Source organism: Pleurodeles waltl, chromosome 5, assembly GCF_031143425.1.
Source record: "Pleurodeles waltl isolate 20211129_DDA chromosome 5, aPleWal1.hap1.20221129, whole genome shotgun sequence".
Lineage (NCBI taxonomy): Eukaryota > Metazoa > Chordata > Amphibia > Caudata > Salamandridae > Pleurodeles > Pleurodeles waltl.
The window spans coordinates 290,817,780-291,971,212 of record NC_090444.1 but is presented as its reverse complement, the minus strand read 5'-3'; the positions used below and the strand labels follow the sequence as shown (position 1 = coordinate 291,971,212).

Sequence of the window (1,153,433 nt, the reverse complement as noted above, 5' to 3'; positions counted from 1 at the left end):
CCCACTGGACCACACTGGCTTCCATATCTGTACCCTTTCCGGTCTTCCCTATATCATGGCTATCCTTTGTCATGGGCAGTAGGGGGCCTGTATGTTGCTCATAGAGTCTCCTGCAGGGTAGACTCCCAGCAAAGATCTGTAGCTCAATGGTAATGTCTTCTGCCTTTGGTGCTGCAGGCTCCCCAGGACCAGGGTTCGAATCCCGCCGATGCCATCAAAGTGTATGAAGGCTTTAAAAAATTTTTTTGTTTTTATTTTATTTTTCTTAACTAATATTTTGATTTGAAAAAAAGAGGAGACATTTCAGCTACTCTTTTTGGCACTAATGCCCAAACATTACAAATATTTTCTCTCCTGACTCCCATGCAAGCCCCTTCTTCTTAAGTGGGTGCAATATGGGCAAAGCATTATCTTCATTTGTCAATGTATTGATTTCTTCTCTTTAAATTTGCTGTTTTCCAGCGCGGATGTGGCCCAGGGGGCATAAATGAGCAGAAGTAAACCTCCTACAGATAGTAAAACAGATTGAGTGGTGGTGCTTGTTCATTTTGGTGTGAGCAAAGCTGTCAAATCGGGGGGATAGTGCCTGTGCTGCTGACTAGGCTTATAGGCCTAGTATTTGCTGTCACTCATGAAGTGATGGGTAAAGGTTGTAGCTGGTCATTGAGCCTGCATCATTCCTGTTGCAGCATCAGCAGCAGGGGACAGGATGGAGCAGCTGGCCTGGCCTGACCTGGCAGTGTGGCTTTAAACACCCCACCATGAGTCCTTAGCTAGCAAGCAAGCAAGCATGCAAGCAAGCAAGCAAGCAAGCCCACGAACGCCCTTGTTCTGTATAGGGAAAGACTGCAGGTAACTTGGCACCCTGCTAAATGAGGGTGGTGCCCCCATGTTTAGCCTTCGAGAGAGAAAAGCCGTAGCCTAAGACAGGCTGTCAACCTTACAATTCTGCTGAAAACAATATGTTGGAGGCCATATCATGGTGGACGCCAGTGAATGTCTGAGGCCAAAGTAAGCATGGGAGGATATTATTTGCATAGGGCAGCCCCCTTCTAAATCACATTATCATGCTGCAGTTGCCATGTATCACTACTAGAGGGCAGCAGTACGAACATAATGTCAGAGAGAGGTGTTAAATCTGTTTGCTGACAGGCCTCTTGTTCAGGTTGGTCTTTGCTGGGCCTATGGAGTGGAGGACTACAATAAGCGAGTGAATGAGTAATGAGGAATGATTAGCCTGCATTTGTGGGGAAGGGAGGGCATTTGGAGGGAAAACAGCAAGGAGAGAGAGTCAAAGCATAGATGTCTGCTGAGTGATTGAGTGAGTGTGTCATCTGTCTCTTTGAAGGGTCATGTGAGAGAGGAAGAGCAGCCCATGGTCCTCAGGTGGGAGAAGTAGTACAGAAGAACATTTCTCCCAAAATAAAAACCTTCACACCATCTCAAAGCTTCCACGTGCAAGATGATGCTTTGCAGGTTGTTAGATTTGCCCTGTTTGGTGCATAAATATGCAGAGTTTAGTAAGGCTACTGGCAGAATTTAAGAAGCACACTCTTTGGGAAGTATCCTAAGGCCAGACATGTCAGGCACGTAACTGGGTATATGAGGCCAAGAAAAACTTTGGGAAGGATGCTCTAATCATCGGCACGATAGGAAGAGACTGGAAAGAAACTAGAGAGGGTATCAAGCTGCACTCAAAAAATGGCCAGGGCGGCACATTACACCCCATCAGGAATGTCTGAAACCCACACCTCTGTGCCTGGGACGCCATTTGTGACCTCTCAATACACCCATCTCATTGCCAGTCAAATGTTTTCTGGTAGTATCCCACCTTCAGAAGTGCACCAAAGCATTTTCAAGCATTTGAGGTGCTTTTGCCAATGTTCAGCCTCCAGTGACTGGTTGGATGCACATTGCTCGGCGTGCCATCCTCCTACCACTCCGTATAGGTCCCTCTCAGCACACCCAGACTGCACTTCTTTACATCAGATATAAATGATCTGCCTCACTATAAACTGAGACCTTCCCTCTGAGGATCATATTCACAATCCAGGAAGGACAAATCACTTGCCAAGCACCCCAGGCTGTCTGCAGACGCTTCCAATCCTTGGACTACTGTCTATTTTGCATGCCATGATTATTCTCTAGGCCTCATCCAACCAATCGCAACATGCGCCCTCTCCCTGCCTCATTCATCTACTTCCATAACCACCCCCCTTATTTACCAAATGTGAATGCTCTCAGCTGTCAAATTGGACATATCTGCTTCCTGTTCACCCACTTTTCCCTCTCTTTGTCAGTTGCCCATCTGTGCTCAGGTGGTCATTCCTCCAAGTGCCACTCAAAGAATGGCTTCTGTTTCTTTTGTGGGTGCCCCCTTGTGGTGAGTGAATAAACGCGAGGGTATGGCACAAGAAATTGACCCCATGCATCCAGTATTTTAACACCCCAAGGCCTCTTTCACTACTGTTAATCACATCATCCCTTTTTGACTGCCCCTGCATGGGAGGGGGGGACATATTACGAGGGTAGGGGGGGGAGGTTCAACAACATCTTGGAGAGCCTTACCACCCCCGCAGTATCTTGCCATGGGCTCCTTGTTGCCTCTATCAAAACCATAATTACAGTAGGTCTGTGTGGATCCCCCTTCTGGTTGATAATACAAACTGTCCTGAGTCTGTTCCCCAAGTTTCCTCTGTTGCCCCTACACTTTTGGGGTACACCCCATGGAATTGGGGGGGTGGGGGGAAGAAAAAAAAAGCTACGGGTAGCTTCCAAAAAGCCACAAACCACATCATTCTGTGAATCTTGTCACCCCTTTCGTAATGCACCCCAACATCCCCTTTTTACACTGCACCCCAAAATTCCCCCCCCCCCAAGCTCCATAGTGGGGGGCGGGGGGAGCAGTAATAAAATGTTGGGGTCCCCCACCACAAGGTCCATCCTATATGATCACCCCTATGTGCTTGGGGACCAGCAGTTGGCCTCACTCCCCTATGCTTCTCCTCTGAGCTAATGCCCTAGACTCCACCTGTTCTGTGACCCTTTCCTCCTCCCTGGTACCGCCTCTCCGCTCTGGGCCCTATCCAGGACCCCCCGCCCGCCACATCGTGGTCCCTGGTCTCCCTCACACCACCCACACCTGCTGCTAGGCTCCTCCCCCATGCCACCTTCTCTCAGCACTCCACTCAGCTTTCCCTTGTTGCTCCACCCCTCTCACACTTACCCCTCCTTCTCTCACTGTGCCTGGCCCCAGTCTTGCTCTCACCACACACACTCTAGCTCCTAGACTCCTCCCCCCTTCTCATTCTTGCTCCACCCCCTCACACTTGCCACCTGTGACTCCTCCTCCTCTTGTCACACACACACCTTCCTAGACTCCTCCCCACCTGTGCCCACTTCTCTCAGCTTCCATTCATGCTCCACCCCCTCACACTTACCACCTCTGACTCCTCCTCTCACTATGCCTGGACCCAGCCGTACTCTCATCACACACACACACACACACTCCTTTGTCTACCAATCACCAGCCAGGCACAACTCCACACATGCATTTTACTTACCAACTCTTATTTTCGACTTACCTCTGCTTCATCGCCATCTGGTGCCGAACCCGGAATTTGAACACCTGGTTGTCTGGCTGGAAGTCAGGAACTTACCCACTGGACCACACTGGCTTCCATATCTGTACCCTTTCCGGTCTTCCCTATATCATGGCTATCCTTTGTCATGGGCAGTAGGGGGCCTGTATGTTGCTCATAGAGTCTCCTGCAGGGTAGACTCCCAGCAAAGAGCTGTAGCTCAATGGTAATGTCTTCTGCCTTTGGTGCTGCAGGCTCCCCAGGACCAGGGTTCGAATCCCGCCGATGCCATCAAAGTGTATGAAGGCTTGAAAAAAATTTTTTGTTTACATTTTATTTTTATTAACTAATATTTTGATTTGAAAAAAAGAGGAGACATTTCAGCTACTCTTTTTGGCACTAATGCCCAAACATTACAAATATTTTCTCTCCTGACTCCCATGCAAGCCCCTTCTTCTTAAGTGGGTGCAATATGGGCAAAGCATTATCTTCATTTGTCAATGTATTGATTTCTTCTCTTTAAATTTGCTGTTTTCCAGCGCGGATGTAGCCCAGGGGGCATAAATGAGCAGAAGTAAACCTCCTACAGATAGTAAAACAGATTGAGTGGTGGTGATTGTTCATTTTGGTGTGAGCAAAGCTGTCAAATCGGGGGGATAGTGCCTGTGCTGCTGACTAGGCTTATAGGCCTAGTATTTGCTGTCACTCATGAAGTGATGGGTAAAGGTTGTAGCTGGTCATTGAGCCTGCATCATTCCTGTTGCAGCATCAGCAGCAGGGGACAGGATGGAGCAGCTGGCCTGGCCTGACCTGGCAGTGTGGCTTTAAACACCCCACCATGAGTCCTTAGCTAGCAAGCAAGCAAGCATGCAAGCAAGCAAGCAAGCAAGCCCACGAACGCCCACGAACGCCCTTGTTCTGTATAGGGAAAGACTGCAGGTAACTTGGCACCCTGCTAAATGAGGGTGGTGCCCCCATGTTTAGCCTTCGAGAGAGAAAAGCCTTAGCCTAAGACAGGCTGTCAACCTTACAATTCTGCTGAAAACAATATGTTGGAGGCCATATCATGGTGGACGCCAGTGAATGTCTGAGGCCAAAGTAAGCATGGGAGGATATTATTTGCATAGGGCAGCCCCCTTCTAAATCACATTATCATGCTGCAGTTGCCATGTATCACTACTAGAGGGCAGCAGTACGAACATAATGTCAGAGAGAGGTGTTAAATCTGTTTGCTGACAGGCCTCTTGTTCAGGTTGGTCTTTGCTGGGCCTATGGAGTGGAGGACTACAATAAGCGAGTGAATGAGTAATGAGGAATGATTAGCCTGCATTTGTGGGGAAGGGAGGGCATTTGGAGGGAAAACAGCAAGGAGAGAGAGTCAAAGCATAGATGTCTGCTGAGTGATTGAGTGAGTGTGTCATCTGTCTCTTTGAAGGGTCATGTGAGAGAGGAAGAGCAGCCCATGGTCCTCAGGTGGGAGAAGAAGTACAGAAGAACATTTCTCCCAAAATAAAAACCTTCACACCATCTCAAAGCTTCCACGTGCAAGATGATGCTTTGCAGGTTGTTAGATTTGCCCTGTTTGGTGCATAAATATGCAGAGTTTAGTAAGGCTACTGGCAGAATTTAAGAAGCACACTCTTTGGGAAGTATCCTAAGGCCAGACATGTCAGGCACGTAACTGGGTATATGAGGCCAAGAAAAACTTTGGGAAGGATGCTCTAATCATCGGCACGATAGGAAGAGACTGGAAAGAAACTAGAGAGGGTATCAAGCTGCACACAAAAAATGGCCAGGGCGGCACATTACACCCTATCAGGAATGTCTGAAACCCACACCTCTGTGCCTGGGACGCCATTTGTGACCTCTCAATACACCCATCTCATTGCCAGTCAAATGTTTTCTGGTAGTATCCCACCTTCAGAAGTGCACCAAAGCATTTTCAAGCATTTGAGGTGCTTTTGCCAATGTTCAGCCTCCAGTGACTGGTTGGATGCACATTGCTCGGCGTGCCATCCTCCTACCACTCCGTATAGGTCCCTCTCAGCACACCCAGACTGCACTTCTTTACATCAGATATAAATGATCTGCCTCACTATAAACTGAGACCTTCCCTCTGTGGATCATATTCACAATCCAGGAAGGACAAATCACTTGCCAAGCACCCCAGGCTGTCTGCAGACGCTTCCAATCCTTGGACTACTGTCTATTTTGCATGCCATGAATATTCTCTAGGCCTCATCCAACCAATCGCAACATGCGCCCTCTCCCTGCCTCATTCATCTACTTCCATAACCACCCCCCTTATTTACCAAATGTTAATGCTCTCAGCTGTCAAATTGGACATATCTGCTTCCTGTTCACCCACTTTTCCCTCTCTTTGTCAGTTGCCCATCTGTGCTCAGGTGGTCATTCCTCCAAGTGCCACTCAAAGAATGGCTTCTGTTTCTTTTGTGGGTGCCCCCTTGTGGTGAGTGAATAAACGCGAGGGTATGGCACAAGAAATTGACCCCATGCATCCAGTATTTTAACACCCCAAGGCCTCTTTCACTACTGTTAATCACATCATCCCTTTTTGACTGCCCCTGCATGGGGGGGGGGGGACATATTACGAGGGTACGGGGGGGAGGTTCAACAACATCTTGGAGAGCCTTACCACCCCCCGCAGTATCTTGCCATGGGCTCCTTGTTGCCTCTTTCAAAACCATAATTACAGTAGGTCTGTGTGGATCCCCCTTCTGGTTGATAATACAAACTGTCCTGAGTCTGTTCCCCAAGTTTCCTCTGTTGCCCCTACACTTTTGGGGTACACCCCATGGAATTGGGGGGGTGGGGGGAAGAAAAAAAAAGCTACGGGTAGCCTCCAAAAAGCCACAAGCCACATCATTCTGTGAATCTTGTCACCCCTTTCGTAATGCACCCCAACATCCCCTTTTTACACTGCACCCCAAAATTCCCCCCCCCCAAGCTCCATAGTGGGGGGCGGGGGGGAGCAGTAATAAAATGTTGGGGTCCCCCACCACAAGGTCCATCCAATATGATCACCCCTATGTGCTTGGGGACCAGCAGTTGGCCTCACTCCCCTATGCTTCTCCTCTGAGCTAATGCCCTAGACTCCACCTGTTCTGTGACCCTTTCCTCCTCCCTGGTACCGCCTCTCCGCTCTGGGCCCTATCCAGGACCCCCCGCCCGCCACATCTTGGTCCCTGGTCTCCCTCACACCACCCACACCTGCTGCTAGGCTCCTCCCCCATGCCACCTTCTCTCAGCACTCCACTCAGCTTTCCCTTGTTGCTCCACCCCTCTCACACTTACCCCTCCTTCTCTCACTGTGCCTGGCCCCAGTCTTGCTCTCACCACACACACTCTAGCTCCTAGACTCCTCCCCCCTTCTCATTCTTGCTCCACCCCCTCACACTTGCCACCTGTGACTCCTCCTCCTCTTGTCACACACACACACCTTCCTAAACTCCTCCCCACCTGTGCCCACTTCTCTCAGCTTCCATTCATGCTCCACCCCCTCACACCTCTGACTCCTCCTCTCACTATGCCTGGACCCAGCCGTGCTCTCATCACACACACACACACACACACACACACTCCTTTGTCTACCAATCACCAGCCAGGCACAACTCCACACATGCATTTTACTTACCAACTCTTATTTCCGACTTACCTCTGCTTCATCGCCATCTGGTCCCGAACCCGGGATTTGAACACCTGGTTGTCTGGCTGGAAGTCAGGAACTTACCCACTGGACCACACTGGCTTCCATATCTGTACCCTTTCCGGTCTTCCCTATATCATGGCTATCCTTTGTCGTGGGCAGTAGGGGGCCTGTATGTTGCTCATAGAGTCTCCTGCAGGGTAAACTCCCAGCAAAGAGCTGTAGCTCAATGGTAATGTCTTCTGCCTTTGGTGCTGCAGGCTCCCCAGGACCAGGGTTCGAATCCCGCCGATGCCATCAAAGTGTATGAAGGCTTTAAAAATTTTTTTTGTTTTTATTTTATTTTTCTTAACTAATATTTTGATTTGAAAAAAAGAGGAGACATTTCAGCTACTCTTTTTGGCACTAATGCCCAAACATTACAAATATTTTCTCTCCTGACTCCCATGCAAGCCCCTTCTTCTTAAGTGGGTGCAATATGGGCAAAGCATTATCTTCATTTGTCAATGTATTGATTTCTTCTCTTTAAATTTGCTGTTTTCCAGCGCGGATGTGGCCCAGGGGGCACAAATGAGCAGAAGTAAACCTCCTACAGATAGTAAAACAGATTGAGTGGTGGTGCTTGTTCATTTTGGTGTGAGCAAAGCTGTCAAATCGGGGGGATAGTGCCTGTGCTGCTGACTAGGCTTATAGGCCTAGTATTTGCTGTCACTCATGAAGTGATGGGTAAAGGTTGTAGCTGGTCATTGAGCCTGCATCATTCCTGTTGCAGCATCAGCAGCAGGGGACAGGATGGAGCAGCTGGCCTGGCCTGACCTGGCAGTGTGGCTTTAAACACCCCACCATGAGTCCTTAGCTAGCAAGCAAGCAAGCATTGAAGCAAGCAAGCAAGCAAGCCCACGAACGCCCTTGTTCTGTATAGGGAAAGACTGCAGGTAACTTGGCACCCTGCTAAATGAGGGTGGTGCCCCCCTGTTTAGCCTTCGAGAGAGAAAAGCCTTAGCCTAAGACAGGCTGTCAACCTTACAATTCTGCTGAAAACAATATGTTGGAGGCCATATCATGGTGGACGCCCGTGAATGTCTGAGGCCAAAGTAAGCATGGGAGGATATTATTTGCATAGGGCAGCCCCCTTCTAAATCACATTATCATGCTGCAGTTGCCATGTATCACTACTAGAGGGCAGCAGTACGAACATAATGTCAGAGAGAGGTGTTAAATCTGTTTGCTGACAGGCCTCTTGTTCAGGTTGGTCTTTGCTGGGCCTATGGATTGGAGGACTACAATAAGCGAGTGAATGAGTAATGAGGAATGATTAGCCTGCATTTGTGGGGAAGGGAGGGCATTTGGAGGAAAAACAGCAAGGAGAGGGAGTCAAAGCATAGATGTCTGCTGAGTGATTGAGTGAGTATGTCATCTGTCTCTTTGAAGGGTCATGTGAGAGAGGAAGAGCAGCCCATGGTCCTCAGGTGGGAGAAGAAGTACAGAAGAACATTTCTCCCAAAATAAAAACCTTTACACCATCTCAAAGCTTCCACGTGCAAGATGATGCTTTGCAGGTTGTTAGGTGCATAAATATGCAGAGTTTAGTAAGGTTACTCGCAGAATTTAAGAAGCACACTCTTTGGGAAGTATCCTAAGGCCAGACATGTCAGGCACGTAACTGGGTATATGAGGCCAAGAAAAACTTTGGGAAGGATGCTCTAATCATCGGCACGATAGGAAGAGACTGGAAAGAAACTAGAGAGGGTACCAAGCTGCACACAAAAAATGGCCAGGGCGGCACATTACACCCTATCAGGAATGTCTGAAACCCACACCTCTGTGCCTGGGACGCCATTTGTGACCTCTCAATACACCCATCTCATTGCCAGTCAAATGTTTTCTGGTAGTATCCCACCTTCAGAAGTGCACCAAAGCATTTTCAAGCATTTGAGGTGCTTTTGCCAATGTTCAGCCTCCAGTGACTGGTTGGATGCACATTGCTCGGCGTGCCATCCTCCTACCACTCCGTATAGGTCCCTCTCAGCACACCCAGACTGCACTTCTTTACATCAGATATAAATGATCTGCCTCACTATAAGCTGCGACCTTCCCTCTGTGGATCATATTCACAATCCAGGAAGGACAAATCACTTGCCAAGCACCCCAGGCTGTCTGCAGACGCTTTCAATCCTTGGACTACTGTCTATTTTGCATGCCATGATTATTCTCTAGGCCTCATCCAACCAATCGCAACATGCGCCCTCTCCCTGCCTCATTCATCTACTTCCATAACCACCCCCCTTATTTACCAAATGTTAATGCTCTCAGCTGTCAAATTGGACATATCTGCTTCCTGTTCACCCACTTTTCCCTCTCTTTGTCAGTTGTCCATCTGTGCTCAGGTGGTCATTCCTCCAAGTGCCACTCAAAGAATGGCTTCTGTTTCTTTTGTGGGTGCCCCCTTGTGAATAAACGCGAGGGTATGGCACAAGAAATTGACCCCATGCATCCAGTATTTTAACACCCCAAGGCCTCTTTCACTACTGTTAATCACATCATCCCTTTTTGACTGCCCCTGCATGGGGGGGGGGGGACATATTACGAGGGTAGGGGGGGGAGCTTCAACAACATCTTGGAGAGCCTTACCACCCCCCGCAGTATCTTGCCATGGGCTCCTTGTTGCCTCTTTCAAAACCATAATTACAGTAGGTCTGTGTGGATCCCCCTTCTGGTTGATAATACAAACTGTCCTGAGTCTCTTCCCCAAGTTTCCTCTGTTGCCCCTACACTTTTGGGGTACACCCCATGGAATTGGGGGGGTGGGGGGAAGAAAAAAAAAGCTACGGGTAGCCTCCAAAAAGCCACAAGCCACATCATTCTGTGAATCTTGTCACCCCTTTCGTAATGTACCCCAACATCCCCTTTTTACACTGCACCCCAAAATTCCCCCCCCCCCAAGCTCCATAGTGGGGGGCGGGGGGGAGCAGTAATAAAATGTTGGGGTCCCCCACCACAAGGTCCATCCTATATGATCACCCCTATGTGCTTGGGGACCAGCAGTTGGCCTCACTCCCCTATGCTTCTCCTCTGAGCTAATGCCCTAGACTCCACCTGTTCTGTGACCCTTTCCTCCTCCCTGGTACCGCCTCTCCGCTCTGGGCCCTATCCAGGACCCCCCGCCCGCAACATCTTGGTCCCTGGTCTCCCTCACACCACCCACACCTGCTGCTAGGCTCCTCCCCCATGCCACCTTCTCTCAGCACTCCACTCAGCTTTCCCTTGTTGCTCCACCCCTCTCACACTTACCCCTCCTTCTCTCACTGTGCCTGGCCCCAGTCTTGCTCTCACCACACACACTCTAGCTCCTAGACTCCTCCCCCTTTCTCATTCTTGCTCCACCCCCTCACACTTGCCCCCTGTGACTCCTCCTCCTCTTGTCACACACACACCTTCCTAGACTCCTCCCCACCTGTGCCCACTTCTCTCAGCTTCCATTCATGCTCCACCCCCTCTGACTCCTCCTCTCACTATGCCTGGACCCAGCCGTGCTCTCATCACACACACACACACACACACACACACTCCTTTGTCTACCAATCACCAGCCAGGCACAACTCAACACATGCATTTTACTTACCAACCCTTATTTCCGACTTACCTCTGCTTCATCGCCATCTGGTCCCGAACCCGGGATTTGAACACCTGGTTGTCTGGCTGGAAGTCAGGAACTTACCCACTGGACCACACTGGCTTCCATATCTGTACCCTTTCCGGTCTTCCCTATATCATGGCTATCCTTTGTCATGGGCAGTAGGGGGCCTGTATGTTGCTCATAGAGTCTCCTGCAGGGTAGACTCCCAGTAAAGAGCTGTAGCTCAATGGTAATGTCTTCTTCCTTTGGTGCTGCAGGCTCCCCAGGACCAGGGTTCGAATCCCGCCAATGCCATCAAAGTGTATGAAGGCTTTAAAAATTTTTTTTGTTTTTATTTTATTTTTCTTAACTAATATTTTGATTTGAAAAAAAGAGGAGACATTTCAGCTACTCTTTTTGGCACTAATGCCCAAACATTACAAATATTTTCTCTCCTGACTCCCATGCAAGCCCCTTCTTCTTAAGTGGGTGCAATATGGGCAAAGCATTATCTTCATTTGTCAATGTATTGATATCTTCTCTTTAAATTTGCTGTTTTCCAGCGCGGATGTGGCCCAGGGGGCATAAATGAGCAGAAGTAAACCTCCTACAGATAGTAAAACAGATTGAGTGGTTGTGCTTGTTCATTTTGGTGTGAGCAAAGCTGTCAAATCGGGGGGATAGTGCCTGTGCTGCTGACTAGGCTTATAGGCCTAGTATTTGCTGTCACTCATGAAGTGATGGGTAAAGGTTGTAGCTGGTCATTGAGCCTGCATCATTCCTGTTGCAGCATCAGCAGCAGGGGACAGGATGGAGCAGCTGGCCTGGCCTGACCTGGCAGTGTGGCTTTAAACACCCCACCATGAGTCCTTAGCTAGCAAGCAAGCAAGCATGCAAGCAAGCAAGCAAGCAAGCCCACGAACGCCCACGAACGCCCTTGTTCTGTATAGGGAAAGACTGCAGGTAACTTGGCACCCTGCTAAATGAGGGTGGTGCCCCCATGTTTAGCCTTCGAGAGAGAAAAGCCTTAGACTAAGACAGGCTGTCAACCTTACAATTCTGCTGAAAACAATATGTTGGAGGCCATATCATGGTGGACGCCCGTGAATGTCTGAGGCCAAAGTAAGCATGGGAGGATATTATTTGCATAGGGCAGCCCCTTCTCATGCTGCAGTTGCCATGTATCACTACTAGAATAATGTCAGAGAGAGGTGTTAAATCTGTTTGCTGACAGGCCTCTTGTTTTTGTTGGTCTTTGCTGGGCCTATGGAGTGGAGGACTACAATAAGCGAGTGAATGAGTAATGAGGAATGATTAGCCTGCATTTGTGGGGAAGGGAGGGCATTTGGAGGGAAAACAGCAAGGAGAGAGAGTCAAAGCATAGATGTCTGCTGAGTGATTGAGTGAGTGTGTCATCTGTCTCTTTGAAGGGTCATGTGAGAGAGGAAGAGCAGCCCATGGTCCTCAGGTGGGAGAAGAAGTACAGAAGAACATTTCTCCCAAAATAAAAACCTTTACACCATCTCAAAGCTTCCACGTGCAAGATGATGCTTTGCAGGTTGTTAGATTTGCCCTGTTTGGTGCATAAATATGCAGAGTTTAGTAAGGCTACTGGCAGAATTTAAGAAGCACACTCTTTGGGAAGTATCCTAAGGCCAGACATGTCAGGCACGTAACTGGGTATATGAGGCCAAGAAAAACTTTGGGAAGGATGCTCTAATCATCGGCACGATAGGAAGAGACTGGAAAGAAACTAGAGACGGTACCAGGCTGCACACAAAAAATGGCCAGGGCGGCACATTACACCCTATCAGGAATGTCTGATCCCCACACCTCTGTGCCTGGGACGCCGTTTGTGACCTCTCAATACACCCATCTCATTGCCAGTCAAATGTTTTCTGGTAGTATCCCACCTTCAGAAGTGCACCAAAGCATTTTCAAGCATTTGAGGTGCTTTTGCCAATGTTCAGCCTCCAGTGACTGGTTGGATGCACATTGCTCGGCGCACCATCCTCCTACCACTCCGTATAGGTCCCTTTCAGCACACCCAGACTGCACTTCTTTACATCAGATATAAATGATCTGCCTCACTATAAGCTGAGACCTTCCCTCTGTGGATCATATTCACAATCCAGGAAGGACAAATCACTTGCCAAGCACCCCAGGCTGTCTGCAGACGCTTCCAATCCTTGGACTACTGTCTATTTTGCATGCCATGATTATTCTCTAGGCCTCATCCAACCAATCGCAACATGCGCCCTCTCCCTGCCTCATTCATCTACTTCCATAACCACCCCCCTTATTTACCAAATGTTAATGCTCTCAGCTGTCAAATTGGACATATCTGCTTCCTGTTCACCCACTTTTCCCTCTCTTTGTCAGTTGCCCATCTGTGCTCAGGTGGTCATTCCTCCAAGTGCCACTCAAAGAATGGCTTCTGTTTCTTTTGTGGGTGCCCCCTTGTGGTGAGTGAATAAACGCGAGGGTATGGCACAAGAAATTGACCACATGCATCCAGTATTTTAACACCCCAAGGACTCTTTCCCTACTGTTAATCACATCATCCCTTTTTGATCTGCCCCTGCATGGGGGGGGGGACATATTACGAGGGTAGGGGGGGGAGGTTCAACAACATCTTGGAGAGCCTTACCACCCCCGCAGTATCTTGCCATGGGCTCCTTGTTGCCTCTTTCAAAACCATAATTACAGTAGGTCTGTGTGGTTCTCCCTTCTGGTTGATAATACAAACTGTCCTGAGTCTGTTCCCCAAGTTTCCTCTGTTGCCCCTACACTTTTGGGGTACACCCCATGGAATTGGGGGGGTGGGGGGAAGAAAAAAAAAGCTACGGGTAGCCTCCAAAAAGCCACAAGCCACATCATTTTGTGAATCTTGTCACCCCTTTCGTAATGCACCCCAACATCCCCTTTTTACACTGCACCCCAAAATCCCCCCCCACCCCCCCCCCCCAAGCTCCATAGTGGGGGGTGGGGGGGAGCAGTAATAAAATTTTGGGGTCCCCCACCACAAGGTCCATCCTATATGATCACCCCTATGTGCTTGGGGACCAGCAGTTGGCCTCACTCCCCTATGCTTCTCCTCTGAGCTAATGCCCTAGACTCCACCTGTTCTGTGACCCTTTCCTCCTCCCTGGTACCGCCTCTCCGCTCTGGGCCCTATCCAGGACCCCCCGCCCGCCACATCTTGGTCCCTGGTCTCCCTCACACCACCCACACCTGCTGCTAGGCTCCTCCCCCATGCCACCTTCTCTCAGCACTCCACTCAGTTTTCCCTTGTTGCTCCACCCCTCTCACACTTACCCCTCCTTCTCTCACTGTGCCTGGCCCCAGTCTTGCTCTCACCACACACACTCTAGCTCCTAGACTCCTCCCCCCTTCTCATTCTTGCTCCACCCCCTCACACTTGCCACCTGTGACTCCTCCTCCTCTTGTCACACACACACATTCCTAGACTCCTCCCCACCTGTGCCCACTTCTCTCAGCTTCCATTCATGCTCCACCCCCTCACACTTACCACGTCTGACTCCTCCTCTCACTATGCCTGGACCCAGCCGTGCTCTCATCACACACACACACATACACACTCCTTTGTCTACCAATCACCAGCCAGGCACAACTCCACACATGCATTTTACTTACCAACTCTTATTTCCGACTTACCTCTGCTTCATCGCCATCTGGTGCCGAACCCGGGATTTGAACACCTGGTTGTCTGGCTGGAAGTCAGGAACTTACCCACTGGACCACACTGGCTTCCATATCTGTACCCTTTCCGGTCTTCCCTATATCATGGCTATCCTTTGTCATGGGCAGTAGGGGGCCTGTATGTTGCTCATAGAGTCTCCTGCAGGGTAGACTACCAGCAAAGAGCTGTAGCTCAATGGTAATGTCTTCTGCCTTTGGTGCTGCAGGCTCCCCAGGACCAGGGTTCGAATCCCGCTGATGCCATCAAAGTGTATGAAGGCTTTAAAAAATTTTTTTGTTTTTATTTTACTTTTCTTAACTAATATTTTGATTTGAAAAAAAGAGGAGACATTTCAGCTACTCTTTTTGGCACTAATGCCCAAACATTACAAATATTTTCTCTCCTGACTCCCATGCAAGCCCCTTCTTCTTAAGTGGGTGCAATATGGGCAAAGCATTATCTTCATTTGTCAATGTATTGATTTCTTCTCTTTAAATTTGCTGTTTTCCAGCGCGGATGTGGCCCAGGGGGCATAAATGAGCAGAAGTAAACCTCCTACAGATAGTAAAACAGATTGAGTGGTGGTGCTTGTTCATTTTGGTGTGAGCAAAGCTGTCAAATCGGGGGGATAGGGCCTGTGCTGCTGACTAGGCTTATAGGCTTAGTATTTGCTGTCACTCATGAAGTGATGGGTAAAGGTTGTAGCTGGTCATTGAGCCTGCATCATTCCTGTTGCAGCATCAGCAGCAGGGGACAGGATGGAGCAGCTGGCCTGGCCTGACCTGGCAGTGTGGCTTTAAACACCCCACCATGAGTCCTTAGCTAGCAAGCAAGCAAGCAAGCCCACGAACGCCCACGAACGCCCTTGTTCTGTATAGGGAAAGACTGCAGGTAACTTGGCACCCTGCTAAATGAGGGTGGTACCCCCATGTTTAGCCTTCGAGAGAGAAAAGCCTTAGCCTAAGACAGGCTGTCAACCTTACAATTCTGCTGAAAACAATATGTTGGAGGCCATATCATGGTGGACGCCCGTGAATGTCTGAGGCCAAAGTAAGCATGGGAGGGTATTATTTGCATAGGGCAGCCCCCTTCTCATGCTGCAGTTGCCATGTATCACTACTAGAGGGCAGCAGTACGAACATAATGTCAGAGAGAGGTGTTAAATCTGTTTGCTGACAGGCCTCTTGTTCATGTTGGTCTTTGCTGGGCCTAGTGGAGTGGAGGACTACAATAAGCGAGTGAATGAGTAACGAGGAATGATTAGCCTGCATTTGTGGGGAAGGGAGGGCATTTGGAGGGAAAACAGCAAGGAGAGAGAGTCAAAGCATAGATGTCTGCTGAGTGATTGAGTGAGTGTGTCATCTGTCTCTTTGAAGGGTCATGTGAGAGAGGAAGAGCAGCCCATGGTCCTCAGGTGGGAGAAGAAGTACAGAAGAACATTTCTCCCAAAATAAAAACCTTTACACCATCTCAAAGCTTCCACGTGCAAGATGATGCTTTGCAGGTTGTTAGATTTGCCCTGTTTGGTGCATAAATATGCAGAGTTTAGTAAGGCTACTCGCAGAATTTAAGAAGCACACTCTTTGGGAAGTATCCTAAGGCCAGACATGTCAGGCACGTAACTGGGGATATGAGGCCAAGAAAAACTTTGGGAAGGATGCTCTAATCATCGGCACGATAGGAAGAGACTGGAAAGAAACTAGAGAGGGTACCAGGCTGCACACAAAAAATGGCCAGGGCGGCACATTACACCCTATCAGGAATGTCTGATCCCCACACCTCTGTGCCTGGGACGCCATTTGTGACCTCTCAATACACCCATCTCATTGCCAGTCAAATGTTTTCTGGTAGTATCCCACCTTCAGAAGTGCACCAAAGCACTTTCAAGCATTTGAGGTGCTTTTGCCAATGTTCAGCCTCCAGTGACTGGTTGGATGCACATTGCTCGGCGTGCCATCCTCCTACCACTCCGTATAGGTCCCTCTCAGCACACCCAGACTGCACTTCTTTACATCAGATATAAATGATCTGCCTCACTATAAGCTGAGACCTTCCCTCTGTGGATCATATTCACAATCCAGGAAGGACAAATCACTTGCCAAGCACCCCAGGCTGTCTGCAGACGCTTCCAATCCTTGGACTACTGTCTATTTTGCATGCCATGATTATTCTCTAGGCCTCATCCAACCAATCGCAACATGCGCCCTCTCCCTGCCTCATTCATCTACTTCCATAACCACCCCCCTTATTTACCAAATGTTAATGCTCTCAGCTGTCAAATTGGACATATCTGCTTCCTGTTCACCCACTTTTCCCTCTCTTTGTCAGTTGCCCATCTGTGCTCAGGTGGTCATTCCTCCAAGTGCCACTCAAAGAATGGCTTCTGTTTCTTTTGTGGGTGCCCCCTTGTGGTGAGTGAATAAACGCGAGGGTATGGCACAAGAAATTGACCACATGCATCCAGTATTTTAACACCCCAAGGCCTCTTTCACTACTGTTAATCACATCATCCCTTTTTGACTGCCCCTGCATGGGGGGGGGGACATATTACGAGGGTAGGGGGGGGAGGTTCAACAACATCTTGGAGAGCCTTACCACCCCCCGCAGTATCTTGCCATGGGCTCCTTGTTGCCTCTTTCAAAACCATAATTACAGTAGGTCTGTGTGGTTCCCCCTTCTGGTTGATAATACAAACTGTCCTGAGTCTGTTCCCCAAGTTTCCTCTGTTGCCCCCTACACTTTTGGGGTACACCCCATGGAATTGGGGGGGGTGGGGGGAAGAAAAAAAAAGCTACGGGTAGCCTCCAAAAAGCCACAAGCCACATCATTTTCTGAATCTTGTCACCCCTTTCGTAATGCACCCCAACATCCCCTTTTTACACTGCACCCCAAAATCCCCCCCCCCAAGCTCCATAGTGGGGGGTGGGGGAGAGCAGTAATAAAATGTTGGGGTCCCCCACCACAAGGTCCATCCTATATGATCACCCCTATGTGCTTGGGGACCAGCAGTTGGCCTCACTCCCCTATGCTTCTCCTCTGAGCTAATGCCCTAGACTCCACCTGTTCTGTGACCCTTTCCTCCTCCCTGGGCCCTATCCAGGACCCCCCGCCCGCCACATCTTGGTCCCTGGTCTCCCTCACACCACCCACACCTGCTGCTAGGCTCCTCCCCCATGCCACCTTCTCTCAGCACTCCACTCAGCTTTCCCTTGTTGCTCCACCCCTCTCACACTTACCCCTCCTTCTCTCACTGTGCCTGGCCCCAGTCTTGCTCTCACCACACACTCTTAGACTCCTCCCCCCTTCTCATTCTTGCTCCACCCCCTCACACTTGCCACCTGTGACTCCTCCTCTTGTCACACACACACCTTCCTCGACTCCTCCCCACCTGTGCCCACTTCTCTCAGCTTCCATTCATGCTCCACCGCCTCACACTTACCACCTCTGACTCCTCCTCTCACTATGCCTGGACCCAGCCGTGCTCTCATCACACACACACACACACACACACACACACACACACACACACACACACCTTTGTCTACCAATCACCAGCCAGGCACAACTCCACACATGCATTTTACTTACCAACTCTTATTTCCGACTTACCTCTGCTTCATCGCCATCTGGTGCCGAACCCGGGATTTGAACACCTGGTTGTCTGGCTGGAAGTCAGGAACTTACCCACTGGACCACACTGGCTTCCATATCTGTACCCTTTCCGGTCTTCCCTATATCATGGCTATCCTTTGTCATGGGCAGTAGGGGGCCTGTATGTTGCTCATAGAGTCTCCTGCAGGGTAGACTCCCAGCAAAGAGCTGTAGCTCAATGGTAATGTCTTCTGCCTTTGGTGCTGCAGGCTCCCCAGGACCAGGGTTCGAATCCCGCCGATGCCATCAAAGTGTATGAAGGCTTTAAAAAATTTTTTTGTTTTTATTTTGTTTTTCTTAACTAATATTTTGATTTGAAAAAAAGAGGAGACATTTCAGCTACTCTTTTTGGCACTAATGCCCAAACATTACAAATATTTTCTCTCCTGACTCCCATGCAAGCCCCTTCTTCTTAAGTGGGTGCAATATGGGCAAAGCATTATCTTCATTTGTCAATGTATTGATTTCTTCTCTTTAAATTTGCTGTTTTCCAGCGCGGATGTGGCCCAGGGGGCATAAATGAGCAGAAGTAAACCTCCTACAGATAGTAAAACAGATTGAGTGGTGGTGCTTGTTCATTTTGGTGTGAGCAAAGCTGTCAAATCGGGGGGATAGTGCCTGTGCTGCTGACTAGGCTTATAGGCCTAGTATTTGCTGTCACTCATGAAGTGATGGGTAAAGGTTGTAGCTGGTCATACACTTTGATGGCTTCAGCGGGATTCGAACCCTGGTCCTGGGGAGCCTGCAGCACCAAAGGCAGAAGACATTACCATTGAGCTACAGCTCTTTGCTGGGAGTCTACCCTGCAGGAGACTCTATGAGCAACATACAGGCCCCCTACTGCCCATGACAAAGGATAGCCATGATATAGGGAAGACCGGAAAGGGTACAGATATGGAAGCCAGTGTGGTCCAGTGGGTAAGTTCCTGACTTCCAGCCAGACAACCAGGTGTTCAAATCCCGGGTTCGGGACCAGATGGCGATGAAGCAGAGGTAAGTCGGAAATAAGAGTTGGTAAGTAAAATGCATGTGTGGAGTTGTGCCTGGCTGGTGATTGGTAGACAAAGGAGTGTGTTTGTGTGTGTGTGTGATGAGAGCACGGCTGGGTCCAGGCATAGTGAGAGGAGGAGTCAGAGGTGGTAAGTGTGAGGGGGTGGAGCATGAATGGAAGCTGAGAGAAGTGGGCACAGGTGGGGAGGAGTCGAGGAAGGTGTGTGTGTGACAAGAGGAGGAGGAGTCACAGGTGGCAAGTGTGAGGGGGTGGAGCAAGAATGAGAAGGGGGGAGGAGTCTAGGAGCTAGAGTGTGTGTGGTGAGAGCAAGACTGGGGCCAGGCACAGTGAGAGAAGGAGGGGTAAGTGTGAGAGGGGTGGAGCAACAAGGGAAAGCTGAGTGGAGTGCTGAGAGAAGGGGGCATGGGGGAGGAGCCTAGCAGCAGGTGTGGGTGGTGTGAGGGAGACCAGGGACCAAGATGTGGCGGGCGGGGGGTCCTGGATAGGGCCCAGAGCGGAGAGGCGGTACCAGGGAGGAGGAAAGGGTCACAGAACAGGTGGAGTCTAGGGCATTAGCTCAGAGGAGAAGCATAGGGGAGTGAGGCAAACTGCTGGTCCCCAAGCACATAGGGGTGATCATATAGGATGGACCTTGTGGTGGGGGACCCCAACATTTTATTACTGCTCCCCCTGCCCCCCACTATGGAGCTTGGGGGGGGGGGGGAGGGAATTTTGGGGTGCAGTGTAAAAAGGGGATGTTGGGGTGCATTACGAAAGGGGTGACAAGATTCACAGAATGATGTGGCTTGTGGCTTTTTGGAGGCTACCCGTAGCTTTTTTTTTCTTCCCCCCACCCCCCCAATTCCATGGGGTGTACCCCAAAAGTGTAGGGGCAACAGAGGAAACTTGGGGAAGAGACTCAGGACAGTTTGTATTATCAACCAGAAGGGGGATCCACACAGACCTACTGTAATTATGGTTTTGAAAGAGGCAACAAGGAGCCCATGGCAAGATACTGCGGGGGGTGGTAAGGCTCTCCAAGATATTGTTGAACCTCCCCCCCCTACCCTCGTAATATGTCCCCCCCCCCATGCAGGGGCAGTCAAAAAGGGATGATGTGATTAACAGTAGTGAAAGAGGCCTTGGGGTGTTAAAATACTGGATGCATGGGGTCAATTTCTTGTGCCATACCCTCGCGTTTATTCACAAGGGGGCACCCACAAAAGAAACAGAAGCCATTCTTTGAGTGGCACTTGGAGGAATGACCACCTGAGCACAGATGGGCAACTGACAAAGAGAGGGAAAAGTGGGTGAACAGGAAGCAGATATGTCCAATTTGACAGCTGAGAGCATTAACATTTGGTAAATAAGGGGGGTGGTTATGGAAGTAGATGAATGAGGCAGGGAGAGGGCGCATGTTGCGATTGGTTGGATGAGGCCTAGAGAATAATCATGGCATGCAAAATAGACAGTAGTCCAAGGATTGGAAGCGTCTGCAGACAGCCTGGGGTGCTTGGCAAGTGATTTGTCCTTCCTGGATTGTGAATATGATCCACAGAGGGAAGGTCTCAGCTTATAGTGAGGCAGATCATTTATATCTGATGTAAAGAAGTGCAGTCTGGGTGTGCTGAGAGGGACCTATACGGAGTGGTAGGAGGATGGCACGCCGAGCAATGTGCATCCAACCAGTCACTGGAGGCTGAACATTGGCAAAAGCACCTCAAATGCTTGAAAATGCTTTGGTGCACTTCTGAAGGTGGGATACTACCAGAAAACATTTGACTGGCAATGAGATGGGTGTATTGAGAGGTCACAAATGGCGTCCCAGGCACAGAGGTGTGGGTTTCAGACATTCCTGATAGGGTGTAATGTGCCGCCCTGGCCATTTTTTGTGTGCAGCTTGGTACCCTCTCTAGTTTCTTTCCAGTCTCTTCCTATCGTGCCGATGATTAGAGCATCCTTCCCAAAGTTTTTCTTGGCCTCATATACCCAGTTACGTGCCTGACATGTCTGGCCTTAGGATACTTCCCAAAGAGTGTGCTTCTTAAATTCTGCGAGTAGCCTTACCAAACTCTGCATATTTATGCACCAAACAGGGCAAATCTAACAACCTGCAAAGCATCATCTTGCACGTGGAAGCTTTGAGATGGTGTAAAGGTTTTTATTTTGGGAGAAATGTTCTTCTGTACTTCTTCTCCCACCTGAGGACCATGGGCTGCTCTTCCTCTCTCACATGACCCTTCAAAGAGACAGATGACACACTCACTCAATCACTCAGCAGACATCTATGCTTTGACTCTCTCTCCTTGCTGTTTTCCCTCCAAATGCCCTCCCTTCCCCACAAATGCAGGCTAATCATTCCTCATTACTCATTCACTCGCTTATTGTAGTCCTCCACTCCATAGGCCCAGCAAAGACCAACCTGAACAAGAGGCCTGTCAGCAAACAGATTTAACACCTCTCTCTGACATTATGTTCGTACTGCTGCCCTCTAGTAGTGATACATGGCAACTGCAGCATGATAATGTGATTTAGAAGGGGGCTGCCCTATGCAAATAATATCCTCCCATGCTTACTTTGGCCTCAGACATTCACGGGCGTCCACCATGATATGGCCTCCAACATATTGTTTTCAGCAGAATTGTAAGGTTGACAGCCTGTCTTAGGCTAAGGCTTTTCTCTCTCGAAGGCTAAACATGGGGGCACCACCCTCATTTAGCAGGGTGCCAAGTTACCTGCAGTCTTTCCCTATACAGAACAAGGGCGTTCGTGGGCTTTCGTGGGCTTGCTTGCTTGCATGCTTGCTTGCTTGCTAGCTAAGGACTCATGGTGGGGTGTTTAAAGCCACACTGCCAGGTCAAGCCAGGCCAGCTGCTCCATCCTGTCCCCTGCTGCTGATGCTGCAACAGGAATGATGCAGGCTCAATGACCAGCTACAACCTTTACCCATCACTTCATGAGTGACAGCAAATACTAGGCCTATAAGCCTAGTCAGCAGCACAGGCACTATCCCCCCGATTTGACAGCTTTGCTCACACCAAAATGAACAAGCACCACCACTCAATCTGTTTTACTATCTGTAGGAGGTTTACTTCTGCTCATTTATGCCCCCTGGGCCACATCCGCGCTGGAAAACAGCAAATTTAAAGAGAAGAAATCAATACATTGACAAATGAAGATAATGCTTTGCCCATATTGCACCCACTTAAGAAGAAGGGGCTTGCATGGGAGTCAGGAGAGAAAATATTTGTAATGTTTGGGCATTAGTGCCAAAAAGAGTAGCTGAAATGTCTCGTCTTTTTTTCAAATCAAAATATTAGTTAATAAAAATAAAATAAAAACAAAAAAAAATGTTAAAGCCTTCATACACTTTGATGGCATCGGCGGGATTCGAACCCTGGTCCTGGGGAGCCTGCAGCACCAAAGGCAGAAGACATTACCATTGAGCTACAGCTCTTTGCTGGGAGTCTACCCTGCAGGATACTCTATGAGCAACATACAGGCCCCCTACTGCCCATGACAAAGGATAGCCATGATATAGGGAAGACCGGAAAGGGTACAGATATGGAAGCCAGTGTGGTCCAGTGGGTAAGTTCCTGACTTCCAGCCAGACAACCAGGTGTTCAAATCCCGGGTTCGGGACCAGATGGCGATGAAGCAGAGGTAAGTCGGAAATAAGAGTTGGTAAGTAAAATGCATGTGTGGAGTTGTGCCTGGCTGGTGATTGGTAGACAAAGGAGTGTGTTTGTGTGTGTGTGTGTGTGTGTGTGTGTGTGTGTGATGAGAGCACGGCTGGGTCCAGGCATAGTGAGAGGAGGAGTCAGAGGTGGTAAGTGTGAGGGGGTGGAGCATGAATGGAAGCTGAGAGAAGTGGGCACAGGTGGGGAGGAGTCTAGGAAGGTGTGTGTGTGACAAGAGGAGGAGGAATCACAGGTGGCAAGAGTGAGGGGGTGGAGCAAGAATGAGAAGGGGGGGAGGAGTCTAGGAGCTAGAGTGTGTGTGGCGAGAGCAAGACTGGGGCCAGGCACAGTGAGAGAAGGAGGGGTAAGTGTGAGAGGGGTGGAGCAACAAGGGAAAGCTGAGTGGAGTGCTGAGAGAAGGTGGCATGGGGGAGGAGCCTAGCAGCTGGTGTGGGTGGTGTGAGGGAGACCAGGGACCAAGATGTGGCGGGCGGGGGGTCCTGGATAGGGCCCAGAGCGGAGAGGCGGTACCAGGGAGGAGGAAAGGGTCACAGAACAGGTGGAGTCTAGGGCATTAGCTCACAGGAGAAGCATAGGGGAGTGAGGCCAACTGCTGGTCCCCAAGCACATAGGGGTGATCATATAGGATGGACCTTGTGGTGGGGGACCCCAACATTTTATTACTGCTCCCCCCCGCCCCCCACTATGGAGCTTGGGGGGGGGGGGATTTTGGGGTGCAGTGTAAAAAGGGAATGTTGGGGTGCATTACGAAAGGGGTGACAAGATTCACAGAATGATGTGGCTTGTGGCTTTTTGGAGGCTACCCGTAGCTTTTTTTTTCTTCCCCCCACCCCCTCAATTCCATGGGGTGTACCCCAAAAGTGTAGGGGCAACAGAGGAAACTTGGGGAAGAGACTCAGGACAGTTTGTATTATCAACCAGAAGGGGGATCCACACAGACCTACTGTAATTATGGTTTTGAAAGAGGCAACAAGGAGCCCATGGCAAGATACTGCGGGGGTGGTAAGGCTCTCCAAGATATTGTTGAACCTCCCCCCCCTACCCTCGTAATATGTCCCCCCCCCCCCCATGCAGGGGCAGTCAAAAAGGGATGATGTGATTAACAGTAGTGAAAGAGGCCTTGGGGTGTTAAAATACTGGATGCATGCGGTCAATTTCTTGTGCCATACCCTCGCGTTTATTCACAAGGGGGCACCCACAAAAGAAACAGAAGCCATTCTTTGAGTGGCACTTGGAGGAATGACCACCTGAGCACAGATGGGCAACTGACAAAGAGAGGGAAAAGTGGGTGAACAGGAAGCAGATATGTCCAATTTGACAGCTGAGAGCATTAACATTTGGTAAATAAGGGGGGTGGTTATGGAAGTAGATGAATGAGGCAGGGAGAGGGCGCATGTTGCGATTGGTTGGATGAGGCCTAGAGAATAATCATGGCATGCAAAATAGACAGTAGTCCAAGGATTGGAAGCGTCTGCAGACAGCCTGGGGTGCTTGGCAAGTGATTTGTCCTTCCTGGATTGTGAATATGATCCACAGAGGGAAGGTCTCAGCTTATAGTGAGGCAGATCATTTATATCTGATGTAAAGAAGTGCAGTCTGGGTGTGCTGAGAGGGACCTATACGGAGTGGTAGGAGGATGGCACGCCGAGCAATGTGCATCCAACCAGTCACTGGAGGCTGAACATTGGCAAAAGCACCTCAAATGCTTGAAAATGCTTTGGTGCACTTCTGAAGGTGGGATACTACCAGAAAACATTTGACTGGCAATGAGATGGGTGTATTGAGAGGTCACAAATGGCGTCCCAGGCACAGAGGTGTGGGTTTCAGACATTCCTGATAGGGTGTAATGTGCCGCCCTGGCCATTTTTTGTGTGCAGCTTGATACCCTCTCTAGTTTCTTTCCAGTCTCTTCCTATCGTGCCGATGATTAGAGCATCCTTCCCAAAGTTTTTCTTGGCCTCATATACCCAGTTACGTGCCTGACATGTCTGGCCTTAGGATACTTCCCAAAGAGTGTGCTTCTTAAATTCTGCGAGTAGCCTTACTAAACTCTGCATATTTATGCACCAAACAGGGCAAATCTAACAACCTGCAAAGCATCATCTTGCACGTGGAAGCTTTGAGATGGTGTAAAGGTTTTTATTTTGGGAGAAAGGTTCTTCTGTACTTCTTCTCCCACCTGAGGACCATGGGCTGCTCTTCCTCTCTCACATGACCCTTCAAAGAGACAGATGACACACTCACTCAATCACTCAGCAGACATCTATGCTTTGACTCTCTCTCCTTGCTGTTTTCCCTCCAAATGCCCTCCCTTCCCCACAAATGCAGGCTAATCATTCCTCATTACTCATTCACTCGCTTATTGTAGTCCTCCACTCCATAGGCCCAGCAAAGACCAACCTGAACAAGAGGCCTGTCAGCAAACAGATTTAACACCTCTCTCTGACATTATGTTCGTACTGCTGCCCTCTAGTAGTGATACATGGCAACTGCAGCATGATAATGTGATTTAGAAGGGGGCTGCCCTATGCAAATAATATCCTCCCATGCTTACTTTGGCCTCAGACATTCACGGGCGTCCACCATGATATGGCCTCCAACATATTGTTTTCAGCAGAATTGTAAGGTTGACAGCCTGTCTTAGGCTAAGGCTTTTCTCTCTCGAAGGCTAAACATGGGGGCACCACCCTCATTTAGCAGGGTGCCAAGTTACCTGCAGTCTTTCCCTATACAGAACAAGGGCGTTCGTGGGCGTTCGTGGGCTTGCTTGCTTGCTTGCATGCTTGCTTGCTTGCTTGCTAGCTAAGGACTCATGGTGGGGTGTTTAAAGCCACACTGCCAGGTCAGGCCAGGCCAGCTGCTCCATCCTGTCCCCTGCTGCTGATGCTGCAACAGGAATGATGCAGGCTCAATGACCAGCTACAACCTTTACCCATCACTTCATGAGTGACAGCAAATACTAGGCCTATAAGCCTAGTCAGCAGCACAGGCACTATCCCCCCGATTTGACAGCTTTGCTCACACCAAAATGAACAAGCACCACCACTCAATCTGTTTTACTATCTGTAGGAGGTTTACTTCTGCTCATTTATGCCCCCTGGGCCACATCCGCGCTGGAAAACAGCAAATTTAAAGAGAAGAAATCAATACATTGACAAATGAAGATAATGCTTTGCCCATATTGCACCCACTTAAGAAGAAGGGGCTTGCATGGGAGTCAGGAGAGAAAATATTTGTAATGTTTGGGCATTAGTGCCAAAAAGAGTAGCTGAAATGTCTCCTCTTTTTTTCAAATCAAAATATTAGTTAATAAAAATAAAATAAAATAATTTTTTAAAGCCTTCATACACTTTGATGGCTTCGGCGGGATTCGAACCCTGGTCCTGGGGAGCCTGCAGCACCAAAGGCAGAAGACATTACCATTGAGCTACAGCTCTTTGCTGGGAGTCTCCCCTGCAGGAGACTCTATGAGCAACATACAGGCCCCCTACTGCCCATGACAAAGGATAGCCATGATATAGGGAAGACCGGAAAGGGTACAGATATGGAAGCCAGTGTGGTTCAGTGGGTAAGTTCCTGACTTCCAGCCAGACAACCAGGTGTTCAAATCCCGGGTTTGGCACCAGATGGCGATGAAGCAGAGGTAAGTCGGAAATAAGAGTTGGTAAGTAAAATGCATGTGTGGAGTTGTGCCTGGCTGGTGATTGGTAGACAAAGAAGTGTGTGTGTGTGTGTGTGTGTGTGTGTGTGTGTGTGTGTGATGAGAGCACGGCTGGGTCCAGGCATAGTGAGAGGAGGAGTCAGAGGTGGTAAGTGTGAGGGGGTGGAGCATGAATGGAAGCTGAGAGAAGTGGGCACAGGTGGGGAGGAGTCTAGGAAGGTGTGTGTGTGACAAGAGGAGGAGGAGTCACAGGTGGCAAGTGTGAGGGGGTGGAGCAAGAATGAGAAGGGGGAGGAGTCTAGGAGCGAGAGTGTGTGTGGTGAGAGCAAGACTGGGGCCAGGCACAGTGAGAGAAGGAGGGGTAAGTGTGAGAGGGGTGGAGCAACAAGGGAAAGCTGAGTGGAGTGCTGAGAGAAGTTGGCATGGGGGAGGAGCCTAGCAGCAGGTGTGGGTGGTGTGAGGGAGACCAGGGACCAAGATGTGGCGGGCGGGGGGTCCTGGATAGGGCCCAGAGCGGAGAGGCGGTACCAGGGAGGAGGAAAGGGTCACAGAACAGGTGGAGTCTAGGGCATTAGCTCAGAGGAGAAGCATAGGGGAGTGAGGCCAACTGCTGGTCCCCAAGCACATAGGGGTGATCATATAGGATGGACCTTGTGGTGGGTGACCCCAACATTTTATTACTGCTCCCCCCCGCCCCCCACTATGGAGCTTGGGGGGGGGGGGGAATTTTGGGGTGCAGTGTAAAAAGGGAATGTTGGGGTGCATTACGAAAGGGGTGACAAGATTCACAGAATGATGTGGCTTGTGGCTTTTTGGAGGCTACCCGTAGCTTTTTTTTTCTTCCCCCCACCCCCCCAATTCCATGGGGTGTACCCCAAAAGTGTAGGGGCAACAGAGGAAACTTGGGGAAGAGACTCAGGACAGTTTGTATTATCAACCAGAAGGGGGATCCACACAGACCTACTGTAATTATGGTTTTGAAAGAGGCAACAAGGAGCCCATGGCAAGATACTGCGGGGGGTGGTAAGGCTCTCCAAGATGTTGTTGAACCTCCCCCCCCTACCCTCGTAATATGTCCCCCCCCCCCATGCAGGGGCAGTCAAAAAGGGATGATGTGATTAACAGTAGTGAAAGAGGCCTTGGGGTGTTAAAATACTGGATGCATGGGGTCAATTTCTTGTGCCATACCCTCGCGTTTATTCACAAGGGGGCACCCACAAAAGAAACAGAAGCCATTCTTTGAGTGGCACTTGGAGGAATGACCACCTGAGCACAGATGGGCAACTGACAAAGAGAGGGAAAAGTGGGTGAACAGGAAGCAGATATGTCCAATTTGACAGCTGAGAGCATTAACATTTGGTAAATAAGGGGGGTGGTTATGGAAGTAGAGGAATGAGGCAGGGAGAGGGCGCATGTTGCGATTGGTTGGATGAGGCCTAGAGAATAATCATGGCATGCAAAATAGACAGTAGTCCAAGGATTGGAAGCGTCTGCAGACAGCCTGGGGTGCTTGGCAAGTGATTTGTCCTTCCTGGATTATGAATATGATCCACAGAGGGAAGGTCGCAGCTTATAGTGAGGCAGATCATTTATATCTGATGTAAAGAAGTGCAGTCTGGGTGTGCTGAGAGGGACCTATACGGAGTGGTAGGAGGATGGCACGCCGAGCAATGTGCATCCAACCAGTCACTGGAGGCTGAACATTGGCAAAAGCACCTCAAATGCTTGAAAATGCTTTGGTGCACTTCTGAAGGTGGGATACTACCAGAAAACATTTGACTGGCAATGAGATGGGTGTATTGAGAGGTCACAAATGGCGTCCCAGGCACAGAGGTGTGGGTTTCAGACATTCCTGATAGGGTGTAATGTGCCGCCCTGGCCATTTTTTGTGTGCAGGTTGGTACCCTCTCTAGTTTCTTTCCAGTCTCTTCCTATCGTGCCGATGATTAGAGCATCCTTCCCAAAGTTTTTCTTGGCCTCATATACCCAGTTACGTGCCTGACATGTCTGGCCTTAGGATACTTCCCAAAGAGTGTGCTTCTTAAATTCTGCGAGTAACCTTACTAAACTCTGCATATTTATGCACCAAACAGGGCAAATCTAACAACCTGCAAATCATCATCTTGCACGTGGAAGCTTTGAGATGGTGTAAAGGTTTTTATTTTGGGAGAAATGTTCTTCTGTACTTCTTCTCCCACCTGAGGACCATGGGCTGCTCTTCCTCTCTCACATGACCCTTCAAAGAGACAGATGACACACTCACTCAATCACTCAGCAGACATCTATGCTTTGACTCGCTCTCCTTGCTGTTTTCCCTCCAAATGCCCTCCCTTCCCCACAAATGCAGGCTAATCATTCCTCATTACTCATTCACTCGCTTATTGTAGTCCTCCACTCCATAGGCCCAGCAAAGACCAACCTGAACAAGAGGCCTGTCAGCAAACAGATTTAACACCTCTCTCTGACATTATGTTCGTACTGCTGCCCTCTAGTAGTGATACATGGCAACTGCAGCATGATAATGTGATTTAGAAGGGGGCTGCCCTATGCAAATAATATCCTCCCATGCTTACTTTGGCCTCAGACATTCACGGGCGTCCACCATGATATGGCCTCCAACATATTGTTTTCAGCAGAATTGTAAGGTTGACAGCCTGTCTTAGGCTAAGGCTTTTCTCTCTCGAAGGCTAAACATGGGGGCACCACCCTCATTTAGCAGGGTGCCAAGTTACCTGCAGTCTTTCCCTATACAGAACAAGGGCGTTCGTGGGCGTTCGTGGGCTTGCTTGCTTGCTTGCTTGCATGCTTGCTTGCTTGCTAGCTAAGGACTCATGGTGGGGTGTTTAAAGCCACACTGCCAGGTCAGGCCAGGCCAGCTGCTCCATCCTGTCCCCTGCTGCTGATGCTGCAACAGGAATGATGCAGGCTCAATGACCAGCTACAACCTTTACCCATCACTTCATGAGTGACAGCAAATACTAGGCCTATAAGCCTAGTCAGCAGCACAGGCACTATCCCCCCGATTTGACAGCTTTGCTCACACCAAAATGAACAAGCACCACCACTCAATCTGTTTTACTATCTGTAGGAGGTTTACTTCTGCTCATTTATGCCCCCTGGGCCACATCCGCGCTGGAAAACAGCAAATTTAAAGAGAAGAAATCAATACATTGACAAATGAAGATAATGCTTTGCCCATATTGCACCCACTTAAGAAGAAGGGGCTTGCATGGGAGTCAGGAGAGAAAATATTTGTAATGTTTGGGCATTAGTGCCAAAAAGAGTAGCTGAAATGTCTCCTCTTTTTTTCAAATCAAAATATTAGTTAAGAAAAACAAAATAAAAACAAAAAAAAATTTTAAAGCCTTCATACACTTTGATGGCATCGGCGGGATTCGAACCCTGGTCCTGGGGAGCCTGCAGCACCAAAGGCAGAAGACATTACCATTGAGCTACAGCTCTTTGCTGGGAGTCTACCCTGCAGGAGACTCTATGAGCAACATACAGGCCCCCTACTGCCCATGACAAAGGATAGCCATGATATAGGGAAGACCGGAAAGGGTACAGATATGGAAGCCAGTGTGGTCCAGTGGGTAAGTTCCTGACTTCCAGCCAGACAACCAGGTGTTCAAATCCCGGGTTCGGCACCAGATGGCGATGAAGCAGAGGTAAGTCGGAAATAAGAGTTGGTAAGTAAAATGCATGTGTGGAGTTGTGCCTGGCTGGTGATTGGTAGACAAAGGTGTGTGTGTGTGTGTGTGTGTGTGTGTGTGTGATGAGAGCACGGCTGGGTCCAGGCATAGTGAGAGGAGGAGTCAGAGGTGGTAAGTGTGAGGGGGTGGAGCATGAATGGAAGCTGAGAGAAGTGGGCACAGGTGGGGAGGAGTCGAGGAAGGTGTGTGTGTGACAAGAGGAGGAGTCACAGGTGGCAAGTGTGAGGGGGTGGAGCAAGAATGAGAAGGGGGGAGGAGTCTAAGAGTGTGTGGTGAGAGCAATACTGGGGCCAGGCACAGTGAGAGAAGGAGGGGTAAGTGTGAGAGGGGTGGAGCAACAAGGGAAAGCTGAGTGGAGTGCTGAGAGAAGGTGGCATGGGGGAGGAGCCTAGCAGCAGGTGTGGGTGGTGTGAGGGAGACCAGGGACCAAGATGTGGCGGGCGGGGGGTCCTGGATAGGGCCCAGAGCGGAGAGGCGGTACCAGGGAGGAGGAAAGGGTCACAGAACAGGTGGGGTCTAGGGCATTAGCTCAGAGGAGAAGCATAGGGGAGTGAGGCCAACTGCTGGTCCCCAAGCACATAGGGGTGATCATATAGGATGGACCTTGTGGTGGGGGACCCCAACCTTTTTATTACTGCTCCCCCCCGCCCCCCACTATGGAGCTTGGGGGGGGGGGGGGGGAATTTTGGGGTGCAGTGTAAAAAGGGGATGTTGGGGTGCATTACGAAAGGGGTGACAAGATTCACAGAATGATGTGGCTTGTGGCTTTTTGGAGGCTACCCGTAGCTTTTTTTTTCTTTCCCCCACCCCCCCAATTCCATGGGGTGTACCCCAAAAGTGTAGGGGCAACAGAGGAAACTTGGGGAACAGACTCAGGACAGTTTGTATTATCAACCAGAAGGGGGAACCACACAGACCTACTGTAATTATGGTTTTGAAAGAGGCAACAAGGAGCCCATGGCAAGATACTGCGGGGGTGGTAAGGCTCTCCAAGATGTTGTTGAACCTCCCCCCCCTACCCTCGTAATATGTCCCCCCCCCCCCATGCAAGGGCAGTCAAAAAGGGATGATGTGATTAACAGTAGTGAAAGAGGCCTTGGGGTGTTAAAATACTGGATGCATGGGGTCAATTTCTTGTGCCATACCCTCGCGTTTATTCACAAGGGGGCACCCACAAAAGAAACAGAAGCCATTCTTTGAGTGGCACTTGGAGGAATGACCACCTGAGCACAGATGGGCAACTGACAAAGAGAGGGAAAAGTGGGTGAACAGGAAGCAGATATGTCCAATTTGACAGCTGAGAGCATTAACATTTGGTAAATAAGGGGGGTGGTTATGGAAGTAGATGAATGAGGCAGGGAGAGGGCGCATGTTGCGATTGGTTGGATGAGGCCTAGAGAATAATCATGGCATGCAAAATAGACAGTAGTCCAAGGGTTGGAAGCGTCTGCAGACAGCCTGGGGTGCTTGGCAAGTGATTTGTCCTTCCTGGATTGTGAATATGATCCACAGAGGGAAGGTCTCAGCTTATAGTGAGGCAGATCATTTATATCTGATGTAAAGAAGTGCAGTCTGGGTGTGCTGAGAGGGACCTATACGGAGTGGTAGGAGGATGGCACGCCGAGCAATGTGCATCCAACCAGTCACTGGAGGCTGAACATTGGCAAAAGCACCTCAAATGCTTGAAAATGCTTTGGTGCACTTCTGAAGGTGGGATACTACCAGAAAACATTTGACTGGCAATGAGATGGGTGTATTGAGAGGTCACAAATGGCGTCCCAGGCACAGAGGTGTGGGGATCAGACATTCCTGATAGGGTGTAATGTGCCGCCCTGGCCATTTTTTGTGTGCAGCCTGGTACCCTCTCTAGTTTCTTTCCAGTCTCTTCCTATCGTGCCGATGATTAGAGCATCCTTCCCAAAGTTTTTCTTGGCCTCATATCCCCAGTTACGTGCCTGACATTTCTGGCCTTAGGATACTTCCCAAAGAGTGTGCTTCTTAAATTCTGCGAGTAGCCTTACTAAACTCTGCATATTTATGCACCAAACAGGGCAAATCTAACAACCTGCAAAGCATCATCTTGCACGTGGAAGCTTTGAGATGGTGTAAAGGTTTTTATTTTGGGAGAAATGTTCTTCTGTACTTCTTCTCCCACCTGAGGACCATGGGCTGCTCTTCCTCTCTCACATGACCCTTCAAAGAGACAGATGACACACTCACTCAATCACTCAGCAGACATCTATGCTTTGACTCTCTCTCCTTGCTGTTTTCCCTCCAAATGCCCTCCCTTCCCCACAAATGCAGGCTAATCATTCCTCATTACTCATTCACTCGCTTATTGTAGTCCTCCACTCCATAGGCCCAGCAAAGACCAACATGAACAAGAGGCCTGTCAGCAAACAGATTTAACACCTCTCTCTGACATTATGTTCGTACTGCTGCCCTCTAGTAGTGATACATGGCAACTGCAGCATGATAATGTGATTTAGAAGGGGGCTGCCCTATGCAAATAATATCCTCCCATGCTTACTTTGGCCTCAGACATTCACGGGCGTCCACCATGATATGGCCTCCAACATATTGTTTTCAGCAGAATTGTAAGGTTGACAGCCTGTCTTAGGCTAAGGCTTTTCTCTCTCGAAGGCTAAACATGGGGGCACCACCCTCATTTAGCAGGGTGCCAAGTTACCTTCAGTCTTTCCCTATACAGAACAAGGGCGTTCGTGGGCGTTCGTGGGCTTGCTTGCTTGCTTGCTTGCATGCTTGCTTGCTTGCTAGCTAAGGACTCATGGTGGGGTGTTTAAAGCCACACTGCCAGGTCAGGCCAGGCCAGCTGCTCCATCCTGTCCCCTGCTGCTGATGCTGCAACAGGAATGATGCAGGCTCAATGACCAGCTACAACCTTTACCCATCACTTCATGAGTGACAGCAAATACTAGGCCTATAAGCCTAGTCAGCAGCACAGGCACTATCCCCCCGATTTGACAGCTTTGCTCACACCAAAATGAACAAGCACCACCACTCAATCTGTTTTACTATCTGTAGGAGGTTTACTTCTGCTCATTTATGCCCCCTGGGCCACATCCGCGCTGGAAAACAGCAAATTTAAGAGAAGAAATCAATACATTGACAAATGAAGATAATGCTTTGCCCATATTGCACCCACTTAAGAAGAAGGGGCTTGCATGGGAGTCAGGAGAGAAAATATTTGTAATGTTTGGGCATTAGTGCCAAAAAGAGTAGCTGAAATGTCTCCTCTTTTTTTCAAATCAAAATATTAGTTAATAAAAATAAAATAAAAACAAAAAAAAAAATTAAAGCCTTCATACACTTTGATGGCATCGGCGGGATTCGAACCCTGGTCCTGGGGAGCCTGCAGCACCAAAGGCAGAAGACATTACCATTGAGCTACAGCTCTTTGCTGGGAGTCTACCCTGCAGGAGACTCTATGAGCAACATACAGGCCCCCTACTGCCCATGACAAAGGATAGCCATGATATAGGGAAGACCGGAAAGGGTACAGATATGGAAGCCAGTGTGGTCCAGTGGGTAAGTTCCTGACTTCCAGCCAGACAACCAGGTGTTCAAATCCCGGGTTCGGGACCAGATGGCGATGAAGCAGAGGTAAGTCGGAAATAAGAGTTGGTAAGTAAAATGCATGTGTGGAGTTGTGCCTGGCTGGTGATTGGTAGACAAAGGAGTGTGTGTGTGTGTGATGAGAGCACGGCTGGGTCCAGGCATAGTGAGAGGAGGAGTCAGAGGTGGTAAGTGTGAGGGGGTGGAGCATGAATGGAAGCTGAGAGAAGTGGGCACAGGTGGGGAGGAGTCTAGGAAGGTGTGTGTGTGACAAGAGGAGGAGGAGTCACAGGTGGCAAGTGTGAGGGGGTGGAGCAAGAATGAGAAGGGGGGAGGAGTCTAAGAGTGTGTGGTGAGAGCAAGACTGGGGCCAGGCACAGTGAGAGAAGGAGGGGTAAGTGTGAGAGGGGTGGAGCAACAAGGGAAAGCTGAGTGGAGTGCTGAGAGAAGGTGGCATGGGGGAGGAGCCTAGCAGCAGGTGTGGGTGGTGTGAGGGAGACCAGGGACCAAGATGTGGCGGGCGGGGGGTCCTGGATAGGGCCCAGAGCGGAGAGGCGGTACCAGGGAGGAGGAAAGGGTCACAGAACAGGTGGAGTCTAGGGCATTAGCTCAGAGGAGAAGCATAGGGGAGTGAGGCCAACTGCTGGTCCCCAAGCACATAGGGGTGATCATATAGGATGGACCTTGTGGTGGGGGTCCCCAACATTTTATTACTGCTCCCCCCGCCCCCCACTATGGAGCTTGGGGGGGGGGGAATTTTGGGGTGCAGTGTAAAAAGGGGATGTTGGGGTGCATTACGAAAGGGGTGACAAGATTCACAGAATGATGTGGCTTGTGGCTTTTTGGAGGCTACCCGTAGCTTTTTTTTTTTTCCCCCCACCCCCCCCAATTCTATGGGGTGTACCCCAAAAGTGTAGGGGCAACAGAGGAAACTTGGGGAAGAGACTCAGGACAGTTTGTATTATCAACCAGAAGGGGGATCCACACAGACCTACTGTAATTATGGTTTTGAAAGAGGCAACAAGGAGCCCATGGCAAGATACTGCGGGGGGTGGTAAGGCTCTCCAAGATGTTGTTGAACCTCCCCCCCCTACCCTCGTAATATGTCCCCCCCCCCCCATGCAGGGGCAGTCAAAAAGGGATGATGTGATTAACAGTAGTGAAAGAGGCCTTGGGGTGTTAAAATACTGGATGCATGGGGTCAATTTCTTGTGCCATACCCTCGCGTTTATTCACAAGGGGGCACCCACAAAAGAAACAGAAGCCATTCTTTGAGTGGCACTTGGAGGAATGACCACCTGAGCACAGATGGGCAACTGACAAAGAGAGGGAAAAGTGGGTGAACAGGAAGCAGATATGTCCAATTTGACAGCTGAGAGCATTAACATTTGGTAAATAAGGGGGGTGGTTATGGAAGTAGATGAATGAGGCAGGGAGAGGGCGCATGTTGCGATTGGTTGGATGAGGCCTAGAGAATAATCATGGCATGCAAAATAGACAGTAGTCCAAGGATTGGAAGCGTCTGCAGACAGCCTGGGGTGCTTGGCAAGTGATTTGTCCTTCCTGGATTGTGAATATGATCCACAGAGGGAAGGTCTCAGCTTATAGTGAGGCAGATCATTTATATCTGATATAAAGAAGTGCAGTCTGGGTGTGCTGAGAGGGACCTATACGGAGTGGTAGGAGGATGGCACGCCGAGCAATGTGCATCCAACCAGTCACTGGAGGCTGAACATTGGCAAAAGCACCTCAAATGCTTGAAAATGCTTTGGTGCACTTCTGAAGGTGGGATACTACCAGAAAACATTTGACTGGCAATGAGATGGGTGTATTGAGAGGTCACAAATGGCGTCCCAGGCACAGAGGTGTGGGTTTCAGACATTCCTGATAGGGTGTAATGTGCCGCCCTGGCCATTTTTTGTGTGCAGCTTGGTACCCTCTCTAGTTTCTTTCCAGTCTCTTCCTATCGTGCCGATGATTAGAGCATCCTTCCCAAAGTTTTTCTTGGCCTCATATACCCAGTTACGTGCCTGACATGTCTGGCCTTAGGATACTTCCCAAAGAGTGTGCTTCTTAAATTCTGCGAGTAACCTTACAAAACTCTGCATATTTATGCACCAAACAGGGCAAATCTAACAACCTGCAAAGCATCATCTTGCACGTGGAAGCTTTGAGATGGTGTAAAGGTTTTTATTTTGGGAGAAATGTTCTTCTGTACTTCTTCTCCAACCTGAGGACCATGGGCTGCTCTTCCTCTCTCACATGACCCTTCAAAGAGACAGATGACACACTCACTCAATCACTCAGCAGACATCTATGCTTTGACTCTCTCTCTTTGCTGTTTTCCCTCCAAATGCCCTCCCTTCCCCACAAATGCAGGCTAATCATTCCTCATTACTCATTCACTCGCTTATTGTAGTCCTCCACTCCATAGGCCCAGCAAAGACCAACCTGAACAAGAGGCCTGTCAGCAAACAGATTTAACACCTCTCTCTGACATTATGTTCGTACTGCTGCCCTCTAGTAGTGATACATGGCAACTGCAGCATGATAATGTGATTTAGAAGGGGGCTGCCCTATGCAAATAATATCTTCCCATGCTTACTTTGGCCTCAGACATTCACGGGCGTCCACCATGATATGGCCTCCAACATATTGTTTTCAGCAGAATTGTAAGGTTGACAGCCTGTCTTAGGCTAAGGCTTTTCTCTCTCGAAGGCTAAACATGGGGGCACCACCCTCATTTAGCAGGGTGCCAAGTTACCTGCAGTCTTTCCCCATACAGAACAAGGGCGTTCGTGGGCTTGCTTGCTTGCTTGCATGCTTGCTTGCTTGCTAGCTAAGGACTCATGGTGGGGTGTTTAAAGCCACACTGCCAGGTCAGGCCAGGCCAGCTGCTCCATCCTGTCCCCTGCTGCTGATGCTGCAACAGGAATGATGCAGGCTCAATGACCAGCTACAACCTTTACCCATCACTTCATGAGTGACAGCAAATACTAGGCCTATAAGCCTAGTCAGCAGCACAGGCACTATCCCCCCGATTTGACAGCTTTGCTCACACCAAAATGAACAAGCACCACCACTCAATCTGTTTTACTATCTGTAGGAGGTTTACTTCTGCTCATTTATGCCCCCTGGGCCACATCCGCGCTGGAAAACAGCAAATTTAAAGAGAAGAAATCAATACATTGACAAATGAAGATAATGCTTTGCCCATATTGCACCCACTTAAGAAGAAGGGGCTTGCATGGGAGTCAGGAGAGAAAATATTTGTAATGTTTGGGCATTAGTGCCAAAAAGAGTAGCTGAAATGTCTCCTCTTTTTTTCAAATCAAAATATTAGTTAAGAAAAATAAAATAAAAATAAAATTTTTAAAGCCTTCATACACTTTGATGGCAACGCCGGGATTCTAACCCTGGCCCTGGGGAGCCTGCAGCACCAAAGGCAGAAGACATTACCATTGAGCTACAGCTCTTTGCTGGGAGTCTACCCTGCAGGAGACTCTATGAGCAACACCCAGGCCCCCTACTGCCCATGACAAAGGATAGCCATGATATAGGGAAGACCGGAAAGGGTACAGATATGGAAGCCAGTGTGGTCCAGTGGGTAAGTTCCTGACTTCCAGCCAGACAACCAGGTGTTCAAATCCCGGGTTCGGCACCAGATGGCGATGAAGCAGAGGTAAGTCGGAAATAAGAGTTGGTAAGTAAAATGCATGTGTGGAGTTGTGCCTGGCTGGTGATTGGTAGACAAAGGAGTGTGTGTGTGATGAGAGCACGGCTGGGTCCAGGCATAGTGAGAGGAGGAGTCAGGGGTGGAGCATGAATGGAAGCTGAGATAAGTGGGCACAGGTGGGGAGGAGTCTAGGAAGGTGTGTGTGTGACAAGAGGAGGAGGAGTCACAGGGGGCAAGTGTGAGGGGGTGGAGCAAGAATGAGAAGGGGGAGGAGTATAGGAGCTAGAGTGTGTGTGGTGAGAGCAAGACTGGGGCCAGGCACAGTGAGAGAAGGAGGGGTAAGTGTGAGAGGGGTGGAGCAACAAGGGAAAGCTGAGTGGAGTGCTGAGAGAAGGTGGCATGGGGGAGGAGCCTAGCAGCAGGTGTGGGTGGTGTGAGGAAGACCAGGGACCAAGATGTGGCGGGTGGGGGGTCCTGGATAGGGCCCAGAGCGGAGAGGCGGTACCAGGGAGGAGGAAAGGGTCACAGAACAGGTGGAGTCTAGGGCATTAGCTCAGAGGAGAAGCATAGGGGAGTGAGGCCAACTGCTGGTTGCCAAGCACATAGGGGTGATCATATAGGATGGACCTTGTGGTGGGGGACCCCAACATTTTATTACTGCTCCCCCCTACCCCCCACTATGGAGCTTGGGGGGGGGGGGGGGGGGAATTTTGGGGTGCAGTGTAAAAAGGGGATGTTGGGGTGCATTACGAAAGGGGTGACAAGATTCACAGAATGATGTGGCTTGTGGCTTTTTGGAGGCTACCAGTAGCTTTTTGTTTCTTCCCCCCACCCCCCCAATTCCATGGGGTGTACCCCAAAAGTGTAGGGGCAACAGAGGAAACTTGGGGAACAGACTCAGGACAGTTTGTATTATCAACCAGAAGGGGGATCCACACAGACCTACTGTAATTATGGTTTTGAAAAAGGCAACAAGGAGCCCATGGCAAGATACTGCGGGGGGTGGTAAGGCTCTCCAAGATGTTGTTGAACCTCCCCCCCCCCACCCTTGTAATATGTCCCCCCCCCCATGCAGGGGCAGTCAAAAAGGGATGATGTGATTAACAGTAGTGAAAGAGGCCTTGGGGTGTTAAAATACTGGATGCATGGGGTCAATTTCTTGTGCCATACCCTCGCGTTTATTCACTCACCACAAGGGGGCACCCACAAAAGAAACAGAAGCCATTCTTTGAGTGGCACTTGGAGGAATGACCACCTGAGCACAGATGGGCAACTGACAAAGAGAGGGAAAAGTGGGTGAACAGGAAGCAGATATGTCCAATTTGACAGCTGAGAGCATTAACATTTGGTAAATAAGGGGGGTGGTTATGGAAGTAGATGAATGAGGCAGGGAGAGGGCGCATGTTGCGATTGGTTGGATGAGGCCTAGAGAATAATCATGGCATGCAAAATAGACAGTAGTCCAAGGATTGGAAGCGTCTGCAGACAGCCTGGGGTGCTTGGCAAGTGATTTGTCCTTCCTGGATTGTGAATATGATCCACAGAGGGAAGGTCTCAGCTTATAGTGAGGCAGATCATTTATATCTGATGTAAAGAAGTGCAGTCTGGGTGTGCTGAGAGAGACCTATACGGAGTGGTAGGAGGATGGCACGCCGAGCAATGTGCATCCAACCAGTCACTGGAGGCTGAACATTGGCAAAAGCACCTCAAATGCTTGAAAATGCTTTGGTGCACTTCTGAAGGTGGGATACTACCAGAAAACATTTGACTGGCAATGAGATGGGTGTATTGAGAGGTCACAAATGGCGTCCCAGGCACAGAGGTGTGGGTTTCAGACATTCCTGATAGGGTGTAATGTGCCGCCCTGGCCATTTTTTGTGTGCAGCTTGATACCCTCTCTAGTTTCTTTCCAGTCTCTTCCTATCGTGCCGATGATTAGAGCATCCTTCCCAAAGTTTTTCTTGGCCTCATATCCCCAGTTACGTGCCTGACATGTCTGGCCTTAGGATACTTCCCAAAGAGTGTGCTTCTTAAATTCTGCGAGTAGCCTTACTAAACTCTGCATATCTATGCACCAAACAGGGCAAATCTAACAACCTGCAAAGCATTATCTTGCACGTGGAAGCTTTGAGATGGTGTAAAGGTTTTTATTTTGGGAGAAATGTTCTTCTGTACTTCTTCTCCCACCTGAGGACCATGGGCTGCTCTTCCTCTCTCACATGACCCTTCAAAGAGACAGATGACACACTCACTCAATCACTCAGCAGACATCTATGCTTTGACTCTCTCTCCTTGCTGTTTTCCCTCCAAATGCCCTCCCTTCCCCACAAATGCAGGCTAATCATTCCTCATTACTCATTCACTCGCTTATTGTAGTCCTCCACTCCATAGGCCCAGCAAAGACCAACATGAACAAGAGGCCTGTTAGCAAACAGATTTAACACCTCTCTCTGACATTATGTTCGTACTGCTGCCCTCTAGTAGTGATACATGGCAACTGCAGCATGAGAAGGGGGCTGCCCTATGCAAATAATATCCTCCCATGCTTACTTTGGCCTCAGACATTCACGGGCGTCCACCATGATATGGCCTCCAACATATTGTTTTCAGCAGAATTGTAAGGTTGACAGCCTGTCTTAGGCTAAGGCTTTTCTCTCTCGAAGGCTAAACATGGGGGCACCACCCTCATTTAGCAGGGTGCCAAGTTACCTGCAGTCTTTCCCTATACAGAACAAGGGCGTTCGTGGGCTTGCTTGCTTGCTTGCTTGCTTGCTAGCTAAGGACTCATGGTGGGGTGTTTAAAGCCACACTGCCAGGTCAGGCCAGGCCAGCTGCTCCATCCTGTCCCCTGCTGCTGATGCTGCAACAGGAATGATGCAGGCTCAATGACCAGCTACAACCTTTACCCATCACTTCATGAGTGACAGCAAATACTAGGCCTATAAGCCTAGTCAGCAGCACAGGCACTATCCCCCCGATTTGACAGCTTTGCTCACACCAAAATGAACAAGCACCACCACTCAATCTGTTTTACTATCTGTAGGAGGTTTACTTCTGCTCATTTATGCCCCCTGGGCCACATCCGCGCTGGAAAACAGCAAATTTAAAGAGAAGAAATCAATACATTGACAAATGAAGATAATGCTTTGCCCATATTGCACCCACTTAAGAAGAAGGGGCTTGCATGGGAGTCAGGAGAGAAAATATTTGTAATGTTTGGCCATTAGTGCCAAAAAGAGTAGCTGAAATGTCTCCTCTTTTTTTCAAATCAAAATATTAGTTAATAAAAAATAATAAAAAAAAAATTTAAAGCCTTCATACACTTTGATGGCATCGGCGGGATTCGAACCCTGGTCCTGGGGAGCCTGCAGCACCAAAGACAGAAGACATTACCATTGAGCTACAGCTCTTTGCTGGGAGTCTACCCTGCAGGAGACTCTATGAGCAACATACAGGCCCCCTACTGCCCATGACAAAGGATAGCCATGATATAGGGAAGACCGGAAAGGGTACAGATATGGAAGCCAGTGTGGTCCAGTGGGTAAGTTCCTGACTTCCAGCCAGACAACCAGGTGTTCAAATCCCGGGTTCGGGACCAGATGGCGATGAAGCAGAGGTAAGTCGGAAATAAGAGTTGGTAAGTAAAATGCATGTGTGGAGTTGTGCCTGGCTGGTGATTGGTAGACAAAGGAGTGTGTGTGTGTGTGTGTGTGTGTGTGTGTGTGTGTGATGAGAGCACGGCTGGGTTCAGGCATAGTGAGAGGAGGAGTCAGAGGTGGTAAGTGTGAGGGGGTAGAGCATGAATGGAAGCTGAGATAAGTGGGCACAGGTGGGGAGGAGTCTAGGAAGGTGTGTGTGTGACAAGAGGAGGAGGAGTCACAGGTGGCAAGTGTGAGGGGGTGGAGCAAGAATGAGAAGGAGGGAGGAGTCTAGGAGCTAGAGTGTGTGTGGTGAGAGCAAGACTGGGGCCAGACACAGTGAGAGAAGGAGGGGTAAGTGTGAGAGGGGTGGAGCAACAAGGGAAAGCTGAGTGGAGTGCTGAGAGAAGGTGGCATGGGGGAGGAGCCTAGCAGCAGGTGTGGGTGGTGTGAGGGAGACCAGGGACCAAGATGTGGCGGGCGGGGGGGTCCTGGATAGGGAGGAGGAAAGGGTCACAGAACAGGTGGAGTCTAGGGCATTAGCTCAGAGGAGAAGCATAGGGGAGTGAGGCCAACTGCTGGTCCCCAAGCACATAGGGGTGATCATATAGGATGGACCTTGTGGTGGGGGACCCCAACATTTTATTACTGCAATATGGAGCTGGGGGGGGGGATTTTGGGGTGCAGTGTAAAAAGGGGATGTTGGGGTGCATTACGAAAGGGGTGACAAGATTCACAAAATGATGTGGCTTGTGGCTTTTTGGAGGCTACCCGTAGCTTTTTTTTTTCTTCCCCCCCACCCCCCCAATTCCATGGGGTGTACCCCAAAAGTGTAGGGGCCACAGAGGAAACTTGGGGAACAGACTCAGGACAGTTTGTATTATCAACCAGAAGGGGGATCCACACAGACCTACTGTAATTATGGTTTTGAAAGAGGCAACAAGGAGCCCATGGCAAGATACTACGGGGGGGTGGTAAGGCTCATACCCTCGCGTTTATTCACAAGGGGGCACCCACAAAAGAAACAGAAGCCATTCTTTGAGTGGCACTTGGAGGAATGACCACCTGAGCACAGATGGGCAACTGACAAAGAGAGGGAAAAGTGGGTGAACAGGATGCAGATATGTCCAATTTGACAGCTGAGAGCATTAACATTTGGTAAATAAGGGGGGTGGTTATGGAAGTAGATGAATGAGGCAGGGAGAGGGCGCATGTTGCGATTGGTTGGATGAGGCCTAGAGAATAATCATGGCATGCAAAATAGACAGTAGTCCAAGGATTGGAAGCGTCTGCAGACAGCCTGGGGTGATTGGCAAGTGATTTGTCCTTCCTGGATTGTGAATATGATCCACAGAGGGAAGGTCTCAGCTTATAGTGAGGCAGATCATTTATATCTGATGTAAAGAAATGCAGTCAGGGTGTGCTGAGAGGGACCTATACGGAGTGGTAGGAGGATGGCGCGCCGAGCAATGTGCATCCAACCAGTCACTGGAGGCTGAACATTGGCAAAAGCACCTCAAATGCTTGAAAATGCTTTGGTGCACTTCTGAAGGTGGGATACTACCAGAAAACATTTGACTGGCAATGAGATGGGTGTATTGAGAGGTCACAAATGGCGTCCCAGGCACAGAGGTGTGGGGATCAGACATTCCTGATAGGGTGTAATGTGCCGCCCTGGCCATTTTTTGTGTGCAGCCTGGTTCCCTCTCTAGTTTCTTTCCAGTCTCTTCCTATCGTGCCGATGATTAGAGCATCCTTCCCAAAGTTTTTCTTGGCCTCATATCCCCAGTTACGTGCCTGACATGTCTGGCCTTAGGATACTTCCCAAAGAGTGTGCTTCTTAAATTCTGCGAGTAGCCTTACTAAACTCTGCATATTTATACACCAAACAGGGCAAATCTAACAACCTGCAAAGCATCATATTGCACGTGGAAGCTTTGAGATGGTGTAAAGGTTTTTATTTTGGGAGAAATGTTCTTCTGTACTTCTTCTCCCACCTGAGGACCATGGGCTGCTCTTCCTCTCTCACATGACCCTTCAAAGAGACAGATGACACACTCACTCAATCACTCAGCAGACATCTATGCTTTGACTCTCTCTCCTTGCTGTTTTCCCTCCAAATGCCCTCCCTTCCCCACAAATGCAGGCTAATCATTCCTCATTACTCATTCACTCGCTTATTGTAGTCCTCCACTCCATAGGCCCAGCAAAGACCAACATGAACAAGAGGCCTGTCAGCAAACAGATTTAACACCTCTCTCTGACATTATGTTCGTACTGCTGCCCTCTAGTAGTGATACATGGCAACTGCAGCATGATAATGTGATTTAGAAAGGGGCTGCCCTATGCAAATAATATCCTCCCATGCTTACTTTGGCCTCAGACATTCACGGGCGTCCACCATGATATGGCCTCCAACATATTGTTTTCAGCAGAATTGTAAGGTTGACAGCCTGTCTTAGGCTAAGGCTTTTCTCTCTCGAAGGCTAAACATGGGGGCACCACCCTCATTTAGCAGGGTGCCAAATTACCTGCAGTCTTTCCCTACACAGAACAAGGGCGTTCATGGGCGGTTGTGGGCTTGCTTGCTTGCTAAGGACTCATGGTGGCGTGTTTAAAGCCACACTGACAGGTCAGGCCAGGCCAGCTGCTCCATCCTGACCCCTTCTGCTGCAACAGGCATGATGCAGGCTCAATGACCAGCTACAAACTTTACACATCACTTCATGAGTGAGAGCAAATACTAGGCCTATAAGCCTAGTCAGCAGCACAGGCACTATCCCCCCGATTTGACAGCTTTGCTCACACCAAAATGAACAAGAACCACCACTCAATCTGTTTTACTATCTATAGGAGGTTTACTTCTGCTCATTTATACCCCCTGGGCCACATCTGCTCTGGAAAACAGCACATTTAAAGAGAAGAAATCAATACATTGACAAATGAAGATAATGCTTTGCCCATATTGCACCCACTCAAGAAGGGGCTTGCATGGGAGTCAGGAGAGAAAATATTTGTAATTTTTGGGCATTCGTGCAAAAAAGAGTAGCTGAAATGTCTCATCTTTTTTTCAAATCAAAATATTCATTAATGAAAAAAAAACACAGTAATTTAATATTTTGAAGCCTTCATACACTTTGATGGCATCAGTGGGATTCGAACCCTTGTCATGTAGAGCCTGCGGCACCAAAAGCAGAAGACATTACCATTGAGCTACAGCTCTACAATGGGAGGTCATCCTGCAGGGGACTCTATGAGGCATTTTCAGAACTGCAATGTAAACAAATCTGACTTCACCATAGTTAGGATTTTAAATTATGATTCCAGAGACTGCAGCCTTGCAGAAATTATTTATTCCCATTTAGAAATTATGCTTATAATATGTATTAAGGCAACATCAATGTTGCTAAGGACATGTAAAACTAAAAAGTACATGACCTACTTTCTAAATACATTGCACCCTGCCTTCTGATCTGTCCTGGGCCTGCCCTGGGGTGACTTCTACGTTTTAAAAAGGAAACTGTGTGGCTGACAAAGATTGTACTTTAACAGGTTGAAATGGCAGTTAAAAACTGCACCCATGGCCTCTGCAATGGCAGGCCTGAGACATGTTTAAAGGACTACTTAAGTGGGTTGCTCACCAGTGCTGCAGGCCCACTCGTAGTATTTGATTTACATGCCCTGGACACCTGTAGTGCTCTTTACTAAGGACTTATAAGATAAATGAAATATGCCAACTGGGAATAAGCCAATATTGCCATGTTGTGAGGAAAGAGCAAATACACTTTAGCACTGGGTAGCAGTTAGCAGTAAAGTGCTCACAGTCCTAATACCAGCAAAAGCGAAGTCATAAAAATGAAGAGGAAGGAAAAAAGGTTGGGGGGGAGACCACCCTATGGCAGACAGATTTAATATGGATCATATAAAACTTAATCAATCTAAAAAAGAATTTCTCCTCATCTTTTCTTCCCTGCCACACCACAAGTGAAGCAATAATGTATTGACTCGCTTGGCATCCTTGACTGTAGATCTACCACAAATGACTATTCGAAATCATGGATGTCATTCTTGACAAATGACTAAAGGCCTCATTATGAGTCAGGAGTTCCATGGACCACCAGACTAGCAGTTGCGCTTGGACCCTCGCCAACAGGGGAGGTCCGATCGCCGTATTATGACCGTGGCGGAGCCGCCACGGTCCAACCGCCGGCACCGTTAGGTTGCCAATAGTCTGGCGTCACTGGCGGTCTCAATCCGCCAGGACAGCGCTGCAAGCAGTGCTGCCCTCCGGATTACAACCAGTTTTTCCACCAGCCTTTGCATGGCCGTCCCACAGCCATGCAAAGGCTGGCGGAAAGGGGGTGTCGGGTCCCCTGGGGCCCCTGTACTGCCCATATACTTGACATGGGCAGTGCAGGTGCCCCCATGGGCAGCCTTGTTGCGCTTTTCATGGAATTACATGCAATGAAAAGCGCGATGGGCGCTGCTGCACCTGATGCACCACAACATTGGTGCCGGCTTGATTACGAGTCGGTGTCAATGTTGTGGTGAGTATTCCGCTGGGCCAGCAGGCGGAAATGCTGTTTCCACCGGCTGGCCCAGCAGAAAACTCATAATAGGGCCAGCAGGTGGAAAACCGGAGTGGCAGTTTTCCTTCTGAAAGAGCTTCGCGGCCGGCCTCCGCCGCCCGCCAAACTCAAAATGAGGCTCCAAGTCTTCAGTAGCAAATGAGCACTATGGCCTGAAATATGAACTGGTAATTGTCCTCAGAGATTTTCTGTGACATCTCGGAACAAAAACTTAAAACCCTTGTTTAATTACTGATGAAGTCAAGGTTTTACTATTGCAACTCTCTCAAGGCTAGGCTTCCCAGAGTGTAGCCAGCTCCCTCAATTACAATGCCCCATTCATGTTTCATTTCTGCTACCAAAAGCCATGGCCACATCACACCGGTACTTATAACTCTCCAGCAGCTTCCCAGTTAAGTTTCACCTTTACTTAAACTGTCTGCATCACTCATAAGGATCTAAACAACTTCAATCCATGATGCCTGCCCTGGAAGCTAAAGATATCTGGCAGGCTTTGATCCTCATGTAGTGTTGACACACATATTTTTCAATCCCCACTTTTTAATAAGGAACATGCAGTGGCACAATCCTTTTAGGGCAGTGCTAGTATGAAACTCTCTTCCTCTGTGCCTAAGAAGCATCACTCTAGTGGCTAGATGCAAGGCTGAACTGAGAGCCCTTCTCATTCGAAGATATTTTCAATTAGGCCCTCCTCTCCTGATCTTCTTCATGGACTACTTCTGCTAAGCACTTTGAACATCTTGTTATGGCTTGCTTCTGAATTTGATATCCCTCCTTTCCTACCTGTCCGCTTCTTACTTCCTGCCACTCTATTTAATACCCCGCATCTCCAAACTGTCGGACCTTCACTGCCTGATTACTTTAACTTCTTGCTATCTCTACACACCAGTTTCTATCACCTTGGAAGACAATCTTATCTATTCAGGAAACTATTGCAGGTTTATTGATGCCTAATAGGGTACACTGTGTCATGTTGGTATTGCTCATTCTTTTCAATTATGTAAAGCGTGTGTAACTTTCTACTATTATGTGAAGTACAGCCTGTGTAACTTCTAATCCACATGTAACATGCCTTTCTTATGTAAAGCCCTCTAACACCCCAGACAATGTCTGTGCTATAAATTTGCATAAACACAGAACCCAGTTGAAGGTTCACTATGGTCAAATGTTTCTTCTTACACAGCAAAGGAGACATCTATATCGAGGTTATTGGTTTATTTGGTACATGGTTTAAAATTTTCTAAACCAGTTCTCATGAAGAGTGTGACATCAACAAATAGTCTTCTAAATAAACCATCAATAAGGGACTAATGCTTAAGAGCCTTGAAAAAATCCAGAGAAACGACTTAATTTAGGATGATTGGACAGTATCATTATCATCTGGCCATGATTAACGTCTTTTGAAAGCAGAGACTTTTGCGCAGATGTACATGTACTTTAAAATATACCTCCTCTACTTGACTAAAACAAAAGTTATTTGATTGTCTCGCTGGATGATGTTCGGAGAGCTAAATTATTATTTTGCAAAAGGAGACAAACTTCTGTGTAACAATGTAGATGATTATAAGGAAGTTTATTAATCCATTTGCTTGTACTAACCTCAGCTGCAGCCTCACCGCCTGATGCTTTATGACAGTGGTTCCCAACCTGTGGGCCGGGGACCCCTGGGGGTCCGCGAAGCCTCATCAGGGGGTCTGCGGCTGCTTAAAAAATGTAATAATATTAAGTCCCAGCTATCAGTATTGACTCAGTGGGGGTCCCCCAGTTCCAATAATGATTCAGTGGGGGGTCCCCGGGCTCCAGTATTGATAAAATGGGGGTCCACAGAAGTGAAAAGGTTGGGAACCACTGCTTTATGATATTACGACATTCAGTAGAATGTAAAATCTTCTTTTGTTATAGACTCCGATGATATTCAGGGTACTGGGACTAATTGTGGGGTGCACAGCAGACATAGCAATGTTGACTTTTACAGAGCTGGTGATCAACAGTTTTGAGTAATTTGATAACTACTCTTCTTTGGACGTTCTTTCAAGGCATGGTTAAGTCAGTACACTTGGCTGTTTTGGTTAAAATATCAAGGCCTCAAGCTCATTGTTCTCTCTGCTATAATAACTGGCAGCTGGGGTGCTGTGGGAGTATCTTTTTATTATGCAATAATTCATTGTGAACCTGATGTCTTTGTTGGTTGTGTTCCACGTTTTGGGCTACGGAACATCAATGAGGCCTACCTCCCATGCACCATTGAAATCTGCAGGTCTCAATGATTCCGCCATAAAGCTAAGAATGTTCTTGACTGGAACCCTATCCACTGAGGCACATTACATCAGAGTTCTGTGTTAACGTTGGAGTACTATGCCTATGGAAACACAACTAATCCACAGAATCAGCAAAAATAAATCTCAGCAGCTATCCAACACCATCAATAATAACAGACACATTTCAATAACACAGATGGATACAAAGTAACACTACATAATTTATTCACCAGAGGCAACTGTCTACGGTTGAAGAAGGGCTTCCAGAACTTTAACCACCATGCAGCCTGGAGCACCAGTTACAGTGTGACAATCTGCAGTGATGTCACCAGAGAGCTCAACCTATTTTGGACCAACAAAGCCTCAACAGGGCAACCTGTTACTGCTGGACATTCACGTGAATGGTTGAAGATCTCAGCCAAACCCTCAATGGACCCTATAAATGAAAAATCAGCGCTGCCTAGCCTGATGTTTAGACATGCATGTATATGCAAAATGATCCTAATGGTTTGCCTTCTCTCTTTTACTCTTATACACAGTTCAATAATTTGAAATTTTCCATAGGGGCTAGAAAGGGTGCTCACCTAAATCACCTGAAGAGAACATGTGCACCCATAGTTCACCACAGCATTAATGCTCTGGTGAAGTAAAGTGCTCACCCACCAGGAACGTTCACATAGTTCAACAAAGGTGAAAATGCTGCTGACACGACAAACAAGAGTTTCAAAGTTGCAGGTCATATCTATCTATTTTTTACCATTTTGTGAACACTTCAACCCTTGCCCTAATGCAGCAACCTCTATTCTATTTACATACATATCAACATACTGACACCACATACTCATTATTTCATGGCATAGCTGCACACTGTTCCATCAACCTGACACTTGGCAGCATTTATCTAATGCCACCTAGTTGCAATCCAACACACTTGGATTGATTCACACTCAACTTGCATACGAAAGTCAAGAAAATGTGATCATCACCCTGCACCTCAAGAAGCTACACTGGCCCCCGATCCAGAAGAGGTCAGTTCAAGATGCTGACATACGCATACGAAACCCTGCACAGTGGTGGTTTCTTCTCAAGGGTGGAGAAGTGTTGCCTCCCTGCCCACTGTGAGCCGTGCAGGAAAAAAATAGAATGGTAATGAAAAGATTTCAGTGCCATTTTATTTTTTCCCTGCAGCGCACACCAGCCCAGAGACATGCTGGGTCTGCCCTCTGCTGTCGGCAGCAGAGAACTGCCAGAGCTTCCAACAGCAGAGGAATGGAGCAGTGCCTGGACTGGATGCTCCAAAGTGCGCATGTCACTTTGGCCAGCCGCTTTGCGTTGCCAAAAGTGACATGCACACTTTGAAGCTCTCCACTGAGCTGTCTTAAGACAGCTGGGTAGAGACCAGGCACAGGCCTCCATGGCCTGAATAAGCGTCCAGCCAGGACACTCCAACCAATCCAGGCACCATTTCTCTGATGCTGGTTAACAGCATGAAAGCAGCATCTAGATTGGTTAGGGGAGCTCTTCCTCTATTGGAGAGCAGAAGAACAGAACGCGCAGCCTGTGGGTGAGTGACATTTTATTTAAAAAAAGGTGTAATGCATGTGTGTAACGTATGTAAGTATGTAGTGCATGTACATATAGTGGTTGTGTTTATGTTACAGCTAGTGTAATTTGGTCTTTTGGAGGGAGGGGTGGTTCACCTTGGGTTTTTGGAGGGAGGGAGTTTTCTATTTGTTTTTTTTTTTTTTTTTGCAAAATGGTGGGGCACTTCACTAGCCCCACTACTTTAAAAGGGTACAAGCTGCCTCTGGCCCTGCACAATGAAGGACCAGCTTACATCAATAAACAAATGACCTTTCACCAACTGACCAGACACCTGTGATCCATTTCCCTCTTCCTCACAAACATCCCCCCGGATCCGCCAATCCAACAGCAGAGGACACTGAATGCCGTATCACTCGGGGAATTCAGAAAGGGACTCGAGGCATGGCTGTTGGAATGCACAGAACACCACAAAGCAGCTAGCAACTCCAGCACATGAGACCCTCATGGGTGATTTGCCAAGCTTTATGAAGTCTGATTGGTTAATTGAAAATCTTGAACATCCTAAATGAAATGAATAGTCTTTACCTAAAGAAGCATTTAGCAACTCTTTGATATCAGAAGCAATACTGCTGGCTCTGAAAAGATGTCTGTGAAACCTCAACTCAAAAACTAACACCAGAATACTTTGGAACCTTTGGTTGAAAGAGTGGCCACCTCTCAGCTCCAAAAGAACCCAGAGTCCAATTAAGTTTGACATCTACTTAAGACTGTATTCTGACCAGACAGAAGCGTAGAATTGTCATTTCCATGCTGCACAATTTAAGAGCTGAAGTGAATTGTGATGTTGCTCGAGTGCTAATTTTATTGGAGCTTCCTGATGTGTTTGCAACAATAGACCATTAATGTACAATCTAGTGGTTGACACACATTCATGTATCTGGCCTTCAAATAATCAGACAGTGGATGTCAATGAGTCATAAATTCTAATGCCTTACCAAAACTATCTATGTTGGAAAGCTCACATACACTGTACATGTAAGGAACTGGATTATTATTTGGTAAAGTTGACTGCCCCTCTCAAGGAACAATTACTCTTGTCAGGGTGAAGCCTCATATCACTAAACTAACCTGAGTTCAACCTCTTGGTAACAATGACACAGAGAAGACAGGCTTAACGTAGGGCAATGTGTAAAGTATTTATGCAGTAAAAAAACAGTAACAAAGTCAAAATACCAAACAATAAAACTCCCAAACTGAATTACAAAAATAGAGTAAGATGTAATATACAAAAATGGCTCCACTAAGGGTGACCATGAGTATCAATTTTCCAAATAGAAATAGCACCAAAAAGTACAATGATAGTCAACAGTTCCAGTAGACAAGGACCTACGCACAATTTGAGACATACCACAAAGGAACGTTGGATGGATACATAAACCAGGCTTGTTCTAGTCTCAGATTTTGCTTTCTGATTAACGGCCTGATTTAGATATTGGCAAACTGGTTACTCCAGCACAACGGTGACAGAAATACCGTCCGCTGAAATCTAAATCTCATTGGATAGAATGGATTTAGCTTTCAGCAGTCGGGACATCCATTACTGTTGTGGCGGAATAAACGGTCTGCTGAGTTTAAAATCAGGCCCTACGTCTTTGAAGTCACAATCCATGATAGAAGTACACACCTAAAGCCCCAGGGCCTTCAAGGAAGCACTTAGAGACTCACAGGGTGTCAGGCAAAGGACAACACCAGGGTCCGGTCCAGGTCCAGTTTCCACTGGTCAGCTGGGGCTTTCCAAAAAAAGCCTCTTGCATCTTGTTGTCTCCCTGTAGCCACACAGGTTGTCTTGGAGTCCACTTCTTTGTATTGGGTACAAGAGGGAGAGGGTCCAGTCCATCAGGGCTCCTCTCAGGTCACAGAGAGCAGATTTAGTCTTCTTCTAATCTAGAAAGTGTTCTGTAGTGGATGCCAGAAGTGCCACATTCATGTCTGGAACCAGCCAGGGCGTAGCAATGACTTCTGGCATCTCCCTAATGGGAAACAGCCATTACCACGCAAGATTACATATGGGTAATTTTAGGGTGGAAGTAGTGGAGGATGGTAAGGGCAATTTTAAGGTGTAGGGCTTGTTAATGGTAAAGGGTGGTAAGGGTAAATTTAGGGTATAGGGGTGGGTAGTGGTAAAGGATGGTAAGGGTAATTTTAGGGTTATGGGTTGGGTAGCGGTAAGGGGGGGCATGGCCATGCAAGATGGTTGACTAGCAGCATTTCTGATGGCTCCCGCTGGCATCATCTGAAGCCTGCTTCATCCTAGGGCCCAAATGACATCTGACCCACCCCCGACATTGTGCAAATGGTGTGGAGGCTCACTGTAACTGAAGGGAAGACAATACAGAAGCCAGGGCCCCCGCGCATTAAGACTTGCAAAAGGTGGCCATAATGGCAGCTAGGGGAACTGCAGCCCTTGAGTGACACATGAGAAGAACAGTAGCTGCAGTGGGGCACCAATGTCTGAGGGAGCCCCAGGAGACTGCAGCGGTCTGAGGGACTGACCTGGTGGACTCTTGTGAGCCTGGTGGTGAGGCGGCGAGATGGAGGCAGCATGGGGCCAGGCCTCATGTTGCAGTGAGACAGCAGTTGCATGACTCGGAGGATGAGGCAGCGAGTGAGATGCGGTCGCCTCCAGGGATATGGAGCATAATGGCGAGGTCCTGCTGCTGAAGGAAGTCTGTTCTTGGGGAAGCCCCGAGAGGCATGCAAGGGCACTGAGTGAAGCCAGCAATACCTTATAAGGCACAGACGTGGCAGAGGAGGACCTCTGGGCCCTGATGCTTATGTGGGCTTGCCAGTGGTGTCAATGTGGAGGCCCTGGCTCAGGGCTGTCGATAGGTAGAAACAGCCCTGATGAGAGAGACTGGTTGAGAAGCTTCAGTAGATTCCTACATTGCTCGGAGGCCACTGCAAGCCTGGAAAATGGGGGCAGGAGAGGAGGTAGTGGGCCAGGAGGGCCTGAAACACACAAGAGCCAGGAGTGAGGGGTATCTGTGAGCCTCTGGCTAAGTTTTCAGAGGAGGTGCCCCAGGCAGAGGCAGGTGGGAGAGGCTAACTCCACAGGCTGGCACTGGTGCAGACAATGGGGGGTAGGAAGGGTGGGGAGGGAGTGCTCCCATCTGCCACTGGTGCCCCCAAGAGTGTGGGCTGCTCCTGTTGAGACTTACAATGAAACGCCATTGGGCTGCTTGTATAAAAACTTAAGCCCTGGGCTTAGGACCCTGAGACTTGAGAGTGACAGAGACTGTCAAGAATTGGACATTGGTACTTAGCCCCAGGCATAGGGTGGGGCACACAACGCACTGTGCACTGTTGAGTCTGAGGAACAAGGTGCCAGGGCCTCCCTTTGAGGGCCAGCCTCGACCTGGAGGTGGGGAAAGATAAGCCGGTCAGGGCTGCATAGTCAAATAAGATTGACAACTACACCCTCCCTGTATCAACAATGGGGGCAGCAAGAGAGCAGGCCACACAGGACCAATCTGAGAAGGCAGGGACCCAGACAATGGAAGATCACCTGGCGGAAATATGAGGGACACAAGAGGCCATGCTGGGCAAGATTGACTCCATGGCCATCGAGGTAAACTTCCTCTGTGTCAACGTACAGAAATTATCGGAGAGGGTCACAGAAGCTGATGGCAATGTTAAAGAGTTGCAACTGGAGGTGGGGGCCCTGGAGAGGACTGTGACTGTGTTGCAGCCCTTATCGGTGTGATTGGAGGAATGGATTGAGGACTCAGAGGGGTGCTCCTTTAGGAAAAAACAGCATATTGTTGGGTTCCCAGAATGAGCAGAGGGAGAATCTGCTGAGTTGTTCCTGGAGGAATGGATTGTGACCACTCTGAGACCTAAGCTCTCAAAGTTATTTACCATTGAGCGGGCCTATTAAGTGCTGATCCCAGTGCCAAGACCAAGAGTGCCCCATACCATAATTGCCGGCCTCTTTAAATTCAGGGATCGAGATGCACTTCTACAACATGTCTGGGTCCATGGTTCACTACAGTATGAAGGTAGGAACAAAATGGTTTTTCCGGACCATACCCGCAAAGTGCAGAAACTCTGTAAAGATTTTCTGCCAGCAAAAAAGAGACTGTGGGACTTGAACCTTTGACACAGCCTCATGTTTTCAGCAAAGCCCCAGGTGTAACACAATAAAAAAAGGCATACTTCTTCACCTCACCAGGTGAAGCAAGTAATTGGTTAGATACTCTTGGTGAAGCACCACAGAAGCAATTTGGGAACTGTGGGCCCCGTTGTGGTGGCCCCAGCCATCAGTCAGCCTGACTACTGAGGCACTCAGCCAGCACGAAGGGTAGTGGTGCAATGCAACAGATGGAGAAGATCCTCGTATGCTTAGAAGAAACACTGGAGGACTCAAACATTGTACCAGACAGTAGAGACTCATTCTTAGCGCATAGAGGGGATCGGAATTTCCTAAGTGATAGCACTGCTCTGGTATCATGGAGGTGGAAAATACGGTGAACACTTCCTGTTACCTGAGGTGCCACTGTGGAAGGGGAGGTAAGCACATGGCCATCAGGACTTGGAGGAGGGAGCAGTAAGAGGTAATTCACAGATGGTCTGGGAGTCAGGAAGCTGTTAGTTTGCAGGTTTCATGTGCAGCCTAACAAGATACTTCATTTTCAGTTTTGAAACTTGGACCACTGTATTCTGAATAGGGGAAAGGCCCTACAATATTTCTGCAATTAATGTATTAGAGGACAATGCAGGATTTTGTTTTGTCCTGTTCTTTGTTACTCATGTTTGTGGTCTTTACAATATCCGCAAGTGAATGGTCAAGGAGGGTTACGGTGCCATATGGGTAGTCTGAGTGCTTCTGGCCTTGCTGCCCAGGTGGAATGCTACGCCTTCAGCTTGATGCAGCTGGGGAGGTTGAAGCTTTGGCCTCCAAGGGGCGGATGGGACTTTGGGTTCTGAGTGTTGGCCCAAAAGTTCAGGGCCAGAGCTGTTTGGGCTCAATGTCTGTGGGTTGGGGGGAGGGGTTTACCAGGGAGTTTCTGTTGATGTTTGTTGTGAGAGTTGAGGGTTTAGGATTGCTCTACAAAGCAAGGTCTAGACAAGCAGCGCATCAGTTGAGAATGTTTCTGGAAGTGCAGACAGTGTGCAGGGTGCTTTGGGATGTAAGGAAGCGGACACGATCAGTAGTATGGACTCTGTCTGGAAGTTTCTAACTTGGATCGTTTGTTGTTTGTGCCAGCCTACTAAGAAACACAGAGTATACTCATATCGATATGGGATTTCAGTGTTTTTTTTTATACAAGTAACACATACCTGCTCAGCTACCGGCTCAGCTGAGAATTAGATGGTGGGGACAAACATATGCAACCTCCTACTCAAGCTATGCTAGAGTGGCAATAATCTAGGTGGCATCTGGGACTCCATTCTTAGCATAAGGTACGAAGATATACACTGAAGGAACGTATATGATAGTGTCAGGTATCCAGGTTGCTAGATATGTTTGTTTGGTGAACATTTACTTTCCCAATGTGGATGATGATGAATTCTTTGGGCCTGTGATGAGAGTGGCTGTGGAGTGTCTAGGACCGGAAGTGATGACAGCTAATTATTTGAATTGTGTACTAGATGGTAATTTGGACAGTTTCTCCCCAAAGACTGATACGAAACCCACTATGACGGAGTTATGGGAAGCCTTGGGTTACGCACTGTGTGGAGGGCATGCTACCCTCAGGGCCTCACCTATTCTTATTTTACACCAGCAACGGGGACCGATAGTCGCTTGGACCACTGACTGGTGTCTGGTAGCATGGTCCAGGATGTGGTCAGCATTCCCTATCTGGCACAGAATCTCTCAGATCATTCCCTCTTGTTGATATCTTATAGGGTGGGCAGGAGAGCCTCTGGGGTTCTATTATGGAAACTGACAGTGGAGGCAGTGGTGAGCCTGGTCCGCACATGCTTTGGCTGCAGTATAGGATCACTACTTTGAAGAGAACTGGGGAAGTACAAATGTGAGATCCACAGAATGGGAGGCTATCAATGCTGTCCTGAATGGGAGATGGGGGGGGGAGTGTATGAATGTGACATATGGGGTGAAGCAGCAGTCTTCTCTGATGCTAGATGTCCATGAGAAGATCTTAAGTGCCCTAGAGGAGGGTATAGTTGCACAGCCACAGTGGCTGGCAGAATGGAAAGAATGCAAACGTGAATTATTGGAGATCTGGGATTGCTTAGATAATTTTGTCTACACCAGTTATAGGCAGCGACTCCATGTGGAGGGCGATAAAGCTCCTCCACAGCGAGACCCAGAGATCATTGGTGGTGGAGGTGCATAAATGCACAGGGATAGGAGGTAGACACACAGCGAGGTATTAATGAGGTATTTGAAGTGCACCTACAGGAAGTGCATGCTGTGCACACTGCAATCTTATCTCCGGCTGGAAACACATACTTCACAGGCTTGCAGATGGCTTCTCTTTCATGAGAAGGCAGTGATAGCTTGGGTGCATCCATCTCCAGGAAAGAAATAGTTGTAGCTATCCAGGCATTGAAGACATCTAAAACCAGAGAGGGGGCAGCCCGCCTTTCTAGCTGTAGTAACAAAGGGTGGGCATTTTTGCGGATCGCCTGTGGAAAGTATACAATGAACCTTATATGAGAGGACATCTACCTGAATCCATGAGGGAGACGCCCATAGTCATGTAACCTAACCCAGACAAGGAAGTTAAAGAGGTGACCTGCTATTGACCCTCTCAATACTAAATGTGGATGTAAAAGTCCTCAGCAAGAGACTGGCTTTTCAAACTTCTGGAGCACCTGCCACAGCTGATACTTAAGGACAAATGTAGTTTTAGCCCAGGTAGGAACACTCTGTGTAACCTGTGGAGTCTCTCACTGGTCATGCATGCCCTAATATTGGGGGCAGCCCAATATGTCTTAGCGTTGCTTGACACAGAACAGGCATTTGATTGCCTGTCATGGGAATTCCTATGTCCGGTCCTGGGAAAAGTGGGCATGGGGGGGATACATTAAGTGGGTTGCAGCCATTATATAGTTCTACGATGGCAAGGGTGTTAGTTGTCAGAATGGTCTCAAAGTGATTTCCCTTGTTTCGGGGGACCAGGGAAGGTGGTCCCTTATCCCCATTGCTCTTCACACTGGCGATGGAGCCTTTAGCATGTAGGTTGCACACTCTGTTGCGAGGATGGGGAGTGACAATCGGTGAGACCACACGTGGTCTCCTTATATGCAGACTATTCCTTGGTATACCTGCACCAGTCAACATACTCAGTTCCAATTGTGCTGGCTGCCCTGTCAGAATTCTGTGAGATATCAGGGCTACACGTGAACCAAACCAAATCATAATTGTTCCCACTGGGAGTACTGGAAGGGAGACCAATGCAGGACATTCCGTGGTTGGGCCTTCGTAGGGGTGACTAGTCTTATGTAGATCAGGATAGCATGGGAGGCAGCGACTTTTGAAGCACTGAATATTGGAAGGGTGCTGGAGTGACTTAACCCACTGTGAAGTTCTGGAACACCCTTCTGTTATTCCTTACAGGAAAGTTGGCACTGATGAAAATGATTATCGTTGTGTCTGTACATCTTTAAGGGAGACATGTTTGAGATACCCAGGAGGAATTTCGAGGACCTAGACAAATTAATTGTAGAACTGTTATGGACCTCGGGGAGGAAGAGGGTGAGCCTGGCCACACATAAGCACCTCTAGATGAGTGGTGGAATGGGATGGAACTGCTGTGCCAGGACTTATGCTACTTAGCTGCTCAGTTGCAGCATGCAGTGCAGTGGTTCGTTGTAGGGGAGAACTAGAAGCAGAGGCTTCTGTGGGGCACCTGAAGAGGAGTTCCCTTGTGGGAACTCTTGATGATTGAAGCCGGGGTTCCAGACTTTGGTCCGTATGTGGTCAGACAGGTATGCAAAGCCTGGGAGAGTGCTGTCAGGTGGGTATTTGCGGCGGCCTCCCTATACAGCGGACATGTGTGCCTGGAAACTGCCCCCGTTTGCACACATAGTGCAGACGATGCTAGAGAGCAGGGGGGATGTGACACATTGCGGGACATGTATCCCAGTGACAGATGTATTTTTCATGCTGACGCAATGGAGCCATTTAACTTGGGTACAGGACAGTTTTTTGCAATTTGCTAGAATAGGGGCTGCAGTGCATGGCACATGGCCTTCCTTTCCTGATGCTCCACAGGAATCAGCCATTGGTGACACTGATTAATATGATAGGGTCAGATACTAATCTTGCATGTGTACAGGGCACTGAGGGAAGATGACCCATTGTGTTTTCTGCCGGTACACAATAGGTGGCATAAGATACTGGGTGCACCCCTCTCAGAAAAAGACTGAAGGGTGTACATGAAGGGGTGAAGAGGACCTCTACTAATGCGAGATTCAAGCTGCTTCAGTACAACGTAGTACATCAGGTATACCTCACTCCATCCATGTTGTAGGCTATCTATCCAGAGTGAACGTCCTCCTGTCCATACTGTTCCATGAATGGGACAGATTTTCAAAATATGTTTAGAGGTTTCCTGAGTTAGACACATACTGGCAGACGATATTAGATACTCTGAACATGGCTTCGGGACATGTGCAGCATGTCTTAAAGTTTTTTTAAAAAAGTGCTGTAATGTGGCCAGCTCTGGCTGCATCAAAGTTTAGCAGTGACCATGTCATAGTATTTTTTTTTAACTTTAAGACATGCTAGCCCTGATGTGTGAGATGTCTAAAAAAATTGACAAAACCAATAGATTTCATGGAGGCGAAACCTATTGGTTTTGCCAGTGCTTACTATTTGTTATAGTAATGTTAAAATGTGCGTGGCATTCTGTTAAAAGAGAATAAACCACAATAAGAAACATGCTGACACAAAGAAAATATACACACAGAGAGGCACAATATTCAGGCAAAATTAAGAAAAAAACATTACAATTATTTGTTACAAAGAGACACAGGAGTTGCTGTCAAGCTGCTTACAAAGAAACGCCAGACATATGGATTTAAAACACAATGTGATCATGCATGAAAGCCGCTGCTAGCAGTCGAGTGTATTTAATTTTATTTTAAAGTCCTGACATTGGGTTACTCTTTTTTCCTCTAAATAAAATTCAAATAAGCTTAGCTGCCAACCCCAGCAAAGTACAAATTGGGGACATGGTGGTGCTTGTGCCATGACTGGAACAGCTTGTGCTCACACAATGAACAATGAGGCAACCCTTCCTCCTGCCACCGGCACACATACAGGACCTATTCTTCAAACTGGGCTCAAGTCTCGGTGGGACAACATCCTGTGATTGTGGGCATCTATCTTTCTGTGCCTAGAAATTAATGTAACCATGAGTGATGTAACTGGCACCTCATGTAAAGCGCTCCGATACCTTTGGGTTGAGTTTGCGCTATAATAAAGTGCAAAATAAAAAACTACAAGCATTTGCAATGCAACGGGTCTTGCATTTCTCAGAGTTAGAGCTATTAGCAGTTGTAAACTCCCAACCGGACTTTTCTTGCCTCATTAAATGGAAAAAAACGAGTGTGATCGTGCTGCTAAACAAGCGAGATTGCGCTGTGAAAAAAGAGAGAAAGTAGTCCACAAACCGGACGGAAAACAGCGAGCGTGTGTTTTCAGTACTTGGTCGCTGCGCTCGAGGAGGACTAAACACCGGAAAAAGCATGACATATGCATGCCTTCTACTAATGAAAGCAAGCACATTTTAAAAGGCAAGCTCACAAACCAATGAAAGACACTGACGTGACATGGGCGGGGCTCCGATCACTTTTCTAACTACTACAGCGTCTCGCAAGCGATATGCATGCGCAAGCGCATGCTACGCAGGCTCGACCCTAAAAACCAGCGCTGACAGCATGGAACAAGTTGCAGAAGCTGTGTGAGAATTATTTAAGGTACCATTTAGTCGCGCTGTCTGACAGGACAGGGGAGTGGGGAGGTGGAGAAGACGGGAGGCAACATGCCTGACATTTAAAGCTCCCCTGTAGTTTTTTTTTGGGGGGGGAAATTCAGACACACAAGCATGGGCTATTTTACAAAGGCTCTGCAATGCAAAATGCTGTTAAACCAAAGAAACCTATTTTGTTTTTTTCTGGAAGGAACTGGAAACAAATCGGTTTCATGTAGACTTATGGGGGTTCAGAGTTCCGAAACCAAAGCGGATGTAAACAGTACTTGGTTGATGGGAAACTAATAAGAAGAAACACACAAGGAACAAGCATTGGTAAATGCAAGAAAATAGTGTGCTAGACAATAGAAACGGAGGATAAGTAAGTGGCCAGCACAGGAACAAATGAACGCAAGGAAATCAAGAGAAGCGGGACGTGAGACCCTTTTAGAGATGTATTTAATACATTAGATTTCACAAGCACAGCACAAGCGCTGTGCAGGTGAAACCTGAAAACAGACATTTAATACACCATCCATGTGCCAAAACATAAACAAAGGACTACTGGAGTTCCAATCGTATCATGATTTCAGGCGCCGTCTTTGAAAGGTATTATTAAAAAAAAACTCAATGTGAATTTTGTGAAACATATTACTGTCCAAATCCATACACTTTAAGTAATATTAATCAGACAGTAATCCAAATAAATTACTATCATCCAGGGGTGGCTCCTCCGTTAGGGCGGAGAAGCGTTGTCCCCCGCCAGCGGCGGCAGCTTCAAAACCTTCACAATAAATGATAATAAACTGTGTTTAACATTGTTTTCTTGTAAAGGGGAAGAGCCACGGGGTGACGAGCAGTGAGGGGAAGTGCACAGCACTCCACCTCAGTGGGCACGTATGTTTGGCCGGTTGTCTCAGTCAGCCAAAAACACATGCACAGTAGGCTCTCTCCAGCCCGGCACTGTGTTGTCGGGCTGGGGAGAGCATGCACAGGCTCCCAGTCTGGCTGGGAGTGCCCTGGCTTGGCGCTCCCAGCCAATCCTGATGCTGCTTTGGGCAGCATCAGGATTGGCCACAGGGCAGGGTGGGAGCCTGTGCCTGCAGCAGAGGAGCAGCGCAGTGGTGTCAGCGGCAGCAGTGCTGATCGAGGTAAGTGTTTTTTCCCGGATGCTGCCCCACCCCTTCCACGCACTGCGAGCTGCGACTGCTATCACCCTGATGTCAAAACCAATCTTTCTTCTAAGTAAATGCAACTTCTTGCAACAAATATAAACCTATTATTTGTTAATCCAGTCAAAGTGGCCGCCATTTTAGGTGTATAAGTGTGACAGTGCATTATAAAGGCAATGATTTCATAAAGAATTTAAAAAATCAAAAAAATGTGATAACATGCACTGAAGTCCCACATTTTGGAAATATGAGATTTGTGGTGCTATATGAAGTGTATAAACCATATAGCATACCACTATATAACCGATGCATCAATAGTGGCACAAGAGTATCAATTAATCTGCATTGTAATCAGAAAAAATGAAGGTACACAGTTGAAGGGTACAATTGAGTGACATTTCAACAAACTATGAGTGACACTTTCTCACAAGCTAAATCAAGAGATAAAGATGAGGGAACCATAGAAACATCGTACTATATTGAGAATCCTATACCTCCAGATGAACACCAGTGCCTCCTTGAGCCTTTGATAATCACTATTTGAAGCTTACCTAGCAAAGTGAGAAACTGGAACAAGAGGTTTTACTCCACTTCAGGACATGGTTCTTCTGCGCGACAATTTCAGGCATTGCGGTAATGCGAAAAAATGACCGGATATGCGTTATTCTAATTGAAGATAGGCGACACTTTGCAGGGCTGGATTCACTACATCCCCCAATTCCAATCACAGAGAGATCAATCTTCTTCAAATCCCTGCATTATCATAACATTTAAAGCCCCCTTCCTCTAAAGCCATACTGTAACAGAGGAAAACCATTTAAATAACAAATTAAAAAGCTAGGAGTGCTCTAGATCTTTCTGACGTGCTTCATGGGAGGGATGAAAGGCGTGCTGATGCGTGGACGCCCGCTGTACTGCGAAGCCCTTTACGTTAAGGTCACTATCATTATTTGTGTTTTTGGAGTTTAGTTGTTGTCTTTATTTGATTTTCAGTCTGTGTTAACCCACGCTTTAGCTTGTGTACCGGGGGATTGTAAATTTCAGTTTTATGATTCTAACAATATGGTTTCAATTCTGTTACCTTCGCGCAAGGTTTTAACACGATCCTTGGTCCTTCGAAAACACTCCTGTCCTTCCTGCGGCGACTGTTAGAGCCCGCAATGGTGCTTTCTCCGTTGGCTATCTTGTGTGTATTAGTGGCCATAGAGTGGAGCAAGGAGTGCTCTAGCTCTTTTTAACATGTGCTTGATGGGGGATAAAAGACGCCAAAATGCACGGAAGCGCAACGGATGCATGCAGCGGGTGCACCTAAGGCAAGCCCGTCTCGCCCAAGCCTGAATGGCGCCAGGGATGCTGCATGTTGCAGGTCAGAGGGTGAGCCTTATTATCATTGTCCCACCAAGCTCATGGATTGGCGCTTTAAAACGAAGGGCAGAGAGTGTGATATTTTTTAACACTGCGGTTGTATCAACTGCTTATTGCCCCCCACTGTGGCTGGTAACCTATTGTACCCAAGGGGTCTGAAACACCTATATCTAAGAATAGTGGAGAATGTACCACACAGAACTCCTCCAGCCATGAGGTAATCTAATGTGCCTTGTTTAATGCTTGGTCCTTGGTTAAGCACTCTACTGAGATAAACTGATTATATCCCAACGCTTAGATTGTCTGATTATTACTGTGCTCTGGGCGAGAGAAGACGCTTGACCTGAGTTAGTAGGACCTGTGCCTCCTGAATTTTCGATTGCAATGTTAGACAGACCCCTCTATAGAGGAGGAGGACTGGCATTGACTTACAAAAACTCGATAAACAGTTCATTAGAACCCTAATGCCCTGGGTCAGTCGATATTTATGAGATGGCTCGTTTCACAACTAAAGTTAATCATAATTCTACTTTTGCTGGGCTTTTGGTTTATCGCACTCTGGCCTCCCGATCTAGGTTTATTGAGGACTGGAGCTTTGCACTAGAACCTTACATAATTTGTCCCAATTTTACTATCTTGGCAAAATGTAATTTCCACTTGGAAAATACTGAGTGTAGTGACTCCAGTAGGTTGATGGAACTAATGAAGGACTTTTGTTTCACTCAAGTGGTGGATGCACCTACTCATTCGATGTGGTATACTCTAGATGTCTTTTTTGATAGTCATGATGTGCTGGAGAGGGGATACCCTCTTTCCACATGCTGGATAGATCACTTTTTGGTATCTTTTAAAGTCAGGGCACAACAGGCTGAAAAGTTGCGGCAGAGCAATGCCTCCACATTCAGGAGAAGGAGCAAAATTACCTCTGGAAGTTTAGAAGTAGGTCTATGGAAATCCCTATTAAGGAATACTCAACCTCTGGAATATACGGCAGAGGACTTTAGAACGTGGATGACTAATGCTATCGATCAAATTGTTCCTCTCACCTCTAAGACTAGGATTAGAACCAAAATATCTCCTCCCTGGTTCTCAGACGACCTAAAAATATTTAGACGCCAGTGCAGAAGACAAGAGCGGAAATAGAAGTCCTCTATGGAGGATAAAGACAAGCATAAGGAATTGATATACAGGTATAAGCGCGTCCTAGTGGCAGCTAAGCTGTGTTATTGCTTAGCAAAAATTAGGTTAGCAATGAATACTCCTAAGGAACTTTTTTAAGTGATCAACAGTCTTTCCACTCCACCCGCCCAGCAAACTATGGAAAATTCACAAGGCTTCTGCAATAGTGTGGCAGCTCACTTTAAGAACAACATTATGAAGATTGTGTCCTGCTTTATGTCTAAAAAAGATCTCTTTACCATAGATAGTAAGAATGAAGTGAATAATCTAGTCCCATCTGCCATTCTAAATGCTTTTCCCCCTATTTCTTTTTAAAAAGTTAAAGAGTTTCTCCTCTTGTTAAAGTCTAGGGGCCAGATGTATCAAAGCTTTTTGCATTCGCAAACGGTGCGAATGCCCGTTTGCGAATGCAAAAAGCCCTTTCAGAATGTATCAAAGGCATTCTGAATGCAATTTTAAAGAATCGCTAAAATAGCGATTCCTTAAAATTGCGACCCTGTTTAGAGAAATAAATAAGAAATCGCAAATAAGGAATCCTTATTTGCGATTTCTAAAGCACATGTATGAAGCAATTCCTTAATGCAAATTGGGCATTAAGGAATCACTATTGCCACCAAGTTGAACTTGGTGTTAACCATGTGCAAATTTTTAAAATGCATTTAAAATGCATTTTTAAAATTTACATGTAAAGCACACATGCCCTTTTTGCATGTGTGCACCTTACATGTTGTTAAAACATTTTTTGGGGTGCAGCAGAGGGGGCCTTAGGCTCCCAGCACCCTGGACTTTGCATTTCCCAAAATTGCGAATTCCAGTTAGGAATTTGCAATTTGGGACATGCAAAATATTCGCAAATATGGGCCGACAGGCCCATAGATGTGAATGGGGTCTGTATCGCAATTTGCGATTCAGTAATAGCATTTGCGATTTTTAAGAAGTCGCTATTACCGAAATTCAAATTTGATACATTGCATTTTGCGACTCAGAAATATTGATTTCTTTAAAATCGCTATTTCAGATTCGCAAAATGCATTCTTGATACATCGATCCAGATCTATACTTGTCCCCCCCAGAATTCTCCAACTGGTTCCAGATCAGATTACCTCCTTCCTTGAAAGAGTTTTTAACCAAATCGTTAGCACTGGGATTTTTGCCCCATCCTGGAAAGAGGCACTAGTCACCCCCCTTTAAAAAGAAACCCAATTGTGATCTTGAGGACCTTAGCAACTTGTGGTTCATTTCTCTCTTGCCTGCACCTGTGAAGACCTTAGAAAAATACATTAATCAGGAATTGATGGACTTCCTGGCCACTCAATATCTGCTGGATCATTTGCAGAAAGGTTTCCAGAGACACCACTGCAAGGAATCTGCCCTGTTGGTGGCTACTGATGCTATATGCTGTAAGGTGGAGCAGGGTGGATCTGCCATTTTGGCACTGTTGGATCTGTCAGCAGCATTCAATACAGTGTCCCTGTCCCACCTTGTCCATAGATTGCACGAGGCAGATATGAGGTACTCCGCCCTGGCCCTATTGGAGTCCCTTCTCATGAATAGGACCCTCATGGTGAGATGTGGGCAATTCAAGTACGAATCTTACCAGCTACCTTATGGGGTTCTGCAAGGCTCTTCCCTTAGCCCAACATTGTTCCAATTGTGTGTGGCTCCCTTGACTAACTTGGTTTCCAAGTATTGCCATATGCAACAATACCCAAATTATTGTATCCATTACAGATGACATTAGTGAGGTAGCTGATAGGTTCAAATACTGCATGACAGAAATAAGTACCTGGATGAAAGAGAATTGGCTAAAACCGACTGCCGACAAGACAGAATTACTAGTATTTAGAGAACAAAGGTAGGTACGGTCCGAGTTGTAGTAGCCAGAGACCCATAAACCCTTACAGAGTCTGGTCACCAAAGCTAAAAATGTAGGTGTTATTTTTGACAGCACCCTCTCTTTTCATTCTCAGGGAAAGAAGACGGTAGGCACTTATTTTCTTATTATTAGAATTTTTAAAAAGATCTGTCCTTTCATTCATGCAGAGCTCGGGGTGGCAGTAGTTGCAGCCCACATTACTTCATGGGTGTACAACTGCGATTCTCTGTATCTAAATATCAATAAATTGATTCTCAACAGACTTTGTCCAAAATGCGGCTCCTCACTTGATTTTGGATGTCCCCAAACGACTTTCTGTTGGGGTTTAAATTCAGTCTCTGCACTGGCTGCCAGTTAAAAAGCATGCAACTTTTAGAGCCTTGTGTCTAGTTCATACTTCCCTGCATTTGCAGGGTCCCCTTGCTTTAAGAAAGGTTTTCCAATGGTACACTCCCAGCAGACCACTGAGGTCGTCTGCTCTTAGGAAGGTGAATATCCCTAGATTTCAGAAAGCCAGATGGGGTGGGCAGACTTTTTTGGTAGCTGCTGCCAAGTTGTGGAATACATTACCCCCCCGTATTGCTAATTTTACTTTCAATACAGTTTTTTGTAAGAAACTTAAAACCTGGCTTTTCTCCCTTCTGTGATGGTTGTTTGGTGTCTTTTTCAAGTTATAGTGTTCTCCATTATTGTTAGTGCTTTGACACCCTCGGGTATAATACGCTTTGCAAATCACAAATACATAAAGAATTGTGTATCAATTCCGCAGTCACTCCAGTGATACCTGTGTGGAAACATAAAACGTGTAATAAAACCACATATAGAAAGGAGAAGAAGAAATGTTTCTTGAAGTCAGTGAAAGAACACATCTTGAGCTAAAATATTCTACAAAAGGATAGATACAATAAAACCACTGACCTAAATGCACAGTTGAAGTTATTTATAACTCCTTCAAATAGGGTAGTGCCTGTACCAAGGTATTGTAAATTTTATGGCAAGACCGGAGGCTCCTATTATGCGTTTCTTTTCTTACTTTAATAAATAGCAGCAGTCAAGAAATATACTACAATTCCCAGAAGGCAAAGGAACAACAGCCAATGGGAATAAAAACGTAGTCAGAACAGAGTACACCAATCACATGTAAAAAAGGGTATTATGACATCACTTGACTGCGAACAGCCCTCTTTTCTTGCTGCTCGCAGTCAAGTTAAGTACCCTTTTACCCTTCTCTCTGTAAAAAATTATACTGTCTGATAGTTATTTCGTTTTTTTAATAATATATCTTAATGTTTGCTCATTAGCTCTTCCGTTGCCTTAACGCGCTGTTTTCAATGTTTATTTCCATGTTGTCAGCCGGCATGTTGCCGCATTCTATACAGCTCTCCGCGCGCTTGGTTTAACAAACATTTTCCTTTTCTGCGCGCGTCACCCGCGCGCTCTGTTTTCAGTGCCTGGCTCCCTCAGGCGGCAGTTTGCAACGCCGCGCTTGAGGAATTCCGGTGCCTCGCATCCTCTTCAAATATTTTGCATTCTTTTGCGCTCGTTGACCCCAGCGCTCGTTTTTACTTTCTTCAGGACAGCTTGCCTTGTATTTGCCGCGTTCTTCTTACCTGTTTTGAGATATTGAGGCTCCGGTCATTCCTCCTCCTTTCTCCCTCTCGACTGGCAGGTTTGACGACGCCCACAGGCGGAGCTTTGGTAGCTTGTCCCTCCCTGGGTTTCTTCTTCCTGGTTTTTGTTAACCCCTCACTTCCCAGCATTTTTTATCACCATAATGGATTCAGATAACTCTCCTTCACATGATGTTGAGGACATCAGGCAGGAATTGTCTGCTTTTATAAAATCCTCTGTCCAACAGGCCGTTTCATCCTCTATGCAAAAAATTTCTAGGAACCTAGAACCTTCTTTTTCTGACATGATATCTAGGTCCATTTCGGCCCAGACTGCGGGGGGATGCAGTCAGCACCTTTCTCCGATTAAAAATCCCCAAAAATCTAAAAAATTGGCGCAAAAGAAAAGTGAGACCTTCTCACATGTGGCAGAGGACGCGGTTCCTCAAAAGGCTCCCTCCAAGGAGTATAAACATTTGGACATTGGGAAACCTGGTTTGAAACCTGGTTTAAAACACAAATCCAAACAAAAGAATGTTATTGCTTCCTTGATAATATCCATCCCCAACACGGATGACAATCTCCCTGACTTGGACTCTGACTCCAATGTGTCCTCTAATGGGGATGATGTTTCTCCTTCTCCCCCTCCCCCCAAGAAATCCAAACCATCCTCCCTTCAAACTTCCAATATTTTAGACCCCGAAGGTTTCCCGATGTTTGACCCTTCCAATATACTTCGCCCCAACTCTACGGAGTGGGTTCCTGCGGACTATGTCGCACAGTATGTCTCGGTTAAAATTAATTGCCCCTTAGATAAACAAACTAGAGCTAAATTAAAATCAGAGTGTCCTCGCCCCTCCCTTTCCCATAGCCTCTCAGTTACTCCCTCTATTGACCAATCACTCTTGACTCTCTTTACGAAATTAGGCAAGGATCCACGCAAAGGAGTGGATAAGGTGTGGGCTTCTTGTCAGGACAAGCTGCTTGATATTATGGGTCCTCTAACTCATATATTTGACATTGCGGAGGCAGCTAGAATTGACAGCTCTTTTATAGACCCTGAAGAGCTCACCCTTTGGGTTCAACTGACCTTTTGCCTCTTAGGCAATGCAAATTCTGCTCTTACGTATGAGAGACGCAAGGGTCTACTCCTGAAACTCGACCCTAAATTGATCAACCTGGCATCTGTCCAGCCTAATGCTCACACCGACGGTGCTCTATTTGGTGAGTCTTTTATCAAAGACTTAAGCAAATACGTTGTTGCGACTTTCACGTCGCTGGACAAAGCGCAACAAACGATGAAAAATATGTTTGCCCAGTGGGTTTTTGCAAGGGCTGGCAGAGGAAGGAACCGCTTTGCCGGCCGTTCATACTACTACCAAGGTTCCAGGGGATACCACAACACGTCCTACCAAGAGTATAGGCCGCAGTTTTATCCCCTGAGAGCACGAGGTTTCCGCTCCAGAAGCTTCAGGAACTCGAGATCCTCTTCCCAGCCAAGTAAGTCTTATACCTTCTTCTATACCTGTAGGAGGGCGTCTCCATTTTTTCCTACCAAAATGGTCGGAGATCACTGCAGATCCCTGGGTTCTTTACACTGTTCAAGGTTATTCCATAGAACTTTACGCAACCCCTGTTCAGACTCAGTTACCCTCCCTTCCACGTTTTTCCTCAGACATGGCATCTCTCATTTCCTCAGAAGTACAATCCCTGTTACAAAAACAAGCCATCGCTCCTACCCTTCCCGATCCAACAGGTTTTACCAGTTCAATTTTCCTAGTTCTAAAGAAAAACAAAAAAATGCAGCCTGTGATAAACCTCAAGGGTTTCAACCAATTTGTAGTCTATCACCATTTCAAGATGGAAACCATCCTCCATCTCAGAGATATTCTTCTTCAATAGGATTGGATGGTACAATTGGATCTTCAAGATGCATACCTAGTAGTTACAATCCACCCTCATTTCAGGAAGTTTCTCCAGTTTCAATGGTCAGACCAATACTTTCATTTTACCTCTCTACCGCCCCGTGGTGTTTCACCAAACTCATGAAACCGGTGGTAGCCTTTCTCAGAGCTCAAGGTGTCAGATTGATCATCTACCTCGACGATATCCTAATAATGAACCAGTCTCCACAATCCCTTCTGTCTTATCTATCCCTCACGTGCTCACTCCTTTCAGATTTAGGTTTTATCATAAACAGAGAAAAATCTATCCTAACCCCTTCACAAATTATAGAATTCTTAGGTTTCCAAATAAACTAAATTTCTGCCACTCTTTTGCTCCCCTCTGCAAAGATCAAGACCATAAAGTCGGAAATTCTTCAAGTCCTACGCAGTTCTCAGATCTCTCTCAGAACGTTAGCATGAATTGTGGGTCTTCTCTCCTCCTCAATCCAAGCCATTTTTCCAGGCCCTCTTCACTACAGAGCCCTTCAAAGGTTAAAAATTTGTCACTTAAGAAAAGGACTCTCATACGCAGATATCATTCCATTAGATGTCGATTCTCGCACAGAACTTCAATGTTGGATAGACCATTTAGAGGCCTGGAACGGAAGGACTATCTTTGCATCAGCCCCAGATCTAGTATTAGAATCAGATGCAAGCCGAACCGGCTGGGGGGCCGGTGTGGACCAATCTCGACTGGAGGAACATGGTCGTCAGAGGAGTCCAAAATGCATATCAATTGTTTAAATATGCTTGCCGGTTCCTTTGCGATCAGAAGCCTTGCAAAAAACAGAGTTCACTGTGCCATTCTCCTCAGAATGGACAACATCTCTACTGTCCGTTATATAAATCACCTCGGGGGCACAAGATCCAAACCTCTGGCAGAACTAGCCAAGGGGCTTTGGGAATTTTGCCTTTCAAACCACATTTCGGTTCATGCAGAGTATCTTCCGGGCTCTCAGAATTCGGTAGCAGATTGGCATTCTCGTCATCTTCGAGATTCAAGCGATTGGAGACTCCACACTTCAAATTTCCAGAGCATTTGGAACAAATGGGGTCCTCTACAAGTCGATCTTTTTGCATCTCGCCTCAATTCTCAGCTTCCACAATTTTACAGCTGGCGTCCAGATCCATTGGCCTTGGCATCAGATGCCTTTTTACAGGACTGGTCCCTTTCCCTCAATAACGCCTTTCCCCCTTTCCCCATGATCAGCAGGGTGCTGGCCCATATCAGGCGTCAACAAGCCTCTTTAATTCTCATAACTCCCTTTTGGCAATCTCAAACGTGGTTCCTGGCTCTTCTGGAACTTTCAATAGATTTCCCGATTTTGATTCCTTCCTTCTGCTTCTCGACCCGCTAGGCCGATCTCATCCTCTCATCCTAGACAATTTATTAACTCTCTCGGCATGGAAACTCTCGGGCAATCTCAATCTTTCCCGTGCATTTCGACAGAAGCTTCCCAATACATCTCACGGTCCTGGGCCTCAGGCACAAAAAAGGCTTACACGTCAGCCTGGTCTATTTGGCACAGCTGGTGTCTGGGGAAAACACATTGATTCCTTTTCAGCGGATTTGATTTACATTATCAAGTTCTTAGCGGCTGAAGCCAGCAAAGGCAAAGCCTTCCGTACGATCAACCTATATCGATCAGCTATATCTGCCAATCATACCCTAGTCAATGGAAAACCTGTGGGAGAACATCCTCTGATTTGCCGCTTACTGAGGGAGTAAAGATTTCCAATCCTCCTTTGCCTAAATACAGTCAATTATGGGATGTTAGCATTGTTTTAAAATGTATTCTGTCACGGCCTGATAATCTCATGCTTTCGTTAAAAATGTTATCTGCAAAGTTGACTATGTTATTGTGCCTTGTTTCTATTAAACGTCTCTCAGATGTTAAAGCTCTTGATATTTCTAATCGACAATTTACACCTACAGGAGTTTTGTTTACTGTGGTCCGTCGAACCAACACCAATTTATCCTCAGTCTTTTATCCATATTTCCCTGACCATCTGAAACTATGTGTTGGACAATGTTTAAAAGTGTACGAATTAAAGACTGCAGATTTAAGATCTTCTTCTCATTCCCAATTATTAATCTCATTTAGGAAACCCCACTCTCCCGTCTCGGCTGCTACCCTAGCTAGATGGGTTAAATGGTTGATGTCTCTGGCGGGCATTGATACTTATATGTTCAGAGCTCATTCCTCCAGAGGAGCAATGGCTTCTCAAGCGTTCTGGGCAGGCTCTAATTTGGAAGATATTCTTAAATCTACAGACTGGTCTAATCATAATGTATTTAAAGTTTTCTACTGCAAACCTATCAATAATGTGTCTCTAAATGTAATTAATATGCTTTAAACTCGCATAATAGGAGCCTCCGGTCTTGGCATAAAATGTAGATTTTCCTAGTCCCATGACAGAAAGTCTTAATTTTATTAAAGACACGGAGGCGAGTATTATCCCTCCACTTTTATTAACTTTGTTCTTTATTTTTTCCCTCCCTTTTTTTCAGCACCGCTGGCCATCACTCAACCTTCCACTTAAGTCTCTGACTTCAGCTTGGTTCTCTACTCTTCAAACTTCCATGACACCGTTCAAAGCTGGTCTTTCCGCTGGAGCTACTTACCGGAATCCGTTTTGGCTATCTTGGATTTGGAACTTTTGTTCCGATATTTTCTCTTTCATTATGGCAATTCTCATTTTGTTTTCCATTGTTCCATTGTTTAATTTTAACTGACTCTCTCGCAAGAAAAGAGGGCTGTTCGCAGTCAAGTGATGTCATAATACCCTTGTTTACATGTGATTGGTGTACTCTGTTCTGACTACGTTTTTATTCCCATTGGCTGTTGTTCCTTTGCCTTACGGGAATTGTTGAATATTTCTTGACTGCTGCTATTTATTAAAGTAAGAAAAGAAACGCATAATACTTGCCTCCGTGTCTTTAATAAAATTAAGACTTTCCGTCATGGGACTAGGAAAATCTACATTAAATGGTACTTGTGAGCTGTAGCACCCCTTTATGATTTTTATGTAGCGAGCAAAGGAAGCAAGCTTAATTGATAAATATAGGGTCAAGGGTGGTCCTCCTAGAAAATACTAAAAAAAGATTGGCAAAAGGTGCATTTTAAAGCAGATGAATTTAGTGAGAAATCATGATTCAAAAAGCAGTGAGAACATACAGGCCCTCATTATGACGCATAAATCCCGCTTACCGCCGCGGTGAGGGCCGCCAACATACCGATGTGTAGGCGATCATCCATTCCCCAAATTATGACACACACACGAATCCAACAGAATACTGCCACATACACAAATCCTCCTGCCCAGAAGTCAGTGCTAAAGTGGCGGTACCAACACCCATATCGTTACGCTAACAAAACAACACCCACTGCATTATGACCCACCACAGTGGACATTCAATGGCAGTGAACCATTGGCGGTACACACCGGCGCACTCAAAATGGACACCCATATACTAAACTACACAACATTGGCCTATACTAAACACACACACACCTGACACTCATACACACACCATACCCATCCACCCACAGCACTGTATAACACACACCCACATTACCCACAACCCTTTATGAATACAAATTATTGCCACCAGACTGACACCAAGACCACTGCGACAACTAGACACATACACCCATGCATCCCTCACGCATCCCACTTCACACACCCAACCACAGTACCCAACACCCACATACTTAAACACACCACACAACACCCATGTCCCTACAAAGGCACCCCAGTTTCACAGATAAGGAGTTGCTGGTCATGGTGGAGGAAATAGTCATGGTATAGCCACAGTTGTTTGGAGCACAGGCACAGCAAATATCCATTGCCAGGAAGATGGCGCTATAGTGGAGAATCGTGGACAGGGTGAACAGCATCCAAGAACAAGGGACGACATCAGGAAGAGGTGGAACGACCTACAGGGGAAGGTACGTTCCGTGGCAGCAAGGCACCAGCTAGCCATACAGAGGACTGGCGGTGAACCCGTACCTCCTCCCCCACAGCTTACAGCATGGGAGGAGCAAGTCTTGGCATTACTGCATCCTGAGGGACTCACTGGAGTTGCCGTAGGACTGGACACTGGTGAGTCAACATCTACTACTTATCACCCCTCCATACCTGCATGCCATCTCACACCCTCACTCCATCACTCCTCTCCATCCCACACACTGCACCTACAAATATGACCAACCCCAAAGCCATGCCCTGCTTGCTATACCAATGCATGGACAGCCTTCCCAGCCCTGCACTGACACCCATCACAAAAACATGCACAGTATGGAGAACTAACAATCACAACATAGATCAAAATACACAAACAAAGGTGGCAGGGCAACAGCAACGATAGAGGGGAAGCTAGGGATGAACAATATGTCACAGACATGAAGCATAATACATCACTTACATCCCTAAAGGTTCCCCAGCCAATGTCAGCGGAGACGAGGTGCCACGACAAAACCAGTCCCCTAACAGAAGATGCCCCCAGTGATGACAGTAACTCTGGACTTCTGGATCTGGATGAACTACCTGGCCCATCATGGACCACTGGACAGTTGGTCACCCCAGCCCACTCCGAGTCAACCACAGAGCCTCCCCTTCAGTATCTAACACCACAGCACCCACCCAGAGTCCCCACATCTCTGTCCCCAGGACATGTCAATCAGCAGTGTGCCTACCTGTACAGGGACCCCCGTCCACACCTCGCCCCCAAGACAATCAGAGACCTGGGGACAGTGGCAGTGGGCACATCGTTCAGGGGACAGAGGCACAGGGCAACAGGGACACTGGGAGGACCGCTGTGCACCAGGAGGAGTACAGACCGAGGGAACCAACTCTCCTGGAGGCACTCACCAAGATCTTGGGGGCCTACCAGCAATCCCAGGACACAATGGGCCAGATCCTTAACAACATGACGGAGAACAAGCAGCTGCAGGAGGAACACCATCAGGAGATCAGGAATGACTTGCAGGATCTCAACACCATCATGATCTCCATAGCAGGGGTGCTGGCAGACATGGCCAACATCATGAGGGAATCAGCAGCACACCAGCGGGCCCCTACCTCTTGCCAGTCTATTGACCAGCCCTCCACTTCCGCTGCAACTATTGGGCAGGAGGCCCCGCCACAGGACCCACAGGCCACCAGCACCCCTCTCCCTGCAGAAGGTGAACCACCCCGCAAACATTCCTTGCAACCCAGACAGAAGCCAGAGACACTTGCCAAGACGACCACCAGGAAATGAGACTCTCCTGATTGTCCCTCTTGTGTCCCACCCTGTTAACTTGTCCATTTTGAACTGCCTTTGCTCCCCTTCTGATGGCCCCTTGGTGAGTAGCACAGAGATCCACTTGTCAGATGCAGGCATCTGAACCTGGCCTTCAGGAGGCCGAAGGTCCTCTTGTATATTCTCCTGGTTCGCCCATGTGCATCATTATAACGGTTCACAGCCCCTGTCCTGGCATTCCTCATAGGGGTCAGGAGCCACGATAGGTTTGGGTAGCCAGAGTCACCTGCAAGTATTGAGGGACAAAATTTAGCCTTACACAATGCTATGGGGATAACACTTTAAGGTATACACTGACATACAGTGGATGGGAACTCTGGCTCACCTTTAGCCACACCCTGTGCCTCTATAGTTGGGCCATCACATTTGGGATGCTGCTGTTCCTCAGCTGGAAGGCGTCATGCATCAACCCAGGATACTTGGCAGTAACGTGAGAGATGGACTGGTCCGCCAGGCACACCATTTGCACATTGAGTGAGTGGAAAATCTTCAGATTCCTGAATACCTGTTCATTCTGGCGGGGGAACAAACGCAATATGTGTACCGTAAATAGCCCCAATAATATTGGGAGTATGTCCCATTGCATAGAATTCCGCTTTCACAGTGGCCAAATCTTCCACCTGGGGGATAGAAATGTAGCTGCACACGTGTTTCACCAGGGCAGACCATACCATTGCCAGCACGATTGGGAACATTGGCTGTGACATTCCTACTGTCAAGCCCACCGTCACTTGGAAAGAACCAGTTGCCAGGAAATGGAGCACTGATAGAACCTGCACAAGAGGGGGGATCCCAGTGGGATGAGGGATAGCTGATATCAGGTCAGGCTCCAGTTGGGCACACAGCTCTGTGATTGTGGCCCTGTCCAGTCTAGAGGTGAGTATAGTGTGCTTGTCCTCCAGTGTAGCCAAGTCCACCAGGGGCCTGTACACGGGGGTTTGTCTCCTCCTTCTATTCATCTGCAGTGGTAGGTATCTAAGGGACGTAAGAGTAAGTAGGATGTCAATTTGTGCAATGGAACCACCACCTCAGTGTGCATACAACATTAATGTGATGGGACAGTGGGAATGGCAATGTATGTGCAATTTCCATAAATGACGCAGTTATGGAAGATCTGTATGTAGTCCACCACCATGGAATGGCGACCGTATATAGGGACGTTGGGTGTCATGGCGAAAGGCGGTTTTGCACCGCCGTGCAATTCCTCATTGGCTGATATGGGGCTGTATGGAGTACAGTGGCCAATGGGGATCAGCGGTGACGGTGTACACCGCCGCAGAAGTAACCGCCATTTTCAGTCTATAACCTCACTTGATTCCTGTCTTCCCGCAGGACAACACCTACACTGAGTGTGCTGCTGTGGCCTGTGTCTGGAACCTACCATGGCCCATGTGACCGGAGGAAGGGCCCCTACCTTCCCTTCGATGAAGTTGGAGCGATTGGTGGATGGGGTCCTGCTCCAGTATGGACAGCTGTATGGGCCTTCAGACCAACAGGTGAGTACACCTTGGCCATGATGTATGTGGGAGGGTTGCATGGAGATGTGTGTGCAGGCATTGTGACATATGTGGGTTGGTATGTCTGGTGGTAGTGTACATGGTGTGCGCCGGGCGATGTGTGTGTGCCAATGGAGCTGGAAACGGGATTTGTGGGCCATACGTGTGACAGGCTGGATTGTATGTGTAATGCTTTCCTCCTGTCTGTATTCCCTCTGCAGGTCAGCGTCCATCAAAAGAAGGAATTGTTGCGTGTTGTCGCCAAGGATGTGCGGACCCTGGGAGTCTACAGCAGGCGGAGAACCCACTGCAGGAAACGGTAGAAGGACCTGAGACACTGGGCACGGAAGACCGCAGAGGCCCAACTGTGGGTGGCTTCCCAACGAGGAAGGGGTGCGTGTCGGAACCTGGCCCCCCTGATGGCCCACATACTGGCGGTGGACTTCCCAGAGCTGGATGGGCGTTTGAGGGCAACACAGCAGCCACAAGGGGGTGAGTACAGTGGGCCTTATTACAATAATTGTTATGTGGCATGGGATCCATGTGGTGGTTGTGAGTTAGTGGGTGCCCCTTAATGCCAGGCCAGACATTGCAGAGTGATCCAGCTCAAGGGTAATGGGTGTATAGCAAATGCAGGTAACCTAGCTTGTTTGCATTCCACACAAGACATCACACAAGAGTGGCACAGTCAAACACAGACACCACACTTCAGTCAACAAGCACTCACGCAAATAACAGACAGTTGCACACACATCCACACTCACTGCCTCCACTGTCTCCTCTTCCTCCTCCTCATCCACCTCCCTCAAAGTCACTTCCACACTCACACCTGCATGCACTGCTTCAACAGCCACCACCAGCATCACCACACTAAGCAGCACACACACCTCACTAGCAGACACCTCCACAACATCCATCCATGTGTCCCCTGTGTCCTCTCCCACCCTCCTAAAGGACAAAAACGCAGGCACTCAGACACCCAACAGCCATCCACCTCACATCAGCACACTGCCCATGCACCTGCACCCAAGTCCAGCAGATGTACTCCTCCAACAACCACTCCCTCAACCTCCACACCCACCCTCATCCCGCCCCACCATCCCTAAGAAGCTTTTCCTTGCCCATCTTGACCTCTTCCCTCCCCCTCTCCTCTGTCCTGCCCGTAAGAGCAGGGTCCCAATGACCCAGCCCACGAGTCAGTCAAACAGTCCACGGGGACAGTGGAGGCACCTCCTGGTCGTGGAGGCAAGAGTGAAGGTTCCCACTCCACCAGCCAGGAAAGGGACAGATCCGACTCCACCAGCCAGGAAAGGGAAGGATCCCACTCCACCAGCCAGGAAAGGGAAGGATTCCACTCAACCACTAATGTCAGAAGATGTTCCCACTGAACCACCAATGTCAGAAAAGGTTCCCACTCAACCACAGATGACTGGCAAGAAGCCCTCACCTCGAGCAGAGGCTGCCCAGGAGACACCTCCCCCAGCAGAGACAATGCAGCTCTCACCTCCAGCAGAGGCTGCCCAGGAGCCACCTCCCCATGCAGAGACGATGCAGCCCTCACCTCCAGCAGAGGGCATGTAGGCCACCCTCCAGGGACTGTTGTACATGGAGCTCGCTCCAGGAGCAGTGGGCAAGTTCGCCACCCCAGACACTGTGACCTTGCACTCCCCGGCATTGGGAAATGGGCATAGAGCCTCCTCCAGAAGCAATGGGCAAGTTCCCTACCTCAGAGACTGTGACCTTGCACTCCACAGCATTGGGAAATGGACATGGAGCCCCCTCCAGAAGCAGTGGGCAAGTTCCCCACCTCAGAGACTGCGACCTTTCACTCCCCAGCATTGGAAGTGGGCATGGAGCCCCCTCCAGGAGCAATGGGCAAGTTCCCCACCTCAGAGACTGTGACCTTGCACTCCCCAGCATTGGAAAATTGCCATGGAGCCCCCTCCAGGAGCAGTGGGCAAGTTCCCAACTTCAGCTGAGGTGCTGCCCACCCCTTTCCCCCTGAGGTGCCCGTCCACTTCCGAGATGTTGCCCCTGCACATTGTTGTGCGGAATGCTTCAGGATCAAGTTGGGGCGTGGACTGTGGCCATGTGGGCCTTATGTACTTTGGACTGGGCATTGGCCCTTTCTGGACAATTGTTCATATATCTTTGTTCTAAAATTGGTTTATACGGTGGATGTTGCCTTGCTATGAAAATGTCACTGCTGCCGAATTGTAGTCCTTGTATTATGCTGTGCGTCGTGTGCCATTGGTTTACGTCTGCAGCTGATTGTGTGTATGGTGTTTGTGTCAGATGTGTGTCGTGCGTGTGTATGTAACTCTCCTTTTCCTCCCTCCCTCCCTTGTGTGCTAGGCAGCTGTACTCACCGTCGTTTTTGTCAGCATTGGTGTTCCAGGTGGAGCATAGCGTAGAAGAGCATCGGGAAGACTTGAAGTTCCAGTTCTATGGCGGCGTTGGTCTTCTCTGTGTCTCTGTTGGCTAGGCTTTTGTCTTCTGTGATGTGTTTCCACCAGGATTTTTATGGCGTTCTTACCACCCTGGAAATCGTAGCAGTTTGCAGTGTCATAATATGGTGGGCGTGGGCGGTATCTTGTCTTCCGCCTGGCTGTTGATGGCTACCGCCGTGGTCAGTGGTGTTAACGCCCTGGCAGATGGTCTGGTACATTGGCTCTCTATGGGAGTTATCACCGCCAGGATCATATTTTGGCGGTAATTACCACCAGCCTGTTGGCAGTATTACTGCCACTTTAACAGTCACCTCCAATGTCATAATGAGGGCCATAGTCTTAAAATATTAATCACATTAAGAACTGCCCCATATCGTACTGCATTAATATGTTCAATAGTTACTGTAATGTGCAAATTGTACAGCACAGCAACTTCAGGCCCTTTAGAGTGTGGGCTTACAGTGCAAGCTGCATCAACTTTGAAAGAAAATGCTCTAACCAGGCTTGGGGAAGCACCCACAGCTGCTGGCTGCAACCAGTCATCAAGAAATATGTGCAGATAGGTCTTTCAGAGAGATTTAAAAAGTGGGGAATCTAACAGGGAACAAGCAAAGCAAAGAAAAAATTTCTCATCCACCTGTACCTTTGTAAAATCAGGGCCAAGATACAACCCAATAGGGTCGAACCCCACAGAGTAGTTTTAAACATCACTCGATATGGGACCAATCCCACTGCACTGTAGGCCACCATGACACAGGGTAGGGGGAAATAGCATAATTTTTCATGACGCTATTGATGTACTCTGAAGGAGTAGTGCCAAAATATTGGCGCTACTCCTGCAGAGTACATAGTGGCCCATTCTAAAGCATGGAAGCCCCCTTTTAATGCCTACTCTTGAGCAGGCATTAAAAGTGCCATGAAAAAAGGTGCAAGGAAATTTCAGGGATTTTCTTGCGCCATTTTAGCGGCTCCCCTAATGGGGGAACGCCCTCTTTGCATACATTATGCCTGACACAGGCATAATGTTGCACAAAGGGTTACAGAGTGGAGCAATGCATGCATTTCGCCACTCTATAAATACGGCACAGGGATTTCAGCCTCATTGGGCCACATTAACGTAAAAAAATAATGAATTTAATGTGGCGCAAGGTGGCGCTATGGGACTATAAATATGCCCCTGTATCTTTACACCGAGCCTAGTGATATTCAAACCGAGCTAGACAGGATGCAAGGGCAGGGCACTGTAGGGGAGGACACAGTTTGGCCCGAGACTTTCCTGAAAGACGTTCTTGGAGGTAGGAAAACCACTGCACACACACATCTGCTCCTGCCTCTGTATGTGGTCCCAGGGTGGCCCTTAGTACATCTGGGGCAGCCTTCTTTAAAAACAATCCCCAGACATGAAATTCCTGTGTTGGGCCACCCACCTCAATGATACAAGGGAAAATGAGTCTCCTAGGGGAGAGTTAAATACAGTCATAGATACCCCATGCCAAGAAATCTGGAACACTGAAATAGATAGGCACACATAGCTGAAATGGAAGAGCAACCCCTAAGTTTGCGTAAACCTACACTGTATTCATTGTGTTTCAGAGGCAAAGGGATGATCCTTCACAGCACCAGTGTGAATTGTAGAGCAATACTGCACGTACCAGACATGCACTGGCGCACCTCTGCGCTGATGGACTACTACTGGCAATGTGGAGAATTCGTTATACTCAGCTCGTCCCCAGATGACAGGGCCTCTCCTCTGTCATGACTATGCACACCCGACCCTGGTTATCCCTGGAAAAGACAAGTCAGGGTTGTTTCAACACTCGCGACAGACGAAAACAACTCTGTTGCATCAGGCTCACAAGAAAAGAACTATTGATTATTTTGGTTGGACTTAGTACAAGGACATTCCAGAAGAGTTCAGGCTGTTCACTGACACTCAAGTAAACATGGGAGGATCCATACCCTTCTTCACACTACAGACAAAAGTGAAAGCTCGCTGGTTGCAGATAACCAGGTGGGAAATACTGAAAATGGTTAACAGTGCTGAGCTTTACCTAAATGCTATAAAAAAGAACTAAGAGCCATCCGCCACATGCTGACGCAACATCGGTATATATTGGACTTGATGATCATGATGGAGGGTGGGCTATGCACCAAGATCGAGGCATCCTGTTGCACATTTGTACCTGGTAATGGCCTGGACAATAGCACACTGACTTTTGCAATCCAAGTACCGCAACGTCTACAAGCCAACATGAAGAAGGAGGGAGGTACCCCAGAGCAGGACTGGTTGTTTGACTGGTTTTCCTGGCTACCCCCATGAGTGGTCAAGACTGTGCATGTCACTGCTGCCAATTATCATTCCGGTGCTGTTTTGTGTTGTTTCCTACAAATGGGGATTTCCTGCTGCTAAAACATACTCCTCAAATGAGGTAGTGTTCAAGTAGGTACTACCACACCCTGATTACGCGCCCCCCATGCCTGACATCTGGACATATTACTTACTGGGCCACCTATCTCCATGCAAGGTCGAGACCCACCTGCAAACTTTATCAGATGATCAGATTTATGGCCTTGTGACTATGCCCAGATTTCTTACTTCAAAGAATGTATTCAGTTGTTTTATTGCACCTCAAGACAGTGTATAAAAACACACTCAAAACTGTAGCTTTGAGAGACAGTCATCCGACCCAGACTCTGTACTGTGCTCTTCCGGCCATTGCGTTAAATTAAACAGATTGTTCCTGCTTTGCCAAATGTCTCTTGTCTTTCATTTATTTAAAGTAAATCAGTATTTGAGCAACAAAAGTCTCCTTGTCTCGTCACTAACACTCATAACACACCGCAGTCACAGAGACACAGTGTTTCCTTCATTACACCTCCTTTAGAATTGCTCCCACCCTAAATTTGTGCTGGCATGATCTGTATTACAGAATGGGTTGCACCAGTGTCTGCTGCACCTTTTATAATACCAAAGAGCTCTGGGGGCACAGACAGTAGGTGCACACTCATTTGTGCTCTCAGGGCATTTTGTGAGTCACGGACCCATTGAGGTATTGTAGGAAATCTGCCTTTTGGGTGTATTTACCCTGGACTTTCTGCATTTTGCTGGACCCTAAATTTTTTTCTGGCTTTGGCACTGTTTGCTCTTTCCCCATGCTAACTGGTAGTAAAGTGTATATGCTCCCCCTTTAAACATGTTTTACTCCTAACTGGTATATTTTAAGTTGCCTATAACTCCCTAGTGTATGGTACAAATTGTACCACTCCCGCCTAAATCCAGCACTGTCTAGACCAATACACAATTCCCAGGGAGGGAGCCATCAAAAGTCATGAGACCCAGGACACTGGCAAAAAGGCTCATTTGGCTTAGGAAGAAAAATGTCAGCTTTGTAAATTGTATACAAAAAAGTGATGGATGGAATGCTTGAATTAATCTCAGCCACTGGTAATTACTCAGGGCCACATCACAGTACATCGTTATTTTGCGTACCATGTCACCTCAGTTTAGACCCAGCCATATGCAAATCAGTCTTGACCCTGCTCCAATAGGATCAGTCCAGCCCGAACTGCCAGGCCAGGTGCTCCCTGAACTGGAACACAAGCAACCCAGGGTCAGTTTTGTCCTCATTGGAGCTCATCAGGCAATAATAGCTTGGTTCCAGTAAAACACTGTGCACAGAATCCATGTCTGGGCATACCAGTCCCACTTAGGGCAACAGACTAAAGTATACAAAAAAGGGATGGACAGAATGCTTGAATTAACAGCCACTGGCAATTACTCTGGGCCGCATCCCAGTCTGACACTGCCAGGACAGCAAGGCCAGTTTCTCCCCTCTGAAATTCCTACACGTTTACCTCAAAAAATATTAAATAGATAAATTTATTGTATATCTAAGCAAAGCTATGTATTAAAGTCTGGGATATGTGTACTGCCTTGCTCTGGAGCAGGAGACAGAAGCTAAGCAGTAAATAAACTTTCTGCAATGTGACACACAATACAGGACTTACCTTTCTAAAGCCCTACATTGCAGTGTACAGTGGTATTCACTGCAGGCCAGTGACGCTGTCAGTGGCACAGTTTCATGTGTTGGAGTCTGCATCCCTGAAAAGGCCAGATGTCCATCATTCACAGGCACAGATCCCACCCTTTCCATTTGTCACACGGTGGGACTGTATGCAAGTACAGGTAATTTCTGTGAATCACAATTAGGTAATCACTATTTGAATGTATGAAACTCCAGGAGTTTCATTTAGTGATTCCCAACAGCTCGCAAATCGACCTACCTAACTAATATTCATGAGGTAGGTCACAATTTGCAACCCATTGTGAATGGCTATAATCACAGGGATGGTGGCCTGCTGGGCTCAGCAGACCACCATGTCTGTGATTGCTTTTAAATAAAACATTTTTATGTTTAACAAGGAAAAATGAAAAGTTTTCTTTTCATTTTTCAAGAAGGACCACTGCCTGCTCTTAAAAATTGTTTTCACATGCATTCACAAAGGGGAAGAGGTCCCTTGGGTACCCCCTTCCCATTTACGAATGGGTTACCACCTACTTAAAGTAGGTGGTAAAATGCAAATGTTTTGTGACCGCATTTCGGTAACAAAGTATTCCTACATACCACTGTGATTCGATATCAGGAAAGGATGCCCTTGACACACCCCTTCCTAATACTGAATCAGTATGTAGCTACAATCCCAATATGTGATTCGGTAACAAGTTACTGAATCACAAATAGGGATTCATACATACCAATATGCATGTTTACAGTCGCAAACGGCCCAACGCATGATACATGTGGTCCTTGGTTCCTTATCTTCGGTAATGGTAAGTGTTATAATGCTAATCCTGCGTTATGAATATTGTGCTGAGACATCTGGTCTCACTAACCTCCCACACTGTAACACCCTGGCCCAGGCTCTAGGTCACTGTCCCCTTTAGAATTGAGACTGTTGTATTTACTCCCCCGCCTTCCCAAATGACGAGCTGGGTTTTTATTTCCTTACAAAGTTGATCTAAATATCCCAGTCAAGAACGGAGGGAGAAATATGTGCTTATATTAAAGACAGTTACATACTGTTTGGCATGAAAACTGTCCCTATCTTCATGCCCTTAACATTAATGCCAAATACATGGACTGATTTACGAACAGTGAATGTTAAAAATGGTAAAAACGTCAGAGATTTAGTTCCTCTTTTATTTCACGTTTTACTTGCTCTTGCATTCCCCATGAGTGTTAATTATTTCATCATGTTGTGTTTCTATATTTTTTCAGGCATCTTATTTCTTGTGTAGTGCATACTTTGAGTCATGCCAGGTGTTTATGAGCGTTTTGATTGAGAGCTCTGGTACTGAAGCCGAAGATGGCAAAGCAAGGTGCCTGTCAGTGGGTTGTCCTCTCTGCAGAGCACACCGAACAATGGACATGTATTCCAGTTGCATTTGAAATTCAGAGTAAATGTGTGTGAAAGGGGTACACAGATGTCAAAATATTTACAAGGCAAAAGTAAAAGAAAATAAAGTTCTTAAATATGAGTGAGTGCAGTGAATGTTTGGAAGTGGTGAAGTGAGGGAGATGCGAGGAAGTGCATTCAGGGGAGAGTAAAAAGTGGGTACGGAAGAAAAAAGAGAAGATGTTGAATATATGCAGATGGACAAGACGTGCAGAGAAAAAGGACATACATATCTTACATAAAGTGATTATAACTGAATGCCAATACTCCTCCCACAGGCCTCAATGATATTTAATTCACAGTCTCAAAATTTCAGAATTGAAAATTTTCCAGGGTTAAATATTTATAGCAAATCATTATTGTTACTCATTTATCTTAAAATAGCTAACAGACATTTACAAAGCCAATAGTACTGGCAGGTTTCAGGTGTATGTCAGTTGTTGTGTTCAGTATCTGGGTGCAACAGCATCTTACAAAGAAACCAAAATACCGGTCTGGTGGCACACTATGAGAATCACTATAATTTATTTTGCATTATTTTAGGGAGTGGTAAGTGTTTTTAGTCACGGGTCACCTGAGTTTTATTTTGTGAGTCATCTGTTCCTCTCCTCCCACCATGGCAGGGAAAAGTGCTTCTAAGGGGAGCTCTTAGTGGGGTTATTCCTTATCTATCTTCCCTAACATGTATGCACATCTGTGATTTACCTATGTGGGCAAAACCGGTTGACCTACTTATGCGTGGAAAGATGTGAAAGATAGGGAGCGTGTCGTAATGTGGGGGTTGCGGATGTTTGCAGTGTGTTCCAAAGGTATGTGTACGCCCCTCTGGTCCCTGCACGTGGTTCCAATGAGGTTTTCCCTAATGGAGTTAGTTGTTTGTCTGCTCCCCTTTTCTGGAAACTTCACTTTTGGCTACTTTTTGGGCTTCTTTTTATGGTTTGCTGGGTGCTTTCTTAGGTCTTCATGCAATGGTGTTTTATTGGAATGCCAGAGGAGGTCAGAGAGGTGCTCCGTGACCACCATAAATGCAGAAATAACATGGATCAGGCCTATTGCTTCCCCAGACAGTGTGTGTGGGAGGCCTTGTGGGATTTGACTGACAGTCCAGACGCGTAGGTGAACATATCCATGTGCCTCGCATGAGGCTGTGATGGTCTCTAAGAGAGTCCCTTCTCCTCCTGGCACCCCTCTCTCCTCGTATTCAAGATGTTTTAGGCCTGCCACCCCAGATTGTGACCAGGGGCACCCTACTCTTGCTTTTTTTGGAGGCATGTGATCTGATGAGCAAACTTTTGAATGCGTGGAAGCCTTTTGGGAAGAAGATGAGTCCGAGCATTTGCTACGATGGGAGTCAGGTGCCTATCCGGGAATCATCAAAATATACTCAATACGGGTAATGAGCTGGGAATTTTGTGGGGACATTATCATCCCTAGTGCACGGGAAACCTGGCTCCCGACACTAACATCACCTCATGTTAGAACTGAAAGGGGGCCTCCATTAGCTGGAGTCCTGTTGTTGAAGAATGGGGTCCTTTTGACTTGGAGTCCATCCTAACTGGACTTGGATTTGGTGACGTGGGTGTTGGGTCTTATGCTTTGGTCAGGGGCCAACCTGCCACCCTTATCAGACAGAACACCTTCGTACTGACGTATGGTGGGGGAGGTGCAGAAACCTTGCTTGTGGGTTCTGGGTGGTTGCAAGTCAGGGCTACTTCAAAGATGGCCAACAGTGCTAACAGTGCTTCTCTTTTAGCCTTTTTCAGCCCTACAAATTTTGTCTTGAATGTCTGTCCTTGTTTAATCTATAATGTTGGTGTCGAAGAATCCCCCCTCTAGCCAGGGGAATGTGTGCCATTCACGGCAGTATTTATCTAAATCTTTAGCCTGCTAGCTTGCATGTAGTTACCGACAACTCCATGATGAGTTGGGAAGCTTTTTAGAGGATTGGTACAGTTATAACTTCTTTGAGCTGTAATGGTCCTAAATCATATTCTGATCATGGAGAAATATGTACACAGGATAATGCAGGCAATAACTTCTAGCTTTGAGCTCCACTTTACACAGAGATGCATCAAACTGACTTTTCACAATTCATAAAACAAGGCATATGAAGTATCACAAACTGTAAGAAAGTGCAATGGTTAACTTAAACATTGTAAACCATTTTAGCAGTGGACTAGCAGGCATGGAATAAATCTTTGTGAGAGAAAGACAGTAACTTCCTTATATGCACATAAAAACACTTAATGAGACATAGCATTTCAACATGAAATATAGTTGCAAGTTTATCACACCCAAAAATGCATCAATTGAAAGCCACAATGGAAGTGAAGAGATAAGAGAGGAAAAATGACAGATAGAAATTGATGATTCTGTCCCAAAAAACCCTTAGTCTGCTCCTAAAGCATGCTGCCCGATGCTGTGGGGAGGCTCTGCACTGTACATATTGAGCCCGATAGTCTGTCAATACCGGTTAGGGACAAAGATAGCAATTTAGCGGAGAAGAAGGAACAACTCAAAAACCACAGGCCCTCCTTGGCCAAGCACAAGCTGCACCCAATCTCCAAGGTCAAAATTTTCCCTAACGTCCAAATTGCACCCTGTTTCACAGCCAGGGACTTAGCGTACCATATACGTTGCACCCAGAGGTCCAAGCAAATAACAACTTTCAGTTCTTTTCAGCCACCACCAGTGCTAAGAAACCCTTTTAGACTAAAATTAAGATTGAGATGTTGGTTCTATATCACACCCAGAGCCTATGCGCACTATCTGTGTCTCACCCAGAGGTCCAAGCAGAACCCTATATCACACCCAGGGTCTTTCGTACCATCTGTGTCTCACCTAGCAGTCCAAGTGGAACCCAAAATCACACCCAGGTCATGTGTACCATTTGTGTCTCACCCAGCGGTCCAAGCAAAGCCCTAGTTTGCAATGCGTCAAATGTTCGGACTAAGGATGAGATGTAGTCTCTTACCCACTGATGGCAGCTTTGGATGGGCCTTCGCCCAACAGATTCAGCAGAACTTTCAATCAAATGCACTATCTGCTCACCTCTCTTGCGCAGATGTGAATCTGTATGGCTGGGGCTCCATTCCTTTAGCTTCAGTCTATGCTTGAAGGACCAATCTCTCCTATCTGGCTCACCAAAAATGTGCTCAAATTCTGATTTACCTTAAATAAAGGAAAGACACGAGATGTTCGGCAATGCAGGAGCTGTCTGTTTTAATAAACGACATGGCCGAGAGAGTGCGGTACAGAGTTGAGGTCTGATGACCAGCTCTCAAAATTACAGAGTTTTGAGCATCTTTTTATACATTGTTGAAGCACAATAAAATGATTTAATACATTCTTTGAAAGAAGGAATCCAGGTCTACTCATGAGGCCATAAATTCGATCATCTGATAGTGGGCCGGTGTGTCTCGACCTTGCATGGACATACTGTGGGCCAGTAGGTAACATGTCCAGATGTCCAGCAATGGTGTGTGCGTGATCACTGCGTGTAGGATGTGTGCTGTTTTCTGACAGCTGTGTATTCCTCACCTCATGTGGCAATGTGGCATCTCACTTTATAATGTTTTGGGAACGCGTACCACTGGGCCAAGTGTGTTTTATTGGGGGCCAATTTCCTACGAACTTTGTAGCATTGCTGCCAAACTGGGGAATCAATCTGGGTCTTTCCTTTGTTGCATGTTTGTCTATGGGCTAGGTGTCACCCCACCTGTGATCTGTCAATCAGTTGCTTCAGGCCTAGGGCTCCGGGCCTGCCCGACCTTATACTTCTGGCTCAGGGTTGATGGGGCCAGTCATTTAGCTTTATCCCTTTATATCTTTGCCTCTAAGCTCCTATCTTCCAGCAATCTCTCCTGATCCCAAATAAAGCTCTATATGCCATACTTTATCTACACTAAAAATCTGTCCAACTTGATTCCAAGAGGAGTCGCAATCCACCCTCAACAAACTATGGTGAATAGCCCTTATTAGCGAGGGCATAGTGAAGCATACACTTTATCAGCTTGAGTTGGGGGGCCACTGCAGAAAAATAAATTGTTTTATCGTCCTTCCTAATTTCAATACATGGCTGACAGTGCACCAAGAATAATAACCATGAAAAAGCTGTGGTATGAGTGCCAAAGTGACCAAAAGGTGACAGACAGAAAGAGAAATTATTTAAATAGTAAAGACGACATAAAAGGAAGCATGATGGAAAATGACACAAAATATGGAAAACAGGAAAGAAATAAAAAGAAAGGAAGGGACAAAAATAGAAGGAAAGAAATAAAATGAAGCATGGAAAGAAGGACATCAAGAAGAAAAGATGCAAGGAACAAATCACTAAAATGAAAACTGGAACGAGGGAAAAAAATAAGGAGAGCAGGAAAATAGATTGAAATAATGGAAAGAAGAAATAGGAGGTGGGAGAAGGGTGACGAAAGGAAGAAAAGAAACAACAAATGAAAAGAATAGAAAAAGAAAAAAGGATGGAATGAAGAGGCGAATGAAGGATCATAAGAAGAAAGGAAGGAACAAGAAAAGTATTAAAAAATTCAAAGTAGGAAAGTAAATGTAATAGAATTAGAAAAAAGGACAGAAAGGTAGAAAGAATGAGAGATGGAAAGAAGGAAGGATGACAAAGACTGAAAGTGGAATGAAAGTAGAATGGAGAGAAGAAAATAAAGAGCAATAGAAAGCAGGAACGAAAGATGGATAGAAAGAAGGACACAATGAAAACAGACTAAAACGAAGGAAAAAAGAGAGAAAGAATGAAACAAAAAGGTAAATACAGGTAAATGCAGTTTTTTACCAAATTGCTGTAAACCATGTATTTTTATTAACGATTCTTTGCAAGTTTTCCTTGAGTTAAAAATTCTCACTGGCATTCGTAGACAACTTTGGGATAGCTCATGTTGTTCTATTATTTAATGTGACAGGGTTCAAAGTGGGAGGTGTTTTATTTTCCTGGCTACTCCCTTGCTTATTAGGATATACATAAAAAACTGAGCTCTTGTAAAGATTTTTTCTGAAAAACAGGATTTAGAGGGTTTCAATCTATCGTGCAAGTCTCCTACCTTAAAAACTGATAAATCTGTCCATTTACTTATTATTGCTTCGGTCAGACAAGGAGAAAAGAACTTGTAGTGCCTCAGCATTTACCCTGGAAATTCTATATTTGTGAAACAATTGTTCTTTCAAAAACTAAACGAGGTTTAGAGACTTTTATTCTACTTTTTTGGGTGATTTGTGGATTATGATGGGCCACCTTAAATCCTCAATTTCTAGGCCCCACAACATTAGTTGGAGAATAGAGATATCAAAGTGGAGATTTGGATTGACAAGCAGCACAGCTATAAAATGAAAGAAGGAGTATAATATTTCTGAAATCGTTGAATCCCAGACCACCCTCACTCTTAGGCATTTGCACAATTTTAAGTCTTAAACTCAGGCATTTTTGCTTCCACAAAAAGTATGAAATTACTTGTTTCAATCTTTTTTTCTTTTTTTTTTTTAAAGGTGTCCAGCTTACAGGGTATTCATAAAAATAGGAACAGAAATAGAGGTAAAATTGACATTTTAATTAGTGGAATACAGCCTATAATTGATAAATGGAGATTGTAGGTAATTTGGTTATTAGTTGTGTGGCCTGCACAAGTAATAATTCCACAATTTTACCTTGTTAGGAACCAAGCACCCCATTGTAGCACTTGACTCTCTCAGGAAAGCGAAGCAGATTACTGCAAGGCCTACTCAGCGGGGAAGTTGTGGGCTAGTAAACACAGTTTGCTAGCACGCAATAACACTCAATAAATGATTGTCCGGTTAGTGCTTTTTCTTTAGAAAAAGGAAAAGTACCTTTATTACCCATACACTACTAAATATTGTGCACTAATTTACAAATATATACATTAGGCAGATGGAAAACACTGTGACATTATAGAATCACCTTTGACCCCTAAACTGTCATAAGGCGTCTATTGGCTTGGTCAAAGGTTTAAGATCGAAAAACCACATGTTAAAAAAAATACCATAATTTTGTACATAAATGCCATAATTCATAATAACCATTTGTAAATGCAGTTATTACTGTAACTATTATAGCATGCTAGGACAGTTCAAGATACCGTCATCCAAGAGTCACGAGTCACATCTCATCTGGGGTGCCTCAGCTCTGCACCTAGCTGACATTACTGCTAGGGCCTTTTTTCACCAGATCTTCAAAGGGGAGCCCCCTCCTGTGTTGGCTCTAGAGGGCTGGACTCCCTACTTTGTTCAATAGGCTTGGACAGGCCCATCCCTGGTAGAGTGTAACAGCTGATTGACTGATGCAGAACCTTCTTTGCAATCCCTTTCTTCCTCCGGAGCTGAGTGAAACACTGTTAATTGTTCCCTTTGTGTGTGTGTGTGTTTAGGCCTTTGTTCCTGCTGCTGGGGATACATGTAATTAACCTGGCACAGCAGGGTGACAGAAGTCCTGGGCTCTGATGCTGAGCTGATCCACAGAAATATGACAATTCTGCATCAGCCATAAATTGTACAGCTATCTTTTTGGAACTTGCAGATTTGATTTTCTCACACAGGTTACACCCCATTTTTATGTCACTAGACGTTGTAACAGAAGCAGAAGTGACACTGCACTCTAATGTAGTTTGCCCCCTTTGTATATAATAAAGTGCCACTGCAGACAAAACAGTAAATCACACTGATTTTCCCCATTAGTGTACACTAACAATATGAGCCCTACACCAGGTCAATATCTAGTCCTGCAGAGTCCCCTCTGTGCCAGGCCAGTTGCGCACTATAGTAGCTTCACACGTTTAGCCCTCATATGTCTGCACATGTGTATGCTCACATGTTCACGTGTAACCAGCCAAGTGCCCTATATCCTTGCTGCATCGCAGCTGCTTTATCTTAAAAGGTGGACCCTGGCGATAAACACATGTAGTCCATTTGCCATGTGATTACCATGGGTGGGACATGTAGTAAGACTCACACACAGTAAAAAGTCCAAAACAAGGTGATCCAAAAAAGCAAAAATTCTGGGCATACTGAGGGGATGGAAACCAATTGCAACACAGACATTTCGATATTTCCAATATATTCATAACCTTGCTCATCATTGGATTAAGATTATTATTAAACACTTCTGTCAGTTGCTCAGAATGAAAAAACCCTCTGTGTCTTTTCAGGATATCTCGGGAATTTTTCCTCAAGCTGGGAGGTCTTTGTCAGTAATGTTAAAAAAAAATCACTCTGGGCCTGATTATGACGTTGACGGATGGGATACTCTGTCACAAATTTGACTGATATCCCGCCCGCCATTCTACAAGTTCCATAGGATATAATGGAACTTGTAATATGGCGGGCAGGATATCTGTCACGTTTGTGATGGAGTATCCCAATCACCAAGGTCGTAATTAGACCCTCTGTTTATATCTTTGTTAAATTTATATGCCGACACTTGTGAAAGCTTTTATAGATTGCAAAGCACTATTAAGAGTATAGGGGTCAGGGTTAGAGCCATATCATCCGTGTACAGCTTTTTTTAGACATGGAAGGTAGAGGTGATGCAATGTTCGGGTAAGCCAAATATGTTGTGCCAAGGATTCAATGAAAAGGGCAAATAATAAAGGGTAAGAAAACAACCTTGACAGGTACCGCAGTGTAAGCAAATTTGGCCTGCTCCCATTATTGATTACTAGCTGTGCCAAGGCTCCATAGTATAATAGCTGATTGCATCTTACAAGATGAAAAACCTTCTTTCTCCATATAACAGCAGTTGGAATGGCACCAACCGTCATCAGATCATTCAATTAAATATGGAGGTTGCTTCCTCCGACAGCAAGCAATCTAATTCCTTAAGATATTCTGCAATTTGCTGCTCTAGCATGGTTCCTAGTTTGTTCATTCTTATACAGAAATAATCCAGAAAACGTGTTTAATTTACTCTCTCTTTTCTGTGTATTGGCTGCTTTTGATTAACCTTCTCTTTATCCTGCCATGCTAAAAACCACCCTATAAATTCCCTTTTCTCATACACCTGTTGAGAAAAGTCATAGTGTTAACTATTCCCCTTTGAAGATAGAAATCCCTTATCTTCTCCCTAGCGTTACACCACCTCTCTGCTGAAGCTTCTGTGTTATTCAAACCTAATGCTTGATGGCCGTATCTACCTCCTGTAAGGAGATGTCTCCCCTCTTTTCCTTCCACCAAAATGCTTGTATAGAGATCAGGACACCTGCATAGTGTGTTTAAAAACCCTCCACATAATTGAGATAGTTGCAGAGGACTTGTTGACAGTAAAATAAAATTCTATTACCAGAATAGTTAAATCATTACATCCTGTTCTAATATAGTTGTTCTATCCAGCACCCATCTCTGTCTGTTACTTTGTAAGGGAATGTTGCATCTCAAAAGCACAACCCAGTGGTCTGCCAGACCAGTACTGTGATGTGGGATTTCATTAAAAGAAAACAGATCGCTCCTAGATGCAGAATTATACTGTTTTTAATAATAGTATATGATCTCACTCTTCCATTCTTTCTCTGCCAGATATTTCCCACTCCTAGATGCAATCAAATATCCTCAAAGGTTTTCTCAATTTTTCTCTTCCCTTCCTACCTCCAAGGGTCAGCGGTATCTTACTTAGGGGCTAATTTAAGAGCCCCTATCACCTCCTTGTGCAACATTAGCACATTTTTTTTTTTACACTAATGTGGCCAAACAAGGCTAAAATTGCCACGCCAAATTTACAAAGTGGCGCAATGCATGCATTGCGCCAATTTTTAACCCTTTGCGGTACAAAATGCCTGCACCAGGCATAATGTATGCAAAGGGGGTGTTTCCCCTTAAGAGGGACAGAAAGTGGCACAAATAAATCTAAGAGATTTCGTTGCGTCATCTATTTTGCCACTTTTAACACCTGCTCAGAGCAGGCATTAAAAGGATGCACACCATTGTTTACAATGGGCTTTGCAAGATTAGCATCAAACTTTGTTGACTCTAATTCTGCAAAGCTCCGAACTAGCATCAAAAATTATGACGCTGGTTCCCTAACTACCGCCATGGTGAGCTGTATCTTAGAAACAATGCACACATAGTGGCATTAGGGGGCACTAAGAGGCGCAAGAAAAGTGGCCAGTGCAGCACCACTTTTCTTAAATCTGGGCCATTTTGTAAATGGCCTGAGTCATCACTCATTAGGCCATAGTGTGAGATGATATTCATTTTTCAATTGTTTATCTCTATTGGAAGAATTGCCCAATACCCTTCACCATCTACAATCAGTGGGGAATGTATCCACAGCATTCCCTCTTTTATCAAAATTGCTACCCCCCTTAATAGAATTGGCTGAGGAAAAAAACACTACAATTGTCGCAAATGTTGTACCTTATTAACCTCTTTCCCCTTTATCTAGTGAGTTACCTGTAACAGAATTATACTTGGGCTGAACTATCTACACCAGTCAACTATAGTCTCACCTTTTGTTCTACTATTTAGTAATTTCCATTAAGGATATTCACAGACAAAATCCCCATTACTAAATATACTGATTACATAACAATAACCAGCCTGCTGCGTCTACTTTGGACATTTTGCATCTTGTCTCCGTAGATTGTTTTGTGAAGTTTGAAAAACATTATTTTCCAGCTCTAACAGCACATTCACTTCCCTGCCTATCCCTCTCCTCTTCCAATCCTCACCACCATCCAATTGAGTGTCCCTCATCCCTCTCCTCCTCCCCATCTTGACTTCCCATATTTCACCCAACCAAGCTCACATAACCATGTGTACCCTAAGTAGTGCCTGGCTCCCGGTGGCAAGGCCCTTCCCTACCCTGCATGTTAAGGGTGCATTGGTTTGGCACATATGTCGGCTTCATCCATGGGTCCACTTCCTAATAAACCAGTCTCAATCCTAAACACCGACCATCCTCAAACCCTGCCTAAATTTGAGAGAAATTCCCTAGCTTCTAGTGTCTCTGAGAAAAGTTAAAATCTACCAGTCCATAGATTTTTTTACCGTAGCTGGTTGAATAAACTGGGCTTTCACCACCCTTAGATTTGAATTCATTTATCATCTGCTGAAATTCCCACTGTCATTACATAAACTACAATGTCCCCATAGGAGACCACATTATTAACAAACGGATTCTTACAATAACAAACAGAATGGGTATAGATACAATTAAAGAACTTATTTTATTGTCATATATACAGAATAAAAACACAATCATACAGATCAAAAAGAGTCCCTATCGCAACACCCTAAAATAGAAGGACAGAAAAAGTGCAAAGATCAAGTGCTCGTGTTCAGAATAAGAAACCAGAGATAACGAATCTCCTAACCATCTAATATAACAAATACTAAAGCATATATGAATCCTGTTGGTTAATCTTTTTTTGCATTCGACCTATCCTTAATTCAGAAGGCATTAAATTGCCATTTTGGTCCTTCATCCATACAGCAACCAACAACAGGCTAGAGCATCATCGTCGACGTTTCGACCCCCTTTGCGCTCCTGGGCCAAACTCAAACGCTCCTCCACGGGTCTTCTTCAGTACTACCCGATAGGGACCCCTAAAATTTTACAAATCAAACCAAATTACTCATTATCCCATTCTGTTATCCCCCAACATCATCTATACTTACCACTTAGTCCAATTTAAGTTGTACCATCTTATTTATCTCCAAGCAGAGTTTACCAATCCAAATCAATCTATAAATGCAAACAAGGATCAACTCAATTTTTCTAGCCACTCATCTTCTATAAAAATCTATCTCTAACACAGTCTCCCTCCTGATTTTAATCCTCACTTAACAACCTACCTTGTCACTCGTTGTGAATTAATTCCCAAGGGTACATCTCCCATACTACTCCTTGAATAGTCCTTGTTTCCTTCAACAGAAACAAAAAATACTCTAAATCATTTTTATTCCCATACGTAATCTTATCCTCATTATCAGATTTCTAAGGACAACATGTTCTTTTACCTACCGAATTACTCATATTTTCTTAGTATCCTTCATTTTATCATTTATCCCAGTCCTTCAATCAACCAAAGTTTCCATAGTTACCTCTTCCCAACTTTAAAACATATTCCTTCTGTTTTTCTTCCATCTATCAACAACAAACAACAACAAACAAACCATACCTCTTATAGTGTCTTGAATACATGGTATAATATACCTTCCAACCACACATTAGCATAACATGCTCAGATCACATATACAAAAATCCTATTACCTTATAGCCATTAATGTCTCTCCTTCCCAGTTCCCGTCATTATTTTGATCGTACTGAAAGCGCAATGCTACAAAAAGCGCGTTTTTGTATTGTTTGACCGCACGTACAATTAGCGGCGTATTCAAATACTTCAAAACATAGCGTCATTCCACCTTCGTCAGTTTCACTTATTTTAAAGTGCCTGTTCGTAAAAACGAATCAGGCATTAATAATCGCTATAGATTTTCTTCACTTCCGTGCGTGGATCAACATTCAAAGCACGAAAGAAATTCAGCGGTCGCTTATTATTCTGCAATGCCCGTTCGGAAAACAAATCAGGCATTAGCAATCGCTATAGTTTTTGTTCATTTAAGTCTGCCAACCGGCATCCAAAATACAGAAAAACATTATGCCCATGTCAATTTCACCTCCTTTACAAGCCCGTTCGAACAAATGAGACAAGCAGAAGTTATCGTTGTCAATTTCATCTTATTTATCCGTCTGCTGGGAAAAACCGAAGGAGGCGAAACCCATCACTTTCCAGACACATTTCCATCGGGTTCATATTTAGATATTTGAAACATATAGACACCTTATCTTTATACACATCGACCATTTGACATAAAAGCTCAAAGAAATAATAATAAAACTGGAAAGACCGGTCGCTTCACTTTTAACTTACTTTGGTCCATTTTCAGATATTTCAAAAAGTAAAACCACTATAATTTAATAGGTTGTACCTAAATTTATACATCCAAAGAGGCAAAATAATAATTTAACCTCGTGTTCTTTTCCCATTTTAATATATATCCACAAGCGAATTTCTCACCATCAAAGAGATTCTCTCATACCAAATCACAATAAGACTGTTTTTCAAAAGAGCCTTCTACATAGGCCTTGATGTCCTTTAAGTTTTATTGTCCAATCTCTTAATGTCTCTATGTCTTGCATAATCTAGTCCATTATGTTGGTAAAATCCAAATACTTTCAATCAGCAATTGACCAAACCTGCTGTCTGCCTAGATATTTCTTCATATTCGTTAAGTCCCTCATTAACAGAGTCTAAAAGATTAATCCATTTACATTCTCTCAAGTTCAAAAAATTCGTCAGATTCCCCCCTCTCTGATTCTGAATGATTTTGTCAATCACCAGCCATCTTAGAGAGTCCACTGGATGGTTCAATGGAGTGAAATGATCAACCAACGGTGCACCCTGTATTTTACATCCAATCCGACTACAGTGCTGTAAAATCCAGACCTTAACTTTTTGTTTTGTCTGTCCAACATATATCAGATCACAAGGACATTTAATGACATAGATTACATTGGTACTATTACAGTTTGTATGTTTCTTTATAGTCACAGATACATTCTTATATTGAAATGTTTTTGTTTCCAAATATTGTAAACAAGCTTTACATGCTCCACATTTAAAGTGACCCACAATTTTCGGTAAGCTTAATATTGATAACATTAATGGTTTAATGGGTTCCGCTAACATAGAGCTCACCACCCAATCTTTTATATTCTTCCCCCTCTTGAAAGCATGCATGGGGGATCATATATTTCAAGATCATTTGAAACCATGTTCCAATGTTGATTGATCACTTTCCTTATTTCCGTGCTTCTAGTACAGTATGTTGTAACACAGATCAATCTATTATTCCCAGTCTCTGTCCGTACTCTCGGTTCTAGAAGGTTCTCCCAATGGCAAAACCAGTCTCTCTTACGAGCCTTTCTTGTTATGCTTTTTGGATAACCCCGTATTATTAACCGGTTAACCAGATCCTGGGATTCCGTAAAATAATCCTGTTTACGTGAACAGTTCCTCCGAAGACGAAGGAACTGTCCATAGGGTAAATTATCCCTCAAGTTCCGTGGGTGATGACTAGAGTATTGTAACAATGAGTTTTTTTCACTCTCCTTCCTATATAGAGTAGTATATAGGTGATGTTGTTGTACTTTAATGGTTAAGTCCAGAAAATTAATCTCTGAAGAACTATATTGAATGGTAAATTGTGTATCTTCTGATCTATCATTTAACCATCTATAAAACTCCAACAGCTTACTCTGTGAGCCTGTCCAGATCATAAACACATCATCAATATAACGTTTCCACATAGATATATGAGCTGAATATGGTAATGTTTCATCAAAAATAAACTGTTGTTCAAAGATATCCATATACAAAATTGCTACATCTGGCTCAAAGGTAGCCCCCATCGCAACACCTTTTGTTTGTATATGGAAGTCACCCTGAAAATAAAAAAAGTTTTTTGTCATTGCTATTTCCAACAAATTAACTATAAAACCTGTAGGTACTTGCATAGGTTGTATTCTCCTATCAAGTGCTTGTCTCACCACCTGTAAGGCCTGTCCTTGTGGGATATTCGTATAAAGTGAGACAATGTCCAAGGTTACCAAAATTTGGTTCTCATAGTTAAAATCCAAATTGTTAATTAGTTTAATAGCCTCCATAGTATCTCTTATGTAGGCTTCCGTCACAGGTACGAGAGGTTTCAGAAAGAAATCCACATATTTACAGATTGGTTCCAATATCGAACCACACCCTGATATTATCGGGCGACCTGGAGGTTTTTCTTGATTTTTATGTATTTTGGGAAGTGAATAAATTGTAGGGATCCAAGGATTCTTCCTATTTAAGAACTCATATTCCAGATCTGTCAGAAAACCCATCCCTAGACCCTCACTAGTCACCTCTTTAATCAGATCTACCAGATCATTAGTGGGATTTCGATCCAGTTTCATATAACTTCCAACTTCTGCCAATTGCATTAATATCTAATGTTTATAATCCTTAGTATTTTGCACTACTATGCCCCCACCCTTATCTGCCATTTTGATCACTATATCTTTGTTAGATCTTTACATAGATAGAGCATCCTTTTCTGCTTTGGTGATATTATACTTGACATACCTTCCCTTCCAGATCAAATTCATAACATCTCTCATGACCACCTGTTCAAAAGCCAAGATCTTGTGTGACATTGCATGGGCCGGGGGTGTAAAGGTGGAAGGTGTCCTCAAACCAGTCACAGAATAAGATGGGTGGGACACAGTTTTATTGAAATAATATCTTAATCTAACCTTCCGGAAAAATTGATATAATTCCATTTTTGAGATTGAAGGAATTTGGTAAATTCGTGAGGACAAACGAATGACCTTTCAATAATATTTGTTCCTCAGACAATGATAATTGAAAACTGGATAAATTGACCACTGGATTTGGTACATTCACCACCTGTAATGCTGTCTCTGTGTTTGTATTTCCCCATGTTCCTCTTGCTGGAAGCGCACCTGTCTCCTGCCTCTGTAGCGTCCCCTGTTCCAGCCTCGTTCTCTGGGGAAACCCCTGTTCCATGCTAGTCCTCCCCCTCTGGGGTGGGTCCATTGTACCGGGCCTAAAAAAGGTCCAGATGTTAAATCTAGCTGATGGGATTCCTGATCTTGGGAGGTTGTACTCGTACTTGGCTGCTCATTGTCACTACCTCTTCCACTGGTACCTCAGGATTCCGAAAAGGTTGTATATCGCCTAAATCCCCCCTCCCTCTTGTAGAATATCTCCCCCTTGAATCCTGTTTGTAATATTCCTCCTGCAGGTATGGGTAGACGATTTTCTTATCATAAAAATTTATATCTCTAGCCAATTTATCCAATTTAAAGGTTTGAGTATTCATTTCAAAATCCTTCATTGTCCTATCCAGACGATCCAATGCCTCTATCGCATTTACCAAAGCCTTATTGTCTGAAATCTCCTTTCTTAAATCGGTTATTTCCTTCAACAGTTTTTGTACCTTCTCTAATGCTGTCTCCACCCCTAAAACCATCCAATGGCGGGAGCAATTACTGGCTACAAAACTGAAGCTCTCTTTGAATTTTGGATTGTCTACAAAGATTGCAGGTTCATTCCTCACTTGCAATCCGAATGGGATGGTATTAGATTGCAAATGTTTAGTTAATGAATGTCCATGTAGACGGGTTCGTACCAATTTCTTCTCAAGTCTCTTTAGTTTATTTATCTTTTCACTCAATGATAAATCAATGGTTGATGGGACATTACCTAAAAATTCTATCCCTGTTTGGCCCTGGATCAACCTATTAATGTAGTCCTCACTATATGATAGTGTTTCTTTTTCAAAAGCCATCATAATCAAGTTACTCAGATATTAATAATTTAAAAATAACAAACTAACCCTTCACAGATCAGCATCTGCTCTGAGAATATATTACAAACCACAGAGGGTAACCTAAAATAAACCCAGGGGACTGGGTGGAAACTTCATTACATAAACTACAATGTCCCCATAGGAGACCACATTATTAACAAACGGATTGTCTTACAATAACAAACAGAATGGGTATAGATACAATTAAAGAACTTATTTTATTGTTATATATACAGAATAAAAACACAATCATACAAATCAAAAAGAGTCCCTATCGCAACACCCTAAAATAGAAGGACAGAAAAAGTGCAAAGATCAAGTGCTCGTGTTCAGAATAAGAAACCAGAGATAACGAATCTCCTAACCATCTAATATAACAAATACTAAAACATATATAAAGCCTGTTGGTTAATCTTTTTCTGCATTCAACCTATCCTTAATTCAGAAGGCATTAAATTTCCATTTTGGCCCTTCATCCATACAGCAACCAACAACAGGCTAGAGCATCATCGTCGACGTTTCGACCCCCTTTGCGCTCTTGGGCCAAACTCAAACGCTCCTCCACGGGTCTTCTTCAGGACTACCCGATAGGGACCCGTAAAATTTTACAAATCAAACCAAATTACTCATTATCCCATTCTGTTATCCCCCAACATCATCTATACTTATCACTTAGTCCAATTTAAGTTGTACCATCTTATTTATCTCCAAGCAGAGTTTACCAATCCAAATCAATCTATAAATGCAAACAAGAATCAACTCATTTTTTCTAGCCACTCATCTTCTATAAAAATCAATCTCTAACACAGTCTCCCTCCAGATTTTAATCCTCACTTAACAACATACCTTGTCACTCGTTGTGAATTAATTTCCAAGGGTACATCTCCCATACTACTCCTTAAATAGTCCTTGTTTCCTTCAATAGAAACAAAAAATACTCTAAATCATTTTTATTCCCATACGTAATCTTATCCTCATTATCAGATTTCTAAGGACATGTTCTTTTACCCGACTTTTACCATGTTCTTTTTGGTTGATTGAAGGGCTGGGATAAATGATAAAATGAAGGAAACTAAGAAAATATGAGAAATTCATTTAAAAGCAGCCAGTAAGGCAGGCCTGCCTTTAAAATGACAGTGTGCACCTCAGTGGGTGCACCTTCTATGCTGGGGTCCCTAAACCTACATGCCCTACCATATACTTGGGACTTATAGGTAGCCAATTATAATTAGCCTAATTTGCATAATCATTTTAACCAGAGCACAGATCAAAGTCAGGAAAACACCAGCAAAAAGTGAAAAATGGGGGCAAAAAGGTAGGGGGCTTCTGCAAGAAGCCCAGTTTTCTCACACTTGTTAAATTAAGAGTGCTCAAACTGGCAACAGGTTGGACCTTGCCAGAGAGCTTTGATTTCTCCCCAGTTCTGACAAGAGATAACAGCCCAGTGATTCTTCTTTCGCAGACCTGAGTTTATGTCAACACATCGTAAAAGCTGCTTTCCGTCCCAATGTCTGCTTGACAATGCCAAATTCCAGCCTTATCTGGGCTGGAGATGAGTGGCAAAGAAGCTGAAAAATTGATCTGTAGATCTTGAGCAGCATTTTGTCAGTATTGCGCTATCCCACCCCTTTAAGGCCTTGCTTCCGTAGGCTAAGGTCGGAAGAATCTTTGCTTGAGCCACCTGCAGAATCGGCATAAGCGTAGGACCTTTTAGTTTTATGTAGAGGGACCTGAGCCCAACGGTCAATGCATTGCCCTTCTTTCTGATTTTGTCTAATTGATTGCCATATCTCCCATTCTCATTATAATAGACTCTGAGGTACTTAAAGCTTACAGTTAACTTTTCTTGATCTAGAAACCACGTTGGTTTTTTAGATCTAGTCCAGTGAATAACCAAGATCTTAGTTTTCTTCTTGTTGACTGTCAAGCCATTCCTACTTGAAAAGGCTGAGATTGCATTAAGTAGGCGCTGCAGTCCGACCTTGGTTCTGCTAATCTGGACTAGATCATTTGTATACAACAAATTTGAGCGGATGGGAGTTAACTGAGTTTAATTTGGGAGTCAGATCTGATAGCAACAGGTTAAATAATATTGGTGCGAGGACGCAGCCATGCTTAAGACATTGTGTGGTTTTGATTGACCTGGACAAACAAGAGTCATCTCTGATTTTTATTCTAACCCAAGTATCTTTATACAGCAATTACTGGGCACTTAATAGGCCACCTTGAATATGAAGGAGGGCCCATTCTGCCAAATTCTTCCAAAGCATCCACTAGCAACCCTATTGAATGTGGACTTGTAGTCAATGAAACCCAAATAAACTGGTTGGCAGTTGGATTTTGCCTGGTCGTATAATAGGTAGAGTGCCATGAGGTAACCTGAGGTCCCTGTATGCTTACTTTACCTGCTTTGATTTGGGGGGAATGATGTTGTTAGCCTCGGCCCAAAGCTGTAGTTCTGCTAGTAAGACCCCTCCAAAGTATTTGGTGTTATCATCAATTAGAGCTACAAAGTTCCCAGGGCCCCCTTTACAGTGGCTAATTCAGTATTTCAACTTCTCTTGAGTATCTTTCATACTCTGCACATGGAATCCATGTTTGAGCTTCTTCACCTCCTAAGGCCACTGGATGGAAATTGACCACCATTCAGTGTCTATTTTATTCTTGGGGTCTTCAGCCTCTTTCCGCAGACTAGCTAATCTCTCTATACCAAAGGCACCATATTCTGAAAGGACTTTTCTCTGTCCTCACTAGTGAGTACCACCCACTCTTTTAAATATTTACAAGTGTGGTACTATATTGGTAATTCCATCCCAAACAAAATACTGCTCCATGACTATTAAGAAACCCATTAAGGTACAAGGACGGTAGTCGAATTCCTAGTTACTCCCATAAACCATTAGGCTCAGTCACCTGCATTGTTCCCAGCAGTTGCAGATACCTCGCTGAGACACATTATGTACTCCACTGGTTAGCAATTTAAAGCCCTTACTTGGGCAATATGCCCATTTTAAGAATCAACCTTCTCCTGAAACAGGAAGAGAACATGGGAGGAATCTGTATAGAGGCTTAGATGGCAGTCACTGACAAGCCTGGACATGTCTTTCTCACTGGGACAAAGGAAGAACAGGTAGAACTGTGGCACCATTACAAGTAACACCAGTGTGTTTCCTGTGACGTCTTAAAGGGAAGGAATTAGTTTATCAGTGTCATGTTGGGCCTTCGCTAGGCAGGAGAAGAGTTCTGACAGACCACCACTTGATCCTGCCCCCTTGAAAAATCCCAAAATGATGTGCGGGGCTGTGGCCTAGTCTGTTGACTGCTCCCAGCAAATGTCAGGTTGGGTTGAATTGGTGATGTGGCATATATCAATTGAGACCTACCTACTAGAACTCTCCACCCCAAAGAAGAGGAAAGGCAGACTAGTTTCTTGACAAGCCCCTGGGTGATGTAAGCCCTGGGCTTGTACTTCTATGACTCTTTTTTGTTGTGTCTCTGGGGGCAGTAACACAAAAATCCCACACACCTCCTGGCGTTCAGCAGAAGACCTTGAAGGAGAAGGTTCACTTGGACTTCTGTGGACTGGCCCTAAAGTGGGTAGCTCTGGAAGAAGTTCCACTGTCCCACAGAGAGTCTGCCATAACTACCATCCCTACCTTTGCTTTAGGAAGACCCAGGGTTAAGGAGACTACCAGGTGGTAAGAACGAAGGGCAGGTCCTGAGCTCTCTAGAGCTCCTTGCTTCTAGAAGCAAGTAGCAGTATCAAGGAGCTAGGAAAAGCATCATATACTAGGCAGTCCTGAATATTACTCTTGATGTCTGGAGTATGTCACAAGGAGCACAACAAAACAAACCTTGTTGGAATTGTCCCTTTGGGGCCCCAGGAAAGCTTGTTGTGCATGTTTGTTGATCATCACCAAGGTGCGCTTAGCCTGCGGACACCTGCAACAGAGACAGATTCCCTAGCAGGGTAGCCATTCTGTCCCAGTGGGACAGCAAGTAGCAGTATCCAGGAGCTAGGAAAAGCATCATATACTAGGAGGCCCTGAATAATACTCCTGGTATCTGGAGTATGCCACCCGTAGCACAACAAAACAAACCTTGTTGGAATTGTCCCTTTGGGGCCATAGTAAAGCTTGTTGTGCATGTTTGTTGATCATCACCAAGGTGCTCTAAGCCTGTGGACATCAGCTACAGTGGCAGATTCCCTAGCAGGATGGCCATTCTGTCCCAGCGGGGAACCCAGGAGCTGTGGATACCTCTGAGAACATTGCACTCAAATTAGCAAATTGTTGCAGTCCTAGCTACCAACCATGCAGTCCTAAGGATCCTGGGCCTCAACACAGTGTACTAATTTGCCTCGCATTTTCTCCCCTGTCTTCTCTTTCACTGAGCAGTGAAGCAAAGGCAGAAGAGATGGAGACAGAGAGGTGGCGATAAGGACCGAGATCCCCTGCTGGCAACCAGAGACAGTGTGGTGGTCAGATAGAAAGCTGACCTAACAGGGCTGGCTTAAGGTTCCACGTGCTTCATAAAACAAGTGCCATGTACCTCATTACCAGTCAGGGACACAACCTCCTATGAGTAAATCAAACAAGCTCTTTTTGAAAGAACACGTTTTGACAAAGACACTTATCCACAATAATTCCAAAGCATCTGACTGAAACCCTTGAAGGCACCTCAACAATTCTTATCGCACCAGAGTTTCAGAAGATAAGAGGCATTACGCTGCCGAGACCACCAGTAAAGACATGAGAGGTGAAGTGGTGATGGCATTGCTGCTGGCCATGGAGAGTTGGATCCAACAACACCCCAATCCTAGATCAACATCCAAACATGGACTTAGCCTTAAATTTCACTATTCAAGTCGTGGTAGATGCCCTTCTGAAAAACTTTAGCATGAATACTCTATAGTCTTCTTTGACAATACAATTATTTTCTGTCTTGACTTGGTGTCCAATATAATGCACCAAAATCATTCTAAAATATCTTAAGGCTGCAGGCCTAAAGGCTGAGTGCAAGTATGTACTAGCTTTAAAACAAGTACATCATTAAGCTTATATCGTAGGCAATGAGATAGTAAATCCGCAAATGAAGTTGAAGCCCTACAGAACAAAGCTCAACCTCAAAGAAAGATGTATGGGTCTATTTAGGGCTTCTCACATACAGTATGTATTTATGTATGTAGGTGGCATTTATATAGTCCAAACCCCACCAACAGGCAGCTGTTACAGCAAGATTATCCAACACTTTTTTTTACTTTGGCTGCCCCAATTGTCATTTTATTAAAAAACAAAAATGGTGCAGAGTTGAGTTGTCTGGGGAACTGACCAAGGGTGAATCTTCCTATCATTTTCTCCAACCCTATCCTTTGCTGTCTACCCATAGACTTTCATGTACATAACCAAGAAGGAATAATAACAAAGAAAGTTATCTTGAAATACCAAGATTGTTGGAATAAGCCTATCTTAAACTATAAACTACAGGGTGTATCATTTAGCTCTTGTAATGGATAAATAAAACCCCTCTGAAAGAAGTTTTGTGTGGTGCTAGAATATCTCACACTCCTACTGACTGCAGAGATTCTGGCACCATGGATTGGATGCATTTTACAATGTATGGCTCTGAATGTTAAATATTCTAGCCTTAGTATTCAGAGAATTCACCAGTTCCCAATATCTAAAAGTCCCCCAAATATTTCTTCAAGAACAGAGTCAGGTATACAGGTCGGAAGGTTTTAGGAATACTGAGGAGGCCCTCACTTGCACTATACAGAAAGTGCAATGTTGAAAAAACATGCAAATGATCTTCCAAGGTTAGGCAGGAGTAATAATGAGGATGGGGTGATGATATGTATATTGAAGGGAGAGGGATTGTCATCCCTTTACTAAAAAATAAATCGATCTGTTACAATTTGCCTTTTTAAATGTAGCAAGCCAGAGGACTTACCTTGAGATGTAAAAACAAGAGAAATTAAATTATGGAACGTTGTCCTGCTTCCAACATTGGTGAACAAAATGTATATTACAACTAAAGGCCCATGTAGTCCTCTATACAAGTAGGAGCAAGTCTTAGCTACATCTGCCCTGTGAATTTCTTCCTGTCCCTAGCATTAGAACCTTTGGTGTCTTGCTTGGGCAAAGCTTCAAAATTCCGGATATCAACATGGGATGCAACCTAAGGTTCCTACAAACACAATTAAAAGTTATTAAAAAAAAACATTGAGGAGCACTATGGGAAAGTCTCTTACCACTGAGTCTAAATTAGTTTTCACCATGCTAATAATACATTTTAATTTTCTCAGCAATCGAATTAGGTACCAACAGGGAGCTAGCTACATACCTTCACTGAAATTTTCCAAAACAGAACTTTCGGATTTTCCTATGCAAATAATTGTAACAATAATAATTTGATGGAGATCCAGATCAGTTTGAGTAGCACGATTCTTACCTTTTTGCCGTCGTTGACTCTATCCACTTTGTCTAAACCTTTGTAGCATGATCAATAGTATTTTAGGTCGCAGGCTGCCTCATTATTTTAAACACTTGCCACTGGAATAGTCATATGAAGATAAGTTAATTTATATTAATTACCTCCTGTAATATGTATTATCTTGAGGGAAGAGAAGAGTTCATGTTGTGTTTTGACATTTTGAGTGGGTACACTTTTGAGTGGGTACATTTTTGTTTCCCACGTCCTATGAAGTTTAGTCTACCTGTACAACCCAGCTGACAGGTGTAGGAGGCTGGCCTGGTTTGTAGTGTGTACCAGAGGTACGTACACCTTATACCATGTCCAGTTACACTTTATTAGTGTATGTAGTCAGTGTCTAGAAGCCAGGCTCTCTAGTGGTAGTGTGGATGAGCAGCCAAGGCCTAACTAGGAGACATGCAAAGCTCATGCAATATCACTACAGTCGTACAGTACTTACATGTAGAAGGTTGGCCTGGTTTGTAGTGGGGACCTTGGGTACTTACACAAGGTCCAGTTATCCCTTATTAGTGAAATGTAGCAGTGTTCTGGTAGCTTAGACTGATAGAGGTAGCTATAGCAGAGCAGCTTAGGCTGAACTAAGAGACATGCAAAGCTCCTGCAATAACATTTATAGTTACACAGTACTTATACAGAAGTAAAGACAATACTCAGTGTTACCAAAAATAAAGGTAGTTTATTTGGGTGACAGAAGGCCAAAAATATCTCAGAGGCAATACTCCTTCTGGAGGTAAGTATTTTACACAATATATACACTAGACACCAAAATAAGGTAAGTAATTAGACATAGGATAGTGCAAACAATAGGAAATGCTGTAGAATACAATGGGAGAAAATAGGTCTAGGGGCAATACAAACCATATACTAAGAAAGTGGAATGCGGATCACAAATTCCCCCCTAGACAAGTGTAGTGTGTAGAGAATCGCTGGGAAAGTAAGAATAGAGCAACGATAAGTAAATTACCCCATCCCAGAGCCCAGGAAGGTTGGAGTAAAATACTGCAAGTTTCGTTAGGACACACTACAAGTCATGATTGGAGTTATTGCAAGAACCAAGCAAGACTGCAAACAACAAATGGTGGATTCCCGGACCTGAAGATCTGCAAAGGTAGGAGACCAAGTCCAGAAGTTGGAAGAAGTTCCAGGAAGGACAGGAGCCCCTGCCAACCCAGAAGAGGGTGCAAAAGAAGAGTCCCCAGTTGGACGAAGACTGCAGAAATGCACCCAAGGAAGATGTCAGTGGGTTCCTACATGATGCAATAGATGTCCCACGAAGAGATGTTGGATGCAGGCGAATTTTGGCGCTGGATTCGTCCAACAAGCCTTGGTTCCCGCAAAGTCACGTTTTGCATCAAAATGGCGCTGCCTGGACCCCAGAGGGACCTGGGGGCCTCAACTTTGCATGAGGAGGAAGATGGGGCTCTCAGCACTTCAGGGAGCCCTCAGTCGACCAGTCGGCACCCACGGGAGTCCAAGGACACGGGGACAAAGGAGGTGCAAAATGCGGTTGGTACAACACTACAAAGGAAGGTCCAACGCCACTGGAGGACAACTCAGTGAGTTGAGCATTGCAGGATAGAGTGCTGGGTACCCGGGCCAGGCTGTGCACGAAGGAATTTTACAAATAGTGCACAGAGAGGCCTCAGGAGGTGAAGATGACGCTGTGCACAGGGGTACTGTCTCAAATGGGGAAGGCAAGCTCTTACTGCCTTCAAATTTGGACAGCAGGAACTTAGGACAGTCTGTGTCAAAGGGGTCCACCACCTGTGTTCCAAGGAGCACACTCGTTGCCAGGAGAGGAGTCCAAGAGAACCGGTTGTCGACTTAGAAGGTGCCTGCAAGAGCAGGGAAGTGACTCCATCACTCCACAGGAGATTTCTTCGGTCCTTCTGGTGCAGGGTGAAGACAGGGAGTCCCCAGAGCGTGCACACCGTGGGCACTGTTTCAGTTGCTGGCTGGAGCTAAAATTGCAGAGGAAGAGTAGCCCTTCTGGATACGTTGTTGCTGTTACAGCGGTTCCTGGAGCAGTCTGCAGTCGACCTGAGGTCAGAGGATGAAGTAGTAGTTGCAGAGGATTCCTGCTGGAAACATGCAAGTAGAATCTGAAGAAAAACCCACAGGAGAGACCCTAAATAGCCCTGAGAGGGGGATTGGCTACCTTACCAGGTATGGACCTATCAGGAGGGGTCTCTGCCATCACCTGCTGGCACTGGCCACTCAGAGGCCTACAGAGTGTCTCCACACCTTGGAAAACAAGTTGGCTGAAGTATGGGACACAGTTTAGGAACTCTGGGCACCACCCCTGGGGTCGTGATGGACAGGGGAGTGGTCACTCCCCTTTTCCTTTGTTCAGTTTCGTGCCAGAGCAGGGACTGGGGGTCCCTGAAGCGGTGTAGACTGGCTTATGCAAGGAGGACACCAACTGTGCCCTTCAAAGCATTTCCAGAGGCTGGAGGAGGCTACCCCTCCCCAGCCTGTAACACCTATTTCCAAAGGGAGAGGGTGTAACATCCTCCTCCCAAAGGAATGCTTTGTTCTCCCTTCTTGGAACTGAGCTGTTCATACCCCAGGAGGTCAGAACCCTGTCTGTGAGGTGACAGCAGCTATAGCTGCAGTGCAAGCCTCAGAGAGCTGGTTTGCCAGTACTGGGGGTCCATGGTGGAGCCCCCAGGATGCATGGAATTGGCTCCCCAATACCAGATTTGGAATGAGGGGACAATTCCATGATCTTAGACACCTTGCATGGCCATATTCAGGGTTACCATTGTGCAGCTACATATAGGTATTGACCTATATGTAGTGCACGCGTGTAATGGCGTCCCCGCACTCACAAAGTCCCAGGAATTGGCCCTGGACTATGTGGGGGCACCTTTGCTAGTGCAAGGGTGCCCTCACACTTACTAACTTTGCACCTAGACTTCAGTAAATGAAGGTTAGGTGACTTATAAGTTACTTAAGTGCAGTGAAAAATGGCTGTGAAATAATGTGTGCACTATTTCACACAGGCTGCAATGGCAGGCCTGTGAAAGTGTTTGTCTGAGCTCCTTAGGGGTGGCAAAATAAATGCTGCAGCCCATAAGGATCTCCTGGAACCGAACCCCAATGCCTTGGGTACCTAGGTACCATATACTAAGGACTTATAAGAGGGGGTCCAGTGTCCGGATTGAAATTGGTAAATGAAGTCACTAGCCTATAGTGACATTTAAAAGCAGAGCGAGCGTAAGCACTGAGGTTCTGGTTAGCAGAGCCTCAGTGGCACAGTTAAGCACTACTGACAACCCACACATTAGGACACAAACTATGAGCACGGGGGTCCTGGCTAGCAGGATCTCAGTGAGACAGGCAAAACATACTGACATAGGGTTTTCACTATGAGCACTGGGGTCCTGGCTAGCAGGATCCCAGTAATAGATAGGATAAGTAATAGAACCCACCCCAGAGCCTGGGAAAGCAGGAGTAAATCACAGTAAGTTTCCTGAAACACACAAGAAGTTGTGATAGAAGATTATGCAAGAACCAGAAGAGACTGCAAGACAACAATGATGGTTTCCTGGACCTGAAGACCTGTGGAAGAAGGGGACCAATACCAGGAAGTACATAAGAGTCCAGGAAGAACAGGAGCCCCTGCTAACCCGGATGAAGGTGCAAAAGAGGAATCCCCGGTGAAGAATAAAAGTAAGTACTGCACCCAAGAAGATGGATGCGGGTTCCTGGTTGGTGCAGAAGATGTCCCAAGCAGGATGGATGATTGCAGTCTGGTTTGCGCCACTGGAGCCCGCCAACAAGCCTTGGTAAACACAAAGCTCGTGGTTAGCGGTAAATGGTGCTACCCGGGCCTAGGAAGGACCAGTTCGACTCTACCAAGGAGGGGGAGACAGAAGGGGCTCTCAGCAGTCCAAAGAGCCCACGGAAGACCAGCCCACGCGCACAGGTGTCCCACAGCACGGGGACAAAGAAGGTGTGAATGGAGGCCCACGCAGCAAGACACAGAGGGATCCCACGCCGGAGAACCACTCAGGGAGCTGTGCATCGCAGGATGGAGTGCTGGGGGTCGGAGCTGTGCTATGCATGAAGAACTTTGTGGAAGGTCACACACAAGTCTTGGCAACTACAAATCACGTGGTGCATGGGGGTACTGTCTTGCATAGGGAGGCAAGCCATTACCTCCACCAGAGTTGGATAGGTGGACTTCAGGACAGTCGGGACCACTTTAGTCCACCACCCGTGTTGCTGGATCCACGCACTTCTTCAGGAGAGGGGACCCAAGCCCCCGGTCATCGCTGCAGAGGGGTGCCTGCTAAAGCAGAGAAGTGATTCTGGCACTCCACGGGTGATTCCTTTGCTCTTCTGGTGCAGGCTGAAGACAGGCTGTTCCCAGAGGATGCACAACCAGGAAATAGTTGCAGTTGCTGGCAGGAGCTGAAGATACAATGTTGGAGAAATCATCTTAGATTCTTTGTTGCAGTTTGGAGAGTTCCTGGAGAGTCCAAATACAGTTTCTTCAGTGAGAAGGTGAATTAAAGGATGCAGACGATTCCTGCTGAAGTCTTGCAGTCCGAATCTGAAGAACCACCCAAAGGAGAGACCCTAAATAGCCCTGAAAGGAGGATTGGTCACCTAACCAGGTAAGCACCTATTCAGGGGAGGGCTCTGACGTCATCTGCTGGCACTGGCCACTCAGATGCTCCCAGAGTTCCCTGCCTATCCTGAAAACAAGATGGCAGAAACCAGGGGCCCTATGGAGGAGCTCTGAGCAGCACCCCTGAGGTGGTGATTGACAGGGGAGTGGTCACTCCCCTTTCCTTTGTCCAGTTGCGCACCAGAGCAGGGACTGGGGTCCCTGAATCGGTGTAGACTGGATTATGCAAGGAGGGCACCATCTGTGCCCTTCAAAGCATTTCCAGAGTCTCTGGGAGGCTACCCCTCCCATGCCTGTAACACCTATTCCCAAAGGGAGAGTGTGTAACACCCCTCTCCCAAAGGAAATCCTTTGTTTCTGCCTTCCTGAGCTCAAGCTGTACAAGCAGCAGGAGGGCAGAAACCTGTATGTGAGGTGGCAGCAGCTGGGGCTGCTGGAAAATCTCAGAAGGCTGGTTTGGCAGTACTGGGTGTCCACTGTGGAGCCCCAAGAGTGCATGGAATTATACAACCAATGTTAGATTCAGCATTGGGGTATAATTCCAAGATGTTAGACACCTTACATGGCCATATTTAGAGTTACCATTGTGAAGCTAGACCTAGGTATTGACCAATGCCTAGTGCACACGTAGAATGGCATCGCCACACTCACACAGTCTGAAAAAATGGGCCTGGACTATGTGGGTGCACCTTTGCTAGTGCAGGGGTGCCCTCACACACATGTACTTTGCACCTAGCGTTTATGGCTGGAAAGCCAGACATATAGGTTACTTATAAGTGACCTGGTGCAGGGTAAATGGCAGTGAAAGGGTGCATGCACCATTTTACACAGGCTGCAATGGCAGTCCTGTAGAAGCCTTTGCTTGGGCTCCCTATGGGTGGCAAAAGAAATGCTACAGCCCATAGGGATCCCATGGAGCCCCAATGCCCTGGGTACCTAGGTCCCTGGGTCCCATATACTAGGGACTTATAAAGGGGGGTCCAGTATGCAAATTTAGAAAGAAATACTGGGTTACCAGTATGTAGTGACAAATTTGGGAACAGAGATAGCATAAGCACTGGGGTCCTGGTTAGCAGGACTCCAGTGACACAGTCAAGCATACTGACAAAACAGTAAAACATACTGACAAGTAGGCCACAAACGATAAGCACTGGGTTACTGGCTAGCAGAATCCCAGTGACACAGTCAAAACACACTGACAAACAGGCCACAAATGGTGGTAACCATGCTAGAAAGAGGCTACTTTCTCACAACAGGCGCAAGCTTGACCTTGGCAAAGAAGTGTGGACTGTGAGACAATATTTACATATATTTGTAACAGTTGGTGTTTGGTGGTTATTGTAAATTGGTCAACTGATGTTAAGCTATAGGTGTAGATGATGGGTTATCGGGCGGTGATAGGGTAAAACTGCCAAAGAACAGTGTAGTTGAGGTTAGACTTGATAGAAGGACTGGGCAGATAGGGGATTGGTGATAGCAGGATATAGTTGTGGGTGATGGTTCGTGGGGAAGAGGGTGGAAATCGAACTGTGTTAGGGAAGGGGTGGGGCATTTTGTTCAAACAAACATTTAGAACACTTTCATTTAGTTTCAAGTGATATTGACTATCTAATGTTGTGAATTGTAGAGCTTCAAAACTAACTGTTGATGAGGTATTCCATGATCCAACATATTGACATCCTGCACAGCCGATGGACCACATGAGCCTCTTCTTGGTCATCACTTAAATATTGGATTCATCCGCTAGTTTCAGAAGTTCAAACGGATGCTCAATAGAGTCCAGGTGTGTGATTGAGTTTAGGTTTATTTAAACTGCACTTGCTTGTTCATGTAGAGAGGTAATTAGCCATGGCTTCAGTGAACACCTAGAAGAGATGTACAGTAAGTGTTACATCAGCAAAGTGACAGATGTACATGCAGGTGTTCATGTACCTTTGTGTACTTGGCTGTTCTGAGGTACTGGGTTTTTCAGAACCGGTACTGATCCGGTAACCCAGCGGTGCCAGGGTACACCCAAAGACCTCGGGTACTTTCCTGATTCAGACTACAGAAACTCAGAGTCTTCTAGGTGAAGTCAAAGATCAAATTTATTGGCTGCAACCAATTGACAAGTGTCCTAGAAGTACAACAGCACGATTTGTATGTTATCAGGAGACTGTGTTTCAATGCAAAGTCAGGTTTCCTTATATACAGTTTTTTAAGCTTCAGGCAAACATTCTTGACATTTTGGTTGGTCGTTCACATGTTTTCACTACAAAGGAAAAAACAGTGTCATGATGAAACCTTATATTTCATGTCATCCAACCCATAATAAATTACCCGGCAAGGCCTAGTATTTTACATCAGATAAGTGTGGACCCCTAATAAAAACGGGCACCTCCCCCTCGTAAAGTAAGAAGAAGAAAAGAGCAGGTGCAGGTGTGAGCAAGTTAGGCAGGGTGTGTGAGCGATAATAAGGGTTTTATGGCCTGGTGTGCCTTGATGCTATCTGATTCGGCCACTGGGAGAGGGACTGACCAAACAGGTTTGGCCTGAGGCAATGGTTCCAGCTTGCCCAGGTCAGAGAAAAGCCAATCAAGGTGTACGTGTCCTTGGAATCAAATCTGACTGTATTATAAGCCTATGTGAGGGCAACTTTTAAAAATGGCTGCCGTGTATAAAATGGGAGCCACGAGTGCAGGACGAAAATGGCGATTTCGAGGTGAAAACGCTGCTGGAATTGAGCGAAAATGCTCATGCTTAGTGTACTAGTCATTATCGGTCTTTTGATACTAAAATCGTACTGCTGTGGCAAAGTAAATTACATGGGTCCAGAATTTTTAGAACCACAAACCCTCCTTTTGCCCTTACATAGGTAATAAACCTATTCTCATGCTAATCTGAGTCCAGGTCTATGTTTATAAGGCCATGGAGATGTTGCTGGAGCAAAATTCTTGTACTTGGTAACTCTCTCTGGACAGGTCCCCTCGAACATGAAGTAGCACAAAAGGCCACATATGGCAGGACAAAATAAGGAATACCTCTATCTGCAGTAGGTGGCATAAGATCACACACCCAACAATTAGTGATGTTCACTACTAACTAGTGTTGATGCAGAAGCTGTACAAAAGAATTGCTTACAAATTCTGATCTTCTGACCTGCTCATGTTCAGGAAAAGGGTGAAAAGAGTGCAAAGAAACAATAGTAGGAAAAGACATAGGTTGGGAAGTGGGTGCAGAAGTCAATTGAGTAGAGAAAAACAATCCCACCCATAAATGACAACGTCATGTTTAAAAGACACTAGAAAACACGTTATTAAGAACATATAGACAACGGGAGAAAGTAGTGACCACTATTTACAAATGAAATAATAATTTTTCACAACCCTAACCAAAAAGCAAATCCTAAAATTATCTAGTAACATTTTTAGGGCTCCTCTGCATTTCAGTAATTTTTGTATGTTCAGGTGGAACAGTAGTGACTCTCATCAATGCTCTAAGGTGAAAAGGAGGTACTCTTTCCACAGAAAATGGACTTTATTCTGCTTTTACTAAACAGAATAGTACTTTAAAACAATGCCAGCAAAACAATCAGTCTCCTAACACCTAGTCTATACAATCACACGGAAACCTCTTGTGAAACCAACTATGCCCAGAGTCTGTTCAAAAAGCCTCTCTGGCAGGCTTCTATTGTCCATCAAATTTTCTTTTGTTGTTTTCTTTCGCATGGGCCTCTCAATACAGGCCTCTTAGTGAGAAAAGTACTGCTTAGTTGGAGTGCCCTCCTGGCAAACACCCACAGCTCACTCGAAAGTCTCAATGTCCTAAAGCAATGCACCAGTGTCTCTCCTCTGTGGCAGACACTACAAACAATGTGCTCTTCATTGATCAAGGGCACAAATCATCTCGTGCAGACGCAAGCACCATTAATTGGGAAATAGCTCAAGCTCAGCAGCACTTTCAGACTCCAACACTCATTATTTAGTGTCAGAGGACGCTCAAGCTGCTCTTTCATGGGCACCACAATATAGTGCCTTTTTCCAAACTTGAAATCTCCGGTGCACTGCCCTTCTTCCGTTGGAGCAAAGAAAAGGGGGGGTGTGGCCAAAACTCAGGCCAAGGGGCTCAAGGGATTGCACACTGTCAGAGGTTACCAGCACATGACAGGTAGAGAAATGAAACCTCAAAACAGCTCTGCCATCAACAACAGGAATCCTTCTCTTTAGTTCTTTTACACTGAAACTTTGGTTTTGTGATGTCCAACGCCGTCTGATGGAGCAAGTACGATATCATGCGCTGGCGATCGCTGTCCAGCTTTGCTACTTCCTGGGTGCTGAGACTGTAGGGCCAAGACGTCCGTCTTTCATCTGTAGCTGTCACTGATGGGAATTAGGCTTAAATCAATGTCCTGCAGGTTATTATGACTTGATACCCGCAGAATCTAGTGACGTAGGAAGTGTGCCACAGCTGTTAGTTTCCTTCAATTTAGTACAAAAACAGTTCATGGTTTTTAACAAGGGGACTGCAAGCAGGTGGTCTGCAATCTTCAAAGGAGTAGCCATACACCATGGGCATAAAATACAAAGACAAAGGCAGAAGGGCAAAACAGGGTCTGTAGCATCTTTAATTCAGTTCTCTCCATTATTCTCTGCCATCTATAGCTACATGAGAATTCTATCTGAATGGATTTCCTCACACAGTGGCATTGTCTAATGGGGTAAACACATATTTGCCTCAATGATTAAGTCTAGGTGTTCCTCCTTACCTTAGAACATCTCAATAGAGAAATCACATGATACCGATTATCAGGGACATGTAGAAACCTTCCTTTAAAAACTGTGCATCAGGTGCACTATGCAATACACAGGCTAATAGTCAAATGTGCAAACAAAAAGACAAGAACTAGAGGGTCCTGATATTTGCATGATTAGGACACATCTGATCCCACAAAAAATTAAAGTAGCAGGAACAGAAGGGAACCGAAAACCAAATTAAAATAGACATTGAAAATTCGTCATGTTCAAAAAGGTAAACATAAGGTATCTCCTATTGAGATGGAAAACTTGTCTTACTATAATATTGAGTCAGTTAACCAGTCTATCGCTACCCTGACAGTCAGGCTGGAAAACATTGAAGCAGGCAAATTCTTGAAAACCAGTCTGGTCATACCAAAGGGAATTATACATAACATGGGGGTCCCTGGTACATCACTGCAGTCTGGAAATGTGAACCTGAACAATACATCAATAATAATAAAAGGGCTGACTGGTGAAAGGAATTCGAAAAAGAGAAATGGGACTAGGACATAGCTAAAATCTCAATAACTAAGCATGGTGCGACATTGGTCAGGGGAAGTAACCAAAGAAAAAATCTATAGAAAAAACAAAAAAAATTATTTGGGTGATAGTCAGGCATGTGACACAACACCAAGAGTACGGGTGATACACAAAGGCCAAAGTTACACAAATTTTAACTCTACCGTTGGCGACTATACCATATACGGTACTCCTAGCTAATGTTTCAGTTCCTTCTTCAGGAAAAAATGAAAACCTGGTTTTCTTTTAAGGAACGAAAGCCATATGCTACTTAGGAAACAGAACATCATTAACTAATGTAATATAGAAATTAGGCCACCTTGAGTCACAGATCTATAATTTCATCCTTAGGTCCAATCAAGGATACATAAATGTAGGGCTGCCTGTTCCTTTAAGGGAAGGGGCAGTAACGTGACTAACTGCAGGTGACACACTTTGATCCTGTATATCTCTTTTTATTTTCCTTCAATACCATTATAGCCAAATAGACATTCACTGGTGAAGTGTTGTCTTTTATGTTCACAGCATGAAATATCATTATCTGTGGAATTTAGTAACCAGAACAAGTTCAACCAACTGTTGCGTAGCGATGGGCATCGTCATGACCATCCCCTCACAACACAGGGGAGCTTGTAATAGTTTCAAAAGCAGCAACAAACATGCAAAAAACAAATAAAAAATAATAAAAACGCACAAAACGTCAAGCCATCAGATATACTTGCTGTGTATCAAGCACAAAAAGCATAGACAAAACAATAGCATGTGTGAATAAGCGGTGACACACAACACCATGTCATGTACTTTATGCACTGTAAACCTGCAGCCCAAAACCCAATATTTGGGCCTGTTTAATTTGTCAGGTTTAAAATCCTTACCCTCCTTTTGACAGTAGATCACCAGGCAATGGAAATCTGCTGTCAAATATAACTTTACTGTTTCTCTTCTAACATACAGGACCAGCAAGAACAATTCATGATAGGACCAAATACATGAAAATAAATTTCCATTACTTAACTGTTACCCTCTTGTCAGTTACTTCGCAACATCAAGCCACCTTAGTTTTACCTTTCTAAAAGTAAAAATTGTTACACTGACACTCCATATTAATTTGGCACCTACAATTTCCACTGTGAAAAATAAGTCTTAATTGGCAAATCGTTCTCATTAAGGCATGTAGCCTTCAAAATAAAAAAAAAAAGGGCTGCATCTTATTTTCTGTCTAAGACTTAATGCAACACTTCGTTTTCTGTCAAATAAAAGCAACTAGCAGGCATCATTTTATTTTTTTAGAGCGGAGACACAAATGTATCAGTTCTGCAGAGCATTTAACATGATGTTGGGACATTCGAAGAAACCCCCTTTTTTTTTATATTTTCCCTTTGGAATTAAGTTCTTTAATTGTATTGATGTTCTTCTGGAGAAACCAGAAATCCCACTTTTAGAGGCCCGTAGGGTCATTCTGCATTTCACAGAGACAAGGCCCTAAGTTAAAAGGTCACAGGTGTCAACATGACAGCCTCCTCCATTGTTTATGGGAAAACTAAAGATAGCATCTCAGCAGCATGACTTGAGCCAGCCTCTGTAGCTCTCCTACCTTCTGCCACTCTGAATCTGTCAAAGACAGTAGGCCTTCCTATTTTCCTTCTAACCTGCAATAATTCACTCTATTTAAAAAAAAAAAAAAATTCCTTTTTAGGCGCTAAAAAAATTATCTCTATTTCCAGATTATTAAACTACATTTACTGTGAATAATTCACAAACCTTAATAACACACATACCAGTTGTTAGAATAAATGCTTGTTGCAATCCCATGCAATGGTACATATTTCATCAACCTCGAATGAATGAACGTCTCAGTAGGCCCAGCTGAAGTTAGAACCTTCAACCTTGATATTAAAACAAGCCTTTGTACTGGCACATTGACTCATTGAATCATAAGAAGGCACAACCTGCAAATATATATCAAACCTAAATGTATGCATTTACTGAAGCCTGAGACACTTTAAAAAGTACTCTGAATGAAAGAAAATGCAGTTTAAACAGTGCTTTTGCCCAAAATCGACTTTGATATTTTAGGCATTAAAAAATCAATATCCTACAATTTTCTTGCATAATATGCATTACCAGAATGTCTATTACACAATCCATGAGTCAGCCATTGAAAATATTAACTTATACTTTATAGAAATGAGCTTGTTTGCTCCTGCGCCAAGGGAAAATTGCACATACAAATGTCATTTTAGCGGTGCAACATAACTTAAATTAAATTTTAATGTTAGGAGGTCATAGTATAGGTATTAAGCTTTATAAATATTAAAAAACGATTTTGAAAGGAACTTATTTTTTAAATAATTTTTCCATAATTAATAATTTTCTTTTAAAAAAAAAATAAGAACCCAATTATTCTTTTTTTTTTTTTTGATAATTCCACATATAAAAGCAAGCTGCATCCCTTGCCTATTAATTGGGATACATTAACTCACAAGCCTAAGCGCATAAGCCTAACTTGAAATGCGTCACATTTTTGCGCCACTTTCATTTAAAAGGAAGGTTATGCAAAATTCCACCCATGTTTAACTGGGAAAGTGCTGGCTGAATTGAAAATAGATAATTTCGTTTTTTTGGGGGGGGGCCCTATTTATATCTATTGAATGTGTTTTCTAATTTATTAAGCATTTAACGGCAGTTTTGTATATGTGCACAATTGCTCATTCTATAAATTAAAGAGCAACATATAGCTATGTTAGCACATCACATGGTTCATTTCTGGATTTTTTCTAAGTTTCTACTTAATATTAATTAACCAACATTTTACTTAACAAACTGAAAACATCAAGAAGACCCACAAAAACACATTGAGCTCATTTCAGATATAAACAGAAAACACTCAGGACACACAATACAGCGCGCTTTAGCCATTTTTCATAAATAGCGCCGTCGCAATTTACTTACAGAACCGTTTGCAGATCCTAGTTGTAAGTCATATTTACAAGAAAAAAAAAAAAACTTTTCTCAATTATTTCCGAGAATAGCGGACCCATACTTTATTAAACGTGATGGGGCCCACTCCGTGCTTCACATATAGTTCAAAGGTTGGAGTTCCAATCGGAGGAACCGGACATGAGTCCTCCAACCGGGAGTCCCTTTTACAACCAAGACAAAACAAATTTCCAAGTCTGCTAAGACCAGGCATCTTCGCTCACTAGTCTAGCTTCAAACTTCAAAGGATTATCGTTTACGATAGTCTCGTGAATACACGAGTCCTTCGGCTTTGGTACTTGCAAGTTCCAAATCAAAGTGATCCCAAAGGGATACCAAACCAAATGTCCAACTAAGGACCAAACCAAGGGGGTTATTCCAACTTTGGAGGAGGTGTTAATCCGTCCCAAAAGTGACGGATTTACCACCAGCCGTATTACGAGTCCATTATATTCTATGGAACTCGTAATACGGCTGGTGGTATATCCGTCACTTTACCGTCACTTTTGGGACGGATTAACACTCCTCCAAAGTTGGAATAACCCCCCAAGTGTCCAACTAAGGACTGGGAGACACTCCACTTATACTTAACTGAAAATATCAATGACGTCACCAGAAGACTCGGCTTATCGTTTCGCTCTACCAAAAATCAAGGGTCCAAATCAGGGCGATAGCCAGGGCAGCAGTCCTTCATAGCCGTCGGGAAGCGGGGAACCTCGCAACAAAGACTTTCGGACCACGTCGACATGCAGGGGTCGATGAAGTGGCGGCCTTCCTCCAGAATTTTCACACGAAGCTCCCCACGGACCTCAGGCTTGGACCGGTACCGCTGGTATCACCCCACGTTTGGGCGCCAACTGAGGTACTGGGTTTTTAAGAACCGGTACTGATCCGGTAACCCAGCAGTGCCAGGGTACACCCAAAGACCTCGGGTACTTTCCTGATTCAGACTACAGAAACTCAGAGTCTTCTAGGTGAAGTCAAAGATCGAATTTATTGGCTGCAACCAATTGACAAGTGTCCTAGAAGTACAACAGCACGATTTGTATGTTCTCAGGAGACTGTGTTTCAATGCAAAGTCAGGTTTCCTTATATACAGTTTTTTAAGCTTCAGGCAAACATTCTTGACATTTTGGTTGGTCATTCACATGTTTTCACTACAAAGGAAAAAACAGTGTCATGATGAAACCTTATATTTCATGTCATCCAACCCATAATAAATTACCCGGCAAGGCCTAGTATTTTACATCAGATAAGTGTGGACCCCTAATAAAAACGGGCACCTCCCCCTCGTAAAGTAAGAAGAAGAAAAGAGCAGGTGCAGGTGTGAGCAAGTTAGGCAGGGTGTGTGAGCGATAATAAGGGTTTTATGGCCTGGTGTGCCTTGATGCTATCTGATTCGGCCACTGGGAGAGGGACTGACCAAACAGGTTTGGCCTGAGGCAATGGTTCCAGCTTGCCCAGGTCAGAGAAAAGTCAATCAAGGTGTACGTGTCCTTGGAATCAAATCTGACTGTATTATAAGCCTATGTGAGGGCAACTTTTAAAAATGGCTGCCGTGTATAAAATGGGAGCCACGAGTGCAGGACGAAAATGGCGATTTCGAGGTGAAAACGCTGCTGGAATTGAGCGAAAATGCTCATGCTTAGTGTACTAGTCATTATCGGTCTTTTGATACTAAAATCGTACTGCTGTGGCAAAGTAAATTACATGGGTCCAGAATTTTTAGAACCACAGTTCCCGTTGTTACACTTGGCAAGCCATGTATGTGGCCATTGTTAGAAAAATTACTCAGTATGGCAGACCATCACGAATTAGGGGTCATGACATACATTAAAATGGTATGGACCAGGGAGTGCTATTTAATTGGGATTTTAGCTTCATGCGTATGTGTATATGTAGCAGAAAGCCACAGAATCTGTAAGAGCAGTACTTTAAAGTCCTAGGGCAGTTTGACAGTGTTTCTGTAGGCACGCTGGTGATTTCATATGAAATGATAATCAGTCGGACTGGGACAGAAAATGGGCACGGGGCACCAAAATAAAAGTGCCCCCTGTTAGTAAATTAAACAGCTAATAAAATGACTCATGTTTGCAAAATGGAACAGTTTTGAACTTGTAAATACACTCTGTATAAGTGTTTTGTATGGATTTGAGCTTGCTACAAGCGATGTTTGCTTCATGATCAAGAACATTCATACTAAAAACCGGCACAGTGGACCATAAAAGAGAACCACATGTTGTGGATCCATTTTAGTTTGTTTCGGTACAGGAGTTTAGCTTAGCCTCGGCTTGCAGGCCTATGCCTTTTTATCTAGATAACCATGCTCTGTTTTATTATTAATCTTTTATTAATTTTAACAGTACTTGCAGTTCCTACATTTTGTAAGAAATGTTTTATGTTATAATCAGTTGTCATTCTGTGAAAGCATCATTATCAGTAATGTACGTATTGAGATTAGGTTTATCATACCTTGCTCTCTTTCGGGTAGACAATACGCTTTAGGGAGGAGTTTGTGTATTCATGTTAATAGCAAAAATGTTAGGATTGTTCATATTTACAGTGCTTGTTTTCACAATCCTGATTCTGTCTCTTGTCATTATCATATTCATTGCAGCTCATGTATTTTATAGTAGATTGCAGTCTTTTCAATAAATATATTGAAAACTGTCCTGCGTCTTCCTTCTTGCCTGTGAGTGTATACGAGACTCATTTATAACAAGAGAAAAGGGTAAAACTTGTTGCACCGCGAATCTCTGAGAGGATTGCAGAGTCCATGCGCTAGGCTGCCAGAAATCACCTTTACTATTCATGTTTTTGGTGAGGTGCTGCTAGAGAGCTGGGAGGGTTGGGCAGACAGTTTCCACCTGTTGTGGGAGTGACTCAGTCACCTACGATCGGAGTTGCTGCCTCCCCTAATCCAGCAGTCTGGCAGAGATACAAGGGTCCTTATGACACACAAACAGCTGAAAAACCAGTCCACACACTGACCTGTCAGGCCAGACATTCGGGCACTGCCTGATTGTCCTTTAGAAAAACAATCACACTTATAGGTATCATTTAGCAAAATCATTAGAGATTCAAAAGGCATAGAGACACACATTTGATGCAAAATAATAAATTCAGGCACATAATCATCAAAGCATTTCTAAAATGTTTTTTACATTTCTAATGTCCATCTAGATACAGGATTATACACAATTACAAAAGACACCAGACAAAACAAATATATGAAGTGCATAGTTCCCCCAGTGCAGGAGAACCACAAACAATTGTAGGTAATTTTTAAGCAATGTAAATTACATGTGTTTTACAAGTAACACGCAACTACGGAGAGTTAGCAAAAACAATCCATCAGCCTCAGAGTGTCACCAAATTTTCTGTTACACTTCGTCGACGCTTCAACTAGAAGGAAGGTATAACCGGGTCTCATCAGGATCTGGTATGATATGGGGACTACCTTCCATCCAGATAATATGGAAAGAGAATGTCAAGTGTAACGCACCCCCGTGAGACGATTGAACAGATGTACTTACTTGTATTATGAAGGTAAAAAACGTTTTTTTAAAATGTTTTGATGGTTATGTGCGTGATTTTTTTTTGTTTTGCATCAAATGCGTGGGGCTATTCAGCCTTTTGAATATTGATTTCGCTAAATGATGCCTATGAGTGTGATTGTTTTTTCTTTCATAGCTATACTCTGGGCCCCTGCGTTTATAGGTCGCTCTTGTTGCTTTGTAAAACAATGATTGCCCTTTATGCCAGTCCAACCCTGATAATACTACTTCAACAGGACACCTTTTTGAGAATTTGAATACTTCGCTCATGAAAGTTATCATCAGATAAGAGTGACTCTACACGTCTCACGCTGTACTGTAAACACTTCAGTTGTAAGATCTATGACACACGTGCTCACAATGTGTGCTCACAATATCCCTAATAATAACAATACACTCCAATGCTATGCCTCTCTTCCCCTGACCTTTGAGGGGGGGGGGGGTGTGATATATTCATCTAGTAGGTAATATAGTTTAGAAGAATTTTGTGTAGACGTTCTACTATACACTCGGAGATGGCGATATTTTTGTAAACTATATTTAGGACATAATTATGATAGCCAATAATCTGACGACCTTCCTACAACACCACTGCAAACATAGCAGGTATAAGGCCCAATCCATCCCCTCTCAATAAAATCACGAACGGAAAATATTGTATTTATCAGTAGCATAGTAAGGGTGCCATTGACTCTAGTGCAAGCAAGAACAATGGCCCTTTTAACTCCTGTTGGGATTCTAAAATACAGAAATTATCAGGGTTCAGTGGGCCCCTCGGGGCCCTGTTGCCACTTCACCTGGTGCACCCAAGGTAGCTACGCCCCCCTTGGTGGTCATGTGGAACGGTGTTATTGCTTGAAAACATGTGGTATTAGTGTTTTGAATGACAGATAATGGGGCCTACAGTGACATTCCTGGGCTCTACCATCTTCGAAAGCAAGGGCAAGGACAAAAATCTTTCTTCTTCTTCCCACATATAAATAGAGACTCTCATGTCTCCAGGGGCTCTCTATCACAACTGCAATCCAATCTCCTTTACCCCATCCTGATTTCCATCCCCAAAAGTAATGTTCTATTTTAAAACATTATATGAAAATGTGTTTCTTATTTTCAATTTCAGGCAGGTGAGTTCATGAAAATATTTCAACTTTTCTTGCTCCTCTTCCAGCCTACTGGCATTTAAAATACCATTTACATATATTCAGGAGGCAGGTGTATATACAATCCCTAAATGACTGTTATCTATTATTCAGTAAAAGTACAAATGCTGGTATGAATTCGATTAGTGACCTTTGCAAAATAGCTTTTTTTCTCAGTGCGGAGTGGAATTGTTCAGTAGCCGCTAGGCAATCTACTGCAGATTACTGCCAATAGCTGCAGTGTGCTGCGTATCAGAATTTTCGCCCCACCAGCAAAACTACGTTACATAATGGGGGCTTAAATTGGTAGAAATTGCTCGTTTAAGGAGTAGATAGTGCAAATGTGCTGAAGTATTCAGAGGCAGGCTTTTGAAAACGACCTGGCTGGGTGAGAAAAATCAGGTCTGTGCTCAAAGATGACAGTAAGTGTCTTCGAGTCGTTCTCATAACATTTACTTTCACATTTTTAACAACCAATGCATAATTAACGCTTTCCTAATGGCTTTTACGCTTAGCCTTACAAACAGGAAAGGAGCGAAGATTGTTCCCTAGACGGAAGGACAACGGGCCAAGGTCGACCTGTTCGATCTGATCAGTCACAGAAGAGAAAAATAAGGTTACATTATATCACTATTTGGACAATCGAGTCAGGATTCATATGCAAGATGCAACAGTTTTCTTTCTAGATATGTAAAATAAACCCATTCCCCTGTTTTGTGCAAGATCGACAGAGGAAACAACTGCAGAGGGAAGTGGAACAGTACATAAATCCAGAACTAAATTATGCAGCACTGAATACAGAACTGCAATAGATCAACGTTGTCATCCACAGCCTAATGGCAATCACTACATCTTATTGCTGGCCGTGGTAAATAATGGCGCATCTTTTTCAGCGAAATAATCTTACATGTACTGACGTTGATTACTACTAGACCCTCTTCACAAAAGAAATGTAACATTTACACACACAGGTTAACCAAAGGGATTGAGACATTTTCTGACTGTCTAAACTGAGCCCTCAAAGCATTTTGGGAATATTCCTGTAAACCTGTAATTGTCAACGATGCATGGTAAGTCTATCTATCTTGCTATCTAACTATCTCTTCCTCTTTCTAGGGATGTTATCGTCAGGTGAAAATATCAAACCACTGAAATTCAACAGTTATAGTTATCTCAAGTAACTATAACTTGTGCCCTAAAGTAACTATTACTAGCACCCCCGCCATGAATAGTGTTGTCATCAATGATGTAATTTCAGAAGTTATAATGATATTATCAATGATGTCACAGAACAAGTCATGAGTGATGTAATATGTGAAGTGATTAGCAGTGCACGGTAAGGGCACAAGTTGTTACTCGAGATAACTATAATTGGTGAAATTCTGTGGTTTTGTTAGCTCAAAACGTTATGCTACCCTGCCAGCACCCAACTCCTCACCACTGCACTCAGCTGATTAGGTCCTGCAACAATATCAAGGGTGTCAGTTTAAGTAAGGCAGACCTACTGGCTTTGTCAAAGGTTCTGAACATCAAAATACAAAAAAACAGCATATTGGCTTTATCATGGGATCAGCACATGAACATATATGAAGCAGAGCTATAGACATTGTCAAAACGTTACCAATAATTATAATCAAATGTATATTTTATAAATGCAGGCATTTACATCTTTAATAATTGATTATCATAAGATCATTTTCAATAAAGCAATTAAAAAAAAACATTGACATGGATGAGACATTTTTTTACTTTTTTAGGCCACAAATCTCAGCCATAGAACCACCCACAAGCGGTCCCTGCACTCCAGCTGAAGATCATACAGCTCCAGTTCAAAGTCCTTTAGAAATAATTGTAATCTCTCCTGGGGTCATGATTTACTGTCCCAGGAGACTTACTGCAATGTTTTAAAAATGTTGTAGGGCGACCTCTGTTCTCCCTGCAGCCCCCACACCACTAAAGGAAAGCTTCAAAACTATTTTTAAAAAGCAGCTGTAAGACATTATGGGGAGCTTTCACAGCTAGAGTAATGAATGTGAAATGAAAGACTACCTCACTCATTTCACATTCACTGCATTATTAATACTTTTTAATTTGGGGAGGGTGACCCTGGGGGCCACATAATAAGCCAAGTGTTGACATTCTTAAAGGGTGTTCTGTTGAAATAGTACACTACAATAATCACCAGAGAATACTAGTTGGGTGGCTCTGTGCAATCAGAAGGTAAACAAAGCACCATTTCCATGATATGGAGGGGGGCATGTGGCCTCCCTCCCAGCATTTAAAGGCCTCAGGGAGCCCTTTCCCTGGGACAGAACATTTTTTCAGTTGGGAGAAGTTATGCCCACTCCGCCCCCCCCCCCCCCCACCCCAAGCCTTCTGAATGCCCTGGAGTCCCTATCTCCTAGGGCTAATCACTTTTTTTTTTTTTTAATCTGGAGCATGGCATGCGGTTACCGTCCCCAAGACTTCTAAAGGCTCCAGGGACCTCATCCCCTGAGGCTGATAACTTTTTTAAGGGGAGGGTGCAGTTCCCCCTTCTCCAAGCCTCTTGTGGGCCCTGGGCATGTCATCACCCAGGGCCAAAGCATTTTATGATTGGGGAGGGGAACATGGGGCCCCAACCCTGAGCCATCCAGTGGTTCTGGTAACTCCATCATCTGGGGCCCAATGGCAGCAATGTCCCAGGAACCCTATCCTATAGGATACTGCTGTTCCAGAAAGAGTGTGAGCAGGGAGAACTTCAACTTCCCGCCCACGGTCTTGCAGGCAGGGAACACAGAGTTGCTCCCACCCAGAGGGAGCAGAAACAAGGCTGATCCCACCAGACGTGAAAAAACCAACAAAGCCGGCTCCTGAAGCAACCGGGATAAGTGCAGGCAGGAGAGCCAGTGGGGGCACAGGGGCCCTAGGGCTCCTCCTCATAGCCTCATGTCTTCTTGTTGCTGTGGCACCCTCCCCATAAAAAGCAAATCACCCCCAAGGGGCAGGGCTCTTGACACCTTAAAACGGCTCCAGGAGGAGGTACTCATGGCTCCTCCCCATGAGTGAAAGCGGCCCGAGGCATGGTGTACACAGAGCCTTAAAATGGCCCTACCCCAAACTTAATTCTTGCTTAGACCAGGCAGGTCTTGGCACAACCACTTTTTTTTGTGATGGATCTGTGAATTCGCTGTACCAAAAATAAATGCAGTTTATGGCTCCAGCAGATCCATCTGGGGCATCCCCATCAGTCCTAGATAGCTCCATCAGGCCGAGGAGTAACCCTATTCTGCCTCCTATATGTTGTTTTTAATCTTTTTGCAGGACTGAGGACTGAGTACCGGAGTACATCTTTGCTGATGTGACAGCAGTCAATCATATCTTATGTTAATATTTGTTTGATCCGCGGATCCTCCATGTCCTTATATATACATATATTTTGAAAGATTATTTTCTCAAAAACTACTGAACAGATTTACAGCAAATCACAAAAAACACATTTCCTTTGTAAAGATCTAGTTTTCTACCAAATTTTGTGTAATTCCAATCAGTTTTGGGTGTTGCTGTGTTTATTTTTTCCTATTGAAAATTGCAAGGGGAAAATGCATTTTGGACATTCCCACCCCCTTTTTCTGGTCCTGGCTTGAGGCAACACCACAGAACTTTCTAGGAAGGAGCTAAGGTGAATGAGACTTTTTGGGGGAAAGTTTGGTGAAGATTCATCAAATGGCACCAAAGTTATAAGCACACCAAAAAACCTGTGCTTATGTCCTAAGGAAAAGTGGTCTTAACATAAATACCCAGTGGCAATTGCATGTGTGTGTGCTTTTTGTTTTTCACACAGTGGTGATGCGACTCTAGGGGCAGTCCCTGATGTCTTGAGAGTCTTACAAGTGACCAAGAGGAAATGCTAAAAAAAAATTGAAAAAGTTGGGGCCTGGAAAATTGTAGATCTCTGGAGGATGGTAACCACTGTAGGATTTACAGCAAAGGTGTGACCTCAGCGGGCAAGAAAATCAGGTTGGTCCCGATTGGCAGTTTGTAGCAGGGAAAGAAGACTTCAGCTATCCAGCTTTAGTGTACCTTGCTTGGCTACTGCTTCTATGCTTGTCCTGCTAAAGGTTTTTGACCTCAAAAAAGAGATTAAGTTCCAATGAAGAAATGCTGACTGAGTAAAGACATGAAAAGTATCCAGCTGGCAAGAGAACTTCAAAGGGCAAAAAATCAGAATTTTCGTGCTTGGAGATTTTCTCGCCAAAAACAATAGTTTCAGGGAAAAACATGTACCTGGCTTCAAGATGACTTCATCAGTCACACTCTTCAACCTTGCCACACTGGAAGATTTCTACTTAAAAGTGACTAAGCCATAATCTAAATCAGGCCCTTAATGTATTTTTCATAAGTTAAGCCTGTTTGTTCTATACCATAGCTACCAGACATTGAGTCCAGCTTTATTTATTATAAGTATGTTATACCTGACAGGATTGTGGGCTTATTACTTGGGAAGAACTCGCAATCGCCCCAACTAATAATCTATTTTCCCAGACTGACCAAACCATTTACAGTCAACAAAATAATGTAAGCAACCTCTTACATTTCTTGAAACCAAGGCAGCCTTCACTTCATACTCAAGATGATTCCCAATTTAAATTGGCCAGGATGAGGCTTCTTGTGTACTCTTCTCTGAATAAGGTTTTAACAGAGCCACCTGGAACATTGGAGGGATTGTTAAATTATGTTATAACTCTGATTTGGCAGTCATTTTGTATTATCATTTCCAGGGTAAGAAATGGCTGTATTTTTCTGGATCTTGGTAGTTGGAGACTTTTTGTGCATAACCACACTCGATTACTATCCTTGTTCGCTGATTCGAACTATTGATTTTTACTTCCTTGTGTTTTTTTAACCATTCAAAACTGGGATTTCCTAAAATGGCAAAATACATTAAGAAATTTGAACTAGTTGGCATACAAAATAACTAAATATCATGTGGTCATCTTACATGTATTCCACGTGTACTGACGACTGACACTGGGTCAAACGTGACCTGTTCTAACCAAAATATCAACATCCTGTTCCAGGGTTAGTGTTTGGAGAACATAATTAAGGCCAATCATAGTACAACACAATCCTTATAAACATATGTAACCACTTTCAGCATATAGTACTAATCCATTAAAGAAGGAAATGGGGAGGAGGAAGCACATGTTGAGTAAGATACAGTGGTAGTACATTTTGCTTCTAGGATAGATATATTCATGTGATGTTCCATGCCGCCTTGTGTACTATTACAACTACTTAGTAATCCCAGAGTGCAAATAAAAACCTTAACAGTTTCAGCCGAGGGCAACAGTAAGTATTATAAGTAGAGCAAGGTAACAACAAGTGTTCTGCCTAATCAGTGTCCTCCTGATCTTGAGGATACATAGGACAAATGAAACAGTGCTCAGATCAAGCTTAGCCCTATTGTGCAGTGGCTACTGTTGAGAAATATGACTGTAATTGACAATTATATTTCATAACGAGGGAGAGCTTGCAGGTCCACATTCAGTGCAGGAACCTGGCCAGATTGGAAACAATGGAAGGGGAAGAAAGAATACATAAGAGGAGTAGATGTGAGGTCAACATTTATTGCAGGATTAATTAAAATAATAGCAAAAGCTTGGTGTCATTTCATAAATTTGTATTATGTACAAAAGAGAAACACAAAAAATTGTTGAGCTTAATGTGCAACACAGTACGCTGCATGCAAAAAATGATAAAAGGAGGTAGTGGAGACATTTGTGAGGTGTTTGTGTGCCTTCAGCAGAAATTCAGCAGCAATTTCCTTTACAAACAAGGAAGGAATTACAAATGTAGGTTAACAATGCATAACAGTCTTTTGTATCCAAATGTTGAGGAAAATACATCCTAGAAACAGAGACTGTGCCCTTCCGGGATTAAGATCCTCCATAATCCAATGGAGACTCCGGTGGGTAGGGAGGCGTGATATTAACTGTGAAGCAATTTTCTTTTCCTTCCCATTTGTTTACTGATTTAAAACTAAAAATCAATTAAAATATGTTTATAAAAAAATACATTTTATAAAATGAAAGTCTAGGAATTTTAAAGGTTGGTAAAATACCAGCCAAAACAATGTGATCAATCAAATTAATCTTAACTAGTCATTGAGAATCATCTTAAAAAGCATAGGATGATGCATGCAGTAAAGGATAAAAATAGGTGAGGCAAACCTTCGTAAAGTCCTAATGTGCCTTCAGCTAAAATGTCCTTAAATGTGCAAGGAAGAAATTGTGTGCAAAAAATGCTTAACAAATGTCTGGATCCAAATGATTAATAAAATACACCTTAGAGCGTGAGAATCAAAAAAATCCACAGGCTGGTAAAATACCAGCCAACACAAATTGGTTGCTAAAATTTGTCTTAAAATATTCATTGAAAGTCTTCTTTACAAATCATGGGGAAAATGAAAAAGGTGGTGGGCTCACCTCTGAACATTTGGACATCATATGTAGCAGTATTACATTTATATTGGGAGGGTTCTTGACATTAAATTGTCTACACGGTACCTTAGATTTAGGGGCTATTTACGACATTGATGGTCCCACCACAAGACCTCAGTGCCGCAGGGAGGGTGCCACCGTCGTGCCAGTGGCGTCCCCCCAGTCGTATTACAATGTTACCATCGGGTTGACCGTTGGGAACATTGTATTACAATGTTCCCACCAGTCAGCCTTGCTGGAACAGTGCTACGGTATTAGCCAATATCATAGCACACCAGCACCCTCAGATTTTAATGTGGGGTGTATGGCAAGATTAAAATGAAAAGGCTATGCTGTCGCGTAGGCTCTCATTATTCTAATGAGACTACTGGATTTCGAGTGGCAGAATCGCCTGTGGTGTGGGAGACTGAGTCTGACCCACTACAGGTGACACCTGTCGCTCCAATCCGGGTTTTGCTCCGACTAACTAGCAGTGCCTCATCTTTACCAAAGGGCAGGGATGACTAGGTAGCCGAGCGCATGACACAATTGGTTTCTCAGGGAAGCCGTGGTCACTCAGGTCTCATCCGTTTCTCTCAGTTGCATTAGTCTCATGTACACAATGACAAACAGAGGCAGTATATGTTTCAATAAGGTTTTAATGAAGCAACTGCATCTTAGATAACAAAGTGTGTGCTACAATAACTAGGACGATATAGCATGTTAAGATTAAAATTGTGACCAGGAGAGTATTTTGTCACTAGACCCGATAGACTAATTCCTACCTAGGCTACAATGAGCACAGCGTGTTAAGCTCTAGTTCTTCCCTTCATGTTCCCTGGGAAGACATCCCATACCTGAGCAAAGGCCTGAAGTCTGCATTAGCAGCCTGTAGCAAAGCATTCAGCAATTAGCATACAGTCGTGGTCCTCTGGTTAGAATCTCCCTCTAACGTGTAAGGGACAAGGAAATGTTTTTATAATAACACAGCTGATGTTCTGAGAAAATGTCCCTACTTAAGGATGTGTGTTTTCTATGAATGTCCGAGACAAAACTTTATACCACTTTCATCGGCAACCTATCTTGCTGCAGCCTTGGAGGAAGCACAGAGTGAGCAAGAATGCCTTGTTTGAGAACAGAGTGCTGGCCTAGGTGTAAACAGCTAGATAGAGAAAATAAAACAAGACAGTAAAAGTAGCTACTGTAACAATAATAAAATAAAGCCGAATAAAATATATCTAGGCTAAAGTGCACAGCGGCTGGTCTAATATACGAAAATACCGTGCATGGAGCTATAACTAAAATGGCTACACCACAATGCCTTTGAGGTCCTAATACTCAAACACCTACTTCAGTCAATACTACTAGTGCTTCCTCAAGGGTCGAAGCTGTAAGCATGCCTGATACAATAGCATTGAGTAGATTTCTATGATGAAGTATGCCACTGTATTGATCTGTGGGTGAGAGGTTTTTTTCCTAGGTAGATTTAGGGAGTTTTTAGTGCAAAAACCAATGGGCTAATTCACTCTCTCTTCATTACTACGATGATATTGGGAAGCTTAATCAACCCTTTGAAATACTGCTTCTGTAATCTCTCTTGATTTAGCTTTTTAAATTTATGCCAAGATCAATTCCAGATATTTAGCACTTTAAAGTAAGTGTTCTTGAGCCTAGCCTGTCTCAGAGCCTGATTATGGGCTTCCACCATGGCTTTCTCAGTCATTATCTGTATAAAATACGCACAAGAAAGTCTGACAAAAGTTCTTAGTTACCATCCTAATTTGTGGAATAGCGGTCATTTCTAAGCATTTGATAAATGCACGATTTAGTACGTTTGATCTTCCCCATATTTGCAAGTTTGTGATTCTTGTAATACAATATGGTTTGGACTGAATCTACCCCTCAGACAATGCTGCACTAGTCTATACTTTCAGCTCTGGGAGAGGGACAATCAATATTCAGTGAGCAAGGACTTTATTGTGACTTCCTCAATCAAATCATAGAGGGTACTTATTTTATGCCTATCCCAAACTGGCCTCTGAATTGATTCCCCAATGATTTTTATTCCTGCATTATGCCAAACTGGTTTGTCAATATGTAGTCATTCACCTGCCCGAGTTTTATGAGAAGCAAGCCAGGTCCTAAGCATAGCAATTACTGTGGGCGGGTAACGCGAGTCACTCGGTCTTATAGATAAGATCTCTAACAATCCTCTTAAAAAAAAGCTGCTAACCCTTACTATATGCCACAGCCACATCATCTCTTGAATTATTTTCATAACAAATTCACTAGAATACTTGACAGCCTTGTTCCATTCAAGAAAATATGATTTGAATTGGGCATTAAAACGGGGAAACACATTTCTTTATAGAGAAATGGATCTAAAACACTGTCTAAACTAATTTTAAATGGTTAGCAAAAAACAGTAGGGTGACAAAAGGCAGTCTATTATAATAATCAACTGTCAGAAGCAAGCAATAACACATTAGACCTATTCAAGATATTCACGGACCTGATTTTGTTTCAAACCATAAATGTGATCACTCCATGACAAGGAAGCCGGAGGTGTCAGTTTTTTTTACCACCAAAGTAGACTTGATGAAGTGAAAAAATACTATCCAACTACAATGTTCTTTGAACATTACTAGAGACCATTGCACCAGTAATCCAATATTCTCATTCTTTTCTGTGATATCAACAAATGTATCTGTCAAGATGGTCAGAAACATGCAAGCTTCCTTGGATCCATCAGACACATGCCTGATCAGCTTCTCCAACAAACCTAGCCTAGATGTTCAGGCTGGACTATTCCTTTTGAAGCAAGACCAAATCTGTATATGGCTAGTCTCTAGCTAGTCGGTCTAGAGTAACACAGGGGGTGAACACTGATGGATTGGAATGCAACCCAAGCAATACCCAATGGCTGAGATTAATTCAAGAATCCATTTCATCACATTGATGTTTGTTGAATTACATGCTCTAAATGCAATGGGTATGCAAAATAATTGGTTTCATGTTCACTTTGCCACAGGATTCAAAGTAAACCTCATTGATGAGGGTTAAGTAGGCTGAAACTGGTCTGAGGTTGCTTGCGATCATGCCTGAAAGGGACTTGGCAGTTCAAGCTAGAGAGTTCCTACTGGAGCAAGGCCAACCTGTTTTCATATGGTTGGTTCTTTATCTAGAATGACAGTGACTGAAAAAACAATGCACTGAAATGTGGGCCCAAGCAAATTCAAGCATGCCTTACATCACTTACTTTACTTTGCTGCAGTAGACTTCCCACAGTATGACATAGTCCTTGACTACCTGAAAAAAGATAGCAATGATCTCCCCACCTACCACCCTTTCGCAAATCTACTTGTGAAGTCAAAAAACCCAGAAAAGATAGCAACCGGCTAACTGATAGCACATAGCAAAGATTTATCCCTTTGGCACAATCACTAATCTGGATTTAGACCAACTAAAAGCAATGAATTAACCTTTCTTGGCAATTGCAAGGAGATCCCGAGAACCTTTGATGAAAGCCAACCTACAACATTAATCCTACTAGACTTCTTAACAACATAAGAGATAACAAGTCATAATATTTTTCTCTGAGTCCTAAAGACTACATGGAGATTAAGGATTTTAACCAAGCCTTGATTAAATTATTCCTCTATAATCCTACATAGTAAATAAGATTAAGGAGATATATGTCAGATACTCAAGTGCTGGGGTACTGCAACTAGGAAACGGAAGATGCTGCAGTACCCCCAAAATAATCATCCAACAGTTCACAAGGGGAATGATCAATATAGAGACATTTCCATATATTGTAGATTTGCTTTGCATTCAATACAGAGGTTGATATTCAAGCAATGCCTTTTGACGAACTGCTGCTTATGTTTTTTGTTTTTAACATAGAGATTATTATTTCCTTTCCATGCAAAGTAAATTCTGCAAACAAGTGGCAATCCTCCTCCAGTTCAGAGTTTGAAAGGAGAAAGCTGCAATAGACTTGTTTTACTTTAACACAAAACAAACTATAAATTAAGTTTACAAATATGTCACACTGTATCAGCAGGAAGTAAAGAGCAAATAAGTAATCTATTGTGTGATAATTATACACAGAAACTAAATAAACCCAAGTTAATATTTGAGTGTTATATTATGTTAGTACTAAAACTGCATGTATGATGTAAATTTAATGGCCATTTCAAGAAGTGAAATGTGCTCTCTGTACATTCCAGCACACCACCCTTCATGCTTTACCCATGTATTTGGGACAATTTGCTTCAAAAGGCTCCACTGGACACATACGACAAGGCTCCTGCTGAATGGATTTAGCTCTTTTGCTACACTTGTCCTTTATGAAACACTTTGATCAATGACAACACCAGTGAATTCAGAGGTGTAACATTGATGACAGCACCACTGCTCAAGGTAATTCATGTGGAGTCTCTCAAGTATCTTCTTTATAATTCTGACTTTTCAATGCCCACGTATCTTGACTGCCTGACGTCAGTGAGAGATTCAAGATACATTCAAAGACTATGCTGATGACACACAGATCATGATTAAAATGGGTAACAAAGGCAACACAAACATACATCACTACAGGCCTTAGTGTTGTGCAGGAATGGTTGAGGAAAAGTACCCTGTGCCAAAACAAGAAATTCTTCTTGTGAGAAATTGGGTTGTTGGTTGACCTGGGTGTGAAACCTGGTCAAGCAGCAACCACAGTTCTCGTCAGGGTAAGCCATAAGTAAACCCTAAATTAACCTGTGCTCAACCTCTTGTAGCTTGGCACAGAGCAGTCAGGCTTACCCTGAAGGCAATTTGTAAAGTATCTGTGCAACACTTATTACAAATAGTAAAACAGTGAAAACACCAAACAAAAAGGATCCCACAACAGGTTAAAAAAGAAAACTTAATTCAATAAATGAAACAAGACAAAAATGACAAAAATCCAATGAGTAGAACTTGAGATATGATTTAAATTTTTTTTAAAAACTGTTAAATAGTGCTTAGAAGCCAAAAGGGCCAATCGGGGATGTCTGGTCACAATGGACTGGGACAAAGTCAAACGTTCAAGCCTACCATGATGGAACGCAGGCCGGCAAAAGGGACCCAGTTAGTTCCACTGAACCAAAGTACCTGAAATCCTGGTGCCAGAGCATTCCATTGGTTCCGAGCCAAGCAATTGAGGGAATGCGTGATGTTCTTCATGCAACAGCTGTCATGCATTGGTTCTGAGATGCAGTGAGACTGGGGTGCGAATTCCCGATGCGTCACCATGAAAGATGCATTAGACTGTTGAGGAAATGTTATGATTCCACCGAGCACAGAGGCTGCGATGAGGAGTTTCAGCATCATCGCCGAGACTGCCGTCAAGGGGATGAGGGGGCCTTGCACTGAGAAAACCCCTGTAGTGTCAGGTCCAAAGGCGATGCACTTGTTTGCAGATGTAGATGCATGGCACAGCAGCTATGTGATTTTGGTTTCGCTGGTTCCGACCCATGCAGCAGAGGTGACACGTCGATTTTCTCCACTCACCTACAGTAATTCTTCTCCCACAGGAGATGATGCATTGATTCCATGGAGCAAGCACCTTAGGTCCACTATCAATTGTCCTAGACTGGGGCAACACGACTTGGCATGGCGGACTCACAGAAGGCAGAGCCAGGTGCAAGAGCAGGATGGTTGGATGTCTGTTATGACCCTGAGACTTCAGATCAGGAGGCCAGCCAACAAGCTTTTGGATTCACTCTGGATTGGAGAGATTCAGTCCAGTTAATTCATTGCTGCAGGGCAGGAGTCCAGCAAACAGTAGTCCAACAGAGTGGCAGGCCTTTAGCAGCACATTACTCTCCTTCCTGGCAGAGTATTCACAGGTTCATAAGTGTACTTAAGTGGTGGTGTCAGAGTCCCTGCTCTTCCTGCCCTGGCTCCAGACTCACTACAGGGGGTTACGTAGCGTGTGTGTAAACAGAACACAGCCTACTCAGGTTTAAGTGAGGCTGTGCCTAGCTCTTCCCTCCCATCGTGCCCAGGAAGGCCCATCCGGTCACATCTAAGCTCCCACTGTGTGTGGCTGTTAGGAAAAATACACAAAGCCGATCTGACATGCCCACCCCAGACATGCAATAAGAGACAGGCAATGGGCACCAAATGGCTAAAGTAAGAAAATGCCAACTTTCTAAAAGTGGCATTTTCAGAATTGCAATTTAAAATTCAACTTCACCGTTATTTAGGATTTTAAAATTTGATTTCAAGGACACTAAACTTGGGGGGTAGCGGTCTCTTCCCATTTGAAAACTACACTTATGAGGTGTAACAAGGTAACTCAAATGTTAGTCAATGGGCAAGACAGGCCTTGCAGTAGTGAAAACTGATTTAAGAGTTTTTCACTACCTACACATGTAAAACTTAAAAGTACATGGCCAAATGTTTTAATAAACTGCACCCTGCCGTTGGGGCTGCGTAGGGCCTACTTTAGGGGTGACCTATATGTATTAAAATGGAAGGTTTGAGCCTGGCAGAAGGTTGCCTTTGCCAGTCGATGTGGCAGAGACATGTTTAAAAGGACTACTTAAGTGGCTGAAACAGGGCTGCAGACCCACTAGTAGATTTTCATTTACAGGCCCTGTGCACATGTAGTGCACTCTACTAGGTACTTATAAGTAAATTAAATATGCACATTGGGGATAAGACAATTTTACCATGTTTTAGGGAAAGAGTACAAGCACCTTAGAACAGGTTAGCAGTGACAAAGTGTGCTGAAACATAAGGCCAGCAAAAACGAAGTCAGCAAAATCAGGAGGTTTGAGGGCACAAACGTAGGGGAAACCACGCTAAGGATGCCATGTATAACACTCCTATTTGGTAGACTCGATCCCAGACATCTTCCTTTTGCAATGGCACGGTTCAGTGGGAGAACCACTATTCCCTGTGCAGAAACGGAGGAATCCAGGAGCCAATTTTGAGATCTGTTAGTCTTCAAGTGAAAAAAGTAACCAAAAGTGCACGTTTTTGTCTTAGTAACTCAGCAAAGTAACACCTATGCTTAGCGTTAATAACACAGAGTATATGTAGTAGTATTATTGCAACTGAACTAAAGCAGTGGCATGTACATAAGTCTCCAGAAAATGATTCTTCACCAACTAGTTCAAAATGAAGCAGTGAGATTAGTATCAGGTTTTTAAATAATCACAGCATATCATCCCATTCCCTGAAGTCTACAATGGCTGTCCATCAAAAAGAGGGTAATCTTCAAGATAAAATATATCTTACATAGAGCGTGCTGGTCTTGAGGCCGAAAATATCTACCTAAACATTTAATTAATCACAAGCCTCTTCGCCTCCTGAGGTCTGGAAATACGAGCACCCCTGCTCTCTTCAACATGAAGGGAGTTGAGGGGAAAACATCTGAGCTCCTGGAATTTATAACAACCTGACTCTTGCTCTTAGAGAGCAACAGAATCTTCGCAAATTTAGACGAGAGCTGAAGATCATCCTGTTCCATCAATCACAAAAAGATGATCGAAGGTATGCTTTCAAATAGTTTAACCACTGGCAATCGTTCAGAGTAGCATTCAAACCCAGTGATTTTCACCCAATGTGACACTCTAGACAAAGGCCCACGCAAATCAGTACTGACCCTGCTACTCACAGCCCATCCTGAAATGCCAGGTGAGTCCAACTCCACAAGTGAACACAAGCGACCCCAAGCTGGTTTCCAGAGTCTTCATCCTGATTGTTGGCCTTTGGTCTGGAGAGGACACGGAATCCTGCTTTCACAGTCGCCTTCTGACATTTTTGATGGTACAAAGGGACAGATGTACGAAGCCTTTTTGCAAACTCAAATGATGAAATTTGTAAAATCAAAGGATTAGAGACTGCATAACGCCTTTTGGTATGAATGAAACCCATTTTGCGAATCACATAAACATTCCCAACTTACAAAATGGGTTTACCAACCCTTACTGGATTGCAAGTAGGAACGGTGATCAATAAGGTCCCTCCTAATTATGACTAGGTATGGTTGGATCTATGGTGTGCAACCGCAAATGGGACTGGAAACCATTGTTCAGTTACCAATATTTCAAGGGAAGTGGTCATTGATTTGTAAAAGGGAGGGTGGTATCATTTTGGTACACCTTCCTCTTTGTGAATGGTTTTAACAGCCTGTGGGAGTGTGCGCATCGATCACCACTTGCTCAACCTGATGATTTCCTAACCGGGAAACTATTTAAAAAGCAGCACCAATTAATTTAATGAATATGGGCTGCTTTAAAAAAAATGATTCCTGATTGGAAATAAATACTTAGGGATGGTTGTCTGTTGTTTCTTGAAGGCCACTGAGAGAAGCACCACCATCACTGTACTTGTAGTCAAGAAGAGGTGGAGGGCAAATAGCAACCTGCCTCAATAATATTTGCTAGGCTGGAGATTGATTTCACAATGTGACCTATTAGTACTTAGGTTGAATAACAAAATCAGGGGCAGGTCATAAACAGTTAGTGTGCTATTTGTGAACACTTTTGCAACTTATCTCTTAGTATTCCTGGCCCTAAAATGTTTCTGTGCTTTAGGGATCTTCTGTGTACCCTTTTGATTGCTCTTGGCACTCTAACTTGGCCTGTTAGTGGCATGTAGAATCTTACAATAGCTGTCAATTACATAAATATGATCAACCAAAGTTGATACCCCAGGCCAACGCAATGTAGGCTGGCCTAGGGTATCAGCCTGGCATGTCATGTTGGTCAGGTGTGTCCTGTTATTCCATTCAAAACTGTAAGATTAATGTTAAGCACCCAGTAAAGAGAGAGATTGGCCCTTCACATCACATCTTTTGTTATATTGCTATGGAGTGGCTAGTGCCCAATAGCTGTTTAAGTCAGACAAAACTTTGCATATAATGTTTTTGTTAGAAATGGGGTCTTTGGTTGGCAGTCAGGTTACTCCCTGTCCAAGCAAGGACCCTCACTCTAGTCAGGGTAAAGGAGAATCACAGTCATTTAACCCCGCTCACCCCCTTGGTAGCTTGGCACGAGCAGGCAGGCTTAACTTCAGAGACAATGTGTTAAGTATTTGTACCAACACACACAGTAATACAGTGACCCACTACAAAATAACATAACACAGGTTTAGAAAAAAATATTAAATACTTTATCTTAATAAACAAGACCAAATACGATAAAATCCACAATATACAGTTAAAGCCAGGGGAGACCAATCAATACCTTGATAGACTTCCCTGATTGGGGCAATATAACAGGGACCCAGGCCCACAACAGCAAGGGCACGTTCCAGTTCTATGCCTTCCTGACTCCAGTTGGATCCCTCTGTCCATACTCTCAGGGCCCACTAAGCTAACCAATGGAGATTCCTTCTCCTCATCTGCAGATACCTTCTGTGTAGCACCTAACCTTACTTTGCTCACAGATGTATGCCAGAGGGTATACAGTACCACCATGGCCAACACAGTGGTGTGGCCCACTCCACCCCGGGGTGCGACTCCTGTCCCACTGCCCCCCAGGGGCAACTCTGCCCACCAGGACAGCCAGCCACAGTGGTCACTGACAGTTGTCAGGGATGAGAGCCAGGCCGCTCAATGCTCTCCAACCACTGTGACTGTGGAGAGTGAGGGGCGGTAGCCCCAGGTGTCTGGCACCCTTTGACCACTCTCCCTTCCACCAGGTCAGGGATGACAGCCTGACACTGCTCCTTCCCTCTGGGGCTCTGTACCCTCCCTCTAGGTGCGGCACCCCCAGAGCCCAGAATTGTCAGGGTGCTTGTAGAAGCAGTCCTGCACAATTTTCCTACCAGTGCAGGGATGTTAACCTACAACTGGTCTTCCAATCTGGAGTCTGTACCTTCAGGATGAACCAGGGCCAGGGGCAAGTGTTCCCTTCCCCTGCCCTTCCTTCTTGGGTCCTGCACCCCCCAACTAGGAGTGACCCCCCCTAGAATACAACACGTAGGGGCACTGTTAGCAGTAGCCCCTCCCTCCAGGTCAGGGGAGACACCCTGAACCTGGCCCTTCAATACAGGGTCTGTACCCTTAGATTGAACTGGGGTCAGGGGTGAGTCTCTCCATCCCTTGCCCCCAACTCCCAGGGTTGTGCACCCCTCCCCCCCACCATGGAGAGTACCCCTAGAACTCACACGGGGTGGGGGTGATTGGGCAAACCCCCCCCCCCATCAGGTCAGGGTTTATCCCCGCACCTGATCCTCCAGTCCAGGGGCTGTACCCTCAGACTTGACCATTGCCTGGCAACCCAGGACTTCCTTTGGGGGAACTCCTACCCCCACAAGGGAAACACCTTCTCCAAGGGTCACACAAGAGTCTGGCTGGTGCAGGTCTCCTGACCTCTGCCCATCTGGCAGAGTCTGGACTACCCCTAACCAAGAACTGGTCTCACCAAGGTCAATTCTGGGGTGCCCGACCTCAGAGCTAACCCCTGACCCTTAAGGTTCTCCACTGGGGCCTGCAACCTCCTCTCAACCCTCTGTTTGGACTTCTGCACCCCCTTACTAGGAGTGGTACTGCCAGACATCAAAACTGGTGAGGAGCTGGCTACAGCCACCCCTCCTCCCCCCAAGTTCTCCTAACACTATGGGGTCTCCCTTAGCAGATGGCCCTATGGTACAGGCTAGGCTCACCTCCTGGCGTTCCCTCATGGAACATTCCAGGACCTGGAATTGGATCTCGGGCACTCTGGGACTCAGCCCACCTCCATTTCTTCTCCTCTGAGACTGAACATGGGATCCCTCACCCATCCCACTACACTGGGACCTACCTGGGACACCACAGTCCTTTCTTACCTCACCTGGTTGGGAAACACCTAGACCACTCCCCTCAGGAGCACCCCCAAATGCCTCTTCAGACTCTCTGGTACTCACCCAGAGGTCTGCCTCCAGGGTAAGTTCCCTGGGGCAGAGAACTCACACTCCACCTGGTGTTGGCATAGCTCTGGAAAACAGGGACTGGACATATGCTCTCCAGCAATTACATCACACAGCCCCTCACATGAATTAACCAAATAACCCTTGACCCAACCATCCAGTGACTCAGCCTTGAAAAAGTACCCCACATCACCCTCCTGAGACTGGTGAGACAGTACCTGACTGTCCCTGATACTCAACCCACACTCTTCTGGGATGTCTCCACACTCCATAACCAGGACTGCTACCTGGGGGGAACCCCTTCCCTTGTCACTCTCATCTAGAGCTAGTAGAATGTCCCTCCCACTACAAGGAATATGACTCCCTGTACCAGTTCCCAAATCCACCTCAGGGACCCTGTGCACTACTGGAGCTACCTCATACCCCTGAACCTCCAAGTTGGGCACTAAGGGCCAGATGTAGTAAGCCTTTTGTGACTCGCAAGCGGCGAAAAACGCCGTTTGCGAGGCGCAAAAGGCCTTCCGCGATGCAGAATCACATTTTGCGAGTCGGTACCGACTCGCAAAATGTGATTCCGATTCGCAAATAGGAAGGGGTGTTCCCTTCCTATTTGTGACCGCATCACGATGTAGAGTTGATTTGTGACCGCGAAAGCGGTCTCATATCAACTCGCAGTTACCATCCACTTGAAGTGGATGGTAACTCATTCGCAAAAGGGAAGGGGTCCCCATGGGACCCCTTCTCCTTTGTGAATGCTCCCAAAAATATTTTTTCAGAGCAGGCAGTGGTCCTATGGACCACTGCCTACTCTGAAAAAAACCGAAACAAAAAGGTCTCGGAATTTTTTCTATTTGCAGCTCGTATTCCTTTAAGGAAAACGGGCTGCAAAGAGAAAAAAATACTGCTTTATTTAAAAGCAGTCACGGACATGGTGGTCTGCTGTCTCCAGCAGGCCATCATCCCCGTGAGTGCCTAGACTCGCTATGGGGTCGCAAACTGCGACTCACCTCATAAATATTGATGAGGTGGGTCTTTGCGACCACATAGCGAGTCGCAGAAGGTGTCTGAGAGACCTTTCTGCATTTCCTTTTGCGAGTTGCAAATTGCGAGTCGCTGGGACTTGCAATTTGCAACTCGCAAAAGGAAACCTTCCTACATCTGGCCCTAAGTCTCTGGTCATGTACACTTCTTCCTCAGTACTGAACATAAAGTTGTTGCTGACACCTTCTAAGCTGGACTCAGTCCTCAGGACTTCCAGCTTCCTCAATCTTAGCTCATAAGCCAAGATTATCCTTTTCTCTTCATAGGCCATCCTCAGCTTCTCTAACTCCAACTGGGGAGCCCTCTCCTCCTGTCTGTCCTGCAACTCTTCAAGAGTCAAACCTCTTGATGACACACTGCTACCTATCCTGCAGCCCCCATTCCAGGCGTATCAGGTACTTCCACTACAACATCATGAACACTCTGAACCTCCTCAACCTCCTCCTCCTCCTCTGTGTGCCCCCCAGCCTTTTTGGCTACCACCCAGGCCCTTAATGCTTTTGCAGCTCCTCCTTCCTGGTAAAGCTCCTGATGGGGCAGGCAAGATCCTTACAAAACCATTTCAGTTGAGCAACTGTGTAACTCTCCAGCTTCTCCAACTCAAAAACAGCCTTTGCAGACACAGCTGTGCATCCCCAGATTGAGGCGTGTTGGTAAGGTTCCCTCACAGATGCAAAGTCCCAAAATCAACAAAGAGATCACCAAAAATTTGGAAGCAGGAAAAGTCCAAAAAGAGAAAAAGCAAGACTGTACGTGGTCACGTAATGGTCTGCACTGTATCCAGTAGTGTACACTTAATCACTGTATGTCAAGTACAAATACAAATTCAAATCCTCACTGCTGATCACCAATGTTACCCCCTGTCCAAGCAAGGGGACCCTCAATCTAGTCAGGGTAAAGGAGAGTCACACTCAGTTAACTCCCGCTCACCCCCTTGGTAGCTTGGCACGAGCAGGCAGGCTTAACTTCAGAGACAATGGGGGTTATTCTAACTTTGGAGGAGGTGTTAATCCGTTCCAAAAGTGACGGAAAAGTGACGGATTTACCACCAGCCGTATTACGAGTCCATTATATCCTATGGAACTCGTAATACGGCTGGTGGTATATCCGTCACTTTACCGTCACTTTTGGGACGGATTAACACTCCTCCAAAGTTAGAATAACCCCCAATGTGTTAAGTATTTGTACCAACACACACAGTAATACAGTGACCCACTATAAAATGACACAACACAGGTTTAGAATATTTTTAAAAAATACTTTATCTAAATAAATAAGAACAAATACTACAAAAATACACAATCTACAGTTAAAAATATTAATTTAGCACTTAAAAGCAAGAAAACAGTGATCTGAGGTGAAAACACTGCAAGTTGGTAAAACATGGCATTGTAACAGCGTTGTTTCCTACAATGCGATGCCAATCGCACCGTTTACGGAGTTGGTCGACCCCCCCAGGTACAGTACCTTCAGAACAAGTAGAAAACAGGCCAGTGCATGGAGTCGGGGAGTGTGGCTTTGCTGGATTCGATACGGCGCTGGTTCCGGTGCCACAGGTCAGGAAGACTGCGGCGTCGCACAGTGGCATTGGGTCCTCTCTACAGGGCGGTGGAGATGAGGCGGCGTCGGATGCGAAGTCGGTCCCTTGGTTCCAGCTGATGGGAAGTCCGGCAGAGTAATGATTCTTTGGGGTGACCTCACGGGGTCGCGTTGACGTCACAGGGCCACAGGCGCTGCAATGGCGTCAGATCATCACGGATGTTGGACTTATGACACTCTGGTTTCAGCGAAGTCGGGCAGGATCACAGATTGCAGCAACACGAGGCCTACAGGGTTGTCGGGCGTTTACGAGGTCCACAGCCTTGGGGCAGGCGGCATCACGGTTCCGGGCTGCGGTGTCCTTTACAAAGTTGCACGGACTCTTCTGATGTCGGTAGACTGGTTTTTCTCCAGGAATTCATTTACAGGGTGTAGGAACTGGAGTGGCACCCTCTGGCAAGCTAGACTCCACAGCAAGTAGACTCAGGTCTGGCGGGTGAAGCCTTTGCTGTCCCTGAGGCTTCTAAACAGGAGGCAAGCTCTACTCAAAGCCCTTGGAGTCACTTTTCATGCAGGAATGCAACAAAGTCCAGTCTGTGTCCCCTTGCACAGGCAGAAGCAGCAACTGCAGGATATCTCCACAAAGCACAGTCACAGGCAGGGCAGTACTTCTCCTTAGCTCTCCAGCTCTTCTCCAGGCAGCGGTTCCTCTTGAGTCCCTGAAATAATCTAAAGTCCGGGGTTTTGGGTGCTCTTTTTATACCCCTTTCTGCCTTTGAAGTAGGCCTACTTCAAAGTAAAGTCTCAAGTGTCTGTGAGATCCTTTCTTGTCCAGGCCAGGCCTCAGCCACACACCAGGAGGCCGAAGACTGCATTGTAAGAGGGCAGGCACAGCCCAGCTAGGTGTGAGTGACCACTCTTCCCTTCCCCTCCAGCACAGATGGCTCATCAGGATATGCGGGCTACACCCCAGCCCTCTTTGTGTCACTATCTAGAGAGAGGTGTAAGCAGCCCAATTGTCAAACTGACCCAGACAGGGAATCCACAAAACACACAGAGTCACAAAATGGTTTAAGCAAGAAAATGCCTACTTTCTAAAAGTGGCATTTTCAAACACACAGTCTAAAAACAAACTTTACGAAAATATGTATTTTTGCATTGTGAGTTCAGAGACCCTAAACTCCACATTTCTGTCTGCTCCCAAAGGGAATCTGCACTTTATTAATATTTAAAGGCAGCCCCCATGTCAACCTATGAGAGAGATAGGCCTTGCAACAGTGAAAACCGAATTTGGCAGTATTTCACTGTCAGAACATGTAAAACACATAGGTACATGTCCCACCTTTAACATGCACTGCACCCTGCCCATTGGGCTACCTAGGGATTACCCTAGGGGTGCCTTATATGTAAGAAAAAGGATGGTTTAGGCCTGGCAACTGGGTACACTTGTCAAGTCGAATTGGCAGTTTAAAACTGCACACACATGATTACAGGGCAACTAAAGTGGGTGGCACAACCAGCGCTGCAGGCCCACCAGTAGCATTTGAGTTACAGGCCCTGGGCACCTCTAGTGCACTTTACTAGGGACTTACTAGTAAATCAAATATGCCAATCATGGTGAAGCCAATCAACAATACAATTTACACAAAGAGCATATGCACTTTAGCACTGGTTAGCAGTGGTAAAGTGCCCAGAGTCCTAAAGCCAACACAACAGGTCAGAAACAAATAGGAGGCAGGAGGCAAAAAGATTGGAGATGACCCTGCAAAAAGGAAAGAAGTCCAACAATTTTGTAGTAGGCTTGACGTTGAAATCCCCTGCTGGATAGCAAACTGCTTTTGGGTTTGAACCCTTTATTTCTTGAACGTCTTTCAACACCTCATCAAATTATCAGAGATAGATTTCCCTTTCTCAACATAAATGTAACATAATATTTTTCTCCCATTTTACCATGAAAATTAACTTAATTTAATGTAATAACTAGGTCATGCTTAGATTCAGTAGAAAGCAGCACAACTTTCCAATTCGACCCTAAACCCAACAATTATACTTTTGAACTCCATAATTGAACTTTGTGTACTCTCTGCCTAATGTTGCGCTCAATTACTGTTCACTTACCAAAGGGTCAGTTAAGGCAATTTTAGTGTAAAATTGTTATCTTTTCTGAGTACAGCAAATGTTGACCTAGTTAGTAGGGCTCATCTACTTCAGAGGCCAAAATATGAGCGAGAAGGGCAGCATAAATCAAGAAAACAGGGTTAGAGGTACACTTCCTAAGGCACACTGTTTATCTCTTGTTTATCAGCTTCATTTGTGAAAATATCTAAATTCCTGAGTCAATAGGTAAAAATTACCCTTGTCAGAATGACACTGTAAATCAGAGTTGTGCAACTCAGTCTTAAACAAAGAAAACAATATTTAGACGTAAACAATGTCATTGTAACAAATTACTTTCCTTAATTGCCAGCAGGACAGATGATATGCTGCTCAAATTTCAGCCAGTTCTTTGTATAAAATAATGTATTTAAGGAAATTATGCATCTAGCCCTATATGGTTACACTCACTGTCAGAAAACCAGATGTTGAACCATTACAGTGTTTGAAACTCTTCCATAAACCTGTCATGGGGGAAATATATGTATTTATTTAGATTTTGTAGCGACAAGTAGAGGCCAGGTGACCTCACCTGACATCAGGACAGGTATGGGCACGTAAAGGTGGCATGCTGTCTAATTTCACCAGGATGTGAGTGTTGGAGTGTAAACATTATTAATAAAAATGTGTCACTAAACCATAATGTGAAATAACGTGTATTAGAAGGTCTAACTGAAAACCATGTGTTAGAAATAAAAACATGTAGCTGATATGGTGGACACCCTAAATAAAATGTATTAATATGAAATTAAATAATCACTAATGAACATGTATTTTGCTTAAACATAATTAAATATACTGACAAGTTGATTATTAATATGGACTAAAGGTTTATGGTTTAAATTTAAATGAAATGTTTTACTCTACATGCTTAAGCACTACTTTAAAGGCCTCACGTTTTAGTAATATTCCTGAGGCACGATATTTTAAAAGAATGCTGGCTTTGCAAAAATAATGTTTCTTCAAACATCCTGGTGACGTGCACACTGTGGAAGAGTTACGTTCTTTGCTTGTAACAGCTGTTCTGAGATTAAATAATAACGCACAAACTAAACAAAGAGCCTCAATGCTCAATTTCATGTTTTTCATATACCATTTTATTCCTGCTTGAGTTTCATTTTTGGCAGGAAGCACATTTTATGTTTCCACATAGTTTTAAATGTAATTAATCACGGAAGCTGGTGTCCGGAGAGGAGTGACGGCATGAACCAATCATGACTGCAGAAAACGTGAAGGGATACATCTGATGCTCAGACAATGTGTTATTGGCTGAAAACTAAACCACCTCATAGTCTTGTCCAATAGAAGCTTAGTTAGTAGCTTTTGGGACTTTAATATAGCAATGTTTGGGTGATGTAAGTGAGATTCCTTTTAGCTTGAGTTCTGTTCAGAGATGCTGCTTAGTCTTTGCCTATGATTCTTACAGTTCAGTTATATTAGGCCCAATCTTGCTGAACTGTTTCCCTTGCTTGTCCTGGTGTTCTTTCCTGGAGACCTGATGTTCCTGCAATCTGCTGATAAAGTTTCTGCTGCTTGCTGATTCATTTAGGAGAGGTATAACCAAAATGATTTTTGTGTTTTCTTTGCAGGTTTTCTCCTTAAAAAATCCAACCACTTATTTTAGTTAGTGCCATAGTTAGATGTTTTCCAAATTAAGTTTTGTCTTAATTTCTTTTTGTATGAAGCCCACACACACTTTCTAATTACAATAATAGTTAGGGATGCCTGCCTAATGTCTAAATTTAACTGTTTATTAATTGATTTTCATTTATTCAACTGCAAAAACTAAATGTGTGCTGTTGTTATTTTCCACTTGATTCTGTTGCTATTCTGCATTGTTTGTTTGGAGTGTCTAATGTTACATTTCTTAATTAGATTGAGATTCTTCAGGCGTTTTGGACAGCGTGTGACGTTTATGTACTTCTATCATTTGGTCTTGCGCATGATTTACGTTATCTTAGCATTGTTAATCTAAAGGGTAATAAATGTTTAAACTTCACTAAACTGGTGTGGCGATTCATAGCCACATAGGTCATGGTGTATTTAAATAACTGACTCCAATTGATTATTGTTGATTCTTTGATGTCATATTTGATGTTTGTTGGTTCATATTGTCTGATTGGATGATTTCTTACTCCTGTCTGAGTTAAAAGGTCCGAGTCAACTTCTGAGGGTAAATAGATGTTTTACCCTATACATGTCACCTTATCACAATAATATAAAAAAAAATAAAGTGACACACCCACAGAACTTGCTAGCAGCAGAGGATGGTTATGTCTCAATAGGAGGGAGTCATCTGTTGGTTTTGTCTCAATAGGAGGGAAACATCCTAGTTCTGATGGTTCTATCTCAGAATGAGAGGATTGAGTGATTTGGTTTTGCCAAGGTTTGTTGAGATTCTGATAATTGGGTTTTGCCAATGCTTGTTTGGATGAAATTTCATATGTGCCCAATAATCCTAGTGATTGTTTTAGTTTTGAGTAGGGTTTGCGCTTGCAGTACTTTGGCAAATCGCAGGTGAATTGTAATGTGTGAGAGGAAATAGGGAGTCTGCGTACTACAATGTAGTTGATTAGGGAGTGTAAGTACTCCAAAGGGTTAGAGTAGGGAAGTCGTCATACTTCAAGTGATTATGGCACTTTGTGCTAAAAAAACATTGCCCACGTAGTTGTTGATGTACAGACCCTGTGTGGTCTAAGACCCCAGACTATTGTACAAGTGTTACTTCCTGTTCTGAATTAAATTCATAGTTTTAGGTGAAATTACAGGTGAAAATTAAATTTTTCAAAGCATTAAAGAGTGCGATAACAGGAGATGCTTTCATTCAAGTCAAACTAGGAGAAATTGCCCCACCAGAATGTACACCTGCATAAATTGTAATTGAGGAGAAACGTCCTTCAGCATGTATTTGGTTAAAGCAATGGCACAAAATTACAGAGAAGGAAAGGAGCTTAGCATTTCTTGCTCATGGCAGCTTTAATATGAACATTTTAGAGAAGTTGAGAAGAGTACTTTATGAATTAAAGCTCCCTCCGATACCAGCACAATTTGAAGCCTTAGCTATTTGGAAGTTAGTGGCCAGACAGCAAGAGAAGTTACATTTTCTGAATAAAGTTTTCCTGTTCCTAATAGCTGCGAAGATGGTTATTTAAGCACCAGAAACCTTTCATTGATGCCATCTGCGGGGAAAAAAGACACTTTTCTCTGCAGTCGTTTTTCACAAAAAAACAAAATACAGCCATATTTTGGCTAATTTCTTGGTCCCCTCCAGGGAAATCCACGAACCCAATGTACCTTTAGAATTCCGAGGATGTGGGGAAAAAAGGACACACATTTGGCATGGAAAGCTTAGTTATGGAGGCCTCAGCACAAACTACCTTAAATAGCCAAAAAAGGCTTAGCCCGGGGGAGGGGGCGAGGAGGAAGGTCTAGCAGCAAAGGGTTTAAACCAATTCTGTCTGAATAATCTCACCATTGCTTCTTTCCCTAGCCATAAAAATATTGTGTCTTGGGAAAGAGCAGACTGGTCTTCCATCTGCTGAAACTCAAATGTCATTTGCGTTTTTCCAACATCCTGCTCTGATCCAACCCCGCTGTTCTGCTTCTAGAACATCTTCCTGTAATCTCTTGAGCTCTTCCCATGTATTAGCTACTGACAACAACTTCGAAAAAGCAGTGTCCTCTGCAGATTAATTTGTGTAAGCCCTGTTAAAGTGCAGGACACAAGTGCACAATACCATGCAACTTGATCATCAAATCTGTTTCCATTTGTGACATATCCATTGCCACTTCTGTGGGGTGCACATTTAACAACTGCAACTTCATTACGCATCTTCAATGCATTGGGTAACTTCCTCACATGTTCCCCATTTCTGATTGGAGTGCCAGACGAGGGGTTAATGAAACAGCCCTGGGGCCATAACTGTCCAAAGTCATGAACCACACTAAAGTCATACTATCGGTAAATCTAGTCACCCTCGATTGGGCTGATACACTGAAAGCTCTTATAAGGGCAATTAGTTCTGCAACTTGTGCTAAGGTAACACTTCGAAGCCAGAAAGCTTTCACAACCTCTTGAAATGTACAGACAGCGAAAGCTGCCTTCGAGACACCTTCATTAGTTCTCAGGCATGAGACACCCACAAAGACTGCATTATCAGGCTCAGTCATAGATTCATCATTTATGTCTGGCCCTGGCTCAGTGCATAAATCTGTGACATATAGACAATCATGTGCAACCTCTGTATCATTCAAATCATTTTCAGGCAACAGCAGTAGTAGTGATGGATTCAATGAATGACACTGTTTCAAAAAAATATTATCAGCTGCAAAGATTTGTTGCCTGTACTTGGTAAGTCTACTATTCATCATGTAGTATGTTTTCATTCCGGTAAGCAGACTTTCAACGGACTGAGGGACCATAACAGCTAAAGGATATCCCATCACTATGTTTTCACATCTCTCTATACTGACACCGACTGTGGCGACCACATTAGCCCTTCAGCTACCAGATCAAGCGAATTGAAAAATAAGCCACAGCTCTTCATGAATCTCCATGCATCTGAGTACGTACTGAGAGAGCTCAGACCTCCCTCTCACAGCAAAATAAGGTCAACATCTGTTTTGCTATCCTTATCTTATCTCATGATCGAGCTTACAAAATTTCTCTGGAATGCCCTTCTCAGTTTAAAGAAGACATTTATTATTATTACTACTTCACCACGAGGTTCCTGAAAGACGAGATTAGTAGGTTGGAAGCACACGTTTAAAAGTAGTCGCAGCAATGAAAGCAAAATATATCAATGTACACAGCAAATACATGTGATTATATTATAGCATAACTTCAAAGCAAAGAATAAAAGTAAAAATTGCATCACCGTAGGGCCTATCACTGCTTGTCATCTTTCTCCTATCTTCAAGTTGATGACTCCTGTTCAACTGCGAGAAAGAGACTTTCCACCCAAACGGGAGCCAGGCAGCTGAAGTCCGCTCCTGACTGAAGTCCTGGAGAATCTCCCCTTTGCTGCCGCCAGGGCCACCGTTAAAAGCAAAAATGCTGGCTCAGTGTGGGAACTGAACAAGCCTGGAGAGTGGCCAAGTCTCCAAACTTCACTCATTCCCAGGCTGGATTGAGAGGTAAACACAAAATCTACGCTCTCTTATCAGCTAGGGTTTGGTGTGAATTCAATACCAAAAACACAGCTTGGCCTACCATGTGGAAAAACACAGAAAAACACAGCTCAACTGCAATGCCTAACTCCACGTTAAAGGCAATAGGCAGCTAACCTAAATACCAAATGCAATGTCTAATGCCATGTTAAAGCCAATAGGCAGCTAAACTGAATACAGAATGTAATGTCTAATGCCATGTTAAAGCCAATAGGCAGCTAACCTAAATACTAAATGTAATGTCTAATGCCACGTTAAAGCCAATAGGCAGCTAAATTGAATACAGAATGTAATGTAGTCCTGATGAACATTGAACAACTAATATGCGCAGTGGTGAAACACAAAGTCATTGGTCAAACACAATTAATAGCATAACAACATCTTTTTGTAATCATGCATTCCTCGTGCCAGGGCCGATAGAGACTTTCTCTCAGCTCTATGAAAGCTTTCAAGCACTCATTGTTCCATGGAAGCGGAATAGGGACATCTTTGTGTGTCAGCCTCATTAAAGGCTTAGCCACTAGGGAAACGTTTGGTATCCACTGTCTTCTGTAGCCCACCGTTCCCAGGAACATTCTGACATCTCTGTGTTCTGGGTTGATTCATTCTTAAAATCATTTCAACTCTCTCTTGTGACACCTTTCTCATTCCTTTTTCAGTGATATGTCCCAAGTAATTGGCTTGTTTTTAACAATATTGCAGTTTACTCGGAGACACTTTGGGGGTCATTCTGACCCTGGCGGTCATTGACCGCCAGGGCCAACGACCACGGAAGCACCGTCAACAGGCTGGCGGTGCTTCCTGGCCAATTCTGACCGCGGCGGTAAAGCTGCGGTCAGAAAAGGGGAACCGGCGGTTTCCCGCCGGTTTTCCCCTGGCCAAAGGAATCCTCCATGGTGGCGCTGCAAGCAGCGCCGCCATGGGGATTCCGACCCCCTTCCCGCCTTCCCGTTCCTGGTGGTTTACACCGCCAGGAAGAGGCTGGCGGGAACGTGTGTCGTGGGGCACCAGCAAGATTTTCAGTGTCTGCTTGGCAGACACTGAAAATCGCGACGGGTGCCACTGCACGCGTCGCACCTCAGCAAATCCGCCGGCTCCATTCGGAGCCGGCTTCATCTTTGCTGGGGCTTTCCCGCTGGGCCGGAGGGCAATCTTTTGCAGATCGCCCGCCGGCCCAGCGGGAAAGTCGGAATGCCCCCCGCGGTCATCTGACCGCGGGGCGGTGTTTGGGTGGTTTCCGCCCGGCGCCGGGGTCGGAATGACCCCCTTTATGTCCATTTTCAGCTAGATGTTTCCACAGAATCACCACCATATAGAACAACTTTGACCTCCCCAACCTACAAATCTCAACCTCAACAGCCTAGTTTAATCAACACACACCAGCCATAACATCGCCTCATGGACACCAATCACCACACAAACCACCAAGGCCATCCTCTCGTCCGTCCACTCCAGAGCATCCACCGACACATGCCCCGACCATTTTTATAACCTCAGAATCAACCAAAACAGCACAGAACTCACTAGCATCCGCAACACCTCCATCAACAAGGCACACTTCCCGGGCACATAGAAACATGCAGAGATCAGATACCTCCTAAAGAAATTCTCATTCAATCCCATCGAACTCAAAAATTACTGACTAATCCTCTGCTTCCTTATCTTGCCAAAGTACTTCAGAAGACCATCAATCAACAGCTCACCAAGTACCTGGATCAAAACAACCTTTTTTACATCTCCCAATCAGGATTCCAAGCCAACCATAGCACGGAGACTGCACAGATCGTAGCCACAGATGACATGAGAGCCATCCTTGCCCACAGGGAGACGGCAGCCTTGATCCTCCTTGACCTTCCACCAATATTCAACACAGTTTCCCACAATACCCTCATCAACTGACTCCACAACGTCGGCATACAGGAGAACACACTCAAGTGGATCACTTCCTTCCTTATAGGACAAATGCAGTGCATCCGGCTGCCCCCCTTCAACTCCAAGCGCAAGAACATCATATGCGTCGTACCCCAAGGATCATTTCTCAGCTCCACATTGTTCAACACCTCCATGACCCCCTCGCTGACATCTTCAGGTTCCACAGCCTCAACATCATATTTTACACAGAAACACACAACTCATCCTCTCGCTCACCGAGGACCCCACCACCATCAGAATTAACTTCCTCAATTGCGTCAAACTCAACTCCAACAAGACAGAAGTATTGATCTTTTGGAGAAAGACATCCATATGAAACTGTTATCGACAGGACCGCATGTGTATATGCTTGCACACTCAATAATATTTTATGAACACATTTTGGATTAAGATACTTTTCATGTTTGCATTTTAAAACCTGCCTGTTTATAGGGTTCTTTATTTATTCACTTTTCACTGGTCACTTATTATATGATTTTTTGTATGATATCATTATGGCACTTTTTTATTTGGGCTGAATGCTATGAATCATTAACAATATCAGTATCCCACTCTTTGCACAAGAGGTGTAATTGGGTGCTTATTATGTTTTTTTTAAATGAATGGACAACTTTATGTAATTGCAGCCCTGATGAAGTCACGGGGTACACCCCGGACAAAACACATGTTTGCGGTAAGTGACAAGTAATGATTGGGACTCACGGCTGGAAATCAAGATCCAAAGAATAAAAGACAAGAAAACTGACTTAAAATGGACTTTTGATTTGATGTGTGCCCTATATATATATATATAGCAATGTTGACATCAGTGATTTATGATCACTGAGTATAGGGAGTTTTGGGTGATCTTCTATTAGGTGCACCATCACTAGTACTAGGAATACGGAACACCAATAGATACTTTAGTGGAATGACAGACAGCGCCATATATACTCATCAGAATCACCCAGCACTAAATATGGAAGTACTGTCAGTATATCCTTGTGAAACTCTTCACCATCTCTCTCTCTGGAACACAAAAGAAAATAAGAATTGAATGCCCTCATATAATGGGATTGAAAAGAGGCCCTGATAGAGATACACTATAGTAAACCAAAACAAATGGTCTACAAATGGCCTTTAGTGTCCAGATTTAGAGAAAGATGCTGGCTGGATTCGATACCACAGGACAACATGCAACAACAATATTGTTAATCTATTGGAGGTTTTGAACAATTCCATATTTTTCATTGGGTTTCTGTAAGTCCATGGTAGGCAAATTGCAAGGGCTCCCAATTTTCTCTTAGAGTTCCTTTCCTCAACATGTATCGTTTATTGGTGTTATTCCTGTCTCTGGAGTCAAATTGTATGGTGGTATTCTCAGAAAGTTTGCATTAGGCTCTACTGTAATGCGGACTGGTTTTACACCTTTGATTAATCCAATGATCTTTGCCTCTTGCTGGTCCAATTTGAATTCAACATCTTCATCACAAGTTTGAAAGGCGATACTATCTGGTGAACAGTACATTGGGCAATTTAACTTGCACAAAAAATGTCATCCTAGCAGGTTTATAGGACTCGAATCGCACACCACAAATTGGGGTTTTTCTCCAAATGAACCTATTTTTACTGAGACTTCTGAAACTGGAATTTTGATCTGTTTATTTGTAACTCCTACAACTTGGATCTTCTTTTCCGAAAGGGGGGGTAGGTCTCAGACTTCCACAGTTCTAACAGTGAAACTGTTAACTCCGGTGTTGATAAGAAATGACACTTGGTGGCCATTTACCTCCCCTTCTACAAATGGTCCTTTCTAGCCTACTTCTAAGACTGCACCAAGTACACAATCTTCCTCACCCCTCAGGCACCATCACTGAGAATTAGCAGAGACAAAGCTCTCACTGTCCAACATAGGGAACAATTGAAATGGGTTCTTATTCTGATTCTCAAATGGGTTTGAATTTACTCTAGACATCTGATTCATATTAAATCTAGAATTTCCCATGTTTTGTTTGGCCATCAGGGCTTGTGTCACCTGCATCTGCATTGGCACTTGCATTTGCTGAACTTGTACAATCTGCATCTGCATTGGATTTCCTCCTTGCATTTGATTATTTCAACTCATTGACTCTGAAATCAGCCTACACTCCCTCTAAAATGCCCAAGTTTGATACAAAAATTACAAGGAGTCATTTTCTTCAACGTTGCACAAGCTAAACCAGAATTTGAATCAACTGGAACTCCACGACCTCTAGTCTGTGAAACCATCATACCTCCCTGAACACCTTGGACTCCAGCTTGAAAACTAACACCTTGGATTCCACCAGAATTCCTTCAAAATGACCGATTTCTAAAACATTTCAGCACCAATTTCAATTTCATGTGCAAGCATAAACGTCTCCTTACTTTTCTTCTGCTTCATTTCCTGTTCATCCCTACTATATTACATATATTTCATAATCTCATCTAACAATTTTATTTTCCAGCAAATTACACTCTCTTGTATATGCATACTAATCTCTGGTCTCAACCCAAGAACAAATTGTGACACAAAGAACCCAATATCACTCTTGTCGAGATATTCCTGACCACTGTGTTGTCAAAATGCCTGCATCAATCGCTCATAATAGTCATGCACTGATTCTTTTGGCTCTTGTGACATTCATTTTATTTTCATCCAATCAAATCTTTTGGAGAACCTTGCCTTCAAAGTAATCACGTCATCACATTTATTCATTACCACAGACAATGGTAGTAGGATAAAGTGATACATTTCATCAAACTACAAGTGATAGTTATCTTGTCACGGAAGTGACGTAACTTCAGTGGCCGAGACTTCTAGATCCCTCAGGACCTGCCCCAGGTGTGACATCACATCCGGGTGACATGACTGTGTGGGTCCTGTGACCTGTGGTATGGTCATGTGGGGTGTGACATCACCTTAGTCAGGCGACCGATCACATGATAGCGGTGATGTCACGAGTAGTTGTTTTATCCCCTTAGTCAGCGGACCCCGATCCCTGAAGACCATGTGATTGGGATGTGATGTAAAAGTGCCCCCCTCCCCCGTTTGCTGTGCCTAAACATGCATGGGCTTATTGCACCCCTGCTCAGTGGGACTGCAGTATGCTGGGGCATGTTTCAAACCTCTGCAGACCATGTGACTCAGTTGTGTTGGAGAGGAGTACAGCCCCTTTTGGTGTAGGGAATATATATATAAGGAGCTCCCTGCGTAGAGGCTGCCAGACCCCTGTGCTCTTCCTGGAAAGAAATCCTGTCACGAATATGAAGCAGCACAACTGCATTGCCAAAAGACACCTGATACAAACAGTGTGAACACCATCAATAAATGTTAATGCAGTGTGCCACCTACATCAATGGCCCTGGTTTTGCTGCAGAGCAGTTCTAAATACGCAGGTCACAACTTCACAGGTTTTAATGAGCATTTGTGCTGGAGGTTGGCAGATCTCAGCCACACTGAATTACCATGGCTGATTTCCCCTATTAAAGGATTACACAGCAGTGTGGCCTCCACAAATTAGGCTTCAGCTCAAAGCAGTATTGAGGATCTATAACAGCTCCTAACTCAGCAGTGTACGAAGATATGGGGTTTCCAGCCTGGTCGTCGCCTGACGGAGTCATCATGCGAGAGCCGGGGGCGAGCTCCGACGGTGGTTACATGTCGATGTATCTGAATAACTCTCAAGAGTTAGGAGGTGTTTTTGAACATGAATCATGCTCTGAAGTGAGTAAAAAAGATATTTATTTTGCATTTTTATACTGTATGCAGACACATATTTAACATTAACTAATAGATTCTTTCTTCTTTTTTTTTAACCACATAAAGCATCATCAAAAGTAGCAGGGGTGGAGGGTACGCTGCCGGTTAATTCAGTTAACTTTTACTGCTAATGCTGTTCAAAATCGGCTGAAAGTTCACCAAGTCAAAGCAGAAAACCGCATAAGAAATGCACCTGTGTGCATAATATTACTGATTTTGAAAAAGAAGCCCCAACCCTACCCTTCAAGGACATTTGGTGCGTTAAAGGTTTTGCAGACTGAGTTGTGAACGCTTGTCTCAAACATGACTTTTATAATCTCTGTCATGGGCATAAAATGAATAACCACCACCAGAAGGCTCACTAATGTCTACATGCCTCATATACGTCAAGAACTATCCGCCATATATGTTTTATGTTAGACCCTCATAGAGTATATAATCTGCTAGAGCTGCTGTATCATTTGACAGGTGAAAAAAGTGTCCATCCAGGTATGATAAAGGTCTTGTTGAGTACATTGAGAGAGAGCCAATGTGTGTGCGAGCTGTGCACAAAACCTGAGTGAATGCAAGGGTAGTGCTCAGCATCTGCCAGAAAGATGGTTGAAAGAGCTTTAGAAAAACATGTGTGTGATGTATATTTTAAAAATAGGCAGCCGGAGGTTCTTTAGACCTATTGTAGGAGGCTGGACTGGCTTGTAGTGAATACCAAGGGGTACTTACACCTTGTACCAGGCACAGTTATCCCTTATTAGTGTATAGGGTGTCTAGCAGCATAGGCTGATAGATAATGGTAGCTTAGCAGAGCAGCTTAGGCTGAACTAGGAGACGAGTGAAGCTCCTACAGTACCACTAGTGTCATATGCACAATATCATAAGAAAACACAATACACAGATATACTAAAAATAATGGTACTTTATTTTTATGACAATATGCCAAAAGTATCTCAGTGAGTACCCTCAGTATGAGGATAGCAAATATACACAAGATATATGTACACAATACCAAAATATGCAGTAATAGTATTAGAAAACAGTGCAAACTATGTATAGTTACAATAGGATGCAATGGAGACACATAGGGATAGGGGCAACACAAACCATATACTCCAAAAGTGGAATGCGAACCACGAATGGACCCCAAACCTATGTGACCTTGTAGAGGGTCGCTGGGACTATTAGAAAATAGTAAGGGTTAGAAAAATAGCCCACCCCAAGACCCTGAAAAGTGAGTGCAAAGTGCACTAAAGTTCCCCAAAGGACATAGAAGTTGTGATAGGGGAATTCTGCAGGAAAGACACAAATCAGCAGTGCAACAACAATGGATTTCCAGTCGAGGGTACCTGTGGAACAAGGGGACCAAGTCCAAAAGTCACAAGCAAGTCGGAGATGGGCAGATGCCCAGGAAATGCCAGCTGTGGGTGCAAAGAAGCTGCTACTGGACAGTAGAAGCTGGAGATTCTGCAGGAATGACAAGGGCTAGGAACTTCCCCTTTGGAGGACGGATCCCCCACGCCGTGGAGAGTCGTGCAGAAGTGTTTTCCTGAAGAAAGACCGCCAACAAGCCTTGCTAGCTGCAAATCGTGCGGTTAGGGTTTTTGGGTGCTGCTGTGGCCCAGGAGGGACCAGGATGTCGCCAATTGCGTCTGGGGACAGAGGGGGCGTCGAGCAAGACAAGGAGCCCTCTCAGCAGCAGGCAGCACCCGCAGAAGTGCCAGAAACAGGCACTACAAGGATGCGTGAAACGGTGCTCACCCGAAGTCGCACAAAGGAGTCCCACGTCGCCGGAGGACAACTTAGGAGGTCGTGTAATGCAGGTTAGAGTGCCGTGGGCCCAGGCTGGACTGTGCACAAAGGATTTCCACCGGAAGTGCACGGAGGCCGGAGTAGCTGCAAAAGTCGCGGTTCCCAGCAATGCAGTTTGGCGTGGGGAGGCAAGGACTTACCTCCACCAAACTCGGACTGAAGAGTCACTGGACTGTGGGAGTCACTTGGACAGAGTTGCTGGATTCAAGGGACCTCCCTCGTCGTGCTGAGAGGAGACCCAAGGTACCAGTGATGCAGTTCTTTGGTGCCTGCGGTTGCAGGGGGACGATTCCGTCGACCCACGGGAGATTTCTTCGGAGCTTCTAGTGCAGAGAGGAGGCAGACTACCCCCACAGCATGCACCACCAGGAAAACAGTCGAGAAGGCGGCAGGATCAGCGTTACAGAGTTGCAGTAGTCGTCTTCGCTACTTTGTTGCAGTTTTGCAGGCTTCCAGCGCGGTCAGTAGTCGATTCCTTCGCAGAAGGTGAAGAGAGAGATGCAGAGGAACTCGGATGAGCTCTTGCATTCGTTATCTAAGGAATCCCCAGAGACAGAGACCCTAAATAGCCAGAAAAGAGGGTTTGGCTACTTAGGAGAGAGGATAGGCTAGCAACACCTGAAGGAGCCTATCAGAAGGAGTCTCTGACGTCACCTGGTGGCACTGGCCACTCAGAGCAGTCCAGTGTGCCAGCAGCACCTCTGTTTCCAAGATGGCAGAGGTCTGGAGCACACTGGAGGAGCTCTGGACACCTCCCAGGGGAGGTGCAGGTCAGGGGAGTGGTCACTCCCCTTTCCTTTGTCCAGTTTCGCGCCAGAGCAGGGCTAAGGGGTCCCTGAACCGGTGTAGACTGGCTTATGCAGAAATGGGCACCATGTGTGCCCATGAAAGCATTTCCAGAGGCTGGGGGAGGCTACTCCTCCCCTGCCTTCACACCATTTTCCAAAGGGAGAGGGTGTAACACCCTCTCTCAGAGGAAGTCCTTTGTTCTGCCATCCTGGGCCAAGCCTGGCTGGACCCCAGGAGGGCAGAAACCTGTCTGAGGGGTTGGCAGCAGCAGCAGCTGCAGTGAAACCCCAGGAAATGCAGTTTGGCAGTACCAGGGTCTGTGCTACAGACCACTGGGATCATGGGATTGTGCCAACTATGCCAGGATGGCATAGAGGGGGCAATTCCATGATCATAGACATGTTACATGGCCATATTCGGAGTTACCATTGTGAAGCTACATATAGGTAGTGACCTATATGTAGTGCACGCGTGTAATGGTGTCCCCGCACTCACAAAGTCCGGGGAATTGGCCCTGAACAATGTGGGGGCACCTTGGCTAGTGCCAGGGTGCCCACACACTAAGTAACTTAGCACCCAACCTTTACCAGGTAAAGGTTAGACATATAGGTGACTTATAAGTTACTTAAGTGCAGTGAAAAATGGCTGTGAAATAATGTGTGCATTATTTCACTCAGGCTGCAGTGGCAGGCCTGTGTAGTATTTGTCAGAGCTCCCTATGGGTGGCAAAAGAAATGCTGCAGCCCATAGGGATCTCCTGGAACCCCAATACCCTGGGTACCTTAGTACCATATACTAGGGAATTATAAGGGTGTTCCAGTATGCCAATGTAAATTGGTAAAATTGGTCACTAGCCTGTTAGTGACAATTTGTAAAGAGAGAGCATAACCACTGAGGTTCTGGTTAGCAGAGCCTCAGTGAGACAGTTAGGCATCACACAGGGAACACATACCTATAGGTCACAACCTTATGAGCACTGGGGTCCTGACTAGCAGGGTCCCAGTGACACATAACAAACATACTGAAAACATAGGGTTTTCACTATGAGCACTGGGCCCTGGCTAGCAGGATCCCAGTGAGACAGTGAAAACACCCTTACATACACTCACAAACAGGCCAAAAGTGGGGGTAACAAGGCTAGAAAGAGGCTACTTTCTCACACCTATAAAAGCTGTTTTATAAATGTTGGAGAGCTCATTATCATGGCATTATATTTGTTTTATTTAATGTACGTACTTACTTCTAGGTCAAATTACAGAATGACCATCCGCAGGCACTTTTATATGGCCTGGATACGTTTGCATCGCAGAATTGATATACGTGTTGCTTAAATAAAGAAGAGCCAAAATTCGTCCCTCAATTCTGTCCTCTTTGAAGGTCTGTGTTACGCCAGAGGCACCAAAGTGTGATAGTCCGATGTGTATAGCCAGCTGATGTGTCAAAGTGTGGTTACCTAGAGTGGATGAAAATTGGAATGTGTAACAGTACCATATGTTGAGCTTAATACTACGGCCAACGGTCAGCTTGCAAAGTGCCTTTGACTTTCTAACCAACGGGTAACTTCCATAATAAAGGTTATGTGCTGTATGACAGTCAATTGTATGATCTTCTGAATGCCGCCAGCATGCTATGTGTACAAAGTTATGGGGTCAATAGTGGTAATGCCGTGAAATTCTTAAAAAAGTCATAATCAAGGTAAAGAAACGTCTTCTAAAAGAAGGTGATCATGTTAGGGTTTCCAAGATGAAAGGGGTCTTTACAAAAAGCTGCTAACAAACTTCTAGCAATTAAATATGTATAGTGACGCAAGTAGAACTTAAAGAAGGTATATATATATATATATATATATATATATACTTTTACTGTTTAAAAGATGACGATGGCGAAGACTTTTTGGGCAGCTTTTACAAAGAAGAGTTACAAAAGGTGCTGGCCAATATCTAGCGGGTCTACAGGTTTGAGAAAGTTCTGAAATAGAAAGTTAGAGGGGCTCAGAAGCAAGCCTAAATCAAATTGAGGGGCTGGCCAGAGAAATTTAACAGTTGGGTACAGGCTAACTGTCTAAAGGCTGTGTGAGTATAGAGCTCTCTGTGCAAGAAGTCGAAACAAAAATATGGAGACCAAGTCCTTTTATATCACTTTAGCTTCCAATGCATCAAATGACATGATCTCTGGCAATCAAATTTCTAATTTTACAGTGAAACTGGCAAAACCAGTAGACCTAAAAGGGGACTGGAAGCAGCCCTAACTGAAATCCAATACCCATAAACATGGAATACGTTTACCTGAGCAGAGGCGAAGGATGAAAATAACATATTGGTAAAAATTCAACATATCAAGCCCGACTAAGAACAGATTTCAAAAAACAATTTGACACTCTCTCCATCATGATATTCGACGACCAGTCTGAACAGTATCGGTTAAATACCGAAAGGGATTGTCAAGCTTCATTTATGGCCGCAGCGTGACAGCGAATATTGAAGTAGTCGTCATTGTGTTCATGAAAACATTCGCCGACCTTGCCTCATACAGGGAATATTACAGACACCAGACTGGGTATGGCAGACCCCCATTCTTTAAAGGTGCCCCGGTTATGTATGGCATGGAGCTGGGAGATTTTTTTATGCAGTTTGTTTGGAAGAGCTATGCCTTTCTTGAAAAGAGGATATGAAATTGCAAAACCCTACATAAAGCGTAGGATGTGATAGGGTCTGTGATGTGGGTGGTAGCTGAGCGAATGAACTAACAACCCTAAGAAGGAGCAGGGCTTGTCTACAAGCGTAGCACAGGTATGAAAAAGAAACAATAAACATCAAGTTTGCGGGACCAGCCTGCTCCCTAGAGAAAAGCCTCTCACAAAAGAAGGTCTGCAAGCGGAAAAAGAGCCGCATAGAACAAGAAAACATCTGGCCGAGTAGATATTTTTAAAATCTCAACAACAGCCATGTCCTTCAGAGAATGCGCCAAATTTGAGCTAGATCTATTTTCTCTCAAGCCTACGCAGACCAGCATCAAAAGTAGCTTTTTCATGGAAGACTCACCTCCGGGCGCTTTAACTCTACAACTCTCCAATAGAGATTTTGGGGCATATTTATACTCTGTTTGCGCCGAATGTGCGTCAAAATTTTTGACGCACAATCGGCGCAAACCCTGCCCCATATTTATACTTTGACGTCCGACCCCGCGGGTGTCAAAGTTCCACCATGTGCGCCATTTTTTGGAAGGGGGAACCAGCCTTGCGTTAATTATATGCAAGGTAGGCGTTCCCTTCCAAAAAATGACTTTAAGGCCTGTGCGCCATATTTATACTGTGACATCATTTTGACGCACAGGAGGGGGCAGGCCTTAAAAAACGGCGCCCAGCCTGATGGGTGCCGTTTTTTAACACCTGGGTCAGGGCAGCCGTTAAGGGACCTGTGGGCTCGGAAGGAGCCCAGAGGTGCCCTCCCATGCCCCCAGGGACACCCCCTGCCACCCTTGCCCACCCCAGGAGGACACCCAAGGATGCAGGGACCCATCCCAGGGAAGCAGAGGTAAGTTGGGGTAAGTATTTTTTTTCGTATTTTTTTTGTGGCATAGGGGGGCCTGATTTGGGCCCCCCTACATGCCACTATGCCCAATGACCATGCCCAGGGGACATAAGTCCCCTGGGCATGGCCATTGGGCAAGGGGGCATGACTCCTGTCTTTGCTAAGACAGGAGTCATTTCAATGGGGGTTGGCCGTCAAACAAAATGGCGCAAATCGGGTTGAGGTCTGAATTTTGCCTCAGACCTGACTTGCCCCATTTTTTGACACCCAACCTCCATTTTCCCCTACGCCGGCGCTGCCTGGTGTGAGTAATTTTTTTTGACGCACACCAGTCCGCAGCGCCGGCTAACGTCATTCAATAAATAAGGCGCCCGCATGGTGCTTTGGAATGGCATTAGCCGGCGGTAAAAATTTTTACGCACAACTGCGTTGGCGCAGTTGTGCGTCAAAAAGTATAAATATGGGCCTTTGTGTCAGTGTCTACCGACATGTATCTGGATCTCAACAATACTGTAGTACATCTGGTCTGTAAAATCATAAAAGCAAATGGTGCCAACATAGATGCTGATGCTAAAGGTGCGACGATTGCTTACCCCGTAGCAACCATGTTTAACCAAGTAGACATGACCCTCGGCAATCTTCTCACTACCCAAAGTGATAATATGCACGCCTACAGAGCCTACATCAAGAGTATTCTCAATTACAGCAGCAGCACCCTGGACACCCAGCTTTCAGCTGGGTTCTTCTGCAAGAACACATATGCCAATTTTGAAGACAAGCCGCTGGACAGATACAATAAAGGTTTTGTAAAGAGAGCTAGCTTTGCATACAAAAGTAAACAGTTTGACCTCCTCAGCCGTATAAATTCTGATCTCTTTTTTCCAAGATAAGTTGCTCATCAACTGTATCGATCTTAAAATCAAACTTAAACGCAACAAAGACTTGTTCTGTCTCGTAAGCGGCGATACAGAGTGGTATAATCTTGTCATACTGGCTGCTAGTTCATTTGTAAAGAGAGTGATAGTGTCACCCAGCATCAGACTGGCACACACCAAAGCTTTACAGCTATCAAATGGTAAGTATGCAGTTGAAAGAGTAGCTTTGTAGATATTCAGCATACCCGCAGGGAGGAGGTTAACCCAACAACAAAACATTTTTAGGGACAACTACTGAAACTCATTTTTATTGGGTTTGTTGATAACACAGCTTTTAACTGTCTGTACACTGCAAACCCCTTTAATTTAAAAAACTACGTCATCACCTATGCTGCGCTGTTCCACGAGGATGCTGTGATTCCTGCAAAACCATACACATCCAGTTTTGAAGACAATAATTTTGTTAGGCGATATCTCGGACTGGTTTCAATCACAGGAAAACACTAGCAGGACTCTGGAGCTGTTGTGTTGAGTGAAGGTTATGGGCTGGGTACACGCTGTTTGATTTGAGCCCTCATGTGGAAGAGGGTGACCACAACAACCTGATCAAGAATGGAAATCTAAAAGCTGCAGTACGTTTTAAGCAACCCATGGCGGCGAATGTAAACATGGTTGTATTCTCTGTGTTTGACAACGTATCCAAATCAAGCACATCCGCCAGATTTTGTTTCATCATTTTTAAACTGTTGTAAAATTGTAATTTTTCAGATTCGTAGTTTCCTAAGCAAACATGCATACACCAAGAAATACTTTTTAGGGGTATTTTCAATTGATAGGTTACCAGCTGAAATTGGGCTAGAAAGGCCTATTTCTCTTGTGTTCAATATAGATCAGCACTATAAGGAAGGAACTCATTGGGCGGCTCTGTTTTTATATAAAGACGTTGTTACAGTGTTTGACAGTGCTGCAGCGATCCCCACACACAGCATCTATACAAAACCTATACAAAACCTATATTGATATATTTTAAAAAGCTGCTAAAAGGGTAGAGTTTAACAAAATACAGGTCCAGGATGCTCTCTCCATTACGTGCAGTGAGCATTGCATATATTTTATTAGTAAAATGTTAGAGGGTGTTACGTTTAGAATTTAAAAAATCTATAATCAAGGGACCTTGCTAACAATGACCATTTTGTTATGAAATATGTGAAAGAAAACATAAGACCTACAACAAGTGCACCTAAATCAGCATTCCCAGATTGTCTAAAGTGTAAGCCTGAGTGAAATGCCCCTTTGTGTAATGTGACATGTGTCACATAAAAAACGCTTTTAAAAATGTAAAATCTGAATACCTGGCACGGTTTGTTTATTCCCATTGAAACATATATATTGAAACTTGAAAAATAAAAAATAAATGTAAAATACCAAAGAAACAGTTAAAAGGTAGAAAAGGGTTTTATTTACAAAACAGTTTTCGTACCACACAGGCACTTAACATTTATTATAGAAATAAAAAATTTAAACTTATCTACACAAACATATACATTAGTGTTTAATACACAGTTATGCAAGACAGTTTTCAAAGATGCATTAGACAGGTAGCGATGTCATAATTCTGAATAAAGTCTTTTTAGGTTCCAGAAGTACAGCCTCAGCGCTCCTTTCAGGAGAAAGCTAGGAAAAAATTGATGTGACGTCTTTCAGAAGGGGTGAAAAACAACAGGTAGTAGGGACCCTGAACTTGAATAAGCCAGATCTTTGTAGTTTTCAATTTGTTGCCGGTGTTCAGCATGGCCTAAAAGAGTAGAAGGAATGTTGAGTTCTGCACAGGCAAGCAGAAAGTGCTCCCAGCCTCTACGCGCTTTTGCCAGTGATAGAGTTTTAGAGCGAGTAAGAACTTTGACTAGGTCGTACATTTGGGACCCAACAACCGGATGCCCTGCGTAAAGGCTTTCTCCATCTCAGGGTGATCCTTGCTTTGTTTCATGAGAACATCTACAATTACCATGTTGATGCAGCTTAGGGGTAGCAAAGCAACATCACTGAAACTATCTGGTATGCCTTCTAAGACCTTAATGTGTGGGAACTTTCGGGGGAGTTCTGTATAAAGTTCTTGCTACAGGGGTACCGGTTAAAAACTGAGAGCATTTTCTAAAAGCTTCTCTATAAAATAGGATATACCGCAATTTGAGGGGCCGGTTAATAACACACACAAGAATGGATGCTGCAGTCTGGTGCCCATAGCCGGATCTAGGAGTTTATGCCTGTCAATACCCATAGCGTAGGGTTTTATAGTCGTCACTTAGTACCCTTTTATCAAACACAACACGCAAGGTTTTATGCAAATTTTTTATTTCCCACCATTTTTGGACCTGACGATGCTCAGCTGATGGACCATAATAGTTTTATCATTTTGGTTGTCACCAGCTGTAGAATAAACGTTATTCAGATCCTTTAGACTGTCAAAATTGATTTTGATGGTATTGCGAACATTTAGGGTGATACCTTTGACTTTCATACACACAACATTTCTAGGTGTCCAAAATGACTAAGCCTTGTGACAGGAGGAGACATACTCAACTAAGTGTTCATTAGCATCCAGTTTGCTGGTCAAATTGCCCAAATATTCCCTGAGCTGAGGATCTTCATTCCCAGGTTTACTTACAAAGATAAAAGAGTCTGTATCGTGATAGAGGGATCTGTTTTCAAGTGTTACCAGGATGCTGTAAAGTTCAGAGCGTGCGCTGTTGTGAAACACTGTATAAAAATGTTTATATTGTTAAAAGTTGTTGGATACTCTTTTGTGTACTTTCCTCACAAAGAAGTGGTTTCATTGTCAATAAACTTGCAGCTGGACGCATCATCACAAGAGTCAAAAAGATATTTATACAACTCGTCAGGATCTGTGATGCTTGTGGTATTTAAGAAGTTTGTTCGCTGGGTGAACTTTCCCCACAGAGAATTGAGGCAGAGTATAGCTAGCTGCCATCTGATGGGGTTGACTTCAATATGGTCTGGTCACAATTGTATATCCTCGTGTGTGGTAATCATAAATATATTTCTCCTTCGTCATCTTATTAACACACCATTCTGAAAAGCCAGAAGCTTTTTGCTTATCTCTGAGAAATAAGTTAATATACTTAGAAAACAGCTTGGTTGTAGTCTGCTCAAAGTGCCATATTTTGTGTATTTTTCAAAGTCTGTAACATTTTTCCAGGACAGCTTGCACTTCAATGCTGCACCACGTACCAGTGGTTGCCCCTTCTTAATCAGAAAGTTTGTACACATGAGTCCGGGCACATTCGACATAGGGGAAACATTTGTTTACCCTCAAATCTGTGCGACAGTACAGAGAATGAATGCCTCCTGGCAGGGTAGACTTGACATTTAATCAACCCAACGTACTGGTTGAGGTCCTTAAAGTCCCTTTATATGAGGACTTTACAGCTTCATCTTGATGTAAGGTTAGAGATTGGTAAAATCGTAATAATTGATTTTCTCCTCTTTGCAGGTGCATGTGTACTGCTGTTTATCGTTAGCATGCCTCCCAAATAAGATGTTGCGAGGTTCAAGAGGTTCTGGCAAATCCCTGCTCTTCATCAAGGAGCACAGTTCTGCATCTGATTTGAACTTATCGAACCACTTGTGCTTCCAAAGGGATCCCAGAACAAATCCTCTGTTATCAACGTAATGGTCTTTAGTTGAGTACGACGGAGCAGGTGCTCAAAACAGTCACCCAACAAGGAGTTAAACTCATGAGGTATGTAATATTGCAGACAACCATGGCATAAGCAGCCACTGTATTTGAAGGCTGTTGTCACACCGTTAATCATAGTGTAAACGTCTAGGAAATACGGACCCAAGCGGTATTCCCCACCCTGAAAGTGTGTTGAATAAATGTGTTTTTCTTTTGGGAGACGTACATGCGCCACTGAATAGAGGGTGCAGGATAACATTTTTGTTTACTGTTAGACCTGACAGCCTTAGGGTGGTCATCCTCCACCTTTTTGCCTGCCTCCCTCCACTTTTCTGACACTGTTGTTGCTGGTTTTAGGACTCTGCACACTTTACCACTGCTAACCAGTGCTAAAGTGCATATGCTCTCTCACTTAAAGATGGTAAGATTGGTTTATCCCCAATTGGCATATTTGATTTACTTATAAGTCTCTAGTAAAGTGCACTACATGTGCGCAGGGCCAATAAATTAAATGCTACTAGTGTGCCTGCAGCACTGATTGTGCCACCCACATAAGTAGCCCCTTAACCATGTATCAGGCTTGCCATTGCAAGGCCTGTGTGTGCAGTTTCACTGCCACTTCGACTTGGCATTTCAAAGTACTCGCCAAGCCTTAAAATCTCCTTTATCTATATATGTCACCCATAATGTAGGCCCTTTGTAACCCATAGGGCGGGGTGATTTGTAGGTAAAAGGCAGGACCTGTAAACATCGATGTTTTATATGTGAAAAACTCCTAATTTCGTTTTCCACCACTGTGAGGCCTGCTCTTTTCATAGATTAGCATTAGTACTGCCCTCATATACTTTTGAGTGGTAGATTCTGATCTGAAAGGGGTAACAAGGTCATATTTAATATGACCGGAATGGTAATAGGAAATCCTGCTTATTGGTGAGGTTGGATTTAATATTACTATTTTAGAAATGCCACTTTTAGAAAGTGAGCATTTCTCTGCACTTAAAAAACATCTGTGTCTTACAGCCTGTCTCTAATCAACATCTGGTCTGTACTGGTTGACAGCTCCCTTGTCCATTTTACTCAGACAACCACCAACACAGGACACTCAGTCACATCTGCATTAATCTGCGTACTGAATGGGTCTTCCTGGGTTGGAAGGGTGGAGGGTCTGACATACATTTCAAAGGCCAGTGGCCTGCCCTCACACAATGGACTGATAACCCCCCACTGGGACCTTGGCAGACAGGACCGGGCTGAAAAAGGAACTTGTGCACTTCAAAACCACTCTGTGAAGTCTCCCGCACTTTAAAGGCATTTTTGGGTGTATATATACTGGGTCTCTGATCCCACCAACTCAGACACTTCTGGACCTGCACCTGAGCTGTCAGAAGACCTGCCTGGCTGCCCGAAGGACTCTCTGAACTGCTTTGCTGAAAAGGACTGCTGCCCTGCTGCCTGCTGGCCTCTGACTGTGCTGGAAGGACTCTGCCTTCCCTCAAACATGCTCTCCAAGGGCTTGGATTGAGCTTGCCTCCTGTTTTAAAGTCGCAGGGACAGCAAAGACTTCAACTACTAGCTTTTTGCTAGTACCCTACTCCAGCGACTCTGGAACAACTTCAGCGACGCTGAAGCCTGCTCACGCTCCTTGGACCTTGATGTCCGCAACGACCGCAGCCTGCAACGCAAGCCCGATGTTGCCAAGACTCCACTGATGACACTCAGGGTCCTCCCAACACTGCAAAGTCGACACATCACATCCTGACAGACTGGAACCAGCGACCCCACCGGTCACATGGAATTGGCGCATTGCGGACGATGACACATCATCTCCCCCTGGATCCAGACAAAACCGATGCCTCACCTCCACCTGCTTCACAGCACGGAACAGACGCCTCTTTCCCTCGGGAGCCGTAAGGGACTGACATCGTACAGGCTCTATCAACGCCTCTTTCAGACTGTTTGCGACATTCTTGTTCTTCGTTTTCAAAAGGTACTGTACCTGGGGGTCTGTGTGACTCCGTGACCGGAACCGGTGGTGTCAGATTGTTGGGAACAACTCTGTCAGTGACGCTGTGATAGCCCCAGTTGGAGCTATTGTGTTTTCTAGGTGCTTTGGTTGGATTTACTCTTTAAAAATTCATAACTTTGCTTTTGTACATTGGATTTTCATTGTTTCAACAGTATTTTATTCAGATAAATATTATCTATTTTTCTGGTGTTTTGTGGTGTTTTCACTGTGTGACCGTATGATTTATTGCACAAATACTTTACACATTGCCTTCAAAGTTAAGCCTGACTGCTCAGAGCCAAGCTACCAGAGGGAGGGCACAGAGTAATTTGGATTGTGTTGTGGCTTACCCTTACTAGGACTGTGGCCCCTACTTGGACAAGGGTGTATACCTCTCCCAACTAGAGACCCTATTTCTAACAATTACAATTATAGAGTTCTTGGGGGCGTGGCTTGGATATCCAGGATGGTGGGAGCATTCTCTTAGAGCTCTGACTACCCACCCAGACTCCATCACCATCCAGCCCTGAAGTTCAACCAGGGGACATAGAAATATGGGTTGTCCCCAGCACTGCAGCTAGAAATTAAGCCCTCTCACCAGGGCAACTGGACACTCTGGGGAATGGCACGCTGACCACACAGTGGCAACCTGGTGCCTCTTTGCTCCACCAAACTCCATGTGACGATTCTGCCTGCATCAACGCAGCTCCCGGGGCTTACACAGAGGGAGCTGTGCAGCCTAGAGGTGGGCTGCAGTTGTGCGTGACCTTGGCCGCAGTGGGATAAGGGGACTCCCGCACCTGATCTTCATGCAGGAACTCCGGGGCAGGAACTGGTGAGAAAGGCACACCCTGGGAGAGGTGGTGTTTTTTTAAAGTTTTTTTTTAGAGGGGATCCAAAATCAGCCCACCTTGACTCTGTATTCGGAGAGAGTGAGAAGGCCACCATACCAGAGATGCCTACAACCAGAGGAGGACCCGACAATCCTTTGTGGGGAGGACCCCACAACTCACTATGGGGGGGGAAACCTTCCTTCCCCTTCTATTCCCCTATATTCTCTCACTGTGCAGCAGGCATCACTGCACCCAAGGGACCCCCTGGGATGTGGTCTGACACTGGGGATCCTCGTGGCCCTCTGCAATGATGGCCCCTGACTGGCTTTCTGAGGTAGGAGGACCAGATTCCACTGCTCCGGATAGGCCACTGCCAGTATGCGGGCCACCAGGGGCGTCAGGGTTCGACAGGCACCCCTTCCTCATTGGGAGGCCATCCCCAGCTGGGTCTCCGCCCTCTTCCGTGCCCAGCGTCTCAGGTCCTCCCACTGTTTCCGACAGTGGGTGCTCCGCCTGCCATAGACCCCCAGAGTCCGCACGTCCTTGGAGATGGCACACCATATACCATTCTTTTGATGGACGCTGAACTGCAGGGAAATAGACAGGGAAAGGTATTAGTCCGACAGTCCTGCCTGTTACACTCATGGCCCACCATGCCACTTCCCATCCCCATTAGCCCAGACATGGCCCACCATACATGCTGTACATTGCCCAGGGCCCATCCACCTACCCCCCCTGCATGAGGCCTTCACACACAGCACTCCATGCATTCACGCCCATGCATCGTACTAACAGTGTACTCACTTGTTGGTCTGGAAGCCCATACAGCATTTGGTACATCCACCAGTTGCACCAACTCCGCCGAGGTGAAGGCCGGGGCCCTTTCCCCAGTAACACCAGCCATGGTTGGTTCCAGACACAGGTCACAGCAGCACTTGCAGTGTAGGAACTCTCCTGTTGAAGGTCAGGTAGCAAGCGAGTGAACAGATAGAAAATGGTAGAAACAAAAGCACAACCAGGGCACTCCGAAAAATGAGTCCACGATGAGGACTTTACATTCGACAGATGAACTTTGTTGCTCTTCGTTTCAGATGTGCGACTACTTAGCATCAACCACCGTGCAGATAGAAAATGGTGGTCACGTCTGCGGCGGTGCGTACCGTCACCGCCAGCATACATCACCATTGGCCACTGTACCCCATAGGGCCCAATGAGAACCAATGAGGAGTTGCACGGCGGTTCTCGACTGCCACCCACAACGGCGCACAACTTCAGCAGAATTACAGCATTTCACCTGTCCCTCCATACAGGACAGACGGACGCCATTTCGGGGGGTGGGGGGGTGGGTGCAGGCCATGGATCCTAACGGCATCAGAGTACACAAATGCACTATTTGGACATCTCCAACAAAATAATGTTACACTCACAATATGCATTGAACTGTAGTGGTTGGAATGTACAGATAATGACCAGCTGCTCACTCTTTTGCCCCATAGATTGCAACCACTGCGGATGAATAGGAGATGGAGACATCCCCCCATGTACAGACCCCTGGTGGGCTTGGCAACAATGGAGGACAGGCACATTATCCTCACCTATAGACTGGACAGGGCCACAATCACAGAGCTGTGTGCCCAATTGGAGCCTGACCTAATATCTGCTATCCGTCACCCCACCGGGATCCCCCCTCTTGTGCAAGTCCTATCAGTGCTCCATTTCTTTGCAACTGGCTCTTTCCAAGTGACAGTGGGCTTGGCAGCAGGAATGTCACAGCCAATGTTCTCAATAGTGCTGACCAAAGTGTTGTCTGCCCTGATTAAACGCATGTGCAGCTACATCATTTTCCCCCAGGTGGAGGATTTGGCCACAGTGAAAGCTGACTTCTATGCAATGGGACATATCCCCAACATCATTGGGGCAATCGATGGAACACATATTGCATTTGCCCCCCACCCAGTGAAATGAACAGGTGTGCAGAAATCAAAAGAGTTTTCACACCATAGATGTCCAGATGGTGTGCCTGGCGGACCAGTACATCGCCCACGTCAATGCTAAGTATCCTGGGACTGTGCATGATTCCTTTATCCTGAGGAATAGCAGCATCCCAAATGTGATGGCCCAACTCCAGAGGCAAAGGATATGGCTAATAGGTGAGCCCTGGTTCCCACCCAGTGGATGTTTGTGTATGGTTATGGTGTGGGCCCCAAGGGTGAGTGTGTAGCTAACAGTTGTCCCTCGATATTTGCAGGTGACTCTGGTTACCCCAATCTCTCATGGCTACTGACCCATGTGAGGAATGCCTGGACAAGGGCATTGGAACATTACAATGAGGCACATGGGCGAACAAGAAGGATTATAGAAAGGACCTTCAGCCTCCTGAAGGGCAGGTTTCGTTGCCTCCATTTTTAATTCTGGTATCAGGATGGCCTTCAATCATGTAACACATGTGGACTCTTCCCGGGGAATATTCTCCTTACAACCGGGGCATTTCATATCGCTGCAGTCATTTCAATGGTGACATATCGGCCGCATCCAGAGCAGTCAGCTTTGGGGGTTCACCGAACCACAGGGGCTCTCGCCATTTGTTGATGAATAATCAAACAGTTTTGTGAGCAACAGAATAGATTACAGCAAGAGCATCTCACTTTTGTATCCTGGTCTGAGATGCACCCATCCCTCTGACACATTTTGCAATGCATTTCACACTGATGAGCAGTCTTGCTGCTGTAGAGGTGGTCACAGTGTGCACACTTGTAGCTAGTGCCTAAAAACTCTTCAGATTCAAGATACTGCAAAAATGATTTTCATGCAGTAGAATGCCAACGGTGTTGCTCTCTGGAGAGATTCTCTGGACGTGAAATACTTCCAGGAGCCGCTGTGGTACAGAACTTTTACTGTCACATCAAAGCAATTTTAAAACATGCCCAAGCTGACCAGTTTATCAGGTCGTATTTCAAGATCCGTGTGGCCTTGCGCTGCTCTAGACAGTACGACGGTGTCAGCCGTGCTCTGGTCTGTGAGTAGAACTGCAATGCTCATGGCCAGAGACACTTTGGTCTTGTCACAGTTAAAGTTAAATAACCATATCTGTTTTTTTCAATGACTGTGCTGTAAAGAGTACTTTTTAAGGTTCTGTGCACGCACCTCTCACACCCACGGACAACAAGGGCAACTAATATGAAGGTTTTAAAAGCTGTGACTTCTGCTTTATTTTGTAAAAGCTTAGCAAGGTTTTCTAAAAACCCACAGCGTCAAGTACGCCCCGCGAGGAACATCTTGTGAACAAAGGACTATCAAGACCCTGGCCATGGAAGCGGAGCTAGAAAAAATCATTTGACCCTACTCCTTGCAACAAACGCTTTATAAGTTTGTATGGCTTAATAAATAGCTAAAACAAAAACGTGATCTTATGCGTTTTAAGTTAACAAAAGGTTACTCTTCATAATACTCCATTGCTCAAAATCTTGCCACCTTTTTCTGGTACCTTCTGACACCCTCCAAAAGCACCATCTCTCAATCTTGAGATTGGGAATCTGAATGGGGGACCACAATCTCCGCCAAATCGTTTTGGGAAGGCTCAATCGGTTCTGATGAGCTGCCTTTTTAATTTGCCTTGTGAGAAGAATTCTGGCTTTCTTTAATTTATTAATAAAAAGCTTACGCTACTTGACGCTAGCAGCCCACTTTTGTTATTTGCAAGCCCACTCTTTTTTAAACTCCGTCCCCGCACAGGTTTGTACAGTCATGGGAGTACTCATTGAGGCCCCCGCTATCGCTGTATTCCCATCCTTCACTTCACTTTTTTTGTATTTCTGCCTCTTTTTGCTCTGTTCCTTGAGCTCTTTAAACATTTGGAGGGTCTCTAGATGCCTCCTATATTAGTATTTTCAGTTCTCCACCACTGTATTTTTAGATGTGTGTGCAAGGTGTTTGTATGTTTTAGACCGGTTCTAGCACGAGGTACATTCTTTTTGGACCAGGCAACTCCTAGGAACGTCTGAGCTTTAGAAGCAATCTCCCAAGTCTTCTTTTTAGAGGGGATGTTTATTTGGGCATGTTAAACAAAACGGTACCCCAGAGCACTAGGGCTCTGTATTACTGGCGTCAGCTTGAAATATAGTTTGTGTCTGACAAGGCTGTTTCACTGGAGTTTAGAACCTCGCTTTTACAATGTAGTAATATATGGATGATCTCACAAAATTTATCGCTATCTGTGTCGTTTACATTTCCCCCAAGTATCTGCTTCTTCCATAGTTTAGCAGCTTTAGCGTTACAGAGTGATTTTAGTTTTCTTAGACCGACGAGCATCTCTCTAATACAGGTTCCCAACTCATTTTTCAGGTACTAAAACCCTATACTGCGGTGCGTTAGTGTTGTGAGCAGGGTCAAGGTGTATATTACCCTGAATCTCCCTGAGTATATGTCTCTTCTTCCCACCCAGAGCACCATCCTGTTGTCCTGACAACATCTGTTCAAGTAAATCAAACCACCCTCAGAACACCAGGAGTGATAATTGGCCCCTGTCCCTCAGGATGACTCAGTGAGGTGCTCTGATTCAAAGCTTCGATTAAGACACCACGGCCATTCTGTACTAGTGTCGTGGATTGAAGAGATGGCAGTGACGGGGTTAACAATTGCTGAAGGGCTAACTGGGGAGAATGCATGTGGGGTGTAACCGGGAACAAAACGTGCAGGTAATGTAAATTCTTATCCCAGTAAGTAGAATCTACACCACCTTGGGCCTCTCCTGAACTTTGAGCTACAATCTGAGAATCCTCCTAGTATACATTAAAAGGCAGACAGTCAGAGGTTGATGCTTGCAGGGAGTATCTCAGAAAGCTGTTGCCCTTCACAAAGATCTCCAAAGAGCCCTGATTCTATAGCAATCGTCTCAAGCGCCTTGTGTGCTTCAACCCCTAGGTTGGGGAAGACACTTAGGGGTGATTCTGTAGACCCTGTGGTGTGTACAGCTCCATTCGGGCTCTCAGGGATGGGAGGATTATCTGCTGTATTATCTATGGATGCCTGGTCTATAGGGTTATGGTTTAAGGACAGGTCTAACAGAGCAGGTAGTGGCTGGATGCATTCGGGTTTCTTTTTTATGAAAAGGTCCAGAGCTGTGATTGGGTCTGGATCATGGCTGTCTAGGGGGACTATGGGCCAGATGTAGCAAAGGTTTTTCCCCATTCTGTGTCTATGGGAAAAAGTGTTTGTACATATGGCCCTTAGTCCCTAGTCAGAAGCGCAGTTCCATTTGCTGTACCTAGGTAGGCAGTGCAGGGGATCACACATGTTATGTCTCCAAGAGATTCTGTTAAAAAGTCAGCATGCCCAGGGCGTCTGTCACAAGTTGTTGGTGTTAATTCCTCTTCATGGTGTGCTGTTGTGCTGGCCCTTTGAGGCAACACAGTCTTTTGACCCTGTACACGTACTGTTGTAACGGTTGCAAGTGCTGACTCCGAGGGCTGGAGCACTGTCATTCTGTCCTTTGGCTGACCCAGCGACTGTTGACCCTGTGTAAGTAGAGGGTCACCCCCAATGGTCTTGTGCAGTCAATCCAGGTATTAAAAGACCAGAAAATACACATTAGTAAAAGACATTTGATGCCTTTGCAGCCGCCCGGTTATAACAAGCAGACTAAATAACTCTTTACATTTTCAGAAGACCCCTTCAGCTGGTGGAGAAATGCGTTGCATAAGAAAACAAACATATGTTAAGATGTTTACCTTGCTATAGTTCATAACACGCGTCATCTTTGAGGAACAGCCTTCTTTGTAGATGGGCCGTCTACAGAATTCTCAGGATTTCTTTTTTTTAACAAAGTCTCAATCCTCTGCCAGCGCTTTAGTGTCACAATACTGACGCTCGGGCCGTGTTATGAACAGGCGCAGCATAGTTGTGGGATTCCAGTGCAAGCCTGGCAGCTGTGAAGAAAAGAATCCACATTACATTTCCAATATAAAGCGCTAGTTTGGTGAGACCCTTTGAGTTGGAGGATCCTGGGTGTCGGTAGACAAAGAGTGACATGAGTCTCTTTACTCAGCTTTAGGTAACAAGATCTGTGGTATTTACCTGTATGTGGAGGGTTACACTGAACACTGATTAAACTGGGCCCTCCCTTCTTTGAGGTAAAGGTTTGGATTAGCTCCTCAACCCGTGCATCAGTGTGGATCTCTGCCTGAATAAACATGCGGGATCAAAAGAGCGTTTTTAAAATCTGTGGAAAGCTTTCAGCTTTCTAGACCTATGTACTTGTTCATTTTTACTTTAGAATATGCTGCATGCACACACTTTAGTAATCAAGTGGCAGTGATGGGTGAGGGATAACAATGTCGCTGTAATGCACAGTGCTGAAGGGTTAAAAGATAGCACGTGAGAGCTAAACATTAAGGGAGTTGTGCTGGTAGGCACAAGCTTAAGACTTGAAAGGTCAAAAGGTAGATAGCAGGGCATGCAGAATGGCATAATAATTAGGATTGGAATGTAATTAGAGCTATGCAGCCCAAAACATACAGCTGTACCTTTTCTGTAGGTAAGTATTTCCTCAATATCCCACTTTAAGAGCTATACAGCCTACACCAAAAATACCAAACAAATTTGATTAAAAGATGCTAAAGTAATAATCTACACCCACAATGCTGCTTTTTTAAATTTTCTTAAGCCTGTCCTTTCAAGACAACAAGGTCTTTTAAAACACCGTTTATGTTACATTTATCTGCTTGAAATATGCACAAAATAATCACACCAGAGCTATATTGCAGTCATTTAGGAACAAACTAATCTTTAAACAGAAAGCCTTGTATCGTTGAAATAGTCAGTCTAGCGGCACGCAGACGGGACATCTCATGAATCAATTTTAAGTTACAGCCTGTTGATATGCGCCCACACACACACACTACACCTATATTCAGATAGCAACTCCCCTAGACACGTGTAGTTTTATTTCATTCTTTGAGAATATCGCATTAGCAAAGAGTGTTATCACACATAAATTTAAAAATAAATAGATGTAATCACCCCTCTTTAATGTTTACCATAATACCTACATACATAACAATACACGTACAGTGCCTTTCAAAAAGAAAAAGGTGACACATCAGAAGTTTAATGTTCTAGCGCTTGGAAGGATGAAATGCTGATAGCTTAGGCCCCTATAGGCCTCCAACATAATTAGATCAATCAGGATTCCACAACATATTGATTTTACATTGTTTAAACACAAGCTGCATACATTAGCTGTAGTATGCCCCAGCAACCTCCTACACATAACAGAACTTCGCTTCCGCCTGACAGCTTTCTCCTTTCACGCCTCACTGAGCGCTCTAATCCTATTAACTGAGCACTGCAAAGCCGTCCTGTAGAAAAAAACATTTAAAAATACTAAGCATTGTATTAAATGAGCAATATGCAGCATGCAAAAACGGTATTCCTGGGACATTTTATTCATCACATTTTGCGCATTGTATGCTGCACAGAATCTCTATGCTTCAAACACTGAGAAAAAAACTTGTAGCAACAAACTAATCTTTTAATAGAATGTATTGCAGCATCAAAAAAGTCAGAAAATACCAACAGCAGATCTTTAACCCCTTCGCTGCCAGGCCTTTTCCCCCTCCTGTGCCGAGCCTTTTTTTGGCTATTTGGGGCAGTTCGCGCTTAGGCCCTCATAACTTTTTGTTCACATAAGCTACCCATGCCAAATTTGCGTCCTTTTTTTCCAACATCCTAGGGATTCTAGAGGTACCCAGACTTTGTGGGTTCCCCAGAAGGAGGCCAAGACATTAGCCAAAATACAGTGAAAATTTCGTTTTTTTCAAAAAAATGGGAAAAAGGGGCTGCAGAAGAAGGCTTGTGGTTTTTTCCCTGAAAAAGGCATAAACAAAGGGTTTGCGGTGCTAAAATCACCAGCTTCTCAGTTTTCAGGAACAGGCAGACTTGAATCAGAAAACCCAATTTTTCAACACAATTTTGGCATTTTACTGGGAAATACCCAATTGTTACGATTTTTTGTGCTTTCAGCCTCCTTCCAGTCAGTGACAGATATGGGAATGAAACCAATGATGGATCCCAGAAACCGCAACATTTCTGAAAAGTAGACACGATTTTGAATTCAGCAAGGGGTAAATTGTGTAGATCCTACAAGGGTTTCCTACAGAAAATAACAACTGAAAAAATATTGAAATTGAGGTGAAAAAATCTGCAATTTTCCTCTACGTTTTACTCTGTAACTTTTTCCTGCAATGTCAGATTTTTGAAAGCAATATATCGTTACGTCTGCTGGACTCTTCTGGTTGCGGGGATATATAGGGCTTGTAGGTTCATCAAGAACTCTAGGTACCCAGAGCCAATAAATGACCTGCACCCTGCAGTGGGTTTTCATTCTATACCAAGTATACAGCAATTAATTTGCTGAAATATAAAGAGTAAAAAATAGCTATCAAGAAAACCTTTGTATTTACAAAATGGGCACAGGATAAGGTGTTGAGGAGCAGTGGTTATTTGCACATCTCTGAATTCCGGGGTGCCCATACTAGCATGTGAATTACAGGGCATTTCTCAAATAGACGTCTTTTTTACACTCTCTCTTATATTTGGAAGGAAAAAATGTAGAGAAAGACAAGGGGCAATAACACTTGTTTTGCTATTCTATGTTCCCCCAAGTCTCCTGATACAAATGATACCTCACTTGTGTGGGTAGGCCTAGCGCCCACGACAGGAAATGCCCCAAAACACAACGTGGACACATCCCATTTTTTGACAGAAAACAGAGGTGTTTTTTGCAAAGTGCCTACCTGTAGATTATGGCCCCTAGCTCAGCCGGCACCTAGGGAAACCTACCAAACCTGTGCATTTTTTTAAACTAGAGACCTAGGGGAATCCAAGATGGGGTGACTTGTGGAGCTCTGACCAGGTTCTGTTACCCAGAATCCTTTGCAAACCTCAAAATTTGGCCAAAAAAACACTTTTTCCTCTCATTTCGGTGACAGAAAGTTCTGGAATCTGAGAGGAGCCACAAATGTCCTTCCACCCAGCATTCCCCCAAGTCTACCGATAAAAATGTTTCCTCACTTGTGTGGGTGGGCCTAGCGCCCACGAAAGGAAAGGGTCCAAAACACAATGTGGCCACATCACACTTTTTCACAGAAAACAGAGGTGTTTTTTGCAAAGTGCCTACCTGTGGATTTAGGCCTCTAGCTCAGCCGGCCCCAGGGGGTGCAGAAATGGCCTAAAATAAATGTGCCCCCCCCCCCAGGGAGCGACCCTTGCCTACAGGGTCGCTCCCCTTGCGTGACGGCGCAAAAAAAAAGATCCCCAGTGCCTAGTGGTTTCTGCCCCCCTTGGGGCAGATTCACCTAAAATCGGCCGATCTGCCCCCAAAGCGGGTAGAAATGGCCTAAATACAATTTGCCCCTCCAGGGGAGCGACCCTTGCCTAAGGGGTCGCTCCCCATCTAAAAAAAATAAAAAATAAAAAAATTGCCCTGGCGCCTAGAGGTTTCTGCCCCCCCTAGGGGCAGAAATGGCCTAAAACAAATTTGCCCCCCCCCCCACACATTCCCGGGGAGCGACCCTTGCCTACAAGGTCGCTCCCCTTGCGTGACGGCGCAAAAAAAAGATCCCTGGTGCCTAGTGGTTTCTGCCCCCCTTGGGGGCAGATTGACCTAAAATCAGGCCATCTGCCCCCAAAGCGGGCAGAAATGGCCTAAATACAATTTGCCCCTTCAGGGGAGCGACCCTTGCCTAAGGGGTCGCTCCCCATCTCTAAAAAAACAAAAAAATTAAATAAAATTGCCCTGGCGCCTAGAGGTTTCTGCCCCCCCTGGGGGCAGATCGGCCTAATAACAATAGGCCGATCTGCCCGGGGGGGGGGGGGGAGGCAGAAATGGCCTAAAATAAATTTGCCCCCCAGGGGAACGACCCTTGCCTAAAGGGTCGCTCCCCTTACGTGAAACACGAACAACAACAAAAAAACTCCCTGGTGTCTAGTGATTTCTGTCCCCCTTGGGGGCAGATTGGCCTCATAAAAATAGGCCAATCTGCCCCCAAGGGGGGCAGAAATGGCCTAAATATAATTTTCCCTCTAGGGGAGCGACCCTTGCCTAAGGGGTCGCTCCCCACCTCAAAAACAAAAAACTAAACAAAAACAAACAAAACAAAAAAAATTATCCCTGGTGCCTAGAGGTTTCTGCCCCCAGGGGGGTCAGAAAAGGCCTTAAAAAAAAAAGCCCCCCCTGGGAGCGACCCTAGCCCAAGGGGTCGCTCCCTTATGCCAATTTCCTTTGTAAAAAAGACATCCCTGGTGTCTAGTGGGCGTTTTGACAGCCGGATTGCTTTCAATCCGGCTGCCAAAACGCTGAGAGAGACTTCAAAGGGAAGGAAATACATTTCCTTCCCTTTGAAGCCTCTCTCGGCCTCCCCCACGTGATCTGAAGAGAAATGCAAAGCATTTCTCTCCCTATCGCGCTGGAAGCTGAGCTTCCAGCGCGATGGGGGAGGCCCTGTGACAATCATCGCGCGCTTGCGCGCTGACGTTACAGGGGGGGTGGGGGGAGGTCGGGGTGGAAGGGGAAGGGCTTCCCATTCCATCCCTGACTTGGGCAGGTGGGGGGGTGGGAACCCCACAGAGGGAGCGCTAGCGCTCCCTCTGGGCTGTGTGTCCAGGACGTAATGGTTACGTCCTGGGCACAGCAGCACTGTGCCGCAGGACGTAACCATTACGTCCGCGGCATAGAACGGGTTAAGAGCCCTCGCAGCAAAAGGCCCTTGATTCAATCTAAACAAACACCCCATGCTTAGAATATATTTGACCTCTGCTCCACAATATCCAACTCATTGTTATAAATGCAGTAAACACCCATAAAAAGCTGTTTGTTCTACAATTTATGATCATCCGATTTTTCCTTTTGCTTTCAGCCACGTACAAATGTAAAACAAGTACACATTTTATTTTAACATTAACTTATGAACAAACACACATGATCAACTTAACTGTTCAAGGTCTAGTATCTTTTCAAACAAGCTTTTCTGCTTAACAAAAACAAAAAACCTTTCAGCTTAATGCCACTGACCTTTGCCTTCAAACACACCATGAAGGTATAATATATAAAAAAAATTTACCTTTAGAAATTTTTTTGAATGTCTGCCTCTCGAGGCTGTCCAAGGTCTGCACAGCTGTGATAGCCCATTCCAGACTCTGGCATCGTGTTATGGGGGTCCACGGGTCCGCTGTCTCCAAAAATGTGTGTTTTCCAGCTGCAGGCAGTGTGCACTGGGGGTTTCGCACGAGGGGTGATTTATACTGCACGGTCTTAAATATGCACACTTTTTGCAACAAAAGAGCTGGGAGTTCCCTTGATGGTGCACATTGATGCTTACTTTTTAATAAAGGAGGGATTTATTTAACACAAAGGGATAAATGTTTGTGTTTTTTCCAACAAGAGTTTTTAATGTATGCACAGTTTTCCAACAATGGGGGAGTTCCCCAGTGTGACAATGCTTAACTCTTCTTCTTTTTTAATAATAGGGGTTTCCAAAGCACTGGAACTTGCTGTATAGGCAATGAGGCCCCTTGGACTTCAGAGAGAAGGGGGACAGCTGAATTCTGAGCTTCCTGGCTTGTCTTATAAAAGCACCACAGACCATGAGGCAGCTTTGCTCACTTTTCTCTCTGTCACTATGTGTGTCTGTCTCTCTCTCTCTCGCTCTCTTTTCTCTCTCCCCCTGCCTCTTTCAGTCTCTCCGTTTCTCTTTGCTTCTCTCTCACAATGTCTCTCTTTCTTCTCCCTCTACCTCTCTTTCTCTCTCTCTCTGCTTCTCTCTGTCTCCGACTCTCTCTCTGTGTCTCTACCTCTGCCTCTCTTTTTCACTATGTGTGTGTGTGTGTCTCTCTCTCTTCTCTCTCTCCCTCTGCCTCTATTTCTTTCTCTCCCTGTTTGTTACTCTCTCTCTCTCTCTCTGCTTCTCTCTCTCTCGCTCTTAGACCCAAGCAAGCTCTGGCACCCATGTGTGCATATATTACACCTGTATACGACACCAGTTTGTTCTTGCCTGAAAAAACATCACCTACCAGGACCCTGCATAATAACAGGGTGTAGTGTGAGCAAAACATGCCTAGGTTTGTTGCACCCCTGCTCAAGAGGGTTATAATGAAGACAGCTTGAGGTATACCCTGTAAGCACTGATGCGTGTTGCTTTAGGCCTCAAGGTGGATTTCTGACTACAAGTGCCTACACCAAAATTATGCCTCACTTGCTTGTATGGGGGCTGCTATAAAACTACATAAGAGGTACCTCTATGGTGTTGTACACTGCAAGACTTGCATTCCACCCTGTACTTGCTACACACCCCTTGGGGCCACATGACCGATCGACTGGCTAAAGGGATGTCACAAACAGGATCATATGGTCTTCCGGGTCAGGGTTCACTCGTGATCTCACCATCATCATGTGATCTGTCGCCTGACTAAAGGGATGTCATACCCCAATAGCCATGTGACTGGTCACCAGACTAAGGTGATGTCAAACCCTACGTAACCACCCCACAGGTCACATGACTAAGGTAATGTCACACCTCACGTGACCACACCACGGGTCACATGACCCACATGATGATGTGACCCAGATGTGATGTCACATCCAGGGCGGGCCCGGCCATGGAAGTTACATCACTTCTGGGGCGGGATAACTGTCACCTTTAGTTTGATGAAAGGTATCACTTTAGCCTACTGATGGTGCATTAGTGCAGGTATTTCTCGGAGGCTCTGTTCGCGGCCATTACACAGCAATTTCACACTCTGCCCACAAATCATTTAGCACGATAATATCAAGGAATATATTAAAGCACTTTTGAAATCTTTACCAATCTGTCAACTTGTGTGTACCATTTTATAGGACTCTTTCTCAATTTTGGAAACTTATTTGTAAATGCTGCTAGATACCCTTCACTCCCTGGTACATAAACATACCCTCTACCCGGTATTTCTCTCATTGGAAAAGTCAAAGCTTCTCCTTAATTTAGGGGATCTGGCGTGGCTTACCTTTTACTTCAGCCACCTCTGATTGTTTCTTTTTCTTTTCATGTTCCCGTGGCCATTTGTTCTCTAATTTCTCAAAATCACTCTATTTACTAATGTATTTTCTAATTGCATTCCTGAATAACACTGTCTCAATGGCTTCATAATCCAATTGTGCCGTCAAACTTTTCTGCAATGGAACACTTCTTGAAAGATCAACTTCATATTTTTGGGTTTTGTTTCACGCCTAGTAATCTCTTTGTTCAAGTAAATCAGCTCTTTTTCTTGGCATAGATCCACATGTTCAAGATCTAAACAACCTCTGGTTATTTCTTCTAGCTCTGTTTTTAATTAGGGACATTTAACAGTCTTTCCTTTTCTGTCTCCTGTGTAATGACAACCTCATTCTCTGTGTTTCCTGTCTTTTTGTTTTCTGTGGCTTCTTCAAACCATGGATGAACAGTCCTGTCTTCAAATAAACTGGACTCATCTTGTGCTATTGGTGTTGTAAAGACAATCCTTCTCCCTTCCTTCAATGACCGAACAGTTTGCGGTCGTGTCCATGCAAACATTTGTAAATTCTGTGATGTTGGGATAAATCCTGTTGCAGGTGCTCCTGCAATAGCTCCTTGAACTAGCATTTGGGATAATATCAGAGCAGTTTCTGTGCAAATCTGTAATGGCTGTGCCGCTATAACTCTAGCAACAGGTACTGGCACTGTAAAAATAGAAACAGTAACAGCTGGAGGCATCACTGTAGGAACAGTCTCAATTCAGGCAGGAACAACTTTAGGTATAATAGATTGTATGGCTGGCTGTGTCATAGCAGGCTGTGTCATCTGTAACGGTCTTTCAGTTTGAATTGCATTTGGGTTAACAGGGGCTGTAGCCACTGTTGCATTAGATGACAAAGCACCCTCAGTATTTGTAGCAGGGACCACATAAGGTGGCAGACGCTCAGCTAACAATGCATCCAGAACTTCATCCTGATTCACTATTGTGTGATTTCTTTTAATCTTTTTCATGTTCATTCCCCTGTGTTTTATTATTTTTCAACTTTTCAGGTTTGTCATCATCATCATATACTTTATTCAGTATTTTACCACCATAAGAAAACCAACCATATTGATAGAAGCAATAAAGCAAAAAAAAAAAAGAAATCATAAAACCATGTAAAATTCATCTCATCATGTGCAAAAAATGACTCAAACAGTACAAAATACATGGAATAATGTTAAAAGGGACGACACAATCATTACCACGAATATTCCCTGGGAAACAGATCAGTCAATGATCTAAATAGACAACATCATCATCCTAAAAACAATCAGCAAACTTAAGAAAGCAATAGAAACGGCCTGTGGAACTGTTCCCCGATTTCTATTACAAGTGGCCATCACTGGTGTACTTGCACTTAAAGGGGTAAAGAGAACTATCCTAGGGCTTCAATTCTGACACACCAGCTCCAGTCGAGATATTGAATGACAGCACATACGACCGACTGGAGCTGCTCCGTGCGCAGAAGTCTGAGGGCTACATGGATCTGGCTGCTTCCCAACTGCTTGCAGATCAGAAGGATCCAAGATTTCCTAGGCTGTACGCAGCCAGGACAGAAGAACATGAAGTGGACCTAAGAGTCTTCAATCTAGCAGCACAATGGGCAGACAGTGTTAAGGGATGCATTATTCCTTCATTTTCCTAGCATAGGGATTAGTGGCAGAGTACCATAATGGAAAGTAAGATATAGTTGTCTGACCCTGGGAGAGTGGATGTAATCTCAAAATGGTTCGAAGAAGTTGTCATGCTTGAAATCTAGGAAATTATAAGTCAAAGAGCCTTGTTTAGCTTTCCTGAATTTGAAGGAAGTGGTCCCAATGCACCTCCTTCAGGGTATTCACAGTTATAGATTTTACTGAGGAGGGAATTAACCAAAAATGTCCTAAGCCGAGCTGGGTTAGGGTTGTCTTTACGTAATTTAGTCTCTTGATCTTTCTAAAATTGTCTAGTGAAACCACTTCTTAAAAAGATTTATAATAGCCATCAAGGGCTGGAGTATATTTAAGCCTGCACCAATATAGGAGTGGTCTGAGCCAGGCATTGGCATAATGCCCATGTCATGTTGCAATGGGACTAAGGGGGTGATGTTAGGGAGACTGACTAGACCTCTAAGGAAGGAGTTCTCAGCTACCCCAAGTGCAGTGAAGTTGGCAGTACCCCACAGCTCATCTCCATAAAGGGCACATCACTCTGCTTTGGGCCTATATACTTTAATCACAGGGGATGTACACCTAGCTGTAGATGATCTACATAGCCTTTGAATGGCTGCAACATGCTGAGTTAGATTCAGGCTACTGTTTTTAATGTGTGGGTCCATGACACAGACCCAGCTAACCTTACTTGCTGATAGTCAAACTCCATCACCCTTTCCAACAGTCTGTCTTCCAGCTTCATTGTGCCACTAAAAGACATATGTGGAATGATGGCCATAACTTTGTTGTTGTTGGAATGCTTAAACACCAGCTCACAGTCGGAGCAGAAGTCCACAAATCCGTTCACTAGATGTTGCAGGCCACTTGGTGTTTTGGACACAAGAACAGTATCATCAGCGAAAAGCAGAAGCGGAATCTTGTGTCCCACCACAAGGGGAGTGCCATTTGAACCATCTTCTTTAAAACAAGGAGAATAAGGTGGGAACGAGTAAGAACCCCTGACAGACGTCTTTATGAACCCCTCGCTGTTCTGTCAATTCTCCTCTAAGGCCCCATCAAACATGAGCAAATGTATCCCGGTGTAGATGCAGCAGAATTTCTAAGAAGTCATAGGGTACTACCCTCAGAACCACCCACAACTTGCTGCAGGGAATTAGGTCAAAAGTGGATTTTAGGTCCACAAAGACTAAATACAGAGGGGCCTTCTGGAGTACTATGGTCTTTCAATAAATGCTTAAAAACTAAAGATCTGGTCTCTGGCACTGATGTGTCTTTTAAACACGGCTTGGAAGGTGTGAAAGGGCCTGTTGTTCCTCAATCCAGGACTCTAGTCTTCCAAGGATCCGCTTGACAAAGACCTTTTGGGCTACATCAATAAGGCTTTTCTGCCTATAATTAAGGGGTGAGATCCCCAAGATCCAGAAGAACACAGCTTTCCAACTATCTTGAATACTGTCTCTATCCATGATATGGTTTGTTAATGTATTCATATACAAAGCTAAACCATCAACATTTGCTAAGAAAAGGTCACCCCGCACTCCATCAGGGACCGAAGCTTTCTCCGCTGCTATGGACTGTAATGCACAAGAGTTTCCTTCATTTCAATCCTAAGTGTGGGGAGGGCAGAATGCCTCACTGGGATTGGAAGAGCCTCTGCATTATATGCCTGCCCTGTCGAATTGTCATAAAGACTGAAAAAGTGGTTAACCTATATTTCAGGAAGAATAGAGTCACCAAGGAGTTTGGGGACACAATGCCCTCTATTGGCAACCAACTTCCAAAATGTTTTGGTGTTTTTACTAACAGATGCCTCATATATATCTTCCCAAACTTGCATGTCTGACTCCTGGTGTGCTTTGAGTTAAGCAAGTCTATACTCTCTCCTCTTTGTATTCATTAGACTAATATCACCCCTATTTAATGCATGACACAACTCCTTCTTGCAGTGACTACAATCTTTATTGAACCAGGTGTGAATGGACTTTGTAGGTACACAAGAGGGATTGCAGGCCTGCTTAAAACACTCCACTAGGGTATTGAATAGGTTTTTATTTATGGATGAATCGACTGCCCTCCATGCAGGGGAGGTTATCCAGACCACAAATTGCATCTTTAAGAGCTTTGCTCATCTTGTCCCTAAGGATTTGCTCACCAACCACTTTGCCCAACCTCACCCTAAGTTATTAGATAAGGACTGTGGGACATTAGCTAAATTATTAAATGTGCCCTTTAGGGTGCAATGGAGTGTGTTATGGTCACTATCTAGCCTATTCAAAACCCTCATGTCGGTCAAGCAACCCCCGAGAGGTAGACTGATTAGAATATAATCAATCCTGCTCATACAATCTGGGCGATTAAATGTATAACTAGCTTGCAGATCAGATGGTGTATGACCATTACAGGCCTTTAGGCCCTGAGCCAATGAAAAGGACAGAAGTTGATATGCTACATCTGTCCAACATTTAACTGGAGGGATATTTAGTGTAGGGATACCCCACTGTTCGTCTTCCGCCACTACAGGTGAAGTCCTGTCATCAAAGGGCTCGAATGTGGAGTTAAAGTTCCCCCCTATAGCTGCCGGGTTATCAGTGTCCTAATAATCTATATGGGTGACAGGATCTTGAATCATCTTCGACTCCTCCCCGCCCCATATTCACCCTATTGTAGACATTGTACAGATGGTACGTGTGGGAGTCCTTTCTAGTGATGGATACGTCTAAAATGTCTTTTGAGGGAATTTGCAATATACATATTTTGGCATCTAGAGTTACTTTTCCCCACTTAAGGAGACCACCAGAGGAGCGTCCTCTGCCAGACCAACTGGCCAGAATTTAATAAGATACTTAGCCCGACCTTTGGACAACTTCCAGGCTCCACGTTTCATGTAGGACCAAATTGGTCTATGAATGTCCCCCCACCCGGGTCACTTAGCTTTGATTTCAGACCAGCTATATTCCAGGATAGAATATTCACCATAGAAGGGTTACTTGTGGGAGGATTTTCACAAGTTGTGTTAAGAATGGCAGAATTGCTTATTAAACCATTTGGCTCATCCTCAACAAAGGCCCCTCGCCTCAGGAATACCCTTGGAGATAACGAGTCAGTCCACCCCCTCCAAGGTGTCAAAGGGGTTGGAGACCAGATTTCTATAGGACTAGCGCAAGCATTAGAGGGAGCATGCACGGCTGGTTTTGCCTGGGCGTGAGACCTATTTCGACTATGGAGAGGCCCCAACGCAGGACTGGGTTTGTAGAAATACCCTAACGGTAACAAATCAATAGTAGTAGAAGCCCTTATAGAGGGCTTGTAGCCATTAAATATTAAGCTATGCACTACCCGGGGTGACCTAATATTAATGATAACACAATCTCCATTGTAATCCACTGGTGCTGACCCTAGCCAACCACCATACAAGTTAAAGGGATTTCATTGGACAGGGAAAGGGGGAAGCTCCTATACTGGACTAGCCAATTCAGGTATTTGTTTGTAAGCTCTTCCAGCTCCTTCCTTTGGCCCACCAACAACTGGGGGACACCTGTTAAAATAACCACACAGGGGCATGATGCAGGTTGGAGATATAGCACAGGGTGTTTCTGGTGAGAATTATGATCTTTAGGTAGTGTTGAGCGTTTTCACGCCCTCTCACTCTTATGATTTGAAGGGGCCTCAGTCCCCACGCGGCTTCTATGTTGGAATGGGGGCAGGCAACATCAGTATGCCCAGCCGGAAGCTTGGGAATGTTAACATGCTGGGGATCCATGAGTTCACAATGAGAGGCAGCTGATCCCCCAAAGGCCATTTTGGGCAGATGGTTAGAGATGTTATCATGGACACCCTTAAATACTGAGTTAGAAACCCATAGTGGCTGGTCTTGGAGGTCCCTAATGCTGTCAATTCCCTTTTCAATAGCTGCCAGGCGTGCCGAAATAGGAGAAAGTTCTGTTGTCACAATGTCTCTAATTTTCCCAAGGTAGTCCTCCAACAAGTCCTTGACCCTGGTAAATTAGTTAATATCTCCTCCGGGCCACAGCAGGTGGACCCCAGTGAAGAAGATACTGGAGAGGGGGTAGTCAGGTTGGTGGGCGTTTTAGATGGGGGTGACATCTGGGCTGTTTAGTAGCTCTCGTGGCCTTTGGGTAGTGGACCGCTGACTTTCCTTGAGGCGTGCCCCTATGGCATGGGAAATATTAGTTAAACTCATTGATGGTAGTTGAGTGACTGACCGTTCATCAGAATCAACTGTGGTTGGGGCTTGGATGGGGCCAGCAGAGGGGATAGCATCAGGAATCAAAGAAGAGCCATCGCCCAGTGACAACCTTCTCTCAGTCAGAGCAATTTCTGTGGAGATTATCCCCACAGCCCTTTGCAATATCTTGTCGATATTAGGTGCATGTGGAGGAGACAAGACAGAGGAACCACCCAGAGCTTTTCTGTTACCCATAATACTAGTTTAGGGCCAGAATACTTAAAAGGCCTCAAGAAGGAAATGATGGGTTAAATGCCACATAAACACAGTGCTACAGAGCAAATGTGTCAATCCTCAATCATAGGACAGGAGCCGTAAGGAAAATAATGGCCACTCACTCCTGGGGCCCTCTGTCAGAGAGTGGGCCCAGCCTCATACGGGTATGGACGGGCACAGACGAGCCTGCTCTTGGCCTGGACTTTGCCCGGCACACGCCCGCATGCGTTCCATGCTGTGGGTACTAAATAGCATTCAAGGTCCGCCCCATCAGGTCTCTGTAAGCACCTCCTGGTGCACTGTGTTGTGGGGCTGAAGTCTCCTAGCAACCCCCGGACACTCAGGGCAAACAAAACGACATCCTCAGGTTTTTCATCAGTAATTTCTGGGTACAGTCTAGCTACTTCAACTATGCCTTTCCTCTACCTCTGCTGTTGTTCATCCCATCTGCATAATTAGGCACTGCTCTCTTAGCCTTGTTCAGATATTTGTCTCTCTCTTTAGTATGCGTTGTTTTCTCCCAAGCATTTAATGCTTCGTACTGTGTTGGTCTAGGTGGTGGCTTCATCTCTTTTCTCTCAATCTTTCAATAATTCTCAAATCAAATGTACCATATTCTGGGAAACTCAAAGGACCCTCATTTTCAGTGATCTGGCAAACTCAGTGCCATATAAAGTTGTGGTGTACCCTCAAGAGATGCCTCTTCACCATCCCATACTGGAATTGTCACATACCTCTCACAATACTGGTAAAAGCCTTAAAACATGTCATGAGTTTGGATTATTCAACAAATGGCAAACAATATAATCAAAATGTTCAATGTTTTGATTCTATTCCGTATATGTCAGTTTCTTAGTAAGCCCATCCTACAATCTCAGCGCGGCTCTGCACACAAACCATCCAACCACTATGTGGCGTTTCACACCAGCCAACCAATCGCATTGTGGCATAAATTACGCATCTACTCACTCCTTGCAGCAGTTCCCCTCCTTTACAATTTTCTCGTACACACACAAGTCTACACTCTAAGCACATATAAAATAAACAATCTGTCTGCTGTTCTAAAAAAATTAAAAGGCAATTCAACAAATGGAATATTTTGGTGTTTACACCCTCTGACTGTTCCCATTCAAAAAGATTTTCACACATGAGAATCAAATCACTCTAATCAATGCAGCGTCATCTTTGCACAATATGCTCCACTAACATCATTCAATATTAGTACAATCACAAAAAATCGTTATAGTCCATATCTCTAATGTACAGTTGACAGTAACTCACGACCTGCATCACAACTAATTAGCAGACAAGAAAACCATAAATCAACTCTTGTTTATTATTATCTATCCCGGGATCATAGACCACTTCTTAGTCTGATAACCTCTTCAAAACAATTGAGACACATGACCCTATTATTACTCACACCTCCAATTCTGCAACCATCTTCAAAACCGCACTCCGTCAATCTTCAAAATGTGGGCTTTGGGATATGGGACACGGGCATCTCCCTACATCAGAGCAATTAATTACCGCTCCTCTTTCTCTCAAAGTAAACTGTTCTCTCGCTACAAACTTTGCTGGAGCAGGGATCTCAGTTAAGTTATTGGTTTACGAGTAAGATAATACCATTCATCCAGAGAGGAATCACCATGGTATCACTCTGAGACAATGGATGTTTCTCGTTAGTTGAGATTAATCAGGAGCTGTACATTAAATTATCATCACAATCGCAATTATATTTTCAGTGAATAATGAGTTGATGTGATTTTAAGTGCTTTATTGATCATATCTTTTAGTATTTCATTTTTATTGAGTTAGCATATAATTTACTCAATATCTATCTCGTTAGTTTTTTCAGTGATCAAAATAAGCAATCAATAAATCATAATCAATGCATAAAGTGCAGTCCATAAAGGAAAGAATACCTATACTAGGAATGAGGGTGAAGAAGTTGTCAGTAATCAATATCGAGTTCTGAATAGAGAGATCAAAAAGCATAAAGCTTCACTATCAAACATCAGTTCCATAATTCAATGAGCAAACAAAGCAGAACTTCCTATAAAGAGAGGTCCAAAAAACTCAATAGAGTCTCAGCATAGAGATATGAATAAAGTAGCAAGTGGGCATGTGGCATGTGCTGGCCTACTCCAGGAACACGTACTATTATAGACAAAATAATTCAAGCTTTTGAAACATGTTGCTTCTTATTTCTGTAGTCAGCCAATCACCTTTCTAATGCTCTCATGGGAACAGGATTGCTCTTTGTCTTCTCACCAGAAATACAATAATCCACAGATAGCAATGTTGAATTAAATATTTGTATCAAATACAAAGTTTATGCTTCAGTTGGTTCACACCATTCATTGATTTTAGTAAAGCTGCATTTTTATGGTTAAGCTTCTATGTTACCTCACTAAAAAAACAAGTGCCTTATTTATTAGTTAACAGTGTTCTATGTGTAAATTTAAACATTTGCAGAGTTAAATGAAAATATTTTATGAAACTATTATTCATTATGAAAAATATGTCCATGGGAAGGTCAGGAATAATAACATTTTACATTCTTAAACCAGGTCAGCTTGCCCTAAAATGCTGCTTCAACTATTCAGGCCTGGTATGTGTAAATATGGTTGTCTACAATAATGTAAAATAACTCATTTTCTTTTCTTTAAAGCCTACACAGTAAAGTTACACTTACTCCATTATTTTTCTTGCTATTTAAAAGCTTTGTCATTACCAAAACAAAATTGTCCTCTCACTCACTTCACTAAAACACTAAGCTCAAATCTCCTTAAAACATAATTTTGCCATTATTCTACTGTAATGATATCTGTATTTAATCCCTGCTCCATCTTGACCACTGACTCCATTTTGTGCTTACCTTAGCTTCAAACACCGTCACATTGGTGGTGCAGGTATTTTTCCGCTCAGAAATTATGTAACATATTTTTCGCTCATGTTTTCGCTCATCGTGCTCTCTTCTCACCAAGGCAGGGACATAACACGGAGGAGTGAGGGAAAGATAAGGATGTACCAGAAGAATGTTTATGGTACAGCAGGAAACAGTTTGGTCTTGGGAGCTCACCTTGCGATGTGGCCAAATCTCTAACATGCTCTTTCAAAACGGACTGGTACAGCTAGTGTTTCAATAACAATTCACAATATGGGAGGGGGAAGTTTCTAGAATTCTCCTCTCTAGCTTGTTTAAGGTATTTAAAAGGGAAATCTGATGACTGAGGTTAGAGACAGAACTCATTCCAGGGGAGGGACGTCTTCGCCCTGTTACCATTGAGGGTTGTTTTCTCTCTTTTTGCAGTTGTCTGGGTTCTCGGCTTGAAGCTGGCAAAGAAATGATGTCCCTACCTCGCCCCATGGTGATGCATTTTTCAATTGTTATTTTTAGCTTTACGTTGTGAATGGATATATAATCAATGTATATATGCAGATATATAATCCATGATTAAAGTAGTATATTTTCATTGTTTGTTTCTATGATCATTATTATTCTACTCCTGTGATTATTTTTGGAAGTGTATTCATGTTGCTGCATTTGACCTGCATACTTCCCCTATTGCAACCTTAAAAGGTGCTTTAATAAATGTTTTTCTCAGACGAAGAGCTCTGCATTCTTGGAATTCCTTTTATTTGTGTTTCCTCTCAGTCTGAAGTAGAAGCAAAACATCTACTTGGAACCAACCTGATAAATGTTTCTCTAACCCAAAAGATAGAACGGACAGTATCAACAAAGGGCAAGTAAGACCAGTCTGAAAGAAACCAAGAGCTAATACAGATGGCCACAACAACTTCCACCCTATGTTCAGGTTACCTTTTCTAACATCTGTCCTAGCTACACAACTCAACCAATTTATGTAGAAAAACAAATAATATATTGCTACCAATTAGCATTCAGAGAAGACTGAAGCATAGAATCTGCCATGCAGCACATAGTGTGTGATGCCTTAATGTTTTTGACATATGCAACTCATATCTCCTTATCCTGCTTGTCTGTTTGATGCATTTGTCCACTCCACTCTGTTAAACCTCCTTAAAGCGAGAATGAGCAGTGCCTCATTGGTTTAATTAATTCCTAAGAAGTAGAATTAAAAAAATTAAAATCTTCAATTCAGTCCTGTACTTCTCCCAAATAGGCAAGGAGCGCCCTAAAACTCCATCCTTTCTCCTACACTGTTCAACCTATAAATGGATCCCTTAGCAAAACTATTGAGAACCTAAAAAATGCCATCTCACTTATATGCACCTGATGCCCAAATCTCCAATTGACTTAAATACCTGGCCCAAATTCTGAAAGATATTAAATCCAGAATTTTTCACAACTGCCACAAACTTAGCCCTCTGAAGATTGAGTTCCTACTCCTTCCTCTCAACTGCACCATTCTGGTCCAACAATGGCCTTTCTAGACTTCAGTCCAGGAATCATATAAGGTGTAAAGTCTCTTGGGTTCTTCTGTGACAAAAACCTCAACATGCAATCACACATACATTCACTAGCTAAGGGAATACAGAACCAGTTGAGATTACAGAGAGGTATTAAACACATCATCACGGAAGACTTCAGACAGCTTACCCAAACTCTTGTTTTATGAAACCTTGACTATGGTAACTCCTTACTTGGTGGCATAACTAAAACCAACCTAGCTTACAGTGTAGCAGACAGGCTACTGATTAACTGATAAAAATTAGTTCATGAATTAACCTTAACTGGCTACTGTTTGGAGCAAGGAGTCATTTCAAACTAGCCTACATTATCCACAAAGCTCCACCACAATGGCACCCAAACTACCTGGCTCATGAGCTACACTTTTCAGGAGGTCAACTGAACCCTAGAAACTGAACTGACACTCTACTTCTGAAAACCCCTTCAATTAAGAAAGAAAAAAAACACAAAGAAACAGTCTTTCTCAGGAAGCACCCCTAAAGGTATGGAACTCATTACCGCTATCAATCAAACTCTTACTACTTGTGAAGTTTTCAAAAGAGGCATAAAAGCATCTCCAATGCTGATTCCCCTAACCTTTAACTTTTGCACGCGTCAGACTACCTACAATTGTTTTTAATGTATTATAGTTGTTACTTTGCTCTCAGTATCCCTCCAGCTTCCACGACTAACCCCTTCACAGTAATGAGACTATAGACTAATCTCCCTCCTAGCCTATCATATATCTCTTGATTTTTTACTTAAGTACAGTGCTCTGGCACTGGGCTAAGTCTGGTTTGTGCGATATATAAACAAGTAAGCCCCTTATGTAGAAATGATGTACACAGTATCAGATCGTAAATGTGGGCAGGTTCCCATATACAATGGTGATGCATCGAATATTTGATAAACCTTAAGTTGAGGGAAAAAAAATTAGAGAGGCAAGACAATCCAAGTGCATATAATACATACCTTCATTAAGAGAGAGAGGAATTCTGGGGGGATAAGATGTTAGATATTTGGTGCATATCCATGGTTGGGGGTCAGGAGATGGATTTTCGATAGAGGTAGCTTTCAATGTCCTGTTAATTCAATAAAGAATGGGTTAGTTGTTATCGTGATGGGGAGAGCGATACAGAGAGTTGGTTCGAGCAACTGGATGAATTTGAATTCTGATGGCATTACATACATGGTTGGGGACAGTTAGGAGGTGTTAGTTGGTAAAACATCTACGTTTACATTATAACATTTCTCCCATGCCTGTCCTTATTTTTCACTTAGAGGTACGATATTAAGAATAACTCAACCTGAATTCACCTAACCAAATTTTCCAGGAACTGACTTTATGACTGTTATCTAATACAATGTACAGGCCTTTATAATAAGGTGGATGTTTGATTGAAAAAAAAAAGAACTGGTGGAGATAATATTGTTGATTGCTAACGCATGTATCACTCACTGTTATTAAGTGTTAAAAGTGTGTGTGTCCATCACATACGTCAAACGTAAGTCTTCTATACCCAAGCAATGCTTTGTTTTTAGGTTGAGCATAGCAGGGAGCAGGCGCTGCTTTTCCGACTTGTTGGTATGTATCTGGGTTTTTAACCACGCCCACCACAACGCCCATCACTATTACTTGTTCATGGCCTTGCCTTTCAAAAGTCCTTTGTTTTTGTTAGTAACTGCTTTACGTTTGCCCCTCCTTAGGGTGGTTTTGTTACCGCCTTGGCCATCAACCCTGTTACATGGATAATTGCACATTTGGCGATAACTTTGACTCCAAGCGAACTTCTTTTTCCTTTTGTCTCTATCCTTCGCGCTCACAGCAGTGCTTTGAATCGGCTCGCTTATGTAAACTGTTTTACTTTTTATTTTCAGTTTGTGTGACAAGAAAGTTCCAGTTAGAAATTTACAACGCTAATTGCTCTAACCAGAACAAATGCGAGACCTATTGCATTGCAAATGCTTGTTATTCGTATGATGAATCTATTGTGAACAAGTACTTTCTCTGTACACCAGTGATATTATCAGCCATCCTGCATGATTAGCAATATCAAGTTACCATGCTATACTACTCTAGTGGTCAGGGGGTTCATTGTTGGGAAACCTAAATCTCACCCCCCCCACCCAATCTTACTGACCAAGCTACGCCCCTGCTTGTGGTCCAATTGCACATGACCAATTCATAGTATGAGATTTTACTGGCATGTCACAAAAATAAAAAGGACTATTTCCTACTATGATCATGAGCACATTCATATATTATCTATCTCACATTACTCAGCAACCAGGAACAAATTCTATGTTACTACAAACCCTGATCTTTCAAAACAATACATTCAGAGTGCTCAAATGGCAAGCGTCAAAATGTTTTTTGTGAGATTACTTTTGACTATTTTTACATCACAGGCACCACCCTGGTTCCAAAAGGAACTTCCACTCAGGGATGGAAGCCGTTGCTATCTGTATGAGAGAAAGCTGCCTCAAACCCAACTCCGACAAGACTGAGCTCATCATCTTCGGAAACGCCAGCTCAGCTTGGGACGACTCCTCGTGGCCCACATCCCTCAGTGCCCCCCCCACACCGACTGAGCATGCGTGCAACCTAGGAATCATCTTTGACTCCTCCCTATCCATGACCCGCCAGGTAAACTCAATCACCTCCTCCTGCTGGCACACACTCTGTGAACTTCGGAAGATCTTCAGATTGATCCCAGCAGACTGTCGCAGGACAGTCACCTACGCCTTAGTCACTAGCAAGCTCCTCTATGGTAACACCCTCTACACCGGCACCTCAACTAGAAACATAAAAAAACTATCCACCACACGTACAAGGCCATACACAAAGCACGACCAGCCTACCTGAACCAGCGCATCTCCTTCCACACCCCAGCCAGATCCCTCCCCTCCTCCCAGATGGCCCTGGCCACCATCCCTCACATCTGCTAAACCACCGCTGGACGACGATTCTTCTCCTACATAGCTACAAAGAGCTGGAACAACCTTCCTCTTCACCTCAGACAAAGCCCATCGCTCACCATCTTCAGGAAAAACCTCAAGACGTGGCTCTTCAGATGAAGCCCCTCCTACTCCTCCCCAGCGCCTTCAGACCCTCACGGGTGAGTAGAAGCGCTTTAAAAAAACTGACTGATTGATATTGTATCCATCTTATTGTATCAATCCTAGCACACAGTCTTTGATATTGATTTAATTGTTTACCTAATTAAATCAGTTCACAATTCCTTTTGATCAAATCCACAAGGCATCATTTCTATAACCGTTGGCTCGCACCTCTCTCACACACGCTTTTCTACTTGCTCGCTTTGTACAGTTGCAAAACTGTTTGTCGCACTGTAGGAAAAAATTATTTTCACTTTGTAGTGCTCACAATAACTTGAACCGCCTGTCTGATCCAGTGAAGATGTATTACTATCATGATAACATTTTACGCATGTCATCGTATGTACAGCCTTGAAGCACATTAGCTCATTTCTTGGTCGTTGTTGTGAACACACGAAAGACAAATTGCCTAACTGTGAATAAAATATAATGAACACATCACAGTTCAGTGGAAAGCATTACTGTTAGAAATGGGGTCTTTGGTTGGCAGTCAGGTTACCACCTGTCCAGGCAAGGACCTTCTCTCTAGTCAGGGTAAGTCACACACAATCCACATGTCCACCCTTTGGTAGCTTGGCACTGAGCAGTCAGGCTTAACTTTGAAGGCAATGTGTAAAGTATTTGTGCAATAAATCATGCAATAACACAGTATAAACACCACAAAAATACACCACACAGGTTTAGAAAATTATAGAGTATTTACCTGGATAAAATAAGGTCAAAACGATCAATATTTTATAAGTACACATTGAAATATCACTTTAGAGAATGATAAAAAAGAGTATTATGTTCTTAAAAGCAATGCGTCTCTTGCAAGCACAAAGTACCTGGTTTGCGTCTAAATTATACGCAAGGTACTGGAGAGGAGGAGATGTGTGGAAGACGGGGAGGTGTGCTTCGGTTTCTCCGGGTGCACACAGACGATGCATCAATATTTTTCACGCAGCCAGGGCATTGCATCAATTTCCGGTGCGTGGACTTTAAACCTCTTCTGGTTGCAGGGTGTTTGGACGCCCCGGGGACGATGCGAAGAAATCCTGGGCGTGCAGGATGAAGTAACAGGAGCTGCGTAGATCCAGTGGCGATGCAGAGAAATTTCTGTTGCACAGCAGGCGCTGTGCTGCGATTCTTCTCACGGGAAGTCAGGATGCGTTGTTCTGGCTCAGCTATGCGTTGATCCAGTGGGTCTGGTTGCAACGCTGGTGGTGCGTCGATCTCCACTCGGGGAGCCGGGCTGTGTCGTTCCTGTTCAGCGTGCAGTGATTTTCTCACCCCGATGTGGCTGTGCGTCGTTTCTGGCAGGCTGTGCGTCAAAACTTTGCCGCACAAGGAGTTTGTTGCAGAGATTAAGTATTTTTGGCCCTGAGACGTCAGAAAACGGGAGGCAAGCTCAATCCAAGCCCTTGGAGAGCACTTCTCAGCGGAGCCAGAGGGCAGCAAGGCAGCAGGGCAACAGCAAGGCAGCAGTCCTTTTCAGCAAAACAGTCAGGTGAGTCCTTTGGGCAGCCAGGCAGCTTCTCTTGGCAGATTGCAGGTTCTGGTCAGAGTTTCTTCACCAATGGTATCTTGTCCAGAAGTGTCTGAGGTGGTAGGGGCAGAGGCCCTGTTTAAATACCCAAATGTGCCTTTGAAGTGGGGGAGACTTTAAAGAGTGGCTTCGAAGTGCACAAGGTCCCTTTTCAGTTCAATCCTGTCTGCCGGGGTCCCAGTAGGGGGTTTGGCAGTCGATTGTGTGAGGGCAGGCCATTGTCCTTTGACATGTAAGTGTCAGGCCCTCCACCCTCCCAGCCCGGGAAGACCCATTCAGTATGCAGATGTGTGCAGGTATGACTGAGCATCCTGTGTTTGGGGTTGTCTGAGTGAAATGCACAAGTGAGTTGTCAACTAACCCAGCCAGATGTGGATTGTCAGGCACAGAAGGATTTAAGTGCAGAGAAATGCTCACTTTCTAAAGGTGGCATTTCTAAAAAAGGAATATTAAATCCAACTTCACCAATCAGCAGGATTTTGTAATACCATTCTGGCCATACTAAATATGACTTTGTTACTCCTTTCAGATCAGAATCTACCACTCAAACAGTATATGAGGGTAGCCCTAATGTTAACCTATGAAAGGAGCAGGCCTCACAGCAGTGTAAAACGAATGTAGGGGTTTTACACTACCAGGACATATAAACTACAGAGGTACATGTCCTTCCTTTTCCCTACATAGCACCCTGCCCTATGGGTTACCTAGGGCCTACCTTAGGGGTGACTTATATGTAGAAAAAGGGGAGTTTTAAGCTTGGCAAGTACTTTTAAAAGCCAAGTCAAATTGGCAGTGAAACTACACACACAGGCCTTGCAGTGGCAGGCCTGGGACATGGTTAGGGGCCTACTTATGTGGGTGGCACAATCAGTGCTGCAGGCCCACTAGTAGCATTTAATCTACAGGCCCTGGGCACATGTAGTGCACTTTTACTAGGGTCTTATAAGTAAATTAAATAAGCCAAGTGGGTATGACCCAATGCCACCATGTTTTAAGGGAGAGAGCATATGCTCTTTAGCACTGGTTAGCAGTGGTAAAGTGCGCAGAGTCCTAAAACCAGCAAAAGCAGTGCCCAAAAAGTGGAGGAAGGCAGGCAAAAAGTTAGGGGTGACCACCCTAAGGCTCTCAGGTCTAACATGTGTCCCCACCCAGCTGAAAGTGGGGAGAGATACCCAACCTCCTGGGAGCTCTCATTGCTAAGGCAGAAGTATCTGTGTTGGCGTGGTCAATCCCTGGACGATGCTCCACTGTAAATTCCATCCCCTGTAGGGAAATATACTACCTCAAGAGTTTAGGATTCTCGCCCCTCATCTGCATGAGCCATTTGAGGGGCCTGTGATCTGTCTGAGCCCGGAAGTGAGTCCCAAACAAGTATGGTCTCAGCTTCTTCAGTGGCCAGACCACAACAAATGCTTCTTTCTCAATAGCACTCCACCTCTGTTCCCGTGGTAATAGTCTTCTGCTAATAAAGGCTACTGGTTGGTCTAGGCCCTCCACATTTAGCTGTGCTAGGACCGCCTCTATGCCATGCTCTGAAGCGTCTGTCTCCACAGTGAATTCTCTGGAGTAGTCATGGGCCTTGAGCACGGGGGACGTGCACATGGCTTCTTTCAGGGAGTCAAAGACTTTCTGACAAGACTCTGTCCAATTCACCAACCTAGGTTGTTTCTTGGATGTCAGTTCTGTTAAGAGGGCTACTATAGAGCCATATCCCTTAAAAATCTGCGGTAATATCCTGTGAGGCCTAAGAAGGCTCTCACCTCTGTTTGAATTCTAGGTGGTTGCCAGGCCTTGATAGTTTCAATCTTGGCCTGGAGAGGCTGCACCTTGCCACCACCTACTAGGTAGTCGCGTAGGCTCTCATTATTCTAATGAGACTACTGGATTTTGAGCGGCAGAATCGCCTGCGGTGTGGGAGACTAAGTGGAACCCTCTGCAGGTGACACCTGTCACTCCAATCAAGGTTTTGCTCCGGCTAACTAGCAGTACCTCACCTCTACCCAAGGGCAGGGATGACTGGGCAGCCGAGCGCATGACATAATAGGTTTCTCAGGGAAGCCATGGTCACTTAGGTCTCATCTGTTTCTCTCAGTTACATTAGTCTCATATATACAATGACAAACAGAGGCAGGATATGTTTCAATAATGATTTTAATGAAGCAACTGCATCTTAGATAGCAAAGCGTGAGCTGCAATAACCAGGACGACACAGCATGACAATATTAAAATTGGGACAAGGAGAGTGAAGCATAAAAATAACGATACCATATTGTCACTAGAGTCAATAGACTAATTCCTACCTATGCTATGATAGGACACAGAGTGTTAAGCTCTAATTCTGCCCTTCAGGTTCCCCTAGGAAGACATCATCCCACATACCTGAGCAAAGGCCTGAAGTCTGCAAGAACAGCTGTAGCGAAGCATTCGGCAATCAGCATACAGTCGTGGTTCTCTGGCTGGAATCTCCCTCTAACGTGTAAGGGACAGGGAAGTGTTTTGATAATAAAACAGCTTATGTTCTGAGAAAATGTCCCTACGTAAGGATGTGTGTTTTCTACGAATGTCGGAGACTAAACTCATACCACGTTCACTGGCAATGTACCTTGCTGTAGCCTTGGAAGAAGCACAGAGTGAGCAAGAATGTCTTGTTTAAGAACAGAGTGTTAGCCTAGGCAAAACAGTTAGATAGATAGAAAATAAAACAAGTCCGTAAAAGTGGCTATTGTAACAATAATAAAATGAAACTGAATAAAATATATCTAGGTTAGAGTGCACAGCGGCTGGCCTAGTATGCTAAAATAACGTGCATGGAGCTATAGCTAAAATGGCTACACAACAAGGTGTCACAAGTACACCACAGAACCCTGCCCAATCTGGCACTTACTGGCCTTGATGATCTGGCCTGCTTGTTGCAGATCCTGAAGCACCTCCTTGAGGTGGAGAAGGTGTTCCTCCCAGCTGGAACTATAGACGGCAATGTAATCTAGGTAGGTGGTACAGAAGATCTCCTTGCCAGCTAGGACCCCGTTAACCAACCACTGGAAGGTAGCAGGAGCATTTTTCAATCCAAAGGGCATTACTCTGAACTGGTAATGGCCCTCAGGAGTACAAAAAAGCGGATCTCTCTTGAGCCCCTTCAGTCAAGGCGATCTGCCAGTACCCGGACATGAGATCAAAGGTACTAAGGAACTTGGCAGCGCCTAGCCTGTCTACGAGCTCATCAGCTCGGGGGATGGGGTGAGCATCTGTCTTTGTGACAGAGTTGAGACCCAAGTAGTCCACGCAGAACCTAAGTTCTGGCTTGGCACCAGGAGCAGCAGCCTTGGGAACCAACAGCACTGGGCTGGACCAGGGACTACTGGACTTCTCTATCACCCCAAGAGCCAGCATCTTGGCAACTTCATCCTTGATGCTGGACCTCACTTTGTCTGACATCCTGTAAATGTTTTTCTTCACAGGTGGACTGTCTCCTGTGTCAATATGGTGGAAACACAAAAGTGTGTGAGCCCAGGAGTGAGGGAGAACTGGGAAGAGAACTGCTCTAGCAACTCGTAGCAGTCTCCCCTCTGATGTAGAGTCAGGGAGTCAGAGAGAGCAACACCCTCCACTGACCTTTCACCTTCCTTAGCAGAGAGGAGGTCGGGGAGAGGCTCACTCTCCTCTTCCTTGCCCTCATCTGTCGCAAGAAGCATACTGACGTCAGACCTCTCAAAGTGAGGCTTCAGTCTGTTGTGGGGGCTAACCCTTAGGGGGTGTCGAGGGGTCTTGAGGTCCACTAGATGAGTGGCCTCCCTCTTTCACTCCTTGACTTCGAATGGGCCAGTGCAGCGGTCCTGGAGAGCTCTAGGCTCTACTGGCTCCATCACCCATACCTTGTCTCCAGGTGAGAATTCTACCAGAGTGGCCTTCCGTTCATACCACTCCATCACCTCTTGACTTGCCTCGAGGTTGCTCTTGGCCTGTTTCCAGAAATGCTGTGTGTGGTTGCGGAGGGCCAGTATGGAACTGACCAAATCCTGGGGATGTTTCTTGGGAGCTTTCTCTCATCCCTCCTTGACTATGCTTAGGGGTTCTTCTGACAGGGTAACCATAGGGAAGTTCATAGGGGCTGAACCCCACCCCTTTCTGGGGCACCTCCCTATAAGCAAAAAGAAGACATGGCAAGAGGATGTCCCACTTATGCCTCATGGCCTCAGGCAGGTCAGTGATGATGCCTTTCAGGGTCTTGTTGAACCTTTCAACAAGCCCATTGGTTTGAGGATGGTAAGGGGTGGTAAACCAGTAGGTTACCCCACACTCATCCCACATGGACTTCATGTACGCTGCCATGAAGTTTGTGCCTCTGTCAGACACAACCTCCTTTGGGACCCCTACACGGATAAATATCCCCATCAGAGCTCTGGTCACCACCGGTGCAGTCACTGTTCTTAGAGGGATTGCCTCTGGATAGGGGGTGGCATGGTCCACCAAAATCAGGATAAACCTGTTGCCTAGGGTGGTTTTGGGGTCCTAGGGATCAATGACGTTGATGCCCAAACTTTCAAAGGGGGTGCCAACGACAGGGAGGTGGGATCGGGGGGGCTTAAGCCTTTTCCCTGTCTTCCCACCAGCCTTGCAGGTTGGGCAGGCCCTTCAGAAATTATCTGAGGATACCCGCATTCTAGTCCAATGGAAGTGGTTGACAAGCCTGGCAAAGGTCTTGTCTTGCCCCAAATGTCCTGCCAGGGGGAAGACGTGAGCCACGCACAGTAGGAATGCCCCTGCACGTGCTGCCCCAGCGGCCGGTACCTTAGGCTCAATGTAGAGGAGATCATTCCCCCAATATATGTGGTGATCGCAAGAGGCTTCACCTGCTGCTTGGGCTGAGGCCTATTGCCTCAGACGCTCAAAATGGGGCACTCTTTCTGCGCTTTGCAGAATTCCTCCCTGGTTGGCCCACCCTCCACTTGCTAGCCAGCAAGCTCAGGTAGGTTACCCAGGGCGGCATTATCTTCCTCAGTTGGCTCAGGGGCTCCTCTTCTGGGACCCCGTCAACCACCGTGGGAATGTCTGGGGCCGGTTTCCCTTGCCCTTCCTCTGTGCAGCTGTCTGGGGCATTGTTCCAGGCTCCAGACGCCCTTAACTCCCTTCCCGGGCAGCCATGGACTGTGTGGTCATGCAGACCCATTCAGGAAACCTAACATCTCCAGGTGGGATCTGAGCTCTTCCTCCTTCCAGGTAGAGTGCTCAAGATCATTGCCTAACAGACAATCTACAGGCATGGCAGGACTCATAGCTACTTTTAGAGTACAAGAGACCCCCCCACTCAAACAAAACCAGAGCTACCGGAAGGTGGCTCTCGCGATTGTCAGCGACTATGAACAGCCTCCACCCTTTGCTCATCAATGGTGACCCACTGCCTATACTTGGAAGTATAGGCAGGCATGTGGGCTTTTGGCACCATTTCCTTATCTCCCAGGGATACTAGGGACAACTGTTCCCCAAAGCTGACTGGGACCATCTCCCCCCGAGCGCAACACTAGCCAACCCAGGTGTCTGCCCTCCAGTGGGGGGCTGTGCCCTCTTGGGACACTGGGAGTCACCCTTATTGTGCCCAAATTTGAAGCACTCTAAGCACTTGGAGATAAACTTCCCTTTATTCTTATCAAAGTACCCTGGCTTTCTGTCAGATTCAGGTGGGGATGGATTACCACCCCTCCCCCCACAGGAATTGTTTTGGGGGCTTTTTGACAACTCCTTATTTTTAAGTTTTTCTCCCCCCTCTTTCTTCTTGTGGGAACCACGACCACCTTTGTGGGTGTCCCCCTTAGGTACCTTCTTGGACACTGTGGTGCTAACCGAGAGGTCTGCCTCCTCAGCAAGCTTTCTAGGATCAGTCAGCTTACTGTCAACATATGCTATTTCAGGATCAAATTATATAACACAAATAGTCATCTAATTTACTGCCCCGCACCCATCCATTCAGTGCCTTACTGGAGAAATCAAAAAAATCTACCCAGTTCTGTGTGGAGACGTTGGTGCTGTCCCTGAACCTCTGACGGTATCTCTCAGGTCTCAGCCCAACCTTGGCAAGTAAAGCAGCTTTCATGGGTGTATGTGTTTTGATCCTTAGGATCCAATGCAAGGAGTGTGTCCCTCCCCACCATTGGTACATACCGCCACAAGGCTGCCCCCTATTGCTCTTCAGAGACCGCCTGAGCACTTAGTGCAACTTCATAAGCAGCCAACCACTTATCAATGTCATTCCCCACCACATAACTTGGTACTACATATTTCGGTATACGAACCTTCTTTTCCCCAGCAGGTCCTGCATGTGTGCTGCCATCACTGCTGGACTCAGACTGTCTCACCTTAATATCCAGCTCCTTGAGACTCAGTTCATGAGCCAACAAAATTTTCTTTTCAGCTAAGGCTCTCTCAGCTGCTGCCTCCACTCTCAGCTTCAATTTTTAACTTTGCCATTTGCAGTTGAAACTCTTTCTCTTCCCTCCTTTCCTCTGCGGTCAAGCCATGGCTAGAGACACTTCTCCCTGGTTTAGCAGGGGGCACAATTTTAGGGGTAACATCCCCCACTACTGGCAAGAAATCCTCTGAGGGGTCACCCTCCTGCTCCTCTTCCTCCTCCCCAACATTCTCATCTGAATAGGATTCTGCCCAGTCCCTCAGCGCTTTTTGTAATCCCTCCGTTCTGGAGGCACCCCGGGTAGGTGCTCCCATCCCCTTGTAAAACCCCTTCATCTGGTTAACAGTGTATGTCTCCCTCTTGGCTAGGTCAAAATCTTCAGCTTCTACTTGAGACCCAGCCTGAGACATGTTGAATGAGGATTTAGTTAAAAATGTCAGGCAGAAAACGAAATTGCAGAAAAAGATTTAAAAAAACAAGTTGAGCTTCATCTGTGGGTAGGTAGTGTACACGTAGCTAATGTATGTCACTGCACAAATACAAGTACTATCCTCACCGCTGATCACCAATGTTAGAGAGAGGGTCCTTGCTTGGACAGGGGGTAACCTGACTGCCAACCAAAGACCCTATTTCTAACAATTACGTATATTTAAGAAGCATTGCAAAGCCAATAGTCTCGCCTATGCAAAAACTATTGGCTTTGCCTATTTATTTTGGCTGGATTGCAAAGCAGTGTGGCTGTGTAGCATGTCTAAATTGGTTGAGCTGGTGCAGACTACAACTCCCAGAATGTACCTGGCTCAAACTCCAATTTGGCCACTGGACAGTGGTCAGCTGGTCAGTTTCTTCAGGATCTGAGACAGGGGACTCTGGTTAGCAATTTTTTACCTGTAGCAAACATGGAGTCCCTCCTTGAGCCAGTTGAAGCCAGACAAAGTCCTTCTTGTGGTGAAGCCCAAGTGTGCAGCTGGTGCAGTCCTTTAGAGTGCAGTGTCCAGGTGCAAGTCAGGGGTCCAGCAGGTCAGTCCTTCTTCTCCTGTTGTTCTTCATTGTAGGGATCTGAGGTGTGGGTGCAGCTCTGCCATATTTATCCTTGCTGCTGGGTGAAAAACAGGGGGTCCGTGTTCTGGTTCAGATGCAGGGTCCTTCCCTCTGAGAAGGCCACTTCCTGGGAAGTGTGGTAAAAATAAATCCCAAGGAGCAACATTCTTCAAAAATCCATAATGGCTGAAAATGACTTTTGGAGGTTAGGTCTGGCTGGGCCCACCCACTGGTGTGGCTAAAAATCCTAAACACACCCCTCTCCTGCCCTCTCCTAATATAAACAAAAGGGCATCTAGTTGTCTGGGGTTGCAGGATGTGAGGGAGGCGCTGAGTTGCTCCAAATGTCCTTCCCTGCCTTTGAAGACCAGTTTGGCAGCCCTACTCCCTTCCTGCTTCCCCATCTGCTGAGGGAGTTCTCCTCCCTCATGCAAGTCTTTGTGTTCAGCCCAGGCCACTTCACACCTCATCAAGGCAGCCTGGCCAGGCTGCCAGAGGCTGACCAATCAGAGAAGGGCACTACAGAGCTGAAGTTGGCAACTTTTCAGGTACAGTTTACATTTTTTACCTGAACTAGTTATATTAAATCCAACAATTGTAAGTTGTGGGATTTATTATAACAATTAAGTTTGATACCAAACTTGAGGTATCTGACACTTAAAGGGACTTTGTTAATTAAAATAAAGTCTCCCAATTTTAGCCTATGGAGGCCATTCACTACAGTGAGGGAAAAACGAATTTGGCTATTTTACCTCACCAGGGCTTTAAAACAAGTTTTATAAGGTCCCTGCTTATAGTTACAGGGCACCCAACCCTAGGGGCACATAGGGCACACCTTAGGGGTGACATACATGTAAATATAAGGTAGTTTAAGACTTTGGAAGTACTTTTAATTCCAAAAACGAATTTGCATATAACTTTAGTTGAAAAGAAGCCAGCAAGGCAGGCTGCATTTAAAATGACACTGTACCTCAGCAGAGCACCTATGGGTGCACTACCTATGCTGGGGTCCCTAAACCTACATGCCCTAACATATGCTAGGGACTTATTGGTAGGTTGATACTGCCAATTTTAATTAGCCTAATTTGCATATCCACTTTACACAGAGCACAGCCAAGAGTCAGTAACCACAAGTATCTGTCCAAATATTTGGGTCTGACCAGGGCAAAAAGGAGGACTTTCCTACAAGGAGGATGAGCAAAAAAAGAAAATACTGTGTAAAGGGAAAGAAGATCATGAAGCAAAATCAGAAAATAGGGGAGGGTGGAGGGAGGGGGCAAATCAGAAGATAAGAGCACGAGAGAAGAGGTGAAAGTTCCAGCTCTGAAGGTGTACATGTGAAGGCAAAGTTTTTGGAAAGAAGGGGCTAAGAAAATGTAAATTCTCACATGAAGAGGCATAATAACTGAAACTAAAGATGTAGCACCTAAAAGAAAATGACATGAATGTGTAAAATTAAATCAGTTAAATAGCATAAAGTAAAGGTGGGAGACAAATAATAAATATAACTCGAAATACGTATGTGTTTGTGAGATGAATGCATGAAGTCGCAGGCACTGTAAGAAGGTAAATCGAGTGTGTGAACGTTCTTTGAACCTTTGAATTTCTAGTTTCCAATTAAAATCTGACTTAAAAAAAAAAAATCCTTCCTTTGGTGTTATTTAGCGTGGAAGTAACAGTGCAGTGTTTATATGTGAATCTGTTACTGTCAAATCATTGGTAGCTGGACTGTTTGTAACCCTGGTAAAGTCGCAGCTTATTTGTAATAAATGATAATAAAAGGCACTTCATTGACAACTAAGTATTTGTTTTGACTTTAAAGACAGAGATAAAGTAGCATATGTTATTACAGTAAACTGGTGCTAAGGACTTTGGCTCAGAGGATGAAGGAGGGAGATGCGGTGTTAGAAATGGGTGGTAACGACCAGAGCTGCCGACTGTGCAACTGTAGAACCAGGTTTGAGTTCAGCATCAGCTCAACAGCCTGTGATTCAGGGCAAATCACTAAAAGTGCACTTGTGTACAACACCAAGCTGATCTCTCAAGTGACAATGAAAGTCGAGGGAGCACGTTTTCCATCTCAGAATTATACTTTTCGCATCGCCCACGTGGATTATTGTTGGACACCCATGACTTAAAGCCAGTGATGTCCTTACCTTGCTCCAAGGTGTGCTGTTGGCAGAGTAAAGTCATTGGGGCTGTAGCCTTGATTTAGAATTTGTATTTACAATGGAATGCGAGAAGAAAGAGCTAAAGTACATGTGGTGTTAGCAGCACTCTGTTTAACTCTTTCATGTTGGTAGCTTCACTGTCATACATTTTAATATAAAGGGTTTGATTGACAAAGAGTGATAACGCAACAAATATTGTAGCTATAAAACTGTGGCAAGGGTTGTGGTTCAGAGGCTGCATGAGGAAATTGTGGTTTTATGGCCAAAGCTGCCGACTTGGGAACTGTGGAACCAGGTTTGAGTCCCAGAGTCCATTCAATCTCTTTTGAGTGTATGCAAATTCCTTAATTTCCCCCTGACAAAAAAATGAATTTGACCTTATGTAATGTGAATGGTGCTCACTTAAAGCACCCCATTACCTTTGGGTTGACTAATCCCGGGGTATCCCCAGCATCCATTGATTGTGGGAACATCACTTCATCACACAGTTTAAAGTGGGTGGATCGGAGGGGCACGATATGCCCATACTTTTTGATTTATGAAAAAACATTCCCCTACTTTTTGTGAAAAGACAACCATCCCGGGACAGTTAATTACGATAGTTTAAATGGTTCAGCTGAAGTGTCAATCAGTCAGTCTCCTGTGCTGTGAGAGGGAAGCCGGGCAGACAACTAAACAAGCCTTCCTGTCAGTGTGCCTGCTGCCTGAAAAAAATGCAAATGTACGCTACGAGTTAATCTGCAAATGTAAAGGGTAATCTGCAAATGTAAATAAAGGATGCTTGGGAGCTGGTAGTGGCTTTAATTGATTGAATCACACAAAGTTTTGTGATGACAAAGATATAGGGCCTGATTTAGAGTTTAGCGGACGGGTCACTCAAATTTGACAGATATCCCATCCGCTGTATTACAATCTCCATAGGATATAATGGGATCGTATTACGGTGGACGGGATATCTGTCACATTTCTGATGGAGTAACCCCCTCCGTCAAACTCAAAATCAGGCCCTTCGTCTTTATGAGTGACAGTGCAAAGTGTTAACACCTGAGCTGTGAAGTGTGTGATTTTAATTGTCAATGTATCTATATAGGGCTTGCCACCCCTGGAGGTGTTGAAGGGACAGTAATGTAAAAAAAATGCTTTACGTCCAATCTGGGTATTGCTAAAATATATATTTTGGAAGCACCATTTATCTTAAACCTTTTTGAGCATTTTTAGGAGTTTATCTTATACTGTGTGTAATGCAAGATTGAAATAATGACTTGCACATTCATAGTGATTTGTGTCACAGGCTGTGACCTCGTAGCACTAAAAATACACAAGTCACTACTCTGCACTGCACCAACCAATATTTATTTCTGTGGCTTTCTGGTTACACACAGACTTCTGCAGTACATGAACTAATAGATGTTTCATAATGTACTATAGTGCATTTTCCACTGAGTGACAACTTTGTATTTATTTTTCATTTAAGCTGTGCGTTATTTTATGTGTAGCTACCAGATGGTGAAAGGCCAAAAACAACTTACAGAAGATTTTGGGATTTTTTTAGCCACACCTTTGACCCCACCCTTAAGCACACTGACCACACTGCATGCAGCATCACAGTTCACATACGTTTGTTTAATGCAGTTCAATCACTGCTTCATCAGGAAGCTAACCTAATAATAACAAAAAACGAAAGAAAAAGAGCACAACATGAAGGCATATGCTGCCTTTGGTTGCACAAAAAAACACATACATGGGCCTAAAGAAATAAAGGGCCAGTGTTGAATAAAAAGATAAACTGGGCATGAGCACTACTACTACAAAGTATTGTTACAGTTTATGCAAATTATATGCACCAAGAACTATATATATCTATATATATATATATCAAACTCAGATTCCCCAAAGCCGGTCACTTCCACCATGCGAGGTTGGTGGAATACGCGGGAAAAGGGGAGCCTGATATTATACAATAAGGTGCCACACTGATATATGTGAACACCAATGAATCGCACTCCTTCCCAAAGTTCCATAAACGCTTTATTGGCAACCTGTTTTACATTCATGCCCAACTTTCCTTAAAAATCACCTCCTCGCACCAAGGACAGAAAAAGAGGACAGGCTTACAAACTTCATGTTAGAAGTCGGACTCTTCACTTATTCACTAACAAATAAATTCTGCCAACAAAAACCATCATAAATACATATATAATAATCAAAATGCAAATGCAGATATTTCATTATTTCAAATAGATATCAATAATACACAATAAAGTGGAAACATTTCCTCTTTTTTCGGGAATCAATCATTTCACACTTTTTTAACATAACATGATAAATGTTCATGACATCAAAGCCAAGCGGCTAAATTTCATTACCTATGTCCCAACTCTGCAATCCTCTTTTCCTCTTTTTAGTCCTTATCACATATTCTAAATATTAATAATGAGTATGAAAACATATCAAAAAGTAAAAGGAAAAGCAATTGGAGGAATATCATAACAATTATCTTCCTCATTTGTTATCTTTGAACTAATCAAATACATCAATACCCTGATCATATTTATGTAATGATAATTAACACCATTTTAATGTGCGCAAAAAGTTCTTCATCGGAGTTCAAACCTCCTGATGCGCGACTATTTACACGTATAATGTTCCATGATTGTTTCTTCTCTCTGTGACCTCCTCTCTTGCTTAGAGTGATGCTCTCAATTCCATAAAAAGATAACATATCAACATTCCGATCATGTTTCTGAGACCAATGTTGTGCCACTGGATAACTGACATCAACATTCTTAATAGCTCTTATGTGTTCTAAAATCCTTTTCTTAACCGGGAAATGAGTACTGCCTACATAAAGTAATCAACAAGGACAACTCAGTACATAGATACAATAATCACTACTATACATGCTGAATTTATTTATGTTCCTAACTTTATCATGGGGGAAACAAAAACTTTTCACATTCTTACCATGCTTACAAGCTTTACACTGTCCACATTTGTAAAAACCTTTTTGGTCTTTCAACCAACCCCCACATTTTTTTGGTGTATTAAGATAACTATGCACTAATCTATCTCTTGGGGATGGCACTTTTCTATAGGTTATTAGTGGATAATGTTATAATTCAGAGCCAGTCGTGGTGTCAGCTGTGACCAGATGCCAATGTCTGCAAATAATTCTCCTGATTGTTTCAGATTTTGCATTATAACTTGTAATCAGTCTCCCTACCGCCGCTGCCTTGCAGGGAGAGTTCCATGTGGTTTACGGATCCTCATTACCCCCATCTATCAGAATTACAACCCAAAACTGTTGGAGGAATGGTCTTCCTTGATGTCCACCACCTGCAACAAATGATGGGTTTATTGGCACAATGTGCTAAAATTGAGTTGGATGAAATATGTGAAGAACTTACTCAGAAAAAAACATTTTTGGATCAACATACAAATCAAGTTGAAATAAACACATTTTTAACGGAAATGGAACCAAGAATACATAAATATGGGGTAGAGATACAGTTGAAAAAGAGAAGTAAATTTTTGAGAGATAAACAGGATTATGCGAATGGGAGGATTTTCACCTTTGGCAGGAAGCTTAATGGTGCCATCAGTCAACTTAAAGAAATGAATGTCACGAAAAATCTTGAATCCTTAACGTCAGAAACAGGATCGGAAACTTGCTCAGATACTGACAGTTATGCAGAGACATCTAGAAAAAAATATGTCAACTTTAACACCAGCAGATGAGTATCATTTTTACAACAAATCAAGTGTCCAAAGAAAAAAACCACAAAGAGAAACAGGAGAAATCAGTGCAGGAGAAAGAAAACACGTAGAGTGGGAGGGTTCAAACAAAGTGTCACATGGAAGAATAACTCAACAAGACAGACAGAAATAATTGGTGAGAAAAATGTAACGGTTGTTAACTTGTTTTAGCATAAACTGACAGAAAATGAACAATCTCTTCTGGAATTAGGATTATCCTAAAAACAAGCACGGGGGATAAATATGGCACTAAAGCCATATCGTCATATTCTGGACTGGAGCGCCTACCTTGCATCTCATTGACGCAAGGTAGGTTTCCACATCCAGAAAATGACGTTAACTCCATTATTTTGGCGCTCGACCGGTCTAGCGCCAAAGTCTAAATATAGAGTTATATTTGCGCTGAATTAGTGTTAAAAAAAATGACGATAATTCAGTGCAAACCAGGTATAAATAAGCCCCTAAAGCTCTTGAGTTCGGAACAGAAGCCAACAACATTGAATATGACTTTAAAGATACATCACAGCAAAAAGAAAACTCTGCTACACATGATTACTGCCCACGCAATTTATGACAAGCGCAAAAGTAGAGAACTAATCACTTCAATGAATAGGTTTGGTGTATCAACAAGCAATAATGGCATAGTACGGAGCAGGAACCTGTTAGCAGCTCATGCTGTAAAATCTTGTGAATCCGACAACACACCACTTCCAAGTCACTTTATTTACCAGGAAAGGAATTACAATTACTGCTCTTGATAATTTTGATTTTGAAGACAGCTCGTCTTTGTCGGGAACACGTAATACTGCCATGCTGCTTTTTCAAGACTGTACCAATGAAGTAGCTCCTGGAAAACAAGGTGTGTCAGCTATAGGCATAAACAATAGAAGCTACAAACTTATAAACCAACTGCCTTGCAAATGTGTGCAAATTCACAACAACGCATCAACATGTCCTAGTCTACCAGAAAGTTTCAAACTGGCTGAGGGCATGGATCTTCTTCTACCTGATGCTGCAGTCCACAAAGCGGATTTAACTGAATTTATCATATTGCTTATTCGGTGCAGACTGAAGGATGAAGAAAAGACAGTTCCTCCGTGGGCGGGAATTCATGCTCTCATCTCCAGAATACAGTCCCACTGAAGAAGGTTGGGTTTTCACCAGTAATACCATCATCAGTCACAAACTATGCAACAGTATACAGAGCTCTAAAATTTTTCCAAAATATGCATGCTCAGCTTGAAAACCAGCCTATCCTGCCAATTTTCTCGTTTGTGTTTTTCCGTATTATAGGTGACATTTTTATGAGCAATCCAGTAGAATTTGATGATCTTTTTGCATTGATGGACGTTTTCCACCTAACAAAAGTTGCGTTGCGGTGTGCAGGAAGTTATCTCAGTGTATGTGGCATAGACAATGCACTTATCAAGGCTGAAATCTTTGGAAGCAAAACTGTCCAGTCAATATTGAACAAAACTCATTATGTTAATTTGTTACAAGGTATGCTCATCATATCTGAGGCTATAGAAACATTGCATTGGAATGCTTTCTGGACCAAGAATGACAATTTAGGTTTTGCATATCTTACTTAAGAAGTGAACAAGGCACAGGGTGCACTTCACTCAAAAGACAATGTAAAAACAGGCCATGTTCAATACACTCAGTTCAAAATCAGAAAATCTGAAAAACAAGTTTGTAGAGCTTGTTGAAGAATGTGAAGAAAAATCAGACCTTTGCAAGTACTGAAGGAAATATTTTATACATGATAGCTCTAGTGAAAAACGTACTACATGTTGATCGGGAAGGTGATTGGTAGCTGCACGTGTAGACTGTGAAGTCACTGATTACTGTGTTTCACAAATTTGATTGAATAAACTACCTAAGATATGTGTCCTGGTATTTGGAAAGAAAGAAACTATAGGTGGAAAAACAATACCTCTACAGAAAATGAATTTAAAGACATTTTGTGATGAAAGACAGAGAGGGTAGGTTGAATGCTGTGGCTCCAGATATGAAACTGGAACAGACGATCCAGAGATCATAGAAAAGCTCGAAGGGAATTATTGGTCAGACACGTAAAAGTGAATATGCTGCTCAAAGGCAGCTAGTTTACCAAGAAGTCCTTTCTATTTGCAATGTTTTCAGAGAGATGACAAATTCAGAATTAATGGACCATCGTGAAACTGTTCCTCGCCACGAAATTGTGGGAAAGTGAGGGGAACATTTTATTAAAGAAGTTGACAGCCCTCTTTATTTCATTCAGCATCAAGGAAACCCCTTTGAAGTGACTGAGCCTGTGCAACTACACCACTCTGTGGCCAAACAATATGTGGATGACATCTTCTAAATATCCTAGAACATGGCTCGAAACTATACACAGAACTGAAGCAGGAGAGATTTGTATTGAAAGAAAAAACGCTGTTTGACATAATCACTAAAGCTAAACTTTCACGCTTTAATTGGCATAGTAAAAGTTTTGTCCAACCAGCCACTACAAAACAAGCTTACAAGATGGATGAAGCAAATGAAAGGGTGAATTTTTCAAGGACACTCTGTCGCATGATCTTCTTCCAACAAAAACAATATTTGATGGAGATGCTGCAACCAAACCAATGAAGCACAAACTTGTACAAGATTTTGAAAAAAAACTTTCACCTGAAGAATTTCATTTCGAAAAGATGTCCTCATTGAAAACTGCTGTTGTTGTGGATTATAAGTCACAACTGAGAATGGTCAAGATTTAATTCATGCAAAACTTCGGAGATGTCGCTCAGACTGTTCTGCAGATATCAAACTCAGTGTGCACCTTGCAAGATCTGCACATTGTCTTTGACAGTTAAATTATCTGTCAAACAATGTGAGCGAATCAGAGGAATGTCTACAAGTGGAACAATTGTCCTTGCCTGCATCAAAAATTCAACACCAGTACCTGTGCAACTTGATAAATTCTGATCATCAACATCGAATAAGATGAATTTAGAGATGTTAACTCACCAATAACATTGCTGATGCTTCAGTGAACACTGAATTTCCAATTATTGCAAGTGGATTGATTGTCAAGTGAGGAGTTGGTGCCTACATAGATATATTCAAAAGGTACAGGCCATATTGTTCAAGAACTTAACAGCAAACTGGAGGAAGCTGACCTCCGTGTTGTGCCACATGTTGAGTGGGCTGTTCGAAATGGTTCCAATTGAGTCAATGTATTGTCAAATGACAGATATTATTGTGCTTCTTAGATCTGTTGCAGTGTTCATAAGTTAAGGATTGTCAGAGTTATGGATACGTTATGGAACAGGTGAGAAAAGTCACTAAATCCAGAAGAAAAATGTGACTTTAAAGATGTAGAAAAATATCTTGTGCACGTGTGGAAAACAAATTCTGATTGTCACACATTTCACAATCTTTGGTACAGTGAGCTCAAGAGATCAGTCCGCTAAGTGACCTTCCACCGATATATATTCTATGCCTGGACACATTAAAAGAGTGTTCTACTTGATCAGAAGATGTCTAAATGCTTTGGATCATGCATATGTAGAGAAAGATCTCTGTGAATTTGGTTGGGAAGATATTGATGGGGTTCTTAAATCTATGAAAATTCTAAATCCTCTACCCACTGAATTTACACGTAGATGTACTTGCAAAATCTGTGCTACATAAAGGTGTTCCTGTCGATATGCTCTTCTCAAATGTTCAACATTCTGCAACTGTCCCATGAGCGACTGCCGAAACAAACCAATAGAGTGAACTATGAAAATGTGTCTAAAACAGGAGTGATAAACATTATTTTTTAATATTCAGATCATAAACATTGTTTGGTGTATACATGAACAGATATTATTAGTTTTATTTCTATATATGCCTCTTCTTTCTCCATTATAGCCGCTATTTTGGAAAATGGTGGAAGGGTTGCTCTGAGGAGTTATTTTCTGTCTGTATAAGTCTACTTGACCCACAAAACCTATGTTTGGCCTCCAAAGTGAAGTATGTAGGTCTCATGGACGCAGAAATATTACACTGCAACACATCCTCCATGTTTAAAAATGTCATCCAGTAACATCAGGCCCGGATCAGCGATGTCTACCCAAGCTAAATTACTTCTCTAAAGATACAAAAACACAAATCAAAAATGAAAATCTCTGACAACTATTTTTTTATGGAGGTATATCAGGGGGCCGGGATTACAAGGGGAACAGAGTTTGTCAGTGCTACAACAATTTGGCCTGCTAGAGCCGTATGGAGGGGAGTAAAGTGCATGAACATCATTATGGGCCACCAGGGGTTGCATCTGCGACCACAGGCTTGCCTCTTGAGGCCCTTGCACTTCCCTTGCAATTCCTTACCGCAGAGGCTGAAATAGCACAGCGATGTGATGCAGGCAATTAGGGTGCTGATGAACCCTTGTTTACATTCTGTAACTCCTCCTGCCAGCCGGCTTTCAGTTTTGTAAAATAAATATATTCAGCCTGGAACGTGCGCTTTAATAAATGAAAAACACACCTCACAGTGGAGACTGCTGAATCAGACAGGGCTGGGAGGCCTCCATATGAACTCCCATGGGGAAGAACGTACAAAGCAGTCCACCTGCAGTGGCAGGGAGACAGAATTACAGAATCGGCCATGCACATCAGCAGCATACTTTGTTTTAGTCACTTTGTCAAGTTTTGCCAGTTCCTGTGGAGGGTTTTGAAGGTGGGAGGTCCGCCATACCCCTGGCACGGAGTGGCAGTGACCATACCTCGTCCTGGTTATTTGAAAGGTATTAATTTCCTTCCTTCACCAATAACCTGCCAGAGAAGCACGTTTCTTTTTCCTCGTCTGCGTGCCTTGCAAAGATTGGCACAATAAATTATGTTTGAAAGGCAAGGATTTATTTTGGATGCTGGTCAGATCGCTTAGAAGGATATGTGTTAAAGCCCTCTGCTCTCCCGCGCCAACTGGGCAAACAACGTCCATTGTCGAGATAGCAACTGAAACACATTCATGTCAGAGCAGTCAAGCTCAGTGCTGTAATTGATTTATCAAGTATTAAGGTGGATGCCTGTCACACTTCAGAATTATTGAAGAGGTACATGGATGCCAGTGCATCCCTTGGCATATCTGACAAAGTAAAGCAGTCATAACTTTTTATTCAACAGCACTTTGCATTCTGGAACTTGTAGTTTTCTATTCTACATTAATAAGCAAATATGAAAACATCACAGCATGCAACCTGAAGGCAGGTAAAAAGCAAGCTTTACATGAAGGTGTTGTTGAAACAGGGGGAGCCCAAAGAACCAGGGGCACATAAACACATAAAGAACCGTGGTTCCGAGTGGGAAAATCAATTATATTCATCTGATTACATACTTAATCAACAATACAATATATGACCTCAGATAAAGAAGGCTGTACCCATTTATTAGACTTCAAGTCTACAGGTTTATATTGACAGTTCCCAAGAAAGTTTCAAACGTCATCAAGTGATCACATAGTGAGTAATTCCAAATCAGTGAAGACGAGTGTATAATACAAAAGGCAGTGGAACACAATCAAAAGGATCAGAGGTCTAAACAATACCCAGGTCCTCCAATCATCAAAGCAGTTCATCAATATTATGTTCTCATTGCCAGGATCATCAATGGGTTTTCGACCATATATCATCTGATGGTCATCATCAGGACTAGGCAAGGATGCATTAGATGCAAGAGCAATTCATCTGTAAGTAAAAACTGGAAGCAGCAGTTAAGAAAATAACTACAGTGAAAATGGCAGTGAAAATATTGGGTGAGTAAATATTCACTGTGGAGATAGCTAACGATCAAATTTGAAAAATGAAAAGTATATATATATATCCTTGTGCAACCACAGTGAAAAAACGTGCCCGGGTGAGCCACCACCTAATGCAAAAAAAAGAGTAAGGGAGAAAGTCCACACCAATCCTACATGATGTCACACTCAGAACTGAATTCAATAACCAAGCCATGCTCATGCTTTTCAGTAACCTTCCATGTAACACGCCTTCCCTGAGCTTCCATGTGTACTGCTCTACTGTGCTAGAGGACTAATTAGGACTTTTAGAGGGTTGTTGGTGCAAAACAAGGACAATGATCTCCTGCACAACACACAAGTAAGATACAGTAATTCTGTTGAATCAACCCATTCAGGTTTGTAAATACTTTATTTTCGGCCATAGACCAATAAAGTATCAGACATTATCACAATAGTAAAACATCCCATCAATGCAATATGTTAAAAACAAATTAATTCAAAGTCGGAATACATCACATTTACAGCTGAAAAGGAGAAAAAATTGGACAAATGCTTTCCAGGTACTTGGCAGTAGAAAATACAATTGTGGGGATGTCTCAGGTATACAAATTCTCAAAGCTACCCTAAACTTTCGGACTCGTAAATAACGACATAAGGGGATGATCCATCGCAAAAAAACAAAAAAAAACAATAAGTAAGCCATCAGTTTCTTCATCCCCACTACATGCTGGGCAGATTTTACTGACCTCACACATACCTTTCAATTTAACTGTAAATGTGGCAAGGGGAGGGAGCCCAACGTGAACCTTATAAATAGAGACTTTGTGAAAAGAGGTTTTATATCATCCTAATATTTTTCAAAAGTAAAGAATGGCTTGCACTCTATGAAAAGTTCTGTCAACTGCCCCAGGCCGACATGATTTAGCGACTTGGCCTCCTTAAGCTCCCTAAATGTGAGCGCCACAATTTTTACGGTAGCTAGAAAGATGGAATTTTGGTCTGTCCAATATACTGCATGCCTGTAGAGTAGAAAACTGTTTTACATAGGACAGCCACTGTAGCGTATCCCATCCTGTGACCTATCCAAAACGTCACATAAGCCCACTCTAAAGTGTTCCAAGACAGGGGGAAAGCATAGATGCACCCAATACAGAATTGGTTCCCGACAGGTTAACTGGGCAATTGGCCAAACACTTAGATCTTATTTAAAAATTAGAAGAGAGTTTTGGGGTATTTTAAGTGCAGCTCGCAAGAATTTATTTTCAGCAATTTCCATGGCAGTTATGTTACTATGACCCCACAATTCTGCGCCATAAATCACAGCTGTTACGGTTTGGGCCCTCCAGACCTCAAGAAGGGGGAGATTAGGTGTAACACAGTCTTGTTCGCAAATTTTAGCATAACAGCTGCCCTATGATTCAAAATAAGGGTGCTTTTCATGGCCTGATGTGCCCAAATATTAGTGCTAAATAGGCGTACGCCAAGAAAATCAAAACCACGCACTCTTTCAAGCTCCACTTCTTCTAGCTCTAGGGCCCTTCTGAATCGTCCATGTGGAGGTATGGCCAAAAACATGGTTTTACTTGCATTAATTGTGAGTCGAAACAAAATAGGGACATTTTTTTCAAAATGGTTTCAAGGCCTTAGGGAATCTTAGAGACCAGCAAGGCATTGTCTGCAAACAACAGAGCCGGTACTTTGTCTCCCCCCCCCAGTCTATAAGATAGTTGGTACAACCATTGATGTAGAGTAGAAACAACGTAGGAACAAGTACACAATCCTGTCTTACTCTTTTATCATCTTTTAGGGGGTCTGTAATTTCCCTATTTACTCCACAGCAAATTTGTGCAAAATTATTGCAATGGAGCCTAGTGATAATATTAAGAAGGGCACCAAGAAGTCCTAGTTATCTAAGAGTGCGCCATAGCTTATCTCTGGGAACAAAATCAAATAGCACCTTTAGGTCCACAAAGGCGACCTATAAACTATACCTTTTTATGTCCACCTCTTTCAATCTTAGTAATTGAAATCTAAAAATCTGATCAATCGTACTGGTTTTAAAACAGACACCTGCCTGAAATTGTGTCAAGATGTTATGTTGATCGATCCAGGAAAGCATCTGATCAAGAATTAGCTAGCTACATTTTTTTTTACTCAAATCGATGAGGTTGATTTGCCGGTAATTCGCCGGATCAGACGTAGAGCCTTTCTTGTAAATAGGTATAATCACCACACCCTTCCACGAGGGTGGAATCTCTGCACCTGCCATAATGGAATTTGCAACACAGGTAAGGTAGGGTGTCCAAATAGTGGGTTCAGATTTGAAAAAATCCTCTGGGATTTGGTCGAGCCCAGGGGCCTTCCCAAACTTCCGAGATCTAGTAATGGTAGTCATTTCTACCAGTGTAACCAAATCCTTCAGCTTTGTGGGGATCCGGATTAATAAAGGACAAGGGGTGTACTGGGTCCAGCTCAGGGCTTAGGTTAGCAGAAATCATAGCAGGATGGCATAGCGGAGTAAAACTATATAGGGATTTAAAATGGTTCACCCAATTCTGCGAGAGGATATATCATTCAGGCCTCATTCTTACAGTCTTGACACCATGTGAAAGTTTGTGCCAAAAAGCTGAGTGGTCGCCTGAGTGTACAGCCTCCAGAATGTCACTCCAGATTGCTGTGTACCAAGTTGATTCTGCACATTTTAGGGCTGTTTTATAGTTTGCTCTGGTAATCTGGGATTCTTGCGTAGCTACCTCGTTAAGGGCACTAAGGAGTTTTCTCTTAGCTAGCTTACACTGTTTATTGTACAACATGGGGTCTGCTAGCAGAATATGGCTGTTTTTAGACTGAGGTTTCGAAAAAGAACTTTATTTTCAACTGCTCAAACCATTTCGTATGCACATCCGTATTCTTATCAGGCGAAGACTCTAGATCGACTAATTGGGATAGGATAGGCACCAACCCTGATACAGCTGGGTATATTCTATTATTGCTAAGAGACATGTGAGCACCAGGCAACCAGGGTACTCTACTGACTATCTGTAAGGCCTTGAAAAGTAAGTAACAAGGGGAAATGGCCATTCTCGGTCCTCATAAGGACTTCCATATTCCCCTAAATTTTACCAGGAAGAAAGGTTCACAAGAAAATAGTCAATATGGCTCTGATAGGAATTCCTTTTAAAAGTGTGGGACCTATCTTCATCTGATTTTGTTCTCCCATTACAGGCTCCCAAGTGGCAACACACGTAGAGATTCAAAAATTACAAGGCTACCTTAAGAGGAAGCTTCACGCTAGGGCCCTGGGATTTGAGCAATACCCAAAAATGGTCTTCATCACCTGTTATTTCCTTTAGAAATGCAGACAGTTTGAAGCACATGTTAAAATCTCAGTCACAATCACGGCATCCTCTCCCTTAATCTTAGCATTAATGAAATCACTCGGCTGGTGTAGAACAGGGGACTCAGCTGATTTAGGTACACTCCTACTATAAACGTTAAAAAGAAATAGTTTTGCTTATTTAGATGGGGAAGTCTCTAAAACTAACAGATCCAGCCAGTCGATGGGTAGATGACTAAAATGGCTACCTAACGAAATTTTGACCCAAGTGTATAAACCACCTGAGGGTCTACCTGTCTTGTGAGCTGGCACATAAAATGACTAAAAACCCTGCCTGAAAAAAGGGACAATTTCCCAGGCCTCTTGAAACAATTATATTAGCATTTCCAACAAATGTCCCCCAGTCCCCTTGCAAACACTTGCGTCCCACTCCTGACATTTTCTGTGAAACCAGGATGAGGTCATTTACAGGGGTGCTCTGGGGTAGGTCATAACCTACATAGGTGAAAAAATAGATTAATTATGCATAAGACTCTGCTGTTTTCTACATGGAAGTTCTTGAGCATCCTTGTCGATAGGGCAATTTAATCCAGTAGCATCCTCCATGGGGGAATCGGGGACAGAACAAGCGCTATTCTTTGATATCAGGGCTAGAGAGAAATTTCTACATATGTCACTGATAAAGAAGGGGCTCTGTGTACTATCCAATCAGTCCACTAGTGAAAAGGGAAAAGAGGGTTGTAGTTGTTTTTCTCTGATCAGGGAAGGAACACTCGCTTTAAATTGAATCTGAGAATTTGTGGGGGAGAGTGGTCTTGCCTGGAGGGACAGTAGACCGTCTACAACTGATGGATGAGAAAACTAATTTAATACAGTCTAGACTCTAGAGTGCCAGAACAGGGCAACTGAGTGGCCCTAACTATGCCTGAATGAATTACACTATAGCATTTCCTCACATCCCTGATCAAGTGGGCCATTTTATTTATCAAAGAAGCCTCATCTTCCCTAGCTGACGGAGGTAGCTTGGGAACACCTGTCACAAATATCATTCTGGTGTGTTGGGAGGCATATTGGTTGTCAATGGACTGAGTATGTTACTGGAGGGATCTTAGTGGCCGGAACATTTTTTGAGACTGACACTAAGTTTGGAACATAATGTTGTCCTGTGTGTACTAAGTTAGACAGCAAGCCCCACTTCTCCCCTCTGGAACCTGATTTATGTTGTTAGTGTATTGTATTGGGGCAGTACCTGGAACATTTTGGCAATTTCCCATAGACAAAAAGTGTTGAAGTTTTTGTACAGGAGCCCCGGAGGAAGCCTCAGAACCTGTTGGAGTCATCAGGCAGCCTCCATGGGGGCAGTATTCTGGCGGTGGCTCAGGACTGGTATGCCCCCCTCGCCCCCCCCGGTTTAACGGAAGCTTACATTCATCTCGGCCTACTGGCAAAAACCCAGGTTGCTTGGTTTTCTTTAGAGAATGAAGTTCTATTCTTAAATCCATTACCTCAGCCCTCAACATGTTAATAACCGCCCAAAGTACATATCTGGGCACAAGTAGCTTCTACTTCTAATGACTGCTTGGCGGTGTTAGCTAGTGATCCAGAATCATTGGAGAGCGGTACATCAGGATTTAAAGTCGAGAACATATTTGAACAAATAATCACAGGTTCTATGGGGGATGGAGGTTTAGGCAGTGTAGGCAAATGTGAACCAACTTGTGTGGGCTCTTCCCCCACCCTTGTTTTGGGGCTGTTGGCCAAAAGCGGAGGTGGTTTCGGTTTGCTATCATTTTTCTCAAACAAAGGGGCTACTTGGGGCTTCTTTGACGTGGCGCCATTATTAATAGTGGCCTCAGAGAGCACCTCCTCTATACAATTGTCAATATCTCGAAGGGTACAAGTGCAAGATGAACGATCTGCGGCTTTTTTCCCAGTTGGCTCTTCAGTAAGTTTATCAGTACATTTCCTTTTCCTCATGGCAAAGGGAGAGGGATTTTACAATAGGCTGAAGCACTCGAGTTAAATAATAATAAAACCTGGCCCCCTGAAAAATCAACAAATGCAATGAGGGCACACTAATGTTTTAGCCCTCCTTACAAGATATCACACATTCAAACAGCAAACTGATAACTATCAAGAGACTGCACAAGCAGAAAGGGTATCTAAACAAATGGCATACAAAGGCTACTGGCCAGTTGACACCACTACGAAGAACAGTTTAGCCCAATTTAGAGTCACTCAATCAAAGTTCAAATGCAAAATGAAAGTTTCAGCAAGGAATATGGTCAGAAAGAACACTAAAAACAGGTTCTATGCTGAGCCAGTACAATTACAATACTAGTCTCACACACGCTTGGGTGCAGTTCGATCTCAAAACTCCACCTCTGCCTGTCGCTGACAGGTGCAGAATGGGCCTGCCCTTAGCCCTGCTTCAGCTGGGCATGTCCTGTGCAGTGGGCGAAGGACAATCGCGATACAGTGCACAAGCTAGTTTCTACTCACCCTTGCAGGTGGTTGTGCTTCCTGGCATAGTGTGTCCTATAACCTACAGGCCCCCTTTGAGGCACTACAGATAGGCTGAAAAGTGTTCCACACAGCAGGCGAAGGACAAGTGCTATGTAGCGTATGGGGTAGTTTCTCCTCCCAGTTGCAGGTGGTGGCGCCTCCTGGGGCAGTATGTCCTGGGACCTGCAGTCCCCCTTACAGGTAAGCAAGCATGCAGAAAAGTGTCCCAAGCATTAGATGACGGACAATCGCTATATAACGCACAGGGTAGTTTCTCCTCCCCCTTGCAGGTGGTGGCGGCTCCTGGCCCAACGTGTCCTGGGACCTAGAGTCCCCCTTAGATGCAGGCAGGCAGACAGACTGAAAACCATCCAGTGCAGCAGGTGAAGCTTTTTAATTTGAAACTGTATGTTTTAACTGATATTTTCACCTAACTATAACGCCCCTTTAACCTTTGGTTATTTTCAGTGAATATATATACAGTTACAGTCTCCTATAGCCTATCTCTCCCATAGCTTAACATTGAGATTACCTTATTACAATTTATAGGTGTCATTTCCAGCTGGGAAGACATGGGTCCCCCAAGACTGGTGTCTCTGGAATCACAATTTAAAATCACAATTTATGGTGAAGTCGAATTTTAGATTGTAATTTTGAAAATGCCACTTTTAGAAAGTTGGCATTTTCTTACTTTAAATCATCTAGTGCTTCTGTCTGTCTCTGAATATACGTTTGGATGGGTGACCGCTGGGCACTTGTACATTCCCGCTAGACAGCCACACACAAAGGGAGCTTAAGTGTGCCTTATTGGCCATCCATATCCTGATAGGCCTTTAACATTTTAATGGCCCATACTGGGCAGGATGGGAGGGAGGAACTGACACCTACACCTGAATGGGCTGGGTCTTAAGCCCCACAAAGGGCTGCATAGCATCCTGTAGTGTATCTGGAGCTAGGGCAAGAAGGGTAGGCACTTTGTGCACTTCAAATGCCTCTCTTTGAAGTCTCCCTCACTTAAAAGACACCACTGGGTATATGAACTGGACTTCTGACCCTAGCAAATCAGTACACTTCTAGAACACTTCTAGACCCTACCAAATCAGTACACGTCTAGAACTGAGGGCATTCTGCCAGGAAGAAGGACTGCTGTGCTGCTGAAGGGACTGCCACTCTACTGGACTCCTACTTTGCTTTGCCTGCCCTGCTGCCCTCCTAGCCTGGGAGTGAAAAGGACTGGACCTGCATCTCTACATCCACAGAACCCTAGTGAGTCCAAGGGCTTGCTGGCTTGCCTCCTGTTCTGAGGTTTTAGGGACAAAGACTTCACTCAGATCTGCTACAGCTTCTGAACTCTGCCAACTGTGAGTCCTACCCTGCAAGTGGTGCCATCCATTCCTGGCTCCTTGAAAGTAGGTTCTGCAGCTGTGTCTCCAGAAATCCACACATCGTCATCACTGCGGCGATCAGAACAACCGCATCTCTCTTCAACACTGACGTACTGCTACTGCCGCTGAGGACAAAGACATTACAGCCCCGATTGCAAGGCTCAGAACCGACGCATCGCCTTAGCAAAGCCAGTTGTGTGGTTCACCGATGATGCATGGCCTTCATCGCAAAGGGTTCAACACTGCAGCGCTGCTCAAAGACATCGCATCAACGATTATGTGTCAACGCATCTCCAACTGGGTGGATTAGAACTGGCACATTGCCTTCACATCGGTAACCTTGCTCCTTGCATCCGATCTTTGACACTGACACAACCCTCCACAGAACGTTTCAGCGGGAGAAAGTTGTTGCCTGCAACCGGCCCACTTTCCTTCACTCTCCATCACGTTTGGCCTGAACGTTTGGATTTACCCTGGTCTAGCGTGACCAGACAGCTCCAGTTGGCACTTTAAGTTTCCTAAGCACTACATTTGCAGTTATTCTTTAAAAATTCATATCTTGAATTCTACATATTTTGGACTTTTGTCATTTTTCTCTTGTTTTGACATTAAATGAGGATCTATTTTTTTAACTTGATTTGGATTATTTTTGTGTGGTGTTTTCACTGTTTTACTGTCTTATGTGCTGCACAAATACTTTACGCATTGCCTCCTAGGTTAAGCATGCCTGTTCTGTGTCAAGCTACCAGAGGGTGAGCAAAGGTTAATTTATGGTATGTATCTCACCCTGAAAAGGATTGTTGTTCCTGCTTCAACAGGGTGCATACCGCTGCGAACTAGAAACCCAATTTCTAACAGGTACATAATCCAATATATCCCATTTATTGTCCACAAGTTTGTGCCACAACTGTCGGCCTATGAATGGTCCAGGGCATTTATCAAGGCGATTAAGGCATAAGATCTCTATACAATTGGTGAGCACCTCTGCAAGAAGGATTGCTTATCTTCACCATGCAAAAGTAGTAGTCCATCTGTGCATTCAACTTGGCCAGGACTGGGGCGAGCATTTCCTTTAGTCGTATATTCATCAAGAAAAATGCCCAGCAGAGAACCTAGTCAAAAACCCCTCCGACTGCCAAAGCGACTCACTCCTTATGTGTTAACTAATAGAGTATGTAGGGTATGCCACTTGTTATTCCTTATCTCTTACTGCGATTATCCCAACAGTCTGTCCAGAGTAACAACTCAAGCATGTAGCCATGCTCGAACCATTGTCTTGCCCTGGAAAAGAGGGTAGTTTACCTGCTCCCAGAGCCTGGAGTAAACAGAGTTTGAACTGAGAAGACTCTTCTCACCTCTGCTGTTCTCCACTTCACGAGTGCAAGGGCTTTATGTCTAAGCATTCACATTCTCTTCTGAGACCTTTATTTGGTTTTCACAAGCTGACACCTTATCTTGTGCTGTGGGTTTTACTCGCTGGGCTCGTTATTCCTTCCTCTTGAGTACTCTATGGCTTCCCCCTCCCATGAAGCCTGAACCATTTACTCTCCTGTTCTGTTGCTATACAACTTCTTCTAGTCTGCACTTGCAGACTATTTAGGATAGTTATGTTTCCACTGTGAACCACTGCATTGCAACATCATGCACTTGAGGTTCAGTCGTACTTGTTATTGTTGTCAATTACCATTTGCACTTGCTAAGCCTCATATCCTTTGTCTGTAACATGTGATTTCCCCCACGTTAATTGGAAGATTCAATGCTTCCACGTGGGACATGTGCCTTTCTGGAACACTCTTGGCTTCCTGTATAATACCCTCTCGGAACCTGCATCGGGGCTTTGCCTCGTACCCATACCCATCCTGCGTAAACAACATCCCTGCACTCACCTCCAGAGTTGCCAGGATCTTCCTGTGTTCCTGTCCAGCACAAGCTTCATCACCGCACTCATCTCCCAAGTCACCTTGACCTTCAGTGCTCTAGTCTTCTAAGCCTTCCTGAAGATTCTGTGATCGTGACTTCCAAGATGCTTCCAGTGTCTGCCTTCATGAGCTACGATTCTGCCTCTTCTTGAGCTTCTTGCTCCAAGCCGCCTGCCATTTTCGAACTCTTGTGAAAGTACTAGACAAGGCTAAATATTTCATCTTCAGGTTAGTGCACACTAATCTTTTAAAGCAGTTGAGCAGGCCTAAGTTTCAATACCTTCAAAGACTATAGACTCGCCTCCTGTTCCTTCTTCGTGATTTTTTTCTCCAGCGCTCCTTGCTTGACTTTCCTCTATACTACCTTGGTGCTTGAACTGTTTTGCCTCATGAACTAGAGACTTGAGGCCTGATTTAGAGGTTGGCTGACAGGTTACTCCATCACAAGCATGACGGATATCCTGTCTGCTGTATATCGATTCCCACAGGATATTATGAGATCGTAATACAGCGGACGGGATTTCCATCACGTTTGTGACAGAGTAACCACAATTGTTAAACTCTAAATCAGGCCCTGAATCTTATATGTATACACATTGAGCAAATCTTGTACAGCCAGTTTTTTTTTGTATTTTGTCCCATCTGCCGTTTCCCCCTCAGGAAGCTGGCAGATCTAGATGTACTGTCCCTGGGTCCTGCGTCTTCCTGAGAGGGAATGAAGGTCCAGCATCAGCTTTAGTGTTGTCTCCATAGTTGGAACCAGGTAAGTACGTGACAGTCTTGCTTGCCTAAACAAATGCCCTTTATCAGCCTATCCCTCTTAATTTAGACTAGGGGTTTCCTTTAGGGAACAAGCTTGTTGCATATTCTGTATTTCTGTTGTAGTCCTTGTTAATAGTTATTTTATTTATCTTGAAATATCCACACCTAGACCATTTAAACTTGTAATTTTGATGGTAAATGTTTGAATGCTTAATGGATTAATGACCCAAATTAACAGAATTTACTAAAAGTGCTTTTAAATGTTTCTACAAATCCCTTTGTTGATTGCTGTAAAGCCTGTTGGCTGTTATTGTTTAAGGAAATTAATGTACATTTTTGCGCTTAACATTCTCTGCATGTTGACGAGAAAAGGTCCATATGACCACTGACTGTGTTTCTATGGTATTTATACCTGACGTTTGAGATTTAAGGGGCATATTTATACTCTGTTTGCGCCGAATGTGCGTCAAAGATTTTGACGCACATTCAGCACAAACCTTGCACCATATTTATACTATGACGCCCGACTCCGCAAACGTCAAAATTCCTCCCGGTGCGTCATTTTCTGGATGCGGAAAACTGCCTTGCGTTAATGACATGCAAGGTAGGCGTTCCCGTCCAAAGAATGACTAAGGCCTGTGTGCTTTATTTATACTCCTGCGTCATTTTGACACACAGGAGGGGGCGGGCCTTAAAAAACGGCGCCCAGCTTGCTGTGCGCCGTTTTTTAACACCTGGGTTAGGGCAGGCGTTAAGGGAACTGTGGGCTCATGTCCATGGTCTCTGACCATGGAAGCAGTCCACAGGTGCCCTTTTCTGCCCCCAGGGACACCCCCTGCCACCTCCACCCACCCCTGGAGGACACCCATGGATGGGGGGACCCATCCCAGGTAAGTATTTTTTGTTTTTGTTTTTTAATTTTGGCATGGGGGGCCTCACTTGGGCCCCCCTACATGCCACTGTGCCCAATGGCCATGCCCAGGGGACAAAAGTCCCCTGGGCATGGCCATTGGGCAGGGGGGCATGACTCCTGTCTTTGCTTAGATAGGAGTCATTTCCATGGGGGTTGTGCGTTAAAAAAACGGCGCACGACTGGTTAGAGCCATGATTTTTGACTCTAACCTGACTTGCACCATTTTGTGATGCACAACCCCCGTTTTCCCCTGATTAGAGTCATTTTTTTTACTCTGACCAGCCCGCAGCGCCGGCTAACGTCAATCCATAAATAAGGCGCCCGCCTGGTGCGTTGGAATGGTGTTAGCCGATGGTAAATTATTTGACGCAAACCAAAACTGGCGCTGGTTTGCGTCAAAAAGCATAAATATGGGCCTAAGAATCCCCTCCCTATCAAGTGGTAGCAGAATGATGTTTTTTTGTGGGAAAGAAGGAGCTAGAAAAGGTCCAGAAAAACTAGACTTGACTGTACTTTGCCTCACCCTAAATTGCCCATGCCCTCAAAAGTCCGTGATCCACCATTGAAGATTGAGAGTTTTGGCAGTTTCAAAGGCGTTAGCAGTAGTAGAGGAGTGACTAATATTAGGGTTGTGCATAGCAATTGATTATGTTGAGGTTATGGTGTTTTGTGCTGTGGTGATGCCTATGGCTTGGTTGTTTAAATGTGCACATGTGCTTGATGCTGAGCAGTTGTAGTTGTTATCTGGCTCATCGCAGTCTAGGATCCTGGGATAGATAAGAGTATAAAGTGCTTGCTAGGTTTGTTGTGTTGGTTTGTGAAGTACCATCAATCACACAATTGAGACAGAGATATGTAACTGATTGTCCTGTTGTTGTGTATGTACTAATAGTCATTAGTGCTAGTAGACCCTATTGCGCAGACGTGAAGATGCATTAATCAGGGTGATTTACCACTGGTCAAGATTGAATCTGTGTGTGTGTGTGGAAGTTGGAAAATATTATTTACGGCTGTTTCTTGTGTGAGTGACTACTTTGACTTTCTTTAGAGAAGCAAACAAAAATTATCTAATATATGTGCTTGCTTTGATGTTTGTGGAAGTTGACATACAAGAAAATTGTAAAAGAGGGTGAGTCACTGCAAGAAAAGAGGATTGCATCAGAGAGTACTGCACTGGAATAGGTCAGTTAGTGCAAGGTGTTGCACTAGCATTGGCCATTGTGTCATCAAGTTTTGCACTGTGACAGGTCCACGGAGTGTCAGGAAAACTATTGCCAGCGTTGTTAAGTTCTTCCCTCAGCTAAAGCGATTCCTCTTTTCCTTGTACTACGTTGGTTGCGTCCTCACTCCCGTTGGCTCTTGCAGAGGCTGTTATTAGAACTAGCCTCTTCAGGTTTAAACCACTCAAGATGGTGGCCGCAAATCTTTGTGAGGTCAGTGCTCTAGTGTTTCCACCTTAGTCTTGTGCTGTAGCCTCCCTCCAGCTGTTTCTCTCTGGGAGCTGCACACTTCAACTGCCATCCTGAGGAGAATAAGAAGTGTTCCTGAGGTGCTTCGTTTCATAGAGAAGTCTTCTAGTTTAGAGTCAATTCATTCTTTTTATTGTTATGGTGTGCACACCAGCTACTTTTTCCCTTCTGGAGAAGATTAATTTCTTCCTTCTTCCAACAACTGGCTATCAGCTTCTGAGGAGAATTTGTTTGAGCTTAACAGAACTTTAAGCAACTGCAGTAAGGAATCCTTTTGTAGGATTTCCAGACTTGCCAATATATATATGTACATATATATTCAAAAACTGTTCGTCTTGCCAGTCTTAGAGACAAACCTCAGTGCTCAGACTAATTCCTAGAGACTGTGATTGAGAAATTGAACCTTGAGAAGGAGTTTTCATTTCCTTTAAAAGACATTAGTAGATTGTATATTTGTGAACTTTTGAACTGTTCTCCAGAGAACCTTGGATACCTCTGACTCCTGGAGAAAAGAAGATATTAAGTTAACATAGTTCTTTCAGAGAGAGGCTAGTCTCTCAAAAGATCCAGGACCTTCTTTTAAAGAAATCCCAAAAAGAAGAAAGGTGGAGGTTACAGACGCACACACTGAATATCCTATCTTCAAGTGGGAAACACAGGTTGGAACTGGATCTGGAGGCGGTCTCTCTTTTTCTATGCCCATTCCCCTTGCACCTAGTGTATGCAGGGTTCAGATAATCAGTTAAAGTCTGAGCACGCATCTGTTTGAGGGAGTTGGGTAAAAGGCATCTGCTCCTGTGGAAGTTTGATTTAATGGGTAATCTCTTGACACGGAGAAAGGACTGCGCTGGGATTGGTAATGCACTAGTTCCTGTCTGCAAGAGTGGGAAAGCTCACCTGGAAGGTACACCAGGTCATTATATGATGAGAAGTGCAGGGCTATACACATGCTTGTGGCTTCGTTAATGACAAGAGATAACCAAAGGAGGACACATTTAATTTGAGAATCATTAAAAACTTGAGGGCAATTTGTATGACATGAGACCTCCCCCAGACCAGCATCATTTGAGGCTCTGAATGCTTGTGAGCATGATGCACATGTAAAGGAGAAAGAGAAATACCAAAATAGAGCTAAGTAAGCAGTGCGTATATACACAGATACTAAGTGAGATGAAGAACAGCCTAGGTAGAGGAGATGCATAGTCGTGACTGAAAAGTCAAAAAGAAAAGAAAACAGGGAGACGCTGATGTATAGCGAAGACTAGTACTGATAGTGACTCTAGTGCTGATCTCTTAGATGCCTTGTTGACCTCACGTACACCACCTTATGATGCCCAGTCCATAGATCAATCAGGTGCTACTGTTAGTAGTAGTACGGTTGTCATGGACCCTATTAACCCAAATGCAACTCAGATGAGGGATAACCTTCAACTCATTCTGTTGCCGCTGCAACTAGTGAGAGAGCTATTACAGTCTTTTCTGCCCACACTTTAGCTGTTTCTGTTGTATCTGCACCCATGACTTTTGACCCAACTCCTGCAGTTCCAGGAGCTATGGATGGAGTGGCTACAATGGGGTTTATCTCAACACTGTAGAATTCACAAATTCTTGTTTGGAGACCACCACAAAATATGCAAGCTGTGAGAGAAAGAGGAAGACTTGTCTTTAAACCATCAATTACCCAAGGAGGGATGGGACATTTGGATAGTGAAATTTTGCCCTCCTCGTTTCAGGAGACTTCTGAGGGTAGACGGATAGAAGAGATAGAGTTACCCATCCACAAGTTCAGGTAAAAGTAAACCCTTAGATGTACCAAACCTGAAGGTAGAATTGGAAGAGATTTTCAAGGGACGTTTAGACCTTTCACATCTAAATCAATACAGGAAAACAAGTGGATATTTTTGAGTAAAGAGATCACTAAGCGTGCAGCTGTGATACATGAGAAACTATCAGTACTGGCAAGAAAGTAGAAAGAAGACTTTTCTAGAAGTCTTCCTATGCAGAAACGTTTCAGAGCACAACTAGATGATGCGATTATCACTATGGGATCTTCTGGAATGAGGTTACATATTACCAAATTGGTTAAATGCATTTGGAAATGGTGTGATTTTGACAGGTTGGACACAAAGTATACAAAGAAGCAGGAAAAGAAAAATGAAGCATTGAGACATTGTAGAGGTGGATGGAAAACCACTTCCAGCTCCCCCAGATGGAAAAAGTGTTCGAACATTCCCTAAGAGAAGGATACGAAGTGGAGGGTATGCTCATGTTTCTTAGAATCTAGGTGATCGTGTGACATCTACAAACATTTTCCCTAAACTGTGAAGAAATCCTGCTCAATGGTACACCCAGGTTGATAGGTTTGTTAAGATTTCAAAGGTTTTATGGACAGATATGAATACCTTTTTCAACAGTGAGGTACCAAGTGATCTATGAGCTGAGTGCAAGATAGCAATACAAGCCATACAATGGCCTTGTATGAAACCCACATGAGATCAATGGACTCATGCACCATCTCCTACAGTGATGGTAAAGTGAGATGAAGTGATAATATTTTTGAAGGGGAAGGTCCCCATCAAAAATTTTGGGATATCTATCGGCTTAAGATCAACAGAACAACCAAGGAAGCTAAATAATCAGTGCATGCCTATAATGAATGATTGTTGCAGGAGGCCAGGAGAACCCTAAAAGGGGGTACATGGGGAATTTAGTATCACAGTTTGTTCTTCGATTGACCTGGAGATTAGCATGCATATCCAGCAGACTGAAATGTGTTGGCAGACTAAGCTGTTGGATGAGATTCTGAGATATGCTATGTGCTGCAGTGATGAGCAAGAGGTGAAGCAGAAGAGTCTAAAGGAAATGTTCATGCTTGCCCAGACAAAACTGGAGAAAAAGGAATTTCAAAATCAGCTGTATGTGGCAAATGTTGGTGGAATGCAAGGAGCTGGTTATGAGAGTGGAGGTCAAATGGTGCAAAGTGGAAATGGTATTCCACTAGGCAGGGGTTGTGATGTTCACATTAATTCAAGTTCTGGCATAGATATTGCAATGTTAAAGAGATCAACTCCTTATCATTACTGTAACAAGTGTGGGAATTGGAAGAGAGAGTGCCACCAGACCCCAGATACAGTGCTTAGTGATGGCCAAATGCAAAATGTTAATCCAACTCCAATACAAAATGTCCCAGCACATAGAATGCAAAATCCAAATCAGTCACAAGCCTCAATGATGCATGCCTCTGCAAAATGTGGATAACCCCGAAGGTCAATACAATTCAAGCCTCAAGAGCAAATCTGAATACTTCCCAAAATAAGAACCCATTTCAACAGTACCCCATGTTTGGAAATTTGAGTTTCAATTCATATCAATCGCAATGAAGGTGCATGGGGGGGGGGGAGATTGCCTGCTTGGCGCAGTCTTAGAGGTAGACTGGAGTGGTCCATTCATAGAAGGTGAGGTGAATGGCCACCAAGGCCCATGTTTATGTGCTTTTGGAGCAGAGTAGTGCAGCAAGTCACCTTGCTGTGCTGCCCAAGGGGAAGGTAAGGAATGTGCTGTATCTATGGCATATGACACATTCCTGTCCTTTCCCACTGCTATAGTGATGTTTTGGCAGTCTAGTGCCAAAACACTGGCACCCTTGCACCATTAAGAAAGGATGTCTGCGTTGTAGGGAAGAATAATTGCACATAAACAATCCTGGGAGGCGTTTTCCTCTTTCAGTGAGTGCTGCAAAATTCAGTACACATCGAGAGAGGAAAAAATGAGGAGAAATAAAGATCTCTCTCCTCGTTGCGGTTCCCCTGGGGAGGCGTAAGGTTTTGGCTCGTCCCCAGGTTTACAAGGTCCTATAAATCAGAGGATACATTAAAATCAATGGGTTTTGCATGGGAACACCCATCGCAACACCCATGGAACACCTCCCTTGTTCAGAGAGTAAGGCAACACAGCGATTTGCGTTGCCTTGCCTCACTCCATATCTATGAGGGCATTCAAAGTCATGTAAAGTGATATGATTTAAAGGTTTGCAGCATTGCAAGGGGCTTGTAAATATATGCCTCCAAGTGTCATTCTTGACCAACACTGGTGCTACCTGACAGAGGAGGTCCCAGACATACCCCTCCCTTTAGGAAATAAGATCCACATTGTAAATATTACTAACAAACAAATAACTAAACCTTTGAGAAAGAAAGTTTCTTCTATAGTAGGTTCATGTGAAGAAGATCACCAATTCATTATATGTGATTCAAGTACTGTACATCTGTTATGGAGGGATGTTTTGTGCATGTTAAATTGCATTATTTACTGTACACCACATGGTGTTGAGTTTCAAACACATGATGAGGATGTTGAATTCAAATTGGCCAAACAAGGGACAGCGGTTGGGCTGTTCCTTATGGTAGAGGATGTACCTCCCATATTAAGACATACTGTGAAACCTGAAGTGTGAGATTTCTCAGTGAAGGTCATCAGGCTTATTGAGGGTATGTAACCTGTCCGAATAATGGTTAAAGCCAATGCAGATATCCGAGAATGCCATTATACAATCTCACACCTGGGACAGGGGCTGGAATTACGCTACTGACTAAGTGAATGATAGGACAGGGAATTTTGAAAGAGACAGAAGGAAGTCTGTGTAACTCAACAATTATCAGCTTTCCAAAGCTGAACAGCAAGTAAAGAATTGTGCAGAATAGAAGAAGGATTAATATTATTGTCATTACATTTTGTCCCATGGTACCGAATCCAGCTACAATGTTATTTCAGATACCCTGTCATGTAGAGTGGTTCATAGTGATCGATTTGTGTTAGGTATTTTTCTCAAACCTCTTGCATAAGGAAAGCCAGTCCTTTTTCCATTTTAACTCTAGAATAAAGTTGTGGCATGGTGCCAAGTCTCACAAGGGTATACAGAAAGTTGTTTGATCTTTCATCAGATCAATCTTTGATTGAAGAAGAATATCAAATCTTTATAATAACCTTTTAACTCTGTTTTTGTTCAGTGTATTGACAACCTGTTAGTGCCACCAAGTACACAAGAAGCCTTTGAATAGGATACAATTGCACTATTAAATCATTTGGCTGAGAATAAACACAAGGTATCCCTAGCCAAATTGCAATACTGTCAAAAAGAGGTTCTGTACCTACCACATCTCATTCAGAAAGGAGGAGGGAAGGTGTCTCAAGAGAGAACTATTGACATCTTGAAAATGAATCCACCAAAAACGCAGAGAGAAGTCAGTATGTGTCTGGGAATGGTTGGCTACAGTAGACAGTGGATACTCAACTTCTATCTAATGGTCAAGCTTATACTGAGACTGACAAACAAAGATGTGCCTGATCTGCTTCCATGTGACAATGATTGCTTAAAAGTGTACTTAGAGCTGAGAGAAAGTCTCTCTTGTGTTCCAACACTAGGAATGCCTGCTTACAGTGAAATGTTCACTCAGTTTCCCAATAAGAGAGAGGGCTTCACCATCTCAGTGTTTGCTCAGAGACATGCTGTAGGAAAGTAGCCTCTTTCTAGCTTGGATACCCCCACTTTTGGCCTGTTTGTCAGTGTGTTTGACTGTGTTCACTGTGATCCTGCCAACCAGGACCCCAGTGACTGTGATCTCTCCTCTAAATTTGGTTGCTGGTAACTTTTTATCCCCACAATTGGCATACTAGTGCCCTCATGCAAGTCCCTAGTATATGGTACCTAGGTACCCAGGGCATTGGGGACCAGGAGATCCCTATAGGCTGCAGCAGTTATTCTGCCACCCACCATGTGAAGGGTTCTGCAGGCCTGCCATTGCAGTCTGCGTGAACCGGGTACACACACCCGTTTTCACAGCAGGTCACTGTAAGTCACCCCCATGGTAGGCCCTCTCAGCCCAGAGGGCAGGGTGCAGGTACCTATGTGTGAGGGTACCCCTGCACTAGCAGAGGTGCCCTCACGATCTCCAGCCCCATTTTACTGGACTTCGTGAGTGCTGGGATGCCATTTTATATGTTTACTGGACATAGGTCACTACCTATGTCCAGCTGCATATTGGTAACTACGAACCTGGGCATGTTTGGTATCAAACATGTTGGAATCATTCCCTAATACTGTTGCAAGTATTGGACGTATGATTCCATGCACTCTGGGGGCTCCTTAAAGGACCTCTAGCATTTCTACCACCAGTCTTACATGGTTTTCCGGGCAGCCCAGCTGCTGCTACCCCCGTTCTGCTTTCCTGCCCTTATCTCATAACCGAGCTTACAGAACCTCTCTGGAATGCACTTCTGAGTTTAAAGAAGACATTTATTGTTATTAATTCTCCACCACGAGGTTCCTGAGAGACGAAATTAGTAGATTGGAAGCACACGTTCAAAAGTAGTCGCAGCAATGAAAGCAAAATATATCAAAGTACTTCTCAGTTGCAATGTACACAGCAAATAGATGTGATTATATTATAGCATAACTTCAAAGCAAAGCATAAAAGTCAAAATTCATCACTGCATGGGCAAGGCTGTAGGGCCTATATTCAACTTCATCTTTCTGGGGTCTGCAAGTTGATGACTCCGGTCAACTGCGAGAAAGAGATTTTCTACCCAAACGGGAGACAGGCAACCGACGTCTAGCTCCTGTCTGAAGTCAAAGCAGATTCAATCTCCCCCTGCTGTAGCCCAGAGTCATCCTTAAAAGCAAACTCAGTGTGAGAACCAAAGAACCCTGGAGAGTGGCCAATTCTCCCGAGCTCCCGAGCTCTCAGACTGGATTGCGAGGTAAACACAAAGTCTATGTGCTCTTATCAGCTAAGGTCTGGTGTGAAGAAAACAGCTTGGTCCATCTTGTGGAAAAACACAGCTTGGAAAAACACAGCTCATCTGCAAAGTCTAACCCCACGTTAAAGCCAATAGGCTGCTAACCTAAATATCAAATGTAATGTCTAATGTCATGTCAAAGCCAATAGGCAGCTAACCTAAATATCAAATGTAATGTCTAATGCCATGTCAAAGCCAATAGGCAGCTAAACTGGATACAGAATGTAATGGCTAATGTCATGTCAAAGCCAATAGGCAGCTAAACTGAATACAGAATGTAATGTCTAATGCCATGTCAAAGCCAATAGGCAGCTAAACTGAATACAAAATGTAATGGCTAATGCCATGTTAAAGCCAATAGGCAACTGACCCCTAATACATAATGTAATGGCTAACTCCATGTTAAAGCCAATAGGCAGCTAAACTGAATACAACATGTAATGTGCTACTGGTGAACATTGAGCAACTAATATGCGCAGTGGTGAAACACAAAGGCATTGGTCAACCACAATTAATAGCATCACATTCCACCCTATGACCAATGAATTTTTTGTTTCATACCTCTTATTTCAAACAAAAACAACTAATATCAACACAAAAAACATTATAAGCAAATCAGATTTGAATGATAAAAGCAATCACTGTAAAGCAATGGAAGTGGATTAACATATTGATCTCATAACCTTTCACATCAGATACATCTACACAGAACAGTGTCTCTAAAATAGCAATTTGATGTAGCATGAGTTCTACTCATGTAAAGGTGCACGGTCCATCTGAAAGGTTTGCTGGCGAAAGTCAGAGTTCCATACGAAAAAACACAGACAGTTAACTGTTAGGGTTACTTAGTTCCAGTGGAAGAATGTAATTATTTCATTTGCCAAATCACAAGCGCGCAGCTGCCCATGTTTTTTTCTCATGAAACTCTGTGTCTTTTGCTCAGTGCAAACAATAAGAAACTCTAAAATCTTTTGTTTTACTTGTGACAGTAACTGCACATTTTGCGACGGTACCTCTGCCATGTCCGAATTAATTTTTTATTGCAGAAGCGGTCTGTAAATAACATTCTGAGCTCTGTTCTCAGTGGTATCGGTTAAGGAATGCGGGGTGTTTTGCTCTATGCTCTGCTCACACGGAGGCTCAGACTGGCTCACAGCTGTCTTAACCCCCTCATTACTGGAATGGGAAAAGCCAGATTCTTCTAAAACAGCAGTTTTATAGATTTCAGCATTATCTTGCATTAATGTGTTCTGGCTAATTTGCTCACGTAAATTCTTATTTTCATGTTCTAACTGCCTACATCTCTGCTGCATTTTTCTGTAAGCAGATAAAAGTATCCAAACCCTTCTGTCAAGAACAAAAGGAACATAATTTCCTTCAAAAGGCACATTTTCTAAATATGCTTTATCACAGCACTCATCCAGTCCTGATAAACAAGAAAACATGTTTCTCACAGCACCATTAGGCAGTTTAACTTCACATGCATTTTTAAACATGGTCTGCCGTGCTTCTGTAATTCTCTAAACAACAAAAAACAATTACACTTTTAAATAGTGCACTTCGAAACTCCAATTTGACTCCCAGACTGACGACTAACGACAAAATGTTCTACTCTCCTGCCCTTATCTCATAACCGAGCTTACAGAACCTCTCTGGAATGCACTTCTGAGTTTAAAGAAGACATTTATTGTTATTAATTCTCCACCACGAGGTTCCTGAGAGACGAAATTAGTAGATTGGAAGCACACGTTCAAAAGTAGTCGCAGCAATGAAAGCAAAATATATCAAAGTACTTCTCAGTTGCAATGTACACAGCAAATAGATGTGATTATATTATAGCATAACTTCAAAGCAAAGCATAAAAGTCAAAATTCATCACCGTATGGGCAAGGCTGTAGGCCTATATTCAGCTTCATCTTTCTGGGGTCTGCAAGTTGATGACTCTGGTCAACTGCGAGAAAGAGATTTTCTACCCAAACGGGAGCCAGGCAACTGACGTCTAGCTCCTGTCTCAAGTCAAAGCAGATTCAATCTCCCCCCTGCTGTAGCCCAGAGTCATCCTTAAAAGCAAACTCAGTGTGAGAACCAAAGAACCCTGGAGAGTGGCCAATTCTCCCGAGCTCCCTCGCTCTCAGACTGGATTGCGAGGTAAACACAAAATCTACGTGCTCTTATCAGCTAAGGTCTGGTGTGAAGAAAACAGCTTGGTCCATCTTGTGGAAAAACACAGCTTGGAAAAACACAGCTCATCTGCAATGTCTCAACTGCATTGTCTAACCCCACGTTAAAGCCCATAGGCAGCTAACCTAAATATCAAATGTAATGTCTAATGTCATGTCAAAGCCAATAGGCAGCTGAACTGAATACAGAATGTAATGGCTAATGTCATGTCAAAGCCAATAGGCAGCTAAACTGAATACAGAATGTAGGGCCATATGTACAAACACATTTTCCCATTGACACAGAATGGGAAAAACCCTTTGCTACATCTGGCCCGTAATGTCTAATGAATGCCATGTCAAAGCCAATAGGCAGCTAAACTGAATACAAAATGTAATGGCTAATGCCATGTTAAAACCAATATGCAGCTAAACTGAATACAACATGTAATGTGCTACTGGTGAACATTGAGCAACTAATATGCGCAGTGATGAAACACAAAGTCATTGGTCAAACACAATTAATAGCATCACAACCCCTCAGACAGGTTTCTGCCCTCCTGCTGCTTGATCTGGTCAGGCCCAGGAAGGCAGTGCAAAGTATTTCCTTTGGGAGAGGGAGGTAATACCCTCTCCCTTTGGAAATAGGTGTGACTGGCTTGGGAGGGGTAGCCTCCCCAAGCTTCTGGTTTGCTTTGAAGGGCACATTTTGGTGTCCTCCGTGCATAAACCAGTCCACACTGGTTTAGGGACCTTCAGTCTCTGCTCTGGAGCGAAACTGGACAATGGAAAGGGGAGTGAGCACTCCCCTGTCCATCACCACCCCAGGGGTGGTGCCCAGAGCTCCTCCAGAGGGTCCCTGGGTTCAGCCATCTTGATTCCAAGGTTGGCAGGGAACTCTGGGAGCATATGAGTGGCCAGGCCAGGCAGGTGACGTCAGCTGCATACTCTGATAGGTAGTTATCTGGTTAGGTGACCAAGCCCCCTCTTTGTGCTATATAGGGTCTTTCTCTGGGGTGGGTCGTCAGATTCGGCTTGCAAGATTCCAGCAGGACTCCTCTGTAACCTCTGCTCTGACTTCTGGCCTCCGGAACCACGACTGGACCCTCCAGGAACCTACAAGGCTGCAGAACCACGAGGAATACTCTTTTGCAACATTGTATCCAGAATTCCTGGCAGCTTTACAACATTTCCCTGGCTGTGCATCCTCAGAAGATTGCGATTCTTCGGCCTGCAGAAGAAGAAGAAGAAATCTCCTTTGGGGTGAAGGCATCACTCCCCTGCTTCAACAGGTACCTGGCTGCATTGACAACCGGCTGCGTGGATCTCCCCTCCTCCTGAGTGGTGTGGATCCTGCATCACAGGTGGTGGTCAAGAGAGATCCCCTTGGTCCTCTCTACCAGCTGTCGCAATTTGGTGGTGGTAAGTCCTTTCCACTCTACGCAAGACAGTAGTCCTGTGTACTGCATCCTTGGCAGCTGCCAAGGCTTCTTTGCTTCACCCCCAAGGAGGACTTCAGGCAAAGTGTAGCTCTAGCCCCCAGCACTCCCTCCTGCAACTCCTGGGCCTCTGTGTGGTCCTCCGGTGACGTGGGACTAACGTCTGTGGTGTTGCGTGGGGTGCTTCAGTGACTTCTGTGTCCCTGTCCTGTGAGACACTTGTGGGTGCTGCCTCTGCTGCTGTGGGCCTTCTGCAATTCAGAGGGTTCCCTGTGACTGCCCCTCCTGGGTAGAGTCCTTCTGGACCTTGCTGGTCCCCGGCAGCACCTCTTTTCCTCCAACTGCAAATTTGTCTTTGCCAAGGCTAGTTGGTGGAAATCCTTCACCGACACCCCTCTACAATCCAGCTTCAAGCGTGGGACACCTTTTTCACACATCAGGAAATATTCTCCGGCTTATGTGCTGCAGTGCTGACCTGTCTTCCTTCTTCGTCGACCAACTCCAAAAGGTACCTCTGGGTGGGTAGTATCTCCTACTCCGCCTGGACTCCACAGACATTTCTGGACTTGGTCCCTTCTCTCCACAGGTCTCAATCTTCGATAATCCATTGCTGATTTCTTGCAGGCTATTCTGGGTGTCTTCTTTTTCTGCTTTTCATCCTTTGGGGTGGTTTTGGGGAAATCCAGTGTTTCACTTCTGCATTCCTGGTCGCTGGGGGGTACTGCATTATTTACCTGTGTGGTTTCCTAGTACTCCCAGCTCCCCTCTACATGATTTACTTACCTAGGTGGGGTCCATGTGTTTGCATTCCACTTTCTCAGTATATGGTTTGGGCTACTATTGCTTATTGCTATTTTACACTGTTTTTCAACTTTTTTATGCCTCTTACTGTTTACTTGTGTATATATTTATATATATATATATATATATATATATATATATATATATATATAATGTATTTACTTACCTCCTATTGGAGGGTTTCCTCTCTAGTATTTTCTGATACTGTGTTCCAAAAATAAAGTACCTTTAATTTTGAACAATCAAGTGTTTTCTTTCTTGTGTTTAAGTACTGTGTGACTGTAGTGGTATTGCATGAGCTTTGCATGTCTTCTAGATAACCATTGGCTGCTCATCCACAGCTACCTCTAGAGAGCCTGGCTTCTAGACACTGCCTACACTTCACTGAGAGGGGATACCTGGACCTGGTGTAAGGTGTAAGTACAATAGGTACCACCACCACCACACACCAGGACAGCTTCCTACACCTATGGCATACTTCTTGACTACCCTTGACCCTGTAGCTGCATGTTTGTCTGGCTGTCTTAAAGCATTGCAGCGGTTGGTGTCATTATTGAGGGAAGCAAGACTTTAGTCACTAGATATCCTCTGACAGTGATTGATCAGTGAAGATTTTGCTTGCACATACAAAAATGCAGTATCTAACCAACAGCAAGTTCGTGAAGTATGAACAATTGATTTTGGCTGCTGAAAATGTTACTCAGAAATGGTTTCAGACCCTTAACCCAGCTACACCGTTACCAATTCCTGAGAATGAAGTTGATGGGGAAGGAGTTGAGCATGACTGTTGCGACATCACGGATTGGTACATCAAGCCAAGACCTGATATTAAGGATGAACATCTTGATGAGCCCGACCATATAATGCTTGTTGACACCGCATGTTTAAGAGATAGCACAGGGGATTTGAGAGTGGCTTATACTGTCTGCACAGTTCATGAAGTGATGGAAGCCTCATGGCTCCAAGGTGTCACCTTTGCTCAAAAACTGGTCCCTCTTACCAGAGTTTATTTTCAGACAAATGGAGGGTGACAATATTTATTGGCACCCAGCTACACCGTTACCAATTCCTGAGAATGAAGTTGATGGGGAAGGAGTTGAGCCCGACTGTCGCGACATCACGGATTGGTACATCAAGCCAAGACCTGATATTAAGGATGAACATCTTGATGAGCCCGACCATATAATGCTTGTTGACACCGCATGTTTAAGAGATAGCACAGGGGATTTGAGAGTGGCTTATTCTGTCTGCACAGTTCATGAAGTGATGGAAGCCTCATGGCTCCAAGGTGTCACCTTTGCTCAAAAACTGGTCCCTCTTACCAGAGTTTATTTTCAGACAAATGGAGGGTGACAATATTTACTGGCAGTCACTATGGCTCTGGTGTGGTCCATGACTTTAGCCATTTGTGGTCGCAGAGGGGATTTATAACATCCAGATCACCAATCTGTAATGGGGAATATGTGACACGATTGTTGAAAGCTTTACAGTTGCCATGAGAAGTTGCTGTAGTTAAATGCGTAGCCCACAGGAGTGGAACTAATTTTGTAACTTCTGGCAAAAGATATGTTGATAAAGTCGCTCAGTATCGTGCCACTGTGGTATGACCATTTAAAAAGAATTCAGAAATAACTCTGATGAGAACACCAATTTTGCTATGCTGTTGTTTGTGTCTGATACTTGGGAGAAAGTTAAGAGACTGAAGGAGGAAGTGTCAAAAGCAGAAAAACAAGGGTGGGTCAGCGCAAGATGTATCAAGAATGCAAGTGAGATCTGGGTCTCAGCTGATGGAAGACTTGTGTTGCCTGATAGTTTGTTGTTCCCAATGACTAGACATTTTCATGGTCCCGCAAACATAGAGAGAAATGCAATGGTTAGATTGTTTCTGACAGAATTTGTACAACCCCCAATTTAGAGTTATTGGCTGAGGAACTGTATCATAGATATGCGACTTGCCAGCAAATGAATGTAGGAAAAAGGATACCATGAGTCACATAGACAGATCAGGAGGCCCCTTTAACAGAATGCAGTTGGACTTCATTGAAATGTCTGTCTGTAACGGGCTAAGATATGTCCTGGTCATAGTGTGCATGTGCTCTCAATGAGTGGAAGCCTACACAAAATGGAGGAATAACAGTATCACTGTATTCAAACTGCTGTTGCAAGAACTCATACCATGGTTTAGATTTCCAGTTTCTATGAAGTCAGACCAAGAAAGTAATTTTAACAATAAGATCCTTAGAATGCTGTGTGTGGCAAATCAAGTGAAACAATGATTACATTATAGCTACAGTCCAAAAGCTTTCAGTATTGTAGAACAGGTCACTGAAGTCTTGTTTAGCCAGAGACTTATTTGAAATGGCTGGGTGCTCTGGCTTTGGTATTGATTAGTCTCTAAAGTACTCCTGATAGAAGAAAACTATTGTCGCCACATGAAATTCTCATTGGATGTGCCACAACACTGCCTGTTATGCCTGCAAATGCACTTGTGAATGTCACAGAAAACATGATTCTTGACTATTGCAAAGGACTGGCTGATGTGGCATGTTCTGTCTCTCACCAGGTTAGAACTGTTATTGCCATTCCTCATCAAGAGCAATGACATGACCTTAGTCCTGGTGACTGAGTTTGGAAGTCGTACTTGGAGCTACAGTGGAAAGGTACCTATAAGGTGATCCTGATTACCTATACTGCCATGAAATGTGGTGAATTTTCTAACTTGATACATGCCTCCCACAACCACAGAGTAAGACTTCTGCTCTAAGAGGTGGTAATGCCTGAAGCAAGTCTGCAACTTACTATGCCTGGCTGTCTGGAAGGACCGGGGGTGGTGTTGTGCACCATACTTCGCAGCCTTCCAAGAGTGATGTGGAAGCATCTGAGGGGGAGCAAGAGATGACACTGGAGTGGAGTTGTGAAATACTGCAGAGCAGCCACAGATGCAGAAGAGCGATTTTGGTGAAGGGGTGAGTGAGAGGAGTTTGAGAGAACATAAGAGAGAGAAACTGTGATCTAAGTGTTCATTATGGCCCTGGCAGTCCAGGAATTGCTGCGGTGGAGGTGGCGGTTCCACCGCCGCGGTCCCGGCAGAGAAGCCCACCGTATGACAAGGAAGGCGGTGTGGCCGACTGGAAACAGCCTCACCGACGACAGTGCAGGCGGACTGCTGCATCTGTTGGGTGCCTTCTCCAGGCCGGCGGCATGCTACACACCGCCGACGGTAATATGAGGGTGCATACCGCCAGGGTTTTCACAGTTGTCAGCCTGCCATGAAAACTCTGGCGGTAACGCACCCGATGACAGGAAAACTCATTCCTGTCACACTCAAACGCACCTCCACACCTACACACACCCATTCAGATACACACACATGCCTGCACACACACACACACCACAAACATACACATCTCACCAACACTATCCCCCCCATTACAGTCATCCCACCTACCTGTCAGGAACACACAGCAGCCCACGTTGTGGAGGCCGTGAGGTAGGGGGCATATGACGGCGGAGACAGCCGCCGCATACCAGACCGTCACCACCGGAGTTTGTCGTCATGGGCCTCAGTCCCCCATTGGCAGCAAAAGTACCCTATTGGTTGGTGCACGGCGGTGCGAATTGCCAATGGTTCACCACCGTGCAGAGACAGCTGTGCTTAATTGTGGCTCGTAATATGGCAGGCAGAGTCTTGACATTGTGACGGTGCTGGTGGTGGGACCGCCACTCTCCTGCCCTCGGTCAGCCTGGCGGTGTTTGGAATTCAACTGTATTTTGGCGATCTCCTGTGTGACTCATAATGCGGCGGTCAGGAGACCGCCATCACTGGTGGTATTTCGGCAGCCACCAGTCTTGCCGAAATACCGCCAAAGTTGAAATGAGGGCCCTAGCGTGTTAATTGAGAACATAACACAAACTATCACTGAAGAGACAGAATTAAGTGGTGTAAGTGATGCTGAAGGAGGTCAATAAACACCCAGGATAGTCAGCACCTGAATGGACTTACTATACAAACAGTGTGCCCTACTTGACAATCTATGACTCAAATGAATTGAGAGCAGAACCACTTAATCCCCCATGATGTGCCACAACAGTAAATAATGATTTATTTCTTTTTTATCAATTTGACATTAGTTTATTGTGTCACTGACAAACAGTGTCTGAACTGAACTGACTTTAAATGGACTTTGCAATTATTGTGGGAGAATAAGGATAAAGAATTTAGAAGATTCCCTAGGGCCAATGCTGCAATAGAAGAGTAGGGTTGCCATATTTAGAAGAAGACAGAGGAGTGTTAGAGATGCCTCACAAGGACTGCTTATGTAAGCTGAAAGAAATACCCACAATTAACAAAAACACGTTTTGCTCATTTTGCACAAGAAGACACATTTGCAGAATATTACAGGTCTTCCTCTTGCTTTATTCTAATTAAGGTCTGTCTGTAGACAAATGTATTTCCTTACAAAGACCAAATGTAGGGTAGTGATTGCTGTGACATTAACAGTTGCTGTGTTATTATTCATAAACCTTTTAGTTCGTATGAGTATTATTCCTTATATATGTACCATTAGGACAACCCTTACACTTACATCACCTGCACATTCAATTTATCAGATAAAATATTAGGCTTCATTTTTAGATGCTTTCAAGGGAGATTTCACGTCAAACATTTATTCTAGATTAGTGCAAGAAAACACACCTGCCCTTGATGCTAAGGATTGCTTTGCTTGGGTACACTTACCTGCTTCAACTGCTGAGGATGTAACCTATCTACTTTCATATGCAATCATATAAAAGAATTATAGCATCATATTATATTTACAGTCAGTATTATTTCTTCAGTTATGATTTTATTCTTTCAGATGTTCCCCTTCACAAGAGAATGAATCCTCACCCACAAGCTAAGAAGATGGAAATTTCTAGGTGTTTCTCTAGGTCCCCTTTTAGAAGATACTGTTAAAGCATATTGGCGCAATTTGACAAGTTCCACGAATCCACTAGAGAAAAAAATAATTCAAGCTTTGGAGGAAAGAAGAGCACGTGTTTCATAAGACGACAGAAAAGGGAGATGTTCTGAAGAATGTGTGGAAAAATCAGGAAGATGAGTATAAAGGAAAGAGGATGCATCCTAGATTGAAATAAGACAGTCCACAGAAAAGAACACTATGCATTTACAAAAGAAGGACCTAAACTAGAAATCAGTGTAAACACATGTGGTTCTGTCGGAGTAATTTTGAACAACAATTACATTATGATATGGAGTGCATTAATCTTTTCTCTAACCTATTTCGCTCCCAATACATTACATGATGACCACCAGGCTCAATAATTTATTGTCCAATTCATTTAAACAGGATACATTATTTGTCATATCATACAGAATGTTTCAATGAATACTTTAAAAAAAAGAATAGGATGTGCAGATGTGATAGTGGTAAAGTGCTTGTGCTGTCCGGAAACAGTGCTACTTCAAAGAATACTTCGCCAGTACAAATGTTTTGGATTTCTGCATCAATAGACTTGGCTACAATCTATTTAATAACATTCATCTAATGACGGGGCAGTGGAAAGAAAAGTATCCTGACCAGTTGCTAGAAGTCTAAGTACTGCTTATAAAAGCGCTGTTGTTTCGACCCCTAGATGAACATGTGTTACTCGTATCATCCAACTGAGGTCTTCCCCAGGACCAAACCGAAAGAGCAAGAAATCCTGTATAAAAACAACCGAGAGACCATGACCCATATTCAGTGGTCGTTTAAAAACTACTTTCACAATAGAAGCCAAAGTAAAGCAATCACTTAACAACCCTCATAGTGCTGGGGAGCTCCAATTGGTTCTTTCATATGATTCTTTGTTATTCATCTGCTAGAAAAAATTGGAGGGGAGAGAAACCCTTAAAATACGTAAAGCAGTTTCTGAATCCTCCCCCAAATTCATACAAAGCTCAAAACCGGTGTGACCAACATCGAACCATGTGCACCAGAATACTGACAAGCAGATTGGACCAAATGCAAATCAAGAAGTCATAGCTGTACCTTGTTATCAAGTGTGCCTGAGAACATGACATCAGATGTGAGAAACAAACTGTCTACTCCGTGAAACATTCACTATAAAGGCCAACGTATGTCACATGAATGTTACAATACCTACTTATACCTATTAATATGGGCTATGAATAAAAATGTAAACAATAATTAAATCATCACTCCAATATACATGGAATAGAAGCAAGCCTCAAGAACACTAGCTTACCCAAAATAATCTGTGTCAACGCATCCCAAAATAATTACTGGATCACAAGGAGAGGATCCGCTGGTTACTCGTACCACGGCTCACTCTGAAATGGGCATGCAGCAAGCACAGCTCTGTAAGAAACTAGTGTGATGTCAGTGTGCGCATTGTGATTGAGAAGATATAAAGGGCCTCATTTACAAGAATCTGATGCATCAGCATCAATGCGTCAGATTTTTTTCACATGCCACAAATGCCCTAACGACGCCTTTGGTGCACTGCATTTACAATACAGACCTCCATGGAGCAAGTTTTCATGAATCAGTCAGAAATTCTGACACAGCTGTTGGTGCTAAAGTGACTTATTGCTGGGGTACACGCAACTCCAGCAAAGCGTCAGAATACAGAGGAGAGTCCTGTGTTAAAAGCCCTGCATCAACCCTTGCACCTGGATTGAGCAGGCATAAGAATTCTGACGCAGACGAGTCGCAGAGTGACACACTGAAAAGTTGCAAATTTCACTGTGTCAGTTCTGCGTGGCTTTTAAAATGGGAACACCTGCCTTGCATACCCTGGCACAGGTATAATGTGACCCAGGCCCTATGCATCAGTTTCTAAATGGTAAGCAGTGTGGAGCACTAATTGCACCGCCGCTGCCTCAAAAAAATGATGTAATGGTGGTGGAAGCTCCTTGTAAATGAGGCCCATAGTATCTTACTCAAATCAAGCTGGCCACCACGCGGGAACATCCCAATGATGTGTATCATCATGACACAATACACTTAGAACCCTGCAGGAGAAACCTAAAATACAGCGCCCTTACTTGTCAAGGCAGAATGAATAAATGGGCAAGCCAATATGTGAGAAAGCACCCCCTGTGACATCATGTCAAAAGAAACATTCAAGCTGATACAGAAACCTCAAAACAGAATGGTGGGTATTACATAGCTCTCAAAACGATTAGAGCCCATGGTGTAACTGATTATAATCAAGTCAAGTACTGTAAAGTTATCAATACATGCATTAGAGTTGATTAAAAACAGCAACTTTATTTTTTAAATAAAAAGATGTCAGAATAAATATCATCCAAGATATGACTAGTTACAAAACTATCCATTCCGACTAGTATTAAAGAGAAAGAATTGTAAAGTAACCAACATCAATCATTAATGACAGTGTTGTTTGTCTATGGACTTCTTCAAATTAATTAAATCCTTGCTGTACCGAGTCCAGGACATGTAACCACTCGAATTCCCATAAGTTCAAGATAAAACCCATGTTGTCCCCATGGCGGTCAGACCTGAATCTGTCCAAAACCAGCCATCTAATGTCTTGGTCATTGTGCCCATAGTTTGAGAAATATTGTACCTTTAGAGCTCCTTGGTTTTCGCAACGGATCCTGCTGTAATGTTGAAGGATCTGTGCCTTTACCTTTTGTCTCGTTTGGCCAACATAAGCACGATTACAGGGACATTTCAACAAATAGACTGCATTGGTACTGTTAATAGTTAATAAATTCAGTGGGTGTGAATATTCTGTCCTCATGAGTGAATTTTTTTCCTTCCATGGTCGAGTCACATGCTTTACATTTCTTGCATTTATACTTCGCTTTGATTGGTGGCCGATTCAGGTGTGTACATAAGTGTGGCTAATCAGGTGGCAGTAGTAATGCTCTTACTACATAATCCCTTATGTTTCTCCCTTTCCTGAAGGCATGCCATGGTTTATCTTTTGTGTCCAACTGACCTGATATCAGATTCCATTGTTTATTGATAATCTTTCTGATCTTGTTACTCCTGGTACAAAAGAGAGTAACACATGCCATTCTGTTAAAAGTTCCATCATTCTTCACATTAGGTTTAAGTATTCTCTTGGATAGTGCCAAGCACACTTTCTAGTGTGTTTTAACATGCTTATCAGGTACCCCTATCTCTTAACATACTGATAAGAATGTCCAATTCCTTGAAGTAGCCACATCTCAATTTACGATTCCTTCTTACCATCAGGAACTGTCCAAAGGGCAGATTATCTCTTAGGCTCCTGGAGTGGTGACTAGAAATCTGAGAAGTGTATTGTGTTCTTTAGGTTTACAATATAGGGTTGTATACAACCTGTTGTCAGCTATTTTGGTAATAATGTCAAGGAACTTAATTGAATCATTGCTATAAGGCACAGTGAATTGAATATCAGCTGACCTACCATTAGGCCAGGATATAAAGTCTTCTAACTCAGTCACATTGCCAGTCCAAATCATAAATACATTGTCTTCGTGCCTTTTCTACAACGTTATGTTAGTGTGGAAGGGATTGATTTTTTTAAATATATGGGTATGTTCATAGTTGTTCATGAAAACATTTGCTTGAGCTGGTGCAAATCCGGCACTCATCACTACACCCTTTGTTTGATAATAAAATTCTCCCCGGAAGATAAAATCATTTTTGGTCATTGCAATGTCAAGCATTGGCCTCTTTCTTTATCTGTTGTCAAGTATTTCCCTGATTACTTCTAACACTGCTGATTGGAGAATGCTGTGAATAACGAAGACCTTTCCAAAGTTACCAAAAGTTGGTTTTCAGTATTGAATGGGTAATCTTCAAATTGTTGGATTATGTCCATTGGTGTCCCCTATGTAAGCCCTAGCTGTGGACACAAATGGTTTTATGAAGAATCCTACCTATTTGGAGAGAGGTTTCAAAAGAAATCACACTTAGGCATGATAGGCCATCCAGAGGGTTTGTACATACATTTATGTACTTTTAGGCAACGTGTAAATAGTATGAATTCTAGGAAGTTTCTTATTTAAATACTCTTATTCTATATCACTCAGAAAACCTTCCTTTAAACCTCTGTCTGTCACTGATTTGATCAATCTACTCACCTCAGATGAGCGATCAATCCTCAATTTTAATAAATGTTCCTGGATGCCCATTTGTTGTAAAATCTCAATCTTATACTCATTCCTGTCCTAAAGGATTACCGCCCACCCTCCACTGTCAGCAGGTTTTTTCACTATGTTGGTATTATTCGTCAGTGTTTCCAATGCCTGCTTTTCTGCTCTTGTGGTGTTATATTTCATACATTTCTTAACATTTAACAGTTGTGGTACATCTCTCAGCGCCACTTGTTCAAATGCTAATATTTTATGTGATACCAGAGGAGCTTGTGGGGTGAATATAGATGGAGATATTACTCCAGTCACATCCCTTTAGCCCTGATATTGGTGTTTATTGTAATAATGCCTTAACTTGATCTTCCTAAAAAATTGTGAAGTGCCATTTTGATGTTGAAATTATTGGGGATGTTAGTGGGGACAAAGGAAAGACCCTTAAATATCCATCCAGGGGCAGATCCTTCGATATGGCGGAGGAGCGTTGCCCCACTGCCAGCAGCAGCTACTGCAAACCTTTTCAAGAAAATTATACTAAACTATGTTTATTATTGTTTTCTTGTCAAAGTGGCAAGGCCACAGGCTGTGATGAGCACAGAGGGGGAGTGCATAGACCTCCACCTCAGTGCACATGTATGTTTGGCCCGCCGTCTCAGGCTGGCCAAACATACATGTGTACTAGGCTCTCTACAGACCAGCAACGCAGGCACTGTGTTGCTGGGTTGGAGACAGCAGGCAGAGACTTTCGGTCTGCCTTGGAGTGCCCTGGCTGTTTGCTCTGTCCAATCCTAACACTACTTTCATGCTGTCATTCGCTTGAAAACAAGGTTAGGATTGGATGCAGAGCTGGGAGCCGGTGCCTGCAGTGGAAGGGCGTAGATACAGGTACACTTACTTAAGGTACATTAAAAAAAAAATATATATATATTTGTTTTGTTAAACCCCCCGCCACTCACCGCCACACCCCCATTATCCTCCCATGAGCTGCCACTGCTAGCATGTGTAAAACTGACATCTGGTCTGTCTTCCCCCATGGTTCCTATGGGTGAGAAATCTTTCTGGTCTCTGTCCATTCCCCCAGCCCTTGTACTCACCCTTTGGTCTTCATCCATCTACCCCTAAAAAATAAATAAACCCTTGATAGGAATCTATGTAGACAGGAAGAGGTGTGTATGCTGTGGAGCTAGTACTAGACTGTTCGTTGTCAGTTTCAGAACCACTTGATACAGATGATTCTGAAAAAGTTAAATATCTTCTTTTTTGTGAAAACTTTCCTCTATATGTATAACCTGATTATGTTGTTGGTAATACTCGATAAGCAAGGGTATCTAATTTGTTTGCTGTAATTCCTTAAATCCTTGGCTAATTTGTCCAACTTTTTGACTTGTGTGTTAACTTTTAAATTCCTGGACTGTCATCTCCACATTTCTAATACCTTCTTGGCATTGGTCAAAGCCTCATCACTAAGTATCTCTTTTTTGAGATCTGCAATTTCTTTAGTCCATTTCTTAACATATTCCAAGGCAGCGTCCATTCCCACACCATCCAATGCCATGAGTAGTTTTTACCTACAAAGCTGAATTTTCCTCTAAATTTGGGGTCATCAATAAAAACTTCTGGCTCTTTTTTTACTTGGGAACCGCCAGAAGACCGTACCGCGGTCAAATGACCGCGGCGGTCATTCTGACTTTCCCGCTGGGCCGGCGGGCGACCGCCAGAAGGCCGCCCGCCGGCCCAGCGGGAAAGCCCCTTCAACAATGAAGCCGGCTCCGAATGGAGCCGGCGGAGTTGAAGGGGTGCAACGGGTGCAGTGGCACCCGTCGCGATTTTCAGTGTCTGCAAAGCAGACACTGAAAATCTTCATGGGGCCCTGTTAGGGGGCCCCTGCACTGCCCGTGCCAGTGGCATGGGCAGTGCAGGGGCCCCCAGGGGCCCCACGACACCCGTTCCCGCCATCCTGTTCCTGGCGGTAAGAGGATGGCGGGAAGGGGGTCGGAATCCCCATGGCGGCGCTGCTTGCTGCGCCGCCATGGAGGATTCCTATGGCCAGGGGAAAACCGGCGGGAAACCGCTGGTTTCCCTTTTCTGACCGCGGCTTTACCGCCACGGTCAGAATTGGCCAGGAAGCACCGCCAGCCTGTTGGCGGTGCTTCCGCGGTCGTTGGCCCTGGCGGTCGATGACCGCCAGGGTCAGAATGACCCCCTTAGTTTTTTTATATACTCTTCATTGTATAATAGAGTTTCTCATTCTGACATTCTACTTACCATTCTGTACACAAGATAGAAGACTGGTGTTAAAATCCCTGACAGGTATACACCTGCTAATCTAGATTTAACATTTAATGGGGAATCCCTGTATTTCTCAGAACCTGGGTATATAGTCAGTGTAAACATGTGGTTCTGTTGGAGTAATTTTGAACAACATTTACATCATTATATGGAGTGAATTAATATTTTCTGCAACCTACTTTGTACCCAATACATTTAATGATGATCACCAGAACTCGACACATGGGAATAAGCGGATGCGAGCACACAATTTACATTTTTGGAAGGCCTGTTCAGATCGTTAATGGAGAAGATCCCATTGTCCCTGGAGTATACGTTGTGTGCAGACAGGATTTTCAACTATCATGGAGCATGTAGGAAGAAACATATGGATGAAAGAGCACAGCATTATCCAAGGGAGGCACAGCTGTAAAAAACAAGCATTGGCAATGCAATGGATCTCGCATTTGCTCGAGTTAAAGCTATCAGCGTTGTAAACTCCTAACCAGACTTTTCTTGCCACATAAACTGAAAATAAAAAGTAAAACAGTTTCACATAAGCACACCGAAGGCCACCATGAGCGCAACGCAGACACACAACAGGAAACAAAAGTTTGCTCACAGGGAAACGTATCAGCAAAAGTGCAATTATCAATGTAACCGGCAAAAGTGCAAATATCCATGTAACAGGGTCGATGTCATGCAAAGCGCTCAACTACTGCCCAACGAGATTGCACTGTGCAGGAAATAAAAAGAAAAAGTAGTCCAGAAACCATACCGAAAACATGGAGCCTTGTATGTTTTCAGTAGTTAGCCGGTGCGCTCAAGCTGGGCTAAACACCGGAAAAGGCACAACTTATGCATGTCTTTCACTAATTAAATCAAGTGAATTTTAAAAGGCAAGCCCACAAACCAATCAAACTCATGGGTGTGACATGGCTGTGGTTAAAAGCCCACAGACAGAGCGCTTTGTGCTCGACCCTAACAAGCACTCTCATGGAGGGCATAGGTAAAAAAAAAAAAGAAAAAAAACTAAAAGTGAGCCTATGAAGGACACAAGTAAAAAAAATGATATGCTACAGGTGAGGGAAAACAAACACAAGATGGACTAGGCAAGTTGACAAAATAAAAAGCAAGCAAATAAGAGTGACATTAAAGCTATCCAATGATAATCAATGGGCAGGTTTTAAGCCCACTGTAAGGTCTTGACAAGGTGACAATACGTCTTTTGTAACCAAGCAACTTGAGCTACTTGGTAGGCCCCACCCTAAATAAGGTGTGTTGAACTTGGCTGCCGAGCTTTAGAAGAGTTCAACAGTCAACAAACTGATAAGTTTGATTTAGTTCCCATTTTGCTCCTCCCTAGTGGTGCGTGGCCAGTTGGGTTCTCATTGTTGTTCTTAAGTGCATTTCTGACATCTAAATCCCCTTTCACAGACATGTACGAGCACCATCACATTCCTCACAAGATTGACACGAAGGGCCCCAATCAAAAAGACTGATTACCTCTGAATAACATATTCCAGGCATCTGTATAGTGATCTCATTTCTGGTGATGCCTATTTCTCTCAGACCCTGTATTTCTAGGTACCCTGCACTTAGTAGATTCTATATGGGTAGGAGGGTTTGAAAATGAGAGACATTGAAGAAGTAGCTTTTCCTTTTCTCATAAAATGGAAAATATTTTCAATTAAATGCCTCTTCTTCCTCCACAATCTCTCTTTAGTTGTTCGTTTGGGAGCGCAAATATTTATGGGAAATGCATGGCAAGTTATGCAAATGGAATCTATGTTATTGGGGGGCAAGTAATTTGCATTGCTTTTCACCAAGCATTCTTTTTGTGCTCAGAAAGAACCATTTCTGCACGTTCTGCAATTCAGAACTCTTTTTGAGAATCACCAGTGAGCGGGCATTCACGCTGGATTGAGAATAGTACTTGAATGCTGGCCCCTGTGTGACTTTTGCTACTGTTGCTTCCAGCCGTTGGAGCTGAGCCACCAACAGCCAGCCTATCTTTTATTCCTATTCTCAGTGCCGGGCCCTCAGATGTCATAACTGTAATGGCATGCTGCAGTCTAGTGTCACGCCAGTGAGTGGTCGTGACTGGTGACCCGGATGCAGAGGAAGGGCTTCCTCTGGCCAGGAGGATTTAAGTAAATGGGGAGAACAGAGTTCACAGTTCTTATACCCCAACCTGAGTACCTGTGTGGTTCATGGTTTTGGTTGCGGCAAGCGTGCATGCTGGTCTAGCGAGGTGCCCCCAACGCGTACTGCCATACTGGTGATGAGGGTGGTCCCCCTCCAGCACACCCCGCCATCTCTCTGGCGCTGGACAGAAGACGCATGCATCGGCCGCCCCCAATCAGATATAGCGCTGTGGAAGCTGCAAAGGACATTGCGCTTCTCAGCCTTCTGACTTGAGAACCTTTGACTCGCACCATGGACGATGACCAGGCACCAGCCCACAATCCACTACATCCTCCAAAACAGCACACCATGGTAGGAGCTCTCCCACCGTTCAGCGAGCTGGCTGATCTCGCAACAGTGTCTCCTCGCTGGAGAATATGGGTCAGCGGACTGGAGAATAATTTCATGGCCACCAAAGAACGCAACGGAGCAGTCAAGCGGTTGCTCCTTCTACACTTCGGGAGGGATGAGATATATAAGATGTTCAGACATCTCCCGGTGCTGTTGATGATTACGATGTGGCAGTAAGAGTACTGAACACACACTTTGACCCACAATTAAATCCGGACTTTGAGCATTTTAAACTTCGCCAGGCACGCCAGCAAGAAGTGGAGTCCATCTACCAAATCTACATACGGCTCAGGGAGTTGGCGAGCATGTACACCGATGACGACCAACCCAAAGAAATAAGGTCCCAGATTACCCAAGGATTCCGAAACAAAACACTAAGGGGCCTCATCCCGAGACCGCCCAACATAATTCTAGATGATATACTAATGGCACAATCACATGACCTCTCAGCAGCCCAAGCACCCGAAATGGACCTATCCATAACACAAGCACCTGAGAAGGCCCCAGTGATATAAAATGGATGGGGGATGCCGTACAGACACAACAGCCCAGAAGACAAATGAGAACGTATGCCCCAGCCAAGCAAGTGAGACGCTGCAAGTACTGCGGAAGGGAGGAACATAATTCAAAGGAATGTCCAGCGCAGGGAAGGACATGTTATAACTGCGGGAAGCTAGACCATTTTGCAACCATCTGCAGAAGCAACTCAAGAGGAAGAGGTGCAAGAGGAAGGTGTGCCGCCCAGAGGGCAATCAACAATTGTTGCTAAAGAACCAACACTGCATTCCGCACGGTACTAAACCACACGAGTTGCTGAAGACTCATCTCCTGAAGAGGAAGATATATTCCTGATATCATTCAAGGATGACCCGAAGAACAACAGGAAACCCAGCCAACTTGCAGTGGCAGGGTCCCAAGTAAAAGCCCTGACAGACATAGGCGTCTCCATGAACCTATTGGGCCTACAACAATAAATGCCCCTTGACCCAGCCCAGCACTAACACCATCAGCCACCAAAATATGTTTCACCTATGGCAGCCACACACCCCTACCGCTGAAGGGGTGAATGACAGTGAACATCAGATCCAACGACAGAGAAATTTGAGCCACATTCCACATGGTCAGCAAGGAAGCAGACACCTCCTTGGCAGCCACTCGGCAGAATAACCAGGCCTGGTGTCTTTTGTGAAGAGTGTAAGAACATTCAAAGTGGATGAGCTGCTGGGACAATTTCCAGAGCTCTTCACTGGCCTGAGGTGCCTAAAGGCGCCTCCAATCCAGCTACACATTGACAAAGCTGTCAAACCTGTAGCCCTGCAGCACAGACGCATCCCATTCCACCTCCACCCGCTGGTAGAGCAGGAGCTAGACAAGGTCAAAAGTCAAGAGGTGATAGAGAGAGTATCAGGCCCTACCTATTGGGTATCACCCATGGTAATCTCGGAGAAACCAAAGCAACCCAGAACAATCTGGCTGTGTATCGACATACGCCTTCCTAACAGAGCAATTAAAAGAGAGAGGCACATAACACCCACCACTGATGACATAATCGCCTGTGGAAGAGAGCAGGTATAGCACCATCTGCTCAACACTCCTAGGGATACGGGGATACAGGCGCATAAGTCTACCGCAGACGTATTTCAAGATGCCATTCGCAGGATCCTGTCCGGACTACAAGGAGTGATGAACCTCAGTGATGACATCTTAATTCACTCCACCACGGCGGAAGAACACCATCAACATCTGAAGGGTACACTCAGATGCCTGTCAGAGCACGGCCTCAGTCTGCACAAAGAAAAGTGCTCATTGTTTCAGACATCAATTTAATTTTTTGTGTATGTCTTTAACCAACAAGGGCTCAAGGTTGACCCCAGGAAATCCCAAGCCATTAAACAAGCCCCAGCACCAAAAACAGTGACCGAGGTACGCAGCCTCCTGGGTATGACCACTTACTGGGGAAGGTTAATTCCCAACCTCGCCAAACTGTCTGAGTCACTCCGTGTCCTGACAAAGACCGACACCCCATGGGCGCATGGTGCCCATGAATAAAAGTTTTTCAGACACTCAAGGAAGCGCTGCTGTTTGAAGTCACCATGACCTACTTTGACCCTCAAAAGAGAACCAAGCTGGCAATTGACACCAGACCTATGGGCATGAGGCAGTCATAACTCACGAAGTAGAGCCTGGCCACTGGGCCCCACTCGCCTACACCAGCAAAGCCTTGACCCATACAGAACAACGTTACGCGCAAATAGAAAGGGAAGCCTGGTGATCAAATGGGCCTGTGGACACTTCCACTTATACCTCCAAGGAAGGCCATTCAGGGTAATCACAGATCATCAACAGCTAGTACCGCTGTTCAAAGGGACTGCACCGCACCCACCCCCGAGGATCAAACGGTAGGCGATCCAGCTCCAACATTATGGGATGGAATTAGTGTACCAGCCGGATCGTGGAACCCAGTCGACTTCCTATCCCGGTACCCACCCAAGCAAACGGGAGGACCCGCAGTAGAAACTGAGGCTCGCGTAAGAGCCCAAAAACCCTAAACGTGAAAGAGATCTCCAAGGATGCCGCCCTGACAAAAGTAAAGCAGGCCCTGGACGGAGGTTCATGGAAGGACTTTCTCAAAGATGCCAACGAGTGGGCAAGCATCGAGAGACTCACAAAATTATGGCGGGTCCAGAATGAGCTCAGTTTGATCCAAGATTACCTCATCCTATGAGGGCACTGTCTAGTCAACCCGTCAAGTTTGCAACAAGTAACCATGTTAGCTCATGGAGGCCACCAAGGCACAGTCAAAATGAAGGCACACATGAGAGAGAATGTGGTTCCCAGACATGGAAGCATTGGTAGATGACCTTGTGAAGCAATGGCCAGCCTGCTAGTTAACAAGCACCCCAGAAGTGCCAGCGCCAACCATAACCAAGGAACAATGCGCCATGCCATGGTCCAAAATCAGTCTGGACTATGGAAGTTTCCCTAATGGCCAGGTGATAATGGATGGGTTCTCAAAATACTCTGTAGTCGAGGTCATCGATTCTACTGCCTTCAGCAACTTGGCATCCCTTCTCGAGAAGGCCTTTGCCATGTTTAGGCTACCAGAAGAAATTAAGACGGACAATGGGCCCCTGTTTCAAGGGATGGAGTTCCAAGAGTCCATAAAAAGCTTAGGAATTCGACATCGCTGAATCTCTCCGCAGTGGCCCTAGGCTAATGGCGATGTCAAGCACTTCATGTGCACACTCAACAAGGCCCTCCGAATAATGGAAGGTGACAACCCACAGCTCAACCTTCATCATTTCCTGAGAGAATATTGAGGAACAATCCATTGCACTACACAGCAAGTCCTGTGGTCTCATGCTATCGGGAACCAGGAGAGATACCATGCCCACTTGTCCAATTTGGCAACCACCCAGTTACTGCTCCAAAAAGACTCAAATGAGACAGAAAAAGAAAAATGACCAGGCAAGTAGGAGGAGACATGTGACAAACCGGCATCTACAAACTGTAGATCGAGTGATCATAGAAGACCTAAAACCCAGCTGGAAGTTTCACACACCATATGAACCAGGAGTATGGACAGTCAGCAGAGTGGCTGGCACCATGATAACGGCACAGACAGAAAGCGAGAGAGTGTCCTGAAACATCTCATGGTTCCAGAAAGTGACATTCAAGGAGCCCCAAATCACGGAACCAGACCTGATCTACCCTCACCAGGAGCATGAATCAGATAGTCTGGAACCCCAAGGAGCAAGGGAGAGAGAATCAGCAAACGAACTGGGCACCCCAAGCTCCCCAGAAGATAACTAGTCTCAGACCCAGGATGAAGGGCACCAGTCACAGACCCAACAGTACAATCTCAGGCCAAACCCAATGCTGAGCCAAAGACTTAAAGATTTTGTGTGGTGTTTGTGTTACTGAGTTTAAATAAAGTTGAAGGCGGATGGAATGGCATGCAGTGGAGTAGTGTCATCTCAGTGAGTGGTTGTGACTGGTGACTCGGATGCCGAGGAAGGACTTCCTCTGGCCAAGAGGCCGGGAGGATATAAATAAATAGGGAGAACCGAATTTGCGGTTCTTATGCCCCAACCCGAGTACCTATGTGGTTCGTGGCTTATGCCGCAGCAAGTGCGCGCGCTGGCCTAGTGAGGTGCCCTCAATGTGCGCTGCCACAATAACGTATTCAGCTCTAGAAATATTACAGTGAGTGGCTTCCAATTGTGTGTGTACAGACGATGCTTTCCTATAGAGAGGGCTGTGTTTCAGAGTGCACAAGCTGAGCAGGTATGCGCGTGCACAGTGCATTTTGCCTGCAGCATTCACTACCTCTGTGGCCCTGCATCTTTAGCTTTTGCTTAACCTTTACTTTTTACATCTTAACCTCCTTTGAGTAACAGCCAGTAAGTAGAGGATGACGAGTGGGGCCACAGTGCAGCAAGGGGATGTTCAATGCACTTTGAATGCTTCATCTGCCACAGACATCATCAGTTCTAGCTACCCATGGTTTTCTAGCCCGTCTCAGTTCAACCCACTTTGAGCCAGATCATGCTCACAGCTCCATGTAGCGCATCAAGGTAGAAAGGCTGTCCTTTTCATGCTGCACGTGTATGATAAACATTTAGTGAGTCCTGGGACACTTCTATTCAAAACGAATTTACCATCAATTCACTTTATTTAATCTCTCCAGATGTTATATGCCCTGAACGTTAAAGTCATTTTAGCCTTACATATTAAGGAGGTTTTATTGTCCTTGCCGTTTCCCTCCTGTCTCCCTATTTTCAGCTCCTTTTTGGGCTCCTTACTGACAAGGGTCAGTTTTCGACCTTAAATATATATATATATATATTCGGGCATAATGCAGAAAGCCTTACCTTCAAGGATTATCAGAGTCTTATTACTCGTTTGAGGGTAAAAAACTAATTTACCTGATTTATTTCCGAGGACGCAGCAGGTTACTGAAGACATGCATACCCACATTCAGGGGACGAGCGTGGGACACAATCATCATCCCAACTTCTATGCCACGTAGATACTCACCAAAGTGGAGTTATAAAGCACTGTGGTAAAGGCGGAAGGGCTCTTTGGCCAATTCTAGGAATTCTCAGGAGTAGCTAAAGAAGGAGGTGGAGACCGGAGATTGGTAGGAAGGAAGAAAGGGCAAGCGAGCCCGACAAAGCAACATCAGCACAAATTCTGAAAATGTCATTATCACTTAATACAACACAGTTAGATAGCACCAGTGAAGGCGGACAGGAATCATGCTCAACCCAGGCCACAAGTTGTATTGAAGGCACTCTTGAATGTGGGAGACGAGCTTTCTCAGAATCAGATATTGAAGCCCAATTGCCAATTAGTTCACCTCTATTACAGATGAATTGCTCCCAGCCTAAGTCAAAAACAAAGATGGCATCCCAGGGTTCTTAGTCAGCAGGTGTGTAGGTTCGTACTGGTGGTGTATTTGGGCACCAAGATGAAACCACAGCTTTTCAACCAGATTTAGCCTTAGCCTACACCTTTTTTGAAATTCTAAAGATTTGCAAACCTATTAAGGCCTACTAAATCTAATGGAGGCAACGGAAATAAATATTTAAAGTTCATGGTAAGTTACTATAAGAGCAAAAATGAGAGAGAGGGTTTTGGGGATAACAGTAGTTAAGAGGGAGGTTAGATTGTATGACCCAGTCAATCCTGAGTCGTAAAGGTCAAAGTATATAAAGAGAACAAAGTCAGGAAGAGAAGAGAATTCCCTCATAGAATCCCAAAGGAACCTCTCCTCTATGTATCGTGGTGATCACGTCACTCCATTGTGATTTGAAACAGCCCAGGTTTCTATATAAAATATACATCCCCATCCAGCAATACACTGACTGTCTCACCCAGCAATACACTGACTGTCTCAAACAAGATAATTAACAGGTCTGCAAATGTTTTGGCTTTACCTTTTCACCCTATTAGAAATGTTAAGCGTGAAAACCTTATGCAAATGAAAGAGACAATGCCTACCCCGGTAAGTGTTGTTGCGTGTTAGACTCTTGCTGCGCTCAAAGTGCCAACTAGAGTGCTTCACGAGTTTCAATGCCTGACATCGTGCACTCCTAGAGTACTAGTCACAATCTTTTTGTAAGCTAAGCAAATTTGTGAGAGTAAATTCAATGCTATGGTGGAATTAGCATGTTTAAAGGTAGGGTGACGTAGCTAGGTTGTGATGGGCTCTAGTGCAAGTAACTGGGCACCATCACTAGTGTGATATCTCAGTCAGTCACATGCCCCTGACACTGCTCAATCTCCTTCGACAGAATCTACATCTGCGGTATCAAAACTCATCACCATTCTCAAACACACACTATTGTATTTCAAATACCTGCACCACATTCTTGCAAGTCAAAGCCATACTCTTAACAAAAAAAGCATTACCAAGGTCAATTTGTTCCTTGTAAAGTGTGTGCACACAGACATAACATGCAGTGACCCCACACTCTCACTGCTGCCCTCACATAGGCACACCCCCATGCTGCACTCACACAGGCATAATCCTCATTGTTCACTCAGACAAGCACAACATTCAGCCCGTAGACAACTTACCCTGATATCACAAAGGGCAATATTAATCCTGCATTCACATGCCCATAGCCCTCACAAGGCACTCACAAAAAATGGTGGCTATCCTGCACTCACACATGCATACTTTCCACACATAAATACACACCTTACTGGTAAGTGGCAGAGCTTGGACAGATGATGGCAAAGGAGGCATAGATTGAGTATCTGGTGCATCGGTCCACTAATGCAATTCAAAGGTCTTGAAATAAGCTACTCTAAAGTCTGAATGCCTACTGAGGTTATTTAATTTCCCATCAGCCATACTTGGATCAGTACTGCAGGCTATGTGAGTCTGATCTTTATGGGCATTTGCAGGGAAGAGCCTAGGTATCCAAATGAAGTCCGACTTGCATTTAAAAAAAAACAAGGGGGTGGTTTTCTTTGTAAAGAAAGAAAGAAAGAAATGCCAGTTAAATGTGGAGGGCATGTGCTTAAATAAAAATAAATAAAAAGTAAAGCATCACACTGGTCTGCCATCCTGGCACAGGAAACAGGACTGCAAGGGATCTTTGGCTCACACATCTAGGACAAACGCAGCACTTGACAAGAGCACCAAAGACACGGAGCAAGTTTTGTACTGCAGGACCAGTGGAAGATTCCTTCAAGGAGACAGAACAAGTGTGGTACTGCAGCGCCAGCCACTGGAAGCTTCCTTCAAAAACATGGAACACCTACGACACTGCATGGCCAGTCAATGGACATTTCATTCAAAGACAGAAAAAATGTGGTACTGAAGAGCCACTGCAAGCTTCATTCAAAGACATGGAATAAGTGTGGCATTGCAGGGCCAGTGCTAGATTCCTTCAAAGATATGGACCAAATAAGGTTCTCAGGGCCAGTGCAAGCTTGCTTCAAAGACATTGAACTACTGTGGTGTTACAGGGTCACTGCAAGCTTTCTTCAAAGACATGGAACATATGGCACTGGGCACCGCCATTTAATGCCTCCCTTAGATACGACGCACAAGCAGAATTTCAGCTTTGGTATAAGTGTAAGGAACAGCAATGAGGTGTATGAGTGCAAGTTTGACTCACAAGCATAGCACGACATTAAACAAATACAGCACTGGGCAGGAGTACATGCTTCCCTGACATCCATAGAACATACATTGGTCTGGTCAGAAACAACATAAGCTTCACTGGCACGCACAGAACATGGGCAACATTCTCAGCAGCAGCCCAATAATGTGTAAAAACACACACACAATCTGCATCAACTAGCAACAGTGTAAAGTTCTCCTCAAATGCAGCACAGATACACGTTTGTTTCCATCAAACTTTAGTTTTAGAAAAAAAAAAGCACTTCATTTGTGCTTTCCTTTTTATTTTAAAATATTTCTATAGTTCATTTACAGGTATTTAAATCTTGTTGTGTGTTAGAAAAAAACAACAACCTACAGCCGTCCGTTTCAAACCAGCAAAATTTTCACATAGTTCTCTTTAAGAAAATCCTCACACTTTGCAGTGAGCAAAAGAAAAGTAAACCCCAGTCTCCATGTTAAAAGAATAAACTGCAATTTGTCAGAAGAGTAGACTGGCATTTAATCTCTGTTGAATACACAGCAAATGTGACAAGATAAATAAAAAAACGTTTGAAGTCATCTTTAAAGCACATTTGCCTTTGAAACTTCAGCGTGGGTATTTAGGTGCCCTCTCAGGGATCAAAGGGCTGTTTTAGTTGCCCCCTCCCACCTCTGGGCATTGCACCAGCTGCATTACTTGTAGCTACACCCCTGAGGAGGGCACGCTTGGAATTTTATTTTGAGCAATGCAGGGAAGACCCACAAACCCATATTTTTTTCAGATTGCTTTTGTAATTAGTTTCCTGTCATGAAAGTGCATACAAACATAGTTCTGTCAACAACAGAAGTGAGTACATGTTTAGGGTGGGAAAGAGAGGATGGATCACAATATATAAAAGGGGTTTAGGGAAAGCTGTAACTCCACGAGGTTTCCATGTAGAAAATGTGCAACTGAACATTTCTGCATCATTTCTTCATGTGCAATTTTCCAACTGGTGAAAATTCTGTGTTGGAGCGGACATTGACTGTAATAAATAATTTGAAGTTTTCTGCTTTCTAACTGGCCCCCAGGTGATGAACTTTAAAGGTGAGACAAATAGAGGCTGCAATCAAAAACATTTATCAGTTTCAATATTGCAATTACATTTCTTTTGGGGGTCAATGATGAGAGTTTGAAGTAGGTTAAAACGTATTTTCAGGGCTCTTAGTTCCTCATCTTTATTGAAAAATCAGAAATTATACAACAAGGACTATTAAATCAAAATCTATTAGAATAAATGCTTGCAGCGCTTTCCGTACAAATGAATTCCCTACTCTAACCTAAGGATAGTTTTAAGACAAAGAAAATTAGCAAGACAAACCTATATAGAGTTCGTACGTCAAAGAATGCTAAAGCAGTTAGAATTCAGTACAGTTTTAGAGAAAACAGGTTTCAAATAAAGTCTTCGAACAGAATTTAAGTATCAGAAATAAAGCACCTCAAAGTGAGTAGTATCTCAGAGAGAGTCTGCAAGAAATAAAAGAGTAACCGAATAGAGGAGGGAATCGCTGCTGAATGAGCCCAAGCTAGCTTCAGTGCTAAAGCCTCTTGAAAAGCATTCTAAAAGCTTCGCACAGGCTGGCAGAAAAGCTTCTCACACTATTCTAGGAACACGCATTTTATACCCACACAATTTTGAAACTTGTATCTTCTTTCTTCATCTCCACCACTCCTATGGCCAATAAAATGAGATGTCCTCATGGAAATAGGACAGTTTCTGACGACTAATCTTTCTAAGAAAACAGCTAAGAAACAATTTCATTAATTTATTCTAACATTGCAACTAAACTATCTACTGGATTCTGGTTCTCACCTGTTCAAGACATAAGAGAGAAAAAAATCATGTTTAGTGTAATTCATGTTTCAAAACTACATTTCCTCTCCTATGGACTCTTTCCAACCGTTCTTTTCAGAAAGAAAAGAGATTTTGTGATATTGCTAACAGTTTTATTTATTAGATGAACTTATAAACATGTGAAGGTTAAGAGAATTATATTTTCATAACATGGTTGGAGTTACAAAATACATTTTAACAGTTATTCATTTTTTTTTTTTTAAATATGTTTTTATTGTTTTATCAGCCAGATGGCAACATTCAAATAAAATAACAGAGATTACAGTATGTTTCAACACGCATTGTTCATGACGATCATTATTTGCACATACTACATGTCCCATTTCCACTGCAGCCCAATTTGGGCATTACAGATTATATTTTCGAGTTATGCAGTAGTTCAGTATGTGCAAAGTTATTAAAGAAACAGAGAAATATAGCAAAAGAGATTAAACTGAGAAGTAGAGCAAGCACGGCGGGCACAGTCAGAGAGGGAGGAGAGGAGGCAGAGGGAGGGGAGGCAGCAGCGGGGTGAGCCAGATGTCGGGGGGGGAGAGGCGGCGCCACACGCATTTCAGTTCACCAGCGAACCATCTGGGGGTTCATTCGAGGATTATTGCAGTTTCTATATTGGTGTGCCACTTTCCCCGAGTGTGTCGATCAACCTGTATGGCAATGATTCCATTTGCCGCAGAAGTGACGGGGGTTATCTTATTATGTTATTTTAGGGAGGACGAATGTCATCTTTGTTTTCTGCAGCTATCACGAATGTATTCCATACCTCTAGGCCTTTTACTAGGATACCTTTGTCCAATAAGTTCTGTAGGGTCTGTGTTTCTGCTTTGGCCCAGCGTATTACCTCTTCTCGCCATTGGGTAACAGTAGGGGCGCCCGGGGCCTTCCAGTGCATGGCAATAAGGCGTCTGTATAGCACCAAAGCCAGGGCGATGCATTTACATGATCGTTTGTGTTTCTTGGAGTGGGGTGTTATACCCAGTAAGCATACTTCGGGTGTGGGGGATAGTGTGGTGTTCGTCCATTCAGCTAATAACGATATTATGGCTATCCAAGTGTTCCTAATTTGGGAACATTCCCATGTCATGTGATAAAAGGTGGCTTCTCCTGTGTTGCATCTGGGGCATGTCTGGGGTGAACGGGGGAACATACGTGTTATGCGGTGTGGAGCTAAATAAGTCTGATGTACATAGTTAAACTGTGTATATCAAAAGTGGGGGTTACGCGAAACCTCGCGGGTCATTTTCATCGCCTGTTCCCACGAGTTAAGTGTTAAGGGCTCCAGCAACACACGATCCCATCTGTTTTTTGCTTGTTCCTGTTTGTGTTCAGTTTGGGTGGTAAGGATGCTATATATATTCGATATGCTTGACGAAACGTTGACGCTCCCCAGTAGCTCGTGAAGCAAGGGGGAGACATCTGGTTCGGAGTTGCCGCATCTCCAGGACTCTCGCATTACCTGTCTGATTGCGCCGTAGGCTATGAAACCCCCCTGACCCAATTCGTGTTTGTCAGCTAATGTATCGTAAGATTGAAGTTGCCCATCTTGGTAGATGTCCCCAAGTGTGTGTATACCTCTGCTGACCCAGGCGTTCAGGCCCACCTTGGCCGCAATATTTGCCAGCGTCGAGTGAGCCAATAGTGGTATCCTCGGGGAGTACTGCGGGTCTTTGCTGCTTCGGAGTACATAACGTCCCCAGGCCCAGTGTGCGGTGGTCAGTAGCATATTATTTGTGTGTCTAGGGCTTGTCCGATTCATAAGGTATTGCAGTACTTCCGTACCGTCGAGATCCACCAGCACCTTCCGTGCCTCCGCACCGGTGGGATTTCCAATCCAGGTGGTTATCCACTGTATCTGGGAGGCTGCGTAGTAAGCTTCAAATTTGGGGGCGCCCAGCCCCCCCAGTTTAAGTGGTTGGATTATTTTTGCTAATGCGACGCGTCTGCGTCCATTGCCCCATATTAGGTCTGTTAATAGGCTATTCAATAGTTTGAAAAAGGAGCTCGGCAGTGCCAGGGGCAATGCCATGAAATAAAAGAGGAGGCGTGGCAACACTATCATCTTTGCGATGGCTATTCTGCCCACGGGAGACAATGGGAGCGAGCACCAGAAGGGCAAGGAGCCCCTTGTTGATCTGATCACTTGACCAAGGTTGCCATCTCTTAGATCTTGATTGTCATGAAATATATTTACACCTAGGTATTTGAATGTGGTATAACACCATTTCAAGCCACCCAGGCTTGATTGCGTTCTGAGTGCCTCGGGGACCGGGCGCAAGGGGAATATACAGGATTTCGCCCAGTTCACTGTTAACCCTGCCACCGCGCTGTACTTTTTTAGAAGTTCCAACAGGCCCGGGATGGCCGTAACATGGTCACGTAGAAAAATCAGCGCATCATCTGCATATAGGGAGGCTATCTGGTATGACTGGCCATCTAGGATGCCCCATATGGGGGCCATTACACGGAGACGGGCGGCCAGGGGCTCGATGGCTAGTGCAAATAAAAGTGGGGCTAGCGGGCATCCCTGTCTGGTTCCTCTTCCGATGTTACATTTTTCGGAAATCGTGTCCCCTGTCCTAACCCTTGCCACTGGGCCAGCGTATAGTGTTTCCACCCAGCCGATGTATGTTTGCCCAAAGCCCATACGATTGAGTGTTTCTATTAGGAAGGGCCATCCCAGTGTATCGAACGCCTTTTCGATGTCCAGTGAGACTGCAACTTGCTGCTCACCGTTTACTGGAGAGTTTCCCATCAGGCGTAACAGATTCCTGATATTGCTGAAGGTACTACGTCCGGGTATGAAGCCTGCCTGATCTTGATGGACCAGCTCTGATATGCATGGTGGCAGGCGGTTGGCTAGAATCTTGCTGAGTAATTTGCAATCTGTATTTAGCAATGATAATGGCCTATATGAGCGAACATCTAATGGATCGCGGCCCGCCTTCAGCAGTACTGCTATCAGCGCTTCCCGGCATGTGTCAGGGAGCTGGTTTTGCTCTAGAGCCTCCTTTAGCATTGCTAGATATGGTGTCAAAATCTGGGGTTGGAACGTGGTGTAGTATTCGATGGGAATACCATCACTGCCAGGTTCTTTGCCGTGCGTTAGCTGTTGTAGTGCACGTTGGATTTCAGCTATCTCTATTGGACTGTCTAACTCTGTCATTTGGGCGGCAGACAGACGACTCAGGGTAATACCATTGAAGAAGTCTTTTAGTTGAGTGTTAGTGGGAGGTGGTCGTGGTTGGTACAGTGAGCTATAGTACTCTCTGAAAGCGTTATTTATCTCTGCCTGCGTATTAACTATCCGCCCTGTTTCCAGACGAATAGCACCTATGGGGAGATTCCGGCGTTCATTGTTTATAAGCCATGCTAATAATTTGCCAGATCTGTCGCCTTCAGCGTGTGTACGAGCTAAATAGTGACGATAGTCGTAATGTCTGAGGCGGCTATCTGTCTCAGTCCATTTAAAGCGCATATCAGTAAGTTTCGCCAGAGATATAGTGCCTTTGGCGAATTCGCATTCAGAAGATTGGATTTCTTGTTCCAATACTCGGAGATCGCGCACTAAAGTCTGACGTACTCCGACTGTGGTTGATATACATCCCCCCCTTATGACTGTCTTATGCGCATCCCATTCAATAGCTCTGGAGCTAGTTGTCCCAGTGTTCTACGTGAAATATGCTGATATATGCGTGGCTATATCCTTCCTGAATGGCGGGTCTTGTAATAATTGCGTTTGCAGTCGCCAGGTTGGAATACATGAGCGGGGCTTGCCCCATCGTATTTGTGCTTTGAGTGGACAGTGATCTGAAAGTACCCTGGCAGAGTACTCTGCATTCATTATTTTATGTGTTAGGTTCTGTGAGGTAAGGATGAGGTCTATCCGGGTATATAATTGGTGTACTGGGGAATAATAAGAATATTCTCTTTTATGTGGATGCAAGTGCCTCCATATATCAGTCAGTCGTCGCTCTTCTATCCATGTGCCTAATGCTAGGGAGTTTTTCATTGACAGGGTGGCCACTAGTGGGGGGTGAGACCTATCCTTATCAACGTGTGGAACACAGTTCATGTCTCCTCCCCAAATGCATGATGTAGTTAAGTCGTTGGTTAGTTGTGATATCATTGTTTGTAAAAATTCACCTTGCTTGATATTCGGGACATATAGTCCATTTATCACGAGCTCCTCCCCGTCCAGCAGCCCCTTTAGATGTATAAACCTGCCCTCCTTGTCTTTTATGTTGTATTGTACCGTAAAGGGGACCCCCGGGGCTATCCAGACCAGCACCCCTCTGGCAAAGGATGAGTCGCCAGCGCTATATATTGAGCCCGACCAGCATTTTTCCAACCGGGCAGCCTCTGCAGTTGTAGTATGTGTTTCCTGTAATATTGCTATGTGTGTGTGGTGGCGCTTTAAATATGCATGTATTCTATGACGTTTGCCAATACCGGCCATGCCTTTCACATTCCAAGTTATTAAGTTATATATAGGTTCCCTGTCATTATGTTGTGTGGAAGTTGGTAGGGGCTATCTGATCAGTGCTCGCTCCGACCACCCTACCCCCCCAAGGCCCCATCCCGCCGCGCCCATCCACCCCGAATACCCCTATCCAGCGCCCAATAGTCCCCTGCGCACCAAAGAGGAAGAAGAGTCCCATAATGGGTTAAGAGTAAGAGAGAAAAGAAAGAATATTCCAACCAAAAGGATATTGCGGACAGTGTCCGTTTGTTAAACAAAGTGGCACAACCGGTGCCTGAGGTGGCTTCCAGGGAAGTCAGGTCCATTCGGATACCATTCAGGTATAGGGGGTTGTGGATTGGACGAGGTTGGGCCCTTGGAAGGCCCACCTTCAGGATATGCCTTTGCCTCTGCTGATCCATGCGCATTTGTTTGGTTTTCAAAGATTCACCTGCACCAACTCCTGAAGAAATCAACCAGCTGACCACTGCCCAGTGGCGAAAAAGGAGTTTGCGCCAGGTGCATTCTGGGAGTTGTAGTCCGCACCCCCCAAGGATCATCTCAGAGCTTCTGGACCCTTCGGGTGAGCTGTGGACCCCAAGAGAACCTTAAAAGAACATCTGGGAGAAGCCCCAGAAGTTTGGAGAACTTTTTTTAAAAAAAAGCTCCATAGAGGGACCGACCCGCCGCAGCAACTCTAGCCGGCTTGCCTCAACCGCGACCCGGCCTGATTTGCAGGTTCGTCCCGGTAAAGAAAATCTCCAAAAAAGAGACTAAGTCCGAAGGTAAAAAGTTGACTGGGACCTCCCAGCCAGCGTATCCGAGGAAGGCTCCAAGGACGTTGGATCAAAATCCAGGTTTACCCCGGTCGAAGGATTTTCACCTCGAAAAAACGACTAAGTCCGAAGCTAAAAATCTCCACCGAGGATTCCCGCGACGCGTATCCGGAGAAGAGTTCCAGGAGGTCGGATTGGACTGGCAGGTTCGTCCCGCTGAAGAAAATCTTCAGAAAAGAGAATAAGTCCGAAGGTAAACTTTTGACCGAGGCCTCCCGCGAGCTGTAGCCGAGCAGGGCTTCATCGCGATTGGCCTTAAAGTTTGACTTTGCCCTGGTCGAGGTGCAACCAGCTGACCCGATTGGCGCTTTTTGTTTCTAGGCGCTAAAAAAAAAAAAACATCTTGAAAAATTCATATCTCCGGTTCCCCTTATCCAATTTTATTCGTTTTTGTGTCATTTTAAAGATAAAAATATAATCTATTTTTATGAATTGGTTTTGGATTTTTAAACTGTTTCATGTGTTTTATTTAATTACTGTTTTGTGATATTTGAATGCTTTACAATCTGTCTCCTAAATTAAGCCTTGACGCTCGTTGCCAAGCTACCAAGGGTTGAGCTGGGTTTAATTTACCGAGACCTAACTGAACCTAACTGGAGGTTAGTGGCCTATTGCTAAGTGTAGCCCTTACCAATAACCCATTTTCCACAGTGAGGCATGAATTTGAGAGAATGTGCTTTTCAAGGCCTATCATTTAAGATATGATCAAATGACCAGTGTACGGGTAAGATGAGAGGCCTTCTGACATCCACTTGGTGGCACAAAAATAGCCATTTGTATGTTGAACTCCCCAATTCTGATGCAGAGAATCAGGAATGACAGATTTTTCCCCTTGGAAGTGGCATTTGTAAACGCAGAACTTCAGCCACCCCTGTGAAATGTGCCTATGTGCAAATTCAGAAGTGTAGAGTTACGTGCAGGTTTGTAGCTATTTTGGGTGCCGTGTGTCTGCCTTAGATTTCCTGGAGTATGTGAATCTCATGAAAACTGGAAATTCACTTCACATTTCGAGGTAGCCTTACCGAATCCAATTCCAAGCTAATGGTTTTTCAGGGTACATATTTTATTAGGAGAATCTGCTTGATGTACAGCGTAGGAGCACTCTGCAGCAAGCTAAATGGCATTCTCTTTGCAAGCCCAGACCGTTTTTATTCCAAGGCATAAATGTTCCACTGGTTAAGACACACTGCTCTCGTCACCCCTGAAAGCAACTACTTTTTTCATCGGGGAACTTTCAGTGAGATGCAGTGTAAAACACGAATACACTGCTAGCATTCCACCGGGGAGCAATTCCACTTTATGTGGCGTTCTTTGCATTAGCAAAACATTGTGTTCTTAAAAGCTAAGAATGAAAATAAGAACCCGTTGCTTAACTTCCACCAGCAAGTAATTACTTGGGGACGTTTGTGTGAGTGAAAGTATGCTTTTTTAAAGCTAGCAGATTACACTGCTGTAGGAGCTTGAAAATGTTTCCAAATACTCTAGTGTTAAGCTGCTTTTAGAAATGCTGCAGCCTGAAATGCCCCAAACCCCAGCCTAATAACACTGTGCATCATTTCTGTGCTTTATGAAGAACAGTGGCGTAGCAGATGTGCCTTTGGTCCTAGTGCAAGAAAGAAAACGCCCCTCTGGCCGCTAATTAGGTAGAAAAATAAATAAACAAGTTTTAAAATAAAGAAATAAATCAGGCTTTCCTGAACCCTTCAGTCCACTGAGCCCCGGTAGCACTGAACCTCCTGATCCTTTGAAACACACCTTATCAAAAGCTTCTGTAATCATTTAAAATAGTCGGTCAGATTATTTTCATGAGGTACTATAGTATCAAAGCACACATTAGTAAATAATACTACCCACCCTAGAATATTTATGAGAATTATATTTAAATTAAATTCTAACAGATATCCATCAGGTACTATCGTATCTCTCAGGGTGATTAGTGTGTATTAATAATAAGCTGAGTCCCTTCTGTGGACTAGCACATCATTTACACAATCGTACCCAGTGGAGTTAACAGGCCGGTGACACTGCACGCCTTGCCAGATGCTTTCAGCATGAATTGCCAGGACCACTATAGGTCACACTGAGGGCATTTTCATGAGAAAAGGACGTCAGAGCTCTGAGCAGCACTTACCAAGCTAGCGCATTTCGTCTGTGTGTTATATCCGTGTGCAGGAAGCTTTGTTCTGTACCTTTCCTTTACACATCTTCATTTCCTGGGTTCGGTATTAATTTAATGAACTAGACTAGGGGTTAGGGTGGACCAGCTGATGCTGTAAGGTCATCCAGTAGATAAATATCCCCCAAATTGTGGTTGACCTAGGAAAGGGTGTGCATCCTCACGTTTGTTGCTGGAGCTCTATGGGTGCAAGGGTGCCTCTATTGGCACGGGCATAACTATTGGTAGCGTATAATTTTGGCTGAATCAACATGTTACAGGAGTGACATAATATAATCGACAATACATATATGTGTTTCTGAACATTACTAATGTAAAGTGGAGCATCGAAATTGTATTAATGAAGGTGCATTCACAGTAGAGAATTAGAAATGCACATATATGTGTGTTCTAATGTTTGTGACATTCTGAAATGTAGTACTCATGCACATTTATACTCTTGTACTCTGATTTAAGTAATTTTGGTGGAAATGCATATAATGACGTTTCACTCATATTACTTGTTTTCCATTTATAATTACAAGATGCACTTATAACAATGTATTTCGAATGTGCATCAAATGCCTTATAAAGCTAGTATAACCGAAGGCTGGAAACATTTGGGGGGTCATTCTGACCTCGGCGGTAAAAGGCTCTTACCGCCGGTCAGAAGACCGCCATCATACTGCCGCGGCCGCGGTAAACCGCCACGGTCATTCTGACCCACACCTGCCAAATCGCCAAAAACCCGACATCCACTGAAGGCCGCCTCATCAGCGGTCAGCGATAAACTGGAGATGACCAAACCTCCACCGTCACGCCAACACAAACACGCCCATGACATTACGACCCACGAATCCACGCGGCGGTCTTTCAACCGCGGTATCCCATTGGCGGTACACACCGCCGCGGTCAAAATACACACACATTTACAAAACACAACCACATTGGGCAATTCGAAATACACACACCTGATACACATACATACACCACTCCCACACACCCATCACTATATAAAACACACACCCACAACACCCACAAACCCCCACAACTCGAAATTCAGAGACAAGGCGCAAAACACAGAGAGAGAGCACAGGGAACGCAAAGCACAACACACACAGGAACCCAACATCATCACCCACACCACATCTACGCACAAAACACCACACACCACCACACTCATCACCACAAACACCACCCCACACCTCATCCACACCACCCCATGGCACCCCAAAGACACCCCAGGTTCTCGGACCAAGAACTCAGGGTCATGGTGGAGGAAATAATGAGGGTAGAGCCCAGCTCTTCGGCACACAGGTGCAGCACACCACAATAGCCAGGAAGGCGGAGCTATGGCAAAGGATCGTCGACAGGGTCAACGCTGTGGGACAGCATCCCAGAAATCGGGAAGACATCCGAAAGCGCTGGAACGACCTACAGGGGAAGGTGCGGTCGATGGTGTCAAGACACAACATCGCTGTGCAGAAGACTGGCGGCGGACCCCCACCCACTCCACCCGAATTCACAGCATGGGAGCAAGAGGTCTTGAATATCCTGCATCCTGAGGGCCTCGCTGGAGTAGGCGGAGGAATGGACTCTGGTAAGTCTTATCTCAACTACTTCACCCCCCCCACCCACCAGCATGCCAACCCACACCCCCACCCTCACCCCCAACCCCCCAGCACACATCCTCCCTGTTAATGTCTCACCAGCACAACCCACCCAACCCAACACCAACCCCTGAATGCCAACACAAACCATGGACACCCATCACCTAAGCATGACCACTGCACATACCCATCCCCCCCCCCAAACCACCCTCACAACTCCTCCCACAAGGGACTGCCAGCACTGGGGGACAAGGGCACCCACAAATCGCACGCCATGGCACACACAAAAGCAATAACCATACTCTTTTACCCCTGCAGGGCCCGAACGCCAACACACCGGCCAGGAGGGTCCAGATTTGTCCATCCCACCCCCAGAACAGGCCCCCAGTGATGACAGCAGCTCTGTCGACCTAGAACCTGATGACCAGCCCGGACCATCGGGGACCTCTGGACAGTCGGTTACCCTCAGTCAGCCACAGGCCACAGCAGACCTACCCCCCTCTGGAAACACCAGCACAGCACCCACCCAGCGGGCCCTTGCTTCTGTCTCCAGGACAGGTCAAGCAGCGGTGTGTCTACCAGTACAGGGCACCCAGGGTAACCCACAACCCCAACAACAACAGGGACCTGGGGGCAGTGGTAGTGGGCACGCCGTCCAGGGGACAGAGGCCCAGGAACAAAGGGGAACTGGGAGGGCTGCTGTGCGACAGAGGGAGGACAGGCCTAGGGAACCCACTGTCCAAGAGGCCCTCACCACCATCATGGGAGCGTACCACCACTCCCAAGAGACAATGGCGACGGTCCTGGCCAGGTTCCAGGAGATCCAGGCCATGCAGGAGGGCCAGTACATGGGGTTCCGGGAAGAACTGCGCAGCATCAGTTCCGCAATGGGTACAATCGTGGTGGCACTCAACCAGATTGTCACCACATTGCGGGACCATGTGGCCCCCCAAAGGGCCCCTGCCACTAGCCTGGAGGAAGAACAGCCCACCACCTCCGCCGGCGCTAGTGGTCAGGAGGCCCCGACACAACAGCAACGGCCCACCCGGACCCCACCCCCTGCAGAACAAGAACCACTCCGCAAGAAAGGCCTGAGATCTAGGAAGAAGACAGAGTAGGATGTCAAGACCCCCGCCATGCACGGAATCCCCCGGATGTCATCCCACTGTCCCACTTGTTCACCCTGTCCAACCTTGAACTGCCCCTGCTCCACCTTCCACAGGCATATGGACAATGGACCTGTAGGAACGACAGTCTGGACACTGCCATGGACATGCCTCCACCATCACCCATCACCCTTTTAGAACTATACACCTATTTGAAAACTACAATAAACACATTTTTTGCACAAAAACAAACTGGATTCTGCTATCTATTTATTTAAACCAAATGTATTCGAGATAACCAACAAAACATTTCTATTAACATTGTGATGACAACATACCAGTGTCACACAGCGGTAGTCCATGGGGAAAAAAACCAGAGGGCACTCCGTGGGGATCAGATCACTGAAATAGGAAGTGAAATACACAACTAAGTTACCATACATTGGGGGGAAAGGTCAGACAGTAGAGAGCCTCTACAGTTACAGATATAATACAATGCAGGAGTAGATTCTTACCTGTGTGTCACTGGAAATACTGCAGTATCACTCTGTCCCTGTTGTCTGTGTCGTCCTCTTCGTCTTCCTCCTCTTCACTCTCCGCAGGCTCCACAGCGGCCACAACACCACCATCTGGACCATCCTCCTGCAGGAAAGGCACCTGGCGTCGCAAAGCCAGGTTGTGAAGCATGCAGCAGGCCACGATGATATGACACACCTTCTTTGGTGAGTACATTAGGGATCCACCAGTCATATGCAGGCACCTAAACCTGGCCTTCAGGAGGCCGAAGGTACGCTCAATCACCCTCCTAGTACGCCCATGGGCCTCATTGTACCGTTCCTCTGCCCTGGTCCTGGGATTCCTCACTGGGGTCAATAGCCAAGGCAGGTTGGGGTAACCAGAGTCACCAATTAGACACACACGGTGTCTCTGTAGCTGTTCCATCACATAAGGGATGCTGCTATTTCGCATGATGTACGCGTCATGCACTGACCCTGGGAACTTGGCATTTAAATGGGAGATGTACTGGTCAGCCAAACAGACCACCTGGACATTCATCAAATGATAATTTTTTCGGTTCCTGTACACCTGTTCATCGTCTTTTGGGGGAACCAAAGCCACATGGGTACCATCAATGGCACCAATGATATTGGGAATGTGTCCAAGGGCATAGAAATCACCCTTCACTGTAGGCAAGTCACCCACCTCAGGGAAAATGATGTAGCTCCGCATGTATTTCATCAGGGCAGACAACACTCTGGACAACACCTTTGAAAACATAGGCTGAGACATCCCAGATGAAATGGCCACTGTAGTTTGAAATGATCCACTGGCAAAAAAATGCAGTACTGACAGCACCTTCACTAGAGGCGGAATCCCTGTGGGTTGGGGGATGGGTGACATCAGGTCTGGCTCCAGCTGGGCACACAGTTCCTGTATAGTGGCACGGTTGAGTCTGTAGGTGAGTATGACGTGTCTTTCTTCCATTGTCGACAGGTCCACCAGCGGTCTGTACACGGGAGGATTCCTCCATCTCCTCGCAAGTCCCAGCGGACGGTGCCTAGGAAGGACAACCTGGAGCACCGAGTCAAGCAACCCACAGGTAAGTGCCCACAGCATGCACAGTACACGAATCTCTCGGTATTGAATGGCTAGTATGAATGTCGGTGCAAGGCCTAGCCATGTGTGACGCAGTAGGAATTAAGCCATTAGGGCCCTGGAAATGGCGGCTGCCTGACCTGTGAAGTGTGACAATGTGAAGTGAGGTCATTGCGCAAGCGTGGCACACCGTGGCGGTAGGCGGTCGCAGTCCGCGGCGCAAAGCCGCAGTGGACAACATTGAACCCTATGGGTTTCAGGAGCCAATGGCGGTGAGCGCCGGCGGTCGCGGTACGCACCGCCGCTGTACGCACCGCCGCGGCCGTAACCGCCATTTTCTCTATGCTTATTCACACGAGACCTGATCATCCACAGGAGAGGACCTATACTGCAAGTGCTGCTGTGACCTCGGTCTGGAAGTGACAATGGCTGCTGCGACTGGGGAAAGGGCCCCCGACTTCAGTTCCGAGGAGTTGGAGAAGCTCGTGGACGGGGTCCTCCCCCAGTATGCGCTACTCTACTGGCCTCCAGACCAACAGGTGAGTACACAGGGGGCAATGCATAGTGCCCAATGCCTGGGTTGAGTGGGGAGGATGTACGATGGAGGCGAGGGCAGCGAATGACGAATGCATGGCACGACAGATGAGAGCATGTGCCACATGGCAAGGTTGGGGAGGGGGGGCCACTCACATCGAGCATGCAGAAAAGTGATGATGTTTCTCTTCCCCCCCTGTACATGTCACATAGGTCAGCGCCCATCAGAAGATCGACATTTGGCGTGCCATCGCCAAGGACGTCCGGGCCCTGGGGGTCCACAACAGAAGGGGCACCCACTGCCGCAAGAGGTGGGAGGACATCCGCCGCGGGAGCAGGAAGACCGCGGAGGCTCTGCTGGGGATGGCCTCCCAACCTAGGAGGGGTGCCAGTCGTACCTTGACCCCCCTGATGTCCCGGATCCTGGCGGTGGCCTACCCCGATTTAGATGGGCGCTTGAGGACATCACAGCAGACACAAGGGGGTGAGTACCAGCACATTCGGCTATTTAGCGCGCAGTGGAGGTGCCTGGGGGGGGGAGGAGGGCTGTGGGTATCCCTAGGCCAGGGCGATTTCTGTAGGATAGGCCCGTCCGTGAGGTATGGTCCTGTGCCCCCGCCCCCCACCTCTGTAGGGGGCATAGTAATGCGATTCATGGACCAGTGTATACTGTGTGGGCAGTTGTCGCCCATAGGCTTGTAGGGCATGTCCCAGTGAATGAGTAGTGTACCCCAAGTGCGCAGCGTAGTGCAGGGGGCTTCTGTGTCTGTCCTCTCCGCCAACGGTGTCCCCAATGCATGCACTCAACTTGTCTCTATGTTTTCCACCCCTCCCCCCCATTTTCTTTGTTTTTCTGTGAATGTGTGCATTAGCATCATCAGGCGGAGGAGAAGTGGCATCGGCGCAAGAGGGAGCTGCATCTCACATGGCCCCGGAGGGCCATGCAACTGACTCCGACATGACCAGTGAGACGGAGGGCGAGAGGGGCTCCACCACGGGGACCCGTGGAGACGTCAGCGACACCGACACGTCCTCGGAAGGGAGCTCCCTTGCGGTTGCGGCAACATCCGTGCCCACCGATCCTACAGGTACAGCCGCCACCCAGCGCACCAGCTCTGCCCTCCCAGCAGCCCCTCGGCCTTCGGCCCGTGCCCGCAAGGCCAGGAAGCCGGCCATCTCCTGCGCCCCAGGCACCTCAGGCCCTGCCCCAGTCACCCCTGCTGCCCTCAGTGAGGAGGTCATTGACCTCCTGAGGACCACCATTGTTGGGCAGTCTACCCTTTTGAATGCCATCCAGGGTGTGGAGAGGGAGGTGCATCAAAGCAATGCATACCTGGAGGGCCTTCATTCGGGTCAGGCTGCCCATCAACGATCGTTCAACGCTCTGGCCTCAGCACTGACGGCAGCGATTGTCCCTGTCTCCAGCCTCCCTCTTCTGACTCCCTCCACCCAGTCCCACTCCCCTGTTCCTCTGCCTATCCCATCCACACCTACAGACCAGCCTGCACACACCTCAACACCCAAGGGCAGCTCATCCAAACATAAGCACCACAGAACACACAAGCATTCACCCAAGCAACATCCAGATGCAGACATGCCAACAGTCACTACCTCCTCTGTGTCCCCCACCTCCTCGTCTCCCTCCTCCCTCCCTGTGACGTCTCCACACACACCTGCAAGCACACCACCATCAGCCATTGCACCCATCACCAACACACCCTCCAGTACAGTCCGCACACGTGCAGTCACCACCCCCACTGCCATGTACACGTCCCCTGTGTCCTCTCCCAGTGTGTCTGTCACCCCTGCTTCCCAACCACACAAACGCAGGCAGGCACCCAAACAACAGCCATCCACCTCACGTCAGCCTCCAGCCCAAGCACCTGCACCCAAAGACAGCACACTTGACTCTCCTACAACCACATCATCTTCCTCCACTCCCATACCCACTCCAGCTACCCTTCCCATGGCTCCAAAGAAAATTTTCCTCTCTAAACATGACCTCTTTTCCTCACCTGACCCACCCCCTCCATCCCGTAAGAGTTCCACAAACACCTCAGCCACCACCAGCCCAGCAACTCCCAAGAACGTCGTGCCTGGTTTTTGGAGTCCGCCCTTTCCTTGGTCTGGGACATTGTCCAGCAGCAAAGGCACAGCCAGCCCCCCCACTGGGAAGAGGAGCAAAAAACTAAAGGGCAGGCGCAACAGGCCTGATACGCATGCCCCCAAGGAGGGTAGCCTTACACCGTCACCTGCCACATCGGGTAAGGGAGCCAAGGGCCACGGACAGTCTGCCAAGGAGGGCAAGGGCAGCAAGGAGCAAAAGGCAGGGAGCAGCCGACCTGGCCATGAGGGCCCCACCAGCCCCATTCCGGGGGTATCGGAGGAGACACAGGGCCCGAGGGCTCCATCACAGGAGGGCCCCGCAACGGAGAGGTCCGATGCAGACTGAGCGGCAAGTATTGGCCAGGTGTGGTTCACTGGAAACACAAGACAGGCACCGCTGAACAGGGCACCGCTGAACAGGGCCCTGCCGTCTCAAGCACCGCTGAACAGGGCCCCGCCGTGAGAAGCACCGCTGAACAGGGCCCCGCCGTGAGAAGCACCGCTGAACAGGGCCCCGCCGTGAGAAGCACCGCTGAACAGGGCCCCGCCGTGAGAAGCACCGCTGAACAGGGCCCCGCCGTGAGAAGCACCGCTGAACAGGGCACCGCCATGAGAAGCACCGCTGAACTGGGCCCGCCGTCTCAAGCACCGCTGAACTGGGCCCTTCCTGTCAAGCACCGCTGAACTGGGCCCTTCCTGTGAAGCACCGCTCCGCTGGGCCCTTCCTGTCAAGCACCGCTGAACAGGGCCCCGCCGTCTCAAGCACCGCTGAACAGGGCCCCGCCGTCTCAAGCACCGCTGAACAGGGCACCGCCGTCTCAAGCACCGCTGAACTGGGCCCTTCCTGTCAAGCACCGCTGAACTGGGCCCTTCCTGTCAAGCACCGCTCCCGCTGGGCCCTTCCTGTCAAGCACCGCTGAACTGGGCCCCGCCGTCTCAAGCACCGCTGAACTGGGCCCTTCCTGTCAAGCACCGCTGAACTGGGCCCTTCCTGTCAAGCACCGCTCCGCTGGGCCCTTCCTGTCAAGCACCGCTCCGCTGGGCCCTTCCTGTCAAGCACCGCTGAACTGGGCCCCTCCGTCTCAAGCACCGCTGAACAGGGCCCCGCCGTGAGAAGCACCGCTGAACAGGGCCCCGCCGTCTCAAGCACCGCTGAACAGGGCACCACCGTCTCAAGCACCGCTGAACAGGGCACCGCCGTCTCAAGCACCGCTGAACAGGGCACCGCCGTCTCAAGCACCGCTGAACAGGGCCCCGCCGTCTCAAGCACCGCTGAACTGGGCCCTTCCTGTCAAGCACCGCTGAACTGGGCCCTTCCTGTCAAGCACCGCTCCGCTGGGCCCTTCCTGTCAAGCACCGCTGAACAGGGCCCCGCCGTCTCAAGCACCGCTGAACAGGGCCCCGCCGTCTCAAGCACCGCTGAACAGGGCACCGCCGTCTCAAGCACCGCTGAACTGGGCCCTTCCTGTCAAGCACCGCTGAACTGGGCCCTTCCTGTCAAGCACCGCTGAACTGGGCCCTTCCTGTCAAGCACCGCTCCGCTGGGCCCTTCCTGTCAAGCACCGCTGAACAGGGCCCCGCCGTCTCAAGCACCGCTGAACTGGGCCCCGCCATCTCAAGCACCGCTGAACAGGGCCCCGCCGTCTCAAGCACCGCTGAACTGGGCCCTTCCTGTCAAGCACCGCTCCGCTGGGCCCTTCCTGTCAAGCATGGGCCCTTCCTGTCAAGCACCACTCCGCTGGGCCCTTCCTGTCAAGCACCACTCCGCTGGGCCCTTCTTGTCAAGCACCGCTCCGCTGGGCCCTTCCTGTCAAGCACCGCTCCGTTGGGCCCTTCCTGTCAAGCACCGCTCCGCTGGGCCCTTCCTGTCAAGCACCGCTGGCCCATTGGCAGTCCCGGTTCTGTGTCGGGCAGGCCTTCACGACGCACTCTGCCCACCATGCCTCCTCCATGACCAGTGGTCTCTGTAATCCACCTGATGGACTGTGGCTTTGCACTCCCCAGGATGTAACAGTGGGCAAGCCACCCACTGTAGAGACTTGAGAGACTGTGGCTTTGCACTCCCCAGGATGTAACAGTGGGCAAGCCACCCACTGTAGAGACTTGAGAGACTGTGGCTTTGCACTCCCCAGGATGTAACAGTGGGCAAGCCACCCACTGTAGAGACTTGAGAGACTGTGGCTTTGCACTCCCCAGGATGGCACAGTGGGCAATCCACCCACTGTAGAGACTTGAGAGACTGTGGCTTTGCACTCCCCAGGATGGCACAGTGGGCATGGAGGCCCTTCGTGGATCTGGCGTCGTGGACTCATGTGGCTGAGGTGCCCCCCCTTCCCTTCCCCCTGAGGTGCCTGTTTTATCTTTTTGTGATGCCCCAGCAGTGTTCTCTCCAATGGACTCGTTCTCGTGTGTGGGCTTTGCCCATGTGTTGCTGCACATTGGCCCACGGACATTTGGACTTTGAAAGACTGGGCTGGACTTTTGCTACTTGTATGTATATAGTTCTAGATGTGTATTTATTATTCATATATTTCTAAGATCGCTATACTTTATTGTTGCAATAATATAGTTCTACTTTTACATTCATTGCCTTTTGTCTTAGCTTTTTAGGGGGGCGGGGGGGTTTGGGGGTGTCACTCTGACTTTTTATATGCATAGGTGTGTAGGTATTTCGGTCGGGGTGAGGGTGGGGGTGGGTGTGTCGCGTATGTGTGTGCCCGTAACCTTTCCTCCTCCCCCCTCCCCCCTCCCCTGTGTCGTAGGTGCAGTACTCACCGTTGTTGTCTGCGGCGAGGTTCGTGATCCTGGAAGAAGAGCAGGAAGGCAATGGCTGGGAGGATGTGGAGTTCGGGTTCCATGCTGTTCCGATTCCTCGTGGAGTGTGTCGAGGTAAGCGTTTTCCTTTTGAAATGTCTGTTTCCGCCGTGTTTTTATCAGCGGGGCTCCCGCCCCGGAAAAGGTGGCGGATTGGTGAGTCGTGATAGGGTGGGCGGTACATTGTCTGCCGCCTGCCTGTTGGCGGTGACCGCCGCGCTGTTTGTTTGTACCGCCGTGGCGGTCGGAGTGTTAATGCGGCGGCCTGTGTTGGCGGTTCCCGCCAGGGTCAGAATTCAATATTTTTGGCCGCCAGCCTGTTGGCGGGTTGGCCGCCGCTTTAACACTGACCGCCAGGGTCAGAATGACCCCCCTTGGTTCCTTACGTCTAACCTTCAATTAGGAGTTTTGCTTGTGTTGCAATTCTCTTTCTTTGGAGGTGCGTTCATGAGAGTCTACAATTAATGAAAGGCATATTGTGTATTCAACATAGTGGGGTATGGGAGGATACTTTGGTAAAGACACACAAGCACTAACAAACTGAAAGAAAAGACTCCTGTTTGTCTACTAAACATCAATAGACATTCAAGGTTGCCCTGATGTCCAATTCGTGGGATGTGAAGTTCGATAGGAGTTGCCAATCTCAACTGTGCAAGGAAGATGGAAAACTACTTGCGTGGATGACATAGCCTTCTCGAAGGTTTTGTAGGTTTAATTGGTATTCACCTAGTTAGAGGACAGCAGATTCCCTTAAGACTTGGAGGGATACAGAACTCTCTACTCTGTATTTCTTTGTGTGGCTTTATGCCATAAAACACCTCTCTATCAGAGCATTTACTAAGATTTCTGCTATGCTGACACTTTCCTATAGTTCCTGAGACTTAATTAGGATTTCCCTACAGCTTAGTTTAGGGTACTTAGATTAACTTAGATTCTCCAATGATTAGGCAAGAGGATCGCAACTTATATACCGATCATCAGATTCTGTTTCTTATCTTTGTATTGCTTCAACTGAGATTCTCGTATGCCATATGCTTACATGAGTTAACCTTGCTTTACTTCAGCTTTGATGATTCTGTACTTATATATCATGTTTTTGAGATTCACTTACATCATTTTGGCTTTAAATTTGTAATAAATCTTTGAACTTTATCCTCCGCCTCCTCGATTTAATGTGGGACAAAACAGGCTACACTGTTAATTGATTTGAAGGGTTTGTTTTTTCGTAGTTTGGACTCTTGCTCTAGGCAAGACTGCTGGTTTAAGGATGAGAGTACTTATGTTTTTAGGCGACTGTGCCTATCCTACAACAAGTCGCAGCTGTCGTACCAACCCTTCCGGCTCACTAGAAGCACCTCACCAAAAACCAAATAGTAAGAGGTGATTAGTGGCAGCCTTTACGCATGGACTCAAGAGTATGACTTCTCAGGGAGTGTTGTGGTTAAACAGAGATTACCCCTTTCTCACAGATGCATCATGTCTCCACCAAACACAGGCAATAACGAAGATGCAGTAAAGTTTCAATCGTTTTTATTTAACACAACTGCAATCTGCGATATGTTGCATGGGCTGAAATAATTAGGATAATGAACAGTGCAAGAAACAGAATTGTAAAGACAAGAGTCATTATTACAAAGACCCCCACCATCTTGCAAATAACATGAAAAGACATAAGGTGTGTAATATGTCCTAATACCCTATCATAATAGGCCTAACCTCCTACCTAAAGGAGAGCTGGGAATGTTAAACCTAATCTGCCAATGCCATGTTCATGAGCGGAGCCCCCAACCCTCGTTACCTTGGAATGAGGTCTCTATCTCAGACTCCGTAGGGACACGAAGACTGGGTCAGCGTCAAGACGACGTGCAGCATCGATATCAGCGATGGTGGGGATGCCCTCTGGTCGGAATCCCTCTGATTATCTGTCTAAAGTGTGAAGTATTTATACAGATCTACTTGAACCCCTGACATAGGTATGTTCCCAAACAATAGATAACAGGCATGTTTAAAAATAATTAAATGGGCTAAAACAGAGCAAGCTAAGTAGGTTAAAAGTCACTAGGTGACTAGGGCACGAGTCTGCAAGCCGAAGGCTAAGCTAACTCCTGCTATCCCATTAAAACAAACTAGGATTCACTACACCCTCCCCATTGCCGTAACAGGTATGACGAAGGCAAATGAATCCAAGCGCTAAAATTGCTCTGGACTAAAAAAGCTAATAGCATAAAAACTAGCTAAAAAACATTTAAAATATGTTAAAAGATAGTAAAAATATTAGCTAAAAATACATACAGAGAATGTTAATGTCAACCATGACAAGCACAGCAGGCCAAAGTAAAGGCAATTTGAATGCATACTTTTAATCTGGAATGGCAAGCCAATTCATCTAATTATTTGCTATAATCATGATCTCGAAGAGTGTCATCGAAGTCACCAACCAAGGACCTCAAAAATGAGTCCACATCATCAGATGTTAAATCGAGCACTGGGCAGGCAAACGGATCCACAGAGCAGTAGTGCGTATCAGTCTCTTGTGCAGAGCCATCTGCAGCAGTGCCATCATCCATGGTAGACATTAGAACAGAAGGCTCATAAGTGGCCTTGCAGAGCAGCCTTAGTCTCAAGGGGCATGGCCATGAATGAACCCTCATCGGGGACATCAGCAGTTCGTGATCCACAGGCGATGCCGTTGCAACTGCAAGACACACCATAGGCAGGTGTTCGAAGAGGCACCACACGCAGTGGAAAACTGGTTGTACGCACCAGAGAAGTGGCCGGAATGACAACGACCAATCACGCTCCAATTCCACCAGCAAGGAGGCATCGAAGATCCGAACCATGCGTTCACGGCACAGTTGAGTTGGTGGGAGTGGCTTCATTGCTCTGCGTAGCTGGAAAGAAACAACCACTGCGAATCAGAAGAAATAGCAGTAGTAGTCCGCCAATCAATGCCAAAATAATCCGAAAACCGCCAAACACGCTTGAAAAGAGTGAATGGATAGCTGATGGGATGACTCTGAAAACAGTCTAGAAGATGGACATGAAACCAGACCCGACAGCCTTGAAGAAATGGACAATCCCAGCAGTGCTAGAAGAATTTAATATTCTGGATACCAGTTCTCCAAAGTGCTTGGGGAAGTTGGTATTTAATAGGGATTGTATCTCGGCTGATGATCTCGCTATCTGGAGTGCATACGTCTCTCTAGCGGATGTCAATGCGACCTGCTTTTGAAAGAATAGCGCCTTTAGTCTGCTCAGCTTGTCATAATTTACATTAACAGTATCTCTATGGGGCCACATGTAAGATACTTTTATCTCTCGTGTGGGGGGGAATAAAACATGTCTGCAACACATAACGACCTTCGAGACCGAGATTGCGTAGGCAATTCCTGGTTGCATGCCGCAACAACTTTGATCGTTCAGTACCACATAACTTCCATTGGAAAGTACATGAAATACCGGTTGAATCAAAGTGATGGGAGTACCCTTCAGAAAACAGGCCAAGTTTGTGACCCCTGCATTGCAAAGGCCGTGAAGATACACCTGCTTACATATCATTGAATGACTAACAGTAGTCTCACATTCGCTTCCGCTCAGAAAAACCTCTGCTTCGCCGTTCAAACATTTATAATCAAAGGGCAGCTCCCACTCTACCTTAATATAGCTATCGCCTAGTTGCTTGAACCTACCCACTGCGAGATGTTTCAAGCAATTCGAGAAACGAAAGGTCGAAATAGGCAAGTTAATTATGCTATATAAGAGCCAAATAGTTGAAGGACTCTCTGCTACCGCGAAGGGCATCTTATCTAACTTTTCAATGTGAAGCATGGTGAAACTAGCTTCCCTTTTAGCCATTGTCTGTTGTTTCACGGAAAGATTAAAAGCAGTGAACAATTCACTACCGTTAATATACTTCCATGAAATGCGGCCATTTTTCAGCGTCTGTAATGTCCCACCTAGCTGCATGATGGAACGTAGCTGTGTTTGTTCATGATATAACCGGGACAAGTGTGTCTGAGTAATATCAATAGCAGACTACACAATGTTTGATAGTGAAAAAATCCTGTTGGACAGAGTGTTCATGCCGTTGTCGACAACGGCTAAAGCCTTCTCTAAGTTTTCCTTATCTAATTGCGTCAAACGTGCAGCAGCTTCTATCTGTGAAAGTTTCTAAATCTCATTATACATAGCATATAGGAACCTTTTAGAGCGCTGTTTCCTAGGACCTAGCAGAAAATCCTGCAAGTCTACATCTTTAGAAAGAGTGTTAAGATGTTTTTTAACTGCGGCTAACGTGTTAGTCTGTACCCACTGTTGGCACAGTTTACCCACACTGTATGTTGTAATTATACCTGTATGTTGACCTAATACAAAGCGAGGGTCTGGCCTGTTAATTGAAAAAAAACCTTAAGAGTTAAAAAAACGTGCTTGACACCTATTGGTGTCAGTTGGCCATATTAACCACCCGCCTGGACTGGAAAGTGAAGAATTATAGGTACCAGCCTTAACCATTACATCTAGCGTTTCCTCGCTGATATTAAGGAAATATTGCCACTCACTAAACTTCGCCGGTGTGGGGATACTGGGCGTGTCCATGTCTTTAATTTTTGCTAACCCCAGACAGGATGTCTGTTGAATCGTGTCATTTAAAAAGATAATTTGCACAGGAATCAGGCATGCTCCAAATAAAGCTTCCTTAGCCTGTATTTGCCAATCCTGGGTTCCCCATATACTGTTTAAGTCAATAGTGCTCTACCAGTATTCGTAACCTTCAACTGCGAGCTGGGAAACCAAGGGATCTGAATAAACCAGTTTTGTGTTAGTTAGCAACATTTTCCTAATTTGTGAAGGAGGTAACTTGAAGTAATATGAGGCATTTTTCGTATCATGCCCAGTAAAATATGTACATTTATCTGAATAGTGCTTTGGGCTCTCCACTGATGGTGTTGAACAGTGTTCCCGCTGTGTGTAGTTCAATACTGGCCTGTGTCTAGTGGCACGGTGTAGGTAGTAATGTCCCCAATTGTTGTAACAGAACATTTCCCCATAATTCATTGTATGTCAATATACATCATCACTTTCAAATACGGAATAGTTCTTCATTTCAGTAAACATAGAATCAACTGTTTGGACATCCCAATCATCAGATACAACATCAAGTATAACCACATCTGTAATATATATTTTGAACACATATGGAATTTGAATGACTTCAGTAGGCCCGTATATATCAAAGGGAACATTGTCCCACACAATCCCATCAGGAATCGGTATTGCTGAAATGTTCACAAGGGACAAGTCTCTTCGGACCTTATGTGAGGAATGATATGGAGTTAAGACTTCATCCACAGGCTCGAAAGAGGAGCGTTCAGGAATGTAAAGACCATTTATAAGCAAAAAGAAAACAGTCACAAAACCAATCCAAAAAAAGAATGCAGTAATCGTCAAACAGAACCATAAATAGTTCCATGGGTACATTAAATAGTTCTTTTTAAGCCATTGATAAGGCTTACGTGTTTTTTAAACACTGTCAATCACAATAGTGGATGAGTCTGAGGAAAAATCATCAATGTTTACGAAATAGCCAGAGGCAGTCTCTGCAAATACTGGAGCCGGTGCATTACTTGTACATTGGTCCACTTCGCGTGGAGGCTCATGGTAGATGGTGTCATCAGTCTGTGAAATGTTCGTGTAAAAACCAGCCAAATTTTGGACAGGTGTTGTCATTGAAGTGGTAAATGGAACTAGCAAGAGTTTGTTTTCCGCACTCCCCATGGTCGAGGAGGTATCTGTAACAGCATTGGACATCGTTGCATAGTCTGTAGTAGTGTTGTTCATCCTACTATGTAGAGGTATGTCCTGTTGGGTAGTGAGAGGGGATCGGGAACTACCCAAGGGACCTTTTGGTCTACTGGGAAGGATCGGCCACATGGTGTATTTTGATGTCATCAATGGAAATTAATCTGTTCGTTTTGGAACCAGGCAGTGGTGGTAAGATGACAGTTCTGGTACCTTGAATTCCCAAGACCAGGACAGGTGCTCTGTATGATGGACCGAATTCCTTCTTCACAGCAATCTTCTCACAAACCAGATCTCCAACTTTAGGAATCCAGCCAGTCAAAGTTTTCGCTAAATCCCTTATTCCTAAGGTGGTAGCACTGGTAGATGATTTATCATCACAAAATTGCTGAAGCTCCTGTAAGACAGTAAGACGTTCATTTATGTCAAATGGTGTTTCTGCTGTCACCAAACCAGAGTCATCAAGATCTGGGACATACATAGGTATTCCAAAGAGAAGCTCATAAGGAGTGCGTCCCCCCCAAGGACCATCTTGGCAGATTATTCAGTGCTCTCTGGACCCCATATAGGTGATGAAGCCAACTACGGCCTGAATCTAATACTCAAGCTGTTAAGGACTGCTTTAGATCACAGTTCCGCCTCTCCACGACTGAATTTCCCTCGGGATGATATGGTGAAGAATAATGGAGTTCAACAACCATCGTCCCCATGGTGTCTCTGAATGCCTTAAAGGCAAATGCAGGGCCCTGGTCCAAATGGAATGCTGCAACCGCATATGTACCGATAAAGATCAGCAAGTCTTTTATAACAGTTCAAGCTTCAGGATACCCACAGGAATCTAGAACAAGAATCTACAGCGACTAAGATGTATTTGTCTGCACCATCAGGTTGGAATGGACCGCAACAGTCCAGGTACACACATTGTAGTGGCCTGCTGGACACTAAGAGGGATGTTTGCGGTGGGCGTTTGAAATTGGAGCCCTTTGTTTAGTGGCAAATGTCACAACAAAGGACATATTTCTTTGTCCGCCTGCATAGACCAGGCCACCAGAAGCGTTTCTGTAAGAGTGTTATTGTGTCCGAAATACCAGCATGTGCAGAAGCGACACCCTCACAAGCTGCTTTTACTAGATCTAATCTCTGGTATTCATTGGGGATCACTCGATATCCAACCCCAGGAATTGTTGCATAGGCAACATTCTGTGCACTGATGCGATAAGAATAATTTGTAGGGTATCCTTTCGGGAGGGGCTTGCCTTCAGCTGAAGCTTTCACGGCAGTCAGTATTTCATTATCCAATCTCGCCTGTGAATGAGTCACTGCAGCCACAGAAGCTGTAGCTACTGCAGATTTGGCTGCTTCATCAGCCAAAGTGTTGGTGGTAACGTGTACTCCTACACGTTGGTGGCCCAGTCTATGTACTACATGGACACATGGTAGCTTATCCTTAAGATCAGCCACCCTCCCCCACAATGTCTTGTGTTTAATGGTGTTCCCTTTTGAATCTCAAAACCCGTTCAGCTTCCAATGAATAAGATAATCATTGTATGACTGGACGCAGTAGTATGAGTCACAGACTGTTAAAGTCAGGCATCCTAGCTCTGTGTGCTCTAGAGCTAATATGAGAGCTTTAAGTTCAGCCAATTGAGCTGTGCAGTCCCCTAGGGTCTGCATGTAGGTGTTGTAAGGGTGGAAAACTCCATCCTCCATCACTCCGCTCACGGCTGCGCAAGTGGCTGAGTATTGATGTTTAGTACCTACAGCGGGTTGTGCTGAACCATCAGTGTAAATGTCAGTATGGTATCTGTCAAGAAGCAAGATATTTAGAGGAGCGGGGTACTCCTGTTCGTACTGGAGAAACTCTTGTGTCTGAAGTTTTGGATCAAAGATATAATCAACATCAATGGCGGTCAGAGAAGTTGCCCACTGTATCCAACGTGGATGTAATGCTTTAGCGTTGGGAATGCTTGCTTTGGCGACAGCCTCTAAGGCCGGCACCGGGGTAACGACAATAATGCGTTTCCCCTGGGCAAGTGGCCTCTCCTTAATGACAGCCATCTGAACTGCAGTCAGAATCTTTTCTGTAGGTGCAAAACTTTGTTCTGTATTTGAGTATAAATATGATTTATATGCTATGGGTACTGTGTCACCTTCATTGAAGGTGACATAAGTAAATCCAATGGCACCAGCAATTATTCTGATGACCAAGTTCCTTTTGTTGTCACGTGTGTGCAAGTGTTTAGGTTCTAGCATGTCCTGTTGCAATTCCCTAAAGATGCGTGTATGTTCAACTGTCCAGTGTCTGCTAGAAAAGTTTGGCTGTACCAAGTCATAAAGTGGCTTGATACGCTGTGCATAGTCTGGAACATATGTTCTGCCAAAGTTGAAGAAACCTAGTAATGACTGCAGTTTCTTGAGCATGTTAGGAGGGTGCAATAGTGCACATTTCTCTAGAAAGTGCGGGCCAGGCTCTTCCCCTCCTTCGATAGCTCGTATCCCAGGAACAATATACTGAGAAAGGCAATCTTACTTTTCTTAAATTTGAATTTGTAACTGAGGTCTGCAAATCCCAAGATGATCCGATCGACCCTTACAAGATGAATGTTGAGGTCGTCGTCCATGAGATATATGTCATACACACAGGATAACGCCTCGGGATCAATATCATGTAATATTGATGTTACACGGGCTGAAAATAGCCCTGAGCTATTCTTATAGCCCTGGGGTAAACGACAAAAGCATTTTTGTGAGCCAAATGAGAATGCACTCAGGTCCCGACTTTCATGTGCTAAATTCTGGCAGAAAAACCCATTAGAAATATCTAACGTTGTTTTATATTTTTTACCCACTAAGGGGGTCATTACAACATTGGCGGTAAAAGCCGCTGACCGCCATGCAGAAAACCACCATCATACTGCTGTGGAATTCCGCCAGGGTCATTATGACCCACAGCTCGGAATCCGCCAAAATCCAGACACCCACACAAGTCCGCCACACCAAAGGTCAGTGATAAACTGGCGATAACAAAACCGACACCGTCACGCCAACAGGAATACACCCACACTATCACGACCCACGGATCCACGGGGCGGTCTTTCAACTGCGGTACAAACCGCCACGCTCAAAATACACACACTCTTACAAAACACTACCACATTGGACAATTCCACACACCTGGTACACATACACACACCACTCCCACACATCCAATACAATATAAAACACACACCCACATCACCCACAAACCCTTACGTCAACAATTGTGACAGAAGGTCAGAGAGTGACACCACCATCTACAAACTAGCATCCACAGGCACTCAACACCATCACTCACACAACATCCAAGCACCTCACACAACACACCTCTTAATATTACTCCACACATCACAACACACACCACCCCACGCATCACCCCCACCACCCCATGGCATGCAAAGACACCCCAGGTTCTCTGAGGAGGAGCTCAGGGTCATGGTGGAGGAAATCATCAGGGTAGAACCACAGCTATTCGGAACACAGGTGCAGCACACCACCATAGCTAGGAAGATGGAGCTATGGTGAAGAATCGTGGACAGGGTCAAGGCAGTGGGACAGCACCCAAGAACTAGGGATGACATCAGGAAGAGGTGGAACGACCTACGGGGGAAGGTGCGTTCCGTGGTCTCAAGACACCACCTTGCTGTTCAGAGGACTGTCGGCGGACCCCCACCTCCTCCCCCACAACTAACAACATGGGATAAGAAAGTCTTGGCTACACTGCATCCTGAGGGCCTCGCAGGAGTAGCAGGAGGAATAGACTCTGGTAAGTCAAACCTTTAACTACTTCATCCCCCACCCACCTGCATGCTATCACATAACCCCACCCTCGCCCTCACCCCATCACTCCAACTCCTCACGTATGTCCCAATATCACAAACCACACATCCCAAACCCAAGCCCTGCATGTAACACCAAAGCATGGACACGCATCACCAAAGTATGGCCACTGCACATACCCATACACCCCTCTGAACCATTATCACATAAGGTCCTACACAGGAATGCAAGCACTGGGGTACAGGGTCACCCACCCATTGCACACCATGGCACACACAGATACAATAATCAAGCCTTTACACCCCTACAGGACCCCTACCCAACGTCACCGGACAGGAGGGTCCAGATATGTCCACTCCACCCACAGAAGAGGCCCACAGTGATGACAGCAGCTCTGTCCAACTGGGTCATGATGACCAGCCCGGCCCATCTGGGACCTCGGGACAGTCGGTTCCCCTCACACTGGCACATGCCACTACAGAGCTTCCCCCCTCTGGAAACACCAGCACAGCACCCACCCAGCGGGCCCATACCTCCGTCCCCAGGACACGTCAATCAGCAGTGTGTCCACCACTACAGGGAACCCAGGCTAACCCACCACCCCAACAACACCAGGGACCTGGGGGCAGTGGTAGTAGGCACACGGTTCAGGGGACAGAGGCACAGGAACACATGGGAACTGGGAGGGCTGCTGTGCGACAGGGGGAGGACAGGCCCAGGGAACCCACTCTCCACGAGACCCTCTCCAACATCATGGGAGCCTACCACCATTCCCAGGAGACGATGGCAACGGTACTGGCCAAGTTTCAGGAGACCCAGCGGCTGCAGGAGGAACAGTATTTGGGGTTCAGGGAGGAACTCAAATCCATCAATTCCACCCTGGGCACCATTGTAGGGGTGCTGAAGGAACTCGTCAACACCAGGAGGGACACTGTGGCACAACAAGGGGGCCTGGACGATTAACTGCCCACCACCTCCGCCAGCGCTAGTGGACAGGAGGCACTGCCACAGGACCACCACACCAGCACCCCACCCCCTGCAGAAGGAGAACCACCCCACAAGTGGTCCCTGAGATCGAGGACAAAGACAGAGAACAATGCCAAGACCCTTGCCAAGAAATGAGACCACCCTGATTGTCATCCTTCTGTCCCACTTTGTCACCCTGTCCATACTTAAACTGCCCCAGCTCCACTTCCTATGCCCCTTTGGACAATGCACCTGTGAGACTAATAGACTGGACTCTGCCATGGACATTCCTCCACCATCACCGCTGACCATTTTACAACCCCCTCCACTATTGAGCACTTAAATAAACACCCTTAAAGCACAAAACAATCAGGAGTCTGTCTGTGATTTCGAAATAATGTATTAGCAATTACAGTGGCAAAAAGCTCTTTCAAATGTAATGTCAACATACCTATGTCACACAGCTCTAGTCCATGTGGAAACAAAGCAGATGTCACACAGTGGGACCCACATCTGTGAAATCGTAAGGGAAAGTGACAACTCAGTGACCATACACTGGGTGAAAATGACAGACAGCAGAGAGGTAGTAGATTTAAATCAGATTTAGCAGGCACTGTTGTCATCTTACCTGTGTCTCACTGGAAGTATTGCAGGATCACTGTGTTCCTGTAGTCAATGTCCTCTTCTTCTGCTTCTTCGTCTTCACTGTCCACAGGCTCCACAGCTGCCACAACACCTCCAACTGGACCATCCTCCTGCAGAAAAGGTACCTGTCATCGCAAAGCCAAGTTGTGAAGGATACAGCAGGCCACAATGATCTGGCATACCTTCTTTGGTGAGTAGAATAGGGAACCACCTGTCGTATGGAGGCACCGGACCCTGGCCTTCAGGAGGCCGAAGGTCTGCTCTATAATCCTCCTAGTTCGCCTATGGGCCTCATTGTAGCGTTCTTCTGCCCTTGTCCTGGGATTCCTCACTGGGGTCAGTAGCCATGACCTGTTGGAGTAACCAGAGTCACCTGCAAATGTCAAGAGACAACTGTTAGACACACACTAACCTGTAGGGACATCTCCAGACCCAGACAGCTAGCCACACTGTATTGGGTCCATGTCCTAACCTAATAGCCACACACAGTGCCTCTGGATTTGCCCCATCACATAAAGGATGCTGCTATTCCTCAAAATGTAAGCGTCATTCACTTAGCCAGGAAATTTGGCATTCACATGGGAGATGTACTGGTCGGCCAAACACACCATCTGCACATTCATCGAAAGGTAACTCTTCCGGTTTCTGTATACCTGTTCACTCCTGTGTGGGGGGACCAAGGCCACATGTGTCGCATCAATGGCACCTATGATGTTGGGGATATGTCCCAGGGCATAGAAATCACCTTTCACTGTAGGTAAATCCTCCACCTGAGGGAAAACGATGTAGCTCCGCATGTGTTTCAGCAGGCCAGACAACACTCTGGACAACACGTTGGAAAACATAGGCTGGGACATCCCTGATGCTATGGCCACTGTAGTTTGAAAAGACCCACTTGCTAGGAAATGGAGATCTGACTGCACTTGAGGGGGGATTCCTGTGGGATGGCGGATAGCTGACATCAGGTCTGGCTCCAACTGGGCACACAGTTCCAGGATTGTGGTACGATCAAGTCTATGGGTGATGATCACATGTCCTCCATTGTCGACAGGTCCACCAGCGGTCTGTACACCGGAGGATGCCGCCAGTTCCTCAGATGCCCCAACGGACGGTGCCTATGGAGAACAGCGAGCAGAGAGTCAACCAACTCTGAGGTACGTAAACACAGCTTAATTGGAAAATATTAGCAAATCGACATATGCCTGTATTAGTGTTTAAGCAAGACCTAGATATGTGTGACGCAGTCCAAAATAATGCCATGTGGCCCCCTGAAATGTCGGGTGCCTGACCTGTAAAGTGGGACAAGGGGATATGAGGTAACTTCGCTGGCGTTGTACACCGTCGCGGTAGGCGGTCGAAGACCGCGGCACAATCCTGCATTGGTTAACATTGGACCCTATGGGTCCCAGGAGCCAATGACGATGTACGCCCGCGGTGGCGGTACGCACCACCGTGGACGTGACCGCCATTTTCTCTCTGTTCAATCACTTGATACCTGATCTTCAACAGGAGAGGACCTACACTGCAAGTGCTGCTGTGACCTCAGTCTGGAAGAGACAAGGGCTCGTGTGTCTGGGGAAAGGGCCCCTGCCTTCAGCACGGAAGAGTTGGACAAACTAGTGGATGGGGTCCTCCCCCAGTACATGATACTCTACGGTCCTCCAGACAAACAGGTAAGTACACTGTGAGCATGCTGTGTGGGCAATGCCTGTGTGGAGTGGTGTGGATGAAAGATGGGGGGGGTGAGAATGAGGCGTGCATGAAACAACGGTGAGTGCATGTGCATCATGGCAAGGGTAGGGATGCGGCCGATGAATGTGACGGTGCGGACGGTAATATCTTCTCCTTTTCCCCTGTACTATTCCTGTAGGTTAGCGCCCACCAGAAGAAGGACATTTGGCGTGCCATCGCCAAGGAAGTCCAGACCCTTGGGGTCTACCACAGACAGAGCACCCACTGCCGGAAAAGATGGGAGGACATTCGCCGCTGGAGCAAGAAGACAGCGGAGGCCCAGCTGGGGATGGCCTTCCAACGTGGGAGGGGTGCCCGTCGCACCATGACCCCCCTGATGTTCAGGATCCTGGTGGTGGTGTACCCGGAGTTGGATGGGCGCTTGACGGCATCACAGCAGCCACAAGGGGGTGAGTACACTCTCATTCTGCTGATTCAGCGTGCATTGGAGGTGTCTGGGTGGGGGAGGTGGGCTGTGGGTTTCCCTAGGCCAGGGTGAGTTTAGTAGGGAAGGTCCCTTCTTAAGGCAGGCCCTGTGGCACCCCACCCCACCTGTGTACAGTGCCAACTACACCTAGTCAGGCTCCTGTGACATCCATGTGTGCAGCAATCGGGCATAGCCTTATAACCCATGTCCCTGGGATTTATTAGGGAACTCCAAGTGCACGGCGTAGTGCAGGGGGCATCTGTGTCTGTAGTGTCCGCCAACGGTTGCGGTATTGCATGCACTCAATATGTCTTTCTTCTGTCTTCTCCCCCCTTTTTGTGGTCTCCCTGTTCTTGTGTGCATTAGCATCATCAGGTGGAGGAGCAGTGGCACCGGAGCAGGAGGGAGCTGCATCCCACATGGCCCTGGAGGGCGACACAATGGAGTCTGATTTCACCAGTGGGACGGAGGGCGAGGGGAGCTCCATGGCGGGGACAGGAGCTGAGACCAGCGATACGGACTCCTCCTCTGATGGGAGCTCCCTTGCGGTGGCGGGCACCTCTGTGCCCACCGCATCTACAGGTACAGCCGCCACCCCCCCTACCAGCACAGCCCTCCCAGCAGCCCCTCAGCGTGTGTCCCATGCCCGCTCACCCAGGAGGGTGGGCATCTCCTTCGCCCCAGGCACCTCAGCCCCTGCCCCAGTCAGCCCTGCTGCCCTCAGTGAGGAGGCCATTGACCTCCTCAGGTCCCTCACTGTTGGGCAGTCTACCATTTTGAGTGCCATCCAGGGTGTAGATAGGCAGTTGCAACAAACCAATGCATACCTGGAGGGCATTCATTCTGGTCAGGCAGCCCATCATCAAGCTTTTCAGACTCTGGCCTCAGCACTGATGGCAGCCATTGTCCCTGTCTCTAGTCTCCCCCCTCCAACTTCCTCCACCCAGACCCAAACCCCTGTACCTCAGCCTATCCCAAGCACACCATTAGACCAGCATGCACACACCTCAACACACAAGGGAAGCTCTGGCAAACATGAGCACCAGACATCCCACAGGCACTCACGCAAGCATCATACACACGCAGACACACCAACATCCACTGCCTCCACTGTGTCCCCCTCCTCCACGTCTCCCTCCACCCTCCGTCTCGTCTCCACTCACACCTGCATGCACTACATACTCAGCCACTACGTCCATCACCAGCACACCCACCACCATACCCCGCTCACGTGCACTCACCACCCCCACTACCATTCACACATCCTCTGTGTCCTCTATCAGTGTGTCTGTAAGCCCTCCTCCCAAACTACACAAACGCAGCCACACACACCCCCAACAGCCATCCACCTCACTACAGCCTCCAGCCCATGCACCTTCGCAAAAGTACACCTCCTACAACCACTACCTCTTCCTCCATCCCAAACCCCCTCCATCTACCCGTCCCAGTGATCCCCAAAAACTTTTCCTGTTCAACCTTGACCTCTTCCCCTCACCTCCCCCACCCCTTCAGTCTCCTAGGGCCCGCCTCTCCAGGTCCCAACCCAGCACCTCAGCCACAACATCTGCGGGAACAGTGGTGCCAGTAGTAACCGGCTTCTGGAGTGCGCCAGGCAGCAGGGCAGCCAGTGTGGCAAGGAGCCAGAGCATGGACAGTCCCCTACCTGTAAAGCACAAAAAGTTGGCCAGTGCCCGGCGGGAGAGGGGCAAGAAATCAGCCACCAAAGCCGCTCCCAGGGGTACAGTTGGGAGTGTGGAGACAGCTGCGCCACTATCCAAGGTGGGGAAGGGGCACATTAAAACCGGCAAGTCTGGGAAAATCTGCACGGCGGACAAGACCGCCACCAGCATCGCTGCCCAGGACACCGCCGCCACCAGCACCGCTGCCCAGGACACCGCCGCCACCAGCACCGCTGGCCAGGACACCTCCGCCACCAGCACCGCTGCCCAGGACAACGCCACCACCAGCACCGCTGCCCAGGACACCACCGCCACCAGCACCGCTGCCCAGGACACCGCCGCCACCTGTACCACAGGCCAGTGAGCGCCAAAGATTCCGATGCTACTGCAGCCGCCATGAGCTGGATGAAGCACTCTGGGCACAAAGCTCCCTCCAGAACCAGTGGAGAAAGACATCCACTACCTCAGTCCTTGTCAGGATGAAGCACTCTGGGCACAAAGCCCCCTCCAGAACCAGTGGAATATCACATCCACTACCTCAGTCCTTGGCAGGATGAAGCACTCTGGGCACAAAGCCCCCTCCAGAACCAATGGAGTATCACATCCACTACCTCAGTCCTTGGCAGGATAAAGCACTCTGGGCACCAAGCCCCCTCCAGAACCAGTGGAGAAAGGCATCCACTACCTCAGTCCTTGGCAGGATGAAGCACTCTGGGCACCAGGCCCCCTCCAGAAACCAGTGGAGAATGTTATCCACTTGAGAGACTGTGGGTTTGCACCCTCCAGGATTGAACAGTGGGCAAACCAACCACTGTAGACACTTCAGAGACTGTGGCTTTGCACTCCCCAGGATTGAACAGTGGGCAAACCACCCACTGTAGAGACTTGAGAGACTGGCTTTGCACTCCCCAGGATTGAACAGTGGGCATGGAGCCCCCTCGTGGATTGGCGTCGTGCACTCATCCGGCTGAGGTGCCCCCCGTTCCTTTCCCCCTGAGGTGCCTGTTTTATTTCTATCTGATGCCCAGCAGTGTTCTCTCCGTCTTGTTCGGGTATTGAGTGTGGGCCTCACCCATGCCTTTTGGGCCCAGTGGTCCACGGACTATGATAGTGGAATCCCTTGGACTTGTATTCTTGGTGTATATATTTGTTTATAGTGTGAATATCTTTATATATGTATATATTTTTCATTACTGTCTTTGGATATATTACAATCATTTGACTCATTTCCTTTTGTCCTTGCTTTCTTCCAGGGGGAGTTGGGGGTGTAACTGTAATGTATCAATATGTATTAGTGTGTGTGTTGTTGTGGGTGAGGGTGGGAGTGTTGCGTGTGTGTGTCACTGTTTTTTCCATCCCCCCTCCCCTGTGTCATAGGTGCAGTACTCACCGTGGTCTTTGCCGCCGGCATTCGTGCTCCTGGTAGAGGAGCAGGAAGATAAAGGCTGGAAGAATATGAAGTTCCGGTTCCATGGGTCCTGGTTCCTCGTGGGATGTGTAGAGGTGAGCGTTTCCCCTTCCAAGTCCTGTTTCTGCCGTGCTTTTGTTCACGGTGAATCCGCCCCGGAAAAGGTGGCGGATCGGCCTGTTGTAATTCTGTGGGCGGTACATTGTGCTCCGCCTGTCTGTTGGCGGTTACCGCCGCAGTGTTTGTTTGTACCGCCTTGGCGGTCGGAGTGTTAAAGTGGCCGTCTATGTTGGCGGTTTCCGCCACGGTCGTAATTCCATTTTTATTCCCGCCGGCCTGTTGGCGGTTTTACCGCCGCTTTAACACCAACTGCCAGGGCTGTAATGACCACCTATATTATTTATCTGTGCTGTGCTATGTGAGTTTTGTATAGCATATGTGCGTGTATGACTATTTAAATGTCTGTAATCTATGACTATTCTGTAGGAATAGTCCAGCTTTGCAATGGGGAATAACGGGTTATTCATTGCAGGTGTACAGGGCTCAATTACTCCCTGATACTCGAATTGAGTGAGGATCTTCCTCACCAGAGCTTTTGCTTGATGTTTAACAGGATATTGTGGCTGAGGTTGGGGTGTAGACCTTACGGGAATGACTGACAAGGAGACTCTTTGTCCCAACCTACATGATTGCGGTTTAACACAGGTGCCTGCGCTAAAGACCATTCAACACCATAGGCTTGTTTTTCTGCTTCTGGAACAAGATTAGAGAAGGAAGGCAAAATTACATCTTCCCCATGTGGGAGCTTACGGATGTGCTCAGGTGGGCAATCTCTTTCGGACAATAGGATATCACTCGTTAGTTCATCCCAGAATATCACACCAATGGTGCGCTCCACGTCTCCCTCAATCTGATTTTCTAAATCATAAAGCCTGCCGGGTGGGAGAACGCAGCCGTCCGCAGTCTCAACTGCAATAAAGTCGCTAGTTGCTGTCACATCCAGATGATCTTTCAGACTCTGGCGACATATCGTGACCTCTGCTGCACTGTCTAACAGTGTCACTGCCCACGTCTTGTTCCTCAACAGCGTTCTCAAGTGTACTGACATTTTTAGCTGACAGTGCTGCCACCTTTTTCTTTTTAAACTGTGGCTTTTGCTGAGAAGTCTTTTCTTTTTTTAAATTGTAGACTGCAGCAAGTATTTCTTTTGTTTCCCTATTAAGGACATCGATCAGGATGGCCCCCTCTCTCGCTACGTCTATCTGGTGCGTCCTGAAAAGAACGAGAGGGACGTGAATCAGTATATCTGTCAGGAGTTTTGATATTCTCCTTATTTCTGAGATTGTATCTCCTTTCGGAGTTCTCCGGGTGTGGAGAATCAGCTCTCTTATTTCGTCTATCCTTAAATTCTTTTTGTTTTTCCCAGCGCTTTTTAGAGCCCTCTTGTGCCTGCTTTGTACCTCCCTTAAGGGTGGTACTTTGTAATTCCAATTTCTTTGGTTTGGCTCCCAAACTATCCCACCCTATACTAGTATAGGTGTCGGAAATAATTTTTGGTAGCTGTCTCTCCTGTTCCAATTGTGGAGTTTCTCAGAGACGCTGGCGTATAGCCAGTGCTACCGGTTCCCCTTTATATTACTGAGGATTATTGAGGAAACTGCGCCAAAGTTACGCATTAACTTCATCCCCAAATCTAAGGCTGGTGCAGCCCTGTGCTCATTCTGTATTTGTTTTAACACTTCTGGTAAATTGGCAAGTGTCGGGGTAGCATGTGTGGTAGTGTATATAGCAGCGAAGTGTACCCCATGTACGCAGTCATCCACCGAGGGAACCTTCCTGAAGGGCAAGCACATTGTGAGAAGTCTATGTTTTTCCGGTGGACCCAATGGGGAAACACAGCTTCCAGCTGGTTTGTTTTCTGGGCTATCCAGAGCGGTATTTTCTCTTGTTCTGTGGGTTCTTTACCCATGATAGTATGAACTGTTTGTGGATTAATCCCAGTAGCCAATTGGTATTCACCATGTGCTGATGGAGCTGGACGTGCTGGTGTTGTGTTCAAAGTTCGCATTACGAACTGAACTAGTCGTCTATATAATGTCACTAATTCATTATAAAAATTTTGCAGATCTGCTATTGGCATATTTTGTATGCCTGGGTGAGGTGTGTATGTGGCAAACATAGGCCACGTTGGTCCATCATTACTTAAAGGACCTAGTCTCACTCTTTGTAATACATGTGGCAGGGCACCTTCAAAGCAGTTCTGATGCTCTTGGTATGTGAGCGATATTTCATGATACTGGTATGCTTGGTACCGTTGAGGTACGTTTGCAATTTCGTATGTGTGGAATGTATGTGTTCTTTGGTCCACCCCAGGAAAAGTGACCCAACAGTAGAATGTTTCTGTTTGGTATGCTTCATTAGCTTCTATTATAAGAGTAACATCCCCGCCCTCTTCTGCAAGGCCATGCGCTAGTAAGTGTTGTGTTAATGCTCGTCTAGCATTCTCAGGAATTTCTAAGGCGTTATCCATATTTGTTTAGAGAAATGGAACACCAAAAATGGGGAGTATAGTCCTTTTATGAGTTCGAGCTCGAACAACCTACAGCTGAATCAGGTGTGAACTTTTCAGCTGAGGAGGATATTCCCACAGACCACGAACGTCTCCGTTTTAATGGTACTTAGGATACCTGTTGTCTGTGAGACAGTGATAGTCAGGGTATCAGTAAATTAGTGCCTAAACAGCATCGTTGGTGGTGCCATGTCGTAGTTTGGACTCTTGCTCTAGGCAAGACTGCGGGTTTAAGGATGACAGTACTTATGTTTGTAGGCGACTATGTCTATCCTACAACAAGTCGCAGCTGTCGTCCCAACCCTTCCGGCTCACTAGCAGCACCTCACCAAAAACCCAAATAGTAAGAGGTGATTTGTGGCAGCCATTATGCATGGACTCGAGAGTATGACATTTCAGGGCGTGTCGTGGTTAAACAGAGATTACCCCTTTCTTACAGATACATCATGTCTCCACCAAACACAGGCAATAACGAAGATGCAGTAAAGTTTCAATCGTTTTTTTTAAACACAACTGCAATCTGCGATATGTTGCATGGGCTGCAATGATTAGGATAATGAACAGCGCAAGAAACAGAATTGTAAAGACAAGAGTCATTTTTACAAAGACCCCCACCATCTTGCAATAACATGAAAAGACATAAGGTGTGTAATATGTCCTAATACCCTATCATAATAGGCCTAACCTCCTACCTAAAGGAAAACTGGGTATGTTAAACCTAATCTGCCAATGCCATGTCCATTAGAGGAGCCCCCAACCCTTGTTACCTTGGAATTAGGTCTTTATCTCAGACTCTGTAGGGACACGAAGACTGGGTCAGTGTCAAGACGACATGCAGCATCGATATCTGCAATAGTGGCCATGCCCTCTGGTCAGAATCCCTCTGATTATCTGTCTAAAGTGTGATGTATTTATACAGATCTACTTGGACCCCTGACGTAGGTGTGTTCCCAAACAATAGATAACAGGCATACTTGGGGCAGCAATTAATATAAACAATTCCCTCGAAAGCATAGAGACGGAAAGTTCCTAAGTGTGAACACCTACTGTTTGTTTGTCTTTGTCACTTGATCTTGATGCCTTAACGAGGTGGCACTGATAATGCAAAGCATAACAAGTGGCCTAACTATAAACAAGGCAGCCAACTTAGAGGAATTAAATAATTAAATGAGCTAAGACAGAGCAAGCTAAGTAGATTAAAAGTCACTAGGTGACGGGGCACGAGTCTGCAAGCCGAAAACTAAGCTAACGCCTGTTATCCCATTAAAACAAACTAGGATTCACTACAGTTTAACTCTCCTTTAACCCTGAAGTTCCCCAAAAAGGTCAGTTAAAAGAAGAGAAGCAAGAATATAGGCCTTAAGCATCATCACTGTGGACCACATATACAGATACAGGTGGGCCTAAGAGTGAGCAGGCATGACAACATGGTAATATCCTGGGGAAAATACTTGAAACAGGAATGAACTTGTCTGGTCCTAGTACAGTGCACAACACAAGGAATAGTGAGCGAATAAAATACTGCATCCTGTGTTACCTGTGCAGAATGGAACTCTCTGCAGATTAAAAAACAAAAACAAAGGCCCTAATTACAACCCTGACGGTCGGTGGAGAAGTGGCGGAAATACCGCAATCAGGCAGGCGGTAAAAAAAATGAAATTACAAGCATGGCGGTGACCGCCATGCAAAACTGCCACTTCTCCACTCCGACCGCCAGCGTGGTAATGACCACTGGGCAGGAGACTTCGGTCTCCAGCCCGGCGGCTGTCACTACACCGCCAGCGGTATCACAACCCCACATACCGCCATGGATTTCGTGGGGTTCTGTATCGCCAGGAAATCCATGGCGGTAGGCACTATCACTGCCAGGGAATACGTTCCCTGGCAGTGATAAGGGTCTCCCCCGCCCCCCTCCCCCGAGTCCTCCCCCCAAACCCACGACCGCCCTACCACCCCCAAAGGTGGTAGGACACCCCTCCCCACACACCCCCATTATTGACACACACAACTACACATACACGCACTTATACATACAGACATACACACAGACATGAACGCACACATTTTTCAACACCCCAGCACGCATACACGCACACCCCCATGCACGCACACAACACCCACCAACCCCCTCCCCTAACGGACGATCACCTTACCTGGTCCGGTGATCCTCCGGGAGTGAACAGGATCCATGGGGGCTGCTCAGCCGCCAGCTCCCTGTCACCAGAACACCGCCACACCGAATCATGGGACGTGATTCGGTGGGCGGTGTTCTGCTGACGGGGCACTGGAGGTGGAGCAGCCTCCACTTCCCGCCGACCGCCAGTATGGCTGCTGGCGGCTCTCCATCTGGAAAAGGGCAGAGGGCTGTGCGGGATACCGTCTGCACTGACGGTCTTCAGCACGGCGGTACCTCAGCAGTCTTGCTAAAAGACCGCCGAGGTCCAAATGAGGGCCAAAGTAACTAGAAAGATAGGCAGGATGTGTGAACTATACAAGCGGAAAGCTTGATACCTAAAAGACCTACACAAACTGTAAATATGAAATGCTACACACACGTCTGTACATAAGTGAACGTGGGTCAGTTAATAAACTGCAGACTATGGAAATTGTACATGGAGATGGCTCCCAAGCTCCTCACCCAAAAATGCATACTGAAAATGAAACCAGCCAAATAGGACCAGTTGAAGTTTTTGCTGACTAGTGGTGGAGTGTTGTGGCGGTAGTCAGTGTGCTGCAAAAACTTTGGAAAGTTGTTTGTTTGAATGCAGAGCAGGCTACAAAGTCTGTGGTAATCTGCATCCTTACAGGACTGAGACATATAGGTGCTTGGCTCTCAGACAGGCGGTATCACAGCACTGCTAGAGATGCTAGGCACTGTAGGGGCAGTACAACATGGTATATAGAATGGGTTCCCTAAACAATAAAAAAAAATTGGATTGGGTGCTTCTAAACCAATTTACAGGTGATGACATAATCCACCCATATGGTCTTTAGGCATGAGGCTTTCTCCTCAGCCTCCACCCAGGAATGTAGGAAAAAGCAGACCCCCCCCATCCAGATCATTTTAAACAGGAAAAGGCCCCATCTTCTGCACATTCTCACTGACATCCCCTGGCACTACAGAATCCAAAGTACCATGCATAGTACCATCCATATTACCAGCAAGCATTGTTGAAGATGAACACTATGTAGGATGATGGCTTAGGACATCAGCAAGGTAGGTATAGGTATGGGAGACTATTCTGGAATTGCAGTCCCCTAACTGAAAGCATAGGCAGCCTGAAGTCCTGTCACCACTAACTTCTACTCTGAGAACCTCCAGCCCCACACATTGTAGAACATGGAACCAAAGAGAGTAGTGACCATAAACAACAGATAAAGATAACATATCCCTTGCCACATAAAACCCCTTACCACACTTCCTTAGGAAATTCATTTTATTAACTACAGCCGCAGTGATGGAAATGCAGACTGTATGAGAGAGAGAGGCTGGTTATTGGCCTTCTTATCTGGAGATATGGAATTATGATAGGTGTCCACTACAGATTGGAAAAGAGACAGTTTGACCTTGGTCTTTCTTCCAAATTGGTGCAGAAAGCTGAGAAGACCTCAGTCCTACAGAGCCCTCAACTTCTTGGAACTCTCTGAAGTATTCCACACTGTATCTCACCCAATATGCATCCAATGTCTACATGATATTGGAGTCCTATGACTCACACTCCAATGGCTATGCCCCTTCCTGACTGGAAGAACCCAATAAACCAGTCTATCCCCCTACTGCTCCAACACCCGCAACCTCATCTGTGGAATATCACAAGGATCAGCTCTCAGCTTGTCCCTTTTCAATAATTACATAATCTCATATGCAAGTATCATCCACACCCATGAGAATGAAGTCCTATCCTACACTCATAGCACTCATCTGATCCTCTCTCTCTTGGACAAAACTCCCATCACCTGGACCAAGGTCACTGTCTGCATGACCAATGTAGCCAATGGGATGAAGGTCAACTGTCTCAAACTGACTGCCGAAAAGACAGAAGTCGTAATTTTTCGAGAAGAACTCATCACCACAAGTCACTACCTGGTGGTCGGCAGAACTCAGAGCCGCACCCCTCCCAACCATCTACTCCAAGAACCTTGGGATTATCATTGACATGACTGCCCAAGTCAATGCAATCATAGACTCTTGCTTCCACACCAGCCAGGACCTTGTCACAAACAAGCTGGACTTTGAAACATCCTTTATGGTGGTATCAGCAAGCAACTCACCAGGAGAATACAAACCTTTCAGAATTCAGCAGTCAGGACCATACTCAATCTTTCACACTAAACACACATCACATCGCACTTAATAAAGCTCCACTAGCTTCTAACACACATACAAGCACAGCTCAAACTCCTCCCACACCTATAAAGCCATACACAACATGGGCCCGCTTACTTTAACCACTGAATCTCATTCTACAAACCCACCAGGCACCTTTGATCTGCTGACTCCTACTCACACACATTCTATGCGTACACCGAATGAAAGGTGGCGGTCTGGCATCCTACATCACTCCTAAAGCCTGGAACAGCCTGGGATTTCACTTCAGAGCTGCGTCTTCTATTCTCATACCCAACAATCTGAAAAATGGCTCTTCAAACAGACTTTTACTAAACAGCTGTAGGCTAGACAAGACTTGCACCTGCCTTTAGTGCCAGAATACCCTACTGGGTGATAGTGCGCTTTACAAACACACACAAAACATATCAGGACAGGACAGAAAATAACAGCTGAAGGACATTTTCTCAGCAAGGTCCCTTTAGAGCATCTCAGAGTTCTTTCACAAAGCTCTTAATATGCCACTCATTAGGGTGAGCTAAAGGTCTACCTCACTAATACCCGAGTGGGGAGGAAACCTACAACAATGGAGGTTGTCCATCCAATTTCCTTGACTGTCCGTGTGTGTCTCAAACACCACCTCACAATGGCAGCCAAGAGACTTCAGGAGAACAGTGACTATAAACTTGATACCTAGCAGGGTCAACCTTTTTGAAAAGCTCACCTTAATACTCAGGTTATAATAATGAGGTTATCCCACTCAAAAGCCTTACCTGGTCAGCCTACAATTGGAAAGATCCCCTCAAGGGCTCAGAAACTTCCTAGATTCTAGCATGTTTCTCTTCCCTGCGTAATCAATACTGGGGAGGTGTACATATGACACATTTCCCCCACCTGGGACAAAACCTGGGCAGTAGGTCACGGGGCACCCTGTCCTAACTGACTGACCAGGGAAACAAAATATACCCTTGCAAGCCTCCCTAAATATTTGAACATAACTATACGTACCCTGAGTGCTCTTTTTGGGTGGGCCCCTGGCATGCCCTCAAGTTGAGGCTATTTGCAGTGTGCCACCGACCGAGAGGCTCTTTCAGGCCAGGTTAGGTGTGAGTGTGGCTAGGGCCTGCTGGACATCCAGCTCCCCCAACCTTTTTATAGCCTAGTGTGAAAGCCACAACATGGATGTGGAATGGTCAACCCACACAGAGTAACAGATCAGGTACACTGGCTTTACAACATGTTAAACACAGATACCTGATGCAAGTAAAGTAGCCCAACACGCTGTCTTATGAGATTTGAACCTGTAATCATCTCTGCAGCAGGTATATTTAAGGAGCTTTACTCATATTAGAACCTGACCCTCCTGAGCTATATACTTAGGGTGCACACAGACTGCAGGTGCATTGTGTAAACTTCTTATGACTATATTATTATTTATTTATTCGTATGTTGCAAATCAAGAGGTAGGTACATGATGAAAGATCTGTGAATACTCAGATTTCACTGCACAGTGGTAATAACATTTAATATAAGAAAGTGGCCATTTACCCAGCAGACAACCAAATAGTATTTCATCTGTGTTATTTATCTGGCAGCTGGCAAAATAGCACATAATCTCTGCTGTTTAGGAGCCACAGGCTAAATAGTAGAGCTGATATAGAATCTGACCAGTGGATGGCTAAATAGAGTGAAGGGAGTCTTTATTTAGCCAGTCTTCAACTAAAAAAGGACTCCAGAAAATGGTAGGGTGGTAGCCAACTTGTAATTGGGTTGCAACATATGTGAAGCATTTGAAAGTAAGTGCAGATATAAATGTATTATAATGTGTACAAAGGTAAGTTCATGAATTAAGCTAAGATGTTTACATATGAAAAAAACAGTAACATATTTTTTAAATAAAAATATTTATGTTATTTTAATATTCAAATAAGAAATGCATGAATCAAACTTATGTTTAAAGAGCCTCAGGATACTGAAGACAGATATTTTGCACTGCACTCTAGGAGTATTTGTCCCAGTCCATCATGAGAATACAATGTGTTTTTTTGAATGTTCATGGTCATTCTTTTGATGATGTTTGTGGGTTGGGCTCTTTTTGGGCTTCCTATGGAAGGCCTTGTGTTAGCTTTAAGTGTCTTTTTAAGAATTGTGCTTGCTTAGTATTTCAGACCTAGCAATACAGCAGCAGTCAACCTGCAGTAGGAAACGGGGAGTACAGAAAGATAGGTGGTATCTGCGCCCCGAGGGAGGGGCACGCACAGTAAGCATTTGGTGCTTGGGGGCACAGTGGTTTGGGACATATGGAGGCGGTAAATTGAGCGAGCTAGAGTCAAGGGATTTCTGTGGAATGGGGAAGTGAAAGCAGGAGACTGGTAAGTAATGCATCTTAGTAATTCACAGGAGAAGCTTACTAAGCTGCCTGTGAATAAACACACTTTTCCATACTATTCAGACAGCACAGTAGGTTCCAGGCATAGATGCTCATTGGTTCCATGTCATGACTGTCCCCCTTCAGCCACATTAACATTTCAAGCAGTGTTGTAAGTAGGCAAGGTCCTCTTTCCACTGAACCCTCTTTTCTGTCTTTGACAATGCTGTCTCAGCAAAAGAAAATGAAAAACAAAAATAAAATAAAAAATCTGAGTCACAGGCTTAGAGGCTGTGCCTGACTAAAGTAATTGTGGAGGGGGTTGGAGAAGGGAGGAATAGGAGCAGTAAGAGGAGGATGATGATCTGTAGGAGGATAAGGGTCGTGTGGTGGACCACCGGAAGAGATAGGGCAACCAGAGCCATTAGGACCAAGACAGCAAGAACAAGGCAGAGGAAGATGTCATCTTTGAGAACCAAGCTTACCAATGCCACAGGGTTCTAGGAACAAATGGACAACAAGGAACAGGACAAAGACAACAGCACTAGGGGTATAAGGAACGGATCGAGAATGATCAGAAGGCGAGAAGGAGAAGGATGTGGAAGAGGGGTATTTGGTCCCACTGGGAAAGTGCCCAAAAGAACAGAATGACCAGGGGTAGAAGGAACAGAAAGCCTTAGACAAGAATGACAAGGAGGGCTAGGAGGGCCTTAGAGGACTGACCAGAGGGCAGACCTAAGTAGACAGAACTAAGAGGACCAGTACAATGGAAAAAAGGACCAAAGAGAGGAGAACCAAGAGCTCAGAGATCGGGTTGAGAAGGACCAAGAACCACAAACAAATAGACCGGGACAGGGACGATCATGGCAGGCAGGACCTAAAGATCCTAGATTAGAATGACAAGGGGGATAGAAAAGTGCCAAGAAGTACAGGCCCAGTGGGACCAGGCTCCTTAAGGTCAGACTCAGGGGGATTCCAAACCAGGGTGACCCGCAACATCGGAACAAGGCAGACCAGTGCTAGAGGGATAAGGAAGGCCAGTTACAGGAGGCCCATTACTAGGAGGACCATGATGGAGGGGGCTAGGATCAGATCGGCAAGAACAAAGCAAATCAGGAAAATTAATAAGACTAGGATGGGGCAGAGGACATGGGGACTAGAAGGGCTAAGGAAACCAAGGCCACAACTGGGACCAGCACCAGTAGACCCGATACATAAGGATCAGACAAAGGAGAACCAGAACTAAAAACACAACTCCATGGACCAGAAGTAGAAGGGATAGAACAGGCAAACAAGAGCACTAGATAAACTAGGGGAGTAGGAGCAGAAGCACCTGTGGATGAAAAGTTGGGTGAGGGGGATGAAAAGGGCCAGGACTGAGAGCCTATGAAACAGGAGACCAAAGAACCAAAAGACTAGCTGCAGGAGTACATGGGAATGATGACCAGATAGATAGGGCCAGGAAGTTCTAAGGCTAGCATGAACCGGAGGTCAAGTAGCATCAACTAGGAAAGACTATGATGATCTGTGGTGGGCCAGGACAAGTTACTGCAGAACCAGGAGTGCTAGGAGCAGGGGTACTAAGGCTAGGAGAATTAAGACCAGATTGACAAGGACTATGAAGACGAGGACCTGGAGGACAATGGCCAGAAGTACCATGAGACCAGGATAACAGGACCGGGAGAACAGTACCAAGGGCACCCAGAAGACCAGAGCAAGGAGGACTACGTGAACTAAAAAGATCACAATGACCAGAAGGACCATTAAGAGTGCTACGAGGGCCAAGAATATGAGGACACAGGGAGCCAGGGCAAGAATTACCAAGTGTGGCAGAGCATTCATTACAAGTAGCAGGACTAGGGTGTGGAGGATCAGATGTAAGAAGGCCAACCAGAATCTAGAAGGCGAAGGAGACTGGACAGTGGTGGCCAGGAGGTCCAGGACTAAACCAACCAAACAAGGAGAGCCAGGATCAAGAGAGACAGGATCAAGAGTGCCAGGATCACTGGCTGCAGTACCAGTAAAACTATATATGGAACACATCCAGGAAGACCAGGACAATGCAAACCAGGAGGACAAAAACTAAGAGAGCCAGGACAGAAGAACCCAGATGGACCAGGACTTGCAGCACAAGGGCTATGAGTTTGAGAGTGAGGAGAACCAGGACAAGGGGACCAGGGCCAAGTGGACCAGAAAGGAACAGAGGACAAGACACAGGGCTAGGAGATACAGTATGATCCAAAGCAGGAGGTCAATGGCCAAGACGGTGAGGCCTAAGAGGACTAGAACACTAGAGGCTAGGTGGATTGAGGGGGCCAGCAGGACCAGGAACTGATGTACTAGGAATTTGATGAACAGCATGAGAAGGTTCAGACTGACCAGGTCAAGGGGATGAGGATCAGAGAGTAAGAGCTGGGGGAAGGCGGTCTAGAAGAACCAGGGCAGCCAGGAGGACCATCATTAAGAGAATTAGGCATACAAAGACCCAAACAAGGAGGACCAGAAACAAAAAGATCAAGTCAAGTAGGCATACAAGTGCTAGGCAAATCAAACAGAGTGAGGAAGACTAGGAGACCAGGACCTGAAAAATCAAATCAGGAGATGGCCAGGAACCACAGTCAGCAGGACATGAGCTAAGAGGACTAGGGAAAGGAGGACCAGAGGGACCACAACCAAGAGGAAAAGGAAGATCGGGTCACAAAGACACAGAAGTATTGGCACCTGGCATACCTGGACAAGGACTAGGACAATGAGGGAAAGGAAGACTTAGGCAAGGAGGGCCAGGATGACAGGAGTCATGATGATCAAGCCAGGTGGCTAAGAACAGGATGATCTGAGCAAGAAGGATTAGGACTAAGGGCCAGATGTAGCAAAGGTTTAGCTACTCGCAAACGGCGAAAAACGCTGTTTGCGAGTCGCTAAAGCCACTTTGCTATGTAGAACTGCATTTTGCGAGTCGGAACCGACTCGCAAAATGCATTTCCGACTCGCAAATAGGAAGGGGTGTTCCCTTCCTATTTGCGACTCGCAATACGATGTAATTCCATTTGCGACCGCAAATGCGGTCGCAAATGGACTCGTAGTTACCATCCACTTGAAGTGGATGGTAACCCAGTCGCAAACGGGAAGGGGTCCCCATGGGACCCCTTCCCCTTTGTGTCTGGCAGTAAAAATAATTTTTCAGAGCAATGGACCACTACCTGCCCTGAAAAATGGACCACTACCTGCCCTGAAAAATACCGAAACTAAAGGTTTTGGTTTATTTTTCAAAGTGCAGCTCGTTTTCCTTTAAGGAAAACGGGTTGCACTTTGAAAAAAAAAACTGCTTTATTTAAAAGCAGTCACGGACATGGAGGTCTGCTGACTACCGCAGGCCTCCATAACTGTGAGTGCCCTGAATCACTATGGGGTCGCAAACTGCGACCCACCTCATTAACATTAATGAGGTGGGTCTTTGCGACCCCATAGCGACTCGCAGATGGTGTCTGAGACACCGTTCTGCATAGCAAATTACGAGTTGCAATTTTCGAGTCGGAAGGACTCGCAAATTGCAACTCGCAATTTGCCACCTACCTACATCTGGCCCTAAGTGTAAAGGTTAGTGCAGAAATAGATTGACAAGGGAGCATGAGGACCAGGTCAAAGAGTATCACAATAAATAGGAGGAGGACCAGGAAAACTAGTGAGGGCAAGAGCAGGTGGACTAGAACCAGTGACCAGATAGGGAGGGCTAGATAGACTAGAAGGATCTGAACTAGCAGGATCACAACAGGATCATAACCAAAGCGATCAAAGTACGAAGTGGAGCAGAAGAGCCCAGAACTTGGGTATCAGAGAAAGGCTGGAGAGGATTGAGGGAAAAGGACAAACAGAGCCACAAGGACAAATGGGACCAGACCAGAATGAAAATGAACAGGCCCAGCCAAAGTTCATCTAATAAAGAGGACCAGAACCTGTGGATGTAGAACCAGTTGGACCACAAAGACAGGGACCAGGGTAAAGAGAATCAGGATGACCCAAACCAGAAAGATTAGGAGCGCCAGATCAGGAGAACCAGGGCAAAAGGTTTAGGCAGAGAAGGACCTAGAAGACCAGCAGGATCATGGTATGAATCAGTAGCACCCGTATGAGGAGTCTCAGGAAGGGCTAATACAAGGAAGGATAGGAATAAGAAGGTGAGGGTCAGGAAGGGTCAGAATTAGCAACAGAAACCAGTACCAGAGGTACCAAAACTAGTTGGACCAGGATCAGGAGGACCAAAACAATTCAGAAAAATAGGAATTGGAAGAGAAGCAGTAGGAGAGCGAACACCATAAGGCATAGAAGAATCTGGAGCAAGGAAGGAAGACAGGTAGCAGGAGAGCACCTATGTGATTCTACACCACATGTACTATGATATTCCTTTTGTAAATAATTCAAATTCATAATTATTATGGTGTCAACCCTAGAAATTCTACCTTTTTCAGACCATGTATAGGCATGTAAGTATTTGCTGCAAAATCAGAGCTGGTAAAGTGAATAAAAAAAAACAAGACTGTTACACTCTGACCTATGAATGATGGTAGATGCTGTCTAATGCTGACAGTAGTCTAAGGGTAGATCTGAGGGCAGAGGGACAGGATCTTGGCAGAGGGCTCTAAAAGTTGATGAGTGAAAAGGAGTGTGCTCTGTGAAGAACCGCAGAAACGGTTTGAGAAATTCAAATGTGTGAAGTCGACAAAAATGGTTAATGATTAACAAAGGCGGTCAAAGTGCTATGGTAATCAGCAAAGGGGTACTCAGGGTTATAAGGGGCTCTGATGGGCAGAAGAGGGGGTTATTGAGGCTTTCAATAGATTGTCGCAGATGGCCCGAAGTCCTCAGATTGCCAGCTGTGATAGCACTGGGAACCCAAGCCAGGAATGATAGCTTCAGCACCAAATGAGTGGCCTGTGAAACTAAGGATTAGATGAAGAGCGGCGGAGATACAAATGTGGCAGAAGTGTTTGGAAGGCCAGCAAAGAGGCATTAAGTGTCAACACTGGCAAAGAAGTGTGTGTGACTACCAGACCTTTGAGCTGATATTCCATGTGTGTGCATGTGTGGTGGATACGGAGCAAGTGTGTAGCAGTAAGAATCCACATGTGGTGAAAGTCCAAGTGCATAGACCAGTGAGATTTATTTTGCATGATGTGATGGAGAGTAAAAATAAATTACCTAGATAGTGGAAGTGAATTGACTGCATCCTGTTGAAGGGTGGAGATTCAGGTATTGAAGAGAGGGAGGATAGATTGAAGGCTTCCCACAGAAAGTTTATTAGGGCATTGTTAGCAAAGATCTGCAGATTAATTCTTTCTGAGTGACGAAGTAGGGTATATGTTAGTAGTGAGGGTTAGGTCCTAGGTTTCTCTCTGTAAAAGTGACAAAGCACCCAATTTAGAGTTTGGTGGGGAGAGTACTCCATCACAAGGCAACAGAGTACCCTTTCTGCCAAGCTGAATATCAATTTGCCTCATTTAGTGTCGGTGGACCTTTTGTTATGTCAATAGTGGAGTCTTCTCCATCCCCATTGTTGACATACACCTATGGCAGCCGACTGAGTAAGGCCCAATTTAGTGTGGGTGAGAAAATGGCAAGTTTTCATTTGCAGTTAAAACTGCAAAATGACCCCCACACCATAGGACAAAACTCTCATGGTGAGGGTGGCATAACTTTTTTTTAGTTTCAAAAAATAAAATCCAGATTTGGGATGTTGTTTTTGGAAGTAAAAAAATAAATGAAAGTTTGCCATATGACTCCATCATGTTGATGGAGCCATCTATCAAACTTTCAATGCATTGACAGGAATCACCGTGCCTGCAGTTCCAGCCAATTCAAGAGATGTCCACAGGCCCACAGACATCTCTTTATTTGGTGGGCAGGTGTTACTGCAGGGTGACGGAGTAATTAACTCTGTTGTCCTGACAGATTAAAGCCCATCAGCCAAACTCCAAATTGGGCCCAAAGTTTGTAAGTAGGGATGCCCTTTCCTATGTGCCTGATGACTGCTCAGGAAGGCTAAAGACAGCCAGATGCTGAGATCCCACACTTCATTGTAACCTTGTTTTGGATACTCCTGCGTGAAGCCAGCACAATTGCTACTGCCGTGAAAACCATCACCCGCCACAAAGGCTGTATCTGAACTACAGCCTGAAAATGGCATTTAAAAGAGATTCACCCCACATCAGTTCTGAAACCTCAAAAGTGGATCCACATCGCCTGTTTGTGAAAAATTAGTACGAAGTGGAACTGTGAAACGATCGATCCGTAGGTCGCTAGAATGGAAGTAACAAGATGTTAGTGTTTTATTTCTCACAGTATCTGAAATAAAGTCAGTTATTAAAATATCTCAGTTTATTTTTTTGTGTCTTTGATGCCTATATGTCTTTCTTCGATTTACTGGGAATATTCTTTCATAATCCAATGAAATTCAGTTCAATTAACTATAGTACGATATGCCAGTGAGATCCTGACTAACATTCCATTGAAGCCATGACTAAAAAAATATAGCAGATGATTTCCTTTAAAGAAGGGCTATGGCCCGAAATGCACTAAGATGGTTGAATTTGCTTTTTGTACATGGGATCAATAACACAACAGTGATGCATGGATATATGATCACATTGTATAGATTGAATAAACATATGTCCTACACATGATTACTGGATACAAGTGGTGATTCAACAGTGAAGAACATATAGAATTCTGGTTTAAACATATCCCCAAGATGATAGGTCTCTGCATTGAGACTTCAAGTAGTACACGGAGGGGACATTGCTCAGTGCTGGAGCAGTGCAACCAGTACACTATATCAACGCCTTTGATCAGAAGAAGATTCCCTCATGCACACAAGTGAGAGACAAGAGGACTACTCTGATCAGAGACATATTACACAAGGGAGTGCATCATCTACCCACAATTAATTATAGTGATATACCTCCTGTCTCCTTGATGGAATACTTCCTCTGGCAGGCAGACAGAGAGGTAGAACAGACTTTACACAATCCACCCTTTTTAGGGTAAACCCTGGCTGTAGGGCCAGGAAAACAAATAATGACCCCCAACACCATGGGAGAAAACTACCAGCATGTGGGGGACATTCGTTTTTTTTATTTTATAAAAACACACTCCCACTTTGGGGGATGTTCTTAAAAAAATAAAAAATACACTTTTAAAAAGTTTGATGGCCAGCCATGTCTGATGGTATTATCCATCAACCTTTTCTTGCATAGACCAGAACCACCATTCCAGCAGTTCCCTTTAATGTAGAGAGTTGTGTCCAAGGGCGAGTAGACAACTCTAAATTTGGCAGGCATAGCTCCCTTAGAATGGTAGCAGTAATTACATTTCCCGTTCTGGTATTTGCTTTTACAATCATTATTTTCAGATGCTGTAGTCTGATTTGTTTAGTTGAATGAAATCAGAATTAATAATGCCAGAATGCACTGATTTGCTGCAGAAAATGAGTGTTCTGGTAACCTGCAACATTCTGAAAATCCTATATCTGTCCCTGGGACATTCCAATGGTTTTTGAGTATGAGCGAGAACATAGCCGTACAACAGTAAATGGCTTTAACTACTTTTGGAAAAGTTTTCATCATCCTTATCACTAGCCACCACTGCAAGTAAACTTAAATGAGAAGGAACATCTGTGGAGCACAAGCTAGATCTATAAAGGGTACTCTCAAGTCACTGTGACATGGCCCATGGTACAATAGAATGGCATAATGTGCCATGTCTGTGAAAATAATTTGAAAACAGTCAAACATTTGGGACCTTTAGACCTATAAGCAGGTGTGGGATTAACTTGTGTAATTTGCTGTAGAGTAATTATGCAGAATTACAATAAGATTGTGGAGAATTACACAAGGAGCATAAACCCAGCATTTACAACTATTTTCTTTGCACAAAGTGCACCCTTGCATCCAAAATGGGTCCAAGGATGCATTTTGTGGTAAAAAAAAAATAGCACTAAATGTAACAGAACCGCAGTAGCTGCTCACACTCGCTAAGTTATTGTTTCTATGCTCCTGCAGTAGGATGCTTGCCCCCAAATTTCTCTTCAACACAGGAGAGGGTGTTATTGCATCATTTTCAGTAAGGTGCATTACAAGAGTAATGCAAAGTTACAGAAATTCCTCTGATTACTCCAGCGTAATTAAAATTTCACCCACGCCTACATATAAGTTATTGTATGCATCTAAGCCAGCTTTAGCAATAAGGGCCTCATGTTACAAAATCACAGGCTTTATGATCACAAAAAGGCTTACCATTATGTACAAAATTCCTTTTATGAGTTAGAAAATTCTTTCGACTCATGAAAGAGCTTTTGCGATTGTTTGTAAATTGCAAGTAGAAGGGATCATAAAGCCCCCCCTCCTTTCCAATTCGGAATGGAATTGATAGTTTGTGATTGCAATTGCTGTCACAAACCATTTATGAGCTAACGACCACCGAGTTGGGGAGGTAACTCATTTGCAAAAGGGATGCCTAGGAGCCATTTCCCTTAGAGAATCATGCTGGCAGCCTCAAGGGTTAGACATTTTCCAAAATCCGGCACTTTGTTGTAAAGCAGCATTGGTACATATAGGAAACACAGGCTGCTTTAACCCCTTCGCTGCCAGGCCTTTTCCCCCTCAGGCGCCAGGCCTTTTTTTTGCTATTTGGAGCAGTTCGCACTTAGGCCCTCATAACTTTATGTCCACATAAGCTACCCACGCCAAATTTGAGTCCTTTTTGTCCAACATTCTAGGGATTCTAGAGGAACCCAGATGGTAGGTTCCCCTTAAGGAGACGAAGAAATTAGCCAAAATACAGCAAAAATGTAATTTTTTTCAAACAAAAGGGCTGCAGAAGAAGGCTTGTGGTTTTTTCCCTGAAAATGGAATCAACAAAGGGTTTGCAATGCTAAAATCACAAGCTTCCCATCTTTCAGGAACAGGCAGACTTGAATCAGAAAACACAATTTTTTCAATACAATTTTGGCATTTTACGGGGACATACATCATTTTTACTATTTTTTGGGCTTTCCGCCTCCTTCCAGTTACTGACAGAAATGGGTATGAAACCAATGCTGGATCCCAGAAAGCTAAACATTTCTGAAATGTAGACAAAATTCTGAATTCAGCAAGAGGTAATTTGTGTAGATCCTACAAGGTTTTCCTACAGAAAATAACAGCTGAAATAAAAAATATAGAAATGGAGGTGAAAAAAAACAGCCATGGTTCTCAACATTTTACTCTGTAACTTTTTCCTGCGATGTCAGATTTTTTAAAGCAATATACTGATAAGTCTGTTGGACTCTTCTGGTTGCGGGGATATATAGGGCTTGTAGGTTCATCAAGAACCCAAGTTACCCAGAGCCAATAAATGAGCTGCACCTTCCAAAGGGTTTTCATTCTATACTGGGTAGACAGCTATTCATTTCCTGAAATATAAAAAGTGAAAAATAGGTATCAAGAAAACCTTTGTATTTCCAAAATGGGCACAAGATAAGGTGTTGAGAAGCAGTGGTTATTTGCACATCTCTGAATTCCGGGGTGCCCATACTAACATGTGAATTACAAAGCATTTTTCAAATAGACATCTTTTTCACACACTGTCTTACATTTGGAAGAAAAAATGTAGAGAAAGACAAGGGGCAATAACACTTGTTTGGTATTCTGTGTTCCTCCAAGTCTCCCGATGCATGGGTAGGCCTAATGCTCGTGACAGGAAATGCAACATGGACACATCACATTTTTACATTGAAATCTGACATGTTTTTTGCAAAGTGCCTAGCTGTAGATTTTGGCCTCTAGCTAAGCCGGCACACCTAGGGAAACCTACCAAACCTGTGCATTTTTTTAAATTAGACACCTAGGGAAATCCAGGATGGGGTGACTTGTGGGGCTCTCACCAGGTTCTGTTACCCATAATCTTTTGCAAACCTCAACATTTGGCCAAAAAAACACTTTTTCCTCACATTTCAGTGGCAGAAAGTTCTGGAATCTGAGAGAAACCACACATTTCGCCCATCCAGCATTCCCCAAAGTCTCCTGATAACTTATGTTGACAAAAAGTTATGAGGACCTAAGCGTGAACTGCCCCAAACAGCCAAAAAAGGCTTACCACCGGAAGGGGAAAAGGACATAGGCTCAAAACATGGCATACACACTAACTCATAAAGGCGGCCTACTTAATATGTTTCCGATTGCGGATACCAAAGATCAGAGTTCAAATTTGATACCTTCCATGCTTTCAGGCAGATCCCAAATTGACCTGTACTTTTCTTGAATGTGCATGTAAGTCCACTATAGTCCAGGCTTACTTGCAATCATAAATGCTGTTGACACACAATCAGTATCAAAGATAACAGAAGCCTTTTCCATACAGCCATATCAATGTCATTATAGAAAAGACAGATCTACTGCTCCACGGCGTGCAGCAGTGACCACAGCATGAACAATTTGACCATGTGGATCACGCCCTAATGTACATACTTCGAAAACAAGTCATCCCTCTAGATATTCTTATTTCATCTCAGGCCTCTCCACAAAAAAGTTCTGCCAATAATCTTCTTAGCTTTGTCCTGACATAACTACGCCCAATATTCCCGTACTACTTGGTATTCCTACGGAGTAAATGGGCAAAAGGTTCCTTTGAACTGTAACTATTATGGCCAAGACTCAGCAGGCACCACTGTTTATATTTAAAACTTCTGTATAAAAATGTCCAGGACACGGCTTTATCACTTTGATCCACACTACTTTACAGCATGAACTGCATACAACTAACTAAACCAGACCAACCATACGCCTGGCCCAAGGGTCTTTTAAACATGTAAAACTGCTTGATTCTAGCCAAGAGAGGAATACTTTGGCATTCCTGCAGAGTGAATGGGCCAAAGGTTCCTTTGAACTTTCACTACTATGGCCAAGACTCAGCAGGCGCCACTGTTACCTTAGAACTAGGGACCAACTCTCCGGGGGTCTTCTGGCTCTACATTGGTTACAAATCAGACAAAGCAACTGAAAATATTTCTTCCAACAAAAAAAATGAGCAAAAAAGCAGAATCCTTACCGCACGTTGAAAGAACACATATTTAAACTTCTGTATAAAAAGGTCCAGGACACGGCTTTATCACTTTGATCCCCACTATTTTACGGCATGAACTGCATACAATTAACTAAACCAGACCAACCATACACCGGGCCCAAGGGTCTTTTAAACATGTAAAACTGCTTGACTCTAGCCAAGAGTGGAATACTTTGAACATGTAACTTCATGTTGCCCAATCTTCACTGGGGCTGCTGCTGCTGCTGCCAGTGGTGGCTGGTGGCTGTGCTGGTGTCGGTGCTGGCAGTGGTGGGGGGAGGCTCCGCCCCATCCCCTGCAGCCTCAGATAGCTGCCCAGTGCAGCAGCTGCTGCTGGCAGTGATGCTGCTGGTTGAGCTGGCAGTGGTGGGGGGAGGCTCCAGCCCATCCCCTGCAGCCTCGGACGGCTGCCACTGGGGCTGCTGCTGCTGGCAGTGGTGCTGGTGCTGGCAGTGGTGGGGGGAGGCTCCAGCCCATCCCCTGCAGCCTCGGACAGCTGAACCACCATGGTTGGTGGTGGGGGCTCCGAATGAGTCCCAGCACCAGGCCTCCTGTCCTTCCTGCATGAGGAAGAAAATTCAAACTATGTTCTGGAAATAGATTTTATAAAGACCGTTATTCTTTTCACGATGATTTGTGCACAGCAATAATGAGCCTAGTCCCTCCTGTAGAATTAGACGTAATTTACAAAACAGCAGACTGCACAATCGTTCAGTCTCCCGCACTTAGTCTAAAGAAGCAAGCCTTCACAATATGTATAATTCAGAAGTAAGGAAAAGTTTGGCTACTGGAATAAAGACAAATAATACCATATGGCTTGGCAATCACACATTAAATATGTATTTCTGATGGATAAGTGCGACTTCCTTTTGTTGGCAGGAGTGTATTGCTGTGGCAGGGATTTTAAAGCCAGTGGGAGTAGAGATGCTTTAAGTCAAAGGCAAAGTAGACTGTAGCCCACGGCCCCAGCTTTTTAACCCGCCCTCTCCCCCCTTCAATGGAGCCAACTCTGTTACTCATAGTCTTGCCCTGATGAACTTGAATAATTCCAAAACAGATTGATTTAAATACTGTTTTCCTTTCATTTCCTCTTAGTGTGTGTGGGTGATGAATTAGGCTCTATTACAGCATTTTGCTGAGAAATGTTGTGTGTACGTGTCATGCAACATCCATAAAAAGTTCCTTTTAGATCTAAACAGGACCTCACGTATGAGAAATGGGAGGGTGCCTCAAAGATCATCTGCAGTAGTATCAGTGAGCTGCTGCGCTACAACACTGAAAACACAGGTCACAATCTTTGAATATTACATGTAAAACATTTAAAATTTGGAGAAGTGTGACTGTGCACTGTCAGTGCTGAATCTGGAGCATAAATTCAAAGCTGTTAAGAACATGGGGCCCCAAAGTACATTTGGGTGGTGACCGCGGAGGGTTACTTAGCGAAGTGCCCCTCTCGACCCTGGTGTGCTTATTAATACTGTAAAATATTAATAAGTAATTCACCTTCTTTACCCATCGTGTCTGAATGTTTTACTTACAATGTAAAATCCGATGTGGAGCCGACACCTGTCCCCTCCACGCAGTGTAGTGAAGATTACTTTCTCATGGTGCTCTACCGAGCACCTTCGAAGTGCTCCTACTGGTTACAGCCAATAGGTGTACAACTCATTACAAAATGAAGATGAAACAGAAACAGTACAGAGCACTGGGAGCGGTCTATTTATCACCCTAAAGGCAATGTTTATAGAGTCAAAATGTCAGACTCATGGGAGAGACGCCCCAGAGGTGCGAATTCAGTATTTCCAACCACAGAGACAAAACAAGAGGCATTATTAAAATGAAAATGTCTTCTGATGCTGTATGTGAATAGAGTTAAGAGCCTCTTGGCTTCCTTGAAAAACAAGCATATGTTTATTTTAGAGTGCCAACCCATAAAAGACCAGCAGGAGACATCTGACAGAGGACCAAAAGACCAACAAAATGCTGGCCAGAACAAAACATAGTATGCATTCCACACCAACACCACCTGTCATGCCTATTTGAAGAAGGAGAGATGGGTGTCGGCCTTCCAGAAAAACATGTCATAAATGCAGAAAGAAACCACCAGATCAAATGGCCCAGACAGGAACACAGGAGCAAAACTGTAGAGAAGACAAAATAGGCTCCAGTTTTCTTCATCAGTCACCCACATTCTTTTAATGTTTACCCCGCAACAGAAATGGTGACGATGAAGTCCCTACTCACAGGAAATGAATGGAAGGTCCAATATCCTCCACAACTGCCTCTGGTATAGGTGAAAAGCTGACCCTGGCTCTTCCCCCAAGCGAGGGGTACCAAGTATCAAAAGTTCCAAGGGAAAGAGGCTGACGAGGAGTCTGCAAGGGGAAAACAGCATGGCTGTGACTAGATAGGAAGGGTCCTAAAGTTCACGTGGCATTTGTTTTCCTTATTGGAAGTGCAGGAAGCAGTAGACAACAACAACCAGCTATCACTTTTGGCTATACAACAACCTTTTCTCTTACTCCAGGAAGACCAGAGGTCAGTACCAGCGTTCTAACCTGAAGGACTTTCAGTTCATGCTGTCTCACATTTTATTTTTTGTTCATCCAACTCCACTGTAATATATAGAAATATAGCTACGTAATAGCGAATAACAGTGTTCCGAGACATCATGGAAAACTCACACTAAGTTCTTGCCTATTGGTTGTAATTCAGAAGCCTTTGGCAAAATAAATTCCCGTTTTTCATTGTTACTCATCTCTAATTATATCTTAAGTATGGCCCAACTAAATCACCTGCCCCTGCTTTCAACTGTCACAGAAGCACGAGTATAAATATCCGCTCCTTCTTTAAACTGTTACGCTGGAGCCGAGGAGTAGGGGGGATCCATACATAACATGGCCTTTCCTCCTTGTTGCAAAAAAAAATAAAAAATCCTAGCCTCCTTTCATCTGCCCCCATCACACTCTTGGCCACATGTACAACTCATATTACCAATCGCTAACAGTCCATCAGGCCGTGTGCGACCTGTAAAATCCATTTTGGCATGTACCAAAGGCAAAATGCGAATCAATAACTTTTTGCTTTTGCGATTCGATATTTGGAAGGGGTGTATTAAGGGCATCCCTTTCTAATACCGAACCACGCTGGCATGTATGAATGTTTTGTGGCTGGGAATGCAGTAACAAAATATTGATACTTTACTTACTCCTTGAAGGAGGTGGTAACCCATTTGCAAATGGGAAGGTGTCACCAAGGGACCCCTTTGTGAATGGGGTCGCCAAATTTTTCTCAGAGCTGCCAGTGGTCCCACAGATCACTACCTACTCTCAAAAAATGAAAAGAAAATGTTTCATTTTTATTTTTGAAATGCATCCACTTTTCCTTGAAGGAAACGGACTACATAAAAAAAAATTTGCTTTATTTCAAAAGCAGTCACAGGCATGGTGATCTGCTGCCCCCAGCTGTCTACTGAAGGCGACTAACAGGCAGCTCCATCAACACCTTGAAGCTACATTTGCCTTCCCCCTTGCACTGTATGACTCTGGTCCAGCCTCCATCCCCAGACAGGGGTATTGATAACCTGCATATTTTCTCCTTTGCCGCAATGGGCCTCAGGTATGCCACACCTCCGCCAAAGCCGTAGGTTACCAACCAACAAACAACTGTACCAGAGACTCTTCTTCCTGACAACCCTTCAGGAAACATGGTGCCTTTAGATAACAATCTTGAAAAGGTCCCCGCGGTCACTGAAAGCTTTTGCCTCTCCATGGAGTCGAACATGAGCACCCTGATGGCTGTACTTGGATTTCTCTTAGACAATCACCGCAATCTCTCAGACCTCATCACAGAGGGTGAAAAGGAGCTCTCAATGCTTTAACCCAGGTGTCAGATGCTAAGCATGCACTTTCGCACCCCTCAGGCAGCGTAAAGACCCTAGAGGAGCAGGCAGAAGTACCATTTGCATCATAGGTCTTCCAGAGAGAACGGAAGGTTGAGACCCTCGGACAGTCTTCGAAAACTGTTTTTGCTCCTTTGCTCCTTCCTCCAAACTTATGCACACAGGGTCCCAGCGAAGTCACAGATTCAAGGGGCACACCCACACAACGTGTTTGCCAAACTTCTTCACTTCAGAGATCGTGAAACTATCCCTAAGAGCTGCGAGATTTGCTAGACCTCTGAAGCTCAAAAACCAACCTGCAATGTTATTCCCTGATTACACTTTGGCTGAACAACATCAACAGACTTCTTTTTTAGGTGCAAAGAAGCAGGTTCGCGAACTTGGTATTTAATTCTACTTGCAGTTAACTACCTGCCTCAAACTGCTATTGGATGGCAAATCCTTCTTCTTTTGGACCCTAAAGACGTCTGGGACTGGTATCGCCATGGATCACTGACTGCCCATGAGAGGAAACCTCCTCATCAATGAGCGAAGGGGTAGTGGAAGCAGAACTGAGCTCAACAGGGCACTTCCCTACCTCCTGCAACCTTTAAGTGCTCCCTCGAACAACTCATTGCAGACCAGCAGTGAGCGATACAGGCTGCGGCGTCACTGGGAGACAGCACTGGCTCCTTGGAGGGTGAAAGAGGCACTCACATCTTCACATCGAATGATGATTCCACAGCAACAGATGGACTGCACCTTGACTCTCAGGTTTCTCCGCTGGTCACACCCTGCCCCCCCAACAGCAGCCTCTATAATATGACTGCATCCCCCTCCTTCATCTTCCTGCCCTCTTCCCCCTTCCTTCCCACGTTTGCTTTTCAACGTCCTCTTGATGCCGGGCGCTGGAAAGTTTATTCATACTGATAAATGGCCGACTATTGCACCTGTTTTGTTTCTTTTCACCAAGTCACCACCATACCTTCATTCACCCTCGGCATGCTTCGGAAGATCTACAAATGGATCCCCACGGAAACCAGAAGAACGGTCACCCAAGCCCTCGTGAGCAGCAAGCTGGACTACAGCAATACACTCTATGCAGGAACCACGCCCAAACTCCGGAAAAGACTGCAACGCATCCAGAACGCCTCTGCACGGCTCATCCTGGATATCCCCCACCACTGCCACATCACAGCCCACCTGAGAGACCTACAATGGCTCCCTGTCAACAAGCGAATCACGTTCAAACTCCTCGCTCACAAGGCAATGCACAACACCGGACCAGAATAAAACAGATGGCTCTCCTTCTACACCCCGACCTGACAGCTTCGCTCCGCCGACCTTGCCCTTGCCACCGTCCCACGCATCCACGGAACAACTGCCAGTCGCAGATCCTTCTCCCACCTTGCCGCCAAGACGTGGAACACTCTTCCCACCCACCTGCGTCAGACTAAGGACCTACTTACCTTCAGGAGACATCTTAAGACACGACTGTTTGAGCAGTAGCAGCCCCCCCTCAGCTCCTTGAGACACTCACGGGTGAGTAGTGCTCTTTACAAATTCTCTGATTGATTGATTCATTCATTCATTCATTCATGGATCACCCCACCCAGTTTGGATGTACTGCTGTTGCAGCATGTCCCACTTGTTGCTATGTTGTACTCCCCTTGCCCTTGCACCTCTCCAGACTGCAATCTGACCAGGGTCGTGCATTCAATAGCATCTGCAACAGGAACGGTGCTGTTCTGAGTCCCCTAGGGAGGCTCCCCCAGTCCCCCCCTTTCACCCCAAGTCATTCACCCTCATGAGGAACCCTACCCATCCACCTCATGGCCCCCTAGATTGGCTAAGACTTCTCACCTTAAACATCAGGGGCATGCACATGGTGAGGAAAGACTATGTTGTCTATTCATACATCAAACACCAGAAGGCACACATTATCTTTCTCCCAGAGACGCGCATCACATAAACCGAACTGCAGCACTTATGCAAACGCTGGAGATGGCTCTTCATAGCCACCACCTACTTAGCCTACCTAAGTGCATGGATCCCTTATCTGGGACCCCTTCCAGGCCTTTGACACCACAGTGGATAGAGAGAGATGGTACGCCATAGTAGAGGCGCACCTTGTTGGTACCAATGTCCTCCGTGGTAGCATACACGCTCCCAGTGTAGAACAGGAGACCTTCTGGGTAACACTCTCTGGGGTGCTAGCACATATAACTGAGACACCGTTGATTCTGTCCTTTGTCCTCTCTTGCCCACACTTCCCCTGTTCCCCTCCAAATACTCAAATAGATCATTTTCAAAGGTGTGTCCACCAGTGGTCATTAGTAGATGAGTTGAGGTCCTAAAACCCTGATGCTCAAATCCATTCTTTCTACTCAGAGGTGCATAGCCTACATGTGTGCCTCAACCACATTCTCTTCTCATCCTCTCCCCTGGATGTCATTCACCATGCTCATTAAGTAGGTCGCCTAATCTCTGACCATAATGCGCACCCTGTCGATATGACATGGAGTGCCCCATCTGTGGCAAGTCTCCAGGGAGACACTGGAAGACCCCATCTTCCAAGAGTCTCAGGGCCAACACATCACCCGATACTTCTTGGAGAACTGAGGCACAGTGCCCTCCAGAGTGATTGAATGAGATGCCTTCTAGAAATGCACTTCTCTCATGTCCACCCTGACCAAGCAAAAACCCAAGAAAGGGCCACAGTAGAAGCGGAATTAGATGTAGCTGAATGGACTCAAAGATATCCTCTCATTACAGCCCCAAAGGAAAGTTACAGCACTCAGGGGAAAACTGAATGCCATATTTACCAATAGGGCGGAACTTAATTCACTACACCTTAAATATGTGGTGTATGACCAGGGCAATAAGATATGTAGCCTTTTGGCACCTCACTTGAGTGCTAAAGATGAAAAAGAATACATTGGTCATAATAATTTAGAAGACGGGGTGGCAACCTGAGACATAGCAACCTCAGACATAGCCAAGGCGAATGCCTTTAGGGTTTCTGTTCAAATGACTATCTACCGCTGACCACCCAGAAGCCTCAGACCAACTACAATATCTCCAGGGGGTTGACCTCCCACAGGTCAGCAACGACCAAAATGAAGCTCTAAGTGGCCAAATGGAGGAAGAGGAGGTTTGGGCAGCCACTGCAGCCCTTAAGCTTCACAAATCACCTGTGCCAAATAGCTTCACAGCCCAATTCTATAAAACCTTTAGCTTGAATTTAACACCACACCTAACTCAGCTGTTTAATCATATAGCCACAATACGCAGGATCACAAACTCCATGAGTGGAGCCTTAAAATCTGTCATCCCTAAACCAGGGAAAGACCCACACTATTGCACCTCATATAGACCCATTACCCTTCTAAATTTAGATGCGAAAATAAACACTGAGACACTTGTGACCAGATTGGAAGTAATATTATTGGATCTGATACACCCGGACCAGTCTAGGTTCATCAAGGGGAGTCAAACCCGTGATAATCTGTGCTATATGAAAAGGCCACTAAAAAACTAACCTCAGCGGTCTTGGTAGTGCTGGATGCCAAAAAGACATTCAGGCACGAAGACTTAGCCTTCCCTTCCTGATTCTCAAACGCAATTGCTAGTAAATGTGGTAGGCTTAGATACTTTCACTTTAGAAAGAGGCACACACCAGGGATGCCCACTTTCTCCTCTCTTGTTTGCTTTCAGCATCAAACCTTTGGCTACGAGAGTGAGGCAGTAGGGGTTGATCCAGGGTATTCCTTTTAGGCCCATTACCTATAAGATGTCTTTATTTGCAGATGATGTTCTACTGTCCTTGACATCCTCAGCAACATCACTTGTCTTTACAACGAGAGCTGGCCAGATTTGAGGGGATGGCGGGATATCGCATCAACCTCCATAAATTGTACCTCCTCAATTAGACTATCTCATCAGCTGAGATTGAGATGCTAGCCTTTCCAACCCCCCTTCCGGTGGGTCAAAATAAACTCACCTACTTGGGGATCAAAATTACCCCTAAAGTCTCTAATTTGCATAAAGCCAACTAACCTTCAACTCCTTCAACAGCTTACTGCAGACCTCAAGTGGCAGGCCCCTATCTATCTGTCTTGGTTTGGACGTATGCACAACATTAGGATTGCGGTCTTGCCACAATTCTTATATTTATTCCAATGGCTTCCAATGAATCAGAGCGAGTCTTTTTTTCAAAGCTTTGTATAATCCTGATCAAGTTTATTTGGCAGAATTACAGAGCCCAGCTTCTTACAGACTTCTCCAGTGGCCTAAAAATGTGGGAGGGCCTACTATCCTTGATGTTTTCCCTATAATAAGGTGGCCCAGTTGAGGGTAATCATGGAATGGTCCTTACACAAGTCAGACAAACATCGGCTGCATATAGACCGAGCAGTGGTGGACCGATATATCTCGGACGTCTTATGGAAGCCCAGGCTGGACCAACCCGTCAACAATTACTGAAGCAAACCAGCTATACCAGCTCTGAAAATCTGGGATGACATGAATCATACAGCATCCCGGGCTACACTCCCCCCTCTCCTTTTTCACCTATCGATTTCAACGGGCATTTCCTCTGGCACTCCTGCAGGCACCCTTCGATAGGTGGAGGGAGGGTAACTGTCTTAAGCTTTTAGATCTTTTTCATGGGCAGGATACCCTTACATTTCAGAATTGTGAACAGAATTTTTGGTTACTACATTCAGAGCAAGACCATTATACGCAATTAAAACATTGGTTACTCCACCCTGATGTGCGGTAGGCCCCTGGGAGGGACCTCTCCCCAATTGAAAAATGTGTTAGACACCTGAGGGGAACGAAGGGAGTTATCTCCTTGTTATGTGCACTTTTGATATACACTTTCACTAGTGCCTTATCCAGACATACAGACTTTTGGTCCACTTAACTGGGGGAGACAATTTCTGCAGACCAATGGCGGCGACTATGGTATGATGTCCCACTTTTTAACCACTCTATGGGGATGAAGGAGGAACACTATAAAGTTTTATATGATTGTTGTCTTTATCCCACCAAACTTATTAGAATTTTCCCCAATATGATGGATATGTGATGGAGGGGTTGCAGGTTGCTTGGACGTCCGACATATCTGGTGGGACTGCCCCAAGATCCGCCCCTATTGGTTTGAGATTCTAGCACAAATCAAAGAGATTCTGGGTTACCCTATACTTGCTACACCAATGTTTACTCTTTTGGGACTGAGATACCGATCTCTTAAATGCCAAACAAATGTTCTCTCAATCCTTTAGTTATGTCTGGGAGCTGCTAAAATGACCCTGGCTTCAGCATGGAAAAAAACCTGATCAATCAATCAATCACAGGATTTATAAAGCGCACTAATCACCTGTTAGGGTCTCAAGGCGCTGGGGGGTTGGCGGGGGGGGGTGAGGGGAGGAGCTACTGGTCATAGAGCCATGTCTTGAGGCATTTCCTGAATGTCAGGAGGTCTTGGGTCTGGCGAAGGTGGAGCGGTAGGGAGTTCCAGGTCTTGGCGGCTAGGTGAGAGAAGGTTCTTCCTCCGGCAGTGGTGCGGCGGATGCGGGGGACGGAGGCGAGGGCGAGACTGGCGGAGCGAAGATTGCGGGTGGGGGTGTGGAAGGTGAGTCTGTCGTTCAGGTAGGCTGGACCTGTGTTGTGGAGGGCTTTGTGTGCGTGGATGAGGAGTTTGAAGGTGATCCTCTTTGATACTGGTAGCCAGTGTAGGACTCTGAAGTGGGGGAGATGTGGTTGTGGCGTGGGACGTCAAGAATGAGGCGGGCGGATGCGTTCTGGATTCTTTGCAGCTTTGTTTGGAGTTTGGTTGTTGTTCCTGCATAGAGGGTGTTTCCGTAGTCCAATCGGCTGCTGACCAGGGCATGGGTGACAGTTTTCCTGGTTTCAACGGGAATCCACTTGAAGATTTTGCGGAGCATGCGGAGAGTGTTGTAGCAGGAAGATGAGATGGTGTTGACCTGCTGAGTGTGGAATCCAAGATGAATCCCAGGTTGCGTGCGTGGGTGGTGGGCGAGGGTGCAGGTCCTAGGGAGGTGGGCCCCCAGGAGTCGTTCCATGCTGAGGGGTTGGCGCCAAAGATGAGGATCTCTGTCTTGTCTGTGTTTAACTTGAGGCGGCTTGATTCCATCCAGCTGGCGATGGCGTGAAGTCCGTTGTGGAGGTTGTTCTTTGCAGTTGTAGGGTCTGTCGTAAAGGAGAGGATCAGCTGAATGTCGTCTGCGTAGGAAACTGTGTTGATGTGGTGGGTATGTGTGATGTTGGCGAGAGGGGCCATGTAAATGTTGAAGAGCGTGGGGCTGAGCGATGATCCTTGGGGGACGCCGCAGATGATTCTGGAGGCTTCTGACAGGAATGGTGGAAGGCAGACTTTCTGGGTTCTGCCTGCGAGAAATGACGAGATCCAGTCGAGTGCCTTGTCGCGGATTCCAGCATTGTGGAGGCGTGTGCGGAGAGTGTGATGACATACCGTGTCGAAGGCTGCGGAGAAGTCCAGGAGGATGAGTGCTACTGTTTCTCCATCGTCAAGCATGGGCCTGATGTCGTCTGTGGCAGCAATGAGTGCGGTCTCGGTGCTGTGGTTTTAGCGGAATCCGGATTGGGAGGTGTCGAGCGCCTTGCTGTCTTCCAGGAACCGGGATAATTGGCTGTTCACAATTTTTTCGATGACCTTGGCTGGGAAGGGGAGGAGAGAGATTGGCCGGTAGTTCTTGGGGTCGTCTGGGTCCGCTTTGGGCTTCTTCAGCAGGGCGTTGACTTTTGCGTGCTTCCAACTTTCTGGGAAGGTGGCTGACTCGAAGGAGCTGTTGATGGTGTTGCAGAGGTGGGGAGCGATGATGATGCTTGCTTTATTGAAGATATGGTGTGGGCAGGGGTCCGATGGTGATCCGGAGTGGATGGAGGCCATGGTGTTGGCGGTGTCTTCTTTGTTGACGGGGGTCCAGGTGTGGAGGAGGTGGGTGTTGCTTGGGGCGTTGGATTCGTAGGTGTTTGTAGTCAGCTGGTGGGTCTGGGGGTTGAAGCTGTTGTGGATTTCTTCTATCTTTAGACGGAAGTGGGTTGCTAGTGAGTTGCAGAACTCCTGTGAAGGCGGGGGTTTGTTGGAGCAGGTCCTGGGAGTGGAGAGCTCTTTGATGATGCTGAAGAGCTCTTTACTGTTGTGAGAGTTGGTGTCAATGCAGTTTTTGAAGTGGGTCCTTTTGGTGGCGCGGATCAGTTGGTGATGTTTGCGTATGGCATCCTTGAAAGAGATGTGGTTGGAGTTGGTAGGTTCAAGGTGCCAGGCTTTTTCCATTCTGTGACACAGCCGTTTGGATTCCTGTAGGTCTGGGGTGAACCAGCTGGCCTTGGTTCTGTGGCGGGTGTTTTTTTTTTTTTTGAGTGGTGCGAGTGAGTTGGCGCAGTCTTCTATCCAGTGATGCAGGTTGGTGGCAGCTGTGCTGGGGTCTCAGGGGGAGGGGCCCAGGCAAGAGTGGAGATCAGTTGATCCGTTGATATTTTGCTCCAGTTGCGTCGGGGGGTTGTGTGCGGTGGTGGTGAGTGACTGGTTCCTGGTAGGAGAAGTGGATGCAGCTGTGATCTGTCCAGCTGAGTTCGGTGGTGTCGCTGAAGGAGACGTGGTTACTGGCTTAGAAGACGGGATTGAGTGTGTGGCCTGCGGAGTGGGTGGGTGAAGTGACGAGTTGTTTGAGGCCGAGGTTGGCGAGGTTGTCCTGTAGGTTGGTGGTGTTGTTGTCGTTGTTTTCTAGGTGGAAGTTCAGGTCGCCGAGGAGGATGTATTCTGTTGAGTCGAGGGCGTTGGCACTGACGATGTCGGCAATGGCGATGCACCCTCGATCACTCAGTGGCATGCTTGGCTGTGGAGAACTTTGACAATGAAACGTAAGGCAGAGATTCTCCAGGAATTTTTTTAAAATGTTTAATATACTTAGGATCCCCTGGTGTCCTTGTCCAATGGGGCTACTGCTCACAGCCTGCCCCACCCGCACCTGAGCAATTCACCTCTTTCAGATATAGCTGCCAGGGGGGCTGGGATGGCCCTGTCAATGACCTAGATTTAGAAGGGGGAGCCCCTCTAGCTGGGTCACCAATACACTCCACACACTATAAAGCTCTATTAGATCGTCTCATGACTTTTGTCAATTCTATTTACAGGAGTTTCTGGGGGGAGGAGAGTAGGGGGTAAAGGTAGTGATGCTATTGTCAGATTTGCATGATGTGAAGATAGTGCATTTGTTGTACCATTCAATTGCAGGATGGATGCAACTTTATACAGAAACTGTGTCATTTACTATCTCTTGAAAGTAATATGCTGGTGTCTACCTGTGTGAATTGTGGCCACTGCCGGATGTTTTGTTATGAAAACTCAATAAAGACAGTTTGACTTAATCTACCTTAAGGTTCAAAAGATCTCCTGACTTATGTAACCACCTTTATTCCCATTGTAGCGGAAACACATTGGCCAGAAGAAAAGTGTGCATCTTTATTGTACAGAGGGTTTAGGGATGACGTGAAGGATTCCCTATCACACATAGTAGGCTTACCCGAACACTGCAGAATTCATAGACCTGGTGGTTAAAATAGATCAGGGGCTTGGTGAACAGAAGACAGAAAAATCTCAGTGTGATATCAGGGTGGTAGTTCTAAAAACAGAGAGAAAAGACATTGAAGGCAAAGCATCTGACTCTGAACCGCTGCAGTTTGGAGGTAATCAGGGGGCCCTTGTCAGTTGAAGAGAAAGACAGATGACACAAAGCAAACTTGTCTTTATAGTGGCAAGTCTGGGCATTTCCCTTGAACTGCATAGCTAACCCCAAGAGGAAAAAAGACTGATGTAAGCACAGACCTTTCTAATGACCAACAGATAAACTGAAACTCTTGGAAAGTGTGGGGATCACTTTTCTGAGAGTATCAAATTTTCAGATCTTCAAATATCTGACAAACGTGGTAAATCATCCTCCTAGGCACATGACTATCAGAGTGACGTTGTAATATTCTTGGCAAACCAATAAAATGTCTCAGTACATATTGACTCAGAAGCTACTGGGAACTTTTTTGACTTAACCTTAGCATACAAGTTCGGAGTCCCACGGGCTGCACAGCAGAACTAGTGTGTGTCATAGACAGCTCTGTGTTGTCCTCTGGGCTCATCCGATTTCACACTAATCCTTTAGCTCTTGTTTGTGATAACGAACAAACTGAGAAGGTGACCTTAGATCTAATTGATAGTCCCATCATTTGGCATCATCCTAGGCATACCATGGTTGGAATATCAGAACCCCAAAATTAATTGGGTGTTCTGAACTATAGCCCTAGATTCCCTAGTTTGCATGATCAATTGTTATCAAGCAGTACATCATCCCAATACACCAGTACATTGTGCAGTCACTCAGTACTCTAATCATGACCTATTACCAGAGGTATATCATGATTTTGAGGATGTATTCAATTTAATTAGGCAACTCAGTTTCCACCACACAGGATCTATGAATGCTGCACTGAACTTATTCCTGGAGCACTGCTCCTCTGCAGAGAAATATATGCTCTAACGGAACCAGAGACAGTACTTGCAAAAATACTTAGATGAGCTCTTAGATTTAGGCTTCATCAGACACTCTACCTCGCCTGTATCTTCGCCCCTCTTCTTTGTCCCAAAAAAAGAATGGGGAATTACACGCTTGCATAGATTATAGAGCAGTTAATAAGGCCACAACCAAGAATAGATATCCCTTGCCTCTAACTCCAGGCCTTTTAGACCAAGTTCAAGGATCTACCATATCCGCCAAACTGGATCTATGTCGTGCTTACCACCTAATATGTGTAAAGGAAGGAGACAAATGGAAAACAGCATTCAGAACTAAATGTGTGCTTTTCAAATACACTGTAATGCCCTTTGGCCTCTGTAACGCCCCAGCAGCCTTCCAATACTTTATTAATGAAGTTCTGCATGGTTTCTGTGATGTATGGGTCATTGTTTATATAGATGATATCTTAATTTATTCTAAAACAGAACAAGTGCACATCCAGCACATGCGGGCTATACAGCAGCATTTATGGTAATATTCACTTTACGCCAAACTGGAAAAATGTTCTTTCCATGCAAAATCTGTGGCATTTCCGACCTATCACTTGTTACCAGAAGGGATTCCTATGGACCCGAAAAAGGTTAACGCCATCCTAGTTTGGCCCTTTCCAATTACATTCAAAGAGGCTCAAAAGGTGCTAGGTTTTGCCAACTCTTATAGGCGTTTCATACCAGGATTTTCAGAAACAGTAGTTCCTGTTACTAAATTACTGAAGAAAGGGAAGCCTTTTGTTTGTTCCGAAGCAGCAAAACAGGCTTTCCTCACTATAAAGAAAAAATTTACTTTAGCCCCAATATTGCAACATCCAGACACTGACCAGCCCTTTTTTGTCAAAGCAGATGTTTCGTAGTTTGCTCTAGGGGGGAGTCATAACTTAGAGAGATCCACAGACAGGCCCTCTGCAAACCTTAGCTTATTATTCTCAGAAAATGCTCCATGTAGAGCAAAATTATTATACTATAGCAGAAAGGGAGTTATTGCCAATCAAATTTGTATTCACAGAGTGGCAGCATAATGTATTAGGACCAAAACACATCATCACAATAATCACAGATCATAAGAATTTACAGTTCTTTAGTTCTGTGAATGCTCTCATCCCACATCAGCACTGGCTATACATCCAGGGACTTGTGAAAAGGTACTTCTTCCACCAAGCATCATACCACTTGATAAAATTATGGCCACAACAGAAGTCGACATCTTTATAGCCATTGTAAAGACAGCATTTAGAACACTTAGCCCTAAAAATTGGCTTAAGAAAGCAAAACACAGCTTTAGAAATGATTATTTCTTCCACAATGACAAGTTATACATACCCACGGACAAGTTACGACAAAGTCATAAAATCGAATCATGATTCAGCATTAGCAGGACATCTTGGAATCCAAAAAATCCTAAACAACAGCTTAAAAAAGTTCTGGTAGGACTTCATACGACATGACATACAGGAGTATGCTATCACATATGTGCCAGATGCAAAGTGCAACAATTTACACCGTCCGGACTTCTTTAACTGCTACCAATATCACCAGCACCTTGGTACATATTAAGCCTTGCCTTCATCCCAGATTTGCCAGAGGCTAACTAAAACACAACAGTATTAGTACTTGTAGAGATGTTTCCTAAAATGACCCATTTCATACTCTTAAAAGAAATACCTTCAACCAAAGAACTTAGTGGCGTTTTTATCCAACACATAGTTCGACTCCATGGGTTACCAACTAAATTATGCACTGACAACAGAACTCAGTTCACGTCCAAGTTCTGGAAGGCCGTTTATTCCACCCTGGGAAATTAAGTTGCTCTTTTATCTGCCTACCACCCCCAAACAGACAGCCAGACAGAACGCGTAAACCAAACACTTGAGCAAACCCTGAGATGCCGTATGTCAACCTTCACTAGTAACTGGGACCAGGCTCTTCCATTAACCGACTTTGCATATAACAATGATGTACATTCCGCAGCAGGGTGTGCTGCCTTCTACCTTTTCAAAGGTTTTATCCACAATCCCTTCCAATGATTACACCAGAAAACCGCAGTTTGTACCGTCAGTTTCCATGCGACTACAAACATTACATGACATTCAAGACAAGCTAAGCAATGTTTGGCTAAAGCAAAAAAGACAAATGAAAACACAGGCTGACGAACAGAGAACTTCTGAACCTAGGTATCAAATAGGAGATCTGTTTTGGCTCTCTATGTGCAATATTACCTTAGAACATCCTAGTATTGTACACCATGATTCATCAGGCCTTTTCCCACAGAAAAAATCCTGACCCCTGTCACCATCCATCTACAAATACCTCCAGAGTGTACCTTACACCCAATGTTTCACATGTCATTAATCAATCCCTTTCATTCAGAGACTCACAAGGTTTTTCCACCACCTCCAATCTTATTTGATGACCATCAGGAATACAAGGTACAACAAATTCTAGATGCTAAACGCATTCGTGGAAGGCTATTTTACCTGATAGATTGGAAGAGTATCATCGGTCTGAATGATCTTGGGAACATATATCCTTTGTCCATGTCCCTCACCTTGTTGTAGGACTCTTACTTTGAGAGTAAGACTGTATGGTTTTGGATGGCAGCCCACCACAAGTGGGTGACTTGGTCAGTCCTGCACTGTCTAGGAGTTGTCACCCCAACAGTTTCAGCTAGCTATCAGCACCTCATCAAAACCTGGACAGTAAAGATGATTTATGGCAGCCTAAACGCATGACACTCTGACTCCTGAGGGAAGTTGTGGTCAACAGACTGTACCCTTTTCTCTCAGTTACACAGTGTTCTCATACATGCGTAGACAGAGATGCAGAACAAGTTTCAATGCATTTATTGAAATGACTGAATTCTACGATTAAAAAAAAAGAGCTGCTATTATTAGGCGGATGAAACATCTCCTAGAGATGATTTTGATCATTAGAGAAAAACAGATAAACAGTCCCAACATCCTGGAATAAACATGTGTATAAGAATTCCTACCTACACCCTATTCCCCAACATGAGAGCATAGTTGAAATGTCCTCTCTAACCTCCTTTGACCTGTGTGGTGTTTTTATTACAAAACATATTGTATTCTGAGAACAAGCCTGACATGATTGTGTGTTCATGACTCTGTACTCCTGTAGCTGCAATATTTAGTACACTATTGTGGATAAGTTTAACAGCTTTGAGCAGAGCACAGAATGAAATGCATACAAATTGCAGATAAAAGTGAAACACGAACAAAATGTGTTTTTTGAGAATGGCAGCTGATAAAACGTTAAAGCAGCAAGCTGAAAAGCTAGCTGTGATAAAATATAAATAACATTAATGAAAGCGAATAAAATGTGTGAGCCTTAAAGGCACAGGCTATGGGCCTAAACGTTTAAATATGGGTGCCCAACCTAGGTGCTAAAAGGTGAACCCACACCAGCCTATTCTGCAGTTTTATGCACTTAATCCCACTAAGCCACGACCCATAGGGCGACCTTTGGTAGGGCCAGCTGTCGGAAATCCTGCGCTCTACATGACACCCCGTGCTACAGCGTTTCTGGAGTAACATCATGATGGCCACTCTTCCCGTGGTTTGGTTCCTTAGTAAAGCCAGAGACCTTGTATGCAATATTGTATTATATGCTTCTCTGATAATGTTGGTAATCACTTTTGGTAATTATGATGATGTTGGTAATCACTGTTCGCACTGGCATGCATTATTTCATGTTTCCAAAAGGAAGTATATCTTCATCAGATTAAAAACGCTACGGAAATAGCACCAGCACGTGTGCATCATTGTGTTTCCTTCCTGCCCTGAGCGCGTGTAACAGGCATGCGCTGTTTTACTGAGTCATATACACAATCGGCTTCTGGTTAACAACCGTGTGCACTACACATGCTTTTGAACACCTGATTCACAAGAGGCTATAAAAACAGCGCCTGCTTCAGCCCCAGTGCTTGGTCTCATTTGTAGTTGAGCATTCACCTGCTTCTCCAGCAATTCCAAGCCCAGTGGTGTCACCGTCATCCCCGGCCTCAGTGGCTTCTCCAGAGTTCCTAAAACCTGCGATTTGGCAACTCACCGGATTACAGATTTCCAGGGCTCCGCAGCTTCCGACATGACCTGCAAAGAAAGGAACAACATAGAAGATGGACTTCACCGCATTAGGTATCAGTCCCCATGGGGCTCTCAGAACTACAACACTGCTTGCGCAACAGGTAAAATTGCAATCCTGTTTCATTTTTAACAAGAGATTCATAGAGAGAGTCTCAGTTTTAGGATGCTTAACAGAATACTTACGTTTTGCGCCTAATGGCGCAGAGGACAGACTTGTAACCTCCGTTTTATAGTGAAAAACGGAAGAGTGAACAATGAACTCAACACCTGGTAATTGCAATTTGCAGAGGGATATTACTCAACACATTGTTCAGTGAAATTGTGTTTTGATCCTTGTGGATTTGATTCTCGATAATTGGTGATTGGTGTGTTTATAGTCTATATCTATATATCGTCACAAAAGAAGGTATTGATATGAGAAGGCAGTGATGACTAAGACAAACTGTGATCGTTTCCAGACGCACAATGCATAATTTAAAGCAGCAATGTTTTAATCTGATGAAAGCACGGTATGCACGTTTGATTATGCATCTATGACTACATCAGCCTCACTCCTGCTCCATCAAACAGCAGTCTGGTTAGTCAGAGCTGTTTCCTTGAGTCGTCTGTGGCACAGTCCAGTGCCTAGAAGAGTTCAGTAATTTTCTCTCTCTTTCTCTCTCTCTCTCTCTCCCAACCTTCCTTTGGGGTCTGTTTTTGGAGCAGTTCATCTGTACTGCTACCGACAACAGTAACTCAGAGGTAGTTTGGGACAGTTGTCACCCCATAGGAACAACCTGGAGTTTCAGGTGAGTGACTCGCAACAGTTTGACAGGCCTAAAGCATGTGCCGTCGCCAAGCTCTCCTTAAAGAACAAGTTACTTACCTTCGATAACAAATTATCTGGTAGAGACATATTCCAGTTGCAGATTCCTTACCTTAGAATTTCCCTCAGGCGTCAGACTGGACCTGGAGATTTTTCTTCAAGCAGTACCCTTGCAAGCTGTCCGGTGGCTTCGGTCAACTCCGTGTTCGTTGTTGGCGTCATCCTCATAGTCATGAGGTTGCGATTGTATATAGGCACCACCCGGGCTCGCTGACATCAGTTTTGATAGAGACTTCTAGTTTGAGATTCCTTACCCAAGAATAGATACCATACCCAAGCAATACCATCCCCAGAGGTGGGTCTTTGAACCAAAATCATACTAAGAAGTCCTTCAGGACCAAACGGCCAAAGTAGCTGTACCTACGGACCTGACTGTCCGGTCAATAGTGTTTAGTGAACAGGTGCAGGGACACCCATGTTGCTGCCTGGCAGATGTATAGGACTGGAACTCCACGTGCTAACGCAGTGGTTGCAGCGGTTGCTCAGGTACAGTGAGAACACAAACCTCAGTAGGTTGCTGCTTAACCAAGCGTAGCACATTTTGATGCAGAGAACTTCCCATCTAGAGATGGTCCTTTTCTTCACCACCCAACCTTTCTTCACACCCATGTAACCAACAAAGAGCTAATCGCCCACCAGGAAGTCTTTGGTACGACTGAGGTAGAACGCCAATGCTCTTTTTGGATCCAGACGGTGGAGTCTCTCCTCTTCACGAGAAGGGTGTGGGGGTGCGTTAAAAGTACGACAGGATTATGGATTGGCCTACATGGAAGGGCGTGACAACTTTAGGGAGGAGAGAGGCCCTAGTACGAAGCACCACTTTATCAGGATGGACAAAGATAAAGAGTGGCTTTGATGAAAGAGCTTGCAGCTCATTCACTCTACGAGAAGAGGTGATGGCTTCAAGAAAACTGTCTTTAAAGCCAAAGAGGACAATTATGAAGGGGCTGGAAGGGAGCACACAAGAGGTAAGTGAGTAACAAGTTCCAATCCGACTGAGGCATTATGAATGGGGTAAGGGGAAACATGTGGGTAAGACCCTTGAGGAATCTCCCGACAATGGGAGATTTAAACAAGGAGGGTTGGTCTGGTAGTCTGAGGAAAGAAGAGATGGCAGACAGGTAACCTTTAAGGGTGCCAAACGCAGAGCCCAGCTGGGCAAGAGAAAGTACAAACAAAAGAACCTCAGACAGAGGTGCAGAAAGGGGATTGACAGACTTGTTGGTAAACCATGCAACAAACTTGTTCCAACTACAGGCGTATACCGTTTTGGTGGAGGGACGCCTGGCTGCCAAGATAACATTATAGACTTCAGACGGAATGTCAAAAGCTGTCAACTGTCGCTGCTCAATCTCCACACAAGAAAGCAGAGAGTGTACAGGTTCGGGTGAAGAACCACCCCCTGCTGCTGCAACAGAAGATCCTCTCGAAGAGGCAATCTGAGTGGAGGTTCAATGGCCATGCTTTCAAGCTTGAGATGCCATACTCTTAGTGCCCAGTTCAGAGCCACAAGGAGTACTTGGGCCTGGTTGTTCTTGATCTTTTTGAGAACTCTGGGCAGAAGTGGTATTGGAAGAAAGGCATTTAGGATGCCTGAGTTCCACTCAAGACGAAAACCATCGCCGAGCGAGTGCTACATTGAAAACTCCAGCACGCAAAACAGCCAACATTGCACGTTCTCTGCCGAGGCTAACAGATCTAACCAAGGTTCTCCCCCATTGCTAAAAGAGACCTTGCACCACCTCCAGTTGGAGACTCCATTCATGATCGACCATGCATTGATGGATGAATTTGTCTGCTCTGACATTCAGAGGGGCAGCCAGATGTTGAACCACCAGGGATGTGCCCTGACGTTCCAGCCATGTCTAGAGGCACAGAGCCTCCTGACAAAGGGTTCACAACCCCACTCTGCCCTGCTTGCTGCAATACCACATGGTGGTGGTGTTGTCCGTGAACACCTGCACCATTTTTCCATTAACAGAGGGAAGGAACGCTTTAAATGGGAGCCTGATCACCCTGAGCTCCAGAAAATTGCTGTAGAGCTCGTACTTCACCGGAGACCAGATGCCTCTGATCTCCGCCTCCTCCATGTGGTCGCCCCATTCCAGGAGTCACGCATCTGTAACTACTGTCAGATCGAGTTGGGGAAGGGAGAGGCATCTGCCATAGACCCAATCGGGGTTCAAAAGCCACTTATGCAGATCTTGAGCAGTACCCTATGAGATCTGGACCATGTCGGAGAGATTCCCCTGATGCTGTGCCCATTGGAACTTCAGGTCGCACTGCAGAGCCCGTGTTAGAAATTGGGTCTTTGGTTGGCAGTCAGGTTACCCCCTCTCCAAGCAAGGACCCTCACTCTAGTGAGGGTAAGTCACACACAATCCAAATTATCCTGTGCCCACCCTCTGGTAGCTTGGCACTGAGCAGTCAGGCTTAACTTAGAAGGTAATGCGTAAAGTAGTTGTGCAATAAATCAAGCAATAACACAGGATAAACACCACGAAAATACACCACACAGGTTTAGAAAAATATAGGATATTTATCTGAGTAGATTAAGGTCAAAACAATCAAGATTTTTTAAATACAAGTTGAAATATCACTTTTGTAATGATAAATAGAGTTTCTAGTTCTTAAAAACAACAAGTGTCTCTTGCAAGCACAAAGTACCTGGTTTGCGTCTAAATTATCCACACGGGACCGCAGAGCAGGAGATGCGTGGAAAACAGGGAGGTGTGCGTCAGTTTCTCAGGGCGCACACAGATGATGCGTCAATGCTTTTCAACACAGCAAGGGCTTTGCATCGATTTCAGGCATGCAGACTTGGATCCTCTTCGGGTTGCGGGGTATTTGGATGCCCCGGCGACGATGCGGAGAAATCCTGGGCATGCAGGACGAAGTCACAGGAGCTGCGTCGATCCGCTGGGCGATGTGGGGAAATTTCTGTCGCATGGCAGGTGCTGCGGCGATTCTTCTCGCAGGAAGTTGGGCTGCCTCGTTCTGGCTCGGCGATTTTTCGATCCAGTGGGCTGTGCATCACAGTTCCAGTCGCAACACTGGCGCTGCATCGATCTCCACTCAGGGAGCCAGGCTGCGTCGTTCCAGTTTGCCGTTGCGCTGATTTTCTCACTGCAGGGCGGGCTGTGCGCCGATTCCGGAGGCCGTGCGTCGATTTTCACCACACAAGAAGTTCTTTGCGAGATGAAGACTTTTTGGCCCTGAGACTTCAGGAAACAGGAGGCAAGCTAAATCCACGCCCTTGGAGAGCACTTTTCAGCAGAGCCAGAGGGCAGCAAGGCAGCAGTCCTTTACAGCAAAGCAGTCAGGTGAGTCCTTTGGGCAGCCAGGCAACTTCTCTTAGCAGGTTGCAGGTTCTGGTTCAGAGTTCCTTTCCCAGTAGGTATCTTTTCAAGAAGTGTCTGAGTTGGTAGGGTCAGAGGCCCTGTTTAAATACCCGAATTTAGCTTTGACGTGGGGATTACTTCGAAACGTGGCTTAGAAGAGCACAAGGTCCCCTTTTAGTTCCATCCTATCAGCCAGGATCCCAGTAGGGGGTTTGGCAGTCCATTGTGTGAGGGCAGGCCACTTTCCTTTTACATTAAGTGTGAGGCCCTCCACCCTCCCAGCCCAGGAAGACTCATTCAGTATGCATATGTGTGCAGGTGTGTCTGAGCATCCTGTGTTTGGGGTTGTCTGAGCACAAGGGAGCTGTCAACTAACCCTGCCAGATGTAGATTGTAAGGCACAGAAGGATTCAAGTGCATAGAAAAGCTCACTTTCTAAAAGTGGTATTTCTAAAATAGTAATATTAAATCCAACTTCACCAGTCAGCAGGATTTTGTATTACCATTCTGGCCATACTAAATATGACCTTGTTACTCCTTTCAGATCAGAATCTACCACTCAAACAGTATACGAGGGTAGCCCCAATGCTATCCTATGAAAGGAGCAGGCCTCAAAGCAGTGTAAAACGAATTTAGGAGTTTTACACTACCAGGGCATATAACCTACACAGGTACATGTCCTTCCTTTTACCTACACAGCACCCTGCCCTATGGGTTACCTAGGGCCTACCTTAGGGATGACATATGTAGAAAAAGGGGAGTTTAAGGCTTGGCAAGTACCTTTAAATGCCAATTCGAATTGGCAGTGAAACTGCACACACAGGCCTTGCAATGGCAGGCCTGAAACATGGTTAAGTGGCTACTTATGTGGGTGGCACAATCAGTTCTGAAGCCCACTAGTACCATTTAATCTACAGGCCCTGGGCACATGTAGTGCACTTTACTAGGGACTTACAAGTAAATCAAACAAGCCAATGTGGCATGAGCCAATGTCAGAGCATATGCACTTTAGCACTGGTTAGCAGTGGTAAAGTGCGTAGAGTCGTAAAACCAGGAAAAACAGTGTCAAAAACTGGAGGGAGGTAGACCAAAAGCTCAGGGTGACCACCCGAAGGCTGTCGGGTCTAACAGCCTGCATATGCCATCTGGCTCGTGTGACCAGCAGGAAGCCATGAGGACCAGCAGCCTGAGAGTCATTCTCCCCAAAACCCAGGACAGAGGCCGATACTTCGGGTATCATAGCCTGAATATCCTTGACTCGCCGCTCGGGAGGATAGGCCCGAAACTGCACTGTGTCCAGAACAGCTCTGGTAAAAGGGCGCATCTGAGAGGGAGTCAGGCGTGACATTGGCATGTTTATAGTGAACCCAAGTGAATGCAGATTTGCCTTAATCTGGAGGTGAGTGACGACAGTCTGGGGCGAGCCCACCTTCAACAGCCAGTCGTCGAGGTAGGGGAAGACTGAATCCCCTAGCCTGCGTAGATGAACTGCGACCACCACCAACACTTTCATGAACACTTGAGGAGGACTAGTAAGGCCAAATGGGAGCACATTAAACAGAAAGTGTTGTGACCTACCACAAACCACAAGTAATGTCTGTGGGCAGGCAGGACGGGAATGTGAATGTAGGTGTCCTGCAAGTCAAACACTACCATCCAGTCTCCAGGGTCCAAGGCACATTGGACTTGAGTCAGAGTGAGCAAATTGAACTTCTTCTTTCTGAGGAAGAGATTGAGGGACCGTAGGTCGGGGATAAGGCAATGCCCCTCGTCGTTTTAGGGCACCAGAAAGTAGCAGGAATATCAACCACGACCTACTTTTTGCACAGGGACCCTCTTGATGGCTCCCTTGACTAAAAGAGCCGTAACTTCCTCGTGAAGAAGTGCCCAGTGATTCTCCCTCATTCTATTGTAGGATGGTGGCATGGCCAGAGGAGTAGTCTTGAAGGGGAGGGAGTAGCCCCTTCTATTTTCAAAACCCACCTGTCTGTCATGATGGATTCTCAGTGGGGCAAGTAATGACAAATCCTGCCGCTACTGGTCCGTGATAAAGCGACGGACTAGGAATGTTTGGAGGCTGCAGTGGGGAATGGGGTGGACTGCAGCCAAACAGAGGCTGGGCAGTATGTGCGGCACGGTGGCTGGAGGAAAATGGACGTGGTTGGATGCCCTTTCTGTAGCCATGAAAGGGTAGAAAAGCAGACTGAGTGAGGTGAGGAGCAGCTGCGAGACCAAGGGACCAAGCCGTAGCCCGGGGCTCCTTAAAGCACTGAGTCCTCTTTGTCTCTGAAGAGATGGGTGCCACCAAACGGCATGTCCATAAGCAATTTCTAGACATCCCCCAGAAAGCCAGACATCTTCAACCAAGCGTGATGCCTCAAGACCACCGTCGACGCAACCGATCTACCTAGTGAGTCGGTCATGTCCAGCCCACAACAAATCATGAACTTGGTTGTGTCTCTCCCGTCAGCACCAGCTTGGGAGAGAAGGGCCCGGTCCTCCTCCGGGACTTGTGGCAGCACCTGCGTGACCGTATCCCATAAAGTATGGGAATTGTGGTCCGAAAGGCATGCAGTGTTCACAGACAACACCAGACTGGAGGAAGAGAACATTTTCTTCCTAAGTTGGTGCATTTTTTTTATTCCCTGTCAGGGGGTACGGAAGGGAAAGCTCCAGAAGAGGGAGAAGCCTGGATGACCAAACTCTCAGGCGTAGGATGTTGGGTCAGGAATTTAGGGTCATTAGGCACAGGCCTAAGGCGGCGGATGATTATCCTGTTTACAGGAGCCCCTGTGTATGGTTTAGACCAGGTCCCCAGCAGAACATCAGTAAGGTCTTCATAAAATTGTAACAGGGGTTCAGATGTAGAAGCCCCAGTCTGAAGAACCTCAGTCAGGAGGTTTGTCTTGACAGCCATGGAAGGCAGCTCGAGGCCCAGGTCCTTGGTTGCTCTTCTCACCACCATTGAATATGAGGCTCCCTCTCCTGTAGCCACGCCAGCATCAGGGGAGGTATCAAGACCACTGGCTTCACTCAATTTCTGAGCCCAGTCCATTTCAGGATCTTCTAGCTGGAATTCTAAAGGGTCTAGTAACCCCTCCATACTCTCACTGTACCTGTACCTTTAGGCATAAGGGTCAGGATCGAATCTTGGGAAACAAAGTCCCCATGAAAGGTGGTTCAGCGTTGATCGATGTCATTCCAACTCCAGGTCGGAGTCTGGAATTAGTATAGTATCAATATCGATCGTGGGCCCGACCAGCATCGGAAGCCTAAACATCCTTACTGGCGCTGGGGAAGGCGCAATGGCACGACCGGGGTCAGCACGGATCCAGTAATGGATTTTGGGGTGCTCTCCAGAGCTGAGGCCGCAGCCACCTGCACAGAACCTAAGGGGGCCCCCTGTTATCCAACTGGGCCCAAAGGTATCACAGGAGTGGCAGTCTGCCCAAAAATGAGGCGCATGGCCACGTAAAGCTCTCTGAGTTCGGCAGGGGGTGGCTCTGGCTCCAAGAAATTCGGGAAGGCGCAGACCCAGAAGCAGGCTCCGAGGATGGAGGTCTAGAGCGTCGATGCTCCTCCCGCATCGCATTGTCTGAACAATGGGGTGAAGTTGAAGAACATTTGGCCTTCTTCGACGACTTCTTCTTCTTGTGACCCGAATGGCCCAGTGATTTGGAGTGGGACGAGGTCGAGAGGAAATGGCTCCACGAACAGTCTCATGACCTTCCTCTCGAAGGGGACCGACATGGAACTGAGGAGTCACGGGGCTTGAATCCAGTTTTGTGGGAAGACATCTCGACACACCAAGTAGGTCAAAAACGTCAACAAAAGGGTTGAAAAGTAAGTGAAAAAAAAATGACTAAGAGTAGCTCTTCTCCGGATCTGCGTGTAGGCTGGTGTGGAAAAAAAAGAACTGGTGTCAGCATGCCAGAGTGGTGCTCTATGCAACCGTGATGTAATCACGGTGACCACAACACCAACGATGGACCCAGAGTCGACCGATGCCACCTGACAGCCCGCAAGGGTATTGCTCGAAGAAAAATCTCCAGATCCAGTCTGACACCTGGGAAAATTCGAAGGTAAGGAATCTGCCACTAGAAGTCTCTATCAGATACATCGTAGGACAGTCCGCTTTCCGCCAAATAGGCAGAGTCCATCAGGCATATCTATTAGAGATGTATGCACGTCTCCTGAGAAACCTGTGGATTATATCCACACATGGCACCAGAGCACCACACTAGCAAGATCACTCGCCCCCGGACAATCAGTAGTACCTATGCCAGCATAGGTCACGCATTTGGCTGCATCTTGACCATCTTGAATAGATACAGCAAAGCCGCCCATAAATTGTTCCAGGACCAGTGGCAAGATTGTGCTGGCCATGTCCCAAATTGCATGTGCACAGTGAGCTAACAGACAAACAGCAAGCTCAAGGCCAGTTGAAAAGCACATAAACTCCTGTATCCTCTTTGACTCCCTGCCCTGGGGTGGGGAACCTCTCTGTGGTGTCTGGCCACCATCTGTTCACACACGAGCAAGAGCAACACTTAGAGCAAGTGCCTATCAGAGTATCAATTCGGGCTTCTTTGAATAGGAATAAGGGCTCAGAGGATGCAGGCCCAATCAGTGGGACATGGTGAACTGCCGGGGGATTTAACCCCTGTGGAAGGATCCCCGAGTGGCACCCACAGACCTGCAATGCTTCCAGGGAGGCCAAGGATCAGCTGACCTGTGGTTTCGATAGATCCGACCGCACCCAGGGAAGAGACGTGGGCTGCCGCAAGCGCGGCCTGTGCTGAGGTGGGCTCCCAACCTGGGCCTGATAGTGACAGAGGCCGAGAGGAGCGGTCTGCCTTGGCCACACCACTAGGACACACATCTAGATGACTGCCCTGGACCCCTGAATGACCTTGAGAATACAAGCAGATGCTGCAGTCCAAGAGATGGTCTCTTGTGGAGCCAAGCAGCTTCGCCGTCACAGCAAGCCTACCGACCATAGGGCAGGAGCAGAGGCAGCCTCAGCCGCAGCCTGGGATGAAAGTGGGATTCTCAATGGGGCCAGATGGCAGTAATCCAGGAAAGCAGCCTGATGCTGGTGCTTGACTGGGACTCCCTGCTGCCCCAACTGCAAGCATGGGATGTATCCCGAGGCAGCAACATTGACTTTTGGATGCCAAACTCTAGTGGAAGGTACCTCATGGTGGGTGATGGCTGGCAGGTCCTCTGTGTGAACCCTCCTTCTCCCACCTTGTTACTTGATATAAGTGTGGTACCCTCACCCCCCCTCAGTGCACCTAAGGGTGCTCTTTGACTGCTGGGTGCCTGTCAGTGGGGCTGGCGGGCCCACCCGTGGTGATCCTTTAACATCATTGCCCAGGTGTGGCCTCTTTTGCGATGCCCTGGATGGATTTGAGCACAGAGCCCGGGGGCCCACTACTGGTTTACCTGCTGGGTGTGATCCTCCACGACATCCAGAAGAGGCATATGGCCACGGAGAAGACCGAGATGGAAATCAGTACCTAATGGGGATGCTACCTGGGGACCATACGCCGGGTGCTGACCAGAGCATCTCGCCCGCCCTGCCAAACAGCCTATACTTTTGGCCAAGTAAAACACCAGACCCCCTAGCCTTTGACCATGACCGGGGATGCTTATGCTGGCGGGTGACAGGCAGAAACCAACACAGCAACCCAAAAGTATCCAGATGAACGGCTCTTTACACCCCCTAGAACTTGCCAGCCAACCACAGACCCTGCCATTGGCCCGACCATGGGGCGAATCAAACTAATAGGCACAGATGCATCCCGCTGTACGGTCATGTGGCCATGGAGGAGATTATGACACTGGATAGCTCACCTCCAAACCTTTTGGGTACCTCGACCACCACACGCACCACAAGTTCTGCTCTGGACAACCTTCGCCTGATACTTGTGGAGATCTGGGAATTCTGGGAATCTTGGTCCACTATAGAACTAAAAATTTACACAATGGCTCTAGAATTGGGAGTGCTCAGAGATGACCAGCGAGAACTAGGGAACAAAGTTCTCCACTGCGCCTACAAGATGTCATCCCCAAATTACAGGATCAAACAGTCTAGCTCATGCAATTAGCAGATCGACTGCAACTCCTGAAACACTGAGCCGAAAACTCTGAAGGCAGGGCCGACAGCAACAACATTTGATCAGTGGACCTACCTGAGGGGGTGGAGGGAGTGAACGCCACCACCTACATGGAATCCTGGGTCTGGTAAACTGGGCCTGCCTCTCACTAATGTATGCAGTGTAATGTGCATTCCGCATGCCGACCGGCAGCCCCTTTCAGGCATGGTCCCCTGACTAATGGTGGCAAGACTGCTGAATTATCGAGACAGACTATATACTCCACCAGGCCATACTATTAGAACTCATTACAGTTGACTCCCCAAGAGTGATGGTCTTTCCTGAATTCACTCTGGCAGTCCTAAAGTGCAAAGCCTTCTTTCAGTAGGTCAATAAGGAGCTTCAAGACCTTGGCCTTCAGTATGCCCTACTCTTCCCTTCCTGACTCAGAGTAGTAATAGACAACTGCAAAAACAACAAGTGATGGACGGAATGCTGAACATTGTCAAACATTCACCCCCAGTCACAGATCTGGGTTTAATCCATCGTTTTGTTGCTGCCCATGCCATTCCAGTTTGGACCCAGCCATATGCAAATCAGTCTTGACCCTGTTCCCCATGGGAACAGTCCAGCCCGAACTGCGAGGCCAGGTCTTCCCTGGACTGGAAACAAGCATCCTGGGACCGGTTTCGGGGTTTCACCCCTCATCAGCCAGGCTAGCTTGAATCCAGTGACTGGGGGTGAGTGTTTGACAATGTTCAGCATTCCGTCCATCACTTGTTGTTTTTGCTTTGTCGCCCTAAGTGGGAAGGGTATGCCCAGACGTGGGTCCCGTGCTTCCCATGCCACTGGATTCAATCTAGCCTGGCTGATGAGGGGTGAAACCCCGAAACCGGTCCCAGGATGCTTGTTTCCGGTCCAGTGAGGACCTGGCTTGGCAGTTCGGGCTGGACTGTTCCCATGAGGAACAGGGTCAAGACTGATTTGCATATGGCTGGGTCCAAACTGGGGTGGCATGGTAAGCAAAAGAACGATGGATTAAACCCAGATCTATGACTGGGGGTGAGTGTTTGACAATGTTCAGCATTCCGTCCATCACTTGTTGTTTTTGCTTTGTCGTCCTAAGTGGGAAGGGTATGCCCAGACGTGGGTCCCGTGCTTCCCATGCCACTGGATTCAAGCTAGCCTGGCTGATGAGGGGTGAAACCCCGAAACCGGTCCCAGGATGCTTGTTTCCGGTCCAGTGAGGACCTGGCTTGGCAGTTCGGGCTGGACTGTTCCCATGAGGAACAGGGTCAAGACTGATTTGCATATGGCTGGGTCCAAACTGGGGTGGCATGGTAAGCAAAAGAACGATGGATTAAACCCAGATCTATGACTGGGGGTGAGTGTTTGACAATGTTCAGCATTCCGTCCATCACTTGTTGTTTTTGCTTTGTCGCCCTAAGTGGGAAGGGTATGCCCAGACGTGGGTCCCGTGCTTCCCATGCCACTGGATTCAAGCTAGCCTGGCTGATGAGGGGTGAAACCCCGAAACCGGTCCCAGGATGCTTGTTTCCGGTCCAGTGAGGACCGGGCTTGGCAGTTCGGGCTGGACTGTTCCCATGAGGAACAGGGTCAAGACTGATTTGCATATGGCTGGGTCCAATCTGGGGTGGCATGGTAAGCAAAAGAACGATGGATTAAACCCAGATCTATGACTGGGGGTGAGTGTTTGACAATGTTCAGCATTCCGTCCATCACTTGTTGTTTTTGCTTTGTCGCCCTAAGTGGGAAGGGTATGCCCAGACGTGGGTCCCGTGCTTCCTCAAGCTAGCCTGGCTGATGAGGGGTGAAACCCCGAAACCGGTCCCAGGATGCTTGTTTCCGGTCCAGTGAGGACCTGGCTTGGCAGTTCGGGCTGGACTGTTCCCATGAGGAACAGGGTCAAGACTGATTTGCATATGGCTGGGTCCAAACTGGGGTGGCATGGTAAGCAAAAGAACGATGGATTAAACCCAGATCTATGACTGGGGGTGAGTGTTTGACAATGTTCAGCATTCCGTCCATCACTTGTTGTTTTTGCTTTGTCGCCCTAAGTGGGAAGGGTATGCCCAGACGTGGGTCCCGTGCTTCCCATGCCACTGGATTCAAGCTAGCCTGGCTGATGAGGGGTGAAACCCCGAAACCGGTCCCAGGATGCTTGTTTCCGGTCCAGTGAGGACCTGGCTTGGCAGTTCGGGCTGGACTGTTCCCATGAGGAACAGGGTCAAGACTGATTTGCATATGGCTGGGTCCAAACTGGGGTGGCATGGTAAGCAAAAGAACGATGGATTAAACCCAGATCTATGACTGGGGGTGAATGTTTGACAATGTTCAGCATTCCGTCCATCACTTGTTGTTTTTGCTTTGTCGCCCTAAGTGGGAAGGGTATGCCCAGACGTGGGTCCCGTGCTTCCCATGCCACTGGATTCAAGCTAGCCTGGCTGATGAGGGGTGAAACCCCGAAACCGGTCCCAGGATGCTTGTTTCCGGTCCAGTGAGGACCTGGCTTGGCAGTTCGGGCTGGACTGTTCCCATGAGGAACAGGGTCAAGACTGATTTGCATATGGCTGGGTCCAAACTGGGGTGGCATGGTAAGCAAAAGAACGATGGATTAAACCCAGATCTATGACTGGGGGTGAGTGTTTGACAATGTTCAGCATTCCGTCCATCACTTGTTGTTTTTAGTAATAGACAACCACACTCACTTCTTTGAAAACCCTGCAAAGGTGTAGGACTGGCTGGAGCTCCACCATGGCAGACTGGCTTATCAGAACTATTACCCCCTCCTTGATGAGGAAGTTGTAAAGGCTGCAGCAGACCATGAATAACGGCAACTGCCATGGCAGACCAAGCCTCTAAGGCAGTGATACTCAAAGTACGGCCGGGGGGGCCGCATGCAGCCCTCTTGACCTTTATATGAGGCCCAGTGATCAACAGCAGTTACCGACAGCTGTTCACTCGATTCAGCACTTACATAAAAAATAAAAATAAACAGGCAAGTATTTCTTTAAAGATTGGTTGAAGTCTTCTCCACACACTGACAACATTGCCAATAGTGAACTAAGAGGCAGGTCAGTTGTTATTTACACTCATAGGGTGGCCTGGGCAACTATTACACATGAACAACAACCACCTTACCGCCTCCCCTCCCACCCCCCCTCCAAGACTGCCACTTTGCTGGCATCAATGCGGCCCTTGTCGCATCACAGACTAAACTTTGTGGCCCCCTGAAACAATGGTTGTGAGTACCAATGCTCTAAGGGGTGGTGAGCTGTCCTGAGATCTGCTGAGGCCCTCCAACCTTCCCCAGCCTCCCCACAAATGGGGACCTCTGGTCGAAGTCCTCACAGCCGCAACAGCAGCACATCACCCAGCAGATTAACTTGTATAACTACCCTTGACTGCTGAACCCCAACTAGCACTTGCACATGGCACACACACTTTTGTCACCATTCTTCCATAGTAGGATAAACAATATTGCCAATGCATGACATCATCCCAGGTCAGCACCCCCATTATCCACTTACAAGTGCCTTCATCTGCTGGATTCGTCTCCCCAAGGCAATTGTCATTATGCTCTTTATAGTTAACTGTTCTGTAATATAGTTTGGGCTGTCGACCCATTGGTCTCAGTTCTTCCACTTTAGACTTATTTTTTCTGCTACTTCTTAGTGGGAACTCCCACAACCTTCCATTTCTGTACTTATAGCAGGTGCAGGGATGGCCCCTTTGGCCAGCCTGATAAAGGGAGAGGAGCAATAGACACTCAATTAGGTGAGTTTGAAAGAACACTGGGCTCACACGAACAGGGCGTGGTGGCAGATCCAGCATGTAGGGATGACTTAGGAGGGGTGAGAGAAATACTCCACTCTAATGGCACTCCTCCACTGCTTTGACTGCACAACATATACAGCACACTCCCATACAGAAGCTGATAGACCCGGTAGACTCTTGGCTCAGCTACTTGTATCCGGTTACCTGGGAACCTTAATACATATGATCGGAGACCAAGAGGGCATACACCCTATAACACACAGAGTGGCATTAATACTGCCTTTCGCTCATACTATTCCTCCCTTTATCGACTACAAGGCCACTTTAGCGTCAGAGATACAGTACCACTCCCTAACAAACATCCTGCTACCTTAGGTACCCAGAGACCAATGATCGACCCTGGAGGGCTCCATCACTGAACAGAAAAATTGGGAGGCTACCAGAGGCCCCTCGAAAGGCCAGTCGCTGGGACCAGATGGGCTACCCCCTCAAATTGTATGTAGCATATGAGTCCTCCTTGACACCATGCCTCCTACAACTCTTTCAATCAGTGAAGTATGCAGGCTCCATCCCCCCTCCCTTTGGGAGGTCCAGGTAGTGCTGATCCTAAAACTAGGCTACGAGCCTTCCATCCATTCCTCTTACAGACAAATTTCCCTCCTTTCGTTCAAATATAAAATCCTCAGTAAAATTATAGCAGACTGTATTCCATGACCTGATTCAAGTTGGCCCAAATGACTTTATTCCTCGTCGCAACACTTCACTAAACATATGGTGTCTTTATATCATCATGGATCAGACCCCTCAGAAATGGATATGAGTGGCGTGCTTGTCCTTCAACTTGGAACAGGTTTTTGACTAGCTAAACTGGAACAACATGTTCTGGGATCTTCTGCGCTTTGGATTCAGCCCACAGCTATTGAACTGTAACCACATCCTATACTCCAACCTCACCACCAGGACAAAGTCTGTCCGCAATATTTTGAGCTCTTGCTCTATCCACAGAGGATCCACATGCTAGGGTTGCCCACTGTCCCCACTACTGTTCATACCGGCACTAGAGCCACTAGCAGCACAGGTTTGAGCTGAGGGTGATGAATGGGACATACCCCTGGGCACTCAGAGGCATAGTGCCTCCCTTTACCTCTGGAATATCTACGAAGACCTAACTGGCCTCTCCTCTATCCTGTCTGCCTTCAGTAAGATTTCTGACCTCAAGATTAATTATACCAAATCATTTGTTTTCCCCCTGGTAGAATGCTCCGCGCCACAATCAATTCAGGTGGGCACCGTACACCTCACCTGGGCTTCGCGGACCTTCACATACCTGGGGATACAGATCTATCACGCAGCGGTTGACCTACTGGAGGGGAACCATGGTAGGACAAATAGGCCCTCATTCTGACCTTGGCGGGCGGCGGAGGCCGCCCGCCAAAGTCCCGCCGTCAGGTTACCGTTCCGCGGTCGAAAGACCGCGGCGGTAATTCTGACTTTCCCGCTGGGCTGGCGGGCGGTCGCCTTCAGACCGCCCGCCAGCCCAGCGGGAAAGAGGCTTCCACGATGAAGCCGGCTCGGAAACGAGCCGGCGGAGTGGAAGCTGTGCGACGGGTGCAGTTGCACCCGTCGCGTATTTCACTGTCTGCGCAGCAGACAGTGAAATACATGTAGGGGCCCTCTTACGGGGGCCCCTGCAATGCCCATGCCAGTGGCATGGGCACTGCAGGGGCCCCCAGGGGCCCCGCGACCCCCCCTACCGCCATCCGGATCTCGGCGGTCCGACCGCCGGGATCTGGATGGCGGTAGGGGGGGTCGGAATCCCCGCGGCGGTGCAGCAAGCTGCGCCGCCGCGGAGGATTCAATGGGGCCGCGGTACACTGGCGGGACCCCGCCAGTGGTGCCGGTCCGACCGCGGCTTTACCGCCGCGGTCGGAATCCCCATTGGAGCACCGCCGGCCTGTCGGCGGTGCTCCCGCGGTCCTCCGCCCTGGCGGTCAAAGACCGCCAGGGTCAGAATGACCACCATAGTGTCCCCGCACTCCCAGATCTCCTTCTGGATGACCCTTCCCATTTCCGTGGCAGTTTGAGTAGCCCTCTCCAAAATGGCAATGCTACCCTGATTGCTGTACTTCTTCAACGATCTACTGATAGTGATCCAATGGGGCACACTGCTATGCCTACACTCAATGCTCCTTGATGTGATCTGGGGCCTCGGACGGAAGAGTGGCATTACACGTTGCCACTACCCCCTCTGTGGGAGACATGGGAGCTCTAAATTTTACACACTATTATCTGGCCGCCTAACTCCAATCAGTGGCCCTCTGGCTTGCAGGACATTATAATGGTCTGGGACCCCACAGGCTGGAATTTCTGAGGATCTTCTGACATCCATCCTCCTTATGCGCTCTCAAATGAGAGACCCTTACTCACAACTCCTTTGCATGGCCCATGAGTGCCTGTGAAAGGGCTTCTCAAGAACCAACAGTATAAGATGGTATACTTCACCCATGCCGCTCAAAGGTCAGCCCATAGGAGAAGCAGGATAGCTGGCCACCAAGTAAGGCTATGGGAGGAGGCTGGTATTGCAACACTCAGTAACCAGTTGTCAGAGGGAACATTGTTGTCCTTTCAGGAGCTCTGAGAACTCCATGGCCTCCATGAGGGAGCATTCCTAACCTATGGGGCTCTCCAGGTGATGCTCCAGTGGAACAGAAGAGTCGGCAGATCAAAACCAACACAACACCCACTAAACCACATGCTGTACACAACAGGCCATGGTAGATGCTTTTTTAAATTAATATACCAAGCCCTTGTGTGTAACCCCATTGGGGCACTTACCCATCTGAGGTTAAGAGGCTTTTAATAACCTTCCATCTCCAAAGACCCATATCAAGAGCCTTGGTTTTTAACTTGAGCCCCGATATGGAAATCCAGTCCAAAAAGCTCTCATCTATATGCTTTGGCCTTCTGAGATCCCTTAGGAAGAGTTTGAATCTTCTTCCACCCAGGGCTAAAAGGATCCTTGTTCAGGCCCTGATTCTCTCCCGCCTCGACTACGGCAGTGCTCTGTTTCTCAGTTCACCAGACTGTGTTATAAGGAAACTCCAAGTGGTTCAGAATGCCGCAGCTAGACTGCTCACCAACTTATCTAGGAAGCTATCTGCCAAGCCAGCTCTTGTAAAAGTTAATTGGCTCCCTATAAAACAACGTATCCAATTTAAATCACTATGTCTGGTCCATAAAGCCCTACATAATAGGGGCCCCTTTTTTCTCAGACATTCTTTTTCCATCTACACTCCTCCTAGACTTTTGCGCTCATCTACCTCCCGTCAAGTACTTATAACGCGATCCATGAAATCCTGGGGAAGGAACTCCTTCACTGTGAAAGCCGCTCGACTATGGAACTCCCTTCCTTCAGAGCTTCGACACGAGGCTTCCAAGCTCCTATTTAGGAAGAAATGAAAAACTATTCTTTTTGCTGTCAACTCTTTGACCTAATCTTTTCTTTTCTCTTTTTTCTCTTGGACTCTCACGTACTTCAGTGCTGGGATGCTTCAGGGTAGCTATGCGCTTTACAAACCCATAAACTCAAACTCAAGATGGAAGGACTCCCTGGGGCAAGCATTCCCCAGCTTAAAGTAGCTGAAAGTTTTAGAATACCCCAGCAAAGTCCCCTGTGTAGGAGGCTGTCCTGGTTTGTAGTGGGTACCTAAGGTACTGACACCTTATACCAAGTCCAGTTATCCCTTATTAGTGAAATGTAGGCAGTGTCTAGAAGTTAGGCTTTCTAGAGGTAGCTATAGCTGAGCAGCTAAGGTTTATCTAGGAGACATGCAAAGCTCATGCAATACCACTGTAGTCACACAGTACTCACACACATAAAAGGAAATCTTCAGTGTTACAAAAATAAAAGTACTTTGATGACACAAATGCCAAAAATACCAGAGACTATACTCCCTTAGGAGGTAAGTAATACACAAAATATATACACTATTATGAAGAAATATGCATAAAAACAGTTAGAAAACAGTCCAATTAGTGAAAATCACAATAGTTAGAAATGAGCCTAGGGGGAACACAAACCATATACTAAGAAAGTGGAATGTTGGTTTCCCAACTAGGCAAGTGTAGTGTGTAGAGGGGCACTGGGAGTATTAGAAAACACCAAAGGTAAGTAATAGAACTCACCTCAGAGCCCAGGAAAGCAGGAGTAAATCACAGTAACTTTCCTAGAACACACAAGAACACAAGAAAGAAGATTATGCAAGAACCAGGAGACTGCAAGACACCAACAGTGGATTCCTGGACCTGAAGACCTGTGGAAGAAGGGGACCAAGTCCAAGAAGCACAGAAGAGTCCAGGGAGAACAGGAGCCCTTGCTATCCCGGATGAAGGTGCAAAAGAAGAACCACTGGTGAAGAACAAGAGTCAGTACTGCACCCAAGAAGGCGGATGTGGGTTTCTGGTTGGTGCAGATGATGTTGCACACCGGATGGAAGATTGCAGTCTGGTTTGGGTCACTGGATTCCACCAACAAGCCTTGGCACACGCAACGCTTGCAGTTAGCGGAAAATGGTGCTGCCCGGGACCAGGAGGGACCTGGTGGACTCTACCCAGGAGGCGGAGTCAGAGGGGGATCTCAGTAACTCAAAGGGCCCACAGAAAACTAGGAAACGCGCACAGGACTCACACAGCATGGGGACAAAGAAGGTGCAAAAGGAAGCCCGTGCAGCACTACAACAGAGGGTCCCACGCTGCCGGAGAACCACGCAGGAAATCTGTGCATCACAGGATAGAGTGCTGGGGGCCGGAGCTGCATAGTGCATGAAGAACTTCATGGAAGGATGCCAACAAGCCTTGGCAAATGCAAAACACATGGCGCACGGGGTACTGTCTTGCGTGGGGAGGCAAGCTCCTACCTCCACCAAAGTTGGACAGTAGGACGTCAGGACCACTTCACTCTACCACCAGTGAGGCAGGATCCACGCAACTCATCCAGGGAGGGGACCCATGCACCTGGTGCAGAGAGGAACCTGCTGAGGCAGGGGAGTGACTCCTTCACTCCAAGGGAGATTCCTTTGTTCTTTTGGTGCAGGCTGAAGAAAGGCTGTCCTCTGAGGATGCACGACCGGGAAACAGTTGCAGTTGCTGGCAGGAGCTGAAGATATAATGTTGCAGAAGTCGTCTTTGCTTCCTTGTTGCAGTTTGTAGAGTTCCTGGAGGGTCCAGATGCAGTTTCTTCGGTGAGAAGGTAAAGTAAAGGATGCAGAGGATTCCTGCTGGAGTCTTGCAATCTGAATCTGAAGAACCACCCAAGAGAGGGACCCTAAATAGCCCTGAAAGGGGGATTGGTCTGCTACACAGGTAAGCACCTATCAGGGGAGGGCTCTAACGTCACCTGCTGGCACTGGCTACTCAGATGCTCCCTGCCATCCTGGAATCCAAGATAGCAAAACCCAGGGACCCTCTGGAGGAGCTCTGAGCACCAGCCCTGGGGTGGTGATAGACAGGGGAGTGGTCACTCCCCTTTGCTTTGTCCAGTTTCAAGCCAGAGCAGGAGTCCCTGAACCGGTGTGGACTGGAATATGCAAGCAGGGCACCATCTGTGCCCTTCAAAGCATTTCCTGTGGGTTGGGGAGGCTACCCCTCCCAAGCCTGTAACACCTATTTCCCAAAGGAAATCCTTTGTTCTGCCTTCCTGGGCTTGAGCTGCTCAAGCAACAGGAGGGCAGAAACCTGTCTGAGAGGTGGTAGCAGCTGGGGCTGCCTGGAAAACCTCAGAAGGCTGGAATGGCAATATTGAGGGTCCTCTAAAGAGCCCCCAGAGTACATAGAATCATACAACCAATGCTTGCAAAAGCATTGGGGTATGATTCCAACATGTTTGATACCAAACACGCCTATGATTAGAGTTACCATTATGTAGCTGGACATAGGTAGTGACCTATGTCCAAGTACATGCGTAAAATGGTGTCCCCGCACTCACGAAGTCTGGGAAAATGGTCCTTGAGGTAGTGGGACACCTCTGCTAGTGCAGGGGTGCCCTCACACACAGGTACTCTGCACCCTGCCCTCGGGCTGGAGGGCCTTCTATAGGGGTGACTTATAAGTGACCTGGTGCAGTGAAAATGGCAGTGAAAGGGTGCATGCACTTTTTCACGCAGGCTGCAATGGCAGTCCTGCAGAAGCCTTTGCATGGCCTCCCTATGGGTGGCAAAAAGATATGCTGCAGCCCATAGGGATCCCCTGGAACCCCAATTCTCTGGGTGCCTGCTTTTTATTGATGATAGGTCTATATTGATTCCTACCCTGGCACATACTTCTGAATAAAGATCTCCAGTAAAGTGCCCCCTTTGTGCGGCCCGTCAGGCATTGCAATGCCGGCCTGACGAGGAACTGGCCCTATGATGAAGCATGACATCTATTGTGTGTGTGAGGGCTCTTCCTTCTAATTTAAGAAGTGCCTCTGTGAACCTGGGCACCTTGTCTTTTTCTTCTATAGGAACAGTGTACCCATTTTGTAGTAATTCAGTACCTAGGGAGGCTGTATACTGGACCTTTGTAAAATCTCCCCATCCCTCTTTGATTGTGTGTGACTTATAATTGACAGGTGCAGTGAAAATGGCAGTGAAAGGGTGCATGTACTTTTGCACGCAGGCTGCAATGGCAGTCCTGCAGAAGCCTTTGCATGGGCTCCCTATGGGTGGCAAAAGATATTCTGCAGCCCATAGGGATCCCCCGGAACCAGAATGCCTTGGATACCTAGGTACCATATACTAGGGACTTATAAGCAGGCACCAGTATGCCAATTGTGGTTGAAATACTGGGTTACCAGTATGCAACAACCATAATTTAAGGGAGAGAGAATAACTATTGGGTTCCTGATTAGCAGGATCCCAGTAGACACAGTCAAACACACTGACAAACCGGCTAAAAGTGGGGGTAACCAAGCTAGAAAGAGGCTACTTTCCTACACCCCTCAATTCTGTATCCTACAGAGGGACTACCCCAATGTCTTCACCATATCTATTCCTTGACCAATCATGGACGAATGCCCTAGATACAGGGCAGGCTCGGCTGACCTGATCAGCATGTTTTGAGCCTGTGGGCCCCCTGTGACCCTATTGGGATGCCATATTGTCCGACATATTGTGAGTGATGGGACAGGAAAGACTAAGCACTGCTCAGCAATGTCTGACCTCTTACCACAAAAATTGCACAGCTATGAACATTGCTGACTTTGCACTACTTCTGACCAAAAGTACAATAGCAGTGCAGTGGAAATTGGCCACTCCTCCCTTGATCCTGTACTGGCCCACAGAAGTGACTAAATGTGCACAAGTGGAAGGTACCACACTCTGTAGAGAGGAGTGCCAAGTGCTGCAAAAACTCCCCCTCGCAGGTTACTGGGACTTAATCATCTGTTATCTCATGCCTCAGACTGTAGACCCCACACAATCCCCTAAGACACTCACGTACAAACTGACGACTGAACCTCACCCAACTTATCATCCCTGCTCAAACCCCAGTTGCCATAGCCTCCCCTTTTTTTTCCCACACATGTTGTTTGGTTTGGCACTTCAACCCCCCCTCCCCAAACACCCCCCAAAGCTATGAACCTGAACTTTTATACTAATGTCTTTGTTTGCTATGTCTGAAAACAAAGAGTTGTGAGTTTCCAGGGGGAGGAGAGGTAGGGCATAGTTCTTCCCCACGTTGCTCGTTCTTGCCTATAAAGGCTAAACAACACTACAAAGCATGCACGCTGCCATCATGGTACATGGCTCTAGGCCTCTCCCACCTTGACTGCAGTCCTGGCATCTTACCTCCTAAATCTGCCTTGCATGCCAACTGCACTTAAACTTGGTTGCATACATTATGATACTGTGCTCTGCTTTCTATTTGTCAATAAAAGAAGGTCATAAAATCAAATTAAAGGATGTTAGCCCAGGCTGTAAGAACATTCATTGTAACTTACACAGAAGGCAGTTGTAAGTCCTGAACCTCAGCAGTTTGGCAAATTACAACAACAAAGGAAGCACTCTTCTCTTAGGGCATGGGGCGGAAGAAACCTACCCTGTATCAGGAGATGTAACAAACCCACTAACCTCCTGTAGATCCAAATATGCACTCCATTTTTGCAATGCAAGGATAAATCATCCCCAAAGTCATCTCCGGGAGTAAGACTCTGGACTGAATCAGAATGAAAAAGATGATGGAGCCTCTGAGGTGGTGGTAGAATGACAGAATTGGCTACTGTACAGGAACAGAGTGTGCTGGAGTGTAAATGGAGTGCGACCTCGGATGAGGTTGAGATGGATTCTGCCCAGGGTCAGACAATAGAGTCAGCGCTGGATCCCCCTCCAGCAGCGGCAACATCAGTATCCGCATCAATAAGAGAGGGACCATCCCATGTCTCTGAGCTAGAAAGGCAGTTTTGAAGTTGGCAGCAAGTCAGTGCAGCACCTGAGACAGTTTTGAGGGGCTCAGATGTCACGAAGGATGGAGTTGCCATTGGTAACCCAACTAGACTTCCCTGCAGATCCTTGTATCCTAAAGCCATGCCTGAGGGAGCCAGAGGACAGCAAAAAATATTTATTATGATCGCCTTCAAAGCCAAGACTTGCTGCATCATCTCAGATGGCCTATGGAACTTGTGGTACATGGGATCAGTTGTGGAATTTATTCCTCAAGCAGGATTCAGAATCAAGACCAATTGTCATGTTATGCCTTCATGACTTTTCTTTTGATAGAGAGTGGAGGGATTTAGTTGAGTCCCTCTTTTTACATTCTTGTTTCCTCTTCAACTTGGACTTCAACTTGCCTGTTGATTTTACCACAAAGAATATCTGTTCTGCCACCAAGAGCAAGTCTGTACCCTCAACTTGTAGCAGGAGCACGACTCGTGCAAGGTTTGTAACTTTTTCAAAGTTCGGTGATGTACTGATTCATCTCATGATCTCAGTTCGCCTTCAGATGCATGAGGTCACACTCAGAGTCATGCTCTGAACACAGACATGAAAGGCACATCCTTTTGAAGGTCTGTTACCCACATCTGTTTTCAATAGTCACAGCATGGCCTCAGTCCTCTAGTTTGAGGTGGGAACATTGTTCCCTTGCACACTGGATTCCAGTTGAAAATCTGCTGGAAACCAACGAAAAAGGGAGCACAGCTACAGATCACCGTTCGAAGGCAAATAAACTAAGGAACTGACTTCAGCACTTATGGGTGGTTCTTATATGCAGCTCTGTTCCATCACTTGTGGGGCAGAAAGAAGCCAGTAGGGAGCAGCACACCACCACCTAGCGATGCGAAGGAGCACTGCTGAGAAACTTTCTAGATCCAGTTGTGTGTCTGGTGATACTGTAAAGGTGAGGTATGAGCTTCTGCGTGATCAAGAATAAAGTAAAATGCTTATTTGTATTTACTTGCATCATTCATAGGACATCCACACTGCCTCTTAGCACCAGAAAATGAAAGGAGGAGGGCAGGAAGAAGAGAGTGAAGCATAATAAACACATTTAAAGCCAACTAAGAGGGGATCTGTCTGTATGCTCAGTGGAGTACCACCTTTCTAAGATCTGATACTTTCCAATCTGTGCCTTAAGGTGCAAGGACAGGGGCCAACCTTCAAGAAGTAGGAATCCTGAAACTAAAAGGTACGGATGCATCAAACATTGCTCTTTAAGCAAATATGTTACTCATGGAATTTGTATTCTGATGGATACTTCTAACGACACATTCATTATAAAAGATAAACTATAGGCGTTTCCCCAGTAAGGAGTGACAACAGGTACTAAACAGCTTCAGGTTGTTGATGTCAAAAGGAAATCAAGCTGGTAGGCAGGTTTGGACCCCTGCCTTTGGAGCAACTCAACAATTCCTGGCCAATGTGCTCACTACTGTTTTCAACATATGCACATCTTGTTAAATCTATTGTTTTAATGAAAATGCTTTGTTTTTAAATTTTAAACTAAAACAAACTGTAAAACAGTAGAATATGCATAGTTCTGTGCCACTACAGTACACAAATGGAAATGCTACAGAGAGGAAGGAGAAGAGACTGGTGACTCTCAGCTGGAGCCAGCATTCTCATCCTGTGGGTCCATTGGTCCTCGATTACACAAGTCTCCCTCAAAGACAACTGGCAACATGCCAACCAGACTCTAAAATAATGCTAGACCAGCCCATCTGGAACCTGGCCGCCAACGGGCCAGAGCCACCAAAATTGCAGGTGTATTCTATAATGTCCTGTTGATATTTTCATCCTCTGACCCATCCTGGAGGCCATATACTATAGTGCACTATTCTGCTGGACTGCCACTGGGAAGAAATAATACATCAGCTTTCTGTTACACTTAGCTCACCAGCCGGTGAGGCAGAGATAAGTTATCAGATATTTCTGGTACAAGGCAATTTAGACAGTTTGGGAAGTTCACACTAAAGTGTGGATAACCATGCCTTTGCCATACTTCCACGCTGGCGGGCAGATCACAAGTTTGTTAAATTTAACAAAATTATACATTACGCTTCCCATGGATTAGAGCATTTAATTATCAACAGTTAACCTGCATATAAGTTTCTCTGGTCATCCAAAGGGCTGAATGACGGATCCATCTCAAACCCCATGTCTGCTTAACGTTTCTGAACCTGGGATGATCAGATTCAAACTTTCCAGGAATTAGTAATATAATACAACATACATTTGTTCGCACGGTTACCCAAACCTAACTAATGATTTCTCACCTGATATTCTAAGAGTCTGCAAAGATTGCATATGTTTTTAATGAAACCGATCGGTGTTTGTAGGAGGCTGGCCTGGCTTATAGTGGGTACCTAATGGTGCTTACACCTTGTGCCAGGTCCAGTTATCCCTTATTAGTAGATTAGTAGTGTTCTAGCAGCTTAGGCTGAGAGAGGTAGCTATAGCAGAGCAGCTTAGGCTGAACTAAGAGACATGCAAAGCTCCTACTACACCACTTATATCATATAGCACTATATCATAAGATTCACAATACTCAGAGTTACTAAAAATAAAGGTACTTTATTTTAGTGACAATGTGGCAAAAATATCTCAGAGGATATGCTCCCTTAGGAGGTAAGTAAAATAAACAAAATATACACACAAACCAAAATCAGGTAAGTAAACAGTTAGACAAGTAGTGCAAACACTGTAGAATACAATAGGATGCAATAGGCCTCGGGGCAACTCAAACCATATACTAAGAAATTAGAATGAGAACCACTTAAGGACCCCAGGCCTAGTGTAGTGTGTAGAGGGTCACTGGGAGTGTAAGAAAACACTCAGGGTTTCCAAGATACCCCACCCCAAGGCCATGAAAAGTAGGAGTAAAGTGACCCTACTTCCCCAGAAGCACACTAAAGTCGTGATAGGAGATTCTGCAACCACAACTGACTGCAAAGCACTGAAGATGGATTCCTGGACTTGAGGCCATAAAAAGGAAGGGGACCAAGTCCATGAGTCACAAAAGTGTTCGGGGGGCAGGAGCCCACTAAACCCCTGATGAAGGTGCAAAATGGCTGCCTCCGGGTGGAAGAAGCAGAAGATTCTGCAACAACAGAAGATGCCAGGAACTTCTCCTTTGCACAGAAGATGTCCCATGACGTGCTGGAGGATGCAGAGTTGTTTCTACGCAGAAAGACCGCAAACAAGCCTTGCTAGCTGCAAAAGTCAGGGTTGAAGAAAAAGGGTGCTGCCCGGGCCCAGGAAGGACCAGAAGGTCGCCACTTGGAAGAGGAGACAGAGGGGGCACTAAGCCACACAGAGAGCCCATGCAGAAGCAGGCAGCATCTGCAGAAGTACTTGAACACGCGTTCAAGAAAACAGAGCACAGCGGTCATCTGAACACTACAAAAGAGGGTCCCACAAAGCAGGTGGTCAACTCAGCAAGTTGAGCAATGCAGGACGGAGTGCTGGGGACCTGGGCTGTGTTGTGCATGAAGGATTCCTTGCAGAAGTGCACAGAACCCTGGCAGCTGCAGTTCTCAGGATTACCGTCTGGCGTGGGGAGGCAAGGACTTACCTCCACCAAATTTGGACAGATGGACCACTGGACTGTCTGGATCACTTGGATCCAGCACCTGTGTTCCAGGGACCACGCTCGTCACGATGAGAGGGAACCCAGAGGACCAGTGAAGCAGAAGTTTGGTGCCTGCGTTAGCAGGGGGAAGATTCAGTCGACCCACAGGAGATTTCTTCTTGGCTTCCAGTGCAGGGTGAAGGCAGCCCCAGAGCATGCACCACCAGGAAACAGTCGAGAAAGCCGGCAGGATTAGGCGCTACAATGTCGCTGGTAGTCGTCTTGCTACTTTGTTGCAGTTTTGCAGGCATCCTGGAGCAGTCAGCGGTCGATCCTTGGCAGAAGTCGAAGAGGGAGATGCAGAGGAACTCTGGTGAGCTCTTGCATTCGTTATCTGAGGAAAAGCCCACAGGAGAGACCCTAAATAGCCCTCAGAGGAGGATTGGCCACCTAGTCAGGTAAGCACCTATCAGTAGAGGTCTCTGACGTCACCTGCTGGCACTGGCCACTCAGAGGCCTTCATTCAAAATGGCAGGGGTCTGGGACACACTGGAGGAGCTCTGGGCACCACCCCTGAGGTGGTGATGGACAGGGGAGTGGTCACTCCCCTTTCCTTTGTCCAGTTTCACGCCAGAGCAGGGCTGAGGGTTCCCTGAACCGGTGTGGACTGGTTTATGCAAGGAGGGCACCATCTGTTCCCTTCAAAGCATTCCCAGAGGCTACTCCTCTCAGGCCCTTAACACCTATTTCCAAAGGGAGAGGGTGTAACACCCTCTCTCAGAGGAAATCATTTGTTCTGCCTTCCTGGGACTGGACTGCCCAGATACCAGGAGGGTAGAAGCCTGTCTGTGGGTTGGCAGCAGCGGTAGCTGCAGTGAAAACCCCAGAGAGCTGGTTTGGCAGTACCCGGGTCCATGCTGGAGCCCCGGGGGTGCATGGGATTAGCACCCCAATACCAGATTTGGCATGGGTGGAAAATTCCATGATCTTAGACATGTTACATGGCCATATTCGGAGTTACCATTGTGAAGCTACATATAGGTATTGGCCTATATGTAGTGCACATGTGTAATGGTGCCCCGCACTCACAAATTCCAGGTAAATTGCCCTGAACTCTGTGGGGGCACCTTGGCTAGTGCCAGGGGGCCCTCACATTTAGTAACTTTGCACCTAACCTTCACCAAGTGAGGGTTAGACATATAGGTGACTTATAAGTTACTTAAGTGCAGTGTAAAATGGCTGTGAAATAACGTAGACGTTATTTCACTCAGGCTGCAGTGGCAGTCCTGTGTAAGAATGGTCTGAGCTCCCTATGGGTGGCAAAAGAAATGCTGCAGCCCATAGAGATCTCCTGGAACTCCAATACCCTGGGTACCTAGGTACCATATACTAGGGAATTATAAGGGTGTTCCAGTGTGCCAATTAGAATTGGTAAAAATTGTCACTAGCCTGCAGTGACAATTTTAAAGGCAGAGAGAGCATAAGCACTGAGGTTCTGATTAGCAGAGCCTCAATTACACAGTTAGGCAATGCACAGGGATACACATGCAGGCCACGAACTATGAGCACTGGGGTCCTGGCTAGCAGGGTCCCAGTGAGACATATAAAACACACTGACAATTTGGGGTTTTCACCATGAGCACTGGGGTTCTGGCTAGCAGGATCCCAGTGAGACAGTAAAAACACCCTAACATATACTCGCAAACAGGCCAAAAGTAGGGGTAACAATGCTAGAAAGAGGCTACCTTCCTACAGTGTTGAAAACCTGTCTTATGGAATCACTAAACATCTGCAGACAAACTAGGTGTGCAAAATGGGGACTCTTGAGATACCCAACCTTACATCTTCTGTGGTTTCCATAATTGTAGATCATACACATACATATATTCATTGTTAATCTTAGTATAAAACCAGAACCATAAATTAATTATGTTTAAGCATGGCAGCTCTCAATTTTTAGAACTGTTTTTAATTTTAATTGGTGCCTATGGACCTCAATATGAGTTTGGCGGACTGCCAAACTCATGGGATGATGCTGCCTTAATACTGGTGGCCTCACCCAGAGTCATACTATGATGTTTCCACTGGGCTGACCGGTGGAAACATTGTATTATGACGTTTCCTCCAGTCAGCCTGGTGGAAACAGTGCCATGGCATTGGCCTCAGCGCCCTTAAGGAACCGAAGCCAATGATGTTGCACAACAGCACCCTCGGAATGCCTACTGTCCACAGAGCAGACATTGCGCATGCATAAGGTACTGACAGGGGTCCCATGCCATGGGCATGGACAGTGCAGGGGGGCCCTGTGGCCCCCAGCATTGGTTTTCTGCCAGCCTTTCCATGGTGGTTAAACCGCCATTTAAAGGCTGGTGGAAAGTGTACTCGTGATCAGCACGGTGGTGCTGCCATTGGCTGACCACAGCTCTGACCACCGCAACCCCGTCTGGATCTCTGATCCTGCAGGTGGTGGCGGTCCGACCGCCAGGGTTGCGATCTGATGGTTGGGCCACCAGGAGTGCAGCGGTCTGACCGCCACTGCAGGTATGGCAGTTGAAAGACCGCCAAACTAATAATGAGGCCCTAAGTATCCGACATTTTTTTTGTTAATTTACACATTCCTGAAAGTATTTCTAAGCAGTCACACATTTACATTCCTTTTTGTAAAAGCTTTTCAATGGGTCTTCTTAGAAATGTCTCCTTATTTTCGAGTTTGCTGGGAATTAGAAAAACAAAGGTGTCTAACAAAGGAAATTCTATTTAAAAAAACAAACAAAAAAAACACTTTTATATAATTCTGAATATTGCATTACATTTTGGCATGAAGGCAGGTTACTTTACTAATCTCTCCAGCAAGGAGTGCATTGAGTTTAAGGAATTTAACTCACCTTTTCAATGAGATGCACATTATTATTTTCTAGTACTTGGCAGAGACCAAATACTTTACGAAGTAGAGTTTAAATCCATGACTGTATGCAGCAATTCAGCTTTCACAATTAGTAAATCGCATTTTATGAATTCTGATGGCCTTACTGAATGAAATTTACCTGGTGCTGGTATTTTAAACAGTTATCCTGACCATTATTGATGGCTCGACGAGATTTTAATCTCTCTCTAAACTTCCAATCTTTTCTCTGGGCAGCAAGAGTTGACACACCCTTAGTAAAAGATGAATATGGACAGCATGGTCTTTGTGAAAATTAGGGCTATCACCTTTCAACCACTGATGAGTAGGCTATTAGTGGCTGATTAGTATCTATTCAGCTGTCTTAAAGATTCTGATATTGTGGACCCTACACACCTAGGCTTACACATGAGAGGAAATTAAATTGTGCTAGAATTGGCCATTGATCAAATAGGACTATCTCTATTGATGTAGATGTGTTGTTTGTCATAAAGTTAGCTCTCTCCACCATGTTTGATGCCACTGATCATGCCAATCTCAACAATACTTTCGGTTAAATAGGTATTTGCAGGGTTATACCTGGTTTTGCTCTTTTCTGATGAACTTGTCCTTGCCTTTTTTCCAACCACAAAGTTACCAGGTGCAGTGTGGTATTCTTCAAGCTTCCTCACTGTCACCTAAGCTTTCTAGCACCTCTGCTGGGACATTAATCCAGTGCATGGGATCTCTGGCTGCTCTGTGGGGTCCTATGCTGCACAGTTTGTTGTCACAGTCTTCCATGCTCTCTATACAATCACAGTAATTGCCTCTTTTGCTTTCAAAGAAGGATAAGGAAAGAACACTTTCAAACCAAACAGATGCAAAACAGAACTGCTGCTTGTGGGCAACAACAAGGATCCACGGCATTCATCCATTTGGTCTTCACAACTGAGTGCTCCTTACATCTAAACTGAGGAGGTTTAATCTTGAGTGCACTACTCAATGAGAAGCTGTGAGTGGCTGCACAGGTCAACTCTTTCTCTTCCTCATGTTTTTAGATGTCATACAAGGGTTGTATATGATGGTGTGCCACCACAAGCAGGGACATAACGCAGACCACTGCAGCCCCTAAGGTGCAGGGTGGCCCCCAACCCTTCAAGGGATCCCATTCAGTCCAAGGGCTATGATTATCTGTGAAATATGGGAGACTGGGGCCTCCCACCACATTCTACAGGGGGCGCCATTGTTTTGTGTTTTCCAAAACTGGTCACAAGTAGCGTAGTTTGATAGTCCGTTGACCTCCTCAAGCCACCTTTACCAAAGTGTAGCATATTCAAAATCTTGTAATCAGGGAAATGCTTAAAACATTTTGGTAAAGTTTCGTATGGCTAACACACATTGTCTGAGAACTAATAACACCCTTATCCCAGAGGTCCCCAGGATTTCTGATCACCGTCTCTTGATCAATGCCCCCCTCTCCTTCCCTACCTCCTAACCTTCAGGCATTCCTCTCGACCACCTTAACCCCCATGCAGATAACAATGACCTCACAACAAGACATGAAGGCCATTGCTGGCACATCTACGAGATCTCTTTTGACCCTCTTCTATCCATCCCCTTTAGCTTACCTGTTACAAGGCCTCACACTCCAACCACTTCCACTATCACATACTCCACTATCTACGACCCTTCTTGTTTGCAAACCAAGTCACCCACCCATGAGGGACCTCACACGGCACTCATCCCTATGTTACACTAAACCCCACCTGTACTTCTAACCCCCCTCACCTCAAGGATAAACTTGCTCACCTTAAACAAGACCTTCAGTTAGTTAAATCTTTTACACATCACCTCAAAACTCCAGAAACTCTGGATTCCTAACCAGGAAACTTGGAGTAATAATATCTCACACTCCAAACATTATAATCCATCCTCAAAGGGCACAACCAGTTTTTCTGGGCATGTGACAGTTTAAGGAGAGCTTGCCTATCTTACATTAGAGAGCTCAACGCCATCACAATCGCTCCTCTAGACCCCAGAGGGTTACAGATTACTTATCTGATATGGATATTCACTTCCTTCTGTTATAATACTCCACCACTTATAAGAACTCAGCACCTTCATCAGTCCCGATTTAGACCATTCCTTCCAATCCGTTCAGAGAACCCAACCACAACTATAGAACCAACTATAGAACCATAAATAAGCTCTATCTATTACACATCCCCACTAGTAATCAAATCTCATATCAAGTCTATGGGGGTTATTCTAACTTTGGAGGAGTGTTAATCCGTCCCAAAAGTGACGGTAAAGTGACGGATATACCACCAGCCGTATTACGAGTTCCATAGGATATAATGGACTCGTAATACGGCTGGTGGTAAATCCGTCACTTTTCCGTCACTTTTGGGACGGATTAACACCTCCTCCAAAGTTAGAATAACCCCCTATGTTACTTAACTTCAGGTCAGCAGTAAAACATTCAATGGACATCGTCAATCTCATCCTTACACATGATCTTGACCGCCTAATCTTAACTGAAAATTTGCTTACTAACACCTCCTCACCCATTCTGGACATCCTTGTCCCTCCCAACTATGACATTATCGGATTGGCTAGATCTGGAAGAGTCGGGGGAGGCATAGCATGCATATACTGCTCCTTGCTCACTCTGAAACAAGCACAAACTGAGCTAATAATGCCCGCCAGAGCGAGACAATTTCATCCAGAAGATTTACTGCAATAGGTGAGATTTGAATCGCAATATTTTTGTGGTTGAGGGCTTGACAAATCTAACTTTCAAACCTGATATTGCCAAGCCATATTAGGCCTTGTACATCATGCAAAAGACTTTAAAGTGCATTTTTTGACTTGGAAGGAACTAGTATTTCTATTTCAAAACATCATTTATTTGATTTATTTATTTGAGTTTTAGGTACCGCAAACATGTCCCTTACGAGTATCAGAGTGTTGTACAAAAGCAAAACGAATCATACATAAACTGGAAAAGTGTAAGTTATACATCAAACAAATGAATCAAACATAAAAAGAGAACAATGCAATCAAGAATAAATGACAATAGTACAGAGTCATCTAACTTGCTGCCTGGTCGAAAATTGTTCACAGGGAGGGACCCAGCTGAAAAGACTAAAAGCAACTTTTGTTGGAATCTGTTCAACAGAAGCATTTTTACTTCTTTTTTGAAGGGGGTTAAATCTGATTTCCGGAGGCAGTGTGTTCTATATTCTTGGGGCTAGACAGGAGAAGGAGCAGTTGTATGTTTTCTTTTTGTTGAATTTCTGTGGTTTCAGCACTAGGGTGTTAGCGATTCTTAAGGAATGACAACTGCCATTCAGTTCGAGTTTATTGGCCAAGTAGATGGGCATGTTATGGTGAAGAGCCTTGTGGGTCATGCAGGCATTTCAGCTACATTCTTGCTTCAAACTGTAGCAATTTAAAAAGTTTTAGGTCAGGTGTAGTGTGGTCAGACTTCTTGATCCTGTGATGAGCTTGGCAGCTGAGTTCAAAGTGGCTCTAATTGGTGCCAATCTTGCTTTAGGTAGACCTGTGAGAGTAGCACTTCCATATCCTAGTCTAGAAATGACTAAGGATTGAAATGCCAACTGAAAGTCAACAGATTATAAGAGTTTGATTTTCCTAAGAGTGCTCAGAATGTAGATGAATGTAGTTGGCTCCCTTGGTAGTAGACTTGATATGATCTTGCATATTCAGGTGTTTATCCAGTGTTAAGCTAAATGATCTAGTAGAGTGATTAACGCAAGGTACACAATTGAAAGCTGTAAGTTCTTTAAGCCATTCTCCTAAGGGGTCAGAGTGATTGCTCTGCTTTCCTTCCCTTATCTCATAACCGAGCTTACAGAACCTCTCTGGAATGCACTTCTGATTTTAAAGAAGACATTTATTGTTATTATTTCTTGACCGCAAGGTTCCTGAGAAACAAAATTAGTAGATTGGAAGCACACGTTCAAAAGTAGTCGCAGCAATGAAAGCAAAATATATCAAAGTACTTCTCAGTTACAATGTACATAGCAAATATATGTGATTATATTATAGCATAACTTCAAAGCAAAGCATAAAAGTCAAACTTCATCACCGTATGGCCTATAGCTCAGCTTCATCTTTCTGGGGTCTGCAAGTTGATGACTCCGGTCAACTGCGAGAAAGAGATTTTCTACCCAAACGGGAGACAGGCAACTGACGTCTACGTTCCTGTCTTAAGTCAAGCAGATTCAATCTACCCCTGCTGTAGCCCAGAGTCATCCTTAAAAGCAAACTCAGTGTGAGAGCCGAAGAACCCTGGAGAGTGGCCAATTCTCCTGAGCTCCCTCGCTCTCAGACTGGATTGCGAGGTAAACACAAAATCTACGTGCTCTTATCAGCTAAGGTCTGGTGTGAACACTGCTTGGTCTACCATGTGGAAAAACACAGCTTGGAAAAACAGAGCTCATCTGCAATGTCTCAACTACAATGTCTAACCCCCTGTTAAAGCCAATAGGCAGCTAACCTAAATATCAAATGTAATGTCTAATGTCATGTCAAAGCCAATAGGCAGCTAAACTGAATACAGAATGTAATGTCTAATGCCATGTCAAAGCCAATAGGCAGCTAAACTGAACAAAACATGTAATGTGCTACTGGTGAACATTGAGCAACTAATATGCGCAGTGGTGAAACACAAACTCACTGGTCAAACACAATTAATAGCATCACAGTGATTGAGAAGGGTGATCAAAAGGAATTCCATTTTGAATGTGTTGAGCATCAAGTGATTGCAAGTTAACCATTGTTGGGTTTTCAGTAAGGTGGATTTGAGAGTTTTGATATCTTCGGAAGAGGAGACTTTCATGTACAATTTTGTATTGTCAGTATACATTTGGTATTAAATGTTTCAAAGCTTCAGTAAGGTAAGGGGTTCCACAAACACATTGAATAGCCTGGGTGACAGTGTAGAACCTTGAGAGACTCCTGTCGAAACTGGAGTAGTGTCAGAGAGGGTATTATTGGGTTTTCATCTTTGAGCTCTATTATGTAGGAATGAGGAACACCAATTTAGGATTGGACCAGATAGACCCATCCTCTTCTCCAGGAGGCTGATCAATTTATCATGTTTGACCGCATCAAATGCAGATGAGAGAGATCCAGTAGAATTAGCAGGCAATGTTCGTTCTGATCCCTAGATTTCGTGCATGGTCTGTGGGTGTTGTGTGCAATGCAGCTTTAACATGACAATGAATGCCCTGTTTAATGCACTCAGGCATTGCCTCCTAATATGTATTAGCCAGCCTAACCTGTAGGTTAGGAGGATGCCCAGCTAGTTAAACTCTTCTTCTAACCAGCTTCCTTCTGTTGCTCATAATTTACCCCCAGATTGTGTCTATTTTTTAGTGGTTATGGTCAGATCATTAATTGTTTTTTGTAGGCCCACAGATGATTTAGGTGAGCAAGATCATGTTTTCAGGATACAGAAGTACAGGCAAATTTACTATATTCATCGTTGGGGCCTATACAATCACTAGATGCTAAGTAGGTCTGAACACTATAAGAAACATATTAAATAGGAGTCAATGGGAATCTTTGGAGAAACGTTCTCTCTTACTTGAGGCTGAATGTGGTTCAAGGTATCAGAATGCAATGGTATTAATAGTTGTGACACTCAGTCTTGCTGCTGCACACCATTATAGCTGCCTGTCAAGGACACTTCAAAAGTGGACAATATGTCTTAAAAAAACATGCAAAGATACTATTTATTCCCAGTTGTGTAATAATATATTATAAGGAACATATGTTGGAACAACGCATGTTTGAACCACACATGCCTGAACAACGCGGTCGGAACAACGACCCCGTTTTTACCACTAATGCCTTTACCACAAATGCCTTATCAAAGATTTTTCATTGTAAAGGCATTCCTGGGAATGGCATGCATGGTTCCAGCATGCGACCCCCTCTGACCCCCCCACCCCGCCTCTAAAACCTAAAACTCCCCCGACACCCCATCCCGCCCCTAAAACCTAAACTACCCAACTCCCACCTCTAAAACTACCCCAACCCACTCCTAAAACTACTGTGATCCCCACCCCTAAAACCTAAAAGTACCCCAACACCCACCCTTGCCCCTAAAACCTAAACTACCCCAAAGCCCACCCCTAAAACTCCACGACCCCCCAGCCCGCCCCTAAAATCGAATATGACCCTGACCCCCCACCCCGCCGTTAAAACTAAAATTACCACCAATCCGCCCCTAAAACTGCCCCCAACCCTACCCCAGCCCCACTTACCTGACAGCATCCTCTCTGATCCGGAGTCTGTTTTCCTTTGCTTTAACCACGCATGTTCGCTGTTCCAGACATGTGTCATTAAGGCAGAGGAAAACAGGGTGATTGTTCAGGAAAGCGTTGTTCCGCTTAGGTGGACAACAACCCTCGTTGTTCCCGCGTCGTTCTTCAGGCTGCTTTCCCATTATATGTGCTTTTACTTCCCCCGCATATTGACAGGAATTCCTTTGCTGTAACCTCAGTTTGAGCCTTATTTTGATAATCGGCAGAGGACCACTTCTTGAGAAACAATGTCAAAAACTTGTCATAATTTTCCCTGCACAATCTAATAGTACAACTCAGCATATGATGAAATTGGCTATACTGCCCGTGCTCACTCTCAGGGATGACACACCTCTGCATACAGTCCTCAGTAACTGAAAAAGTAATGCGGCCTACTAAGCTTTCTTTTGAGAATAAGAACACAGATTCAGCTAGACCTACTGAAGCGTTATATTTTGCTCCCAATATCAATTTAGTGATAAGTCCTATTTGGGCTCTGCAGATAAGTAATGCAATAATGATAAATAATGGGTCCTTGAATATACTCTCCAAGAATCTTCATCTTTTCACCCCCAGAGGTACATACATGTTCTATTGAGATCAGTTTTGCTATATATTTTTTAAAAGCATCCTAAATGCAGTGATTTCTGTTGGCACAGTGTAGCCTTACATTTGTTTGTCAAGAACATGCTAGAATTTAAATATTCTTTATTGTACTTGCATTTTAGGGAAACATCATTAACCAAGCAATGCCATTACCACGGAGTCTTTACCATTTATATGCCTTTACCACATATACGCCTTTACTATGATAGCTTAAACACACATAATGGTAAGTATATGTAAGTATTAGTATTTATTAAAAAGTATATTTTTCAAAAATTTATATTTTCTATAAATATATTGTAGTTATTTTTGTTATGCTTTAGATGTGTAGTATATTTAATTTATATATATTTTAAAATGTATATAAATTATGGTAATATAGTTTTAGGAGAGGGATGTATTGGATGTGGGGTAATGGGTGGAGAAGTGTATTAAGATGCCTGAGTATTAAATATATAATTTAAAAGCATTTGATATTTTTACATTCATTTATGCAAATTATTTTATGAATACGTAAATAAACTTTTAGGAGTGGTAAGTGATGCAGAGGTAATGAGTGGGGAAGTATAGTAACTCCCAGGTATCAAATAAGATACCTGAGTATTAATAATGTTATATAATTTTAAAGCATTTAATATTTTAAAAATAATTTATGCAAAATATTTTAACGATATATAAACAATATTTTTTGAATGAGATGTAAGGGATAAAGGGGTAACGGATGGGTAAGTGGATTAATACTCAGGTATCACCTAAGAAACCGAGGTTTTAAATATGTAATAGAATTCAAAAACATTTGATATTTTAACCCCTTCGCTGCCAGGCCTTTTCCCCCTCCTGTGCCGAGCCTTTTTTTGGCTATTTGGAGCAGTTCGCGCTTAGGCCCTCATAACTTTTTGTTCACATAAGCTACCCACGCCAAATTTGCGTCCTTTTTTTCCAACATCCTAGGGATTCTAGAGGTACCCAGACTTTGTGGGTTCCCCAGAAGGAGGCCAAGAAATTAGCCAAAAAACAGTGAAAATTTCGTTTTTTTCAAAAAAATTGGGAAAATGGGCTGCAGAAGAAGGCTTGTGATTTTTTCCCTGAAAAAGGCATCAACAAAGGGTTTGCGGTGATAAAATCACCAGCTTCCCAGCTTTCAGGAACAGGCAGCCTTGAATCAGAAAACCCAATTTTTCAACACAATTTTGGCATTTTACTGGGACATACCCCATTTTTAAGATTTTTTGTGCTTTCAGCCTCCTTCCAGTCAGTGACAGAAATGGGCATGAAACCAACGCTGGATCCCAGAAACCGCAACATTTTTGAAAAGTAGACAAAAATCTGAATTCAGCAAGGGGTCATTTGTGTAGATCCTACAAGGGTTTCCTACAGAAAATAACAACTGAAAAAGAAAAATATTGAAATTGAGGTGAAAAAAACATCAATTTTTCTCTACGTTTTACTCTGTAACTTTTTCCAGCAATGTCAGATTTTCGAAAGCAATATACTGTTACGTCTGCTGGACTCTTCTGGTTGCGGGGATATATAGGGCTTATAGGTTCATCAAGAACTCTAGCTACCCAGAGCCAATAAATGACCTGCACCCTGCAGTGGGTTTTCAATCTATGCCGGGTATACAGCAATTCATTTGCTGAAATATAAAGAGTAAAAAATAGCTATCAAGAAAACCTTTGTATTTCCAAAATGGGCACAAGATAAGGTGTTGAGAAGCAGTGGTTATTTGCACATCTCTGAATTCCGGGGTGCCCATACTAGCATGTGAATTACAGGGCATTTCTCAAATAGACGTCTTTTTTACACACTGTCTTACATTTGGAAGGAAAAAATGTAGAGAAAGACAAGGGGCAATAACACTTGTTTTGCTATTCTATGTTCCCCCAAGTCTCCCGATAAAAATGATACCTCACTTGTGTGGGTAGGCCCAGCGCCCGCGACAGGATATGCCCCAAAACACAACGTGGACACATCACAGAAAACAGAGGTGTTTTTTGCAAAGTGCCTACCTGTAGATTTTGGCCTGTAGCTCAGCCGCCACCTAGGGAAACCTACCAAACCTGTGCATTTCTGAAAACTAGAGACCTAGGGGAATCCAAGATGGGGTGACTTGTGTGGCTCGGACCAGGATCTGTTACCCAGAATCCTTTGCAAACCTCAAAATTTGGCTAAAAAAACACATGTTCCTCACATTTCTGTGGCAGAAAGTTCTGGAATCTGAGAGGAGCCACGAATTTCCTTCCACCCAGCGTTCCCCCACGTCTCCCGATAAAAATGATACCTCACTTGTGTGGGTAGGCCTAGCGCCCGCGACAGGAAACGCCCCAAAGCGCAACGTGGACACAGCCAAATTGGTGAAGGAAAACAGAGGTGTTTTTTGCAAAGTGCCTACCTGTAGATTTTGGCCTGTAGCTCAGCCGCCACCTAGGGAAACCTACCAAACCTGTGCATTTCTGAAAACTAGAGACCTAGGGGAATCCAAGATGGGGTGACTTGTGTGGCTCGGACCAGGTTCTGTTACCCAGAATCCTTTGCAAACCTCAAAATGTGGCTAAAAAAACACATGTTCCTCACATTTCTGTGGCAGAAAGTTCTGGAATCTGAGAGGAGCCACGAATTTCCTTCCACCCAGCGTTCCCCTACGTCTCCCGATAAAAATGATACCTCACTTGTGTGGGTAGGCCTAGCGCCCGCGACAGGAAACGCCCCAAAGCGCAACGTGGACACAGCCAAATTGGTGAAGAAAAACAGAGGTGTTTTTTGCAAAGTGCCTACCTGTAGATTTTGGCCTGTAGCTCAGCCGCCACCTAGGGAAACCTACCAAACCTGTGCATTTCTGAAAACTAGAGACCAAGGGGAATCCAAGATGGGGTGACTTGTGTGGCTCGGACCAGGTTCTGTTACCCAGAATCCTTTGCAAACCTCAAAATTTGGCTAACAAAACACATGTTCCTCACATTTCTGTGGCAGAAAGTTCTGGAATCTGAGAGGAGCCACGAATTTCCTTCCACCCAGCGTTCCCCCACGTCTCCCGATAAAAATGATACCTCACTTGTGTGGGTAGGCCTAGCGCCCGCGACAGGAAACGCCCCAAAGCGCAACGTGGACACAGCCAAATTGGTGAAGGAAAACAGAGGTGTTTTTTGCAAAGTGCCTACTTGTAGATTTTGGCCTGTAGCTCAGCCGCCACCTAGGGAAACCTACCAAACCTGTGCATTTCTGAAAACTAGAGACCTAGGGGAATCCAAGATGGGGTGACTTGTGTGGCTCGGACCAGGTTCTGTTACCCAGAATCCTTTGCAAACCTCAAAATTTGGCTAAAAAAACACATGTTCCTCACATTTCTGTGGCAGAAAGTTCTGGAATCTGAGAGGAGCCACGAATTTCCTTCCACCCAGCGTTCCCCCACGTCTCCCGATAAAAATGATACCTCACTTGTGTGGGTAGGCCTAGCGCCCGCGACAGGAAACGCCCCAAAGCGCAACGTGGACACAGCCAAATTGGTGAAGGAAAACAGAGGTGTTTTTTGCAAAGTGCCTACCTGTAGATTTTGGCCTGTAGCTCAGCCGCCACCTAGGGAAACCTACCAAACCTGTGCATTTCTGAAAACTAGAGACCTAGGGGAATCCAAGATGGGGTGACTTGTGTGGCTCGGACCAGGTTCTGTTACCCAGAATCCTTTGCAAACCTCAAAATGTGGCTAAAAAAACACATGTTCCTCACATTTCTGTGGCAGAAAGTTCTGGAATCTGAGAGGAGCCACGAATTTCCTTCCACCCAGCGTTCCCCCACGTCTCCCGATAAAAATGATACCTCACTTGTGTGGGTAGGCCTAGCGCCCGCGACAGGAAACGCCCCAAAGCGCAACGTGGACACAGCCAAATTGGTGAAGGAAAACAGAGGTGTTTTTTGCAAAGTGCCTACCTGTAGATTTTGGCCTGTAGCTCAGCCGCCACCTAGGGAAACCTACCAAACCTGTGCATTTCTGAAAACTAGAGACCTAGGGGAATCCAAGATGGGGTGACTTGTGTGGCTCGGACCAGGTTCTGTTACCCAGAATCCTTTGCAAACCTCAAAATTTGGCTAAAAAAACACATGTTCCTCACATTTCTGTGGCAGAAAGTTCTGGAATCTGAGAGGAGCCACGAATTTCCTTCCACCCAGCGTTCCCCTACGTCTCCCGATAAAAATGATACCTCACTTGTGTGGGTAGGCCTAGCGCCCGCGACAGGAAACGCCCCAAAGCGCAACGTGGACACAGCCAAATTGGTGAAGGAAAACAGAGGTGTTTTTTGCAAAGTGCCTACCTGTAGATTTTGGCCTGTAGCTCAGCCGCCACCTAGGCAAACCTACCAAACCTGTGCATTTCTGAAAACTAGAGACCTAGGGGAATCCAAGATGGGGTGACTTGTGTGGCTCGGACCAGGTTCTGTTACCCAGAATCCTTTGCAAACCTCAAAATTTGGCTAAAAAAACACATGTTCCTCACATTTCTGTGGCAGAAAGTTCTGGAATCTGAGAGGAGCCACGAATTTCCTTCCACCCAGCGTTCCCCCACGTCTCCCGATAAAAATGATACCTCACTTGTGTGGGTAGGCCTAGCGCCCGCGACAGGAAACGCCCCAAAGCGCAACGTGGACACAGCCAAATTGGTGAAGGAAAACAGAGGTGTTTTTTGCAAAGTGCCTACCTGTAGATTTTGGCCTGTAGCTCAGCCGCCACCTAGGGAAACCTACCAAACCTGTGCATTTCTGAAAACTAGAGACCTAGGGGAATCCAAGATGGGGTGACTTGTGTGGCTCGGTCCAGGTTCTGTTACCCAGAATCCTTTGCAAACCTCAAAATGTGGCTAAAAAAACACATGTTCCTCAAATTTCTGTGGCAGAAAGTTCTGGAATCTGAGAGGAGCCACGAATTTCCTTCCACCCAGCGTTCCCCCACGTCTCCCGATAAAAATGATACCTCACTTGTGTGGGTAGGCCTAGCGCCTGCGACAGGAAATGCCCAAAGCGCAACGTGGACACAGCCAAATTGGTGAAGGAAAAAAGAGGTGTTTTTTGCAAAGTGCCTACCTGTAGATTTTGGCCTGTAGCTCAGCCGCCACCTAGGGAAACCTACCAAACCTGTGCATTTCTGAAAACTAGAGACCTAGGGGAATCCAAGATGGGGTGACTTGTGTGGCTCGGACCAGGTTCTGTTACCCAGAATCCTTTGCAAACTTCAAAATTTGGCTAAAAAAACACATGTTCCTCACATTTCTGTGGCAGAAAGTTCTGGAATCTGAGAGGAGCCATGAATTTCCTTCCCCCCAGCGTTCCCCTACGTCTCCCAATAAAAATGATACCTCACTTCTGTGGGTAGGCCTAGCGCCCGCGACAGGAAACGCCCCAAAGCGCAACGTGGACACAGCCAAATTGGGGAAGGAAAACAGAGGTGTTTTTTGCAAAGTGCCTACCTGTAGATTTTGGCCTGTAGCTCAGCCGCCACCTAGGGAAACCTACCAAACCTGTGCATTTCTGAAAACTAGAGACCTAGGGGAATCCAAGATGGGGTGACTTGTGTGGCTCGGACCAGGTTCTGTTACCCAGAATCCTTTGCAAACCTCAAAATGTGGCTAAAAAAACACATGTTCCTCACATTTCTGTGGCAGAAAGTTCTGGAATCTGAGAGGAGCCACGAATTTCCTTCCACCCAGCGTTCCCCCACGTCTCCCGATAAAAATGATAACTCACTTGTGTGGGTAGGCCTAGCGCCTGCGACAGGAAATGCCCCAAAGCGCAACGTGGACACAGCCAAATTGGTGAAGGAAAACAGAGGTGTTTTTTGCAAAGTGCCTACCTGTAGATTTTGGCCTGTAGCTCAGCCGCCACCTAGGGAAACCTACCAAACCTGTGCATTTCTGAAAACTAGAGACCTAGGGGAATCCAAGATGGGGTGACTTGTGTGGCTCGGACCAGGTTCTGTTACCCAGAATCCTTTGCAAACTTCAAAATTTGGCTAAAAAAACACATGTTCCTCACATTTCTGTGGCAGAAAGTTCTGGAATCTGAGAGGAGCCATGAATTTCCTTCCCCCCAGCGTTCCCTCTACGTCTCCCGATAAAAATGATACCTCACTTGTGTGGGTAGGCCTAGCGCCCGCGACAGGAAACGCCCCAAAGCGCAACGTGGACACAGCCAAATTGGGGAAGGAAAACAGAGGTGTTTTTTGCAAAGTGCCTACCTGTAGATTTTGGCCTGTAGCTCAGCCGCCACCTAGGGAAACCTACCAAACATGTGCATTTCTGAAAACTAGAGACCTAGGGGAATCCAAGATGGGGTGACTTGTGTGGCTCGGACCAGGTTCTGTTACCCAGAATCCTTTGCAAACCTCAAAATTTGGCTAAAAAAACACATGTTCCTCACATTTCTGTGGCAGAAAGTTCTGGAATCTGAGAGGAGCCACGAATTTCCTTCCACCCAGCGTTCCCCCACGTCTCCCGATAAAAATGATAACTCACTTGTGTGGGTAGGCCTAGCACCCGCGACAGGAAACGCCCCAAAGCGCAACGTGGACACAGCCAAATTGGTGAAGGAAAACAGAGGTGTTTTTTGCAAAGTGCCTACCTGTAGATTTTGGCCTGTAGCTCAGCCGCCACCTAGGGAAACCTACCAAACCTGTGCATTTCTGAAAACTAGAGACCTAGGGGAATCCAAGATGGGGTGACTTGTGTGGCTCGGACCAGGTTCTGTTACCCAGAATCCTTTGCAAACTTCAAAATTTGGCTAAAAAAAACATGTTCCTCACATTTCTGTGGCAGAAAGTTCTGGAATCTGAGAGGAGCCATGAATTTCCTTCCCCCCAGCGTTCCCCTACGTCTCCCGATAAAAATGATACCTCACTTGTGTGGGTAGGCCTAGCGCCCGCGACAGGAATCGCCCCAAAGCGCAACGTGGACACAGCCAAATTGGGGAAGGAAAACAGAGGTGTTTTTTGCAAAGTGCCTACCTGTAGATTTTGGCCTGTAGCTCAGCCGCCACCTAGGGAAACCTACCAAACATGTGCATTTCTGAAAACTAGAGACCTAGGGGAATCCAAGATGGGGTGACTTGTGTGGCTCGGACCAGGTTCTGTTACCCAGAATCCTTTGCAAACCTCAAAATTTGGCTAAAAAAACACATGTTCCTCACATTTCTGTGGCAGAAAGTTCTGGAATCTGAGAGGAGCCACGAATTTCCTTCCACCCAGCGTTCCCCCACGTCTCCCGATAAAAATGATACCTCACTTGTGTGGGTAGGCCTAGCGCCCGCGACAGGAAACGCCCCAAAGCGCAACGTGGACACAGCCAAATTGGTGAAGGAAAACAGAGGTGTTTTTTGCAAAGTGCCTACCTGTAGATTTTGGCCTGTAGCTCAGCCGCCACCTAGGGAAACCTACCAAACCTGTGCATTTCTGAAAACTAGAGACCTAGGGGAATCCAAGATGGGGTGACTTGTGTGGCTCGGACCAGGTTATGTTACCCAGAATCCTTTGCAAACGTCAAAATTTGGCTAAAAAAACACATGTTCCTCACATTTCTGTGGCAGAAAGTTCTGGAATCTGAGAGGAGCCACGAATTTCCTTCCACCCAGCGTTCCCCCACGTCTCCCGATAAAAATGATACCTCACTTGTGTGGGTAGGCCTAGCGCCCGCGACAGGAGACGCCCCAAAGCGCAACGTGGACACAGCCAAATTGGGGAAGGAAAACAGAGGTGTTTTTTGCAAAGTGCCTACCTGTAGATTTTGGCCTGTAGCTCAGCCGCCACCTAGGGAAACCTACCAAACCTGTGCATTTCTGAAAACTAGAGACCTAGGGGAATCCAAGATGGGGTGACTTGTGTGGCTCGGACCAGGTTCTGTTACCCAGAATCCTTTGCAAACCTCAAAATTTGGCTAACAAAACACATGTTCCTCACATTTCTGTGGCAGAAAGTTCTGGAATCTGAGAGGAGCCACGAATTTCCTTCCACCCAGCGTTCCCCCACGTCTCCCGATAAAAATGATACCTCACTTGTGTGGGTAGGCCTAGCGCCCGCGACAGGAAACGCCCCAAAGCGCAACGTGGACACAGCCAAATTGGTGAAGGAAAACAGAGGTGTTTTTTGCAAAGTGCCTACTTGTAGATTTTGGCCTGTAGCTCAGCCGCCACCTAGGGAAACCTACCAAACCTGTGCATTTCTGAAAACTAGAGACCTAGGGGAATCCAAGATGGGGTGACTTGTGTGGCTCGGACCAGGTTCTGTTACCCAGAATCCTTTGCAAACCTCAAAATTTGGCTAAAAAAACACATGTTCCTCACATTTCTGTGGCAGAAAGTTCTGGAATCTGAGAGGAGCCACGAATTTCCTTCCACCCAGCGTTCCCCCACGTCTCCCGATAAAAATGATACCTCACTTGTGTGGGTAGGCCTAGCGCCCGCGACAGGAAACGCCCCAAAGCGCAACGTGGACACAGCCAAATTGGTGAAGGAAAACAGAGGTGTTTTTTGCAAAGTGCCTACCTGTAGATTTTGGCCTGTAGCTCAGCCGCCACCTAGGGAAACCTACCAAACCTGTGCATTTCTGAAAACTAGAGACCTAGGGGAATCCAAGATGGGGTGACTTGTGTGGCTCGGACCAGGTTCTGTTACCCAGAATCCTTTGCAAACCTCAAAATGTGGCTAAAAAAACACATGTTCCTCACATTTCTGTGGCAGAAAGTTCTGGAATCTGAGAGGAGCCACGAATTTCCTTCCACCCAGCGTTCCCCCACGTCTCCCGATAAAAATGATACCTCACTTGTGTGGGTAGGCCTAGCGCCCGCGACAGGAAACGCCCCAAAGCGCAACGTGGACACAGCCAAATTGGTGAAGGAAAACAGAGGTGTTTTTTGCAAAGTGCCTACCTGTAGATTTTGGCCTGTAGCTCAGCCGCCACCTAGGGAAACCTACCAAACCTGTGCATTTCTGAAAACTAGAGACCTAGGGGAATCCAAGATGGGGTGACTTGTGTGGCTCGGACCAGGTTCTGTTACCCAGAATCCTTTGCAAACCTCAAAATGTGGCTAAAAAAACACATGTTCCTCACATTTCTGTGGCAGAAAGTTCTGGAATCTGAGAGGAGCCACGAATTTCCTTCCACCCAGCGTTCCCCCACGTCTCCCGATAAAAATGATACCTCACTTGTGTGGGTAGGCCTAGCGCCCGCGACAGGAAACGCCCCAAAGCGCAACGTGGACACAGCCAAATTGGTGAAGGAAAACAGAGGTGTTTTTTGCAAAGTGCCTACCTGTAGATTTTGGCCTGTAGCTCAGCCGCCACCTAGGGAAACCTACCAAACCTGTGCATTTCTGAAAACTAGAGACCTAGGGGAATCCAAGATGGGGTGACTTGTGTGGCTCGGTCCAGGTTCTGTTACCCAGAATCCTTTGCAAACCTCAAAATGTGGCTAAAAAAACACATGTTCCTCACATTTCTGTGGCAGAAAGTTCTGGAATCTGAGAGGAGCCACGAATTTCCTTCCACCCAGCGTTCCCCCACGTCTCCCGATAAAAATGATACCTCACTTGTGTGGGTAGGCCTAGCGCCTGCGACAGGAAATGCCCAAAGCGCAACGTGGACACAGCCAAATTGGTGAAGGAAAAAAGAGGTGTTTTTTGCAAAGTGCCTACCTGTAGATTTTGGCCTGTAGCTCAGCCGCCACCTAGGGAAACCTACCAAACCTGTGCATTTCTGAAAACTAGAGACCTAGGGGAATCCAAGATGGGGTGACTTGTGTGGCTCGGACCAGGTTCTGTTACCCAGAATCCTTTGCAAACTTCAAAATTTGGCTAAAAAAACACATGTTCCTCACATTTCTGTGGCAGAAAGTTCTGGAATCTGAGAGGAGCCATGAATTTCCTTCCCCCCAGCGTTCCCCTACGTCTCCCAATAAAAATGATACCTCACTTGTGTGGGTAGGCCTAGCGCCCGCGACAGGAAACGCCCCAAAGCGCAACGTGGACACAGCCAAATTGGGGAAGGAAAACAGAGGTGTTTTTTGCAAAGTGCCTACCTGTAGATTTTGGCCTGTAGCTCAGCCGCCACCTAGGGAAACCTACCAAACCTGTGCATTTCTGAAAACTAGAGACGTAGGGGAATCCAAGATGGGGTGACTTGTGTGGCTCGGACCAGGTTCTGTTACCCAGAATCCTTTGCAAACCTCAAAATGTGGCTAAAAAAACACATGTTCCTCACATTTCTGTGGCAGAAAGTTCTGGAATCTGAGAGGAGCCACGAATTTCCTTCCACCCAGCGTTCCCCCACGTCTCCCGATAAAAATGATAACTCACTTGTGTTGGTAGGCCTAGCGCCTGCGACAGGAAATGCCCCAAAGCGCAACGTGGACACAGCCAAATTGGTGAAGGAAAACAGAGGTGTTTTTTGCAAAGTGCCTACCTGTAGATTTTGGCCTGTAGCTCAGCCGCCACCTAGGGAAACCTACCAAACCTGTGCATTTCTGAAAACTAGAGACCTAGGGGAATCCAAGATGGGGTGACTTGTGTGGCTCGGACCAGGTTCTGTTACCCAGAATCCTTTGCAAACTTCAAAATTTGGCTAAAAAAACACATGTTCCTCACATTTCTGTGGCAGAAAGTTCTGGAATCTGAGAGGAGCCATGAATTTCCTTCCCCCCAGCGTTCCCCTACGTCTCCCGATAAAAATGATACCTCACTTGTGTGGGTAGGCCTAGCGCCCGCGACAGGAAACGCCCCAAAGCGCAACGTGGACACAGCCAAATTGGGGAAGGAAAACAGAGGTGTTTTTTGCAAAGTGCCTACCTGTAGATTTTGGCCTGTAGCTCAGCCGCCACCTAGGGAAACCTACCAAACATGTGCATTTCTGAAAACTAGAGACCTAGGGGAATCCAAGATGGGGTGACTTGTGTGGCTCGGACCAGGTTCTGTTACCCAGAATCCTTTGCAAACCTCAAAATTTGGCTAAAAAAACACATGTTCCTCACATTTCTGTGGCAGAAAGTTCTGGAATCTGAGAGGAGCCACGAATTTCCTTCCACCCAGCGTTCCCCCACGTCTCCCGATAAAAATGATACCTCACTTGTGTGGGTAGGCCTAGCGCCCGCGACAGGAAACGCCCCAAAGCGCAACGTGGACACAGCCAAATTGGTGAAGGAAAACAGAGGTGTTTTTTGCAAAGTGCCTTACCTGTAGATTTTGGCCTGTAGCTCAGCCGCCACCTAGGGAAACCTACCAAACCTGTGCATTTCTGAAAACTAGAGACCTAGGGGAATCCAAGATGGGGTGACTTGTGTGGCTCGGACCAGGTTCTGTTACCCAGAATCCTTTGCAAACTTCAAAATTTGGCTAAAAAAAACATGTTCCTCACATTTCTGTGGCAGAAAGTTCTGGAATCTGAGAGGAGCCATGAATTTCCTTCCCCCCAGCGTTCCCCTACGTCTCCCGATAAAAATGATACCTCACTTGTGTGGGTAGGCCTAGCGCCCGCGACAGGAATCGCCCCAAAGCGCAACGTGGACACAGCCAAATTGGGGAAGGAAAACAGAGGTGTTTTTTGCAAAGTGCCTACCTGTAGATTTTGGCCTGTAGCTCAGCCGCCACCTAGGGAAACCTACCAAACATGTGCATTTCTGAAAACTAGAGACCTAGGGGAATCCAAGATGGGGTGACTTGTGTGGCTCGGACCAGGTTCTGTTACCCAGAATCCTTTGCAAACCTCAAAATTTGGCTAAAAAAACACATGTTCCTCACATTTCTGTGGCAGAAAGTTCTGGAATCTGAGAGGAGCCACGAATTTCCTTCCACCCAGCGTTCCCCCACGTCTCCCGATAAAAATGATACCTCACTTGTGTGGGTAGGCCTAGCGCCCGCGACAGGAAACGCCCCAAAGCGCAACGTGGACACAGCCAAATTGGTGAAGGAAAACAGAGGTGTTTTTTGCAAAGTGCCTACCTGTAGATTTTGGCCTGTAGCTCAGCCGCCACCTAGGGAAACCTACCAAACCTGTGCATTTCTGAAAACTAGAGACCTAGGGGAATCCAAGATGGGGTGACTTGTGTGGCTCGGACCAGGTTATGTTACCCAGAATCCTTTGCAAACCTCAAAATTTGGCTAAAAAAACACATGTTCCTCACATTTCTGTGGCAGAAAGTTCTGGAATCTGAGAGGAGCCACGAATTTCCTTCCACCCAGCGTTCCCCCACGTCTCCCGATAAAAATGATACCTCACTTGTGTGGGTAGGCCTAGCGCCCGCGACAGGAAACGCCCCAAAGCGCAACGTGGACACAGCCAAATTGGTGAAGGAAAACAGAGGTGTTTTTTGCAAAGTGCCTACCTGTAGATTTTGGCCTGTAGCTCAGCCGCCACCTAGGGAAACCTACCAAACCTGTGCATTTCTGAAAACTAGAGACCTAGGGGAATCCAAGATGGGGTGACTTGTGTGGCTCGGACCAGGTTCTGTTACCCAGAATCCTTTGCAAACCTCAAAATGTGGCTAAAAAAACACATGTTCCTCACATTTCTGTGGCAGAAAGTTCTGGAATCTGAGAGGAGCCACGAATTTCCTTCCACCCAGCGTTCCCCCACGTCTCCCGATAAAAATGATACCTCACTTGTGTGGGTAGGCCTAGCGCCCGCGACAGGAAACGCCCCAAAGCGCAACGTGGACACAGCCAAATTGGTGAAGGAAAACAGAGGTGTTTTTTGCAAAGTGCCTACCTGTAGATTTTGGCCTGTAGCTCAGCCGCCACCTAGGGAAACCTACCAAACCTGTGCATTTCTGAAAACTAGAGACCTAGGGGAATCCAAGATGGGGTGACTTGTGTGGCTCGGACCAGGTTCTGTTACCCAGAATCCTTTGCAAACTTCAAAATTTGGCTAAAAAAAACATGTTCCTCACATTTCTGTGGCAGAAAGTTCTGGAATCTGAGAGGAGCCATGAATTTCCTTCCCCCCAGCGTTCCCCTACGTCTCCCGATAAAAATGATACCTCACTTGTGTGGGTAGGCCTAGCGCCCGCGACAGGAATCGCCCCAAAGCGCAACGTGGACACAGCCAAATTGGGGAAGGAAAACAGAGGTGTTTTTTGCAAAGTGCCTACCTGTAGATTTTGGCCTGTAGCTCAGCCGCCACCTAGGGAAACCTACCAAACATGTGCATTTCTGAAAACTAGAGACCTAGGGGAATCCAAGATGGGGTGACTTGTGTGGCTCGGACCAGGTTCTGTTACCCAGAATCCTTTGCAAACCTCAAAATTTGGCTAAAAAAACACATGTTCCTCACATTTCTGTGGCAGAAAGTTCTGGAATCTGAGAGGAGCCACGAATTTCCTTCCACCCAGCGTTCCCCCACGTCTCCCGATAAAAATGATACCTCACTTGTGTGGGTAGGCCTAGCGCCCACGACAGGAAACGCCCCAAAGCGCAACGTGGACACAGCCAAATTGGTGAAGGAAAACAGAGGTGTTTTTTGCAAAGTGCCTACCTGTAGATTTTGGCCTGTAGCTCAGCCGCCACCTAGGGAAACCTACCAAACCTGTGCATTTCTGAAAACTAGAGACCTAGGGGAATCCAAGATGGGGTGACTTGTGTGGCTCGGACCAGGTTATGTTACCCAGAATCCTTTGCAAACCTCAAAATTTGGCTAAAAAAACACATGTTCCTCACATTTCTGTGGCAGAAAGTTCTGGAATCTGAGAGGAGCCACGAATTTCCTTCCACCCAGCGTTCCCCCACGTCTCCCGATAAAAATGATACCTCACTTGTGTGGGTAGGCCTAGCGCCCGCGACAGGAAACGCCCCAAAGCGCAACGTGGACACAGCCAAATTGGTGAAGGAAAACAGAGGTGTTTTTTGCAAAGTGCCTACCTGTAGATTTTGGCCTGTAGCTCAGCCGCCACCTAGGGAAACCTACCAAACCTGTGCATTTCTGAAAACTAGAGACCTAGGGGAATCCAAGATGGGGTGACTTGTGTGGCTCGGACCAGGTTCTGTTACCCAGAATCCTTTGCAAACCTCAAAATGTGGCTAAAAAAACACATGTTCCTCACATTTCTGTGGCAGAAAGTTCTGGAATCTGAGAGGAGCCACGAATTTCCTTCCACCCAGCGTTCCCCCACGTCTCCCGATAAAAATTATACCTCACTTGTGTGGGTAGGCCTAGCGCCTGCGACAGGAAATGCCCCAAAGCGCAACGTGGACACAGCCAAATTGGTGAAGGAAAACAGAGGTGTTTTTTGCAAAGTGCCTACCTGTAGATTTTGGCCTGTAGCTCAGCCGCCACCTAGGGAAACCTACCAAACCTGTGCATTTCTGAAAACTAGAGACCTAGGGGAATCCAAGATGGGGTGACTTGTGTGGCTCGGACCAGGTTCTGTTACCCAGAATCCTTTGCAAACTTCAAAATTTGGCTAAAAAAACACATGTTCCTTACATTTCTGTGGCAGAAAGTTCTGGAATCTGAGAGGAGCCATGAATTTCCTTCCCCCCAGCGTTCCCCTACGTCTCCCGATAAAAATGATACCTCACTTGTGTGGGTAGGCCTAGCGCCCGCGACAGGAAACGCCCCAAAGCGCAACGTGGACACAGCCAAATTGGGGAAGGAAAACAGAGGTGTTTTTTGCAAAGTGCCTACCTGTAGATTTTGGCCTGTAGCTCAGCCGCCACCTAGGGAAACCTACCAAACATGTGCATTTCTGAAAACTAGAGACCTAGGGGAATCCAAGATGGGGTGACTTGTGTGGCTCGGACCAGGTTCTTTTACCCAGAATCCTTTGCAAACCTCAAAATTTGGCTAAAAAAACACATGTTCCTCACATTTCTGTGGCAGAAAGTTCTGGAATCTGAGAGGAGCCACGAATTTCCTTCCACCCAGCGTTCCCCCACGTCTCCCGATAAAAATGATACCTCACTTGTGTGGGTAGGCCTAGCGCCCGCGACACGAAACGCCCCAAAGCGCAACGTGGACACAGCCAAATTGGTGAAGGAAAACAGAGGTGTTTTTTGCAAAGTGCCTACCTGTAGATTTTGGCCTGTAGCTCAGCCGCCACCTAGGGAAACCTACCAAACCTGTGCATTTCTGAAAACTAGAGACCTAGGGGAATCCAAGATGGGGTGACTTGTGTGGCTCGGACCAGGTTCTGTTACCCAGAATCCTTTGCAAACCTCAAAATTTGGCTAAAAAAACACATGTTCCTCACATTTCTGTGGCAGAAAGTTCTGGAATCTGAGAGGAGCCACGAATTTCCTTCCACCCAGCGTTCCCCCACGTCTCCCGATAAAAATGATACCTCACTTGTGTGGGTAGGCCTAGCGCCCGCGACAGGAAACGCCCCAAAGCGCAACGTGGACACAGCCAAATTGGTGAAGGAAAACAGAGGTGTTTTTTGCAAAGTGCCTACCTGTAGATTTTGGCCTGTAGCTCAGCCGCCACCTAGGGAAACCTACCAAACCTGTGCATTTCTGAAAACTAGAGACCTAGGGGAATCCAAGATGGGGTGACTTGTGTGGCTCGGACCAGGTTCTGTTACCCAGAATCCTTTGCAAACCTCAAAATGTGGCTAAAAAAACACATGTTCCTCACATTTCTGTGGCAGAAAGTTCTGGAATCTGAGAGGAGCCACGAATTTCCTTCCACCCAGCGTTCCCCCACGTCTCCCGATAAAAATGATACCTCACTTGTGTGGGTAGGCCTAGCGCCCGCGACAGGAAACGCCCCAAAGCGCAACGTGGACACAGCCAAATTGGTGAAGGAAAACAGAGGTGTTTTTTGCAAAGTGCCTACCTGTAGATTTTGGCCTGTAGCTCAGCCGCCACCTAGGGAAACCTACCAAACCTGTGCATTTCTGAAAACTAGAGACCTAGGGGAATCCAAGATGGGGTGACTTGTGTGGCTCGGACCAGGTTATGTTACCCAGAATCCTTTGCAAACCTCAAAATTTGGCTAAAAAAACACATGTTCCTCACATTTCTGTGGCAGAAAGTTCTGGAATCTGAGAGGAGCCACGAATTTCCTTCCACCCAGCGTTCCCCCACGTCTCCCGATAAAAATGATACCTCACTTGTGTGGGTAGGCCTAGCGCCCGCGACAGGAAACGCCCCAAAGCGCAACGTGGACACAGCCAAATTGGTGAAGGAAAACAGAGGTGTTTTTTGCAAAGTGCCTACCTGTAGATTTTGGCCTGTAGCTCAGCCGCCACCTAGGGAAACCTACCAAACCTGTGCATTTCTGAAAACTAGAGACCTAGGGGAATCCAAGATGGGGTGACTTGTGTGGCTCGGACCAGGTTCTGTTACCCAGAATCCTTTGCAAACCTCAAAATGTGGCTAAAAAAACACATGTTCCTCACATTTCTGTGGCAGAAAGTTCTGGAATCTGAGAGGAGCCACGAATTTCCTTCCACCCAGCGTTCCCCCACGTCTCCCGATAAAAATGATACCTCACTTGTGTGGGTAGGCCTAGCGCCCGCGACAGGAAACGCCCCAAAGCGCAACGTGGACACAGCCAAATTGGTGAAGGAAAACAGAGGTGTTTTTTGCAAAGTGCCTACCTGTAGATTTTGGCCTGTAGCTCAGCCGCCACCTAGGGAAACCTACCAAACCTGTGCATTTCTGAAAACTAGAGACCTAGGGGAATCCAAGATGGGGTGACTTGTGTGGCTCGGACCAGGTTCTGTTACCCAGAATCCTTTGCAAACCTCAAAATGTGGCTAAAAAAACACATGTTCCTCACATTTCTGTGGCAGAAAGTTCTGGAATCTGAGAGGAGCCACGGATTTCCTTCCACCCAGCGTTCCCCCACGTCTCCCGATAAAAATGATACCTCACTTGTGTGGGTAGGCCTAGCGCCTGCGACAGGAAATGCCCCAAAGCGCAACGTGGACACAGCCAAATTGGTGAAGGAAAACAGAGGTGTTTTTTGCAAAGTGCCTACCTGTAGATTTTGGCCTGTAGCTCAGCCGCCACCTAGGGAAACCTACCAAACCTGTGCATTTCTGAAAACTAGAGACCTAGGGGAATCCAAGATGGGGTGACTTGTGTGGCTCGGACCAGGTTCTGTTACCCAGAATCCTTTGCAAACTTCAAAATTTGGCTAAAAAAACACATGTTCCTCACATTTCTGTGGCAGAAAGTTCTGGAATCTGAGAGGAGCCATGAATTTCCTTCCCCCCAGCGTTCCCCTACGTCTCCCGATAAAAATGATACCTCACTTGTGTGGGTAGGCCTAGCGCCCGCGACAGGAAACGCCCCAAAGCGCAACGTGGACACAGCCAAATTGGGGAAGGAAAACAGAGGTGTTTTTTGCAAAGTGCCTACCTGTAGATTTTGGCCTGTAGCTCAGCCGCCACCTAGGGAAACCTACCAAACATGTGCATTTCTGAAAACTAGAGACCTAGGGGAATCCAAGATGGGGTGACTTGTGTGGCTCGGACCAGGTTCTTTTACCCAGAATCCTTTGCAAACCTCAAAATTTGGCTAAAAAAACACATGTTCCTCACATTTCTGTGGCAGAAAGTTCTGGAATCTGAGAGGAGCCACGAATTTCCTTCCACCCAGCGTTCCCCCACGTCTCCCGATAAAAATGATACCTCACTTGTGTGGGTAGGCCTAGCGCCCGCGACAGGAAACGCCCCAAAGCGCAACGTGGACACAGCCAAATTGGTGAAGGAAAACAGAGGTGTTTTTTGCAAAGTGCCTACCTGTAGATTTTGGCCTGTAGCTCAGCCGCCACCTAGGGAAACCTACCAAACCTGTGCATTTCTGAAAACTAGAGACCTAGGGGAATCCAAGATGGGGTGACTTGTGTGGCTCGGACCAGGTTCTGTTACCCAGAATCCTTTGCAAACCTCAAAATGTGGCTAAAAAAACACATGTTCCTCACATTTCTGTGGCAGAAAGTTCTGGAATCTGAGAGGAGCCACGAATTTCCTTCCACCCAGCGTTCCCCCACGTCTCCCGATAAAAATGATACCTCACTTGTGTGGGTAGGCCTAGCGCCCGCGACAGGAAACGCCCCAAAGCGCAACGTGGACACAGCCAAATTGGTGAAGGAAAACAGAGGTGTTTTTTGCAAAGTGCCTACCTGTAGATTTTGGCCTGTAGCTCAGCCGCCACCTAGGGAAACCTACCAAACCTGTGCATTTCTGAAAACTAGAGACCTAGGGGAATCCAAGATGGGGTGACTTGTGTGGCTCGGACCAGGTTCTGTTACCCAGAATCCTTTGCAAACCTCAAAATGTGGCTAAAAAAACACATGTTCCTCACATTTCTGTGGCAGAAAGTTCTGGAATCTGAGAGGAGCCACGAATTTCCTTCCACCCAGCGTTCCCCCACGTCTCCCGATAAAAATGATACCTCACTTGTGTGGGTAGGCCTAGCGCCTGCGACAGGAAATGCCCCAAAGCGCAACGTGGACACAGCCAAATTGGTGAAGGAAAACAGAGGTGTTTTTTGCAAAGTGCCTACCTGTAGATTTTGGCCTGTAGCTCAGCCGCCACCTAGGGAAACCTACCAAACCTGTGCATTTCTGAAAACTAGAGACCTAGGGGAATCCAAGATGGGGTGACTTGTGTGGCTCGGACCAGGTTCTGTTACCCAGAATCCTTTGCAAACTTCAAAATGTGGCTAAAAAAACACATGTTCCTCACATTTCTGTGGCAGAAAGTTCTGGAATCTGAGAGGAGCCATGAATTTCCTTCCCCCCAGCGTTCCCCTACGTCTCCCGATAAAAATGATACCTCACTTGTGTGGGTAGGCCTAGCGCCCGCGACAGGAAACGCCCCAAAGCGCAACGTGGACACAGCCAAATTGGGGAAGGAAAACAGAGGTGTTTTTTGCAAAGTGCCTACCTGTAGATTTTGGCCTGTAGCTCAGCCGCCACCTAGGGAAACCTACCAAACATGTGCATTTCTGAAAACTAGAGACCTAGGGGAATCCAAGATGGGGTGACTTGTGTGGCTCGGACCAGGTTCTTTTACCCAGAATCCTTTGCAAACCTCAAAATTTGGCTAAAAAAACACATGTTCCTCACATTTCTGTGGCAGAAAGTTCTGGAATCTGAGAGGAGCCACGAATTTCCTTCCACCCAGCGTTCCCCCACGTCTCCCGATAAAAATGATACCTCACTTGTGTGGGTAGGCCTAGCGCCCGCGACAGGAAACGCCCCAAAGCGCAACGTGGACACAGCCAAATTGGTGAAGGAAAACAGAGGTGTTTTTTGCAAAGTGCCTACCTGTAGATTTTGGCCTGTAGCTCAGCCGCCACCTATTGAAACCTACCAAACCTGTGCATTTCTGAAAACTAGAGACCTAGGGGAATCCAAGATGGGGTGACTTGTGTGGCTCGGACCAGGTTCTGTTACCCAGAATCCTTTGCAAACCTCAAAATGTGGCTAAAAAAACACATGTTCCTCACATTTCTGTGGCAGAAAGTTCTGGAATCTGAGAGGAGCCACGAATTTCCTTCCACCCAGCGTTCCCCCACGTCTCCCGATAAAAATGATACCTCACTTGTGTGGGTAGGCCTAGCGCCTGCGACAGGAAATGCCCCAAAGCGCAACGTGGACACAGCCAAATTGGCGAAGGAAAACAGAGGTGTTTTTTGCAAAGTGCCTACCTGTAGATTTTGGCCTGTAGCTCAGCCGCCACCTAGGGAAACCTACCAAACCTGTGCATTTCTGAAAACTAGAGACCTAGGGGAATCCAAGATGGGGTGACTTGTGTGGCTCGGACCAGGTTCTGTTACCCAGAATCCTTTGCAAACTTCAAAATTTGGCTAAAAAAAACACATGTTCCTCACATTTCTGTGGCAGAAAGTTCTGGAATCTGAGAGGAGCCATGAATTTCCTTCCCCCCAGCGTTCCCCTACGTCTCCCGATAAAAATGATACCTCACTTGTGTGGGTAGGCCTAGCGCCCGCGACAGGAGACGCCCCAAAGCGCAACGTGGACACAGCCAAATTGGGGAAGGAAAACAGAGGTGTTTTTTGCAAAGTGCCTACCTGTAGATTTTGGCCTGTAGCTCAGCCGCCACCTAGGGAAACCTACCAAACATGTGCATTTCTGAAAACTAGAGACCTAGGGGAATCCAAGATGGGGTGACTTGTGTGGCTCGGACCAGGTTCTTTTACCCAGAATCCTTTGCAAACCTCAAAATTTGGCTAAAAAAACACATGTTCCTCACATTTCTGTGGCAGAAAGTTCTGGAATCTGAGAGGAGCCACGAATTTCCTTCCACCCAGCGTTCCCCCACGTCTCCCGATAAAAATGATACCTCACTTGTGTGGGTAGGCCTAGCGCCCGCGACAGGAAACGCCCCAAAGCGCAACGTGGACACAGCCAAATTGGTGAAGGAAAACAGAGGTGTTTTTTGCAAAGTGCCTACCTGTAGATTTTGGCCTGTAGCTCAGCCGCCACCTAGGGAAACCTACCAAACCTGTGCATTTCTGAAAACTAGAGACCTAGGGGAATCCAAGATGGGGTGACTTGTGTGGCTCGGACCAGGTTCTGTTACCCAGAATCCTTTGCAAACCTCAAAATGTGGCTAAAAAAACACATGTTCCTCACATTTCTGTGGCAGAAAGTTCTGGAATCTGAGAGGAGCCACGAATTTCCTTCCACCCAGCGTTCCCCCACGTCTCCCGATAAAAATGATACCTCACTTGTGTGGGTAGGCCTAGCGCCTGCGACAGGAAATGCCCCAAAGCGCAACGTGGACACAGCCAAATTGGCGAAGGAAAACAGAGGTGTTTTTTGCAAAGTGCCTACCTGTAGATTTTGGCCTGTAGCTCAGCCGCCACCTAGGGAAACCTACCAAACCTGTGCATTTCTGAAAACTAGAGACCTAGGGGAATCCAAGATGGGGTGACTTGTGTGGCTCGGACCAGGTTCTTTTACCCAGAATCCTTTGCAAACCTCAAAATTTGGCTAAAAAAACACATGTTCCTCACATTTCTGTGGCAGAAAGTTCTGGAATCTGAGAGGAGCCACGAATTTCCTTCCACCCAGCGTTCCCCCACGTCTCCCGATAAAAATGATACCTCACTTGTGTGGGTAGGCCTAGCGCCCGCGACAGGAAACGCCCCAAAGCGCAACGTGGACACAGCCAAATTGGTGAAGGAAAACAGAGGTGTTTTTTGCAAAGTGCCTACCTGTAGATTTTGGCCTGTAGCTCAGCCGCCACCTAGGGAAACCTACCAAACCTGTGCATTTCTGAAAACTAGAGACCTAGGGGAATCCAAGATGGGGTGACTTGTGTGGCTCGGACCAGGTTCTGTTACCCAGAATCCTTTGCAAACCTCAAAATGTGGCTAAAAAAACACATGTTCCTCACATTTCTGTGGCAGAAAGTTCTGGAATCTGAGAGGAGCCACGAATTTCCTTCCACCCAGCGTTCCCCCACGTCTCCCGATAAAAATGATACCTCACTTGTGTGGGTAGGCCTAGCGCCTGCGACAGGAAATGCCCCAAAGCGCAACGTGGACACAGCCAAATTGGCGAAGGAAAACAGAGGTGTTTTTTGCAAAGTGCCTACCTGTAGATTTTGGCCTGTAGCTCAGCCGCCACCTAGGGAAACCTACCAAACCTGTGCATTTCTGAAAACTAGAGACCTAGGGGAATCCAAGATGGGGTGACTTGTGTGGCTCGGACCAGGTTCTGTTACCCAGAATCCTTTGCAAACTTCAAAATTTGGCTAAAAAAAACACATGTTCCTCACATTTCTGTGGCAGAAAGTTCTGGAATCTGAGAGGAGCCATGAATTTCCTTCCCCCCAGCGTTCCCCTACGTCTCCCGATAAAAATGATACCTCACTTGTGTGGGTAGGCCTAGCGCCCGCGACAGGAGACGCCCCAAAGCGCAACGTGGACACAGCCAAATTGGGGAAGGAAAACAGAGGTGTTTTTTGCAAAGTGCCTACCTGTAGATTTTGGCCTGTAGCTCAGCCGCCACCTAGGGAAACCTACCAAACCTGTGCATTTCTGAAAACTAGAGACCTAGGGGAATCCAAGATGGGGTGACTTGTGTGGCTCGGACCAGGTTCTGTTACCCAGAATCCTTTGCAAACCTCAAAATTTGGCTAAAAAAACACATGTTCCTCACATTTCTGTGGCAGAAAGTTCTGGAATCTGAGAGGAGCCACGAATTTCCTTCCACCCAGCGTTCCCCCACGTCTCCCGATAAAAATGATACCTCACTTGTGTGGGTAGGCCTAGCGCCCGCGACAGGAAACGCCCCAAAGCGCAACGTGGACACAGCCAAATTGGTGAAGGAAAACAGAGGTGTTTTTTGCAAAGTGCCTACCTGTAGATTTTGGCCTGTAGCTCAGCCGCCACCTAGGGAAACCTACCAAACCTGTGCTTTTCTGAAAACTAGAGACCTAGGGGAATCCAAGATGGGGTGACTTGTGTGGCTCGGACCAGGTTCTGTTACCCAGAATCCTTTGCAAACCTCAAAATTTGGCTAAAAAAACACATGTTCCTCACATTTCTGTGGCAGAAAGTTCTGGAATCTGAGAGGAGCCACGAATTTCCTTCCACCCAGCGTTCCCCCACGTCTCCCGATAAAAATGATACCTCACTTGTGTGGGTAGGCCTAGCGCCCGCGACAGGAAACGCCCCAAAGCGCAACGTGGACACATCACATTTTTTCATTGAAAACAGTGCCTACCTGTAGATTTTGGCCTCTAGCTCAGCCGGCACCTAGGGTAACCTACCAAACCTGTGCATTTCTGAAAACTAGAGACCTAGGGGAATCCAAGATGGGGTGACTTGTGTGGCTCGGACTAGGTTATGTTACCCAGAATCCTTTGCAAACCTCAAATTCTGTCTAAAAAAACACATTCTCCACATATTTCGGTGACAGAAAGTTCTGGAATCTGAGTGGAGCCACAAATTTCCTTCCACCCAGCGTTCCCCCAAGTCTCCCGATAAAAATGATACCTCACTTGTGTGGGTGGGCCAGGTGCCTGCAACAGAATAAGGCCCAAAACTTGTAGAGATAGAGGGGATAGCACAGCAAGTTTATAAGGACATATTCTTTTATACATCTTTAGACTGACTCTGCTTTGGGGACCCACATAAGTGAGGTGTCATTTTACTTGGGAGGCTGAGGGGAAAACTGGGGAGTAGGAATTTTGTGCTGGAGTGGTGATCCTACGAAGAAAAGTCAGGAAAATATGCTTTTTTTAAGCACATTGAGGTTTACAGAGGAGTCTGGGTAAGAAAATGTTGGGGGATCCACGCAAGCCACACCTCCCTGGACTCCTTGGGGTGTCTAGTTTTATAAAATGTCTGGGTTTGGTAGGTTTCCCTAGATGAAGGCCGCACACAGGACCAAAAACATAGGTGCCCTCTCCCCCCCAAACACAGGTAGTTTTGTAATATATCGTTTTGATGTGCCCACATACGTCTGTGATGTGCCAAACACTAAAATTTTGAAAAGAAACACAGTTAGGTTATGTGAAAAAGACCCCTCACCCACCAACCAAGTTGGTGGCATGCTTCATCATCGGGGTCCCACCTGAGGCACCTAGCGTGTCACAGGTGTGCTGCGACGCCTGATTACAGCGGAGCAGGTTTTGTCATTTTTACCACACATACTGGTTGGATTTGGCACGAGGGTGAGTGATGGTTCAGTGGATCAAATTTTACTAACAAGAGCTTTCACAAAAATGAAATGCACTGTTAGTAACTGAAAGGCAAAAAACTGAACCAATGACTCACAGCTCGTGAGCTGTAAAGCCGCGACAAGGCACCAACCGCTTTACAGTCCATTCACACAACTTTCATACATGACACACACAAGGCCATTCACACCGCCAGCCACGGGCCCAGCACATTACAACACTCACATCGACAGACAGCGCCACTCAAGGGCCCATCACTTACATACGCCCACGTGCCTGATACAACAATCATACCAGCTGATGGGAGTGTGTGGACTGGTGTTTGGCTGGCAGTGTGTTGCAGTAGCCAACAGCAAGTCAATATGTACACTCTCAGCCAAGCCCCACTCCACCCACAATGGCATCATTTTTTATTTTTTATTTTTAACAGAGGAACCCCTAACTAAGTAGAAAGAATTACAAAACTACAAACACAAAAGCTCTAACTAAGAACATGACAGAAATGCTAACCATGAAACTAAACACATGAAAATACAAAACAGACATGAGTTTACACTCATGGTTGTTCCCAGAAATTCTTCTGGGTGTGGTAATTCTTAAAACAAGCACCGACACACAGCCCAGGCTTTGAAGGACAATCCGGGCAGTACATTCGAGACTCCCTCCGGATACCTCTTCGAAAACACACTCTACATTTCTTAGCTGGAAAGTCTTTTTTTGGGTGTGGGAGGAATGTGCTCAGCAAAGTGGCGATCTTTCAATCTAGCCACATCCTCCACCACTGCTTCTCTAGGAACTCTGGCCTGTTCCACCACAATAAGGCTCTCTATCACTGACTCCTGAAATTTCACAAATGTCATCTTTGACTCTGGAGACCTATCCCTAAACACAATAAAAGCATTGAAGGTTGCTAAGTGGAAGAGGTGAAGTGCTAACTTCTTATACCAAACGTAAGACTTACGTATAGCAGTATAAGGGTCCAACCTCTGGTCAACTCTATCTACACCTCCCATGTGCTTATTATAATCTAAAATGCACACAGGTTTGCGCACTTCAGCAACCTGGCCCCAAACAGTCACAGGGGAAGTACTCTCATCATGGATGGTACTTAGCATGTAGACATCCCTCTTATCTGAAAATTTCAAAGCTAGCAGCTCCTCGTTCCGCAAGGCACAGCACTGTCCTCTCTCAAGTTTTTTACAGACAAGCTCCCTTGGATAGCCTTTCCGGTTAGAACGGATTGTGCCACAAGCAACTGTGTCCACTCTAAACAATTCCTTGAACAATTGCACACCAGTGTAGAAGTTATCTACATACAAATGGTGACCTTTGTTGAACAGTCGTCTACCAAGATCCCACACAATTTTCTCAGTAACTCCAAAAGTGGGAGGACAACCAGGGGGGGTCAATATTGGAATCCCTACCAGTGTACACACGGAAACTATACACATATCCTGTCCTACTTTCAGACAGCATATACAATTTAATTCCATATCGTGCCCTTTTGCTAGGAATGTACTGCCTAAAAACCAAACGACCCTTGAAGAGGACCAAAGACTCGTCCACACTTAACTCTTTGCCTGGAACATAGACCTCCGAAAACCGATCTACAAAATGATCAAGGACAGGCCTAATCTTAAAAAGACGGTCAGAATCTGGGTGATCTCGTGGCAAGGCTAATGCATGGTCAACAAAATGCAGCATCCTAAGAAGAAGCAAATACCGATTACGACTCATGGTCGCTGGAAATATAGCTGTTGCCATCAAGGGACTAGTAGACCAATAAGAAGCCAGTGACGGCTTCCTTATCAACCCCATCAAAAAAGTCAAACCCAAAAACTTTTTTAACTCCTCCAAATTAGTGGGAATCCACTGGGCAGCTCTAGAGTGTGGCCTAAGTCTAGCAGCGTTGTCCCTCAAATGCTGCTCCGCATACAAATTAGTCTGCTCAACAATCTCTTCCAAAAACACATCATCCATGAATAACTCAAAGAAATTGATAGGCATAAAGTTCTCTGTATTGGCGTTACACCCCGGGAGACCAGTAAAGGCAGGCAACTCTGGCTGCTGCATGTTTGGGGCAACCCAGACATCAGGTCTTATAACGGGAAACCTTTCAGCCCCAGGTTGCTGCACTATTGGCACATCAATGTCCTCCTCTACAACAGGCCCTTCATCTGCACTGAGTGTGGCTTCATCATCAGAAGATTCCCCTCCAAGAGAAACATCACTGCCAGAATCTCTGACTTCCTCCTCTGCCTCAGATGCAGAGTCCGTCTCATAGTCATGATCAGACTGTGACTCAAAAAGCATACCAACCACCTGCTGAGCGGTCATCCTGCGGCTAGCCATGATATCTCCTGCTAAAATTAACTGGACAAATTCACCACCAACAACCAGCACTGTGTAAGACAAGTGACAAAGTGTAGCTTTGTTAGTAAGAGTTGTAAACTCAAAAACTATACCGCTCACTTGCCTGAAAAAGCTTGATTCACCAGCAACTACACAGCAATCACCAATGATATCCCACTAAAAATAAAGAAAGAAAGGCAAATTAGAAATAAGACAAAACAAATATCATTGTGCACAAACCTAAGGACAATTTCACACACAATCCTGCATTTAGTACACCCCCTACAAACATGTCATTCATGCATGGCAACAATACTCCTTTGGAGTAAATTGTTTTTACTTACCTAAAACATGCAACTGTGCAAACTGCAGGTCAACCACCGCCAAAACCGCAAGGAGCCACAGCAAATAAAGCAAAAGCTTTGAACTAGAACAAAAAGGAGGAAAACATTTTTTATCACAAATGCAAAGACTTCTTCAGTTGACAAACACCCCACCATCAAACATTTAGAAATTGGTGCCTAAGTGGATTCTGCCATGGGGCAGATGGGCCTACTAATAAAATAGACCTGTCTACCCCAAGGAAGCCAGAAAATACCTTTAGTAGTGTGTCCCCATGGAGAGCGACCCTTGCCAAAGGGGACAGCCCTAAAAAAAAAAAGCAACAAAAAAAAGAAACACACACAACACTATCCCTGGTGCCTAAGTGGCTTCTGCCCCCCTTGGGGGCAGGTGGGCCTAAGAAAATAGGCCCATCTGCCCCCAGGGGGTGTAGAAATGGGCAACAGGTCAATGCCCCCCTTGGGGGGGCGCCCCGTGACCAAGGGGACGCCCCCCCACAAAAATAAACAAATAAAAAAAATCCCTGGCGTTCTAGTAGTTTCTGCCCCGCTTGGGGGCAGACCAGCCTAAAAATAATAGGCTGATCTGTCTCCAAGGGGTGCAGAAATGGCCTGGGTACATGTGCCCCCAAAGTGGGGGGCGACCCTTGCCCAAGGCCCCACCCATCCACTAACACACACACACACACACTATCCCTGGTGTCTAAGTGGCTTCTGCCCCCCTTGGGGGCAGGTGGGCCTATGAAAATAGGCCCATCTGCCCCCAGGGGGTGTAGAAATGGGCAACAGGTCAATGCCCCCCTTGGGGGGGCGCCCCGTGACCAAGGGGACGCCCCCCCACAAAAAAAAACAAATAAAAAAAAAACCCTGGCGTTCTAGTAGTTTCTGCCCCCCTTGGGGGCAGACCAGCCTAAAAATTATAGGCTGATCTGTCTCCAAGGGGTGCAGAAATGGCCTGGGTACATGTGCCCCCAAAGTGGGGGGCGACCCTTGCCCAAGGCCCCACCCATCCACTAACACACACACACACTATCCCTGGTGTCTAAGTGGCTTCTGCCCCCCTCGGGGGCAGGTGGGCCTAAGAAAATAGGCCCATCTGCCCCTAGGGGGTGTAGAAATGGGCAACAGGTCAATGCCCCCCTTGGGGGGCGCCCCGTGACCAAGGGGACGCCCCCCCACAAAAATAAACAAATTTAAAAAAATCCCTGGCGTTCTAGTAGTTTCTGCCCCCCTTGGGGGCAGACCAGCCTAAAAATAATAGGCTGATCTGTCTCCAAGGGGTGCAGAAATGGCCTGGGTACATGTGCCCCCAAAGTGGGGGGCGACCCTTGCCCAAGGCCCCACCCATCCACTAACACACACACACACACACACACACACACACACACACTATCCCTGGTGTCTAAGTGGCTTCTGCCCCCCTTGGGGGCAGGTGGGCCTAAGAAAATAGGCCCATCTGCCCCCAGGGGGTGTAGAAATGGGCAACAGGTCAATGCCCCCCTTGGGGGGGCGCCCCGTGACCAAGGGGACGCCCCCCCACAAAAATAAACAAATAAAAAAAATCCCTGGCGTTCTAGTAGTTTCTGCCCCCCTTGGGGGCAGACCAGCCTAAAAATAATAGGCTGATCTGTCTCCAAGGGGTGCAGAAATGGCCTGGGTACATGTGCCCCCAAAGTGGGGGGCGACCCTTGCCCAAGGCCCCACCCATCCACTAACACACACACACACACACTATCCCTGGTGTCTAAGTGGCTTCTGCCCCCCTTGGGGGCAGGTGGGCCTATGAAAATAGGCCCATCTGCCCCCAGGGGGTGTAGAAATGGGCAACAGGTCAATGCCCCCCTTGGGGGGGCGCCCCGTGACCAAGGGGACGCCCCCCCACAAAAAAAAACAAATAAAAAAAAAACCCTGGCGTTCTAGTAGTTTCTGCCCCCCTTGGGGGCAGACCAGCCTAAAAATTATAGGCTGATCTGTCTCCAAGGGGTGCAGAAATGGCCTGGGTACATGTGCCCCCAAAGTGGGGGGCGACCCTTGCCCAAGGCCCCACCCATCCACTAACACACACACACACTATCCCTGGTGTCTAAGTGGCTTCTGCCCCCCTCGGGGGCAGGTGGGCCTAAGAAAATAGGCCCATCTGCCCCTAGGGGGTGTAGAAATGGGCAACAGGTCAATGCCCCCCTTGGGGGGCGCCCCGTGACCAAGGGGACGCCCCCCCACAAAAATAAACAAATTTAAAAAAATCCCTGGCGTTCTAGTAGTTTCTGCCCCCCTTGGGGGCAGACCAGCCTAAAAATAATAGGCTGATCTGTCTCCAAGGGGTGCAGAAATGGCCTGGGTACATGTGCCCCCAAAGTGGGGGGCGACCCTTGCCCAAGGCCCCACCCATCCACTAACACACACACACACACACACACACACACACACACACACTATCCCTGGTGTCTAAGTGGCTTCTGCCCCCCTTGGGGGCAGGTGGGCCTAAGGAAATAGGCCCATCTGCCCCCAGGGGGTGTAGAAATGGGCAACAGGTCAATGCCCCCCTTGGGGGGGTGCCCCGTGACCAAGGGGACGCCCCCCCACAAAAATAAACAAATTTAAAAAAATCCCTGGCGTTGTAGTAGTTTCTGCCCCCCTTGGGGGCAGACCAGCCTAAAAATAATAGGCTGATCTGTCTCCAAGGGGTGCAGAAATGGCCTGGGTACATGTGCCCCCAAAGTGGGGGGCGACCCTTGCCCAAGGCCCCACCCATCCACTAACACACACACACACACACACACACACTATCCCTGGTGTCTAAGTGGCTTCTGCCCCCCTTGGGGGCAGGTGGGCCTAAGAAAATAGGCCCATCTGCCCCCAGGGGGTGTAGAAATGGGCAACAGGTCAATGCCCCCCTTGGGGGGGCGCCCCGTGACCAAGCGGACGCCCCCCCACAAAAATAAACAAATAAAAAAAAATCCCTGGCGTTCTAGTAGTTTCTGCCCCCCTTGGGGGCAGACCAGCCTAAAAATAATAGGCTGATCTGTCTCCAAGGGGTGCAGAAATGGCCTGGGTACATGTGCCCCCAAAGTGGGGGGCGACCCTTGCCCAAGGCTCCACCCATCCACTAACACACACACACACACACTATCCCTGGTGTCTAAGTGGCTTCTGCCCCCCTTGGGGGCAGGTGGGCCTAAGAAAATAGGCCCATCTGCCCCCAGGGGGTGTAGAAATGGGCAACAGGTCAATGCCCCCCTTGGGGGGGCGCCCCGTGACCAAGGGGACGCCCCCCCACAAAAATAAACAAATAAAAATAAACCCTGCCGTTCTAGTAGTTTCTGCCCCCCTTGGGGGCAGACCAGCCTAAAAATAATAGGCTGATCTGTCTCCAAGGGGTGCAGAAATGGCCTGGGTACATGTGCCCCCAAAGTGGGGGGCGACCCTTGCCCAAGGCCCCACCCATCCACTAACACACACACACACACACACACACACACTATCCCTGGTGTCTAAGTGGCTTCTGCCCCCCTTGGGGGCAGGTGGGCCTAAGAAAATAGGCCCATCTGCCCCCAGGGGGTGTAGAAATGGGCAACAGGTCAATGCCCCCCTTGGGGGGGTGCCCCGTGACCAAGGGGACGCCCCCCCACAAAAATAAACAAATAAAAAAAAATCCCTGGCGTTCTAGTAGTTTCTGCCCCCCTTGGGGGCAGACCAGCCTAGAAAATAATAGGCTGATCTGCCCTCAAGAGGGGCAGAAATGGCCCTAAAAGACATGCCCCCCAAAGGGGAGCGACCCTTGCCCAAGGGGGTGCCCCCCCATCCACTACACACACAATCCCTGGTGCCTAAGTGGCTTCTGCCCCCCTTGGGGGCAGATGGACCTAAAAAAAATAGGCCGATTTGCCCCCAAGGGGGGCAGGAAAGGCCAACAGTTCTCTGCCCCCTTGGGGGGGGCGCCCCTTGCCCAAGGGGGCACCCCCCCCCACATAAATACACATAAAAATAAAAAACCCTGGTGATCTAGTGTTTTCTGCCCCCCTTGGGGGCAGATCTGGCTAAAAAGTAGTCAATCTGCCCTCAAGGGGGGCAGAAATGGCCCAAAAAGACATGCCCCCCAAAGGGGAGCGACCCTTGCCCAAGGGGGCGCCCCCCCATCCACTACACACACAATCCCTGGTGCCTAAGTGGCTTCTGCCCCCCTTGAGGGCAGATGGACCTAAAAAAAATAGGCCGATCTGCCCCCAAGGGGGGCAGAAAAGGCCAACAGTTCTCTGCCCCCTTGGGGGGGGCGCCCCTTGCCCAAGGGGGCACCCCCAACACATAAATGCAAAAAAATAAAATAATCCCTGGTGATCTAGTGTTTTCTGCCCCCCTTGGGGGCAGATCTGGCTGAAAAGTAGCCAATCTGCCCCCAAGGGGGGCAGAAATGGCCGTAGTAATTGCCCCCCTAAAGGGGAGCGACCCTTGCCCAAGGGGCCGCTCCCCGCGTGCCAAAAACAGTAAAAAACAATAAAGAAAACAAATCCCTGGTGTCTAGTGGGCATTCCTGCTGCCCGATCGCAATGCGATCGGGCAGCAGGAATGCTCAAAGAGACACCGGGGAAAATGAAAAGCCTTTCCTTTTCCCCGGTGCCTCTTTAGCCCCAACCCCCCACCCACCGGGAAGAGGAACTCACCTCTTCTATTGTCGCCGCACAGGAAGCAAATGGCTTCCTGTGCGGCGAGGATCCCATAATGAAGTCAGCGCGCGATCGCGCGCTGACGTCATTATGGGGGGTGGGGGGGGTCAGGGGTGGAAGGGGAAGGGCTTCCCCTTCCATCCCCGACTTTGGGGGGTGGGAGGGAAGCACACAGAGGGAGCGAGAGCGCTCCCTCTGGGCTGTGTGCCGAGGACGTAGTGGTTACGTCCTCGGCACAGCAGCACTGTGCCGCGGGACGTAACCACTACGTCCGCGGCACAGAAGGGGTTAAATATAATTTACGTACATAAAAAAAAAAAAAAAGGTAAATAAAGTTCTAGGAGCAGGATGTAAGAAATATGCCTTCATTATGACATTGGTAGTGAGTGATAAAGTGGTGGAAATACCGCCAAAAGGCCGGCGGTAATTGCTGCCCAATTATGACCATGGCGGTGAGAACTCCCATAGACAGCCAATGTACCACACCATCCGCCAGGGCGTCAACACCACTGACCACGGCGGTCACCATCAACATCCAGGCGTAAGACAAAGTACTGCCCACCATATTATGACACAGGAAACCAGCAGGATTTCCGGGGCAGTGCCAACATCATCAAAAGCCTCACGGAAACAGAACACAGAAAATGTAAGACTCACCAACAAGTACACAGAGGACTCCGCCGCCACCATGGAACTGGAAATGCAAGTCTTTCCAATGCTTTTCTATGCCATGCTCCATCTGGAACACCAACACTGACGAAGACGACGATGGTGAGTACAGCCGCCTAGCACACAAGGGAGGTAGGGAGGAAAACGAGAGTGACACACATATGCACAACACACACCAGACACACACACACCATACACACAACCAGCTGCACATGTGAACCAAACGCACATGACACGATAAAACTTGGACCAGATTTCGGAAGTACTGAAAATGTATTGGCTAGGGAAAAGACACCACATGAACATGATATGTACAATTGCCCACAAAGGACCAATGCCCAGTCCAACGGGCCCACATAGCCACAGGGCACAGTCCAAGGCCCAATTTGTCTCCTGATATCAACTGCACAGAACTCTGCAGGGGCATCATTTCGTAAGTGGGCAGGCACCTCAGGAGGTTGGGGGTGGGGGGCACCTCAGCTGAAATCGGGAACTTTACCACTAGTTCTGGAGGGGCTCCATGCCCATTTCATTGTGCTGGGGAGTGCAAGGCCACAGTCTCTCAGGTGGGTGACTTGCCCACTGGTTCTGGAAGGGGCTCCACGCCCATTTCTCTGTGCTGGGGAGTGCAAGGCCACAGTCACTCAGGTGGGTGACTTTCACACTGGTTCAGGAGGGAGCTCTTTGTACAGAAGTCGCAGGAGGGTAGCCTACATGCCCTCTGCTGGAGGTGAGGGCTGCACTGTCTCACCGGGAGGTGAGGGCTGCACTATGTCAGCAGGTGAAGGTGCCTCCTGGGCAGCCTCTGCTGGAGGTGAGGGCTGCACTGTCTCAGCAGGTGAAGGTGAAGGTGAAGACTCTGCAGGAAGATTGGGCTGCACCGCCTCAGCTGGAGGTGAGGGCTCCGTGACCACTGGTGGTGGTGGTGTCATCCTGCCAGCTTCTGCTGGAGGTGAGGGCTGCACTGTCTCAGCGGGTGAGGGTGCAGCTTCTGCAGGAGGAGTGGTCTGTACTGCCTCAGCTGGAGGTGAGGGCTCCATGGCCACTGGTAGTTGTGTCATCCTGCCAGCCTCTGCTGGAGTCGAGGGCTTCTTCCCCTTCATGGCAGATGTCGAGGGTTTCTTCAATTTCATGGCAGGAGGTGCGGCTCCTTCCCTTTTATGGCAGGAGTCGAGGGCTTCTTCCCCTTCATGGCAGGAGGTGTGGCCTCCATCCCCTTCATGGCAGGAGGTGTGGCTTCTTTCCCCTTCATGGCAGGAGGTGTGGCCTCCTTCCCCTTCATGGCAGGAGGTGTGGCCTCCTTCCCCTTCATGGCAGGAGGTGTGGCCTCCTTCCCCTTCATGGCAGGAGGTGTGGCCTCCTTCCCCTTCATGGCAGGAGGTGTGGCCTCCTTCCCCTTCATGGCAGTGGCTGCGAGATCCTTACCCTTCCTGGCTGGTGGAGTGGAAACCATCACTGTCTTGCCTCCACGAATGGGAGGTGCCTCCACTGTCCGCCTGGACTGTTTGGCTGATGTGCTGGGCTGGGTCATTGGGGCAGGATGGGGGAGGGGGAGGGAAGAGGTCAAATTGGGCAAGGAAAAGCTTTTTAGGGACGGTGGGGCAGGAAGAGGGAGGAGGGAGGAGGGATGGGAGTGGAGGTTGAGGGAGAGGTTGAGGGAGAGGTTGTTGGAGGAGTACATCTGATGGACTTGGGTGCAGGTGCATGGGGAGTGTGCTGATGTGATGTCGATGGCTGTCGGTTGTCTGAATGCTTGCGTTTGTGAGCTTTGGGGGGACAGAGTGTTGGAGAGGACACAGGGGCCGAGTATATGGATGTTGTGCAGGTGTCTGCTAGTGGTGTGTGTGTGTGCTGCTTGGTGTGGTGATGCTGGTGGTGGCTGTTGGAGCAGTGCATGCAGGTGTGAGTGTAGATGTGACTGAAGGAGGTGGTGGAGGAGGGGGAGAGAATGGAGGCAGTGGATGTGGTTGTGTCTGCAACTGTCTGGTGCTTTCGTGAGTGCGTGTGTGTTGAAGTGTGGTGTCTGTGTTTGACTGTGCTACTCTTGTGTGTTGTCTTGTGTGCATGCTCATCTGTATGTGTGCATGGGGTGAGTTGGATTTGAGAAGAATGGGACTGGGAAGACGTAGTTGGAGAGGGGACGGTAGGGACTGGGACAATGGCTGCAACCAGAGGGGAGGCCAGAGCCTGAATCGATCTCTGTTAGGCCGCCAATCCACTGTGGATGCCCTCCAGGAATGCACTGCATTGCTGCATCTGGGATGCAGTCCCTCAATGGCATTCACAATGGTTGACTGCCCTACAGAGATAGATCTCAGGAGGTCAATAGCCTCCTCACTCAGGGCAGCAGGGCTCACTGGGGCAGGGCCAGAGGTGCCTGGTGTGAAGGAGATGCCACCCTCCTTGGGAGGTGGGCACGGGCAACTCGCTGAGGGGCTACTGGGAGGGTGGTGCTGGTATGGGGTGGCGGCTGTACCTGCAGTTGGGGTGGTCAAAGAGGTGTCCACCACCACCAGGGATCTTCCATCAGAGGAGGTATCTGAGTCTGTTTTGTCACCTCCTGTCTCTGCCATGGTGCTCCCCTCGCCCTCCATCCCAGTGGTTCCCTTGGCGTCGGTGGACTCTGCCTCCGGGGTCCTGTGGGATGCAGCTCCCTCTGTCGCCGGTGCCCCTGCTCCTCCGCCAGATGATGCTAATGCACACATGGACAGGATGACAGAAGATAAAGGGGGGGAGAGAGAAGGAGAACTCATGGTCAATTACTGCACCAAAACCACTGTTGGCAAGATGAGGGTCAACACCGCCAACTGCATGCCTCCTGGGACCCACTAAGCCCTGTCGGACATGGAATGCAACCTAGCTAAGTTACCTTCCCTTCCCTTTCAACCATTACCCTGGAGCTGGATCACGCTGCAATGTCTGGCCTGGCATTAAGGGGCACCCACTAACTGACACCCACCACCCGGATCCCATGCCACCTACCAATTAATGTATTAATGCCCACTGTACTCACCCGCGGCTGCTTTTATGCCCTAAAGCGCCCATCCAGCTCTGGGTAGGCCACCGCCAGTATGCGGGCCATCAGGGGGGTCAGGTTCCGATGGGCACCCCTTCCTCTTTGGGAGGCCATCCCCAGCTGGGCCTCCGCGGTCTTCCATGCCCAACGTCTCCGGTCCTCCCACCGTTTCCGACAGTGGGTGCCGTAGACCCCCAGGGTCCACACGTCCTTGGCGATGGCACGCCACAATCCCTTCTTTTGATGGGCGCTGAGCTGCAGAGGCGATACAGACGGGAGGACACCATTACACATACAATCCATCCTTTCACACATATGGCCCACCAATCCCGTTTCCAACTCCATTTGGCACACACATCGACCGGCGCACACCATATACACCACCACATTACATCACCCCCCCATGATACGATGCTTGCACACACATTCCCACATGCATCATGCACAAGGTGTACTCACCTGTTGGTATGGAGGCCCATACAGCAGTCTGTACTGAGGTAGGACCCTATCCACCAATTGCTCCAACTCCTTCGCAGTGAAGGCAGGGGCCCTTTCCCCGGTCACACAGGCCATGATAGGTTCCAGACACAGGTCACAGCAGCACACGCAGTGTAGGTGTTCTCCTGTTGAAGGTCAGGAAACAAGTGAGGATTGAGATAGAAAATGGTGGCCTACTCACTCTTGTGACCCTTAGATACCTACCGCTGTTGTTTAATGGGAGAATACGAACCCCCGTGTACAGACCCCTTGTGGACTTGGCTACACTGGAGGACAGGCACATTATACTCACCTATAGACTGGACAGGGCCACAATCACAGATCCGTGTGCCCAATTGGAGCCTGACCTGATATCAGCTATCCGTCATCCCACTGGGATCCCCCCCTTGTGCAAGTGCTATCAGTGCTCCATTTCCTGGCAACTGGATCTTTCCAAGTGACAGTGGGCTTGGCAGCTGGAATGTAACAGCCAATGTTTTCTATTGTGCTGGCAAGGGTCTTGTCTGCCCTGGTGAAACACATGTGCAGCTACATTGCTTTCCCCCAGGTGGAAGATTTGACCACTTTAAAGGCAGGATTCTATGCAATGGGCTATATCCCCAATATAATTGGTGCGATTGACGGTACACATAGGGGGTTATTCTAACTTTGGAGGAGGTGTTAATCCGTCCCAAAAGTGACGGAAAAGTGACAGATTTACCACCAGCCGTATTACGAGTCCATTATATCCTATGGAACTCGTAATACAGCTGGTGGTATATCCGTCACTTTACCGTCACTTTTGGGACGGATTAACACTCCTCCAAAGTTAGAATAACCCCCATAGTGTGTTAGCCCCCCCACCAGAATGAACAGGTGTTCAGGAATCAGAAGAGTTTCCACCCACTGAATGTCCAGATGGTTTGCCTGGCGGACCAGTACATCTCCCATGTCACTGCCAAGTATCCTGGGTCTCTGCGTGACCTCTTCGTCCTGAGGAATAGCAGCATCCCAAATGTGATGGCCCAACTACAGAGACGCAGGGTGTGGCTAGTAGGTGAGTCAGATCCCCCACCCACTGTATGTCAGTGTATGCCTTCAGGTGTTCTCCTCATAGAATTGTGTAAGGCTAAATGTTGTCCCTCAATACCTGCAGGTGTCTTTGACTACCCAAACCTATCATGGCTGCTGACCCCTGTGAGGAATGCCAGAACAGGGGTTGAGGACCGTTATAATGAGGCACATGGGCGAACCAGAAGAATAAATCGAGCAGACCTTCGGCATCCTGAAGACCAGGTTCGGGTGGATCCCTGTGCTACTCACCCAGAAAGGTCTGCCATATAGTAGTGGCATTCTGCATGTTGCACAACCTGGCCCTCAGACGACATGTGCCTTTTCTGCAGGGGGAGGGGACTGGAGATGACCCTGTGGTAGCAGTGTACCCTGAGGACAGTGAGGATGAGAAGGCAGAGGATGAGGACAATGGAACATCAGTTATAAAACAATACTTCCAGTGACAAACAGATGAGATAGTGGAAATGCCCATTACTCTGACTATTGATTTATGTGTGTGCCTGTGGCATGATGGCATTCACCTCCTTTGCATCTCAACTTACTGTCACCTATGGCTTCTCATTTTCCAGATGTTGGTGATATGACAACATTGTCCTGATGTGATCACTACAGACTGTTCCAGGTCATTATTTGTTAGCTATCACAGTGCTCATATAATTTGCACTTGATTTGACTGTTCCCACAAATGCACATTGAAGACACATAAAACAGTGTTACTCAAATTGTGTTCAAGGGTGTTTATTGTAGTGCTATATAATTGAGGGTAAGGTGCAATGGAATGGGGTGATGGTGGAGTAAAGTCCAGGGTGTTGTTCCAGTCAGTTTGTAACACAGGTCCAATGTCCAAGGAGCCATAGGAAGGGGAGCAATGTCAGTTCAAAGTGGGCAAGGTGACAGGGTAGGACACAAGGGGGACAATCAGGAGAGTCTCATTTCCTGGTGGTGGTCTTGGCTAGTGTCTCTGGCTTCTGTCTGGTTCGCAGGGAACGTTTGTGGGGTGGTTCACCTTCTGCAGGGGGAGGGGTTCTGGTGGCCTGTGGGTCCTGTGGCTGGGCCTCCTGTCCACTAGCTGCAGCGGAAGTGGAGGGCTGGTCAATAGACTGGCTAGTGGTAGGGGCCCGTTGCTGTGCTGTCCATTCCCTCATGATGTTGGCCATGACCGCCGGCACCCCTGCTATGGAGATCATGGTGGTGTTGAGGGCCTGCAAGTCCTCCCTGATCTCCTGATGGTGTTCCTCCTGCAGCGACTTGTTCTCCTGCATGTTGTTCAGGATCTGGCCCATTGTGTCCTGGGATTGTTGGTAGGCAGCCAGGATATTGGTGAGTGCCACCTGGAGAGTCGGTTCCCTGTGTCTGTCCTCCCACTGGCGCATGGCGGTCCTCCCAGTGTCCCTGTTGCCCTGTGCCCCTATCCCCTGAACGGTGTGCCCACTGCCAATGACCCCAGGTCCCAGAGTGTCTTGGGTATGAGGTGTGGACTGGGCACATTGCTGATTGACATGTTGTGGGGACAGAAGTGTGGGTACGCTGGGTGGGTGCTGTGGTGTTGGTAACTGATGGGGGAGGCTCTGTGGTGGACTGTGAGTGTGGTGGGGTGACTGACTGTCCACTGATCCCTGATGGGCCAGGTTGTTGATCCAGATCTGTCATCACTGTGGGCATCTTCTGTTGGGGGACTGGATAGTCGTGGCACCTCCTCTCCACTGAGATTGGCTTGGGCACCTGTGGGGATGTAAGTGAGTATTATGCTTCATGCCTGTGACATGTTGTACATCCCTATCTTCCCCTATATGGTTGCTTTTGCATTGCCACCTTTGATTGTATATGGTGATGTATTGTGGGATTGTTAGTTCCCCTATGCTGTGCATGCTTTGGTATGGGTGTCCATGCAGGGCTAGGTGGGCTGTCCATGCATTGGTATGGCATGCAGGGCTTGACATTGTGGTTAGTCATCTGCGTTGGTGCAGTGTGTGGGATGGAGTGGAGTGATGGGAGTGAGGGTGAGTGTGTGGGATGGAGTGGAGTGATGGTAGTGATGGTGAGGGTGTGAGATGGCATGCAGGTATGGGGGCATGATAAATGTTAAATGTTGACTTACCAGTGTCCAGTCCTCCGGCAACTCCAGTGAGTCCCTCAGGATGCAGTAATGCCAAGATTTGCTCCTCCCATGTTGTGAGCCGTGGGGGAGGAGGTGGGGGTCCACCACCAGTCCTCTGGATGGCGAGCTGGTGCCTTGCTGCTGTCGCGTGGGCTCTCATTATCCTAAATGAGACTACTGGATTTCTAGGCAGCAGGATCGATAACGGTGTGGAGGACTGAGTCTGACCCACTTGTAAAGAACTCTGTCACCCTAAATCCGGTTTTTGCTCCGGCTAACTAACAGTGCCTCATTTCTCCCAGGGGGAAGAAATGATTAGGCAGCCGAGCGCATGACATCTTTGGAACTTCTCAGGGAAGTCGTGGTCACTCAGATCCAAACCAACTCTCTCATTTACAATATGGTCTCATATACAAATGACAAAGACAGTATAAGTTTTATATAATGTTTTAATAAAACAACTGTATTTTAGATAATAAGGCGTGAGCCGCAATAACCAGAACAATACAACATAGTAGGATTGAAATAGTCACCAGGAGAGTAAAACATAAGAACAAAGCTATCATATTGCCTAACAGTTTCTACTCTCCCTCTGCTTGTTCTATTTAGAGCACAGCATGTTAAGCTTCTAGCTTGCCTTTCTGAATCACTGGGGAGACATAAGCCCTCATACCTGAGCAAAGACCTGTGATCTGGTTCAGCATCTGCAACGAGGCAGTCAGTGTCTAGCTGTGGGTCTCTGGTCGGAATCTCCCTCTTGCATGTATTGGGACAAGGAAGTGATTTTATAACTAACATGTCATCGTGATCACAAAATGTCCCTACGCAGGAATGCCAAATCTAAACTCCTACCACGTCTATCGGCAATGTACCAGACTGTATCCTTGACTGAAGCACAGAGTGAATATGTTATGAAGAACTCCAGTGCTGAAGTAGGCAAAACAGTGTGATATGAATAAAAAACAACACCGTAGAACTGGCTATTTGAAAAATAACAGTACGAAGCCTAATAAAAAGCATTTAGAGCAAAGTGCACAGAGGCTCTAAGCTGTCAGCAAATGAATAAAGTACATTCAGGGCAAAGTGCACAAAGGCCTAAAGCCTGAAGCTAATGCGCAAAATATACGTAAAACTAACCACACTACACTGCTATGGAACGTTCCACCTCTTACTCATGTCGCCTCTTGTTCTTGGATGCTGTCCCACAGCGTTCACCCTGTCCACGATTCTCTGCCATAGTTCCATCTTCCTTGCAATGGATATCTGCTGTGCCTGTGCTCCAAACAGCTGTGGCTCTATCCTGACTATTTCCTCCACCATGACCCGCAACACCTCATCTGTGAAATGGGGGTGCCTTTGTGGGGCCATGGGTGTTGTGTGATGTATGTGAGTGTGTAGGTGTTGGGTGGTGTGATTGGGTGTGCGTAGTGGAGTGCGTGAGGGATATATGGGTGTGTGTGTATTTGGCGCAGTGATCTTGATGTCTGGTGGCAATGATTTGTATTCGTAAAGGATTGTGGGTAATGTGGGTGGGTGTTTTATAGTGGTGTGAGTAGGTGGGTGTGGTGTGTGTATGGGTGTCAGGTGTGTGTTGTTTGAATTGGCCAATGTTGTGTAGTTCAGTATTTAGGTGTCCATTCTGAGCGCAGCAGTGTGTACTGCCAATTGTTTACCGCCGTTGAATGTCCACCGTGGTGATTCGTGGGTCATGATGTGGTGGGCGTTGTTCTGCTGGCGTAACGTAAAAGTTGAATAAAAGTAACATTTTAATTTTAGGCTTTGAGTTTTTTAAAGTTCTTCAATTCTGGAAGGAAAGGTGTATGTATGCTTTGGAAGAAAAAGACCTGGACTGCTTAATTGTTTTTTTTTTATACATTGCTTTGCATTATCAGTGCCACCTCGTTAAGGCATCAAGATCAAGTGACAAAGACAAACAAACAGTAGGTGTTCACACTTAGGAACTTTCCGTCTCTATGCTTTCGAGGGATTGTTTATATTAATTGCTGTCCCAAGTATGTCTGTTATCTATTGTTTGGGAATACACCTACGTCAGGGGTCTGCTAGTAAGCCGATAAGGTTGGGACAACAGTTGTGACTTGTTGTAGGATAGGTATAGTCACCTACTAACAAAAGTACTGTCATCCTTTAACCAGCAATCTTGCCTAGAGCAAGAGTCCAAACTACGACAGTGGATTAGAGCTTATCCTGCTGTGCTTTAACATAGAAAACTAGTGGTGTAGGTAGGAATCATACATTTCACATATAGACAGCATATGTTGGGACTTTTATTGTGTTTCACTTATCTTGTCACTATTCTGTTTTTATTATGTTTTATCATCCTAATTATTGCAGTCCATGTCTTTTTATCTAAAATACAGCTGATTTAATAAAACGTATTGAATCATTCTTTACTTCTGTTTGTCTTTGCATATGTGAGATGAATGTAACTTGGAGAAAAGGATAAGATCTAATCCACCACGATTTCCCTGAGAGGTAACAATGTTATGTGCCCGGCTGCCACAAATCACTCTTGCTCTTGAGCAGAGGTGAGGTGCTGCTAGCTAGCCGGAAACAGATTAGGCTGACAGTTGTCACAGGGTGTGAGATCGAACTCAGCAACCCACAAATCAGGTGATGCTGCCATCCAAATCAAGCAGCCTCGTTGGTACAATGAGAGCAAATGCGACAATCCCTTAAAAAATACTTACCCTACTTAAATGCAATACTCATAAAGCATCATTCCTGCACCATAATGTATAATCCTGCCAAATTTCATGTAAATACATTCAGCTGTTTTCATGCTACATTAGATTCAAATAGTCTATGGAAAATGCATTGTTGGGAAAACACATTTTGGGACTCCTTTGTATCTTTGAACCCCTTAACAATTCACCACAAAAAATTACATCATCTCAAAACATAGAAAATGCAAGTTTTGTGGTGATTTGTCAATTTGGTGGAAAGTCATTAAGGACGTAAAAGCCGAGGATTTTCTATCTTTGGGAATACTAACTACAGAGTGGCAATCAGATTTAATGTTATTTCCTTCTTGTTATCTATTGTATTTTCTATGGATTTGTTTATTGGTTTACATAATCATGTGACCATAAATCTGTGTTTTCGTTGCTCATACAGTAATTTCGAAACTTTACATATGCAGTCTGATTTATTTTTGGGGCTTTTTTGATAGGATGGTGCTACATATAAAGCCCAAAGTGAAGGAAAGCCAATCATGTTGCATGTAGAAAACAACCTGAGCACACAGGAGGAGATTAGGAAGAAGTGGAACGACTGCCGGGTAGAGTGTATTCCCTGGCCTCCAAGCATCACCGGGCTGTCCAGAGGACTGATGGTGGTTCTACCAGTCCCCCATTACAACTATTCATTGGGAGGAGGAGGTCTTGCAGATCCTACATCCTGAAGGCTTGACAGGAATCCCTGGTGGAGTGGAGTCTGGTAACTGCACTTAGTAGTAGAATGGTACAATACCTTTTCGCCTATCCACATCATACCCATATCTGTGTGTGTACACGTTGTAAATATGTGTCCCTCTCCACTATACTTATTAAAATAGATATGTACCTCACTTTTCAAACAAGTCAATGGTGTCAACAGGTGACTACAACTACCATAATCCCTTGTTTTTGTATCTGTAAAACAAGAGTGCACTGTATCATTGCCTCACCTTCCTTTACTTCCATATGTGCACACATCTCAAAAACCTGTGCATTTGGCAGTCACCATGTCATGCTATGGATGAAAATATCAGTTGTTGTGTATCTCAGGCATGTTGACCCATAGCTACATTGAAGTGAAGTAAATGCTCACATAATTGTCTGTTGAATTAAAGATTTACTACCATGTGATGTTGCATGGTGAATAGAAGTACTAGCCGCACACAATTTACTTTGCCCTGCCCATATGATGACAAGTGACAGTTTTCAAATTAAGTTGAATCACAGTTTGTCTAACGTTTTGTAGCCTGCTAGACCTTGGGATAGTCCTGTACTCTAATCTACTCACCACTGTATTGGGTTGAATGTCTTATACACGTAATATACAATTCAGAAGTACCATTTTGCATTTCAGGACATCTCTACAACTTCATCACTGGAGTTCCCATCTGTGCAAATCAGCCTGCATGTGCGAAACAATGATAATCACACAAAGGCCTAATCGGTCTGATTTTACTGTTTTAGATTGCCCCATTTGTAGCTAACAACACATATGAGGTACAAACCAGATTTTAATTTCATAATGTTTGCTTTTTTCTCAGGTCCAATCTTTCCTGGGGGCCAGTGTACCACAGTCTGGCACTCAAGAAAACTCCGCTCCAAACTAGGATAATATCTTCTATGAGGAATTCAGTCCTGCAAGTCCAGATGATTGGAGAGCAGCCTGGTCCATCTGGTCTGTCTGGCCAGACACCTCCAGTTAGTCGCACTCAGCCCACACCTTCACAGCTCACTCAAAAACAAATGGCAACTCATTAATTGAAATCAATGCACATTCTAATTATGTAAGAAGAAACTTGTGGGTGCTCATACACTGAGACACATCGTTGCCCTGATGTGTAAAACCGGGTTTATAAATAAACCCGTTCTAGTAATAAGGAGACAAACAGGTGGGGCACACCAACAAAACAATATCTATACTTTAGAGATAATATAATATCTTGATGAGACAAAATGACGTATCGTAATAAATTCCACTAGAATGCTTATTTGGTCCTCTCTCTTCCTTAAACAAAGTAAACAATCACAAATCTGACCAGAAAATAATAAACACAAATGTGAAACTAACCAAGAGAAGAGTATATCCATGCAAGTAGAAATTTTAATACAAAAGGAATATAACTTCTTATATACATAAACATATACATATATATACAAAACATATAGAAAACGAATGAATAGCTCAGGGAGCGGTTGATGGTGAGGTGGAGGCTGGGGGCGTGGCATGGGCACTGCAGGGGCCCCCAGGGGCCCCACGACACCCCTCACCGCCATCCTGTTCCTGGCGGTTAGGATGGCGGTGAGGGGGTCGGAATCCCCCATGGCGGCGCAGCAAGCTGCGCCGCCATGGGGGATTCCTCAGGGCAGCGGAAAACCGGCGGGACACCGCCGGTTTTCCTGTTCTGACCGCGGCCATACCGCTGCGGTCAGAATGCCCTGCGGAGCACCGCCAGCCTGTTGGCGGTGCTCCCGCCGACCCCGGCCTCGGAATGACCCCCTTAGTCTTAGATATAAGTAGAAAGTCCCTGCTTATTACCACTTTTTTTGAGATAGTAATAGGGATTTCTTTTAAATACGTTTATGCCCATGTACCGCAGTAGTTTCACAAAATTTCGTGAAATTACATGAAAGTACAGTCGTGACAGACGTCACTAACTTTAAATGCCCTATACTGTAGTGAAGCCATTTTAGTTGTGTTTGTAGGCATGTATTTTAGCAAATAGGCCTGCAGCTTGTGCCCTTTAGCCTAGTTGCATTTCATTTTATTCTTTTAGGAACAATCACATTATGGTGATGTTTTATTTTTCTTTATCTTGCTGTTCTTTGGCTTAGGAATGCATTTACATTTCTTAGCACAACAGTCTTTCACTCTGTGCTTTGTTCAAGTCTGCGACAAGAGAGGGTTGGCGGCACAAAGTGGTACATTGCGTCTCTAACATTTCATAGAAACATACATATTTTTGCATGAGGACACTTTTCTCAGAACACTAGCTGTTTTATTATAAAATATCTCTCTGCTCCCTGTATGTTGGAGGGAGAATCCAGCCAGATGACGGCCACCGCATGCTGTTTGACTTCGCTACAGTTGCTTGCTGAGGCTGACGGTCGCCTGGCCTATATGGGGAAGGTGTCTCAATAGACTATAAGCTTCTTCACTACTGCAATGGAGGCATGGAGTTTGATGTCTTTCCGGGAGATCCTGAAGGGTGGTGTAGTGAATCCTAGATCGTTTTAATGGGATAACAGGAGTTAGCTTAGCCTCTGGCTTGCAGACTCGTGCCCCCGTCACCTAGTGACTTTTACCCTACTTAGCTTGCTCTGTCTTAGCCCATTTAATTATTTAATTCTTCTAAGATGGCTGCCTTGTTTATAGTTAGGCCACTTGTTATGTTTTGCATTATCAGTGTCACCGCGCTAAGGCGTCAAGATCAAGCAACAAAGACAAACAAACAGTAGGTGTTCACACTTCGGGACTTTCCCTCTCTATACTTTCGAGGGATTGTTTATATTAATTGCTGTCCCAAGTATGTCTGTTATCTATTGTTTGGGAATACACCTACGTCAGGGGTCCTGGTAGATCTGTATAAATACATTGCACTATAGACAGATAATCAGAGGGATTCCGACCAGAGGGCATCGCTACCATCAACGTTGTCTTGACGCTGACCCAGTCTTCGTGTCCCTGTGGAGTCTGAGATAGAGACCTCATTCCAAGGAAATGAGGGTTGGGGGCTCCTCTCATGGAAATGGCATTGGCAGATTAGGTTTAGCAAACCCAGCTCTCCTCTAGCTAGGAGGTTAGGCCTCTCACATTAGGGTATTAGGGCATATTACATCTCGTAGGTATTTTTTATGCATTACAAGATGGTCGGGGTCTTTGTAATAATGACTCTCATCTTTACAATTCTGTTTCTTGCATTAGTCATTATCATTGCAGCCCATGCAACGTATTGCAAATTGCAGTTATGTTAAATAAAAAACTACTGAAACTTTACTGCATCTTTGTCATTGCCTGTGTTTGTTTGAGACATGATATATCTGTGAGAAAGGATTAATCTCCGTTTAACCACGACGCTCCCTGAGATGGTTTATTCTCGAGTCCATGTGTAAAGGCTCCCACAAATCACCTTTTACTATTGTGGGTCTGGCGAGGTGCTGCTAGTAAGCCGATAAGGTTGGGACAACAGTTGTGACTTGTTGTAGGATAGGTATAGTCACCTACTAACAAAAGTACTGTCATCCTTTAACCAGCAATCTTGCCTAGAGCAAGAGTCCAAACTACGACAGTGGATTAGAGCTTATCCTGCTGTGCTTTAACATAGAAAACTAGTGGTGTAGGTAGGAATCATACATTTCACATATAGACAGCATATGTTGGGACTTTTATTGTGTTTCACTTATCTTGTCACTATTCTGTTTTTATTATGTTTTATCATCCTAATTATTGCAGTCCATGTCTTTTTATCTAAAATACAGCTGATTTAATAAAACGTATTGAATCATTCTTTACTTCTGTTTGTCTTTGCATATGTGAGATGAATGTAACTTGGAGAAAAGGATAAGATCTAATCCACCACGATTTCCCTGAGAGGTAACAATGTTATGTGCCCGGCTGCCACAAATCACTCTTGCTCTTGAGCAGAGGTGAGGTGCTGCTAGCTAGCCGGAAACAGATTAGGCTGACAGTTGTCACAGGGTGTGAGATCGAACTCAGCAACCCACAAATCAGGTGATGCTGCCATCCAAATCAAGCAGCCTCGTTGGTACAATGAGAGCAAATGCGACAATCCCTTAAAAAATACTTACCCTACTTAAATGCAATACTCATAAAGCATCATTCCTGCACCATAATGTATAATCCTGCCAAATTTCATGTAAATACATTCAGCTGTTTTCATGCTACATTAGATTCAAATAGTCTATGGAAAATGCATTGTTGGGAAAACACATTTTGGGACTCCTTTGTATCTTTGAACCCCTTAACAATTCACCACAAAAAATTACATCATCTCAAAACATAGAAAATGCAAGTTTTGTGGTGATTTGTCAATTTGGTGGAAAGTCATTAAGGACGTAAAAGCCGAGGATTTTCTATCTTTGGGAATACTAACTACAGAGTGGCAATCAGATTTAATGTTATTTCCTTCTTGTTATCTATTGTATTTTCTATGGATTTGTTTATTGGTTTACATAATCATGTGACCATAAATCTGTGTTTTCGTTGCTCATACAGTAATTTCGAAACTTTACATATGCAGTCTGATTTATTTTTGGGGCTTTTTTGATAGGATGGTGCTACATATAAAGCCCAAAGTGAAGGAAAGCCAATCATGTTGCATGTAGAAAACAACCTGAGCACACAGGAGGAGATTAGGAAGAAGTGGAACGACTGCCGGGTAGAGTGTATTCCCTGGCCTCCAAGCATCACCGGGCTGTCCAGAGGACTGATGGTGGTTCTACCAGTCCCCCATTACAACTATTCATTGGGAGGAGGAGGTCTTGCAGATCCTACATCCTGAAGGCTTGACAGGAATCCCTGGTGGAGTGGAGTCTGGTAACTGCACTTAGTAGTAGAATGGTACAATACCTTTTCGCCTATCCACATCATACCCATATCTGTGTGTGTACACGTTGTAAATATGTGTCCCTCTCCACTATACTTATTAAAATAGATATGTACCTCACTTTTCAAACAAGTCAATGGTGTCAACAGGTGACTACAACTACCATAATCCCTTGTTTTTGTATCTGTAAAACAAGAGTGCACTGTATCATTGCCTCACCTTCCTTTACTTCCATATGTGCACACATCTCAAAAACCTGTGCATTTGGCAGTCACCATGTCATGCTATGGATGAAAATATCAGTTGTTGTGTATCTCAGGCATGTTGACCCATAGCTACATTGAAGTGAAGTAAATGCTCACATAATTGTCTGTTGAATTAAAGATTTACTACCATGTGATGTTGCATGGTGAATAGAAGTACTAGCCGCACACAATTTACTTTGCCCTGCCCATATGATGACAAGTGACAGTTTTCAAATTAAGTTGAATCACAGTTTGTCTAACGTTTTGTAGCCTGCTAGACCTTGGGATAGTCCTGTACTCTAATCTACTCACCACTGTATTGGGTTGAATGTCTTATACACGTAATATACAATTCAGAAGTACCATTTTGCATTTCAGGACATCTCTACAACTTCATCACTGGAGTTCCCATCTGTGCAAATCAGCCTGCATGTGCGAAACAATGATAATCACACAAAGGCCTAATCGGTCTGATTTTACTGTTTTAGATTGCCCCATTTGTAGCTAACAACACATATGAGGTACAAACCAGATTTTAATTTCATAATGTTTGCTTTTTTCTCAGGTCCAATCTTTCCTGGGGGCCAGTGTACCACAGTCTGGCACTCAAGAAAACTCCGCTCCAAACTAGGATAATATCTTCTATGAGGAATTCAGTCCTGCAAGTCCAGATGATTGGAGAGCAGCCTGGTCCATCTGGTCTGTCTGGCCAGACACCTCCAGTTAGTCGCACTCAGCCCACACCTTCACAGCTCACTCAAAAACAAATGGCAACTCATTAATTGAAATCAATGCACATTCTAATTATGTAAGAAGAAACTTGTGGGTGCTCATACACTGAGACACATCGTTGCCCTGATGTGTAAAACCGGGTTTATAAATAAACCCGTTCTAGTAATAAGGAGACAAACAGGTGGGGCACACCAACAAAACAATATCTATACTTTAGAGATAATATAATATCTTGATGAGACAAAATGACGTATCGTAATAAATTCCACTAGAATGCTTATTTGGTCCTCTCTCTTCCTTAAACAAAGTAAACAATCACAAATCTGACCAGAAAATAATAAACACAAATGTGAAACTAACCAAGAGAAGAGTATATCCATGCAAGTAGAAATTTTAATACAAAAGGAATATAACTTCTTATATACATATATATACAAAACATATAGAAAACAAATGAATAGCCATCAGCCGACACGTGTTTCGTCCCGACTGGACTTCTTCAAGGCTGAGAAAATCACAACAAACAACAATCAATCACGACAAACATATATATACACAATTTTACACAGAAATTAAAATAAATATGCATATTATTCTATTATTTTCCAAGATAACTAGACAAAGATATTTAATTGGACAGTTAAGTGTCCAAAATGTTGTATACACATCATGTTTATAGTCTTGATTTTAATCTAAACAAGAAACTACAAAGAAAAAGAAGAGAACCACCACCAAATAATCTTAGTGGCAAAGTGTTATTCAATGTCCAAAGGTATAGCGTAAAATACTACCCATGTCTACAAGAATTGGTATATTAAAGCCATAGCAATAGTTCAACATGCCACATGCACACCCAAGTGTAAAAGAATTTCTCTTTTGTTGGCATTAGACCACTTCATATCTAGAATTTCTCTTTTGTTAATACTAGACCGCTTCATGCCTAAAATCACCCCTCCTAATACCATGGTGAGGACGAAAAATATCAAATAATTATGTACCTTTGCTCATTTCTATGTCCGATATGCTCATATCACATCTACCTCACTCTGTAACCAGAGGGGAGGAAGAAAGACAATTCCATTAACCTCCTTTTGCTTGTCAAAATTATTCCTCAAGAATGTGAGAGTTATTTATTATCATGCCATTACTGACCTGTTTCAAAACCACAGTTAATCACATCTTTTCCTTCTTCGTAATCAATTTAAATACTGGGCATTGCTAGTTTCATCTATTGATGAGTCAACTGAAATACAAACAAATGAAATATCTCTAGTGGCCTTTCTACAAAAACAAAAAACCTTAATTTCTATCATTAATATGCAGTCACCCCTCCATCCTCCTAACAAAATTTATATCAGTATCTCCATATTTTCCAATAATGAAACAGACACATTAATGAGGCTCCATTTTTCCATTAATTACATTAAATACACTTCCCAAATTAGTTCTGCTAACTTACCTATCCACCCCTCTTTCTGTTCTTTTATTTACTTCTCAGTCCCGTTTGCTAATAAATCTCGGCAAAAACGTCGAGGGAAATATATGCCTCCTTCACAGCTCACCACAGCTGCAACAACATCTCAACATCAGGATACCTCCATTTCCTGTGTACCGAGGAACTACACGCCAATCTTGTGCTTCCCAGTCCTGGCTGCTGTTGACACAAAATCAACACTGCCTCAAATTGTGCCAGGACCCAGTGGGATGGGACACACTACCTAAAGGGCACAAGGTGGTGGGGGGTTGGGGTCATGTGAGGGAATCCATGGGCCAGCAAAGTGGCTTTTTCCATACCATCTGTCCCTCTCTGTGGTCCTTATACATCTGGAGAAAGTACACCACTGCCAGCCTCAGAAAGGGAGGACCTGCCAAATGAGGAGCCTGCTCCTCCCACCTAGGTCCCTGCACCCATACCCCCACCCCCTCCACCCAGAGGGGACGGTCTTTCGGACCACCAGGAGAAGAAATCAAGATTTCCACCTTTCTACCATTCCCTTTTTGGACTATTTCAGGGACACGTTTACCTTTTTTGAGGATAGTTGGATTTTGTACATTGGACTCCAAACTGATTTTTAGCTACTACTACTATACTTTCATCCACCACAATAGTCCTTTCTCATTGTTTAAAACACCTTTCTGTTCTTTTCTGTCATGCAAATAAATGAAATGGACACAAACTACAAGACTCTTGTTGCATTTGTGTCATTTTTATTTGTCATGTCTGTGTCTGTCTTCCACCATCATGTTGTCAAATCTTTTGAAAGTTTATTTGCAAAGAAAAATTTGAAATGACAAAGAGGTAATGTGTTACCCATTTCATTCAAACAAAACAAAACAAAACCCAAATGTATTGGTAGCATACAAATGTAGGTAAGAAGTCCTAGCTGAAATCAGAGCTGAGTTTTCACAAATAATGGATACCCCAAATAGGCTGTGCTATTTAGAGGTGGATATTCCATAACCTGGACACCATGGAAGTAAGGGAATATTGCCTGGGATCCTATTAAATAGGAAAACTATTGTTGATGCATGACCTCAGCTGGAGCCATGCACCCTGCCCTCACAATGGGAATCCTACGTCAATAGCACCAATAGTCTCCATCATGGCAGTATTATTTTGAGGCCACATGAACATTACAGGACACTGTGGCAGTATCTGCAATGTCAAAACCACCTTTCAGTGATGTGCTTAAAAAAAATGTTCTATCAACTATGAGAAGACACATCAACAGCTACACCCACTGAACACAAATTGAAGATTTAGCCAATATGAAGGAAGAACAGTATGCTATGGCTTGACATACACATGTGGTTTGAGCAAGTTAAGTGGCACATATTGCCTTGATGGCATTACACAGAAAACAGGTCTGATTCAATCTCCTAAACTTCCATTCAATCACTGCACAAGTGGTCTCTGTACAAGATCTGTCCATCCCAAGTAGATGTCTGTCCCAAGATAAACTCGTGTTCACATTGTACTTTCCAACAGCAACATATCACTGCAAATGTCACAAACATGAAATGTCCAAATGAAGATGACCTGGTGAAGGACCCTGAAACAGAATAACAAGGGGCAATTAATGATTACACATACTATATTTGACTCAAATAACAAGTTAGGAGGACACAGATATTTAGCACAAGCAAAGTTAGTCTATGGCAACAGACACAAAAGTCAATATAGGGAAATTCTGATCCACTAACATCTTTGCTTCGGTCTTTCCGGAATTGACGATTCCTACCAAATTACCAGTGCAGGCTGATATGTTCCCTATGTCACAAGTTGTACTGAAATTGGAGATTACAATATGTAAAGGTACACTTACACTCAGATGAAGAAGTGATCAATGACATCTTGACATAGGTCAATTCCTTCTTCGTCCCCATGGTCATCTTGGGCATTTCAACATCCTCGCATAGTTGCTCTTCACAGTCTCCATTCTCTGTGTTTATTGGGATGTTTCGCCACAGGGTGATGTTGTGAAGCATGCAGCAGGAAACCATGATTTGTCAGACCTTATCAAGTGAGTAGAGGAAAGCTTCACCGGTCTTGTCCAGGCACATAAACCTGAATTTGAGGAGCCCAAAAGCCCATTCCATTGGCCTCTGTGTTTTTCTATGGGCCTTGTTGAAGCAGACTTCCCCTGATGTTGTTGGATTCCTCAGCAGTGCCAACAATTATGATTGATTAGGATACGCTGAGCCTTCTATATGGAAGCAACATGTGAATAGATTAATAGCATATTAAACCACTGTACCTTCCTAAACTAGGATTCAAGCAAATGATCCTCAAGTCATATTGTACTTACCAACAAGTCAGGCCATCTCAGGTCCAAGTTGTAACATTTGCAGGGGTATAGTGCTGTTCCATGGGACAAATAAATCGTGTGCACACAGGACAGCGGGCACACACACTTGAAATGTACAAATCTGCTAAAGCAGACAACTAGCACACTGATGGAATGGAAGTTCTTCCAATTGTTGTGGACCTTTTCCCGTGTGTGTGGTGGCAGCAAGGCAATATGCGTGCCATCTATTGGTCCAACCACATGTGGTAGTCTATTCAAAGCGTACAATCCTAACTTCACAGTGGCCTAATCCAGTTATTGTGGGAACTGGATGTAGCTGTTGATGTGTCTCAGCATTGAAGAAAGGACTTCTTGTAGCACACCACTGAAAAGTTGATTGGGTCATCCCCACAGATTCTGCCGCAGTGTATTGAAAAGGGCCAGTGGCTCTAAACTGACGTTCCGCCATGAGTTTTACTATTGCTGTTATTGCTGTTGTATACATATTGTAAGGCAGGAGATCAGGCTCCAGGTGTTGACACAAATCCAGGATAGTTTGCCTATTCAACCAAACAAAACATTTTAATAACATCCCTTTCCTTCATGGTGGCAAGGTCTGGAAACGACCTGAAGACCTGAGGCTGTCATCCCCTACCCATGCCTGGGTTCAAATGTCTGCATGTATGGAAAAGAAAATATCAGCTTAACTGGTCACACATTACCTTAATAATTAACACACATCTGATATCTTGGTAACTTTATGAATCTCATTGTCTCATATGTGTACATAAAGGCCCTGATTATTACTTTGATGGTCTATTCAGAAGACCACCCAAGCCACGGGCGCCAGAAGACCACCAGTGCTGGCAGTCTTCTGATCACCATATTACGAGTACTGAAGGATTTCTGACACAATTTGAGCAGAAATCCTCCAGTAGTCGTGCTGGCGGATGAAGGCGCAGGGGTGGTTCCACCACCGGCCCCACCACAAGGACTACGCCAGCCGTATTAGAGCCCGTAATATGGCCTGGCAGTGTCCTGATGGCGGGGCGCTGCTGGCAGTGGAAGCGCATGTTCCCGTTCACTGCCGGACGACCTCCTCGCCGGACAAGGTAAGTCGATCATCCGACAGGGGAGGGGGGTGCTAGGGTGGGGAGTGGTGTGTGTACACGTATGTGAGTGGGTGTTCTCTGTGTTTGTGAATGCAAGTGTGTATGCATGTGTGTACAGGTGTTTGTATGCGTATAAGATTGTTGCATCGAGTGTGTGTTGGAATGTTTGTGTAAATGCGTGTATGGATGTGTGTGAGCGAATGCGAGTATGGATGCGTGTGAGCGAATGCGTGTATGGATACTTCTGAGTGAATGCATGTATGTGAGTATAGGTGAATGAGTGTATGCGGGTGCGCATGTGTTTGTATGCAGGAAGGGAGGTGTGGGGAAAGGGGGTGCTGTATGGCGGGGGAGAGGGTGCTAGTATGGAAGGTGGGGTGGGGGAGGGGTGATGGTATTGGGTTTGCAGGGCTTTGGGGGAGTCATCTGCCAGTCAGAGGAAATAAATTTCCTGTCACCAGTAGCCTTTCCACCAGGGTTTTCGTGGTGGTGCTCCCACAGCAGAAACCCTGGGGGGAAGCCGACTCATTATACCGCCCGCGGTCTTTAGTGGACCGCCGGGTCAGTGATGTTGATCTCCAACCCGGCTGTCCAACCGCCCTGGCGGTACAAGCGGGAATGTGGTGAGTTGGCAGAGGCCAACCCACCACACTCATAATGTGGCGGGCTTCTCAACTGGCCCATTGACGGTGAGACCGCCACCGCAGCCATGGCGATCCTCAGACAGCCAGGGTCAAAATGAGGGCCACAATGTTTTCAAATTATTTTTTACTTCAAAAATCACTTTTTTCCCGGTCTAATTTTTTTATTAGGTGCAAATAATACTTCTTAAAAATATTATGTGCACATTTTTTTTTTTAAAGTCTAAATACCGTCAATGGAGGTATTATTTCCCTCGCAGCACTGTCAATGTCAATCACAGTCCATTTTTAATGTGTCTTGCCAAAAAACAGTGTTGTTTGTATCTGACATTTGTATATACACTAGCCTCTATTTTGAGTGCTGGTGACGCACTAACAATTGAAAAATGCACAGCTTCACACCCTAAAATGATGGGTGCCTGAGCCTTGCCACCAGGACATTAGCTAGCCAATGATTGTTGGTTGAACTTGGCCGGGTCGTAGGTGGTACACTCCACAATGGACCCATACACAGGCTAATGTGTGTGACAGCAACACACGTAAGCCAATGGCTGTGTTCGTTTATGTCACAGATCACTTCCGTCATTTACTTCTATGCAGGGTATTGGAAAAAAAGCTCACTTGCTTCCTAACTCTGTAGCAAACAAGACCTCCTCATTTTTTGGTGCGGTTACTGACCTCTGAGAGCCCAGATGCCTTCAGCACAGATGTGCTGGAGTTCCTTGCCAAGGAGGTCCTGTCCATGTACAGCCAGCTATATGGAAACCCAGAGGAACAGGTTTAGGAAATGTTTAACTAAGTAACAGGTTCCCTTTTTGACAGGCTTATTTGTCCTTTTTTGTTCATGTGTGTTGTGATTGGAGTGTAGTGAACAGAATGGTTTAGCTGGGGACATAATGATGTTTGCCAATGTTAGAATTGTCTGTACATGAAAATGAAAAGTCATCTGAAAGGAGAAGCTGAAATATCTGTCCATTTAACTCACAATTACAGATTTCATGAGACAAACAGCAGGCCCCTTAATACCAGTGGCCAGTAGACAGTGTAACAGTAGTATAAGTAAAAACATACAGATCATGTGAAAACGAGACTAATTTTAAGTGCAAGATTTTCTAAAGCTATGGAGTTATCTAATGCTGGCCTGTCAAGTGGGATTACAGCCCGCATTGTGGCACAGGATTATCTGTATAGTTTAAACGTGTTATGGTGCCACATATGGGGAAAGTTTTTCCTGTGCTGCAAGTTCAAATGACACGGGCTCTCAATCATCTATACAAATATGTCCCATTCCTACACACACACTTGTTCATACATCCCCCCAAATCCACGCTCTGGCTAACACATAGCTGCCCTTTCATACTGCCCTTAGTCATTGTATGTGATGCAAACCATGGGTAGAGACCCTTAGAAGTTTGGGTATGAAGACAATGCAGTTGTGCGTGGGGTTATGTGCAAATGATGTACAGGTTATTTAGCCTTTAGTAGCTCATAATGATTGTGACTAATCAGGTGTGGGTCTCACAACAGGAAAGGTTACATAGCCCTGGCCTAGATTATGTTTGTGGCTTGAATTGGAAACATCAGGAGATAGAATATGTTGAGGATACTCAGATTCCTGCAAATCAGTATTTCCTAGGAACCTCTAAATGTTTGTGAAAAAAGTGAAGTTAGTGTTTGGTGAACGCATGTGGGTGATGCCACAAAATTTGGGCACTAAAGCAGACACCACTTTGAAGTTGCAGGCCGCCAGTAAACACGAACATGCAGGTGGCATTAAATACGCCAGCGAGACCAGCTCACCATACAATTCACATCTGAGAAGTATCAGACAAATGTGTAAAGATAGTGGTGTCAGGACTAACTGACATAAATAGCTCAGCATCTAATTCAACAAAATCACTCAAACCTTATTTATTTGTTATTTTCTGTCATCTATACAGATCAACGCCCATCAAAGGTGGGAAATCTGAAAGGCCATCGCGACGAAGGTGCAGACCCTTGGGGTCCATAAGAGGTGCAGCCTGCATTGCAGGAAGTGGTGGGAGTATCTCAGATGCTGGACCCATAAGTCAGCGGAAGGCCAGTCCTCCCAACAATCCAAGTGGGTGCGCTGCACCCTTACCTCCCTAATGGCCCACATCCTTGCAATGGTCTGACCAGAGCTTGACGGGCAGTTGAGGGCCCAACAGAAGCATCAACGGGATAAGTTATTGTCTGTTGGCATTTTTGTTGCTTAACCTTTTTTTTAATTCCAGCAATATTATATGGCAATAGCATGACAGTTGACACATATCCAATGCACACGAGGATTTCTGGAGGTGTAAGTTAATTAGATGGTGTCTGATACTGTGTTTGGTGTATTGTTTAGTGCCGAAGGTTGCCACTTGATTCATCATCACAAGCCAAGTACTGTTCTGAGCAGACACATGGCTGCATGCAAACAAAAGGGTACTTGCATTTTCTCTGTGTCATGAGGGACAGCTGGAGCAAACATGCCACATTTGAAGATTGGGTCAGGTGTGAAGCAGCATCATAAATGTGAGTCGGTAATGTAGGCTCCATTACTGGTGACATAGCAAACTGCACACTTCTGATTCAATTGTTGTATCAGACTTGACATTGGAAAGTTGGTGCTATGACAATATGGTAATGAGCATATGCTCCAAAAGGACTGGAAACATGTACATTGGCATCATTCCTTATCTGGAACATGTTTGAAACCTGTTTTTACAGCAAAATTCTAGTCAGTTAATCTGGGCAATAGTAGATTGGAATAAAGACTTAGTACTTCACAAATGTGTATGTAAACCAGTCTGTGTCAAACAACATGAATTAGTATGCCAAACTGTATTGATTGCAACAGACAGGAATGTGTCAACATTGGTGAGAGAGTTACACTTACCATAAACAACATTTTGGTGCCCTTAGTTCTGTCCAGATGAGAAATCAATGATGGAGAGAAATGTGACATCTAAAGGGACATTTGCAGACGGAAGGTTACATCACATAGATGTCATAGTACCCCATATAGAGAAGTCAATATCCGGCCCAACACAAGACACTTTTGGAAATGTGATTATATTTTAGGTCGGTACTGCAGTGGGTTTGAAATGTCTCAAGGCCTATGTGTTTACTCATGCTGTCGAAGTCCTTTGACATAGAGGGGACTACAAGTGGATAAGAGACAAAGGCATATATGATATAGGGAATTTTTAAACTTTGAGCAAATGTGTGATCAAAGTTCATGTTCAATTGTATTTACACGCTCAAACTGTTGTATCTGTCTTTTCAGCTCATCTGGGTAAGGTGACAGCTGCCACGTAGCGGGGAGGAAGCTGGCCACTGTGGCTCAGGTATGAACACCACAGACAACGAGGGGCCCAGCAGGTGAGGGGACTGGCACAGAGGCCACCAGTGACTCAACATCTTCTTCCAAGACCTCCACTGAAGACCAGACCCTAGTGGAGGCACACCCTGGAGTGACTGTTACAACTGTAGCATCATCCACTATCCACATTCTGATCCCCACTCTCTCTTTCTTGTTCCCCTCCCAGGTGGCTATTGCCACTTCCCTAAAAGGGTTGGCGTCTCCTTCTCTGAAGGCACCTCCCCCACTGTCCTGGTGTTCCAGGCTGTGCTCAATGAGGAGGCTGTAGGACTTTTGTGAATTATCACTGTAGGCCAGACCACACTTCTGAATGCCATCCAGGGGCTGAGTGGTCAGAACAACCAGATAGTGGCTTACCTGGATGGCATTCACAGCACCCTGTCTGGCTTCCTCATTAACCTCAGTCTCTCACCCACCTTTTCCCCATCCAAAATCCCTCTTCCCAGCCCTATCCAGAGCACATGCACACCTTTATATGCACTCACTAGAACACCCACAAGCAGCACATCCTTACATACATACAAGCATGGCAGAAAACAGACATGCACACACACATGCTGACACCACACACCCCACCACAACCACTTGCATACCCACAGTCACCACACCTACCATTAAACAATCACCCACACACACACCACCAGCACACCCACAAGTACCACACCCACTACAACACAACCACACACCACCAACACAGCACAGTCATCAGACCCACCATGACACACACATGCACCAGCACACCCACAGGCACCACAACACACACCACCTTCACAACCGACATATCCACACACACAACAGCCCACACAACAGACACCCAGTAAAAACCACAAAGCAAAACATACAACACATACACCAGACCCAGACACCCACACCTTCAACAGACATATGCACATCAGACACTGAAACTGTTTCTACCTCCTAACCTGATCTCCCTGCCAACAACCTTACCCATTTTCCTGAGGAAGACCTTCTTTTTGCCCTCTCCCTGACCCCTTCCACACCCCAAACCACCCCTCCCAAACGTTTTTCTACCCCTTCCACGCACCAAACCACCCCATACAAACCCAAACCCACCTCTCCCCCAAGCCCATGCCTCCCATACCCAAGGATCCCCCCAATACAATCATTGAGGTGCCTTCTCTCTGCCCAGTAGATGCCCCTTCCTGAGAAGGTTGTACCAGAAAGGGAAATTAGGAGGCAAGTTCAGGCCCTGAAGCCCACATGTCCAGTTGTGGACAATTAGTCATTGATAATGACATAAGTTAAAATGAGTGAAGTATCTCATGCTAAAATTAAATATTTAATTTAGAATTTCTTTGTCCTGCCCTTATTTTGGGGTTGTTACTAATTGTTTGCTGTTGATGTTAATTCTGCTAATTTGCGTGCAATGCACTTACTCTAATTTGTGACAGTGACAAGCACAGGTTGTATATATATATTTTTTTAATACATACATTAGTGTTGTACATTTGTGATGGCCATTTTCATTTTGGTGCAAGCATTCATGTTATTACTGGACGCTTACACCAAAATTATGTGTTTGTTATTGTGACTGGAGAATGCATCCATGTTTATTTTGACATGATATGTCAATAATCTGCACATATCCATTACACAGGGAACTTGTCACTTCACAGTTAAATTGACATCTAATCTTTTTCATATATTGCACATACCAAGGGGACTTGTGACTTCATACATCTTTGCTATGTTTGCAGGTTAGAGTTACGTTTGGTAGTACATTTGGTCTACACCCACTTGTAGCTTATTGTAGTGAAGTTGCTACATTATCATGGGATTGAGTAGTTCCTCTGGGGTATAGTGTTTGTGTTTATGATTTTGCATTTATTGGGAAATTATTGTACACACCTTTATGGACACATTTCTACTTGTGATTGTTGTGACTTTTTGTAGAGGTGTCCAATGCCATGATGGCAGTAAGTACCAGATTGGTGGGTGCTACCAATATCTTGAGGTGTGTTATGATACAATTTTCTAAGTATGATATTACACACATATGCATTGCGCTTCACTACGTCATTGGTTGCTAATAAATGTACACATGCACAAGTCCAGTGCCTCTGTACTGCAACAATTCTGAGGATGACAGGCATGAACAGTGACTAACCTTCTATTCCAGCGATGACAGGGTTGATTTTCTTCTTGATCCTGGAGCAGCAGCAACAGCAAGACTTGTATGAATGGATTCATGGAGGCAGCAAATGGGAAAAGTGGAAAAAAAGGTGTGTTTTCTCCTTTTATCCTTCCCAATCTGCCAACTAAGGTGTGGAGGTTTAGTTGCCACAGGTGCATTGGAAGGAATACAGATCATGATTGGCTCAGCGTGAAAAGGGGCTGGAGTCCTGCCGCCAGCTGCTTTTGCTTATGGCACCGTTGACACAGGTGGAGGGTTTTTGGCAGTGACAGTGGACCATCGGCTGTCTATCGTCTAGGCTTCTGCTAACATCCAAATAGGTTGGGAGGACATCATGGCGGCAGATGGGTTTTCAGATGGAAAACAGATGCCAGAACATGTTGCTACCAAGATCTAAATGAGGTCTTAAGATCCTTTTTAAAGAATAAAGTGCAAAACTATGCTTTGAAATCACACTAGGTCAGGTGTATTGGCCAAAACATGATAAGCTATAAATTCCACTTAAAATCTCTGATTATCATCTCTATGTGTACCCAAGCTTTCGATTTGCTCCTTTAGTCTCTTCCTTACTTTCTCTATGCCCTCTCAATCTTTTCCCCATTATCCCTTTCTGTTTGCTGCTGTATCTATTTTCCCATTCCAGTCTGTCTGCTTCCTCTCTTGCTTTTTCTGTTTATTCTTTTTTCCCCAATCTTCTCTCCTTTTCTGGAACTTCTTGTTTCTATTTTACTTTATATCTTCTTTGTGTTTCTCAATATTTTTTATTCTCTCTTTAGTCTTCTTCTCGTTAGACCATGTATGGCAACTTCCTGACACCTTTCTTTGACCACTGTGCTTTATGTATTTCCAAGTCCCAGAAGTCAACCATCCTGGGTTCCTCCTGGGACTTGCAAAGTAAAAGAAATCAGCACAATGTGGCCATCATATCCCTGCAGCTCTTTGTCAATTCTTGTTGGCCAGTACACTGGGCAATATGGATTTGGTTGGTTTTAACTGCTTTATGGCAGATAACCCGTTGACATCCACCACACTACCTTCAATGTGCAGTGGACTTCAATGGGTCATCCACAGTACTTGAAAAGAAAATAATTCTGGTAAAAACAAGGAACATTTTCTTGTCCAAAATCAACATCAGCATGCAAGGGAAATGGTTACACGAGTCCCTAGTTGTTTTATTGTTTCCTGTATTCCCCAGAAAGCTGTGCTCACTGACATTATACAGCAAAACCAAAGTGAAAGCATTCTGCAATAATGGAATCTGTGATGATCCACAAATGTCTTCACACACAGCATTCCTACACTTCTGCCCATAATAATAGTACCCCATTTGTGAGTTATCGCAGAGAAAGAAAATGCTCCCAAAACCCCCTAAGACATAAGGAAACATCAAGATTTTGCTTTGTAAATTGATCAATTCCGGTGATGTGGGAAGTTGGGATATTTAAACCAGTGTAGGCTTGGGAGGAATTTTTAATTCCACAGGCTGAATCAGAGGAATTTATTAATTCCACGTTGCTCTTGTGCGGAATTACTGATGGATTCTGCTGCAGTGCAGGCAGAATTAATCTGCAGTGATTGGGTTCTAAACAGGGCCCGTAGAGGGAGCAGCTCCTCTATGCTGAAAACAAATGCAGATTAAAGCTTAATCTGCAGTTGTTTTTAAAACAAAGAGGAACTGCTCCCCCTTCCGGCACTGTTTAGAAAACACTGACTGCACTGCAGCGCATACTACTCCGCACCCTTACATACTCTGCAGTGATTACTGACGAGTATGTAATGGTGCAGAGGGGTATGCACTGCAGTAATTTCTAAACAGGGCCAGAAGAGGGAGCATCCCCTCTATGTTTCAAAACCACTGCAGATTGCAGACTGCTCCCTCTTCCGCCTCTGTTTAAAAACCACTGACTGCACAGCAATGCATACCCCTCGGCGCCCTTACATACTCTGCAGTAGTCATTGCAGAGTATGTAAGGACACGAGCGGTATGCAATGCAGTGAATTTGGTATTTGGCTGTGCTATTTTCACAGTGCAAAAATACATCCTCAAATCTTTTTTTGAACACACAGGTGCATTTTGCCCTTGGAGAATTCAGCAGAATATTAATGCAATCAGATCAGATGCCCTGATGCCCCTTTCCTGATATGATATTTGGCTCAAGCAGATGAATACTCAGTGTGTTGACCCAGGCAGGGGTGTCTAGATACTAAACCAATTTTGAAAGATAGCTACTCCATTTTAGTAGCTCTTGGTGACATGGCAGGCTATCGATGTTAATTTCAGATTAACTCTACTGCTAGTTAGGTTATTGGCAGCCCTTTGCAGCAGGCACATTAACCTAAGAAATTATGTGGCACCTGAAAACAAATTAATGATCTCTAGAGCAGTTATATGATTTTACCCAGGCTATATTTCACAACAGGCCAGTGCCCCTAGAAATGCCCTAAGTTTAAGAAATGTCAGTCAAATGTAAGTCATACCTGACGTGATAACTCTGCACTAGCACAATCTAGCTAATCAAACTACATGCCATACTGGAATCTGGAGTTTGCTGATTGGACATTGCTTTTGAATGACTAGGAGGTTTAGCTAGGGACAACCATTTATGTATCAGAAAGAGGAAATGTCATAAAAGCTGAACAACATGACTCAAGAAAAGGTGCATAGGGAGTTAAGTGAATATCCATTGAATACTTGACCTCTCAGCTGCGACAGCGCACTAGGGTTGGTACTACATTTCATATCAGCTCCTGACATACAACAGTGTGGCATCCCGAAGGGGTCCACCACATAACCCTCTATTATTCATCTACCTTACCCACTTATCAAACCTGATTAAATAATTGTACCTCACCTGTTACAACTCAAATAATTTTAAAAAATGGATTGTATCGAAGACCTCTACAATATAAAACTTGATTAATGCCTTTGGGCCATAAACACATGGATGATGAATAACCACCTACATGTAAATACCATAAAGGCAAAGCTTCTGACCTGTGGTCAATTACAAAAATACCAGCCTACTGCCATATGGCCTAAGGAACATGAGGCCCCTCCAACATTATCAGGCTGTTCTTTCTCCACAAAAGCAATCCTGTCCATAATACAGGCACTCTTGCACCAGCGTACAAGGGTCCTGCATTGGCGCTAGGCAGCACACAGTTCACAAGAGCTAGGAGACAGCAGAAATGCATAATTACTTTGTAAATATGCCACATTTCTGCTGTCTTCCTTTCACACATCGCAGTGCAGAAAGTTGTCTTTTCAAGTTTCATTGCATGAAATTAAAGAAAAGCAGCCCCAACATTTCCGATTGGACAAACCAGTGCAGTAACAAGCTAAGCAGAGTATAACTATACGAAATACCATAAAGGGACCTGCAGAGCTGTTTAAGGCTGCCAGCGTACTGAAAAACCATAAACTGCGTATCTGTGACTCTCACCTCATCATCCAACACACCGCTAAATGCAGCATCTTATAACACTATAACTCCACCTCAGTGGTCAACATGGACAACATGAAAACACACCACATAGGATCACAAAGCAAAGTCAACACCCTTCCAACCACACACCACCTTATATGGTGTACCTTGCTGTCCATGTAGGTAAGGGCTTTAGTGCCACATATAGGGGTAGTAAGTGCTATAGAAATTAAACATTAAATTACAGTACAATATGTATCATTTTTATGACCCTATTAAAGTCTGTTTCCCGTCGCACAGCTGCAGCATACAGTATATTGGTTTGATGACAACGAGAATTGGGAAACCTGTCTGCTTGGAGGCACCTGTGGGGACCTTTCTCTACCTGAGCTCTTAATGATGGGCTCTGGAGTTCCAGCTGGGGTGGCGGCTGTGGTCCGGCAAGTGTGCATGACATTGGAGCAGGCGGTTAAGGGGGTACTGCGCCAGGCGCCGTTCACTTTTGATATGCCACTATGGGCCATCAGTCCCTTCTCCCAGATAGCTGGCCTGATGTCTATGGTTCAGTACCATGAAGAGGGATTTGAAACCCTCAGATACGCATACCAGGATGGCCGGTTTGTTGCCTTACCCGATGCCCTGACTTCAGCGACAGTCCAGGCGATTTACCCATCCTTCCCTGAGGCATCCCCAGAATCCCAGATTTTGAGAGCTTTGTTGAATTTAGGGAGAGGACACAAATTATGATCACACCTTTATAGGGTGCTGAGAGAAGACCTGCCGACTGTGGAGCTCCTGATGCTAAATAAGTGGCAGACTCTGCTGGATACCCCCATTGATGCAAATGGCCTGGGTTTCTATTCATGAGGGGGTCAAGATGGTGCCATTTAATGCACATTTTAAACTGACACAATTCCAGGTGTGCCTACCCCCAGAACCTTGCACGTTATACTCTGTGAGGCCTTTCTCTTGTCCCAGGTGCGATCACGTGAATGTGGGCTTCATTCATATGATATGGACGTGGTTGGATACTGGGAAGAGATTCTGGCCATCCTTGACAGGGCCACAGGATGGGACACCCCTAGAGAAATTGGGCAATGCCTATTGGGCCATGTCCTGATTAAAAGAAGACGAGATTGAGTAGGAAGTTTTTACTGCTGGGGCTCACACTGGCCAAGTGAAGAAAAGCTATACGGTGGCTGTCCTCAAGGGCTCCAACGCTTACTGAGTGGAAGAAGGACATGGCTGAATAGGCAAATGCAGAGGAGTACCTTATGCGGAAAACCCGTAGAGATACTAGGCTTGCAGATGACTTGCGGGCTTAGGCAGCCATATAGGCTGACTTGCTGGACCCTCCTGATACCTATCCCCCATGAGCTGAGGAGGAAGTGGAGGAGGGCGCTCACGGGGGGAGCAGGGAAGAGGCATTGGACGTCCGAGATGGGGGGTAGGGAAATCTGGATGGTGTGGTCTTAGAATATTGACCTGATTAGCTTCTCATAGACTGTGGGGTTGTCAGGATGCAAGTTGTGGGGTGTAGAGTGGGGAGGGATTATACTTGTTGCTGAGCATACATCCTATGGATATTTATTGTCATCTTGCTGATCTGTGTCAACATTTTGTCATTATGATGTATAAATGCCAATAAAAACCTGTACTTACAACTTTATAAATACAACTTTATTTCCATCACACTTCATAAAATCATAAAAATAAATGGGCTTCATTTGTGCTTCCAAAACTGCTGGTATACATTGAAAGATGTGTACAGTTCATTTATAGGTATTTATATTTTTTTGTGAATTAGAAACAGACTGTCAAACTACAGTATTTCTTTTCAGACTCCTTGTAGATAAGGCCACTAGAATTATGCAATTCTGAGGCCGTAGTGTTTTCCACATAATCCATAATTTGTCACATTATCCATCATTAATTTGTCACATAATCCATAATTTGTTGCATAATCTGCAGATTTTAACCAAAAACTAATTTTTTCCAAGCGTAAACAGTTAAAAGTTACTAAAAACGTTGCAACATGTACTGCCTTGCAGTGGAAGGTCCTCCACAAAGGTTGACTGCTCACCTTTCAGTTACTTATAACTGTATTTCGATTTGGAACTTGTACCAATGAAGTGAAATCTTTGCACATACAGTGCTAACATGTAAACATGACAAAAGAATAAGTAATACTATTACAAAATGTGCTGCATTAAGCTGCTTAATTTGTTCTTTTATCACATAATTTAGTCAGCATTGAGCATAACTAGGCCTCCTCTGCCACATAATTCCAGTGGTCCTGTCTGTACCCTAGCAGGATTGTCACATAGTTCACTTTACAAAATCTTCTCACTTTGCAGTCAAAAAAAGAGAAGTAAACAACATCTCCAAGTTAAAAGAATAAGCAGCAATAAGTCAGAAGACTTAGCCTGACATTTACCTGTCTAGGAGCATGCAGCAAATGTAACAAGAGAAAGAGAATAGAAAAAAAACCTACACTTTTAATGCACTTTTATTGCTCATTCACCTTCTGAACTCTCGCACCTTTATACTGTGCCAGCTGCCTCAGTAATTTGGGGAGGGGGCTTCAAAGATTAATATGGGCTGGCCAAGCCCTCAAATGCCCCTCACGTGACTATGGCCCTGTAGAATATAACTTGCTTGGTGTGTAATTTCCATGCATGAAACATTTGAAAAAGAAGAAGAAAAAATTATTCATGTGATATAATGATAGGTTTTTTTTTCAATTTTGCTTTTGCGTTGTTCCTATACAGAGAAAAAAATATTGCAAGGCTATTTCTTGGAATCTGTTATTTCTTGGAATGGTTTGGGTTTACCAGGGTGTTGTAGCATGACTTAACATCATGCCCCATTGGCTCATGTTTCCAGAATAGTTTTGAGAGTACTGTTAAATCCTGGGAGAGACCCCAAGTGGATGGGCGCTGGGACATTGAGATAAGGAAACTTCATTCAAGTTTTTGTCTCCTCTCCCCATCCTGACATTCAAGTCACTTGTAAAGAGCATTGCATCTTTTGAGGCACTCAACAATGATAATATTGTATTTAGTTCACATAATACTCTCAGTGTATGTTTAAACTGGGTATCATCATTGGTTTATTATTGATGCTCTTCTCATGAATCCAGACTGTCATATGTTTTAGTCTCCCGACCCTCAATTGCTACTTTGTGGAAAATCTTGGAATAAGATCTCATCAATGCACCAAACTTGCTGAAAATATAATTTTCATCATAATTACAAAAAGTCATACACTCATCATCGCATACATTTGTGGGCTGGACCGACAATGTTCAACAACAGCTTCTCAATTCTTACCACATCAAATAATTTCCTCTAGACCGACTGCTGATTCGATGCAAGAGTCAATGCTGAGCATTACTGTTCCATGATCATTGTCAATGTATTCTTAACATTGCCTTTCAAATGACTTGTTAGGTCTGATGGTGTTTTTAAGTCAGATCTGTCCACAGATGAAACAAATCGTAACGAACATTAGGCTGTTTTTTTGGGGTTTTTTTTGGGAACGCCCTGTTTGAACTTATTTTTAGGAAGCTGTAATCTGATGGCTCAATGGTTTTATTCTGTCTCTTAAAATTACCCCACAACAGAATAACGATTTAAAGGCCACTTTCACCATTTCTTCTGTTGAGGAATTGGGGAGTGGTACAAAAGCAACTTTGTTGAGGTTCTTTTGTCCTACATTCATAAAAATCAAGGTCATTGAGTAATTTACATTGGTGTTCTTCAGGAAAAAAGTGTCACTTTACATAGAACTGGTAAGAAAGTAGATTCTTATTTGGTGTGAATGCTTGCCCACCTCAAGGAATTAGTTTAACTGATAGCTATGGTAAAGAGCAGACAGGGTTAGCTGAAGGTAATGTGCAATGTATTTATGAGAAGGCATAACAGTAATAAGATCAAAACACCAAACCAATTAGAGAAATAGAGTCAAGTGTAATAAACCAAATGAAACAATAACAGCCAAAATCCAGTGAGGGGAACTTTTAAACAACAAAATTGTGCCAAAAAGCACCAATAATAGTTTGTGGAAGCAGAACACAGGGTCCTAGGTGTCATTTTAGGCCAACCGCGATACGTGGGTCAGATAAACCCCACAACTTAGCCTTCATAAAAGAATTTACATTACAAATCAAAATTCTCCAGCAGGGCTAGCTTGAAGCTGTATCCAAGGAAGGAGAAACAAAATCGGACCCCTTTGCTGCGAGGTCCTCCTGACAGCTCCAGAAGTCTTGGATGTGCAAACATTTTCCAAGTTCGCTATTTTCAGTGTTTCTGGGGCAACTCCTTCTGGGCATGTTAAGACTCTCAGGACGTCAAGGGCAGCTCCTAGGTCCCTGGAATCACGCCAGCAACGGCCACCAGCAAGGTCCAGTTGGTACTTGTTAACTGGTCAATTCATAAAAAGGCCTCTTCCTGCTCGTTGTGTTCCTGCAGCCACACAGAAGGTCATCCAACAGACCCTTGGTGCCTACTTCTTTGTCCTGGGTACAAAAGGGAGCCAATCAAGTCCTTCAGAGCTCCTCATAAATTACAGACATCAAGCCCAGTCCTCTTCTGATTTTCTGCAGGTACAGAAAGTGATCTGAGGAGGTTGGCATTCCCAGGGGCAGCCATGCCCACTTTTTTAGAAGGTAGTTTTTGCTATAATGCACACTATTCTGCATTCACCACACTCCTAAAATACAAGATGGGGGAACCCACCCTCCCTTGTTCAAGTGCAGAGCTCTTGTGTCCACCCAGATGTGTGGCCAGGGAAAAGAGCAACCCACTACCCCTTGCCCACTCCAAACCAGTTCGGGAAGTAGCTTCCATCCACTGGGAGCCAGTCTGGTTAATGTGGATCTTGGTGTCTAAGTCATTCCCTTCTACAAGTCTCTTCTTATAGAAAACAATGAATGGGCAGGTTTCACCTCTGTTCCTTTTAAATTAGTGAAGTTCCTAGGCCCATCCCGACGGTTCTCCCTGAGCTGATAAGGATTGAAAGGCCCACACGCAGTCCATTCTTTCACCAAGCCTAAGCAATTGTTCTGCTCTTGGAGCAGTTTTCATACCCTGTCAAGCACAGTCTGGGCAGCTGCTAGGGTGCTAATGAAAATTAGCCTCCAGGCACTTCAGCCACAGAAAAGGTAATGTTCTAAAAGTTATTTTTCCAAAATATTTATTAAAAGTTCAACTTCACCAATGAATTGTACTTCTAATAAACATGTAAAATAGTATTTGAATGACAATTTTAGCTGTTTCTAGTCAAAAGTTATAGATTAAAGTTTATAATCTCTACTTCAAAATGTTTAGGTTCCAGCTACTGCTCATAAAGTGAAAATAGCTTTGTTGGGGTCTAGCCCCTGGAGGACTATGCCATCTATAATTTCACAGATGTTCCATTTTTAAATATCAGGTATTCTAACTTCTGGATAGACAAGGTGTACTTAAAGAATGACTTATTAATATTTAAAAACAGGTTTGACATCAGTTTTTTAAGCTACTGCAGTTTGGATAGTCACGTTAGGCATTAAGCAGGTTTTACAGGCCAACTCTATGGTGGCAACATAGGTTCTAAAATCCAAAAGTGTGTTTTAACTTCCAAGCCCTGTGCCTATTTCCTACACCATATACTAGGGACTTAAAGAAAAGTTAAATATGGAATAAGCCAATGTAACTATGTTCAAAAGGAGGGGAATTGGGGCTTTAATGCTGTTTGGGATGACCATGCAGAAAAGGCCAATTCGCTACAGAACTCATCTGCATGTTAGAAGAATAAGAGCAGTAATAGATACATTTTATTGAACTTGAAAGGGTAACATCCCAGTAACTGAATGTATAATGAAGAATGTAGATTCAAACACACAAAAGGTGATTACAGGAACGCTTGCAATTTGTCTAACCACTGGCAATTGCTCAGGTAGCATTCCTACCCATCATTCTTCTGCTCATCATGCCACCTCAGTCATATGCAAATCAGCCAAGTCAGCTTCCAGTGTCCTCCTGCAAGGCTTTTAACCTTGTGTCGTTCCAAATATTTCCAAAAGCGTTGTTGGTATTATGTATAATGCAGGTGTAGACACCTTTGAATTTAGCACCAATGTGCGTCAGGGTCTGATGGCCTCTATGGTTCTTTCAACAGGTACCAGGTTGCGCAGCATACGCCACTAAGCAGATGGACTTATAGGAGTTGTGATTTTAGACTGGTGGAAAATGCTACAAATAGTGCGGTCAGAAGACTGTAAACATTCATGTAATATGCACCTCCTCTCTTGCCTTAAAATGCACTTTCCAAGCTACTGCAAAAGAAACTAAATAGCAAACCTTTTGAAATGGAAAATGGATTATTCTTCTTTAGGTGTCGTTTTCTTATTTTCTTATGGCAATGCTGAACTTTTACCTATTTGCTTTTGTTCAGCATTTAGTTTGGGAAAATTAGGAGAGGCGATTCTAAAACTATGTCATAGTTTAACTGGAAATAAAGATGTTAATTGTTGTCAGAGTGCTTTAATTTATTCTGCTAGAATTAGTGATTTACAAAGACATGTATGTAACATCTCCCTCTTAGCTTTTAATAACATTTTAATTTTCCTTAAGCACCTGCTTAAAAATATCCATCAGGATCAGAACTGTTCCTATGCTACAAGAACATCTTACAAATCATACTTTAGTCAAATCCTACAAGAGGATGTTAGCACCAAAGATTTTCACAATATTAGACAACTTTTCGAGAGCTTCTAGTACAGTTACCCTAAACAGCTAAACTTTCCATTTTGATATCAACGTAAAGTACTAAATGAAATAAAGCATCCAACACATTCAACTTCCCAAAGAACTGAGAATGTGAATGTAAGGAATCCATTACCCAGATGCCCTTACAGGTTTATCTGATTTTCATAGTGGCAGATCTGAACAGCACGTTTTCACTTTTCGGTGTGAAACCTGTAGAGTATCAGGAGAGCCACTCGGGCTCTCCTCCAAAATGTTGCGTGCTCTGCGTGTCCGGGAGGGGCACAGAGCACGAGTATAAAATAAAGTCGGAACTGCGGTGACGCAGTTCCTCGTGTGCAAGCAACTAAGCACTGTGTCCCGTCTCTTGATTTGGGTGCTTGAAGGCCAAATCTACATTGGCGACGAGTCTGGATTTTTTTTTTTCTCTCTTTCCGTTTCATCCTCGCCTCTGTCTCTTACACGCGTCCCAGCCAGCGTGTCATAAAAAAAAAATAGGAAAGTTAAGCGGAAAGCGCCCCCTCGCCGCTTACTTACTTGGAAGAGCGTTGCCTCGAGGGAGAGAAGCGGTCGGCAGACCAACCCGGTCAAAGCGGTCGGGAGACCAACCCGGTCGATGCCCCTGGCTCGGGGAGCCTTCCGAACTCGAGAGCTCGCTCCCGGCTCTCCACCACACAAAGAGGTGAGCCACACCCAGGCGCAAGGGAATTGCCGTCGGGTGCGAGCGCTCTCCAACGTGAGGCGCTCTGTTGCTGAGCAACAGGAACAGTGAAAAGCCAGTGAAGAGCCGGTCGCGTGTGAAGCCAGGAGGCTTAATCAAGGAGGATCGGTGGGAAGGGGCGTGTCCCTTCAAGGGAAAGTTGAAGCCCGTGTGTGCCTGGGGCTCATAATAATGAAAAAAAGGGAAAAAAAATAAAATAAAGGAGGAACAAGAGAGTAAGACTAGAATACCAAGGGCAAACAGAGTGTGAAGAAAAAAAAAACTTTAAATGAAGAAATGAACACATGAATAAATGAACACATATCAGTGGCATACAGAGTGGGAAGAAAAAAAAAAAGCTCTAATCCGATGCTAGGGTGGTAGGAGTGTGTCAACATGAGTGCCCCCCAGCAAGACAATGCAAATGCACCACAGCCACCTGGATATCCCCTGCTTCCCGCGCAGTTAAATAACAGTGTTCATTCGTCAGTCACATCGCTACCCCTGTTTAGTCAACTGATTGATCCGGCCACTGCTGCGCCAAGATGGCGCCTATGGATAAATCGACTAGACAATTACTTTTGTGCCACCAGATAAACGGATGGAGCAGTACGAAGGTCTTTAATGCTGCTGATGGGCGGAGATGAACTACAAGAGTTATTTGATTCCCTCCCAGACACAGGATAAATCTGATTTTGCTGCAGCTGTAACAGCTTTAAATAGACACTTTGATTCTCAACTTAACTCTGACTATGAACGTTTTAAACTTAGACAGACGCAACAAACAGAAGTTGAGTCAATGGATATGTTTTACGCCAGGCTAAGAAAGTTAGCGAGTTCGTGCATGGGGCTCAATCAGCAAGAGGAGATCCGGGCTCAGATCATCCAGGGCTGCCGGTCCAACGCCTTAAGAAAACCCATTCTTCGACAGCAAGGGATGTCCCTTGATGAAATTCTAATCCTTGCACGGTCCCATGAACTGTCTGCGGTCCGGGCGGATGCAATGGCGGCTGTGAGAGGTCAGTCGTTGGCTGCAGCGTCGTCTACCTCGTGCAGTCCAACTGAAAGAGGAGCAGGTGGATGCTGTTCAGATACGTCCGTCAATGTTGCGCAGGCCAAACATCGCAAGACCCGGTGAACGCGTTTGTGGGAGCTGTGGCTACGAACACAGGGGTAACATGGGATGCCCAGCGAAAGGACAGTCTTGCAACCGTTGTGGGAAAGCAAATCATTTTGCAAAAGTGTGCAGGTCGAAGAAGAATAAACAAGGGGATCAAAAGGGAAAGGATGCCACTGTCCGGAGTGTATCCAAGAGTGCTGAGGAAGTAAGAGACCACATGACATCAGGTAGCCCCGTTTTTGAGGAAGATGTCGAGGAGGACATTTTTGTAATCTCATTCACTGGTGGGAGGCAACAAAAGAAGAGACCGCCCCCCATGAGTGATGTACAGGTCAATGGCATGCTGACGTCTGTACTTATTGACACAGGAGCTTCAGTCAACGTTATGGACAAGCCTCTATACCAGCAGTTAAACCCCATTCCACCACTTATCCCGACTGCAACCAGGATATACAACTATGGTGGACGAGAGCCGCTGCCTTTAAAAGGAACTGTAGAAGTGTCAGTGACCAGTGGAGATCGGTCAGCAAATGCAAAATTCTATGTGGTAGCCGGAGATAGAGGCACTCTGTTGGGGTGTCACACTGCAGGAGACTTAGAGTTGGTATTCTTTGCACGTCAGGTGTATGACTCGCAGGGAGAACGTCTCCTTAGTGAATTTCCGCAACTGTTTGAGGGGTTAGGGCGGTTAAAAGGAAGGTGCGTCAAGCTTCACATAGACCCGAACATTGTCCCCGTGGCTCTGAGGCATCGCCGGGTGCCATTCCACTTACGGCCTGCTGTAGAAAAGGAACTACAGCTGCTAGAAGACCAAGGGGTCATCGAAATGGTAGATGGGCCTACGCCCTGGGTCTCATCGTTGGTGATAGCGCCAAAACCCAACAGCCTGGAGCTATTCGTCTCTGTGTGGACATGCGCTTGCCTAACAAAGCCATTCGAAGGGAGAGACATATCACGCCCACTATGGATGACATCATTGCGGATCTGACTGGGGCGCAGTGGTTCTCAAAACTAGATCTTAATGCTGGATACCATCAGCTGGAGCTAGATCCGGAGAGCAGGAATATCACCACCTTCTCGACACATGTGGGGCTATGGAGATATAAGAGACTGAGTTTTGGGGTGTCCTCGGCTGCAGAGGTATTCCAAAATGCTATCAGAGAGACTTTATCTGGATTACCGGGGGTAATCAACTTGAGTGATGACATCCTGATACATTACCGGACGAGGGAAGAACATCATCGTCATCTCAGAGCGACGTTAAAGAGACTAGCGGAAGCTGGGTTGACTCTTCACAAAAAGAAGTGTGCATTTTATCAAACGTCAGTAGAATTTTTTGGGTACATCTTTTCAAAAGATGGGTTACAGGTGGATCCTCGTAAGGCTGAAGCGATTCGTCAAGCCCCAATTCCTCAAAATCCCACGGAAGTTCGCAGCTTCTTAGGGATGGCTACATATTGTGGGAGGTTTATACCTCAGCTTGCCACCATGTCAGAGCCTCTTCGACAACTCACTAAAGGACAGTGTAGTTATGAGTGGACTCCTGAAGCTCACGAGGCGTTCGAAGGCAGCGTTGTTGGATAGGTCAACCATGGCTTATTTTCACCCTGGGAGACGGACAGAAGTGGTGGTGGAGGAGAGCCCTGTGGGGCTTGGGGCTGTTCTCCTTCAGGAGCGAAGACATCAAGAGTGGATTCCTGTTGCCTATGCCTGCAGGGCTTTGTCGGCGGTTGAAACACGATATGCGCAGATTGAGCGCGAAGCTCTCGCGATTCGGTGGGCATGCCGGCATTTTCATCTGTATCTGTATGGACATGAGTTTCAAGTAGTGACTGATCACAAGCCTTTAGTCTCTTTGTTTGCGGGTAGCCCACGTCTAGCACCTCCGAGGATTGAGTGATGGACAGTTCTACTCCAGCCTTACAGGTTCACGGTTGTTTATCGACCTGGGGCAAACAATCCGGCAGATTATCTGTCTCGCCATCCGTCGCCTAAAGTCCTGGATTCTCACCAAGAACAAGATGAAGAGAGCACTGAAGTTTTTGTCAGCATGGTCGTGCAGTCGGCGTGTCCCAAGGCCATTCTGGTAACTGACATTGTGAACGCTACCAAGGATGATGCTGTATTGTGTCAGGGGAAGGAGGCGCTAAATTATAAGACATGGAAACACTTTCTGGAAAAAACAAAGACATCCAGTTCATACCAGAGGACGACCATGCAAGGCATATGGAAGGTGCGTGATGAGTTGTCCACAGATAATGCCGGACTGGTCCTGAGGGGAAGGAGAATTGTACTTCCTCAGTGTCTGTGGTCTAAAGTGATAGAATTGGCTCATCAAGGGCATCAAGGTGCGGCCAAAAAAAAGCAAGATTACGTGCCAAAGTGTGGTTCCCGGGGATGGATAGCCAAGTTGATGAAATGGTGGGGAAGTGTCATTCTTGTATCATTACATCTGTGGAACCGCCAAGTTGCCTGGTGGTGACCAAACCAGCCACTTTGAAACCATGGACAAAGGTGAGCATGGATTTTGGGAGCTTTCATGATAGATGATGATAGATTCATATACCAAATCCCCTGTGGTTGAGGTCATTGCATCTACAGCATTTGAAAATGTGCGACCAGTTCTTCAGAAGACTTTTGCATTGTTTGGGTTACCCGATGAGATCAGGACAGATAATGGGCCTCCATTTCAGGGTCAAGAGTTTCGTTCGTACCTTGATAGGTTGCCTATCCGGCATCGCAAGATCATGCCGTATTGGCCTCAGGCGAATGGTGACGTTGAGAGGTTTATGCGAACTTTGAATAGGGCTCTCAGGATTGGAGTTGAGCAAAGAGAGGAAAGTGAGCAATGCCTACAACAATTGAGTGCATACCGTCAAACACCACATAGTACTACTGGGTGTGCACCCTCCGTTTTGATGTTTAAGGTGTCTCCACATGATTGTATCCCAGCTGGTCCAAGGTGGAAACCACCTGTGTTGGATGTAAAGGCTACTCAGAGACGACGGGAGATCACCAATCAGAAAGCTAGTGGAAAACGAAGAGCCAGATACCAAGACTTTCGGGAAGGTGATCGAGTGGTAGTGAAGAATCGGAGAGGAGGAGAGAAATTCCGGACGGCATTTGAACCGGAAGTCTGGGAAGGTATGGGAGTACAAGGCACCATGATAACAGATGCCAGAGGAAGACGGAGAGTCACACGAAATGTGTCACATTTTCACAGAGCTGGTGCTGTTGTCTCTGCGGAAGAAGACAGTGAGATGGAGGACGTCATGAGTGGGTCGCCGAATAGACCTGGAGAGACTGTAAGTGTCCCGGGGCCAGTGTTGGGTGAGCGTGACATCCCGTGTGATGGTCCTGGGCCTGGGAGTTTACACGCCAGAAATGCAAGGTACAACTTGCGCCCCAATCCTGCCCCCAGCAGCCAGTTGAAAGATTTTGTCTGCAAAGCAGGTTGTGGGTGAACCGTGTTTTATTAACAGCTCCTGTGACTGAACATTGATGGCGCCTGATGTCGATAGTGTGGAGAGGTATCCGGTGGTCAAAGTGAACAGAGTTATTGTACGGGACAATGGGCTTTCACTGAGTTGGTTGGGTTTGTGTCATTTAGTTCGGTTATTCATTTTATTTTTCCTTAGCACCTTTACCCCTGTTGGGGTTTGTAGGCTAATGTTTGTTTGGGTGGTATAAGTTTACAAAGTAGTCCTTATCCTTGTGAAGTAAAACATGGGAGGGGTGTAGGGAGTATCAGGAGAGCCACTCGGGCTCTCCTCCAAAATGTTTCGTGCTCTGCGTGTCCGGGAAGGGCGCAGAGCATGGGTATAAAATAAAGTCGGAACTGCGGTGACGCAGTTCCTCGTGTGCAAGCAACTAAGCACTGTGTCCTGTCTCTTGATTTGGGTGCTTGAAGGCCAAATCTACAAAACCAAGAGAGGGGGTTGAGCTTATTCCTAGAAAATATTAGGCTGGCCTTGTGTTACTGGCAACCCTAAAATATAAATACTTCATAAAACAGGGTAACTCAAAGGTAAGTACTCGATATGTTGACTTAAATGTATGATGGAGTCACCTCTCGACATTAATAACAACAAATATATTCACAGCAAAATTAATATATATTTTCTATAACTGTATCCCCGAGTCTATCCTTCTGTAAGAACTACCCTTGGTGAGTCAAGCTTCGGTGTTGTCGCCTTAAAAATTAAACAACCTGTGTGGAACTTTACAGATGAATTACAATAGATTTTTAAATCAAATATGTATTTGTCAATCAATGCAAGTGCACAGCTTAGACAGTGAGTCCATAACTAGAAGTGTATTAAAATGGTGTTGAAAGATCTGTGTGAGCCAGTCATGAAGACATACCTCCTTGATGTTTAAATGGCGGTACAACATGGGGTGATTTTTCGAAGGACAACGGGTACGTTTGGCCTAAACAGAACTTTTTAGGAAGAGGATGATGGTGAGGTGAGATGAGAAGGAACCAGCACTGGCAAAAGAACTCCCCACATAGAACAGGGCCCTGAGAGAAGGATACGATCAGTTGAAGTGCTAAAGGCAGTGCTTAATTTGTGCTTGTTGTTTCTGGTGCTGAGCACCGGCACTTATTTGTGAGGGCCGGGGCTTATTCTTATGCCTCAAGCATTTGCTGCGAGCAAAAGACACATATGTGAAAGACAGAAGAAGGAAAAACTAAAAAGCGTCATAAAGGGAGAAAGTAGAAAGTTGAAGGATGAGCTGAAGGGGCGGGGTGGCCGTAAATGGATTGAAGAGGCCCGCGATCGCTTCAGGATTACGCTGCCTCAGTATTCAGTGCTGGCAGATTTAATTACAGCAGCCTTGTGTTTAAGAGGGATGGGCTTTGAGCACCGGTACCTCTTGCTTTACAAATTAAGCACTGGCTAAAGGTCAATCTCTTCCACATGTTTTAATCCTGGAGGGAGAGAGAGTCCTTAATAAAAGTCTAAGCTTTGTTCCACCTATAGACCCATTTATTTTAGGATTATGTTAAATTATTTACTCTGACCAACATGCATAAAACTATTTTTTGTTGAAATTCCACAAGAATCCTGTAGAAAAAATGCCTCCTTTTGCATGGTCACTCCTAGTTTTTGTTAGATTTAATTGCTGTTTTTGACTCTGCTGTCCAATGCTCAGTGTATATGCCTGGGTCCCAAAACATGTTGAATTGGTATACACCTATTTGGCATATATAACTTAGCTGTAAAGTCCCTAATATATACTATAAGGTGTACTCAGGGTCTGTAAGTTAAATGTCACTAGTGGACCGCACCACTAAAGTGACAATGCAAAACAGGACTGCAAGCATGCCACCAGTAACTTGGCTGTGCAGGTTTAAACTGCAAATTCAACTTGTCAAAATTAACCATTTTGACAGGCTTAAACCCTCATTTAAGCCTAAATATTTTACCGTTAAGATTTAATGCCCAATAAGGCAGGGTGCAGGATATTTAAAAGAGGGGCGTGTAAAAAATTAATGTAAAACATGTTCTTACACTGACAATGCCCCAAATGCAATGTTCACTGTAGCGTAGTTATGCTTTCCATAGGGAAATATTGGGAGTTAATATTAAAACTAAATCATGTTATCTCCACCTAAGAACTAGCTAAAAAGTTCATTCTTGGACTTTGTAAAATATTTCTTACAACTCCAATCCATTGGGAAAGTTGGATTTGTACTAAACATTGTACAAAAGTTACTTTAAAAAGTCACCTTTTGCCTGCCTAGAGCCTCTAAAGGCCAATTTGCATGAGCTTCCAACTGTTACTGAGGAGCTCAATATCTCCTTGATGATGTGTGAACTGGCTTGTAAAGCTGAGACAAAGGCCTTGGGTGTGAAGAGGGGTTCTGTTCTTCTGACAGGATGAGCATCTGGGCAGTGTCCAGGAACTTAATTATCTTTATAGAGACCTATCCTATCCAAAGTAGATATAGATAAGCCTGTGCCCTCTTTTTTTGTGTAGCCAGCCAGGTACCAGTCCCAGTGGTGGAGGAGCTGGGCCCAGAAATGATTGAGCAACCACAGAAAAGAGGTTGCTCAATTCCATGGCCACACCTTTAGGAAGGGTACAGGAGCTCTGTACACGGAGAGAGGTTGTGCTATTTTGGTTTTCAGTACAAACGGGGCACTTTGGGATTGCTTGCAGTAGGGCACACAGGAACAGAGTGAGGATTACTATCACTATGAACTTTTTCCTATTGGTTAGGGAGGGGCTACGGGTCACCCCCACCCAGAAGCTAGAGCGAGACATAAATTTGGCATCCCCGGGAACCCTCTTCAGAAAACTACTTGACCTGTGTTACACAGAAGGAGGACTGGACCTGCTGTTGAGACCAGTGTGGAGGCCTGAAAGGCCGACCTGCTCCTACTTGTACGCAAGAGAAAGTAGTTGACTCCCAGGGTCAGTTGGCTGATCTCCTTGTAATCTACAGGGGCAGAACAAGTTGCTAGAATCCAGGGCTGGCTTTAGTGCTGGTGGCGTCCTGTGCGACAGTCTTTTTTGACACTCCCTACCCCATGACCACCTCCTCGGATTCCGTCACTACCATCTGGCAAATGTGCCACTCATATGTCCATAGCCCCCCTTTGACATACATTAATTTGTTTTAAAGCGCTTGAAAAGGCTGGTTTACTAATCCACTCAGCTATCCACATAAAATATAGTTATGTTCTTTGCATCAGGCATATTAACCATCTACGCTACCTTGTGTCAAGTCAAAGCTGCCCTAGACAAGACTACCATCTCTTTTCCCTGCAGGAAAATTAATCACAAGAGGTATCTTGACATTTTAATTGCTTCCTGAATGTTGGACGCATAAGAAACTTTTCAGCAGGTGTTTTTAAATCGCAAGTTTCTAAGTTATTGCTAAACACAGCACCTCCTGAGGTCTGCACCCCCCAATCCAGGTCAGCTCCCGGTGCAGCCACACCGCTCACACTGCCCTAAAGCCAGCCCTCCTAGAAACCTCATTTCCAGAAGAAACCAGCTGGCCAGTCCCAACTGGACATGCTCTGGATACTACTGTTGGCTTCTACTGGAGTGAGTCTGGACCCCCAAGTGGTTTTCCTGATGTCCTCAGACCTTGGCTGTGCCAAAATGTCCTCCTCCCAATATCCTTAAAAACCATGGAATTAGAATATTTGTTCTCTCAAAACCTCTTGTGGACCGGGACACACATGTCAAGTCAGTCCAAGAAAGGTGTGTTGCAGCTGGGGTAGAGATTCAGGTAGCTCCCACTTGGAGCTTATCCATAACAGCAAACCTGTTTTAGTGCGATTTCATGGAGAGGCTATCTGGCCTTGCGGAACACTGTTCGGCTACAGCTGTCAGCCTTGCATCTCTGGAAGAAATCAGAAGTCTTCTCCAGGCAAAAAAGCCAGACTTATCAGAGTGGCAAGGGACTTTCTTTTGGGCAAATATTTTGAATTTCTCCCGCTCCAAGCTTTCCTGTTAAAGGCCAATAGTTGCACCGGGATCTCTTCTGGCGGCTATCTGGCCTAGTAGAGCTCCTCTTGACCCCAGCCTGTTGCCTTTCCCACTAAGGATTTTGAACTTCCATTTCAGAGACTACGAAGTCAAAAGGTAAAACTTCCAACCAGGATGAACCTTGTCTCTGTATCACCTCTCCATTGCAGTCGGACGAAAATCACGACTTGGTACAGGTCAGGTGCAACTAGAGGACTGCTGTTGGTGCTAACACTTTCTTTTTTGCTAGTCTTATTTAAAAACTTTAAGAAGTCATATCTCTAGTTCCTGATATTAAATTGTTGTTGCTTTGGTGCCATTATGTTCAATAAAGTAAATTGGTGAAAAAAGATTGTGTCATTTTGCATTACTCTTGTGATGCATACACAGCACTAAAAGTTAGTAAACAGACTGCTCAGTGTTTGCTTTCACCGTATATAGATCCTCTCTTTTCTTCTACCACACAGAACAATGAATGCATAGATGAAGACTATTAAGAATATATAACTTTAGGAGGGAGAAAAATCTGAAGCAGATGTCAAATGTTTCATTACTGAACCTATTTAAAAGAGATAACACAACAATAAAATCACTGAAAAATCTTAAAGACGGTCAATAAACTTGCAACTAATGAGCTTTATGGTCTTAGTCTTGTGTCTCACTGAAGTCATGTATCTCAACTAAGCATATCAACTGCTCAGTGACTTAGGGCCTGATTTAGATGTCGGCGGTGGGGTTACTCCATTGCAACAGTGATGGAATTTACCTCCGGTGATATCTAAATAACATGAAAAAAACCAATGGTATTTAGATTTTGATATCTCCGGTGATATCTAAATAACATGAAAAAACCAATGGTATTTAGATTTTGATGGACAGGCTATCAATCACCGTTGAAAAGGCGTAACCACTCCGCCAAGATCCAAATCAGGCCCTCAATTACCAGAAATTAACCCAGGAGTCAATAAAGGACATCAGGAAATACTTCAACCCTCTTGTTAAGGACTACAAAACATGAAGATGATTCTTTAATTGAACCCAAACCAAGACCTCCAAGATCATATACTGCACCTGAAATACACAAGAACCACTGTTCTCTGCCAAGATGACCAGCAGCCTTAAATCTCATTAAAGATGTTGATTTTGACCCTAGAATAGAAACTCTTGTCACACCTGACATAGAGGTCCTCTAGACCAGTATCCTATAGGTTTCTTATACAGCAGTGAAAGAGAGGACTCTCAGAAACTCCAAAACATTCTATTGTGTACCTATTACGTTCTCCATTCAGGGCTCAGAAATCACACTCACAGATATTTTTATTTTCAAATGGGTAGCACCACTGTGGCTGACAAGTTTGCTTCTAGCTTGTGGTCCAATTTCAAACACTTAGTGTCCACAGTAATAACAAACCTTAGGCTATGATCAACGTCTAAAGACAAAATAGTGACAACTTTCATTTGGTCAGGATCAGTTTTTATCCTACATGGGTATCTGAATTGAATAAACCTACAGGATTGCCATTTATAATTTACCAGGACAATAAACAAGGAACAGGTACTCTTTCTAGACTTAATGATCCATGCTGACAATGGAAATATGGAGAATGCGGTAAACCCACAGATTGGAAGCTGTTGCTCTCTTCCCATTCGAGGGACTCATATAAATCTACTGGGTGGGCTATTCTTAATATATAGGAGAAGCTGCAGCTCAGTAAATTAAAACACCTTTCAAGCAATTGTTTGCAAATCTAGTTTCTTACCTCAAAGCCTTATCACAAACAAGCACTCAATAATAACAGAGAAGATTATTTTAGAATACACATCTTTCAATGGCACATCACAGCTCCCTGTTGATTCAGCACTGAAAAGCAAGGATTGCTGTACAAATCTGTCATTGTCAACAGAATCTGCATTTATCCATGAGCTGCTTTTGTATGAATATTAGTGTGAGGGTAACACTCTGTCTGGTTTCTGTCATTTATCTCTTTCAATTCGATAACAGCACTACCCAGGGCCTGGCTAGCACATGCGCTTCCTTACTAAGCAGTTAAAAATTTGTATCTATGGGATGTTGAACTGCATTCTATGCCTTGCAAAGACTCCTGGTTAAACATTCTACAAGAATCCCTATTTGGGTTAGGTTATAGTCTGGTATATTGAATTAGTAAAATGTGTTCTGTGTTATCGCCTAGATCTGTACTTGATTTGATGATACCCTGGAAGATTATCTTGAAGGTGGACAGCAGCATATTGTATCCCAATGTTTGTTAACAGTGAACCAAAAGAAACTAGTGCAGGCCTTAGCATTATTATTAGTGTTACATTTCTGTGTAAACAACATTAGGAACGGCCATCAGTTAAAGGAAATACAGTGAGGTGCATGTCATCGCCGCTGGGTCCTTCATTCTTAGCAGTGGCTTTATACCAATGCACCAATTGAAGCTCCAGTATTGCTCCCTCGGGTAACTACGGCTACCAATTAAAATAAGTGGTAAATGTTAACAAATTACCGCCCATGGGGTGGCTAGTGCCAAAGTGGTTGGGGCATTGTCACACTTGTATATTAGAAGGCTGGGTCAGGGTGGCATGGAGGGGTGAAAAGAGACTTTGGATGATGAGAGGTTGGTAGCCGCTGCACTCGTCTTCTCATTTATAAAGTACAGTTTGCTGTACTGATGTATTTGACATCTTAAGCTGTTGAGAGAGCGTAGCTTATATGATCAGTATTAACATGAAATGCTTATGAACTAATGTGTAATGATGCTGCATAGAAAATGTATTAATGTATTTTGCCAAAAAGTGCGCTTGAAATGTGCCCACGGGGAGTGGCGGTCAACATATGCAATGACTAATGAAAATGACTAATAATGTTGAAATGTTATATTATGATATGTTTTTGCACTAATAATAAAAGGGATTTGTAAATGTTTTGCTAATAAATCATTAGGCTTTAGTTAGCATGAGTTGAGGCCTAGCTGCCTGGTTTTCATATTAAATGTATTTTCTAAACGTGCAGTGTGCTGACTTGCTGAAGGACATGAACTCTTGTTTTCTTCCAACTAGAAGCTGAATGTAACTGTAGTAGATCTGTTCTCATGAAACTCGACTTGCTTGTAGAAACATTTTAGCTGAATGCAACAGTGTAGGCCACTGGCAGGTACAAGGTCGCCTGAACCGGTACAGACAATGGAGCCACTGACTGAAGATGTGCAAAGGACCACAAGAGTATGAAATCATACCGGACATTCCACCCGCTAAAGACGTCAATCATAAGGACCAATAAAATACGTGAGAACTGTTATGGGGTGACAAATATGATGAAGTCATCGGAACTCTATTGGAGGGAGATTGTGGGGTGCAACCCCTTATCCAACCAAATTTTAGGGGAATGTACAACAAAATTGGGATTAAAAACCCTTGACATCAGGAAGTAAATCAGAACAGGAGAGAATAGGAGAGAGTTAGGGGAGATGCTGATGCGATTTGTTATGACCCAGACAATTTGTCACTCTGCATAAGAGACTTTGCTGTTTGGTTCTTGCCTTATATTGCCCGGTTACACTTTACCTCCTTATGAGGGAAGTGCCCCCTTTTACCCGATTGCTGAGTCCCTGGCTGATGGCGAATCAACTGATGTCCTGAGGACGAAGACAGAACCTGAGTGCTGACCCAAACATGGAGGGTAACTATATGACAATGAAATTGTAATTGTCTGTTTGATTTTCCTTTCTAGGTACCAACTGCTTCTTTTGACAGAGTCCATAGATAGATGTTTTCTAAATTGGTGTTACTAAATTGTTTTGCATGAAGCCCAACATGCTAATGCTAATTCGAGGTTAGGAAAGGGATTCACTAAACTGACGTAAATAGACAAATGACCAAATCTATGCTTTGTTGAATAACATTATGATGATACTCTGCTAAGGATAACCTATGCTGACGCCGTGTTATATTCTAATGTTTGTGATTCTTGCTTTGATGATATCTTATCAGAGTTGCCATATTGTGACTATGCTAATGTGTTTCTTGGTTTTAGGACTAATAAACCTACTAGTAGAATTGTAATCAACAAGGAATAAACTTCACAAAATCATACTAAACTGGTGTGGTTATTCATGACTGAAAGGTCATGGTGGTTTGCAAGTTCTATTAAATGTCTTTGATTTATTTGAATTGTCTAATTACTATGAACTTCGATGACATTACTGACATATTGATTGACATGCTGATTAGCTATCTCGTCCTAAGGTGTCTTCAATCAGGGTCAAAAGATTCATTGGCCTAAAACGAGCCCCAAAGTGAGTAAATTAGTCATACTGGGACGCGTTATCACTGTTATTCACAGCAGTTTTTGTTGCGCATGCTGTGCTACAGGGATGTAGATAGTAAAAAGGCGCAAGGAACCATTGCTGTCTTTACATTGAATTGTGACCCACTAGATGAAGAGTGATGATGACTTCTAGGGATCGCTTGAGTTTTTAATCATCTTGTTACTCTCACAAATATATAAAGGTGCCTCCTTAGTAAGAGTCTCTGTGATTTGTAACTTTTACCTTGCTGTGGGTACCACCCCAACTCTTATTCATATAGCCTCTTATTGTTGAGCCGATCCACCTTTAGAGAATGCGGTGGCTGGGATGGATGGTCGATGAGGAAGGCAATACCTTTCAAATTTTTTAATGAACTCACAAGAGTTTTTATTAGGGACCTACCATGACCACATAAAGGAATTTACAAGGTCTACAGGGTCTCTGGAATTTGGGGAATCTCCCAAAATCAACCTTATTTTGACTCATTTGCCTTGCTGTGTTTTGTTTCTACATTGAATTAGCACGTCACTCGGTACAACACTTACTCATGGACCATGCTGAATGACTTTCTATACATCAAGCACAAGTTATCTTTAAAATAGAAATGGAATGTACTTGACCTTGCTAGAATTAATTTTCAATATCCCATTAAAAAATCCCTCTAATTTTCAATGTCAGCTCATTAATAGGGGTGTTGGGGTTCCACCACTTCCTGTTTCCTACCTCCTATTTTAGTAAAGAAATTATTCAGATATGTATCTTGGTGATCACTAGGAGGGTCCGGGAGTGAAGGAGACACGTTTTAAAGGTACATGCACTAATGTGCTTGTGCCGCCATTGCAGGCCTATCTGATGTCAGTCCAGGCCTACGACGGTGCAGGACCACATCCACCTATGACATAGTGCATAGTCACTAACTGAAGACAGCCTGGATGCATTAGGTTTCAGCCCTGTGCTTGTTGAGTCTGTGTGTCAGTCATCCAGGGTGCTCCTTTCCCAGCTTGTCACGGGTAGGGTTTGAATCAACAAGAAACACTGTTCCACCCCAACCTGTGATGAGTTGGAAAAAGATCTGGTTCACATGAGGATTGTGGCCTTGCAGTTCAGCTTACTGCCTGAAGAGTTGCAGCACTGGCCATAGAGCCTGAGAGCAAGACTTACCTGGACTCACCGTAGGTGCTCACAGCGAAGAACCAAAGGCTTTCACATGCTTCCTTGGCATCAGCCTCAGACCAAGGAGCGTACACTCTATACTGCCTTCTGTTGTCACTCCATGACCCACCAGCCTAACCCAGTGCCCCGATGCTGACCATTCCATCTTTCCAAGCTCCACTGTCATGCTGATTCATGGGGCCATGACCAGACATACAAAGGTAATTAAAAAATATCCCCATGCAATTGGAGACTAGTATTTTTCTGCATTAATTTTATTTCGGGTTTTGCTTTTGCTTTTGCATTTTTCCTTGCCATTATATTTTTTTTTAATTACAATGTATTTACATAATGCTTCATTAACACCTGTGGGCCTTGGCTAATTTATTTTCAAATGTGCACTGGTACCAGGTCTTGGTAGACACTTTCCTAGCAACTGGTGAAGCACAACTATTGTTGTGCAACTGGTGAAGCACAACTATTGTATTGTAAGTGCATTTACATAGCAAGTAGAACCCTTGCATCCCAAGTGTTTTTTAACATAGTGCAAAGTTCTTACAGATAACAGGTATAGGCCAGGCAAAATGCAAGCTTTCATCAAGAAAGCTAAGCAAAGGGAGAGCTTTGGTAACAGCAAATTTTAATGATAAAAGCGTTGAAAGGAACAATGAAGATTGCTCACACATGGAACAAATACTGAATAGGGCTATTGTTTGGTTGTACCTTTTGTTTTTGACGGAAGCATGACGTGCTATGACAAGGCACCCGTTCTGTGCAAGGAAGCTTGCTTAGTGTGACTGCTGGGTTGCACCTGTTGTGTGGACTTTGACACATTTGGTCATCTTTTACCTTTTAAGGTTGACCGCAAAGCGCTTTGTCCCTGGTGTAATCTCTCTGTGGGCTTTTAACCACACCCATCAGTTTGGTTGGTTCCTGGGCTTGCCTTTTAAAATTTGCTTCATTTAATTAGTGTAAGGAATGCATACGTCATGCCTTTTCCAGTGTTTAGCCTGCCTCGAACGCACCGGCCAGCTACTGAAAAACATACGAGGCTCCATGTTTTCGGTATAGTGTTTGGACTACTTATTCTCTTTAATTCGTAGGCTGCACGATCTCGCTGGGCAGTAGTCGAGCGCTTTGCATGACATTGACCCTGTTACATGGATGTTTGCACTTTTGCCGGTTACAAGGATAATTGCACTTTTGCTGATACGTTTCACTGCAAGCAAACTTCTGTTTCCTTTTGTGTGTCTGCTTTGCGTTCATGGTGGCTGTTGGCTCGCTTATGTGAAACTGTTTTACTTTTCATTTTCAGTTTATGTAGCAAGAAAAATCTGGTTAGGTATGTGAAACTGTTTTACTTTTCATTTTCAGTTTATGTGGCAAGAAAAGTCTGGTTAGCAGTTTACAACGCTAATAGCTTTAACTCGAGCAAACGCGAGATCCATGCCAGTATCTATGCTTGTTTAAATTTGCTGTAAGAATAAACTCCTTCACAGAATGCTAGGGGAGTCAAGCTTGCTTATTTTGTGCACTCAGTGCAATTTCAGACAATGATTTTAGCCTTAATAGTTTCAAAATTAGTAGTAATCACTGTTGGTTTATATGGTCTGGCTTGACAGTGCAACTGTCGGCAGACAATTATGTGCGTCTCACTTGACAGGGGTTTTGGCTCCACCCACGTGATGGGAGCTAGGAGAACATGCTCTGATTGGGCAAAGATTGTGTGCTTCCACAAAAATGTAGTTGCCCTCCAAGCAACTGTGTGCATTTTGTTTATCCAGCTGCCTAAGCTTGAACCTTCAGGGACACACACATTACATTGAACAAGTATTAAAGTGTCTAATGGTAACTAGATAATTAATGCTGTTTTTCTCTGGCACCAACACAGATGGGATGAGCGTAGGACTACCATAAAATTTTTTTTTTTTTTTTTTTTTTTTTTTTTTTAGATCTGGCTTGACTGTGCTACAGTCACCTGAAATTTTAAAGTAAACCAATATTGTTAACAATTCTTTGCTTCCGCACAAATACATATCTATTCCCAAGCTAGTTAATTATATTGCTTCACATTACCATACATACAATAGTCAACACAGTCTCCCACCACACCCTGATACACAGACTTCACGAAGCCGGCATCAGAGACAAAGCCCTCGACTGGATCCACTCCTTCCTCTCTGGCAGAACCCAACGAGTGAGACTCACCCCCTTCCTCTCAGACCCCACTCCCACCACCTGTGGAGTTCCCCAGGGATCCTCTCTTAGCCCTACTCTGTTCAACGTCTACATGGCCCCACTGGCCGCCATCGTTAGAAGCTACGGAATCAACATTGTCTCCTATGCCAACACCCAACTCATCCACTCCCTAGCCAACGAACCCAACACAACCAGCCACAACTTCCGCGAAGGAATGGGAGCAGTAGCCAACTGGATGAAAAACAGCTGCCTCTAACAATGCAAACAAGATAGAAGTTCTCATCATGGGCCCCCAACCCGATGTGGGGGAACGACTCATGGTGGCGACCCAGCCTCGGAAACCCACCCACCCCCACGAACCAAGCCCGAAACCTCTGGATCATCCTGGACTCCAAACTCAACATGGACTGCCAAATCAGCTCAGTCACATCCACCTGCTTCCACACCATCCGCCTCTTACGCAAGACCTTCAAATGGATCCCCTGGAACACAGAAAGACCGTCACACATGCCCTCATCACCAGCAGACTGGACTACGGAAACATGATCTACGCCGGGATCAACAAGAAACTCACTTGCAGACTACAGAACATCGCCGCCAGACTGGTCCTCGACCTGCCCGACACTGCCACATCTCTCAGCACCTGTGAACACTTCACTGGCTTCCAATAGAAAAAATAATTTAAGATCCTCATCCACACACACAAAGCACTCCATGACACCGGACCAGCCTACCTGAACAATCAACTAAACTTCCACGTACCCCACAGGACCCTTCGATCAGCCCAGCTCTCTCTCGCTGAAGTACCCCACATTAGGAAAACAAGAACAGGTGGACGCTCTTCCTTCCACATCACGGCCACGGGCTGGAGCACCGTCCTGCTACATCTCAGACAGACTACCCCCCTCCTCAACTTCATGAAGCGGCTGAAGGCATGGTTTTTTAGAGAACCACTTCACTGATGAAAGCTACATGAGCCCCCCGCCCCTCCCGCAGCGTCTTGAGACCCTTACGGGTGAGCAGTTGCACTCTATAAGCCTCGATTGATTGATTGATTGATTGATTGTCATTTAAAGCTAGACCTGTTGGCATTGCAAATGTTTGTTAGGCCTATGTTTAGCTTTAAAGCTACTTTGGTTCCAGGAGAAGGTAGCAGGGCCGGAATGAAAAGGTAGATTTCATGGTTGCAGCTTGGTGAGGAAGGAATGCGTAAAACACAGAGCTTGCCTTTAATGTGTGATTTCCTATGTTACTGGTGGATTAGCTTAAAGCGTATCCTCTATTGACAGACTCTATGAAGTTGTTCGCCAGATGCTTGGCTTCATTTTACGAGATGCCTGGCTGAAAAAAGAATGATGAACATTTTTCCCTTCCAATCCCACATGAAATGTTTCTTGTCCGAAGCCTATTTTTTCTCACAATAAAGTAATACTTTTTCCACACTGACATCTCACCTGTCACATTAAAAAGATTTGTTGTATGCTTTAGTGTTAGATGTGCTCAATGCAGAATGAACATTAGAAACCTACTTCTGTTATTCGGGCACTTTTGTGCAGAATGTAGAGAAGAGTTTACAGAACTTCATCGCCGTTGTTATAACGCAAACTGTGTCAAAATGCCAACACAGGAAACACAAGTAAATCACAAGGAAGCGCGCAAACAAAAACATTCGTCTCGAGGATCGAAAACCTCACACATTTGCTTGATTTATACACATTTCCATCAATGTATGCACTGACAAAAATCCAGCTTTCCATACCTACATTGATGTAACCACTCACACAGGAACTCATTGATTCACCCATCGATGGAATATCTCATCCATTCATTCACCTAAGTGTGTGTGCGCGCACATTATTAAAACACTGTGTAAATATAGGTGTCTTATTTGTGTAATACCTGTGTATAAAGCTGTCTTGATATGTATTACTTCTAACGTCCATCTCATTCTGGATGCATGGATGTTCCTACGTTTAAGCTTAAAAAGACAGAAATAAATATACAATTACTGTGGAATTCAAAAAGTCTGTGTGGCACAAAGCCCCATCCCCTTTGCTTAACAATAGTGGATAGGGAATAACAAAGATCACGTATACCAGAATGCATGAGGTAGCTTGAAACAGTGTGTAATAAAGGACAAGGGCTGGTATGTTGAAGGAGTAAGCGGCCAGAATCTGAAGTGTTTTGTACAACAGGCACACGAAACATAATACAGGACACGTATATCAAAATATTCACGTAAACCAGGGGTCCCCAACATTTTGAAAGCAATGAGTATCATTTTTGTGTCAATCGCAGTGCCGAGAGACATCCAAAACACAATGTAAAACGATGGCAGATATATATTGTAATTACTATAATATTGTTAAATGACACATATTAGCAGTAATCATACTTTCATCATGATTTGCAAGAATTTGTACTGGATAACGACCGAATAAGCCTTTGATGAAACAGGATACGATTCCTTAGCCCACACTCACCCTGGGGAAATTAGTTCTAATTATGGTAAAAGAGCAGCAACCCACGTTCACATATTTTAGTTAACCATTCCAACGTAGCATTTAACCAACTTGAAAATCAAGGTTAAATAAGTCCAAATGCCGACCGGGCCATCATGACGCATGCAGGTGTATGTGCCACAATATCAGCTCATGCTTTGGAATGCTTCGGGGGGCCATCTTGGTTTCTTTATTTTACTGTTCTATGGTGATTGATGATTAGGTTAGCTATCTTTGAATAATTACTGTTGAAGTTAGTGGGCGGGGTCTTCATACAAGAGTATAGAGCTACACGGGCAGGAGGTACATTCTTCATTGCACTGTAGGCCCTTAGTTTACAGAAATAGGTTGGTCCTGCCAGGGCTCCATCCTCCGTACCTATCTGCTTGCTCCCTTTGAGGGCCACACACAAACAGTATATTAAACCATTCACACTAATCACTCCAAACACCAGCTCACCATTCAAAGCTGTCCACTATCACATGCCTGAATAACAAATAATGCACTCATAAGGATTACAATGCAGGTGCTGTGTCTCACCAGTGGCTATTTTGGTTTTATTTTTTTGACTTTACTGATCCAAGAATGGCATGACGGAATACTACACTAAATTAAAAAGCAAGTGCATGGAGAGTCAATCCAAACATGCACTGGAAAAGCTAATAGGTCAGTACTCACCTTCTAAAGGTAAGACCAACTGTCATTGGTGCTGCAATGTGTACTTGTGTATGTGTCATGATGCATGCGCACACACTTCATTGGGGATGGTAGATATTTTGAAATGGTAACCATTCCAACATGGTTGCCATCAGCCAACCTGGGGCGAATTACGGAAGTGCCCAGGGGTGCAACGGCCACTTGTATCCACTTTGTGCATCCCTGGGGCTCTTTGGTATTACAGAAGAGGCAGCAGACGCTTGTTTGACACCTTCTGTAATACCAATAGCACTGGCGCACATAAAGTGCCTGAGCTATCATCAGTGTGTTCCCTCATTTGCAGGGTGGTGTGGCCCCCCTGCAAATGAGGGTATCCCTTTGCCTCTGCACTCACACCGTATCATACATGCGGGCGCGGAGGCAAACAAGCTGTCAGGAGGCACACCGTCAGTGTTCCCCCCTGATGGCAGCTCTCTGGAGGGGGCAAAAGGTGTCCCCATGGACCCCTCTGACATTCCCTTGCAGGCAGGTGCAGTCACTCACTGCACTTGCCTGCAAGTTAATCTAATCCCTTCTAAAAGTGTAGGTGGATTCCCACCTGCCCACCTGCCCTGTGAAAACATGGAGCGGCTTCAAAGGAGCTGCTCCGGTTTTTACATGAATGCGTTATCCCCAGGGCAGCTCAAGTTCGCGGCTGCCCTGGGGGCAGCGCAATCATCCCAATACAGTGGATTTTCCTAGTTTGCGCTGGGCGCCAGGCGCAAACCAGGAAAATGCGCTCTCTCTGTCATACGGCCATTTGGACTAGTAAAGTAAAAGGCACATTTAAGGCATAGACTCATGCACTGCACACACCCAACATCCATGTAGACGATTTAGCTTTTTTCCTTACTATATCATTCCAAGATGGCCGACGTGCATATAAGTATTCATTGCTCAAGCAGTTTGGTGACTCAGCTGTGTGCGCCAGTACGATCAGCAACTTTGCACCCATGGGCTTCAGTATCAACTATGTTGGCCCGAGTAGGGGGGCTGCATACTCTGCATTTATGTTCCTCTTGGCTGAAAAAGTAGCAGCATTTGTTGGCATCTTTAAAGTAATGACAGAACACAATGACAACATAAGCATAGCAGGATGCTACAGAACAAAAAAGTCATAATTTAATAAAAAACAAACACAGCAAACAAGTTACTTACCTTCATTTATGCCTTTTATGGTAGAGGTGGAGAGTATCTAACTGCAGATTCCTTACTTTGTGAATTTCCCCAGGTTCCAAAATTGATCTAGAGAATTTTGAGAGCAATTCCCCTTAGGCGTCAGTAGATGGAGTCATGCAGTTTTGGATCAAATACTTCCCGCCCCGGATGTGATGTTTCTGCTACTTTATCTGCACCACCTCCGTGCGCTGGCATCAGTTTCTTTCTGATCTCTACCTGTGCTGTCGGACATGGAGTGCAAAAAAAACAGAATATGACAATGTGCAGGTCTCTAGATAGGAAACTTATTAATGTGCTATACGAGTCTGTTAGACTTGACACACTTGGTTGGTATGCCCCCCATATTTTATGCCTTCATCCCTCCTATTTTACTGAATTAGCTTTTGTTGGCTTTAGGACTCTGCACACGTTACCAGTGCTTCAGTGCCAGCTACAGAACCCACGCAGGGTCTACTGAATTGGTACCTTTGACGAAGCAAACTGTCGACTTTAAGGGCACTATGCATCTGTTTTTGCAGAAATCAGCTGCAGAGCCCACTTCTGAGGCCCAGGACTGGAGGGGCCACCTCAGGCAAGGGTAGGACTCACAGATGACAGAGTCCAGCAGCACCTGGAGAGGTGGAGGCACTCTTTGATGTCTCTGAGACTGTGGAGAACAGGGGCAAACCAACAAGCCCTTGGAGAATCTTGGGTTCAAGGATGTAGAGAACAGATCCAGTCCTCACTGCAGGCAAGAAGCGGAAGACCAACACAGCAAAAAAAGTACCTAGGTGGCAGTCCCTCCTACAGCACAGCACACAGCAAGCAGTAGGCCAACACAGCAATGCAGTAGTAGAGTGGCAGTCCCTCCTAGCACTCCTTCTTATACCCAAATGTGTCTTTGAAGTGGGTGAGACTTCAAAGAGGCCTTTGAGGATCACAAGGTCCCTGTCCTTCCTTCCCTGGCTCCAGACACTCCAAAGGGTGGTTATGCAGCCGTTTGAGTGGGGAAAGGAACAGCCCTATTTGGTTTAAAGTGAGGCAATGCTAAGCTCCACACCTCCATATAGACAGTTAATGGCCCATTAAGTCACACCTAAGCTCCCATTGTCTGTGACTGTCTAGAGGGACTGCACAAAGCCTGTCACCAACTCCAGACGTGTATTCAGAGACAGGCAGAGGCACAGAATGGTTGAAGTAAGAAAATGTCAACTTTCTAAAAGTGGCATTTTCAGACTTAAATTTAAAATCCGACTTCATCAAAAGTTGTGATTTTAAATTGAGAGTCTAGAGACACCAAACTCCAAATTTCTATCTTTTCCCAATTGGGAGTTACACAAACAAATTTAAGTTGTTCACTATCAGGACATAGCAAGCATAAAAGTACATGCCTAACCTTTTAAATACACTGCACCCTGCCCTTGGAGTTAACTAGGGCCTACCTTAGGGGTGACATATGTAATAAAAAGGAAGGTTTGTGCCTGGCTAGTGGGTGCATGTGCCAGGTCGAAATGGCCGTTTAAAGCTGCACACATATGCTCTGCACTGGCAGGCCTCAGACATGTTTGAAAGGCTCCTGTAGTGGGTTGCACAATCAGAGCTGCAGGCACACTAGTAACATTTAATTTACAGGCCCTGCCCACATATAGTGCACTTCACTAGAGACGTACAAATAAATTAAATATGCCAGTTGTGGATAACCAATGTTACCATATTTTAAGGAGCATACACCTGCACTTTAGCACTGGTTAGCAGTGGTAAAGTGCACAGAGCCCTAAAGCCAACAATAACAAGTTCAGAAACCAAGGCGAGGAAGGCAAAACCTTTGTGGGTGACCCTGCAGAATGGGCTATTTCCAACATGCCCACACAGTGACACAAAGGGGAAAAGGTATGGGCAGGATAGCTCATCCCGCCCGGATGGCTGGAGTGGAGCTGTACTCTTACCCCCTTATACTTCAAAGGGCTTGCATCCAGCACACAAGAATGAACCTGACTAAAGCCTTTTGTCACCCCTGACAGTTTGGAATCTTGCCTGGAGAAGAACTTTGCAGAACCAGACACAGGGGTAGGACAGGATTTCCCCACACACACAAAGGCTGTCAGAGGTATAAATATAGGACCCCTAGAACTGATCTTCAGATCACCTCTGGACCTGTGGAAGACTCAGAAGAAGGACTGCTTTGCTGATCGAAGGACTGAACTTCTGCCTGACAAAGGAAGACCGGACCTGCTTCTTGAACCCAGGGCCACCAGACTGACTCCAAAGGCTAGCTGGCTGACCTCCTGTGTGAGCTACAGGGACAACACAAAAGGCAGATGCCTTGATCCCTGCTCCTGGCCTCTGCAGGAGTGAGTCATAGCTCTCAAGTGGTGCCCTGAAGTAGATACACTGCACACAGCAGGGACCAGTGATATCTATAGAGATTTATTGCGGACCGGATCAGCGTTATTCTTCCCTTTGTCAGCCACAGGTTAACTGACTCCAGGAGAATCACTGATTTGGAAAGTTCTGATTCTAATAGAATCACATTGCACTTTCTATACTTTAGAGGTACATGCAGCAACCTAGGGATAGAACAACAATACATGTATGCAATAAAAAATAACACCCTTTTGCACTTGAAAATAACTCAGCTCCCCCTTTCTAATCTACCATAGAACAAAAGCAAACACAAGTTAGAAATGGGAAATATAGTTCCAATATATGTGAAAGGAAAACCAGGATTTAAATTCAAACATCCTGTATGTAATCATCTAAGTTTTGACGAGGTCTTCGACTCCTGTGACCTTGTCTCTCATCTCTCCCGAATTGGCGGTGCCACCCACACGTTCTTTCACACCAGCATCTCCTCCTGACTTCTCAGCATCTCTATCTCTCCTCTCCCCTTGAATCACTCACAAACTCATCATCATCCATCGTCATGTAACTGTTGAGACCTTCATTATGTCCCACATTCACACTAACCTCTTTGATGTAAAGCCACTTTCCTTTTATTCCACTTATTGAATTGAAATTCTCCAAATCCACATACCCCTCACTTTTGTTTTTTACTTTGAACAGACCCCAAAATTTAGATAGTCTTCTAGTCACTCTCCCATGCTTTATTTTCACCCAGTCGCCTTCTTCCAAGTCTCTTTTACTCCTTCCTCTCCTCATTCTCACCTTTCTTACAACTATTGTGTGTCATCCAAGCCGGAGTCAACTTTGTTCCAGGCTTCTTGACCCTCATTTTCTCAAAAGGAGACACACTGGTTGCCCTGTTAACTGATGTGCAATGAGCCCACACTATCTCATTTACCATCTCCTTCACTTCTTTTCCACTTTAGTTGGCCATAAGCATAGTACGCTTCACCAGCTGTTTGACTCTTTCTACCATTCCATTTGCCTGGGGATTGTACAACGCTATATGATGATATTTAATTCCACAACTCTTCAGAAATCTCTTAATCTAATGCAAAGTGAGCTGTGTATCATTGTCCATTATTAAAACATGAGGGAGTCCCTCCTCCTGAAACACCTCATCAAGTGTTTCAATAGTGCTTCTAGTGGTCACTTTAGGCAAACAATTTGAAGTGAACATCAACCATGGCCATGGCATTCTTTAAACTGTTTTTTTTTTAGCTTTGCATGAGGCCGATAAAATCCAAACATACTGTGCTCCATGGTGCTCTTGGGTCCTCTATGTGACCTTGCACAGCCTGCACTCCAGTCCTCACCCTTTTTTCACTTTCTTTACAAACCTCACAATTTTCCACCCATTGAGTTATCATATCATCTCATCCATACTTGGCCACCAGAAATTTTCTCTGATTCTTTTCTTAGTCATAGTCTGCCCCAAATGACCCTCATGAGTAAGACTTGAAATTCTTTCCTTCAGACCCTCCGGTGCACAAATTTGTCAATTCTCATGATCATACCCTCAACTACCAATGTTAGTTCATCCACAGCTTTCACTTAAGGTCTCAATGACAGAGTGACTGCACTCTCTATACTTCTACCTCCTACTATCATACATGCTACTCCTTTGAGAACTAAATCATCCTCCATATACCTCTTCCATTCTTCAGCTGTAAATGCCCCTCCACCACACTGTTCAGCATCACGTAACCATGCCACAGCTACCTCTTGCGCCTTCACTAAAATGTCAGTTTTATCGAAGGATAACCTTGAAAGACAGTCTGCTTGCGCATTTTTCCAACCAGGAACGTGTTCTGGCTTGAATCAGTACTCTTGGAGTCTCAAAGCTAACCTCGCTAGTCTAGCAGATTCTTTGCCTGCTCCACCCGGACTCAACACTTTGACTAGTGGATTCTGATCAGTGTGCAAGTAGAAATCTATACCCCAGAGAAAAGTTAAGTGTTCAACAGACCATGCCACAGCCCACACTTCATGCTCTATCACAGAATAGATTCACTCACTTTCCATTAGAGAGCTCGCAAAGTAAATGCCACGGTCTCCTCCTTTTTTCCTCGTAATTGGGATAGGACAACTCATACTCCACATTCCCTGGCATTAATCATCAAAATGGTTTTATGCTGGGTATCAAAAGGTGCCAAAATACCTGCTTTACGTGTGGCTTCCCTCACTGCATCAAAAGTTTTCTGTTGAGCGTTTTCCCATTTGAAGGTACAGCCTTTGCGCAATAACATCCTCAAATCCTCTGTCTTCCCTGCAAAGTTGTTAACAAACTTGCTGTAATAACCTATAATGCCCAAAAGGGTCACAGTTGATCCTTATTGTGGGGAGCCAGAGTAGATCTAATGGCTTTCAACAAATCCTCCTTGGGTCTGATCACCTCCCCTGAGATTGTGTGCCCCGGATAATATATATCAACTAAAAATTTGCATTTGTCTCTTCTTTGGGTTAGCCCATCTTCTTTTAATTTGCCCAATACAAACCTTAACACTTGATTATTCTCTCTTATCACCTGCCCAAACACCAAGAGATCATCATGGAAGTATGTCACATTCTGCACTCCTTTGAAAATTTCTGAGATTAATCTTTGAAACAGGCTCGCAGTAGAGGACAAACCAAAAGGCATCCTCGTAAACTTCAACATGCCCTCCATCTTTATGAAACCTGTGAGTGCTTTGGATTCATCAATAATTTGTATTTGACAGTAAGCACTTTTCAGGTCTAGTTTAGAAAAATACCTACCACCCTTAAGTAATGATAGAAGTTCATTCATGTTCTGGAGAGGGAATGTATCTGTCACAACATGTTAATTCAAACTACGCAGGTCCACACATAACTGGAGCTTTCCATCACTTTTCTTCGTATTGACTACCGGAGAAACCCATGCTGAGGCTTCAACCAGTTCTATGTTTCCTTCCTTTAACATGTCTAACATTTCTTTTTACCTCCTCCCTCACCACTACTGGAGCTCTCCTCACTTGGTGTTTTACCGGAACGGTTCCTTATTGTAAAATAATTTTATGTACATATCCCTTCAATTCCCCCAACCTTTCATTAAATCCGGCTTTCACTTCACTCAATATCTCTTCCACACTCAAGGCACCCACAAGTAACACCTTGTCAGCAGAATGTGGGTCAATTACAATGTGCAAGTCAAATGGGTGCTCCCATCCCAATATAGGCGGTCCGTTTGCAGCCACATAAACCTTCCCTCTAATACATCAGGACCTGAATTAAGTAGGTGATACAAAGTATCCCAAAACATCTACATTTGATCCCTGATATCCTCTTGGATTAATGTCCTTAGGTAACAAAACTGTTTATGGCCACTCCTCTTCCCACACTGCTTTGGGTACAATTTGATAGAGTGATCCGGAGTCTACCATTAGTTCCACCTTTTTGTCTAAAATGACAAAAGACGCCTTAAGTCTAACTTTCCTTCCCTTCTCCTCCGCTTCAGAATGTATCATCAATACTGGATCTTCCATGTAGTCTTTCTTTGCATATCCTTCTGTGACTGCTACTCGTGACTTGTTTTCATCCTTGCACATGCGAGCATAATGTCCTTTCCGACCACACTTTCTACATTCTTTGTTCACTGCAAAACACCACTTTGCCTCACTGGTATAAGCCGAACTTCCGCATCTGGAGCATACCCTTGTCTTAGTTCCTTTTTGTGACTCATTCCATGAGAATCATCTTTTCTGCTTACAACAGCTATTTCCTCTTCACATTGTCCTTTTTATTTCTCTCATGCACTGCTCTGATTCCTCTACTATTTTTGCAATAGTTAGTGCATCCTCGAGTGTTGGGTTTCTTGCTGCCCAAAGTCGTTCTTGAGTCTTTTTGCTTCTGCTTTGCACAATGAACTGGTTGAAATCAATTCTTCTGTCATCGGACCAAACTTGCATTTTACTGATAATTCCCGCAAGCCTGAAACAAAATCTTTCAATGACTCCCTCATTTTCTGAGGCCTGGTTTAAAATTTAATAACGTGACATCACAATGATCTCCTCTTCAGCAAATCTTTTTCCTAAACGCAATTTGGCCTCTGTATATATATACATATATATATATATATATATATATACATTCTCCATTGGTTGGTCATCACCTCCTAGTAATTCAGGTAAGTATTTAAATATATGGTGTGCCTCTTTGCCAAAGGTGCTTAGTAAAGGGGCCTTTTTCCTTTGGGAGCAAAATGATTGACCATCTAATGCCAATAATTCTCAAAAATGTCTATAAATTCTTCCCATTGGATAGATGGCTGGCCATGACGATCTAGAACTTGTGGAAGAATATTGATTGACAATGCCATAGTAACGGTAAACTGTAGATGGAATATATTTTTATATATGATTTATATATTTATTTATTTTTCAGCCACCGGAATATGCTAAGGAAATTGAATAACAAAGTTTCAGGCACAGGGCTATTATAATTAAATTAAAAGGCAAAGTCCTCTTTCTCTTTCACCTTTTCCAGCCACTGCAGTGTGCAAAGGTACTTTCCTCTACTCAACAAAGTCATGAGCAAAAAAGCTAATTAAATGAAGTTGCCATGAGCAGGGGAGCGTCCAGAAGATAAGGCATGTCTCTAGCACAAACGTTTATTTTTCATTACATTTGCCAAGTGTTTGGATTTGGATAGCACACAGATATTTTAACTGTGCACTTTTTATCACTTTGGCATCTGAGCACACAAGTTGTAGCGTGTGTATTCAGAGACTCAAGTGACTTTGCACCTGTCAGGATTAACTTGCGCTTGAGCCCCAATGGGCAGATTACATCCCACATAAGTATATTAGTACTGTACAAGTACTCACTGTCCCCACATAGTTCAGGACTCCTGGTGGTGGTTACTTGAAATGTGCAAGGCCTTCTCTTCCGATTTTCCTTGTGTGAATCAGGTAGTAACTTGCGGTGGTCACCACCGGAACACAGCAGGTCCGCAATGTTATCTTTGTGGCTGGCCATCGTCGCCAAAATAAAGTAGATACACTGCACAACAGCAGGAAATGGTGATATATATACAAAGATTTCTTGTAGACTGGACCAGCATGATCCTTCCCTTTGCCAGCCACAGGTTAAATGACTCCAGGAGAATCACTGGTTTGTAAAGTTCTGATTCTAAAAGAATCACATTGAACATTCTATACTTTAAAAGTACATGCAGCGACCTAGGGATATAACGACAGTACAAGTATGTAATAAAACAAAACACTCCTTTACATCTGAATATAACATGTCAAACCTCCCCCAGGTCCTGGACCATGGTAGTGTTATTGGTGGTGCTGCTCCTGTCTAACCCTAAAATCAGGGACTTAAAAACGTTTTCAAGAAAATCTGCCTATAGAGCCCATAGAAGGCCAGGACCTACCTGCCAGCCCATCAGCCCATGGTGAATTGCCATTTGACCTGACTTGAAATTGAGGGCCCTTTTAGGTTCAAGATGGTGGAGACATACCTCCCTCCTTAGGAGTGTCAGGTGGAGGACCAATTTATCTGGGAAGAACAATGTTTATGTTTGTTGGACAGACAGGGCCTGGAGTTCACTTACTTGCTTTGCAGATATGACAATGAGGAACACAGTTTTAAGGATCAGCAGGCATAAAGGAAGGTGGTGAATTGGTTCAAAGGCAGTGCCCATGAGGTAAATTAGAACCAAATTCAGGTCCCACTGTGGCATCACAAAAGGTGTTGGCAAGGACACGTGGGTCTGCCCTTTCAAGAAAAGCATCACAACAGGTGATGTGAAAAGTGATGGTTGATCTGCCAACCACATAATCACCAAATGATAACCCTTAACTTTTGCTACATCATGGCCTTGCAGGGCTTAAGACAGGTAAAACAACAAGATGTCAGATAACTTTGCATCCAAGGGTTGGATGTCAGGGAGGGAACCACAAGGCAGTAAAACATCTCCCAGCGTCCTGCGTTTACCATTTTAGGGAATGGATACCTAGATGCCAAGTTGACACAAACCCCTTCGGAAGGAAGATCAAAAGCAGTCAACTGTTACTGTTCTGTCTCCATGCATAGAGTTGCAGGTTGTGCAGGATCCAGTCCTTCTGCTGTGACAAGAGATCTTCCCAACAGCAACCTCATTTAGAGAGAAAATGCTCAAGGCTAGACGTTCAGGGTAGCACACTCTCCTCACCCAGTCTGGAGCGAGTAGCATGACCTTCGCCTTTTCTTTCATCTTTATCAGTACACTGGGCAGGAGAGGTAGGGGCAGACACCATACACATGCATACAGGGGTCCTGGGCCCCAGATGAAATGGAAGGTGTCTTAGAGGGAGAACTGCAATGTGAACTCTGCTTTGACACTGGGAGTTCCCTGTGGTGCTGAATAGTTCCCAGAGTTTCCCCCACTGCTGGAAGATACCCTTTGCCACCTCCAAGTGTAACTGCCATTTGTGGTTCTCTAGGCAATGACAGCTGAGTTTGTCTCCCTTGAAATTTAAAGATACTGCCAGGTGTTGGGCAATCAGGGAAATGCCAGTAGCTTTCAGCCACTTCAGGGGATGTAGAGCATCCTGGCATGTGACCCACAACTCTACTCCATACAGTTTGGCAGTTGTGTAGTCTGTAAGAACCAGGCCTCATTCCCCTTTGATGGTTATGAGGAATGTCTTTAGTGCCAAGTGAACCACTCCCAACTCCAGGAGGTTCATAAGGAGGTGAATCACCACCAGAGACTGTAGTTCTCTTATCTCCACCAGGTCCAATTGCAGTCAAGCAGCCACCACTGCAGATCTTTCAGTCTCCTTTAGCACCTAGATAGATTCTCCATGGTTCTTAGACCACTGAGACTTCTGCACCCACCACATAGCTTGCATTTGTCATCTGGTGTGGTTCATGAGCAGGATGCAGGAGGCCCAGTAGCCTCAGAGCTGCTCTCATTGAGACCCAGGTCAAAGGTTGAATCATCTGGTTCATATCCCGAATGTCCTGGTACTGTTGAGGTAGAAGGAAATCTCAGAAGAGCACCATATCCAGGATAACTCTGACAAAGAGCTGTTGTGAAGGAGTCAGGTGTGACCTCGGCAAGTAGATGGAAAACCCCAATGATGTAAAGAGATAGGCCGTCTGGAGGTGGCTATGACTGCTTGAGCCAAGCCTGCCTTCAGTAGCCAGACCAATGTATGAGAAGACTGGAATTCCCAACCTCCTCAGATGGACTGTGACCACTACCATCACCTTTCTGAACAGCTGAGGTAAGGCCAACTAGAGGTGATGGTAAAGCCAAAGGGGAGACTGGAGAACTGAAAGTGCTATTGGTATATCTCAAACCACAGATAGCGTGTCTGTGTGACTGCAGGATGGGAATGTGGAAACAGCCATCCTGCAAAGCCAATGCCACCATGCAGCCTCCTGGATCAAGAGGTAGATAGTGCTTGAACCAGGGTAAGAATTTTGAACTTGTCTTTCCAGAGGAGTTCCAAAGGTTAAGATCTAGGATGGGATGAATGCCTCACACCTTTTTTTAGAAGCAGGAAATAATGGGTGCAACAACCAGTCCCAATCTGTGGCGGAGATACCCTGTCTATAGCTCCATTTGCACCAGAGTTTGAACTTCTCATCAGAGTATGAGCAAGTGGTCCTCTGGGAAGTGTTGCAGTGTGTTCCACAAGCTGGAGCAATCTTGCAACATCAGGCTGAAGTAGATTCAGTGTTGTGCATCAAATTTAGCACCAGTTCCTCATCCAGCACTGTTGGTACCCACGTCAACATGGAGTGTCCTGGTGCAGTTCATGCAGCTTGAGTGGAAGCCTGTAATGTAGTCAGCACAGGGTGCGGAATGGGTGCCGAGGACAGATCTGCCAGCAGCAACCCAACTGGAGACCACTACATGTCCTTGGGGTCCAAAAACGTGCCACAGGGAGCCAGAACTGTGCAACCAATCTGCAATATGGCCTGTTTGAAGGCTTCAATCTGATGTGGCTGCAGTATTTGACCAGGACATTTGGGGTATAATGATATCAGTAGGTAAATTGACTCCGCGACCTTGGCCTAGAAGGAGAAAAACTCACATCATGACACCCTCACCTCTTTGAAACCAGACTAGTAGGAAGGGGTTGAGTCCTGCTTTGCCTTCTTGATTTTGCAACTGGACTTCAATTGAGACTTACCAGAGGACTTCACTTAGCTGGCCTCTCAAGGGAATGGCATCTAGAGTGAGATTGAGTCCTTGTCCACATCTTGGAGTGGGTGTTTTGCAAGGGCCATGCCTTATTCTTATGTTGGTGACATATAGCTTCGCTTTTCGGTCCTGGATTGCCTACAGCTGCATGGTGGCTCATTTATTGTACAACTTCGAGTCAGGTCCCGACCCCAAACACCAGACATACCTTGTGCAGGTCAGTGACTGAAATCTACTTTCTACAGTCACTGCATGGTTTGAAACCTGTGGTTTAAGGCAGGGATATTGTTCCCTAGTACACTGATTATTTTTAATTAGTTGGAAGACCAACAAAGTTGAGAGCATTGTTCTGGATCCATGTTGGAAGGTGAAAAAAGAAAGGAACTTATGTCAGCACGCAGTGGTGGCACTTATATGTGGCTCTGCTATGTCACTTCTTGGCTGATTGGAGCCAGTTTGGAGCTGTATCCCACCAACTATCAGTTTGCAGGAGCATTGCTGGAGAAAAGTTTCTGGATCCAGCATGGGACTTTCCGAGTATTCCTGAGTGAGAAATGTATGGTTACAAATATCCATCTGAAATGTTACCACTTTTTCCTGTCTCTGTGGCCCGCATATCAGGCTCGTCCTTCTTTGTGGAAACATTTGGGAAAACGGAGAATGGAGTAGTCAGTCCAGAAACAAACGGTGGAGGCTGCAGGTTGAGTTGGCAATCATGCCAATGTGGACCAACAGGATTCCTAGCGATAAGACATTCCAATGCGCAGGTTCTTCTTACCATGGATTTTTCACCCTGGATCATAGTGGGTTTGGGATCTCCCCAGGACATTCACATGAAGTCTGAACTTTGGTTCTCAACAATGTTGGCAGCAGATTTAGCAGCAAGCCAAAGTGGCACTGATGTGAACAGACGGAATGTCAAAAGCACAGGCAGCTGCTCTAGGTATTGGTTTCTCTATCCTATGACACAGCATAGGAGACAAAATCACTGGCACAGTTCTTCTGCAGTCGACCATCACACTGGAACATCTACTGCAAACCTCAGCTCCTTTAGGCGGTCTCCATATGGGGTGCTACCTCCAGTACTCCACCACACAGCTCGCAGACAGGCCCTACTGCAGTCCGTTTCTCCTCAGGGCAGACACATTTGCACTGACAAGTCCAGAGGCCCTCTCAGCTCAGTGGTCCCCTTTCCAAAGTAGATATTTAGGAGCAGATAGCAATCATCTGGGGTGAAGTTTGCTCGCCCCCCACCCCCTTAATAAACTGGCAGGGACTCTTGGATCACAAGAGTCCTCCTGTTAGAATTTGGGTTGTTGGTTGACTGTGTTGTGAGCCATAATAAAGCAACAACCACAATCCCTTGCAGTGTGAATCACAAAAAGACACTCTATAAACCTGTGCTTAATCCTAAGTAGCTTGGCACAAAAATCAGTCAGGCTTAACTTAGAGGCAATGTATAAAGCATTTATGCAGCACACAAACAGTAGTAAAATGTAAACAAAACACAAGAAAAATCCTAAACCAATTTAGAAAAAGAGAGTACATTTTAATAAATTATTTGACACAAAAGTGACATAAATCCAATCAGAGGTACCAGAGGTATGAATTTTTAAAGTGTTTAATGAAAACTAGCGCCTAAAAGATCAAAATGGCAACCGCAGACATCTGGTCATGCGAGATAGAGTAAAAGTAAAAAAATATGGCCAACTACGATGGAGTGCCACTCGAATACAAGAAGTGGATTGGGCACAGTTAACGCTTACCTTCAGACTTTGAAAAAAGTGTTTTAAGGGGGTAAAGTTTAGTGGGGCAAGGCTGTAGGAGGTGTCTGATAAGTGTGTGTTGTTGTCGAATGGACCTGGGTCAAATGCACTGTGAAGATTTCCACATTAAGACTTTGTCATTGAAATGGAAGTCAAAAATCTCCAGCAGGACGAGGCAGAGGCCTGTAGCCGAAGACAGATGTACGCGTTTGGATGCCCCTTTGGCGGAGGACCTTTGGATAGAATTTGCTGCTGCAGAGAAAAACGTAGTGAGTGAAGCTGCAAAGTCAATCTGACCAGCAATGCACTTCAGGCGGATAGATGAGCAGGTTGGTCCCGGTCTCCTCCTGGTTCTCAGAGCAGTTTTTTAGCCAAACATTGTCCCCACTTTTGGATTTTGGCTAGAAGGGCACAACTTGGAGGGTCATGACTTGCTCAGAGTGGGTCCAAGTGAGAGTTCAAAATGGAGGAAGCCTTTTGTGTCTCTGTGCCTCTGAACAGGAGGCCAGCAAAATTGCTCTTGTGAGTCACTCTAGAGGTCCTGGGGCAGTTGAATATGTATTCCCTGCCCCCAGGCAGAAGATGGCAGGGCAGCAGGACAGTAGTCCAGCAGTTCAGCAGAGTGGCAGTACTTCCAGCAGCACAGCAGTCCTGCTTCCTGTCAGAGTATCCACAGGTCCAGAAGTGTACTGAAGGGCTGGGGTCAGAGGTCCTCTTTTTACACCACGTTGCCCTGGTTCTGGAAGGTGGGAGAAGCTTTTAGACAGTGGTTTTGAAGTGCATGGAATTGCCTGCCTCCCCTGCCCTGGCCCCGGGTTGGTTGCAGTGACAATGTGTGGTTGTTAGGCCCTTTTTGTGAACGCTAAGCACAGGCTTTTCAGTAGCAAGTGGGGATGTGGTCAGCCCCCCATCCTGATAGGAGATGGCTCATTGACGCACACTTAATCCCGCTATTGCGTTAATGTCTAGGAGGAATTCATAAAGCCTACCTGTCAGTCACATGCAGTCATGTGACCCAAGGCAGGCTGCAGATCCAAGACAGCCAAGGGAAGAAAAAAAACTTTCTAAAAGTGGCATTTTTAAATTGTAATAAAAAAACAGGTTTTACCATTAAATAGGGCTGTTTACCTCCATCCCAAAGACAGCAAACATGAGATAGCTACTGCTCCCAGCTGGAAATGACAGCTTATTAAAAGTAATAAGAAAACCAATGCTATCCCATGGGAGGGATAGGCCTCACAGTAGTGAAAAACGAATTAGGTTTTTTTTCACCAACAGGACACGTATAACTTAAAAGACCATGTCGAGCCTTTTAATTACACAGTACCCTGCCCTATATTCTACCTAGAGCCTACATAATAGTGGCTTACATATAATAAAAGAAGAGTTTAAGGCTTGACAAAGGGGTGTTAATGCCAAGTCGACATGTCAGTTTAAAACTGTGCACACAGGCTGCAATGTTAGGCCTGGGGCATGTTGTAAGGTGCTACCTAAGTGGGTGGCACATTAAGTCCTGCCGGCACACTGGCAGCATTTAATTTACAGGCCCTGGGTATACGATATAACACTCTACAAGGGACTCATAAGTAAATTAAATAGGCCAATGTAACCATGTTTGGGGGGGTTAGCACAAGCACTTTAGCACTAGTTAGCAGTCATAAGGTGCACAGAGCCCTAAGGCCAACAGAAACATTCAGCAAAACAAGGAGGGTAAAAGGCAAGGTTTATGGGTGACTGCAGAGAAGGCCAAGTCCAACACCTCCTCTATGTGTTTTGTGAAGACTCCCTTTGCCTTGATAAATTCTGGTGCACTGATTGGCAGCTCTACCCATTCTATTAACAAAAAGGATGCCCTTCCACACATCCTTTTTTAACTGCAAGTTTCTGGCCAGAAAAAAACTGGGGACATTAAGGACGTAAGTACACTTAATGGCCCATGATTTAAATACTGTGCACCCTGCCCTATAGGCTTTTATTGTCTGCCATAGGGGTGACATATGTATTAAAAAGAAAGGTTTTGTCCTTGCAAAAGGTTCAGTGTGTCAGGATGACAGTTTAAAACTTCAGTACAGGCTACAGTGGCAGGCCTGAGACATGTTTTACAGTGCTACGTTAGGTGGTGGCACAATTCATAAGTAAATTAAATGTGACAGTCAGTTGTATGTCCATTTTACCACTGGTTGGAAGTCCTAATGCCAACAAAAAGGGTTCAGCTACGGAAGTTATAACACTTGGTGAATACCACATAAAAGATAGTAATTCCTAACAAACAGAACTAAGACTGTTGCGTGCCTGGTGTGGAGTGACATGGTGAATGAAAAAACAATGGACCGGAATGTGCCTGGACTGATCGACAAGATTGAGATTGATTCAAACATTCCTTCCATCCCTTTGTTGTTTGTTGCAGTGGACGCAAGACAAGCATGGTGAGCACATTTCTGTTAAATCTACTATTAAAATTATATTAACAAAAAGTTATATACGAACATTAACTTATACTAGTTTACACTCATGGCAGAAGGTTCTATACTTTTGTCCCACCTTTGTATATTCCATTATGCATTGAGACGTTTGTGAAGTTCCTTCCTGGGGGTTTTCACTCATTTGATGTTGTTCAGCAAGTTAAAACATTTTATTTTCTCTCTGTTCCTGTGTCCATTCTTGCTTCCGCAAGGCCATTTCACACTTACCCTTCACCACCATTGCCACCCATCCACTCTACTTTGGTCCTGTTGTATCAATCTTTCCAGATCTGCAAATTCTTCATTAGCTGCCTATGGCCAGACGCAGTTTAAGAGATTTTTAATTATTAATGTGAGAGAGAATATCACACCAACTTAATGAGGCAATATGTTCTTAGGTCCAAACAGACTCCACAAAGAAAACTTTGCTCTGCCCTTGTTATCAATGCTACAAGCAGCAGGACTTTCCCACAGAGACGTCTGTGCTATGATTTGAGCAGTGCCAAACAATATTTAAGACACAAAACAAGAAACTAAAATTATCAAACTAATTTACAAAAATGAAGAGACATTTAATGAAGAAAACAGTACAAAATATTTTCAATTAGGTTAAGGGAACCAAATGTGATATATATTTTTTTAGTACAAAAGGACTAAGCACATATAAAAAAGCGTCAATGTATGTTAATGAAATGGTTGACCCCACACCTATGGATCAGTTAAGACCGAACACACTGCAGCGGGGGTCGGGTAAGCCTGGGGGCCTCATTTAGATCTCAGCAGAGAGGAATACTCCGTCACAAACATGACAGAAATCCTGTCCGTCTTATTACGATCCCATTATATCGTATGTATATTCCCTCCGACGAGATCCAAACCAGGCCCTTAGTCACACAACTTAGTCAATATTATTACTGTTTCGATTCTCAAACTCCTCCAGCATGGTGAGGCAGAATACTCTAGTCAACAAAGAATCTAGGAGGTTGTGTACTTCTTTTCAGTCCGCCTTGAACTTCAGTTGTAAAACCTCAAAGTAAGAGAAATCAACTCATCTTGGCTGCCAAAGTTGCATAGGAACATTTGCACACTGGTGGATTCTTTAGAGGCCAAAATGTTTTAAATTAACAACTTTCCAACGGTGTTACAAAACATATTCCTGGTCACTTCTCAGATGCCTACATAGCTGGAAGCAGCTCTTACTGTCTAGGCCACAATTTATCTGTGGGAGACTAGCTTCTGCTTCTACCTCTAAATATCTCTCTTTATGTAGGATGAAACCCATCATGATAAGTCTGCTCCACAAACTATTACATTTGTTAGCAGCTTGACATCATCTTCATGTCTAATTGATAAATACATTTATCTCATAAATATAATGGTCATCATACTCCCATGGGTCTAATATATCATTCATGTTGTCAAATGCGATTTGTGGACATTTCACTGTTGGGCAAATACCCCCCGAATAATAAATCCCACTATTTTTAACAGGCCCCCTCAATTCACTTATCACCCTGCTTAGGGGCATTTCACTGCTTACAACTACAGTGCTGTTAAATTAAGCACTGCAGTGAAGGCAGTGAAAAGTCAATTAGCAAGAATGAAACAGCACAAAGTCTGCACGCTGTCAAGTGCTATAATGACAATGTCTTTGTAGGAATGTATCGCACTACTATGTTCTTTTGAGGGCTGCCATGCCTTCTTGACTTCTTGGGAAGGCGAGCCATGGATTTGAGTCACCCTTTTCATGCCGAAGAAAAGGCACAGAAAAGCCTCCGACTGACTTCTAAGGGGTATCAGAGGTAGAGACAGAAATGTCTACTGTAGGGACAAAGGTCCCCTGGCCAATGTGTCTTACTGTGCCACTGGAGGCAGGAGCAAGTAATTCTCACAGTGACCTGGAAGCAACAAACCCAACAGTGGTTGTGAGTATCTCACTCTCACTAGATTAGGCCTCGTAGAACAAGCCACTTTTTTTTTTTTTAAAGAAAACAGTACAAAAGCAGACTTAGATTAGAAAATATATATAAAAACTACTACTCATCTAATTTCTGAATCGATACAGGCATTATTTTATCATTGAAAAGTCTTCTCTTGGTAACAAGTGTTCAGTGATTCAAGAAAGAGATATTCGATGCTTGTGAATATTCATAAGACTCCCAGGAGGGAGACAAAGTGTCACATGATTACCACCATGGCTTAGCTATCAAACTGACAGTAATTTCTTTGTCTCTTAAGCCATCTATGACAAACATCAGTACTTTCTGAGGTTTCATGCACGAAAACCTGCACAAGTTTGCTGTGCTTATGAGAACGAAGTGGGATCAAAATATGACTACATTCATTCATACATCAACGAATCTATTAGACCGTGAAAGGATGATCTTAGTTAACAAAAAGATTTACGTTGGGATGGACAAGCCATATACCTCTGCCCTGAGTGCCCAAATGTACTGTTGTCTGTATACCTAATGTTGAATTGTTTTTTTTAACATAGGTGAGCATGGATCATGTGTGTGCGCCATGACAGGCCTGTCTCATGATCTGCAATCTTGCTGGACCGGGAGGGGTGCCCAAAGCACTGCCCTCATAGTGGTGGAATGCTACTGCCTTCACCAGGAGTTAAGCAGCACGAGCATGGTGGTGGCAGCATATTGTACAGTGATCACTAGTATTGACCAGGACCTTTTTACCTTTTGTAACTAGAATAAGGTGGACAGACTCACTCCCCTTTTTTTAACCCCTTTGCTGCCAGGCCTTTTCCCCTCAGATGCCAGGCCTTTTTTTGGCTATTTGGGACAATTCACGCTTAGGCCCTCATAACTATGTCCACATAGGCTACCCACGCCAAATTTGCGTCCTTTTTTCCAACATCCTAGGGATGTTAGAGGTACCCAGACTTTGTGGGTTCCCCTGAAGGAGACCAATAAATTAGCCAAAATAAAGCAAAAATGTTGTTGTTTTTTTCAAAAAAATTGGAAAAAGGGCTGCAGAAGAAGGCTTGTGGTTTTTTTTCCCCCTAAAATGGGATCAACCAAGGGTTTGCGGTGCTAAAATCACCATCTTCCCAGCTTTCAGGAACAGGAAGACCTGAATTAGAAAACCAAATTTTTCAAAAGAATTTTGGCATTTTACTGGGACATACCCCATTTTTACTATTTTGTGTGCTTTCAGCCTCCTACCAATTAGTGACAGAAATGGTGTGAAACCAATGCTGGATCCCAGAAAGCTAAACATTTCTGAAAAGTAGATGAAATTCTGAATTCAGCAAGGGGTAATTCGTGTAGATCCTACAATAGTTTCCTACAGAAAATAACAGCTGAAATAAAAAAATATTGAAACTGAGGTAAAAAAACAGCCATTTTTCTCCACCTTTTACTCTAACTTTTTCCTGGGATGTCAGATTTTTGAAAGGAAAATACTGTTACGTCTGCTGGACTTTTCTGGTTGCGGGGATATGTAGGGCTTGTAGGTTCATAAAGAACCCTAGGTACCCAGAGCCAATAAATGAGCTGCACCTTGCAATGGGTTTTCATTCTATATTGGGTATACAGCAATTCATTTGCTGAAATACAAAAGAGTGAAAAATAGGTATCAAGGAAATACTAGCATGTGAATAACAGGGCATGTCTCAAATAGCTGACTTTTTTTTTTATACACTGTCATACATTTGGAAGGAAAAAATTTAGAGAAAGACAAGGGGCAATAACACTTGTTTTGCTATTTTGTGTTCCCCCCAAGTCTCCTGATAAAAATGGAACCTCATTTGCGTGGGTAGGCCTAATGCTTGCAACAGGAAATGCAACATGGACACATCACAATTTTACATTGAAATCTGACATGTTTTTTGTAAACTGCCTAGCTGTGGATTTTGGCCTCTAGCTCAGCCAGCACCTAGGGAAACCTACCAAACCTGCGCACTTTTGAAAACTAGACACCTAGGGGAATCCAAGATGGGGGGGTCTTGTGGGGCTCTAACTAGATTCTGTTACCCAGAATCCTTTGCAAATCTCAAACCTTTTTCCTCCCATTTCAGTGATAGAAAGTTCTGGAATCTGAGAGGAGCCACAAATTTGTGTGGGTAGGCCTAGAGCCCGCGAAAGGAAAGGCCCCAAAACACTATCTGGACACATCAAAAGTATCAAATACAAAACTACCTGTTTTCGCGGGGTGAGGGGCACCTTCGCTTTTGGCCCTGGGCTCAGCAGCCATCTAGGAAAACCTTCCAAACCAAGACATTTCTGAAAACTAGATACCCAAGGGAGTCCAGGGAAGTGTGACTTGCGTGGATCCCCCAATGTTTCCTTACCCAGAATCATCAGCAAACCTCAAACTTAGCTAAAAATTCAAAAAAACATATTTTTCCCTCATTTCTGTGTGGGATCACCGCACCGGGACAAATTTCCTACCATCCAACATTCCCCTCAGTCTCCCGGTAAAAATGACACCTCACTTGTGTAGGTGGGCCGAGTGCCTGTGACAGGGAAGAGCCAAAAAAATGTCAAAACTGAGGAGTAACCGAAGCGGGTCCAAAAGGTCAGTTTGAAGAAAAATTTTAGGCTGACAAGTGCATCAGATTTTTTTATCAGTATTGATGAGACAATGCTGGGTGGTAGGAATTTTCTGGATTTCTGCAGATTCCGGAAGGTTCGATCACAAAAATGTGGGGCAAATGTGTGATATCCAGCAAAGTTGGAGGTTTGCAGGGGATTGTGGGTAAGAAAATGGTGCGGGGTGCATGTGAAGCACACCACCCTGGAATCACCCAGATGTTCCGTTTTCAGATGTGTCTAGGTCTTGTGGATTTTTCTACATGGCAGGGTCCCAAAGTCCAAAAAGTGCAGCCCTCACCATTCCAAGTGGGACGATTTTGAGTGTTAGACAAGCTCTCATGACCCAAATGTAAAACCAAAACCCAAAATAATCAAATGTCCTTTTGCTTTCCATGGGATAAGATGTTTTAGTGTGCGGGGGGCACAGCTGAAAGACTGTTACCCCCTTCAGTTGGGGTGGGGGCATAACCAGGCCCACAATTTTTTTTGTTTTTTTTATTCCCTGGCATCTAGTATACTTTCTGCCCCCCCTGGGGTGTGGATTGGCGGTAACTGTCCCATCTGAACAACTTTGGCCATAAAAACTGCTTTGCTTGCCAGGTTTGGGCTGACACCTGAGAAGTACCATCAGGGGTTCAGGGGCAGCACCAAACTCTCCACACAGAACTGGGTAGGCTTTTTTGATTTTTACGGTAAGGTACTGAATGGATGGGTGTGGGCAGCAAAGTAAATGATTACACAATTAATTTAATTCTGAGAGAGCATATGCTCAGTATTTGTTCTACAGAGTTGTGCCAGCACCTGGTTGACAGTAAGATAACTGATTCTAGAAAGCTTGCTGAGGAGACGGACCTCTAGGTAAGCAATAGTGTGTCCAAAAAGGTACCTGGGAGTGACCCCAAGAAGGGTGGTTCCGGTTCCGGTTCCAACCCAACAGAGTGAGGGGGAGTTTAAAGATGACCCAGACAAGTCCCAGAGTAAGGGGGGAGGAAAGTGTTCCGGTGCCCAAACTGAGAAACAGGGTGGTGGTTCTGGTGGGTGGTGGCCCAAAGTATCCCATTCCCGTACCACTGCTTTGAGTGCTCCCAGATAGGGCACAGGAAGGGGGACTCTGGTGGTCATTATGAACACGGTGGAAACAACCGCCGTGTTCATGCTGGCGGTCAAAACACTGACCGCCTGCGATCCTGGAACCCTGCCGGCCAGATAATTAACTTTTCTAAAATAAATCCCCCCCACCCCTCCAGGGGAGCGACCTTTGCCTAAGGGGTCGCTCCCATTGTGTGAAATTGACGCAAAAAAATGAAAATCCCTGGTATCTAGTGGTTTCTGCCCCCCCTTGGGGGCAGACTGACCTAACAAAATGGCCTAAATGCAATTTGCCCCCCCCCAAGGGAGCGACTCTTGCCTAAGGGCACGCTCCCCATATATAAAATAAAAAAAATATATATATATATTATCCCTGGTGTCTAGGGGGATTCTGCCCTCCGGGGGCAGATCGGCCTAATTATAATAGGCTGATCTGACCCGGGGGGAGGGGACAGAAAAGGCCTAAAAATATTTTCCCCCCGGGGAGCGGCCCTTGCCCAAGGGGTCGCTCCCCACATATATAAAAAAAAAAATAAACAAAAAAAAAACAGCCCTGGTGTCTATGGGGTTTCTGCCCCCCCCCCCAGGGGCATATCGGCCTAATTATATTAGGCCAATCAAATAGCCTAAAAATAATTTGGCCCCCTGGAGAGCGGCCCTTGCCCAAGGGGTCGCTCCCCACATATATAAAAATAATAAACCAAAAACAAAAAATTAGCCCCGGTGTCTAAGTGGTTTCTGCTCCCCCCCCCCCCGGGGGAAGATTGGCCTAATTAGATTAGGCCAATCTGCCCCCAGAAGGGGGCAGAAATGGCCTAAATATAATTTGGCCCCCTGGGGAGCCGCCCTTGCCCAAGGGGCCGCTACCCTCATGTCAATAACAAAACAAAAAAATCCCGGGTGTTTAGTTAGATTGGCCTAATAAAAAGAGGCCGATCTGGCCTAAAAGTAAATTTGCCCACCTGGGGAGGGACCGTTGCCTAAGGGATCGCTCCCAACATACATAACACAAAAAGAAACCAAAAAAAAATAAAAAATTATCCATGGTATCTAGCAGTTTCTGCCCCCTCTGGGGGAAGATAGGCCTAATTATAATAGTGTGATCTGCCCCCCCCCGAGGGGGGGGGGGGGACAGAAATGGGCTAAAAATAAATTGCCCCCCTCCTTTCATGCCTCTCTCGTCCCCTACACGTGATTGGAGGAGAAATGCTTTTGCATTTCTCAGCTTCCAGCGCGGTGGGGGCAGCCTCCGATGAGGTCAGCGTCATCAGACGCCAATGGGGGGTTGCAGAGGGGTGGTTGGGGTGGGGTTATTGGGTGATGTTTCTGAAGATGGGTGGGGGGGAGCGATTCCCCTTCCATCCCTGCCCAGGGGAAGGGGTGGCAGGCTAACGCTTCCCCCGTGGGCCCGTCTGGACATAACCGTTACGTCCTGGGTGTCAACACCAGAGCAGAACGCGCTCTATTGGCGACAAAAATGCAAAAACCCAGCACTCTCAAAACAACGTAATTTATGCATTGTGCTATGTTGTGGTTTAACCTTTTGCATTGCAGAGTTTAATCCTGAAAACTTATTTTTAATTTGCTTACATAATCCTGTTCCTTTGCAATGCATTGCTGCAGGTTTTCAGAGTGTGTTAGAGTGTGGTCCCTTTCCAGGGCCTTCCAGAGACTTTCCCTGCAACATGCCTGGGCGTGGTTCTGGGCTGGGCCAAGACTCTATAAAAGAGAGCCAGCCCAACTCCCAGTGCTCACTATTCAGAGGTCCCGGTGCAGAGCAGCAGCTTCTTCCTGAGCTCCTGTCCCGGCGGCCTATTTGGATCTTCCAGTCTTCTGCCCTTCATCCTTCATTGGTGATCATTGTTCCAGGCGGTAAGACGGTGGTTGGACAGTTCCGCCACCGTTATTGAGAATTTTCATATTCTTGGTTTAATTCTTAAATGAGTAACAGATTACTTGCGCGCTACCATTTCTTGACATTTATATGGTAGTTTACAAATAGGCAAGACGTGCGATTTGTTTCATAAAGGTTTGACTTTGTTATTCATTGCGTGCTACCATTTCTTGACATTGGCATGGTGGCTTAAGAATCGGCAAGACGCGCAATTCGTTTTATGGTGTTTAAACATTATTGTCCATTGCGCTCTATTATTTCTTGACATTTACATGATGTTTTACGAATTGGCAAGACGCGCAACTCGTTTCATGAGGATTTAACTTTGTTGTTCATTGCGCGCTACCATTTCTTGACATTTACATGGTGGCTTAAGAATCGGCAAAAGAAGCGCGATTCGTTTCATTGTACTTTGATCTTGTTATGTATTGTGAGCTGTTATTTCTTGACATTTACATCGTGTTTTACGAATCAGCAAGACGCGAGATTCGATTAATGATGATTTGACTTTGATATTCATTGCGTGTCGATTAATGATGATTTGACTTTGATATTCATTGCGTGCTACCATTTCTTGGTATTTTACATGGTGACACTAGAATCGGCAAGACGCACGATTCTCTCCTTGAGTTTATTTCATGTTGTTTATTGTATGCCACTATTCTAAGATATTTATTATGTAATATTCGAGTTGACAAGTTATGTGATTTGTTTCCTGAATCCATATTGTGTTATTCATAGTGCACAATCCTTTTATGGTGTTTACTCTATATATATATATATATATATATATATATATATATATATATATATATATATATATCTGCAATATGCGCAATTTGTGTTGAAACAGTTTAAGAGTACACAGAAGGCCAGAGTTTCTAGATGCAATATTGTATGGTCCTAGTAAACATTCTCAAAACAGGATTTATATGACTGGTTTAAAATTTAGTCAGAATGTTTTTTCTGATTCTCATGTAAAGGAAAGTACTTGAATAAGAAAGTTTTCATTTAATTCATCTTGATTCCCTTACAGGTATCCGGCCATCTTGAAACTTAGTCATTTTAAACTTAACTCTTAGATTGTTCATGTTTTCAGAGTGACTAGGCTTAGAATCAAAGTCTAGTATTGATTTCAGGAGATATAATTTTCATATCGTGTGTTCTAACCTTTTTCTTACTACAGGTCTCCTTCCCAGCTGTTCCCTGCCTAATCCCCTCTTGAACTCTGTGTTGGGAACGTGCACAGGCCCCGAGGATCTGGTGACTCTGACACTGGGCACCTGAGCGGTGCTTCCCAGAATGTAACCATTACGTCCAGGGCACCCAAGGGGTTAAAGGTTTTGCTGCTGTGTGCTTAACTCACTCTTGGCGTACATAAGGTAGATGTAGATTGCGGAGCAGTGCAAAACTAGTGAGTCTGCATTAGTTGTATGGGTGTCTGGGGAGGGTACAGTACAAGGATAGAGCAGTACTGTGTAGTTAGTACATGTGCTGGGTATGTCTCTGCCTAAGAGGAATAAATTCCATGAGAGATGTAGTGCTGTCCAGTGCGTGCGCAGAGACCACATGTGCTGGGTGTATGTGTGCCTGCATGAAGTATAATACATAAAGGGTAAAGCATGGTGCAGCGTGCCCAGAGTGTGCTGGCAGTTTGTGTTCTTGTGAATAACACACCCTAGTTAAAGATAGAAAGGCTTCAGTGCTCAACACTGTACAGAAACTGAGTGCGTGTACTGAATGCATATGTACTCATTAGGGTACAATGCATTAAGGTAACAGTGGTGGACCCAAAGTGTGCTATGAATGTACACTTAGTTAATGTGCCTGCCAAGTATATTATATAGAGGGCCCTCAGTTCCTTTTTTGGGAAGCCCAGGCCTGCCTGGTGAAGACATGAGGATAAGAGGAATCTTCACAGACAGATTTGTGTATTGCTGCTTTCCTGTGAGCTGGGTGGAGACACGCTGGAGGAGGGAAGGCAGGGACTCCCTTTACATCTCAAAAGACTGCTCTTTGAGTCAGTGATAGATCTCAGGAGATGGGCTGATAAGAGAACCATGAAGAGCAGGACTGGGGGTCTGGGATTAACCCTGTGATGCACATGATTGTGGGAGCCATCCTGATGTAAACTCTGACAACTCCCATAAATTATGTTGCGGACTATCAGCTTCGGAGTCATGCCTGCTGTGACAGACCTCTTCCATGAAGGAAGATGAAAAGGAGAAGTGACCACTTCAAAAGAAACAGAACCCCAACATAAAACTTCTAAGACTAAGACTGTAAATTACATTTGGTGTCTGGCAAAGGACTATTTAAGTAGCTGGAGGTCGGGTCCCCAGAAATGTGCCATCTGCCAAGCAGTCACATGGGCTGTGTGAGAAGGGGCAGTTCTGCAAGACTTCCTGTGACCAGCACTAGGGGCACAAACCTGCTAATATCCCTGCTGGGTGAGGGGACATCACCGACAGATCACCTGCCCTGTAGCCTGGGATACTACTGCCTGCCTGCTTGCCGAGGTAATTGTGCCCTGTGGGGGAGAGGAGAGTGTTGGAGGGAGCAAGGTCCAGTGGGGAGCCCTGCATGAGGATTTCCTGAGCAAGGTGTGAGGCTGTGCACCAATTGGGCCGTTACCTGTGTGCAGTATCGATTCTGCAACCCTCATATGGCAGGAAAGGGCTGCATTTTTCCTAGCCGTATTAGAAGCGATGGGTGAGAAGCAGAAAGACGCGCTGCTGCTGTGACCCCGTATGCCAGAGAGGCCGCTCGCCTAAGGACAGTCTCCACCCTGACTGGGAGTACTACCACTTTTGCCTAGAGTTCAAGCATTGCTCAGGACCGAAGGAGAACTGCTGTGACCAGCAGGTCGAGCCCGCATGCTGTGATCTGCACCGACAAAGTCTGCACGTTCACTGAGGTGCTGAGGATGTCACACCCTCGTTGGAGCTGTTGTTGCAAGCTGTAGGATCATACCAGAATCCCCTCCATCGCCCCCCCCTCCTCTCTGCTACAGGGAAAAGCAACTCACCTTTTGTGTTCGCCGAGCAGGAGCAGCTCCGATCTCTGGAAACAAACCAGCAGCACTGCTCGACAGGAAGAGGTCGCGCCACCGGGTGCTGACATGTCCATGGTGAACACAGCCTGACTCTGCTGTTCAGGATCTGGACTGTGGCACGCCTGCGGAGAGGGTACTTGTTGAACTGCTGAACACTGCCATACTGCTGGACAGGGCATGACTGGAGCTGGACCTTTGGGACCCCAGGGGATTTGCTACTAACTGTGCTGGGGAGCACCATACACACTTTTGACTAGGTTCTTAAAAGGTCAGAAGGGAGAACTCTTGAGTATGGCCTAATAGTTTGCATTCCCTGGTGTGGCCACCAATGAATGGGGAATAACCCTGAACATGTTACATGAAGGTTGGCTGATGAGTCGTTAGAACCCGGACCTCAAGGGGGATTGCGTTATTGCATTTGTCTGTTGCATCACTTTGCATGAATAGAATTAGAAATATAATACTACTTGTACATAGAAATGCAAATGTTCACACTGTTTGCATTTTGAGTTATGAGTCATGAGTCATGTTCACTGACCTGTATCTATGACTTGCCTCCAGACTACCCCCCTATGGCAAGCCTTGACTGCTCGACCACAGCTACTACTGAGAGTCAAATGCAAAAAGAGTACTTGGCTCAGTTGCGAGGGATCCATAGTAGATCGGGTCCCGGGGCATCAGGACTAAAAGGCCTCAACCACCCTTCGTGCTCTGTGGCCCTCCGACAATTTATATATGAGGTTTTGTGGAGTTATCTGGCGGTGTAAAGTTCTAGAAAGCAACCTGCAAAAATCCAGACCTTTAGTTGCTCTCAAAAGGCCCACTTACACTATTAGGAATACATTTCAGTGAAATGAATTCAACATTGTGTTCTCAAAAGTCAAGCCCTATCTGGCACACCTTTAGCAAACGGCTCAGCGACATGTCTTGTTGAGAAGAATGAAAGTTTCTGACCAGCATGTAAAGGTAACCAAGAAGAAGGAGTAAACAACAAAGGTGATGGCTACAATGCTTGCAAATGCCTCACGCCACATTCTAGTGCAACCTTTTTGCCCCCTGTGCCATTCTAGATGGGGTGAGGGGTATCGGGGACACAAACAAATCAGTTTTCGTCCTACACTCAAAACAGCAGTACTAAGACTGCTCCGTCAGGAAGAGTCCAGTACAGTTTACCTGGTCACATACCCAGTGAAAAGAAACAGCCAGTCCCATACTGATTTTAGTCTATTTGGGCTTCATCAGTGAGTTGCAATTTGATCCTATGGCACAGTGAGCACAAGATACACATCTGGGTATACCTGCCTCACTTAGGGCAAAAGAAATGGACTGGAAAGCTGTCCAGAATAATATCCTGTGGCAAGCATTCCACCCATCAGCTAGCTTTACATTTCTACCAAAGAGGAGCCAACTCCCTGTCTGTTCTTGTGTACTGAACACAGTTATTTATAATTAAAGTGTAGGTTTACAGGAAGTCAGCAAAGATTGTACATCTTTGGTAGATATCCTAGAGGTATTTCAGCACTGGTAACCAGCTGATCAATACAATTCTGCATAAGTTGATGCCCACTGGTCAAATATTTGGACAAGCTCTAATACAGGATAATGCTGTTGCTTGCTTTCACTATGCATAATCACACTATACTGAGCTACAAACTAACTGGTGCAGGCACTATTCAATATATAAAAAGGTCCAAAGAAATTGTAAACAAAACTTTTATTAAACATATCAAAGTAGTAGTACAAATTTTAACCTAAAAATGGGCACCATGATTCCTGCATTCGGAAACAGTCTGATAACTGAAGCATGTCCTAATTAAGGGTTTATGTTGAACTCTTTATTCGGGATATCACTTCATTCACAAAAGAGTTATTTGTAGCCATCACTTCTGCCTTCATTTGCTTTAGTTTCTTTTTAATATCGTCTTCCGACATCTCGCCTATTGGTAGAGCTTTAATCTTGGAAAGGAAAGACTGGATCATTTTTTCACCTTCCTGGAAAACAAAGCAACATGTGTATTAATCATTCGGTAAACCAAAACAATAGGTGCAGATGATGAACTGAATTGTAGAACATTTCCCTGTAACTTGTGTGACATATGGAAGCTAATGTTGCAAGAAAGTGACTTTCCAAATGACAATGCACCACTTGTGGACTGATGATGCGTTTTTTTTTTTTTTTTTTTTTAAATAACTCTGCAGGATCCAGTGTACCTGATCTGACACCTAAAACATCATAAATTGGCATTACCCAGTTGACATAGTTAACTTCCCAGTATGGCCGTAGTATATGGTGTAAGAAAATACATCAGTGACATTGAAAGTTAAATGTCACCTGTGGAGTGCAGCAACTACTGTGCTTTTCACTAGGCTGGCACGGAAAACATGGCTTTGGGCCCACATGTGTAGCCTGATAGCAGCATACTTTAAATCTTCACAAGAACAAGTGAAAGTAACCATTTTGACAGGAATAAACACTGCTTTTAAATATTAAGTCACCTCTAAGTTGAACTTGTAGCCCACAATGTAGAGTGTCTGGTATTCAAGTAATTTAATGTTTACATGTTCCTACAAACACTAGCCACCAAATTGCTGTTTTCACTTTTAGATCTGTAGGTGAGTTTATGACTCAAAAGCTGAAGCACAGTAATATGCTAATAATATATGTTTTGTTTGTAATAAGATATAGATATTGTTCAATCACAGTTTTAAATATTTATTAAAAATCCAAACCTATGGTGAAGTTGAATTTCTGATAATATACTGCAAAACTAACTTCGAAAAAGCTATACTTTCTCTGCATGAAGCCCCTGTAAGTTAGCATTAGCCTGTCTGCAGCTGGCCTGCCACTGCTGCGGTGATGAGGTGTGAAATACTGTTCTTAGAACAGAATGTGTGGATGGTGGAGTCTTTGGCTTGTGGGGTCCACCAAAACAAGTGGCTGTGCCCTACACTGCACTGGAGAAGGTGGGTGAAGTTACCTATCATATGGAAATGGGGACACCTCCATGACACTCCCACTGAGTGATTAATGACAACCACCTGAAATCCCACTTTGGCATGGCTGGCATGACCATGTCGATGGTGACAGACTGGGGGAGGGGAGACAAAGTGAAACAATGAGAAAGATGGCTCAGTGGAGGGAGTTGTACTCTCCACTACGCTGACAGACCAGCAGCAAAAGGACTGTCACCAGCCGTTAGGCCAGTTCGGTAGTCTGTTCTCTCCAACACCTGGCCCAGTGGTGTGTCCATGGCATGCTTACTGATGACAGCTTTCATGTCAAAAACAACATCTACAGGCTTTCAGATAAAGTGAGTCAGAGCATCATCGAGAAAATGGCCAAGATGCTGTCTCAGGGGGTCACTGAGTCTTCCAGCAATCCTTGGTCTAGTCCCATACTGGTCTCTCAAAGGGGTACGTACCCAAGAACTCCGGTTCTGTGTGGTTATAGGGGGCTGAATGCTGTCACAAAACCCAACACTCAGTCCCATTTCTATAGTCGGACAAGGGGCTGCCAAGTATCTTGAATTTAACATCTGGGTACTGGGAGATTGCAGTAACTGAGGGGGATGAGGGGAAGTTTGCATTTTCAAACCCTGAGGGTCACTTTCAGTTTAAGGAGACTACTTGGCTCACCTCATGGAAATGCTTCAGACCCGGCCGTAACCAGGCATGGCTATCAAAGCCAGTAAGTGCTGGATATGGTAAAGATGTGTGGTTTACCAGGGCCATCAAGTTGGGTGATGGCCCGGGTAAGCCACACCCAATTCAAAATAGAGCATAATAGCCTGGGAGCCCCCAAAACATAGATTCAGGTCATGGCTTTTCTTAGTGTGACTAGGTGTTACTTGTATGGCACGACACCACTGCAACCCTTCTGACTGCTAACTTTCAAGAAACAGCCATAGAACATGATCAGGATGGATGAGTGTCTGAAAACCTTTGACACGCTAAAGGAGGCGCTGTGGACTGCACCAGTCTTCAAGGGGCCTGATTTTAGCCAGGAACTTATTGTCCACAAAGATACTTAAGAGCATGTGGTAGTGGTAGTACTGTCACAGCTAAACGGTTTATTAATCTATTTACAGAGCACTACAAATACCTATGAAGGTGTCCCAACGCTAAGCACTGACTCCAGTTCAATTGAACCAAATAACATTACTGAGGGAAGAGCCACGTTTCAAAGGCTTTTCAAAAAGCAAGATGGTCATCCAACAGCCGGATGTAAGTTGGCAATAAAGTTAAGAGATGACTTGCTTGAAATGAAAGCGATCTTCCTCTAACATGAACTTGTTTGGATTTTGGCACACAAAATAACCTTGAGTTGGTATAGTGTAACAGACAAGTGGGTTGGTAGTGACAGAATTTCTGTTGCAGAAAAAGAGGACCCTTCTTCTGAAATGCTATTTGAGCCAAGCAAAGAAACTTGAAAATTATTCTCTTGTGTACTAGTCCAGACGGCTCAACTGTCAACTAAACAATACATCTTTTTGACACAGAAACTCCAGGACTCCTTTAACGTGACTGTAGAATGAGGGAACTCCAGCTCTTCTAGTAAGCACTGTCTACAGGTTGGTCTTCTGTACAACCTCAGAGGTCACATTTGGTTGCGACACGCACACGATAATTTATACACCTGCTGAGATCTGAAATTGCTATGCAATACAAAGTCCATGACTTCCACGCCATACACTCTGAGAAGTTTTGATGTGTGCTGATGGGGTAGAGACTCAGTCCCATATTATACTTTCGGCCTGGGTTTTGTTTTTCAATTATCCCAAATTGGCTAAAATTCTGCTTGCTTTGACTTTTAATGATCATTGTATTTAAGATACCCTGCATTGATTCTCACATCTGCTCTTAAAACAATAAACAGATTACTGCTAAAGGGGAATAGAGTATCAAGTAAGCTAGATCTGAGATCAGCATATCACAGGATAAGACTTCATCTCACATTGGCATGTAGTAACAGCTTTTAAAACACCTGACGGCATTTTTAAAGTCGAACACTCAGGGCCTCATTTTGAGTTTGGCAGGCCATGGAGGCCACCCGCCAACCCCTTTCGGACCGAAAACCGCCACTCCCGTTTCCGCCTGCTGGCCCTAATATGAGTTTTCTGCTGGGCCAGTGGGCAAAAACAGCGTTTCCACCCACTGACCCAGGGGAATACGCACCACAACATTGACGCCAGCTCTTAATCGAGCTTGCGGCAATGTTGCAGTGCGTCAGGTGCAGCAGCACCTGCCATGCTCTTCACTGCCTTTAATTCAGGAAGTGAAAAATCGCAACGGGGCTGTCCATGGGGGCCCATGCCCCATGGGGCCCCCGGAACCCCTTTCCCACCAGCCTTTGCATGGTGGTGTGGCCGCCATGCAAAGGCTGGCAGAAACGCAGTTGGTAGTCCAGAGGGCAGTGCTGCTTGTCAGTCTGCGGTCATATTATGGCAGTCGGACCGCCCCAGTCCTTAGACTGCCAGACTTGTAATAAGGCCCTCAGACTCTTAACTGGCCACTGCAGCGTCATTCCTAAAAGTGAAACAGAAGAATTTATAAAGGGGCACAAAATATACATTATAATCAGTAGGTCATTCTGATTTATTGGAAAAAACTGTCTATCACTACACTGACTGTGGTTACACAGGGAGTGACTACATAGCTATTAAGTCCCAGGAAAGATATATTCAAGGTCCATAAGGTCCAATATTGCCATCTGGAGGTTCTGTTGACAACATAAACCATGAGGCCCAAAGGCAGTGATTGGGAAGAAAAAGTTTAGCTTTTAATGATCTTTTATGAATAAACTGTTGATAAAACAATAGACAAAGGGCCAGTGCATTTATATGATACTGTGACATTTACTGAATAATGATGCATTCCCCACATTTGTCACATGATTTGAAACATAGTATGCAAATGTTAACACACAAGTTGTTCATAGGTGAAATGGATCAAAATAAAAATAATGGATCAAAATAATAATAAACAAACAGTCTAACCACTGCCAACTGCTCGGGGTAGCATTCCAACCCTTGTTTGATGTGCCACAGGAATCAAGATAAAAGAGGAAGAAGACTTCCAAGAGATATGAAGTATTTATTTAGACAACAAAGCATTTGATGACCTCCTAGGCCAGCGGCAACGGAAGCAGTCTTGCAAGACCTAATAAGGCTGAAATTGGTCTGGGGTTGCTTGTGGTCCCTTCTTGAGGGAGGCTCACCTGTCAGTGTGTGATGGACTATCCCCAAGAGGAGCTGGGTCAGTACTAATCTGCATAAGGTGGGCCTTTGTCTACAGTTCTAGAGTTGGTTAATAATGATGAGATAGACTGTTGCCCCAAATGATTGCCAAAGATTAGACTATTTGCAAGCATTCCTCCTATCATATTTTCCTCATCCACGTGAGAATTAATCCCTATCGTTAAATCCTTATCCTCCTTGGATCAAGTGTCAGAGGCCATGCTGCCTTCAGAGGAACGCTGTTATGTGATAGCTCAATTATTTGCTAACAATGTTGCATCTATTTATTCTACGTTCCCTGAGGCGTCCAGGAATGCTCCATGCCTCAGTTTATGGTTTGATTAACTGTCAGACAGTTCTGGGCTATCCGCGTTTAGAGGCACTGAACCAGAGGAAATGCCTTCCTGATGGCAACAGTGAAGTCGGGTTCCCCTTTTGATCCTGCAGCTCCAGGGGTTCTGGAATAAGGAATGTCTGTCATAGCACCTATGCTCTGTGACCTTCTAAACAGCTCCTTTAAGGCAAGAAAGGCACCTCAGCACTGGAAGCATGCCACTATGATGCCTCTTCTTAAAAATCCTGTTCTGGATCCAACTAAACCTGAAAATTTCAGGCCTATCGTGCTGCTCCTTTTTGCCTCTAACATGGCTGAAAAATGGGAAAATCAGCAGCTATCCGCTTTCATTCAGACAAAAAGATCTTTTTCATAGGACTCAGTCGAAGTTTCACCCCTTTTACAACTCGTTGCTATTAGCGTTGGAGTCCATTCGCTAAATCCCAGAAAGGAGCGATACAGCAGCAGTGTTGATCTTGGACCTCAGAGAGGCTTTCAACACTGTCACACAACCGTCTGCTTGAACAACTGTGGTGTTGCGCTGTCGGAGACATCGCTTTGCAGTGGATAGCTTCCTTTCGGCAGGATCGATCCTTTCAAGTGCTGCTGAAACCTTTTCAATCTCAGATTCTCCCACTGCAGCAGGGAGTGACTCAGGGCTCCTCTTTGAGCCCCATGCTTTTCAATCTATATATGCACCTCCCTGGCAGATATCATCGAGCAGTACGGATTTGACATAATTTCGTATGTCGATGATACACAACTAGTTATCACCCTGTGTCAGAAGGAATCGGACAATGCTGCGCTGATAAGGGCCTGTTTGACAAAGGTGGACAAGTGGATGAACCTGAGTTGTCTCAAACTAAATGCTGGAAAAACTGAGGTACTTATTCTTGGAAACCAGCCATCAATCTAGTCCTCTGCCTTGTGGCAAGAAGTGCTAGGCCCTACGCCCACTCCTAAACTGAACATCTGGTTTGATGCCAAGCTTTCTTTTGATAAACAGATCACAGCCCTAGCAAGCAAGTGCTTCAGGATTTTAAAAACCCTCAGCAAGATTATTGGACTTCTCCCAAATATATAAGCTTATTATTCTTAATTGTATCACTAAAACAAATGTGATCCAAGCATGTGGAACTTCCCTTTGGATAATACAGACAAACCCTGGAATTTACATGTTGCATACCTACCCGGCGAAAGATTTTTCTTCAAAGTTTAGAGTATGACTAACAACCATTTGCTTGAATCTGGCATGATTTCACACTTTTACATAATTGTAATCATACAATACATTTGATCTGGTACAAATATTCACTTTGGGCTTCTGTGTTCCACTCTCCTACAACACCACTTAATTTCGTTTACCTGCCTTCCAAAATTGATAAAAAGCTTTTTCACATGAAAAAAGAAAACAATATGGCACCAATAACCACTACATTTAATACTAAATTTGCACATTTAGATACATCAAATTCAACCAAACCAGAAGCAGTTTCACTGTGATGCGCGACATAATGAGTGTAGGCAACTGTGAAAGGGAAAAATGAACTTAATTTAATGTATCAATTTCTTAGTGTGCCAACTTATGGATCTAAGCTTCAAGGTGACAATTACATGTACCACCACAAACAGTGTGAACAACAAACAAACAAAGATGAAAACATTAGCACAAAGTAGGTGGAATAATAAAACTCACAACATTTGTAGGTTTGCCGGTTAATTCTTAAAACATAAGAAGCCTGTGAAAGAATCAGTGGGCAGCTGATTTCATAACACTTCATGCCACCATTTTAGAACAAATAATCTGAGATCAGCTGGGTCAACGCAATTGTCTCAGTTTCAGGAAAGGCAAAGAACCGTGGAGTTTACAAGTTTATTACAATTTGCACGATTAATTAAAATCATAGCAAACATTACAATATAAACAAGCATTTACAATGCATCGGGTCTCGCGTTTGCTCGTATTAGAGCCGATCGCGTTGTAAACTCCTAACCCGACTTTTCACCTATCGGGCAAAAGTGCATTTATGCACGTAACCCGAAAAAGTGAAATCAAGTAGGTAAAGCGCTCGACTTCTGCCATGCGAGATCGGGCTCGTAAATTAGTTTTAAAAAAAAGTCCACCAGCCGGATGGAAAACAGCGAGCCTCGCATGTTTTCTGTACTTGGTCGCTGCGCTCGAGGAGGGCTAGCCACTGGAAAAGGCATGACCTATGCGTGCCTTCGACTAATGAAAGCAAGCTGATTTAATTAGGGAAGCCCACAAACCAATAAAAAGCACTGACATGAAGTTGACAGGGCTCGGAGCCCTTTTCTAAATACTAAAGAGTCTCCCTGCTATACGCATGCGCGAGCGCATGCAAAGCAGGCTCGACCCTAAAAACGGGAATAAAAAAAAAAAAAAAAAGATTTAAAAAAAAAGAACAGTGCCAAGCAGATTCCATAAGATACCACTGACAAATAAGAAACGTGCACCATTGCATGATTAATATGAAAACGTAGCAGCGAAAGCCCCGTTCCTAATAGCAGCACTGGAAGATCATACATCATACAGTTTATAAAAGATACCGCTACCAGGATAAAAGGCAAGCTGTCACATAATTAGCAATATAGCAGCTAAAAACCCCATCCATAATTGCAGCCACAGGAGATCGCAGGGACGCTTAAACAAATGCTCAACAAAAAATGAAAGTGCTAAACAGAGCCTACAGAAGCCAGAGAACCGTTTGCCTATGTATTTTAAGATTAAAGTGCAAAATGTGCATATTCCAGCTAACAATAAGGTTGCATGGTCAAGAGCTCAGTAAACGCGCAAATACTAAACAGAGTATACAGAAGTGAGAGAACCCAATGTATACTAAAGTTAAAGTTCAAGATGTGGAAGTTCCAGCTAACAACGAGGTCTCTTGGTCGACCCTACAGGGGACCATGCCCCACGCAGTGTTATGGACTTTGCTCTCAAGTTGAAACATTTTTGAGCACTGACGAGGCAATTGTCATAAACTTAATGAATCTTGCCCTCAGTTGACAAGAGTCACCTTTCAGACATTCAATTACAGCTCTTTTGCAGACCCTTATGCTCAGCTGCCTGAAAATTGGGCGAAGATAATATTGCCTGGGTGAACTTAAAGGGCACAAGCATGAAACATGTAAAAGTGACTCCTCCTTATAACCAGAGCCCATATATAAAATGTCAGGGATGCCAGTCAAACGGCCATACTTGAAATGCTCTGAGTGGTAGTAAACTGAAACTCAAGTGCATTAATTGTGACTTTACTGTAAAGTCCACAGGAAGTGACAAGTAGACAGTGGTAAATGCAGAGGAATTTTCGGGTCAGCATGCTTTTTGATGTTAATGGACCGTAAGTCCTCATGAGCTGACAAGAGCCTCACGTGCTTCATCAGTGCTTTTGTCACATTTTTCGACGGCAAAACAGAATTCAAAAGGTCCCAGGCAACCAGATCATCTGTGGCTGCCTGGATAAGCTTATAGGTGTCAGATTGTGGATCCTGTGTATGCCTCATAAGAGTTTTTCTTTTTAACGACTCATGCTCTGCACATGCAAGGAGCACATCGATAGGAAGCTGGGGAACAAAGCATAATTTTGTTGAACTCCAAAAAGAGCTGTGCTTGAACAGAACATGCCCGTAGGTTAAATATGCACCTGTAGCATTGGCACTGAGCACGGTCACATCAGCTTGTGATACAACTTAGATTAACAAATGCTCCGTATGCCAATGGAGGCATTAATTTGCTTTCAATGACTGCAAATTGCAGTCAGGTCAAGGCCAGAGAGATTTCAAAGTAGTTGCTAAAAAGCAAAGGTAAGAGCCTTGGCTGATGATGATAGGGCCTCAATGTGCGGGGTAGCAAGGCCGCATTTATTAGGCCAAACTCCTAGGTACTTGATGCTAGGTACTCTTTCAATCTTCTGGGCATTTATGTACCATGCACCTTTTTTGTTTTTCTTATTCCCGAAGACTACGATCTTAGTTTTCGATGTGTTAATACCGAGTTTATTTTCCTTGCAGTACTTGGCCATAAATAAGACCCTTTGGAGACCAACTGCAGTTTGATAAATATTGTGTCGTTGGCATATTGTACCATCTGCACCGTCTTCCCTTGGAGTTTTGGTGGAAAACAGTTATACCCCCCCCACCCAGGTGGTCATTAAAATCTGCAAGGTACAGATTACAGAGTAAAGGCGCTAAAATACAGCCTTGCTTAAGGCCCTGATAGGTGAAAATCTTGGCTGAGTAGGCCCGTTTGCTTGTCATTCGTACTCTGACTTAAGTACTGGTGTGGAGGCTCCTAATTCTATCCAACAGTTATGGAGGGATACCCCATGCATCCAATTAGGCCCACAGCCGTAGTCTATCCACTTTGTCGAAGGCTGTTGCAAAATCAATAAATGCACTATAAAGCTGTTGCACCACCCTTTTAATTGCATTCTTGATCAGGGTCGACATGCATAGTAGTTTGATCTCCGTCTTTTGGAGCCCCTTTTGGAATCCGTTCTGTGTGACATGAATTATTTTATTCTGTTGCGCCCAACCTTCCAATTCCTTATGGAATATTTGTGCAAAACATTTCCCCACCACATTCTAAGGGCGACAAGTCTGACATTTTCAGGCTTGTCCTGTGCACCCTTCTTATGTACTGGGGCTGGGAGGGATCCGCACCAACTCTCAGGCACCAGCGCATTCAAAAAGCAATAGTTAAATAGAGGGATTAGAACGGTGGTCCATGTATTGATTGCCACCTTAAAAATACTTGCTGGAAGGCCTTTGGGTCCAGGAGCATCAGTAGAATGGATTGACACAAGGACTTCCCGAAACATTCCGTCTGTGATTTGGATTGCAAGGCCACCTGCAGGATTGAACAGTCCAACTGAGTGTGATGGTATAATAGTCTCCTGTTCGGCATAGTGGTCAAAGGATAGCAGAGATACATATGCCGTTCAGTTAGCCATAGGAATGTTAAACATCTCCTCTCAATTACGATTCCCACTCGCCTTATAGACCATTAGTCAAATGTTAGAATCCCTTGCCTTTGTTGCTGAAGACTGCTAGCCATTGAGAATCTATACCACGCTGTTATTTCATGTAAAGGCATTGCCTGTAGTTGTGCGTTGACTTGATCTTTTCTCTTGGTGCCATATCTGTTGGATCCTTACGCAAACAGCACTTATACAGCTATTAAGCTCACTTTTAAATAACATTAGTTCATTACCGTTCGTCATAGGACCTTGGCAGGGCTGCAGATTTATTAAAACATTTAATAGTTCGTTTGTGAAGACTGGCCAGGTTTAAACTAGAACAGAAAACTGTATGTGAAAGGAAAGTATCAAGGAATGTTGTAGTTGGAAGATTCAAGTTTACATGGCACCTAATATGTTTAATAGGTTCTTATCCTGCTTGCTCTCCCAACCGAGTTTCCTTGCGTAAGGAGGCAGTCATCAAATGCAATGAACATGACAGTATTGTGTAGTCACTTAAAAGATTAAGCTAAATTTGGAAAATTTTAGATCCGATGGAAGTCTTGGAGAGAGACCCATAAGTAGTTGAGTGTTGCCAGTCTTTCGCAAGTGATGTGCGTATATGCAGTAACTCAATCTGAATTGCACCTACCATTCAGGGTGTGCAGGCCCATGGTGTGTGGACTAGAGGACAACTTGGTATCCAGTTTGGAACTTCGACGAAGAAGAGGAATTTAAAGATGAAATGTTCCAGAATGTGTCCTCAACATCTATCCACTCGTGATCATTCATCTGTTTTCATAGATCTGTATTGAAATCACCCACTAAAAGCCAGGTACACCAACGGTAGTCCTGTTGTAAATCTTGCAATATTTCAACGAGATAATGGATTGTGGACCTTTTTCCTCATGGTTCTGGTTAATGTAAATATTTTGCCAGTATTATAAAGAAATTGCGTGATTCCCTTGTGTTAAGGGAGATGCAAATTTGATGATGATGACTGCTCTGTTTAATTCGGCCACGGTAGAGATGGTGAAGTACAATTGATGGTATACATCGATTGAAACACCCCAGAGGTATGGACCCCCTTAGTGGATCTGAGTGCAGGTGAATGATATTCTGTGTAATCCAACCAGGGGTTTTCACATAATTGCCATGTTTCTTGCAAAATCTAATTGAAGGTGTGTATAAAATCCAAATGAGGTTAGGAGGACATTAAAGAGTTGTATCCCCTAATGTTCTAAGAGGCGGGTGACAATGAGGTTGTCACCTTACACGCATGAGTGTTAGGACAAATGTGGGGTCACATTAATTAAGCTGGCTTTGACAGAGTTCAAAGTATTCACTAAATGACAAACTCTGCTCCATGACACAAGATCTTTGTACATGATTACATCATTATCGATCAATCATGAATTTGTAAAGCGCACTACTCACCCGTGAGGGTCTCAAAGCGCTGACATGGGATGGGGGTGTGGGGGAGGGGAAGGGAAGTGGTGCTGCTACTGGGCGAACAGCCAGGTCTTGAGAAGTTTCCTGAAGGTAAGGTGGTCTTTGGTCTGCCGAAGGTGGGTGGGAAGAGTGTTCCACATTTTGGCCGTGGTTCCTGCGTAGAGGGCATTGCCATAGTCCAGTTTGCTGCGTATGAGGGCTTGGGTGACTGTTCTTCTGGTTTCAGTGGGTATCTATTTGTAGATCTTTCGGAGCATGCTGAGGGTGTTGAAGCAGTAGGAGGAGATGGCGTTGACTTGCTGGGTCATGGATAATGAGGAGTCCAAGATGAATCCTAGGTTGCGTGTGTGATCGGTGGGAGTCGGAGCGGCTCTGATAGTGGCAGGCCACCAGGAGTCATCCCCTTGCGGAGGGGGTGGAGCCGAAGATTAGAACTTCCGTCTTGTCAGAATTGAGTTTGAGGCAGCTACTTCTTCATTCGTTCGGCGATGGCCTTCATTTCGTCATGGAGGTAGGTCTTGGCGGAGTCCTTGGTGAGGGAGAGGATTCACCGGGTGTCTTCGGTTTATGAGATGATGTTGAGGTTGTGGGATCGGGCGATGTTAGCGAGCGGGGCCATATAGACGTTGAAGAGTGTCTGGCTGAGGGATGAAAACTGGGGTACACCGCAGATGATTTCGGTGGCCTCCGAGCGGAATGGGGGGAGGTGGACTCTCTGGGTTCTGCTGGTGAGATAGGAGGTGACCCGGTCCAGGGCTCTGTCGCAGATTCCTGCATTGCTGAGGCATGAGCGTAGGGTATGGTGGCAGATGGTGTAGAACGCGGCCGAGAGGTCCAGAAGGATGAAGGCTGTGGTTTCGCCATTGTCCAGTATGGTTCTGATATCGTCAATGGCAGCGATGAGGGCGGTTTTGGTACTGTGGTTGCTGCGGAATCCGGATTGGGAAGGGTCCAGGGTGCAGTTCTCCTCGAGGATGCGGGTTAGTTGGCTGTTGACAGCCTTCTCAATGACTTTTGCCAGGAGTGAGAGCAGGGAGACAGGCCAGAAGTTCTTGAGGTCCTTTGGGCCTGCCTTGGGTTTTTTAAGGAGGGCGTTGATCTCGGCGTGTTTCCAGCTCTTCGGGAAGGTGGCGGACTCAAAGGAGCTGTTGATGATCTTCCGTAGTTGGGGTCTGATGACGGAGCTTGCTTTTTTGAGGATGTGGTGAAGGCAGGGGTCAGATCGAGAGCCGGAGTGAATGGTGTTCATGATTTCGAAGGTGTCGTTGACGGGGGTCCAGGAGAGCAGGAGGTTGGTCGGAGGTGAATCTGTGGTGTTGGTGGTTACCGGGGTGGGGGTGGGCTCGTGGGGGAGGGGTCTGGGTGCTGAAGCTGTTGTGGATGTGTGCAATCTTGCGGTGGAAGTAGTAAGCTAGGGAGTCACAGAGGTCTTGGGATGGCGTTGGAGCTGGGATTGTAGAGTTTCATCACAAGTTTCGAGAGCTCCTTGTGGCTGTATCAAGGGCGACGAGAGACTGGTGGTTTTGAGTACCTTGCAAGACTGTATGGCAGAATGTATTCTTTGCCCTGTAATGCATACTCAGGATATAACAAAATACTCAGCAAGTCGGATCCCTCTGCATTCACGGGATTGGGCCTCAAAGGGAGTGCTGGAGGTACCCCAGTGTCCCTTTGACACCTTGTCTGGTGGTGCCATAATCCCAACTAACGCTGGCCACTTCTACCAGGTTCCGGGGGACTAAAAGTATTCTCATCTTGCTGTTGTATGGATTTTGATGTCTCCTCAGTGTCCCTTTGCCCCGTCATCTGAGATGATCCTGTAACCAGCTGACGGGGGCCTAGTCTAATAATTTGCTGGTGCCAGAGAGAATGATCATGAAGCTGTTGATCTTGAGGATTGTCTTCTTTATTTATGTGGATCAAGGAGCAAATAGAGTTTATTACCACATACTTATCAGCACGCTGGTGTTAGCCCCTTCTTCTCGAGTGCCCTGCTCCTCTATATGATTGAGCCCCATTTGCATTCCAGTTATTTGATTCGTTTGAGACCCCTGGGATGAACTACATTTGGTAGTAACTCCTTGTGCTGTCATAGGGACGTGATTTAAGCTCTTGTCACGGGGTGCTATTGAAACTTCAGGAGTATTTAAATTCAACATCGGTGTCACCATTCCCAATGTGATTAGCATTTCAGTGCAAGGGGCAGACTGTTCACTAATGACACGTGCAGGTGCACCTCCAGGCTCAGCGGGCCCTTGATGTAAAAACACTGACAACTATTTTGTTGTGTTAACAGACCCTTTTTTCCATTTGTTAAGTTTTTTGAGTCACTTTTTATTCTTCTTTTTTTTTTTTTTTAGATTAATGGACCTGTTTGAGTAGGGAAGCTGGCCGGGCAAACCAGCTCCGCTTCCACATAAGTGAGATTGTTGTCAAATACCTGTGGCACTCCCTCTTCCTGACACTTTGTTGATCCACATTCGTGAGAATCTGTTGACTCTGAGGAAGCACGAGTCGAATTCGAAGTCATGCCAACTGTTTTTACGGCATCTGCAACAGGACTGACTGTTGATGCAGCCGGTAGTAAAAGGAAAACCTCTTTTTTTAAGTAAGAGGTTTCAGAAGCCATTTCCACAGGAAGGTCGGGCAGCTCTTCCAGAAGGTGTGAGCAAATGCATGTAACTTCATTAACTGGGGTGGAGTGCTGCGCACAAATTACTAAACAGTTTAATTTATTTAGTTTTTGATCAATGTCTTTTGTGTAATCTGCTAAATCTTGCAATATCATTATTTGGACGTCACGTTTGTCAGTTGTTTCCATTAATTGCCTCCATGCAGGTTCCTCCTTAAGATAAGTGCTCAGTGGCCTGCTTTGACATCCAACATCTGCTGCCGAACTATGAGAGGGAGTTGGGGCATGAGATGCCTCAAGCAAAGATTCAGCTTACAGCCCTAAAGGAACGCCCTGGTGTTTGATGGTTTCCACTAAGAAGGAAGGGGACAATGGGATGTTATTTTCTACTCGAAACTCTCTACGCACGGGGAGCCCACTGAGTTATCTGAGTTTTCTGATAATTTATGGTCAAAGAGGTAAACCTTCATCACTTTTCCAGGATGTAAGTTAGTTGGCCACGATTCCATGGGGACCGGCTCATTAATCTTTTTGTTTCAAGGTTGTGAGCTTCCATAAGATCGCTAGGGGTGACTATTAGAGCTTCCGTAGGGTGGCACGGAAAGATTGTTAGCTCATCAAGCAGGATCAAACTTTCGTCGTCAAACTAATTCATAAATGAAGAATTCTTATTTGACAGGCCAGCCACAGTCTTGTACCCTCATGATTGAGGATATTTGGATATCATTTTTTTTTTAACCACTGAAAGGGCTTTTTTGGCTACTGTGGAGAGTGAGTTATCATTATCTTAAGGGGGGGAGGGGCCATCGGACGTGCAATTTGAGCTGTGTAGTCAAGATCCTGTGCAACGAGGCCTGTAGCTGCTTCAGCCCCCAACAAGTGCACCTTCTCCTTCTGTTATATTTGCTCTTAAAATATCTCCTGATGCCCTCTCTACAAGCATTGTTTTCCCAAGGAATAGCTGCCATGCTTGACGGGGAATGCATAACTTCAGTAGCGGTAAATTCTGATTATAGTGGCCCGCCATATTTAGTGAAGATGACTCGCTCCTTCTGGCATGCTTTGTGTTTGATTTAATTTTATTTGTAACCTTTTTCTCTTTCCTTAATGGTGCCAAGTTGTGTAATGTGCCAAGTAGCGTAAAAACCATGAATGGAGTCATCCCCTGTAAGGACCTTAAAGTACTCTCATCTTGACCCAAGACTATATATGGCAATCCTAATTTCCTTACAGGTATATTTGGAACCCTTGTGATTTTGAAATCGAAGACCAACGGACAGCATAGTATAGCCTGGAAATAATAAGGGTCTAAACTACTTTGATTGATCCTTTGCTTATTTTAGAGAAAAAGAGAGGATCTTTAAAAAGGTATACAGAGCGCAATGAGCCGTAAATAAACTCCTAATTCTTGGATATTCACACATCTTCTTTAAAAGACGAATCACAAAGGCCTCTTTTAAATTACAGGCTATATGCCTCTTAAGAGAGGTATTAAGGTTGAGACAACTGTTCAGTAACCGTTTAATAAAAGCTGCAAGCAAGGTATCTTATTTTCTGTCATTGGCGTGCAAACGTCTGACTATGTTTACCAGATCAACTGGAGATAGTAAGTCAAAAGACGACAAGCTTACTGTCTCTAATACAGGCACCGGGAAGGGGGGGAGGGTTGGGGTGAGTAGTCAATATGTAAGGAGAATGGATTGTCAATTTGTTACTTATTTAATGATAAACTAATACAGGTTTAAATTGACCTTACATGACTAACAATCCACATGTTTATTTCTGTATGCATTCCCATTTTAAAAAGGAAATATGTAATGCATCCTTCTAGCTGCATTTTATCTGGAGACAGCAGTGAACTACCACAGGTTTTCGTGAATGAGATTGACCATGGGAGCAGATGAGATAAACATACTCCATCAAACTAACCCAGAGAATCATGCAGAATGTACTGTAAACAGAAAAAGTCCCATAAAAAGGGGGGAAAGAAAATCAAGGAATGGACAAATAGAAGGGAAGAGTGATTAGGGAATTAAAGAACAGGTTAATTACCGTCTATAATTCTTTCTGGTTGTGACAATATAGCCACAGATTCCTCACATTTTGAATACTCTCCAGAAGTCAGACTGGCTCTGGAACCATTTCCATAAACCTCTGTGCACCAAAAGGTGGTGCTGTGTGTCTCCACAATGACGATGTTCTGCTCCGGAAGTGACATGCATGGCTGATATAGGTTCAACCCATGAGCCTTGATGTCAATTGCTTAAGAAAATGTCTGCTCACCAAGACGTGGTGCCCCAAAAGCAAACTGATATCCCTTTGTGCAGATTACTAAATACTTGGAATCTTATTAAAGGGTACAGTACAATCACAAAACGGGAAGGATGGGAGATTCAGTGAGGAATCGGTGGCTAGGTAGCGTATCTACCAGAAAGAGCTTTACCAATGGTATGTAACTTTTTCTTCAGATAGAGACTTCTAGCTGCAGATTCCTCACATTCTGAATAGATACCAAAGCTGTACCTAATTGGAGGTGGGCTGTAAATGGACTCAAACTTTAAAATCCTTCAGGACTGAGTGGGCAAACTGCCCCTCTTGGCAGACTTGGCTGTCAAGGCAAAGGTGCTTCGTAACATATGGAGAGATGCCCAAGGAGCAGCCTGACCGATGTCAAGAACAGGGACTCCACGTGCTAGCACAGTAGTAGCAGCTTTGACCCTGGTAGAATGAGAATGCATGCAGTCCTTCTGGATGTGCTCTCAATGCACAGCACAATGCAGCGTGAGACGGTAAACTTATGTACAGCCTTAACTTCTTTCGCAATGGCAAACCCCACAATGAGCTGATCGTCCACCAGGTGGTCTTTGGTACAATCAATGTAGAAACAGAGAACTCTTGAGTCCAAGCGATGGAGTCTCTCCTCCTTAGAGGATGAGATGGAGCATAGAAAGCAGACAGGGTGACGATTGACTGATGTGGATTTGTGTTATGCGGTTCCCATTTTAGTAATAGGACTGCATGTTTAAGATGGCAGGACCACCAAGTGTGGGGGACTGAGTACACCCTATACAGCTTGACAGCTATCGGCCTAACTCGCAGTGCCTCACTCACCTCCAAACCTGTCAGGGTAGGAGGTGATTATAGAAACCTAGCATGACACATTGACTCCTCAGGAAAGTTGTGGAAACAGATCGTACCCCTTTCGCTCAGTTCCTCAACCATACAAGGTGAAAGAATAACTGCAAAATAGAGTTTAAGGTATTTATTGAAGTAATCGCATACAAGTACAAAAAGCATGTGCTGTGAATTAGGCAGATGAAAAAGTGAACAGTAACCAACATGACAGCAAGAGTGAAAAAGAGTCTAGATGTTATTACCAAAACCCTATGTCTAAATCTGAGAGCATAGTGGTTGTAACTCTCTGCCTGGCTCGACCTAAAGGATTTGCCTCAACCCCATACCTGAACAGAATAGCAGGGGTCTGCCTGTGATGCAGATGGTCATCTCCTCAGGAGGCTGAGAAATCAGCATCAGTTAAGCCATTGGTGGAAAGGAAAGTGTACCCTCTACCCCCTTTGGGTCTAAATTTACTTTATATAATGACCCTGGTCTCGTCTGGGCAGCAGATCTGATGTAATGCTGTGTCTCGGAGATAGAAGCTGACTCCTGGGCTAGAACATACAAGTTAGCATATCATGTCCAGTGCATCCTAGCCTTGGACAAAGAGTACAGATTATATGTAGTACAAGGCTGACTAAATGTGCAGCTTGAACTCTCTCTTCCTAGAAGAAGCAGCAGATAAAATATATAAGAACAATAGCTAAAAGCAGGCTTGTTAAGCTCCTCGAGTACTGATGCTCCAAAATACTGCATCATGCGTTCACAACACAGTAGGAGCTTCATCAGTCTTCTTGTTTGATATGGGGCAGCCATTGTGAATCACAAAAAGCAATAGCAGAATACCACTAGTTAATGCCAATACTAATGGGAATTCTCCAAAAACACTCGAGTAAAGTGAGTGTATAGATTATGGCATCACCCCAAACAAGGCCTGGAATGTGCTTACAAATGAAGAACCTACTGCTCAATCTCAGCGTTATTAGATGCATTAAGAATATGGCTCACCAATTCACTATAGTGCTTTGGGAAGTTAGTATTTATGAGGGACCTTGCCACTAGCAGGTCTTGGGGTTAACGCGCAGATGTCAGTGCCTCGTGTTTTTGAAACAATAATGTCTTTAGTCTGCTCAACTTGCTTACATTGATATTGGAAGTAGCAATGTGCGGTGACAAATTGGCTATACATTTATCTCATGTGTGGGAGGGAAAAGTACGTTTCCATAGCAGGTCACTATTTGAGAAAGAGAAATTACATATGGGACACCTGTTCTCATTCCACAGCAGCCTTGATTACTCTGCATTAAGTAACTCCCATTCAAAAGTAATTGAAATACTGGGCAAATCAAAGTGACAGGAATACCCTTCAAGAAGCAGGCTAAGTTAGTCAGCGACGTATTGCATGCACCATGCAATGCCACCTGTTTACAAATCATTGAATGGCTTACAGAAGTCTTGCACTCGCTTATGCTAAGAAAAACGTTTTCCCCCTGCTCATACACTTGTAATCAACAGGCAGTTCCCATTCCTCATGAGTATAGCTCTCTCCCAAATGTTCAAATCTGCTAAAAAATGTTTCAAACATGCTGTGAACTGGAATGTAGATACTGGCAGTAATATCAGCCCCATGTATTAAACACACTGATAATAATGGTGTTTCTGCTACCGTAAAAGGCAACTTATCTCATTTTTCTATATTAGGTATGATGTTATTAGCTTCTTGCTCTGCCATTATCTGTTGTTTCATAGTAAAGTTAAAAAGAGTGAATAACTCTGTAGAGCTCACGTGCTTCCAAGGCACGTAATTCCCCCACAAGACTTCCAATGTCCAACTCAATTGTAAAATAGACCTAAGCTGGCTCTGTCCATGCTGTAATGGTGGCATATCATTCTGAATGATGTCAATTGTAGATGATACTATATTATTTAAGGTGTAAATTTGATTGGACCGTGTGTTCATACCATTAGCGTCAACGGCTAATGTTTTCTCTAACTTTTCCTTATCTATTTGCCTTAAATGGGCAGCCGCTTCCATTTGTGAAAGCTTCCATATTTCGTGGAATATTGCACACAGAAATTGTTTAGTGTGTGGTTTTCTTTAGGACCTAGCAAAAAATGTTGCACGTCTATGTCCTCGGAGAGGATGGAGAGATGTTCTTTAACAGCTGTCAATGTGAAATGCTACAACCACTGCTGACATAATTTACCTAGACTGTTTGTGGGGACTATACCTGTGTGTTGTGTGGTAATGTAACAAAGGTCTGGTCTGCGTGCCTTAAAATCCCTTTGAAAAGTTAATAAAACATGCATGACAACAATTTGTGTTCACTGGCCGCAATAACCACCTATCAGGATGTGAAAGTGTTGAATTAAATGTACCACTCGTCTTCAGTAAAATTCGCAACATTTTGCCAATTTTCAAATTTTGCTTTCAAGGGAATTCCAGGCACATTCATTTCTTTTACTTTTGCTAACCTGAGGCAAGTTGTTTGCTTAAAGGTTTCATTCAAGAAAATCATTTGCAATAGAAATAGGCATACTTTGAAAAAGGCATCCCCATGCTTTGCACCTGCCAGTCTTTCGTTACCCAAACTGTTTTCAAATCAATTGCCCGTTTCCAATATTCAAAACCCTGGAGGGCTAGCTGGGAAACAAAAAACATTGAATACATCGATTTTGTGTCTATAAGCAGTGTTTTCCTTGCTTTGGTTATTGGCGATTTAAAATAATACAACTCATGATTAACAGCATTATACCCAGTAAAATATGTGAATGCATCTGCATATGTTTTAGAACTCCCCAAAGGTGGAGTTGGACAATGTTCGCATTGTGTATAATCAAAACTATAAGTGGGGTACTAGCTCTGTGCAGGTAATGGTGTCCATAATGATGGAAACAGAACATTTTGCCATAATTTGCTGATTTCATATACATATTTTCACTTTCAAATACAGTATAATATTCAAACTCCAAAAGCATAAAATCAGCTGTTTTACTATCCCAGGCATCAGACACAACCAAAGGTGTGATAATATCATTCATAAAAAATTAAGAAACATAAGGAATCTGTCATTTCAGTAGGACCAAAAATGTCATATGGGACCTTATCCCAACTATTCCCATTAGGAACTGGAACAGCAGAAATGTTCACTAAGGACAAGTCTCTTCATACTTTGTGGGAAAACAAATAAGGATTTAGAATCTCATCCACAAGATCAACAGTAGAGCAATCAGGACGATAATGTCCATGTATAAGCAAGAGGAAAACAACAACAAATCCAATCCAATCCAAAGAACAAAAGCAAGCAATGTCAATATGATACATAGGTAACACCATGGATGAATTATATCATTTTGTTTAAGCCAACTGAAAAGCTTACATACACCATGTGCTGCAACAGTAGTTGATATTGAGAAAAAAATCATCCAAGTCTACAAAATAACCAGAAGCTGTCTGTGCAAAAACTGGAACTGGTGACGGCGAAAGAGAACTGGTAGATGTATCTCATGGTGGTTCATCATAGTCAATCCCACCCGTTTGTGTTGCATTAGTGAATTCACTGATTAATGTTTTGGATGTTTCTTGTAGTTGCAGTGGTAGCAGTAACCGGAATCAAGAAGAGTTCATTATCTGCCCTCCCCAACTTAGGGGAAACAATCTCAGTGTTGTTTACTGCTTGAAGAGGTATCTCCTACATTGAGACGAGTAAGGGAATCCTCAATGTCTACTGTACAGGAGCGGCCATGTGATGCAATTCTATATTGTAGGAGGCTGGACTGGCTTGTAGTGAGTACCAAGGGGTACGTACACCTTGCACCAGGCCCAGTTATCCCTTATTAGTGTATAGGGTGTCTAGCAGCATAGGCTGATAGATAATGGTAGCTTAGCAGAGCAGCTTAGGCTGAACTAGGAGACGAGTGAAGCTCCTACAGTACCACTTAGTGTCATATGCACAATATCATAAGAAAACACAATACACAGATATACTAAAAGTAAAGGTACTTTATTTTTATGACAATATGCCAAAAGTATCTCAGTGAGTACCCTCAGTATGAGGATAGCAAATATACACAAGATATATGTACACAATACCAAAATATGCAGTAATAGTATTAGAAAACAGTGCAAACAATGTATAGTTACAATAGGATGCAATGGAGACACATAGGGATAGGGGCAACACAAACCATATACTCCAAAAGTGGAATGCGAACCACGAATGGACCCCAAACCTATGTGACCTTGTAGAGGGTCGCTGGGACTATTAGAAAATAGTAAGGGTTAGAAAAATAGCCCACCCCAAGACCCTGAAAAGTGAGTGCAAAGTGCACTAAAGTTCCCCAAAGGACATAGAAGTCGTGATAGGGGAATTCTGCAGGAAAGACACAAACCAACAACGATGGATTTCCAGTCTAGGGTATCTGTGGAACAAGGGGACCAAGTCCAAAAGTCACAAGCAAGTCAGAGATGGGCAGATGCCCAGGAAATGCCAGCTGTGGGTGCAAAGGAGCTGCTACTGGACAGTAGAAGTGTAGGTTTCTGCAAGAACGACAAGGGCTAGAGACTTCCCCTTTGGAGGACGGATCCCTCACGCCGTGGAGAGTCATGCAGAAGTGTTTTCCCGCCGAAAGACCGCCAACAAGCCGTGCTAGCTGCAAATCGTGCGGTTAGTGTTTTTGGATGCTGCTGTGGCCCAGGAGGGACCAGGATGTCGCCAATTGCGTCAGGGGACAGAGGGGGCATCGAGCAAGACAAGGAGCCCTCTCAGCAGCAGGCAGCACCCGCAGAAGTGCCAGAAACAGGCACTACGAGGATGCGTGAAACGGTGCTCACCCGAAGTCGCACAAAGGAGTCCCACGTCGCCGGAGAACAACTTAGGAGGTCGTGCAATGCAGGTTAGAGTGCCGTGGACCCAGGCTGGACTGTGCACAAAGGATTTCCGCCGGAAGTGCACGGAGGCCGGAGTAGCTGCAAAAGTCGCAGTTCCCAGCAATGCAGTCTGGCGTGGGGAGGCAAGGACTTACCTCCACCAAACTTGGACTGAAGAGTCACTGGACTGTGGGAGTCACTTGGACAGAGTTGCTGGATTCAAGGGACCTCGCTCGTCGTGCTGCGAGGAGACCCAAGGTACCGGTGATGCAGTTCTTTGGTGCCTGCGGTTGCAGGGGGACGATTCCGTCGGCCCACGGGAGATTTCTTCGGAGCTTCTAGTGCAGAGAGGAGGCAGACTACCCCCACAGCATGCACCACCAGGAAAACAGTCGAGAAGGCGGCAGGACCAGCGTTACAGAGTTGCAGTAGTCGTCTTTGCTACTATGTTGCAGTTTTGCAGGCTTCCAGCGCGGTCAGCAGTCGATTCCTTGGCAGAAGGTGGAGAGAGAGATGCAGAGGAACTCGGATGAGCTCTTGCATTCGTTATCTAAGGAATCCCAAGAGACAGAGACCCTAAATAGCCAGAAAAGAGGGTTTGGCTACCTAGGAGAGAGGATAGGCTAGCAACACCTGAAGGAGCCTATCAGGAGGAGTCTCTGACGTCACCTGATGGCACTGGCCACTCAGAGCAGTCCAGTGTGCCAGCAGCACCTCTGTTTCCAAGATGGCAGAGGTCTGGAGCACACTGGAGGAGCTCTGGGCACCTCCCAGGGGAGGTACAGGTCAGGGGAGTGGTCACTCCCCTTTCCTTTGTCCAGTTTCGCGCCAGAGCAGGGCTAAGGGGTCCCTGAACCGGTGTAGACTGGCTTATGCAGAAATGGCCACCAAATGTGCCCATGAAAGCATTTCCAGAGGCTGGGGGAGGCTACTTCTCCCCTGCCTTCACACCATTTTCCAAAGGGAGAGGGTGTAACACCCTCTCTCAGAGGAAGTCCTTTGTTCTGCCATCCTGGGCCAGGCCTGGCTGGACCCCAGGAGGGCAGATGCCTGTCTGAGGGGTTGGCAGCAGCAGCAGCTGCAGTGAAACCCCGGGAAAGGCAGTTTGGCAGTACCAGGGTCTGTGCTACAGACCACTGGGATCATGGGATTGTGCCAACTATGCCAGGATGGTATAGAGGGGGCAATTCCATGATCATAGACATGTTACATGGCCATATTCGGAGTTACCATTGTGAAGCTACATATAGGTAGTGACCTATATGTAGTGCACGCGTGTAATGGTGTCCCCGCACTCACAAAGTCCGGGGAATTGGCCCTGAACAATGTGGGGGCACCTTGGCTAGTGCCAGGGTGCCCACACACTAAGTAACTTAGCACCCAACCTTTACCAGGTAAAGGTTAGACATATAGGTGACTTATAAGTTACTTAAGTGCAGTGTAAAATGGCTGTGAAATAACGTGGACGTTATTTCACTCAGGCTGCAGTGGCAGGCCTGTGTAAGAATTGTCAGAGCTCCCTATGGGTGGCAAAAGAAATGCTGCAGCCCATAGGGATCTCCTGGAACCCCAATACCCTGGGTACCTCAGTACCATATACTAGGGAATTATAAGGGTGTTCCAGTAAGCCAATGTAAATTGGTAAAATTGGTCACTAGCCTGTTAGTGACAATTTGAAAGCAATGAGAGAGCATAACCACTGAGGTTCTGATTAGCAGAGCCTCAGTGAGACAGTTAGGCATAACACAGGTAACACATTCAGGCACACTTATGAGCACTGGGGCCCTGACTAGCAGGGTCCCAGTGACACATACAACTAAAATAACATATATACAGTGAAAAATGGGGGTAACATGCCAGACAAGATGGTACTTTCCTACATATATAATCAATGGAGACAAAGTGATTGTTTTTAGAGCCAAGCAGCAGAGCTAGAACCACTGTTCTACTGCCCCATATCCCTAGAAGAGGGACCAGTGCTTGGTAAGATGGGCCAAACTCGTCCTTCACAGGTATCTTTTGACAAAGCAGATCCCCAACGTTTGGAATCAAGCTGGTGGAATTTGTTGAATCCCTCATTCCCAAAGTGGCATCTTGCATTGTGAAAAACTAATCTTGGAACTGATGTAATTCTTATAAAGGAGTTAGGTTAAAAGTTTCTAAAGCACCTGGTTACTCCAGAACCGGGGCGTCCCCACACTAAAGAGGTTCTTTGACACAACCAGCGACTCTTAACACTGCCTCTACATAGAGCAGCAACTCCTGACGATACACTCATAACACTACATCTCCTTTGTGCGGAAGAGCCACGTTTTAAGCATCTTCCGAAATGTGGCTTCTTGTTCTATGTGAAGCAGGGCCAAGGAGTTCCATAATTTGGGGGCCAAAAATTTGAAAGATCGACCACCTAACTGTGCCCTCTTGATTCTAGGCACTACCATCAGGGCTGCATCAGGTGATTAGAGATTCCTTTTCAGACGGTGTTCCTGAAGCATCGAAAAGAGATATTGAGGACATTTTCTCCAACAGATTTTTAAAGCAAAGGCAAAGGGCTTTAAAGGTCACTCTTTTCTTCACTGGAAGCTAATGAGTTTCACTAAGGCTTGGCCCACAGAAGAGAACTTCGGGATATTGAGAAGTAGGCAGGCAGCTGGATTCTGTATCCTCTGAGGTTCTTCCAACCTGCCAGTGGTGGAGCCTAGATATAGAATGTTACAGTATTTGTCCTAGATTGAATGAGGGCTTGAACCACCGTTTTCCTTGCCTCGTCGGGGAGGAAGACTATCATTTCCTGAGCATTTTCAAGATGTTGAAGCAAGAGCTAGCCAATGCAGAGTATTGTTTGTCTAACATGAGGTTTGAATTGCACCATACGCCCAGATTTTTCACAGCTGGATTGGGAACAGAAACTGATCCTAGGGCATGCCGAGGACCAAATGGTCGGATGTTTCCTGACCACTAGAATCTCTGTTTTCTCTGCATTCAGCTTGAGACAGCTCCTGTCCATCCATCCAGGCCTCCGGGTAGCGATGTGCTCTATAAATACCTCAATCAAATCTAACTCACCATCCCTCATGACTTCATAAAGGACAAGTTACTTACCTTTCAATGCCTTATCTGGTAGAGACAGTACCTAGTTGCAGGTCCTTTACCTTAGAATTTACCCCATGCATCAGTTTGGATCCAGAGATTTTTCTCGAGCAGTAGCCCTGACCGCCATTAGGTGGTGTTGATCGGCTCCGCGTCTGTGGTCAGCGTCTTATATGATGTTCAGGGTCCTATACAGGTTCCACTCTGGAGCGCTGACGTCCGTTTCTTTTCATGACTTTCCACAACAGAAGTGCAGAGCCATGAAGAACACTGAGCACAGGTGCGTCAAAACTAGGGCCCTTAAAGGGGAGTCCCTGTACCTAGAGATCAGCTTGCAGAGCGGGGAGGATGGGTGGGTCAGTAAGGAATATGCAACTAGATATTGTCTCCACCGGATAAGGTGTTACCAAAGGTAAGTAACTTGTCCATCTGATAGAGACATCTAGTTGCAGATTCCTTATCTTACAATAGACCTACATGGAACGGCCCACCCACTTTCAGAAGAAAGGAAGCCTGTGTGCAAAGCACCACTTTGTCAGGATAGATGGAAAGGGTGGCTTAGAAGACAATGTCTGCAGCGCACTCACCCTGCAGGCAGATGTAATGGCCACAAGGAAGGCTGTTTTCAAAGTGAGAAGCTAAGAGGACAATTGTCGAGAGGCTCGAAAGAGCACACATCAGAAATGTCAGAACCAAATTCAAGTCCCATTGGGGAATAATAAATGGGAAAGGGGGAAACATATGAGAAAGGCATTTAAGGAACCCATTTGTAATAGGGAATTTAAATAAAGTAGGCTGATCAGGCAGCCGTAAGAAAGCAGACTACAGACAAATAACATTTGAGAATGCCCAAACAAGAACACTGCTGGGCCAACAAATGTATAAACAATAGAACCTCAGAGAGAGGGGCAGAGAGGGGGTCAACCGGCTTGTCTGCGCACCATGCCACAAATTTCTTCTAACTACAGACGTATACTGTTTTGGAGGAGGGCCGCCTGGCTGCCAAAATAAATTTACAGACTTTGGGCGGAAGGTCAAAAGCAGTTAACTGCTGCCCCTCTATCTCCACGCAAATAGGCAGAGACTGGACAGGTTTGGATCCCCTGCTGTTGCGACAGAAGATCCTCCCGAAGATGTAGTCTGAACAGAATGCTGATGGCCATGCTCAATAGCTCAGGATCCCAGACTATTTGTGCCCAGGCCGCAGCTAAAAGGATTACTTTGCCCAGTCATTCTTGATCTTCTTGAGTACTCTGGGCAGAAGTGGAATGGGAGCAAAGGAGTACAGGTGGCTTGAGATTCACTCAAGAAGAAAAGCCCCAACAGAGTGAGTGCCGCCTTGGAAACTCCAACAAGCAATACTGCTGACATTGTAGCAAACATATCTAACCAAGGCTCTCGCTAATGCTGAAACAGACCTTGTGCCACCTCCGGATGGAGACGCCATTCGTGATTGACCAAGCATTGTCAGCTCAGCTTGTCAGCTCTGACATTCAGAGAGCCCACCAGATGTTGAACCACCATAGATATTCCCTGCTGTTCCAGTCACACCCAAAGGCCTCTTTACAAAGCGTCCAGGACCCTGCTCCGTTCTGCTTGTTGCAGTACCACATGGCGGTGGTGTAGTCCATGAATATCTACAGCACCTTCCCTTTGAGAGGGAAGAAATGCTTTCAATGGTAGTTTGATACCCCGGAGCTCCAACAGTTTGATTTGGAGTCTGGACTCTTCCGGAGACTAGATGCCTCTGATCTCCGCCTCTTCCTGGTGGCCTCCCCATCATAGGAGTGACACATCCGTCTCTACTGTCAGATCTGTTTGGGGAAGGGAGAGGAATCTGCCTATGACCCAACTGTGGTTTGTTAGCCACCGCTGCAGATCTCATGCAGCACCCTCCGAGATCTGGACCATGTTGAAGAGATTCCCCTGATGCTGTGCCCACTGGAACTTCCGCTCCCACTGCAGAGCTCGCATATGTCATCTGGCATGCGTCACCAACAGGAGGCCATGAGGCCCAGCAGCCGCCACAGAGTCTTTCTCACCGAAATCCAGGATAGAGGCTGAAACACCGGTATCATGGTCTGAATATCCTAGACTCGCCGCTTTGGAGGATAAGCTTGATTAAAACAGCACACTATGCCTGTTATCCATAAGTACAAAAATTAGAACTGACTGGCAGCCATCCCCCTTGACATTCCTGCGCGCCAATGCCCATATAATGTAACCTTACATCTGGATAGTGGGTGGCAAAGACAGTAATGTATGGCCCCATCCATCCTTCCATATGCGTGATCAAAGAGGGTTGGTTCCTCTGAGCCAGCTAGGTCCTCTATTTTTCTTACGCAGCAGGCCTCAATGCCAGACTGCTGAAAGTGTGCCGGACACACCAGGCTGGCCAGAAGACCCCACCCCCATACTCCAGATGGGACACACTATGCAACATTGCATGGTCTGGTTGACCCCTTCATCAGGACTGCTTGTTCTTTGGGCGCTTAGCTGTTACACTGCTGCCCCTGGGTATGGGGTTTGGGTGCTCTACTTTTAATTTTTGCCCAAGCTAAGCGCCATTGCTATTGCCTATCCCACTCGCTGCCTCCACATATCCCACCAAGCCTAGTGCATGGGAACCCATCCCATTGGCCTATCCTACTTTCTAATAAACTACCATCTAGATGTCTAGCATGAGCTTTGTCACCTGGAATGTATGGGGCATGGTCACGGGCCCAAACAAAATGCAGTGCAAAGGTACCTCAGACGACATAACGCTCATACATCTTTTTTCCTGGAAACACACGTCTCTAAGGGAGCAGACGTGGGCCTGCAAAAGAGGTGGGGAGGTCAGTCCTATGACACTACTTACTTGGAAAATGCCTGAGGTGCCCTAGTATTGATTAAGCCAGTGGTACCCATCAAAAAGTGTTGCCACAGCAATAAACCACAAAGGAAGATATGTAATTGTAGAGAGACAATTAGGCAGAGCATATACGCATTCTAACAGTAGGGGCTGCCTAACTGTGGCCCATCAATCATATTGGGCCAACCTCTCCATCCTGTTTACTAGGTGAGCGCACACACCCCCAACTATAAGATCCACAGATAACAATCTTGTCTTCAGAAGACTACTCAAGAGTTGGCTCTTTCCTTCATAACCACCATATTCAAACAGCTATGCACTGCATATGCCTGTGTTGATAAATATTTTTCATCTGATTATGTGTATATTCTAGATAAATATAGTTCTTTAGAAAATAAGTATTGCTATTTAATAACAATAAACTACACACATACTCTTTAAACCTGTTTAACTAATGTATATTTACTCACAGTTTAAATATGTATATGTATGTGTGTGTGTGTGTGTGTGTGTATATATATATATATATATATATACACACATATATATATACATATATATACATATATATGTTATTTTATGCTTAATATGGTCATATGTCATTGCATAGCTCCTAGGTAAGTTGTTATATTAGATACGTATGAATCCCTGCTCTTACAATTACAATGTACAAATACTATAAAGGCCAAGGGAAAACAGTGAGACCATTCAGGCCAAGCTATCCATCCACGCTGCATGCCCTTTCAGTGCTGACCTCAGTCCTACCTCTACAACTAGCTAAGGAGACTGCAGGCAGACCCTTATTCTCCAGGTAATGTAGATGGGTGCTCCTCTCATGGACTAAGTACGGACAGATTGAGCTATCACAGCTATGCTCTCACTTAGGAGTTAGGTGGAAATCATATGTGGTATATTATTCCAATGTACTGGGGTTGTTTATTTTCTTCTCACTGGTCACAACAATCCTAATCCTGTTATGTCTCATTGCCCAAATAATTGCAGCTCATATATTTTGCTGTAGATTGCAGTCTTTTCAATATATGTATTGAAGACCATTCTGCATCTTTTCTTTGGCTTGTGTGTGTGTACAAGACCTTTGCTAATGAGAGAAAGGGGTGCGATTTGTCGACCACGACTTTCCCTGAGAAGTCACTGAGTGTCAAGCGTCAGGCTGCCACAAATCAACTTTGCTTTCTATGTTTTGGTTTAGTGCTGCTAGCTAGCCGAAAGGGTTGGGCAGACAGCTGCCAAGACGGTGTGTGATTGACTCAGTCAATTACAAACAGTGGTGCTGCCGCCCTGAATCCAGCAGTCTTGTTCCAATAACAAGAGTCCTACGATGTGGTGCCCCAAACATTGGTAAGGAACTAATTATACAAGTCCCCTGAGTGTCTCTGTCTCACACATGCTAAAAGTCCCCTAAGTACAGTTATACGGAGATGTCCATGGTCTTAGGTAAAATCCTCCACAGCTGAAGAGGAAGCACCTATCTCGGCTGTACGTTGTTCAAGCTTGAACCTTAAAAGGATTACCCTGTTACCAACTCTGATACCTATTCCTTAATATGGCAACCAGTAAATATCCATGAAACCTGTAGACAACCTGTCATACAGTTTCATTTAACTAATGGATTAACAAATGAGGGCGGGGATGTCACATTCGGCGTTGACGCTCATGACGCATGCAGAACAAAAATAATTAACTCATGGGTCAGTTTTCCTGAAATAAACACAGACTCAAATACATTTCATTCATAGAGAATAGTGAATGTACCACAACAATACAGAGCATACCAATATTTCGAAATACCTTAAAATTATCAAGAACATTAAAACTGGGTTAATGGCGCCCTTCCACATGTAATACAACCCGTTAGGTTAGGTCCTTTAGGCAATGACGGACCAATCTGGTCAACGTTGGCCACATGTATACCACATCCCAATGTGCAGGCTATGCAAGTACCTGAAGTATGCACATTATATAATGAGCTAGTAGCAATATATAGAAGCTTAATACAATTCGTAATTCAGACCTTAAACACCGCCCCAGCAAGGGCTACTCTAGCTATAAAATCAATTGGCCATTACAGGGATAAATCCACAAACTGTCCATTCAATAATAGGAAAAGTGCCCACTGAGCAGGAGAAGAGTCTATTCTGGTTTGTGCAAAAAAAAAAAAAACCCCGCTGGAAGCAGTGTTTCCCCATACGGAACCCCAAGATACACATAGAATTTCCACAATGTACTCGCCACTGGGAATGGTTCTCTCAATAGAGGACTACGCCACTTGGAGCACAGTCTATGGCGTGATATATACCACTACACATGGTACACCAACACTTGCCAATTTACCAGAAGTGTTGAAACAAATTCAAAATGAACACGGGGCAGCCCCGGACCAGCACTTGGAAATGAAACTGATGTACAATTTTGACTCAGTGTCCTCAATAATTTTAAGCAATATTAAAGGGGAAGCAGCAGCCCTGGCGATTCGCCACTGGCTCTGGGAGGTCCAACAGCAGGATTAAGAGTGCGAGCTGCCAAAGATTGCTTCTGAAACTTATACTAGTGTAGGTCTGGATAGTCTGAGGCAGACCGACTATTACAGAGTACTTCTACTAAGGAGAGTACTAAGCAAGCACAAGAGCGCTCTAAAAAACGTCAGGAAAAACAATTACAAAACATAGACAGAAGAACAAAACAAGGAGAATCTCCACCATCGGAGACCTCAGAGAAGTGATACAATGTTAGAAATAGGTAAACTTTGAAAATACCAGATAGATATCAATATACTGACAGTCACCAATATCATTCCTTTCAGGACAAATGAAGCGACAGAGGAGGGCGGTCAGAACACAAAAGTGACTACCTGAAACCGAAAAAGGACTCTCAACGTTCCTCAGAGAGTTTCACAAAAAGGAAGACAAACTTCCTAAGCAAAAGCCCCAACTTAAAAAGAAAAAGGTGGCAACAATATCAGTCAAAGATGCCACTCTTACTGAGGCGTTGTTGAAGGACAGGACGTGGGCAATGACTCTGCTAGACAGTGCTGCAGATGTCACAATATGTCAACAGAGTCTTACAGATCTTCTGGATGTGACACAACTGACTACTTCTTTGAAGCTGAAACAGCAGACAGGTGCATCTCCCCACCCAGGGTATACTGATTAAATATTCAGATTGAGGGAGACAGGGAGCGCACTATTAAAGTTATCTTTTGCAGAAGAATAACACTAAATTATGCTATTTTATTTGCAGAATAAGATTGGCCGCCTGAATTTGTCTGCATGCTCCCACAAGGGGAAGATATAATTTTGCCTTCTTTCTCAGTCCTAGTTCCAGATGAAGTAAAGAAAGTCTATGCTGCAAATTAGCCCTTGCACAGGCTCCCGTGCTGTTTCGCAAACATGTAGGGTGAGATATAGATTCCCCTTACCATGTAATACCAATTAGATCAACTCCACAGATCCAGCCTCAATATCCAACTAAACATGAAGCTCAATCACATGTGACAGAGACTCTCACACAACTTGAGTACCAGGGAGTAACTGAACCCTGCGTTTTTGCAATGAATAGCCAATTATTCCCCGTAGCCTGACCATTCATATAGAATAGTTTTAGATTACAGACATTTAAACAATCATACACGCACACTGGCAATCAAAAATGCACACAGCACTTAACATTATAGAGTAAAACAATACAAAACAACCATGGGCATTTCCAATGTTTTTTTCTGACAAAATCTAGCGCCTGAAAGTTGGGATTTAAGCGCCTTCAGTGTGCTTGGCTCTCAGAGGCACCTTTCCCGTTTACCTTAAGAGTATAAGAACAGCCCTGGGGTATTTTCTGCCCATGAAACATCAATAACATGAAATTGATCCCAAGACGGTGTCCTTTGTGAATGACCCCTATCTCACAGATGACCTCAATGCACATTTGGCCCAGGTGGATTGTAATGTTTTAGGATTCGCTGCCAAGGCTATAAATTCAATTTCAAGAAAACCAAAATTGCTTCTCTTGGTGTCCTATTTTTAGAATACAAATTATCTGATGAGGGCAAGAGCCTAGCCATGCCCTTTCTAGAAAAAAAGCACAACTTCAACCTCCAAATACAATCAAGAAACTATAGTGATTACTGTGTTTCTTTTATTGTGGCAGAACATACATTACTATGCACAACACATAAAATCACTTTATGACTCAATTCGTCCAGATTTTTCAAGCAAACACTGGACATCAGAACATACGCACATACAGAGATTTAAGTCAAGGCATGCTAGAAGCACAACACTAACACACACGGGACAACAAAACACATTTGGTCATCAGAATAATTCCTGGTGCCATTAAGTTCACCTATGTCATATTTAATGAGGATGTCACGGTACCCATAGCATATAATTCACACTTGTACTTCGTGGTTTTGCATTAATTTGCAGCAACAGGAAAAATACTGGGTGCTGTACAATTTGCTGTCATTAAGGAGAGGCCACTTGTTCAAGGGATTATTGTCATTACCCCGGTGTGGTCCATGGGGCGGTTATCAAAGTTAGCGTTCCAAATGTGAAAGCATTACATTCACGTTGTATTCAATGGGAAATCTCCCTCACTGTCACTGATGTAGATTATGTTTTCGACCCCAAACTACGGACCCAAGAATTTCTACAATATGAACTTGAATACCCCGTGCCCTCCAACATCATGCCTCTTGTTCAATACAGAACAATCATTTAAACCGATGGTTCAGCACAATCAACTGTAGGTACAAAACACCAATAATCCGCCACTTGCGCAGCTGTTAGCGGAGTAACGGGGATGGTACATTTCACCCTCAACATACCTATACAAACACTCTAGGGAACAGCACAGCACAACTTGCAGAGCTTAAGGCACTGATTTTGGCACTTTAACATACGAATCCCGAACAGTCTACATTGATTATGTGGGATTCATTCTAATGTGTCCATTCCTACAATAATTATATACATCATTGGTGCCTGAATTGGTTCATAGACTGAAAAGGGAACAGCTTCAAACACAAAAACTTGTGGGAGAGGGTAGCAGATATTAAGGACACACTACTAAAAGCTCATGTAGTATACATTGGGCCATCAACGTGTAGGGGTACATGTTGTAGGAAATACTTTGGTTGACAAAGTTGCAGAATCTGCAGTAGCCACAGCTTCTGATTCTGCAATTACTCGTCCACAAACAAGACTGGATAATGATATATTGGCTGCTGTGAAAACCTCGACTGACAGCAAGTCTTTACTAAAAGCATAACCTGCTAAATATACCGACCAACTCAGTGCCCTAAATATTGCAACTATCCCACGGATGGGTGATTGTTTGATCCCCAACCAAGATCAGATCTCATTAAAGCAGTGCATGAGGGTGTTGCGGCTACTATTTTCCTGCTACAAAAACACAATTGGTGGCCAGGCCAAACAGTATGTCCTTTGCTGTGACATCTGTCAATTAATTAAAGGGCTCACCATCAAACACCCACCGCACACACCCCCTCTTGGTGTCCAACAAACTACTACAATGTGTGTACTTAGACCACTGCGGTCCCTTCCAAGCTGGTGGTGCATCCAAATACATCTTAGTAGCTGTTGATTCATGTTCTAGATTCCTGTGGGTATGGCTGCAACGATTGAACTGCTTTTACAGATTTGCAAGTCTTTATCGGGACATATGCAGTTGCAGCATTCCAGTAGGACCATGGCTCTGCCTTTGCCTCGAGGACATTCAGAGACACCATGGCAAGGATGAGTGTTCAACTCCGTTTCTCATCTTTATATCATCCCGAGGGAAATTCTGTTGTTTAGCGGAATAGCCAAGACTTAAAGCAATCCTTAACAGCAATGGTATTAGGTTCTGGTTATAGTTGGCGTCTTCACTTATATCGGGGGACAGAGAGCACTAAGTAATCTGCCCAGAAGGTCGTTGGAAGGACGCAAACCTTACAAGGGCCTGTTTAGAATACCTACATATGTCCCAGATCTTAATGGCCCTGACAGGGTTGGTGGCAGAAACATCTTTTGACATAAATGAACGGGTTACTGTTTTACAGGAAACACAACAATTCTGTGTTGAAAATGCATCTGCCTATGCTGCCACCTTGAGAATGAGGGATTTGCCAACGTCATCTACTGGCTGTATTTCTGAAGTTGAGGATCTAGTATGAGAAACGATTGTTGTGAAAAAGAAGTTTGGCCCATTATATAGAGCAGCGGTTCCATCCCTGGTAATACACAGTACCAAAACTGTCATCATTCCACCACTGCCTAGTTCTAAAGAAAATCGCTTTGTTTCAATTGACAACATAAAATTATATCAAGTGGCTGAACCTGCACAGCAGACCACGAGAATTCCTGGGTAGTTCCCTAGCCTCCCTCACTACCCAGGGGATATACCCTCTTCAAGCACTCATCAATGCTTCTACAAGTACAATTTACTACCTGAGCTTGGTGAGGGCGGTGAATGAACTTTTTTTTACTTCCTGTCACCACTTCACCGACAAGAAACATTCAAACTATGGATCTCTACTATTCCAAGTCAACACAAACGGATTATATTTTTTATTATGAACCACCATCATTGGGTCCATTTACCAGTTCTGCACCAGTTCTGGTTTTTGCACAAACTGCTTCGTGTTATTTTGTCAATATTGGCGACTTTTCTTCAAATTCCTCTGCATCTGCGACTGCACCTCTCTCAAGAACATGTAAGCTTTACAACTTGTTTAAAAGGAATTATTTGGTTTGTCAATGGTAATATCGATAGATACTGCTAACATTGCTTGCCTTCCTGCTTTGAAATGGGTTTGTCATTGTTTTTGTTTTTTTTTACAAATAAATGGTCACTATCTTCCTGAAAGCTCTGCTGTTAAACTGGTCAAGGTAAGGTTTTGATACCTTACCTTTCTTTCCATGAGGTCCGAAGAGACTTGCCCCTTGTGAACATTTTAGCTGCTCCGATTTCTGATGGGATTGTGTGGGATACAGTACCATATGATATATTCAGACCTATTGAGGTAATTCAAAGTCCATATGTCTTCAAAATTTCTATGAATGGTTGGTATTATTACACCTGGGGTTGTTTCTGATGACTGGGATGTTAAAACAGTTTATTCCATGCTTTCTGAGCTCGAATATTATACTGCATTTGAAAGTGAAACTGTATAAATGAAGACAGCAAATTATGGGGAAATGTTCTGTTACCATCATTATGGACATTACTTTCTGCACTGGGCTGTAACCCAGAGATCAGTGTTTAATTACACACAATGGGAGCATTGTCTGACTCCACCAGTGGGTAGTTCCAAAACATATGGAGAAAAGTTTGCATATTTTTCTAGGCATGATGCTAAGAACGCAGTCATATTACTGTAAATTACCTCCTTCTGAAGTGAGAAAGCTATTGCTAACCGACCGTGAATTAATCTATTCGGATTGCTTTGTTTTGCGGCTAGCTGTTGAGGGCTATGAATTTTGGAAAAACTGTGTTGATCTTAAGAGTGTATAGGGAACACATAATTGGCAAATAAAGGGTATGGAAGCTTTATTTAGAGCATGCCGTATTCCTTTACAAATGATATTTTTAAATTACTCAGTTCAGCAAACAATTTGCATGGGGTAAGCAAAAATAAAAGTACTGCATGCGCACAGTATCCCGAGATCAGCTAAATTTAACAATTGGCAGACACTTTTAAATGTCACTGAAGAGCAGCTCACTAGTTGGGTTCAGAAAAGTATCTTTAATTCCTCACTTTCACGTCCTGGTGGGTAGTTATTGTGGCCAGCGGACACAAATGGTTGTCAGGCATGTTTTGTAAATTCCACACTGGGTTTCAGAGCAAGCCGACCGGACCCTTGCTACGTCACAGCTCAACACTCAGGTATTATTACAGCATATAGTGTAGGTAAACTTTGCCATTCTTTCACATTAGCAGCTGTGACAGAACAACTTAGGGCCTGATTCTAACTTTGGAGGACGGTGTTAAACCGTCCCAAAAGTGGCGGATATACCACCTACCGTATTACGAGTCCATTATATCCTATGGAACTCGTAATACGGTAGGTGGTATATCCGCCACTTTTGGGACGGTTTAACACCGTCCTCCAAAGTTAGAATCAGGCCCTTAGTCTCCTTTCAGAAGAGGTTAACTTACAGATTGCTTGTGTGGTCCTAGAAATTGACGGTCAAAACTTTTTTATGTGCCATACACAAATTTGAAAGCTTTCGCAAATGGAAGCTGCTGCACGTTTAAGACAGACTGATGAAGAAAACATGGAAAAGGCTCTAGCCATTGTCGATAATGGTATGAACACATTGTCCAACCGCATTTACACGCTAAATAATAATATTGTTTCATCTGCGATAGACATCTTTCAGTATGTTATGTCATTTTTACATCATGGGATGAGTCAACTTAGGTCCATTATGCAACTGGGTTGGACACTGCAGGTTCTTAGAAGTGGCTGTGTGCCTTGGCAGCATGTTAACTCTATCGAGTTATTTGCCGCCTTCATTTTGACAAGACAACTGTAGATAATGGCTAAAAAAAAAAAGGAAGTTACATCACGCTTAACATTAGGAAATTGGAAAAGTTGCCTTCTGCTGTAGCGGAAATTCCGTTGGCAGTATGGCTAATAGATGGGGTGATTAATCTGCCCATTCCACATTTCCGTTTAGCAAGTGTTTGAAACATTTTGCAGTTGGCAGGTGTGAGCAGTTGGGGGACAGCTGCACTCACAAGGTGTGGGAGTTACCATTAGTTTACAAATGTCTACATGGCGAAATGGAGGTCTTTCTTAGCGGAAGCAAATGTAAGACTGATGTTAGTCTTCTATGATTTGAAAGCAGGTGTCCTTGCACGGCACTTGTAATGAGGCCACAGTGAACTTGCCTTACTATCTAAAGTGTACTCCAGTCTCTTTGGTTCGCCCAGTATTCCAGATACTTTCAAATGGAAGTTATGGGTGAAGGCAGGCTCTTGTGAGGTGAAGCCTGGAATCGTCAACGTGATTTTGGTTTCACAAATTGTAACTTGCTGCAGCCACATATTATTACCCCCCACACAAGAGATAAAAGTAACAGAAATGCGGCCGCACATTGCTACTTCAAATGTAAATTTTGACAAGCTGAGCAGACTAAAGGCACTATTGTTTCAAGCCAGAGAGACCTATGACCTCCAGCTAGCAAGCCATCAGAAGAGATCTAGGGCCAGATGTAGGAAAATCCAATTTTGCGACTTGCAAATTGCGAGTCTGACTGACTCGCAATTTGCAAGTCGCAAAATTGGATGCAGAATGGTGTCTCAGACACCTTCTGCGACTTGCTATGGGGTCGCAAAGACCCACCTCATCAATATTCATGAGGTGGGTCGCATTTTGCGACCCCATGGCGAGTCCCTGCACTCACAGGGATGGTGGCCTGCTGTAGTCAGCAGACCTCCATGTCTGTGACTGCTTTATAAATAAAGCAGTTTTTTTTTTCAATTTGCAGCCCGTTTTCCTTAAAGGAAAACGAGTTGCAAAATGAAAAGTAAACCAAAACCATTTGGTTTCGGTTTTTTCAGAGTAGGCAGTGGTCCATAGGACCACTGCCTGCTCTGAAAAACATAATTTTGTCGACATTCACAAAGGGGAAGGGGTCCCATGGGGACCCCTTCCCTTTTGCGAATGAGTTACCACCAGTGTGACACTGGTGGTAACTGCGAGTTGGTTTGCGACCGCATTCGCGGTCACAAAGCAACTCTGAATTGCGATGCGAGTCGCAAATAGGAAGGGAACACACCTTCCTATTTGCGAGTCGCATTCCCAAATTGCGAGTCGGTACCGACTCGCAATTTGGGAATGAGCATCGCGTTCGGCCGTTTGCATGCGGCAAACTGCGATTTTTGCAGTTTGCGACATTCAAACGGCTTACTACATCTGGCCCACAGTCCTTAATAAATACTAACTTCCGCAAACATTTTGGAGAGTTGGTGAGCAAGATTTTCAATGCATATAAAACTACAGGAATTGTGCACTTTTTTTTTTTTTTTTAAGGCTGGCGTTCTGGATTTATTAGCACCTTCCAGACTGTATTTGGAGTGCTACCTTCAGCCATCCATTCACTCTTCTCAAACATCTTTGGTAAATTTCAAATAACTCTGGCATTGATTGGCGGCATTCTGTTGGTGCTATTTTTGATACACAATGGCTGTTGCTAGAGCTCCCACCAGCCCATCTGTGACGTGATGGCATGATGCAGTACTTTGGAGTTTCACTGCCAGAAGAGCTTGAGCTGAATTGGTCATTGACATTCAGACTAATGCTGACCTGTGTGCAGCCGATTTTCCACTGTTTGTGGTGCTTCTTCAAGTGTGCACCAAAGGTGTGTCTTGCTGTGCAGCCTGTGCCTTCTGTGGACATGGATCTGTTAATGTTCTTAATGAGGGTTTATTCACGGAGTTGAGACTTCTGTTGATATGCAAAGCATCTTCTGAGCCACCACTTGTGCATTTTCTGGCTCCTTCTACATCTGCGAGGAATAAGGTCCCTCAGCCAGTCCTATGGTTGAGTTATCTGCACACATGCTGTGTGGTTCTTCAGTTAACACACTGGTCGATCTGTCGCCTGCCCATCAGAGATTTCCTGCAGGACCATAATTATTGTTGAATTCGATCACTGGCATTTTTGTTTACATTACTAATTTGCCTTTTAAATTGGCCTGCCTTGCTTGTCATCGTTGACATTGTTATTTATTTTATGTATATTTTAATATGCTTTTAGTGTTTTGAGTATTTTAGTTTTCAAATTTTCACTCGTCCCGACAATGGGGACCATCCATAATCCAAGTCATGTCAGTGTTTCACTTCCTGGGCACAGGTTCCTTCCAAAACACAGTGGCCCTGCCTGCTGGGACGTCCCAGCCTATGTTCAGTTTGGTGTTGAAGGATGTTCTCTCAGCACTGTTAAAACACCTGGAAAGCTACATTTGTTTTCCTCAACGTGAGAATTTTGCCCATGTGAAAGCAGAGTTTTATGGTTTGGGACACATCCCACATGTTGTGGGAGCCACTGATGGTACCCGTGTAGCCCTGAATCCACCCCATGGCAACGAATAGGTCTATTGGAATAGGAAGAACTTCCATTCCATCAATGTCCAAGTAGTGTGTTTGGCGGGCCTCTACTTTTCCCAAGTATGTGCCCAGTACCCGGGTTCAGTCCACAATGCCTTCATCATGCCGAACAGCGCAATTCCCGAGCCGATGACAATTGTATCCAGAGAGGGCCTGGCTGGTTGGTAAGCTACATATGTCATGTGTATTTGTAAGCTATGTCTGCTGGTAGTGAAACGTTGCTCTGGACTGATGGCTGCATACATGTCGCATTTCCTTAGGGGATTCTGCCTACCCTGCTGGGGCAGACAGGTATGTGGAATTAAGCGTCCTGCAAGTCCAACGTTACCATCCAGTCTCCTAGTTCCAGGGCAGATAGAACTTAAGCCAGAGTGGGCATTTTGAACTTCTTTTTGAGGAAGAGATTGAGGGACTGAAGATCTAGTGTAGGGCAGGCACCTTCTCTATGGCTCCCTTTGGATCAGAGCTAGGCTGGTGCAGAAGAAGAATTGACATCAGCACGCCTGGTGGCACCTATATAGGACCAGCAATGTCATATTCGGCGCAGACGATGGATGCGGAGCTGACTGACGCCATCTAACGGTACACAGGGGTACCGGATCCAGACTGCGGAAAATTCTAGGGTAATGAATCTGCAACTAGATGTCTCTATCAGATCGCTTGCGCTACCCACAGAATACCAGGGTTTAGTACCTATGGCAGGTTTTCCCGAACCATCAGTGTAAATGTTGTATTTTTTGTGTTCTAGAGGCATGACATTAATGGACATGGGGTACTCACATTCATACTGGAGAAATGTTCGGGTTTGCAGTTTTGGATCAAAAACAATCAACATCAGTGGTAGTCCACTGTATCCATCGTCCAATGTTTTAGCGTTAGGAAAGCTTGCTTTGCTGACAGCCTTGTGGGCTGGAACTGCGGTCATGAAAATAATGTGTATGCCCTGGGCTAATGGTCTATTCTTAATGACAGCCATCTGAACTGCAATCATTATTGTCTCAGTGGATGCAAAACGCATTTCGGCATTTAAATTTAAACCTGATTTGTATGCAATTGGTATTGTGTCACCTTCATTGAATGTAACATATGTGAATCAAGTGGCACCTGGAATTATCCCGATGAAAAAAATTGTTTAATTTTCACGTGTATGCAAGTGTTTTGCTTCAAGCATGTCATTCTGCAATGATCTGAGTATTTGTGTTGTGGTGTCCAATGTTTGCTAGAAAAATCTGAATGAAATCATAAAGTGGTTTTATGCGTTGAAAAAAAAACCTTGGAAAAGTTGTTTTGTATTTTTTATGGATAATGCTTTCATTCAGGCTGTGCTATGTGAGTTTGTATTGCAAATGTGTGTGTGTGGCTGGTAAAATGTCTGTAATCTAAGACTATTTTATACAAATGGTCCTGCTTAGCTATGGGGAACAAAGTGTTGTTCTTTGGGGGATATAGAGTTCATTTACTCCCTGGTACTCGATGAGACAATTTCTCCCACAGGTGCTTTTGCATTGTGTTTTATTGGGTACGCAGGTTGTACTTGTAGGTTGGACCATATAGTTATAACATGGTAGGGAGAGTCCCTATCCCAGCCACATGGTTGCGGTACAGGTCAGGAGCCTGAGCCAGAACCCAGTCTGCGGCATAGGCTTCTTTTACTGGATATGAAACTAAGCCCGAGAAAGATGGCAAAAATGACATCTTCCCCTCGTGGTAGTGTTCTAATAAACTGTGGCTGCGAATCTTTTTCTGCCAGAAGAATATCATAATTGAGCGTTAATAGTTCCTAGAATTTTACTTTAATTGTGTGCATTATGTCCCCCTCAAGTTGGATGCTTAATTTATAAACACGATCGAGAAGGGCGACCTGTCTGTCTGGGGTTTCGACTTCAATGTAGTCGTAAGTTGCTCTCACATCCAAAAAAACTCTTGAAGAATCTGGTGAACTATTGTTACCTCTCACGCGCTGTCTAGCAAAGTAACTGCCCATGTCCTGTTGTTCGGTAATGCCCTCAATATGTTTGGCATACTTAGTCGAAATCCCTGCAACCACCACCTTTTTAATTTGTGGTTTTTGTTGTGGAAGTTTCTCTTCCTTTTTTATAGTGACGTCAGATGAGCATTTTCAGTCTTTTTCAGTCTCACATATTCTTTTTTTCTACATTCTGACCACCCACCTCTCTCGGTCTGATTGTCAGATGACAATTGTAAGGAACAAGAAGGGTGTGTATCAGAATATTGACAAGTCTGGTTGTTTCAAATTGTCACGATTATTTGAATTACATCTTTTCTTCGAGGTCTCCAAATGGGGAGATTCTCCCCATTGTTCTACTTTATCTTTATAAGACTTTGGTTTGTTCTAGTGTTTTTTTTAGAAGACTCCTTTGCTTGCTTGGTACTATCCTTTTCAAAGTTCCCCTTTAGCTGTTGTTTATTTTGTCATGCCCCCAAATTATTCCGATTTATACTAGTATACGTTTCTGAAATTATTTTTGATAACTCGGGTTCCTGGTTTATTTCTGGAAATTGTGCGACCTGTTGGCACACCTCCAAGTTGCGACTTTCCCATTAATATTTCCTAATATAACTAAGGAGACCGTGGCAAATTTGTCCATTAATTTCATCCCTAAATCCAGAGAAGGGGGAGCCCCAAGCTCATTTTAAATTGGTCTCAACACCTCCAGAAGAACTGAAAGAGATAGTGTACCCCATGTTATGGTTTAAACTGCAGCAAAAACTGTATTCCGTGTAGCATATTTGTCAACGGAGGGTACCAATCCAAACGGTAAGCATATTGTGAGAATTCCATGTTTATCTTGGAGTCCAGTATGGAGAAATACTGCATCCAACTGATTTTTTTAAAAAATTTTTGCAATCCAGAACAGAATTTCTTTGTGTCTGGTAGGAACTTTTCCCATAATTGCATTTATAGTTACCGGATTTCTCCCTGGTGTAGTCAATTGGTGTTGAACAGCTCTCTTCGCAGCCTTTGCTGGGGCAGTATTCAATGGTAGCATTACAAATTGTACTAAGCGTCTGTATATTCTTACTAAATTATTATACAATGGGTGTAAATCTGATGCTTGCAAATTTTATATATTTGGATAAGGGATATATGTAGCCAAACTGGCCATGAACCCAGTCATTACTGGAGGGACTCAATCTAACGTGTACACTACGTGTGGAAAGCCGCTTCAGAACCAGTTGTGATGTTCTTGGTATGTTGGTGGTATTTCTAAATAATTGTATGCTCTGTATTGTGCTGAAGGGTTGGCAGCCATGCATATGTGGAATGTATTTGTGTTAGCATTGACTGAAGGAAAATTGACCCAGGAGTAAAATGCTTCAGCTCTGCACGCATTGTGTGCCTCCACCACAAATATAACATCTCCATCCCCATTCTGCAGCCCCTTTGCTAGTAAGTGTTGTGTGACAGCATGCCTTCAATTCACTGGAACTACTACTGGCTGTGCCATTGATAAACAGACTTGTCGGAGTTAGAAACAACAAATAGGGAACTATTTTAAAGTTCAAGCTTGAACAACATAAAGACTAGTATAGGTGCTACCTTTACAGCTGAGGAGGAGTTTCACTAACACCACAGACTTCTCTATATAAAAAGGAGTGTAGGGCACCATTGGCATACAAGAGCTACTCAGGAGATCTGTTAAATAAGTACCTGACCTTAAACGTTGGTTGCACTATGTTATGTGGTTCCCATTTTGGTAACAGGACTGCATGTTTAGGACAGCAGCACCACCGAGTGTGGGGGACTGAGTACACCCCCAAGCTGCTTGGCAGCTGTCAGCCTAACTTCTGGCTAGCTCGCAGTTTCTCACTCTCTCCACCAAAACTCTTGGGGTGAAAGGTGATTATAGCAACCTCAACATGACACTTTGAGTCCTCAGGGAAGTCATGGAATCCGATTGTACCTCTTTCGCTCAGTTACTCAGCACGCTGAGGTGAAACGAAATGGAGTTCAATGCATGCGCATTCAAGTATAGAAAGCATTTGTTGTGATAAGGCAGATGAAACAGAGCCCAACATGACAGCAAGAGCGAAGAAGATAAACAACCCCACCATATTGTACATTTCTAGAGAGTCTAGATGTTCCTACCAAAACCCTATGTCTAAATCTGAGAGCATAGTGGTTGTAACCTTCTGTCTGGCCTGACCTAAAGGATTTGCCCCAACCACTTATCTTAATAGAATAGCAGGGGTCTGAATGTGAAGCAGATGGCAATCTCTTCAGATGGCAATCTCTTCAGGTGGCCTAAAGAATCAGCGCCAGCTTCAGTGAAGCTGCTGGTCGAAAGGAAAGCGGCCCAGGATGGTCCTGACCAAACTGCCCTCTACTTCAGTTGGGTCTAAGTGCAGTTTATATAATGACCCGTAGCTTCTTTGGGCAGCAGCTCTGATGTAATGCTGTGTATCGGAGACAGAAGCGGACTCCTGGGCTGGCAAATACAAGTTAGCATATCATGCCATGTGTGTTCTAGCCCTGGACAAAGAGTACAGCTTATATGTAGTACAAGGCTGAATAAACATGCAGCTTGAACTCTGTCTTCTTAGAAGAAGCAGCTGATAAAATATGTAAAAATAAAAGCTAAAAGCAGGATTGCTAAAATCTGAATAGAAATGTGTGTACATGTAAAATAAGGCACAAGCCACGAAACTAACCTGAGACTGGGGTGTCCAACCAGGGTTCTAAAAAGGCATTATGGCAATTGCATCACAACTTTCAACAGATGCCAGAGTTTGCTGAACCAAATTATCGGGGCATAAGGTGGTGTATAGTGAATAAACACAGACCGTCAAGGTCAACCACAAGCCGTGCTGAGATACAGGCAACTAGGAACACAGTTTTGATGGTGAGGGGCTGGAGAGGAAAGCTGTGGGGTTTCTCTACACAACTATACCTCAAGTAAGTAAGGAGGAGATGGAGGTCCTATTGAGGCATCACAAAAGGAGGAGTAAACACATGCTGCAAAACCTTTCAAAAACCTCAGCACAACCAGTGGTTTAAACAAGGAAGGTTGATCAGGCAATGACAAAAATGCCAAAGATAACCTTTAACCATGCCCAAAGCAAGATCTTGCCAGGTGAGGGACAGAACAAATAACAGGGCCTCAAACAAATGAACCTGAAGGTGGTCAACCTGGCATGCAAGGCACCAAACGACAAACTTGTAGTTAGTGACAGACATATACAGTCTGTGTCAAGGGGTACCTGGCTGCCAAGATGGAATCAAATACCACTAGAGGGAGATCGAAGGCATTCAGCTTGCACTGCTCAATCTCCTCGCACGAAGGTGAAGAATGTGAAGGTTGAGTTGGAGAATTCAGCCATGCTGCTGCCACAGCTGATCCTTCCAGTGGAGCAGCCTGATCAGAGTGTAGATGCTCAAGCCCAGGAGTTCTGGATACCATACTCTCTGAGCCCAGTCTAGTGAAACTAGGATGCCTTGGGCCCAGTCGGCTCTGACCTTCTTGAGAACTCAAGGCAGGAGTGGTATCTGCAGAAGGACGCAGTCTCACCTGAAGCTGAAGGTCTCTCGGAGCGGGAGATCTTGAAAACTCCAACAAGCAGAACTGCTTTTATTGTGCAATCTTAGAGCTGGCGAACAGAGACACGGTTCTCCTTATTCACAGAAGAGACCTTGCGTGACCTCCTGGTGTAGCTGCCACTCGTGATCCAATTGGCGCCGACGACTGAACCGATTTTCCCTGGTATTCAAAGTTCTGCCAGGTGGTTCACTGCCAGGAAGATCGCTTGGTGGTCCAGCCATTTTCAGAGGTGCAAGGTGTACTGATATGGCAACAGGGTCAGTGACCCTATCCGGACTATTTGTTGCAGAATTGCATAGCAGTGGTGTTGTGCGTGAGCACCTGTACCAGCCTCCCCTTGATGGATGACAGGAAGGCTTTCAGCACCAAGTGAATGGCACACAATTGCAAAAGACTGATTTGGAGCCAGGACTCTGACGAAGACCAAAGGCCTCTGATCTCCCAAATAGCCACCCCAGTCCAGAAGTGAAGCATCTGTCACCACTGTCAACTCTTGGTGGTGAAGGGAGAGGGGTCTGTCACTGACCCAATCACAGTCCAGCAACCACCACTGCAGATCTTTCACAGTCTGCTCTGAAATCTGAACTTGGTCGGATAGGCCACCATGATTTTCTGCCTACTGGGACTTCAGATTCCATTGCACCATCTACATTTGCCACCTGGTGTGCTTGACCCGCAGAATGCAGAAGCCCATCAGTCCAGGAGCCTCTAAGTTTACCTCACTGAGATCCAGGACCGAGGCTGAATGATCAGGATCATAGAATGAATGTTCAGGACCCTCTTTCCTGGGAAAAGGCACGAAAACAGACCGTGTCCATAACAGCTCTGATGAAGGAGAGCATTTGAGGAGCTACATTTAACTTTGGCATGATGATTGCGAACGACAAAGATGTCCAGAGGTACGCTGTAGTCCAGAGGTATGGGAAGACTTGCACCCCTGACCTCTGAAAGTGTGCTGCCACCGTCCCCATCACCTTTGTGAACAGCTCAGGGGCACTGGTGAGATCAGAGGGAAGCAGAGCAAACCAAAAGTCCCACCATGAACCACAAGTAGTGACAATGGGCCAGCAGGACGGGGATGTGGAAATAGGCATCCTGCAGGTGCAATGCCACCATCCAGTCTATAGTGTTGAGGGCAGACAGGACCTGGGGGGGAGAGTGCACTTAGAATCTTTCCTTCTGGAGGAAGGTATTGAAAGGGTGCAGATCGAGAATAGGCCGAAGATCTCAGTCCTTCTTGGGCACCAGAAAGTAACGGGAATAACAGTGCCTCACTTCTGGAGAAGGTAACCTCTCAACTGCCCCTTTGACCAAAAGAGCTTGCACTTCCTGCAGTAAAATAAAGAGATGATCCTCTGTCAGGTGCTGGGTGGCTGATGGAAGGTGCAGCAGGGACGATAAGAAGAGTTGTGACTTTTGCGGGCAATCAGTAGGACCCACCTGTCTGACATGATTGTTTGCCAAGCTGGGTATAATTGGTGGATTCTACCTCCTACTGGGTGGCTGTGATCCTGTAAGGTTACACCGAGATATGGCGGGGGCATCCGTATAGTGAACACCACACTTTCAGCCATGGGGACGATGGGCACCCTGGGGTCTCTTGTGAAACTGCTGGGTTCCCTGTTTGGAAGGGACAGGCTGGCAGGAAAGGATGTGTCAGCTAAAGCCACAGAAGAAACATTGGGATTATTGTGGCTGGCGAGGCGGGGCAGAGAGCTTGTGGCAGCCCTACTTTCCTTGAAGCATTCATGGGCAAAGCCAGCCTTGTTCCCAAACAGGAACTTCCCATCTAACGGCATATCCATCAGGGAGGACAAGACGTCGCCTGAGAACTGAGTTGATGGCAGCCACACATGACGACAAATGTCAAAGCTGGGGCCTATAGTTTGACCAACGGAGTCAGTAGATCACCTATTAAAGGACCGGGCAAAGGTCTTCAGTTACACCTGAAAGGACTTGTGCCGTAGAGTCCCAGAGGACATGAGTGTAATGCTCCATTAAACCAGATTGATTGCAGGGTCAAACTTGCTGATGAAAAGAGGTGTTTACCAAAACTCTCAACTCACTTTGATCCCCTGTCAGAGGCAGTGCTAAGAATATTGTTGGGGGTAGTCCAGCTAGTGGGAGTCTACACAATGGGGCTCTCTGGAGAAAGGTGCTGTGACAATAAAGCCAGGCCATCCGGGACAGGGTGATGGTGCCTGAAAATCTCTCTGCTGACTGGAGTTTCAGTACAAGGCTTGGTCCAAGCCATTAGAAGGGTATCAGTCAATTCCTCATTGAAAGGGAGGAGGGGCTCAGAAGTAGACTGGCCCAGTTGCAGGACCTCAGTCAGCACATTTGTTTCCAGCTCCATGGGAGAAGCTAGCGGTCAAGGACTTCCTCTGCCCTTTGCATAACCATAGCGTAGGAGGCCAATTCCTCAGTGGTGGGTCCAGGGTAAGAGAAATGGGGAGTCTTTGGGGAGGCATCTAGCCCACTGGCTCCCTGCAATCCTCATACCAATTGTACTTGACATAGTGCTAAGCGAACTTCTCATTAACCCTGTCACCACCTTGCTCCCCCCACACATGAAAGTGGGATGACCACATTAGTGGTCACCTGGGTCCCCCAGGTGATGCTTGTATGAACTGTAATGGGCTGGATCATTATGAAGTTGTACTCGTTATTTAACTGTTAAATATACTCCTATATAAGCTAACTACTCTGATTCTGAAATGTAGCGATAGGACAATGACAATGCACTGTACTCCGATGCTGACAATCTGTATAACTAGAAATGCTTAATTATGACTGCTGATTGTTAACGGGCATAACTGATACTACTTTATGAGTGTTTACAAAAATTCAACAAAACCTAATAAAAAATAAAAATAGGGCTTAGTGAACTCATCACTCTGGTGATAGTCGTTGTCAGACTCAGCACCAAAGGGAGACTGCAGTAAATACTGCCTGACACCTGGAAGTTCAAGTGCAGAGGCTGAGCTAGGGGGTCTGAGATTAACCCTTTGATGCACATATCATTGTGGCTGACATCTAGGATGCGAACTCTGGTCACTCTCATGAACTGTGTTGTGGACAATCAGCTTCAGAGTTGTGCCTACTATGACAGACATGTTTCATGAAGAGAGAAGAAAAGGAAAAGTGTCCACTTCAAAAGAAGAAAAACCCAACATAACACTTCAAAACCCATCCCCTAAAGTCACATTTGGTGTCTGGAAAGGGACTATAAGAAGGGGAGGTGGAGTCCCTAAAACTCATTCATCAGCCAAACAGTCAGATAGGCTTGTGTGAGAAGGGGACATTCTGCAAGACCTATGGGGACCAAGGCCTGCTAGTCTGCCTCCTGGGTGAGGGGACATCACCCAGGGAAACCATGAACACCTGCCCTGGAGTCTGGAGCACTAGCGCCTGCCTGCCTGCCAAGACCAGTAAGACCTGTGAGGAAAAGGAGAGCATTAAAGTGAGCACGGTCCAATGGGGAGCTCTACGGTGAGGACTTCCTGTGCAACGTGAGAGGATTCGGCTGTACACCGACTGGGCCGTCGCCCATGTGCAGGATTGTTTACAGCGATCCATTGTAGACTGAGCCGTGTGTTGAGTGCCGTGCAGGTTTTGCTATGCCTGCAACAGTAACTCTGTATGCCAGAGAGGGCTACAGGTAAAGGTTGCCACTTCAAAGAGTGCCAAGACTTGTGACAGTCTGGGCAGTGCGATTGTGCTGGATGAGCCCACATAGCCATGTACTGCTGAAACCCCTTAGAACGGGAGGGAGGGGCTCCCAGTAACAATGTTGCTAAAGAATTAGGGCCACAGCATGAAGGTGAGACTGAGGCTACGATCCGCGGGTCGGACAAGCACTTAAAGGGAACTACCACCGGCTCACTGCAGAGGACTGGTGTGGACGAGGTTGCAAACTTGCGGGCACCATTTGGGAGCTGAGAAAGGATTCCCCCAACCTCCAGTTGAACAAAGTCAATTTACTGCGACTTCACAAGTAGGGAGCTGCTCTGACATATAAGAGACCTCCATTAGTGCTGTTCAGGGGAGGGAGCCTGCGCCGCCAGGTGCTGCTGCATGGGCCGTGAGTAGCCAGACTTCTCTGAACTGAGCAGGACTCACATGTATGCACTTAAGGTGGCCCATGCTTTGCTGAACTCTTCTGGGCTGCGAGATTGAGTAAGATGTGAACTGGGCCAGGTGGGTCCTGGGGACTTGCTGCTAATAGTGCTGGAACACCATGGATTATTTTGACTAAATCCCTAAAAAGATTCAAAGGAACTATTTTTGAGTACGTCCTGATAGTTTGCATGCCCTGATGCAACCACCAGTGAATGGGGAATAACTAAACACATTACAAGAAAGAGGGTGGGGCAGGGACTCGCATGACCACTACAGCCCTGACATCAAGGAGAACTGTGTTGTTGTTTCTGAACATTGTACTTCATTTGATTAAACATTGATTTATTGTCCGTACTGTTTGCACTTTGAGTTATGAGTCCTGTTCAATGACCTGTTTCTACTTCCCCTCTGAGGAAGCCTTGACCACAGCTGCAAAAACAACAAGGTAATGGATGGAATGCTTGAATTTATTTTAGCCAGGGGCAATCTCTGTGGGCATAATCCCAATCCATCACTTTTCTGCCCACCATACCACCTCAGTTTGGACCCAGCCATATGCTAATCAGTCTTGACCCTGCCCCTCATGGGAAAAGTCCAGCCCAAACTGCCAAGCCAGGTCCACCACAGCTACCACCGAGAGTCAAGTGCAGAAAGGTTACTTGGCCCAGTTCAGCAGGATTCCTAGTAGATCGGGCCCTGGGACATCAGGGGTAAAAGTCCTCAACAACCACGGTTGGGCCCAGTAACCCCTGCTTGCCCCATGGCCCTCTGAAAGGGATTCTGACAAGGACAATCGGAATCACTCCGTCCTGAGGTGAGGTTGGCATCGTACTACCTGAGCCTGACATGGTTTGAGTGGTGGGTTTAGGGTGAGGGGGCAATGGAACTGGAGCAGAGGGTATAAGTGGCTCAGAGGGTCCAGCTGGTGCCATGGGCGAACTCACCAGCTGTAGTCCTGGTGGAAGGCCTTTCAGTTCCGTAGGATTCCTAAGGCACACAAGTGTGAGACTGAAGATATCTGAAGAGCTGGGGCATAGCTGTGTGGAACTCTCTGATCTGGTGAACCATGGCTGCAGGCCCCGGAAACTCAGGTTGTGCTGGATCCAGCGGCGCAATCAGCCCTAAAGTTGGCCAACTTCAAGAGCAGGAGCAAGTCATTTGGTGCTACCCACGCACTTCTTCAGGGGAGTGGAAATGGTGCAAAGAAGCAGGACTCTGCTTCGACTTATTGTGTTTTTATGCTTACCAGAGAACTTGGAGTGTGACGATGATGCACTCTAGAATGGGTCGGATGACTTCAGGAATCAGAGCAACCAGGATCAAGCCTTAGAGAGAGCCTTAAAGCGCTCCTGACACTACGTTTTACTGTGCTTGATGACAAAGTTCCACCTTGCATTCGCTGATGGCCTTTGGGTTCATCAACAAGCATTCTCCACAGGTCTTGGAGTTGTAGCCTGACCTCAGACACCTCAGGCATACCTGGTGAGGATCTGTCACAGACATCTGTGTGACAATCCTTACAAGGTTTAAAACGTGTGAGCTTATGGGGTGACATCCCTCGCACACTGACAAAAGTTTTGCTGAGATAAAAAATAAAATCAAGGTGTGGGTCTCAGATGAGAAAAGCACTAGATTAGCCTCTGGTAGTGAGGAAAGAAAGGAACTGACATCGGCACGCAGAAGTGGCACCTAAATCGGCCACACACATCACTTCTGGAGCGGAACGCATCTGTGCAGAGCCATGCCACTTTCTGGCATGCAGAGGTACTATGGAAAAGTTTCCAGATCCAGTCTGACACCTGAGGAATATTCAAAAGCTGAGGAATCTGGAGCTGGAAGCCTCTATCAGAAACAATCTTCATTTTTATGGAGATTGTTTTACTTCAGGATAGTTCAAACACTATTACCGAACAGTAATAGGCATCCTGCGCAAAACCTAAGGTCTTAGCACATCTACTGCAGACAGCAGAAAGCTTGCCCTAATTGCCTGCAAAATATAACCTTTGGTATTCCTAATCAGAAATATGCCTCTACGTTATCAAGCATGTCTCTAACATTATCAGTCAAATAAAATAATTTTTAACTGAAAAGTGCTCCCTGTGTCGCTATCAATACCTTTGTTCCTTCTGTCCAGGAGTGTAAGCTTACTGGTTAAATGACATCTGTCGTCTTGGAACTGAACTGTGAAAACTAGCGAATCACACCTGCCTGTAACCTGGACAGAATTTGTCTGAGCATGAAAGCCAATTACTTTTCTTTTTAGGTCCGTCTAGCAAGAGGTAGCACAATTTAAAACATATAAATTATTTAATTGAACAAAGACAATCTATCTTTGTTGACATGACTCAAAAGACACGTCATTTACCAAGTTATAATTTTCTTTTGTAGCAAGAGATTTCACGTTTCACGGTGCCCAGAGTAACAAATACAGTCTCTGCAATGTTGTCTTTCTGCAGTTGGTTTAGGCAAGCGAGGAGGAGAGCTGAAGGTTCTGCCAGGGAGAGGCCTTTGGAGTCGTGAAAAAGAAACGGAAACAATGGAGTCCACAGGCTAGGTGGAGGTCAGGGAGAAAGGTCAGGTTTACTTACCCTGGAATTGGATGCACGAGGAAAGTATTCTCACTACCAACGATAATGTCCCTTTAGAGTTTAGAGTGATAGACAATCTGGTGACAAATGAGTTATGGTGCACAGTTGTGAATCAACATTACAGAAGGCCTGTAGTGCAAAACAAATGGATAAAGCAAATATGGTCTCAATGAAAGATTGAGGAATTGTTCACAATCTAGAAACCAGGGGTTGACAAGAGGCAGGGAAGAGGAGTGTGGATTATCAGAAAAGGGGACCTCTACATCAGTGTTTCAAGAGTGAACAGTGGACTTTATGAGTTGGTTCAGAGCAGCCCATACCAATTATTCTACAACACAACCTCTAAAACGAACTTCTCAAGATTCAAATAGGTTAGTGCACCCAACAGGACTGTAAGCCCCAGAGTGGTGTCCTGCAAGCTTTTCTAAAGAGGTGAAGTATGCAAGTCAGAGCAATCAAACTAAGCTGGCTCATCTCTTGCAACACAGAATGGTAGCCCACTTTTCTCTGCACCCGATTTATGAAGACCTCTAAAGTCCATCTCTGGCAAAAGTAAAATGGTGGAGAAGGGAGGCTTCTGGGAGAAAAAGAATAAAACAATGTGGCTAAATTGTGGACATCTCCAAGTGCTGTATTTTAGACAAGTCTGCTGAAAACACACTGTTTCAAGATGTAAAGGGAAGGTTTGCCAAAAATCTTTAAATTGTTACACCTCAAAAAACCAAGACTGCACTTAGATTGTCAGCTAAAGGAGATAAAAAAAAACAGATGAAGCACTTCAGGACTGCCGACGGCTTTTCCGGGGGTAAGTCATGGGCCACTGTAAAATAATAGATCTTCTCCAATTTGAATAGATGCCAGACATCAAGGATATTAATTCCTGCATTGGGTCCAACCATAAGGGAAGTATAATACGAGCCAGTGTAAACGAAGGGATTGAGAAACAGACCCAAAAGGTTATTCAAACCCAGCTTGAGAATAAAGTCCACTCACGACTCCCAGACCACAGAGTGTACGTAACTGCTGCAAGCATACTCCAACAGACCGTGACATCAGACCTTGCGAATCCTGAATTACAGAAGTTCACACAGAAGACAGAGATCCTGAAACAATGGTTAGAAGGAATAATGAAGAAAACAGAGCCATAATGTCACTTGTAATGAAGAGAAGAGAGGCGTAATGCCACTTTTAATTAGTGAACAAGGAATAATGAGGAAAACACACCTAAAAGGCTTCTTTACACAATTACCAGAAACAAATCCCACATGGTAACTATGATGAAGCCCTGCTTACACCAGATATTCCGGGGCAAAGAAACCTTTGTATTAACAAATGTGCAAACACCTTCTTGATGCAAACCCAAACAGTTGGCATGCCTGCATGACAGGGTTTATCGGCGTTAATTAGGCCCTAAGCCATTACAAATACAGTAAAGGTCAATATGGATGCCTGTCCCGCCTGCACAGATTATATTATTGCGGACTGTGGAGAGAGTACTCTCCCACAGTTTCTCGCACTAAAATCTGAAAAAAATCACAATTCACACCTAAAAAAAATTCTGAATGTCTGAGGGTGCTCCCCAGCCTGAATATTCTGCTAACATACAGAAGAAATACCCTATGAACTGATAGTATCAGAGGGGCAGGTGGAGAAATAATATAGTATAAGAGGCTTTGTGCTTCTGGCCCAAGAAATATAAGACATTTCCAGAATCATAAAGAGGGGCACAGTTCACTCTTAAATGTTGGCTCAAACTTCTAAAAGCTCGATCAAAACATTTGCAACCACCCTTGGAGCTACCCATGATCCCACTGCCAGCTTTTTCGTTGAAATTCCAAAAGGGCGCACAAAACAAGAAATTACATGCTGCTGCTCAAAGGACACAACAGCATAAAGTGGAGAGTAACGTAGACTCCCTAGCTGCCCCTTCATCCTTTTGCGGCAGGAGCATTTGGGGGGCAAGGGGTATCGGTGGAAGCTTTCCTCCTTTATTGGAACTCCACTATGGTAATCCCCAAGGTCAATATTAGTGTGATCACACTTACTTTAATACTCTCGCCCCATTCATTAATCTTCCTATTTTCTAATTTATATCCACATTTGTAAACAAATTTCCTGACGTGGCCAAATGCCAACAACAAAATGAATATGACTGGACGATGGAAGACCTTGGAAAGCCTCTATGCAGAGCTTGAAAGTTTCTGAGGATGATGACCTGTCCCCATTGGCTGAGGTATTTAGTTACATGATCAATCTGTGACCCTCCTAGAGGCAGGCAGAAAAGCAGAACAGTCTTACTCGTCCACTGCGTCTAACAGCCGGCCTGCACACAAAGATGTGTGGAGTAGGTGGAGTTTAGAATGCCAGCACTGAGGTAGTAAGGATGCAAGGAGAAATGCCTCAAAAAGTCCACGCTTCTGGGCCACCTAAAGGCGACCTGAGCCACTCCAAGTGGTCAGGCCAGGCCTTGCAGACATCCCAGCAGCAGCTCTCTTCAGGTCATCACTACTTGCTATGGCAAAATAGAGAGAACACTTGGCAGCAGGGTTCTATCATATCTTTCTCTCCTTATGGATTATGACCACCAGATATGGTTAACAACCGTGCTCTTTTCCAGAAGACTGCTAGGAGGTCAATAGATCACCTGACCTCAGGATGAGATAATCATCTTCGTTTTAAGATCCGGTAGAGGCAATATCTAGCTGCAGATCCCTTACCTTTCAATTTCCTCCAGGTGTCAGACTGGACCCAGAGAATTTGGTGAGCAGTACCCTTGCATGCCATCAGGTGGCGTCGATCGACTCCACGTCTGTCGTTGGCCGCACCAGATATGATGTCACGGGTTCTATATAGGTGGCAACCTGGCGCACTGACATCAGTTTCTTTTCACGACTTTCCACACCTGAAGGGCAGAGTCATAAAGAAATTGACTGCTGGTGGGTCAAAACTAAGGCCCTAAAGAGGGAGTCCCTGTCCGTAGAAATCAGTTCACAGAGCAGGGAGGATGGGTGGGTGGGTAAGATATCAGCAACTAGATACTGTCTCTACTAGATAAGGCATTACCGAAGGTAAGCAACATGTTCATCTGATAGAGACTTCTAGGTGCAGATTCCATACCTTTGAATAGATACCCAAGCAATACCATGCCCAAAGGTAGGCCTTCAAACCAAGATCATACTAGAAAGTTCTACAGGACTGAATGGGCAAAGTACACCCCCCCCCTGCAGACCTGACTGTCCAGGCAGTAGTCTTTGGTAAATGTGTGCAGGGATGCCTGCATTGCCATTTGACTGATATCAAGGACTGGAACTCCATGTGCTAACGCAGTGGTCGCAGTTGTAGCTTGAGTAGAATGACCACGCAAACCCTTAGGGGGTTGCTTTTTTGGCAGTGCGTAGCATATCTTAATGCAGAGTACAACCCATCTGGAGATGGTCCGCTTCTGCACTGCCTAACCTGGACATCCAACCGGAGCTCTTTTGCACGATCAAGGTAGAACGCCAACACTCTTTTGGGTCCAAGCAGTGGAGCCTCTCCTCTTCCTTAGAAGGATGTGAGGGTGCGGTGATGGATTAGCCTACATGAAAGGGCATAACCATGTTTGGCAGAAAGGAGGCCGTACTGCGCAGCAGCATTTTGTCAGGATAGATATAAAGGTAGGGTGGCTTAGATGACAATACCTGCAGGTCACTCACCTTGCAGGCAGATGTAATGGAAACATGGGCGTTTGCTTTCAAAGTGAGAAGCCTGAGAGGAAAATAGTGGAAAGGTTCGAAAGGAGTGCACATCAAAAATGTCAAAACCAAATTCAGATCCCACTGGGGCATAATGAATGTGGATGGAGGCAAGAGGTGGTTAAGACCTTTGAGGAACGTAAGGGGACTTTAAAAAACAAAAAACAAAAACAAAAAAAAAGCTTGATCAGTCAACCTCAAAAAAGCAGAAACAGCAGAAACTTTTGAGAGTGCCAACAGCGGATCAGAGAGGGGGTCAATAGACTTGGATATGCACCATGCCACAAATGTCTTCCAGCGACAGGCATATACCAATTTGATGGAGGGAGTCCTGGCTGCCAAGATTAAGTTACAGACTTCGGGAGGAAGGTCAAAAGCTGTCAACTATTGCTGCTCAATCTCCACACAAGAAGACGGAGAATGGACAGGTTTGGGTGTAGAATCCTACCCTGCTGCCGCAACAGAAGATCCTCCTGAAAGGAAAGTCTAATCTGAGAATCTATGGACATGCTCAGCAGCTCAGGATACTAGACTCTCAAGTGTCCAGTCTGGAGCCACAAGGATTACTTGGGCCCGGTCGTTCTTGTTGTTCTTGCGGACTCTGGGCATAAGTAGTATTAGCGGAAAAGCGTAGAGGAAGCCTGAGTTCCACTCAAGATGAAAAGCGTCTCCATTGCCACTTGGAAACGCCAACGTGCAAAACTGCTGACATTGTGCATTCATTGCAGAGGCAAACAGATCTAACTAAGGCGCTCCCCACTGCTGAAAGAGACTTTGCAACACCTCTGGATGGTGATCCGCTAGGCATTTTCAGCTGAGTTCCTCTGCTCTGGCATTCAGAGAGCCTGCCAGATGTTGAACCACCAGAGATATGACCCTGCAGTTCCAGCAACATCCAGAGATGCATAGTCTCTTGACAAAGGATCAATGACTCCACCCCGCTTGTTGTAGTACCACATAGTGGTGGTGTCCGTGAACATCTACATCATCTTACCCTTAACAGGGGGAAGAAATAGCTTCAATGCTAGCTGGATCACATGGAGCTCCAACAGGTTGATGTGAAGTCTGGATTCCACCAGAGACCAGATGCCTCTGATCTCCAGCTTTCCAAGATGGCCACTCCATACCAGGAGTGACTCATCTGTCACTATTGTCAGATCTGTTTGGGGAAAGGAGAGGGATCTGCCTCTGACCGAATTGTGGTTTGTTAACCACCACTGCAGATCTTTCACAGTTCCTCCGAGATCTGGGCCTTGTCAGAGATATTCCTCTGATGATGTGCCCATTGGAACTTCAGGTCCCACTGCAGAGCCCACATCTGGCATATGCTACCAGCAGGCAGGTTGCAAGAGGCCATGAGGCCCAGCAGCCTCAGTCATTCTCACCAGGATAGAAGCAAAAACATCAGTATCATAGCCTTAGTATCCTGGACTCGCTGCTCTGGAGGATAGGTCCGAAATTGCACTGCATCTGAGAGGGAGTCAGGTGTACCCGCTGCATGTTTATAGTAAACCCCAGCAAATGCAGGAGGTCCGCCGTAGTCTGGAGGTGGAAAGACGACAACCTGGTGCGAGCCCGCCTTCAACAGCCAGGCATCAGGGGAAGACTAAAACCCCTGATCTGCACCGATGAACTGCGACTACCCCCATCACCTTGGTGAACACCTGAGGAGAGCTGGTAAGGCCAAAGAAAAGTGCTTGTGATCTACTGTGAACAGCAAGTAATACCTGTGGGCAGGCACGCTGGGAAATGTGGAAGTAAGCGTCCTGCAAGTCCAACGCTATCATCCAGTGTCCTGGGTCCAGAGCAGCTGGAACCAGAGTAAGAGTGAGCATTTTGAACTTCTCCTTCTTGAGGAAGTGATTGAGTGACCAAAGGTCTAGGATATGGGCAGAGGGCTTTGTCCTTTTTGGGTACGAAAAGGAAACAAAAATAGAAACCAGGACCTACTTCTGGTACAGGAACCCTCTTCTATGGCTCCCTTGGCCAAGAGAGCCATAACTTCCTCACGGAAAAGGGACAAGTGATCCTCCTTCATCCGATCGTAGGGTGATGGCATGGTTGAAGGGGTAGTCCTCAAAGGGAGGGAGTAGCCCCTTCGGGCTGTCTAAAATCTGAAAAACCCAGGAGTCTGGCATGACGGATTGTCAGCAGAGCTGGTGCTGGAGAATCCTGCCTCCTACTGGCCCTCGGTGGGTGAAGAATCAGGCTAGGAAGGCTTGGAGGCTGCTGCAGAGGTGTGCGTGAAGAGTGTGTTGGAGGTGGGGCATCTCAAGACTGCCCAGATCACTGGCCACCTGATCCAGGTCGGTGGATACCTCAGCCATGCAGAGGCTGGGCGGCACGGTGGCTGGCCAGGAATAGATGTGTTTGGACACCCCTTCTATAGCCACGAAAAGCAGACTAGGGTGGTGGATGGGGGGGGGGGGTTGGCATTGCAAGGCCCAAGAACCTGGCCGTAGCTCGAGAATGCTTGAAGCACTCGAGCGTCGAGTCTGTCTTGTCTCTAGAGAGACGGTTGCCATCAAAGGCCATGTCCATCAAGGTAGCTTGGACATTCCCTGAAAAGCTGGACGTCCTCGACCAGGTCTCAAAGCCAATGAGGAAACCGCTCTGCCCAGTGAGTTGATCCTGTTTAGTCTTGAACAGATTGTGAACTTTGCTGCGTTTCTCCCATCGCCAATAGCCTGAGAGAGCACAGCCTAGGCCTCCTCCGGGCTGCATGTGCACAATCGTATCTCACAGCATATGGGAATAACAGCCCAAAAGGCATGCACTGTTCACGGATCGCAATGCAAGGATGGTGGAAGAAAATATCTTCTTCCCAATTGTGTCCGACCTTCTGGATTCCCTATCTGGCTTTCCAGAAGGGAATGCACCCTGAGAGGGTAGAGGCTTAGATAACCATGCTCGCAGGGGGTCCCTGAGGCAGGCAATGGTGGTGGGCAATTGTCCTGTTCACAGGAGCCTCTGTGCTGGGTTTGGACCAAGTATCCAGTAGGACATCGGTGAAGGCCTCATTAAACAGAGGCATCTCTATTAGGAAATAAGTCATGTTGGCAACCAAGGGCAACTCAAGGTCCAGGACCTCAGCTGTCCTCACCACTAGAGAATAGGAAGTTCTCTCCTCCGTAGCCACGGTAGGGGGAGAAAGTAGACCAGTATCTGGAGAGGTATCCAGTCCGTTGGCTTCTCCCAAGTCTTCAAGTGAGTTCTTAGATTGTTCTTACTGGAGCTGGTATTCTAGAGGGCCCAGCGACTCCTCCCATTCATCTATGTAACCTAGTCCATAAGAAAGGGGCTAAGGCTCCTGCCGGTGTCGAAATCAGCATACTACAACGCCCATCCGGCTCTGTGTCAGAGTCGGAGATTACAATGGGGAGGGTGTTGCCGGTGGCACGGAGGGCGCCAGGAGCATCGCCGTCAGGGAAGGTCGGAGTCATACGATCAACGTTGGCCCGGATCCAGGACTGGATCTCTGGGTGCCCCTCGCCGCCAGCGTGGAACCCAAAGGGGCCCCTCCAGACTCTGCAGCTCCCAAAGGCACTCCAGAGGTGTTGTACTACCCAAAAATTAGGCACATGACCTCACAAAACTGTAAGTTGGGACAGGGGTGGCGCCGGCACGCGTAAACTTAGGGAGGCACGGAGTCAGCCCAAGTGCAGGCTCTGCAGAGCGAGGCCTACAACATCAACACTTCCTTGACGGCCGACGAGAAGTCGAAGAACTTTTCGACTTCTTAAATTTCTCTTTGTGCCTCGACTTAGCCAACAGACCAGAGGACTTGGAGTGGGACATCGACGAAGGAGGACTTCACAACGGATCCAGGGACCATCCTTTCGAACGCGATCTCGACTTGTGTGGAATTGAGCATTGGGAAGCCATCAGCTTCAGGGATCACTCCCTCAAAACCTCTGGATGCATAGCCCGACACTCGGAGCACAACTTTGGGTTGTGGTCATACTCCAGGCACCAAAGACACACAAGGTGCGGATCCGTATGGACACCGCTGGATGATAAGAACAGCAGGGCTTGAACCCTCTCTTCTCCAATGACATCCCTGATGCACCAGGAGTTGAAAACTCAAAACAATCTTCGACAAAAAGTTGAAAAAAGTCAGTCAAAAATCAACTGAGGAGTAGCTCTCTTCGGATGAGCACCTGCTGGCGTGGAAAGAAAACAACTGACATCTGTGCACCAGGGAGGCACCTATATAGGACTTACAATGTCATAGCTGGCGCAGATGACTGATGCCCAGTCAATCAACGCCACTTGATGGTGCAGAGGTAATGGTCACAAAATTCTCTGGATCCAGCCTAACGTCTGGGGGAAATTCAAAAGTAAGGAATCTGCAAGTAGAAGTCTCTATCAGATAGAAAAATAAAATACTTAAACTTTTCATAAGTTTCATAAATGAAGTTGGTGTTAAACTTATAAAGCTCTGAGGCTACTGGAATGGCTGTTAAGCAAGCTTAGCACAATATGAAGGATGCCCCAGTTCCTTTGTTAACAACAGCCGTCTTTTCTTCAGCCAAGCTATTCTAAAGATGAACTGCAAAGAGGAATTATTTTAGCACAAAGGAAGGAACATGTTGTAACCAGGCAACCCCTGAACAAGCATCCATGATGGAAGAACAGGTAATAGGAAACACCAAGGTTTCTCTCCTTCTGAAATCAATTTTGAGAGGAAATGATTCTTTGAAATAAGTAGACAATGTGACAAACTATTAATTAGAAAAACATTTTACAGTGTGTGCTAGTCTGCTGTTGGCTAAACCATGGAGCTAAGTTGTGAAGAGATAACAGAAAGGACGTGTTCTGATAAATTAAAAGAATGCTGATGCAAATGAAGTAATTCTTGTTCATTGATTTTAACAGAAGCAATATGCTAAACAGTTTTTCTTGGGGGAGGGGTGTGTGCAGGAGTGTGTTTGTGAGCGTGTGATGCATCGCTGCATATGCATTTTAAAGGGCAGGCTTGAAAATGCCTTGGTACCTTTCCAGAAGAGTGGCAAGTGGCACTCACCCTACCTCCAGCTTCACCACTGCTTCTTTCAAAATAAATGCTGCCAGATATTGTTTGGCATCAATTTCAATTACATTCAATACATTTATTTGAGTGCAGACCCTTTTCAATAAATACTAAAATATTATAAATGTAATTAAAAAAACGTTGAGATTGGTCCTTGAATGGTAGCAGTGCCAAATTTAAGAACAAATTTACACTACACCATGCAAATAGATACCATTCTGCACAAGCACTGGCAAAACCCTCAGGTCTTGCCTTTAACAAAAAGTAGAGGCATTTTGGGGTTGCCAGGTTTGTTCACCCATACACCCCCCCAAATCTTGCCCACGAGGGTCCAGCTACTGCTACTGGCTCATAGGCTGATTTTATTTTACTGTTCTGACATGGTTACTGGTCATGTTGAAACAACAGTAAAGGAGAAAAAAGACAAACTGTCTGCTGCCTCGTCTTGATGAATGTATTGTGATGTACACAACCACATATGCGTGCGCACACAGAGACACAGCAGTTATCTTAGAATGACATCTCTTAGCATTCCAAGAGGGCTGTTGTGTACAAATGCCTGCATTGCAAAACAGTGGCAGACTTTTTGGAGTGCAAAAAGGGCAACAGGATGCCTTGGTAGTGTTTCTCATATGCTGGGCCAGTATAAAAAAATTAAAGAGAAACTGAGTGTGGGACTGGATCAGGCAGGGTGGCATCAGGACATAAAGGACGAGCAGAGGTGAGGGGGTTGGTGGTGGTTTGAGGGGTTTAATGATATAGAGAGAGTGAGAGGCTGAGTGTGTCAGAGAGAGAGGACATCCTGATTAAAAAATAGAAAAAAGAAAAGAAAGAAACAAATGCATAAAAGTCAATAATTGCGTGAACTACTTTTTTAGCGCTTACATGTACGAAATACAATGGTTTTAAATTAACATTGATGGACAGCCTTGTCTGCTGATGCCTAAAGCAAGCAGAACCAAAGTAGCCAAACTCCTGAAAGAGGTTATCTAAAAGTCTGTTTCTGTATCTGTGAGCATGTGTATTTTGAATGGCACTGTAAGAAAATGCCTCTTTTTGCATGATCACCTAAATGTTTTTTTAGACTCCTGCTGCTGTTTTTTCGACTCTGCACTGGGACTCTGCTATGCACTATGAGCACTAAAACATGTCAAAATTTGCTATACTCCTAACTGGCACATTTAATGTACTTATAAGTCCCTAGCATATAGTACAAAGAGTATTCCGGGCCAGTCAGTTAAATGTCACTACTGGACTGCAGCACAAATTGAGCTACCATTAAAGTGACAATGCAAAACATGTCTACAAACCTGCGAGGAGTAACTTGGCTGTGCAGGTTTTAAGTGCAAATTCAACCTGTCAAAATAACCCTCGCTAGACCTAAACCTTCCTTTTATACATTAAGTCACACCTAAGAAGGCCTTAATCCACAGTAAGGCAGGAAGCATGGTATCAAAAAATAGGGCATGTAAAAGCTTAATTAAAACGTCCTTACTGTGAGAACACCCCAAAAACTACTTGCACTGTAGCATGTTTGCTATTCTATAGGAAGGCACTTGGAGTTAATGGGAGTAAACTTAAATAATGTTACCTCTGCCTCGGAACCAACTACAAAGTTCCTTCTTGGACTTTCTCAAATATTTATTACAAATCCAATTCACTGGTAAAGTTGGATTTGCACTAAATATTTTACAAAACGTACTTTAAAAAAAGTCATTTTTTGCCTGTCTAAAGACTCATTTTCATGCACTCCCAACTGTCATCCAAGAGCTAAATAGCCCCTGGACGAGGTTTCAACTTGCTCCCATACCTGAGACAAAGGCAATGGGTGTGGGGAGGTGTTTTCTTCCTCAGAAGGATGACCATCTGCGCTGTGCAGGCTAACTTAAAAGAGGCCTGAGTCACAGGCAGATGTAACTAACACCTGTGCCTGCCCCATCTTTTGTCCTTCTAGCCAGCTAGGCACAAATGCCTGTGAGAGAGGTGCTGCCTTCAAAACCAGTTTTGAGTGACTTCAGAGGAGCTGCTTATTTCCCTGGCCAGATGTCTAAGGTGGGCATAGCAGCTCTGCACAAGGGACGAGAGGTTCTACCAACTTGCTTTAGGTACAGGGTTGCACCCTGGGATTGTCTGCAGAATGGCACACAGGAACTGTTGCGAAAGTTGGTAGGATTACCATTCGAAACTTTTTCCCTATTGGTTAGGGAGGGAGCAGGCTAGCGTGAGGCATAAATATTGAACCCTTTGGGAAACTCGCTGAAAACTGTGAAAGACAGAAGAAGGACTGCACCTGCTGTTGAGACCTGTGAGGAAACCCAAAAGGGTGGACCTGCTCCCACATGTACCCAGAATAAAGAAGTGGGATCCAAGGGTCAGTTTGGTGGCCTACTGTTAAGCTATAGGGACACAACACGCTGCTATTTGCCTTTTTCCTGAAGGGCCCATCTGACCAATAACAAAAGGACTAGCCCTGTACCCTGCTGGTGGCTTCTGCATGAGTAAGTCTTGACCCCCCAGTGCTGTTCTTGAGGGCCTGGGGTTCTTGGGTGAGTCAAGCGTACTCCTCTTAATATCCTGAAAAGCCTGGGACTTGGAAACGTTTTAGCTTCAAAGACCTCTGGAAGACCAGGACAAACCTGCTAATCCAATCTGATGAAGGTGTGCTGCCACTGGGCCAATGATTCAGGTTGCTCCCACTCTGAACTTTTCCGCAACAACAAATCTATTTCAGTTGGAGGTCACAGAGAGGCTATATGCCATTTGGACCCTACTTAACCACAGTTTTCAGCTTTGCCCCGCTGGAGAAATCAGAGCTCCAAAAAAAGTGACTAAGTACAAAGGTAAAAATCTCCACAGCCTGCTGACTTGCCTCTTCAGGATTTTGGACTTGAGTAGGTAAAACTTTTGAATCGGACTAACCTTGTCTCTGTATCGGCCCCACACTCCATCGCAGTCATCCTTAAATAGCACCTACATACCAGTAAAGAATAGCCGGATGACAGCTTTTGGAGCTTAACTGCATTTGCCACTAAATTCAATTAAAACTTAAAAAATTAATTTATCTGCTACCTTTATTGGATTTATGATCATTATGATATTTTCATAAACTGAACTGGGATTTTTATTTTGTTGTGTTTTCAACTTTAATTTTTTTTGTACTTCTAAATGTTTTACCCATTTTCTCAAGTTAAGCTTTGCCATACCTACCAGTGGTTGAGCTTAGGTTTAAATCACTGAAACGTTTACTAGACCCAAAAACAATAGGGACATTATTCTTTGTGGTGGAGTACCATCCATCCAAACTAAACTTTCTCACAGGCGAGATGTGTGTTTGAAGACATGTGCTCTCACCAGACAGCTACACCTGCCTGCTGTCAAGAACTAAAAAATTGACAAAATGGGTTAAATCAGCATAGAGAAGAAAACAAATTCTAATTTCATAAACATGTCTGTATGCTCGACAAAACAGACTGAGTTGGGGGCTAGGGAATGAAAGGAGGGGACAGGATGTGGTGGTTAGAACAGACGGAGGTGATATTTTATTTGCAATCAGGTGGAATACGATTGAAGGCTCAGTCCTTCTGAGGTGAAGCCTGTCTACTGTGAGGCATATTGTGGCTTAGAAGTACATAGAGGTTCTTGGAGTCCGCCCATCCTTTACCACTGGTGGCTTCTGTGTCACACTCATTTGCCTGTTTTTTATTTGTGCCCCAATTTGTCAATTTTGTGTTTGTCCCTCCCATGGAACAATGCCTCTTTACTGAGACTTTGACTGGCTGGCACTGATGTTTCCACTGCTTGCTTTTCAAGCACTACTTTTTTCGTTTTGGAACGCATTTATGAGAGTGCATTTGTTTTTGAACTGTTGCCCTCGTCTACTTACCGCCCCACCTCTCTACCCGTGTGCTACTCCATGTTGCTCAGCCAAAAAGGTTTCGCCTTTTTGACCTGTTGTCTTTGCTGTGCAGTGAAAACCAGGGCTAAGCCAATAGGTCTCAAAGGCGCGACCTATTGGCTTTGCCAATGCTTGTTCCCTCTGGAGGTAAAGCCGTTTGCTGATTTTAGTGCGTTTCCCTGGAAAACAATTTCACCGACACCAGTGGTTTCGTTGTTGCTCTTCCCTAGTCAATTATCTTAAACATCAGGTTGAAAGTGTCCAGTGGCGTTTACTTTCAGGTAAGAAATACTTTATGGTGTGTAACACTGGCTATACGAGAAACCATTTTGTCTAAATGCGTGGATCCTATTCTTTATGTGCTGAAGTCAGTATGACAAAATTAAAATGTATGAGGACAAACCTCTCTTTCCTGGTAGCGTTTCTTGGCGGCTGGCTCCTCCTCAAACTCTTCAGTCTTTCCAACATTTTGAAACTCCTCCAGTTCTAAAGCTTTCTGTTTCGCATTTTCAATAACATGCTTTGGAAAATGTACCAGCTCCGCTACATGTATTCCAAAGCTCTGATCACAGGCACCTAGAAAAACCAACATGTTATTTTAGCAAATTACAAAGGTAAAATGCACGTACATCAGCTCTCAATGTTCAAAACTATGTAATATTAGCAAGCCAGAGCATGGTCAATATGTCTTGATCTGCTGTGCTACTGCATGCAAAAGGCATTTGTGCACAACAATGCTTGTATTAAATAGCTCATAAAAGTCAGACATATAGGCTTTGCTTGTTTTTCTAGCAGCTAGCACACATTTATACGCTATTTTATCACCGCAGTCAACAATAAAGCAGCAGATGTTCAGTGTATACGAGCAGATAGTGCATTGTACAACTAGGCTGAATTCACACATGACCCAAACAAAGCAGGAAACGATAAACAATGTAAAAAACGTGGAATCTGGGAATGTCACTGGTAAAGCGACATAATTTTAATTACAATTACAAACAAGCATATGCAATGTAATGGGTCTCGCGACTGCTCAAATGAGAGCTCTTGGTGTTGTACATTCCTAACTGGACTTTTCTTGCCATATAAATAAAAATAAAAAGTAAAACAGTTGACATAAGCGAGCCGATTCAAAGCACCACAGCGGCCGTGAGCGCAAAGGAGAGACACAAAAGGAAAAAGAAGTTAGGTCGCAGTCAAACATATCGGCAAAAGCGCAATTATCCATGAAACAGGGTTGATGGTCAAGGCGGTAACAAAACTGCCCCACGGAGGGTCAAAGGTAAAGCATTTACCAATGATAAAGGATATTTGAAAGGCAAGCCTTTGACCAAGTGAGTGATGAGTGTGCAGTGGGCATGGTTAAAAGCCCACAGATAGATTGCAACACGTCAGAGCGCTTGCGTGCTCAACCTAAAAATGTGTTGCCGAATGCACCGTTTTTGCCAAAGTTTCTTGGGAGGAGAACCACCCAAGCCTTCCTGTAGTTGTCAGACTCGCTGGCTGTGCATCCTATGGGGGCTGGTCTGGCAAATGTTACCAGGGCTGCTTTGGGTTCCCAGTCCGGCCCTGATAGGCAGAGAGCATGGGGCGTTGGATGTTATGTTCGATAAACAAAAAACTAAACGCAGTATACTTCTACTGCATGTGACCTATGTACAAAGCGCACAGAGGATCATTTAGAAGGCCCAGATTCTGCTGAGTACAGGAAACATTTTTCCCTAGTATGCTGTTATTTCTTACGGCCCATGGCGAGCTTGGTGAAATATGCTTGAGCCAGGATGATTTCAGTTTATGGGCAGGTTGAAGGGTTTATCCAATCTAGTGTACTCCCTGTGACGTAACTGCACCGGAAGGGCTCATGAGACAGAGGCAGTGATGCCAACTGGCAAGTGCCACAAGAATGTCACACTGGTACAGATAGCCCTTTGCATTCTGGGATGTGTAGTCTGTCTCCCATTACTTGCATCGGTATTTAAATCCCAGCATGCACTGCGCCATGAGCTGAAAACCTGGACTGGCTCAGGGTGCCACAACCAGACCCTTGGCAGCAGTGGGCTTTAACGTGAATCCCAGTCTTGAATAATCTCACCACGATCCTGATATATGTCGGCCAAGTATAGTATGAAGGCATTCTGGTCGAATGGAGCAGTGTGGTCCTCTCCCAATTCCAGCGGCCTTGCCACTGAAGAGCAGTTCCACAAGACGCAGAAGTAACATTTGTTCAGTTCTGCTCCCGGCTCGAGTCCCCTGACACTTTAGCAGTAGGTGGGACTGAGGGCAGATACAAATCCCAGACAAAGTCTAAGGTGTCTGCGCCAGGAACCTGTGCGCCACCAGCAGGGCTTTCTTACCAACCCCGGCTCAGCATTGCATCCACCTCAGATCAATGAACTGAGCATCAGGGCTGTGATAATTTCCGCCCTGAAGCCACTCATGGGCCCAAGTCCTATCTAGCAGCATCCCCATCAGCTGCATCCCTGGACCCACAAAGCTCACTATTGCCAGCTCCGGTGATGGACCTCATTGCTGCTCTGCAGTGCCCCCTTGTGCCCTAGTACTCTCACCACTGCTCCTTAGTGCACCTCAATCACGCAATGCAAGCAAAGCAGAGATACAGAACTCCCCACCGCAGGAGTGATAGGCAGCTTCACCAATGAGCTGTAAATGCCCCAACCCCGGGGCAGATCCTGCAGTGAGGAGAAAGCAGTGCATGAAATAGTCACACCCACAGGGGTCATGTTTCAGAAGTAGGCGCCTCTTCACACATGCTCCAATGATGGATACAGCCACATAATTAACTATAATAACCAACTATAAGAGCCACAGGTAACTTTCTTGTCTTCAGAAAACTACTCAAGAGTTGGCTCTTTCCTTCATAACCACCATATTCAAACAACTATGGACTGCATATGCCTATGTTGATAAATATTTTTTTCTGATTATGTGTATATTTCTAGTTATGTATAGTTCTTTAGAAAATATGTATCGCTACTATGCCATAACAATAAAATACACACACACTCTAAACTTGTTTGACTAAGTATATTTTACCCATGGTTCTAATTATATATTGTATGTGCATATGTGTGTGTATATTCATGTGTGTTTGTATGTGTGTGTGTATGTATGTATGTATGTATGTATGTATGTGTATATGTTGTTTCTGTGCTTGGCATGTTCGTGGGTCATTGCCTGGCTCCTGGGTGGGTTGTTATACTAGATATCTATGAATTCCTGCTCTCATCTTATCACACTTATCTACCCATCATCATCTGTCATGTCTCTATCAAACTATCCTCCATTCTCACTCTGACTCATCCCAAATCCCTTCTACTACTTTCATCTCCTAAATAACTCTGCCTAAGCTCTTCCCTCCGCTTCCACATCTAACTCACCAAACCTCACACTACCGTGACTTCCCACACATCCCTACTAAATTCTCCTGCATTTATCTCACCCTGCTACTATGCTCTCCCTAACCCTTTCACGTACTCTTCCCTCTTCCATCCCCTTTTACTCATCCCAAGCCTTTGGGTTGAGTAAATGAAGGATATACTCCCAATTAACACTTCTGGACTTCTTTCCTCCTCCACCCTTCCATTACTCCAGTCAATCTAACTAACAACCTCTCATATCCGCGGCTCAAATTAACTCATAATAATACTAAAACTGTACTCATTATTTCCTGATACTATTCCATCACTAATTCTTGTTGGGTTCCAGAGTAGCGTGCTACTCACCGAAAAGCGCTTCGACGCCTCGTCAGGGGTAGTAAGCGCTATATAAATACGATTACATTACAATACAATACAATAATTCTTCCCACTTTAGCCCCAAGCCATCCAGGCTCACAGCTTTGCATAATGGGACTTGTATTGCTGTTTTCCAGTTACACACAATTACAGAGTGTGGAACAAGAACACAACCAGGGACAACCGAGCAGTCCGCGCAGACACGGGGGCTTGAAGCACAGTTTCCCACCTCTCAGAAACTGACACCTCGAGCTGGCAAGATAACTCAGGGGACTAACATCCGTTGCTACGTCGTGTGGTATCTGAAAATATATGGCTTTAGGAGCGGACAGAAAGTACTTAACCTGCAACTTAACTTTTTGCAAAGGCCGGGAAGTATGGCAAACTTTGATAGAAAGAATTATTTCACCAATATTTTTTCCTACAACTATTTCAGTAGCAAAAATTGGTCTTTGCTAAGACATTTCCCACGAATAACAATGAGTTTCCAGAATTATTCCTCACTTTAAACTTTGCAGTCATAACAATTGCAAGTTTTGTCGCACTTTTCATTGTAATCGCAGTTCGAGGGATGGCCCAGTGACCAGTGTGCATGTTGCACGGAACCTTTCAACCTGCAAGCCAAATGTTGACATATTGATCCAGTGTGCATGTTTAACCCTCACGTGAAATGTTGAAATGCTGGCCCAAGTGAGCATGGTTAGCAAATCTGTTTCCACTTGCTTCAAAGGGTGAAATGCTAGCCCAGTTCGCATGTTGCAAAGATCTGTTATCCGCAAAATGTTGAAAAGTCGGCCTAATGTGCATGTTGCACAGATCTGTATCCTGTAAAAGAAATTTAGCTGCTTTTCTGGTGAGCATGGTGAAAAGATCTGTGTCAGTGTCATGGGTCAGTCTTGAAATGTTGACCAGGCATGATAAAAATGCAGCCCACCATTAGGAGTTACTTAAGGCCCAGAGAAAATAGAGTAGCGCTCTTTAGACAGACTAAAGATCAGTGTCACCCCGCCCAATCCCGCTCCCTCCCATCCCTTAACCAATCCCTACAGGGCCTTGATGGGGGCTTAAACTGGATAATAGCGTGCTTAGATGGCCGATTATGCAGTCGATCCTCCACGGGGCTCTACAGTAGGCCTAAAAAGTGGCCCCACCCCACACACCTCAAACCTGCAATGCACTAGTTTAGACTCGCTTCATTAGAAAAGGGGCATCTCCAGTGGTGTAACAAAGGCCCCCACGGTGTGTGTGTGTGTGGGAGGGAGGGGCGAGCTCCAGGGGGCCCCCTTAGGGGTCTCTCCTCCATGTTCTTTGCAAAACAGGGGGGGGGGGCATGGTGAGTGAACAGAGCAGCCATTTTAAGTACATGTACTTTACACACGTCAAACATGGGTTCCCCAGCTACATGATGGCCACTCAGTACCCTGGGTTGTTTGGTATCAATTAACTCAGAATATTAAATCCAAACTGGTACCAGTATTGGATTTAACCCTAAATGTACCCAGGGGTCACATTAGAGGGGTCCCCTGCAAAAGCTAACCCTAACTGGCAGAGTTGCTGACTGGTTCCATCCAGCCTGCCACTCCAGATGGTCAACATACAAACCTGGGGGATAGCCATGGCTCTCTGGCTCATAAGACAATGCTACCCCCCCCCCCCCAGGAATGTGCAACACTTTGGTGGTGAGCTTCAAAGGGCTACAAACCCTCAGACTCGAGCCTCCAGGCCTGCTGCTAGCAGAAGGCTTTCCCCCTTCCAAACCCCCACTTTTGGCTAGAGCAAAGGTGGGAAACCAGAAAAGGGTAGGAGGAGTGGCCTCACTGAGCATGCACTACTCCTAGGGGCTTGCAGGCGAAGTGGACCCTCCATCTCATCTTCCTCCATGTTGGATGGCAGGAAAATATCCAATAGGGTTTAGGGAAGTGACCCTTCCCATTGGAAGTGGTCACTGTAGTGGGTGGAGCCACCCAAGGGTACGTGTCCCATTGGACACTACCAGGTTCACCCTAAAACACCCACTAAACTGAGTATTTAATGGGCTCCCCTAAACCAAGAAATTATATTAATCTGGAAGAACAGAAGACAGCACCAAAGAACCCGCCAAGATGTGAACAGAGGACCTGCTGCACCAGGGGACGCTCCAAGACCCCTGCTTGCTGCACCAGTGTCTCGACAATAGTCGCCATGGAGGAGCTGACCACTGGACAGACCTCAAAAGACCCAGAGGACCCCCAGGCTTTGCAAACAGCCAGAGAATTCCCTTCTGAGTGGAGGCACCACTCAAGAAACCACAGAAACCTGCAACCCAGTGAAGGACACGTCAACGACCAGACGCTATCTCCGCAACCCGAAGTCGCAGCTGGACCCGACGACACACCAATGACAGCCCGGAGGAGACCTGCAACTGTGCCCAGTTTGGTGGCACAGCACCCCACCCCCCCCATGGCCAAGTTGTAGCAATACCCCAAGTACTTACCTGTGCACGACGGACATCAACAACAGCTCCCCCAGAGACCAGGAAGAAGCCCCAGTCGAAGGACTTCAGTGACACCCCGGACCTCCCACCAGAGCACCCCCGACATCCTGCAGGACCTCAAGAAGACGTCTTGCATCCAGCTCCACAGGGACCTTTTATGCACAGCATCCAAGACCTCCAAATCGCACAGCACCTGGCTGTCCCTGAGCCTTGCATTGCGGGGTCTGTTGTGTGTTTCAGGTCCCCAACCCCTTGCGACCTCAACAGCCCAAGGGGAAACCCAGGCACCAACTTTACACTTGCAAACCATCTCCTTTTTCAAGTGGCCCCTCCAGGTGGCCCTGTGCCAAGAGGTTTTACAATGTTGTTCCCGCCAGAACCGGGAGCCGCCCGAGGCTCCCCAATGGCACGGTGTTCCCCCCAACCACTTTGGTCACCCTGCAAGGGAAGAGACTGGTAACCCAACTGTGTGATTTTGAATGCATTTTTAAAGGTGACTGTGCATTGATGACAAAAAGACTAACTTTATCAAAACTTTAAAAAGTCATAACTTAAAAAGTAATTAACGTATTCTGAAAATCTTGGTCTTAAAATTAATATAAAAGTCTGAAGTTTGCATGCTCAACACTAAAAAGATTCAACAAAAAAGAAACCTGATTTTGTTTAATACAGAGCATCCATCCGTATGTACGTTAAAATTAGTATGCAATGACTGACCAGCCTGGATAACTTCATAAAGGACACTCACATCAACTAGGAAATTAAAAGTATTTTTAACAAGTATTGGTAAAGATAACTCTTCTCGTGTTTGCCAATGCTAGATTACTTGACGTATTAGCTTTGAAAATGTTACTGGCCTGCCAAGATAGCTATCATATTACGAAAAGAAGTAACATGATGGCCATCTTGGAAGTATAAAAATATACCTCTCCGAGATGGTCGAAGATACTATCGGCTTTGCCAATGCTCAGGATGCAAGTTAACAAGCTCTGGCTAAGCAAAAAGCGGAAAGGCCACATTCTGCATGGAGGGCCACGGAGACAGAAGCAAGCAGAAGCATCATTTTCTGGAGAACTGGGAAGCACAGAAAACAACTTAATGCCCTACCCTATCACACAACGGGAAAATGATGGCAAAGCCTTGTAGGCTTTCCATGGTTTTAGGGACATCCACCAAACCAACAGCAAGTCAAATTCCAACAGCTAACCAAAACACCACCATCCCTGTAATGTATGTTTTATCCCGATGTTTGAAAGTATGTAGGACTGTTACGTAATGTGAAGTCTCTGGCATAAGAAACAGCTGTCTTTAGGCAAAACCTAAAAAGTCATACATGGAAATTTGATAAAGGGACCATTTAATTTCTGTTACAAATGCTCCAATCAACACTAAACAGGACTCAGTTTAATACAACAAAACCTGTACATCTATAAATTCAAATTCATTTTTCATGGGGTAGACTGAGGTGTGCAAAGCAGTTTGTAGGATGGGGATGCTTTCAACTCTACTATCAAATACAGCGGTACTGCCTGAATGTATCCCCTCCCTGCTCTGATGAGGCACCAACTGGTAAGGAGGAAAAGCTCAGTCTGGTAAGGCCTCTGGTGTTCAGGCTAATCAATATTTATAACGTACAAATATACACAGAGGCAGTGCCAATAATGGTATTAGAACAATTTGAAAAAATGGCAATTGTATGCCTCCGAGTCGAATGCGTGACCGGACAAAAGCAGTAATCTGCAGGTCACGTTAGTATCCCCGCAGAAACCAAGAAACAATGTAAATTACAAGTAGAACTTTGATCAGATGAATAAATTGAGTAGGAAATTGTTTCAAAATAAGCCTTAAAAGTACTAATGCTAAGCCCTTTTCTGCCAGGGATGAAGAAAATGCTGGCGCATGGTGCAAGTTGGGCTGGAGTGGGACTATGTCCCAGAACCACCCATGGAGCAGGGAGAGACGGAGCCCTCACAACCTGCGCTCTTTAGCGCCTGGTGATCCATGCAGCGTAGGACTGTCCACTCCACTTTGGTGACGCTTGGTGCCGTTCGGGCTGGGGTGGGATTACGTTCCCCAGACACTCACGGGGCAAGGAGAGGCAGGGTCCTGCACAACAAACGCTCTTAAGGGGCTAGTGATTCTCACGGCGTTGGATGCGCTGACCTGTCCACTCCACCCAGTTACATCATCCAAGTTATTTAGTCCCACACCTCTGGCAAATTGTGTCAACCTCCTCCGTTCCCCCTAGGAAATCCAAACGTGGTACCCGACAGAGGAAATCAAATAACAGTTTATCAGAGCCACGGGATACTGCCCCGCAGGTTGTAGACTTCACGGCTTCTAACCCTTCCTTGCTCCCGCAATCCTCAGTAGCGTAGGAGGGTACCGAAATAGTGACTAAGTGCAGTGTGGGCAATCTCATGGAGGGTCACTTTGAGAGTTTAACGGCACTACCGAAGGCAGAGTTATCACCCCTAGTTTCTCGTTTAAACTCCATTGAAGAAAAATTAGCACTTCTCATTCCACCGCCCCTTCCATCCTTACATACAGTAACGAGCTGTGTACCCACCAGAGGGCGGATGTACACAGCCCACTGTCACTCAGTCTCCTAGCAAAGACCAGGCCCTAGTGACGTATAATTCTGTAGCCATGGCCGTAGTATCTTCTGATGACGTTATCCAAGACAATCAACCAGGCGTGCCTCAGACATCTAGCTCTGTTCCCAGGATCCCTCCCTGTGCTGATACTACTGCTGATGAAGGACCCATTCAAATGGATTGAAGTAGGAGGGGGTTCACAAGGGGCTCCTTATCTCCAGCATCTTTTCAGGCTATAGTCAGCCTTCACCCTGCTGCCTGTCCCTATGTGGCAGTTTTGATAGGGGTACCCCTCCTATGAAATGGGACGAAGGAGCCTAGTGATGAGCTTTTTAACAAAACTCTGGATTGGCTACTGTGAAATAAAGGGTTGCCCCCATGCCAAGCCAAAGACATCTTGATGGTCTGGAGATGTGCCTGGATTGGTCCAGATTCTGCGGATACCCCTGGGCGATTATCTCACTGAATTTTATATTCCCGTTGTTGGTGCATAACCTTCTGTTTGGTCCGAGGCAATACACTACAACGAGAAACAATGTTTCTTTGGTTTCTTTAGACTATTTCTATAAGCCTCCTGCCCTCCACACTCAAAGGCCAGTCTACCGCCTGGGCCCTCAATTCCCTTGTTTGGAAAACATCGCAGGGGCTCAGCAACTGTCTTTTTCCCAGTCCCCTCTAGTTCCTCCCAACACCCTCCCCCCCAATCCCACCTAAGAGCAGCCATAAGGATGGTCTGCCCAGACTTGGTGCAGCTCGATCCTTCACAATACTCAGCCAGAACACTGAAGGACTCAAGGATAAAATTAAATTACAAATCCTGACTAGTTGACTTTTATCTCCAGGTTTGACATTAAAGCACTGTAGGAAACTTGGGCCATTTCACCAGTTTCCCGTGAGGACTATGCGTGTTATTCTAGTTCAGTCTCCCAGTCTATGAGGGGTAGAGTTAAGGAAGGACTCTCTATCTGGATTAGTCTGAGCCTTAAAGTTGAAGCCACAGTCATCAATTCAGAGAGTTCGCCCTTTCTATCCCTGCGGAGCAAGGACAAAATATCACACTCTTGGTTTTATATTATTAATTTTTATAATATTGATTTTGTTAATTATATTTGTATTCATTTTACACAGTTGTTTAATTTTCTTTCAACATTGCAGTCTGCAGGGGATGTAACAAAAGCCCAAATACTCTATTTCCTGTGTGTGCTCTCCTAGCTAGAGGGATACTACAGGTAAATAGGCACATATATCATACAAAATTAACTTATATCTCCCAACGCTCACCTGACAGCCTAAAGGCTTATCTGGCATCTCAAAGAACCGGAAGAGACACTGAACTTTTTATTCAAGTAACTTCAAGGTTCATTTCTAAATTGTTTAGAAAACGTCCGAGGGGATGGCATGTCTGCCCATTGTGATAGCATAACTCAGGTCATTAGCCATTTTCTGCCTAAACCCTTTCGGCCTGATGAGGGAGGGCCCTAAAGGTTTGATGAACACTGTTCCCCTAAAGGTTTGATGAACACTATTCAGCAGCGAATCGTAGGCTGAGGAAGGCATTGATTGCTAACCCCTGGGTCAGGTTGGAAGTTTGAGAACCTTGCTTTGCCAACAAATGTGCCCTGAAATGTAAGGAGGCGACTCTGTTAGAGAGAGATTAGAAGCTTCTGGAGTCTGCTGCTGTCGGGAGTAACAGTAAGACTTTCTGGGACACAGTCAATGAAATTAGAGATAGAAATGCCCCTAAAAGCCCTCTCCTACAATGTAATGTTCTGGGGTCTGACTGGGTCTTACATTTCAGCACTAAATGCCCTTCATGTGCACTTATTAGAATCTGCCACACAGCAGTGGTCGGGTGGGAAAGCACCAGGTCCAGATGGGGTCCCAATCAACCTTATAAAACGTAAAGTTGATTTATGGGGCCTAGTGATCACCAACATGTTTAATGAGTTCCTGAATTTAACGATTCCTCGTTCTTGGGCTTTGTGCACCATTGTGCCTATATATATATATATATATATATTATTTTTTTTAAACGGGAGACCAGCCTCATCTAAATGATACAGACCAATCTCTTTAATCAACAGCACAGTACAAATCATAGGTTTGGTGGTTTTTAACCGTCTATCCAAACGGGCCCAAGAAAATAATGTTCTCTGGCCATTTCAGTTCGTTTTTTGACAAGGGCAGGGTACAGTGCAGCAATGCCTAAATCTGAGTTTGATAATAAATATACATTTGTTGTGCATGGCCCACTGTACCTGGCCTTCATGGACCTCTCCAGTGTTCGACTGTGTGAGTAGGACTAAACGGGATGACGTTACTGGATTTGGGAGTGGAGTTACCCGTGGTTAATTTTCTGCACCTGCTGCATGTAGATCTCGCAGCAAGAGTGCGTTTAAATGCATCTGAGGATATGACCTCAGAATTTTCTTCTAAACAGGGAGTCTGTCAAGCCTTGTCACTGTCTACATAGTCTGTGCTCTCATCTGACCTTGACCCCCGTGGACACTCAGAGGATTGCCCATACCCTTGTGCCTGGGCTGCTATGCTGATGTTGCTGTCCTACTGGTGCGTACCTCTAATGTGTTACGGATGCTGGCTGATCGCTTTTTCTCCTTTATGAGCAGTCTCGACCTGGTTACCAATTTTGGAAAGTCACACATCATGGCGTGTGGGCCAGGTAAAATGAACATCTCCAGGCTCACAATGAAGGGTCAATATTTAAGTAGCATGAATGATTTCAGCTACTTAGGAGTCATTTTTATTTCTAACAGTTCTAGGCAGTCTCAGCTAAATCAAGCACAGCTTAAACATAGCAGAACAGCTGGCCCACTGTTTCATCTACCTAGGGGTACTGGGAAAGGAACACCCCCCCCTCAAATATTTAGAAAGCTCAGTGTGTCCTTGCTGCTACATATGGGGCCAGGATCTGGGGATACCACAATATTTCATCCCTCTAAACCGAAGAAAACTGTATCTGTCGGAGCCTGATGCATGTACCCCTGTCCAGCTCAAGTTTCATCACACATTCCGTGCTTAATTTACAATATATAATAGATAAGGTTAATCTGCCCCTTCTGGGTGGGTTAGTGTGTGTGGTCAAGCCCTGTGGCATCTCTATGTAGGGATATAATTGTGCCTTAGCATAGAAAAGGGTCAGTCAAGCTCTTGGTTGGACTATATCTCTAAAATCATCTGTACATTGGGGCTGAGCGGCTATGGAAGGAATGTAAGTGACACACTATCCCCTAGCAACAACACATATACACAACTACCCATTGCCAGTGCGACACACCATAACGCGTACATGCCGAAAACACACATTGCCACTGTTAGAAATGGGGTCTCTAGTTGGCAGTCGGTTTGCACCCTGTCCAAGTAGGGACCCTCACTCTAGTCAGGATAAGGGGGATACCCGCTCAGATAACCCCTGCTTATCCCCTTGGTAGCTTGGCACGAGCAGTCAGGCTGATCACAGAAGCAATGTGTAAAGCATTTGCACATAACACACAGTAATAAGTGAAAACAATACAAAAGGACACCACACCAGGTTTAGAAAAATAGCCAATACTTATCTATATAAAACAAGACCAAATACGATAAAAATCCAACATACAGTAAGAAAAATGTGAATTCGGCAAGATTTACTCAAAACTACAGTTCCTTGAAGTCAATAGCTCCGCCTGGGGCTATCACGGAGTCATGATCAACAAAACCAACAGTTCAGGCCGGCTGCGGCGTTGCGGGCCAGCTACGGTGTCGGGAAGACCCACAAACAGTACCATGGATTTGCAGGGCATGTTGATCCACGCGGTGAGCTCTGGAGAGCGGCGTCACTGACGTCGCGGTGTCGGTTCCGGAGTCGTCGGGCCCTTGAGGTCACACGCACTGCAGATCAAACTCCAGGCTGATGAAGTCAGTTGCGCCGGCCTGGATGGCGTCGGGGCTGCGGTGCAATACGGGATGATGCGACGTGTGGTGCCCATAGGTTGCGGTGCAGACAGCGGCTCGGTGACAGCGTCCAGCGGTGTGAAGCTGGACGGTGCAACATGCGGTGTCCACAGGTCATGGTGCAAGCAGCGTTGTTGTTGCTGCTGAAGCGCTGTCATTGGTAGGCCCAAGCCAGCAGTGCGGGACGGGACGGTGCTTCGTGACCCTCGCGAGTGGTGTCCACAGGCCACGGTGCAGGCAGGATGCCTGATGACGACACAGGAGTCAATGGTGCTGGCGTCGGTCGACCGGGGCTGTGGTGCGGGATGGGATGGTGCTTCGTGTACCTCACGAGCGGTGTCCACAGACCACGGTGCAGGCAGCGGTGCCGGTGTCAACAGGAGCAGCATCATCGGGGATGTCCAGGCTGCGGTGTGAGCAGGTGATGCCGCAGTGAGGGGCCCACAGGTCACGATGCGAGCAGCAGCTCGGTGAAGTTGGCCGATGACGGCGTCGGTGAGACCAGGGTCGCGGTTCGAAGCTCGGCAAGGTGACTCCGTGTGGCATCGGCAGGTCACGGTGCAGGCCAGCGGTGTCGCAGTGGTTTCTCCTCTTGAACAGCACAAAACACACAGTGCGCAGTGCTGCAGGTCGAGGAAACTGAAGTCTTAGGTGTCACTGACACTTCCAACAGGAGGCAAGCTCTACTCCAAGCTCTTGGAGAAGTTTCTCAAGCAGGACACACAGCAAAGTTTACCCTTTGCACTCTTTTCAGGGAGAAGCAGCAACTGCAGGCCAGTCCAGCAAAGCAACACAACAAAGGGAGAGTACTCCTCCTCAAGCTCTTCTCCTCGGCAGAGGTTCCTCTTGATTCCAGAAAGAGTCTAAAAGTCTGGGGTTTTGGGTCTTCTTCTTATACCCAGCTCTGCCTTTGAAGTTGGCAAACTTCAAAGCAAAGTCTCAAGTGATTGCAAGATCCTTCCTTGTCCAGGCCCGGCCCCAGACACTCACCAGGGGGTTGGTGATGGCATTGTGTGAGGGCAGGCACAGTCCTTTCTGGTTTGAGTGACCACTCCTCCCCTCCACTCCAGCACTGATGGCTAATTAAGATATACAGGCTACACCCCAGCCCCCTTTGTGTCACTGTCTAGAGGAGAGGTGTGAACAGCCCAGCTGTCAAACTGACCCAGACGGGGAATCCACAAACAGGCAGAGTCACAGAATAGATTAAGTAAGAAAATACCTACTTTCTAAAAGTGGCATTTCAAAATAACAATCTTAAAACCAACTTCACTAAAAGATGTATTTTTAAATTGTGAGCTCAGAGACCCTAAACTCCACATTTTTATCTGCTCTCAAAGAGAATCTGCGCTTTAAGGATACATAAAGGTAGCCCCCATGTTAACCTATGAGAGAGATAGGCCTTGCACAGTGAAAAACGAATTTGGCAGTATTTCACTGTTAGGACATATAACACACACTAGTATATGTCATACCTTAAACATACACTGCACCCTGCCCATGGGGCTATCTAGGGCCTAACTTAGGGGTGCCTTACATGTAGTAAAAAGGAAGGCTGCGGCCTAGCAAGTGGGTACACTTGCCAAGTTGAATTGGCAGTTTAAAACTGCACACACAGACACTGCACTGGCAGGTCTGAGTCATATTTACAGGGCTACTGTGGGTGGCACAACCAGTGCTGCAGGCCCACCAGTAGTATTCGATTTATGGGCCCTGGGCACCTCTAGTGCACTGTACTAGCAAATCAAATATGCCAATCATGGATAAGCCAATCAACAGTACAATTTCTATAGGGAGCACTTGCACTTTAGCACTGATTAGCAGTGGTAAAGTGCGCAGAGGCAATAAACCAGCAAAAACAGACCTAAAAAAATAGGAGGAAGAAGGCAAAACGTTTTGGGATAACCCTGCAAACAGGGTCATTTCCAACAGGCACACATCCATGACACAACATACACTCATCATTGACAATGCACCCAAAACAGGGTCATTTCCAACAGGCACACATCCATGACACAACATACACTCATCTTTGACAATGCACCCACACACCACTCAAACAACAAACAACACACCTATACACTCAGCTTCACCAACACACCTGCACCTCACCACCCAGCCAATCGCATCACATACACACGTACTGACTCACACACACAACTCACAGTATAACATGACAGGGACAGTTCCCCTTGAAATGCGCACAAGTGGACACAGTTGACAGGTGTGAATGTACCGTTATTGTGGTGCCAGCATTAATTTGGCAATGAATACTGGCATCCCAATTAAGAAAATTACTGTGACATGTATATGTCTCCAGTGGTCCCCACCTCCTGCAAAGTGGTAAAAAGGTGAGTTTTCACCCCCTTTTCCCCACAATCCGCCAACTAAAGAGTGGAGGACAGGCCACCATTTCTTCCTTGTCAGTAAGGCACATCTAAATCTGCAAGGCGGGAAGGCTGGCTGAGGTCCCGCCGGCACCCCCTTTTCCCTTTCCCGCCATCGACATAGCCAGTGATTCTTGGCAGACGGCTGTTCGAATGCGGTCTTTCGTCTATGTGCCAGTCAATACCTAAATATGGCAGGCGGACCCGTCAGGCGGGTTTACAGTGAAAAAGTCGACGGCAGGACCATTACCGCCAACATCTAAATCATGCCCTTATTAACGTCCCTAGCGGCTAGCAAAAAACATGATAAACAGAGTAAAGCATCACTTCTTTGAATTTTGCGCTATTCGAAAGGCTGGAGTCTGAATTGACTAAGGTGTTGGTTTGAACTTTTTATAGATGTTTTGCTACCTCTGAACCCGCCCTATATTTGTCTCTAACCCTTGCGAATTGGGAGAGGTCTCTCCTCCTCTTCCGTTTTAGAACAGGCATGGTTTGGCGGCTCCTGTGCTTTTAAGGCGATAGTATCTCTTTTGGGACTTCAGTTCAGTCATGTCCTTGTAATGGCCATGCAGAGAAAACATTGCTGCATTTCATGCTTTTCTGTAAATTTAACCTCCAGTTCAGATACTTTCTTAAAACTTTATTAAAATTAACTGGGGCATTGTAAATGCAGATAGGCGTTATTTCATTTGCAATTGATGAATAGCCACAATATATGTTTGAGGGTTAGCTCCTTCCATGGAGCCGCAGTGAAATGTAGAAAATCCATGGAAGGTTAGCCTAGGACCTGGCCATCTTATCTGTTGTCTGTTTAAGATAAGGTTTTTCACCCAATTAAATTATCTGTCAACGGTATTCGTTTATACGTTAATATGAAACATACCTCTTTTTACTAACTAATTTCAAGGACTTATGAATTTTATTTACAAGACTTTTTTTTTAATCAAATGTGTGTATGTGTCCAGTAAGTTGTTGGCCTTTTTAACATGCTGCTTTGATCATTATTGCTGCTATTATACAAAACATGAATTATGGTTTTACCCATTTGTCAGTTTGTATTGTTCCACTGCACATTCTTAAATTGTCAGGTATTATCTTTTATGATCAAATTCTGTCTGAATAAAGATATTTTGAATTGAGCATGAGGTGACTTAAGACTACCAGTCTTGTGCTGATATTTAATTACTTCAGCTGAAGGCTTCTATGCAGAGCTTCGAGCACTGGCACTCTTTCTTTTACAAATTAACCAAAGAGTATAGGAAATCCCCTCACTTCAATGGCGGTATAAATACTGGACCTCTAGAACCTCTCTTCAGTACACTCTTGTAACTGCGGATATTACAAGAGGAAGGACTGTCTTGTTCCCCAGAGGACTGCCCTTCTGCTTGATGCCTGTCTTGTTCCCCAGAGGACTGTCCCGCTGCTTGAATCCTTCCCTGATCTCTGAGAAAGAAGACTAGACCTGCTCCATTTATCCCAGGGTACCAGTATGACTCCAAGGGTCAAGTTGGTTGATAACCTGTCCTCAGCTACAGAGACACAGCAAGCTCCTGATGCCTCCTTGCAACTGCCCAACTGACCTGCTGCACTGAATCTGCAACTGGACTTACCTGTGCCCTGCTGGCCTCTGATAGAGCGACTCCCTGGTCCCCAAGCGGTGCCTCCCCAGGTCATGGACCCTCGACTGTCCTCAAAGTGTACCCTTCTAGAAGAAAAGGTGAAATCTTTACTTTTTGAGCTCTTCGTGACCACAACCTGGCCTGTTCGTGCCCAGACACTATTGCTCATGCAGACTGCCAAAGCGAAGCTCCAGTGAATATGTGCTATAGAGACTGCCATCGATGACTGACAACACGAGATCTGTACTTCGGGCTACAGCAACAACAGCCCCCGAGGACTGCCAAAGCATATCCATGGCAATGAGGATCTGCGATGCCTGATCACATCTTTGTGCTACCTTACATGATGCCAAACTTGCTCTTCACGCTGCAGCAGGACCATTGCCAGGCTCGCCATGTTCCTCATGGCCGCCACTGGGGAGAGAACTCTTCACATCAGTCTCTGAGAAGGCACCTATTTCAGCAGAACTACCCAATTCCTGTATCCGTCCTGCACTCCATCACTGTTGGCCAGAACACTTCCACAGTCTAGCATGACCAGATGACCGTGAGTGACGCTTTGTGCTTTTAGGTGCTATAGTTATCTAAAACGTTGAAATACATATCTCCAATTCCAATGATGGGATTTTTGTTATTCTGCAGTTTTATTTCTTCAAATTTACTCAACTGACTAAGTTCATTTGTGACTTTTATTTTGTTGCTTTCACTCTATTACTGTTTGTGTGCTGCATAAATACTTTACCTGTATGCTAAGCCTGACTGCTTTGGGCCAAGTTACCCGAGGGTACAGCACAGGTTAATTTAGTTACTTATGTGGTTCACCCTGACAAATATTGTGGTTGTTGTCTGAGTGAGGCTTCCACCAACTCAACCAATAAACCGATTTCTTACAATGTGTAAGAAATCTACTGTGGAATTCTCATTCCCCACTATGTGAGCTGCTGAAAAGCCAGTTACCTTATCTATGACCCCGTTTGTATGCTTCCAGTGATTCCTTGCATATATGAATGGAACCTACTCCTCTCAGATTATCCAGGTAAAATACTGTATATTCAGTGTTATTAACAAGTTATCAAGATGAGCACCACATCACTGGAAAGATGCATTCATCAAAACTGAGAAATGATGTTGTCAGATCCTGAAAGAAAAGCACACCAAGATATTTGCTTGATCTACCTACCAACATGCAGAGCTAATTATGGTGAACTCGAATGATTTCCTTCAGAATGCCCCAACACTGATTCCACTGCCACCTTAGCCATTGCTGTTGTGGCCTCACGTACAGATGAGGGAAAAGAAATCCAGAAAGTATAAAATGCATCAGATGGTGCCCTCGCACTTGATGTGGGTAAGCTACAATGCTGGAAACAATCTTACATACGGTTAAAAACCTTTCCCTGGGTGGAAAAGCAGAGAGTTTGGAGATATACAAAAGGGCACTTATAAATTGGTTGCTTCCTCAAATATTTTGTTTTGCTCCAAGAGAATCCCAACTCATGAAAAGCACGGCTGTACTCTGGAGACTCATTTCTGGAGGGAAATGCAAAGCCTAAGCCATACGCAATCACTTGACTTGGGTTAAACGCTACAGAGAAATGTCTGATCCCTATCCCAATACTTTTTGCCCATCATAAATAATTTCCATCAATTGGCTTGTACATCACGAGACAATCCAGTTGTACGTTTCCACGTGCTCCTTATTAGTAGATTAGAAACCACTAAACAGTCTATAGTGTCAACTGAGTGCATGCTGATTCACACTGCCTGCATGGATGCTGCAATGCCACCCTGAATAAGCTCTTAAAAGGAATACCCTGTAGAGGCATTTGCAACATTAGGCGCCTCAACAGCAGCCAACTGCAGCCTGGTGTTGGTATATCTTGGCAAAAAGGTATACACCTTTGGATGACTTCAAGCCTGGTTGTCAGAGGTAAAGATATTCTTGTCCAAAGATTCAAATTTTCTTTAATTACATGTCTGGAGGGATCAAAGGAATAGCACATGGGATATTCCTACACAAAATGAAGGCCTCTGAAAAGCATACCTGCCCAGAGTTAGGTGGGCCTGAAGCTACAGATCTGTATTTATGAGATGCTGGCCTAGTCACAACAGGAGTCGACTGGCACTTAACTCAAGAATCCTTTAAATCATCTCCGTCTTCTCTTAGAGAGACTTTGTCGGGATAGGGACCAAAACTAGAAATGTCGTCATCAGCACTGTACCAGCCAGAGTAAGGAAAACAGCAACAATGGGCATTCATGTCATGCAGGAGCCGGCTGCGAAGGAGTAGAAGCTATAACATAAGTCAGGAAAAAAGTTAGTAACTTTGAAAAGGAGTTGGACGAATTTGGTGGATCCATAACCATCTTGGAGGATTCTGAGAGTACACAAGAGTTTGGAGGAATGAGAATAGCCATTAGCATTCTGGAAGGCTTGAATCAGGTCCACAGATGCACGTTTTTTAATGGAAACTCACCTGAGGTATCTCCTGCAGGATTGGAATAGGCTCAGAAGAGAATAGAACAGGACATTTATTATGTTTCTTGTGCAAGAACTTGAAAGCGGAAGAATGGTACTATCTTGTGTGCTCTTTGTAATGCTGATGGAGCCTTCTGTATGAGCAAATAAAAAGACTGTCTTATACTTTTCCTCTCTCTCAAATGGGCAAGAACAAGAGTCAGTCGGAATGGGAGGAGGCCCATGCACTAAACAGAGGAACTAAGGGCCTAAAAGCGTGCTGTTGAGAAATAATAGACCTCGCTAAATTTAACGACTGATGACTGAAAGCATGCGTTACAAGGAACGCATCTAAGTGACAGGTGCTGACTGCATAAAGCCACAGTATATTTACTGAAAGCCGTAAACTGAACCACTAAAATAGGTGTGTTCTGCAAAAGCTGCCACAAGTTATCACAGACTAGTGTTCAACAAGGGCTTTAAGTTGCAACCAAGCAAAACAGTCACCGACTGGAAAGAAACAGATTTCAAGGCGTGTATATGAGAAGGTTCAGTAAAAGGCAGTGTCTGAAAACGTTTAATGAAAATAAGCAGTCCCATAAATAATGAGAACTAATGGGAAACATAGCCCCCTAGTAAAAACCGTAGTCAATAATTACTGTGTCAGTAATATAGGAAAGTGAAATGGAGGAAAAAGAATGGGGAAAAAAGATGAATTAAAAAGCTCATACTAATTTATAAAGGGCACTAATGCCAGGAAACCCATATGGGCATTTAGGTATTTCTGAACAAAATACTAGTAAGGTTATCTATATTTGGATACCATTAAAATAAAAATACTCATTTACTTTTCAGTGGTGATTAATTAAAATCATCACATGCAATAGCGATTCATACAGATGTGAATGAGTAAAAAATGTGCATGATTAATATTAACTCATCTGAATAAAACGGACTACTATTTTTCTAAAAACAAGTATAGCTATACTATCAACACAGAAAACACAAAACGTAAATGAACAATCTCTAGTTGGAGTACGTCAACAATTTCACTTCGTTGCCCTGTACCTCTTCTACATAACTAGAAAAAAAAGAAAAAAAAAGTACTGTGACTAGCCCAGCCAGCATTGCAAACCTAGTAAACAAATATAAGGGGAAATCATTGGAAAAATTAGACACACACTGGGTTAACAGCACTAAGGCCAGATGGTTTTGTGCCAAACTGCAACTAGTAACCTTTAGACCTGACAGCCTTAGGGTGGTCATCCCCCAACTTTCTGCCTGCCTCCCTCCACTTTTCTGACACTGTTTTTGCTGGTTTTAGGACTCTGCGCACTATACCACTGCTAACCAGTGGTAAAGTGCATTTGCTCTCTCCATTAAACATGGGAACATTGGTTCATCTCCAATTGGCATATCTGATTTACTTATAAGTCCCTACTAAAGTGCACTACATGTGCCCAGGGCCTGTAAATTAAATGCCACTAGTGGGCTTACAGCACTGTTAGTGCCACCCACCTAAGTAGCTCCTTAACCATGTCTCAGGCCTGCCATTGCAAGGCCTGTGTGTGCAGTTTCACTGCACTTCGACTTGGCATTTAAAAGTACTTGCCAAGCCTTAAACTCCCCTTTTTCTACATATGTCACCCCTACAGTAGGCCAGAGGTAACCAAGAGGCCAGGGTGCTATGTAGGTAAAAGACAGGACATGTACACATGTATTTTATATCTCCTTGTAGTGAAAACTCCTAAATTCGTTTTCTACTACTGTGAGGCCCGCTCCCTTCATAGAATAGAATTAGGTCTGGCCTCATATACGTTTTGAGCGGTAGATTCTGATATGAAAGGGGTAACCAGGTCATATTTAGTATGGCCAGAATGGTAATAGAAAATCTTGCTTATTGGCGAGATTGGATTTTATATTACTGTGGAAATGCCACACCATCTGTGCCTTATAACCTGTCTCCAAACCAACGTCTGGGCTGATTGACAGCTCCCTTGTGCATTTCACCCAGACAACCACAAACACAGAAAGAACACTCAGTCACACCTGCACTCATCTGCAAGGGTGGAGGGCCTGACACTTACATTTCAAAGACCAAGTGGCCTGCCCTTACACAATGGACTGCCAAATCACCTACCAGGACCCTGGCAGACAGGACTGCACTGAAAGGGGAACTTGTGCACTTCAAAATCACTCTTTGAAGTCTCCCCCCACTGCAAAGGCATTTTGGGGTATATAAACTGGGTCTCTGACCCCCACCTTCTCAGATACTTCTGGACCTGCACTCTGTCAAGAGGAACTGCCTGGCTGCCCAAATGACTCATCTGGACTGCTTTGCTGAGAAGGACTGCTGCCCTGCTGACCTTTGACTTTGCTGAGAAGGACTCTGCCTTCCCCACAAGAACTCTCCAAGGGCTTGGATTGAGCTTCCCTCCTGTTTTCTGAAGTTTCAGGGCCAAAAAGACCTAATCTCTTCTGGAAACTCCTTGTGAGTCGAACACTGACGCACGGCCTGCAGAAATCGATGCAAAGCCTGCATTGCGACCAAGGAATCGCAGCACAGCCGACCAGAACGGCGCAGGCCGACTTCCTGAGTGAAAACTCAACTCAGTGCCTCCCTTGCAATGGAAAATTCGACGCATTGCCTATCGGGTCGACGCAGTGCCCGTGCCTTCTTCCAGCGCCTCAAGGATTTCTCCCTGCATCATCCCTGGGCATCAACATACCCCGCATTGCAGAGAGGAACCAAGACTGCGCACTGAAGAACGACACACACCCCTTGCAGCGTGGAAAGAAATGACACATTGTCTGTGCCGCACCTTATTTTTACACGCAGCTCCTCCTCTGTGGTCTCTGTGCATCGTTATTTTTGATGCATACCAGATACTGTGTGTAACAAGGAGACAAATGTTTATTTCAAAGGATTAAGACTCTTAAATATCCTAAAAGTGACATTTCAACTTGTGTTTATTAGATCTTTGTCGTTTTGACCTTATCTTATTCAGATAAATATCATCTATTTTTCTAAACCTGTGTGGTGTATTTTTGTGGTGTTTTCCCTGTGTTACTGTATGATTTATTAACCAAAATCTCGTCAAGACCTCAAGAAGTCAAACTGGCTGTGTGAGTCATTGTAATGTGAATTGACCTGATTACGGGACTTCATATACCACTGAGTTCATTACAGAGACAACCATATAGGGAATATGCAATTTCAGTCTAAATGCCCATTTACTGACCAATAGCCAGATCTCCATGTGTTTGTCTTTCTCGTGGCTTGATGGAGAGCTGGGAAGGAGTTAAGTCAGCACTAGATAGCTCCTAGTTTTTTTATACCTACAGATGTAATCAACTGAGGGTTCAGTACAGTGTTCTTCGGATTCCTAGATTGTTAAATTGGCTACGAAGGAGGGCCTTTCCTTAAGTAGGGCAGGACAAATGCAGAAAATGTGGATTGCTGATTTGCTTTGATTACCACCACCCTTGCAGATGTTTCCTTCCCTCTTTTTCACCCACTTAGGAATGTTTTCTAAACCTGGACAGTTCCCGAACCTCAGTGCCATTAACTTGTACTTTGAGTGAACTGAAAAAGTGTTTAATAAGTAGCCTAGGTATTTTTGATCACCATAGAAATGTATTACTATCCAAGAATGGGATCGTTGTTCCAATGCGGGTTTATATTCTAGCCAGAACAAGAGCTTTTGGAGTTTATTCATAAACGTTTTGAATACATGCTACGAAGCAACAGATTTCCTGTGCTGATAGTGCGTTTAGGGCCTTCTCTCTGTAGCAACCATGAGCTGAATTATCTCTTTGCTGTTGGATCAGACCAGCGATTGCTTCTCCCAACCAAAGTCAAGCCGCACCTGGGCGGAGAGGCTGTTCCTTGTAAGCTGTATAATGTTTTATAAAGTTTATTGAGCAGCTTGTCCAGCAATAAGGAGTCCTTGTCCTGTAACATTTTGCCCTCATATGTGATTGTTGGGATCAATGTTCTCTCATTACTTTGAGCAAAGGATCCAGAGAGCAAATTTGTTGTCTTAAAAATGCTGACAAAAGGGTTAAGGCTGCTACCTTTAGTGCCTTGTTTTGAAGGTTATAGGTACCTCTTGAATCTATTTAGAAACCAAGGGCTTGATTACGACCCTGGCAGAAGGGATTACTCCGTCACAAATGTGACGGATAGACCGCCCGCCATTTTACAAGTTCCATAGGATATAATGGAACTTGTAATACAGCGGACAGGATATTCGTCATGTTTGTGACGGAGTAATCCCCTCCGCCCAGGTTGTAATCAGGCCCCAAGATATTTGTATTCCTATTTCTTGGTTATGATTTTGCAGCTGAGTCCAGACTTGTTGATTTTTCTATCAATTACGATTTTGACCTTACATAACTGATTTCCAAATTGTTTTGCACAGTATAATCATGTACTTTATCAATTAGCCTTTGTACAGCAATCTTTGTTTTGCTGCATAGCATTAGGCCATCAGCATTAAGTATATTTGAATGCTTCGTAGTTTAGGAGACTGTGCATTGATTTTTTCTAGCACTTCTGACAAGTCAGCAATATACAGATTCGATGAGGTAGGTGCTAGCACACACCTCTGCTTCAGGCAGTTTGGAATAGCGATCTTTCTGGTGAGGTGGGTGCCATCACAACTTGACTTTTATTCATATACTGGTGTATAAAATGTTCAATTGCTCTCAAAAGGTTTGATGCGAGAGCCCAGAGCTGCAACTTGGTCAAAAGTATTGCTCTGAAGACCTGATCAAAGGCAGCCCTCAGCCAACAAAGTATATGTACTGTGGAGGGGTGAATGAGCCCAGATTGGTTTTTCCACTAAAAGGGAGATCACCATCAGATTTAGAGTAGTCACCGGTTTTTGTCTGCAATCTAAACGTTGTAATCATGTTGTTGAAACACTGTTAAAGTTAATATAGAGTGGTACTCCAGTAATGCTACAATGTGTGGCAGTCCTCAGTAATATTAAGACTTTTGTTGATGGTGTCCATTTCAATATCTACTTTAATTCTTGCTTGTGCGATAATCTGGATATTTTGATGCCTTTCGGTGGGTTCTGTGCAGTCTCAATATCACCTCAATTTGCAATCGGCACGTTTGCAACTTTTAAACTCTGGAGGTTGCTTTCACGTAGAGAATGAAGATTTAACAAGTAAAACGAGAAACAAATGTCATTTAAAATGCTCTCATGTGATCGCTGGACTTGGCTACTAACCCTTACCCAGCGTGTTGACACTAGAATGCTATCTAATGCCATGAAAGCGTGTAAACTTGCCCGAATTTGAACCTGCGTCTAGTATATCTCTAAGATTTAGAATCAGAAGGGTGAAATGTGTTGCTTGGCTACTACAGTGATGAATACTGACATTTTCAAATGTGGAAGCTAGCCTTGGGCCGCATTTGGGTAAAGGCAGAGATAATAGCATACAAAAAACATCTACCAGAAGCATTAAAGAATAAAAAATAAAAAAATCACAGATGGAATGCTTGAATTAATCTCAGGCACTGGTAATTACTAAGGCCACATTCCAGTCCATAGTTTTCTAGCCATCACGCCACCTCCCATAACACCCAATCCTATGCAAATCAGCTTTGGGCTTGCACCAATAAAAACAGTCCAGCTCAACTGCTATGCCAGGCCTTCTCTGAAGCAGAACGTAAGCAATTCATGACTACTTTTGGCCAAGTTGGGCCTCTTCAGTCAGGTGCAGCTTGGTTCCAGTGGCACAGTCAGCAGGGGACCCAAGTCTGGGCATAACAATCACACAGGTAGTAGCAATGAGAAATACAAATAATTGACGGAAGGAATGCTTGAAATAATTACAGCCACTGGTAGTTACTCAGAGCCATATCCCATTCCACTGTTTTTTGTCCACCATGCAACCGGCTATTAGGCCCGGCCATATACAAATCAGCCTTGATCCTGCTTTTCTATCCCACTTATGAGACATAATCAGGTTGAAAATGATCTGGGGTTGCTTGTTTATCATCTGGCAGAGACCTGGCAGTTTGGCTGGAATATTCTCAATGGAGCAGGATTAGGACTACTTTGCATAAGGCAAGTCTCGAACAAGCATAGCATAGTGGGTGAAAACGATGGCCTGCAAGGCCACCCAAGCAAACACCAGAGGCTGAGCTAACTTCAAGCATTCCTTCCATCACCTTGTTGTTTTTTTAGGTCGAGTGCGCAAGCGCTCTGACATGTTGTAATCTATCTGTGGGCTTTTAACCATGCACACCGCACGCCCATCACTATCACTCGTTCCTGGGCTTACCTTTCAAAAATCCTTTGTTACCATTGGTAAATGCTTTACGTTTGTCCCTCCCTGCGGTGGTTTAGTTACCGCCTTGGACATCGACCCAGTTACATGGATAATTGCACGACTGCCAATACTATTGACTGACAGCAAACTTATTTTTCCTTTTGTGTGTCTCCTTCGAGCTCACTGCAGCCAGGGCGCTTTGAATTGGCTCGCTTATGTCAACTGTTTACTTTTCATTTTCAATTTAAGTGGCAAAAAAGTCCAGTTAGAAATTGACAAGGTCAACAGCTCTAACTCGAGCAAACACGAGACCCACTGCATTGCAAATGCTTGTTTACCAAAAGCATCTAAGTCTATAGCAAAGGTTTCTATGGAGGTCTCCCAACTAAATCATGGGGCAAGCTAAAAACAGAACTGACCTCTGGCGCTTGTCTCATCCTCGGAGCACATCACCCCTGCTTTAAAATCGCTTCATTAGTTGACCATCAAACTAAGTGTTACCTTCAAAAGTCTGTGCTGGTACCATATCTCCTAGCCAGAGGTCTAAGGTCAGCCTCGCTCACCAGTGAGACACTGCTCCTTCTGCAGCTGAAATAGTTCAGAGGAAAACTGCAATATGAAGGCTAAGCCACATGGAACTCTCCCACTGCATCTCCGCAGAAAACCCAACATCAGATACTTTCATAAGTATCTGATGACCCAGCTCTTCCTTCAAGCGTCTACTCCTGAAGAACTAAGTCACACGCCAGCCTCCTTGCTTCAGCCTGCGCATGACACCTCTGGAGCTCTTCAGCTTCTCCTGTCTCTTTCACATATTATAACCACATTAAATCAAATGTTCTACACAGTGTGTTTCATCATTTCCCATCGAATCTCAAACCCTAACTCTGCAAGATAATATTAAAAATAAGAATCCTGCATGTCTATGAAATATAGGCACAGAAGTAAAGATTTAGCCTTAAATCTCTTCACTTAGGAGGGCCCATAATGTGCATCTTGTTTAACTTTGCAGAGAAGTAGAATTGACCATTAATCATGCCAGACTGAACCTCCCTTTAGGCGATAAGGACAACTTTTGCTTATTTAGCTCAATAGTCAAAATAATGATCACAATCCCTTTCAGGAATGGTTCATTGCCATCCTCAAATTTATGATATAAAAACCCTATATCACAAACTTTCACCGTTGAGTGACCCACTCTGTGTGAATAACCAGAAGGGGGTGAGAGGATGACAGGTACATTGGGTACACAGCAACTTGATTAATATTGGTCGAGGCACAGACCTCACGGACCACACTGAGTCTAAGCGCAACTTACCCAGTATTTGATTGCGAACAAAAACGAATCACTCAAAACATTTATGAACTATCTTGGTTTTAAAATAACATTTTCCCTGCACCCTACTGCCAGTGGATTTTAGTAGGTCATAAATAATTTTGCTGTTCAGCTCACTATCTTCTAAATCAAACTCTAGTTAGTTTTGAGGCCGATAAACTGCATATTGTGAAATCAGATACTGTCAACACCTGATATGTATAACTCACTGAAAAACTACAGCATGGAGCACTTTTGAAAAATGTTTTACTCACGTCTTTGACAAAAATACTAATAGGGTTTGTTTAAAAAAATATATATATATTAAAAAAATAAATGTATCCCATCTGCATTTGATAAACAAGCTTTGTAGCCTCCAAGGCATTTCTTGAACAACGCTATCTGTCAAACTACAATAGTCTCTGCGTGGCCTGAGAATTATTCCAATAATTGCCATTAGCGGTATTTCATAAAGAATGATCACACAGCATGAAGCAGTCAGTATACAGAGATACTGTTAAGAAGAGGAGAAAGCAATCAGAAAAAAAACTCTCTCATGTCTCTTTCAATAAACCTTACGCAAATGATTATTTTCAACTCACATTGAACAATTTAATAATATGCAGTGGAAATAACGTTAAAACTTCAGAGCATCGCCAGCAGCTACTCTACAACCTTCTGAAGAGCAGCACTCGATTAACCTTTACAGAAGGATAGGGCTCAGAGAGCAAAGGCCTAACCTCGAAGACTGGCTCATCATGACTGGCATTTCCACAGTTGCTGAACTAACCACTCCAATAAGTGGTTAACATGCTACAGCACTATAGGTTTGAAACGTATTAATAAACATTTCTTTGCTAGGTCTATCCTACTAGACAGCGCATGTGCAGTCTGTAGCGAGACATATTGAGGCTTACCAAAAACACAGAGGTGCCTGGAGTCCTTCCAGGCTCATCATTGGTTGGCTTTCCTATCACTTTTATTTGCATGCTTCTTCTTGGAGTTTATTGAGTTTCAGCTTGTCAGTATAGTGTCTGTCCCCCTGTGGAGCACTGCTTCTGTACCTTCTATTGATTGGCTGACCCCTCTGATTACTTGCTTGCTTTTCAAGCAATGTGAGAGCACATATGTTTTCGAGCAGTCTACCTTGCACACCTCTCCCCCCCCGCACTTCCTAATGCTCTATCTCCTGTGTGCTTTTCACTGCCCTGTTGCTATTGCGCTCCCCCCGATGCTGCTTCCCCTTTTAACTGCCCCTTCTGTGTTACTTTCCCAAACCCCGTGTTGCTTTTGAGCCCACCGCTCCTCCCTAGTGTTGGTTCAGCATTTCCCCCTTCACCCATGCTACTTCAGTAGTTAGTAGCTTTTGCTACCCTCCTGCCAACTTTATTTAAAATAAAAATATTGAAAAACACTTTTGCACATTTTCTCTTCTTTTTATTTACCAATCCAACTCAGATTGGTAACAAAACAAACAAAAAAGCAGCCGCATCATTTTATAGGCACGCACCTACCAACTGATGCAGGCAGCCGCATCAAAGGCCTTTTTTAAAAAAAAAAAAAAAAAAAAACTTTAGCCACACTGCACAGCATCAGGGATGCTGTGTAGGCTGGCTAAAAACCATAGGTAAAGCTAACAGGTCGCACAGGCAAGACCTATTGGCTTTGCTAATATTTAACAATGGCACCTGGCAGAGGAAAAGCAGCCAGGCCTGAGTAAGGAAAAGACACCAGACGCTGTGATTTGCACATAATCACATGAAAGGGGCAGTATGTTGCCTAACATGAGTGCCCAATTACAACAGAGTTGCTGGGTGGAAGCACAAGGCAGACCACCAGGTGTTCTGATGTTTACACAAGTGTACAGCTGTAGTAGAAAGGTGTAGCTCAGCATCAGGGGATCCTAAGGCAGCAGCTTGCTTGGACCATAGCAGTGACCCAGGGGCAGTATCAGAGGAGCTTCCAGATTCCCTGAATGTATCATAGAAGCATCAACGGGCCTCCCAGGTAAGCTGTTTTAAAGTAGCAGCAGCATCACTGCCTCCACCAATTACACTGCATTTGCATGCACTATGTAAAATTCTATCAGGTAAGATGACTGTTGTGTCATGACACTGACACAGCAGACATCTTACAAAACGTGATTAGTCACAGGGATGCTTTTTAGGTTAGGATTTTGCCTGTGCAGCTGTCAAACAGACCTAATGCTAACGTTATACCTAGAGTGAGCTTTGGATCTGCCAATATCAAACATCAGCTTTCTTCAACCAATCTCTTTTACAGGCTTGACTCAGCCCAATGGAGCATTCCTATCTCACTTAATGCTATTGACAATATGGGTGTATCCTTGCTCTTCTACTCAAGTGCTTGCCCTGAACTGCAGGAGGGCCGACTTTCCTACTATAGTCCTCTATACTGGCACCCGACCCCCCCAACACCTCCCCAGTGCATCTTCACCTAGTGTCGGGGCACTCCATGCCCAATGGCTTTGACAATGGTTGAGATGTCTTGTTGTAGGAAAGTTCCCTCTTTCTGGCATGGTTACACCCACTTGTTGACAGTTGTCAGTATGTTTTGACTGTTCACTGGAATCCTGCTAACCAGGACCACAGTGACTATGCTCTCTCCCTTTAAACTTGGTTGCTTGGACCACAAACGCCCCACATTTAGCATACTGGTGCCCCCTTGTAAGTCCCTAGTATATGGTACCCAGGACATTGGGGCACCATGCAAAGTCAATCTGCAGGCCTGCAATTGCAGCCTGCGCGTAAGGGTGCATGCACCCTTTTCACTACAGGTCACTGCACCAGGTCAAAGTAAGTCACCGCTATGGTAGGCCCTCCTAACCCAGAGGGCAGGATGCAGGTAGTACCTGTGTGTGAGGGCACCCAGCATGAGCAGAAGTGTCCCCACAAACTCCAGATCCACCCTCATGGACTTTGTGAGTGCAGGGATACCATTTTACATGTGTACTGGACATAGGTCACTATTTATGTCCAGCTACATAATGGTAACTCCGAACCTGGGCATGTTTGGTATCAAACAGGTTGTATTCATACCCCAATACTGTTGTCAGTATTGGAAGTATGATTAAATGCGCTCTGGGGGCTCCTCAGAGACCCCACAGCATTGCCCCTACCAGCTTTCTGGGGTTTTCAGGGGTGGTGCCCAGAGCTCCTCCATAGGGTCTCTTGATTCTGCTATCTCGAATCCAAGGTTCGTTCAGAGGCCTCTGGGAGCACCTGAGTGGCCAGGTCAGGCAGGTGACATCAGAGCCCCCTCCTGATAGATGGTCACTTGGCTAGGTGACCAATCCCCCTTTCAGGACTATTTAGGGTCTCCCTCTTGGGTGGGTCCTTAGATTTGACGAGCAAGACTCCAGCAAGATTCTTCTGCAGTGTTAACTTCAACTTCTGGCCACTGGAACTGCAACTGGGCCCTCCAGGAACCGACAATCTGCATCCACGAAGACGACTCTGCTTGCAACATTGTTTCCACAGCTAATTCCAGCTTCTGCAACATTTCCCCAGCTGTGCATCCTCTGAGAACAGCTAGTCTTCAGTCTGCACTAGAAGGAAGAAGGAATCTCCCTTAAAGTGTAGGAGTCACTTCCCTGCATCTGCAGGCACCAACTAATTTCCTCTCATCCTGAGCTGCGTGGATCCTGCATCACAGGTGGTGGTCTGGAGTGGTCCCCTTGGTCCTCTCTGCCAGCTGTCCAACTTTGGTAAATGTAAGCCCTTGCCTTCCCACGCAGGTCAGTACCACCTGCACCGCATTTCTTGCAGCTACCAAGGCTTGCTGGCATCTCCTCCAAGGGCTCTTCAGGCTGTGTGTAGCCCCAGTCCCCAGCACTCTTACCTGTGACGCATAGCTCTCTGCGTGCTTCTCCTGCGGCGCGGGACCCTTTCTTCAGTTGTGCTGCGTGGGCTCCTATGCAACTCTGGGACTTCTTCCAGTATGTCTTCTGTGGAGACTCTGCCTTGCTGAGGGCCCCCAAGGACTCCCCCCCCCCACCCCCCCCCTGCATCCCCTCTTCCCTCCACCCCATGGGTTGAGTCCTCCTGGACCTTGCTGGCCCCACACAGCTCCACTTTTTCTTCTACTGAGACTCTTGCCTTTCTAAAGGCTTGTTGGAGGCTTTTCCATGCCACAGACAGACTGCAATCTTCCATCTGGTGTGGGACGTTGACTGCATCCTCCAGGAACTATACACCGACTCCAGGGCTGCACTGCTGACCGTCTTCGTTCTACAGATGACCAACTCCTGCAACCACAGACAGGTGGGTAGTGACTCCTGCCACCACCGGACACTTCTTCGAGTTCTGGACTTAGTCCCCTTCTTTTTCAGGTCTTCCTTCTTCACAATCCACCACTGGTTTCTTGCAGTCTTATTTAGGCGTTGCATTATCCTTATTTTCAGTCCTTTTGGTAGTTTGGGGAAAATCCAGTAACTTACTCATTTCTTCCTGGTCGCTGGGGTGCACTGTGCTACTTATCTTTTGGGGTTCTTAGTTCCTCCAGCTCCCCTCTGAAGATTTCTCTTACTGGGTGGGGGTCCTACATTTGCATTCCATTTTTTTAGTACATGGTTTGGGCTCCCCCTAGGTTCACTATTGCCTATTGCTATGGCACTGTTTTCTATTGCTATTTATGCCTATTTCAGATTACTAGTATACATATTTATTGTGTTTACTTGTCCCCTCTGTTGGGGTATTGTCTATCTAGTATTTTTGGTAATTGTGTCACTAAAATAAAGTACCTTTATTTTTGTAACACTGAGTGTTTTCTTTCATGTGTGTAAGTGCTGTGTGACTACAGTGGTATTGCATGAGCTTTGCATGTCTCCTAGATAAGCCTTGGCTGCTCATCCACAGCTACCTCTGCCTACATCTCTCTAATAGGGGAGCCATGGAGCTGGTATAAGGTGTAAGTACCATAGGTACCCACCACACACCAGGCCAGCTTCCTACACTTGTCACCGACTGAAAGGGTACAAAAAAAATTTAAACCTCATCAAAATGCAGTAGGTCGATCACAAAGTGTATTGGACAACTCAGTGGAGAAATGCCTGCACAGGGCTTCTTCAAACATGCCAAAGGCTTCAAGGAGCTGACCCAAAACCCACTATCTGCATTTCTTATTTCAGTTGATATATTTTGAATTATTTATAACATGACTAGTCATAGAATTAAAGTTCTCAGCTACCAGGCCAAACAACGAATGTTAACAATGACTAATGACACTATGGGGGTTATTCTAACTTTGGAGGAGTGTTAATCCGTCCCAAAAGTGACGGTAAAGTGACGGATATACCACCAGCCGTATTACGAGTTCCATAGGATATAATGGACTCGTAATACGGCTGGTGGTAAATCCGTCACTTTTCCGTCACTTTTGGGACGGATTAACACCTCCTCCAAAGTTAGAATAACCCCCTATATCTTGCTAACTTGTTTTCAAAAGTTAAATGCTGATAATGCTGCAATTGAAAAAATTGTGTCTTGCCATAAATGAAATAAGAACTTTTTGTAAAGGCCTTCTAATAAAAAAATAGATAGATTTATACCACTAACTCCAAAGATGATGGGCTACATGCACTGGTACACCAGAAACCAATCTAACCACAGAATAAGGAATTTGCCTGAAAATGTTCTGCTTTCAATAAGTGAACAAGAAACACAGAAAAGGTCATACCAGACTATACAATCAGATATATTCTTATTCAACAGATTGCAATATTTAGGCCGTCATTACAACCCTGGCGGTCGGTGATAAAGCGGCGGTAACACCGCCAACAGGCCAGAGGTAAAAAAAACTGAATCATGACCACGGCGGAAACCGCCAACCCAAACAGCCACTTTAACACACCGACGGCCACGGCGGTTGCAACAAACACCGCAGCGGTAATCGCCAACAGCCAGGCAGAAGACAATGTAACACCCACTGCATCACAACACACCTATCTGCCAGCTTTTCCAGGGCGGTACCACCGTCATCAAAAGCACGGCGGAAACACTACTATGAAGGGAAATGCCTCATCCTCTCGACACTCAAGGAAGACCATGACGCCATGGAGCCCAAGCTGCAGGAGTTCCCAATGCTGGTGTACCTTCTCATCTACCAGGAACACAAACGTCAGCGAAAACGACCACAGTGAGTATTACACCTAGCACACGGGGGGGGAAGAGTGACACACACACAACACCCCCACCTTCACCCCAACACGATACACACAAACAGATGCAACAACATTACACATACAACCTGTAACCCTCAGGAATAACGCAAAGATAAAAGGAATGGAGCAAAATTAGTGTAACAGTAAAGTCTTAGAAGAATACATATTTAAATCAAGAAACAGTATGTACAATATATACAAAAGGAGGGACAATGCCCACTCTACAATGTCCCTGGCCCAAAACACACAGGCCAAGGCCACACTCGACTCCTGCCTCCATACGGAGAGAACACTGCAGGAGCATCAGGTCGAAGACACACAAGCACCTCAGGGGGATAGGGAATGGGGGGGGGGAGGGGTCTGAGGGGTTGGGGGCCACCTCAGCTGGAAGATGGTACAAAGACACTGGCCTGGAGGGGGTTGCTTGATCCTGGGGACTGCAAGGCCAGTCTCTCAAGTGGGTGATTTGCCCACTGCTTGGTCCTGGGGAGGGCAAGGCCACAGTCTCTCAAGTGCATGGCTTCTCGGGGGGCCTTGTGCCCAATGTGCTTCATCCTGGCAAGGAGGGGCTGAGTAGATGGCTTCTTCCACTGGTTCTGGAGAGGGCCTTGTGCCCAGTGTGCTTCATCCTGGATGGGGCAAGGTCACAGACTCTCACCTGTATGTCACACCGACAGGTGTTGCAGGATGCACTGCAGCCCATGTAGTCACCACTAAACCATGCTCGCAGCGGTGACGGCTACTCAGTGGATGCTAAATGCGCTGCAGGTGGCAGTGGTGGTGGTAGCTTCCAGGCCTTCACCTGCAGCCTTGGATGGCTGCCCACTGGGGCTGCTGTTGCTGGCAGTGGTGCTGCTGGCGGCGGTGCAGGTGGCGGTGCTGCCAGTGGTGGCGGTAGCCTCCAGGCCTTCACCTGCAGCCTCGGACAGCTGGAGGGCCATGGCTGGTGTTGAGTGCCCCTTCCTGCCCCTGGCAGATGGTGGTGCCTCCTTGCTTCTGCCAGCAGGTGTCTTTTTCTTGCGGGCTGGTGGTGCCTCCTTCCCTTTGCTGGCTGGTGGACACTTCTTGGCCTTGGCAGGTGGTGCTGGAAAACTGGCTGGGCTGACGGGTGCCTCCTTGGAGCCTCTCACACCTGCAGTAGCCGCAGAAACCACAGTGGCCGTGGACTAGGTGGCTGAGGTGCTGGCCATAGGTGAAGGGGGGGTTGTTGGAGGAGGGGTAGGGAATAGGTCAATGTTGGCGAGGAAAAGCTTCTTAGGGACACTGGGACAGGAAGAGGCTGAAGGTTTGGGAGTGGAGAAAGAGAAAGTGGTTGAAGGAGGCGTCAGTCTGCTGTGTTTGGGTGCATGGGCTGGATGCTGTTGTGAGATGGATAGCTGTTGCATGTCTATGTGCTTGCGTTTGTGTACTTTGGGAGGAGGGGTCACAGACACAGTGGGAGAGGACACAGGGGAAGTATGCATGGATGTGGGGGTGGTGACTGCCAGTGAGGGGCGTGTAGTGATAGGCATGCTGGTGATGGAGGTAGTGGATGAGGATGTAGTGCATGCAGGTGTGAGTACAGACGCTACTTGGAGGGAGGTGGACGACGAGGAGGAGGGGGACACAGTGGAGGCAGTGGATGTTGGTGTGTCTGCATATCGATGGTGCTTCTGTGAGTGCTTGTGAGATGAAGTGTGGTGCTTGTGTTTGCCTGAGCCACTTCTGTGTGTTGATTTGGGTGATTGCTGGTCTGAAGGTGTGCTTGGGATAGGATGGGGTTGAGGGGATTGGGACTGGGAGGAGGAAGTTGGAGGGGGAGGCTGGAGACCGGGACAATGGCTGCCATCAGTGCGTTGGACCAGAGTCTGGAATGCTCTCTGTTGGGCCGCCACACCAGAGTGAATGCCCTCCAGGTATGCATTTGTTTGTTGGAAATGACCTGCTACACCGTGGATGGCGTTCAGTATGGTTGACTGCTCAACAGAGAGGGATTTCAGGAGGTCAATAGCCTCCTCACCAACGGCAGCAGGGCTGACTGGGGCAGGGCCTGAGGTGCCTGGAGCTAAGGATATGCCCACCCTCTTGGGTGAGCGGGCACGGGAAACTCGCTGAGGGGCTGCTGGGATGGCGGTGCCCGCCACCACCAGGGAGCTTCCATTGGCGGAGGTATCACTTTTAGAACTGTCCCCTCCTGTCTCCGTCATGGTGCTCCCTTCGCCCTCCGTCCCACTGGTGCCCTCACCGGCGGTGGATTCGGCTTCCAGGCCCATGTGGGATTCAGCTCCCTTCACCGCCGGTGCCTTTGCTCCTCTGCCAGATGATGCTAATGCACACAAGGACTGGGTGACAAAACAACAAGGGGGGGGGGGAGAGACAGAGGATAGATATGGTCAATGCCAGCAACAACACTACCGTTGGTGTACACAACTCACAGGGAACAGCCCTATGCACTAGGCCATGCTCTACCAGTTACAATGCTAGTCACCAGCCCATGGGGTACAATGCCTAACGCCATTAGCTGCACACCTGAAACCCACAGGACCCTGCCCAGTAGTAGATGCCCACTAACATTATTAGGGTTGGAGTGCATCTGACCTTGCCCATCATGGAACATACCCTTCCATGTTTGCCCTGGCATAGGGGCCCCCATAGCCCACATCCCTCACCCAGGTAATACCTTAACGCGTGCAAAGTCATGATTCAGAATCTGTACTCACCCCCTGTGGCTGCTGTGATGCCTTCAAGCGCCCATCAAACTCCGGCTAGGCCACCGCCAGGATGCAGAACATCAGCGGGGTCAGGGTAAGAAGGGCACCCCTTCCTCGTTGGAAGGCCAGACCGAGCTGGGCCTCCGCCGTCTTCCTTGTGCAGCGGCGAAGGTCCTCCCACCATTTGCGGCAGTGGGTGCTCCGCCTGTCCAAGACCTGCAGGGTCCGCACCTCCTTGGCGATGGCACGCCAAATACCCTTTTTCTGATGGGCGCTGACCTGCAGCAACAAATACAGCAGAAAAGGTATTAGTCATACCGTCCGGACTGTTATACTCATGGCCCAACATAACACCCCCACCCCCTTATGCACATACATTGATCACGGTACATGCAGCACTCTGCCCAGAACCCCTCAGACCCACCCCTACCCGAGGCTTACACACACAGCAATCCATACATTCATGGCCCATGCATCATGCTCACAGTGTACTCACCTGTTTGTCTGGAGGACCATAGAGTAAAGGGTACTGGGGTAGGACCCCATCCACCAGTTTCTACAAATCCTCTGAAGTGAAGGCAGGGGCCCTTTCCCCAGACACTCGAGCCATTGTCGCTTCCAGAAAAAGGTCACAGCAGCACTTGCAGTGTAGGTCCTCTCATGTTGAAGGGCAGGTAGCAAGTGAGTGCACAGAGAGAAAATGGCGGTCACATCCGCGGCGGTGCGTACCGTCACCACCGGCGTACATCACCATTGGTTCCTGGAACCCATAGGACCCAATGATAACCAATGCGGTGTTGCACGGCGGTCATCGACCGCTGACCGCAAACAGCGCACAACGCCAGCGGAATTACCTCATTTCCACTTGTGCCTCCTCACAGGTCAGGCAGATGCCATTTCAGGGGGGCACAGGCCATGGCACCTAACTGCGTCACAGTAGACATTGACACATCAACTGACTTTAGAGTTCACATACTGTTTCGGTGAAGGGAAAAAAAGCATATTACAGTTTAAATATGTTTGAATATGACCATCTGCTCACCGTTTTTCACCCTAGAGTTCAACCACTGAGGATGAACAGGAAATGGAGACATCCCCCTCGTGTACAGATCCCTGGTGGACCTTGTGACAATGGAGGACAGGCACATTATCCTGACCTACAGACTTGATAAGGCCACAATCTAAGAACTGTGTGCCCAATTGAGCCAGACCTGATCTGAGCTATCCGCCACCCCACAGGTATCCCCCCTCTAGTGCAGGTCCTGTCAGTGCTCCATTTAATGGCAAGTGGTTCCTTCCAAGCGACAGTGGCCACGGCATCAGGGATGTCTCAGCCTATGTTCTCCAAAGTGCTGACCAGAGTGTTGTCTGCCCTGCTGAAACGCATGCGCAGCTACATCGTATTCCCCCAGGTGGAGGATTCGGCCACAGTGAGGCTGACTTCTATGCAATGGGACATATCCCCAATGTCATTGGTGCCATTGATGGTACACATATTGCATTTGTCCCCCTCTCCACCCCTGGAGAAATGAACAAGTGTTCAGAAATAGGAAAAGCTTTCACTATCTGAATGTGCAGATGGTGTGTTTGGAGAACCAGTACATCTCCCATGTCAATGCCAAGTATCCTGGCTCTGTGCACAATGTCTTTATCTTGAAGAGTAGCAGCATCCCATATGTGATGGCTCAACTCCAGAAGCACCGGGTGTGGCTAATAGGTGAGCCCATGGTCCCCCACCCAGTTGATGTAGATATATGGGTGTGGGGTTGGCCCTAAGGGTGAGTGTGTGGCTAACAGGTATCCCTTGATTTTGCAGGTGACTCTGGTTACCCCATCCTCTCATGGCTACTGGCCCCAGTGAGGAATGCCAGGACAAGGGCAGAGGATTGTATCAATGAGGCACATGGGCAAACAAGGAGGATCATTGAGCACACCTTTGGCCTCCTGAAGGCCAGATTCCGGTACCTCCATCTGACTGGTGGATCCCTGTACTACTCACCCAGAACGTGTGCCAGATCATCGTTGCATGTTGCACAACCTGGCCTTGAGACTCCAGGTGTGTTTTCTGCAGGAGGCTGAGCCTAGGGATGGCCACGTGGCAGCGGTGAAGCCTGTGGACAGTGACAAAGAGGAGGCAGAGGAAGAAGATGTGGACAACAGAACCACACTAATTCAGCAGTACGCCCAGTGACACACAGGTAAGACACAGTAACTTCACCTTCCATTGCAGTTTTGTGTTAGACATTGAACATGGCAGCCTGAATTCTCTATTTCTATGGCCACTTACTGTACCCTTTGGCATCTCTATTTTCAGATCCCTGTGCCCCACTCTGGCTCCTGGTGTTTACTGCTGCCCACTACAGGTCATACCTATGTAAATATTACAGTACATTTGAATTGCAATGTTTTCAGTCTGTGTAACTAATACATTTGTGACACAACTGACAGGCTATATATTTGAATTTGTTCCAAGGGTGTTTATTTAGGTGCTGATAAGTGGAGGGGGCATTGTAATGGGCTGGGTTGATGATGGAGGAAAGTCCGGGGTAGAGTCCGGTCTATTTGTATCACAGGTGCATTGTCCAAGGGGGCATAGGAAGTGGAGCAATGGCAGTTCAAGGTGGACAGGGTGACAGAGTGGGACACAAGGGTGACAATCAGGAGAGTCTTATTTCCTGGCAGGGTCTTGGCAATGTTCTCTGGCTTCTGCCTGGATCGCAGGGACCGTTTGCGTGGTGGTTTTCCTTCTGCAGGTGTTGGGGTGCTGGTGGCCTGTTGTTCCAGTGGCGGGCCTCCAGTCCACTAGCGTTGGCAGAGATGGAGGGCTGTTCTTCAGTGTGGCTAGTGTTAGGGGCACGTTGGTGTGCTACTGCCTCCCTCATGGTGTTGGCCTGCAATGGTGACCAGGGTGGTGTGGATGTCCCTCAGGTCCTCCCTGATCCCCAGGTACTGTCCTTCCTGCAGCCGCTGGATCTCCTGCAACTTGGCCAGTATCTGGTCCATGGTCTCCTGGGAATGGTGGTATGCTCCCAGGATGTTGGTGAGTACCTCGTGGAGAGTCAGTTCCCTGGACCTGTCCTCCCCCTGTCGCACAGCAGTCCTCCCAGCTTCCCTGTTGTCCTGTGCCTCTGTCCCCTGAACCATGTTCCCACTGCCACTGACCCCAAGTCCCTGATTGCCCTGTGTTTGTGGGGTTGCCTGGGGTCCCTGTCATGGTGGACACACTGCTGATTGACGTGTCCTGGAGACAGAGGGATGGATGCTGTGCTGGTGTTTCCTGAGGGGGGAGGCTCTGTGGTGGTTTGTGACTTTGGCTGGGTCACCGACTGTCCAGAGGTCCCTGATGGGCCAGGTTGGTCATCGTGACCCAGGTGTGCAGAGTTGCTGTCATCACTGTGGGCCTCTTCTGGGGGAGGGGGGTGGGGGGGAAGAGGACTGGATGTGTCTGGCACCTCCACTCCGGTGACGTTGAGTGGGGGTCCTTTGGGAATGTAAATGCAGTGTTATTGTTTCTGCATGTGCCATCCTGTGCATGGATGTGTTTCCCTCTATGGTTGTTATTAGCAAGGCATGTTTGGGTTGTGTGAGATGTTATTGGTTTGGCTAAGTGATTGTCACTGGTGTGCATGCTGTGGTGATGGGTGTCCATGCAGGTCTCTGATGGGGGTCCATGCATTGGTTTTGCATGCAGACCTTGGTACTGGGATGAGTGGGATGTGATGGTGGGGTATATGTGATAGGTGGAGTGATGGGGGTGAGGGTAGGGGTAGGAGTTTGGGATTCCATGCAGGTTGTGGGGAGAGAGTGAGTAGTAAAGATTGGACTTATCAGAGTCCAGTCCTCCTGCTACTCCTGCAAGGCCCTCAGGAGGCATGATCGCCAAGACTTGCTCCTCCCATGTTAGTTGTGGGGGTCCACCGCCACTCCTCTGTACAGCTATCTGGTGTCTTGCAACCACGGAACGCACCTTCCTCCATAGGTCGTTCCACCTCTTCCTGATGTCATCCCTTGTTGTGTGCTGTCCCACGGCGTTGACCCTGTCCACGACTCTCCGCCATAGCTCCATCTTCCTAGCAATGGACGTCTGCTGCACCTGTGACCCGAATAGCTGTGGCTCTACCCGGATGATTTCCTCTACCATGACCCTTACGTCCTCCTCAGAGAATCTGGGGTGTTGTTGTGGTGCCATGGATGTAGTGTGAGTGGTGTGTGTGTGGGATTGTAGGGTGATGTGTTGGGGTGTGTGCTGTGAGGTGCGTGGATGGTGTATGAGTGATGGTGTTTTGTGGCTCAGATTCAGTGGGTGCTCCTGGCTTCTCTCTCTCTGTGGGCAATATTTTGTTCATTGTAATGGGTTGTGAGTGGGTGTTTTATAGTGTTGTGGGTGTGGTGTGTGTGTGTCAGGTGTGTGTAATTTGAATTATCCAATGTGGTGTTGTTTTGTCAGTGTGTGTGTATTTTGAGCGGGGCGGTGTGTAATGCCAATGGTTTACCGCGGTTGAATGACGATGCTGTGGGTGTATTTCTATTAGCGTAACAGTGTGGGTTTTGGTACCGCCATTTTATCACTGACCTTTGGGCTAGCGGTCTTGTGTGTGTGTGTGTCTGTATAGTGGCAGATTTCTATGTGAGGGTCATAATACCCGTAGCGGTATACCGCCGCGGTATGTTGGTCGCAGTCAGCATGGCAGTAAGCGGCACTTACCGCCAATGTTGTAATGAGGGCCTTAATGTTTATGCTGTTTGAGGCCTGATTTCATAAACACAGACTTGCAGCAAATGAAATCCTTAGAGCAACCCACATTCTATTTGCTATTCTAAAATGCAGGAAAAGAGGTTAAACGTCATGTAAAATTGCTGGGTTCTTTAGACAAGATCCCCAGGGAGATAAATACGATTCTACAGAAGAAATTAAACAGTAAGACGTCCTCTCCCCTTCCCCTCTCTTTCTCGGTTATCATCCATCCTAAAAGAAAGGATTATAATCAATGAAACTACATGTATAGTAGAGGTCCAGTCCAAAACAGGACAGATGATAATCCATTCCTGTTCACTGACATTTAGAATGTAATCGAATGGGTTGTAAAATGCAGAACTAAAGGACGTCTGAAGGCTTTATAAAACATAAAAATGCACCACTCAGAAAGAAAAGGCCAGAGAACACAGAGGAATAAGCAAAATCATTCCATACAGATGCTTCCTCAGAGGAGTGATCTATATTTCGGTTTGAATAAGTAATGGACTTACATGGGGTAGTAGGGCACCTGTGTGTCGTTTAGGTATATAAAACAATGTTCTTACGTTTCTACATTTGACATGGAAGAAGCAGACTTAATGGAATTTACTAACAAAAATAGCCTTTATGATGGCAGAAAATCTGCCAGTTTAGCAGAATTACAGTCCTTAAATTTAGGATCAGGGGAGTTCCTTGGGGTGAAACAGATGGTGACCATCTGAAAGTAAGTGAACATTCTCAAAGCATAACTTAGGTAGTAGTCATAAACCCCTTACAACAGTGGTTTCCCAGCTTCTCTGAACCACTCCATATTTGCCGAGGATGCTTGTGAATTCTAAAAAGGGAAAACAATTTTACTGTTCGAAAAAAAATGTTTAGTTATTTGTACATCTTGTAATTAAATGTAAACAAGCAGACTTTCTGCCAGCGGAATGGATTAACACCAATGTATGATTTTCATGGCTACGAAACTGCATCCTTTGCGAGTCTATAAAAATCAAATCTATTAGAAACGTAAAAGGAAACCTAAGAGTTGCTGATGTACGACGTTTTACAACTATCTTTTGATACAAATATCATTTGGGTTACAACGTAAAAGTGCACTGGGCGGCGGACTAGCTGGCCAAACTCCTGCGTCAGCTATAAAGAGCCACTAATTGACAAAGTTGCCTGCTTTACCTTGCACGACTGTGCTTTATGTCCTCTGAACTGCCTGGAGCACCCATTACCGATCATCAGGAGTGGAACCGTGCGGCGCTTCCCTAGAAGAGGCACTACCCACTGGAGACCGTCGGCAACGCTTCAGTGTGCGACGCATGCGCTGTTGCGCTCACAGTGCAACCAGGCAGCGGCCAGACTCTTGCTGTCTTTTGTGTAGTGGCACTCCGAATTTTATTCACGCAGTGACTACTTAGTGCTTTGTGGTCTAGAAAAGAAAAACTAATTCGCTGTAAACGTTTTGATAATTTGAGAGACCAATAAGACAATGGGCCTATACAACCCTTTCACCCTACAAAATAATGCCCCGTTGCCTCACCTCTGTGATTTTGTAAGTAAGAATTTCCTATTACTTAGTACCTAACCTTTTTGGGATCAATTCATTCTGTCATCCTTTCAACATCAGTATTAGAAACCCTCAGTCAAATTGGCGTCTTTTTGCTGAACATCCCTTCTCCTCGCCTTCCTGTGGACAGCGTCGAGCAACGTGACTTCAGCTCAGTTATTGAAGAGATGGTCATTTCGATTCACCTACATATGACGCCCCACGTAGCAATATTAAAAACTGCCTTTCACACTGACGCACCCAAAATGGACACCATTTATGTATGTGATACCTCTATGTCAGTGATGAATATGCTGTCCCTAATGCAAAACAAGTCAAGAAATGTTGGAAGCCTTCTTTTTAGTTAAAAGTAATCAATCAAAACAGGCAGACATTCTATTCTAGAAGCCATCGAGTGTGCAACAACTAATAATGAAATTAATCCATCTGATCCGAGCTCATTATCTTCCAACAATGAAGGGTCTGCTGAAATGAACACAATTTCGTAATCGAATCTTTATATCTACGTAGAAAAGTGCCCTCTTACTCGGTATGGTTAGCCCCATTTTCTGCCTGTCAGAATATTTGACAGTGTCGACTGGGTTTCTGCTAACTAGGACCACAGTAGCTTTGCTCTCGCCTCTAAATTGTACCTTTTTATTTCCACAATTTTTCTTTCGTCCCCATGTAAGTCCCTTGTAATATAGTACCTAGGTACCCAGGGCATTGGGGTTCCAGGATATCCCTATGGGCTGCAGCAGTTATTATTCCACCCATAGCGAGCCCACGCAAAGGGTTCTGCAGGCCTGCCATTGCAGCTTGCGTGAAACGGGTGCATGCACCAGTTTTCACTACAGATCACTGCAACACGTCACTATAAGTCACCCCTATATTAGGCCCTCTCAGCCCAGAGGGCAGGGTTCAGGTACCTGTGTGTGAGGGCACCCCTGCACTAGCAGAGCTGCCCCCACAAACTCCAGATCCATTTTACTGGACTTTGTGAGTACCGGGACGCCATTTTGTGCGTGAACTGGACATAGGTCACTAACTATGCCCAGCTACATAATAGTAACTCTGAACCTGGGCATGTTTCCTATCCAACATGTCGGAATCATACCCCAATACTGTTGCAATTGGAAGTATGATTTTATGCAGTCTGGGGGCTCCTTAGACGACCCCCACCATTTCTGCCACCAGTCTTACAGGGTTTTCCGGGCAGCCCAGCTGCTGCCACCCCTCAGACAGGTTTCTGCTGCTTGATCTGATCAATTCAGGAAGGAACAACAAAGGATTTTCCAAGGGAGAGGGAGTTAACACCCTCTCTCTTTGGAAACAGGTGTGACTGGCTTGGGAGGGGTAGCCTTCCCAAGCCACTGGTTTGCTTTGAAGGCCACATTTGGTGCCCTCGGTGCATAAACCAGCACACAGCGGTTAAGGGACCCCCAGTCCCTGCTTTGGCATGAAACTTGACAATGGAAAGGGGAGTGACCACTACCTTGTCCATCACCACCCCAGGGGTGGTGCTCAGAGTTCCTCCAGAGGGTCCCTGAGTTCAGCCATCTTGATTCCAAGGTTGGCAGGGAACTCTGGGATCATCTGTGTGGCCTGGCCAGGCCAGGCAAGTGACGTCAGAGTCCCCTCCTGATAGGTGCTTACCTGGTTAGGTGACAAATTTCCCTTTCAGGGTTATTTAGGGTCTCTCTCTTGGGTGGGTCCTCAGAATAGGCTCGCAAGATTCCAGCAGGACTACTCTGCAACATCTGCTTCGACTTCTGGCCTCCGGGACCACGACTGGAACCTCCAGGACCCGACAAGCTACTTCCAATAAGAAAGGACTCTTCAGCAACATTGTTTCCAGGGCTCCTGCCAGCTTTGCAACAGTTCCCTCGCTGTGCATCCTCAGAAGACTGCAACTCTTCAGCCTGCACAAGAAGAAGGAATCTACCTTGGAGTGAAGGAGACACTCCCCTGCAACCACAGGCACCTAAGACAAGTGACAACCGGCTGCGTGGATCCCCTTTCCTGCTGAGCTGCGTGGATCCTGCATCACAGGTGGTAGTCCGGAGTAGTCCTCTTGGTCCTCTCTGCCAGCTGTCCAACTTTGGTTAACGTAAGCCTTTGCCTTCCCACCCAGGACAGCACCCCGTGCACCGTGTCTCTTGTAGCTGCCAAGGCTTGTTTGCATTTCCTCCAAGGGATCTTCAGGCAACGTGTAGCTCCAGCCCCCAGCAGTCCATCCTGCAAAGCACAGTCTCTTGTGTGGTTCTCCTGCGGCGTGGGATTCTCTTTTGTAGTGCTCTGTGGGCTCCTTCAGCGACTCCTGTGTCCCCCCGTCCTGTGGGTGCTGCCTCCGCTCCTGTGGACTCTGCGACACTGAGGGTCCCCTGTGACTCCCCCTTCTGGGTTGAGTCCTCCTGGGCCTTGCTGGTCCCCAGCAGCACCTCTTTCCACCTACCGCAAGTTTGCCTTTGCCAAGGCTTGTTGGTGGAAATTCTGCACTGACGCCCGGCTACAATCTTCCTTTCATCATGGGATCTTCTGCGTCCATTTGGAACTCTTCTCCAGCTCCTGGGCTGCAGTGCTGAACTGTTCTTAAGTACTGTCGACCAACTCCTGCATCCACAGCTGGGTGGGTAGTACCTCCTACGCTTCCTGGACTCCACTGTGACTCTTGTACTTGATCCCCTCTCTCCACAGGTCTTCATTCTTCAGGAATCCACTGCTGCTTTTCATGAAGCCTTCTATGGGTGTCTTCTTTTCCTCCTTTTGGGTGGTTTGGGGAAATCCAGTGTTTTACTCCTGCATTCCTGGTCGCTTGGGGGGTACTGTGTTACGCACGTCTATGGTTTTTTAGTACTCCCAAGCACCCCTCTACACATCTTCCTTCGGTGGGGGTACCTTGTTCCATTTTTTAAGTATATGGTTTGTGCTGCCCAAAAGGTCACTATTGATTATTACTGTTTGCACTGTTTTAGACCCTTTTCTATGTCTATTTCTGATTGTTAGTGTATATATTTAGTGTATTACTTACCTCCTAAGGGTGGGTTACATGTCTGGTATTTTGTGGTGATTTGTGCCAAAAATAAAGTACCTTTATTTTTGTACAACTGAGTGTTTTCTTTCATGTCTGTAAGTGCTGTGCGACTACAGTGGTATTGCATGAACTTTGCATGTCTCCTAGATAAGCCTTGGCTGCTCATCCACAACTACCTCTAGAGATCCTGGCTTCTAGACACTGCCTACACTTCAGTAAGAGGAGATACCGGGACCTGGTATAAGGTGTAAGTACCACAGGTACCCACCACACACCAGGCCAGCTTTCTACAGTCTACAAAGCTGGTTTGACATATGGCAGACGTTGGTCATCTAACCACAAATTCAATATTAGAGCAAGTCTTAAAGCAAATAAGGTTAAATGAAAACATTATTTTTTTAATGTTTACACCTTTGCATCCCCTAGGAATCCATGATAATCATCTTTCTGTTTGCAGTTCTGTGATATTGAGATTAGCAGCAATCCTCAGCCCACGTTTTGTCTGAAGCTCTAAATCCATTCAATATGTCAGCTCCATTAAGGACCTCTGTGTCCTTTATTTCTCTCTACTACCCTGCTGTCCACACATCCTGGATGCCGCCCATTTTTAGTCCTATTTTCATTTCCACACCACTGGCATAAATGTAAAACCAACGAGCGGTCAGTGGTTTTCCTTTCCACTCACTGTTAACTTTGCCATTGGGGTGCTCCTCCCATTGACCGCACCCGATTTTCTTTTATTCACTCCTCATTTAAGACCACTTTTGCTTGGAGTGTCTCCACTGCACACCAGTCAGTGGAGCATCGACTCCCTTTGGAACTGGATTGTATTCATATAGCACTTACTACCCCTGATTTGGTGCTGAATCACTTTTCAGCAAGTAGAAACTACTCCAGAACCCAAAAAGGATTAGTGGTGGATTAGTATAGGGAAATAGGAGTTAATTTGAGTGGTGTCTGTAAAAGAGGGAAGAGTCTAGAAAATGTTATTTGAGAGTTCACAGTAGTAAGATTAGGTTTGGGATGAGTAAAAAGATAGATGGAGGAGTGAAGAGTCTCTAGAAACAGATTAGGGAGCTCATACTGGTAAAGTGAGGTTTGGGATGAGTCATAGGAGGGATCCATGAGGCAAGAATTTAGAAAGGGATGTTTGAGAGATCATAGTAGTAAAACGAGGATTCCGGTGATCCAAGGAGAGAGAGAGGAGGGAAGAGTCTAGAAAGAATTATTTTGGTGTTCATAATAGTAAAATGAGGTTTGGGATGAGTGAAAGTGGAGGCAGAGGATATTTTGAGAAAGATGTAGATTGAGAGAGTAGTGCATTGGATAGAGTAAAACAAAATGTTCTTCTTTAGTAGGAGTTAAGTCAAATATATACATAAGTACAGAGAGAGGGTACACATGTATAAGGAAGAGAATATATATAGAGAATTAAAGAAGTATTTTATAACTTCAGACTTTTAAGCTAATGTGTGTATTTTTATAACTTATATATTATTTTCATTTGATATTTTCCTCAATATTTAACTAATTAAGAACTTATAGAAAAAATTGTTATACTATTTACTTATTGTGATAGATAAATAAAACAGAGACCCATAAGCATCTATTCAAATAACATGAAAACTATGCAGTGAGCTATATACGTGTTAAACGTAGAACAATACATATATATTTAACCACAAGTAATATATACATTTGCTATTAACTTGGGGACAACTCCATTTGGCTCCCAGCATCCTCCTCCTGGAGTTTTGAAGCATTAGCTGAGGCAATTGGGGCTCTTTTGGTTTCCCTATTTCTGCCTTGTAATACATTTTCTAGTATTCTCATTACTTACCCCTTCTTAATCACAGGTATCACTCCCCAAGGACTGCTAAATTTGGCATTATCCTTCGAGGTAGGCAGTGTTTATATATATTTTTGATTCTGGTCATCTACTATGACCTTTTCCGCATGAGGTTTATGACTTCCCCCTTCCTGCTTTTTTCAGTCTTTTGCAAGGGTCATTTTTACTGTAAGTACCTTTCTATATATGCTATTCGCACCTTACACTGGATTTGATGTTTCATTACTATCTCTATTTTTTCTTTATTTCAGCATGATTCTCGGGCTCGGTTATATCTCGAGTCCTGCTGATGCTACCGTTATCTCCTCAGGGATCACAAGGTCGACTGAAATCATGGACCCTTATCTATATTGTTGATTAGCCAAGAACAGGCTGTGCTATTTTAGCTTTAGATACACACATCTGACACTTTTCACATGAGTATATCAATGATGTTAGAGCACAAAGCACGTTTTTTCACTCACACCAAAAAACAACAAAAAAAAACAATGTTCTTGGTTATTGTTTGGAAGAAATAACCATTTAGTTGGTAACACTGTGCATTAGGGGCCACAGCTGTGTATTACAGACTCTCATCAGACATAAAATGGGCAATCACAGGGGTTATCTCTAATACACCCAAAGAGAAAAAAATGCAACAGAAAACCTGCTCTATTATTGCTAGAACAATGACAAAAGGTTTAAATAGGTCTTCCAGGGTTGAATGAAAACAACTAAATTATACCAAGGTGTACATTTTAATTCAGGTAGCGCAAGTGTGAAAGGCCAAATTAAAAGAAACATACTCATGTCACACCCTAGTAAACCATTGAAGGAACTGGTCCAGCCCTTACCTGATTCAATGTTGTATTTCAAGATTCTAAAGAAGCAGAGGAGAAAGCTGAAACTACAATGCGTAAATAACTCCTAAATAACAACTCTGGTGATGTTAAGCTCAGAAGCTGTTTTTGGTGAGCCACCTCTGCAAGGAAATCATTTTAAAGGGGGAAATGCAAAAAGCAAACCTAATGCAATGGGTGAAAGAATATGCGTTACGATCCTAAATGAAGCCTTTGCTATCATTTATTGTGTAGCTACACCTTACAGCCAGGGCACATACAATTAATTGAACCACGCCCTGTCAATGGGTAGACAGAGTGATTGCTCTTAGGAATCAGGGTAGTCTGTCAACTCTGATATATTGCTGTGGGATCTACTTAGGTATGAAACTTTATTAGAGTCTGGTCTTTAACAAAGCTCAATCAATCAATCAATAATGTTTGCTATGAACTAGCCCTAAGGTAAATATGGTTTTACTGTATATATAAGAAAAGCTAACTGTGGTGGTGGTGGTGGGGGGTGTTCTTTCAGAGGATAATTTCAACAAAATTTGCCAATAGTATTAACATTGTCACCTTTAAATGCAAATAGATTTTAGTTTGTCATATGAGGAGGGAAATCCTGGCTGGAGTGCCGAGATCTTGCCTCCTTAGAAACATTTATTTATGTCCTACTAAATTTGGTAGCATTTGAAAAAGGGCTTTCAGATCTTATCTAAGACTTAGCTAGCCTTAAAATTACCTACACAAATTCAATGGTTATACTAAATGGAAATTTTAATGTAAAAATGTCATCAAACTTAATTGGTGAGGAATTTTAATGCTCAGACAGTAGTATTTGGAGCTCCTGAAGCACTAACATAGGCTTTCCCTCCATTGTGGATTGGAAAGCAAAAAGATCCACTGCACTACAGTATGACCTGATTTACGTTAGTGCTCATTTTACCCGATATTGGCTAGGAGCATTTAAATATAAGAAAAGTACAAAAATTGAACTGATTATAAATGTGTCCATGTCGAATATTTAATTTGTATACATTTTGAGATTATTGATTACAAAGTAAGTGATCAGTAGTTTTAAAGGTTGAAAGTAGCAATACAACAACTCATCGGTTATTTGTTGACACTCTTTATCCCTAATGTATGCAAACCTGAATTTCTGAACAAACCATTCTTGCAATATCAAAGACAGAGCTAAGTCAGCATTCTACAGATTCCACAATCCATCCTACTCTGGATTGGCATAGCTCATTGATTATGAAATTGTTGGCTTGTTTATAAAGAAACTCGAAAGGTGGAGCAGTCCATTGTTGTAACCAGACCAACAGTAAAATAGGCTGGTTTCATTCTGTCACAGGGAAAGGAAGTCTGTAAATTGTAGACTTATACATTTTAAGAAGGTAAAGGATGCTCAGAACAATTTTAAAAGAAGCAATGTTAATTGTACTTCAAGAAAAGCCACTGCTATTACAAAGGTGGGGTGAGATGTTTAATACAATTAGTCATGACACTTCTAAATTCTCTGACAATTGGCGAATAAGGATATGAAAAGTCCCCCAGCTTTTTGGAATATGCAGTACCTGAAGTTAAATGGGTTAGTTATATTTGTAAGATTTATAAAAGGAGCCAAACAAATGGGACTGAAAACAGCTCAATATAATAAACACACATTCCTTTTTTACTGGAAATGTTCAATGTTGAATGTTGAATACACTGCAGGGTCATTTGCCTCCATGAAACTATCTTGAGCAGCAGGACCAGACAATTTCCCAGCAAATATATTTAGAGTCAACACCCTGAGGTAAGAGCACCAAGTCATGGAGAGGAGCCATTATTAAAGCCTAGTCATAAAAAAGTGACTGTAGTACAAGTTACTTACCTTTGGTAACGATATATCTGGTTGAGACATATTCTAGTTGCAGATTCCTTACCTTAGAATTTTTCCCCAGGCGCCAGTCTGCACCGGGAGATTTTTTTCTTCCAGCAATACCCTTGCATGTCGGTAGGTGGCGTCGGTTGACTCCGCAGGCGTCGTTGGCTTTGTAGTCGTCGTAATGATGTTGTGAGTAGTACATAGATGCCACCTCAGCGCAGTGACGTCAGTTTTTTTCATGACTTTCCACGCCAAAGCGCAGAGCCGTGAAAAACAGTGAGAATGGTGCGCCAGAGCTAGGGCCCTGAAAGGGGAATCCCTGTCCCTAGAAATCAGTTTGCAAGTGGGGAGGATGGGTGGGCTGGTAAGGAATCTGAAACTAGAATATGTCTCAACCAGATATATCGTTACCGAAGGTAAGTAACATGTACACCTGATAGAGACTTCTAGTTGCAGACTCCTTACCTTAGAATAGATACCCAAGCAATGCCATCCTCGGAGGTGGGCTGCAAACCAAGATCATACTAGAAATTCCTGCAGGACCGAACAACCAAAATAGCCATCCCGACGGACCTGACTGTCAAGGCAGTAATGTTTAGCAACCATGTGCAAGGATGCCCACGTAGCTCCCTGGCAGATATCCAGCACAGGAACCCCACGTGCTAACGCAGTGGAAGCAGCAGTTGCTCTAGTGGAATGAGCGCGCAAGCCCTCAGCGGGTCGCTTCTTGGCCAAAGCGTAACACACCTTAATGCAAAGAAGTAACCATCAAGAGAAGGTCATTTTTGCACTGCCTTCCCTTTCTACGCACCGACATATCCAACAAAGAGTTGATCTTCCACCAGGAAATCTTTAGTACGATTTAGATAGAACGCCAATGCTCTTTTCGGGTCCAGGCAGTGGAGTCTCTCTTCCTCATGAGAAGGATGAGAGGGTGCGTAAAAAGTAGGCAAGGAGATGGACAGGCCTACATGAAAAGGTGTAACGACCTTGGGAAGGAAGGAAGCCTTAGTGCGCAACACCACTTTGTCAGGGTGCACAGACAAGTATGGGGGCTTTGAAGAAAGAGCCTGAAGCTCAATCACTCTGCGAGCAGACGTGATGGCAACAAAAAAAAACAGTCTTGAAAGTAAGGAGCCGTAATGGACAATTGTGCATCGGCTTGAATGGAGTACACATTAAGAAAGTAAGGACACGATTGAGGTCCCACTGAGGAATGATAAATGGAGTGAGAGGAATGAAAATGTCACTTACCCAGTGTACATCTGTTCGTGGCATCAGTCGCAGTAGATTCGCATGTTCTGCAATAGCTCGCCATATAGCTCGCCATCTGGTGTTGGGCCGGAGTGTTACAAGTTGTTTTTCTTCGAAGAAGTCTTTCGAGTCACGGGACCGAGTGACTCCTCCTTTTGTCTCCATTGCGCATGGGCGTCGACTCCATCCTCGATTGTTTTTCCCCGCAGAGGGTGAGGTAGGAGTTGAATTGTAGTAATAGTGCCCATGCAATGGAGTGACTAAGTATGCACTTATTTAAGGTTGAGATGATACATATATAAATAATTGAAGGTAACTTCCAAACTGCTACAGGCTCCCGGGGAGGCGGGTGGGCACATGCGAATCTACTGCGACTGATGCCACGAACAGATGTACACTGGGTAAGTGACATTTTCAGTTCGATGGCATCTGTCGCTGTAGATACGCATGTTCTGCAATAGACTAGTAAGCAGTTATTTCCCCAAAAGCGGTGGATCAGCCTGTAGGAGTGGAAGTAGTCTGAAATAATGTCCTTAATACAGCTTGACCTACTGTGGCTTGTTGTGCGGATAACACGTCTACACAGTAGTGCTTGGTGAATGTGTGAGGCGTAGACCATGTGGCTGCCTTACATATTTCTTGCATTGGGATGTTTCCTAGAAAGGCCATGGTAGCACCTTTCTTTCTGGTTGAGTGTGCCCTTGGTGTAATGGGCAGCTGTCGTTTAGCTTTAAGGTAGCAGATTTGGATGCATTTAACTATCCATCTGGCTATACCTTGTTTTGAAATTGGGTTTCCTGCATGAGGTTTTTGAAATGCAATAAAGAGTTGTTTAGTCTTTCTGATGTTCTTTGTTCTGTCGATGTAATACATTAATGCTCTTTTGACATCTAATGTATGTAGTGCCCTTTCAGCTACGGTATCTGGCTGTGGAAAGAACACCGGAAGTTCCACTGTTTGATTTAGATGGAACGGTGAAATAACCTTTGGCAAAAATTTAGGATTGGTCCTTAGGACGACTTTATTTTTGTGTAGTTGTATAAAAGGTTCCTGTATAGTAAACGCCTGAATCTCGCTTACTCTTCTCAGGGAAGTAATGGCGATGAGAAATGCCACCTTCCAGGTTAGGAACTGTATGTCGCAGGAGTGCATGGGTTCAAAAGGTGGACCCATAAGTCTAGTTAGGACAACATTTAGGTTCCATGAAGGAACAGGTAGTGTTCTTGGTGGTATAATTCTTCTAAGGCCCTCCATGAATGCTTTAATGACTGGTATTTTATATAGGGAAGTTGAATAGGTAGTCTGCAGGTATGCAGATATTGCTGCAAGGTGAATCTTAATGGAAGAGAAAGCTAGGTTAGATTTTTGTAAGTGAAGCAAGTAACCCACTACATGTTCTGGAGTTGTGTGTAATGGTTGTATTTGATTAATATGGCAGTAGCAAACAAACCTCTTCCATTTACTTGCATAGCAGTGCCTGGTGGATGGCCTTCTTGCTTGTTTTATGACTTCCATACATTCTTGGGTAAGTTGTAAGTGCCCGAATTCTAGGATTTCAGGAGCCAGATTGCTAGATTCAGCGATGCTGGATCTGGGTGTCTGATCTTTTGGTTGTGCTGTGTCAACAGATCTGGCCTGTTGGGCAATTTGATGCAGGGTACCACTGATAGGTCTAGCAGCGTTGTGTACCAGGGTTGCCTTGCCCAAGTTGGTGCTATCAATATGAGTTTGAGTTTGCTTTGACTGAGTTTGTTTACCAGGTAAGGAAGGAGAGGGAGAGGAGGAAAAGCGTAAGCAAATATCCCTGACCAGTTCATCCATAGGGCATTGCCTTGGGATTGCTTGTGTGGGTATCTGGATGCGAAGTTTTGGCATTTTGCGTTCTCCCTTGTCGCAAACAAGTCTATCTGAGGTGTTCCCCAGAGTTTGAAATAAGTGTTCAGTATTTGGGGGTGAATTTCCCATTCGTGGACCTGTTGGTGATCTCGAGAGAGATTGTCTGCGAGTTGATTTTGTATCCCTGGTATAAACTGTGCAATTAGGCGAATTTGGTTGTGAATTGCCCAATGCCAAATTTTTTGTGCTAACAGGCTTAACTGCGTGGAGTGCGTCCCTCCCTGCTTGTTTAGATAATACATTGTTGTCATGTTGTCTGTTTTGACGAGAATGTATTTGTGAACTATTATTGGTTGGAAAGCTTTTAGTGCTTGAAAAACTGCAAGAAGTTCTAGGTGATTGATATGCAGTTTTGTTTGATGTACGTTCCATTGTCCTTGTATGCTGTGTTGATCGAGGTGTGCTCCCCACCCTGTCATGGAAGCATCTGTTGTTATTACGTATTGTGGCACTGGGTCTTGGAAAGGCCGCCCCTTGTTTAAATTTATGTTGTTCCACCACAGAAGCGAGAGGTAAGTTTGGCGGTCTATTAACACCAGATCTAGAAGGTGACCCTGTGCTTGAGACCACTGTGATGCTAGGCATTGTTGTAAGGGCCTCATGTGCAGTCTTGCGTTTGGGACAATGGCTATGCATGATGACATCATGCCTAGGAGTTGTAATACCATCTTTGCTTGTATCTTTTGTGTTGGATACATGCGTTGTATGATGGTGTTGAAATTTTGAATTCTTTGTGGACTTGGAGTGGCTACTCCTTTTGATGTGTCTATTATGGCTCCCAGGTATTGTTGTACCTTGCGTGGCCGAATTTTGGATTTTGTGAAATTGACGGTGAACCCTAGTTTGAAGAGGGTTTGTATGATATGATTTGTGTGATTTGAGCACTCTATTAACGAATGGGCCTTGATTAGCCAGTCGTCTAGATATGGGAACACATGTATTTGCTGCCTTCTGATGTGTGCAGCGACTACCGCTAGACATTTGGTAAAGACTCTTGGTGCGGTTGTTAATCCGAAAGGCAGTACCTTGAATTGGTAATGTATTCCTTTGAATACAAACCTTAGGTATTTCCTGTGCGATGGGTGAATTGGTATATGGAAATAAGCATCCTTGAGGTCTAAAGTTGCCATGTAGTCGTGCAGCTTTAGCAATGGCAATACTTCTTGTAGTGTGACCATGTGGAAGTGGTCTGATTTGATGAAAGTGTTGACTACTCTGAGGTCTAGGATTGGTCTCAGTGTTTTGTCCTTCTTTGGTATCAGAAAGTACAGTGAGTAAACTCCTGTGTTTATTTGTGTGTTTGGCACTAATTCGATTGCATTCTTTTGCAATAGTGCCTGCACTTCTATCTCTAGGAGATTGGAATGGTGTGTTGTTAAATTTTGTGCTTTTGGTGGTATGTTTGGAGGGAACTGTAGAAATTCTATGCAGTAACCATGTTGGATAATTGCTAGAACCCAAGTGTCTGTAGTGATTTTCTCCCATGCTGTGTAATAATGACCTATTCGTCCCCCCACTGGTGTTGTGTGGAGGGGGTGAGTGACATGTGAGTCACTGTTTAGTAGTAGGGGTTTTGGGGCTTTGGAATCTTCCTCTATTTCTAGGGAATTGCCCTCCTCTATATTGTCCCCGAAAACCTCCTCTATACTGTCCTTGGTAACTGGACGGTGTGGCTTGTGAGGTGCTGGCTTGTGTGCTTTGACCCCGAAACCCCCCTCGAAAGGGCGTTTTACGGAATGAGCTGTAATTCCCTCTGCTCTGCGGGGAGTAGAGTGCGCCCATGGCTTTGGCAGTGTCCGTATCTTTTTTGAGTTTCTCAATCGCTGTGTCCACTTCTGGACCGAACAGTTCTTTTTCATTAAAAGGCATATTGAGAACTGCTTGTTGAATCTCTGGTTTAAATCCAGACGTTCGGAGCCATGCATGCCTTCTGATAGTTACAGATGTATTAATTGTCCGTGCAGCTGTATCTGCAGCGTCCATGGAGGAGCGGATCTGGTTGTTGGAGATGGCTTGTCCCTCCTCAACCACTTGTTTTGCCCTATTTTGGAAGTCTTTGGGCAGATGTTCGATGAGATGTTGCATCTCGTCCCAGTGGGCTCTGTCATAGCGCGCAAGTAGTGCCTGGGAGTTCGCGATGCGCCACTGGTTTGCAGCTTGTGCTGCGACTCTCTTACCAGCTGCATCAAACTTGCGGCTTTCTTTATCTGGGGGTGGTGCATCTCCAGATGTGTGAGAGTTGGTCCTTTTCCTAGCTGCTCCTACAACAACAGAGTCTGGTGGCAGCTGTGTTGTGATGAAAGCTGGGTCCGTAGGAGGCGCCTTGTACTTTTTTTCCACCCTTGGTGTGATTGCCCTACTTTTGACCGGGTCCTTAAATATGTCTTTTGCGTGCCGGAGCATACCAGGGAGCATAGGCAGGCTTTGGTAGGAGCTGTGGGTGGAGGAGAGTGTGTTGAACAAGAAATCATCCTCGACCTGTTCTGAGTGGAGGCTTACGTTGTGAAATTGTGCTGCTCTAGCCACCACCTGAGAGTACGCGGTGCTGTCTTCTGGTGGAGATGGTTTTGTAGGGTATGCCTCTGGGCTGTTATCTGACACTGGGGCGTCGTATAGGTCCCATGCGTCCTGGTCTTGGTCACCCTGGCTCATGGTGGTGTGAGCTGGGGAGTGTGATGGCGTTTGTGCTGGTGAAACGTTAATCACGGGCGGAGGGGAGGGTGGTGGTGTAACTCTTTTCACCACTTTTGGTTGTGGTGCTTGTTCCGTCTGGAACTCCAACCTTCTCTTTCTCCTAATGGGGGGAAGGGTGCTTATTTTTCCTGTCCCCTGCTGAATGAAAATACGTTTTTGCGTATGGTCCGCATCAGTTGCTTGTAGCTCTTCCTCAAACCTATGCTTCTGCATTTGGGAGGTTAGCGAGTGCTCTTCTGTATAAGAGCCTGAAGCTGGGTCGCTTGCAGTTTGTTTCGGCATCGAAACTTTCTCTGCGTGTTTTTTCGGCTCCGAGGTGACTTTTTTCCTTTTCGGGGCCGAAACCTCTCGGCGTCGATCTGTTTCGGTGCCGCTGTCTCGGCGTCGAGCCGTGTCCACACCGGCATCTCGGTGTCGAGGCTTGTCTCCAGCACTTTCTCGGTCCCGAGAAGGCTGCGTGCCGGTGTCTCGACCGGAGTCGGACGATCTCGGCACTGTTTGGGCCTTTTTCGGTGCCGACGGTCGGTCACCGATTTTATGGGTTGAGCCATGGCCTGGTGGCAGTGGCGTCCCCTGGGCCTTGTAAATGTTTCTTTGTGTGGTTTTCGACGTCTTACTCACGGTTTGTGTATCGTCGAATCCTTCGGAGTCTGAGTCTTGGATCGAGAAGGTACCTTCCTCTTCCTGTTCCTCGAACTCCCGTCGGGCTGTCGGTGCGGACGCCATTTGAAGTCTTCTGGCTCGACGGTCTCGGAGTGTTTTTCGGGACCGGAACGCACGACAGGCCTCGCAGGTGTCTTCGCTGTGCTCAGGTGACAGGCACAGGTTGCAGACCAAGTGTTGGTCTGTGTAGGGGTATTTATTGTGGCATTTGGGGCAGAAACGGAACGGGGTCCGTTCCATCGGCGTTCTTCAGCACGCGGTCGGGCCGACCAGGCCCCGACGGAGGATCGAAAAACTACCCCGAAGGGCACCGGAGCTCTTCGATCTTCGATGCGGTGTTGAATCTAAGTATGCCGATCCCGAACGCAACAATACCGACGAAAATCTTCCGAAATTAACTATTTTTTCTGTTCCGAAACTCGGAGCGACAGGAACACGTCCGAACCCGATGGCGGAAAAAAAACAATCGAGGATGGAGTCGACGCCCATGCGCAATGGAGACAAAAGGAGGAGTCACTCGGTCCCGTGACTCGAAAGACTTCTTCGAAGAAAAACAACTTGTAACACTCCGGCCCAACACCAGATGGCGAGCTATATGGCGAGCTATTGCAGAACATGCGTATCTACAGCGACAGATGCCATCGAACACAAATTTATGAGACCTTTAAGGAATCGAGTGACAGTAGGAGACTTAAAGAGTGAAGGCTGATCAGGTAACCTAAGAAAGGCAGAAATAGCCGATAAATACCTTTTAATGGTGCCCAAAGCAGAGCCCTGCTGGGCAAAAGAAAGAATGAACAAAATCACCTCAGAAAGAGAAGCAGAGAGAGGATCAACAGATTTGTTGGTACACAATGCCACAAATTTATGCCAACAGGTGTATATTGTTTTGGTGGAGGGACACCTTGCTGCCAAGATAACGTCACAGACTTTGGGTGGAAGGTCAAAGGCAGTCAACTGCTGCCCCTCAGCCTCCACACATGAAGGCGGAGATTGGACAGGTTCGGGTGGAGAACAGTCCCCTGCTGCTGCGACAGAAGATCCTCCCAAAGAGGCAGTCTGAGTGGAGGATCTGGGGCCATGCTCATTAGCTCAGGATACCATACTCTCCGTGCCCAGTCCGGAGATACCAAGATAATTTGGGCCCAGTTGTTCCTGATCTTCTTGAGAACTCTGGGCAGAAGTGGTATAGGCAGAAAGGCATAAAGTAGGCCGGAGTTTCACTTGAGACGAAAAGCGTCTCTGAGTGTGTGCCGCCTTGGCAACGCCAACACGCAAAACAGCTGACATTGCGCGTTATTTGCTGAGGCGAACAGATCTAACCAAGGCTCTCCCAACTGCTGAAAGAGACCTTGCGCTACCTCTGGATGGAGATGTAATTCGTGATCGGCTATCCATCGTTGGCTGAGTTTCTCTGCTCTGGTGTTCAGAGAGCCCGCCAGTTGTTGAACCACCAGGGAAATGTCCTGATGTTATAGCCATGTCCAGAGGCGTACTGCCTCCTGGCAAAGGCTCCGGGACCCTACTCTGCTCTGTTTGTTGCAGTACCACATGGTGGTAGTGTTGTCAGTGAACACTTACACTAATTTCCCTTTGAGAGAGGAAAGCAATGCTTTCAACGCAAGCCTGATTGCCCAGTGCTCCAGAAGATTGATATGGAGCCCAGACTCCGCCGGAGACCAGAGGCCTCTGAACTCCCCATCTCCCATGTGGCCAACCTATCCCAGAAGTGATGCATCTGTCACTAAGGATAAATCTGGCTGGGAAAAGGAGATGGATCTGCCATGGACCCAATGCAGATTCGAAAGCCACCACTGCAGGTCTTTCACAGTCTACTCCGAGATCTGGACCATGTTGGAGAGATTTCCCTGATGCTGCGCCCACTGGAACTTAGCCCGGGAGTCCATGAACCTCTTCAAAGCAGAGTCCGCCTTGTCTCCAAAGAGACGGTAGCCATCAAAGGGCATGTCCCTAAGAGTCTGTTGGACAGCCCCCAAAAAAACAGATGTCCTCAACCAGGCGTGGTGCCTCAAGGCAACCATCGTCGTAACCCATCGTCGGTCGTGTCTAGCCCACATCTGATCACAAACTTTGCCGCATCTCTCCCATCGGTCACAGCTTGGGAGAAGATAGTACGGGCCTCCTCCGGTATCTGCCGTAGGACCTGCACGGCCGAATCCCACAGAGTGTGGGTATAGTGGCCCAAAAGGCATGCGTTGTTCACGGACCGCAGCGCAAGACTGGCGGAAGAAAACGTCTTCTTCCTAATTTGTTCTAGTCTTTTTGATTCCCTATCCAGGGGTGAGGAACAGAATGCACCCGAGGATGAGGATGCCTGGATGACAAAACTCTCAGGCGTGGGGTGTTGTTGACAGGAATTTAGTGTCGTTCGGGATTAGTGCGATAGTCCTATTCACAGGAGCACCTGTGGTGGGTCTGGGCCAAGTACCCAATAGGACATAGGTGAGGGCTTCATTAAATGGCAGAAGAGGCTCAGATGTGCAAGCCCCTGGCTGAAGCATCTCTGTCAGGAGACTGGACCTGACCTGAACAGTAGGCAGCTCAAGGCCGAGGACCTCAGCCGCCCTACTGACCACCATAGAATAACTCGCTCCCTCTGTCGAAGCCATGGTATGAGGAGACCGCATGCAAGCATCTGGAGAAGTGTCCAGGCCACTGGCCTCGCCCAACTACTGTGCCCAGTCCAAATTAGGGTCATCTTGGTATTCATAAGGGTCCAGGGACCCCCTCCAATGAGTCTCCGAATTCATACCCATAAGAAAAAGGGTCAGATTCCAACCTGAGGTGAATATGCCCTATTGAAGATGGAGGTGGCGTCGGCCAACGCCAGTCCAACGCCGAGCCGTCAGGGATGAGGATCGTGTCAACGTCGATGGGGGGCACCACTGATGTCGGGAGCGTCGACAATCGAACCAGCGCCAGGGAAGGTCTCAATGGTACAACCGGTGCGGATCCAAGAGCAGATCCGGAGGGGACCTCGGTGGCTGGAACTTGAAGGTCCTCCGACCGAACCCCTTGGGCCCAAAGGTGCCGTATTGGGGTCGGTCTGCCCAAAAATGAGGCGCATGGCCTCACAGAATTCTCTTAACTGGGCAGCGGTCACTCTGGCTCCCGAAAAATCTCGGGGAGGCGCAGAGCGGACACAGAAGCAGGCTCCAAAGATGGAGGCCTCGAGCGTCGACACACCTCCCGCGTAGTATCAGCCGAGCGACGGAGTGAAGTCGAAGGGTGACAGGATCTCTTCAACGATGACTTCTTCTTTTTACCGTGTCCCGAAGACTTCGAGGAAGAAGAATGGTGGTGGCTCTGCGAGCAGTCTTGACACTGGGACATACGTGGAGTCGAGCGCCGTACCGCCATAAGCTTGAGGGACCTCTCCCTCAAGGCCTTCGAGTGCACTGTCCGGCACTCAGAACACGACTTCGGCTCGTGGTCACGCTCCAGGCACCACAAACAGACCATATGCGGGTCTGTCAGCGACATCATGCGGTGACAGTCCTTGCACAGTTTAAAATGGTCTTCGGGGACATCTTCGACGCACCAAAAAAAAAAAAAAAAAAAAAAAAAACAACACAAGTGTTCAAGTCGGTCAAAGAGACCAGGCTAGCTCTTTCCGGATCGGCGCGTGGTGCATAAAGAAAAGAAATGACGTCACTGCGCTGAGGTGGCGTCTATGTACTACTCCCGACATCATAACAGTGAATATGACGCCCTCGGAGTCTCCTGACACCACCTACCAACGTGCAAGGGTATTGCTCGAAGAAAAAAATCTCCGGATCCAGTCTGATGCCTGGGGAAAATTCTAAGGTAAGGAATCTGCAACTAGAAGTCTCTATCAGATATAATCTACCAAACCATAGGATGATTATATTAGGTACCACTGTAAAGAGTTTTGCAAAGGTGGTGCTTGAGCATTTATGATCTTGCGAAAATGAACATGGAATTATTCTCCATGAACAGGGACGATTCAGAGAAAAACATTCTAGAGGAGACCACTGTACTTTGTACTCTGGCTCAGCTGTCCTCTGGAGTGACATATACAAATAACAGCTAATTGTCAGGAATGTGTTTAAACAACAAAGCTTGGTTAGGGGTCCAAAGAATGCCCTCTACAAGCTATGCATTGACTTACAACACACCATTTAACCAAAACCAACTGTATTAAGAAATGCAAAACAAAGAATGCATGACCTATGGTTATTGCACAAAGTGAAAACCATGCAGTGTGCATGAAAGTGAGATCACAACAAAATACATGGACAATATGTATTACAAAAATGGGAGCTTGTAAATCATAATATATGCAATCAATAAGGCAAACAATCAGCTCTTTAAGCTGCTAGTCAGTCTACACAAAGCTCACTATTTATTTCAATGTTGACCTTTCGACCAGTGCATATACACTTAGGAACTGGGCCTGAAGACCAAAAGACATGGATAAACTCTCAAGACCAATTAATGGTGGGCAGAGATACTTGAATAGGGCCTTCAAACTGATAGGCAAACAGGAATGGGACCATCTGCTGATAATGGTATTTGGGTCATTGGACCTCATAGATACGCTGCATTTAAACATTTTAGATTAATGGAGCTGCAAAAACCTGAAGCGGCAAGGCAGTTGTGCTGCTGCTTTGTCATCTTCCAAGCACACTTCATTAGGTTGATTGTAATCTACTTTGGCCAAGCAGTTGAGCTGGAAGATTATACCACATTTTCTTGCAATTTTGGATATTATGTATGTAAATAACCGGGTCCCAGTTGATTGTGACCGAAAGGCAAACAAACCATTAGGATTCCAGTATGAAGACCTCAGACCTATCGGGGTCTCCGTAAGAACAGTTTAGAAATATTAGATCCCCTGATTTCATCTGGGAAGTCAAAGAGAACCACACTAAACTAGCCCATAATGAATATGAAACAATGTCAGTAAAAATAACTAATTAAACATCAGCATAGTAAATAGATAGAACGTGTGTGAGAAACTGGGTTGTTGGTTGAATTGGGAGAGGAGTGAGGGTGCAACAGCCACAACCCCTGTCAGTGTGAACCACAAAAGTCACTAAATTAACATGTGCTTAACTCTCTGGTAGCTTGACACAAAAGCAGTGAGGCTTAACTTAGTGTACTATATTTATTCAGCACTTCAAACAGTGATAAAGTCAAAACACAAGAAAAGCCCCACACCAATTTAGGAAAATAGAATAAATAAATAAAAATGTATTTGACACAAAAAAAGACAAATTCAATCAGAAGAACCACAGTTAAGAATTTTTAAAGTTTAAGGTAAAAACCAGCACCAAAAAGATTATAGGGCCAATTGTTGACATCTAGTCACTTGAGAAAGGGTTAAAGTCAAGCAATATGACCAACTGTGACAGAGCAAGAGTCAGATACAAGAAGTGGATTGGGTCCAGTCAGCGTGTGCCTTCCCAATTAGACAAAATTTCAAGAAAAAGAGTTCTGGGATAGTAAAGTTGTTATGCCATTAATTGTGTTTGACCAATGACTTTGTGTTTCACCACTGCGCATATTAGTTGTTCAATGTTCACCAGTTGCACATTACATTCTGTATGCAGTTTAGCTGCCTATTGGCTTTAACGTAGCATTAGACATTACATTTTTGTATTCAATTTCGCTGCCTATTGGCTTTAACGTGGAGTTCGACATTGCAGTTGAGACATTGCAGATGAGCTGTGTTTTTCCACATGATAGACCAAGCTGTGTTTAACGTGATAAGAGAGCGTATATTTTGTGTTTACCTCTCTATCCAGCCTGGGAATGAGTGAAGTTTGAAGACTTGGCCACTCTCCAGACTCCTGTTTGGTTCCCCCACTGAGCCAGCATGTTTTGACTAAGGGGCCTGTTAGCAGGCTTTTTAACGGTGTCCCTGGGCAGCAGCAAGGGGGAATTTTCCAAGACTTCAGTCAGGAGCGGACATCAGCTGCCTGACCTCCCGTTTGGGTGGAAAATCTCTTTCTCGCAGTTGAACAGGAGTCATCAACTTGCAGGCATGAGAAGATGACGAGCAGTGATAGGCCCTACGGTGATGAAATTTTGACTTTTATTCTTTGCTTTGAAGTTATGCTATAATATAATCACATGTATTTGCTGTGTACATTGCAATTGAGAAGTACTTTGATATATTTTGCTTTCATTGCTGTGACTACTTTTAAACTTGTGCTTCCAACCTACTAATCTCGTCTCTCAGGAACCTCGTGGTGAAGTAATAATAATAAATGTCTTCTTTAAACTAAGAAGTGCATTCCAGAGAAGTTTTGTCGGCTCGGTCATAAGATAAGGAAAGCAAAACAAAAGTTCAGCAGGGCCAGGCTACAGGTAGTGTCCAAGGAGGTAGCTTAGTAATTGGGGATCACCTGGACATTTTCTACAGTAAAGATTTCTACATTTTTTTGGGAAGCTGAAACTCTAGTGGGACGAGGATAGAGGCTGTAGCTGATCAGAGTTCTATGAGGCCAGATACCGCTTTGGCGAAGGACTGCTGAAGAGGATTTGCTGCTGCGGAGAAGAGTGTAATGTGAGCTGCCCTGAAGTCAGGCAGACAGGCGCTGCACTTTGGGTGGATAGACTAGCAGGTTGGTCCTGGTCTCAGTTCTCAGTGCAGGTTTTAGCCAAACAGTTTCCAAGTCCCAAGTTTTGGATTTTAGCCATCGTGGCATTTTTATCACCATCAGGGCTCCAGGAATGGATCGGCATCACTTGGGTGACATAGGACTCAATCAGGCTAGGTCAAGGTGCAGGTTCAGGATGGTCAGAGCATTTTCTGTCTCTGAGGCTCTGATCAGGAGGCCAGCCAACTAGCCCTGGGAGTCACTCTGGCTATCCTGGGTTCAAGTGATGAAACACACTTGAGCAGTAGAGCAGGCCTCTGAGGGTTCAAAGCAGTCTCTGGGCAGCAAAGCAGTCTTATGGAGTACACAGCAGGACACAACAGCAGACAGTCCTCAGAGTCCTTCAGGGGGTCCAGAAAGTGAATTGAAGAGTGAGTCTCAGGGTCCTATTTTAATACCCACCGCATTCTCTGAAGTAGGAAACGTTTCTAGAGAATTCCATTGAAGTTTCCTGACTTTCCAACCTGGCACCAAGCTGGCTGCATGAAAAATTCAGGAGTGTCAAGTCCTTTGTGTGAAGGCAGAACACACCCTAATCAGCTGCAAGTGGGTCTGTGCCTAGTTCCCCCACCCCATCCCATCCTAACAGTTGATGGCCCATCCAAGCACACCTATTCCCTCTATTGTGTGGATGTCTGGGAGGCATAAACAAAGTCCAAAGGCCAACTATACCAAGTCATGTGACCCAGGAACAGACTGCAGGCACCAAATGGTTAGGGTAGGAAAAAGCCAACTTTCTAAAAATGGCATTTTCGAAATTGGAACTTAAAATCCAACTTTACCACTAGAGGATTTTTAATTACAATTTCTCATATCAAACATGAAATGTGTACCTGGTCCAATCAACAATTGGCACTCAATGAATGTAATAATGCAACCCAATGTTATCTTATAATAGTGAGAAACAAATTTAGGAGTTTTTCACTACCAGGACCTCTGAAACTTTAAAGTACATGTCCAACCTTTCAATTACAATCTGCAATGCTCTATGGGCTATGTAGGGACTACCTTAAGGGCTATTTATATGCAATAAAAAGGAGGTAAAACCTTGGCAAGGTGGTTATATTGCAAAGTCGAACTGGAAGTTTAAAACTGCATTCAGGCTGCAATGGCAGACTGTGGACATGTTTTAAGGGGCTACTTAAGTGGGCAGCACATTAAGTGCTGCAGGCCCACTAGTAGCATTTAATTTAAAGGCCCTGCATATTTGGTATACCACTCTACAAGGGACTTATAGGTAAACTGAATATTAAATATGTAAATCCACTGTAAGCCAATGTTACCATGCTTACAGGAGAGAGCATGGTCATTTCAGCACTGGTTAGCGGTAGTAAAATGCACAGAGTCATAAGGCTAACAAAAAAATCTGCAAAATTGGAGGGGTGAAGGCAAAATGTTTGGGGTGATCCTGCAGAGAGGATCAAGTCCAACAACATGGCTGCCATTTAACCTACCAAATCCAACAGGAGCCTACATTTTATTTTCTGTTGATCTGCTAGAATTGGAAACCACCAAATCCCTTCAAAACACCCCATAGGCCCATTATTTAAAGCTCACCCTTCTTGGCAGTGAAAGAATACAGTATGTTAGAATCGGAAATGCCGTCCCTAGAACAAATGCAACTGAGGACTATTATACGCTGTATATCCTCTTCAAATGTTAGAACTGTCCATGTCACCTTTTGCACCTGACATTGGGCCATAGCTTGAGAAGTTACACTTTAAAGGTAATGAGAAAAACAGTGCACAGAATGTGCACGATGAAACAAAGTTGAAGGCTTTCACAGGATGCAGGGATGCAGGATAAGTATGGAAGGAGGAAAATAAAATCCTGTCCAGCTGCAGAGAAGAGGTTCCTCTAGTAAAAGAAACAACACCAGACAGAGTTAAAGCATACTTGTGGGAGAATAAATAATGAAAAATAAGTGGGCATACAAATTTACGGTAAGGTAGTCTGTCACAATAAACAAAAGAAGAACAAAGAAGAAGGCAAGACTTGCGGAGAGACTAGTTTAGATTTGAATGGTATGTATTCTCTGCCATCACATTTGTATGTCATATTCAACATACTTGATTGCGACAGGTAGGTTTTGAATGATTTTGTCAGTCTCCAGTACTAGCCAGAGCATTATATGGGCTCCTAGTTAGTTATCACCAAAAACCCACTTTCAATGCCATCACCAATAAAACAAAGGACACTTTCCCTAGACAGTACCAATACCACCACGAATAACAACAACTATACTGTCAACAACACTACCAACTATACCACAGCAGCCAATAACACAACACCAACCATATAAATAACACCACTATACCAATACTACTACCACCACTGCTCACTGCAACCCTATAGCCACTAGATGACCAGATGAACTACTGAACATAAAGTTCATGTGGCAGAAGTGCAACTACGTTCACGATCAACTTTTTCTATTTCTACCCATGTTACAAATTTGATAGCATCCCTTACCACTTATATAGGTATTTTTGTACACAATATAACTGACCTACAGATACAGACAGTACAGATATGAGGAAAGACGTTAAAACAGTAAGCTTGACGTCACAATTATCTTCCTAGGGATTCAATATAACATGTTTTTGGGCCAGAAATGGTACAATTTAGTATTAAAAATAACATCCCTGGCACGATGGAATAGCCAACACACGTTGTATAGAATCTAGCTCACGGGCACTATACGTCTAAATACATTCTATCAGTAGTGCAAAAAAAGAGATGCTTTTTGCATTTTTCATGCAACTTTAAATGATTATGGCTTAGCTCAGTGCTTAACTTCTAAATAAAAACGTGCTGGTGCCCAACGCTCTCTTCTGAAACACGCGGCTGCTGCAATTAAATGTGCGAGCACAGAATACTGAGGCAACGTAAATCTGAAGCCATCTCGGGCCTCTTTAATCCATTTACCGACACTCCTGGCCCCTTCAGCTCACTCTTGCAGCTTTCTCCCTTTGTGACACTTTTCCGTTTTTCTCTTCCTCCGTTTTTCCTATATGTCTCTTTTGCTCCAGTGAATGCTTGATCCAGAAAAATAAGTGCCGGCCCTCAAAAATAAGTTCCGGTGTCGCGCATCAGAAACCAGTGGCTCAAATTAAAAACTGGTTTAGCTCCAAAAATGTCATCCTAACTGAAATTTACCTACAACTTTTGTCCCCACAACTCTAGCCACGTTTTTTAAATGAACACACAACTGTGCTTGTTTTCCAAACTTGAAGTTTAAGTGTGAATCTATTGTGATACAAACATTGTCCAATTTATTTTCAAAACAGAAAATAGTACTTTTTTTTTTATTATTATTTTTTTACCACTGGCATGAAATGTACAGCGCTTTGAATTTTCGATCCTTTTTTCTTTTAAACAAAAAAATTATGCCAGAATAACAACCAGATTAATAAAGAAGAAAAACTAAAGCTATCCATGAAATACCAGTTTCTACCTAGGCACAACTTTCAACCAGACCATTTCCAGAGCTCAGAAATTCAAAGTCCCACTCAGCATATAGTGTTTTACACAGACTACATAACCATGTTTACTACTTATTTCAGCCACAGTTAAGATGTCTAACTAAGGTCCAATGGTAGATCTCTTAATTTGGGTGTCTACCGCCATTTTCCCTTACTATTCAATTTACCTGGTCCTGGCCGTGATAAAAACACATTGAGAAGTCTACTTTCAGTCTCCCTCACGCAGAAAGATAGGTAAGCAGGTACAAAGCTGTTTTCAGACATTTCTTTCATCCTTAGCAAATCTTACCTTTCTTGACACGGTAGAGCATGGTGAGGGTCTCCTCTGTAGTTAATGCAGTAACATGCAGGTTGTTGACTGTTGGCACTTGGTCGGCCAAGGAGGTCAGCTCGTGAAAATGTGTGGCGAACATGCAGAAAGCACCTATTTTTGTGGCAATGTATTCGGAGATAGCCCAGGCCAAGCCAAAACCGTCGTAGGTTGAGGTCCCCCTTCCCAGCTCATCAATAATTATCAGAGAGTCCTTGGTCGCCGACCTAAAAATAAGATATCCAGATAATGAGAACCATAACATATTAATCACCCCTTCGGCACAATATTAAAAAAGTGACAGCAAATCAAGACGTGGACAGAATTATTGCATATAAAGGGTACATGTCCTGGAAAAGACCACTGGGGCATCCATCTTATGAGTATTTGATAGCATCTGGACATTAAAAAAAAAATAATAATAATAATAACACGCGTGTGTCTTGTTGTAACATTAAGATTCCCAATACGTATGTGTTCAAATGTTTCGAGCAGCTGACATTTCCTACATACTTCGTCCGTGCTTTGCCAAAATTTACAGCGTGCCTAGAACCAACAGCCACGATTTTTTAAAAACAAAGACAAATTCCAAAATGTTGATGTCATGTATCACTCGTACCATCACCCGCTGCCAGAATGATGGCGGCGCGCTAAGATGTCTGATATGAATATTTTAAATGAGTTACTGAGCTCAAGATGGATTTCATTTCTAGTAAACCACATTCTGTTACCTATATTGATAATAGTTACAGCCTTTCCGAAAAGAAAAAACTTAAATTGATTACAATGTTACTTTAAACTCTCTTCTCTATCACTAATATAGAATTGTCTTCCTATCATGCATTTCCCCAGGAACCTGTTTGAAATGGTTTTTACTGTTTGATAGGACAAGCAAACCGATGAGAGCTAATGAGTGACTGGCATAAGCAGAATTGTCAAAGTCGTTTAGCACTATGAATGGTTGTCTTTAATGCATTATAAATTGTATGAACAGGAATAGTACTGTAATTAGCATTTGCTAATCGAAATAGATAGTTGAGGACTAGGCTGCAGATAAATCAACGTAAAAAAGGACAATGCTAATTGAGCCTCTGAGGCACCATAGGCATAGGTTAACTCAGAATTTAAGACTAGTCAGAGAGAGCTTTAGCACTTCAGCAGAGCTTATACCATCTGCACACAACAGCAAGAGCTCAGCTGTGCAGCCTTAGGTCCTTCTGTCACACGCGTTAATTGACCCACATAATAACAATTAGCTATTTTAACACTTGAATACTCAATGGTTTGTGTTAATAAATCTTTGGGCACTCCTGAAGCCACAACCTCAGGAGTGATCTTGTATTTTCTACAAAAAAAAATCTTGCTTGGTGACAACAATTTCTGGCATTCCTGGCATGGTGGGCAAAAGAACGATGGCTTGGAATGCTACCCCAGCAACTGCTAGTGGTTGTACTTAATACAAACATTTCTCTGATCAACTTTTGTACATCTGAGGTAAAGCCCTAAGTGGCAAGGGAATGCACAGACGTAGATCCAGTATTCATTGCGCCACAAAAAAAAAGCTACACCCGACAGATAAGCCCCAACCAGGGTGAAACCAGTGCTGTGTTGCTTGCATTCCAGTTCAAGGAGGACCCGGCCTGACAGCTGAGGCGGGACTGTTCCTGTAAGTGCAGGAACACAACTGATTTGCATATGGCTGGGTCCTAACAGAGATGGCATGGTGGGCAAAGGAATGATCGTTTGGAATGGTACCCAGAGAAATTTCTTGACAATAAGTCAATCAACCAGAATTTATAAAGCGCGGCAAATCACCTGTGAGGGTCTCAAGGAGATGGAGTTGCTAGCTGCTTTGTGGTGCTCTGTTCATTTGAACAGCCATATGTTGGGTCCTTTTCTGAATTCCCAGAGCAATGTGGCGCTCCTGAGGTGCTTGAGAATGTTGTTCCAGGCTTTGGTGGCCAGGTGAGAGAAGAAGAGTCCTTCGCTGTTGGATGAGAGGATCCAGGGGGAGTTTACGAGGAAAAGGGAGGCAGACCACAGGTGTCTAGTCAGTTGGTGGAAATGTCATTTGTATGCTGGTCCTTCATTGTCAGGGCTGTTTATGCATGGGTCAGCATTTTCAACTGGCATCTCTTCTGGATCGGGAGCCAGTGTAGCTTTTTGAGATGGGGGAGTGATATGAGTCTGTCTAGGGAGGTCAAGGGTGAGTTTTGCAGCTGAGTTTTGTATTGTCTGTAGTCTCTTCAGGAGGCGTGTAGTGATTCCTACGAAAAGAGTTTTACTGTAGTCCAGTCTGCTGGTGACAAGGGCTTGAGTGACGGCCGTTCTGGTGTTGGCTGGAAGCCACCTGAAGATATTATGAAGCATACACAGAATGTGGAAGCAGGTGGACAAGACTGCGTTTACCTGTTTCTGCACGGATAACTTGCTGCCCAAAATGATACAGAGGTCGCGGATGTGGTCTGTTGGGGTGGGGGAAGGGCTGAGTTCAGCAGGCCACCAAGTATTCTTCCATGGCAAAGTGCTGCTCTTGAACATGAGGACTTCCATCTTGTCTGTGCTGAGCTTGAAACAGTTTTCCTTCATACATTCAGTAACATTCATTATTTATTTGTGGAAGTTGGTTTTGGTGGTGAAGGGGTCTTCTGACAGCGAAAGGATGAGCTGGGTGTTGTCGGCATAGATGACGTTGAGTCCGTGCAATCTGACAATGTTGGCAGGGGGCTCGGGGGGGGGGGGGGAGGGTTCCATGTATGTGTTGAAGAGGGTGGGGTGAGGGACAATCCTTCTGGGACGCCGCAGATGATCTCCTTGGGTTCTGAGGTGAATAGTGGGAGACAGATTCTCTAGGTTCTTCCAGTGAGGTTTGAGGTGATCCATTTGAGGGCATCTTTTTGGAATCAGATTTGGAGAATTCTGTTGATCAAGATGTGATGGGAGACAGTGTTGAAAGCAGCTGACAGGCCCAGGAGGATGAGTGCTGCTGTTTCACTGAGGTCTAGGAGGGCCTTTGTGTCGCTGGTGGCTGGCTTGGTGCTGTGGTTGGCTCGGAATCCAGACTGAGAGGGGTCCACGAGGGTGAAGTATTCCAAGTGTTTGTTGAGTTGTTGATTGATTGCCTTTTCAAGAATCTTTGCCAGAAAGGGGGCCGGGAGATGGCTCGGTGGTTAGACTCGCTGCAAGCATTACCCTCATCAACTTTTGTGTGTCTGATGAGCATTTCAGTTCCAGCATATAAAGCATGCTGAAGAGTTGTAACACCGCCTCAGGTGTGACTACTGTAAATTCTTGCCCTTGATCAAAAAGTTCTCACTGGATGCAATTGTTCAGAACATACTTGAACTGCTCGTGTCAGTTTGGATTCACCACATGAAAATCACAGCATTGTGGAAGCGACTACCAATTGCCTGCATAAGGCACTCTTGTGTGATCTGTTAAAAGCTGCCGATGAAAGCCTTGCTCCAGATAAAGAAAGGCCACACGTACTAGATTAATACCTCTCAATTCCAAAAGCAATTCATAAACCGATCACCTAGGTGAAATTTCTTCCATAGTGATGGAGACATATGGTACTATATTCACTTGAGGAGACTATGCAAAAGGCTCCCCTAGTAAGAGATTGTATGGCCCAACACAAAAGACTAAGACCACAACATGAACAAGACGCCAATTACCATGGTAATAGTTCAATTGAAGCACCTCTGCAAAATCTAATCTAAAGAGTTTCTTGATGCATTTAAAAATCCAGCAGCCTCAAAAGAAATCACCCTCAGGAATATGGCCAGGCTAATATTGTCCACCTTGTAGCAACAGGGGCGTACAACACCACTATTAAGAGTGAATGTGGGATGACGTATAAAGAAAACCATTTTCCAAATAGAACATGGAGTGTTCCTTAGGATGCTGATGCACCTGGCTAAGATTATAGTCACTTGAAAGAACTTTCTGCAGGAAAGAAGCTTTATGACACAGCACTCAATAGCCTTGAGAAACAATGTATTAATGTGACCAAAATCAGGTTGAATTTGTACAATAATGTGTGTTACCTTAACGAAGGAGCAGGTAAATTGGCTATCATACATGATTTGATAGCCACATTGTTGTGGAGAAACATTTAGCCTGGACTGTGGCTATAAACCACGATGAACAGTGCACAATGAACAGTGCATCCCAACAACAGACTCCAATACATTCAACAGCCTCTACATCCAGTCCACTGCAGCACCACAGCAACTACATTTATGACTCCTACATTAAGTATGCACATTAAGTGGGGATCAAGGTCACTAAATGACTACAAGAAATTAAAATAAATGTAATTCCTGAAATTATTTAATAAACAAGAAAGAATAAAGGCTTACATTTTTTCTTTTTTACTTTAATTTAAATAAAGGTAAATAATAAAAACAAAATTGAATCATAGTGAATTTAAAGGGGTTTCCTTCAATCTCCAGATATATTATTCACATAATATTATATACAAATTAAATAACCACCAACTATTTTAATATGAGATAAAAGATAAGGATGTTTACAAAATGAAAACAGATTATTATACAGGAAGTAAAGGTTAGGGTGGTATTAGGATTAGTTGTAGAATGACTAAGACACAATAGTATTAGGGCTATGTAAAAAAATATTTATGAAAAAATACAAATAAATGACAAATACAATTTTAGGATATGTATAATGGAATGCATGTTTCAAAAAGAAATAAAAAAACCCTTAAAAAACCCAAAGTACGTGTAGGATGAGGGCGATCTAAGGGTAAAATGTATGTATATCTCACCTTGGTGATGTAGTGCAGTAGATGTAGAGGCAGTGATAATTAATTGTAGGGAGACGTAGAGGTTTTGGGTGACATGCAACCCAATGAGCAGTATCCAAGTTTTGCAGATGTTCTCCTGACCCAACAAGTTTTAAAGGAAAAGAAAACACTGTGCACTGAATAAGAGAATGGCTGGTTTTCCTATAACGATACCATAAAGCAGAACCTTCAACTCTTGTTACTGGACTGCGCACTATGGAAGAATAGCCCAGCAGCAACCAGAAAGTGCACTTTGTCTGCTAGAAACTCAAGCTGGGCGATCGTATGCAGGTCTGATGCTCTCTTCTTTTTCCATGGGCATTAATGGTAGGTGCATTTTCTCTCTCCCAAACAGATGAAGTAGTTCCAAAAAACAAATTTACTCTGCCAAGTTGGAGCCTCTACCGTGACTGACTCTCAGATTTAAAAAGAAATGCATTAAAGAACATATGGCTCAAGCACAATATCAGTTAATCACTAAGAGAACAGAGACCCCCAACCCATCCAGAAGAGGTTGCACCTGAAATTTAGGTAAGTAAAAATGCACTGCTTGGTGAGCATCCTCAGGCGTCAAAAATAGACTTCCTGATGGATCGCCTACTTGAGTGGAGATGCTTGCATGGGCATTTTGCCCTGGTGTTTTTGCTTCAAGCAATGCGGCAAAGCAAGAGGAAAAAATGCCATGTTCACTCATCCACTTTCAGGTCCTCTTGCAGAAATTAAGTGTCATGAGGCCTCTGCATGGACGGACTACAGTTATGGCTCATTTTTTAGCACTCTAGAAATTAGAATGTCTTTGCCTTGCATTGTTGTACATTGCACATTGTTTTGAAACTCACTGTAATTTCACTTGCTATGCAGCCACTTTCCTGGGCTCCGACTGCTCAGTGGACACAAGCAGTGCCAGCTGTTGTTTTCTGTACGGCCAGCAACCGTTCCCAGGCTTTTATAGACATAACACAGTAGCTTTTCAGTGTAATCTCGTGAGTTAAGTCCTGTAGTTTTATTTTTTAGAGAGGAGGATTCCAGCAGGGCTGACACATCTGGGGAACAGATGCCCTCTGGGGCATGCAGCCTGCGTAAACTTGGTTTACACTTACGTGTGAGGACCACTTGACTACACACACAGAGGTGTGGAGTTCTCAACTCCCAGAGATCATAAATAATAGGCTTCCTGCACATATAATTACAGGATAGGCTCAGGCCACTAGATTTGCATTATGGTGGTACTATTTGTGTTGTACAGTTTTCTAACTGCTATTCTGATTCTCATACTTATTGCCAGTATGGTAATCACATCTAGTTTGCTTCATAATAGACTATGTTAGTTGCAAGAAATATATTGTGTACTGTTATTGTGTCTCTTTTTACTGTTGCTATGGATATGTATGACTGAGATAATGTGTGAAAAGGACTGGCCTGTTTTCCACTGTTCTCTGAGAGAGGGGGCTAGTGTGTCATGTCGTCTGGGTTGCCACAATTACTTGTCACTCTGTAAGGCCAGGAGGGCAAGTAAGGCACTGTGAGCTAGTCAGGTATTTTGATGTGACAGTACTGATTTGGCAGCAGTGGCGCAGACCCTGCATTATGATGTTCTGTTGTCCCAAGGCACAGTTCTGGAAAAGCAGACTCCCTGCGACATCTATGGCTTCCTATTACTTCATAAAAGACAGGCCTGTGTATCCATCACCTCTCTGCAGCTCCAATGAAAGGCTTTCAGCAATAATAAGATTACCTTTACCTTCAACACGTATGTGGACGGATAAAACTGGTTGGCAATCATGGATATTTCCATTTTCATGGATATTTTCATTTACCTACATACAGCCCAATCCAATGTAAACTCTGAATAATAAATTCCTATCAAGAGTCACAGATGGGGGGGCATGCATCACTAAGTGGTTGGAGGCATGAATCCACCACTGCAAGGTTTGAGACCAATGAAGGAAGGACTGTGATGGGATTGGGCTCATTGGAACGGAAATGATCTCAACAACTCACCAGTTGGAGCTGCAGGGAACACAGTTAAAGTGTCACTAGGGAGGCAACTGCATTGCAGGTTGTCTGACGTCCCAGAAGCTTTTAAAACCACCCAGCAAACACTGTCCCATTATTTTAAGAAAGTCAGTGTGTGTGGCAGACCACAAATATGCTCTATAGATGAGATTGTTTTTCTCCAGAATTGCTCACAAACACAACATGTTCTTGGAAGAAATCAAAAAGGATTTGGAGTATTTCATAAAGAATTCAAGACTTAATGGCGTTGTGAGACTTAGTGCCATCCTGGAATGGCCTAGCCTAATATTGTGATGAGGCAGCCATCTAGGTAAGAATAGAATGGAGTTTTTGGGGAGCCACTGGGACCACGATCTTAATGAGCACCCAGGAGAAAGGTCCTATGCTGTTAGTGTTGATTTCCTACTTGGAAAAGTAGGTAGTTCATTTGCTCCTGCAGGAAAGGTATACGTAGATAAGCAAGAAACTGTTGATCTGGGAGGCTGTCAGGACTTAAGCCAAAGTCAGCATCTTGAACATCTACAGCTGAATGGTGCAACTTTATATCATAAGGAACGAGAAATGGGGCAGGACAGTTGTAAGAAATTAGGTTACTGATTGAGGGGGTTGAAGCACCACTCTGCCTACAACCAAATTCGTCATGCTGAACGATAAAAGTCGCAAAACTAACCGGTGCTTAACCCTCTGGTATCTTGGCACAAAAGTAATAAGGCTCAACTTAAGAGTTAATTTGTGAAGTATTTATGCAGCACACAAACAGTAATAAAGTGAAAACACAACACACAACTTATAAGCATTAAAAAGAAAGGTTTAGGCTTGACAAACGGTTTATTTTGCAAAGCCAAAATAGCAGTTGAAACTGCACTACAGGCTGCAGTGGAAAAACCCACATGCTTTAAAAGACTACTTTAGCGAGTGGTACAATATGTGCTGCAGTCCACTAGTAGCAGCTCATTTACAGGCCCTGAGAAAAAGTAAATTAAATGTACCAACTGGGTGTAGTCCAATTTTACCATGTTTTGTGAAGAGTGTCAAGCACCTTAAAACACTGAATAGCAAGGGTAAAGCGCACAGAGTCCTAATGCCCCCCCAAAAAAGGAAAAACAAAAAAAAGAGTTCAGCACAAATGAGGGAGTGAAGGCAAAATGTATGGGGGATGGGAAGCATACCAAGAATATCATGTCTAAGAATACTCCATCCATTTTAATGTTGTTGGGTGGGACTGATTCCGCTACTTCTAGATGAAGAAATCTTTTGACTTCCAGCAGCCATTACTGGGATGTCATCCAGGCAGGCTGAAGAGAGGCGCCTGGGGAATTTGTAGAGCACAACCATTTCAGACCTCCAACAGGATTTACTAATCAGTGGTACTTTTGGCCAAATCGATTGTAAAGAGTAAGCCTTCTCCGCGACTAAAATGAGGTGGACTTCCTGGGATGGCACAGAGGAGGCCGGAAATTCTCTGGGAAGTCACTGGGACCTCTGCTGAAGTAAGGAGAACAAGGTTGTTTCCCTCCCTGGAGGTCCTATTGGGGGCTGCTGAATGGTGCCAGAGGAATAAGTGCTGCCTGTCTCAGGCTTTAAGAAATGATGCTGAAAGTCACACAGGCCTTCATCTGCTGAAACAATGGCACTGGTCTCAAAAGTATTGCTTCAATGACACTCAGTGATTCTTATGTGACCACACCCATTCTGTGCTGCTTTAGAACTGGTATGCAGTAGGGATTTAAGAGGCCATTGCCATCAAACTGCAAGCCAATGACTTTTTCCTTGGCCCCAGTTTTGAAATCAGAAGATTTGAGCCAGGCATGCTCCTACATATACAGAATAATATTCATGGTTGTAGCAGCAGTGTCAATGGGAAATCTGGCATAGCAACATCAGCCATCTCATAAAGGTCATTAGAGTGATGTGCATTAAGAAAATAAGCAAGAGAAGCCATGAAAGCTAAGCTCACTGAAGAAGTATAGAAACCTCCAGTCTACGGTATAGAATGAACTGAAAAAAAAAAAAAGGATTTATGGGTGCCACCCTGTGCTTGTTTCTGCATGGCAGATTGTGGTTTGCCCCAAGCTATCATAAAAGTATCTATAAGCAATCCAGCTCAAATAGCTTCAAAGTGCCTTTGTTTAATACAACAGAATTGCATTATTTAACAAAACGCAGACTGTCTTTCACTTACCTGAGTATAGACGCAGTTTCTAACATTTCCGCCATAAAAGTTGACACTCCCTTCAGTTGGCTATCACCAGCACCAACACGAGCCAGAATGCAGTCTACGATGCTCACCTCTGCTGAGTCACAAGGAACAAAGCAACCAATTTGGGCCATAAGAACTATCACTCCAGTCTGGCGGATGTAAGTTGATTTACCTCCCATGTTAGGACCTGAAGAATTGGTCAAAAGATATTTCACATACATTAAAGACCTAGATGTACAGCATATCTGAAATGCAAATCTGATTTTAGGATTTAAAAAAAAATTAATCAACAGTATAAACTGTAATAATAATCAGTTTACAAATTAGACAGCATCAAGAGAAAAATCCTACCAGCTGGTGGACAAACTGCAGCAACATAAAATTAAATGAGAAGAAAATCATAAAAGGCAACAAATTATAACTTTAATACAAAGGGGTAAAAGGTCCTACAAGTAATGGGTAAGAATTGGGTATAGGAGTCATAAATATTCAGCACCCTGAATCATAAGGGACTATCAAAAGTGAAAAGGAATCTTGAATACAGACAATGATCTTAAATTGCATGTTTAAAGACTCTGCTTCTATGTGAATATGGTGCAGCTTCAGAGCCTCTGGTTCAATTACCACTCTGGCTTTGAAGAACACAATGACCAAAAGCATATGTATAACAAAAGCATTAAACTAAAACCATCAATCATTGTAGTCTCCAATTTCTTTTCTAAGTATACAAGGATTTAGTCTGCTCCTAGCTCCACAGAAGTTAATTCCAATATCTAGTGTGCATAACATATAAAGTGTGTGCATAAAATCTCAAACTTTCAAATTTAAATAGTCAGATCGTGTATACCAGCAAGAACAAAAATTGCGTGCTGTGCGTCTACTAAGAGGCCTTTGATATAAACTGGGCTCTTCTCCGGACACCACATTTTGAGCAAATGACAGAATATATACGATTAGTAACTGCAATTCAATGAGATTAAACCTACACAGGTACACATGCTCTTTGTATTAGCCTATGCAAGGCCTGGGTCCTCTATTCCAACTCTGTTGATAACCAATGCGGGAAAGCTATTAGAAAAGGCCTCATTGCAGTCCAAATGAAGTAAAACAGCACTGATCACACATTTGTAGTTGCAAGTTTTCATTACTTCAGAGATTCAATTGTTCAAGGAGGGATCCAAATCCAGTTCTTAATAAATAATGTCGTCCAAGACCAGACTCATCGTTATAGGTCAACAAAAAGGTGACTTGGCTAAACTACCACTGTCTTTCCTAGTACTTCTATGTTAACCACTTTTAGGGTAGGCACACTCAGCGTTAGGCAGCCATGGATACTCGGGAGCACTTTTGGATGGACTCTTCTCCTCCCCGTCCAAGCTGTACTGAATGCAACTAAACAGTAAAGAGTGATGGAGACAGAGCTGAGCCTTGAGGGACACAAAAACTGAGAGAAACTGATATGGAATACTTTTAGTTAAGTTACACAAGCAGTTAGCAGTCTTTTGGAAACAAACCTACTCAGCTTTTGGCCACTCAGATATTAAGTTTACTTCTTTAGGATGATCCTGTAGTAGTAAGTGGTCATCTGTGTCTAATGCGTCAGACACAACAAAATTAGGACCGCCAACTGTCCATCATCTCTATCCTCACAATCTCAGATGTCTAACAAAGGATGATTCTGTCCGATGAGACCCTGAGGTCACCGTCTCGGCTGCTACATATGAACTCCCATGAAGGTAAACCAAAACCAATGGAAATAGTACAATATTTTAAAATTGTCCTGCTGAATCCTGATGAATGGTTGTGGAATGGGGAGTATACAATTCTGTGGGGATTAAAGTTGAGATTCTGGAGTGTGATGAGTTGGCCAGGGACACTTAGCCTAGTAGCAGTGGATTACATTTCTTTCTCATTTGTGGTTATTTTGAGCTGAACATTAAAGCATGCCTTAAACTTGCCTATGGACACTCTTGCAAACAACACCCATCCACTTACAAAGTATCCCACTCAGAACGAAAATCGCTAATCTCCAGAAAACAACCACCACACAGGTATCAACTAACATGCAAATACCCATGCACGTAGAGTCCAGCAATCATTTATAAACCTTCCAATTTGTGATATAATCAAGAGAAGAATGACAACAAAAGTTCTACATGAAAACAAAACACTATCAAATCAGTGTATTAGTTTGCAGCCATCCTCAAAGTCATTAATGGAGAAAAGACACTGTTCAAAGCTGCCAAGCTCAGCTTTAATCCCTTCCCTTACCTAAAATAGAAACACCACACCACTTATAACAAATGATTACATGATTAAAAACAATGAACCATATGGTATTAAATTAACACCTCTATGGGAAACTTCCCACCACTTCTTGCTCAAGTACCCCATTTGTACTTCTTCAAACCCTTGACAATGGAATCACTAGTAAGTTGTCAACTTCCTAAACGCAACCCTATGACAATGAACTCATACTACAGTAAAGGATCATCCCTTCTGGACATTTTAAGCATCTTGTCTCACTACCATTCTTCCCTCCTCTCTAAAAACAGGACAAATTATGCCCATAATCAAAACAGCCACACTGACCCAGATGCATTTTAAGACAAAATCCTTGAGGGGGCATTTTGAATGGATCAATGTGTATAGTGCAATATAACCTTCAACAAGAGGTACCCAGGTGCCTTTGTGTAACCTCCCTTTGAGTAAAAGGAAAGAGACACATAGCAAAGGAGCATAATGAGAGGCTTAACAAAAGCCAATCAAATAAATAAATAGCCAGCTGCTTGAAGAATTTAGGCCAAGGACAGTGGAGGCTGGTGATAGGGATTGGTATTTGCAGGAAATTGGGTGAGTGTGAACCACAAAAGTCACTATGTTAACCTGTGCTTAACCCTATGCAGCAGTGTCCAGGATGGTCCAGTTGGTGCTGCTCAGCTGGGCAGTTGCAGAGAAGGCCTCTGGGAGCTTGCATGCCTGTAGCTCAAACAGGAGGTCACTCAACTGACAGACCTTTGGATCCTGGGTTCGAGGAAAGCAGATCCAGTTGTTCTTCAGACAGCAGGGCAGTCCTCCTCCTGCATCCTCTACAGGCCCAGGAGTGTTCTGATAAGCGGTTCCGATTGTGCCACTTTTATATCCTGTCCCAGCCTTTTTGGGGGGAGGAGGTCCCTGACCTACTCCCTAACTTGTTCTGACCAATTCTTCCCTCTTCTCTGGGTTTGGCTCCCACTTGAATAGAGGGTTAAAGGCAAAGCCTAGTGTCAGGTTCATTTGTGTGTGATGTAGGCAGGTTTCTTCGAAGTTTAATCAGGGCACTGCACAACTCCTTCCAAACCATACTATCAGAAAGACTCAATCCCTCTACACACAGGCCCCTTTCGTTCACTGTCCAGATGGAATACACACCACACAAGAGCTGTTAATAGTCATGTGACCTTGGACACTGGAAGAAAAGCACATTTGGTTGAGGCAAAAAAATGCCAACTTTCTAAAAGTGCCATTTTCAAAATATTAACTTAAAATTCGATTTTATCATTAAAAAAAAGATTTTAAATTAAAAACCAAAGTTTTAGGAGAACGATTTCTTTATGTGCTCCCAAACTGAACTTATCACTTAAGTGGATTAGATTAACCCTATGTTATTATTTAGAAACAGAAGCCTCTATACATTTATTACACAGAAACATATTTCAAATGACTTAAAAAAACATAGTTAATCAGAAATATTCAATAAGATCCTAGCTATCAATCCCCATGAATTCCAGATGCAATTTGTAGTTGCATACTGGATTGCAATAATCAAACATTCTCTTTGCATAGATTAAGACGCTCTCTCCTACTCAGGATCTCATGTTGTACAAGTGTAGGTTTCAGCCAATAAGTTCCTAACCTTTTATAGTACTCACAGGTGGTTAACATAAGCATCACATCTCTTCCCCCTACATTACATTTCCGAAGGTTTGAATTTTCCTTGTTCGATCTTGAGGATAGATTTCTTATGACTAGGATGCCAAATGTAAACTTAATATAAACTGTATGCAAATAGTATATCCAAATTTGGAAAATGTTTGGATCTTGAATCGTATGAAATTCTACGCTGACCTAAGTGCAGAATACTACTCACATGAGTCTCAGTTATTACGACGTGTACTAGACAAATATAAGATTACCTGAATCCTATGCTATAAAATCTAAATCTTTCTGGTAGAGACTATTTAGTTGCAGATGCCTCACATGTCGGATAATCCCCAGGCATCAGACTAGACCCGGAAACGCTATGTAGCGCTACACTGTTGATGTTCCACTCCAGAAGTGACATGCAGGGCCTATAAAGACACCACTTCCACACACTGACATCAGTTGATTTCGAGACTGTCTACGTCCTCAAACATGAAAGTCTTTCTACTCTGCAGCTAGGTAGAATCTCTACCAGAAAGAGCATTATGGAAGGTAAGTAACTAGTTCTTCTGATACAGACTTCTAGCTGTACATTCTTCACCTTTTGGATAGATACCAAAGCATCACCTATTGGAGGCAGGTCTGTGAAGGGACTCAAATCAGAAAATCCTGCAGATTCTAGCAGGCAAAGTGCCCCTCTCAGTGAACCTGGCTGTCCAGACAGTAGTGCTTCTTAAATGTGTGAAGGGAAGCTCACATAACTGCCTGACATATGTCTAATAGAGGGAATCCATGTGCTAATGTAATGGTAGCAGCTTTGGCCCTGGTAGAATGAGCACAGTTGTTCCAGAGGCTTCTCTTTAGCCAATGCGTAGCAGGCCTTAATGCAAAGCATGATCAATCGGGCTTGTAAAGAGACTTTCCTGTTTTCGCTCTTGCAAACCCCACAAAGAGCTGATCATCCAACCAGTATATGTAGAAGCTCATTGCTCTCTTGGGGTCTACACAGCTGAGTCCCTCCTCCTCATTAGAGGGGTAAGGCAGCGCATAGAACGTTGGCAGGGTGATAGTTTGTCCGATGGGGAACTGTGTAACAACTTCAGGCAGGAACCATGCCCTAGTCACCAGGGCCTGCATGTCTGGGAAGAAGGTGGTGTACGGCAGATGAAAACACAGAGCCTGAACATCACACTCAAGCCCTGCCTGGGATGATGGTGACCAGGAACACAGTCTTAATGGTAAGGAGCTGTAAAGAAAAGCTGTGGAACTGCTCAAATGTAGAGCATATCAAATAAGTGATATTGAGGTTCCATTGGGGCATCACAAAAGAGGGGGACATGTGTTGTAGCTCTTTAAAAAATTGCATCACTACAGATTACCTAAGCAAGAAGGGCTGGCCAGGCAACCATAAGAAAGCAAACAAAAGCCTTTAACTGTTACAAAAACAAGATCTTGCCAGGCAAGAGAGAAAACAAATAACAGGACGTCAGACAATTTGGTTTGGAGAAGGTAAATCTGGCATGTGCCACACCAAACCACAAGCCTGTCCTAAATACAGGCGTATACAGTTTTGTCGAGGGATGCCTGATTTACAAGATTACATAAACCACCTCTGAAAGAGGTCGAAGGTGTTCAGAAGTTGACCCTCAATTTCCTGCATAAAGCTGGAGATTCCGAAGGCCAGGTGGAGAACCCCCTTCTGCTGCTATAACAACAGATCCTCCAGGAGGGGCAACCTGATCAGATATTCAAGTCCAGGATTTCTCCATACTCAATCCAGAGTCATAAGTTTTACGACACTGAGATGTGGTTGTTGTGGTTCCCTTTATTAGATACAGCCAACAAGCCCTGGCTCAGAGGTCCTCCTCTCAACCGACACTGCCACCTAGAGATTCCAAAAGCAGTAGCCTGGTTTTCAGGAGACGGCACAATTCCAGGGACATACATTATATAGCACAACTTACTTAACCAGAATATAACACATCCCCTATCCTTATAAAAATCACAAAAACACTACTTACAACAACTAAAATTACCACTCAAAACTTTCATGACATTCCCACATTAGCATCATATCTAACTATGCCTTTTAAAATCTCTACACTCATGTGCTAATAGCACCCATAGTGACTTAATTACCTTGTTTTTTCTTTTACCTGCATATTGGACCCTCTTTTCTTAACCTCGTTATCTGTTTATCCTTTAGTCTACCCCCATCAACCTGCGTCCCATTTATTGCCATTTTCTTCAACCTCACTTCCTTCTCTACTTCACCTATCACCCTTCTCACATTCCACCAATTGCTTATTGGTCCTGACAGTTTAGACTCACTCTTTCTGACAATGTTTCCTGAACTCACTCTCTTCCACATGCCTTTCTCATACCTCCCATGTTTCCTATTGTGCCTAGACTCGTACCGTTTTTGATACTTTATCACTATTCCACTTATAGGTTTGTAGCTTATGTTATGATCCACCGCTCTAGGAACCCACGCTCGTACCGCTACAGTGCATGGTACTCTACCCCTCAACAGCAAGACTGGTGTTTCTCCAGTCACACCATGCGGAGTTGTTCTATAACTTCATATTATATCTTTGACTTGGTTCTTCCAAGAAGCATTACTGAACCTGGCTAACTGAATACTTTCCCCTAACATGCGGTTAAAGCGTTCAACCATTCCATTACCCCTTGGATGATATTCCCCATTTCCTGAGGAAATTTCTAAACTCAACTGACATGAACTGCGGAACATTGACTGCCAAAATTTGCCCGGGACAACCTTCCCTTCTAAAAACATCGTCACAGAATGATATTACATTAACTGCTTTCACTTCCCTCGAAAATGCTACTTCTGGCCACTTAGAGTAATAATCCATCATGAAAGTGGCAAACCTCTCCGACCAACCCAAACAATCAAATGGACCACATATATCAACTGCCAGTCTTCCCCATGCCTTCTTTGGAAATGCCAATGGTTTAACAGATGATTCTTGCAGTATGTGTGATTTATCACTACAGGTGCATGCTACACATTCCCTTATATACCTTTCTACATATCTATTCATCCCTGGCCACCAACAATTCTCAAGCATCTTCCTTTTTATAGCAAACATGCCCCCATGACCTGCATGCAGTAAATGTAATCTTTCTCTTAAACTAACTGGCACTACCAAATTATCACCTATTCTCAAAACCCCATCCTCACCTGACAATTCTACCCATACATTTTTTTAAATTTCTAACTCAGCATCTATATTCAATTTCCTTACTTCAGGTAATGCCTTTATTAATTTTCCTAACACCTGATCCAATTCCACAGCAACTTTTCATTCTTCTTTATCTATAGCTCCACACGTCAGATATCTCAGCAACCATCCACTCATCATCAAAACACCTCCCCATCATCTAATGGTAGTCTTACATACAATCTACATTGTAAAATGGTACATATTTAATTTTAAAGTTATATTCCTGGAGTCTAAATAACCAGCTGGCAATCCAGGGCGTGGCCTTGCAAGCTCAATTAGTGGTGAAAATATCAATCAACGGTTTGTGATCTGTTTGAAGTTATAATTCCATTCTCGACACAAATACACAAACATTTTGCACCCCCCACCAGCATGCCAATGCCTCCTTTTCAATCGTGGAATAAGTCTTTTCAGCTCCTCTTAATGTCCGTGAAGCAAAAGCCACCACTCTTTTTTACCTTCATGGTGTTGCAATAATGCCGCTCCCAAACCATAGTTACTTGCATCTGCCACTATTATGGTTTTGTCATCCGGATCATAAGGTTTCAGTGGTATTGCCTTAATAATAGCTTGTTTAACCAAGTCAAATGCCCCCTGACAATTCTCTGACCACTCAAATTTGTTACCTTTTTTTTATTCATTCTCTCAGAACATGTACTTTGTCTGCAAAATGATCTACAAACTTTGTATAATACTTGCTAAACTTAGAAATTATCTTAGTTACTTCTTATTTTGTGGAGAAGGAGCTTTTTCTATTGCATCCATTAGTTTGAATTTTGATTTTATTCCATCATGGTTTAACGTGTGCCCTAAATACTCTACTTCCCTTACACAAAAGTTGCATTTGTTCCTACCGACAGCCAATCCTGCTTTTTTCCAACACTCCATTTAACATCTCATCATGTATTTGCTTGCTTTCTTCCCATACTAATACATCATCCTGAAACACTAATGTATTCGTCATATCTCTCAACATTCTTTGCATCATCCTCTGAAAAACAGCAGCTGCTGAAACAAGTCCAAATGGCATTCTTACAAATTGAAATGCACCTTCAGTTGTAATGAGAGTTGTGAGTCCTTTAACAATTGTATCTGATGATAAGCATTTGATAGATCTAACGTGGTGAAAAAATGTCCTCCTCTCAAACTAGCAAGCATCTCATTAACCCGTGGTAGAGGATGCCTGTCAATTACTAGGTTTTCATTCAGATCTCTCAAATTTATGCACATCTGGATCTTCCCATCAGGTTTCTTCACTATCACTATAGGACTTAACCAATCAGTTACCTCGATGGGTTCAATTACCCCTTCCTTGCACAGTCTTGTTAATTCTTCCTTTAATTTCTCCCTTAGTGCCAATGGCCCATTCTGTGCCTTGTGCACCTTTGGTGTAATATTCTCCTTTAAAACAATACAATGTTCAAAATCTTTGAGACAGCCTAATTTCCCACTGAATAACGTCGGAACTCTTGTGACCCATTCATCTTCACTTTTTGGCTTTGTCAATAATACCTGTTTGGGGTGCCTAGGGTTTAACACCATCCCCAATGCCTGTTGTTCTTTCCATCCAAGTAGTGACTTCCTTTGTTGTACCACATATATTTTCCTACAAGTTTTCATGTTTTTAAAATTAATAATCTGCTTGGAAATATTCCAATATAGGAAGTTTTCCTCCACAATAGCCTTCAGGTTCTACATCTGTTTGTTTAAGTGTACTGTTCTTTAAACCTTGTCATACTTCTTTGTCTATCAAAGTAAAAGGTGAACATGAGTCTGCCCACATTTGTAGCTGTTTCCCCTTTATCTCAATTACACATTTCAGTGGATTATATTCATCACTTTTCTTTTGTTGAGTGCACACTATTGTCCTTTCTCCTTCGACTACTAGAACTTCCAGCTCGCCTTCCTCACTTGTACTTATATCCCTTGTCTTCCCATCTGTTTCATAGTCTTCCACTGTATTCACTGACTTCTTGAATCCACTTCCATTTGACATCCTGCAAACCCTTGAAAAATCTCCTATTTTCCGACATTTAAAACATTTGCTATTAATAGGTGAACAATTCCTTGCTTCAGCTAAATGTTTATTATTACCACACCTGAAGCATTCCTTCTTTCCATTTTCTTCTCCTCTTACTTTTCTTCTAATTCGTTCCTTTAACTTATTTGCACTTTTCCTGCTGAATCTTACATCATTTACTATGTCACGTTCCTTATTTCCAGATTATATGCCATTCAACTGCTTGACATACTGAGACGTGTTCTCCATATGTTTGGCTACATCAATGATCTTATCCACTGTGGGATTTCTTAAACTTAGCTACTTTTCTTGTATTTTTGTATCTTTCAATTTGTTAATAAAAACTGATATCTAATTATTTCATCGAGATCTTTAAATTTGCACGTTATGGCCCATCATTTTAAAGTAGCAATATATTGGTCAATTGTCTCTACTTGTTTCTGTGAGCATAAAAAAAATCTGTGGGGGTCATTCCGACCTCGGCGGTCTTCTCTTCAGACCGCCGAGGGAGACAGAATACCGCCATTGCCGGCGGTATTCATGCCTCCCTATTCCGACATTTCCGCTGGGCCAGCGGAAATGTCACATCAACATTGCCGCCGGCTCGTAATAGAGCCGGCGGCAATGTTGATGTGCAGCGGGTGCAGTAGCACCCGTCGCGCATTTCACTGCCCAAAATTCGGGCAGTGACATGCGCGATGGGGCTATGCCTGGGGGCCCCTGCACTGCCCATGCCAAGTGCATGGGCAGTGCAGAGGCCCCCAGGGGCACCCCCAGTCCCCTTACCGCCAGCCTTTCAATGGCGGTGTTTACCGCCACGGACAGGCTGGCGGTCGAGGACTCATAATCCCCAGGGCAGCGGTGCTTGCACCGCTGCCCTGGGGATTATGCCCGACAGGCGGAAGCCTGGCGGGAAAGTGGAGGGGCCGGCGGTCTAACCGTGGATTTTCCACCACGGTCAGAATTGCTGGCGGAACACCGCCAGCCTGTTGGCGGTGTTACCGCCAACATACCGCCGGCCGCCAGGGTCGGAATGACCCCCTATGTCTCTCTACTACAATGTTGATCTTTTTCCCCATAGATTTCCTACAGCGCTTTCATAGCATATTCATATACTTCCACTTCTTCTTGATCTAAATCTCCACCCCTTCACTCACACTCTGTGTTGGTAGTGTTTTCAATACCTCCCTTCCTTCCACACCAAGACAATGTTTGAGAACAGCTAATTTTCTTTTTTCTACAAATGTTTCCCCTCCTATGGCATTCAAATATGTTTCAAAAGATTCCTTCCAATCTTCCCATACCATACACAGCTTCCGAGGATCCTGTAAGAAAGTTGGAGAAGGTGGTGTCATTTGTGAAGCCATTTTCTCTCTTTCTCCTCTTTTTGTTTTTTAAATATATATAGTAGATTTTTAGTGTTTATTTTTTCCTCTATTATATATTGCACTGTGTATCCATTTTTTTTACTATATCTTTTACATCTATTTAGCTGTGCATATCAGCGTATTTGATATACTCCAACAACTGTGTACCTTAAATCTCCTCGTTCTGCGCTTTATAACATCATACCAAGCTATGCGCAGCAGCGAGTAACCTCTTACTGTGTGCCTCACTTCCATAGCTGTGCGCATCAGCATTCAGGTTTTCCTGTTGCTAGGAGACGCTGATTATGCACTCCGCACATCACCAGGCAAGCACTTCACCAGCTCTGCCTCTGCCTCCACCTCAACCGAACCCACGCGTGCAGCTCCCCACATGCCGTTTTTCAAATAAAATCATTTGAGTTACTTTCAATTTTAAACAATGTCTACTGCTGCGCCGCATATTTACCCAATAAAAGTTGGTACGATTTTCATGCTGCTTCGGTTTCTCCCTTTCCTAAGTCGCCGACACATTCAACCAGGGGTCAAATCAGTCACTTGCCTCGCTCTTTACTTTTCCTTCATTCTGTTGTACATTTCCTTTTCCCGCTTGCTGCCATTTTTTTGACACTGAGAAGTGGTTCCTGCGGTTCGCTTTATTAGATACAGCCAACAAACCCTGGCCGAGCCGTCCTCCTCTCAAACGACACTGCCACCTAGAATCGCCTTGATTTCGGAAGCAGTAGCCCGGTTGCCAGGAGACGGCACAATTCCAGGGATATACATTATACAGCACAACTAACTTAATCAGAATTTAACAATAAGGATGATTTGGGCTGTCTGGTCCAATTCCTTGGTAACTTGGGACAGGAGAGGTATTGGTGGAAAGACATACAGGAGTCCTGAGTTTGACTCAAGACAGAACGTGTTTCCGAGAGGGACAAGCCTTGGAAATTCCAGCGCACAGAAGTGCTGACTTTGCATGGTCTGTGCTGTGCCGACCAAACTGAGCCAAGGTTCTCGTCATTTGCGGAAGAGATCTTGCTCATCCTTCAGGTGTAACTGCCACATGTGGTGCGCTAGGTGCTGACGGATGAGCATGTCTGCCCTGGCGTTCAATGATCCTGCCAGGTGATTCATCAAAAGGAGGATTTCATGGCTTTCCAGCCATTTCCAGTGGTGCAAGGCTTCCTGGCACAGGGTCTGTGGCCACACCAGGCCTATTTATTGCAGTACCCATTTGAGGCGATGTTGTCTCTGATCACCAGTACCAGACTTCCATTGATTGTCATCAGGAAGGCTTTCAGCACCAAGCAGATGGCCCTCACATTCAGTATGCTAATATGGCGCTGGGACGCCGATAGAGACCAGAGGCCTCTGGTTCCCATCACTCCTAGGTGTCTGCCACGGCCCAGAGGTGATGCAATGGTCACGACAGTCAGTTTCAGGGAAGGAAGGGTGAGAGATCTACTGCTGACCCAATCGCAGTCCATTAACAACCACTGCAGATCTTTTGCATTCTCCTCCAAAATCAGAAATTGGTGGTGAGTTTTCCTTGATGTTGGACTTCTGCTCCTACTACAGAGATCACATACGCCGCTTGACACGCTTGTCCAGCAGGATGCAGAAGGTCAACAATTCCAGCAGCCTCAGTCAGCCTCACTGACATCTAGGACAGTGGTTAAAAGATCAGGGTCATTGACTGAATGTCCTAGACTCTTTCGCGGACCAAAAGCACACAACCAAACCATGTCCAGAAATGCTCCAAAGAAGGGGAGTGTCTGAGGAGGAGTCAGGTCTGACTTTGCTACGATTATAGTGAACCCCAAGGATGACATAAGGTTCGCCATAGTCTGGAGGTGGCTGACAACTGCCTGGGACAAACCTGCCTTCAATAGCTAGTTGTCTAAGTAGGGAAAGTCTGACTCCCCTGTCCCCCCTACCATCATTTTAGTGAACACCTGAGGGGTGCTGGTAAGACCAAAGGGGAGCACAACAAACTGGAAATGCTCTTCTCCCACCACAAACTGCACTTAGTGATGATGGGCTGGCAGGATAGTAATATCGGAATAGGTGCCCTGCAGGTCCAATGCTACCATCCAGTCTCCAGGTTCGAGAGCAGCCAAGACATGGTGTTGCGTAAACTACGAAAGTACAAGGTTTGCTTTCCCACCCACAGGTAACACAGGTGAACTCGATTCAATGCACCAACGATGAATGTGAAAGACAGGTTATTACAGCCTCGCAGAACCTCACCCAACAGACAGCTGAAGTTTAGTTACTGCTTTTGAATTACTAACAATCCCTCTAACGGGATCAGGGGCACTGTGGGAAAAGAAACAAACATCTCAACAGGGCAAACCTATTTCTCAGCACATTTATAATAACTAAACAGGATATAACAAAAACAGCAGGAAAGTACACTGTGAGCAATAAGAATAAAATTAGCATTTACAACGAGGTTAAAATGTCATCTAAAACCTAATACCCTAAAATCTTCTATGTGGTACACTATGAGAGCATAGAGAGTAGAACAACTTGCAATCTAGTTTCTTGGGGAGAAGCAATGCACTGCATACCTTGACGACAGCAGGAGACTTTAGTCGATTTCAGACCAGCTTCAATTCAGCACTGGAGAGAATAGAGGTCACCTCTTCGAGCAGCCAGGTTGGTATCAGCATTCATGTGCCGAGGCCTGGCGTGGATTTAAGCATCTGGGGTCTGCGTAGGAGCACGAGCCGGCACCAAGAAGGGTCAGAGAGACCAGATAGCACAGAGGGCAAACTCGCCAGTGGGATCCCAGGTGGAAGGCCTCTCAGCTCTTTGAGGCCCAAAGACGCAACAGAGGGAGTATGGCAGGGATCCGAAGAGCCAGAGCATAGCTGCACGGATCTCTACGATATCGCGCAGCGTGGCTGAAGGCCCTGGAAACCAGCTGTGGAATCAGCTCCGAAGTTGGTCACGTTTGAAAGCATGCATAAGACGGGCGGCGCCACCCAAGCAATTACTAAGGGGAATGAGGGTGATGAAAAGGAGAAGAACTCTTGTACTTTCCTGAGGACTTGGAACATGGCGAAGACCTGCCTCTGTTGTGGCTCCATCAACTACGGGATGCTTTGTACTGATGATGACCTTGCATATAGCTTATCACAAATCTTTACCTGTTGTTTTGTATCTCTCCTATTGTCAAACTGATTTAAACCAGGAGCATAAGTAGTTGCGGATAGGTCTGATGAGGCACCCACTCTTGTAATGACATCCAGACAGCCGAATGACATCATTGGGCATCATTTTCAGCTCTGTTGATTTTCGTGCAAGTATTATAAAAAAAAAAAAAAAAAAAAAAAAATCTTAGTTACCATACTCTGAGTACATATAAATGCAAAAGGTTTTGTGCCTTAACAGCCTGGATGGCATCAAGAGGGATCATGCACTTCCATATACAGATGGTTACGTATTCCTTTTATCCTCCACTTCAAGAGAGGCACTACTGGACTACCAGGCACACATCCGTCTTAGGGAGAACATGGGCTCAAGCTACAAATAATGCCTTCAAAGTCTTCTCTGCTTTTTTCCTCCCATTCTCATTTCATGATCCACTCCAGTTGAACACTTTACCGCTGGCTGTCAACTCTTATTTCTACAATAGCACCACTAAAACAAGCACTGGCAAAGCCAATAGGTTTTGCCTATGTGAGCTTAATTGGTTTTGCTAATTTCTTTTTGCTATGTTGCAAATGGCAGAAAGTAATGAAAAAAAGCTGTATGACACAGCCAGCATAGTCCACATTATACTGTGTTTTTTCAGTTATGCTGCACGCTGCTGTATAATATGGCTAAAAACATTGACAAAGCCAACATATCTCATATAGGCAAGACCTTTGGCTTTGCCAATGCGTGGTATGGAATGCCATATGGTAAGTTATAAGTATTTATATAGTGTTTACAACAGCTGAAGTGCTAATGTTATAGAATGGAGAATGCCCTTGCCAAGGTGTTACTGTGCCCAAATTCAGAAGCATTTTAGGACCATAGAAAAACGGTGAAAATATGCCATATAGATGCGCTGAATGTACCGGAAGTCGTAGGTAAACGGAAAAGTCCAATAGGTTACAGTTTTTATTACATTAATGCTTTACGCTATGTGTTACTTTCAATACAATGGTTACAGAAGAATCAAAAAAGCACTCCTGACTGCTTGGGTAGCAATAAAATAAGCAATAATCAGTGTTCGGTGGCTCTCCTAGAGAAGGGATTCCCAACCTTTTGACCTCTGTGGACCCCCACCTTATCATTTCTAGAACCCGGCGACACCCCCGCTGAGTCATTGCTGAAAGCTAGGGACCTAATATGTTAATATTAATTTTCTAAGCAGTTGCGGACCCCCTGAGGAGGTTTAACGGACCCCAGGTTGGGAACCACCTGTGGTCCTAGAGCTTTTGGCCCCTCTGCCACTGCACCATTCAAATCGTGGCCCCTATTGCCTGCAATGTAACTGCGCTTGTGACTGCTTTTTCAGTGGTAACATATAGCAATAACAGTGCTTGCTGGGTTTCCTGGAGCTTTTGGCCCCTGTGCCGATGCACCATTCAAATTGTGGCCCCTTAGTGTCTGCGAGGTAACTGCGCTTGGGACTGCTTGTTCATTGGTAACATATAGGAATAATTGGTGCTCTGTGGGTTTCCTGGAGCTTTTGGCCCCTGTGCCACTGCACCGGCTCCACCATCCAGGTCATGGCTCTAGTGCTTGCAAAATAACTGTGCTTGGGACTGTTGTTTAGTGGCAAGATATATCAATTATTGGTGCTCAGTTGGTTTCTTGGAGCACCTGCTGCACCATCCAGATCACGTCCCTAGTGCTTGCAAGGTAAATATGCTTGGGACGGCTTGTTCTGTGGTAAGATATAGCAATAATCGGTGCTCGTGGGTTTCCTAGAGCTTTTGGCCCTGTGTCACTGCACCTGCTGCACCATCCAGATCATAGCCCTAGTGCCTTCAAGGTAACTGAGCTTGTGACCGTTTGCCCTGTGGTAACTTGTAGCAATAATCTGTGCTCAGTGGGCTTCCTGTAGCTTTTGGCCCCTGTGCCACTGCACCTTCCGCACCATCCAAAATCATGTCCCTAGTGCCTGCAAGGTAGCTGCGCTTGTGACCGCTTGCCTAGTGGCAACATATAGCAATAATCGGTGCTCTGTGGGTTTCCTACAGCTTTTGGCTCGTTCCACTGCACCATCCAAATCATGGTCCTAGTCCCTGAAAGGTAACTGCGCTTGTGACTGCTTGTCTAGAGGCAACATATTGCAATAATCGTGCACAGCGGGTTTCCCAGAGCTTTTGGCCCCTGTCCCACTGCACCAGCTGCGCCATCCAAATCACGGCCCTAGTGCCTGCAAGATAACTTGAGGAAATTGTTCATATCCAGTAATGTATGTGTTCTGAAAAAGACAGTTGCAGACAGAATATATAATTATTTCATAGTTAAACGCAAAGCTTTCATAAAAAGCGCCTTTAAACTTATCAGGCTCTCCAATCAATCTATGGCAAAGGTCACTGTTCCTTTCAGTTGAAAGAATGTAATGGTGGGCCCTTTGTTAAAAAAGATTCCTGCCGGTCCTAATGTGCTCTGATTGCTTAGCCTCATTTCCCATCTGACTTTTTCTCTGAACGTTACAGAGACTGTGTTCAAAGTCCAAATTTCACAATGCACTGACATCACTAGAGTTCTGGATCTCATACACAATAGATTATTCATACGAGGCCATGGCGCTGAAGGCTGTCCTGGTCTCTGCCCTGCACTGTCTTCAGATGAGCATGGCGATGATGCTCTCATATTGGTGGGCCTCTCTACAGCATTCCATACTATACTGTCATGCACTTATTTCCCTTGGATTCTCTAAGTGGGGAAGAAGTGAATGACAAGGGGTTGGATTGTGTTATTTTCTTAGTGGCCAACCCCCACTTCAAGGCATCTTTCAAAATTAACAGAGGTCTCAGAGCCTGCACTCCAAGTAACGTTTTATTTAACATATATGTAGCAAGTCTTGCTGCACTCTTTTGTTATCTTGGTCTTCATTTTACATCTGCATGAACAGGAATGGCTGCTACATTCACAAATCTTTAAGAACAGCCTTTCCATTATTACTAAATGGAGGCATGGCAACTCCTTACAGCTTAAATCTGAAAAAGCTAAGGTCTTCATCTATGGCAACCGCTCTAATCTCTGGTCGTGGAACTGGTGGTGCACAAAACAGAGGGCTCCTCAATATCACTGAAACTCTGCATTACCTTGGTGTTTACTTTAACCTTCAGCATTCGATTAAGACTCGTACTAACAAGATGACTGATACATTGTTTTTGTCTTCCAGGGGTCTTAAAGGTCTTAAGGAAGATTGCTCAGCTCCTTGGCATACCAGAGAACTGTCGTCTAGTGTACTAATTTCTTCATCACAGACCACTGTAATTCCTTTATCTAAGATTCTCACTGCTAAAAGTTGTACATACCTCAACTACTCACTACCTCTCTTTGGCACTAAAAACCTATAAGGGCATTTTGCCACATTTGGAATGCTCCCACTACCGGTCTGGAGTCAAATATGCCTTCTAGGTGGTTCTTTCTGCCATTTCTGTTTTCACACATGCCCATTATATTTAGGCGCAGATTTATCAGTTATGCACCTGGTAACTTTCTTCAATCTCCCTTCTCTCTTTCTTTACGATTATCGGAAAACCACCTTCATCTTGGCAACCGTCTTAAAATCTGGAGCAGCAGTCTTAATATCGGGTTCTTTACTAACTGCTTAGAATAATGTTTCCCTGCCTACCTTCAGTAGCATGAACTAGCTCTAGGACACCATGCTCTGATGCAAGAGGCTGAGTGCATTAATTAATTCATTATCATAAACATTATCAACAACCTCAGATCGCCCAGAACTTCCATGACACTACACGAGTCCTGGCCTACAGCAATACTCATTTAAGGGACGGTGCAATGTAGAGGGTCGCGTACCTGCATTATAGGCCTCCACCACAGCTCAAGGGTTGTGCAATGGAAGAGGGTTGGTTTAAGGTGGTGGAACAGAGGGAGAGAAAGAGAGGAAGGGCGAGAGGTAAAGCACATGCTTAAAGTGCAAATGCATCTGGAAAGCAAAGGGACAATGTCCAAATGTGTGTGTGTGTGTGAGGGATACCACAGGCAGATGCAAGGATAACTAAGATAATAATTAGAAGTACTATCATGTACATGTTCCTGGATGCCACCGAAAGACTCTTCCACAAATGCCCTTCCTGGAACGCAAAGATGGTAGGTCTCGAAGATGTGCAGTTTGCAGTCCTAACCCCTGCACGTCTCATGGTGGCAAAAAATACTAAAGCAAATTGCATAATCCCAATGCTTTGGTGTGCGACAGGACAGGGGTGTGGCATAGGGGAACACAGGGAAAATGCGGGGCCTGAACAGCATTTATGCTTCCATCCCAAACATCGAAATGAAAGCAAATTCCGTCTGTGAAAAGGACCTGCGTGGAGATAAACTGCATAAGCACAGTAACAACTCACATAAGAAATTAGTCCTCCACATTTGATGACTCGGACTGAGCAATTCTTTTCTGCCTGGTTTGCCGTCATTAAAACATGTTTAAAATCTGTTTAACAATACGGAGAACAAAAATACATTAAAGATGTTTGACATATGCTCACCAGTGATAATATGAAACATTTGCTTGTCTTTCTCAAAGATGGCATCATTAGGGATAAATGCTACTTCATCTTGCACTTCAATGCAAGGGTGCCTAGAAGCGGTCAGCGTGATTCTCCCCTGCCCTCTCTCCAGAATGACGGGTCGCACGTAGGGTACTGGTGCGCCATTTGACACGTGAGCAAAGCTCACAATGGCATCGAGTTGAGCTATCACATCATTCATCGTCTGCATTGGGTCCACATAACCTTTTCAGAAAAAAAAGTACAAAATAATTTTACCAAGAAGAGCACTTTCCATGCAAAAATGTGCAAACATGCAATGATGAATCAAGCTGGGGTAAAAGCACCAGTATGCAAATATAAAAAACGAATAAGTAAATTATACATATTTGCACAAGGCTAAGTTATTTACCTGTAAATTTCGCTATCTATTATGGAATCTATATTAGCATGCCTTCAATGAACATTGAGGTGACCTTTCATCAGTGACTTTTCCTCCAGCAGGAGTTTATTTATCACCATAAAAATGCAGTTTCCGATTGCGTTCATTTTCAACAAACTTTAAATATCACCACTAAGTAGGCAGACTTTGGAGATTCTCTTGCTGCATTTCTGCCAAGACTTTAAACAGTTCCTTGGTCACAGGCATAGTTCCTTTACCACTGGCATAGGTTTGCTTCCTTTAAAAAAATCTGAACTTACACCACATATACTGTATGCTTCACTGAGCACTTTAAGGGAGGGTTGCACGTGCTGGCAAAGATGGTGGAACAGTAGTTGCATTCGCTTTAAATCTACCATGAAGAAGTTCTGCACTGTACTGAAACGTCCTTCCGCAATGCCTGGGATGAGCTGCTTTCAGTCGCAGAAGAGGGCCGTCAGCCCTTTCGTGTGCTAGACTTATCTGACACCATTGATTATGGACTGCTTTTACACACCTGGGCTTGGTGTTGGGAGCTCCAGAAGTTACTCTATAACGGTTTGCCTTGTTCCTTAACAATAGAGTTCAGTGCGTAAGATCAATAATATATTTGTCCTCCCTGCCACTAGCGATATTGGGTCCCTTATATTTAACATCGTATTAACCCACTCCTTCCCCATCCACATTCTGAAGGCTTAAACTTCATTCTTCAGCAGACAGCACCCAAGCATCCATGTGGGTGGCAGTCAATCTGATAACTTTAATACCTCTAGTTATGCCCTTTCTGAGAACAAGGGCAGACCCGCGGGCCAACTTCATGAAGGGTAATATGAAAAATAAATGTGTTACTGTTTCCTAAACAAACGTAGTCCTCATCTGTGCTCCACCCTTGTGCATCGCCCACTTTGCTGTGTGTCCCTCCCAAGTTCTCTGTTTCAGTTAAAAAAAAACCTTTGATTTAATTACGATACTGACAAATGTTTTACCACTTATACTGAGTGAACATTCAAGGTGTGCTTGTAAAACTGAAAAGTATAGAGATGCAACAATGATCCATTTGGAGATGTTCCTAAACAAGCCCTTAATAGGTTCAAAATGCTAGTTATTCTCATGATATTTTTGTTTTCAAAAACGAAATTGGATTTTGCAGCGAAGTATTCACTGGCTGTCAGTCAAAATAATGGTTGCATTCAAAAATCCATACCTTTGTGCAGAAAATATCTTTAGGGTTGAGTATCTGAACATCATGCATTAAAGATTCCTTGGCATCGAACTAGTTGTCTGTTTTGTTGGAGAGTGTCCCATCTCCTAGAACCTTGTTCTAACTACAAAACCTGAGATGACCGAGATTATCTATGGTAGGTTTATGTAGGTTACTAATTCTTCTTGGAATATCCTAATATTGATTATTAAAAAATGCAATCCCTAAGTTGTAGTACTTTACAATGTTGAGGAAAAATTTAGGTCGATATTATAAATGCGTGCATATTACAATCAAAACCTGTATCATGCCTCTATTGACACAACTCTATTGTAGGAAAGTACCATCTTGCTTGGCATGTTACACCCATTTTTACTTGTGTGTCAGTTTGTTTTTGCCTGTCTCACTGGGATCCTGCTAGCCAGGACCCCAGTGCTCAAAGTTTGTGGCCTAAATGTGTTCCCTGTGTAGTGCCTAACTGTGTCACTGAGGCTCTGCTAACCAGAACCTCAGTGCTTACGCGCTCTCTGTCTTTTAAATTGCCACTGCAGGCTAGTGACCATTGTTACCAATTCTGATTGGCACACTGGAACACCCTTATAATTCCCTAGTATAATGGTACCTAGGTACCCAGGGTATTGGGGTTCCAAGAGATCCCTATGGGCTGCAGCATTTCTTTTGCCACCCATAGGGAGCTCAGACAATTCTTACACAGGACTGCCAATGCAGCCTCAGTGAAATAACATCCACGTTATTTCACAGCCATTTTACACTGCACTTAAGTAACTTATAAGTCACCTATATGTATAAACCTCACTTGGTGAAGGTTAGGTGCAAAGTTACTAAGTGTGAGGGCACCCTGGCACTAGCCAAGGTGCCCCCACATTGTTCAGGGCAATTTCCCCGGACTTTGTGTGAGTGTGGGAACACCATTACACGTGTGCACTACATATAGGTCAATACCTATATGTAGCTTCACAATGGTAACTCCGAATATGGTCATGTAGCATGTCTAAGATCATAGAATAGTCCCCCATGCCAAATCTGGTATTGGGGTGCCAATCCCATGCATCCCCAGGGCTCCAGCATGGACCCCGGGTACTGCCAAACTAGCTCTCTGGGGTTTTCACTGCAGCTACCGCTGCTGCCAACCCACAGACATGCTTCTGCCCTCCTGGGGTCTGGGCAGCCCAGTCCCAGGAAGGCAGAACAAACGATTTCCTCTGAGAGAGGGTGTTACACCCTCCCCCTTTCGGAAATAGGTATTAAGGGCCTGAGAGGAGAAGCCTCTCCTGGCCTCTGGGAACGCTTTGAAGGGCACAGATGGTGCCCTCCTTGCATAAACCAGTCTACACCGGTTCAGGGATCCCCCAGCCCCTGCTCTGGCACGAAACTGAACAAAGGAAAGGTAAGTGGCCACTCCCCTGTCCATCACCACCCCAGGGGTGGTGCCCAGAGCTCCTCCAGTGTGTCCCAGACCTCGGCCATCTTGAATGCTGAGGTGTGAGGGCACAATGGAGGCCTCTGAGTGGCCAGTGCCAGCAGGTGACGTCAGAGACCCCTCGTGATAGCTGCTTACCTGGTTAGGTCGCCAATCCTCCACTGAGGGCTATTTGGGGTCTCACCTGTGGGTTTCTCTTCAGATAACTAATGCAATAGCTCACCAGAGTTCCTCTGCATCTCTCTCTTCGACTTCTGCCAAGGATCGACCGCTGACTGCTCCAGGACGCCTGCAAAACCGCAACAAAGTAGCAAGACGACTACCAGCAACATTGTAGCGTCTAATCCTGCCGGCTTTCTCAACTGTTTCCTGGTGGTGCGTGCTCTGAGGGCTGTCTGCCTTCACCCTGCACTGGAAGCCAAGAAGAAATCTCCCGTGGGTTGACGGAATCTTCCCCCTGCTAACGCGGGCACTAAACGTCTGCATCACCGGTCCTCTGGGTCCCCTCTCATCTTGACGAGCGTGGTCCCTGGAACACAGGAGCTGAATCCAAGTGACCCCGACAGTCCAGAGGTCCTTCTGTCTAAATTTGGTGGAGGTAAGTCCTTGCCTCCCCATGCCAGACAGTAATCCTGTGAACTGAAGCTGCTAGGGCTTCTGTGCACTTTTGCAAGGAATCCTTCGTGCACAGCCCAGTTCCCAGCACTCCGTCCTGCATTGCTCAACTCGCTGAGTTGACCACCGACTTCGTGGGACCATCTTTTGTAGTGTTGAGACGACCAGCGTGCTCAGATTTCTTGAACGCCTGTTCAAGTGCTTCTGCGGGTGCTGCCTGCTTTTTTGTGGGCTCTCTGTGCTGCTGAGCGCCCTCTCTGTCTCCTCTTTCAAGGGGTGACCTCCTGGTCCTTCCTTGGCCTGGGCAGCACCCATTTTCTTCAACCGCGACCTTTGCAGCTAGCAAGGCTTGTTTGCGGTCTTTCTGCATGGAAACAACTCTGCATCCTCCAGCACGCCGTGGGACATCTTCTGTGCAAAGGAGAAGTTCCTGGCATCTTCTGTTGTTGCAGAATCTTCAGATTCTTCCATCCGGAGGCAACCATTTTGCACCTTTATCCGGGGTTTAGTGGGCTCCTGCCCCCCCTGGACACTTGCATGACTCTTGGACTCGGTCCCCTTCCTTTACAGGTCCTCAGGTCCAGGAATCAGTCTTCAGTGCTTGTCAGTCAGTTGTTGTCCTTGCAGAATCTCCTATCACGACTTTAGTGTGTTTCTGGGGAAGTAGGGTAACTTTACTCCTACTTCTCAGGGTCTTGGGGTGGGGTATCTTGGACACCCTTAGTGTTTTCTTACACTCCCAGCGACCCTCTACACACTACACTAGGCCTGGTGTCCTTAAGTGGTTCACATTCCACTTTCTTAGTATATGGTTTGTGTTGCCCATAGGCCTATTGCATCCTATTGTATTCTACAGTGTTTGCACTACTTTTCTAACTGTTTACTTACCTGATTTTGGTTTGTGTATATTTTGTGTATTTTACTTACCTCCTAAGTGAGTATATCCTCTGAGATATTTTTGGCACATTGTCACTAAAATAAAGTACCTTTATTTTTTAGTAACACTGAGTATTGTGATTCTTATGATAATAGTGCAATATGATATAAGTGGTATAGTAGTAGCTTTGTATGTCTCCTAGTTCAGCCTAAGCTGCTCTGCTATAGCTACCTCTATCAGCCTAAGCTGCTAGAACACTACTAATCTACTAATAAGGGATAACTGGACCTGGCACAAGGTGCAAGTACCATCAGGTACCCACTACAAGCCAGGCTAGCCTCCTACATCTATGTAGTGGAAATATATTCATACAAATAGGGCAAGCAAAGTATCTTTTCCTGCTAGACCTGGCATCCTTGGCATGGTCACCCATAATGTTTTGCCTCTGCTTCACAGGTTGTTGCTGTGTGTTGGACTCTGTTTTCGCTGTTTTTGTTACTCTGGGCACTTTACCACTGCTGACCAGTGCTAAAGTGTGAGTGCTCCCTATGGAAAATTGTAAGTGTAATTGGCGTTTCCATAATTGGCAGATTTGCTTTACTAGTAAGTCCCTAGTAGAGTGCATTAGAGGTGCCTAGGGCCTGTAAATCAAATGCTACTAGTGGCCCTGCAGCCCTGATTGTGTCACCCGCATGAGCAGCCCTGTAACCATAGCTCAGACCTCCCACTGCATTGTATGTGTGTGTGTGTGTGTGTGCAGTTTTAACTGCCAGTTTGACTTTGCAAGTGTACCCACTTGCCAAGCTCAAACCTTCCTTTTTTATACACATGAGGCACCTCTAAGGTAGGCCCTAAGTAGCCCCAGGGGAAGGGTGCAGTGTATGCTAAAGGTAGGATATGTAGTGATATGTTTTTATTTGTTTTAACAGTGAGATTCTGCCAAATTCGTTTTTCACTGTTGCAAGGACTATCTTTCTCATAGGTTAACATACAGGCTGTCTTTAAATATTGTTAAAGTGCAGTTTCCCTTTCAGAGCAGTTGGTTATTAGATTGCTAGTTTGAAAATGGCACTTTTAGAAAGTGGGCATTTTCTTGCTTAAACCATTCTGTGACTCCGCCCGTTTGTGGATTCCCTGTCTGGGTCAGACTGACATTTGGGCTGTTTGTGAATCTCCTCTAGACAGTGACACATAGGGAGCTGGTGTGTAGGCTGCATATCCTGATGAGCCATCTGGGCTTGAATGGAGGGAGGAGTGGTCACTTACACCTGAATGGGCTATGCCTGCCCTTACACAATCCAGTCTCCAGCACCCTGGTGTGTGGGTCTGGGGCCAGGCCTGGGCAAGGTAGGATCCTGTAAACAACAGAGGCTTTTCTTTGCAGTTGGGCAATTTCAAAAGGCAGAACGGGGTATAAGTATTGGACCCAAAACCCGAGACTTTCGATCACGTCAAGGGTTCAAGAGGAACCTCTGCCAGGAGAAGAGGTGAAGGAGAAGTGCTCCCCCTGCCTGTGACTGTGCTTTATTGGGCTATCCTGCAGTTGCTGCTTCTGCCTGAGAAAGGGGACAAAGACAGGACTTTGTGGTATATTCCTACTTGAGAGGTATCTCCAAGGACTTGGACTGAGCTTGCCCCCTGTTCTGAAGTCTCAGGGCCATCAAAGACTTCCTCTGCCAGCACCTGGACTCACTGCTGAGACTACTGCCCTGACAAGTAGTGCCTAATCCAGTCTCTGAGCTCATGAAAGGAGAAGCTGGTGGAAAACCAAGAAGAACCAACTGCACCGATTTTGAATGACCACGGACTGACGCTGCTGCTGGATTCCGCAATGCCGCCCGCAACTGAAGCCTGAGTGCGATGACCCCATCCCGCAGGCCCCACGCAGCAGCAGCAGCCTTGCCGAAGTCTGCGACTCCGTGAGTCCCGAAGTGCCATGTTCGTGACACCGGACTTCGCCGTACAACGCCGTAACCACTGGATATTGACCCAGCCGGAAGAACGTGGATCCAGCGCTTCGCACCAACGACACTTCGGGGGTCATTCTGACTCCCGCCGGGCGCGGTCACCGCGCGCCCGGCGGGAGCCGCCAAAATACCGTACCGCGGTCGGAAGACCGCGGCGGGTATTTTGAGTTTTCCCCTGGGCTGGCGGGCGGCCTTCAAAAGGCCGCCCGCCAGCCCAGGGGAAAACGACCTTCCCACCATGAAGCCGGCTCGTAATCGAGCCGGCGGAGTGGGAAGGTGCGACGGGTGCTACTGCACCCGTCGCGTATTTCACTGTCTGCTATGCAGACAGTGAAATACAAGCGGGGCCCTCTTACGGGGGCCCCTGCAGTGCCCATGCCATTGGCATGGGCACTGCAGGGGCCCCCAGGGGCCCCGCGACACCCCCTACCGCCATCCTGTTCCTGGCGGCCGAACCACCAGGAACAGGATGGCGGTAGGGGGTGTCAGAATCCCCAAGGCGGCGCAGCATGCTGCGCCGCCTTGGAGGATTCTGACGGGCAGCGGAAAACCGGCGGGAGACCGCCGGTTTTCCTGCACTGACCGCGGCCAAAGCGCCGCGGTCAGAATGCCCTAAGGGGCACCGCCAGGCTGTTGGCGGTGCTCCCGTGGTCGGTGGCCCTGGCGGCCACCGGCCGCCAGGGTCAGAATGACCCCCTTCATCTCCACCACTCCACAGTAAGAACCCGCCGCCTCTACGTGACGCCTCCGCTCCTTCGCCCGCAGCACTGGAACCGACGCCGCATTGGATTCAGCGACACCACGATCCCCAACTCTGTGCACCGGCTTATTTCCTCAATTCTCACAAGGTACTGTACCTGGGGGTCCGCGTGACTCCGTGACCAGCGCCGTTGTATTGCTACATACACTACGTAAATGTATTGCTACATACACTACGTGCATGCGGCAGCACTACGTGCAAGGTAAACAGTGGTGCAGAGTGTGGACCATTGGCCTCTGCTTTCATTGGCCTTCGCTTCCATTTTGGTTCACAACTTCATTTTGTCGAGTCTGGTTCGGTGCGTAAGGCACTGTTCTGTGTTTTTCCACAAGCTTCGGCAAGTTGAAGGGTGGGGTGTTTTTCTGCTCAACTTCGCTCCATCTGCCTGGTACGAAGGGCGCTATTTACATTCCACGAGCTATCAGTTAGAACAACAGGGGGATGCGCCTGTACACAAGGAGGAATGCAAGCTTCACCTTGGAGTCCTCTCCTGGGAACTTGGCCCGTTCTGAGGAGACGTCTCGAAGGGTGAACAAGGTACCGCCGATTGCACAATTTGTAAAGGAGGGGGTCTTTTTCTAGAAAAGACTCCTGGGCGTTAGTAAATACTATAAAAGTTGGGGGCCTGGATGGGCTGGTTTAGGAACTCTCTTCTGGGTTGGACGCAACGCCAGGAGGACTGATTGTCCCGAACAGAGGCTCCCTGTGTCAGCTGATTTGGGTTCCCCAGCTTTGTGTACGGCGGAGGGATGCAGACGCTCTTTTCGGTGAAGCTTTTCAATTTATTAAGTGTATTGTGTGTGCGCGCGTAATGTGTACTTATTCTTGCAGTCATTTTCATGCTATTGAGCATTGAAGTATATTGTGTGTGCGCGCGTAATATGCACTTATTCTTGCAGTCATTTTCATGCTATTGAGCATTGAGGTATATTGTGTGTGCTTTTATTATATGCACTTACTCTTGCAATTATTCACAGAGTGCTTATATCTTTATCATTATTCTCATGTTATTCTCCTGATGTATATATATATATATATATATTAGTGTGGTTTAGTTTTGCTAGCTGAGAACTTGCCCCTTAAATAAACTTGATTATTCTACTTACGAAGGTGTTTGAGAGTGATTGCTTTACATTGTGCCTTAAAATATCCTGAAGTGCATAGTTTTGATATTCTGAAGGGTAAAGCAGCACAAATTGGCGTAGTCGTTTGCAGGATTCGAAAAAAAAAAAAAAAGGGAAAATGCTTAATAAGATCAAAGCGAGCTCAAAAGCAGCTTCTCATGTAGCAAATCCAGACATAGAAATACCGGGGTGGGAAACCGCTCCATATAAACTTTTAGCTCAGGAATGGTCACGTTGTGCTGGTTTGTGTGAAAATTGGAATGCGTGTATGTTAAATGTGGAACCTGAAGACCTTCTCATATGTTTACGGAAAGTTTCAATTGACAAGGGAAGGGAAGTTTGTGCGGTGGGGAGGCGAGGCTGGATCTTGCTTTCTGCGTACCGAAAGTTGTATGAAAAATGTTTACAGTTACAAAAAGACCACGAGCAGCTGGAGAAGGAGTTAGTGGAAGCCTGAAATTCCTCTACCATGCTAGCTTGTCAAAATAAATTATTAAGTGATAAGTTGGAAATGTACCAACTGGTTGCAGAGAGAACGGCTGTTAGCGTAGCTAAATATAAACACAAGAAACGAAGAGGGAAAGTTAATAAAAAGAAGGTGCATTTAGCTATCTCTCAGGCAGGATTAGCCTTTGACCCTGAGTTTTGGGATGGAAACATCTGGGATACATCTGATTTTTCAGATGGGTCCGGGGGCGATGACTGCCAAGATGTTAGACAGGAGAAGACAGAGCGCAGGAATGTTGTCCGTGCGCAGCCCATATATCGGCGAAAGTTACAGCATAGCCCAGCTAATCCTGGAGGGGTGATGTTGGATGCCCTGGAGGATTATACACAGCAAGAACTAAGTGATGTGATAGACAGATTTCGACAGAGGTCTGGGGAAACATTGCTTACGTGGTTGGTGCGGGTGCACGATATGGGGGGCCAGGGGGTCCAATTGGATCACGGCGACGCCCCGAGGCTTTGTATGTTAAGTACAGACCCGGTTATTCAAAATGAGTTTAGAACCTATCCAGGGAATGGTCCCATGACCAATTTGTTAGAGCTAGCTGCGCAAGGGTGTGCTCAGAAGTATCCGACAGAGTCAGACTGGCCGCCTAATGATAAACCTTGGTATACTTTGAGAGATGCAGTACAGAGATTGAAGGAAGAAGGGATGAAAACAGCTATCTTTATGGGTAATGCCCATGATTTGATGAATGGAATTTTAAGTGTGTCTGTGCGAAACCGGCTGATTAGGGCCGCTCCTCCTGCATATAAGCATGTCATCATGACTTTGTTAATTAATCAGACAGGTAACCCATTGTCTCAGGTGGTAGAAGCGGTGCGTGAGTTAAGTGATTTAGGAGAATGGGCTAAGCCAGAGAGGAATTCACGGTCTGAGAATCGTACTGATAACAACAGGGTGACAAGGCGAGACATGTTTCAGGCCTTGATGCGAGATGGGGTGACCAGGAATGAAATTGATGGGATAAGCACCAAGGACATGTGGGAAATGTACCGCAAACGCGGTTTGGATAAAAAGGAGGGGAGTAGGAAAGGGAACAAGAAGGATAACAAAGTGGTGAACCAGAGAAAGGCAGGAGGGGAGGAGCGTGAGGGTGAAAAGGGAGAGAGAGGGAGAAAACCCCACAGTAGAGAGAGATCCCCAGAGGACGGAAATTGGGAGGAAGAGCACCGAAGCGCAGAGGGAACCCGGAGCAGGGAGAGAGACCGGGAACTGACAGGTTCTGGGAAAACTCGAGGAAGAGAGTGGGAGAGGGAGCTGGTAAGCTCAGAGAGGTTGCGAAGCAGAGACAGGGAGGAGGAGTTCCCTGAGAATTACCGCAAACTGTATCCAGATTTGACTTGGGCAGACTCTGATGTGCGCAGAGTGAAAATAGATTAGGAAACAGGCCAAACTCCGGTGCAGGGATGGGCTCGCAAAGATAACAGACCTCATGTCAAAGTAGAAATTTATTGGAAACGTAGAAATGTTCAAAAAGTTCGAGCCCTCGTTGACACCGGAGCGGAGGCCACTTTGATTCATGGCAATCCAAGAAAATTCAGGGGACAGTACTTCACCATTACGGGATTGGGCGGAAAAGAAACCCCGGCAGTGCAGATAGTGGTTCCCATGAAAATAGGGGCACTTCCAAAGAGAGAATACACTGTCCTGATTGTGCCCATTCCCGAATACATTATTGGAATTGACATTTTGAAAGGGATGACCCTACATTTGGAAGATGGATGTTATCAATTTGGTTCCAAAAGATTTATATCAATAGCCGCCGCAAGGGTGGGGCTGTTGAAGATTCCTCCGGTAACACTTCCCCAAGCTACTAAGGTGATTCAAATGAAACAGTACAGAATACCGGGAGGACATGAGGAGATTAGCCAGACTATACATGATTTACTAGAGGCCGGGGTAATAGTTCCCATCACCACTGCGTGGAATAATGCCCTCTGGCCTGTTCGTAAAAGTGATAACAGTTGGAGGATTTGCATTGATTATCGCCAATTGAATAAACATACACCTCCTCTGACTGCAGCGGTCCCAGACACCATTACCTTGATTGAGAACATACAGAAACACAGTGGGACTTGGTATGCAACCATTGACATTGCCAATGCCTTCTTTACGATACCAATAGCTACTGAGAGCCAGCCTCAGCTGGCATTCCAATGGGCGGGGCGTCAGTACACCTTCTGTAGATTACCCATGGGGTATTTACATAGCCCCACTATCTGCCACCGGCTGGTGGCAGAGCATTTGGATGAAGTACCAGTGGTTCCTGGAGTGCAAATTTCCCACTATATAGATGACGTGATGATGCAGGGAGAGACCCAAGAACAGGTGCAAATTCAGCTAGACAGGGTGGTGGAACATTTGCAGAATCAAGGGTGGGAGATTAACCCCGAGAAAGTGCAGGGACCGTCTCAGAGCGTGAAATTTTTGGGCATTCAGTGGAATCAGGGACACAGAGAAGTGTTGCCAAAAGTGAAACAAAAGATTAAGGAATTCGCAGTACCGCGAAATCGGAAGGAAGCCCAGAGTTTTATTGGACTATTCGGGTATTGGAGACAACATATACCCCATTTGTCTCAGATTTTGGCCCCATTGTACAAAGTTACACGAAAGAAAAATGCGTTTGAATGGGGAGAGCAGGAGCAGCGCGCGTTTGAATTGGCGAAAGACGCCATTCAGCATGCTTTGGATTTGTGGCCGATTCGAGAGGGAGACATTGAATTGAATGTGACAGTCCAGGGGCAGTATGCCAATTGGAGTTTATGGCAAAAACAAGGAAGAAAGAGGGTGCCCCTGGGATTCTGGACAAAGAAGTTACCTGAGGCAGGAGAGCGGTATACTCCCTTTGAGAAGCAGCTGCTGGCCTGCTATTGGGCCCTGGTTGATACTGAGCAAATTACACTGGGACACAATGTGATTTTAAGGCCTGAAATTCCCATCATGCAGTGGGTGATGAGTTCCCCAAAAACTCATAGAATTGGACATGCGCAAGAAGCCAGCATTATAAAATGGAAATGGTATGTCCAGGACAGGGCACGAGCGGGTCCAAAAGGGACCGCCGTTTTGCATGAGCAGGTAGCGCAGGCTCCAGTGGAGAATTCCGAAATGTTGCATGATGTACCTTCAGTGTGTGAATCCCCAGTAGGGTGGGGCCAGCCGTTCGCAGACTTGTCTGCAGATGACACAAAAACATGTGTGGTTCACAGATGGTTCAGCAAAATATGTTGGAGCGAAAAGGCACTGGAAGGCAGTGTCCTATAATCCTGTTACCAAGAAGCTTTTGACAACTACAGGACAGGGAAAAAGTAGCCAGTATGCAGAGCTTTATGCCGTGTATCAGGCTTTAAAACAGGAGCTACCCGGAAAATGTCACATTTATACAGATTCCTGGTCTACCGCCAATGGGTTAGCTACTTGGCTTCCCACGTGGCATGCACATCAATACAAAATCCATAACAAAGAGGTATGGGGGAAGGAGTTATGGCAGGAGATCTGGGAAATGTTACCTCAAAGCACCGTGACTGTCTATCATGTGGACGCTCACTGTCCAACTGATTCATTAGACCGATGGTTCAATTGTCTTGCAGACGATCGAGCCAAGATTCAAGAGGCTGAAGTGGAGGCGCAGAGTTCTGATTTGGTGGGAATGGCTAAATGGGCACACCAGAAATGCGGACATCTTGGAGAAAAGGCTACTCACAGGTGGGCTGAGATTAGAGGGATGCATCTTCCCCTAGATTTGATTAAAACAGCGATCATTGAATGTCCCATTTGTCAGCATGCACAGCACAGACCGGTCCCACAGGTGGTGAGAGGCCAGCTAGGTAGAGGTAAATTGCCAGGACAGATTTGGCAGATTGATTACATTGGACCAATGCCAGTGAGCAGAGGGTGTCAGTATGCCTGCACTGTGGTAGACACTTACTCTGGTTATCTCATAGCCTTTCCCTGCAAGCGCGCAACTCAGCAGAGCACCCTGAAAACACTAGATCTGTTGATTCTGTACTATGGAGTGCCACTCCAGATTCAAAGTGATAACGCCAGCCACTTCAAGGGCAGACTAGTGCAGGACTATTGTGCACAACGCAATATTGAGTGGATTTTTCACATACCTTACTACCCCCAAGCAGCGGGACTGATTGAGAGAATGAATGGGTTGCTGAAAGAACAATTGCGTAAACTGAATGATGGGACACTGAAGGGGTGGAGAGATAATTTGTATGATGCTTTGCAAATTTTGAACAACCGACCCCTTACAAATGCTGAGACACCTCTCATGAGAATGCTCACACCTGCTTTACAGATTAATCCGTTTACAACGAGCAATACCATTATGTATTGGGAAACAGCTCCAGGAGCTTTGGCCCCATATCGAGCTACACCAGAATCTGCAGGACTTGACTTACATGCTTTACACATGCATCGATTGAAACCTAGAGACATCACTCTGATTGAAACTGGGGTGGAAATTCAGATTCCCCCTGAGCATTACGGTCTGATCGCCCCTCGATCTGGGCTTGCCTTGAGGGGCATCCAAGTTTTAGGAGGCGTGATAGATGCAGACTACCAAGGCGAGTTGAAAGTCATTCTCTTGAACAGTGGTGACACAGACCTAGTGGTGCAACCTGGTGATCGCGTTGCCCAAATTGTCATCATGCCGGTTTATGGAGGTGTTGTTAAGAAGGGGAGCGCCCCAGCTCTTCTCACTGTGAGAGGCAAAGGAGGGTTCGGATCTACTGACAAGAACCCAGGGGCCAAAGTGTGGATTGAATCCCCAAATAACCCTCCTCAACCCGCTGATGTCATCGCCACTGGACCAGACAATGTCCTGGTAGTTATGCGACCTGGTCAAGACAAATGGGAACATGTTCCCGCTGACAAATGCTATCTGCGAGAATGATAATACGTGTTTTGTCCTTTCTTCTTTTCAGATCATCCTGTGGAGTGCCTGTGCCATGAGTGTGGTGTATGGAGCCCGTTCGGGAGACTCCACCGGGGAGCGGGAGGGGCTCATAGCCCAAAAATTCAACCGTCAGCCGCAGATGCCAACGCTGCTGCATCAACCGAACAATGTTTGGATTCATCTAGCGCAGGAAGTGCTGAATATATCTCACTTCTGTATGAGTAACATGCAAAGCGTTCAAGATTTGATTACCACTTGTCTAGTGGCAGTGCCCACTCCCGCTGCTGTATTATTACACATCTTTAACAATACAAACCAGGATGGAATGGTGGATGTGAGTGACGTTCGCTCCCATCTGTCACTCTATGAGTACTGCCGTCATTGCCCGGAGGTGGGCAGGCGGTTGTGGAGGAACATGACATCTATACTCACGTTTAACATCTCAAATGGGGATGTGTGCTATTCATTGACCTGTGATCCTATGAAAATAGGTAAATGTGCTCAGCTCAAATTGGAGAAAAGAGGACAAAAACTTAACTGCTGCACAACGGACGTTGTGCCACTCACGGACTGACCTAACCTGTTTGAATGTAAATAATTCAATGTTTAGCCAACATGTGGTGCCTGCTGCCAGCCACATTCAAAATGTTAAGTTGCCTAAAGGTTGGCTCTTTTCTTGTGGTAATCTTTCTTTTACTTATATTCCAGCCAATCTAACCGGAGGGCCTTGTGCCTGGTCACGCTTAGGCTTTCTCATGTTTCCTATGGATACTGCTCTACACCCTCGCTATACCAGAGACACTATTCAATTACCTACGGACTGTGATTCTGAAATTTCATTGCTGTCCAAAACAGAATATGTTAGTTTAGCTGGTTCTATCGTAGGGGTGCCAGGACTTGCAGTATATAATACCAGAGTTATTAATAAACTTGCATGTTTAGTAGTCAAGAATATTAACTATACATCAGCTGCCTTAGCTGAGCTGTTATTAGATGTACAGGGAATTAGAAGAGCTGCTTTGCAGAATCGCGCTGCTATTGATTATTTACTGCTTAAACACAACCATGGCTGCAGTGATTTTGAAGGATTATGTTGCTTCAATTTATCCGACCACTCCATATCAATCAACTCCCACATAGAGGCCCTGCATAAGTTGGTGAAGGGGGTGCAGCAGGATGTTGACAGGGGGTGGTGGGATTGGGCTTTGGGATGGCTGCCTAATTTAGGCCAACTGCGTTATATCTTTGGTGTAATCATTATCATAACCGTTATTTTAATTTCATTATGTTGTTGTATTCAGTGTGTGCCTAACCTTCTATCTCAGTTTCGCCCAAGAGCATTGCCATTTCAGCTTATAGGATATACTTAGTTGTAAGTTGGCCAAATGGTCCAAGGGTGGAAATGTATTGCTACATACACTACGTAAATGTATTGCTACATACACTACGTGCATGCGGCAGCACTACGTGCAAGGTAAACAGTGGTGCAGAGTGTGGACCATTGGCCTCTGCTTTCATTGGCCTTCGCTTCCATTTTGGTTCACGACTCCATTTTGTCGAGTCTGGTTCGGTGCGTAAGGCACTGTTCTGTGTTTTTCCACAAGCTTCGGCAAGCTGAAGGGTGGGGTGTTTTTCTGCTCAACTTCGCTCCATCTGCCTGGTACGAAGGGCGCTATTTACATTCCACGAGCTATCAGTTAGAACAACAGGGGGATGCGCCTGTACACAAGGAGGAATGCGAGCTTCACCTTGGAGTCCTCTCCTGGGAACTTGGCCCGTTCTGAGGAGACGTCTCGAAGGGTGAACAAGGTACCGCCGATTGCACAATTTGTAAAGGAGGGGGTCTTTTTCTAGAAAAGACTCGTGGGCGTTAGTAAATACTATAAAAGTTGGGGGCCTGGATGGGCTGGTTTAGGAACTCTCTTCTGGGTTGGACGCAACGCCAGGAGGACTGATTGTCCCGAACAGAGGCTCCCTGTGTCAGCTGATTTGGGTTCCCCAGCTTTGTGTACGGCGGAGGGATGCAGACGCTCTTTTCGGTGAAGCTTTTCAATTTATTAAGTGTATTGTGTGTGCGCGCGTAATGTGTACTTATTCTTGCAGTCATTTTCATGCTATTGAGCATTGAAGTATATTGTGTGTGCGCGCGTAATATGCACTTATTCTTGCAGTCATTTTCATGCTATTGAGCATTGAGGTATATTGTGTGTGCTTGTATTATATGCACTTACTCTTGCAATTATTCACAGAGTGCTTATATCTTTATCATTATTCTCATGTTATTCTCCTGATGTGTATATATATATATATATATATATATATATTAGTGTGGTTTAGTTTTGCTAGCTGAGAACTTGCCCCTTAAATAAACTTGATTATTCTACTTACGAAGGTGTTTGAGAGTGATTGCTTTACATTGTGCCTTAAAATATCCTGAAGTGCATAGTTTTGATATTCTGAAGGGTAAAGCAGCACAGCCTTTAGCGCCGGATTGTAGGGAATGACTGTCGCGAGGCTGTGATATCACCAATTCAAAGCATTTATGTTTCTAAGTGCTATATTGAAGTTTAATCTTTTAAAAATTCATAACTTTACTTGTGTATGTTGGAGTTTTGACGTTGTGGTCTTGTTTTGCTCAGATAAATATTGGCTATTTTTCAACCTGGTGTTGAGTCCTTTCATAGTGTTTCCACTGTATTACTGTGTGTGTTGGTACAAATACTTTACCCACTTTCTCTGGGTTAAGCCTTTCTGCTTGTGCCAAGCTACCAAGGAGGTGAGTGGGGGGTTAACCAGGTGGGTTTCTCCTTTGCTCTGGCTACAGTGAGGGTCCTTGCTTGGACAAGGGGTAATCTGACTGCCAATCAAAGACCCAATTTCTAACACTGCCTATGTATTTTGGAAACGCAGCTTTAAAAAGTTTTTATTTTCATGTATAAATGCCTTACACTTTTGTATTTTTACAAATAAAAGCCCATTCAAGAGAATCCACAGAAGCATAAAACATACTCAAGAATATACAAAGGGCTCCTTTAGAGTAAACTGCATTTTTTTTTTAGAAATATCCAAATCATTTCAGCTTCATATAAATCTTTGAGCTGATGGAAATCTCTATATCACTGTATGTGCAAAGATGGGTAAATGCTGTATTGTGTTAGATGCACAAAGAAAAAGTGATTTTACAGGTCCAATTTCTTGCGCAAGAGGAGGAACAAATTTGCATATTTTGCGACCATAGACCATATTTTCAGTAGAAGGAGATAGCTCAAGGTGTCCGATTCTGAATTAAGTCACATATAGTAGTACGGATGCGGCTTTACTCTGCACAAGGTTTTAAATGCAAGGCCTAAAAATAGCCATCAAATATTTTTGGGTACCACGTTTTGAAGCAGACATTCAAGGATAAACATCACACATCTGACTTCACCACAAATAGTTAAGAGTTCTAGAACGATCACAAAATCACTATCTCACAGTAGCCTTAGTGGATACTAGAAATATAACACTTTACCCCGAAAGTGAGGAGTGGGGGTGGGAGGGATTGTCTGAATTGTTCACATTCAAGAGGTTTTCATTTTATTGGGGTATTGGAAAACCGAAGAATGGAAAAAGAAGGGGCTGATTTCCTGACCAACGTAACTGGGAATATAAACTGTACACGATAGCTTGGAAGGGAGCCTGGCTTCTAAGATAGCATGTGGTTGAATGGGTCATTTTAAAAGGGATCTGACTTCTAAAGACGACAGGCATGTCTCAACATCGGAGTTAACATCACATACACTTTAAGCCTTGCAGGCTTAACGCATCGGATTTGATTAATACACAATAGCTTTACAGGGTTGGTCTCCCTAGAGGGACTGTACGTGACTACAACATACGTAGAATTCCACTAATAACCCACAAGGTAAGATCAACTTTGGACATTTAAAATTTTGGCTAATCAGAGACCCCTGACACGAAAGAGGCTGGAATTGTGGGTTCTCCATTGTTTTCTACTCTGGTAATTTGAATTGCCACAGTCCTCAAATAAAGATCATACTGCCTGGCACTTTTCAAAATTACATAATTGTATTAGGATTAAGATGATATACTGCAGGCGTCACTCCCCACAATCCCTACATATTCAAACATGCTGGAACATTTCTTATTTAAAAGGCCATCCAGAAAACATTCACTATGTAAAAAAAAAAAAAAAAAACCTACAGAGCATACATGTCAGGCAAGGGTTGGGAGGCCAGTTGTGTGGGTTTTGATAAAAATACAGTGAAGATGCTATTGTTGGTAGGCCGTATTCTTAGAAAAATGTGTCTCTGAGACATACAATATATGAACTTTACAGATTCTTGAAACGATCTCAGTAAAATAAAGGGCGTTTTGCAGTTTGCAGAATTCCATTAATTAATGTCCATTTTCAGTTTGTTGAGCTTATAAGAAAAACTAGGTTTCAAAGAACGATACCCAAGTGGTTTAGCACGCATACATTGTTTTTAGGTAAATGCTTTGAAATGAAAAAGCTTTACACTTAGATTTGCTACTGGTATGGCTGGAAAGTATTTAACACCATTTTAGTCAGTTATTTTATTTAAAAATAAAATAATTAAACTGAGTTTCTTTGAAAGTGGTTCAGAGAAACTTGGCCTCCGGAAAATCTGCATGCAAATTCTGCAAGAGCCAAAGCTGCTCTCACCGCATTGGCTCGTAAAGACCCTGTCTTGGACATTTGCCAGGAGGCTGTGTGTGTGCTCCTTCTTACATTCACAAAGCAATATTGCCTGGACAGTCAGGTTCACTGAGTGGGATATTTTGCCTGCCCAGTCCTGCAGGAATGTCTAGTTAGAGACCCATTCCTAAATAGGTACTGCTTTGGTATCTACTTAAGAATCTGCGGCTACAAGTCTCTAGTATGAGAACAAGTTACCTAACTTTGTTAACGCTCTTTCCTGTAGAGACTCTTTCTAGCTGCAGATTCCTCACTGACCCTCTCATCCTCGTTCTGTGGTTGGAATCTATCAGTTAATAAGATCTCAACTCTAGTCATCTGCCCACTTGTCATACCAATTTGCTTCTGGGACTATGTCTGGTGGCATGGATCCTCTTGAAAGGAACTGGCATCTGTGTTAGGCTTCAACCATCATTTCCGGAACAAAACGATGTTAGTGTGCAGGCACGGTGCCACCTGCCAGTGCACAAAGGTACTGCTGAAAAGTTTCTGGATGCCTGGGGAATATTCAAAAGGTGAGGAATCTGTGGCTAGAAGGTCTCTACCAAAAAGAACATTATCAAAGGTAAGTAACTTGTTCTTTTCCACCAAGATTCAACACTTTCCAACTCATTATAGTGGTCAAAAACTGTTTTGGAACTGCCTTTATCCAGAAGACGTTTCCCAAAATTCATATTGATTAAATCACCAAATTCCATCTCATTACAATGTCTCACTGTGGAAATTACATACATGACACCTAAACCACTGAGGATGTACTGATCCTCTGCCAGGAAAGGGAGTTTTACTGATGCTTTCCATGGTTAAAGCACTTATCGAATTTCCTCCTTCATCAATCAGCTTTTCTATGAGATGCCGAATAGGGAATGTGTGGTGTGCTGTTGTGGAGGCAGATGAAGCGAAGAAATGGGGGCCCCAAAGACAGTCGGGCACGACTTCGATTGAGGTGGAACCAGCACAGACTCATTTCTGAGAGGACAATTGGGATCTAGTGTTTCCAGTCGACTGAGTTTGGCACTGATATCGGTGCACTGGGCCTTGCCACAGGAGGTGGAGTTGAGAGTGGAGGTGGAGGTGGCGAGCAGATACCAAAAGCAGTACTTCCCAAGGTGGTGGGTCTGTGAAAAGGCTCAGACCAGAAAGTCCTGAGGGATCGAATGGCTAAAATGCCTCTCCCACAGGACCTGGAGCAGTGCTCTGTGAAAGCGTGAACTGACGTCCACATCGTAGCTTAGAGGATTTCCAAAATAGGTCACATGCCAGCACAGTGGTAGCAGCTCTGGAGCAATGAGCACACAGGACTTCCAGGGCCTGTTTTTTGGCCTGATCATAGCAGATCCTCTTTGTATACCAATTATTTTATTGGCAACTATAAGATTTGAGAAATAACAGCAAATACAGTAAAATGCAAATCCTGCTTATACCCACATGGAGATACAAATGTTGACTGTGATACGTGCACCAATAGCAAACAATACTTACACATGATATTTAAGAGAGGCCACAACGGAGGGTCTTGAACCCGGGGATGCATGTACACCATTTGCACCAAATGTAGGGCTAAACAGTAATGTTCCACAGAGGGCAGGACCAATTCCCCTGCTGATCTGTGGGTAATAAGCTTTTGGATTGCCAAACAAGGTCTCGCTGAGCCCCAGATGAAGGCCTTTAATGGTCTTATCTATCCGACGGAGGGTCGAGAAAGGTATTAATTGGGGAAGCATGCAAAACACATAGGTGATTCGGAGAAGGGTAACCATTTTCACCGCTTGAGTTTGTCCCCGGAGAGAGATTTAGGTGGGACCACTTTGCGAAGTCCAAATGTATTTGTTCCATTAAGGGGTCTAAGTTATCCACCATCATGCATTCCAGGCCCCTATTCACTTGAATCCCCAGACTCCTTAGGTGGGAATTTTCCCACTGAAATGGGTAATAAGCGATTGCGGCACTTGTGGTGATCGGTGACAACGACAAGGCCTCGCTCTTTCCCCAGTTCACCTTGCAGCCGGATACTGCGACAAAAGCACCAATAGTCTCCAACACCACATGGATAGAGGAGGGTAAGGCCAACAAGGCAAGTAAAATGTAATTTGCATATAGATACAGTGTGGCGGGACCTTTGGGCTTGGAATACCTATTATCCAATACAGCTGGCGCATAGACACCGCTAAAGGTTCCACTGCAAGGAGAAATAACAGGGTGAAGAATGGGCAACCTTGATGGGTACACCTGCGGACTGGGATGGAATAAGAAAGCCCACACAATTGACTAGTGTAGAGGGGGAATCACGGAGCAATCTCACTCTGCAGATGAAATCCTCACCAAGGCCAAAGTTCCGGGCCGTGGCAGATAGTCCCATTTTATCCTGTCAAATGCCTTTCAGGCATCCAACAACAGTGGCAAGGCATCATCCAGACCGTATGCGCCGACGTGCAAATATAACTCCATGATGAGTGGCCTGGGACAAACACCACTTGATAATTATGAAAAAGAGGGAAGGACTCACTTACAGCGGTCTGCTAGAATGCTTGCAGGGATATGGGGCGATAACTGCCATAGGAGAAGATCCTTTCCTGGTTTGGGGAGGACTGAAATCAGCAGTCTATTGGACAATATACCCAAGGAGCCTGAGCGATCAGCCTCAGCAAAGGCCTCATGGGGAAGATCCACCAACTCGGATTTGGTCCACTTGTAGAACTCTGCTGGAAAGTCCTCCTCATTCGGGGCTTTGTAATAGGGTAGATCCGAGATGGCCAGCTCTATTTCCTCCATAGTGATGGCACCCTGAAGCAGTTGTCTGCTGCCCTTCAAGAGGCACAGTAAGCCAATACCAGCCAGGAAAGCGTTAGTCTGCGTTGGACCCTGGACAATTTCCAGGGAGTGGAGGACACTGTGGTAAGATGCGAACCTGTGCGATTTCCTGTGGCTTGGAGATCAGCCCCCGCCCGAGTCACTGACGATAGCAGGAATGGCCATTCTTGCCTCCCTCTGCCTGACCTGCCCCACCAATAGCTGTCCCGCCTTCACTACCTGTTCATAGTGTCGGTACTTCAACCTCTGAAGCGCATACCTTTGGAGGTAAGGAGGGTAATGATGTCCAAGCACACCTTCTCAAGGCTACGCCTGGTAATAGAAGAAGGGTGGGCTATGTATGTGTACATGAGAGGGGCTATATCAGATTTCAGTGCGCCTTCTGACACTCTTCCCTCGGCCTATTGGACAGGGCAGCACTCCTCATCAGCTGCCCCAGTAATGGTCACCCTCGCCACCACCCACAATGTCAGGGCCTAGTCAACAGAGCCATCATTGTGCTCCCCGTAGGTATGCATATGTTTTTTAAGCTGATTCTTGCCTATTGGGTGATTGCAGCAGGACAACGGGTTGCAAATTAGTTGTGACAGACCCCGATCAGGGCTAAAGGGGAGAGGTCCTAATGTCCACCCTCTGGTACTGATGTCTCACAGAGAACGGAAATCAAAGAGTGGGCCATCAGGGAAAACCCAACAACGTGACTGCGTGTCATGAACCGGGGACAAGTAGTCAGAGATGCAGCAGTTAACTCAGATTCAGGGTCACCCGTAGAAATTGTACTGCACCACTTATGGGCCAAATGACAGCCCTTCAGAATTGCCTGCAGAGGTGAAGGGATTGCAGGGACTGAAAGCACTGTTCTGTGAAAGTACACTAACACTTGTCAGGGGCAGCAGTGCCTGAGAGAAAAAGTAAATAGTCAACCAATGAAATAAGTCAATAAATATAAATATATAGACGTTTTTTCCACCGATGTTGTCCAGCTGGAGTTTCTTAATAAAGAAAAAAATCATGTTTTTTCTTTTTGCTACCCCAAATGGTTCCTTTAATATTTATAAGGGATTCATCTTAGCATTGCTTTGTACTGATGAGCAGCTGTCCAAGGCACTGAAACGCCCCCTCCCCATGCAGCCGGACAAAGATTGCTGCCCTTTGACATTAACTGTCAAATGGCCTGGATCGTGAAACTGAAGGAGGCAGCATTATTTTCATCATTATAATTATCAGGCTCCCCAACATTTTCTGGAGTGCCTGGAAAAACTTTGATAAGATCGCCGGGGTTGAGAGTGGGCTGCCGAAGCACATGCACCGTGCAGTCTGAGAGTTGATGTCCGCTGCCTTAGTACGTAAGTCAAACCTTCTGCAATGAGGCCGAAAGACTCAGCAGAGCATGGACAGAGTGTGTTCAGTACGTCCGAGGAAGCCCTGCGTAGCTTTCCAGTGTGGAAAGGCATTACAACCTATGGGAGGAACATTGCCCTGGTCTTTAGCACCAATTTGTCAGGGAAAGTTGGTAGTGTAGGGAGGGTAGATACAAAGCATTGGCAGCTCACTCACAACAAGCTGATTTAATCGCAATGAGGAACACTGTCTTTAATTTAAGTAATCTTAGGGAGCAACTGCTGTGCAAAGGCTCAAGTGAAGAGCACATTAGGAATGTAAGAACCAGGCTGTGGTCCCTCTGAGGCATCACAAAAGGTTTGGCAGGAACATATGTATCAGCCCTTTAAAAAAAAATCATATCGCAAATGGTGACTTAAAGATGGCTGATCAGGCATACGTAAAAAAGCCAATAAGGTAAACAACTAATCTTTAACTGGTGCCACATCCTGAGACCTGTTTTAGGGCCCCACTCCTCATCAGACAGGGTAGCTTGAATCCAGGATTCTTGTTTATGGTCCAGGAAGGGCCTGGCCTGGCCTGGCAGTTTGGGCTGGACTGTTCCCATGGGAAGCAAGGTCAAGAATGATTTGCGTGCGGCTGGGTCGAAACTGGGATGGCATGGTGAGCAAAAGAACAACAGATTTAACCCAGATCTGTGACTGTGCGTGAGTGTTTGAAATGTTTCAGCACTCCGTCCATCATCCCTTTGTGTTGCTAATGTTGGCCTAAGTGGCCAGGGTATGCCCAGACATGGGTCCCTTGCTCACTGTGCCACTGGAATCAAGCTAACTGGGCTGATTGTCCGAAACCAGTTCCAGGATGCCTTTTTCCGATTCAGGGAGGATCTGGCCTGGCACTTTTGGGAAGCAGGGTCAAGACTGATTTAAATATGGCTGGGCCCAAACTGGGGTGGCATGGGGAACAAAAGAACAATGGATTCAACCCAGATATGTGACTGGGAGTGAGTGTTTGAGCACACCATCCATCATCCTTTTGTGTTGCAATAAACACTGCAACCCTGACATTAGTGGGTTGTGTGTATAGCTTTTGTATGCCATATTTTACTTTGTAGTCCTAGATAAATACTCCTTTTGTCATAGAAGAAAGTATTTGACTGGACAATAATTTATTGCTATCATTGAATAAAAGTGGAGTTGTTCAGAATTCATAATAGTCCACGTTTGGGCCCAGCATAGGGTTCTGACACTAGAACACTTCCTGTTCTCAAGGTGGTGAAAAGATTGAGATAGGTTTCCCCTCCACTGTTTGAAAGCGTCCCTTGCCACCTGGCAAAGTAGCCGCCATTTGTGATCCACTAGGTAACACTGGCTGAGTTTGTCCACCCTGGTGTTTACACAGGATCAGTTATTGGAGGAGCACTCTCTTGAATCAAGGGACACACACATCCCATACAACTGCTCTTGTGGGTGCTACAAAAGTGTAGAATAGTACCTGTGAAGGCATGGATTTTCATTTGTACTCTCAATCGTTGATATCTGAATTCCTGAATTAACCATTTTTGCCCTGAAAGGTATACAACCACAGAAGAGAAAACACATGTTGGCTAGAGGATCAATGTGGATATGTTCAATAAAAATAAATACATATTTACAACTCCAGTATAATTTTTCATCAAACCACAAAGTGGCCAAAGGATATTTAAAGGCCCATGGATACAAACTCCCAGAGAAATAATAAACACACACACATAACCCGGTCTAAAAATGTAGGTTCATCTATAAGAGTTTAGGTGACAGTCAGTGTTTCTGACAAATTCACAACAGAAAAAGTTATTTTGTTAAGGACGAGAAACCACCCACCCACCATAATGTAGCATGCTTCATCATAGTCCATAGTTGCACTCCTAAAATAGGAGGCACTCTTGGGTGTTTTATGATCTACCCTATGTGAGTAGATTGTGTGTGTGAGAAGGGCAGTGTGTAAAAGCCTGGTTTTCACATGGTTATGGTTGTGTAGCTTTCTTAACTAATGGATTTCTGAAGCTTTGATTTTTTCACAATAGACATACCTGCACAGAGCATGTGTTTAAAATAGAAAGTGTTAGCACAATTTTGCCCAATCCCCACTAGAGCAACAACTAAAGTAGTGGCGCTAAAATATTAAAGCAAAACGTGCACCTGCTGGGATTAATGTACTTCTGCAGATCGAGCCTTAGATGTACCTTACTGTATATAGGCTACAATTTATAACTAAACCTGTCAGTATGTGAATTGTCTGAGTGAGCTAGTGGGGAGTGCACGTCCCCCACCCATGTAATAAATCTATGCATAAAACATTAGGCAACTGAACAATGCTAAAATGAAAACATGATAAACAAGTAATGGGGAGGCCAAAAGGTCAGGTTTTTAAGGCGACAATGCATGAAAACAGAGGAATGCAAAAATGATATTTTTATGCAAGAGGCCATTGAAGCCACACCACTTGGATATGCCAATGATTCGTGTTGGTACTGGTAGTCTAGGTACTAGTTGTTTTAGCGGTGAAAATGGATTTCAGAGTGGTACTGGTTGTGGTATTAGTGGTAGTTTTGGGGCTATCTGTAGTGCTGTAGGTACTGGTGGTGGGATTGAGGAAGGTGCTATTAGTGGTATTATTGGTGATAGCACAGGTTCTGGTGTAGGTGGTATTTATGGTGTTGGCAGTAGTGGAGATAACTTGAAGAGCTGTTAGTGGTGTGTACTGGTGGTGGTATTAGTTGTGGTATTGTATTGTTGCTAGTGTAGTTCTCGCATTGTGGTAGCGGTATTGGCAGTGGATTTATGAGTGGTAACCTAACCGTAGTGGTACTAGAGTGTTCTTTATGTTATTAGTGGAGTTATTGGTGTTATTAGTTGTGGTATTGGTGATATGGTATTGTGATGTAAGTATATTAGTGATATTGGCAGCTGTGGTGTGGTGTTGGTGGTGGCAGCACTGATGGAGGGTTATAAATGAGTGTTAGTGGCTATGGCCATGTTGGCATTACAGGTTTTGATACTCATGCTATTGGTGGTGGTGATAGTGTGATAATGGCGTTGGTGTGGTATTGGTAGATCTAATCACCTGCCCACACATTGAAGTAACTGTGTTAAATTTATCATATCAGGATGGCCTTGTCCGATATGATCTAATAAAGAGCAAACAGGGGAGCAAATTAGGGTCAGGCTCTTACTGGAGTCAAGACAAAAACATTCCGAAAAAAACGCTTGCCGCAAATTAAAAAAAATAAAATAACGTAGAAATCATATTTTAAGAGTCGTTTAAAACTGAAAATGCTATGTTGAGCATACTTTTAGAATTCAAATAGTCTCTTATGCATTTCTAATGCAAGCCCTCAATAGGAGCCAGAATGATGCACAAAGCAGCGCGAGTTGAGAGAGGCATACTCCTCAGGTCTGGTCTGATATGGTATTAACAATATCACGTCAACGGCTGAAAAAGACTGATTTATTTGCGCCAATGACTGAAAGGGGGGGGGGGGGGGTTACCCAAAGCCGAAACTGTACATTGGAAGCAATAGGTATGCAGACAGCTGTGCTGTCAACCGAGAGTAATAAACAAAAGGGATTCTAAAGGCAGTTTTGCGTATAGCAGTTGATTCTAGAATTTTGCAGTCTTCGGAATGCTCTCAATTTTGGAACAACTGAGAACTTCGGTACAAAAATAATAAGTCATTTAACCTCAAGTTTCCACAATGTGGCTGCACAGCAGAGGGTAGGATTAGAAACCAGGTACCGTGGATTTATAGATGGCATCATCAGCATGTCCGTTTTAAAATAACATATCGAGAACACACAAAAAACGGGGAAACGCTGTAACACGTTTTAAAGGTGCAACCTAATGTACTTGCTGTATTTGTATATAACTTCTGGATTTGGGCTGATGAGTTTAACGAAAACATACGGAAGTGGTTGTTTCTCACCATACTTAAGGGGATGTAAAGACAATAAAATAACCGCTTTCATTACAGAACTTCGCTAAGTGGAATCGTAACAAGGGATTAATTACCCGACTGTAAAAGAACAGCTGGAGGACCTCATGTCATCTCACTGCTCAGCTGGCTGGCCATCGTTAGGTCGTGAAAATGCCTTAATCTCCAATTAATCACGCACCCAACCGAGAATGCCAAAACAATCACGTGTACATCTCAACAGTAAATGCAGACATTCTGACAGTAAGCCACCTTCAATATGCCAAAGTATTTTCAGAAAATGCCAGCTATTCTTAAATGTAGTTCCTTTCCAGTTACTGTTTCGTTTTAAAAATGTAAGTGAGGTAACTCTGCTCAGTAAGCGATGCTACTTTAGGAGGGAAGAGGCCCGGGAGGACCACCACGGGGGCAGCAGAAATGTTGGCAAGATCAGGGTCAACGCGTGTGCAGGTCGGTCACTAGCACAGTTCACCGAGGCCAGAAAGTGGGCGCAGGTCGTTCACTGCAACAGTTGACATTTGTAACAATTGCTCTGCTGGACTAGAGAAACCACGTTAATCAGCAACATATCCAGCTGACGACATCCATAAAAGGACACTCCTGGCAGAAACCGATACTGTCAGACGGTTTAAGGGGGAAGGTGGAAGAGGGATAGAAGGAAAAGGGCGAGCAAAACCGTGTACAAGCACTGATGAACTTATTTCCATTTTCAACCCCATACTGTCTAAATCTTTCCGTTCATCGTTCCAGAGTTCATATGAATTTGATATAATTGCACATCTTCAACTCCTATAGACCATTATTTTAAGACACCTCGAAGAAAGGTTTCATTTGGCCACATTTGTGCATGATAGAAACTTTAAGCATTCCCTTCTCCACCAAGAGCTTAATTTCGTTATCCAAGGTTACCTTGATATCCGGGTCATACCACAATTGCAACATTTCTCTTCCCTTAGTAGACAATCAATCTTCTGTGCTTACACCACTTATTTTCCTTGTCAACTGCAAGACTTGATACTGTCCATTACAACGACTCAGCATGGAACCTTCTTAACTACTATAAGGCAGATCAACTCATCCTTATAAAGAAACATCAAGCACTCTAGAGTGAGGGTTCTCGGAGTTCACTTCCTGAAAGCAGCAATTGTTTATGAGCCATTTCGATTAAATGGAAGCTTAAAAAAATAAAAAATAAAAATAATTATATATATATATATATATATATATATGCATGTCATGCAGAGAAGAGCAGCTAGTTAGGAGAGAGGTCTTAAATAGATCATTCAAAGAACCAAACAAGAACCAAAAATACTTTTCAAATGTTCTCTGGACAAACTGACCATCTGCTTTAGGGACACTATGGAGTGCTCTGTTTGGAAAAGTTACATTGTGGAACCCAAGACTGCAATGAATATGGTTGTGGAATGGAACCTGAATGCTGCCTTAGTCTGGAATGCAAAATTATGTATACTTAACTGGTGAAACATCTCTTGAATTGACTAGCATCCCAAGATTCACAGGACAACAGATTAAAAAATGAAATATTTGAAAGCCTACTTTCCTACGTTTAAAGGCCAATGCACATCAAAAATATAATTAGAGCATCTGAAAGGAATTTTGCTGCCTAAGTGAAAGTTGACAGCTCTGTTTACTATAAAGATTATGATGATTCCTTCTTGCAGATGGAAAGTATTGAGGACGGTAAATGAAAGTTACGATTTATGGAGTCGTATGAAATTCTAAAGGAACTATCAGCACAAAGTGATCCATTAAATTAGTTTTGTATGAAACCGTGTACTGTCCTTGAGAACAGAGAGTGCGGCGCCACCATCACACCAGACCCCTGCCGGACTCTCAACCACCCCATCAAAACCGCCACCTTCCCAGCTGACTGGAGGCACGCAGAGATCACCCCACTCCTGAAGAAACCCTCCGCCGACCAAAGGGAGATGAAAAACTATATACCCATCTCGCTGCTCTCCTTCTTGGCCAAGGTAACAGAAAAAGCCATCAACATGCAACTGACTGAGTTTCTCCAATCAAACCACATTCTGGACCCCTCACATTCTGGATTCAGGAGTACCCCAGGGATCCTCACTAAGCACGACCCTCTTCAACATCTACATGGCCCGCTTGCTAAGATTGTCAGTCGGCACGGACTACACATCGTCTCCTATGCAGATGACAACCAGCTGATCCGCTCCCTGACCAACGGTCCATCAACAGTCAAGAGAAATTTCCACAAGGGTATGAGAGCAGTCGCCGCATAGATGGAAGCCAATTGCCTCAGGCTCAACTCTGACAAGACAAAGATCCTCGTACTCTGCGCCCCCTCCCCCCCCTTGGGACGAGTCCTGGTGACCAGCCGCCCTAGAAAATGCCCTGACCCACACCGACCACGCACACAACCTAGGCATCATCCTGGACTCTACGCTTTCCATGACCTGTCTAGTAAACGCTGTCTCTTCACCCTGCTTCCATACCTTATGGATCCTTCGAAAGATCTTCAAGTGGATCCCCACAGACTAGACAAATGTTCACCCACGCCCTGGTCAGCAGCAAATTGGACTATGGCAACGCACTCTATGCCAGCATCATGAAGAAGCATGACTACAGAGAATCCAGAATGCAGCAGCCAGACGCATCATGGACATCCCCGCTACAACCACATCTCCACCTACCTAGGAGACCTCCACTTGCTCCCGGTCTACAAAAGCATCACCTTCAAGCTACTGACTCACACCTATAAGGCACTTCACAACATCAGACCAGACTATCTCAATCACAGCCTGACCTTCTACACCCCACCAGGCAGCTGCGATCCTCCCATCTCACCCTCGCCGCCAGCCTCAAAATCAAGAAAAGCACAGCTGGAGGCAGAACCTTCTACCTCGAAGCCCGGACATGGAACACACTCCCCCTCAACCTCAGACAGGCCGCATCATTGAAGAAATTCAGGATGGATCTCAAGACCTGGCACTTTGAATGATCAGCATGCCCACCACAGCACCTTGATACCCTACGGGTGATAAGCCGCGCTTTACAGGTAATGAACGAGTCTTCTCTAGCATATATAATCCCAAGAAGAAATACGATTTTCTGTGTCATCAAGTTTCATGTCATTGATTGTCATCTCATCCAAAACTACACAACATTTAGATCTAAAAAAGAAAAAGAAAAAATCTCAAGTAGCAAGGGGCATCTGAATTTAGAAACATGTGCAGGGCAGTCAATGAAAATACCTTTTACTCTTCAAAGTGGCTTGAGGCTACGATCACTGCCAATGATGACCATCATAATTCCACTTGGATAGCTGACAAACAGAATACAAGGCACGTAGAATAGGTCTATATCAAGCAAGGGCCCAATGACAAAACATGACTTCACTGCTCTGAATACTTCTATGCTATCCCTAGATTAGAGCAATTTTGTACCAGGTATCAACTCAGAAACTAGGCAGAAAAGCTTAGTGACTGATGGAAGAATGTGTCACTCTTGACCTTCTGCTCTGCTCGTTGACCTAAGACAATGGCACCCTCCGCATCTTTCAAAAGTAGAAGAGGAAGTTTCACTGTGAAGTGCAGATGGTTTGAATACTAAACACATTAGCAGCACTCCGAGCGAATTGAATAATCTGACCACCCAACCCAATCTTCTCTTTTGTTTGCAGCTCTACAAAGCTTCCTTGTATCTGTTTTTATTGTCCTACTTCAGAGAAAGGCTTAGATGAAGCACACCAATGACACTCTGCATAGTCAATTTGAAGCTGTTTGTGGGAAAGAGGCTCTCACCAACCTAGCACTAAGAATAGATGTGAGCACAGCCTGATTTAGGTGTTGGCGGTAAAGCACCCAACGTCTGTTTTCCGACTGAAAAACGTCGCGTTGGCGGTCCGCCCACCAGATTTAGATGTTGGCAGTCCCATAGGCGAAAGCCCGCAGGAGTTTAGCCGACTCAGCCAAGGAACCCCATCCACCGTCGATGGGAGCATAAGAAATAATGGCTGACCGCATGATTCCAGCTACACTTACCGCTGAGCAGATTTGGATCTTCCTTTCTGCCAAAGAAAAAGTGTCAGTCCGACCTCCAAGTCGGAGTTGGCAGAGTGGGAGGGGGGGTGAGTGATAAGGCCAGGGGGAAGAAAGGGTTGAAAAGACATCTTTTTCCCCCATTCCACTCTCGTTTTCGATTGGACATGACCCACCACTGCTGCTGCCATGGGACCACGCAGAAAACCCTGCTCCCGCCGCTGGACACAAAGGTAGGGAACCCGCACTGACTGTGTACATTGGAGGGTTCACTGTGCACGGCCCACTGCAGACATATAAATGTCACAGTAATTGTTTTAAGTTACTGTGACATGCATATGTCGGGTACACAAGTGGGTCAGTCATGGGTGGGGGCACACTGGTACACAACATATATATAGCACACATCACAATTGTCACTGTGGTGCCAGTATTCATTGGCAAATGAATGCTGACACCACACTGATGGTACATTCAGATCTGTCAACTGTGTTCAAGTGTGCACACTGCCAGTGGGCCTGTACCTGTCATGATGTGCCTCGAGTTGTGTGTAAGAGTCACTATGTGTGTGTGTGTGTGCAGGATGCAATTGGCTGAGGTGGATGGAGCTGGAGTGGGTGATGTGGTTGTGTCAAGATGTGTAACACTTACATATGGCATTGAAGCTGTTGTGTTTTTGCATGCAACACTCAGGTGAGTGGTGTGTGGCGGTTGTTGTCATGATGTGTGTAGTTGTGCTTGACTGTGCGTGTGTTTGTGCAGCTGAGTGTGTAGTTGTGTTAGCTGTTGTGGTTTTGTAGTGTGTGGGTGCAGTGCCAATGTTGTATGCTCTTTCATAGATATATGGCAATGTGGGTTAGGGGCATGTCCGTGTTGTGGTGGAATAGCAATGGATACAGGTGTGCATGTGGTGTGTTGTGTGTGATGCAGCGGGACACGTGGCAAAGGTAGGGAAAGAGAGAGAGAAAGTGTGAGTGTGAGAGAGACTTACCTTTATTCCACAGCCACTTCCATTGTATGATGTCCATTACGTCCCGCAATGTCCTCCCTGCAAGTCTGTAACATCTAAATATGGCAAGCGGAAGACCGTCGACTTGACGGTCTTCTCAGGTCTGCCGCTGGCACGGCTCGGTGGTGCAACCACCAAGATCTAAATCAGGCACTAAGTGTTGACAAATATAGAAATGTGTGTTGGCACACAGAGTGGACGTAAGGTCAAATGGGAGATTTACATATTGTTTAAGAGTACATCTGTTCCAGAATAACCATTTTGCAGTGGTCCAGCTGCACAGGGAGGTCAGAGAACAAAGGAGGTAGCAGAGATACGGAGGCTCTCCAAATAACAGAGCTCCATTCCACTAACTTTACTTCCCCACCTAAAAAAGCAGGTACTCCGAAATGGGCCGAAAATAGAGGAAGAGCAGTGTCTCTACTGAACATTTTTCATCTCCAAACTGGACTATGGTCTTAAAAAGGTGGGAGAAAATCAATTTTGCTTCATAGAATCTACACTTGAGGAGAAGTCCAAGAGATTCCTAAAGACTTTAACTGTTTTACGTTGATATTCCAGTTAATTTTTCCTGTGGTGCGGAAGGTAATACAGAAACATTTCCGAGGAGCTTGGACGACAAGGTAGGTCAAACTGACCATGGCACTCTTCAGTTAAATTGCCTTGACAGAAGAGCGGCCAGCCTCCATGCGATCCCCAAGGGGCCCCATGTACCTGAGCTAGGAGGGTCCCCAAATTCAGAAGTTTATGATTCCAACGTAAGATTTCTGTGATTTCTTACATAGGCAATGAGAGTAGAGGTTTTTTTTTTTAACTCTTAGTGAGGGGTTAGGCACAACGGGACCTGAAGAATCACCACCTGATCTGTGTGACTGTATTAGGCGAGAAACATGTTGACCATGACTAACAGTTCTGTAGTGTATGGAATACCCACACACAGTTCCATAATATCTAAATCTCCAATTAAGGTGGTAGACATACATTTAGTTGTTGGTGGGGAACCAGATCACTGTTTTCTGTACTTCCCCCCTTTTTGTTTTTAAGCCTGACAGGGGTGCCAGGTTGTATTAAAGATAGTTTTCTTGGGCACCTTTAGCCAATTTTAGTAGTTACCCAGCCCCTCTTACATCCACTCACTACTGGCATTCTTTCTTAAAAAGATCTCTGGCAAAGAGCCCTCTATTAGAGCCCGTCAGACATTGCAGTGCTGCCCTGACAAGGACTACGGCCCAAAGATGAAGCTTGTCACCCAATGGTGAGTGAGAGCTACTGTTCCTGTAAGACTAATGCAGGTGGTTACTGAAAAGATACCCTACCCTAATTGGTAGAATGGAGTCTGTTCTTTTGGAACAGTGCATGTTATTTTACTTATAGGTTCATGTAGGGGGACTGATGCACTGGACCACACAATTATCCCTAGTTTGATACCCCTACATTTTTTTGGTATAATACAGATACAAAAACAGCAATATGCTTCACCTCTTTGGGTTGTAAGAGGCTGTAAACCTACAACTGGGGTCTTGTTTGACATAATCGGAAATCATTTGGCCATCGTCACCCAAATTCTTTGTGTGGCCTGACATAACAGATAGCATCCAAGACGTTCCTCTCCAGTCTCCATCTTCAGGTATGAAGATCTTAGCCAGTCCTATTTACCTAGTTTACCCCGAACAGCCATATTCAAAGTAGTTGCTCACACTTCACTCCAAGCTCAGTGCTGACCAAGTAGAGACACATTTTCTCATCATCTAGCAGCATCTCAAAGAATTCCACCTGCAAGGAGGAGGATAGCACTACATAATTCTGGACCCACTGCCACATTTGTAAATTTCAGTCCGAGGGAACAGGGTCTGTAGTGCAAGTAGCTGAGCAGCATGTCTCACTAGTGGGGTGTTTAGTATGCATAAATATAATCTTTGAAACTGCTTTGAATGAGCACAGCCTCAGCCCAGGGTTAGGAATGCATGAATTGAAATCCATGAGTAATGCACGTAACCATATAAATGATTTCCTATTAAGGTCAAGGAATGTCAGGAAGTCCTACTTCAAAAGCATTCAAAAGCTATATCTTGATAAGAAAGGTTTTCTCAACTTCAACCTCATAATCGGAGGCAGGGGCCACAAGAGTTAATGCAGGCTGCCTCAGAGATGTGCCACAGAACCATTCGGTCATAGGCGCTGCATCTGAGTCTGTGCAACAGGGCCTGGTAATCTCCTGACATGCAACCAGCAGGTACTGCAGCACTGGTCCTATAAATGGCTACACAAAATGCCCCACAAAAGTTGCAACCATGCTGGTTTGTGGCAGAAATATTTATAGAGGCCTAATCAAGCCTTTCATCAGGTGCCTTGAACAAGGCACAAATAACTAGCAACAATACATAAACTTTCACCTGGTAACATAAAAAAAAAGTCAAACAAACATGCACTGTTTGAAATGGTGCCACTGATTTTCTCAGAGGAACTAGCTTTACGGGTGGCCAATAATAAACAATCACGGTGCTTTACAAATGATTTTATTTTAAAAAAAGGAAAAAGACAAGTCTTCATATTCTTATAACCATTATTAAACCACTTACCTGCAGAGATGTTGATGATCTCTTTGACAATGGCGTTCTGTGCTTCCTCATATTCATCTCGATTTCGTATGTAATCTTCATTGAAGGAGCTTAATTTACTGTAACACAGAGTACAACACTCACAATCTGAGAGGCTGACTCTTTTTCCCTTATGTATGATTACTTTTTCCCAGCACAATTATGTGCAAACCAATAACACATTAATCAAACTTAATGTCTACATTTTATTTCAGCTTCTTGGCATTAAAAATATTTACTTTAGTAAACAAATGCCCATATCAAATTAAATTAAACCACATGGGGGTTGGGACTGACTGGGATAACCACAAGACTAAAGTGCTCTGTACCAAACCCCTCCTTTTTGGCCCGTCCACACACACTGCAAGGTCACCAAATGGGGTTATGCTGATATGATGTTATACAGAGAAGTGATTAGCACCATGGCAATGTCAGGTCTGTGGATATGGCGACATGTCTGGAGATGGTGACATGTCTGTGGGTTGGTGTAAGAAATTTGGTTACTGGTTGAGGGGGCTGAGAGCCCCACTCAAATAATAAACACAATGCTTGTCAGGGTGAACCACAAAAGTTACCAAATAAACCTATGTTTAACACTCTTGTAGCTTGGCACATAAGCCGGCATGCTTAATTTAAAGGCAACGTGTAAAGTATTTATGCAACACTCAAATAGAAATAAAGTGAAAAGACTGCACAAGCAATATTACAAACCCATTACAAAAATTACAGCAAATTTTAATACATGAAATGACATAAAAATGACAAAAACACAATAATAAGAGGAGCAATGCATTTTTTAAAGTTTTAGGCAAAAATAGTGCCAATCGCGGGCTACGTGGTCACACTGGACTATGCCACATGCAAAAGTTCAGGTCAACTACAATGAAGTGTGGGTAGGATACAGGGATCTAGTTCGTCCTGGTGAAAAGTTTACCTTTTGATAGTCCAGTTCTATGTGAGGAGCCTCAGCCAGAGTTTCACATTGGCAGGGACCATAAGGAGGTTGTTGTCGACATGAGGAGCTGGTAAGAGTTTGGCCATGAGGAGATCATTGCTGAAACTAAGAGCTTGTCACCTACTGGAGCTGCTCTCAGTACATTTTGACACCAGCCAAGGGACCAGGATCCGGGGAGGGGCTTCAGAGGGAGGGGTTATCAGATCTCTGTCCAACAGAGGCCAGCTGCCAGGCTCTGGCAGATCTAGGTGGTGTTGGTCAGCCAGGCAGTTGCAAGGCCTCTGGAAGCTTGTTGTGACTCTGTAGCTCAAACAGGAAATCAGACAACTGAGCCTTGGAGACACCCCGAGATCCTGGGTTCAGGGCAAGCAGGTTCAGTCCTCCTTCTTCAGACAGCAGGGCAGGCCTCCTGAATCTTCTCATGTTCAGGAGTGTTCTGATGAGTGGTTCTGAGGGTGCCACTTTTATACCCAGTGCCAGCCTGTGTGTGGGGGTCATTCCCTTTGTCTAACCCTAAATTGGTTGTGGTCAGTTCTTCCCTTTCTACGGGGACTGGTTCCAATCTGTCCAGGGAAACAAAGGGCAGGCAGGTCCAGGTGTGAGGTGCATTTGCCAGTGACAAAGCAGACAGTTTCAGAAGTCAAGAACGGGGCAGGCACCACCATCAGGATATCCTTTAAAGCTCAGAAAGGGCTGAGTCCCACACCACAGGCCATTCTGCCCAGGTGAAGAACACCCTTCCCCACACCCAAGACCACTTTGTTTGTAGTCAGGGGTGTGAAGCCTTGAGGGTCCTTGCTGTGCCGGTCTGGGAGATACTACATCTTGGGGTGAGAGGGTGAAATATGGATGTTAGATTCATGACAACTTTATTTCCCTCTGTCACTCTGCTCTCCCTCCCTCCCTCCCTCCCTCCCTCCTACAAGGCACTTGGCACTACTGTGCTTATCTTGTCAGTTTGAAAGGGTGATGCTTTTCATTGTTCCACAACTGTGGGCTCTGTACTACAGGGCCTGGACCCTGTAAGAAACAAGTTACTTACCTGTACACTGTGGTTCTCCTTTATTAATATATTTTATAGATTCATATGCTTGAATCTTCTCCATCGTTATGGTTAGAGTCCCACGGTAACAGTAATAAAAGCAGTATTAAAGTATTAGCATTAAAGTTCACTGAAAAAACAATAGCAGTTAGTAGCCAATTCACACGGATTTAATACACCCAAACTTCAGCTAATCAGAGTAGAGAGTCAGAGTCACTGTACCTCAGATTTCGAGCACGGATGCAAATAAAGGAATAAAGGTATACGACTGACGAGGGTCGTAAGTTACTTACCTGTACCCTGTGGTTCTTCTGTATTAGTATATTTTATGGATTCACATGCTTGAATCAGACTAGTCAGCAGTATCCAATGAATAAAGGTGGTGTGCAATGAGAACCATTCCATCATGAGACACAAAATTAAACACGATTAGTCAAATTAAGACAGTGAAATTGTACAAATCAAGAAAAATACAGCACAGCAAGAAGACACCATAAGGAAATGTTCCTAAACTGGTAAATAATTACAAACAGAAAAAAAAGAGAAAATTGGAGCTTAATGGCTGCATACCTTATGAGAACAGTTTCCAGAGGATAGCCTAGCCAATCGCTACATCTGTCTTATTCCAGATACCCAGGCAGTAATGCTTGGTGAAGGTATGGGCGTTCACCCATGTTGCCACCCTGCAGATGTCAGGTAGAGACACTCCTGCGACCCGGGATGATGCTGCAACCCTCAGAGTTGAGTGAGCCTTTACCTTTTAACCAGAGGTTCAGCCTTCTCATGGCAGAAGACTATAATTGAAGAGACCCAGCGAGCAATACTAGCCTGCGTTTAGGCTTGGCCCTTCTTTGAAGCAGATGAAAGAAATGAGCAATGGATTAGTGTTAGAAATGGGGTCTCTAGTTCGCAGTCAGTTTGCACCCTGTCCAAATAAAGTCCCTCACTCTAGACAGGATAAGGGAGTCACACTCCCAAGATACCCCCTGCTCACCCCCTTGGTAGCTTGGCAAGAGCAGTCAGGTTTACCTCAGAGGCAATGTGTCAAGTATTTGTACTCACACACAGTAACACAGTGAAAATCCTACAAATGGATGCCACATCAGTTTAGAAAAATAGCCAATATTTAACTAAGTGAATCAAGACCAAAACAACAAAAATCCAACATACACAAGTAAAGATATGAATTTCTTTAGGTTAAATCTCAATAAAGCATTTTGAACACAATAACTCCAACTGGTGCTTTCATGGCATCGTGATGGAGTCATTCCCAACAGTCCAACGCCACTCGTGCAGGAGTGTGGTGTCGGTCAAGGAATCCCCAATACCCCAGGTAGAGAATCTGAGAATTGAGGCAGTCTCAAAGACGTGGCACGTAGATGGGAAGGTGAGGCGTCGATGGAGCAGAATCGGTTCTGTACTGCTACGCACAACGCGAGGCATATGTTCCTTACTGCTACGCAGGAGAGGTAAGGCATCGGCTCCTTACAGAGGCAGTGGAGGTGAGGTGGCGTCAGCTCCTTACGATCCAGCGGAGTCAATGAGTCCAGTGGGTCAAGACGTAATGAGGCGACTTTGCCGCGTCAGAGTCAGCTGTCACAGAGATGGGTGACACGGCACTCGGGACTCATGATGTTGCGGGACTTCAGATGCACGGCGGCGGAGTCGGGCCTGCTGTGTTCGTCACATTCGCACTTTAGCGGGAACTAGCCTCAGGTGCAAGCAGCGGTGCAGGGTACGGCAGTTGCACTGGTTCTGGAGTCATCCGGATTTGGTGTGCATGATTCTACTTGTTTTATGCCAGACCTCACTCCTAAATGCCCAGGAACTGGAGTGGGCACCTCTTGGCAAGTCAGGGTCCTCAGCAAGAGAACCCAGGGGCAGGCAGGTGAAATCTTTGATGTCCCTGCGACTTCTTTACAGAAGGCAAGCTCAGTCCAAGCCCTTGGAGAAACTTCAGAAGCAGGATACACAGCACAGTCCAGTCTTTGTTCTCTCCAAAGCAGAAGCAGCAACTGCAGGCCAACCAACAAAGCACACACAGCAAAGGGGTAGAACTCCTTACAGCTCTTCACCTTATCAGAGTCTCCCCTTGATCAAGAAGTGTTCTAGAAGTCTGGGGGTTTGGGGCTAATAGTTATACTCATTTCTGCCTTTGAAGTAGGCAAACTTTAAAGTAAAGTCTTTGTAGTGCACAAGACCCCGCCATTCCTGCCCTGGTCCGAGACATACTCCAGAGGTTTGGAGACTGCACTGTGTAAGGACAGGTAAAGCCCTATTCAGATGCAAGTGTCAGCTCTTCACACCACTCTAGCCCAGGAAGACCTATCAGGATATGCAGTGCACACCTCAACTCCCTTTGTGTAACTGTCTAGAGTGAATTCACAACCAGCCGAACTGTCATCCTGACACAGACATGTATTCGACAGCCAGGCAGAGGCACAGAATGGTTAAGCAAGAAAATGCCCGCTTTCTAAAAGTGTCATTTTCAATAAAAAAAAAAAATGTTCACTAAAAAGATGTATTTTTAAATTGTGAGTCCAGAGACTCCAAACTTCTTATCTCTATCTGCTACCAATGAGAACTTACACTTAAGAGACATTTCAAGACAATCCCCATGTTAACCTATGGGAGAGATAGGCCTGACAATAGTGAAAAACGAATTTAGCAGTAAAACACACTAGTACATGTCCTACCTTTTAACTACATTGCATCCTGCCTAGGGGGCTACCCTGGGCCTACCTTAGGGTTGCCTTACATGTACTAAAAGCGAAGGTTTGGGCCTGGCAAGTGGGTGCACTTTCCAGGTCCACATGGCAGTTTAAAACTGCACCCACCCACACAGACACTGCAATGGCAGGTCTGAGACATGATTACAGGGCTACTCATGTGGGTGGCATAATCAGTGAAGCAGGCCCACTAGTAGCATTTGATTTACAGTCCCTGGGCACACATGATGCACTATACTAGGGACTTACTAGTAAATCAAATATGCCAATCATGGATAACCAATCAATCACAATCTACACAGGGAGCACTTGCACTTTAGCACTGATCAGCAGTGGTAAAGCACCCAAAGTAGCAAAACCAGCATCCACGAAATCCAGCACACAGTCAAAAATACAGGAGGCAGAGGAAAAAAAGACAGGAGGATAACCCTGTGTGAGGAAATGCCTCCTTGGCATGGTTACCCCCGACTTTTTGCCTTTTATTGATGCCAGTTATGATTGAAAGTGTGCTGGGAACTGCTAACCAGGCCCCAGCACCCGTGTTCTTTCCCTAAACTGCACATTTGTTCCCACAATTGGCACAGCCCTGGCACCCAGATAAGTCCCTGGTAAATGTTACACCTGGTACCAAGGGCCCTGATGCCATGGAAGGTCTCCAAGGGCTGCAGCATGTCTTATGCCACCCTGAGGACCCTTCACTCAGAACATGCACACTGCCTCACAGCTTGTGTGTGCTGGTGGGGAGAAGATGACTAAGTCGACATGGCACGCCCCTCTGAGTGCCATGCCCACCTCACACTGCCTGTGGCATAGGTAGTTCTCCCCTCTAGCACGTGTTACAGCCCTAAGGCAGGGTGCACTATATCACAGGTGAGGGCATATGTGCATGAGCACTGTGCCCCTACAGTTTCTAAGCAAAACCTTAGACATTGTAAGTGCAGGGTAGCCATAAAGAGTATATGGCCTGGGAATTTGTCAAACACGAACTCCAAAGTTCCATAATGGCTACACTGAAATCTGGGAAGTTTGGTATCAAACGTCTCAGCACAATAACTACACACTGATGCCAGTGTGGAATTTATTGTAAAATGCACCCAGAGGGCATCTTAGAGATGCCCCTGAATACCAGTCCGACTCCTAGTGCTAGGCTGACCAGTTTCTGCCAGCCTGCCACAACCAGACGAGTTTCTGGCCACATGGGGAGAGTGCCTTTGTCACTCTGTGGCCAGGAACAAAGCCTGTACTGGGTGGAGGTGCTTCTCACCTCCCTCTGCAGGAACTGTAACACCTGGCGGTGAGCCTCAAAGGCTCATGCCTTTTGTTACAATGCCCCAGGGAATCCCAGCTAGTGGAGATGCCCGCCCCTTTAGCCACTGCCCCCACTTTTGGCAGCAAGGCTAGAGGAGCTAATGAGAAAAACAAGGAGGAGTCACCCACTAGTCAGGACAGCCCCTAAGGTGGCCTGAGCTGAGGCGACCCCTGCCTTTAGAAATCCTCCATCTTGAGATTGGAGGATTCCCCCAATAGGATTAGGGATGTGCCCCCTCCCCTCAGGGAAGAGGCACAAAGAGGGTGTAGCCACTCTCCAGGACAGTAGCCATTGGCTACTGCCCTCCTGACCTAAACACACCCCTAAATCTAGTATTTAGGGGCAACCCAGAACCCAGGAAATCAGACTCCTGCAACCTACACCAAAAAGAAGGACTCCTGACCTGAAAGCCCTGCAGAGACAACGGAGACGACAATTGACTTGGCCCCAGCCCTACCGGCCTGCCTCCAGATTCAAAGAACCTGCACAGCGACGCATCCGACAGGGACCAGCGACCTCTGAGAGCTCAGAGGATACCCTTGTACCCAAAGGACCAAGAAACTCCTGAGAACAGCGACACTGTTCAAAAACAGCAACTTCTTTGCAAGTTTTTAGCAACTTTTTAGCAACTTCCAAAGAACTAACTCTTCCCGCCGGAAGCGTGAGACTTCACACTCTGCACCCGACGCACCCAGCTCGAGCTCCAGAGAACCAACACTGCAGAGAGGACTCCCAGGCGACTGCGACCTCGTGAGTAACCCGAGACGACCCCCCTGCACCCCCACAGCGACGCCTGCAGAGAGGATCCAGAGGCTCCCCCTGACCGTGACTGCCTGGAACAAAGAACCCGACGCCTGGAAAAAGCACTGCACCGCAGCCCCCAGGACCAAAAGGAACCGAACTCCAGTGCAGGAGTGACCATCATGCGACCCTCTGCCTAGCCCAATCGGTGGCTGGCCTGAGACGCCCCCCCTGTGCCCTGCCTGCACTGCTAGAGTGACTCCCGGGTCCTTCCATTGACTTCTATTGAAAACCTGAAGCCTGCTAAGCACACTGCACCCGGCTGCCCTGTGCTGCTGAGGGTGTGTTTTGTATGCCTGTTTGTTTCCCACCAGTGCTCTACAAACCCCCCCCCCGCACCCCCCCAGACTGCCCTCCGAAGACGCAGGTACTTACCTGTTGGCAGACTGGAACCGGAGCACCCCTGTTCTCCAAGGGCGCTTATGTGTTTTGGGCCCTCCTTTGACCTCTGCACCTGACCGGCTCTGTGTTGCTGGTGCGGTGACTTTGGGGTTGTCTTGAACCCCCAACGGTGAGCTGCCTATGCCCAGGAAACTGAACTTGTAAGTGCTTTACTTACCTGAGAAACTAACCAATACTTACATCCCCCAGGAACTGTTGATTTTTGCAGCGTCCACTTTTAAAATAGCTTATTGCCATTTTAACTAACACTGTGTGTGTTACTCCTCTAATTCAAAGTTCCTTACTTACCTATGTGGTGTACCTTGCATTTTATGTATTTACTTCAAATCATGAATCTTGTGGTTCTAAAATAAATTAAGAAAATATATTTTTCTATATAAAAACTATTGGCCTGGAGTTAAGTCTTTGAGTGTGTGTTCCTCATTTATAGCCTGTGTGTGTACAACAAATGCTCATCACTACCCTCTGATAAGCCTACTGCTCGACCACACTACCACAAAATAGAGCATTAGAATTATCTAATGTTGCCACTATCAACCTCTAAGGGGAACCCTTGGACTCTGTGCACACTATCTCTCACTTTGAGAAAGTATATACAGAGCTAACTTCCTACACCTTGCAAAAAGGGTCATTTCCAACAATTTGATCTTCAGAAAGTTCTTGTCCTCTGCAAGTAGAACTGTTTGAGCGCTGAATGTCTAGCAATTGAGAGGCTCTCTCTGACAGCAAAGATGGACTGGAGAAAAATAAGAAGACAAAATGACTGGTTCATTGAGATGAAATGTTGTAGGTACCTTGTGAATGAGTGAAGGATTAGTGTGCAGAATCACTCTGTCATCTAAAAACTGTAGATAAGGTTCTTTTATCGTAAATGCCTGAATCGCACAAATACATCTGGCACCTAAAATGGCCAACAGAAATGCCACTTTCCATGAGAGAAATTTCAGTTTGCACTTATGAATAGGCTCGAATGGAGATCTCATGAGTTGTGATAATACAGTGGTAAGCTGCCAGAAAACTGGAGGAGGCTTGATAGGAGGATAAGCTCTGAAGAGACTCTTCCTAAACTCTTTCTCAAGCATGCAATTGACGCTAGGTGTACCTTAATGGATACATGCTTAAGGCCTGATTTGGCGAGATGAAATGGATAAGGCAGAATCTGCTCGGGTCGATGAGAAAGGATGGTAAGACTGAGAAGAACACCTTGAGCAGAATCTTTTTCATTTTGCTGAATAACGTTTGAGTGTAGGAGGAGCTTGAGCTTTTTGAAGGATCGACTTGCATTCGTTAGAAATTGTTAGAGTTCCGAATTCAGCAAGGTGAAGAGCCAGAACAACAAATTGAGTGTGTGAATTTGCAGGTGAATCACTTGGCCCTGGTTCACTGAGATTAGGTCCTCCGTCAGCTAGAACTGTATGTGTGAACACTTTGATAGGCGAGGAGACTTGGTGTACCAGAACATCTTCGCTCAGGCCGAGGCTATTAGAAATGGGGTAAATGCATAAGTCTCCGACACTTGCTTTTAGTTTAGCCCATGGTGGCCCAGTTCCTGGGGGCAGCTTGATATATGAAAACAGGGAGGGGCACATTTTCCAGTGGGGAGTTCCCAGGGGGACCCCAGCATCACGGCTAGGTGTTCAGGGTATTCCTATCATATTACCTCAACTTTTTTGGGACTCAGCTGAGTCCGAGTCCCAAAATGGCTGCCAATACTTCGGGGTTGAAGTGTTGGCAGCCAATCAGATCTCTGCACGAGATCGGAAGGATTTGCAAAGTGTTCATGCCTCTTGATATACAAATTTGGTTTTCTTTAAATATCTCAGAAACTAATGAAAGGATTTACACCAAATAACACAAGCATTGGCAAAGCCTATAGGCCCTAGACACCAGGGATATTTTTTTATTTTTTATATGTGGGGAGCGACCCCTTAGGCAAGGGCCGCTCCCTGGGGGGCTGGGGGGTGTAAAATTACTTTTAGGCAATTTGTGGCTCCCTTGGGGGGCAGAAACCACTAGGCACCAGGGATTTTTTTTTTTGCACCAATTTCACGCAAGGGTCGCTCCCCTGAGGGGCAAAATTATTTTAGGCCTTTTCTGCCCCACCTGGGAGCAGATCAGCCTATTTTCTTATAAGGTGAATGTGCCCCCAAGAGGGGCAGAAACCACTAGGCACCAGGGATTTTTTTCACGCAAGGGGAGCGACCACTTAGGCAAAAGTCGCTCCTCTGGGAGGTGAGGGGGGGCGCAAATGTATTTTAGGCCATTTCTGCTCCCCTTGGGGGTCAGATCAGCCTATTTCTATTAGGCCGATCTGCCCCTTGGGGGGGCAGAAAGCACTAAGGCATATAGGGATTGATGTGTGTTTTATTTGGGGGGGCAGCCCCTTGGGCAAGGGTAGCTCCCCATGGGGGCACATTACTGTTGGCCATACCTATTCTTGAAAGGCCCAACTTCCCTCAAGAGGGGGCAGAAAGCCCACCAGAGACCAGGGGAGATTTTGTTTTCCAAAATAAGAGGGTGGGGGTTCTGCCCACCAGTGGGCACATAGGGCAATTACCCCCGACCCACACCTGGCGGGGTGGGGGGGTTGGCAGAATGTCTACTAGATGCCAGAGAATAAAAAAAAAAAGTGGGGCGGTGGCTACCCACCTATATGGGCCTAGTTATGCCCCACCACAACTGAAGGGGGTAACAGTCTTTAGCTCTTCCCCCGCACACTAAAACATCTTATCCCACAGCAAACAAGAGGACATTTGATTATTTGGGCTTTTGGTTTTACATTTGGGCCATGAGAGTTTGGCTAACTCTCAAAATCATCCCACTTGGAATGGTGAGGGCCGAGGGCAGTAAATTTGTCCTGGTGAGATCCCACACAGAAATGTGGGAAAATGTGATGTTTTTAGCTAAATTTGAGCTTTGCTGAGGATTCTGGGTAAGAAAACACTGGGGGAGCCACGCAAGTCACACTTCCCTGGACTCCCTTGAGTGTCTAGTTTTCAGAAATGTCTGGGTTTGGTTTGTATGGCTGCTGAGCCCAGGACCAAAAACGCAGGTCCGGTCCCCCCGCAAAACAGGTAGTTTTGTATTTGATAATTGTGAGGTGTCCAGATAGTGTTTTGGGGCATTTCCTTTCGCGGGCACTAGGCCTACCCACGCAAGTGAGGTACCATTTTTACCGGGAGACTTGGGGAAACGCTGGGTGGAAGAAATTTGTGGCTCCTTTCAGATTCCAGAAATTTCTGTCACCAAAATGTGAGGAAAAGGTGTTTTTTGGCCAAATTTTGAGGTGTGCAAAGGATTCTAGGTAACAGAACCTGGTGAGAGCCCCACAAGTCACCCCATCTTGGATTCCCTTAGGTGTCTAGTTTTCAAAAATGCACAGTTTAGTAGGTTTCTTTAGGTGCCGGCTGAGCTAGAGCCCAAAATCTACAGCTAGGCACTTTCCAAAAAACACATCAGGTTTCAATGTAAAAATCTGATGTGTCCATGTTGCGTTTCCTGTCTCGAGCATTAGGCCTACCCAGGCAAGTGAGGTACCATTTTTAATGGGAGGCTTGGGGGTACACAGAATAGCAAAACAAGTGTTCTTGCCCCTTGTCTTGCTCTACATTTTTTCCTGCCAAATGTAAGACAGTGTGTAAAAAAGACGGCTATTTGAGAAATGCCCTGTAATTCACATGCTAGTATGGGCACCCCGGAATTCAGAGATGTGCAAATAGCCACTGCTTCTCAACACCTTATCTTGCGTCCATTTTGGAAATACAAAGGTTTACTTGATACCTATTTTTCATTCTTTGTATTTCAGCAAATGAATTGCTCTATACCTGGTATAAAATGAAAACCCATTGAAAGGTGCAGCTCATTTATTGGCTCTGGGTACCTAGGGTTCTTGATGAACCTATAAGTCCTATATATCCCTGCAACCAGAAGAGTCCAGCAGATGTAACGGTATATTGCTTTAAAAAATCTGACATTGCAGGAAAAAGTTACAGAGTAAAACGTGGAGAGAAAAAATGGCTGTTTTTTTCACCTTAATTTCAATTTTTTTTTTTATTTCAGCTGTTATTTTCCGTAGGAAAACCTTGTAGGATCTAGGATCTACACAAATTACCCCTTGCTGAATTCAGAATTCTGTCTACTTTTCAGAAATGTTTAGCTTTCTGTGATCCATCCTGTGGAAGGATGCTGAAAGCACAAAAAATAGCAAAAATGGGTTATGTCCCAGTAAAATGCCAAAATTGTGTTGAAAACTGGTTTTCTGATTCAAGTCTGCCTGTTTCTGAAAGCTGGGAAGATGGTGATTTTGGCACCACAAACACTTTGTTGATGCCATTTTCAGGGAAAAAAACACTTCTTTTGCAGCCCTTTTTTCTCATTTAACAAACTCTGGATACCTCTAGAATCCCTAGGATGTTGGAAAAAAAGGACGCACATTTGGCATGGGTAGCTTAGGTGGGCAAAAAGTTAAGTGGGCCTAAGCGCAAACTGTTCCAAATAGCCAAAAAAAGGCTCGGCACAGGAGGGAAAAGGCCTGGCAGCGAAGGGGTTAATGTGATTTCATTCAGACAGGGACATGCAACTCTGGCTCAAGTTTGAACATGGGCAGAGCATTTCGCCGAGGGCAGGGGTGACCTTGATAGTAAAAGCATTCTTCTGGAATGCTTCTCAGTGCCCTTGCTTGAGGGTGAGGGAACCAAGTATAGATGGGCCCCTTTGAACAGAGTTTTGGTTGTGAAAAGAGAGCATCTATAGAAATGAGGTCAGACTAACATACAAGATGGCTGGTGCTGCTTCGGAATGCATATTGGTAATGCTTTCTAATTGTGCGTTGGAAACAAATGTCAGCCATCTTATATGGTGATCTCAATATTTATTAGGAGCTGGGGTACTGCGAGTCTTGGCGGAAGGTTCAACATACTATGAGTGTTCGCAAATCACTTAGACCCTCATAAGGACCTTGGCGGTCGGTGCAATAGTGGCATATTATGACATTGTCGGTTTGGCAAAAGCCAAACTGTCAATGTAACACGGTGGTAACGACCACCGGGCTGGCGACTACAGTGTCCAGCCCGGTGGCCGTCACTAGGCCGCCCACGGCAATATGACCCCACCCAGCGGCATGGTTTTCATGGCTCTTGTACTGCCACGAACACCATGGCGGTAGGCACTATCAGTGCCAGGGAATTCCTTCCTCTCGGGAGGTGGTCTCCCCTGCCCCCTCCCGAGAGTCCTCCCCCCTTCCCACTCTCCCCCAACATAAACACACATACACACAGGGCAAAACACACACATACACACACACACGCATACCCACATTCACCCACGCATGCATACATCCATGCACACACACACACACCCATAAATACAAGCACACACACATACACACACCCATACATACAAGCACACACGCATACACACATCACAACATACATGCACACTCACATTAATTCATGCGCACACGCATCACACACGCCCCACACCCGCATGCACACACAAAGACACAAACACTCACACCTCCACAACAACCCCCGCCCCCTTCTCCTGTAGGAGCACCCGACTTACCTGCATGCAGGGGGTCCGGCAAGATACAGGATGCTGAGCTGCTGCCAGCGGAACACCGCCAGGCCGTATCATGTGTCATGATACGGTCGTCGGCATTCTTCTGGCGTGGCGCTGCTGCTGGCAGCAGCGCCACCTTACCGCCATCATGACCATAGCGGAATTCCACCAGCCTTCTGGCGGAATTCTGGCTATGATCATAATATGGTGGATAGTAGGTAGCCACGGCGACGGTCTTTTGGCGGCTGTCGCCGTAGCGTAGGCGGCATTTACCGCTATCATCATCATGAGGGCCTTAGTGTCCTCCAGAGGGATTTTGAGAAGCTGCAATCTGCATGACTGGGTACTTCAAGGACCTCACACGTCCCCTTTCACCTCATAATGGCTGTCAAATTACTGGATTTTGGTCACTGAATGTCGCTTGTCTTTTACTGTAATGCAACTAGTGCTAATCTAAAGCACTTCAATACCTTTGAGTCAAGTTTGCGCCACCTAAAATTGCAAAAATAAAAGAACAAACAGCGGGAAGGGGGTTAGGAAATAAATACACAAAAGAGAACAATAAAAATGCAAGCTACACTCACGTTATATATTCATCTTGAGAGAACCCCCAACTATAAAAACATACACTGCGCTGCTTTATGCGCCTCCTCTTTACCAATGCCCCTGTACGTTTTGTAACGTAAAATTAATACGAGACACATTGCCTTCTGGTAAGAGACACTAGGGCTCTCTTCTTGTGCAAGCCTATGGTCAGTACATCTGATTGGGAAAATACAGCAAGAGCAATAGCTGCTTGTGCTGTAATCTTCAGTGGGAGCCGCGACTGTGCCTGCCCGATTGGTAAACAATGAACTGCTGACTGCTTGCCTGCCCTATAGCTGACTGGTCACCTAAATGACTCTGGCATGCCTTGTGGGTTACATGGTAGAGGTGTATTGTGCTCAAGACTTGAGAAATTTCACCCTGTTTGGTCCGTCAGGAGAAAGAGCAGCTTGTGCACTGGAGCATGGAGAATCTTCACTCTGTAGCCTTGGAGAGGAACTTGGTAGAGTTCTGAACTGATGTGGTGCATGCGATAAAAATCGTGTGATCTACACTGTTATTTCCTCCATTTCTGATTTAATATGCAATGCTGCTTAAACGTGTCACAATTTGGGCGTCCATGTTGACAGTTGTGACACCTGATCAAAAGTGACATTTTATGTTATTAAATCGCTCCCAAGGCACCTGTAGACGATATCTAAACTTGCTAAAAAATAAAATAAAATAAAAAACAGAACAATGAACAGCAGGAGGGGGTCGGGAAAGAAAAAAAAGGGAGTGTGGAAAACAGCAAGAAGGGGGGAGGTGATAGGGAGCAGTGGAAAGGTTGAACACATGCATTCATATGGAGTGCACGCATCAAATTAAGTCCAAGCTCCAGGGAACAGCCGAGGAAAGAAGAGAGGACATGCAGCCTGAAGATGCCAGAAGAGACTGCTGACCAGTGACAAGCAAGAACAGAAGAGTGAGCGGAGAAGCCAACCAATGGTAAGTAATGTGAAGACTGTAACCACTTTTTAAGATTTTTTTTTTCAAATACAAAATATTTCAACCACAGCGCAAGTGCTATGTAGGCAAAACCGAAAACACTGTGCTTTCTGTACCAAGAGCTACTTTCCTGCCAAATTTGGTGTAATTCCGTTCAGTGGTTCGGGCTGCAGTTGTGTCTCAAATCCCTATGAGAAATTGCGTTGAGATAATGTCTTTTTGCCCCCCTCCCTTTTTTCTCAGCCCTAGCTTCACAAATCACCCCCAAACACTCAAGACAGGAGCTGAAGTGGTGGCAAACTTGTTTCGAAAAATTTGTGAAGATTTTTCCAACAGCACAAAAGTTACTGGCAAAACAAAAAACACTTTTCCTATGGAAACTAGGTCCTAACTATAACTACCTACGGCTATATATATATATATATATACACACACATATACACACACACACACAAAACTAACTATAAATACATAATATTCTCTGGAAAGGTGTGTGTCAGCTACAACAATTTTAAAATAGAAAAAAACAGTGAAATTCATCAGGTATAGTTTACTGAGCTAAGTAGAACATGCACTCCTGCTATGCATTGCTTATGTTCACACATTTATATCAGTCATGACAATAACATCATTGATGACATCAAATGAAATCTAATGAGTATAAGAGTTTCCTATACGCTTCTCACTCTGAAAAATATTTAATAAGCTACATACACAGGAATTTTTCTATAGATTCCGTACTGCTAATGAGAGTAAGCTTTTTCAACATGCTTGGTCTCCTAATCTTGGTTGCATGAGTGGAGGGTGTGGGCTCTGAAATGCTCTCTACAGGACAAAGGCTGTGCAGGCTTCACCACCTAACATGGTTTCAGAGTCTGTAGCAAGCAGGCTCTTTGTGAGAAGGGACCTAATGGGGTCTGGGTGATTGGAGAGAGTGCCCTTTATGAGAAGAGTTGTGTACATGGAGGATGTGTGTGGTAAGGGCTTGCCCACTGAATGCGGCTTGAGTGGCTGGTGGGTGTAAGCTCTCCGTGAACAGCTGTGCACAGGGAGAAGGCTGTATGTAGTACGGCTTGGGTGTCTAGCAAGAATGAGCTCTCTGTGATGAGTTTTGCACAGGGTGAAAGTTGTGTGTTGTTAGAGCGTGGGCTGCAGTATAATTATTTTAAATAAACACGTTTATGTAATTTATGCTTTACATGATTCTACACCATTTAGTACATATTTACATATTTCAAAGGCTGTACTGGTTTGTAAAGTAGACGAAACAGCAGATTGGTAGATGTTTCATCAGTGATGTCATTGAACATTCCATGAGTGATGTAACAAGTGTGGTCATAAGCAGTGCATTGCAAGGGGCACACGTTCTAGATAGCTCAGTAAACTAGAACTGGGAAATATATATATATATTTTTAGCTTAAAATGGTAATTTATTAGCTGACATTTTCACCTAACCATAACGTCAATTTAACGTCTGAATTTATCAGTGTTTTTTTTTAACATTAAGTAAAAAAATATTACCAGACCTAAATATAATATCACTTTAACCTTTGTTTTTTCAGTGAATTTCTATAGGTTTAACAAAGATGTTACTACAAATAATAAATCCACAATTTTCATCTTACTGGGGGAACCAAGTATCCCTTTGTATCACTAAACTGTATAAGGGCAGTGAAGACAAGCAATCTTCATTTGTTAACATGCACTCAATATTTTTTGTCTGGTAACAGCTTTTTCTTTGAGAAAGGAAATGTTCTTTTATTACATACATACTACTAAGCATCTACCATTAAATTACAAATTTGTGTGTTTGGTAGATGTATATACTTTTAGTGACACCCTCAAATTGCATCTGACTCCTTGTGGGTCATGACCCCCATAATAACAATCCCCCGACCTATACCAGATACAACAATAAAATATAAGGGGGTGGGGGAGTCAATTGAAACAGGTCAAATGTTTTTTTTAAGGGGTCACCATGTAAGTGTATTAAAGGCAGGCATATTGGCTTTATTAAGAGGGGACAACGACAATATACAAGGCAGGCTATTGTCTTTATCAAGGAGTCACCACAATAATACATGAAGGCAAGTCTATTGACTTTGTCAAGGGGTCACCAACGTATTGAAATAATAATCATATTAAGAGGCAACATGAATAAAAAGAATATCAAACCAAATTCAAAGACAATAATTATTAATTCCAAGATGTTTTGATACAAACAAAGAATTTGTATTTAAAACAACATTAAACATATGAAGTTCTTTTACATTCCTTAGGACACATAACACAGTCATAAACCAACCACAATGGGTTCCTAAACTCCAGAGCTGAACAGCAAATGTTCCAGCTCCGGGAACGGTTAAAAACAACTAAACCTTTACTGGGAGCATGTTCTTTAGGCCCCAGAAAACATAGGGTTAATTTATTATAAATTACTTTAGAGGGGAGGGGCTGCTGCATTCCCTAAGGCCATCCAAAACACTCTGAAAATACGCTGCTGGTGCCCCAGCCCAAACTGGTTCAACACAAGCCAGGAAATGTATATGCACATAAAGCCGTGAATGGTAATATGGGGTGCACCTCACCAAAGTAATAAATAATAAATCAGTCGTTGCTTTTAACTTTATCCTCCTTTATTTTTATTGTTGTGTTCCCTAGTACCACCCATGACACCAACTGGCTGTTCTGTTAGACTTTTATTTTAATATTAATTATTATAATTTTTATTATATATATTTTTTTATATAAAAGCAGCTCGGGAAACCCCCTCCTGCATTGCAGAGATAGATGTCTGTTCTTCCCCTGCCTGTGTCCAGCTCTGACAGGCAGAGCGCTGCAGCCTTTTTGCCTCAGTCGTCCCGGGCTCATATGGAGCAACCACTGACCGGTATCTTTCTTTCCTTGCTTTTTTTTGGTTAAACAAATGCAATATGGTGAGCCCACTTTGTGCAGCCAGGACAGCTTCATGCTCTCTTCCCTACCTACGTCTAGCTCTCAGGCGGAGAGAGCACTGCAGCCTTTTTGCCACATCGGTCGTGAGTGCAGGTGGTGTGGGTCACATGCAGGATCTCCGCCACCTCACCCCCAGACCTGGGGGAGGAGGGCACAGCCCACATTGCTCCTTTAGATTTTCAAAAGTGAAGTGGTGCTCCACAACTTCATTTATGTTCTCCTGGGCACCAGAAATGAGATCCAGAGCCCATCATTAATGTGCTGACCCCTGGGGAGATGAGGGCCCCCGCAGGAAATTATGACGTCACCTTATCAAAGCTTTGTAAAAATTATTCATGTTCGAGCCCTGAGCACTAGCACACCCACAGGGAATAAAAAGTGGGTATCCCTATCCTGACCGTTATGTCTTTAAAAAAAAAAAAAATTCCAAGACAAACGACAAAGTCCTTGAGTTCTGTAACAGCCACCGCAACACTTCTATGTGTGCTGCAACCAGCCAATCAGAGCACACGCCAAAAACACTAGCTCAGTCAATCAGAAGTCTCAAATTGCTCCAATTCAGCCCAACGATCAACATATCTATGCATTTTGAACCTTAATTTCTCCCAAACTTTTCAATGTATTAATACCAAAAAAGCACACTTTCTGGTAAAGATCTTCTCCCACATTTAGTATAATTTTGTGCAGCAGTTTTGGCTGTATCACTGTCTAAAACTCCTATGGAAAGTGCATGCTTAGACAGCACTTTTGCGTCCCCTCTCCCCCACATACACGTTTTTTTTGGCTCCTTCTTGAAAGATCACCGAATCACTCCAGGAAAGAGCGGAGGTGGATACAATTTTTTGCAAAGTCTTATGAAGATTCATCAAAGTTATTAGCAAAATAAAAAATGCTCTCCCAAAGGAAAATTTGATCGCTACTGCATAATAAATCAAATAACTATGCCTCGGGTCAAGCACTGTAACAAAATATGGCATAACAAATTGTTATAACATAAATGCTTTTATTCCTTTATTGTAAATATCTCACTTACCTGCTGTCAGATATTTGATTAATAACTTGAGCAGGCACCCCCCCCACCAATTTACAAACAGAAACGTATCTTAAACAGCTTGTAGGGACCCTCTGCTCAACCCCTGGTAGCCGCGGCACAAGCAGAAGGGTTTGTCCAGAAAAACACGTGTTACGATCAAGCTCTAACACAAATTTCAGCAGGGCAAGGTCCAAGGTGAAGGCCGGTCAGGGTCTCTCCAAGTCAGATCCGATTTTGTCGCTCCGCTCGAAGTCACTGATTTTGGCACCAAAAGTTTTGCCGAACAAAGCTGGATTTTGTAGTAACTGAGATCTCTTCACTCACTGGATAGATTTGCTGCCTCGCTTGGAAGCTGCAGGGTTTCACAAGGGTGGATAACTTTACTGCATGTCCTGCTAAATCCATTTTCAGTGTGGCAAAAAGATCAAAGAGGGAAAAACCTGTCTTTCTTCCCCACCTTGGGTGAGAACAGCCTGTGCAAGTCATAGCACTTTGTCTCGGTACACCAGAGGTGGTAGAAATGACTTAACTATTCTCTAACTTCTGGGAAAGTTCTTTTTAGTGAGCACTTCAGCTCCTAGCTCCTCACTTCAGATCTCCTGCAGGATCCTGTTATATGTGGCCAGCTGGGTCCTCTTGAGTTAGGAGTCTGACTGCTTGTGTCCCTGAAGGAGGCAAATGGGAGGTCAATCATATGACCCTTGGCAAATATTCCCAGTCCCTTGGTACCAGCAGGAGTCAGCAGTTCTTGAGTGAGTCCTCTTCTTCCAGCAGGAGTCTTCTATCTTCACGAAGAGTTGTCTTATTCAGGTGGTGTCTTTCCAGGTTTAGGAATGTCTGGAGGAGGAGGTGGTCAGTGACTGGAGAATTTCCCTGCCCAATCCTGGCTTCTTTCTTGCCCTATATCCACTTTCTTTCGCCAGCATTTCCCTTTTGCCTTACAATAAAGTTACCCAGGAGGCCTCATTTCAAACTATCTGATCCCTTCTGCCATCAGGCAGGCCTGTCTTCAGCTTCTTAGACTCTTTCCTATTTAAATGAGCTCTCCTGCTACCTGATAGGTTCAAACTGGTTTGAAATCGCTGGGCTGGCCAGGAGGACCCTAGGTACAAATAGAGGAATCCCTCACATCTACAACTAAAAGAAGGAAGTGTTAAGGCTTCTCTTTTTTCTGCCAGTTGTACTGCACCTCTCCAAGTACCATGGCTACTGGCTATGCTAAGTGGCCAGTAGTTATCACCAACCGTTTCTTCTTAGGCTCAGATAAAGGCTATTATCTTCTGAGTTGCCAACTCTCTCAGGATATGATGTATATTTCAGTTCTGGAAGTGTGATGAGTGGAAGAACTCAGACAGCGTAATGCATATTTCTTTTTGTACAGTTACTTTTTCAGGAATGCTATCAAAAATCTGATTTCGCCATGAAATAGAAAAATTTACTAAATGACTTTAGCAGCATTTTCCCAGGCAGAGATGTACAATTCACGTTTCTCTGCCAAGAGTTACTGTAGTGCATCCACACTACAGTTTTGCCACAGCACATACGCACACACACACACATATATAAAGTAAAGAAGATGTCAATGCAATGTATATACATACATACATACATACATAATAAAGTACTACAACGGCTACAGGTTTCCGGAGAGGAGGGGGGCGCATGTGATTCTGCAGCACTACATGCCACAAACAGATGTACACTGGGTAAGTGACATTTTCTGTCTGATGGCATGTGTACCTGCAGTTACACATGTTGTGCATAGACTGAAAAGCAGTCCCTCTCCCAAGTAAGCAGTGGTTATCTTGTAGGAGTTGAAGTAGTTTGAAATGGTGTTTTAATCACTGGTTGCTGTCGAGATAACACATCCACACAGTAGTGTTTAGTAAATGTGTGTGGTGTGGACCATGTGGCTGCTTTGCATATGTCTGCCACTGGTATATTTCCTTAAAATGCTATTGAAGCTCCTTTCTTTCTTGTTGAATGTGCTTTAGGAGTTACAAATAGTTGCCTTTTAGCTTTAGGATAGCAACTTTGAATACACTTTACTATCCATCTGGCCAATCTTTGTTTGGAAATGGGATTACCCTTAAGTGGTCGTTGAAAAGCCACAAAAAGTTGTTGAGATTTTCTAAAGTCTTTTGTTCTGTCTGTATAGTACACAAGAGCTCTTTTAAGATCAAGAGTGTGGAGAGCTTTTTCAGCAACGGAATCTGGCTGTGGAAAGAAGACTGGCAATTCTACTGACTGATTAATGTGAAATGGTGAAACCCCTTTGGGTAAAACATTTTGGTTTTGTCCTAAGTACTATTTTGTGTTTGTGTATTTGGAAGAAAGGTTCTTCTAAAGTGAATGCTTGAATTTCACTTACGCTTCTTAAGGAAGTAATTGCTACAAGGAAAGCAACCTTCCATGAGAGAAACTGAGGAGCGCAAGAATGCATGGGTTCAAAAGGTGGACTCCTAAGTCTTGCAAGCACAATTTTAAGATTCCATGCAGGAGCTGGTGGAACTGTAGGTGGAATAACTCTTAAGACCTTCCAGAAAAGCTTTTATGACAGGAATTCTAAACAGAGAGGTATGTTGTCTGTTTTGGAGGTAGGCTGATATTGCTGTTAAATGAATTTTAATGGATGAATATGTCAGATTTGCTTTCTGTAAGTGAAGCAAATAAACAATATCCAGTACTGATGCTTTAAGTGGATCAGTGTTTTTTAGGTTGGCAGTAATATACAAAATTTATTTGCTTAACACTGCCTGGTTGCAGGTTTATGTGCTTGTTTCAGAATGTCCATAAATTCTGGTGGAACTGTAGATATCCAAATTCTATTACCTCAGGAGCCAAATCGCCAGGTTGAGCATACTGGGATTGTGAGGCCATGTGGTACTACCGACAGATCCAATAATGTTGTGTACCAATGTTGACGTGCCCACATGGGAGCTAGGAGTATCTTAGTGAGGGGAGAGTGATGAATCTTATTGATTAGAAATGGAATTAATGGGGAGGGGGAAAAGCATAAGCAAATATCGCTCACCAATTGATCCATAGAGCATTGCCCTTGGAGTGAGGGTGTAGGTATCTGGACGTGAAGTTTTGCCATTTTCCGTTTTCGCTTGTTGTGACAAAGTCTATGTTTGGTGTTCCCCACATTTGAAAGTACTTGTGGGTGAATTTCCCATTCATGTATTTGTTGCTGCGTACTGTTTAAGAGGTCCACTAGCTGGTTGTGTACTCCTGGAATGTATTCCGCTAGCAGGTGAATGTGATTGTGAACTGCCCGTTTCCAAATTGTTTGTGCTAGGAGTGACAATTGGGATGCTTGCGCGCCCCCTTTCCCCCTGTTTTTGCAGATAATACGTTGTTGTCATGTTGTCTGTCCTTATTAAGACTGTTTTGTGTATAATCTGTGGTTGAAATGCTTTTATGGCTTGGAACACTGCCAGCAATTCCAAGTCGTTTATGTGGTAAGTTTGCTGGACTGATTCCCATTCTCTCTGTATTGTAAGCTTTATGAGATGGGCTCCCCAACCTGTCATTTATGCATCTGTGGTGATTATGGTCTGTGGCACAGGGTCCTGAAATGGCCGCCCTTTTGATAAGTTGGTGTGATTCCACCATTGCAGAGATTTGTAAGTTTGGCGGTGTAAGAACACTATATCCTCTAATTGACCATGTGCCTGAGATCATTGTTTTGAGAGACACTGTTGTAGTGGTATCATGTTTAGACATGCATGGGGCACTATTGCTATCCATGATGCCATCATTCCTAATAGCTTCATGACAAACCTTGACCTGCAATTGGGATATGAGAGGGTAAAATGCTTGAATCCATTGTGGATTTGGGTAAGCTAATGCTGACAGTGTTCAGAATTGCTCTCAGATAAGGTTGAATTTGTGCTGGCTGAAGGTGAGATTTCCCTAATTTGTGTCAGGTATCTATTGCGTATTGTGGGTGTAGTTGACAGTTTTGAATGGTGCTGGCTTTTATTAACCAGTCGTCTAGGTAAGGGAAGATATGTGTGTGCTGTCTTCTGAGGTATGCTGCAACTACTGCTAGACATTTTGTGAATACCCTTGGTGTTGTTGTTACTCCAAAGGGTAGTACCTTGAATTGATAGTGCTTGCCTGTTATCACAAACCTTAAATACTTGTGGTGTGCTGGATGTATAGGGATGTGGAACTAAGTATCTTTCAGGTCTAATGCATAATGTAATCTTGTTTTTGTAATAAAGGAATTACTTCTTCTAAAGTGACCATGTGGAAATGCTCTGAAAGAATATACTGATTTAGAGGCCATCCTTTTTTGGTATGAGGAAGTATAGAGTACATACTCCTGTCCTTTGCTGACTGTTGGGAACCATTTCTATTGCATCTTTGAGTTGAAGACATTCTACCTCTTGTTTTAACAGGGCAATGTGTTAGAGAGAAAGCCTGTGTGAATGGGGTGGAATGTTCAGTGGAGTGGAGATGAGCTCTAGGCAATAACCATTGCGGATAATTGACAACACCCATTGATCTGTTGTAATTTGCTGCTAGTGAGGATGGAAAGATTGCAGTCTTCCTCCCACAGGAGAGGTATGTTGTTTGGGAGTGCAGGGAAAGTCACTGCATTGATGAGGTGGAGGCAATTCTTGCGGCGGGGGATTTACCTCTGAACCTGAAATTGTGTGCTCTATAAGAGTCCCTAAAAAATACCCTAGGATAATATTGTTATCCCCGTTTTTGCTGGAACGTAGAGGCCTCTGAAATTTGTAGTTTAAAACCTCCTCTAAATTGAGGTTTGCTAAATGAGCCCCGGAAAGGTGTTGTATAAAGGGCTCCCATGGCCTTTGCTGTCTCAGAGTCCTTTTTTAATTTATCAATGGTTGTGTTCACCTCCAGTCCAAAGAGTTGCTGTTTATTAAAAGGCATGTTAAGGACCGCTTGTTGTATTTCAGGCTTAAAGACTGAGGACCTCAGCCAAGCATGCCTTCTAATTGTGATGCTAGTGTTTATTCCTCTACCTGCATCTAGTGCTGATCTGATCTGATCATTGGCAATGGCTTGTCCCTCCTCTACTACCTGCTGTACTCTTTTCTGGTGTTCCTTTGGGAAGTATTGCAGGAACTCCTACATCTCATCCTAATGTGCCCTGTCGTACCTAGCTAAAAGGGCATGGGAATTAGCAATGCTCCACTGATTTGCAGCAAGAGTTGACACCCTTTTTTCCTGCTGCATTTAATTTTTGGCTTTCTTTATCAGGGGGAGGAGCACCCCCCCTGGACTGGCTATTTGCACGTTTTCCAGCTGCACTGACTACAATGGAGTCTGGTGGTAACTGCTCTGAAATGAAAACTGGATCAGTTGGTGCCACCTATATTTTTTTATCTATTCTAGGTGTTAACAACCCTGGCCTTGACTGGTTCTTTAAAAATGTCATCTGCATGTTTCAGCATACCAGGTAGCATTGGCAAACATTGGTATTGCTTGTGTGTTGAGGAAGGAGTGTTAAATAGAAAACCCTCTTCTAATGGCTCAGAGTGCATCTGACCACTATGATAAGCGACTGATTTAGAAATGACCTGATTATAGGCTGTGGTATCCTCTGGTGGAGATGGTCTTGCAGGATACAAATCAGGATCATTGGGCTGGATTGGGCCAGAGCCATACATGTCCCATGGATCCATATTATAAATACTATCACCCATGTAGTCCCCATGTGAAGAAGCATGAGATTGTGTGGGTGAAGGTGGTGGAGTATGAAGTGGTGGTGAAGAGGAAAGAAAGCTAATGTGGTGGAGAAAGCTGAATTGTCTTTGGCTTTTCCTTAAGTTTAAATATTTTCGCTGGTGAAGGGCCAGCATCCAAACTCTCCTAAAATGCTAATTTCCTCTTTGCAATTGGAGGAGGAGAGGCAATAATCTTTCCAGTCTCTTTCTTTATGTGAATCCTCCTTTGTTTTTGGTCCATGACCTCAAGAATGAGTCTAATGTCTGTCTCATCTCCCTCCTGTTCCGAAGATAAAGCATGTTTTCTGCCTCCTAATGAATGCTCTGATATTTGGGTGACAGCATGCTTCATACAGGCCGAAAAACTGGACTCGGCAGTAGGGGAAAGGGTTTTTGCTCCAAAGACTGGCTTCGATGTTTCGGCTCAGAAAAGGAGTGTGGATGTTTCGGTGCCGATGATGTATGAAGTAAACTCGGTTATGAAGTGGAAGCCTCCATCTTTCGACTCTATGACGAAACAGGCGTGGCAGTCTGTTGTTGGGAGTGAGTCATGGCCTTTTTCGTGCCGAACCCGAGGGTCGGTCGATGATTTTATGTTTTTGGGTTGAACCATGGCTAGCAAGCCGTGGTACACCCAAAGCCCTCTGTGATTTTTTTGTTTGTTGGTAAGTGACTGGTGTACTCACGTACTGCGCCGCAGGGAGTACCTGGTTGTCCCCCTCTGAATCTCGGTCAGAGTCTCAAATGGAGACTGCCGTCCGTGCCTGTTCCTCACCAAAGATGTTTGGCGTCTGCTCTGTGGACTTCGACGCTATCTCCAAATGCCTTGCTCTTCGATCTCGTAAGGTCTTCTTTGATTGCAAGGACCGACATGCTTTGCAGGTCTCTTCTTGGTGGTCTGGAGAAAGGCAGAGGTTACACATCCGAATGTTGATCGGTGTAAGGGAACTTGGTGTGGCACCAAGGACAGAATCAGAATGGAGTCCGATCCATGAGCCTGTGACGCAATAGGCCTGAAGAGGCTCAAAAAGGGCATGGGCGCCCGAAAGGGCGTTTAATCAAACCCAATGCTACAATCGGATTGAGTGTAGTCAGAAACCGCGATCAAAAACTATACAGACATTAAGATAAAATAGAAAGTTTAGATAGTACCGAACCGAAAGTACTGGAGCAAGGGGAACATGTCCGAACTCAATGGCGGAAAGAAAACAATCTAACAAAGGCGGAGATGCCCATGCGCACTATCACTGAGTGGAGGAGTCACTCGATCCTGTGTCTCGAAAAAAGCTTCTTCGAAGAAAACTAACTTGCAACACTCCGAGCCCAACACTAGATGGCGATATATGCACAGCATGTGTATCCGCAGCTACACATCCCATTGAACACATAAATATATATATTTTTTTCACTTAAAAAAACAAAGGCTACAGGGACGTTATAGTTAGGCTCACATTTTGAACGTACAAAACCACAGAAATTCACCTGCTATAGTTATCTCAAGTAACTATGACTTGTGCCCTACGGTAAGTATAACTCGTACACTTTGTTTTTTTTAAGTGAATTTGTATGTTTAAAAAAAATTCTATTTCCTAACTATAACGTCCCTGTAACCTTTGTTTTTTTCAGTGAATTTTTATGTCTGTTTTTTTTAATTTTTTTTAATATACCTTAATCCAACCACGCACGGCCTTTGGCCAACCCCTATAACTGGCTTTGGCTGTGCGTGGTGTGGTTGGGCACAGGGGACTGGCCTGTGGTCAGTCCCTGCGGGCGAGAGAGAGCGCAATTTGGAGAACGATTTCACAGTCAGAAATTAAGAGAGAGCGTGAGAGAAAATGAGAGATTGAGAGAAAGCAATTTAGAGAAAGATTTCACAGATCGAAATTAAGAGAGGGAGAGAGACAGAGAAAGATACTTTTTTAGGCTTGATGAATGATATATTTAGAATTAGATATTTCTGGACAAATTTAAAAGAAAAATGTTTTTGTCAATAAAAAAAAAGAGTGAGGTCACCTTTCAGTATGTAACCTAAATATTTATACTTGAAAAGAAACTAAAGCTGGAAATGACTACAGACTCACCTAGACTGGGACCCTTAACCTTCAGTGTGCATGTCCGGGACCTTAACCACTAGGCCAGAGGTGACTCCTTACTGTGCAGGCTGCAGACCTAGCTATAACATTCAACCCACAGATTTTGAGGGGAAAAAAGCTTAAATGTTCCTAGGAATGTTTAAGAATCAAAACACTAGAAAATAAACAGACACTGTCATGACATACTAGAATTTTAACCTTCAATTTATTGACAGTCCAAGAACTTGACGGTTAGGCCAGAAGTGACCGTTGTCTGCTGTCCATTAAAAGGTAAGTGTAACAGTTGCGCCAAACATCTTGCTAGTTTGACGATTTGAAGTTATTGCATGGAGTGATCATTGCAATAACAATCTCTCTCTCTCTCTTCCATTCCATTGTGGGATAGAAGAGCAAGAAAATGACTGACAGGACTGTGTGGTGAGCCCCAAGGCTGCACTGCTCCCACAAGAAGGGAGCTCCTTTAAACAGGAGCTCCTTTAAACAGCAGCTCCCTGCTTGCGGAAGCAATGTTTTTATCTGTGTCCCTGCATGCAGGTGGCGGTCCCCAGGGTTGTGTTGGCACAGAGAAGGCCCCCCCACCTTAATTATGATTGAAGCCCCAGGGAGGTGGCGGTCAATGATCTTTTTTGGGGAGGGGGCCTTCCACCCTGGTATTCATTCTCATTAAAGCTGGAGGTGGAGGTCCCCGCCCCTCCCCCCATTCAATGTAATAATGGCCCCAAGGAGGTGGCAGTCCCGGGTCTTCAGCAAGCCCAGAAGGGAGGCCCAATGCACCCCACTTATTTTCTTTTTTTTTTTTTTTTTACATGGGAATTAACATGGGACCCCCCCCTTTTTTTTAGCCTCGCTTGACGGATCATACTGAAATTACCATGCGCACCAAAAATCATGGGTACACTTGTGTTTTTTTTTTTTTTTAAACATTTTGTGAAGATTCAAAGGGTGCCAAAGATATAAGCGAATCAAAAAAACACTTTTTCTTTGGAAACATGGCCCTAACTATAACTACCTAGTGGCGACCGCCACTAGTTTGTTTATAGATATATAAAAAGACTTCTTCGAAGAAAAACAACTTGTAAAACTCCAAGCCCAACACCAGATGGCGGGATGTGCACAGCATGTGTATCTGCAGCTACACATGCCATCGAACATATATATATATATATATATATACATATATACATACATACATACACACATGCAGAGATAGACAGGTATTTGTTGCTCCTGCTGATATTCTTTGTTAGAATATGTCATAGTAAACACAATCACCTACTCAAGAGTAGTCTGATGTGTGTCGTCTAGATTTACCAACCCAAATAAATAAAAACGTATCCTATACTAACGCAATGCATACACTGCTTCAATGTTGTGCTATTAAATAAGTAACACCTAACAACCATTTGTCTTCAGGGCAGAGTTGTTTTTTTTTTTTTTTTTTGCTTTATTCCGAGGAGAACTGTATTAACAGCCTTCTTAACTCTTCTAACCAACAGTCACCACAAAAATAACTAAAGTAAACATAAATAGATCAGTGATATGGGAAACATTTCATTACAGGTTATTGCAACTCTACATGGACTGTAGGTGGTAAACTACTTAAGTGTGAGTACACAAAGATTATTTGTGAAAGATTACAGAACCCAATATGAGATTTCACCTCTTACATGAATTTTGAGTCCTTCGTGATTTTGATTTATCAAACTTTTTTCTAAAAAGGTTAGTAATTAAAACACATACCCAGTATACAGTCACTTGGCTGTGATAGACTAGTTAAATGACAAACACTGTGTATTTGTTAGTGGAATTTCCGGGACACTTCGTAGACTAGGCAGTTTGTTAGGAAGACCCATCCAGAAACTAGTGACTCCAGATGTCAGAGGCTATTGTACTCTGTGGAAAGATTCTCAGTGGGTTGTCCCTGCAATTTCCACTGACAGCTGAGCCATCTTTATTCTATCAGACTAGGAAAATGGGGAACACCCTTGTTGGGCATGAATCTATGAACCAGTTGAATTCCAAAGGAAGTGTGTCATGTGCTTTTGGCAACTCCAAAACATCTAAAGGTAATTACGAAACGTCACTGATTTAAAAAGTATGTCATTTTTGGTAAAGGCTATGAATAGTGCCCCAAAGACCTCTGAAAAGCTTTACACAGCTTAGAACTTTTCTTTTATGTTGATGTCATCATGTCCAGAATTTCTGGTTGATTTGAGAACCCTGTGTCTATGTCCAAAAATAAACAGAGCCACTAACTAATGTTCTCCATAAAATGAAAAATACCTACAAGACCTAGGAAAACCAACTTCCTGACTTACACTCTGGGACAGCTGGATACTCTGCTGCTTGTGCCTTGTTTGCTTGTTTGATGTAGGCCTAAAGGTTATGACGCCTGCCTGCTGATAGCTATGGAGTTCAGAGGAAGCCATGGAAACCTAACTTCTCCAAGTACAAGATGGGTCAGATATTGGCAGACGCTTACTGGCACATGTACAAGTATTTTGCAGGGTGTTAAGTCATAAGGCAAACAGTCTGAATGCTTTTAGTATAAGGATCCCACTAAACTGCTGAACCAGTTTTGTACAATTAAAAAAACACAAAAACCTACCAAACCTTAAGTGTGGGAAACCATCTCTGCTGAGCTTTTTCGAGTGGGCCAGGACTTCACAATAAACTAAGCCTACACGGTACTCCAATAACTACAAACTTTGAAACTACGAATGCTACAGACAACCAAGCTTTTAGAAAAAGTTTGTGTAAATGTTACATTTTCTACATGGCAAAGCTCCCCATCACCACTCCGATCCCATCTTCAGCTTAACGTTTGACTCCAATACTGCTAAAAAAAAAAACTCACTCACTTGGATGCTAACCGTTGTGCAACTGACTTCATGGAAATGCCAATTCTTATTTTTTTAATTGTTAATCTCCATTCGAGCACAAGTTTTTAAGTGATGGATACTACTTGTAAAGCATCAGTTAGTACCATTCTTTATCAAACCATCCTCACTGCTCTTTTAAAAAACTAAACCCAGCCACTGTTTAAGAGTAATGTTTGAGCATGGACCAAGATACTAAAGGGTGAAACAAAAATACTTTATGGAGTCTTTCTACTTTATCACCTTCTTGGTATTAGTGTTATCACACCACAAGAGCATGTATAAAAGAAAACTGCCACTGTTTCACGCAACCCTGTTGGAGGGAATTTTAACTATGCTCTATAACCACGGTACTCCCTGTACAGCCCAAAGACCATATCCAGCCCTCCACAGCTTTTCATGCGGCCCCTTTTATAAACAGAAGCACTCTGCTTGTTTACTTTAATGGTTGCTGACAATGCTGATTAAAGCTCTGTACTGAAAGTTCAACACAAATAAAAAGGTACTAAATTTATCGACAGTAACCTGGCACGGTACAATGAGCAGAGTTTGGCTGTACACTCTTCATCTCCCTTAACCAAGCGTCAAAGGAACTTCTCCACCTAAAAATTCTAACATGATATCACAATGTCTGCCAAGCCTAGTACTACTATATAGAGTCAGTTACATAAAAAATACTACTGTTTACTATTCCACTGCAACAAAACACATCCCCTTTATATAACAATAAATGTCCTAAACCTAAACAACCAAGTTGTTAAGAATGCATAACGCTCACATAGTTAAACGTAAACAGAAAATAAAATTAGAATAACACAACCTAATAATTCTACTCACAAATGTGAACTTTGAGCCAGTTTGGCTTGGTCACACACTTACATACCGTCCATGCTTCATTCTCGATTCCTGTTGATTAGAATGAACACCCTGGATTCTTGTCTCAGTTACATTTTGTTCAGATATACAAGTGGAACTACCTCATGAGTTGTCCCCTTCGCCCTCAGTTTGCTCCAATGCTGAAGGAGTTATACTGTGAAAGCCAATCATTACTGATAATAGTGGGTACTTTGTTTTTACGTGTCCCCTTCCTTACACAATGAGATAACGGCTTAAATGCCAGACTTTACGTTCACTCAGGAGGAGTGAATTACAGAACACTTTTCTCACCTGTAATGGTTTTGAAAAATGTCTCTCTCGATGGTAGTCAAACACAGTGTTTTCATCCTTGCACAATCTCCAATATTTACAACACGTTGCTTGCACTTATGCTTACTATCAAAATACTCACTATATGCATTTTGAACTCTGATCAATCTGTTATTTTACTGCAGCTGGAGACCACTCCACTCTCCTTGCCTCCGATATCCAACCTAAATTGTCTTCGGTTACTGCCACCCTGCCTCTCAACAGCTCAGATGGACTATATCTGTTGTATGACAAGGGTGATTCTTTATGTCCATACCATACGCATGACTTCTGTTTCGCAATTTAACTTTTCAATTTTAGCAAGCTAAATGGTGCCTTTTATTATCCTTTTAAATCTCTCAACTGCAGCATTACCAGCAGGATGGTAGACTGATGTAGTTTTATGCAAGATACTATTTCTTTTCACAAACAATTTAAAAGCATTAGACACAAATTGCGGCCCACTTTCGCTAAGTATAACCTTGGGTAGTTCCTTTCTTAATAGGACTATACCTAGCTATTTGACAACTTTTTCCAAGTCTGTCCTTCGAACAATTTTCCCCTAGGGTCATTTCAAGAAATTATCAACTACAACTACAATACATTTTTGTGTCTCCTCATCCTTTATCAGCCCCATAATGTCAATGCCAACTTTTCCCACAGCATGCTTGGGACACCCAAAGGGCATAGTGTAGGTCTTATAGTGGCTCTATTTTATCTGCCTCCTCACACAACACACACTCTTACCACCATTTCAATGTACTTATCCATGCCAGGGAACTAGTATGATAGTTTAACTCTCAATTTGTTTTTACAATTCCCAAATGGCCTTCCTGACACATTTTTTGTAATTTTTCTCTCAGACCCTTGGGTGGTATCAATCTTATATTCCTCAAAATGCTCCCTTGTATTAATGAGAGGTCATGAATCTTTGCTCCGCAACCTTTTCTCTGGTCATCCTGCTTTCAAATGTCTCTCCATCTCGTTCAAAGGGGAATCATTCTCTTGTGCACTCAACCATTCTTTACAAATTATACCAGTATTTTCCTCATGTACATCAGCCATACAACATTCCTCATGTTCATTCACAGATACATCCTTCAAGGTGAGTGGAAATCGACTCAAATAGTTCGCTGTGCTATTCTTCAAACCTAGGACGTATCCCAATAGCCTTAACGAAAAATGTGCCAACAGCGGGATGCACTGATCACTCTTTTAGTGGTTAGAACCTTTGTAAGAGGTTTGCAATCACTTTGTAGCATCACACAGATACCCCCATATATACTGCCTAAAATGTTCAAGGCCTTATAAGCAAGCAAGTGCCTCCTGTTCTATGTCAAAATAATTCTACTCAGAAGGAGATGGGGCCTGCAATGCGCAATCAGAACTTTGAACAATCTGAATTAGTACAGCCCCCATTCCTTTGACAGTAGCATCCATAGTGACAAGGTTTCTAAGGTTAGTATCAAAGCCTGCAAGGGTGAAGCCTTGCATATAGCCCCATCCATCTCCCTGAACTCTGTCTGAAATTCTTCAGACCAACAGAACTTAGTACTGATTTTCAGAAGTTGTATAGTAGGATACATTTTGCTGGAGAAGTTACTAAAATTTGGAATAGTCTTCAGCTAATCTAAAAAACACCTTCACATTATCCTCGTTTTTAGGTAAAGGGACATTCCTTATAGCTTCCACCAAGTCTGCTTTGGGCTTTACTCTTTCTCCACTCACTTTGTGGCCCAAGTATGTAACTTTTTCCCTTGCAATCTTACATTTGCTTATCTCTGTTTTGAGACCCTTTTTGTTCAAGATAGCAAACAAATGTTTAGGTTTCTTATCATGTTCTTCCTTGGGTTTGTGGATGGCTGGGATATCATCCTGAAAAAAAACATGACCACCATTATTGCCCTGAACAACTCACACATCAAACTTTGGAACAAGGCAGCCACCAACACTAGCCTGAAGGGAACCCTCAAAACTGAAAAAGCTTAAAGTGGCAAGTGCTGTCAATGGTGCATCTCTACCTGGTGTTAAGTTGCAGTCAGATCTATAGTGCTACACCAGTTGGCATCTTTGGTCATGTATAACATCTCGTTAATCTTCAGTAGAGGGAACTGGTCAACTAAGATATTTCTGTTTAAATCCCTTAAATCCACACATAACCTCAATCTCCCATTAGGATTTTTGAGCTATTACTAATGGGGCCATCGAATCAGATGACTCGATTGGTTCTATTATGCCAGCAGATTGCAACTTGTCCAACTCTTTTGAGACCTCCTCCCTCACCACCATGTGAATATTTCATGCTTTATGCACACATGCTTCTCCTTCAAAATGATCTGTTGTTGGAACCCTCTAGTTTTAACATTCTTTCCAGACAAACCTTTGGGGAATGTTTCTAAAATTAATGAGACTGTTTCACTCTCAGCCTTAAGATGGATATCAATTTTCCAAAATGCCAGGGGTAGCAGAAGTGACATCATATACCCTCTGACCTTAATGATGTCATGACCTTTGACTTTCATTCTTCCTAGGCAGTCCTTAATCCTGAAGACATCACAATAATTAACACCGATAGAGGAGTTCCATAATAACAGCATGATTATTTTTAGATATCATCTATGTGTAAAGGTGCATATATAATGTGTTAAGGGAACAGTTACCTGAATTGTCGTAAGCGAGCAAAGTGAGTCTAATGTTTTGTAGTGGAGCCTGGATGGCAGGGGTTTCTCTCCCCTGGTAAAAATTTTAAATAAAAAAACGGGCTCTAATAATGCATTTCAAGTCCTTTTGTGGTGCGCCAAGCTACTGAAATATAACAGTCCCAATCAGTTGAACCAATTATGTTTTTTAAATTATCCTATGTGTGCCCCATATGTCAAAAATTACCTCCAATGATAGGTTCAGAATTTTGCTGCAAGTGACATTTTTGCAGAAGCATTACATACAACAAGCCAGCTCCAGAATTTTGCTAAGGTGCAGCTCACATACTATGGGGAGGAGGGGGCGGACGACTTCTGTAAAAAAGTTAGGTTTAGTATGTTGAGGACCACATTTTATCATGGATGGCCCCCTGACATATGCCACGTTGTACTTCCATTTACCAAGAATTTCCTCCAGTGTGCCTGTCAACAATTTGCCACAGGTGTCAACTATACCAAGGTTGTCTCCAGTATTGTATTGTATCGTAAGTGTATTTATATAGCGCTTATTACCCCTGAGGAGGTGTTAAAGCGCTTATCGGCGAGTAGCAGAGGAATTAGTGGTGGATTAGTATAGGGAAATAGGAGTAGAGTATTAGTAGGAGTTCATTTGAGTGAAGGATATGCAGGTTTGTTAGATGGATTGACTAGAGTAATGGAGGGATAAAGGAGGGAAGAATCCAGAAGTGTTAATGGGGAGTTTATAGTAATAGGATGAGGCTTGGGATGGGTAAAAGAGAGATGGAGGAGGGAGGAGTCTGTGGAAAGGGGTTAGGGAGATCATAGTAGAGAAGGGGTTTTGGATGAGTCAAAGGTGAGATAAATGAGGGAGAATTTAGTAGGGTTGTTTGGGAGATCATAGTCTTAAAGTGAGGTGTGGGGTGAGACAGGAGTGGTAGAGGAGGGAAGAGCTTAGGCAGGGTTATTTTAGAGATCAAAGTAGTAAAATGGGTTTGGGAGGAGTCAGAGTGGGTATGGAGGATAGACTGATGAGACAGGGTGATAGAGAGAGAGAGAGTAAAGCTTACGAGAGCACATTTTAATTTTAATTTATTGAATTTTATATTGAATTTTTCTCTAGTACAGTATAACTAGAGCTATAAATACATATGTAAATACATAGTAAGTGAATATATGTTTAAGGAATATAATACTGGGTATAATACGAGAAGTGAAGTTGTATTGTATAAAAACAGACTTTCAAGATTTGAAACATTTGATGTTAATTAATAAGTGTACTTTTCTAACATTCATTTATCTTTCCTCAATTTTTTAATAGCATCTGTTCGTGGCATGTTCCGCTGCAGACCCACATGCCACGCACACTCCGCCACCCAGCACCGGGCCCGGAGTGCCACAAGCCACCCCTCCCCAAAGAAGCACCCCCGAGCCACGGGACCGTGGACTTCCCCTCCCCCCGCTCTGAAATTTTCTGAGGGTGCCCCATGCCAAAATTGACCTACAGTGCAGCAAGTGATAGCATTTTGCTGTGGGTATCTCATATGCATGTAATGACCCCAGTATGCCAATGGTAGCATTTTAACTACAGGTTTTCTATAAGCTAAGAAGAATGCCAGCTCCAACATCAGACTTGCAAACATAACACATTCTCACTCATGCTTACTTACATTCAGTTACACTCACTCGCACTCAGTCTTGCTCACTGATTAGAGCTCAATTGCGTTCCTTCATTTTCAGTCTTTTGCACTCATTCTTAACCCGACTCACTCATTCACATTCTCACTCACTCTTTCTCATTTATATATACTCACACACACAATCCAACATACAAACATAAATGCTCACACCTATAAACACACACTGCCAAATTCACTCTCACCCACAGGCACGCACACAACATATGTTTAAAGACATTTTATTTTTCTTACCCTGAACACTAGTCAAGGTCCATTTCAGATCCCGCTGCTCCATTTTTTACTTCTTTAATAGTGAATAATGAACTATTATTTACTCCTAGTGTGATACAAATGAGCAGAAAATAAGTGGAGTCAGATGCTGGAAATGAAAGACACTCCTGTGCTCTTGGCACTGATTTTGACTCCTCTGAGGCCAGTGGTCGCAAAGGCAATGCCACGGGTGGCACGGGGCAAAATGGGGGTCGCAGATGCAACCCCTGGTGACCCCCAAATGACATCCATAAGCCCGTAGAATCATAACAGAATCAGGACTACTTGGGTCTATAACCATTCCTAAATATCCTATATCCATCCTAGTACAGACAGTCCTTTTGAAAGGTACAATTTACATTTTGTCTGCCTGTTCTTAAACTTCAATACGTTTTCTAAATCCCACCATATCTACTTGCCCCAGTGAAACCTTTTGGTGAAATATCTGGTGGTTCAACAAATTCCCATAGGGTGGAGACAAATTTTTCAGCCAAAACATCGTATTTTACAATAGCATATGGTAAACTTGAACCTGCTACTATTCGACATTTTACACCTCCAAAATCCACGTTACAAAGCTTCCTTTGTTTTTCCTGGTACTTTCTCTAGTCTATTTGAAGTCTGCATTTCTGAAGTTTGCGCATCCGATCCTTGATTTGACTAAGCTTCTCTAATAATCAGCACACACATATTTGTGTCAATATCATCAGACACCCCAAGCGAGACATCTCCCCCTTCAAAATTTGTACCATGTTATCTTTCCTCCTTTTGCACACTTTACAGAAATGATCAATGATTGCACAACCAGAGCGTTTTTGTTTTAGCACAAGACGTGTCATTCAGAAAATGCCCACTATTGCCACATCTGTAGCACCTTCCTTCCTGTGTCTTATATGCCTTTTTTTTCTTATTGGCATGAGTTTTCCCAAACTTCTCTTGGTTCCTCTTGTGATTTTTTGTACTATAGAATTCTTGGAAATTGCCTTTATTTTGGCAACTGTATCCGTGTCTTTTTCTGACTTCTCTTTGCGTTCAGAAATTATTCCTTGGCACACCGGCCTGTTAGCTTCGCTCTTTTGACTATATCAATTACATCCTGCAAAGGAGCACCACCTTTTGACCATAGCTTTTCCTGTAAATTGGAATTGGCTGCATGCATGACAATCTGGTTGGGAATTAGCTTGTCATGCAGACCATCAAAATAGCATGTTAAAGCCAAATTATTTAAGGAAGCCACAAAATCCTCTATAGTTTCTTCTGTGCCCTGTTACCTATGGAAGAATGGTACCTGTCAATCCCCAAACATATCATGGGCTTAAAATATACATCAAAATATTCCAATACATTCATAAATAGGTTTCCTTGACCTTGTAACCTTAGTAGTTTTCTCTATGCGCTTGAAAATTTTCAAACCACCAGGACCAAGACAATGAAGCAATATTTATTTATTTGTCTCATGGGTAAAATCTTCATCATCACCAAATGTTATATAAAAAAACTCTCTCTATCCTTCCCATGTAATAGAGAGTTCTCCTGATTTCACAATAAAAAGGTTGTGGATGTGTCAAACTCCACATGTTCGAGGTTGCCATACTTGTACTTTCACTCACGTAGAACAGTGTGTTTAAATATAACAAATAATTTACACAATTACATTTGTTAATATTGAAAACGTCGCTGCACACAATGATATATTCATATATAAGAACAAAATTGCATCACTAATGGCTAATTCACCTGTCATGAACTCTCCACCAACCCGACTCCAAAGTGGTCAGGCAAGCTCTGAGACCTAGGCCTGAAGTTACTGACTGGCAGATCACAGGTGGGGTGGTGTGTAGCCAGCAGACAAACGTGCGAACAGGAATCTTAGATCAGTGTCACAGACAGGCGCAGCAACACCACAATGGTCCCAGGAGATTGACCCCAATAAAACACATAAACCAAAGGGGTACCGCAATGCAGCTTCCCTCAAAAGCATACGGCCAGAATATAAGGGGTCCCTGGATGCATGCCTGTCCTCGTGCTAGGTCTAATCATCGCCAATTCTTTTAAGTGAAGGTTCAACATGTATAAAAGGTACTAAGTTTATTGAAAGTAACCCGGCAAGGTACAACTATCACAGTTTGGCTAAGCATTCTTTATCTCCCCTCACCAACTGTTAAAGGAGATTCTCCATCTTAAATAAGTTACTTAACTTCGGTAACGCCTTATCTGGTAGAGACATATTCTACCTGCAGAATCCTTACCTTAGAATTTCCATAGGCGTCAGTCTGGATCCAGAGATTTTTCTCAAGCAGTACACTGCGTGCCATCAGGTGGCGTTGGTCGGCTCTGCGTCTGTCATCGGAGTCATGCGCACCAGACTGGATGTCGCAGATCCTACAAAGCACCACCATGGCACACTGAGGTCAGTTCCTTCGCACCACTTTCCACACCAGAAGAACGGAGCCATGAAGAAAACTGACCACTGGTGCATTAAGACTAGGGCCTTGAAAGGGAAGTCCCTGTCCCTAGAAATCAGTTTGCAGAGCAGAGAGGATGGGTGGGTTGGTAATATGTCTCTACTAGATAAGGCGTTAGCGAAGGTTAGTAACTTGTTCAACTGACAGAGACTTCTAGTTGCAGATTCCAAGCAATACCAGCCCCAGAGGTGGGTCTGCAAAACAAGATCATACTAGGAAGACCTGCAGCACTGAATGGGCAAAGTATCCATCCCTTCGGACCCGACTGTCCAGGCAATAATGTTTGCTAAGCATGTGAAAGGATACCCACGTTGCTGCCTGACAAGATGTCCAGGACTAGAACTCTGAATGCTAACGCAGCGGTTGCAGCTGTCGCTGATAGAGTGAGCGCGTAAACACTTTGGGGGATGCTTTTTAGCCAATGCATAGCACATTTTAATGCAGAAAAAAACCCATCTGGAGATGGTTTTCTTCTGCACTGCCCAACTTTTCTTGGCATCCACATAGCCAATAAAGAGTTGATCATCCACCCAGAACTATTTGGTAGGCTTCAGGTAGAATGTCAACACTCAATTGTGAAGAGGCTCAAAGTGAGCGCACACTAGGAATGTCAGAACCAAATACAAATTCCATTGGGGCATGATGAATGGGGATGGAGGGAACATTCGGGTAAGACCCTTAAGAAACCTAATAACAATATAAGACTTAAACAAAGAGGGTTGGTCAGGTAATCTCAGAAATGCAGAGATGGCAGATGAATAACCTTTGAGGGTATCCAAATCAGAACCAAAGAAAATATGAATAGAACCTCTGAGAGAGGGAGTCAGCAGATTTGACTGTGCACTATGCCACAAATTTGTTCCAATAACAGGTGTATACCGTTTTGATGCAGGGCTGCGGAGATTACATTACAGACTTCGGGTGGAAGGTCAAAGCTGTCAACTGCCCCCGCTCAATCTACACGCAAGAAGGCGGAGACTGGACAGGTCTGAGTCGAGAAGCCTCCCTGGATGCTGCAACAGAAGATCCTCCCAAATGGGCAGTGTGATCGGAAGATCGATGGTCATGCTCAACAGCTCAGGATACCAGACTCTTCATGCCTCAGTCTGGAGCCACAAGGATTACTTGGGCCTGGTCATTCTTGATCTTCTTGAGAACTCTGGGCAGAAGTGGCATGGCCAGAAAGGTGTACAGGAGGCCTGAGCTCCACTCAAGATGAAAAGCGTTGTTGAGTGAGTGTTAGCTTGGAAACTCCAATGTGCAAAATAGCTAACATTGCATGTTCTCTACAGAGGCGAACAGATCTAACCAAGGCTCTCCCCACTGCTGAAAGAGGCCTTGCGCTAGCCTTGGATGGAGACGCCATTCCTGAATGACTATGCATCGACTAGTGAGTTTGACTGCTCTGGCGTTGACAGCCCGCCAGTTGTTGAACCACAAGGGTTATGCCTTGGTGTTTCAGCCATGTCTAGAGGCGTACAGCTTCTTGACAAAGGGTCTACAATCCCACTCCGCCCTGCTTGTTGCAGTAAAACATGGTGGTGGTGTTGTCCGTGATTATCTCCAACACATTCCCTTTTAGAGAGGGAAGGAATGCTTTCAAAGCAAGCCTGATAGCCCAGAGATCCAAAAACATTGATGTGGAGTCTGTACTCTGCCAGAGACCAGAGACCTCTGATCTCTACCTCTCCCATGTGGCAGCCCCATCACAAAAGTGATGCATCTGTCACTATTATAAGACCTGGTTGGGCAAAGGAAAGGGATCTGCGGTTGACCCAATTGAGATTCGAAAGCCACCACTGCAGATCTTATGCAGTTCCCTCCGAGATCTGGACCATGTTGGAGAGGTTTCCTTGATGCTGTGCACACTGGAACTTCAGGTCCCACTGCAGAGCCCCCCGTATGCCACATGGCATGTGTCACCAGCAGGATGCAGGAGTCCATGAGGTCCAGCAGCCTCACAGTCATTCTCACTGAAATCCAAAACAGAGGCTAAAACATTGGAATCAGAGCCTCAATATCCTGGACTTGCTTTTCAGGAGGATAAGTTCGAAACTGCAATGTGTCTAGAACAGCTCTGATGAAGGGGAGCATCTGAGAAGGAGTCAGGTGTGACTTCGGCATGTTTATAGTGAACCCCAGCGAGTGCAGAAGGTTTGCCGTAGTCTGAAGGTGGGAGACGACCATCTGGAGCGTGCTCGCCTTCATCAGCCAGTCGTTCAAATAGGGGAAGACTAAAACCCCTAACTTGCGCAGATGAGCTGCAACCACTACCATCACTTTTGTGAACACTGCAGGGGCGCTACTAAAGGCGAAGGAGAGCAAAGTAAACAAAGTGCTTGTGGCCTACCACGAATCGCAAGTAGAGTCTCTGGGCAGGCAGAACAGATATATGGAAGTAAGCATCTGGCAAGTCCAACGCTCTCATCCACGCTCCAGGGTCCAAGGCAGATGAGCCAGGGTGAGAATTTTGAACTTCTAAAACCTGAGGAAGAGATTGAGGGCCCGGAGATCTAAAATAGGGCCAAGGCCCTTATCCTTCTTGCCCAACAGGAAGTAGTGGGAATAACAATCACAACCTACTTCTGGTGCAGGAACCCTCTATATGGCCCCGTAAGCCAAGAGAGACGCGACTTCCTTGCGGAGGAGTGCCAAATGATCATCCAAGAAATGCTTGTAAGACGGTGGCATGGTTGGAGGTGTAGTCTCGAAGAGGAAGGAGTAGCCCCCTTCAGACTATTTGCAAAATCCACCTATCCGTCGTGATGGACTACCAGTGGGGCAGGTGATGGTGCATCCTGCTTCCTACTGGTCCGGGATGGGATGCCTGACTAGGAGGGTTTGGTGGTCGCAATGGGGGCAGAGGTGGACTGGGCAGAACTCTGCCTCCCTGACCCACAAGCCCGTAGGATTCCATGTCCATGGCTACACAGCAGCTGAGTAGCATGCGCGGCCGGGTGGCTGGTATGGAAAGGATGCAAGAGGGAGCCCCTTCCGTGGCCACAAAAGGAGCAAAAAGCAGACTGTGCAGGGCGAGAGGCTGCAGCGAGGCCAATGGACCGCCGTAGCCCGGGACTCCTTAAAACGCTCAAGTGCAGAGTTCGCTTTGTCTCCGAAGAGACGTGTGCCATCAAAGGGCATGTCCTTGATAGACTGTTGGACATTGTCCGAAAAGCCAGATGTCCTAAACCAGGCATGGCGCCTTAAGGCCACCGTTGATGCAACCAATCCACCCAGTGAGTCAGTCGTGGCCAGCCCACAAAGGATCGTGAACTTGGTCGCATCCTTCCCATCAGCAATGGTTTGGGAGATAATGGCCCAGGCCTCCTCCAGGACCTGCTGCAACACTTGCGCAATTGTATCCCATAAGGAACGGCTGTAGTGGCCCAAGAGGCATGCGGTGTTCCCAGACCACAACGCCAGACTGGAGGAAGAAAACATCTTCTTCCCAAGCTGATCCAGTCTTTTTCATTCCCTATCCTGGGGTGGATGGGAATGTGCAAGAAAATAAAGAACCCTGGATGACAAGGCTCTCCGGCGTAGGGTGTTGAGGCAGGAATTTAGGGTCGTTCAGCACAGGCCGATGGCGGTGGCCGATTGTCCTATTTACAGGAGCCCCTGTGAGGGCTTCATTAAAGGGTAAAAAAGGGTTCTAAAGTGGAAGCTCCAGGCTGAAGCACCTCTGTCAGGAGGTTAATCCTGACCGCCAGAGAAGGAAGCTCACGCTGAGAACCTCAGCTGGCCTACTGATCACCACAGAATATGATGGCATGAGGGTCCACCGACCCCTCCAAGCCTTCCTCATATCCATAACCATACCCATAGAAAAAAGGGTCAGAATCCAAACTAGGATGAGAAGACCCCATCGGAGTCGGATCCGGCATCTAGTGACGCTGTTCCGGCTCCATGTAGTCAGGGATCAGGATTGGGATTGGGACAATGTCTATTGTGGGCCCGACCGGCGTCGGGAACGTCAACAGCTTTGCCGGCCCTGGGGAAGGTCGTGTTGGCACGACTGGCGTCGGCACGGTTCCGGTAACGGATCCAGAGGGGTCCTCATTGGCTGGAGCCAAAGCCGCTGGCACTGACCTGGAAAGGCCCACATCTGACCACCCAGGCCCAAAGCCGCAGCAGGGAGGTCAGTCTACCCAAAGATGAGGCGCATGGCCTCATAAAACTCCTTCAGCTGGGACGGGGTGGTGCTGGCTCCCGGAATGTCGGGGGGCGGAGAGCGGACCAGAAGAAGGCTTCGCGGACAGCTGCCTAGGTCGCTGACACACTTACCATGTCGCATCGGCTGAGAGACCGGGTGAAGTCAAAGAACGTTTGGCCTTCTTCAACTTTTTATGACGTAAGTATCCTGAACAGTCTTGAGACCTTTCTCTCTAATGAGACTGGGAGTCGCGGGCCGCCATGAGCTTTAGGGAACGCTCCCTCAAAGCCTTCAGGTTCATGGCCTGGCACTCTGAGCATGACTTCGGGTCATGGTCGCGCTCCAGACACCACAATCACATGAGGTGCGGATCAGTCACTGACATCATTCGGTGACAGGAGTCACGCAGTTTGAATCCAGTCTTCCGTGACATCCCTTGACGCACCAAAAAAGTCAAAAATGGCAACAAAAAAGTCGAATTTAGTCAAAAAGTGACTAAGGGTATCTCTTCTCTTGATCTGCGGTGGTGCCTATTTACTACTGCGACGTCATTACAGCGACCACACCAGCGATGGACGTGGAGTATACCGACGACACCTGACGGCGCACTAGGGTACTACTCGAAGAAAAATCTCCATATCCAGCCTGACGCTTGGGGGAAATTCTAAGGTAAGGAATCTGCAACTAGAAGTCTCTATCAGATAAAAGCAGAACAAGAGGGAGAAAGCAACACAGGTACGGGGAAATTTTAAGATGTAAAAAGAACCGAGCCTGAGGGGGTCGTGAGAGAGAACATCATGAGGGTATTCACAGGAAAGAGCAACATGTCTGACTCACTGAAAAACTGAAAGTTGAAGTGGAGTTATAAATCAAGTAGTATGATTTCAACTTAAGGTTAAAAAAAAATATATAGGAGCTGAGGTGGATGAGATTGTTTTGTTAAAGGTTTTTGGGAGATTCATCAAACAGAGCTGTTAGACCTGACAGCCTTAGGGTGGTCTTCTCCCAACTATTTGCCTGCCTTGTTCTATTTTTCTGATCACATATCTGCTGGTTTTAAGACTCTGTGCACTTTACCACTGCTGACCAGTGCTAAAGTGCTTGTGTTCCCTCCCCTAAACATGACAACATTGGCTTCTACACAAATGGCAAAATTATTTTACCTAAAAGTCACCAGTAAAGCGCAATATATGTGCCCAGAGCCTGTAAATGAAATGCTGCAATGGGCCTGCAGCATTGATTGTGCCACCCACATAGGTAGCCCTTAACCATGTCTCAGGCCTTCCATTGCAAGGCCTGAATGTGCATTTTGTCTGCCACTTCGACTTGGAATTTAGAACTACTTGCCAAGCCTTAAACTTTCCTTTTATTACATGCAGGTCACCCCTAAGGCAGGCCCTAAGTAGCCCACAGGGTAGGGTGCTATGTAAGCAAAAGGCAGGTCATGTACTTCTAAGTTTTACATGTCCAGAGAAGTGAAAAACTCCCAAAGTCCTTTTTCACTATTGTGAAGCCTGCCATTCTCATAGGCCAGCATTGGAAATTCTCTTATGTTCTCTTAAGTGGGAATTTCTGACCTTAAAGGAGTGCCATTCTCATGTTTGGTATGCTTGGGGTGGTAGTGAGAAATCCTGCTTACTGTTGAATATGGATTTAACATTACTATTTTAGAAATGGCACTTTCTCTGCACTTACTGCTCTCTGTGCCTTACAGCCTGTCTCCAAACCCCGTCTAGTCTGTGCTGATTGATAGCTCCCCTTGAGCATTCCATCCAGAAAGCCATTAACATAGGACACTCAGCTGCATCTGCATACTGATGGGTCTGCCTGGGCAGGAAGGGTGTAGGGGCTCTCACACTTCAAAAGCTAGTGGCCTGACCCCATACAAAGGACTGATAAATCCCCACAGATCTCGTGGCAGACAGGACTGGGATGAAACGGGAACTGGTGCACTTCAAAATCACTCTTTGAAGTTTCCTCCACTTCAAAGGCACATTTGAGTATATATACTGGGTCTGCGACTTCTTAAAAGCAGACACTTCTGGACCTACAACTGGACTCTGTCAGGAGTGTAGTGATGCCCAAAGGACTCAAATGGACTGCTTTTCTGGAAGGACTGCTCTTCCTCTTGTTGCACTGCTACTGCTTGACACTGCTGGAAGGACTTTGCCTTCCCACCACAAGTGATCTCAAAGGGCTGATCAGCTCGCCTCCTTTTAAGAAGTCTAAAGGCCATCAAAGACTTCACCTAAAAGAGAAAATCCATGCCTCAACGTGCCTCGCCGGCAAAATTGATGCAACGCCTGTCTCATGACTGAAAAATCAATGCAACCCCCTGCAGAATCAACACAGGGCCTATCTCTCGGCTAAAAACAAAATCGACGTATGCCTACAGAATTGAAGCAGCGCCTGTTTCATCATGGTTCTATCATCACAGCACATCTGGATTTTCCACGCTCGGTCCCCGGGTATCAATTTGTCATCAACCCTGACCCCACAGTAAGAAACTCGTCATGCACTGCTACTTACCCTACATATTACATTGGTTATGACATTTTATGAATCATTGATAATATCACTGCAATATTTACAACAAAATTATTGATGAGAAAACTGTGCATGGCGGGGACGCAAGTTATATTTTACTTAGATGACAAGTTATAGTGTCTAGAGATAAGCATAACTTTAACTGAGGAATTTCTATGGTTTTGTGCGTGCAAAATCAGAACCTAACTTTAGCATCCCTCTAACCTTTGGTTTTTAGTGAATTTCTAAGGTTTTTTTCATTTTATTTCCTAACTATGACCTCTCTGCAATATTACAGGGATGTTAAACTTAGGTTTAGATTTTACAAACATAAAACTATAGAAATATCAACAGTTAAAGTTATCTCAAGAAACTATAACTCATACCCCTGCCATGCAGTTTTCTCATCAATAATTTTACTGCAAATGCTGCTGTGATAGTATCAATGATGTCATAGAAGATGTCATGAATGATGTAATATGTGGGCTAATTAGCAGCGCATGGTGAGGGCAGAAGTTATAGTTTCTTAAGATAGCTATAACTAGGACTGACGAGATTCTATGGTTTTATTTGGGTAACACCTGACCCAACTACAACCATGTATGTATATTTGCTAGATAAGCAGACATTTGAGGTGAGCAAATCTAGAGTGTCGCTGGTGTTGCAGGGTGTTCCTTACTAGAGCTACTCTCCACCTAAATTTGGGAACTTCCCAGAGTTCTCTCTTGTTTTTTGTATATTTATATGGTAGCTTTAAAGTTGTGTTCAAACAGAGGAACTGTTCTTTTTGTTAAATCGCACGTTGACATCAGTTTATAGCACAGACCCGCTCAGACAGAAGACATTCCCAAGTGAATACATAGTAATAGTACCGGCTGCACTACCTGTTAGTAAATCGTACTCCGTTCTTCTGGATGTCGATAGTAGTAAATTTCTTGTTGTTCCTCAAGGCTTTCTCTTCCTTGCAGGTAATTCTGAAGTAATGTCCTAATTGAGAGTTCGACTCCAGTTTTATTGTCTTGCCAGCATCCAAACCTTCAGGGCAATAAAACAAATTGTTTATCAGAAGCATTCACAACATTTAATAACAAAGATTTGGCGCAATATGTTATTAGATTCTGAGGACAAGAAATCTGAAGCAGACTTTTTATCCAATGCACGGGTTAAGGATTCTTCCAATGCTACCTTTATCAGATTTTAAATTTGTGGATGTATACCTTTGAGAATGACTAACTTACTTGCTGCAATCTGTATCACATCCAGAATCATAAGCACTTGCCTTAGAAATGCATTAAATCAAAGCACTGCACACAGGCTGTCAAAGAGGAGTAAATATGAACAACATTTAGCTCCAGTTGCCAAGAGCGTTACAGGTCCCCTGGCAATTAAATTCCCGAGTGTGAAATATTAACTGGTGCCTCGGGGGATTTTAAGAGGAGGAAAATATATTGAGCGAGTAATCTGGCGAATGTCATAGCCTCGACATGATCAGATTACAATTACAGACTATTATGCTTGAATCGAATAAAAAGCATTAAGTAAACAAATAAAATGTGAACGTGCATCTTTGACTTTGTGTCATCCTAATTAATCCCAGCATTTCGCAATCCATCCAGAACACCGTTGCATTCTGAAGCCACTGCATTAAAAAAATATATTATCTGTAACAACTGATAATATGCAATTTACTGTTTAATTAAGTGCGCAAGGTTTTGGAACACTTACTGTTAATCTACTTGCAAGTAAGAGCAAAATACAGCATGCCTGATGCAAGGATTAACTGATTATGAAGAAGGCCGAGAAAAGTGAAGCTAAAGCAGTCACTGTCACAACTTTGTACTAGAAGTAGCATTTGCACTCTGATCCATCTAAGTTTCAAATTCGTTCCAATTAGTCTTTGGCGTTTGCAAACCAAATGAAGTGGCCGAAATGAAGACGTTATGATTTGATCATTCATGACCCGGTGAGTCCAGGAGAGCAGCTGCATCGGAGGGCTGTGGTGGTGAAGGGTGTGGGAGGCACCGGACTGGACTTTGCTGGTCCCCGCGAGCAGGCATGGACTTCTGCGGCCTACTGCTGTTTGCCGGCAGCTGTTCAGGCTGGGCTCAGCAGCGCTTCTCCCGGTGGCTGAGCTTAGCCCTCCGCCACGTGCGATAAAGATCTCCTGTATTGGGGGTATGACTGAGCATCTGGCTGCTCACACCACGTCGCAACGCTGGAGCTGGGCCTACCGCGGCTGGATGATACAGTGTAGTATTCTAATGTTTATGTTGTGTTGGGAATGTGGGGTAGCGATCGTTCCGACCGCGGCAGTTGGTGTCAGCTGGCCGGGGAGGAGGATCGCGCTTGATTCCTCTGAATAAACTTCATAGCTTCTACCTGCAAGAAGCCTTCCTTGTCAATCTTTTACAACATTTTTGGCGACGAGGGCCAGCTTTAGTGGAGTAACCGCGGTCCAAACGAACCCAGGTGTACGAGCGGACAGTGGCTTATGGCGCGCTGTGCACTGCGCCAGTCGTCAATTTCCCCATTGCATGAAGTTCATAAGCGAAATGTCGTCAAGGAGGAACGCGTGTTTTCTCAGCTGGTAAATCGTTATGTTATGAACTTCCTGTTTGTCTGCCTCGTCTTGTTCTCAGCGCTGTTGTGAAGACCAGTTTAAAATCACTGTGTGAACCGAGGAAGCTACAAGCCCCGCCTTATTTTCCTTATTAGAGGAAAGCAAACTATTCGTTCCTTAGCTAAGGGAAAGGAAAGATCCTTAGCAACCAAACAGATTAAAAGTTACACTTTAACTCAACGTTGTCATGGCTTCTGCTATAAATATACCAGCACAATTTTTGGATAATAGAGGGTAACCCTCTATACAATGGGAAGAGTTGATAGACCTATTTGAAAACTACATGGTGGCATTGGATGGGCAAAATTTCTCTGTGCACAGAAAGAAAGCACTGTTATTAGGCACAGTTGGCAGAGAAGCTCATCATATTTTCAAATATCTACTGGAAATTTGTAATGACGATGGACAACCATGTGATGTCTATGAAGAGGCGAAATTACGTTTTGAAAAGTGATTTGCCAAAGAAGAAAATATAGTGTTACAAGTTTTATACCAGGCCACAAAAGGATGGAGAGTCATTAGAAGATTGTTTCTAGTTTACGTGAACTGCCGGTGAAGTGCAAATTTGGTCCTATGACTGATGAGCTAAATCGAGATCAATTAATTGGACAGTGCAGGAGTAAAAAAATGCACAAACGGTTATGGGCTGCGAAGAACCCTTCCCTGAAGGATGCAATTTCCATTGCAAAGATCGTAGAAGAATCAGATTTGTGCATGCGAGAGATGAACAAAAAAAGGGAATGGAAGCAGTGAAGGTGGAGAGGAAGTTGCTGTGATATCTAAGAAACCTAATCTGTTCAAGCACAGTGGTGCTCCAAGCAGTAAACATGGGTCAAGAGATTCGCCTAAAGTTTGTGCACGGTGTGGGAGCTTTGCGCATACCAGCGATGCTAAATGGTGTTTTGCTATTAATAAAGACTGCAGGCAGTGTGGTCGCAAGGGGCATTTTGCACGAATGTGTAAAGACAGCTTCAAAACAAGAGTTGCTGTAGCTGATCCGGCGGAGGAAGGCTGTGACAGTGACCGCATCTTACTTGTTCAGACTTCTGGAACAGACAAAGGGAGAAAAACCAGGCCGAAAGGAATCTTTACTATAGCCGACAAAGAAGTAGAACTAATGGTGGACTCGGGCTCACTGTATACTATTGTCCCAAAGTCACTGTGGCTTTAGTTATGGCATGATATTTCTTTGTTACCTAAAGATATAAATCCTAGAGGGTATCAAGGGGCGGAGATGGATGTTGTGGGTTATTTTACTTCTAGCATTAAGTTTGACAATCGTTGTGTGAAAAGGGAAAGTTTATGTGGCAGAATCTGGTCCAACGATTTTAGGGTGGGAGCATCAGTATGATTTGCACATCATCATTGACCCCATTCCGACAATAAGGTCTTGATAGTAGAAGATGAACCTTTAGAGAAAATTCTTGGCAATGCTAAGGATGTGTTTGATGAGAAGTTGGGGGAGTTGAGAGGGTATGTCCACAAAATTGTGTTGGAAGAGGGTGCTGTAGCAATGAAACACAAAGTGAGGAGAGTACCGTTGGTGGTGGGAGAAGAAGTGAAGAAATTGTTGCAAACTATGATAGATATGGGCATAATTGTACCTGTGGGGGCCTCACCTTGGGTTTCACCAGTTGTCATTACAAAAAAAGGGATGGCAAAGCTTCGCTTCTGTGTGGATTTACACAGTTTAAATAAATTTAGTCACAGACTCCTTTCCTCTTCCAAACATAAATGAACTCTTGGCTCTCCTCAAAGGAGGGAAGTTTTTTTCAAAATTGATTATGAGGAGTGCGTACCACCAAATTAGATTACATGATGAGTCTTGTGCCCTCACTGCCTTCGTGACCATGGAAGGTACGTTTCAGTTCACCAGAATGCAATTTGGACTGTCCTCTGCAGCAAATGTGTTTCAGAGAGTCATGTCGAGCCTCTTCTCGGGATTACATAACGTGTTGTATTTTCAAGATGAAATTTTGATTTTTGGTCAAACAGTAAGTGAACATAATTCTGTTCTTAAAGCGGTTCTTAACAAATTGAAAGAGAGTGGTTTGACATTGAGGAGTGCACATTTTTGGTGGAGGAAATTGATTACTTAGGTCAAACAGTATCTGGAGATGGGTACAGACCCAAAGAAGACTTGTTAAATGCTATTTGGTCAGAACCCATTCCTAGTACCAAAGATCAGTTGCGTTAATTTATGGGTTTGATAGAGTATTACAAGTTTGTTGAGAATTTTGCAAGGAAAACTGAAAGTTTAAGAAGGTTGCTGAGGAAGGGGTCCAACTTCAAGTGGAGAAATGAGCAACCGCTTGCGTTTGATATGGTAAAGGAAGATATTTGTGGAGCAGGTATTTTGTCTCCTTTTGATACTCATCTAAGGACCATCCTCACGGTGGATGCGAGTGCATGTGGTTTGGGGGCCATACTTTCTCAAGTAACTAAAGGGAAAGAAGCTACTGTGGCTTTTGCATCGCGGTCGTTGACGCTGTCTGAACGGAATTATTCTGTTATTGAACGCAAAGCTTTGGATGCTGTGTGGTCAGTTGAGTACTTTAGAACCTTTCTTTGGGGCATAGATTTCACTTTACGGTCCGATCACAAACCACTACTCAAAGTTTTGAGTCCTGGTGGTGCTGGTAAAGGTTCTGCTAGGCTTGCAAGATTAGCTGCTAGATTCCAAGAATATCGCTTCAGTATGAGTTATATTCCCGGTTGGGAAAATGCTTGAGCAGATTGCCTCTCTAGACTCCCTTTAGACCCATTGGGTTTGGTCAAGGGTGAGGATATACTTCAAGAACAAGAAGGAGTAGTGTCTTGGTTGAGTGACATTGAGGAATGGGGCGAAGGCACTTTTTCGGCAGAGGAGTGGATGACGTGTATGGAGAGAGACTCAGTTCTCAAGGGTGTCATACATATGACTGTAGAAGGTAAAAGGAGGGACAGCACGGTTGTTCCTTCCTTGAGACCTTATTTAAAATTGGTGGATGAGTTATCTGTTCTAGATTCGCTCTTGCTTATGAGAAATGACAAGTTTATTCCACCAGAAGGTCTAAGGAAGAGGATTTTGGGGTTGGCTCATGAGGGTCATTTGGGTCAAACCATTAGTAAGAAGAGAGTCAGGGAACACTTTTGGTGGCCAGGCATGGATGATGTGATCTCAAGGTGGGTTGTAGATTGTACAACGTGTAAAGAGAACGAAAAAAGGTTGAAAACTGGTGCGCATGGAATTCAGGGCCATATTGAAGATCCTGGGCTACTGTGGTGGAGTGTGTGTTTAGCTTTCATTGGTCCCATGCAGGGTATAGGAAATGCATACAAAAATGCTGTGATCATCGTTGGTGTGTACTCTAGATGGGTGGTCGTAAGATTCGTACGTGAAATTACCACCAAGAGCACTATTGAAGTGTTGACGGACGTTTTTCTGGAAGAAGGTCTTCCCAGAATCCTAATAACAGATAATGGAACTCAACTTACTTCTCATGAAATGAAGAAGTTTTTGGAGAACTCAGGGATCATTCATAAGCGTACTGCTCTATATAATCCTCAAGCCAATGGAATGGTAGAGAGAATAAACTGATTGGTGAAAGGCACAATTTTAATGGGTGTGCAGAGTGGAAAAGATGTAAAGGAAATTGTGAATGAGATGGTTTGGGCCCACCGTACTACATTAAATTAGTCTACAGATACAACCCCGTTTGAAAGAACGAGGGGAAGGATGCCAGGTTTGAAATTACTGCCAGCATGGTTATTGGATGGTGCTGTGTGTAATACAGAGCTTTTAAACAAAGAAACAAGAAAAAACGATTTTGAGGAAGGTGATTGGGTAAAGATCAGGCATGGCAGAGTTGTTGGTGGTCTTCCTAAATTCTGGGGTCCTTTTAGAGTAAAAAAGGTGGGAGCTAATCATGTTGAGTTGGAAAATAGGGACAAATGGAATAAAAGGAAGCTTGCGCTCTACCAAAGGAGGGAAGAAGGTGATGTGGTGGTTAAGGAGAATTCTCTTTTTAGTACGGACTACAACAGTTTTATGTTCATGAGTGATAAAGAGTTAATTGCCAAGTCGGATGAGAATGCTTCTGGGGTTGCAGAATAAGTGTTGCATAGTCCGGTTATGAGTGGTACTGAGCGTGTTCAGGAGGGAGCAGATTCTGGTTCAGCAGAACCTGTTTCCATTGACGGCTCTACAGATGGTGGTCGCAACCCAAGGACTCGCATGACCGCCTGGTTATTTAAGAGATTATATTCAGTTTGTTTGAACTGTATCTAGGTTTACTTTTGCTTTCCAGTTTTAACATCGTTTTTTTTTTTTTAGGTTAATTACGATTGTTTATGTTGCTATATTAGTATCTTATTATTCTCTGTTCTCTTTTCTTGTGCGTGTGGGTGTCTTGGGAAAAATCGGAAGGGAGGGGGATGTGTAGTATTCTAATGTTTATGTTGTGTTGGGAATTGTGGAATGTGGGGTAGCGATTGTTCCGACCGCAGCAGTTGGTGTCAGCTGGCCGGGGAGGAGGATCGAGCTTGATTCCTCTGAATAAACTTCATAGCTTCTACCTGCAAGAAGACTTTCTTGTCAATCTTTTACAACATACAGCCAGCCCCCTCAGGGCATTAGAAAGGCACAATCAGTTTGGAGAGCTGCCACCCTGAGAGAAAGAAGGACTTGTACCTGTTGAACCCAACCACATCGCACTGTGCTAGGGCCTGGAGCGGCCGTTGAAATGGACAGGAAAACGAGGCTCCACATGGGCGCATATACAAAGGCCACTCTGCGGACGCGCTTTGATATTCCGGTGCCTGGCCCTGCAATGGTCGTGAGCACTTGCTGCAGGCGATCAAGTTTGGTGGGCCACGCGAGGAGAGGGACTGCGACTGCATGCCTGCAAGGCTCAGACTAGCGTTGGTACATCTATCTATAAAACTACCTCACCTCTCTGCGGTTCTCCTAGTTGTACCCAGTGATCCATTGTTTGACCGGCATCACAGAGATGGGTAAGGCAGACAAACATCAGCAGCGACTTACATTCAAGTCCTGATGGCTTCCACGGTCTCAGCTGGATCCCATAACTGCACCGGAGCCTGCCTTGTAGTCGCCAGAGACAGCTGCACTCGAGAAAACCCTGTCAGCTATGCAGCAGAGGCTCCAATCCATAGATGGAAAGATTGACACCCTTAACATCCGAATGGAGCACATGGGAACAAAATTGGGACAAACAGTGCATTTCAACAACCAAAGACGCATTACAAGCAGTTACCTTTAAATGCCTTAACATGGAAAAGGTCATTCCGCTGATACAACCGAAAATCGAGACCTAGAAGCTAGATCATGAAGAAATAGCCTGTGGATCAAAGGGGTGCCTGAGTCAACCAATATCAGCAAAATGGCCACTTGTGTGACATTTTCGGAGTTAACAACCTTTTGCCCATGCTGATGGTGGAAATTGCCCACAGATCGTTGATGGCTCAGCCCCCACCAGGTGTGCCGCTGCAGCCCATCATTGCAAGGCTCTTTAATTATCAAAATTGGGACGCGGTCCTCTGCCTGGGAAAAGAAATCCATGCATTATCAAAGAGGAGACCTTGCCGTCTATCCTGATTTTACAGCAACAGTGCAAGCCAACCGCAAACAATACCTGCCAGTACATAGGAAGTTTCAACAGTTGGAAATACCATATTCCATGCTCTATCCAACCCAGGTGAGAGTAGAACATGACAGGTCACCCAAAAATTCTGCCCACACCCAAGGCGGCAATGGACTCTGTGAAGTCACTCCAGCAAAAAGGTGGATATCGCTGGCGGAGGAACACAAAGATGCTGTTGGGTAGTCCCAGGTAGTCCTTCGGATGCTTTATGCCTACGGTACTTGGATTGTCTGGTGTGGCAGATGAGCGAGGCGTCCCCCACCCAGGGACAACCCCTGGCCATTGACTGTAGGGACCACAATACTGAAATGGAACCAATGGTATACTACGCTCAGCCACCTCTGACTTGCACTAGGAGGCTGTATGCGCTTTCATCAGTCACTAGGGGATGGAGTCACACTTATTGTCACACATTCGTCAAAGCAGGTCCTCCACCATTCACACCTGGTCAGGCCCACTTCATAGTGCTGCTGCCACTATGGGATTGATGAGTTTGCCCTGACAATTGCAGGGAGACGCCTAGAAGAGCACATAGTAATTAGTCTTACCTAGTTGCGCGTATGAGAACACGACATGTAATGGACAGCAGGAAACTAGAATAAGACTTCTGTCCTGACGAAGGCAAGAGGACTTCCTTGAGAAAATACTTTTCCAAGCAAGTAAATGTAAAGAGGCCGAAACATGTTGGCATTTGCATAAGGCAGCAATAAGGGTGTACTGATTCATTCAGATCTTTGTTACACCACTGACTTCTTTTTAACCCTCCCTCGTGCCGTCACCAATAAAGTATTATCTTTAGATAGACACAAAGGTATTTTTAATTATCTACTATAAACATGGTTCTCATTGACCAGAACAAGACTTATTCTGATCTTCCTGTGCCAATAGGAGGAGGCTTTCCTGTGGTGCTACGGTTGAGACTGGCCAATGATGAAGCATGCCACTTTCAGGTGGGTGAGGCCTTTCCATCCATAAAAGAATATCCTTCGGTGAGAACTGATAAACACAAGAGTGATAAGCTAGCTAAGCGACTTTAACCTTAGAAATATGAACCCACTCCACTGTGTGCTTCCCCCCCCCCCCCCCAATATAGTATTACTCCTTGTCATTGTCTGCTGCAGGTCTCACCAGACGCTATGGAGAAATCTGACGCACACAAACAAAAAACGCCATTTGAACCCAGACAGTGCATGAGAGGGATAGCAGTTTACACTGATGCTACAGACCTGTAGAGGGCATTGCAGTAATGAGAAGACAAGGATGATGATATGAAAAAACTGTTGAGAGCTATGCAGGACAGACTGGTCTGCAAAGATAATAAAATGAACACCATCAATACCAGGATGGGCTTCATAGTGTTCAAGCTTGAGAAACATTACAACAGGCTTGTGAAGACAGAAACCTGTATCTCCGCAATGAAGAAACATCTAGTGGCAAAAAAAAGCAAGACACTTTTGAACATGGAGGCGCTGAATGTAATTGTGGCAAAATATGAGTACTTAAAGGTTAGGTCTAGCCAAAACAATATCTGCATATTAGGTATCTGGGTCAGCAAACATGAACAGGGTAGAGGAGTATGCGGAATGCCTTCTGTTGACAACTTTTAGTGAGGAAGCGTTACACCTCTTATTAATGGGTGAGCAAGCGCACAAATCACTGGCAGTGCAGCCACCACCAAGTGCCCTAGTGCACTCCATTATTGTGTGCCTTCTCAACTTCTGCAACCCTCTGATTGGCCCAAGAGAAATGCAACATCACCTTTAAAGCACAAACCATTTAATTATTTTCAGATTTCATTATAGCGGGTCCAGGAAGCCAGGCAGAAACTAATTCTGATCAAGAAACAGTTCTCAATGTAAAAATTAAACATGCATTCAAATATGCAACGCTCTAGTCATCCCACTGAAGGTACCATTTCTGAAAAAGGTGTATCAAACTGGAATTATCAGGGGCCTCATGAAGACACAGACACATACACTCTTCATGATCATTGACTAGGAGGCCAAACCTGGAGGTCAGCATGTGTTTATTGTTAGGCCTAATTGTGGTCTACAATGTCTAATCTGAGTTAATCACATTTGAGACACACACTTTGCTTGATCAGACTTGATAGAGGGAGCATCATGAGAACCTGTGTCTCTCCCTAGAACATTTTCTGTGTTTATACAAGTCGGTGAAGCTTCATAATATTCTTCCAACCCCTTATTTGATGTTCCATCGCAGTGACTTATACAGAGACAACACTTTCCTCATGCTACCAGAATCCAAAGGAGAACAAACGTTTACACCCTTAGATATCTTACTGTATTATGGGTTGAGAGGCTCAAATGTACAAGCTCTGCGATCCTTCTTTGTAGCACCAGACATATTCAAGTCCTTAGAAGGACTGTTGATTGCTACTACCAACCCAGGTGAGACTGTGCTGCCAGTGGGAGGGTTAGGGATGGAAGGCGTTATGTTAGGGGAATGGACGCAGTGACCATCAAAAAAGTTTATTATCTGGTAGTTAAATTTTGAAGCATGATCATCTCATTAGCTGTGGTATGCCAACACGCGCAAATATAACTCTACCTGTGCGACATACACGATGCACAGAAGAGTCGGCTATAAAATGTACATCATAGAATGAGCTAGGCCTTAGCAACCCAGACAATATAAGACGGCCTTTGGGCTACCTTGACAGACACCTTGTAAACATAGCACTCCTTATAAAAAAGAGGCACACTCACGGAGCCCTGCCAACTGCTTTGCATCTAGATGGGCTTTGTATTTTGTCATCATGTCAGACTCTGCCTGTAGAGTAGCTACTTTTCTATAAAAAGATACGCAGTTCAGAGTCATTGACTTCATCACCAACAAACACGGTAGATATGTTATTACTATGGGGAAAGCATGGCACCACAGCAAAGATCACTAGTTAACTGCTATGGGTCGAATGTACGTGACCCCGGATTCTGTGACAGCAGGTACAGCAGGGTTCTTACCATAGCACTGCAATTGTTGCTATAGGAAGGGGATTTCAACTGCACACTTCAGCTCAGTCTTGACCGATCCCAGTTTACTGATGTGGCCCGTGTCACTTCGGACACTCAGCTGAAAGCCATGAGTAAACCTAAGCTGCTGGAAGTGTGGAGATATAGAAACCAGAAAGCTGCTGAGGGGACATTCTACTCAGCAGTATGTGGTATGTGTTTGAAGGTAGGCTACTGGGTAATAAAGCAGGATTTAGGGCTATGAGTCAGGGAAGTTACACATTTAGCTCACGTAGACCGCTCATCATTGCTGCTGAACCTGGAAGCTCCTGGCAACACACTCAGTGGCTGGCACCTTAGTCCTGAGATCCTGCTAGAAAGGGCCTTTGTGGAAGAATCACAAACTGAAATATTTTGCATATAACATAGGCACCTTTGAACACATTGGCATGGTTAGGGAGTCCTCTATCGTCACAATAAGAGGCATTTGTTGAGAAAAGAGTGGTGCCATACTCTTTCACTCCGAGAATATCTGGTCTGTCTGGAGAATGATATTAAGGGCTTATAGAGGGCACCAGAGAAAATTAAACTAATCAACGTACTGACTATAATACTTTGCCCCACATTAGTACTGTTGATGCTGAGCCTTACATCCCTCCAGAATGTGAGATTAAAATTATTAGTGTTAGCACACAGGTGTCCATTGACTCAAGATTTCTAGTCTCTCTCTTTTACAGACATGTTTTCTGAATCCTTAGATTTTAGAAAAACTTGACATTAAAAGATTCCTATAGGGTTAACAGCATTGACATGATAGGCTTTTTTATTTCTTCAATTCAATTTGAGGACAGAAAAATTCTTGTCAAAATTTATATAGCTAAGAGGAGACAACACGTGGTTAACAACATCAGGGCAATTTAGGGATGACATCTGCATTTCATGAATATAAATCTCTGAAGTTGATTAAAGTTAGACCTGACATCCTTGATATGGTTTCACTCTAACTGTTTGCCTTCAAATCTCTAGTTTTTCTGGTTTCGTTTTGCTGGCAGTAGGACTCTGGGCACTACCTAGGGCTTATAAATTAAATGCTACTAGTGGGCTTGCAGCACTAATTCTGCCACCCACTTCAGTAGCACTATAAACATGTCTCAGGCCTGTAAGTTCATCATGTGCGCGTGCACGTGTGTGTATGTGTGTGTGTGCAGCTTTAAACTGCTAGTTCGACCTGGCAAAGTAAACCTTTTGCCAGACCAAACATTCCTTTTCAATATATACAAGTCCCCCCTAGGGTAGGCCCTGGACACTGCAGAGAGCAGGATGCAATGCATTTAAAAAGTAGGGCATGTATAGATAAGTATTGCATGTCCTGGTAGTGAACTCTTAAATTCATTTTTCACTACTGCAAGACCTACCTCTCCCATAGAAGAACACTAGATTTACTTGGTTACATTTTATAAGTGTAATTTCCAACAGGAATATGTACTCAGTTCAAGTTTGGTGTCTCTGGAACAGCAATAAAAAAATTCTAACTTACGGTGAAGTCTGATTTTAAGTTAAAATTCTGAAAATACCACCTTTAGAAAGTTAACATTTTTTTTGCCTTAGCCATTTGATGCCTACAGCCTCTCCAAGTCACACAACTGGGTGTAGTTCACAGTTGGGATTTGTGTATTCCTCATAGACAGCCACACACAATGGGGAGGGTAGGTGTGATTGGATGGGCCATAACTGACAGGATTGGAGGGAGTTGCTGGGCCCTGTTCCAATTACACTTCAATAGGCTGTGTCCTGTTTCCACACACAAGGGCTGCATACCCCTTATAGTTAGTCTAGAGCCCGGGCCAGGAAAGCAAGGCACATGTGCACTTCAAAGCCATGCCTCTACATTGGAAAACATAAGGAGAGGTGAAACAGAGTGTTGAACAAATTGCAACTAATTTGTATTACCCTCCAATTAGATGAGAACAAAGTTCTGTGCAAGAAGGTTAAATATTTAGGGTACTGCATTTTGGTTGAGGGAAATTAAACCCAAGGAATCTATGATCCAAGCAATCAAGATGCACCACTGCCTAATACTAAAGAACAGTTGTCATCTTTCTTAGGCCTGTGCAAGTACTACCACAGATTTATTAATACGTTTTCATCACTAACCAGTAACACAAGAACATTTGTGAGAAAAAAAAGTGAAATTTGTACGGGCTAACAAAATGTCTAAGGCTTTTGAAAATGTGAAAACTAAAATAACCAATGCAAAGTCTCTATGTTCATTGGATGACACTGCAGAATGCACTGTCACTGGGGATGCCAGCAATATTGAAATTGGTGCAAAATTAAAGCAGCAAGTTAAAGGAGAAACCAAGACCATTACTTTGGCTTCTAGAACCCTTTCATCAGCAGAACAAATTAACTCTACTATTGTGAGGAAAGCTCTAAGTTGTATATGGACAGCTGAATATTTCAAGACCATCTGGTCATCACCCTACGTGGAGTAGTGATAAGCCGCCTCTAAATGTACTTTTGTCTGGTAACAGTAACACAGGTAAAGTATCTTTGGGACTTGTCCTTCAACATTTTATCAAGATTCTTGGAGTTCAATTTCAATTTCAGGCATATTATTTGAAAATTCAATTACAAAATGGATTTCTAGCCAAGCATGCCTCACAACAGATGTGGCTTCTTAAAAGCCTCTGTTGATGATCAACCTACATTTCAGCAAAATCTGGGCCAATAGGTACCTCCTATTTAGCCACTATGAGCTATGATGATCAAAACTGATTAGCCCGACAAAATAATTTGGATCAACTTTAGGAGACTACATAGGATACTGAATGTGACTCAAGTTGTTAAAATTCTGAATGTGCTGATTGTTTCTGTTGATCTCGAGAAGGCGCTCCAGACCTCACAGCTGGGCTTTCTCAACACTGTCATGTCAAGCATAAGGAATGGGAGAGGCTCGCCTCATTCGGCAACCCTACTATATAAGAAGCTCTCAACCCAAGGGAAAACAGGTGGTCTAACCTAGCAAGAATCTCATATTTAAGAGGACAGAAACGGCATCATCTGTCCCCACTCAGTTTCACTACTGTGATGGGAGCTTCTTTTCGCAGTTGCTGGAACCAAACAATGTGCAAGGGGCATTCCACTGTGGAGGGGGTCCACGTTGTTTCCATATATGTGTATGACCTACTATAAAACTTGGGTCGGCAGATCTGAGAACAACGTTTCAACTTGTAGCCGAATTCAAGAAGGTCTCTGGGCTCAATACCAACAAGCCCAAAATGTTTTCTCTCTAAGACCTGATGGCGTGGAGCCCGCCCTTGGTGAACCCGGAATAAAATGGGCTTTTAACCTGTTCAAATACCTGGGTGTGAATATGATGGAAATGGCCTCTCTGCAGGGTCACCCCCAAACTTTTTGCCTTCCGTTGCATTTTTGCTGGCTTTAGTACTCTGCACACTTTACCACTGCTAATTAGTGCTAAAGTGCATAAGCTCTCTCCCTTAAACATGGTAACATTGGCTTATACCCAATTGTCATATTTAATTTACTTGCAGGCCCCTAGTAAAGTGCACTACATGTGCCCAGGGCCTGTAAATCGAATGCTACTAGTGGGCCTGCAGCACTGCTTGTGCCATCCACATAAGCAGCCCCTTAACCATGTCTCAGGCCTGCCATTGCAAAGCCTGTGTGTGCCGTTTCACCACCACTTTGACTTGGTATTTAAAAGTACTTGCCAAGCCTTAAACTCCCCTTTACTACATATAAGTCACCCCTAAGGTAGGCCCTAGGTAACCCATGGGACAGGGTGCTATATAGGTAAAAGGGAGGACATGTACATGTGTGTTTTATATGTTCTGGTGGTGGAAAACTCCTAAATGTGCTTTTCCACTACTGCGAGGCCTGCTCATTTCATATGATAATATTAGGGCTACCCTCATATACTGTTTGAGTGGTAGCTTATGGTCAGAAAGGGGTAACCAGGTCATGGCCAGAATGGTAATAGACAATCCTGCTTATTGGTGAGGCTGGATTTTATATTACTATTTTAGAAATGCCACTTTTAGAAAGTGAGCATTTCCAGGCCCATAAAATCCATCTGCGCCTTACAGCCTTTCTCCAATCCACGTCTGGGCTGGGCGGGTTGACAGCTTCCTTGTGCATTTCACCCAGGCAACCACAAACACAGGATACTCAGTCACACCTGCACTCATCTGCGTATGGAATGGGTCTTCCTGGGCTGGAAGGGTGGAGGGGCCCGACACTTACATTTCAAAGGCTAGTGGCCTGCCAAACCCCCCTACTGTGACCCTAGCAGACAGATCTGTACTGAAAAGGGACCTTGGGCACTTCAAAACCACTCTTTGAAGTCTCCCCCACTTCAAAGGCATTTTTAGATATATAAACTGGATCCCTGACAGCACCAAATCAGACACTTCCTGGTACAGACACTTCTGAACCAGATACTGCAACCTGTCAAGAGAAGCTGCCTGGCTGCCCAAAGGACTCACCTGGACTGCTTTGCTGTGAAGGACTGCTGCCATGCAGTTGCCCTGCTGGCCTCTGACTCTGTTGAGAAGTGCTCTCTAAGGGCTTGGATTGAGCTTGCCTCCTGTTCCTGAAATCTCAGGGCCAAAAAGGCTTCCTCTCCTCAAGGGATCCTTGTGCGGTAAAAATCGATTCACAGCCTGCCCAGCAATGAGAAAATCACTGCATCGCCAAACACCAGAACGATGCAGCCCGACTTCCCAAATCAGAAAAATATCTTATATTTTTCTAAAACTGTTTGGTGTATTGTTCTGGTGTTTTTGATGTGTTATTGCATGATTTATTGCACAAATACTTTCACATTGCCTTCTAAGTTAAGACTGACTGCTCAGTGCCAAGCTACCAGAGTGTGGGTACAGGATAATTTGGATTATGTGTGACTTACCCTGACTAGGATTGTGGTCTCTACTTGGACAAGATTTCTAACAGTATATATATATATATATATATATATATATATATATATATATATATATAATGTGATGGATCTATGTAATTGCAACTTGGATGCTACATTGTAAACATTATAGGGCAGCATGGCCTTCTGGCAATCTCTGATGTTATCTATGATGGTTAGGTTATCTCTCACCAGCATTCTTATTCTATCCACACTTCTTAATTTCTTCACAAACTTGTTGGTGTGGGTGCCATCTAACAGGTTTAAAAACCCTGACTCCCTAATTAGGGAATCAATATGGGACTGGGGCCATCAAAGGTCCTCGCTGGAAACAACCACATTTGAGGATGGTTTGAGCACATCTGACTGATTTGTACTAGCTGGTAGCACAATTGCAGTGGATTGTGAGATGGCTGAACGGGGAGCGCAGCGAGAAGACAGGACAGCTGAGGAGGGAGCCCAATCAGGGAGTTTTGATACTACTGCTATTAAGAGGGAAGACCAATACAGAAAGACCACATGATGCTCCTTTCGATTGCACTGAAATACTGGAAGCACTTGTTGAAAAACAGCTGCTGCAGTGGACTGAGGTGGGGATGCAGTTAAGGATTGCTCCTCAGCTAGGGAGCTTAGTTCTCCAAAGTCATTTATTTATAGATGAATCTGGCTTACTTCCCAAGCAGCTTTTGACCTATAGCTCGAGGTGGCAGTTATTTAAACCACTGGTGGAACAGGGCCAGTCTCAAGTCTCCATAGTATGATCTGCTCCTATGACTTCAGACCATGGGTGAGGGTCATAAGTTGATAAGCTGGTTCCATAGAACACTTATTAGATTGGTAAGAAACCCATTTGATAAAACTAGGATGTGATGGAAGCGAAATATTGGGGTGGACCTTGATGGCAAGGTCTAGAAGACAATAAAATACACTCAAAAGTGTCTGGAAAACCCTAGACTTAAGTTCATAGTATATTTACCTCCACCAGACATACTTATACCCTTATAGAATAGATGAGATGTTAGGTGGATACCCTAGAGCCTCCCTTCTGCATACCTCTACCAGTACTTTTTTTTCCCCACAAGGTGTTGTGGGGTGTTCCCCAAATAGCGGAATCCTGGAATCAGCTCCTGTGACACTTGAATGAAGCAGTAAGCATGGAGATCTCGTGTAAGCCTGAGGTTTGCCTACTAGGTTTCTTCCTGAGGTCTAAACCCAAAAACACTTAATTTGGCATTTACACTGGCCAAGCCACTGATAGGCAATTACTGAAAAATCACTGTTCATATTCTGAATGGTGTCCCAGATGGTTGACACAGTATCAGTCCTCGTGACCTGAGACAGAAATAGTTAAGGCAGGTACAACAAATGTGCTGGATAAACTTAGTCCAACACATTGCATAATGTGAAGAACAAGGTAAAGAGGTTACTATTGTTAAAGGTTTAGTTACAGTCAGACGGCCAAGAACTGTGATTAAAGTGTTGTCAAACTTTTGTCCACAAGGTATTGCAAACAGCAAGTCTTTGGTCAAGGATTTGAATTTGTGAAATATCCACAAAGTTGTTAAAGTGCATCATCAGAATGGTAGTCAGGTTCAGTCAGCTGGAGTTGATAGTTGTAAGTGATAATGATGATTAATTATGATTTGTAATATACCAAAGTTGTCAGATATTCATAATGCTACTCATGATGTTTCCAATACAGAAAGCAAAAAAATGAATGAAACTGTGTCCTATAATGTTGTTTATACTGCTAGAGAGATTTGATTCTTGTCAAGGTGAAAATGATTTGAAAGAGACTGAGTTTGAAAAAGACGGTACCTGCATCACAGGGTATATAATGTAAGGCATCCTCAACATCTCAAATGAATATGTATATAATGTTACTTTTACACTTTCTACAACCATGTAAAGAATAACGCTAGATCTGTTTAATTATGTAAGAAATCAGGTTATTGGTTGAGGGGGTGGAAACCTCACTCAGGCAACAACCACAATTCTTTCCAGGGTGACCTGGTCAGTGAACTGCTCTGCCACCGTGTAGCTCCGCCGGCAAGTGAAGCTCTTCTATTGACTGAACTCTAACCTCTGTCAGAAGTTCGAGGCCCACCTCCACCCGCAGGCTTCTGCCTGCGCCTCAGACCCTAGTGTCTAGTGGGAGAGCTCTGCTCTTCTGCTAGGCTGCCCTCTGCCTCTTTTCTCCTAGTGTTTATTATTTTGTGTGCTGTTCTTTTGTGCCTTTTGCTTTCTGCGCTTTTTCTCTCTCTTCCTTGTTTTTTTCCCCTCACTCTTCTTTCTCACATCTCTCTCACTCTCCCACCTCTCTCTTCCCCACCGCTGCTGTCCCTGGGGCCCCGCCCCCCTCCTCACTCGTTCGCTCTTCCCACTGCTGCTGCCCCTGCACCCCCACCCCCTCCTTTCTTTCTCTCTCTCTCTCTCCTTTGCTTTTCCCGCCGCTGCAGCCCCTGCGGCCCATCCCCCTTTTTTTCGCACCATTTCCCGCCCCCGCTTCCCAGCTGTCCTCTCCTCCCGCCCCCTTATTTAATGGCAGCCGCTGTGCGGCAGAGCCACTGGCGCTCCGAAGGCACACCTAAGGCAAGCCCATCTGTGCCCGTCCGCGACCCAAACGCAACCAGCGCAAGGACCCCTGGTCCTGCCACCCGCCGCCTCTACACATCAGCAGCACTCATCGCACTCAACCCAGGACGCATCAACTGCAAGAAAGCATCACCAGCTAACACCCACGGTCCTTTCAGATGCCTCCGCTGCCGCCAAACTTAAACCACCACCAAGAACTTGGACAGAGCACAACCCATCTGCAACAACACTCCGACCCTGAAAACTCTGAAGTCCATTCTCCTCAACATCCGCTCCCTCCATAAAAACGCTACTGAAATCTGGGACCTCCTGGACAGCACCACCCTGGAAGTAGAGTTCCTAACAGAGACCTGGACCAACACCACTTCAGGCCCGGGCATCGCCATCCCCATCCTCCAGGGACACAAGATCACCAGGAAAGATCACCCAAGCCGCCATGGCAGGAGATTCGCCATCATCCACAGGTCCAACCTCCGCCTGAACACACACTCCGAAGACTCCACAAGCCTGATGAAACACCTCCACTTCAAGCTACACACCAGCCCGACATCCACCATCAGGGGAACCCTCATCTACCGCCCTGCCGGACCACGTACACCCTTTGCCGACTCCATCATGGACTGCATCTCTGCACAAGCCATCACAGTCACCAACTGCACCCTATTGGGAGACCTCAACTTCCACCTCAAAATTCTACAAGACCCAAACACCGCATCCCTCCTAGACAACCTCACCAACATAGGACTTCGACAGATCATGACGGAGCCAACACACTCAGTAGGACACACCCTGAATTCCATCTTCACCACAGGAACCTCCACTACCTTCAATCACACCACAGAACTCCCATGAACAGACCATCAAATGCATCCGTTTCACCTTCAACACTCCCACCGTCATCAGACCCAACACCAAACATTAACAACCATCACACAGAAACTAGACAAGAATAACCGACGATAAGTTCACCGCCACCCTCGCCATCGCAGCCCCCACCATCACACACGACGAACCAAACACTGCAGCACATACCTTCCACAAATGGATCGCCAATTGCGCCAACACCATAGCCCCCCTCAAAAAGAACAGCACCATCCAGGCAAAGAAAGCCAGCTGGTTCACCCCCGAACTCCGATAATCTACGCGCATTTGTCGCCGCCTTGGAAAAATCTGGAACACCACCACCAACTCATCAGAAACACCAGAAAGAAAGCTATACAAGACAGAATCTCAGCACACAACAGCAAGGAACTCTTCAGCATCATCAAGGATTTCGCCCAACCCAACAGTGAAACAACAGACATCCCACCCTCACAGGACCTTTGTGACAGACTCAACATCGACTTCCACCACAAAATCAAGACCATCTACAACAGTTTTAGCAAAGACAACCTAAGCACAAAACTCCTTCTACCAAAACCAGATACCAACAAGCCAACAATCACCACTTGGATTCCCCCTCACCACCGAAGATACACTGAGAACAATGAAGTCCATACACTCCAGGAACTGCACGGAACCATGCCCCCACCACATTTTCAACAGAGCTGCAGCCATCATCGCACCCAACCTCTGCCTCAACATCAACCGCTCACTAGCTGCTGCCACCTTCCCCGACAACTGGAAACACGCAGAGATCAAACCCCCTCTTTAAGAAACCCTCGGCAGACCCAACCGACCTCAAGAACTTCAGACTCATCTCCCTACTCCCATTTCCTGTGAAAGTCATAAAAAAAACAGTCAACTCGCCACGTTTATAGAAAACCACAACATCCTCAACATCTCCCAATCCTTATTCAGGAAAAACCATAGCACCGAAACAGCCCTCCTGGCAGCAACAGACGACATCTGCTCCTTGCTGGAAAAGGGAGAGACGGCAGCACTCATCCTACTAGACCTCTCTGCGGCCTTCAACATGGTCTTCCATCACACCCTCATAAGAAGACTCCACAAAGCCGGCATCAGGCCCTCACCTGGATCCAATCCTTCCTTTCCAGTAGAACTCAACGAGTGAGACTCGCCCCCTTCCTCGCAGACCCCCACACCCACCACCTGCGGAGTGCCCCAAGGGTCCTCACTCAGCCCCACGTTATTTAACATCTACATAGCCCCGCTAGCCACCCGCATCAGAAGCTACGGAATCAACATCATCTCCTATGCCGACGACACCCAACTCATCCTCTCCAACGAACCCGACAAAGCCAGACACCTTCCACGAAGGCATGGAAGCAGTCGCCAACTGGATGAGATATATCTGCCTTCAACTCAACGCAAACAAGAAAGAAGTACTCATCATGGGCCCTCAACCCAACACATGGAACGACTCCGGGTGGCCACCCACCCTCAGAAACCCGCCCACCCCCACCAGCCAAGCCTGCAACCTCAGAATCATTCTGGACTCCAACCTCAGCATGAACCAGCAAATCAACTCAGTCAACTCCACCTGCTTCCGTACCCTCCGCAAGTCCTTCACGTGGATCCCCCTCGAACATAGAAGGACCATCACACACACCCTGATCACTAGCAGACTGAACTACATCAACGGACTCTATGCCGGAATTAACAAGAAACTCACCCACAAACTCCAAAACATCCAGAACGCTGCTCCCAGACTGGTCCTTGACCTACCTCGACACTGCCACATCTTGCAACACCTACGTACATTGCACTGGCTTCCCGTAGAAAAAAATAATCATCTTCAAGATCCTAACCCACGCACACAAAGCCCTCCACAACACCGGACCAGCCTACCTGAACCAGCATCTCAACCTCCACGTACCCCACAGGGCCCTACGCTCAGCCCAGCTCTCTCTCCCATAAATACCCTGCATCAGAAAAACCAGAACAGGAGGACACTCCTTTTCCTACCTCGCAGCCACCACCTGAAACGCCATGCCTCTCCACATCAGACAAACCACCTTCCTCCTCAGCTTCATGAAGGAACTGAAGACATGGCTTTTTCAATAACCACGTCACCGGTATACACTACTCTTCCCTCCGCCCCCCCCCCCCCCCACCTTCCCCCCAGCGCCTTGAGACCTTAACGGGTGAGTAGTTGTGCTTTACAAGGACCGATTGATTGTTTGATTGAACCACCAAACTCACTAAATTAGCTTGCGCGTAACCCTCTGGTAGCTTGCCACAAAACCAGTCCGGCTTAATTTAGAAGCAAAGTGCAAAGTATGTACGCATCATGAAAACAGCAATAAAGTGAACTTACAACACAAGAAATATCAATTAATAAATACAGTAGATATTATTAAATAAAATGATACCAGAATCACAAAAATCTAAACAGTAGAACTGGAGATATTCAATTTCAAAGTTTCAGAGAAAATACCACCTAAAAGCACAAAGGGCCACTTGGGGTCAACTAGTCTTGGTAGATAAGGGTAAAGTCACAAGTTCAGGCTGACCACGATGGACCATGGGTAATCCAGCTAAGTAAGTAAAAACCTTTATTGCTAGATTGAATATAATCTCTACAATATAAAATACAATTATGAATTAATGAAAACAGTAAACCTTCTTGGCTTGTGGCGGCGAAAGGGTCTCAATGTTGGTGAATCCTATTTTGTACAAATATGCTTAACATGTATATAAAGTTTGGCAAACAGCTCCAAATATGACAGTAAGAATTCATGTTGTCAAAGTAAAGGAATTACCTTGTCTAACAAAAATAACCTGTCCAAGTGGTGACTAAAATACACTGAGTAATCCAGGAATTCAGGACCATTGTAACACTTAATGAGGGGAGATATTTTGGTCCTATCCCAGACAGAGAACACAGATCACAGCTGAGAAAGCTCTGCATTCTGCTTAAGGTCTTCTTTAAGTCCTGATCAACTCGCTGTTACAGACAGCCCTGAGCCAGTGGTGGCGCAGATAAAGTGGATCTGCGGAAGAAGAAAGTCTGAATTGCGTCTTCTTTTGAATGGCTGCACAGCCTGCAACTAGCTTCTCCTGTTGCCCTTAGACAAGGTTCTGCATACGCATTGGTAGGGAGGACGCCAAGGCAATATTTTAGAAAGGTTTTCTTAATTCTGCTGCTAAAGGCTTCACTCAAATATGGTAGTGGTTTTAAGACTGTAGAACTATTTAATACCATCCATCCATGGGTACATTTCGCCAGTTGCCCTTCGAAACAACTCAAGGGTAGGCATTGCGGAACATAACTGAGCTAGTCCGAGCTGGTCAATGGAATCCTTTTAGGTATTTTCCGGCTGCAGAGTGGAGTTTATTAATTTCCAGCCAGACGCTGTGGCTTATGGTATTCCCTTCTGCGGACTAGAGCCTGTAGCACATAATAACAAATGATGCGCTTCTGGCTATCATTTGTTTAACCTAGACCAAGTTGTACCCTGATCTGGGAGGCCAAAGAAAATCTTGCTAGGTGGAATATTTCCCTGTAGATCATGATGACAATATTGTCTAATTTGGTTGAGGCCGTCACCAAAAGCGCTTCGCTTCGATATGCCAGAGTTGGGACTATCTTTGCCCTCGTTAGTCCAGCTGAAAGTTACATTCTAAAAATCCAGCGCAAAAATTTCCATTTGTGGTTTAGGAGGTCGCAAGGAGCAGAAAAAGCATTCCGGCTGGTTATCACAGTAGTGCAAGTTAGAGGTGGGGCACCATGGGTTGTCAGCGATGTAGTGCAAAGAGCTGGTCAGGCGGCACAGACGTTTGTTGCTGGAGCTTCACGTTCGCAGTCACCACAGGCTGTTGTTGCTGATAATGCGCTGCTGGCCATCGTTGGCTGTCTGAACTGGAGCTTCATGTTAGTGGTTGTCGTGGCCAGCAGAGTCTCAGGGCGAAGGAGCCCGTTCGCAGTCATGAGGAGCCCAAACTTCAGGATTTCACATTCTCTTCTTGGGAGGAGCTCAGACTGCTAATAAGGGTCCAGGACCCGGGGCACCTTTTGGCAATCAGGAACTCACTCCAGAGGAGACCAGCAGTGCTCAGGCAGATCTAGTTGCAGCACATATGCTAAACAGTAGCAGGTAGGCCTATGTAGCTAGTATTGTTTCTGTATCTCACAAAGGTAGCCAGCCAACTGATTCTTGGAGTCTCTCAGGTTAACTTGAGATGAAGGTAAGCAGGCCAAGTCTTCCTTCTCAGACAGCAAGGATGTACTCAAGCAGAAGGGCAGTCCTTTTTCTGTAATGTTCATATCTAGGATTGCTCTGTTGAGTGTCTCTTGGGGTCCAATATTTATACCTGGTGCGACCCTTTGTGTGGTGGTGATTCCCTATATTAGTCCCACATCTGGATTCAGAAAGTTCTCCCCTTTCTCTATCAAGGCTCCAAGAAGTCTAGCATGACAAAAGGTTGGTGTCTTTTGTGTGTGTGGAGGCAACCCTTTTGAAGTGCATGTGGGGCACAGCTCTGCTCACAGGTATCCTACCAGGCTGGTCCACCTTGCCCAAACCTCATTCCCTTTGTGGCAATGCCTGGGAAGAATACACACACCAAAACAGCAGAGCCTTCTACAGTCATGTGCCCCAGGACACTGGCAGAAGGCACAAATGCTTAATACAAGAAAATGCCAACTTTCTAAAAGTGGCATTTACAGACTTGTGGCCTAAAACCTAACTTTACAATTAACCACTATGGTGCCTTGGACGAGCTGGTCTTGCCCTCAGCCACGGTTCCTGTGTGCCAGGGACGATACCAGCTCGTCCTGCACCGGGCCCACAGGGATGGAAGGGGAATTGCTAAGCATTTCTCTTCCGCTTGGGAGGAGGAGGCGGGCAAAGACATTGAAAGAAAGGAAAGGCTTTTCCTTTCTTTCAATGTCATTCTGAGCATTTCTGCTGCCCGATTGCGATGTGATCGGGCAGCAGAAATGGCCATTAGACACCAGGGAGGGTTTTTGTTTGTATTTACATATAAAAGGGAGCGACCCCTTGGGTAATGGTCCCTCCCCTGGGGTGTTTTATTATTAGGCCTTTTCTGCAAAATGCCCCACCCAGGGCAGATTTGCCTATATTGATTTTTTGGTGGGAGGGGCAGAAGGCACTAGACACCAGGGATTGTTTTTTTCTTTTTTTTGTTTCATAAGGGGAGCGAACCCTGTGGCAAGGATCGCCAATCATTTTTAGGCCATTTCTGCCATCATTGGGGCATATCAGCCTATTTTTATTAGGCCAATCTGAAACCACTAGACACCAGGGATTTATATTTTTTTGTGCCAATTTCACACAAGGGGAGCGAACCGTTAGGCAAGGGTCCCTCCCCGGGGGAGGGGGAGGGGAATTTATTTTAGGCCATTTCTGCCCCCATTGAGGGCAGATCGGCCTATTTTTGTAAGGCTCATCTGCCCCCAAGGGGGGCAGAAACCCCACCAGACACCAGGGAAAAAAGAGTGGGGTATGGCCATACCCCAACCCCAAATAAATGGGGACAAAGTTGTTCTGCCCACCGACGGGCAGATGGGCCATTTACCCCCGATCCACTCCCCGTGTGGGGCAGAAAGCCTACTAGATGCCAAGGAATAAAAACAATGTATACAGTGGGCTGGTGGCTATCAACCAGTATGGGCATGGTTATGCCCCCACCCCAACTGAAGGGGGTAACAGTCTTTCAGCTCTCCCCTGCACGCTAAAACATGTTATCCACCGGCAAGCAAGAGGACATTTGATTATTTTGGGTTTTGGTTTTACATTTGGGCCATGAGAGCTTGGCTAGCTCTCAAAATCTTCCCACTTGGAATGGTGAGGGCTGCACTTTTTGGACTTTGGGACACTGCCATGTAGAAAAATCCACAAGACCTAGACATATCTGAAAACTAAACATCTGGGTGAGTCCAGGGTGGTGTGCTTCACATGCACCCTGCACCATTTTCTTACCCACAATGCCCTGTAAACTTCAAATTTTGCTGGAAATCAGATATTTTTCCCACATTTTTGAGATGGAACCTTCAGCAATTTGCAGGGAATACACAAAATTCCCTACCACCCAGAATTGTCTCATCTATACTGATAAAAATTCTGCAGCACTTGTCAGCCTAAAAATATTTTTTTTTTTCAAACTGCCCTTTTGGATCCGCTTTAGTTCCCCCCTCAATCTCAACATGTTTTTGGCTCTTCCCTGTCACAGGCACTTGGCCCACCTACAAAAGTGAGGTATATTTTTTATCTGGAGACAGAGGGGAACATTGGGTGGTAGGAAGGTTGTCCCAGTGAGGTGACCCCACACAGAAATGTGGGAAATATTTGATTTTTTTTTGTTACATTTGAGATTTGCTGAGGATTCTGGGTAAAAAAACACAGTGGGGGATCCAAGCAAGTCACACCTCCCTGGACTCCCGCTGGTGTCTAGTTTTCAGAAATGTTTGGGTTTGGTAGGTTTCCCTAAATGGCTGCTGAGCCCAGGACCAAAAGCGCAGGTGCCCTCTCCCCTTCTCCACACCCCACAAAAACAGGTAGTTTTGTATTTGATAATTCTGATGTGTCCAGATAGTATTTTGGGGCATAATGTGAGGACAAATTTTGTGGTTTGCAAAGGATTCTGGATAACAGAACCTGGTGAAAGCCCCATAAGTCACCCCATCTTGGATTCCCCTAGGTATCTACTTTTAAAAAATGTATAGGTTTGGTCAGTTTCCCTAGGTGCCGGCTGAGCTAGAGGCCCAAATCCACAGCGAGGCACTTTGCAAAAAACAGCTCTGTTTTCTTTGGGGAAAACGTACTGTGTCCATGTTGTGTTTTGGGGCATTTCCTGTCGTGGGCACTAGGCCTACCCACACAAGTGAGGTACAATTTTTAATCGGGACAGTTGGTGGAACGCTGAGAGGAAGGAAATTTGTGGCACCTCCAGATTCCAGAACTTTCTGTCACCGAAATGTGAGGAAAATTTGTTTTTTGGGCCAAATTTTGGGGTTTGTAAAGGATTCTGGGTAACAGAACCTGGTGAGAGCCTCACAAGTCACACCATCCTGGACTCCCCTAGGTGTCTAGTTTTTAAAAAAGCACAGGTTTGGTAGGTTTTCCTAGGTGCCGGCTGAGCTAGAGATCAAAATCCACAGCTAGTCACTTTCCCAAAAACACGTCAGTTTTCAGTGTAAAAACGTGATGTGTCCATGTTGCGTTTCCAGTCGCGGGCATTAGGCCTACCCACGCGGGTGACTTGAGGGAACATAGAATAGCAAAACAAGTGTTACTGCCCCTTGTCTTTCTCTACATTTTTTCCTTCCAAATGTAAGACAGTGTGTAAAAAAGGCATCTATTTGAGAAATGCCCTGTAATTCACATGCTAGTATGGGCACCCCGGAATTCAGAGATGTGCAAATAACCACTGCTTCCTTCTCAAGACCTTATCTTGTGCCCATTTTGGGAATACAAAGGTTTCCTTGATACCTATTTTTTACTCTTTATATTCCAGCAAATGAATTGCTGAATACCCGGTATACAATGAAAACCCACTGCAAGGTGCAACTCATTTATTGGCTCTGAGGACCTAGGGTTCTTGATGAACCAACAAGCCCTATGTATCCCCGCAACCAGAAGCATCCAGCAGACGGAAAAGGTATATTGCTTTAAAAAATCTGACATCGCAGGAAAAAGTTACAGAGTAAAACGTGGAGAAAAATTGCTATTTTTTCACCTCAATTTCAATTTTTGTTTTATTTCAGCTGTTATTTTCTGTGGGAAAACCTTGTAGGACCTACACTAATTACCCCTTGCTGAATTCTGAATGTTGTCTACTTTTCAGAAATGGTTTGCTTTCTGGAATCCAGCATTGGTTTCACACCCATTTCTGTCACTAACTGGAAGGAGGCTAAAAGCACAAAATATAGTAAAAATGGGTTATGTCCCAGAAAAATGCCGAAATTGTGTTGAAAAATGTGGTTTTCTGATTCAAGTCTGCCAGTTCCTGAAAGCTGGGAATGTGGTGATTTTAGCACCACAAACGCTTTGTTGATGCCGTTTTCAGGGAAAAAAAACACAAGCCTTCTTCTGCAGCCCTTTTCCCCCATTTTTTTTTTTTAGAGACCAAAATTTTTGCTGTATTTTGGTTACTTTCTTGGTCTCCTTCAGGGGAACCCACAAACTCTGGGTACCTCTAAAATCCCTAGGATGTTGGAAAAATAGGACGCAAATTTGGCATGGGTAGCTTATGTGGACAAAAAGTTATGGGGGCCTAAGCGCGAACTTCCCCAAATAGCCAAAAAAAGGCCTGGCAGCAAATGGGTTAAAGAGGATTTCAAATTGCAAATCATTTGAATGTAAACAGCACATTTGTATCTGATCCTAATCCAAAGTATCGCCTATTAAATTTAATAAGGTAACCCTGTGTTAGTCAATGGAAGAGATAGGGCTTATAGGGGTGAAAAAAGTTGTTAGCAATTTTTCACAACTAGGACATCTAAAACATATGTACACGTCCTACTTTTTAAAATACAATGCACCCAGCCATATGAGCCATTTAGGGCTTACATTAGGGGTTACTAACATGTATTGGAAAGGAAGGTTTAGGCTTGGCAAAAGATATTTTGCCAAGTTAGTACTGCAGTTTAAAACTACACTACAGGTGACAGTGACAGGCCTGAGATGTTTTAAAAGGTTATTTTAGTGGGTGGTACAGTGAGTGCAGCAGGCCTACTAGTAGCATTTAATTATAGGCCCTAGCTATGTGATATGTAGTACCATTTACTAGGGACTTACAAGTAAATTAAATGTGCCAATTAGGTGGAAGCTTTTTTTTTTTCCATTTTGGAAGGAGAGAGCAGAAGCACTTTAACACTGCTAACCATGTCAACAAAAAATAATTAAGCAAAAGAGGAAGAGTGAAGGCAAAATGTTTGAGAGAATACCACGCCAAGGATGTGAGGTCTAACAAAAGGAAGGAAATTAGTAGAAGTCTTTGTAACTTCTCCTTTGGTTTTTTTTTTTAAGGTGTTTAGTCATTGTATTTTGCTAGTGGTGTTTATTCACAAGTCATCCTCGTATTTCACTCCACTGTGTACTTTCCAAGCCCCTACATATCTTGTATGTGTCTAGTGTGGCTTTGTTCTACGCCACTACGTCATGTTGCTTTTACCTATAACCTCCATTCAGTTGGAGTAAAGACTCCTGGTCACAGCTCATGATGCAAAACATGCATCAGGGGCTTTCTGCATAATAAATGTACCTGACCTTGTACCTACCTTTTACCTACCTGCTGTCCTAATTGGGGCTTTGTCTTACACACATTGCAGCAGTACAAGGACACACTGAAGTGAGTACTCTAAAAGAGGATTTCAAAGGTATAAGAGGTAGGGCCTTTGACGAAGAAAGATTTAAGGACAAAGGAGAATGGATCCTCAAATCCAAGAATGGGATTGGGTTATCTAGGAATTGCAAAGCGTCCGTATTCCCCAAACACCACTGTTGGCTGCACACCTACACTAATGAGAAGTATTTGGGTGGCTAGAAGATGTAACAATGGCCCACAAACAGAAACAATGCCTAATGTAATACTTGTATCTCTCCAACTAGGTCTACATATACAATGTTTATGAGTAGGAATACAGGGAGAGAACGTCACCCTATGGCCCCAGAACTCATTACTACCACAGAATTGGGCACAAAAAAACAACCGGAGACTCATTAGGGACAAAAGATAAATTACAGGTAGTACAGGAAAACAGTGCTAAGAATGAAATAATAAGCGAAAAACCCAGCCCACAGACTGTGTCAATGAATCAAACTGGACTTACAATTGATAGAGCAATCAAAGTTGTCATCATTTTGCACACACAGCAGATACATGACTTGAAGAGGGCCGTGTGATATCACAAGCCAGACAGGAACAACAGAGGCATTCTCCAGACTCATGTAGGTCTAAGAGGGCACTGGCCTTAGAAACAGTCATGGGGGGCAAGGCAGAGTGGCACATGTTAGAAGAGCAGCAGTGACAAAGGAGTGTTCCCTCCTGCCACTAAGAAATGCATCTTCTACCTTACTGTGGTGGGAAAAATGCAGAAGGTAAAGAAGCAAATCGTTCATATTGTCCGATTTAGCTCAGAACGTACGAACGGTGAAAGGAAAAGCAAGACCCGTTCTGAATGCAAGTCTAAGAAATTCACTATATGATGTTTCCTCTCCAGTTGTGCTCGCCTTTACCAGAATGGTCAAGCCATTAAAAGACCATGGTGAGTAAATAACCACTCTCTTCTACTGAACAGTTGACAGAGAAAGAGAATTACTCAGAAGAGTTAGAAATTGCCTAAATCAGCATGGACACAAGCTATCAGTCTAAGAAGGAATCAGATAATGTGAACGAAAACAGATGAGCCAGACTCCTGTTTGAACTCTCAGGAGTTCTCAGTAAGGCCTAGGATCTAACTGATAATGGGAAGGAAAGACAGGAAATATTAGAGCAGTACTAAGCAAAGCTCATGTAGTTCTGTCAATATATATATATATATATATATATATATATATATATATATATTTTTTTTAGAAAATACTGGATGCAATCCAAAAAAATACTCTTCAGAAGAAAATGGAGTAGAAAGTCTGGAATATCAGAGAAAAGGTGGAAGTAGTGGACCTGAAAATGTAAAGCATCTTCAACCGTATTTCCCTAATAGAAGCGAAAATTAACACCACAGATGAAAAATGTAGATAGCAGTATAAAGAGACTATAACAGTGCTTAGAAAATAACAGAAGCAGAGTGCAGTCTTAAAAAATCATTGAAGGATGCAGATCTAGAATTTTATACGGATCCCTGAGAATGCAGAGGGCATGCCACATCCTGAACAACTATTAGTTGAAGTTTTCAAGCAATCAGTTGTGGAGGAGGAATCAATTAAGGAGTTTTTGATTATTAGAGCACATACGTTTCCATTGTATAAGCCAGGAGTCGCAGAGCCTCCATGTACAATTCTACTCTGCTTTTCAGACAATAAACTCAAGGAATTGGTCTTTGATAAAGAGAGGACTGTATTGAAGTCTGCCATCAGCTACACCTGTCAGATCTACACTGATTACGTTTCATGAAATGACGGAAGCAGAATAATAAGACGTTTAATAGCAGGCTTGAAGATTCAGGCAGCACAAGTAATGCAACAACCTAAATTTGCAGGACTCTGGTGAGTCAAATTTAAGATTCTCAGTCAAGGTGGTTATGCACAATTCCATCAGCAAAAAATAACAGGTGGCGCAGAATGAACAGAGGGAAGGTGATAGAGGAGAAAGGGGAATATGTAAGTAGGACACAATGTCTCCCGTGCTAAAGTATCTTAGTTTAAGGATGAGCTTCACAGAAAGGGTAAATGCTTATATTTTTTTATTTCAATTTGACTGAAGCTGAACATCTGTATCAATGATCTTTTTTGTTTGAGAACACACAATAAATCTGGTATGCATTAAATAGGCTTAAGACACATCTATGACGAAAATCCATAATTCATCTGTTAAAACGTGGTACTATATAAAAATGACAAACACTACCTGATCAAAAAGGTAAAAAGCATCAACAAACTGCATGTCGACATAGTTGGCACTATAGCTAATTCATTTTTATATACCTTGGCATCAGCTATTACTCAAAAGAGTAAAGGGCATCAACGAACTGCACCTGTAGACATGGTTAACATAGCATCAAATTAATTGTATTAAACTCGACATCAGTTATTACTCAACATAGCATTTCTCTATCCTTCATTACATCACACAGACCTCAAGTAGCTCATGTGAGGCTACCCTGCTACAAGATGTAGCATGCAGTAATTAGATGTGTAGTCGTGTGTCAACCAAGGTTTAATTTAATTCATGAAGTTTAGCATATTTTAACTACCGGTATCCAGCTTATATAAAAGTGAGGAAGTGCAGATGCATACACAGCACAGCCTATTAAAGCTAGATGAAAAAACTGGCAAACATAAAATGGCTAGACTGTCTCAACAACACCAGAGATTGCTTTTATCAGCAGATAAATACCTCTCTTACTCGTAGCCAGATCAAATATATATGGAGGTAAAGAATTACAAATTATTTCATTATCTGTCCTAAGACAGGGGGATAGGACAGTACTGGTAGAGAAGAATCTCATAATGCTGAAATAAAAGTAGTATCCTTCTCAGGGGTGTGGAATTTATTAAAATATCTACATGTCCAGGGGACAGGTTGCTTCTCAAATCTACTTGTCCTGTAAAAAGATCTACTTGTCCCTTTGGTGCCATGTAGTGTGGCGACAAATTATGGCAGCAATCTCATTATGTAAGAGCTCTGATAATAGCCTCTCTGATTATGCCAGGGCTACTACCTTAGTAGGGCTTGAATACTTGCAGTTTCAATCCCTACTGTAGCAATTTCCTTATTTTTCCACCTTTCTGCAGATCTGCATACTGGGGCTGGAGGAAGCAGTAAGCAATAGTTCCAGGGCTGGAATGCCTTTGAGTCTGCAAACCTACTAACCTGCATGTTTTAAAGATTTTCACCAGCTTCTCTCTAATATTTTCTCATAATAAGAAAGGTTGGACATTTACTCCTGACAATGGCAGAATTAGAACTTCTTCCAGGGTTGGGAAGAAAGTGGCTGGAGGGAAAATGAACTTGCAAATGCTCAATAGATTTTCACATGAGCAAATCTACACATCGTATTTACCCATGCTAAAATACAGTTCACAAATATTTTATAGGGGTACGACATATACCATGGGTGCACTTTTGTGACTTTCTTTAAGAATTTGGGGCCACATGTCAGTAGGTTCCGATTTGCGACCCGCAAATTGCGAGTCAGAGAGACTCGCAATTTCCGAGTCGCAAATCCGAATGTAGGATGGTGTCCCTGACACCATCTGTGATTCGCAAGGGCTACGCAAATGCCCACCTCATGAATAATCATGAGGTGGGTCGCAATTTGCAACCCCCTTGCGAATGGCGGCCCTCACAGGGATGGTTGGCCTGCTGGAGACAGCAGACCACCATGTCTGTGACTGCTTTTTAATAAAGCAGTTTTTTTTTTTTTTTTTGTAATGCAGTTACAAAAACGAAAAATGAAACGTTTTTGTTTAATTTTTTCAGAGCAGGCAGTGTTCCGCAGGACCACTGCCTGCTCTGATTTTTTTTTACAGTGATATTCACAATGGGGAAGGGGTCCCATGGGGACCCCTTCCCTTTAGCGAAAGTGTTAGCACCCATTTGAAATAGGTGCGAACTGCGATTGGTTTGCGCCCGCGTTCGCAAACACCCCTTCCTAATTGCGAGTCGCAAACCCGTTTTGCGATTCGGTAACTAGGTTACCGAATCGCAAAACTGGGTTTGTGCATCGCAATGTGCTTTTGCACGCCGCAAACATGCAAAAAGCTACCTACATGTGGGTCTTGGTCCCTAATTAGGTCTGGTGTTAAAAAACCATTTTGTTTTTATTAAACTTCTATTTCTCTCTCTTTCGGCTGGCTTTACTGTGAGCGATCGCATTCTGCTCTTCCACAAGGAGCATATTGGCACACAAAGTAGTTTTGTTCAGTGTCAGGAACTACAGTGGCAATCAGTGACGTAACGAAACTGGAGGGTGCCCCTTTGCAAAGAACATGGAGGAGCCCCCTCTCCAGACTCACTCAGGCCAGGTGCTGTGCTGAAGGGGCCCCCAGGAGGGCGGCTGCGGGGCCTTTGTTATGCCACTGGTGGCAACGTGTGCTTTTAGAGTTCAAAAACATTTTTTTTTTTTTTTTTTGCCAGTGTTTGTTACAGTGTTGAGGGCCTAATAGCTCCCACAACAATAAAGTGTTACAAAAGCCATGTCAAAACAAGACACGCATTGATGAAACTAAAAGACTTATAAAAATATGTCAGATCAGTTGGCTTTGTCAGTGTTTGTTTATTTTCATGCTTCCCATAATCGTGTTGAAAATGGTTACACTGATTTTCCATTAGAAATATTTTTGGGAAATACTAGCATGCACCAACACATTTTACTAAATGACACTTCATTTGCATCTAATCAGAGAGCATTCTGGGAGCATTATACTTAGCCTCATAGCCTAAACTTTTCAAACATGTGTATACATGTTTTTTTTTTTTTGTACTGGAACCAGCGTCAGTAGTGAAGTGTGACCTTAAAACATTTATTTACAGCACTCACCCTAATAATGAAGGATTTCAAATAATGAACCATAAATACAAGTTCGAACAGCATTATCTTTTGGAAACACATTACCTCAACTGCAGAGAGTTCCACTCTCTGTAAACAGGCAGCCAAAAGGTTTGTGCTGCGGAGGGTTGGGCCTACTTGTCCCAAGGACAAAGTAAACATAAAAACTTGTTGCCCTTGACCCCAAACAAGATGTCCCGGGCGTCGGGCGATAGGAATTCCACATCCCTGATCCTTCTATTATGTGCAGTAACAGATTTTTTACGAAAAAGCAAAGGGCGCAAAATATCCGCCCCTCCCCCCGCCCCCAACCGTACATTCACAACATTTACTTCCCCTATTGAGCCTTGTACACCTAACAAGATATTCCCTAGAATGGCGGATACACAGTCTGAACTCAATGTATAATGTGTGTTTCAATTCAGGATGAGTCCGTTCCAGGTAAGACTTCCAACCTGGGCATGCTCCACTATCCAGGTAGATGCCCAATATACTACCCTCTTAGTGAAGCAAACTCGGTTTCAAACCTAAACTTTAGGTAGCGTCCTTTCACAAGTTCTAAGGTTTTGTACCCTATCTTACTTGAGTCGGTCCATATGTTCCCGAATTGCAATTCAGTTAACTGGCTCCTCACATGTGCCAGCCAGTTGCCTCAACCTAAACCACCACATCTACAAGTGTCCTCCAGTGAATTCAAATATATTGTGGATTTCGGATTTCCTACCAGCCTGACCTAATGCAGCACTGGTTTTATTGTTTCCTGATCAGAGACAGACGTTCTATATCAAACCGAGATCCATCACTTAATGAAATGACCACTATATCCCTGTGTCAGTGATTTAGGGAGGGAGTTAGGTGCAACAGCAGACCAGGACACAAGGAGTAAGTATGACGCTGGGGCCTGACTAGCCCATGATTGCCTATGGGGATACTAGCTCCTCAATCTGATGTATAATTGATGCTGGATAATTTCCAAGCTTCCTAAACCCCCTGAATATTTGGATGGGTAACTCATGAGTGTGTGCATGGCAAGAATCTATCAAAAGATATTAACCTTCGGTCTCAAGGCGTATTAGTGGGATCTTATTTGTTTTTAGTCTTGCCAGGGATATCCCTTAATAAACATTTTTGAGGTATTACCTGTAGGCAACTTTAACCGTCTTTCTGAGATCCCTGTGAGACATCTCCTCTTCGAGTGTAAATCTAAGTGATCCCTCCAAGACTGGGCTTAAGCCCACAGTGGATACAACTATGCCGGGTGTGGGTCTAATGATGAAGCATGGCACATGACTAGCGTGTGGGTAAAGGCCTAAAAACAAAGGAGGTAATTCCCAACCCACCGAGGTGGGGTGTATAGTCAGTGCTTATTTTGTAAATTAAAAGGTGCCGGTGCCCAAAGCCCTCCTCTTAAACACACAGTTGCTGCAATTAAATGTGGGAACATGGAATACTGAGGCAGTGTAATCCTGAAGCCATCTCAGGCCTCTTAATCCATTTACAGTCACTCCCTGCCTCTTCAGCTCACTCTTGCAGTTATCTGCTTTCTCCCATTGTGACACTTTTTCATTTTTCTCTTACTCTGTCTTTCCCATGTGTATTTTGCTCGCAGCAAATGCTTTAGGCAGAAAAATAGGTGTCGGCCCTCAAAAATAAGTAGCGGTGCTCAGCACCGGAAACATTAAGCACAAATTAAGCACTGGTGGCCCTTTTAAGAAGGGATGCAGCTCTGTTGTATTATATCAATTGCAAGGTGAAAGTGAGCGCCTGGTCCCTTTCAGACCTTTCTCTCTACCTCTTCATGACAATGAAGCTGACAATCTGCACGTAAGTTTTAGGAAAAAAAAAGCTACATAGGTATTTGCTCAAGACAATTTGTACCTATGCATCTTCAGGGGAGAATGTCTGTGAGTGCATTCGCTAGATTAGAACAGGAAACCACCTTGTGCCTGTAGGAGTGGTGGTACAGAGATTGGGGGAAATGTAGACATTCAGGAGCAGGCAATGGATGGAATGTTGGAATGGGAATTGGATCAAGTATGGACAAATAATGCAGTGTTATTTATATATAAAAATGCAAACTATAAATGAACCAACAGGGAGGAGGTGCATATAATCTATATGATATTAAAGGGTTGAATGCATGGGTGTAACAGTTCGGCAGGTCAGAGTTTGACAACTTTAAACCAGTGTCATCGGGAGACTAAAATTGCATTTCAGGATAGAAAAGTATTTTCCCTAATGGGTCTTAAGAAAGTAGTGTACACTATGCACGATGCTTAAGTAAATGCCACTGACCTTTTAAATCCTAAAATAGTGGTAGACACACCTATGCAGATTCAAAAGGGTGATGGGTGACACTTACCAAAACCATAGGCCAAACCGCCTGTTCTATTTGCAAATACAACCCTAACGAAAATAAGGCCTGAAATCTAGAGAGTACTTAGGGTGTACTATGCAGTTAATTTCCCCCCAAACTATGTTTGACACCAACAAAACAGCTATTAAAAACAGATTTAGGAAAGTAAAAAGTGCAATTCCCTAATAGAGATGTTACAATTATTAAAATAAAATCTGGCATGTGCATAATCCAGAGGGCAGGCAATGCACATTCTAGCGCCTTTTAAATAAGCAAAATGTAAAATAGGTTAAAATGAACATTCTGAGGCCTACATTGCATGGCATCGCAGGGAGATGTTAGACTATAATCCAATGATGTCAATGTGAAAATACAGATATACAGCAAGGTCCCAAGGTCTGGGGATGTTTAAGAAAGAAATGCTTAAAGATACGGAGTATCTGGAATAAACATTGAGGTTCTGCTATTTTACAATATGAATCAAGGTACTGTCTCCTTGTCAGAGCTGAGGGATGCCTTTAAGGCATACACTTGGGGGGGGTGGAGGGAGTCACAATTCAATTGCTTCATCTGAATGTACAATAGAAATGGAAGAAGAAGTGTACGATGGAGCTCATCTTCCAGAAGTAGAGATGACTCATGCAAAGATGGTTCAGCATAGAAGCTAGACAAAGATCTTTTATTGGAATTATAACAGGAATGGTTCCAAATCCACTGTAGAAACAGGATTATGGAGTGAAACATACATGTATATTTTATGATGCATTTATATAATAAACAGGTAATCCTGTATTAACTTATATTACTAATATTCAGTATTTCCTCAACTTAACTCCGATCCTTATAGCCAGCCCCCACTACACATGGGTGTTGGCCCACGGTGCCTGGTCTTCTTATTTTTTTTAACTTATTTTTTTATTAGAATCTGCAGATTCCAGAGCTAAGCTCACTGTCCCAGTGCAGCTCAGGAGTTCTATGAACCCTGGTTGAGTACCACAAAATCAGAGTAAGCTTCTTTGATGCATGTCTCATTTTCTGGGGGTAAAAAGTCATGATTTTGAATCCCCGAATGGGGAAGTATGGATGGTGAAACTTGGCATGGGTTTGCTGTACCCTGGCAATAAACTTGTCCGGTCCGCGGATTCTTTTTGAAATTCACAGTGCCTTGCAAGCACAACTTTTTTCCTTCAATTTAACAGAGGGACTTTGAAAGTCTCTGCCCTCTAATGCCCGAAATGTTAGGGTGTACGCACCATGCCCCCTTAAATTATTTTTAGCATATTGAGTACTGTGCCCCACGTATGAATACGAAGGATGCAAATGAAATTCTTTTGCAGCCAACCAATGAGAGCCCTTGATCTGTGGTTCCAACACTGGAAACAAAGGTCTGAAAGGCATAACCATGGAGAAAAAAAAAAAAGGCTCCCCCGACCAATCAAATTCCTTTATATTTTAAATACTGGAAGAGTTGGAAGCGTTCACCCTTTAAAGCCCACTCATTTTTTCAAACACTTATCTTAAAACTACTGAATGGATTTACTCCAACCAAACACAAGCATGCTTGCTGCATAAAGTTCTACTTTCATGCAAAGTTTGGTATAAATGTGATCAAAGGATATGCCTGTAGGCACAAGCAAAAAAACTTTCTATTGGGGTTAAATGGCAAAACATAATTTTTCACTTCCTCCTAATCTTTCCTCCCTGCAAGGTTTTGCAAACAAATTGGCATGAGAGACCTTTATTGACTACTCCATGCAACTGCCAATTATGGAATATGGGGTTAAAAGATTAATGGAAATGAAAAGATGCATTTTCAATGTAAAGTGTGATTGCCCCATCTTTAACACTGATAAAGAATGATCTTAGAACAAAAAATACATGCTTAGTTTTTATACCGAGCTCTCTGGCTGCACTATTCAGAGTTACTTTCATATTCTTTTCCAGTTCATCCATCTGCTCTCTCAGTTCTGTCAGGTTAGGATCAAAGGAGGGCTTCACAAGGAATTCATGATTTTCAATCTAGGAAAAAGAAGGGGTAAAATGTATTAGGTTATCTACTTACAGAGTATTGCTCAAATACTAGTGGCAATGCTCTTAAAAGCAATAGGACTGGAGACTATTTGCATTGTGTTACAATCTATGCTTCAGTAAGACAAAGTTTACATTATAATAGGTACATAGGTGCATACATGAGATCAAATGATCTAGGACATGAAGGCACAGAAAGGCTAGACAAAACCGGTATTAGGGTTTTAAAAGCATTAGTGCCCTAATCACATGTAAAATTCACCACTCCCCAACCATTTAACATTTTGACACCATTCGTGCTGCGTAGCAACAGAAAATAAACCATACATGTGGCTGGAGAAGGAAAAAGGGAATGTGGTGAATGTGACCGTTCACCAACACTACTGATGGGAAATTATTTGTCATCTATAAACAAGCCCACCAAAATCATGTGATGACCAAACGGCGCTGCAGGCGTAAGTAAATTATGTGCTACAGTTGGTAGCAAAAAAGCGGATGTTCCTAAATGGAGACCACCAGGAAATACATGAATATTAATGATAAATTGGGATCATCAACTGGGGGAAAGATAATGAGTAACACTGCAAGTGATTTACATTTTTTAAAAACTTTTAAGCGAAAAAGTAATCAAACTAATAATTAGAATTTCATTATTTTGGGCACTTATTTTTGTGACTGAACTTAAAAAAGCGAAAGTTTTCTAACTAACAAAACCTCTTAACAAAGAAAGATCTATAGATATGACTGAACTGAAGGAAGTCCAACAAACTAGGAGTATGTTTTAAAAGAAAACAATGGTCCTCCATTATGTTCTCATCGAAATCATGCATGCTGAAAACTCAACCAACTACTGAACCACTCGTATTTTTCGGAGGTTGGACCCCAAAGAGATGGAAGGGTTATAATGCTATCTATCCAGAGGTACATCTGATTTTAAAAAAAGCTGAGGAAAAGGTGGCACGTCTCCTCTGAGACAAGATTTCAGATATATATATGAAATCAGGTCCCAAGAAGAAGATTAGGAGCTGGTGAAAAAGGTTTTGGAAAGCGGCTCCTCAGTGGACAAGGCTCGCTGCCATACTGTTAGATTTATGGCCTGTTAATCACCTCTACCAATGCTTATCAGGGTGCCCAGAAACCCCATGGGATTTTCTAGCGTGCCTATTAAAAGAAACCTCAGGCAAAGTGTGCTGCTGTTAAGCAAGACAACAGAGTTACACTAAACCATCACTTTAAGGTCTCTTCTTTTTTAGTGGTACCTGGCTGCACACGATAAGAGCTTGCACAGCTATCCTGTTACCTTACCATCAAAGTGATCATATCAGTGTAGCTTTATCTCGCTGCCAGCTTGAAGTATTACTAAGAGATACATAAAAATGAATACAAATGCTATGACTTTATAAATGGAAATGAAACACTTCCAACAGAGACCATTCTCTATACGGAAACAGGCAGCAATCAACTACCTTGATTAGTATGTCCTCTGTCTGTCAAAAGTAGCCACGGAGACGTGAGAGGAAACTGCCCACAAACAAGGACATGCTGACAGGCTGCACTGAATAGCCATTCTGTCTAGATGTATAGCTGGAAAGGTCTACATTTGTAATCATTTCTCTACATGGCATAACAAATACAAATGCAAAGCAAATAGTCATAATGTGCATGGAAAAAGAACGGTGTACCGAAATTTGAAACATACAAAAATGGTTGGAAAAATAAATCATAACAGCCTTGTAAACATGCCATCACGTCCGTAAGTTTTGTTAAGTTATGAATTTTCGACAATCATGGCTTTCATGCAAGCATAAGCAAAACTCATAAAATAACGTGAGGACAGCATCATCGCTTAGAAGAGCTGAGAGGAAACAAAAGCATAAATTACATGGCAGAAGAGTGGCCATATAAAAAGAACAAGCCTTGGCACAGACATGTCTTGCCTATACTAGAGTTATTGGCTTTGCCATTTGTTGTAGCCTTTTTCCAGTGGAGTGAAGTGCAGTGGAGTGCAATTTTATAGTGTGGAGTGCCGACGAGTGGAGGGACACTGGCTGTATTAGAGTGGACTAGAGTGGAGTAGTGTGGTGTGGCCTAGAGTGAAGTGGAGTGTTGTTGAGTGATGTAGAGTAGAGGGTCACACAGGGGCGTAAAATAGAATAATGTATCGTAGAGTAAATTGGAGAGGAATGCCCTAGAGAGAAGTGGCGTAGAGTGCACTAAAGTGGGATGGAGTGAAGTGGCGTAGAGAGTCAGAGTGGCATAGAGTGGAGTGGCACGGGAGTGTACTGGGAATCGCATAGAGTGCTGTAGAGTATTGTGGAGTATCAGAGTAAAGTGGCGTAGAGTAGAATGGCATAGAGTACATTTGCAAACAGTAAATATGCATACAGTAGAGTGGTGTGGCATGGAGTAAATGGTTGTAGAGTGGACTGGCACAGAGTGGGGTCGAGTGGCATTGCATAGAGTGGAATATGCATGGTGTTCTAGCACACTGCCATTACAGACAACATATTTTCAGTTGAAATGAACATTACATTTGCACAAACATAGTTTTACTGATAAAACTGTTGAGCGCACAAACAACAGTGTGTGGAAATGACATCACCAAGTTTATTCATTTGATTTGATTATATTACAGTATTTGTTTCCACCATACTTCAGGATTTTAAAAAAATGTGCTTCACTTTTTGCTTTTCCTAATTCTGATATATTCTAAAAAAAAAATATGCATAGTTACAGACATTTAAATTTTGAAGTGTGCTTGAAAAAATAACATCCTACAGCCATGCCTCTCACATGGGTACCCAGCTAGATTGTCATATAAATCCTACCACTTTGAAGTCTGAGAAAGAAAAGTAAACACCAAACTCCAACAGAAGACAGAGACCGACATCTGACCACTATTATTGAATGCATAGCAAATGGGACAATGCAAGAACACAACTTAAAGTCCTGTTTACAGAAAGTGAACACTTGTGGAAGAATACAAGGGACGTTGGTGAAAAGGAAATGCTTCATGGTAGAGGACAAAGACATGCTTGACAGCCTAAAACAAATGAAGCCAGCAAATAGAAAGAAAGCAAATAGGAGTTACAAATCACATAGCCAACAGTAAACAGTGGGCGGAATACAATCTCAAGGAAGCTTTTAGAATGCCAATCTGGTTTGCCAAGACATTCCAAAATGTCTTGGCAAACCAGAGAGCTGAGCTTTCTGGTGGGCTTCGATCTAATAAACAAATGAAATGCCTTATACAGAAAACTGTGCATACTTGAATCAGTAGAGTAACGCAAAATGACAGTGATCGCGCTCAACCCTTGCCCAAACCACCCCCCGGGCAGAGTGTGTCACAGATATTCAAAGTCCTGAGGATGAATGGGGCCCCTTATGCATGCACCCCTGACCTCAAAGTCTTGCATCAAATGGTTGGACAAGCTGGAGGATGTTATTAAGTTACAGCAGTACTAATCAATCTGCAACTAGATAATGTCTCTACCAGATAAGGCATTACCGAAGATAAGTAACTTGTTCATCTGACAGACTTTTTTAGTTGCAGATCCCCTACCTTTGAATAGATACCCAAGCAATACCATGCCCTGAGGTGGGTTTGCAAACAAAGTTGTGACTAGAAAGTCCTGCAGGACTGAATGAGCAAAGTGCCTATCCCTATGGATCTGACTGTCCTGGATGTAGTGTTTGGGAAGCGTGTGCAGAGATGCCCACGTTGCCGCCTGACAGATGTCAAGGATTGGAACTCTGCATTTTAATGCAGTGGTTGCAGCTTTAGTTCGGGTAGAATGAGCACGCAGACCCTCCGGGCGTTGCTTTTAGGTCAGTGCGTAGAAAATCTTAATGCAGAGAATGACCCATCTGAAGATGATCTACTTCTTCACTGCCTGGCCTTTCTTCGCACCCACATAATCTACAAAGAGTTTGTCATTCACCCGGAGCTCTTTTGTATGATCAAGGTAGAACATCAACACTCTTTCTGAGTCCACGAGGTGGGGTGTCTGCTCTTCTTTAAAAGAATGTTGGTTTGAATTAAAAGTAGGCAACGTGATGGATTGACCTACATGAAAGAGCTCAACCACTTTTGGCAGAAAGGAGGCCCTAATGCGAAGCACCACTTTGGGGGTGAGTGTTTAAAAAGTTTCAGCACTCTGTCCATCATCCTTTTGAGTTGCTAAAGTTGCTGTAAGTGGGAACGGTGTGCCCAGATATGGGTCCCTTGCTCACTGTGCCACCAGATTCAAGCTAGCCAGGCTGGTGAGGGGTCATACCCCAAAACCAGTCCCAGGATGCTTGTTTCCAGACCAGTGAAAACCTGGCCTGGCAGTTCGGGCTGGACTATCCCCATGGGGAGCAGGGTCAAGACTGATTTGCATATGGCTGGGTCCAAACTGGTGTGGCATGGTGAGCAAAAGAACAATGGATTCAACCCAGATCTGTGACTGGGGTTGAGTGTTTGAAAAGTTTCAACACTCCGTCCATCATTATTTTGTGTTCCACCAGGGATATGCCCTGCTGTTCCAGCCATGTCCAGAGGTTCAGAGCTTCTTGACAAAGGGTCCACAACCCTAGCCGCCCTGTTTATTGCAGTAATACGTGGTGGTGGTGTTGTTTGCGAATACCTGCACCATCTTTCCCTGGGTAGAGGGAAGAAATTATTTCAATGATAGCCTGATTGCACAGAGCTCCAATAGGTTGATGTGGAGTCCGGATTCCGTCAGAGACCAGATGCTACTAATCTCCACCTCTCACAGGTGGCTGCCCCATCCCAGGAGTGATGCATCTGACACTACTATAAGATCTGGCTGGGGAATGGAGTGGTGTCTGCCTCTGTTCCAATTGCATTTCATTAACCACCACTGTAGATCATTCACAGTTCCCTCCAAGTTCTGGACCTTATCAGAGAGATTACCCTGATGCTGCATCCACTGGAACTTCAGGCCCCACTACGGAGGCCACATATGCCACCTGGTAGGTGTCACCAGTAGGATGAAGGAGGCCATGGGGCTAGCAGCCTCAGAGTCACTCTCACTGAAATCCAGGATAGAGGCTCAAACATCAGTATCATAGCCTGAATATCCTGTACTCGCCGTTCAGGAGGATAAGACAGAAATGGCAGTGTCCAGAACAGCTCCGGTGAAAGGGAGCATCTGAGTGGGAGTCAGGCGTAACTTTGGCACGTTTATAATGAGCACCAGTAAATGCAGGAGGTCCGCCGTAGCCTGGAGGTGGGAGATGACAGCATAGGGCGAGCTTGCCTTCAACAGCTAGTCATCAAGATAACGGAAGACTGAACCCCCTTATCGCCTCAGCTGAAACCGTCGCCATCACCTTGGTGAACACCCGACGGGTGTTGGTAAGGCCAAAGGGGAGCACAGTGAACTGAAAGTGCTTGCGGCATACCATGAATTGCAAGTAACGTCTGTGGGCAGGCAGGATGGGGATATGAAAATTAGCATCCTGCAAGTCCAATGCTATCATCCAGTCTCCTGGGCCCAAGGCAAATAGAACCTGAGCCAAGGTGAGCATCCTGAACTTCTTCTTGAGAAAGAGAAGAAGGGACAAAAGCCTAGGGTATGGCGGAGGCCACTGGCATTTTTGAAGACCTGAAAGTAGCAGGTGTAGCAATCGCAACCCACTTCTGGCATGGGAACCCACTCTATCGGCCCCTTGGGCAAGAGAGCCGTAACTTCCACTCGAAAAAACAAGTTATCCTCCATCATCTGATCGTAGGATGTGGCAAGGGTGGAAGGGTAGTCTTGAAGGGGAGGGAGCAGCCCCTTCAGGCTATCTGCAAAATCCACCTATCTGACGTGATGGTGAATCCCGCCACCAACTGGCCCATGGTGGGGAGAGTCAGACTAGAAGGGATTAGAGGCTGCTGCCTGGGAGAGGGAGGAAGGAGGGGTGGCAGGTGTCGGACTTGGGTCCCCCAATGCAGGAAGATGGCAGCAAGCAATTGTTCTTTTCACAGGAGCTCCTGTGCGAGGTTTGGGCCAGGTACCCAGTAGGACATCTGTGAGGGCCTCATTAAACTGGAGCAGGGATTCTGAGGTGAAAGCTCCCAGTTCCAAGAGATTAGTCTTGACAGCCACTGAAGGCAGTTGAAGTTCCAGGACCTCAGTCGCTCTTCTCACCACCAGAGCATAAGACAATCCTTCCTCCGTAGTCATGGTATAAGAAGAAAGTATGCCAGTATCTGGAAAAGTATCCGGTCTGCTGGCCTCTCCCAAGTCTTTACGCCAGTCCATATCTTCATGGGGCTGGTATTCTAAAGGGTCCAGAGACCCCTCCCATTCACCCCCCAAGGACTAACCCATATTAAAGGGGCTCAGCATATGATCTAGGAGCCAAGACTCCTGTCAGAGTTGGCGCCATACAACACCCAACTGGCTCCTTGTCAGGGTTGGGGAACACAATGGGGATGGTGCCGCCTGCGGGCACCAGGAACATCGACATGGGTTATGGTCAGGGTGGTACGACTGATGCCGGGTTTGGATCCAGGGCTAGATCCATGGGTGCTCTTAGAGTGTTGTTTTTGTCTTTTGTCCATTGTCGTTGTCTTTTGTTGTCTGTTCAGCCATCAGACACTCTTGATTTTTTTATCTCCTAGATATTAGACTGAAGGTGAATCAATATTTTCCTGGGAAAAATTTCAATCAAGTGTAATGTATGTGCCCTGAGGAAGTTGTGTGACCCATGTGAGGGTCACGTTTCACCGAAACGCGCGTCGGCATATGTTGACCCGGACCAAGACACAACTTCATTTGGACAAGTTGGCAATTAAGATATCATGGCTTTACTAGCTTATTAATCGGACACCATGAGGGTTAGATCATTATAATTAATCTAAGGAAGAAGTAAAATATTTTTTTTCCAAACACCATTGAATTAATTTGGTGCCTAGAGACATTAATCAGGTTAATATATGGACACCATTTTTCAGACCCTCATTGTTGATCTGTATTGTTATAGAATGCTTACATAGTGTTTGACTTGTATTGTAGGCCATTTAGCTTTTTTATTGTCCTTTGTCTTCATTGTACATCATATCGTCTGGGTAATATTATTGTGGTTTTTATGTGTGATTGGTGAGTGAGTGATATATATTTTTATGTCTTCTTCCCAGGATTTATATTTATTATAGTTATATCAACTTTATTTACTATACTGTATTTTTGTGTATCATTATAGTTCTGGTATCTTTTTTGGGGAATAAAAATTCATAAATGTATATATCATTTGAGGGTGTTTAAGGGTCTGGTTTGTTGGCTGACTGTTTTTTGGTTTTGTTTGTCTATTTTAGTGTGGTTTTGTTTGTTTGCTTTTTTGTTTGTTTGTTGGGTTCAGTGTTCTTTGTATTTTGTCACTCTTCTCCTTTCTTTTCTTCCGTATCTTACAGTTTAAGTATTCTTTGGATTCCTCGAAGTAGGAACCATTCTTTCTGGAGTAGGATTTGTTCTAGATTTATCCTGCTCTTGGCGCCAAAGCCAACGGCACGAAACCTGAAGGAACTTTTTCTAACTCTGTGGAGCCTTAAGGCACTCCAGCAGGGCCGGCTCCACAAAAATTAGGTGTATGGCCTGGTAAGACTGAGTTAGGCACTGGTCGCTCCGTTTCTCGGAAATCTGGGAAGGTGCGGAATCAGCCCAGGCGCAGGTTCACAGAACAAAGCCTAGAGTGTCGATGCTCCCTCATCTCGTGAGCTGACAGACAAGGTGAAGTCGAAGAACGCCTCGAATTCTTGAACTTCTTCTGATGCCTCAATTTACCACATCGCTCTGAGGACTTGCATTGAGACAACAACAATTGAGAACTCGGTGACCGATCCCAGGAGCTTCCTCTCGACCAAGATCGTCGAGCTGGCATCAGTTTCAGGGAAGGCTCCCTCAAAGCCTTCAGATGCATGGCCCGACACACAGAGCACAATGTCAGGTCGTGGTTGAGCTCCAGCAGCCAAAGACACATGACGTGGAGATCTGTCATGGACATCGTCTGATGACCAGATCCACGGGGCTTGAAGCCTGCCTTTCTGGAGAACATCACTGACTCACCAGGAGTCGAATACTCAAAAAAATGATTAACAAAAACAAAAAAAAAAAGCCAGTCAAAACTGAGGGGTAGCTTTCTTCGTATCAATGCTTGCTGGCATTGAAAATGTGCTGGGGTGGTGAAAGTATAGTAACCATGACGTCATATCCGATGTGGACTACGACAGACGCAGAGTATATCAACACCGCCTAACGGCACATAGGGGTGCAGACCAGTAAGGAGAATTCAAAGGCAAGGAATCTTAAATAAAAGTACCTATCAGATGGCAGTTTTCTGTGCCGCTCTGTTGCTTCTGTCTCAATGTGAGGTTGTTTGTCAGAGGAATGGGGGATATTTTATGTGCCCTGTGACTAGAATACGTGGGGGAGTATAGTCACACATGTCCCTGACAACAAAAAACAAGTAGAACCCAGTCATACCTTCCCCCTGCAGCAAGCTGAACACCTGTTGTGCCAACAGACCATGGAGACATGAGATGTGCAGGCATTTGGTTTTCAGGTGACTGTTTGGTCTCTGTGTAGGATTATGTTGGCTGTGGTTTTTTTTTTCTAAACCACAAGGTCTGGAGGCATGGTCTGTCAAGCAACAATTCAACCTTCGAAAAGGCAAAAAAGCTGTGAATAATGTAGATTTCACATGAAGCTGAAGTGGCAGGGCAACAACATCGAGTTTTCACACCATTCTTGTGAAATGTGATGTCACTTTAAAAAAAAAAAGAAAAAAAACATTATTTTCTGTTTTTGTTGTATTTCGGGGATTACATAAAAGGAAACAAATTTGCTACATCACATAAATGCGATTTGGAAACTGGCCAAGAAAGTTATCTGTTCCTGCCACAAGTGTCTTGCGATCCCCTCTGAGGGGGCACACAATCAAGCAGCCCTGGCATTTAACCTTTTGTTATAATTCACTGCCCACATGCACAATGGCACATCTAACACTGTTATTTCAAGCTGGTAGAAGAAAAGCTACTAGTGTGAAATTACAAATGATATGGATATGCTTAAACAGGGTTGCAATTCAAGATGTCAATTATGCGGTCACTGTATTGTCATACAAAACAATGAGGGAATACCCACTAACCAATTGACCAGGGTAATCACAATGTGGAATGAAATTGTATAATTCTAAGTGACTTCAAGGCTTCCTGGATCGACTGTGCCTTTAGATGTTGACATTGATTTTAACTATGTCTTGTATATATTGTAGATAACACTACCACTTTTCTTCACAATATTTACTTTCACTGTGTTTCAATATTTAGGAGCACCTATAATTGCAAATAACTCTATACTTGTTTTTAATAATGTGCATTGTATGTCGAAGACTTTTTTGAAGGAATTGAATAAGTTAATAAAAGAAATAAAATATCTAAAATTAATTGAACAAAGATTGGATGAACTCAACTGTTTATAGTCAATTTACCACGGAAGTTTAGGATTACTTCCCCCTTGGAGTGACTAGTATTATTTCTGTCACTGTACTGTCAGCAATGGTAAACTGTTCCGTAATTAATACGCATTCCCATTAGTCTCCAGTGCTATGCTGTCAATATCAAAAATGTGCTCTGGGACTTGGTAGTTCTTTCCTTTACATTTATAAGAATGGATCTACCTATTAAGGTACTACAACTGCTGTTGGTTAAAAGAAAGGACACATGCAGGTAATCTCAGTGAACTAGGTGGATGATTTCTCTAGGAAAGTGTTAAAAGTCAAATCCACGTCTAATATTTTTTCAAATGTCTAAGAAATAGTATGTCAAAGCACAGGACAGCACAGAGAGGATAAGGTGAATTTTAACAGCTGGAAGACAGTATTTTTTTAAAGTGTTTCAAATCGTAAAATTGAGTGTTGTCAAGTAGAGAGTCAGAGTACAGTGAGGAAAATTAGAGTGGCATAATACTGTGGTGCAGAGTACAGTGGCACAGAGTGGCATGGAGTGGAGTACAGGAGAGTAGCATAAAGTAAAGTGGCTTCGAGACAAATAGCTTAGATGCAGTTGCGTAGAGTGGAGGGGCACAGAGTGGAGGGGCACAGAGTGGAGGGGCAGAGTGGTGTAGTGTAGAGTACAGTGGCCTAGAGTGGAATAGCACAGAGTGGAAAAGCACAGAGCTGAGTAGTGTAGAGTACAATGGCCTAGAGTGGAATTGCGTAGAATTCAGCCAAGAGTTGAGTGGCAGAGTACAGTGGCATAGAGTGAAGTGGTGACAGTGCAGTGACATGGCGTAGAGTGGACAGGGGGTGGCAAAGAGTGGTGACGCAAAGAGTAGCAAGGCATGGACTACAGTGGCACCATCGTGGAGCAGCTCGGCGTAGAGTGAAGTTGCTTAGAGTGGTGTGCTGTAAACTATAGTTGAGTGTCATGTTGTTGAGTGGCGCACAGTGGCATACAGTGCAGTGGTGCAAAGGCAGTGAGCAGAAGTGCAGAGACAGAGTGCACTGCTGCAGATTAGAGTGGCGCAGAACACAGTGATTCACAGAGCTGAAGCACAGAGTGAAGTGATGCAGAGTACAGTGCAGTAGAATCCAGTGGTGTGCAGTGACATACAGTCAACTGCCCTCATTTTCTTTTTTTACAATTTTTTTATTTTTTTTATTTTTTAGTACTGCTGTACTTTCAAGGTAGTGCCACAGTACTCCAACTTTTTTTAAAACACTTTTACATTTTTTTAACTTTCCTTACCTTTCCCAGGTTATGTGAACGTCCTCAGGTCTTCCTAGACATGGGAAAAGTTGTCTTTATGTAGTTTTCATATTAAAACAGGGAACATATACAAAGTGTGTTCAAAACAATATGGCTGCCTTTTTATTTTGTGAAGGATGTCGTTAGCCAATTAAATTGTGTTATGTCATTGCCATGTACCTCTGTTTGCCCACCCACCATTTAAAGTTCAAAATGTACCAAAGATGAAGACTTGGGTACGGTACTTGGTTACCGATTGTTCCCAGGGATTTATTGGGCCTTTCCAGAGGCATTTATAGCTCAGTCGATCAAGGTTAGGGTCTTCCCTCTTCTTTTGGCCATCTTTGAATTAAATGTATTTTTGGATTGATTTAACTTTCTTGGTGATAGAAAGTGACTTTTTCCCATCATTCTCAAAAATATTAACATTATTATTAGTTTGTGATTTCATTATTGTAAGAATTAACTTTTTTTCTTATGACCCACTCTTTTAATCATTATACATCGCATACATCTTTGTTGCATTTTATGAATGTTTCTTATATTATTGCATGTACTTCAACTACCGTTCAGGACTTCGGATTTCCCGAGGAGGGTCCAGTTATGCTTTTTGTACCATGGATCAAAACGTCAACAAACAGAATTGGCATCTTATTATGTCAATCAGTCCTTGAGAGACTTTCCATTATTTTTATATTTGTACTTGAGACTGTTGGTGAAAATAGCATCAAAAGAATGGCTCCAAAGAGCAGTAGCAAATTACTCATCCACTTTCTGTAAGGCGACTTATGCAATAGTAGTAGGTTGTATGGGAAAATGTCCAGTTGCAAAAGGTCACAGACCGACCTCCCTAATTAACTTTAGTTAGTCAAGTCAGTACTTATGACCTTCTGTGATTGGCTACAAACACAGGAACGGTGGCTGCAAGGTACAGAAGACCATTCCTGGGTTTACATTCCTGAATGAAAAAAGCTTCCCGTGTTCCTTGAAGGAACAATAAAATAGTGTCTACTAATACAATTCACGAGGCAGTATAAAGTTTTTTTTCTCCACTCAATTTTGCTGTACTGCAGTAACAGAACTGAATTTGACTTTCGCATTGTAATTAAAAAAAGTGTGTTTGTGGGTAAAGTTGCCCTAAAAACCTGTCACCACATTTTGAGAGTGTTAAAATAAACTTAGCTTGTTACTATACCAGAGTGTTATTCATAAAGGATTCAGATTCATCTTTAACATGTGAAAATGGTAGCTGGTTCATTATCGTTTTTAAGACATTGTTTTGTTTTTTAAATCTGTTTATTAATGTTTATGAGTATACAGGGAAAAAGTAGAACGTGAGACGCCATATTTGCAAAAACAAGTGCGATAGTGCAGCCATAGGGTCACATCGTCAGAGAAAAGCAACAAGATACGGATCAATTATGGTTAGCGAAGGAAAAGCGAGAGACACAACAACGCGTGCCATGAATCAATATTACAAACAGGTGCACTGTCGAATTAGGGGAGTAGTGTGGGGCAGGAGAGAAGGGGAATCAGGAAAGGAGGGTAAACAAACAATACATTCTAACAGAAAAGAAAGATAAACAATATTCAGATCTTAGTGAGGGGTGTTCAGTGTTGGTGGGCCTTTGGTAATTAAAGGTCCTCCAACCCAGGGGCCAGGCTCATAAGTGGGAGTGTGCGCTAAGAAATTCAAGGTATGGGAGGGTGGACAGGGGGTGAGGGTGGGGGGGTTTCGGGGGAAATCAGAGAAACAGTTCTAGTGCCTTCAGTTTCGGCTGAGTAAAGCAGGCAAATTCTATTTGTGAAAAATAGGTGAGTGGGGGTGCCATATTCTACGAAATTTAGCATCTGTGCCTGGCAGTTTGTGGGTAAGCTTTTCTAACGCCATCAAATTCCAGATGGGCGGGTGATCCACTGTTCCAGGGATGGTGGTGCTCTCTTTTTTCAAGCTAATGCAGTCATTTGTCTCGCCGCCTATAGCATGTAGCTGAGTACCCAGTCAGCATGAGTAATGCACGCCAGATGCTTGGGTCAGAGACCGAAAATGACAGTGAGAAAGGTAGTAGGAAGAGGGTACTCCCCGCAGCTTAAATATGACTCAGAACCTCTTTCCAAAAGGTGCGTATAGGGGGACAAGTCCACCAAATGTGCAGTCACCCACCTCAAGATTACATCTCCAACATAAAGCTGATGTACAAGGGTAGATAGTTGATAAACGAGATGGTGTATAATACCATTGGTGCATGATCTTATAGGCTGTTTCTGTCAGGGAGAGACTGCGGTATATAGGAATGTTCTGCCAGAGCGCATACCACTATTTAAGAGTGAGCTACTCAGCGGTTTCTTTATTCCAAAGTGTTTGATAGGGGTAGATGGCAGGGCGCGTGGCATGTTGGAGTGTTTGATAAGTATTGGGTATCAGCCCTATTTCTAATCCCACCTGGTCAAGGTCGTTAGGGCTCGGTAGGCAGCATTCCAACCTGGTGGCAAGAATGTTTGTGTAGATGTTTGCATTGGTATTTATAAGAGCGATGGGGCAATAGGAGGAGCAAAGCGTGGGGTCTTTGCTCAATTTAGGAATTAGTGAGATTTCTGCAGTTGCCATGGTGGGTGTGAAGCCCATGAAGGGGTTGTATAGGCGTGTCAGGTGTTCCCCTAGATCGGAAAAGATCAGCCTATAGAAGCTGACCAGAAGGTCATCTGGGCCCAGTGACTTGCCCAGTGGAAGGGACCAAAGTGCAAGGTGAATTTCCTCCAGCGTGATCAGGGCATCTAACTCTCCCGTGCACCCAGGACAGAGCCGAGGCCAATCACATGCTGCTAAGTATGAGTCAATGAGAATTTGGGGGTGGGGCTACCGCTTGCTAATAGAGAGCTTGATTGTAGGCATGGAATTCTTGCCTTTTGTCATGGTCCGCGATAGCCCAGTCGCCATCGGGCTGTAGGGGTTTTGCTATGTGCACCTTAGACTGTAGCTGGCGAAGTCTAAGAGCTAAGAGTGAACCCACCTTGTTTCCCCCTTCGTAATATCACTGCTTAAGTGCCAGTAATGATTGTTCAGATATGTTTGTTCTATGAACATGCAGTTGGCCCCTCAATATGGCAAGCTGTTTGTTCCACTAGGTGGGGTTGGCCTGGTCCTTCTCTTCGAAGCCCTCTTTACCCTATTGAAGATATTATTCCTCATATATGGGCTTTAAACTCATCCCAGAGTGTGTGGAGGAATACGTCATGGTCAGTGTTATGAGTGAAATAATCAGCAATTTCCATACTTATTTCTGCTACCTCAAAAGGGTCTCGGGCTAGCCGCAGCAGCATGGACCAACGTGGTGGCTTCGCCGACGAGATCACCGGAACCACTGGAGCGCAACATGAGCATGGTTCGATATAGAGATATCTGAGATCTCGGCAGAGTCTAGAGTGTGAAGGAGGGCACGAGTCACAAAGATGTATTCAATGCGCAAATACGTGGCGTGAACATGGGAATACAAGGAATAGTCCCTTGAGTCAGGGTGCATGTAGCGCCATGTATCTACCAGACCTAAAGCTGCGATTTCCCTCTTCAGCTGTAAGAACACAGCTCCTGTTCCCTCAAAGGTGGTGGAGTGGCAATCCATCGCTGGATCCTAGACCAAAATGAAGACCCCTCTGACTATTCTAACCCGTTCAACCCCGTGGAGCTGTTCCCAGGGGGTATGTCGAATATAAGCACTGTGTGCCATATTTGGAAGATAAATGTTAAGCATGGTGAATCTATTCTTCTCTCAATGCAAGGGTAGTGTGAGATAATGCCCCTCCTTATCCCTTGTGACTTTGGTGATCTGGGGTCCCCAGGCCACTTTACAGAGCACACCTACACCCAGTGTTTTGGAATCATAAGCCCAGGGGCACAAGTGTGCCATTCTATGTCTGTCAACCCCTCTAAGTTAGGTCTCCTGTAGGAAAACCACATCATGGTCATGGTGCAAGATGTAGCCCAATACCTGTTTACGCTTACTCAGGGAGTTGAGTCTGCGAATGTTAAGGGATAGAAGTTTAATACCACTAGTGAAGGGTGCATGAGGAGGAGGAGCCTGTCAGCAGTGTAATCAGTATTATAGGACTCCACTGGTAAAGGCTCTGTAGACAGAGGACAAGGATAAGCTAATGAAGAGGACAAGAGGACCTAGCCCACCATAGTATATAGTGCTGCTTCCAGACCTGAAAAAGAAAAGGTAAAATGCAACAACAGTTATGGACCAACTGGGTCCAACTCCTGCGACCGGTGTCACACAGACTGGCACAATAGTGACTGTGCTGGTCAGAGGTGTCACCTTCTCGTAAACCAGATCGCTAGGGGGAAGCCATCAGTTAAGGTACGAGGTGAGGTCTAGACAGATGTAAGGAGGGCTCTCCTGGTCCCCCAGGACCATCACCAGTCCAGGAAGTGGGCAACAACCAGGTGTGTAGGTCTAGCCCATAGGGCAGAAGGTCATCAGCCACCACCCCTATCAAAGAGAGTCTGCAACGGATGGGTTCTGCTAGTTGGGTGCGTCCATCTCACTGAGGTGATGGATCATGTCATGTTTCGCTTCCTGAGTCACAGATTCATTGGGGCTTTTATCAGAGCATCTATGCCAAACCGTAGACCAGACTGTCTTGAGGTGTATTTTGGGTGAGGTTGCGTCTGAAGGGGACTGTCCCTCCGCATTTGGCAGTGCCATGTCTAGCAGTCTTTACACCTCCCGGAGGGAGCACAGCTAGCACCTCTTTCCTTCCCACTGAAAAAGTAATGCAAATGGGTGGCACCTACGGACACTTGATGTCCATGCTCCTTAATTTATCAGTCACTGATTTAAAATCTCTTTTGTGGTGCAGTGTTGTGGGGAATAGGTCCTGGTATAATTGCAGCGTGTGTCCTTGGAAGACCAGGTTGGATTTCTGCTGCGCTATGCGGAGTATAGCCTTTCTTTCTGTAAGGTAGTGGGTATGAGTCAAAAATGTCAGTTGTGGTGTTTAAGCGGTCCAGAGCACTGGTGACCCAGTGGGATCGATCCAGCATTGGCAGGGGGCATCTACATCCCCCTTCATTGATTGGAGGAGGGCTGCTGTGAGCGCCATGATGTCCGAGCCTTTGGCCCCTCATGGTACTCATCGAATGCAGATGTTATTTTCCCAGCCCCTATTTTCAATATCCTCCTGTTTAGCTTAGAGTTCAATATGTGGGTCCCCCAGGGGTTACAAGTCGTTGCCATTGCATCTTGTGGTCTTCTGACCTAGCGTCGACTTGTTCGCCTATCTCGGTGACATCCCTCTTCATATCTTTGATGCAAGTTTTCAGATCGGTTTTGGGGGAAGCCAAACTACGCAGATTTCCTGGAGGAATTGTGCCATGTAGTCCTGCGTGATTGGAACAGAAACGGGAGGAAGCTTTGGATTAGTCTTGTAGGGGGCTCTTCTTCCCCTTCTCCACCATGGCTGTTTTGGTTCAAAGCGACAACAGTGGTACCTCCTTGGTAGTTTTTTTGTGGGGCATCGTTCAGGAAGAGAAGGAGGCACACAACGGCTCGGGAGCCCAGAGGAGCCGCAACTGGGGAGAGAAGTGTGCAGACTGTTCCCAGCGATCAAGATGCGGCACCAGTTCCAGTCGGTGGAGGGCACATGCGTCGGGCCCTGCTCGCGATCCCTAGGTGGTTAGCAGGAAGTGCTCATGGACACTGTGTTGTCAAAGTTCTTTCCTACAAGGCTTTAAAGCAGGGACTCCTGCTCTCAACCTGTTATAGCCAGGAAAGCAACCAGGGGAACGCTGATTTCCAGAAGCTGGTCTCAGACACTCTCAGGTGAAGAAGGTCACAGGGAGCACACAGGGTGTACAGTCCAGCAGTATTGGAGGGGCAGTGCTGATGGGCAGGGTGTAGGGCCCAGGTTTGTGCATTGGTGCAACTGCTGTGTGCATGTCTGCACCCTCCCCACACTGGATTCCAGGCCGCCCAAGCAGGTATAGGTGTTACGCTCCGACGAGTTAGGGATATCCATGTCCTCCCACTCCATCTGCTGAGAGGTCACCACAACGGGCACATGGACAGGAGTGAGGTGTTTGTCATAGTTCCGTCTGGTGGGTGTTAGTGGTGCTTTCCAATTGGCTGGCACTCTGATGACCCGGGCTCTCAACCAGCGTGGGGCCTCTGGGGGTGGTGGACATTCAAGTGCAACACCCCAAAACCTGGCCAAAAGAGGTGGTGCAGGTCAAGCCAAAGGTATTAGGATCTGAACAGTGGGTCCAGACTCCCTGGAATGCTGTCACATATTGCATTACCTCCTAGAAGAGTCCGCTCCTGGCTCCCCCCAAAAAATGTCACAGGCTTCCCAAGAGGATCCGCAACAGAAGACACAAGAGCTATATTTATATGTGATTTAAGGATGGCTGTGAGACAAGGAAGGGACTCCAAACTTCTCTGCAGGCAACAGGTACAGGTACAGGTTGCAGCAGAGCTGTGTTGCTCAACTCAGGTTTATGCTGGATCGATTGTCAGGGCCGCTTCCCAGGCCAGACCAGGCCGTGCAGCCAAACATTATGCTTCAGGGCCCTCACACGACAATGTTTGGGTAGCTCCCTTGGGTGTTGGGAGACCCACCAATGGTCGATTCTGCCATCTACTGCAGGGCGGGCCCAGTTGATTCTTTACGCGGCTCAGATGCGGCTCTGCGTCAATGGGCCACTTCTAGGCCCGCAAGTGCAGCAGTCCCGGGCCACCAGCTCACTGCGATGATGGAAAGTCTGCCCAGAGCCAAGCCACAGGGGCCAGTCAGATGGGAGATTGGTGGATTTTCTGGCCAATGCTCGCCTTTCAGCCCAGGCGCTCCCAGTCAGCCTGAGCCATGTGGGTGTCACACCCAAGATGGTGAAGCCCCCAGCTCAGGCCAGCCCACGCGGCTTCATGTCAGCGACCAGCCGCGGCCTGGCAAATGCCAATATCGCTGTACAACAAGGGGGAGGGTGGTGTTGAGAGCCTCCCCAATATTATTTTGGCTGCGGACTGGCCTCAATACTCCAGTGGCAATGGAAGCGAAACGGAGGCCCGTAGAGACAGAGAAGTGTCTCACTCCATCACGTGTTAGGTCGCACCCCATTAAGACATTGTTTTAAAAAATGACTTGCTTCTGAATCACAACTATTCTTTTTGGATATATGGATCTGCCACTTGCCTGGACATACTGAGGTTATGCATAACATAACAGATGTATTTGCAGAGCACACATTCATCCCTATGGAATCTCTTGGGATTTGACAGGTAACTCAATGTACTTTACCTATTCAGTATCAGGCTTTGGGAATTGTTCTCCTCTCAATCAATTATAGTGAAGATTTTCCAGAGATCAGTCTGGCAGGCACTCTCCCAAATTATTTTGCTCAATAATAGCTTTATCTCTCAATCAGTAATCATGGGTATCTTGCAAGTGTGTGGAGCTCACTGGGATCCTATGCACCAATGTTTTTAAGCAGAGAACAAAGGATAGGAATCGGACTAAGCGTACGTCTGCATCATTAAAAGAAAATCTATATGTATCAAAGGCAAATCCAATCTGACTTCCATTCAATAGACACAGGTAAGACTTAAACTTTAAATCATATTGCCAGAGTTATTGACTTTGCAAAAATTGATTCAAGAGACTGCTGTGGCACAGTAATGCACAAACACAAGAGGAGCAAGGCGATCTTTTGATTTCCCGGGCCACTTTGAGATGTAAGATAGAAACATAACAGTTTGGAAACTCACATTATAGCACGCAAGACATCTAACTTAGGGGACTGGAAAGAAAAAGTGTGACAAAATTATTATAACGTCAAACTATATGATATTTCACAAAACTCTGTACCTATTGACTGACAAGAGTGTCAATTATCAGATTATTCACAGAAACCATGCAATATCATGGTGCCCATCAGCCACTTGAGCGCTGCAGACTCATGACCAATCGGGACTCTCAGTGCACTGTTTCTACTCTGGACTGGATATGTTGTCCCAGCACACCAGTCACTGAGGCAAAGTCCCGAGCTGAAACTAGGTTACTGGTAAGAAGGAATAGTGCATTCATTACATCTACAGCAATGACAACTTCTAGACTTCTTTCAGATTTCTTAAGATGCTCAAACGTGATACTGTTGCGGATCACCGTATAATAAGATCACCTTTGCATCCCTTTTAAAACTCCTCGTGTGTAAGCAGACCTGAATCTGAACTACTGGAGCATGTACATTTCTTAGAAAAGTGTTGAAATGCTGTATTTCAAGAGTTATTAATGTCATACGGTCTAATATAGATGCCAAATCTGCTTCAAATGTACGCACATTTAATGCATTGCTTGATTCTACACTTCATGAACTACTTTGAAAAAAATGTCAACTATGATAGGCCATTAACTTTCAACAATGTCATCAGTCATTGCTCGAAATGAAGAAATCAAACCAGTGGTGGTCACTTCCACCAGCAGAGAGCACTTAATTAAATGGAAAATGTATGCAATTATAGTCAAAGAAACTGTAATTCACACACCTTAAGTGTTGCTGCGAATATGTTTCTTCATTTAGAATCACCTTCTTTGCGAAATTACGCTTAGTGTTGAAATTCGGCCCTCTGCAGAGGTTAATTTAAACAGTAACCCTCAGTTCTGAAGGAGACCAGCACAAAATTATATTTGTGTATGCACGGTGTGCACTGCATAAATTAGAAGGTGGTCAGTGTGTCCTACAAAGTACTTGCCTCCCACCTTTGTAACGGAGACAGTTGCTGAATTCTAAAAGTGGTGGGACGCCAGTACCTTTCACAAATATGACTGAGTGAAGCAAGATAATTCAATGTATTTTTTAGGGGGCACCACTGTGACGGATCGTCATGCTCCCAAGAAACTTGGAAAACACAGTGGTGAATATTATAGCCTAATTTTCACATAAAATGACTAAAACTCATACTTTCTGAAAGGCCAGTAAATAAGTATTCCTACACTTTTATAATGTGCCAGTCAAGAAGTACTCTACACAGAGATAGAAGGGGTTTATCCCCACTAGAAGGCTTTCCGAAATGGTGGCAAAACGGATTCCACCACAAACTCACATACAATTGCCTAAAGACCCAATAGATAATACAAGCAATAAACAAATGCTCATGCAGTTGTATATGGCGTATCAATTATCAAAATCTGTTTCTCACATGATCTTCACTGGAGCCCTATGTATAAAAACATCAATTTATGTCTTGTCCTGGATTTGTTAACTTATGTTCAAATGGGTCTAGGGAATTCCATTATCATCTGACTCAGTGATTCACAGGCTAATTTTTCTTGTTAATAAACACTTGCAGATTTCGAACTGGGGAAGGCAATGAGTAGTTAACTCTAACATCACAGCACATGCCCACCATGTCAAGGATGGGCAACAATTATGCCAGGGGAGGCAGAATGATGCCATCGAAGCCCACTACGTCAAGTAAAAGTCAATATTAATCCATAAAGAGTAAGTTTAATGCTGCCAAAAGAGCAAAGTAACCAAACACATTTATGAGCTGCTTCTCACAGGCACATGCCGGGAGAATGTTATAGAACAGTTGATCTTAACCTTTGACCCGGGGACCCCTGGGGGTCCGAGAAGCCTATTCGGGGGTCTGCAGCTGCTTAGAAAATGAAATTAAAATAAAATAAATGTATATAAATAAAGAAGGAAATGTACAGTTAAAAATTATAAATGTTCTGTAATTGTGAACAAATTTGAAATAGGTGGGAAAAATGCATCATGCACTATATATAGTACGGGTGAGGAGTAAGACAACTGAATTTTGAAAAGTTGCAGCTATTTTTTTGTGTGTTGTTCTGCAGTTAAAGTCGTCAAAAATGCTTAGGCCGGGACCATCGGCTTCCATTGTTGACTCAGTGGGGGTCCCTGGATACCGATAAAGATTCAGTGGGTGTCCACAGAAGTCAAAAGGTGGATACCCTGTCCAACTGCAGATTCTTGGCCTACTAATACTTCCGGATGTCAGACTTAATCTGGAAAACTTCCTACAGCAATGCTCCAGCGTGGCTTTATACTGCCCCGAAAGTGATGGCACAGGACTGCATATAAGCACCACTCTCTGCATGCTGACGTCTGTTTCTCATTTTTCCTTTTCCTTGTCATGAGATGCAAAGTACGTCATTTAGTGGTACCAGCATGCTTATTTCAACCTTTGTTAAAAAGGGACCACTCCAAAGAATGGGAAGGCGGGGGAGCAGCGAGGACAGGCCAGTCAGATCGAGTTTTCACTATGAAAGTGTTACCAAATAAAAGTAACTTGTTCTTCTGATGGATACTGCGAACCCCAGATTGCTCCCCCTAGAACAGACACTAAAACAGTACCTCCTCTGATGTAGGGTTCGTGGAGTGGACTCAGACCAAAAAGTCTTGTAGGACAAGCAGTTCCTGGCAGTTAAGGCAGTAGTGCTTCATGAACGTATGTAATGACGTCCATGGTGCAGCCTGGAAGGCACTACTGGTGGTAACGCAGCGGTAACTGCCTCAATCCTGGCAGAAAGAGCTTTAAGACATTCCTAGGACTGCTTCTTAGCCAGTACATATGTTAATGCAGAGCACTAGCCACCTCCACCTGGTCCACTCTTATGCACAGTCTTCTCTTTCTTCACCCCGGTGAACCCCACAAAATTCTGATAATCTTCACGGTGTTCCTTGGTACAAACATTATAAAAGTTTTGGGGGTACAATCAATTAAACAGATCTGCCTCTTTTACGGGGCAAAGGGTGCAAATATTGCTGGTAGGGTGATGGATTGCCCGATGTGGAAGGGTGTCACAATTTTAGGTAAGAAGGCCCCTGAGTCCTTAGCTCTAGGTTTATCTAGGATAAAGGTGGCATATGGTGGAAGTACCAACAGTGCCTGGAATTCACTCACGCGATGAACTGAAGTAACCACAAGGAGGAAGATGGTATTTAAAATCAGTAAAAGCGGTTATCAACTATGCTAAGCTTTCAAGCTTTCACTATGGCATCACAAACTGGAAGGAAACGTGTCAACCATTTTATAAATCTCATCCAAACAGGTAACTTAAACAAGGACAGCTAGTCGGGTACACACACAAGCTGAAAGGGCTAAAAAACCTCAGTGCCCACTCCAAGACCTTCCTGGGCCAAAGACAAAAAAAAAACAACAAAAAAAAACAAAAAAAAAGAAAAGAACATCCAATAGTTCTGCCTCTACAGTGTCAGTCTTGCCCAGGCCCAAATAAATGTAATTTGTGAATTTATGCACAGGCGCTTGCTGGCTGGAACAGCATTTACCACTTACGGAGGCAGAACAAATACAACTGACTTTAGTCACTCAGAACTCTTCACACAAAAAGGTGCAGACTGGGGGGCTTGATCAAAGGATAGATGTTCATGCTCATCAGTTCCTGGTACCAAACTTCCCTGGCCTAATTTGGAATTACTAGGATGACTTGAGCCCACATGCTCATGATATTTTTCAGAGCTCCTGGGAGGACAGGGGCAGGAAGGTGTACTGGAGTTTTGTGCTATATTCCAGACAGAATACGTCTCTCAGTATGTGCTCTTGTGGAAACTCAAATGTGAAAATGTTTGACACTGTGCATTGTCAACGGTCCCAAAAATAATCTAGCCAGGGTTCTTCCCAATGTCAGAAACATGCCCTGACACTCCAGAAGTGCAGAGCCTCTTACAACCCTACTCCACCCTGATTGTTGTAGTAGCACATGGCAGTGGTCTTAACAATGAGAACGTGCATCAGCTTCCCCTTGAAGGATGGCAGAAAGATCTTCAGAGACAGACAAATGGCCCTCAACTCCAAAAAACGGATATGTAGCTGAGTTTCCATCCGAGACAAGAAGCACTCTGATCTCCACCTTGCAAATAACCTCCCCTACGTAGCTGGTATGTGTCTGTGACCATAGTAATTTTTTAGAGGGGGCAGGATAGAGGCCTGGAGCAATTGCAATTGAGCAGCCAGCTCTGCGGGTCATGAGCTATTTCCTCTAAGAGCTGAATGACATCTGTCATATTTCCTTGTTGCTGTGGCCACTGGAACTTCAGATTGTATTGCAAAGCCTAAAAGTGCCATCTTGCTTAATCGACAATAAGCATGCAAGAGGCTAACAAGCCAAAAAGCCTCAGAGCTGCTCTCACCAAAATCCAGGACACAGGCTAAAACATTGGGATCGTTGAACAAATGTCCTGGACGTAATGCAGCAGAAGGATGACCACAAACTGCACTTCACTCAGGATAGTTACAAAAAGTGGGAGCCTCTGTGAAGGAGTCAGTTGTGACTTCGACTTGTTGATAGTAAACTTCAACTTTGCCAGGAGGCTCACCACCATCTGCAACTGACTGCAGTGATCATCCTAACAACCACCAGTCATCAAGGTATGGGAACACTAATAATCCTGACCTCCAAAGGTTGGCAGCAACCAGTGCGAACACTTTTGTGTACAACCATGGTGCACTAATAAAGTCGAAGGGGAACAAAGGAAACAAAAAATGCTCCTGGCCTACTGTGAATCGCAGATAACATCTGTGGGACTGCAGAATGGGTATATGAAAATGCTCACCCTGCAGGTCCAAAGACACCATGGGTCCTCCAAGATCACAGTAGACATGATTTGGGCTGCATGAGTATTTTGCATTTGTCCATCCACAGGAAGGCATTCAAATGCGTAAGGTCAAAAAGCCCAGAATCAATAGCGCCTTTTAAGATTAAAATGTTCCCCTCTCTATTAACAGAATGGACAGGTGCTTTTCTGAAAATCACTCTGATGTGGGAGTGCGATGGGGGTGGCGGTAAGAGTTGTTTGGGCAAAAAGAAAAGGTAGTCATAGCCATGCTAAACGATTTGTAGGACACATCTTTTGGCTTTCATGGGTTGCCACCCTTGGAAGTGGTGGGGGGGGAGGGAGAAAGAGTACTGAATCCTAACCCACACATTATGTGCCACTAAGGGCAAACTAAAGTGGCTTTGTGGCTGTTGTTGAAGGGAAAGGGAATTGGAGGACTAATACCCCAGCTGACCTGTACGCTTTCTGCTATACACACGTCCACAGCCTCAAAAGACTGGGGTGGCTGCTGTATTGTTAGGGAGACAGTCTTTCCCCACATGCCACCCCTTTAAAGTAATCTCTGGACCTTTTGAAGTGATGGAAGGACAGCTTGGAAGAGGTCACCTGACCCGGGGAGCACACAGTAGCTCTACTTTCTACCTTCCATGGCAGATTCATCTTTTTCACATTGAAGCAGCAAAACATTTAAGGATATATCCATGAGACAGGATTGTAGGTCTCCAGAAAATCCTGTGGAACGCATCCAAGTATGCCAAAGAGGGTCCCAATGTCTTCCGGGAACCCAGGCAAGCTCTTGTAGGCCATGTCCCAGAGATCATGGGTACAACAACCCCAACCCAAAAACAACCAGCATTTACTACCCACAATGCCAGGATGGCAGAGAAGAACATGTTTGCCAAACGTTTCAAACCTCAGGCTCCCAATCCAGACAAGTTGTGGGGAATGAATTAGGGTTCACCTTACTGGATGAAGCCTGAACCAGAAAGCTCTCTGGAGTAGAATGTTTAGTAAGAAAATCAGGGTTACTTATTTACTTATGGACAGGAACAAACCTTTGACTAAATTTCCATTAAAGTAGCGGTTAAAATGGAGCAAGGGCCCAGATGTGGCTGGCTCAGGTTGAAAAATATCCATAAGAACATTTGTTTTAGTCTTGACCACAGGCTGCCGCAAATCCAGGACCTCCGCTGCCCACTGGAACTCTACTGCACATAATTCACCCTCTTTCGTTAGTCGCCCAAGTGGCAAGTCAAGCCCTGTCTCAGAGGCAGTATCAATCCCATTGGCCTCTTGTAAAGTCATGAAAAGTTGTCACCTGTGTAGTGAGAGGAAAGAAAAGTATTCCTTTTCCCACTGTTATCACCTTCAACCTGACATTTATCTTGCTCAGAGTCAGAGCCAAAAAGATCATGGAACCTCTGCTGGGGCGTCCACCCTGGTAGAGTCAAGCTGTATAACAACTGGTGGCACTTTTGTAATCTTGTAGCCAGATATCGATCAACACTGTGATGAAGTCTGTTTCAGTGTCAGACATCAGAATCTGCACCAGAGCCTCTTCTGGTACGGAGGCATCGGTGCAGGCATCAATATGGAAGGGCCCGTGCAATTCTTGGAGCTGGAGTGGAAGTCTATACTGAAGTTGGAGCAGGGCCAGTAGTGTGTCCCAAGGGGTCAAGCAGCAGATCAGCCGACAGCAGCCCGGATGGAGGCTCCGGTGGTTCACTGGGCCTGAAGCTGCTCCATAGGGAGCAGGCAGTGTGCTAAAAATCTGCAGCACGTTCTCCTTGAAGGCTTTAATCTCCTGCGGTGTCAGCAATGGCCAGTGAGCACTGGGATCAGTTGGGAAGTCAGCTCCATGACCATAGAGACAGAGGAAGACTGGCTCAAATCATGATGCCCTAGAGCCTTCTCTTTGGATGGAGTTGTGGGAAGGGGTCAAGTCCTGCTGTGCTTTTTTGCGTTTGGACTTAGATTTGGACTTATCGCAGGAAGGTCAACTGAGAAGGTGAACTGAAGCGGTAGATGGACAGGACAACTTCTTTTTTGGTGACATACAGCTGTGCTTCTCTGTCTCAAATCACTTTTGGATGCATGAGTGTACATTTATATCACCACTTCAAGTCGTGTCCAAGGGCAGAAACCACAGACACCGCATGAGGAACAGTGACTGACATCTGCTTTCTACAGTCCCGGCATGGCTTGAAACATGGCTTTTTAGGTGAGCACATTGTTCGCTAGTTCAATGGATTTAGTTTGAAGTTGTCAGAAGAGTGCCAAAATTAGGAGCAGAACTCCAGATCTGCATCAGATGGAGAAAAGAAAATGAGCTGAAGTCAGCTTTTAACAGCTCCACATTATCACTTTCTGGGCAGTATGGAGCTACTGCTAAGCAGCACAGAGCCACCTAGCGGTATGTGGAAGGAGGAGGAAAGTTTTCAGATTCAGTCTGGCACCTGGGATGTATTTTAAGGTGTGACATTTGCAGTTATAAGTATCCATCAGAGGTCCTAGTAATGTATTGTTTCCTCAGAGAATAATAATAATAATTCAGACAGAGAGAGGATATGGGGAGGTTATCTGCGTGCTCAAACTGTATTCAATAAGAATTGGGAGCTAATGTAAAATGAGTCATTAATATTATCTTGTCCCAGAGGAATAGACGGTGTGGTTTACAACATAGCCACAAAGTAAAAAGGCTTGCAGGAGAGCAACTTAAATTCGCATACTGTATAGCTCAAAAGGCTACATCATTCTGGCTAAAAGCATGACAGGACCCAGGAGATCAAGTTGAGCAATGTTAGGGAGGAATGGAGCACTTCCCTTCCTTCCAACGGACTAAGCTTTAAGGTTTTTGCTAGGATTAGAGTACTAGCACCTGGTCATCTCATCAGGATCTGGGTCCAGTCAGTGTTGGGACGGCCAAAGCATGTTTTTTTGTGGGAAAGGAGCCTTTACGATTGCTCTAGGAGGGCATCTCTCATTGTTAATGACTGCTGGAGTGGTTGGAAGTGAATCCAAAAAGGAAACCTAGGGCATCATTAGTGGTGCTGTTAGAGACCAGGAGGTAGGGGACTTGAACTGATCCTCAACTGTTGGGTGCAACTCAGGAGCTGCAGTATAGTCACCAGAAGCTGAGAGGGGGGGGAGAAAGGACTGAGGGAGCCTCCCTAGCAATTCACTTTGCAAGCAGAGCATCAAAGAAAGAATCAAACATAAGTACAAAAACAGCAATTTCACTTGGAGTTCAACAGGAGTCTGGAGGGCTATAAAAATCACTGCTGCTCCTGGTTTGATCAGTTTCACGAGTCATATCTGTCATGGATTTCATCTTACCAGGCAGGCCAAAGAAGACTCGAGCTCTGCAGAGACAGAAAAACAATGCAGAACAAGAACACTGGGAGCCCTAAGCTCAACAGGGAAGACGATGCCATGCTCAGCTCCTCCAGGAATGCCATGGCGGATGGTGAGGTCACTTACATAGAGTTTTAAGTGTACATCAGGTCTCCAGGTTACCTTCCATGAATCTGGCCTGTGAGTCGAGATGTGTACAGGCTGGTGCATCTCAGTGTCTATAATCTCCACTGTACCTCTGCTCTTTAATGTGTCTCTTGTGTTTCAGGGAGGACTATCAGTGTATCTAAACACTGAGGAAGGCAGGCCTTGTTCACTTGCAGAGGTTTTCTGCTTGTTGCCAAAGCAGTCTCCTCCCTCTCAGCAGTGTCCTGCTTGCTAAAAAATACATGTCTCAACTGTGCAGATGGAGTAGGAGTTAGTAGAGGGGCCTACCTTATCAGGGGGAGACTGGTACAGAACAGTAAGCTCTCTGCTCCAGTCCCTGAGAAGTTGAGCTTTACTCCCCAGTTGAAGCTTCAAGAGTCACTAAAGTAACCCACTGATACACCCAGAAAAAAGCTTGACAAGCAGTGCAAACGCACATTCATGAAACTCCCAGACTCTAATATTGCAAACTTTGACACTGGGCCCTGTATCCTACTACTGTGTAAGCGGCCATATGCAAATTGACGCCCTTTGAGACCTCGGTAAGTACATACTCTGGTACAAAAGGCCTAGTCTCTAGGACATACAAGGCTCTACAGGCTTCAAAACTTTTAATCTTCCCCATCCCTACTAAACCCATTGGGAAAAACATTGTCAAGAGGCGATGTGTAGCTATTTTAGCTACAGTTTTATGCACGTTATTATAGCATACTAGGCCTGCCGCTGTGCACTTTAACCTAGATATATTTTAATCAGCTTCGTTTTTATTATATTAACAGTAGCCACATTTGCGGTCTTGTTTTATTTTCTCTATCTAGTTGTTCTTTTCCTCTGTCAGCACTACGTTCTTAAACAAAATATTTATGTTCACTCTGTCTGCAGTGAGATAGGTTGCCGGCAAAAGTGGTACGCTTTGTCGCCAATGTTCACAGAAACATACACACTCTTACGTGGGGATCCTCTCTTGGAACATCAGCTGTTTTATTATAAATACACGACTTTGAGCCATGTACGTTGGAGGGAGATTTCAGCCAGATGACCACGACTGTATGCCGATTGCTTTGCTACAGCTGCTTATGTAGACTACAGGCCTCTTGCTCAGATATGAGGAATAATGTCTTCCCAGGGGGAACCTGAAGGGCAGAATGAGAGCTTAACATGGTGTGCTCTAACATAGCTTAAGTAGGAACTATCCTTATAAACTTTAGTGACAATATGGTAGCTTTATTTGAGTGTTTTACTCTCCTTGTCACAATTTTAATCTTGTTGTGCTTCATCGTCCTACTTACTGCAATACATGCCTTATTATCTAAGATGCAGTTACTTCAATAAAACCTTATTGAACTGTACTCTACCTCTGATTGTCCTTGCATATGTGAGACTAATGTAACTGAGAGAAGCTGATAAGATCTGGGTGACCATGATTCCCCTGAGGAGTCATTTATGTAATTCGCCTGGTTGCCCTAGTCACCCCTACTCGTGGGTAGAGATGAGACACTGCTTTAGGGACCAAGAAATGGGACAGGCTCAGGCACAACATATCTAAATACTTGCCAAGTATCCCCAAAGAGAACTTGTCCATAGAATCATTTTTCAGTGGTACCTCACACTGACTCACATAACATGTTCGCAGCAACCTTAACCCACTGCTGGAAATGTGGTCAAGGACAGGGATCTTTCCTACACATATGGTGGGAGAGTGCACTTATACAGACATTCTGGAAGGACATTATGGGCCACAATAAAGGAACCCTAGGATATTCCATTCTGACACATCCACTCATAAACCTCCTGGGGGTAATGCCCTGTGGTACGAGGGGAATAACCAGCTCATATAGGACACTGATACACACCATGACAGAGTGGAGCAAACAACTCCTATCACTATTCTGGAAAAAGGAGACACCTGCATGAGACTTTGGTTCCACACAATGTGGCAAGCATGTGCCCTGAAAAAGATCACCCACACAATAACATACTCAGACAAGAAATTTACATGCACATGGCAACTGCTCACAGATCACATTGAAAGGCTTGAATTCCAATGCTTCATGCCTCAACGACTTTGTGCCTTGCTGTTCTCTGAATGATCCCAAAGAGGAAAAACGTGTTCTCTACAGTATGTAGTTGTAACCCAATCCCAGGAGAGGGGAGGGAGGATATTTCAGGCCCCATGCCTAGGATGGTGGGATGGCTGCAGGAAAACTATTTCCACCCAAAATAACCCTGCATGAATAAGCATACATTATTAGACTCCTCAATGCACAAAGGGGGACATTCCAAGCTATAGATCCCTATATTCAGAGCCCCAAACGAAGCACAGCTAAAGCAGGGATATCCCCCACTTTCAATTTCCCCTGCTGTTTCTCCTGTTATTGTTGAACCCATTTGTTTTACTCCCTCCTCAACCACTGGCTGAAAGCACAAGGCGAAAGAGTCTAAATGTATGTATTTCTTGACTATGATCTCACATTACACTGGCCTTGACCGAGTAGCAATCACATTTGAAAGAAAACAAAAAAGGCTTTTGTGACCTTTTAGTTAAACTTGCCTGCATCACCATGCTCATAAAGAAAGACTGCCTTAATCCCAAGAAGCAGTGCTGTCTTTGATCCTCCGTGCTGAGATGGGAAGCAATGGACAATCCAAAAGTGTGAAGAGAAGACGATGGTGTTGCCCCCGAAAGGTCTCTTTCTGTGGACCTTGAAAACTAGATTCAGTGTAAACATGTCATCTGGCAAAGGGTCATATGATTAAGTGACTTTACCTTTCCTAGAATGCCTACCACCACTTACATTGGGTCAATGAGGATAATCCCATGGGAGAGGTTCCTGGATAGGGCTCTGTAGTCTGACTGCACATATGTGTGTGCCCCAATAGTAATCTCTCTCCTTTTCTTCCTTGTAACAATATGCAACCTCTCCTGGAAGATCGTTGCACCCTTAAACTGCTTGCAAACAATGTGGTTCTATAGGAACTTCATATGAAAATTACCGAACAGACATGCACCAGATGACTGCTCCCACAGAAAAGAAACACAGGTTATGCAGGCCAGGTGCTGCAAAAAGTTAACAACACATCTCCCATTGCATAATGCCTAAGTGTTGCAATATAAGCTACTGAAGTTCGTGGTACAAGAGGTGGAAAACAGCAAACTAAAAATCAAAGAACCAAAAGAAAGCTGGGTCAGTGACCAATTAAGAATGTGGACTTTTCATTCGAAACCTTGTTCCCATAGAGCTACCTAGTCACTTTCATTCTTCTCGGCATCAAATAGGAGTAGACCTTTCTTGAGTTTTCTGTTTGGAAAGCAATTACCTCTGTTTAGTAGTGGTCAATAAGCTGATCATTATATATAATAAAGCTGAACTGACAATTGTTCTGCACGCATATTTCTCCCGTACCCGATTAACAATGCTAATCAGTTTAAAACTGAGATGCGGACCAGGCTCTTCCACATTGAAAACTATTTTTTAATTGTATTTTTATTTCAGCTGTAACAACTCAAAAATCATTTAAATAAAGAAACTTGCATCTAATATACATACCAATTTAAAAACATAGCTTTTACATATCTAAACACAAGTATGGCATAAGAAACTGCATCATTCCAGATAACAAACAAAAGCCGCAATATATTAAAGTGATATAGTCGTCGGGTTGCATTTGCTTCTCGAGAGCTAATCACGTACACACTCTTGACAATTTTTTAAAGACTAAAAGAAACATTTCAGATGCGGCCATATATGTAAATAAAGTGCAATAATACAGATATAAGCAGGGGTATGGTATGGCTAGACATACAACTGCTCCTGCTACTTGATTCCGAAGAATAGGGCTAACAAATAATGTGCTGCAACCCCGGTCTTATACAGGACTTACTCGTCTAAACTTGTCATACTTGTCATACTTATTACCTCCCAACTTTTGTTAAAAAAGCAGAGCAATTTGTCATGTGCAATAAAGTGCAATAACGAACCTACAACAAAAACCTCACATTACCTAATTCAGCAAGAAAAAGGCAGCAAAGCTGTTCAAATCTCCTCAACTTATCATTCCTTTTAGCATATGCATACTAAAGCTCGCTTACCATAGCAATTTTAGCTTGACATTGAATAAACAGAAGGCACCTTGTTGATTTCCACAAATATAAAATCAATGATTGTGCAACTGAAACAGATAAAAATACGTTTTGGCTCACTCCTCAAAAATCTAAAAACAAATGACAGTGGATCTTGTGCCACCTTTTTGCTCAAGCTTTTGGCTCAAACCCTAATGGATTCCAAAACTAGACAAATTTAGAAAATCTGGGGCCAGTCTCCTTGCACTACACTTAAAACATGCATTAGGGACATTAAGAAAACATTTATGTAGGATTTGGGGCATATGATATAGCATCCTTCTCTTGGAACATTCCCAAGTTGAAGAAAAACGAGAGCTGAAGCCCTGTCTTTTATCGTCACTCTTAGAAAAAAAAATAACGGAAGAGAGAGCATCAAAACACAAACAAGAGAGAAACTACAAGGGCAGCTTGATAATATAAACAGAAGTTTAATAAGGCAAAACACCCCTGCTATTTATTTGGATATTGACCACCTGAATACAGGGATGTGATGCTTCCATAAAAACTTCCTGATTAAGATATCAATCTCATTAAAATACCTCTTATTAACCTTAATAGTAACATTGGCAAATAGAAATAAAAATATGGGTTGATTCAACATTTTAATTAATGCAACTCTGACTATAATGGAATTCAGCAAGAAGATGCTAACTTTCTAATAGTTTTTTTTTTTTTTTAAACCAAACCATATCACACGTTGCTCAATAATTTACCAGGTAGAGGTCTAAACTATTAGAAGTTACATAGAGACCTAGGTGTCTAAAGGGACAATATGGAGACAAAATTGATCCCTTATTGTAGTAGTGAGAGCCTCTCCTTGAGGCATTAAATTAAAGGATCTCAGTATTATTATGATTAATCTGATAGCCTCCAATTGAAGTAAACTTCAAACCTATTGAGGACTCTCAATATTTGCCTACGATGCAGCCAAATATAAAATGATATAATCTGCAAAACATTTTAACTTGGACGCACCTAAAACAGCGGGTAAAACTGAGCAGTTGTTTAGCAAAAGAATGGTCAAAGGCTAAATAAAAAATTAAATAGAACCAGTGAAAGAGGATATCCTTGGCGCATCCTATGTGAAATAGAAATTTGACCTGCATCACACAAATTGATAAATATTCTAGGCAATGCCCAGGAATACAGATTCTTTAAAACTTGTAAGAATTGTTCAGGAAAACCTAACTTCCTTGGGATCTGAAATCGTGCTGCCCAGCTTACTAGACCGGATGCCTTCTCTGCATTGACCGCTGTAATAGCAGCTTTGGTTGTATTCACTGCAAAATAGTCTATCACCTGAATCAAATAATTTGTGTTAATTGCCATTAATTGGTGGGGAAGGGACCCATTCTGGTCTCTATGAATCAAATTCTGAGCCACAGGAGAACTATGATTAGTTATAAGTCTCATGAACAATTTACAATCTGTGTTTAACAAGCAAATGGGTCTATTTGAATGAAGACTTCCAATAGATTATGTGAGGGAATCCGGAATCTGTAAACCCGAGAATATTTAATTAAAAATCTTAATCATGGAATGTTGGAGTACCGAGGCAAACTCCTTATAGGCCTCCATTGGGATATCATTGTTTACTGTTGCTTTAGCATTGGCCATGGAGGCCAAGGCCTCTTGGAATTAGCCATGGATGCCAAGGCCTCTTAGAATTGCACTGAAGAAACTGGTTTTACCATATTCACCTGTTGTTCCCCGATAATTCAGAAACAAAGGTATTTAGGCAAGAAGCTTTGATATGGCATCCTCAGAAGCCCCACAAGGACCCGATAAGGTTCAGAATAGTGCTTATAAAAGATCTTATTCATGGCATTACTACTGGAAGTGGTGGAATTGGTAACTGGATCCATCACCTATAGTACTGTATTTTAATTTGATCTATTCTTATAGACCATGCTAAAACATGACCCACAAGTTCACTTTTCTTTGTACACTCTCTGCAAGGCAGTCTTTACAGTTACTAATTCTTCTTTTAAAAAGAAATCACAGAGCTCTTGCGTGGCCTGAATTAGTGTCTCACTAGGGAAAGGAGAGTGGGGCTCTGAACTCAACCTAGTTTCTCTATCCACCTTCTCTTATAATACCTTAATGCCTAAATTACAAGATTTGGCTTGTCTTGCCTTAAAGGCAATAACCTGGCTCCTAAAACAAGCCTAGAAGGTCTCCCAAATAGCTATGATGGGGGTGGAGTTAGTGTGGAGAATAAAGAACTCTTCAATAAATAAACAAGTTTCATTTTTCTATCCCTCATCAGATAAGAGAACTGTCAAGATTTCACCTTTTGGTTCTGCCCCTGACCAAGCTGACCCAAACTGGAAAGTAACCAACAAATGGTTTAAGAACCTGTTTCAGAGGATTTCAGTGCCTTATCTAGGTTGAAAATGAGAAATTAAGAAATGTGAATTGAAATTATTTCAAAAAACAAGTCAACTGCCTAGATTTGGGATGCCCAATGTGCCATAGATCCAACAGACCATAGTTCACCATAAGTCAATGCCACTGATTTAGGTTTTAACTGTCTTTATGAGACATCCAATCTTCTGAAGAAGATTAAAATCACCACCAAGAATAACTAAGCCCCTTGCCTCCATCAATATTGTGTAATTCTGTTGGAAATACGAAGTCTTATCCACTATCGGGCTATAGTAATTTATAAATTGAAAATCTGAGAATCCAAACACGCAGTTACCCACAGCCATTGCCCCCAGAATATCCCTTTAAACACTCAATTCCCTAATTCAAAACTTTGTTTAAAATAAACGTAGCTACTGCCTGGCATGCCATCCCTGCTGAAAAAAAAATGACATGAGAAAAGAAAAGGGGAATAGTTAATCTAGGGGTGGTTGACGTCAAGTGGGTCTCTTGCCCAAAAAACACTCTTGGATCAAGCTTTCCTAACCATCTGGCAGTTGCCAGATATAGCCATCTATTATCTAGACCATTTATATTGCATAAACTACCTTAACTGACCCCAACATATCTCGTAGCATATCAAGTAAAAAAGTACATCTTTCTGTTGCCATTCACACAATTCACATTGTACGTTAAAAATAAAAAGAGCAGCACAGTTCTATGTTAACACCATTTTTGCCAATCATCTCACCCTATGTTCCTGGACTACCCCATTAGCCTGAATAACATCCCACTAACCCCCCAATATTCCCAGGAAGAGAATCACCTGACCAAACTCTTCTCCCCCCTAGACGCCCTCTTGGTGGGTGCCATGGAATGACACCTTGGTCTTCTCCCCCCCCCCCACTTCCCCGAAACCACAAAAATAATCTGAGAGCTTGATTATCTTTATCGTCACACTAAAGGAAGAAAACAGAGCAAACAATAGGCCAGTTACATCATAAAACTGCATTCATATAAACATGTTTTAGCAAGTCCTGAGCAACCACAAAAAGGAACAGAAACAACCATTATAAAGCTCTTCAGTTTAGGTTGTTGATTAATGGCAGCTTGAAGTACAGCTGCTTTACACAAACCGATCAAGTCCTTGAATTCTCTCCTACGGTGAGCTGCCGCAATGGTAATATTTGAGCAAATCTGAAGCTTTGTATCATCTTCTAAAACAACCACTTTTTGCTGAATAGCCTTAGAGAGAACATGTTCCTTGAAACTGAAATTGAAAAAACGTATCAAAATCATTCGCAACTCCTTTGTATTTAGGGTTTGATGAAAAAGAACCATATGGAGCCGCATTAGCGATAAATCAGCTGGCAATCAGCAAACATAGCTTTTCTAATCCAGGTCTCAATCAAACTGCTGGACCCCTTCCTCAGATTCTTCACCTTTAAGGATGCCGAAGAATCTTACATTTGAATGCTGTAAATGATTTTCCAATTGTTCCAATTTTGGTTTTAACGAGGTAAAGTTGCTTAACCGCATCCTCAGCAGTCTTTTGATGCCTGCCCGCATTATGTTGTAGCTTTGAAACCCGCTCCTCAAGCTGATTACTTCAGTCAGAGAAGAGTGAGAGCTTCGTAATGATCCTGGTTAGATGGTCATGCAGATAGGCTGGGAAAGAGATTTTCTGATATCCCTAATTTCCGACTGAAGAATCTCAAAACCAATCATTGAAAGTTGACACTTTAGGAGGAGTAGTGTTAGACTGGATATCCACCAGAGATGCTACCATATGAGAGAGATACGATAGTGGTGGTTCAAGTGTTGTATTCCATTTATCAATGGAGTGTGACTCAACCGTGCCTTTCTGTCCAGAAAGAACACGTTACTTAACTTTGGTAACAAATTATCTAGTAGAGACATATTGTGGTTGTAGATTCCTTACCTTTTAAATTCTCCTAGACGTCAGTCTGGATCCGGAGATTTTTCTTTGAGCAGTACCCCTGCGCGCCGTTAAGTGGCATTGGTTGACTCTGCATCTATCGTTGGCACTGTGGTCGCTGGATATGACGGTTCGGGTCATGTATAGGCACCACTCCGGCACGCTGAAGTCAGTTTCTTTTCACGACTTTCCACACCGGAAGCGCAGAGCCATGAAGAACACTGACCCTGATGCTTCAGATCTAGAGCCCTGAAAGGGAAGTCCCTGAACCTAGAAGTCAGTTTGCAGAGTGAGAAAGATGGGTGAGTCGGTAAGGAATGGGCAACTAGAATATGTCTATCAGATACTTTGTTACCGAAGGTAAGTAAATTGTTCATCTGACAGACTTCTAATTGCAGATTCCTTACCTTAGAATAGATACCCAAGCAATTCCATCCCTGGAGGAGGGTCTGTGAACCAAGATCATACTAGGAAGACCGGAAGGACAAAACCGGCAAAAAAAAAAAAACTGGTCCCTTCGTACCAGATTGCCCAGGCAGTAGTGTTTGGTAAACGTGTGCAAGGATGTCCTCATTGCTGCCTGGCAGATGTACAGGACTGGAACTCAGCATGCTAATGCTGTGGTTGCAGCTGTTGCTCTAAGTAGTGAGCGCGCACGCCAAGCCCTCCAGGGAGTAGCTTATTAGCTACATTTTAGTGCAGCCCATTTAGAGATGGTTCTTTTCTGCAGAGCCTGACCTTTCTTTACACCCACATAACCCGCAAAGAGTTGATCATCTACCCGGACCTCTTTGGTACGATCAAGATAACGCCAAAGCTCTTTTTGGGTCCAGGAAGTGGAGTCTCTCCTCTTCCTTGGAAGGATGTGGGGGAGCGTAAAAAGTATGCAAGGTGATGGACTGGCCGAGATGAAAGGGAGTGACTACCTTAGGTAGAAAGGAAGCCCTGGTAAGAAGCATCACCTTGTGAGGGTGGATGGAGATGAACGGTGGCTTTGAAGAAAGAGCCTTCAGCTCGCTCACTCACTCTGCGGGCAGAAGTGAGAGCTACAAGGAAGCAGGTGAAGTCAGCAGGCGTATACCATTTTGATAGAACGACGCCTGGCTGGCCAGATAACATTACAGACTTTGGGGGAAGGTTAAAAGTTGTCAACTGCTGCCGCTTAATCTCCATGCAAGAAGTCAGAGACTGAATAGGTTCTGCTGGACAACCGTTCCCTGTTGCTGCACAGAAGATCCTCCCGAAGCGGCAGTCTGATTGGAGCATCGATGGCCATGCTCAAGAGCTCGGGATACCATATACTTTGTGCCCAGTCCAGAGCCACAAGAATGACTTGGGCCCGGTTGTTCTTGATCTTCCGGATAACTCTGGGCAGACATGGTATTGGCGGAAAGGCAGGAGGCCAGAGTTCCACTCTGGATGAAAACGTCTCAGAGCAAGTGCCACCTTGGAAACTCCAATCCGCAAGGCAGCTGATATTGAGCGCTCTTTGCAGAGGCAAACAGATCTAACCAAGGAGCTCCCCAATGCTGAAAGAGACCTTGCGCCACCTCCGGATGGAGGCATCATTTGTGAATGACGAGGCATTGACAGCCAAGTTTGTTCGCTCTAGTGTTTGGAGAACCGACTAGATGTTGAGCCACCAGGGATATACCCTGATGTTGCCGCCATCTCCAGAGGTACAGAGCCTCCTGACAAAGGGTCCACAACACCACCCTGCCATGCTTGTTGCAGTACCACATGGCAGTGGTGTTGTCCATGAACAACTGCACCACTTTTTCTTTGAGAGAGTGAAGGAATGCTTACAAAGTAAGCCTGATCGGCCTGAGATCCAAATGATTGATATGGAGCTCAGACTCTGCCGGAGACCAGATGCCTCTATCTCCGCCTCTCCTATGTGGCCTCCCCACCCAAGAGTGACGCATCTGTCACTAAGGTCAGATCTGGTTGGGGAAGGGAGAGGGATCGGCCTCTGACCCAATCGCAGTTCGAAAGCCACCACTGCAGATTTTGTGAAGTCCACTCCGAGATCTGGACAATGCTAGAGAGATTCCCCTGATGCTATGCCCACTGGAACTTCAGCTTCCACTGCAGAGCCCGCATATGCTGTCTGTCACCAGCAGATACAGGAGGCCATGAGGCCCAGCAGCATCAGAGTCAGTCTCATCGAAATCCAGGACAGAGGCTGAATCATCTGCGTCATAGCCTGAATATCCTAAACTTGTTGCTCAGGAGGATAGGCCAGAAACTGCACTGTGTCCAGAACAGCTCCGATGAAAGGGAACATCTGAAACAGGCAGGTGTGACTTTGGCACGTTTATAGTGAACCCCAGCAATTGGAGGTCTGCTGTAATCTGGAGGTGGGAGACGACAGCCTGGGGCAAGCCCACCTGGCCAGTCGTTGAGGTAGGGGGAAAGACTGAAACCCCCAACCTGCGCAGATGAGCTGCAATCACCGCTATCAGTTTGGTGAACACCCGAGAGGCGCTGGTAAGGCCAAAGGGGAGAACAGTAAATTAAAAATGCTTATGACTTACCAAGGACTGCAAGTAATGTCTGTGGCCAGGCAGGATGAGTATATGGAAATATGCATCCTGCAAGTCCAAAGCTACTATCCAGTCTTCTGGGTGGAGGGCAGATAGGACCTGAGCCAGAGTGAGCATTCTGAACTTCTCCTTCCTGAGGGATCTGAGGTCTAGGATAGGGCAGAGGCCCTTGTCCTTTCTGGGCACCAGAAAGTAGCAGCAATAACAACCATGACCTACTTCTGGTACACAAGCCCTCTCAATGGTTCCCTTGGCCAAGGGAGCCGTAACCACTTCGCGAAGAAGTGCCAAGTGATCCTCAGTCATCCGATCGTAGGATGGTGGCATGGATGAGGGGCAGTCTTTAATGGGAGGGAGTAGCCCCTTCGGACTATTTGCAAAACCCACCTGCCTGATGTGATGGTTTGCCAGCGTGGCAGGTGATGGCGAATCCTACTGCCGACTGGTGGGGAAGCACCAGACTAGGAAGGTTTGGAGGCTGCGGCTGGGGGAGGGTAGGGGTGACTGGCTAGACCGTTGGCTCCCTGATCCATGTGGACACTGGATCCCACGTCCCTGGCCATGCAGAGGCTGGGCAGCATGTGCGGCAAAGGGGCTGGCGGGGAACAGGTGCAGCAGCACGCCCCTACTGTAGCCATGAAAAGGGTGAAAAGCAGACTGAGCGGGAGGATGTAGGGGGAAGGGGGAGGATGTAGGGGGGAATGGGGAGGAATGGGGGGGGACAGGGCAGCTGCTAGGCTATGGGACCGGCCCATAGCCCGGGACTCCTTTAAGCGCTTGAGTGCCAAATCTGCTTGGCCTCCGAAGAGACGAGTGCAATCAAATGGCAAAAGGGCATGTCCATCAAAGTGGATTGGACATCACCTGGAAGCCAGATGTCCTTAATCAGGCACTGTGCCTCAAGGCCACCATCGAAACAACTGATCTGCCTAGAGAGTCGGTCGTATCCAGCCCACATCTGATTGTGAACTTAGCTGCTCCACTCCCATGAGCAACAGCTTGGGAGAGAATGGCCTGGGCCTTCTCCGTGACCTGTGGCAGCACTTGCGCGAACGTGTCCCATAAAGTATGGGTGTAGTGGCCCAAAAGGCATGCAGCATTCACAGACCATAATGCCAGGCTGGAGGAAGAAAACAGCTCCCTCCCAAGGTGATCCAGCCTCTTGGATTCCCTATCCAGCGGAAGGGAACACGCCATGGGATGTTAAGGCTTGGATGACCAAGCTCTCTGGAGTAGGGTGTTGGGTCAGGAAAGTCGGGATGTTAGGCGTAGGCCTATGGTGGCGAACTATTGTCCTGTTGACAAAATCCCTTGTGCCGGGTTTTGACCCTGCTGGGGGCAGGACATCAGTGAGGGCTTCATTAATGGGCATAAGGGGTTCTGATGTGAAAGCCCCAGGTGGACGCAACTCAGACAGGAGGTTAGTCCTGACAACCACTGAAGGCAGCTCGGGGCCCAAGACCTGTCTTACGTGACTACATCCTTGACGCACCAAGAAGTGAAAAAAAAGTTGACAAAGTTGAAAGGCCAGCCAAAAAGAGACTGTAGAGGTAGCACTCTTTAGATCTGCACGTAGGTTGGTGCAGAAGGAAAAGAACCGACATCAGCGGGTTGAGGTGGTGCCTATATACGACATGAGATGTCATATCCGGCGACCGTGATGTCACCAATGTCGTGAGTCACCTAACGGCACGCAGGGGTACTGCTCAAAGTAATCTCTGGATTCAGACTGAAACCCGGGGGAACTAGAAGTCTTTATCAGATACTGATGGTTCCTCTCCTACCTTAATTTCAGCACAAGACTTTGATATGTCCACATTCCCAGGGTTTGGTATTCTTTCATGTGCTCAATCTCCATAGGCTTAAGAACCGATAACAAGTCTTGGCAACAACGGTTCCTAAATAGTGGTTAGTTTGTATAGCCAATGCTTCATCTACCCTTATAGTGGTTATATCTAATTTGTTACATGACCAGAACTAAAGAGTCACCGAAACTAGATTCTAAGACCATACCTGTCAGGAGAGATGCTTTGGAGAACAAGGAGCCATGTTAACCACAGTGACAGGTAACAAAATATTTTCTCCCAAGTTCCCAACTGCAGACAACCAGGACTGGTGTGGGGAATCCACAGTTTCTTACTCTGGCCTTTATCCTGAGTTGCTCGCCCAGGTAGGCTGGAGTGCTATTTATGATGATTTCCGGAGAGGCCTTTAGCATTCCAAGGAGAGCCTCTAAGAACATGAGATTTCATGAGTCCTCCGCGAGCAACAGGGGCTAGCCAAATGAACTCAAACAGGCTAACAAATAGATGTCTGTGCCCAAGAAACCACACCCGGTTTTAGGTAAGATACCAATAAGAGACTAGATAGCATCACCCCCATAACCCCTGCTCTGAGACCAAGAGAGGACACACCACTGGAGCTCCTGGAACTGGAACTCTGCTGGGTCACTCTGGTCAGGCTAAACGTCAGGACTCCACTCAGAACTATTTGGTCCAAAATGGCAAAAAAGAAATGCTGCTTCCAGCACAGGGTGACTTCCGCCAGCGCTGCCTGGGGGAATCTACCATATTATTCCAGGTGATGGTTCTTAGCAAGAGACCTGTTGAGGCCCAGCAGCAACATCTGTATTACCTGATTGTTAGACTTGATAGCCTTAGGGTGATCTTTCTGACAAATGTTTCCCTACCTCTTCAACTTTCTGACCTTTTTTGTGCTGGTGTTAAGACTCTGTGCACTATACCATTGCTAACAAGTGCTAAAGTGCTTCAGCTCTCTGGAGTTTTGTTCTTTTGGTCTTGTTTTATTTATTAAATTAAGCTCTATTTGCGGCTTAACTTTTTGTGTGGTATTTGAGGTTTCACTTTTTGAAGTTTTGCACAGATCAGATACACATTGCTTCTTAAGTTAAGCCTGACTGCTCTGTGCCAAGCTACCAGAGGGTGAGTATTTAGGGTGAGTTACCCTGAAAAGGATTGTGGCTCCTACTTGGACCGGGTGCATACCTCTGCCAACCAGTAACCCAATTTCTAACATTAGTGATCAGCAGTAAGCATAGGCCGTGTGTTTGTGCAGTGCCATACAGTAACCTAACGTACACTACCCTTCCACAACCAAGACCAATCTGAATTATTTTCAATTCTCCCTCATTGGTGCTTTTGATCTTTTCCTACATCATGACTCTAACTGGAAGATCTACAGCTCCAAAAGTGGAATGTGGGCTGGCCAACCTTGAGGTTTAGTCTGTGGCCCAGCTCAAGGATCCCTGCAAGGGATTTGGGCTTCCTTTAAAGAGCCCCATTAAGAAGGAGGCGCTGCAAAAGGTGCTGGGGGCCTGGACAGAAGCTTGTGCTGCTCTGGATGTAACCCCAGGACAGAATAAGGGGTTGAATTACACTGAGCGGATCCATTACGAGGAAATACCTGTAGTGGAGGAAATTACCCCGGAACCGGAGCTCCCTGTCAGAGAAAGGAGCAATGTCTCTTCCCATGGTCTCTCCTCAGAGGAGCTGGCTGAGAGGAGGAAGGAGAAAGAGTTCAGACAGACTACAGATGGCAAAATAAAAAAATTGAGGTAGAGGAGAAAAAGGCAGAAAGAGCCTTAGTAGAGAAAGAATTCTTAGTAGCTCATGGGCTGAGTCTACAAAAGTCACATATCAAGGCCAGACAGGTGTATTCCAGCAGTGATGGTGGCTGTATGCCTGCAGTATCTGAAGAGAAAAGGGTTTGCATACCTACGGATCTGGTGCCCGGTTAAGTGTTGAGAGATGACATTGATAAATGGTTTTCTGCATATGAAGTTGCACTAAGGGTTCACAGAGCTCCTGAGGAGCACAGGGAGTGGTGGTCTGTGTAAACGCATGCCTGCTGTGGGGAAGGACACTAGAGGCTGTGGACCAAACCAAGTACAAACCTATAAAAGCCATTTTCATTCCCAAATTGGGATGACCTCCTCAGACGTATTGCCAGGGATTCAGGGAGAGCCACAAGATCCCTCTACCAATCCTGAATAGATTGACTACTCCAGTAAGGCACTAAATGGTTGAGTGTTGGCAGCAAAGTTAATGATTATATTGGGTTGTAAAATGTAATCATAAGAGAGCACATGCTCAGTATTCGTTTGACAGTAAGTTTACTGACCCCAGGAAGATTGTTGAGGAGGTGGACCTCTGGGCAAGTCAAGAAGGTAACGGTGAGGCACTCTCACAATGGTGGTCATGATTCCCATCAGAAGAAATAAGGGGAGATAGTTTGGGGGGGGGGGGGGGGTGATGGGGATTTGGGGCTCAAAAGTAAGTTCTCAAAAGGCATCCAATATAATTCCTAAGGGAATAGTGGGAACCATTCCCGGTCTGACTAGAAAAAGAAGAGGTTCTTTGACAAGCAGACAGGGAGATTTATACCTCAATACATGGAGTGCCTCAAGTATGGCCCCTCCAAGGGCAAATTTCCCAAGAGGGCACAGCCCCCCACAGGTGTCAGGCAGACACCTAGGATGGGGAGTATAGTGATGCTCAGTGATGAGATAGCCCCAGTTAGCTTTGGGGAACAGATAAAATTAACGCTAGTGTCCCTGGGGGATGAGGAAATAGTGCCAAAAGCCCATACTCCTGCTAATACTTCCAAGTATAGGCAGAGGGTCATCAATAATGGGAAACCGGCAGAGGCTCTGCGAGACACAAGAGCCAGCACGACCATTGTAAAGTGCCAGCTGGTGTCTCCAGAGCAGATCATATCGAACACAATCCACCAATTCGTAGTCAATGACAATCGCGAGAGCCATCTACTGGTGGTTCTGGTTCCCTCTGAGTGGGGGTGTCAGGTTCTTCGAAAGTAGCTGTGTGCCCTGCCATGCCTGTCGATTGTTTGCTAGGCAACAGCCTGGAGCATACTGTCTGGATGGAAGTAGAGCGCAGGTCACACTTGAAAATGTTGGGATTGCATGAGTGGGTCTTTATGACCACATGGTCCATGGCTCCCAGGAAAGGGAGTCAATAGCATCTGTAGCCTGCCACACTGGCCAAGCCGCTGTCTGAGTAGAGGAGACATGCCCCTGGCAGGACATTTGGTGCATGACAAGACCTTTGCCAGACTTGCCTCCTGCTTCTACAGGCCCACGTGAGGACAGCCTCCGATGTATTCTGCAGGTCCTGTCCTATCTGCCAGGCCAGTACAAAGACAGCAAAAGCAAAATTCTCCCCTGCTACCCTTAATAGCATTTGGTACCCCTTTTGAAAGGGTGGGCATCTAAATCATTGGACCCCAAGACAGCCTTCAGCAACAGGTTTGCCTCAGTCTTGGTGGACCATGACACCAGCTAGCCAGAGGAAATCACTCAGAGGTCAGTGACTGCACTTGTGGTGGCCAAAGCTCTGATGGGAATCTTTACCAGTGTGGGGTTCCAAAACGAGGTAGAGTCTGACAGAGGCACTAACTTCATGTCTGCGTACATGAGGCCCATGTGGGATAAGTGCCATGTAATCTACAAGTTCACCACACCCTAGCACCCCCAAATCAATGGTCTTGTGGAGACCTTCAACAAGACCTTGAAGAGCATGATTATGGGTCTACCTGAACCCATGAGGTGTAAGTTTGACTTCATCTTGCCATGCTTTCTCTTCGCATACAGGGAGGTGCCACAGAAAGGAGTAGGGTTCAATACCTTTGAACTCCTCTATGGCCATTCTGTTAAGGGATCTCTGAGCCTGGTCAAGAAGGGGTGGGAGGACTCACAGGAACCCCTCATCCACCCTTTCCCCACCCCCTTCCTTCTTCCAATATATGGTCAGCTACATGCTGGCCCTCCGCAACCAGATGCACAGCTTCTGGAAGAAGGCTAAAAGCAACCTTAAGGCCAGCCAAGAGGTCATGAAACTCTGGTACGACCAGAAGGTCACTCTGGTGTGGTTTCAGCCTGGCCAGAAGGTATGGATTATTGAGCTCGTAGAGCCTAGAGCCGCCCAAGACCAGTGGACCAGCCCCCATATGAAGTAAAGAAGTGGAAGGGGAAGTCCACTGACTTAGTGGATCTCCAAACCCGAAGCCCCTAAGGGAGCTCCATGTCAACAAAATGAAGCCTCACATTGAGAGGTCTGAAGTGAGCATGCTCCTCGTGACAGACGAGGGAGTGGAAGAGGAGAGTGAACCTCTTCCTGCTCTCCTCTCTGCACAGGAACACAATGGGTCAGTGGAGGGTTCCAACCTCTCTGAGTCCCTGACCCCAGAGCAACAGAGCGACTATTACACGTTACTGGGACAGTTTGCCTCTCTGTTCGCCCTCACCCCGGACTCACATATCTGTGTGCCCACAACTTTGACACAAGAGACAGTGGAGGACGCTCTGTATATACTAAAACAAAGTAAGGTATTGCGTGCACAGAGTCCAGTGGGTCCCCAGAGGCTAAAGAAAATAATACTAATGCTCTTTTGTGGTGGTGTGGTCAAGCAGTTAGGCTTATCAGAGGGTAGTGCTAATAATTTGTTGTACACAGTCAAGAAATGAGGCACACTCTCAATGACGAACTCCAGGCAATTGTTTTAGGTATCAAAAATATAATTGGTTACTTTATTTCTAGAACCAAAGGGATCTTTGTTGCAGGTAAGTGCAGTTTCAAGAACGTATCACTTCCAAGTATCAAATGCAATGTTTAGAATTCACAGAGAAAACAGTCTAAAGATAAGGAATACGTTTCAGTTTCAAAAGTGGACACAGTGCAATTTCTCATAGAAAGCAATGCAGTCCTAGCAGAGGAAAAGTTACAGGACAATTCACAGGTAAGTACTTGATTTACAATCCCAGTATTCAGGGGTTAGGGTGTCCACAGGGCAAAATTTAGAAAGAAATGAAGGGAGAACCACCAGCAACACAGGACCGGCCGGGTGCAGAGGTCAAAGCTGGTGTTGAGCGCCCAATGGAATCCTATAGCGACAGAGGGCGATCAGAAAGAAACTACTTGCAGGTAAGTACCCGCAACTTCAGGGCACAGACATTTAGGGTTTAGATTAGCATGGGGTGGGATGCACAGCTCAGCACCAAGCCACCAAACACAAACACCCTCAGTGGCACAGGGGTGGCTGGGTGCAGGGTGCAAACAGCATTGAGTGCCCAATGCTGTTCAATGAGGGAACCCCAGGGGTCAAGGACGCTGCAGGCGTTGTCCAGGGAGTCGACTGAAGAAAACCAACTGCTGGACAGGTAAGTAGAGAGCCCACTGGACATTGCTGGACCGTCGTTTGGGTTCCCCAAGGCCAGGCAGCATTGGGTACAGGGGTACCTTCAGGTGTATGGAAATCTTCACCAGAGCCAGTCACGGTCAGGCGGGTCATCTTGATTTAGGCTGTAGGCGTCTTCGTGTTGGCCAGGAGGGGTCAACCCAGGGTGGACTCGTGGACTCAAGGTCTGAATCCCCTGAGGACCTTCTCTTGACCGGTAGGCCACTTGGACCCGGGCTGTGGGTCTCGGGTGCAGAGTGGGCAGGGCTTGGGGATCTGAGGTGGTTCTGGAGTCCTTCTTGGAGGTTTTTTTTGTGGAAAGGGCTGCTGTCTTCAGGAGATTTTGGTACTTGGGTAGGAAGGCAGGCAGTCTTCTGGGGGTTTGTAGAGGTTGCTGGTCCTGCAGGACGAGTCGCCTTCTTATAGCAGGATTCTTGAAGGTGCAGACAGGCCGGTAGGGCAGGGGCCAAGTCAACTGTCGTCTGGAGTCTTCTGCTGGTGCTGCTCTTCTGTCCTTCTTGTTAGGTCACCAGGAATCTGAAGAGCAGCGTTCAGGGGTGCTCCTAAACACTAGATTAGGGGCATTTCAGGGGTCAGAAGGCAGCAGCCAATGGCTACTGTCCCTGAGGGTGGACACACCCTTCCTGTGCCCACTCCCTTTGGGGAGGGGGGCACATTCCTAACCCTACTGGCTAACACTCTCCAAAGCAAGATGGAGGATTCTGCCAGGAGGGGTTCACCTCGGCTCTGGGCAGCCTAGGGGTGGTTCCAGCTGAGGTGGACACTCCTCCTGGTGCTTACTAACTTTCCTGCTGGATCTGCCAGCAGAAGTGGGGCCTGGTCAGGGGGGCAGACCTCTCCACTAGCCGAAGTGCCCTGGAGCAGTGTAACAGGAGGCAGGAACTTTTCAGGCTAACCACCAAGTGTTGCAGTTCTTGCAGGGGGCGGTGTTAAACACCTCTACCCAGAGCAGGCTTTGCTCCTGATCCCAGAGACCACGACCATGGGGTCAGAAACGTGTCTGGTAGTGGCAGGCTGGCACAGACCGGTCAGCCTTACACTAGAGGGCTAGGTGAAATACAGAGGGGCATCTCTAAGATGCACTGTGTGTATTTTTCAATAAATCCAGAACTGGCATCAGTGTCGGTTTATTAAGCTGAGAAGTTTGATTCCAAACTTCCCAGTCATTAAATGAGGCCATTATGGAACTGTGGAGTTCGTAATGGCAAATTCCCAAGCCCATGTACTCAATATGGCCACATTACACTTACAATGTCTAAGAATGGACTTAGACACTGAATGGGGCATATTTCTCGCGCAGCTGTGCCCTCACCTGTGATATAGAGGGGTGACTTGCCCTTTCCACAGGCAGTGGTTTGTGGGCATTGCATCCAAAGAGGGATGCCATGTCAACTTTACCTTTTTCTCCACACCAGCACACAAAAGCTGCAATGGCAGTGTGAATGTGTTTAGTGAGGGGAGCCCTTAAGGTAGCATACTACATGCTGCAGCCCTTAGGGTCCCTTCCTGGCCACAGAGCCCTTGGTACCACTGGTACCTTTTACAAGGGACTTAGCTTCGTGCCAGGGGTGTGCCAATTGTAAAAGCAATGTGCAATGTAGGGAAAGAACACTAGTGCTGGGGCCTGGTTAGCAGGATCACTGCACACACTCGGTCATTTTAGCATCAGATATCCGGTAAAATAGGGGGTAGCGGGTGCAACTATGCCAATGGGGCACTTTCCTACAGACAGTTCAACTGTAAAGAACATAATTTTCAGATTGTCAGACAAGGTGAGGGCCAGTATCGATGAAGAGGACTACAAGATGATGGCATTATAGGTGACTGAGCCCTCCAGTAGCCCCTGGTCCAGCCCTGCGGCTGGACTACTGGGGACTCAATTCCGTCACAAGGACGGATGCATACCCCATCCACTGAGCTGATGAGTTCACTGACAGGCTGGGTGCTGCCAAATTTCTCCATACTTTTGATTTGACATCAGGGTACTGCAGACTGCTCTGATTAACGGTGGGGGTAAAGAAAGGTCAGCATTCCCCTAGAGGGCCACTTCCAGTTTCGGATGATGCACTTTAGTTTGAAGAATTCCCCTGCCACCTTCCAGAGTTTGGTGAACAGAGTCCAGGTATTTTCCAGGTAGGGAGGCAGCACAAAATGCCTCCCTACTTGGAAAATACTGCTGTCTACAGTTCCAGCTGGGATGAACACAAGCAAAACCTCAGTGAGGTGCTTCATGTCCTACAGCAGGCAGGCCTGACCATCAAGGCCAGTAAGTGACAGACTGGGCACCTGGTGGTGTACCTGGGTCACTCGGTGGGAGGCACAAGGAGCAGCCCCTGTAGGCCAAGAATGAGACTATCAAGGCCTGGAAACAGAGGTGAGGGCATTCCTGGGTCTCAATGTGTAAAATAGGAGATTTGTTAAAGGATATAGCACCAATGTTGCCAACTTAACAGAGTTGACTTCGAACAAGCAGCCCTGATTGGTGATCTGGACAGGGGCTTGCCAGAAAGCTTTTGATACCCTCAAGAAGGCCATGTGAACAGCATATGTACTCAAGGCTCCGACTCTTCCAAGGAATTCATTATGGAAACGGACACTTCAGAGTATGCCATAGGGGCGGTCTTAGAAAAGTTGAATAAAGAGGGTCTGGCCCAACCAGTAGCCTTCATTAGCCGAAGTACACTTCCACTGGAAAAGAGGTAGATTAGGATTGAGAGAGAAGCTTTTGCTGTGGTCAGGGCACTGAAGAAGCTAAAACCATACCTGTTTGGGAATCACTTCCAGGTTCACACATACCACAGGGCCCTCAGATGGCTCATGTAGGTGAGGGGAGAAAATACTAAACTGTTGAGGTGGTCCATCTCCCTACAAGGAATGGACATTACGGTGGAGCACTGCCTGAGGTCAGATCCCACTAATGCTGATGGGTTCTCCAGGTTCTTCTGCCTTAGTGAAGAGAACTCCCAAGGGGTTGAGTAGTTCTCCCCACTTTCAGCTGGGGGGTTTGGGAAGACATGTTAGACCTGACAAACTTAGGGAGGTCTTTCCCCCAACATGTTGGCTCCACTTTTCTGACCTCATTTCTGCTGCCTTAAAACTGTTTCTTTGTTGTTTTGGTTTTATTTCATTTAATAAATTGAGCTCTATTATTCTAACCAGGTGTGGTAACGTTTTGTGAGCTGTTTCCACTGTTTTACTGTTTGATGGAATGCACAACTACTTTACAGAATGCCTTTAAGTTAAGCCTGACTGCTCTGTGCCAAGCTAACAGAGGGTGAGCACAGGTTAATTTAGGGTGTGTTTGTGAGATTCCCTGACAAGGATTGTGGGTTCTGCTTCGAGAAGGTGCCTAGCTCAGCCAACCAGAAACCCAATTTCTAACACTGATGCTTTTCCCAGACATCTGTTGCAAAAGCTGCAAGCAAGAAAGGTGTCATGGGAGCCCAAAACACCAAGGGAAGCAATTACAGTAAACGTAAAAGTACAAGGTCTCAGCATCCACACCCCCAGTTAAGCCTCTAGAAGTTGCACCCGTATTGTCACGTCAACGCTCTCCTGCCTAGCCATGGTCTACTAGAGCCGCAGAGACTTAAGGCTGTACAGCAGTGCCATGTGGAGAGGCTCGGGCCGCTGCTGAAGCAAGGGTGACACTTCCAGTGCAGTAGAGTGAGGAGCACATCCAGTGCAGAGCCTCAGCCCTGCGAATGCCAACTGGCAAGTGGAAAACTAAATGGATATTTGTCAAACTCAACAGCAAGCTAAGAATATGGCACAATCACAGCAGGTCATTGAGCTGAACACACAGCAGTTTTACATGCTTGTACTGTGTGAGAGCTGTTTTGATTCCTACATCAAGGCAGTTTGATCAAAAGAATAGGTTTGGCCATTTCTTTTGGAACTTAACTAAAATGGCATGCTTGGTGCACGCCTCTAGGTCACAGGCTATGTCCTGGACCTCACTGATGTCAAGGAAAAGGCATGGCCCATCATGAACACGCTAAATCAGAGTGAGGCTGGGCCAAAATACTCATGCAGAACATTATTAGATTTTGCAGTACATTATATCAAAAGATCTAACAAATCAGCTTTGATGGTGAATGAAGCCATCAAAGAATGATAAAGTAATAAATGAGCAATGTAAGAAAAAAAGCCAAGAATAAGTTGCCTAATAATTCATTTATTGAAATAACCACATTTTAAAGTATTTCACAACAGAACAAAGATAAAAATTGAAAGATGAGATCAAGAAAACTCCCTTTGCCCCCTAAATGCCTACTCGGTAGAAAAGAAGAATTGTGAGGAAGGTCTAAATTAGTAGTAGCATATCCTTTATCTAGCCAAGTTACAGCGACATCAACTGGGTGAAACTAGAAACAAGATAAAAAGTTGCAAAAGTGACGGACATGAAAATGAAATTAGCTAGCACTAATAAAGAAGCAGCATGTATAACCAATCCTTCCACAGCATACACTGTTACAGTGGTAATTTCTGATTATCTTGATCTCTCTTTGCAGAGGATGCTTTGTTAACATTGATTAGATCTCATTTCCTTGCTCTCTCCTTGCAGAGCATATAGATTTCCCTGATCATCTCGTACAAACAATGTACTGTGACAGTTTTACATCGGTTCCTTTCATCTCTCCTTGAAGATGATGCATTGTTACAGTGGTTACATCTGATTTTCTTGATCTCTTCTTTGCAGAGGATACAGGTTTCTTTTGGGGGGTTCCTTAGTTTACATCGAAACTGCACCAACATTACAGACTTTAATAATCAAATGGGTGTACCGAGCATACAGCTCGGACAACAGCAGTCTCCAGGCTCCATTATCCGGAGGACTAAAAAGGGCAGGGAACAACAATGGGAGGCACTCCGAGAAGCACTATACAGAAAAGGGTACTGACTAGTTTGTGTGACCAAATATAACATTGTTCCCCATCAGGTGAATAAGATCATCAGCACAAATTAGCACATTTTGAACACAGGTAAACCTGAGATGGAAAAACAATGTTTTGCCATTAGAGAGGGCGGATTTTTAGAGACCTTTTGGTACATAAAAGACCACAAAATACATTTCCAGAAGATTTTCCCAACACATTATGAGGGGTGAAGACAGTGACTGGCCAATACCCATGTGGCAACTGTGGTGTTTTTTCCTTCCCCAGATTAACAAAGAAATTGGAATCACTTTGAATATTAACTGGGAGCTAAAGCGCCATACAAGCTACAATTTATCTCACGTCATATACATGATTATATGTCCTTTCAATCTGCTGGACATAGGAATGGCAAGTCATAAAATCAAGATGTGATTATGTGAACATCGAAGCAACATCAAATGTAAGAAAAACACCACACTCATGACCAATCACCAAACAAAAAAGTTGGGTTATTACAGAACAAGTATGGACCTGTGGATCTTCCAAAAATATGTCCAAAATGCTTATGGAGAAGGAATAAAGACAGATTTACAAACTTAAGATTTGATGATGAGATTCCATTGACAGACAACACCACAGAGTAAAAATGTGGTAATGCAGAGGATGGTAGTGAACCATAGGGGCAGGAATGAGTTTGAAGGTAAAGATGTAAACTTTTATAGTCCCTCTCTGGAGCATATTCATCCCCTTCTTTACACGTCTTCTTGGATGTTGTAATAAGAATGAAACTATCACCAAAAGACTTCTAAAACTGTTGCTGACACTACACATCTTATGCATCAATTTCCGTTACAGGGTCCATTTCCTTTTATCTTTGGTTAACGATCTAACAGGTCACAGTACATATATTTAGCAAGCATATAATGCATAGCAATCTTTCACAGCTGCCTCGTCTATGTAAGAGTTATTGGCTTTGCCAATGTGTTTTAGCCATGTTGTTCATCAGCGTGGCTACTGTTCAGCATGGCTAAAGGTTAGTGACATAGAGGAGAATGGTGTGGAGTGTTGTAGAGTGGAATAACGAAGAGTGGAGTGGCAGAGAGTGTTGTGTACTGGAGTGGCATAGTGTGGAGTCACGTAGAGTGGCATACACTGGAGTTGCATACAGTGGCCTGTTGCAGAGTGCACTGGAGTGTTGCATAGTACAGTGGTAGAGAGTGCAATGGCATTTAATGCAGTGACACTGAGTGAAGTGAAATAATTCAGCAGTGTAGAATGCAGTGGCGTAGATTAGAGTGTTTCATAGTAGACTGCACTGGTGCATAATAGAATGGCATAAACTTGAGTGACACCGAGGCGCAGACTGGAGTGGCACAGAGTGGTGTGGCGCAGAGCTGACTAATGTAATTGGCAGTGGTACAGAGTTGATTGTCATAGCATGCAGTGTTGCAGAGTAGAGTGTAGCGGCAGAGTGCAGTGGCAAAAAGTGGAATGAGAGCACAGTAGTGCAGGGTCTAGTGGCATAGAGTTCAGTGACAGAGTGCAGTGTTGCAGAGTAGTGTCAGTGCAGTGGCGTAGAGAGCAGTGGCATAGAGTAAAGTGAGGCAGACTAGAGTTCAATGGCAGAGTGCAGTTGTGTGGAGTGCATTGGCAGAGTGCAATGGTCAGAGGAGAGTGCAGTGGCAAAGAGTGGAGTAGAGTACAGTGGCTAGAGTAGATTATTTCAGAGTAGAGTGAAGTGGTGTGGAGTGGTGCACGGCAGAGTACAGCTGTGTAGAGGGTAATGGCATAGAGTAAAGTGGTGTAGAGTGAAGTGGCATAAAGTGCAGTGGTATGAGTAGATCAGTGTGGCGCACAGTGGATTGGCGTAGAGTGCAGGGGAACAGAGTGTTAGAGAGTAAAGTGCATTGGCATAGAGTATTGACAGGCTGCTGTGGCGCAGAGTGTAGTGTTGCAGAGTGGCAGTGGACAGTAGCATAGAGTGAAGCTGTGCACAGTAGACTGGTATGGCCTAGACAGGAGTGTTGTAGAGTAGAGAGGTGTAGCGTGAAGTGGCGGAGAGTGGAGCAGACTAGAGTGCAGTAGCACAGAGTGGAGTATTCATAGTGTGGTAGCACACTACCACTACAGACAACACATTTTCATTTGAAATTACCATTACATTTGTACAGACATACAGCTTTAATAATAAAACCATACAGTGAACAGACGAAAATATGTGGAAATTGCATCACCTAGTTTAATGATTTGTTTTGTTCATATTAAAGTATTTGTTTCCAACACATTCCAGAAATAACAAAACGTGTGCTTCATTTGTGCATTTATAATTCTGATATATTCTGAAATTCTTACACAGTTCATTTGAATGTTGTCGTGTGCCAGAAAAAAACGAATTCCTACCCCCAATATCCAGATAGATTGTCACAAATCCTCTTAGTTAGAAGTCAGAGAAGGAAAAGTAAACAAGCGTCCTTGGAAGACAGCGTCTGACACATGACCTTGGACTTTGAATGCACAGCAAATGTGACGGAATAAGAACAAGATTAAAAGGCCTGTTAACAGAAAGCGAGTATGGAAGAATATAAAAACACGCTTTAGACAACAGAGGTGAACTGAACCTAGAGAGCCTATAACAAATAAAGCCAGCAAATGAAAAGTCAGAAAATGTGAGTTGAAAACCATAAAGCCAATGGTAATCAACTAGCAGAATGCATTACTAGGTCAACTTTCTGAAAGTCCCAAGATATAATTTGCAAACCAGACAGCTATGCGGTCTCGTAGGCTCTGACCTAAGAATGATGCGCACTATAAATGTCATAGAAAGACAAGAAAACAAAAGCAGATACAGGGTAACACATACGCTACATATGACTTCATTCTGATGCATTGTCAGATGCCCCTTGCACCTGTACACAATGGCAGTCATGGTGTAATATGTAACTTGTGTATGAAGTCACTATGATGCACCTGATGTAGCACTTCACACGCTCTTTGTGCCTGATCACAATGGCACAGGCCAGAAACCAGCTTACAAAAACAGCACACCATATCTAGGTTGCCAATGCTGCAGGGTAAGAAACATCCTGGGTGTCTTTAGCAGCCTACTTCCTTTAAAGAGGTAACAGCAATTCTGCCCAGCTTACGGATAAGAAGCAGAATATTTCTCTTTGCGATATAAAGGTGTGACAACAAGGACAGTTCTTGCTCTCAAAACCTATAGGGTTCAAACAAAACCCTACAAAGGGTGAGGTTATCTGTCGCCCGACTACTACTGACAAATAATTGCCACTGTGTTTAAGAGTGTCATTTTGTCGTTTACTGATTCAGCAATGACTGTGGCTTGCTGTGAAAACACAAGTGTGGCTTGCTGTGAAACCACCAACACTTGCATGCTGTCCATTCACTTTTATTACAACGGTTATGCTAATAAAATTTCACTGAATATTTCATGCTTTTATTGACCCTGCATCAACAGAAAACAACCTGGTTCACTCCATCCTGATTATAGGCATGCATCAGTGACTTCCTGCTTGAATTACTTTTCCCCATCTCACAAACTACACTTAGGTTCACAACTTAGTGAATTGATATTGATCTTTGGTCCTGAAGAAGACCGTATGACCCACAAGGGGGAATTAACAATCATCCGTAACTTGAAGACCCATAGATATTATAGACATAAGTATAGTCATCTCCCTGCATCACCTTCTCTTCCTTTTAAACGTACTAGGGGACCTCAGTAATAAATTATTTACAGTAGCACACAAAGTCGTTTTAACCCAAGTAGTTTCCACAAGATCACTCAGACATCAGATAAAGACTTCTCTTCTTATGTTGAATCCTTCCAAATCCCCCGTCATGCTAGATGAAGGACTCCATGATTGACCCTGGCGCACAAAACGAGAGCGAGAATCTTTTTACAGCCAATTTGTGGTTTTCAGTATGGTTGTTTTGTACATAAGAACAAGAGTATCCAATTCCACTTTGTCTTATTAGAAGTCTATGGCCCTCATTCTGACCCTGGCGGTTCCCTACCGCCAGGGCCAACGGGGGCGGGAGCACCGCCGACAGGCCGGCGGTGCTCCCTTGGTCATTCTGACTGCGGCGCTTTGGCTGCGGTCAGAACGGGAAAACCGGCGGTCTCCCGCCGGTTTTCCACTGACCCTTAGAATCCTCCAAGGCGGCGCAGCTCGCTGCGCCGCCGAGGGGATTCTGACCCCCCCTACCGCCATCCTGTTCATGGCGGGAAAGCCGCCATGAACAGGATGGCGGTAGGGGGGGGTCGCGGGGCCCCTGGGGGCCCCTGCCGTGCCCATGCCCATGGCATGGGCACAGCAGGGGCCCCCTAACAGGGCCCAACTAGGCTTTTCAGTGTCTGCGATGCAGACACTGAAAAGCGCGACGGGTGCTGCTGCACCCGTCGCACGCCTTCCACTCCGCCGGCTCGATTCCGAGCCGGCTTCCTTGTGGAAGGCGCTTTCCCCGCTGGGCCGGCGGGCGATCTGAATCAGATCGCCCGCCGGCCCAGCGGGAAAGTCAGAATACCCCTAGCGGTCAATTGACCGCGGGCGGTATTCAGGCAGATTCCGACGGGCGGGCGGCAACCGCCGCCCGCCTAGGTCGGAATGACCACCTATGTCTTTTATGGTATTAGTAGATGTCCATTCAGAAAAATGAAACAGCCTACTCTAGTTCTTCTGCCTCCTCTCTTGTTCAGGTTATTATATATGGTTTCCTTCATGCTTTTTGCAGAGGATACATCATGATAGTGGTTAGAGCTTTTTACCTTGATCCCTGTTTGCAGGAAGTATGCTTATTACAATCACAAACGACTCCCTGGCTGAATCCTCCCTCAAGGCATGCAGAGTATAACACTTGTTATGTGTGTAGTCAAAGCAGACAGAATAGCCACTGAAGACAGTTTGAGCATTGGGCAGATGAGACACTGGCCAAGTGAACACGATCAGCTTAGGGAGGAAGAGAAGTGAAATACAGGAGATGAGTAAAGCTTAGGAAAATAGGTTTTCAGATTTTTTTCCTGTACTGTGTAAAGTTGTACTTGTTGCAGATTTCCATATAGGTAGGTTTTTTTCAGAGTCTGAGTGCTACAGCAGAAAAATATCTGTAACTTCTAGATGGTTGTTTCTGATTATTACAAATAGTGGAAGGTGGTTCGTCTTGCCCTGGGCATATGTTGGAATAAACCCCTTTAGGTGAGGCCAAATATTTTGAAACAGATTCTGGTCTAGATTGGGAGCAAGTGGAGACCTCTAAGATGAGCGCAGGAACGGTGGTGAGCTTTTTAGGGTGAACAGAAATCAGTAGACTGTGGCCAGGATTTTTTAGAAGCTTCTGAACTTTTACTTAGATTTTACTTAGAGAGACTCACATTCTGGTATTGTCAAGAGTGAAGTCAATAGTGAGCCAACCACCGTAAGGTGGTTTTCTCTGGGGACGAACAGCGATATTACTAGATTTATCAAATCAATATTATTACAACACTGAATGTTGAGTACCCCGATCAATAATACAAAGCACCAGAGAACCAATAAAGCTGATTCATTTGGCTTTCATTTTCTCATCAATCGATGTAGAATATCGTGGCCAAGTGGGTGAAATGTTCCAAAATAATTTTGGCCTTTCTGCTTCAGGCTACACTAAGTATTAAATGTTCTGTTCCCCATTATAGAAACTTAACTCTGTGCGATAACTTGGGTAGAAAGCATTTAACAACCGATAAAGCCACCTGCACTAGGCTACAATTCTATATGCCTGTTCAATGACCGTTTTCTGGGCGGTAGATATTTCTCCCGGTAATAGGTCTCTGTAGACTGCTTCCATCCGTTTCTCAGTGTGAGGGTTTCGTACTTGCATCTTCCTGCTCTGCTTTTTGATTCATGGAGATCTAGCTTTCTCACTGCTTCAGTACCTCGTGCTTTGAACCATGGTGAGGAGAAAGGCTGGAGTGCACTGGCTTGGAGCCAGTAAAGGTGAGAATAGAAGAGGTGTGCTAGGAGAAGCTGGTGGCTACATACTGCAGTGCTGGGCATTGCACCAGTGAGTGAGGTTTTAGGTGCAAGGTACCAGGGCCACAGTTGACCCTCTGGGGTCTGGCTTTAGAGTGTAAGAGTTCTAATAGCCGTATTGCAATTTGCTTTCGGGCAACGATCAACAAAGGCTTATTTTGCAGACTATCATAACAGGAATAGGCAATTGACTAAGTAAATGTTACCAATCCATTAGATACTCTAGTTTAACCTTGTCTTTGAAGGCACACTTGAACGTTGTAAAGCGGTTACTTTCCCCAGCAGTGGCCGTAAACCCTAATTCATTCTCTACGTGACTAACACTAGATACAGTGTTTGCAAATACTGCGACACATGTAGCTATTCAGGAAACAAATATGGAACTATGAGTTCCATCAAGTGAGCAGCTAGAAGCTCGGTAATGTAGTGGCCCTATGAAATATTCATAAGATACCATCAGCATTTCTATCTTTTGGTTACATTCGAAATAGCAGGAGGGTATTTGAAAGCAATGGCACGTGTGGATGGTTTAACGGCCAACTAACTGTAGCATATCACAGATTAACAGGCATTTTAGCTGCAAAGTCTACTCTGCTCAACAGTGAATTCTTAATTTTAATACATAGACTGGCTCTCTGATAAGCTGCAGAGGAATGTGATGGGCAGATGCCCTTCGTTGGCCCCTATTCAAAAGAGCAGGTTGCTGTGTGCAGATGCTGTGACTGTAGAACTACCGCTGCTCTCGCTGGTAGCTCATCATTTCATTCCAGCACGAACACGTTTGGTCCTTAAGCAAAATGCATACCATCTTTCATTGGTATGTCAATAAACCCATCAGGCCTGTAATTAAAGTAATCAGGACAAATAATGCAATTTTTCCAGAGCGCTTGTCATGGTTCGCTTCACACATAATCTTTTTGTAAGACATACAGCTTTAAAACATTTATGGAACCACACTAAAGTGAACTTAAGATGCTGCATAGCAGGCAGATTTTAAAACACCAATAAACGATACAAATAATTGGCACTGTACACAGGGGTAGACTACTGACGCCGAGCTTTACTATTTCAAGTCAGAACAGTACATTCTGCCACACTCCAGATTTATGCTCAGTACATGCCATTTCCTGTCTCTGCGTACTCCTAGATTAGTGGTTCGTATAATTAAGATTATATATATATGACATTTGGCCGGGACAGCATGTTTGTTGTTCATTTTGGGCACTTAATAGATTTTTCATTAGATGTAATTTTTGGAAGTGACACATATTTAATTTTGTTTATGAACTTTTTCAATAAAATAAAATGGAGCCGACGATTTTGTATATGAATGAATTTTTATAATTGTGTTCACTCTCTGCTTAATACGAGCTTTTGGATATTGTGCAGCCTTTTGGTGCTTCATCGTGTCGCACCATTTTTTGAATTTTTTATATATATATATATATATATATATATATACACACACACACACACACACACACACACTATATATAGTTTACCCAGTGGCAGTCGCCACTGAGTAGTTACAGCTAGTATATTTCCATAGGAAATACATTTTTGTGTTGGTAATAACTTTGGCATCGTTTGACCAATCACCACAAACTTTTTTTTTTAAAAAGTCCTCCTTTCTGCCTAGTTTTCTCATGGACAGTTTTGCAGTGATCTGTCAAGCAGGGGCCGGGAAAAAAGGGGGGCCCAAAAATGCATTTTCCTATTTATTTTCCCATAGAAACTTTAGACACGGCTACAGCCTAAACTGCTGAACGGATTTACACCAAATTTGTCTGAAAGCTTCATCTAGGTCCAGAAAGAGTGCTTTTTGTGTTTTGGTGTAAATCTGTCCAATAGTTTTTCAGTAATTAATTAAACATAAATGTTGTATAACTATGGACGCAGAGGCTCCGCGGCTCTCACCAGATCTCAAACTTCAACCAGGAAGTGGTGGCAGCCACCTTAGAACTCGGTTCAGAATCCTAAAAAACATTTTTTTAAAAGACATAGGGGGGCAGTGTTGGAATATTCAGCTCCCCTAGGCCAGGTGGTGGGGGTCCCGCCTGGGGCCAATAATGTTTTTGTTTTTATATTTATTTTTGAAAATGTAGCTGCAAATTTGCTGGAGATCTGCAGCCCAAAAAAAAAAAAAAAGAGGCTCCTGCACTTGTTTTTTAAGCCCTCCGGGTGGCCCAGGTCCAGGGGTTGGACCTATTTTTAACATAACGGTGAGCATAAACACCCCCCCCCCCCCCCTTAGCCCTTAATGGCCTTGGGGACCACATCCCCCAAGACCAGCATCTGTGCTATGTCCCAGGGTGGCCACCTCTGGGACATAGCGTTTCTTTGGCTGCACTGGCACAGGCAAGGAAACCTGGGTTTGCTCTTGACTAGCAGGAGAAATTATATCTCCTGCCAAGCGGGAGCAAACAAAGTCCATTCCCAGCAGGCAGGAGCACGAAAAATGCATTCGCCTGCTAGGAGCAGACTTCAAATCGGTTTCTCTGCCTGCAGTGATGAGGGCAGGGAAACAGAGCTCAACACTGCCCCCCACTAGCAGGAAGCAGCATATTTTAGCTACTCCTTGCAGGCAGGAGCAAAGACGGCTCCATTGGATGTGGGGAGCCAGCTGAGGCCACGGGGGCCTTCGGGCTCCCCCCCTCAACCCCCAACGATAGTGTTGTAGGTAACCTGAGTGGGCACCAACCCTTTGCTGGCCATGCCACAAGATATGTGGTCCCTGGGGCCAAAATCAGCCCAGCAACAAATGCACCAGGACCCAGGGGGTGGGGTCCCCGGACCAGAAATCTGACAATGGGGGGAGCTGTAGGGGACTGTATGTCCTCTTCCCTTAGTTTTAATCAGTGGCCCTTGGGGATGGGTTCCCCCAGGGCATGTCAAGGCTTGGGGAGAGATATATATGTGTATATAATACTGGCATAATAATAATAATAATGATTCTCTAATCACTTGGGTGCAAGACTTTAGCAACTTCTGAGAGCCTGCATAATGAATTCAGGACTTACATCTGCAGAATACACAACATGAAAGTTACAGCATCACATAACTCCTTGACACAGCCACTGTGGTCACTTTGCTGATCTGCAGACCATGGACATAGAGGCCTCATCTGCTACAGGCATAATTCCGATTTACTAACAATTCAGGTGCTGCACCTTGTAAGTCTGTATAAAAACTTTATGACTACCATCTGCACAACACACTGCGTGAAAGTTACAGTGTCACATAGCTGTAATAAACTTGCACCTTATAAGTCCTAAAAAAGACCACTCAAAAGTCACTGTGCAGTGTTCCTGAACCATACAGGAAAAAAGAGACCTATTTTTTAGCACCACAGCAGCTGCTGGCAGTGGAATGGTGTATTTTAGATGAAAATTTGGAGCTCACAAAATTAGACCTCCTTGAATTTCTCAAGACGTTCAAATTGAACTCCAAAAAAATAAAGATAGATTTTTCCAAAGACATAGGAGACCTGTACTCCAATCTGGGCAAAAAAATAGCCACTGTACCCTAAACATTGATGCAGATAGCCAAAACAATACAGGACGAGACCATCTCACGGACACCTCCGAGCCTCGACTGCCACAAGAGATCAGTTACACTCACTTTACTTAAAAAAACTGAGCCTTTCCTTCTATGACTCCAACATGAAATATGCCCCTTTTTGTCAAAGCAACCCAGACAAGAGAGATTTTGTCAGAGAAATTGAAACAGGTCCTGGAGTTCTTGCTACAAGAGACCCAGCTAAAGGGCATTTTTTATTTTTTTTAACACTAGGATGTACTCCTCAGAGAAACATACAACACACATTGTGATGGAATTCATCTCCCACGGATACAGGCTGATCAAAAGTATTCTTTGATTTCCCGATAATAGAGGATGAAGTTAAACTAGTTATCAGATCATTAAAACTAAACAAAACACCGGGCCGGATGGCTTTACCAGACCTGCTGATACCTTACCTAACAAATCTATTGAATACCTTTTCACAAGGGGTTGGAGTCTCAGCTACTGTGAGTGAGGAGTCAGTCACCTAGACACTAAAATATCCACTGTAATTCTGGCAACGCACCTAGATGATGTACTCATTTACTTCATTCATCCAGATCAAGTGGGCATCATCAGATCACATCAGAAGTACAATATTTTGTGTAGAGTAGTCTACTTGGTCGAAAAGGCCCATAAGAAGATGTTAGCAGCTTTGTCACTCTAGATGCAGAAAATACCTTCGACTAGGTGGACTGGAACTTTATCAAATTTAATTTACAGCGTGCAGAATTTGGCTCAGTTTTCACAGCTCTCACACTTGCAAACTACAGAGACCCAACATCTAGAAGTGCTTTAAGTAGTGGCCTGTCACCTATGTTGGCCCTTCACAGGGGGATTTGTAAAGGTTCCCTCCTGATCCCCCCTACTGTTGGCTTCCTTCATCATACCATTAGCAGCTAGAATCATAGCAAGTAATGACATCAAAACCCTACAGATTGTCCAAGACACACGTAAAACTATGTTGTTTGCTGATGACGACTGGCTAATTGGAACCAGAAATCTCTCTCCATTGCCTGCAGAATATTGTTGATGAGTTTGAAAATGTTCTCTGCTTTCAGGTAAACATGTTGACATTGCAAACACCTCCCACCACCACCAGAGGGCTGGAATCCCAAAAAACCAACACAAGATTCAGATGGGATGCAAGATCGATAAATTATTTAGGAATGGTCATTAACTCTGACACTGAAGATTTAGAATTACCAAACTCTCCCCCTTGCTTACTAAGATCTGGGAGGACCTTGGTAAATGTATGGGAACGTAGATTTTGTTAATGAGAAGGATCAGCTTGACTAAGGTGACCATACTACCCAAGGTCATATATCTAGTCCAGGTCCTACCAATTACTATGTCTTTATGGAAGCTTAGAAAAAAATCCCGAAATACATATGGCAAAATAAATATCCAATAGTCTCATATTCATTAGGATGTCACCCAACGGAAAAAGGTTGCCTAGCATTACCAAATCTAAAGCTTTACTATAAAATAACCCAGCTTAGAGAGCTTTCTTAGTGCAGTGGCAAGGAATCTAAAAAGATTTGGTTACATATGGACAGAGCTATAGCGGGCATTTCACTTTGGGATTTGGTCTTGAAATCTAAGCATGACTTCCCGATCAATGCTTACCTCAGCACACCAGCACTACACCTCTAATACAGGGTGGTGTGAACTAACAGTTACATCTCAGTACCTACGTGTCCTCACACACCCATCCACTAAAATCCATTTGCAATCTGGCCACTGAACGGGGTACATTCACACCCTGGCTCAAGGGAGATTATAGTCTGATCTCTTTAGAGAAGGAGAAATTAATTATTTCCAAGATTGCAAGAGGGACTTCACAATGACAACAGGGAACAATTCCGATACACTCAAATATGATAATGGATACTGCAATCAGAGAGGTGGCTAACAGGAAACTTACTGCTTTTGAGAAATGATACGCAGGGCAATGGGTACTAGAGGCATGTTATCAGCATGGAAGAAAACTGGTTGTTGATTTACTGAGGTGTGAACCCTGTTCAAGCAGCAACCACAATCAGTGTCACGGTAAGAGACAAGAAAACCTCAAATTAACCTGTGTTTAACCCCCTGGTAGCTTGGCACAGAGCACCCAAGCTTAACTTACAGGCAATGTGTAAAGTATTTGTGCAACACTTCAAACATTAATGCAGTGAAAACACCACATAAAAAGGATCCCACAACATTTTATAAAAATATAGCTTAACTTGATAAATAAAAAAAGACCAAAATGACAAAAATCCAATCAGAGAACACAGCAGCAAAAGGTATATAGCACCAACTGTAGAGATCTGGTCGTGCCAGACAGGGACAAAGTCACTGGTTCAGGCTGACTGCGATGGAGCAGCTACAAAGACCCAGTAAAGCCAGCTGAACAGAGTGCCTTAAATCCTAGTTTGCAGAGTGTTGTGTGAATCAGCATCAAAGCAGTGTTGCGCAACTGAAGCGATGCATCCGTTTCAAGATGCAGCGAGGCTATGGTGAGGTGTCCTGTTGCTTCAATATTGAGGATCCTGTTGACGAGGGTATGCGATGCGAAGTCCAGAATTGGGGATGCGCTGCATAATCAAGGTGATGTGTTGGTTCTGAGGAACTGCAAAGCTGTGCTGCAGAATCATCGTTGAGACTGCTGTCGATGAGAAATGAGAGGGCCTGCGCCAAGGATGCGTCATGCAGTGGCAATTCCAAAGGTGAGCTGTGGCAGTGATTTAAGTTTTCGGGACTGTTTCAATCCACGCAGCAGCGGAAATGCATCAGTGCTGCTCTGAAGTTCACCACGCAGCAGAGATGTGTTGGTTCTGCAGGATCCACAGTCTGGCAGATCACCTTAGCACTTCCAAGGGTCCAGGACTGGGGTGGCACCGCTTGGCAGGGTAGACTTCTCACAGATAGCAGAGTCCAGGGACAGATGCAAGGTTGTTAGTAGCCTGTTATATGCCTGGGGCTTCAGATCAGGAGACCAGCAAACTAGCCCCTTGGAGTCAATCAGGGTTCAAGAGATGCAGGTCTAGTCCCTTTTTAACCAAGCAAGAGGGCAGCAGGTAGCACAGCATAGCAGGAGTCCTGCAGAGTGGCAGCCCTTAAGCAGCACAGAAGTCCTTTTTTCTGGCAGAGTATCCACAGATCCAGAAGTGTACTGAAGAGTTGATGTCAGAGGTCCGGTATTTATACCCAGTTGTGACTTTGAAGAGGGGAGAAGCTTCTAGAGGCATTCCTTGAACTGCACAGGTGCCATACCTTCCTGGTTCTAGCTGCAGACAAAACTACAGAGGGTGTGCAGCCCTTTCTGTGAACACATGACACAGCCTATTCATGTGTAAGTGAGGCTGTGCCCAGCTCCTTCCTCCCATCTTGCCAGTGATGGCCCATCAAGTCACACCAAAGCTCACATTGTGTGTGGCTGTCTACGAGGAATACGTAAAGCCCAACTACACCTAATCATGTGACTAGAGACAGGCTGCAGGCACCAACTTGCTTTCAAAGGAAAATGCCAACTTTCTAAAAGTGGCATTTTCAGAACTGTAATTTAAAATCCAACGTAACCATAAGTTAGGATTTTAAAGTAGGATTCCAGAGACACCTAACAGGAACCTACTATCTCTTACCATTTGGAAATTACACTTATAAAATGTAATAAGGCAACTCTAATGTTATCCTATGGGAGAGATAGGCCTTGCAGTAGTAAAAAAAAAAAAAAAAAAAAAAAAAAAAAAAAAAAAAAAAAAAAAAAAAAGAAATGTAAGAGTTTTTCACTACCAGACATTTAAAACTGAGAAGTACATGCCCTACATTTTAAATACGCTGCACCCTGCCCTCTGGCCTGTCCAGGACCTACACCAGGGGTGGCTTTTATGTATTAAAAAGGAAGGTTTGGGACCGGTAACAGGTTTAGTTTACCCGGTCGAGATGGCAGTTAAAAACTGCACACACAGGCTCTGAAACAGCAAACTTGAGACAGGGTTAAAAGGTTATTTAAGTGGGTGGCACAACCAGTGCTGCAGGCCCACTAGTAGCATTTAATTTACAGGCCTGGGTACATGTTGCACCACTTTAATTAAGGACTTATACTTAAATTAAATATGCCAATTGGAGGTAAGCCAATATTATGTTTAGAGGAGAGAGCACTAGCAATTTAGCACTGGTTAGCAGTGGTAAGGTGTGCAGAGTTCTAATGCCAGCAGAAAAATGGAGGAGGAAGGCAAAACGTTGGTGGAGGAAGGGCACCCCAAGACTGACTTGTCTAACATGGCAAAATACGCCTTAGTGATGGACGTTATTCTCTATGACTCGAAGAGACATAGGCCCCAAACAAAGGGCTTACCTGACACTGAAATAACTGAATCACAATGGCCTAAAATATTAAGAGACATACATAAAAATGTTTTTAACACAATGGGGAAAGAATGACATTATAAGTTATTAGTAGAATGGTGTAGACACCCCACTAAACGACAACAATGTTACCAACAAGCTATACCACTGTTGGCAGGTTGTAGAGCAAGAGAGGATTTCAAACACATTTGGTGGTACTGCTCAAAATACAGCTTTTTTGGACTGAAGGAGTGAAGGCACTCAAAACACTGCTGGGATATGCAATCTCTTTGGAGCTTCTGGTGATTCTACTGGGATAAGCCAACCCAACACTTCAATATCAGACTAGCACACATAAGATGCTCATGTGGAACTGCCTAGGAGAAGCAGAGACCTGCCCACTGGCGCAAAATACACCATCTGGCAATAGTAATGCTCAATAGTAATGTAAGTGATAGGAAGGTGGACCATAACCTTTTGTGGGGCCCTCTGTTTTCTTAACTATCCAAGGGAATGCCTTACATGACCTGTCCACCTTCCCTACACTTACTACATTCAATTGCCCTAGGAGTATAATGATAATTGGGAATGGTGCCCTGGGATGGAAACATAAAATATGGATGTGGTGGTGACTGAGAAAAACTTCTTGCTTATAGTATTTTAGGCAGCACTTCATTGTTGGGACTGTGGTGGGGAAAACCTGGGACAATTTATTGACGGGAGGCTTGGAATTTTAACTTTTCAAATGTACTTGTAGAACTTACAGAAGCAGAATGTAAATAGAAGATTTGACACTGATTGGGGGAGTGGAGTTTAGAGTTTTATGATTTTCTGTATATTGCTTATACACTAACTGATCTGAAGAATGGATTTTATGAGAATGGTCTTAGTGATGAGGGACTCAAATCTGTTAATTAGTAGGTCCATGGGAGTGTGTTTTCAAAGTACAGTCAATAATTTTGTGTATTTTTGTGAGTCGAGGGCAGTTAGCCCTGTTTCAACACATTCCATGAGGTGAGCAATGGGCTGCTTGCTGTTATTTTCTAGTCAAGCTGAGCGACTTCTGACTATAGGAGAATTGTACTATCCATGCTCTTAGTTCATCGTCTCACCAGGTTTGATGTACAAAGTTAAAACCACGGAGGGTTGTAAGAAATGTACTATATTTATCACAGGTGTACACTGTTTGTTATCTTGAGGTCTTGTAGGGATGACAAGAACCTGTTACAGACTCTAACCACCTCATTAAGTGCGACATCAATGACCCGTAAGTTGTTTCCGTCTTTGCTTAAATCTAATTTTTCGAGCAGCCCTGGCAATGGCTGTATCCTGCGTTGAGGTTGCCTAGTCTTGGTTGTAGCAGTGGGCAATGGAGTGTCATGATAAGGTGGGCCCCCCCCCCCCCCACCGCCACAGGGGTCAGATTTCTAACCCTTCAAAGTAAGGATTTAGTTCACTGCACCTACACAAATTAGAAATCCAGTTAAACTAGGACCAGTACACAACCCAATCAGCAAAACTTTGCGGGTGGAGTTTTCTGGTCATGATTAGTCTCTATACAGCAATGGAACTCCAAACCCTTTTTTATTAAAAAATAATACACAAAAAAAAGCACTAAGAAACATGGGATAGACCTTTAAAATGTTTATTTTTAAAACCAAATACAAACGCGTAAACTATGAATAGTAAACACAAGGAATGAAAAAACAAATGCAGCAATGTATAACATGGCCAGCAAAGACAATATGAATAGCCCTAACATGGTTAATACAGGTCCAGCACCATAGCACCCTATTACTACTTCTAAGCACAAACTAAAATTTTAGCAGGCAGCACTGAGCTAATATTTAAGCAGAGTCAGAAAATAGGAAGAACCTATAAATTGAGTTTCTTCATCAGAGAGCAAACAGTAAGCCTATTCTGTAAGTGTCAATGTTAATGTCAGCAACCATAAGATAAAGAAATAAAATGTCAGCCTCAATATCGGGGTAGACATGATTCTAACACTTATGCGTACGTCTAAACACTGCCACTCTCTAGTAGAAAGAGATAAAAGAGTATGAAGGCAAGCATACAATAAAAATAGAAAAGGTTATGTCAGTGTTCATTAAGTGTAAATTGACTGAAGTATTTAAGAGACATCTACAATATCATGAAACATATAAATACTAAAGGAATAAAATGCTTGCATGATATAATGAATAAAAACCTGACATTAAATGTAACACATCATTGCATGAAAATACTGAACAAAACAAAATAAAAAAAATAAAAAAAATAAATCAATAAATCAACACATTCTAATATGCATGTTCTTAGAGAGTAAAATCAAACCCAGAAAGGCATTAGGTCTATAACTAATGAAGCTGGCTGCCCAAAAAAAAAAAATGTGGAAGAGGGAATTCACACTGTTCTTTTTGGCACACACGTTTATTTTACCTCACATAAACAGTACAATGAGGACAGAGTTTGAACTCATTTCTAACTGGTGACAGTCATACAGACTCCATAATGTTCAGGCATCTTTTTTGCTCCTTAAAGATGAGATACCTGGATTGGTGCAAGTATGCTTCTTATGTTATTTCTTTGCACAAGGTGAGGGAGATGGGCACGTGGACTGAAACAGCTCTTGTAGAGCATCAGACTCAAGGAAGGTGACAATCCTTGATTTCTGGCTCTTAAAGAGATTAATTGTTCAAACTTCAAAGCGGTTAATAACTTGAAAGTTGGGAGAGGAGTTTGCCCAGCATACCGTGCATATTTCACAATCTGCAACTGCAATGCTCAGCAATAGGCTTAGTTCATTATTAGTGGTCGTAGCACTTGTTTCCTGTTGACCATATACACTGAGGGAAGTTTCCAGTGGAACTTCTAGAACAGTTTGTTGTAAACAGCTTACAAACCAAAGGACTGGTTTTACTTGTAAGGCATCCAATTTGCGAAAAGATAGAGTACAATACTTGCTTATAGCAGTCTGTCATTCATACCCCAGACAGAACACTGGGTGATGGGACTGATTTATTTCAATATCAGGAGGAAGATTAGAACTCCACAACCGATCACAAGGACAGTTGTAAATGCACCAAATAGGCTGGGGATCAATGAAAGGAAAAATTAAGGCATTTGTCCAAAATTAATTTTAAAACCAGTCAATAAACCAGAGCCAACATTCTGGAAGAAATGTTCTATGTTACTTGTGTTGGATGAATTGAAAATATTGATCACAAAGTTTGCAATGTGAGTGCATACTGAGTTACAGAAGTCTCTAAATCTGACACAGAACATGCGGTTTGTAGGTCAAATGTTTCTGACACTACGGTTAAGGTGACCACTCTGCGTTAAGCCAGCAACAAGTTTATTCAACTTATCAAGGCACATTATCTATATCTATTTTACTCAACTAACATTTTTCAAAGTCTTTTAGGAGGATACAGGGTTACACCACAATATTTTATTTCTGATACAGTTGGCCTTAGCATTGTGATTACTAAATAGGACTCATTATTTATGAGTACATGGTGGGCTGGGAGGGATAAAACGTGCAGTTACCAATTTACAGCTTAAACCTGTCAGTCTTCACAGGACCACAGGCTCTGTACAATGTGATGGAATCACGAAGGAGTGAATGACTTAGAGGATTTGAACAGCCAGCTGTACTTATTAATGTAGGATTGTCTTTTTTGTTTCCTCATATTTCTTTTAGCACTTCCATAATAGCCGGACCTAATACATATCTAGATCCTGTTTGAACCAGATAAGGGCCAGCCTTGCCCGGAAGACCCTTCGTGGAACTGCAAAAATAACTGTGCATCAGCCGTACCTTGAGAGGAAATAATAATTGGACAATATACTCAAGCATTAAAATTAATGCTCGTGTTTGGAGAAAACCAGCTCACCCATGGTTGCCATAATTCCTTAACACCTTTGACTCCAGTTCTACACAAATCTAATTGACAAATTTTCATTACAGCCTCCACCCATTCCCACCAGGTGGGAGGGGTGGGAGAAAGCCAGTGTCACCAAATCTCGCATCTTGCCAAAAGTATTAAATAAAACACCAAATTCTAATGAACACTTGAAAGATTTGTCACTTCTAAAGTACTACCCAAAAAAAACGAAAGCCGGAGAGACCGTCACTGGGGCCTGTATCACAAAAGATAAAGTCTCAAACACATCCTTCCAAAAATCTGAAATGTAAGAACATGACATCAACATATGGCTATCATCTGCCCCCACTAACCCACACTTTTTACAGGCTATATGAATATTATTGTTTAATCTATTTAGCTTCTTTGGAGTGTAATATGCTCTATGCAGAACGAATAGACGATTTTTCCTAAGCGCCGCTGGTTTAACCACTCTATAGAGCGGTTGCCAAGAACCCGTCCATAGTGTATTGATCTCCTCCCTACTGGCCACCTCCTCCCATAAAGAGCTTGGAAAATTCCATACCTCCTCTGAATCGTCTAAACACTCCAAACATATTCCATAATAAGTAGTGTCTTCCTTCTGACATGGTTGTTTCTTATGCAGGAACTCCACTAACTCGTTAGTCTTGTTTTCTCCCGCCTTTAATGATCTTGCCCATGCCTGCAATTGATAGTATTTAAATCTGGATATCAAGCCACAACTAGTAACAAGTGTTTCCCGGGATTTTAAACTCCCCTCCTGTAATACTTGCCCCCATTGCCTAATACCTCCTTCCTTCAAAGGACGAGCTAGAGCATCTTGCAAACATTCAGGAGTTCCAGTGGAGTCCCAAATAGGAGCCATAGAGCTGTAATACGATAAGTTACTAATTTTCCTGATCCTTGCCCACAAGGAGGCCGCCGCCCTTAGTGATTTTAAAAGTACTTTTTGTAGAACCTTGGGTGACCAAATTTATACAAATAGTTACGCTCACCTACCCTTCACCCCTGAACAAAGCCTTCTTTTGTGGAGACCCCTCGTAAGCTACAAGTAGATCTTTAAAAAATTTTCACGGAAATGCCCATACATATAACTGAATATCCAGGAGGGCAATTCTGCCCTTACAGTAACTTCTACGTAGTTTCTTCCTGGCAATCCTGATTCCCATATAAGCCCAAATAAAACTATCAAACTTTGATTGTACATCCTGTATTCGCTTTTCCTCAAATTCCAACGGGATCATATTAAACAAAACAGTACGTTTTGGGAGGATAAACATTTTAACCAAATTTGCCCGCCCGTATAAAGTCAAAGGGAGGTGTATCCAACTTAGCAATAGTTTATCTATCTGATGCATCAAATATTTCAGATTTATCAACATTATTTTCTCTAAGTCTCGTGGGATTCTAACTCCAAGATACCTTATCTCTTCCTTTATTAGCTTATGATGACTATTCATATTCCATGTCATCATCATCATCATCAAACAGACTTTATTCGACTTTCAACAAGCCATAAAAGTATCAAATAATAACACATTTAGTAATAAATATGTATAAGAAAAGTTATAAATAAATAGGGAAGGTAATAAAACACATCCTTAATTCATTCAAGGACAGGTATATAAAACTTGATAAATTTACATCAGTGCAAAATCGAGTTCCATTACAGTATTTTCTAGAGAGTGAGGAGTTTGCCGGAGATTCCAGATATTCAAGTAAAATTAGTTCAGTACACCCATAGACTTCCTTACAGAGAGTACTGTACATAAAAAGTTTGCTAAAATTCCACACATTTCAATAGAGGATAAAATCTGTAAGCTGAAATACGCGTCGCGGCACTGACGCAAATTAGTCGATCTTAAAAAAGGCAATAAGAAACGTTTTCTTGGTATATCGTAAAATTTACAAAAGAGGACCACATGCATTGTAGATTGGGGAGCTTTCGCATCACATGGACATGCTCTTAAGACTGTACTCCAGTCACTCATAATCGGAAAGGTTACTAGCCGATGGAAGATATTTAAGCGGAATCTTGTAAGAACAAATCGATGTCGGGGATTTACCACGCTTACTAGGTAAGGCTGGCTGCATCCGTCGACAGAATTAGTTGGTTAGACATTACTGTAGATTTTTTTGATTCCACTTCCCATCTCTGTTCATCCAAGTGCTTCAATGTCAGAGCCCTCAAATCTCTCCTGGTTATTTTTTCTAGTGATTGTGGGTTTTGGTAATATGCTTCGCAGCCCATATTTTTAAAAAAGGTCATAATATATCTCAGCCAGGGAACTCTAAGCGAGTGTGTTAGATTCATGCAGTCGGATAGTATGGCCTGGTTTAATCCGGTATGCTCAGAGGCCCACACTTTATGCCCTAGTAATAGAGGCTGTATCTTAATTAGATCAATTACAAAGTGGACCCCTAGTTCCGAATGGCTAATATATGATGACGTGCTATTTGGTGCCATTAGCAGGTATCTAAGGAAGTCATTTTCCACCAACTGAATCGCATGGCAGTTCGTATACCCCCAGATACATGCTCCATAAGTGGCTGCCGGGATACATTTGGCTTTGTAGATTTTTACCATGTTTGGCGGGGAGATCCCCCCTAGTTTTTTGGAAAAGATCTTCAAGGCCGCCGTTGTTTTAATGATCTGGTCTTTTTTTGTTTTCACGCAGTGTGCCCAAGTCGCCTGTTTATCGAACATTATGCCCAAATATGAGAAGGTGGGAGCTATCTTCACCTTGTCCTCGTGAATAGTGATTTTATAGGACTTGCTCAGTTTCCTGCCACAGTTCATTATGAACGTTTTTGAGCGGTTGACTGTGAGGCCCAGGGCTGTCATGTAATTTCTACAAGTGGTTAGGAGTTTCTGGAGGGCTAGCGGTGTCCTGGCCATGAGTACTGCATCGTCTGCGTAAAGGAGTGCAGGAACGGGGCGATTGCCTATTTGTGGAAGGTCTTTACATTTGCTTATCAATTCACTTTCTAGGTTGTTTATGTATAATGAAAATAGAAGTGGTGCGAGAACGCAGCCTTGACGCACCCCTCTGTATATGCCAAAAGACTTAGTGCATTCCCCTCTCATCCCGTACCTTACTCTTGCTCTGCACCCAGTATACAAATCCCTTATGAAATGGACTATTGTTGGTTCGACCCCCATGCTTATTAGAATATCCCATAACTTTTCATGCAAGACACAGTCAAATGCTGAGGACAAATCTATAAAGGCCATGTGCAAATTACCCTCTCTGGTCTTCGTATATTTCCCCACTAGGATAGTTAAGTTCAGAGCCTGTTCCACTGTACCTAGTCCTGTGCGGAAGCCATACTGCACTGGGGATAGAATGTTATTTTCTTCCGCCCATGTTTGGAGTCTATTTAGAATTATTCTCCCCGCTAATTTGGCTGATGTATCGAGGAGAGAAATTGGCCTATAACAGGCTGGGTTAAGGCGATCCCCCTTTTTGTATATGGGTATGATGATAGAATGGTGCCATGTTGATGGTGGGCCTTGTGTGCAAATGGCCCTCAGTACCTGCGTCAATAGAGGGCCCCATAAGTCGGTATTAGCTTTATATAGGTCGATTGGAACACCATCGGGCCCTGGCGCTTTCCCGGCTTTGCTTGTGTTTATAGCTTCTACTACCTCCTCTAAGGTAAACTGAGGTGATACTGCTAGGTGTCGATCTTCCTCAAGGTCTGGGACTTTTCAAAGGTCTAGAGGAACTCTGTCATTAGGTTGACAGTATATCTTAGAAAAGTACGGGATCCAGTCCTCTTCCGAAATTGCAATTTCCATTCTAGGGGTATTATTGTCACCTAGAACGGGAGTATTTATTATTTTCCAGAAGAGGGCATTGTCTTTCGTCAGACTAGCTCTGTGTAAGTTGTCCCATGACTTCCCTCTCAAAGCAAGTTTCCTCTTTTTTGTGGCTGTCTTGTATGCCAGTCTACGTATACGTATTTCAGTCTGACATCTTATGGGGGCACTTAGGGCTTTTTTTAATCTTGTGTGCGCTTTCGTACAATCATGGTCAAACCAGCCGGTTTCCCTTTTCTTACCCCCTGCCCCTCCTGTCCTAGTCGTGAGGGCTTTTTTTACGGCATAGGTTATCTGTTGGAAAGCACTTAGACATTCTCCTGGGGCCGTATCATCACTAAGGCAATCAAGGAACACTTGGGTATTTTCACGTAATATATCTTTTAATAATACCTGTGGGTCGGTCTGAGTCCATCTCAGTATATAACCATTACCCGGGGCTAGTACAATATCGTTTGCCATCATTACCTCTCTGGCTTTAGCCTGTGTGGCAGGAATTAGTGAAAGTTCCAGGCTTTGAGGGAAATGGTCGCTTATTGCGATGTCGTGGATTATATAATTAGTAAAATAGTGTACAAAATGTGTTGACATTAAAATGTAATCGATAACTGTATTTGCACCCCTTCCATTAAAGGTTGGTTTAAACTGTAGTTCTTTGGAAAATAATTCATTTACAAGAGACAGATTATGTTTTTGGGCCACTGAATTCATTGCCTCTCCTTGAATGGTATGTGAGAAGTGCGGTCCTATGCCGATGTCTTCGGTATCCCAACCACACACCTTTCCTGTGGGTTCCTTGCAAAGATGTACATTAAAGTCGCCCCCCCATATAATAAAAGTCTCGCGTCTATTGCTCGCACATATTTCCTCTAGGTCCTCACCCATCTCTGTTAAAATTTTGGGGACTTCTCTATGCGTTGCATTATTATAGAAGTTGATGAGTACATATTCCATGTCATAATTGCGGTCTTTGGCATATTGATTTGATACCCTGATTTCTGTCCAAAACTTCGTGTTATTCATGTCAGTCTATCTAACGCCTCCGGGAGGTCTGTGGTATAAACAATAATATGATCTGCATATAAAGACACCTTTTTCTCGCACCCCATATAAAGGGTTTTATTCGAGCACCCTTTTTTATCATAGAAGCTAGTGGCTCAATATACACGTTAAAGAGCAGGGGGGAGAGAGGACAACCCTGCCTAGTCCCTCGAGTAATAAAAAACAGAGAGATTAGACTTCCGTTTATCAGAACCTTAGCATAAATATTTTGGATTGCTCCCAAAAACCTCGGGCCAAAATTCAAATGTGTTAAATATATATTAAATAACCCCAGTTCACTCGATTGAATGCCTTGGTAGCGTCAAGAGTCAGAACTGTCAAAGGGAGGGCCGATACCGACGCCATATCAATTGCCCCAATTAATTTGTGAGATAATTGATACAAATATCTATTTTTTTTAAACCCCTTTTGATCTGCATGAATCAGAGGTGCAATACTCTCCCCTAACCTCCTAGCAAGTATACTTGTGAATATTTTATAGTCACTATTCAATAGGGAGATTGGCCAATACGACTCGCAGAGCAAAGCATCTTTCCCGGGTTTTAATATAACAGTTATTATTGCGTCATTCCAAGAACTTGCCAATTGACACTCTCCCCTCCAAATTGCGTTAAGAAGCTCTTTAAGTATGGGAGATAAAATACTACTCAACTTCACATAAAACTCAGCCAGCAAACAATCTGGGCCTGCTGCCTTCCCTTTTTTCGCTTTGGCAATGGTCTGAAGTATTTCTGCCTCCAGCAGTTCCTCCTCCATTAAAGACACCCCTTCCTCATCAAGTCTCTCTGGCATCAATTCCTCCATCTTTGGCATACCGTCCCCTCCCACTTCCAATAAATCATCTTTATATAGAACTTCAAAAAAGTTCTGAAAAGCTCTTTGGATTGCTTGGGGGTCTGTTACAACCACCCCTGTGACAGGGTCCTTTATCTCAGAGATTTGGTTTCTAACCAGATCAAACTTCGTTTTCCATGCCAATAGCTTCCCTCAACATTCCCCATACTCTAAATTTGTGAATTTGCTTGCCTCCCATTTTTCTCCTAAATGTGACTATTAAAGCAGAGAGAGCTGCACGTTTAGACATCCTTTCTAATATAATCAACTCATCCTCTTTCCCAGTCTGATAAGCCTCCACTAATTTTTCCTCTAAGCTCTTCAATTCGTTCTCAATAATCTGAATACCTGACCTATACTCCTTATTTTTCTGAGCAGAAATAGAGATCAGAACCCCCCCCTAATAAAAGCTTTATATGCATCCCACACCACATGAGGTGCAGCTGAGTTCGCATGGTCTTAAAAAAAACCATCTAGTTTCCCTTGATAGCCTTTCTACCACCTTCTGGTTAGCTAATAGGGAATGATCTAGTGTCCACCTCTTTACTGATCGCGGACCCTCTTCCCTCACAGTCAACATGACAGCAGCATGGTCAGATAAATGGGCGGGGATATGCTGTATGTCCCTCACGGAAGCCTTTAGATTCTTAGATAATAAAAAGTAATCTATTCTGGAATGTCTAAATTTCTTATTATGGAAGGTAAAGCTACGTAAGCTACCGTGCAATTCTCTCCAAACATCAATCAGCGCATATTGCTCCATCATCACTTTAATATATGCCAGAGACTTCCGAGATCCACAAGCCTTACTACCGGAGGATCTATCCATTAAATAATTTAAGACTACACTAAAATCCGCTGCAATTATTATTGGGTGCTGGGTTTCCAGGAGCACGTTACATATTTCTTGAAGAGCAGTGGTTTCGTTTACATTAGGGCCATAATAGGACACCAGCATATATATATATATACCCTGATTGATCTTAACATCCGCCGTAACCCATCTACCTTTGATATCTGATTTGGAGGCCATAATCATTGCGCTAGCAGCTCTCTTAAGCAGAATTATCACACCCTTTGAGTACGATGTATTATTGGAGCAAACCACCTGGCTATCCCAACGCTGAGACTTAAATATCTCGTGCACCTCTAACGATGTCAAGTGAGACTCCTGGACCATTATGATTTGTGATGGAGAGTCCTTGATATACTGCAGGACATAACTTCTCCTCCCTTTTACTCTCAACCCATTCACATTCCATGAAAGAATCTGGAAATTACCTGCGGACATCTTTCAGATATATTCCTTCAAAGGCGGTAACCCATCTAAACCTTCTAAAGAACAGTGTAATGGGTCTGACCACTTTATAAAGAGGACATTTTCCCCTGCTCCTACCCCTCCCCACCCTTATCAAATCCCCACCTCCCACCTTCCCTTATACCCTCCCTCATTTGTCGTAATTTAGTTATTCTTAAATTTCTCAAGGAGAGAGTCCGCTTCATGGGGGTCCCGTACATTATACATTCGATTGTCTCTCATCACCCTCAAAGTTACAGGAAATTTTAACTGGACGGTGGCCCCCAATTTCCTAAACTCTTCCGGCCTCTTGCCGAGCTCCCATTGCCTGTTGGAGGTCATCTGTGATACATCAGATCTTACTTCAAAAGAAACACCATTCACATTCAAAGTTCCGATCTTCAGCGCCTTGGAGATAATTTTTTCCTTAATAGCATAAGTGAGAAAATTCACCAATATCCTTCTCGGCTTAGTAGGACCTGATGATGTCCGGAAGGGGTCTCTATGGAGCCTCTGTATGTCATGAGATAGCAAGTCCTCAGGCCCTTCCCACACTCCTCCTTGACTCAGAAGACCTACCACAAACATTTTTATATTATCCCCTTCGACTCCCTCTGGGACATTCATTATTTTAATGTTATTCCTACTGGCGTTATTTTCCAGCACTTCAAGCCGCTCGGTATTCTGCTTTCCTGTTGTTTTCAACACTTCAATGTCGTTCGTGTGTTTCTCCACCATCTCATTAAGTTGGGTTACTTGATTTTCCAAAATCTGGGTTCGCTGTGTCAGAATATCCATCTTAGCGGTTAATGCCTCACAAACATCTTGAATGCCCTTCTGGTTATTCTGAGATACCACAAACCCCTGCCTCACTTCTTTGGACAGAGACTGCAGCAAAAATTCCACCGATGACTGGATGGATGTGGAATTCAATTCTGGGGTCAAGTCCAACTCAGGGGCTAAGGGAATTGCCATCCCTCTAAAGTATCATTCCTCTGTAGTTGCAAAGGGGGTTCCTCCCCACCTTCTGCAGTAACCGGTTTCTGCGCTACTCCACATGCCCTGGATATTCCCTCACTTATAGGGGGCCCGGACAACACAGAAAAGTTCTCCCCCCGCGCCTGTGTTTGCTCCCCCTCTTCACATTCAGACCACAAGGCTTTATCAGTACTAGTAACAACGTTATCTAAATGCTTGGCTTTAAAGTATGTCCTAAGTGAGGGGGTTATTCTCTGCTGAAATGGGGGGGTGGGGGGGAAATTGCTTTCCTCCCCCCTCAGATTTTCTTTCGCTGTGACAGTGTGGCCGCCTTTACGCCCTGCAAACTATCTGAAGTACAGTCCGAGCCACTGCCCTGGCATGGAAACCATTTTATGGGAGCCTTCTTCCATTACACTATTCTTGTTTATCAACTCCACAACCTCCTCAGGCTCTCCCTGCCCTCCCTCCTCACCCTGTACCTGGTCTCCAAAGAGCACCTCGCTTTCAGGTGTATTTGGAGGCTCAAACACTGAAGGGGAGAGAGAATCCTTCCTTTCTTCTCCAAATGGTGGCTCACCAGGTCTACCTTCCATGCTATTCACATTACATGGGCGACTTGTGCTGCCCCTGCCTAATCTGCCTCCAGTCGCCCCTCGCAAAGCGACCCTGGAGGTAACTGCACGCACTCTCTGAATCTCGAGAGCAGCGCGCTCCCAACGTCCACCTCCTTCTCTCCTCGCAACTGCTCCTGGCGCCGGTGTCTTCGCTCGCACTGGAACGCGGTCTCTGAGATTATGAGATGGCATTCTATTTTATTTGCCGCTCGAGTGAGTAGCCGAATATTCTTTTCCTCCCTCCTTTATTGTGCCTGGTGGGGGGGTCGTGCAGCGCCGCGGCTGCTCTAGCAACACGAACGCTGCTGACCTACAGCCACCATGTTCCCCCTGGAATTGTCTTGTGTGTAATGAGAAAATTCAAGTGTTCACTCCCATTCGTGGTGGAGGAAAGTGTTGTTCATTCTTTCAACCAAAGGACTTATGTTTCTGGCATTCATGAAAATGGAAAGTAGTAATGGACAATGAAAATACTCCATGTACGAGCCAATTGACATGCGATTCTTCAGCTAGAGAAAACGGGGCACCTTCCATTTCTTCAATACTTAACAGGGAATAGGTAGCTTCCTTTTTACCCATGATTCTTTGTGTTGGTTAGATTATGCTGCTTTATTATGGCATTTTCCTTGATGAGCCTCCAAGCCGCTTTACCAGATTCAAGCATTTGGAGCACCCAATGTAGCTGTGTAATACCTTGCAACTGAGCCTGTCCATGTTATAGAAGATTTAAGTATTCTTTTGGAAGATCAAGGGCATATAACATTATAGTGCTTATGGAATAGACTTGTTTAGAGAGTACTTGTGGCCCCAGGCCTTAATACCTGCATTATAGGTGAGAAGGTCCAGGGAAGGTTGCATGATTAGGTACTGTGTAGTCTACCTCTCTCCCCCACAAACCAACTCCACACCCTATGCCTGCTTCTACACCCAGCACACCCCTCTGACTTACTTGCACACAGCCTGCTACATATTGAGGGCCACCAGGAAGCTGAAGCCATTGGGTGCAGGTCTTAACTTGAGAAACCAAAGAGTTATTATATTGCTCTCCCTTATCATCCTATCTGACCCTGCCCACCTTCCTGCCCTAGGGTCCTACAGCAGAACCATTCCTTGACAGGACATGAGGGCTCTGTCGTCTCAACCTAGACCCACAGAAAGGCTGAGAAGGCTGCCCTGAAGGCGGTCATAACGCAAGACTCTGCAAATTTCAGTCTTGAACTGTCCTCCAGGAAGCAGAGAAGGTCACCAACCTCCACTGCCAGTGTATGGCGTCACCCATGGATGTCAAATATAGGGCAGTGGAGGTAGCCAAGGCACCACTGAATGCATTATTAACAGTCACAGGAGAAACAGCCGTGGTGAAACTAAGGTGGCATAAATATGATCAAGGTGAAAAGGCTGGATACTCGCTTGCAGAACAGCTGCATCAACTTGAGTCGCAGCTGGCGCTTATGACATTCGAGACGCAACAGGAACCCTCTTGAGACACTCCTTGGACATTGTAGGGAGATGTGCCAAGTTCCACTCTGTGTTTTACTGCTCGGAATTTAACGCCACACAGACTGAAGACTTCCGGAGGCTACACTACCTGCCCTCTGTACCAGACGAGGATCGAGAGCTATTGGAGGGAGATAGCATAGGATGTGGTGGCAGAGACCATATCAGCGCGCCCCATTTGCAAATCCCCAGGAGAAGATGGATTTCCTGGGGAGTTTTACAAGAAAAGCCAACTGATACTGGTCCCACTTCTGATCAAAGCCAATAAGAAGCCTGCAGAGCAGGGCTCTTTTGGGCTGGTTTCCAACAAAACCACCTTCACTGTCATCCCTAAGGAAGGCAAAGATCCATTAAGAGTGTGCCTACTACTGCCTGACCTTTTTGATCAACGTGGATCTGAAGAACCTGGCCAAAATCTTGGTGACCCATCTAGGAAAAATAACCCTGCAACTGATCCATTCTTCGCAAGTTAGCTTTTTTATGAGCCACACCTCCCAAGACCACTTGCTCCCAAATCCTGTGGCATGTCAAAAATGACCAAGAGGAAAGACTAGAGCTCTCCCTCGGGTGGAGTGGCCCTACTTTTTCGGGGTTATGATGAAAATTAGCCTCGGGGATTAATTTATCTCTAAGGTTCAACTCCCCTATGACTAACCCAAGTCAACTGAGGGCGTTCCTTTCCACAAGCTCCTGGTCACCAGGGCATGCGAGAAGGCTGCCCACTCTCCTCACTGCTATTTCTCCTGATGCTTGAGCCCCTGTCTTCCGCCATACACCTCTTGGCATAAGTGAACAATATCCAGAAGAGACACGGAGGTGGAGGGGCTCCACTAAGCGGACGAATTCTCCTCTTTTTTTCATGCCCTGACTCCTCACTGACATCAGTCATGTCCATTATAAACCATTTCTACTGTCTCTCAGGCTACAAAATTAGCTGGACGAAGAGTGAGGCTTTGCAGCTATTGAAAGGGACCTACAGGGCAAGTCTTTTCACTACAGACATATGATGGGTGCCTCAGGGCCTACGATACGTAGGCACCCGAGTGAACAGTGGTCTTACAAAGGTAGTTGTGGACAACTTCCTACCCCTCTGAGATCAGTCCAAGCAGTATTTCTTCAACTGGCAAATCTAATTTTTTCCCTCTGGGGCAGAGAAAGCAAACTGTAAAGATGACAGATACAAGTATGCCTTCAGTATGCTACTTCTGACACTGCACTATGCTGTTCCTGTGGGAATAGAAGCGGACATCCAGTTGTACATCTGGAGTGACTGGCACCCTACACTGCGGGCCACCAGACTTTCACTGACACACCAGCTGGAGGCCTCCATCTACCACACATTTGCTCCTATAGCCTGACCTCTCAACTCTCCTTGGAATCCAGCCACCTGTGTGACCCTGTGAAAGCACTGGCATGGATTGGTACTGAACACCACCTTACTCGCTCCATGTGTGCATTTCCTCCTTTTTACCTGCAGCCATTCTACCTCCCTTGGAGAGACAATCCACCTTGCAGGCATGGCATGGGTGACGGCCCACAAAATGCTAGGCACTGACCCCTTTCTTCATAGTATGGCACCAGTGTGGCATAACGTGGCCCTCCACATTGACAGAGAATCGTTATACTGGGCAACTTGGAACGCGAGAGGGGTGAAGCATACCTATCACCTGCTTGACGAGGGCACACTCAAATCATTTTTAGCACTTAGAGGAGAGTTCTCTCACCCATCCAAACTACTGGAAGCCCTGTTAGCTACCCACTGCTTCTCTTCAGTGGCAGGTCCCCTCCGGCTAGAACTCAATACCACAGGCTCTGGGGTGAATAGAGGGGAGTGCTCTTGGTTTATATGGAGTGCTTATCAGAAGCCCAATAAAAACCCCACCCTGCCCCTGACCTGCACCAAGTGGCAGACTGCCCTTGGCAGGTACTATGCCCTGAAAAATTGGAAGTGCTTCACTCTCAACTCCGAGGAATCCTACCTCAAATTCCTGTACTTCAGGGTACCCAAAGAAACTGCACCAGGCGAGTCTGCTGCCACACAGCAAGTGCTGCAGATGGTCAGAGGAATACAACTTACTACACACATTGTGAAGCTGTGGGCATCACAGTCAGTAAGGCTGTATTTACGACCGTTTCATTCCTGGTTTAGTCAGTCCTCTGCTCATTTGGTCCTCCTCCATGTTGTAGCGGATGACAGTGAAACATATGCTTATACCCACCAATGGATGGCTACAGCGCTGGTGAAGATGTGTATCCTTGACCACTGGCATCGGCCTACATTGTCCCACTCCCACAGAATGGACCATATAACTCCATAGAGTAGCCCCAGGGTTGTGGCATTCCCATAGCCTGATGCCCAGGACATACTGTTTGGTGTCAAGGACAAGTTTTCATGCCCATTTTGTCTTTAGGACAAGTAGGCCCAACGCACTGCAGCACAAACCCTTTGGCTGCCAGCTTACATTATGGCGCAGTGAAGGGAACTGTCTGCAATTGATGTAATATTTGTGTCCATAATGCTGTTTGAACTTGTATTGTTGGCTCATTAATGAAATGCCTTTATTATTAATTGAGTGCTGTATATAAATGTTGTAGGCTCAGACTGCACTACTGACAAATTCCAATAATAAAAAAAAATGTGTACACACACGTTTGAAAAGTTTAACAATACGAGGAGACGTATAATAATCCTAGAATGCTCTCTGATTATATGCAAATACTTGCATAACTTCAAAGCAAGCTTGATTCTTTGCTTTCAAAATAAATTGTTCACTAAAAAATAAAACTGGGAAAAAAAAGTCTTGCAAAATTACTGTGAAATTTTAGGAACCATTACTTTGCAGCATCATTTAGTAAAATGTGTTAATGCATGTCAGTAATTCCAAAAAATATTCATAATGGAAAAAAATCAGTGTAACCGGTTTCAACAAAATTAGAGAAAACATGAAAATAAACAAGTATTGGCACAGTCAAAAGGTCTAACACTGGTGTGCAGTCTCATGGCCAGGGCCGCTGGAATTGTGAGGCCGTGGTGATTTTCACATAGTTGTAGATTTGCTGCTTCAGCCACATAATCCATCATCTGCAGCATAATCTGCATATTTTAACATAAAAAAAATTTCTAGCTCAAATGGTTTAAAAATGCAAAGACACATATTGCGACTCAGTGGACGGTCCTTTGCAAAGCTGGATTGCTCACTTTTCTATTGATTATTGCTACATTTGGGTCTTAAACTGATACTAATTGGTGCAACCTATGCCCAGAGAATGCTACCAAGTTTAAAAATGATGAAATAATTAAGTAATACTATTACAAAATGGGCTGCATTATGCAGAATAATTTACCTTTTCTGGCTGCATAATTTACTCAACCCTGCCACATAATTTGACTTTCTCCTGCAGCATAATTCAACTAGCCCTGCTTATGGCTGTCAATGCATGTCTTGTTTTCACATGGCTTTTGTAAAACATTGTTGGGGAGCCGCCTGTCCCTCACAATTGCAGCAAATATTGGCACAAAGCAAGAGCACACATTGCCGCAGTAGTTCCTGGCACTTAACATTACTACTTTGTGTGATGTTATGCTCCTTGTGAAAGAGCAGGATGCTATCACTCACAGTGTGAGAGAGAGAATGTTAATACAAACAAAAGGTCTTGGTTAATGCCAGATCTAATTAAGAACCCAATTGTTAAAGAAAGTCACAAAAGTGCACTCCTGGAATATGTTGTTGCATTAGTGCAGATTTCCGTATTTCATGAATTCACAAGAATGTACATAAGTAGACAAGGAAATCATACTCCTAGAAATATTTGTGAACTGTATTTTAGCACGAATAAATATGCATGTGTAGATTTCCTCTTGCAAAAATCTGTTTAGCATTTACAAGTTCACTTTCCCTCTAACCACTTTTTTTTCCCCAACTCTGGAAGAAGTTTTACTTCTGCCATTATCAGGATTAAATTTCCAACCTTTCTCAGTATGAGCGAAGATTAGAGAACAGCTGGTGAAACCCTTAAAACATGCATTTTAGTTGGTTTGCACAGGCTCATAAGGGCATTCTAACCCTTGAACTTTTGCTTACCGCTACCTCCAGCACCAGTATGTAGAGTTGCAGAAAAGTGACAAACTAAGGAAATTGCTAGTATTCAAGCCCTATTATAGCATAAGCCCTGGCATAATCAGAGGTCAATATCAGACATCTTATATGATATTGCTGCCATAAATTGTTGCTGCACTGCATGGCACGGAAGGGACAAATAGGCAACCGGGTGATGGCCATAAAGATTTCTCCCTTTTTTTTCTAGGTGTATTGTTCATGTCTATGAGGTTACCTGTAATACGTTTCTACCTTTACAGATTTTCTTTGTGGTTCTACACTGCGCTGATTCATTATGCAACAACACCTCACTAGATGGTCGATATGTATATGTTTCCATCAGTACTTTGTTAGGCAAGCTTTCTTGCCCTACTTGATCCCAGAGCATTGCCTCTGCACCCCTCCCCCCAAAAGCATTGTTTCTATGAGGCACAAGGACACCATAATGCATGTATTATCTTCCAGGCAGCACCTCCCCTTCTTCCTGCTTTGTTGATACTATTTACAGCCGCCAATAACCATTATAAGTGACGTTGTCCGTGTCTGCCTTGTCCTGGACTACACAGGATCCAACTTCCACGGACTGATAGCCGCTGCAAACATGATGTACTTGCTGGTCCGATGTCAAAATCGGACTCTATTTGTTTGCCTTCTGGGGTTGTGGTTGTTGCACTCACATGCCTGCCTAATGGTGATCTTCCTTTACTGTTTCATTATGTCTCATTTTCCCTGAAAAATGGAAATCTCGGCATAAGCTACCGACATGAATAAAACAAGGACAAATGCGGGCCTTTGCTGGACTTGCCCTAACTTTGAACTGCAGCCAATATTTGTAGTCTATTTTGATTATTATTATTTTTTTTACTTTTCAAATGTTAGAATGATGGACGTCAAGCACAAAACATAAAACAGTGATGTTTCATACGAAATAAGTTGTATAGATCAGAGGATTTGAAATACTTATCAATTGAAAATATAAAGAGACAATGACATATTGATTACGACATACAAAGGAAACAAGTTGCATACCTGATCCATGTCTAAGGTAGTTTCTATCATTTCCTGATATTTTTGGAAATCATTAATTAGGTCGTTAAATGGAGTTGCAAATACTGCCAGCAGTAGCATCTGGTGAACTCCTGTGACAGAAAAAGAAATCAAAATGGAATTTTTACACAACTAAAATAGGTAAATATCTAGTTTCTCTACTGACATTTTAGGACACATGAATGAAATGAGCAACTTCAAAGAATATATTTTTTTTTTAAATAGTCCACTTATCCAAGTGATGAATGTCTACACAAATCTACAGGTCCTGCAAACAATTTCACTTGTTCCACCCGCACACTAAAACAATTATTTGGGCGAACAAAGAAAAAATTTATAGATTTCTTAACTGAGACTGGAAAATATAATACATGACCACCAAGGCCAGGAAAGATAAATCAGACACTGAGGGCAGCAAAACTTCTCCATGGGTGATGGTATCCACATAGAGAAAGGAGATGAGTAATCCAATGGAGCAACTCGCATTCGCACAAATACTTAAGATTGGAATTCTCCCTCTACACTTCACTCTAGCCATTCAAATTTAGTTCTAGATTTCTTCTCTACAATAATTATCTGGTGTGTAATAGAGGTTGTCTGAATACTTTCTTGCAGTTAATTTCTACTAAGTGATGTTTTGAGGGAGTAATTGTGGACGCCATGCTGATTCGGAGCGTCTGGGAGGGGTGGAGCCAGGGAGCAGCGAGGCAGCAGGGCTGAGACCGCGGAGGCGTTAAGCCGTTGCAACGCTGGGGAAAAAAGCGGTGGCGGTCTGACTAACGTTGAGGTCCATCGTGGAATTACTGAGGAATTAAAAAAGCGTCATAGAGCGAAGCAGGCGAGGAGTTGAATGGAACAGCCAGAAAAGGCTGGGGGCAGTAGCGGCCGCCAGTTAACCGAGGTATGGTGCGGTGCTGGGGCACGGCCGAAAGGAGTGAGCAAGGGGAGGAGAGGAAAGGAACAAAGGAGTCGAGTCTTTATCGTGCCGTGCAGAGATACGCCCAAGGTCTTGGAAGCCAGGGTCCCAGGGAGGAGCAAGGAGGTACACAGAGGTGAGGAAACCAACAAGGAGAAAGGTAGTGGGTGAAGGAGAAGGTGGAAAGTTAAGTCTTGGGTCCAGCCCCGGTAAAGTTCTAATTGCGCTGTTCTGTCTGACCACCAACCCCCCGCATACCCACCTGCCTGTCAGCTAATTGGTTAATCCATCAACCGGCCTGCCCACCCGCCTATTAACACGCCTGCTTGTTTGCCTGTCTGCCTACTGCACAGCTTCCCCATCATTTCTTCAGGGACGTGGGAGCTCGGGGGCCTAGAGCTTGGTTTTCAGCACACCAGTAGTGAGCGGGATGCACTAGGCAGTGGGCAACCTACTAGGAGCAGAAGCGACTGACATTAGGCCAGTGTGGCTTGCCACGCTTGGCTGTCCCGCCCCGCTCTTTTGGGCCTTTGACAAATATAACTACCAGTTGCGACACAGTGGAACCCTGGAAGCACCCTAAAAGCTTACTGTGTCCTGTTGACCTTGTTAGTGACTTGTTAGTAACTTGCTATTGACTCAGTGAGTAGAAACCTGGGCGTACGGACTATCTGTAGCGCGATTATAGTTTTTCAATAAGTAGGACTTCACGCTTTTCTTTTCTTCTTATAACTTGGTCTCAGTGGGCTGTAGAAGGGTGAAATTATGACCTTAAAGAAATTACGCTCGGGACGTCTGCTACCAGAAAGATCATGTGTAAAAACCAAATCTAACCTTCTTCGAAATAAGGATATCCTGGCCTTTCAGCTGAAAGGCCAGAATCAAATATTCTCCTGATGGGGGAAAAAGGAAACATTTCTTACAATGAACCAAAGCGAGCCATTTCCTCTAGTATGACTGATGGCATGGAGCTAAGTGGGTCTCCTCCCAAAAGGGTCTCAAAAGATGCCTCCTCTATAGAGGAAACTCCTATAGAGAAGTTCGAGAACTTACAGAATTCCCAGTATATTCAGAATTCTCCCAGGACACAGCCTTTGCATTGTCTCCTTCTTTACCCGCCATGTCGTTTAACTCTTCCTCACCATGAGAGTCTACTGGAAGACATCCTCAGACAGTCGAAGCGCTTCAAGAATCCTGCATCCATAGGAAGGTCGCTGAGACGTTAGTTACTGACCCCAAGACTTCACCTTGCCTGATCCGGATTCAGGTCTTTGTAGGAGATATGGGTATCAGGCTAAAGAGCGTTCTTCGCCTCCTGGGGAATCTAGGCCTATGCCTCCATCCACAGGTCTCCACTTGTTCAAAAGTACTCCTTCTTTACAAGATTCCGTGTATTCTCACTTGTCTTTAACTCCAGCTCAAGAAGCAAGTGGTACCTTGCCTAATCAACCCCCAGATCAGGTCAGGCTTTGTGCCTTCCTGAATAGCTTGGAAAATTTACTTTCATCAATTTTAAAACTCCTGGAGGAATTTGCAGGATGATCTGGCTGTATTCTTGACTCAGTGACCGCTATCTTAAACGAAATGACTAAAGATAATACAGATAATAAAAATGGGAGTTCAAGCTTAGGCCCTTCAGGGATACGGTCTGCTTTATCACTATAATTAAAGGACCAGACGACCTCCAGGACATGCTCTAAAGTTGAGGCGCGCACGCAAGCAAGCTGGTAATCCTCAATGCAATAAAATCTGTGGTAAGAGGTCACCGCTGGATAGTCCAGTGAACTCTATTCAATTTATTTTGGACACACCTCCGGCTAAATGTAATCGATTGGCAATGCCTGATCAGCCTGCCCAGAAGGTATTCCCAATTTTCAAAATCTTGCCTGTTCCCTCGCCAAGTGTAGAAGAAAAAAAACAAGAAAAACAAGAGGAAAAAATCTAAAAGTGTGAAAAGTTCGAAAAGACCAACGTGAAGGATCAATAAAAAAGTCAGAAGAAAAGTTCATTTTCCAGAGATGACAAATTCTGCGCAATCATGTCCAGAGTATCCATATTTTTCTCTGCAATCTACCTTGGTGCCTCGGTTGACACCTGGGTCATCTGATGTATCCACTAGGAAGTCTGGATGGGATCACAAGGAGTTTCCTTCCATCCATTCCCCTGGGGTGTCTCCTGCTTTGAACCCAACAGCTTCAGCATTTTTGCCCCCTAAGCCATCAGGACAATTTAACGGCCTCCTCCCCTTGGAGGATTTTTATGCTGTAGGATATAATGTTGACACCTAAACAGTAGACGTTATTCCTCTCTTTGATGCAGACTGAATTTTGAATAGATCTCCTTTGTTAAACTGCTTTTCAGAATCTAGTCTATTGAAGTAAATTCAAAGTTATGACAATTCTCTGGTCTCTTTAATGGATTCAAATGTAGGTTTTAAGTCAATGATTACATTTCGTTGCAAGCGTTTGATGAACTTGGTTCTTCAAAATGCTGACTTTCTGCAATGTAGGGGTACTGATGTGGTTCCTTTCTTGGGCGCTAATCAGGACAGGGATGCGTGGTGAGAGGGGAGGAGAAAAGTTTTTTTGATTGCTATACGTTTTCCGAGCCCTCTAATTTTGCCAACCAGTATGAGCCTAAGCTTAGGATGGATAGGATGGGCAGGCACTTCAAGTTCCCTAATAGGGAACGGTAGGCAGATGCTACTGCGAGAGATCCGATCTGCTCCTGAGCAAAAAAACATTAATGATCCAGATGGGTGGGGTTGGCACCCAAGTGTCCTAAATCAGGCACAGGGGACAATAGTCCTGTCTCACCCCTTTAACTAGCATAGGTCTAAATATTATTTCATGGAATATAGAAGGGGTAAAACATAGTAGGGAAAAATTATCATCTCTCAATCATTTAAATCCCGATTTGATCTGTCTTCAGGAGACTTGGTCCGATAGGGATCTATTAAGGGACAACTATTATGTTATTGACTGTATCGCCATTTGCTCTAGGAGAGGGCAGGTTAAGGGGGGAATTGCCTGCTTGTCATCAACTAAACTTAAGTGGAATTGTGATTGCTTTATAGGCCCTAACAACCTCTTTATGGCCTTATCCTTTCAGATGCATAATAGTTCCTGGGGCTCCATCCCCCTGCTACTGGTCAACACGTACATTCCCCCCAGAATCGGCCTATGATGCTTTGTTACAGGTCTTTGCTTTTATCAAAAAATGCTTTAGGCAGTGAATCCCCCCCCTTCATAGTATTAGTAGGCGATTTAAATTGTAAGCTATACAATCATGCTTTGTTGCAAGTTAGCGAGGTCGAAAGAGAGGCTGCCCTGCAAATTCAAAGCTGCGGTCTTTATCTGATCCTCCAGACTCTTTCACACGTTTCTCCAGGGGGAAGGCTATACTAGATTATCTGGTGTTAGGATACTCTGCCTGCTTTTTGTTCGAGGATTTAAAGATTTTAAATACTGCTGTGAGTGACCATAACCCGCTCTTCTTCACACTAGAAACAAATTTGTCAATGACGGCCCCTCAGGAGTTGGGTGGGTCTATACCGATCTTTAACAAAAAGACAGAGGTCCAGGTGGGATCCTTTAGGGATTTCAGCTGCTCCAGAGACCTGGGAGGTCGTAGTCTTAGATTTGGACACTTGGGAGGGGAATGAACTGCAAAATTATATGAAATTTAAGAAGCAGCTGTTAATTAATTCTTCTTACAGGATTCCCAAAAGCAGACAGAGGGTGATTCCTCTCCCATTACTTGCTCTAAATAGAGAAATAAATTGTTTGGTTGGGGGCAGTAGTTAGATTATTCAATTGCAAGGAATTCTCGGTGGCGTAATTAAAAAGGAGAAGGAGGCGCTTGGAGGCCCGTCTCACAAGAGACTCCTGCAATCGGCTTTGGATCCACCTCAGGGAAGCTGCTGCAATGGGTCAGGCTAGATGTTTTTGGGCATTGGTGGGGTAAGGCTGCAGGTCTAGAGTTAGATCGTCCCCCATTGCTAAAGCAGAAGCTCAATGGTCTGAGTTTATTGCCTCTCTATATGCCTCTAATGGGGTAGAATGCTTCCGGCCTCTGGAAAGTATGGAGATGCATTCCTAGACTTACCCATCAACAAACGAGATTAAACTGGTCATTCGCTCTATGCATCCCTCAGCTGCAATAGGTCCCGATGAAGTTCCCATTTCTGTAATAAAACAAGATATCTGTACCTGGAGTAAGATCCTATTTGTGGGCTTTAAAAGGTGCTTCCTCTCTAGAAGCATCCCTCCCTCCTTATTATTAGTATTATTATTATAGTGCCTTTATATAATAAGGGGCGATCATAATTGCCCTGCCAGTTATCAGCAGATTGCCTTTCTGCATGCAGTAGGGAAACTCATAACCAAACGTCTGCTCTTTAGGCTTTCCGATTGGGCAGAGAAGAATATTATTATTCCTCTGGAGCAAATGGGGTTTAGACGTAATCATAGTACTATTGATAATATTGCAGCATTACACGTCATTACCGAAAAATATGTGAAACTAAGAGGTGGAGCGGTCTATGCCGCATTTATTGACTTTTCAACGGTGTTCGACAAAGTAGATACAGACTTGCTGTGGCAAAAACTGGCTAATTTGGGCATTCCAGCTATCCTTCTTGAGTTAGTGAGAGCTCTCCACTCCTCTACTCTACTTGGTGTAGGATTCTTTTAGGGGTGGCTACAAAGGTTATCAGAAGAGACTGTTGTTTCAAATGGATTAAAACAGGTATGCCTGTTGGCACCTTTGCTTTTCTCCCTATACATCTCAGATCTTACTGCTTTCGTCTCTCAGAGTAAGGGTTTCTCCCCAAAAATAGCTGGTTACTCGGTTTGTTGTCTACTGTTTGCGGATGACATTATTGTGGATTTAACCCCTAAAAGATTACAGAACCTTCTTCAGACTTTGTCAAAGTATTCTGAATCTCACTTTTTAAAGGTTAATGTTTTGAAAAGCAAGATTTTATGCTTCCATGGTAATAGAAAAATGAAATATCCTAATTTTCACTGGTCTTTAGGTAATCAAAATTTGGAAATCGTGAATTCATATACCTTTTTAGGGAAAATAATTAGTGGGAATCTTAGCCATATAGCCCATATTATTTCCTACAAATTTAAAGCTGGTTGTCAAGCAAGAGGCTTGGGGGCTCTGCATATGGCCACAGGAAGAAGGCACTTTGTTCATCTGTTAGCGGTCAACAGAGCAAAAATCCCCACATACCTTCTTTACAGTTTGGAATTCATTGAAAGAAAGCTTTTGTCTGTTAATACAGCTGTTCCTGTTGCGGCCTTAAGGTTGGAATTGGGCTTAAGAAGTGTGTTTGCCCAGGGGTTAGCTGGGGTCATTAGTTGGGTCGCTTCCCTCATAAGGAGTGAGGATAATATCCTAAGGGCTTTGTTAAGGAAATACATTTTTGCGAAAAATAATAACATCAGGTATTCTTTCTGCAAGAACCTCTCTTATGCACTAGAAGGATGGATTTAGGCCTTGAGCAGGTCTTGGTTCTATCCCCCTTGCAATTAAAAACTGGCCTAAAACAGGCAACGTGGTCCCTAACGTTTGACTGGACCTAGAGACTTGTGCAAAAAAGAGAGCCTTTTTTAATTTAGCAAATTCCATAGTACTAAAAAAAGTACAACCTTATATTACATGGAATATTCCAAATAGGGTCAGGCGTTTTTGGATGCTGCTTCGCCAGGAATTGTTACCCTTGAATATGCTTCTGGTGAAACGGCATAGTTCAACTAAAGAGTGTAATTTTTGGCCGCCGAAACCCAAGACCTAATCCATGTTTTATTTATTTGTCCATTCCTTGCCCCATATCGGCATAAATAGTTAAGACCTATTTGTCTCCAGCTTTCTCTACTATCCATCGCTCAGTTTTTTCAAGCTTTGTATACCCCCAAAATGAATTGTTCTTCTTTAGAATTTTTAACTTTTTCAAATGTTTTTTACATGTATTTTAGGAATATGTATAAAAAGTTGAGGTGTTATTTTTAGGAAAAGGTGGGGGGAGAGGAGGTTTAGTCTGATGATGCACTTTATGTTAATTGCACTCTATGAATGGACGGGTAAAGACATGCAAGTGTTTTTTTTATATTTCTCTTTAATTCCATGCCTTCATGGGAAGTTGTGCAAAAGTAATGGCCTGTTTTTGTTTATATTTAACTTTTGCCTTTTTATATGTGAATCTATACCTGATGCACTTCATTATAATGATGGCCTTTTTCTTTTTTTTTTTTTTTTTTTTTAAACGTTGGTGGTCTTTTTTATAATGGTGTGTTTTATTATATTTGCACTTTACAGGTGGATAGGCAAAGTTGCATGAGTGCTTTCTCTTTTTTCGTTTTGATATATTTTTTCTGTAAAGCATTTTATGGCGTGGAGGGGTTGGTTTGGGAGGGTTTCCTCTTAAATCGGTTACTGTGTTTTTATGTACGTATGCATTTTATTATAATGACTGGTTGTCTTTTTAAGAAAAGATCGATAGTCTCTCCATAATAGTGCACTTTATTATAATTGCTCTTTAACCCCTTCTGTGCCGCGGACGTAGTGGTTACGTCCTGCGGCACAGTGCTGCTGTGCCGAGGACGTAACCACTACGTCCTCGGCACACAGCCCAGAGGGAGCGCTCTCGCTCCCTCTGTGTGCTTCCCCCCACCCCCCAAAGTCAGGGATGGAAGGGGAAGCCCTTCCCCTTCCACCTTCCACCCCGACCTCCCCCCACCCCCCCATAATGACGTCAGCGTGCGATCGCGCGCTGACTTCATTATCGGGTGCCGTCGCACAGGAAGCCATTTGCTTCCTGTGCGGCGTGGTGTGAAGAGGTGAGTTCCTCTTCCCGGTGGGTGGGGGGTTTGGGCCAAAGAGGCACCGGGGGAAAGGAAAGGCTTTTCCTTTCCCCCGGTGTCTCTGAGCATTCCTGCTGCCCGATCGCATTGCGATCGGGCAGCAGGAATGCCCACTAGACACCAGGGATTGTTTTTTTTTTTTATGTATTTGCCGATTTCGGCTTGCGGGGAGCGGCCCCTTGGGCAAGGGTCGCTCCCCTTTAGGGGGCAATTACTTAGGCCATTTCTGTCCCCCTTGGGGGCAGATTGGCTACTTTTTAGCCAGATCTGCCCCCAAGGGGGGCAGAAAACACTAGATCACCAGGGTTTTTTTTTTTAATGTGTATTTATGTGGGGGGGGGTGCCCCCTTGGGCAAGGGGCGCCCCCCCCCCCAAGGGGGCAGAGAACTGTTGGCCTTTTCGGCCCCCCTTGGGGGCAAATCGGCCTATTTCTTTTAGGTCCATCTGCCCCCAAGGGGGGCAGAAGCCACTTAGGCACCAGGGATTGTGTGTGTAGTGGATGGGGGGGGGGGGCGCCCCCTTGGGCAAGGGTCGCTCCCCTTTGGGGGGCATGTTTTTTAGGGCCATTTCTGCCCCCCTTGAGGGCAGATCAGCCTATTATTTTTAGGCTGATCTGCCCCAAGGGGGGCAGAAACCACTAGAACGCCAGGGATTTTTTTTTGTGTGTTTATTTTTGTGGGGGGGCGTCCCCTTGGGCACGGGGCGCCCCCCCAAGGGGGGCATTGACCTGTTGGCCATTTCTGCCCCCCCTGGGGGCAGATGGGCCTATTTTTGTAGGCCCACCTGCCCCCAAGGGGGGCAGAAGCCACTTAGACACAAGGGATAGTGTGTGTGTGTGTTAGTGGATGGGGGGGGGGGCCTTGGGCAAGGGTCGCCCCCCACTTTGGGGGCACATGTACCCAGGCCATTTCTGCACCCCTTGGAGACAGATCAGCCTATTATTTTTAGGCTGGTCTGCCCCCAGGGGGGGCAGAAACCACTAGAACGCCATGGATTTTTTTTTATTTGTTTATTTTTGTGGGGGGGCGTCCCCTTGGTCACGGGGCGCCCCCCCAAGTGGGGCATTGACCTGTTGGCCATTTCTACACCCCCTGGGGGCAGATGGGCCTATTTTGTTAGGCCCACCTGCCCCCAAGGGGGGCATAAGCCACTTAGGCACCAGGGATAGTGTGTGTGTGTGTGTGTGTGTGTTAGTGGATGGGGTGGGCCTTGGGCAAGGGTCGCCCCCCACTTTGGGGGCACATGTACCCAGGCCATTTCGGCACCCCTTGGAGACAGATCAGCCTATTATTTTTAGGCTGGTCTGCCCCCAAGGGGGGCAGAAACCACTAGAACGCCAGGGATTTTTTTTTAATTTGTTTATTTTTGTGGGGGGCGTCCCCTTGGTCACGGGGCGCCCCCCCAAGGGGGGCATTGACCTGTTGGCCATTTCTACACCCCCTGGGGGCAGATGGGCCTATTTTGTAAGGCCCACCTGCCCCCAAGGGGGGCATAAGCCACTTAGGCACCAGGGATAGTGTGTGTGTGTGTGTGTGTGTTAGTGGATGGGGTGGGCCTTGGGCAAGGGTCGCCCCCCACTTTGGGGGCACATGTACCCAGGCCATTTCTGCACCCCTTCGAGACAGATCAGCCTATTATTTTTAGGCTGGTCTGCCCCCAAGGGGGGCAGAAACCACTAGAACGCCAGGGATTTTTATTTATTTGTTTATTTTTGTGGGGGGGGGCGTCCCCTTGGTCACGGGGCGCCCCCCCCAAGGGGGGCATTGACCTGTTGGCCATTTCTACACCCCCTGGGGGCAGATGGGCCTATTTTCTTAGGCCCACCTGCCCCCAAGGGGGGCAGAAGCCACTTAGGCACCAGGGATAGTGTTGTGTGTGTTTTTTTGTTTTTTTGTTTGTTTGAGGGCTGTCCCCTTTGGCAAGGGTCGCTCTCCATGGGGACACACTACTAAAGGTATTTTCTGGCTTCCTTGGGGCAGACAGGCCTATTCTTTTAGTAGGCCCATCTGCCCCTATGGCAGAATCCACTTAGGCACCAATTTCTAAATGTTTGATGGTGGGGTGTTTGTCAACTGAAGAAGTCTTTGCATTTGTGATAAAAAATGTTTTCCTCCTTTTTGTTCTAGTTCAAAGCTTTTGCTTTATTTGCTGTGGCTCCTTGCGGTTTTGGCGGTGGTTGACCTGCAGTTTGCACAGTTGCATGTTTTAGGTAAGTAAAAACAATTTACTCCAAAGGAGTATTGTTGCAATGCATGAATGACATGTTTGTAGGGGGTGTACTAAATGCAGGATTGTGTGAAATTGTCCTTAGGTTTGTGCACAATGATATTTGTTTTGTCTTACTTCTAATTTGCCTTTCTTTCTTTATTTTTAGTGGGATATCATTGGTGATTGCTGTGTAGTTGCTGGTGAATCAAGCTTTTTCAGGCAAGTGAGCGGTATAGTTTTTGAGTTTATAACTCTTACTAACAAAGCTACACTTTGTTACTTGTCTTACACAGTGCTGGTTGTTGGTGGTGAATTTGTCCAGTTAATTTTAGCAGGAGAGATCATGGCTAGCCGCAGGATGACCGCTCAGCAGGTGGTTGGTATGCTTTTTGAGTCACAGTCTGATCATGACTATGAGACGGACTCTGCATCTGAGGCAGAGGAGGAAGTCAGAGATTCTGGCAGTGATGTTTCTGTTGGAGGGGAATCTTCTGATGATGAAGCCACACTCAGTGCAGATGAAGGGCCTGTTTTAGAGGAGGACATTGATGTGCCAATAGTGCAGCAACCTGGGGCTGAAAGGTTTCCCGTTATAAGACCTGATGTCTGGGTTGCCCCAAACATGGAGCAGCCAGAGTTGCCTGCCTTTACTGGTCTCCCGGGGTGTAACGCCAATACAGAGAACTTTATGCCTATCAATTTCTTTGAGTTATTCATGGATGATATGTTTTTGGAAGAGATTGTTGAGCAGACTAATTTGTATGCGGAGCAGCATTTGAGGGACAACGCTGCTAGACTTAGGCCACACTCTAGAGCTGCCCAGTGGATTCCCACAAATTTGGAGGAGTTAAAAAGTTTTTGGGTTTGACTTTTTTGATGGGGTTGATAAGGAAGCAGTCACTGGCTTCGTATTGGTCTACTAGTCCCTTGATGGCAACAGCTATATTTCCAGCGACCATGAGTCGTAATCGGTATTTGCTTCTTCTTAGGATGCTGCATTTTGTTGACAATGCATTAGCCTTGCCACGAGATCACCCAGATTCTGACCATCTTTTTAAGATTAGGCCTGTACTTGATCATTTTGTAGATCGGTTTTCGGAGGTCTATGTTCCAGGCAAAGAGTTAAGTGTGGACGAGTCTTTGGTCCTCTTCAAGGGTCGTTTGGTTTTTAGGCAGTACATTCCTAGCAAAAGGGCACGATATGGAATTAAATTGTATATGCTGTCTGAAAGTAGGACAGGATATGTGTATAGTTTCCGTGTGTACACTGGTAGGGATTCCAATATTGACCCCCCTGGTTGTCCTCCCACTTTTGGAGTTACTGAGAAAATTGTGTGGGATCTTGGTAGACGACTGTTCAACAAAGGTCACCATTTGTATGTAGATAACTTCTACACTGGTGTGCAGTTGTTCAAGGAATTGTTTAGAGTGGACACAGTTGCTTGTGGCACAATCCGTTCTAACCGGAAAGGCTATCCAAGGGAGCTTGTCTGTAAAAAAACTTGACAGAGGACAGTGCTGTGCCTTGCGGAACGAGGAGCTGCTAGCTTTGAAATTTTCAGACAAGAGGGATGTCTACATGCTAAGTACCATCCATGATGAGAGTACTTCCCCTGTGACTGTTTGGGGCCAGGTTGCTGAAGTGCGCAAACCTGTGTGCATTTTAGATTATAATAAGCACATGGGAGGTGTAGATAGAGTTGACCAGAGGTTGGAACCTTATACTGCTATTCGTAAGTCTTACGTTTGGTATAAGAAGTTAGCACTTCACCTCTTCCACTTAGCAACCTTCAATGCTTTTATTGTGTTTAGGGATAGGTCTCCAGAGTCAAAGATGACATTTGTGAAATTTCAGGAGTCAGTGATAGAGAGCCTTATTGTGGTGGAACAGGCCAGAGTTCCTAGAGAAGCAGTGGTGGAGGATGTGGCTAGATTGAAAGATCGCCACTTTGCTGAGCACATTCCTCCCACACCCAAAAAAGACTTTCCAGCTAAGAAATGTAGAGTGTGTTTTCGAAGAGGTATCCGGAGGGAGACTCGAATGTACTGTCCAGATTGTCCTTCAAAGCCTGGGCTGTGTGTCGGTGCTTGTTTTAAGAATTACCACACCCAGAAGAATTTCTGGGAACAACCATGAGTGTAAACTCATGTCTGTTTTGTATTTTCATGTGTTTAGTTTCATGGTTAGCATTTCTGTCATGTTCTTAGTTAGAGCTTTTGTGTTTGTAGTTTTGTAATTCTTTCTACTTAGTTAGGGGTTCCTCTGTTAAAAAAAAAAAAAAAAAATGATGCCATTGTGTGTGGAGTGGGGCTTGGCTGAGAGTGTACATATTGACTTGCTGTTGGCTACTGCAACACACTGCCAGCCAAACACCAGTCCACACACTCCCATCAGCTGGTGTGATTGTTGTATCAGGCATGTGGGCGTATGTAAGTGATGGGCCCTTGAGTGGCGCGGTCTGTCGATGTGAGTGTTGTAATGTGCTGGGCCCGTGGCTGGCGGTGTGAATGGCCTTGTGTGTGTCATGTATGAAAGTTGTGTGAATGGACTGTAAAGCGGTTGGTGCCTTGTCGCGGCTTTACAGCTCACGAGCTGTGAGTCATTGGTTCAGTTTTTTGCCTTTCAGTTACTAACCGTGCATTTCATTTTTGTGAAAGCTCTTGTTAGTAAAATTTGATCCACTGAACCATCACTCACCCTCGTGCCAAATCCAACCAGTATGTGTGGTAAAAATGACAAAACCTGCTCCGCTGTAATCAGGCGTCGCAGCACACCTGTGACACGCTAGGTGCCTCAGGTGGGACCCCGATGATGAAGCATGCCACCAACTTGGTTGGTGGGTGAGGGGTCTTTTTCACATAACCTAAGTGTGTTTCTTTTCAAAATTTTAGTGTTTGGCACATCACGGACGTATGTGGGCACATCAAAATGATATATTACAAAACTACCTGTGTTTGGGGGGAGAGGGCACCTATGTTTTTGGTCCTGTGTGCGGCCTTCATCTAGGGAAACCTACCAAACCCAGACATTTTTTAAAACTAGACACCCCAAGGAGTCCAGGGAGGTGTGGCTTGCGTGGATCCCCCAACATTTTCTTACCCAGACTCCTCTGTAAACCTCAAAATGTGCTTAAAAAAGCATATTTTCCTTACTTTTCTTCGTAAGATCACCACTCCAGCACAAAATTCCTACTCCCCAGTGTTCCCCTCAGTCTCCCAAGTAAAATGACACCTCACTTATGTGGGTCCCCAAAGCAGAGTCAGTCTAAAGATGTATAAAAGAATATGTCCTTATAAACTTGCTGTGCTATCCCCTCTATCTCTACAAGTTTTGGGCCTTATTCTGTTGCAGGCACCTGGCCCACCCACCCACACAAGTGAGGTATCATTTTTATCGGGAGACGTGGGGAAACGCTGGGTGGAAGGAAATTTGTGGCTCCTCTCAGATTCCAGAACTTTCTGCCACAGAAATGTTAGGAACATGTGTTTTTTTAGCCAAATTTTGAGGTTTGCAAAGGATTCTGGGTAACAGAACCTGGTCCGAGCCACACAAGTCACCCCATCTTGGATTCCCCTAGGTCTCTAGTTTTCAGAAATGCACAGGTTTGGTAGGTTTCCCTAGGTGGCGGCTGAGCTACAAGCCAAAATCTACAGGTAGGCACTTTGCAAAAAACACCTCTGTTTTCCTTCACAAATTTGGATGTGTCCACGTTGCGCTTTGGGGCGTTTTCTGTCGCGGGCGCTAGGCCTACCCACACAAGTGAGGTATCATTTTTATCGGGAGACGTGGGGGAACGCTGGGTGGAAGGAAATTTGTGGCTCCTCTCAGATTCCAGAACTTTCTGCCACAGAAATGTGAGGAACATGTGTTTTTTTAGCCAAATTTTGAGATTTGCAAAGGATTCTGGGTAACAGAACCTGGTCCGAGCCACACAAGTCACCCCATCTTGGATTCCCCTAGGTCTCTAGTTTTCAGAAATGCACAGGTTTGGTAGGTTTCCCTAGGTGGTGGCTGAGCTACAGGCCAAAATCTACAGGTAGGCACTTTGCAAAACACACCTCTGTTTTCCTTCACAAATTTGGATGTGTCCACGTTGCGCTTTGGGGCGTTTTCTGTCGCGGGCGCTAGGCCTACCCACACAAGTGAGGTATCATTTTTATTGGGAGACGTGGGGGAACGCTGGGTGGAAGGAAATTTGTGGCTCCTCTCAGATTCCAGAACTTTCTGCCACAGAAATATGAGGAACATGTGTTTTTTTAGCCAAATTTTGAGGCTTGCAAAGGATTCTGGGTAACAGAACCTGGTCCGAGCCACACAAGTCACCCCATCTTGGATTCCCCTAGGTCTCTAGTTTTCAGAAATGCACAGGTTTCGTAGGTTTCCCTAGGTGGCGGCTGAGCTAGAGGCCAAAATCTACAGGTAGGCACTTTGCTAAAAACAGCTCTGTTTTCTGTGATGTGTCCACGTTGTGTTTTGGGGCATATCCTGTCGCGGGCGCTAGGCCTACCCACACAAGTGAGGTATCATTTTTATCGGGAGACTTGGGGGAACATAGAATAGCAAAACAAGTGTTATTGCCCCTTGTCTTTCTCTACATTTTTTCCTTCCAAATGGAAGACAGTGTGTAAAAAAGACATCTATTTGAGAAATGCCCTGTAATTCACATGCTAGTATGGGCACCCCAGAATTCAGAGATGTGCAAATAACCACTGCTTCTCAACACCTTATCTTGTGCCCTTTTTGGAAATACAAAGGTTTTCTTGATAGCTATTTTTTACTCTTTATATTTCAGCAAATGAATTGCTGTATACCCGGCATAGATTGAAAACCCACTGCAGGGTGCAGGTCATTTATTGGCTCTGGGTACCTAGAGTTCTTTATGAACCTATAAGCCCTATATATCCCCGCAACCAGAAGAGTCCAGCAGACGTAACGGTATATTGCTTTCGAAAATCTGACATTGCTGGAAAAAGTTACAGAGTAAAACGTAGAGAAAAATTGATGTTTTTTTCAACTCAATTTCAATATTTTTCTTTTTCAGTTGTTATTTTCTGTAGGAAACCCTTGTAGGATCTACACAAATTACCCCTTGCTGAATTCAGATTTTTGTCTACTTTTCAAAAATGTTGCGGTTCCTGGGATCCAGCGTTGGTTTCATGCCCATTTCTGTCACTGACTGGAAGGAGGCTGAAAGCACAAAAAATCGTAAAAATGGGGTATGTCCCAGTAAAATGCCAAAATTGTGTTGAAAAATTGGGTTTTCTGATTCAAGTCTGCCTGTTCCTGAAAGCTGGGAAGCTGGTGATTTTATCACCGCAAACCCTTTGTTGATGCCCTTTTCAGGGAAAAAAATCACAAGCCTTCTTCTGCAGCCCATTTTTCCAATTTTTTTGAAAAAAATGAACTTTTCACTGTTTTTTGGCTAATTTCTTGGCCTCCTTCTGGGGAACCCACAAAGTCTGGGTACCTCTAGAATCCCTAGGATGTTGGAAAAAAAGGACGCAAATTTGGCGTGGGTAGCTTATGTGAACAAAAAGTTATGAGGGCCTAAGCGCGAACTGCTCCAAATAGCCAAAAAAAGGCTCGGCACAGGAGGGGGAAAAGGCCTGGCAGCGAAGGGGTTAAGGGACGGATGGGGAAAGATATACGAGTGCTTCCTCATATCTTTAACACAATGCTTCTTTTTGGGCAGAAGTGTAATGCATTTGATGGCTTATGTTTATATAACTCTGTGCTCTTTCCCTGGTGGATTTTGATAGAGAGACTTTACTACAACGCACTATATGGCATGGAGGGGCTAGTGTGGGAGTGTTTCCTTAAATATTGGACTCTGCGTTTTTTTTTATGTATGAATGGGTATTGTTTTGTTTGTTAATGTATATACTTTTTCTTGTTTTTTTTTCTTGGTTTTTATATGTGGACCTCGTTTTGTGTTCCTATTCATAAATAAAAATAAACTTGAAACTACAAGACTCACAGGCTACACACCTCTAAGCGTTGGTAAACAAAGCATTTTATCTAAGGGCTGTGAGGCACAGGGGCACCATAATACATGGATTACCTTCCAGGTGGACATCGTGGCATTCATTTCAAATGCTTCATGGAAATTGGGAAACACGATTTACCCGTGTACTCATCACCAGACTCAATGGCATAAAAGTGACCTGGCACGGGAGCACCATGATAGACAATAGGTCCACTGTGCACTATGCAACATACATTTTGTTTATGAATGATGAAGCAGGTGTGTCTGAGATAGGAATTAGTAGTGACTGCTCCCAACTGCACAGGCATAAACGGACACACACCACCAAAAAGCTTATAAACTTTCTGCACTGTCACACAACCGCACTGCACATTCACCGTGCAAAGATTGTTGTGTGCATACTTGCTCATAAACCATTTCTGTACCTGCTAAGCATTGCACATAGCTAGTGTTACGCTATCTAATGTAGTAGAACTCCATTTACCGGCCTTGGAAGCATGGTAGGTGAATCGACCTTGCTGTGATGCAAACGTGTTCTTGGACAGTCACTGCATTTCAATCTTACTGAGCTATTCTGCTGCAATAACAGACGGGGTGTATAACATACATCCAGAAGGACCAGATTTATATCTAATTTTTAAGACAACCCCAACTGTAGGTATGGATAGCGGAGGACCCAGCCCTCCTAGATCTTCATTGGACACGTCCGCTGTAGACCTACAATACATATAGCGAGAAAAATACTCTACAGAGATGCACCTAAATCCAGTGCAGAGGCTCACAGACCTTACACACATGCGCTGCAGAGATACAGTGCATAGAAGACAGGCTCATTGTCCAGACGCCCACAGACAAGTCTTGCACATTTTGTGTCATTAGCACACACCTCTAGTCTTTTACCCACAGACCACCTGGTAAACCCTGATCAGGGCATTACACTAAGTGTCTTGCTGTAATTATAGGATGGGGTTCGATGTGGATGAACCTCAGAACAAATGGCAGGGAAGAGAAACACAAGCACCCCATGATCTCCGCCTACGGACCGAGTGGACAAGCTGCTAAAGCCAGATCACTTACAGCACCGTTTTAAAGACTCTCTGGTAATTTCTTAGGCATTTATGGCTGCTTCTTTGATACAAAATAGATACACTTTATTAGGTAATCGAATCTTAAAATAGTTTTGAATGTATTCCCTCCCATTCTCTTACTGAGAGAAAGCAGGCCACTCACAAGTTACAAGCCCTTCTGTGCAGATCTTAAATAAATATTTCTATGCTCAAGGCTCCACACTTTTTCCTAATGGTGGTGGTATAGCTTTCTCTCTGCTTAATTGGGTGCGAGCACCACAGGCCCATAGCTCTGTCCCCGGTTATCATAATGTATTGTATTTCTCCAACGAGTAATAAAACTTCTCTTTCTTGACAATAATCAGCTTTTCGGACATTGGGTGATAATAATTCAAACATCTTATAGTCTATAGGTCTATCTCCTTAGATCTATATTAATATGGATTCTCATGTATCTCAAGAAACCTACCATGGTGATATTACAAAGAATCATTAAAGAATGCTATCCATTGGACAGCTACGCAGAATAAACCTGGGATTTAGGCTCAAAGTAAAAAGGTACAGTAATTTAAAAACTCTGGTAAGAGAAATACTACTGAAAATAAACATTCAGCATGTTAAGATGGAAGCAGCATTTGGTAAATATAGGAGGAGCCCATTTCAGATGGAGATTTCCTCCAAATCTGTACAAGTCTCTCATTTCTGTTTGGAAGACTGCATATGCTGCGGCCAAGGACAGCAAACATAGTGACCAATTCAGTGGCGAACAACTCTATCTTTCTCTAGCACATAAAGCTTATGTTGTATACAGTGTGGTGAAAAGAAAGCAAGTTTGGATATCATTCATCAACCCATCCAACAGCACATATTCAGGTCTACACCGTTAGGAGCGGTTTTTTTTTAGTACAAACAACAGAAAGTGTGGTGAAATGTTTCGTTCTTCATACTTGAAAGATGGATTATTTCCCTGCAAATGAGTTAAACTAGCAGAACTGGTGAACAAGCTCCGACAGTCTTGCCGATATTGTAGAAGGGCAAGAGCACTATTTGTGGATGGGTAGGGGGGAAGAGTGACAGCATTGTATAAACTAGGGTAGCTGAATAACGCCGGGGACCAGGGTGATGTTTTAGTTAATGTGCAAACAACAAGGCAAATATACAAAACAATTTAGGTAACAGTGAGCTCAATGAACCTTTCATTTAATTGCAGCAATTCAAGCTGCCTAGCTTGGTGTGTCTGAATATAACCCAGGAACACTGCGATCAACTGTCTAGAAGAGTAAGAAATAAGCAAACATGGTACCACGGACACAGACAGTCAAATACGTATTTAGATAGCTCAGATTACAGTATTTTTTTTTGTTGATTATGAGCCAATCTCCTGCAATTCAGATTGGAGTTGAAGACCCACCTCTTCAGAGAACACTACATCACCACAAGATAGGATTCACCACCTACGAACATAGTGGATCATTGTAAATTATCCTATATTAGAACATTGGAATGTTGGCAGCTCCATTGAAAACAATGGAGTGTTCCGGGCTTTTACTGGCCGGTAAAAGCCCAAAGCGGCAACATTCCAATCTTCTTTGTTCACAGTAGCAGCTGTGAACAAAGCCTCACAGAGCCTGGGGGGATTTTAATCCCCTCCGGTTCTGTGAAGCCTTTGTTTTATTTATGAAAACATTCTGCCCTCTAGTGGCAGAATGTTCTAATAGCCTTAGAACCCACCATAGCGGGCTCTACCGGCTACTAAAGGCCCTCTCCCTTGTTAAAGGCCCTCGCCTTCAGCTCGGGCCTTTAACGCGGAAGTGGGCCTTTAATAGCCGGTAGAGCCCGCTACGGAGGTTCTAAGGCTATATTATGATTCAGGTTGCCACCATTCTTCAGAGCGTAATTGTGCTCTGGCTACATTTACACACAACAAATAAGCTTTACACTCTTGCAATACCCATGTCCCCCACACAAGCTGGGATCTATTAGAGCTCTAAGAACATGTAAGCTTATTAAATTAATACAATAATAAAGGGCACTGATTGCCCCAAGGTTGCACTTTTCAAAAGGGTATTGCAACTGACTCGTATACATGCTGTGCAGGAAATTAAAAAATATAAATCATGGATTCATAAAAGTCAATCAGAGATTCAAAAAGTTGCTCAGTTTTGCAAAAAACATTTGTGTAATATTATTAGCTAGAGATGGGAAGCTGAAACCTTTTTTTACTTAAATTTTTACCAAAGAATTGTTTGTTAATTAAGTTCAAATACTGAAGTTTTAATTCCAAGAAATCATCTTCTAGAAAGATAAAGCATTTAAAATATTATCCAACTTTAAAAACAATTCAAAGCACCATAAAATCAAATGCTGCAATAATTCAATATGCCACAGAGCTTGAATTATACCTTTATACAGTGACCAATACATTTTAAAATACAATCAGCATAGCACACTCTAATATTAAACAACAAGAGGTCTTTTCTGGATTAGCTTAATGTATCTTACCACGGCAATTCTAAAATAAAATGACTAATGCTTTGCTTTGAGTTGTAATTTGGTAATTCCCCAAAATAGGGAGAGAAAGCAAAGAGTGTAATACTAGATGGGTTGCACTGTATTTAACTTTCAACTAGCATATGTAGTACTTATTATTTGGTCCAATCTTCAGGCTAAGGCTAGCTGTTCGCCAAACCGAATCAATCCCAATTCGAATTTGTATTATTGATTTTTTTAATACACTGGGCTTTGAGACACATAAGGGAAAGTACCTTCATTTCATAAACTTTCAAGAGTGTCCATTTTTCCAGAGTTATTTTGAACAGAGACCGTGAACTTTTGAATTGAAACATATCTAACACTAAATCAGAGTTACAAGCAAGTATTGAGATTGAACATTGAATATCCCCCACTCCATTCTTAATGACAGTTTTTCTCTGTCTTCACTCTTAGTTAACAAAAATAGGAACCTTAAGCAACAAGACTGCGCCAGCAGTTCTCAAGAAGGCAGGCCCAATTCTAACCATAAAGCCTTAATCATTGAGTTGCCGGGACTGCCAAACTTTCAAGAGGCACCCAATTTACTCTTCGGTCAAGGGTCACTAATTATGCCCTACAAAAGGCCTGAGTTATTAATTTAATTATTATCTTTTTGAGCGGTTCCACTAAATGGCTACAAAAGTGAGTGTCATCTCTTATTGGTATTAACTGTGGAGAGTAAATGAGTCTGTTAGACTGCTTGGTGTTTATCCAATGGCAAGCTGTCTCCAGAATGAAGACCAAGATAGTTATAGACGCTGACCTATTCAAGCAAACATTAAGAAAACAGGCAAATTTAATTTCCCATTTCAAAAAGACTAGGGTCTTGGTCCGCTCTATGTTTATTATTAATTGGTCAGTATTGTAATATTCACTAAGGTCTAGAAATTTTCTTCACCAGCCTACTGGAGTACAGTTGATGAGGACTACATTACCACATACATAAAGAACAGTAAATGGCCTACGCCTGTTTTAATGCCATGGTCTGGGTGGCCTTTATGGCCACAATTAAAGGCATATTGTTCTCCTTGTGTGCTAATTGTAAGAGGAAAGAGTGGGAGGAACTATCTAAAATGCAATCAACAGCAGAAAAGGTGTACAAAAATGTTTTAAGTGAACAACTGGAACAAGCATATCAAATCTAGTGGGGCAAAAAAAAAAGAATAAGTATTTTTTTCTGGAGAAGGATTCTCAACAACCATACATTCAGCTGTTCGGTATATAAGGAAGGTAAAAGGATATAATGCTTTTTAGCCTGGACATTAGGCAAACAAAAAAAAGAATGCAGTACCAGAACTGAGAAACTCCAAAACTGTTAGTCTGAAAAAAGAGTTCATTGAAATAGAGGAGATCTTTGTAGATTAATACTCTTTACTTTATGAACAGAACACATTTCAGCATCCGTTAATGGTAGATCAATTCCTGCCAGAAGTACAACTGCCACTTTTAGATCTAGCACCGCAAATTCCAGGGCTACTTCTATATCTGAAGCTGAGATAATTGAAGCAATAAATCTACTACCCAGGTCACAAATACCAGTCAAGGATGGTTTTGATGCTGAATTCTATAGCACTTTCTCAACCATATTAATAAATCCCCTGAAGGATTTGTTTAACTTGGTTTTGCAAGGCGGAACAATCCCACCTTCTTCTAAAAAAAGGTGTCTTAATTTCTTTAAAAAAGGGGAACCCAGAAATGGAACCAGCTTTGTACCGGCCAATAACATTGCTGAACACCAATCATAAAATCTTTCCTACAACATTAACTAACCGGATTTACAGTATTATTAATATCAACCAGAGATTTTGGAAGTGGTCAAAGCCTGGGTGCCAACAAACATCTGAGATTATAGACTTGGTTTCAGCATACATTCCCACTGCTATAGTTATGCTCAATGCTGAAAAAGTCTTCAACTTTGTGAGTTGGAGATTTTTTTTGAAGATCCTTGAGAAATTTAAGTTTCCAAAACAACTAACAAGGTTGACTGTCCTGACCTGTGAAGGCACTCGCAGCTTAAGATCTAATTATTAATAATCAGTGAACTGGTACAGTATTGTACAGTAGAGGTACTCATCAAGGTTGTCCCCCAACCCTTTTTCGTTTTGCCTTTCTCAATGAACCTTTACCCCAATATGCATTTCCTTAATCAGATTATTCCACCCTTTTTGGATGGGGGGGGGCTAATAAAGTTGTATACAGACAATGTCAACTTTGTACTGCTCCCAGATAGCAGCAAAATTGAAAGAGTTATCCAAGCTATAGAAAGATACACCACTCAGCTCATCTTAGTTCTAAAAGGTATCTAGGAATCTACTTTACACTTCTCTTATGGATACAATTTGCTAACTTCTTTCAATATAGAAAAACCTTTCCCTTTCTGTGATCAGTAGAGCTGCAATAATTAAAATGGCTCTTCTGCCTTTATTTTTATTTTGTAAATGCCTTTTTATAAGCTGGATTCAAATAGTTTTTGCTAAATGTTTTGAAAAGTTTCCTTACTTTATTTATATCGAACAATAAAAGGCCACAAGTCCATACAAAAAGTTGTTTAAATGCCAAAATCAGAAGGCAGCCTTGGGTTGCCTAAGCTTAGGCTGTATTACGTGCCTTTTTATGTACTTTTGATAAGGTGGGTCGCTGTTTATGTGACCATTCTTAATTATTTGTATATTAATAAATTATGGTATAAGCAGTTTGCCAGGGGCCAGAAAAGAACCAAAGAAGCACAAAAAAGTTAAGGAGAAGACCCTGCAATCTTTGTGGGCCAATAGGGAATAGCTGTTTTTGCAATATACATTCCCCATGAATAGCAAGTAAATTCTTCTTTTTAAGTGTAAACATTTACCACCCGCTTAGCACCTGGAATCATCAATAGATCGCAGGATTTAAAGATTTGCAAATTAGGGGATTTTTTTTAATTTTTTTTAAATAGTAGTAGAATTAAATCATGTATGGAAATTTGCCCCACATACTCAGCCCATGGATTTTTATTAGCTCTTTGTATAGGCAGGTAATTTCTATTGTTCATAAATTACCAGGGACTGAAATAATTCAGCCGATATAGTAAGAAATTGCCTTTCCAAAATAAAATGCTAACTGTTCTCTCGGCCATTGGTAATTATTCAAGGACAATCACTCAGTGATCAAGGGTACTTATGCTAAATGGGTAAGGCGGCTGGTATTCACTTTTGAGAGGAACAAATTTCCACAGAATTATTTATTTAAATTCCTGGATGCTATATTTTACTATTGCAAGGCTGAATAAAATGATTCCCACAGTAAACAAAAATACCCTGGATATGATAAAGGAGAATTGGCACACTTATTCTGGTCTTGCAAAGTGGTGTCCAAACTCTGGGAAGGTATCCTTTTGACAGAGTTGAGCAAACCAACACCAATAACAGCTGTGCTCAGCCTACCGGCGCCATCTCTTAAATAATTAAGGTTTATATTTAATTTGCATACTGGAAATCTTCTATAACCACCACTTATCCAGAGAGGCTGATCAAGATGAAGAAAATTCGCAAATAAAGCATTTGATTGAACGGATAAAATTAGCGAGAGGGAATATTGATACCATTAACTAAAATACCAATTTATAGAAAAATATGGAGGCAAGGGTTCTTATGTAAAGCAGCTCCCAGGTTGCTGCAGGAGTACATTTTTCCCCATCACTTGTGCATGCACTGCCACATTACAAGGATATTTTTACGTATGGGGAAGGAATTCAAATGTAAGATAAAAATTGGAACTATGCAAAGTATTTTGGTTTTGCCAAAATGTGTATGTTATAGAGAGATGGGTATGGACACCATATTTCTTTTTTTGTAACATTATTTATTGAATGTTACTGTATACATATGAATTCTTTAATTTTTTTAAATATCAGATATGGAAGTGCACTTAAGAGGAATTTGACTAGACACTACAATATTTGAACACAGTTGGATAGTAAGCCATAAGTAAGCTATATTAGTATTTGTAGAGTAACAATTTAGTATTTATTCACTGTAATTCTTGAAATTCTTATCAATTAGTTAGATGCCATATCTCAAACAATTAAAATAATAAATACAAAATAATTATGTAGCAGTTCCTTCACCAAACTGATAAATAAATAGAAATGTTGGTCACTCATCTTTATTGGTGATGCTCCCTTTGCAGCCAGGCATAGTGCCATAATCTGCTATCTTTGTCTTTACCCTTCTATGCTCAACAGAATGTATAAGGCCATAGAATATTGGAGTGGAGTCGTTGTGTGGCTAGTATGAAAGAGAGTGGACCAAGTAGAAAGAATGCTGCCCATTGTGGGTATTCTACTGCATGGCCTGTCTTCTACAATAATTACACAATGTATCTACAAGAATTGCTACTTGGCTACAACTTGCCAGGAGGTAATCTCAATTATAGCACTGCAACTCAGGCTACCGGTGCATGTGCATATAATGATTACTTACTTTAAGCAGTTGAGCCAAGTGTTTAATAATTGATGCATTCAAACAACATTTAAACTAAGAAAACAACTACAATATATCACGAAATTTCAGAATGTCCCATGATTATACATGACACTCACAAACATCGACTGCATACAACTACATACACAAACTACCTAAATGCATAACTAAGAAAACCATACAAGACTAAGGGCTACATATACTAAGCATTTTTGATGTCGCCAACAGGCGAATTCCCAGAATTGGGCGTGGCAACCTAAAAAATGCTTTTTGGTATTAACAAAGCCTAAATTGCAATTCGGTAACTTGTTACCGAATCAGAATTTGGATTTTGTGATTCAGTATTTAGAATGGGCGTGTTTAGGTCGTCCCTTCCAAATACCAAACCTGAATGGGATGTGTGAATGTTCTGCAACCAAATTACGGTTGCAATCATATTTTATAGACTCTTTGAAGGAGGTAGTAACCCATTCACAAAGGGGAAGGGGGCCCTCAAGGGACCTCTTCGCTTTGAGAATGGTAAACAACTATTTCTTTTAAAGATTTGGCAGCGGTTCCACGGACAACTAACTACTATTAAAAAAACCTTCAAAGTTTCACTCTTTTCTTTTTAACCACATCCTGTTTTCCTTTAAGAAAAATGGGCTGCATTTGAAAAAAAAAATTGCTTTATTTAAAAGCAATCACAGACATGACAGTCTGCTGACCCTAGCAGGCCACCATACCTATGATGGCTGCAATTCCTAAAGGGTCACAAATTGCAACCTACCTTATTCATATTCATGCGGTAGGTCTAGTTGCAACCCACTACGAATAGCAAATGAAACTCAAAAGAGCTTCATAAATTAGAAATAGTGATTTCCTACCTGCGATTTGCAGGTAATTGCAATTAGGAAATCACTATTTCTAATCTAGGTACATGTAGCCCTAAAGTATCAGGATGTGCTTTAGAAGAAAAAAGGATCGATTCACATGGTGAAGATCCTACCAAAACGCACTGAGGTTATATTTAAGTATTCTACTGTTAAAGCTTACTTACTATTCAGTTTGAAGTGCCAATGGTTTCATGAAACCGGCACACAGCTTTCAAGGTTTTCCTTCAACCTCAAGACAAGTGGTGCAAAACGAAAATCTTACTTACAAAGTAGACATCTGTCCGTGGAATGTAGTGCTGTAGATTCACATGCTTTGCATAAGTCCGCAATCTAGTGTTGGGCTCGGAGTGTTCCAATTTGTTTCTGTTCGAAGAATCTTTTTGAGCCACGAAATCGAGTGACCTCTCTGGGATACTGCTCATGGGCATCAAGACCCTTGTTAGATTGTTTTACCGCAGGCGGGTGATATCACACACACACACACACACACACACACACACACACACACACACACTAAAAACTATGTCCATGCAGAGTATGTACGATATTTGTAAAATAATGCCTCTACAATGACCACAGGCTTCTGGGGAGGAGGGAGGGCGCATGTGGATCTACAGCACTACATGCCATGAACAGATGTCTACTAGATAAGTAACATTTTCTGTTCGCTGGCATGTGTGGCTGTAGATACACATGATTTGCATAGACTGTAAAGCAGTCCCCTACAAGTAAGCGGTGGCTAGCCGGTAGGAGTTGCAGTACCTTGAAAAAGTGTCATGAACACTGCTTGGCCAACATTAGCCTGTTACACAATAGATCTTAGTAAATGTCTGTGGTGTAGACAAAGCAGCAGCTTTACAAATGTCTGCTATTGGAATGTTTCCTAAAAAAAAGAAAACATAGAAGCACCTTTTTTCTGGTAGAAGGAGTTCTTGGTAATTGTGTTTTGGTTTTAAGATAGCAAGTTTGAATACACTTGACTAACCTTTTGGCTATACCAGTTTTTGAAACTGGATTGCCTGTATGACCCATAGAAAATGATACAAAAAGCGGTTTAGATTTCTTAACGTTTTTAGTCCTATCAATGTAATACATAAAAGCTAATTTAATAACTATAGTGTGAAGAGCTCTTTCAGAGACTGAGTCTGATTGTGGGACAAAAAGTTAACTCGATTGACTAGCTAATGTGACATGGTTAAACTATTTTTGGAAGGAATTTAGGGTTTGTCCTAAGAACTACCCTATCTCTGTGTAACTAGATTAATGTTTCTTCTAAAGTTAGAGCTTGTATTTCACTTACATGTCTTAGGGAGTGATAGCTACTTTCCATGAAAAACACTGCAAAGAGCAAGAATGCATAAGCTCAAAAGGTGGACCCATGAGTCTAGTAAGGACAACATTAGGGTTACAAACTGGGGCTGGAGGAACCTTGGGTGGAATGACTCTTTTGAGGCCTTCCATAAAGGCTTTGATTACTGGAATTCTGAATAAAAGCAATATGGTTTCTAATTTGGAGGTAAGCAGCATTAGCCACTAAATAAAGTCTAATAGATGAGTATGCTAAGTTTGCCCTTTGTAAATGTAGCAGGTAACAAACAATGTCTTGAATTAAGACTTTGAGTGGATCAATGTGTTTAGGCTGACAGTTGCAAATGTTTCCATTTTGCAGCATAACACTGTCTAGTTGTAGGTTACATGCCTCTCTAAGAATGTCCATACATTCTGAAGAAAGATTCAAATAACCAAACTCTATGACTTCAGCAGCCATATCGCAAGATTGAGTATTTTGGAGTCTGGATGTCGGATTTGACCTCGCCTTTGAGTCAGAAGGTCTAGCCTGTTAGGGAGTTTCTCGTGCTGAACCACCAACACATCCGATAGTGTTGTGAACCAAGGTTGACGTGCCCATGTGGGAGCTACAAGAATCATGGTGAGTGATGTTTGTCTCATTTTGCGAATTAGAAGTGGAACGAGCGGGAGAGGTGGAAAAACGTAAGCAAATATCCCGGACCAATTCATCCATAGAGATTTGCCCCTGGCCTGGGGGTGTGGGTATATGGACGAAAAGTTCTGGCATTTTCTGTGGTGGCGAAGATGTCTATTTGTGGTGCTCCCCACTGGTGAAAGTATTGGTGAAGTTGTGGGTGAAGTTCTCATTTGAGGGCTTGTAGCTGAATCTTGCTGAGGAGGTCTGCAAACTGGGTGTCCATTCCTGGGAGATATTCATCCACTAAGTGAATGTGATGGTGAATTACCCATTTCCAAATTGTCTGAGCAAGAAGGGAAAATTGAGACGAGTGTCCCCCACTGTCTCTGTAGATAATACATGGCTGTCATGTTGTCTGTAGGAACTAGAACCACTTTGTGAGAGAGTTGTGGCAGAAAGGCTTTGAGCACGAGAAAGACTGCTTGTAACCCCTCAAGTAGTTGATGTGAGAAGTTGGTTGACTGGGATCCCATATGCCTTGTATTGTGAGGTTGTTGAGGTGAGCTCCCCAACTTATCTGTGATGCATCGGTAATGAGAGTGACTTGAGGCACAGCATCTTGAAAGGGCCGCCTCTTGGAAAGGTTGGTGGTTTTCCACCATTGCAGAGAGTGGTGAGTCTTGCGGTGCAACAACACTAGATCCTGGATATGACCCTGTGACTGTGACCACTAACGAGATAGACACTGCTGTAAGGGATGCACGTGTAGTCTGGCATGAGTAACGATGGAAATGCAGAAAGCCATCATCCCTAGTAGCTGCATCACTAGTCTCACCATGTAAGTGTGGTTTTACTGTAATTGAGACAGAAAAGTTCAGAAAACTTGAATTCGTGCTTGGCTTGGTTATGCCAACCCTCAGTGAGCACTGAGAACTGCTCCCAGATAATGCTGTATCAATGAAGGGTGTAGATGGGATTTGAGAAAGTTGATTGTGAATCCCAGGGTGTGAAGAACGTCTACTGTGTACTGAGTATGACTGACATTGTTAGATAGGATTGGCTTTGATGAGCCAGTCATCCAAGTAAGGGAATAAATGAACGTGTAGTCTTCTGAACAATGCAGCAAATACAGTTAGACATTTTGTGAATACCCTGGGAGCAGTTGTTACCCAAAGGGTAAAAACTTGAATTGATAGTGTTTTCCTGCAATGACAAACCTGAGGTATTTGCATTGTGCTGGATGAATGGGAATGTGAAAGTAAGCGCCTTTCGGATTTTAAGCCGTCAGGAAGTCACCTTGCTATAATAGAGGAATAACTTCCTAAAGAGTGAACATATGGAAATGCTCTGAGAGAATGTATAGGTTGAGAGGTCTGAGATCTAGAATTCATCTTAGTGATCCATCTTTCTTTGGTATAAGGAATAACAGGGAATATACCCCTAACTCTTGCTGTGAGGGGAACTGGCTCTTTAGCCCCTTTGAGAAGAAGGGACTGTACCTCTTCTTTTAAAATAATGAGATGGGTGTGTGAATGTTTATGAGTGCGAGGGGGACTATTTGGTGGAGTGGAGAAGAGCTCTAGACAGTAACCATGTTGGATAATTGATAGAACCCATTGATCTGTGGTGTTATTGGACCACTGGGAATAGAAATGGATTAGTCTTCATCCTACCGGTGAGGTGTGTGCTGGCGGAAGGTGGAAGAAATCTCTGAAGGAACCTCTATTGTAGAAGTGTCTGCCTTGTTTGGTTCGGGAGGTGGAAGGCTCACTAGATGTTTTGAAGCCTTCCCCAAATTGTGGCTGGTGAAAATTATCCCTATGTGGTGTGGTGTGGTGTGGTGTGTAGGGCCCCCACAGCTTTTGCTGTTTCTGAATCTTTTTTGAGCTTGTCTAGGGTGGTGTCAACCTCTGGGCCAAACAAGTGTTCTCTATGGAAAGGCATGTTAAGAACTGCCTGCTAAATTTCTGGATTAAAGCCTGAGCATCAAAGCCAAACGTGCCTTCTTATAATAACACTGGTATTCATACCACATGCTGTGGTATCCACTGCATCACAGGCACACCTAATGGAGTTGTTTGAGACAGTTTGCCCTTCTGAAACTATCTCCTGTCCCCTTTTCTGATGTTCCTCTGGGAGTTACTGGAGGAGATCTTCCATCTCACCCCAGGGGGCACGATCATATCTTGCCAGAAGTGCCTGTGACTTGGCAATCCGCCAATGATTAGCAGCTTGAGCAGCCACTCTTTTTCCTGCTGCATCAAGTTTTTTGCTCTCCTTTTCAGGAGGAGGAGCCTCTCCTGTTGATTGGCTATTAACATGTTTCCGTGCTGTGCTAACTACAGAGTCAGGAGGTATCTGTGATCTAATAAATATAGGTTGTGAGGGTGCTGCCTTGTATTTTTTAATGACAGTTAGGGTAATACCTCTTGACCTAACAGGTTCTTGGAAGAGGTCTGTGTCGTGTCTAAACATACCTGGAAACATGGGTAGGAACTGACTTGCTTTGTGGGTGGCAGTCAGTGTAACAAAGAGGAAATCCTCTTCAATATGGTCAGTGTGCATATGTATGTTATGGTATGCAGCTGTCAGTACAATAACCTGTTGGTATGATGTTGCATCTTCAAGAGGTGAAGGGTGTGCCGGGTACGAATAAGGGTCATTAGGGAGTATGGGATCTGGATCACATGAAGCCTATGGGTCAGGATCCTGTGGACTTTTACCCAAATCAACTCTGCGAGGTGGTGGTGAACCTTGTGGAGAAAACCGTGGCTCCATAACAGGTGTAGGAGATTGTGGAGGTGGTGGAAGAGTGGGAGGAAGTATAGGCGAGTGAGGTGGAGGAGGCTGAGGTTGAACTGGGGCCTTGTCCTTGGAGACATCTTTATGAGGAGGAGCAGTGTCCAATGTCTCTTGAAAAGTAAGTCTCCTCTTGATTGGGACAAGGGGAGAAGCAATTATTTTCCCTGTACCCTTTTGTATGTAGAACTGCTGCTAACCAGCATTCATTACTTCCAGAATTGGCTCTACTGGTGAAGCTGCCTCCGAGGAATGAGTAGAGTCCTTAGAACTCAGCATCCTCGATTCCAACGTTTTCGAAAGCCTTGAAAGCCTTGTGTCAAGCGGAAGGTGTCCGCTCCAAAGCTGATGTGGAAGGCTTCTTTCCCAGAGCCAAAATGCTTGGATCGAAAAGACCACTCGATCCCGAGACAGTGTGGGATGCTGTCGACCCGGAGGTCAATGGCGAAATCATACAATACCACAATGTAACACCACAAAAATACACCACACAGTGTTTAGAAAAATATAAAGTATTTATCTGAATAAATGCAGGTCAAAACAATTAAAGATTAAATAAGCAAATGTAGGAATATCACTAAAAGTGATATCAAGTGTCTTTAGCGTTAAAATATTACAGTAAAAGCAATAAAAGGGTCTTAAGTTCTCCTAGAAACAACAAGTGACTTTTGCAGGGCAAAGTACCTGGTTTGCATTGAAAAAACCTCGCAAGGGACAGCAGAGGAGGAGATGTGTGGAAAACGGTGAGTGTGTGTCTGTTTCGCACACTTCGCACACAGACTTGCGTCGTTATTTCCACGCGGGGAAGACGGTGCATCGATTTCCGGCGCACAGACTTGGATCCTCTTAGGGTTGCGGGGTTTTCAGACGCCCCAGGGACGATGCGTGGAATCCTGGCCTTGCGGAGCGAAGTCACGGCGGCTGCGTCGATTCTGGGAGACGATGCATGGAATTTTCTTCCGCATGGCAGGTGCTGCGTCAATTCCTCTCAGGAAGTCAGGCGGCGTCATTCTGAGTCGGCTTGCGTCGATCCACTAGGGCAGTGCGTTGAAGTTCCAGTCGCTTCTCTGGCGCTGCGTCATTCCGGACTCGGGGTGAAGTGAAATTTTCACCGTGTGCAGTGCTGTACGTCGTTTTTGGCAGGCGGTGCGTAGAAATTTCACGCACGGGGATTTCAGCTGCAGGAGAGAAGTCTTTTTGGTCGTGAGACTTCAGGGAACAGGAGGCAAGTTCTATCCAAGCCCTTGGAGAGCACTTCTGCAGCAAGGCAAGAGAACAGCAAGACATCAGGGCAACAGCAAGGCAGCAGTCCTCTTCAGAAAGCAGTCAGGTGAGTCCTTTAGACAGCCAGCAGTTCTTCTTGTCAGGGTGCAAGTTTTGGTTCAGGTTTCTTCTCCAGGAAGTGTCTGAGGTGGTAGGGCAGAGGCCCTGTTTTTATACCCAAATGTGCCTTGGAAGTGGGGGAGACTTCAAAGAGTGGCTTAGAAGTGCACCAGGTCCCCTTTCAGTTCAATCCTGTCTGCCAGGCTCCCAGTAGGGGGTGTGGCAGTCCTTTGTGTGAGAGCAGGCCCTCCACCCTCCCAGCCCAGGAAGACCCATTCAAAATACAGATGTATGCAAGTGAGGCTGAGTATCCTGTGTTTGGGGTGTGTCTGAGTGAATGCACAAGGAGCTGTCAACTAAACCCAGCCAGACGTGGATTGTAAGGGACAGAGAGATTTAAGTGCAGAGAAATGCTCACTTTCTAAAAGTGGCATTTCTAAAATAGTAATATTAAATCCAACTTCACCAGTCAGCAGGATTTTGTATTACCATTCTGGCCATACTAAATATGAACTTCCTACTCCTTTCAGATCAGCAGCTACCACTCAAAACAATGTATGAGGGCAGCCCCAATGTTAGCCTATGAAAGGAGAAGGCCTCACAGTAGTGTAAAAACGAATTTAGGAGTTTTACACTACCAGGACATGTAAACTACACATGTACATGTCCTGCCTTTTAACCACACAGCACCCTGCCCTAGGGGTTACCTGGGGTACACCTTAGGGGTGACATATGTAGAAAGGGGGGGTTTTAGGCTTGGCAAGTACTTTTAAATGCCAAGTCGAATTGGCAGTGAAACTGCACACACAGGCCTTGCAATGGCAGGCCTGAGACAAGGTTAAGGGGCTACTGAAGTGGGTGGCACAATCAGTGCTGCAGGCCCCCTAGTAGCTTTTGATCTACAGGCCCTGGGCACATACAGTGCACTTTACTAGGGACTTATACGTAAATTAAACAGCTCAATTGGGTGTGATCCAATGTTACCATGTTTAAAGGGAGAGAGCATATGCACTTTAGCACTGGTTAGCAGTGGTAAAGTGCGCAGAGTCTAAAAACCAGCAAAAACTGTATCTCAAAAGTGGAGGGAGGCAGGCAACAAGTTAGGGGTGACCACCCTAAGGCTGTCAGGTCTAACAGCGCTGTTTCACGGTTTACTCTTTAGAAATTCTTAACAGAACTTTTATTTATTGGATTTTCCCCATTTTTGTCCTGTTTTATTTATTACATTAAGTTATATTTTCTAACCTGGTGTGGGATTCTTTTTGAATGGTGTTTTGTTGCTTTACTGGTTGAATTGTTGCCCAAAGACTTTACAAATTGCCTTCAATTCAAGCCTGACTGCTCTGTGCCAAGCTATTAGAGAATGAGCACAGGTTAATTTTGGGTCTGATTGTGCCTTACCTTGAAAAGAAGTGTGGTTGCTGCTTGACCAGGGCTCACACCCAGCCAACGACCCAATTTCTGTCATACCCCGAATATGAGAAAGTGTATACATAAAGCTCTGCCTTTTTAGGCTACAGATTTTCTGTAGAAATTTAACATTATGGTTAACACAATGCTTCAAATGTCACAAACTTTCACATGATTTGCACAAAGGCTTTGAATATTCTTTATCTCAGTTATACAGCTTGATTCGGGTTGTCAGCAACCTACTCAGAGGAAAATCTAATTCAAGGAAAAGGTGAAAAAAAAAAAATCCAACCTTGATATTTCTCCAGCGCCATCACAACACTGGGTAAACACTCAACTGCTTGGTATATTCTGTAACAATCTTGAAGATTTGCTGTTTTTCTCTGAAACTTCTTTGCAAGACGATTGAGGTCTGGAAAGCGACGCAGAAGATCTTCTTGAAGAGATTGTCTTAGCTCAGCATCTTCAACAAATGCCTCCACCAGATTTAGTCTGTGCAACAATTAAGACATCATTATAGTTCATGTTGTTTCTTCAGCTTGTAGTGTGCATACAATGAGAATGAACACAGTTCTTAATACAGGGTAGAGCAAAACCTAAAATCTAGATAAGTACTCACAGGATAAACCACCTTGTTTCTCAAACATTTATCAGAGGGTGCAAAAGTTCCATGCCAGCAACATAATAATAAATTATCTAAATGAAGAATAGTAAATGACAAAATAGTACAAAATTGGTTTAATTCCATGAGATCTAGATGTGCCAGGATCACAGCACAGAAGCAATGGTAACAAAGCTGTAACTCAGTCAGCAATGTACAGCATATCACTAAACTTGGACACATTGCACGACACCCACATAAACTGCATAACATGCAAATGGGCTTGAAAAAAGGACATTACTTGTGCCATCCTTGAATCCGATTTTCTTTTTGGGGCATGAATGACCTCCTTTTTAACCATATTTTCTATTTTTGTATCCAGGATGCAGGAATGGTGAAATTAGAACCAGTAACATTAGAGGCATACTAATAAAAATCCACCCCACCAAAAGATCATAGGACACACCCAAGAAGGATAGGCTGGGAGAGAAACCACACATTTATATGATGGCAAATTTTATTGTTTCAGTTGGTTAAAACTATAACAATTTCCCCAAGGTACATGGTAAAAAACTATCTAAGAAAAAAAAGGCGGATTAGAGTATGGTACAAATCACGTTAAAAACATTAGATGATTGTTGAAATTCTAAGGTTAAAATTAATAAAAGATCGTTAAAAGATGGCTCGGTTGAGATGGGGGAAGGAATTTCGTTAGCGGATACTTGAGTAGCATACAGTTTAGCTGCGGAGGGGGGGGGGGGAAACAGCTGCATAACATGTTTCAGGAACTTGACAAAGCTGCAGTTTAACTGGGGTCAAGTGGATTGAAGCAAGCTACAATGGCTCCCCTGCAGGACGCGATACCTCTGTCAATTAACAGCCTCTTGAGAAATCTCTTTCGGGGTTCTAGCAGGCCTGGGCATATGCAGATTATATGTATTAGGTCTTCTATCTGGCAAGCACAGTGCCTGCACCGTTGCGAGGTAGTGTTCTTCCAGGACGGGGCACTGGCCAGGGTTGGCAGGTTGCCTAGTAGCATTCTCATACGATTATGGTTTATGTGTGATGCAAATGTTGTAGAGAGGTAGGCAGCCGGTTCAAGTTTGGCATAGTATTTTATTATTATCCCTGCATGTGCCCGGGTACTAAATTTGGTTTTGTCCCCTATAAATGAAAGTTTTTGGTGGCTTGGGTAGCCCCTCTGGAGAAAGCATTATATGTCGGAGCAGCCTCCCACAAATCCTTAAGCTGTAAATCGAGGATGGGAGATACTTCTGGCTAGGCATTTATATGTGAATTTAGCTTAGCAAAAGGGCTAGCTTTACAGTTTGACTGACGACTAACTTGGGACATCTACATAGCTCATTAAATTCCTGCAGGGTCTCCATATGTTGCCTCTCCATTACTAGAGGACACACGCTACCAAAAGACAGTGTCTAAATCTACGTACAAGGGCACTTGAGGTGTCTTCAAGATTTATCTTGAATAAAGACCAACTTCACCTAGCCATCCTAACATGAAAGGCTAATTTTACATAGTACATTGTGTTGCAATGATGTAGGTAAAACACAAATTATAATCTTTATTAAAAATGGTGCAAATCATTTCTGGGACATTGAAAACTAATTCAGACTGGGCTAAGAGCTAGGCACTCCCCATGATGCCACAAACGACAGCTAGCTCTGTACATGACCTCCCTATCCGTTGTGTGCAATCCAAGGTGACATATTGGGGTAGCCTCATTAGTAATAACTTACAATGATCAGAAGCAATATGGTTGTATTAATGGAGCAGATGCACAAGAATTCCAATTAGCTTTGCGGGGTGCGTACAGATTACAAAAATGTGGTCACTCCTCATGACAACTATGTCTTCAGCATGTTACCAATTCCAGTTGGTACAAAACAATTATGATGTATCAACTGCCAAATCAAGAACTAATTTTGACAAGGCGCTAACCCCTCAGCTCCATAAAATCTTCATGCAACCACAACTTCTGGAGGTCTATACAACCCAAATCTTAAACTCTACTGTAGGAAGCTGGCTCTGTATATACTATATCAAAATGAGAGATAGTGTGCATAGAGTCCAGGGGTTCCCCAGAGGCTTAACAGAGACTAAAGTAGATAATACTAATGCTTTCTTTTGTGGTTGAGCAGTTGGGCTTAACAGAGGGTAATGCAAAGCATTTGTAGTACACACACAGGCAATAAATGAAGCACACATTCAATGAGTAACTCCAGGCCATTTGTTTTTACGGAGTAAAAATATTTTTTGTTACTTTATTTCTAGAACCACAAGATTCAGTTTACAGGTAAGTACATTTACAAGTCAGTAGCAAGCATATGTATCAACACCACTTTGTTTCAATTTAGCAAGTTAAACGGTTTTCAAGAAAATAGCAAATATCAGTTTTAAAAGTTGGCACTGCAATTTTTTAGAGTGTGATGGGAAGGAGAAAAGTAAGTACAGTTTTAAGTAAGTATGAGACTTACAGTTCCAGTCTCCGGAAGTTAGGAGTCCACAGGTTAGGGTTTCAGTTAACCCCAAACTCCCACCACCAGCAACACGGGCTGGCCGGGTGCAGAAGTCAAAGTTGCTGCAAGATTTAAAATGGTTCCTAAGGAGACTGGGAGCAGTCGGAATTGGATCTGCCAGCAGGTAAGTCCTTGCATCTTCAGAAGGCAGACCAGGGGGTTTTAGGTATGCACCAGGGGGGCCACAGGTCAGCATCAAACACACACCCTCAGCAGCGCAGGGGCAGCAAGGTGCAGGGTGCAAACACAGCGTCGAGCTCCCAATGCTTTTCAACAGAGGGACTCTGGGGGTCACAAAGATGCTGCAGGCTAGGCCCAGGGGGTCGGTTCTGAAAAATCACAGGCTGGACAAGGAAGAGGGACGCCTGCTGAACGTTGCTGGACCGGTGGTTGGATTCCCCAAAGCCATGGGCTGCAGGTGCAGGGGCAACTTTAGGCGCCAGAAATCTTCACCTGGTTCTTTCGCAGTCAGGGGGGGTCCTACGGATTTAGCCAGCCCCCGTCGTCGTGTTGGCCAGAAGGGTTTAACCCAGGGTGGACACTAGGTCGGAATCGCCTGGGGACCTGCTCTGGACTGGTGGCCATCTGGACACAAGCCGTGGGCATCGGGTGCAGAGTGGGCAGGACTCGTGGATCAGAGGCAGTTTTGGAGTCCTTTGCTGGAGTTGCTTTCTGGACAGGGCCGCTGTCCACAGGAGATTTTGGTCCTCTGCTGCTTGGGCAGTCCTCTTGAGGCTTTTAAGAGGTCACTGGTCCTGCAGGATGTGTCGCCTTTTTGTAGCAGGGCTTCAGAAGCTGGAGATAGGCCTGTAGAGCTGGGGCCAAATCAGTTGGTTTCCTCAGTATTCTCTTCTAGGGGTCCTTCTTTCTTCTCGTCGCCTTCTTGAGGTTGCCAGGAATCTGACGAGCTAGGTTCAGATAAGCCCTTAAATCCAGGATTTAGGGACGTTACAGGGTTCAGAGGGCAGTAGCCAATGGCCACTGTCCCCAAGGGTGAATACACCCTTCCGGTGCCCACTCCCTTTGGGGAGGGGGGACACAGACTTAACCCTATTGGTCCATCTCCTCCAAACCAAGATGGAGGATTCTGCAGGGAGGGGCCACTTCAGCTCTAGACACCTTAGGGGTGGGTCTAGCTGAGGTGATCACTCCTCCTTGTTTTCCCTAACTTTCCCACCAGACTTGCTGCCAAAAGTGGGGCTTTGTCCACGGGGGGAGGGCATCTCCACTAGCTGGATTGCCCTGGAGCACTGTAAAAAGAGGCCTGAGCCTTTGAGGCTCACCACCAGGTGTTACAGTTCCTGCAGGGGGAGGCGTAAAGCACCTCCACCCTGTGCAGGCTTGGTTTCTAGTCACAGAGAGCACAAAAGCTCTCACACCATGTGGTCAGAAACTCGTCTGGAAGTTGCAGGCTGGCACAGACTAGTCAGTCCTGCACTGTAAGTCTGGCTAAGATGCCCTCTGGGTGAATTTTCAATAAATCCACCACTAGCATCAGTGTGGGTTTATTGTGCCGAGAAGTTTGATACCAAACTTCCCAGATCTGAGTGGAGCAATCATGGAGCTGTGGAGTTCATAATGACAAACTCCCAGCCCAGGTACTTTATAGGGCCACAAAGCATTTACAATGTCTAAGAATGGACATAGACACCGTAAGGGCATATTGCTCATGCAGCTATGCCCTCACCTGTGGCATAGTGCACCATGTCTTACGGCTGTAAGGACTGCTACAGGGGTGACCTACCTTTGCCACAGGCAGTGGTTTGTGGGCATGACACCCTGAGAGGGTTGCTATGTTTTTGCCTGTCTCACTGGAATCCTGCTGGTCAGGACCCCAGTGCTCATAGTTTATGGCCTAATGTGTGTGTCTGTATAGTGCTTGACTGTCACTGAGGCTCTGCTAATCAGAGCCTTAGTGCTTATGCTCTCTCTGCTTTTAAATTTGTCACTATAGGCTAGTGACTTCATTTACCAATTTCAATTGGCACACTGGACCCCCCTTATAAGTCCCTAGTATATGGTACCTAGGTACCCAGGGCATTGGGGTCACAGGAGAGCCTTATGGGCTGCAGCATTTCTTTTGCCACCCATAAGGAGCTCAGACAAAAACCCTTTCACAGGACTGCCACTGCAGCCTGCATGAAATAGTGCACACACTATTTCACAGCCATTTTCAGTGCACTTAAGTAACTTAGAAGTCACCTATATGTCTAACCTTCACTTGCTGAAGGTTAGGTGCAAAGTTACTAAGTGTGAGGACACCCTTGCACTAGCAAAGGGGCCCCCACATAGTTCAGGGCCATTTCCTGGGAGTTTGTGAGTGCGGGGACGCCATTACACATGTGCACTACATATAGGTCAATACCTATATGTAGCTTCACAATAGTAACCCCGAATATGGCCATGTAAGGTGTCTAAGATCAGGGAACTGTCCCCCCGTTCCAAATGTGGTATTGGAGAGCCACTTCAATGCATCCTGGGGGCTCCACTATGGACCCCGAGTACTGCCAAACCAGCTCTCTGAGGCTTGCACTGCAGCTACAGCTGCTGCCACCTCACAGACCGGGTTCTGCCCTCCTGGGGTCTGAGCATTTCCTCTGAGAGCAGGGTGTTACACCCTGTCCCTTTGGAAATAGGTGTTACAGGCTGGCGGCGTGGGACCGTTCTTTGTAGTGGTGCACCAACCACGTTTTGCACCTCCTTTGTCCCCGTGTCCTGGGACTCCCAGGGGTGCTGTCTGGCATCCCGAGGGATCTCTAAAGTGCTGAGAGCCCGCTCTTCCTCCTCTCAGAGAGTTGAGGCCCCCAGGTCCCTCCTGGGTCCAGCCAGCGCCATTTTGACACAAAACGCAACTTTGTTGTAACCAAGGCTTGTTGGCGACTTCCAACACAAAATCACATCTGCATCCATCTTCACATTGTGGGACATCCTTTGCATCACGCAGGAACCCGCTGGCATCTTCCTAGGGTGCATTCCTGCAGTCTTCGTCCAACCGGGGACTCGCCCTTAGCAACCTCTTCTAGGTTGGCAGGGGCTCCTGTCCTTCCTGGAACTTCTTTCGACTTCTGGACTTGGTCCCCTTTCTTTGCAGGTCTTCAGGTCCAGGAATCCAGCAGTTGTTTGCAGACTTGGTTGGTTACTGCAATAATCCATATCACGAGGTGTAGTGTGTCCTAAGGAAACTTGCAGTACTTTACTCCTGCTTTCCTGGGCTGTGGGGTAATTTACTTACCTTTACTGTATTCTTATTCACCCAGCGATACAGCACACACTACGCTTGTCTAGGGGAGAATTTGTGATTTGCATTCCACTTTTAGTATATGGTTTGTGTCGCCCCTAGTCCTATTTCCTCCCATTGCATTCTATAGCATTTCCTACTGTTTGCACTATTCTATGTCTAATTACTTACCTTTATTTTGATGTCTTGTGTATATATTGTGTACAATACATACCTCCAGAAGGAGTATTGCCTCTAAGATATTTTTGGTACTGTGTCACCCAAATAAACTACCTTTATTTATGGTAACACGGAGTATTGTCTTTACTTGTGTATAAGTACTGTGAGTAACTATAAGTGATATTGCATGAGCTTTGCGTGTCTCCTAGTTCAGCCTAAGCTGCTCTGCTATAGCTACCTCTACCAGCCTAAGCTGCTAGAACACTACTACATTTCACTACTAAGGAATAACTCGACCTAGCATAAGGTGTAAGTACCCAAGGTACTCACTACAAACCAGGCCAGCCTCCTACAACAATTATTTCTAAGACAAGTTTACTAAACTGCATTAGAATAAATAAACAAAGTACAGCCTAACTTAGAAGAACGCCGATCTTTTCCTATATCTGATGGAGTTCATGACATTGTCAAGTATCCAATTTGATCCCAAAAGTGCCTACATTGTTACCTTCACACCCGTCTGTACAGCTAAATTGGATATTTGTGTATTGGTTGTAAAATATACAGAAAAGAATGGAAGACGTTTTGAAACCGAGTCTGCAGAAACAATCCTATTTATGACCAGCATACTCTAGTTACAAAAATATGAAGGCATTCAGTAGCAATAATTTCCTTTAGGCAACTCAAAAGGCCAAGAAAACAAACAAAATATATAAATTATACAAATCTATTCCTCATAGCAAAATCACCCACAAAATATATTGACATGAGCCTCCAAAGCTACACCACAAAAAAATTAGATAAACATTCCAGTTTGTGAATAATTCTCAGGAAAAACACCGAGAGAACGGTGACACAAAAATAACACCCTCTTAACGGGCAACAACTACCTGCGATCTACACCTTAGCTAGGATTTATGCACTGATGATAACGCTTTGGATTAAAGTCTTGCTTTCTGTCAGTCATGATTCCGTGTGCCACATTGTGTCAGACCACTTCACCAGGACACACACAGTGAATATAGTTGAAATAGGGTGCTCGTAATACATTCAGCTGTGTTACACATCCTCTGTTCCTCCTAGTCAATGGCAAAGAGGAGGGTTGTTGAGGGTTTCGGTTTCCAGTGCTCTAAATCTGGCAACCTCAAACCACCTGCACACCATCGGGTTTAAGTGCCCTAGAAATTCATTAAACCTAAACATCTAGGTGGGTTGCATAACACTGTAAAACAATGTATATGCAATATAGCTAAATAGCATAAAACTCTACAGGTGTCCAAAAGCAAGGCTACATTTTGTTCATGCGAATTAATGTGAAAAAAATGTTAGCTGCAGCTTTATAGTTTCCCGGTACAAAAATGTGGATAAATAGTGCTAAAGTAAAATAAACAGATGTGGATCACTATAATGGGGGTGTCAGAAAACTATAAAAGCAGGAGTCCCAGTCACCTAGCTTACTGGCGTGGTGGACCCCATGCCAAGAACAGCACACTCACACTAATGGAGATTTTGACGGGGTGGTGCATTTGATGGAGGCGAGGCACACTGCGACGGCAGACAGTGTTGCCATCAGAGTGCCTTCTCCCAGCAAAAAGGCAAATGACTCAAGATCTGCTCTGGGGTCTCCCTGGGAAGTGTGGCGCCATTATGGAATCTCGTACTTGATATGGGTGAAATGATTTTGGCAGTTGATATTTCACAAAAAAGGGTCCACGTGAAATGAACACCACTAGTCCTCCATAACTAAGGAGATTATGTACAGGATTACATTCAGGGTTACAAATATCCCACAATTCAACAAGTTGCTGCTAGGCTTGCTCCCCTCAGACTACAAGGCAAAGAGGAGGGCAAAAAGTAGGCCTGGGCAAAATTTAAATTACACCGGAGCAATTCGCTTAATTTTGGGAATTTCAATGTACACGTTATGAGAAATTCACGAAATCATGCCACTTCGAATAATTATGCACCTTTCGCTGTAATGCAGGAATTCACTGTGAAACATTACAACACACGTACAGGAACTGCAGATGCGAGCAGCTATTGCTCGGACGGCTTTCATTTAAATGCAAACTTGTGCCAAAAAGGGACGCAAGGACGCTTTCCGCATTCAAATATAGCGCAAAACGACGGAGTTGCAGGTTGTTTATTTTCACGCGATTTTGCCAACATTTTACAAAACTACGCAAGTGCAAATTATAGGAATTCTGCACACCCCTAGCGAATAAGAGCATTGAAGTGGAGACACTTCAATGTTTCAGCCTTATTGCCATCACTTTCTTACCGCCTTGAGAGCGCCGTTTAAAAAATATTTTCGCAGACTAAATAACAACCATGAAACACTCCTCAAAGTAGCGGGTTTTGATTAACGAGCACAAATTAGTTATTATATATATATTCAGAACGAAAACATCAATGAAGTCCTGTACTGCACGGCAATGATTTCTCTTACTCACCAGTACATCTTCTTGAAAGAAACCAGAGATTTACACGACACATCTCTGGTCCTTCAGATCAGCGACCCTGTGTGAAGGGTCACACATTCATGGCAAGACTAATGCTGCAGTTTATTACAGTATAAGGAAGTTTTAATACACATTTTACAAATTAAATATGGCCGTACATGATACTGAAATTATAGTTAACTTGGTACTGGCCAGTCCTCACTATACTTTGACAGTAAGAAACCTTTAATGCTCGAATAAATGTAATTAAAAAAATTCAAGTCAAATGGAGGTACTGGTTATGCCAAGATCATGCCTTCTTAACAAGAAGAAATTTCAGCTGTTTGTTCTGTCTCTTGGGCATGCAGATAACGATGTTTAGTGTGGTCAAAGTGCATTTTTTAACTTCAAGAATATTATGAGACTATTTGGAAGGGAAACGCTACCTCATAAATCACAAAGTAACGTAGAAGAAATAATTAACAATAGAGAATAAACAAAGAAAAATAAAACCAATCAGGCATTAATCCTAAATAATAATAAAATCAACCCATCACAGTTCTGGATTAAAAACATTATTTTTGGCGTCATGTATCATGTTATTTCGTAAATAAACTTCAAGAAACATAAGAGGGAGTCACACATCATGAAGTTCTGCAATTTTCTATGCATACGCTCTAGGTAAAAGGATATGTATAAATATATGTTTGTACAGATAGATAGATAGATATCCCAAGTCATAATTAAAAAAAAATCTAAATATTTGACTTGAACCTCTTTTGAAAACTCTAGAGATCACACACGGGTCAAAGATGGGAGTTCAAAGACAGAAGTGCTCCTCAGCATCTATACAGCCATGTACCTCCTGATGTCTCTATGTCGGCTCAAGTGCAGCCTCTGCACAGGAGGAGTTACCACAATCCATGTGTGCCATTACAAAAAGATATAGCTATATAAAGTGCAACAAAGTAGCTGACTCCAAGCAGCATCCTCCCTCTAAATGGACATGGAGGCCACTACACAGGTGCACAAGTGTGGTCAGCTATCTGACACCAAATACTGTATAACTTGCTTGACATTAATGCTCTAATGCACTCGAAGGCAATGTTTAGCTACAACATGAAATTAAATTGTGATTGTAAAGCAGCAGATAGCTAAGATTGATGTGCCAAATGCTTTGGCCGCCCAATCCCATATCTCAACAAAGAAGGCTGTTAAAACATAACTGAGTGAATACAACCATCCTTTGCCTCCATCTCAGACCTTGCCATCCTCTCATGCAATTCCTCTTCTTCTTCCTACCCTTTTAGAAATTGGATAATTAGTTGAGGGGTTGAGTACCTACATCAAGTAGTAACCACAACCCTTGTCAGTGTGAACCACTAAAGTCACTAAACGAATCTGAGCTTAAGCCCCTAGTAGCCACGTCTCAGAGCAGAGATGTTTCACTTACAGACAATATGTAAAGAATTAATGTAGTACCAAAACAGTAATTAGGTCACAATACAAGAAGAATCAGACACCAATTCAGAATAATTGGCTAAATTTGAATAAATAAAATGACACCAAAATGATAAAAATCCAATAAGGGAAACCAGAGTTATGAATTTTAAACGTTTAGTGTAAAAACAGCACCAAAAAGAGTTAAGAGCCAACTGTGGTCATCTGGTTGCACTTTACCAGGACAGATATCTAAGCACAAGTTAAGGCCAACCGCAATGAACCATTGGACTTAGGTTCTGTGAGGAGGTTAAAAATCCTCAATGGGACGAGGAAGCAGGCTGTGGCCAAAGAGGGTTCATGCCGTCAGATAGCCGCTTATCAAATTCTTGGTAAAGCCTTTGTCTTTTGGCAGGAAAGCTCTGAGGGGGAGATATTTGAATTCTGCACCCAAGGGAGTTCCCTTCAATGGCCACATAATTTTGGAGCCTGGTGAAGAATTCTACCTTTGGAATTAGTCACTTTTTTGGCACTTGTATTCTTCCAGCGGGGCAAGGCTGCAGGCTATAGCCGAAGATGGCTCCACGAGGCCGGATACCTTCTTCCGCGAGGTCCCACTCAATTAGATATGCTACTGCACAAAAGCACAGAGTTGGTGAAACCTCATTATTTAGGCCAGTTGCAAAGCACCTTCATCAGATCGATTTGGCAGGTTGGCCCTGCTCCTATTGATATCTTAGGAGCCAAAAGTTTTCTAGGTCTAATGCTTCAGGATACGTTAGGGAGGAGTACACGTTGACATCATCCAAGGGCCCAGGTCCTTGGGAACAACACTTGAGGATCAGGAGTCATGCCAGAAGCAGGATCCCGGGCAGGTCCAGTAGGAACTGATCTGTGGCAGAAAAGGCCTCATGTAGCTTGTTGTATCCCTGTAGCATGAAAAGGTGGCAGGTCCTATGAGGAGCGGAGTCTATTTCTTTGCTTTTGATGCAGGAGAGAGTAGGTCCAGTCTCCTAGAGTCTTCTCAGGTCACAGGCAGCAGGTCCAATCCCCCTTTCCTTTCCTTCACAGGTCCAGAAAGTGTTCTTAGGAAAGTACGGTGGGTGCCGTATTTATGCCTGACACCAACCTGTGAGCTGGGACAACTGCTGGGCCCTCCCTACCCAATAGGGTAAAAGTTCTCGGGGCAGGTAACTCTACCCACTGTTTATGCACTTCCTGTGTGCCCTACTGCAAACCAACCCAAAATGCCCATCTCTGCCTAAATCCAAGCTGGCATAACCTTTTTCCCCTGTGGAGACCTTTTGTTCCCACCGCAGAGGTGTGGCCAGGAAAATTAGCAAATCCTTCTATGTGGTCACTTTAAACCAGTAAAGTACACTACGGGTGCCCAGGGCCTGTAAATTAAATTCTAATTGTGGGCCTGCAGCACTGATTGTTCCACCCACTTGGGTATCCCTCTAACCAGGTCTCAGACCAGCCATTGCAAAACCTGTGTGTACAGTTTTACACTACCATGTCGATATGGCAAAAAAACCTTTTCCAGGCCTAAACCTTCCTCTCTTTTTACATTTAAGTCACCCCTAAGGTAGGCTCTGGACTACGCAGAATGCAGGGTGCAATGTATTAAGAAGGCAGGACATGTACTTTTCATTTTACTGATTCTGGTAGTGAAAAACTCCCAGAGTCATTTTTCACTGGACCAAGCCCAAGCTCTCCTATAGGGTAACATTGGATTACCTTATAACATCTTATACGTGTAATTACCAATCCATAAGAGATACGTGTCTCTGGACTCACAATTTAAAATCACAACTCATGGTGAAGTAGGATTTTAAACTGCAGTTCTGAAAATGATATTTTTAGATAGATGGCAGTTTATTACTTTAGCCATTTGGTGCCTACTGCCTGTATCAAATACACATCTGGATTGGGGTGACAGCTGGACTTGTGCATTCCCTCTACACAGCCACAAACCAAGGGAGCTTAGGAGTGACTGCTGGGCCATCCACAGCCTGTTTTGCCATCCTGGGCAGGATGGGAGGAGCTGACACCTGAATAGGTATTGTCCTATCCCCACACAAAGAGCTGCACTGCCTCTGGTAGCAAGTCTGGAGCCAGGGCAGGAAGGGAGGACCTCTGTGCACTTCAAACTCCTTTCTTTGAGGTTTCCCCATACGAAGAGCTGCATACCCACCTGTAGTGAGTCTGGAGTCAGGGCAGGAAGGGAGGACCTCTGTGCACTTCAAACCCCTTGCTATAAAGTCTCACCCACTTCAAAGGCACAACTGGGTATAAGTACTGGACCTCTGACACCACTAACTCAATACACTTCTAGACCGGGAGTTGCTCTGCTAGGTAGAAGGACTGCTGTGCCTCTACAAAGACTGCTACTCTACGGTACTCCTGCATTGCTGTGCTGACCTGCTGCCCTCTTGCCTAGTAGTGAGAAGGACTGGACCTATGTCTCTACAATCCAGAACGACTAAGGGCCAACTGACTGGTCTCTTGTTGTCTGAAGTCTCAGGGACACATAAGACTTCAAATCCCCCTGCCTGCTACAGCACCTGGACTTTGCTTGCCACATGTGTTGCTCTGACAAGTGGTGCCAACCCAATCCTGGGCCCCCTGGAAGTGGGGGTATAAAGTGCTGCTTCTACCAGAACCCATGCATCCTCATCAGAATTGACGCATCGCCTACTATGGGAGCAATAGCAGCACCTCGCATTCAGAACCAGCGTATCAAACTCGGAATGGACACATCACCACAGTTATGTGGAGAAAATCAACGCATCTCCTCCTTGTGGCCTGACACTCCTTGCATCTTCGTCGACGACACTGCACCCCACATCAAGGTACTTTTGGTTCAGCGGGCCAAAGTGGGTCCTTGTATCCAACCAGGGCTCCATCGAGGCTAGCCTGCACTTCTGACTTTGTCCCAGTCAAGTGTGACCAGATCCCATTTAACCACTTATTGCTTCTGAGCTCTATTTCGCATTTATTCTTTAAAATGCATATCTCGACTTCTACTTATTGGTTGGTCGTCATTTTTGTCTTGTATTAATTTATTAAATTAAAGCTCTATTTTTCTAACATTGTGTGGATTATTTTCTGTGGTGTTTTCACTGTTTTACTGCTTGATGTGCTGCACAAATACTTAAGAGGCAATTGTTATGTTAATCCTGACTACTCTGTGGCAAGCTACCAGAGGGTGACCAAGGTTAACCTAGGGTGTGTTTGTGACTTATCCGAACTAGGACTATGGTTTCTGCTTGGGCAGGGTGCATAGATCTGCCATCCAGAAACCCAATTTCTATACCTCCCCACACCCAAGACTTTTTATGACTGCTCTAAGAGCAAGCTCACAACCCATCAAACCTGCTAGGGGACAGGTGGATCTCATTTAAATGGGCCTCTAGAGGCTTCAGGCAGGGGAACTGAAACTTACAAAAAAATGTTTTCTTTAATAGTTCTTACAAATTTGACTTTACCATTAAATAGCATTTGAAATAATTATTAAAAGAGTCTTTGAATTATATGTCTAGCTGTTTCCTAAACTAAAACTAGCATTATTAATGTATCCCAAAGCCTTCCAGTACAATAGCCCACCTTGCTGCAGTAGGAGGATCAGTGTAAGGACTTGTGTAACCTTAAACATTTAACATGTGCTGCTTTTACATACCATGCACCCAACCTTGGAGGCAAAGTGGCCTACTTAGGGGTGACATTGATATTTAAAAGGAAGGTTTTAACCTGCAAAAAGGGATTATTTTGACAGTTTGAATTTGCAGTGTAAAACGTCAAAGTCAGGCTACAAACTGCAGGTCTAAAGTCATGTGTGCACTGTCACTGCACTGGGTAGCACAAAGGGTGCTGAAGTCCAGTAGTGACATTTAACTTACAGGTCCTCGGTATGCTTTGTACCATGAACTAGAGACTTCTAGTTCAATTAAATACACCAAACAGGTGTATGCCAATCTCATCATTTTGAAAGGGGGAGGATAGACACTCTTCACTGTTTAGTAGAGGTAATGTGCTACAGCAAGCAAAAATATAGGGTCCAGTAAATGGTGAAAAAAGTGCGGGGTGACCCTGCATACCCTGAAAAGTTTTTTTTTTTTAAAGGATAGTTTGCAAAGCACAGTGAAAAAAAAACATCCTGCAGTTTAGGGCTAGGCACATACGAAATTTGTTGCACAGGTGTAATCTCGCAAAATTTCTGTAATTTCACAGAACATTAAATTATGATGGTGTGTCACATAGAGTAAATGTTGGGGTATAATGTAGCGCCTAATAACAACACGAAGAGCAAAAACGTTGAGTGGCTGCTGTTTGTAACACCTGAGATTTTTGTATTTGTTTTTTTTTGTCATCATGAATTACGTCCTCACGTTTAAAATAGATGCAAGGATGCATTTCCTAGTTGAATATGGCACCAAATGCGGAGTTTGCATTTAGCGTAACAGTGTATAATGTGTCTGAAATGACATGTAAATACACAGAAGCAAATTGCGAGAATTAAACACACCCCCAACTTGGCAGTGTCTGCTAACCGTAATTAAATAATCTCTTTACAAAAAACGAAAAATCCTGTCTTTTTACGTACTACTAATTGCATTTATTTCATCATAACTGCTCAAGCGCAATCCAATGATTTGCAAATGCTAGACGACATTTAATTCTACCAGTCTGAACCTCACCAAGGTCAGCAGATGTAACGTGACTGCCAGCTGACAAGGCAGCCGGTTTGTGTGTTAAATGTGAGCCATCAAGCCACAACATAGCAAGCAAATCAAAATATCGAGGAAAAAATAATCCGTCAGACAGCATGAATGAAATACCAGGGAACGTTCCAATAACAAACCATATACAAAAAAACAGAGATCGAAATGAACAACCTAACATTACACAGCATGTCGGTAAGGAAAAGAGAACCTCGTGAACGCAGCCCGCTGGCAGTAGCGACGCCTCTGTCCTTGAATGAGAGGCTTCGATACAAAAAGTCCTCTCCACAAGTGGAGGCCGGCGAAGCGGAGGAGAGGGGCTAACCTGACAATTGATGTTCTTCTTGACTCGAGGATGAGGAGAGAATAGATTTGTTGTGTGGTCATTTCGTTGTGCCTTTCATAACCACTATTGCATACAACCAAGGGTTAACGGGGTTTGTGGCAACGGCATCAATCGCCGATTTTACTTTGTCCGCGAAAAGCGTGAAATTTCCACGAGGTGCAATTTTTCTCGTGGCGCGTTGACCACATATTTCTGTACAAAAGCCCTCATTACACACAAATTGTGTAGTTTTATATTAGTGTTTACCAGTTAATAATGATAAGGAGGGCCGCTGGTCTGGTCTTTTAGCTCAGCTGGCCAATAGGAAGGCACATGCAAAGACCAGCGTTCGTTACTGCCTAAAATATCCAAGAAATCAATTAAATTACAATATTCAAACCAGAGGAGAATGGTAAAAATGCGAAATGCTCCGTTACATATTTATCAGACTTCACCATCAACAAAAGGACGGAATACAAAAACAAGATCACAAGAAAAATGGAAATAACCGTCCTACTTTTTCTCATTACATAACACATATAAATAATTCACCAATACCTAGAAAGCATAATAAAAATTGTTATGAGGTGAAAACAATGTGTACATCCACGGTCTTATTTTTCTTCTCCGACAAACGCCACATTTGATGAGCCAGCATGACAACAAATTCTTCTTCGGAGACTCATTTGTCTTACTCTAGACTAGAGTATCATTTGTCACGTCCTCGAGACAGTTTTGCTCCAAGCTCCTCTGCTTTTTGCAGGTTTAACAACGAACAACACAGTTCCTTGCTAGTTTCATGTAGAGAAGCCTAAATAAATAATTTTAAAAAAATACGTTTCCGTTCGCTTGCTCACCTTTGACAGTACGTGTTCGCTTTATTTAACCCCCTACCCTCCACCTCTGGGTTCCCGCCTGGCCAGGTCCTTATACTGATAAATGAGAAAACATAGAAAACGCACCACCACCCTTTCCTGTTGAGCAGCGCCATAACAACTGCTCGACGAATACAAATAAAGGTTAATCTGCGTGTACCCCGATCTTCAGAGCAGGGGTGAACGGTGCGCCTCCTGCTAACGCTGCACCTACCGCCAGAGGTGTGTCCGCCCTGTAGGGTGGAGAGACCCAGTAGCTGCTAGCAGAGATCTCTGGGCGAGAAGAAGAATACGACAGCTGCCTAGTTTTCTGGTTGCTTATGTTTGAGATGTCATTGTTTTCAGTGTTTTTGCTTTGGCATTTCAGTGAATCATGTAAGACGCTTTGAGTGACACCTTACGGCAAAAGAAGAAAGCAAACGCATCAATGGAATTCATAGCATTATACAGAGGACCACCGTATGTCACGATGGAGGGTTAGAATCAGCCCTCTAACAGCTGCCACTCTGTTTAGATGCTTATGCCAGGCCACTAACATACTTCCCCTTTCAAAAATGATTTTCCTGGAAATCTTTGTGGCCCCACAGTATACAATAAAGAAATCACATGGAAGCATCCTTAGAAGTAATCTGGAATCAGACAAACTGGAGTTTTGGAAGTAATTTACAGGTGAGAAGAAATTTCAAACACGCCCCTGTTTAGATGAGCAATTTTTAGGTCTGGCGTTATCCAAGCCCTTCTGATATAAAAAATATGCATGATGTACTTACTTTTAGGGGCTGAAAAACAGCTGTCTTCATCCATTGCTCTGTTGAAACTTTGCTTCAACCAACTACAGTACACAACATGGCGAAAGGGGTCGGGACACTTCACCCACTGGCTAACTTCACTTTAGTGATTCCATTTTGCTCTTTCACAAGGAGCATACCCACCAACAAAGTAGGTCTGTTCAGTGCCAGTGATACATTTTTTCACTTTATAACTTTGGTGTTGCCTTTGTGTTTAGAGTCTGATGTGACAGCAGCTCTTCAATTTTGCACACAGGTCACATTTCACCTTTATCAGTTCCTGTCTCCTGCTAAAGGTGTAGTAAATTCCTTTTGGAGTGTCTTGTTTATCTGACAATTGCTATTTCACAGCATGCCACACTGTTGCCATTTGAAACCGTTTTCCTTGCTTTTCATTGGTTCATGTGCTTGCCACTTACCTTTCCTCTGTTTCTATTGGCTGCAGCACTATTTCCTGCATTTACCAATGCTTGTTGCCCCCATGTTCATTCTTATCAGTGTCCAGAGGACCAAGTACTGTGCTAATCCCCTTTGGTAGCAGAACTTTTTTTCTTCATTGATTTGCTACTTTATTCATAGCGCGAAACCCAAAGAAGGTATCTGAGCGCTTCACAGGCATAAAGAGATTAAGTGATTTGCACAGAAACAATGAATATTGTGCCTCACACTAGACACAAACCCTGATCACAACTGCACTCACCAGTCCCCCTGAGGCAACGCGCATTCACCAGTCCCCACTGGGCCAAAGCAGGCACCCACTTTAGTTTCCAGAGTCTGAGCACTTACTTCAGGGTTTCTCATTTTGGGGGGCCTTAGGAGTAACTTCCAGTGCGACTAACCCATATTATCCAGGATGCAAGTCCTTCTTTCTTTTAGTCAATTGTAAGCATTACTGCATTCCAGCTCCTCCCTGGATGTTTCGCCTGCTTGTTAGTCACTGTAAGCTAGCGTTCCGCGATGGGCTGTATGTGCTTTCAGTCGTGCCGAAGAGGTGAGTAAGTCTTTGTTTGAGAATCTCCTGGCAGATTTGCTCTTATTGTTGTCACGTGTGCGGCGTTTGGTAGTAGTCAAGATACACTGTCACAATGGACTGTAGATAACATGTACAGTCAAGTGTGGGAAATCGTAGTCGCAGGCCGTGCATACCATTATTCTGCACCTTTTAACTTATGTCTTCATCAATTTCTAATACCATCTCTTCTCTTTATTATATACCTTTCTGATTTAACATGTTGATTCATTTGCCTGCTAAACTATTCATTTGCCTCAACAGCCAATGAAAACCTCAACGTTCTGTGCATGCAGCACACTAAACAGTGCTAGAGGAGCGCTAATACTCGAAACCTAACTCGTCTTTTACACTGCAAGTCCCTCCCACTCCTAGAAGATTCTCAATGTGTTCAATCAGGGGACTGCCTGTCTTCCGACTAATGCCATCTGATGAAAGCTCAACAAGGGACTTCGGACATTAGGGCTGGATGTGCGGACGATTAGTGTCGGCAGCAGACAGGTGGCCACCTGAGTGGTCAGTGGAGAGTCGGCCTGTAGAGAGCTGCTAGTCAGCCGCATCTATCAATTTCCTGATTTGACCCGCACAGTGTAAGCTGATGGTCTGCAGTGTTTCCCTAAGCAGAAGGACGCTGACCATTGACATACTGATATAAGGCGTTGCTTCCTGGCAGTGTTGCTGCCAGTGACCGGCGGGGAGCCATGGATGAGTTGAGCTCTATCAGCCTTCTTTCTGTGTCTATGCCGCTTGGGTTTATGTGGCAGGGACCATTCCACTGGCAGTCAATTTCTGGGAGGTAAGGCATTGCACGATCTCTGGGGCCAGCTTCGCAAAAACAAACCCCTACATTATTATTTAGAATTAGAGTGATCACATAGCTATGTGGTGTGTATTTATAAGTGCTTACGTTGCAAGTTGCATTTAGTGCAGAACTGTAGGACTTGCGTATTGGGCAGGAGCTATGGGGGTTTATGTATCTATCTAGTCTATCTACCTACCAAAGCCCCCCCACTCCTATAGTGAACCTAGGTTGCCACCGTTTGATTCAAGTAGACTCTAGGGGTGTTGAACATGCTCTGATTAAACTTGGAAATGGCATTAATTATTTAGGCTTACCTCGCATTGAGGCTCACAGAGAACTGCGTGTTTTTTCCCTGAATATTTCCATTTTCTTTGGACTAACGATGTCACCCCTTTGTAGAATCATTAGCGCAGGCAGCTGATAGTTTCCTTTGGGTATTTAAAATGTTTGTGTACAGTACTTCTAAGCCTGCTTTATTTAATATCCCCATTTGTTTCTAGCAGATGGAACAATGTGGCAAACTTGGCAAAGGACATTTAAAACGTCAGTGTGCTAATTAGATGTTTGCATAACACATAGAATCTATTCTATGGTACAACTGAGAATCCGTGTAAATTATTTTTATAATGTGCATCAACATTAGCTTTAGTAAAATACAAAGAATTGTCCTAAATTAGCCTTCTGATGTTGGTAACATTCTGTGTACCCGTTTTTTTTCGTAGATAGGGCAATAAGTTATTCCGCTAGATGCCTGTATCCGCCAAAGGCTCAATAAGTGAAAAATTTCCTCCCCTCTATCTTTCTTCCTCCTGTTCAGTTCTCAGGTTTTATTTCACTTTGCTGCTTTCCTTTTGTTCTCTTGACTTTGTGTCTACATGTTAGTTCGTTAAACCTTTCTTTATATTTCGGACTCACTTCACAGTTGGTATGTGGGGTACCTTTAACTAGTGCTGGCTTTTCAGTCAATCGCACTAACAATGCTTAGTTGTTAAGTCCACGCTTAAGGTGGCAAACGGAAAACTACCCAGAATGGAAAGTGCTGGCCAAAATAAGTGTGCCGCACATGACTTGGGAGCACTTATCATCGTTTTTCTTGATGTATTTCTTTTTTCGTTTAAGTTTTTCTTCTACTATCTGTTTCTTATATTACCATATCTTCTCTTTCCTTACTATTCCATCCAATTATTTGCTAGCAACGTTACCAAAATCCAAGGAAAGCCTCTACTTATTGTTCCATGTGTGCCAGTCACATGCCAAGTCACCACCCCTTGTAACATCAGGCCCTTGGCAGGACATGCAATTGACCCCCAATCTGAATATGAAGCTCTCTGCATTGAGGTCACATTTGAATCCTTTATCAGGTGTGATCCACTTCGGATACTGCTGTGGAAAGAGACGAGCACCAAGCAGGTGCAACACTTGTTAAGACAATAAACCTGACAGGAGGAGCCCACCACTGCACCTTCTGTCCCTGTCAGAACGAAACTGGCAACATCCTTTCAGAACACAAGCAAGGTAAAACTCAGAACATAGCACCCCAGTCAAGCATACACATCAGGAAGATGAATACAGCTAAAAAACATGACAGATCACGAGCTGACTCGTTATTACATCGCCCTACCCCTTACCAAAAAAACAAACCTACTTCAAAAACAGCTTTCATCAGCTGGTTTGTGTGACACCTAATATGCCTGGCCCAGTTACACCAGAATCTATAGTTTCTATCCTTAAGTCGTTTTGGGACATTTTTTAAGATCGCACACACTCGCAAATGGTCAGTGTCCTTCCACTGCTCTCGTCAAAGTAATTCCCCCAATATGGCTGACACAGTTACACTGACATCCCAAGTTTCTATTTAGAAGTTGTTTTGGGACATTTTTAAGAACGCACACACTAGCTGTGGCACCTGAGATTTTGAAATAGGTCTGTGCTAGGTTCCATCCTTCCTCCCGAAATAGCCAAGTTTGGAGGCTCACCACAATACAGTATATTTAACGAACAGGTCCACTTCTTGGAAGAGCGTAAGCAGTCAGCTACGATGCTCCTTTTGCACCGAGAGAAATCAACTGTGGAGTCCTTCAATACTCAATACTGTCCCTGTTTTAATATAAAATCAATATGCTGTCCCCTCCAACACTACCCCCACAAAGGCAGGGCTTGCTTCTATGTGTCATGGATAACACCCAGCTGGCCTTTGGGTGGTTTCATAACTCGCAGCAGGGGGCCCAGTTGTACAGCACACTCATCAGTTGCTTATTTCTCACTCGCTAGTGGTATTGTGCTTACTACACCTGGAGGTGTAGAAGGGACCATATTGTAAAACAAAACAAAAAAAATATTCATTGCCTACACTCTGGGTATTACTAAAATCTATATTTTGAAAGCACACTTTTACCTTTAAACATTTTACGCATTTTGTAACACTCCATCTAATACTGTGTGTAATACAAGTTTAAAATAACATAACGTGTATTTGTAAAACGCACAGTACCTTTGCGCTGAATAACGGGTGTTTGATGTAATGAACTGCATATTCACAGAGCTTTCTGTCACAGACTGTGACATCATAGCACTAAAAATGCTCACCAAGCTAAATCGTACCAGCAAACAAAATGAATACTAATCACATAGGCGAAACCTAACACATTTACAAATGCCTGTTTAATTCGCACACAATAAAGAGCATTTATAACTGCACTTCCTTATGTAGTGTGGGTAGTTTTATGTATCCTTTGCGCATTAGCTTCAGGCTTTAGGCCTTTGTGCACTTTGCCCTGGATGTATTTTATTCATTTGCTTGCAGCTTAGAGCCTCTGTGCACTTTGCTCTACATGCTTTTTATTAGGCTTCGTACTGTTATTTTTCAAATAGCCAGTTCTACGGTCTTGTTTTATATTCATATCACACTGTTTAGCCTACTTCAGCACTGGAGTTCTCCATAACACATTCTTGTTCACTCTGTGCTTCAGTCAAGGATACAGTCTGGTACATTGCCGATAGACGTGGTAGGAGTTTAGTCTTTGGCATTCCTGCGTAGGGACATTTTGTGATCACGCCGACATGTTAGTTATAAAAACACTTCCTTGTCCCAATACACGCAGGAGGGAGATTCCGACCAGGGAACCACAACTAGACGATGACTGCCTCGTTGCAGATGCTGAACCAAGATCACAGGCCTTTGCTCAGGTATGAGGGCTGATGTCTCCCCAGGGATTCAGAAAGGCAAGTTAGAAGCTTAACATGCTGTGCTCGAAATAGACCAATCAGAGGGAGAGTAGAAACTATTAGACACCATGATAGCTTTGTTCTTATGTTTTACTCTCCTGGGGACTATTTCAATCCTACTGTGTTGTATGGTTCTGGTTATTGCGGCTCACGCCTTTATATCTAAAATGCAGTCGTTTTATTAAAACATTATATAAAACTTATACTGCCTTTGTCATTTGTATATGAGATCATACTGTAAATGAGAGAGTTGGTTTGGATCGGAGTGACCACGACTTCCCTGAGAAGTTCCAAAGATGTCATGCGCTCAGCTGCGCAATCATCTCTTCCCCTTGGGAGAAATGAGGCACTGCTAGTTAGCCAGAGCAAAAAACGGATTTAGGGTGACAGAGTTCCTTACACGTGGGTCCGACTCAGTCCCCCACACCGTGATCGATCCTGCTGCCTAGAAATCCAGTAGTCTCATTTAGGATAATGAGAGCCCACGCGACACTTATGTCATATTAGGTGTATTTTATTTGAAGACTGCAGTTATATTTGCAAACCAATCTGTGTATGGCTTTCAAGTTTGCTTTCAGTCATCTTATATGTGGTTATATTTGCAAACAAATTCAGTCCGTATGTTCTGCTTGCATGGCTTTCTTGTGTGCTTTCAATGCTCTTGTATGTTGTGATTTTATAGACATTTAACTATTATAATTACTAAATGAAGCCCTGCTTTTTATCGCTAATTATCTGCCCTATCTACCCATCTTTGCATATAAATCTATCTATATAGCTGTACAAACGCATCTCTCCTATATAAACACACCCAATCTATCTATCCACAGAATCCGATTTATCTAAACAACACTACCTAGCTATACAACAATATCTTTTTAGCTCTATAAAGTTATCTATCTTTAAAGCTCCATCTATCTTTAAAGGTCCATCTGTCTATAAAGCTCTAATTATACAATCCCATCCTATCTCGCTATACAATCCCATCTATCTATACAACTTTACCTATGCATCTATCTGTCAATGTATCCATCTGGCGATCTATCCTATCTGTTGAACTATCGGTTGAACTATCGGTTGATCAGCTGTCTGACGGCCGATCGGATTGTTTGCGGACCTTGCAAGCCTAATTATTTGCAAGAAATTTTTCCCAAAATACTACAAAAAAGTATTAGCAAACGTCAGAGCCTGGCAGTCAATGTGAGACTGATTGGCTTTTTCAGGTCTGGTGTTCATCAATACATTTGGTTTTTAATAACATGATATGTATAACAGTGTTACTTAAAAGGGGTTTCAGGCAGACTTCATCAATTACTCTGTTGTGTCATTCTCATTTTTAATTCCAGCCACTAGAGCATGCATCATGTGGCAATTGGTCAGCATACTTCAGTCAGTGGCTGACTTTACTATGATTTACATTCCACTCATCAAGTAGCCCCCTTATGGGTCATGGGCTACTCTAGCAATATGTGGTATTTTTGCCTTTTCCACAAACCATGACAGAACAAAACAAGAACTGTCAAAGAACAAAGGGTGGTGGGAAATACCAGACCTATTAGGCTTGACAATGCGTGTTACTGTAATGTTTTTCACATCAGTATCCAAGAACCACCAGTTTCAGAAATAATTCCAGCGTTTTGTTAAGCAGGGCTTCTCTTATAAAAAGGACAAGTACTACAAAGAAGTGAAACTTTTAATGAATTCCAAGATTTGTTTTCCTCTCCAAGAACATTCTCAAATATTAAGTGAGAGAGTGTGCTGACAGAACATAAAGGCTTGTGTCCTGCTCACTAGCATGGGTTACACAGGCATTGGCTTTGGGAGGCAGAGACAACGAACACACTGACTCAGAAGAAACACAACAGAGCTATCACTCGGGCCACAAAGGACTTACTGAACACAGCACAGCCAAAAGACAAGTTGTACATATCGTAAGACTTAGTAGACTGTTATTTAGGTAAAACAGAGTCTGCCCGTCTTGCAGACCCCAACATTAAGACAGTAAAGCTATAGCTCAGGTTAAACTAAGCTTACAAGGTGCCACTGCTTTTCAACTAACACAATTAAAAAAAAAAACTAAAAAAATAATCGTTATGGGGATTTTACATCTACCCCCCTAACACCTCTACTGCTCACATGTTAATGACCCATGTTAATTTTAAAATGCACAATTACCAGAGAATCCTTTGGGTGAGCTACCTAAACCTTCACGGAAATGTGACTTTATCATACGTGTAAAATATCTCTGGTGTCACTGAACTAATGTTCTTTAAAAATATACCGAAGGTTCTCTTTTGTGGCTCTTCGGTTGCATATGCACTAATGTTCATTGTTGTAAAACAGTATGTAAAACAGTGTGTGTGGTGCTTATGCCTCACCAGGGCTGACCCACCTGTGCATCGAGAGCTTTCCTGTTCCACGGGCTGGAATACTTCTCTTATGAAAGGAACGGGCACAAAGTACTTTCAAATAAACCATGTGTCACAACAGTTCACAAAATATTTTTAGGGGGGGAAAATGGTCTAAAAATCTTTTACCATCATTAATAAGAATAAAAGAATAATAGTAACGTGATGTTATATGCCACATTTGGGACGGATTAACCCCCTCCGCCAAAGTTGTAATCAGGCCCTTAGTGTTACAGGAAGGGGGCTCTCATATGGCTCGGCGATTTTAATGGTGTGCTGAATGGTAGCCTGGATAAATTGCCACCCACGATAGGCACAAAACCACAAATGACAGGTGCACTGGATGTGGGTCATGCAGAACCTGGGGCTAATGGACATATGGATAGTGCAGCACTCTCCTGATAGGATCTATACTGGTCATTCCCTGACAAACAATACTTATAGTAGACCGGACAGAATACTAGTGACAGGCATCCAAAGGGCAGTGAATATGGTTTCCATCAAATTTTATCAGTCATTCCCGGCAGAAGCCACCTGGCAACTCCAGGAGGTACTATGGGAGGCCCAAGAAGTAGGCGAACTTGCACAATCCATGAGAGAAGGTAGATATGCCAGTTTTCAAAACCAGGAGTGGACATGGTGGACCCCACCACTTACAGACCCATAACCATGATCAATACGGATATAAAAATACTCTGTAAAACACTAGCTAACAGACTGGCCCCCCCACATGCCCACACTGCTTCACGAGGACCAGTGCAGGTTAATTCCTGGCAGAAACACATCAATGAACTTCGACCCATGTAGTGCGAGAAGTGGAGGGTAGAGAAGAGGAGATGGCCTCCATAGCTTTGGAAAAGGCATTTGATACTGTAGATCGGGATATCTCCTTGAGGTGTTGAGAGTGCTGGGCTTTGAACCACACTTCTGTGGTTGGATGAAACTGTTGTACGCAAAGCCAGGTACCAGAAAAAACAGCTAGTGAGACAACAATCCAAAACATAGGCACTCGAGTAAGGAACGAGACAGGGATGCCCGTTGTGTCTGCTTTTATTTGCGTTGGCTCTGGAGCCTCTGATGGCCCGGGTGCATAGAAAGCTCGGGACTGGGGCATATGCTTAGGAGGAGTAAACCATGTCATATCACTATATGTGGATGACGCCCTCTTCTACTTATTATTCACTCACATGGTGCTCCCACATCTTTTGCTGTTCCTAGATTAATTTGGAGACATACATGTTCTCCGAATCAATCTGGCTAAATCGTTGTTCTTTCCCCTTGCATCATTAGCAGGAATAAACGCAGATGTTCTGCCAGAGCTGGGTCTACATTGAGAATCATATCATTTTTGATAATTGGGTGTAACAGTGGCATATTAAGAGGCTGAGTTATTGCGACTTAATATAGGTCAACTCCTGGACTCCCTCAAAACCTCCATACCATTCTGGAATGTGCTCCCACTATCCCTGATGGGTATACTAGCTTTCACAAAAGAGGTATTGTACCATGGTCTTTCTACATACTGCAAAACACGTTGTGCCCGTTCCAGCGTGAGTGTTTCACCAAGTAGACTCATTATTAATTTCACTGTTATGGGAAGGTAGACCTGCTAGGGTGGCTCTTGCAACAATGTCACGACCGTACGAGAAAGGAGGTTTGGAGGTACTCAGATTAGATCTGCACTACTACGAAGCAAAGCTGCAATACCCGGCTAGGTGACTGGATGGAAAAAGAGACTGGCAGACCTGGTAGAAGCGGATAGACTCCCGGCATTATTAATGGAGGGGGCGGGGGGTTCAGAGGACATGCCATATGTAGTAAGACAGACAACAAAAATAAGGAAGCGACTTGTAACTACAGTATTTCGACGTACTCCATTTCATAGGGAACTACAGTTGTGAATTCTGATGCCAATCAGACACATGATGGATAATATGACCTTCCAGGCTTAAAAGGATGGTGGCTGTGAAATCCTGGGGCATCTTTACCCGGGTGAAACTTTTAATATGTTTGACAAGGCCCGCAGCACCTTTAACTTGGGCCTGAGGCAATTCTTACAATATTCGGGACTGGCAGGGGTAGCCAGACAAACATGGCCCTCATACCCACCAGCTCAGGCTGCCACTTGAACGCTGGAGGTCCTTATATCAAGTGGGTAAGGTAGACACCTGATTTCTCTTCTTTATAAAGCTATGAGGGCAGATGTGGCAAGAGGACAACCGCAAGCCCGGGTTGCATGGAATGTTGACTTGCGCACACCATTGGGGGATGAGGAATGGACGTGAGCAGCTGTCCTAACAAAAACATTATCATTCAATGGTACATTATAACTTCCTACATAGAACATATCAAACCACCAAAGGACTAAAGTGAATGATAACAACTAGAGCAGATAATGGTCTGCAATGCAGTGCAGATTTTATTCACTTAGCACAGGACTGCAGAGTGGTGCAGACTTACTGGACTGCAGTGGTGGCTGAGCTGCAGAGGGTCACACATCTGCAGGTGGACACCACGCTGAGCTGTTATTTATAGGGTATTATTCCAAAACGTAAAGGGAGAAAGATAGCGTACACATTTGCACTGGCCAGGCGCAGAGTATAGATCATAGGGATGGGGGAATGTATCCCGGAACTGATGCACTGGCATAAAGATGTGGCCGAATGGACATTAGCTGAAGAAATCCATATGGGACTAAGTAGGCGGGATAAACAGGTGAATGAGGCACTCGTAACTTGTCAAGACCTGTGTGACTGATACTGGATGCAGACACTACTAGCACAGAGGATGGGGCCACTACAGATACAGACGAAGCACCAGACGCTGCTAATTAGCTGGGTGCAGCACATGCAGATCTATGGGAGACAGACAATATACAGGAAGATGGGTAGTATACTGGTGGCAGAAAAGGCATTGTAAATTACAAAAATAAAGGCTAAAAAAAACAAAAACCTCAAGACATGGAGACCAACCTCATGCTGCACACAAGAATCCTGAAGGGTGCCTGGGGCTTTGTCTAAGATTTCAATGTGATAGCTGTTACTGGACCAACTTCAGATGGGATGTATGTGGTCAACCGCTTTCCAAATATTTAGTATGTGAGGGTTTGCAGGGTACCTCATAAATCTGGCTGCCAACAGCTGCAGACCCTCCAGAGACTGTACAGCTATCCAGTTCCCTTATACTTTGCCAGTGTGGGCCGAGTGGGAGCCACACACATCCTCACCCCTGAGACTGTGGGTGTATGTACCTTCCCTGTAAGGGATCCCCAGATCCCAGTGACTACAAAATGGTTTTGTTTACCCCACACACTATTGGGTAGGCAACATCTTATAGACTGATGTGCTGCATTTGCCCTTCGTTTCTTGGCCTTGAGATCTCCAGAGTAATATTTTCAATCCATCTTGGAGTTGTCAGCCCACCCATCCTTCCATCTCTGACCCCTGAATCCCAAACAGTCATTCCTCAGGTTTGGGAGTAGGGGAGGGCAGGCTACTATACAATCACCAGTAATCACTGTGATGCCCCCAATGTCTCTTGTTACAGCGGGGCCCTTAAGCCATACAACGTTGCGCTGGGGCTCAGGATACCATGACCATATCAAAGCACTCCACATGTGGATCAAGAGGCAAAAGATTAGTGGGTCAGACTGCATTCCAAGGTAGGACTGAATTCACTGAGCTTAAGCTGTGACACTACCACTGACTAAATGCTTTAAACATTCGTTGATTCCACACAATCTCATAAGGGAGAATCAAAACCAACAAACTCAGATCCTTTAAGGATTTCTCCAGTGAGTTCCTCCACCCTCTCAATGACTGATAAAGTGGACACATACCTCAATTGCACCCTGGAAGTCCTTGTTGATACTTATGCCTCTGTGCACCAGAAAAGCAAATCCAAGCCCAATGCACCCTCATAAGCCAGTGAGTTGAACTCCTCCACATGCAAAATCAGGAAACTTAAATGAGTCTTTATCTAAATCACATGAACACCTATTTGGCATCTAAATAGTTCACAATACAAGCACTTTACTCTTTCACCATGGCAAATCAGATCAATAAACCAAAACTATTAGAAAAATGAAACAAATGAAAAACAATATTTTAAACAGTCAGACACTGCCAACCCAAGCAAAATCTCAACATCCCTCAAGTGCCAAGGCTTCCAGCATCAACAATTTCTCCACACTCAAAAGATTTCTTTACATTCAAACTGAAGCTGTATGCAACAGCAGGCTCTCAAACAATCGTAACTTTTCCACCGCAGGATATTATCCCTCCCAGCAACCAGTCTTGCACTTCATGACAAATAGTCAAACATTCTTCAGTCCCATAAAGCACCTTTCTAGGACCGTAATATTCCTTCATAGTGAAATCCTTCTTGTCCTTGTCCTCTCTTGACCTTTAGTTCACAAACAACTATTCACAGCAGAAAACTTTTAGCAGCCAGTAAAACCAGACAAATACTCCACCATTTAAAAAGTCCCAATAAGGACCCCAGCGGTCTTGCCACTGTGCATGGGAGAAAATCCCAGCACTTCATCACCAAAAACATATTGACAAAAACAAATCTGCTTTTAACCTACTAGTCTATCTTATGCAGAGATGGCACAACCATAGCGGATAGCGGATTTCTCTTTATGACAATAGGTTGTGGTGCCTCTAGTCCATAGGGGCCTCTCAAGCCACAAACCAGTGCACTTTTGATAAACACTAACAAGGAGAACCTAAATCGGTCCCGGCCCTTGTCCTTCCAGGAATATATCTCCCACCTTCAAGAAACTGTGTGAACAATACCTGGATAGTAGGAGCTTAATCCTATTTTCGGAGTGGGCGGGCTAGTTGCACTCAGAGGATGCCCTATGTGTCTGCGTGTACATTAGAGGGGCTTAGGACAGACTGACACATCATGGTTTTATTTTTAGCGAATGTATTGTTCACAAACATTACGAACAGTCACTGCTGGCAAAAACTCACAAAAATTTGAGAAAAGCACATTATAAATACTTTGTGAACACTAACTATGCCCCTGTCATTAGGGCTATCTGTAGCTGATCACAAAGATCAGTGTTGGGGTAAGAAGGAAGTTTTCAAAATGGAGGATGACTGCTGCCTCAAACAACAACTATGCCCGTTGTTGTCTGGTCTCTTTCGTTTAAGGAATCTCTGAATGGGTTCGCGCACAGTTTATGTGTACTTTAGCCTCAGCAAGTAGGCAGAAGGCTCCTACATTCTCAGGAGAGGATGCTGAGGAGGGAAAGACTGACCCAGCCTTATTAGCTATACATTTTAATTGTAAGGATACACTTTATAGTGCAAGACAGCATGCATCTTCCCAACTGCCTGGCTTCTGGAACAGAAGATGGCGGTGCCCTGCAGTTCACTAGATAGGTTTTGGAGCTGTTAGTGAATGGGGAGCTACAAGCTGCCAAATTCTTCTAAGCATGAAGATCGGGCTAAAATCCTGAATGCCTTATTTGCTGCTGCATTTGCCCATGGGAAAAACTCCACCAGTTAGCCAAAAGGAGAAATGAGAAGCTAACTGGAGCCTTGATAGCATTGCCAACCCCTCACTAGTAGTAGCTACTCTAAGAATGAACTTGATGACTGTAGATGTTCACAAACCTCTGCTGAAGACCACGCATCCATCACCATGGAAGGAGACAAGCTGTTGAAATCAAGGGGTGCAGGTGAAATCAAGTGATGACTGTTTGGTAAGCACAGTGCTCAATACATAGACTTTCTTGCTTTGTGTTCTACTTTGACATTTTCTTTCATGGTGTTTCAATTACCTTGTTGGTTAGCCAGCTTTCAAGACCCTTGTGTTATTCTGCAGGTCCTGTGGGTCATTGAGTTTACACTCCCCTTTGTTCCTCAGGCAGGCGGTCAGAGTGTACCCAGGTGGTGACCATTCCGCACAAACAAACTCAGAAACACTGTCCCCTTCTTTTCAAGTACCAGAGATGCTGCAATTTTAACTGCTGCTTAAAATGTCAAAACATATAAGTTAATGACTTGCTACCAAGAAACCATTTGGCGGGACAGTTACCTTCCTTTTGTTAAAATAGCACTATACTTTGTACCTCCTGCGTTTGTGAGTCCTGGTCAGCCCAAAGTGCTGGGCAGAGTACTTTATGCTGTGAAGTTTCACTCTAGGTCTGCTGTTCTGTCTATGTGTGACTGTTTGGATTTATTTCCTTGTTTCCCCTAGACAGTACTGGGGTTGCTGGGGATGGGGACTGGTACCCCCCCCCCCCACCCCCCCAGCCCTTCTCCCCAAACCGCCTAACCCGTCCAGGTGCAATCAAGGAGGCAAAAGGATATCCTGCGTCTGGACTCGGATGTGAGGAGACTGTCTGATCTGTGTTTTTGTGTGGTCTGAATTGTGTTTGGGAGTGTGTGTGTGGCACTTATTTTGGGTCAGTTGAACTGACATTGTGTGAGGGGCATTGTTTAGTGTCTTTGCATTTGGGTCATGCCTGCAGAGTTGAGCGGGAGCTACGGGTATGTATTAGGCCAGTCTGTATCCGGGAGTTATCTGCACCACAGACCACCTGAAAAATAGCCGTTCTTTTTATGCTCAATCGATAAGCCAGAATTTAAGCTTCTTCATTCTTCTGTTTTCATTCCGATCTTTAACAGCGAGCCTTACCCTTCTCTCTACATTGCAAACCCTACTAGAAAAGTAAGGAGGTCATCAGTATCCATCATTCCACTGCCCCCCCCCCACCCCCCCAATGTTGCTAATGTATTGCTCAAAGCGTTCTCATTATACCCACATGTGTTCAAGTCCATTCAGACCTTTAGTGCATCTTTAAAGCCAACAAGAGCCCCTCCCCTGTGCGGTGAATGTTGTGGCTTCATCTCAAAATTATTGGGAGGGTTTATAAATTAATGGATTTACCACCCCTTGTATTCTGGGTATAAAGTTTATCTGGCATTGTTTAATCTCACAGGCCCCTTTCCTCCGGTTTAAATATCTTGTTAAGTTTCCTTTAGAATTTGTGTTGCTTTGCATTAGCTTTTGAAGTGGAAAAATAAGCCCCAACATTGGGTACACCAATGCACATCCAGTATCATTACACTCATTGCATATTTCATTATCAGTTGCATAACTGCTCTGAGGTACATTAACTGTAGAAGTTTAAGCCTCATTTTCCTCAGTATCTTTGTGATACTAGCACATTTTCTTGCCTTTTGCCCATGCTGGTATCTGCTATGTGGGCTCTTGAAGTGGTCAAATAATGTGTTCAGAAAGCAATGCTACCCGATCTCTTACCTGTGGCCCTATGCATCCCTAAAATGAGCATAGAGAAACCCCATTTCAGCTGCAGATACTGCTCATTAAGCCTTATTGGGATTCCTCCTTTTGGAGCCCAGTATTGTAGGGAAAGTGACTGAACCTTCTCAAATGTCAAGTTGGATCCTTACGTCTTAAGAGAGACCGCTATCATGGGTCATGCTCCTTTCGATAACCTACAGCTCTTTCAACTTTTTTTTTTTTTACAAACCCTCCTTAATCATTCCACACAAGAGAGTTTGGCTCTTCAGAGAGGACTGCTGCTATGTTCAGCCTTCCAGTACATGAATGTACTCTGTCCAGATCACAGGCTGCCTAATTAGTCAGTAATACTGCCTTCCCTGGGGAGCATGCTGTAGTAAACATTCACTGTATTAATAAAGCAGATTACAATAAAGAAACATTTTGGAGTCCTTGCAGTAAAAGTCTAAAAACAGGCTTACAAAAGGTTAGTAAACAGCGATTAATATATTTTTAAAAAAATGTTTAGAAATTAGGGTTAAGAAATGTATTAATTTAGTAATGAAGTATCATCATTAAAATGGTGATACTGTATATTTATTTATGAATTAGAGAGGTCTGTAATATGCATCTGCAAGGAGGTTGTTTTGGCCATATGATTATTTGTAGCCTGCCGTTAAGGGACCTATGCCATGAGTCAAACAAAACTTTAAAGATATATCTGTTGAATGGAGTCACTCTCTTGTTCTTCCCCTGTGGATTTGCATGTGGATATGCAATATTATAAACTGAGTCAGATTACTCAGAACTGGTGAACTGAAAAGCTGGTTGCAAACGTTTTTGATTGCAGTTCCCAGTTATAATAATCAGTAAGTGGCTATACTTCCCTAAAATAGAATCAATTTCTGCAAGAGTTGCACCATATTTGTGTTTCTCCTTTAACAAATCTGGGAAAAATAAACAATTATAATCAAAGCTTCAAATTATTGCAATGCCTTAACAGGACTGTCAGCATGTAGTTAGTAGTTAGCTTGAGTCTGAAAATCTTCACATTAAGTTTGTTACTAATCATGGTCAGCAGCCCTCCACGGGCCTCCCCAAGACCATTCGTCCTTGCCAAGATTTCATGAGTGGAGAATGGAAAGATTTGGCACCTAAAAATTAGGGGGCTGCCATGTTTCTTGCATACACACTACACGGTGTTCACTGAAGAAAGTATCAGTTTTTCTACAGTTAGATTTAGGTGTCTATCTAGACCTACAATATTCCAGGAGATAATGGGTAGTTCATCAGGATAATCACAGATGTTTTGTGACATCATTAGGTATACTGGTTGGTGGCCAAAAGTCAGTAATGGGTTTTGAACATGCGATTCACCTTGCGGTAATATTGATTGCCCACACAAAGGTAATGCATTAGTTATAATCCTTAAGTTTGCAAACAGCATTAGGGAGGCAGGGCCTTTATAGTCTGGAGTGATTCCAAACTGATAGTGTGTATGTAGTCTATTTATACTAATAATTGTGTTAAAACTCGCTTGTGCCTACAGAATGCCCTTGCACCACCTCTGCGTGGCTTCCATTTTGTTTTAGTAGAGGAAGGATGCTTTCTATGATTCCCGCTCCCAAATGCCTATGATTCAAAGACTCTGCATCACACTGGGTCAGGTTAGTGTGTTGATTACAGCTGGAACTACTAACGTTTTTTCTATCACTGCAACACCATCCATTATGTGTTTTAGTACATCTGAGTTGCTAGTTTGTCTTTTAGTCAAAGAGGCTCCTACCTTCTTCTCTTGACCCTTAACAGACGCGGCCCGTCCTTTAGAGCGGAGGGGCCACGCACCCCCACCTTTTGCCCCTCGTAAAGAGTGTCTGTCAGGCTGAACAAAAGTCAGCCAGACAGACACTCTTCATGTTCTGGTCAGGCAGCTAGGAGCAGACATGTGTGATTTGTGCAGACTCCTGGCTGCCTGAGCTGAACTTTGCTGGGCTGAGGAGGTCACCGCTCCTATGGGCGTGACCTCCTCAGCTCAGCAAAAGGTGCCTCGAGGCCCTCCCCTGGGTGACAAGGAAAGCGTCACCCATTAACTTCGACCTGGTGCTTCAGGTTTAAGCCCTGAATGCTTGGTAGGTGCATGTTTGAATGTTATGAGTGTTGTTAATGGATGTGCGTGCGTGTGTGTGTGAAAGAATGAGTGTGTGTGTGTGCTTCACATCTGCCCCCCTCCTACAGCTGCCGGCCGCCACTGACCCCTAACTATAGGAGCTCCTTTTTTCATTAAAAGTAGAACAACAGTTTATTGTTAATGTGGCATTAGATCTTAATGATAACGTAGGGGGCACCATAGTGTCCTTCATAATGGGGGATTCCATATTTGTAATAGGTATTGTTAAATTAGATTCACTAAAGGGGTGCAATACTGTTTATGGAATTGGTTTGCTGAATATGGGATACTTTTCCAAACTTGGTTGAGGGTTTTGTTTCAAGGTCTCCTTGCTAGTTTGCGTGTTTTTTTCTTGAGTCTTTTTGATTGCTTCTTGTAGGAAGCTGGCTCTGTATTTACTAAATCAAAATGAGAGATAGTGTGCACAGAGTCCAGGGGTTTCCCCAGAGGCTCAAAAGAGGCTAAAGTAGATAATACTAATGCTCTCTTTTGTGGTAGTGTGCTCGAGCAGTTGGCTTATCAGAGGGTAGTGCAAAGCATTACCAGACAATAAGGGAAGAACACACTTAATTACTAACTCCGACCAATGGTTTTTATATAGCAAAAATATATTTTGTTCATTTATTTCTAGAACCACAAGATTCAAGTTGCAGGTAAGCACATGAATAAATAAGTATTCCACATATGTATCAATACTACTTTGATTAGAATTGGCAAGTTGTACAGTTATCGAAAAAATGGCAATAATCTATTTTAAAAGTTGACAGTGCAATTTTCAGAAACAGTTCCTGGGGGGAAAAAAGGTTAGTACGATCTGAAGGTAAGTGCAAGACTTACAGTTCTAGTCTCCGGGGTTTAGAAAGTCCACAGGGTGGGGCTCAAGTTAACCTCAAACACCCACCACCAGCAACACAGAGCCGGCTGGGTGCAGAGGTCAAAGATGAGGCAAATTTAGCATGGGCTCCTAGGGAGACTTGGGGCACTCTGAATCAGGCCTGCTTGCATGTAAGTACCCACATCTTCGGAGGGCAGACCAGGGGGGGTTTAGAGAAGCCCCGGAGGGTGGGGGGAGGGGTGGTTACAGGTCAGCACCAAACACCCCCCCCCCAGCTAAACAGAACAGGGGCGGCCGGGTGCAAACACAGCATCTGGCTCCCGATGCTTTCCTATAGGGGGACCTTGGGGGCCACAAAGATGCTGCAGGTGAAGTCCAGGGGTTAGGTTCTGGGAAACCAAAGGTTGGTCAAGGAGGGGGAAGCCTGCTGGACGTTGCTGCATGAAGGTCGGATTCCCCAAGGCCAGGGGGCTGCAGTGCAGTGGTACCTTTTGGCATCGGGAATCTTCGTCTGGTTCTCTTGCAGTCAGAGGGGTCCTCAGGATTCAGGCAGCAGGTGTCATTGTGGTGGACTGGAGGAGTCAACCCAGGGTGGGCACTCGCCTGGGGACCAGCTCTAGTCGGTTGGGCCACTTGGATGCGGGCCGTAGGCGTCTGGTGCAGAGTGGTCAGGATTTGCAGGTCCGGGGCACTTCTGGAGCCCTGAGATGGCGATGCTTCTTGGACAGGGCTGCTGTCTACAGAGTTCTTGGTCCTCTGTGATGCAGGCAGTCCTCTGAAGGCTTTTGAGAGGTCACTGGACCCGCAGGATGCATTGCTTTCTTTTGCAGGGCTTTTTGAAGCTAGGGACAGGCCAGTAGGGCTGGGGTCAAGTCAGTTTCAGTCTTCCGTCTTCTCTGATGGGGTTTCAGCTTAACAGTCCTCCTTTCTTTTTGTGAGGTTGCCAGGAATCTCATGAACTGAGTTCAGGGGAGCCCTTTAATCCTAGATTTAGGGGCATTACAGGGGTCAGAGGGCAGTAGCCAATGGCTACTGTCTCTGAGGGTGGCTATACCCTTCCTGCGTCCACTCCCTTTGGGGAGAGGGACACAAACCTAACCCTATTGGTCCATGTCCTCCAAACTAAGATGGAGGATTTTGTAAGGAGGGAGGTCACCTCACCTCTGGATGCCTTAGGAGTGTTCCCAGCTGAGGTGGTCACTCCTACCTGCTTTCCCTAATTTCCCCACCGGACTTGCCACCAAAGGTGGGGCTTTGTCCGGGGGCCGGCACCTCCACTAACTGGTGGTCCCTGGAGCAGTGTAACAAAAGGCCTGAGTCTTTGAGGCTCACCGCCAGGTGTTACAGTCCCTGCAGGGGGGGGGGGGCGGTGTGAATCACCTCCACCCAGTGCAGGCTTTGTTACTGGCCACCAAGAGCACAAAGGCTCTCAACCCATGTGGTCAGAAACTCACCTCTTAGTGGAAGGCTAGGGCAGACCAGTCAGCCCTGCACTAAAGGATTGGGTAAAATACAGAGGGCATCTCTAAGATACCCTCTGGGTGCACTGTTCAATAAATCAATTTATTGTGCTGAGAAGTTTGATACCAAGCTTCACAGTATTCAGTGAAGCCATTATGGAGGTATGGAGTTCATAATGACAAACTCCCATATCATATACTAAATATGGCCACACTGCTCTTAAAATGTCCAAGAATGGATTTAGACACTGTAGGGACATATTGCTCATGCAGCTATGCCCTCACCTGTGGTATAGTGCACCCTGCCTTAGGGCTGTAAGGCCTGCTAGAGGGGTGACTTACCTATGGCACAGGCAAAGGTTTGTGGGCATGGCACCCTGACAGGCACGCCATGTCGAATTAGTTTCTCCCAACCAGCACATACAAGCTGCAGTGGCAGTGTGCATGTGCTTAGTGAGGGGTCCACCCAACGTGGCATAATACATACTGCAGCCCTTGGGGACCTTCCCTGGCCACAGGGCCTTTGGTACCACGGGTACCTTTTACAAGAGACTAAACTGTGTGCTAGGGTGTGCCAACTGTGGAAACAATGGTACAGGTTTTGGGACAGAACACTGGTGCTGGGCCCTGGTTACCAGGATCCCAGCACACTCTCAGTCAAAGTTGGCATCAATATCCAGCAAAATGTGGGGGCTAACCATGCCTCTAGGGCACTTTCCTACACTTCTATTGATGTTTACTTATATATGATACAAAAATTTCTGAGCTTCCCTCATTGACTGACAATATCTCGGCAGACTCACCTATGCTTGGTGATTGCTGTTGTGTTAAGGGTCTGGGGCCCGTAGTATTTTGTTTATCAGCTTGGCTGGTTTGCCGCTTATTGCATTAGTTTCAATGCCTGATATATTCTTACGGCCTTGATGGTCCATTTCATCAGAAACATCTACTTTGGGATTTGGGATAACTGAAAACGGTCATATTTGAACATGTTACAAGGGCCCTAATGTTCATGGGGTAGCTGTGGCTCTAGTGATTAATATGTTAATATGTCTGACATTTGCGTCTAAGTATTAACAATTGCAGCTAGCACTGGATAGGTGGGGGACATACTCTCCTCCAACACATTTTTTATTTAATTGCCCGATCAGTTTATGGCCCTGGGTTTGTTATTTACTTCGACGTTAGTTGACAATAGGATGGACAGCTTCGTAACTCCTAAGTTTTACACACCTTGTAGTTGTTCAAAGTGTACTGAACTGTCAAAAGAGTTCACCAGGAGTTCAGAGTGACCACTGTCGTGTCTGGATTCCAGCACATCTCAATCTTCTGAAACATCACAACCATAGAGTCAATTTCCAGATTTTTTGCAGTTACTGAAATTTCAGGAATGGTGCATTCTAAAATATTCATAATGGAGGGGAGTATAGATATTTCAACTACTGTTATTACATGTGTGTACTTATTGCCAGATTCTTGCTCAGATTCGGATTCTGGGGGAGCCTCTCCTGGGACGTCTTTTAATGGCCCAAGTTGGTGCTCAGTAAATTACCTCTTCTGCCTAGTTTAAGTGTTCCTGTATAAGTCACCCATTACATAACACGCAACCCACTTGATTCCTGTACTGACCTACTGTCTAAGTTTCGCTTGTCTAGGTATTGTACTACTGCAATGCTGAAACAGGACCTTTTTTAACATTCAATAAGTGGTCAAATAAATAATCTGAAGAGTCTTCTGAAGAGGCAGAAACAAGATGGAACACGTATCACCCACCAAGGTTTATGGGTACTTTTCCACCTTACGCAGTTTATGTCACCTGGATATTCCTAATGGCAGAGAGGAGAACGAGGGGGGGGGGGGGGGGGAGAAGAGAGACAAAAACTGTTGCTGAAAGGAGGGATCCCAGGAGCCAGGTGATCAGCCGCTAGACAGAGTTGAAAGGGAACGCAGGTGAGGAGGAGGAGGAGGAGGAACCACGCGATCAGCAAGCAGCACCAGCACCTAGGCTGACCGGCTTCATGTACAGAGGTTAACTTGTTCAGCACCGCTGCACCCAACGTGCTGCATCTCACATTCTCCTCCTGAACCTTCTCTGGCTCATGCCACCTTGCTCAACCAACCAGACATAGCAACGGTCCCTGTCGACCAATCTCAATCAGCCGCCCATCACAGTGTGCCGGTACCACCCAGCAGGGAGCACTGTCGCAGAGCACATACCGGAGGAGCAGACAGGGGGGTAGATGGCCACGTCTGACCTCTAATGCCAGGGAGATGCCACCAACAGTTGAAAATTAGATCATAGAGAATGCTGAAAACAAGTGCTGTCCAGGCCAAGATGAGTCAACCTCTCAGTTACTTGCTTACTCTGGTTACTCTGAAAACACAGCCTGGACCGCTCCTACCATGGGCTCGCACAACCAGCCAGAACATTGCAATCACTAATGAATTAACCTATGCTCACCCTCTGGTTGCTTGGCAAAGAGCTGGTAGGCTTAACTTAGGAGGGAATGTGTTAAGTATTTGTGCAATACTTAAAACAGCCAGAACACCACACAAAAATAATTCACACTAGGTTAGAATAATAGATCGTAATTAAATTGACAAAACAAGACTAAAACAACAAAAATTCAACAAGTAAAGGTCAAGATATAAATTGTTAAAAAATATCTGCAAATATAGTGGTTAGAAACAAAGAACGAACCGGGGCTATCTGGTCATGCTAGACTGGGTCAAATCTAAAAAGTCAGGCCGACTGCGATGGAGACTAGGTCAGATACAAGGACCAGTCTTGGCCTGCTGAAATCATTACCTTGGTTCAGGGCTGCAACGGCATCAAGCGAGGATGCGAGGAGCAGCTGAGTCAATGCGTCATCGTCGATCCTGGAGATGCAGGTGACACATCGGTTTCGAACCACACAATCGGGAATGCATCACTGCCGAACCCCTTAGGTGTAGGCAAAGCACCGTTGTCGAGCCGCACATCCAGCGATGCTAGGGCTCCTGAAGCGGAGATACGTCAGTGTCGAAGGAGATGTTAGGGTTCCAATCAGCGCATGGACGGTGATGTGTGGATTTCACAGTTGCAGCACTTTTTACACACTTCCAAGGGCCCATGTCTGGATTGGCACCACTAGGCAGGGAAAGACTTGCAAGTAGGCAAAGACCAGGTGCTGTGGCAGGATGAAGTGAAGCCTCTAAAGTCCTTGATACTTTAGAACAGGAGGCAAGCCAGCAAGCCCTTGGAGATACTTTGGTTCTGGGGTAGATATGTAGGTCCAGTCCTCACTCCGAGGCGAGGAGGGCAGCAGTGCAGGTACAGCAGAGCAGGAGTCCAGCAAACTCCAGCAGAGTCCAGCAGGGTGACAGTTCTTTCAGCAGCACAGCAGTCCTTCTTGGAAGAATGTCCTCAGGTCCGGAAATGTACTGAAGTCGTGGTGTCTGAGGTCCAGTACTTATAACCAGTTGTGCCTTTGAAGTGGGAGAGACTTCTAAGAGAGGCCTTTGAAGTGCACAAAGCACCTAACCTTCCTGCCCTGGCTCCAGACTCTCTACACGGAGGTATGCAGCTCCGTGTGTGGGGACAGGCACGGCCCATGTAGGTACAAGTGTCAGCGCCTCACTCCCAACCTGCCCAGGATGGCCCATCAGGGTGGTAATGGCCCATCGATGTGGATGGCTCATCAGGCACACCTAAGCACCATTTGTGTGCGACTGTCTAGAGCAGTGGTCTTCAAACGTTCTAATGCCTCGCCCCCCCTAGTTGAAAAATAAAAATCTTTGCACCCCCTCAGAATATTTCACAATTATTTTAGAAAGATGGCAATGTTTAAATATGTCTAACCTATTTAAACATTGCAGTTAGGTATTGTTACCTTTTTAAAACTGCAGTAACATGCTTCTGCTTAAAACAAAGGCATGTTATCTGTATAATAGTTCTTCTGGCCAGAGTTTGGCGCCCCCCCTGGGATCACTTGAGGCCCCCCTAGGGGGGCCCGCCCCCCAGTTTGAAGACCTCTGGTCTAGAGGGAATGCACAAAGCCCAGCTGTCACTCACCCCAGACGTGTATTCAGAGGCACAGAATGGTTAAAGTAAGAAAATGGCAATTTTCTAAATGTGGCATTTTCAGACTTGCAACTTAAAATTCAACTTTACCATAAGTTGTGATTTTAAATTGTGAGTCCAGGGAAACCAAACTCAACATATTTATCTTTTCCCAATGGGAATTTACACTAAGAAAATGTAATAAAGTAATCACAATGTTGGGGGCATGGCCACACAAGATGGCAGATAGGATGCATTCCTAAGCGACTGAGCAGCAGCCTTGCAAAACCCTGCTTAATCCTGCTGTTGCCCAGACACCTGGTGACTCAGATCAGGTAGGGCTGATCCCTACTCCCCTGGCGGCTACGAGGAGGAGAGGACCCACTATTGGTGTGGTTTGGGGGCACACCTCTGTGAGACACCAAGCCATGTGGGGCTGGACGACAGCCCTGCTGGATTTATCAGTCTCCAAGCCAGCGCTCTAGACCTGGTGCTGGTCGAGGACCGTGAAGCGGAGGATCCCCTGACACCCTCTCACCCAAGCAGCAAATCATTGCCAGGGCCCCGTGTCCTCCTGTGGAGTGGGCCAGCACCTGAGGTCTGCCTAGAAGGGCTACCGCTGCGGAGGGAAGACGGTGTGTAACATTCCCGCATGGCTAGAGCCTGCTTGGAGGTGAGCAGCAAGGCCCTGGGTACTGTCTGGGGCACTGGGCCGGGTGGGGGGAGGAAGAGGGGAGGTTGACCTCCCTCAATGTGTGCTACAGAAGAAAGAGGCCCTTCAATGTTCACTATGATCAGAGGCGATATCCGATGAGTGTCGCCGCCACCGTCATTCTTCACATGCCCCTTGCTTGCATGGACTGGTGGTTGGCCTAAGCGTGTGGGCAGCGGACCCTCCTGATTATTGTGATGTATTATATCTGCATGGATAGTGGTAGCCCTGGGTGGAAGAAATACTGAACATTGGCACAGGTAGTGTGAACAATGATGCAGGCATTATACGGAGTGATCCTGCTAGAACTGTTGAAATAAATGCTGTTCCCACTGTGAATGACTCGAAATACGATTCTGCTTGCTCCCTATGGGATGGAACAAGTAGGTGGGGGCTCTGCAGGAGAACACTAGGGAACACTATACTACATAAACTCCCTCGGCACAACGCCAGTTGCGCCTGGGTGGTGGCAGGGGGAAGTTGGCACCGGATCCACCAGTAGAGGAGCCCACAAGGGCACAGCTTCTGGCAACCATACTGGGGTTGTGGCATACTTGCAGCAGTGCCACTGCTGCAAGAAAAGAAGGTTTGAAGCAGTGGCACTCGTGTAAACTTGCAGAATATCTCAGACAAGGTTCAAGTGGCAGAGGGGTCAATTGTGTAAATACATCAAAAAGGTTGTTATCCTGCGGAGGCAGATGGCCGAGGACACCTCTAAGCCTGTGATGTTGGAGGCCAGGGTGGAATAAGCAGAGGGGAGATTCCGTTGTAACAATGTTCGTTTGTTGGGGTTCCTTAGGAGGTGGAGGGGAAAATGAGTCCTTTGTGGAACACTGGATCCGTGACACTTTGCAGACCGCTGGCTTGTCGCCTCTCTCTGCCGTTGAGAGGGCGCACTGGGCTCCAGTGGCCCCTCCACAGCCAGGGGTGCCACAGCGCGATATAGCGAGTGTCCTTAATTCTAGGGAAAGAGACTGCGTCATACGTGTGGATCACAACACTGCGGACACTTGCTTTGCAAACCACAACATTTTTCTGTACCTTGAGCACACACACATAAAGGGCTAGGCAGTAGCAGAGGCAAAGGTCAACGGCAAGCTGAGCGCTATGGGCCTCTGACATATGCTGCTCTACCCGGATTGGCTGTGGGTGATCTCCGGGGGTCAAGTCACACTTTTTAGACTCAACAGAGGATGTGTGGAGGTGACTCAAGATGTGGGACAAGGTTCCAAGGGATAAGACAGGCCTATGGAGTTTCAGTGGCTGTGCCAGACAGGGGCCCGTGGTCAAAACTGGAGGTTAAGCGGGGGAGCTGGCAATTGGGGGACGCTGAGACTCCCGCAGACCAGGAGTCTGGGCGAGTTGTGGTGCAGGAGGATAAGACCATTGTGTTGGAAGTGCTGGAGTCAGTGTCCAGGATGGAGCAGACCATTTTGACACCTGCGGCATCATCAATTTTGTAAGATCCTGTTACAAGGGGGGTGAGGGGGGTACATACTGTAGTATGTTGTCTTTCCACCAACGTTGGTCCTCTGAATGAGGGAGGGGTGGGGCTTCGTACCATTTGTTACTGATTACTGTACTAGGTTCAGTCTGACAGGTTGTGGGCAACTTAACGATGTGTGTTATGCAGGGCAGGGCAGTGCAGAGCCCTCACCACATATAGTGGTAGGCCATGGTTCTTGGGGGTGGGGTTACGCTGAGGTCCTGGCAGCTCTGATATACATGGATGAGGAGACTGTTTGATTTCTAACACATTAGCAGTATGTACACGTGAGAAACATAATACTTTCCCTCCCAGCTCCCCAAAGTGGTGCCAACATCAGGAGACTCACCCCAGCTATTTCCCCAGTTCAATGTCACACGATTCTAGGATGCACCCCGATTCACAACGATAGCGGCAATGTGCATTCAGAGCACAGAAGCACTTTCAGGTAGTTCCACGGCTAAGTCCACACAGGTAAAACCCAGTGTCAACCGTGACAGTCCTCAGACCAAGAAACAACGCGTACGCCAGTGTGGTGTAGTCAATCACAGGCAGTCAACTCCTACTCACTTGCTCGCTCTGCTATGCGATGCCACAGATATCAGGCAGGCAAGTGTAACACGCACTTGCTCACACTCACTCCTGATATCTGGCAGGCACTCACAGCCCCATCCACCAGGTCCAAACCTTCCTCCACCCTCTAATGAGTTCCTACTACACCACCCTCTCACAAGCTGGAGATGATAACATTCTTTCCCAGGACCATGCCTTTCGGCGCCGGCCTTGGTCCACTAAGCACAGGGGGAGGGTCACTCTGGGACACACGCTGTTAACAGTGATGCCCAGCCCAGCCAGGTTCTCCAATATACAGATAGTTACCAAAGCCACATCTCCCTGGTAGGAGGCAAAACGTCAAAGGAGCGATGACTTGAGTCGCCCTGGACTTTCCTGGTTGCACAAGAAGCGTTACCAAATCCATACCTCCCTGGAATGAGGCGCAATGTCTGGTGCGTGATGACTTGAGTCAGCCCAGGCAAATCCAATCACACACAAAAAGTTCACGCAAAGAGTCAGCAACAGACCGGAAGGAAAAAGCACCCAAAAAAAAAATTTCAGGGAAATCCCCTAAGAAGGGCCATCTCCAACAGGGGACGAACCAACAAGATTCTTAGATTCTTCTGGGCGGGAGGCAGGGACTGGAACTGGAACTGGGAGTGGAGAATGCAGACGCATGGCTGATGATTTAAATATTCTCACCTGAAATTTCCAGTGACTCTGTGATTACCAAAAACGTTAGAGTCCACTTGTACCTCTAGCATCACAGGGTCCAAACAGCCTGTTTACAACAGATGCATTTAATATCTGCTGAGGCACAGAAATTGGTAAGAAATGAACTACTCCTTCTTAAGCAAGGAGGGTGGTGATCTGGGTGGCTCCAGGGGTGCCGTTCCGTCATGTGTACAATGATGCTGATGTGGGAGGGCGCTACATACTCATACAGGGTACACTGGATGGCTGAGACATCACTATTCTAAACAACTATGGCTCCAATGTAGACGATGGGCAGTTTTACACTGCAGTGCAGGGCCTACTAGATGACAGTTTGGGTTCCCCCATAGTACAGGCAGGTGATTTTAACTGCATCTTAGAGTGGAACTGGGACCATCACCTGCCACGGCCGGGTACGATGTCCCGAATTACAGATTTCCTGGCACGAGTTATGCAAAATCTGGGGTTGCTTGACTGCTGGCATACTCTTCACCCACAGAAGTATGGTTACACCTGTCACTCCATGATGCATTGTACATACAGTCGCCTGGATAGGTTCCTCATTACAGGACAGGACCCTCGGACACTGCACAAGGGTGATCCCCTGGGGCGATTTTGTTTCTGGCCATGCAACAGTGCTGCTCCGCCTTAGATGGGGGAAGGAGGGGTGATACAGGTGCTGCATGCCCTCAGATTTACTGACTGATGCAACATAACGGGAGACACTGAAGGAAGAGCTTCAGACTTACCTAGATAGTAACAGGAGTACAACAGCATCAAGGGCCAAGAAGTGGGAGGCTCTGAAGCCCATACTGAGGGATGCCTGTATAGAAATTACATGCTGTATTCGAAGTCAGTTGCTAGCGGACATTGAGGATCGTGAAAAACATTTACAGACGCACCACGGGGATTAATTGACTTCAGCAGAGGCAAGAGGTAAGATTATACACACACAAAGTGCCTTGCAGAAATTATAGGAATCCCTTGACAGACACACACACATCGTTCTGACATCGACTACACAAGGAAAGCGATAAATCTCTTCGATTGTTGGAATGGATACTAAAGCATGAAAAGGAGACCCCTGCCTATCCTATGGATTCGGAGCCTGGGGGCCGTACCATTTACCGGTCAGATTGGGACAGGGACCACCCGGAGCAGGTAGAGGGATTCCTGGAAGGGATGACTCTGCCCTGCCTTTCTCCAGTTAATTAGCAAGATCTAGACAAGAGAATCACGCTAGAGGAGCTCAGACGCACTACAGGAATTGAACTAAAGCCTCTGGAGGTTTCCTGCTGAGTTTTACCAAGCTTACTCAGACGCTCTTGGGGGAAAACTTTTAGAAGTCTTCGGGTAGGCATGTTTCCTCAGAACCCTGACCCCAACCATGAGCAAGGGCATTATATGCTGACCTCTACTCATATAAACTACTAACTATGATAAATTCTGATGTTAAAGTCCTCTATAAAATATTGGTTATGGGAGTTATTCGTGATCTGGTCATGATCAATGTGGTTTTATGCTCTCACACTGCACAGCTCTTAACCAGAGCCACCGAACACTTGTTACACAAGACCGAGTGGTCAAACCAGGATCTTGTCCTTGTATCAAGAAGGCAATCCACTTATTACTACACCATTTGGGGATCTTTAGACGAATGTCATGTCTCCAGGTGAATATCCCTAAAACACTTATTTCCCCTGGGGAGGTTGGCCTTGCTGCTGGCCAGACACCTGCCGGACCTGGGCATTTACAGCAGTGGGAGAGTTTCCAGTATTTTTGTATTAAGGTCACAGGGACAGCAGAGGACCATCAACGTGTTAATGTAGACAAGTTGGTGGGGGGTCTGACCAGATCAGTGGCTTCATAGAACACACTACCCCTGTTGGTCATGGGGAGAGCAGACACAGCAAAAATGGTTTCCTCCCATGTTGTCTCTATCTGGTGTAAAATGGGATTTTTCCCCTACATTCCAAGTTTTTTTTAATGCTGAATAGCTTGCTTATCAAGCTGGTATGGGCGGGAAAGCGCAGTAGAGTGGCCCTGGATGTACTGAAAAGAAACCTGGAGGAGGGCAGCCTGACCCTTACTGACATTCAACTGTATTATTTAGCAGCCCACCTGCTGCAAGCTGTAAAATGGTTAAAGCCGCTGATAACTGGGAAAAATGGTTACAATAGGGCACAACAGGAGAGGACTCACTGCCACACCTATTAATAAGAGGAGGCCGGTCCGACTACCGTTGCCCCTACTTAGTACGACACACTGCTCATATGTGGGAAACAATTGTGAAAAAGGTTTTATACAAGGCCCCCTTTGATAGGGAATTGCGTATATGGGATTTGGAGCCCTTCGGCGTTGTAGTCCGTGACATGCCCATGGAGAAATAGAGGAAGGGCGGGTGCCGAACACCTGCAGGTTTACTTCCAGGGGAGGTTTTCATAACCTTTCAGGAGGCACAAGATTCCTTTGATATAGGGTGGGGCCAGTTCCACCAGCTCGCCAAGTTAGAGATCACTGTAAAAGATTTGGTACACGTATCTTGTGGCTCTTCAATCATCCCAGACCCTGGGATGACTAGTACAGTGTGGAGGGGGGCTGGGGAGGTGGGGGCGGGAATTAACACCTAACTTTTACAAGGCACTCCAAGCGGACTTACCGACAAAGGTATACAAGGCTAAACTGGCCTGGGACACTGAACTGGGAGAGCTCATTGAAGACTAGAGCTGAAGCCTCGCCTGTGGCTTGGTGAAAGTGGTGTCCTGCAACAATAGATTTAAGCTACTCCACTCCCATTATTTGCTCCACATATACATTACACCGGCCTGGCTTAAGATAATAGATCCTACCAGGGCAGCAAAATGTGGCTGCTGCAGGGAGACTGGCCACATTTCTACATTCAGAATGGTAGTGCATTGGAGTTTATAGCTTCTGGGAAGCATTAGTGACCCGCGTTACGGAGGCGGCAGGACTAACTGTGCCCATGACATTGGATGCCTACTTGCTGGCAAAACCTAAGGGCCGAAAGATTTAGTACAAGCTCCTACAATTGATGCTGCTTCTCACTAAGCATAGAGTTGCTATGTGTTGGATGGGATCTCGAACTCCGAATGAGACTGCATGGGTTAAAGAGGTTTTTGGAATGGGGAATAGCAGAGCAACAACACTTGAGATTCACCCGTACTGACAGGGTGGCAGAGGATCTGGCGGCTTGGGGGCAATGTTGGACTCTTAATGGCTACAGCAACTCAGATGCAAAATCAGATGCGGGAGATTCAGAGGCATGAGAGTGTACTGACTATCTGGAGTGAGAGGGATGCCGTCGGCAGGTGGGGTAGCAATCTGCTGCGTAATTAGGATTCGCACAGAGATTTGGCATATGGGATATTCTCCAATGTATGATGGTCCCGGTGTTTTACCCAGAATGATGTGTGATATGATACCTGCACTTCTTACCATGTACTACTTATTTTGTTTGTTTGCATGTATTACAAAAAGCATAAATATAGGTTGATTAAAAATGGAATTCCAATGTTAGTCTACGGGAGAGATAGACCTTACAGAAGAGAAAAACACATTTAGGGGTTTTCATTACCTAGACATGTAAAACAAAAACGTACATGTCCACCTTTTTAAATACACCACACCCTGACACTGGGGCTGTCCAAGGCCTACCTTAGGGGTGACATATGTACTAAAAAAAAAAGGTATTGGGCCTGGCAAGAGGGTTAACTTCTCAGGTCAACATTGCAGTTAAAAATATGCATACACAGGCTGAGCCATGTTTGAAGGGATACTGCAGTGAGTGGCACAATCAGTGCTGTAAGCCCACTAGTAGCATTTAATTTACAGGGCCTGTGCACAGGTAGTGCACGTTAGTATGAACTTATAAGTTAATTGAATATGCCAATTGTGGATAAGTCAATATTATCATGTTTTAGGGAAAGGGCACATGCACTTTAGCACTGATCTGCACGGGTAAAGTACCCAGAGTCCTAAAGCCAGCAAAAAATTAAGTCAGCAAAACAGGAGGTCAGAAGGCAAAAAAATAAAAAAAATCAAGGGAAACCACACCAAGGAGGCCAGGTCTAACAGATGGTATTTCACTTTTTCCGTTCCAACACTAGTTGTCCTAACATCCCTTGTGGAGAGCACTGTGGGGATTATGTTTCTCTAATCCTTCTAGCTTTTATTCCCTTCACATTTTAAGGTGTGCCCTGCAGCACGTTTGAGGCCTGGAGGTAGACCTAAGCCCATGTTCAATTCAGAGACACATCTCTTTCCTGGACTTAGGCAACCATTTTTCCTTTTTACCCAACACCGCCCACTGAATCAACTAGCAACTCCTTTCCAGTGGACTGCTGTGTGTTTTACGTTCTTCAGAATAATACAGGGAGTGCAGAATTATTAGGCAAGTTGTATTTTTGAGGATTCATTTTATTATTGAACAACAACCATGTTCTCAATGAACCCAAAAAACTCATTAATATCAAAGCTGAATATTTTTGGAAGTAGTTTTTAGTTTGTTTTTAGTTTTAGCTATGTTAGGGGGATATCTGTGTGTGCAGGTGACTATTACTGTGCATAATTATTAGGCAACTTAACAACAAAAAATATATACCCATTTCAATTATTTATTATTACCAGTGAAACCAATATAACATCTCAACATTCACAAATATACATTTCTGACATTCAAAAACAAAACAAAAACAAATCAGTGACCAATATAGCCACCTTTCTTTGCAAGGACACTCAAAAGCCTGCCATCCATGGATTCTGTCAGTGTTTTGATCTGTTCACCATCAACATTGCGTGCAGCAGCAACCACAGCCTCCCAGACACTGTTCAGAGAGGTGTACTGTTTTCCCTCCTTGTAAATCTCACATTTGATGATGGACCACAGGTTCTCAATGGGGTTCAGATCAGGTGAACAAGGAGGCCATGTCATTAGATTTCCTTCTTTTATACCCTTTCTTGCCAGCCACGCTGTGGAGTACTTGGACGCATGTGATGGAGCATTGTCCTGCATGAGAATCAGGTTTTTCTTGAAGGATGCAGACTTCTTCCTGTACCACTGCTTGAAGAAGGTGTCTTCCAGGAACTGGCAGTAGGACTGGGAGTTGAGCTTGACTCCATCCTCAACCCGAAAAGGCCCCACAAGCTCATCTTTGATGATACCAGCCCAAACCAGTACTCCACCTCCACCTTGCTGGCGTCTGAGTCCGACTGGAGCTCTCTGCCCTTTACCAATCCAGCCACGGGCCCATCCATCTGGCCCATCAAGACTCACTCTCATTTCATCAGTCCATAAAACCTTAGAAAAATCAGTCTTGAGATATTTCTTGGCCCAGTCTTGACGTTTCAGCTTGTGTGTCTTGTTCAGTGGTGGTCGTCTTTCAGCCTTTCTTACCTTGGCCATGTCTCTGAGTATTGCACACCTTGTGCTTTTGGGCACTCCAGTGATGTTGCAGCTCTGAAATATGGCCAAACTGGTGGCAAGTGGCATCGTGGCAGCTGCACGCTTGACTTTTCTCAGTTCATGGGCAGTTATTTTGCGCCTTGGTTTTTCCACACGCTTCTTGCGACCCTGTTGACTATTTTGAATGAAACGCTTGATTGTTCGATGATCACGCTTCAGAAGCTTTGCAATTTTAAGAGTGCTGCATCCCTCTGCAAGATATCTCACTATTTTTTACTTTTCTGAGCCTGTCAAGTCCTTCTTTTGACCCATTTTGCCAAAGGAAAGGAAGTTGCCTAATAATTATGCACACCTGATATAGGGTGTTGATGTCATTAGACCACACCCCTTCTCATTACAGAGATGCACATCACCTAATATGCTTAATTGGTAGTAGGCTTTCGAGCCTATACAGCTTGGAGTAAGACAACATGCATAAAGAGGATGATGTGGTCAAAATACTCATTTGCCTAATAATTCTGCACTCCCTGTAGAGTTGGCATCTCCTACAACTTTCTCAAACACAAATGCACAATATCTTCTACCCTAAAGCATCCCAACCCTATAAACGTTTCAACATTATCTGCAATGTGTGCTAACTATCTAGCACTTATCACCTTTGGTATGAAGAATTAGTGCAAGAGCATCACAGAAAATTCAGGCAGGTTTATGGGCATAGTGGGCCATGGATGTTGGTAATTTAAGCATAACTTTGCCTCTAATGGCTCGCGCTCAAAACACAATCCACCCAAAAGTATTTAAAAAGTCCCAAAAGACAACAATTACATGTTCGCCTCCCAAACAGTGCTTTCTGTGTCATGTCAAAACAGGAGCAGCCATGCAGGCCATAGTGAAATCCCTCCAGTAGGATGAGGGAAAGAGGGCTACTCTGAGGGTTAGGTGGGCTGAAGGCATCCTAAAAACAGTTCTGCGATTACGATTCAAAAATGTCTGGTCGGTACTTAGATCTTTGCTGCTGTGACTAAGGCATACTTGCGAGTAGTGTGCAACTCTGGAGCATTGAAATACTCTGGTGTTTCTCTTTAAAACAAACACATAAACTGCCCCTTTTAGCCAATATATTTGGAAGATCGGGTTGCAAAAAGAAGTGTTTGAGCTCTTTATTTAAAAAATGGTGGATGTGGGAAACCTCATCTAAATCAGTCAACTAGTTCATCACATTTTCTAGCCACTTTAATACGAGTCTACAACCTTGGTGAACAAGGGTTGGACTCATTTCCAACTAAGATAAATGATCATTCGCATATGATTAATTTAGATGTAACTAATTTATTGACATCAATATTGGGAATCTAGAAAATCTGCCATGGCTCTAGCCCTCTTGGAGCTGCATCAGAAAACGATGTACTATAAAAAGGCACGATATGCACAAAATTTCAAGAGCAAACAATTTATGTTCTAAAGATTTGAAATATCATAGCAAGGATGTTTATCCATGCTTTTCGGGGGTAGGCTAGTAAACACGAGTCTCTTTAATTCGCGGTTCTTTGATGGGGAAATAGACCTCTTAAGGAGCCAAAAAAGCATTATGTTAAAGTAACTTCAGTTGCCCACTGAATTCGTAGCAGTGATTTACACAGTTCCTCCACAAAATAACAACTTCAGTGTCTGACAAGAACAAAGTAGGCTCAGGCACCAAGAAAATGGCCCCATACTAAAATAAAATGGCCTCCATTGGCAAATTGTGGTAGTTCGCAACTTTCAGAATATCTTCTTGGTGGTCTTTGAGAGGTGCAGCCACTCACATTTCTGGTTGCTGCTGGCATGGTTTGTGTATTTTAAATGTAAATACTCACGGTGATACCAATAATGTTTCAGCCCCACCTCCCCTAAAGATCACAGCAGCGCCACCTGCTGACTGTGTAGGAACAGAGCAGGTAGTGTGCTGCCAAAACTGGACCACGGGTCAATTAAACGGCCCACAACATTGGCCCGTCAGGGCGGCCCACCAGAAAGTGCCATATTGCCCAACAGGCCAGTCTGACGATGGACAACTTTATATAGTGTTAGTGCATTACTACTTTTGCTAACGGTATCATCTGCTGTTATGTGGTGAAGCAGCTTAAGTATTCACTCTTCATGTATTCCTTGGAAGGAAAGGAAAAGTTGTAATAATGCAAGCTCCTCAACTATACTAACGTAGGGCTAACCCTCCGAGCGTGTAAGGGGTATCTGGTTATGTTATGCAAGCCATTACTTAAGAACCTAAAGGGAATCAACAGAAAAGGCTGAGCTCAAAACTTGGTTGAGCTAAACAGCTTGGGCCTAAAATAGTGAACGGAAAGAGGCCATGTGACCATGTAATGTACTTTTAAGCTAACCAAGCATCTAAACAAGATATTAAAGGTGAGTTAATTGAGAAGCTAGTCTCTCCACATAGTTTTAAAAGCATAATGTTATTCCTTCAAAATTTCCACGAAGAAAATCAGATTTCGATTCCCGGTCTCTGCATTAATATTCGCATATGAATAGATTCAACAATATTTACGTGAGGAGCAAATAGAGAAGCTGCAGAGTTTGAGCGTTAGAACAACTGAAAGGCACACCCTTAAACCAAGAAAAGGAGTCGGAAGACTACCGATTGTCTCTCGGTCTCCTCATTTCACTTCACAGACAGAATGTGGCATTATTTTCACCAAACTGATTCACTCAGTAGTTACTCAGCAGTTTGCAATAAACTGCAAGAGCTGCTAAAAAAGGATAATCGAAAACAGTGGATAAGAGTTCAGCTAAAGGACAGAAAAATATACGGCTGAATAAAGAAAGATACATATAAAAATGTTTTATTTGACTTTGACATATGCATGCCTTTCTTTAAGGCCTGCAGCCCCAACCGTTTTGCTCTTTTCCCAATTCGTATTTGTAAGTCTTGTGCCTGACACTAAAGATCTTACAAGTTAATAAAAGACGAGAAAAACGGTGTTATATTGCCACCTTGTGGCCAAGCAGGAATACTGTGGTAACAAGTTAAAACACTGGCCATTTTCGATTTGACAGAAACATTGTGTCCTGTTTAGTATTCATGTACCCTACACATCCCTGCATTGAACACTTCTAAGCATTGGTGTGTGAACAAAATAAACAATCTCACTTAAAATGAACAGTTTTTAACTACAGTTCATGAATGCAAACTGAGCAAGTACATCAGCTAACACCCTAGATTAATCTTTTTGAGACAGTGCATTACTTCTCAAGTGCTAAAGCTCCCCCACCCGCCCCCTCCCCTTGCTGAGCTATGTTTTTTAATGTCTAGAGAGGTTTACACTTGAACCTACATAACATGTTTTCCACAAATGGCATCTGCGTCTTTACGTCCCCTTGGGTTTCTAAAGGTAACCATAGTTTGTGGATTTTCTTGGCGAGAATCAAAAAAAAAAAATACAAAAACGTAGCAAACATTTGGGGTTTTAGCATAAATATGGGAAAAATGAGCTGTACGATAAAGTATGTGGATTTTTTTGTTTTTTAAAGAATAGCATCAGCAAATTGTTTGCTGTGCTAAAATCACCTCTTCTCAGCTTTCAGGAACAGGTAGAGTTGTAAAAAAAAAAAAAAAAAAAACAAAGACCACCAGTTTTTGCAATCTTCCAAGCAATAGTCAATTCTTTTCTATTTTTGTGGTTTCTACCTACCTGCAGCATATGGTGTTAACAGGTGTGAAATCCAAAAGGTGAACCCAGAAAGCTATACATTTCTGAAAAGACAAAATTCTGTACTGTCATTTGTGTACATCACTCATGCTTTTCCAAAAGTACCTAATCCCCAAAATAAACCTAATATTAAAGAAAGGAGGAAGTTCAGTATACTTACCTTTGCTAATGATCTTTCTTGTGGATACTCTATCTAAACACAGATTCCTCACCTTGTAAATATTTTCTAGGTGTTAGACTGGACCCAGAAACGTTTACAGCAGTTCTCCTGCGTACTGATAGGTGGTGTTGTACAGCTCTATGCTGCTGTTCCACTTCGAAAGTCACAAGTGGAGTTGCACATTAAGTGACACTCGTGCATGCTGACATTAGTTGCTTTCTACTCAGTCTGTCTTTTCAGACTTCAAGGAGGTCATCGCTGTCAGTGGGGAGCCTGTCGCAATCAAGCCTGTTTAGGATTTTTACCTTCAGACAGAGAACTGTTTGGAAGTCAAAAACCTCCAGCGGAACGAAGCTGCAAGCCATATCCAAAGAGGCTCATTTAGGCAGGATACGGTCGCCTGGAAGTCCAGCTGAACAGGATTTGCTGGTGCAGGGAAGTATGTAGTGAGAGCTGCCGCTAAGTCAGGCGGATCGACCATGCACCTTGGAAAGAAAGATAGGCTGACAGGTAGGTCCAGATCTTCAGTCAGTTCTTCTGGCACTTTCTGGTGAAAAATTTTCAAAGTCCCAACTTTTAAGGTTAGGCAGGAGCAACAACTTTAACATTACTTCCAAGGGCCCATGACTTGGGAGAAGCACCATTTGGTGGAGTTAGGACTCACTCCAACAGAGGCAAGGAGCGAGGCTAAAGGTCTCTAGAGCTTATGCCCCTGTAGCTCACACAGGGAGCCCCATCCAACTAGCTCTTTGAGTCACATTGGTAATCCTGAGTTCAAGGAGATGGTCCTCCCTTTCAAACAGCAAGGCAGCAATTGTGCAACGGCTCAAAAGGGGCACACATCAGGTAAGTGAGAACCAGACTGAGGTCCCACTGAAGAATAATAAATGGAGTGGGAGGAAACAGATGGTTGAGTCCCTTAAGGAATCTACCAACAATAGGAGATTCGAAAAGAGAAGGATGGTCTGGTGATCTAAGAAAGCCTGAGATAGGCGATAAGTAACCTGTAGGGGTGCCCAAAGCAGAGCCCTGCTGGGCTAAAGAAAGGATGAACAAAAGAACCTCATGCTGGGCTAAAGAAAGGATGAACAAACGAACCTCAGAGAGAGGAGCAAAGAGGGGATCAATAGACTTGTGGGTACACTGTGCCACAAATTTATGCCAACGACAGGTGTATACCGTTTTGGCGGAGGGACGCCTGGCTGCCAAGATAATGTCACAGACTTCAGACGGAAGGTCAAAAACTGTCAACTCCTGCAGCTCAATCTCCATGCATGAAGGCGAAGATTGGACAGGTTCGGAAGGAGGACCATCCCCTGCTGCTACGACAGAGGATCCTCCTGAAAGGGCAGTGTGACTGGAGGATCTATGGCCATTCTAAGTAGCTTTGGATACCATATTCTCAGTGCCCAGTCCGGAGTCCGAACAAATATAACCAAGGCTTCCCCCACTGCAGAAAGAGACCTTGCGCCACCTCCGATGGAGACGCCATTCGTGATTGACTATGCATTGACAGCTGAGTTTGTCTGCTCTGTAGTTCAGAGAGCCTGCCAGATGTTGAACCACCAGGGTAATGCCTTGATGTGCAAGACACGTCCAGAGGCGCAGAGCCTCTTGACAAAGGGTCCAGGACTCCATTCTGCCCTGTTTGTTGCAGTACCACATGGCAGTAGTGTGGTCTGTGAACACCTGCACCACTTTCCCTTAGAGAGAGGGAAGGAATGCTTTCAATGCAAGCCTGATCGCCCAGAGCTCTAGAAGACTGATGTGTAGTCCAGACTCCACCGGATACCAAACACATCTGATCTCAACCTCTCCCATGTGGCCGCCCCATCCCAGGAGTGACGCGTGTGTCGCTACTGGAAGATCTGGTTGGGAAAGGGAGAGGGATCTGCTATTGACCCAATCCTGATTCAAAAGCCACCACTGCAGATCTTTTGCAGTACCTCTGAGATCTGGACCATGTCAGAGAGATTACCCTGATGCTGCGCCCTCTGAAACTTCAAGTCCCACTGCAATGCCTGCATATGCCATTTGACATGTGTCACCAGCAGGATGCAAGAGGCCATGAGGTACAACAGCCTCAGAGTCATTCTCACCGAAACCCAGGATAGAGGCTGAAACATCGGAATCATAGCCTGAACATCCTGGACTCACTTTCCGGGAGGACAGGCCCAAAACTGCACTGTGTCCCGAACAGCTCCAATGAAAGGGAGAGTCGGAGATGGAGTCAGGTGTGACTTCGTCATGTTTATAGTAAACCACAGCATGTGCAGAAGGCTTGCCGTAGTCTGAAGGTAGGAGACGACTCTCTGGGGCGAGTCCAACTTCAACAGCCAGTCGTCGAGGTAGGGGAAGACTGAAACCCCTAACCTGCGCAGATGAGCTGCAACCACCGCCATCACTTTGGTGAACACTCGAGGGGTGCTGGTAAGGCTAAAGGGGTGCACAGTAAATTGAAACTGCTCATGACCTACCACAATTTGCAAGTAGCATCTGTGGGCAGGCAAGACAGCTATATGGAAGTAAGCGTCCTGCAAGTCCAATGCTACCTTCCAGACAAAAAGAATGTAAACTATTCGTTCAGCTTAAGCAAAGCACAGCAGATCAAGAAGCACTGAAGTGTAGCAGACACCACCTCTTTTCCTCAAGTTCCCCACAAGCCAACCATTTCAAACCACCAAGAATGCAATGCTCCTGTCTTGGGTTTCCATTTAGCAATCTCAACCATTCTGCAGGTTGTAGATCAGAATCACTTTAAAAGATGTAACTGGACTTTTAGACCTGAAACCAAACGGCTATTTGTAAGTGCAGTACTGGAGCATCCTCATGTAAACACACACCATCTTCTGCACTTCACAAATCTACCCTAAGAAGATTTACATGAAACTGACCTCATTAAAGAAACCAAAAAATAGGAGAACCTGATAAATCTCAAATCTCTAGTGGCCTGAAGAGGGAGCCATACTCTTCTTTGGTAACAATATGGCTGTGTGCTACTGCACGAAGATGGATATTAGTGTTCTGCTATTGCTATTCAGCTTAGAGATTATTCTTGTGTGTGAATGGTACATTTGGCAATTTCAATACCACTGAACGCAACAGGGTAGTTTTTCATGGAGAGATGACCACATTACCAAGTAATGCACAGTAGGTAAAATGCTAGCTGTTGCTTTTTGGGTTTACTTAATTCCTTTGCTTCTCCTGTCAAGATACACACACTGCTGTTTCTTATGACCACACTCTAACCCAGTCTGATAAAGAGGCCAGTCAGCAGGTAGAAAATGCTCACTCTTCCATGTGGCTTGGGCCAGACTGATAAGGTATTAAGTTGTGCTTGATTTGTCTGGAAGTTTAAATGACTGAAATGAACATCTGTTCGCCCACGTTACAGGATATTAACCACAGTGACAAATGTATGGCTAGGCAGGAGGCCAATAAGTGCTTCTTAACTCACTGGGTGCTAAGGACGTGCTGGACACGTCTTCAGCACTGGTGCTCGGGAGATCAGACTCTTCTTAGGCCAAACTGTCCACAGGGAGTGGGGCGGTGTTAGGGGTTGGCGATCTGTGCGTACTGGCGTTTGGCTGGCAGTCTGCATGCACTGGCGTTTGGATGGTGGTGTGTATGTACTAGCATTTGGCGGACGGTATGTGTGGACTGGTGTGAGGCTGGTGTTTGGCTGTTGGTGTGTTTGAATTGGGGATTTTGCTGGGGGGGGGATGTGGACTAGCTTCTGGCTGGCGATGAGTGTGGCTAGTGTTTGGATTGTGGTGTGTGTGAACTGGTGTTTGGCTGGGATAAGGGTCATTCCACTCTGGGGAGCCAATTTCTTGCCTTTCCTTTTTGCTCCCTTGGGGGTAGATCGGAGGTTTGTGATGCTGATCTGGCCCCTGGCGCAGAAATTCATAGTGTTATATAATGTTAACTGTTTTATTTCTTGTCACCATGTGCACTTGTGTTCTCAATGTTTTATTTCTCCTTTTTATTGTAGTGCAAAGCTTTTGATTTCCTTAGTGGCAACTCCTGCTTGCGGTTTCAGGCACTGGCAGATCTTTGTAAGGGAACTCTTTGTAAACTTTTTTCAAATGAGTATCATTGCTCTGCTCGAATGTTTCTGAATGGGTGCAATAATTGCAGTATATTTAGCGTCGTATTATTTTTCAAATTCTCATTTGAATTTGTGCAAGATGTGGTGTGTGATCTTGTGTTTAATTTTTTTCTTTCTGTTGGGATAGCGTTGGTGCTTGCTGCATCTGTGAAGAGTACATGCAGCTGATCTTCAGTCTAGCTGTCTATGGCAAGTGAGAGGTATCTTTTTAGTGTATCAAGTTTATTGTGTGGATTGTACTGATAGTTTTTCTGGATTATATATCAATAGTTATATATACTGTTTGCTACAGCTGAGTTTATTGAGTTCTAATAGGACACAGTCTTGTTAAATGTTGCTGTTTTGCTTGTTGTATTAGTTTCATAAGTAAGCATTATCGCTGCCTGCAAGGTGACCATCCAGCAGGTTGCAGGTATGCTTTTTGAATCTACCTCTAAATATGGTACAGAGACTGAACCGACATCTGAGGAAGAGGACCAAGTTTAAAATTCTGGCAGAGTATTTTCTGATCAAGAGAAATCATCTGATGATGAATTCACAGTGATATATGCTGTCAATACCGAGAACGTTCTGTCTTTCAATTTCTTCCAGCTGTTTACTGATGATGTGCTTTTGGATGACATTGCTGAGCAGACTAATTTGTATGTAGAACAGTTTTGGAGGGACAACAGTGCCACCTTTAGGAACCACTCCAGAGCTACCCAGTGGACTTCCACAAATCTCCATGACATGAAGTAGTTCTGGGATTTAACATTCTTGATGGGATTGATAAGAAGCCATCACTTTCTTTATATTGGTCTACTAATCCCTTGATGGCACCTGCTCTATTTCCAGCAACTTTCGGATGGGATTTGCTCCTGCAGCAGATGCTGCATTTTGTGGATAAGGCTACAGCACTGCCACAGGATCCCCCTGATTGTGACTGTCTCTTCAATATTTGGCCTGTCCTTGACCATTTAGTAGATCATTTCTCAAAGATCTATGTTTCAGAAACAAATATATCTGTGGATTAAACTCTGGCCTTGTTCAAGGGGTGTTTGGTTTTCAGACAATACATTCCCAGCAAGAGAGCACATTGGGATATCAAGCTATATCTGCTGTGTGAAAGTGCCACTGGACATGCGTATAATTTCAGGGTGTGCACGAATATAGATTTTTCAATTGATCACTTCCGCACCCCATGTGTCTAGAAAAAAAAAACTGTGAAAACTGTGTGAAAGAGGACAGAGTAGTGCTTTGCGTAGTAATGAAGTTTGTGTAATATTTTCAGACAGAAGAGATGAGCACATGCTGACAACAATTCATAAATGAAAGTATTGGAACTGTGACTGTTTAGAGTCAGGTTACAGAAGTAAGCATACCAGTGTGCATTTGAGACTACAAGCACATGTGAGGTGTAGATAGAGGAGATCAAAGGTTGGAGCTTTACAATGTTGCTCAAAAGTCCTATATCTGGTACAGGAAGTTGGCTGTATATCTATTTCATTTAGCATCCTTCAATGCTTACTTTGTTTTCAAATATAGGTCTCCAGAATCTAATACAATGTTTGCATAGTTTTAGCAATCTGTAGTAGACGGCCTTGTTGCTGTTGAAGAGGCAAGTCCTAGAGTCAGAGGGGTGGAGGATGTGGCTAGATTGAAAGTTTGCCTCTTTCCTGAACACAGTCCTCCAATGCACAAAAGACTTTCCTTGTCGGAGAAGTGGAGTCTGCATCCGAAGAGGGGTATGAAAGGAGAGTCTTATGTACTGCCCAGAATGTCCTCCTATTCTTGACCTATGTGTGCCCTTAAGTTTTAAATCGTACCATACACTACTCTTGTACTGGGAACAACCATGGGAGTAAAAGGCAACAGACTATGGTCTGTATTGCTATATATCTCCGGTTTAGATACCTGGCTGGCAGTAGTTTGATGTGCTTAGTTACCCCTGTTGTGCATGCAGGAATAGTTTGTCTTTCATATTCTATCAATAGGTTACTTATTCCTTTATTATGAAAATGTGCTCTTTTAAGCTGGATGTTTTATTTTTTCCTGTATGTGCTTTGTGTGTGTAATCTGTTCACTGTGGCAGTGTTCTAGAAGTGAAAACGGTGTGGAGCTTCATGATGATGTCTGAGTAGCATTTGGCTGGCTCTGTGTGTGGCTCTCAGTGTGTGTTGACTGGTGTTTGGCTGTTAGTGTGAGTGTGGTGACCATCAGGAAGCCAGTATACACCGTCACCGAAACATCAGTCCACACATTTTGCCAGTTGCCAGGCGCTGTGACTGTTGTGTCTGAACTGGCATCTGGGTGGCGGTATGCGTGGCTGGAGTCTGGCTGTTAGTGTGTGTGAACTGGTGTTTGGCTGGTAGTGTGTTTGTAGTGACTTGCTGCTGGTCACTACATACACAGTGGCAGCCAACAACCAGTGCAAAGAGTACACCAGCTGCTAGATGATATGATTGCTGTGTCAGTCTTGTGGGCATATGAAAGTGAAGGGCCCTTGAATGGCGCTGTTTGTTGATGTGAGTGTTGTAATGGGTTGTGCCCACAGCTGGTGGTGTGAATGGTTTTGTGGGTGTGACAGGCCTGAAAAACGGTTGGTGCCTTGTCGTGGCTTTACATCTCACGAGCTGTGGAGTCACTGGTTCAGTAATGGAAAATTACAATTATCTTATAAACAGAGATTTTTCTGTTTTAATTTTTGTGAAATCTGTTTTAATAAAAATTTACATGTTTTGCTTTTCACTCACCCCCGTGCTAATTCCAACCAATATGTTTGAATAGTAGATGTGGTACAGTGATATTTATCTTTTCTGTCTTTCTCGGCCAGGATGTAAATTGTTTCTAGGGAAAACCTAGCAACCTAAGATATCTTCATAAACTAGAAACCAGGGGAACTCCAAGGTGGTGTGTCTTGTGTGGATCCCACAAGGTTTTCTTAGCCAGAAGCCCTTGCAACTCCCAAACATAGGCTAAAAACATACCTTTTCTTCATATTTCTATGACTCAAAGTACTGCTATCCTCAGGAAGCCACAAATTTCCTGCCTCCAAGTTTTCCTACATGTCTCCAGATACAAATGGGACTTCACCTATGAGGGTGGGCCTCGCGCCCACAAAGGGGTGCGGTCCAAGACTCAATGTGGCAAAATCAATAAAAGAGTTAACTGCAGTTTTTGGGCCTGAGAAACCTATCAAACCTAGGGATTTCTGAAAACCAGACACCAAGGGGAGCACAGGGTGGCGTGCTGCTCGTGGATCCCACAAAGATTTCATACCCAAAATGCCCTGCAAACCTCAAAATTTGCCTAAAATCATGTTCTGTGCATTTCTGTGACACATTCTTCCAGAATCAGAAGGAACCCACAAAATTCTCATCATCCAGCGTTCCTCCAATTGTCCCAATAAACATGCTGCCACACTTGTGCGGCTGGGCCTAGTGCCCATTACACCTTTGACGGTGGTTTGATCTGTTTCTGGCACAGGCACTAGGCCCAGCCACTCGTGAGGTCCTTTTTTTTTTTTTTTTTAATAAAAAAGGGAGACTTGGGGAAATGGTAGGAAATTTGTTGCTCCGCGCAGAGTGCAGAACTTTCCATCATAGAAAAAGAAGTAAAATGTGTTTTTAGTCAAGGTTTGAGGTTTGCAAGGGCTTCTGGGTAAGAAACCCCGGCTGAGAGCCACAAAAGTCATCCTACCTTGGACTCCCCCAGGTGCCTAGTTTTAAAAAATGAGCAGGTTTGCTAGGTTTTCCTAGGTACCGGCTTAGCTAGGTCCCAAAATACATAGCTAGCCATATTGCAAAAAAAGGGTTAGTTGTCAACAGAAAAAGGTGATGTGTCCATGTTGCGTTTTCCTTTCCTGTCGCAGCCACTAGCCCTAACCACACAAGTGTAGTACCATTCTAACTGGGAGACTTAGGGGAAAGCTAGGTGGGAGGAAAATTATTGCTCCCTTCAGATTCCAGGACTTTCCATTACCGAAATGTGAGGGAAATATGTGTTTTTAGTTAAAGTTTGCAAGGGCTTCTGTGTAAGAAAACCTGGGGAGTCACGTAAGTCACCCTAAGTTTGATTTCCCCTGGGTGTCTAGTTTTTTAAAATGTGCAGGTTTGCAAGGTTTCCCTGCTGAGCTAGAGCATAAACTTCACAGCTCGCCACACTACGAAAAAGAGGACCAGTTTACAGTGGAAAAATATGATGTGTTCACATTGCATTTTAATTTTTTTTATTGCAGGAACTAGGCCTACCAGCACAAGTGTGGCACCATTTGTATCGGGAGACTTAGGGGAACACAGAATAGTAGAACACGTTATTACCAAGTGTATTTCTCTGCATTTGTGCCTTCCAAATGCAAGCCAGTGTGTAAGAAAAAGACATTTTGAGAAATGCCCTCCAAATCACATGCTCGTATGGGTACCCACAAATTTCAAGATGTGCAAATAACCAGTGCTCCTAAACTCCATATCTTGTGCCCATTTCCGCCATACATAGGTTTCCTTCATACTTACTTTTCACTCTTTATATTTTACCATATGAATTGCTCTATACCAGGTACACAATGAAAAACCATTGCAAGGTGCAGCTCAGTTATTGGCTCTGGGTACGAGTTCTTGGAAAACACACAAACCCTATACATCCCTGCAACCAGAGGGGTCTAATGGATGTAATGGTATATTGTTTTTGTAAATCAGCCATCGTAACAAGAAGTTACAAATGAAAACAATGTCATAAATGGACTTTTCCCCTATTCACTTCTTTTTCATGCCAACAGTTAGTTTATTTGCGAAAAACTTGAGGGAGCTACTGAAATGAACCCTTGCTGACTTCAGAATTTTGTGTACTTGTCAGAAATTTATAGCGCTCCTTGACCCATATGGGTTTCACAGCAGTTTCAACCACAAACTGGAAGTAGGTTGAAAGCAGAAAAATTAAGTAAAATGGGCGACCGCTTTGAAAAATGCTAAAAATGTGATTTAAAAAATAGTTTGAGTCAGCTCTACATGTTCCTGAAAGAGGGAAAATTGTGAATTTAGCACAGCACACCTTTGGTTGATGTCATTTTTAGGAAAATAAATCAGACACTTTTTTTTGCAAAGCACTTTTTCTTATTTTTCGCAAAAAAATAAATGTAGCTATATTTTGCCTATTTTCTCGGTCCCCTTCAGGTGAATCCACAAACCCTGGGTACTTCTAGAATCCCCAGGATATTGGAAAAAAGGACTCTAATTTGGCGTGGATATATTATGTGAAAAAAACATTGGAGATGCCTAAGCGCAAACTAACCCAAGTAGCCAAAAAAGGGCTTGGCATTCTAGAGGGGCAAGGATTAGCTACCAAGTGGTTAAATACTGGGACCCTCGGGCAAGTGTAAGAAATTTGCTACAAAATGACATTTTAGAGATGAAAGGAATGTTCATATTCAGTTTTTTTCCTCAATTTCCTTGTGTTAATGGGGTTCTGTTAAAGAAGGATGAATCACCACAGACTTCATCCTGAAGAAGCAGTGATGTCATTCCTAAGGCACAAGCACAGCTGAGCCCTGGAGCACGACACTACCACTATCCATGTACACCAGGCAGGATTCAGGCATGTGCTGAGAAGACTGCTTCACTGAGCAGAGTAGTCTGGTTTTACAAAAAAAAAAAGCTTCTATTAGATAAGGAAAACAATGATTCGCTAAGAATTCATTTTAGATACACATTTGCAAATATTAGTAACTCATTTGGCAACACAATGCTTTAAAAGTAGAAGCTTGTTAGTGCAGTTTGTTATCAATATTTGCAAATGTATGTGTGAATTGAGTCTTTAGTGAACGAGTCTTTAGTGAACGAGTGTTTTTCTTATAATCTATAAACCAGGTTCCTACTATATATACTAGTGCATCCTTGTTCTCCACGTCACCAAACACCTCTGACAATACCATATATTCTCGTTCCAGCAACAGCTACCAGTGGGCTGTGGTCATGGTATGCTAGGCAGTACTGTCCTTTATGAGTGCTGGACAAGGTTCCTATATATTATTTCTCTCTCCTTAAAGCCCAGGTCATCTTCATATGTTCAGTTTTGCACAAATGTAGCATGGCCCTGGTGACCCCATTTAGAGCTGACAAATGTGAATGTTCAGTCGCCTGTATGACTGGGCATGCACTTCAGGAGAAAAACTGTTTTACCCGAGAGGGAGGAGGTGGTCTGTCGCCCACTATTACAACCACTCAAATTTAAAGGTTGGTTAATAAATATTTGGTGGTTATTCACAAAACCTGTCCAATGACATCTAAGTCACTATAGAGGTAAAAAAGAACTGCACTATTTCTGCGGTTGTGGCTTGGAAATGGAATGAAAAGAGATCCATCTGGATGACCTTAATTTCAGGGATCCCTATATGAGGAAGGTCTTAGGGACGTTCAATGTTGAGTATGGTGAGAGAAGAGCGTGGGACGTTCTGGGAAGTACAATCTTAAAGATCGCCAGGATGCTAGCCTCACAAGGCAGATCTCTACATGCATTTGATCCATGTCCATTTTGACAAATGCATGGTTTGTTTTAGGTGGATTGGTGGTGGATTTCTGACAGTATACGTATGTTCTAAAACAGGTACGCCCACTTAAAAGAACACTGCCAAGATAACAGCCAAGCAGACATAAGCTGTCCTGTCAGAATACAAGCGTGCTCTATCACAGTTACAAGCTACTAAGATAACAACTGGGCAGGCTAGAAGTGTTTCATCAGGACTGCGGAGGGTGTAACTATCATCCAGCCTGCAGTGATTACAGTCGGAAAGTGTAGAGTCCAGTGGAGATTCCTGTGTTTAGTGTGTACCCAACTGTCCACCATTAACCAACCTGTGATGCTTACAGTCAGTCATGATTCAATTGTGGCGCCCCCGTGACTTTACAACACTGACATCATCTTCTGTTCTGACCAGGACTCTTCAGTATTTATGTAAGGGGACTGAAACTTTTCTGGTTTTTCATCTTGATAAGAGCTACATTTTTACTTCCTTCAATAAATTTTAGATTAACTTGTATAATTCTCACCTTGGCTGGCAAGGGGTTCCAACGTTTTGCCACCAGTTTTGAGAATGCTGTACCACCGGTGGTCTCTTTCTTAGTAGAAGTTACAATGAGCTGAGGTGTTCGTTGTAAGCACAGTGTCCTCTTCTGGGGGTATCGCTTGTTTTTCACTTTGTCAGCACTGTGGGCCTTTCTTTTAGATTGTTCTGTGGATGATGGAAAATGCCTTCAAGACAATGCGTAGGGCTATCCATGACCAGTGTAGTGCTTGAGACAACTGTGGCAGGGGTCCACTTTGGGGAAAAGTAGTAGTAGTCTTGCTGTGGTATTTTCGATTATTTGTTGTTTTCCATAGAAGGAAGCATGTGTGCTAAGATGCAAACCATTTGCGTGATCATTATACAGTGTCATGAAGGTGAGAATTGCCTGTGATTGCTGATCTATCGTTGGTGACAGACTATGGCCCTGATTCTAACCCCGGCGGCGAGGGTCGGCGGGAGCACCGCCGACAGGCCGGCGGTGCCCCGCAGGGCATTCTGACCGCGGCGCTTTGGCCGCGGTCAGAAAGGGTAAACCGATGGTCTCCCGCCGGTTTACCGCTGCCCTCAGAATCCCCCATGGCGGCGCAGCTTGCTGCGCCGCCATGGGGGATTCTGACCCCCCCTACCGCCATCCTGTTCATGGTGGGAAAGCCGCCATGAACAGGATGGCGGTAGGGGGGGTCGCGGGGCCCCTGCCGTGCCCATGCCAATGGCATGGGCACGGCAGGGGCCCCCGTAAGAGGGCCCCGCAAGGTATTTCAGTGTCTGCCTTGCAGACACTGAAATACGCGACGGGTGCTACTGCACCCGTCGCACCTTCCCACTCCGCCGGCTCGATTACGAGCCGGCATCCTCGTGGGAAGGGAGTTTTTCCCTGGGCTGGCGGGCGGTCTTTTGGAGACCGCCCGCCAGCCCAGGGAAAAACTCATAATACCCTCCGCGGTCAGAGCGGTATTATGGGGGCGGAATTCTGGCGGGCGGCCTCCGCCGCCCGCCAGGATTAGAATCACCCCCTATGTGTCTTAACATTCATATTGGGTAGAAGTGCACTTTAGGAATCCATTATCATGTGGGGCCAAGGATAGATTTGAGTCCATGGTTTCTTATCTCCTTTGGTTTCGTTAGCCTCCAAAACTTTTATTGAACTATACTGCTGTGGGCTGGTAGTTTTCCTTTCTCCACAGATCCTGACCCCACTTTATTTGCGTACTATTATTATTATTTTTTAATAGAGCTCTTGTATGCCTGGAGGCGTCTCAGCACTGCCTGTGATCCAAGAAGAGAGGCCACGTTAGCTGCAGTACAGCTAGGTTTTCAAGGAATTTCTAAAGCCCCGAAGGACGGAGGTAGACTTTACAGAATGAGGGAGACGATTCCAACATTGAGCTGTACATCTGATAAAGCTTTTGCCTCCCCAGGAGACTCGCTTATTGTGTGGGGGGGGGGGTGAATGCCAGATGCCCGGCAGAGCGTAAGCAGAGGGATGTGGCTGGAGAATAACATTTAAGGTTTTTCATCAGTCTGGACCTGTGCTGTTTAGGGCTTTGAATACTATCAGGGCTCGAAAAATCTACTCAACCACTCGCTATGGCGAGTTTTATTTTATGAGGGCCAGCTATTTTTAGATTCCACTCGACCATTCTGGCAAGTGGACAAAGAACAGGTGTTCTGTTCAGTCAGAAACTGAATTAGCAATTAAGATTCCTTTAAGTAGTACTCTTGTCACATTTGCTCTGTGTTCAGAGACAGAGGTCAAAAGTCAGTTTGTCTTCTTGCAATGCAAATACTTTTCCTTGTGACTGCGGAGTTCCAGGACTTTGTAAGGTGAACTGTCTTACCTATGTGAAATTAAATGCTTTTGGTATCAGGTATAACACAACATTTATATAACTAAGTCAACTTTACAAACATTTCAAAATATATTTCAGTAGCTGTGAAATACCATTTTTTCTATTTCTGTGTGATGAAAAAAAAATTTATAGAATGAAAAAAAGTCAGAACACTTTACTTGGTGATGTGCAATGTGCAAATGATAAATGTTTTCTGAACCCCAATTTTCACAGATTAAGGTTCATACAATATATAGATTTATCAGTAAAGCTGCAAGTTAGTGGAAAGGTTTTTCGACATTTCTTGGAAATTTACTGTCTGTAAATGGCAGTCTGCTACCACATCATGCTTTAGTAATACATTTATTAAAAGTGAGTGTTTAAACAAACTCAAACACTCCTGCCCTGAAGGCAAAGCTATTAGTAAACTAAGAGGCAAGTCATGCATGGATCAGTTGTACCCTATATGTGGGCTAGATTTATTATACATGGAGCAAAAGTTTAGTGTATTTAATCAAACAAAAGATATATATGTATATATTATTTTATTTTTTTTACAGCAGAAATGCTGAATTCACATATCTGAAGGTGCACTCATATGTGAGAATGAAGAAAAAGGTGACTGTAAAATACAATATTTGCCTAGGATCACACAATTTGAGACCGGTTTCCGGGTCATGTACATTACAGTTAGGTTGAGTAGATTATTCAAGCTACTCGACCTACAGGTCTAGTAATAATTGTATGATTTTTTCGAGGCCTGACTACACATACTGCTTTAAAGATAATATGTTTTTAGATGGGAAGCCAGTAGAGCTAATATAAGGCCTGAGTTGCTGAGTGAAATTTAGGGATGTTTAATAGCATTCAGGCAGCAGTGTTCTGCATGATTTGCAGTTTATTCACAGAACTCTTTTGTAAGTTTAAATAGAGTCCTTAGCAATAGTCTAATATTGAGAGAACTAAAGCTATGAGCACAGTCTTTAGTAAGTCAAATGGAATAAGATTAGCAATTTTCTTTATGGTGAAGACATAAAAAGAAGGAGATGATTTTGTTAATCTGATTTTTGTAAGTAAGTTTGTCATCCAAAGTGACACCCAGATTTTTTGCATTTCTGTAGAAACAGTAAGTGGCCCTAATGCTTGCGGACACCAAGATGGGGAGCAGAAGGATATGTTGTTGCCAAATAGGAACACTTCTGTTTTGGAGGAGTTTAAATTAAGATAACTGTCGCTCATCCAATTGCTGACTGCAGACAGTTTCGAAAGGTCTCATCTGTGCTGTGATCACTGTTGGAAAGAGACACAACAATCTGAGCATCATCAGCATAAGACACCACTGAAAACCCAAACGATTTCATTAGGTTGGCCAGGGGTGTGACATATATATTAAACAGGGACGGACTTAACAATGAGTCTTGTGGAAACCCCATAGGGCCAAACATAGGGCTCCAATGTGAATTCAGAAAGAGTCACTGATTGGTTTAATCTGTGTGGAAAGAATGAAGCAGGGCTAGTGCTTTGTCTTTGATCCCCAACTTCCACAGACGGTCAGCCAAACAAGTGTGATTGACCGTATCGAAAGCTGCGGACAAGTCTAATAAGAAAAGGGCTGCTCTGCCACCCTTATCTAGCATGGATCTAATTTCTCCAGTGGCTAGGATGAGTGCTGTCTCTGTAGTCACTGCAGAAACCGAACTGAGTCACATCCAAGAAATAGTTAGATTCAATAAATTATGTCAGCTGGGAGTTCAGGGCTTTTTCGGTCAACTTGGCCAGAAAAGGAAACCTCGATATGGGACGATAGTTGTTTGTATTTTGAAGATCTTAATTAGGTTTCTTTATTGGTGGCAAAACTAAGGCCTTTTTCCATTGTTTGGGAAATTTCCCTGTACTAAACATAGTGTTAAAGATTTTAGTTAGGTGTCTAGCAATATATATTTGGAACAGGTTGAACTGTTGTGGGTGGACAAGGATCAGATGGGGATCCTGATTTGGTAGTAAGATCCAGTGGACTGACTTGCTCAGAGAGGTAGGTAAATTCACCAAAGGTGACTTGATTGTCAATAGGTAGTGAATCAATAACAATGACCAGGTCGATGATTCGACCGCTAGCTGAGAATCCACCAAAGATCTCCTGAACTTTATGCTGGAAGAAATTTGCCAGGGCAATACAAAAAGTCTGACTACCACTCATTAAGTTGGCGGCAGGAGTAGATGTAAGATTAGTGACCATGATAAAAAGCTCTTTGGTGGAGTTTATAGTCAATTCGATCTTTTTGGTTAAATATTCTGACTTTACTTTTAAGATTAGTGATTTTCTTTTTAGTAATACACTGATTATATTTTTCTTTTTCTGCTATATTATAGTCCTTTCTCTAAACACGTTCCTGCCTACGGCAGAATTGCTTGAAAGCTCTTAGGTTTTCGCTAAACCGTGGAGCAGAAGGTTTGCTTCTCTGACATGTTTGGCTTGGCAGGAATAATGGAGTTTACTGCTTATTGCACCCAATTTCCGTAATTCATGGATGCTTGATCAGGACCTAAAGAAAGATCTAACTCCGATTCTCATAAAAGGAGATTAAGATCTGATGCCTGTACTTTGTGTCAGGGATGGGATGCTTTTATATTGCAAAAAGTGGGTATTAAATTGTTTTCAGAAGAAATATCTTTCTTGAAGATCTCATCTTTATGGTTAAGCCAAGTTGAGGATATCTGTAATCTTCAAATGTATTTTATTTGTAAAAACTCAGTCGAGTGTGTGACCCATGGGGGAGTCAGGCCCTCAATGATCTGGGACAGCACAAAGCAGGGCATGATAGCTCGTCTGTGTCTTTATCTTCATTTAGATGATAGTTAAAGTTGCCTAGTACCGTAAAATCGGTTTTAAGAAAAAGGATTCCAGAAGAAGACTAATATTTTGGGAAGCCATGGATCTAAGCCCAGGAGGGTGATATATAACAAGGATTGAGTTTTAGATAATTCAATATTAAAGACTAGTGCTTCAAATTCTTTAAGGACAGCTGGTGAGAAAGAGGCTGCAAAGGTGTTTCTAAGAATAATTGCCAGTCCTCCACCTCTATTATATGTTCTATCTAGTCTGTGGATGACATCCTGGAGGAGTGGCTTTTGCTATGCATGGGTCAGGGGTGGAATCCGTCCATGTTTCAGTTATAAGCGCCAAATCCAACAGCTGGCTGACTAAGAATTCTGAATTTTTAAAGGTGTGTTTTAAACGAAACCTGGCACTGATCAGACCGCAGCGAATGTCGAAGCTCCTACGCTCCCCTTTCAAGCGACCTTACACCATCTGAGCTAAAATTATTCAAACTTAAGAACTTAAGAACTTTCCTGAGCACGGTTTTTCATAGTATGCATTGCACAGTTCTTGTACAGCTTCCACTTTCACAGGAGCTTCATTAAAGCCAACAACAGCTTCCTATTTGTTAATACTTAACATAAAGGCTTCGCCAATACTTTTAGAGTAAAATGCTACTCTTCGTTTAACCAAACAGATTAAACGACTGCAATCAGATTTTCACGATACACCTTCCACACCCACATTTTTGTTCTAGAATTTCCAACTGTCTATGTAATCCGTTTTTGAAAAAATAGTTCTCTCGTATCAGAACCGTATTGTTTTAAGAAAAGTTCCTCGGATTTTGGGATCGCGTGTAATACCATACATAACCACTAGAGGGTTATAAATACAATGTTAAACGTGTTATATCGTTTCCTCACTCATTCCGATTCGATTATAAAATAGTTAAAATCCTCCAATTCGAAACATTCACACAGGTTCGCGCATTATTGGCTTTAATTAATACACACAGGCTGGCTGACACAAAAGCATACATTCCAACAAATATAAAACTTTAGAAAAAAAATTCAGCCTAGATGGTGTTATTCATCTAAAATATTTCCCATACGCGTAGATAGTTTTAAATAAAGCACGATGTCTACGCCGCAATGCACATTTGGGTTTTAAGTGTCCTTAGTAGCCCAGAAGCTTGGAAAGACTGGCGCTGCTTGGCTGGCTCTCTTGCCAGCATCTGTTCTGCTGCTGTTGTAAATATGAAGAAATACAATTTCCCGCTAATGACGAATGGAATCTTAGTGTACTGCTTGATAATTAATAGTCCTCATCCAGCATCGTTTGCCCTTGCTATACCTGTAATGCTCAGTGGCGGCGCATCTGTTTCCCCGCCCCCGCCAGCAGCAGCAGCTGCAAAACCTTTTAACCCCTTCACTGCCAGGCCTTTTCCCCCTCCTGTGCCAGGCCTTTTTTTGCCTATTTGGAATAGTTCACGCTTAGGCCCTCATAACTTTTTGTTCACATGAACTACCCACGCCAAATTTTCGCCCTTTTTTTCCAACATCCTAGGGATTCTAGAGGTACCCAGACTTTGTGGGCTCCCCTGAAGAAGACCAAGAAATTAGCCAAAAAAAACAGTGATTTTTTTTTTTGATTATTTTTTAGATTGGAAAAAAGGGCTGCAAAAGAAGGCTTGTGGTTTTTTCCCTGAAAATGGCATCAACAAAGGGTTTGTGGTGCTAAAATCACCAGCTTCCCAGCTTTCAAGAACAGGCAGACTTGAATTAGAAAAAACATTTTTTTTCAACACAATTTTGGCATTTTACTGGGACATACCCCATTTTTACGATTTTTTGTGCTTTTAGCCTCCTTCCAGTCAGTGACGGAAATGGGTGTGAAACCAATGCTGGATCCCAGAAACCTAAACATTTCTGAAAAGTAGACAAAATTCTGAATTCAGCAATGGGTAACTTGTGTAGATCCTACAAGGGTTTCCTGCAGAAAATAACTGAAATGAAGAAAATATTGAAATTGAGGTAAAAAAACAGCCATTTTTCTCTACGTTTTACTCTAACTTTTTCCTGCAATGTCAGAATTTTGAAAGCAATATACTGTTACGTCCGCTGGACTCTTCTGGTTGCGGGGATATATAGGGCTTGTAGGTTCATCAAGAACCCTAGGCACCCAGAGCCAATAAATGAGCTGCACCTTACAGTGATTTTTCATTCTATACCGGGTATACAGCAATTAATTTGCTGAAATATAAAGAGTCAAAAATAGGTATCAAGAAAACCTTTGTATTTCCAAAATGGGCACAAGATAAGGTGTTGAGGAGCAGTGGTTATTTGCACATCTCTGAATTCTGGGGTGCCCATACTAGCATGTGAATTACAGGGCATTTCTCAAATAGACATCTTTTTACAAACAGTCTTATATTTGGAGGGAAAAAATGTAGAGAAAGACAAGGGGCAATAACACTTGTTTTGCTATTCTATGTTCCTCCAAATCTCCTGATAAAAATGGTATCTCACTTTGTGGGTAGGCCTAGTGCCCGCGACCGGAAATGCCTCAAAACACAATGTGGACACATAATATTTTTCCACAGAAAACAGAGGTGTTTTTTGCAAAGTGCCTACCTGTCGATTTTGGCCTCCAGCTCAGCCGCCACCTAGGGAAACCTACCAAACCTTTGCATTTTTTTAAAACTAGAGACCTAGAGGAATTCAAGACGGGGTGACTTGTCGGGCTCTCACCAAGTTCTGTTACCCAGAATCCTTTGCAAACCTCAAAATGTGGCTAAAAAAAAAAAAAAAAAAAACCTTTTCCTCACATTTCAGTGACAGAAAGTTCTGGAATCTGAGAGGAGCCACAAATTTCCTTCCACCCAGCGTTCCCCCAAGTCTCCCGATACAAATGATACCTCTCTTGTGTGGGTAGGCCTAGTGCCCGCGACAGGAAATGCCCCAAAACACAACATGGACACATCAAAATTATCAAATAGAAAACTACCTGTTTTTGCGGGGGGCACTTGCGTTTTTGGTCCTGGGCTCAGCAGTCATCTAGGGAAACCTACCAAACACAGACATTTCTGAAAACTAGATACCCGAGGGAGTCAAGGGAGGTGTGACTTGCATCTATCCCCCAATATTTTCTTACCCAGAATCCTCAGCAAACCGCAAATTTAGCTAAAAAACAAATCATTTTTTTTCCAACATTTATGTGTGGGATCACTCCACCGGGACAAATTTCCTACCACCCAACGTTCCCCCTCAGTCTCCCGGTAAAAATGATACCTCAATTGTGTACGTGGGCCAAGTGTTTGTGACAGGGAAGAGCCAAAAACACGGCGAAATTGAGGGAGAACCAAAGTGGGTCCAAAAGGGCAGTTTGAAAAACATCATTTTTACGCTGACAAGTGCAGCAGAAATTTTATTGGTATAGAGAAGACAATGCTGGGTGGTTGGAATTTTGTGGATTACTGCAAATTCCCAAAGGTTCCATCACAAAAATGTGGGGAAAATGTGTGCTTTCCAGCAAAGTTGCAGATTTGCAGGCCATTGTGGGTAAGGAAATGGTGCGGGGTGCATGTGAAGCACACCACCCTGGAATCAACTAGATGTTTAGTTTTCAGATGTGTCTAGGTCTTGTGGATTTTTCTACATGGCAGCGTCCCATGGCAGAAATGGCCTAATAATAATTTGCCCACCCGGGAGGGACCCTTGCCTAAGGGGTCGCTCCCCAAACATAAAAAATATATATATATATATATATATATATATATATATATATATATATATATATATATATATATCCCTGGTGTCTAGTGGTTTCTGCCTCCGGGGGGGGGGGGCAGAAAAGGCTTAAAAATATGTCCCTGGTGTCTAGTGGCATTTCTGCTGCGCGATCACATAATTTTGACCTTTCTGCCACAAAATTCCAGTGTCCCACCATTTACCACTTTTCTATCTGTAGCAAAAAATGAAAATATTGCTTTTGTTATATTTAAGTATATTATTATTTTGGTCACTCCAACCTAGCGTGGGGACCCAGAGATGTCCTAGACAGAAAGAACAGGTTGTGCTGAACATTTTGACGGTGGTCCCATTGTCCTAGGACCACCAGTGAGTTTTGGGCAAACATGTTTTGTAAAAGGCATGTGAACAAAGGGTGGGAACATTCTGTAGTATGGTACAACTGCACTTAATGGTGAAACATTTTTTTTTTTTACTCAAAATGTAATGACATAACCAGTATATATGTTACCAATTTTAATTTTGTATTCGTGTATTGTGTTCATGATATATGTTTGATTTTTTTTTTTCATTTTTAAAGAGGGGTGATGTGTGGTGTCCTGGAGCCCAGAATGTGATGCCATAGAGAGCGATGACGGGATAATGAAATAATTAATGGAAGGGCGATCGTAGAAAGGAGCGGGAGGCGATGGTCGTGCCTCGGTGGCCCTTGAATATGGAATAAATATACTGCAACTTCAGCAGTGCTTTTGAACGTTTATTGTTTAGAAATACATCACAACCTCGTGCAAAAATGTGTTTCGAAATTACAGCAGTTGACTGGTTCACACAGGTCTTGGCGAGAAACATTTTCTGCTCGAACCAGAGTTCTACTGCTATCTCATGAGACTTTTTCGCAAGGTGCCCACTCGTTTAAAAATAAGTGATGCAAATCACGTGTAAACCAACCTTTGCTATGAAAGCGTCAATGTACGTAACGTCGTGAAAGTTTCACGGAATTTCGCTACATTTTTCGAGGGAAAAATATTCGATTTCGTACACCACAAAGAGCGCTGATATGCAGCCCGAGAAAGCTCTACAGAGCCTGTCGACTGTGCGAGTAATCTCTTTCACCATGGGGGAGTTGTTCAACCGGGGGGGGGGGGGGGGGGGGGGAGTTAAAAAGACAAAATATGTAAACGGGCATCGGCAGAGGCCGCACCCTGTCCTGTGTCTGTTACTCCGTAGAAACTGGGATCGGCTTGTCACACGCATTGCACTCAGGCAGGATGTGACCCGTGCTTTGTCTGCTGAATCACTTGTGTTCTAATCCGAAACAGGCAGGTTTTACTGGTCAGCAGCAAAATTCAACTAGAGAATTGATTTACTCTTACAAATAACAGGTCTCTATTTTACTAAGTAAGTGGCTTTAAACAAAAATGGATTTTTTTAGGGAACGAAAAAGGTTAAAAGCTATACAAAGATCTAAACGGGTAATAACCCTTCCTTACAAAGGTACACCGCATTCCAAAACTTGTTAGGACTTGATAAAATCCTGTTCAGGCTTAAAAAAAAAAAAAAAACACACACACACTCCCCAAAATTCCAAACTAATGACAATGTCAGCAAAATACGATTTTTGTTTTTTAACATGTCAGGAAAACAGCTGCATGCTTGTGCTGTAGAAACAACGAAGTCGAAGGGGTGGGCTCCCCGAGATTGATCGCTTGATTTCAGACTTGGGCGTAACCAAAGATTTCCAATACATATCTAAAATGCACGTAAATACACCCTGCCTCTGAACCTCCTTCTCCCTCCGGGACTACTCATAGTCTCCTTATGAGGCTCTTTCAATCAATCATCCTAGGCCAGAAAAGGGCAATGAACCATGAACAAAAAGGCGAACCTATGTTAATATTCAGTCTACTTCACCTCCAGTTATCTCCTTGCTCTTCAATATTCGTTTTATGTACCAATAGCAAAAATACATACTGATGGCATTCAGGGATCCAACAGAGGGGTAAAAGTTCAGGTCTAGGGAGGAAAGGGTCTTAGTGCAGGAGGTCTAGTGTGGATGAAGCAGAAATAACCAGGGGAACGAGTTAAGAGAATTCTGGAGTGATTCTGGGGTGTGAAGTACAGGAAGAGGTTCAGTATAGAGGATTCAGCAAATGTGGTGTCAAGAGGTGTGGACGGGGTAAAAGACGTTAGGGAATTTCAATCTGGATAGATGTACACTTACTAGTATTTTGAAGATATGTGAAGGTGGTACTGTGTGGAGGACTATTTGAACAGCTCCAGGGAGTGTGGAAGCGTGCACTGTGGTGAAAGGTGCAGCACAGTAAGAAGTGGGCTTGTACCATGACATCCGTTCTAAAAGTATGGAGTGACGTTTCTATAGTGAGTTCACAATCCTATACACAATTCTAAAGTTGAAAGTCCCTGAAGCAGCAGCGCTATTTCACCACGTTCCCGATTTCATCACTTTATCATGTTCCAGGCATGTTTCCTGCAAGGGAGACTTGGACTGTAAGTTCTCCACCAGTTGATCTACATGCATTTTGTCTAGGCGAGTTGTTCACCAGCAGAACACTCAACTTAACTGGAGATGGGGCACAACCAAAGCAGTACTCCTGTTAAAATTTGTGGCTTCCAACTCCATGCCCAGACCATGACATGACGATTGGTGCCAACTGACTAAACAATTGTGCAGATAATGCCTTCTTTTATCTGCACCGCAAGTTGGGGACGTGGTCTACTGGACCCCCCCTTGTAAACCTGGTGAAGAGTATGAGTGTATGAAAGTGACAGTGTCTGTACTATGAATGAAGTGCACATGATGTATTTGGGATATCCTAGGATGAGGCGAGTTACAAAAAAATTAAACGGAACATGATATACTCCACTGATACACCTAGAATTGTGGGGAAGGAAGGATGGACAGTCAATGGCATGAGAAAAAGCATAACCATGTCAAAGACTGTGATGAAGTGCACGAGCATGGCAGCATACAAAGAAAAGGACATGTGCAGGATGTTCGTTTCAACACCTTTGGTCAGTACCAGCATTAACAAATACTGTAAGAAATTATGTTTATGGGTAAAGAGGGTGAAACCCTTCTCAAGCTACAACTACGATTCTACTCAGTGTGGCTTGGCACAGAGCAGTGAGGCGTAACTTAGAGGCAATATGTAAAGTATTTGTGCAACACTTCAAACAGTAACAGTGTAAGCAAACCACAAAAATGCATCCACAACAAAGTTAGAAAAATAGAGTAATTTCACTAAATAAAAACAACAAGACCAAAACAAAAAAAATTCAATCAAAAGAATCAGAGATATTAAACGTTTAAAGATTTTAGTACAAATAGCACCAAAAGCACCAACAGTGAATATCTGGTAGTGCCGGGACAAAGTCACAAGTTCAGGCCCACACCATGGATCATGGGCTACAGGGATCCAGTTAGGTCTGCTGAACAAAGTACCTTCAATACTGGTGTACGGAGCGTTGAGAGGATTCAGATCTAAGATGCATTGTGCAGCCAAAGTGATGTGTCGGTTCTGACATATGGCGGTGCAAGGTCCTGCTGTGTCGAAGATCCTGTTGATGAGGACTTGCGAAGTCCAGAGTTGCAGATGCGCTGGGCAGTTGGGGCTATTCATCAGTTCCGAGGAGCTGCGAGGCTGTGATGCAGAGTCCGGCATCATCATAGAGGCAGCCTTCAACAAGATATGCGAGGGACAGCACCAAGGATGCGTCACACGACGGCGGGTCAGAAGATGATGCGGGCTGCTGCGGCAATTCAGGTTTTGCAACAGGTCCAATCCAAGCAGCAGCGAAGATGCCTTGGTTCTGCTCCAGGTTGGTCAGCAGAGAAGATGCGTTGGTTCCACTGGATCCACATAGACTAGCAAAGCACCTTAGGCCCACTTCCAGGGGTCCAGTAAAAGGGTGGTACCACTTTGCAGGGTAGACTCACAGATGGTAGAATTAAGGTGCCGGTGCAAGGTTGTTGGAGCCTTCTATCCCCGAGGGGCAAGTCAGGAGGCAAGCTAACTAGCCCTTGCAATCACTCTGGGGTCCTGGGTCAAGAGATGTAGATTCAGTCCTTCTCATCCTGCCAGGAGGACAGCAGGCAGCAGGTCAGCACATCAAAGCAACAGCACAGCAAGGTAGTAGTCCAGAAGAGTGCAGTTCAGCAGTGGCAGTCATTCAGCAGCACAATATTCCTTCTTCCTAACAGAGTATTCAGAAGTGTACTGAAGTCATGACATCCGAGATACAGTATATATACCCAGTTGTGCCTCTGAAGTGGGGGGAGAAGCTTCCAGAGGTTTCCCTTTGAAGTCCCCAAGCATCCTGCCTTCTCTGTCCTGGCTCCAGGGTAACTACACTGGGTGTGCAACCCTTTGAGGGGAGGCAGGACACAGCCTAGTCAGATGTAACAGGGGCTGTGCCCAGCACCCTCCTCCCATTCTGCCAGTGATGGCCCATCCAGGCACACCTAAGCTTCCTTTTGAGCATAGCTATCTAGGAGGAACTGACAAAGCCCAACTGACAGATACACACCCAGGCATGTGGTCAGAGTCAGGATACAGGCACTAAACTGCTAAGACAGGAAAATGCAAACTTTCTATAAGTGGCATTTTCAAAATTGTAATTCAAAACCTGACTGCCCCATAAGTTCTAATTTTAAATTAGGTTTCCAGAGACACCAAACATGAAATGATTACCTATTCCCATTTGAAAATTACACTTAGAAAATGTAGTATGATAACTCTAAGGTTATATTATGGGAGAGGAAGGCTTTGCAGTAGTGAAAACAAACCTTAAGCGTTTTTCACTACCAGGACATGTAAAACCTAAAAATACAGGTCCTACGTTTGAAATACACTGCACCCTGTCCTCTGGGCTGACCAGGGCCTACCTTAGGGGTGATCTACATGTATAAAAAGGGAAGGCTGGGGCCTAGCTAAAGGTTTATTTTGCCAGGTCGACATGCACAAACTGCACACACACACAGGCTGCCATGGCAAGGCATGCTTTAAAGGGCTACTAAAGTGGGTGGCACAATCAGAGATGCAGGTCCACTAGCAGCATTTAATTTACAGGCCCTGGGTGGAGTTAGTGTGACTTTACTAGTGGCTTACAAATAAGTTAAATATGCCATTTGGGGAGAACGCAATATTACCATGCTTTAAGGGGAGCGCACACACACTTTAACACTGGTTAGCAGTGGTAAAGTGCACAAGGTCCTAAGTCACACAAAAATTAGATCAGTGAAACATAAAGGAGGAAGGCAAACATTTGGGGAGAAGTCCACCCTAAAGAAGACAGTCTAACAAGTTCCATATGGGATGAAAGATTTTCTGAGTTGGCTACATAAGCCACAGTTAATAGCAAAATTGGTTGCCCACTGTTGCGATATCATAAAGGCCTTCAATGTCCGGCAAAAAGGCATTCCTTAGAGCCTGTCTACACAGTTCTGCTAAAGCAGAAAGCACAGCTGCAGGAGGGGACAGGAAGGCAGGGAAGGTGGTGGGGGTTGGTCAACGATGGCAGTTACGTTTTTTGGAGGGGCAGGATTACATAACAGTAGTCATGCAAGTATGGTTCCCCTATTATTCAAGCTGCATTCTTGTTGTCTATTTAGTGTCACTCAAACCCCTCAATGAAAAACATATATATATATATATATATAAACACCAAATTGAAGTTTCAGTGGGGAGGATGGTGGGGGGGGGGGGTAAAGAGTGTTTGTGTGCGTGCACATGTTTGTTTGTAAGGGGGAGAACATGGTATTTTGGTAACTCACAGTAGTGCCAATCCTAGCTTTCACATGCAGGAATGTTGAAAGGGTTGCCTTCCTCCAATACCTGTGGTCTAGAAATGTGTAAGGGAAGCTTGGGTAGACTTGGACTTTCCAGGTAAGGTACTTCATAAAAAGAAGGCTCCCCAGGTCATTTTGGAAGGATTGGACACTTCACATCTCTAGAAAGAGTTGCAGGTCTCAGGAGCAAATAAGATGTTTATCTGCAAAAAGATGGCATTATTCAGGTAGAATAATATGTACATTAGGCATCTAATTGTAAAATCTAACTGATTGCCAAAGCCAGCACGGACAGAACAACTGATCTGATCAATGAACTTTGCACCTACCATCAGCCTAGCAGCTGCATATTCCTCCGCATCTGTCACTGACCCCAAAGTGTTCTCTAGTAGACATATTAGAAGGACCGTTCCACTGTCAAAGTGACCAGGGTCTGAACCACTGTTCATAGGATCAGCTCAAGAATGATTTAAACTCTGAAATATGTAGCTGATGTTGCACTCCTTCCATACTGTTTTTGCTGTGTATGCAAATTTGTAATTTCTCTTTAACCGTGATTTGGCAGAAAAGTGGCAACAGTGACTTCAGGAGAGTGCGCAAACTTGCTTTGGATGATTCAGTGGGAATGCAAAAGAGAGCAGCAGGAATTAAGCCTTCATTAGTGGGATGTACGTAGACTAACTTACTTTGTGGTCAGTTATCTCCCTCCAATGGGCTGGCCTAAATAGCACTACACCGTAGAACACGTGTTACAATTGGCACTCCCATCTGGGGAAGCCGCAAAGATTATCATGAGATCCCTCAAAAGCTTTTCAGATCACGCACCTGCAGACGAACTCCTAAGGAAAACAGATTTCTTTTCAGAATATTACACTTGCAATAAAATGAAATGAATTCACGAAAATGGGGCATGGCTTCTCTCTTTCAAAGCAGGAGGTTTGAGATTAAATGCGCTGAACAATATCTAAAAGCTAAGCGAATGGTGCTGTGGGGGACCACTTGCCATCCTCTTTTGTGTCATGTCATCATCAGCCAGGCTAAAATGTTAAAAAAGAAGCATTATGGCTTTTTGCACTATGATTACAGTCAATGGAAGTGTGCTGCCCAGCCAGTAGGACGACGCCTTCTGCTTGGATACAATCTTAACTCGCTGCGCCCTGCCCTGTCCCACTGTACTACACAATGTTCAGCTGCTTGTAAATGATGTCCACACATTCAAAAACCTACATATTGCTCCCCCACATAGGCCAACATATGTATCTTTCATTCCCCGTTACACCTTCAGCACTAGCCTAACTAAAGTAGGCGACTGTCAGCTTACCATAGTTATTCTGCATCACATGGGCCGCTGCACTTTAGTCTGAAACCAGCTACACCCGCGGCGTCGCTTAAAAACCGTGACAATTTGGGCACTGCAGACTGTCATGGATATTTCATTCTGGTTCTTGCAGTTCACAACTTTCAAACTACAAACTATCCTTCTGGGCTAAACATGGCCTCCATAAATCCCTTCACGCAAACATCCATCCGGCGTGCGTGGAGCTTTGCTGTGCAAGACACAGAGGGTCCGAGGCGCAGAAGAATTTTCAGCTGCATAATTGCATCCATGCACAGGAGTATGTGAAGAGGTGAGATCTGGTTTGGGCTCAGTTATTGTGTTGAATTTTGATGATATCTGCATGTATTTTTTAAGCCTTTAAACCGTTCTGTTACTCAGCCTTTCATAAACACATTATGATCACTGCTTTTGAGCCTTGATGGCTTTATAAACCTACCAAGGCGAGATCAAGGGCCACGTTGGGTTAAAAGTCTCAGGTACCTGAAGCGAGAGCTGACTCAACGCCGTGAACAAGTACGAGGTAACTTAAAAATATGACTAAAGTTACCAAGGCAGAACACAATCCTAGGGAGACCGTGCGGGAAATGGCCTGCACGGTGACTTAAGGCACTGAAACCATTTTCAAAGTGAGGTGCAATGATCAATGCCGTCAGTGAAGTCATACTGCTTGTGAAATATCCAAGATCTATACAAAGGGAACGAATGAGCCACGCCCATTCGGCAGAAGAAGGGTGAGCGTACAGTGTGTGTCCAGTGGTGCATTTTGGAGCACACCGCCTTAAATACATGAACAAAACATGGGGTTCTAGGGTACTGCATTTTGCATAGAGCACATATTCCGTTGAAAGTACCTCTTGAAATGAGCACTGAATTTGCAACAGTCGTGCAGCTTTACTGCTAAATCGACGTAGTTCACAAACAATAGCATGCAAACATCGGATTTCTGCACATATTTATAATGTGCTCGTTACACAAGTGTCTTATTTTTCAAGTATTAAAATCTGTTTCCATTACACCTTAGAATTACAAAGAAAACGATGTACCTCATCTGATGATTTCTTACTGCTGATTTATTTTGAAATACTTGTAGCGTTTATTTACAAGCATTTACATTTTGTGGTGTTACAAAACATGTAACATCCTGCAGCCATTCCTTTCATACTTCCTAAACCCAGCAAGATTGTCACTTGGTTCACATTACAAATTCCCCACTCTTTGCAATCAAGGAAACGAAAAAAAAAACAATCTTCATACTAAACAAGCAGTAGTTTGTCAGAAGACATTGCAAGACACAACCTCTGTTTAACACACCGCAAATGGGGCAAGAGAAATGTCAAGTTTAAAGGTCCCTTTATTGCTAATTCCACTAATGAACAATTTGCAGGGCTCTCTCGGAGACAGCGCAGCACACCTCGCACCTACTTTCAAGGCCACTGCAAGAAGACGGAAATATACGACAAGGAGCACGATTTTCAGCAAATACCCTATTTACGAACCAAAACCTATAATGTACTGGAAAGGTTTGCTGTTCGCAGTGATGACTCGTGGAGAGGGAGTCTTGACAGATGTAGCTCAACCACATTGTCAGAGACAAGACTAAGTGCAAGGTATTTGACAAAGTGCCACACCCTGATGTGATAAAAGAAAGCACATCTGACTCTAGTGGAAGCCAAATGCACTAACTATGACACATATGGCATCTGTGGAGAATGATGTTGACTGACCTAACATCCCATGGCAGTGGGCGTCTAAGTAACCCATGGAACTCGGTTACAAGTGATTTCTAAAATGTCATTCCATTCCAAATGACATCTGTGAAACTTCTCTGTACAACCCATGTTAAGCTCAAAAGCTGCTCTGGCGCTCGTGAGTTTTGCTCGAATATGTCGTAAGCAGAGTCAGCATCGTGAGTGATCCAGAACTCAAATGAAAGCCAGGATGAAATTCCCTAATTGCGTTGCAGGAGTATATAGCATTGATGAGGTCAGAGTCTCTGAGTCACCATTAAAACACCCAGCAGAACAAGAAACAGAACTGGTTACATCACATGCATGCAAATCGCAATGTCCTATTAATACCAATAGACTGTTTCCATTACAGTACTCTGCTTAGAGGAGAGAGTTTTGATGGCAAATAGGGCTGCAATAAATAAAGGAACTGTAACTGTGAACATACACAATAAAAGCAAACAAAACACTAACAGACCCAAGCAAAAACTTTGAGGAATTTCTGTTTTTGTTTGACAATGTGTTTTTCCCAAAATTTTAAAATATCAAAATAAAACTGAAAGCTGACAGAAGGCTTACCGAGTAGCAACAGGGTCAAGGCATACTTGCACGCTAAATAAAACACAATCCATTTACAAGTTGAAAAAAACTAGAACTCAACGTGTAAATAGGACAGGTGCAAAGCCTTAAAAACATGGAAAACTTCAAACTACGATTTTAACAGTAAAGTAAGTTAGGCTATCGCAGCAAAACTGCTACATGAAGCAGAAATTTAGTTAACAAGCAAGAAAATGACAAAGAACATGAAAACTATGCTAGTAAGGTGGCTCAGTGAGATAGGCGCTCAATGCAAGAATCTACAGGTATCCAACAGTTCTCAGGTTCAAAAGCAAGCAAGGACTGCCCAGCCATTCCTATTTTCGGTTATCAAACTAAAACCACGGAGTTGCAGAACAGTAACAACTACTGTTTGCAGCAATTCTGAGTACTATGATAGCAAGCCCTACATAAACAAGGGCTGGAAATGTCAATATGTTTGAGGTTTCCAAGGCATATGGATAGGGTATGCTCATGCCATAGAAACATCAAACCTACATTAGAAAAGCTCGGGCAAAAGCATGTAAAAATGGATACTATGGAAAACAAGCATTGGCAAAACCACAAGGTCCGGCATAAGCTCTAAGACTTTTTTTTTTTTAATGCTGTAACTCTTTAGTACAAAAATAAACAAAATGGCTACTTGTGCACATGCAGAGGCCTGTCTGAATATTTTTGTTGGGTCTAAAGTAGCATGCGTGTCATATAGATGAAAAAATTGTTTTGTCTTCAATGCCCTCAACAGACCAGGCAGCAGTATCATATTTGTGTATGGAGCACAGCATAAATGAAATTTTAAAATGTATTTGGATCTGTAACCATTAATTGTAGCAGTTGAACAGTTTATTCAAATATAAATATTAATCTAGGTCATATCATACATATTACACAAACACTGTATAAACTAGATATACTGAGATCCACAAATAAAGGGAAACACTGAATGATGTATGGATTCAAATCTGTAAAATACACACTCCGTAGATGAGGTTGAGATTTTTGTATGATATGTAATCCAAACACAGCCAAAACATATTTCACTTTGGACAAGACTTCCTCAGGGCTTATGAGATGAAGAAGTAGACTATGCCATTCAGTATTTGTTTTTTAAATGATTAAACTACAAAATCAGGTATTGATAAAGACTGTAAGTATGGGGTCTTTGAATTAACTGTGAGGTAACCATTTTCCAATTAGTAAAAGATGATTCCAACTGTTGAATACAGTATAGTTAAGAACCCCATAAGTTATATATGTCCCAGATGCCACAATCAGCACCCGAAAATAGTTCCGACCTGACTAAGAGTGGTCCAGCATAAGCTGTCAGTGTATTGGCTAATTTTATATTTTATTTTTTTAATTCTTTAGTACAAAAACACAAACAAAATGCTTACTTGTGAGCGCACACAGTAGCCTGTCTGAATATTTTTGCTGGGTTTAAATTAGCGTATGTGTCATATACATGAAAAAATAGTTTTGTCTTCAGTGCTATCAATAGACCAGGCAGCAGTAGACTGAATCTATATAGCACCAATCTAACCTTTGCTTCCAACTGAACAGGTCTGCTGAGCAGGGTTGGTGGGTGCAGGTAATGAATGCAAGTGTATTCATTACTTAACATTTCTTTTGTAGGGATGTAGTGTTACTCCCAGTAGCTAAAGATAGGAGGTATTTTCCTTGTTTTTCAGGAATAGATTAGTCTGGTACGCTACTTGTATGGAGCCATGGTTCCTCACTTTTACAGTAATCGATGCAATGATTTTAAAATGCCATAGCAGTGGATAACGACTTATTCAGACAGCAAAAAAAGCAGAAATTCAATGTGCAAGGCAACCATGAATTGGTTAATAGTAACTTCCATCATTCACCACACTCCGGAATGGCAGAGATATGAAGCATTATATTAAAATTAAAGAAGCTATTGTATTAAAATGCGTTTTATTACATCATTTTCCTGGCTTTTCTGTTACAAAGATACTGCATGCTAAATTCTACCTCTGGCTAATTTGTGCTCTGTAAATGAATAGAATAATTCTGTCAAAATTGTTAACTAAAACACCCACACACTGCATAAAGCTGCAAAACGTTTTCATGTCTGAACCTTTCACTGGAGAAATGTAATAAATAACTAAGATTTTAAATAACATCTTAATGTGGGCTATTTCTTACACTGCACCATGTTTAAATTTAATGTGCCAATGCACATTTGCACAAATGCAGACTAGGGCATGCCTCTGTTTTCACATGTTAACATTTTTAAACTCTAACCTACTTGCTTTGCTAAAGTTTGTTTCTCGAACATCCACTTTTTATATGCTTTTGTAAGTGTTCGCTTCCCACTGCTACTCTTCCTCTGACTAATTTCAAATGTAAAATAGTCCTGCCTACATACGAATGAAGGTGTACGCACATGCTAAACAAGCATTTGCAATGCAATAGGTCTCTTACTGGCGAGACTTAGACATTATCATTTACAATGCTGATAGCTCTTTTACCTATTTGTTTTGCTTTGGTTTGGTTTTTACCTGGAGGGCCCAGCAGTTGTCATTTCCTGCCAGGAAGTGGTGTCTCTCACTTTATTTTGGACAGAAAACATAGGGAAATGGCGCCCATGTTATTCTGTAGCCATGTGCATGAGCGCACATGAAGGCTGATGCAGCTGGCAATAGCAGCTGGCAATAGCAGCCGGCAATAGCAGCCATGTTATTGTGTCTTTTGTATTTTTGCTGATGCTGCAGGACATCAGCAAACATCTCTAGCAGAGTCAAAACGTCAGTCAATAGGCAAGACCTACTTGCTTTGCAATGGTCATTTGTTTCAGCTGATCTATATAACTGCTTCCATTGGAGAGTTAGGCCTCTTCTAATATAAATTCCGAGGCAATCAGAGATATTAATAACCATGGGCCGCCCTTGCTCTCCTTGAACTTGGAGAATTCTTAAATTAATTTATTGTTTGGAATTCCATTTGTATAAAACTTCATATCCCTTACGAAGTGCTGAAACACTTGATGGATGGGTAGCTCGCGTCTCTGTACATTTCAGCTCATGAATGAGAGTTTAGAGGGATAAATATGGATCGGATTTATCTGTTAAAAAAAAGAAATTAAATCATTTTTTTGTAATTTTTCTTCTTTTATGCCAAACAGCAAATTTTTTCTTTTAGACTAGTTCAACATGCAATACAGGTATACTGCAGATCTGCTTATTTAACAAAGAGCACGCCACTAGCTCTTGCATTATATTTAAAGAAATCACTGCTTGTTGATGTACTGCAGCGAGATGGACAGACATCCACCCCAGTGACTAAACTGCACAACATGCAAGCACGAAACTTGCCCACAAGTCCGTCCTTCTTCATTGTACAAAACTAAGAAATTAATTTATTTCATAGTGCCTTACCAACTGTGACAGTCATATTTGACAGCACTTTGAAGTAATTCAGTTCAGGGTGGGTACTAGCAAAAACTTCACTTTTATGGTTTAACGTATCACACTATCGCTGCACACACTGTTGCCCATAAACAATGAGTAGATGATTAATGGACTTGTTTCTTGGTTTACTCGTGACAACTTCATTACACTGGGGGCAGGAGATACATGGATGTTTAGAAAATATTATTTTAATGTCACTCAATACAGGGCTATATTCTAATGTACAAACCCAGAACTCTTAGCAATGTCAAGGAAATCTTTAGGCCACCAAAGGAAATTAAAAGCGAGTAGGGTTCTCTGGTACCTCATATATTGAAAATAGGCGACTTTTCATAAGCATTCCCTAACCTCTGATCAACAAATCTTTATTGCATGCTTTGTGTTCCATCAGAAATCTATCAGTATAATACTGTATGGTCAGAACATTGCTACTGTCTACCAGATAGTGGAAAAGCTCTGCACCCTTCCTAAAAGTGGAGAAGTAGAGGGGTGAGAAGCACACAGAGGACAGAATAAGGTAGCTTGTGAGGTGCCCAGAAGCAAACGGTGCTTTAGACTGACCAGAGCGCACTGGTGAGAGAAGCATAAAAGAAAGACTGACATGCACCCTCGGGTGCTTCACGAGAAAGCAAACAAGAACCAATGGAAGCTTTGCTGCAAGGAACAGTATTAAGAAAGATAAGAAGTAAGGAAAATAAGAGAGAAGGTTAGAAAGTAGACAGATAAATATTTAGCAAAGGAGGGAGTTAGATGATGGGGAGAGGAAAGAAAAGAACATAGGAAGACAGGCAGAGGAAGAGATGTGGGGAAAAGAAAAGCGAAAGGGGGAAAAGACCAAAGTAAACAGAACACTGGTTGATAAAACTCAGTGTGGCTGCTCATGGGCCACGTTATTTTGAGAAAACATGACCTCGGCAGTATCATGGAAAACGAAAACGGACGTAGAAATTGTGACGGAAAAGAGATTGTTCATCTAGCTACAAATGGGGGAAGAGATTGTCCATATTCAGATGGGGAGTAGAGATCAGCGTGGAGTATGATCAGAAATAAGGGGCTCATATAGTACCTGACTAACCAAATGAGCAAGCAGCACCTTGGAGGAACCATGCAAGGAAAATTACGTTTCAAACAGACAGCACATTTGAAAAAGGTGTACAGATGTGTTCAACTAAGGGACTAGCTTGGAGATAGACGTTGCAAACATTGGAAAACGATGGCTGATGAAAGGCACCCACACTGTAAACAAGCACGGACAACGGGGAGGGGTAAACGGAGGGGTGTTTGCAATATGGTAAAGTGGCGAGTGGGAATGGAAATTGCAACACCGTAAACAATTAACAAGAGGAGGGGGAAGCAAGGAGAACGAAGGATGCAATGACGATGGAGCAAAGATTGAAAAACAAAACACAATAAATAAAATTTAAATGTGAATTTAAGGCAGTCTTGTTTAGAAAGAGTGTATTTCTCTAACCTCAATGTGTCTTCCTGCAGGAGAGAAGTCCCTCTCGTGCCTGCAGTACAACCGAGCATTCACCGACAGATCTAACTTGTGAAGAACCTGCCTACTGTGTACATGACAGACGGGGCTCGGCGGTCTATAGCACTAAAGATGCTGCTTCCCTGTCACCCTTTATCAATGCAGCTGAAGTCTCAGCTGCACTAGTGGCCCAAAAAGAATACTGATCCAACAAAAATCTCCAAACTGCATCATTTTGTCCACGCTGATCCTATTGCCTTTCATCCTTCGATTCAGATGAGAGGTGCATAAGCATCCTTTAACAGCGAGCAGATTAAAAAATAAAAAATTAAAAAAAAACACAAACTATAAAGAGAAGGCTAGCAAATCCCGAATAGATGAAGAGAAATATCTATCTACATCTGTCCATAAGGGAAATGTCGAACGACACTCAAAATGTAATTCTTTCTCCAAACAAAAAGTGCGGCGTGACGCGCTGCAGGTTGAATGCCTCATACTCCATGGAAACTTGCTGGAAGAGAGAGAAGGTGTGGCGCAAAGATTAGTGCTGCCGACTTTGGAACTGAGGACCGGAGTTCGAGTCACGGAGTCGGCTCAACATCACTTAGTCTCCCTGTACCTAAAAAAAATGGATATGTCCTTGTGCAATGTAGCTGGTACTCATGTAAACCCTCAGTAAAGCCTTCAAAGTTAAAACAAGTAATAAACAATCTGGCATCTACCCTCCCTTCCACGACCGGAGACCGCAAATGTGACCAAGATAACAGCCTGATTTACAGTGTTCTTTACAGCTAAATTAAGCTGCGAGCAGGAACAAAAATGCTCTGCAAATGACAAGGATAGCTTCCAGACGGAAAAAGTGCCCTAAAGAAGAGATAAACAGGACAAAGAGTAAATATACAGTAGTTGGTCCCTGCCCCCCAAAGACAAAAAAGGAGGGGCAAAGATGCATGACTGACCACTAGCAAGGAAGGGTTTGAAATGACACTGAAACGAGCAAATAAAATCGCTCTTAAGCCCGAGAAGTTTTCTTAAAAGTATACAAGAGGCCGTACACTTACACTCGATCTAAAAAGCAGCAAAAGGAATCTGCCCTGAAGGCCTTAAAGTAAGTATAGATTTCAAGCATGCCATTGTTGAAGCAGATATGTTAATTAGAAATTATGAATGAATGTTTGTGTTTTGATTAACAAGGAAAATTATAGAAAATTAAACGTAGAAGAATTTATGTGCACGTTTAAAAATGTGCCCATGAAGAGTGGCTACCAATTTATAAGAAGTTGTACTAAAATGATAAAAATGCATGAAATATTGAAAACGTATAATAACTATGTAGTACTATGTCGTATTAAGATGTATAATGTATGTTTTGCATTATATTATAGAATTAACTTAGGCAAAGTTGTGGCTTAGTTTTGCCAGGCCTCATGCAGAAGCTAAATAACCATGCACTGTAGAGAAGCTAATGTGTTGAACTGACCCTGAACCACTCGATGTTAATAAAGTCTGCTTAGCTAGAATTTTCTGCAATGAACTGAAGAACGGGAGATGATGGAACTAGGGCATGAAACAAAATTGGTGAAAGACAGACGAGATGTACTTTCCCAGGACTCGAACAATAGAGACACTGACTGGAGAAGAAGATGCAACATTTTCGATACCTGATGAGCTGGATGATGAGGACATGGTACCGTGAATCAGTCGACAACCTGAGAGCGACGAAATATCAGAATTCATAGAATTGAATGTATTGGGTAATGTCACATATGGTGATTAATTGACCAATTAGGAATTAGGGGATGGACTGGGTAACTTTATTATAATGTCGTGACAAAGGGGAAAAACTTCAGATGTAGAGGGAGAACTGGTGCAGATGTCAGATGTTCGAGGTTAGACGTGGACATTAGAAGAGATGCAAGATTCTGTCATTGGGCTCATGCTCTTAAGAGCCTGAGGCGTTGCTGATCGATTGATGACCTGAAGACGAAGACTGACTTTATTGCTGATCCATTCAGTGGATAGGTAGCTATGACAAGGTGACTGATTAACTTTTGTGCCTTTTCTTTCTAGGTACCAACTGCGCTATCTAAATAGTTTTCCTCCTAGCTAGATGTTTTCTAAATTCATGTTCCAAATTGTTTTCGCACGTAGTCCCACATGGTAATGCTAATCTGGGTTAGGTAGGGTTTTTGGGTGACGCTGACAGTGACAAATTATTGACAAACTGATTGCTGAACTCTGTTAATAATGTTGATATATTCATCTTTGTTGGCTTATGCGGACGCATTAGAGCATATGTTTTCTCAAGTTCTGATTAGATTATGTTATTGGTGGTCACTAATTTCTGATCTGATTGAATAAAGTTTGAATTAACCATATGGATTAGTATTGTAACTAATAGGGAAATAATTGTTAAAACATATTGAGTTGTGGTTATTCATGAAATGTTGATATAATTGTCTGATGAATGATGTTATTCTTAGTGGATATTGATTGGTATATTGATTATTAATGAGCATTGATTACTGCATAGCTCGGATACTCCATGCAAATCAAAAGGTTCATCGGCCTATACGCGTTCCCTTGGAAGTTTACTTACAAAGTACGAGGCGCGCTAGCACGATGAACGACACAGGATAAATGCACGTCAAACTTTAAAAGAACTTATCATCAATATTATAAAGCAGTACTTTATCAACGGCATGCAGAGATGGAAAGTGCCCCTCCCCTTCTCTTTTTCACTCCCTGAAGGTGCCCTCAGTACAGGTTAACCGCGGCCCTCTAAGGGTCCAGCTGCGCCTCCCTGGCCGCTCGACTTCTTTTTATGCTCACGAGAGGTATGACATGTTGGTAAAGATACTCGCATTATGAAAATAGATTCTGAAACCAGTCAACCGCAAACTGTGCTCAGCACCCCAATTGACCCTACAAGTCTTGGAGGGACCAGCTGGGCAGTGAAGAACGTTTCTGTGGATACACATTTCCAATCAACGAAGTACCCTAGATTGTGTGAGTAGGATTTTTCTAGTCACAAGGCCGGAAACTCACCAAGACTTTTGCATCAGTATGAGAAGGGTGTGGCTGGAACTGAACAAATAAACTATTCTCACGTTTCGCAGTGGACAGAATCCCGAAACGGGTTCATATCCATTTAAAGTATGTATACAGTACATAAAGGTAGTATTCAACAAAGGGAAATGGCTCCACACTCAGCCAACTACCACAGTGTTAAAGAAATGAGCAATCGTTTCGGAAAATACGGTTTTCTATAATTGCGGATATGACAGCGTGACAAGAACACTTGTGCATTCAGTATGAGCTAACCTTTCAACTCATTCGTCATTCCCTTACTACCCAGGCAAACAAACAGCGGCTCGCAGAACGTCATCAGCTGTCTCACCTTTCAAAAATAAATCAAGCATTCCCAGAAACTGCCCCGCCCAGAGCAGCCGGGGGACTTGTGCAACCAGAAACCTGTACAAACTGGTCGACAGACTCGCTTTCGGTCTTGCTCCGCAGTGCGTGCAAATTCTACAAGCAAAACCGAACACACGACCAAGAATATGAGATTAACTGGGCCCTGACGGTCTCAAACGACCAAGAATCCGAGATTACTTCGGCCCCGACTGCTTCAAACTAGTAATACAAATAAACAAAACGTGAACAAATGTGTGATCGGGATCAGCAACGCTGGTAGAAACTAGTTTCGAGGTCGGTATCGGTTTACAAGGCAACATTCAGCCAAAGTTTACGGATGTACAATGAAATGATGGCCGACTCGCCACCAGCTCATCCCCTGAAGTGAGGTAGGATAACCGGAGCAGTTAATTTAAAAATGCTGATTCGGTTACCATGAACATTCCTATTAGAATAGGTTAACCAGTAACCAACAGTACTCATAAGTTATGTAGAACAAATCATGGCCACTGCTTGAAATGCAACATGCATGTATTATAGTCCTTTTAAACTAAACCATCTTTGTAATAAAAAGCAGCTGAAGGGACGCCATAATAGATTAAATGACTATTCTTTATAGCGCACTTTAGAAATACACAGACATAGTACAAAGTGGTGGTTGCCACCGTGTAGTTCTAGTAGGTCAGATTTTTCACAGGAAAGCCTGTAATACCTTTGCCACAGTTTAATCTTTTAAAATTTCCATATTTTGCTGGCGGTGCCCCGAAGGAGGAGGGGGGGGGAAGGGACACCACTGACGTGTAAAAGTCCCCACAGGAGCCTCTCATAAGGTTTTTGTAAAAGTTACCCTATGTCTCCTAGGGGGTACAAATGATGACCCGCAGGAGAGTCACTATCCAGTTTCAATCATTCCAGATCTTGGGCTTTTGCTCAAAGAATCTGAGGTGTAAGCATCTACCTCATTCATCTAGTTCATTGAAATTGCTATGCTTTATTCAACATGACAAAATTGAAAAAAAAAAAAAAAAAACTTATAAATCTGAACGAAAGTCAATTTTATCACTAGGTTAACAGTGAGCTATTATGTGCTGTAAGGAATGTCACTGCAAAGTGGTATCAGTCCAAGCAGTTTTATAGTCTACTTTTAAGAATGGGGACGCAGCCAGACAAAACCAGTTGGCCTGCCTTTTGATAACTATTCCCCTTATATTGTTGCTTGTATTTTATTTTGGTGGTGGTGGTGGTGGTGGTGGTGGTGGGGTGGAGGAGTATCATGGTCTTAGAGTTCAGGGTTTGGTAGGGTCTGGACTGGTAGGAGCCATAAGCATTTCCACCCGCATACTTGTACATATGTATACATTAATCCATAGAGTGTGCATATAATAAAGAACTTTACATGTTTATGAGTGAAAAGCACAGACTGGACAATGGTTTATTGTGGGTTTGTTGCATGCCTCCGGACTGCGGTACTAGCTCACATCACCTCCCCTGGCCTTAGACTGCTCTGCCTCGCTAAACTGAGAAAGTCAAGTGCTACAATGAGGTACTCTGTTCCCACTAGACGACCCACACCATTTGCAACTTATTACCCATTTTCTTACATTTAGACAGATAGATAGATATATGTCACAATCAAATACTCATAAAAGCCATGCAAACAATAACTTGCACACCAAATGCACTGCTCATGACTGCACCCCTAATGAAGGATTTGCAGTTGGGTGCTAGACGACCACAGGGGGTTGACCCACAAGTGTACACAGCAGAAGAATTTGCCGCAGGCTGCCCAAACTTGGACTACATTTTGATAAAAAAAGAAATATTAAAGTGACTTTATAGTTAGGCATGTAATAGGATTCACCAGTTGTAATTTAGTCTATAACTGGTGCTCATGTCATGCACAGTTTATTCCCTCACCTATTACATCGTTCGTGGCATGTTAAATTACATCACTGATGTTTGATCACATGAAGTGCATTTTTGAATTATTTTTTAAAAATCAGTTTGCCGTTTGGTAGACCGCTTTAACCTGATTTTCCCAATCTGATGTTTTCTCTTTCTTACGGGCTTTTCTGATGCTAAATCTTATATGGAACATTCCCAATTTAGGTGGGAGATGGCCTTTACTTCAAACTGAAAATTATGTCATTTTATCCTTTTTCCTCCAAAACGTCCTCAACTGCAAAGGGGGGGGGGGGGGGGGGGTAAGGGGGGGGTAAGGGGGGGGAGAAGCTGTAAACTACTCTGGTCACCTTCCTAGGGGCAGGAGGGCTGCCCTCATCCCACTGTCGCACCCGGAGGCACTTAAAATCACCGCAAGTATCCCACTGTGCAGGGGAGCTGTTAAATACTGCGGCACCCTTCCTAGTGACAGGAGGGCCGCCCACATCCTGCCTGGAGGCGCTTATAATTGTCACATGGGTCCTGCTGCAGTGCGGATGGGCGGGGATGGGAGGGGTGAGGGAGCTGTAAACTACTGTGGCCACCATTCCTAGGGCCAGGAGGGCCACCCATCTCCCGCTGTCTTGCCTGGAGGTGCAGGCCAAAGTCCTCTTAGTGAATCGAATGACACACAAGAGCAACCAAGTCACGATCCTATTATTGGAGAAGCTACTGCTTACTCAATCTCGGGACCCTTCTGTTACCCTAGAACCAAAGGTCCTGTGGGTGAACCAACTGCAGTGTAGGCCGGTGTTGCATTCTCCCAATTTTATTTTCCAAGTTTCTCTTTAAGGTGTTCCTAAAATGCCAACAAGTGTATGAGACATTTACGTGTCTGGTGAAGATCAGAACAGCTTTAATTTGGGTTTGACATCAGTAACTCTGTTTCAAAAGGCACACACATAAAAATTGCTAATGGGGCACATTCCTACTTGCAAAGTGGCCACAATCCACGTGTGACATCTTAGAATAGTACTAACTATTTTTTTTAATAAAGCCACAAGCATTTTGCGTGCTACACTTGAACAGTTCTGTAATGTGCATGCGATTGACTAAAGACAAAACCAAGAGCTAAAGTGGTATGGTGTATTCTGCATTTCAGCATGCAAAAATCCTTCACACTTGGACATTTTAGTTTGTCACTGTAGTGGGATACTGTCTGGCAGCTGCCAGTTGTACAGTGGGCCAAAAGAGATCTACTTAGTAACTGGAGATGACCATCTGGACTAAATTAACCAGAATCAGACCTGCCCAATTCATTCTTCCTCCCCCCCTGGTGATGTGTTTTTCTGCCACTGTTAGAGTGCCGTTTTATCATTTCTTGGTGTTGGACAAAGTGGTAATGTAGCGCTATGTTACATCAGTTAAAACTGTATATGTTTAATTTTGAAAATCAGATTTAGCACATTGTAAAAGCAGAATAAAGGACATTAAAGGGTGTAAGAAAGGGCCCCTTTTTGACATGGTTAGCTTCCACTTTTTGCCTGGTATCTGAGGTGATTTCGACTGAAAGTGCCCTGGGTTCCTGCTAACTAGGGCCTAAGTGCCAGATCTCTTTCCCCAAAACTGCAGTCGTTTCCTCAATTTGCAAAAGCAATAGCAGCCTCTTTAATTCTCTAGTAAATGGTACCCCTGGTGCCTGGGGTACTAAAGAGGGTCTCTAAGGGCTGCAGCACAAATTGTACCACCCTAAGGGACCCCTCACCAAGCACATGACAGGCTGCACATCTTGGTGCAGATAAAAGTGAAAACACGACGTGGCACACAGAAAGTGTGGCATGTCCCCTAACACTGCATATAATATATGCAAGTCACCCCTCTAGCAGGCCTAAGGCAGGGTGCATTATATTACATGTGAGGGCATATCTGCACAAGCAGATATGACCCTGCTAGGTCTTTGTCGATTTTCAGACATAGTAAGTGACTGGGGAAGCCATTTTGAAAATATGTGCTGGGCACTGACCACTATGAGTTCCCCAGCTACATGATGGCTTCACTGACGATAGGGATGCTTGGTATCAAACATCTCATATGGTATACCCACAGAGATGCCAGTGTTGGATTTACCAATATATGCACCCAGAGATCACCTTAGAGGTGACCCCTGAAAACCTACATACTACAAGTGTGATAACTGACTGTTCATGAGCATTTCTTAGCCACGTTTCTGATACTCACCCCCCACACTCCCCAAGGTGAGAGCCACCCCTTTCGGGCCCAGAGAGAAAAACCTACACTGGGGGTGGGGGTGTTGACACCTTCGCCAAGCAGGGGGTGGACGTTCCAAGGCAGGAAGCTTCAAAGTCCTGGCTGACATTGAAATGTGACCCAGGTCTCTTCAAATGGCAGAGATGACCAACTTCCCTGTCCTGATCTCACTTTTGGCAGCAGAACAGGCGGGAAAATTAAGCAGATTAGGTGGTGTGCCTATTTCACGCCTAAGGTGGATGAACTGAAGTGGACACCACTTTTTAAATTTCTCCATCTTGGCCTGGAAGGAATTCGGCCACTAGGGATCATGGTTATGCCCACTTCCCAATGGAAGTGGTCATAGGAAGGGTGTAGTCACCCTAAAGGTGGCCACAGCCCATTGGTTACCACAAGGCATTCCCTGTAATGCCCCTAAATTGAGTTTTATGGTAGCACCCCAGAACCCTAGAAATCAGATCTGGATGACCTAAGAAGAAAAGGACGAAGAAGAGAGGCACCAGCAGAAGAGGAGAATAAGGAGCAGCTGACCTGGTACCAACCCTGCCGGCCTGTCTGCACTCCTCCACAGACTCTGCACCAAAAGACACCTCGTCCTGCAGCTGAACCTCCAGAAACCTGGGAGGATTGCCTGCCTTTGAAGAAGACTCGAGTAGCCATGAGCAGCAGACCTGCTCTCCAAACAACTCCAAGGAAAGGACTCTGCAGCCTCTGGAACAACAAAGATCAGACACCTAAAGACACCGCTGCACCCCCAGTCACTGACCCGAGTAGGAGTGGACCACCGGTGCCAGCAAGGTCCCCCAGCTGTCCAGAGTCCGAGTCCATCATGGTTTCACCCCTCTTGGACTCTCTGAAGTCACATGCAGTCTCTGCGCACTGCCCCCCCGCCCCCCCCCCCCCACCCCGCAGCCTCTACGGTGAGAGAAACCCGACACCTAAAACAACCACTGCACCAGTCGCTACTGGCCCGAGTTGAAGTGAACCCTTGGTGCCAATAACATTCCCCAGCTCTCCTGAGCTCGAGGCCACTGTGGATTCATCCCCTCCTGGACCTCCTTGATGACGCCTACAGCCTCAGACCACAGGACCCAGCCCCCAGACCATGGTTGCTCCTGGGCAAGGAAACCCGAAACCCCTGCATATAGTTAGGTTGACGTTTTACCCATACAAAACCATGGAAATTCAGCAGTTATAGTTATACTTATGTTAAGAAACTATAACTCGTGGCCCAAAGTTACTTTCCGGCACAAGTCAGTTTCTTCAGATAGGTATAACAAGAAGTATAACTATAACTGTTGAATTTCTATGGTTGTGTACAGGTAAAATGTCAACCTAACTATAAAATTCCTGTAGCCGTAGTGTTTTTCAGTGAATTTCTTTTTTTTTCTTCTTTTACATGACATAATATCTATTTACAGCACATTAATACAACAACCGCAGAGCACAGCCTTCGGCATTTCGTGGTGAAGGTTGGCCGCAGGGCCTGGTCGTAGGGCAAGGACTGCTGCCAACCCTCCTGCATGTACCCAAACCCACACGGCCTTGGCAGTGCGCAGCATAAGGTTGGATGCAGTAGGTGTATTTTTATTTCCATTTTTCCCTTGACCCGCAGATCCTTCATGAGTTTATACAGGCGAAGTTGCGCTGAGTCCCGCAGTGGATCCGAGCATCAGCTAAAAAGAAGAAAAAAAAAAAAAGAAAAGGGGCATTTTTTGCCCATGAGGGGTCAACTGTTTGTGCTTTGCTAATGACTCTATACTTTACTGCACTATACTAAACTATATAAACCTTGCTCAGAGTCCATAATTCCTTCTTTTGTGCTCAACTATTTTGTCTTGGTGGCAGACCTTCAGGCATCATTGACACACATAAATTAACCAAATAGCAGTATCTACATACCCAAAACCGAGCTGCACAACAGTATTTCTTTCAGTATTTTTAACATGAGCTCCATTTTACCAAGTTCTCATTACTAAGGCCGTCCGTTTTGCACACATTATTTCAGTGAAGAATGCTGAGTTCCTGTAGATTGTCTTGTGCATGATTTAGTAATTCTACAAGGTGTTATTTTAGCCGCATGCATTGACTATTTCACGACAACGTTGGTTTATTTTTTTTATTTTATTTTTTACACCAGTGACCTCACCTGCTGCTGAATCAGGTGCATTGCATGCTAGCCCTAGCTTCCACCCAGCACTGTCATAACAGGGAAAGATCTGCAGTCTGAAAGCCTTCTTCAGGCCAAAATTGATGCATCTTAGATTCCACTCCAACCTCCTTAGTATGAGGCGCATCCTGCCTCTTGCAGAAAATGGGTATTTGTCAATGTACCCATTAATTTACCAAAATAAATTTGAGTCACAAATCTCACCTCTTTTTGTGTAAAGTCACTCTTAACTTTCCTGAGGAAATCATCTAGTCAAAAGTCCTCCAGCACAAGTGCCTCCAGCAACGTAAAGATCCCAGAAGTGCTATATGGTATCAATACTTGCCAGCACTATTTATTTAGGTGGGTTACTCCTGATTTTTAAAACTAAAATGGATTGATTTTAACTTTCTATAGCCTATGGCAACTGCCACTTAAATACAAGGTAAAGGGCAAATTAAGGCCCTCGTTATGAACACGGCAGTAAACACTGTGGCAACGGCGAACAGAAGCCTGCCATTGGCGGTGAACAGAAACCCACCATAAAATGATGAAAAAAATTTAAAAAAAATAAATAAATCAGAAACCGACAAAAATCTCCCTGCGACCAGTCATCGCCAGGACCTTGTCGGTGGAAATGCTGGACCTCCCACCCTGCATCAGTCGATCACACAAACTCCCCGCCCTCCAAATAATGAAGCACAAATCACCATGGCGGTCACTGGAAGCCAAACGACCATTAGCGGTACAGACCATCACGGGCAGCAGGTGGACCCAACAGTAAAACATGCATACATTGGCAAGTTTGAAACCCACACACCTGACACACATCCACAACACTATAAAACACTCACAGACACACCCCACAATCCTTTGCATCGCCAATAGGAGAAGGCAGACAGACAACACAACAGGCAGACACTGAACACCACATCACAACTCTCACACCCAACCACACAAGAGCACCCTCACCTAGATCCATACAAGACACCATTCACAAAACACACCATGGCACCCCCCAAGCACTCACGCTTCACAGAAAGGCAGCTAAGGACCATGGTGGACGAGATATTGAAGGTCGAGCCACAACTTTTCTGGGCACAGGTCCAGCACACACACATCGCCAGGAAGATGGAGCTATGGCAGACAATAGTCAACAAGGTCAATGCAGTGGGACACCATCCACGCACCAGGGCCGACATCCGCAAGAGATGGAACGACGTGCGTGGGAAGGTCAGGTCCATTACATCCAGGCACCATATTGCAGTCCAGAAATCTGGGGGACGACCTCCAACACCACACTACTTACACTGACTGAGGAAAAGGTTCTGGCCATCCTGCACACTGAGGGACTCACTGGAGGAATGGACTCGGGTAAGTTGTCTACATTTACTCCATAGCCATCACACCCGGAACGCATGCACCACACCACCCCACCCCTCCCAACACCCACCAGGACCACTACCCCACCCAGGCCACAATCACTACATCCACTCCCCCTGCATGCCCACAAACCCACTAACAGGCCCACATCACTCCCGCTGTGCACATCCACCCACCCCTGCAAGGAATCACAATGGCCTACAGCACTCACAATGCACCTCCACATACAAAGCAAAATGCAATGCTAACTTCACAAAAGCACCCTGCATGGCCCCAAAGTGTGAAAACCTGCACAAAACTGTCAGTCCTGTGCACCCCATCCGATCATGCAAGTGTAACAGACATGTCCACCCCCCCAACCAAGCACCACCACCCATGCCACCCCGACGGACAGGACAAGGAGTGGCAGTGCCCCACAGGGAGACAGAGGCACCTCCCAGGACACTGGAGATGGAACCCTGGACACTGACGATCATCCTGGCCCCTCACACAGTCCTGGACTGTCATCATCCAGCAGCCCCCACCCCCGGGCAACTGTCCCCACACCTGTGTATCCAGGCCACACACTGGTGGAACACATGGACAGAGGCCACAGTCACCCCCTACCAACAGGCAGGAAGACGATGGCCCCAGTAAAAGTGGTACTGCCAGACCTGTGCAGGGGACACAGGCACAGGGGGCTAGGTCCAGTGGGAGAGCATCAACGGCCCAGGGGGGAGGCCACAGGATGGATGCAGCAGCCCAGGACGTGATCTCTGAGGTCCTGAGAGCATATCACAATACCCAGGACAGATTGGCCCAGATAGTATCCACCGTGGAGCAGAGTCAAATGATGCAGCTAGCACACCACCAAGAGGCCATGGAGCAGTGGAAACTCCACAATGGCACAATGGCCACCATAGCAGGTGCGCTGCTGCACCTTGTCCCAACACAGCCTGAGGCCCACACAGATCAGGAAACCCCTACTACAGGCCAGGATACAGACCGGACAACAAAAGCATCAGCAGCAACTGCACGTTTCACCCTCTCAGGACACACAGGGGACATCCATCTCAACCCGTACAGGCCAACATCAGGCACCCAAACGGACCCTCAGGCCCAGATATGGCACTGGAACACCTGCCAAGACCCCCCTCAAAGAAGTGACTCTGGCAATAACTGTCCTCCAAGAGTCCGACTGAATCAACGACCCAACCGTGTGAAAACAACAACAAACTCTTGTAAACATAGATGGACCTACCACTACTGCCAACAAATGCTGCGACCATGTTGCCATACTGTACAACCACCAGTAGCCCACTCCCATCTCTGTAATCTGCATGTTTTAATCCCTGCACCAAATAAAACACCATTTCACCTATTACAATGTCCCCTGTCATTATGTTTAAACAAAGTGAAGTATGGATGCAACTGTATTATAACTCATTTATTATTATCTGAGCAGCAGGAAATGCTCCACACGCATAACATGTTGTTGTGCCTACGGGTGTGTTGAACTATCATACTATAATGTTACCGGTCCTATGCAGACGTGGTCACAGTAGTAATGACTATTGACCCAACCCCCCTAGTATGCTACACAGACAGCAATCTCATCCAATAGTCACACACAGTTACTGGCAGTAGAGTTGTATCAGTTGGGTCTGGAATTTACATCTTCCCCCTCCTCATCATCACCACCATCACTCTCATCCCCTCTGAGGAAGCTGGTCTGGATATACAGCACCCTCCTCCTTCAAGAGGGGGATTGAATTCCTCACAGCCACGTTGTGCAGCATGCAGCAGGCCACCACTATTCTACACACCTTTTCAGGTCCATAGGCCAGGGAACCGCCAGAGATATGTTGACAACAAAATCTAGCTTTCAGGAGACCTATTGTGCGCTCTATCACACTCCTATTACGTCCATGGGCCTCATTGTAATTCCTCTCAGCATCTGTTCCAGGATTCCTCACTGGTGTCAGGAGCCAACGCAAGTTGGGGTAGCCAGAATCACCTAGGAAATGGTGCAAAACAGGACTGGCAATGACAAGCCTCAGAGGCAGACAGCCTGGCTGTCTGCTATGTGGTAATAAGTGTCAGAAACACCTACCTATGATCCATCCTCTGTCCTCTTGTAGTTCTTCCATCTTGTGTGGCACACTACTGTTCCTTAGCACAAAGGAATCATGGACTGATCCAGGGAACATGGCATTCACATGTGAGATGTACTGGTCTGCAGTACACACCAACTGAATGTTCATAGAATGAAAGTTCTTACTGTTTATGTACACCTGTTCACGGACACTCGGGGGGATGATAGCTATGTGGGTGCCATCGATGGCACATATCACATGGTGTATGTTGGCAAAGGCATACAAGTCCGACTTGATGGCAGGGAGGTCAGCACTTTGGTGAAAACTCACATAGGACTGCAGGTGTCATACAAATGCATTCAGGAATCTGGACAGTATAATGCTAAACATTGGCTGTGAAAAACCTGCACCCATCCCCACTGTCACTTGAAATGAGCCCGTGGCCAGGAAATAGAGTGCAGAGAGCACTTGCACCTCAGTAGGGATGGCATGCTGATTATGATTATCTGGTCTCAGTGCTGGATCCAGTAATGCACAAAGTTCATCAACAGTAGCACGAGTGAGTCTGTAATTGATAATGATGTGACGCTCCACCATGGTCCGCAAATGAACAAGTGGTCTGCACACCGATGGGGCCAACCCTCGCCACCAGGGTCTGTACCTAGGAGGAGTTGAAAACATGTGAGGAACACCTATACATCTGCACACATTGTTTATCATTCAGTACTGCTGGAATGATTTTCGTCGCCACAAATGCTTAGTGTGTGTGACATTACAGCAACATGACCACAATGATATATCAGGACTGGTCAGGTGAGGTAATGCATATTGTTCCATGCCTATGGGTGTTTAGGGGACGATAGGGTCTGAATAGTGCTGATGAGGGTTTTACAACTGCGTAGTTAGGGCCAAAATGTCTGCCCCCTGTAATCCAGAAGAGCTGGGGTGGAAGAGACCTCATACCGCTAGCGGTTGACGTAATAGCGTAAGGTGGTGTTTACTGCAGTGCGCAAATTCATTGGTTAACATGGTTGTCAATGGGCATTCTTAGCGTATCATGATCGCCGCCGGCGGTGACGGCATACACTGCCACGGTACGTACGCAAACTCGTCACCCCAACTTCACTCGACTCCCTAATCTTGTGCATGTAGGTACTCCACTGAGTGTACTGCTGTGTCCTGCCTCTAGTCATGGAAATGGCAAAGTTTTGCAGAGGAAAAGGCCCGGCCTTCACCAACGAGGAATTGGAGAGGCTCATGGACGGGGTCCTGCCACTGTACGCCAAGCTCTATGGTCGGCCAGAGGTACAGGTGAGTAGGAGGATTGGGGGGCATGGATGTGTGTAATGGTGGTTGATGGCTGCATACATGTGTGCACGTGTGACACTGTATAGTGCAGGGTTCCTGACATGCAGCAAGTGTGTGTGTTGTTAGGTTGTTTGAAATGTCCGTCCCATAGTGGACGTATAGCCAGCTGTATATTATTGTCCATTGTCTGACCTCAGTGTTACTTTTTCTGTGTGTTCCTTATAGGTAAGCGCCCACCAGAAGAGAGGACTTTGGCATGCCATCGCCAAGGAGGTGCGGACCCTGCGAGTCTACAACCGGCTGAGCACCCACTGCAGGAAGAGGTGGGAGGATCTGCGGCGCTGGGCAAGGAAGATCTTTGAGGCCCAGCTGGGGGAAGTCCTACCAACGAGGAAGGGGTGCCCGTCGGGCACTGCCCCCCCCCCCTTTATGCAACGCATCCTGGCGGTGGGGTACCTGGACTTGGATGGGCACTTGAAGGCTGCACAGCAGTCACAAGGGGGTGAGTACATATACCATATTTGTGCTCCTCGATGGATGTGTGTGTGCGCGTTTGTATTTATGCTGTCTAGTGGCAGGGACTCTGACTGATGTTCATCTACATAATGGCCCCCGTGGGGAGAAGTGGTGTGAGGGTCAATTCTGCAGTACGTCAGGTCCTTAAGTTCTGCGGGGAATGGCTGTAGAGCAGGGTTGTGGCCAGTAGTCAGGGGCATAGCCATGTGTATAGCAGTAGGTGCTGCCTGGTTGAATATGGTCTGGGTGGGTGTATGTGTGAACCACTTCTGTACCTCCATTCAGCTATTTACAAGTGTCTCTCCTGTTTTGTCTCCCCATCCCTGTTCTCGTGTTGTCCGTGTACATCATCATAATCTGGCGAGGGAGCTGAGGCACCGTCGAGTGGTGAGGCAACGGCCTATGCCTCCTTGGAGGCAGTGTCATCTGACGCCAAGGGGACCAGTGGGTTAGAGGGCGAGCGGAGTACCACAGGAGAGGCAACTACCACTGGAGGTAGTGACTGATACCTCCTCTGATGGGAGCTCCCTCACGGTGGTGGACCCTAGAGGGCCCACCCCTACTGTCATCTTCCGCCACCCCCCATACCATCACCACCCTCCCAGTTGCTCCCCACCGAGTTGCCTGTGCCCACTTACCCAGAAGGTTAGGCGTCTCCTTTGCCCCAGGCACCTCCTCCCCTGCCCCAGTCAGCCCTGCTGCCCTCACGGAGGAGGCTATTGACCTCCTGAGAACCATCTCTGTAGGGCAGACAACCATCATCAATGCCATCCAGGGGCTAGCATCAGAGGTGCAGCAGACCAGTGCCTATCTGGATGGCATTCACAGTGCCGTGTCCGGCCTACAGAGATCCTCCTCTTGCACGGCAGCCAGTTTTCCTGGTCATTCTGTCCGCCATCCAACCACCTCTACCCCTTCCAGCACCCCACCCCCTTCACCCGTCCAAAGCACACATTCTGACACGCAGGCACACACCTCAACACACAAGAAGCACACATCAAAACACAAGCACCACACCTCCCACCACAAGCATACACACAGCCAACATACACATGCACACACACCAACATACACTTCCCCAGTGTGTCCACCTCTTCCGCCTCCCTGTCTGTCCCCTGTACATGCACATCCCCAGGCACTGCACCCTTATTCAATGTTGCTGACCCTATTCATGCAGTCACCACATTAGCACACACCCATTCATGCACCCCAGACACCACACCTGCACTCACCACAACAACTTTAGTTGACACATGCAGCACACTCACCAGACTTGCAGACACCCAGACAACATCCATTTACACTGGCAGCCTGTCTTGTCCCACTGTGTCCATCCCCTCTCCTCCCATGACACTCAAATGCTCCAAAACACCCACACAACACACATCCACCACACCTCCGTATACTGTCCAGTCACCTGCACCCACATCACGAACACCTACACCTGTCACGACCACTCCGTCTACCTCCACTCCCACGCCTTCCTCCAGGTCCACCTCAATTGCCCCTAAGAAAATGTTCCTATCCCGTGTTGACCTATTTGAAACCACTGGCCCACCCAGTCTCATCCCTAAATGTGCTCACCTCCTTGCCCTGTCCACTCCTCCCACGTCACAGCCCGCCCCTGTCCTCCCTTCCCATTCCTGTGCTACCTCCCCTGTGAGGAAGAGACCCTGTGCAGGCCCAGGAACATCTGCTGCAGCCCAGGCCAAGTCTGCTCCACCAGCTGCAAGCACAAAACCCAAGCCCCCTCCACCTTCCAAATGGAAATCTAAGCCCACCCCTACCCCCGTGCCCCCGTTCCCTGAGGTGCCTGGATGCCCCATTGTTGCCCCTATGAGGTGGAGTACTGTAGCACTTGTGGGAGTCAAGTTGGGGCCCTTGTGGCCCATCGGACTTCTTGGACTATGGACTGGCCATTGCCTTCTATGCACTTCTGTTGCTCATTGAGCAGAATAAAGGTTAATGTGTGGCCTGTGTTGTTTAAGACACACTCTGGATCTGTGGGCTCTCGTTTAATTGTTTGAAGATGTTGGGCACATGTATGTACTTTGGGCAGGTTGGATTTGCCTTGTGTCAGCTAAGTACCTCTTGCTGTGGGGTGTATGGCTTGTGCTGCTGTGAAGGGTTGTGGAAGCGTTGCAGGGTTGGTAGGGTTGGTGGAGTGGGTGGGTGTGTGACTGTGCCCTTTCTTCCCTTTTTTAGTAGGTTGCGGTCCTTGCTGTTGTCGTCTTCGTCAGCGGTCTCGGTCGTCAAGGTATATGGCAAGGAGCAGGGCTGGCATGATCTGCAACTTTCTCTCCATGCCTGCTTCGGCGTGTTGTGTGAGCCTCCGGTGAGCGTTTCCTTATATTTGGTTCATTTCCGCCTGGCTTTGCGTGGCGGTGGTTCCCGCACCGGACTTGACGGCGGTCTAGTGCTTCATTATTTAATTGGTGGGTAGAGCCTTTCCATCGGCCTGTGGGCAGGCTCTGCCATCGTTGTCTGCACGGAGGATTCACAGATCTTGGGGGGGATGGAGGGGGAGGGGACAAAGCTCTGATCAGCTGGCCTCAACCTGAAAGAAAAGTTGCGGCCACCATTTTGTTTCTTGCATTGGCATGGGGAGGTAAAAATATAGTGTAAAAACATTTAAGGTGGTCAGGATACAGGTATGACTACATAAGACAGATTGCCTAGCAGGCCAATAACACAAGGAATGCAGAGAAAGAATGTGCGATTCGGTTAGGTAAAGTAAAGGTTTTAGTAGCTTTCCAAACGGTGCAAAGAACCTAAAACAGTTGAGAGAGTGGCTTTCTTTTGACCACACAACATTCTGTCACTAAGCAATTGAAAAGCAACCAGCTTACATATTTACATAACAGTGGACAATACAAATTCACTTGATCTAGGCTCAGAGATCTAACCTGTTTATCTCCATATAGACTAACGGTTTTAATTAGACACCAGACGTAGCTCTAGACATATCTAAGACATATTGAAAACGTACAGTTGGATTAGGATCCTAGATGCATTTGCAACAGATGCTAGATTTTGTCATACAAAATGCCCTGGTCCTCCTCTTCTGCTACATATGATTATTTATCTTATAAAAAGATGCATGGATGGTTCCACGAGCTTAGTTTTCTTTTCTGCCTGCAGGTGTACTTCCACTGCTGTTGCACTTCGTTCTTTTCGCAACCCAGGTTTCCTGCAACTAGCTTCAAGACATGCTGCTCTTGCCATTTCACCTCTAAGCTGACAACACACACTGTGTCTGAGATCTTCACAACCTCCTCTGTTCAGTAACTAAAAACTGATCTTATTCAGTGGTCCTTCATTTTCAGATGCAGATGCCGCATGTGTTTGTGGTGCAGAAGCAGAAAGAAGGAGTATCAAATGAGCTACTGGCTCTTTCAATGGAAGAAACTCCATGTTGCATCATACGTTTAACATTAGAGCACATGTTTAACTGCCCGTGAGGTATAAATATACCAATCTAGACCAAAGGGTCACACTGAAATGTGGCATGTGTGCCTAATTACACCACAGTTGGTTAGTTGCAGTCACCAAATCTGGAATCAAGCCTTTATTGTGCCACCCTTACAGGGCAAGCACACCAAATACTCTGCATCTACTGCTGGATAAGGAGGAACTTCCATGACTCAAATATCAAGGAAACATACCAAAATGCCTTCCTTCACGTTCTTCTTGTGAATGCACATAGTATTCTTGTGGGGTATAACAAAAATGTGTTAACAACTTTAACTGACTTTCTATAAAAAGGAATGTTGTATTTCAGGGTCCTAAATAAGGAAAAAGTAGATTACAACCTCCATCACTTTGACACCAAAGTCTATGACCTTGGACGGAAGTGCTTCACTCCTAATCATGCCATAAAGTTTCATGCAACAAAAAATAGTGATCTGTTAAATCAAATGACAACCAACTTACGCTGTGCAGGCTAACATGCAATAACATAACAATGTTTGGCAGTTATCTCTTCAAAGCCTGCTAACAGACCATTCCAAGAGCAAGCCCTCTCTGCCTACAATCTTATAGCTAAATTAACCCTCCCTCAAGGTTTTATAGCTGTACTACAAAAACTGCCAAGAGAGAACCCATAATATCCACAAATGGAAGCGTATGTGCCTCCATAGTTGAACAAAAGAAGAAACATGCCCAAATGAGAATCTTGTGTAAGGATAAAAACACTAGTACGAGGAAGGGTGTGCTCTCATCTCAAGAGCTTCAGGTATAAATGAGAAAGTCAGTGAGTGGGTTATAGAATTGTTCTCAGTGAAGAATATTAGTGTGACGGTTTATCTCACTGCCTTTGCAGCAAACATGGAGAACACATGAACCATCTGAAACCTCAATTTCTTCCTGCTCAACATATCCTTCAACGTGATGACCCACGGACCCATCCTGGTTTTAGACTGGGGGAAAAATAGGTGTGGAACAAGAAGCTAAAAGGGACAACATTTGTAAAATGCAATAGGGGGGTGTCCTTTAGAACCAGAAGGGCTTCACTCTGCATTGCATTCTTCCTCCTAGGTCTTCAACAGGTAAGCAGCAGTAGCTGACATCTTGGGGGGAATGCAGTTTCCTTGCATAATAAAGCCATGCCCGTTCCTTCGAAAAGGGTCTTATTTTTATGGTGGTGGTGGTGGTGGTGGTGAGAGGTTGTAATGATGCTTGAAACAATGAATATCACCTCTGTCGGATTTGACTCTTCAACTGTTTTCCACATCTAAGGTTGTTCATTTAAAAAACGATGTTCTGAAATGCAAGGCTGTCATGGAGCAGCACATCTTAGCGTGTGCCCTCCAACGATTACACCTCCAGAAAAAGTAAGCACAGTCTAGCGAAATGATAAAATACATGACTGGTCAGAGAATGAAGTTACACCCATTTCAGTTATCAATGCTTCCATGTACACAAACCACCCATAAGTATGACATCAGCTAGCTTTGTTTTATAATGAAGCAACTAGAAAACGAACCCACTGGAATTTGTATTTACCTTTCTTCGATCTTATTCTTGTCCATAAGCGGCTGTTTAATCCACTGGTTCATCAGCCTCTGCCCTTGAGGAGTTTTGCACTTATTCAATAATCCAGACAAAGACTGCGTGCCACTTGTATCTTCAGCAGAACCCTTAAAAATCAGGAAGAAACTGTGCTCATGGCATGGCTCTCTGGATGTTAAAGAGCAAGTAAAAGATAGTCTCTACATTCATCAATCTAAACAGTGACTAAAGTATTGCCTACCAAACTGGACGCAGTCTACGGCTGCGAATACGCACCATTTCAAACATCTAAGATCAACGCAAGCTAACTCCTCTAACAGCACAACTACTCGAGGGAAAGCACTCGTACAACATTTTATAGAAGAACATGTTTTCTGGAGGTCTTCAAATCATCCGCATGCCAGATTGCGTATAGTGCTGGATTACTGCAGGGGGAGTGTTGTGGCCGTATAACTCCCTGCTCTTGGTAATGCTACTTGGGAACATTTAAAACAGGCTTAAGGAGGCCAGCAGTGTGCAAGGGCGAGGGGCTCCAAGATGCTTGTTTTCTCCAGAATAGCAAAAATAACAGCAGTGTGTGCCATGAAAGGCGACTTTCTACTGTTGTAAATATGTGCTTTGGACTCCTGGACCACAATTCCAGAGTTCTTGCGGCAAACCACAGACCTGTCCTACCCTCCTCTTCCCCAAACACCCCCGCCAAGTTTAGCCAGTTTGATTGAACAAGCCTAAAGGTCCGAAGAAGTAGAAGTAGGAGATGTACCTTTGCACTGTTGTTTCCATGTGAGGCTTGAACCCATGGCTGAGCATCTTAGATCATAGTCATTGGTGCCTGAAGCACAGGAGGGGTAATGTCCCTCACTATTATTAGCAAGCACGTTCCCAAAAGATTAATTCTGTGGATGTGTTATTTTGACATTTTGTGTTACCCCTTATAACCAAGAGATCGATGTCTGGTGTGACACTTCCCTGAATGTGCATACCAACGTGTTGCATTCTTCTCCTTCACATTTGTGTTTCCGGATAGTCCCCATTTACCTAGTCTGTCATGTCGTCTATGATTGGTATATGGGCTACCATTAAAATATGCACTGTCAGTACCCAAAACCATATTTATTTCCTTTGACAACCTGGACAACACCTTTAAGTTACAGTGTTTCCGTAAGCAGTACTTTGTTGCAGTGCTGTGCTGTCGTTGAAGACCAAAACCACTTTGTCAAGTGCACCCGGAATGCCCCAAGGACTAACTGGACCTTTTTGAGAGCTAGTATTCTGAAGTATATCTTGTTGAAAACTCATGATCCCAGTATGGAGAGATCTATGACATGGGTCCCACAATATCTAGACACCTTGGTCATAATGGACACCTGTGGCTCAGCAAACTTTGATCTATTCAGCAACTTTACTTCTACCAAATTAGAGCTTCCCAAGATTCACCTGACTGTGACCACTATCAGGAAAGACATTCAATCAGTTACCCAATCTGCAGACTGGAATTTGGAACTAGGACAATGAATGAGGACATTATGCTCAGAAGGTAGACCCCCCACCCACCCCCAATTTCAAAGAATGTCACGCTAAACCATATTCAGAATGTATGCATCCTTTCCTGGGAAGTGCACGCTTTTACTATTTTTGGATAAGGTTGTTACCACCATCTACGAAGAATCATACCTTTTTACCATAACAAGCAAATGATCACTATGGTCTAATTCTGGCCCTGTTGAAATACATTTCCCTTACTCAGTCCAAACACAAGCATGCATGGATAGCCGACCAAGACGTTTAGAGGGCACTCTTGGATACATTTAAAAATAATTTTGTAATGGACTGCAAATGTTCTCTTCTAACCATAAATCTTAGTTACTATCAGTGTCTTGGTTGAATGTGACACTCCAAGAACAACTCTATGGCTTCTTGCAAAATAGTCACACAATAACAGTCTTGATGGTCATTATCCTCTGGTTTCTCTGTGACATCCACCACATTTGATAACTGATTAGGCTAGTAATCCTATGCTCCCTAGACATCTCTTCCAAACAATGGACCACTAAAAGCAGACTTTCCTTATCTCCTGGTTCCCTTTTCTACAAATACATATATACTAGTACCATAGACACCACTTCCCTAAAAAGCATCTCATCTTGTTGTAGGCACATTTATTTTAGCTTAGGCCTGTGCCCTTTAATACGTTTTTTTAACTTATTCTTTATATTTTATATTAGCATGGCTGCTTTTAGAAAGAATATGTTATTTTTTAATCAATTGCTTTTCTGTGAAAGCATTGTTGTTAGTTCTTATGTATGACATTTCATCCTGTACCACTGCTCAAGGCTGTACATGATATATTATCTAGTATTGTCACCACAAAGGCGGGGAGCCAGCCTACAACACCACCTAGACACATAATCACATCAGGCCTGTTCTCAGAACATAACCCGCTTTGTTATAAAAACATCACACAGGCCCACAGAGGTTAGAGAGGTCATTTCAGCCAGAGGGACCATCCGAATCTGTGTGTCAGTTTGCAGCTTTGCTGATCCAGGCCTTGTCTCTACTTCCACCTGAGGAGACGGCCAGCAGACCCCTGTTTTAGGTTTGGGGGCGGGGACTCCTTCCATGGACTAGTAAGGACAGAAAGGGCTATAACTGCTGTACTCTCACGTAGAGGCTAGGGATGCAGGTAGTAATTCTTAGACATGTTTATTCCAGGATGTTGGGATTGTTCATCTGTTTTTCACTAATGGTCACAATTCTAACTGTGATAGGTTTCATCCTCCTAATAATCGCAGCTCGTGTCTTATCATAGAATGTAGTCTTTTCAATAAATGCACTGAAAACTGTCTTAAATCTCGGTCGGCCTTTGCTTATGCGATACTTGTGAAAATGAGAGAAAGGGGCACGATCTGGCCACAGCGACTTCCCATAGGAGTCAGAGTGTCATGCATTCTAGGCTGCCACAAAGCAACTTTACTTTCTAGGTTTTGGTGAGGTGCTGCTTGCTAGCCAAAATGGTTAGGTCGACAGCCTCCAGGGAGAGAGGGAATGACTCAGTCACCCACACATGGTGGTGCTGCTGCCCAAAACCAGCAGTCTTACCCCCAAGTTAAGAGTCCTACGACAATCCTCTAGCTTTTTCTACCACCCTTATGTGGATGATATGCAAACTCTATATTGTATGTGGGCGCCATTCCCATCCAATACCCTAAATAAGCTTTTCAAAATGCTGTTATACACTACAAATACATAACAGTGGGAAACAAAGCTTGTTTTCATTGCTGGTACAGAATGTTAGCCCTGGTGTTGGAGCCTGTCTCCTTCAGTCAGTGTTTATTTCTATGTTCAAAATGCCACAATCTGAAAAGTCTGTTCACAATATTGGACATGTTTAGAACCCATATAAATTATAAAATTGCTGATGGGTAAATAAAGGCAATTTTTTTTACATTGTAGTTTTGAGTGACATTGAACCATCAAGCCCCACTCTAGTCTTTTACATATCAAACAGATCTAGGGGTGAAAGACCTTCCCATAATCCACAGCTCCTGATCTATTATTATACATTTTTTACATGGGCCCCACACATATTCACCATCATAAACAAGCCTTTCAAATAGTTTTGACTGCAATTGAGTCACAGCAGTGAGAAAATAAAACGTTTGCTTCCCACTGCTGCTACAAGGCAATGTCTGTTCTGAAGATGGAGCCTGCCTCCTTTACTACATCTTTATTTCTAGGTTTAAAAATACCACAATTTGAAAAGAATGTTCCCCACAGTGGATGGGTTTGGAACGCATATATAAAATAAGTTGTAGGAGGGTAACTTTCATTTCAGGGTTTCAGTTAACGTAACTCGGGTTTCACTAACATGTTCTATAAAGTCACTCAGATGCACCTTGGTTAAAACATCCTCTTTATTCACATGTATAATTCTATGTTTGCCCACTGCACTTACCCTCTCACATCCAAACTCTAAGCAGCTGAGACTATCTGACAGTTATTAGAAACTGGAAAGGCCTTTGCTCTGTCATCTGCATGGGTCAACTTGCCAACTTGGTACCCCAACAGAAGCTCTAGGGACTTCCTGCTTTGCTAGAAAACTTATGATTGTCAGCTGCAACTGGGGACATTTGGCTCAACCAAATATATAATAATAACAAAGTTCCAAATGCACAACACCAGAAAGATCCACAGTTACCTTCCCCGTTCTACTATTCAGTATCTCACTGCATTCTGGCTATCTCTGAACAAAGAGAAAGGATTACCAGTCCATAACATGTCCAGAGTAATCCATCCATGACTCCTATGGGAATGCCTCCAGTGATGTAAACGTATTCTAAACCAGTTGAACAGTGCTTATGAAGATCTTAGAATACATCATTTGCAAAACATACAGTGCAACAAATGTGTTTTCCTAGAGAGAACATACCTGGAAAAGGTTAAGCGCACCCACAGCTGCATTATCCAGTCTCATGTACTGATTCAGATCAAAAGTGGTTAGGCTAAACTGTCCAAAATTTGAATCATCAGATAACAGCTCCAAATACTTGATGACAGCAGATAACGATGCCATTGCAACCTAGAAGAACATTAATACAAGACCATTGATCAGTACTGTTATAATCATTTCCTGGTTTAGTGACAGTTGATCAACATCTGCTGTCTTGTTGCTGCTTGTATACGACAGTACAGAACAGCCTTAATTGCATAAAGTCAGGGTAACATTAAAATGAATCCTTTTCTTTTCTCCGCTTCTTAGACCGAGAACAAAAATGTTTCTTACCACCAATAATTTCCAAGCATAGCATTCAAATGAAGCTATGAATGAATACTGAGGCATGAAGCTCTACTACCCAGAGGTGGAACCAACTAGAATAATCAACTGGGCCGCAGCAGTAATTTCCACACAGGGGAACATTATTACAATAGCAATACTCTTTTTCTTATTTCAAATATTATCCTATGGAGGTTCAGTGTTAGCTTGACTGGGAGTTACCTCAGGGTTATAATGTCATGCACAGATATAATCAGTTAAGAAGAAGTAGTAAATTAATTCTCTGGAGGACCATGCAGTTGATAAAAGGACCCTGAAAGATATTTCGGGGCAGAACAAGAGAAATTGTGGTGATGTATAGACAGATATTTAAGGTTTCACTAACATACCATCACAAAATGCTGGCAAAGGCAAAAAACACTCACCAAGCTCCATCCACTAGGTAAAGGATAAGCTACATTTCATCAGGGTCACAAAATTGTAGTCACATCAGCCACATCACAAGAAAGATGCTCTAAATAGTCTGAGGCCACATCTGTACAACAGACGTGGGTTGTTGAAGCATCTCTCATGTCTTCCTTCAATAATTTGAAATATACACATTTTAGGCCTCACAGGCATTGCCGCTTAGCCAAAGAATTAACAATTGTTTTTGCAAGCTTGGCAGTTCTCTACCATTACATAGTTAAAGTTTGATAATTTTGCTATGCTCTTTTTTTGTCTCTCCTGACCTTTTTTGAAGCACAATCAAGACACCAAAACATTAGACTTCTTGCACACAGTCATCATTTGCCAACGCTTATAATCTAAAACCAATCCCTCCTCATGTTCGAGAAAATCCCGAGATGATCCAAGGATATCAGTAATAACTAAAATAACTAAGGAAGCCATCAAACAATCCTTGGAGCTCAACAAATAGATTCATTTCAAATAATCTTCATCCAGCAAAGCTACTGAAAAAAAGACAACCAGTAAGCAGCAAATGCAGATACTTGTAAAGGCCAATAATATTTGACATTCTCTGTTTTGTAAAGGTATGCACTTGTCTATCTGCGGTATTGGCTTGTTAGCTCCCTTTCTTATAGCCTGTTCAAATTTAGTTCTTCTTCCACTTAAAATAGAATTATAAAATCTGCTGTAGGATGAAAAAGAGCTTCTCGCAGTTGCGAAAGCCTTAAGTGGAAATCTCTTATTTTTTAAATGAATAATGAAATGTAGTTTTGGAAAAATGCAATAACGGAGCTCAAAACAATAAGATACACATATATCAAAGCATATGCATATAAACATTTAAAGCATTCTGTGCTCTATAATAGACTGTGGGAGAGTGGAGGTAATACCATAACCAGCCAAGTTTATAAACACAACAGATTTATACCTCCTGCGAAACAAACTTCAATACCCCAAAGCTGGTTACGGTCATTATTCTTTGAACCGCAAAGGAGCAATTTACACAATGGGATTAAAGTGTACATTTCATGTATTTGCAATGTACTGTTGTGTTATTAAATTCAAGTTATCCATTCTCCCTTTGCTGTACTGACAAAATAAAAAATAAAAAAAGAACATTGCCTAACGACTATATTCAACTGTCAAAAAGGTTCAAGCATCCTGGATGCAATTGTTTTGAAAGACAATGCAGCTCTAAAAAGGCACCAATTTTCTGCCTCAGAAAGAATGGTGAGACACAACTGAACGTGATGTACTGAAGGGGCAGAATGTTTGATGTCTGATTATTTAATCCCAGGAGTGAATGGTGAAGTATTCAGCAAGGCAATGTAAACTGAAGGGGGTATCATACACATTGCCTACTTTCATTAAATATAGTACCCTGATCTGTAGGGATGTGAGTTAATGCTTCTTTCAATGGAAGGTGCATCCATGATGATAGTCTCAAGGACTTTTCTCGGTAATCCCCGTTGGCTTCCACATCTGCTGCATCAGTCGAAACATTAATAATCTGGTCTAAAGCCAGTATGCTTTCAGTCAAGCCTTTACTGGTGCCTTAATTTAAAGTTTTCAAACAGTGCTGTAGTAGAGAAACCATCTCTCCTAAAATGGACAGATGTTTAACCCACCTACAGCTCATTCAAATGAGGATCTGGAAGATTCCTTTGACCCTGAAAGGAACTCCCTGCCAACCTTTATGTCCCCCTGGGCATTGTTTGGCCAGGGGGGAATTTCTCCACTGTAGGAAGAGGGCCAGAGCATACAGAGGTTATTGAGTATTTGTATGAACTCCTTATTGTCAAGAGAGGTAATTCACTAATAGCAAAGTCATGGTGGCTGTAGAGGCAAAGCACAACCAACACTGCAAAACAATCCATCTAAAAAATGACTGAGAGGTGTAAAACATGAAGATAACAACTGAATCGAAAAAACAGTGGAAATCACAGCAGAAAACAATTATTTTCAGTGAAAATGAGCAGAGGACAGTGTTCACCTGGAAAGCCAAAAATTAACTGCAAAAAACGTTCTAAAAGGGGAGAAAAAAACACTCACGAATTTTCAAAAACGCACCCAAATGTACAACATAGGTATGATAGTCAGAAACTACTCCTTTCAGGAAACAAACTGAAACTGGCAGACAAAAAGACACTAGCCAACTGTGGATAGATACATGGACACAATAACAAGTGCAGATCTATCAGAGGTTCTACAACTTTGAGGATGCTGGTAAAAGTGCAAGGGATCAGAGAATGTTACAAAGACAGCTTTCATAGACCAGGTTGCCTACAATGCATCCTTGCATCAAACAAGCTAAAACAGATTTAGTCATCTATTAAACATGTATGCTTTTCTCTTGCTTTACTTATATCACTCACATCTCACAGCAAGAATCTGCAAATCTCAATCTCCCGCAGGTGGAAGCCTTTAGAGAAAGACATCAGCAGCAACTATGCAATAATTATATTTTTATACCATTATTTAGATACACGAGGAAACATTCTGTAACAGGTCACTTCCTATTATTAACATACAAGGAACAAAGGCTAAACATAAAATTGATGAAAAACAAAATGCCTGCCAAGTGAAAATAGGTCTGCCTTTCCTAGAGGGAAGAGAGATGTGGGTCTTTTGCAGAGGGTGGAGAGATGTTCTAGACAATAAAACATGGCAGCGGTGGGCCGTGCTGTTCAATAATTCTCTCCCACTGTGATATTTCTGGTAATAGGCAATACCAAACTCTGCATCCTGCATTGTACACCAGTTTTTAAAGATCTGTATCTAATTAAAGCTGGTAATAAGCAATAAAAATGTGGGGTGAAAAAAAGAATCAAAAAAGGATTAAGCACAGATGAACAGGGCGAAACAAAAACAAAAAAACAGTCTTTCCTGGTGTCTGAAAAAAGGTTGAGCAGCGTAGTGGGTGGCTGGGTAATGAAATGTTGCGAGCAATCTTGAGTAAGAACTGATGAGCAGGCTTAAAATCATAAGTTGCTAAAAACAAGGTTAGGTGGCTTCTGGAAACCAGATGGAATGGGATTTACTTTATGGTGCTGTACGGTCCAGAATATTGCTTTGTGCTTAGAATACTGCAAGTGAGGGAAAGCGAAATGGAAGAGGAGGGAAGAAGTTGAAACATGCGCTTGCATGTCTTATAGCAGCTATTTATTAAGCAATTTTTGGGGGCCATGTGGAGCTAAGATTTAGTCACAAGGGAAAACAAGACTAGGTTCTAACAAAAACCAGATTACCAGAAATAATATGAAGAGGTACTCCGCCCTTAAAATATCACTTTGGCACAGAAAAAATAAGAACCATAATAAGGCTGGCATTAGTTCTTTTTGATGGCTTAAAAAATTTGCCCCATTGCTAAACAGCTAGATAAACAGTTCAGTTCACCGTTTTAGGCCACATACTCTTATTACCTTGCCCCTCTAGCACCCTTAACCTCCGGTTAATATATAGTTCTATTGTTATTGTTTTATTTCTTGAGTTGCTAATTAGATAGGTTTTCTGAGATTTGTTATATGTGATGATATATATGTATATACAAAAAAATACTAAAATAGTATGTTTACAATGACAAATGGTAATATCCTTGCTGATCTAATTTACATCAAAATAATGCAGAATGGACTTTCATCAGAAGAAACCAATGAAGTTGCCACTCAGAATAGCTTTTGATGGCTTGTGAAAGACAGGGAGGCAATATTAAGAAATCAAAGGAAACCACTCTAAACTAGGTGTTGCTACAATGAGCAAGTGAAAATGGGCAGACTTAATATGTACTTTCCACTTTGCTGAAAAAAATCTATGGATAGTTGCATGAAGACAGATGAAAGATTTAATGATTTTCACTGGCGTATGAAATCAATTTGTCACTGGCGATAAGAACAACGATCTGTTGTTAATTCTCCACCATCCCACTTACCAAATAGGCATCTACAGACTGTGTCTTCAAAAGGTTTTGTTGCTAGAGAGGCTGTGAAGAAGGGCAGTTGTCATGTATTCTCAGCTCTTGGCCCAGGGAAATAAATCAATTTTGCATACTGTTGAACACTGTATTTAAAACTCACTCTTTCAGCACACACTACAACTCATAATCACTAGCTCAAGTTCTATCCACGTGCAATTTGCTAATGTTGATTTATCAGTGTTTACCCACCTGCTTTTCCATTTCTGGCAATGCAGAACTGGTTACTTGTTCTCCCTTTTTGGGCTTCAATAAACGATTTAGATCTTGGACATTATCTTTTGTTGTGAACTCTCCTTTCTTTCTGTCTGTGATCAAAATGCCACCCCTCTGAACAATCTGTGAATGTAAAAAATCAAAAGTACATTGTTACTGACTAAAAAGGCAGAAGTGAATGTCTAGCAGTCTAAAACACTTAAAATATTTTTTACAAGTGAAAAAAGTAGGCAATTTATCTGTTGAAGAACCCCTGTAATATTAAGAAGAGGGCCTTAGAGGGCCTTGCCAACAGCTGCCTAAATACAGTTAGAAGGGAATCCCTCCAACAAACAAGTAGGCAAGAAGCACAGGCACAGTGACTGTCTTTGGTAACTGTGGTACAGAGTAAGTCACAAAATGAAGGTACAGTTAAAACTGCTTGGAGACCCTCTAAATAAATAGGTTGGAACAGACTGAAGAGATGAACCACTAAGATAGTTGACTGACCCTCAGTCTACTGCAAAGAATGACAAGTATAAGCCCTATTCAATATCTACTTTTAAAACTAGCTCTCTAGGAACTGGTTCCAGCAGCTTCTGAATTGCCGTCAAATGCTTTGTAGAGAATGGATGAGCATACAGAGGGAAAAAAAATAATAATAATTTAGACGTGGGAGTGGTCAATGATAACCCCCCTTCCACCACTGACTGAATTATCAGCAAACTCAAAAATCTTATATTCTTCACGACCACAGTTTCCTCTTATCCCCACAGGCAGGACACCACTACTGTGGTGGAGTGATGTCTTAACACTGGTGTAAAGTAGCCAGTCCTCTCTGATTTGCTAGTTGAGATTGGAGGAAGATTAAGGACGCTCTGAGGGAAGTTACCAACATAATCCATCAAGTGCACAGTTACTGTAAGACTGTCTTGAGTTCTTATCACCAGGTTCTCCTACATTCTCTCTAGATTAAATGCTTCTGGAGATGTTCTGTAGGAGGATGTATCAAGGCAAAGACAGATGGGTGTCCAGTGTGAGTGCCGAGCTTGGGTCTCAAGAAATTAAGACTGCAAGAATTTGTTTTTAAAAAGTATCCAAGGAGAATTTCAGCATTTCGGAGCCACCAGAACCAGAGGCACTGAGAAGAGGCAGGCATCTTATTATTGTGAACTAGTTACATCTTGAAGAAAAAAGTAACCTGATGGTCATGGCACTAAAGGGGACACACATCTTACCATGGTGAACTGGTTACATCTAGAAACAAATAGTAGTACTATTCATCTTAAACATTTATGCATTTACCTACAGTTTGGTAATGACTGTTTTCCTTTAAAACTAGATATGTTACATTAACACTGAATGTCTTTAAAACTCCCTACAGGCACTACAGTGACTACTGTTTTGGTTTCATACACATTCATGTCTGGTTTTAATCATTTAATTGACAACCGTGTTGAACTGTATTGCTTTTATTGTTGAATTATATCTTTTAGGGGTTCCAGGAAACACCGCAGTTTCTGAACTTTAGGGAACCACAGTCCAACCATTTCATGAACAATCCAGGCCTGGCCTTATGTGATCTGCAGCCTGTTCCAATACCATTGTGGAGCACAGAATTTCACACCTGCGCTCACATATCAATTGCAAACAGAAGTGCTTGTGGAGAAACGGAATTAATCAGGCCTGTTCAATCTCACTGTTAAAGGACCCTCTAATCCAATCTGGCAGGCAGAAAATGTCATCCTTAAGCTTAAAACCAGCAAACTTCAGTGAAGTGGCTCTCTATAGTGGCCTGGTTAGTCAGTGTTGCTCCAGATAGCTCAAGACCCCAGTGTTCACCGCTGTCCCCAATGACCATTGGTAACTGACTGAATTTCCTAAGTTCTCCTAGCAAGAGATATATATTGCTATGTAAGCACTTCGAATATTAAAGAATAATAAAAACAGACATTGAATGATTATGTAGTCACCTGTCTCAACTTGCCCATGTCTCCAGCAGTCTCCCCGCCAGGCAGTACGCACTCCTTCGGGCCAATCTGAATCAGCAATGCTTCCAGGTTCGAGAACTGATCATTATCAGAGAACTCGCACACTCCCAGCTTCCTCAAAGTAGAATCAATATAACCAACACCAACGACTCTCTGGCCATCAGCAACAGACAGCTTCACACCCACTACTCCAGCTGCTGACGACATATTACTGTTGCCAAAGAGAATCTCCTCAAACTGGGACAAGTTTCCAGGAGAAGCCTATAAAATAAGGCAATTGGAAAATGTAATCAGGGGATATTTACAACACGCACTGCAACTTGAAACGCAGGAACTTGTGTCAAGAAACTAAGTGGAAAGCTGATGAATGTTGTTAAATATCAGTCTACACCTCCACATCTGTAGTCATCAGATGCCATACGTCTGAAAATATATATATATATATATATATATATATATATATATATATATATATATAAATAATTCTGTTTTAAGGAACAGGCATGTTTTTGCATGCAATTTACTCTAGCACACAGAGAAAGCGAAAGAGAGGGACTGTGCTGACCAATTCAAGGGAAATTTGGCATAACCCAGAGCCAGCAACCAATTACCTTCCCTTGCCCCAGAATGTCCTCATACATCTGTGAGCCATAAAGGTAAAAACCTCATTCATTCTTCACCGTTCTTCAAAAAAAAATATACTAAAACCACACATACATAGCAGCAGCTTAAATATGAAATAAAAAAATATATATATTGGATCTTTAGCATGAATTCCAGGAGTGCAGTGCAAAATAATAATATTCCCAAAAACAATTCACTAGGATTCAGTGTGCAACCCATCTGCTTTAGAAGTAAAAGTGAACATGCAGGGATCTAAACCTGCCTTAGAGAGGTGAAGCAGCTTTACGACCAGCGGCAAGAACACCATACCTTATACTCCAAGTGCCAATCATTATCCTTGCTCGATTTACTGCTCGCTTTGTTTTTGTAAACCTCAACCCGGTACTGACGAACTAGAAGCAGATCTTTAACAACAGACTCAAAGTTCATTTTACTGAGCACGACACTCTCCAGTTTCTTGTCTCCTGAAAAAATGTGAGAAACATGGGTAATCAATAGATTGCAGGAAAAGAGAAATTAAGACAGTCAAGGACAGGTGTGAATATCTGTTCTTCAAAATCCTGCATACTCTGCACCACCATTGGCAGTCCTATTGCATTAAACCTCAATTAATCATGTAAAATAAAATATATATGTAGGTTCCTTATTATGTTGCTTTAGTCCTAGTTTTCATATTGGTCATTATTTTGACTAGATGTAACTAATTGACAGAGTTACACTTTCATTCATCTTGGATAGATAATATATAGTACAATTTTTATACAGGTTACGATTTCTTTCAGATAGCAGTCTGCAAAATTCCAACTTGGGAACATCGGAAGAACTTTTGATCCGCAAGTCTATGCAACAAATAATAGATCAAAGAACTGTAATTAACTTATAATGCAGACACAGCCAAGTTACAACGAGCAACACAAAGTGACTTAAGCCAGGGCCATAATCGCAACTGTTGTTGGACTACTGCTATACCTTATATATTTCTCCTACCTTGCAGACTGTACTGGCTGGGCATTGTGACTGTCCACCTAACAGAAAGCCTTGCATCTGTGAATGTCGGTAAGGGATGGGATTAATGCATACTGCGCTATGTACAGAGACACAAGCCTTCCTAATACTTGGGGCTCTGTGAAAATCCAAATGAAACTAGAGCTGCCCAATGGAATGCCTCAGACAGGGTGAAGTGATATAAATAAGTAAACTGGTATTATTATGGATAAATGTTTCTGTATAGGAAGCTGACCTTTTGCTATTAACAAAACTAATGCAGGTGTTAACATTATTAAATCATGGACATGAAGATGGCAAGCAAAGTACAGAGGCCTCTCACATCGAAGTCAGTTTTGCATTTGTTCTGTAGATTGGAGTTTCCACATGGAATATAAAAGCAGACAGTTTACCATTTCAGAATTCGTTGATCTAACTTTTACTATCTATGATCTGTCCTACAGATAGATGCCTTTGTGGTGCTTCAAACAATTTGTCTAGGATATCAACTTCTGCCCACCATATAGAGTACTGCAGGATTTCTGCCACATTTTTGGCCCAGCCCACCAGAAGGACTCCGCCTGCCGTATTATGAGCAGTAATATGGCGTTGTGGTGTCCTGATGGCGGGGCGATGCCGGTGGTGGAAGTGCCTGTTTCCATTCCCTGCCGGATGACCTCACCGGACAAGGTAAGTGGGGTGTCCGACAGGGGAGGGGGTTGGAGGTGTTGTGTGTGCGTGTAAGTGGGTGTTGTCTGCGTGTATGTGTGTATGCGTGGTTGAATGTGTGTATGAATGTTGAAGTGAATGCATGTATGGATGTATGTGAGTGAATGCGTGTATGTATGCGTGTATGTCACTGTTGTATGAGGGGTGCGTCTGGATTTCGGTGTTTATGTATGCGGGAGGGTGGTGCTGTACCTGAAAAGGGGGGGGTTGGAGGGGGGAGGAGGGGGAGTGGGGCACTGCACCTGAAGAGGGATGGGGGCGTCCTGGTTTGGAGAAGGGGTGAGGGGGGTTTGGTGCTTGCTGTAGGGAGGGGGGGTGCCAGAAGTTGTCTGCCGGTGACAGAGAAAAAATTCCCTGTCACTGGTAGCCTTTCCGACAGGGTTTTCGTGGCAGTGCTACCACAGCGGAAACCCTGGTGGAAAGCTGGCCCTAAATACTGCCGGCAGTCTTCATTGGACCGCTGGGTCGGAGATGCTCATCTCTGGCCCAGCGGGTCTAAACGCCATGGCGGTATGAGTGGGATGCCACACTCATAATGTGGCGGTCTTCACTGCCAGTCTGTTGGCGGTGAAACTGCCACCGTGGCTCTGGCGGTCAGAAGACCGCCAGGGTCATAAGGAGGGTCTATATGTTTCCAACTGAATCTCATACTATATACCTAGATTAGATATACTTATTATCCCAATGCTATATTTAGATGTGAAAAAAAGGATGTGGGTATCATAAAACTCTGATACAGCCAAAACGTGTTTCACCCCTTTCTCCGACATACAGCCCTGGGGATTTCTCAAGGTTGGCATGTAAATAACATAAAATTTAACTTGTGACAGCTATTCTAGTTTGGTTGTAATATCTTGGTTGGTGATCCCAGGCTGTTGTGAATATACTGCCAGCTAGGGTTAACACTGAATCCGTGGTTTGAAGAAAAAAAAAAAAAAAAAAGAAAAGCTTTCATTTAAATTTTAACTTTGTGCAGATGCTAAGTGATTGGGTGATATTGGGTTCTAACTATTGCTGAAAAAAAAGGCAGTGCCGTATTGCCAAGAAAGTGATACAACATACAAATATAATGAGTTGAGATGGCTATAGATTAGCATACAGATTAGCATACACTGTATATATATATATATATAGTTAAATGGCAATTCCATAAATACCTTTTAAATCGGTCAGTATTCGTTTCCTAATGTTAGTTCTAGGTAAAGTTTTATAATCCTAGAAGTGAAACATATCATTAGGTGCCCTTTCTCTCATAATCAGCAGTGAGGCTACATGTAGCACGCACTCATACTTGTGATTAACTCCCTGTTCCTGGTATTTATTAATCTCTCCTTATTGGGGTCTAGGAAGTTAAATAAAAAAAAAATATGTACAATCAAGGGCTTACAAATAATAGCCAAAGAAGAAGAAATCAATACCTCCAATTCATGGGAAAGTAAGTTCACCTAAAAACATACATTTAAACTAACTTTACCACCAGGGAACTCTATTGATCGATTTTATACAGGAGTTCAACAAGATTTAGAGAAGTAGTACAAAAAATACACACACAAGAGCAAATATTGAACATCCAACCTAATCAACGACAAACAAAAAGCAATAACTGAGTGTAAGGAAATGCCTTCCTTGGCATGGTGACCCCCCTGACTTTTTGCCTTTTGTTGATGCCAGTTATGATTGAAAGTGTGCTGGGACGCTGCTAACCAGGCCCCAGCACCAGTGTTCTTTCCCTAAACTGTACATTTGTTCTCACAATCAGCACAGCCCTGGCACACAGATATGTCCCTTGTAAATGGTACCCTTGATACCAAGGGCCCTGTGGCCAGGGAAGGTCTCTAAGGCCTCCAGTATGTCTTGCCACCCTGGGGAACCCTCACTCAGCACATGCACCCTGCCTCACAGCTTGTGTGTGCTGGTGGGGAGAAAATGACTAAGTCGACATGGCACTCCCCTCAGAGTGCCATGCTCACCTCTCATTGCCTGTGGCATAGGTAAGTCACCCCTCTAGCAGGCCTTACAGCCCTAAGGAAGGGTGCACTATACCACAGGTGAGGGCATAAGTGCATGAGCACTACGCCCCTACAGTGTCTAAGCAAAACCTTAGACTTTGTAAGTGCAGGGTAGTCAATAAGAGTATATGGTCTGGGAGTTTGTCAAATACGAACTCCGCAGTTCCATAATGGCTACACTGAAATCTGGGAATTTTGGTATCAAACTTCTCAGCACAATAAATGCGCACTGATGCCAGTGAGGGATTTATTGTAAAATACACCCAGAGGCCATCTTAGAGATGCCCCCTGAATATCAGTCTGACTCCTAGTGCTAAGCTGACCAGTTTCTGCCAGCCTGCCACAACCAGATGAGTTTCTGGCCACATGGGGTGAGTGCCTTTGTCACTTTGTGGCCAGGAACAAAGCCTGTACTGGGTGGAGGTGCTTCTCAGCTGCCCCTGCAGGAACTGTAACACCTGGTGGTGAGCCTCAAAGGCTTATGCCTTTTGTTACAGCACCCCAGGGCATCCCAGCTAGTGCAGATGCCCGCCCCTCCGGCCACTGCCACCACTTTTGGCAGCAAGGATGGAGGATATAATGAGGAAAACAAGGAGGAGCCACCCACCAGTCTGGACAGCCCCTAAGGTGCCCTGAGCTGAGGTGACTCCTGCCTTTAGAAATCCTCCATCTTTAGATTGGAGGATTCCCCTAATAAGAATAGGGATGTGCCCCCCTCCCCTCAGGGAGGAGGCACAAAGAGGGTGTATCCACCCTCCAGGACAGTAGCCATTGGCTACTGCCCCCAGACCTAAACACACCCCTAAATTTAGTATTTAGGGGCGACCCTGAACCCAGGAAATCAGATTCCTGCAACCTACAACAAGATGGACTACTGACCTGAAAGCCCTGCAGAGACGACAACTGACTTTGCTCCAGCCCTACCAGCCTGTCTCCAGACTCAAAGAACCTGCACAGCGATGCATCCGACAGGGACCAGCGACCTCTGAGGACTCTGAGGACTGCCCTGAACCCAAAGGACCAAGGAACTCCAGAGAGCAGCAGCACTGTTCAAAAACTGCAACAACTTTGCAACTTTAAAGCAACTTCCAAAGAACTCTCTCTTACCGCCGGAAGCATGAGACTTCTCACTCTGCACCAGACGCCCCCGGCTCAAGCTCCAGAGAACAAACACCGCACAGAGGACTCCCAGGCGACTACGTGAGTACCCAGAGTTGACCCCACCCCCGCAACCCCACAGCAACGCCTGCAGAGAGGATCCAGAGGATTCCCCTGACTACGACTGCCTGGTAACAAGGAACCCGACGCCTGGACCAAGAACTGCACCCGCAGCCCCCAGGACCGAGAGGAACCACCTTCCAATGCAGGAGTGACCAGCAGGCAGCCCTCTTCCTAGCCCAGTCGGTGGCTGGCCCGAGAAGCCCCCCTGTGCCCTGCCTGCATCGCTTAAGTGACCCTCGGGTCCCTCCATTGCTTTCAATAGCAAACCCAATGCCTACTTTGAGCACTGCACCCAGCCGCCCCTGTGCCGCTGAGGGTGTGCTTTGTGTTCCTGTTTGTGCTCCCACAGTGCTCTACAAAACCCCCCTGGTCTGCACCCCGAGGACGTAGGTACTTTAGCCTGACAGCAGACCGGAACCAGAGAATCCCTGTTATCCATAGGCGCCTTTGTGTTTTGTGCCCTCCTTTGACCGCAGCACCTAACCGGCCCTGTGTTGCTGGTGCAGTGGATTTCGGGTTGCCGTGAACACCCATCGGTGGGCTGCCTATGCTCACGGAGACTGACTGTGTAAGTGCCTTACTAACATGAAAAACGAAACCAAACTTACCTCCCCCAGGAACTGTTGATTTGTGCACTGTGTCCACTTTTAAAATAGCTTATTGCCATTTTAACTAAAACTGTGTGTACTACTGCTTTGAATCAAAGTTCTATACTTATCTGTGTAAAGTACTTTGCATTTCATGTACTTATCTCAAATCTTGAATATGTGGTTCTAAATAAAATAAGAAAATATATTTTTCATATAAAATGTATTGGCCTGGAGTTAAGTCTTTGAGTGTATGTTCCTCATTTATTGCCTGTGTGTACAACAAATGCTTAACACTGCCCTCTGATAAACCTACTGCTCGACCACACTACCACAAAATAGAGCATTAGTATTATCTAATTTTGCCACTATCAACCTCTAAGGGTAACCCTTGGATTCTGTGCACACTATCACTTTGAGATAGTATATACAGAGCCAACTTCCTACACTAAGTTATGATATAATCCAGAAGTAACCATCAAGGAGGCAGATAAAGAAGGTAATGGTGGAATTCTCGATACAGAGGAAGTTAACCAAGTTAGACAATAAAAAACTTCCAAGCAAACTTACTTTGAACATTAAGAAAAGGCTATCAAACCTTCTTGACAGATAGCACAATAAAGACTTAGGGCCTCATTACGACTTCGGCGGTCCTTTCACAGGTCCGCCAAAGCTGCTGCAGGTAAAAGATCGCCAGTAATGAGGTCTTTTGCCCGCCATATTAGGAGTGTTCCGCTAGGCCAGCTGGCGAAAACAGCATTTTCACCCACTGACCCAGCGGAACAGTCACCACAACATTGATGCCAGTTGTAATTGAGCTGGCGGCAATGTTTTGGTGCGTGTGTTGCAGCAGCACCCATCACGCATTTCACTGCTTGTAATTCAGGCAGTGAAATGCGCAATGGGACCGAGCATGGGGGACACTGCACTGCCCATGCCAAGTGCATGGGTAGTGCAGGGACCAACAGCCCCGCCCCCGATGCCCCTAGCCTTTCCATAGCTGAAAGGCTGGTGGATGGGGACTCTTATTCCCCAGGGCAGAGCTGCTTGCAGAAATGCCCTGTCAGATGGATTACAACCGCCGGGACCGCCAAGCTGTAGGATAAGGCCCTCAGTCACCATTGAAGAAAAATACCTCTACATCAAACACCCAGTGATGGCCACCATGTGTATACTTCTGAAAATACCCAAACCATGCTTCCCTCTAAGTAGCAGAGCCATCATAGCAGGTATCAACTCCATCAGCTTCAGACTAGGGGAACGCATTGTTTAGAAAATGCAACCTGGCATGGAGAACTTACCATCCTATATTCAAAACAGGAAAGATGTCCTGAAGAAACTGGACAACAGATTGTACGTAATGGCAACAATAGATGTTACTTGTTTACACACTTCAATAAGCTACCAATGTGGTGTGGAGGCAACTGGAAAAGCTTTAGCTACTAGATCAGTAGCTTTTCTGGAGAGAAACTAGAACACTAAAGAAATGCTGGAGTATTGTTTAAATAACCAATTGTTCTCATTTATTAACAACATCTATTTACAACAGCAAGGGACTATGATGGGGGCCAAATCTGCCCCCCATATGCCTCTATACAAACGGTGGAAGTAGAAAAATACTGGCTCTGGAATTTGAAATTTGAAATATGAAAAATAGACCAACATCATCATTTTTGGGGCAGATACATTGATGATGTCTTATTGAGATGGCAAGGTCCACAAACATCACTACATCAAGGAACTATCCACCAACCGATGCAGCATCAAGGTAACATCTGCAATTTCTAATTGGCAAAATTAATATCTGGATCTGACACAATACATCGAAAATAACCAACTGCACATTAAAATGCACAGAAAGACAACAACATCTAATTGCCTATTATGTGTTACTAGTTGTCAACCCAAAACTACCATTGTAAATATCCTTGGGGAGAATTCTGCAGAGCAAGAAGAAAATCTGTGTTGTTGCAGAAAGTCTTCCTTCCTACTGCAAGTTACTAAGAAAAAGGGGCTATGACCCATCACTCCTGACTCAAACATTGCAGGAAGTTAAACAGATCAATGGAACTGATCTCCTATAAGACACAAATAATACTAGGAGCTCACAAACACAGCTCTGCTACATTACAGAATACAACAATGGTCATCACCATCTCAGAAAAATATTTCCTAAAAACATTGGCCACTACCGAATAACAGCTCGCAGCTCCATGACGGCATTGAGACATACCCTCAGATTAGCTTCAAAAGAGCCCCAAATCTGCAACAAATGTAATATCGATCATTCATCTTGGACGACAAATCCAAGATTTACAACTTTTTAGACAAACCAATATGATTTTACACATGCAAAAATTGGTCAATCTGCAAACTCTGAAAAAACAAACCAGAATTGACAATTAATGGACAACGATAAGATATGAAAGACTAAATGAACAATGAAAGTTTATATGTAATATAAAATTCACATGCCTCTGTAACAAAACCTGTATAGGGAGTACCATAAGATCACAAACAAAAAAAAAAAAAAACACAGGAACTTTATTGGAACATCCAGAAAAATGATAATCACTTTACCATTGGTTGAGCACTATGAAAAACATCACCAGCAACAACAGCATTCACCTTTCATGGGAACGCTAATGTCATAAAACAACCTTGGGGGGTGTTCATGAAATGACCCCAAGGAAACAGCAGCTAGAACTAATACTGAAGTTCAATACAGTAAAGTTAGGTCTTTAGAAAGAAGCAGAATTATATAATTGGGTACTTTGAATTACTCACAACTGAATAACTGAACTGTAGAATCATCAATCTATACAATGAGAACTCGATATTTAAGATGCTACCCCATATCTCTAAACGAATGGGGTGCCCACATAACATCATAATAACAGAATATGAAACTCAACCAGTTCAAAATAAAAGAACATGCACTAATAGGTATGGGGATTCTATATCATTCAGTTCAGGCCTTATGGTGGCAAATTGGGTATCAGGATTATCATGGATTGAAATCTTTACAAAATTGACTAACAATGCACATACAAACATCTATGTGGTAATACTTCTTATTCAACAGGACTGTCATGAACTGTATTCATTATGAAATTTGACTAATCATGTACATGTGAATATGTATGAGGTAGTAATTTTTACTGGACATGGATATATTTAAAATATCTAATTTTTGCTTTGTTTATAGCAACAACTACATAATAAACATGTGTACAGATAACACTAATTGTTCTGTACCATTGTCCTAATACTTTTTACGATATAGTGATAGACATCAAAGAACCTGTCAGGAGTTTAATAGATCAAGAGAATACTTGGTTACATAATTTTATCATATTAAGCAACTTTAAAGCATCAGAAATTAATTACAGATAGAGGGCAACCGATACAATAATTACTAATTGAGTGCCCCAACTAAAGTTAGACAATAAAGCCACTTATAATAAACTCTCTCAAATAAACTCAGTTTTCCACATATAAAATGACCAAAGACTCTTTTCGCTATAGACCTATCTACCCTGTAAGTATCTTCAATAACCACACTCAAAGATGGTACCACCAGTTTCCGAGCCATCCTGGTAATTCAATTCCCAAACATAGACCCAAGACTGACATTAGGCTTCTTAAAACCTGCGCCTCACCGGGACGCTGACAGCGCACTCCTTAGATTCGGAAGGATCCCAGAGACAGCGAACAGAGGGCAACAAACCTGATCGAGGTAAACCTCAGATATAACTTATCTTGTTTTCCCCCCACTCAATCTGTCCTAGTGAAGTGGGAATTTATCACACAAGTGAGTAGTTTCCTACCTGTTCCTGCAAAGCCTATAGTGACTGTTACTGATCCATACCTACCTTACATCCAATACTGCTTTCTTATACAAATTCAGCAACAAACTGCTTCTTCCATTATCCCGGTGTATTTTTCACTTCCTAAACCCCAGTAAAGAGAGACTAAGAAATACCAGGAACAAGGATGTAATTTATCACAAGCATGAACGCACACTACCTCTAGCCTCACTGTAGATTATGAAGGAAACGGCACATAATAACAATATGTTTCACTTCTAGGATTATCAAACTTTATCTAGAACTATCACTTGGAAACAAATATCAGAATTAAAAGGTATTTATGGAGTTGCCATTCAACTATATTTGCCAGTGCATACCTATCTACAGCCATTTAATGTATTTTTTTTTTTATCACTTTCTTAGGAATTCACACCTGCCTTTTTTCCAGCAGTAGTTATCACCTAATATCACATATTCACTTAGTATCTGTAGAACGTTAAAATTTAAATTGCATTTATTATTGTTATTATTTTTTACCAAGAGTGCAGTGTTAACACTAAGCAGCAATATAGTCACAACAGCATAGTATTACCAACCAGGGTATTACAACCAAACCTTAATGTCACAAGTCACATTCTATGTTGTTTAAATTCCAGCCTTGAGTAAGCCACAGGCCCATACACCAGAGAAGGGGGTGAAACACAAGTTGTCTGTATCTGTTTTTTTACAGACCCCATACCATCGTGTTTAAAAACAACATACCTAAAGATTACTAAATAGCTTTGGTATTATAAGTATATCTGATCAAGGTATACAATATGATATTCAATTGGAGCAACAGTGTGCATTAGACAAAAAAAAGTTGATCTATTGGACAAACTGTATGAAGCACCACAAAAGGCACCTGTATGATGGACTATGGATAATAAAATGTTTGATCAACAAATTCTGAAATAGTAAACTGTGTCTACTTTTATATTCCATGTGAATATATATGGCAAGGAACTGTACACTCTTCACAACAAAAGTCTGACTAGTGAGAAGTGTTGTAGGCCCTACCCTACAGCAGGTCGAGTCTGATGAATGAGCAATAAACTCAGTTTTGGTTGCCTAACAACAGACTCCAGTGACAAATATTAAGAATGTGTGGTTAGAAAAGCAGCCTTTACTGCCTGGCAACACTTGTCTGATGTGAGCGTTTGAGTTAAAAATGGCAATTAATTTTGGGATCACATATTAAACACAGAAAAATACAATGGCCATCTAATTAGCTCTTAGTAGAGTTAACCATGAACACACGGACCTTAGTTAGTTCAGAGATTTACTTTGGCTACTGCATGACAAAGGAAAGAATATTTGCACTCCACAACTGACACAACACTAACTGAAACACAAGCCTACCTCCACCAAGGGCTGCCCAATTGCAGTCTTAATTGCTTACAGGAAGGCACAATTGTTTTTTTGCCCACCAACAAGCTGTTCTTGTTTCTGGTTTATTTGGTTATCACTTATATTTTTGTCAACAGTATAGATGCCACAAATGTGATTTCCTTCAGAGATTCAAATTGAGAGCATTTGATGGTATTGCTTTCTATATGTAATTATTTGTATGGTTAACAGCATAAGACTACAAAAAATATGAGTAAAACAATAATCAACAAATGGTTCATCACAAGCGTGGTGCTTTATAAAATATTTTGATTAGCCATGCTAAAATACATAAAAGATCAGACCATACAATTCGATGTCGGCTAAAATACTGCTTTGCTAATAAAAAAAAAAACAATATTTACACATAAAATTTATGACCATCTTTTAAAAATATAAACCATGTAGTATCAGCCAGAAATTATAACTTGCTTTTAAAAAAAAAAAACAGCTGCCAGAGATACACCAACCATGCACATCTCATTTGGGAATTCATTGGCATTTATAACTTATCTAATGTCATATGCATATTTAATATGGTTACAGAAAATTATTTTCTTGACTCACTAGCCTCATAAGTAATTTAGGCACTCTGCCAAGGCTTATACAAACCGCTATGTCTACCTTCTCATCAACATCCTATGCAACCTAGGAATTAGAATGAAACTCATTCTCAATAGCCTTCTAATTCCTTATGCTATAACACATAGCACATAACTGTAACACATGTCTAATTTATACCCATATCAATGGGTTAGAGTAATTCCCACACAAACCATGTTATCATTCTTGTAGGAAAGTTCAAATGGCGTATGCATGTGTAAGGCTTTCCAAACTGGCATCCATCCCTTCCCAAAGTATTTACACTCAACTTAAAAAAACTCGAATCATACATCGTCTTTACTGGAACAGGCCATAGATACTCACAAGGTGCCACATTCACAAACTGAATGAAAAGAAAAATGCGGAGTGCTTTGTCAAACAAGTAGCACATATGGTATGCTCCGAAACGATTTTTCCTGTATTTTACGGTCTGAAATTCATAATGTGGCAGTGGGCTCATGCGTGAGAACTGAACAAGTGGGCGACACAAACATTATGAGGCGGGCAGTTGGGTCCAAGTGAACATCTGAATAAACAGGTGAAGGGGCAGGCAATATGGGCTCCATTACCAAGGACAATCAGGTAAAGGTATACATCCAGAGTAGGACATTTAGGAAGGGGTTACTACAATTACCACATCAAAGCAATTAGTCTCAGCTAGACCACAATGTAACCATCTTTAAACCAACCAGCAGAGATTCCCTAAACACAGCATGTAACAAGGCAGGAACATGACAATGATAGCGAGAGGACTTCCCAAATCACTACAATAATCTATCAAAAAGTGAAAAGGGGCATTTGCAAATCACCAGCTCTCCGGGGACACCAATGCTGATACATTAGCTACTCCAATAGAGACCCGTCAGACATACAAATTTCAGTATTTAGGCAAAAGATAATGAAAGCAGGCTGATTTATAGGCCACCTAATGCATGTCAAACATCTTAGTAGGGGAAATTACCTGGGCCTCTCGCAGACCCGTCCAGCCTTAAAGCAGCTGCTCACTTACTTTATAAGGAGGGCAGACTGCCACCCTCTCATGGCCAATGAACTTTGCAAATGTGATTTCATATTTTCCTATAAAGCTATTTTAGTCAAATAGGGAATCTCAATCCAGAAACCTGCTTCAGAGACATATACTGCGATTCTCCGTTCTAGTAGTAATGCTATAAACGCTCACTTGGGAGGCACCTAAAATCCAGTTTTAGGAACAGCTAAATAACGTGTTATTAAGAAGCTTCAAGAGTAGAGTGAAATAATTTCCTCGAAAGAAGAGTCAAGGAAAATCTGTAAACCAACAGAGCAGTGAAAAAAGAAAATAAGAAAAAAATAGAGCTGGCTAACATCTGCTGTTACTTCTGGACTCTGATCGTCCTCCCTGACAGAGACACAAATTATTTGCCATTATTATTTGAGGAACTGATGAGTTTAAAAACCATGAGTTTGATTTCAGACATTCTTTTGAGCCAAATGCAGGACATCAGATACTACACTAGCTTTATTTATGCCAGTAGAAACCCACGTTAGAGAATGCAGCAAGTTATTACATGTCTCTTTCGTTGATTTTAAAACTACATATAACTGTTTAGACATATGACTAAATTCAATTCCTGGGGCATTCCACCGCTCCTGATTCAAAACAAACTCGGAGATAATCTATCTCCCTTAAAATTCACACTAGAAACTTGAACCATTAATGTTCAATTTATATGTTGTGGACCAGGGTCCCTCTCCCACGCACAAAAGATCTTGAGGCCCAAAATTACAGAAACAGTCTATGCTCCTTCTGCATTAAGCATATTAAACTTATACAAGTGATATAATTAGCATTAGCCTATAGCATCTAAGAAACAATTTAAGCATTTCAGTAAATGGCACAAAGTCAAATGTATTTGTCTCAATGGTAAAGTTATTATCAGAAGGCCCTCGTATTAATACTTAGGCATCTCATTTCTTGAAAGTCGAAGTCTTCACTCACAACTATCTTTGATGAAGCCAAAGGAAAGCTCTTTATATCTTGTCCTTCTCTGACTCTCCAGTGACCTAGCAGGGCCCTCATTAAACCCCCTTTTAAATATAGTCATGGCTAATGTCATGCCCCCATTAAGTAACAGGTAGGTGGAATTTCCGGTAAAATTGTGCAGTTGCTTAGCTCATGCACAGTGTAAACTGTATATGTTATTTTTCATCTGCCACACTTATGTGTACAGCAGTAACTAGGATTAACTGTTGCCAAACCAAAATGCTTAAGAATAACATGCCAGCATTTTATGTATTTGGTTGTGTCACAAAAGATAGACACTTGGACCATAAAATGCAGAACAGCAGTGTCAGGATAACTGTAATGGCCCCTGAAAAAGGAGTTTTTGTAATGCATTAGTTGACCAGATATGTCTCTTTTGCAAGAGGACAGTCTTATGAAGTGCATTTAGATAAACTCTTAAGGCATATTAGACACTAAAAAGCTTGAGGCAGTCATTGGGAGTTTTTAGGGGCTGTATAAGTATATTGGCTTAGTAAAAAAAACTCTTACTTACTGCTAACCACCACCATATCTTAATGCCAGAATCATTCAACACTAAAAATCAACTTTTAGAGATTAAGGCCCTCATTACAACTTCGGCTGACAGAAACTCCCGTCCACCAAAGCCGTGTGGTCAGAAAACCACCAGTGCGGTGATCTGACCACGAGGGCTATTAAGAGTTTCCCGCTGGGTTGACAGGCAGAAACAGAGTTTCTACCCGCCAGCCCAGCAGGATACAGCCCACAGCCCACAACTTTGACGGTGGCTCATAATAGAGCCGGCAGCAATGTTGCTGTGCTTTTAACTAATTGTCTGCCAAGTAGACAGTAAAAAGCAAGTGCATGGGCAGTGCAGGGGCCCCATCTCCGCCAGTTTTTACATATCGGTGCAACTGCCATGTAAAAGCCAGCGGAGAGGGAAATGGTAATCCCCAGGGCAGCGCTGCCCTGGTGGATTGAGACCACCGGCACCGCCAGGCCGTCAAATAAGTGGCGGTGCCAGGGGTCCGACCGTGGCGCTTTCCACAACGTGGAGGTCCTAGGACCGCCAGACTCATAAGGAGGAGCTAAATGTTAGTCTTCCTAAAAGTGGGGAAAACCAGTCACATGAGAAGGACTTTTGTCTTATACCATAGTAGCATGTTCTATCATAAATCTGAAATACCCCACAGCTGGGGATTCACATGTACAAAAAAGCTGTTTGCATTGCTTTAACAGCAACAACAAGCAACGTGTGTCTGTTTTTCTGAAATGTCTGCAATCTTGTGCAATTTATGTCTCAAGTTATCTGAAAATTATTCCACACACCGGTGCATGTTTACTTAGTACCATTCTGGAAACTGCAAATTAACGGAGATAGTGCAGTCATGTTTTCACATTTTAAGTTTGCTCTTCTGTGCTTAGTGGTATTCCTATGTAACCTCATGACTATTTTAATTTTGATTATAGGCTGGGTCACCAAGCGTGTCCAATGATGTATGTAGGATTGTGTGAGGTGGTCTTCTGGGAAAGTATGGTGAACGAACCATTGCTAATCCACAGGGACCAACGTCCAGGTTAGACCCTGTGTGCCTTTGGTAGTGAAGCATGCATGCATCGTCTTACGCCGAGTGTTACTGGAATCATTGATCAAGTTCTTTACTACCTCTATTGTGACCACCTCTATAAAAATTTAAAAAAGCATACTCTTTGGCATATTGCAGTTACAATCTTGACACTTGTGTGAGTTCTGTTGCTTAAAGCACTTCTGCTTTTATGAAGGTCAGCTGTCTAGGGTACTATTGGGCTTAACTACCAATTAGTATACCTAGATAAAAGGCATGTGAAGCATTAACCTGTTGCATGAACTTGCCCTTTGCCCATTCCCACCTTCCTTATAATTACCAGGGTGAACGTAGATGTTGCGAGTACATTGAAAATGCAAACCTTTGATTATTTTGTGCATTCTTTTCTTACTGGAAAGGAGGATGGCCACAAAGACCAATTTTGCAACCTTCACTTCAAACTCTTGAGTAATTCACACTATGTATGATCTCACCAACACTAGGTGTTTCCTAATTTCTGGGATGTTTTGGCCATGAATAAAATATTTTATGCTAAAAATAAGGCATGTTTCAAGCTGATTTATATGTGTACACATAACGGTAGGACAGCAAATTGCAGCTCTACCACTTGAGGATGTTCTATTAGCAGGAAGCATCTCCTAGAGCCCAATATGTTTTTGGATGAGTGTATGGAGTGATTGGTGGCTCACATAGGTGCAAACAGAATGATCTTGTGGTGGCTTCTAAGCACGACTGCTGTACATGTGCACAATTAAGTATTAAGAAACAGGACATAAGCTTTAAAGAGGCGTATTGTCTTCTCTTCCTTATCACTGGAAAAATCATTGCTCAAATAGTAGAGATCTTAAATGAAAAAAATCATTAGCAAAGCCAACAGGTTGCTACTTTGAAAGATCTATCGGCTTTGCCAATGTTTATTTAACCCATGTAGTACAGCAGTGCAACTAGCGCGGACTGCAAGATATTAATTTTTAGCTACTGTACAACATGACTAAAAAAGAAGAAGTGATTAAGCCAATAAATCTTGCATTGGCGAGAACTATTGGCTTTGCCATTGCTTGTTTATAAATGTAACAACTGCATACAGATTTTACGGTAAAGTTATATTGCATAATGGTTTTCAATCACTGTACATTTAGACAATTCATTAATTGAAGACACTAAAGCACAAAAAAAGGTTACTCAGAGAAATAAAATGGAGATGGAGAACATGAAGGGAAGCTTCAGGGACTGTAACATTTCAAATGAGATGACACCAGTTCTTGCCTTTTCGATTTTTTTAAAAAAAACATTAATGTAGAGGATGTATCCATCCTGTTCACCAATAAATGAAAAATAAGGCAAGAGCAAAAAAAGACATACTAACCAAAATGATGTCCTACCCTCCATTATAGAGACAATAAGGGGCAAAGCCACAAAAGAGATGCAATTCACTTTCTGGAAACCAGAATCTACAAATAGTAACGGTTGCCCCATAAACAGGCTCTTGATACTCAAATAATCCCCTCCCCTCACCAGAATTGTTGGACTTGCCATTGTAAAAAAAAAAAAAAAAAAAAAAAAAAAAAAATTTAGAAGTATAGAAGAACACACTTCTTGTTTTAATTAAAGATCACAATTAGAGACAAAGCAAGGTCTCTTAGAGTAGGCATAAGAGGTCAGGCAACTCCACACACCTCGTGAACAAGGGGCCAGGCAGAATAGTTTTCACAAGCCTACACAGTAGGAATGGAAGGATGTTTAACAGCTTTCAGAGATGATAATGTGCTGCTTTACTAGTGACCTGTTTTTGCATGATGCGTAATACTATTACACAGTAACGGTACTCAATTACCTATCTTAAAAGTGTAGGAGGCTGACTTGGGCTTTCTGGAACTCAAGCTTGTTATGTGCAATATATCTATAGACACACACAGATGTTAGGAGTGAGAGTTTAACTTGCAGAACGTTCTCATAGCTAAAACTCTGTCCCGGGGCTCTGAGGATTAGACATTATAAAACAATACACAATTACTTTTTCTACAGACATCATAGCTTCAGTTGAGAAAAAAAACAGGCAAACAAAAGGCCCCTTGTCAGAATGGGGTCAATGAGAAGGAATACTTTATTCCTCACATCAAGTAATTGGACTGCTGTTATGCTTCAGGTCTGTGCTCAGATGATGCACCCCATTGTTATCTTATAAGGATCTCCGAAAGGATATGGGTGTGATCACTTGCATCAGTCATAAGAAGCAATGTCTGCAAAACTAAAGGTAATGACTATAACCACCAATCTAGGGGGAACAAAGATACCTACTGCAGTGGAATAGGACCGATGTTATTTTTCTACGCTGTCCAAGGTGAAGTCTTTCTGCTGCCCAGTCAACCTGAAAAGATTTAATTCCCTGTGGTGAGGTATCTGTAAAACCCACCAGTCTCTCCCAGCAAATGACCAGAAGCACATACCTTAAATTGCCACAAGCTTCAATCAGATATACAAATATCAGTGAACAGCCCATCTGTCAGACCTGGTTCAGTGGGCCAAGGGAAAAACAGGAGTTACTGGGACTCAGCCTTGGAGGCAAAGTAGTTTGGGTTTCGTCCTACCATGGCTCTGAAAAACTGCCAAATACCTCTGATAGGTGCTGAAGGCGTTGTAACAATGGCGAGCACAAATATGCTTCTCAGGGAGGTAGGGTTGCTGTGAGCAAGTTCAGAACTAAAAAATCACCCAGCAACGCAATATTTGATTTGTCAAAACCCAGAGCTTTACAGTGATAAAGAAGAGTACATTAAGATAAGCTCAAAACTTAATATTTCACAGAAAAGGTCACAGGATACTACTTCTAGGGTCCTGGTCCTCCTCTCCTGGTTGACCATCCTCTGTTTAATTAGGCAGTTCCCCTCCTTCTAGATTCAATCTCAAAAGGACTTTCATCAAGGCTAAGGGGCAGATTACCACTTTGAGTAGTGTATACACTCAGTTAACTCAAACAATCTCTATATTACAGTTCTTACCTAAGTGGAGTTGTTTCAGTCTTCTTTCGGCAGGGGTAGTTGACCTAAAGCACACGTCCTTCCGATTCTCTTCCAGGAGGAGATATACTGGTTGGAGGGTCTTCCGACATTGGGGCAGAGACATCAGCTAGTAGCTGTGGAAGTCGCTGCTACCTGGAGACCTTGCAGGCATGTGGTGCTCTGGAGAGGACGCAGGCCTCCAGTTGGCAATGAATCCCTCTTGGATGAGGTATGAAAAGTAAGCCACAGGAGTCAGAATGAACGGGAGGTACTATCTGACTGAGACAAAGTTGCAGGTGTGGTCCAATCCGCCTTGGGCAGTTTTTCTGATGCAGTGCCCAGTCCACTCAGGCACAGTTTTTGGTACAGCTGCACAGTTCACTCCGGCACAGATTCTTGTTTCAGATCCCTCCTGGAGCAGTTTGTACAGACAGACTGCAAACACCCCCCCAGAGCACACAGATCACTCTCCTAGTCTACCTTTTCTGGCAGAACCACACACCAATGGGGTCAAAAACTGCTCTTACCTCTCCCCGGACAGTCACACCTCCTGGAGGGTCGGCAGGCTCCTTCACACTATCAGCAGGCATGTCCGCTTCTAAGCACTTTAGGTGAAAAGAACAGCTTTTTCCTTCCAAGCAAGACTTCAGGTGAGGTCCCCTCCCTTCTGGGAAGCTGGTTATCAGGCAGACACCAGCTCTAAATGCACAGCATTTCTAAGTACTCTGAAGAGTGCTCCCTTCCTTGATCAACGAGAACTGGGAACTGGAACAAACGAGTCAGAAACTTCCACTTTAATACATTTAAAGCAAAAAGGAGATGTGGATTCTCAGTCTGTACTTTCAGAACTGTTTGCGATGGCTCTCCTTCCAAGTGTCATTTGAAGACGGTGTTCCACACACAGCTTGTCACAATAGAGTAGTCTCCAGTATAAAGTTCCCACAACAGAAGTACAAAGAGGTATGAGCTTTATTTACCTGGCTATCAACAGCTGCAGTGATCAAGGAAGAGACAAAACGCTGGCTACACCTATAGTGGTCCCTTTCAACCTTGAACATCAGCGACTGCAATCCCATCATTCACCCCCATCAACTACTGAACAGCAGTGCTACTGGAAGGCTAATCAGGCCTAGCTGAATTTCTACAATAGCCTCGTCTCATCTGACCCACCTTCCCCGACTCCGGTGTTTAGACCTCTTGCTTCATTAATGTCAGCAATACACTTCTGTTGTTTGGAAAACATCCTCGCCCCCATCTTGTGCACAGTAACTGACTGGACAGAGGCACAATTAATTATTTATTTCAGCGTCTTACAAATGGCAACCTCTTGCTTCCGATGGAAAATCAAACCTAAACAACTGTGACAGGAGGTTCCGTAGAAGATGTGACTTTTTCATACAGTTTTGGATTTTAGCTAGCAAACATTTGCATTCTGGGATTTGTAGTTTCCTTTTCTCATTCTGTGCAAGATTAAAAAATGCCAACATACAAAGCATGTATTGTAAAAATCAGGGATGGATTGAAAATGTCACATATCAAGGTGCCACTTGGGAATACCAGCCCCTGCTTACATATTTTGTGGGAATCCATACACATAATGCATATAAACAAACATCAACAATGACCATTCTTTTGTTTTTTTCATGGTGGATATTGAATCCTTCAGGGCACTGCAACTGGCACAAACTGTATGCAATTTTTGAGAGCTGCCACTGTCCGGCTGTGCTTCTGTGAGACAACATGTGAGAGATGGAAAGTAAAATCCAAACGTGTCTGTTTGCAAGCATGGCTATGTCTGTTAGAATTAAATACAGAACTTCTGTGTTAATGTGAAACTTAATGTGGTTCAGAGTATGAAATGGATGTTCAAGTCAGGGACATTTTAAGGATTTCGGGGGCACTGAGCAAACGTATTTAGGTGGCCCCTTTTTGAAAGAGCTTTAAATTTATGATCCAGTTTCAGCTCTTTCATGCCCACTTTGGCAAGGTCACTGATAGTGAACAGTCACGGTGTTCCAAATTCTAAATGTTTTTTATATCTAATATTCTGGGATAGAGATGTGTTTTTAATTTTGTAACACAGCATCAGCTCCCGACTACTACTGCAAATAATCTGGGACACCCTTCCTTTTCTCATATGTGAGGTCCTGTTTTGTTGTGAAAAACTTTTTTATGGAGGTTGCATGAAACATAAGCACAACATTTGCCTGCAAAATGTAACACACCTCCCACATTAAAATATGTTAAAGGAAAACACTATTTAAAACAATCTGTTTAAGAATTATTCAAGCTCATCATGGCAAGACTCTCTCCCCCCTGAAAGGCTGTGACCCAGGGATAGAGACCCTTTGCCCATGCCTTGAACCAGCTATGGTTTAAGTGTGTGTGAAAGGGGGAAAATGTATTTAGACTTTTCTGAGCATGGAGAGAATGTGTGTTTTAACTGCCGGTCTCCGTTTCTATAGAAAATCTTGTGAATTTCTATAAGAATCGGGTAAGGGCCAAGAGTTGGCAACAGAAAGTGGGAGGACTCAGAAAGAGCAGAGCAAAGTCTGAACTTATTTATTCTTTAAAACTATGGAAAAACCAATGCAATAACTATTTTGGCTTGCTTAATTAATCACAGCAGGGTGCATTTCAAAATATAATCTGGTACAGAGATATTTGTCTATCCAGCAAGTTCCTGGGTACAATGACACTTTAATAACTGGTAGTTAATTCAGTTGCTGGAAAGATCTCTGTGCATTTTGATCATAAGTTCAACTCAGCATAAAACTACACATGCAGATCAAAGATTTATGTAAGTAGCTCAGTTGGTTATTGTTTAAGACATCCGTATGTTACCTGCAGTTAAAATCCTTGGGATATGGCTAAATGATTCATGATTCTGCATCAAGCACATGTATGCAAACAGCAAGTTACACGTTAGGAAACTTGCTGTTTTTTCCTCAAGACGTTGTTATTCTACGATTACTAATGCTGGATTACTTTGGTTAACAATAAGCACTTATTATATAAAAACTACATAAATGGCTATTAGTATAATAACTTATGGGCAGATACATCATTCGTTCTTACAATGCATGCACATTTCTGGCATAGGATGGGCAAAAACCTAGCCCCGCCCTTAGAACCACCCTTGTCTCCACCCCAGTCCGCCACTCATTTTGGTGAGTATCTGCACTTATTTTTTTCCATTTAAAGCGCTAGTTAAGGTTAGATGTGGGCTATGCACATTAAATAAGCCTGGCACTCTAGTCAGTATCTGGGTTCCTTAAACGTAAGGTCCATGAAGTACCAGTTACCTGTCCCCAAATACTTGATGACTCCATTGGTCTTGAACACCTCTTTTGCCGCAAACAGGGCATCGCTGCCGTGCACTGTATAGTAGTCGCTGCGATCGAAGACCCGTAGGGTGGTGCTGGGCTTATTGGGCATAGAACGATAAAAAGCCAAGAAGCCGCTCTCCGCCCCGCTATCTAGGGACAAGGTTTGCTTGGGTTGCACAGCCATGCTGCAATCTCCCGCCACAGGCTCCACACGTCAGGTCAAAGAGCAAAGTTACAGTTACTCAGGCAACGACGCTGGGGTGACGCCACCACGCTTCACGTAGCACGAGGGTAATCATGGAAGGAACAGAACTAGAGTTTGTGAGAGAAATTAATTTTGTCAAGCATAAACGTGGCGGCCATCTTAGCACAGGGTATTATGATCTCTACACCATAATTCTATTTACACACAAGGAGATAACCGTAGAGTGTTGGGAAAATGAAATTTGACGAAACAGCAGTTAGTATATAGCACTTTTGTGCTTTGTTTCCATAAAACGTGGTTAAATTAGGACAGTTCCTGTGATTTTGCATGCTCTTTTCGCCCCAGTAATTGCTATTCGAATTCATAACAGGAAGCACAATTTTTTGGAACGGCAGCACTGTTTATGTTAATTTTCGTTTCAGTCCTCCGCATTACTGCACAGCATATCATAGGGGATGTGTTCACGTTGCTTTGTGCTGAAGAGGCTTTATTTTTAGAGCTCTTAATGAAAGCAACACATAAACAGACCGTCGCTAAAACTATACAGAATGGTAAAAACTGCTACAAATATCTAACGGGGACTGTTTGCAGTCGCTAGGTACGTTACACGACTGTTATTTTGCTACGCCGGTTTTGGGCATTGTTACCAATTTTGAAAACTGAAAAACAGTTTCTTAGGGAACCAACAAATTCTACGTCAGGACCGTAGGCGAGGATTATGTATTTCTTTTTTCACTCTTTAATAACAGCCAGTTCAGAGTTAAACAAGAAAAAAACATAAACAGTACATATCTCATGAGTCTAATGGCAACTACTGCCCAATCCACTCACACTTAGTGTGTGTGTGTATATATATATATATATATATATATATATATATCCATAGTCCGCTTCCTTCCTCCTTCTTAACTGCTTGTGCGTCAGTTGCCTTTTTTGCGTGTACTGACATTGCGATTGTTTGCCTAAATTATATTTCATTATTGTGTCTTTGCCTGACTCGATTTACACTGTTCTGGCGACGCAATCGCGGGCAGGCAAAATTAGCCAGAGCGGTGATTTGCCTGCGATCACATGTCTGGTCTACCAAAGGGTGCTCTTTTGTGCCGCTGTGCGAGGCCCAGAGCGAGTTCGTGAGGCAGTACGAGCTGCCGTGGATGCTCAACCGTTTTCGTGAGATGCTTAGGGGGAACAGAACACCCCCTGGCGGTAAGTGCTTAGCCTGGCCGGACCCCATATCACATGTGCAGAGCGGCCATCCTACGCACGCACAGGCTAAAGCCTATATAACTGTCTGACAGAAGTGCGGGGGGCTGCCCTTAATACTCTCAGGACGTTTTTTCTGTCACTCTTAGCCCTTGCTTTCTATCCCTCTGTTAAAAATGCAGTCCCTTCAGGACCATGAATATTTCCCCAACCAGCTCTCAGGGGAAGGGTCTTCTCGGCGTCGCCTCCCACTTGAGGTGGATGCCATTCTCTTGCAGGCCAATGGAAAGGCCCTTGCCCTTCTACAGGAGAGTGTGGCCAAAATAATTGCTCAGGTCTCAATAGGGACAGGCATGTTTGGAGAGATGGGAGCTGGCCAGGAGGGGGCAGCTCCCAAGAAATCATGCAGATGTGACATGGCACACCTGGAAGGCTTCAAACGCCTCACCAAAGCCTTCCATAAGTGTGCGCACATGTTGAAGCGAGCTCCCTTCGGGTAGGAAGAATGGCCTGGACAGACCGGTGATGGTGTTCACCCAATATTGGACCCCAAGAAATGGTCACCCTTACAGGGAGAGGGGGACACACAGGGCAAGACATCCTCAGATGAGGAGCAAGATTCTGCTCAACCATGGCGCCTGGCTACAGCCACGCCAGACCCAGAAGAAGGGGACACGTTAACTTCGGACATGTTTGACCCTGACGGGATATACCATCCCAGATCCTTGGAGTGGCTGACTATGTGGCCAGCAAAAGTAAGACAATCCCTTGACAAGGAGGTTCGGGCCAGATTGATGGCGGAGTATCCTTGCCCTAGTCTTGCAGGCAAAGTGGCGGCGATGCCAGATATCGACTCAAAATTGTGTACTTTCTTTTGAAAGTACACCAAGGACCCTAAGAAGGTCATCGATTGTTCCTGGAGAATGTGCCAAGACAAACTCTTGGATGTGTTGGGACCCCTGACTCAAATCATTCAGCTGGCAGAGCATGCAAAGCACACAAGCAGACCCCAGCCTACGGATATCGTAGCAGGCTGGGCCCAGAGGGCAGTTTGTCTTCAGAGGAATGCCAACTGCACCATCTGCACTGAGAGGCGGAAACTCGTGTCCACTTTTTCTGCGTTGGACAAAGTGCAAACCTCCATAAAGAAGATTGTTTCAGTGAAGGTAGAGAGGCAGGGGTCGCTCCTCCGGCCGCTTCAACCAGGAAGGCCCCAATGCCACGTACACCAATGGAAACAACAGCTGGCGGGATGGCCACCAAGGCATTTTCTTCCCCAGTTGGGGAAGAGCAGACTAGGCAGAGGTGCCCATGGCGGAACGAATACCCCAGGAGGACCTAGCGGTAAGAATGATCTCTTCTTCCCCTCGGGCCCTTGGGGGGAGGCTACGGAGATTCGCACAAAGGTGGTTGGATCTTGCAGACAGTGGAAGGGTGCCACATAAAATGTTGGGGAACCCCAGTACAAGAGGCACCCCCAAAACCTATCTTCTTCTCGGACGCAGACACGGCTCTAATAGACAAGGATGTTCAAGAGCTTCTAACAAAGGAGGCCATCCACAGAGTGGTCCTCCTTCTTCCCAGGGGTTTCCTGAGCGATATATTCTTGTTAGAGAAAAAGGACAAAGGCTTCTGCCCGGTCATCAAACTTCAGGCCTTCAACGAATGGGTGGTATACAGGCACTTCCAGATGGAGGGCATCCACATGCTCAGGGACCTCCTCTTAGAAGGGAACTGGATGATCCAACTGGATCTCAAGGATGCTTACCTCACATTCCCAATATTTCCTCTGCACCGCAGGTTTCTGCAGTTTATTTGGAGACAAAAGATGTTCGAGTTCAATTCCCTTCCATTCGGGCTATCTTCAGCACCCTGGTATTTCACCAAACTGCTTAAACCAGTAGTGGAACACATCAGAACTCAAGAGGTGTGTTTGATAATTTATCTGCACAATATCCTGCTGATGGATCAGTCCCGCCCCCAGCTTCTTTCCCACACAAACATGACTACTGTTCTTCTACAGGAATTAGGGTTCATAATAAATCGGCAAAAGTCGGAACTTCTTCCCTCCCAGACTATGATCTTTCTAGGTTTTCTCATCGACTCCAATACAGCATCCCTCAGTCTTCCATCCCAGAAGGTGGCCACATTAAAAAAGAACTGGGGAAAGTTGTGAGACGAGGCAGGATTTCCCTAAGACAGCTTGCCAGAATTGTGGGGCTCCTTTCGTCCTCAATACAGGCCATTTTCCCAGGTCCCCTACATTACAGGGCATTACAACGCCTGAAAGCGCAGCATCTCAGGTTCGGAGTGACTTACTCCGAGCTGATCTCCTTCTCTCAGGAGGCACGGGCGGAACTCCAATGGTAGTTAGGTCACATGGAGGCATGGAAAGGCAGAGCAATCTTTGGGGCCTGGCCAGATCTGTTTATAGAGTCAGATGCCAGGCTTCAGGGCTGGGGGCCAGATGTGGAGAGATTTCGATGGAAGGCCAATGTAGTCAGCAGGAGTTCAGTCTCCACATCAATTGCTTGGAGCTCCTGGTGGGATCATTTGCGATCAGGTCTCTGACCCGAGACAAAGCCTCTTTCTGCATCCTACTGTGGATGGACAATGTGTCTGTGGTCCGATATATAAACCACCTGGGTGGCACTCGATTGAGGGCCTTGGCGGAGTTGGCGAAGGAGTTTGGTATTATTGCCTCCAGCGTCAAATCTCGGTGATGGCAGAGTACCTTCTGGGCACTCAGAATGCTCTAGCAGACTAGAACTCCAGATACCTGGAGGATACCAGCGACTGGCAACTGGACCAGAAAGTATTTTTGGCGCTCATAGATTGCTGGGGTCCTTTCTCAGTGGATCTCTTTGTATCCAGACTGAACACCCAGCTGCCAAGGTACTTCAGCTGGCAGCTGGACACAGGGGCATCAGCAGTGGATGCGTTCCAGCAAGATTGGGGAGGGATCAGGTTTATGCCTTTCCCCCCTTCCTGTTGATACAGAGAGTGTCAGCTCAGGTGCGTCATCAGGGGGCATCGGTAGTGTTGATAACCCCATTGTGGATGTCACAAGTGTGGTTCCCAACGCTGCTGGAACTTTTTCACGACTTCTTGCTCCTCATTCTGACTTTCCCGCGGTTACTCTTAGACCCTCGGGGTCAACCACACCCACTGGTTCTTCAGAGCCATCTCAATCTCATGGCTTGGAGAATTTCATGAGTTGTTGGAAAGACAGTAGACTTTCGAGAGAGGCTGAGAAGTTCACCTGGCAGGCCTGGGCCCCCAGCACATATAAGAGATTTAGATCAGCGTGGAACCAGTGGGTCCATTGGTGTGTGGAAAGGCATATCGATCCCATGGGGACCCAAATTACAGATACCGTAAACTTCCGGGCACAGTTGGCACAGTATGGTCTTTCCTACTGCTCGGTCAATTAATTTAGATTGGCGATCTCAGCGGGGCATCCCCGCTTCAGAACACTCCAGTGGAGGAACATCCCTGAGTTTGCAGGTTACTTAAGGGCATCAGGATCTCCAGACCAGCGGAAGCTCAATACTCGGAACTTTGGGATGTCAATCTAGTGTTACGCCTTCTGTCGTCTTGGGAAGATAATCAGTACCTTTCAAGCAAAAAATTGTTGGCGAACTAAGGTATGTTTATGTTGCTTTACCTCATATCTTGCAAAAGGGTATTAGATGTGAGTGCCTTGGATATCTCGATGAGGACCTTGTCAGCCGAAGAAGTAATTTTCATGGTGTCTCGGAGAACGAAATGAAATACCCGATCAGTAACATATTCTGCTTTTGAGAGTGCCCCTAAGCTGTGTGTTGTCAGATGCTTAAAAACATACGAGGAAATGACATCGTAATATCGCTGCCGAGAGACAACTCCTAATTGTGATAAAGAAACCCTCTCAAGCAGTATCTTCTCCATCTATAGCAAGGTGGGTAAAATGGATTATGATGAAAGCGGGTGTTGATATAAGAACTTTTGGGGCACACTCAGCTAGAGGTGCCATGGCCTCCAAGGCCAGCCAGGTAGGTGGTAGACTGGAAGACATCATGAATGTGGTCAATTGGTCATCAGAATCTACCGTCAAGAGATTCTACTTTAAACCAATTGACGAAGCGGGCTCGCTGTTGGTAAGTAAGTTTTGAAGATGCATAACCCTCGCCTCCGGTCCTGATAAGAATGTGAAATTTCCTAGCTATGGAGAAGGAAATATTAAATTCTATTAAGGACATGAAGGCGAGGATTATTCCACCGACACAGTTCTTGTGTCTTTTACCCTTCCGAATATCGGAACCAGGATTAATACGAGAGGGAGTATTCAGGTTTACAATACACCTTTTGAAAGGTTATTGATAATGTGCATACTGTATACTTGTTAGTGTTCAATTGATTCAGGTCAGGAATGGGTTTTTGGTCTGAGTAGGACATGTGATGTTAGTCATTTTTTTCTCCTATCTCTGACTGAGATTAGATATAGGGGCAATAGTTCTTTTCTCATACATTGCATTGCTGTTTTAGGATTGGAGGAGACCACGAGTTGTGATGCCTTAACTTCCGACCGCAGTGAAGTCGAGGAAGGACGCGGACTACGGACGACATATATATATATGGAGACACAGAATGTGAATGGATTGGGCAGTAATTATCATGGAGATACATTGGACTTATGGGATATGTAGTGTTTATGTTTTGTCTTGTCGAAATTTGAACTGGCTTAATAAAGAGTGAAGAAAGAAATGCATAATCCTCGCTTCTGTGTCCTTAATAGAATTGAAATTTCCTTCTCAATAGCTAGGAAATTTCTCATTTGTGGCGGCTGGAGAGAGATGAAGCAGAAAGGGCGTAACCAAGTAGGGCTAGAGATGCAACCTTCTCATGAAAAAAACAACACCTATTTGTTTACATTTATTAACGCCAGAAGGTGAAAATTAATTTGATTAACGGTCTCAGTATACTTTTGCAGCATGGCAATTATCCTCTTGTTTGTTTTAACTGTCAGGTAGAAATTATCCAGATAGATCTCAAATACTTTCACGTTATTTCTTCATTTGTTTGCTGTTTAGATGTAAGTTTCCAAAGGGAAAAATACCAAATTATTCTGCTTTCTTCCACATTCCATTAGTTGTTGCTGCCCAACATTTGCTATGTACCTCAGAGCACTCTTAATACCAACGTTAAAAACATTATGAACACAAACCTTTAATACATTGGTATCATATAGCTTTAACACCTTGGATGTTAATTTTTTTATAATTTTTTTTTTTAAATCCAGAAATTTGATCAAAATGACAGTGGATAATACGTAGGGCCTCATTATGACTTTGACAGTCCTAAAAGCAGACATACCGGTCATACCACCCCACCCCTTAAGCGTATTACAATACTCGCACCTGGCTGACTGGTGGAAAATTGTATTATGCATTTCCGCTGGGCTGACCAGCACGAAGAGTGCTATGATATTGGCTCCTTTAATTCCATCCAGTACAGTGCTATCGCAATGCGCACTGTCTGCTAATGCGAATTCCAAATGTGCTGGGTAGGAGGGCCCCCGGCACTTGCTTTCTGTCAGCCTTTCCATGGCAGGGGAAGGGTGTGGGAAGGGAACAGCAGGGAAGGAGATCTGAAAAGTAAAACAACACAGAGCATAATAAGCTGTTAGCGTTTGTGTGACATGAATGAGACTATTGTGCACGTTCTATAATCATTCGTATGCACATATGCGTTTGCCTGTCTTTTAATGCGTGTATGTAGCTTAGATTAAAAATAATAAAAAACATTAGAGACTCCTATTCTTATGTCATAAGGTCTTCTCTTATCAGCAGAATTGAATGTGACCCCCTTGATCACTCATTAAAGTATTACTAAAGTTCCAATTGGAAATTGTCATAGTTTTTGACTCATTACAAACAACATACTTTTGAGAGCTGTTTGAACTTATGAAATCTAGAGTTGCCTCTTGTAAACAGTTTTATAAATTGTTTGCGCAAAATGCGCTTTCACCATTAAGATAAAAATCTTACAGTGCAGAACACGGCCTGTTCTGTGACTGGTTGTGAGGAAACACTTGTGAAAGTGTGTTCAGAGAAACTCTGATGAGCCGATAAAGATGCAACAGAGATAGACTACAACGGGCAGAGAGCATCGGATAGAAGAAGTGCCGGAAAGGAACGATCTTCAGATTGCTGCCGTAACCGGCATGCTGAGAAGCGGAGAGAGAATATTGCGGGAGCCATCTGGGAAACTTGAAGCATCAGGAGAAATTTAGGAAGATGCCAACGTGTGCTCGGAAAGTTATCCAAAGAATAGTGGGCACTAGTGATGAGCGGGACCAATTTTATTCCCTCTGCCACACCCAAAATGGCCCCATTGAGGCCTCTGGAAAATGTGGTTGAATAATGACTACATCAACACCTGCAAAGAAAAACATTGTAACAAACATTGTACCAGGACAGAATGAGATATCAATGTCTAACCAATTTGTAATAACATCATGTTTTAACAGTAGTGATCTATTAACAATAATAATACAGCAATGAGACCACCAACGAGCTGAAAGTGCAGCATCATGAGCTTTACCACATGAGGTTTTGCCACCTGGAGGCATAAAATAACAAGATGCTATATTTGGGGCAGACACTAGACCACGCACTGCCTGATGTCTGACAGTACTCCCCCCTCCCAAGCGTGGTCTAGGGTCCGGCTTTGAAGAATTATGGAGGTGGAAGAGTCATATTTTCTGATGAGCACGTATATTCCTGGCAGATTCACAGGAATCGGTCTCTGAACCTTATCCCTTCCAGGAAATCAGATGTCCTAGGACTGAACCCCTATTTTTGGAATCCAAAATCGTATTCACTTCATACTCCCATTCTGTGTTGATTAAAATGGGAGCTGGGCACTCAGGGCAATTAACAGGAGCTGGTTTAAAGAGGGATGTATGAAACATAGGATAAACATAGAGGGTGGACGGAAGTTTCAGTTTATATGTTACAGGGTTCACTTGGTGTAAGATGTTATCTGGTCCTATGTATTTAGGATGAAAGGCTTTTTTTGTTTTTAAAAGTAAAGTTTTTGGTAGAAAGCCACACTGAGTCATCTGGATGATATATTGGCCCATATTGGCATTTGTATGAAATGCTTTACAGGTTTTTTTCACACGTTCATGAATCTGATGCATGTGAGTCACTGTATCTTTTACTGCAGGCATGGTAAGCATGGTGGGGTAGGATAGCAGGTAGAGTTTTGGGATGGTATCCATATAAGCCTAAGAAAGGAGTGATACCTTTTGAAGAATGATCAGAGTTATTGTATGCCGTTTCTGCTAACAAAAGAAGATCTACCCAGGCAGTGTTTGCATCTTCAGCATAACAGTGTAAAAACTGCTGGAAAGCTGATTAAGTTTCTCAGTTTGTCCATTCATTTGAGGATGATAGCTTGTGGATAATGTAGCTGTGATTCGTAATGCTGAACACCAAGTGCGCCAAAATTGGGATGAGAACTGACTACCTTGATCGGATAAAATAACCTTTGGCAAGCCATGTAAACGTACAATTTGGTGAAGAAGTATTGTGGTTAATTGACTGGACACTGGGAGAGATTTGCAGGCAATTAAATGTGCATACTTGGTAAGACTATCTACCACTACTAAGATTACAGTAAACAGTTGAATTTTAGGTAACCCTACTTAAAGTCTAAGGAAATATGTTCTCATGGTAAAGATGGGGTTAGAAAGGGTTCTAACAAACCCTTGGGTTTACTATGATCTGCTTTACAATTTGCACAGGTTTCACAAACTTGTATATTGTGCATTATGTCTTTCTTTAGGGTCAGCCACCAGAAGTACCGTTGCATAAGTTCCAATATTTTCTTTGGACCAGGATGTTCTGCCATTGGATTGACATGTAACCATGAAAAGTCTGTTTGCTGGAGTTCTTGAGTGGGTAGCTAAACTTTGGATCCATGTATGGGTATACCCTGTACTATGGAGCATCCATTATCCTGTTTGGTCCATTCTGACCATTCTGTGATTGGAAACCGTTCTCTGATGTTATGTAAGAAGTCTTCTGTAGCAGTAGTACACAGTACTTTAGAAGGTGCTATAATTGTCTGTCGGTCTTCTACAATGCATGTTAGAGATAAGTTTTGCCGATATAAAGCATCAACTTTATGATTCTCTAGTCCTGGTCGATAAGTTGCAACAAAGCCAAACTCTGCAAAGATCAACACCCAATGCAATTGTCTAGGTGTAAGTATTCTTGCAGAACTCATAAATTGTAAGTTCCAGTGGTCAGTGTAGACTGTGACTGTGTGTTCTGCTCCTAAGAAATAATGCCTCCATTCTCTAAAGGCATCTCGGATGGCCAACACCTCCTTTTTGGCAGTGGTGTAATTTTGCTCTACAGTATTTAACTTTTGGGACATATAAGCGACCGGGTGGAGTTGTCCAGTGTCCTTATGTCTTTGAGATAAGATGTCTCCAATTGCTACATCGGAGGCATCTGCTCCCATTACAAATGGTCTCTTAATAGCAGGATGAGCCAACACAGGTGCTGTGGTAAAGGCATGTTTTAGCTGTTTGAAAGCTTGTTCTACTTTTGCTGACCATTTGAAATTTACGTTTTTCCTTAATAATTTAGTAATGGGGCAACCATCTGAGAGAAATGATCTATGACTCTATGATAAAAATTTGCAAACCCTGAAAAAAATTGGATGTCTCTGACTGATTTTGGCGTGGGCCACTCTTTGATGGCCTATATTTTCCTGTCAGGCATTTTCATGTCAGATGGTGTCAAGATCACTCTTAAGAACTCAACGTGGGTGACATGGCATTCGCACTTGCTTAACTTGCAATACAAATGATGTTTTCTCAAAACCAACAGAATATTTTAATCATGTTCTTCATGTATGTCAGTTGTCTCTGAGTAAATGAGAATATCAACAATGTATACAATGACAAAAAGGTATAACATTCTTGCAATACGTCATAAAAAAAATGATATGCTGCTGGAACATTACAAAGACCAAAATGCATGACCAAATATTCAAAAAGCCCACAATAACTCCTAAAAGCTGTCTTCCACTCGTCCCCTTCCCTCATCTGGACTAGGTGGTACGCTCCATGTAGATCTAACTTTGTATAGATTACGGCTGACTTGACTTGGTCTAAGAAGACCAGAATGAGAGGAAGGGGGTATTTATTTTTCACCGTAATTTTGTTTAGGGCCCTATAATTGATACACTTTCTAAGCTCTCCCTCAGCTTTTGACAGAAAAAAAGAGGTGAAACAACTGGAGAATGTGAGGGGCGGATAAACCCATTAGCTAGATAATCATCTAAATATTGCTGTAGTTGTTTATTCTCATTCTCAGAAAGTGCATATATTCCACAATTTGACACACTGGGCCCTCGTAGTAAATCAATTTGGCAGTCATGTGCCCTATGCGGAGGAAGGCAGGCTGCCTGTTTTTCTCTGAAGACGTCCTCAAATTGGAAATACTGAGAGGATAGTTACATTTCTTTTTCAGCTGCTGTGGCAATTTGTACTATGGAAATTCTGTCTTTGCACAACTTATTACATGGAAAGCAGTGGTCAAGGTAATATCATCAAGAAAAACGCAACTCCTGTGTCTGCCAATCTATAACATGGTTATTTATGCAGGACTAGCCATGGTATGGCCAAAATAAACCATACTGAACGGACTGTGAAAACATCAAACTGAATATATTCTGCATGGATGGATTTCATTCTTTTCAGTTTGAATGGTCATGTGGATTGGAACAGTTCTCCTAGTTAGAGGTCTTCCTGCTAACATTTTGCCATTGACTGCTTGCACAGTTTCCGGAGTCCCCTTACAAAGACATGGAATTCCTAAACGTTGAGCTGTATCAAGGTCAACAAAATTCCCTGTAGTCCCTGAGTCTATTGACACCTGAACCGTGTGTTGCTGTTTGTTTAGACAGAAGGAAATAGTTAAACGAAAGTGTGACCTTTGATTGGTCACACATGAGTTCACTGAAGGGTAGGCAAGTGTACCTAAGAGGTTCTCTTCCTTGCTTCTTGGGCTCTGTAGTTTTCCGTCACAGATTCTAGAGTGGTTGCAATTTTCTTTCGATTAATATATTTTCCTTTCATTTTTACTGGACACTCTTTACGAAGTGTCCTTTTCGCCCTCAATAGAGACATTGTTAATTTTTTCTCTGTGTCTCTTTTTATTCCATAGTCAGTGGTTGTCTAAGAGTACCAATCTCCATTGGTTCTACTGTAGCCTCAGATGTTGTTGTTTGTGTTCTTAACTTTTCTGGCCTCCAACTAACTCTCTTGAGTCATTTCTTTTCGCCATTCTTTTTAGCCAAGTGATGGTCTAAGCGTAAGGTAAGGTGAAGTTGATTAACTCTTTATAAGTGGTAGGTTGAGGTCCTATCTGAGCCAATACATCTTTGAGCTTGTCTTTTAAACCCTGGTGAACCAAGGCTGATTTTTTTTCCTCGGGCAAAGAGGTTTCCGCAACTAAGCAATTGAAGTTGGACAAATAAGTAATTAAGGGCCAGATTGAGGTAGGAAAAAATTAGCTAGTCGGAAATTGCGAGTCGCAATGACTCGCAATTTCCGACTCGCTAAATGGTATCGAAGAAGAAAAAGCGACTTCATTTTGCGACTCGCAAATGAAGTCGCACCTCAGATTGCGAGTCCGCTGTTTGCGAGGTTGCTTTTTGCGACCGCGCTAAAAACGAACACGCAAATTGCGAGTGGGTGTCGCAAATTGCGACTGTGCCGCAAATCGAATGCAGGTGCAGCAGAACACTCTGGAAAACACTTCCTGGCTCTTGATGATGACATCACAGCCACGAAATTTACTAATACACCTGGGAGGAGGGAGGACCACACCCATTTTAAACTGCTGAACAGCCAACAGGAGGAACAGCAGCTACAATGGCAGAAACTCCTAGAAAGAGAAAACTGAAATTTGCTGAAAAAGAACTGGAGGTGCTGACGGAGGAATGCTGCCAGCACCACGAACAACTTTTTGGGAGAGCAGCCCTCAGTGTGCCAGAGGTGGAAAAAAGACGGATTTGGAGTGACATACAGGACAAAGTCAACTCAATGGGTGTGAGCCACCGGAGTATTGAGGAACTAAAGAAACAGTGGTATGACCTGCGCTCCCGGACCAAGGAGAGGGTGGCAGAGTGGCTCCGGGAGATGAGGGGCACTGGAGGGGGACCATCCACCATACCACCAACCACACCCTTGGAGGAAAGAGTGGAGGAGACCCTGGAGCCAGAGGCAGTGCCCTGGATAGGAGAGCTGGACACGTCAGCGCCAGGACCATCAACCGGTGAGTACCATGAGACATGCATCTACACCCATATCTGCCATACACCCACCCACCTAGTACACAGCAGCATGCACAACCAAAATAGCTCCATTTCAGAGTGGCAACCACCTGCATGGTGCATTATGAGCAATGTAGTCAAGTAGGCAGTTGATAGGCAACAGTTTATTAGGAAGCAGATAACAGATGGTAGATACTGACAGTGTGTTCCCTATGTCCCACAGGTCTCCCACACGACACTACCTCCAGCCACAGCGTCCAGGGGCCACAGGTCAGCCACCAGCCAGCACAGGACCCAGGACCAGCCACCACAGGGACCTGCACCACCCAAACACTGTCCCCTCCTGATGCACCAGTGGCCATACTGGAGAGTGAGCCAGCACCCGGTCCCAGCCACAGTGCCAGTGTACAGGACACGGAACCTCCACCGCGTCGCAAGCGACATCTCAATGTCCCTCCAGTGCTACAGGGTGAAGCAGGGGACGCCTCCATGTCCGCCGCCGAGGCTGCACTCCTACATGGTCAGCGCCTGCAGACAAGAGAGATAAGAATTATTTCAGCGGCCATGCGGCGCATGGAACGCATCCAGACCACAGGGCTGCAACTGGTCCACACTGAGCTGCAACAGCTAAACACCCATGTTGGTGACCTTGCGCTCTCAATGAGACAACTGGTGTCAGAACTTGTCACCGAGAGAGAGGGTGCAAGGTGCCGTTACCGGCAGCTCATCCACCGGCTGGACTGCATGTCGGCCTCCATCGTCCGGCTGGCTGTTAACACCACTGGGCTGTCACGGCGCACGGTCAGCCTCCAAGTGGACATGGGCCACTTTGCCAGTGATGTGGCATGTGGGCTGGGACTTATTAGCCACGCAGTTGATCTTATGGAGGCACGACAAGTGGCTAGGGGCGCGGCAGACACGCCGTAGGACAGTGAGGAGGGCTCTACCGTTAGCAGTGTCTCAGCCACAGACACCAGGGTGTTGCGCAGTGGTAGCGCACGGCAGGGCACTGCAGACGCACCAGGAACCAGCCATGCTGGGCGAGCACAGCGTAGGGTGTGAGCTACGCACTGTCATTGACTGGAGGCACATGAGGTTAATGTGTCCTCATGGCAGGTGGACTTTTACAGCCCCTGAACTGTAGTTTGTGTAAATAGTTTTTTGGTGCACATTATTAAAGTCCTTGTTTGTTCCACTTCACACCTGGACTCTTTGTGGGTGACATTCGTGTGTGTGGTGACAGTTAGCACGTACCTTCCAAAGTATTGGTTTGCAATGTGGTCTCTGTCTGCCTCGATTTGCAATGCTTCTATCCCCATGATGGCGATGTGGTAGCTCTTGCTCGTCATCCTCCGAATCTGGGTCTTCTGGGGTGAGAGGTAGCCCACGTCTGGTGGCAATGTTGTGCAGTATAGCGCATACACCAACGATCTTGAAAGCTGTTATTGGGGCATACTGGAGGGCACCTCCACTTCTGTGGAGGCATCTGAATCTTGCTTTCAGCAGTCCAAAGGTCCTTTCTATAATATTTTGGGTCCTCCTATGTGCACTGTTGTATCGCCTCTCTGTCTCATTGCTGGGTGTTAAGTACAGGGTAAGTATCCATGGTCGTAGTGCATATGCACTGTCACCTGTTTGGTACAAAATGTACAATGTTAGCTGGGCATAGATGGGTTCCACATTGACCTGTGTGTATGTCTTCAAGGTGTATTCAACTATACCTAAGTGGTATCCGTCTCTAAACTCCCCAATGTTCTAGGCGTTGGTGTATCCCACTGTGCCTGAAAATGTAGGAGTCGTGTACTCCCTGGAAATTTGGCAACCATGTCAGTGATAACATAATGGGCGTCACATACCACCTGGATGTTCAGTGAGTGGGTACACTTCCGGTTGCGGAACAGATATTCCAGATTTGCAGGAGGGCATATTTGTATATGTGTCCCATCCACACACCCTATTACATGGGGGAAGTTGGCAATCCTGTAGAATTCCAACTTGGTGCTGTTGATTTCTGCCTCAATCCTGGGTAGGTATATGTATCTGGACATGTGTGTGAGTATGGCATCTAAGAATGCTTTGAAGAACCGTGAGAGTGCACTTTGGGATACCCCACCTGCCACAGCAATGACCCCCTGATAGCTACCCGAGGCCAAGATGTGCAGTGAGAATAGCACTTGCACATGTGTGGGGATGGCGCTGCCGCGCACAGTCTGGCGTTGAAGCTGCGGATTGAGTAGATCTATTAAATCTAGGATTGCTGCACTGCTAAGTCTGTATTTATCATATATCTCCTCCTCAGTTTGTTGGAAAAGTGTCTGTCTGGTTCTGTATATCTTCTCCTGTCTCTGGCTCCTCCTCCTCATCTGCTGTGCGGCGTAGGCTCTCCTCCTCCTTGCTATCACATATATATCCGCCATCTTGAGTAACCCAGGTGCCTTCTGGGTCTCCTTTTATACTTTGGTTCTGGTTACCACCTGCTCTGAATTAGTGGTAAATTGGAAGTGCAAAATGGGCTTTTTGCGACCAGTCGCAATTTGCGAGTGGCTATTGCATATGGTTTGCGACTCGCAAATAGCGACTTCCTATTTGCGGGTCGCAAAATAGGGTCGCTATTTTTGTGAGTCGGTAATGGCTCGTGTCGCATTTTGCAATTCGGAAATGGGATTTTTGCATCCCATTTCCTTTTTTGAGGGGTCGCAAATTGCGATTCTGGCATTTGTGACTCGCAAAAGTTTGCTACATCTGGCCCTAAGTCCTTATTTCCCTTTCTTAATTCTAATAATTTCTCGGTCAGCAGATAGAGTGACAGAACGGCGATCAAAGACTTCCTCAAACTCTTTTACAAAGCATTGCCAATTATAAAGAAGGGGGCTGTGTGAGAAAGTAGCCTTTTTTAGCATGGTTACCCCCACTTTTGGCCTGTTTGTGAGTGTGTGTCAGTGTGTTTTTACTGTCTAACTGGGATCCTGCTAGCCAGGACCCCAGTGCTCATAGTTAAAACCCTTTTTGTCAGTGTGTTTTGCCTGTCTCACTGGGATCCTGCTAGCCAGGACCCCAGTGCTCATAGTTTGTGGCCAAATGTGTGTGTTGTCAGTAGTGCTTAACCGTGTCACTGAAGGTCTGCTAACCAGAACTCCTGTGCTTATGCTCTCTCTACTTCCAAATTACTCACTATAGTTTAGTGACTTCATATTCCAATTCCAATTGGCACACTTGACCCCCCTTTTAAGTCCCTAGTATATGGTACTTAGATACCCAGGGCACTGGGGTTCCAGGAGATCCTTATGGGCTACAGCATTTCTTTTGCCACCCATAAGAAGCTCAGACAAACCGTTCTTCAGGACTGCCACTGCAGCCTGTGTGAAATAGTGCACACACTATTTCACAGCCATTTTCACTGCACTTAAGTAACTTATGAGTCACCTGTAAGTCTAACCTTCATTTACTGAAGGCTAGGTGCAAAGTTACTAAGTGTGAGGGCATCCTTGCACTAGCAAATGTGCCCCCAAGCTGTCCAGTGCCAATTTCCCATACTTCATGAGTGCGGGGATACCATTACATGCGTGCACTACATATAGGTCAATACCTATATGTAGTTTCACAATGGTACCTCCGAATATGGCCCTGTAAGGTGTCTAAGATCATGAAATTGTCCCCCCATTCCAAATCTAGTATTGGGGGGCAATCCCATGGACCCAGCGGGCTCCACCATGGACCCCCAGTACTGCCAAACCAGCTCTCTGAGGCTTGCATTGCAGCTACACCTGCTGCCACCTCACAGACAGGGTTCTGTCCTCCTGGGGTCTGAGCAGCTCAGTCCCAGGAAGGCAGAACAATGCATTTTCTTTGGGAGGAGGGTGTTACACCCTATCCCTTTGGAAATAGGTGTTACAGGCTTGGGAGGGGTAGCCACCCAGAGCCTCTGGAAATGCTTTGAAGGACACAGATGATGCCCTCCTTGCATGACCCAGTCTACACCGGTTCAGGGACCCCCAGTCCCTGCTCTTGCGCGAAACTGGACAAAAGAAAGAGGAGTGACCACTCCCTGTCCATCACCACCCCAGGGTGGTGCCCAGAGCTCCTCCAGTGTGTCCCTGGCGTTAGCCATCTTGTTTTCCAAGGTGTGGGGAAACTCTGGAGATCTCTGAGTGGCCAGTGCCAGCAGGTGACGTCAGAGACCCCTCCTGATAGGTGCATACCTGGGTAGGTAACCAATCCCCCTCTCAGGGCTATTTAGGGTCTCTCTGTGGGTTCCTCTTCATATTCCGCTTGCAAGACTCCTCCAGGAATCCTCTGCATCCTCTGCTTCAGCTTCTGACTGTCAGATCAACTGCAGACTGCTCTAGGAACTGCTGTAACTGCAACAAAGTATCCAGGACAACTCCTGTGACTTGCAACCTCAGCTCCATCCAGCATTTGCAACAGTTTCCAAGGTGTGCACGCTCTGAGGACTCCCTGTCTTCACCATGCACCAGAAGAACCAAAGGAATCTCCCGTGGAGTGACGGAGTCACTTCCCTGCTCCTGCAGGCACCTTCCAAGATGAAGACTGGTTCTCTGGGACTCCTCTCCTGACGATGAGCGTGCTCCCTGGAAAATAGGTGGTGAACCAACATGACCCAGGCTGTCATAAGGTCCAGCTGTCCAAATCTGGAGGAGGTAAGAGCTTGCCTTCCCGGTTTGCAACGGTACCCCTGTGCACCGCGTCATCTTTAGCTCTTTAGGCTTCTGTGCACTTCTTCGAGGAATCTTTTGTGCACAGTGTCGCCCAGGTACCCAGCGCTCCATCCTGCAACGCACAACTCGCTGAGTTGTTCTCCGGTGGCGTGGGACCTTCTTTTGTTGTGCTGCACCAACCGCAATTTGCACCTTTTTCGTCCCCGTGTCCTGGGACTCCTGTGGGTGCTGCCTGGTCATCTGTGGGTTCTCTCCAGTGTTGGGAGCCCCCTCTGCCTCCTCAGTTCGAGTTGAGGCCCCCAGTTCCTTCCTGGATCCTGGCAGCGCCATTTTGATGCAAACGCCGACCTTGCTTGAACCAAAGCTTGTTGGACGAATCCAGCGACGCAAACAGCCTGCATCCAACTTCTGGACATGGGACATCTCCTGCACCATGCAGGAATCTGCAGCCACCTTCTTTGGTGCTCTTCTGCAGACTTCTTCTAACCGGAGAATCCTCTTTTGTACAATCTTCTAAGTTCCTTCCTGGAACCTTCATCCAACTTCTGGACTTGGTCTCCTCTCTTTGCAGGTCTTCCGGTCCAGGAATCCACCATTTGTTGCTGGCAGTCTTGCCTGGTTCTTGCAATAACTCTTATCGCAACTTGTAGTGTGTCCTGAGGAAACTTGCAGTACTTTACTCCTACTTTCCTGGGCTCTGGGGTGGGGTATTTTACTTACCTTTGGTGTTCTCTTACACTACCAGCGCCCCTCTACACACTACACTTGCCTAGGGGGGAATTCGTGATTCGCATTCCACCTTCTCAGTATATGTTTTTTGTTAACCCCAGGCCTATTGCATTCTATTGTATTTTCTACTGTTTGCACTATGCTATGACTATTTACTTACCTGATTTTGGTCTCCAGTGTATATATTGTGTGTAATACTTACCTCCAGAAGGAGTACTGCCTCTAAGATATTTTTGGCCTTGTGTCACTAAAACAAAGTACCTTTATTTTTGGTAACACTGAGTATTGTCTTTTATTGTGTATCAGTACTGTGTGACTATAGTGGTATTGGAGGAGCTTTCCATGTCTTCTAGTTCAACCTAAGCTGCTCTGCCACAGCTACCTCTAGACAGCCTAAGCTGCCAGAACACTGCTTACATTTCACTAATAAGGGATAACAGGACCTGGTATAAGGTGTTAGTAACTTAGGTACCCACTACAAACCAGGCCAGCCTCCTACAGGCTGTCTTGCCGTTCAAGAGGTGCAGCCCAAGTGGCAGCATCTCCAGATAAGTAAGATACCAAAAATGCTATTCTAGATTAGATGTCGAGAAATGCTGCTGGTCTACAACTAAAATGCAACTGTACTTGGGACAGAAACACCTGTACTTTGGCGGGATCTCCCAAAAATCTTTCTGGAGGGGCCAAAGGAATCTGTGTGGGCAAGTTAACTGCAATATTCGTAGCAGATTGTGTTGCATGTTGTGTTTGAGTTGGAGCAACATGCCCCTGATTGATTTTCATTTGCTGTTGCAACTGATTTATTTTATCAGCAAGCAGTGCTGTAGCACTCTGGGATTCCACCAAGTCGTTCTGTATTTGTGTTAGAACGTTTAATAGATCATCCAAGGTGGGCATTGCAAAGATCGCTACAGATGAGGAGGAAAATAATTAGTGGGCTCACTATTCTGTCAGAAGAGCGCACTGTCACATGATCCGCGCAAAGCTTTGCCAGGCCCACCTCCTGACACCTCCAAATCTGAATGCTACTAGAGCACAGATTATTGAAGTGGCCAGGCAAGGGGGAGGGTGTGGGAAGGGAACAGCGGGGAAGGAGATCTGAAAAGGAAAATATTGTTAGACAACACAAAGCATAATAAACTGTTAGCATTTGTATGCCATTAATTAGACTATTGTGCCCGTTCTATAATTCTTCATATGCATATATGCCTTTGCGTGTCTTTTAGTGCATGGATGTCGCTTATCTTCAAAATGATAAAAAATGTTAGAGACACTTATTCTTATGTCATAAGGTCTTCTCTTATCAGCGATCTTGAATGTGACACCATCGATCACTCATTAAAGTATTATCAAGATTCTAATTTGAAATCGTCATAGTTTTTGACTCATTACAAACCACATACTTTTAAGAGACGTTTGCACTTGTGAAATCTACAGTCGTAAACAGCTTTATAAATTGTTCATACAAAATGCTCTTTCACCATTAAGATAAAAAACTTTACTGTGCAGAACATGGCTATTCTGTGACTGCGAATGAGTCAACCCTTGTGCAAGCATGTTCAGAGAAACTCTGATGAGCCAATAACAGAGATACTGCAGAGTTCGGCAACAACGGGCAGAGAGTGTTGGAGACAAGAAGCACCGGAGAGGAACGATGTTCAGATCACTGCAGAGGCTGGCACGCGGACTCGCTGAGAAACGGGGAGAGAATCATGCAGGAGCCAACCAGGGAACTGGAAGCATCAGGGGAAACACAGGAAGACGCCAATGACTGCTCGGGAAGTCGTCCAAAGAATAGTGAGCACCCGGTGATGAGTGGGCCAGTTTTATACCCTCTGCCACACGCAATATGGCCCCTATTAAGGGCTCTGGGAAATCATCGTAACAAACATTGTACCAGGACAGAATGAGATATCAATGACTAATCAATTTATAATAATATTATGTCTTAACAGTAGTGATCTACTAGCAATGATGCAAACAATGAGGCCACCAACGAGCAGAGAGCTTCATGAGCTTTACTACATGAGGTTTTGGCGCATGGAAGCATAAAAGAACAAGATGCTATAGTTTAGGCAGGATCTAGACCACGCTCCGCCCGATGTCTGATATGACTGGAGTTTTTCTTGTATGGCCTCATTGGCCATACTGTGTAATGTCATTGGTTTATATTGGAAGTTTGTTATTTGGTTATACCACACCCTATGTAGGGTCCATAGATCCATTGACCTTGTTGAGCATTGATTCCTGCGAAGGATGAAAATGTTCCAGCAGAACTGGTAAAAGACTGATGGTTTGTACCACAAGGGGAGCGAGAGCCATTTAAATATAATGTTAGGGGGATAGGATTGGTCCCATGCCATTGCCCAGTTCAAAATTTGTCCACCACAAATTCTGTCCCATGATCCGTTCCAAAGACTGACGAAGTTCCACCGTTCCCGCAAAAGACGGCTGTGTTGAGTATTAATAAGGTTTTGGTCTTGCATTGCTTTTGGCCTGAAGGCTGCAGTAAAGTGTGAAGTATTTTGCAGAGTTGTTGTACTTATTTGATTGTGGTGCTTTTTGCCAAAAAATGTCCACAGTTGTTCTTGTTGACGGTGCCAATGTTTTTTTTGAATGAGTATGAGTTGTTTTGGTTGGTATTAAGTGAATCCTGAGTGCACATAGAGGATCTCTATCCACCGGAGTGAGGTTTGCTGGTCAAGTTTCACTCATTGTGTAATTGTGAAAGCTACAGCCGGGAAATGTATCTCCGTACATCTTTGAAGGGCTTGAGTTCCTATCCTGTAGGGTGCAGACAGTTTGTTGGTTTTTCGTTGCAATATTTTGCATTAGGTGTGTGCGAGCGATTGTGTGAGAGACATTTACGAAACAACTGCATTGCTGAAAGAAGTGAGTGTGATGTCATCATGTGCCAGTGCTGGTATAGGTTGGTTAGTGTGAAGCCACGCTGTTATTAGTGGAAAGTGATGCGTTGCTAAAGGATGAGATAAGCGCAAGAAAACAATTGTGGGACTGAAGGTACTACCTGATTCAAACAAAAACTTACTGTGACATTGAATTTGATTTAAAAATTACATTCTTTAAAGTATTAAAGAGTGCTTTAATCGGAGATGTGTTAATTCCCGTTAAGAGGGGATAGAAACCCCACCATAGGTACTCCAGGTCATTATGTAATGGCTGTAAAGATATTTCATGCATGTTTGCAGCTAGAAAAATGGTGCAAGGAAGAATGTGCTTTAGTATTTCTTTGTTATGGAACCCTTAACCTACTTATTCTAGACAATCTGAGGGGAGTGGTTCCAAAGAGCCATGTTAAGGTCCTATGGAGTCCATATCACCCACTCCACAATCACCACAGTAGCCAACAATGCCGCAAAAGGGGAGTGCTTTATGAGATGAAACCACCTCTAAAACCCGCACACTTCGAAGCCCTTAGTATTTGGGATGTCACAGTATGACAGAAAATTATAACTAAATATGAGAACAGAATGCAGAAATCAATAAAGACACTTGCCGAGGCTAGATGCAGAACAGAAATTTTGGAGAGCAGACATATTTGAGGGAGTTAGAATATATCCAGCTATGTCTAGTGAAGATGGAGAAAGCACTAAACCCAATACAAAGAAACAGACAGAAAAAGCAGGGCAGACAACAGCTACTGAGCATCAAAAGACAGTGACTTATGAGAGTGACTCAGATGATGAGTTTATCAATCAGATCTTGTTAAATCGTCCACCTCCAGGCCACTCAGTTGAGGTAGGAGCAAGAAGTGAAGCTTCCCCAAATGTAACATAGTGTCCTACTGCTCTAGTTGCACAAACCTCGAATCAGATAATGCCAGATATGTCTGCAAGTATAGTGATACAAATTCCTGAAGCAATTCAACCAGTTCAGAGTTTCACCATGGTTCAGCCTGTTCCAAGTCCTATTGTGAATCAGATTGTACCAAATTCAAATGTGAAGCAGACGGTGCTGTCACCTTATGTGAGTCTGCCTGTGCAAAATTTTGTCTCAAATCAATCTTTACAAATGTTTTAACAAGATCAGTCTATACCAAATGTTTCCCCGAGTCAAACAGGACAGAATTTCAGTACTGTCTTAACGGGAATAAGTGTAGGAATCAGACAAGTCATATTGGTCCAGATGCATTGACAATTCCAGTGACTATAGGTCCCGTTGTTTCCTTGTTTGCTCCAGATACGTCTGGACACAGTGCACATTTGTTAGAAATGGGGTCTCTAGTTGGCAGTCAGTTTGCACCCTGTCCAAGTAGGGACCCTCATTCTACTCAGGTTAAGGCAGATACCCGCTCAGATAACCCTTGTTCATCCCCTTGGTAGCTTGGCACGAGCAGTTAGGCTTATCTCAAAAGCAATGTGTAAAGCATTTGCACATAACACACAGTAATAAGTGAAAGCACTACAAAAGGACACCACACCGGTTTTAGAAAAATAGCCTATATTTATCTATATAAAAGAACACCAAATACAATAAAAATCCAACATACAGTAAACAAGATATGAATTTTGCAAGTATTACTTAATAAGACAGTTCCTTGAAGTTGATAGTTCCACCTGGGGCTATCATGGTGACGTGATCAACGAAACCAACCATTCAGGCTGGCCGCGACATCGCAGGCCAGCTGCTGTGTCGAGAAGACCCGCAAAGAGTACCTTTGGAATTGCAGGAGGTCGTGATCCTTGTGATGAGATCCGGAGAGCAGTGGCACTTGCGTCACAGTTTTTGGTTCCGGAGGTCGGTGCGAGGGTCGTTGGGCCCTTTAAGTCACACGCATTGTGAATCAAACTCCGGGCTGACAGGAGTGGTTGTGTGGATGGCATCGGGGCTGCGGTGCAAAGCGGGACGATGCGAAGTGCAGTGCCCACAGGTCACGGTGCCAGCAGCGGCTTGGTGACGTCATCCAGCGGCGTCGTTAAGACCAGGGCTGCAGTGTGAGGTGGGGCAGTGCAACATGCAGTGTCACCAGGTCACGGGCCAGGCAGCATCATCGTCATTGCTGAATTGCTGTCGTCAGGAGGCCCAAGTCGGGGGTGCGGTGCAGGACGGGGCTCCATGCGGTGTCCACGGGCCACGGTGCAGGCAGGGATGTCTGGTGACGACAATGGAGTCAATGGTGCTGGCGTCAGTGGACCGAGGCTGCGATGCAGGATGGGACGGTACTTTGTGTACCTCACGAGCAGTGTCCACAGGCCACGGTGCAGGCAGCAGCGCCGGTGTTAGCAGGAGCATCGTCAGTCGCGATGCCCAGGCTGCAGTGTGCGCAAGGTGATGCCGGAGTGCCGGGTCCACAGGTCACGGTGCAAGCAGCAGCTCAGTGGCGGTGTCAGATGGCGACATAGGTGAGACTAGGGATGCGGTGCGAAGCGAGGCAGTGCAGCTCTGAGTGGCAACAACAGTTCATGGTGCAGGCCAGTGGCTTTGTTGGTGACATTGCAGTGGTTTTTCTTCTTGAACAGCACAAAACACACAGCTCCCAGTGCTGCAGGCAGATGAAACTGAAGTCTTTGGTCTCACTGAGACATCCAACAAGAGGCAAGCTCTACTCCAAGCCCTTGGAGAATTCTCTCAAGCAGGATATACAGCAAAATTCACCCTTTGCTCTCTTTTAAGGCAGAAGCAGCAACTGTAGACCAACCCAGCAAAGCAACACAACAAAGGGGCAATAGTACTCCTCCGTCAGCTCTTCTCCTTGGCAGAGGTTTCTCTAGATCCAGAAAGATTCTAAAAGTCTGGGGTTTTTGATCCACTACTTATACCCAGCTCTGCCGTTGAGGTAGGAAAACTTCAAAGGAAAGCCTCTGTTGTTGACAAGATCCTGCCTTGCCCAGGCCTGACCCCAGACATACGCCTGGGGATTGGAGACTGCATTGTGTGAAGAAGGCACAGCCCTTTCAGGTGTAAGGGACCACTCCTCTCTCCACTCTAGTCCAGATTACCCATCAGGATATGCAGGCTACACCCCAGCTCCCTTTGTGTCACTGTCTAGAGGGAATTCACAGCAGCCCAACTGTCAGTCTGACACAGACATGGAATGCACAAGCAGGCATAGGCACAAAATGGTTTAAGCAAGAAAATGCCCACTTCCTAAAAGTGGTATTTTTCCAAACAGACTATTTAAAAAACAACTTTACCAAATGGTGTATTTTTAAATTGTGAGTTCAGAGACCCCAAACTCCACATTTCTATCTGCTCTCAAAGGGAAACCATACTTTAAAGATAGTCCCCATGTTAACCTATGAGAGAGATAGGCCTTGCAACAGTGAAAACCGAATTTGGCAGTATTTCACTGTTAAGACGTGTAAAACATATCAGCACATGTCCAACCTTCGAAAATACACTGCATCCTGCCCATGGGGCTACCTAGGGCCTCCCTTAGGGGTGCCTCACATGTAGTAAAAGGGAAGGTTTGGGCCTAGCAAATGGGTACACTTGCCAGGTTGAATTGGCAGTTTAAAACTGCACACACAGACACTGCAGTGGCAGGTCTGAAACATGTTTGCAGGCTACTCATGTGGGTGGCACAATCAGTGCTGCAGGCCCACTTGTAGCATTTGATTTACAGGCCCTGGTCATCCCTGGTGCTCTTTACTAGGGACTTACTGGTAAATCAAATATGCCAGTCATGGATAAACCAATCACCAAGACAATTTGCATAGGGAGCACTAGCACTTTAGCACTGATCAGCAGTGGTAAAGTGCGCAGAGACAACAAACCAGCAAAAACAAACCAGAAAAAATAGGAGGCAAAAGATGAAAAGTTTGGGGATATCCCTGCAAGAAGAGCCATTTCCAACAAGATTCCTGAAATGTCCTGACAGTTCCCGATACATCAGTTGTATCTGCTGGGATGTCACAAAATGTTATGCAGAGATTAATTTATTCTAATAACTCAAAAATGGAGAGAACAGGATCTTGAGTGCGACCAATAGAAAATAAAATAGGATTTACCTCTGATGCAAGGTTTCCTTGGGAACCTCACCTTATTTTGTGCCCAGACCTGATTAAATCCAGAACGTCAATTGCAGCACTCCACAAGGAGGGGTATTCTTTAACACATCAGAGAACATGTCAGATTTTAATATCCCAAATCAACAGACTGTAGGTCCTTTAAGAGCAGAAGTGTCCAAGAATAATCCTGTAAGTTTGAGACGTTTCACTGCACAGCAGCTAACAATTAGTTAAATAATTTGAGAACTGAAGGTGCAACAGGTATAACAAACTGCCTTAAGAGAACTGGAGAGACAGCAGCAAGAAATACATCAGTGAATGTTCTCAGACTGAAATTGGAATTAGATGAAATGATATTAGGAACCTTAGATACAGCTTAGTTGGAAACTTACACAGAAGATGAACTGCGATTCATGCGCAAATACGTTACCCAACATGCAGGACAGGCTTATGAAAGATTAGCTGAAGTAGCTGAGAAATATGATGTGGATATGAAAACATCAAAGCCTTTAAAGAGAAGTTACAGATTGGAGTTCAGCACAAAAGATATAGTTTTTATGAGGTCCTCAGCAATGAAAACACATATTAAAGAATTGTTTTCATGCGTTATGATCAGAAGAAAGCAAATCCAAATGTGCCTCCCGCCGGAGCAAATCAAGCCAATGACAATGAGATGCTCCCCATGAGACAATTATAAGGTGGAGGTTATGTGCATGAACCCTGAAGTAGGAGCAATATTCTGCCATTCACAAATGATTACCCAAGGTTGAGAGAGAAACCAGTGGAATGGTACAAGCAGACCGAAATATATACTTTAATTATTTTTTGCAGTATCGCACTGTCCATTAGATTCTCATTATCCTAATGAGACTACTGGATTTGGGTGGCAGAATCACCTATACTGCGGTGAACTGATTCTGATCCCACACCATGTGACACCTGTCGGCCTAATCGGGTTTTGTTCCGGCTAATTAGCAGTGCCTCATCTCCACCCAAGAGCAGGATTGATTGGGGCAACCAGGTGCATGACATAAATGACTCCTAAGGGGAATTATGGTCACTCATATCTCATCCGTTTCTCTCAATTACATTATTTTCATGTATGCAAGGACAATCAGAGGCAGAATATAGTTCAATAAGGTTTTTATTGAAGTAACTGCATCTTAGATAATAAGGCGTGTATTGCAAAATTGTGGCAAGGAGAGTAAAACACAAGAATATCGCTACCATGTTGTCACTAAGGTTTTTAAGGATAGTTCCTACCTAAGCTATGTTAGAGAACAGCATGTTAAGCTCTAATTCTGCCCTTTAAGTTCCCCTGGAAAGACGTTATCCCTCATACCTGAGCAAGAGGCCTGTAGTCTACATAAGCAGCTGTAGCAAAGCAATCAGCATACAATCAGCAACATCGTGGTCATCTGGCTGGAATCTCCCTCTAACGTACATGGGTCAAAGTAGTGTTTTTATAATAAAACAGCTGATGTTCCAAGAAAGGATCCCCACATAAGAGTGTGAATGTTTCTGTGAACATTGGAGACAAAGCGTACCACTTTTGCCGGCAGCCTATCTTACTGCAGCCTTAAGAAAAGCACAGAGTGAAAGAAATGTCTTGTTTAAGAGCCCAGTGCTGACCTAGGTGAAGAACAGCTAGATAGAGAAAATTAAACAAGACCGCAAATGTGGTTACAGTTAAAATAACATAACAAAGCTAAAATAAAACATATCTAGGATAAAGTGCGCAGTGTCAGGCCTAGTGTGCTAAAATAACATATATAAAAACTATAGCTAAATGGCTACACAACAGCACCACATACAAACAGTATTGCAGATCATCATTACACTTGGTTGCTGTAAAGCTTTGGGCAATAATCATTTTTGTAACCTCAAGCAAGCGAATTTATGCAAACTCCCCAAATGAACTCCCACCCCCCCTACTGCTTCTAGTATTTCTCAGGTACTAAGATGTTTGTACATTCAGGATCTACTTATCATATCATACATTTCTAGACCCAATAGCTATGTCGGTGCATTAAGTCCTTACGTGGCGCAGGGTACATTAATCTTTCTTTCTCGCCACCTCTCCATACTACAGCCTGCCCCATTGACTTCCAGCACATGTGTATTTTCTAGTCACCCTCGATTCCTTCTGGTGGGATATTTGGCGCTTTTAGGTCTGGCACCATCTGGCCCCAAGCCTTTTTATCGTCTGGCAAATTTGCATCTGTGCGGACATGTTTCATCTGGACTTCTTCCACTATTGCCCATTCGGTGAAACCTCTGTACCAGTCCCCATATCTCAGGGTGGGGTTAAGCCATTTAATCGATATGCAACTCTTTGCCAACAATAGCCCCAGTATTATAAATTTACAGCTTAGGTGCTTTCCCTTACGCATTCGAAGCAGCCCCAGCAGCATCAACCTAGGGGTATATACCAGTCTTCACGCAGTAGCCCCCTACAAGGCCGTCACTATACTCTCCCAGTATGAGTCCAGAGCACTGCATTGCCATACTATGTGAAAGAAGTCTGCCGAAGCCATAGCACAGCGCGGGCAACAAGGGAATCTCGCTGGGTATATGCTGAAGGATATTTGGAGCCAGGTACGCCTGGTGATTATAGTTATATTGTATGCTTTTGAACCTGCCATTGGAACTGCTGGTCTTAGCCCCTTCTTATACGCGTTTCCATTCTGTGGCTGAAATCTCCTCCTCAAGCAAAGCCCCCCATCGCCGCTGCGCCACTGGAGTAATACACGGAACATTCTCTCTCAGGGCGTTATGAATGTGAGAAATCAGCTCTGCCCTCCTCCCGGGGACAACAATGGGTTCAGGGTGGCCGAGGCCATCGATTCATCAGGAAACTCAGCCCACAGATCACGAGCTGTTGCCATCATTTTTGCATACTGTAGGAACTGACCTCTCCCCAACTGAAAAGCATCCATAGCATCCTTCTGGGTGATGAATTCCCCACTCCCAGGAAAAGATCTCCCGCTACCTCACGTCCCACATCCTTCCATTTCTTCATTGGTGTGTCCAAGGCAACTCTTGCAAATGCCTGCATATCCAGGATGGGTACATCCCAAGAGCAAGGGTGGCAGCGCAACACAGAGGACACCACTCGGGTCCATACATTACAAACCTGTTTCACTATATAGGGGGCCCCTTCCCACACCGCCCCGTTTCTCAGTAATAAGGCAGTCAGGGTACGTTTTCTGCACACACCCTGTAATAGTTTCTTCTCCCAGTTAGTTTCAGGATCAAACCAGTGTACCGCATGCTGCAGCTGGGAGGCAAAATAACAACGTTCCATATGTGGGAGCTCAATTCCCCTGTGTTCCCATGTTTGTCGCAGCATAGGCAGACCCACCCTCTTCCTCCTACTTGCACATAACAACTCTAGGATTAGGCTATAGATTTGTGCAAAGTGTGATCTAGGCACTTCATATAGTGTATTCTGCAACCCACATAAGCAGCGAGGCAGGATAACCATCTTTGTAATGGCCGCCCTGCACATCAGGGAAAGCGGCAATTCCTTCCAAAATCTGACTGAAGTCTTCAATCCCTCTAGCACTCTGCCATGATTGAGGTCATAATATTTATCAGTAGTATGTGCCAGGCGTTTAACAAGGTAGCTAAGGCCCTCAACTGTCCATGGCAATCAAACTGACGGGAGAGCATCAATCCGGCCCCTCGCTATAGCACCCATCAGGAACAGGTAGGACTTAAGAAGACTTACCCGGAGTCCAGAACACTCCCCAGATTTCCTCAAGGCATTTAAAAGAATGGGAATCGATGATTCTGGGTGCCACACATAGATTAGCACATCATCTGCGTATAGGGAGCCCACATGTGTAGTCCCTCCAATGCATAAGCCCCAGGGGTTCAGTCACACAAGTGGGCCACCAACGGCTCCATTGCCATAGCAAGTAGGGAAGGGGATAGCAGGCATCCCTGCCACGCCCCCCTCCTCAATTTGACATCCTCCAAGACCACCTCCCCAGTTTGCACGAGAGCAACTTGGTGCTGATACAAGAGTTGGACCCAAGCAATATACTTCGGCCAAAACATAATTTGGCCATAACTTTCCAGAGATACCCCAAATCCACGGAGTCAAAAGCCTGTTCTTTATCCAGGAGTGCAAACTCTACTGGTTCCTTCCACTGCAGGTATGTGTGATAAACATGGGTGAGGCAACAAATATTGAACATTGTGCTGCGGTGGGGTATAAAACCACACTGATCCTCATGAATAAGGGACGTCAAATGGGGAAGCAGGCGCTCTGCCAGAATGCTACTGAGTATCTTAATATCCACATTCAGGAGCAACAGTAGTCTATATGCAGCTGGATCCGTCGGATCTCTAACCAGCTTGGGAATAAAGGCCACCCAAGCTTCCCTCATCGAGTCCAGCAAACTGCCACGGGCAGATGCCTCCCGGTATACTTCCAACAGCTTTTCAGAAAGGATATCAACATATTTTTTATAGAACTCTGCTGGGAGCCCATCAGAACCAGGCATTTTTGATGCTTTTAACTATTTTTTGGCCCCTTGTATTTCTTCCTGATCAAGAGGGGCTTCTAAAAGGGCAGTCTGCGTCAGTTGCGTCAGTCTGCGTCAGTTGAGGAAGTGGGACCCCATCTAGAAAGTTCGTCCTAGCATCTAGGGGGGCACCTCTGGGCAAAGCATAAAGTCCATCAAGATGATCCCGAAACACCTTATTAATCTCTACCTGGGTACGTACTCTCCTGCCTGCAACATCTACCAGTACAGTGACAGGCGTACGGTCAACATGTTGCTTGTGCAGTCGCGCCAAGAGCGGACCCGCCTTATCGCCCTCTACATGCAGACACTGGTGGTATGCCTTAGAGACATATCTTTCTAGTCGTCGCCAATCTTCTAGTACTGACTGCCGAGCCTGCCTTCATTCTTCTTTTCTCTGTGGCTGCGTTGGAATACATTTCTCCAAGTCTCGGAGCTTGGCTTTGTAATCGAGAACATCTTTCTCGAGCTGATGCCTAACACCGTAAGTAGTCTGCATGCAAAGACCCCTGATCACAACCTTCATCGCTTCCCAGTCATATCCCCTAGTCGTGGACGTTCCCCAGTTTGCTTCAAAGTATTGCGTCAGCTCGTCCCGGACTGCTTTCTCAAATGGGGCATGCGTCAAGTCCTCCAGTCGTAAACGCCACGTCGGGATGACTAGTCGTTTAAAACCTTTATTCAATTTGACTAAAAGAGGGGAATGATCCGATATGTAACAGGCCAAATATGCAATAGCCTGTGTCTGCGGGGATAGGGTCTCAGACACTAAGCAGTACCCCAGTCTACTGTAAGTATCTGCAGCTGGGGTGAAAACAGGAGTATTCCCTGAGAGCGGGGTTCCTGTGGCACCAGAGGTCCTGCAACTGAAGCTCTTGCATAGTGTCTATCAATTGCTTAGTCAGGTGGGGTTTCGTATGCTGTTGCGGGGGTTAGGGTCTAATGTACCATCCAGGACACAGTTACAGTCTCCTGCCAATATAACTTCTGCTGTTAAATATGGGGAGGCAGCCCGCACTACACCCCAAAAAGTAAGTCCCACTATCTACATTTGGTGCATACACGTTTATCAAGCATATTTCCCGGCCGTCCAGGGTCCCATAAAACACTACATATCTGGTTCTAGCACATGACTTTTATGTTGAAATGGGACCCCAAGAGCTATCCAAATCAATACCCCTTCACAAAGCCAGAATAAGAAGTCAAGTATAACTGGCCCCTCCAGTGTTTTTAAAGACTAGGGATACAGCTCCCCTATGTAGGCGTCTCCTATAGCACTGCTATTGAAACACAATAGCGTTGGAGGTAAGCATGTACCTGGCGCTTCTTAGCTAGCTGGGTCAAATCTCGAACATTTCATGATATTAATGTATAAGCATCTGTCATGATTACAACCTAGGGTATATTTCAAAAACAATTATTCTGTACTTCAGGACTAAGAAATACACTTTTCAAAAAAACATCACAAGCAGTAAAGCCAATTGTTGAAGAACCAAAAAAGCAAACATTCCCCAACTTACCCTCCCCCCCCCCAACCAGGCAGATACCCGACCCCATGAACAGGATAGAGGCCGAAGGGCCCCCCCATGACTCAATCAGGCAATAGAAACAGACTAGTAACCTATTAACTGATTATGTGAGCCATTATGTTTCGTCAGAGGTCATCACTGCACCTAACCACGAGGTAGAGCCTCCAGTAGTCAGAACTCTGCATGCACCCCTGTGGAGGTATAGGGCCAACCAGCCCCACACATTGGTATAGGACATCTAGCATTTCTTAATAGCAAATAAATTATTGTGAAAGGCTACAACAGGTTCAGCCAACAGGAGTCGTTCTCAGAAAATGTGCCACCCTCATTCTTCCATTTATCTAGTGCAGTTTTCCCCCTCATCCCGTAGGACCACATCTCCGTAGGCAGCTCTTTCTTTTAGCACTGTCAAGGCTGACCATTCCCTGTAGCGTCTGTGTCAGAGTCAGGGTGCCTTTGCTGTTCTTCAAGGGTATTTTGACCATACAGTTTGTCTCCCTCATCGACCAGAGTGCCATCCGGTTGACCGGTAATTCTGCCTGCTAGAGCCAGTGATGAGGCACTACTTTGCAATGGCTTCTGGGTGTGTTTCCTTGCACAACGACCCAAACGTGCTTCCAGTCTGTCTGTCTCCGGGACCCGACAGAATCCCACTCATGGAGACACTATGTCCACCCATTTGCTTGCCTCTTGTGGGTTTGTAAAAAAATGAACCTTAGTGTTATGAATTACTCTGAGTTTTGCCGGAAACACTAAGCTGTAGTGCAGATTTAAGTCTTGCATCTTTTTCTTAATGTCCATAAAGGATTTTCTAAGATTCTCCACCTTCTGGGTGTAGTCCGGAAACAACAATATTTGGCTTCCATTGTAGAATGGCTGTCCATTGTTCCGCACCTGCTGTAGGATCACATCTCGGTCCCTGTAGTGAGGGAAATGGGTGATAAGCAGCACACCCCACCATGGAAGAGGCATCAGGGCCCTATGGGCGTGCTCAACATGGAAAAAGGGGGACGTTCTTCCGGGGGGCTACCGTGACCAGCCATGTTTCCAGGAATTGTTCCACATTTCGCCCTTCCACCCCCTCTGGAAATCCTAGAAAGCGTAAATTGTTCCAGTGGGACCTGCCCTCCGCGTCCTCTGCCTGTTCAGTGTCTTTCAGGGTATCCACCTCATGGTTAAGCACTCCAGTGGCGTCCTCCGCTTCTCTCACTCTGTCCGTCATAGGTCTGCACGCAGTAGTGTGACATCCTCCACCACAGTGTTGTTTTTGGTGACCAGTTCAGTGCATGTGCCCATGATTTCGTTTAGGGTATCGGAAATGGATGGCTTTTGGGGATCACGGCTCTCCATGGTGCCCCGAGTGTCTTCCAGGGTGTTCGTGCCCATCCTATCTTTAAAATGGGTGACTTGTGCATAGTTAACAATCTTATGTGCTTCTTGTACTCAAAGCCAGGACAGATACAGTAGAGTTTCACAGGTGTTTCTAGTGGTTCGCCGGGCAACATCCAGAAGCCTTGTCAGTCCCAAAACCACAGCTCAGGTGTCTCCCCCTGCTGGTCTACCAGTCAATCAGCCACTGAGATCTGTCACGCCGTGCCCCCTAGTGTCCCATACCAATGGTACCACACGTGGGCTTCCACTATAGTTTCTACTCTCCAGCCCGGGTGGCCTTGGCGCTAGTTGCTCCTTTGTTCCCCCTATGCCTTCAAATGTCGGCACTATGATCTTGGGCCTCTTTTGTTGTCTATGCAACCTGGCCTTATTCAATTTATGATGCACACCTTGAAACTTGGGGGCCCCTGTCTCAGTGCATTCCGGGCCCAGCGTAGGTTATGGGGCGGGGCACGGCCTGGACCCAGCTCATTCCCCACCTCCCCGGCCCACGATCCGGGTTACGTCCGAGGCCCACGATCAGCCTCCCTCTACACTTGGCTCATCGTCTGCAGGCTAGCTGCTCACCGTGGCACAGGTCACACCATCCGTCATTCCAGTTGTCTCTGCTTCCTGCCTCTATTCATTGGTGGGGGAGCATGCACTGAACCCCTGCCGATACCAAGGATTCCCCGGCTTGCAGACTTCTCCCAACAGCATCTCACAGCCACCAGCTCTCCCCTACGGGCTGCCATCACACCACCTCTTCTCCTCGCCGCCGCGCCGTCACGGGGAGTTGTGGGGGGCCGCCTCACTTGCCTGTCAGTCTCAGTCACCAGTCCCAGGCAGCACAGTGTTTGGATTGGGTCGTATTTTCGGCCCGGCCCGTCTCTGGGTGCGCCCCAGCTGACGCCCGGAGCGTCGCAGCCGGGCTGCACCTTAGGACCCACCGCACTAGTTTAGGCCTCGCTGGGCTTCGGCAGGGGACTGTCTCGACTGTCCACGTGAGGAACCAGGAAAGATTAGACCCCCACCCGGGGTTTCCTTCCCAGCGGTGGAGGGACACCCTTGTCCTCAGGGTCCGTTTAGCAGAGAGTACACAAATCAGGCGGAGTCACCAACTGGAGGAATAAAGAGAAGTTTATTACATGGATTATAGCTCGAGCTAATACAGAGTCCCAGGACAGTCAAGTGACTATCCTACGGAGGCTGCCCCTTCACTCCGGGGCACCCAACCTTATATACACACAAAACTGCTTAGTCAGAGGACAACTCCACCCCTGGCGTATTCAAGGTCCTCTGCGGCCTTCAGAATATTTCAGGGATACACATGTGGTGGGAGAAGGTACAGATGCCGCTGGCAGGAGGTGGCAACGACCTGTATGAACCTGTTCTGGCAGTTACTGATTAAGCATGACAATTCTCGGAACTGTGATTGGAAAAAGTAGATGGCAGCGATAAGCAGATTGCAGCCCAAGGCTGTGAGCACAAGGTCAAACATCAAAGTTCAGAAGGTTTGCCGAGCACATGGCAACATAATAAAGATAAACAGATACCTAGCAGCTATGGTGTATGATTAAGTTTATGTACATTTTTTCACACGTACCAAACTGCTTCCCCAGGCACTTTTTCGGCACAGTACATAGAATTTTGCTGCAACATTGTTAGGCTTATTTACAGGGCTGGCCGCAGCTCAACAAAACATGTCTAGTCGGCCATCTTGTTGGTGCCGCTCCCCCAGACCGAGAGATTTGTGAAACTTTCAAAATGCCTGCAGGAGGATTTGAATACTTTGTTTGACATTGTGGTTCTGAGTGATTTGTGGACTGAATGCAAAGTTAATGTTGATTGGCCAGATTGTGAACCCTGAAGAGACCCAGTAACTGGTGCACCATCAGGAGAGGGGATGAAAAAGTAATACAAGGTGATTTGAGTTCCTGAAAAACAAGTTATCGCTGAAAGACATTGCTTGGCAGAGGATTGATAGGACAATACAGGAATCGAAGGACTCGGTTCATACTTATTATGAATGGTAAGTTGTAGGCTTTCAAACATTATAGTGATACAGAAACAATAGAAGCTAAAGATATGGGTCATTTTGTGTTCAGATTTGTACAGGGATTGAAAGCAGACATAGGTGGAATGATTCAGTATCACTTGATTTTTTGGCAGAACAAACTGATCAATAAAATCCTGTGGTATGCAAAATAATACAGCCATGAAGTGGAATTGAAGTGAAAAGGTTGAAAGAGAAGGTGATGGTCATGCAAATGAAAGCTGCTCAGAAAGTTGGTCAAAGTCCGCCGAAGATGGTGAACACTGATGGTATGCAAGGTGTGCCACAGCAGGTAACTAATGTTATCCAGCCTAGAGGTAGAGGATGTGGTGTTCAGGTAGATCAAAGTGGAGTTATTGTTGATGTTCAGACTTTGAAGAGAACTAATCTGTGTCATGCGTGCAGAAATTTGGGCCATTGGCGCAGGGAGTGTCCCCTTAGCAATGTGAATAACCAGGTACAGAATACTTGGGTTGCTCATAGACAAGGAAATAATCAGGTTCAAAGTCAGAGAGTTCAAAGAACCCAGTGCAAAATGTAAATGTGTCCCAAAGACAGCAGATGCATGTACAGCAAGCCCCGATGACTCAGCAGCAAATGATTGTTCACCAACAGAATCTAAATAAAATTGCTAATCCAAACGTGAATCAGATTGCATCACTGTTTCCCTGATTAGAATCGAGTGCCGAGGAATTTTCAGACCTTCTTCAAGCAGATAGCTCAGATGGCAAGGATTGCATGTTAGGTGGAGGGGTCTGGAATTTAATACAATATCTACTTGTCCATGGGTCAGGTTGCTTCTTAAATCTACCTGTCCTGTAAAAAGAAATCCACTCGTCCCTTTGGTGCCATGTTGTGCTGCAACAAATTATGGAAGCAATCTCATTATGTAAGAGCTCTACTAATAGCCTCTCTCCTTAAGCCAATGCGGATATTTTTTCAAGGTTGGGGAAAAAAGTGGTTGGAGGAAAAGTGAACCTGTAAAAGCTCAATAGATTTTCGCAAGCGCAAATTTACACATGCATATTTGCTCATGCCAAAATACAGTTTACAAATATTTTCTAGGAGTACAATCTTCTGGAGTGCTTCTGTAAATTATTGTGAATTCACGAAAGCCACTAATTTAAAGACTTACCCTGGGTGAACTTTTGTGACTTTCTTTAAGAACTGGGTCCCTAATTAGGTCTGGCGTTAACCAAGACATTTTGTTTTTATCAAAATTCTGTTTCTCTATTTATTGGCTGGCTTTACTGTGAGTGATAGCATTCTGCCCTTCCACAAGGAACACATTGGCACACAAAGTAATTTTGTTCTTTGCCAGCAACTACTGTGGCAATGTGTGCTTTTTGAGACCCAAAAACCTTTTTTTTTGTTTTTTGCCAATGTTTGTTACAATGGTGAGGGTCTGGCAGCTCCCACAGCAATAAAGTGTTACAAAAGCCATATCAAAACAAGACACACATTGACAAAACAAAAAGACCGACAGCCAAAGTCGGATCGGTTGGCTTTGACAGTGCTTGTTCATTTTCATGTTTCACACAAACTTGTTGAAAATGGTTACACTTATTTTCCTTTATGAATATTTTTGGGAAATACTAGCAAGCATCAACACATGTTACTAAATGATTCTTCAAAGAAAATGTATCTAAAACTTCTCAGTAATTTAGCAAAATGTTTTTTTTCTACTTGCATTTTTTTCTGAACATTTTATTTTGAAATCAAAAAATCATTAATCTTGCTTACAAACTCTCACAAACATTTGCATCTAATCAGAGAGCATTCTGGGAGCATTATACATAGCCTTGTATTGTTAAACCTTTCAAACGTGTGTACACTTTTTGTACTGGAACCACCGTCAGTAGTGCTGTTTGACTGTACAAAGTTTATTTAGAGTGCTCACGCTAACAACAAAGGCACTGCTTTAATGAACCATAAATACAAGTTTGAACAGCATAAACATATGGAAACAAATATTACCTCAACTCAACTGCAGACAGTTACCTTCCCTGTAAACTGGCAGACAAAGGGTTTGTGCTGCAGGAGGTTGGTTTGTCCCACTGACAAAATAGACTTGAAAGCTTGTTGTACTTGATCCCAAACATTATGTCCTGGGTGTCGGGCTATAGGAATTCCACACTGTGGTCCCTATGTAAATGCTAGCGTATTGGGTCATGATGTGTCATTCCTGGTTGACATTGGAGCTACAAGCACCACTGTCAGAATAGCAGAAGTGGCAAATTTGCCCCTTTTAGGAAAAAGAAACCCAGGTAGTAGGAGTGGCAAATAAACTGTTGACCAACCCCATAACAGAATCTGTCCCTGTAAAAATAGTTTAATTTGAAGATGAGCACCAACTTGTGGACTGTGATCCAAGTACAATAAGCTTGCTTGGATGTGGCCTACTGTGTAAGCTAAACAGTTCCATTAGCTGCACACCCCGAGGAATAGCAATTCAAACAAATGATGAAGATTTGTACTGTAAAACTGTGAAACAGTACCTGCCCGAGTGTCACATTGTACCCAATGCTGACATGTAATGGCTTGTCTGAAGACTTAAAAGACAAAGGGGGTCATTACAACCCTGGCGGACGGTGTTAAAGCGGCGGTAAGACTGCAAACAGGCCGGCAGACAAAAAAAGGGAATTATGACCCTGGCGGAAACCGCCAACAAAGACAGCCACTTTAACACACCGCCCGCCACGGCGGTACAGACAAGCAGCGCGGCTGTCACCGCCAACAGACAGGCGGAAGACAATGTACCGCCCATAGTATCAGAACACACCAATCTGCCACCTTTTCTGGGGCGGATTCACCGCGGATAAAAACACGGCGGAAACAGCTTTTGCTACGGGAAAACGCTCACCTGAACACACTCCACGAGGAACGACGACTCCATGGAGCCGGAACTCCAAATACTACCTGCCCTTGTCTTTCTGCTCCTCTACGACCAACAGCGACGTAGGCGCTGAAGATACCGGTGAGTACTGCACCTACGACACGGGGAAGGGGGCACGCAAAAGTTAGGGGGACACCCACCAAACATCCCCACCCCCACCCTCGCATATCACAACTTACACAACATACACACCAATGCAGTCAAAAATATCACATGAACAACCCACAATCCCCCCGGAAGAATGCAAAGACAAAGCGAATTGCGGTCAAACATTGTAATGTGCCAATATACATACAAAAATATACTGATATATATCTCGAAATCTGTCATAATTATATATACAATACAAGAAGTAGTGCAGATGTGTACACAACAATGTCTGTGCACCAACAGTCCAAAAATGCATGGGCGAGGCCCAGAATAGATACCTGACCAAAATCCGAGAGAACACTGCCGGGGCATCAGATAGAAACACTACAGGCACCGCAGGGGGAAGGGAAGGGGGGGCACCTCAGCCACATGAATGCAAAGCCAGATCCACGACGGGGCTCCATGCCCATTGATGTATCCTGGGGAGTGCAAAGCCACAGTCTCTCAAGTCTCTACAGTGGGTGGCTTGCCCACTGTGCCATCCTGGGGAGTGCAAAGCCACAGTCTCTCAAGTCTCTACAGTGGGTGGCTTGCCCACTGTGCCATCCTGGGGAGTGCAAAGCCACAGTCTCTCAAGTCTCTACAGTGGGTGGCTTGCTTGCCCACTGTGCCATCCTGGGGAGTGCAAAGCCACAGTCTCGCAAGTCTCTACAGTGGGTGGGTTGCCCACTGTGCCATCCTGGGGAGTGCAAAGCCACAGTCTCTCAAGTAGATGCAGTTCTCTACTGGTACTGGGTGGGACTGGTGCCCAGACTGGATGAGTCCCCCGTGAAACTTCCTGTCCTGTGGAGTTACAGCTGACTCACCAATCGCCTTCGATTTCATTTCAGTTGTAGTCCCACCAGGAGTCTTGACACGTCCCGTCGTCCACTCTCCAATTTCGGAGGCTTTACAGGGGTGGGCTAACAGTGCCTTGGCTCCGGGTCCTACTGCCTGCCCTGGTGGACGGTGCACTCCAAAAACCTGGCACACGCACCACTGGTACTGGAGGCTTTTTGGCTGAGGCGCTACGACTGGACTGATGAATTGGAGGGGGGGTGGGGGTAAAAAGGTCAATTTGACATAGGGACAGTTGCTGACGGACACTGGGATGGGTAGTTGGAGGGGGTCTGGGAGTGGAGGAAGAGGAGGTGGTTGTAGGAGGTGTCACTTTAGGTGTTTTGGGTGCAGGTACTGGAGGCTGTCGTGATGGGGATGGATGTTGGTTGAGTGATTGCCGGTGTTTGTGTACTTTGGGAGGGGGCGTCACAGACACACTGGGAGAGGACACAGGGGACGTGTAAATGGCAGTGGGGGTGGTGAGTGCAGGTGAGCGGCTTGTGGTGCTGGGTGTCCTGGTGCAAGTCCTAGTGCCTGTAGATGTGGTGCATGCAGGTGTGTGTGTAGACGAGACTGGGAGGGAGGAGGGAGAAGAGGAGGAGGGGGACACAGTGGAGACAGTGGATGTTGCTGTGTCTGTCTGGGTGTGATGCTTGTGTGAGTGCCTGTGGTGTGTGTGGTGCCTATGTTTGCTTGAGCTACTTTTGGGTGTTGACTTGTGTGCATGCTGGTCTGTAGGTGTGCTTGGGATGGGCTGGGGTACAGGGAATTGGGTCTGGGTGGAGGAAGTTGGAGGGGGGAGGCTGGACACAGGCACAATGGCTGCCATTAGTGCTGAGGCCAGAGATTGCAGGGTTCGCTGAAGGACAGCCTGACCAGAATGAATGCCCTCCAGGAATGCATTACCGTGTTGCAACTCTCGTTCTACACCCTGGATGGCATTCACAATGGTAGACTGCCTAACAGCGAGTGACCTGAGGAGGTCAATGGACTCCTCACTGAGGGCAGCAGGGGTGACTGGGGCAGGTCCTGAGGTGCCTGGGGCGAAGGTGATGCCCACCCTCCTGGGTGAGCGGGCACGGGGCGAACGCTGAGGGGCTGCTGGGAGGGCGGTGCTGGTAGGGGAGGTGGCGGCTGTACCTGTAGAAGTGGGGCGGACAGATGGTGCCGCCACCACAGGGAAGCTCACATCGGCGGACGAGTCCGTGTCGCTGCTTGGTGATCCTATGGCCGACGTGAAGCTCCCCTCGCCCTCCGTCCCACTGGTGCATTCAGAGTCTGTGGTGTGGCCCTCCATGGCCATGTGGGATGCAGCTCCCTCGTGCTCCGGTGCCACTGTACCTCCACCTGATGATGCTGATGTACAAAAGGACAGGGAGAGCAGGAAAAGGGGGGGAGACAGAAGAAAGAGAGTTTTAGTGCATGGCATACCGATACCGTTGGCGGACAAGACAGACGCAGCAGCCCCATGCATTACGCCGTGCTCCTGGCCTCTGTAGATGCAATTTCAGGGATATGGCCTACATGGCAATGGTAGAAATCTGCGCACATGGATGGAAAAGGGGCAACTATACATCAACTTGCCACTGTTCTGAACTGGGTTAGAGTGCCACATGGCCTACATTACAGAGGGGCCTTGCCTACCTAACTCGCCCTGGCCTAGGGAGACCCACAGCCCACCTCCCCCACCCAGACACCTCCACTGCACGCAAAGTCCACAGAATGAGGTTGTACTCACCCCCTTGTGTCTGCTGTGACGTCCTTAAGCGCCCATCCAACTCCGGGTAGGCCACCGCCAGAATCCAGAACATCAGGGGGGTCATGGTGCGACGGGCACCCCTCCCACGTTGGGAGGCCATCCCCAGCTGAGCCTCCGCCGTCTTCTTGCTGCAGCGGCGAATGTCCTCCCATCTCTTCCGGCAGTAGGTGCCCCGTCTCTGGTGGGCCCCCAGGGTCCGGACTTCCTTGGCGATGGCACGCCAAATGTCCCTCTTCTGGTGGGCGCTGACCTACATGACATGCACAAGGAAAGAGGAACAGTCATTACCTACTACACCGTCAATGTGAGTGGCCCCCTCCCTACTCTGGCCATGTGGCCCATTCATTCCCATGCATTTATGTTCTATGAACTCTGCACCCTTCACATGCCTCTCCACCCAGGCATAGCCCATCCAACGTGCTCCCTGTGTACTGACCTGTTGGTCTGGAGGACCGTAGAGTAGCATGTACTGGGGGAGGACCCCATCCACAAGTTTCTCCAACTCCGGTGCAGTGAAGGCAGGGGCCTTTTCCCCAGACGCAGCAGCCATCGTCGCTTCCAGACCGAGGTCACAGCAGCACTAACAGTGTAGGTCCTCTCCTGTCGAAGGTCAGGTATCTAGTGATTGAAGAGATAGAACATGGCGGTGACGTCCGCGGCGGTGACGTCCGCGGCGGGGCGCATCATCCCCGCCGGCGCACCTGTTCATTGGCTCCTGGGACCCATAGGGTCCAATGTTAACCAATGCAGCATTGCGCCGCGCTCTACGACCGCCTACCGCGATGGTGTCCAACGCCAGCGCAGTTACCCCACAATTCCATTGTCCCATTTCAGAGGTCAGGCAGCCGCCATTTCAGGGGCCCACATGGCTTTATTTACTACAGCGTCACACATAGCTAGGCCTATAATCAACACACATTCAGGAAGGGGTTTTGTGAGTGGTGTAGTCTTGTGTGTAACTGTGGGTACATACCTGGAGGAATAGTGACTGGTTCTTTGCTGTTGTCCTTCTTAGGCACCGTCAGCTGGGACATATGAGAAGATGGCGGAATCCTCCAGTGTACCGACCACTGGTGGACCTGTAGACAATGGAAGAAAGACATTTGATCGTGACCTACCGGTTTGAACGTGCCACAATCCAGGAACTATGTACCCAGTTGGAGCCAGACCTGATGTCACCAATCCGCCATCCGACTGGAATCCCCCCTGACGTGCAGGTGCTGTCAGTGCTTCATTTCCTTGCAAGTGGGTCATTTCAGACTACTGTGGCCATGGCATCAGGGATGTCCCAGCCTATGTTTTCCAACGTCTTGTCCAGAGTGTTGGCTGCCCTGCTGAAACACGTAAGGAGATACATAATTTTCCCTGAGGTGGAGGATTTGCCTACCGTTAAAGGTGACTTCTATGCCCTTGGACATATCCCCAACGTCATAGGTGCTATTGATGGGACTCATGTAGCTCTGGTCCCCCCCCAGAGGAGTGAACAGGTGTACAGGAACAGGAAGAGTTATCATTCGATGAATGTCCAGATGGTTTGTTTGGCAGACCAGTACATCTCTCAGGTTAATGCTATGTTCCCTGGCTCTGTGCATGACGCCTACATCCTGCGGAATAGCAGCATCCCTTATGTGATGGGTCAACTCCAGAGGCACCGTGTATGGCTATTGGGGGACTCTGGTTACCCCAACCTTTCGTGGCTATTGACCCCAGTGAGGAATCCCAGGACCTGGGCAGAGGAACGGTACAATGAGGCCCATGGGCAGACTAGGAGGGTGATCGGACGCACCTTCGGCCTCCAGAAGGCCAGGTTCAGGTGCCTCCATATGACAGGTGGGTCCCTATTCTACTCACCGAAGAAGGTGTGTGACATCATCATCGCCTGCTCCATGCTCCATAATTTGGCATTGCGACGCCAGGTGCCTTTTCTGCAGGAGGATGATCCAGATGACGGTGTTGTAGCAGCTGTGGAGCCTGTGGACAGTGATGAGGATGAAGCTGAGGAAGACGAAAACGACAACAGGGAGTCAGTCATACAGCAATATTTCCAGTGAGACAGAGGTGAGTACATTTTCAGGTTTAACATTACATTAACTTTCACACGTCTACCTCTATCCTCTACCTACATTTCACTTCCTATTTGTTAATTGAGTTGTCCCCTTCCATTTCAGTTTCACAAATGTGGTAACCTATGTGTCAACAGCTTGCACCCTTGAAAGGCTTGTGATGTGTGACATTGGTATGTTGGCCTTCCAATGGGTAACCCTTTTTGACACTGTAATTGACAATACAAAGTTCAAAATCATAGACTGACTCCAGTTTAATTAGTGTTTCAAGGGTGTTTATTTAAGTGCAGAAAAATGAAGGGGGGTTGTAATATCGGGATGGGTTATGGTGGAAGAATGTCCATGGCAGAGTCCAGTCTATTTGTCTCACAGGTACATTGCACATCTGGCCATTGGAAGTGGAGCTGGGGCAGTTCCAATCTGGACAGGGTAACAAAGTGGGACAGTGGGGGGACAATCAGGGTAGTCTTATTTCCTGGCGGGGGTCTTGCCATCTTGCTCTGTCCTGTTCCTGGATCTCAGGGACCGCTTTCGTGGTGGTTGTCCGTCTGCAGGGGGTGGGGTGCTGGTGTGGTGGTCCTGTGGCTGGGCGTCCTGTCCACTAGCGCCAGCGGAGGTGGTGGGCATTTCATCGTCGTGGCTAGTGTCAGGGGCTCCTTGGAGTGCCACGGTGTCCCTCAAAGTCTTTTGAATGTCCGTCAGCACCCCTACAATGGTGCCCAGGGCGGAGGCGATGGTCCTGAGCTCCTCCCTGAACCCCAAATACTGCTCCTCCTGCAGACGCAGGGTCTCCTGCAATATGTCCAGGACCATTGCCATCGTCTCCTGGGAGTGGTGGTATGCTCCCATGATGGAGGAGAGGGCCTCGATGAGAGTAGGTTCCCTTGGCCTGTCCTCCCTCTGTCGCACAGCAGCCCTCCCAGTTCCCCTGTGTTCCAGTGCCTCTGTCCCCTGGACCGTGTGCCCACTACCACTGCCCCCAGGTCCCTGTTGTTGTTGGGGTGGTGGGTTAGCCTGGGTGCCCTGTAGTGGTGGACACACCGCTGATTGACCTGTCCTGGGTAGGGAGGTATGGGCCCGCTGGGTGGGTGCTGTGCTGGTGTTACCAGAGGGTAGGAGTTCGGTGTTGGGCTGTGGCTGGACAAGGGGAACCGACTGTCCTGAGGCCCACAATGGTCCGGGCTGGTCATCAAGATCCAGTAGGGCAGAGCTGCTGTTGTCACTGTGGGCCTCTTCTGGGGGTGGAGTGGTGTTGTCTGGACCCTCTGGTGTCGTGACGTTCCTTCGGGTTCCTGCGGGGGGATAAGTACATGATTATTGCATGTGTGTGTTTCATGGTGTGCAATGGTTGGGTGTGCGTGTACCCCTGTGCTGATGGTTGGGGGGTGTTCTGGGTATGTGCAGTGGGCATGCTTTAGTGATGGGTATCCATGCTTAGTTGTGTCATGCAGGTCTTGGGGTTGAGATGGGTGGTTGGTGTTATGGGTACATTAGTGAGGAGTTAGGGTGATAGGGGAGGGTGTGAGGGTGGGGGTGTGTGATTGCATGCAGGTAAGGTGGGGGATATGATAGTTAAGATTTGACTTACCAGTGTCCGTTCCTCCGACTCCTCCGAGGCCCTCAGGATGCAAGATGGACAAGACTTGCTCCTCCAATGTTGTTAGTTGTGGGGGAGGAGGTGGGGGTCTGCCGCCAGTCCGCTGTACCGCGATGTGGTGCCTGGAGACCGTGGAACGCACCTTCCCCCGTAGGTCGTTCCACCTCTTCCTGATGTCCTCCCTATTTCTTGGGTGCTGTCCCACGGCGTTGACCCTGTCCACTATTCTTTGCCATAGCTCCATCTTCCTGGCTATGGATGTGTGATGTACCTGTGAGCCAAATAGCTGTGGCTCTACCCGTAGGATTTCCTCCACCATGACCCTGAGCTCCTCCTCAGAGAAGCGGGGGTGTCTTTGGCGTCACATGGGGTGGTGTGGGTGAGGTGTGGTGTATGTTTTGATGAGTGTGGTGAGTGTAGTGGTATGTGTTGTTTTGTGCGTGGATGTTGTGTGGGTGATGGTGTAGGGTGACTCTGTGTGATGGGGTTCTCTATTCCGTGCTGTCTCTCTATGGCGTTCTCTCTAATTGTGGGTCGTAGGGGTTTGTGGGTGATGTGGGTGTGTGTTTTATATTGTGTTGGTTGTGTGGGAGTGTTGTTTGTATGTGTATCAGGTGTGTGTATTTGGAATTGTCCAATGTGGCGGTGTTTTGGAGCTGTGTGTGTGTATTTTGAGCGTGGATTCGTGGGTCGTAATGGCATGGGCGTGTTTCTGTTGGCGTGGAGGTGGAGGATTTGTTTCGGCCAGTTTATCGCTGACCTTTGGTGTGGCGGTGTTGTGTGGGTGTCTGAATTTCGGCGGATTCCGTGATGTGTGTCATAATAGCTGTGGCGGAATTCCGCCGCCGCGGCGGTGTGTTGGCGGTCTTCTGCACGGCGGTAAGCGTCTTTTACCGCCAATGTTGTAATGACCCCCAAAGTGACAAAGAAAAAGGACTCATCAAAGGGGCTGAGCCTCTAAAAATAACAGTGAAGCCAAATGCAGTGTATCCAAAAACTCTCCTGTATAACACGACACTGAGACAATTGCCAGAATAACTCCTCTGATAAACAGTTTAATTGAACAAGGCATTCTGAAGAAGTTAATGGGAAGTCCATGTACCTCTCCTATTCTAGGACTGCGGGAGCCCAATGGAACGTACTGTATAGTCAAGAACCTGAGAAAAAGCAGTGAGATTTTTGTTCCATGTTGTCTCTTGGTTCCAAAATCCTGCAGTGATTTTATTCCAAATTCCATGTGAAGCAGAATGGTTTACTGAGATTGGTTTGTACCAAGCCTTTTTCTCCATACCGTTGCATGAGAAAAGCCAGTTCTCCTTTGCATTCAAATTCGGCAGCCGTGTTTTGGCATGGTGCAGAGCTCCTCAAGGGTATACTGAGAGTCCACCCCTTTTCAACCAGATCTTGAAAAAGAATCTGGAATCACCTAAAATGCCCTATTATTCAGTCTTAGTATACAGATGATATACTTGTGGCATCAAACACTCGAGAAGCATCCAGGAGAGATACAATTGCTCTTTTGAATTATTTAGGAGAAAATGGACATAACGCCCTCATTATGACATTGGTGGTAAATTCCGCTTACCGCCACGCTGATGCCCGCCAACATACCGCTGCGGTGGCAGAAATCCATTCACCATATTATGACACACACACACCAATCCGACTGAATACAGCCACATACAAAGATCCACCAGCCCACAGATCATTGATAAACTGGTGGTCCAAAAACCCACACCGTTACGCCAACAAAACAACGCCCATCACATTATGACCCACAACTCACCACAGTGGACATTCAACAGCGGTAAACCATTGTCTGTACATACCGCCACGCTCAGAATGGACATCCACATACAAAACAACACCAGAATAGCCAATACTAAAAACACACACCTGACATTCATACACACACCACACCCACACCACTATAAAACACACACCCACATTACCCACAAACCTTTACCAACAACAATTGCCACCAGGACACTGAGAAGAAGAGCACAGAGACAACTAGACACACACACAACTTACACCCATACACCCCTTACGCACTCCACATCACACACCCCACCACACACACCACCACATCACCCAACACACCCTCACCAACACACATCAGACAACACCCAGGGCACCACAAAGGCACCCACGTTTCACTGAGAAGGGGTTAACGATCATGGTGGAGGAACTTGTCAGTGTAGAGCCACAGCTCTTTGGAGCACAGGTACAGCAGATATCTATAGCAAGGAAGATGGTGCTACGGCGGAGAATCGTGGACAGGGTCAACACTGTGGGACGGTACCCAAAAACAAGGGATGACATCAGGAAGAGGTGGGACGCCCTACGGGGGAAGGTATGTTCCATAGCAGCAAGACACAAGCTCGCTATACAGAGCACTGGCAGTGGACCCCCATCTTCTCCCCCCACAGCTCACAGCATGGGAGGAGCAGGTACTGGCAATACTGCATCCTGAGGGACTCGCTGGAGTTTCCGGAGGACTGGACACTGGTAAGTCAATTTTTACTACCTATCAACCCCCCAATACCTGCATGCTATCTCACACCCACACCCTCACTCCCATCACTCCACTCCATCCCACACACTGCACCCACACATCTTCACTAATCCCAATGCCAAGCCCTGCATGCCATACCAATGCATGGACACCCCTCCCAGCCCTGCATGGACACCCATCACTAAAGCATGCACAGCATAGGGAAACTAACATAACCACAATACATAACCATACACAAGCAAAAGCTGGCAGGCCAACACCAACCATAGAGGGGAAGCTAGGGAAGTACAAATGTCAGACACTTGAAGCATAATACAGCATTTACATCCCCACAGGTACCCCAGCCAAGTCAGTGGAGAGGAGGTGCCACCACTATCCAGTCCACCAACAGTAGATGCCCCCAGTGATGACGGTAACTCTGGACTTCAGGATCTGGAGGACCTACTTGGCCCAACAGGGACCACTGGACAGCTGGTCACCCCAGCCCACTCACAGACCACCACAGAGCCTCTCCCATCAGGAATCAATACCACAGCACCCACCCAGTGTACCCACACCTTTGTCCCCAGGACACATCAATCATCAGTGTGCCCACCTGTACAGGGACCCCAGTCCACACTTCGCCCCCAAGACAATCAGGGACCTGGGGTCGGTGGCAGTGGGCACACCGTTCAGGGGGCAGAGGCACAGGCCAACAGGAACATTAGGGGGATTGTTGTGTGCCACGGGAGGACAGGAGCAGGGAACTGACTCTCCAGGAGGCACTCTCCGAGACTCTGGGAGCCTACCAACATTCCCAGGATACAATGGGTCAGATCTTAGACAACATGAAGGAGAACAGGCGGCTGCAGGAGGGACAGAATCAGGGGATCAGGGAGGACTTGCAGGCCATTAACAACACCCTTATCTCCATAGCAGGGGTGCTGGCAGGCATGACCAACATCATGAGGGAGGCAACAGCACACCAGCGGGCCCCTACCACTAGCCAGTCAACTGAACAGCCCTCTACTTCCGCTGACGCTAGTGGCCCGGAAGCCCCGCCACAGGACCCTCAGGCCACCAGCATCCCTCCTCCTGCAGAAGGTGAACTACCCCACAAACATTCCCTGCGACCCAGACAGAAGCCAGAGACAATTGCCAAGACCACCACCAGGAAATGAGACTCTCCTGATTGTCCCCCTTGTGTCCCACTCAGTCACCTTGTCCACCTTGAACTGCCATTGCTCCCCTTCCTATGTCCTCTTGGACACTGTACCTGTGCTACAAACAGACTCAAACAATACCCTGGACTTTCCTCCATTATCACCCCATTCCGTTGCACTTTACCCTCAATTGTTTACCACTACAATAAACACCCTTGGATAAAACTCAACTACTAGTATTTCATGTATAGCAAATTTGTATTGATTGAAACAGCTCCATCCATTGCAAATGAGAGCATAGAATGAATGACCTGTTGCTGGCTGTAGTGATCACATCAGAACATTGTTGTCATATCACCAACATCTGTAAAATGATAACCCATAAGTGACAGTAAGTAGAAGTAACAAGTGGGTAATGCCAGCATGCCACTGCCACACAGAATACAATAGCCATAGAAATATGAAGTTGCACTGTCTCACCTGTGTGTCATTGGAAGTACTGATGGATCACCAATGTTCTGTTGTCCACATCCTCATCCTCTGCCTTCTCATCCTCACTGTCCTCAGGGTCCACTGCTGCCACATGGGCATCTCCAGTCGTCTCCTTCTGCAGAAAAGATACATGGCGTCTGAGGGCCAGGTTGTGCAACATGCAGCATGCCACTACTATCTGGCAGACCTTCTCGGTGAGTAGCACAGGGATCCACCTGTCAGATGGAGGCACCTGGACCTGGCCTTCAGGAGGCTGAAGCCCCTCTCAATGATCCTTCTGGTTCGTCCATGTGCCTCATTATAATGTTCTTCAGCCCTTGCCCTGGCATTCTTCAGAGGGGTTAGCAGCAACAATAGGTTTGGGTATCCAGAGTCACCGGCAAGTATTGAGGGATAACATTTAGCCACACACTATCCTATGAGGTTAACACCAGAGGCATAAACTAACGTACACTGGGTGGAGACCAAGGCTCACCTATAAACCACACGCTGTGCCTCTGTAGTTGGCCCATCACATTTGGGATGCTGCTGTTCCTCAGGACAAAGGCATAATGCACCGACCCAGGATATATAGCATTGACAAGGGAGATGTACTGGTCTGCCAGGCCCACCATCTGCACTTTCATGGAGTGGAAACTCTTACAGTTCCTGTACATCTGTTCATTCGGCCGGGGGTGGAGGGACAAACACAATATGTGTTCCATCAGTTGTACCAATAATGTTGGGGATATGTCCCATTGCATACAATCTGGCCTTCACTGTGGCCAAATCTTCCACCTGGGGGAAAGCTATGTAGCTGCACATGTGTTTCACCAGGACAGACAGGACTCTTGCCAGCACAATTGAGAACATTGGCTGTGATATTCCTGCTGCCAAGCCCACTGTCACTTGGAAAGAACCTGTTGCCAGGAAATGGAGCACTGATAGAACCTGCACAAGAGGGTGGATCCCAGTCGGATGATGGATAGCTGAGATCAGGTCAGGCTCCAACTGGGCACACAGCTCTGTGATTGTGGCCCTGTACAGTCTATAGGTGAGTATTATGTGGCTGTCCTCCAGTGTAGCTAAGTCAACCAGGCATCTGTACACGGGGGTATGTCTCCATCTCCTATTCATTTGCTGCTGTAGGTATCTAAGGAGCACAAGAGTGAGTAGGCTGTCACAATTTGCTTTTATCAGTGAGTGAGGTAATCACATATCAGAGTTTATCCCTAACCTATAGAATTCCCTGTACCTGTTACTATCACTTTTATATCAGCAGGAGTATTATCAGTATTATTATTAGAATTATGACCTAGCATCTTCAATTGTCCCCACCATGAAACATCGGAGCAATATTGCAAAGACGTAAAATATTGACACAGTGGGATGTTTCTTTGAGCCTACATTGACATTTGGTACGGTTTATGCCCACAATAATAATTTGACCTGCATTCTTACCCCAGTAGAGAAGGAGTTCATTGGACAAGTTGAGGAGAGGAGAAGAGCTATGAAGACTAAAATAGAAAAAGGAATAGTTTGGGGAAAAGATTAAACAAATTCAGTAGCTGGAAATAAAGGATCCTTGGCTTTAGACTGGCAACATGTAGGGAAGTTATATCTATATAGACCTAGATCAAAGACTGCACACATTTTGTAGGAACTAGTAAATGTAGAGGTGTTTTTGTTTAAGAGTGTTTGGACCTTTTTGCTGAATGGACAAGACCCCGCCATGCCAGGTGTTCATTTAATTTGTAAAACAAATGCCTATTATAAGCTGCCAAAAGGCTGGTATGGTACATGTTACCTGGGAGTAGTTTTTCCAAAAATGTATCATGTGGACCATTTTAAGGATCTAGTCTGGGATAAGAAAGCAAACACCAGAGTCAAAAGAGGAGCTAGTGCTTCAGAGATTGTAGGAGATATTTTTGGTGCCATAATCAGTAGATCTTATCTTGAATGATCTCAAGATAAGGAAAGTGTCAACAATTGTAGAAAATGTATCTACAGACACCACAGGTGTCATATTTTTAATGGACACAAAAATGGCTGCCGGAAGATCAATGGTTTTACAAAATCACCTTGTGTTTGACATTCTTCTTGCAAAGGAAGACAGAGGGGGTCATTCTAAGTCTGGCGGGCGGCGGAGGCCGCCCGCCAGACTTCCCCCCTCCAAAATACCGCTCCGCGGTCGCAAGACCGCTGAGGGTATTTTGGCTTTTGCACTGGGCTGGCGGGCGACCGCCAAAAGGCCGCCCGCCAGCCCAGTGCAAAAACCCTTCCCACGAGGACGCCGGCTCAGAATTGAGCCGGCGGAGTGGGAAGGTGCGACGGGTGCAGTTGCACCCGTCGCGTATTTCAGTGTCTGCAATGCAGACACTGAAATACAAAGTGGGGCCCTCTTACGGGGGCCCCACGACAGCCCATACTGCCATCCTGTTCCTGGCGGGAGAACTGCCAGGAACAGGATGGCGGTATGGGCTGTCAGAATCCCCCATGACGGCGCAGCAAGCTGCGCCGCCATAGGGGATTCCCAGGGCAGCGGAAAACCGGCGGGAGACCGCCGGTTTTCCGCATCTGACCGCGGCCAAACCGCCGCGGTCAGAATGCCCTGCGGGGCACCGCCAGCCTGTTGGCGGTGCTCCCGCCGACCCTGGCCCCGGCGGTCAAGGACCGCCGGGGTCAGAATCACCCCCAGAGTCTGTAAAATATTGCAAGCTCAACAGCACTGCACTTATATTCTTGATAATAGGAAGGAGATTAGGAAGTACGTTGCAAACATGACAGACTTGAGAAAGCACCTGAAAGAACTGACAGAACCAATAGGTAATGGTTTTTCAGCAATTGCATATGGCTTTTTGTGCCCTAAGTGTAATTGGTCTTTACAAATTATTCAAGAAGCAGAAGGAAAAAATAGCCAAAGGTAAACAGAGAAAGGAGGAGATTGAGATGGAGACTAGGAGAAGCAAATACTATAGTAACATCAAGCAGTTAAAGGATTCCAGAAGACCTTACCTGGATCAACTTCTGAAATTTTGAGCTGCCTCATTGAAAATGAGAGTTGGAGTGTTTGTGATGGCTAGAGTCGCCATCAGAGGGGGTACAGATGTAGCAGAAATTGTAGTACTGTCCCTCATGTCAAATTGATCATCTATATGTGACAGGTTATGCAGTATGTTAATCAAAGTACTAACAGTTTGACCGTGGAGTGATGCACTGAGAAGCCATTTTACTGTGCATGCGTTTAGACTAATGATTTAAACATAGGTGGTATCAAAGTTTAATTAAATGTTTGAAGGATTTATCTGTCATTATGGCATAATTTAGAAGAGTCTAAACTAATAGTTTGAATTTAAACAATATTGAGTTTCAAATAATTAGTGGTTTAAATATATGCGCAAAAATAGAAAAATGTTGTTCTGCACCACACTGACTGAAATGTATTGACAGAAGTATTTTGTTTTAAAGTTACTGTAACATGAATGCTAATGAGGATTTATTAATGCTGAATTTAGAGATTGCATATTAAAATGTGTTTTATTTGAATGTATTAATGTGCTGTTTTATTTCATTTGCATTAGCCTATGTGAGGCCTGCTACGCCCTGCATTTGTGACAAAACTGAAAATGTCAACTCATCTTGCTAATATACCTTTCTTTCAGATTTTGTTCCCATGAGAAGACTAGTTTGGTAATAGATGTCTATTGTTCTACACATAAAGAGTGTGAGAAACTGATCTAGGATTTAGAACATGCTGGATTGTGGACTAACAAGTTTCAACATTTGTTTCAACCTTGCATGGAAGTACACAGATGGATGCTGTTCTCATGACAAACCTGGGAAAACCTAAATGTTTCAAGTTGGAGTCGCACAATCGATTTTGATTGGATGCTGTCCCTTCAAAGTCAAATAAACTGTTGAATTTGCAAATCAGCTTGCTTATGAACTTTAACAAATTCATAGCCAGGAGGACTTTGGTCAGAGAATCCTTCCAGTTCCCAGTGGATTTGAGATGAATAATCCTGCTTACAGAGCCCCTTGGAGAGGTATCTTCCTCTCTGACTTGCGGCTTTGAAATGTGTCACTGAGGCTTAGAGATTTCTCCTAAACCAAACTTGACCGAGCTTCCGATATGCTGATGCTTTACCTTTTCATTTACTTTTTACTTCCTTTAGTTAGTAACCTGATGCCCGAGATTACCTTATTCTAAATTTTGTTTGACCATATTGTCCTTTTTGTCTTTTGCCTGCATGTGTTCTGCCTCACCCATTTTCCCTGATTGGTTAATCACTTGTTTAACCAAATTGAACTTTGATGATTTGAATTGCCTTAATGCTTGTTAAAGTTAAAATTGAGCAACTCTTGGGGTCATGCACGAGATAGCATGCACGTAGGTTAGTTTTCCTGGAGCTACGCAGCACACTTCTGAGTCAGGGTGGACACTTACCTCCTCTGGGATTCCCTCTGCTGATGCCTACATCGGGACTGTCCCCTGATCGTTGCCAGTGATTAGGTGATGTTTGATGTCGTGGAGCTGCATGTGGAGGCACCGGATCACAGAGATGGCATTGTGGCCCGGACAAGATGCCAGGCCCTAAAGGTCTCAATCCGTGAAACCTGCTGTGAGGACATTATACAATAGACCTGTTTTCTTCTACTGAGCCTGGGGGATGCCTGGTGAATCGCAGCTGTCCGCACTTCCCTCCTGTGGTCCCCGACTGTCCTCTTAAGAATTCCTGGGCCGCAGAGGTAGCCGGACAACTTTGGCCTGCGCAGGCAGCCTGTCCGACGCACTGTGGCGGGTAGCGGGACGAAGGTCTGACTGTCGCGGACCTTCTGTGGCTCCTTCCAGCTGCGAGGCCTGCCCGTCCTGTCCCCTGGCCCCTTGGCTTTTCTGGAACACCCTCGCCTGCGCATGTTTACCAGGCAGACACAGAGGCATACGACCACCTGAGTACATTCCTCACAGGACCTCGATGCCCCATCACCAACATCCCGCCTCAGCCGTGCTGCCCATATCTGGAATTTTCACAGTCCACAGCGGGGTAGTGTAGGATGAGGGCCCCTCTTTTGAGGACCTTCTGCAGCCTTGTTGTGGGGCCAGCATGTCCTGCTACTCGGCCAGTTTCACCCCATCCTTCCCCGGTACAGTCCCCTTACCAAGCACCTACTGCAAGGGTAGACCTGGCGCAAACTGTGTAGACGCTGCTTGGCTGAGCTTCAGAGATTTATTGGATCAGGAAGGTCGTCAGCTTCCCATTCTCTGGCATACCACTCTTCAGAAGAGCTGGCTGAGCTTTTCTACTCCTGTGACCCCACCCCCCAAGCCTAATTAGTGAACCCAGTGAAAGGAATTCCCTTGCTGAAGGTCCACAACAGGTCAACAACAATGAAGTTAATTTGGGAGCCTACCTCTACGTCTGTGCTTGGCAAGAACAACTCAACTGACCCCTCACTTCTGCTCTTTCCATACCCCATGAGTTGCCTAGACTTGGAAAGTGTGAGCCTTCTAATTGCCCCCGCACCTGTACAGTACGACCCTCACAAGGCATACTAGCACTCCCAGTGCTCATGCGTTTTGAAGCCCCTGTCTTGTCTGCCCCGCAGCTCAAGGCTTATGTCACCATGTCCTCCCAATGCAATGCTAAAAAAATTGCTTCATTAAAAGATCTGTTCCACAGGGTGCAAGTGAAGAAACCTGACAAGGTTTGAGAGGCATCTCCATCACCACCACCCTCTAAGGGGCCATCAGTGGCTTCCACACACTCCGATGAGGACCCTGTCACAAGGACTTTCCTGGAGAACCTATTTGGAGTTTTTCGAGATTACTTTGTGACCCTGATACAAGATATAGCCACAAAGGTGAAAGATCTCAGATGTAAGATTGGCTACCTTGGCCACCACGTAAACTCCCTGGAACAGACCCATGGCTCTTGGTATGAGGAACTAGATGGACACCGCCCAGAGCTTTTGGATCTGTGAGACAAGAATCAGGGACTTTGCTATAAGTTGGAGGACCTTGAGAACAGGTCTCTGAGCTTGAATATTCAGCATCAAAGGGGACCTGTAACAAGCAGTATTTGGCAGTCTAGAGGAATTTGTTTTCTGCGTTTTTCACCATGTGGCCCTAGCACTCGCAAACCAACAGATCATCCTCAAACGTACCCATTGGGCAGGCTGCCCAGCTAGCACGCCTATTTAATCCCAAGACATTTTCACATTCCTACACTATTACAGGCAAAAAGAGACAATCATGGCTACAGTATGAGAAAAATCTTCCATAGAGTTTGAGGGACTAAAACTGTGGCTATATCAGGATCTCTCCCAAAAAACTTTACAGCGACCAAAGGCCCTTCGACCTCTGACAGATGTCCTGTGGGAGAAGGGCATCATATACAAGTGGGGGCATCCTTTCCACCTCCAGTTTATTTGGCAAAATGAACTGCAGAGCATCCGCTCCCTAAACGAAACCGGATCGCTGATAAAAATGTCCCCGTTGATTGGAGATACCCAGACCCCCCACTAAATTAAGCCACTGTTATTACAGATCTACATCGCTCTAGCTGATAGAGGAAGAAACCCTTGGTGGACGAAAGCCGCGAGAAATGGGCAGCACTCCTCAGACAATTACAGCATCACAATAGTGCAACAGAGTCAGACAGTGACCACTGACTTCCCTACCGGCTACCCTGGGCCTCCTTGTCAAAATGGCAGAGTTACTCCCAGACTTACCCTCATAGGCACTGCCTAATCATACACAGCAATCCCTGTTTTTTTTAGGATGTTCCTTATAGTGGTGGAGCGCTGCAGATATTCCAAATTGAAGGTCAAAGAGAGTTGTTGCTGACAACATGGACCCTCACGGATTGGTTCCTGTTGTTCCCAGGCGGGGCACTTTCTGGTTCAACAGCTCTTTGTTCTTTTCTCTCCCTTTGCCTCCGCAACCCTCTGACTTCCCTTTCATAGCTCTCACACCCTGTATTTGCAACCCAAGTTCAGGCCTGGTTTACCCTCCCGCACAAATATGGCCCACATCATCTCCCCATGTACACATAAGTAGATGATTATTATCCTTTGCCTTAATGTTAGGCCCCTTAACGCTCTAGTGAAGCTCCTGGCACTGTTGTCCTTTCTCAGGGATACGAACATCTGTCTCTTGCAAGAGACACTCTTGCTTAAAACTGACTGGAAACAACTTACTCTCTCAGTGGTTTGACCACCAAAATGTTTCCTCTGGGACACCATTTTCTGGGGTGAGTGACTCAGGTCCATGCTTAACTGCTAGGCAGGCTTTTGGCCTTGTGAATAGATATGAAAGGGCTTGGGTTTACACTTCCAAATACGTATGCCCCCAATGATCATCAAGAAGCCTTTTAACTGGTGTCAGCGAGACCGGATCCTCAGGGTTTGCGCCTGTTCCCAATATGTCCACCTCTTGGCAGCTCCAAACTCTACTAGCTATCATAGCACAGAGTTAAAGAATGGCCAAGCGGGGATGGGGTTTAGGTTGGGAACAGCAGGGAAGGAGACCTGTGGAAGCAAGAGTTAAGAACACAATAGCAAGGTTATTCACATTAATCTTCATGAACTTTGTTTTAATTCTTTATGCTCTAATAACATGAGGGATCAAGAACTTTTCAATAACGTGACCTTTTTATAATCATATACTCTGAACATTGAACTCTCTCAAGTTAATCCTTAGAATAGCAATTACGTCACAACAAGAGTCAATGAGTACTTTCGTTCCCAAATAATTAACTGCTATAGGATTCATGAATGATACTGTAGAATAGGCAAACTGACTAAACTTGTTTTGTCTAGAAAGATCACACTCTGTTTGATTTAAGTTTTAAGATTCAATTGCCCAGAAATTATTGCGCACCTTATTGCCAGACTGCGCATCAAGACTCAAGTACCTAGAATGATCGCGTGCTCTGCCGATCTGAACTGCAAGGGTTAATTGCCAAGAAGGAATCGCGCACACTGTTGCCGATTCAACCATCAAGATTCAAATGCCTCGAAATTATCGCGCACTCTTAAATAGACCCAAGCCCCACCCAGCCAGGCTGCAGGAAAGGTTTGAAAATGAACAATACATTACAAACAGCATTAATGACATTTCAAGATAGACACCTGCAATGCAAAAAGTTAATATGCAATATCAACACATAATGCATGAATTATTACATTGCATAAGGTTTGTGATTTTGCATTATGTTGCCTGTAGAGCGCACACTGTCCTGGTGTTGGCAACTGGATGCTGTAGCGGAGGAGACGGGGTTTGGCCATGCCAGACATAGATATTATTATAAATGGGGACTTTAATAGAGTAATGGAGGCGCAGAGGGCCAGATCACTCCATAGCGTGGGACAAACGGGTGCTTGTTAGACTTTTCATCCTTGGCGTGGTCTCCCTTAACTTTTTGCCTGTTTCCCAGGTTGTTGATGTGTGCTGGACTCCAATTTTGCTGTTTGTGTTACACTGGGCACTTTACCACTGATAACAAGTGCTAAAGTGCTTGTGTGCTCTCCTTAAAATGTAGTAACATTGTCTTATCCACAATTGACATATTTAATTTACTTATAAGTCCCTAGTAGAGTGCACTATGGGGGTGATTCTCACCCTGGCGGGCGGCGGAGGCCGCCCGCCAGAGTTCCCCCCTTCAAAATACCACTCCGCGGTCGAAAGACCTCTGAGGGTATTTTGGGTTTTGCACTGGGCTGGCGGGCGCCAAAAGGCCGCCCGCCAGCCCAGTGCAAAACACCTTCCCACGAGGACGCCGGCTCAGAATTGAGCCGGCGGAGTGGGAAGGTGCGACGGGTGCAGTGGCACCCGTCGCGTATTTCAGTGTCTGCAAAGCAGACACTGAAATACAAAGTGAGGCCCTCTTACGGGGGGCCCTGCAGTGCCCATGCCCAGGGGCCCCACGACAACCCATACCGCCAGGAACAGGATGGCGGTATGGGCTGTCAGAATCCCCATGGCGGCGCAGCGAGCTGCGCCGCCATGGAGGATTCTTAAGGGCAGCGGAAAACTGGCGGGAGACCGCCGGTTTTCCACATCTGACCGCGGCCAAACCGCCGCGGTCAGAATGCCCTGCAGGGCACCGCCAGCCTGTTGGCGGTGCTCCCGCCAACCCTGGCCCCGGCGGTCCATGACCGCCTGGGTCAGAATGACCCCCTATATGTGCCCATAGCCTGTAAATCAAATGCTACTAGTGGGCCTGCAGCACTGGTTGTGCCACCCACATAAGTAGCTCTGTAATCATGTCTCAGACCTGCCATGGCAGTGTCTGTGTGTGCAGTTTTAACTGTAAATTCGACTTGGCAAGTGTACCCACTTATAGGGCCTAAACCTTCCCTTTTCTTACATGTCAGAAACCCCTAAGGTAGGCCCTAGGTAGCCCCAAGGGCAGGGTATGGTTAAGGTAGGACATATAGTAATGTTTTTTATATGTCCTGACAGTGAAATAATGCTAAATTCATTTTTCACTGTTGCAAGGCCTGTCCCTCTCATAGGTTAACATGGGGGCTACCTTTAAATCTGAGTAAAGTGTAGATTCCCTTTGGGAGTGGATGGACATGTAGAGTTTGGCGGGGTCTCTGAGCTCACAGTTTAAAAATACATCTTTTAGTAAAGTTGATTTAAAGGTTGTGCGTTTGAAATAGAAGTGAGCATTTTCTTGCTTATATCTTTTCTGTGACTCTGCCTGTTTGTGGATTCTATGTCTAGGTCAGTTTGACAGCTGGGCTGGTTGCACCTCACACTAGATAGTGACACAAAGGGAGCTGGGGTGTAGCCTGCATATCCTGATGAGCTATCTGTGCTAGGAGGGAGGGGAGGAGTGGTCAATCACACCTGAAAGGGCTGTGCCTGCCCTCACACATTGCAGTCTCCAACCCCCTGGTGAGTGTCTGGGGCCTGGCCTGGACAAGGCAGGATTTCACATTCAAGAGAGGTTTTGCTTTAAAGTAGGCCTACTTCAAAGGAGAAATTGGGCATAAGAAGGGCACCCAAAACCACAGACTTTAGAACACTTCTGGAAACCAAGAGGAACATCTGCCTGGAGAAGAGCTGAAGAGCTGAGGAAGAAGAGCTACCCTGCCCGTGACTGTGCTTTGTGGAGCTATCCTGCAGTTGCTGCTTCTGCCAGAGTAAGAGGGCAAAGACTGGACTTTGTGTGTCTTCCATCTTGTGAAGATCTCCAAGGGCTTGATTTAGAGCTTGCCTCCTGTTGTTTGAAGTCTCAGGGACAGCAAAGACTTCTCTCTGCCAGCACCTAGTGTCTCTGGAGCGACTCCTACTCTGCCCTGTGGTGCCCATCCAGTTCCCGGGGACCCTAAAAGGAGAAGCTGGCAGCCTAAGAGGAGAAATCCACGCACAGAACACTGTGCGGGGAAAGATCAACGCAACTCCGATCTGTGGCTGAAAAATCGAAGCGCAGCCACCTTCGCGGCTGAAAATCGACACTCGCCTGCGACGCACAGAGCTGGAGAAACGACACGCAGCATCGCGGACGGAGGCTGGTGAGATCGCAACCTTGCGCTGTGTGGTTTTCGGATCATTGTGTGGCTGGATTTCCGACGCAAGCACTGCTGGACGTGTAAAAACAACGCAAGGCCGTCCGGACCCGAGAGTGCTGACTGGATCGAAGAAACGAGACGCCCGATCCAATGAAAGGAGAAACTACGCAAGGTCTCGCTCATGAGTGAAATCGACGCCCTTTTTGACGGAAACTCGCCCATGCAGGTTATTTTTGACACACCCAAGGTACATTTTCACGCTAACACTGTTAGTGTGTGTTTAAAACTACATGAAGACTCTTTTTGCTTTTTAATTGATAACTTGACTTGTGTATTGTGGATTTTTGTTGTTTTGGTCTTGTTTTGTTTAGATAAATGCGTTCTATTTTTCTAAACCTGTGTTGTGTCATTTTCTAGTGTTTTCATTAAGTTACTGTGTGTGTTGGTACAACTACTTTACACCTAGCACTCTGAAGTTTTTTTAAATTTATTTTTTATTAATTATTCCATGAATACAGAACAGAATACAACACAAACCTGTGACTGTGCTTTGTGGAGCTATCCTGCAGTTGCTGCTTCTGCCAGAGTAAGAGGGCAAAGACTGGACTTTGTGTGCCTTCCATCTTGTGAAGATCTCCAAGGGCTTGATTTAGAGCTTGCCTCCTGTTGTTGAAGTCTCAGGGACAGCAAAGACTTCTCTCTGCCAGCACCTAGTGTCTCTGGAGCGACTCCTACTCTGCCCTGTGGTGCCCATCCAGTTCCCGGGGACCCTAAAAGGAGAAGCTGGCAGCCTAAGAGGCGAAATCCACGCACAGAACACCGTGCGGGCAAAAGATCGATGCAACTCCGATCTGTGGCTGAAAAATCTAAGCGCCGCCAGCTTTGCGGCTGAAAATCGACACTCACCTGTGACGCACGGAGCTGGAGAAAGGACGCGCAGCATCGCGGACGGAGGCTGGTGAGATCGCAACCTTGCGCTGTGTGGTTTTTGGATCATCGTGCGGCTGGATTTCCGACGCAAGCACTGCTGCACATGTAAAAACAACGCAAGGCCGCCTGGACCCGAGAGTGCTGACTGGATCGACGCATCGCTCTCCTGCGGAGAGAAGAAACGACACGCCCGACCCAATGAAAGGAGAAACGACGCAAGGTCTCACTCATGAGTGAAATCGACACCCTTTTTGACGGAAACTCGCCCATGCGGGTTATTTTTGACACACCCAAGGTACATTTTCACGCTAACACTGTTAGTATGTGTTTAAAACTACATGAAGACTCTTTTTGCTTTTTAATTGATAACTTGACTTGTGTATTGTGGATTTTTGTTGTTTTGGTTTTGTTTTGTTTAGATAAATGCGTTCTATTTTTCTAAACCTGTGTTGTGTCAATTTGTAGTGTTTTCATTAAGTTACTCTGTGTGTTGGTTCAACTACTTTACACCTAGCACTCTGAAGTTTTTTTTATTGTTTTATTTATTAATTATTGCATGAATACAGAACAGAATACAACACAAATGGCCTCCCGTTTATAGCAACAAGTTATACATAGTACAGCCCCCCTCAGCCTCAGAATTTATCCTGTTCGACAGGGCTCCAAGCTTCCCCGCAATGTACATCAAGTTCTGTAGTATCATCACCGGCCCAGATCGTCGGCGTTCCAGACCAGCACCGTCCACGTGTAGAGACCAGGAGGGATGTCATAACCAAATATCGAGGCCAAAGTAACAACAAGAAAAGAAAAACTAGAAGATAGGCAAAAAAGGGCAGCCAAAGCATGCAAACCGGAGTGCACCAGCCAGCTTCAGCTATGCACAGACCATAGCACAATCAGGGGGAGTAAGGAAGGGCATCAGAACGCGAGCAAACGCACATCATTCCACCTGCTCATTTAAGGGTGTCAGGTATTCACGCAGAGGAGCCCAGATATCCTTCGGTCGAGAGCCTTCAGGCAAGCTCCCAAAAAATCATCAGCTGATCTTGACAAAAGGCAGCGTCTCGTAACCATTCAGACCCACGTGGCACTCGCACCCTACCCTAACACATGGCAACTCTGCGCTTAGCTAGCAACAGAAGCAGGCCCACCAACCTTCTATGAGGTCCATTAATCTCATTCACACACCCAAGCAGCACAACCCTGGGGGAGATGGGTATCTCTGATCCAGTTACCTCAGCAATTATATGCAAAACCTCCACCCAGAAGGCATGGACCTCCGCACAGTCCCATGCCAGGTGCAGAAAACCAGCGTCCGGAGCACAACAACGCTCACAGCACGCATCCGCACGCAGACCCATGGAGTGAAGCCCGCTAGGCGTGTGATATAAGCGATGCAGCAGCCGCAGCCTATAGTTCGGGGACAGCACTCTCATATGCACGCAGCAACTCCGCCACGTTTCCTCCGTGATAGTTTCACCCACGTCCCTCTCCCATCGGGCCCTAGAAGACCCCCCAATGCCACCCCTCTGTTCCTGAATGCAATTGTATAATTTGGTAACTAGTTTACGTGGCGACCGCGCGCGGCACAGCACCTCCAAGCACTGCATTCCGAGGGAGCATCCGGTAAGCCAGGGAACTGAGCCCGCAGCATAGCACCAACCCTGAGAGCATACATCAGCTGCAGCGCAGTGACGCCTCTGTCACGAGTGCCTCCGAATGGGTAATCAGACAACCATCTACAAACCAATCTCCCAGCTCCGTTAAGCTGGCATCCTGAAGAAATCTGCGCACGCCCCTATCCCGAAACATCTGGGCATCGGCAACCGCCATAACGGGCAGCGAAGGAGCAAACGTGTATCAACACCAGAACACTGCATCAGCATCCCCCACGCTCTGGCCGTACATGCCACCGTGTCGACACCCCTAGGTCGAGGCCAAGCCAGGCTCCCTAGCACGCGCACCAACCCAGCCGGCCACACCGCATCACTTTCTGGTGCCAGATGCGGTAGATATCGAATCGGACGCAACCAATAATGTGCAAAGTGCGCTTGCTCACAATTATAGGATAGCTCCAAATCTGGAGCAGCAAGCCCACCTAACTCGAACGGCAGCGCCAGCCTCTCCCAGGAAATACGAGGTTGGCTACCCGCCTACACCAAACGGATCAGAGCAGAGCGCAGGCGCCGCAGGAAACCCCTCATGAGCGGAAGCGGGAGGTTAACAAACAGGTACAGTAATTTGGGGAGAACCACCATCTTCACATTAGCAATAGGCCCAATCAACGAGAGCAGTAAGGCACGCCAAGCCTCAACCTTCTCCTCCAGCCACGACATTGCAGCACAGTAATTAGTCAGCCAAAGAGTGTCAACATCGCAACTCAACTCGACCTCCAGATAACGCACCGGACCCTCTGCCCATGCTATGGGATACCGAGAGTCGAACTTCGCCACTCTCGGAGTCAAAGGCAGGACCACCGACTTGGACCAATTGATCGTGATGCCGGAGAAAGTGGCAAAGAACACGATCTCATCCAGCAAAATATCTAAATTCCGACCAGGGTTCCGCACATATAGTGCAATGTCGTCTGCATACATAGATACCAAGACGGGCCTCTGCCAAAACTGCAAATCTCTGTTGTTATGTTTCTGCCGCAGCCCCGCTGCCAGAGGCTCCATCGCCGCCGCGAAAAGTAGCGGGGACAATGGGCAACCCTGACGGGTTCCACGGGCAACAGGAAATGGGGCCGACACGCTCCCGTTTAACCGCAGCCGAGCAGTGGGCTGATTGTACAATAATCTAATCAACTGCACAAATCGCATGCTGAGGCCCACCCGGGCCAGGAGCGCGAACATAAACTCCCATGCTAAAGAGTCAAAAGCCTTGGTGGCATCTAAAACACCGCCACTGCACTGTCATCCACCTCCATTGAGCCAGCAACCGCAAAAAATGTGCGCAAGTTGTGGCATGTGGACCTCCCGGGTACAAATCCCGACTGATCCGGAAGCACCAGTCGAGGAAGCAGCGGCTGCAGACGTGCCGCGATCATTTTAGCCAGGATTTTGTTGTCAATATTGATCATGGAGAGTGGACGATACGAGTCACAGCGAGCCGGGTCATTCCTGGGTTTGAGAATCGTGACTATCAGTGCTTCCCGGAGCGAGGCAGGAAGGATCCCAGTCTCCAACGACTCCGCGTATACCTCCAAGAGGTGTGGGGCAAGAATATCCGCGCATTCTTTATAAAACGCAGTGGTCAGACCATCAGTACCAGGAGATTTATCACCAGGCAGGCCGTGAATCGCCGCAGTCACCTCCTCCACGGAGAACGGAACATCCAAATACGAGCAGTGAGCCTCGTCAAACCACACCAACACAATATCAACAAAATACGCCTGTGCTGCCGCCACATCCAGACCCACTGGAGCAGCATATAGCTGCGCAAAATACTTGGTGAAAACTTGCATAATGCCACTCGTCCTGGTCACACACTCGTCCGCAGCCTCCACAATCTCAGTGATGTAGTTACTTGCCCAGGGCATGCGCAGCATATCAGCAAGTGTGCGCCCAGCCCTCTCCCCCTCTCCATAACGACGGGCCCGGGCGTGCCTCCCGATAAAACAAACTTCTCTGAGGGAGGCCTCCTCATACAAGGACACCTCTCGTCGGAGCTCCGCCAGCACCTAGCTCGACCAACTCACCGCCAGGCGTCGCTCAAGCTCCGCAATCCTCCCCTCCAGATCAGCCATTTCCCGCTGCAGGGTCCTCAACATTCCATGCTGTTTCGAGAGGCATATCCCCGAATGACCACCTTGAATGCCTCCCATAATGTACCCGCCGTCCTCACCAAAGAACAGCACAATAGCCTTGCGCACCTCCGCACGGAAGGCCACATCACGAAGCGCCCCGCATGGCAACCTCCACAGGAACGAACGTAGCACTTTGAAGTTGAGCCTACTGCTCGTGCCAAGCTCCCAAGGGGGTAAGCAGGGGTTAGCTGAGGTTGATTTCCTTTTACCCTGACTAGAGTGAGGGTCCTTGCTTGGACAAGGGGTTACCTGACTGCTAACCAAAGACCCCATTTCTAACATTGGTGGCAGCTGAGGTATTGGACTTGTATTTGTATGTGACATACAGTAATTAAGTGTACACTACTGTTTTGAGTTAAGAACACTACGTGACCACATAGTACTTGTCTTGTGATTTAGCTTTTTCTCTTTGGGACTGTTTTTGTTCTACTTCTATTGTTGCTGATCCCTTGTTTGACCTTTCTTGAACTTCATTTGGGAACTTGTTTTCTGCCTTTGGAACTTTGCACTTTTAACTCTTCATCATGTCTCAATCTGGAGATGCATCAGCTGGAGCTGCTTTTGATTTGGAAAAATTGGAGAGCTATACAGTAGCTCAGTTGAAGCAGTTTTGTAAAGATTTGGCCTGTCCCATTAAGAGCTCTTCCTAAAAGGAGGAGCTGCAAAAGACGCTGAGGGCCTGGGTGACAGCCAAAGAAGCTGAGGGGCACACAGAGGAGGAGCAGGGTGAGGAGGAGGGGGTGCAAGTCTTTCACAATGATATAGTGGATGGGCCTGTTATGCCCAGGGAGAGAGTCTCCAGGGCAGGTAACAGTGTGTCCTCCAAGGGTCTGACACCTAAAGAGTTACAGGACAGACAAGCAGAAAGGGAGTACCAATTGGAGCTGAAAACGTCCAGTCTAAAGATGGAGATGGAGAGGGAGATGGAGCAGAGAAGGTTGGCCATTGAGGAAAGGAAGCTGCAGCTGGCTCATGAGCTTAGCTTGAAGGATGATATATACTTATGGTTCAGGGGTAAGAGTCTGCTCTCCACATAAATCTGGTCCGTGAAGCTGATTGGGGGACGGCTGTGTGGAAGCACTTTGAGGTAGAGGGGAGTGATACACTGACAGCCTTAAGAGATGCTCAGAGTCTCACCTACACTATCTGAAAGATGCCCTACTCACAAGGTATGGTCTCACCCCTGAGCACTATAAGGACAAGTTTAGGTCCTCTAAGAAGAAGGAATCCCAAACATGGTTGGAATGTGTTGATTCTTATTGCAGGTCACTGGATGTTTGGGTGAAAGGCAGTAAGGTAACTACGTATGAGGGGCTTTACCATCTGATTGCTTGGGAGCACTCGTACAGTTTATGTTTTCCAGAGCTGTGCCAGCACCTGATTGACAGCAAGCTGACTGACTCCAAGAAGCTTGCACAGGAAGTGAACCACTGGGAGAGCACCAGGGTCCAGAAGAGGTATGGGGAGACCACGCCACAGGTGGGCAGTGTCCCTCTCAGAAGAAAGATGGGGGGTAAGGGTAAACAGGGGTAGTTCTCTAAAGGGCCCCAAACTGATTCCCTGGGTAAGGATTCCCAACCCCCACTGAGAAGAAGCCATGGTTCTCCAAAGGGAAGCCAGTGGCAGGTGGTCCCCCATCTAAGTGCTATGCATGTGACCAGGTGGGTCATGTGAGGGGGGACCCCAAATGCTCCAAATGTACACCGGCACCCACTGGTGCGCCGTCCCAGGGTTTGGCCAGTGTAGCGCTTGGGGAGGAGTTGGTTCCAGGTGGGTGGGAGCCAGCTGAGATGACCCTTGTCTCACTAGGGGACAGTGAGATGGTCCAGAGAACCCTTGTGCCTGAAAATACTAAGAAGTACAGGCAGTGTGTGACCATCAATGGACAGAGGGTGGAGGCTCTGAGAGACACAGGAGCCAGTGTGACTACAGTGAGGAGTCACCTGGTGTCTGAAGAGCAGATTGATCCCCGGGTACTTCACCAAGTAGTAGTAGTTGCAGTGGACAACTCAGAGCACCTGTGCAGAGTGGCGCAGGTTCCCTTTAAATGGGGGGCGGGTCTCAGGTTCCTGGGAGGTAGCTGTGAGTCCAACCATGCCTGTAGATTGTTTGCTAGGCAATGACCTGGAGGATTCCCCTTGGAAGGAGGTGGAACACAGGTCCCACTTGTAGATGTTGGGTTTGCCTGGGTGGGTATGCATATCCACCCGGTCAATGGCAGCCCGTCAGGGTAGTTATTATAAAGTCCACCACACGCAGTACTTATCTTTCAACTCCAGACTTTAATTTCATCTCCACTGTTCAGCCTTCATATAGTTTTCCTCATCCCCTTTTCTTCAGCACCTCAGCTTCCTCCCGCTTACCTCCAGCCCTCTCTTCATCTAACATTCTATCTCAACCTCCCATCTCAACAGTCCGAGTGTTCCATGTTTCCACTTCCCACGGGGGAGAAGAACAAACCATTCTTAGATCTGTGTTATAACTAATACATATTACTACTATTATGACTATAACTATTAAATAATATAACACAAATAATAGACCTACTACAGTAAATATGATACTACACTACTAGTAATTATTATACAGAGTTAATACACAAAGCTACCTTATTACAACACATCTTCCCCTTTATGACAAACAAAAGCTCATTTGTTACATTGTTACCAAAAACAATAAATATATATTTTCCTTGACATTGTAGGCCTCACACCAAACCGCAGGTCGGGATGAGATCATTTGAACATGCATTCTGAGCATTACCTTGACTTCTCACATTCAAGTTTTTGTCATTTCACCGTGAGACTCTATCGGAAATTGCCAAATTGCTATGTGTATGGTATTTAACAATTCTGTCCATACTCCAGCATTGGCCATTATTTAAAATAACAACATTTTTCTTTATTTTAGTTATGTAGAAGGGACCTGTGAACTTAGAGTCTTTCATATAAGGCCTTGCTTGACCCAATGGTCTGTTTACTAAGACTTGATCTCCCACCATCCAATTTTGCATTTTCGCCCCGTGTTTAATATCATATCTTTGTTTGTAATTGTTTTGGTGCATTGTTATTTTTGTACTGTTGTGAGGTAATAACTTTTCGTCTTTATTACCTCCCCCAAGCCACGATGGAAAGAATTTGGTGCATGGTTTCCTGCCACGTAAAGCAACAAAGGGGGAAATCTTAGTAATTAAATTCGGAGTAGTGTGGTAGGCCCACAGCATCTCCCTGACTGCACACTCTACATTTACATGTTTAATAGAGGCCAATTGAATGCATTCTTTAATCATACGGTTGGTACGTTCAGCTAGGCCATTAGCCCTAGGGCAGTATAGAGCAGTAGTGAGATGTTTTATGCCCACCGAGTCCAGGAATTTTTCATCATTATAGATGTTAATTGTACACTGTTGTCTGTAATAAGAGTTTCAGGAATTCCTTCCACAGCAAATATGTCCTTAAGGAAGGTTATAACAGAATTTGTGGTAATTTGGTTTACAAATTTCGTGGATATCCAATGGGAATGGTATTCAATTAGAACCAAAGCAAATCTTTTTTGGAGACTTGTAAAGTTAAGGGGGCCAATAATATCTAAAGCTAGCTTAACCCATGGTTTATTGGGAACTTGAACTGGAGAGATGGGCGTTTTGCGAACTATTTTAGATTTGTCACTTGCAGCACAAACAGAACATTCTTTAACCTCATTTTCTATTAAGGAATCCATGTTGGGGAACCAAAAACAGTCTCTAACTCTGGCTTTGGTGAGACTACGTCCTAAATGGCCCTCATGGGCAAGTTTTATTATTTTCAATCTAAGGCTCTATGGAGGTATGATTTTATCATTTCTGAGTACAAAATTATTCTTTTCATTTATTTCTAACCTCACTTCCCAAAAATCCTTGATGGCATCTTCTAGATCTCTTCTCATCAACGGCCACCCCTCTCTAGCTTTATCCTTTAATAAGGATAAGGCGTCATCCTGTTTATATGCTGACTCCCATTCGTTATTACTAATGGAAGGTAAGTCAACTAACAGTATGGGAAATTCGTTAATCTCCACCTACTCTTTAATGTTCATAGGAGACCTAGAGAGGAAATCAGCTGTATAATTCCTACTACCGGGAATGTATTCCACATTGAAACAAAAATTTTCAAGCCCTAAGATCCACCTGGCTATTCTTGGAGTGCTATTGCTGAATCCTTTGGTGGAGAACACATAAACTAGGGGTTTATGATCAGTTCTCAAGGCAAATTGAGTTCCCCAGAGGAAAAACTTGAAATGTTTTATGGCCCAGAAAGCCGCCAGGGCCTCTCTTTCGATAACCGAGTAGTTAGATTCTGCTTTGCTTAAGGCCTTGGATGCAAAAGCTACTATTCTTTCTTCCCCTTCAAAATTTGAGATAACGTGGCGCCCAAGCCTAATTTGCTGGCGTCGGTTGTGAGAATTGTCTTCCTGTTATGGTCAAAATTGCACAAGTAAGGTGCTTCCACTATGGCCAATTTGATTTGCTCGAATGCACTATCATGGTCATCAGTCCAAATATATGGTACATGATTTTTTAATAACTCTCTAAGTTTACACGAGATAGATTAACATTTTTTAACATATTTGGACATGAACTCAGCCAACCCCAGAAATGATCGTAACTCGTCTTTGTTTTTTGGAGGACAAGCTTTTTTCACCGCATCTACTAAGGAGAACTTGGGTTTAAATCCGTCTTTAGAGATAATGGGGGTCATTCCAACCCTGGCAGTCGGTGTTAAAGCGGCGGCCAACCCGCCAACAGGCTGGCGGTCCAAAAAATGGAATTCCGACCCTGGTGGGAACCGCCAACACAGCCCGCCACTTTAACACTCCGACCGCCACGGCGGTACAAACAAACAGCTCGGCGGTCACCGCCAACAGACAGGCGGGAGACAATGTACCGCCCACACTATCACGACCCACCAATCCGCCACCTTTTCCGGGGCGGTTGCCCCGCCGATAAAAACACAGCGGAAACAGACTTTCCTAACGGAAAACGCTCACCTCTACACACTCCACGAGGAATCTGGACAGCATGGAACCGGAACTACACATCCTCCCAGCCATTGTCTTCCTGCTCCTCTACCAGGAGCACGAACGCCGGCGCAGACGACAACGGTGAGTACTGCACCTACGACACAGGGGAGGGAGGAGGCAAAAAATTACGGGGACACACATACGCCACAAACCCACCCCCACCCTCACCCACTACAACACACACATCAATGCAGAGCAACAAGTCAGAGTGACATCCCCCAAACCCCCCGGAAGAATGCAAAGACAAAATAAAATGATCATTAAAATTGAAGTATATTATAGCATATTTGAAGTTAAGTGAAATATGAAATATATAAATAAAATATATTACATCATCAACAATATATACATAGGTCAAAAGTCCGGTCCATATTGTCTATCATCCATTGTTCGTGGGCCAATGGGCCTAAACACATGGGCAAAGCCCACACACGAGACCCGATTCCATTGGAGAGAACACTGCAGGGGCATCAGAGAGTAAAACTACAGGCACCTCAGGGGGAAGGGAAGGGGGGGCACCTCAGCCACATGAGTCCACGACGCCAGATCCACGAGGGGCCTCCATGCCCACTGTACCATCCTGGGGAGTGCAAAGCCACAGTCTCACAAGTCACTACAGTGGGTGGGTTTCCCACTGGACCATCCTGGGGAGTGCAAAGCCACAGTCTCACAAGTCTCTACAGTGGGTGGGTTGCCCACTGATCCATCCTGGGGAGTGCAAAGCCACAGTCCATCAAGTGGATTACAGACTCCACTGGTTCTGGAGGAGGCATGGTGCCCAGAGTGCTTCGTGAAGCCCTGCCCGACACAGATCCGGCCCTGCCAATGGGCCAGCGGTGCTTGCGATGAAGGGCCCAGCGGAGCGGTTCAGAGACGGCGGTGCCCAGCGGAGCGGTGCTTGAGATGAAGGGCCCAGCGGAGCGGTGCTTGACAGGAAGGGCCCAGCGGAGCGGTGCTTGAGATGAAGGGCCCAGCAGAGCGGTGCTTGCGATGAAGGGCCCAGAGGAGCGGTTCAGAGACGGCGGTGCCCAGAGGAGCGGTGCTTGAGATGAAGGGCCCAGCGGAGCGGTGCTTGACAGGAAGGGCCCAGCGGAGCGGTGCTTGAGATGAAGGGCCCAGCGGAGCGGTGCTTGAGATGAAGGGCCCAGCGGAGCGGTGCTTGAGATGAAGGGCCCAGCAGAGCGGTGCTTGATAGGAAGGGCACAGCGGAGCGGTGCTTGAGATGAAGGGCCCAGCGGAGCGGTGCTTGAGATGAAGGGCCCAGCGGAGCGGTGCTTGACAGGAAGGGCCCAGCGGAGCGGTGCTTGAGATGAAGGGCCCAGCGGAGCGGTTCAGAGACGGTGGTGCCCAGCTGAGCGGTGCTTGACAGGAAGGGCCCAGCGGAGCGGTTCAGAGACGGCGGTGGCCAGCGGAGCGGTGCTTGACAGGAAGGGCCCAGCGGAGCGGTGCTTGAGATGAAGGGCCCAGCGGAGCGGTGCTTGACAGGAAGGGCCCAGCGGAGCGGTGCTTGAGATGAAGGGCCCAGCGGAGCGGTGCTTGAGATGAAGGGCCCAGCGGAGCGGTGCTTGACAGGAAGGGCCCAGCGGAGCGGTTCAGAGACGGCGGTGCCCAGCGGAGCGGTGCTTGAGATGAAGGGCCCAGCGGAGTGGTTCAGAGACGGCGGTGCCCAGCGGAGCGGTGCTTGAGATGAAGGGCCCAGCGGAGTGGTTCAGAGATGGCGGTGCCCAGCGGAGCGGTGCTTGAGATGAAGGGCCCAGCGGAGCGGTGCTTGACAGGAAGGGCCCAGCGGAGCGGTTCAGAGACGGCGGTGCCCAGCGGAGCGGTGCTTGAGATGAAGGGCCCAGCGGAGTGGTTCAGAGACGGCAGTGCCCAGCGGAGGGGTGCTTGACAGGAAGGGCCCAGCGGAGCGGTGCTTGCGATGAAGGGCCCAGCGGAGCGGTTCAGAGACGGCGGTGCCCAGCGGAGCGGTGCTTGAGATGAAGGGCCCAGCGGAGCGGTGCTTGACAGGAAGGGCCCAGCGGAGCGGTGCTTGAGATGAAGGGCCCAGCGGAGCGGTGCTTGAGATGAAGGGCCCAGCGGAGCGGTGCTTGACAGGAAGGGCCCAGTGGAGCGGTGCTTGAGATGAAGGGCCCAGCGGAGCAGTGCTTGTCACGGCGGGCCCTGTTCAGCGGTGCTTGTCACGGCGGGGCCCAAGTTCAGCGGTGCTTGTCACGGCGGGGCCCTGTTCAGCGGTGCTTGTCACGGCGGGGCCCAAGTTCAGCGGTGCTTGTCACGGCGGGGCCCAAGTTCAGCTGTGCTTGTCACGGTGGGGCCCAAGTTCAGCGGTGCTTGTCACGGCGGGCCCTGTTCAGCGGTGCTTGTCTTGAAGGGCCCAAGTTCAGCGGTGCTTGTCACGATGGGGCCCTGTTCAGCGGTGCTTGTCACGGCGGGGCCCAAGTTCAGCAGAGCTTGTCACGGCGGGCCCTGTTCAGCGGTGCTTGTCTTGAAGGGCCCAAGTTCAGCGGTGCTTGTCACGGCGGGGCCCTGTTCAGCAGTGCTTGTCATGGCGGGGCCCAAGTTCAGCTGTGCTTGTCACGGCGGGGCCTAAGTTCAGCAGTGCTTGTCACGGCGGGGCCCTGTTCAGCAGTGCTTGTCGCGGCGGGGCCCTATTCAGCAGTGCTCGTCACGGCGGGGCCCTGTTCAGCGGTGCTTGTCTTGAAGGGCCCAAGTTCAGCGGTGCTTGTCACGGCGGGGCCCTGTTCAGCGGTGCTTGTCACGGCGGGGCCCAAGTTCAGCGGTGCTTGTCACGGCGGGGCCCAAGTTCAGCGGTGCTTGTCAGCGGCGGGGCCCTGTTCAGCGGTGCTTGTCACGGCGGGGCCCAAGTTCAGCGATGCTTGTCACGGCGGGGCCCAAGTTCAGCGGTGCTTGTCACGGCGGAGCCCAAGTTCAGCGGTGCTTGTCACGGCAGGGCCCTGTTCAGCAGTGCTTGTCTTGAAGGGCCCAAGTTCAGCGGTGCTTGTCACGGCGGGGCCCTGTTCAGCGGTGCTTGTCACGGCGGGGCCCAAGTTCAGCGGTGCTTGTCACGGCGGGCCCTGTTCAGCGGTGCTTGTCTTGAAGGGCCCAAGTTCAGCGGTGCTTGTCACGGCGGGGCCCTGTTCAGCGGTGCTTGTCACGGCGGGGCCCAAGTTCAGCGGTGCTTGTCACGGCGGGGCCCTGTTCAGCGGTGCTTGTCACGGCGGGGCCCAAGTTCAGCGGTGCTTGTCACGGCGGGGCCCTGTTCAGCGGTGCTTGTCACGGCGGGGCCCAAGTTCAGCGGTGCTTGTCACGGCGGGGCCCTGTTCAGCGGTGCTTGTCTTGAAGGGCCCAAGTTCAGCGGTGCTTGTCACGGCGGGGCCCTGTTCAGCGGTGCTTGTCACAGTGGGGCCCAAGTTCAGCGGTGCTTGTCACGGCGGGGCCCAAGTTCAGCTGTGCTTGTCACGGCGGGGCCCAAGTTCAGCTGTGCTTGTCACGGCGGGGCCCAAGTTCAGCGGTGCTTGTCACGACGGGGCCCTGTTCAGCGGTGCTTGTCTTGAAGGGCCCAAGTTCAGCGGTGCTTGTCACGATGGGGCCCTGTTCAGCGGTGCTTGTCACGGCGGGGCCCAAGTTCAGCAGAGCTTGTCACGGCGGGCCCTGTTCAGCGGTGCTTGTCTTGAAGGGCCCAAGTTCAGCGGTGCTTGTCACGGCGGGGCCCTGTTCAGCAGGGCTTGTCATGGCGGGGCCCAAGTTCAGCTGTGCTTGTCACGGCGGGGCCCAAGTTCAGCAGTGCTTGTCACGGCCGGGCCCTGTTCAGCAGTGCTTGTCGCGGCGGGCCCTGTTCAGCAGTGCTCGTCACGGCGGGGCCCTGTTCAGCGGTGCTTGTCTTGAAGGGCCCAAGTTCAGCGGTGCTTGTCACGGCGGGGCCCTGTTCAGCGGTGCTTGTCACGGCGGGCCCAAGTTCAGCGGTGCTTGTCACGGCATGGCCCAAGTTCAGCGGTGCTTGTCAGCGGCGGGGCCCTGTTCAGCGGTGCTTGTCACGGCGGGGCCCAAGTTCAGCGATGCTTGTCACGGCGGGGCCCAAGTTCAGCGGTGCTTGTCACGGCGGAGCCCAAGTTCAGCGGTGCTTGTCACGGCAGGGCCCTGTTCAGCAGTGCTTGTCTTGAAGGGCCCAAGTTCAGCGGTGCTTGTCACGGCGGGGCCCTGTTCAGCGGTGCTTGTCACGGCGGGGCCCAAGTTCAGCGGTGCTTGTCACGGCGGGGCCCTGTTCAGCGGTGCTTGTCTTGAAGGGCCCAAGTTCAGCGGTGCTTGTCACGGCGGGGCCCTGTTCAGCGGTGCTTGTCACAGCGGGGCCCAAGTTCAGCGGTGCTTGTCACGGCGGGGCCCTGTTCAGCGGTGCTTGTCACGGCGGGGCCCAAGTTCAGCGGTGCTTGTCACGGCGGGGCCCTGTTCAGCGGTGCTTGTCACGGCGGGGCCCAAGTTCAGCGGTGCTTGTCACGGCGGGGCCCTGTTCAGCGGTGCTTGTCACGGCGGGGCCCAAGTTCAGCGGTGCTTGTCACGGCGGGGCCCAAGTTCAGCGGTGCTTGTCACGGCGGGGCCCAAGTTCAGCGGTGCTTGTCACGGCGGGGCCCTGTTCAGCGGTGCTTGTCTTGAAGAGCCCAAGTTCAGCAGTGCTTGTCACGGCGGGGCCCTATTCAGCGGTGCTTGTCACGGCGGGGCCCAAGTTCAGCACTGCTTGTCACGGCGGGGCCCTGTTCAGCGGTGCTTGTCTTGAAGGGCCCAAGTTCAGCAGTGCTTGTCACGGCGGGGCCCTGTTCAGCGGTGCTTGTCACGGCGGGGCCCAAGTTCAGCGGTGCTTGTCACGGCGGGGCCCTGTTCAGCGGTGCTTGTCACGGCGGGGCCCAAGTTCAGCGGTGCTTGTCACGGCGGGGCCCAAGTTCAGCGGTGCTTGTCACGGCGGGGCCCAAGTTCAGCAGTGCTTGTTACGGCGGGGCCCTGTTCAGCGGTGCTTGTTACGGCGGGGCCCTGTTCAGCGGTGCTTCACATGTGTTCCCAGGGAACAAGATCGGGCCAATATTTTCCGCTCAGTCGCCATCCGACCTTCCGCTTGCGGGGCCCTCCTGTGCTGGAGTCCTGGGCCCGTGGGTGTCCTCCTTCACACCCGAAATGGGGCTGGTGGGGCCCTCCTGGGCAGCTCGCCTGCTGCCGGACTTGTCCGCCCTGCTGCCCCTGCCCTCCTTCGCCGATTCTCTGGGGCCCTTGCCTCGCTTTGTGGATGTGCCAGGTGACGGTGCCTGGGTAGTGTCTTTGGGGGCTGCCGTCTCTGGCCTCTCGCGCTGGCCCTTCCCTTTTTTAGTTTTTTTCCCAGGGGGTGGGCTGGCTGTCCCCTTGCTGCTGGCCGATGTTGCTGCCCTAGAAGCTGGTGGACTCCAATAGCCCTGGACTATGGTCCTTGTAGGTGCAGGGCTTGTGGTGGCTGTGGTGCTGTTTGGACTCTTACGAGATGGAGGGGTGGGTCAGGTGATGCAAAGAGGTTAATTTTGGAGAGGAAAAACTTTTTAGGAGCAGTGGGAAGGGTAGGTGCAGTGGCTATGGGAGTGGAGGAAGAGGATGTGGTTGTAGGAGAGCCAAGTGTGCTGTCTTTGGGTGCAGGTGCTTGTGACGGAGGCTGTCGTGAGGTGGATGGCTGTTGGGTGGGTGGCTGCCTGCGTTTGTGTGGTTTGGAAGAGGGGGTGACAGACACAGTGGGAGAGGACACAGGGGACGTGTAAATGGCAGTGGGGGTGGTGTCTGCACGTGTGCGGAGTGTTCTGGTGGGTGTGCTGGTGATGGACGTACTGGCTGATGGTGGTGTGCATGCAGGTGTGAGTGGAGACGTGACAGGGAGGGAGGAGGGAGACGAGGAGGAGGGGGACACAGAGGAGGCAGTGGCTGTTGGCATGTCTGCATGTGGATGTTGCTTGGGTGAATGCTTGTGTGATCTGTGGTGCTTATGTCTGGATGAGCTGCCCTTGGGTGTTGATGTGTGTGCAGGCTGGTCTGTAGGTGTGTCTGGGATAGGCAGAGGAACAGGGGAGTGGGACTGGGTGGAGGGAGTTGGAGGAGGGAGGCTGGAGACAGGGACAATGGCTGCCGTCAGTGCTGAGGCCAGTGAGTTGAACGATCGCTGATGGGCAGCCTGACCCGAATAAATGCCCTCCAGGTATGCATTGCTCCGGTGCACCTCCCTTTCTACTCCCTGGATGGCATTCAAAAGGGTAGACTGCCCAACAATGAGCGTCTGGAGGAGGTCAATGATCTCCTCACTGAGGGCAGCAGGGGTAACTGGGGCAGGGCCTGAGGTGCCTGGGGTGAAGGAGATGCTCGCCTTCCTGGCCGAGCGGGCACGGGGCGAGCGCTGAGGGGCTGCTTGGAGGGCGGAGCTGGTGCACTGGGTGGCAGCTGTACCTGTTGTAGTGGTGGGCACGGATGTTGCCGCCACCACAAGGGAGCTCCCTTCCGAGGACGTGTCTGTGTTGCTAACGTCTCCACGGGTCCCCATTGTGGAGCTCCCCTCGCCCTCCGTCTCACTGGTGAACTCGGAGTCGGTTGCATGGCCCTCCGGGGCCATGTGAGATGCAGCTCCCTCGTGCTCCGATGCCACTTCTCCTCCGCCTGATGATGCTAATGCACACATGAACAGGAAGACCACAACAAAAGGGGGGGGGAGAAACAAAGACATGTTGAGTGCATGCATTGTCGACACCGTTGGCGGAGAGGACAGACACAGAAGCCCCCTGCACTACGCCGCGCACTTGGTGTACACTACTCAATTATTGTGACTTGGCCTACAAGCCTATGGACGACAAATGCACACATAGGTGACCCAGGGCCATGGATAGCTGTACTTAGCACCCTACAGAGGTGGGGGGCGGGGCACAGGGCCATGCCTTACGGAGGGGCCTAGCCTACTGAAATCGCCCTGGCCTAGAGATAGCCACAGCCCTCCTCCACCACCCAGACACCTCCACTGTGCACTAATATAGCAGAATTTGCTGGTACTCAGCCCCTTGTGTCTGCTGTGATGTCCTCACGCGCCCATCCAAATCGGGGTAGGCCACCGCCAGGATCCGGGACATCAGGGGGGTCAATTGCCGTGTGGCACCCCTCCTAGGTTGGGAGGCCATCCCCAGCAGAGCCTCCGCGGTCTTTCTGCTCCTGCGGCGGATGTCCTCCCACCTCTTTCGGCAGTGGGTGCCCCGTCTGTTGTGGACCCCCAGGGTCCGGACGTCCTTGGCGATGGCAGGCCAAATGTCGATCTTCTGATGGGCGATGACCTATGTGACATGTACAGGGTGGGAAAAAAAATATCATCATTTTCTGCATGGTCGATGTGAGTGGCCCCCCTCCCCAACCTTGCCATATGGCACATGCTCTCATCTGTCGTGCGATGCATGCCTCATTCGCTCCCCTCCCCACCATCTTTCATTCACTCCACTCAACCCAGGCATTGGCCACAAAACATGGTCCCAGTGTACTTACCTGTTGGTCTGGAGGACCGTAGAGTAGCGCATACTGGGGGAGGACCCCATCGACGAGTTTCTCCAATTCTTCTGAAGTGAAGGCAGGGGCCCTTTCCCCAGTCGCAGCAGCCATTGTCTCTTCCAGACCGAGGTCACAGCAGCACTTGCAGTATAGGTCCTCTCCTGTGGATGATCAGGTCTCGAGTGATTAAGCAGAAAGAAAATGGCGGTCACGGCTGCGGCGGTGCGTACCGCGACCGCCGGCGCACATCCTCATTGGCTTCTGAAACCCATAGGGTTCAATGTTAACCAATGCGGCTTTGCACCGCAGTCTTCGACCGCCTACCGCCACGGTGTGCCACGCCAGCGCATTGACCTCACATCCCATTGTCACACTTCACAGGTCAGGCAGCCGCCATTTCAAGGGCCCACATGGCTTAATTTCTACTGCGTCACACAGGCCTAGGCCTTGCATTGCCACTCAGACAAGCCGTTCAATGCATAGAGAATCGTGTACTGTGCAAGCTGTGTGAACGTACCTGTGGTTTGCTTGACTCTGTGCTCCATGTTGTCCTTCCTAGGCACCGTCCGCTGGGACTTGCGAGGAGATGGAGGAATCCTCCGGTGTACAGACCGCTGGTGGACCTGTCGACAATGGAAGAAAGACATGTCATACTGACATACAGACTTGACCGTGCCACTATACAGGAACTGTGTGCCCAGCTGGAGCCAGACCTGATGTCACCCATCCGCCAACCCACAGGGATCCCCCCTCTAGTGCAGGTTCTGTCAGTACTCCATTTTTTGGCAAGTGGGTCGTTTCAAACAACAGTGGCCATTTCATCAGGGATGTCTCAGCCTATGTTTTCAAAGGTGTTGTCCAGAGTGTTGTCTGCCCTGATGAAATACATGCGGAGCTACATTGTTTTCCCTGAGGTGGGCGATTTGGCTACAGTGAAGGGTGATTTCTATACCCTTGGACATATTCCCAACATCATTGGTGCCATTGATGGGACCCATGTGGCTTTGGTTCCCCCCAGAGGAAGTGAACAGGTGTACAGGAACAGAAAAAGTTATCATTCGATGAATGTCCAGGTGGTCTGTTTGGCAGACCAGTACATCTCCCATGTAAATGCCAAGTTCCCTGGGTCAGTGCATGACGCGTACATCATGCGAAATAGCAGCATCCCTTATGTGATGGAACAGCTACAGAGACACCGTGTGTGGCTAATAGGTGACTCTGGTTACCCCAACCTGTCTTGGCTACTGACCCCAGTAAGGAATCCCAGGACCAGGGCAGAGGAACGGTACAAAGAGGCCCATGGGCGTACTAGGAGGGTGATCGAGCGGACCTTCGGCCTCCTGAAGGCCAGGTTTAGGTGCCTGCACATGACAGGTAGATCCCTAATGTACTCACCAAAGAAGGTGTGTCATATCATCGTGGCCTGCTGTATGCTTCACAACCTGGCTTTGCGACGCCAGGTGCCTTTCCTGCAGGAGGATGGTCTAGATGGTGGTGTTGTGGCAGCGGTGGAACCTGTGGAGAGTGAAGAGGAGGAAGACGACGGGGACGACACAGACAACAGGGACAGAGTGATACAACAGTATTTTCAATAACACACAGGTAAGATTCAACACCTGCATTTTACGATTACTTACAGTCTCCTGCCTCTCCACTGTCTGGCCTATTCCCCCAGTGTATGTTAACTGATTTGTGACTTTCCCTTTACATTTCAGAGATGTGGCCCCCACTGCGTGACCTCTGCTTTGTTTACCCATGGACTACAGCTGTGTGACAGTGGTATGTTCTCATCACTGTGTAACTGGACATTTTGGCAGCGTTATGTCTAATACATTTGTTCACAATACAGGCAGACTCCAGATGATTTTTGTGCAATAAGTGTTTTTATTAAAGTGCTGGAAATAGGGACATGGTTGCAAATCGGTGATGGGTGATGGGGGAGGAATGTCCATGGCAGAGTCCAGCTTTTCAGTCTCACAGGTGCATTGTCCATATGCCTGTGGAAGGTGGAGCAGGGGCAGTTCAAGGTTGGACAGGGTGACAATGTAGGACAGTGGGATGACATCAGGGGGTATCCTTTGCTGGCGGGGGTCTTGGCATCCTACTCTGTCTTCTTATGAGATCTCAGGCCCCGCTTGCGGGGTGGTTCTTCTTCTGCAGGAGGTGGGGTTCTGGTGGCCTGTTGTTGTGTGGGGGCCTCCTGTCCACTAGCGCCGGCGGAGGTGGTTGCCTGTTCTTGGTCCATGCTAGTGACAGGGGCCCTTTGTTGTGCCACATGGTCCCGCAATGTGGTGACAATCTGGTTGAGTGCACCGACGATTGTGCCCATTGCGGAACTGATGCTTCGAAGTTCTTCCCTGAACCCCATGTACTGTTGCTCCTGCATGACCTGGATCTCCTGGAACCTGGCCAGTACCGTCGCCATCGTCTCCTGGGAGTGGTGGTAGGCTCCCATGATGGAGGCGAGGGCCTCGTGGAGAGTGGGTTCCCTTGGCCTGTCCCCCCCCTGTCGCACAGCAGCCCTCCCAGTTCCCCTTTTTTCCCTGGGCTTCCGTCCCCTGGACCGTGTGCCCACTACCACTGCCCCCAGGTCCCTGTTGTTGTTGGGGTGGTGGGTTAACCTGGGTGCCTGTAGTGGTGGACACACCGCTGATTGACGTGTCATGGAGACAGAGGCATGGGCCCGCTGGGTGGGAGCTGTGCTGGTGTTCCCAGAGGGGGATGGGTCTGCTGTGGCCATTGCCTGTGTGAGGGGAACCGACTGTCCCGAGGTCGCCGATGGTCTGGGCTGGTCATCTGGGTCCAGGGAGACAGAGCTGCTGTCATCGCTGGTGGCCTCTTCTGGGGGTGGGATGGACATTTCTGGACCCTCCTGGGCGGTGTGGTGGCGTTCGGGTCCTGCAGGGATATAGAGGTATGGTTATTGCTTCAGTGTGTGCCATATCGGTCAATGGGTGGGTGCCCGTGTACCCCAGGGCTGGCATTCCTGTGTTGGGGCTTTAGTGAGGGTGGCTTGTGGGGGAGATGTGTATGTGCAGTGGGCATGCTTTGGTGATGGGTGTCCATGCTTTGTGGACGCATGCAGGGCTAGGTGTTGGAATGGGTGGGTTGTGATGGTGAGACATTTGCAGGGAGTAGGTGTGATGGGGGTGGGGGTGAGGGTGGGGGTATTATTTGGGATGCAGATGGGGTGGGAGGGATGAAGTAGTTAAGATTTGACTTACCAGAGTCCATTCCTCCAGATACTCCTGCGAGGACTTCAGGATGCAGGATGTGCAAGACTTCCTCCTCCCATGCTGTAAATTCTGGGGGAGTAGGTGGGGGTCCGCCGCCAGTCTTCTGCACCGCGATGTTGTGCCTTGATACCATGGAACGCACCTTCCCCCGTAGGTCGTTCCACCGCTTCCTGATGAAATCCCGATTTCGTGGATGCTGTCCCACAGCGTTGACCCTGTCGACTATCCTTTGCCAAAGCTCCATCTTCCTGGCAATGGTGGTGTGCTGCACCTGTGTCCCGAAGAGCTGGGGCTCTACCCGAACTATTTCCTCCACCATGACCCGGAGTTCGGCGTCTGAAAACCGGGGGTGTCTTTGGGATGCCATAGGGTGGTGTGGATGAGGTGTGGGGTGGTGTATGTGTTGTAGAGTGTGGTGAGTGTGGTGATGTGTGGTGTTTTGTGCGTGGATATTGTGTGGGTGATGGTGTGGTTTGCCTCTGTGTGATGGTGTTATCTAAGCAGTGCTGTCTGTCTCTGGCTTTCTGTCGTTTTTTTTGGTCGTAAGGGTTTGTGGGTGATGTGGGTGTGTGTTTTATATTGAATTGGGTGTGTGGGTGTGGTGTGTGTATGTGTATCAGGTGTGTGTATTTCGAATTGTCCAATGTGGTTGTGTTTTGTAAATGTGTGTGTATTTTGACTGCGGCGGTGTGTACCGCCAATGGAATACCGCGGTTGAAAGACCGCCGCGTGGATTCGTGGGTCAGAATGGCATGGGCGTATTTCTGTTGGCGTGACTGTGGAGGTTTGGTCATCGCCAGTTTCCCGCTGGCCGTTGGTGTGGCGGACTTTTGTTGGTGAAAATTCACTTCCACCATGGTTCTCAATACATATCACTTGTTCAGGATTGTTTGTATCAAGTTTTATTCCCAGTTCTTTTTGGTGTTGCCACCCCAGCAAACTGGAACCATCTCCCACCACGTATATCTTACCTACGGTGGATCGCTCTTTAAAAGAAATGATGCCTGTGAACATTCCATTCAAGCAGATGGGATCCCTATTATACCCTTTGGGACAGATATCCGCTTGTGATAACTCAATTTTACTTCCGTTTTCAATCTCACTTAAATCACGAGAATTGATAATCGTGAATGGAGAGCACGAATCCGCATATATTCTAGTTAATCTGTTATTAATGGTTGTGGTACACTCTGGATATCGATTGGAGTTACTATTATCTGAATTTACTTGTAATACAATCTTCTTGATCAATTGGGAAGCATCTTCCGATTTCTTGTTGTCTACCAGTTTAGATGTGTCCTTGCACACCCTTGCAAAATGGCCCCTTTTGGAGGACCGTAGAGTAGCGCATACTGGGGGAGGACCCCATCGACGAGTTTCTCCAATTCTTCTGAAGTGAAGGCAGGGGCCCTTTCCCCAGTCGCAGCAGCCATTGTCTCTTCCAGACCGAGGTCACAGCAGCACTTGCAGTATAGGTCCTCTCCTGTGGATGATCAGGTCTCGAGTGATTAAGCAGAAAGAAAATGGCGGTCACCGCCGCGGCGGTGCGTACCGCGACCTCCGGCGCACATCCTCATTGGCTTCTGAAAACCCATAGGGTTCAATGTTAACCAATGCGGCTTTGCACCGCAGTCTTCGACCGCCTACCGCCACGGTGTGCCACGCCAGCGCATTGACCTCACATCCCATTGTCACACTTCACAGGTCAGGCAGCCGCCATTTCAAGGGCCCACATGGCTTAATTTCTACTGCGTCACACAGGCCTAGGCCTTGCATTGCCACTCAGACAAGGCGTTCAATGCATAGAGAATCGTGTACTGTGCAAGCTGTGTGAACGTACCTGTGGTTTGCTTGACTCTGTGCTCCATGTTGTCCTTCCTAGGCACCGTCCGCTGGGACTTGCGAGGAGATGGAGGAATCCTCCGGTGTACAGACCGCTGGTGGACCTGTCGACAATGGAAGAAAGACATGTCATACTGACATACAGACTTGACCGTGCCACTATACAGGAACTGTGTGCCCAGCTGGAGCCAGACCTGATGTCACCCATCCGCCAACCCACAGGGATCCCCCCTCTAGTGCAGGTTCTGTCAGTACTCCATTTTTTGGCAAGTGGGTCGTTTCAAACAACAGTGGCCATTTCATCAGGGATGTCTCAGCCTATGTTTTCAAAGGTGTTGTCCAGAGTGTTGTCTGCCCTGATGAAATACATGCGGAGCTACATTGTTTTCCCTGAGGTGGGCGATTTGGCTACAGTGAAGGGTGATTTCTATACCCTTGGACATATTCCCAACATCATTGGTGCCATTGATGGGACCCATGTGGCTTTGGTTCCCCCCAGAGGAAGTGAACAGGTGTACAGGAACAGAAAAAGTTATCATTCGATGAATGTCCAGGTGGTCTGTTTGGCAGACCAGTACATCTCCCATGTAAATGCCAAGTTCCCTGGGTCAGTGCATGACGCGTACATCATGCGAAATAGCAGCATCCCTTATGTGATGGAACAGCTACAGAGACACCGTGTGTGGCTAATAGGTGACTCTGGTTACCCCAACCTGTCCTGGCTACTGACCCCAGTAAGGAATCCCAGGACCAGGGCAGAGGAACGGTACAATGAGGCCCATGGGCGTACTAGGAGGGTGATCGAGCGGACCTTCGGCCTCCTGAAGGCCAGGTTTAGGTGCCTGCATATGACAGGTGGATCCCTAATGTACTCACCAAAGAAGGTGTGTCATATCATCGTGGCCTGCTGTATGCTTCACAACCTGGCTTTGCGACGCCAGGTGCCTTTCCTGCAGGAGGATGGTCCAGATGGTGGTGTTGTGGCAGCGGTGGAACCTGTGGAGAGTGAAGAGGAGGAAGACGACGGGGACGACACAGACAACAGGGACAGAGTGATACAACAGTATTTTCAATAACACACAGGTAAGATTCAACACCGGCATTTTACGATTACTTACAGTCTCCTGCCTCTCCACTGTCTGGCCTATTCCCCCAGTGTATGTTAACTGATTTGTGACTTTCCCTTTAAATTTCAGAGATGTGGCCCCCACTGCGTGACCTCTGCTTTGTTTACCCATGGACTACAGCTGTGTGACAGTGGTATGTTCTCATCACTGTGTAACTGGCTATTTTGGCAGCGTTATGTCTAATACATTTGTTCACAATACAGGCAGACTCCAGATGATTTTTGTGCAATAAGTGTTTTTATTAAAGTGCTGGAAATAGGGACATGGTTGCAAATCGGTGATGGGTGATGGGGGAGGAATGTCCATGGCAGAGTCCAGCTTTTCAGTCTCACAGGTGCATTGTCCATATGCCTGTGGAAGGTGGAGCAGGGGCAGTTCAAGGTTGGACAGGGTGACAATGTGGGACAGTGGGATGACATCAGGGGGTATCCTTTGCTGGCGGGGGTCTTGGCATCCTACTCTGTCTTCTTATGAGATCTCAGGCCCCGCTTGCGGGGTGGTTCTTCTTCTGCAGGAGGTGGGGTTCTGGTGGCCTGTTGTTGTGTGGGGGCCTCCTGTCCACTAGCGCCGGTGGAGGTGGTTGCCTGTTCTTGGTCCATGCTAGTGACAGGGGCCCTTTGTTGTGCCACATGGTCCCGCAATGTGGTGACAATCTGGTTGAGTGCACCGACGATTGTGCCCATTGCGGAACTGATGCTTCGAAGTTCTTCCCTGAACCCCATGTGCTGTTGCTCCTGCATGACCTGGATCTCCTGGAACCTGGCCAGTACCGTCGCCATCGTCTCCTGGGAGTGGTGGTAGGCTCCCATGATGGAGACGAGGGCCTCGTGGAGAGTGGGTTCCCTTGGCCTGTCCCCCCCGTCACACAGCAGCCCTCCCAGTTCCCCTGTTTCCCTGGGCCTCCGTCCCCTGGACCGTGTGCCCACTACCACTGCCCCAGGTCCCTGTTGTTGTTGGGGTGGTGGGTTAACCTGGGTGCCCTGTAGTGGTGGACACACCGCTGATTGACGTGTCATGGAGATAGAGGCATGGGCCCGCTTGGTGGGAGCTGTGCTGGTGTTCCCAGAGGGGGTTGGGTCTGCTGTGGCCATTGCCTGTGTGAGGGGAACCGACTGTCCCGAGGTCGCCGATGGTCTGGGCTGGTCATCTGGGTCCAGGGAGACAGAGCTGCTGTCATCACTGGTGGCCTCTTCTGGGGGTGGGATGGACATTTCTGGACCCTCCTGGGCGGTGTGGTGGCGTTCGGGTCCTGCAGGGGTATAGAGGTATGGTTATTGCTTCAGTGTGTGCCATATCGGTCAATGGGTGGGTGCCCGTGTACCCCAGGGCTGGCATTCCTGTGTTGGGGCTTTAGTGAGGGTGGCTTGTGGGGGAGATGTGTATGTGCAGTGGGCATGCTTTGGTGATGGGTGTCCATGCTTTGTGGACGCATGCAGGGCTAGGTGTTGGAATGGGTGGGTTGTGATGGTGAGACATTTGCAGGGAGTAGGTGTGATGGGGGTGGGGGTATGATTTGGGATGCAGGTGGGGTGGGAGGGATGAAGTAGTTAAGATTTGACTTACCAGAGTCCATTCCTCCAGATACTCCTGCGAGGCCTTCAGGATGCAGGATGTGCAATACTTCCTCCTCCCATGCTGTAAATTCTGGGGGAGTAGGTGGGGGTCCGCCGCCAGTCTTCTGCACCGCGATGTTGTGCCTTGATACCATGGAACGCACCTTCCCCCGTAGGTCGTTCCACCGCTTCCTGATGAAATCCCGATTTCGTGGATGCTGTCCCACAGCGTTGACCCTGTCGACTATCCTTTGCCAAAGCTCCATCTTCCTGGCAATGGTGGTGTGCTGCACCTGTGTCCCGAAGAGCTGGGGCTCTACCCGAACTATTTCCTCCACCATGACCCGGAGTTCGGCGTCTGAAAACCGGGGGTGTCTTTGGGATGCCATAGGGTGGTGTGGATGAGGTGTGGGGTGGTGTATGTGTTGTAGAGTGTGGTGAGTGTGGTGATGTGTGGTGTTTTGTGCGTGGATATTGTGTGGGTGATGGTGTGGTTTGCCTCTGTGTGATGGTGTTATCTAAGCAGTGCTGTCTGTCTCTGGCTTTCTGTCGTTTTTTTTGGTCGTAAGGGTTTGTGGGTGATGTGGGTGTGTGTTTTATATTGAATTGGGTGTGTGGGTGTGGTGTGTGTATGTGTATCAGGTGTGTGTATTTCGAATTGTCCAATGTGGTTGTGTTTTGTAAATGTGTGTGTATTTTGACCGCAGCGATGTGTACCGCCAATGGAATACCGCGGTTGAAAGACCGCCGCGTGGATTCGTGGGTCAGAATGGCATGGGCGTATTTCTGTTGGCGTGACGGTGGAGGTTTGGTCATCGCCAGTTTCCCGCTGGCCGTTGGTGTGGCGGACTTTTGTTGGTGAAAATTCACTTCCACCAGGGTTCTCAATACATATCACTTGTTCAGGATTGTTTGTATCAAGTTTTATTCCCAGTTCTTTTTGGTGTTGCCACCCCAGCAAACTGGAACCATCTTCCACCACGTATATCTTACCTACGGTGGATCGCCCTTTAAAAGAAATGATGCCTGTGAACATTCCATTCAAGCAGATGGGATCCCTATTATATCCTTTGGGACAGATATCCGCTTGTGATAACTCAATTTTACTTCCGTTTTCAATCTCACTTAAATCACGAGAATTGATAATCGTGAATGGAGAGCACGAATCCGCATATATTCTAGTTAATCTGTTATTAATGGTTGTGGTACACTCTGGATATCGATTGGAGTTACTATTATCTGAATTTACTTGTAATACAATCTTCTTGATCAATTGGGAAGCATCTTCCGATTTCTTGTTGTCTACCAGTTTAGATGTGTCCTTGCACACCCTTGCAAAATGGCCCCTTTTGGAGGACCGTAGAGTAGCGCATACTGGGGGAGGACCCCATCGACGAGTTTCTCCAATTCTTCTGAAGTGAAGGCAGGGGCCCTTTCCCCAGTCGCAGCAGCCATTGTCTCTTCCAGACCGAGGTCACAGCAGCACTTGCAGTATAGGTCCTCTCCTGTGGATGATCAGGTCTCGAGTGATTAAGCAGAAAGAAAATGGCGGTCACGGCCGCGGCGGTGCGTACCGCGGCGGTGCGTACCGCGACCTCCGGCGCACATCCTCATTGGCTTCTGAAAACCCATAGGGTTCAATGTTAACCAATGCGGCTTTGCACCGCAGTCTTCAACCGCCTACCGCCACGGTGTGCCACGCCAGCGCATTGACCTCACATCCCATTGTCACACTTCACAGGTCAGGCAGCCGCCATTTCAAGGGCCCACATGGCTTAATTTCTACTGCGTCACACAGGCCTAGGCCTTGCATTGCCACTCAGACAAGCCGTTCAATGCATAGAGAATCGTGTACTGTGCAAGCTGTGTGAACGTACCTGTGGTTTGCTTGACTCTGTGCTCCATGTTGTCCTTCCTAGGCACCGTCCGCTGGGACTTGCGAGGAGATGGAGGAATCCTCCGGTGTACAGACCGCTGGTGGACCTGTCGACAATGGAAGAAAGACATGTCATACTGACATACAGACTTGACCGTGCCACTATACAGGAACTGTGTGCCCAGCTGGAGCCAGACCTGATGTCACCCATCCGCCAACCCACAGGGATCCCCCCTCTAGTGCAGGTTCTGTCAGTACTCCATTTTTTGGCAAGTGGGTCGTTTCAAACAACAGTGGCCATTTCATCAGGGATGTCTCAGCCTATGTTTTCAAAGGTGTTGTCCAGAGTGTTGTCTGCCCTGATGAAATACATGCGGAGCTACATTGTTTTCCCTGAGGTGGGCGATTTGGCTACAGTGAAGGGTTGATTTCTATACCCTTGGACATATTCCCAACACATTGGTGCCATTGATGGGACCCATGTGGCTTTGGTTCCCCCCAGAGGAAGTGAACAGGTGTACAGGAACAGAAAAAGTTATCATTCGATGAATGTCCAGGTGGTCTGTTTGGCAGACCAGTACATCTCCCATGTAAATGCCAAGTTCCCTGGGTCAGTGCATGACGCGTACATCATGCGAAATAGCAGCATCCCTTATGTGATGGAACAGCTACAGAGACACCGTGTGTGGCTAATAGGTGACTCTGGTTACCCCAACCTGTCCTGGCTACTGACCCCAGTAAGGAATCCCAGGACCAGGGCAGAGGAACGGTACAATGAGGCCCATGGGCGTACTAGGAGGGTGATCGAGCGGACCTTCGGCCTCCTGAAGGCCAGGTTTAGGTGCCTGCATATGACAGGTGGATCCCTAATGTACTCACCAAAGAAGGTGTGTCATATCATCGTGGCCTGCTGTATGCTTCACAACCTGGCTTTGCGACGCCAGGTGCCTTTCCTGCAGGAGGATGGTCCAGATGGTGGTGTTGTGGCAGCGGTGGAACCTGTGGAGAGTGAAGAGGAGGAAGACGACGGGGACGACACAGACAACAGGGACAGAGTGATACAACAGTATTTTCAATAACACACAGGTAAGATTCAACACCGGCATTTTACGATTACTTACAGTCTCCTGCCTCTCCACTGTCTGGCCTATTCCCCCAGTGTATGTTAACTGATTTGTGACTTTCCCTTTAAATTTCAGAGATGTGGCCCCCACTGCGTGACCTCTGCTTGGTTTACCCATGGACTACAGCTGTGTGACAGTGGTATGTTCTCATCACTGTGTAACTGGCTATTTTGGCAGCGTTATGTCTAATACATTTGTTCACAATACAGGCAGACTCCAGATGATTTTTGTGCAATAAGTGTTTTTATTAAAGTGCTGGAAATAGGGACATGGTTGCAAATCGGTGATGGGGGAGGAATGTCCATGGCAGAGTCCAGCTTTTCAGTCTCACAGGTGCATTGTCCATATGCCTGTGGAAGGTGGAGCAGGGGCAGTTCAAGGTTGGACAGGGTGACAATGTGGGACAGTGGGATGACATCAGGGGGTATCCTTTGCTGGCGGGGGTCTTGGCATCCTACTCTGTCTTCTTATGAGATCTCAGGCCCCGCTTGCGGGGTGGTTCTTCTTCTGCAGGAGGTGGGGTTCTGGTGGCCTGTTGTTGTGTGAGGGCCTCCTGTCCACTAGCGCCGGCGGAGGTGGTTGCCTGTTCTTGGTCCATGCTAGTGACAGGGGCCCTTTGTTGTGCCACATGGTCCCGCAATGTGGTGACAATCTGGTTGAGTGCACCGACGATTGTGCCCATTGCGGAACTGATGCTTCGAAGTTCTTCCCTGAACCCCATGTACTGTTGCTCCTGCATGACCTGGATCTCCTGGAACCTGGCCAGTACCGTCACCATCGTCTCCTGGGAGTGGTGGTAGGCTCCCATGATGGAGGCGAGGGCCTCGTGGAGAGTGGGTTCCCTTGGCCTGTCCCCCCCCTGTCGCACAGCAGCCCTCCCAGTTCCCCTGTTTCCCTGGGCCTCCGTCCCCTGGACCGTGTGCCCACTACCACTGCCCCCATGTCCCTGTTGTTGTTGGGGTGGTGGGTTAACCTGGGTGCCCTGTAGTGGTGGACACACCGCTAATTGACGTGTCATGGAGACAGAGGCATGGGCCCGCTGGGTGGGAGCTGTGCTGGTGTTCCCAGAGGGGGTTGGGTCTGCTGTGGCCATTGCCTGTGTGAGGGGAACCGACTGTCCCGAGGTCGCCGATGGTCTGGGCTGGTCATCTGGGTCCAGGGAGACAGAGCTGCTGTCATCACTGGTGGCCTCTTCTGGGGGTGGGATGGACATTTCTGGACCCTCCTGGGCGGTGTGGTGGCGTTCGGGTCCTGCAGGGGTATAGAGGTATGGTTAGTGCTTCAGTGTGTGCCATATCGGTCAATGGGTGGGTGCCCGTGTACCCCAGGGCTGGCATTCCTGTGTTGGGGCTTTAGTGAGGGTGGCTTGTGGGGGAGATGTGTATGTGCAGTGGGCATGCTTTGGTGATGGGTGTCCATGCTTTGTGGACGCATGCAGGGCTAGGTGTTGGAATGGGTGGGTTGTGATGGTGAGACATTTGCAGGGAGTAGGTGTGATGGGGGTGGGGTGAGGGTGGGGGTATGATTTGGGATGCAGGTGGAGTGGGAGGGATGAAGTAGTTAAGATTTGACTTACCAGAGTCCATTCCTCCAGATACTCCTGCGAGGCATTCAGGATGCAGGATGTGCAAGACTTCCTCCTCCCATGCTGTAAATTCTGGGGGAGTAGGTGGGGGTCCGCCGCCAGTCTTCTGCACCGCGATGTTGTGCCTTGATACCATGGAACGCACCTTCCCCCGTAGGTCGTTCCACCGCTTCCTGATGAAATCCCGATTTCGTGGATGCTGTCCCACAGCGTTGACCCTGTCGACTATCCTTTGCCAAAGCTCCATCTTCCTGGCAATGGTGGTGTGCTGCACCTGTGTCCCGAAGAGCTGGGGCTCTACCCGAACTATTTCCTCCACCATGACCCGGAGTTCGGCGTCTGAAAACCGGGGGTGTCTTTGGGATGCCATAGGGTGGTGTGGATGAGGTGTGGGGTGGTGTATGTGTTGTAGAGTGTGGTGAGTGTGGTGATGTGTGGTGTTTTGTGCGTGGATATTGTGTGGGTGATGGTGTGGTTTGCCTCTGTGTGATGGTGTTATCTAAGCAGTGCTGTCTGTCTCTGGCTTTCTGTCGTTTTTTTTTGGTCGTAAGGGTTTGTGGGTGATGTGGGTGTGTGTTTTATATTGAATTGGGTGTGTGGGTGTGGTGTGTGTATGTGTATCAGGTGTGTGTATTTCGAATTGTCCAATGTGGTTGTGTTTTGTAAATGTGTGTGTATTTTGACCGCGGCGGTGTGTACCGCCAATGGAATACCGCTGTTGAAAGACCGCCGCGTGGATTCGTGGATCAGAATGGCATGGGCGTATTTCTGTTGGCGTGACGGTGGAGGTTTGGTCATCGCCAGTTTCCCGCTGGCCGTTGGTGTGGCGGATTTTTGTTGGTGAAAATTCACTTCCACCAGGGTTCTCAATACATATCACTTGTTCAGGATGGTTTGTATCAAGTTTTATTCACAGTTCTTTTTGGTGTTGCCACCCCAGCAAACTGGAACCATCTTCCACCACGTATATCTTACCTATGGTGGATCGCCCTTTAAAAGAAATGATGCCTGTGAACATTCCATTCAAGCAGATGGGATCCCTATTATACCCTTTGGGACAGATATCCGCTTTTTGTTGGCGGTTTGCCAGTTGCGGGTCAGAATGACCGTGGCGGTTTACCGCGGCCGCGGCGGTGTTATGGCGGTCTTCTGACCGGCGGTAAGCGCCTTTTACCGCCGAGGTCAGAATGACCACCAATGTGTCCTAAGTACTCTACTGAACTCACCCCCAACTGACATTTTTCACTTTTTAATGTGAGCCCCGCTGTCTTTAACTTTTGAAGGACAACTCTTAACTTATCATTGTGCTCTTCTTCCGTGACACCATAAACCAGCACGTTGTCCTGGAAACATAAGGTATTAGGTAAGTCGCCCAGGATGTTTTGCATAACTTTCTGAAAGACAGCTGCTGCTGATGCGAGCCCAAAGGGCATTCTATTGAACATGAAAGAGCCAAATGGGGTGGTAAAAGCTGTGAGCCATTTAGAATTGGGATGCAATTCAACTTGATGATATGCATTTGAAAGATCCAGTACTGAAAAGTATGCCGCTTTTCCCATAGTACTAAGGATCTCATGGATTCTAGGAAGGGGGTATCTCTCGACCCATATGTTCCTATTCAAATCCCTCAAGTCTACACACAGCCTGATATCTTTACCGTTACTTTTTTTGCCACCACAATGGGGCCAACCATTCCGAACACTCAACCGGTTGTATTATTCCTAAATTTTCTAACCTGTTCAATTCTTCTTTGACCGCACTCTTTAGTAGATGCGGTATCGGTCTAGTCTTGTGTGCAACTGGTTTAGCTTTCGGTTTGATCTTAATCTTGTGCTGGAAATTTTTTAAAAGCCCTAATTTATCAGAGAAAATTTCTGGGAACTCACGTACAAAAAATTCACTTCCACCAGGGTTCTCAACACATATCAATTGTTCAGGATTGTTTGTATCAAGTTTTATTCCCAGTTCTTTTTGGTGTTGACACCCCAGCAAACTGGAACCATCTTCCACCACGTATATCTTACCTACGGTTGATCGCCCTTTAAAAGAAATGATGCCTGTGAACATTCCATTCAAGCAGATGGGATCCCTATTATACCCTTTGGGACAGATATCCGCTTGTGATAACTCAATTTTACTTCCGTTTTCAATCTCACTTAAATCACGAGAATTGATAATCGTGAATGGAGAGCACGAATCCGCATATACTCTAGTTAATCTGTTATTAATGGTTATGGTACACTCTGGATATCGAGTGGAGTTACTATTATCTGAATTTACTTGTAATACAATCTTCTTGATCAAATGGGAAGCATCTTCCGATTTCTTGTTGTCTACCAGTTTAGATGTGTCCTTGCACACCCTTGCAAAATGGCCCCTTTTATTGCATTTCCTGCAAATTGCAGATCTGGCTTGGCACTGAATGGAATTAGCCAGGTGATTACTACTACCACAGCGGTAACATGTAAAGTTAGGTTTAATGTTTCCGTACAGTTGGGGTTGTTTATCTTTGCCTCTGATTTTAAGGATTTTATTGTCTCTGGGATCACTCGTAATTTCATTTACGTGTTCCTCAACAGGTGTGTGTCTAATTTCCTGTAAGCAAATTTCAGTGTGTTCTATAGATTTCGCAATTTCAATGGCTTCCTGTAGGTCCGGTTGTCTCTGCAGGAGTTTTTCCTGAATTTTGGCATTATTTGTTGTCCGGACTAATTGGTCTCTGATGAGAGAGTCATTGAGATCCCCGAATTCACACAATGTACACAACCCTCTAAGAGCAGCAATATAGTTGGTGACACTCTCTTGCTTGCCTTGACATCAAGAGAAAAATTTGTGTCGTTCAAGAACAACATTAACACGGTCTCCAAATTGTTTCTCAAGTTTTATACATGTGGTCACATACTCATCCTGAACCTGACCATCGGGATTATTAGGATCTGGAAGAGAATCATAAATTTTCCTCCCATGAGTCCCTAAATTATGTAGCAAAATATGTTGTTTCCTTATGGGATTAAATTTGTCCCCCCCAATTGCTATTAGATAAGATTCAAAAATTTTAAACCAATCCTTCCACGGAATGTTGGGTTCCCCCATTTCATTTAAGAAGGGGATTGGTTGGGACATCCCTGCAGCAGCCATTATTCCATCCAGGAAGCAAATATATATATAATAATTATTCCTTTTGAATAAATAAAAATAAATATATAATTAATTACCTAAATCATAAGTTACAATGGAACAATTGCTGTTAGAAGTGTGATTTACTAAGTTCTCATAACAAATCAACCCACCCAGGAAATGAAAATTAGAGAAAAGGCATAGGCAACAAGACAATCCCAACAGGCACCATTACATTGTCTAACCCACAACTCAATCAGAATTGAAAATTAGAGAAAAGACATTAGCAGCAAATCAATCCCAACATGCGCTTCGAAGTTTGTACAACAGCACCACCAGCTGAATTGGAAACAGGTAAGAAAGTTTCCCCTTTCAATCAATTCACTTTACATTGATAAAATATTGACTGAGGTTTGTGGAATCCCGTCCATGAACTGAGTTTGCTGTGCTGTGCCTGTCAGCGCGAGCAGGTAACAGGCCAGAATGTTTCCTGAAACGCCGCGATGAAATGCAGCCGTAACGAATCTCGCTGTGGTTGTTGGCAAATAACGTTAATTCTGAGGTGTTTGCGAGCGTGCGATCAATAAACTAGCAGACGGTCCACAGAAAGAGAATGCTGTGCCTGTCAGCGCGAGCAGGTGACAGGCCAGAATGTTTCCTGAAATGCCGCCGTTGAAATGTAGCCGTAACGAATCCCGCTGTGGTTGTTAGCAAAGAAATGAATTCTGAGGCGTATGCGAGCGTGCGATCAATAAACTGGCAGGAGGTCCACAGAAAGAGAATTCTGAGGTGTTTACCGTTTCTTGAAATGCCGCCGTTGAAATGCAGCCGTAACTAATCTCTTTGTATTTGTTATCAAAGAAAGTGAATTCTGAGGCGTTTACGAGCGCGCGATCAATAAGCTGGCAGGCGGTCCATTACACTATTCCACCGCAGACACAAGTTTTCTCGAGTCACATTGGTAACTGTGAAGCCCGTTCCCACCACCAGCTGTGCTTGTCACTTTAACTTCACTAGGTCAGCCCGTAATGAAGGATTAGATCGTGACTGTTGCTCTTTAGATACTGCAGGGATGAATAAAATCCTTACTAAAACGGATCCTCATTAGTTACTGAAGGCATGAATACAATTATTACTGAAACAAACGTCATTCATCAAAGGGGTGGAGATGATGGTGCCCCCTTTCGCACTCCTCGTCGCCAGTATTATAAAGTCCACCACACGCAGTACTTATCTTTCAACTCCAGACTTTATTTTCATCTCCACTGTTCAGCCTTCATATAGTTTTCCTCATCCCCTTTTCTTCAGCACCTCAGCTTCTTCCCGCTTACCTCCAGCCCTCTCTTCATCTAACATTCTATCTCAACCTCCCATCTCAACAGTCCGAGTGTTCCATGTTTCCACTTCCCACAGGGGAGAAGAACAAACCATTCTTAGACCTGTGTTATAACTAATACATATTACTACTATTATGACTATAACTATTAAATAATATAACACAAATAATAGACCTACTACAGTAAATATTATACTACACTACTAGTAATTATTATACAGAGTTAATACACAAAACTACCTTATTACAACAGTAGTCATGAGCCCCTGGAGCCTGAAACAGTGGCCCAGGGGACCGCTAAGAAGAGGAAGGGCAGGGGGCGCGGAAAACCGGCCCCAGAAGTTCCCACAGTCTGGGAGGAGGTGGAGCCTGAGGGTGACGCCCCGGAACCTACAGAGGAACAGGTGGCTGAACTGGGGGAGGTCCCTGAGCTGTCACAGTGGCAGCAGGAAGGGGGACCCACCAGGGAGGCATTCTGTGAAACACAGAAAAATTGCCCTACTCTTGAAGGACTGCGGCAGTAGGCTGTAGCCCAGGCAGCTGGCGAGGAGCCCAGCACTCACCTGATCTATTGGGAGGATGGGCTCCTGTATAGTGAGACTAAGGTTCCTGAGCCTGGGTCAGCTTGTATGCTGGTGGTACCCCAGTTCTTCACGGCCTTCCTACTGGGGTTGGCTCATGATGTACCTTTGGCAGGACATCTGGGGCAGGACAAGACCTATAAGAGGCGTGTCTCCCACTTCTATTGGCCGCAGATGAGCAATCATTCTGCTGCACACTGTAGGTTTGCCCAACTTGCCAGTTAAGCAGCAAGACTGGGGTAAAATGTAAGGCTCCCCTCCAACCTTTACCTGTGGTTAGTACTCCCTTTGAGAGGGTAGCTATTGACATTGTGGGGCCTCTCAACCCCAAGACAGCCTTGGACAACAGGTTCATCCTGGTCTTGGTGGACCATGCCACCCAGTACCCAGAAGCCATTCCTCTGAGGTCAGTCACTTCCCCTGTGGTGGGTCATGCACTGATCGGTTTTTTACCCACATGGGGTTCCCCAAGGAAGTGGTATCTGATAGGGGTACCAACTTCATATCCACGTATATGAGGTATCTGTGGAAAGTGGGTCGGGTGACCTACAAGTTCACCACACCTTACCACCCCAAAGTAACGGTCTGGTTGAGAGATTCAACCGCACCTTGAAAGGCATGATCATGGGCCTGTCAGAGCCCTTGAGGTGGAAGTGGGAAGTCCTCTTGCCATGCCTTCTGTTCGCCTACAGGGAGGTGCCTCAAAAGGGCTTGGGTTTAGTCCCTGATTTATTGCCACCCTGTGAGTGGACCTATGAGTCTGGTGACGGAAGCTTTGGATAAAGCTCCTAGTAAAACCCCCCAGGATGTATTTAGCTACATGCTGGCTTTGAGAAACCCGACTGCCCGCTTCAGGAGTCTTGCTCAGGAGAACCTGGAAGCAAGCCAGGAAGATATGAAACTCTGGTATGACCAGAATGCCACTCTGGCCGAGTTTCAACCTGGACAAAAGGTTTGGGTGATAGCTCCAGTATAAGTGGACTAGGCCATTTGAGGTGGTGGAGCGCAAGAGTGAAGTCACCTACCTGGTGGACTTGCAGTCCCCAAGGAACCCTTTAAGGGTCCTGCATGTCAACTGCCTCAAACCTCACTTTAAGCGGACTGAACTGTCCATGCTCCTTGCAACAGATGACGGGGTGGAGGAGGAGAGTGAGCCTCTTCCTGACCTCCTGTCTGCAGGAGCAAAAGATGGGTCAGTGGAGGGAGTGATCCTCTCCCCCTTCCTGACTGAGGAGCAGCAGGGTGACTGTTGCCACATTTTGGGACAGTTTGCCTCACTGTTTTTCCTGATCCCAGGATTCACACACTTGTGCACACATGATGTGGACACTGGGGACAGTACACCTTTTAAACAAAAAGTTTACAGGGTGACTGACAGGGTCAGGGCATGCATTAAGGATGAAGTATCCAAAATGCTTACCCTAGGGGTTATTGAGCACTCCAGCAGTCCTTGGGCCAGCCCAGTGGTATTGGTCCCAAAGGCTGCTGCACGTGGTGCCACTCCAGAACTCAGGTTCTGTGTGGACTACCGAGGACTCAATGCGGTCAGCAAGACTGACGCACACCCCATTCTCCGAGCTGATGAGCTCATTGACCGGTTAGGAGCTGCCAAATACCTCAGTTGCTTGACTTAACATCTGGGTACTGGCAGATTGCCTTAACTGAGGGGACCAAGGAGAGGTCAGCATTCTCTACCCCAGATGGACACTTTCAATTTAAAGTCAGGACATTTGGGATGAAGAATGCCCCTGCCACCTTTCAGAGATTGGTCAACCAGGTGTTGGCTAGGCTGGACGAGTTCAGTGCCACCTACCTGGATGACATTGCTGTGTTTAGTTCCGCATGGGAGGAACACCTGCAACACCTCTGGAGAGTGTTAGAGGCCCTCAGAAGGCAGGCATCACTATTAAGGTGAGCAAGTGCCAATTAGGGTAGGGTTCTGTGGTGTACTTAGGACACTAGTGGGGAGTGGCCAGGTTGCACCTCTACAGCCACAAATTGATACAATTCTGTCTTGGGAGCCTCCCAAGACCCAGACTGAAGGTCTTATGGGATACTGCACGAGGTTTGTCAAGGGTTATGGTACCATTGTTACCCCCTTCACTGAGTTGACTTCTAAGAAGCAACTCAGGAAAGTGATCTGGACAGAGGCTTGCCAGAACGCTTTTGATGCCCTGAAGGCTGCCATGTGCACAGCACCTGTGCTGAAGGCACCTGACTACTCCAAGGAGTTTGTTGTGCAAACAGATGCCTCAGAGCATAGTATTGGAGCAGTTTGCTGTGGTATGGGCACTGAAGAAGCTAAGACCCTACTTGTTTGGGACTCACTTACGAGTTCAGACCGACCACAGGCCCCTTAGATGGTTAATGCAGATGAAGGGTGAGAATTCAAAACTGTTGAGGTGGTCCATTTCCCTACAGGGGATGGACTTTATGGTGGAACACCGTCCTGGTACAGGACACGCCAATGCTGATGGTCTGTCTGGGTTCTTCCACCTTAGTGATGAGAACTCCCATGAGGTTGGGTAGTTGCTCTCCACTTTCGGCTGGGGGGACATGTGTTAGACTTTTCATCCTTGGCGTGGTCTCCCTTAACTTTTTGCCTCTGTTTCCCAGGTTCTTGATGTGTGCTGGACTCTGATTTTGCTGTTTTTGTTACTCTGTGCACTTTACCACTGCTAACCAGTGCTAAAGTGCAAGTGCTCCTTTACAAAATGTGTATGTAAGTGGTTTATCCATGATTGGCATATTTGATTTACTAGTAAGTCCCTAGTACAGTGCAGAAGAGGTGCCCAGGGCCTGTAAATCAAATGATACTATTGGGCCTGCAGCACTGGTTGTGCCGCCCACTTAAGTAGCTCTGCAATCATGTCTCAGACCTGCCATAGCAGTGTCTGTGTGTGCAGTTTTAACTGTAAATATGACTTGGCAAGTGTACCCACTTACCAGGCCTAAACCTTCCCTTTTCTTACATGTCAGACACCCCTATGTTAGGCCCTAGGTAGCCCCCAGGGCAGGGTGCAGTGTATGGTTAAGGTAGGACATATATTAATGTGTTTTATATGTCCTGACAGTGAGCTCACAATTTAAAAAGACATCTTTTTAGTAAAGTTGATTTTAAGATTGTGCGTTTGAAGTAAAAGTGAGCATTTTCTTGCTTATACCATTTCTGTGACTCTGCCTGTTTGTGGATTCCCTGTCTGGATCAGTTTGACACAAAGGGAGCTGGGGTGTAGCCTGCATATCCTGATGAGCCATCTGTGCTAGGAGGGAGGGGAGGACTGGTCACTCACACCTGAAAGGGCTGTGCCTGCCCTTCACACAATTCAGTCTCCAACCCCCTGGTGAGCGTCTGGGGCCTTGCCTGAGCAAGGCAGGATTTCACATTCAAGAAAGACTTTGCTTTGAAGTAGGCCTACTTCAAAGGAGAAATTGGGTATAAGAAGGGCACCCAAAACCACAGACTTCAGAACACTTCTGGAAACCAAGAGGAACCTCGGCCTGGAGAAGAGCTGAAGAGCTGCCCTGCCTGCGACTGTGCTTTGTGGAGCTATCCTGCAGTTGCTGCTTCTGCCAGAGTAAGAGGACAAAGACTGGACTTAGTGTGCCTTCTATCTTGTGAAAATATCCAAGGGCTTGTTTTAGAGCTTGCCTCCTGTTGTTTGAAGTCTAAAGGACAGCAAAAACGTCTCTCTGCCAGCACCTGCAGCCTTTGGAGAGACTCCTACTCTGCCCTGTGGTGTCCATCTAGTTCCTGGGACCCTGAAAGGAGAAGCTGGCAGCCTAAGAGGGAGAAATCCGTGCACAGAATGCTGTGTGAGGAAAAGATCGACGCCACTCCGATCTGCTTCGCGGCTGAAAATCGGCGCTCGCCTGCAATATGACGAAAGAATCGATGCACGGAGTTGGAGAAACGACACGCAGCATCGCGGACGGAGGCTGGTGAGATCACAACCCGGGCTGCGTGGTTTCCGGATCATCGTGCGGCTGGATTTCCGATGCAAGCACCGCTGGGCGTGCAAAAACAACACAAGGCCTGCCCGGACCCAAGAGTGCTGACCGGATCGACGCATCGCTGTCCTGCGGAGAGAAGAAACAGCGCGCCCGACCCGACGAAAGGAGAAACAACGCAAGGTCTCGCTCTTGAGTGAAATTGATGCATTGCAAGCCCTTTTTGATGCACACTCTCCTGTGCTGGGTTATTTTTGATGGACCCAAGGTACATTTTCACACTAACAGTGTTAGTGTGTGTTTCAAACTACATGAAGACTCTTTTTACTTTTTAAACGATAACTTGATTTGTGTATTGTGGATTTTTGTCATTTTGGTCTTGTTTTGTTTAGATAAATATGTTCTATTTTTCTAAACCTGTGTTGTGTCATTTTGTAGTGTTTTCATTAAGTTACTGTGTCTGTTGGTACAAATACTTTACACCTAGCACTCTGAAGTTGAGCCTACTGCTCGTGCCAAGCTACCAAAGGGGTAAGTAGAGGTTAGCTGAGGGTGATTCTCTTTTACCCTGACTAGAGTGAGGGTCCTTGCTTGGACAGGGGGTACCCTGACTGCCAACCAAAGACCCCACTTCTAACAGTGCTCTTACTCCTGCCTTTCACCAGTGGCTAACAGACGCTGGCCTGACGAATGTGTGGCAATACACCCAACTGACAGACTTGATCTCTACTTTCTTTTCAGCAGCACACCAGACGTACGCCCTCATTAACCTTGTTCTTACCTCCTCTCAAAACACAAAGGGACCAACGGGGTGGAGATTGGTGCGGCGGCCCTGTCTGATCACTTCCTGGTTATCCTTCATTACGTTCCCCCTCTACTGTCCTACTGCCATGGCGGACTTGGCACCTGAACACAAGGCTCCTCACCTACGACTCCATAATCACTGGAATCTCCCCCACTGTCCCCACCTTCCTAGTAGTAAATGACACACCGGCTGCCATTGTCCCCCATTTTAACAGAGACATATGCGGCTTGTGCACCAAACTAGAAACCAAGCTGCACGAGCTAGAGGACTCCCACAAACACTGTGGCTCACTAGCAACTCTCTGTCAGTTAACCGCAGCCCAGAAACAATTGAACACACTGGATAAGAATAGGGCGGAATATGCACTCCTTCAGATTAAACAAAGATACTATGCAGGGGTGAACAAGGTGGGCCGTCTGCTGGCCTACCGCCTGCGTACTCAGTTGGTGGACCTCAGGGTGAATGAACTAATGGGCTTTGATTGCATCTCACTGTGCCAGGATAAGTGGTTTGCCAGTGAGTTTGAACGATTCTTCACTGCCCTCCATTCAGCTGAGGATCTTACAGCTGACATTATTAATACCTATCTTTCTGTGGTTCCATTAATTGACATACCACAGACTGCTGTCCCCTCCCTAGTCAGGGATATTACCCCTAATGAGGCCCTTATAGCCTTACAACGTTTGCAACTGATTAAAGCCCCTGGGCAGGATGAATACAGTGCCAACTTCTATAAAGCTTTTGACTCAATAATGGCCCCTGTAGTGGCCCAACTGCACAATGCGTTTAGCACCAGCGGTGCACTGATGACCTCAATACAACTTGCTAGCATTATGGGGATCCCTGAAACTGGTAAAGACCCTAAGCAATGCACCTCATATCGTCTAATTTCTTTACTGAATGTCAATGTCAAAAGTTTCACATGTATCCTGGCACATAGATTATCTCCCTATATGTAGGGCAAGGCGGAGCCTAACTGAACTGGATTCATCTCAGAGAGGGGATGTAGTGATAACATGAAACTAGTTTTTCACCTCCTGGACAAAACACAGCGCTCTCGCATCCCAGCTCTTCTCCTGTCCATTGACGCAGAGAAGGCATTCAGTCTGGTCCATTTGCCATATCTCTGCACTGTCTTAATGCGCTTACGCCTGGGAAAGTGGTTTTGTCAGTGGGTTCAGTGTTGTTATGCATCCCTCAAAACCAGGGTACAGGTCAACGAGATCTTATCTAGGCCCTTTCCCATCACTCAAGGAACCCGATAGGGTTGCCCCCTGCTACCTTTAATGTTTGCCCTTTATATGGAGCCATTTTCAGAACAGATAAGCAATCATCCACAAATTGCAGGCATCTGTATGGGGGGCTGGGAACAAAAAATTATGATACGCACAGATTATGTCCTTCTGACACTGACCCTCATACGTCTCTCTGGGCGGTGATGGGGGAACTGAAGGCCTTTGGAAGAGCCTCTGGCTTCAAGACTAAACTTCAGAAGTCCTCCATACTCAACCTGATCCTTTCGGAGACTATCCAGACACAACTTGCATCCGACTTCTCATTTACATGGGTCACGTAAGGGATCACCTATTTAGGCCTTCAAATACATCCTACACCTTTCTGTACAGTGGCTCGTAACTATGAAAGCCTTTTGGTGATTATGTGGACAGATTTCTCCAGATGGGGGAGTCATGGCCCCTCCTGGCTGGGCCACCTGGCAGAGATCAAGATGACACTCTTATTGAGAATTCTGTATTTAATTCAGACGGCTCTTCAGCCCGCACCCTGGTACTTGATAAGTTGCAATCTCTTATCTTTGAATTTATTTGGAAGGGCAAACCAGCACAGATGGCTAAGTCACAAGCATTTCTTTCACAGGCAGAGGGAGGCCTTGGTGCCCCTAATTTACAATGTTATAAACAGGTAGCACAGCTGCACTACATTGTAGAGTGGTTTCAATCCAGCACCGAAAAATATTGATGCTTTATTGATCAATCTGTGGTGAGTATCCCGATTTGGAAGTTGCCATGACTGCCAAAATGACATTGGTCTGTGCGAGTGTATATCCTCCCAGTGGTGCATGCCACAGTGGGAGTGTGGGACAGGGTACAGCTTTGGCAAGGTCTCTCAACTCCTGTGTCCCCAAAGACACTAGTAATATAAAGTCCTGATTTCTCCCTGGCGTAGGGTGGCTCTGCATTCAGTGCATGGATGGAGGCCAGCTACAAGCGGATAGGTGACCTGTTTGACGAGAATGGCCTTATGGATTTCCCACGGATTCAGTCAGCCTTTTGGATCCCCTCTACAGCCCGTTGGCAATACATCCCTATCACCCACTGGCTGATGCATCCTTGGCTTTGTCCTCATGCCAACAGGCCCCTCACTTCCTTTGAGAAATGGCTCCTAACTCGCTCTTCTGACAAGCGTCTCTTTTACAATATTTACACTTTCCTCATCACCCCCCAGAAACCATGGAAATCACCCAGACCGCGTAGATGTAAAGGGAAATGTGAGCAAGCATTTAGAGATAAAGAGTGGAGCGATATCCTTCACAGCACCCATGCCTCAAGTAGAGATGTTTTTGAAGATCTCCCATTATTGTACTTCACGCCAGCTAGGGTTGCCCAATGGAACATGAGTAAAGACTATGCTTGCTGGTGCCATTGCAGGCAGACAGGCACACTTGCACACCTACTTTGGCAATGCCCTAAACTTGACTCATTGTGGGAAGAGGTCCAGCCTGCGGCAAACAACATGTTTGATACGGATATTTCTAGATTCCCCAGCTACATTCTACTTGGTCTCCCTAATCCCTTGATGTACCCTCGGAAATTTCCTAGGGGGTAGTCGATCACCTTAGCACTGGGAGCTGCTAAGCAGGTTCTCCTTTCTAAATGAGGTATGGATGAAATCCCCACGCAACTGGACTGGCTGCATAAGCTGTGGGAGTTACTGGGAATGGAAAAGCTGACTGCTGTGTCGACTCACTCCTTATCACTATTTGACAGGACCTGTGGACCTTGTATCCGCTATCTCTAGGACGAGTTCTGAGAATTATCGTGCCCGCTCTATCTGCAGATCCTTCGACTGACCCACCCAGATCAAGCCCATTTCACATCTGCTACCTGATGGCCTCTTACCCACATGCACTTTCCAGCCAATAAGGTTTTGAGACTGGTGTCCAGATTCCCCCCTGACCCCAAGCCCTCTTGCTATCACCCAACCCTCTCCTCTCATTGTGTAGCTCTCCTGTATTTTATTATAGCCCTTGGTAATTAAGCTGATGACTCCCACCGACCAATGGATGTAGGTGGGCTACTGTTGTATTCTTGCTGTTTATTGATTCTAATAGAAACAGATCTTAAACCTACAACTGAGCTACTCTGGTTTTCCATTAATCAAGTTATCTTACTGATATGTTGCATTGTCTTTATTAAATGGTTAGTTCTTTTATTGTTAATTTGCCTGAACGTATTTCCTCACCTTGGTCAGCCTTTGGTGATACTGTATCATTATTTATAATTTTGTCTTGCGATTTGTCTACATGGCTTTGAGCTTAAGTTTGTAATAAATCCCTTAACTTTATTCCTAACTGGAGTTTTCCTTGTATGGCCACATTGGTCATACTGTGTATTGTACTTTTATATTGGAAGTTTGTTGTTTGGTTCTACCATAACCTATGTAGGGTCCAAATATCCATTGACCTCGTCGAGCATTGATTCCTGTGAAGGATGAAAAGGCTCCAGCACAACTAATAGTAGTCAAAAGCGTCTACACATGGTTATTTGGCAGTCCCCAACTAATACAAGATTTTTTTTAAATTAGTAGTCTCAAATGATTCATTTAGAGTGTATTCAATTAATAGCATTTGCTCAAAATTTGAAAGGATCTAAAGGCTACTTTGCAAATGAGTTATGGAGTGGTCTGCTGGTGACAAAAATATATCTCCAGAACATATTTTCAACTTATAAATGTATGCTAGAAACAATGGAAGCTGGTAATTTTTTGAAAATGGTAACATGATACTCAAAATGTTCTGCTTGTCTCAGAACACTGTCTTGATATGCAAGAGGTATGGAAGACCTCTTCTAGTGGCCACGTTGCTGCAGACACTAGATTGTTCCCAAGCAGAAAAGTGCCCCTAGAAGAATCCCCAAGTGGAGGAAAAAGCCAGAGGTAAAAAAAAAGGTGGTAGGCAGGGCTCTAGATGACTGCAGGGAGGACTGCAACAGAGGACCAGGCTTAAAAGATTAAAAGAAATGCAGGATCATACACGGAATTCAGGAACAGGCAGGGACTTTCAAAGAACTGGAATCAGTGTAGACAGTAGCGAAACACACTATGATAGGATAGCACAAAGCGTTGTGATGCAATGAGCGAAGAAAAACCTCCTCCTTATATGCCCAAGGAAACAGGAAATACAAGTTGCCATCTTGGATTGGGAAATGCTTTGTAAGGAATAACTGGATGGTGGCCATCTTGGAGCTGTTAGAATTTCTAACCCAGAGTTCCTTACCAAAGAACTCGGTGAGAAAGCGCACCACTATGGAAGTGCTGAGATCACTTTGGAATACACGTCCTCATTAGGAAAATTGTGCATTATATATTGTGGTTGTGGGACCTCACAGTGGAATACACTGATGATACTGCCTTGGGTCCAGTCATGCTCGTTTTTTAAACCTTAACTTAACCCTTAGAAGCTGTGCTTTCAAGCAGTCTGGCTTAAGAAAAGGAACAAGTATAAATTAATTAGGCGTACCAAAAAATAAAAATAAGAAAGTCACACAACACAAAAGAAATCTGACACCAATTTATAAAAAATGATTTTACTTCTATACATTTTTAGACACCAAAACCAACAAGATGTCCTGAACGATTCCTGAGATATTTATTTTTAAGTAATTTGTAAATCACAGTTTTTCACTCAAAACATGAACAAGCATTGGTAACTGCAAAGTTTAGAAACTTTGTAAAACGTTTAAAGAGTTGTGTTAGAATACTCTACCCCCCGTTAGATGACCAATTCTGACAGGGGACCCAGTGAGGATTAGTAGGATAGTTACCTTGCCACCAAATCAGTCTCAAATCCACTTCCAGGTGCTTTGTACGAACCGTCATGGACCTCAATGGAGTGGTCCTGAACCAAGGGATACAGGATGCTGAAGATGCTGAGAATGTTGTGTGGTTGACGGAGGTTTTTCCAGGGTTACTCCTCGCTCTACGTTCGAGTTGGAGTAACTTTGACCACCGGGGTTGCTGTCCCTTGACATTCTTTTTGATCCAGCCAAAGTTCACTTGCCACTGAACTATGGGTCTCTAGTCACCGCAAAACCAGTGGTTCCCTTTAATGGAGGCTAGTGTTGGTCTTGGGTGATCAAACTGCATTCTGATGGCTCTCCCAGGTCCAGCAGACTTGGGTGCAACTTTTGAGAATCTGGAATTGGTCATCCAGGCTGCACATTGGTGGTCAGTGGTGACCAGGCGGCTGTGGCTCTTGCTGGCCAGAACAGGCTTCTTCAGCGTTTGTTGCTCTGGTGCTGTAACAGGAAGTCAGCCAACTGACTCTTGGAGATCATCTCTTTGGAATGGGGCTTGGGAGTAACTTTTTCCATGAGCCAGGATCACAGGTACAGACCTGTCTTTGCTAGTCCAAGGATAAGCAGGTGCCTTCCAGTGGTTGGTGCAACCTTTATTGCCAGGTCCAGGAAATAGCAGGGCAATCTTTTTTCTGTCCTGTCTCCAGTCCAGATGTGATCTGAGGTTTGGGTGCCATATTTATGCCCAGAAAGTGCCCTCTAGGAATGGAGTGGTTACTAACCAATGGGCCTCTGGACCTTCCCCGCCTGATGACTTCTTGCTATGCATGGCATCTAACTATCCCAGAGTGCATTATTCTGCCAATTCCAAAGAGTTGAACTCCTCTTTCAGTGTATAGAGATTCATAGCCCACCCTACGCGTGTAGCTAGCTGGGGGCTACACACCCATGAAAAAACAGTTTGGCAACTGGTCCTCCCTTTTTGTCCCTGATGCCAACCCATTTACCTCAACAAAAGAGCAGCCCCTCCCATGTTTGGTCACAATTTGCCCTTCAAAGGCAGCTTTACCTTCAAAGCTTGCTTTTTGTGCTCATACCATGTTGGCTTCCTGCCAGGGATAGGTGACACCTCTTTCAGTGGCAGGTCTCTATTGTTCGTATTCTTTGGAGTTGTTCACACGTCTCCCCAGGAATTCAGAAGGCTGTCTCATGGCCAGCATCTGCAAGTGGCCACAGAAAGAGTTGAGCAACAGAGTGGCAAATTTCTAAAAGTTGCACTTCTTAAAAAGTTACATTAATTTTGACTGGACATCAAAGCGGGCTTAATGTAACAATTCTTTTCATGCCTTGAAGTTTCAGCTTTAGTAGTCCCATTCAGAAGTTAGCACATCTGTGCTGTAAGCGTATTACCCTGTACTCACTGATGATGCTACTAACATTTCCTCAGTAAAAATGAAAAATGTTGCGTTTTTACTGTTAGGACATAGAAAAAGACATGTCCTACTCTTCAACCTACAGCACCCTGAATTAGGATACAAAAGGCCTGCTGTAGGGGTGACATATGTATATTAAAAAGGCAGATGTGGACTTTATTCATTCATTCAAATGGGAAAGTCAAAATAGCAGTTTAAAATAGCTGTGCCAGTCTCCAGTGTGAGGCTGGGAGAATTGTTTTCACGTTGTCACATCCAGGGTGGCACAATGAGTCCTGTAGCTTTGGTAGGACACTTTAATTTACAGGACCTGAGTGGTGCTGGGTACCCTTGGCACCATACACCTGGACTCATAAGCAAGTAAATTTATACCAATTGGGTGAAGGTCAATCAGATATATACTTTGTAAGGTCAGAACACTGGCAATGCCAAAACTTTGGAGATGATCATGCAAAAAGATGCATACCCTTTCACCCCCCAAATAGAAGACTGAGAAAAGAGACGATTGCACCGGCGGGACCGCTGCCACAATGTAGGTGTATGAAGGCCCACTAGCATCTCCTTTTCTCATCCTCTAGAGAGCAGCCTGCGCCCAAGATGAACTCAGACTCTAGAATCAGGCCTGGCGTGGGTGGCTAAGCTACAGTATGCCCCCCATTCAAAGCTTCAGGTTTGTGTGGGAACTGACTGAAAAAATACCATATCAAAACTTGAGCATAAACTGAAGTAGCATCTTCCTAAGATCTTTCATTGGGAGAAAAACTTTTCCAGTGGATTAAGAATTGTAGCCTCTTTCTAAAGATGCAAGTATCACTAATCTATGGTACTTTGAAATCAGGCCCATTGTTTACAGGCCATGAAGACAAAAAAGGGGTGCCAGTTGAGTAGCACTATCAATGGAATTGCTATAGGAAAATTCAGCCAGGGCTAGAAATGAAGACCAGCCGCTCTGAGTGGAATTCCCAAAAAAATGAAGGTATTGTTATAGACCCTGATTTAATTGTTCATTCTGACCATTGATCTGGCAATGGAAACCAGACGACAAGGATATGTCAATCTGAAGAGAAGTACAAAAGGACTTCCAAAAACAAGAAATATACTGAGGACCTCAATCCAAGATAATTATTTGAGGCAATCCATGTAACCAAAACATTCAGTGACCATAATGGCTCAGTTCCCGTCAGCCATAGGCAAAGCTATGATGGAATCAGCAGATATGAGTGGTCATTATGACATTGGCGGTGACTGTTAAAGTGGCAGTAATACTGCCAACCGGCTCACATTAAATTACAGCAAAATTATGACCATGGCGGGGATCCCTCCTACAGACAGCCAATGTACCACACAAACTGCCAGGGCATTAACACCACTGACCACGGCGGTAGCCATCAACAGCCAGGCGGAAGACAAGGTACCGCTCACCATATTATGACATAGCAAACCTCCACAATTTCCGGGGCGGTACCAATGCCATCAAAAGCGTGGCGGAAACAAAACGAAAGACTCACCATCAGAGACACAGAGAAGATCTCCGCGCCCATGGAACTGGAACTTCAAGTCTTCCCGATGCTCTTCTATGCCATGGTTCACCAGGAACACCAATGCCCACTAAGACAACAACGGTGAGTACAGCCACCTAGCACACAAGGGAGGGAGGGAGTAAAAGGAGAGGGAAACACACACGCACAACACACACCATACCCACAACCAGCTGCAGAGTAAAACCAATGTCACAGGACCCACGTCTAATTAAAACAAGGACTACATTGAGGTTTAACTGATACTGTAATATTATGCCAACAGCCACCATATTGTCCATGCAATAACACAAACAGGTGTCAATGTCTAGAAAGGGCCAATGGCCAGTCCAAAGTACAAAAGGCCCACATGGCCACAGGGCACAGTCCAAGCCCCAACTTGATTCCTGACATTATCCGGACTCAACTGTGCAGGGCATCATGTTGGAATTGCGCTGGCACCTCAGGGGGGAGGGCAATGGATGGGGGGGCACCTCAGCTGAAGTGGGTAACATGCCCACTGGTTCTGGAGGGGGCTCCTTGCCCATTTGTCTCTGGTGGGAGTGTAAGGCCACAGTCTCTGAAGTGGGGAACATGCCCACTGGTTCTGGAGGGGGCTCCTTGCCCAATTGTCCTTGGTGGGGAGTGTAAGGCCACAGTCTCTGAAGTGTGGAACATGCCCACTGGTTCTGGAGGAGGCCCCTTGCCCAGTTGTCTCTGGTGGGTGGCCTACATGCCCTCTGCTGGAGGTCAGGGCTGCTGTGCTTCTGCTGGAGGTGAGAGCTGCTGTGCCTCTGCTGGAGGTGAGGGCTCCTTGCCCACTGCTGGTGGAGGTGTTACTCTGGCTGCCTCTGCTGGAGGTGGGGGCTCCTTGCCCACTGTTGGTGGAGGGGGGCTCTTGCCTCTCTTTGGTGGTGGAGTGGGATCCTTCCCTTTCTTGGGTGGTGGAGTGGGGTCCTTCCCTTTCTTGTGTGGTGGAATGTGATCCTTCCCTTTCTTGCCTCCATGACTTGGAGGTGCCTCCACTGTCCCCGTCTCATGTCCCTTGGTTTTCACCACCCTAGTCCTCCCTTTCTGAGGTGCAGGTGTGCTCACAGTAGGAGTGGCAGCCATCAAACTCTCTTGCCCCTTTGTGGCAGTAGCTGAAGATTTGATGGGAGCAGTGGCAGACTGTTTGGCTGAGGTACTATGCTGGGTCGTTGGGACCCTGCTCCTACGGGCAGGACGGTGGGGTGGTGGGGGAAGGAAGAGGTTAAGATGGGCAAGGAAAAGCTTCTTAGGGATGTTGGGGGGATGTGGGAGAAGGGATTGGAGTGGAGGTTGAGGGAATGGTTGTTGGAGGTGTACGTCTGCTGGACTTGGGTGCAGGTGCATGGGCAATGTGCATGTGTGAGGTGGAAGGCTGTTGGGAGTCTGTGTGCGTGCGTGTTTGTGTCTCTTAGGAGGGGGGCAGACAGGGTGGGAGAGGACAAAGGGGACATGTGGATGGATGTTGTGGAGGTGTCTGCAAGTGAGGTGTGTGTGTTGCTTGATGTGGTGATGGTGGTGGTGGCTGTTGATTGGGACTGGGAAGTGGTAGTTGGAGGGGGGACGGTAGAAACAGGGACACTGGCTGCCAGCAGAGAGGAGGCCAGAGCCTGAAATAATCTCTGTAGGGCCTCCAACCCACAGTGGATGCCCTCCACGTATGCATTGCATTGCTGCATCTGGGATGCCAGCCCCTGGATGGCATTCACTATGGTTGACTGCCCTACAGAGATGGATCTCAGAAGGTCAATAGCCTCCTCACTAAGGCAGCAGAGCTCACTGGGGCAGGGCCTGAGGTGCCTGGGGCGAAGGAGATGCCCACCCTGCTGGGTGAGCAGGCACGGGCAACTCGTTGTGGGGCTACTGGGAGGGCAGTGCTGGTACAGTGGATGGCCGCTGTACCTGTAGCTGGGGTGGTTCCAGAGGTGTCCGCCACCAACAGGGAGCTACCATCGGAGGAGGAATCAGAGTCAGTGTTGTCACCTCCTGTCTCTGCCGTGGTGCTCCCCTTGCACTCTGTCCCACTGGTCCCCTCAGCATCGGTGGACTCTGCCTCCTGGGTCCTGTGGGATGCAGCTCCCTCAGTCGCTGGTGCCCCTGCTCGTCCGACAGATGATGCTAATGCACACATGGACAGGATGACAGAAGAAAATATGAGGTGGGGGAGAGAAAAAGGGAGCACTGGGTTAATTACAGCACCAACACCACAGATGGTTTACACACTACCATCACACACAGAGATCAGGATTGAGCACTATGCATCACACTGGCATTCCATTGGCTAGGTACCACAGCAAGATGAGAGCCAACCACTGTCAATTGCACCCCTCCTGGGACCCACTAAGCCCTGTCTGACCTGGAATGCCACCTAGCCAGATTACAAGATTTTGCTATACACCCATTTACCTTGAGCTGGACCTCGCAGCAATGTCTGAGATGGCATTAAGAGGTACCCACTAACTGAAACTCACCACCAGGATCCCATGCCAGCCAACAAACATGGTTGTCGCGCTCACTGTACTCACCCCCTTGTGGCTGCTGTGCTACCCCCAAGTGCCCATCCAGCTCTGGGTAGGCCACCGCCAGTATGCGGGACATCAGTGGGGGTCAGGTTCCGACGGGCACCCCACCCTAGTTGGGAGGCCATCCCCAGCTGAGCCTCTGCAGTCTTAAAGGCCCAGCATCTTAGGTCCTCCCACCTTTTCCTACAGAGGGTGCTCCGCCTGCTGTAGACCCCCAGGGTCCTCACGCCCTTGGCGATGGCATGCCACAATCCCTTCTTCTGATGGGCACTGACATGCAGAGGTGATATAAACAGGAGGACACCATTGAACATACAATCCAGCCTATCACACATATGGCCCACAAATACCATTTCCATCCCCATTGGCACACACATCACCCTGCGCCCACCATGTACACTACCACCAGACATCCCCCCCAAATGACCCGCTGCTAGCACACACATCTCCATGCCAACTTGTCACATGCATCGTGCCCATGGTGTACTCACCTGTTGGTCTGGAGGCCCATACAGCTGTTCATACAGGGGTAGGACCCCATCCACCAAGCAATTCAACTCCTCCGAAGTGAAGGCAGGGGTCCTTTCCCCAGTCACACAGGCCATGGCAGAATCCAGACACAAGTCACAGCAGCACACACAGTGGAGGTGTTGTCCTGTGGGAAGTTAGGAATCAAGTGAGATTTTAGACAGAAAATGGCGGTTACGTCCGCGGCGGTGATACCCATTGGCCACTGTACTCCATAGAGCCCCATTTTAGCCAATGAGGAATAGCACGGCGGTGCAAGACCACCTTCCGCCCTGACGCCCAACGCCGGCGTAGTTACCTCACTTCCACCTGTCCCTACATGAAGGACAGGCGGTCGCCATTTTATGTTGGTGGACAGCATTCAGAAAATTGAGAATTCCGTCATTGCTGTAAATTGCACATACATTGCCATACACATTGCCCCATCACATAAATGTTCTATGTACCCAGAGGTGGTGGTTCCATTGTTCAGTTGGTGACACCCTACTCACTCTTGTGTCCCTTAGATACCTACCACTGCGAAGGGAATTGGAGTAGGAGACAAGACCCCGTGTGCAGATCCCTTGTGGACTTGGCTACACTGGAGGACAGGCACAGGCACATAATACTTACCTATAGACTGGACAGGGCCACAATCAGAGAGCTGTGTGCACAATTGGAGTCTGATCTGATTTAAGCTATCCGCCATCTCACTGGGATCCCCCCTCTTGTTCAAGTTCTATCAGTGCTCCATTTCCTGGCAACTGGTTCTTTTCAAGTGACAGTGGGCTTGGCAGCAGGAATGTCACAGCCATTGTTCTCAATCGTGCTGGCAAGGGTTTTGTCTGCCTTGGTCAAACACATGTGCAGCTACATCGCTTTCCCCCAGGTGGAAGATTTGGCCACTGTGAAGGCAGGATTCTATGTAATGGGACATATACCAAATATTATTGGGGCGATTGATGTAACACATATAGGGGGTTATTCTAACTTTGGAGGAGGTGTTAATCCGTCCCAAAAGTGACAGAAAAGTGACGGATTTACCACCAGCCGTATTACGAGTCCATTATATCCTATGGAACTCGTAATACGGCTGGTGGTATATCCGTCACTTTACCGTCACTTTTGGGACGGATTAACACTCTTCCAAAGTTAGAATAACCCCCATAGTGTTTGTCCCCCCCCCCGGGCCAATGAACAGGTGTTCAGGAATCGGAAGAGTTTCCACTCACTCAATATGCAAATGGTGTGCGTAGCATACCAGTACGTCTCCCATGTCACTGCCAAGTATCCTGGGTCAGTGCATGACGCCTTCGTCCTGAGGAATAGCAGCATCCCAAATGCGATGGTACAACTACAGAGGCACAGGGTGTGGCTAATAGGTGAGCCAGAGTCCCCACCTAATGTATGTCAGTGTATGCCTTTAGGAGTTATCCCCATACCATTGTGTAAGGCTAATGTTTGTCACTCAATACTTGCAGGTGACTCTGGCTACCCAAACCTATTGTGGCTCCTGACCCCGGTGAGGAATGCCAGGACAGGGTCTGAGAATCGGTATAATGATACACATGGGCAAACCAGGTGGATCATAGAACATACCTTTGGCCTCCTGAAAGCCAGGCTCATATGCCTCCATCTGACAGGTGGATCCCTGTGCTACTCCCCTGAGAAGGTATGCCAGATAGTAGTAGTGTGCTGCATGTTGCATAACCTGGCCCTCACACAACATGTGACTTATCTGCAGGAGGAGGAGATTGGAAATGCCCCTGTGGCAGCAATGGACCCTGAAGACAGTGAGGATAAGGAAGCAGAGGATAAAGATGTGGACAACAGAACATCAGTTATACGTCAATACTTCCAATGACACACAGGTGAGACAGTGGAACTTCCATTTTTCTGATTATGTATATTTTCTGTGTGGCTGTAGCAGGATGCCATTCACTTCCTTTGCACCTTGACTGACTGTCGCCTATGCCTTCTCATTTTGCAGATGTTGGTGTTATAACAACTGTGTACTGATGTGATGACTACAGACAGCTACTAGCCATTATTTGTATGCTATCACAGTGTTCAGGTCATTTGCACAACATGTGACTGTTTCCCCATTTGCACATTTTTATCACATAAAACACTGTCACTCAAGTTGTGTTTAAGGGTGTTTATTGTAGTGGAATTTAAAGACGGAAAAGTGCAATGGAATGGAGTGATGGTAGAGGTAAGTCCAGGGTATTGGTCTAGTCTGTTTGTTGCACAGGTCTAGTGTCCGAGTGGCCATGGGAAGGGAGGCAAAGGCAGTTCATAGTGGACAAGGTGACAGGGTGGCACACAAGGGGGACATTCAGGAGGGTCTCATTTCCTGCCGGTGGTCTTGGTCTTGACTAGTGTCTCTGGCTTCTATCTGGGTCACAGGGAACGTTTGTGGGATGGTTCACTTTCTGCAGTGGGAGGGGTGCTGGTGGCCTGTAGGTCCTGTGGCAAGGCCACCTGTCCACTCGATGCAGCAGATGTGTTGGGATGTTCAGTTGACTGGCTAGTGGAAGGCGCCTGCTGGTGTGCTGTCCATTCCTTCATGATGTTGGCCATATCAGCCAGCACCCCTGCTATGGAGACCATGGTGGTGTTAAGGGCCGCTTGTTCTCCTGCATGTTGTTAAGAATCTGGTCCATCTTGTCCTGGGATTGTTGGTAAGCCACCAGGACATTAGTGAGTGCCTCCTGGAGAGTCGGTTCCCTGGGCCTTACCTTCCCCTGGCGCACAGCTGTCCTCCGTGTGTCCCTGTCCCCCTGTGCCTGAGTTCCCTGAATGGTGTGCCCACTGCCACTGACCGTAGGACCCTGATTGTCTTGGCTGTGAGGTGTGGACTGGGGTCCCTGTACAGGTGGGCACATTGCTGATTGACGTGCCCTTGGGACAGAGGTGTAGGGACGTTGGGTGGGTGCTGTGGTGTTGGATACTGAGGGGGAGGCTCTGTGGCCTGGCCAAGACCTAGAACTCCCCACCAACATACGCAAGACCCAGGACCTCCTAACCTTCAGAAAACACCTTAAAACATGGCTTTTTGAGTAATAACCGGCAACCCCCCCCCCACAGCGCCTTGAAACGCAAACGGGTGAGTAGTGCGCTTAAGAAATTATTTGATTGATTGATTGGTGGACTCGGAGTGGGCCGAGGTGGCCGACTGACCAGTGGTCTCTGATGAGCCAGGTAGTTAGTCCAGATCCAGAAGTCCAGAGTTACTGTCATTACTGGGGACATCATCTGTTGGGGGGCTGGATAGTCGTGGCACCTCCTCACCACTAGGATTGGCTGGGGTGCCTGTGGGGAAGCAAGTGATGAATTATGCTTCATGTCTGTGACAAATGGTACATCCCTAGCTTCCCCTTTACCATTGCTGTTGCCCTGCCACTGTTGTTTGTGGATGGTGATGTATTGTGGGATTGGTAGTTCTCCATGCTGTGCATGCTTTGGTGATGGGCGTACATGCAGGGCTAGGAGGGCTGTACATGCATTGGTATGGCATGCAGGGCTTGGCATTGGGGTTAGTCACATGGGTAGGTGCACTGTGTGGGATGGAGTGGAGTGATGGGAGTCAGGGTGAGGGGGTGAGATGGCATGCAGGTATAGGGTATGATAAGTAGGTTGTTCCACCTCTTCCTGATGCCGTCCCTTGTTCTTGGATGCTGTCCCATGGCGTTTACCCTGTCCACAATTCTCCACCATAGCTCCATCTTCCTGACAATGGATATTTGCTGTGCCTGTGATCCAAACAGCTGTGGCTCTACTGTGACTATTTCCTCTACCATGACCCACAAATCCTCATCTGTGAAACGGGGGTGCCTTACGTACCTTAGTGGGGACATGGGTGTAGTGTGGTGTTTGTTGTGCAGAGAGTGTTGAGTAATTTGGTGGGGTGTGGGATGTGGGATGTGGGGTGCATGACGGATGAATGGGTGCTTGTGGTGTGTATGTGTAATTGTGATTCGCGTAGCTAGCTATTCCAGTCTTTTCGTGTTCGTAAATGGTTGTGTGTAGTGTGTTTTATAGTGCTGTGGGTGGGTGGGTGTGGTGTGTGTATGAGTGTCAGGTGTGTGATTTTCGTTTTGTCCAATGTTGTGTTGTTTTGTATTTGGGTGGCCATTCTGACCGCGCCAGTGTGTACCACCAATGGTTTACCACCGCTGAATGTCCGCCGTGGTGATTCGCCGGTCATAATGTGGTGGGCGTAGTTTTGTTGGCGTAATGGTATGGGTGTTCGTACCGACACTTTACCACTTACCTTTGGTCTGGCGGATATATGTTTGTGGCAGTATTCTGTCAGTTTAGTGTGTGTGTGTTGTAATATGGCAAATGGATGTTCGCCTCCACAACGGTATGTTGGTGGCCGTCGCCGCAGCAGTAAGCAGGATTTACTGCCAATGTCATAATGAGGGCCATAGCATGCTAAGGCTCAGGCACAACGGGCAATTGCTGAAGAAACCCAGAAGGTCGAGAGTGAGAAGTCTTATTTTGTGCACAAACTGGATAAGAACCAACATACATTTCAGTGTCAACTCAAATAGAAGGCCACCAGAAGGAGACGCGTATGAGTTCTAATATGGACTTGATGCCCCTGTGACCAGCAGCTGGAGAGTCATGACACATCTTATTCACTTCAACTCTTAATTCCTTGGAGGGAATAAACAGGACTTTATCTTTGAAAACAAGATCACCTTGTTTACGAACTAGTCCTTGGTGACTTTGACATAGCTGACTTGTATTCTTTCGAGGAGTAATTGTGCCACCCCAATGATTTGTCATGGAGAGAGAAGATGTTTACCAAAAGGAACGGGAGATTCAGGGTATCTGTGTGAGAGGGCATCTGCTAATTTGTCTTTAGAGCCTGAGATGTAAGTTATGAAACCATGATATTGATTGAAAAAATATGCCCAACGGGCTTGGTGACTTTTCCTACATTGAATATTTCTAAATGTTGGAGATTACGCTGATATGTTTTATTCTCAAAGGGCCCACAGGTGCCCATCAAGAATTCTCCACACTTGATGCAGGCTAACTTTATGGCCAAAAGTTCCCTTTTAAGAACTGAATAATTCCTTTCTCAGTCAGCCAGGATGTGGGATAAATAGAAAATGGAAGCTGTAAGAGTACAGGTCCAAAGTCTCGATCAGAAGCAACAGTCTCAATAGCAAACTTTTTGGTTGGATCTGGATGCTTCTAAATAGGATCCTGTGTAAAGTCTTGCTTCAATCTAGAAAAAGCTTCTTCAGCTTGAGCGTCCCACAGGAAGCCTATACTGAGTATATCTTCCCTTAACATTCGGACGATGTCACTAATTAATCGAGCAAAGTGTCTGAAGTAATACAGGCAGAAGTTAGCATATGAACTACAGGTAGAATTTGGCATATCCCAGAAAACACTGGTTTTCCTTGATGTTTGAAGGAGTGGGCCAAAACAATCTTGTACTGGTCCATGGTGATTCCAGTGCTGTTCAAAGGAAAATCTAGATGTTCCACCTCAGGTATGGTCAAACTCGCATTTTCAGGTGTACAAGTTGATTCTGGTGAAGTGTTGGTAATGAGAACCAGAAATCCTTAAAATAGACCAAAATGTCATTAAGGTAAATGTCAATAAATTGGATTAACATGTCAGAGAAAATATGACCCATTAAGCGCCGGAATACTGGTGGAGCTTTGATCGGTCCTAAGGTCATCACATGATACTCTAGGTGGACCATAGGAGTTCTAAAGGCTGTCTTCCACTCGTCGACCTCTTTGATTCAGAAGAGATGGTATGCCCGCGAAGTTCTAACTTAGTATAAATCTTGGATCTCCACAGAAACTCCAAAATATCCTTCAATAAGGGTAGAGGGTACCTTTGTGAGCCCAGCAATCCCCAGATGAGTAATAGTTCCTGCAACAAAACTGAGATGCTAAAGATATGGCTCTAGTCTCCCAATTTAAGTATGGATTGTAGAAGGCCAGCCAAGGAACTCCTAGAATAACTGTGTGGTTGGGTGGAGCAATTAGGTCAAAGGAAACCATTTGTAGATGTTTTCCAAAGGTGTGTAGCTATCATAGGTACTGTCATTTCATTGATAGACCCAGAAGTCAAAGGCATGCTGTCCACTGTCTGAACTTGTTCGGGAACATCTTTGAGAATTCTAGGTATTTTCTGAGTTCAAGCACAAATGACATACAGATATATCCCTCTAGATCTAGAAGGGCCAAGATTTTCTCTTTTCCACATTAGGAAATGCCAACAAAACAGGCAGAAGAAAAAGCAATACGTGTGAATCATCTGAAAATCCAATGAAAGGGGCTTGAGGTACTCCTGCCCTTTCCCCTTTCACAAAGGATAGGGCCTGGCATTGTCATTAGACTCATGGGGACAAGACTGCTGGTTTTGGGTGTCAGCACCACCGCGTGTATGAGACTGAGTCAATCCCGCACCGTCTGGTAGCTGTCAGCCTATCCTTGTTGGCTAGCTAGCAGCACCTCACCCAACCCTAGAAATAAAGGTGATTTGTGGCAGCCTGACGCATGACAAGCTATGACTCCTCAGCAAAGTCATGGTTGGCAGATCCTGCCCTTTTCTCTCATTAGCACAGGTCTCACACGGACAAAGGGAGACAAAGAGAAGCAGGACAGTTTTCAATGTATTTATTGAAAAGACTGCAATTTATGATAAAATACATGGGCTGTGATTATTAGGAAGAAGAAACATAGCACAATCAGGATTGCTACCATGATTGAAAATAAAATAAATAATCCCATCAAACTGGAATAAACATATGTCTAAGAATTCCTCCCCATTCTTCTTAGCGTTTTTGCAAGAGCATGGCAGTGTTAGCCCTTTTCTCTGCCCGTACTTAGTCCATGGAAGGAACACCCACCCCCATACCTGAAAGGCAGGGGTCTGCATAACTGAGAAGCAGAGGACTGCCCGCTGTCTCCTCAGCTGTAGAGACAGGGCTGAGGTCAGCAATGTGGCAATGAAATAATATGGATCCTCTGACTGGAATTACCTCTTTAACCTTCCTTGGTCTGTGTGAAGTTTTTATAATAAAACATGCTGCTGTTCTGAGAAACAGGCCTAACGTGATCATGCTTCTGAGAGTCAGGCTGTCTGTGCACTCTTGTGGCAGCAATACTAGATAGATTTTAATGCACAGCACTGAGCAGCCTTGGGCAGAGGTATACGCTGAAATGTTGTGCAAAGAAAGCAATAACAACACTTTTGCAGAACTGCAGCTGATTAGAGAAAATTAAGCATCCTGCTAAAAGCTAAAATGAATTAAAAGTAAATGAAAATATAGCATGTAACGGGGTAAAAGAGCATGGGCCACAGGCCTAAGCTAAAATATGTGTGCCCAAGCAAGGCTCTAAAATGAACCCATGACACCCTCCCCATTGTTGGGACAAGAGCGTAGGGCTCAAAACTTTTTTAAAAACTACACTCTAGAGCTATAATAGTAACAACATACTAAAATGTACATAAGAAGAGATACAATTTCAAAGTTGACAAGCAAGGCAGGCCGATAGACAGGCCAAATTAAAAGGACAATTTAGAATTGTAATTAAAAAAATGCCAATGGTCGAATTCAGCAATAGTCATGGTCCTGCAGAAAATCTCCAATGTCATCAATGGAGACTTAAGCCAGCGAATATTGTGACCAGCTCATTCAATGAAAGACCCACTGAACACACGTGTGCAGATGCCTCAGCCATAGGTCTGGCCAAGGGGACAGCATTCCGAGCAGTGCCAGATGTACAAGGAGCCATGACGTCCACAGGGGATGGCTCATAGGATGCCTCGCGTAACAACCACAGTCTCAATGGGCAAGTCTGCGAATGAACCCTCATTGAGAACATTAACAGATCCATGTCCAAGGAAGGCACAGGCTGCACAGCAATGCACATTCAAAGAAGCACCACAAACAATGGAAAATCAGCTGCACACAAGAGAGGATTGGTCTGAATGACAATGACCAGTTCAATTCCAGTTCCTCCAACAGTGAAGCTCCGAATACTGCATCATGCAGTCACAACACAGGTGGGCTGGTCGGAGCTCCATTACTCCGCTTTGTTGAAATGGGACAGCCATTGCGAATCAAATTTAGTGACAGCAGGATACCGCCAATCAGTGCCAAAGTTATTGGGAATCTACCAAAGGCACTCGGAAAAAAAGTGAGTGAATGGTTGAAAGTATAACTCCAAATACAGTCTGTAAAGTACTAAAAAATCCAGAACCAACAGCATTTTAAAAAGTGCACAATCCCAGCAGTATTAGATGAATTATAAATCCTGCTCACCAACTCTCCAAAGTTTTTGGGGGAGTTGGTATTTACTAGGAACCGTGTCTCTGCAGATGGCCTTGCTACTTGAAGGTTATAAGTTTCTCTGGCTGATGTCAGAGCCGCATGCTTTCGAAACAGAAGAGCCTTCAGTCTGTTCAGTTTGTCAAAATTTACATTCGAAGTAGCGATGTGAGGCCACAGTTCTGTTACTTTTATCTCTCATGTGGGGGTAAATAACACATTGCCTCAGCAAGTTGCAGTTTGGAAAACAGAAATCACGTACACTATCCCAGGTTTCATCCCACAGCAGCCTTCATCACTCAGCATCAAATAACTTCTACTCGAAAGTATCTGAAAAACTGGGAGAATCAAAGAAACAGGAGTAGCCTTCAGATAGCAAGCCAAGTTCGCCACAGCTGCATTGCATGTGCCGTACAAGGACACCCGTATACAAATCATGGAATGGCTAACAGAAGTCTTGCATTCGTTTCCGCTCAGAAAGACCTCTGTCTCGCTATTCAAACATTTGTAATCGAAAGGCAACTCCCATACTTCATGGATGTAACTGTCCTCTAACCGCTCAAATATGTCTACAGGAAAATGTTTTAAACGCAAAGTGAGTTGAAATGTAGAAATGGCCAGATTAGTCACTCCATGTATTTATCGTACTGCCGTTGGAATTTCTGCCACAGTAAAAGGCAACTTCTCTAACTTTTTAATATTAAGCATGATGTAACTCGCTTCTTCATAGCCATTATCTGTTGGTGTCTTGTCAAATTAAATTCAGCAGATAACACCTTGGAGTTAACATTCTGCCAGGGCACCCGGCCACTTTTGATAGCTTGCAATGTCCAACCCAGCTGCATAATGGACCTCAGCTAACTCAGGCGATTATGTAAAAGTAACATGTAATTTTGAATTATGTCAATTGCAGATGAGGCATTGTTACTTAGTGTGTAAATGCGGTTGGACAAAATGTTCATACCTTTATCAGCAACAGCTAGAGCCTTCTCCATTTTGCAAAGGTGGGAATACTGGGCGCATTCAATTTTTTTATTTTTGCTAATTGAAAAGCACATTGTTTGCTGAACGGTGTCATTTAAAAATATAATTTGCAAAGGAATAAGGCATGCTCTAAATAAAGCTTCCCTAGTCTGTATTTGCCTATCTTGTGACCCTCACAAGCTCTTTAAATCATTTTTTCCCCAAAAACTCATAACCCTCAATGGCCAGCTGGGAGACAAAGGAATCTGAATAAATCAATTTGGTGTCAGTTAGCAATATTTTTATTTCTTTAGAGGGAGGTAATTTGAAGTAATATGACTCAGCATTTTTAACATCATGCCCAGTAAATATGCAAACGTTCCTACATATGTTTTCGAACTCCTCACTGGTGGAGTTGGACAATGTTTCTACTGTGTGTAATTGTAAACTATCCGAGGGGTACAAGCTCAGTGCAGAAAATAATTTTCGTAATGATGGTAACAGAATTTTTCCCCATAATTTGCTGTGGTCATATAAACATATTCACTTTCAAATACAGTATAATACTCCAGCTCAGAAAGCATATAATCAACTGTTTTTACATCCGAGTCATCAAATAAAAACTCTGCTATAATAATATCATTCATAGATACTTTGAAAACATTTGGAATTCAAATGACTTCAGTAGGGCCAATTATTATATCATATGGTTCTTTATCCCAAACAATCCCATCAGGAATCAGAACAGCTGAAATGTTCACAAGGGGCACGTTTCTTCTGACCTTATGTGATGATAGGTTAGGTGTTAAAACCTCATCCACCAGTTCAACAGCAGAGCTTTTAGGCAGATAGTGACCATTTATCAGCAGAAAGAAAGCAATGACGAAACCAATACAAAGCAGAAAGGTAAGCAGCATCAGTAGTGTCCATAGATAGCGACATGGACAAACTAAATAATTTATTTTAGTTCAGTTGTAAAGCTTAAATGCTCTTGATGCAGGTGCACTTGCTGATGCTGAAGAATTTGAAGAAAAGTTGTGTCAGCGAGGCTGGATCCTCGGGGTTTGCGCCTGTTCCCAATATGTCCACCTCTTGGCAGCTCCAAACTCTACTAGCTATCAAAGCACAGAGTTAAAGAATGGCCAAGCAGGGGATGGGGATTAGGTAGGAAACAGCAGGGAAGGAGACCTGTGGAAGCAAGAGTTAAGAACACAATAGCAAGATCATTCATATTAATCTTCATGAACTTTGTTTTAATTCTTTATGCTCTAATAACATGAGAGACCAAGAACTTTTCAATAATTTGACCTTTTTATAATCATATTCTCTGAACATTGAACTCTCTCAAGAGAATCCTTAGAATAGCAATTACGTCACAACAAGAGTCAATGAGTTCATTAGTTCCCAAAGAATTAACTGCTATAGGATTCATGAATGATACTGTAGAATAGGCAAACTGACTAAACTTGTTTTGTTTAGAAAGATCACACTCTGTTTGATCTAAGTTTCAAGATTCAATTGCCCAGAAATTATTGCACACTCATTGCCAGACTGCGCATCAAGACTCTAGACTGAACGCGCGCTCTGCCGATCTGAACTGCAAAGGTTAATTGCCAAGAATGAATCGTGCACACTGTTGCCGATTCAACCATCAAGATTCAAATGCCTCGAAATGATCGCACACTCTGCCGATCCGAACTGCAAGGGTTAATTGCCAAGAATGAATGGCGCACACTGGCTCCAGCATACTTCTGTACAAGGTGAGGAGCGCAAGCTTCCAAAGATTAGCACCAACACCAACACCTATTCTAGTATAGGTCGGGATAGTTTGGGAGCCAGACTGAGTAAACTACAACTGCAAGGTAAATCCAATAAGGATTCTACCAAGCAAGCAACGGATTGTTCTAGAAAACGCTGGGATAAACAAAAACAAAATAAAGATAATGTAAAACAGAGAGGAGAAGCTCTGCGTCCAGAGACCTCTAAGAAATGGTCCAACTTAAGAAATAGAGCTAGTTTGAAAACTCTTGGTAGATATCAATATACTGATACATGCCAATCTCGTTCCTTCCAGGGCTCATCGGATAAATTAATTGAGAGAGGTGGGCATTCCGAACAACTAAATGAGTACATAAAACCAAGAAAATACAACGCTCGGCTGAAACTTCCATAAAAAAGGAAGAGAAACCTTTCCAACAGAAAACACAGTTTAAATAGAAAAAGATGACAGCTATTTCAGCCCGAAATGCCCAGCATGTTGAGAGCTTTAATGAAGAACAGGATTTTAGCACTGACTCTGCTAGACAGCGCAGCAGATGCCATAATAGTTTGTTAGAATATTCAAGGGCTTCTGGATGCGACAGCATCTAACAACTATATAGAAGTTGAAACTAACTGCAGACACGCGCATCTCCCCCCGACAGAGTATACAAATTGAAACTGCAACTCAAAGGAGACAATGAGCGCACAATTAAAGTAATATTCTGGGTAAAATGTACAACATTGTATGATATCCTATTGGCAGAAACAGACCGGCCACCTGAACTTGCCTGCAATCTTTAGTTCGCGGAAGATTGCAGATGGCAAGCACGTTTTAGGATTCACTGTCCAGGGATATTAATATAACTTCAATTAAATCAAAATTGCCTTTTTTAGTGTCTTATTTTAAGGATATGAATTAGATGAGGGCAAGAGCCTAGCCTTGCACTTCCTAGAAAGACGTGTGCAATTACAACCCCCAAATACCATCAGAAAGCTACAGTCATAATGGGCTTTTTTAACTTTGGCATAACCTACATTCCTGAATATGTGTAACGCATAAGGCCTCTTTATATTTTAACACACCCAGATTTCTCAAGTAAACATTAGATACCAGAACACTCATGCATTATCAGAGCTTTACAACAAGACATGCTTGAAGCAAAACACTCACACATACGTGATAACAAAACAAAGTTGGTCATCAGAGTAATTCCTGGTGCCATTGGGTTCACCGATGTCACATTTAACAAGGGTGACATGGTACCCTTAGCACACAAATTACATTTGTACTCTAATGCAGAACAACATTTCGCACAAACAGAAAAAATACTGACTGCTGTTCAAATGGCTGTCATTAAGGAGAGACCACTTGCCCAGGGGGAATGCATTATCGTTGTTACCCCAATACCAGCCCTTGAGGCTGTCAAAAAGGCTAGGTTTCTGAACGCAAAAGCATTATATCCATGTTGGATTCAATGGGCGACACATCTGATGGCCACTGATGTTGATTATGTTTTTGATCCAAAACTTCTGACCGATGAATTCCTTCAATATGAACTTGAGTACCCCATGTGCACTGACATCTTGCCTCTTGATCAATATTGAATCATCATTTATACTGACAGTTCAGTGCAACCAGCTGTACATACCAAACATCAAGCTTTTCAGCGAGGTAATGAAGGATGGTTAATACCACCAGCCGCATACTTATACCCAGAAATTAGGGGACTGCACAGCACAACTTCCAGAGCTTAAGGCTCTAATTGTGACACTGGAACACATGGATCCTGAACTTTCTACTCCCTCACCACCTTCTTCCATCGTAAGATCACCGACCTACACGACAGCTTCGGACACCAGACCCAGCCAACCACCACAGAACCTGCAACCCCAGCCATCACCCTCAACGCCTGGACTCACATCAACACCGAAGAGACCAAAGCCACCATGAACTCCATCCACTCCGGTGCCCCCTCGCACCCCTGCCCACACTTCATTTTCAACAAAGCCGACGACATCATCGACCCGCACCTCCAGACCATCATCAACAGCTCGTTTTCGTCTGCTACCTTCCCCGAGAGCTGGAAACACGCTGAAGTCAACGCCCTACTGAAAAAACCTACGGCGGACCCAAGCGACCTGAAGAAAGTCAGCCCCATCTCGCTCCTCCCATTCCCTGCCAAAGTCATAGAGAAGACCGTCAACAAGCAACTTACCAACTTCCTTGAAGACAACAGCCTACTCGACCCCTCTCAGTCCGGATTCCGAGCCAATCCCAGCACAGAAACCACCCTCATCTCAGTCACAGACGACATCAGAACCCTGATGGACAACGGAGAAACAGTCGCCCTCATCCTCCTCGACCTCTCGGCTGCCTTCGACACCGTCTGTCACCGCACCCTAATAACCCGCCTCCGCTCCACCGGGATCTAAGGACAGGCCCTGGACTGGATCACCTCCTTCCTCTCCAACCGCTCCCAGAGAGTCTACCTCCCACCTTTTCGCTCAGACCCCACAGAGATCATCTGCGGCGTCTCACAAGGCTCCTCGCTCAGCCCGACTCTCTTCAATGTCTACATGAGCCCCCTCGCCGACATCGTACGCAAACACAGCATCATCATCTCCTCCTACGCCGACGACACTGAACTGATACTTTCCCTCACCAAGGACCCCACCAGCGCCAAGACCAACCTGCAAGATGGAATGAAAGACGTTGCAGATTGGATGAAACTCAGCCGTCTGAAACTGAACTCAGACAAAACGGAAGTCCTCATCCTCGGAAACACCCCGACCGCCTGGGACGACTCCTGGTGGCCCACGGCCCTTGGAACCGCACCGACCCCCTCAGACCACGCACGCAACCTCGGTTTCATCTTGGACCCACTTCTCACCATGACCAAACAAGTCAACGCCGTATCATCCTCCTGCTTCCTCACCCTCCGCCTGCTCCAAAAAATCTTCTGTTGGATCCACGCCGACACCAAAAAGACCGTGACCACGCCCTCGTCACGAGCCGCCTGGACTACGGCAACACCCTATACGCAGGAACCACCGCTAAACTCCAGAAACGTCTGCAACGAATTCAAAACGCCTCCGCCCGCCTCATCCTCAACATACCCTGCAACAGCCACATCTCCGCCCACCTGAGACACCTGCACTGGCTTCACATCAACAAAAGGATCACCTTCCGACTCCTCACCCACGCACACAAAGCCCTCCACAACAAGGGACCCGAATACCTCAACCGCCGCCTCAGCTTCTACACACCCACCCGTCCTCTTCGCTCCGCCAACCTCGCTCTCGCCGCCGTCCCTCGCATCCGCCGCACAACGGCGGGTGGGAGGTCCTTCTCCTACCTGGCTGCCAAGACATGGAACTCCCTCCCCACCATCCTCAGGACCACCCAGGACCACTCCGCTTTCCGGAGACTACTCAAGACCTGGCTCTTCGAGCAGCAGTAACCCCTTCCCCCTAGCGCCTTGAGACCTGCACAAGTGAGTAGCGCGCTTTATAAATATATATGATTTGATTTGATTTCATATGTAGATGACGTTTTATCACAGAATCTTTGTATTTCCTGTAAAACAGTGACATGTTCATTTAAGTCAAATGGTGTTGTGCTGCTGCCGCACCAGGGCCACCAAGATCTGGGACATACATAAGTATCCCAATTTAGACCTCATAAGGGGTATGTTCTCACAAGGACCTTCTGGGGAGGGTATTTAGTGCTGTTTAGACCCCATAGATGTGATGAAGCCAGCTACAACCATAACCTAGCACCCTCGCTGTTAAGTATTACTTTAAGGTTTAGTTTTTCCACGCCACAATCGAATTGCCCTCAGGATGATGGGGAGAACTGTAATGCACCCCCAACACCCATCATTGCCATGGTGTCCCTGAATGTCCTGGAGGCAAAGGCAGGGCCCTGGTCTGAGTGGAATGCTGCAGCTGCGTATGTCCCGATGAAGACTTTCAAATCTTTAATAACAGTTTGAACGTCAGCCGATCATTGTGGCCATACCCTCAGAAATCTGGAGCATGAATCTACAGCAACTGAGATGTATTTGTATGCACCATCTAGTTATAAGGGACAGCAGTGGGCAAGATACACACATTGAAGTGGTTAGTTTGAAACTAATAGGGGTGTCTGCGGTGGGCGTTTGATGGTGGACCCTTTAATTTGTTGGCAGATGTCACAGCAAAGGACATACTGTTTGGTCTGTTTGTATCGACCTGGCCATTAGTAGTGTTTGTGCAATAAGGAGATGGTAGCCGCCACACCAGCATGGGCAGAAGCTACACCCTAATGCGCTGCTTAATGAGACCTAATCTCTGGTCTTGGTTGGGGTTCACGTAATTCCCCACCCCTGGAATTGTTGCGAATGCAATATTTTGGGCACTTAAGTGCTAGGAATAATGTGCAGGGTACGCTTTTGGTAAGGGCTTGCGGTCAGCCGAGGCTTTCACAGCAGCCAGCATTTCATCATCTAGTCTCATATGAGAACGAGTAATTGCAGCAACAGAAGCCATAGCAACTGCAGATTTGGCTGCTTCATCAGCCAAAGTGTTTCCTACAAAATGAGTTGCTACACGTTGGTGGCCCAATGTTTGTACTACGTGAGCTTGTGATAGCCTGTCTTTAAGATTTGCTACCCTTCCCAGCAAAAATGTATGTTTGATGGTGTTCCCTTTGGAATCTCTGAACCCGTTTAGGCACCAGTAGTGCAAGTATTCTTCTAAGGACTGGACACAGTAGTGTGAATCACACACTCAAAGTAGAAAGTTCAGGATCCATGTGTTCCAGTGTCACAATTAGAGCCTTAAGCTCTGGAAGTTGTGCTGTGCAGTCCCCTAATTTCTGGGTATAAGTATGCGGCTTGTGGTATTAACCAACCCTCATTACCTCACTGAAAGCTTGATGTTTGGTATGTACAGCTGGTTGCACTGAACTGTCAGTATAAATGATGATCCAATATTGATCAAGAGGCAAGATGTCAGTGCACATGGGGTACTCAAGTTCATATTGAAGGAATTCATCGGTCAGAAGTTTTGGATCAAAAACATAATCAACATCAGTGGCCATCAGATGTGTCGCCCATTGAATCCAACATGGATATAATGCTTTTGCGTTCAGAAACCTAGCCTTTTTGACAGCCTCAAGGGCTGGTATTGGGGTAACAACGATAATGCATTCCCCCTGGGCAAGTGGTCTCACCTTAATGACAGCCATTTGAACAGCAGTCAGTATTTTTTCTGTTTGTGCGAAATGTTGTTCTGCATTAGAGTACAAATGTAATTTGTGTGCTAAGGGTACCATGTCACCCTTGTTAAATGTGACATCGGTGAACCCAATGGCACCAGGAATTACTCTGATGACCAACTTTGTTTTGTTATCACGTATGTGTGAGTGTTTTGCTTCAAGCATGTCTTGTTGTAAAGCTCTGATAATGCATGTATGTTCTGGTATCCAATGTTTACTTGAGAAATCTGGGTGTGTTAAAATATAAAGAGGCCTTACGCGTTGCACATATTCAGGAATGTAGGTTATGCCAAAGTTAAAAAAGCCCATTATGACTTTAGCTTTCTGATGGTATTTGGGGGTTGTAATTGCATGCGTCTTTCTAGGAAGTGCAAGGCTAGGCTCTTGCCCTCATCTAATTCATATCCTTAAAATAGGACACTAAAAAAGGCAATTTTGATTTAATTGAAGTTATATTAATATCCCTGGACAGTGAATCCTAAAACGTGCTTGCCATCTGCAATCTTCCGCGAACTAAAGATTGCAGGCAAGTTCAGGTGGCCGGTCTGTTTCTGCCAATAGGATATCATACAATGTTGTACATTTTTCCCAGAAAATTACTTTAATTGTGCGCTCAATGTCTCCTTTGAGTTGCAGTTTCAATTTGTAAACTCTGTCGGGGGAAGATGCGCGTGTCTGCAGTTAGTTTCAACTTCTATATAGTTGTTAGATGTTGTCGCATCCAGAAGCCCTTGAATATTCTGACAAACTATTATGGCATCTGCTGCGCTGTCTAGCAGAGTCAGTGCTAAAATCCTGTTCTTCATTAAAGCTCTCAACATGCTGGGAATTTCGGGCTGAAATAGCTGTCATCTTTTTCTATTTAAACTGTGTTTTCTGTTGGAGAGGTTTCTCTTCCTTTTTTATGGAAGTTTCAGCCGAGCGTTGGGAGTATTTTCTTGGTTTCATGTACTCATTTAGTTGTTCGGAATGCCCACCTCTCTCAATTAATTTATCCAATGAGCCCTGGAAGGAACGAGATTGGCATGTATCAGTATATTGATATCTATCAGGAGTTTTCAAACTAGCTCTATTTCTTAAGTTGTACCATTTCTTAGAGGTCTCTGGACGCAGAGCTTCTCCTCTCTGTTTTACATTATCTTTATTTTGTTTTTGTTTATCCCAGCGTTTTCTAGAACCATCCGTTGCTTGCTTGGTAGAATCCTTATTGGATTTACCTTGCAGTTGTAGTTTACTCAGTCTGGCTCCCAAACTATCCCGACCTATACTAGAATAGGTGTTGGTGTTGGTGCTAATCTTTGGAAGCTCGCGCTCCTCACCTTGTACAGAAGTATGCTGGAGCCACATGCGGACTGCCAGAGCTACTGCTTCCCCTTTAAGGTTAAAGGCAAAGTTGCCCACTAATTGCATTTTTAAGTCTAGGACCGGGGCAACCCCGTATTAATCTTTAATTTGTTTCAACACTTCTGGAAGATTCACAAGTGTCTGTGTACCGTGTGCGGCAGTACAGAGTGCAGCAAATACTGCACCCTGTGTGGCACAGTTATCCACTGAGGGAACCATCCTTAATGACAAGCACATTGTGAGAATTCTATATTTATCTTGGGGTCCCATCTGGGAAAGCACTGCTTCCAAAGTGCTTATATTTTGTGCTAACCAAAACGGAATGTCTTTATGTTTGGTGGGTACTTTACCTATGATCGAATGTACTGTTGCAGGATTAATACCTGCCGTAACCATATGGGGATACACTGGAGCAGCCCTTGCTGAAGCAGTATTTTATTTTTGCCTTACAAATTGTACTAAGCGTCTACATACTTGCACTAAATCATTATTTAGGTGGCGCACTTCCACTACCGCCCTGCTGTTAGCATTAGGGTGTGGTGTACATGTGGCCAGTTGTGGCCATATAGGACCTTCATTACTCAAAAGGACCTAGGTCCTCATTATGACCCTGGTGGTAAATCCTGCTTACCGCCAGGCTGACGGCCGCCAACCTACCGCCGCGGTGGCTGATATCCGTTCACTCTATGATGACACACACACACCAATATGACAGAATACAGCCACATACACAAATCCGCCAGAGCAAAGGTCGGTGATAAAGTGGCAGTCCTAAAACCCATACCGTTACGCCAACAAAACAATGCCCATCACATTATGACCCATGAATCACCCCAGCGGACATTCAACGGTGGTAAACTATTGGTGGTACATACTGCTGCACTCAGAATGGACACCCACATACAAACACTACATTGGCCAATATGAAAAATACACACCTGACAACCATACACACACCACACCATTATAAAACACACACCCACAATACCCACAACACTTGACAAACAACAATTACAGCCAGGAGACTGAGAAGAAGAGCACAGAGATAACTAGACACACATCACATACACCCATACGCCCCTCACGCACACCACATCACACACCCCACCACATTATCCACCACACCCTCACCAACACACATCACATAACACCCATGCCACCACAAAGGCATCCCCGTTTCACTGAGGAGGAGTTGAAGGTCATGGTGGAGGAAATTGTCAAGGCAGAGCCACGGCTCTTTGGAGCACAGGTACAGCAGATATCTATAGCAAGGAAGATGGAGCTATGGCGGAGAATTGTGGACAGGATCAACGCCATGGGACAGCACCCAAGAACAAGGGAAGACATCAGGAAGAGGTGGAACGACCTACTGGGGAAGGTATGTTCCATTGCAGCAAGACACCAGTTCGCCACACAGAGGACGGACAGTGGGCCCCCATCTCCTCCCCCACAGTTCACAGCATGGGAGGAGCAGGTACTGCAATACTGCATCCTGAGGGACTCACTGGAGTAGCTGGAGGAGTGGACACTGGTAAGTCAATATTTAATACTTATCACCCCCCCATACCTGCATGCCATAACACCCCTCACCCTCATTCCCATCACTCCACTCCATCCTACACACTGCACCCACACATCTCACTAACCCCAATGCCAAGCCCTGCATGCTATACCTATGCATGAACACCCCTCCCAGCCCTGCTTGGATACCTATCACTAAAGCATGCACAGCATGGGGAAACTAATATAACCGCAATACATCACCATACACAAGCAAAAGCTGGCAGGGCAACACCAACCATAAAGGGGAAGCTACGGAAGTACACATGTCAGACACTTGAAGCATAATACATAATTTACATCCCCACAGGTACCCCATCCAATGTCAGTGGAGAGGAGGTTCCACCACTATCCAGTCCCCCAACAGAAGAGGCCCCCAGTGATGACAGTAACTCTGGACTTCTGGATTTGGAGGACCTACCTGGCACATCAGGGAACACTGGACAGCTTGTCACCTAAGGCCACTCACAGACCACCACAGAGTCTCCCCCTTCAGGAACCAACATCACAGCACCCACCCAGCGAACCCACACCTCGGTCCCCAGGACATGTCAATCAGCAGTGTGCCCACCTGTACAGGAACTCCAGTCCACACCTCACCCACAGTAGTGGGCACACCGATCAGGGACAGTGGCACAGGCCAACAGGGACACTGGGAGGACTGCTGTGCACCCCAGGGAGGACAGGAGCAGGGAACAGACTCTCCAGGGGGCACTCTCCGAGACTCTGGGAGCCTACCAACATTCCCAGGACACGATGGGCCAGATCTTTGACAATGTGCAGGAGAACAGGCTTCTGCAGGACAGACAGTATGGGGGATCAGGGAGGACTTGCAGGCTATTAACAACAACCTGATCTCCATTGCAGGGGTGCTGGCAGATATGGTTAACATCATGAGGGAGGCAGTGTCACACAAGCGGGCCCCTACCACTAGCCAGTCAACTGAACAGCCCTCCACTTCCACTGTGGCTGGTGGCCAGGAGGCCCAACCACAGGACCTACAGGCCACCAGCATCCCTCCCCCTGCTGAAGGTGAATCACCCTGCAAATGTTCCCTGCGACCCAGACAGAAGCTAGAGACACTTGCCAAGACCACTATCAGGAAATGAGACTCTCCTGATTGTCCCCCTTATGTCCCACTCTGTCACTGTGTCCACCTTGAACTGCCATTGCTCCCCTTCCTGGGTCCCCTTGGACACTGCACCTGTGCTACAAACAGACTGGAACAATACCCTGCACTTTCCTCCATCATCACCCCATTCCATTGCACTTTCCCCTCAATTTCTTAGCACTACAATAAACTCCCTTGGATAAAACCCGACTACTAGTATTTCATGTATTGCAAATTTGTATTGATTGAAACAACTGCATCCATTGCAAATGAACTGTACATAGTGAGAGCATAGAATGAATGACCTGTTGCTGGCTGTAGTGATCACATCACAACATTGTTGTCATATCACCAACATCTGTAAAATGAGAATCCATAGGTGACAGTAAGTAGAGGAAACAAGTGGGTAATGCCAGCATGCCACTGCCACACAGAATACACCAATAGTCATAGAAATGTGATGTTGCACTGTCTCACCTGTGTGTCATTGCAAATACTGACAGATCACTAATGTTCTTTTGTCCACATCCTTATCCTCTGCCTCCTCATCCTCGCTGTCCTCAGGGTCCACTACTGCCACAGGGGCATCTCTATTCTCCTCCTTCTGCAGCAAAGGTAAATGCCATCTGAGGGCCAGGTTGTGCAACATGCAGCATGCCACTACTGTTGGAAATAGCCTTTCTGCAGGGTCACCCCCAAACCTTTTTTGCCTTTCACCTTCTCGTTTTCTGGCCTCATTTTTGCTGGCTTTAGGACTCTGCCCACTTTACCACTGCCAATCAGTGCTAAAGTGTATATGCTCTCTCCTTGAAATATGGTGACATTGGCTCATACCCAATTGGCTTTTTAAATGTACTTGTATGTCCCTAGTCAAGTGCACTACAGGTGCCCAGGGCCTGTAAACTAAATGCTTCTTGTGGGCTCCAGCACTGGTTGTGCCACCCACCTAAGTAGCCCCCTAACCATGTCTCAGGCCTGCCATTGCAGGGCCTGTGTGTGAAGTTTCACTACCACTTCAACTTGGCATTTAAAAGTAATTGCCAAGCCTTAAGCTCCCCTTTTTTTTACATATGTCACCCCCAAGGTAGGCCCTAGGTAGCCCATAGCACAGGGTGCTATGTAGATAAAAGGCAGGACATGAACATGTGTGTTCTATATGTCCTGGTGGTGTAAAACTCCTAAATTTGTTTTACACTGCTGTGAGGCCTGCTCCTTTCATAGGATAGCATTAGGGCTACCCTCATACACTGAGTGGTAGATTCTAATCTGAAAAGAGTAGCCAGGTCACATTTAGCCAGAATGGTAATAGAAAATCCTGCTTATTGGTGAAGTTGGATTTAATATTGTTATTCTAGAAATGCCACTTTTAGAAAGTGAGCATTTCTCTACACTTAAATCCTTCTGTGCCTTACAATCAACATGTGGCTAGGTTTAGTTGACAGCTCCCTTGTGCATTCACTCAGACAACCCCATACACAGGATGCTCAGTCACACTTGCACACCTCTGCATATTCAATGGAACTTCTTGGGCTGGGAGGGTGGACGGCCTGGCACTTACATGTCAAAGGACCATAGCCTGCCTTTGCACAAAGGACTGCCACACCCCCTACTGGGACACTGGCAGACAGGATGGAACTGAAAGGGGACCTTGTGCACTTATAAGCCATTCTTTGAAGTCTCCCCCACTTCAAGGGCACATTTGGATACTTAAGCAGGGTCCCTGCCCCTACCAACTCAGACACTTCTGGACAAGATACCACTGGAGAAGAAACCTTGAACCAGATCCTGCAAACTACCAAAAGAACTGCCTGGCTGCCCAAAGGACGCACCTGACCGATTTTCTGCAAAGGACTGCTGCCCTGCTGTTGCCCTGCTGCCTTGCTGTCCTCTGCCTCTGCTGAGAAGTGTTATCCAAGGGCTTGGATAGAGCTTGCCTCCTGTTCCCTGAAGTCTCAGGACCAAAAAGATATTTCTGCAAAATAACTCCTTGTGCGGTGAAAATTGATGGACAGCCTGCAAGAAACGATGCACAGCCTGCATCGGGGTGAGAAAATCACAACACGCCGAACCGAATCAACACAGCTTGACTTCACAAAGAGGAAAATGACGCAGCACCAGCGTTGCGACCGGAAATTCGATGCACAGCCGAGCCCGAAAGACGTAGCCCGACATCCTGAGCAGAATCTACACAGCGCCTGCCATGCGGCAGAAATTTCCACGCATCGCCCACCGGATCGGCACAGCCCCTGTGACTTCGTCCTGCACGCCCAGGATTTCAACGCATCGTCCCCGGGGCATCCGAAAACCCTGCAACCCGAAGAGGATCCCAGTCTATCCGCCGGAAATTGCCACAAAGCCTGGCCTGCGTAAAAACTCAACAACACATCATCTGTGTGCGCCAGAAAAATCAACGCACACCTCCCCATTTTCCACGCAACTCCTCCTCTGTGGTCCCTTGCGAAGAAGGCCAACCAGGTACTTTGTGCTTGCAAGAGACATTTGTTGTTTTTTAAGAACTAAAAACTCTTTATATCATTTTCTAAGTGATATTCCAACATGTACTTATTGAATCTTAATCGTTTTGACCTGCATTTAACCAGATAAATATCATATATTTTTCTAAACACTGTGTGGTGTTATACTGTGTTATTGCATGATTTATTGCACAAATACTTTCCACATTGCATTCTAAGTTAAGCCGTGCAGCAGAAAATGCCACGCATCACCCACCAGATTGACGCAGCTCCAGTGACTTCATCCTGCACGCCCAGGATTTCAATGCATCGTACCCGGGCGTCCGAAAACCCCGCAACCCGAAGAGGATCCAGGTCAGTGCGCCGGAAATCGAAGCAAAGCCTTCCCTGTGTGAAAACCCAATGACGCATCATCTGTGTGCACCAGAAAAATCGACTGACACCTCCCCGTTTTCCACGCATCCCCTCCTCTGCGGTCCCTTGTGGAGAATTTGAACGCAAATCAGGTACTTTTTGCTTGCAAGTAACATTTAATGCTTTTTAAAGACTACAGACTTCTTTTGTCACTTCTTACTGTGATAATACAAAGTTTACTTATCAAATCTTAATCGTTTTGACCTGCATTTAATCAGATAAATATTATATATTTTTCTAAATACTGTGTGGTGTATTTTTGTGGTGTTATACTGTGTTATTGCATGATCTATTGCACAAATATGCCTTCTAAGTTAAGCCTGACTGCTCAGTGCTAAGCTACCAGAGGGTGGGCACAGGATAATTTGGATTGTGTGTGACTTACCTTGACTATAGTGAGGGTCCTTGCTTGGATGGGGGTAACCTGACTGACTGCCAACCAAAGACCCCATTTCTAACAACTATTATCTGGCAGACCTTGGGTGAGTAGCACAGGAATCCACCTGTCAGATGGAGGCACCTGAACCTGGCCTTCAGGAGGCCGAAGGTCCTCTCAATTATCCTTCTTGTTCGCCCATGTACCTCATTATAATGTTCTTCAGCCCTTGTCCTTGCATTCCTCACAGGGGTCAGCAGCCATGATAGGTTTCGGTAGCCAGGGTCACCTGCAAGTATTGAGGGACAACATTTAGCCACACACTATCCTATTTGGCTAACAGCAGAGGCATACTCCAACATACACTGTGTGGGGACCAAGGCTCACCTATAAGCCACACCCTGTGCATCTGTAGTTGGGCCATCACATTTGGGATGCTGCTATTCCTCAGGACAAAGGAATCATGCACTGACCCTGGATATTTAGCATTGATGTGGGAGATGTACTGGTCCGCTAGACACACCCTCTGCACATTCATGGAGTGGAAACTCTTATGATTCCTGTACACCTGTTCATTCTGCCAGGGGGTGAGCAAACGCAATATGTGTACTGTCAATCGCCCCAATAATATAGGGGATATGTCCCATTGCATAAAATCTGGCCTTCACAGTGGCCAAATCTTCCACCTGGAGGAACGCAATGTAGCTGCACATGTGTTTTACCAGGACAGACAAGACTCTTGCCAGCACAATTGAGAACATTGGCTGTGACACTCCTGCTGCCAAGCCCACTGTCACTTGGAAAGAACCTGTTGCCAGGAAATGGAGCACTGATAGAACCTGCACAAGAGGGGGGATCCCAGTGGGATGACTGATAAGTGATATCAGGTCAGGCTCCAAATGGGCACACAGCTCTGTGACTGTGGCCCTGTCCAGTCTATAGGTGGGTATAATGTGCCTGTCCTCCAGTGTAGCTAAGTCCACCAGGGGTCTGTACACGGGGGTATGTCTCATCTCCTATTCATCCGCAGCGGTAGGTATCTAAGGGACACAAGAGTGAGTAGGCTGTCACAATTTGAACAACTAAACCACAACAGCAGTCCACCTCATGCAATCATGTTTTGGGACAGTGTAATTTAAAAGTATGTGCCTATTTATCCTGTGACGCAGCAATTATTGATAGGCCTGTTCACCCCCCCCCCCCCCCCCCGATATGGCGACCGCATGTCCTGTGTGGCAGACAGGTGGAAGTGAGGTAATTACGCCGACGTTGTCTGCCACGGCGGGAGGCGGTCATGAACCGCCATGCAATTCCTCATTGGATAATATTGGGCCCCATGGGGTACAGTGGCCAATGGGGATCGACGCCGGTGGTGACGGTGTACACCGCCGCGGACGTGACCGCCATTCCTCACTTGTTTCCTGACCTTCCACAGGAGAAGACCTACACTGCATGTGCTGCTGCGACCTGTGTCTGGAACCGACCATGGCCCGTGTGACTGGGGAAAGAGCCCAAGCCTTCACTTCAGAGGAGTTGAAGCGACTGGTGGATGGGGTCCTACCCCAGTGCAGACTGCTGTATGGGCCTCCAGACTAACAGGTGAGTACACTGTTTGCACGATGCATGTGGCATGAATGTATGTAGATGTGTGTGAAGGCTGTGGGTGGGGGGAGGCTGGGTTGTCTGTTGGAGGTGTATATGTTGTGAGCTGGCCTATGTGTGTGCCAATGGTGATCGCGTATGGTGGCCATGTGTGTGACAGGCTGGACTGGTTGGTTAATGGAGTTCTCCTGTATGCATTACCTCTGCAGGTCAGTGCCCATCAAAAGAAGGGATTATAGCATGCCATCGCCAAAGACGTGCGGACCCTGGGGGTCTATGGAAGGCGGAACACCCACTGTTGGAAACCGTGGGAGGACCTGAGATGCTGGGCACGGAACACCGCCGAGGCCCAGCTGGGGATGGCCTCCCAATGAGGAAGGGTTGCCCATCAGACCCTGACCCCCCTGATGGCCCGCATACAGGCGGTGGTGTACCCTGAGCTGAATGGGCGCTTGAGGGAATCCCAGCAGCCACAAGGGGGTGAGTATAGTGGGTATCATTACAACTTATGGCTGGTGGGGTGGTATCCGGGTGGTGGTTGTGTGTTAGTGGGTGCCCCTAAGGCCAGGCCAGACATTGCAGCAGAGGTCCGCTGAAAGGTAATGGTTGCATGGAAAATACAGGTAACCTAGCTTGTTAGCATTCACTTCTAGGCAGGGCTGCAGTTGACGGTGTGTGTGCTCCTCCACTAGTTAGCATGGAGGAGTCTCGTTCGTTATCGGAATTAACCAGACAAATCGCTCCACCAACTAAGAACGGCCATGCACCACCACCCACAGAATCGAGAAAGAGCTATC

General features: G+C 45.2%; 1 protein-coding gene and 1 long non-coding RNA gene across 2 annotated transcripts; one reads left to right on the top strand and one right to left on the bottom strand.

The window, feature by feature from the left end:
* Nucleotides 1–488,524: 488,524 nt before the first annotated feature.
* MSH2 (mutS homolog 2) lies at nt 488,525–1,018,683 on the bottom strand. The gene is made up of 16 exons (XM_069234037.1): nt 1,018,397–1,018,683; nt 997,441–997,595; nt 996,490–996,768; nt 994,514–994,660; nt 989,557–989,706; nt 985,122–985,255; nt 878,389–878,588; nt 845,706–845,815; nt 762,584–762,707; nt 725,358–725,508; nt 680,522–680,619; nt 646,241–646,486; nt 627,994–628,198; nt 618,965–619,212; nt 552,866–553,038; nt 488,525–488,821 (listed from the first exon to the last, which is right to left on the bottom strand). Exons 1-16 carry the CDS (start codon nt 1,018,602–1,018,604, stop codon nt 488,651–488,653), a joined length of 2,799 nt encoding a protein of 932 aa, XP_069090138.1. The 5' UTR covers nt 1,018,605–1,018,683; the 3' UTR covers nt 488,525–488,650.
* A 432-nt stretch (nt 1,018,684–1,019,115) lies between these two features.
* Nucleotides 1,019,116–1,024,581, top strand: LOC138295633 (uncharacterized). The gene is made up of 2 exons (XR_011203645.1): nt 1,019,116–1,019,223; nt 1,024,356–1,024,581. It is a non-coding gene; the product is annotated as an uncharacterized lncRNA (long non-coding RNA).
* Nucleotides 1,024,582–1,153,433: the final 128,852 nt, after the last annotated feature.

Coding starts and splice junctions, on each gene's coding strand:
- MSH2 (XM_069234037.1), bottom strand. CDS start 1,018,604: ATGGCTGTGCAACCCAAGCAAACCTTGTCCCTAGATAGCGGGGCGGAG. Junction 994,661..996,489: donor ACATGGGCAAGTTGAGACAG/GTGACTACATAA, acceptor TTACATTCACAG/ATTGTTCAGAGGGGTGGCAT. Junction 725,509..762,583: donor TAGTGCAGCCAGAGAGCTCG/GTATAAAAACTA, acceptor ATTGCCCTGAAG/GTTTGGATGCTGGCAAGACA.